The 1,153,433-nt window shown below is 28.3% G+C and overlaps 5 protein-coding genes and 2 long non-coding RNA genes across 24 annotated transcripts; 3 read left to right on the forward strand and 4 right to left on the reverse strand.

Moving 5' to 3' along the window:
* Positions 1-4,679: 4,679 nt before the first annotated feature.
* Positions 4,680-87,507, reverse strand: LOC107456716 (uncharacterized). Of its 4 annotated transcripts, none has more exons than XM_016074660.4 (21): positions 87,374-87,507; positions 44,775-44,913; positions 41,790-41,917; positions 39,786-40,598; positions 38,648-38,740; positions 38,219-38,431; positions 37,869-38,055; positions 30,589-32,609; positions 28,745-28,973; positions 25,331-25,451; positions 25,076-25,238; positions 24,849-24,949; positions 17,869-17,965; positions 16,077-16,221; positions 15,303-15,418; positions 15,009-15,214; positions 13,469-13,517; positions 12,579-12,707; positions 9,001-9,078; positions 8,282-8,347; positions 4,680-6,625 (listed from the first exon to the last, which is right to left on the reverse strand). In XM_016074660.4, exons 2-21 carry the CDS (start codon positions 44,839-44,841, stop codon positions 6,590-6,592), a joined length of 5,058 nt encoding a protein of 1,685 aa, XP_015930146.2. In that variant the 5' UTR covers positions 44,842-44,913; positions 87,374-87,507; the 3' UTR covers positions 4,680-6,589. The 4 variants fall into 4 exon arrangements, with proteins under 4 accessions (XP_015930146.2, XP_015930147.2, XP_015930145.2 ...); XM_016074661.4 differs by lacking the exon at positions 87,374-87,507 and adding an exon at positions 48,410-48,513; XM_016074659.4 differs by lacking the exon at positions 87,374-87,507 and adding an exon at positions 48,131-48,365.
* A 3,090-nt stretch (positions 87,508-90,597) lies between these two features.
* LOC139427037 (uncharacterized) lies at positions 90,598-172,703 on the forward strand. The gene is made up of 54 exons (XM_071187423.2): positions 90,598-92,780; positions 96,642-96,705; positions 97,704-97,887; positions 98,495-98,610; positions 100,451-100,584; positions 100,661-100,832; positions 103,100-103,224; positions 104,986-105,102; positions 105,483-105,537; positions 105,750-105,863; positions 107,155-107,265; positions 108,950-109,075; positions 109,720-109,923; positions 110,069-110,239; positions 111,358-111,559; positions 114,344-114,462; positions 114,545-114,688; positions 114,772-114,873; positions 116,218-116,379; positions 117,923-118,126; positions 118,892-118,992; positions 119,579-119,719; positions 121,007-121,163; positions 122,453-122,647; positions 125,055-125,258; positions 125,348-125,494; positions 126,891-127,082; positions 133,804-133,970; positions 135,612-135,675; positions 137,215-137,398; positions 138,023-138,147; positions 138,240-138,373; positions 139,565-139,736; positions 139,920-140,044; positions 142,830-142,946; positions 143,920-143,974; positions 144,741-144,854; positions 146,125-146,235; positions 148,763-148,888; positions 149,167-149,370; positions 150,654-150,824; positions 152,005-152,206; positions 154,569-154,684; positions 155,748-155,891; positions 155,970-156,071; positions 158,060-158,221; positions 158,318-158,521; positions 161,585-161,685; positions 164,458-164,598; positions 167,177-167,333; positions 167,824-168,018; positions 169,615-169,818; positions 170,883-171,029; positions 172,441-172,703. The coding sequence occupies exons 1-54, from the start codon at positions 92,662-92,664 to the stop codon at positions 172,633-172,635; spliced, it is 7,821 nt and encodes a 2,606-aa protein (XP_071043524.2). The 5' UTR covers positions 90,598-92,661; the 3' UTR covers positions 172,636-172,703.
* Positions 172,704-335,718: 163,015 nt separating this feature from the next.
* On the forward strand, positions 335,719-902,897 carry LOC107449700 (uncharacterized). 11 transcript variants are annotated; one of them, XM_071187674.2, is made up of 12 exons: positions 337,681-337,845; positions 390,522-390,592; positions 480,279-480,372; positions 536,680-536,804; positions 621,239-621,406; positions 698,219-698,267; positions 755,007-755,263; positions 847,388-847,610; positions 882,910-883,094; positions 883,322-883,454; positions 895,949-896,146; positions 901,410-902,897. In XM_071187674.2, exons 3-12 carry the CDS (start codon positions 480,351-480,353, stop codon positions 901,712-901,714), a joined length of 1,665 nt encoding a protein of 554 aa, XP_071043775.1. In that variant the 5' UTR covers positions 337,681-337,845; positions 390,522-390,592; positions 480,279-480,350; the 3' UTR covers positions 901,715-902,897. The 11 variants fall into 11 exon arrangements, with proteins under 11 accessions (XP_071043774.1, XP_071043775.1, XP_042899855.1 ...); XM_071187671.2 differs by lacking the exons at positions 337,681-337,845; positions 390,522-390,592; positions 480,279-480,372; positions 536,680-536,804 and adding an exon at positions 586,536-587,306 and having other exon boundaries at positions 901,410-902,391; XM_071187673.2 differs by lacking the exons at positions 337,681-337,845; positions 847,388-847,610; positions 882,910-883,094; ... (1 more) ...; positions 895,949-896,146; positions 901,410-902,897 and adding exons at positions 335,719-335,855; positions 766,907-768,683.
* LOC147801821 (zinc finger BED domain-containing protein 5-like) lies at positions 376,594-380,909 on the reverse strand. Its single transcript, XM_087154502.1, has 2 exons — positions 379,090-380,909; positions 376,594-376,891 (listed from the first exon to the last, which is right to left on the reverse strand). Exons 1-2 carry the CDS (start codon positions 380,907-380,909, stop codon positions 376,594-376,596), a joined length of 2,118 nt encoding a protein of 705 aa, XP_087010628.1.
* LOC147801822 (uncharacterized) lies at positions 708,225-724,359 on the reverse strand. Its single transcript, XR_015430558.1, has 2 exons — positions 724,232-724,359; positions 708,225-710,366 (listed from the first exon to the last, which is right to left on the reverse strand). It is a non-coding gene; the product is annotated as an uncharacterized LOC147801822 (long non-coding RNA).
* Positions 902,898-918,991: 16,094 nt separating the features above from the next.
* LOC107447897 (uncharacterized) lies at positions 918,992-967,707 on the reverse strand. Of its 5 annotated transcripts, none has more exons than XM_043043919.3 (8): positions 967,370-967,695; positions 964,399-964,446; positions 955,330-955,420; positions 952,564-952,621; positions 948,754-948,831; positions 945,351-945,458; positions 933,106-933,196; positions 918,992-926,310 (listed from the first exon to the last, which is right to left on the reverse strand). In XM_043043919.3, exons 3-8 carry the CDS (start codon positions 955,378-955,380, stop codon positions 926,244-926,246), a joined length of 453 nt encoding a protein of 150 aa, XP_042899853.1. In that variant the 5' UTR covers positions 955,381-955,420; positions 964,399-964,446; positions 967,370-967,695; the 3' UTR covers positions 918,992-926,243. The 5 variants fall into 5 exon arrangements, with proteins under 5 accessions (XP_042899853.1, XP_015918424.1, XP_015918423.1 ...); XM_016062938.4 differs by lacking the exon at positions 964,399-964,446 and adding an exon at positions 965,352-965,492; XM_016062937.4 differs by lacking the exon at positions 964,399-964,446 and having other exon boundaries at positions 967,370-967,691.
* Positions 967,708-1,011,932: 44,225 nt separating this feature from the next.
* On the forward strand, positions 1,011,933-1,136,354 carry LOC139427062 (uncharacterized). Its single transcript, XR_011638220.2, has 4 exons — positions 1,011,933-1,012,379; positions 1,099,436-1,099,659; positions 1,126,066-1,126,204; positions 1,136,047-1,136,354. It is a non-coding gene; the product is annotated as an uncharacterized LOC139427062 (long non-coding RNA).
* Positions 1,136,355-1,153,433: the final 17,079 nt, after the last annotated feature.

Below are 1,153,433 nucleotides of genomic sequence, written 5' to 3' on the forward strand. Positions count from 1 at the left end.
CATATTTTGATTCCTCTGTAGTACAGTTTTAAGATGTACAATTCAAGTATGGTATAAAAAAATAAATTAGATTCAATCATTAATATTTATTTTTAAACTGCAATTCAGAAAAAGATGTGAAACCTTACTGAAATATTGCTTAAAAAATATTTTACTTAGAACATCATTTTGCAGTAAAAATTATTTTATGATGCAGGTAAAGCTGCTTAAAAGAGAAATGATATCAATTATTAAAATATTTACTGGAGATTTTACATAGGTGTACCTTTTTAACGATTTTATGAATGCAGAGTCGTATACATAAAACAAAGCTAAAATCGAAGAAATAATTGCTAAAAAAAATGGCATATCTGGGAAGTCGAAAAAATTAATTTCTGTAACGTGTGCAATAAAGACGAATCGCTCTCTCGTAAAAAATAAGCTTGCTTTAAAGATAAGGTTTAGAGCTAAGCATATAAAAAACTGCTTAAATTTAAAAAAAGAAGAAGTTGAAGCATCAGCCTTCTCATTAATGAAATTGAAATATTATAGTTTTAATTTACAGGAGAAAAAAATTCAGACCAATATTTTTGCATCTTTTTAAAGCTTACCTAAAACATATAATCATATAAATGAAGCATGTGATTTTTATTTAAGCAAAAATTTAAACTTTATAATGGACTTTTAAAGCTATATTTGAAGAGTGAGACCAATTTGTGTTTTTCAGAAATTGCCGAAACGCACTTATGATACATATAAATTAATTATATACATCTAGGAATATCCGAAAATTGTAACGTAAGCGAAGCCAATGATATTTCTCGTAAATTTATTGAAGACAATTTGATATCCTAAAATTCAATGAAAGTTATTATAGGGTTAATTTTCTTTAAAAGAAAAGTATATTTCATGAGAAGTGATTATTTAATGCAAATAGCATAAAGAACAATCGAACTCAGAATTAATTGCTGCTAACTCAATTGTTCATTTCCTTTGAGAAGTGGCCTAAAAAAATTTTGATTGCAAATTAGAAGTTTTTTACATTCTTAATTAATATAATTCTTACTGGCTTAATTCAAAACCTACATGGCATAAGTTAAACAGTTAGCGAGAAATGAGAAATTGTTTTGATTTTGTATTTCCTAGTATAAGTCATAATGCTTCTCTCTCAATAAGTATTAAACTAATTTCACTTAATTTTGTAAATTTAAAAATCAAAACTTTTTAGACCATTTTTAAATACCATTTTCTGTTTTTTTTAGACCAGAATAAAATTTTGAGAAAAATTATTTTTGAATAAAATTATTTTTAATTGATAAAGTCTCATAAATGGATGCAAGATGATTCTTTTCCTCTTTTTTTTAAATTTGAGTGATAAGTTCTACCGATATGACTAATAACACAAAAAGTAAAATTAACATTAAAGGGGTTAAACTTTTGACCGCTCTCTCCAGTAAAATGTTAAAATCATAATTTCCAAATTGCAGCTACCCATCATATTAGTTAAAACCACACAGGTTAGTTGAGAGAAAATACTTTTTTGAGACTGATTTATAAACCTTGCTTATAGGGAGCACTTGTTAATTGTCATATTTAAAATGTCTCCTCCGAACGCTCATGATTGTATTTTAGTGAATGAAAGCTTTCAAATATAGAGAAAAAAACTTACATAAAAACACTTTCAGTTCAAATAAATCAGTTCGCATAAAAATGTTTTCGGTTGCAGTAACTAGAGTAGAAAAAAAAAGTTTTGCAAGATTTCAAAAAAATAGTTGGATAAGGAACATTTTTTAAACATATGACATCAACGATAAAATCATTTAAAATATAGTCAAAAACTGAGTAAAATACCAAAGTTTCCTTGAAAAAATTTCGAAATATCCTTACAACAAAAAAGACTTAGCAAAGCAAAACAATAAGAGATCTAACAAAAACACGTAATAGGCAACCAAAGCCTTATTGTCTAGCTAGCTTAACCTAAATAGACATAAAATGATGATAAGGAACACTAGGAGTATCTATTACGGCTTTTAAACAGAGGTTTTGATTATCTAGAGAAAAGCAGAAAAAGATTCAGCTATATAAGGAACGTGGTCAATGCCATAACTAGCACCCCCTCAATTAATTAATTTATAACAAACATTAATAAAATTGACTCAAAAAATAATCACATACTATATAAAGATAATTGTATCATTATTTCTAACATAAAATTAAATATGTTACCTTCTTAAATGCTATAATTAAAATCGAATTTTCTATTTGCTAGATAAAAACGATTTTACAAAAAAATTAGCTAACCTTAACAAACCTTATAATTAATTCCAGTAGAGATTTAATAAGTAACGAAAATTATCATTTAAAAATATGGCTCTCAGACTATTTGCATTGTGACTCATATTAAAAAATAAATCAGAATCCAAAATAAAGCCCTAAAACTTTTGACTTTTATGAAAAACATAACATCTCATGTAAATGAATATCCCAGTCCACAGAACATAACAATTGATGTACTAAGACATTTTGAAAGGAGAAAAATATGTAAACTATGGTTGAAACCCGAGATTTCCAGACAGAATATGTATTGTTGGATAAAACAGTCTCCTGGTAGTTTAGTCAAGACAGACTGTAGCTATTTTTTTTTTTTGTATGTATGCATATATATATATATATTTGTTCTGCAATAGTGAAGAGAAAATCGGGATCCAGAATGTCACTTAATCTGGAAAAATTTTGAATTATTAAACTGAAAGTAGAATTGTTCTTTTACGAAAATTATTATATTTCTATTTAGCTTTACGAAAATAATAAGCTCAATTTCTTATAATCAAGAAAATTCAATGCAAATACTAAGCTTCACTACAGATTTGTCTGTTCGGAAAGATATTGTATTTCTATTTAGCTATAAGGAAATAATGGATTGAATTTCTTCTAATCAAGAAAATTTAATGTAAATACGGCTATCTTTAAAAGTATATAAAATTTTGAAAAAATTTAAAAACGTTTTTAGTTTGATTCAGAAACATGTTTTAAATCATAGGGGCTAATTTTCCGGAAGTCATTTGAAAATTCTTGCTAATTACTTCATAGTAACTTTTTGAGAAAAACACGATGCTACAGGCTACCTCAACTATGGAAAAACGAAAAGACATAGATATATAGTTTGTTGCGTTTTATCTAGAAAACCATTTACTTACTCTCACCAAATTTCAAAATTAGTTACAAAGTAAGTCAGCAGATGGCATTTCTGGCTGAAAAATGTCAAAACAATGTTTTCTGCAGCATTTCAAGTCATTACAACGAATTTTATCCTTTAACTGCGCAAAGATGCTGCTGCAAATTATGATATTTTTACAAACATAATTATGTAATTTTCAGAATTAGCTCCGATTAACGAACACATCAAATTTTGAAATATTGTGAAGAAATAACTAGTTTCCAAAGCAGAGTACACGAACCATGCATTTTTCTATCCTTCTCTTTTGCATTTTTCTTCTGATTTTTACAAAATTGTCGGTCATTTTTGAGAGACTTAGTAGTAAACTACATGAAATATCATGTATCCAGTATAACAGAGATGACATATTTTGTATGAATATTGCAGCAAATTTATTTACCTATTTAAAGGTAAAATTGGTGACATTGATTATTTTTTGTTATAGTATGAATTGTTGAGTCTTACTACTAAAAATTAACCACAACTGGAGAGAATCAATGCCTCCTAGGTCTCTGCACGGGTAACCATAAACAAAAAAATTGATCCTTTAGTAGTCTAAACGTAATGACATCTTTCGCGTTTTCCTACACTGCGCTGCTAAGTAGCCCAAACGTAGTGACAGCTTGCTTTTTTCTTCCTCCACTGCGCAAATTATGCACGTTACATCAGACTTCTAAATTGATCCGTGCTTAGGCCTTCTCTTTTCTAGGAGGTGTTAATAGAATACTGTCAAATTAGACAAAAACTTAATTTATTGCACCAGTTCTATTTACGTGATTAGTTGAAGTTTAGTACCATATAATCGATTAGAACCAAGAATCAATAAACTTTACATTCAAATTTAATTAAAAAAACATCAAACCCTGCATATGATACTTAGAAAATATATAAAAATGATACTTAGAAATGATAGTTTTATTTCACTGTATCAATTTTCATGAAAAAGTCAACTTTTGAAAAAAAAATAGAAAAGAAAACTTTTATTGCAAAATGAGAATACTTTAACAGAATTTGATAAGAAGTTAAAAATTCTGATTAATTTAATATTATTTTTAAATGTCTATTAAAAAAAATATATGTCTCACTTTATTTAGTCTTTGTTATTTTCCTTTTTTTAACGAATTTGTTTTTGAACTAGTTCTAAAATCTTGCCAACAAAATATGAAAAAATGCAAAACAAGGTTCCTTCAAAAGAAATCAAAAATGGCTTTAAATATTAGTTTAAGATTCACTAACATTTTTTAATTAAAAGTAAAATTTTTTAAATCTATTTTATATATTCCTTGTTATTTAATTTTTTAATGAAATAAAATCTTGCTTCTCACGAGTTGAAAAAAAAAATTATGGAACTACCACATCATTATTTATTTCAAATGATGTTCATCAATATATTGTTTATTATAATAACTTTTATAATAAATTAATCAAAAAGTTAAAGACAATATTTTTTGTGCAATAAAGCGGTGAAATAAAACATCATAGCAAAAAATAGATTAACATTTTATTAACAAACATTTTGTACATAGACAAAAATGAGTTCTGTGATTTCTCAATTTTGCATCATGTAAATAAGAAAATAGAACAATATATTAAAAATTACGAATTTATTTGCACACATAAAATTTTTTTGATAGAGCATATATTTAAAGGATTATTAGAGACAAATTTACAAATATGCACAAATCTAGAGACAATTTAAATAACCTTTTTTCCATGAAGTGAATTTCATACAAATGGGTTTTATTAAAAGATAGAAAAACTAATATACAAGATTAAGATTTCAATTATTTATTTTAAAGAGAAGTCAGAAGATGAAAAAAGTCCAATACTTTAAAACAAATACCAATACTTCAGAAAAAGTATTTATAAAATTAGCTGTCTCCCTTTTCCTCTCAAGTATTTAGACTTGACATCAAGGAAAACTTGTACAGGATTTTCTTATTGTACACTACTTTTGCATTAAATAACATAATAAGTTAAGAAAAATCAGAATTAATACTTAGAAGGTTAATCAAAATCCACATTTTGTTCAATTATTTTTATATTTTTAATTATTAATACATATTGTATTCTCAAAAGTCAATACAGCAGTCTAGGAAACAAAAATTAAAATTAAGTAAAATAATATTTAAGTTTCTAGAAGAATTTTACTATTAATGATAAATTTTTTTATCATGATGAGATTAATTGACTAAGAAAATTGAGGTAACAAATAAATCTCTAACTAACCAAGAAGAATTTTATTTATTTCATTAAAAGTTATAACAATCAGAAAATAAAAACATATCTATTTATTGGCTAATAACCATCTCAAATAGTAGTAAAATGTACAGGGCATGATAGTTGAATAATGGGACAAGCCTAAAAAATATGCTATATAGAAAACTTATTGAATTTATTTGTAAACATACTTCATTTTCCCTTTAACATACTTCCTGCAAATGTACATTCCGTTGTTGAAAGCTTTGGTTCTGGTCATGAAAAGATCTTTCTGTGGACGGCTGTTTTTATCTTAACTTCTTACATAGAGTGAAAATGAATTCCTCTAAAGCCCTTTTTACTTCAAAGAACTGGGAAAATATCCTTTGTTCGTTTACTTTGTTCAAAACAGTGGAAATCAGATAACATAAATATGCTAGGAATTTCGTCGTAATATCACCATACGTTTTTTCTTCTTATAATTTTGCATCCTAGGGAGATGGATTTGGAGCATATTTCTCAAATATTTGAAACATTTTTAAATAAAAAAATAATATTAATAATAATAACAATAATAAATAAATAAAATTATTTCTTCTAATGTATGCCAGTGTAAGTCATGGCTTTTTCAGGCCAAAAATTATACAATCTGTATAATTTCTGATACAAAACCAATTTTCAGCGTATAGAAAATCTAAAGGATTCTGAGCAGCAACCATGCAAGGAAGTGCTTAATAAAGAAAAAGATATGATAACTAAAGTATCATTATTTAAATTAGAAGTAGCTATAATTTCTGCCATCATTGTACCAAGAAGCATATAAACTCCATACTGCTGTCAATTTCTGAAAACTTTATGCAACTCAAACTTATTCCAAAATTAAGTTTAAGATAATAAAAATCTATTTTCAAAATTCAAATGCATCCAAAATATTTATGGCCTTTAAATAAAACATATATTACACTTAAATTATTGATTCTTCAATTTGTAGGCACTTAACCTAAGTAAATATTTGTAATTCAAATCAAATAAGGTATTTTACAATACATTATGCAATTTAAAAATTACAGTATGATTGTAAGCTCTTTGAATATTTATTTTTCATAAAAAACACAAAACCTTTGAATTTTAAAATAAGTCAGTTTACAATAATTTTCTGTGTGGTTCATTAAAAATAAATGTTTCATATCATTTTCAAGATGTTGGCTTGTTTTTCCCAGAGGCAGATCCCTAAAAAACAAAATAACTATGCAATTTTTTTTCTTTAATTAATCTTACATAGCCAATATAGAATTATCAAAAAAAATATTAGATATTAAGATTATAAAAGAAACATTGAAACTGAAATCAAGCAATTTAATTTTAAAAACAAATTTATTGCAAGACTATCAATCATATATTCATTAAGTATCATGATAAATTTAATTTTAAAATTTTCCAGAATGTAAGACTATTGAAGTAGAATTAATTTTTATTCAAAAAGTGTTTTATTCCAGAAAAAGTTTAAATTTGATCAGATTGTTGGTACTGTAACAGAAGGGATACTCTAATAATTTTAGACCTTAGATAAATGTCAAGAATAATTATTTCAATTTTAAGAGAGTAAGAATGAAGGAAAGATACATGTATTAATTGATTAAAAGTGATTGGAAAATAGACATCCTAATCTAAGACACTTTTAAAATTGCAAATATATTTTTTGAATTATAAATCATTGAACAGCAATGGCCCAAAGTTGTGTAAATTTAGAAGATTATTTTGAAATATTTCTCATGGAAAATATGAATCTCAAGTTTTTCTATATTTTTACATTAAGTTACATAATTCTATATTTTAACCTTAAATAGTAACTTTTAAATTGGGACATTAAGTTTCAAAACCAACTCAGTCAAATTTTTTCTTCTAAAAAAATGGTTTTGAAAACCTATCAATTCTTTAACCTGCAAATACTATTCTGATCAAGACAACTCATTTATATTTTGATAAAATATATTTGTCAATGATTGAATGAGTAATGTTGTCTGGATAAGGGAAGATTTTCTAAAAATTGTTTGAACTAGTTTTAACATTAAATGAATTAGTTAATAATTATTGCATTAACTGTTTAAATGATTCAGTAACTAATTAAAAGAGAAAAATTCCTTAGAGCACTAAGAAAAAGAATCACTAGAAAAGATTTTCAAAAAATAACATATCAAATATTGAAGAATCACATTTAACCTTTTTGCTTCATTAATTTGCACTTTAGAAAGCTAAGAAAACTCAGTCTTACCGACAACACACAAATTTAATTTAAATGAAAACAAAAAGAAATAGCTAAAATATGAACAGATTGCAGTTTAAAATAATAAATGCAACATAAAAAAAACTTTTTTTTTGAGTAATTTCTTTTAGTATTGTAAATAGCATTCAAAATTATCTGAATATTTAAATAGAAAGAAATTTGAAAATAAATAAGAGAATTCATGATTCTATTCAATTTAAATTTTTAACTAGAGAATTTAAAAAATTCGAAACACTGATAAGTACTAGTACAAAAAACATCTAAAATATTTAATATCACGCTTTATAAAACTGCAAATATTTCTATGTGTTTCTCTTATTACAAAAGCAACCAAAAGCAAAATAAAAATCACAAACAGAAGAAAAGCAATTAACCACATTTGATTTACATAAAAAATAAAATAATTATATTTGGCTGCCAATGACTAAACTGAAATATTTTTATGTTTGTAGTGGAAAGGTATTAAATTTTATTAAAATTTTTGCATAAATAATTTCATAGCTTATTATTACAAATTCAGATTTAAAAAATTTTCATATTTATAAAGAATAATATTTAAAAATAAAATATTATGATATAAAGTAATTAAAAATTCTGCTTACTTGCTTAGAATCTGCTTTACCAAACTCCAATTTGTTAGGCAAGATTTCTTTTTGAATCAATTTATCCTACACAAGAAAAAATTGTTTATTAAAATACTTATCAATTACACAGAAAATAGATAAATAATGAAATAAATAAATATTACCATTTTACTGTATGTTATTTTACACCATCAATTATGTAAAGCCCACCACTCTTTGAAAATATAATTTTGTTTATTTATTTATTTTGCATATCAATTTCTAATCAAATTTTTTTCTGATATTTTTTCTTTATTTAGTTATGTTTTTTTAGTAAGAACCAAAACACTATGTTTGTTTAAATTATATTTCAGCATATATTTCTAAGATAATTTAAATAAATTGAAACTTACAATGGGTACAGTATTTTTTTAAAAGATTTGGCATTTAAATATTTTTCTGATTGATACAAATCTGCAAACCATTAATGATTGCAATAAGCTTTTAAAAGAGATGAAAGATTTTAATATTTTTAGTTTTTGATGTCAAATAAATAAAAATTGACAATATCTATTTACTTCATATTTTATAATTACTTTTAAAAAACTAACATTTATCTTCCAAAAAAAAGTTAAAAAATAAATAATGAACCTGGTAAAATTTATTACAATAAACTGCAAAAATTAGTAAAAGCATTAATTACTTTAAAATAATAAAAACCAATTAATTAAGCACTAGGCCTTGCTTCTAGAACTTACCTCAAGCAAAGCTAATATTCTGCCATTTTTTAATTCCAACGGGATTTTTCTTTCACGAGATCCCATTTGTCGACTAGTCTGAAAAAGTAATAAAGAAATGCTTAATTTCTTACTTTTTGGCACAGTTTGAAAATGGACAAAAGCTTCATATAGGCCATATACAATATCATTACGTAAGTCAATAATATCAGTATGCAAGCACATATCTTATATAAAATGTCTAAAATAATATTTTGCTCAATCTACAAAAAAGTGGCCATGATGATGAAAATTTAATTTCCTAAAATATTTTTGAAACTTTGAATATCAATTGCAAAAATGTATACAATTCTAAATTTTACAAAAAAAGAATGACATTTCTGTCATTTACTTGCTTATTTTAACTTATAAATTGGAACTAAGTCTGTGTGGAATGACTGCATAAAAAAACTTTATGTTTCATGGTCTTGTATATTTTCCAAAATTAAAAATTCAGCAAAAATATTTACGATTTGTTAAATATTATATTTTGGTCTTTTAGTGCTACAATTATTCGATTTATACATTAATTTACTTGAAAAAGATACATTAATTTATTTTTTCAGAAGAAGGAATAACACAGAATGATCACAAAATCATTAGAAAAAGATTAAAGAAAACCTCTTTAAGTAATAAGTAAAACAGCCAAGAAAGACAAACAATTACAGAAACAAAAGCAGAATAAGAAGAAAATAAAATTAATATCATTTCTCTTTGATATTATTCAACATTTATTGATTATTGTATCATTCATTAATATATTCATTAAAAAAATCAGTTTGTAAATATCTGCATGCCTCATTATTTCATTGGTCATATAAGTCACACTTGCAATGAAAACACTGAATATTTCCACCACATGCATGAATTACTTGTTAAACATTATTGCCTCACATAAAAAACACATTTCACATAGTTGTTATGGTTCACAGAACTTCAAATTTTTGTATTGAAAGATGAAGGTGCATGTTCTTTTCATGTCACAACCGCAACGTGTATAATTTTTTTTTTTCAAATTAAATGAAATACTTGCAGATTTGTATTAAAGTATATATAAGTGATCATTGTTGAAATCCATAAAAATTTAAATCAATACCTTAAAATATATTATCTAATGGGCAATTTAGTTTGTGTAAATGTCAAGCTGGCAACTTTGGATTGGACAAATTGCTGGTATAAAACTAAAAAGTGTTTATGCTTGTAAAACATTTTATAAAAGATTTTGTGAAAATTTTAGATAATAATCAAGAAAAAAAGAAAACTTATGGAATAAAATATTATGAAATTAATAATTTGTTTGCTTATTCCTTTATTTGAGTTGGTTGGTTGGTTATCCTCTATGTGCCTTTCGGCACTTAAGGTCTCTAGCATATCCCTCCAACGCCTCCTGTCTCTAGCAATAAATAGATCTTGCTTCTTCCCAGCCAGATATTCTACATTCTTTTAATTCAACCAAAAACATGCGCTGGATGGTAAGTCTGGGTCTTCCTCTTGTTCTTTTACCATCAGGGGCCCATGTAAGATGTAATTTTTTTCCTTGGGCATTCTAAGGATTAGTCCGAGCCAGCTCCATCTTCGTTTTTTAATTTCATCTTCTATTGTTTGTATTTTAGCTTTCTTTAATAGATTTTGACTTGATACTTTGTAAGGCCAGAAAATTTTAAAAATAAATCTTAAACATTTGTTTTGAAAGGTTTCCAATTTTTGTATTTCGATCGTAGTCTGTTTCCAGGTTTCTGAACCATATAAAAGTACTGCTCTAACAATAGGTTTATTAACAACTATTTTTGTCTTTATTTCAACATTTGACTCTCTCCAAAATTTATGTAATCCCTTAAAACATGTTCTTGCTTTGATTATTCTCTGTCTAATATCTTCACTACTTCCACCTTTTTTATCTACAATAGAACCTAAATAGATAAATGATTCTATGTCATCTATTTCGTGATTTTCGATTTTAATTTTGTCATTTTTCTTTTGATTTATTCTCATTACTCAAGTTTTCTTCTTGTTTATGAATAAACCTACAATATTTGAATATTTGTTGAATTTGTCTGTTTTAAGCAGAGGTCTGTACATTTGGATGAAATAAGTACGGTGTCATCAGCAAAATCAAGGTCTTCTAAAGTAGTTGGGAAATTCCACCTTATTCCTCTTTTTTCATCTTTCAAGCTGTTTCGCATAATCCAGTCTATCACCAGTATAAATAAAAATCCTGATAAAACACATACATCCCTGTCTCACGCCAGTTTTTACGAAAAAGAATTCAGTTAATGCTCCATTTACTTTTATACATGCTTTGCTGTTATCATACATATCTCTGATTATGTTAATATATTTCTCTGGTATATAATAAAGTGATAAAATTTCCCATAATTTCTCTCTCTTAACTGAATCAAAGGTTTTACTGAAATCAATAAAGTTTAAATATAAAGAGGTGTTAAATTCTAAGCTTTGCTCAATGATATTTCTAAGTGTGAAGATTTGCTGCATTGTTCCATTTCCACTGCGGAAACCTGCTTGTTCTTCTCTTAAAATTCTATAAATTTCATGCTTCAGTCTACTCAAAGTTATCCTTCCAAATATTTTTCTCGGTATGGAAAGTAGGCTAATGCCGCTCCAATTTTCGCATTTTGTTAGATCGCTTTTCTTGGGAATTTTCACTATTACTGCTTCTTTCCATTGTTCTGGTATTCTTTCATTTCTCCAGATTTCATTGAAGAGCCTTTGCAACTGTCTTGTAGCGGTTTCAAAATCTGCTTTTATTTGAGTGCTTTATTTTAATTATGAAGCACTTGGAAGTCATTTGAAAAGCACTCAACTATTACTTAAAGAGCTTATAAGAATCATGAAATATATGACCCTAGTATAATTTTACCTTTAACAACAAAAATCATCAGTAAAGAAACTCTCTCATTTTTTTAACTATCCTATAAACAAAGGCATTTAGTAGAAATAGACTTATCAACTAATCTCTTTTTAATCTCTATTTGTTAAACAATGCTCCTTTTTATAAAGTTCATTAGAAACAAAAGGCTAATCAACTAATCTTTAGCATTCTCTTTCAAATCTGTAACATTTAGTCCAGGTAAGAAAGTGTCTACATAATTGACCATTTAAATTAAGAGTAAATTAGTTTCTAAAGCAATGAAATCTATAAATGTTAAAACAAATTATTATTATCATTTATTTCAGAAAAAAGTAATTGAAGGAATGAAAACAATGCAATATCAAAAGCAAAAGTGCATAATTAACTGTTTTCTGTAGAGAATATATTTTCATTTCAAACAAAAATCTAATTCAACAAAAATCAAAGTGAGTGTAGGGGGAACAAAGTTAGAATTTAGTTTGCTTTTAGCAAAAATTTAAAAAAAAAGGCCTTAAATGGAAATATTTGGAAACAAAAATTACTATTTCTTAAATAAATAGACTTGTGAAAAACAAATATTTTCAGCATTTATTTTAACATTTATCACTCAAATTTTCTAAAATTTAACCAAAACAAATATACAAGAATTAGATAGAAATATGCTTTCGCTGAAATAAAAGAATGAACTTACTCTCCCTGATCCAGCAGTCACAGGAGTTCTTTGAGAACCTCGTTTTTGATAGTATTCTTTAACAATTACATCTTGAGCTTTCTGGAGAATGTGACACAAATGTTGAAAATGGAGTTCTTCTGAATGGCACTGAAACACATAGAAAGCAGTTGATTGCTTAATTGATTGTGGTTAATTGCTTAATTGACGATAAAGTTTTCAATTTGCTTCACTAAATCAATATTTGACTATTTATTCGGATAACTTAAGTAATTTCAGAAAACTGGAATTTATTTTAACATATTTATTAACTCAGCAATAAAAAATTAACCTTTAAGATAATCTATAATTTATATATTTCAAATTATTTTTTAATTAATTTTTTTGCAGCATGAGAATGTAGTAGTTATTGTATATTTTGCTTGCAAATTTTTAATTTTGATAATGTTATAGGAAATGCAAAAAATTATGATCCAAAAAATTTTGATTTTAAGTAAAAATACTTTCTTCCACACTTTGTTTTCCTTATGCACATCAAATAGATAATAAAATTGTTAATAGTTTAAAATAATTATTTTAAAATTAATGGTTAAAAGCTCAGTTTTTATTAACTATTTCTTAAATTCTTACAAGGAGAACAAATAAATTAACTTGTATGTTAATTAGTTATAAAAATATTCAATAATGCTGCATATTTGGTGGGATCTCACGAGTAATGAGTTTCTATTGTTATTATGATAGTACGATTGTGATAGTATATTGTCATTATGAGTATTGCCACCTTGATAGATCAATACTTTTTACATTATGTCACATAAATTAAAAAAAACTATAAAGACTCACAAAGGAAAGTAAAACAAATTGAGTTTGTTCAGTAAATCATGAAATAATTTACAAGAAAAATTTAGTACCATGGTGGTAGACTTCTTTTCTTCCACTAATACATTCTCAACATTCTGCCTAAAATGAAGAAAAGTTACTATGAATGGCATAATTTGTTATTGAAACCAATTAAGTCTAATACGTTTCCCACAAAATAAGAAATATAAAATGATTATAAAGTAACTTTGCCAACATATGACCCCCTAACGAATATATCGTTGAATAGAACAGAATAAAATTTTGCTTAAAGGCACTATTAATAAAAATAAAACTACTATTGATAAAATATACTATTGATAAAATATACTATTAATAAAAATATAAGCAGTCTCTTGTGGTAAAGGTTACAGTAGTAGAGAAGAAATGTACATAAAGCAACAGTTACTTTTTTTATTGAGAGATAATCCCTACAGTAAAAACTCAAAATGAAAAAGATTTTAATTTAAAAGAGGACATGGCAAGCAGAGATGAAAGAAAAGAGTATTTTATAAAATTTTTGATATCTTAGCAATTCAGCTTTACTGAATACTTAGCAATTCAGCTTTACTAATGACAACTAAAAAAAGAGATATGGTGGCTCTGGGGATAGAATGCGCACCTCCCTGGGAGGAGACAAATGTTTGAATTTCAATCATGGCTAGTTGATACAAATTATGATCCCGGCTTGCACTAACCGTGGTGCTGATGTATAATATCCTCAGTGGTTGAAGGTGGCTAGAATCTCCTTGTAGTCAGGATAAACTCAGGAGTAAGTCAGGAGAGATTTTCGTGTTTTTTCTTCTTTAATTCAAATGCAAGTTAATTGTATCAAAAAAGTCCTCCAAGAAAGCTGGTTTGCCCCGATGCTTGATCCAATAGTGCTCTTGTCTTCAGGATCAAGGCTACAAAGCTGAACATTGATAGTTGTAAATTCAAAAACAAGCGTTTGTAAAAGCTGTTAAACACTGGTTACAAAATAAAATAAAACTGAGAGAAAAAACAGAACACAATATTTTGTTACTTGCAACTTGCTCTGTTAATCTCTGTCCAGCTTGACTACTATTCATGCCGAAAATAATGTTCGAAATATATTTTAAGTTCTTCCAAGTGTAATGTAAAAATTACAATTTAATGAGAAAAGTGTGTGCAACCACTTGAAAAATTTTGTCCCTGATACCATAATTGTGAGTTTATATTTTAAATATTTTTTGAGAGCAAATCTTAAACCTTTGAAGAAAATTTCATTTTGTTCTCTTGAATGGTATGCATGCCAGGGGATCATTTGTTGGCAAATTTATTCTAAAATCCCTCTACTTATTTAAAGACTGATTCTAAGAATTTTAGACAATTATGTATAAATAAACTGGACTGTACTTAAGTACAGTCCAATTTATAGAATTTTAAAAATAATAATAGAATAGAGTTTTAAAAAAATAAGAAATTTTTTCAAAATAGTTAATTTCTAATCTTAAGTTTTATCTGTTAACAATAGCATTAACTTTTGATAAATCAATTAACAATATGAATGAATCACATAAAACATACTTTTAAAAATATGTTAACAACAAGCATAAAAAGCATTAATTTAACCTTTTTGTGTCCATGTTAATGCTCTCTTGTAAATATCTCAAATTTTTCTTTATTTTTTCCAGACTTTGAAGTATTCTTTTGTGATCAAGTCTTCTTGCATCAGATAGTTCTTCACAGTTAAGCCAAGATGAATGCATTAGTGCAATAGATCCTTTCAGATCTGATATTTGTAGAGAGTCTGACAACTTATTTACCAAGGTTAAATACTAAAAAATACCAAAATGAAAATAATTAAACTAGAAGTAAATTAAATACATTTTAAATTAGTAAATTATAAGAATAATTATTATTTACACTTTGTTCACTGATTGTTAAAAGTTTCCATACATGACCCTCTTTACTAGAGGTGTATCCTTTCATTTCAGAATTTCCAGGTTTGTCTGAAACATTATTTAAAGGTCTTTGAAACTCTAAATATAAAAAAAAATTGTGTCATGAAATGTAAGCTAAATATTTATAAATAGAATAATAAAATATTTTTAATCAAATTAATAGATTTATAATCAACAAACTAATTAGCATGCAAAATTCTGAATTAAATGTGTTTATTAATTTTTATTAAGTTTATTTTTGTGGATAAAAAAATAACAATTAGCATAAGGTTTCGCATTACTGATAATAATAAAAATGTTTTAAAATATTACATTTTAAATTTAAAATAAAATATTTTTTCAAAATATAATCTTTTACATTTACACAGAATACTTTGAAAAAATTACAAAACCAATAATAACTTGGGAAGAATAATTAGCACAAGAAAAAATAAAGCAGTAAGTTTATTTCAAAAATCCTAAATATTTGTTATCACTGTCTCAAAATTTGCTAAAATGCAATGTACTAAGCCATCTCTAATCAAAATTTGATTAGAGATGGCTTAGTACATTGCATTATGTTTTTTTAAATCAAGCAAATTAAATTTTAAAAAAATTACTTTAAAATATTAGTGTATGTTTTACATAATGCAAGGAAGTACAACAGTGTACAACAAGAAAGTACAACAAAATGATGACTTATGAAAATTTATACATACAGAAAATTTTTAAAAAGGACAAAATTTACACTGCAAACCTTTTTTGTTTGATAAAACAATTTCTAAATTCTGAAACTTTGCTCTTAATTCTTGTAATTCTTCCGAATGTTTCTTTAATGTCAGGTCATGTAAACTTGTGTGACAGTGCTTATCTTCTTCATAACAGTCATGTGGAAAAAAGCTCTACAAAAAATTAGACAAATTAAAAATTCTACAAAAAATATAGTTAAATAAATAGTGTATATGGTTAAATAATGCATATAGTTAAATAAATATTGAAAAATAATACTTTAACTGAACAATACTTGAACTAAACCAAAATTACTTGTCATAAACATGTTAATTATTCTTATGTGCACTACAACATTATGCATAACATACATTTGTACATATCATAACATTCATCAAAAAACAGTCTAATCTTGATACCATGAACTTTGAAAACACAAATTTTTCAATATCACAAAAGTTTCTGAATTTTCACACATTTATTAAGCTGATAATTTAAAAAAATCTCTTTTAGCAAAATAAATTTCTCAATGAACCTTGATTTCATGAAATATTTTTAATTCTTCCAAATATTTTTTTCTGATTTCAGAACTTGAAATGCTTTATTAAACTTAAAGTGTTAAAAACTTGTTTGGATAATTTCATGATCCATTTCTTGAAGCCTTTATAAGAAAGAGAATGGCACATTTTATAGTAACCGTTTTTTTTTTTATTTTTTTTTTTTTAAGTAAATACATGTTGCACAACTTTTAAAATGTCAAATTAAATGTAAAAATACTGTAAATGTCAGTTTAATTAAGTTTTAAAAAATACTTCATACTTGATTAAAATATTTGATTTCCAAAGTCCCAAATTTTTGTTTCTTTAGCCTCATCCTTCGAATTCATGATATCGAGGTTTGACTGCATGTCTTTAAAAATTAATCTGTAGTTTTCCCAAAATTAATAATATAATGCAAAATGAAGTAGGTGAAAACAGAACATCAGTATAATTTTAATCCATAGCTCAGATTTTCAAGTACAAGTATGTAATTGTATTGCAATCAATCAATTTCAAATAATGAATATCACATAGGGATGATAACAAAAGCAAAAAATTTGTAAAATGTAGGAAATACAAAACAATGAAAAATAAAAATTACATAAGAACTAGAACTACAACAATATTTATATTAGTATTACAATTAAAAGAAGGTAGTTTCAAAAATATTCTTAATATGATTGCTTAATATCAGAAAAATCAAAAAGGTTTAAGCAGTACATTCCCGATTACCGAGAAGAATTGGAGAAATGGCCGAGTCCCTGAGAGGCTGAGAGTAAATGCTCTCTGAACTCACCAATACATAATAATAACTCCCTTAAATGAGAAATAGTTGTATCCTTTTATGTCCAAAGTTTTATGAAATAAAAATAAAGTTCGAATGCTCAGTCCCTGAATAAATTTCATCTCACTTTAATAAACACTATGATGTCGAATAAAGATATAAGGAAACACGGTTAAAATCTCTGTTTTAAAAGCTAAAAAGTGGTGATTGAAAGGTTCTTTTATAGGCCATCCACAATCTGTCTCTATAATTAAAAAAAAGTGCCATACATGTCACAAAATTTTAAAAGTTATTACCTCATAATAGTGCTCTTATCATAATTATTATCATTTAAATTGAATAAAAGAAAATTCTTTAAAAAAATCTAAATCAACCAACTCACAAAAAAGTCAAAATTTCATAAGCTGCTTTCATGTGCAAAAGAAAAAACTTTAATATTGCTATAAAGTATACATTTTTTCGACACTAGCATAATTAACATCAGAAAAAAATCTTACATCAGTTTGACAGACACTGTCAACTTTTTCACAGTTCATTATCTTTGACTTCTGCTTCAATTCTTCTATTGCAGAATCAAAGCGAGCTTGAATTTCACTGAAATGTACAATTAACTGAATTACAAAAAAAAAAAATTGTTTATCATTCTCTAAAATTATTGTTGCAATTACATAATATTTATTGAGTAAGAATGAATCATTAAGAATAAATCATTAATCAAAAAATGATTTTAATACATAAAAGAACATGATATTTAATGTGAGTAGTCTTATGCATAGACTGCTCAAAAGTCTTATGCATAGGGAAAAATTTAAATAATGGAGAATCATCTAAACTACCATGCCTTAGAAACAGTCATTCCATTATTACAAAACAATTATTACATCCGAAATAAACATAGCCCTTTTTTTTTAAATTTCAATATTGATAAAATTACATGAACAGTCTTACAGACATAAATCTTTTTATTGACTTTATTTTTTATGCTTTATTTTGAATCAAAATTATTAAACATTTCAAAAAAACAGTGGAATCCCGATCTTACGTTTTTCGCTGGACTAGTGTCAAAAACCGCATGAAGCGGGATAACATATTGCAGGTCATCATTTCGCAGGTTACCAGAATCAAGAAAAAAAATGATTACATAACCAGTTTTTTAGTGTAATGTTCTTTAAATGATTGGATTATTCCAAGATTCAAAGGTTAAAGTTAGCTGGAAAAAAATCCGCTCACAAATTTTACAATTTAAATACCCATACTTTCCTTAACCACTCTTCCTTTGCTTTGCTCACCCCTCTTCTGATTTTGACTCAAGAGGGAACAAACTGGCAATAGTATAGAATAGATAAAATATCAGAAAAGCTACAAAACGCTAATAAACAAGTATTTATTTTAAAAAAAGGAAAAGAAAAAAAATGCAGAAAGTTTGCACAAGCTTTGTAAAATCTGGGACACATTATCAATAGAGGGAATTTTCATGGACCAACAGAAAATTACGTAGGAAGCGGGATAACATACAAAATGGACGATGCAAAACTGGGGTACCACTGTATTTCTAATATTCGGTTGAAGAGCTTTAATGTAGTTTAATTGTCTTAACTAATGTAATTACATTTTTAAAAAAATGAATTTGAAAGTAGGAAAAAAATAAAAAGAAAACTGTTTTTCTTAATTAGAATATTGGTTTCCCAAACCTCTCCTTGCATAGTTAAAATGGTAATGGGTCTACTTCAATGCGCAAAATTTTGCATGGATAAAACATTACACAGACAAAACTTTGCAAGTTTAGAACCGTAAATTAATAATTGATTTATCCATTAATTTTATTAAAAGCATTTTTTATATTATGTAATTTTAATAAGTTCAAATTCATAATTAATTTAGTTTTAATAAAAGTAAAAGCAGTAAATTGAATATTTTTTATATTTTATTATTTTAATTTAAAAAATAGAATAAAACTTAGTTAATTTAGAAAAATTGATGTTTTAAATTCATAATTTAATTTTAACAAAAGCAAAAATATTAAATCAAATATTTTTTTATAATTAATTATTTATGTTATTTTTTAGTAATGTGATGTAATTAATTATAGTAGTGTAATGCCATTAGGTACTTGCATTTGAAGAAGAAGATCACAAAAACTCATACATGTGACCTATTATGCCAGGGTCAGCTGATCATTTATAAACAAAATGGCATGTTAGCCACATAAATCCAAATAATATTTAATAATATAAAACCAAATAATACTTTAACTTACATGGATTAGCAAAATCCACATAAGTTAAAATATTATTTAACATGAAGTTAATTAAATGCAATGCTGTGTCACACATTGAATTTGTTGAAATATAATTCTTTCACATCTATGTTTGTTACTTAACTTAGGTTTATTATTTGTTTACATATTTCATTGTAACTAAAATATATGTTTGTTTTATGCACCTGGCAACTTCTATGCATAATTAGTTTGTTTAAGTTCTACATGGCTTTGTGCTTATCTTTGAGTTAAGTAAGAAATTAAAGTGAAAAAATTGAAATCTTTGTAGAAGAATATAGAGTGTGTCACATTATAGAATTGATACTTTAGGGGTTTAGCTTACGCAAAATAGAATGGAGAGAACAGTTGCTAATGTAAACAAATGCCACATTTCAACAACCAATCAGGATCAAGATACTCACAGTACGTCACTCGCAGGTATCACATTAATTTTGTAATGTAATTAATTTTGTAATGCAATTAAATTCATTTGTATTTTGAAATAATTTACCTATGAATTTTTTTAAATAAAAAAATACATTAAAAAACAATAATCATGCCATGGTTGGTTCCTGAGAAAGTGAGAGGGTTTTTTTTTTAGAAATATATGAATTTACATGAAGCTAAATAATTTAATATTGAAAATTAATAAGTTTATAAGAGGTTCTAATCTCCCTAAAAAAACTTTATAGCTACAGCCCTGTATGCTAGGTTCTAGGAAGGTGTAGTAGTGTTCCCTCAAAGTTACGGATTTGCGAAGTTTTGTACACCTAAAGTAATGGATCGGTGAAGGTGAAGTTCGGATTGCAAAATTCTGTCCACTGAAGATTTACCAACAAAGCTTTGACCCCAAACCCTTAAAACAAACGCCTTTTTTAGGCAAAACTTTATAATCACATAAAAAATCTGTGACTGATTTATAAAACAAAAATGAGGTACTGATTTGAGAAGTGCAATGCACTTTTGATTGCACAAGTGCAATGCAATTTGTGACCTGAAATGCAATCAAATTTTTGCAATGATTTGAGCAAAGTGATTAACTTTAAAAAAATCACTGATCTTTATAATTGAACCATTTTAGGAAAAAGTAAGCAAGTAAGAGTACTTTCTGGAAATTTAATTAATAAAAATACAGAAATTAGTTTTATTACTTACATAAAGGCTTTTTTTAAATTAAAATCTTTGTTTCTAAATTTCATAGAGTTCTATCCTAAAATTCATATTAGCATTTAATGGGCAGGTGTTTATTTTTCTGTCTTCCTTAGTTTTTGTGAATTTCTTAAGATAAACATAAAACTATCTTGAACAATTTAAAGCAAAAAGATTTTTTGTGATATTTTTCTAAATCTAAGAAAATCAGCTTTAAAACTACAACAAGGAATATAATTACATATCATTTTCCTATGAAATATTTACAAATCATTTTCCTACGAAAAGCTGTCCTTCTTAATAATCTCAAAGAGAAAAAATAATTCTATGCATACATAAACAGTACAATTTTCGGGCTCAAAGTTTCGCATTTTTTCTATTGCTTTCGTCTTTTATCAAGTTATTCAGTCAATATTTCTAAAATACCAAAATTATTAAAAATATATAACCTAAAAAGCAAACCTGCACACAGTTATTTGTATGCCAGATAATCATACAAATAGTAACAATGAAAAAATCTAAAACAGATAAAAATTAACTAGTAATATGTTAATAAAACAAAGCAAAAATGTAAATAAAGAATTTACCTATGAAAAGAATAGACCATTAAAAGTTAAAATCATTAAAACATAACTATATTACTTTACAACAGCTTAAATATTTATTAAAATTAATATTATGATACTGGTGCAATCTAAGTGCAATTTGAAATACGGTAACTGTCACATATTCGCTATATATTTAGTTGTTCATACTAGTTTATTGCATGTTTTGATTTCTCAGTTTGTTTCAAGTCACATACATAGTTTTATTTAGATACAGTTACAGTTAAATATTGTGTCAGGCAACTTGGGAAACTTTTGATCTTGACATCCTTCTCTTGTCAGCAAAAGTTTGCTAGTAGCAAGCATCCTAATCCTTTTTAAATGCATAATTTGCATATAGTTATTAAAAACATGTGTATATATATATATGGGTCATTCTCACGAAAACTGTCATTTTTCAGTTCATAAAATCCCAAAATAGTAAAGTAAATAAAAAGCTCTGAAACTTTTTATATTAATAGAAATATGTAATGGCATTATAAGAAAGTATATATCCTATAAATTATACTTAATATTTAAATTAATTAATTTTTAAATAATTAATTTATGATCAATTAATTTATAATAATTAATAATTAATTAATTTAATAAATAATTAATTAAATAAATAATTAATTAAATAAATAAATCAATTAATTTAATAAATTAATTTATTAATTTTTTAATTTATTTTTCAAATTAATTAATAAGTAAATTAATTATTTTCACTATTTAAAAAGTGAGGGAATGACACTAATAGTGAGGGAATGATATTTTATTTTAATACATGTTTTTATCTAAGTTACATCTACCTAAAGTTTGAAAATTATAACATGCTAAGTATATCTAATATTTATTATAATTTAGTCTTATATATTTAATAGTTTTTACTGGTTTGGGAAATAAAATTGGCTGGCACGATTGAACAAAAAAAAATTTGATAATATACTCATCTTGAATCATTCCCTCACTTCAGCGTCATTCCCTCACTTTATACACTAGTGAGGGAATGACGAATTCAATAAAATTTAAAAGTAACAGTTAGGCCTATTTAATTTCTGAAGTCAATCGCATACAATTATATTCATACAAGAAAGCAACATATAATTATCCACTTTCTCGATGAAGTTGTATTTTATATTACTCTAAAAAATGACATGAGGGAATGACGAATGTAAAAAATTTTACCTGGTTTGATTCATTCAAATTTATTCCACAGCAAAGCTTCTTTAAGTTGAAGATGGAAACATACTGCAATTTTGTTCTATGATGCCAGTTGTTAACTTCTGAAGTTTTTATTAAAATATTTTTATTCTAAGAAGATTGCAGGTGATAAGAACATTGTTGTGAGGGAATGACGCAAAACACTGGGGACAAAGTTTAAAACAGTGCTGTGTTAATATTTTTATCAGAAATTAAATTTAAAATTGATTTCCTGAATTCTATATTTCAGTATTCTGAAATAAAAAACACGAATTTGTAAAAAAAAAATTTTATTTCAGAAACAATTTTTTTCTTTTTTTAAATCAGCAGTGGGGACAAGTGAGGGAATGACATATTGGTATATTTTAATTACCTAAAATAAATAAAAAATAAAAATTGATAATTTTATTTTTATTCTTTTGTTAGCTTGCATTCTGAAGGACACTTTCCCTGAATTTTTTTTCTTTGTAAGCTGTAAAACAAACATAAAATATACTGGGGACATGAAAATGACTGTTTTTGTGAGAATGACCCATATATATATATATATATATATACAGTCAGACCTCGATGTAAGGTTATCCGCATATAAGGTCACCCTGCATATAAGGTCACTTTTCCAAAGTCCCGGCTCACGGAATAGGATTCTTTGTTACAGATTATCGGATATATGGTCAAGTTTTAAAAATCGTTATCGCTTATAAGGTCATTTTTATCTGAGACGAGGGGAGCTCTTTTCTAACAAAAGCCTATTTAACTTTCTTACATGGCAATTATCCGTCTCGAATTCTAGAAAATGTTGAAGCCAAGGAACACACCTGGACCTGGAGAGAGTTTCCACTCTCCAGTTCACAAAGAATTTTCTCCTGTCTTCGCTACCAGTAATTGCTCATCTCTGTCCACACTTCCAGGGAGCACATTTTGCCAAAGACCGTGGTATACCACGTACCACCGTAAACAATTTTCTGTCTTCTCATCGCAATAGAAATGGGATAAGAAAAAGGATGCGTTTTTCCCCTTATGAGAAAATTGAAGAAGCCATTCTCCAATGGATAAAAAAGGCTAGAGCACAAAGTGTGCCGATATCGTGTTCAGTACTGAGAGAAAAAGCTCTGCAAATAGCGGCGGAATTGAGAGAACCTAATTTTATACAGAGCAATGGATGGATTCTGAGATTTAAAGTAGACATGATTTAACTTTCAAGACAGTATGCGGTGAAGCTGGAGGTGTTGACGAAACTGTTTTGAATGACTGGAAGAAATCTGGGTTAGAAGATGACATTTTGTTTTTGTCATGCTGGTTTTGTAAGTCCTCTGAATATCGTGGATGACAAAATCAAAGAAGATGATATTCCTCTATCTTTCCTGATGAGAGATCTGAAAAATTGTGACCATGGCATTGAAGGGAAGGCTGAATTTGGTTTGATTGATGAGGAAATTGCCACCACTTCTGAAGCTAAAATTTCTGAAATTGTTTCACAAGTTGTGGACAGTGAGGACAATGACAGTGATCCTGAGACTGTAGCTGTAACCCAAGCGGAATCCCTCAATGCAATAAATGTCATTCGACCATGAGGGAGCTGAGGAACATTTGAGAAGTTACAAAATCTAGAAAACATTGTTCGAAAAATGAAACCAAAAACGAGACAGACCTGACAGATAAATGATTATTTTAAATAAGGTAAGGTGTAATGCATGTATGAACACTTTGAGAAAATTTGTAAACAGCTTTATTTTAAATTAATTTTTTTTAAAAATCTAACTTTCTTTACCTCTTTATTAATTCTGTAAAAAATTTTTGACTTAAATATTTAATTTATGGCTGATCATTTGTATTACCACTTTTAAAAAATCATAATGTGTACTATTTATGTGCTTAGTTACGAACTACTAATGAATCAGTTAACAGGTCACCCTGCTTATAAGGTCACTTTCGCGATGTCCCTTAAGGTGACCTTATATCGAGGTCTGACTGTGTATATATATATATACATATATACTAGTTTGTTTTATGTTCGATTTGCTTACTTGTTTCATGTAAGAAAGCAATATAGTTAAATAGTTCAAGGTCAAAAACTTAGAGAACCAAGATATTATTGGACTTCAAAGATACAAAATAGCAGAAAGAAAGACTTTATAAATATTATTAAAATGCAAAAAACTGAATATAGAAAGACAAAAATAATGCCATGCATTAAGTGTGTTTTTCAAAAAAGGTATATACTAAACTTGAACTTATTTTGAACTTTAGATTCTAAGTCATTGTTAAATAAATGTGTTAATACTTAATCTGAAATTCATGATCAGACAAGATTTCATTTTTCTTCTCAAGTTCTTGATATTTTTTGCCTAGCTCCAATTTCACATCATGCAGCTGTTGCTTTACCTATTTAATTAAATGAAAATGAAATATTTACTGAATAGAAAAAAAAATGATAAATAAATATGCATTTATTTTAAACACTTATTATTTTCAATTTATACTATGTTACAATAATAACAGAATGTTTACTTTTAGTGACTTTAAATGCTGGTGTTTTTGTCTCTTCAGTTGTTTTGCAGCAGCATCTTTTAAATACTTCAAGTGAGAAATTGTACTACATAGTTGTGATTTAATGCATTGGATTGTATGGTTTTGATGTGCGATCTTTTCATTGTGGTGGGCATTTTTTTGTCTGAAATTAAATACCACATTTAAAGTATTTTTACTGTAATATATATTGCAAAAAGGTCTTAGAAAAGAAAAATAATTCTATGAAAAAATTACTTTAGAAAGTTTATTTCTTCAACTAAATTATTGTATTTGCTCGATTTTATATCATCCTGAGTCTGAGTTTCTTTTTCTTCCACTTCTTTTAAACCATTTTCTTGCAAAATAGAAGCAGTTCCTACAGACCAAAATTTAATAATATATAAATATTTAAATATAATAGCATAAATTAATTAATCAAAGCGGCAAAATATTATTGCATAAAACAAACTGAAATTTTTTTAAAACTATAATATTTTATTATATAGATACTCTAATTATATGGTAGTTTCAGTTATAGCCCAGTCAAATTAAACTTTTGGTTCAAACTAATTCCTAGAAATCTAGAAGTGATATTAATATTGTGTCTTATCTCATTTTGGGCATCTCAAATGAGAATAACATGAAGCTGCGATGGTTTTTGATTTAAGCTTAATTATTGAGATCCAAAAATCTACGAAATTTTTATTACTTTTTTACGTTTTGCTTTTTAACATCTAAGGGTAGTAATGCGTAAAATTTCATATGAACCAAAATTAAAAAGCAGTACATTCCACTTCAAATGATATCTTCACACTCTAAATTTAGTTGAAGGGTTTCATCTGAATCAGTAGTCAAAGATGACAACATTTTTTTACATTGGTTAAAAATAATTACAAAATTTCTTACATCACTGCAGAATCCAAGGGCAGAAAATGGGCTTATGGAATATCTTAACCCTGACGTTATTCGAAAATATTATACAGTAATTTTGACCATGCTATAGTTTTTCAAAGTCCTTGCAGAGTTGGGAATATGAATGACTTGGGTCTAATGACTAATACTAATGCATGAGTAATGAACTCAACTCGATCCTGATTTCTTTCTTTCTTTTTATTTTTTGTTGTTAAGTTATTATAGTGCTAAAAATAACTTCAAAAACTTAAGAACATAATCAGCCATACCCTTTGTAAAAATATGAGAAAAAAGGATACCTGCCCAATAAATAAATTGTATGAACAACTTTGGAGAATATCCTCCGATAAAAACTTTGTTCATCATGATAGATCATTACTCTTTTTTATGTATATTCAGGTGAAATCTTTACAGTCTTAGACTTGTAGTTCGACACAACAAATACTACTGATTGAAGGTATAAAGTTAAAGATATTTTATAGACAGGAATGGTGGTACCTATCCTCAGCTGTTTTTAGATTTACTAAAGTACTGATTTTTCATGATCTATCATGATTTCTGTGCGAATTCATTGATTAAGAAATGATCTGAAAAATATTGGGGCAATGATAATAGATTAGAAAAATATCATTATAGAGAACACTGGACAATTATATACTAAGCAATGCCCCCTCCTGCATTCCTGATAGATTATTACTCCCTAATAAATTACTGTTTATCCAATTATTATTAAAATAACCAAACACACACCCACTCATATATACAGGGGTTGTACAAAGTAACGTAAACACTTCTATACTGACACATTTCGTGCTTTTTCTCAAAAACTATTTAGAGGATCATTTTATATAATTTGACAATTATTTATATTGTTTAAAACTGTACAAGATATGAGTAATTAGTTCCTTTAATTAGTTCCTAGTTGTGTGGGAAAAATTAAAATCTTTTTCCTCATTCTGTAGTGAATCATATTTGGGGCACCTAATAAAAAAGTCAGGTATGAAAATATTTTTAAAATTAAAAAAAGTATGAAGCAATCTAAGTAAGTTTCATACTTTTTAAAAGAAAGCTCAAAATGATAAGGGGTTTTCCACAAATTTCATTTTGTACCATTGAACAAGATTTATTAAAAATGACACTAGCATTGTTGGGAATCATTCCCTAAAAGTATGTTTTCTTTTGCATATTTCCTTCCTTTTACAAACATATTTTCGTGCATTTATTGTAACATTGCTAGAACATCTATTGTAAGGTATTATCATTTGTTACATAATATTGCCTTATGATAAAGTAACATTTGTAGAAAACACCTGATCATTTTGAGCTTTCTTTGAAAAGGTACAAAAACTACTTAGAAAATAGCTTGATACTTCTTAAATTTTTTAGATATTCAAACCGGACTATTTTTTATTAGTTGCCAAATACGATTCACAACAAAAATATGAAATTTTTTTTAAAATTTTTTCTGTGTACATGCAGTATAAAATAACTATTCTAATTATTTATATCTTGCAAAGATATCAGTGTTTTTTTTCTTTCAAATTTTAAAGCAAAAATTTTATCATTACTTTAAAATTGCTTGAAAATTTCTTTTAATTTTATTGAACATTTTAAAAGTTATAGAAAAAAGAACATAAGAAAAAAAAGAATTAGTTTTTTTATAAAAAAAAGTTCATATCTCCATAAATATTCAAGTTACACAAAATTTTGCACAACTGTTGCAACCAATAACCAAAATAATTCTTATAAGTTACAAATATATTGCTATATTTTTGTGGCATAAGGTGTTCAAAAACACTATTTTCCACTTGTAATTTATTTTCAGTCCCTCAAACTACTAAAAGCATTAAACTTTATTGATATGTATGAGAAATTGATAGATCTAAACAGTTCTGAAGTTATAAAATTACTCTTTAAGTATTTCTTGAAAAATATGGAAAAATATATTAGTATAGAAGTGTTTCCACTATTTTGCCCTCCCCTGTATATATATATATTTATTTATAAGTATATGTGTGTGTGAATAAATATACTTGCAAACCAATTATTTTTTTCTTATTTTTAAAAATAAAATTATTATTGCTGTAATTAGACTTATAGTCAACTGTTATTACATACATAATTATTAGTAGTCATTCTTTTGTTTCATGACACTACTTTTTAGAGTACTAATTTAGAATATATTTTTCTACTTTTTAGAACATATTTAACTCTGAATTTGTTATCTCGAAAACTCGCTTGTAATATGCAGCAACTTAGTAAAATATTAGTCAGAAAGAAAAGAACTATCTTTTTATTGTTTTTCTTTTTTTTACCAATTAGGGAATTTTACCAATTTAATTCTTTTTTAACCAATTTTTATTTTACTGTAAAGTAGTAATCAAACAATAAACAAACTGAAGGGTAATTCTAAATCATGTATGAGACAACTCTAAATTGTAATAAAACTAAGCATTTCATGTAAATATTTCTTTGAAATAGCTCTTTCATTAGATAAAGAATGTTGATTTTAAATATTTTGCATGCTTAATGCACATGTGGGACATAATAGTGAACTTTCTGTAATGCACGTTTAACTATATTAAAAATTTCAAAAAGTTCTTATTTTCTCTTTAATTCTTTTTAAAAATAAATCAGCCATGATTAGTTATAGGGTACTAAGTGGTTGATGATTAAAGCGAAAAGGACTACCAAAAGAAGTAAATTACAAAACTCAAAAATTTAGTCCTAAGAATATTGTCTTTTGAAATTACTTACTATTGTACTCAACTTGCATCATTATTAACATTTGTTCTTTTTCAGCTATTCTAAAATTTGCTTCATCTAAATCTTCTTTCAATCTTATAAGAACAGCATTTTGCTGATTTAAATTATCTTTTAACGCTTCAATTTCATCCACTAAATTACTGTCTTTCACAGAGTAAACATGAGAAACTCTAAAACCTTTTTCTAAACTGACTTTGTCTTTATTACTCACATTTGCAATCTAAAAAAAAAGTGCCAATGTTAAAAAAAAGCTTTAAAATAAGCAAGATATAATTCATGAAACTTAAATATTCCTCCAGTTAACTACAAAAGGTTTTCAATGAAAAACAATACATCTATAACAACACGTTATTATATTTACCACGAATAAAGAATACAATTACTTCATTTTATATTCAGTTAAACTTAGACTGGTATATTCAAAAATATAAAAAGGAGAAGTCCATCTATCTGTAAACTAAGGAAGGGGACTATTCAGTAAGGAATGCCATACCAGAAAAATCTAATAATCAAAGAATATACATAGGAGAAAAAAGCTAGCTTTCATAGACATAATGTAAATTGGTTCCCCAATTATAAGTATGATTCCTATATATAAAGGAAAAACAACATTTAGGGATACAGTAACAGAAGTTCTGGAAACTGGTTTACACCTCCTCTCTCCCCAACCACTATTGAGATTAAAGAGGAGAAGGAAAGTTTCTTCTTTTTATTTATGGTTGGTTTGCTGCTGACTCTTCGTTCAATTTATAAACAGTAGTAAACACAGAATTCCAAAGAAATTTTAATTTTTTTTAGAGCTATTTACCAAAAATTTATTTGAAAGATTTTATTAACATGGTACTGTACTGTTTGGGAAATATTTTTCAATCTAATACATTAAGTAAAAAAATAATTAGAGAAAAATTACAATTTAAAAGGAATTACCGTTTCTAATAAAGCATAATTTCAAAAAAATTATTAAGATTTGATTATCAACACTTTTTCTTCAGAAGCTCATTTATCATTCTTAATTATAATGATTTTCAAAGTCGTCAATGTGATATTGTACTCAACGTTTAAACACTTTCCTTGTATTCATCATTTAATTGTAAGAGGTGGTACAACATTAAGGCATTTTTCATCTGACTCATCAGTTCCATCATCCGTTTTTTTTCCTATAATATTCTTCAAAACTGAATCGGTTAAAGTGGAAGCTACATGGATATTTTTATCAATTCTCATTCATGACTTGAGCTCTTAAGATGTTATATCTGAAACAAGTTCGCTTCCTGCCATGCATATTGTCAAACTTTATGTAAGAAAGAGCAGAGCATAAGAGAACAGCATGTTTGTTCTCGGTTTAGATACAAGACACAATGAAAATTGCTTTTCCTTAACATCCAATTAGTGCATCCCTGTTCAACTACAGTTGAAGAAAGAGTGAAAGAATTTGAATTCCAGCATAAAAGAAAAAGTATTTTCAGAAATTCAAGCAATAGCGCAAATAAAGTAAAGAAAAAGTTACTTTTGAATACACAGAAAATATAGAAAATAAAATAAAAAGATTAACTGAAAAAATTTCACAAAAATAAATCTTAAAAAAATAGACATTAAAGAATGTAAGGATCACAGAAAGCAATAAGTTTAACATACAAATAAATAGAAAAAATCAGGACTGAGTGATTTTGATAACAATAAGTGATCAGTAGCATTAACTTTGATCACAATAAGTGGAGACTACTGTATTACTACCAGATTAAGCTAAGAAATTTCATAAAATTAAAAATAAAAATATCAAAATCTAACTTTGTATAAGATAGTATAAATAATAAATTAAACTAATATATACTTACTTCTTGCAGCTCATTGTCTTTAGAATACAATAATGAATCATCAGTTAAATTATCCGTTTGAATGCATTTTTCACAACCTTCAAAAAAATTCTTTTTGAATTCCGGTTTTCTTGATGTGCAACTACCGAAATTTTCATTATCATTGCCTATTTTAAGATCAACATTGGAATGAGAATCATAAGGAGCTGTAAAAATGGGAGACAAATTCTGTTTGAATAGAGTTTCATGCAGTACTTCATCTTGCAAAATATTATCATTAGTATCATTGATAGGCACAGATGTTTTAAACTTAAAATATTTTTTCGGTATCAAGTTTCTTAATTGAGAATCATTTTCTAATTTAGCAAGATCCTCTGTATTTGTCATGTATATTTCACAACTTTGTTCAAAAGAGAACTGTTCAAAACTCTCAAAGTTGGTATTTCCAATTGGTAAATATTGAGGAATTAGAGGATATGATCCAGCATTGTTTTCGCTAGATATATTATCTAAAAAAAGTTTTGAATCCATTTCAAGGTTTGGTTTTAAAAGTATAAAGTAACAGCTAATAGCTGGGGAATGAACATGAGAACTAACTGCTGAAGTTTCTTTTGATGCTTCACAAAGAAGAAAATGCTGACTTAACATTAATTCACTATTAAAATTTGTCTCAAAACATGGGTTTACTGCTTGAAGGTCTCCGCAAACTGATTCTTTCGGTGAATTGTAAACTTCATACAATACATAATTTTTTTCTGAATTTTGAGAGCTGCTAGCATATACTGCAGTCAAAACTGCAGTAAAAAGTACATTTTTATCAAAAACTTGCGTTTTATCAGTAGATAGTTTTTCAGATGGTTCAATAACAAAAGTGCCCTCACGACATGGTGATACAGGTTTATCACAAATAAATGTACCACTTCGTTTCAAGCTGAAATTTTCCTTTAAAGGGCTAGTTTCACATGACATATCATCTGATGATTTTTGCTCTAAGCTACTAGATGAAGAAACTATACTGCTTCCATCAACCAGCCCACTGTCTTCATCTTCTGTACAATTTGGCAAAAACACTGATTCATTTGGCAAAGTAGATGATACACCTAAATCATTAATATTTTCATAAGTAATAATTTCACTGACAATATTAGGATTATTTTCTATAGAAATATCTGAGGCGGCTAAAGAAGCAGCTTCTGGGAAAACATAATCATCTTGGATTTCTTCAATTTGAGAGAAATTATAGGGTAAATACTTTAAAGATTTATCAAAAGAAAATGGTATACCAGATTCGGACAATTTTGGAAAGCTAACTGGTGAATTGCTTTTTCTAGTGAGCTCATATCCTTTCACATTATTTTTAAACAAGCTTAAAAACATATTATTCAACAAAAATGGCATTGTTGAAGTATCGTTCAAAAACAATGATAAATATGCATTTATATTTTGAAGAGGAAAAGCTTCAGTCCAAGTCAGATGGTTAAGCAGTGAAGAAATGTCAAATGCTTTAGATGTTTCTGATGTTGGCTTTATGAAATTAACACCAGGCAATTTATAAATATTATTTGAAGAAGCAACAGGAAAAGCACCACTTAAAGGAATATAGCTTTTAGAAGTTACAGAGTGATCTTTTGATAGGACCAGCATTTGGCAATTAGATGAGCAATCTAAATTGTTAACTACTGTAATAATTGAATTAAAATTATCTGGAAGCAATTCATCTTGGGCAACATCATTAACCACAGCTTCTGAAGAAATAGTATTGTAACAAGAGTCAGATTCGTCTAAAGCTTCAGGAACAACATAAATTTCCCTACTAATTTCGGTAAAAGAAGGTTCATAGAGAGATAATGCAGTATTTCCAAATGAAAATGCATCAACTTGAATTGCAACATCACATGTTTCAACATTTTTTGCATCATTAGTACTTCCGTTTTGCTTATCATAAACAAAGTTAAATAATGTCTGAGAATATGAGTCACTTAAAGCAGGGCACTCTTGATTATTCTTAGTATTTTCAGAATCTTTTACCATATCTTTACAACCTAAAAAAATATATTTATTCATTAGTACTAATAATTCTCATTCATGGTCATGACAAAGAATGCTATACATTCATCAGTACTCATTCATAAATCAGTACTTAAACAATTATAAAAAATTTTGCATATTGAAGCAAAAATTTTGCATATTGATCAAATATTTTTTGTAATATCTGCAGTTATGCAAATGGTATAGGGATTCATTTCCTCAGTTTCATTTAACTTATTTAAAATAAAATACAATTTCAAATTAAAGTATAATGAGCAGCTAAAAAAACGTATTAACTATAATGATTATTAGATATATGACGACATTAATGATTATAAATTAAAGTATAATGAGCAGCTAGAAATTATTTACAGTGATTTCTAGCTCATTTTCATAGATTTATCTAAAAATTTACATTAAATCCAAATAGTAACAAAACTAAAACTAACTATTTAATTATTTTTCTGAATCATGTCAGTTGTTGAAGAAGAGTAAAATTTTATTTTTTCCAAATGCTAACTCAAAACTCAATTGTGAGTAAAATTTTGCATTGACTTGAACAACAAAATAAAAAGTATTCTGAATTATTTATAAGAGAAACAAGGTCGGAAACTTAATTTTTTCATTCAAAGATTTGCCAAAATAGTTCAAACTCAAAAAGTGGCCAGATTCCTGCACTTGACAGCATTGCAATGTTCAAATTCTACTATCCTTGAGTTAACATATTAAGAAATTTTTTTCACACCTTTCAACTTTCTTAGATTCACAAAGTAATCAGCATGTTAATGGTTTATTTTCATGATAAGTATTTTCGTTTTAGTAATTTTAGAACGAGCATAAATTTTTATTTTTGTTTAACTAAATGTATGATGCAAAAAAAATAGAACATTTGAATAATTTTTGGTTTAATTGCTGATCTTTTACATTTTAACCCCTTAACTGCCGCGGGCGTAGATATACGTCGCGGCTGGACGATGAGTTAACTGCCGCAGGCGTATATATACACTTTTCCGAAGTACGATGCTTTGCATTGCGCTGCTATAAATATAACAACCCCCCCTACTTCAGAATGCAGTAAAATGACCTTGAAACTGTTTGCTTTGCAAATGTATTACTAATTTCGGAGGAGGGGGAATGGGAAAAGGATGTTATGGAAAAGTGATATAATATTATTCGTTTGCTTGTCTCTTTTTGAGTAAGGTCGGGTTTATTCTTTTTTCTCTTTCGTTTCCCGTGTGTATTTGGTGCTTTTTATTCTTTCCATCAACGTCTTCAAATGCATCACGAAAATGTGCTGTTTGTTCAAGAAAAAAATTCGTCGTGAATCCCGCTATCAGTGCAATGAATGTGATGTTGGTTTATGTGTCCAACCATGTTTCAGTATTTATCATACAACAGCTATGTTTTAACAACTTTTATATTGTATTTTTATTATTTAATTTAAATTTTGTAATCTCTTTCTTTCCTTTTTCTTGTCTTGTAAAAGTAAACTGTTCTAAAATTGCAACGCGTGCATCTTTTTCCTTCCACTAAAACACTGCATAAGAAAGTACACTTGAGCGAAAAATGGTGGCACTGGGGAGTGAATCACGTAAATTTTACTCGGCAGTTAAGGGGTTAACTGGCTATATTAATGGTGGAAGGGACGAACTTATATACAAAAAACTAATTAATTAGTGTAAGTGTTTTAAACATACATTTTTTTCAATATATTTAAAAGTTTTACTCTAAATATATGAGAGTAGTTGTAATCTGGAAAATATGAACAGAAAAAGAAATGAAAATTTGAGTACAAAATTATAAAACTTATTAAGAGAAAATTACAAGCAAAAAAATTTTTTTAATAATTAGGTGTAATGTATTTTTAATTTAATAATGATAAAAAATTAAATTATAAGGTATACAAAGTTTAACATTACTTAAACTATAAGGCTAAATTAAGTAATTTTGCAACCTGCCAGTTGTAGCATTTTTAACAATGGATACTTTTTAAAATGTGTGGAAGCTTTGGACAAAATTTTAAATGATTTAAAAAACTTGATATTGATAATGTAATGCATTTATTTCGAAACATTTCTCGAAATATAGCATACATTACAAGGTTTATTTCTAAAATGAAAAAAAAAATTGAGAAACATGCTTGAAATAAAGCAATTTTCAGTAGGCTAAAAAACTTAATAAAATTGACAGAGAATTCCCTTTTAATGAAAAAGTGGCGATCAAGTGGTAACTGGTAGACCATTTTTTAATCACCACTTTTTATACTTAGTCACACTGTGGCAACTGTTAATTTCGGCCTGTTACTTAAACTATCTAATTTTAGATAAGAAAAATTAAAATTTGAATAAAATCAGTCAAATAGTTTCAGAAATTGTTTTTAAAGAAGTAACATTTTTAATTTTTCCTTTCTTGAGAACTGTTTGAATAATTAGAAATATCTTAACATTATAATTAAAAGCAAAACAAGTCATTTAAAATAAGTTTAAAAAAATTAAATAAATTAACCAATAAAAATAGTTTATATTTTCCTTAATCATACATAAAAATCATTTTATAATTATGACAGGTAAAAAAGTAATTAAATACTGATATATGTATAATTATTATAAATCTTGTTCATAGAATAGGTAGGTTGCATTAATTTTGGTTGCTTTTTTTTTTTTTTTTTTTTTTGAGTGGCTTGTAACAGTAAATGTGTTCAGACTGTGCTTTCATTTCTTCAAAAATAGATTAATGATCTTGCTTATGGAAAGCTGTCTGGTGTGTAATCCATTATTGATATTAAAAGGATTAAAATCTACAGTCAAATCGGAATTAAATTTGACTTAATACTGATGAATTTTCTTGAAATCATATGCATGCTTATTCCAAAATGTCTATTACATTAAATGATTATTAATTTTCTTATTATTTTCTTAAAATATCAATAGTAGATATTAAATGCTGACTAGAAAACAAAGATCCCAATAACATAAATATTGCATAATTTGATTATGAAAACATTTTTCTAGTTTGACAAAACAAAATGTTTTGTCATTCATATAGTTTAAATCCAATTTGTAAATTTTAGAAAGTTTTATAATAAATAAAAGTTTTCTGGCTAAATTCATTTCTTATAAGACAGGTGATTTGTCTTCTTTATGTAAATACTTGTTACATGATCCTGAGATTAATAGTGTGATATTTTCTCTTTTTTTAATGTTACACTTAGTTTAAAAAACCATACAATTCCACAATTTTAAATACATAACAGTAAGTCTACCATACTAAAACCAATTCATATTCTTGAACCATTAAAGTCTATATATTATACAGTGAATTTATTTCTTGTGAAGTGTCTTGTTTCTTGTGAATTTATTTCTTCTGAAATTAAAGTGTTCCTCCTCAAGAATAATAAAGTTTTGATGATACAGTACAATATTTGAGACACCAGTGATGATTTTCAGAATTCTGAAAGTAATAGTTTTTTGGTAAATATCAATTAGAGCAAAAAGTAATTGTATTTTTATTTCCACTTTTGTTTGCTTATGCTGAATTTGCGAGACCCTTTAAGATTCAGATCACGTTATCAATGGCTGATTATAATCCACCAAAGGTATTATTCAAATTTCTTTTAACAACTGTTATTACAGAATATTTTTATTCATTTTTCTTGGGCATTAAGTAATAATATAGTCATAATCATGGAGATTTCATCTCATAGCTATTTTTCAAGGCTTGATCTTCTAATCTTTAACATCACAAAAAAACATAGCTCCCGTCATCTTTTGGTTTTCAAGATTTCATTTTTATGGTGACAATTGTTTAACAGATGCTTCAATAGAGAGGAAAAATATTATCTTCAATATTGCTTGAATGTTTCACATAATTGTGAAAACACTTTAAAATTCAGCAATAAGTGAAAAATAATTAATAAAAAACTTATATACAGACTCACATTTCTGTTTTAACTGATATTGTAAACCCTCTCTTCCATGTTAGATAATTGCCAGAATAGATAAGTTGGAAGACCAAAAAAGATTTATAGATCCATAATCAATCTATTCATCATTGCACATGGATGTTAATTATAACCACCTGAAGTTTCATTTATATCTCCTGCAATAAAGAAAAGGTAGTTTCACTACTTGGTGCTTCAACAGAACAAACTACCCCGTATCTTAACATACATTCTTGATTTACCTCTCAGTACTTAAGTATTCATATTTAACTCAGTACTTAAGTATTTAAGTACTTATTTTCATATCAATATCCGGGTGTATCTATCTGAACTTTTTTTCACTCCAGTACAGCTTAACAAGATGTTTTTAGATGTTGCTTCCACAATCATAAAAATAGCACAACCTCATGAGAACAGTAGCATGGGCTACATTTGACATGATATCCAATAAAAAAGTAATGCTATTCCACTAGTATTATTTCAAACAATAATAAATTAACAGCAAAGTGAAATTAATTTGCTTCATAGTAAACACTTTACTTCATTTTACAAACAATATAACCCTTAGAAATAAAATGTAATGGTTCTATCTAATTTCTGAGCAAAATATCCACAATGGTCTGGAAAAAAAAATATTTTGATACTGGATAAATAGCATTGCATTGCTCTCTTAATATACTTCATATATCTATTCCAAGGTTACATTTATTATTGCATTAAATACTAGTTTTTTGTTTCTATATAAAGATAAAACTATACTAAATAATTTTCTGAATTTCTTACATAACTTGAAGGCTTGAAAAAGTAAGAATTATTAAGTGGAAACCATAAAGCTGTTGTGGTTGTAGTTCATTTACGTTGCACTGGAGCTGCACAATGGGCTGTTGGCGACGGTCTGGGAAACATCCCTGAGGATGATCCAAAGACATGCCATCACAATTTTGATCCTCTGCAGAGAGAATGGCACCCCCGCTTTGATAGCCCAACGGCCTGCATGCAAAGTCGAGCACTTTACAGTAGAACAGTTTAATGAGGATCAATACCGCACACACTTGGTCCCTACGTAGAATGATCCAAGTGGTCACCCACCTGCACACTGACTGCAGCCAGTTCGGTGACCTGCTGGGAACCGTGTCTTAATGATCAGTTCACTGTGGAATGATACCATAAAGCACTAACCATGACATTAACTAACATATTACAAAAAACCTAGAAAATATAATTTTAAAATATGTTGGAATATGCAACTAAAATTATAAATAATGAAAACATAATTAGCAATCATATAACAAGGAATAAATTAATGAGCATATAAAGTAAAAAATATATTTACCCAAATCTTTGCCAACTGATAAATTTTCACAACCCATAGAAAACTTTTCAAGCCACTCTAGCTGATTAGTGTACATGTATAAAATTGCTTCATCAATTGATGATGATTCACTTGACACAATTATTTGCCCCAAATCTCGAATGATCTCTCTTAAAGTAGAAATACTTCGACTTCCTTTAAGTTTTCGCTGCAAGAAGTAAATAATACATAAGTAAAAAAAAAATAATTTTAAATTTCTGACATTGACCTCAACTTTAACAACACAAATGAATTAAATAAGATGGAATGTTTTAAAATGTAAAGTAGAAAAATACAGTTAGGAATAAAATAAGAATGTGTAAAAAACTTACTTCTGCATCCATTATGAAACATTGCAGTTTATTCCAGGAACGTTTCTTTTCTTGACGTACATTTCGTAAATAACTAACTTCTTGCCGAAGAGCTCCACACTCTTCAGCTAAAGAAGCTACCATGTTGATAAGATTTCTATCATCATTATCCTCCACTTCCACATCACGAATACCACGCATAGCTTCAAATATTCCACTGCGGAGTGAGTCCAGCTGAAAGTAATACACAATCTCAAAAATCTAAATCCGAACAAAAATATAAAAGCAAAGATGGTTCATAATAAAATTCTTTTCATAACAAAAAAAAAAAATTATAACTATGATCAAACATGTCAAAAGAGTCAACATTTATATTTTGTTATAAAATAAAACTTAACTATAAATAATAAAAATTATTAAATACAAAAAGAACAGCTGTAACAAACATACTTCATTTTTAACCAAATTGTTGGCATTTAGATCATATGCTGGATTTGCTTCACATGACATATCATTATCTGAAGACTCATCACAACAATTAAGCTATAAATATATGCACACATTAAATCAAAAAACTAACAATTTTAAGAAAATCTATTATTTTAATGCCAATACAAAATGTAAAAAAAATTCATTTGAAAATTGTTCTGATTAAAGATTATAGTTGATGATCTCCTCAACACAAAAAAAAATAATGAAACTAATTTTAAACGGGATAAAAATATTAAGTTTTTGTTAAAAATTGTTATTATATTATCAATTTTAAAATAGAATGTGAGATTTAATAGCAGTATGCAAATAATAATATAACATAAAGCAAGATTCATACTCAAAGCTTTTCTAGAAAAAAATTATGCGCAAGTATGTATTACAGTTCTTTCTCTGATATGAAATTCTGACTATGACTTAGGTTAATATTAACAATAAATTAATGATATTAAAATTCAGAATAAATTTGGAATTAACTCATTATAGATATTATATGCATTCTCTAACATATCATATTTCACAATAATAATGCACATTTTCAGCTACCAATTCAAGCATTTAACTGTAAATATTTTGACATATTTCTGGATAGTCTATCAACTACAAGAGGTTTGGCAAATAGTCTTCGTCTCCCCTCCCCTGAAATTGTCCTATCAACTGATACTAGCTAAACCGATAGTTTTCCAGTTAGCTTTTATTTTTTTTAAGAAGTAAGCTAGCTATTGACCATTAGTTGGGTTTAAAGAAAATTTGTATTGGCTAATCTTGCAAACCATTCCCCTTTAAAAAAAATAATTTTTCCCACAATTCGGGCAACAACTTTTTTTAGAAGATTTATTTTAGTTATTAGGAAAAAAAATATCCTATGAAAAAAAATATCACAAGAAAATAATATATTGTTAACTTATTAGTATATAGTTATGAAATTGTGTTCAGAGTTAATAGTAAGAAAAAATCGCAAATTTGCTAAAAAGTAATTTTATCAATTCCAGACTTAAAGATATAAACTGAAATCTTTAAATTTGTTATAATCGTTCGATAAAATGCTTATCGTTAAATTGAATTGATACAGACTAAACTATATAAAATTAAACATTACCTTTTTTTCAAAACCGCAATAATTTCTCTGGTGATGACGAGAAAATTTTTCATTATCTTCAAATTCATTTTGAAAACCAACTTGCCTTTTCCTCATATCAATATAGCTTTTACAATCAAAAGAATGAGAAGCTTGAAAAAAATTATCTAAATGATTTTCTTCTGCTGCAAGCAAAATATGTTTTAGCTGCATAAGTTCTTCTTGGAGGCTTTGAAAATGATGACAAAACTGTTCAAAGCTTGAGTACACATTATCATAAAATGCATGGCCATCATTTTCAAAAGAAGAATGTTGACTTGGCTGATTTTTAGAATAAATTTGATTGTGTAAAAGACAATGTTTTGTTTTAAAATAAATTTTTTGTAAACAGGATTTAAATGCTTTATTTTCTTCCAATAAAGAACTGTGACTTTTTTCATTAAAATGAACTAATTCAATTATTGATGATAAAAGGGCTTCTCTAAAATCAGAATGGTCACTACAAAATTTACACTGGCTACATTTAAAAACATTGAGTCCATTAGTGACTTCAAGAATAAGGTCAATATTGGACCCAGAATGTTCCAACTTTTTTTTACACTTCCTTTTATAACTTTTCAATTTTGTCACATCAGTGCTTAAAATTTTCATCAATGTTTTTTTAACATTTATATTTTCTTCGGCTAATTTTATTTTGTCCCATAACAAACTATTACATGTTTTATGGCTTTCAAGAGCAGAATCCACAACTTCACTGTCATTATCATGCCCACTCAAAGAGGATGAATCACAAGTTGATGTGCAGTCCTCAATCAAGGATTTTACTTCATCAACCTTTAAAAAAAAATAGCATACTTTTTTGTATTTACAATAAATAAGTGCAGAGAAAAAGTGATAATATTTCTCCTCATTTATAATTTAAAATTCTTTCAAAATAAAATTCTTTATTATAATTTCTTTTAATAAAATTTAATGACAAGAAAGAGAGATTAATTTTTAAAAATCGATACTGTTAATAATTTGTAACATTCCTATCCAAGGCATGGATTTCTACACTTTTATAAACTAACATATACATACATTTTCTTTTATAATTGCATGCAGACAGAAACTGTCCTGCGGAGGTTAGGCCTAGTAGCCACATTCACAATGCCTATTTCAAATATTAAAGTAATTTAACGGTTTAAAGCAATCATTAACTTATTTAGTTATTTAATATAATATTTTGCTTAAACTTATGTTTATATATTGATAAAAGTTTTATGTAAAAAATTATTACAATTAAAACAGTGGTGAATAATACTTTTGTGAGAAATACTTTTGCACATAACAGTAAGTCAGACTTAATATCCAGCAATAAAACAATTATTTTATAAGTCATGCTTTTAAAATTTATGCTTAAATTTATGCTTAAACCAGCCTAAAAATCAAAATTTTAAAATTTTAATAATATTTCTATCAATTTTAAATAAACCATTATTTGTCCCTGGAGAAAAAATCCAGAGATTTCTATTAAGATTAATTAGAGAGAGCAATTTTTTAACCACAGATAAACTTCTTGCATTTTTTTTATAAAAAAATAAAAGATTAAACATAATTATTAAATTAAGTTTAAAAAAAATTTTCATACATATAAACTACATGTTATTAGAAAATTAAAAAATTATCGTTTCTGATGAGGACTAGGTTTATTATTCATGCTTGCACTACTTAATACTATAAATGTTCCTACTTTTATTTTGTAATTCTGTATCTTAAAGTAAAAAGGAACAATAACAGATAGCTCATGTATTTACCCTAAAAGTATATTATTTTGTTTTGATTCAAAATCTATGCTGTCACAACAAAACAATTAATTTAGAAAGTGGCCCTTACACATGCACTGCATCCACTCAGACGACCAACAGTATTTTTCACTGCTCTTTTAATGCTTTATTAACAAATGCAATTAATAGTAAATGGACTAGACACATATTTCTAATACATTACATAAGAATTTATTTTTAAAGTTAGTCAAATAAGCACCTCTTTTTGAATGTATTCCCAAACTTTATGTTGGCCAAATATTTCATTTTCTAACAGCTTTAACCTTGTATTAATCAGGTTACAAAGGGAATTAACACATTTTGACTCCTGTGGTTGAAATCCAAAATCTAAAAGATCAAATAAATTTTATTATGAAGAATAAGTATAAGAAAATTTTAAAAAAATACATTTAAAATAATTTGAGATGCAATAGTTTTGTTTTTATTCTCGTGCTATTTTTGCCAAATTTTCTTTTTGATGCAAGTTTGGCAATAGTTGATAATAATCTGGTATTTGTTTCAGATTTGTTATTGCAGAGATGTACTAAGAATGATAGGTAGGGTGAGATGCACAAAATAATAATGAAAGGAAGATTGTATAGGAGCAGAGGCTTAGGGAGCGGGAAGCAGTCTGCCTCTCTACTAAGTTATAGAGGAATATCCTAGTCGTCCTATTGACAGATAAACCTATTGATTTTGTTTTTTTAGTCAGATTTCGTTTCTAATATAGATATTTTTAAGAAAAAATTCAGCAAGGAAGAAAAAATATTTTCCTTATGAACGAATTTCTTTTTGCTTTTCTCTATCAAAGCTGCATCACATACAAAAGTCAGTCAATAAATAAGTAAATTGATAAAAAAAAAATTTCAATTGAACTTAGTTCCTGATCATTTTTTTCTTTTTTTCCAAATAGCTAGCTGGTCAACTGACTGAAATATTTAAAGATTCTTATTTTTTCTGATACCTAGGTTTATGTTCTAACCAACTTTTTCTTAATACGGAAAATTATGTATCATAACTTTCTTTGCTTCCATATTTGATTGGATTGATGCGCGTAAGCAGAAAGGCAGCATAAATTTAATTTTGTGTTTTTACAAATTTGATTTTTGTGAAGGGATCAGTTTTTTTGTCGCTATAACTTAAGTATGCCATAACTAAAATTAGCCTTTCTTTTTTTCCGATTTAAATTTAATTCTTTAAATCACATTAATTTCTTGAGAATAATTTCTAGGGTAAACCAACCAGTGAAGGAACACTACCCAGTGAAGGAACATTTCATATATATTGATATATTGAGTTTTTCTTTAGATTGATTGGTAACAATAGCTTACTGCCAAACAATAGGAAATCATCTAGCAATGTTTTAGATTACCTAGTCACATAGACTTCTCTGGAAAAATTTTTAAAATTGTTATTATCTCTGCAACACCTTGTTTCTTTGAAAAAATTATAAGGTGAGTATTTGTATTTATATGTTTGAAGTGGAATTAATCGCATGTAATAGTTTTATTTTTCTCACTGTGAAAATAAGAATTCAAAATATAGTTATTGAAGTTATGTTTTATTTTTTTTAAGCATCATAACATAATCAAGTACTGAGATAAGGGGGAGTTTATTCACTGGATCACCAAACGATGAAAAACCAGTGAAGGAACAAGTGTTCCTTTACTGGGTTTTTTCTAAGCTAATGAAAATGAAAGAAAAACTTTAATTTTCTTGTACCTTTAGTGATGTTTTGCGTCAAAAGTATGTTAAAAATACAAGAAACAACTTCTAACCAGTGAAGGAACAGGCATGTTCCTTAGATTTTCCAGTGAATGAACAATATGTGTTAATATGTTGACACTTTACTTTTCAATTCATGATTACAAAAAAAAGTTAACATTTCCAAGTATTTGTATGTTATAATTTCAAGAATAGGCTTGTTTTTAGATATTTGTATGGCATATAAATTCATAAAGAGCATTAAAAAATAACCAAAATTAAGTGTTCCTTTACTGGGAAATTTTGTGTTCATTCACTGGTAAGAACTGTTCCTTCATTTGGTCTTCTTACTACTTGCTATTTGAACCTCCAAAACTTTAAAACAATATTATGTAAGTTCTCTACAATTTTTTTACATAATTTGCAATTAGTAGCAAAGATGTTGACACTGTCATTTAACTAAAATTACGAATTTTGAAATTAATATGATTTTTTAAAAGGCAAGTGAAGCTTAAGTGTTCCTTCACTGGTTAGTTTACCCTATATTTTCAAAAAAATATATAATTTTTTGACAATATTTACTGTTTATTTATTGATGCATTATATTTACCAAGAAATGTTTGAAGTTTTAAATTTTTACTAGGGGAAAATTTAAGAGTTATGAAATATGAAAAATATTAGAGATTTTTAAAAATTTACCATTATTTGGGTAAAAAAAAAATTTTGAGTCATGGTAATTTTGCATACCCCACCCCCAAATTTATTGTTCACTATAGCCCTGCATAAGAAGTGGATATTTGATGTTGTGGTGATGAATTTGGTAAATTTGTAACTGCACAGATGAAAAACTGATGTAATGATGGATTTGTAATTGTTCAGAAAGAAAAATGATGAGCAAGATAATTGACCTAGTTTAAGTTTCATTGATGCTTCATATTTTTACATAGTGTTTTCTGCAGAGATTTAATTATAAAACGATGGTGATTTAATAATGGTTCTAAGATTAAATTTTGTGTGACACTTTTTGTCCATGAAGTAAATTATTACTGTAGGTACATATTTTGGAGTGTAAATTCAAGAGAAAGTTGAGTTTAGATATTCTATTATTGGTTAGTGTTTTTGTGCCTGAGTTAGTTAAGTTTTTATGAAGAGTTGTAATTTGGTTAAGTAATATTTGTTAAATATAAAAGAAATGAAGGAAATATTGAAAATTTAGGAATTATGTGAAAATGTATATTAGGGGAAAAATTTGCATGGTGATTTACAAGAAACGTGGTAGAGAACATGCTATGGAAGGATATCACATAGATACCATGTTTTTAGGAGAATTTTTACATATTTAAATTTTGGTATATTTTTATTTCTCCACCTTTATAAAATTTCAGGAATAACAAAACTTGGTGGAAAATTTTAGCAAAATTAGGAATAGTAAGATAAGGAATGACATAAAATTAAACATATTTTACAAATTAAGTATAAAATAATACAAAAAATATAATACTTTGAGTTTCAAACAGCATGGGTAAACTGCTCTTCTGCAAGGGTGGAGAAGATTCTGAATCAGACATAATGCCAACATTGCTTTTTATTGAAGCTGGGTTTAAATATCCACAGTACTTTAGATTTTTCTGTTACTTTATCTACAATTACAAAATGGATTGAGATATAAAAACCAAAACTTTACAAACTTTCAAAAATGGGCAAAAGTTTAAAAGTAATTATTAATCCTTGACAAACTGCTCACAGAGCTAGCCCTGCCTATTGACAGTCATGTGAATATTCTTATCCGAATTTATTCTACACCTTCACTCAGTGTAATTTTATTAACTAAAAATACCTCCAAGCTTAAACACTAGTATGATAAAACAATATTATAACCATAAAACAAAGAGATTTATTTCTAAAAATACCTTAAACTTCCGTCATGATGGTATGACATACACAAGTGCACCACTTAAAACTTCATGTGCAAAGAATAAAAAATTTAAATACCGTATGGTGACACACTACATATTTCTTTTTTTAAACATTTTAATTCAGAAACTGAAATTGTCAGTTTTTTTCTATCTAATTTTATTACATTCAAAAGTCTACAGAAGAAAGAAGCCCAATAGAAGAGAACGGTCTGATAGAACTACAAATGAATAAAACCATCTACACAGTTTTATTTTCAAATTTTAAAATGCCAGCTAAGAAATACTGTGACTCAAAATTAAAATGGAATTTAGTTTTAAATGTTTGCAAACTTTAATTATTAAATATTTAGTAAGTGGGATGCCTTTTAAGTGATTCAGCATTGCACCCTCTTTTAGAAAATAAACGGAAAGTGTTTCTGCTTCCAAAGAAGCTCTATCACTCTAGTTTATGGACAACAAGAATCTTTAGTCTTGACACTCTTGCTCTAGATTATGTAAGCAAACATACTCTGTTCGTAACATTGCATTAATTAAGATCCATATTCTCTTCACAGTCAGATAATATAGGAGTATGCAGATACATTCACTGAGATTCTTAAATTTTGTGAATAACTTATAAAAATTATTTGAATATATTATTTAAAATATAAGTCAGGGGTCTGTCCAGACATTTTGTGAAAGGTCCAGTTTTTGTAAAATTGTGAAAAAATTACTCGCAATTTGTGAATATAAAATAAGCGTTAAGTCACATTCCTTCAACCAGAGTCCTGTTTTGTGAATTTATGCAAATAGGGTCCTGTTATTGCAAAAAACTTTTTCAAGGAGCTTTTAAATTGTAAATAGATACAAGATTATGCTCAACACTGTAAAATTATAATTTAAAAATTAAATTTTCAAAAATAAACGGCTATTGCTGCTACTAAATTAGAGATGCAACATACAAATATTTGGTATTTAGCCAATACTGCACAACACGGAATATTCATTTCAGACGAACAATGGAAATAAAATCACTCACATTTTTAATAATTTCAATTGACAGATTTTAAATGACACAACTTAATTATGTATCACTTCTAATGTGTTACACATAAAGTAAACTTAAACAATTCTTAAATTTAGAATTTTTTTTTTTTAAAAATTGACATAAGTTAATTTTTATTTACATAATATTTTATCAATTAATTTTATGAATAATATATTGCTCAATTATTTATTTACAAAAAAAATATCATTTCATATTAATAAGAATGTTCACACGATGTTTGTAGAAGTAGAAATATTTTCTTAGAACCCTACATATAGAATTTATAAATATTTTCTGATTTCGAAGAGGATAAGGTACATAATATAAATGAAATGAGATCAAACTTTGCCTTAAAATTAAAGCAGAAAAACATTATTAACAAAATATTAGAGCAATTTACGTCCATTGCCAGTAGATTTGAAAATATCTATAATAGCTGAGCACTCAGCATCAGTCAGTTTTTCCCACCCATTTACAATAATACGCAAATATTTATCGAGTGTCTCTTGTGAAGGGTACGATTAAAAGATACATTATTTTGAGAAGGGTTTGTTTTTAAGTTAAAATATTTTGTGAAGGGTTCGTTTTTATGAAAAGATATTTTGTGAAGGGTCCGTTAATGGACCCAAATTTCTCCTAAACAGACCCCTGTACGTACAATTATACAAGGGAAAAAAACACATTTCTAGAAGCAGATATTTCCACATGAAATATTTCCTACACCAATTATTAAAGGAAAATAAAAAGCACATTTAAAAATGTTTAAAGTATTTTCCGTTGCTTAATCAAAATCAGTCTTTCATCAAGAAATATAAGTTTGCAGATACTTTTAGATTGTGTGTGCAAATTTTATTTTATCTTACTCTAATTCCATCGAACTATGGCTCCTATACTATCAGAGCTGACCTATCAAGCAATATTGGAGCAAAAAAGTTCGCAAGTCAACATTATGTTAGTATTGTGCTTATGTTAGCTTTTTGCTCCAAAAACAGATGATAAGTCGGCCTGTCTAATTCAGGGGCTCTATATCAAACTATCTAGCATTTGACTATAATGTTAAATTATCTTAACATAAAAAATATTTATTTAGAATCGAAGAGTGAATAGAATATTACTTAACCATTATAATATAACTATATAATATATGAAACTATAAAATCTATGAAAATAATTTGTCAATATCCTAGTAATAAAAATTAATCGATAAAAATTTTCAAAAACTAATGTTACATATATTTTTCCATTTAGGTTGTTAATACAGTACTCATGTATATGTTAGTATAGTACTACTATTTAATATTATATATCAATAAATTAATTTCGGCAAATAAAAAAAAACAAGAGTATTATATGCAACTTAAAATTAGTATTTAAAACTGTGCACTAAATTGATGTTACAACTGTTGTCCACATTGAAGTAATTTGCTAGCATGCAGTGTATCATCAAGTCGTATTTACATGTGTGTCAAACCTAATTTATATTGCCATCCTTAGAAGGACAGATAAATTAATTTACTAGAAATAAATTATAAATCGAGTTATAATAATAATTTATTTGAAATTTTGAAATATTTCAAATTTCCTGATTCACAGCTAACTTAAAAAATAATTTAGGGCCTGTCATTAAAAGAATCAATTTATGCACATAATCACTATATACAGTTTATAAATCACCCTTTTGATTATTCCTGAGGCTGGATAAATACTTCATGATTACTGGACTAATACTACATAGGTATATTTATCCAAACACATAAGAATTAGTTAAATTATACTTAGATTTTATTTAAAGTGCTAAGTAAACTAAATTTAGTTATTAATATACTAAAAAATAATAAAATCTAATGTAAACTTATTCTATTCATAGCATTTTTACTGATTTTCACTAAGAAAGTAGAATAAGTTAATATATACTCTTTCAATTGCTAATGTTCAAAATTTTCTAGCATCAAGTGTATCTTAATGCTTTTGTTAAAAAGGTAAATAATTCGAGTTAAAATATATATTCATGAAATAGAATATAGAAGTTTAATTTATATATTCATGAACAATAGTTAATCAAATTTAATAGATCTCGTAAAGCTTGTTTACAAAGCTTGTTAAAAAAAGCAGCTTGTTTACAAAACACAGAAAGAGTATCCTGAATGATATTTTAGAATTATCAATTTGCCACAAAGCTAACTTATAGCTTACTTAGATAAGATTGACAGATAAGACAATGTTTAGTTTTTGCTGCCTGAAACATAAACGAGCGAAATATCTCATGCGTCAGTATTGGCGATCGCAACACTCGAATACGCCATCTAGGGAGAGACCGGTTTCATGCCTTTAGCCCTTCTCCCTTTCCTCTTTTCAGTTGTATAGAAATGTACTACGATATTTTCCCTTTTCTTAATTGGCGATCGCAACACTCGAATACGCCATCTGGGGAGAGACCGGTTTCATGCCTTTAGCCCTTCTCCCTTCCCTCTCCTCCTTTTTTCAGTTGTATAGGAATGTACTACGATATTTTCCCTTTTCTTAATATTTTTCCTTTTTATTTAATGAAAATATTTTTTAAAATTTCCGTGATACTGTTCCTTAGAACTATGTTTAACGCAAATTTCAGTTCCATATAGCTTTCCAACTTAAAAGATTTTAATCTATATGAAAATCAAGAGAGAATCTAACGTACTTCCTTCCTCTATGACTTTCCACACGCTAGTGGGGAAAGAATGTAAAGTGTTATCAGGTAGAGAGTTCTGCTCTACGCCACCTGCAGCCCATTTCGATCGCCAATATTTTTTCTTTTTATTTAATAAAAATATTTTTTAAAATTTCCGTGATACTTTTCTTTTGAACTGTGTTTAATGTAGTTTTCAGTTCCATATAGTTTTCCATATAGTTAGTCCATATAGTTTTCCATATAGTTTTAGTCCAATATAGTTATAGTTTTCCTCTAAGCCACCTGCAGCCCATTTCGATCGCCAATTGAAGTACATGAGGAAATCAATTGCAAAATATTTTACTGGATCATTCCCAACGTGAGATTTTCCGGGAATTAGTTAATGAGTTTGCAGCGGCTGCTGCTTCTAAGCCAATTTCAAGCTAAACGCCGAAATGTGGCAAACTTACGTCGCCAGTTGGCGATACGGACAATCACGATTGCAGACCTAACTGCACCTGTTTTTCTCCTCAGTTCGGTCTGTGACGACGCCTGTGTATATTACTGGGACAACCTGTCCGCCACGATGTTTAATCTAGAATTTAACTAACTTGTAACCTTAATTGTTATCTTTTTATTAAATTTATTATTATTTAATTATGGCTGGCATTCTGTTAATTGTTTCTATTCTTAATCAACTTAATTATTAATTTTAGATCATCTCTCTATTTGAATATTATGTTTTTATTTTAGGAGTCGCGTTAACTTCCACGTGTCTCCTCACTGGTGACCCGGCTTTGAATCTATGCAATCTTTCTAAATTTATGCGAAGACCAGCTTAAATTTTTAATAACCTTTTCTCCTTTAGATCTAAATTTAAAATTTAGCGTTATTTTTTGAAAATTTTTTTTTTATTTACAAACTTGTGATCGCACGGAAATATGGATGGATGGACACATGGATATTTTAAGGGTATGTTATCGAATTTCTGCTGTCTTTTTGTGATTGGTCAATTCGAAATTACTGTTGCTTTAATATGTTTAAATTAATGTATTAATTTAACTTACTGCTAGTATCTCTGATTTAAACTTACTGTTAGTATTGATCTACGGCATGTACGGAGTCTGTTATCTTAGTGCATTATCTTCCGAAATGTTTGAAAATCACTTTCATTAGCAATAATTATTTGAATCTTTTACCATTTTTAGTAAATGTATTTGCATTATTTTCGAGTTTAATTTGATCTTTGCGCTTATCACTACATCATACAAATTGTTTAATTTTATTTGCTGCCCTAACACTTTAAAATAATGCCGAATGTGGTGGAGCAGGTTAATGATGCAGATAATGCTGCACGTTCTTCAAATGCATCTCAGGTCTCCCATCTTTCAGTAAAAATTCCCCCGTTATGGAAATCAAAAATTAAACTATGGTTTATTCAGGTAGAGAGTAATTTTGAGCTAGCTAAAATCACTAATGATTTAACGAAATATAATTACCTCGTTTCATCAATAGATCCTGAAACTTTATCCTCAGTGTCCGATATTTTATTTGCGCCACCTGCTGCGGATAGATACAACACTTTGAAAGACCGGTTAATAGCCGAATTCTCTGCTTCGGAAAACGAACAAATTCGCCAATTAATTTCTGAATTGCATCTTGGAGACGTTAAGCCGTCCCATTTATTGAGAAAAATGCGCGAATTAGGGGGTAAAAGCGTCAACGATGATTTTTTGAAAACTTTATGGTTTCAGAGACTGCCTCAAGAAATTCAAACAATCTTATCAATTAGCTCTGAATCTTTGGACAATTTAGCCAAAATGGCTGACAAAATTTCAGAAGTCCGTACGACTCCGACAGAAACTGGCGTGTTTGCTATTGGGCAACACACTACGGAAAGCTCACAGCGCAATCCTCCGTCTGAAATAAGCGTTTTGCGAAACGAGATAGCTTCGTTGAGTGCAGAAGTTAAGAGATTATCTCGCGAGCGTAATAGAGATCAGTCTCGATCACGATATAACAAATCTCCCTACCGACATCAAACTCCTTCAAGATCGCGAGGCGACCCAAAATTTTGCTTTTACCATAACAGATTTGGCGCTCGTGCAAAACATTGTAGAGAGCCTTGTGCTTATAATCAAACTAAAAACCCGGAAAACTAGATTCGGCTATCGAAAAACAAGTGTCTGCGACTGCAATCCCGATAGCCAAAAACTCATGTCGCCTTTATGTTTACGACAAACGTTCTCATTTAAAATTTTTAGTTGATTCAGGATCCGATGTATCTTGTATCCCCGCGCCTAAGGTATCTAAAAAGTTAAGACCTGAGCCTTTGGAATTATACGCTGCAAATAACACGAAAATTAAAACTTTTGGCTCAAAATTAATCAATGTTGATCTGGGTATTCGACGAAATTTTAAATGGCATTTTTTAATTGCAACTATTCCAACACCCATTATAGGTGCTGATTTTTTAGAGAATTTTGGCCTCTTAGTTGATTTAAAACGTCGAAAACTTGTTGACAGTGTAACTAAGTTAGAAATACAGGGTATGTTTGCCCAACCTAAACCTATTAGTTCAATTAAACTCATCTCCGGAGAATCAGAGTATCATAAAATGTTAAAAGAATTCCCAGATTTAACTAAATTGTCATTAAAACTAATAGATTCTAACCATAGTACTGTGCATTATATAGAAACCACCGGACCGCCCGTTCATTGTAAGCCTAGGCGATTAAACCCTAGATTATACGAATCCGTTAAAAAAGAATTCCAATTCATGATGGAGCAGGGAATTTGTCGACCATCCAAGTCACCGTGGTCTTCTCCGCTCCACGTGGTTCCGAAAAGTTCTGGTAGTATTCGTGTTGTAGGAGATTATCGCAGATTAAATACGTGTACAACTCCTGATCGTTACCCAATCCCGCACATACAGGACTTTTCAAACTCTCTCTATGGTGCGAAAATTTTCTCAAAACTCGATATTGTGAGAGCATATTTTCATATACCAGTGCACCCGGAACATGTACAGAAAACCGCGGTATGTACACCATTTGGCCTTTTTGAGTTTCCCTATCTGAACTTCGGTCTTTGTGGAGCAGCTCAAACGTTCCAAAGATTTATGAATGAAATTCTTGGTGATTTTTCCTTTTGCTACGTTTATCTCGACGATATTTTAATTTTTAGTGAAACTGAAGAAAAGCATAGAAAACACGTACGTTTGGTTTTTGATCGTTTGCACAAGTATGGATTAACTATACAAACTTCCAAATGTGTTTTCGGTGTACCTGAAATTTCATTTTTAGGACACCTTATTTCTCAAGATGGTACAAAACCATTACCCGACAAAATCAAACCAATTTTAAATTATCCCCAACCTCAAACCGTTAATGAACTTCAAAGATTTCTAGGAATTTTAAATTTTTTCCGTAGATTTTTACCGAATATAGCACAAAATCAAATACATTTGACGGCGTATTTAAAAGGAGCCAAAAAGAAAGACAAAACGAAACTTGAATGGACAGATCAAGCTAATAATGATTTTAAACAGTGTAAGGAATTAATTGCAAACGCTGTGCTGTTGTCGCACCCTAAACCGAATGCCAAATTAATTTTACACGTGGATGCGTCGGATTTCGCAATAGGAGGGGCTTTAGCGCAAATAGTTAACAATGATGCACAACCACTTGCTTTTTTCTCTCGAAAACTTTCCCCAGCTGAAAAGATTTATAGCGCATACGATAGAGAATTATTGGCAGCTTATGCGGCAATCAAACATTTCAGACATATGCTTGAAGCGCGAGAATTTTCTCTTTTCACAGATCATAAGCCTCTAACTTTTGCATTCCGAAAGCGCTCTGATAATTGCTCTCCGCGACAAGCGAGACAATTAGATTACATATCTCAGTTTACGACCGATATTCATCATATAAAAGGATCAGATAATGTTTTGGCAGACGCACTATCGAGAATCGAAGCAATATCTATGCCCAACACAATCGACTATAACGAAATTGCACAGGCACAAACAACCGACGAAGAACTAAATGATTTATTGACAAATTCCGACGTCTTAAAATTTAAAGCAATAACCCTGCCTGATTGTAGTAAATCAATTTATTGTGATTTATCAACTGGCACAGCTCGGCCATACATTCCTGAAATATTTCGTAAAAAAGTTTTTACTACTTTACATAATTTATCCCATCCTGGGATTCGCGCTTCCTCAAAATTGATGCGATCTAGATTTGTTTGGCCGTCCATACGTAAAGATTGTGCAGAATGGGCTAGACAATGTGTCCCATGCCAAAGATCAAAAGTAACTCGCCACACAAAATCTGCAGTAAGTAATTTTTTAGACCAGTCACAAAGATTCGAGCATGTACACCTGGATCTTGTGGGTCCTCTTCCACCATCCAACGGGAATTACTATTGTTTAACTATGATCGACAGATTTACTCGGTGGCCAGAGGCTGTCCCTATTCCTGACATAACTGCACACACAGTTGCAAAGACCTTTTTTACTCATTGGATTTCCAGGTTTGGCTGTCCTGTCCGTGTTACTACTGACCAAGGCAGGCAGTTCGAAAGTTCACTTTTCGTGGCCCTGTCACAACTCCTAGGCATCAAACGCATCAGGACTTCTCCGTATCATCCTCAGGGAAATGGCTTGATCGAGGAGTTTCATCGTCCACTAAAGGCAGCCCTGAAGGCCTATAATACCGAGCAGTGGTCTTCAGCTCTACCTACATTGCTACTAGGTTTCCGTGCAGTCTTTAAAGAGGATCTAGGAGCCACAACTGCCGAATTGGTCTATGGAAGACCTCTCAGACTACCAGGCGAACTCTTCGTTCCGTCACCGACCAGTGCTTCCCAAAATCAACTTATCCTGGACTTGCAATCCCACTTCGAAAATGTGAGACCAGCCCCGATGTCTCGTCATGGACACAGAACAATTTTTGTTCACCCACATTTGAAGGACTGCTCACATGTATTTGTCAGACACGACGCTGTTAGAAAGCCACTCCAAGCTCCGTACGATGGTCCGTATAGAGTTCTGCAAAGAAGTGACAGACTTTTCGACATCGAACTCAAGGGGAAAAAGTATACCATTTCCATAGACAGGCTTAAACCAGCTTTCCTGCCCAAAGACACTAATCAACATACTTATCCTTCTCCAGTCGAGTCGATTGAATCAACCGTTCCTGCAAAAAACTCAGAGACAGTGAAACCGATTGATCCAGCCAACACAACTCGTACCGGTAGAACAATTCGTAGACCTCAACGGTATGTCCATTTTTAACCGTTACACTGCGGAGGGAGTATGCAGCGGCTGCTGCTTCTAAGCCAATTTCAAGCTAAACGCCGAAATGTGGCAAACTTACGTCGCCAGTTGGCGATACGGACAATCACGATTGCAGACCTAACTGCACCTGTTTTTCTCCTCAGTTCGGTCTGTGACGACGCCTGTGTATATTACTGGGACAACCTGTCCGCCACGATGTTTAATCTAGAATTTAACTAACTTGTAACCTTAATTGTTATCTTTTTATTAAATTTATTATTATTTAATTATGGCTGGCATTCTGTTAATTGTTTCTATTCTTAATCAACTTAATTATTAATTTTAGATCATCTCTCTATTTGAATATTATGTTTTTATTTTAGGAGTCGCGTTAACTTCCACGTGTCTCCTCAAGTTATTTTAAAATTGGAGATCGAAATGGGCTGCAGGTGGCGTAGAACTCTCTACCTATGGCAGCACTTTGCATGCTTTCCCCATTAGCGTGTGGAGAGTCATAGAGGAAGGAAGTATGTTAGTTTCTCTCTTGATTTTCATATAGATCGAAATCTTTTAAGTTGGAAAACTGTATGGAACTGAAAGCTACATTAAACATAGTTCAAAAGAAAAGCATCACGGAAATTTTTAAAAAAACACATTTCTAGAAGCAGATATTTCCACACGAAATATTTCCTACACCAAGTATTAAACAAAAATAAAAAGCACATTTAAAATTGTTTTAAGTATTTGATGTTACTTAATTAAAAAAAATTATTGAATAAGTTTTTTTAATTATGAATTCTCCTATTTATTAAATAAAAAGGAGAATTATTAAGAAAAGGGAAAATATCTTAATGCATTCCTATGCAACTGAAAAGAGGAAGAAAGGGAAGGGAGAAGGGCCAAAGGCAAGAAACCGGTCTCTCCCCAGATGGCGTATTCGAGCGTTGCAATCGCCAGTACGAAAAAATAGAGAAATCTACATGAAAGAACCGAAACTTTTAAGAGCACTGCCGGACCATTCTCACCGAAAAATGCAAAATTTATGGATAGTATTTTCTATACTAGGAAGCGCTGCAAATTCTTGACTGCCTACTGCTTATGGTGTGTTTTGCTATGGTGTGTTTTGCATTGACTGCTTATGGTGTGTTTTGAAGATACTTGGCTCTCGTTGTTGTTGTTGTTGTAGATAATTTACGTCGCCCTAGAGCTGCACTATGGGCCATTGGTGACGGTCTGGAAAACACCCCTGAAGATGATCCGAAGACATGCCATCACAATTTTGATCCTCTTCAGAGGGGATGGCACCTGCTGCGCGCGAACCACTTGGCTCTCAACGTGGTCATTGTGTTTCGAGACTCTATCTTGAGTAGTATATCATGTATACGTGTATTTCTTATCTGATTTATTATTTGTGTTTAAAAGAAGAATCGTCCTTTAAAGACCTGTCATTTCAAGACTGAAGTATTGTCAACGAATCGTTTTTAAACACTTTTAATCTAATTAACAATACACAAGCTTTGAAGCTTAAGCCTAAATGATAATTTGTAAAATGAATATAATCCCGCTGCTCGAACAATATGCTAACACTTATCTATGATGGTGCATAACTTGCACCAAGAACAGGTAAGTACTTTATACCTATAGGTACTTTATTTACGTCGGACTAGAGATGCCCAATGGGCTATTGGCGACGGTCTGGGAAACATCCCAGAGGAAGATCCGAAGACATGCCATCGCAATTTCGATCCTCTACAGAGGGGATGCCTCCCCTACTCTGGTAGCCCAACGACCTGCGTGCGAAGTTGAGTACTTTACGGTAGTACATTTTAACGAGAACTGATACCGCGCACCCGCAGTCCCTACGCAATCTGATCAGAGAGGTCTCCCACCCGCTTACTGACCGCAGCCAGTGATTCTTTTCTGTGTTCTACTGGGTACTTTGTCTTTACGATCAGTCCATTACGGGACGTACCAAGAACAAAGAGTAATAAACAAGTAAAAAGAGGTCATATCAGAACTGCCAAAAAAGCGAGTTGTTTCTAAATCTAGCAACCATGTCACCTTTTTTAACAATACATCTAAAAACAACTAAAACAAATTTTCGCTTCACACTCACCAGAATTAAGAACCCTAATCAGTCGTAAAAAGTACGTTAATTCAGAGAAAATGTGTTCTTTTGTCTGGTCGCATCTTAAAATATCACCCGCACAAACTTTAGCAAGTGACGATGATATCATTAGATTAAAAGTTATTAAGGTAATACATTTTCACTGCACAGTACATGTTTTGGCAGCAACTTTTTTCAAATTCCTAATCTTCATGTTCCGCAGTGGACTAATCGTCAAGACGCGGCTCCCAGCAGATCACCGAAGTCAAGCATTACTGGCTGAGGTCAGTGTACGGGTGGGTGACCACTTGGATCAGTCTGCGTAGGGACCGAGGGTGTGTGGTATTGCTCCTCGTTAAACTTTTCTATAGTAAAGTGCTCGACTTCGCGTGCAGGTCACCGGGCTACCGAAGCGGGGGTACCATCCCTTCTGCAGAGGATCAAAATTTTAATGGCATGTCTTCGGATCATCCTCAGGGATGTTTCCCAGACAGTCGCCAATAGCCCATTGTGTAGCTCTAGTGTGACGTAAATGAACTACAACTACAACAACAATAATCTTCGCATTGTTTCTGAATAAATACGGCAAAAAATGGTCGAACTGAAATCTTGTTAATTTATACTTATTAAAAGTTATCAAAATTAAAAGATTCAACAAATTAATCATTATTTGGCTGATGTTACATGTTCATAGGATCGCTCATTATTGAGGGACCTTAACTGAAAAGCTCTATCTCACGACCGGCAAAAGTTTTTATCCACTTTTGAACTTTACAGACATTTAAACATATATTATTTATTTTTTGCTCAGCAGATTTTTTTTTCACGGATTTATCTTACATAGAAAGCATAACATTAATATCACATACTGCTAAATTTAATTTTCAATTACGTTTTTAAAAATAATAATCTCTGTTTCTGGGATAATTTTTTAATACTTATGAAACATTTTTATTCTACGTTTAATTCTGGTGCAAAGTTATAATCACAGATAATTTTAGGCGCCAATATACTACCAGGAAAATTATTTTTGTGGTGTTGCTGTTTTTTCCACAGGCTATTTATATTTAAAAAAAATGTCTTTTACGTTTAATCCTGGTGCAAAGTTATAATCACAGATAATTTCAGGCACCAATATACTACCGGGTAAATTATTTTTGTCGTGTTGCTGCTTTTTCCACAGGCTATTTATATTTAAAAAAAAAGTCTTTTACGTTTAATCCTGGTGCAAAGTTATAATCACAGATAATTTCAGGCGCCAATATACTACCAGGAAAATTATTTTTGTGGTGTTGCTGTTTTTTCAACAGGCTATTTATATTTTTAAAAAAATTTCGCATTACAAGCGGCAGGCCCACGTTGTGAATCAGTGTGAAATCACTTTAATAGTGCCGATTTTCTTTTTGACTTCCATGTGCAATTTTTTAATAAAATTTCTTTCTTATTTCTTATCTTGTTTTCCTTGAATAATCCAAAATATTAAGTAATTTAAAATTTTTTACTGATAAAAGACAATTTTCAACGTAAAAGTTTTTTTTTCCTCAGGAAGTTTAAACAGACACATATTTCTTCTGATCAGTTAATTATCCACATAATAAAAGGATAATTCTTTTATCCGAAGATAACTCTGTGCAGGAAAATAAAATAAAATAAAAAAATAAAAAAATTATTATTTGTTAATAATTGTCGGAAAAAAATTTAAATTGTATGGTACTTGATTTCGTACATCATTACGTAATTTTAAATGGCAAGATAAGAAATTTGAACATATTTGGTCTAATAGTTTTTGAGTTATCAAATTTTAAAAAAAAATATTATAAATTTAAAGTCTCGAGAACATTAGAACCGATTTCGTTCAAATTTTCTAATTTGTCATGCAAAATTACATTCCACTGAATGGTTTACAAGTTTCTTCGGCAATTATTAGATGAAATGTAATATAATAAATAATTATAAAAAATTATTTTTTGCCTGGCATAATCTTTGAATATACGAAATTTATACTTGTTTATAAAAATGTTTCGAATCGTTTATGGAGTTCTCGAAATGGAGTGAAATACGCAAAAAGTAAAATTAACGTTAAGGGTTCCAAACTTTGGATCGCTCTCCTGGCTAAACTATTGGGACCATATTTCCCAGATTGCGGCTACCCCTTATATTTTGGGGGTTAAAAATCTGGATTCGTCGAAAGAAAGATATGTTTATTCAGAGAACGTACTTTTGTGTCTTATTTCGTAACTTTAAATATCGTCTAAACTAACTAATTAGTATATTTGAGATCATCCTCTCGAATCACTATGATAGAGTCTTAGTACGTGAAAATTCGATCATTAGATCAAAAGTTAGTCGGGGTGATCTTTTTTCTTATTTTTTTGCATTGAAAAAAAAAGAAATAAGATTAATAATCTTGAAATTCTTAACCTAAATAACAAAATAAAATCACCCGTGAGGCATTTTAAGCAGCACATATTACTCAGAAAAATGTTTTCCTTAATAAAATTTGTTTAAAAACTTATATATTATTTTTTTCCCCATTTTTAAGACTCACGATATTACATGAATTATATCTGTATCGGGTTGAGTAAAAAGTCATTGCGATTTGTTTGTAACAGATTGCGGTAGTGCTGTTTCAGAAATACATGAAGCATTTGCAATAATAGTTTTAACGTTATTGATAGCTGACAGTTTGTTGTACAGCAATATATAAGGAATAAATTGAGCTATTTTGTTAAGTTTTGGAGTTGAACAGGGAAGATCAAAGAGCTCATTTGCGCTTTTTTTTTTTTACTACCTTACTTCCGCAGAAGAAGAAACGAACGTCAAGATAGTGCAAATTTTTGTAAAGTTTACGATGCTCTACAAGAATGCCAATGCCAAAACTGGTTCGAGAAACCTCGAGCTGATTTTGTTTCGAAAGATGCTCCTCTTTAAGGAAGGCCTACTTGGATTTATGATGACAAAATAAGGACATTAATCCATTCAATGCCACGTTGCATGACACGAAAGATTACAGAGACGTTGAAGATCAGTTGAAAAAGTCTTCACGTCTGTCTAAAGAAACTGGGATGCGTAAGCAAGCTCGAAATTTGGGTTCCTTATGAATTCTGAGAAGTTCATTTGACTGCACGATTCTGCGATATGCTCATGAAACGTGAAGAAAACAATCGTTTCTTTAAGCGAATGATAACTGGCAATGAATAGTGGATTTTTAACAACAATGTGGTATGCAAACATTGATGAGGCAAAGATTCGCCATCAGCGACTTCAAAACTAGAACTTCATCAGAGGAAGGTTATGCACACAGTATGGTAGGATTGGAAGGGAGTGATATTTTTTGAGCTCCAACAAAGGAATGGAACAGTTAATTCAGATGTTTACTTTAGGCAATTCAACAGTTGAACGAACCTATCATCCAAAAGCGCCCTGAGCTATTAATAAAGGAGAATCATAAAGGAGTAGTGTAACATCAGACAACGCCAGACCTCATGCATCTTTGCCGACCAGTCAAAAGTTGTTGGAGCTTATACTCACTTGAGATTGCTTCGTTATTCATTTGCTTCGCTCTTTTCAAAACTTCTTGCGTGAAATAACTTTAAAATCAGATGAGGCTTTAAATCAGCACCTTGTTCAGCTTTGCTCCAATAAAGTAATGTTTTTTTTAACGAGAAATTGTGAAGCTCGCCAAACAATGGAGAAAGGTCATTGAACAAAAGGGAAGATATATCATTGATTAACCTTTAATCTTTATCTAAATATATGACTTTGAAAAATATAGGGAAAAAAACGCAATGAATTTTTATTCAACCCAAAAGTAAATTTTAATAAACTTTTTATATGAAACTTTGATATCAACTGTTCTGAAACAAAAACTAAATTCAGCTACAGTTATCTCCGAGTTCTCTTTAAAACAAAACTTGTTGGATGAAATATACATAGTTTATTAAATAAATTTCGTATTTTAATAAAAACGTTTCATGATAATTCTGAAGATACCTCAATACCAGCGTTCAAATTCTTCATTTAATGACGCAATCATATTTTTATATTTGTGTCATGAAACAATAAATTCAAAAGTTTAAAATAAAAGTATTTATTAATGAAGTTCTCTTTCTCAATAACGCATCGACTGCCTCAATAACAATAAGAAATGAAAAAAGTGGCTTATTAAGGGGTAGGAATTCTCAAGACGAAACAGATTTTTTTGCATGCCGATTTTTACAATACTTAGTAGATGAAATTAACAAATTTGAGAACTTAGAAACATTGTTCTTTTAATTGTTATTTTATTTCGCTGTAATAAAAATGAGAACAGCTGTTAAAATGTTTTATTACTTCTAATCTCATTGACTGTAATAAATAATCAACATTTGAATCGGAGAAAATTTCATTCAGATTATATTTTTATGTATTTTTCATTGCACCATAAAGCTGGTACACTACAAAACATTCCACATCAAATTACGGTATTCAACGATAACGATACAAAAGAGGAGTAAATTACGATAACGAAACCATACTGACACTCATCGTCTCAGTACTTTTTATCATTAAATTATGCGGGGGAAAAAATCTGATACATCAATGGACTTCACACTGTCAGAATTTTCATTATAAAACTATGGTAAAATAACCGGCAGCAGTCTGTCCATCCAATTAACCGTAAAGTTTGTGGCAAAGAACATTTTTTATCTTTACGGTTTTGAAGCCATTTACAACTAGTAGGATTTCAAAACCAGAAAAAAGAAATTTAACTGAACATGGAGATAATTTAGCAGCCTTATAGTGCTGCCATCTATGCGTAAAGGAGAGTATCGTACTCTAATAAACCAGAGTCACGAATTGGGGAGTGTAGACACTAGAAACTCTTCATTAAAAGGAGTGGAGGAAATATAGTAGTATCGACACTGGGACTCGAACCCCTGTTCTGTCAGTCATGAGATTGACAGATTAGCCATCTTGGCTATATTATGTACCCAACTGCAAGGAACTAAGTATATTCATTGGGTGGGGCGATAAAATTCTGGTTGTTTTACCGTATTAGGTGAAATCAGTTAATAAACAATTTTTCTCACAGTTAACAGTTTGAATACCATCTTATTTATGTTTATTTGTCTGTTTTGTTTGAATATGGTAAAATAACAATTAAATAAATTGTTATTTAACCATTTTAACCGAGAAAGTTCTGCATTCTGGATTCAGGGTGCCAGAACTTTTTACCGAAATTTTTGTTTTCGGTACGCAGAGAAGTTCTTCGCTTTGTGACATGACACCTAAATTTTTGTTACAGTCTATCTATTTATAAATTTATTATCAACTAGCAAACAAGCTCCTTTGTTGCTTGTTTGACAAAGCAAATATTACCTGATAAGTGTAATAGTATTCTTTAAGATTGTTTTATGTCTTTATCTTTTCTCCGAAGGTTCAACATCACAAGTTTGCAGTGACTTATCGAAAACCTATTTAAGTATTGATAAATAAGAGAAAGTTCAACATTTATGAAAGTTTCAATTGCTTCTCGAGCTATTTGTAAATAAGTTATGTTATCATTAAATAATTTTAATGACAACAGACTTTTACTACGGTCATTTGAAAGAAAAAGTTCTCATAAATGAAGTGGAAGGCTGCGGTTATCCTTTTTATCTAATGTTACATTTTTCGAAAGCTTTCATTGTTTCAACTTTACCTTAAAATGTGAAATATCTTTTGTGCTTAAAATATAAAACTATTTTTGATTTCATATTTTGAATTTATAATACATAAGAAATTCTGCCAAGTAGCATAAAGAAATTTCAAGTAAAAATGTCCAGTGTTAAAGCATTAGCATTATATATATATATATATATATATATATATATATATATATATATATATATATATATATATATATATATATATATATATATATATATATATATATATATATATATATATATATATATATATATATATATATATATATATATATATATATATATATATATATACACAGTCGGACCTCTATTTAACGAACTTTTCTTTGAGATCCACTTTCCCTATTTCCCTAAAATTTCAGAACATTTTAAACTTATTAACACATTTTATAGGAGAAATGCCCTTGAATTGATTTTTAAAGCCACTTAACTTTTATAGAAAGCAGTAGCAACGAGACCCCCCCCCTTATATTTTTTTTTTTTTTTTTTTTTTTTTTTTTTGCATTTCAAACGAAAAACTCAAACAAAATTAACGGATTTCATCAGTAGCCAATAAACTTAGGAACGCATGTGGAAATGCATGTTTAACATTACTTTTATAATAAATGCAGATATAATTTTATACATAAATTCAGCTTTTTTTAGTGGAAAATATATGTAACGTGTATTGGATAATGTTCTTCTCTATTCTTGCTTTCCATGCAGATTTCTTTTACGGTTAAGATTTTTAAAATAAATAGTAGATACTACTTCGCAGGATAAAGGTGTATCGATTGCTATTTTAATTATGTCTAGTGTTTATGAATTTAAAACCTGTTTTGCGGTTTACTTTAATTTTTTCATGATGTTTGCTTTTATTGTCAGCGATTTAAAATAAGTAAAATGAATAAAAATCATTAATAAATGTTGAAATCTAATATCTTTAAGCTTAAATGATGGAACTATCTTCTATCGTTTATGCTATTCTGTTATTAAATTTACTTAATACATAGCTGCGAAATAAAATTTAATGCGATGTGAAGAAATTCCACTTTCAAAGACTCCGCGACTTGAAAATTTATAGAACCTCTCTTATAGAGATATGAAGTTAACTGGAAGCGTTAAAAAATAGTAACTCTTTGAAGAAAGGGTAAAAATATTAAATTTCAAAGCTAACAATATTATTTTAAAACTAAAATACACGTTTTGATGCTTTCTAGTTGTAAATAAAAATTAAAATAATGAAAATATCAGGACATAAACTTTTCACGTAGGAGTTGAATTCACACAAGATGATTGATAAATACAAAAAAAGTTTTGAATAATATGTATTTTTTAAAAATATATTATTACAAAACATTTTTTTAATAATATAAATTTTAATATATATGTAAAAAATATTCTTTTATTAATGTATATTTTTCATTAATTTTTCTAATAATCAATTTAAAATTGGCCTTCAATAAAAAATTATTGTTACGAATGTTAAAAGAAAGAAATTGTCAGTTGACAGGCAAAATGAAGTCGAATTTTCGTGGCTAGAGCGTGCGACAACATAGTGATAGGGAGGAAAAAAATCAATGAAAGGTAACTCGTGGTCATATCAGCTATAATTCTTCTCTGTAAAACTGTAATATATATATTTTTTCTTTTTGCTCTGATTTACCTGGAAAGAAAGCATTGACCGAAGTCATTATCATGGTCAAAGGGTCACATACTCTAAATGGATAGTTTGAGTTATATCTGAAATGATCGTTGTTAAAAATTGATGTAAAGTAATGACTTTAATTGGAAATATGTACAAAAATATCAAAAATTTATAGTTTTCAAAAACAAGTATTTTTATATTTATTCTAAAAACAATAATAATAAATTAAAATGGTGGAATTTTAATTCATTATTATATAGCCTCTCGATTCAAATATTTATTCGTAACTACCGCCATGTATTACATTATCACTGGTATAATAAAATAAAATTTTCCTCACTTTTACTCACTCATTCACTTTTAATTATAAGCAGAAAGAAAAAAAAATACGTTTGAAAGTGTTCCTGATTATAATATTTTTTTTACACAATTTTGCTATTTATTAGACACCACATTTTACATTTTTACACTGTAAAAATTTCTGAAACTAATTTTAACTTGACAAAATTGCTTCCGAATATTTCAGAGAACCATATTTCCAATCAATTGAGAAGCATTTCTTTTATTTTCAAAAGTAAGCATCGCATTGACGCCTATTCAGTTTTAAAGTGTAGCTTCAATACCACTATAACTATTAAATTCCAAATCACTCTAGTATATAAAACACATTAACTCAAATCTAGCAGGAGGTACCTTTTGATAGATGTCAGTTGACATTTTATTTTGTTTTATAACCGTTGTTGAGCAGACGACCCAATTTTTTGGGTTCACTACTTCTAATGTTCAACTCCGTCACCTTGTAATTGTGAACACAAACCAGGAGACAAACGAACTCTTGGATCAAGTATAAGAACTAACCCGTGTTTTGCATTACATGGAGAGTGAAACCACTACAGCCTCCCACGGTTAGCCTAACGGTAAGGGGACTCTAACCCATGATCCGCCTATCAGTGAGGATATTTTACATCAGCAATGTGGTCGATGTAAGCCGGATGCGGAATTCGTATCGACCTGCTATCTCCAGGATTCGAACCACCTGACCACATTGGAGGGCAACAGCTCTATACCCTGAGTCATCACTGCTCTGACTGTTTATATTTTGTTTTATAACCGTCGTTGAACAGCAGACCCAATTTCGAGTTTACGACTACTAATGTTAAACTCCGTAACCTTGTAATTTTGAGCATAATCCAGAAGACAAGCGAACTCCTGGATCAAGTATCGGGAGAAGTTTTGCCTTTGTGGAGGACTTTTTGATGGAACTAACCCACATTTGCGTTACATGGAGAGGAAAACGATGGCAATCTCCCACGGTTAGCCATACGGTTAGCTCTAACCCATGATCCGTCTACTACTGAGGATATTTTTGCGTCAGCACTGTGGTTGATGCGAGCCGGGTGCGACAGTTGACATGATCAGTAACCAAGCCTCACATGGTTGACTTGTTGACTTGGTCTGAACACGCCTGCCTCAACCAACACGCCTACATCGACTAAAACTCCCACTTCGATTTAAAGACACCTAGTTCGATAGATGGCTCACAGTGAACAGTTGACTTGCTATTTGTGACAGTGATATAGTCCTCCTCCTTACACTGTTGCTACTCAGACTCGATCACACACACCGGAGACCTGTACACACTCGACTGCTAATTGCAACGCAAGAGTGACCATGCCCACAACAGTGATTCTAATATAGCTCTCGCGACCAGCACTCAAAATACCGGTGATTTTACAACAACTCTTCCGTCCTCTCGCAAAACAGCAATGAATCCTTTCATCAAATTCTATCAGAGATTAAATTCTGGTGTAGGAGTAATGTAGCGTAGTTACCACTACAACTATTAAATTCCAATTCGCTATTATATAAGACATGTTAACTCGATTCTATTTTGAAGTATTTTTTGGTAGATGACGGTTGACATTGTTGATAGCTTAGCCCCACAAGATGTTTCCGAAATATTAAGTAACGTTTTTGAAAACTAGATGCACCGTAGCTTTTCCATATACAAAGACGTTTCGTGATTTTTTTTATAGTGTAGGAGCACATATTATTACTAAATATTTCACTTTAAATATTATTATTATTAATTTAAGAAAACAATTATGATTGCATACGAATAATTATTACAGACTCTTCTCTATGGTCTGGTCTTACTTAATCCATTAGTTTTCTTATGGCAAATGGATAAGTTTCTAAGCGGAAAAATAACATAATTTTTTATTGGTATCAAACATCTAATTATACGAATTAATTTGAAAATAAAAAGGAAACAGTTTATTTGAAAATAATACTTAAAAAAAATCTTCTAGTTAAACTCGATTTAATTATTCCTGAAACAGCGTTCTCAATTTCGGTTTCGATGATATTTTTCAATGTTGAAAACAACAAATCTTGAATTTAACGCCTTGTGAAGGGTGTTTCACATAACTTCTTGATATATAATTTTAGAATCTTAATTAAAAAAAGAAGATAAAAAATCAATTCGAAGTTTCTAATTAATATTTAATTGTACAGAAAACATAAACATTATTAAAATTTGCCAAATTTCTGTTCATGAAGGCGTGTGTATGAAATATCGATACATATTTGATTGTAGATTGGAAGTTAAAGATGTTCTGGTAATAATTGTCTTTTAATTCCTCTCCTTTCTCTCTCTGGAATAAAAAATAGTTTCGATATCCGCCTTTATTAATTGTGATTAGTGATATTTGGAGAGTGTTTTTTCAAGCTTGAATATTTTTTACTAATCCCTGTACCTTTTTACTTCTTTTTTTTGGATAAGAACTTTAAAAAATATACATTAAAGGTGATCATTACGAAACATCCAGTAAAACAACTACTCAACGAATACATCTATTATTACACTTTCACGGAAGATACATACTTATGAAACATAAAATAAAAAATGTCAATAAAAGTTATTACAGCAAAAAAATTATTCCAAGTGAAAGTGTGATATTATGTTAAAGAGATAACACCAAATATTATCTAGAAAGAGGTGATAATAGGTGATTTTCAAACTGCCCTAATCATTGATGTCATCATTTTTAACCGTCAGCATGTCTCTGTTCTTACATTAATAAACGATAATAATTACACAAATAGCGGAAATATTTGTCTAGAGAAGTTTAAGACAAAGCTTTGACTTAAGTAAATACAACTCTTTGAAAAGATAACACAAATTCCATAAGATTGCGCAAAACAGTGTGAAAATATGAAAAGCACGTTTTTCAATGAGATTTAATAAAATACCGTAAGAAAGTTATTTTCAGTAATATAAATACTTTCGCTTTTTTTAAATGTGCAACGTCTAATTATTTTCATCTATTATGTAATTATTTTAAATGAAAATGTTAGAAATTAGAAATAAATGATTAAAATTAAAATGAAATGTAAGACTAAAACTTTAAGAAAATGATATAAAAATAAATATAGTTAAAATGAAACACTAAAAGTAAACTAAAATAAATTGCCTTTTAAAAATAGACGAAAAATTTATTCAAGATTCAATTATTTGGTAATCTATCGAAAAAATTTTTACAGTTCAGTTTAGAGCAACGACATAAGGAATATTTAATCATAAGGGCAAATGGAATCATTTTCGTTCATATAACTAACCGTAACTTAACTAGCATGCATTTTCAGTTTCCACTTATATGATAATGGCTTACTGGAAATTATGGTTTTCAAAATTGTAGTTCTTGTTACCATCCTTTTAGTAAAAATATAAAGCTGAAAAGTAAATTTAACCAAATAAATTTTTTTTATGCCATGCCACTTGTATGATAACAACTTACTGGTAATTATGGTTTTCAAGATTGTAGTTCTTGTTACCATCCTTTTAGTAAAAATACGAAGCTGAAAAGTAAATTTAACCAAATAAATTATTTTTAGGCCATGCCACTTATATGATAACGGCTTAATGGAAATTATGGTTTTTAAAATTGCAGTTCTTGTTACTATCCTTTTAGTAAAAATGCAAAGCTGAAAAGCATATTTAACCAAATAAATTCTTTTTATGCCATGATCTCAAGTATTACGAAAAATTACCATATTTTTTTCAAGTTTACTAAATTTAACACACATTATAAAACCATACTTTATTGTTCATTTTATCGGAATGATTACCAAAGCGATTCGGTAGAAATTATCGTGGTTTTTGGTTCTCCCTAAGAGACAGAAACACTGTCAATTTTACCATACTCTGGTTGTTTCGATCACACCTTTCTTTTTTCTCAGTGCACAGTATACGTTTTTTCTCTGTCAAAATTGAATTAGAAATATATTTTGTAGGGGTGAACTGTCAAAATTAAACTCATTAGACTCGGCTAATGGCAGCATTAATGTTGATCCCATGTTGCAATTTCCGGCCTAATAAGGTAAATTCATCAAACTGAAGAGAATAAGTTTAAGGAAATGAACTAACATAAATCAAATATTTAAATTTACGAAATACTGATAATTTTTAATGTGTTGATCATATTTTTATGTGCAGTGTGCAAAGAGGAAAAAAGTGAATGCATGGATAAATTTCGATCTAATGATCGGATTTCCAGGTTCTAAGACTCAATTTTAATGGGTTTTAGAGCCTAATCTTAAATATGCTACCTAATTAGAGCAGGTAATACTTAAGTTTCGAAATCAGATACAAAAATGTATTTTCTTTGAACAAGCATAACCTTTTTAGATGAATTATGATTTTTGACACGCAAAGAATGGATAATCTCTATATTTTTTTAATGTCAAAGATCCAAATTCGTTGTTATAAAGGTATGCTTATTCTGAGAAATATGTTTTTGTGTCTGATTTCGTAACTTAAAATATCGTTTGTACTAACTAATTACGATTTGTAAAAGTAGGCTCTCAAACCATTGAGATTGATTCTTAACACGTAAAAATCAGGACATTAGATCTAAAGTTATTCTAGATTTTCACTTTTTTTTCTACTCAGTATACATTCTATATTGCAATTGTGAAGAAGAGCATTTTAAATGTGCTTACTAATTCAATCGAATTATCTCAAAAGTTTCAAGCTCCGAAAACAAAGGCAAACATTTCATTACTATTAAATAATAATAAAAACTGAATCTAAAGATGCTAATATTGGCAAACATTATTTTTGACACCGAAATTATCAACTTCATTTTTTTTTCAGCACCAGTCCAAACTTATGACTTCAATTGCAACTATTTAAGTGAGCATAGATTTGCTAGTTACGGTTCGTACAGTTGCACTTAAGTCAAATTATTTGTATCATAATAAACTTTTTTATGCTTTTCGTTCGTGTTTAGAATGATAAGTAGGATTATCAGACGCTGTATCTCCTTTTTAAAAGTTATCACAAAAATGTCAGCCGTGTTATAAAAACAAAAACCGAACAGACAACAATATCAGAAGACAAAAGTCAGGGATAATTGGGACATTCAGTGCAAAAGAGAATTAATATAAGTTTTAATTATTTTGTATTAAATATTCACTTTTTAAGGACATTTTCAGAAGTGTAACTGTCGATATTTCACAAAAATATATTCTTGAACTTCAGAAGTTAAGCTCCAGAAAATGTTCTTAGAAAGGAAGTATTCTATACTGAAAGATATTTTTGCATCCAAAATTGAATTATTTCAGTGAATATTTTTTCTTTTTAAATTTTTTCTTTACATATTTGTTCTGATTTATTAATTTGCTGTGGAGCTATATTTTGTATCTATTAATATGAAATTCCTTCAAAGGAGTAAATAATTCTAGTAAAATTACCGTAATGTTTGGTAATGACATTTCTGGTGAAAAAAACAACGTAAATTTGGATAATAAAGCCAAAATCTGCGATATTTAAACCATTTATTTGGTAACTTTTCTATGTATATAGTAGCAATTTACCGAAAATTCCATCATTTAAAATTGTAATTTTTATTACCACACATCTAGTAAGAAATAGAAAACTGAAAAGTAAAAATGTAACTGAATAAATAGTTTTTTTGCCATGTTCTAAGGCAGTGTTCAAGGATCAAGGCTTGGTAAGTTTACCAAAGTCCGCCGATGGAGGAGGGAGTAGTTGATTGCTTATATTTTAGATCGTAATTATTTAATAATTTAAATTTAATTCCAATTAAACATACCTTCAAAATAAAACGATTCCATATATGGTATTGTTATGGCTTTAGGTGACGTTTATCAGCTCCTGGTTAACCTACCGTCTATGGAAAGTCGTACAAACCCAAAAGAGAATAACACTACAGTCTGATACCCTTTGAACCCCTCGGCTCGGAGATTGGAGACCACTGCTCTAAGGTATCATGATAAAATTACCAAATTGTAACACTTATTATAAAACCATATTTTATAGTTAATTTTTTCAAAATCATTACCAAACTCCTGTGGTAAAAATTACCGAGAAATTTGGAGTTTTCACAGAGACATAAATACGGTAAATTTTGCCATATTCTTATAGTTTTGTTCATTTTTGTTTTTTCAGTGTAGCTGTAGTAAAACTCTCTCTGTCAGAAACTATATTTTTGATAGCTATCATTTTTTAAAATTCTATTTCCCACATAAAAAAAATTTAATTCAAAAATTCAACTGCTTATGCCAAGCAATTAGAAACTCACTAGAATCATCGAACCATAATATAGGTACCTTGAACGATAATATCGTACAAAATTTTAGTAAGTTTAATAATGTGTTAAATTTAACTGTATTTTCGTTCATGTTGCACCTTAGACTTGTATTATCAAGTTCAAAAAGGACTATTAGTGATACGCATGATAATGTGATCGATACGCATGATAATGTGATACGCATGATAATGCATGATCGATACCAACGCAATACCTTATTTTGATTGCCTCAAATTTGAAAAATATTATGGTCCGATGCGTTTCAAAAGTTTTAACATTGTAAGCAATGTAACAGAGAGCGATATGAAATAATAATAATGTACAGCTATACTCTTGTAGTTACTTTCTTTATACGCTCTCTTTAGAAAAACAAATTTTCTCGGATAAAAAAAAGGTATCTAAAAGAGTTTTTAAACCAATAGGTACACTTAAGAAACAATCAACTACACTGTTAAAAATTTAGACCGTACATTTAGACCCATAACATTTTTCACATGGGCTGTAATCAGCCAAGTTGAATCGTATTACCAACCAAATTAATAATTTTCAAACTTGATTGCACAATCCCACATTTCAACCTGTATGAAAAAAACGCTTTAGTACCTGACAACCTTGCTTGGTATCATTGTTCAAAGTGCTTCAAATTTATGGTTAAACGTTAAAGCAATATTTCTGAAAATGTTGTTCAGGTGTAACTGTGTGGTTAAAGTTTCTACATCTTAAATTGAAATAAAGTCCTAAAAATTGCTTTTTTTTTATTCTGAAACTGTAAAAAGTAAAAAAAAAATTAAAAGAATATACATTAATCGAAAAAGATCGATACCACAGAATAAATGTTGTAACGAAATGCCGCATAGCAAGATTTTACCGCTTAAAAACAATTTATACACAGTCAATTTCACAGTGGATTGAAATTCAATTCACAAAAACAAAGTTTGATGAGATGTTACATAATAAGTTTATATTTCGCACATCAAAATCAATCCGCAATTGAGCTAAAAAGGCATTGGATTTCGATCCCCCAACTCGTAAGCATCAGTGCAAATTGTTCCGAATGTCCATATCGGTATCGGTTATCTAGTGCATAACATTTTCAAAGCATATGTTGATCAAAGCCCCATCATATAGTTTTGTCTGGAACAGTGAATATTCATGTCAGAGTATTATTTTACTCGGAAATCATATTCATTCAAATATTTTGAATGTATTTCAAACAGTATCAGTTGTCTCGTGCATAGAGACTTAATTTGCAAAGCGTTCGTTGTTAAAGGTGATATGTTGTTTTGCTAGGAATAGTGATAATTGATGCCAGAGTGCTGTTTTGCTAGATAGACATATTACCGCGTCATTGAAGAGTTTTTCAAGAATAATTAGGAATTTACTATATTAATCGAATAAATTAGAATTTACCACATTAATTGAATAATTAGGAATTTACTTCAATAATTTGGAATCTAATATTTTAAAAATCTAAATTTTTTTTCCTTATTTTAATATACTAATTCGAACTACAAATGCATTTTACTCGTATTTAAAATACAATATATCTTTTGCTTTTTTTGTAAATTGTTTTAAGACACGAACAAATTCTGTCGGGACAAGTTTTTTTTCCTACCCAACTAGACACTTATCTAAATCATAGGTGTGTCTCAAAGTACCATACTAATGGTACAAATGTGCTAAATTTGGATCAAGAACTGTTGATCAAAAAATCAATTGTCGGAAATAGATTGCAAAAGGATAGCTAATCTACTAATAGTTCGAATGTGATGGGGTTTGATTCAATTTTCTATTGAGATAAAGAATAATTTTAACTGCCAAATAAAAACTTATTTAGCAGAAATAACTTGAATGTTTTTTTTAATTTTTTTTAAATCAGTTTGATTATTCAGGATAATTACGACATATTTGTTAATATACTTTTATTCTTAATTATTTGATTTTTATGTTATCAGTTTCGCTTGTAAAACTTTTATCAAAATTGTAGGGTTATACGAACGTATTTACAATTTGTAAATTTGCTAAAAACAAGTTTGTTATACATTATTGTTATACATTATTATATAATTTCCATAATCTGTTTAAGTAAAAACATAAGTAAATAATCAAAATTGTGAAAATGATATCCCTATATAGTTGTTTTGATGAGATTATTTTTTACGAACCATTGAATAATATCCTTCCGATAATTTTCAATAATTTACGTGTATTTACTAAATCTACTATGTGAAATCTACTGTAACAAAAATGTATTTAAGTATCTTGATAATAAAATGTTTAACACTTTAACAATCCTGAAGAATTTCTAGTTTATTTCCCATTAGATATAATTGTAATAATTAATTATAATATTAATTATAATATTAATTATAATTATAAGTATAATCAAGTTTTATTATTAAGTATAATGTTAAAATAAAAACAATCAGAGTGATATATAAGTAATAAAAAACTTTTTGCCCCCATATACGTCCATTGCATTCAGTAAGTAAAAGTGCCGTGTTACTTTTATGATGGCATTGGTTCATTAAGGATTAAAACATTGGCTTATTGCTCAAATTTTTACAGTTTTGTTATTGTATATTTTAACGAACAAAACATTAGAGAACCTGCATTTTATAACTTGATTTCAGTTTGAAAATATTTTTGTGCCTAATACTACTAATATACTCATAATTATACTATGAGAAACCCCTTTATGTAATAGTTTCCCTAGTAAGACCCCCTAGTAAGTTTATTGTACGTCTCAAATCTGAAAGAAAACAGAAAATAACATTTGTTTCATTCACATTTGCTACAATGATATCTCAAGCATAGATAAATTTTTATAAATGTTTTGCTTGAATTTAGTTTTACTAAAGATGATTTTAGATATCTCAGACATGACAAACACATGAATTAATGATTAAAACATTTTCTATGTCTAATGAATGAATACATTCTACATATATATGAATACATTAATATAGGGTTATAAATATAAGATAGCAAACCTTAAGCAGTATTACAAACTGTAGAAGTAATTATAGAACATGATTGTCCCACATGTTAAAAAAAGTAAAAAAAAATCTCTTTTGAATCATTTTTGCAGGTTTTTTTATCGTTGATTGGTCTAAAAATTTTTGTCTTTTGATGATAATGTTAGAAAACTTTTTACATGACATATTAAGGACTAAAAAAATTACTATTATTTTCAAAAGTGATATGCATCTAAATTGCTTGAATTTAACAGGAAAATATTTTTCAGAGTTTTTTATTTTTTACTCTTAGCGTAAGGCATGAAATATGATTTGGATGTAATCCAAATATTGTTCATGCATGATATACTATTTAAGAGCTTTAGATGTTACCTAATTATAATATTCATATATTTTCCATCATGTTTTGACAAGTTGAAAGTTTTATTTTCATGCATTTATTTTATTTAGCTTCCCTCTATAGCTATTACAGTAACAACCAGTACGAATAATTAATTTCCAGACGTTGTGATAGCTACCAGACTTAATTATTTTAAAATTACCCCACCCTTATTGATTTTTCTCAGGGGATGGAGAGATAAAATGTAGTATATTACTCTTTATGCACCTATTTTCTTTATCTGTCTTATAGTTAGAAGATTTACATCAAAAAAACCAAAGCGCTCTTATTGATTAAAACTTCTGGCTACCTATTACGGTATAAGTAATTATCCATATGTATCATTTTCTGTCAAGATAACAAAAATTAATGCTTTTAACCAGACTAGACATATTACTTAGAAGTCACAAGGGATTTGCACAAAAAATTGAAGGAAAAAAGGAAACATTTATAGATATTTTAGTTTATGTTCCTAATATAGTTTGACCATTTGGCATTTGTTTTTGAGAAACTACTTTGCCAAGATCTAAACACGGTTTTGAGTAACTGTTGAAAGGTTTAAAGAAGAAAGTCATTTTTGTTAGAATATTTCAGTGAAGAAAAAATATCGTCATAACAAAGTATATTTAAAGATATATTTTCAAAATATGAAAATTCCTTTATCCAGAAATTTCATAAAAATGCTTTAAAAACTTTATTCATATTTGCCTCATTATAATACCAGATACAAGCCTGTGTATGCGTGAGTAACAATAAATAAATAAATATAAATAAATAAATATAAATAAATAAATATAAATAAATAAATATAAATAAATAAATATAAATAAATAAATATAAATAAATAAATATAAATAAATAAATATAAATAAATAAATATAAATAAATAAATATAAATAAATAAATATAAATAAATAAATGTAAATAAATAAATATAAATAAATATAAATAAATAAATATAAATAAATAGATGTAACCAGAGTTGCGGTGGGATTCGAACCAGCTACATCTGCGTTTCCATTTTAGGCTGTTAGGGCAGCCCTGACTCATAATAGATAAGCTACTGATTTAATTAAACCTTATCCAGGAATTTGTCGATTTACAAAGGCACATTTTTTTGTAATTTTAAAGGTTGGTAGATGTTAACTTACAGTTTACATAGGAAAGAAAGAAATTAACCGACGAGAAACAAAGTTAACAAGTGAAATAGCGGTAATAAAACTGAAAAGTTTTGGGTCATCTCAAACTATACTACTACTGTTATAAATACCGATTTTTGCTTAAAATTACTGAATTATCCAACATTTAATTTCCATATTATTGCTAATTTTATCTAAAAGACATTATCAAAACACTTCGGTAAAAACTTACCTTGCTTCTTGGTGTTCCTAAAGAGCCAAAAGCACAGTGAATTTTAACATATTCTTGTAGTTTTGACAATACTTTTTTTCTCAGTATAGAAATAAGCTAAATTTTGATAATTTCCAATCCATTTTCACACAAATTGCTCATGTTACAGTGAAATTTGTTACGTTGACCACCTCTGTAAATCGATCCCCTACATAAGTTGATCTCATTGATCAATTATCAAACTGGCAAAGCAATTAAATCCCCCCTTTATTAGTTCACTACTTGTCAAAGTGGACCACTAAAATGTTGTTGTACAGTGCGCAAAAAAATAAACTCACCACCCTAAATAACTTTTGATCTAATGATTGGATCTTCACGCACTAGGACTCAATCTTAATGGTTCGAGAGAGAAGGTGACCTCAAACATACTAATTAGTGTAGACGATAATTTAAGTTAGGAAATCAGACACAAATACGCAATTTCTCGCAATCTCGGAAATATGGTCGAAATAGTTTGCTCAGGAGCGCAATCCAATCTTCTGATTTCTTAAAGTTAAGTTTATTAATGAATACGTTTTTCGTTATCGAAATATTAATTTTTACTTATGATACTTTGAGCATTAATTTACCTTTAATAAACAAAATTGTACTTATCAGAGATTGTTAAGATTTTTATACTTTTATTTTATCTCAATTTTATGTTATTCCTTAAAGATCAAATTTAAAATAAGAAATAAATCAAATTAAAATTATCACTTTGTAAATTGGTTATACTAAACTTACTTTTTGTTTATCAGCTTTCAGTTTTAACATTTCCTTTAAAAAATTCTTTAAGATGAAATACTATTGCTATATTATTTAGTTAGATAATAATTTCACTCGCTATAATGAAATAATTAACAGAAATATATATTAAGTAAAGTAAGCCGAAATACTATTGCTATATTATTTAGTTAGAAAATAATTTCACTCGCTATAATGAAATAATTAACAAAAATATATATTAAGTAAAGAGATTACATACGTGAAAGAAATGGTTAGAGAAATTCAAGAAAAGTTAATTTTGGAAATAATTTTGTTTTAAGTTTATGAAAAAAAAACTTATATTAGATTTCAAAGAATTTTTATTTGAAAACTATTTTTAAATAATGAATTACAAAATCATATTATTTCTCTCTAAAATACAGAATGTAATATTATATTTCCTAATGATATATTTTCCTAAAATTGAGTTGGATCAGGCAGTTTTATAGTACTTGTACTTAAAATAATAATTTCTGGATTACATCATTTTGAGAGGCGATGAATTCTTTGGAATTAAATGTTTAAATAAATAATTATATCAAAATTCACACTTTAACATTTTAATGTAAAGTATGCATTTAATATATATATATATATATATATATATATATATATATATATATATATATATATGGTGAGATACTCAGGAACTTATTTTTGGAAATTTTCGTTACAGACATAAATACTAAAAGACAAAACATCATTCATTTTAAAAGGGTGTATTTATTGACAGGTGTCATACGCATTACACGAAAAAAAAGAAATTTACTGTCACATTTAAAAATAATATGATAGAGAACTTTTTGAAGTTATGTTAAAATATTATTGAAGCTTATTGCTATAGAAGTATGCATATTTTTTTGTTTTATTCATTTTATACAAGACACAGACTTATTGATAAATTACATGCACTCGTTAAAATCTATTTTAGTCCTTCCAGCCAGCCAGTCTGCGTTGTTAAATCGATGATATAAGTAAAGTCATAAATCTTTGGCTTCGCTCCCTAACACTCTCTATTCGAATTATATAAATAATTGTGATGATTTAGTTTCTGTAGATAAGTGTTATACAATAACGATTATTCGTTTTAAATTTCCGAAAAACGGTTATACTATAATTCATGTTATACTATATCTTGTACAATCTTATTATTTTATCGTACACTATTTTATTAAAATTACTTATTACTTATTAAAATTACTTTACTTATTCCTTTAAAATTATTAGTAAAAGATTGAACGTTTCGACTAGTATACTTATTCAGTCAGACGAATTAGAGTAAATCTACAGAATTATCCTCATAAATCGAAATGTGCTTATGATTCCTAAGCAGTCAGACAGATATAAATATTGTAAAAATTCGGCTCAATACAACATATAAGTAGAAAAATTTACAAGTATAAGGTATTTAAAAAAAATTTTGTGTCAGTTAAAATTAGCTTGAATTTTATACAATTATAACTAAAATGGAAAAGGAAGCTGAATTGAATTATTGTACAGTAAAAGTTTGCACTCAAGTAAACAGAAAAAAAAATCGTTTCTATACTTTTTGTTCTTTGCGATGTTCTCTCAACTCAGCTTTATAACTTTATTTCGAAACAAGTTTTGAGAAGTTTTAAAAAAGATTCTCAGTATTTTCCCCCTCTATTTTTCAAAATCTGAGACGAATAACAATGTGCAGATAATTTGCAGTGCTAGTTTCCATGATGGAGGGTATCTGATACCAGGGTTATACTGTTAGAAACTTTGCAATGAATTGATATTATTTAAAATTTTTGCAACCTTATAAAGCACTTGAAATATTGTACAATTTCACGTCTTTTTAATCGTATTATGGGTGTCAAAAAAGTTTGGAATTGGTTAACTATCTTAAGAAATACGCACCAGATCAAAAATATAAAAACATGCATGCCAAATATTTTCAAACTATTTATTGAATAGCCCCAAACTCGATTTTGACCCACATATGGTTCTGTAATTAACAAAAATAAATTGGAGTACAAATTATTTTAGACGGAGATATGAATAGAAGCCCTATTACAATCAGAAAAAAAACGAGAGTGATATTTTTAAAAATGGCATTTTTTGATATTTTGGAGAAAAAAAATAACGTATCTGATAGCACCAAGTTAGACTCCTTACCAAACTCCATAGTTTCAGGGGCTACTGCAAAATATTCAACATGAATCTACATTTTTATTGCAAATTTGGATTCTCGTTCATAAATGCATTGATTTTATTTTTAAATTAAAAATTCAAAACAAATTTATTTAACAGTTTTACATTGGAATTAAAAATTGAATTGATAATTTGTTTTACTTTCAAAAAAATATATTTTTAGGGCTTTTCATTCTTTTTTTCAGTAGTTTTTCTGTTCCTTTGCCACTCTTCTGATTAGTTTTAAACTGATATCGCAATTTTTTCGTTGATTTATAAAAGGGACGAAAAATTTCAGGAACATTTTCAATACTGCGGTATAAATAATTTTGTCAATAACAGTGTAATTGTATAATGTATTCGTGGTTTTCTTTTTTTTCTTCACATAAACATCCTAATTACGAGTCACAAATTATACTTTTCTTTTCCATCGACGCAATTGCTAGTTGAAAAATCCATTAAGAAATGTAGCAAAACATCTTCCTCGAAATAATTAGTTTGACAAATATGCTACTATATAGAGTCGTGGCGACTCAGGGGATAGAGCTTTGCCTCCAAATGAGGTGAATCGGATTTGAATCCCAGGAATGGCTGGTCGATCTAAATTCCTCCCCAGGTTTGCACCTATTACAGTGCGGGCGTAAAATATCCACTGTAGTAGATGGATCATGGGTTAGAGTCCCCTTGCCGTCAGGCTAACTGTGTGTGGTTTTCGCGGTTTTCCTATCCATGCAAAGCAAATGCGGTTTAGTTCCATCAAAAAGTCTTTAACGAAGGCAGGTTTCTTCCAATACTTGATCTAAAAGTTTCCTTGTCTTCTGGATTGGGTTCAAAATTGCAAGGCTATGAAGTTGAACATTGGTAGTCGTGAACTGAAAATTGGGTCAGCTGTTCAACAACGGTTATAAAATGAATAAAAATAAAATACTGCTATGTATTCTGAAATATTAGTATTTGTTTAGTATTTTTTATAAGTTTAAACTGGGTTATAAGTATAAAACTGAATGCTTATAGAGTAAAATGAGGAGTTAACTTTAAAAAAAGAAAGAAATGAATTAAAGAAAGAAAACTGGGGCTTGAACGTTTCGTGATTTGAACCAGGGGTTGGTTCTCTGTTGAAATATCCCTTAAGGTTTCCTGTTGTAAAAGCTGGGTGCAGATCAACTTGCAGGTTTTTCTATCATGCCTTAGTGATTCAGAATTCATTCTAAATATTTGTGGTGATTTCAAAACCGGTAAAAGCTCTACGCTCGGTTAGATGATTCGAGAGCGTGATTCGAAGTCCTAGTCACTTACCTGCTCTATCTATTTCTCCTATCTAGACTGTAGCAGTGAATTACACTCATCATCTTTCTTGTCTCTTTTGGACATAACTAAGAGTAGCTCATTTGTGTAACACTAGTGTACCATTAACAATCACTTCAAATTTTCAGTCAGGATTAAAATAATTTCTGTGAACAAAATCATGCTGATCCAGACAAGTTTATAAATCGTTATTTTTCTATTACTATAAAAACAACACAGACAGAATATACATTAACAGAAATCTCCTTACCTATCAGTAAACAAGAATTTATTTAACTTTAATTGTACTAGGGGTGGATTAAATGATACAGTACTCTCGCCTGATCCAAATTATGGCTTTGACCGTTAAATTCATGAACTACCTTAGCTTGAAAAATCCACATTTCTGGCTGAACATATCTTTAATTAAATAAAAGTTACAGTGTCGTGCAAACGGAAATTTTTTTATCACCTCTCTCATCTTTTGGCTGTTTAAACACATAAGCTTAAAAAGACACATCTTTAGGATGCATGTATGTTTTTTTCCTTCAAGGTATAATAATGCCCAAAGTAAGCACATTTAAAGTGGATAAAAAATAAGAGCTCAAATAGTTAAACCCGAAAAAATAACTATTTTATCCTGAAAAAAAATCAAATTTAAAAAAAAGCATTGATATATTACTTAAAGGATTATTTTACCAAAATGGCACAGTTACACCTATTAATTTAGAATGATTTTTTCATTTCAGTGAAGAAAAAAAATGAGAAAAATGATCTATTTCGATAAATAAGTGTCTTTGTTTAATGCATCTGTAGATATACCTGGTAGAAAGCTCAGAGGAGGGGACTTACAATCATGCGTTTAAAAAGAAGTTCGACCATCATGATAATTGAAATTTTGAGTGGTTTAGCGTGAGTCACGTGGACGGAAGCTTCCGGGAAACGCCCGGTCTTTCACCCGAAATAAACATACAATGGTATAACCTGCTTCGAAGAACGAGTTGTCCTAAAAAACCTTATTTATTAATTTATAATGTACCCAAAGCGCAGACAAGAAAGATAAAAACTTTCATAAAAGGTATCAAAAAATGAAAAGTAACTAGTTAAAATACTAAGCACTCTCAAAATTTGTATATATGTATAATTATATATATTTGACAGACTAAAAAATATATGAGAAGTGTTTGGGAATTATATATATGAGGATTATATGTATGAGGACTATAAATAATGTTATAAGTTAATAAATTTTAATATTTTCTTATTACAAAATAATTGCAAGCTTTTTAAAAAAAATTTAAAGGAAAATTCAAACAGAACAAAACAGAAAAATAAAACTAAATTTAAAGCCGATTGTCGTTGCAATACTTTAAAAAAGTCTTATTACAAATAAGACAACTGAGATCAGACTGAAGATTCAACTGTGCAAGACTCACAGTCAAAATTTTCTCTGAAAAAATCAGGTGAATATATAAACAGTGAAGACAGAGCTTTTTTTGCAAATTTCGCCATTTGTTTTATTATTTGAATAATTCACATTCGAATATTATGCTGACGTGAGAAATCAGTGCAACTTAAATACAATTGAATGCAATTTCAAAATGACTTCGGGGTAATTTAAAAATAAATGCAATCAGGTTATTGAAAATTCTGCAAGCACAATGTAAAAAATCTGTTAAATTTACAGAAAGAAATGCCATCTGGTTAGCCAGAATAAAGCCATTTTTTTCACAGAAAAATACTGTAAATTAAAAATTCACTCCAGTTTTTTAAGCTGATAAGTAGTGTTATTTTAAGAAACAAACTCTGTTATTTTAACAAAAGATTATGCTATTTCAGGAGGAGAAAACACTATAAAACATTATGCCATCATTCTGGTCGACAGCAGAATTGGCATCGCTATCGCAGAAGTCGAATCACAATTTTTTTAAGAGTTGCTCACCATAAAATAATTTCTGAGAAGTAAGAGAAAATATAGAAAATAATAGTAAAATGATTTGAAAAAAGATAAAGTTATCTTATGGTAAGCAAAACTGCATATCAAAAGCCAGAATTTGAATTTACAGTTTTAATTAATGTATGATAAGGGTGGAAAATAGAGCAAAATTGTTTTTGTGAAAAATAGCTTTAAACCGTAAAATTTACGGAAAAAGTCAGCCAAACAAAATATGAATTTTTTACAATATGAGGGTAATGATTAAGGACAGAAAAATCTGTAGTTATCTTTAAATAGTTTTTTTCTGTAAAAAATATGTTTTTTTTCTGTAGAATTTACATTAAATTTTTGCAGAGCATTTCTAATTATAATTCATTACTAGCTATTTTAACAAAATTTGGCAAACACATTATAATTTGTTGTTTTTTATAAAAAAAAAAAGAATATCAATAAAGTAATTATAAATCTATTACAGAAGTATTAGCTATATTTCATAAGATAATCAATACAATAAATTTGATTGATTTTGCTTGATAAAGAGAGGCAAAGCTATTTCTTAAAAAAATACTTTGTTTTTTATTCTTTTCTTTATAAAATTCTACGCATTTTCGCTTAAAATAAATTCTCAATATTTATTAATTTTCTTAAATTAAAATTTTAAAATCACTATGTTTTTATAAATCGTTACGCATCTGTTAAGATTGGTAAACATTTCTCGTTTCATATAAGTTTCAGAAATAAATTTTGGTACGCATTATATAATCCTTTTAAAATTGTTATCATGCTCTTAGTTTAAATTGTTTCAGTAGCCTATTATTTCCTAATTAAATTCAAGGGCATGAAGTTTCTTTTGATTCCTTTTAGTTTGTAAGGAAAAGCAAAAATAAAAAGCTATAAATCTCGAAATTTCGTAGCTAAATGAGGTCATGAAATGGTAATCACGCTGGAAAAGCTCCAATAAACTACTTAACTAGTAATGATTTCAGGTAGTTAAGAAAACAGAAAAAAATAAAAGGGAAACTCTATTATTGTCTTTTGCATAAATTGATAGCCTTCATGAATTTTGCATTAGAGGAAATGAAAAGAAAATCCTGTTTTTTGGACATTTAAAGAAATATCAAAGGGTCAAAATGATATAAATTCGAGCGTTCAGAAAATTTTTAAAGGTTGTAATCTGTTTAGGAAACAATACAATTTCATACAAAATTTGTTATAACTGCTGTAAGCGGAAGCGTTTTAAAGCAGGAATTTCTTTGAAAAGAAGAAATTATATTAATATTTGTTGAAAAATGAACCACATAAATATTTTATTTTTAAATACATGAATATATATATTACATTTTGAAAGGTCTAAGAACGCGCGAATCACTTAGAAATAAGTTCATTTTCATCGAAAATAAATATTTTTAAAACCTTTTATATTCAATAACTTTTGAAGTTTATTTTCTTAGTATAAGTAATACAAACTATGTACTTATACAATTAGCACCTGTCGTTTTCTAGATGCTAATCTTTTAAAATATGCTAACGGTTTTGTTAACTGCAACAAAAAGAAATGCTGTTTTACAGAGATATAGTTTGCAGGATATTTTAGTGCCTTTTTTAAACGTAAAAAAATAAATAAATAAATATAAAAAACGTTTTTATAAACATTATATAACGGTTTTGACATTTTAAAAAGTTTTCAGAGCTGTTATAAAAGGATTTTAATCTTTTTGAAATTTATAATAGCTGTTACAAAATCAGATTTGATATTTAACGCTTTTCTAAGTATGCTATTTCAAAAAAGTATTGTTCCTTTCTATGAAGTTAACAGTTTTGCGATTGATCGCATTATTTTGCTAAACATTGTAAAAATTCATTCAAAGCAATATTGCGCTGCTAAGCTTTAATAGGAACAAAAATATATCTTATGTCGATTTTTAAATAGGTCTTATGCCCAATATGGCTTAGATATCTTATTTTTGATTTTTGTTTAACGATACATTACCTGATTAGCATAGGACAAAAAATTTTTTTAAAATTTAATTAAAATCTTATTAAGGATAGTTACAGGACTAGAAATATAATATTTAAAGGAAAAGTTATACCCATAATGTAAATTATTAAGTTTTTCATTTTTAGAACTTTACCTTCAATTAGTTTCAAGCGTATTCTCAACTAAGAATTTAATCAAAAATTCAACATCGAATAATAATTATTTAATAGAGCAGTATAGAATTTACATTTATTTAGAAATTAACAAGTAAAAATTAAATATACTTCAGAGGAAAGCTGTTCATATACACAATAATAAATATATTTTACTAAAATAGTTTTATGCCTTTTTAAATATTCCTTTCCTTCGAATTTTAGAAGAAAATAATTTGATTGTGTTTTTCGTTTTTTTTCTAATATATTTTAATTTTGGTTATTCAACATGTACTATCCAACTAAAATAAGACTTAGATCAGATGAAATTATACAGTTTTTTTTAATAGAAATTATTACTACTGCTTTCAGTACAATAATAAATAAATAGAATCTTCTTTCAATGTATGATTCTTATAATTATATATAATCTTTAATTCTCACATTAATAAGAAGTACAGTTGCGATAAAAATTATCATTTTCTTCTTTAAAATAAATTGATAAAGTGTGATAAAAAATAATACATGTGATAAATAATCATACACTGAGAAAACAAATATGGTCAAAACTACCAAAATGTGGTAAAATTTATGGTAAAATTGTGTTTCTAGCTTTATGGAAACACCAAAAATCTTGATAATTTTTAACAAAATGCTTTGACAATGATTTTGATAAAATTTACTATAAAATATGTTTTCAAAATATATGATAAAATTTGGTAAATATGGTACCATTTAGTAATTTTTTTATGATACCTTAGAGTGGGGCATAAACAACATTTATTCGGTTAAATTTTCTTATCAGTTTCGTATTTTCTGCTAAATGTGTGAAAATAATAACAATTATTTCGAAAATCACAATTTTCAATAAATCGTTAACATAAGAAAGGAAAAATTACCAAATGAATTGTTTAAATACCGTATATTTTGATTATATTAAATTTATTCGTGTTTTTTTTTAACCAGAAATGTCATTAATAGGTACGGTAATTTCACTATAATTTTTTTAAATGTAAATCGCTATGTTTCTATTTCTAAACATATAATAAACTCTTTATGCATTTTTGTGTAATACCATAAAAATAATAATTTTATTATTAATGCTTGAAATGAAATATGTCTTTGATCCCAAAACATTCTTTTAATGTATTTTCTCATCAGCAAATTTTATTGTTTAATTTTTTTTTCAAAATTTTGGTGTCATCTTGTATCAAATGTCTTAGATCAAAACATAAATGAGTTTTAACAGTAGTCATTAATTATCAGAATAAAATCCTTCAAATCAAAATTAAATTCATGAATTTTTTTCGAAATGTCCATCTGTGAAATGATAAATAAGGGTTGAGTTTGAAAAGAAAAGTTTTTTAACGAATGATCGAAAAGTTAATTAGTTGAAACAAGCTAGTCATTGTTTTTATGAATGACACTACGATGCTTTCCAGAAAGTAACTTTTATCAATTTTTTTTAAATCTTCTCTTATTTAAGCAACAAATATAGCTTACTAAATAATAAAAGAAATAAAGTTTTAAGGAGTTTTAATACAGTTCTTAAACAGTTAACGCTCTGTTTTCCTGCTTCAATTGCATATAATGCATGTCGTTTATCATTATAATGCATTAATTAAATTATTTAAAATACAAACAGAAAAGAAAGAATTTGTAAAATAAAACATATAGTTCGTTTAGAGATAATACCTTTATTTGGCCTTCTGAACTACTGAAAAACGAGGTTATATAAAGAAAAATATATTTCACGCAAGATTTTTTTTTATCGTAATCAGTTTTGTTAGAATTTTGGTTTTAGTTCCTTTTTTCATTTCCTAACGTAGTACGATCTTGATTCGGTGATCTCTTACAACGCGTGACTAGCTGAATGTTTTATCTCGTCGAGAGACCATGTTCGATCAGATTTAATTTTGCTCTTCTCGTATTTCTACATTTTTATTGGTATTTTTACTGAAAAAGATTATGACATTTCAGCATAAGGTAATCAAAAAGAATATTCATAAGAAAAAGAAAGACGATCAAACGAAGAGATGGTTATTTAATTTTTCGAAGTACTCTAATTTTATGCAGTTGCTTTGACTTTTGAATTTACCTTATTTTATAGAAACATACCCCTAATAACAATTAAATCATATTTTAAAAATAAATCCCTAATGACAAACCAATATTCCTCATAAAAAAGATATCCAATAACGAAGCAATCTTCTTTTTACAAATAAAACCCTCATAACAAATCAATTCCTGTCATAAAAATAAATCATTGATTATATCTATTTTCTCCAAACAATGGCCCTAAGAGTTCATTAAATCCAAGAAATCAAGTTATTCCAGCCTCAGTTAATGAAGTTTCTGAATTGAAAAAGTATTGTTTTTATGTGGTAACTAAATTCTGTCTTATTTTAAGCATTTCATTTTGTTCTTATTTATTTCTAATTTTCAAAATAACCAAATTTTTACTAAATAAACTCCCATGCAGTGGAACGCGCCACATTTAGTGAAAAATGCTAAACGGAAAAGTAAATTTAACAGAATAAATTGTTTTTAAGTCATACTCTAAGGTAAAATTACCAAATTTTACTACATTTACCAAAATTTATAAAATATTATAAAACCATATTTTATCGCTAATTTTAAATTCTGTGAAAATTAGCAAGATTTTTATTGTTTCCTTAAGGCCAGAAACACAGTAAATTTTGCACTATTCCAGTAGTTTTGACCATACGTTTTTGAAAATATGGGCAAACATTATTTCTTATCAAATAAATTAGTACTCATTACAATGTAATTAATTCAGAAATTAAACACAAGTGTCAAATTTCAGCACGTATGCGTCTTTCTATTATAGACATTTATTTATTTATTATGGCGCATTACGCTTTTCTCATAGCTGCAAAGTTTAAAATTATTTTTATTCGAGTGAACATTTCAAAATAATATCACAAAACTATTTATTCAAATATGGCCATAAAATAGGTAATCTTTATGAGATAAATTACATAAATGTAAATTGAAAATACAAATTTAAAATATCTTTAAGATATCATTTGAATCACGCAAACTTAAATTAGTTTTTAGAATTATTAGAATGGTGTAACATGTATTTAAATAATAGTATTATTTATACATGAAAAGGAACATTTTAGTTGCTTAAACCTTTTGAAATCATGCTTGAATTATTTTTAATTTTTCAAAATTTAAAACTCCTAGTTATTGAAGCTTTTCTCGGAGATGTCTAAGAAATTCGGTACACAACATATTTGAAAAATCCTACCAGTACGAAAATTCACTTAAAAAGTCAAAAATCATTCATTTACACCCAACGTGCATAATTAACAAAACGCAGAAGTAAAGTGAACTGATATTATTAGTACTGGGTAGTTACTTAATAGTTATAAATTTTGATAACTCTCATTTCAAAATAAACAAAATTTTATAGTGCGTAATAATTCAAATATTCAACTATTATCTTTTGTGTAAACATAAAATGTTTTACATATTATTTTGTAACAGTATGTTTGTTATTTTCTTAAAAAATAGTAATGTAGTTTGAAACATCATATTATTGTTCCAAATTAATCAAGACTGTTGATTTCTGTTTGCTTTTTAATTAATCAAAAATAAAGAAACTTGTTTTAAAGATCGTGTGGAATTATTTACATGTTCAGACAGAGTAAAATGATCGTTTTTATTTCCAACTAAGTTCTTAAGTAAAACTAAAATATTTCTTTATCCACAGTTGAAATGTATGTAATGTAATAATAAAAAACATCTCTTGTAGTTATATAATGTAGAAATTGCCACTTTTAGAAAATTTCATTAATTTTTATTGTTTATGTATGAAAATTTATGTTTTGAAACTTCACGTTCCAAAGTTAGATTTTCATACTTCAGAGAATGAAAATGTTGAACAAGTTTTTAACTTATATAAATAATTTTAATAAAACTTTCTTGACACAATAGGTTAAAATAATCAATAAATGTTTTTAGATAATATTCTTATAAAAATTTTGCGTTACGTTCCTTTTCAAGAATTGTAATTCTCATATTTTTTACACTTTCATTCAATAATTTGAATATTATACAAATAAACATGAAAAAAATGTAACTTCAATTTCCGAATAGTTGAGAAAGATAAAAAATAATATTTTTAATTCTTAAACTCACCAATTGTATAGTAACAGACAAACTATTATTTCTATAAATCAATTGCATTTTATCTCAATGCTTTAAGTAAGTCATTTTTCCGATATCGTTAGAGAAAACTTCCTTTAACCACTAAACGTTTCGGACAACTGAAGTTTCGGACGGTCCGACAGGCAGAGAAAACCATTCACATATGTGTGAAGAAGAGTTGCTATGGTTACTAACTGTTCTGCTGCTAAAGAGTTATTTTTGTTTCCGCCAAAGTAATTTAATCTCTAAAAGCATTTAATATATTTATATCTAACAACAGCTTGAATTGTAAAGTAAAAGCCATTAATTGCAAATATTTGCTGTAGGACCTTTTTTCTCATGCTCAGGCTTTCCAGATTTCCTTATTGATTTTTTCATTTCTTTGCAAATTAGTCGGAATTTGAAGAACAGAATAGAGAAAAGATTCCAAAGATTTTAAAAAGAAACTGACGTTAAATAGTTTAAAAGATTGATTAGATTGTTGACCAATTTTTAAAAAAAAAGTCCTTTACTCGGAGAAAGTCCAAAGATTAATAGTTTCTTTTGTAAAATAATAATAATAAATAATAATAAATAAATAATAATAAATAAATAATAATAAATAAATAATAATAAATAAATAATAATAAATAAATAATAATAAATAAATAATAATAAATAAATAATACTTAATAAATAATAAATAAATAATAAATAAATAATAATTAATAAATAATTAATAAATAATTAATAAATAATAATTAATAAATAATTAATAAATAATTAATAAATAATATTAATTAAATAATAAATAAATAAATAAATAATTAAATAATGAAAAAAATTGCATTTTTAAATGAAGTTAATTTATTGAGACATATTCAAAAATACCAATTTTTTCTGAAAGAAGTGAGTTGATTAATTCGATGAGACGATTAAGATCAGGAATTTTTTTCTTTTTTCAATTTAATTCTTGTTAACTTGAACCAAAGATCAATTTACAAAGGAAGTCATTTTATTAATTGTCAGTATATTAAAACCAAAAGAAACTTTAATTAGTTATCTTGATTTTAAATTCCCTATAGCTAAACTGACAGTAAAGCAATATTTTGAAGTTGAGTTTTAATCAAAAGCAATTTTTCCTTTTAAAAATAGAGATTTGGTAAAATAATCAAAATTCACCAGAATATTCAATTCCAAAACAAACTGATGTTTTAATGCACAAAATTTTTATCAACACAAATTATAAATAAAGATTCTCTTACACGATATTATAATAAAAATGCAGAAAGAATCAATCAGGTCAACGTTGAACTACAAATATCATATAAGTTTGTTGCAACTTTAATTTGAACTCTTAAAAATAAAAAATGGAGCAATTTTTGTGTACAATAGAGTGCACCTCTTAGCACCCTAATACCAGAAACCCTCCATCACGTCAGCGAGTGCTGCTGATTATGAAATCACTTGCCGAATTTTATTTTTAAAACAAAACCAAAAAGTGTAGAAAATTGCTAAAGTTTCTTTTTAGAACATTTTTAAACTCGTTTAAAATAAAAAATTAAAAAGGTGAATTGAGAGAAAATCGGAAAGAAAATTAAAGGATTTTTTTTTTCTGTAACTTGTTTATAGGCTTAACTGTATTGAGATTTATTTCCTTTTTTGTGTCATTATATAAAACTTAAGTTAAATTAATTAATTTTGGCCCTTTTTTGGAAATTTTACTATTTTTTTTGTCAGATTTATAGTTTATAGTGTAACGTGTTAAAATTTTTTAACCATATTCATCTCTCCTCTTCCTCTTTTTAATTTTGTTTGCAATAACAAAGCATAATTTTTCCTAACCATTGTAATTTATTGCACAGTATATTCCTAAGCATAATAATTTATACATAAATAATGAGTTATGTGAACATGTTTTTCAAAAAATGAAAACAATTAAAAATGTCATTTGTTCATAGAAAATGAGCATATACCATTGGAACAGTTTAAATCGGAGTGTTATAATATGGATTTTAAATACTTCGCTAATATTTGTATATGTCTCAATTTTAATGTATACATGCGAAAATAAAAGTTTTATCATTTATGTTTGTATGAGGTTTATCTCTAAAGTATTTCAATAAAAAGTAATTTAAATTTAGAAACAAAAATTACATGTGTATTTATTATTATTAATGCTCAAACATTTTACACTTTAATGATTTTTGTTTATTTCAAATATTTTTTTTAAATTTTATATTTTCTTATTTTATTAAAAGCTTATTAAAATAAACATTAAATTATTAATTTTGTAACACTACATCATTTTTTTCTCTCAATATCGGCAGTTTATTTTAAAAAGCCTCAATACAGGCCGAAATAATGCTAAATTGAATAGACCAAAATTTGCTGAATGAAATGCTTTTTTTCTAAAAAAATGTATATTGTAAAGGCAAATGCTGTTCGATAATGAAAGGAAAATGTAGATACTGTAAATTAGAAAAAATAATAGCAATATTACTAGACCTGACGTAATATTAAAATCTTATTAAAAATAACAAAAAAATTCAATTTTTACTGCAAACAAAAGAAATTTAAGAATTTTTGGTAATAATTTATTCTGATTAACAGCTAAATGCACAATACAAACAAATTATTATTTTTTTCTTCTAAAAGCGTAAGGTTATATTTTCAGAAGCTTCAGTAAAGGCCTTGGTAATTATTATAGCTTGATCTTTTTTATAATAAAGACAATAATATTTCGTCTAAATACAATAATTTTCGTCTCTCATATTTTCTTGCTGTGAAACGATAGACGAAAATGTGGATGCAATGAAGAAATTTAAAAAAACGTGAATAAAAATAATAGTCATATTACAACACAAGTCAAAGTAAAATGTTAATAAAAAAAAAATCTTATATACTTTGAAATTATATGAATAAATTATTAAAACTTATTTTTACCCAATTCTGCAACAACAATCTTAAAAATAATTTGATTTACTCAATGTTAAAATATATAAAGAGAAAAAAAAGAATTATAATCCTGATGTATTGCAATATAAAGCTTGTTACTAACAGGCTGTTTAGAATCATTGCAATATATGCATTGTTGTGTAATATAGTTTCAGTCCGTTTAATGAGGAAATTTTCAACTACTCTCTGATTTCAACACAAGTCGATGAAGGCAGAAGTTTTAGGTTTATTATTTTATAGTTAGGATTTGCTTATCGAAATTTTATAGCATTATACAAATGTAGAATTTGTTTGAGTTGCTTAGTAAACTATGTACCTCAAAACGTGAGTAATTTATTAATCTCTTCTCACCAAATAATTGTTTGTTTAAGACTTACACTGTATTGTAAGGTAAGATATAATTGGTTTTGAACATATTGTTCAGTAAATATTTTCTTTACGATATAAATGTTTTTGAAGAATAATTAAATTAATAACATTTAAGTGCTCGTAACAAAAATAAGAAAATTCAGCAAATTATAAAGAAACACTCTTTAAATTTTGGAGATCATTGAACCATTCAAATTTATTACAATCTTAATATAGTCCAATGAGGTGACCCGGGTTCGAATCCCAGTGATGGCTGGTTGATATGAATTGTGTACCAAGCTCGCACGGACCACAGTATTGACGCACTGATCCCTAATGGTAGACGGATCTAGGGCTTAAGTTCCCTTGTCATCAGGCCAACCATGGGAATTCGTGGATTTGCTCCCCACAAAACGCAAATGGGGGTTAGTTTCATCAAGAAAGTCCTCCACGAAGGATATGTCTTCTGGATTGGGTTCAAAATTACAAGGCTAAGATGTTGAACATTGGCAGTCGTAAACTCAAAATTGGGTCAGCTGCTTAACGACAGTTGCTAAATAAAATCTTAATATGGTGCTGAGTTGTATTGTATATTTTAAACTTATAATAGTCATAATATATATAATAACGGAATAATTATATTTAATAACGTAATAACTGAATCATAGTTTAATTTAGTACCTTATTAAGGTGGACAATAATAGAATTAATACATTGAAGCCAATAAATAAAATTTTGAAATTCAAAGCTCAAAAGGCAAATTTACTTATTTAATGAAATTAAGAGAGTCTAGTATTTGGGTAGAAAGTTTGTAACTTGGTATATTATAACAACTTACTTTTTTAAAGCTGTTTAGAAAACGATTTTCACAAGCACTGAGTATCAAGACTTTAATGACTACAATTTTCGCCGCAAACTACAAATTTTAAATTTTTGCTGTAAAATTATATTTACCCATTCAATATCTACAGAAAATAATAGAACAAAATATTCATTTCTTACACTCAAAGATGAAACTTTGATTTTTCATATTATAATTTATCTACATACAATCGTACTCATTTACCCATCTTACAAATGCAGAAGAAATTTCTGAATTTCGAAGTATCTATTTGATTTAAACTTAAAAATGCAAGCATAGAGGAAATAAATGTTTAATTTCACCAAAAAAGTTATTACGGTTAAGGACGTGGTCCGAGTCTAAGCTGCTATTCCATTCTTTTAAATAATTAACATAGTCAGTGATATGAGAAGAATATACAGTAATAATTTTAGTATTCTTTAGTAATTTATCTAAGTTAAATCTATTACCAGGCTTGAAATAAATTAAAATCAACGACACAATTCAATGTATGTACTGAGCCAATGTTTATAGCTCTACTATAGTGATATTTAAAAGCAGAAAGAGGCAATTTAATATATTGCTATAGATATCTTAAATACACAATATAAAACAATAATCAAATGGAGCACTATTCTTTCGAAAATACATTCGAAAAGTTAGAAGACAAATTTATTAAATTGATTTTAAAATGTATGCAAGATAATGTTAATAGAGAACAGTGATTAATCACAATTTAAATCAAAATGGTTGATTAATATTATATGTATGATAAAATAAATGATTGATAAGTATGTTAATAGTAGCACCTAACATCCGTACTAAAAAATGGAGAAAAAAAGGCAATTTTTTTTGCAGATTTATCTTTTATCTAAAATCGGAATAATTATTTAACGTTTTTTTAAATCTTGAAAACAATAGAGATACACAGCACCGTGATTATCTTATATCATAAAAAAGCGACTCAGCATAAAACAATAGTAGAAGATAAGAATGAAACGAAAATACAATTTTTGTAAATGCCTTTTGCATTTCATCGATGTTGACACAATCCATTAAGTAGAGGTGAAGTGTGATAAAAGTTTATCGTTTTTAAATATTAGCGTTTTGCTCAGAAAACAGTTAAGAGTATAGTTTTTAAGTTCGTGCTTCGATGGGTACTGGAGAAGAAACCGAAAGTCTCGTGTCGCAAGGACATGACTCTTCCAAAGGATATGGAACTCTTCCAAAGAATGAACCAAGTGATCAGACTGTACAGCAAAAAAAGAAAAGGTACCGTTATTTTCTTCAGTTGTAAATATATGACTGCAATTATGGGTCAATCAAATTTTACTTACAGATTCTGTTCTCAGAGGATAAAGAAAATTTAAGCGCGCTTAACATAATGTACCTGAGAACTATATAGTGTTCAAAATAAAAGACGGGACAGTTAAATAACTTTTTATACAAGGATAAAATTATCACGCATCGTTTTAATTTAATGAATAACCCTCAAATAAGCTAATTCATTAATTTTAGCCATTAATTAAATTACGGAATCAGACAATAAAACGCACTTTCTCTGAACCAATATACACTCTAAAAAATGGATTTAGCAGAAAAATTCCGTTAGCTATCTTATCAGTTTTCCGCTGTAAATTGTACAGAAAAAAATTGTTAAATTGATACAGAATTTATCTGTATACAACAAAATTCCTCCGTAGTATAAGCAGAGAAAAGATATTAACAAGTACAGCACTTATTTGTGCTATAGACAAAGGAATCCTGTTAACCAATACAGACTTTTTCTATTAAAAAAAATAGATTTTCTCTGCAGTATATAAAGAGGAATTCTGTTAGCCATTACAGACTTTTTCGAAGAAAACAGAATTTCTCTGTAGCATATACAAAGGAATGCTGTTAAACATTACAGACTTTTTCTGTAAAAAATACAGTTTAGTAACAGCACTGACGGAAAAGTACTAATAAACATTACAGACTTCTTCTGTAAAAGGCAGGATTTTTCTGTAATACATAAAAAGGAATCCTGTTAACCATTAGCCTTTTTCAGTAAAAGAAAAATAATTCTATGTAGTACCGACAGAGGAATCCTGTTAGCCAATAGACTTTTTCTCTGTGAAAAACAATATTGCTCCGAAATACAGACAGGGGAACACTGTTAACTAATAGAGATTTTCTTTGTATGCATCACAGATTTTCCATAATATACTAACGGAAATGTAATTAAGGAAATTCTGAAATACTTAATTCAATCAACTTCTTAACAAGTTATTAATCACTGGGTTAAGTTTTACTTATCCTTCATTTAATTAGATAAATTTCTAACGAAAAGAACTTTTATTTATTTTCTTTTTGTCAAAATAAAAATATAGTAAAAATTTACTCTAATTGAGTGTAATGTTGCTTGAATTAACCGGAAAATTCGAGCATCAAAACACAGACAAATAAATTAAGGACGATAATTATGTAGTCATTAAAAATAATGAAAGCAGTATTCATTTACCACTTTTATGCACAAATTATCATGCCACTCAATATCATGATATTTTGGCAAAAGGATGTTTTATTTTTACAAATAAATTAATGCATAGAAGATTCTTTTTTGTTAGAATCTTATCAAAATAAATGAAGGCTAAATAACATTCAATTCGTTGCTTTGAAACCTATTCCGAAGTTGACAGATTAAAGGATATCGGTATATTTAATTGCATTTCCATCTGGCATATAGACAGAGGAATTCGCATGAATTTTTAAAATTTCATTGTAGTATGGACAGGAAAATCCTGTTAAATTGATGGACTGTCTCTTACTGGGTTCATCCTGCTAAATTTATAGAATTTCTCTTATTCTGCTAAATTAATAAAGTTTATCTTACAAGGTACATCCTATTAAACTTCCGAAAAAATTTCTATGCATAAAACGCAAGTTTGATTTGCTGTTGCAAAAGGTAAGTTTTTTGAATAAGTATTCTGTTTAGCCTATATCAATAGTAAAATCCTACTTATAAGAAGAAAAAACTTGATCATTAGCGGAAATGAATAAAAATTGTTGCATTAAACTTTTCCTAACTATTTTTTGATGACCTTATTGATACGAAAAAGTACTACTAAGTTCATCATAACACAATTTTTAATATAATGCATGCTTTGAACAAATGTAGTTTAACATGTTTTTATTAGCTTAATACGTATTTTTTCCTTAAAATATTCGTTCATATACTTTTAGTCAAGGAAAAAATTAATTTCGAGAAATAGCATAAAATAATTGAGATCCACTTTCTAAATAATTCGCTCCCGCTTAGGAATTATTAACCATTTTGAAATCATATCTGGGAAAAATTAAAAGTAAAAAGTCATAAAAAAGTTATAAATAAAATCTATCAAAAAATTTTCACTTAATTATAAACTTTTCATACTGAATAGTAGAAATTGTTGATTCAAAATTATTCTGTTCTTGACATAAATCTGTTCCATCGTTATTTTTTTATTTCAAATAACTGTTAAGTATTTGCTTCTAATTTTATTAAATGCGCATAATGTTGAGCTGTTTTCTGCGAATGTTTTGTATATGATTCTATTTCTTTCTGGTAAATTTAAGCTAATTTTAAAAATCTGAAGGATTTTTAATCCTTTTTTTTACCAACAATTTCAAAGAATATTCACTTTACAAAAACAATACTTGTTTTGGATGTTTTAAATTGCAACTAATTATAAATTTTGGTATTTAATTAAGTTATAATATAGAGATTAAGATTAAAATATAGAGTGGGTTCAACAATCAGTGGTGCCCAAAATATATATACTTTAATGACAAAGATAAATCATAAAAACTTAAGCACTAAGGACAACAATAAATATTTAAGTACAAAAATTGTATCTAATTCTAAATAAATAAACAAATAAAATTAAACAGATCAAAAGCAGGTTTTAATTACATGAAACTAGTTTTTTTTTCTTAAAACAAAGATGTAAAGTCGTTTATCTAATAAACTACATCAAATAAACTGATTTTTGAAAATTTACTTCATCCATATCATTGATTGTTTTCGATTTACTTGTCACATTTTAATAATACTGATACTTCTCATTTAAAAAATAATTAGAAGTCCTTTATGTGTAGGTTTTTATAGCTTCATTTTTGTCAAGTTCATTTTCGGATAGTAATTACGGAAACTCTGTATTCGTAAATAAACTGAAATGTCCAAAGAAGTATCTTCATTCTACTATTTATTTGCAATATTTATGTTTCGAATGTTCTGCAATAAATGGTTTGTAAATAATGAAGCGTTTCATTTTTTTTTTAAATCTAAGTCATGTTTATCTTTCATGTGTTAGCTTTATTTCCTTTGTTTCAAAGTGTGGCTTGATATTTAAGACAAAAAACATATAACAATGGTAGGGAAATAAATTAGATTAGATAAAAATAAAATTACAAATTGTTTATGGAGTTAAACTTTTTCAATGGTTACTCTTATTTTTGTTACGATTTACAACTTTTTATTTTGTTTTCAACTTATAAGATTTCATGAAAGCGAAATAAAAGTTAAAATAAAAAATGGCTAAAAGTATTAATCAAATAATTTACTAATAATTATATTTTAAAAAATGCAAACTAAGTAATATAACAGCATTTATCTTGCTAGATGTAATTGAACTAAGAGAACAGAATTAAATTTAGAGATTAAGTTAAGATTAATAATTAAAAATAAAACTTTTCAAAATGTATCACGTAAAGCAAGACACTTCAAATAATTGTATTTATTAACCCATATATTTTTATGTCAAAAATTTATCTAAATCGATAAATAACTGCTTTTGATGTAATATTTTATTTTCACACTAAATATTTTGTTATTATAAAAGGCATCACTATAAAGTTTGAGAGTTTAAATATGCATATTCTTACAATACTGTTAGCTATTATTTATTATGTCCTTTCGCACCTAAACCAGATTCTTTAAAATCGCTATTATTTATAGAAAAAAATATATCATGTTTTTATCATTCTTATTTTCATGGATATAAAATTGAAACTAAAAGTTCTAACCATCACCTTCCAAAATATTATTATTATTAAAAATATTTTTAATTTTTATTTATTGTCTTGCAAGTTTAATCTTTATTATTCTTTTAGGAAGAAAGTTCAAATTGCCAAGGAAAAAAAATCTCAGAAAGAAAAAATATCACTATGGTCTTTGGTAAGAAATTAAATAGAATAATTCGCTTGAATAAAACTGAATAATTATTTTCATTTTGAAACAATCTCTAGAAAATAAAAATAATAAAAAACATTTATTATTTTTTTAGGAATTTTCATTCTAAAATTTGCAGCGAAAGTCAGTCATAAGTTTGTTTGGTCTGAATGTTAATAAAACGTTTTAATATGAAATTCTTTAATTTAGGTTTATTGAAACCAAATATTTTTTTTTTTTTTGTTCTTTGAAGATGAATTCGTCTTCAGACTCAAAGACTTAAAATATATTTCAAGCTAATGTAAGAACCGAATGGTAATGACAAATATGTTTCATTTTATAAAACTATTTTGCATAGATTTAGATGCATACTACTCCTCTGTGGAAGTTTGCTTTAATTCATATGTCAATTTATTTTTAATGAAAATGGGTTCCCAAAATGTATGATTTTTTTGTTTCAAGAATACAGCTACAAAAAATAAGCATTAAATTTTTTTCCTTTACATGTTTATTGTTTTATAACTATAATTAATTTCGAAAACTCACCATACTTTAAATAAATAAATTTAAAAAATCACGTTCTAGCAAATTAACCAGTAGATTTATATAATTTATTTTATATTATTGTTATTATTGAAAATTGAGTGCTTGTTTTTGCTTAGTTCGATTATTATGGGAAATTTAGTGCTATCTTTGCTCTTGATTTCCATTAAATATATAAACTTGCAGAACACTAAAAATTTTAAGTTTTTTCAATGTAATCTATATGTAAAAATAGAGGACCAAGGAATTATATCTATTTTATAGACTAACATTAGACAAAGTAATCTGCATAATTCATCTAAATGGGAACTTTCCCTCTAAATTTAGCAAAAGATTTTATTTTACAACATAGAATAACTCTTGAAAGAAAATAAAGTTTGTGATTAATTTATACCTTAAATGAATTGCAATGTCAAATTATGTGTATACATTTATTTTTTATCATATTTTTTCAATTTTAGTTCTACTACAGTAAGCCATTAGATGTCTTTTTCATGATTTTGGGAACTTGCGCTGCTATTATAAACGGCGCTGGATGGCCTTTACTAGCAATTGTATTTGGATCAATGACAAATACATTCTTAACTCAATCACCTTCACCTGTTACAGTTTCATACACGAATACCTCATTTTTCAATGATTCAGGTACTATTCAAATTTTTTTTAAAAAGAATGTTCTTTATGCTTTTTTTTCTTCATTTTTTTAAAAATTTTGATCCCATTTATGAAAATAGAATAAAAAAATTTTATAACATAAATATTGAACCAAAACTAATTTTCATTGCAAAGTGTGAGCAAAAAATTTAGTTAGCAATGTTGAATATTTGTGTTTGGTGCAGTTTCTTTTCAAACACATCATGCAATTATTATGTTGTTGTTTTTCACGCAATTATAGAATGCAATTACTGCGCAGTTACTTTTAATGCAAATGGAGATCATTGAAATGGTTTTTAAATCCTTAATTATTAACGACGGGGTCAGGTCACTGGCCTTACAACAAAAACTTTCTAGGTTCGAATCCCGTAGAAGGCATGGATGTTCTTTCCTTCTCTATACTATCACTAATTTTTATTAGTAGTAGTAGCAGTAACGAATATCATATTTTCCTTATCTCGTTTGACACAACATTAAAATAGCAGAAAATATAAATGATCTATTTTGTTTTAAAATATATCTAGACATTTTTTAAAATAATTTTAATGAGAACAATGTTTTTAGCTTTCTCGATTAAATTTTTGTTTCTCTCTACTAGCTTCAATGCAGATTTTCGGAAATCAAACTACTCCTGATTTTGAAGAAGTAATGACTACGTTCTCTTTATATTATGTTTACATCGGAATTGCTGTGTTTATAGCCTCTGTAACTCAGGTAAGTTACCGTAATTATTATCTTAAAACGTTTTCTTATATTAGTTTTTAAGTTTAGCTCTAGAATTTTCAGCTCATTATTTTTGGCAGATAAATTCATATCAGAATTAGAGAATATGAAAATATTTTCGATCGCATAATGAAATGCTTTTTAGAAAGTATCAAGTAATATTTAAGTATACTTAAAGACAAAAAAATTAATGACTAAATAACTTCGTATTCAATTTTTTGTATTTATTATACATGGTGTTTTGTAAAGACTACCCTTAATATGTATTTTAAACTCTTTTTCAAAACAAGGCTCTTTATCAAAACAAACTCTTTATTTAAAACAAAGATTATATCCTAACAAAACAAATTGTTTGTTAAAAATGTTAACATAACTGTTTTTTATAATTTGAATAAAGTTTGACAAGTAATTTTAATAGTTTGTGTAAAATTTCTTATTTCATAATATTACGAAGCAACGGTTTTCAAGAATCATCATTAACCATCTTATTCTAAATTCTAAGAATGTTTCATTTAATTTATGAGATTCACATATTGCACTAACTATACTAATCATTATCATTTTCAAACATACAACTAATTTAGCTTGACCCTTGGCAAAATAATTAAAATAAATTACATCACTTTCCATCAATTACATCACTTTTCACTTCACTCACAATGCCATACCACCGATTGCTTAGCAATAATTTTTATTTCTTAACAGTAAACAGATTGTAACATCAGAATTAAAAAAATAAGCAAATTTTCTAAACATTTTATAGTATTAACATAGATTTAGTTTCCTATTCTATTGAGATAGAATTTAAACGTATTAAATTCGCTTGGTTACAAGAGAAGCTTCACTCACAGAGTTGTTTTGTTTCTTTTAAATTTGTATTCAGTTTTCGGTTACTATAAAAACTCATTAAATATTTTCTGCCAAAGAGATTATTTCGCACAGGTGTAATAATTAAATTTTAATTGTGATCTAAAAATTAGTTAATTTTTGTTCATGATTTTATTTGCATATCTTATTTGAACACATTTTAACATAAAATTAGTTATAAAAGTAAATATAACGTGTTTTTCGTCTTATTATTGTAAAACGGTAGTTAAATACCCTCACTATAAAATGGTGCATAATATTCTATAGCCAGAATTTCCGTAAAAACTGAGCTTATTGATAAATGCATTTTTAGCATTCTTGTCAAAAATAGAAATAAAAATTTACACACAAAGAGGATTTCAAATCAATATTTAAGAGGAAAAAAACACTTTCGAGTCGGTTGGATGTAATAAACAACAAGACGGGTTTAATTGAGAGAGGAAATGGAATCTAATTGAAAGATGATTATTAGAAACAGTTTAAAGTTTTAACCTGCTTTGACTTTTATTACATACACATTTACGTGATGTGATTTGTCAGATTTCTGTGGCGTTTTTTATCTCTTTTTGCTTAACTATCAATTTGCGACCTTCAAAGTGTATACTTTTTATTGGTTTCATTTTTGGTAAACTTTTTAAAAAGACACATTGTGGAAAGTCCTTAATTTTGAAAAAAAAAACAAAATGAAAAGCGTAGAAATAATAATGTTTAACAATAAAAAATGATAAATAAATATTACAGTAAATACCATTATAACTTAGATATATTAATTTTATTCTGATGATAGCCAAAGGTATCTGGATAATTTTTGTTTATTATTAATAATCATATCATGGGATTTTTTTGTCCTATAAAATTCACAAAATAGTAAGATGACAATTACTTTTTAATGATATATAGATATAAGTGTGTTCTGAATGATGGTATAAAATTCGCATTACATATTATTCATATTTTCTTTAAGATCTTATTGTGGATGATGGCTTGTGAAAGGCAAGTTTACATCATGAGGCAAGAATTTTTCTACCAAGTTTTGCGACATGAAATAGCATGGTTTGATAAAAATCAAAGTGGAGAGCTAACAGCAAAACTTAATGAGTACGTATAGTTTATAAGCAATTTTAATTTAAAAGGAAATTAAAGTACTGTAATATGATTAATTTCTCATTGACAGCGATCTAGAACGTGTGAGAGAAGGGATTGGAGATAAATTCAGCATGTTAATACAGTTTGGTTCAACATTCGTTGCTGGATTTATAGTTGGATTCATTAAAGGATGGCAATTAACACTGGTTATTATGTCATTAACACCTTTATTAGCATTGTCATCTGCATTCTTAGGAAAGGTAAACAATACTGTTATTAATTCCTTTCAATATATAAATTTTGCAAACATATTTATGTAATGCTGAACAGCATAAATCAACATAATCAAATATACTACAGGAGGTTTGTTTATGAAAAAAAGTATGAGTTTGAATTTTATGTAGTGGAAATGAGCTATTAGTAGAATTTAAAAAAAATTTGCAAAAGGAAAAAAACAGCGAATTTTTAAAACTGAAATTGTGATAGTACAATACACAGGGGTGCAATGATTTATATTGTACTTTACACTATTTTTTCCTTTTTTAAATTCCGTCTCCCTCCCCTCACCCCTAAAAAAACAGTGAATGAAATCTCACCTTTATGTAACTGAATTTATAGAGTGGCATTCCTAAAATATGCTGATTTATTTGTGCAAATATTATCTTAAATTTGCCGACCGGTCTGTGTAGGGGACAGGGAACTGCCCTTGCATCTGAAAGGTTCTGGGTTCGAATCCCGGGTAAGGCATGGATGTTCTTTCCTTCCCTGTACTATCTGTCCTCACTGTGGGAGCGACATTGGCCCCCCCTAATATGGTGCCACTGAAGGAGAGGCCAACAAAATCACCCTGTAAATGCCTGAATTGACGAATGTTAACACAGGTGGGAATTGGAAAAAAAAATTCTAAATTCCGTATCTTTCGCAGACAAAGCACGATTTTGCGGTCAATTTTGTGCGGTTTGCACAGATTAACAGTATATTTATAAAGAAACAACTACAGTTACGTGCCTTACATTTACGGCACTGATATAACTTTAAGCAATGTTTACCATTTTGCAATAAAGAATTATTAAAACGGACAAATCACTTAAACATTTTTAAAGTTATTAAACGTTTTCAAAAACCATCACCTGGGTGAACACTTAGATGAAAAATATCAAAATCAATGAAAAATTTTCTATTTTTTGAAAATTTTTTATGAGCCCAGATAAGACAATGAAAGTGTAACTTCTTAAAAATAAATAAATCACGAACGCCCTTTATTTTATTTCATTTTCACAAAACTATGGATTTTTTATCGAGACATTTTGGACCATTTTTAGAATTAACAAAAAGGGCACTTTCTACAGATAAGTTAAAGTTCACTTTACAGTAACGAACAGCTGTTGAAAAAATAGCCTATTATTCGCATAAAAGCGTTATTTAATGTGAACAGCCTTAATTATCATACTACATTTGAGGTCATTTTTGCGATTGTATCCCTAAGATTGTTTGACAAAGGACCTTTTCCTATTTATTATTTATTGTTGCCTTTCACTATTTCTTTCAATATATGTTGCTTTTTCTCCATTTAACTACAGACAAGTTCTACAAAAATTACGAAAACCTAAGAACTCAAAATATTAGTTTGAATACTTAATGATATTCAATTTATAATAAGCTAGAATGATAAAAATTAGGAAATCAGAAAAGGATCTTGAGATTTATAACTATTGTTTTTTGAAGTTAAATTAATTCTCTGCAGTGTAGTGAAATTCAATTAAATATTTGCACAATAGTTCCGAATTTGGCATTAGAAAATTTAGAAGATAAAACCAACTTATTTTTTATAGCTGTTTCTCATAACTGTTTTGTTACCAATGTTTAGTTCGTGTCTTTAAACTTTTTTTGAAATTTATGAGACCTTAGTAAAAACATAGAGAAAACAATTCTGATAAAATTGTCATACCTGTATGGTAATGGCATTTCTGGTTCTGAAAAAATATAATTCTTGTAATAAAACCAAAATATACAGTACTTAAACTAATCATTTTTTGATTTTTTCCGTTTATATGGTTACGATTTACCGAAAACTTTGGTTTTCAAAATTATAGTTTTTATTACCATACATTTTGTAAAAATGCAAAACTGAAAAGTAAGTTTGACCGAATAAATAGCATTTATGCCATTTTCTAAGATATTGCTATAAAATTATCAAATTTTACCGCATTAACTGCAAAGCAGCATTTTAATAAAACCATATTTAATTGTTAATTTCACCAAAAGTCAATACGAAAGACGTTTGGTAAAAGTTACCCTGATATTCCCATAGAACCAGAAACACGGTAAATTTTTACCATATTCTGGTAATTTTGACCATGCTTTTTTTCTCAGTGTAATATTCAATCTCACTTATTTCATCACGCGTTTAATTCAAAAGGATCATGCTTGAAATATTTTGTTGCATCAAATATTTTTAAAACATGACAGTATTCATATATTAAGTAATATATGTAAATGTTAATTTGTTTTACCAATTTTATTTTAGCTGGTAGCAAGTTCATCTGCCCGTGAACAACAAAAGTATGCAGTGGCTGGTGGAATAGCTGAAGAGGTTTTGTCTAGTATAAGAACAGTCACGTCTTTCAATGGTCAAGAGAGAGAGGTAAAGAGGTATAGATATCTATGGACTTTTTAACTCATTAATGGCCATAAAAGGAGACTATTTTAGTTATTTCGGGTGTGTGTAGATCAGTCTTATAACAATAGCTATTATTAAGTTATTCAAAATTAAAAAGTCAATTTTTACATCTCTCTTACCAAAATTTTTTAATTGAAAAATATATTAAAAGCTATTTTTCGACCAGATATTACTTATCAATTGTAGTAATCGGCGTGCTAATCGTTTAAGAATTGTATCTTTAAACAATTTGTACCTCAATAACTACTTTAAAATAGAAAAAATGCTTCATATTGTAACAAAACCTTAAAATCTTTATTTCTATACCTTGAATGATGGTCGCGATTTGTACTTTCCCTTTAAGATTACAATATTTTTAAAATAAAAATATCCTTAATCATTTTAAGATTGTTTAATTATTTATGATTGTTGATTCTTTTATTAATATGATTAGACACTACTAATAGTTAAAATTAAAGCAAAGAAATTATAATAGTAAACTTAAAGCAAGAGATCCAGATTGAATCATTAAAAATGTAATATTTTGTAAAAGTTTGATTTTCATATGGTTATGTTCAACTAAACAATTGGTACAATGCATTTATTTTATTATCTTACAAGTCTGTTATCAGTCATAAAATACTATTTTTATAGAACCATAAATTTAAGAATAACGTTTTGGATTCTGTGCCACTCCCATGAGATGGCGACACTAACAAGATTCCCCTTGGAAATCTGTAACAGCTTATAATATAAATTTTTGGAGTCTATTGTATGAAACATAAATTTTTTGATGCAAAAAAAAATTTTACTGACGATTTTTTTTCCAATTTTTTTAAGACTAGTTCAAATTTTGTAAATTTTTATTTTAAACAGCTATTATATCATCTAGAATTTTTTGTAGAATTTTAAAATAAAAATATCAATTCAATAAGTTTTACTTAAAAAAAACATATATTTAATAGTTTTGAAAATATTTTTGCGATAATTTTATGTTAGGATTGGATCTTTCCTGTGACAAAAACGAAATAAAAGATGTAAGGAATTCCGAAAGACGGAAAGAAAATTTTACTATTAATTTAATCGTTTTATTAGATTAATTCATATTTTATTTTTGTTGCATTTTTCCAATTTGAAATATTAGTAATTTCTAAAAATTGAAACAATTTAGTTTTTTGACAAAATTTTAACTTATTTTATAACTTTAAAATTCATTACAATGAAAGGTTTGAATTCATTGCATTGGTTCAACATCACTTATCTTCAGTTACAATTAGCACTATATTTGTATGTTTAAAGTCAGTATATAACTTTTTCTGATAGTTCCAGCAAGTTGACGTCAATCCTAAAAATCGATGTCATCTTTTGTAATATGTTACGGTTGTTACGAATGTTTGTAGTGCCAATAGTTATGAAATAAATTGTACGCCTTGGACACATTCTGAGCACACATTTAAAGTCCCGTTAGTTATTAAGGCTTGAAATTGTATTAATTAAAAAATTATTATGAGTTAATTATCTATGGTTCCCGTGAATTGAGAAAAATATTGAGAACTACAAAGAAAAAGTAGAAAGTCTACGGTAAGGTTAAGATGAAAAAAAAATGCTTATTTTTGAGTCTTATTTTTAAAATTTATTTTTTATTAAGAAATCACGACAGATAATTGAGTTTTGATTGGTAAAAATTCATTTAACAAATTAATAATAAATATAAAATTTTTTATTTGATCATTTAATATTTTCCCCCCTTTTAGATATCATGCAGCTTTGCTTGATGGCATGAATGTAGCTATTCGAAAATATGTTTACATGGCATTTGGAATTGGGTTTACTTTTCTTGTTTTGTATGGCTCATATGCTGTGGCCTTTTGGTAAGTTTATTTTCAGTTCACAAAATGCATAGCGTGATTAATTTTCTGTCTAAAGTTTAATTCAATACATTATTTTTATACTTACTTTTTAACATAAATGAGAAAATTTTAGAAAGAACAGAATCACAAAAAGTGGAGAACTGCAAAGAAAATAAAAATTTCTTAGGAGTATGACACTAGAATGATGATAAATATTGAGTAGCTAAAATATGATTAATTTAGTATCAGAATTTACTTAATTTATTTATTTTTAATTTCAGCGCTTCCTTTTCAAAAATTATAAATATAGTCCTTGCAAGTTCATTTAAAATTAAAAGTAAAGATATTTAATAAAATTTTATTCTGACAAAACAACTAAAAAAATTTTTTTAAATTCATAGGTATGGTGCACAGTTGGTAATTGACGGAAAAATGACTGCAGGAGATGTTTTCTCAGTAAGTGAAGCTTTTATTTTAGTTTTCATGTAATGGCACTTAATTTAAGACTATTAAAATTACTTTTGAAATACCAGTATTGCAAAAATGAAAATATCTTTAAAAACCAAAGTTGAACTTTAAATTTTTTTAAATATATTCATAACTGTTTTGTTTAATACTTATTTTTATTATTCCATCTTTTGCTAACATATCAAGTTTTTGTCTTAAAGGTATTTTTTGCTGTAATGATTGGATCATTTTCACTGGGAAATGCAATGCCACATTTAACAACTGTTGCAACAGCTAAAGGATCTGCTGAGAAAATATTTGATATCATCAAAGCAGTAAGTTTCTTTTTGACAATATTATACATGCTATGCATATTTTTCACTTATCATTGAGAACTATCGAATTATATTTAATTTACTTGACAAAACAATTAAGTTGATTAATATGCTTTGAAGCAAATGTAATTGCGAGAGCCTAAAAATTTAAAATCATTCCTATGTAATATGGGATAAGAAAAATTTTATTAATTTTTAATGAATACCCTTTAATTCTATTACAAGGCGAATATGATTAAAAAATTTATAAATCTGAATCTACATAGATATTTTTTAAAAAAATATTCTGTATGGAAATATGCAAATAGTTTCAAAAAAAATATATAAACATTAAACTCGAATTGGATAATTAATATTTTTTAAGGAAATTCAACTCTACTATTATTTCCTTTTTTAAAAATATATAAACATTAAACTTTGTTTTAAATTATTATAATTTTTTATAAAGAATTCATCTCTACTATACTTTAGTCCTACATTTCACGCCATTTGTGAAGGCATTGGTTTCACTAAGTTAGTTTCGAGATAATACAAAGTTTGGTTCGATCTAAGCCACTATGAAATATTTATCTATTCACATTTACATTACAATTAAGGTATAAAATACCGACACTCAAGGCGCCAATACTTTTAATCGTAAAATCCATTATTATCGTGAACCGCAAATTGTACAGTAATATTTAGAGAAAAGTTACTTCATAAATGTAAATAAACAAGTATTACTGTAAAAATTACGGTATAAAATTTAAAGGGGAAAATGGATTTTAGAGGAAAATAAGTTCTACGGATGCTGCACCCAGATTGCCAATACTTTTATCGTAGTTTGATCCGGAATTTTGAATAGTGTAGTTTAACTGTGTTGTTGCTACTTAACTGTGTTGTAGTTGCTAATCTGTGCTGCAGTTTCTTAACTATGTTATACTTGATTAAATTTAGAAAAATATGAGAATGATAATGAAATTCGACAAATTTCAAGAGCTCAAAAATAAATGTCTATTCTTAAGACTTGTCAGATGAAGATGGGGAAAACAAAAAAGAAAAAATTGAAACATAAAATGTAACGTTAACAACAAAAAATGGAAAATAAAAGGCGAAAAACCATGGCGTGTTGTAGTTGCTTAAATATGTAGCATGATAAATTAAGTATTAGGAACCTTATAAGAGGAGTGACAATAGTACAAAGAGGAGTTGACCTGAAATCTTGAATCCTTGGTCAACCCAAAATCATTGAATGTGTTGTTCCAACTGTAGTGTAGTGACAATAACTTATAATGATTGTTCTTTTTTGCAGGTACCAAAAATTGATCCATATTCTAGAGAAGGCATACACCCAACCCAATTCACTGCAGACATCGAGTTTAATAATGTTTATTTCAATTATCCATCAAGAAAAACAGTCAGAGTAAGAAATATACATTATTTTATCAATGAGCTTGTCGTTTGTTTGTCTTTCTATTTGAATCTATCTTTAGAAAGGGTGTTTCGAATTCAGAGGAAAAGGCATCAAAACCATGAAAACTTACAATAGGATATGGGGTTTCAGAGAATGAAAGTCACAGGCAGTTTTCGTTCTCATGGGGTGAACAACTCCATAAGATACTAAAAATTTGTTAACTAAAAAAGATTTATTTGAACAACTATTACAAGAGCTCCTCGAAGTGGCACCCGCTAATATCCTTGTACAGTGACGCAAAAACGATTCCCTGGCGAGCATGTAGATACAACGTGTGCTTTTGACGTCTGCCGAAGCAATGAAAATCCACGAAATGAGATTCTCCTGTAAGTTTATAGGCGCCACATTAACAAGTATGGTCAAAACTGAAACAATGTGGTAGATTTTTCCGTTTCTAGCTCTATAGAAACACCAAAAAGTTCGGTAAATTTTACCGAAGAGCTTTGGTAATGATTTTGGAAACATTAAAAGTAAAATATGGTTTCCTAATGTGAAATAAAATTCGGTAATTTTATCATGATTTCGATTTTTTATCTTGGATCATGGCATAAAAACCATTTATTAGCCAAAACCATTTATTAGTCAGTTTTGTAGTTTTTATTAAATGTGGGATTATGAAAATTATAATTTTGAAAACCAGAATTCCCAGTAAACTATCACCATTTAAATGAAAAAATTGTCAAATGAATGGTTTAAATACTAAACATTTAGGTTTTATTAACCAAATATATATATATATATATATACATATATTTTATGTATAAATGTTTACTAAATTGTAAAAATTTTTCAATTTATTTGATACATATTAAAAGCATAAAAGTCTTTATACTTTTTTGAAAAAATAGTTCACAGCAATCATTTAAAAAATCTGTTTAAAGTTGAATAATAACATTCATTCTTCGATTCTTTCTATCATGCAAATTTGATTTAACTTCAGTGCGTCAAGTTGAATCATATTAGTTGAATCATACTAGTTGAAAAATGTAAGTTGAATTGCATGACAAGTTCAAGCTACGTAGTAAATATATGCAGCATATATGTGACTGCCTAATTTGCAACAAACAGAGCAATCCATTTAGTGAAATTTAAAGAAAGAAACTGGCCAAATGATTCGTCATTTCATTTAATATTTAGTTCCCTCTCTTTTACAAGGCAAAACATTTAAGCTCTCTTCGATGTGTTCTATTAGAGTTTCTTGTTTCTGAGTTTAAATTGTACTTTTTCGTAAATTGTATAGTTGTCATATATCTGCTTTCCATATTTTTCTTCACAATTCATTTCAATTTTCTATCTACACATTTTGTCATTTCCTTGGATTTAAGCCTTGAATTTAAGTGAATGTTTTCCATAATTACATCTTTGAGGAAAATAAAAAATAAAGAAAGGTTAGCAAAAAAGATGCTTTAATAAGGATACTTCACGCTTTGGTTTTATGATCGATTAACTTTTAAATTAGCTACATCCCAAAGTGACAAATAGACTAGTTGTCCATTGAGTTATAGGTAAAATCTTTTAAGTAGCAAACTCTTTTAAGATGCAATTTTGGGATTTAATTATATAAATGAACTATTGATTTTTTATCAATTTTTTTCAGAATTATTTTTAATTTGATGCTTATTTTAAAATTTAGATCCTGAAAAATTTTTCACTGAAAATCAAAGAGGGACAAACAATTGCTCTTTGTGGTCCGAGTGGAAGTGGAAAGTCTACTATTGTTAATTTGATTTTACGATTTTATGACCCTAATAAGGGAACTGTGAGTAATATTTTTATTAATTAATGCATAACATATACTTTATAATTTAATAAAAAAATTTGTATCTTGCAATTTGCGTATACCGTTTTTGTATGATTTTTTACTATTTGATTAAAAGAAATCATTTCATTTTCGTTGTGTGCATTAAAGTTGATTTGGAGTTGAATTCCTTGACATCTTATATAATGAATAGTGGTTCGTTTATTTTTCTTTTGAGTACTTAAATTTATTTCCTGATTTCAAGATTAACTCAATCTATAATTCGGTCACATTGTCTCTAAAGATGATAATAATGTTTCAAATTTTATTTATTTATTAACTCCTATACTTAGAAATGAAATTTTTAATTGGTTAATAGTAATTGAAAAAGCTATCATATAGTTGACTATTGTATAAGACATATCTTTGCTGGCCTTCCTACGAGCCAAAGAAAGATGCTCCAGAAATTACCTCAATAAAGATGAATTTATTCCCGGTAACGGAAAAAAATTGCTGCAGAAGAATTTTATTATGCTTTTGAATTATTTAGCCCTACTACTTAAATTATTTTTATTCTTTACAATATACAAGATTACTATTTTAAAATCATTACTATTATCCATTTTGATCAGCCGATATCTTATTTTTTAATAAACAATTTATAGGTAACACTCGGAAATTTTGGACTTCCATCTCTTAATGTTCATTGGCTTCGATCTAAAATTGGATTAGTGAGTCAAGAGCCGGTACTTTTTTCTGGAACAATAGCAAAAAATATTGAATATGGACATCAAGGCGTGGTTTTTACTGATATTGTTGCTGCAGCAAAAATGGCAAACGCTCATGACTTCATTGTGCAACTTCCAAAAGTAAGTGTTTCTAAGAAATCTCTACATGCAAAAATAATTTTATCATTCATTTTGTTCATAGAGATTCATCTTTAACATCAAAATGAATATAGTATCGTCTCTATTAGTTTGATTTTGACTATGCATCAAAAAATTATGTTTTCAGGGATATGATACATTAGTTGGAGAAAGAGGTGCTCAATTATCTGGTGGCCAAAAACAAAGAATTGCCATTGCAAGAGCTTTAGTTCGTGATCCAAGGATTTTACTTTTGGATGAAGCTACTTCAGCTCTTGATGCTGAAAGTGAAGCTATAGTACAACAAGCTCTCGATAAAGTAAGAGAGAATTTTTTTTCTTTCATTAAAATATTCATCTTGTTCAAAGAAAGATGATTTATAAGATTAATTTTAAATATATTTATCCACCAGTTTCAAACAATTATAAATAATTTTTATATTGGGTTGCGGAAAAATGTACCTAATTTGGTTTAAATAGTGAAATAATATTTTTGTTTTGATAATAAACTAAAGCACAATTCTTTATAGTTATAAATCTTTAAATAAACAGTGATAATGGGCATTATAAAATATAAATAATTTTTATGTTAATCATATTTTAATTAAAAAGCTTTATTTAAAATGCAAATTAAGCAAACAAGTTTTCTTGCTCAATTTAAAAAAAAAATTAATAATGGTTTCTTGAATGCTTATTTTTTTTCTTCAAATTATGATATACTTTGAACTTTTAGATTGCAAGCTAGAGTGTTTACTGTTAAAAAGTTATCTTCTAAGTTACTAATGTGTTCAAAGGTACAAAAATATTTTTCTACTAATCTATAACTAAATATTTTCGAAATATGTTTTGTATTTAAAAATTAAAAGAATAGGATTTCTAAAATTACAATCAAAAATATTCTTCGAGTTTATTTTATTAAATAATTAACAATAATTGTTTTTATGAAATAAAAGATTTTAAGATATTTAGAATTCGTTTTTGATTAAACTAGTACAAGGGAGTTAAAAAAATAAACAATGGACTTTCAAGAAAATGAAAGAGCTTCTATTGCAGAAGAAATGTTTTAAGTTAAACACAACAACAAGTTCAATTAACGCCTCTTTATTGCATATTCTTGTCAAAAAAAGGAGTAAAAAGTTGGGGTCACAAATTTATAGTCAATATTTTGGCTAGAATAAAACATAAGCGGTATAAAATACTTAAAATCTAATTAACAAAGAAGACAAGATTAAAAACACAAAAACCTTGTTTGATTGCTGGAGGTAACTAAACGCAAGAAAAACGCAATTATTATAAACGCTTTCAAATTTATCCAGCAGTACATCTAGAAATTAATCTATCTTTGAAGTTTTCAATCTTATATTTTGCATTTTTATTGCCCCTAAATTAAAATTTAATATTCCCTTCATTTTAAACTTTAAAACGATAATTTTTTTAGGCCCAAGAAGGGAGAACTACTGTGGTTATTGCTCATCGTCTTTCAACTATAAGAAATGCGGATGTTATATGTGCAATGGAAAATGGAGAAATTAAGGAAAAAGGGACTCATGATGAATTGATGGCAAAATGTGGTATCTACTACCAATTAGTTACAAATCAAATATTTGCCGAAGAAAATGATGCATGCTCATCGGAACAGGGTATGACAAACTTAAATATTAAGGCTTGTTTATTATATTTTAGAAATATTATGATTTATTTCATTTGAAATATCATTATTATTTGTACGAGTATTACTACATGAATTATTATATCTTATTAGTATTGTTAGATATTTATTATTATTTATTTGTGTTATTTACTATCATTATTATGTTATTATATTTATTACTATTTATTATCATTTATTTGTCTATTTATATTTATATTTTTATTCATTATTATTATTATTTTCTATATTTATTTTAAAATGTTTAATATTACTTATTTTATTTGAATTTTTATTATTTATTGCTTTCAAAAATTTAATGTTTTTGAATGCTTTTATTTTTAATTGATTTTTGAAGTTCATTAAAAATAATTACTTACGGGTTTCGTTATAATACTTTGTAATAAATAATACTGTTGTTTTTTTGAAGTTAAGAAAAATATAAAAGACTAAGTCTGTTTTTTTTTTTATTCTTCTCAACTTTTGATTTTTGCTTAATCTTTTATTTTCAGAATGCTTTAAACTCGAATTTAGCTCTTATTTATATTTTATACTAGGTGTTCCACAAAAAGTACCATTACATTTTTAAAAAATGAAAATTTTTAGTTCATGCATGCGTTACGGGAGGTAAAATAACTTTAGAGCTGCACTATTGCATTTCTAGCTTATACAGCGTATTCCATAAAGAACGATCTTAATATGAATTTTTTGAGTCCTTATCAAAAATGAAAATGAAAAAAATATACACGTGAGAGATCTCAAAGTAATATTTAAGTGAAAAAAAAACGATATTAAATTCCTGGCAAATTTAGGTATTAGAGGGACCGGAAAGTAATGTCGTTTCGGTGCAGTTGATATTTGTTATTAAGATTTTATTTTTAACCAATAATGTATTCACCCTCATTAGCAACTAGCAAGGCCGGATCAAATTTGAATCGAAAAAAAGATTTTTAAGACTAATGAATATTTAATGCATTGAAACCACATTACTTTCCGGTCCCCCTAATACACCAAAACAGATTTAATTGGTAAGTTAAAACTTGGAGGTGTTTCCAACAATCGTCTTTCAACTTTTCTATGTTTCCATCCTCAATAAAGTCAGCCTTGTTGTTTATAATATTCGTCTTCATGCACTGTGATTGGTCAAATTTTGAAATAGTATGTTTTCACGTCGGTTATAGATTAATTTGCGACTACCTCCCCTAATATTTATATATTTTTGTTTTCGATTTCAAAAAGAATTCTAAAAATATAAATTCAGGTATTCTTTACGGATCACTCAATATTCTGTGTTGCAAAAAAAAATCGTCTGGACTAAAAAACGGGCATATGTTTAAAATATTTACAAAATTATAGTTTTTATTACCCCACATTTAGTAAAAAATACAAAATTGAGAAGAAAATTTAACCGAATAAATGGTATTTATGCCATACTCTAAGGTATCATGATAAAATTACCAAATTTTTCCACAATTACCGAATTTTATCACATATTATAAACCCTATTTTTTTGTTAATTTTACTAAATTCATAACCAAAGTGCTTCGGTAAAAATTTCAGAGCATTTTGATATTTCTTTAGAGTCATAAACATGCCAAATTTTTACCATAAGTAGTAATTTTGGTCGCAATTTTTTTCTCAGTGTGATTATAATGAAAGTTATCTTGTTTAGGCAATTCTTGTTAGTTATGGTTGACGGTGAAACTTGGCATATACTTTCTATGTTACAGGGGAAGAAAAATTTGCATTACAAAATAGTTCCTTTATCGACCTATCGGTGGCGCTTTAAATGTACGAGAAAGATCATTACACGATAAAGTGTATTAAAAAGTTAGGGCAAAATCATTCTGCAATATGCCAGTATGAATGAACAAACGTTACCTTTAAAACTGTTCAATCAAAATGACAGTAATCTGTCAGTTTTGTCAGCAAGAATGTCCATGTTTGATAGATCTTATAAAAGAACTCATGCGAGACAGGCTCTAAATTTGAGAAGACTAAGAGAAGTTTTTGATGAAAGACTTAGAGAAGACTTTGGGGACTTAGAGAAGTGCTGCAATAAAAAATTTCTTGTAAAACTACTGTACTGCCTGGTAATGGCATTTCTGGGTTTAAGACAAATTTAAAAAAACACAAATCTGGTTAGTATAACCAAAATATACGGTATTTGAATAATTCATTAGGTAATTTTTGGTAATAAGAGCTTTTTGGTGAAAGACTTAGAGAAGACTTTGGGGACTTAGAGAAGTGCTGCAATAAAAAAAAACAAAGGCTATTTCCAAATAAAATTGAATGCAAGTACAAAGCGTCATGTTACTGCATTAAATGAAGATACAATTCCCACTTTATGTTTGAGCATATAAGCATGCATACTCAAGCATACTCAAAGGCGACAAAAACTCAAGCATACTCAAAGGCGACAAAAATGAAGCACAAACCGAAAATGTGCAATGATTATATAGTTTTCTGCATTCAATTTGTGTTTTGCGTATAAGCGCGGTCTTTTTATAACCTGATGATCAAAGTTTGAGTTGAATTTTTTTTACTGCAGTTATTTTTTCCCCATGGTCCAAGTTTCATGGATATCCGTCAACCAAAATGGACTATATGTTGGTTTGAACAAGGCAACATTAAATATTACGACCCTTCATTAAAAAATTATTAGATAAAGTAACATTACATTTTATTATTTGTACATTTTTAATTTTGAGAGTTTAAATAGTTATGACAATAACTATATAAACTCTCAAGGGAATATTACGTATCTCTTTTATAGATGTTAAAGTTGGTGCTGAATTCGATATTCCTGTAATGAGGAGAAAACGCTTAAGTGCTGCTAGAGCTATTCATGAAAGTCATAGACTGATTAGTCGGTTAGAAAGTGAAGTAAAGGAGGTAAAATAAATAGAATTGTACTTCTAAGACTGCAGGATTTCATGAACAATTAGTTAAATGATTATGCATATTCCATTTTCAGGAAAATGTGGTTATACCTTCAGGCTTTCAGATTCTGAAGCAAAGTAAGCAAGAGTGGAAAGAGATAGTTGTCGGTTCTCTAGCTTCAATTGTGACTGGTGTGGTTATGCCCACGTATGCAATTTTTTACAGTGAAATTTTTAGAGTGAGTCAATTATATATTTTAAGATAAATTCTTTATATTCTGTAACATATATTTGATTTTAAGTATTTCTTATTGTTTTCCAGACATTTACCTTGACGGGAAATGCTCTAAGGAAGTCTGCATTCTTTTGGTCTATGATGTTTTTAGTATTGGCAGTTGTAACAATGTTAGGTCATTTTTTTAGAGTAAGTTGAAAATATAAGTATTATTTAATGGTAAAATTTCTCTATCAATTACCACGCCAAATTTATCGCCAAAATAGGCTAAGAACTGGATAGAGGCAAGAGAGATAATTATTAAAAAAAAATATCAAGGAAGAGTGCACTAAAAGGAACCAACTTCGCGACAACTGCTAATTTTCTTAATTGTCAAAAATGCAGACAATGGTAAAAAGATAATTTTTACTTTTTTAATAGGCTGAAACATTATTTATTTTTGCTCAATTGCTTTAAAATAACTAAATTAAATATTTCTGTGTAGAGAAATTAAATATGTTCTTCTCTTTATTGAATTAATAAATACATAATTAGAAACAGATTATAGACTAAGAGTTTGTAACAGCAGTGAACACTTTATAAAGTCTCATTTCATTGTTTATATAATATATGAATTGGAATTAGAGAAAAATTTCTTCAAATTAAAATTATTCTGAAATAAGTTCCCAGAGACATAAATTACGATACATTGAAATTGTATTATCTGCTGAAAAATGTAATGGAAACGACTCACTGCCGAAGAAATATAACTGATTTAACCTTAACCTATTTTACCAATCTTACTTTTTTTCAATTTAAATAAATAAAAATAGAAAAAAATACCATTCTCTCCTTTCATTTAAATAAAATTTTTTATACTTCGTTTCTTTTATTTCAACATTCAAATACTTTTTCTGTGAGGTAACATTTTTACTCTTGTTTTCAGAACATTTTTCTCCTGGCTGTAAAAATAAAAATTAAATGTTTATTATATTTTAAAATAATATCCTCTATAACGTGCAGAATGTAACACACTACTAATTTGGTTTCGAGCGTTTTCTTAAAAAAAAAAGGAAGAGTCAAAAGTAGTACTGGAAAACGTATATTTTTTAATTTTTATATTACCACAACATAAACTTAAAAAATGTGCATCTTTTAAAGTTTAATTTAGCTTTTAGTTCTTTTAGTTAAAAATCCTTATAAAAGTGCATGCAATAAAAAACAAAAAGAAAATATTAACATCATTTTTTTACAAGATCATTAGCCGTTTTGTTGTAAAAAGGTTTGGCATAAAATATGACTATTTTATAGCTGAAATAAAAAGTAGTAAACTTTTATTTTGCTTTTTAACTGCCTATAATAAGTATAATTCAAATAATCCCAAAAGTATAATTCCTTTGTAACTTAAATGTTTACCTGAAATAGAAATTTATTATTATTATTTTTTTATGCGAATATGATTTTTTAGGTGATTATGATTTTTCAAGCGCATTTGGTGTTAAATTTTACATTTATGAGGTTAATTGTATTTGATCAATTCAGTTTTTTATTTAGGCTATAGGGTACTCTTTTGCTGGGGAACAATTAACTATGAAATTAAGATATAAGGCCTTTACGAATATAATTCGACAAAATATTGGTTGGTTTGATGATAGTCGGCATACATCAGGGAAAATTTCTACCAGACTTGCAACTGATGTGCCTATGATAAAAAGCGTAAGTATTCAGAACCATTGTTAAGAAAACATAATAGCATATATTTTCTCGAACGTATAAAAACCATTTGAGAGAAATATATTTTTGGACTTTGAAATTTTGAACCCTATAAAAAATTTGGAATAAAGTCAGTTTAACCTATTTTATAACTCTTTAATATCCTATGTATAATATATCCTATGTATAATATATCCTATGCATAATATATCCTATGTATAATATATCCTACGTATAATTTATCCCATGTACAATATATCCTAGGTATAATATATCCTATGTGTAAATTTTACATTCCTTAACTCTTTTGCGATTATTGGGATCCTTGCATTTATCTTTCAAGTTATAATAAAAATTTAATCTTTAATAAAGATATTTTAGTGAATTTTGTAATTTTGTTTTCTTTAAAAAACAGGTTTCAAAATATTTACTCTGATTTTTGACTTAAAGCGGTTATCATAATTTTAGTTCTCATTTAATTAATAAATGCTCAATGAAATGTTTCACAAGCTATTAAACTTCAATAAATAAAGGACAATTATTGCTGACAACATCACTTACCACTGTTTCATCAAAAAGTAAAATAATAAGAACGACTTGTGTATTAACCGGTGTACCACACTGTACCAGGGGAATGTTATTAGTTATTTATTTCTTTTGAAAACAGAGTAAATAGCATATCCTTGAAAGAGTGAAAAGATTCCGATTAAAATCATCTTTTCGTTTATCATTTATTTATTCATTTATTTTTAACTTTTAATGTTATGTATTGTTTTTTTGTGTATATACAGGGTTATTCATAATTCTCTCCGGGGTTTCGAAGCGTTATAGTAAAAAAAAGAAGACGAATATGAAAAAAAGAATCATGAAATTATTCCGAAACTATTCAAGTTTCACTTACATACATTACAGGTGTTCTATACGTGAACCATTGGTCACACGACATACATCAATGCGATAGTCTAGTTCCCCCCGGGGGGGAATTATGAATAACCCTGTATATATATATATATATATATATATATATATATATATATATATATATATATATATATATATATATATATATATATATATATATATATATATATATATATATATATATATATATATATATATATATATATATATATATATATATATATATATATATATATATATATATATAAAAATATCAAGCACAAAACAAGTTTGAATACTAAAGAAAGTTTCAAAAAACCCTCAATTCTTTGATATTTTTTCTGCAATTTAGTATTTTTTTTGCAAAAAATAAAGATCAATCTCAAATGAGACCCGCTCAATTAAATACAAAAAAACTTTCTTTTCAGTATCGAAAGTGACTAAACTTAAAGTTTGTCCAAAAATAAAAATTATTATAATTTCTCAAGAAAACAAATTCAAGTGTTCAATGTTTATCTCATGCTTTAATTATTCCATATCATTTCATTTCATGCCACACATCTTTTTCTTATTGATTGATTAATTGTATTTATCAGATGTGAAAGTTATGTAGGAAATTTTAACTTAATAAATTGATAAATTTTAGGCTGCTGGAATCCGGATTGGAACCGTAATTTCTGCGCTTGTAACTTTAGCAGCAAGTATAACTATAGCTTTTATTTTTGGATGGAAACTTGCTTTGGCCTTACTTGTAGCTATTCCAATTCTTCTAATCTGTGGTGCACTTCAAATGAAAACAATGAAAGGAAACCAAAAAAGAGATGCAGAACTAATGGCTGATGCTGGAGACGTAAGTTTATAATCTAACCACAATCTAAAGACAAGACAAATATTATCATATAAATATATAAATAAATTTTTGTACGTTTTTTATATACATATATATATACATATGTATACATATATACATATGAATATATGTACGTATGTTTCCAGAAAATATGCATGACTTTACCGAATTTTTTAACAGTTTATTTTTGAAACTTTACTTCATACAACTTAAATAAAAAATACATAATGTGCAAACAAATTTAAATGAATTTTAAAATTTTGCACTTTTATAAAAAATTTAACCATTCTTTTAAGCTGTTCAACTCTTTCTAATGGGACGCAATTTTTTTAGAAAAACTCGGACGCTAATTGATAGTTTTAACAAACTCTTACACTTTCTGATGACTACCAATCAAGCTAAGCATACAGTACATATTTTTAACTGTGTTACAGATAAGTAATTTGTGGTTCACCTAAATATGAATATGCAAAGTAAATATTTCAGGTAAAAAAAAGGAAGCAATAAAATAAAATTTATTCATGCTTGACTTATCCTAAAATCTTTCTACATAGAAATGATGGCTTGAATATGTTTTTCATAAATTCTTTTTATCCGAAAAATTGTATATTTTTAAGATTTTAATTTAAAAAGAAGTCTTTTTATGACTATCTAATACGTTGATATTGCTTTCTTACAAATACTTCTAGTAAGTAATACAGGTTTAAAAGTGAAGTTTTTAGAAACAAAGTAAACTAATTTCGTATAATCTTGCATTAATTTTAGGTTGCATGTGAAACAGTTGAAAATATAAAGACAGTTCAAAGTCTTACGCTCGAAGAAACGTTTTATGAAAGATATGTGGGCCATCTTTTAATCCCATTTATGTGAGTATCTTATTTTAATCCCTGTATTGTACATCAGGTAAAAAAGGCATGGTCTAAACTACTAGAATATGGTAAAATTTACCATGTTTCTTGCTCTATGGAAGCATATAAAAGTTCAGTAATTTTTACAGAAGTACTTTGGTAACTATTTTGGTAAAATTAGTAATAATACATGGTTTAACAATATCTAAAAAAATTAAATAAATGTCGTGATAATAAGAGCATGGCTTAAAAACTATTTATTCGGTTAAATTCCCATTTTTGGTTTGTATTTTTTATTAAGTGTATAGTAATAAGAATGATGTATTTAAAGACCAGAATTTCCAGTAAACCATTACCACAAAAATGGAAAAATTACCAAATGAACAAAAAATACTGTATATTTTGTTTTTATTTACCAAAGTTATGTAGTTTTTTACCAGAAATGTCATTACCATACAGTACGGTAACTTTATTAGAATTTTTTCCCTCGTGTATAATATAAGATTGGTATTGTATTAATTCTGTTTCACTCATCATTTTTAACCCTCAATTACATCGATACTTTGCAGAAAAATATATTCTTAAAATAAATCTTATTTTTCAGGGAAAATAAGAAAAATGCCAAAGTTTACGCCTTAGCTTTTGCAATGTCACAAGCAATAATGTTTTTCACCTATGCTGCAGCGTTTCGATTGGGAGCATTTTTAGTAGCTAGAAATGACATGGTAGCTGTGGATGTATACAGGTAATAATGGAATAAATTTTTTCTATAATTTTCTTTAATTAAATCTATGCTCAAATTAGTTTTATACATATGTATTTAATTCCATCGAATTTTGCTCTCTGTTTGTTTTCAGAGCAATAGCAAAATTGTTATTATTCAGTATTCTGTACGTCCCTGTGTATAAAGTCTTCTTTAATTATGAAATCTAATAAAATGCATCTAATTTTCTAACTTCAATTCTTAGTATTTTGTTAAATTATTTTGTATTTTGCGTAATTAATAAGCATTTTGTTCAATGCGTGGTGTATAAACACTTACTAATCGTATTTATGGTAGTGTAATTAACTAGCACCCCTATGAAAACCACCTTGTCATTTCACTATAAACCATTTTTGCATTCGTATTTTAATTTCTTTTTCATTTCTTGCAATGCGTGATGAAACTTTAAGACTTTCAAATAATTCCCTTTAAGCTTTTACATTTACCTCACTAACTTTTTTAAATGATGATTTATTACAGATAGCTTATTTACAACATTGAAACATCTTGTTAAAAGGAACATACTTGTAAAAATGTTTATTAAATCTTTACCTTCACTAAATCTTCGTAAAAAGGGCGGCCTTTTTTTATTTTTCCGCCATTTTAATTTTCGTGCTTATTACCTCACACCATTTTCTGCCATGCATTTTTCTTTGCATTTCTCTCTACATTTAAGCAGAAAGGCTGAAGAAAAACTAAAATAGAAACATTAAAGTGGACTCAATAATAGTTTATCTGGACACTAAACAGAACAAACACTAAATATTCGAAATATTTTTGATAAATGCAATTTCATCGAAAATTCCTTTTTACCTAACGTCTTGAAAAGTTATCGTTAAACGAATGTTCAATATTATTTTTTTACGAGCCCTGTATAATTTGAAGGACTGTTTTCATTTATTTTTTAATCTTTAAAAATAACGAGAGGGAATAAGGAATGGGAAATAATGAAAAATAATGAAATTACAAGCAATATTTTCCTTTCTTTTAGAGTATTTTTCGCCATGGCTTTTAGTGCCGTTTCGGTAGGACAATGATCTTCTTACCTACCTGATTATGCGAAGGCAAAATTATCTGCGGTACTCATATTCAATTTGATAAATATGGAGCTATCAATTGACAGTAGTAATATTATTTTTTTACGAGCTCTGTATAATTTTAAGGGCTGTATTCATTCATTTTTTAATCTTTAAAAATAACGAGAGGGAATAAGGAATGGGAAATAATGAAAAATAATGAAATTACAAGCAATATTTTCCTTTCTTTTAGGGTATTTTTCGCCATGGCTTTTAGTGCCGTTTCGGTAGGACAGTGGTCTTCTTACCTACCAGATTATGCGAAGGCAAAATTATCTGCGGGACTCATATTCAATTTGATAAATATGGAACCATCAATTGACAGTAGCAGCAAAGGAGGAATAAAACCTGTAAGTCTATTTTGTGTATTATTAGGTTGAAGTAAATTTTGTATAAATAATAAATGAATTGACTGCTTCTTTTTCTTTTGATTTAAAACATTTCTTAAATATTGTTATGAGAAATACAAAATATTTGCTAAATCAATTTTTAAAATCAGCATTTCATCTGAAAGAAATTAAAAAAATAAACATTAATAAAACTTCGAAATAGAAATAATCGGGAAAATATTTCAAAACAGAAACTAAAATATGCATTACGAAAATTATAGCACCTAATTCAATGAAATTGTAATGCAGTTATATAATAATTACGATGAATTTACTTAGTATAATATTCTCAATACTGAAAATAATTTAAGTATAATTTCTAGTAGTGCAACTAGATATAAACAAAGTCAGTTTCAATTTCCTTTAACATGTTTTATCCATATTTAAAGATTAAATACCGAGTTAGACTTTGAATTTTTAATGATTGGAAGTTTTATTAACTTAACTTATTATTTAAAAGATCAAACTTGAGTAAACTAAAATTTTGTTTAAAAGAATATGTTGTTTGACGTAATAAAAACTATAAAAACAAATAAAGTAAATGAATTTTGCATTTCAGAAAAATTGGCGCAAATGTGAACCACAATATCTCTACCTAGAATCATAACACCGTGCAAAATTAATGCAATAATATGTTGGTTGAACCATGATTCTGTTCAATTTGAACCCTAATGTGACATGCACAAGATGTTTAATTTGAAATGATGAGATAAAATGGTTTAATTTGTTCAATGACATGGTTTAAATTTGGCGGTGTGATATTATTGAGGATACCTTGTACAATATCATGCATAAAAATATCTAACATTGTAGAGCTGTGGTGGAAAACTAAACAAAAAATAGTATTATCTTAAGCAAATATTGAGAAAACAAAATTTTTTTCAGAAACTTCTGATAATTAAGACTTTGTTAATTGACAATTTTACACAAAAACTATGTCTTGTCATCGGCTCTTATTTCGTAATTAAATATGTAAGTAAAGTAAAACATTCTGAATAATGATTTCATGTCCAAACCGAGGACGAGTTAACTTGTTGACCGAGGACGAGTTAACTTGACATTGCAAGTGCAATGACGATCTGACTCGTCATTGGTCAACAATGTTTGGGCATAAAAAGGCGAGTTAACGAGCTACTGGTCAGAAATGTGTAGAATTAATATTTCTCTATTATACTATAAGACAAAAATTTTAATATGACAATGGTTAACGCCTATGAATATTGTAACTCATTTATATGATTTGTTTTTAGGAAATTAAAGGGAAGGTTACATTTAAAGATGTTTTCTTTCGTTATCCAAGTCGAAAAAATATTCTTATTCTTCGTGGTATAAATTTAACTGTTGAACCTGGACAAACTCTTGCTTTAGTTGGAACTAGCGGCTGTGGAAAAAGTACACTCATATCTCTTTTGGAGCGATTTTATGACCCGGAAACAGGGAAAGTGGTAAGGTTAATTTTTTTCTTTCGTAATTTATTCAGACTTTACAAACTGTTTCATGAAACCAAGCTTTCAATTTATTTAAATGGCGTTTATAGAGTGCTTTTTTTTACTCATGTTTAATATTGTACAGAAAACTGCAGTACTTTCATGTTTTATACTTTACTTATAATCGAGTAATAAAAAACGCATGTTTTTCCTCTTGAATAGGATATATATTTTAAATTATGTCTTAATAATATATAAAATATATACACCGAAGAGCCATTACATTATGACCACCCTCCATCTGTAACAGGGGTTTCCAACTGGCGGCCCGGGGCCGCATCCGGCCCGCGAAGCCTTTTTTTGTGGCCCGCGAACTAAAATTTATTAGTTGTCATTTTTTGCGCTAAATTTTCTTAAAAAACTATATGGGTTTAAAATGCTTTTCTCGTTAATAAAAACATAATTTCTTCGTTTCTGTTAAATTTAACATACCAACGGTGCAAAAAAATTTATTTCTCAGGTTTTGCAGCCAAGAAAATATTTATTCAAATACAAAAATAATCGTGTATTTATATATGTGTATCGTGTATTTATGTTATAATACTCTTCTTTATTTAATTGTTTTGTATTTTGTGAATATATTTTAGCATGACCGTATCAGAAATTTTCTCGAAGAAATTCTCCAATTTAACCTTTTGAAACCACTCATTTTGGACGAAAATATTTACCCACACATTTGTAAATTTAAAATGTCTTATTTTAATTCTACTTCTTATTTTAATTTGTAATTCAATACTTTTGTTTTGTACAGCTAGGTAAATATCTGACAGTAATATTTAATGTTCCTTCAAACATAAAAGACCTACATAAAATTTTTATAAAGTTGCGGCCCGCCAATTGATTTGTGTTTCTATTGTGGCCCCCGGCCTCATGAAAGTTGGAAACCCCTGATCTATAACAATGGGCTCACCCAGGTTTTCATGGTTTCTCGCCCAGAAACAATGTTTTCATGGGGCACACTAGGACCCATAATCCTCATAGAGCAATCCCTGGCGTCTGTAAGCTACTTGAACATAGTTGCAGACCAGGTTCACCCATTCATGGCAACAGTCTTTCCTGCGGGGGATGGTGTTTACCAACAGGATAATGCACCATGTCATAAGGGTCGAATTGTCATGGATTGGTTCGAGGAACATTCGAGTGACTTTCAAGTCATGTCTTGGCCCCCAAATTCACCTGACCTTAATCCAATAGAACATTTGTGGTTCTACTTAGAAAACCAAATTCGTGCTGCCACGCTACCCCTTGCAATGTGAGGGAATTGCAGGACCAGTTGGTGAACGCTTGGTACCAGATACCTCAGACTACCTATCAGCACCTTGTGGAATTAATGCCACGGCGGGTGTTAGCAGTTTTGAGGGCTAAAGGTGGTCCTACATGTTATTAGCAGGGTGGTCATAATGTAATGACTCTTCTGTGTATAATTTTTTAATAAACTAGCAATGATAATGAAAAAACTTTTACCTTTTTTTTCTTCTTTCTCTTGAAGTTGGCTGAATTTCGATATCTTTTATACATTTATATGGAATAAATTTTGTTATTTTCAAAAATTATAAAAGTTGACTACTCATGCAATCGAAAATATAGTATTTGTTTAAAAATAAACATTTTATTTTCCTTGTATTTATAGCACTTTAAACATCAATGTTGAATATAGTGGTAAATAATTATACAGAAAGCTTATTCGAAACACAGGATCTTAAACTTAGCTAAACATAACATAGCATACTATTTCTACCCAGAAATATATTACACAGGGTGTTCCTTATTGTCAACCTTTAATATTGGTTTTTAGAACCTTTATCAAAATTGAAGTAAAAGTATACACATTAAGGGTCGCGAATCAATATTTACGTGATGGGAAAAATTGCTTACAAAATCTAACGAATCACTACTGACGAAACTGGGACTGAAAACCTCAAACTTGTTTAATTACCAGAGGAAACAGAAATTGGTTGAAACGTGAACATTTCAAAGTTTTCGACAGATTATTGTAGCTCTTTCGGTTTTTTTTCTCACCTAGGTATCATTTTGCAATTTCAAAAGTGAATACTTTTTATAAGGATTCTAAAAATACATTTTTAGAGAGACGTGTACATTGCACCCTGTATACTTTGTATAGGAAAATGCGGTATTTCATCATAACTTTAAAACAATCAAACGCTTCATTATAAACGTTAGCTATATTCTTCAAAATCTTTCTTGCAATTTAGTTGTCTGCATAAATATTCCATATTCGTGAGTTAAAAAAATTAGATAGTTGCACTAAAAGAATTTTTAAAACGTGCAGATCTAAACATTAATTTTTATTCATACCTTATAAGTAATTACATTTATACTTATCTTAATTAATTTACTATTTCAGTTAGTAGACGATTTTGATATCAAGACTATAAATCTGAAATACCTCCGAAGTCAAATGTCATTAGTAAGTCAAGAGCCAACTTTGTTTAATTGTTCAATACGAGATAACATAGTTTATGGAATTGAAGATAAAGTCAGTCAAGTTGAAATTGAAAATGCTGCTCGAATTGCTAATGTTCATGAATTCATAATAGGTCTGCCTTTGGTTAGTAAATTTGCATTATCTAAAACTTTTTTTACTTATAAAATGTGTGTATGATACAAATATTGATATCGATAATTACTTCCAAACAGGGATATCAGACAATGGTGGGAGAAAGAGGAACACAACTGTCTGGTGGACAGAAGCAACGTGTAGCTATAGCACGTGCTATAGTTAGGAATCCAAAGATACTATTGCTTGATGAAGCGACATCAGCGTTAGATACTGAAAGTGAAAAAGTGAATAATTTTGAATCATATTTTCAATATACTGAAATAGTTCAAAGTCTAAATTAATTTAAAGTCATAGATTAAAGAAATTCATATATTTCAAACATTCAAATTCACCGAGAGTTGATGCGTAAAGAGATTGCATGATATTTAAATATGGTCACTTCAGTTTAAAAATGTTACTGCCATTTAAACTGAGTTGAAAAGATTCATTTTAAAGCAAAGTTACCCTCTTTTTTAGTACAAATTCGTCTAAAAACGTGACAAGGAGATGTAGGGTAAATACAAGGAACAAATACCAAAGTAACAAGAATTTTCTTTTCCTTATAAATTGGAAATGATGCATTTTGAATCATGTAGAATTTTACAATTTTGTCAGCTGGTTCAGTTGTTTTACCAATACTGCTATGCGCTTACTTTAAGAATTTATTGCTTCTCGTTAAATTCTAAATATACTGAGTGTTACACAATTATCACTATTACTAGTTATTTTTGTAATACGAAACTAAGAGGAACAATTACAAAAGCACGCTCAAAAACTATACATACTGGTGGTAGTGAATAATTACTTTAATAAGTAAAAACTTAAAAAGGTGATGAAAATCTGATGAATTGCTATTGAGAAAGGCTAGATTATTGATATAAAGGCAAATAAAATTGCTGTGAGGAAATATAAAATGTTTCTAATAATCGCTTTTAGTTTCCTTCAGCAATCACACATGTTTTAATGTTTTCAATCTTGCCATAACCATACACTAAATTATGACTAATCCAATGACTCGTCGGATTTAGACAATGTTTCTGCCTTTTCTTCTCACTAAAATATTAATTTATGAGGCTTTTTTTTAAAACTTTGATTAGGATTCTTAAAATATATAATAAGTGTGGTGGTTACGCAACACCGCGTGTTAAAAGTAAGTATTTGCAAATAATTGGCTCTTCGGATGAATGTACCATCCTTTTCCCATCTTTCTTCACTTGTAGTAATTATTGCAGCGCTGATTCCTCGATTTTGGTTTGCCAATTATTAAAATTTCTTCTTTTGTGTCTTATGAAATGGTTGTTTACTATGCTGTTAAATTTTAAATATGCTCTGCAATAAAATTAGTATTGAAATAACCATTCGTCTTATTTTTCTGTTAAAATCATATTTTACTTTTCTGTATGATTAGAAGGAATCTTTAAGCATTAATGCATTTATTAAATAAATTAAAAATTGTGCAAGATGCTTTGTAGTCACTTCTTTTCATGTACATTTTTAGGTTTTCTGAACCCCCGACTTTCGACTTTTTGCACTTAAATAAAATGAATAAAAATAACGGAAAAAATCGAATATTTTTCGTTGTAAATCTGTTATTGTTGATTCTATTTCTATGATACATTCTGTACAATTGTTTCTGTTTAGATTGTTCAACTAGCTCTTGATAAAGCACGTGAAGGAAGAACTTGCATTGTTATAGCCCATAGATTATCTACAGTTCAAGGAGCTGATTGTATAGCTGTGATTGACCACGGAAAAGTCGTAGAAATAGGAACTCACAAAGAACTTGTGAATAAAAAAGGATTCTACTACAAGCTTATTAAAAAACAATATAAATAACGTCGATATTTTGAGAAATGTATATTTATTCTTGTAAATATTATTTATATCATTTTTTACTTTGAATTTTAAATAAACTTGTCATCAAAAATGAATGCTTCTATTATTTATGAAATTTGAAACAAATAATGAAAAATATAAATGCATAAAATAAAATCAGCATAAAATAAAATCAGCACGAACATGACGCAAAATAAAAACATTATTAGCATAACATTAAATATGAAATTAAATCAGCATCAATAAAAACTAAACTACATGAACAAATAATGTAGATATTTTGAGAAATGCATATTTATTCTTGTAAATATTATTTATCTATTTTTTACTTTGAATTTTAAATAAGCTTGCTATTAAAAACTATGCGACAAAATCACTCTTTTGAAAAATTTGAAAATGTGACTTATACATATATACCCCAAGCCCTTCAAATTTAATATGAAAAATATCTTTTTGATTAAACATTACCAATTATATTCTGACTTATAATTTCATTATTATTCTTACATGTTTGGAGAATCACTTAAGTGACTTCTTAAGAAACGTTTTTTTGTCGTTTATTTGATTATTTATTTTTCAAACTAGGATTAGTTTTTAAATTTAGGGTTCAAAACAAACCACCCGTATATCACAATAACTAATTTTCCAAATTACAATTCCATGTTGAGAAAGTTTACAGTTTTGAGAAAACGTAGTTGAGCTAGTTTTTTTTAAACGTTATCGAACATATGCTCAAGAAATTTAGAACTTTGAAAAAAAATCATTGGAAACTTTTAACTGGGTTTTATAACAACCAGATTATATGCTTAATCTTTCAAGTAATCACTATCAAAATTATATCAAAGTTATGAATGACTGTTTTTTAAACAAACAAATAAATATAAATGAATATTGAAAAATCATTTAGAATGAACTCAATTTTAAAAAAAACAATTGAAACTAAACTAAAAGCTCTCTTAAAGAGATGTACATTTTCTTTTCTACAAAAAATAAAATGCTAAAAAGAAAATATATTGATTTAAATTGGCCGAGTACTGAAAATATATATGACACGAGAAGAATATATTCTTATATTTCAGAAAATAAACCTTCACATTTTACATTTTTAAGAGTTTGACAAACATATTCTTTTAAAATAATGAAAAAGCACAAACAAAAGTAGCCAACCTACAAAAGCGGCCAACCATTGAGGCTAGAATTAAAATCATAAATATCAACAGATCTTTTATCTTCTTTGTATTAAGTTATGATAAAAAAGGTTAGAAATTCTAAATTTTCTTCAACAAGTGATTGAATCGTAAAATTAATCCCAAATAAAGTTTGAGTTAAAAATCTACATCAGCTTACAAAATTAGTTTCATGATATTCTGTACATTCGGAAAAATCTAAGAGTATATTACCGCTCCTAAAATCATGTTTGCTAAAGCACAAAAATAAATAAATAAAATGCTGGCTTCCAGAATTACATCTACTAAATGTTCAATTAAAATTTGTTTAAAGTATAAAAACTTTATAAAACGACCTAATATATTTTTAAATTTTGCGCTTTCATGCTTTAAAAAATTCAATTATTAATAATTACAAGATGGTTGTTTCTTTAATGTTATGCTGCTGTCTTTACCAACCGGCCTGTGTAGGGGTCAGGGAACTAGCCTTGCATAAGAAAGGTTCTGATTTCAAATCCCGGGCAAAAGCGTGGATGTTCCTTCATTCTCTGTACTATCTGTTCTTACTGTAGGAGCAACGTTGGCCCACCTAGTATGGTGCCCCAGCAAGAGTGGCCTACAAATCTGCCCTTCAAATGCCTGCATGACGGAGGTCATTTCTGGGGCGGGCATCTGGGTAAAAAAATGTTGCTGTCTTTTTAGCTATTTTTAAGGTCTTAGCCATGACGATGTCTTAGCTTTAAGGTCTTAGCTATTTTAAATTGTCTTTTCAATATGTAATTTTTTCGTACTCATATATTTTTTTTGCCTTGTAACATGACGGTTGTTTGTTCAATGTTATGTTGCTGTCTATGCCGACCTACCTGCTTAGGGATCGGAAAAGTGGCCTTGGTTCTGAAAGGTTCTGAGTTCAAATCCCGGACAAGGCATGGATGTTCCCAGAACCTTTCTGGTGCAAGGCCAGTTCCTTTATCCCTACACAGTCCCGTCGGTGTGAAGTAAATTAGTTGAAAATTGCACTAGTCAGTGATGAGATACAGTGAACAAGAGAAACATAGTTCCGAGTAAATTACGCGTAAAAATGTTTTGATCAATAATTCATATAAATATATAACATTTCACAACTAACTATAATGTATCCGTTCCAGATCCATAAGATGTTTCTTCTCCATCATTTTCAGCAGTCATAAGTGCTAATCTAACTCTTTTTCTTGTCAATCAACCCTCATGTGACGCATAATATATTTTTAGAGTAGCTGCCGACATTCTACAGTAGTTTTCTTTTTTAGCACATTCTTTGACTGCTGGGCTTACAATTATTTCTAATTGTTCTTAAATTGCAATTGCCCTTTGAGAGCCGTGATGGCTCAGGGGATAGAGCTTTCGCTTTCCAATGAGGTAAATCAGCTTCGAATCCCAGCAATGGCTGGTATATACGAATTCCGCATCTGGCTTGCACCGACCACAGTACTGACGTAAGATATCCACAGTGGTAGACGGATCATGGGTTAGAGTCCCCTTGCCGTCAGGCTAATCATGGGAGTTTTTCGTGGTCTTCCTCACCATGTTACGTAAAAGCGGGCTACTTTCATCAAAAAGTTCTCCACGAAGGCAAAATTTCTCCCAATACTTGATCCAGGAGTTCCCTTGTCTACTGGATTGGGTTAAAAATTACAGTGCATTGAACATTAGTAGTCGTAAGCCCAAAAAATTGGGTTGGCTGTTTTTTAACGGCGGTCATAAAATAAAATAAAATTACCCTTTGAAACTTTCATAAAAATTATTATAACTAAATATGTAGTTGTTTTAACTTTTTGTATTAAAAGTACCATTAATTATTTTCCTTAGATAATTTAAACAAATTATTTCAATAAAATAATTAAAATGAATGCATTTGTTTAAATGTTTCGATTGGAGTGAGAAAACCCCATTAATCACTTGTTCATACATTTCACAGCACGTCCTGCGTCACGCGCAGCTCTCGACGTAATATTGAATGCTGTGATTTTACATTTTTACGAAAATAAATTCGATATTTTGGGAAATGATCTTAAAGGATAAACTATCAGAAAAAAATTTGTTTTTAGAAAATTTTACGGTGTCGTTCCCTTTTAGGATGCAACTTCATGTCATTACTGTATGACAATTAATGACTTTTCGAGAGTCAATTCATGATTGTCTGAAATTTCATGACTTTTCGAGGTGAAAACGTAAGTCGTAAAACTAGAGAGAAATTTAAGCAGAATCGGGTTCAAACATGCTTTTTTTTTAGATTTGTCACGTTAAACACTTTTAAATGAAGAAAAATTGAAAAGCGCTAAAAAATAGACTAGTGAGATAGACTAGAACGATAAAATACTGCTGTCAAAACGCGTTTTGTTTCATAAATGGTAATAATTTTACTCAGAAAAACTTATCATGCCTAGATATTTATTAATTATCCTACAGATTTAGTATTTATACGTAAATATGAAACACTGTTAAAAAAATATTAAAAGAACCAAACTAAAATTAATTATTTTAAGTTTTATGCTAATACATCGAAATAAAAATTTGTGATTTGTAAACTTTTATAAGACAGTGTTAAAAACAAACATTCAAAAGTTTATTAACCTACTTTGTTTTACAATAAATATATCAGAAAGAGAGAGCATGTGCACTGAAATTATGTATAAAATAACAAAACAATATAGATAAACTGAGACAACCTTGAATAAAATATTTATCACTAATGTTAAATATTTATCACTAATATTAAATTTTTCTTCTTCAGAATTTTAAAACTATTCATAATACGATAAGACTATCCTTCATCAAATATAGTTTATTCATCAACCGTATCAGATAGTAGTAGTATTCAAACTTGTAACTTTAACTTAATTGACAATTTCATTGCGATATGCTTTTTTAAAACATCATTTAGACCCTGCACTTTGAATGACGTTTCATGATATCCCAAGGATTTGTTTCGATAGTAGCATAAACAAACTTTCACGGAAATTAAAAGGTTTCTTAGAAGTTTTCAACAGTACGTAAGGGACGTACAATATGAAAACTTCCGTGCAAAATTACCATACTGAATGGAAATTAGATTTCTGGAGAAAAAAAATCTCAATTTTGGTAAAGAAAAATATATAAATAAACTGTATTTAAACCATTTATTTGTTAATTTTTCCTTTCATATGGTAACGGTTTACTGGAAATTCAAGTTTTCAAAATTATAGTTCTTATCACCTCACATTTAGTAAAAAATAGAGAACTGAAAAATAAATTTAACCGAATAAATGAATTTTTAGGCCATACTCTGAGATATCATGATAAAATTACAAAATATTTTAACAAAATTTTATCGCATATTAAAACATCATATTTTATTGTTAATTTTAACCAAATCACAGTAACTAAGCGCTTCGATAAGAATGACCGAGCTTTTTGAAGTCCTCATACGGTATGTTTTACCATACTCTGGTAGTTTTGATCACACTTTAAAGTCTCAGGGTAGATTTTAATAATTTACTATAGAAAGCGTTAAAGTGTTAAAACTTTTGCAAATGGGTGGAAAGCTATTAAAACAACTTATCTGTTCGGAATATTACTTGCTATAAAAAGAAAAGGGTTTAAAACAGTGACAAAATTCACATAAAATATTTCTATCCAACATGATATAACATGTCATGTCCGAAGAGGAACTTTTTGTTCTGGATTAAGGTGAGTTCTGAGGAGATGAATTCTATTGCTATTGGTAAAATGGTGAACCTTAGCATGCTTGCTGATTTTCCGTCAGTGAATGCTGATTTCTGTCTGTTGTACCCCCCCCCCCAAACTCTCTAGGTTTTAATCTATTGAATTATTATGCGCGACGGTACATGCTACCGAAACTAAAGAATGTAAAGGACATGAATTTGAACCAATTTTAGAGAAATTTAGAAATATTTTGGGGAGGAATTTCAATGAATCTTGAATAATTTTAATATTAAAAAATAGCCCAGTCAAATTAGACCAGAAAACTACTAATGGTTTTGTTTCAGCTCGGGCATCCCAATTAAGAATAGTTAGTTAAGATAAGTCTGAGTTTGCGGTAATAGAAGTGAGCTGAATCTTTGAGAGTTAACAAAATGAAATTTTGGACTTTCTTCTAGTTTGTGCCTTTTAACAACTAAACGCTTGAATAAAATGCGCATTTTTTATTATGAAAATTTAAAAAAAGGAATTTAATTCCGCAACGAATGATATCCTTAAAAACTAAATTTGGTTCAATGGTTTTGCCAGAATCCCTTATCAAAGAGGAGCAAAATTTTTCGGTTAGACTAAGAAAAGCTTCACGCTTACTTTCAAGGGCTTGGGACCTAAGTGTTAATGCAAATGAAAAATAGAAATTACAAAAGCTAAGAAACATCTAAATTTGCATTCAAGATATACCTAACTTAAATAATTTTTATTTATAAGCATAAATACGCACTTACTCAAAAAGAAGAAGAAAAAGGCTTAACGTTTTTTTTTTCGTGGGTGAAGATAAAGTTAAAAAAATATTGAGCAACAAAAAATACCTCATATTTGATTTCTAGAAACTATTTAGATACAAACATCATGATAACCGATTGTTCATTTGAACTTCTTCAACAGTTTATTTCGATCACATACTTCTATTTTACGCGTGTCATTCTCATTAAAAATAACTAATTTGCGTTAAGTTCATGAAATCCAAATAATTAAAGGGAATTACAGTTTTTACTAATATTAAGGCATGGAAAAATATATATATATTTTAGGAAAAACAGACTTTTCTTTTTAATAGTTAATGATTTAGAATCACTCACTCACGTCAAACCCTTTTTTTTCGATTCCCTTTTTTTATGCTCGATTTCAAAAAAAGTATATTTCATCTTAAAGGTTATTTTTTGCCCCTTTTAGGACCTTCGTATATGGCGGAAGAAGTTGAAATGTAAGTAAATAAAAATGGGTGAGTAATATAAAGGTATAAAGGCAACTTTTCTTAGCTATTATAAACTCAGTTTCGAAAAACAAATTCTTATTCCAAGAAAAAAAATTTTTTTTGAAATAATGGGTGAAGTAAAATGAGTGTTACTGTTATTATAATTGTATGTTATTATAATTGTGTTACATTAAAAACCCAGTTATTATAAATGTGGATGAGCAAAATTTTTAGCCCTATTACGAGTTCAGTTTAAAAAAAAACGCTTTTCATTTCTCGTCAACTAAAAGACTGAAAGCGATTAAAAACTGACAGTCATTATTTACCGATTTAGAATAATTTCTTTAACAATAAATCTTTTTATCACAGATAGTAAAGTAATCAGTTGACTATCTAACATTTTAATAATCACATCTTAAGACATAATTAAGTACTTTACAAATAAATTAACGCACAAACTATTACAATAATAAAAAAATTATCTTTTTTCTTAAACAATATAAAGAGATTAGATACGAAAGGGAATGCTTAATAAATTCCTTTACGTAAAGGAATACAAGCAAGAATCAGATAGACAATCTTTTGTATTGTTAAAAAATATGATAAGCATTGATTGTTCTTCAATATTAGTTTGATTTCTATTAAAGTTAAGAAAAGTTTACCGTCAAGAAATGTTTACATATTTTTTGTTTTAATGGGCGTTAAAGAAGAATCCCAAAATCTTGTGTTTCAAGATGATAATTACAAGAATTATGGAACTATATATACATCGGAAGAAAAGAAAAGGTAATGCTGTTTATTTATTGTAATAAAAAATGTAATTTTTTCCAAATATATGTTATCTAAAGCTAAAATCAATGTCTTAAATAAAAACAAGAATGAATTTCAAAACCAAATATGTAGGAAGTGATCATGTGAAAAAAGGGAACTGTAGGCATGCACTTGAATACGTGATCATAAGCAAAAGAAAAATTAATTGGTAATCAATGTCTTAAATAAAAATAAAAATGAATTTCAAAAACAAATATGTAGTAAGTGATCATGTGAAAAAAAGGGAACTGTAGGCATGCACTTGAATACGTGATCATATAAGCAGAAGAAAAATTAATTGGTATCATTTCAAAAATACTTAAGCACTCATTCACCTTCAAATTCATGAGTATTTTGCATAAACTGTAAAAAATTTCGAATCAATTTACTGTAAAAAGTACTGGCACTCAGAGTTCCGGTAATTTTTACAGTAAAATCCATTTTTGCTGGAACATGTTACTGAACGAAAAAACTGATATATCGTTATTTTTACTGTAATAATTACCGTAAAATAACTGAATCACTCTAATTAAATAAATATTACTGTAAAAGTTACAGTATACTATATTTTACGGTAAAAATGGATTTTGCGGTAAAATGAATACAGTTATTTGGAGTTATTTAAGCCATTTTTTAATTTAAGATATCTTACTTACAGTTACACTACATGCGTTCTTGGAGTAAAGTTTTCCAAAATATATATGTTAAAAAAATGATACTGCCAAAAATAAAGCCAACTCCGCCTTAATATCATTAAATTTTAAATAATCACAAATTAATCAACAAAAAGGCAGAATTTAATATAACCCTGTAACTGAGACATTTTTATGATTAAAGAAAAACAGCTTTAAAGTAAGATAAAAAATAGGTTTTGCTTTTATTTTGTCGTGACATTGAATCACGAATAGTTATACTCTTAATTTTGAAATATTAAGTTAGCCACTACATTTATTATTAAAAAAATAGAAGTATTTATATTCGCTTTTTATAAAATGGGATAAAAATTGAATGGTGAATTTAATTTAATAGGGCGGTATTAGGAATAACTAAAAATAATTATAAATTTTTGTAATAAAGGAAATTTAAAAGCTAGGAAATAGGTAATGGCACAATTCTACGGCTATAATTCCAGCCTGATCATTCGTTTTGGAAGCTAACCTTTTTTCTTTGAGTCGTTAGATAAAATAACCATTTAAATATAAACAATTATTCTGCATCAAAAAGAATTTGGTTTTGTTGTAAAAGGGTGTATCGTACAACTGGACTGAAATTAGATTTATCAAAACGGTCCAAAATTCCTTCAAAAAAAGATTCCCATCGGAAAAATGGCAAATATCTGATTTTCAGGTGTCAATCTTTTTTAAATATTTTATTAGAACGTACATTATTTTATCTCACTCTTATTACTTTTTAACAAAATCCAATTTATAAAACTTTTACAGTTGCTTGTTTTAGTGACATTGAAATTTAGAAAAAAAATAGACGTATGTACCAAAATGCATAACACATTATAAACCATCACATTTTGATCTGAATTAAAAATACATGTAATTTCATAGCGGTTTTTAGTATTCAAGTTTTCTCTTTTGTCATGCTTAATGAGGACTTTTTTTACAGAAAGAAATCTAAAACCAAAAAAGGAAAGAAATCTTCAGAAGCTAAGATTTCTATATGGCAATTGGTAAGAAATTGAGACTTTTTCTTTCAAAAATAATAATAATAATTGTTCAAGACAATAATTTGTTAAAAACGAAAAATATAACTTAGTTATGAAGAATTTTTGAAATACGTTTCTGAAACTGTTTATCATGAACGTAAATATTTTTATTTATTTTTATGCAATCTGGATAATTATAAATAGATATTTATCCGAAATTGCATTGAAAAGCCGACACATTTTTTTTGGCTCTATGGCTATCAATGTTCCACTCTGTAACCTTGTAATTTTGAACCTAATCCAGAAGACACGGGAAATCCTGGATCAAGCACTTGGTCTTCGTAGAGAATTTTTTGATGGGACTTATCCGCATTCACGTTACATGGATAGGAAAATTACGAAAACCATCCATGATTATCCTGAGGACGAAGGGAATCTAACCCATGATCCATCTACTACATGCGTTATTTCACGTCTTCACTGTGGTTGATGCAACCTAGAACGTGTATCAAACCTGGGTCATTAGGAAGCGAGGACTCTATTTCCCCTGAACCACCTCTGCTCTGTACGAATAGTTTAACGTTAATTCCTTTCTGTATCTAAATTTTTAAAGTAAGATTTATAATAAAATAGTATAAAATATTTTACACATTCTGAATCTGTCAACTAAATACTAATTCCTAAATTGTTTTTCAATCCAAAACGTATTAGGTTATTTCTTGTTCGGGTGCTAGTAAAGTTAACAAGTTTCGGGTGTTAGTAAAGTTTCAGTTTATTGACTGAGCCAGAAATATACATTTCATTCTTACCATGTATTTATCAAATTCATTTAACCTTTATTAAACGTTACAAAAATAAAATAAACTATTTTATTGTAATTTTATGGGCCTTCAAAAGTATTGAAAAGAAACATTTTAAGAAATTTTTTAAAGCCTTTTTAGAAAAATAATAAATTAGGGAGAACTAGTCACAATGGCTACTTTTTTCAAAACTATTTCTTGAATATTTAATCTAGCTGTCATCTTGCATTGATAAATTAAAATTATATAAAATTATTTATTAAACTTAAATTTTAATTTCGTCTTCTTTATTCTTAAAATTGATGTCACAAACTGGAGATACATTTTTAAATTTACTATTTTTCGACACTATTTGTGAAAATTATTTACATTTTATTGTTGATGCAAATACGAAATCATTAAATGTGTAGATTAAACTTAAAAATTGAACAACGCATACTTTTTTCAACCAGCAATTTCAGTTTCGAACTAAGGAATGTTGCAAACATGAACATTGCATGAAATGAATTCAAATATTGGAAAAGTTCAGGAAGCTCTGGTTTACTTTCATGTTTTATAATTAAACATAGAAACATCGCACAATAATATTATATTTTAAATCCAGCTATTAAATATTAACTAAAATATGTCACAACATAAATTATGAATGTACTTCGGTAACCAAGTCTTTTTCGAACAATTACTTCTAGATTTATTTTATTCTTGGATTCTTAACGTGCTGAGGTTCTTGAATTATTATGATAATTTTAATTTTTATTTTCAGTTTCGGTACAGTAAGCCACTTGACATCTTCTTCATGATACTTGGTTCACTTTCTGCTGTTATCAATGGAGCAGGATGGCCATTGCTGGCCATAGTGTTTGGATCGATGACAAATACGTTTTTAACACAATCACCTACATCATTTTCAACTTCATATGTGAACAAATCATTTTCAAATAACTCAGGTAATATATAAATCTCTCTATCTTACATATAAATCTCCCTATCTTCGTATATGTATATATATGAAAGTTTTTTGACACACTCTTAAAAAAATCTATTGATCTTTGAACCCATATAGACAGTGAACTATAATCAGTGTAAATTTATTGCGAAAATCATTAAGTGCAAAATTCCAAATATTCGTGCTCAATTTAAACAAATTGTACCATGGTATCGAATTGACAACAGATTAATTTACGTATTAATAGGGTTCAACTATGAATAATTGAATGGTTCAAAAAAATTTTTAAATGCTAACAGTGTAGTCGGAGAATATTTATTTTTAATTTAAAAAATAATAAACTGTGTAATTACACTCCATTATTTCATGGTATTATATGTTTTGTTCAGAACAACCTCGGGCCATGCATGATGGTTGTTTTAACTACTCAATTTTTCTAAATATTTATAAGTTAAGTGCCTTTTATGAAAGCCTCATTGTGTTTTCACTTAATGAATCATAATTATAGATTATGATTACCTTCGTAATAACTACAGAGTAACACTGAGTGCGTTAAATGCTGCTTAGTTGATAATTTTTTGCATAAGTATTTAAAAAAAATTATTTATTGATTAATTATTTATAGGCTCGTTCATGGAATCAAGTGCATATGAAAAGTCACAAGCTTTAGTCTTTGAAGAAATGATGACTATGTATTCATTATACTATGTATATATTGGAATAGCTGTGTTTATTGCCTCTGTAACTCAGGTAATTATTCATTATTTTTTTAATAATTCAATTTTTTAATATTTTTAATGATAAATTATCTAGAAAAAAAAATACAACTATGGTTCTTTTAGATTTTATTATGGATGATGGCATGTGAAAGACAAGTATATGAGATGAGGCAGAAATATTTCTACCAAGTTTTACGACACGAAATAGCATGGTTTGACAGCCACCAAAGTGGAGATTTAACAGCAAAATTAAATGAGTAAGTACGGCAATTGAGTAAATATCATTTGAAAATAACATTTAAATCAATATAATCCTAATTCTAATTTCTGAAAGGATATTTTGGTATTAGTCTGAGCAAAATTTAAAAACAGGAGAAACAGAGAAAGGAATTTTTGTTGCATTAACTGATCTGATTATGTTCCGTACAATTCTGGACAAGCAAAGACTGCTGCTAATCATAACGTGTCTTCCATTCTGATTGATGTTAATTAGACCTAGATTACGGATATCAAATTGTCCAACACACCCGGGACATGTAAAAATTCAAAATGAACATGCAAATACTTTATTTAAAATACCATAAACTTCCTACTGATCACAAGTCAAATTTAGCTAAAATTCGTACCGATAACGGCACAAAAGATGGAGGGAAAAAAAGAAATAGATTATATTTGATGAGAAAATGCTTTTGAAAAAAAATCAGTAAGCATTAAGTAATAATAATGAAACAATTTTTAAGAATTTATAAAGTAATCTTAACTCATACTTCCTTATTCTCTGCTCCGGTTCATTTTTGTTAAAGAAATTACTCCCATCACACTGCATAAGAAAATATTAAATATAAAAGTTTAAATTGATTCAACTTTTGTTTCAACAATCGCTTTTTTCTTGTTAATAATACCTAATGCTATTTTTTTATAATACTTAATACGCTGTTTCAAAAGTGATGATATAATGTTGTTAATGTCCTTTTTCGACAAATTAATAATGTGTACGTTCATAAATTTTCTTTATATGTATTAGTAAAAATAAAACTTTTAAGATTTTTCAAACCTTGATTGCATTGTTGATAAATATTGGAGAGCCCGTTGACTAATGACCTAATAGTCAATGGGCTGGCATTTATAAAAAATAATGTAATAATAAATAAACTCTTGAGATAATAAAGATGTTTAAAACTACCTACGGGTCACTCCGTATTAAGCTAATTAGCAGTGTCTTCATGATAATTTCTAATAATATTTATATAGGTTAATAATCCTTTCAAACGGATATCCAATAAGACTGAGCTGTACATTTTATCAACAATTCCTCATATTATACGTTTTTATAAAAATGTAACCTATTTCATTTCCCTTTGATTGTACTTTATATTTAGTTCAGTTACTTTGATAAAGAAAACATGTTTATAAGCATATATAAGACGATGTTTTTTGTCTTTTTTTAGTGATTTAGAACGTGTGCGAGAAGGTATTGGTGACAAATTCAGTATGTTAATTCAATACGCATCAACATTTGTAGCTGGTTTCATTGTCGGATTCATAAAAGGATGGCAATTAACATTAGTCATTATGTCCCTAACCCCATTACTGGCATTATCATCAGCCTTCATTGGAAAGGTAAACAACGACTACTATCACGCTTTAATTCCATCAAGCAGCTAACTCTCTAAAGATTTTTTTTTTTTACAATTTATTTTAAATTTTATTCATATTTTAGAAAAATTTCTTTTTAAAACATTAGTTTATATCATTTATTCTTAAGTTAATTAAATATTTTTGTTCCTTTATTTAAAAATATAGATGGTTTCCACCTCCTCATCTCGAGAACAGAAAAAATATGCTATAGCTGGCGGTATAGCTGAAGAAGTTTTGTCCAGCATCAGAACTGTAACTGCATTTAATGGTCAAGACAGGGAAATTAAAAGGTACTACATTCATTATTATCGAAATCAAAAATAATTCAAAACCTTTTAAGTAAAATCATATTAAAAAAAATACATTATAAACTCTTTGCACATTGTCCAAAAAATGAAAAAGTGATGACAATTATATCACTTTTATTATATTTGCTACGTTACAAGAGTGTAAATTATGTAAGTAGGCTCATTTACATTAACGTTTTAATGAGATTGAAGTAAGAAAAAGCTGCCATCTATGAATTAAACAGAAAACTAATTTATAAATTAAAATTCTGCTTAACGGAAATAAAGCTTCTACGTCATTTTGCGAATTTGCTTGGAGCAAAACATATTATCACTCATCAAGTTTCAAAATTACAGTTTAATAAAGAAGGTATAAAAATTTATGTTGAGAGCATAATTTAAACCAAAACTTTAAAAAATACCATAAGGGGTAAAACAAAAAAGAATAAAGAAGATTTTTTATTCTCTAATAAAAAGAAGAAAAAAAATAACTAGCCCTTTTATTCACATATACTACGACAGTGCACCCAGGGATTCAAACCTGCGTTCTCGGGATTAGGAGTTAGGCTGATTCATGAAATACCACGGGTTACGTGGTGATTTGGCTGTTTTACGGGAATCAAGCTTCTGAGTAATTTCCGAGGATTTGCATAGGGCGCATCCCGTAAAGCCCCATTATTTGGCCCGTAATTCGTTTATAAATTTGGGGCTTGGTGCGGTAGTTTAATACTTTGCAACAACATGTATGACTATGTTTCAAAATTATAGGCTAATATCAAGAGAATATTAGGTCCATTATCTACAATTAAACATGAGCTATATCCTGCTATTATAAAGGGAACATTGGCAGTACAATTGAGCCCCTTGTGCTCCAACTAATTCTTCTGTAAATCAGCGGCTTGGCCTCATGCTTAGGTATGTTGCAATAATAAATGTCGCCAAGTTTGATGATATTAGGGGGACCGGAAATTAATTCGTTTCGGAGAATTAAATATTCGTTAGTCTTAAAAACCAATTCATTTTTTTTTTCTCGATTCATTTTGAATCCGGCATTGAAAGGTTGTTGCTAGCAAGAATGAGTACATTATTGATTAAAAATGAACTCTTGATAGCAAATATCAAATTCACCGAAAAGACATTACTTTCCGGTCCCCTTGATAATTGGTTAATATTAAAGTAAAATGCAAATGCAAATGCTTTATGCAAATGCAAAGGACAAAAAAAAAAGATAGACATTACAATTCGGCCCTTTTTTTACCCAAACTAATTTGCTTAGAATTTTACACTTTACTCTCGTTCTCAAGTATTTTAAAAAAATAAATGTGGCAAAGTTTGAATAATATAGACGAATATAAAAGCGAAATATAAGCCTTTATGTATACTCAGAAATCACAAAGAAATCTTCCGAGACTTTCGAAGTCTGACAACGCATCGGTTTTATAACGTAAACTTAACTATTTTCCAACAAAAAAAAACGCGTGGCTCTTATAAAAAAGAAATACAGAACGTGACTTTAAAATCTTTTGTACTGAACTATTCCCTTTCAACATCACAGGTATTTACATCATATATCACAGCTGATTCTTAGGAAATAGATTATGAGTGTTCCAAAGGAAAAGATAGAACAGATACAACTCGAATAATCAATCATTCAATGTCAGAAAATTTCTCAAAAAAGTCACCCTTTTTTCATTGGTGATTCATGGAAAGAAAGTTAGCTGTTGAAGAATATAGTATACACTAAATTTATAAATTTTAAAAAAATTATCTCAAAAATCTTTTTTTCAGACATTTAAAAAAAAAAGAAAAAACTCCAGAAAAAAACTAATGTATTTTTTATTATAAATTTACGTTTTTCTGTTCGTTAAAAACACTTGTACTTTGTCCCTAAAAATGTAAAGCAAAAACAAGCAAAAGTATACTATTTTGTCGGGAGGTGTGGTTGATGGAAGGGCCATGTGGTGAAGATTATTCGCCATCTGCTTGTGCTAGATGTTGTATATCTCCATTCAAATGAAAAACACCGATTTTTGTAGACGAAGGCATTTATTCAACATTTTTATTTCATTTCGGTTTTGAGAAACATGTTCATTTCAGTAAGCGGTTCATCAATGCACAAGAGCCTAACTGCACCACGTGCATGCTGGATCCTCCCTGTGTGCTCCAGGGAGTAGATAGTAATTTAATTTAAGTCATTTGAATAATAATTGTTTTCTTGCTGAATTTACCTGATGCATCAAATAATTAGGAGATAAGGAAAAACTTATTATGGTAAAAAATCAACGATAAACTCTAGAGCACACAGGGGGATAAAAAACAAAAATTATCCCGCTGCTTAAGAAAGCAACCAACTATTCGAGATCCACGGGGAATACTGGTCTATCTCCAAAAGATAGCGTCCCCTCCCTAGCGGTTGCAAGAATCTCTAAAGACGAGCTATGAGTCGAGCCCTAGAGATCCTGCAAAGGCAATGAAGAGGGCGCTCCTGTTGGAGACAGCCCAGTAGGAAAAGTAAATATTGTGGTGATCCCATGATCACACCACATATACTAACTTTGAAAAGTAGCAAGGTACAAGTAAAAGCATTACTAGGTATGATAATGGGTATTTAATACTTATTGTTTTACTCAAACTATACTTATTTATGAAATCCATTTCTTTGAAGTAAACAGAAATGTAAAACCGTTATTAAAATAATCGCTGTTTAGGTTGGTTGTAGTGCATGGAAAATCATTTTCATCAGTGTATAAAGTGCTGATTTTTTTTTTTTTTTTTTTTTTTTTTGTAGATACCATGATGCTTTACTGGATGGTATGAATATTGCATTGAAAAAGTATAAATACGTAGGATCCGCATTTGGATTTACATTTTTAGTTTTATATGGATCCTACGCTCTCGCATTTTGGTGAGTTACATTTTATTATTTCTACTTCATTATTTGTATTTTTACTATCTTGTTATAAAAGTAATCATTAAAAGAAATAATTTATTTTTTTAAACGATCATAAAAAACTTTTATGGTAAAAATATAGTTAAGGGAAATATACGTTTTTAGGACTGATAAAAAAAGAAAATTTTGTAGATAATATAAGAGTACCATGTTTCAATTATCATAATATTTCACGTTGGCCTGTCTGGTATACTGGACGTGTAAACATGTTAAATATGTTAAAAATATTTGTGATTTCGTATTCCATACAAATCAACAACCGAAAATAATGTTAAAAAAATTTCTACTTTTTAACTTTTTATCCCTCTTATAAATTAAGCTTGATATGTATCTGATATTCTAAGTATTTGGTTCTCGTAATGGATGTCTCAGTTGTATCAGTATTAACCTATAACTGACACCAAAAGAAATTGGTAATATATATCTATATATATATATATATATATATATATATATATATATATATATATATATATATATATATATATATATATATATATTGTAAAGAATTATTGCATAGCTTAAAGTTATTATTTTTAAATATTCTTTTCGAATGCCCTGTATTTTTAATCACATTTATGAAGGTGTCAAAATCAGAGTGTAAAATATTGAACCAATACTTAAATTTATCTAATTGAAACTCATAAAAATAATTCCTAATTCGCTTGTTAAACGGTAATTCATTTGCTGCTCTCAAATTATCTTTCTTTGCCTCCTCATTTTCCACATTTTAATTACTTCTACTAATGTAAGGGAAATCCCTTTTAGTAATAAAACATTTTAATTTTTGCTTATTCAACTTATGAGATGAAACATTTTAAAATTTCATAATTATTGAAGTATTTGAAATTCCAGAAATATCTTGAAAACTTTTTAGATTCTAGAGAAAAATGTCTAACATTCTTTTTATTTGACTGTAAATTCATAGGTATGGTGCCAAGTTGGTTCTTGACAATAGCATGACAGCAGGAGATGTTTTCTCTGTGAGTATAATTTTTAAAAAAAGCATTCACAATTAAAGCTTCTTTAATTTTGAAAATGAGCAGTAATTTCATTAACTTCGTTAAACGTGAGATATCCAAAGGCTATAAGCCAAAAATATCGGAATTCTGTTTCCGTTTATTTCTATTTTGATTCTGTTTTTGTTAAATAAATTTTTATGTCTTGTTAAGAAAAAAAGGAAAAAAATTAGCCAGTTATTTTAAATGTTTCTTTTAAAATACATTGATATCTGAAACTACTCGGAGGGAAAAACGGCAAAACTACCGTAATTGTATGATTATGACATTTCTGGTAAAAAAAGACAAGTAAGTAAAAAAAAAAGAAGCATAATTCTGGTAGCAAAACCAAAATATACGGAATTTAAACCATTCATTTGGAAATTTTTCCATACTTATGATAACAACTTACCCAAAATTCTGGTTTTCAAAATTATAGTTTTTATTACCCTACAATTAGTAAAAATATAAAGCTGAAAAATAAATTTAATAAATAAATGGTTTTTTCCCGTGCTCTAGGGTATCATGATAAAATAGGGTATTTCCATTTACTTCTTTTTTCTTGCATTCAAAACTCTGTTCTGGTAAGCTATATGTGATGAAAATTTTAATTTTAAGCGTTTCATACATTAATTGTTTATTCATCATACGTTTTATTATTTTTTTGATAAAAATTAATATTCCTTATAAGAATAACATATTTCGCATGAAAATTTGATGTTGGTTGTTGTTAATAAAATTATATTTTTAGGTTTTCTTTGCTGTTATGATAGGATCCTTTTCTCTTGGAAATGCCATGCCACATTTAACTAGTGTTGCAACTGCAAAAGGCTCGGGTGAAAAAATATTTGATATCATTGAAACAGTGTGTTGCTTTATTTTATTAAAACTTTATAATTGAATTAAATTAACAGCTTGTACCATAAGATTAATATAATACTACGTCTATCTTAATTGAAGTCAGAAAATATTTGTTAACTATAAGATTAAATATAAGATAACTATGTTAACAAAAAATAAATACATTTATTAAAAGCTTTATTTGAATATTTACTATATTGCCTATTTCTTAACGTAGACGAACGTTTTAATTATAACAAATATACCTTGTATATAATTAATATATATATCGATAATATTGGGTCTACCGGAAAATTCTGACTGCGAAAGTACACGCTTCATTTTACAACAATGCAAACTAGTCTTTTTTAATAGAAAGTGGTAGAAGCCTTATAACTTAATTTTATTTCTTATATTTTATAACCGTCCTTAAATTACCGACCCAATTTAGGGTTTACGACTACAATTGTTCAACTCTGTAGCCTTGTATTTTTGAACCCAATCCATAAGACAAGGGAACTTCTGGATCAAGTATTGGGAGAAATTAGCTTTCGTTAAGGACTTTTTGATGGAACTAACTCACAATAGCGTTACATGGAGAAGAAAACCACGAAAATGTCTCTCGGTTAGCATGACGGCAAGGGCACTCTATCTCATTATCCGTCTACCACTGAGGATATTTGACATCAGCACTATGGTCGGTGCAAGCCTGATGCGGGATTCGCATCGACCAGCCATCACTGGGATTCGAACCCGGTTCACTTCATTGGAAGGCGAACGCTCCATCCCCTGAGCCATCCCAGCTCTTTCTAACTTAATTGTAATGTTCTAGATCAAAGAGACAACATATATAGCGCAAAAAGAGCAATACATGCATGTATTCAAACTAGTGACAGATCTATCGACACATCTGATATACACATCTATGGGTAAATCCTTACAACTTTGTTATGAAGGTACCTGTTGTATCATTGCATAATAGGGCGTATACTTTCTTGAAGACAATTTTCCGGTAAACCCAATAAAAGATTTTTATTTCATCATTTTTCTATTTTCGTCCGGATTATTTATTAGTATAATTCCATTTCCTTACAGCTTTATATGATGCATTTAATTTTTTTTCTAAATGTCATCAATTATAGTTCAAAAAGATTTCAAGCAATCAATTTCACTTAATTTTTACGTTATCAATATCATAACATCACCTACTATACATTTCACTTTTATTCATAAATGTAACAAATCAATTTTAAAATTTATTTTTTCTTTATTTGCTTAATCAAAATATTTTATAGATACCCAAAATTGACCCATATTCAAAAGAAGGAATAAAGCCAGATGCTTATACAGCAGACATAGAATTTCATGACGTGCATTTTAACTATCCGACAAGGAAAGGAGTTAAAGTAAGTATGTATAATTTAAAAGCACTCGCCATCTTGGATTTTAGGTTAAGTTTTTGATCTTCGTTTTCTGAGTGTTTATTGCTCTTAACAAACTTTTAAGGATAGAGTATCATATTGCATCATAATAATGTATAATAGGTTGCATTAATAGAAATATATTGTAAAAATATAAGAATAGAATAGAATTGATATATATTAATATAAATAAGTTGAATTATGTATATAAATAGAGAAAGGTGAGAATATGGGCTTAGTTTCATTGGATTATAAAAATTATAATAATGAATAAAATAAATTATGATCATAATTGATCACCTGATAAATTTTAAAATATGCTACATTTTTTTTCTGACAAAAAACTTAAACTGCAAAATTGTCCGTTATTATTGAGGGAGAGTCCATTTGTTTAAAAACTTGTTAATAAATATTTATTGAAAATTTTTAAGAAGTAATTATTTAGTCCAAAGTCTGGAGCATTCAAATCATACACAACACTAATATAAGGAAGGACAATTTGCGATTTTTTTTGTAATTTTTTGCAATACAAAACTCATTTGAAACTTAATTCATATGAAAGAATAAATGTCAATTTGTTTTAAAATACCCATATATGTTAAGAAATATTTATTGAACATTTTCTAAAAAATCTTGTTTAGTCCAATCCAAGGTTAAATCATGCCCAAGAAAGGACACTTTGCAATTTTTTTAAAATTCCTAATATGTAGAATTCTATTGAAACTTCTTTCATTATGAAAAGTAAGCGTCAAGTTGCTTTTAAAAGCCTTTACAAGTCAAACAATATCGATTAAAAAGTTCTGAGACGAACATGTTTTGTCCAAAATATGGTACTTTCAGAGCATGCATATCGAATGATATTAGAACACTTAATTTTTAGGAATCTCAAATTCATTTGAAATTTGTTTCGTATTAAAAATTGTATGTCAGTTTGTTTTGAAATACCTACTCGTGTCAAGAAACAATTAAAGAAAATTTTTAAGATGAAACTTTTTAATCCAAAATATGCTAAGTTTAGAGCATATATATCGCTAACATAAGGGAGAAACTTTTTATGCATTTTATATATATATATAATTTTTTACAATGTTGAAATCATTTGAATTTTAACTAATATTAAACATTTAGCTTCAATGCATTTGAAATACCCGGATGTATCCCGAACTTATAATTAAAAAGAAAAAAGAAATTTTTATACCAAAACAGGCTAGATTAAGAGTATACAAGTCGCAAATATGAGGGGGGGGGTCTCCGTATGAATTCTTTAATTATTTGTAATTATTATTTGTAATGTGAAATTTATTCCAAAATATGCCTCATTAAAATTATGTGTCAATTATTTGAACATATCCAAATTCTTTTTTGATTTTTAAGAACTTTAACATTATTAGGTAATTAAAATTATTAGTAGGTATTTTTTGCGCAAAACTTGTTAGGTTAAATCATTCATATCGGTAATATAAGGGAGGACACTTCGCACTCATTCTTACAATGTTTTGCATTTGTATATTACTTTATTATTTATTTTATTGTAATTTTATTATTATTATTTTTATTTTTTTATATTCCATTCTTGAATTAAGAGTATACAAGTCGCAAATATGAGGGGGGGGTCTCCGTATGAATTCTTTAATTATTTGTAATTATTATTTGTAATGTGAAATTTATTCCAAAATATGCCTCATTAAAATTATGTGTCAATTATTTGAACATATCCAAATTCTTTTTTGATTTTTAAGAACTTTAACATTATTAGGTAATTAAAATTATTAGTAGGTATTTTTTGCGCAAAACTTGTTAGGTTAAATCATTCATATCGGTAATATAAGGGAGGACACTTCGCACTCATTCTTACAATGTTTTGCATTTGTATATTACTTTATTATTTATTTTATTGTAATTTTATTATTATTATTTTTATTTTTTTATATTCCATTCTTGGATTTCAGTTTACATTTTTCACGAAATATAAATTTATTAATGAAAATATTGTTAAAAATGTTCTCTTAATTTAATTTAAGCAAACGAAAACCGATTTGAATAATGCTAATAGTGACAAATATAAATTTGGGGGGGGGAATTAAATATCAATAATTAAAAGCATATTTAGCTTTTCCTTTTCCTTCCACAATCTTCTAATTATTATATTGGAAAAAGCATTAAATATTTTCATATGACTACTGGGAAAAAGGAATGAAAATAAAAATGTGTGGTAAAACTTCCCATTTACTTGCAATTTAAAGTGTTTCAGATTAAAAAAAATATGCTTGTGCAATTATTGTGACATTTAAGCCCCTGGAAATTGATTTTAAACTCATTCTGCGGTTCTGAAAAGCTCGATGGAGGCAAAAAATAAGTAGTTTGTTATTTTTAAAAAATTATAAAAGAAATAAAAGAAAGTTCTCTATATTTCATATGTAAACATCAATTTATTTCGAAAAATATCTTAATCCTTAAAAATCTCTTAAAAATTAAATTTTGACTAAATAACAAGCATTCAAATGTTCTGCAGGTGTTAAAAAACTTTAGCCTTACAGTAAAGGAAGGTCAAACTATTGCTTTATGTGGAGCAAGTGGAAGTGGAAAGTCAACAATTGTGAATTTGATATTACGATTTTATGATCCGAATCACGGAATGGTATGTATTTTCTATTAACTTAAACGAAATACATTTTTAAAAGCTTCTAGTATTATAATTTCTATTTATAAATTTCTAAGAAATATTATTTTTATTGTTTGTAGTAGTTTATATTAATTAGTTGTGTTCTTAGGCTTAGAAAGCAATGCGTTTGAGTTAAATATTAACATGCATGTGTTCTGATTTATTAATTTATGCATGCACATTTCATTTTTATATCATTACTTTCTCTGAAATGATTTTTCGATGTTGTATTAGTTTACATTTATTTTATATAGATAACTTTGGGTAATTATGATCTCCAATCCCTAAATGTTCATTGGTTACGGTCAAAAATTGGATTAGTTAGTCAAGAACCTATACTTTTTGACGGATCCATTTTTGAAAATATTGAATATGGTCACCAGGGTGTTTCTTTTTCTGAAGTCGTTGCTGCTGCAAAGATGGCTAATGCTCACGATTTCATTATTCAACTACCGAAAGTAAGTATAATTTTTTTATTAAACTATTTTTTCTTTTCTGTTTTTGTATATTGCAGTTGAGATAATTTTTTTCCAATATTACTAAAAATGAATAATACTCGTAGTTTTTGCATGTTCTGCTTTTATATCTAAACTTTCAACATCGTGTTCTTTTCAAAAATTATTTTTTATAAAATGGTTAAAAATGCGCGAGTTTACAATTTGTTTCGGAATTATCTTTAGGCAGTTCAAATTTTTTATTAATTTATGAAACAGACATTGCAAGACTACAGAAAATAGCTTGTTTCATAATAAGCAATTTGCCATAATTAACTCTCTAGAGCTGCGAGGCTTCAGGGAATTGCCTCCTAATGAGATAACCCAGGTTCGAATCACAGCATTGACTGCTCAATACGAATTCTGCAGCATTAAATGGGATTTTTTCAGAAGTACTGGCTCACTTTTTACTAGAAAATTTAATTCTTTATTGGCATTTTCCAGGCAACGTAAAATACAAGTACAAACATTGAATTGCAATAAACGAAACCTTTCAAAATTTATTGTAAGTTTAAATACTATTGTTTCTTCATTCATAATTGTATGAGTGATCTTTTTCTGCAAATAAAAGACATAAATGAATGATTTGATTTTTTCCCATTTTATGTGGAGAATACTTAGAGAATTTTTTTCTTCTGCTGTTATTGTTCTACCTAATAATGCTAATATAATACTATAACATAATGAGAAATATGTTTTGGATGTTCTTTACTTTTCAAGTATTCAATAATTACTTCAGTGGAGTAATAAACAGCATTCACTGTTTTATATTCATATTTTAAGAAATATTTAAGACCGGGATAGCCTGGTTGGCAAGCGCTGAACTCCCATTTGTGAGAACGGGGATTCGAATCCAGCAAGTCGAAGACTCCCCGTGTAGGATGTGGTGACTGGTGCACGGTAAATCTATCGAGTCACAAAGTCCTCCATTCTCCCATGACAAATCAATACTATTGGGGGTACTGAATTGGAGATTGATTGTTCTCTGATCCAGGTTAAAATTACTATCTGTGGATGAATAAATGGATGTATGAATGGATTCATCCTATGAACTGGTGTGGCGTATAAGCGTGGCAGAAGTCGAATTCTTAGACATAGATGGCGCCACTAGATAAAAAGAACAATCGCACACCTCTGCCTTAGAGGATGACGACAACAACAACAAGAAATATTTAAGAATGATTTATAATTGTAGTGATCGATAAGTTTTTGACTTTCTAATTTTTTCATGTCAATTTATTTTTAAGGGCTATGACACTTATGTTGGTGAAAGAGGTGCTCAGCTATCAGGTGGACAAAAACAACGAATAGCAATTGCTCGTGCGTTAGTCCGCGATCCAAGAATACTTCTTTTAGATGAAGCTACTTCAGCGTTGGATGCAGAAAGTGAAGCAATCGTTCAACAAGCTCTAGATAAAGTAACAAAAGACTGCACATTCTTCTATTGCAAATATTTTTATAATATATACACAACTAGCTTTAGAATAAACACATTTTAAAGTTTTTAGTTAAAGTAATGAAAAGTAATGTAGTTTTAAATGTGTAGATAAAATTTGTAGATTTTCTCTGCATTTAAAATGGCTTAAAGAAAAACGGATTTTTTTTTTTTAATCAGAAAATTTTAGTGAAATACTGAAAGAAATATAAAATAATTGCTATAAAAGTTCAATCTCCAGTTTTTTTTAATTAAAACAATTACTGCTAGATTTTAAACTGAATGCATTCATTTTCGGCAGTTTAAAGAAAATAAATTCCGTGAATGCTTTCTTAATAAGTAAAATATTCTTATCAATTTTTCTACTAAAACATCAACATGCCAAAAAGTAATGTTTTTTTACATTGTTTGTTAGTAGAACACATTTTTATTTCTCCTTCCCCTTTTTTGATTTTATTTCCAATTAGATGAGCCTTATATTATTGCTCATACTTTCTATGCAGTTAAAGCTAAATATTTACTCTTAGAAACTAAATAAAATAATATTTTGATGCCAAAATAAAGGACCTGTATATTGTTAATACACTAAAAGTATTTTTCGTTAAAACTGTGTTTTGATATTAATGTTAAAATTATAAAAAATTTATAATTTTGGATTTTGTTGCTTTAACCAAATCTTTTTAATTCTTTGTTTCAATTACATTATTATAACATTATTATTATTATTATTATTATCATTATTCTTCTTCTTATTATTATTACTAAGATTACTCATTGTTGCACATTTTTGTTTTGGTTTTGGTTATTTTAATTGCCTACCAATAAAATACTAGCACGGACTTCTAAGTTAGTTAAATGCAAAATTCTCTAATAATAAAAATAGTTTTGTTGAATGTATTGAATGCAGATTAGTACTTCGACTTAAAAAAGTTATTTTTAATTGAATTTATTTTTAAATGTGCGTTTTCTATTAAAAATAATATTTACTACAATAATAGATAATCTCAAATAACTCCTCTTTGGGAAATTTATTTTTACTGATTTCTATAATTCATAGCACGCTATTTAATTTTTATTCAGAAATGAAATTCAAAACTAGTAATTTGCTTAAAAATTCATTTTTATTTTTAAAGTAAATATCATAAACTTTTGCTCACTGATAGGCCCAACAAGGAAGAACAACAGTTGTTATTGCTCACAGGTTGTCAACAATAAAAAATGCTGATGTTATTTGTGCTATGGAAAATGGTGAAATAAAAGAGCAAGGGACACACGAAGAATTAATGGAAAAACATGGTATATACTATCAGTTAGTCACTAATCAAGTATTTGCTGACGAAGGCGAGATTCATTCTTCGGAGCAAGGTACATTTCGCTTTTTTTTTTATTTTTTTTATTTTTTAGTTTCTTTTTGTCGAACTTTCAATTTCTAATTCTTCAATTGTAGGATTAGGAAAATATTTGAAAACATTTACACAATTTCTTTCACAATATTTGAAAATTTCGTGTTAAACAAATGGATGTCAGTAATTACACAGACATCCATTTTTTTAATTTTCTGTTTTGTACCAAAATATCATTTGTATTTTGTATCATTTTAAATCAAATTGGAATATAAGTGTTACGTTGATTTAAACAATCCAAAAAGGGTTTTCTTCCATCAAATACACTTTTGATGATTCTCTATAGCTAGATAACTAAATTTGCTAAAAATTTAATTCCATGATAGAAATAGTATTTGCTGCCTAATCTTAGCTCTGGTTGCGCAGTTTAAAACGTTGCTAACACGACGAGATTAAAGCTGAGGGTTTTCTCAAGCCCTATCATTTTACCTGGATCTAAATTACATGATTTTTATGGCATGGCAGTTTATAGATAGAGCCTTGAAAAACATCACTTGACCATGAGTCTATGTGCTCCTTTGAAATATCAAAATGATCAGTCTAAATTTAGATCTGTAGCTTCCTTTAAAACCTATTATAAAGCCAATTATAAAGTATAAAATATAAATCTGTAGACAATTATAAACCTATTACATATAAAGTATTATAAAGCCAATAGCAATCTTTCAAAAAAGAATTTATAAAGAAAAAAATTCTTTATTTGAAAATAACATACGAAAAATATGAATTCCAGGCAACAAACATTATTTGCTTCGGGACTTAGAAAATCGCACATCGCTAAAAATTCCACGACTTTGCCGCGCTGAATTTAGACAAAGGGACTGACCAAGCAAAATTTTTTCTGTACAGCCTGTAGTTAAAATCTTTACGACATTCCTTTGGGAAAAATCGCGCAAATTTTATGCAAAAAAGGTTTAAAAAATGAACTGGGCATTTATTAGACAATTATAAAAAATACGCTCTCTACACAAAGGGAAAAAAGTATGATCAAAACTACCAGAATATGATAAACTTTATAGTGTTTCTGACTCAATAAGAACACCAAAAAGCTCAGTAAATTTTACCGAAACGCTTTTGGAATAATTTTGGTAAAATTAAGAATAAAATGATATTTAATATTATGCGATAAAATATGGTGAAATTGGTAATATTATCCTTATATCTCAGAGCATGTTATAAAAACTATTTATTTAGTGAAATTTACTTTTCAGTTTAATATTTTTTATTAAATGTGCTGCTATAAGAACTGTAATTTTGAAAACCAAAATTTCTTGTAAACCGTTACCATATGAACTGAAAAATTATCAAATGAAGGATTTTAATTCTGGATATTTTGGTTTTATTAACCAGAATTATCTATATATTTTTTTGCCAGAAATGTCATTACCATACGGTACGGTAGTTTTAAAATAATATTTTTCTCCGTGTATGGATGAACCATATTATGTACGTTAAGAAAATGTTTGTTGATCGAAGAAGTTGATGATTTACCATTAATTGGAGAAGATGCTGATTGATGCATTTTCAGTTCTCCAGATGCCTGAGTGATGTAGATAATAAACAATAGGAACTGCTTTAATTTGATAAATAATAAAAATATTTTATTTCTGAAATATGGAATCATATAGAGCTCTAAAGTAAAAAAATGATTCACTTTTGTGTACACATAAATTAATAAATTTAGAAACTTGCCCGGAGTGTGTGGCTGCAGGGCTGTTCCCCGCAGGTCAACTCCGTCCACCAAGAAATCAAAAATGCAAGTGTAAGACATATGTTAGCACAGTTTTCGCCAAGGAAAGCTAAGGAATCCATGTATTGGCAATTAATCGATTTTAATCTATCGTCAAAGCTCTTTTTCTTAGCCTTAGGCATTCAATAGTGTTGGCGGGAAAAAAAAGCATGAGAAATAATATTAATGAAATTTTAGCCAATTTTAATGAAATCAAAACATTAACAACCATATAAGGGTTTTCGAATTCTAATGCTAATGTGTTAGACAGATATAGAGGGAATCTCTATAAATAGATTTAATTCCACACTCAATTTAAGGTTGTGGTATAAAAAGATTTCAGATTATATTAATGATTTTTATTTATTAAAAAAGGATTAAAGAAAATAATAATTTGGTTTTTAAATGCTAGGAAATATGTTAGGCCTATTTCCGCACGGTAATTTAAAATTTCAGTTGGGCAATATAAAAATGATAAAAATATTTAATTTTTTTTAAAATCTGGAACAAGCTTTCTGAGTCATCTGATACTTCATCTTAAGATTACATTTTAATTAGGGAATGCACGAAGTAAAAGTTTTCCATTGTCTTTTAGAAAGTAAAAGTGCAGCTGAATATTCGATGAGATTGGCTAAGAAACGTTCTAGTTCAGTACGGGCTATTCCAGAAAGTTTTAGATTACTTAGTCGACTTGAAAGCGAAGTTAAAGAAGTAAGAATTTCAGTTAATTTGTAACACTGTTATGATTTCGAATGATTCTTATGTCTGATAACTTTTTCATAAACTTAATTATTGGTAAAAATATTTAATAAAAAATGCTTTATAAAATTATTATTTCGTTTAGTTAGATGTAATTAAATTAAAAAAAAGAAATTTTTTATTTTTATTTTTCAATTCTTAATTTAGATTTATCTCAATATAATCAATGTAGTTGAATTTTTTAGATATTTTATAAGAAAATGGTTAGATGCCATTACACAAAATTGATAAGCTCCGTTTTTATTTGAAAATTAAAGAATTTAAACTTCGAACTGGATAATTATCATACTCCATCATAGAAAAACAATAAAACAAATAATTAAAAATATAAAGATAAAACTTTGAATGCGTGTACATAAAAACTTTTAGTCTGCAATTCGTAATTAAAGTCAAATTAAGTGATTGAACAAACATAAAATATTTTATAAATATATTTATTCCTAATAAAATTTTATAACTATTAGTTTCCTTTTTATTTATTTATTTTCATATCTGTTATGCTTACTTCAGAAAAATTTCATGCAGATATTATAAGTACCGAATAAGTAAATAGCGTCAAAAAGTATTTTAACGAGTCTTGCTTAAAACGCATTACAGAATTATAATATTACTATATTCTGTTTTACATATACCGTAATTGATGTTATAAAACTTTCCAAAATATAGAATAAAACGTATAATAAACACAATTTTTTAAAAACATTTTAACATAAATAAAATGTTTAGAATAAGATCAAATGTTTTTTTATGAGAAAAATTTTACACAACAGATTGCATATTGTATTGTAACACACTGTATTTTTTGAACGATACAATTGAGATTAAAAAATTTTCCAGTAAGATTAGTAACTAGAATAGATTAGAAAAAGTAAATCTTAATTGAAGTAAGACAAAATATAGGATAAATTGTAGCCCGAATGCTTCAATATGACGTGAAATAAATAATCTAATTTTAAATAGTTCCGTAATAATATTAAAAAAAATGTTGCGTTAAGTTAAACTACAAATTTTGCAGGAAAATATTGAAATTCCTACAGGATGGGAAATTCTCAGAAAAAGCAAACAAGAGTGGATGGAAATTGTGTTTGGTTTATTCGCAGCAGTGATAACTGGTATTGTAATGCCGGCCTATGCAATATTCTATAGTGAAATTTTCAATGTAAGTAAATTAAGCCTTAAAGTTTAAAAGCAACTTTTTGCAATTTATTTTTATTCAATAAAAATATTTATCTTATAGACTTTTACTATGACTGGAGAAGCTTTAAGACAATCAGCATTCTTTTGGTCCATGATGTTTTTAGTGCTTGCTATAGTAGCATGCTTAGGTTATACATTTAGGGTAAGCCACTGTCACTATTTTTTATTTTAATTCTATTCAACTATTTTATAAATGTTGAATTAATGGATTTTTTGCGTGACATTTTTATTTCTAGGAAAAGAGAATTTGAGTTCAAGAAGAAAGTTAATGAATAATATAATGAATGAATAATATATTAAACAAATAATATAATAAATAAATAGCATAATAAATAAATAATATGATAAACAAATAATATAATAAATAATGTAGTAAATAGCTATGATGGTGTTGATCGTCATTACTAATATTATACTGACAGTTGAAGAATCATCATTTACTTTTGGCCGTTACCTAAACATCTTTATTTGGATGTAATAAAATGATAATTGTTTAAAAAAATGAATAAAATCATTTAAGTAAAAGTTTGATTTATTAAGCAAATATTAGTGTATTAAAAAACGGCCATATTTAAAATATAAAAATAACAAAGAAAAGAAATCCCTTAAAGGGATCAAGATTCATTCTCCACTGCGAGAATTTTTGATTAAAAATGATATTCAACGGTTGGGACTGGTGGGCCCAAAAGGGCACCCCCAGTCGCCACAAATTTGAAATTGGAAGTCAAAGAATTTGTTCCCAACGGACACAGGAGCATGGAGAAGAGATCCAAGGTTGGCAAATTATTGAAATATAGCATAGCCAAAATAAAGCCAACCACCCATAATCAATATTAACTTTGAAACTATTTTGGCGATCGTGAATCGCCAACAAGACTGTGAAAATTAATATAACTATGTAACTGAAACATATTTGTGGTAAGAAATTTAAAAAGAAAGAGTTATAAATAGATTTTTGTTTTCGATTAGGCGTGACAGTGAATTAATGAGTCTGCGTTATAATTGAAATATAAAGTTAGCAGTTACGTTGATCGATAAGAAAAGAATAAAATATTTTATGTTCGCTTTTATAAAGATTAAATCGTTGATTTAATTTAAATATAATTCAACTAAGAATGATTAAAAAAATAAGTTTAAGTAATTAAAGATATTTTAAAAGCTAGGAAATATGTAATGCCAATTGTGGCATCACAATAGCTAAATTTAAAAGTCCCTTATTTTGTGCTTTTAAACACCTTGAAAAAAAATAATCAATATAATAAATATGTAATTTTGAGGGTTTCTTGTCTATTGTTTTTTAACACTTTCTTGCCTAATATTTATCTTAAGTACACAACTTCAATATGAAATTTTAAACTATCTTTTGAATTGCAGGACTTTTTAACTTGACAGCACAACTTTTTTGTTAGCTAACTTTTTCGTCGTATTTTTGCGCTCTATTGTTTATAATTGAACTTATTAAGGAAATTAGCGACTATATATTAGAGGCATAATTAGAGGTGAATTATTGTTTTATTTATTTATATATTTTTGTTTTGCGACTTGATGGGCATTTATGAAGAACTGAAAATATAAAGAAATTTTCTTGCGTTTTAAATTTAAATAATTAAAAAGTTTTTTTTCAATTTCTAAAAATTTACTTAAACAGTTGTTGTGTAAGAGTGACAAATTTGAATCAATTAGATTGAGTTAAAAAAACATTTCATGATAATTTTTTCTCCAGAAACAAATATAAGAAAATATTCCTCCCAAAGTAAACTCAAACACAAAAAAAAAATATAATAATAGTAATAATCTGGATCTTCAAAATACAATGTAAGAACTAAGATTCCTCAAAGCGGAAAAATGTTGAATTTTCCTCATACATAATTCTAGAACTTTTAGAAAAAAAGCTCTGCTTTTAAAATAAAAACTTCTCCAATTATTGATGGCATTACAGGGAATCTATTCAGAACTGCTTCAAGATTATCATTTTCTCTTTTTATTTTTATATATTGTCTAGTAACAAATTTAATTTAAAAGAAAACAAAAAGTAAAAAAAAAGCAAAAAAAATTTTTTTTTTAATTTTTTCAAAAATTTCATTTGTAACTTAAAAATGAATAATAACAACTCCACTTCTATTTATGAAGACAATAGGATTCTGTTATGCTGGGGAAAAATTAACTAAAAGATTGAGGACTAAGACGTTTATAAACATTCTCAGGCAAGATATTGGATGGTTTGATGATGCCAAACATTCTACTGGGAAAATTTCTACGAGACTTTCGACAGATGTTCCTATGGTTAAAAGTGTAAGCATTTAAAATAATTCCTTCTTAAAAACAGCACTAAAACTGAGCCTTATATCTATTTTATGTACAAAAACTCACAGAAGCAAACAATTTTAGGCTGGTGGTATTAGAATTGGATCAGTATTATCTGCAATAGTAACGTTACTATCAAGTATTGTCATAGCTTTTATATTCGGATGGAAACTAGCTCTTGCATTAATGCTTGCAGTTCCTCTTTTACTACTCTCTGGGGTGCTTCAAATGAAAACACTAAAAGGAAATCAAAAAAGAGATGCTGAACTGATGGCTGATGCTGGAAATGTAAGTGGCACATCACATATTTTTTTAAAGACTAATTTTCTCACAAAGTATAGTTTAGTTTCCTTTTGTTAAATCAATATATTTTTATATATTGATATAAAAATATATTGATATAAAAATATATTGATATAAAAATATATTGATATGAAAATATATAATAAATCAATATATTTTTATACATCAGTATATATTTGTTTTGTTAAATCAAAATATGTTTGTTTCTTAAATTAATATATTGATCAAAAAGATCTATATATGTTGTAAGCGTAATTTTAAATTTGGTTGAAATTTAATGTTTATCTCCGTTGTTACACTAGAGAATATATATATATATATATATATATATATATATATATATATATATATATATATATATATATATATATATATATATATATATATATTCTCTCTCTTTCTCTCTCTCTCTCTCTCTCTATATATATATATATATTGTTTTTTTTTTCATGCATGAGATTTTAGAGATCTTAGCTACTTAGCTACTATAGCTACTTTCGTATCTCTGATTTCAAATCTGCAATTAGTTTCTCTCCCCAAGCTACGGTGTTTTTTTTTTGTTTTTTTTCTTTAAATGGCATTTTTTCTGTATATTTTGTTGTAATGTACAAAGTTAAAAACGTTATATGTAACAAGGGGTCGCATAAATGTACCGATAAACTTTTAGGGGAGTTAGAGCACATCATTAGGATTTAAATTGCATATTAACCCAATCCCGGAAATATCGTCCGACTGCACTGGGGCCGCTTCCCTATTATGTACTGTTTCCTTGTGTGTGTCTAAATAGGTTATAATAGGCAAGCGTCCCTAACCACATGCGATGACATTTCAAGGCATATGATCTTATGTATTTTTAATCCTGATTATCTGCATTAACTAGCCTAGAGGTTTGTCTCAATATTTACGTGACTCCTGCTATTTATAACATTTTTAAACATGTATAATAGAAAAAAAACTCATTTAAAAAACTAAAAATCTAAAAACTACAAACTAAAAATTTCATTTAAAAAATGCAGCTTGAGGAGCAAATAAAATTTCAGATTTGGAATCCCCACACAAGAATCAAGAAAGATCAAGTATTTGAATAAATGCAACAAAAAATTTGTTCCTCAGAGTTATCCCAGATTTTTCGAAGCAAATAGCAATCAGATTAAATCATAGCTTCGTTCCAACTGTTTCCAACTCTATCACTACTTATTTTAAAGGGTGACAAAATAAATGAAGCATATTTGAATCAGTTACGTTTGACCCACAGTGAAAAAGATTTACTTATTATTCTGGAATACGACTGATTCTCACGAAATATGACAATTTACAGTCTCTTGCTCCAAGATCTAATACTATACTACGAAAAGAACTATTCTTTAAAATTTTAATAAGTAGCATTGCTGTTAGTATTTTAAAATGACATTTACTAGCATTGGCTGTTTTATCTATTTAAAAAATTTAATTGAATTTCAAAATGTTATTTTCCTGGTATGTCACAAACAATATTTCCAATAATAACTAGCTTCAAAACATTCCATAAATCTTTCAATATCTAATTTTTTTATCTCAACCGTTGTAAGCATTTCTAGAATATATGCGGAGGGTATTATTTATAAAAACTTTGTGGAAAATAATTTTTTTCTGTCAATAATTTGTTAGTCACAAGAAAAGTCTGTCATTTTCCTGGCTACTTTTATTTAGTGATTTATAACCAAAATAGATAGCGCCAGCAATCAATATCTTATGTTAAAAGAATGATTAGAATTCCATCCTATCTGAGCATATCTTATTGCAAGAATAAAGTACCAACTTTCTGGTTCAAAATCTATTTCAAAAAATGTTTCAAGGTGAGTAGGTTTTTATGTTGTCATTTTCCTGTCTACTTGAAATCATTAATAACATAAACTATTTTACTTGATTTACCTGAGTAATTTCAATAAATCCTGTTGCTTTCTGCGGAATGTAAACATCTTAGGTCGAAATGTTAAATTAAAGTAAAATTAAATGCTATATAATGGCAAATTATCATTATCCTGGCTGTAATTTTCCTGGCTTATGAATGCCGGGACATTGAAACAGTTATCAGAAAATTTTTTAAACATTCGAATGTAAAGGGAAAGCAAATATTAACCTAATACCAAGTTCATGTAAGTTTGTAATATGCTTGAATGTAATCAAAGTTATTTTTTTTATTTAATGATTGATTATTATACACAATTTTGTTCTGTACATATCAGCATCAAAAACATTTTTGATTTTTTCTACAGTGGATAAAAGAATTAATTTAAGCAATTCACGGTCCATCTAATGCAAAGGCTTAAGTTGAGTTACTTACTATTAGCTTAAAATCACTGTTTTTTTTAACTTCTAAGCTAATATGTAATTTTCCTGGCATTCAAAAAATTGGTGAATTTCCATTTTATTTTTTTCTTGAGCAAATGTTTATAAACAACACTGCAATCTGAAAGATATCAATAAATGTAACTAAATAAATTTAGATTGTTTTAAAGACTTTAAATTTGACGAAATTTTTTGTTCCGAATTGTCATGTTTCCAAAGAATCACCCATATACAGAAATTCATACACATGTTTCATTGTAAAACTTTTTGTAAAAATAGATAAAAAAGTAGAATTTTCTTTCTTAGTTTAAAAAAATTAGTAAGGATTGTAATTGCGAATTCTTACCTTCACTTCGAAATGCGTTACGTAAGTTACGTATCGCTACACTACAAGCACATAGAAACAAAATTATATAGATATGTTTGTCATTTTTAAAGCATCTTTTCATGATTCACAAAAGCAATTTTAAGTTCATTTTGCATCTATAAACTTGCTTTTATTAAGTGTCGATAAGTTATATTTCTTTAAAAAAAAATGCTGCCTTCATTTAAGCAACTTCCAGAACTAGCTTAAATCTAAGAATATTACTGAAATGACACATAATTAAATAAGTAAGCGCACATAAATTAACATTCAATTGACCATTACATTACATTGAATAACATTTAATTTACATGAATGAAATTTATTTTACATGAAATTATGTATATACTTTTCAGGTCGCATGTGAAGCCATCGAAAATATCAAAACTGTTCAAAGTTTAACTCTAGAGAAAACATTTTACGAAAGATATGTAGAGAAACTTTTGGTTCCATTCAAGTAAGTTCAGTTATTAGACGTCTTGGAATAATATTTCTCCGAACACTATAGTTAATTATCGACAGTCAATCATATAAAGTTATATTTCTTAAGAAAGAACCCCTTCTTCCCATTAGTAAATTCTAGATGGCCGTTTAAAACTGAGATGGGGGGGGGGAATATAGCAAGTCCTTTATGAGACCAAAATTATTTTCACGTTAAGTTATTACTTTTAACTGGGAACTGGCCTAAAAAAGAGTTGCTAAAAAATAAGTATTATATTCTAAAAATTAAGGAAATCTTCATATTTATTTTAATCTCTCATCTTTGCCTCTATATTTATTTTAGTTTGTCTGGTTTTATAAGTTCCTAAACTTCTAAAGTGTTCGGAAGATATTCGCCTGACAGTACACTGTCTTAAAAATTGGCTCAAACTTGAACATTATATTGCAAAAATTTATTAGAAACTTAAGGAGAAATTAGACTCAATTAAGTTTCTATTTATATTGAATCATAGAATTTCGGAAGAAAAGCTCGATAAAAGAAACCACTGCTCAACAATTATATGAATTTCTTATAACCGATTTGATTCCAGCCATTGAATTAAATATTTATTTGAATGTAAAAAAATAAAAAATACTTCAAAAAATAATTCATATGCAAAGTTTCTCTTGAAGTTTTGTAGAAACAACTCTCAATATGATGTGAAAATTTTTATTGTATGTGAGGTACAATTGCACAATTTAATAATATTATTATCTAAATTAGCGGGGCCACCCCTGCTCGTTGCCCTCACCAATCCCCAGATTAACTCCCCGCAATTAGAGCTTGCTTTACCCGCTAATTGGTTATTTTCATTTATGTCTTTAGTCCAGGTGTGTATGCATACTAATACGCCTTTTAAAATGAATTTCTTGAATAATGCAATATATACATCCTGTTAAGACTTTAATTGATAAATATACAATTAAATCAATGCGAATTCATGTATACAAAATTATAAATTTCGATGTTTGGAGACACAACATAGTTTTTATTCTTACGTAAACTCACAATACTTTCCTTTTTTACTGTTGCTCTTTTTTCCACTCTCTGAACTATAGTATCGTGAACTTAAGAGAGAAAAAGATTGGAGTACAAAGTACAGTATACTCTCGATACATCGAACTTCGATATCTTGAAAATCATGTCAAAAAAATATTTTTCCCCTTGGCATTACGTATCCACCTAATATAAATCTGAAATTCTATGTCGAAGGGATTCTTCTCGAAACCTTGCTATGTCGAATTTTTTTTTCAAAATAGAAAATAATTTTCTTTGCAGAAATCACAATGCAAGTTCATTGTAAACCAATTATTTTCTATTTAATGCATAATTATTTTTGTCTTACTTTTAAAAATATAATTAATATTGTTGCAATTACACTAGTCAACTATCATCATTACATACATATATTTAATAATAGTTATTCTTATGTTTCATGACTCTACTTTTTAGAGTACTATTTTATGATATATTTTTCAACTTTTTAGAACATATTTAGTTCTGAACTTGTTATCTCGGAAACTCGTTATCTCGAAAAGTTTTTAGCTTTCCACCACCCTTGAGATATCTGGAGTAAACTGTAATATGCTTCATTTTCTCACCTTATATTGCTGTCACAAATTTAAATTGTACTATGGTTCCTAAAACTAAAAAACTAAACTCAGTGACGCGACAGCCCATAGATGGCCAGGGCCTACTGCGCCCATCTCAGTTTTCTTGACCTAGGGCTCTGGGGTGCAGGAGCAGATGTTCCTGTCAGGAGGTCAGCCGAACGCGAAACCCCCCAGTGTTTATTTCCCAAGCATGCCTGGTACTCATTTATCGACCCACTGAAGGGATGAAAGCCTGAGTCAACCTGGCCCGGCCCGAGGATCGGACCCAGGACCTGTGACACAGGAGCGCGAAGCGCTACCACTCAGTCACCGGGCGTCATACTATGGTCCCACAAGATTTACAATTTTTAACAGTGTATTTTTATGGACAAAAGAGTAGGCTCTGTTATAGTTTGAAGCACTTGCCGAATCGAAAGGATTTATAATTCGGAAAAGCTGAGAGTGAGGCTAGGGTAAACATCTTGAATAACTTTTTATCTCTTATGTGAGATATTGTAACCTGACAACGCTGCTGTACACTTCCATGTGCCGTTGCTTACTCAAACTGTGAATACTTTAGAAGAAGTTCGTAAACGTAGTTTTTTAAGTTGCAAAAGCAACTTACAAATTTTCTTATTTCTCTTTTATTAACTTATTATATATTTCAACTGATGATAATATGTTATAAATGATACCGTTTTTTATCCATTTTTATGTTAACTTTTATTCAATTATATCAGAAGGATCGAAATAAATTTAAACTTCTTGGGCACACTGACTCAATAAGTGTTAAGAATTTTGTACTAGTCAAGTTTTTAAAAAAAATAGATTAAAAAAAAATAAACAGTGTTGTGCATTATACTGGTAGAGTAGAAGTTGTTTATAGATTTGGAGATTATGATGTTTAATTAAGAGAAAAAATAGATATAGTTCCAGGGATCGATCAAGGCAAATTCAGACCCAAGGCCCACCAAATTTCCTGGGCCCCTTACAAAATATTTTCAAATTAAATTACTGAAGAGTAGTCCCAATAATGAAAATACGATCTCTGATACAAGTGTAATAAATTTGTGTAATAAACGTATATAATATCTCAAAAATTATACTTCTCTAATTGTGACATTCCTCTTGAACTGTAATGTTAATTTATTTTCAGAGAAAACAAGAAGAATGCGAATGTATATGCTCTTTGCTATGCGTTCTCACAAGCAATAATGTTTTTCACCTATGCTGCAGCATTTCGATTCGGTGCATATTTGGTTGCCCGAAATGCCATGGTTCCAGTTAATGTTTACAGGTATTATGAATTTGTTATTGTTGTTGTTTCTAATGCTACTTGCCACACGAGCAAGCCCACTTGGTGAACCCGAGCAAATTTAAGGCAGAGTGTGCGTTTCTTGTTTTTCAGTGGCGCCATCTATGACCAAGAATTCGACTTTTGCCACTACGTCACACTCGTTTTATAGGACTGACCCATTCATACATGCATTCATTCATCCGCAGATCGAAATTTTGACCTGAAACAGAGAACGATCGATCTCCAATCCAGTACCCCCAGAGGTATTGATTTGTTATAGGAACATGGAGGACTTTTGCGACAGTTTTAACTTGCATCAGTCACTTTACTACACGGGGAGTCTTCCGCCGGCGGGGTTCCAACCCACGAACTCTCGGACATGGGTCCAGCGCCTTACCGACCAGGCTATCCTGGCCCATTATCAATTTAAATAAACTACACAGTAAAATCTCGTTAATCCGACTAACATGAAAATTTGATTTAACCAACATTTCTTTTGTAATTTATGTTTCGCTATTTTTTTATCAACTTAATTGAACGCTGAGCTGTGTCTTCTTATGATGTTATAACTCGATTCATTTAAATTTTTGATCTTGTTTTTTTTTCTTTTTAATTTTGCAAAGAAATATAGGCACCTGAACGTTTTCGTTTCTGACGCCATAGTTACAGTTTTAAAAATGGGTGCAAATTGTGTTACTAGCTGCTCCATTTCCGAGAATCACCACTTTTATTCACACAAAAAAAAATTATAAAATCACAAGTAATTTTTACGATACTTTATCACTATTCGCTTTCACATTACTTAAGAATCTCACATTCGAGTGGTAACTTTTTCAATATTATATAACAGAGACTAAGAATAATTCCCAGACGCGTTCAACGATGCGTTGTGTGCTTTTGATGTTCTGCTGAGGTGGCGAAGATCTTTGTTATGATGTTTTGTCTAGATTGGTTTCATGTGTTTTATCCAGCATTTTAAATAGATCAATCGTAAAAGATAAAAAAGGAGAAGTGCCAAATTTAAACTTAACTTTATTGAAATTTGAACAACAAAATCATAAGCATCCAGGATTGTAATAATACAAGATCAAAGACGTCTAACAAAAAATAAAGTTCAAAACAAAGCACAAAAGAAAATGAACTTTTGCAATGGTATATATACATTTCATCAATTCGAATTCAGTTTAGTTCGTTAGACTTCAGGCCTGGTACAGAAGTTTACAGGTTAGACAGGTGCACTGTAACTTTGGTACTTGAACCGAGTACGTTGATTACACCACAAGATCCTCTAGTACGTCCACTAGCGTCGCACTTTGTGAACATGACGGTGACTCCGGGTTTGTCCTTGAAGATACTCACACTGTAAAAAAATCTGTTAAATTTACGAAGAAAAAACTATCTGCTGCTATACCTGTATAGAACCGTTTATTTCACAGAAGACACTGTTATTTCAAAACAGGCGTCTGTTTTTAAGCAGACGTACTGTTATTTTAACAAGTGCTAATGTAGCTTTTATTTCTTCTTTTCAATCGATTCTCACATGATGCCTCAAATGTTTTCAGAGTAACAGACGAAATTATGCGGTCGAGCCTATTCTTTGGCTGCTGGTCCTACATTTAATTCTAATTACTACATAACTGTCAATAAACATTTGAAACATTCATTAAAAAGAATTTCAGCTGAATAAGTAACAATTTCAACAATTAATATTGAAAGTACCATTATATCTCTTTCTTAGACAGTTTAAACAAATTATTTAAATTAAATAGTTAAAATGACAGTATTTTACTAAAATTTTCTCATAAAAGTGAGAAAATCTATTTATAAACTGAACGCACAAATTCACTGAACATGTCACAACGCGTCCTGCCTCGCCTCAACGAGCTCGAAAAATTATACTGTAACTTTCACTTTATTACGAAAATCATTTCAGTATTTTGATACATTGTTCTTAAAAGGATAAAATATCGAAAAAAACAATATTACTCTCCTTTTTTTTGTTGAAAATTTTATTGTGTTGTTCACTCTCAGTAAAGAAAAAACTATTTGTTATAGGGAATTTAGAAGGTAGAGTATCAATTTGATAATAAAATAAAATCGAAATTTTACTTACACGATGTTCAAAACCATAAACTAATTGCTGAAAAATAAGAGCAAAAAAAGAAAATAATCCTAAAATGATTAAAAAAAAGGTAGAATTATCGTACAGTAAGCGAAACTCCATTACAAAAACTAGAATTCGAACTGACGGATTTAATCCCTTTTACGATTAGGATGAGAAACAGAAAAAAACCGCTTTGTCAACAAAACTGTTTTAAACCATCAAATATGCGGAGAAAATCTTAGAAAAGAACAGTAATTTTTTACAGTGCAATGGTTCAAAGTGAATGGCATATGTTTGCTTAATTTGGACAAAACTCAACTGACCACTATCTTAGAGAGCCTCTCTCAACATGGCTTGTAACCCCATATCTATGGACGGTTTACATCGACTTGATTCCTTTTATCACCTTTCTGCAACATTAAAACACATTTTACATACAAATTATAACATATAATCCATTTCTTTTATTTTTAGAGTATTCTTTGCCATGGCTTTCAGTGCTGTTTCAGTTGGACAGTGGTTCTCTTATCTTCCAGATTATGCTAAAGCAAAGCTATCTGCGGGTCTAATTTTTCATTTGATGAGTTTAGAGCCACCTATTGATAGTGATAGCAAAGGAGGAATTAAACCTGTAAGTTTTATTTACATTTAAGAAAAATGTGTTTTAACGAAAATGTGACTCTTACGAAAAATGAATAAGTTTCAGAAAACATTGCAAAATATTTAACAAAATTTATATTTCCTCAATATTTTAGATAGGTTAGGCTTATTTTAGGGATACAATAATTTAAAAACAATTTTTATGCAGATAATTTTATAGTTTATCTCTGTTAATTTTGGATTGCCATGAATTAAATATTTACACTCCTCAAACTCACTTCAAATAAACAATTTAAACAATATTTTTTTCTGTTTATTTTTTCACTTTTCTGCTTTAAATCCGTTTTTCTGTAATGAAATCTGCAGTAACTGAGTTCGCTACTAAATTTGTGGTTTATATTACTTTTTTCACATTTTTTTAACGTTAACGTTAACTGATACTAAAACTCTTAAATTCCACAGTATGTTGTTTCCTATTACATTAAAAACAAAACTAATTTTAAAAATTTCTATATTTGCAGGAAATTAAAGGTAAAGTAAAATTAGTAAATGTTTCCTTTCGTTATCCAAGTCGAAGGAATATTCTTATTCTCAGAGGAATCAATTTAACTGTTGATCCAGGAAAAACGTTAGCATTAGTTGGAACAAGTGGATGTGGCAAAAGTACAATTATTTCTCTTCTTGAAAGATTTTATGATCCAGAAACAGGAAAAGTTGTAAGTTTTTAATAATGTATTTTCTGCATTTTTTGAAATTTATTATTTTTTTTATATATATTTATCCATTATTTGTTTTCTAAAAATATAATCGAAGCGAAAGATGAAACAGATCTAATAGGAAAAATTCACTTCAACAACTTTATGCTTAACAATTTCGGCCCTTCTCATTTTTTATAGCTCTGTAATTTAAAAAAAAAAAATAATTCACAGAAAATATTGAGCATTTCTGATTTTTTATAATTTGAACCAATTTATGTGCCTATTTAATCATGTGTTAGCCTTATGGGAAAGTATATATTGAACTTTAATTCCTAGAATGATTGGAAAGGCCAGAGAGGCCCCTTTTGTAGTTTGGTAGGTACCCCATAACCCGAAGTAGGTTTGAGTGTAAGGTAACCTTTAGTAGATGAAAGGTACCCGAGTTTCTTTAAAAAGCAAGAGTATTTCAAACATCTCCAATAACTGTTTATAAGGAAAAGGAAACTCAATTAACTTAAAAACTAATGTATAAGTATAAATGAAAAGTTAGTGTTCTGTTTTATCAAATATTTTCGTTAATCAAATCGCATAATATGCCATGGAATTTTGATGGATGACCGAGTCTCTAAAATCTATTTTTTTATTATTTTTTATAAAATTAGCAATTGTATTTTAAATTTTTGGATGCTTAATTGATCTACGAACAAACAATTTGGGAAGGACCAGACTGGCCCCTTCAGTCTTTTTAAGTATATAGTTTCGTTCAGTTTTTCTAGCTTTTTAAAAGTTGCCGTATAAAAAGTTAGATGAAATAAAAAAAGGGGATTATTTCATGTATATATAAAACGGTACTAGATAGTAGGGATAAATATGATTAAATAAAAAAGCATTAGGCTGCTGTAGAAATTTTTTTTTGAGTGTTTATATTTTTACTGATAGTTTGTGTGCGTATACAGTGAAATTAATATTAATAGATTTTTTAGAAATTTATGAAAATTTGATTTTCGCACAAAATTATTTTGTATTTTTTGGCCTGGTTGGGTTATTTCTCACCTTTAATAAAAAATTATCCTCTTTGGTGTTTGACGATTATGATTAATGAATTCTTCCTTTTTCATATATTTTTTCTGAATTAAACTATCACGATATTCTAGCATTTTTAACACTTAAAAAGAAGAATAAAATAAAATTTAAATTTAAAAAAAAACTTGATACTTATTTAATTATCTTTATTTTGAAAAACCAAAGTCTAAGCAGTCAACGAAAAATTTAATTTAGAACATAATACATGTTATGGATTATCTAAACATTTGATTCATTATAGAGTTATACAGATTGGACAAAAAGAGGAGGGGAAAAAACCGTGATTAATCTATACACAAAAGAAAATTTAAGAGGTTTTGAACTTTTACATAATCTATCTAACAAACGAGTTCATTTAATTTATAATTATAATTTAGGATTTCAATATTTACAAAAAAATTTTAAAACGATTTGAGCTTTAAAGCTAAATAATAAAGTAGAATTTCAAAATATTTTTTAAAAAAGAATCTACCAAATGTTAAACATTTCTCATGTGAAATAATTTCAACAATGCGGTATTTAATATTTCAGATAATTGATGAATTTGACATAAAAATTGTGAATCTGAAATATCTCCGAAGCCAGATGTCCCTTGTAAGTCAAGAACCAACTTTATTTAATTGTTCAATAAAGGATAATATTATTTATGGAATCGAAGGCAAAGTCAATCAGGCTGATATTGAGAAGGCTGCTCGAATTGCTAACATCCACGATTTTATAAAACAACTTCCTAAAGTAAGTAATTATAAATATCTATTTAAACCATATTTACCCTAAACTGCTGAGTATCCTCCTCATAGTACGTGGAAAAAAGTTGACAATGTCAGTCAGAATTCGGGGGCAGTAGAAGGGGGAATAAACTAAACTACTGTTATTTACGAATAAGGTTAATAACAGTAGTTTAGTATTATTATCAGTATCATTTTATACAAATAAAGTTTGTTTTCAATGTATTTTTCATAAAAATAAAATTATACTAAATACGAGACGATAGGACTAAGAGATTAGAAGTGGTAAAGATTTTACTATAAATTCAATGTTTGACTCGTACCTATTTACACATTTTACATTACTATCTAGGCAAGTGAAGTATTATTTCCTATTTGTTTTTTACACTGAGTTGAATCAAACCAACTGCAAGCAATTAGCATTGAAAAGTTCAAAAGTCGAAAGGGTTTTTATGTTCTGTTTTTGAATTGAAGGATATTTGAATAAAATTAATAGCTTTTAAAGTATTAGGTTGTTAAAAAGTCCTGCAACACTTGAACTTTTAGTGTTGCAACACGAAAATTTCAACTTTTAGGAATTTTCATTTCGTGTTGTTGTTTCGGGTTTTCTGAACTTCGGGTTTTCTTTCATTATTGCTATAAACGATATCTTTCAGCAAGGGATGCTGCAAGGGTGTTGAAGGACTTTTTTAACAACCTAATATTTGTTCTGTCAACTCTTATTTGGCCTCATTCTCTTTAGACTAAATATTCATAAGAAAAATTTCCTCATTTATCTGGATAGTAATGTCATATACTTAAATAGGTACTAATCAATCATTATACTTTAGATTCACAAAACCCTTATAACTTCCAAACTATTAGTTTCATCGTCTTAATTTTGTCTCATACGATTCGACGTAGAAAAAAATATCGGAAACAATTTCCAAATAGCTGTTATTAAGTTTCTCACCTTTCACTCTCCCAGCTGAAATTCCGCTTTTTACCATTTACTAAAAGGAAGGTACGTAATAGCATAATTTTTGCTCCATATTTACTGTATTAATTCATAAAATACAATATATTTTTCAGGGATATCAAACAATGGTTGGAGAAAGAGGAACGCAGCTCTCAGGTGGACAAAAACAACGTGTTGCAATAGCTAGAGCAATAGTTAGAAATCCAAAGATACTTCTGCTGGATGAAGCAACATCAGCTCTCGATACGGAAAGTGAAAAGGTAAAAGTAAAGAATCAATTTCTTGAGGTTATTTGCCAACAACAAAACGGCGTTCTACTGTTCTGGGAATGTTAGAGAATTATTTTTAAAATTTTCCAGAACGTCTTTCCGTGACTTTAAAAATTATTTTGAAGCGTGCTGGTTCTTGAACTATTGAGATAGAAGACTCAATCTTAAATAAATCTAAGAAAAGGGACCTAAGAGTAAAAGCTTAATAATAAAAAGTACATAACAAATCCAAAAAGTTGCCCCTCATGCTCAAAAAAGTGTGTCAAAAGAAATCCTGCACCAGAAATTGATGTTTATTATAAATGACGAGGAGTCAGGACGCAGTATTTATGACTGAATTACTACTGACATTTATCAGAAATGAAACTAGTTGCTGACAATCGCCATGTAATTTAGTAATCAATGAAAGACAGTGTATACGCTCATTATTTTACAACCAATGTTTCAAAAAATTTAATAAGAAAAGTTTCGATTCTTACACTTCTAAATACAATCTGTGGTTTTTAAATGCATGAAAATTTGTTTTTGGTAAGTTCAAAATTTATCATTTTATTCGCGGTTTTGCATCACGTTTAAAACATTGTAAGTCTTTTTTCCTGTTATAAGGCCTTGTCGAATGAAAATGGAATCTTGTCAGTCAGACAGTATCTGTAAAGAAAGAGCAGACGATAATGTTTTATGTGATCAAAGTTTTATTCCTGTTTTTAAATCTGATTAATTGTTTTTTTTTTCTGAAGTTACAAATATAATAAATTTAAAATTGCTTCCCTTAATTTTAAATCCCCAGCATGTTTCTCAACTGTATTAATTTAATGATAAAATTTTTTTTTTTTCCATTTTGAAGGTAAACGATTTCTTCATTAATTAAATACATACTCGGTATCATCCCATTACGTTGATCAACGGCATATTTCCAACAATCAATCAATTTATATTCCAAGATATCTTTTTTTTTAAATTAAATAATATTTATTTTGGGGATTAAGAGGCTAATCACTTAGACACGGATTGGTCTATTTATATTTAAGTAAAGATAGTAGTTTGGTTTTGGTGGTCACGTTGATTGCTATATCCGCCATGCCAACAACATCGCAAAACGAGCGAGTTGTCAACCTGGTTGTCCGAAGTCATCTTTATTGCAAAATCAGTTTTTGTAGTAGGTTTTAAAAGTGAGTGTTATAAATTTTTGCTTTCAGACTCCGGCTCAGTGAAATGATAACTTTTTCAAAAGCCCAGCAGACGTACGAAATTCAGAAAGAAATTCCTTCGTTTTATTTAAAGTTTTGAAATTAAAAATAATAATAATAATAATAACAAGCCATCATTAATATAGGATTAAAAAAGAATTGCAAAAAACCTATTCTTGTTTTCTTCATTCCAAAATATTTTATTTCAATTCCAGATCGTTCAAGAAGCACTTGATCAAGCACGAGCTGGCAGAACATGTATTGTTATTGCTCACAGATTATCCACTATACAAGGAGCTGATTGCATTGCTGTAATAGATCATGGAAAAGTTGTAGAGAAAGGAACTCATAACGAATTGCTGAACAAAAAAGGATTCTACTACAAACTGGTCAAAAAGCAATTTAAATGAAAATTAATTATATTCGAATGTCCTTGTGTAGATTTAGTTAAATAAATTATAAAGTTGTTAAAAACTTATCATACAACTGAAGCACTTTTTCTGGTCATAAATAACCATTTGAACCCTGTAGAACCAGGTAAAAGCATTTTATGTGTCTAAAATCTGAATCATATTTCTATAACAATTTTCAAAAGTTTGCGTGAAATAACTGAAACTAAAGCATTCCCGCAACAGCCTGGTAGGCCAATATGGAGGTTAAAACTCCACAATCTGAAAACCAACAGGAAGATAGCGGTATTGAATCATGATTGAGCACCGGTCACTTTTGCTCGTCAGCCAAGATGGTGCCCATCGATGTAAAGATGGATCGACTTTAATCCATCACTAAAGATTAAACTCCAGTCCTTTATAGTGATTACTCAGTACTGCGACTCAATTCAAACTTAAACGCATTTTATTACATATTATGTTTTTCAAGTTGGTATGTAGCATAACATAAACAAATTCTATCAAAGTGTTTTGAAGTAAAGGGCAACATTTTTTAGAGAATTACATAGGATTAGTGGGATAGATTTGAATAAGAATAGCATATTGAATCAAGTATCTCTAATGAAATAAACTAAAAATAAACTGATGACAACTGATGACAAATAAACTGACTTTTTTTCATAAATGATGTAGTATTATGAATTTTTTTTTATATCGTTTCTTTCTAGCTCTGCTGTGGATTTTAATGCTCCATTTTTTTCATAATTTTTTTTTCAATAAATACAGTTTATAAATTTATTTTTAATGGGACCTTAAAGTATAGGAACGTTTCTGTAAATAATGTTGGATTGTTTGTAAACACGGAATACTATTTAAACCTCATTTTTTATTATCTTATTTGTCTACCCAATTTTGGCCAATTTTTCTTTCGAGGGTAATAAACTAAAATTTTACTTAACTCAAAAAATCTAGGCTATTAATTGAAATACATCTAATTACTCAAAATGTACAATATAAAATATATAATATAACGCAGAAATTATCTATTTTCTTAATCAGTTTAATCAAATCAGTATAAAAATCAGTTAGAATCAAACCAATAGTAATTTTAAAGAGCACTTTTTGAGCATTTAGTTCTCATTATTTGATAAGAAGAAATTGTCAGAAAAAAATATATGAATATGAATTTAAAAGAAAAATGAATGCACCATAATTAATTTTATTGAATTATGTCTTATAAAATTTATCAGAATTTTTAATACTTTAGTATCGTGTAAAAACATGAAGAAAAAAATTGCAAATTCTAATGCTATTGAGCCTATGTTTATCTCGTTTTCCAGTGGTGCATAAAGCATTAAATAGATGGCAGCACTACAGGGTTTTTGCTTCGAATTGTATCCTACTAAGAAATTAGAAGCTTTTTTTTTTTAACATCAAGAATCAAATTAGCGCTATCCAGCACATTGGTATATCAACAACTGTTCACGTGTTAATTAAACTTGAAGGCAGTTGCTATTCTAAGTCTTTATTATATTTAAAAAAAAAAACTAACTCCTTTTTGATTGCAAGCTTTTATAGACATCTTTAGTGCTGCCATCTATACAAATAGACAGAGACAAAAATATATACGATATCGTAGCGAATTTCTAAATTAAGACAGTAATAAAAGCTTAATCCAAATTTCAGAAAACGCTTAATTTTTACGAAAAGGATCTTCAGCATATGTGACAGTAAAAAAAATTAAAGGTTGGAAATGTTAATCAAAAAACTGTTTTTGAAAACAACATTTTCAATAATGCTAAAGATTGATTAAACTTTCAAAATTCAAAAGCAAAAAAAAAAAGATTATTGCTATAAATTTCAAAGTATCTTAAGTTACAAGAATGCTCTTTGGTTCGCTTTTATCCTCGCCCTAAACCACAAATTAAAACTGAAAAAAAATTCATTTGAATGTTTTTAACTCGAATTAAGACTTTAATTTATAATTATATGTACAGTATGCAAAAAGAAGTGATTATTCTGAATAAAATTAAATCTAATGATTGAAGCTTCAAGAAGTATCAATAAATATTCACAGAACATTTTTAGAAAAATTCAAACTTCTTCTAAAATACCTAAAATATAAAGTGTATGCAAGACACGCTAAATCAATTTGTGTCTTAAGCACACAAAAAATTTTAACCCATTTTTCACTCCCTAACATGTTTATCACTTTCAATCTTAATCTATTATATTTTGATATTATTAAATTTTATGTGACTTAATTTCAAAACAATAGGTTTATACTTAGGGAAAATACCAATTTTCCACATATTAGGTATATTAATTCACATTTCTGAGAGAAAAAAATTATTTTTACTTAAAGTCTAAATTCAATCTCTTTTATTTCTGGAAAATAAGCATGCAGATGAGAATAAAAATAATAAAATAAAATATTTTTCTTTTAGAATGAAAAATTGCAAAAAAAAAAAAAATTAAAACCTTGACTGCAGATGCTGAGTCGTTATGATACACAAACGCTTCCATAGATGGCGACACTACTGTCGATTAAAATTAAAAATGTTATTACGACATAGGTAGCCAAATTTTTTAAAATTATTAGAATAGTGATTGGAAAAAATAAAGGCCATTATATCGAACAGTAAATAAGGTAAGCGTAACTGCATCAGAAAAAAGTAACCAACTCCAAAATTCAGCAAATCCAAGCAATTGAGGGCAACCTTCAGTTTATTGACATTACAATTAGACCCCTTGTTCAATCCCCTGATTTGTTTATAATTCTACAACTTCGTGTGGTGAATATAGATGTTGCTGCAATATATGTGGTCAAATTCACAAATTATAGTTTGATATTGTTGAGGAAGTATAGCCTATTATGTAGGACAAATTATTATACACGGCCACACATTAAATAGGCCAAATATTATGTAGTTCAAATATTATATAGGGTCACACATTATACAGGCTATTATATACAGGCATATATTACAGGTCTGTCGCACAAATATATGCAGAACATATTTCCTATCGATTAAAAACTAAAATTTTATCAAACTAAAATTCTTAACATTCATTCAATGCTTTTCTCAATAAATAAAAATCATAAATATGATCGTTAATCTTTCTATTCAATAACCTTGACTTGTGTATAGAATAAAATCTATTTTTAGGTATTCTCTCTACATCTGCCTAACTCATTAGCGTAGAATTCGAAAACCGTTACATGGCTTCTAAATGTTTTGATTTTATTAAATTTCTTTACTATTTCTCACACTTTCTTTTCGGCCAGCACATTTGTATGCGTAAGGCTAAGAAAAGGAGCTTAGGCAATAAATAAATAGCCAATACATGAATCCCTTTCCTTGGCGAAACTTATTTCCTTGATTTCTTGACAGAAGGGGGTGTGCGGTGGGATTCGACCCTGCAGCCACCATCTTCGTGCCATTTTCAAACTTTATTTTTTTTTAGTAATTCATATGTTCATTAAAAATGAAGAATAATTTTGGTTTTTATGAAGCTCCATATTTTCAAAAATTAAAAATATTTATTATATTTGATTCTTCATTAAAGCAGTTTAGGATTTTTAGTATTTGTTTGCCTATATAACTCTAAAGTAGAATAATTAGTAATAAATCATCATTTTCAACAAAAATTTTCTTCACAGGGTCATATAGATAACTATATAATCTTTTGTTGATCCACATTATATAATGATCAATGTTGCCTGCATTGTGGAACACATATTAGAGGGTCTCATATTTTATAGGATCATTTGTTATATAATCCACTAATTATATAAAGCTACATAATCTATCTAGACCATAGGTTCCCGAAGTGGTCCAGGTGGACCCCCAGGGGTCCATAGGAGACCACACGGGGGTCCACGTAGACGTGAAGCGAAAACAGGGGTTCACAAGTTGCAAGTGGAGGTCCACGAAACATTTTCTGGTTTTCATAATAAAGAACAAAAATTTTGGCTTGGATTTATCTATCAACGTAGGCAGGTAGCATCATTCTCTAGGTAGGTATTCAAAAATATTCGAGACTCAGTTCAAACACAGAATTGAATAGAACAATAGAATTGAATAGATAATAGTACAACTGTACACCACATGTCGAGACTTGCAAAGTGCCGCCCGTGCGCCCGCTCGCATTTAAATACCCAGCATGATGACTTCAAAAATAGATTTGAAGATATTCTGACGATGGAAATACCACCATGGATCATAACCCCATTTGATGAAACGGAAGAGGCGAATGTAGTATTACAAAAGGAGCTACTTGAGCTCAGCACCAGCGCGGAACTGAATGTGAAATTAAAAAAAGGCTATCAAACATTTTGACTGCAGGCAGAAATCCCCGAAAAATATCCTGGGTTGTGGGAAAATGCGAGAAAATTTTTGATAGCGTTTCCCTCGTCATATCTTGTCGAAAGAAGTTTTAGTGCCGTTACCAACCTGTTAACAAAAAAAAAGCAGCAGATTGAACATCACAGAACGGGGAGATTTGAGATTACTTCTTACAAAACTGAAGCCAAATATTCATAATTTGCTGTCAATTCATCAAGTACATCCGTCTCATTAAAAGTATGACTATTTTTTATTGTTAATTTACAATTCAGAGTTCATTATTGATTTTTTGTCAATTGTTGATTGTTAGTAATAATAAATGTTTATAATTTTGTATAACCACAAGTATTATTTTAATATATAGGACACAAGAAAAATAGCTACTTTTTTTTTTTTAGCACCCCCAATTTAGGGTGATATTTTTTAGGAGTTTTGGGAATACAGTAGAAATGTAGCAGCAGGGGGTCTACCGAAAATAGTAAAACTTTGAAAGTGGTCCACGAGAAAAAAAAGTTTGGGAACCTCTGATCTAGACACATAATAAATAAGGCTACATTTCTAGCAATATAGGTCACATATTGTATAGGGTTATATATTACAGGGTTGTATGATATAATAGCTTGCAGTGCAGGAAGAGTGTTATTATATAGGGTCACATATCATATAAGGCCACACATTATGTAAGCCACTTGTGTCGCATAAACGATAGGGATGATGTCACATATCCTCAGTTTTTACTCAGAATATCCTTAGATAGAATGCTCTTGCAGTTGGGCTACGCGTTTAAGTTTTTCTTCTCCGTGTCAAAACGAGTTAGTTTCATCGACAAGTTCTCCACGAAAGTTGATTTTTTCCAATGCTTGATCTAAGGCCGTGGTCGCTTGACATCCAATTAGGTGATCCAGGTTCGAATACCAGCGATGACTGGTCTAATTCCACGCCCGACTAGCACCCACTACTGTGCTGACATAAAATATCCTCAGTGGTAAGCAGATCATGGGTTAGAGTCCCCTTATCGGTAGGGGTAACAGTGGGAGATTTTCGTGGATTCCCTGTCCATGTAGCGCAAATGCGGGTTAGTTCCATCAAAAAGTCTTCTACGAAGGCAAATTTCACCCGATACTTGATACAAGAGCTCCCTTGTGTTCTGGAATGGGTTCAAAAAACCAAGATAAAGGGGTTGAACATTGGTAGTCTTAAACTCAAAATATGGTTGGCTGTGTAAAGACGATTATAAAATAAAATTTTTGATCTGAGAGTTCCTTTGTCTTCTGGGGTGGATTCAAAATTCGAAGTTTATGGTTTTTAAACATTAATGCTCATAGTTCCGAAAATGAGTTAACTGTTCAATTCCGGTTTTAAAATAAAAAATGATATAACCAATATTGTGTGCCACGTATTATATATGCTGTAATACAGGTCCAATTATTATCTGTGTTGTATAGGATCATATATTTTATGACCGTCGTTGAACAGCTGAACCATTTTGGGGTTTACGACTTTTAATATTCAACTCCGTAGCCTTGTAATTTTGAACCCAATCCAGAAGACAAGGGAACTCCTGGATCAAGTATTGGTAGAAATTTGCCTTCGTGGAGGACTATTTGATGGAAGTAACCGCATTTGCGTTACAAGGAATGGAAGACCATGAGAACCTCCCACAGTTAGCCAGAGGACACGAAGACTCTAACCCATGATTCGTCTACCACTGCGGATATTTAACGTCAGCACTGTAGTCGGTGCAAGCCGGATGCGGAATTCGCATTGACCAGCAATCGCTGGGATTCGAACCCGGTTCACCTCAATGGAAGGCGAACGCTCTATCCCCCGAGCCATCGGGACTCAGGGCCATATATTACAATAGCCTGCATTGAGTGGATGATAGATTGACATTACAAGATATTGGGTTTCTTGGCATTACAATTAGGCCTCTTATCCACCGTCTATAATTTTGCAACTTTATAAAATGTATATAGACGTTGTTGCAATATGTGACCAATTTTCAAAACTATAGATTAATATTTGAATGAAATACGGGCTATTATTTGGAGTTTAGCTGGTATTGAGTGTGAGTGATATTCATTATATTTCTACAAATACAAGCATCAGTAGTAACGATCAGTTCTGGTTAGGATCACCAACATTACGATATATAGGGTTTTGTGACACAGCAACAATTTGCATTCTTTGCCCCCTCCCCCCAATTTTTCTATACTTTTGTAACATGGTGTGTCACACTGCAAAAAAACTTAAAATTTAGGGGGGGAAACTGTCAGTTGATGTCACAGAAAAATACTATTATTTAGAAACGGGAGATAAGTACTGTCATTTTAGCAAACAAACTCTGTAATTTTAACAGGCATCGATTTGCAGTCTACTTTATAAGATGTTCAAAGTCACGAAATAATTGCTGAAAATTAAGAGCAAGTGTTGAAAATAATAATATTATAATACGGTAAGCAAAATTGAACTACAAAAACAAGAGTTTGAACTGTCGGTTTTAATCGATTTATGATTAGGGTGTAAAGTCCCGCAGTGGACTAATTGTTAAGACACGGTTCCCAGCAGATCACCGATGTCAAGCATCACTAGCTGCTGTCAGTGTGCGGGTGGGGGACCACTTGGATCAATCTGCGTAGGGACCGAGGGTGTGCGGTATTGATTATCATTTAACTGTTCTACCGTAAAGTGCTCGACTTCGCGTGCAGGTAGTTGGGCTACCGAATCGGGGGTGCCACCCGCTTTGCAGAGGATCAAAATTGTGATGGCATGCCTTCGGATCATCCTCAGTGATGTTTCCCAGACCGTCGCCAATAGCCCATTGCGCAGCTCTAGTGCGACGTATATGAACTACAACTAGGATGTAAAACAGAGAAAAACCATTTTTATCAACAAAACAACTTTAAATCATCAATTAATTATACGGGCTAAGTCCGTACAAAAAACGGGAATTTTTTACATTTCACGGGTGACGGTTAAAAACGGATGAAATCTGTAATCTTCTTTTGAACAGTTTTTTTTTCTGAGAAAACTGCTTTTTCCCGTTTTTAAAATTTACAGTGTATACTTAGACATTGTAATATTATATGTGGCCGAATTTTATAAATCTCAAAAGTTTATATTAAAATTTGAGGAAAATGCTAACTATTTTTCTTTCTGTATATCAGGTTGGTTATTGACTTATTTGGAAAATTAATAGTAATGATAATAATAGTAAAAATTTTGCAACAAGAAAAAAAAATACTCAAGGTGGTTTTTCAATTATATAATAAAAAGAAAACAGTTTTCACGTACATGAAGGCAAAATATGCTTTTAGATGTATTTATTTATTTATTGTTGAATTCTCCAGATTCTGCTATTTTCCTCCTAATTAGTTTATAAATTTAAAACTTGATCAATCTCAGACAAAATAATAAAAAATTATCCGAATTTTTTTTTTGAAGAAAAACATAATTGGAAACTCATAAGCCCTAATCATCACCCATACTACATATTTTTAGAATGGACAATTGCAGTCAATTTTTTTTATGTTCTTAATGAATTCAGAATGATGGAAAAGTCCTGAAAAACATCTTTTTACCTCCCAAAAAATGCTACTTTTTTAATTAAGAGCAATTAAAAATCGTGTACTTTCGTTTTCAGTTTAAAAAGGAAGTCACGTGACTTTTAAGAAAGTGACGCCATTCGAGCCTGACTCGCGTTTGTTTACACTTTTTCTCCTTGGTGATTTAACGCTTGTTTACGTGCCTAGTTGAACGTCGTTTGTTTTTTTAAAAATATATTTTAAAATCGAAGTGTATTGCTTCTAAAATAGAAGGACACTTTGGGGGAAGATCTTTGATATCTTTTTTACCTGAACTAGAAGCATGAATAAATTTTTGGGATGAACCAACTGATGAAAGTTTAGATTTTTTCCAATAGCATTCTATTTCTGTTGGAGATGGTAGCGAACATTTTCGGTGAACCCAGAAAAGAAATGCTATCATGTGCTTGCATCCTCCTGCGCTGGCCGCACAGTTATCGCACACTAATGAGTTTATGACCCCAGAAGATTCATCACATGTCAAAGTTATTGCATATGCTTTGGTTTTTATTTTATGCTCAGGAGTCATTTTCCCTTTAACAATGCAGATATCACTTTCTCGCTTAACTTGCACATAGCCTATAGCATTATCCCCATATGTTTGTCTTGCTGATCTGAAGTTAAAATATATATATATATATATATATATATATATATATGTGTGTGTGTGTGTGGAAAAGATGATTTAAAAACTGAAAAACAGAATCTTATTAGACTAAACAACCAATTGAGACAGACCTGGCCTCCCCAAGGCCATAGTGTCGATAAAGAAGAAGAACGTTTTTTATAGCTTTCCTATGTCCATGTAATATTAGTTTGTGTTAATCGCTATTTCATATCTTTCTTTTCCGTAAAAATTCCAAAAGTTTCTGGAAACCTTAAATTATGAAATAGTTATTTAATATAAAATTTAGTATACATTAATTTTTTCTTTTTTTTACAGAATAGGGATAAAAACTATTATATTTTTTTAAATCCTTCAATATGCACACTGTCTGCATAACTAGACGCTTTAAAATATAATGTAATAAAAATCTTTTTGATTTTTAATACATCATTCATAAAATGTACCAGTATCTTTCAAAATGGTTCATGTTATTATTTACACCTTGGATTTAACACTTTAAAAAATATTATGAAGCAAAACTTATTTTTAAATTTAATAAAAAAATTCGATAAAAAAACATTAGCAGGTGTAGTTAAAGTAAAATATACTAAAATTGAAGATGTGTATTTATGTTTGACAGTAGAAAGGGTAAAAATATTCTATAACTAGCTTGCCTCTGACTATTTCTTTAATTTTTTTTATAAATTAGAATCTAATTTTCTTTAATTTTATTTTATTAAATATTAATTTTTGATAAAACAATAATTTTTAATAAAAATAATAGCTTATTTATTTTTATAAAATCGTTTATAAATTATTTTTAATAAAATTGACTTCAATTAATTTTTAACTAAATTAATTTTAATAAAATTGATTGTAATTATTACAAAGTTGTTTATAATTGGTCTTTAATAAAATAATAACTTTAATTCAAATTAATTTTTAATAAAATAATACATTTTATTAAAATTAATTTTTAATAAAATAATTTTAATAAAAGAGTAAGTATAACGTTTATAATAATAATTTTGTGAGTAAGTATAATTATTTGTTTTTGTGAGTAATAATAATTTAGTGTGTAAGAATAGCGTTTAGTTTTATACTTTTATGAAAGTTGAAAGATGTTTTTAGTATACTTAAATCCTTGCTATATTTTAACGTGTACCTATATGTGTTATAACAAATCGCAGTTCCATTTTCACACACAAAATTATTTACAGCCAGGGGCGCCGGTAGAATAAAATATAGGGGGGTGCAACCCTTTAACAAACTACCATCCCCACAAAAAAAAAGATTAAAACTATTCTGTATGATTGCAATTCTTGTTTGATTAATCAATTTTTTACATAAAATTTTATAACTAAATTGCTTTTCTATTTATTTTTAATTGCTTAAAGAAAATCCAGGGTAGTGCAAGTGCACCTCCTTGCCGACGCCCTTATTTACAGCTACAGTTTATAAATAAACAAATTTATACCTTTGAGCCTTTATGCCTTTGATTTCAGGCGAAATGAAATCTTGGTTCGTTCGAAAAAAATCCATAATCATCTCTTCAGTAACTTGCGGCAAATTGTCCGTTTGAGCTTTTTGAAACCCCTCTTCCATTTTGATTCTATATATGCAATAGATTTCAAAATATTTGCTGCTAAATGCGCATTTAAATACACGCGGGAAAATTTGGAAAAAATAAGTTAAAGAAGAGCTAGTTAAAACCGCAAGAAAGAAAATACATAATAACAACGGGAAGGTCGTGAGGAGTAAGGCTCTAATGACGTCACACCAATCAGCGGTCGTTTTCGAGTGAGGGCGTTTTCGCTCAAATTAAAATATTAATAATTAAATAAATATTTATTTGTCAGAGTTAAAAATTATATTTTCGTAATCAGGAAATCAATCTTAAGAAGTAATGACTATAATTTGGAAAATTTAAGAGATGCTGCAATTGTCCAAAAATCAAGTAAAAAAGAATACCCATTAAGAACCACAAATTAGTATCTAACCGATAATAGACGAAAAGAGTATCAAAATTCAACAAATCACTAATCAAACTGAAGAAAAAATGTTTGACAATCTGATGCAACTTTAAAGTATAATTTTTTCTCTATTTCTCCCGCCACTTAAGCACATTTTGAAGTGTTTAGTATCACTTAAACTATCTGTTTCGTTGGATTTCATTAATATAATATTTCATTTCTGTATTAAATAATAATTTTCAACCCCAGTATGTGTACTTTATTTGCTTCATTTTTGGCAAAGATTTCAAAAATACCTTTTGATGATGATGTTTGGGAAACGAATAAATGAAGTTAATTAAATGAGTCATCCTGATTGTTATGCAAGAAAGGGGAATTTAAATTAATGTTGATTAATAATAAAGTGTCCCTGCATTGAATTGAAAAAAATAATATCAAATATAACAATTTTAAATAGCCGATTAAAACGAAAACAAATTTCTTATTGTCTAATTGCTTTTGTAAAATATTAAAAATCAAAAATGATATGTATATATAGAAATTAAAAGTAATCTAAATTTTTTAAACACGCGTTTACCAAGCTAAAAATAAATCAAAAATTAAAAATATGAACTCAAAATTGACATGATCTGACATAAACAAAATTAACAAATAAATGCCAACTTCAATACATAATCTAAATTACTTAAATAATTTAATCCATCAAATATGTGATAAAACAAAAAGGAATTAAAAATTAGACTGATTGAAAAAAAATTACTCTATATTGAATTGAAAAAAAAAGGATAAATACAGTGTTTAATCGTCGACAAAAACTAAAACAGATTTTAAATCTCAGTAGTGTGATTGTGAAATATTCAGAAAAAAAGAAGACTATTTTTTTAAACACACGTTTTCTTTGTCGAAAAGTTGTCAGAAATTTTTAAAATATAACCTCATAAATTAAATGCTCTGACCTAAATTATTAACAATTAAAGGTCAACTTTTACGCATAAACGAAGTTATTTAAATAAATGAAACTTAAATTTAATACAAGAAAAATGAAATTCAAGTTATATTGATTACGAGGAAATGACTCTAAATTTTCAAATAAAATAAAATAAATTTCAAAAATAAAATAAAATAAAAACCATGTTCAGTCACAAACAGAAACTAAAACGAATTTTATATTGTTGTTCTCACGAAATATTAAAATATAAAAGTAAGAGCCTACCTATTAAAACATGTGTTTAAAGGGTTGCAAATTCGTTAGAAATTAAAAATACAACCGCAAAAATTACACATTCGGACTTAAGAAAAATGAACAATTATGCTTTAACTTTCATAAATTTAGAGTGATTGATAAAAAATTGATTATAGTGGAATGAAAAACAAAATGAAAACTAATTTATATCATCGACGAAAAACATTATATTGTTATGATAATTGTTATATTGTTATGATTATTGTTACGATTATTATTGATCTTATAAAAAGTATTAAAAAATATAAAATAAAAATAAAAGGAGCTTATAAAATCGTGTTTTTCTTTTTGAAAACTCGCCAGAAATTAAAAATGCAACTGCAAAAAAATTTACTTTGACATTACATATATTGTCAATCAAATGTCAACTTTTATATAAGTTAATTAAATAAGTTATTCCTGAATGTGAGGATAGAAAAGATGAATGTAAAGTTTTTTTTTTACAGTGACTGGATAAATTGTCTAAATACTTTCTAAACGATATTTTAACAGCCGAATAAATTTACCAACGCCAGTTAAGCAATTAAAATTAGGACTCAGAAATCTCTGGTATTTCTTAGATCCTTTTTTATATTTATTTTTTATCCTTTTTTTCCGGAATTTTTTCCCCTTCGCAAATTTTTACCTTTTTCTTGATGCTATTTTTTTCAACTTCTTACAGTCCGTTAAGTACTGTCGTTTTCAGCAGTTAAGTCTCCTGTCTTTTGGACCTTCTAACAGTGTGAATAAAGGGAAAAAGACGATAAAAAAGATTTGCAGTGAGGAATCTGGCAGGGTAGAATTTGATACTTCGCAGGAATCCTCAATTGGTGAGGGATGTGAGGTCAGCATCTTCGTCATCCATCACTGTCAGAATGAGGCTAGCTGCCAGAACGCATCGAAGCCCACAATTATTCTCTCCAAATCCCTTCAGCAGATGAACTACATGACACTCTTTACTACTTTACTTTTTAAAATTTCCACCAGATTACCAGAACTCTGAGATGATGACTCCATCAATAATACTCTCTTTTATCTTCTCAGTCCTTTCCAAAGAATATTTCGAAATGCATAAATGCATTTTAAACATTTTTCAAAAAAAAAAATCGAGAAAAAAAACTTACATATATACTTTAAAATTATAACAGCTGTTAATTTTTGTTGAACTTACATTATAAAATAATGCTAAAAATATAATGACTCCATCTACAATGCCCTCTATTTTCTGATTTCTATCCAAAGAATGTTTCAAAACACATAGAAAACATTTTAAACATGTTTCTAAAAATAAACTTACAAACTCTACAACTATTAACAGCTTAATTGTTGTTAATTTCGTTTAATGTTCATTACAGGATACTGCTTAATACATTAGGGCAGTGTTTCCCAAAGTGTGGTACGCGTTCCCCCAGGGGTACGGGAGCAGTTTAGGGGGGTACGCTTACTTATGCGAAATATCTTGCAAAAACGAAAATTTCAAAAATGTTATTTAAAAACAAAGCTAGTCATGAAAATTTACGATTACGTATTTTTCTATTGGCTATTCCTTGCAGAGTTAACAATTAATAAATAGTGGTGTCAACAGTCAGTTGTGTTTTTTAACTTTTGTGCAATTTTTTTATAGTGAAAAATACATTCATTTTTTATTAGTGGTACACAGCGTTACGAAAAATTTAGAAAAGGTACACAAAAGTCATAAGTTTGGGAAACACTGCATTAGGAGAACCGTATAGTATTGTCATTTCGGCGCATTATACATTCGTTAATTTTAAAAACCAATAAATTTTTTTCAATCCATTTTGATTCATTTTCGACCCGGCATTGAAAGGTTGTTGCCAATGAGGGTGAATACATTATTGATTAAATATAAAATCTTGATAACAAATATCAAATGCACCGAAACGACATTACTTTCCGGTCTCCCTAATATGATGACTCCATCAATATAGCCTTCGTTTATCTTCTATTTATTTTAGAAAGAGTATTTCAAAATACGTAGTTACATTTCAAACATATTTCTAAAATTAACCGAGAAATAAGCTTACAAACAAACTCTAAAACTGTAGCAGCTTAACTATTGTTAATTTTGTTGAACGATCATTACAGGATACAGCTTAATATATAATGACTAAATAATGTCCTCTTATATCTTCTGATTTTTTTTCCAAAGAATGTTTTAAAATACATAGATACATTTCAAACATGTTTCTAAAAATAACCGAGAAATAAGCCTACAGATAAATTCTAAAATTACAACAGCTTAACTGCTTTTAATTTTGTAGAAATTGCATAACGGGTAACTGCTGAATGTCTTTGTCAATCATGGTATATTTTATATTTTTACTTTTTTGCAAAGGATATTTCGAAATGTATTTTAAACGTATTTCTAAAAATAATCGAGAGTAATGAAAAACATGAAAAAATGTTTTGAAGATTTTTAAGGCATTTAAAAGATTAAAAGAAGCCATTTTAAGTTATTTTTTATTATGAGAAGTTTGTTCAAAGAAGAATAGAAATAATGAACCTCAAAAGAGTGTTTTATAATTGAAGATTTTTTTAAAAGAGACAGTGACATTTTTGGAAGCATAGGAGCATAATTTTTTGTTTTTAATAGCAACAGTCTAACTAGTAGGCAAATCTATTTGTCTACTAGTTAAAAAGACAAGAAGACGGTTTAGGTTAACAGGCTTCATGCCAGTTAGAGAAATTTTAATGCATTTTTTTATTAATTAATTGATCGTAGCACTTCCAATTCATTCTTAATTAACAAATTAATAGTTCATCTAATTAAAGAATTTCTTTTATTTCTTTATTTCAAAGAGTGCATTTTAATTTTTTAAATAAAACAGACTATTTTTTTAAATGCTCCGTAAAAGGAATATATTAAAGGAGGATATAGGGAAGGAATATATTAAATTCACCCAAAGTAGCTGTATATTATACAGTTCTCAGTTCTTTACAGAATTGATTTGTTTGTAATCAAACTTTTGAGTAGTGTGAGTTTTTTCCCCTTTAATACTGAAGTTTCCAGCATCTTGTATGAATAGGCATTTTTGCAAAATAATTTGATGAAGTAATGTAAACAAGAAGAAAAGTTTGATGTTATTCCCTTGTGTTGGAAATTAATTAACGCGTTTAGTTTCAATATATATCAATCCATTTTTTTTTCTTTCTTTCTTTTACAATTTTGTCTCTGTCCGTCAACAGCAGCCACAACATATCACCAGCGAGTTTTTTTTAATTTTAAACACAGTTGAAAATGCGTGTTAAAGAAAATGAACACAGCTCTGAATGCGTCTTAAAAAATATGAACACAGCTCTGAATCCATGTTTAAGAAATGGACACAGTTCTCAATCCGTGTTTCAGAATATGGACACATCTCTGAATCCATGTTTACGAAAATGGACATAGCTCTGAATCCATGTTTAAGAAAATGGACATAGCTCTGAATCCATGTTTAAGAATATGGACACAGCTCTAAATCCATGTTTAAGAATATGGACATAGCTCTGAATCCATGTTTAAGAAAATGAACACAGCTCTGAATCCATGTTTAAGAAAATGGGCACAATTCTAAATGCGTGTTTAAGAAAATGGACACAGCTCTGAATTTATGTTTAAGGAAGTGGGCGCATCTCTAAATGCGAATTTACGAAAATGAACATAGCGTTTGATTCCGTTTTTCGAACTTCTCTAACTTATTATTATTTTTTTTTTTTAAGTACAAACTGTTGTTAAATTTGGGTTGAACATTGAAAAAGCGCATTTTTTGCTTTTGCTACTTTCTTAAACACGCCACCGACGATATTTTTTTCTTTCTACTTCGCAAAACTTTTTTTTTTTTTTTTTTTTTGGTTAGAGTAATCCCAAAATACCGAATTTAAATTGTTATCATAAATATGCTTCGGTGTCTAGATGAAATTAAAAAAAAAACATGCGTATAATGTTTTTTAAGTTTTTTAAGATGAATTTAAGAAAATAACATTTACTTAATAATTGATTCGTGCAAGCAATATTAATCATAGCAACACGTATATATGAGCAATTCTACAAATAAACGCCAGTTAGGCGGCCAAAAAATAATAAAAATTTTTTTGGGAGGCACACTATTTCTACATGAATTTTCTTTTTCCTTACACCCTAAAAAGGCGAGAAAAAATCGTGAACATGAAATTTTTTCTTTGTGACATACTTTAAATGTGACATACTCTTTCTGACATACTCAGATAAATCTGAGCCGTTTATTCAGATAAAACGATTTTTACATAAATATAATATTATTATAATGTCTCTCTAATATGTATTTATAGAGATTTCATACTATAAGATTATATTTTAGTATAAAAAACAAAACTAAAAAAATTTAATCAAAGTTCGTAAATTGAAAAAATCGGGAAAAATTCAAAATTGGTATTTTGTCATTTAAAGTATGTCACAAAGAAAAAATTTCATGTTTAATATTTTTTCTTGCTTTTTCAGGGTGTAAAAAAGAAGAAAATTCATGTAGAAATAGCGTGCCCCCCCCCCAAAAAAAAATTATTTTTGTTGTTTGCCTAATTTGCGTTGATTTCTAGAATTGCTCATATCGTCGCTTTTATCGCCGTAAAACTCAAAAAAATCGAAAAATGAGATATTTGGGTCATTTTGTGTAAAAAAAATCACCCTTTTAGAAAAAAAAAGTATTATCTTCATAGTTCAATAAAATTAATTTAGAGAGCAGATAAATCGTTATCGCATTGGCGTGATTAGCATTAGATAGAAATTGCTCTCCTGAAAAATTTGCTTTTTTGAGTTACCACGGTTTAGTTTCAAAGCGACGATATGAGAAATTCTACAAATAAACGCCAATTTTTATACTAAAATATAATCTTATACTATGAAATCTCTATAAATACATTTTAGAAAAACATTATAATAATATTATATTTATGTAAAAATCGTTTTATCTGAATAAACGGCTCAGATTTATCTGAGTATGTCAGAAAGAGTATGTCACATTTAAAGTATGTCACAAAGAAAAAATTTCATGTTCACGATTTTTTCTCGCCTTTTTAGGGTGTAAGGAAGAAGAAAATTCATGTAGAAATAGTGTGCCCTCCAAATTTTTTTTAATTTTTTTTTTTGGCCGCCTAACTGGCGTTTATTTGTAGAATTGCTCATATATATATTTTAATAAAATGATTAAGAAACTGGGCATGTCGTAACATTCGTTGATCTGTCATCAGTATTCAATTTCGTTTTCATCGTAAATCTTAATTTTTCATTGTATTTTGTATGAGTTACGGAATATTGAAGATAACTCTAGCGTCACTCAATGTTTTAGCTTTTATTAAATAGATGGCGCTACCACGTCCACGAAATTCCGATTTTCTGAAATCAGTGAATATACGGAAGAAAAAAAATTTATAGTTTATTTAATGCTGTATAAATACCTAAAAATTGAAACTAAGAAGAAAAATGAATTTTCATGCATAATAACTTTCTACTTCAATTCTTATTAAATTTAAGACTATTATAATTTATTTGATAATAGAGTTTCAATAGTGCGCGATATTTTTTAAATATAAATATCTACACTAAGGAAGCTAAATTTTCTCATTCTGAAAGAGAATTGTTTTAATCCGCTTTTTCTTCCTTCTAAAAATTTTCAAAGCCACAATTAAAACTGCTGCATTGCATTCAAGAGATTTTTTTCATTAAACAAAATGACAAATTTTATAAATTAGAAAGGCATTTGAAAATTATAATTTTTAGCTCCAAAAATTGCTCTGCTAAGAATATCATAAATTATAAAATCATTAATGTTCATAAATAATTTGATATATTAATAGTGAATAGCATTTTACAGTGGTAAAAATTTTAATTGCAGTTACTAAAAAACAGAATTGTTTGTTTTTAAGTAGCAAGCAATTTTACTATTTCTTAATTAATAGATTTAAGACTAGAGACAGTCCATTAAGATGATGCCACACTTTTTTTCAAAACAATTGTCCCCCTTCTCATCTTTGTCATTAAGTTTTATGAAATCTCAAATGTTTGTTTACTGTTTAAAAATAAGTCTGATTTGATGCTATTAAAATATGCAATTATATACTACAATTTTATTGCACAAAGGTGTGCGAAAGTGTCCGTGCAGTATACTCGTATTTTAATAATTTCCTTCAGCTTCTAGGTAGAGATACATATAACATAGATATATGAATAGATTCTATTAGATAGATGCAAAAACTGTGTAAAAACATAGCGCTGCTTTAAATCACAAATATTTTTTTCTATTTTTTATATTGTAATCAAATTAAAATAATAATATGATGACCGGAAACTTCAGCAAGCAATTGTGTTAAGTATTGGATGGATTTAGTATTTAGATGTATTTAGTAATGGATTTAGTATTTACACATATTTAGTAATGGATTTAGTATTTACACATATTTAGTAATGGATTTAGTATTTAGATGTATTTAGTAATGGATTTAGTACTTAGATGTATTTAGTAATGGATTTAGTAATTAGGTATTTAGATGTATTTATTAATGGATTTGGTATTTAGATGTATTTAGTAATGGATTTAGTATTTAGATGTATTTAGTAATGGATTTAGTATTTAGATGTATTTAGTAATGGATTAGGTATTTAGATGTATTTAGTAATGGATTTAGTATTTAGATGTATTTAGTAATGGATTTAGTATTTAGATGTATTTAGTAATGGATTAGGTATTTAGATGTATTTATTAATGGATTTGGTATTTAGATGTATTTAGTAATGGACTTAGTATTTAGATGTATTTAGTAATGGATTTAGTATTTAGATGTATTTAGTAATGGATTTAGTACTTAGATGTATTTAGTAATGGATTTAGTATTTAGATGTATTTAGTAATGGATTTAGTATTTAGATGGATTTAGTAATGGATTTAGTATTTAGATGTATTTAGTAATGGATTAGGTATTTAGATGTATTTATTAATGGATTTGGTATTAAGATGTATTTAGATGTATTTAGTAATGGATTAGGTATTTAGATGTATTTATTAATGGATTTGGTATTAAGATGTATTTAGTATTTACAGATATTTAGTAATGGATTTAGTATTTACACATGTTTAGTAATGGATTTAGTATTTACACATATTTAGTAGATTTAGTATTTGGATATAATTTAGAAATGGATTTTTGTATAAGTAAACTGAACTCTATTCTATGGTTTTAGTTTTTTCCTTATGATTCTTTTTTTATTTTATTTTTTTTATTTTGCAATTTTTTTTTCTTTCATTTTTCATATTATGTCACTTCTTAAATTCCTTTTAGATTGCAATATCTGTAGAAATTACTTATTTTTTATGATACATCAAAATTTTATATAACTCTCAATTTGTAAATAAATGTAGTGTTTTTAAAATGGCTAGGTCGTCACACGAAATGACACTTTTTGCGAATAGTATGACATTTTTATTACGGGTCTGAGGTTGCAACAGTTATTTCTGAGTGTAGGTCAGCCTATCTTTATTCTACTCGTTCTATGCTAATTAGGAAAATGGAACAAAACATCAGTATGAAGAAGTTTTGTAAAAACGAAAAGCTTTTGAGATCTTAATAGTATTTAAAATTCACTTCAACTCTTCATTATCTTGCTTGAGATTTTTCAACATATCTTAAAAGGGGTGGACAAAAATAATTGAAACATTTCTGTACTTATACATTTTTCAAATTTCTGCAGAAATAATAAGAAAATCATTTTATAACTTTAGAAGATTTCAGATTATCAATGAAGTTTAAAACTTTTAAAGGTTTGAGAGACCGACAATAAGTTAAAAATCTATTTCTACATTTTTTGCCATAGGGTCTTCAAAAACATAATTTTCTTTTTGTAACTTGTGATAGTTATTTTGGTTGTTATATACAATAAATTCACGAAATTTCGTAAGCTCAGCTTAAATATCTATGGAAATATGGAGATTTTTAGAAAAAAAATTTATTTTTTTTCTGTCTTGCGTTTTGTTGCTATAAGTTTAAAAATATTCAATAAAATTAAACAAAATTTTTTGATCAATTTAAAATTAATTACAAAATTTTTGATTTAAAACTTGAAAGAAATTCGTTCAAAACTGCGCACATGAGAGGAAAATTTTTATATATATGTAATACAAAAATTATAAATACTTTTGTATTAATAAAAGAATTAAAACTCTTTCGGTTTCATAAAATGTCTTTGTTAAAGAGTAAGTGTAGAGATATTCTATTTTGGGAATTCAAGGCTGAAAACATACCATTGAATTTTAATTAGATTTATATTTCAAAGGAGGAGTTATTTTTAGAATCTCTCCCTCTTTCACTTCCATATTAGGAAGCATTAAATGATTTTCGGTGATGCGTATGGTTACAAGACTGTGCCTTTTTACCCCAATCTGTGTTTGTATATAACGTAGGAACACTAGTTTTTGCGTGTCCTTTTCATCATGTTGTGATCCTCATAAGTTGTTCCGGAATTGTCAGAAGTCTTGCCCACCCCCTCCCTTGTGGAGTGCGGATGTGAACTGTTATAACCACCAGCCTCCCTTTAAATAAACCTATTGATTAAGTATTATGCCTGACGTCTGCATTATTAAAGCTGAATGCAACAACGATAACAGGGATGTAGCCATGTTATTATATATGTATATATATATATATATATTATAATTTTGTAGTGAATCGTATTAGGCAACTAATGAAAAAAATCTGATTTAAATATCTTGAAAATGTAAACAGTTTCGAGCAACTTTCTAAGTACTTTTCGTACTTTTAATAAGAAATCTCGAAATGATAAGGGGTTTTCTACAAATAATATTTTATTCCAAAAGACAGAATTTAATAACAAATGATAATACCATGCAATAGCCGTTCCTACTCTAAAATGTGATGCAATAAGGAAAGAAAATATTCTTTTATGGGCGATTTTCCCCAATGCCGGAGTCCTTTTTAATAAATTCTGTTTAAAAGTATCAAAGAAAACATGAGGAGAACCCCTTATCATTTAGAGCTTTCTTCAAATATGTACGAAAATTACTTAGAAAATTGCTTGATATATCTTAATTTTTAAGATACTCAAATTTTATTAGTTGCCAAATACGATTCGGAGTAAAATTTAAAAAAAAAAAAAATTACGAACATGTGCAGTATAAAAGAACTACTTTAATTACTAGTATCTATTGCAGTTTTTCAAACTTCAAGACAATACTTTTGTAATTAGTTTTAAATGGCTCCATAAAATTTGTTGAATTTTAAAGTTAGAGCAAAAAAATTAGTCTTTTATAAAAATGTCCATATCTTCATAAATATTTAAGCTTGGCTTACGAAATTTTGTCTAATTATTGAATACAATAACCAAAATAATTGTCAGAAGTTATAGATCCATTGCTACAGTTTCTGGCATAGGGTGTTAAAAAACATTATTTTCCGTTTTTACTTTTTGTCCGCCCCTTAAACCTCTAAAAGCTTTAAAATTCATTGATAAGAACGAGAAATCGCATGATTTAAACATTTCTGAAGTTATAAAATGATTATCTTATTATTTTCGGAGAAATAGGAAAAAATATATTAGCATAGAAGTGTTTCCATTATTTTGTCCACTCCTGTAGATGCTTTCGTATCGTTAATTCCAAACCTGCAATCGATTTATTTCCAGGATACAGTTTTTTAAGGACATTTTGAGTCTATTTTTTGTCGAAATGCACAAGATTAAAGACGTTATATATATAAGGGGGGATCACATAAATGTTGCAACAAATTTCTGGGGGAGTTAGGAAGCATCATCAGAATTAAAATTGCGTCTGAACCCATGTCCGGAAATATCGTCATACGCCAATAGGAGCGCTTTCCTTTTCCGAACTGTTTCTTTGCATGCTTCTGAACAGGAGTTCTCTTTCTGTGCTTATTATAAGGTAGCCCCTTTAGTTGTGTAAGATGGTATTTCCTTGCATGGTTTCCTATGCAATTTCAATCCTAATGATATGCTCTAACTCCCCTAAAAGTTTGTCGCATCAACTACGTGATCTCCGGTTATATATAACGTTTTTAAATGTATATATTTCAACCAAAAGTAGACTAAAAATGTCCTTTTAAAAGGATCTATCGCTTTATGAGCAAACCTGATTTCAGATATAAAATCCTCACACCCGAATTAGGCGATATCAAGTATTTGTAATAACTCACCAAAAAAACTGTTCCCCAGTGTTATTCTATGTTATTTGTGCTAAAGTTTCCGGCCAGTATATATATTTTTAAAACGTCTTTCAACTTTTAGCTATAGATACATATTACTTTGAAAATATAAACTGCTGTTTGTAGAAAATGCAACACCATGAAAGAATCATCAGAATCAAATGAAATTTAATGCAGAAACGACTTGTACTGATACAAATAAATGATGAAATTTTCAAAACAAAAGAAACAAATTAAGCGTCCGAAATCAGTATTTGGTGCAGCCACCACGCGCTGCAATAAGTGCTGCTATACGACGTGGCATGGAGTCAAACAGATGTTGAATATCTGCTTGAGGAAGAGAATTCCATATCGCTTGTATGCGCAACCAAAGTTCGTCTTTGGAAACTGCAGGACGCGGATCACGAGTGAGACGCCGACCAACCATATCCCACACGTGCTCAATAGGCGACATATCCGGCGAATAAGCAGGCCAAGGAAGAAGTTGCATGCGTTGTGCTGAACAGAAGTCTCTAACAGTCCGCGCAACATGTGGGCGTGCATTATCCTGCTGAAAGATAGCTCCAGGGATGCCTTGAAGGAAAGGAACGACTTCGGGCTGTAGCACTTCACGGACGTATCTGTTGCTATTGAGATTACCCTCAATTCGTATCAAATTGGATCGTCCATGATACGAAATCGCACCCCAGACCATAACTCCGGGTGTTCGACCACTATGTCGTTCAATAATACACTCAGGAAGGCAGCGTTGACCGGCATAACGTCTAACACGAACACGGCCATCATGGGTCCACAAATTGAAGCGTGATTCATCTGAAAAGACAACTTGGTGCCAATCAGCACGCCAGTCTCTGTACTCAAGAGCCCACTGCCGACGCAGCCGTCGATGATCCGCCGTGAGGGGAATCCTGTATAATGGCACCCTTGCACGCAATCCACGGCGCAGCAGACGACGACGAATTGACGAAGCCGACAATTGTACACCTGTAGCAGTAGACCAATGTGCTGCCAGCTGCCTGGAGGAAGCTGTGCGATCATTCACCGCCATGCGGAGCAGGTGTCGATCATCGCGCTCTGACGTCACCTTCTGTCGTCCAGTGCCTGTTTTTCGAGTTGTTCGGTGCTCGTCGGTCCACTGCTTCCAAACTCGCATCACTGTGGAACTGTTCCGCTGCATACGAGCTGCTATTGCGCGATAGGAAAATCCTCCTTCTCGAAGGCCGATTATCCTCCCTCGTTCAAACTCCGTAAGTTGCTTGAATTTCTTATTCTTCCGTCGTGGAGGCATACTCAGGTCTCACTAAACGTTTGCCACTAACAAATAATCATAGACTATTTTCAACGTCCCGCTACAGCACTTTATTTATACGCTTTCAGCATCAATTCAGAGGGCGCTGCGCGCGCCACGCACGCGCGATGGCTCTGAAACTTTATTAATTTGCATAATATCCTATAATTGACATTTGCTGCGAATTTCATTTGATTCTGATGATTCCTTCATGGTGTTGCATTTTCTACAAACAGCAGTTTATATAAATGTTTTATTATATTCAAAAAATTGTGCTTTATTGAAAACATAAGGCTGGTCTAAATTACAAAAAATATTTACTCTATTTTCTCATATTGTGATCAGATTGTTGCTGTTGTCGTCGGCCATTAAGTCGGAGGGGCTCATGCTTTCCAGTGGCGCCATCTATGTACACTCAAATTAAAATAATAATATAGGGATCGGGATCTTCTGCACGCCACTGTTTTCAAATAGCCGGTAATGTTTACTTTAACTTTATATTTTAATGAGAAATTTTATTTTGTTTCATCTTTTATGTATTTGTTTATTAATTATTTAATTTATTTATTTCATTTTTATTTATATTTATAAAATTACCTTTAAGGAAAGTTGCGACAAATCGCATGAAATCAAGAATTTTCACAAACACTTCGATTAAAGAGAAACTCGATAGAAGGCGCAACATGAAAAAAAAAGAAAGAAAGAAATACGCATAAAATGCTAACCCCAAGAAACAAAGAAAAATTGATTAATCAAATAGTTCAATTTATTGATTTGAGCCGCGATCTCTCAGGGGCCTTTCAGGCTGTCTTAAATTTCTTTTAAAACATAAAAAATAATTTAAATGTCTAAAATATGTTCTATAATCATCACCATTAATATAGATATCTAGAATCCTTGTCAAAGAGGACTTTTAGGAAATATATTACCCAAATTCGTGATAGCAAATTGGTATTTAAATGAGAAAATAAAGGAAAACGATATCATAATCTGACGAATAGCTATAGAAGTTAGCCCGATCAAAAATATTATAACTTGTTTTTTGTCGACGAAATTTAAAAGTTTGCCACTACCTTTCTGCTTCCTCCAGCACTCAAACAGGTTTTGGCGTTTATAATCATATCTTTTCTCGTTCAAAATAATCAGATTTTAATTTTTTTCTCTCTCTTTAATATTTATTTGTGAGCCCTAATATGCATACTTTTTACTTGATATTTGAAAATTTGTAAATTATCACAACGAATGTCGTTATGGGAACTCCTCCTTATTAGAACCAAACACTGTTTACACGGTTTATATTTACTATGCGATCCATAATTTAGTCAACAATCATTTTTTAGAAATTCCCTGTACCCTTTAAAATATGAACGTGTAAAATAAATATAATAAAATAGTTGTTTAACTGAAATCAATTTTTTTAAAATATGCCGGCTACACACATTTTTAACAACGCGTCAATAATTTCTAATCAATTTCCAAGGAGAAAAATTTTGACTTATAATAAAGGAAACTATTAATTCCAATTGTTTCCTTTTAATCTAATGGATTAATTTCATTTATGTCGGAAAAAATAATCGAAAAAATAAGAAAAATTCAAACTTCGCTTTTCACGTTTTAAGTGATCATCGGAATTTAAACATTCCGATGATGAATTTCTAAAGAATTCATTAAAACTATTTGAGGTAGCCATTTTGTGAGATACTTTTAAAAATAAAAACTGAAATTTTTGTCTTTTTTATGGCAAGTAATTAAACAATTGTTCTGCTTTTCCCTCATTTCATTAAGAACTAAGAATACCATTACATACATTTTCTGCTCTTTTCGCCAACTGGTGATGAGAAATGGAAGAAAAAAATTGCACCAAAAAATAAAATAAATAGCAGCTGCGTTACTTTCGAGTTCTAAGTATTATTTAAAATTTTGTATCTTACTGGTATTCCTTATTCATTTCAGTAATTAAATTTATTTAAACTAATTAATTTAAATTAGTTATGCATCTTTTTACCGACAGTAAAAAAATTAAAACTCTGGTACAGTTTGTATATTGTTGCTAAGCATTTTGTTTTGGGCGTAACTCAAAATGCCCTTTTAAAAGAATGACATAGCTTCAAACACAAATTTAAGAAAATGACATAGCTTGAAACGCGTATTTAAGGAAATTAAATAGCCCAAAACGCGCATTTAAGAAAAGGACGTAACGTATCTAAGGAAATGACATAGCTAAACGCGAGTTTAAAAAATGGTTATTGCAAAAGTGCAGTTTAAATTTTAAGCAATGAACTCCAGCTACACTCTACTCTAGTAAAACTTTTTACATCTAATAATTAAAAATTTCTTCGACTACTATTATATAATAATAATAATGAATGATAAAAAATTATTTTTTGTGTGCATACATCTTTGAATAAACGAATTTAACAATTGCGTGCAAAAATTTTATTATTCTTCTTTAAAAAAATTCAAGAGATATGGCACAGTACGCAAAAAGTAAAATTAACTTTCGACCATTCTCCAGACCAATCAATTGGAACCATATTTCCCAGATTGTGGCTACTTCCCATATTTTACGAACCAGAAATCCATATCCGTCAGAAAAAAATTACGTATATACAGAAAAATTAGGTTTTTGTTCATGAGTTAACTTAAAATATCGTCTGCATTAATTAATTAGATTGTTTGAGGTCACGCTTTCGAACCATTAAAATTACGTCCTAGTGCATGAAAATTCGTTCATTAGATCAAAAGTTATTGAAGGCTATTAGTTAGCTTTTTTTTGTACAGTTTATATGCACACTATATGTATGTACAGTGCGCAAAAAAAAGAAGAAAAAAAAAGAAAAGGAAAAGAAAAAAAACGGAACACCCTGGACAACTTTTGATTGAATTATCAGATCTTCTCGTTCCATGACTCAATCTTAATGATTCGAGGGGTTGATTTCAAGTATGCTAATTAATCTTTCTATAATAAGTAATATTCAAATATCCTAATTAATACTTTTTTTCAAACAAGCTATGTGGTAATTTTACGCACTTGAGATACAATGCAGGTATGATCATACATGCATACAAAGTATGAACATTCCATGTACATATGCCCGTACATTATGTGTACATGATTACGTGCATTTTCTATCTGTGCATACACACGAACGTATATATATTGTATACAGATACATGCGTACGTACATATTATATAAATACATACGTAAAATGTATTACAAGAAATGCAGGTACGCTCAGTCATATATGCAATGTATGTATGTACTTTTATTTGTTACACATACAATGTATATTCGTGCTAAAAATCGCAAGTCTGTACAAACATGCACAAACACGATCATACATTACACACAAATAGGTGCATGGGAAATATACAGTCTTTGTATTTGTATTCACTCATACATGTCTATATTGTTTGCGCATACATATGTAAGTAAACTTTAGTTATATTCATGCATACATTTATTTTAGGTAAAAGAATAGGCACTTACATTTTTGTTACATACGTTGTGAGCAAATACGTACAAAACGTATCATTATACAATACCTTATGCAATCTGTATTGTATAATATAATGATACAAACAGTATATAATCGTATTTACTTAAAACCGTTTCTTTTAACTACCTGTAATCACGATTACAGTAGTAATCAAAATTACGTGAAGTTGTAATCACGATTACAAGTATTTGATTACTGTAATTGATTATTGTAATCACAATTTTAGTTTTAATCATAATTATTATATGCTGTAATCATGATTACGAGTGATTGATTACTGAAAAATATAATCTATTACATTTTTGCCCAACTATGCCTTCCAAGACGTCTATCAAAATTTCTTCCATATAATTTAAAGTGATCAACATTACAAGTTTCTTATGAATATCAACTTCGTTTGATAAAAGAATTTCTCTTTTATTCAAAATATCAGGGAGCCAATAAATACTGTTCAACTTCGATTCAGTACATTAAAATTTATAAAGTTATGAATTTGCCACAACTTTAAGAAGGTGATAAATTGAGATAAGGTTCCCTTTCAAGTTGAGTCATCTGTAGTACTGCGTAATCAAATTTAGGAACAATAATAATATCAAACAGCATCATATTAAGGAGGGGGTAAATTTTAGCAACATAATGGTTTTACACGCACTAAAATTTCAATTAGTGTAGTATTATACTACATGACTCTAGTCATAGTCAGTTTTTTAAAAATAGATAATTTAAAATTTTGCTTTATCTTATTTTAAGAATTATCTTGTTATAACACTTACCGCTTGATTGTACAAACATTGTTCGAAGTATTGGAATGCGTTAACCGATAGCATCATTCAATTCTGTTGCAATTTTTATAAAGTGCCAAGTCGAATCATGCTCATCAACTTGATTACATGATTAAAAGTTTCAGCTTGAATAGAAAAACAGTTCAATTTGACACCTTGTTAAAGTTGCATCAAATTTTCCCCGCATTATAGTTCAAAGTGTGTGAGTATAGTTCAAGGTATTATGAATCAACATTGAATTCATTTTTATGAAAGTGCACGGTCAGTCATGGATTTATCTATCTAGTTGTAGCATTGAAATGCTAACACTGGAAATTCTAATTAAAAAATGGATACTTAACTTGAAATCAAAAACATTATGTTATAACCTGACAATACGCCAATATACCTAACAATACGCCAATACTTAAAAATAAGTAGGGGAGTAAATATAACACAATTTATTAATTTAAAAAAATTGTTTTTCCTTTTGTTTTTGAATTTAATACAATATAACCTTGTAAAAAGCATTCCTTTAAAATTCACGAAATCACTTCTAAATCAGCAGAACTATAAATTTAAAACCAACCGAAGCAATCTTTGAAAAAAATGGATACTTAACTTGAAATCAAAAAGATTGTGCTATAACTATAGCTACAATACGCCTGTATTTAAAAATACGTAGTATAACACAATTTAGTAATTTAAAAAAAATTGTTTTTCTTTTTGTTTTTCAATTTAATACAATATAACCTTGTAAAAAGCATTCCTTTAACATTCACGAAATCACTTCTAAATCAGCAGAACTATAAATTTAAAACCAACCGAAGCAATCTTTGAAAAAAATGGATACTTAACTTGAAATCAAAAAGATTGTGATATAACTATAGCTACAATACGCCTGTATTTAAAAATACGTAGTATAACACAATTTAGTAATTTAAAAAAAAATTGTTTTTCTTTTTGTTTTTCAATTTAATACAATATAACCTTGTAAAAAGCATTCCTTTAACATTCACGAAATCACTTCTAAATCAGCAGAACTATAAATTTAAAACCAACCGAAGCAATCTTTGAAAAAAATGGATACTTAACTTGAAATGAAAAAGATTGTGATATAACTATAGCTACAATACGCCTGTATTTAAAAATACGTAGTATAACACAATTTAGTAATTTAAAAAAAATTGTTTTTCTTTTTGTTTTTCAATTTAATACAATATAACCTTGTAAAAAGCATTCCTTTAACATTCACGAAATCACTTCTAAATCAGCAGAACTATAAATTTAAAACCAACCGAAGCAATCTTTGAAAAAAATGGATACTTAACTTGAAATCAAAAAGATTGTGATATAACTATAGCTACAATACGCCTGTATTTAAAAATACGTAGTATAACACAATTTAGTAATTTAAAAAAAATTGTTTTTCTTTTTGTTTTTCAATTTAATACAATATAACCTTGTAAAAAGCATTCCTTTAAAATTCACGAAATCACTTCTAAATCAGCAGAACTATAAATTTAAAACCAACCGAAGCAATCTTTGAAAAAAATGGATACTTAACTTGAAATCAAAAAGATTGTGATATAACTATATCTACAATACGCCTATATTTAAAAACACGTAGGGGAGCAAATATAACACAATTTAATAAGTTTTAAAAAAATTGTTTTTCCTTTTGTTTTTCAATTTAATACAATATAACCTTGTAAAAAGCATTGCTTTAAAATTCATAAAATCACTTCTAAATCAGCAGAACTTTAAATTTAAAACCAACCAAAGCAATCTTTCGAGATATTTAATCTAAAACTCAAAGTTCCCCGAACAACCAAAATCAAAAAAAAAGAAAAAAGGCTGAAGAAAATTCATATTCACTTTCCCGGAACACCTCTTTTTGGAAAGTTCCCGGTGGAAAGACATTGTTTCGGGAGCAGCTCCTGAAAGCCGGGAGACTAAATCATCTTTCTGTAACGTAATCGGCACGGTTACGATTTTCTATCTAAAGATCGCTTTCTATAAGAAGAAAAGGAAGTTTTCTTTAGTGTTTATGATATGGAAATGTATTCGTCTGCAATAGACACAGAATGATGGACATGCTTTGGCTTCTGTGGAATGGGTGGAGCCACAAAGTATGCTTTGGCGCACTTTTTTTAGAATTAATGATACGGAACATCATTTCCAGTCGGTTTGTGTTAGGATGGAGAATGGGCGACATTGAATTACTGGTCATATTGTTTCATTGTGAAGCGCTTCTCCCTTTGCTTTCTTTACTTTTTGCCTTTTTATTCCGGAAAAAAGTTCTCACACCCCTTTTCGTTCTATCTTTTATAAGATGAGAGAACAGCGAGATGTCGGCAACTCCAGGTTTACCGGAAATAAATTCTGCCAAAGCTCTTCAACTCGCCAAGGTATTGGAATTGATATTGATGAAAGAAGCCAGAGTTTAATTTTAAACTTGAACGGATTAAAATGTATAGGTTTTGTTTCGTTGTTGAACCAAGCTTAAGATAATGTCAATCATATTTAAATTGCGCTTGTAAATTAAAAATTAATTTATGTTCTTTTTTGTAGTTTTATTACGAAAGAACTATTGATTGTGGTAATTTGAACATAAAAATGTTCAACTCATTTACAACAATGATACTCATTATTTTCATACACATACGCAATAAAATAAGGAAATACACTTACAAGAACGGGAAGTGCTATGCTACAGAAAGTAAATAAAACTTTCATAGTTCATATTATTACAGTCGATTTATGTTTTTTTAAAGCTATTTTATACTTAACTTTTTGTTTTACTTACTGGCAAAAATTCTTGTTGAATCAACATCCATTAGTATTGATGATTTGCTTATGAGGGAATAATTAACCCTCCTGTTTTTTAGGAATCATTAGGTATGGAACCATTTAGGAATCAATATTAAGTATCAATAAACAAATACCGTGAAATATGGTTAGCACCCTGAGGTGTTATTTAGACCCAAAACGATAAAACCGTTAATACGTTTGTTGTGTATTAAATAGACAAAATGGGTGCATATGACTTTTTGTATCAAACTATCCATTTTCGATGTTTCTAAATTAGCACCATTTGAATTGAGGCAGTGGTGGCACAGTGGTTAGAGCATCGAACCTCCGTTTGGAAAGTCCAGGGTTCGATCTTCAAAGCTTCTAGAAGCATGTGATATACGTGGCTAGTAAAAGCTGTGGAATCGAAAGTCCTGCTATCAGTCGCTCAGCAGTGACATAGGTACAAGGATCTGGGGAAAATTTTCTTCCCCTTCAGATCCAGGTCAAAGTTGTGCTGCTATCTATCCGAGGGGTTCCGAACTGAGTGCCCCTTTTATCCTAGGGGTGCTCTCCTGTCTAACGAAAGGTTCTCCCTCCTGATTTAATGCTCTGGCTGACGAACTTGTCTTATCTAAGTATCATAAGAAGTAAAAATTTGAATTCGTTTTTATTATACATTAGATGCAACTAAAATCGTACATAACAAGGAACATTGACACCATGAGTAAAAAGTACTTTTGACTATGACACCACGAGGAAAAGAACATTGACACCATGAGTAAGAACTACTTTTAATGTAATATTTCTCTTAGCTAAAATAGAAAATGCTTCCTTCTTGAGCACTACTTTTTACACTGAATATCTTATTGTTCAGTTTAGTTTATTAAAAGCAAGAGTAGCACTCAAAACTATTAAAAAATTGATTTTATTTTATAAAATTTTGGTGAGAAAATCTACAGAGAAAGTTTCGTATCTAATGTAAAATTATTAAAATTTTAATACATACTTGATTAAAATAAGATTGTTTATCTGCGTAAACTAGCCTTTTTGAGAGTTGAAAAAATACATGTAATTTCGAAAAAAAAATTTTGAATAATTTTTTAACTATTTAAAAAAAATTATATTGTTTAAAACAGATAATTTTCATATGAATTTTTGATTGTAACAAATTAATTCTTAAACTCATTAATCGTTTTAATGGTCAGTTACCCCTCTGAGAGCGACTGAAAGATGCTTGAGTTTCAACTGGCTAAACATGCTTCTTTAACGTATCTTAAATAATAGGATGTATACCATAATGTCCATACCATATATACTATATTGTTTTATATAGTATTGTTCAGGCTTTTATTTAATTAAAAATTAAAGCGGGCATCCTATAAAAGCTAAAATCTATTGATAATTTCATTTAAAAAAAATTGTAAAAAGATTCTGTATGAATAAAAAGAAGAGCATACAAAAATAGAAGGTTGTAATATTCATTAAAAATAGTATTAATAAATATTTCTTTTTTAAAAAAATTAGAGCGTACGCAGATAAAAATGATTTCTTTGGAGAGAGAAAATTTATTTACCATTTTTTAAATATTTTCCTAATTCATTTTTTTAAAAAATGCATATTTTTATAAAAATGTTTATTAATAAGAAACTATTTTTAAAATTAATGAAATTCTTTATATCGATGAAACTGACTTTAATGCTTATTTAACAGGAAAATCATTAAAATTGGAAATTATTGTATTTAAAATTTACAAAATTGTCTTCGAGAACGAATAAATTGAATTTTTATATTGCTTCAATTATTTTGAATAATTTTTTTTTATAAATATTTATTAACAATGTAGTCCTTTTTAAAGGCATAAAAGTGTTTGAAACGTTTTTATGGTACTGCCTTGATTTGTGAAATAATTCTATTTCGGTCGAATGACGCAAAATTATTAAACAGGTAATTTACTGGTGTGAAAAATTTGATTACGACGCTGAAAAATCAGCAGAACTAGCAGGAGGAAAGGACTTGGGAAGTCAACTAGGGTTAAATACAGTGGGACAAGCTTAGATTTACAGCATTGTTTAATTGGCAATTTTCGAAAAGGTACGGAAAAAGATCTGGTGCTTAATATTTCTGTGACATCTTTTGTAAGGTGTGTACAAAATAAAAGACGCTGTGTTACTGCCCCAGCGTAATCTGGAAAACACAAAGTCACGTTGATTTGAACGATGGCTCAGGGGATAGAGAGTTCGCCTCCCAATGCGGTGAACCGGGTTCGAATCCCAGTGATAGCTGGTCGATACGAATTCCGCATCCGGCTTGCACCGACCACAATGTGACGTAAAACATTCTCAATGGTAGACGATCATGGATTAGAGTCCCCTTGTCGTCAGGCTAACCGTGGGAGGTTCTCGTGGTCCTCATCTCCATGTAAAGCAAATGTGGGTTAGTTCCATCAGAAAGACCTCCACAAAGGCAAATTTAATGCTTGATCCAGAAGTTTCCTTGTCTTATGGATTGGGTTCAAAACTACAAGGCTACGTAGTTGAATATTAGCAGTCGTAAACCCAAAAATTGAATCAGCTATTCAACGACGGTTACGAAATTATAAAATAAAAAAAGTCACGTTTATGATATCTGGATGCCATCTTCCAAAATATATCGATTCATTGGGAAATAAGGTGAAGGCCGAAGCTTGACTGGTGTGGCTGCCCAATTCGGGATAGCTCAGCATCATTTCACGAATCTTAAGTGCATTTCAAATGACAAGGACAATTATCTAAGGGCTTTCTGGTATTTTAGTCCTGTAGACGATATCTGTATATTTTTAACACAGATATCATTGGGAAGTTACGAGAACTTCAAAGTGAATCTGCGGAATTCGGGATCGCTACTTGGCATCTTACAAATTTGTTTTACGAGTTACAAGAGCATTCTAAACGAAAAGAACAGCTATTCAAGGGCTTAGTAGTGATCGTTTATACGCCTGAAAGGCAGGGAATGGTCGGTAGGTCGTCCATCAGACGAGAAGAGATTAGCAACAGTCAGAGAAAAATAACAAGACCCATGCAGAAGACTATTAGACGAGTGATATCATGTTTCACCGTGGCCAGACACTGCGCAATTGGGATCTATTTACGCAACGATCAGTTTAGTGTGTGTGTCATTAATGCCTGCTTATTAGTGACGGTGTTTTCTGAAGTGCTGGAAACATCAGATCTAGCGAGATGGACAATAGGGTCGAGTATACTCCATACGGATGAAAACAGGTTTAGTTTGACTTCTAATTCTGGATCCATATTCATTTGCACAGAGCGAGGAACATGCAAAAACCTCTCCAACATCATCGACAGGGACATGTTGAGAGATGGCTGTGTTCTCGCTTGGAGTGGGATCATGCTCGTTTCCGGTACCATGCTCTTAAGGTAGATCAAGGACTGGTGCACGTAATTGTAGCACGCTATTGTAGTAACGTTTTCCTCCCTTGAGTGCATGTTTCTTAAAGTGACTTAGGTCTCTTAGTTCCTCTTCGTGGATGACAAAACTACACCTTATCTTACAGTGGCACTCTCAAAGCTGTTAAAAAGCGAGTATATTCGAAAAATAAATTGGCTTACAATCCGGACGTAATCCCAATTAAACACGGACAGCCAGCAATAATGTCAACAACTCAATGAAAATCCTGTACTCATCATATTCAGACGGTGCATGCTCTGCATAGTAGTCAGGGGTCATCCTTTCCTTAATTAAGCATATTTGACAATCACTGGTCACTTAGAGGTGTCTTTACTAAGTTGTGCTCGATTCTAGCTTTCAATAAAGTTCCTTTCTAACATTTGAATTTCTATATTGAATATATCATCAGCACATAGAAAAATATTAAACATAATTTTTTTCTATGTGCTAATGTCTTGAGGATGTTATGTTGGCTTGGAACCCTTTTATCCGGTGTTACATTGGAAAAACCATCCTGTTCTAAATTTTTGCACACCAGTATTTAAAATCCATCATACATAATCAATTTAAACAAAAATTAAAATTTAATCATCATTGAAAATTTAAAAATAAATATTTTATTAATAGCACAAGTTCAATTATTTCATGGTCAGTTTTATTAATAGTCCAATATTTTATCAATGGCTCCCCCACATAAAAAAAGATAACTGTAAGCTTATATTTGACTATTACTGTTGTTATGTTGGTCTGAGGAAAATGCATACATTTGAAATTTTATTTCTATCCAAAATCAAAAAAAAAAAAAATATTGTAATTAATTAAAAAATAATATGTCAATCCTCAAACAGCGAATTATCGGAAATAATTTGATTGAAAATATAAAATTTTAGTCCCTTTGAAATGCCCAGAATGTGGGTGAGCAGTTTATTTCTCACCAGTCGCACACATTCTTAAAATAAAATTTTAAAACGTTAATGTTCGAACTCTATATAGTATAGTCAAATTTAGTTAACAAGGATAAAACCAAATATTCAAAATAAGACTCATTGGGATTTGTTTATAAGGGTCTCTAGAGGCCAAAATCTCATTAACAGTTTTGGCAAAAAGGGTAGAAACTGAAATACAGATAAATAGTCAAATGAGGAACTGTTTCCGAAGTAATCTGTACGTTAAATCGAATGAAACCAACCATGACACGAATATTTTAGGAGATTCAAGAGTTTCATATGCAAAAAGTACCATTTTGGACTTGGCATTGCTACCTAGACAAGTGAGGCATTGTTCTGTACTTTATGCAATTCTTTACATTGAATCGAACGAAATCAAACATGAGTAAATATGACTATGAGTTCAGATGTTTCAATGGATTTTATGTGTAATAAGTTTAAAAAAAGTGCAAAAGTTGACACATACTTATTTATACTCCAGGCATAGCTATTTGTTTGCAATATAGTCGAATAAGGTATCTTTTTTAAAGGTAACGTCAGGATATAGTTTTTAAAGCTGAATCAATTATAAATAAATGTGGCAATAATTAAGAAATCAGAAGAGTTTTATTCATAAGAAGTACAATTTGAAAAAAGTTCAATTTAAAAATAGTACTTTTTAAACAAAAATAAAACCTTGCATCCTATGAGCTAATAGTCATGATGACTCGCGTCTGTTCATTGGATTCAGCTTAACAAATACTAAAGAAGCGCTCCTTCGTTTGTCTAGACAAAAGTGTCAGGTTAGTAAATGGGAAAAAAATACAAGATTACACTTTTTGTTGAAAAACCCTTATAACTTCTAAACTATTAGTCCTTTTATTTTGTTTTTGGGTTCATTCAATTCAACGTAAAGAAACTGCACAAACAATACATGTTCTATACTCATTTGCCTCAACATCAGAATTTCAGCTTCTAACTTCTTATATCTTTCTACCCCAAAATTGTACTTAAGATTTTTATGTGACCTCCATGAACGAATTTTAATAGGTCCTAGCTTGTAATTTTGAATTCAAACAGTCTGATTAGATTAACATTATTAGTTTAATTTTAAACTACAGATTATAGATGGTGCTTCATATTGGCCACCCTTAATGCATCTGTTAAGTATTCTTGACTAATTTGAAGCAAAATATCTATGCATATTGGGGCAACGAAAGCAAGGAATGAAGAAAAACGTTATTAAAACCAGACAACGTTAATGAACGTTAATAAAATCATTAACAGGAAAGGCGGTAACAAAAACATTGATACCTGTTTGGTTAACACAGGGAAGGTGAAAAGCCATTGTTAAAAACCAAACTGGTTTTGATTTTTTGATTTCACTTTTCTCAATAGAGATTTCACAGTTTTAAGACTGTTTTTTTCACACTTTTCTTGTACTTTGTACTTTTCTTTATCTATCGACTATGATAATTAAAGTGTTGGTTAAAGACGGGTACACCCCATGTATACAAAATTTAAACAATATTAAAATAAGTTAGATTTTTTAACACTCCCTCTCAAATTATGATGAGACATTTTAAATAAATTAATGTGATGAAAAAAAGTAACTATGATTTTATTCAGCGTCATTGATATTAAAATACATGGATATATACTTAAATATATTAAATTATTTAAACATACATCCATATATATTTTAAATTGTTGGATATGTAAAATTCAGATAAAAAAAATCAGATGGATATTTAAACATGAAAAATATTATTTTTTTGTGTGGAAAACATTACATAATATTAACGTTTTATTATTCTAAAAGAGAATATTTGAATAGATTTCGAATTGGTTTCTCTTTACGAAAATACTTTCAAAATTAAATCTAGTAGGATTTTCATACTCATTTCGGGAAGGCAAACAAAGTGTCTGAAACTCTTCTTTGAAACATAGAATGAACTGAAAACTGTTTCCCTTATTGTTTTAATTCTCTTTAAATTCCTTTGAATGAAAAAGGACAAAGAAAAAGTAATATTAATGAGTTGAAGGGGGACTGTCACGCCATCTATCAAACCTTTTATTTACAGAAGTGTTTTGTCTTCTTTAGCTTTAATGAATTTGCACTATCTTAGGCAAGGAGAAAGCTTGAACTATGGACTAATTGATGCTTTAAGTTTAAGATAACTATTACTCTATTTGGCGTAATCCACTCAACTGCCTGTCATCATTTGCAACGGTAAAATCGCCAAGGAATAAAGTTTCGTTTAAAGAAAAGGCGTCAATAAATAAAATTAAAAGAATTGAAACTTCATTTCTTTTAAACATGAATAAAATATGCTTTTGAGCAAATTTTGGGGAGAAAGAGATCAATAAAGATGTTGATGTACTGAAATTTTACTTCAGGGAAAAGTTTTGTGGTTAAATTATAAGTTTTAAGCTTTGATAAGAAAAAAGAATCTATCCTAAAGACGGGCAATCTTAAAAACCTGTTTTAAGGTTTAGGAAATGACTATTACGGTCAATACAGTTTCATATAAAAACAGAAAAACAAAAATATTGAATAATAAATTTTAATAATTTTTATATTTTATAATCGGCGTTGAACAGCCGGCCCAAATCTGAATTTGTGACTATCACTGTTCAACTCCTTGGAGTTGTAATTTTGAACCCAACCCAGAAGACAAGGAACTCCTGGATCAAGCAGTGGGATAAACTAGCCTTCTTGGAGGACTTTTCATTGATCTCATCCGAATTCACATTTCATGTAGATAAAAACCTCCCTCGGTTAGCCCGATGGCAAGAGGATTCTAATCATACCACTGAGGATATTTTACATTAGCGCTGTGGTCAGTGTGAGCCGAGAGAAGAATTCGTATCAACCAGCCATTGCAGGGATTCAAACCTGGGTCACCTCATTAAGAGACAACCGCTCTATCCTCTGAGCCACAGCGGCTCAACCACAATAAGATGGAGTAAGAAACGGCAGCAAATTGATTAACTTGCAGCAATAGCATTTTGAATAATGTGCTATAAGTTTGCTAAGAGATGTAGCCTTTATGCTAGTTGACATTTTTTGTAATTGTCGGTGACATTTTTTGTCATCCATACTGAAAGTAGTCAAATCGCAAATCCAAAGTAAAACAAAAATCTACTTACAGAAATTTCTATGCTAAACCAACCTATTCAAACTCTAAAATATTCATCATAAATTCATATTATACAGGATGTACCGTAAAGACTACTCTTACAAGAAACCTTATCAAAAATGAAAACAAAAAAAATTTGAGCAGTGCGGTCTTAAATTAATATTTAACCAAAAAATAAAAGCAAAACCGCTATCGAAATCTAACAAATCAGAGTATAATTGGGTGGATGCACTAAATAACAAGAGAGATTTGATTGTTGTAGGAAATAGAAAGACGGCAATTAAAATCACCACCAAGTTTCAACCTCCAATTAAACCTGTTTAATCTTTGTCTTTCGACTTCAATTATTTCTATCGGGTTTATAATTACACTGAAGATTGGTTTTAACTATTAGTGAATTTATTTCGTTTTCTTGAAATACAGGAAAACTACTCAAAGGAAAAATAACTAGTCAAAGGGTAAGTAACAAAAAAGAATATATTATATTAACATGATGAATGCTGGGCAATGGTTACTACTACTACACTATCACAAAAGATGTAGATGTCTTTTTTTTACAAGCACCTTTTAAGTAGGTTACCGTTACAATTGACAGTTAATGATGCCATCTAGTAGTGATTTCTGATTTTTCCACACCTTCTCCCACTATGATTTGTCAAATTTTGATAGCACTATTGCTTTTTCCTCTCTTTGGCATTAATTTACGACTCCCAATGTGCAAAGCTTTTATGTTTCTATTTTTTATAATGGCTCTAAAATTGCATATTATGAGTGGTGAGTACAAAGCATCTAGTACGCTGATATTAATGTATAATGTTAAACATTGAGCAAATCTAGTTTTAATTAAATAAATAAATTTGCAGATTTAAATTAACTGTATAGCTATTAGGATGCATTGAGTGCGTGTTCGACGTCAAAGGACGTCTTTTAAAATGTTTTTCCTTTCGAATAACTATATTTTCTTTTTTTTTTATTCAGCGAGAAATTCGTTTATAGACGAAATTCCAAATTTTCGTTACAAAATTGTACAAATGTAAAACATTCAGACGGTAAAAGTGTCTTCACTGGCTCTCTTCTAAAATGTAAGAAAAAAATTAAAAAAAATAAGCTTTAAAAACATAAAATAATTTTTTTTCAGTTAAGAATAAAATAAAATAAAAAAGAAAAACGTTTTAGCAACATATAATATAATTTATGTATTAAAGATCTCGTTTTAACTTACATAATCTACAAAACTATTTTATGCTTTATTTCAAATGTTTTGAATAAATTTTAACTTTTTTTAGCATTTTATTTGACTGTTAAAATAAATATAAATCAAAGTAAACTTTTAAAGAAAATTAAAAGAAATATTTATTTCTTATTACCATTAAAATCTTTAAAAAAAGGTTTAATAAGATAAAGCATATTTTTCTATATTGTTTTAATGGTAAAAAGGAAAGCAAACTCAACTCGGTAGACATGCATAAAGATAAAATATAATTTTTAAAAAAAATTTTGGAAAAATATTTATAATCTTTTTGACTGAACGAATTTGAACTATTTTGAACATTTTATCTGGTTATTTATATGGATGAATATAAATTAAAAAAACTTTCAAAAAAGTTTAAAAAATGAAAAGAAGTATTTGTTTTTTATTACCAATAAAATTTTTGAAGAAGGGAATAGTAAGATTTATAGCCTATTTTTCTATATAGTTTTAAGGGTATTATTGAAAACAAACTAAATTTGATTGATATGCTGAAAAATTTGGCATTGTTTTCTTCTTTAAAAAATATGATTAAAAAATGAAAAGAAATATTTGTTTTTTATTACCAATAAAAGTTTTGAAGAAGGGTATAATAAGATTTATAGCCTATTTTTCTATATAGTTTTAAAGGTATTATTGAAGAAAAAAACTAAATTTGATTGATATGATGAAAAATTTGGCATTTTTTTCTTTTTTAAAAAATATGTAAACAAAGTTTAGAAATCTTTTAAAATCATTTTGACAGTGGTAGAGGTTTCAGTTAGATCACTTTGTAAAAGCAACACTATGTGAAAATTACACACGATTTTATTGAATCCTCGACACGTTAAATACTCAAAAGCTCCTTACGGATTATGTTCAGATTTCGCTTTAAATTATGTAATTAAATAAGTTGATGAAGCATTATTATTATTCATTTCATTGTGAATTAATTTGATTTGCTTATAAATTTTTTTAGTTAATACATTCATTTGTAACTATTATCTTGTAAGACATGCGTAAAAAATAAGGACAAATTTCAATGCATAAACAAATTAAAAATAAAGAATATTTATTTTTTATCGCCTTTTCAAACATGCATCGGTGATAAAAGCTCATTACAAAGCAGATGCGTCTCTTTATTAAAAATGACACAATAACATTTTTTATTACATGTTTTTGTATCAGTAATTATAAACTATTAAACACTCTACCAAGTGAATGAATTGGTAGTCAATAACTAAGAAAACATCGAGCAATCAAAATCGGTCAATCGAATAATTTCACTTTTATCCAGAGTAAGTATTCGATCATTTAATTTAGTGTCATGGAACACTAGATTATAATTCCTGCAAATTCGTCGCTATCTTTTGTCATTTTACAAAAGAAAAGAATTGAAAAAAAAAGAAGAAAGGAGAGAAAAAAAAGAATAATTTGAAATGCAAATGTTAAGCTGAGAAATAAAGATGTAACACGAATAACATGTTAATGAGCTTCATAAGCGGCTCTTTTTCCTAAGATCGCTTCTTTTTTTACGCTTTTTTAGCATTTAAAAAAAACAATAGATACATTTGTTCTTCTAAAATAAAGAAAAAAAGGGGGGAAGTTCCAGAGGGGGTGTGTTCTTAATGACATATTTCTTAAATCGCTGTACGTTCCCGTGTTAAATGCTCAAAACAATATTAATTTTATGGCCAAGTCCTCTCCATAAAATGTGTTCTTTTTTTTTACCAAAAGAAGGACCCCCACTATTTAATGATTTTGTTGGCTAATGTAATTTAATGACTTATTTCCAATTAAATTAGGCACTGTAGTGGAAAACACTGTGAAAATTTAGATTTTTACCTTCTCTATTATCATTATGAATCGTAATTATCGAGGAGAGCTTCAATAAGAAATATTCAGATTTCTGTGCCCTTATCAGGGGAAATGTTATCTTTTTCTTCCTTTTCTGGCACCCACAATTGAAACCCCTTTTAGTTTGTTCTTGTGAAGGGTTTCTCTTTTCAACGGAAGCTATATTGTTATCGCTAGGAGTGAATTCCAAAATCGGATTTTTCTTAACTTTTTTTTTTACCTTTTCTGAAGCTTCTTTTCCATACAATCGGAAATGCAGCTTCCAGATGCGCATTTTCTTTCACAAAAGTTTTTTTTTCTGCTACTGCTATCATTCTTTAATGCATTTGGTACTCATCAAACTTTTTATCCGGGTTTTTTGGATGTTTTCTCAAAAAAGAGTATATCTTTTTTTTACATTTTGTTTCCTTGTTCAGATCCTGTTGTAGTTTTAATTGTTAATTTGGGAATTTTCTTGAATTTTTTTTTTCTATTCTTTCTTGTGGAAAAATAATGGAGCATCGTTACAATAATTTTTAAAAGAAACCTGTAATCCGTGGGTTTATTTTTTATACCGCTAACATCTAAAAATAAGGAATAATATGAAAAGAATGCTTTTAAAAATCCTTTCCTTTCTTGAGAAAATATTTTAAAAAGAGTGGAATTTTACAATCGCATTAAGATCTGTTTATTTGGTGTTCATTGATATTAAATCAAAAAGAGCCTATATTTAAAACGACTATGTCAAAAGGTTCATTTATCTAAAACAACGGGACAGTTACGTATGTTCAGTGGAACTTCATGAAGGTTCTTTTTTGACTATAAGGAAAGCCAAATTTAATTGTCAATTGAAATTTTCAGCAACTTTTTAATCGCTTTATAATAACACTTGAATATAGCAAGCCCACTACAGATATACTTTATGATCATTGCAGCTGTGTGATCATTTTTTTAGACAATGGACAAATAATTCTTCTGATGAAATATTCAATGAAAATAAGTAAACTCTAAAATTTGAAAAAGTTTAATGGATTCAATTATCAATTGAAATTTTCAGTAAATTTTGAAACGCTTTAAAACCAGTAACTTTTTACTGGATTTAGTATTCAATGTTTATGAAATGTGATTAAACAAGTTACAATAGATGCATAATATGACGATATAAAACAATGTACAGTTTGCAACAAAAAAAAGAAGAAAAAAAAACACGGACCACCCTGGATAACTTTTGATCTAATGTTTGGATCATCGTCTTTTAGGACTCGAGAAGGTGACAGTACTAATTTATAAGTGCAGACTATATTTTAAGTTACGAAATCAGGGCGAATTTAAGACGAATTCTTATTTCTGACCCCCAAAATATAGGGGGTAGCCGCAATCTGTTAATTATGGTACCAATTGTTTGTTTAGGAGAGTGCTCCAAAGTTTGAACCCCTTAATATTAATTTTACTTTTGCGAATATCACTATGTCTCGAAAACTTTTTAAGTGAAATGAAAAAATTTTGCACACAATTAAAAAATTCGGTAATCCAAATATAATTTCATGCAAAAGATAACTTTTAGTAAATATTTATTATTTTTTATTATTTTATTTAATAATGATCGAAAAAATGCTGAATTGTATATAAATTTACATGGGAAAATACGCAAAAACTGTTGAATGGTTCCTGAGAAATTGAATTTCAAAAAAGTATGATATTCGATTTCTCATGATCTATTTGACTGATTTTGCTCAAATTTTGTACTTTGTTATGTAAAATTATAACCTTTAAAATGATGCAAAAATGTTCGTACCATACAGTTCAACATTTTTCGACCATTATCAAATAAAATAATAAAAAAATAATAAATATTTACTACAAATTACTTTTTGCATGGAATTATCTTTAGATAAACGAATTTATGATTTTGTGCAAAAATTTTTCAACTCGCTTTTAAAGTTCTCGAGATATAATGAAAAACGTAAAAGGGAAAATTAACATTAAAGAATCTGAACTTTGGAGCGCTCACCTGACCAAACTATTCGGACCATATTTCCAAGATTGAGGCTATCCCCTATATTTTGGGGGTCTGAAATCCGAAATCATCTACAAAAAAAGATATGTTTATTCAAAAAAAGTAAGATTTCGTGTCAAATTTCGTAACTTACAATATTGTCTGCACTTATTAATTAGCATATTTGAGGTCACCCTCTCAAATTAAAAATGAGTCCAAGAACGTGAAGATCCGATCATTAGATCAACAGTCATTCAAGGTGGTTCGTTTCTTTCTTTTTTTTTTGCACTGTATATAGAGTGGAACCATATAATACAATGGTTGGTTGGTGTCGTATCCTCTATTGAATCATATCTCATGGTGTGCTTGAATAGTCTTTGCTATCTCTATGGCAGTAAGTGAATACAAATCTTCTTCTGTAGGGTAGTTTAAGAGGTGAAGGCCTGCAGCAACTGCGGGGCAGTTAAAAACATGATATGGTGTGAGTTCCACATTAAGACAGTTGCCACAGTTTTGATCTTTTCTATATAATACAATATATGTAAAATATAACAAAATATAAGTATAACAATATCTTCATAATGTAACATATTTTGGACATTTACCTTATTTTTTATAATATTAGTATGAGTTATATACATTTAAAAATATCCAAAATATGTATACATCACAGCAGTGAAGTGTTTGAACATTCTAAATCGAAATGCTTACATGACAGCTGAAATTCTCATAAAATACCTTAATGATAATATCATTTGCAATCTAAAAACACTCTATATTCTTAAAGCCACAACTGAAGAATCATACATTGTTAAAAAGTCTGTAGTTGCCACCATTTTTAGTGTTAAGTTACTCTAAATATGTACGGAACTAAAATTAAAAAATTATATTAAATTGACGAATTGTTTGAAAGAATAAGGGAGAATCTATGACTTAATGTGCTTGTTTCGTTGTGTTGTACGTTCGTTTGTTTTTAATTTAACGAAAATTTTTTGCTATGAAACCATTAAGCTAATGCGTATGGAAATATATATTGTAAATAAACAAGCAACAAAAATTAATAAATAAAACTTTAACAGTAAATAAAAAATGGGACTTTATATATTTTAAAAAAGTTTACCTTAACGCCAAAACAACTATACACCAAAATTTTTACAGTCTAACCATTAGTTATTTAGTTATTTTGTGTAACATGTAACAAAAATATTATTTAATATAAACGCAACAGTGGATGTCATAATGTATATATGGCGTAAAAAAATATGTATAATTAACATTTTTGCATACGTTTTTGTACTTTCTTTTTAGTCTACCTCAACACCGAAGTAACTAAATATACACCAAAATTTTTTTACAGTCTACCATTAGTTATTTTGTGTAACATGTAACATAAATATTATACAATATAAACGTAACAAAGTATGTCATTCATTATATATGCATGACGTAGCAAAATAGGTATAATTAAAAATTTATTATTCGTACTTATACTTTCCTTCATAAAAAAAATCGCATAAAAATTACACATTCGGAAAAAAATTACAAGTACGTATATAAAATATGTTATATTATACATATTTTGTATTCTTACATGTACTTCTTTTTTTATAAAAAAAATCAGCATTGGTATAAATGATAATTTTTTAAGTGTATCTAAATGTTTATTTATCATAACATTAAAAGCAACCTTAAGACATATTTTAAATAAAAAAATTCACAATTATTTCTGGAGATACTGGTATATTTATTAGATATTCTATTCTATTAGATATTCTGGCATATTTATTTGAAATTTTAGGCAAAATATGCATAATGAAACAGAATATCTCACACTATAAACCTAACAAAGTATGTCAGAATGTACGTATAACGTAACAAAATATGTATGATATAACATATTTTATATACCTGCTTGTACTTTTAAAAAAAATATGTATTGATCTAAATTTTAAACTTTTAAATATACCTGAAATATTTATGCATCATAACATTAAAAACAACCATAGGACAAATCTTTCTCGAGGATACATCAATTTTAAATAGAAACTGTTTTTTCTTTAGCAATGCATCGTAGCCAAATTTGCATTTGGCTTACATAAAAATTTCTTAGTCAGAAAAAAACACTTTTTTGAATAATAGTTTGAATTCTTACGAAATATCTTAATGAGAATTTGTCTCACTATGTAAGGACACTCTATTTTCTTGAAATATAAGTAGTTGATCTCACAGAAACATCATTACGAAAATTACAAAGAAAACATTAGACGAAATAAAAAAAAAAATGCCCACACAAATATTACCTATACAAATAAAAAGCCACAATTCTTTCTAAAAAAGCATATCCATTAGACATTTTATGCAATTTCGCGCTTCCCACTCTAAACAACACAAACAAACAGAATGAAAAAACCGTTATGTGTTTTCTCATTTTTTAGGGGTCCTTCATTGTCCAAGATAAACAATAGTTTGGAAAAGGGGTGGTGATATTCATCTTTTTAATAAATGATAACGGTGAAGAAAGCTACCATAATAAATGGAAAGACGCGATGCTTTTTTGTTTAGACAAGGTCGTGCATTAAAATGCAATATCTTTCATCCTCTCATCCATTAAGAGAAGATGTAGCTTTAAGTGGTATTAAAGACAAAGTATTTTGCATGATTTCAAGGGGAGCCATTAAACGTAGAGAGAGCAAGATAACTTCTTTCCTTTCTCTCTTTTATAAAGTGGCAGATTGTTCACTTTGAATGATAGACACAGAACTTAATGGTGACCATTCTGTTCTTGCTCCCTGTAATTTTCAGTTACCTTTGCGTTCTCCTGAAAACGGGAGCTTATCACAAGTGATGGGGGAGGTTACGGGAAGATCGAAACTCAAGTAGGCAGATTAGGGGTGCCGATCTTATTCTAGAGACATTAGACAGATTTCGGTTGCTTTGCAAAGAGATGATTCTCTACCTTTTCTAAGATACATCCCTCCTTCCTTAATGGCTTCAGGGTAATCAAAATGTCATTACAGGTGGCCTAATGACGAACAGGGGCTGCTTGTTCGGGGCTCTAGCCAGCCCCTCGCATTTTTCTGCTACCCCCTTCATTACCCACCCCCGCGACATGATGATTACCCCAAGAGCCTCTCTGCTTCTACGGTTTGATCTAAAGACACCTTATCTTGGGTCTCAAACTGCCTGCTTAACCTTATTTGATGACATGCGAATTGCACTTGGATGCATGTCCAACTTTTGCTGGTTGAGGAGGGAGGATGCAAAAAGTTATGGCACAAAAAAAGTGCCTCTCATTTTCTAGTTTTGAGATACGATGCAATGCGCACAATTGTTTACTGCCCCGTATGATAGCTCTAAATACGATGCGCCATTTTTTCCCCTTCTTTTTCTTCTTCTCCAAATCTCTCCTTTTCTGACCCAACCTGGCTCAATCACTGCGTTATTAATCACATATGATTGAAGTTGTCACTGCTCGATCGTGTATTTATATATATGACTGTAGGAGGAGCTTCAGTAGTAGGGAGCCTTTTGTTATTATTTTTTACAAGCTTCGATGGATTTCGTTTCTAAAAATAATTTTTTTTTAACAGATCATTAGGTTTTGTTTTTTATAATTTTTTTTTTTTTTTTAGAAAATGCGCGTGAGTAGGTCAGTTCTAGTGTAATGAAGTATATACATATTTATTTAGTTTTGATTTTGAAACCTCTGAAGAATATAGACAAATACACATTATAGAAATTAAGACTTGTATATTGAAATAAGTATATTTAATTACTGACAAAAATATGACTCGATGTAAAGTTTTTTGAAAATAAATAAGCTGATAATGTGGATTTAATCATTGTGAACTTTTTACATTTGAAAATCTAATTTAATTGGTCAATGATCATTTACATATTATAAAATTTTGAGGAAGTTATATTAAAAAAATGGGGTTTTGATTTAAAAAGGTAGCTAAGGGTTAAGATATGATTGTGTACGATTTTCTATAATTATTTTTAATAGTTTAATACTTTTAATACTTTAATAATTTAACTTAAATTATTTTTAATATTTTAATTTGAACTTGTTATTGAAATATCTGCAGTCATTTTGTTATATTTAAGTTCAATTTAAATTATTTATCTAAATAATTCTTATTTAAAACAAAAATTTGTACAAAGAGATAAATGCTTTCTTAAAATTTGGAAAAAAAGCAAAATAGATGGTTCAAGAAAGTAGAAGAAGAAATAGTTCAAGAAAGTGGATTGTTCAAAGTTAATCGTCCAAGAGAATTTCCTCCTCACTGGAACTTGATTTCAAGCTTGCCTAAAAATCAATTATAGAAGTATATACATTTCTTTATTTCGATTCTTTACTAAATCATTATCAGTAGCAGCTTGAAACTGAACCTTGAACTCAAATTTTTAAAAGCAAAGCAACAGCTGCTAAATACCAAAATAAAAAAAGTAATATAAATAACTGGAGCTTATTATCTAAATTGACTTTAAACTAAACTCACGTGACAGCCCACGGAGGGCCAAGGCCTACTGTTCCCATTCCAAGTTTAATGATATATGTCTTTTTGGTGCAGTAGGAGATGTTCAGGTTTTGTGGTCAGCCCAACGCTGAATCCCCAGTGTTTAGTCCCCAAACATGCTTGGTACTCATTTTATCAACCCACAAAAGGAGCGAAAGGCTTTTTCACTTATTAAAACGTCAACTTATAAATATGTTAATGGTCAGATTCCGGTTCATGAATTTATTTTTGAATAGGAAATCGTGAATATGATTCCATCTTTTAAACATTTATCTCAATGTTAAATTTGCACTGCGCAAAAGCTAGCATAAATGCTTACTAGCTACCAGCTCAAGTGTAAGTCTAGGCATCTGCGTTTTATATTGGGTATATTTAGCCGGTCTCGAATTGACTAGAAAACCACGAAGCATAGATAAGACATAGGTTTAAAACAATATATAAATAAATCAAAAAGACAAACGATAAAATTTATGAATTTGCAATGCGATTAAGAATATAAAATCTAATGAGTTTTTAAGCAGAAAATATTTCGCAAAAGATTCTATATCTTTGTTTCAATATCTTGAGTATTGTATTGATATGAAATTTATTTATATTTTATAATAGATTATCTTTTATTTAATGAAAGTGAATCAATGATTATTAAAGTTCAGTCTTAATTATAAGATGGAACAACAGACGAGAATTCGAAGTAAAAGAAGAGTGAAATTTTTCCAAGAAAGAAAAATGAAATTATCAAGAAGAACGATTATTATTAATTGAAATCGCGACGCCTCGTTCCGGGAAAGAAAATTCCTTTCGAATAATTGGTTATGATTTGAATAACGCAAGCGTGATCTGAATAGCCAATTCTCCGCTCCAACAATACAGGATAAAAAGTCCAACATTCCTTCCTCCTAAAGAATCTTTTCTCTTTCATCTTCTTGCTTCTCATCTGGGGATGCCGCTCTCTAGGGCAACACACTGCGAAAGGGCGAAAGAAAATCGGCTCTAAAAAGAAAACGATAAAAAAAAGTCAGAAAAGGGATGGGAAAAAAGTCAGAAGACATCTCTCGATTCCTGCCTATGGTCCCACATGGGATACGAATCCTCGGGTCGAAAAGCTTAAAAGGGTAAACAGCCGGCAGATATCAAGGTCTGTATTATAGTCATACGAAACTATTCTCATATTAATACAGAAAAACGTTGCCGCAAAATATCAAAAGACATTTATTATCTAAAAGGTTTTCGTTCCCTGATGAAACACACCTTGCACTTCTTTGGTCCCTATACCACCCCCTAAGGGTAGAGAGCCTCCACTTTTAAGAGATTGCTAAAATGAAATGAGGGTTTGGAGTTTGAAGGATTTATTTATTGCTTCTGGCTTCATATACGTACTTAATATTGCCGAAATTGCCACACGTTATTTTTCTTCGATCTTTATTTTATTTACAATTTATTTTTATAATTTTTTTTATTTTATTTATTTTTTTATTATATTTTATTTGCAAGAATTTTTTTTATATGTTTTCTTCCATTTCATAATTTTTCGTTTTCCTTAACTAAGAATTTTTTTTTTCGAATGGCAGGCAGTGAACTTTATTCGTTTCGCCTTAGAGGATGCCAGAAGTGTTACTCATTTCGCGTTACCCAGTGGGCACCTGTGAACTAAAGTCACGGAGGCGAGTAACATTGCCCACGCCACACAGCCACACAGCCACGGCCATTGGCTTCGCAGTAACCGCTCGGCCACCTGGCCGGCCCTTAACTCAGAATAATTGTAAGCGAAAATACTTACTACATCATGAGACAGGCGTTAATGTTGACATAGTCATTGGTTCACTTACTTAAGAAGTATTTATGTTCTCTGAGAAAATTCTGAAAAATTATTTTTTCTCATTGTTAAATCTCTCTTGAAATTGATTGATTTATTTATTTTTTGTTCTTTAGCGTTAAGAATGAGTTTAACCTGGAAAGAAATGATTTAGTTATCGAAAGTGCACTGTAAAAAATTCCGGATTAAATTACACTTCTTAAAAATTGCTAAGGAACAACTGATTAATGCAATGTAGCGTTTCTTACAACCCACAAATAGCCGTAAATAACTCCCACAAATGACTCCCACAGTAATGGAAGTGTCAAAAAGTGCCATTTCGCGATTAAAAAAGGTCACTAAAGTTGGAAATGCTATGAGTAAACAAGCCGGTGATAGTGGTATGAACAACACATCTCAAGAGGGTTGGCATGTGTCTCCAGTGGCAAAAGGGACCAGAAATGTCCCTCCTAGTAAGATAGGTGCTGACCTTACAACCATTACCAGTACACAGGCTTCTGACAGAACAAACTTTCAACGAATAAATCAAGTTTCGTTTGTAAGCACGAAAGCATGTTCGATGCATTTCGCTTCAATCACACCATCGTCGAGAAACATTACGGTGAACGTATTGGTTGGGATTACCAACAGAGGTTCAGAGTGATGTTTTACAACGAATCCCGTTTCACTGTTACAAGTTATTCTGGCCACCACTTGGCATGCAGAGGAACACGTTATGCACAACAGTATGTTCATGTACCCGATTGATGTGGCCCAGGCGTGCTGGTGTAGGCAGACATCATGCACAATGGCAGAACACCACTTCACATTTCGAGGTAGCGCTAAATCCCAGCGGTATTGCAGAGAGATTATTCCAGTTCATGTTTGTCTTTATATGGTTGCTTCAGGTACAGTATTTCTGTTTATAAATGACAATGCGTGGCCCCACAAGAGCGTTGAGGCATCGTACACACTAGAAAGAAGGTATTGTTCGTATGCAATGGCCGACGCACTCCCCAGACCTGAATCCAGCAAAGCCTGCATAGGATGCCGTTGGCAGGCGGGTTTCACAAGAAACACGCCCACCCTGAACAGTGTGAGAGCTTCGAACCACCTTGTAAAAGGAGTGGGACAATATTCTCCAAGGACACCCCAATAGTTTAGTGGACAACATAAATAACAGGTGCAAGACATGCATTAGTGTCCGAGTTAGTCATAAATCTTGTTGAGATACTCACACCTGTTTGATTCTAGCAAGAAGACCCATTATTTTTGGCTGTAGGAGCACATCTTTTAGATTTAATTTTGTTATTTTTCGATGTTTATTAATATTTCTACCATTTGCATTATAATAAATGCGCATTGTCTCCACTAAATATGTAATTAGTTTCATTTCTCCAATCAATCCCTATTATTAATTATTCCGAAAAATGTAACTGTTCCTTCGCAATTGTCAAGCAGTGCCTCTTTACCTTCCATTTCTATTGTACACCATTATATTTCCATTTACTTTAATTTTTACAGTTATTAAAGTCTATTATTATTATAACTTTCTATATATGAAACCATTCAAATTAATTAATCATATTTGTTCAAAAAACAGCTCTTCAAAATATTTAATCAAAGAGGATTTCCTTCTCTGATGTAACATATTTAGCACTTCTTGGCCCCTATTTCACCCCTAAGGGAACAATTTTTATGAAATTTCTAAAGTGAAATAATGCGGGTTTTGAGTTGAAAGAATTTATTTATTGCTTCATATCCCTACTTAATATTGCCGAAATTGACACAGTGTATTTTTCTTCGACCTTTATTTCATCAACAAGCATTTTTTTTAATTGGAAAATATTTTCTGTAGCTATTTCAGAAAATAATTCTTTTCTGAATCCTTTTTGTAATTTCTCCTTTTGCTTAACTCGTAATAATTGTAAGCGAAAATATTTAATTCTCCGTGAGAAATGCGTTGATGCTGACATAGTCTTTGATTCACTTACTCAAGAAGTATTTATGCTCTTCGAGAAAATTCCGGAGAATTATTTTTTCTCTCTGTTCATTCTCTCTCGAAATTTATTTATTATTATTTTTAGTTCTTTGACGGTAAGAATGAAGCGGGGTCGGCATTTTTCAGCGTTGTCAAGACTCTGGCTTACCTGTGAAAGCGTCAAGGGGGTGAATTTTTTTTTCTTTTTTGTTTGCAAATTTTTTTTTTTTTGTCATTACCGTTAGAACGAGGTCACTTCGCTTTGATCTTTCAGGTATGCGAAGAACCTAGTTGAGTGGGTACTCTTAAAAGTTTTAGTTTTTATTATAATTTTTGGTTGAATTAATTGCTGAATTCTGAGTTCCATCATCTTGAAATCTTCAAGTGGTGTTAAATTCTGCTTTTAGTTTGTGAGCGTAATTTCACTGTTTTCTGACCTTAAAGTTATTCTTCAGTGCCTTAAAGATTATTCGCTTCATTAAACTTTGGTTTTGAAGTTTCTTCACGAATAATGATTCTTACACAAGATAAAATCATAATTTGATTACTGTTTGGTGAAATAGTTCGCTAATTAGCATTTTTCAAACGGGCAAATTATGGAAATGTTTGCAATACAAAATCTTAGCCAGTGCAGCAGTTTTGAAAAAAATCTCCTTACAGAGTTTTCATACAAAAAAAGTTAGTTGATATAAAAATGTTGATGCTTGCAAAATAAACGCAAAAACTCATAAAAGTCTTCAAAAGAAGAAAAAAAAAGTTAAATTCTCAAGTATAGATTAGAAGATTAGGTATATACACAAAGTAATGTGCATGAAAGTACTATTGTTGTAAATTCTAGAACTCTGTTAAAACGTTTTTTAAATTAGTAGGCAAATTTAAAATTCTATTTTTTACTATTACTGTTGAATCGAAGGAAGCACATGTTAAAAAAAGGATGCATTTTTTTAAATTAAACATTCATTTCATCAGAAATCATTATTTTATAGGTTATAACAATTAAGAAAAAAATAAAACGAAACATGCATTGCTTTTCTGCTTACAAATATATCAACTTAATTAAAATCATATTTTTCTTAAACTGCTCACAAAGATAATGATGCCTGCAAAATAAAGGCAAAAACTTAGAATAATCTTCGAACAAAATAAATGAAATAAAAAATAAATGAAATTTTTAGTGTAAATTAGATATTTAAAGATTAGAATATTAGGCATGTAAACAAAGTAATACACATAAATGCACAACTTTAGTAAATTCTATAACTCTATAAATATCACATTTGTTCATTAGTTAATTATTAAGCAAAGTTAACATTTTTAATTTACATAAAATTGACACATTTTCTAGTACAATTTGTATGTCATTCCAATACATCGCTAATACATCGCAAATTATTACACAAAAAACTATAGTAGTTCAAAACATTTTTTTACACAATGATTTATAAATATAGCAAATACACAGAATCCCAGTTTTAATACAAAATAAATTCTCAAAATGTATAAAAAAATACATAAAAATGAATTGATAACAAAAATTTAGTAAAAATAATATAAAAATTAAAATTAAAATATTAAAATAAAAATATCATAAAAAGTTGAGTTGAAGAACTGTGAAAAGGTGTCATAGAATAAAGGTATGTGCTCACGAAAATATTTTATAATGAAAGTATTGTAAATTAAATTTGAAAATATTGTTCCAATATTGAAAATATTGTTCCAATATTGAAAATATTGTTCCAATGAAAATATTGCCCATACAGCTAGCTGCTTAGAACTCAGTAGCTTCTGCAAAGTGCGAAAATACTATTTTGCGAAATTTTGTATACATCTTAAACTTTTAATTCTTATTTTGTTTCATTGTAATTCTTATTTTCATTTGTACTTTGCCCACTTACTTCTGTAAGTCTCATGCTGTACATTGTGGAGCATGAGGTGTTGTATAATGAAACGTAAATAAAAGGGTTAACAAAGCATCGACTATTGAGAGAGGAATTATAGTCGCCTAATTGAGTTAACATAGCTGAAACAGTGAGAGGAAAAATGTCCCATGGCATTATTAATCCATAGACAAATGGATTCTCAAAATGTTAATTTCACATCATTTTCCCAATATATTGTAAAATTGGGGCTGATTATGTGTTGTTGGTGGTATGCTAATCAATATAATAATTCGGTATGCCAATCATCACTGTAATTCTCATTTATTATTACAACTACATGCATGCGGTTTAAGTTACTATTGTTCTTCAAAAATATACATGCACACCAAAAATATTTTTTAAGTTAAAGAAATAAAAAAAAACAACTTAAAAGCTCTTGTTAAAAAAAAAAGAAAAAAAAAAGAAAATCATTTTTCCGAAATTATTGTTACTCATTTTTTCAATGTTTCTAAAACAAAATTAAATTATAATATTCGTTGACGTCACGACACAGATTTTCATGAAAATGTGACGTTTAAAAGTTCTAGATAAAAAACGGGAAAAAATTTTTCGAACTACGTTTAGGAATTTGAAAATTTAGGATTTGGAAATTTGATTCAACCTAAAATAGCTACAGACAGTGGCTCATATGTTTAACATGTCTATAACTTTTTCATTTATGAGCCTTAATTTTGGTATCATTAGAAAGAAAAAAACTTAGTAATTCAGCTTTTAAAAGGCTGTATCTTTAATAAGTTTTATTGAAATAATTTATGGGGAATTGTTTTGGCAAATTTCTTTTCACTGGAAGCAACTACTTTCACAAACTCAAATTTTTTTAATCTTAAATATCATATTTTACAATTTATGAAATTTTTTTTTTACTTAAAGATAAAAAAATAGTTTTAATCCCAAATGATTCAAAAAATTTTAATTTTTATAGCCTGAAAACAAAGTTTTTTGATTCATTTTTTATTTCATAATATAAAAAGTGATATTGTTCAAAATAAAACATTCGACAGTCTGTTTTATTTTCTTTTATATTTGGTCAATAAAAAATTAAAAGTGATTTTTAATCAAAATTATTAATAGTTTTTTAAGCACAAAAGCAATTAAATTTTTTTTCATAATGTTAAATGTCATATTTTTCTATAATAAAAAATCAAAACAATGTTTTTCGCTTTTGGTCAGTAAAAAATTGAAAAAATGGTTTTAAGCAAGAATATCTCAAGTATTTTTAATTCAATTTTTTTCTCATAATGTTGAATGCCATATTTTTCAATATTAAAAATACCAAAAATATGTTTTCTTTCCTTATTTTTAAAACCTATAATTTTGAAACTCGGTCAGACATTATTTATTAATTATATATGCTACCATACCAAGCCACGAAATTATAGACAAATCGGGGCCACTCAATGGGGTAAAATATTGTCCAACTGAAAAACCGCAGAAATGACTTTTAAGCTTGATATACGTCCGACAGCCAAGAGGAAGGGCGTAGTGTGGTTCGAAGCACCAAATTGCTAGTTTCGTAATGCATGGTCCCGAGCCGGAAATCGAACCACACACCTACTACGAATCAAACCAGGCACCAAACTTAAACGTTCCTTTTTGTTTTGCTGCGCAGAAACTAAAAAATCTTAAAATTACTTAGTGTAGAAAAATGTACAGAGGGATTACGATGAGAAAAAAAACATTCAATAATTAGTTCGAATGTTAAACTTGCTGAAAAAAATACCATACGGGCTGCTGTACAAGCCTCAGAAATGCAACTCAACTTCAGGGTTGAAATTTGACCATATTTTTTTTTTTATGAACTTAATTAAAAAAATTTTTTCTTTTTCAAAATTCTAATATCTTTAAAAGTTATTGAAATTTTAAGTACTTTATTTAACAAATTTTTTCTCACTTTTTTTTAGGCTTTAAGTTACATTTAGCTTGGTTAGCTACGCAAAATCAAAAGGTTTTAAAAACTTGATATTAAGATGGTGTGAAGAAAAATATACAAGAAGTTAGATTGAAATTAAAAAATTATGATTCTATTATTTATTCAAAAATTATTGACTGTTAACTTTGTTGTAAAAAAAATACGTTGATTGCTGTACTGTGGACTGAAATGAAATTACAGAATTCAAATTTAACGTGCTGATAGATCTGTAGCGTAACTACCACTATGATTATTAAACTTCAAGTCACTAGTATATAAGACGCGTTAACTCGATTCTTTCTTGAGATACCATTAGATAGATGAAGGTTGGCATTGTCGATATCTACTCGCCCCACATTGATAACCTGATTAGTTGACTTGCTATTTATGTTTGCGTCACTGTCCTCTTCACGCTATTGCTTCTCAGTCTCATTTACGCACAACAGAATCCTGCACACGCTCGACTGATAACAGTAACACAGGAGCGATCACACACACAACAGTGAACTTACAATTCTCACGATTAACGCTCAAAACTCGGTGAACTTAATGAAGCTCTCACCGCAGGCACTCGAAACCCGGTGACCTTAAAACAGCTCTCTTGATCACAAAAATATACGGCAGTTAGTGGTATCCATTCATCAAATTTTCTCCCTGATGAAATTCTGGTGAGGGAGTATTGCGTCGTAACTACCACTACGATTATTAAATATCAACTCACTAGTATATAAGACATGCTAACTCGTTTCAACTTTGAGGTACCGCTTGATAGAAGAGGGTTAACATTGTCGGTTTCCCCTCCCACCATAGGCCCATTTTGAGTTATGAACATAATGAGAGTTTTTTACGAATATCCTATTTATTCAGAAGTAATCGCAATTTAAAGTTTTTTTTTTTGCAGTTTTTATTCTTTAAGTAATAATCATTTATCCATTGCTGTTGACAAATTCATTTCTTTTGCGATTTTCATTTTAAAATTCGCGCTTGATTTGATGTCAAAAATAGCAAAAAAAATTTATAAATGAAAAATAAGAGAGAGATTAGATATTCTTATATTTAAGTCTTAACATTCATATGGAAATTTTTAAAAAAATATAAAAACTGAAAAGAGAGAAAAACTGTTTAAATCATTAGATGAAATAAGGTTATTGTTATATTTTGTTAATTAATAAGTGAAATTACTTCTCAGTTATTAAAATCTTACTGCGCTTCACATTGTGTATTCCTAAATTTTTTTCTTTTTTTTTAGTACAGTTACAATTACAGTACGGCTGATTATTTTTTAAAACCAGCAATCCGTTCATTTCGTTATGATCAAGAAGTTAATAAAATGTGATTACAATTACACTAATTTTAATTTGTTTTAGTTATTGATTAGAATTATTATATATTTTATAAACAAAATGATCTTTTTTTAACCGTCTTTTAAGAAAAAAGTTGCCAGGAAGATCAAGAAGGAAGAACCGTTTTTATCCATGAAGATTGATTTTGCGAAAAAAAGAAATTGCGCATGGACCGGAACTGTTCCTCCACAGCAATCACCACCTTCACTGCGTAATAACTCTCGGGGGAAACCGATTTTCCATGCTACTGATTTTCAAAAAATTAATCATTCTCAAAATGAAACGGGTGGCAATCCAGTGGTAAATTTTGTAAAAAATTAAAAGGAATCGTTTTTCCTCTTTGATGTTTAATGATAAATAAGGAGTGAACTCGAGGGTCGATGAGCGAAGCGAACAGTTGGAGGAGTCCCCTAGTCATTCAAAACAATTAGGAGGGTGTTTTTTGCTTTTAGCTATAAAAAAAAATAAAAAAAGTGGTTTTTAGCCTAAATACTTTAAAATTTATGGCACAAAAACTGGGTTTCTTGACCTCAATTTAATCATTGTATCACACTTTCTGGATTTCAATATTTAAATATTTGTTTTCAAGTACAGTTGATAACTTTTCAAACTCAGGCATCCATTCATGAAGTTATGATTGACATATTAACAAAATGTGCTTGCTTAAAGCTATCATAACTATATATTTTCTAAACAAAATAATTTTTTAATCGACTTCTAAGGAAATAACAATGATGAATGAGGAGCAACCAAGGATTTTGGTCAGCGGAGTGAATAGAGGGTGGCTCCTCATAGGGCTATAAAATATCCTGATTTATTTCGGCCATAATCACTTTTTATTTTTTACTGACCAAAAAGAAAGAACATCCTTTAGATTTTTTTTTATAGGGAAAAATATCAGGGCTGGGATAGCCTGATTGGTAGGGTACTGGACCCATGTCCAAGAGGTCATGGGTTAGATCCTCGCCGGCCGAAGACTCCCCGTGTAGTAAATAGTGACTGGTGCACGTTAAATCTGTCGAGTCACAGAGTCCTACATGTTCCCATAACAAATCATACTTCTGGGGTACTGATCCAGGAGTTTTCTTGTGTTCAAAATTGGTTCAAAATTGAGTCGGCTGTTCACACACACACACACACAACAACAACAACGGGTATAAAATATTAAATTATAAAATATTGTGAAAAATATGACATTTAACATTACAAAAAAGTGAGGTCAAAAAACTTTGCTTTTGTGTTGTAAAGAAAATTGGTTTGGTTTTAACCTCTTTTTAATTTTTGAAAGATATGAAAAAACACTCTTTGATATTTTTATGCAGAAAAATATGTTACTTAAATAATGAGAAAAAAAAATTGAGGAGGTGAAAATCGTTACTTTCCAATAAAAAATTCTTGAAATTTGAAAAATAAAGATACTTTAAAAAAATATTGCAATAAAATTTTTTAAAAAAATATATAAATATTCTCAGCTTTTTAATAGCTTAATTAAATAGTGTAGACTTTTTCGTTCTGCAAGGATACCGAAATTATGACTTTCCATTTACAACTTTTGTCAGTTACTTTCCAATAAAAAATTCTTGTAATGTGCCAAAAAATTCTCCCAAAAATTATTTCAATAAAACTTTTTAAAAAATTGCATGAATATTTTTAGAACTTTATTAGATTGACTACAAAATGTTGCTTTTTTTCTTTTAATCCAACCAAAATTCTGAAAATTGGCTCCTAAATCAAAAAGTTATAGGCATTTATAACATATTAGCCACTATCCGTAGTTACGCCACTTTCGGAAATTGATTCATATTTCAAAACAGTACTCTAATCGCAGCAATCCAAAATTCTGAAAAAATCTTCGGCGGCTTCAGCCATTGGTCGATTTTACTTGGAATGCGCCATTCTTTTCTTAATTCAAAAAGTTTTTTTTAATTTCCTAAATAGTTGAAAATTATTAATTATGATAAAAGTTTGCCAAGTCCTGGAATTTTAAAATTTCTAAATCTAAGTCCTTATCTAAACTCAAGCTAACTTTCACATAATAGCTTCAACTTTCAAGTTTCAAATATCTTTTTTACTTTGTGCATTACCACAAAAAAATATTTTTAAAGAATAGGAAGTTCAAAACATACTTTTTTTTAATTGAAAAAAAAAATCAATATTTAGGTATTTCTCTACGCACAGAAGTTAAAAAAAGAAAGAAAAATACGATTTTTGTCCAAAATAACTTAAAAACTATTGCATTTTTTTATTTTTCCCTTTAAAAACGAATGCCGTATTTTGAAGAAGAAATGGCGTTAATTTTTTTGAATAAAAATATTCTTTGAGTAGAATGTGACAAAAAAGCCGACACACCCTGAATATCTTTCTGTCAAATGATGGGATTTTCACGTAAAGAGATGGTTTGTTTGCTAAAAGAATGGTTTTATTGGTTTGTTCATTAAAAAAATGGTAGACCTTAAATATGCTAATTAAATAGTGTGTGTGATATTTTAAAGTTTGATATCAACTTTGTCCTTTTACGTTTATTTATAACTTTAAAAAACTGCACTTTTTACTTAAAATTGTAATAGCTTTCCTCCGCTTAATAAGCTTTTTAAAGTAACTTTCGCATGCATTCTCCAGCGTTTCAAGCTGTTCTTGAGTTTTTAAGTTACGAAAATTTAAATAAAACTATGTTGAGAAAAATAACCATATATTTTCTATAGCACATTCTGGTTAAGAAATAATAAGTTCTGGTTTTGTTCATTTTATATAGGGTAAAAAAAAATTAAATCTTTTCAAATTTACCCACATTGCAAAACACACAAAAAGTAATATAAAATTCTGTTCTCTTTACCACTACTGAAGAAAAGAAAGTCTCTACCTTCTCTCATGTGATAGAGGGCGCTAGTTGTTATATTATAGTCAGGGACAAATATAGACTTTATATCTGTGATTATAGTAATAGAGAGAGCAAACCATCTTGCATACCATGCATTACAAAATGCAATTGTATCATATTTAATCCTTACTTTCATCATATAGTATTAAATACATAATAAAAAAGATCCAAAAGCAATATGAAAAAAAAAAAAAAAGAAAAATTATTAACGAAAAGATATCAAATTTAATGCATTTCTCACCAATTTTATTTAAACTATTTATTGAATATGTAATTATAAAAAAAAATATTAAGCATCGAAAAATTAAAAACAAATCATACAATACAAAATTTTATTTACAACCTAAAATAAATACCCAATTCATCATAATAAGGTAACTAAAACTAAATCACCCTATTACAAACTCACTTATATATAGTAAAGGCACATAAAAAAAAATAATAATAACATGATTTAAGGCATATTGGATTAATCAGTGTAGGGGTTATATATAAAAAAAAATTGTTTTTCATCCATGAAGAATTAAGTTTTTTTGCTTTGAGGAGTAAATCGGTTTTTGGCCGGAAGTCCAGTTATAGAGCTTGGAGAGTTGGCAAAGATTAGGCGCATCGTTGGCGACTGTCACTTGGATTAACGTTCTATGTGATATATGATGCCAAGAAGACATTAACTAAGAGGAGACGATCCCTAATGCTTATCCGGAAAAGGAAAAGCGTAACAGGTTTCATCAAGCCAACTAACTTCTGTTTGCTTTCATAAGGGAAATCTCATGTGGGAGGATCGAGAAGGAAACAGCCTGACCAAGTAGGTGGTGATATAAACATCCCATCAAAATTTAATGACCCTAGTTATCGAATAAATGAGATTAAGTGGAGCTGCATTGGTTTTTGGGGGTGTATTTTTTGTAGGTATGCAATAAAAAATTATGATTTTGAAAATTATTTAAATTATCTCTGCTTTGGTATTAACGGAATCACTAAAAAAAATTTTTTTAAAAATATTTTTAAAAAAAATTTTTTTTTTTTTTTTTTTTAACAATCGAAGGATATTATTTTTGATAAAGCAGCTTTTTGGTCAAAATTATCCATTATGGTCTATTATAAATTAGTTATTTAGAGTTTTACGTTTCTTTAAAAATGGGGTTTAAAGTTTTTAGTAGGTGGTTAGAGGTTTTAAGAAGAGTATTTAGAGATCTTATAAAGGGTTTGGAAGCCCGGTGACTGAGCGGTAGCGCTTCGCGCTTTCGTACCACAGGTCCCTGGTTCGATCCTCTGGCCGGGCAAGGTTAACTCGGCCTTTCATCCCTTCAGTGGGTCGATAAATGAGTACTAAGCATGCTTGGGAGCTAAACACTAGGGGATCCGCTTTCGGCTGACCACCTGACCGGAGCATCTGCTCCTGCACCCCAGAGCCCAAGGTCAAGAGAACTGAGATGGGCACAGAAGGTCTTGGTCCTCTACGGGCTGTCGCGCGGCTGAGTTTAGTTTATAAAGGGTTTGAAGTTTTTAAAAAATAAAGTTTGGATTTTTTCTTCAAAAGAGGGTTTATAAATTTTAGTTATTATTTAAAGATTTTGAATAGAGTATTTCGAGAATTTAAAAAGGATTTGAAGTTTTTAAATATAGGATTTGATGTTTTGGGTTAGTGCTTAGAGCAAGATTGGCATGGTATTTACCGTGTGAGATTTTTACTGGTATTTACCATGGTTTTTACCGTTTATAAAAAATTTAGTATTAACTGTTTTGTAACAAGACTCAAAAAATATCTTATTGTTTCTGCAATTTCTGTAAACATCTTAAAAGCGTACATAAAGGCAGTATCGAAATAAGAATTTGGAACATATAAAATAATCTTTTGTTGTAACATTGCAATATAATATATGATCATTTTGAGAACTAATGTTCGAAAAAATGTTTCTAAGGAGAAAATTTTCTTGATATTCCTAATAAAAAACATTTTGTCCTAATTTGCCCTTTTAAACCTTTTTTCTTTATTCTTTACTTTTTTGTTATATATCAATATTATGACTCTTTTATTATAATCAATATAACAAGTACAACATATCATGAGATCCCGTTTAAGCTGCTAATATTAAATTTACAAAAAATGTATGTTTGTAACTAGTTAAAAATTACTAGCTATTATTCCCTTATTGCGACAATTTTTTTCTTCATGTTCAAGTGAGCAATATTACTCGAAATAGGAAAAAATAAAAGACATTTATTTTTAAATTTCTGATATCGATATAGAAAAGTGAAAACAAAATTCATTTCGCTTTGTTTTCTTCTTACAATCTTAACCAGAATTGTTGCAAACAATCATCGGCGACCAATAGCTAAGTAGTCTTAATCCTTAAAGTAAAAATACTTCTTCTATTTTTGGAAATTCTGCTACATTCTTCTAAAGAATGCTTTTGTTGATCAAAATCTATCATGCCGCCTAATTTTCACCTAATACCTAACTATTCAGATCAACATTCAGTGTTATCAGTGAAGTCAAAAAACATTGCACTTCCTTTTAGTTTTTCCAAGCATTTTGCAAATACTTTTTATGTTTTGGCAATTTGTAGTTAGCTATAATTTTTGTTTGAGTTTTAATACTAGTTAAAGTGTTGTGGGTGGAAGAGAATAATTATTATTTAGGAAAAATAATTAGGAAATATAAATAGGTGCACTTGTTTATTACTACTTGTTTCATTTTATCATCCAAACTTGTACTATATTTAGAGCAATCAATTTAATTCTTAAAAATTTATAATAAATAGCTTTTACGCTGAATGAGTATTATGATCGAAAATAATAAAAATTAAATATATATATATATATATATATATATATTTTAAATACACAGATGTTGAATTTTTATTAAGTTAAAAGATTAATTCTTAAGGGGTTATTTCTTATCAAGATTAATAAAAATTAATTTCAGTTTGGTGACCATAAAATGACGTAAGTTTTTCAGTACTCTTAATATTGAAATATGAAAGGAACTATCATATATATGTTTTTAATTGAATAAGATCGTTCTGAAATAAAAAAAAGTTATCAGTCTTAAGAAGTTTTTTTAGTTTATCAGTTTTAATCAAGTTGAGAAAAAAATTTTTCACTAAACAAACTATAACATTTAGATATATGTTTAGTTTAGTAAATTATAACTTCTAAGTTGTTTTTTTCCTTGCTCGATTTTTTAATGGAATATTCTGCATTAAAATTGTTTTTAATTTGCCTAGTATTTTTTTTTCTTTTTGTATTTTTCCTTCTAATGTTCTGTTGAAACCATTATGAGCCAACATGGCTTGTTTTTTGCCATAGATATTTTTTTAATGTTTATCATATATTGATTTATAAATTGAACTAAATTTTTCTAAAATAAAACATTTGTGTATTGTTTATAGGCCTTAATAATTAAAAATTTTTTTCTAATTTCTAATATATACATTATTGATAATTATTTTCGATGTTCTGATTTTTGAAATCTTCATACATAAAAAATCATTTTTTAATTCATTTGAACAAATGTTTATTTTGGAAAATCTTGATCTTAAAAGTGCACAGACAAACTAATATAAGTAAATATTTTTCCTAATCTAATTTTAAAAAATAATAAATTACAAAAGATAGGTACGATGAATCCTCATTTTACAATACGCTCATTACTACTGTATTTTTTTCATTGTTCAAAAGCAAACGAAAGAAAAAATTATTATTAATATTGCGTAATTATTTTTTAATGAAATTCCAAAATCCTGCTTATTTCAGATTATGGGTTATTCGGTTATTTTCTGTATATAAATAGAGCTGTAATAAAGTTATGGTATACAATAATGTAATTTATAACTATGGTTTTAATATTTAATTAATTGTTTTCGTCTCATATTGAAAATCTAATGCATTTATCAGTTTTCTAAGTTTTTAAAAGTGAGAAGATTTGCCTTAACTGGTAATGTGAAAAATTAGTTTTACATTTACAATTTAGGAGATAGCTTGCATCGTATCACTTGTCCAATGTTTTGTTACTTGTTGATATGTATATACAGGGTCTTTATAATTAAAGTTCCACTTTGAAATGGCTATAAAAATAAAACTACCCGACCAAATGTCATCAAACTTGGTAAATGTCTATAAGAGGTCATGGGAGTTTAGTTCCCGCAACAAAACAAAAAAAAATAGTTCAAAAATTGTATCACCAGCGGAGAATGGCGCTGTATGCAACAGTGTTAAGCAAATGTGAAATATGTAAATTTGTTTTACACGGGTTTTACCGTAAATTTGCCGTAAACCTTGCGGTGTCATTGGACCTCGGCGTTTTCCTCTTACAGTACGGAACTTTTGTAAAGCTCTCCGTTCATTGCGGTCGCATTCATAGTAACATTTCACGAGCAAAGCACGGTCTTGCATGGTAACAGACATTGTCGACTCAGAACACTGACAGCTCAGACAAGGCGCCTCACTTTTATAACTGCAAAGTCACATGACGTGTAAAACAAATTTGCATATTTCACATTTGTTTAACACTATTGTATACAGCGCCATTCTCCGCTAGTGGTGAATTTTTGACTTTTTTTTATTTTTTTTGCAGGAACTAAAATCCCATGACCTTTTATAGACATTTACCAAGTTTGATGACATTTGGTCGGGTAGTTTTATTTTTATAGCCATTTCAAAATGGAAATTTAATTATAAAGACCCTGCATATAAACATATATTATTTAATAAATTAATATTACTAACTAATTTTAATAATTATTAATATTATCTATAATATATATTGCCATCAGTTATAAATGACAAACTACTATATCTGTAAATAAATAAACATGGATTAATGGTATTAACCAGGTAATTTGGAGTTTTTAAAAAGAGTATTTAGAATTTTTTTAGAAGAGTATTTAAAATGTTTAGGAATAAGTTTTACATTTCTTTAAGAATAACGTTTAAAATCACAAATGTTGAAATTTTATTAAAAAACTACACGTGTTTTGGTGTCACAATGGTACACCTGTAGGATAAGAGACAGGAATGGTAAAAACGGAGATAATTTAATCCGACAGAGAATACAAAAGAGATAATATACAGTTATAAGATAAAATGGTAGAAGATTAAAAATTAAAAAATTAAGGATTTACAGATATTTGGCAAATATGTTGTAGCGGCAAGGTCATTAACATTAGAGTTTTTGTTTTTGATGATGCTGAAATTATTCCAGAAATCCAGGTCAACACATGAAGTATATTTATGGATTAAGTATATTATGGAGTTAAAGAAAAATCGAATCTTTGGTCTCCTGTCTAGCAATGTTTTGCGAAAGATAAAGGATGGAATTCTTGTTTCTCGACTCAGCCTTGATGTTCGTTGAGCTAAAGTTTGATTGTTCATTTAATAATTGGAAATAATTATTTTTTTAAATTTTTAATCTACTGCCATTTTATCTTTTAATTGTATATTTATCTTTTTGGTATGATGTTCGTCCGTTGTATTAAATCATCTCTGTTTTTTTACCATTCCTGTATTTTAATCTACTGATGAAAGTGTACCATTGTAACACCGAACACGTTAAGATTTTAATAATTAGTGAGCTTCAAATTTGATGGTCAGCTGACTTGACTATTAAAAAAAATAATTATTAATGCAATTTTTTATTTGTAGAAGATTAGTAGCAATAAAGAAGTGGTGAGATCATGATTAAATCATTGAATTAAATAATGTTCGATTAAACCGTGGCACAAGTCTCTAACATAAACAGAATTTTAACAGCACTTTAAACAGAGTTTTAGCAGATTATGGTGAAGTCATAAAAGTAGCACGCGAAAATGTATTAAAAAAATTAATGGATTTGAAAAATAATCTGTCGTTTTCAAGAACTTTTTTTTTATTTTTTGTAACCGTCGTTGAACAGCCGACCCAATTTTTAGGTTTACAGCTACTAATGTTCAACTCCGTAGCCTTGTGATTTTGAACCCAATCCAGAAGACAAGGGAACTCCTGGATCAAGTATTAGGAGAAATTTGCCTTCGTGGAGGACTTTTTGATGGAGCTAAACCGCATTTGCGTTACATGGAGAGGAAGGCCTCGAAAAAATCCCACGGTTAACCTGACGGCAAGGGGACTCTAACCCATGATCCGTCTACCACTGAGGATATTTCACGTCAGCACTGTAGTCGGTGCAAGCCGGATGCAGAATTCGTATCGAGCAGCCATCGCCGGGACCGAACCCCGGTTCACCTCATTCGAAGGCGAACGCTCTATCCCCTGAGCCGTGTAAGAATCGAACTCATACTTTTTATTTTTTAACCGGAGTCAAAAAGCTGACTCATAATTGGGTTAGTGGCTATCAATATTTCATGCCGTACCCTTATAAATCCGAACCCCACCCAGAGGACAAGAGAACTCTTGGATTGACCATTGGAGACTTCGTGTAGGTCTATTTGATGGAACTAATCCACGTTTGCCTTACTAGGAGAGAAACTTATGCGTTATTGTATACAACAACCTTGCAAAACGACATTGTTTGATATCAGCGTGTGATAAGACAGCATAAGTGACGCCCAATGGTTTGTGTTGCTTAGCTTTGGAAAAGGTTGAATCTAGCTATGGTTTTCCACTTCCATCTATTCTTCTTTAATGAAACAATAAATTCAAAAATCAAATATTAAGTACTAACTACTTAATAATTATTTCGAATTGTACGTTCAAAAAATTTGTATTTGATGATTTGTAAGATAATTGTGCCACCAGTGCTCAAATCAAAGTATATGACTTTAAAAAAATCATTCCTAGTAAGAGAAAGTATCCGTAATTCTGAATCATGCATTAAAAATTAAGTATAAAAAGAGTTACTGAGAAAATAATACCATATCTATCGCAGTTTTGAAGCGCATTTTGAATTTTTAAGTATTAATTTATTTGGTTTCCAAGAACTTCAATTGTCCCAAGCTTCTGATTTTGACTGCATCATTAATCTCTACCTAAATTATTTATACTGAATTTGTTTCATTTTTGATTATTAGACATTTGCATGAAAACAGTTACTAAGCAGTAAAATTTTAAAAAAATTTCAAATTCTACTAAATTTAAAAATGTAATGCAAATTTTAAAAGTTCGATATATTCGGAAAAAAAATCGATATACTTGCTGGTATGGCACAATTGTACCAGTTCTTGAAAGGTCTTTGGAGTGAGGACTTTAGGGTTATTTGTGTAAACTTAGTTTTGTCTTTAATATTTCACTCAAACTTGAGTCACTAGGGTTGAGATCTAGAAAATATCGGAAGTCTTTGACTATATACAGTCAGAAATGCTGTATTTCATCATTTTCAACAAAAAATGAAAAACTAAAACAATAAGAGCACGAAGGCTAGAAAAGAAATCTCCCAACTTGCTCTGCAAGCAACTGTTACAGAACAAACTGTTCAAAAATGTTGATGTTTCTTGTTTTGTGTTGCTTAATAATTAATACCCTGAATTACATTATTAATGTCATTGAGAAGCTTGCGTTTTGTTTTATTTTATTTTGGGGGAAGGGATTTTTTTTATTTCGATTAAATTTTAATTTCTTCATCTTTTTATACTGCGTTGCTGCATTGAAATTCTACAATCCTTTATTGGTCAAAGCAGTCGAAAACTTTAGAAAAATATTTTTGAATGAAGAGAAAAATTCTGAAACTTAAAGAAAGCTGTTAAAGAAAAACTAAAACTAAAAATTACCGAGAAGTCATTACTTTTATTTTTTCAATACTTCAATACTTTAAACATAGCACAGAGAATCCAAAATGTTTAATAAAAAAAGTAACTTCAATTATCCATGTAGCAGAATAAAATGGTTGAAAAATTGAATAAAAATAAATAAAAGAATTATTTAGAACTCCTTAATTTTATCCTTTTAGATTGTTGTATTACACTTCATTCTGTTTAAAATGAAATAATCTCAGACATAGCACAAAACAACCAAAAACTTTAATTAAAAAAATAATAAATTAACTTCTAAGTTAGGTGAAGAATATTCTAGAACAAACTTGTTGAAAAAAATTATAGAAAATTAAATAAAAGAATTGCTACGAAATCCCTACTTAGATTGTAGTATAAAAGTTACATTCTACTTTGCTCCAAGTAAAATAAGTTTAAATATACTAAGTATCTAAAAACTTTTGTAAAAAAAATGAACAAATAAATGAATAATAAACTTCTAAGTTAGGTGAGGTATCCATATCTTTGTTAAAAAAGACAAAGTTGTTAAAAAATTATATTAGTAAGAAAGGGTAATAAAGTAATAATGAAGTAAAAATTAGTAGAAAAAAAAATATTAGTAAAAAATTGCTGAAAAATCACTTTTTTTTTTTTTTTTTCCCCTTCAGATTGCAGTACAGTTACATTCAGATCGATTGCTCTTACATTCTTCTTTGTTTCAAGCAAAACAAATTAAAGCTAAGTACAAAATATCCAAAAACTTTGATAAAAATGAAAACAGATATTTTTTTAAAGAAAGCTCTTTAAAAAAAAAAAAGTAGCAATAGTTGAGGTTAAAATCATAAAGAATTAAAATAAAAAAAACAAAAAACAATTACGGAGAAACCATTACTTTAATCTTTTCATGCATTTTTATTAATCTGTTCCGTTTTGCTTTGTTCCAGGAAATTTTCCATCCTGCCCCAAGCAATTCTAAAGTACCTAAAACTTAACTCAAAACATCAAAAAATAAAATAAATAAATAAACAAACCAACCGTACAAGAAGGTAATAGTAAAAAAAAAGAGTAAAATTTAAAAATATAATAAAATTTAATCACAGAGATCTTTAATACATATTTTAAGTTTTCAAATACGTATTATTCTCTAAGCATTTTAAATAAATTTCTCTTTTGATATTTAATTCTAAATTATCATTTTCCTATGGACTGAAATAATATACAAAAAGGTCTGTAAATAATATTATGTGGTCGGATTTAGTAAAACTTAAGATTTAGCCAGGCGTGATGTAAATTAATAGTAGTTTTACTATTAATTATACTCATAAGTGTTTGACATGTCAAAGAAGGAAAAAACATTTTCTAAACTGTGAAAATACTACCTTCGCGAACTCGTTTTAAGAAATAAATAAGTGAAATTTTTTTCGAAATTTCAAAAATATTTTAAACATAAGTTTTGTCTAGAAACTTTTAGGGAAGTTATTGTTTGTACAAATATTCGTTATTTAATTAGTTCACGAAATATAAGTGAAATACAAAGTGTTTTAAATAAAAATTCCGAGTACTAAATAAGTGTTCGGAAGTTGACAAGATTTTGCTTTTAAAAATGCCCGGAATATTCTTAAATGATATGAAATGAAATGAAAAAGTTTTTCCCCGAATAGTTTTGAATATTTTTGTGATGAACTATAAATTACGATGAAGTAGAACAACATTGAGGATGGGTTTAGGAAATAAATGATAAATACTCCCTTTCTGGAAGTTTGAATTCCAAATTACAAGTTTAACTTGAGAAATTCGTAAATGAGTTTAAAAAATATTCTTAGTAACACGTGCTGCCATCTATTGTAAAGAAATTATAATGAAACATAAGTCAACAATTTATTTGGTTCCATTGAGAAAATGCGAAATTATTATTTTATTTAGAACAATAATAAAAGTAATTTTTCAAGCAGCGATAGTTCTTTCTATTAGGCGATTTAATATCATGGTAATACTTGAAGATGGGGAGAGATCTATTGTAATAAATAAAGGGATAAAAAAATATTTAAAGGACAATAAAGATCGAATTTTATTTCATGATTTTTTTTTACTCATATTTATGACTCTCAAGTAAACCAAAGAAAAGTAATTTTAATAACAGGTGCAAAATAGCATATTTTATTTGATTTAGTTAATTATTCAAATATATTCAATTTCTTGCATTGTATATAGTAAAGTTTCGAATAGTAAGTTTTAAATATATGTGTGTGTTTTGATTAGAATTTACAAATTATTAAACTTAATCATCAGGTGATTAACATAATTTTAAATTAATAGCTCTTTTTAAGTTTAGTTCTATAAACTAAATGTTATAAATTAAAAATTCGTCATTATTTTATTTAATTACTTATTAATTAAATTAAAAATTTGCACAATTAGCACAATTGAATTATTCCTTCATATATTTATTTAATTCAATTATTCATCGAATACTTTTATCTCGAAGTAATCTTCTAATCAACTTGGTAGTATGTCAATGCTTGGAAAGGAGTAGTGATTATTTTATGATTTTGAGATACACAAAAAAGCTCGTAAAAGATTCAGCGATTCCATATTCCAGAAAGCTCGATTCAAAATTTTTGCCAAAAAACGAATTAAAAAATTATATCATTCCAACTTTTTGGGAACTTTCTTATTTTAATTTTAAAACATTGTTAGTTTTTCAATAAATGCATACACATTCCTTTAAAAAAAAGAAGAAAAAAAAATCGGAAAGTAAGAAGTCGATTTAGTGGAGAAGTATAGTTTATTTTTGTCACAAAATTGGTGAAAAAAAGTTTAATATATATATATATATATATATATATATATATATATATATATATATATATATATATATATATATATATATATATAATTATTCTTTTATTAAAAATTATTCTTTATATGTGTCGATATCGCAAAAAACCTTATGTTGTAAAAAATCATGAAATAAAAGAAAAATGTAAAAGGAAATCAAACTTACCGGCGTGAATTAAAACGCGGTTTAGGTTTAAAAGTACAATAATAAAACAGTTAACAAAAATCACGAAGATGTAAAATATTGCTTATAGCTTGAATCGAATATAATAAAATTAAAAAAAACATTTGATCGAAGAAGGAAAAAAAAAAAATATATATATATAAAAAAATAAATATATATATATATATATATATATATATATATATATATATATATATATATATATATATATATATATATATATATATATATATATATATATATATATATATATATATATATATATATATATATATATATATATATATATATACAAGTCTCACAAGATATACTGCTTATTTCTAATGTTTAAAAATTATTTTTAAAGTTAACAAAAAAAAAAACATTGAGTTTGCAATCGAAAGTCTAGAAGCCTAAAAAACCATGATTAGGTATGAAAAAAAAATTAAATACTTAAGTAATAACAATTTTAACACTACAAGTGTAATTTTTTTCTTTGGGGGGGGGGGTTGATGATCATAACGCTTTGCAACTGGTAATTGTTTGAATACAAATGAGGTTTGTTTACGCAAAATATATAAACATGCTAAATATACTGCATTGTGACATGAAATTACCAAATTTTAATTTAGTTCAGGTAAGCCTAGTGAATGAGTTCAGGAAAACCTAGAGTAAATTATGAAACTTCAAATGATGAATTTGTTTTCCAAAATATCAAAATGCAAACAAAATATGGCAGCATTACGCAGAAGATAAATAATATTTATTTATTTTTATTTATTTATTTTATTTTGATGTTTTGAATACATTTTTTCAGAACCTGAAACTTCTCTAAATTTTGAAATACCAATGGAGGTGAGTGTTTTAAGTTTCTTGTGCGGTATAAATTCTTCTGAAATGGAATAATCAAAATGCACTATGGTCTCCAAGAACTACAAATTAGCATTTCTTTTTAATAGTTACTTTAACTAATGACCTGTGACGTAATGAGGTATCTGATATAATATTATCAAAATTCGAAATAATAAATCAAATATTATGCTGAAATAAGTAAATAAGAAAAATATAGTATTATGATTGTCCTGCTGTTATTATTTCAAAATAGTTATTTCAATTTACCTGGTTTTAGGGAGAAAAAGCAGGTTCATTTTATAAAAAGCATGGGCTGATTCAGTTCCTTAATAATACATTCTCAGAAAAATTAGTTATTGCATGCTTAATAAGATGTGAAATTGAAACGTGTTTCGGTTCAAGTTGAACCTTTGTGTCATATAATCAAGTTTTAGAAGTTTCTACATACTTGGTGCAACATTAAGGTTGCAGCAAATTGGAACGATATTATGGTTCAACATGCTCCAAAATTTCTAACAAAATAGGCTCCAAAAGAACGCTAAGTTTTCTGTACAAGTAAATAACTGAAACTCTTGTAAATGATTGAGTAATTTAGTATTTTTAAGAGAAAATAATTTGACGGTCCACTTAGACAAGTGGTCAACTTATAAAGTGAGAATATTATTGCTTTCGCCAGTTCGGTACTTTATCATTAAAATCAACATAAACACGTGATTTGAATAAAAGAGGTGGTCACCTAAACGAGCTTCAATGTATATATGTGATAAATGATCACAATTTTTGAAACCATTAATAAAAAAAGAATATATGAATCCCTAATATGAAATATCAAATTATCAAGCAATATATCCGTTGAAACTATCAAATGAATAATATAATCAATTATTTTGCAATTAAATTTCAATTAACTTTTCAATTGCCACTATACTTTAATAATCATTTTTTACGCACAAATTGACACAAATAAACACTTATTAATTTAGGGGGGGGGGAGAAAACAAATAAGTCAACCGATAGATAAATAAAGATTTTTGGTTTCGTAAATACAGGAAATTGTGAATTATTCATTAAGTTTTCTCCAAACACACTCAGCGTATTATGATTCATGAGATAATTTATAATTTCGCGTATTAGCTCGCCTGTGGATTGACATATAATTGACAGATATGCTTACGGAATTTTAAATTCACATAGTCACTACCTCCACAATCTCGCCGCACAACATCATTAATCATATTTCAAAAAGCATCACAGGAGAGAAAAAAAAATACGCACAATTATTGTTAATGAGCAACCCGAGAAACCACTTCTTAATACTTATAACACATACACACTGACCCCAACCTGAGGCAGTGTGATCTTAGTTAATATTTTACACACGTGCCGAGCAATTTTTTTTTTATATTTTGATGCGGATCTGTGATTTACTACACCTCGACAACTGTTTTATTCGCTGACAGTAGTAGCCAGTTTTCGAGATCAGCATTTGGCCTAGAATGAAGACATGAAAAACGAACAAGGGACAACTGTTGAAAACTAAATGGTTGGTTAATTTGATTGAGCAATGGTGATTACCATTTCATTTCGTTTGGAATAAAGTTTGCTGAAGGACAGATTTGGCGGCATTTCTATAGTGGTTTTTGGAACTGGTTTTTAAATGTACTAAGATGATAGTGAAGGTCAACATTTACAACTTCAATGAACGAAACGTGTTTCAGATTTCAGAATTTGTATTTAATAATATTTTATTTTAGATGCAAATAAACTTTTCATTTGTAGCAACTAGTGTGGACTTTGTAATTGAGTTACTTTTCATAGTGAAATCAGTCTTCCTTTTCGGGAAAATGAGAAAATCTTCTTTTAGAGTAGGGGAGAGTGGGGCCAATTGTTACATTTTTTACTTAACTATTTTTAACTAACAAAAAATCCAATATATTATTAGTATTAATTGACAGACGAGTAAAGTAGACTATTCTCTACTAGAAAAAAAATCTTATTTTAAATGTTATTATATTAGTTATTAACAATTTTTGACAGTCGTGTACTTGTTACAATTGTCCCCACTTACGGGGTCAATTGTAACAGTTCTTAAATTCAACTAAAACATAGTTAATTATACATATTATCATAGTTGTGATATATTTTTTATTGATCAAAATAGTAGTGATATTTTAGGAGTAAAAATAATAATGAGCAGAGACCTAAAGGATTAAACTTTTAACTTTAAGGGGTTAAAAATTTTAATTTATGCCGTGAAAGGTGACAAATAAGATAATGCACATGCAACATAATATAAATGATATAGGAAACTATTGGGTGTTCTTAAAGAGTTAAGTAATGGTTTGTAAACATAAGATTATTTATTTTCAGCTGTTACAATCGTCCCTTTACTTATTGTTACTATCGTCCCCAAGACGCCATTTCAGCTTCATTTGTTAAAAACAATGCTAGTTAATTAACAAAACTAATATTTTTTCCTGAAATGTTAATTAAGGTGTCCACTTACATATTCGGTTAATAATTTTTATTTGTTTAAACAAGATTACTTGGCTACAATATAATATTCTAATACCAAGAAAAGTACTTATGTAGCGTGAAAATGTCTTTTGTGATGTAACTCTTTCAAAAGTACATAAAAATGGTTGCCAGCAGGGGTGTACATGGAGATTTATTAAATACACCTTGCGCGCCACCTAGGAACCAAATATAGAACCCGACACTCGAGATTTTTGCTCTGTTACACTCGTACCCTGTTACAATTGGCCCCACTCTCCCCTAATTTAAATTATGATTTTAAAATTATTTGAGGAGATTTAATACATTTGAAATCAACTATTATTAAAGAAAATTTTTAATTTTGTTTTAACGACAATTACACAGGTGAAAAAATTGTACAAATCTTGCTTAATTTAGATATGGGGATTTCAAATCTGTAATTAATTTTGCTCCTGAAGCTATAGATTTTATGACATTTTTTGTCGAATTGTGCAAATCTAAAAATGGTCTTTTATAATAGAGGTTTGCATAAATATTACGACAAACATCTGAGGGAGTTAGGGAACATCATTTGGATTAAAATTGCATAGGAACTCATACCCGGAAATGTGGTCGTACGCGAGTAGGGGAACTTCACTATTATGACCTCTACAGAAGCACACGAAGGAACAGTTCATGATAGGGAAGCTCCACCCCAGCGTAGTAGGACCTGTGTAAGTTTAATTCTGACGGTGTGTCCTAACTCCAATAGTAGTTTATTGCAACATTCATGCGACCTCCGGTTTTTAAACTTGTACATATCAACAAAAAATAATCTAAAAATGCCAAGCTAAGAAGATAAAAAAATGTAGCTTGGAGAGGGATACCGATTATAGTTTAAGATCAGTGAAGTGAAAATATTCAAGATTCGTTAAAAAAAAAAAAAAAGAAGAAAAAAAAAGAAAAAAAACTCCTGCAACAGAAAAAAAAATATGCTCCCTTGTGTTATCTATTGAAAAATAAACAGAACATTTAAAAGAAAAAATTGTTTCTTAAGTAGGCAGTTTTTTACGTTTCATGATAAAATAGTTCACCGGGAGCATTCATACAATCACAGAAAAATTAGAACAACGTAAAACCATAACACCGGAACTTCGAACACTGATGACGCATCAATTTACTGCAACCATAATGCGGAGGTCACACGCTCATCAGCGGATAACACGCTCACCCCCCCCCCCCCAGTGACGTGAACTAGGTTCGAACCCCAGCAGTGGCAGATAAAATTCTATCTTCAGCTCGTACTGGTCACAGCACTGACGTAAAATCTACGCATTGGTAGACGGATCATGGGTTGGAATCCTTTTGACATCGGACAAACCGTGAGAGACTCGGAGTCCTCTTATTTATGTAAAGCATGTGCGGGTTCCATCAAAAAGTCCTCCACTAAGGCTAGTTCGCTCCAATGCTTGTTTCAGAAGTTTTCTTGTCTTTGGGGTTGGGTTCAAAATTACTGGGCTCAGGGGCTATTTGATAGTAGTAAACCCAAAAATGGCCACTGTTCAACACCGGTTATAAAATAAAATAAGGTAATAATAAGGTGTTAAATTGAACTTTATTTTTGCTAAATTTAAATCCGAACTATTGTCTAATAAAAGGACTGATTTGCTCAAAAATAGGGTGAAGTTAAGCATCGTAATAGCATCACATCGAATTTGAATGACGTGATACACTCCACAATTTATAAGAATTTGTGTTAGTGCATGTCAAATTTTGATTCCTTATTCTCCGTGAAATATTTTAAAAGATTCTATTTTGAAGCAATCGAATTTAAACTTAGGAAACAAGTTATAGTATTATCCTGTGCGGTAAAAATCATTTAATAATCTTTTAAAACTAAAACGAAACTTTCTAAGAATCGAATCGCTCTTCTGAAATCCACTAAGCAAAATATAAAACCTAAATAACAACTCCATAAAACCATAAGCAATAAAATTAAAATTTAAAAATAATGAAAAAATAAAAAGACTGCAAAATACTAATCAGTGTTAAAAATGCGCAATTTTGCAAACCAAAACCAAAGAATATGCGGTATCTTTCACTAGCATTATCGTTTTCCTTTTATTTATAATATGAATTTTTGATAAGTGTTCTATAAAATTGTCAAATTTAATTATTGTATTGTAACAACATGAGACATATTTTTATGATAAACCATCATTGCTATGAATAAAAACATTTCATCGTCCTTAAAAATTTAATTTTTATTGTAGCTTTCTGTAAGTATCATCAATCTTCTTAAATCCACTAAACAGAAAACAAAATCAAACAAACAACTCCAAAAACCTTTAGCATTGAAAGGATAATTTTAAAAAAAATTATAGTAATCAAAAGTCTGCAAAATACTAATCAGTATTAGAAATACTGAATACTATTAACAAAAATTAAACCATATTCGGTATCCATCTCTAATATAATCGTTTTCCCTTGTTTTATAATATGGAATTTAAATTAGTGTTCAGCTAAACTTGAGTCGTTAAACTTAATTACTATTCCACTTATTAACAGAGTACAATGAATTTATTTTTATTACGTAAAGAATCTCTGATATAAAGAAAAACATTTAAACGTTTTTCAAAACTAGATCTTTAGTAGCTTTCTTAAGTACTATCGATCTTCTGAAATCCAGTAAACAAAAACAAAATATAAATAATAACTCCAAAAACCTTAAACAATAATTTGAAGATCCGCACAAAAAAAAATATTAAAATAAAATGACTGCAAAATACTAATCAGTGTATGACAAATTTATTAACCATACAATGAAAGGAGATCCATAACCAAACATAATCGTTTTCCGTTGATTTATTCCATGAAATTTTAATGAGTGTTCTGATTTACATATTTTACAAGAAGACAAATAATGGGAAAATAAAAACATTAAAATATAAACAATGAAGGGTATCAATCTTCCGCTGATTAGTAAGATTTCATTTGACTCCAAAAACCCTCCGGATATTTTCTGAGTTTAATACCAAACCTTCTTCTACAGAGTAATGCTGAAGTTGCAGTCATTTTTATGAGCAATTGAGATATATCATTTGTTCTAGACTTTATAAGATAAATGAAACGATTGCCATGAAAACAAATAAAGTAGAGCTTTGCTGACACACCCTTTGCTAAATGTATCTTTTTTATGCCCCACAAGCTCAAGATATCATTACATCAAAGAGAAGACCTGCTAATTAATTTAAGTGTTTTAATTATTTTCGGGTAATTACCATTTAATATTACTCGTCATTAAAAATTAATTTATTAGAGTCTTTAATTATTCGGTCTTATTATTAATTCATAATTATTATTTCGTTAAGTTTAATAATTTATTAAGTAATTTAAGAAAATCAAATACATTTTGCTGCTCTGTTGTAATTTTCTTAAACTGGTGTTTTGAACTCTGTTTATTTAAAATTTATGTTTGCGTGGAAATTGAATTCTTTTTCAATCTTAAAAATATTTTTATTTTTTAAATAATTGAAAAACTAGCATTTTATATGTTGTTCCTATTTTGCGATCTTTGAAATCTAGTTTTTATAGAATAATTTAAGTTTTGGTATGTTTTTTCGATAAAATAAATCAATATTAATGATGTAATGTAGATTAAGAAGGCCAAATTATGTGATTTTATTTTTGCTAAGAGGCATATTTGATTGCGTTTTCCTCTAGAGGAGTAATTTTTTGTTGTATTTTTTTTCTCATGTACCATCTATCATTGACGTGTATTTAAATAGTTAAACACTACAACTATACTGTATACCAAAATCCAGTATATTAATTTGTTTCTTTTTCCTACGTATTTTTATCTCTTTTTAATTATTTTTCTCCAAAATGGCTTCTTGGGAAAAATTTGTCCCTTCATTTCCAAGGGACCGTTTAAATAATACGAAGGCGTGTCTGCAATTTTAGACTCATCCTACCCTCTTGTCAGCAAAAATAAGCAAATTGTAAAAATCGTCCCACGCTTATGTAAGACGCAACATCCACCCACCCACCCCCTTGTTTTTTACTTAAACTTAAACTTTTACTTGAGGTAATCTAATTTTAAAGAATTTTTTGATTAAATTCTTCACATGAAACAAATTTTCTATTTTAGTACATTTTATAAAATATCGAAACTCCTTGAAAAAATTCATTTAATTATTATTATATATATATACATATTTTTTTTGCATTTTAAAAAGAATTTAAAAATAAGAAGACTAAAATGTCTTGCATAAGTATTGCTCATAACACTCCTCCTCACCTGTCATTAAAAATAAGCAAATCACTTTCCTTCTTTAGGTGATGTTTACGTGATGTTTGAATGTTCCCAATCAGGAATTTTAACAGATACCCCAATCAAAGAGGATGTCTAGAAGAGAAAAAGAAATTAAAAAAGAAGAAAGAGAAGAAAAGATAGAAGGAAAAAAGAAAATTACACAAAATATGAAAACCAAGAAACAAACAAAAAAACGAACAATAGAATAGTGTTCTGATAGTTCATTTTACTAATTCAAACTAAATTTATTTAGCATTTTATATTCATATTTGTTATTTTTATCAGTAAATAAATATTTCACATTTCTTTAGACACAATAATTTACTATAACATTTTTTAAATATTTAATTATTGCTGCATAATTAATTATTAAAAAAAAATTAACAGCCAATTTAATAGCTATTTTATAAAATGTAAGTGAAGAGTTTTAATGCAAACAAGTGAGAAATAAGCTATTATATCTTGTCAGCTTAAAATTTTTCTAGGTTAACCAAAATAAGTAATATGATTATAAAGATTGAGTTAAATATCCTATGTTCGCCCTGGATCAAAAAACTATTATTATAGTTCTTTTTCTTTTTTCCTTAAAATTTTAATATTAAAATAGAAATTAATAACAATTGAGGTCTAATTACTTTCGCAATCAACTTCTTTTTTAATTTTTTTTCTTATTTTAAAAATGAATAGTAGTAAGAAAATTAAACTCATCTTAAAGATATTTACATACAACACAAAAAAAGATTCAAATTCAGACTAATGTTATTTCAAATAACGCTTTCAACATTTAGGAAAAATAACTTGATGTTTAATTTAAAACATTTATTCTCAAAATTCAGTATTTAGAGCATCATTATCTTTATTATACATAAAAATAATAAATTATTGGATTATGAATATACCACGAAAAAAAATTTTTTTAAACTTCCAATGGCCAGTTAAATGATAAATATGAATAATTTTTTAACCGGGATTTGTTTATACCTTTGCAGGTTCCTGAAGTAAGAAAAGATTAAATAATGCATGAAGGTCAATTTATTCGAATCGAATAATAGATAATTACGATATCGGTGAGACCATTTAAAATAAATAAACTAAGAGATTTTGACAGATTAGTTAGTCTAATCTGTCAATCTGACATTAATAGAGCTCTGTTATGTTATTAGGCGTCTGGATCGGTTATCTTTTCTTTTTATTTCTTTAATTCAAGTACTATCTTGAATGAAATGCCGCATGAGGAGCGAAGAAAGTAATACAGCAAACTATTCAAAATAAATTCTTTTCAGAATCTCATTGTTACTAAACCGAAGATATCCTTAATAAAGGTAAAATTAGAAAATAATCAGAACTTGAGGATTATTTGATTTAAAAAAATGTAGATATACTAAATTTCAAATACAAATCAAGCTATTCAATAGATTTCCACTAAATTTTATATTACTTTAATGTTTTAATCAAGTTATAGAAATTTAAAATAAATTATTCCAATTTATTCTCAAAACCTGAATTTTAATGTACTTTTCATAAAAGAGTGAATACGATTATTTTGGGCTTCATTTTTATATACTAACATTGCATTTTTCTCTTCTAAGTTATCCTAAATGAACATCAAAATAAAAACATTTTCATTTAAGGTAATGAAATTCAAGAGTAATTGAGATTTTAAAAAAAAGTGTTTAATCGTTGATGAACAGTTAAGTTATATCACCTAGTCTTTCTGTTAATTTTCATACATCGATAAAGTCCGCAATGCTTGAATATCAAAGTATTCCTTTAACAATTGCTTTATTTTATCATCAGCCATATGACTTTCAAAGATTAAAAGGATACCATATTATCGTGCAAGCCACTTAACACCCTTTCGAAGATGCTGCATATTTCATCATATTTTACTTCTAAAAACTAGCATTATGTTAGATAGTGAACCGATTTTCAAATTTTTCAAAAAATAGTTTTTTTTAAAAAATTTATCCTTAAAAGTACTTCAGAGTTTTGCCGATTTCTTTTAAAATTATCAGATTCAGAAATAATTTATATTTCAAAAGGGTATTTAGCTCTTGACGAACATCATCTAGTATGCTTTTTATATAATAAAATAATACCATATTATCCTCCAAGCGTGGTTGAATTTACCCCCTTATTAAGGTTGCACCAAATTCGTACCGTAATCTAATTCTAAGTACCCGAATTGTGCAAATTTTTCTAAAATTTTCCAGTCAATCGTGTTTTTTTAAAAAATTATAACTAAAAGAACTTCAGAATAAAAACTTTTCCTTTTGAAGCAATCAGATTCAGAAATAAATGAGATTGCAAAAGGGTATTTGACTTTTGACGAACAGTTAAGCAATATTAATATCACCTGGTGCTTCTGCTAATTCCCAATCTCGATAAAATCCAACATGTTTGAACCTCAAAGTATACTTGTCATTAATGCTCTTTTTCTCATCAACCAAGAAGCAACACGTGATTTTCATATAATAAAAGGTTCATCTGTGATTATCGTTTGTAAGAAAGAATGAAAACAATCCACCATTACGAGGCCAAACCAGGAGTAATAATATGTTGTCGGAAAATTTCAATCTCAGAGAAAGAAAAGACTCCGAATTAGCGAGCTTAGGTATTCGAGCCCTTTATTCACTTTTGCCACTAGGCGGGAATTGTGGCATGCTTTAGCTACATAAATGTGTGTTTTGTTTCATTTCTAAATGGACTAATGCAAAAGATCGATGGACTCGCTAAAAAATTCACTACTCTTTAACACGTTGATGAAAACGAACATTAATTCGGAGAAGCTTTCAAATCCGTTAATGGTTTTCAAAACACGAACAATATCACAGGGATGGAGATAATGGTAACTCCGGTAGCATTTGAGTTGTATTATTTTGATCTCGCCATATCTTGCTTTTGTGCGTCCAGTTACGATTTTATTCTTTTACCATTTAAATAAATAATAATCTTTTGAGTATATATTTTTTCTTTTAATAATTTTTTTATTAATATTTTTTTTCTCTTAATTTAATATTATTTCTAAAGTTATACTAAAATTTATAGTGTTTTCAGAGCCATGCCATGTAGTGGTGGGAACAGGAAAATCCCCCACGGCCCTGAACTTTCTGACAGCAAAAATTTTTGCGCAGTTTAATTCTGTTGTTCAGGTTAATTTTAAATTGAAGCAAATTGTATCATTCTATGTTTTTAAAATTTCGTCTTGCTACCAAGCACGATGGCTTATACGCTCATCTTTTCCGTCTTAAAATAGTGGACGATGAATGCTGAACATCTCCTCAACTGTTCAGTTCTCACAAAAAACTTCATCTACTCCCGATACTGGGAGGCCAAAGACCTTTTGTTCAATTTAAATTCTTGATTTAATTTTTGTGTTTGATGTTTTGATTTTGTTTTTGTATTTTGTATATTTCATCTCTTTCTGTATATGTATTTTTCTTTTCTTTTGATCTCTGTACGGTGTTAAGATAATGTCTGCATCGCCTGCTGCATTGGAAATATTAAAAAAAATGTTTTTAAAAGTTTTATATAATTTCAGTATAAGTTGGTTATAGATATCGTGTGGTTTAATGTTACATGTTTATAGATTTTAAACATTTAATTTTGTGGTTGTAATTCTATAAAACTTCTTTCCGTCAAAGTAGCAGCATGTTTCGCAGCAAGAAATTTGAAATGATAATTATTATGTTTTTGGAGATTATTTACTTAGTGGCTCAGGGCCACTAAGACCTAAGATGTGCTTTTGAGCGTTTACTTATTTATTTTTTGTAGTTTCAAAAAGTTTGTAAAAAACTTGAACAACAACAGGTTTAACCGTTCAATTTTACTACATGCTTGAATCCGCATGAATTTTGAAGTAATTAATCTATAAATATGAAATATTTTTGGTATAAACATTTTTGTTAAATTTTGCTACTTCGCCTGCCAGGTGGCCGAGCGGTTAGCGTGCCTGACTGCGGAGCCAGTGGCTGCGGGTTCGAATCCCACTCTGGGCATGGATGTTTCTTTCTCTCTATCTGTGTTCTATGTCCTTTCTCCTTTGTGTGTGAATGAGACCCGCCCTATAAACGGGTTGTGGTAGTGTGACGTGGGCGACGCTGCTCCACCGCCGTGGCTTTGCCACAGGTGCCCACTGGGTAACGAAAAGAGAGTTAGCAGTTCTGGCACTTTTTGTGGCCAATGGACAATAGTTCCAAGTGCCCGCCATTAAAAAAAAATAATAATTTGCTACTTCAATAATAATACAAACTTTAAAATGCTAACTAAGATTTTTTTCTCCCAACTTTTCCAGAGCTCATGATTTATTAAAAAGTTAAATTACAATGAAAAATTCAATAATATTCAGTAATATGCATAGCGATGAAAAAGTCTTTAAAAAAATAGAAGAAATAACTATATTTACGAGATAATTGAGGAGATTAATAGTTAAAAATGACTATAAACTACAGTAAAATCGAAAACTAATTTAATATGAGAAAATATTGGTTTTACATCTGTTCTCAGTACGCCAGAATACAATTCACATTATATCGAATATAGCTGAATGAATTTGAGTTTACAACACTATATCCATACTAGCTTAACATTTGAACAGGTTAAGATGCATTGGTCGTATAGTAGAAGTTATAAAAAATACTGGTCTACGCTAATTTAGTATCAGCCAGATAGTCCGGTGATTAAAAGAAGCATAAAATTTACGCTACAAAAGGTGCTTGAAAATTTATGCTAAATTGAAATTTTTAATTTATTGCATGTGATCCTCTTAAATATTTTACAGCATTTTTGCAGGTAGATTACACTTATGATGTTCATAGTTGCATATCGCGTAATTCTCTTATCACATTGCAGTGCATTTTAATTATTAATTATTTATTAATTATTATTTTCTTTAGGCAATATCTGAAGATTTGAAATATTCTTTTCTGAATTTTGAAATATTTAATTCTGAACATGGTGCATGGTTGCTCAAAACTCCTTTTATCTTAAGTATGCATAATACTTTTCTTCAAGGCTTCTCACGTTTTCTACATCTAAATGATTAGTGTGACACAGCGTGATACAAGCATCAAAACTACTGTAGTCACTATTTTTTTTTTTTTTTTTTTTTGGAGCCAGTACTGCATTGCGCTACTTTTTGAAAAAGTAGAATAGTAAATGGTGCTATACAAAATAAATGGTTTGTTTGCTATTCTTGGTAACTACTTTTAATGTTACTTTAGTAGAGAAACAAGGTTGAAACTCAACTAACTTTTCGAATCTGATTGGTACGAATCTTTGCGGGATCTTCAATAGACTCAATGAGAATGACCCTGTGGCCAATCGTTAATAAGAATTACGTATTAAACTTACATTTATGCTAGTCCTTATGACTAGTAGCTAATTTATCACTCTGGCCTTCCTTTCAAATGCGAATACACACTCATGAGACATTGATATTACTTCAATCGATGGAAATGAACATATTTTCTCCGTAAGTTTCGATGGACTTTATTTCTTAGAGAAAATAAAGGAACTTGAAAAATTGCAAATATTCGATAATTTTCTATCATTTCCTAAATCAATTATTTTTTTGTCGAGAAAGGCAGAAAAATTTGAGGGTTAAAAGAACCAATTCGAAAAGAAAAGATTTAGAATAACTTAATGGTTCATGTATACATAACTTTTAATGATTCCTCCTGTCCATTCAATTCCTCAAGAATTTTTTTTTATTCAAAACCATTTTAGACATGGGTATAAATTAAGTTCTCCGTCTAAGTTCGTCTCCCAAATGTAGACTACGAAACTTCAAATGTAGTTTGTAGTCACTTCATTTTAAAAAAAATAGTTATAGTTAACTAGATTTTTAATAAAGTAGTTGCAGTTAACTGCAAAATTAATGTAGTGTTTCCGACCACTGATCTTAATACATGCGTCTCTCTTTTGCCTTATGCTGACTACATTTATAATTTCAAACTAAAAAAGGTACTAAGTTCATAAAGTGTGAGGTCAAAATGATTTGCTTGTTTTTATTTATTTACTCGGTGCTGTTAGTAAACGTATTTAATATACTTTGCTAATCGGTGTACACTTATACTGTTAATGCCAAAAGTGATTTTCTATTTATGAAAAAATAAAGTAACTTGAATCTTAGACCACGATTTAAAAGGTCAAGGCTCGTAGGAATCTCAAAGTTACGACTTTCCTGAGCATTTTAACTATTTTCTGAGTGCTTAATTGCTCTTAGACATGCACAATAAACCTTGCGGCATTCTTTTTACTGACCTTTCTTCAATATTACAGTGTTCTGATATCTTCCATCCCCTCTGTTTTTCAACCAAGGATTCTAATTCGTGATAAGCACAACCCTTTCACTTTTTAAGTAGAAAGAACATAATCATTTTATTTTACCTTATCTCAACACCTTGCTTTGTCTTTTTTAATTTGTTTTCTATTTCTCATTTTAGTATTGACTTCCTCAACTTTGTCCTTGCCGATACAATGTTTTCAGTCATTTTTCTTTTAGACGTAAGCATACATTCCCCATCTAATTACGTCCATCGTTAACTACATTTATGACCATAAAGTGAGCGGTAGCGTCTGAAGTGAACTGAAGAAGCTGAAGAGTCAGATTTGATTACTTAATTGTTGGTTGGATTTTCTACATGACTGTAAGGCAATGACGACTAAAATGAAAGCTATTGCCATGATTATGATTACTGGCGATAGGATTTTAACAAAAATTTATATTGATTTAAAATCCACGAATTTATTAAGGAAAATTGTTTATTACAGCTGAGATATGTGATACAGTGGCGTGCAAAGGTCTCCGGTCGGTATGATTACAGTAAAAATTAACATAAAAGTTATAGGTTTTTCAAATCAGCTTTATGTTTTCCATTCTGCACAGATTAACTTTAGAAAGATTTATGCATTTTTATAAAGTTGAATCTATAAACAGCCGAAAGTTGATAGAAGTAATAAAAGTTATACTGACCAGAGGCTTTTGCACGCCACTGTATATACAGGCAAAAGAAGAAGAATGCATTTGTTGAAATAAATAAATTGTGGTATACAACAGTTTTAGGGGCCCTATAGCTAATTAATGAGTAAAATGCATAACGACTGGCTTCCTTAGTTTACAATGACTACATACATAACTTCAGCAGGTCAAAATAAACGTTATTTATGATTTTACCAATAAACTTTGCTTTTAAAATTTATTAAAAGAAGAATATTTTAGAATACTGTTTCTATTAATGATTAGAACTTCGACTTATCATTTTTTGCGTTTATACGAGTATAATTTAAAATACACATACATACTTTTAAAATTATTTAAAAAGGCTAGTCATTTACAGAATTAAATCATAAATAGATATAAACATTGACGTACAGGGAGATAAGTCAATCACCTCCCCACGCCCTTTTGGTTGGAAGATTTTAAAATATAATAATTGCGGTGCATCGCTTTAGGAAAATGGTTTTAAGTTCTAATCTAGTGATAATGTGGAGTTCATCTTTAATTTCTACTTTCACAATGCGTTAAACATGTTTTTTTATTATTTTAAATCGAACACAGTAAAATATACAAATGGAATATAAGAAAAGAGGAGAGCGTATTATATCATGAATAACTTCAATTTCGAACCAGTACCTGCTGTAAAAGTTTAAATATTTGCTGCTCCTAGTGAATTAATTCTGCAATCAGTATACGACTGTAACAGTAGGTATTATCTGCTGCATTTTTGGTTTTCTAGTTACTTGTTAAAGACCTATTCTAGTTGCATTAGTTTTCTAGTATTAATTTTTTAGTTGTCTTATTTTTTTAAATTAGTTTAGCTAGAAAATAAAACCCCTTTCGTAATTAAAAATATGTATGAATCTTTTAAAATATGCTGTTCTGAATTGAAAACATAAAGCTGTTTTGAAATGCAAATAATTTTCCTATTATTTTTTATTACTCTAATCAAATTAAAGTAGCAATATACTGGCCAGAGATTTTTGCATGATGCATCATTCTAAAACAATAGTTTCGAGAAGGAAATATTTTTTAAAGTTACGGAGCATAATATTTAACAATAATACTTGAAATACTTTTGCTCTAAAATTGTGGGGAAATTTTGTGCACTTGAAAGAGAATTAATAAGCTACGCAATGTAGGAAACCTAAGTTCGAGTTTTGACACTAAACATTTGTACTAAATCGTAAGCTCATTAAAATGAGCTAACGTGGTAAAATTTGAGCTAAAATTTCTAGGAATGAAGTAAAATTATTTTTTCCAAAACTTTTTTAGCGGGATTGAGAAAAAAATTTTTGAGTTTACGCAGGTTAAGAATTTCCAGCACTAGGCTTACACTTCGACGCAAAATTCAAATTTTGGGTCTCTATCGGAAGTTCTAAAATCTTCTTTCTACCGTTACTACTTTTTTCTGGGTGATTAGGCCTGCAAACTTTTACGGTTATTTCATTCTCGTACGTAATTGAAATTCAAAGGATCCATTTCAGTTGCATTGCTGAATTGTGTAATAGAATATATGCATTATATTAATACGACAACTATTGAAAGTAAACATAAGTGTAAAGAGAATCAAAGAAGTTGAATACTTTTTTTTTATGCTTTAAAAGCCGGCACGAATCCTATTTACAAGTCAATGTTCATAGTCATTCATAATCAAATGGCGAGTAATTGCTAAGATAATTGACTTTTCGAGTATTCGCTTCAACATGTGGATTTCATTTTGATGATAAGAACTAATACCATGATTTAACTTTTAAACGTTTCTATCCAGTGAACGAACTATAACTTTCGTGGGAGAAACTTAAAATTCTCACCGAAAAACAGCTTTGTAGCTTATCAAAGACTTGGCAAACAAAGGTCTTATGTCAATTTAATTTTTATCGTCTTTTATCGCACAAATCTCATATATTTAAATAAGTTTGACCAAAATATTTAACATTTTATCTAGTTAATAAATGGTTAGAATCATAACAATATTTAAAAGAAGAATATTTATTAAAGTCGCAGTTGTTTTTAGAGTTTCTTAGCAGTATTTTTGGCTTTTTCTTAAAAACAATCCTCTGCATTTGTTATTTACGTGACATTTGTTATTTACGCGAAGTTCCAATTATGTGTAGTTTCTCTTATGATTGTACTCCTAAGAAATATTCTTTAAGACAAGTTTTATTCAATTTATCTTTTCCCGCGTTTCTTTATCTTCAGAAGCTTTGACCTGAACATTCATTACGACAGAAAACGAATATTTTTAAATAGTTCTAATTTTCGGATACTTTTAAAAACGAGAAGCAATTTTCCGTTGTACCCTAGGTGGCAGAAACAAATGAAGTTCTCACCGAAACAACAGTGTAGTAGCGCATCAAAGCCACAAAATTTAAAAGATTTGAGTCGTTACAAAAACTCTTCGGACTTTCTCAAAACATTTTCGAATATCAATGAGGGTAAATTCATATTAAGACTGAATGAGCATTTGAGTGGGGAACTCGAAGCGCTGTCGAAACTGTCGACTAGAGGTTTTGCTGACTGTCAAAGATTTATTGCCCTCCACTGGGAAGTGGTAATTAGTTGCAAGCTCTACCTGAGGAAGGAAAGCTTTTATTTTTTCTAATCCTCCTGATTTTGAGAAGAACAATTTTCTTTTAGGAAAATAAATTACCTTACGTGGAATTTAGTTATTTAACCGTTGACAATTCTGACAGTTTTTATACCCAGATGTGGAAAATAAATTTGAAAGGCTAGGCTAAGATTCTTTGGGTGATTATTTGACATTGACTTTGATTTTTAAGCAAATATTCTTAATCAAACTGAGCGTACTCTTGTAACAAAATAATAAGAGCGTGTGGAGGGTGTTTTACAAAACGTATGTATCTCCTCCTATTACATATTAGTAAAATTTATATCTATTGTAAACTTAAAATAATCTCTGTAAGAAAAATAAAACTAAAAAATAAACTAATGGTTTCACTTCTAAGTCCACTTAAAACACTTAATAATAAAGTTGTTAAAAGTTTTTAATTACATATTTAAATGTAAAATACCATTTTACTCAAATGTTGCTGATAAGTTAGAAAAGCTACGCTAAGATTCTTTGGGTGATTATTTGACAATGACTTTGATTTTTAAGCAAATATTCTTAATCAAACTGAGCGTACTCTTGTAACAATATAATAAGAGCGTGTGGAGGGTGTTTTTCGAAACGTATGTATCATCTCCTGTTCCATACATAGTAAAAGTGATATCTGTTGTAAACTTAAAATAATCTCTGTAAGAAAAATACATTTAAGAAATAAACTAATGGTTTTACGTCTTAAGTCCACCTAAAAAACTTTGTAATAAAGTTGTTAAAAGTTTTTAATTACATATTTAAATATAAAATACCATTTTACTCAAATGTTGTTAATAAGCTAGAAAAATTATGCTAAGAATCTTAGGGTGATTATTTGACATTGACTTTGATTTATAAGCAAATATTTTTATTCAAACTGAGCGTACTCTTGTAACACTATTATAAGAGTATGTTGAGAGTGATTTTTAAATCGTATGTATCTTCTTTTATTGCATGCGTAGAAACGTTACATGTATATTGAAATGAAAGTAATTTTCGGAAGAAAAAAAAATTTTAAAAAGTAGAAAAAAAAACCTGATGGTCTCATTTTGCAAGTCTATTTAAATTACTTTAATAACATTGTTAGAAGTTTCTAATAACAGATATAAAATATTGCTTTACCCTAATAAGGTAAATAAGCTGGAAAAGCTAGGCTATGACTCTTTGAATGAATATTTGACATCGACTTTGAGCTTAAAGCAAAGATTCTTAATCAAACTGAACGTACTGTTTTGACAATATTATAAAAGAATGTAGTGAATGATTTTCAAAACGTTGTGGAACTCTTTATTTTGCGTGTATAGTAAAAGTTGAATTTATTGTGAACTAAATGGGATTTCATTTCCCAACTGTTTTTCAAGGGACTTTAAAAAAAGTTCGTAGCGTTCGAGGCAAAGTTAATAACGTTCAAGGAACTTTAATAGAGTTTATAAGTAAATATTCCGTGCCATATTTAAATGCAAAACACTTCTCTCTCAAAGTAGCATAGAAAACACACTTTTGCGTAGAGGTGGAAAATAACTTTGAAAGACCAAGGTAAGATTCTAGTGATTATTTGACATTGACTTTGATTTTTGACCTAATATATATTCCAACTATACATTATAAATACAATATGAATAAATAACACTGCAATATATATATATATATATATATATATATATATATATATATATATATATAATTCAAATAATACTAAAAAATGAATGCTGCAGTAATTTTTTAATGTAGTAAGTAAAAGAGCAATAATTTTAGAGTTATAGTTTCAGCAAAACGGGGGGGGGGGGTCTGAAATATTTCACAGAAAAAAAACTAAATTTAAAGTAAGCATCTTTATTCTCAATTAAAACAAGATGTGTTTTCTGTCTTTATCGAAAAGAAATGATTTCTCCGAAGATAATAAATTTTTGCAACAACTTCTGAAACAAAATTATAGGGCTTTTAAAAGATTTTTTAGGCTTGAGAATCAAATTTACAAACAATATTTATTCTAATTAAAAATGTATGAAGAAAAATTTTAAAAATTAAAAGTTTTTGACATTTTTTATGTGGTAAAATTAATTATAAATATTTTGCACTTAAATCATGAAAATACAAATTACCTATGAAAAGTAAAGAAAAAACTAATCTGATAAATAAGTTAAAAAGAGAGTTTTTAATTTAACAAGAAGTTGTCAATTTTTTAAAATTTTATTTTGATTCTTTAAATCAGCATTTTAATTTCAATGAATAAAAATACATATTCTTTTCTCATCAATAGCTCGAAAACGTCTCAGATGAAAAACAATAATTCTTTTATTTCATATTTGAAGAAGTATACTTTCTCAAGGTGAATTAGAAAATCATAGTTGAATATCTTATTTTGTAATAAGCAATTCACAGAAAGAATTTCGAATCTTTTCCTTTACCCGTTTTTGTAATGAAACCAAATTTCGGCAAAATGAATTTCTTTCATTCTAGAGCTTGTGGAGTAGGATTCACAAAGGAATTAATTAGGAGACATCATACACAAATTCATAGTAAATCATTTATGTAGAAAAGATAGCAATGTCATTGGAATTTTCTTTAATACGGCAGAATTAATTAGTGCCAGGTATTGTTTTATACCTAAGAACGATACGTCTTTGAACCAAACTGAGGGCTGAATCCCAGATGATGAAAAATGGATACGAAAGAAAGAACCTCTTTGGTTGAAGAAGAGTATTTTAAGATTGAATTTTTAATGAGCATTCGCGTCTACTTTCAACTCTATGTTTACTTTTGCATAAGCTAGAAAATCTACCTTGCTCGTAAGAGATAATAAACACGTAAAAAATTAAGCTTAAAACACTTTCACAGTTTTTAGAAATATTTGGAAATGAGCTTTTGCATAGACATTATGCATGTCAGTAAATTTATACACTTTTACTTCAAACCTTTTTCTTAGAAATTTTTTAAATACTTTTCAAAATATTTATAAAATTATTCGTGGGATTGTGTCGGATATTTTTAGAATATATCTGTTAAAAGAACTCAACAAAAACGTTATAAAACGCCATAATATATTTTATATTTTTAAGTTTATTTTAAGCTTATTATGTTTTTAAAATGTTTTGTTTTAAAAATAAATATATCGTTGGTTTCTATATGCTTTATAGACTAATAATTTATATTGTTCCTAAAAACAATATTTTTTGTAAACGTTCTCTTTTTTAGAATTCTAGCTACGTACAAATCTATGGAGACCTAACTATTGGAAATTCAATGGAATGATTTTTTTATTAACTTATACTAACATACATTCTTGCTTTCACTGTAGTACGGCAATAATAGGTAAGCAGTCACAGTCATGAAGCTCCTGTTAAAAATCAAAAGTGATAACACCGTGTTTATTTAATGTTGTATACTTTATACTACGTGGCGCATAGTAAATTGTAACAAATCTAATTCTATAGTAAATTGTAGTAAATTGTAATAAATCTGTAGTAAATTGTAATAACAATTATTTAAAAAACTTAATTATTATTATTGAATTTCTGTAATTATTAGAAAAAATAATTATTATTTCGATTAGATTTTCGAACTAACTATTGCTTACAAAATATATTACTTCAATTTTCGTGTTATGTGAGATATTTTTAATTTATTTTATTTTAATTGTTTTTTTAATTTTTCCTCAGCTGCTAACCTGCACACTAAATGAGAAAAGGTAAGTAAATTTTCAATATTTATAACAATAAAATATTAAATTTGAAACCAAATTGAAATATAACAGACAAAGCATACCAAAATGTTTCAGAATCTACGAAGCTGTTCATTTTTAATAATAACTTTTAGTAGTTAAATTTTTTTTTTCTGAAACATAAAAGAGACTTCATTTTTGCTCGATTGATTTTTTTCCTACTCATCCAGTGAAGCTATCACATTACTTTAGGCAATGTAGCTAAATTTTCATTATTTATTATAAAGATTTCTTTTATAATAAGTCTGTGTCATCTAATATCAAATTTGAATAATAATACATGCAATACTTAATTGAAATATTTTAAAGAAAAGACAAAAAAAAAGGGTTTCATTTTCAACAAAAATGTAATATTTTTAATTATATGTCTTTAAGAGATAAAAAAAATATGCCGGAAACTTATTTAATGCCCTCTTAAAATTATAAAAATTAAGATTCTAAAAAGTCAGTTTCAGTTTGTTTATTTGCAATAATATATTTCAGAAAAATTAAAACGTGCATCTCAGATTCTAAAATTACGATTATATATATTATATTCCTGAATTTTATGCATATTTTCCTTTCCATAACATTGGAATAACACTATGGCATTCAAAACTTATAAATACATCAAAATTTACGATAAGGGTTCTAACTAAATAACATTTAATTACTTCTTGAAAGCAATAATATGACAGAAAAGGTTTTTTAGTACATATAATTTCAGACAATCGCTTACATTTTTATTACGAAATAAGGAATTCAAATTTCATAATTTGTTGATACAAACAACTAAATTTCCTGCAGTTTTTAAATTTTTATTTTAAAATTTCATCTTTATAGAGAACACAAGTTAAATGTTTGAAATCTACTGATGCATATCAAATTTTAAGGGTCTTAGAATATGATACACTACATTCAATGTTGAATAAACTTTAAATTTAAAATCTGTATTTAAACCAAAGCATTGTGTAAGGCTTAAATAAACGTTTTTTCCAATAACAGTTTCCTGAAAAACATTTTTTCGTTCAATACAGACATTTAATCAGTTGATTCAAAATTTCAAAATTAGATTAAACTTTTCTCAAAGAAAAAAGCACTATCATTGTACAATAATAACAACGGTATATATTTCTGTGAAATGGTCTAAAATTTAAAAAAGAAACTTTATATTCAGAAAAGTTGAAATGTAATGCAAGCATTTTTGAAATACCTAATTTGCATTCACGAAAATAGGAAGAAATTAGCGAATTATTTAGAAATACCCGTTTAATAAAACAGTTAAACAGTTGATATGATGTAAGAAACTCTTATCTTGGTATCGATACCAATGATTAAAATAAGCAACTATCTAAAGAAAAAAAATGCATTGGGATTTATATCTAATGAGAATCTAGTTCTAAATTCCGTATTTCAGGAAAAGTTCAATATTTTTAATGCTTTGACTGTCGAATGAAGACGCGTTTTCCCCACAGTGAATCGCGCCTTTGCGAAGTCCCAAAAGGCCTTAGTACTTAACTTGAAATTCCCATTTAAGGTTGGCGCGCTCAACTGAAACAAAATGGGTGTAAAAAAACAAAAAAGGAGACAAATAAGCTGATGTCTTGTGGAGGAAGGGAATGGGGGTTCCTGTCTCTGTGGAGCAAAACAGGATGGAACGAAGAAATTAGAGAAAAAAATGTTTGAGAGAAGGACAGAAAGAGAAAGGCTTTGGTTATGCCTTTGCATTTTGGCTTTATTTCAAGCTTTCTAATTTGTGTAGCCCGGTTGAACGTCTTAGCTGAAGGGAAACAACGGTCTATGCTAATTACTGTTGTTCACTGCTTTCCATTCCATTTGTAAGACTTTTCGTTTATCTCTTGGTCTTGCTTTCATTTCGTGTTTATTGTGGCAATTAGTGCTAAAAGGTATGGGAGAGCGCTTCCCACCCATTTTACCGATTAGTGGAAATTCCTCTGTGCACCAACAAAATCAAGCTCAATCCGCCATCTTGTTTTTTCCTACTTGCAAGACCTTGATAATGCTTTTATATCCAGTGTCTGTCTGATGGGCTCTAATTCCTGTTTGTTTCACAAATTAAAAGTTTTATCGCAAAGATTGTTCCAGAAACAAATGCTTTTTTTTCTCTCTCTCTTTCATCCTTTTACGCATTTCTTCCCTTCAAAGATTAAAAGCCGAGTGGCTTTGTAGACAATTAGCAAGTGCCGGGTTTAAATTCAAGAAAATTTGCAAAAGCGTTTTCTTCCTCATTTTCTTCTCCGTTTTGGGAATGAATGCATTTCTTCTCCCCTTCATTTTCATTATTTAAGTTGAATGATAACAACTAAAATTGTTGCCTCTTATGATGAGGGTTTTTTTTTTTCCAGGCCCCAAGGACACTGAAAGAGTAAACGTCTGAAACCGCATACTTTTGCAAAACCATAAATATTTTCAGTACATGCTGTCACAAAAGTATTCTTCACTTCCTCTTAATTTAAAATAATTTTAATTTAATAACATGCTAATAGTTTAATGAAGTGCTCTATGTATCCATCAATAATAAAAAAGAAAGAAACATACAACAAGCCTAATCCTTAAATTAAAAGTTAAATTGCGCCAAGTTTCTGTTCAAATTGAACCATAGTGCTATTTATTCAAATTTAGCTTAGATTATTCGAAAATCAGCTTCCTCTTAGCTATGTAAGTTTGCTGCAAATTTGCACGATATTTTGGTTCATTTGCACTCCAAAATTTTTAATTGTGTAGTAAGTGATTGCTTATAAATTAAAGGAGTCACTTCACTTAGAAGAATCCCTATACACAAGGATCTAAGAAAGTTCAAAATTTCTAGTAGTCAGGACTAGTGCTTAGAAAAAAATATGTTTTAGAATTGAAAGTAGTATCAACAACTTTTAGCTTTCATGAAATTACATAAAAAAATTATTATTTTTAATTTCACATTAAAAAGAAATAGAAGTGTTCATAAGTAAGGTTTACAATTTTAATGTTCAAACAATTACATTAGCTAAAATCTTATTACATAATAGCATAATTATCAAATATGATTTTTACTTCGGCTGTGTTTAGGAAAATATTTTTGGAATATTCAAAATTTTCGAGATTTTTAAGTAAAAAAAAATAATAAAATATATTACAGTTTGTTAAAATTTTGCCCTGGTGAGCGAACGTCAGGGATACCCATATCCGTGAGCCCATATACGTAAAGCACACTCAACATCCGCATATGAGTTAATGCTAGACAAACTTTTAACTAACTGCAAACATCCATGTACTTCTATAGATAATCGCATCTAATTTTATAATGTGAAAAAATCATATAGCTGTTCATTTACCGTTCAAAACATATTTTACCACAGCAAAGGGAAGAAAGGAAAATTAAATTTTTGAGAAGAAAACAGGAGTGAATTATTAAAACAACGAGAAACTTTTTACGAAAATGGTTTTATTATATTTTTAAAAAAAATCAAAACACAAGTAATTGAATGCAACATCGTGAAATTGACAAAATCAGTTTTATATTAAAATTCCACAATAGTTTATTAAAGTTAGCAGTAAAATTTCGAAACTCAAAATGTACTTAATTACAAAATTCACCGAAAATGTAAAATATTCATTTCATATTGTAATTATAATTATTTCTGTGGTGTTAAATAAGGTAATAAAATTAAAAGCGATGATATACCTGATAATAGAAAAAAACTTTCAGCGGCTTTAAAATTTATTAAAGTGAGAAAGGTCATCCTTTTCATCAACTCAAAACGAAAGGTCATCAACTCAACACTAAAATATGAAAATTAGAAAAGCTGTATAGACTTGAAAAAAAGAAAACACAAAGTTGATAACAAAAGTGTTTTAAATAATATAAAGGTGACAAACAAAACAAGAAAGCCATGATATCTGATTGTAAAAAAAAAAAAGAAATTAAGCAATACTTATTAACAGAATTGTAAGAATGTAAATTGTTGAATTCGGGGTAATCAAATGGTGCAAAAATTCTTTTGACGAATTAGAATATAAAAATAATTGTCTGAGAAATTTATCTATCCTCTTAGTTAGTTATAAAAAGGAATTAAATAACTATAAAACATCAAGAATGTAACGAAACTATAGTCAATATAGAGCATTAGTGCTCAATATCATATCCTTTACAAAAGTACAAATTCAAACATTATTATTGCCTTCATTTTTTTTTTTATATTTTGTAAATTATGAAGTTACTTATGTAATCATAAAGGTAGATAATAAGCTAAATTAAATTACAGCAGAAAAAAATCAATACTAAAAGTAATCGGCAAAATGATTCAGAAAAAAAATAGCTTAAGTAGTGAAGAAAACGATTAATTGACCGCTCAAATTGAAGTCTGAGGTTTGGCGTAAATGAGCGTGAGAAAGTCCTAATGAAGCGCTTAATTGGCTGTAGGTGTCGGCGCTAAATCGTGACTTGGACAAGGCAGGCCTCAGTCAAGGTCAGTCCGCGCCTCAAAAAACAGGCCACCTGCCTAATATTTTATAACTAGCGGCATATATTAGTTGTTTAAGAACGGAGCTCGAGTCCAAGTTTGACACATATGATCATCCTAATACCTGACCACATATGCATTTTTTTTTTGTTAACGATGACATTCTTGTCATTTTATAATAACCCTTATTGTATTTACAAGGCAATTGTCCTAAGTGTAACTTCATTTTCTAATCAATCTGAATTTATATATATGTATATCACAATGCTATAAACTTAATGTTTAAAAAAGTAATTGATTTAAATCTTTAAAGTAAAAGAAAATAAGTAACGATTAAGATCATTTGACATTCTTTGACAGGTTTTAAAAAATTAGAAACAGGGTGTAAATTCTTTCGAAAGTAATAAAATAATTTAAACAAAAACTTAGGAAAGTCTATTTAAAATATTCACATTATACCAATATAACAAAGAAACAGAAACAGATATATAATAATATGCAGATATCCTGCTTTTCCTGCATCTTGTATTTGTGTTTATCAGAATGCCTTTTTATAAAAAAGATTATTTTATACATTTATTTATTATTATTTGCATAGCAGTGTTCAAGAAGATGCCCCCATCTTGAAAATATTTTTCACTAATAATTAGTTATTATGCAATTAATTGCGATAATTTTTTTCCGATTTACTGTAGTTACACTAAATGGTGGAAAAAAATTATAAAAAGACAGGGCACCTGAAATACATAAGAAGTATTCTGAAAATGTACTACAAATAATCCTAAAATACATAGTTCTAGGCGTGTATACATGGAGTGCAGAAATAATAATTTGCAGATATGTGCGCTTTTCCTACTTCTTGTATTTGTGTTTATCAGAATGCCTTTTTATAAAAAAGATTACAGATCAACTGACCAAAAACAGGTATTATTAAAAATTTAAATAATAGTAATAATAACTTCATTAGGTCAAATCTAACAACCCCTCTAACCACACGAGAATGTAACGAGCTCAACTTGGTAATATATAATGGAAAATAGGTGCTGGAGTTTGGATAGCTGTCTTCCATTTCTTTTCTTCGAAGCTTGTAACTTATATTTTTCGTCTTAATGCTTTCACTAATCAATGTTGTATAACTTATGTCACACTTGTTAAGTGAATTATATTTTGAAGATACTTTCTAAACGTTTAGTGCAATGAACTTAACTTCATCCTAATTAAAGGTCCATGTAACAAAATGCATAAAAATCATAATTTTTTTAGACAGAGAGGAAAGCTGGATATTTAGGTTACTTTTTTTTCTCCTTAAAACTCCTTGTTAGAGGGAGAGTGCTTAAATATTTTACTTGGCTGGTAAAATAGTCCCTTCTACAAACATAAAAATTGGTATATTTTCTACAAACATAAAAATTACTATATAGAAACAAAACTATATTTTGTAGGGAACATTATTTAGAAATATGCTACATTCCGGTTATATCTAACCTATTCTATAAAGGAAATAAGGCTAGATTTATATAACTCAACCTACAGAATGTACAATAAATTTAATATGCGTAATAACTTTGAAATTTTTAACTAACTTTCACAAAATAATGGGGTAATAATACTATAATAAATAAGAAGCCATGCAAAGAAGCAAAATTTATGCGATTCTAACTGTGAAATCTATCACCACATTTTAATACCAAGAAAAAATGAATGAAAATGATTTTCAAGCAAAGTTCAAGCAAACTCAATTCATAATTAGAAGTGAAAAAGATTTGTCCCAAAACTAATTATATTAATTATAAAAAATAGCCATGATATAAAGCAAGTAAAATTAGATTTGAGTGATTCAAACTGTACAATGAATTATTAAATTTTAATGTAGTTAAGATTTACATTTAAAATTAATACCTAAACTTAGATAATTTAAAAGAAGTAAGATTGATTATTAAATTGTAATGCACACTCTAAGTATCGTTTTAATGTAAAATTAAATTATCAAGATTCAGACAATTCAGGTTTCAGAAGAATAATTCAACAAGTATCGACATTAATTATTAATATTGTAAATAATAAGCCATGGTGAAAATTTGTAAGACTAGATTTAAGTGACCCAACCTGTAGAATGTAGCGATGAGTTTTAAGAAAGTATCATTAAATATAGAAATTAAAGTATCTAGACTCAGATAACAATTAAAATTTAAGAAGAATAATTTTAAATATGTTGATATTGAATACAAATATTAGGGTACTTAATAAAAAGTTAATAATATAGTTTACTATTAAAATAAATTTTATAGAACGTGTAGGATAAATTAATAGTGAAATTTTAATAAAAAAATTATTTTTAACTCTAAAGCTACACACAATAATTTAAATATCATAAACAGTTTCCAATAATCATAGCTGAGTACAACTTACATTCTTTTTATCAACGCAATAAATAATAAAATATAGAGAAAAAAAATAGAACTTGAGCCGACTAAATCCAGATTAATTTCCGCCATTGCTACGGTTTTTTCCCCCTTCCTTACTCTCAGGTCGGAGATGTAAAAAAAAAAGTAAATAAATAAAAAGATTCTTTTTAAACGCGTCAATAAATATTCATTGCCTAAACTCTCTTCTTATTACCATTTTAGAGATTTAAGAAGAAAAAAACTGTGAGCCAAAAAAAAAAACATCGTACTCATAAACGAGCTAATGTTGTCTTCACCCTCAGCCGACTCCTAATATGTATAAAAAATGAAAGTGAGGAGTAAAAAATTGTTCAGGTGAATCATAGACGAAAAAGTTTATTAAGCGATGGAGAAAAAATAGTGGGCGCCTCGAGTATAGAAGATCCTGCCCAACTTGTCAGAATAGTTGCTCCATAGGGTTAGCCTTTATTTGTGGTACAATGTCTTTTCAGTAGCGTTAGGGTCAAGTCTTGATCGCGGGGCAGGAGAAACAACTTTTCTTGACTGACGCGATAAATCTTTTGCCTCTCCCTTCGTCAAAATGACAACTTGAGTACGATATCCTTTTCCGCTATACAGAGATGTAGGCGGGAGGAAAATAAAAAATGGAACATAACTTTCCGAAAAGAGATTTTGAATTTTGCTCGGATATGACATATTGATGGTTCGGAAATTTTTTTTTTATTGTTCAATTCTTGTTTTTGTTTTATTTACAAAATATTATGCTACTTTGCTATTTGTTTAGTAAGTAAATGTGCGATATTATTTTTAATTCATTCACTTTTAACCCTTTCAGTCCCAGTGATTCCAATTGGAATCATTACATTTAAGATTTTTTATCTGCTTACCTAAATCTCCATTTGATTTGAAATAGGCGGTATTTTAATCTACAAACATTCCTCTAGCGAAATATATTTTTATTTTTCACCTATAAATGGCGGCACTACATGTGTTTGTGATTGAAATGATACTTGCTTCGGTTTTGTTCAAATCCATAAAAGTTATTGAAATAAAATATCTTTTTGAGGCATTTTAAATTAAAGAATATTTTTAAATATTTCATTTTTATTTATTTAAATGTTCATAAATAGTATTTCGACAATTTTTAACAATTTTCATTTTGAAAATTTATTGCTTTTATTTATTGAAAAGTTATGATTCCAAATGGAATCAGTGGGAGTTGAGTACAACTCTATATCATTCTCTAAAGCGTTGTTTATTTTGAATTTATATCGTTTTTCTTTGCTCTTTCTTATTACTTTTTCAAGTTTTACTAAGATTTTGGGATAAAAAAGACTTATTTCTTTTTGTCATTATTTTTCCTGATGCCAAAGCAAAAAGCAGAGGCTTTATCTATTGATAAAGCGGTTCATTTGCTTATGAATGGAGACTTGTCTGACATCGAAATAGAAGACTTGGATTCAGATGAAGAAACTAGTGATAATGTTCTAGGTGATATATCAATGGAATCTAAAGTTAATTACAACTCAATTGATGCACCCAGGGCCGGATTAACCTATAGACACACTAGGCACGTGCCTAGGGCCGACGAAATTCAGGGGGGGGAAGGAGGGGAGGGCCCAAGAACGGCTATGCCCAGGGCCTACGAAAGGTATAATCCGGCTCTGGATGCACCCCAATGCATACCTGTCTTAACAATACTAAGAACTGTTTTAAAACATTTCATGTAAAATAAATAAGTAGTACTGAGAAATAATAAGGTTCTCATCTAACCATATCAATAATGATGAAAATTGGTTCAATTTTTTTCAATGTGTAATAAATATAATAGTGCCAAATATTTCTTGCAGAATAGTTATAATTTATTTAGTTATTAAAAAATACCCCATTTATATAGTTATAAATCTTTAAATAATGCATAATATATATTCAAAAACTTTTCTAGTGATTTTCGTCCTTCACTACTTTATTCCCAATGATGCCATTTGGAATCATTTAAAATTTTATTAAAGAAATTTAAAAAAAAAAAAAATTCTTTTTGTTTTGTTCTTTTGAATGCAAAATGAGTCTGTTTTACAAATTTCAGATTTTTTTATTGAAAAATAAATATTTGGGACTGAAAGGGTTAATTACAATAAGCATAATATGGAGTATACATTTCAAATCACGGAGAATTAAGCTATCAACTCTTATCTAGTTTTCTAACTACGTAATGCAGTCCTCAACATCTTCATTTCGTTTCAAATTTTGTCTCAATTTTAAGAATGCCCTCCCCTCTGAGCCTGACGTCATTTACAGACTGCCCGTCATATCATTACTTGGATTAATTTAACATAATCATTTGTGGATTCTGCGTATTATATAGGGAAAATAGTATCATTGGGAAATAACATACACAAAGTATTTTGTAATAACCGACCTTAGACATATTATTAGAATCTTTGTTAAAAATGATGTCAATATTAGGTGAAAGAGTTAGACAAAACCGGTTAAGTTTTATCGTTATTTTTCTAACGAGCTGCGGGAATAAATGTGCTTAAATTTTAATTCTAAAGCCCTTTAGTTATAAAATGATATATTATTTAGAATAAAAAAAATCAAATTTTGAAGTTTAAATTAATAATTTTTCGGAAAAAAATGATAAAAAATGCTGTTTACGCTTAGACTTCGAGGCTGGGCAGTTCCGAAGAGCAGGGCACATCGACCAGAGGTCTGCTGTATCCAAAGAGGTCTATTGCTTACCCTTATTAAAATAGTTAGTTAAATCATAAAATAAATAGAATAACCTTTTTATACTGAGAATCATACAGGATCTTAAAAACGAAGGAACGTAATCATTTTTTAATGTAATATATTTGGAACTTTTATTAAATTAACAGACTTAAAATCAAAAATAACAAATAAAATTTGATGGGCTTCTCTACAATACTTGAGCTTTTTTGCTCTGGGATGTGACTAATTTCCATTGGGATAATGAGAAAGAAAACGATGTATTTTAGAAAAGAATATACAATGCATTTTGAAGATTTCTTCATTTTGTTAAATTGAATTAAGCAAATTGAAGATCTATTACTGAGATATTTTGACAATCGGAGAAAAAATTATCTGAATAAGTTTTAATCAGGAATAGGTTTTTCATAAATAAATTTACACATTTTCTTTAAGAACATTCTGACATTTTCAAATGCATGATGGAAGCAGAAAATTATAAATGGTAGAAAGCACTTACTTATTCTAAATAGAACACTCGCAGATGCATCTTGCATCTGGCACATCATATGAATACACCACGTTTTATTAACCTAGCCTAATAAAAATGGAATATTTTTTCAAATATCTTCTGCCACTTTATTTTACAAAATAAGAGTTTTCCATTAAAATTTCATGAATATTTTCAGTTAAAAAATTCATACATGTAACTGTTTTCCCTATTTAAAATTGAAGATTACCCACTAATATAAAACCTTTAATAAGGTAATAATATTAAATTATGTTCTCTAATAATAAAGAGAAAATATTGATTTTAAATCTCGTCTGATACCTAAAGTTTTTATAGCAACAGAATATCATAGAATTTTGTAAGTTCATGCAAAAATAATTTCTGGTAATAAATTTTTCATAATAAAAACAGATGCTGCTCGTTATTATTTTATCAAGTTCTTTTTTCTAATGTGTTAGCACTATGGGCTTTAAACAATCATTCTTACTTAAAAAAAATAATATTCTAAATAAAAGGAAATTAAAAATCAACCATTTTTAAAATCGTCTGTTGGATAAGTTGTGTTATTTTTTACATTGAAATATGGAGAGATATGTAATGAGCTTCCACCGGAATGATAGAAAATATTAAAAAAAAAAAATCGCGTTTTTTATTTTTTATTTTTAAACGCGTGACTAAATGGCAACACTGCTATCATGTTTCCCGTGCTACATTTCGGCGGCAAAAGCTTAACTACAAATTAAGTTGGCAAGTTAATCGTTTTCTTTTATTTTCAATTGAATTCAAGAAGTTTTATGAAATCGTTTGGTAATTTGTTTTATTTTTAGCTCTATAAAATGTTTAGATATTAATTCTTTAAAAGTTATAGTGTGTTAAGGAAGACAGAAGTACATTTAGTTAAGTAAATTACGATTTATTTTAAATATTTTTATTTCTCACCATTTTATTTCTCTCAAATTTATTTCAATGTTGAATAAAATGCATATTTATCTGAAAGGCATGTACCATTGATCATTTTAACTAGTAGAAGAAAAAATAGGGAAAAGCATTTTTAATGTAGACTTTTTCTTTTCTATGTTAAAAGTAGAATATATTATTTGGCAGAAGGAATTAAAAAGAACACAAAATATGACAGAAACACTTTTTGTAAGTAATAGAATTAATTTTTAAGATGAAAGATTTGAAATTGATTCAATTGAATTTGGAATTCGACACGGATGTACGAATACAGTACTAAAAAAATTTTAAAAGGCTTTTTATGTCTATGAATTTCTAAGAGATCTCATTTTGTATTATTTGTAAATGTTTAAATACCCAATTTGATTTCTCTCGTGCTTCTATTATGATATATTTCAAACTATATCTCAACTTTTCAATCCGCAAAACGCATTTAAGAGTACAACAATTGTTGCAGTTCATTTTTATAAATAATTATCTTCTAATTGTTGTTTTTTATTTAAAAAAGAGCTTAAAATGTAACAACTTTACATTTTTTCCATCATGGTTTTTCATAATTAGTTTTTTCTTACCCAAATTCCCATTTTCCTTATTTGATGAACGTGTAGTATAAAGATAATAGCATTATTTCACTTAAGAAATGAAGTACCACATAGAAGAATCAAACTCATGATAGCGCATAATCAATTTTTGTTTTTAAAACATTTAAACATTAGTTTATAGTTCGACTGAATATTGTGATAAAAATTTTCATCGAATTATTAACCTGAAAATTGTTCAGAGATTGCACATTTCATCTGACATAGGAATTAGCACCGCAAGAATTAAGAAGAATGCATTTATGAATAAAGAAATTATAATGCAAAACTCTTTAAATTTATAATTTAATTACATAAAACACACTTGATTGGAATTAAAACAGTTGTATTAAATGGCGATAATTCCAGGAATTTAAAACAACTGACTTCTTCAGATATTTTAGAAACACTAGTAATCATCCTTCAATAGTTGTTCTTGCCTTGTAAAAAAAAACTTAAAATGCAAATTTTACAGATTTATTTTTCATTATTTACTCCAACTTGTTTTTCTTACGGGATTTCTAATTTTTTTCTTCTTCTCTAGCAAGACATAGCACTTAGAGGCGACTTCATTGCAACACTTACGGAAATTAGCGTCATAAAGAAGAATCAGTCAACTTCATCCATTATTCAAAGGTCATAAAGAAAACTTCTTTTTCTGAGTGTGCTCCAGCTGTGTAAAAAAAAAAAATCGTTAGAATGTGTATGTATTTAGAACATTTTTTTCATTAAAAAACAGTTATTCACTTGTTTTAAAATCGCGTGTTATACGCGCGTTTATTTATTTATCGAGTTTAGTTGACTGTGTGCTGTTACGGTTGTTTGTAGATCCTTTTTCTATTAAAGGAGAGATTTTTGTTTTTTCTTTTTAAAAAAAAGAAACTCTCATGTCAAAATATTCAAACCTAAATTGAGTGAATACAAGAAGGATGTGTTCTCTTGTTGTTTCTGTTGTCAAATGTTAGATTATTAATTTAATTGCTAACATGTATTTTTTAGGTGTTCTGTGCTTTAGCGCACTTAGAAAAGAAACTGTGTTATTTGTGTGTTAATTTAATTGTTGATTTATTTTAAACTAAAAATGGAGTGTCAAAAATTAGCTCTAGTGTTTTTACAATTACACGATTTCCTTTGTGGCAAAAAAGCTAATTGTCTTTTTTTCTAAAAAAAATTACACAGATTTAATTATTTTTTTAAAATTTTTATCAATTGTGAAATTTACAAATTATATTAATGCTTTGTGAGACAACTTAATTTAAAGATTTTAATAAATCGCTTTCGAAAAATTATTAAAAATAAAAGCTTATATAGATACAATTTGCTTGATTTTCATGATTATAATCATGGAGTCTGACTATAAAATAATTTCTTCCTTAAAAATATCCTAGTTTCTGTTTATTTTCAATAGAAATTACTGGGTGGTTAAAATAAATTGAACTCATGTAATATAAAATTTTAATACTTATAAAAATATCATAATCAAACTATCCAATGAAAATGAAACACCTACCTGTTATATATTTAGAAAACTTTACTTTCATTTTTGGCCTAATTTATAGAGCTGCAAACCTGTTAAAAATGCTGCTATAGGTCGCAATTTACCTATTGTTTTGTTCCATTATTTTACAAGGAATTGTTTTAGGGATGAGGTTAGGTCTTTTAAGGTTAGGTTTAGCACAAACCCCTGTATCCAAGGTAGACTCAAGTAAAGAAATCCATTGAACTCAAGTATGGTGGTTAAGGTGGCTAGTCTTGTGATCCAAGAAAGTTAAGAAAATATGTCTGGCACCATTCTTGAGCGCCTTCAGCTTTGTGTGCAGGAATAAAATCTGTTAAAAGGTTTTCTGTTTTTGTGATTTCAAAAAAAAACTTTGTGACCTATAAAATGCTTATGCATATGGATTTTACTCGAATTTAATTTTTTTTCTTCTGAAAAATCGCATTTAGAAAAAAAAACTCATTTATAGCCAGTTATCTTAATTAGAATTTGAGAACGAAACCACCATTAAGATTAAAAATATTTTTAAAAAAAAATGAATATTCAAAGCGACATTAATATACTAATATTATAGTATTTGGGGGTTAGTTATATAAAACTATTACTCCACGGATTTGAAATCTGTAAGAAGACGCTATAGGATAAAGAAACTCTTCATGACAAATTCTGTTTTACCTACATTACTAATTTAAAATTGGTAAACCAAGTGTAAATTATGAAGTTATAAATGCTGTAAAAACTTTTAAACATCCACCATTAAGATTAAAAATAATTTTTAAGAAAAATGAATATTCACAGTGACATTAATATACTAATATTATAGTATTTTGGGGTTAATCATATAGAACTATGACTCAACGGATTTGAAATCTGTAAGAAGACGCTATAAGATAGAGAAACTCTTCATGGCAAATTCTGTTTTACCTGCATTAGTAATTTAAAATTTTACAAAAATTTACAAAAATTTTAACTGAGTTCAGGTAAACCAAATACAAATTGTGAAGTTATAAATGCTGTAAAAAAATTCAAAATATCAAAATGCAAGCAAGTTTTAGCAGAATTATTCAGGATTGTGCAGTAAGGAAATAATCCTGCCATAATATATTTGCATTTGAATAGTTTGAAAAAAAGCAAAATCAGTATTCGTAATTTCATGGTTTACTCTGGGCTTACCTGAACTCATCTTTTTCTGTACTTTAAATTTTAAATTACCAATCGAGATGAAACAGAAATTATCATGGAAAGATTCTACTTCGGTGTGGCGTCCTTTTAATAAAGGGTGTTTGGAAAATATAATAATAAGAAAGGAAACAAATCCCAATTAAAGTCGGTCAATCATTGTTACTACATATATCGGCCTAAGTCTGAATTGTATTAGAAAGTACAACTTCAAAAACTTAGTACCATTCTCTTTGTTTAAGAACATTTACTGTAAGAAACGTTTTCACGAAATTCGCAAAATTTTCTTTGTCTTTGACAATACTGTCTCCTAGGAAATGTTCCGAGCAAACATTTCGTCAAATATTGCGTGAGGTTGCGAATTTTGCAAAAAACAGTAGGCTTAAAACAAGATAATAGAAATCTGGTCAGCATTGTGCGCTACCCGCCTTTGCTTGCCATACAAGCTGGTACCCAACGATCTGAAACTGGAAAGGCCTCAATTTTCAAAATAATAAAAATGCACCATTGCATTCTTAAACAAATATTCTATTTTAGAAATAAAGGGAAAATTATCACAGATAATATAAGTGAATGAAATTGTTACAACTGAGTTGATATGTATTTATATAATCTAACAAGTTTTTTAATTGTTTATCTTTTAATAAAGTAGAAATAATAGTTGTAATAACAAAACAAACTGTGTTGGAAATTTGGATGTAAAACTAAGTATTCAAAAAATGCTTGATAAGTTGTTAAAGTTTTACTCAATTCAAAGAAATTCTTCTTAAGAAATACTTCTTCAAAGAAATACTTCTTAAGTGCTCCTAAGAAATTTATGTCTTTTTTAGTTCTAACTTAAACAACCGAGACAAAATAACTGATTAAAATACTTTTGTTAACTATTTCAAAGAACTTTAGTTTGACATTTTTTTATGAGTGTAATCAAATCTTGGAATTTATATGTATATAATTCCAAGTAATACTTTTTTGAAGTTGAACAAAAATATGTAACAATGTTGTTAAAAAAATCTAAACTAATTTCGCCTTTATGGAAGGCGTAGAAGTTTAGTAAATGTAATTCTTTAAGAAAGGTGACTTACACAAAACTTTACTTTTAGATTACAAGATTTTCGTTTTTGTTTCGTCTGCCAAATACCGTTGCCAACCTTAGCGAGAAGAAAACATCAAAAATTGCCTAACAACACATACGCCAATGCCGACGTGTAACTAACTAATCAGAGTTCTTAGAAATATATTACTAAATTGCGAGAAAACAAGCTTGGATAAAAAGAGTTTGAAACTTTTGTCGAAAGTCAACTGAAGAAATAATATTGATTTAAAACTCATTTTATTGGTTGTTCGAACGCCAGTCTTTGCATAATTGAAACAAGGTTAAGGAACAAAAACTTGTCAACTCTTGTCACTCAACTGATTTAGTTGAGGAAAACTTGAAGGTTTTTATTTTCTCCCAAGAAAGCCTGAAAATGAGATTGGACTTCAAAGGGCAACATTTTTCTCATTTTCCCTTAATATTGCTTTGTAGGGAAAAGCAAGGTGTAGGGTAAGTTTTTCAATCCATTTTAGCGTAGCACAGTCCAATGAAGTACTTTGCCTGTTAAACATCTATTCGCCTCTGTTGTCGGCGTCAAATAATTACGCTACTAGTAGCTTATTTTTAATTTCTAAAAAGACTGTCGCGAAGTGCTAAAAAAAATAAAGAAGAAACTTCCATACAGTCTTTGTCTCGATTCAATCCCCCTTTTCTCCTTGTTTAAGAATTAGTAACTTTATTTTTCCTTTATTTATTTATCCAAGCGGGTATTTTTTTTTATCTATGAGTCTTTCTTGAAGTAACCTCTCTTACCTTCCCTTTTCGGTAGAATTAGTAATTTAAATTACGAACTAAAACTCGGAGTGTGAGGCGAGGAGCAACTCTTAACAGGATTTGGACAGCTTATCAAGGGTTGTTTACAAATATTGCCTCTGCCTCAGCTCCAGACTCTAGATTCCTCGGAGAAAAGGTATAACCTGATTGTACCTTCATTAGCAAAGCTGTCTTCCGCTTTCGCACTAGGATTACCTGACTTAAATGAGTCTCGCTGGCGAAGAAAAAGCTGCGAATAATCCAATTTTTAACTCTTCGAAAATGACTGCGATGGACTCAGCCATCAAAAAGGTCGCTACTTTGGGCACTCATTGAGGAAACATGCCGCATTACCGAGTTAAGGGTCAGATGACTTCAAATCGATGGGTATCTTAGTTGATTAATAAGACTATAATAGTTGTTTTCAGAATAGTTTATAAATAACGAATTTTTTGTCACTTAACATTAGATGCTATAAATCTTATCTGAGTAAATAGATCTCATTCTTTAGTATATTACAGTGATGGTTTGTAAAATATCGAAAAATAGTCTTTTTACACCACCATATTGAATTTGTATCCACTAATGCTTGGGTTGAATTACTCTAAAAATATTTTACATTCTATTCATAACTTGTAATTATACTTATATTTTATGAATTCCGTATTTCAGTCAGAGAGTTTTGATTTAATGCTTCACCAAAATAATTACAATATTTTTTTAATCCTCTGATAAACAGATTTCGTTTCTCACTTTAAGCTACACATAAGTGTAATGGGCCTGATATTTTTGGTACCTAATATCTAATCGAGTTAGGAATAAAACCATAATTTTTGATCAGCGTAATCGAGTTTTGATTGAAAACTAGTCTTAGGATTGATTCAAATCACCAAATGGTTGTCGTTTTAAATACTGGGAAGTAAAATATTTTTCTTAATAATAAATAATAAATTTTTAAATTACGGCAGTAAGAAATACTTTTATTTTTTTAAAGAAATCTTATCTGTAAGGTAAAAAGTAAACACAAATACTAATTAAAGAAAAAAGTTTATTCTTTAAGACATATTACTTAAATACATAAATGAATTCGAATTATTAGTCATTCCTTATAAATTACTAATAAATAATATAATAATTTATTTTAAAAGGATTAATAATGATTTGCTATTAAAAACTCGTATGAAATTATTAAGAAACTTTTAACTAGAAATGGCAAAATAATTTTAGTTAAATACTAATAGATACTAATACTAATAGATATTATTTCTTTTAAACAATATGAAATCTTTAAATATAAAAGAAATAAATTCACTAATGCACTTTTCACTGGCATCTCTTAAACAAAGTAAAAAAAAAATTACCATTGTTTTTTTTACAGTGTTTCTTCATTTGATATTTTTATGTACTTCATTGAAACATAGTAACATTAGTACGTATTCATTTTGATCTTTAATAGTTGAGCAAATCATAATTTTAACAAAAGACTGTATCTGCAGTCATAATACTTGGTATAAATATAAACATTATAAATAATTCCAAAATATTTCCAAAACATTTGTTGAAATTTCAAAATTTTATATTTCAAATTTTAAAAATTGAAAATTATTTGCCTCGCACTTATTATTATTAAAAAAGAATAGGTTTTGAAAATATCAAAAAGTTTGATTATGTGTCCTAATAAATTTAAGCAGATAAAATTCTACCACAAATCATTCACTAGTTTAATTTAAAATAATGAAGAATATTTTACTTTTTAAAGTTATTTATTTTAAAGTCAGATAAAAGCTTTATAGTGTTTTTCCCCATGAACAAAGCTGTTTAAAGTGAATATTGCAAAATAAATCATATTTAACCAAACAATTATTAGTAATTTTGTTTTAAAAAAATAAGATTTTAATTTATATTTAAAAAGCTGAAATCGATAAAATTTATTTTTAATGAAAATATATGTGAAATTAGAATGGAAAAATAAATTAAACGATCTTCCAAATGTTGATATTATTGACAGAAATGTTTTGAACAGGTACCGTCTTGTCAATCTATTTTATCAATTAATAGTCAAAATAATCATTTCTTACGTTTACTGTTCATAGACTTATGTTAGCATTGTGAAGGTATATAACTATTTATATAAATCACATTTCATCGATACATAATTTATCATTAACTTCGTATCATAATTTATCATTATCAGAATTTATAATTATAATAATTTATAATTATATCATTATCATCGTATCATAATTTATCATTAACTTTAAACGTGTTTTAACAAGATCATCAATTAAATTCACACATATTGATGGAAATCATAGATTTAGACGATGCCAAACAAGTGATAGAAATATTCTTCTTTGGCTTATCAAATATTATCAGAGCGGTTGCTTAGCACAAAGAACAAAAACAAAACAATCCTTCACGGAAGCTATTAGATGCAGAAGACATGACAAAAAATCAAGAAAAAATTCTCTCAACACCTGCTTCTTTGAAAACAAATGGTTATTGGGATGATATTAAATGATCCTATCAATGAAAAAAGAAGAATGATCATTGTAACATTAATCTTTAGTTAATAGAAAGCAATGATTGTTAAATGAGATTATCGAAAAAAAGCGCATTGTTCTTCACTCACGATTTTATTTATCTCCCGGCTAAAATGTTTTTAATTAACACTTTTTACCTGTATAAATATTATTATAAGCCAGGACTTTAACATGAGTAAAATAGATCGGGATTTTTTTTTTAATCAACAAACTTTAGCATCAGATAAAATTGATTTGAGGTGAAAAATATTTTTAACTGTAAACTTGGTTTAGATGAAATCAATATATTTAATTTATTAAAGGCATATCTTATAAATTTATTTATTTTTTAATATTTATTTTACTATTCGGATCTAAGATATGCTGTCCCAGAAGAAGAAAATAGTATTAAAAACTCTTAATTATTTATTTTTTTTAAATAATGAAAAATAGATTACAAAGAAACTATACTATATGATTTTGTATTAAAAATTTTAAAATTAATTAAATTATTTAAAGATATTTTATTTAAAAGGAAGATGAGAACAGACATTTTTTTTCCCTTCAAGTTTCGTTTATTTCTATTTCTAATGTTTCCATTAAACTGTAAAAATATTTATTAAACTGTTAAATATTTATTAAACTGTAAATTATATTAAACTGTAACTGTAAACTCGGTTTAGATAAAATCAATATATTTAATTTATTAAAAGCATATCTTATAATTTTTTTTAAATATTTATTTTACTATTCGGATCTAAGATATGCTGTCTCAGAAAAAAATAGAATTAAAAACTCTTAATTATATTTTTTTAAATGATGAAAAATATATTACAAAGAAACTACACTATGTGTTTTTGTATTAAAAATTTTAAAATTAATTAAATTATTTAAAGATATTTTATTTAAAAGGAAGATGAGAACAGACAATTTTTTTCCCTTCAAGTTTCGTTTATTTCTATTTCTAATGTTTCTATTAAATCCTTTTGAATATTTTACGTTAAGGAAGTTTTATTGAGTTAAATATAAACAGTTGGTGTGTTATGTATTTTGTCTATTACTTTTTTACACCCCTATGGAAGTAATTAATCCAGTTTTAGAGGAAGAATAATAGTTTCCAATAGTTTTGTGGAGACGGGATTATTGTAGTGGAATTTTAGTGCTGTAGTACATACATTGCGTTTGTGAAAGAGGGATTAGTTCACTGATCTATCAAACATTAATTGCTTTCTGTAAGAAGCATTTGTTGTAATGGCATTCGATAGTTGAAGAAGATATATGTACGCTATGAATTTAGTTTATAAATAATACGAAAAAAATTTTTTTTGATTTGATTGTCTAGTTAAATCCGTTAATCCCAGCTACAATGTTGCTAATATTAATTATTGCCACGAATCTTAACAAACTTAACATTATTTGGGAATTTTGGTAAAATTAATTTCTTCGACTTTTACACGGAGAAAAAAAATCTGGTAAAGTTACCGTATGAAAGGTAAATATATTTCTGGTAAAAAAAAATAATAATTTTGGTAATAAAATCAAAATATACGGTATTTAAACCATTCCATGTTGAATTTTTGCCCGTTTGGAGAAAACGGCTTACCGAAAATTATGTTTTCAAAATAATAGTTCTTATTATCACTCATTTCGTAAAAATAAATAACTAGAAAGTTAAATTTAGTGGAATAAATGATTGTTTTAAATGCCTTTCTCTAAGGTATCATGATAAAATTACCAATTTCTATCACATGCTGTGACACTTTATTTCGTTGTTAATTTTACCAAAATCATAACTAAAGCTTTTCGGTAAAAATTACGATACGATCTTTTTGGTGCTCCCATCGAAACAGAAACACGATAAACTTTACCAGATTCTGGTAAATTTGCACAACATACTTTTTTTCAGTGTAGCTATGTGCATTTAGGAAAGCGATGGCGTTAAAAAGGGACCTTCTTTTTATTATTCATAATCTCATTACATTAATATCAATTAAACTAATTTAAAGAAAAACTTAAATTTCAAAATTAAATTTTTATGATTTATTTCTGATAAATTTTAAATTTACAAGTACATTACAGAGGACTATTATACATTAATGTTCATCTAAAATTGATAAAAATGAGACAAAAGAACTGAAAAAAAATACAGAAAATCATTTCTGACACAATCCAGCGGAGTACCCAGGTGCCTGAACTAAAAAAAAAAGTAAAAACAAAAAATTGGAATCGTTTCATTAATGTCGCGTTTAATAAATTCGGTTTGTCCAACCCAATGCTTCACTGTGACATCCAAGAAAAAGAAATACAACAAGAGAATTCGCCAATGAATCGTTCTTTCTAGTTCGTGGTCACGCTCAAGAATTTCAAAGAAGATGTCATTCCTCAGTGGGAAAAAAATTCAGATTAATTCAAACACGACATTTAAGGTCTTATCTTAACTTTCTATAAAATCAGTATTATATTTAGATTTTATTTAATTTACTGTTTTACATAAGTTCCGATGTCAAATGAAATATTGCTTATTATAGCTGTGAAATTGTAACAGCTATTTATGACTGTTAGTGCCGTTTTGTCTATCTATAACCAGTGCTCTCTAGTTAATAAATGAGCCGCTCAGAAGCCAATGCGAAGCCAGTCCATTTTTTGATATTTTCTGATTTTTGGAAATTTTGATGAAATAAATAATAATCTTCTTAGTTATTAAAGGATTTACTCGTTGGTTACTTTTTTCTAGGTTAGACAGCCCTTTTTTTAATAGCTTCTTAATATATTGTATAATAATTTCAGAAGCCATTGTGAATAAGTCCACCTTTTATCAATATTTTTTTGCATAAACTTTGAAATAAAAATTAAATTCTTCTTCTTCTTTCGATATTTGTTGGTAACACTGAAAAACAAGAAATTCATAGTAACCAGGGTTGCCAGACGTAGTATTTTTAATACTACGGTAGTATTTTTCGTAGTATTTTTTTAAAATGTGGTATTTTTAATTTTTTTTAAATTTTTTTTTCATTTCCTAAAACAAAGAAAAGTGCCACTTTAGTTTTGAAGTAAAAAACAATTTTCGAAATAATCCAACAGTTTATTTTCTATTAGTCACTGTATCTAGTGATGATTGAGAAAAATCGAAGTTCGTTTATACTAGAAGACATAAATTTCCTATCTTTTTCAACTGCCAAAAGGTATAAGTCCTAAAATTTTTAAGATGCTGTCATTATTTCAATAAATAATTACGCTTTTATTTACACATCCTGCACATATCTTGTTTTTTTGCAGAGTTTGCACCTCGAGAAAAGAGTTTATACACTTTTCTAATTAAATTAATAAACCAGGAATTTTAAAAACTAATGTATCAAAAAACATTAATTTTCTCAATTGTTGTGTTTTGGACTTAACCGCATTGGCTTCTGAGCGACTCAAATAATCCGAAGAAACCGACGCGGTATGATACTACTTGGTTAAAAGTTTCATTCGATTCCAAAACATACAGATTTTACAATAATATACAAAATGTACGTATTTTTTGGCCTGTTAATAAAATTAAATTTAAGTGTCTTAAAGATCCAATTAGTTTCAATAATCGCTGGGGCATTTATCATATTCAATTGGCGATCTTGGCTAAATCGCACAAACTAGACGCGTTTTAAAATTTAGACTAGAACACGATTGATATTCCCGTTATCAATAATACGAGCAATCATTAATTGCTGCCCATTGTTAAAATCTTGATCATAAATTCAATTCCGATAATGTCAAAATTCTTTATGGCCAAGTCACATCAGCTCATCTTGATACTCAGGAATCTTGTTTTATTCATCTGAATGCTTATTCCCTTGTTAACGACATTAGTTCCTCACTACCTCTCCATAGTGCTTGGAAATGCATTTCAGCCTGATTAACTCCTTCTTAGCCACTGTTGTTTTTCTTATTCTGTTTTTTATATTTTTTTTTCTCTCTCAGCTGCTGTGATTTTTCAAGTTTTGTTTCTCACCTTTATTTTTCCATTTTTCCTTGGCAACGTTACGATTTATATTTCATATCCCTTTTGTTTCTTTTCATTCACGTCTGACAAATCTTGAAAAGGGGAAGTCTCACCCATTTTTGAACGCTTGAAACAGTGTTCTTTATTTTAAAGTACTTTTTCGAGGCTCTGCGTTGCATGAAATAACGTTTTATATGAATAATTTGCTATTTTAATTACTAATGTTTGTTTGAAACTTTTATACATCATATTGTCATGGAATGCTTTTGAATAAATGTTACAAATCAGTTAACATCATGAAAATTTATTTTTAACATAATAAAATATTTAATGTCATAAATTAAAATTAAATATTATTAAAATTATAAATGAATATTATTAAAATTACAAATAAATATTATTAAATTTATAAATAAATATTATTAAAATTATAAATAAATATTATTAAAATTATAAATAAATATTAAAATTTGTAGGTACGGAAGCTAGTGTAGGAATCTTACTTGCCTTGTACAAAATTGTGGGATAAATTTCGATATAAGGCACCAGATCTTTGTGTGCATCATCCGTAAAATCCATTTTATCGTAAAATATAATATATATTTGCAGTAATGTTTATTTAATAAGATGGATTCAGAGATTTTATGGTAATTATTGCCGTAAAAATTACGGTATATCAGTTTTTTTTTGTTCCGTAACATATTCCGGTAAAAATGGATTTTACTGCAAAAAGCATGGGCAACTGGAGTGCTGGTACTTTTTACCGTAATTTGATTCGGAATTGTTTTAAAGTGTATCCTTCTACGGTTTTTTATACAATTAATTCGTGGTATAAAAACGTGATTCCTGGATTTTATCTCGTATCCGACATTCATTTTGCAGTAAAAGATAACATGTCTATTGATTATCCTTTATTTATGAACTTCAGTATATTTGCATAAATGCAATGTAAAATTTGTTTCCCAGTGTTTTTCAATGTGTGAATGAAGAGCAGCAAAATCTCAATCAAGTTCGATTAACATATTTTACAGTTTTAAATTCCCAGTAGTTGTGACCAGCACCCAACATAATAATTTCTTGAAAAAGTTGTAAATGTGCTTTAAAATATTTTCATTACCTCTAAGCAAAATATTTGTATCCGTCGTAACATATTTGTAGCGAGATATATTTATAATTATGTATAGTAAATAGTTCTAAATACCACCCTTGTTGCAGAAAATGTTCTAAATTATGAAAATTTAAGTTTTTTGTCATATTAATTCTCTTAAACATATATTTTAGTAATCATTTTTATTTTCTTGATTATCCTTTTTATTAGTGTTATTGCATTGGTATTTTTTTAAATGTTCCTAAAGCTATATCAGAATTAAAAGAGAAGACCCTCACAACTGATACTATTGCATCAGATTTTTGAGCACATCTCAGATATTTTCGCATCACTGATTTCAAATTTGCAATTGGTTTCTCTCAGCAAACTTAAATTTTCATGCAATTAAATAATATATTTCTAACCTTTTTTTTATTTACTTGTGTGATTGCTAAGTGTCCCCACTTCTCGTGTACGCATGGAGTGGTAGGATAAAGACTATTATACATTTTAATTTATGACGCGATAAATTAAAATCATATGTTTTTCGTCTTAAGTATTATTTTCAATGGACCAGTCGAGTGTATTTATGTGTATATAAAACTAAGCTTTCGTTATGAACTTATACATTTAGACAAAAGATAAATTAAACTTAAAATACCATTTTGACAAAAATTTGCAGCTTTCGATACGAAACTAATTTCATATTTGAATTCTCAGCACCCCAGCTAGGTAAGATCAGTACATGTATAAATGCATGAAATGCTATTAACGTTATAATAATCGTACCAATAAATGTTTTGCTTTTATGAGAGCCTCAGACTGCTGTGGCCAAAGAAGAAAATAAACGTTATTTTCAATCATATTCTATATGCAACCGGAAAACTGTAGTTCCAAACGCTTTTGTGAATTTTATTATAATTTTTAACAGAATAACAAAAAACAAATTTCAACGTGCCCAACTCGTTAATTATAAACTCTGATTTCACGAAATCTCGGTTTTAACGAGGAAATTTTAGATAACTGTTTATGTTAGTGTTAAAAACCCTCGTAAAGGTCTGTTCTTACGAGGATTTGCCGAGCATATTCATAAACTTTCGAAAAATGATTTTGTTGTTGATTTTGGGGAAAAAATATGATAATTTGTGAAAATTACATTCCCTCCTAGGGGGTTTTAAATCACTTCTTTAGGTCAAATTGTTCAAAAATTATGTGTCGATAAGAAATGAAGAAAGAAATATGAGATTCCACATGAATCTTGCCTTGAATCACACAACCAGTTAAAATCGGATAAATATAAGGACAATTGTTGATAAGAAATTATGGAAGGTTATTAAAATGATTAACAAGACATAACTACTCAAACAATTTGGCAGATTTTATACTTCTATTCTTGGTTCTTACAAAATGTTTGTAAAATGTAGCATTTAGCTATGATGACCGAGAAACAAATAAATTGCTACTATCCACACTTGGAAACTTGGAGTTTGTATGGATAATTCAAACGTATTAATGATAATGTGTAAATTTCTGTACATTTTTTTTAATAAACTCGGGTTTAATGAGCGCTCTGATTTAATGAACAAATTACAGTATAACGGACAAAGTTTTCCTATGTGCCCGCTATAAAGGAGTTCAATATATTAATAAATTAGAGATGTCTCTGAATAAAAACACTTCTCATTTAAACTATTTTTTTGCCTTATTCCTAGAAAACTCCACTATATTACTTTAAAAGTTTGTTTTGGCGCAAAAACGCCAGTTGTGGAGAGCCTGAATGACAAAATAACTGGACACCTTTCAGGTAAGAATGCAAAGCGGTAATGAAAAAGGTAGAGAGGGCCGGTGGGAGGTGCCGTCCTTGGCGCCATGGCCTTTGTTGGACGAGTAAGTAATAGCGGCCATCATTAGGTTCTTATCTTTCAACCTTTTGGCTACAGATTGCGTGTTGGGGAATGATGGGGTTCAAATCGGGCCAAACTATCCTGTCATGCCTCTGACCTCTTATCTAGCCACAGGAGGAGAGAAAGGCCCAGGAGCAGAGAGCGACCATTTCTAAAATGCTGGGCTGTAACTTCGATGGCTATACTTTAGATGACTTTTGCAATGCGCGTACCTCAAGAAACACTTGCTATAAGTGTTTTCTTCGAGTTTTTCTCATTTCTTGATGATTGGGTTTGCTATATTTTCATCTGCTGGACTGTGATTTCTTTTCGCTTTTTTATCTGAGTAATAGAATAAATGTTAGCCTGCAGGCAATATGTTTATTGTTTGTGTTTTAATCCATTAATTTTCTTTTTGGAAATACTTTATCGAAAATTTAATTCAGTGGCACTTCAGTTCTAAGGAATTCATTCAAAGAAAAGAACATGCTAATAAAAACGTCAAATTTTTTTAAACGTGTAAATTTAGTTGAAGATTATTTTTTTTAAATTTAAGTTAAACTTTCGATGCTGTTTGATTACAATAATTTCAATTACACTATGGATGACTCTCATATGCAATGCAAATTGAGGAGATGCAAAGTAATTCTTAAAATAAGTTGTTTTTGAAGAAAAATTTCATAATTCATTAAAAAAATTAAAATAAAGTTATAAACACTGTCTTAAATGCTTTTAAAAATACGTAAGCGCCGATTTTTGTTCTGAAAATTCAACGTTTAAAATTTTGTCAGAGCTTATTGGTTGCTCTCATTATGTCACTTAAATACATAATAGTTTTACCAAAAACTGATGTCAGGTTTTCACCGAAAGTCGATTACAGAATTGCAGTTCTGAAGGATGGATAACTGTTAAACGACAACAATAACGAGAGTCAAACTAACTTTGGGATAACTTGTTTCAAATACAGATTTAAGTGACAGCAAATACATTCATCGTTTCCCAGTCAGATATAAAAGGTAAAAGACTCATAGTTGTCGGTCTAACAAAGAGAGGTTTTACTAGTTAACACTAGTGTGACAAGAATGTGTCTTTCATAGCATTTCAATCATTATCCAAGAAAATTCCTGATTTCAGATATTTGATTCAAAAATTGGTTATTTTATTTTATTTTATTTACCTTTTCTTGTTATATATATTTTTATCTTCTAAGTTGGATTTAAGATTCCAATAGATGTGAATGCATAAACGCAATGAATTTAATTCATTAAGTTGCGATTTCTGAACAAGAAAAACTAAACTTAAAAAAAATAATTACTGCCTTAGTTATAGAAAACAGTAGAAAGTAACAAGCGTATTAATTGATGCAAGAGAAAATTTTTGGATTTTCCAATTTTTGGAAAAGGAATTGCTTTGATTTTGTTTTTAGTACAATGAAGAAGGACTATTCGTTCGTATTGAATGAATGAGTGAGGACAGAATGAATTGGGCCTGAATAAAACAAGATATTTCAGTTTAAAGAGAACATTTTTAAACAAGATTCCGAAAAATAAAGGATTACTTAAAAGAAAACAACTAAGTGGCTGTTTTCGAGAGGTCAGAAAATTGACGATTGCTGTAATAATTGCTGAGTAAATTGTGAGCATCATTGCTGTGTAAATCTTAATCTTTATAGACATCTACAAGTAGAGGCTTACTAAAATATATTGCAGAACGAAAAACAGCTTCATTTTAACATTGATTCAAGTATGGTAAAAGCATAAACAAATTGTTGATAACTGTAAAAGCTTGTAAGAATCGATGTCAAAACGAGTGGAACAGGTTTTGAAATCAAAGGAAAGGCACATTAAATATTAACTAAGAACTAAAGTAAAAGTAATCGGAATAAACTGTTGTTTTCCAAAATATATATTTGATTTAATTATAAGCACGATCGTCAAGACACGGTTCCCAGCAGATCACCGAAGTCAAGCATCACTGGCTGCGGTCAGTGTGCGGGTAGGTGACCACTTTGATCAGTGTGTGTAGGGACCGAGGGTGTGCGGTATTGGTCCTCGTTAAACTGTTCTACCTTAAAGTGCTCGACTTCGCGTACAGGTCGTCGGACTACCGAAGCGGGGTTGCCATCCCCTCTGCAGAGGATCAAAATTGTGATGGCATGTCTTCGGATCATCCTCAGGGATGTTTCCCAGATCGTCGCCAATAGCCCATTTTGCAACTCTAGTGCGACGTAAATGAACTACTACTACTACTAATAAGCACGCTACTCGGCGTGACGGTATTTTTAAGCTGAATTCTAACGCTATTAATAAAAACAATATTAATACAATAAGCTAATTTTTATTACATACTTTTCGAAAATTTTTGAATGTCTTCATCCTTCGCCAATAATCTTCGTCTGAGATTATAATTAGAATAAAATAGTGAAACGAAATAAAATTAAAATTTTATTAATTGATCCTCATTCAAATTTCCTTATAATGGCCTAAAACTCATTCTTAATTGTATTCTGACATGGGCGGAAGATAGATGGCTCATTATATCTATAACATACCACATTTCAAAAAGGTGCTCATTAATTTCAAAACAGTTTTCTTATAAAATAACTTTTATTCTGTTACAGAGTTGGCGATTGTGACTGGAATATGAAAAAAACATGCATTACATGATTAGAATTAATAATGAATGAGATATGAAATTAACATTCTTCTGAAAATTATGAAGCAACAAGGAACAGTCTACTTTAAAAAAAGAAAAAAAAACTCTTAAGTCGCGATAATTCATGAATGAAATCACCGAAAGCAAATTGTAAATACGCCTCATAGTTAAAAGTCCATACAGAAATTTTTTATATCTATTTTGGAAATATCGAATTATTACTATGTTAGAATGTTTAAAGCGTGTTGAACTATGATATCGTTGAAATTTGTTGCATACTAGATTTGATGTGAAACTGAGCAAATTTGTTGTCTTAGTTTTATGGTTAAATTCCTTATATAAGACGTTAAAGATCAAGCGAAGTTTTCCATCTCAGTCCGGGGAAAGACATAACCCTGAAGGTTAAAGAGTTTGAATTACATGCACATAATGTATGTATACATACATTGTAAATACTTATATTTCTTGTACATGCACACATTTATACATTATATGTACTTACGTACATTGTATATACATGCATATAATGCATCTGTACATACAAATATTTTTGTGCAGGCATACATACTTGCATATGAACATACAATACAAGTACAAATCATATATGTCTGTACATAAATTATTATGCATAAATATGTACATATATCATATCTATAAACAAAGTTCTTACGTACAATGCGCGTACATAGCAACATTCTTTACTATGAATGTACTTGCGTGCATAAATACATGTATACGTACATACATATATTGTCTTTAGATACGTACATACAAAGTAACATACATGTATGTACACATGCATATTATGTGCAAAATTATGTGCATAAAATGTACCTACAAATTACGTTTGTGCATATATGCGTGCATTGTACATTCATGCGTACATCTTATAGGCATATGTACGTACATACATAGATACAAATATTGTAGGATTTTAAAATATAAGTATGTGTGAGAAATTATACGCATGCTACATATACATATGTAAGTCTACATGCATACGAACTTACATGCATTGCTCGTACATTAATTAATTTCATTTATTCATTCTATTTACATATAAATATGTTGACACATACATATACATACATACAAACTGAATAAGCATGTAGTATGCAGTCGTAATTACTTGTAATCGTATATTTTAATTACACGCACTCGCAATTACTTGCACTCACGATTGCATGTAATCATGATTACATGTAATCATATATTTTGATTACTCAAGCATGATCACTCGTAATCGCTACGTATTGTGATTACAAGTAATCACAATCGTTACTTATTGGGATTACAAGTAATCACAATTGCATATTAATAATCATTCAGAATAAATTTATTCTGACTAAATTTAGTCATGAATGAAATTTCCGTGACTAATGCCCATCACTGTTAGAAAGTGTAGCGAGAGGGCTAAGGCGTAGTTCATATTCTCTGTTTCAGATCAAAAATATGTGGTATTCCAAGTATGACTATTAGAAATAAAGACTTAAAAACGGGACAATCTTGGCTTCTTTAATACACAATAAGTTAAGAATGAAAAATAATACAAGTATATTTATATGACATTAATTTTAAGACATTTTCAAATCTTCAATCAGGCCTTTTCAATCCCTTCAAATTATTCGCTTTTAAATAAAAATGATATTTAATCCCATATATTTCCTCGAGTATAGTTGATAAGAAAATCACAACGCTTTTGAAATCATCGATGAAAAATAATCTAACTTTCGGAACATACTAATGAATCATTATTTTTGACTTTGTATGATTTGTTCATCTTTTTCTGTTATCAACTTTCGAATTTTTGGTTTTAAATTATACGATTCCTTTCGATGCAAAAGCTTTAACGAAACCAATTAAATACCTTTTCTTTGTGAACAACAAATTTAATGTCAAAAGATGAGTATTAATTGACTTGAGTATAAAATATTATCTCTGGTACTCATTAGAGCAGACTAATGAAACGGGCTTCTTTTGTTAAAATGAATCTAAGACAAACTTTGTAAGAGTGATTCATATTGGATTTTGATTAAATCTTATTCTCTCGTACTCTAGATTTGGTTTACCAGGAAAGACTGGTATATATTATTGTTTTGTTTTGAAGTTAATGGAATATAATCTGAAGATAGATAATGACGGCTTGCGGCATAAATCAAGAGTTGAAATTTCAAAGATTAATGATCATTTAATTTATGTAGTCTTGACTTGCTTTTCTTAGAATTAATACCACTTCTAGGTAAGTTTAAAAATATCTTTTAGAATAAAGAAAGTAAGTTTAATTTTGTATATTTTCAACACGAATTCACTATAGTGTAATTTTTGTGTTATATTGTAATCTAGGAAATTTTTTCTGTAAGTTTTTCAAAATATTGAAATTATTAAAAAATATGCAAAAAATTAGTTAATAATGATTAATTTAAAAATTTAGATATTTTTGGAAGTTTAAGAAATATAATGCAATTAATAATTTTTTTTGGATCAAATTATATTACCTTAATTGCATTATTAATAAAAAAGTGTTATATAAAGTGAATAGTTTAAACAGTAATTTATTTCGAATATTAGAAAATTACGCAGTATGAATTATCAAAAGTATTTCATATTAAATAAATCAAAAGAAACCTTTAAAAGTCAATTTAAACTATTATAAGTTTACTAACATAGGCTAAGAAGTAAGTTTATAAATAATTTTTTAAACTTTCAATCTTCTTAGATGGCATTAAATTTTTGATTATTGGCTTTAACCTTAATAATCCACCTTTTAGCATAAAATAAAATAAGCTAATTGTTTAAGAAAGTTTTATATTGTATTTTGTTCTTGTAAGCGATAGAAAAAGAAATAAAAGAAAAAAGAAAGATTATATATACATTTAAATTTAAATCTTTTATTACCTGGCAGTTTAAATATAGATATAAATTTTAATGAAAACTTAATTTCTGTCAGCTTTAGATATTTCTTTTTAAATTTGATACGCTTCATACATTTAACACACTTTTGCAGTTAATTCAAATTCCTCACAAATGTGGAAAAATAATGGCAAAAGCAAAAAAAAAAAAAAAATGCTTAACATTTGTAATGAACGAAAACGCTAAAAACTTTACGGAAACGTATTTATTTAAGACCTAAAACGTGAAAACAAAAAAAAATTCCCACTGAAAATTTTCATGTCAATTTTTGAAATACATTAAAGAACTGAAAAAAAAACACTGAAAGAATTTTTTAAATGTTAAAACATTAATATAATATATATGAAGCAATATAATTATTATAGTTCGTATTATATGGTTATATAATTAGTATAGTTATTATGTATAGTCATTATGCATGCATAATTATTATAGTTAACAATACACCATTATATCATTAACAAGTTATCGCTTTATATTACGGTCGGTTACTTTAACAATACTTATTTTTGAATATCGCAATATATTATTAATAAATATCTTAAAAGCGACCGGTTGTACTTCTACAAATTTTTAGTTTAAATATTATTGTCCCTCACTGAAGACGCTGAAGACATTAAAGACAATTATATTTGCAAAAATAATAGAAGATTTTAAATAAAATAATTCAGAAATACCTGATATACTTTTGAAATGTTGCGCTTTTATAATTACATCTGAGTACCATAAAGAACACATAATTTTTTTTTTAAATTTCGAGAACATTTTAATTAATTCTAAAAAATAAATGCGACCTTTTGTACTTAAGAGCTTCTAGTAGAATGTATTTTATAAACTTTTAAGATAAACTTTGATTCTCGATTTTTACATTAATGAACTAATAACATTTTGGCCTATACAAGTTGTCTTTTGTTTACCGTTTTGCGTAAAAAAAATTATTAGTATTAAGCACCAGAAAAATATATTGTATAAATATATGAAAAAAATCTTTTCCGTATAATCAATAAAAAGTTATTTGAATAAATGAATAAATTATAACAGTATTAAATGTTTAAAAAGCAATTAATAAATTAAAATGTTATGCATGCTAAATGAACTCTATACATTCTAAGTATCAAAAAAAAAAAATGGAAGTGAAACATTGGGCATATTTAAGACATCATTCTGATTAATAATAAAAGTATAATTCAGGTGGGGTAATCAAAACATCGCCGATTTCTATGATTAAATAATAATTATATTAAAAATCAAATAAAAAATCTAAAAGAGTTTCTTAAAAGACATTCTTATCAATGAAGATTTAGAAATAAATTCCACAACGAACTTTACAAATAAACTTTTCATGTTTTTCTTGTTGTCTCTTTTTATGTTTTTCGTTGGTATTGCTTTTATTCTCCAGGGGTAAATCTATTTGCATAGGATAAGTGGCTGAAAATAATTTTGAGCATTTGTCTGAAAAAAAGCACATTTGGAACCTTTCAATCTAGGTGAAGCTTTCTACCTGGGTAACAAGTGGGTTGATATAAAAATGCAGATACCTGCAATCTAGATTTTACAAAAATATTCAGTTTCTCTGAATTCTTTCTTTCTTAGAATTTGGCTGTTCCTAACGCCTGATTAAGACTCTTGAAAAGAGTCCGTTGACAGCCCTTAATCTTTGGCCAAAATTTTAAGTGCCAAATGACAAATTTTCAGCCAATATTCCCTATAAATATAAGATTTATTTATTCATTTCTTTACTTTTTACGTAAGATATCTTGTAGAAATCATACAATAAAGATACGCGAACCTTAAAGTGTAAAAAGTTATAGAATGTTAATCGATTTGCACAGATTTTCACTACTTAATCATTCATTCGTTACTACCACTATTATCAATGGTATATACATAAAATGAAAATCATCTTTTCACTTATAATAAGACACTAAAAATAGTTTATTCCATTCCACTAGATTTTCTCTTTTTATTGGACAATATTTTTTACATTTTTTGGTGCATGCACCATTCCTGTACATATTATTGCACATTATTATCCCCACCACAGTATATGAAATTTGAAAATCTTAAAACCTATCTTGCATTCAGAATATTAAATCAAACAATCAATAACTAAAATACATAATAACATGAAACTATTAGTAGAAAGCTTTGTTTTCTTAAATTAAAAGCGACAGAAAAAATGTCTCTAAGTTTTTTTTTTGCAATAAGTACGAGAGAGGAAAACTTAATTTTTATACAAAATCATTATTAATCATCAATTTATCTAAGTGAAAGTTTTGAATAGAATGCGATTTTCAATTTTAAAATGGAATTTACAGTCAGCAAGCAAAAGTAAAAGAATAAAACTTATTGCCTAACATAAATATAACTTAGTTTAGCTTACTTTAAAGCCATTACATAAAATCTTACTAATATTTTATAGGTAACAATACATGAATTAAACCGATTTTTGTAAATAACTAATTTACGATTTTCTATCATCGGAATTTATATAAGAAAAGGCAAAAATACTATGTCTCTATCTCATTCTTTTTAGAATAAATAATGCAGGGAAAAAGCTTGTGAAACAATAGTGAAAATTAAATATTCATGTAATAATCCGTGTTTATAATGTGTATTTTGAAAAAGAAAAAATATTGTTTGCAATTAACTTAAAAAAATAAAAATAAATAATTTTACAAAAATAATATTTTTATTAATTAACTTTAAATATTAAATTGAAACATAATCCAATGCGATTTTCAATTGTAAATACTAATTTTAAGAAAGGAACGAAAAATCAATGCATGGATAAAAAAAAATTCTGGTAAAATTACCTTACTGTGCGGTAATTACATTTCTGGAATAAGAGCTATAATTCTAATTAATGAAACCGAAATATACGGAATATAAATCATTCATTTTGCAATTTTTCAATTCATATGATAACGGTTTACCGAATATTATGGTTTCAAAATAATACTATTGATGAGACATATTTATTAAAAAATGCAAAACTTAAAAGTAAATTTAACCAAATTAATTTTTTTATCCCTTTCTCTAAGTTATCGTGATAAAATTACCAAATTTTTCCATATTTATCAAATTTTATCATTTATTTTAAAACGATATTTTATTGTTAATTTTACCAAAATCATTACCAAAGCGCTTCTGTAAAAGTAACTGAGCCATTTGGTGCTCCCCTAGAGCCAGAAACACTGTAAATTTTACCATATTCTTGTAGTTTTAACCATAGTTTTTTTTCTCAGTGTGCATAAAGTACATATTGCTTTATTTAGCATGATCTAAAACTTAAAACCATTATGTGAATATACTTATTACTATCAATATACTATAACTATCAATATAGTATAACTATCAATATGGTATAACTATCAATATAGTTATGATTTTCCTTGACAATCAGTGTTAAAACTTTAGGCTAGCAATACTCGGAGAGTAATATTCCGGCATCAGAATTTAAGTATAAAGAAGAAAAAAAATATCTTTCAATTCTTTTTCTATAATAAATATAAGGGAGGAAGAAATTGATTGTGGCTTTGTTTCCCGCTTCTGTGATAAATCATACTTTGAAAATGATTCTCTTCGGTACTTATATCCCCAAGACGACTAAATGCGTTTTGTGTGTTGATGAAAGGCGAGAATATCCCATAATCGTCATAATGGGAATCGCCTGGGAGTTTCTGAGGACCTTCAAAAAATACAGTTGAAAAAAGAGGCAAGAAAGTAAGAGTCAATATAGGAATTGGAAAGACTACAACAAAACGCACTTCCAAAACACGTAATTTAGGTTTACCGTCCAAATCTTTAATCGTATAGTTTCTTTTTCGCATTCTCTTTTAGACTATGAAGAGAAGTTTCCGTGATTTTATACCCCATCATCAAATCGCATGTCAAAACGGTGAGGGAATTTTTATTCCCCCTTTTTTTTTTATTCGAAAACGAGGATGCGTTTGATAGGTCTTAAATGGGATTTAAGTTGCTTCGGAAATTTCATTTTGACAAAATGCATCAAATGAAATTAGGAAAGAGGAAATTTGAACTATCCGAATCGGTTCTTTCCGTTATAACCGTGATTATAATGTTAAAGAACACGGAAGGAAACTTTCACTTTGATTGAAATAAAGTTGTTCACAAATTAGCTTAGAAATAAGAAAACAACCGTAAAAGAAGTATTAAATTGCTTTATTTTTTTACTTGATTTTGGAAAAATTTCGGTATTCTTATTCAGGCGTTTTTAAACGATTAAATATGAAAAAATGGATCTTGAATTTTTTTCAAAGAAATATTAAATGATAGTGAAAAGGGATAGAAAGCATATTTTATAAGACTGTTTTCATCAAAAATAATGTTTGTTTTGAATACTTTAAAAAATAATGGTTTTATTCAGTTAAAGATGCTAAAAATGTACTGTTATTTAAGATTTATTATAATGTTTGCATATTTTTAATCTAAGTATAATTATTGCTGTCAAAAAAATCTTTGTTTGATGACGAGACTGGATATTTGTTTAATTTGGTAAGATACTTGCTGTTACTACTTCATTTTAAACCATTAGTTTCTTAAGGTATCTAAGATGTTCTAATAAATCTTGTAGAATCAACTCGAATCGTTTCACTACACCAAGAGCTTGGTGTTTTATTACTTCATTATTTGGTGAAAGTAGTGGTCACAATTTTTAAATGCTGACACCTAATTTTTTTACGTTACATATTACTGCCTTTATACTACTTTATTATGGTTTTATCAAACTTTATAAAGTTTTGATAAAGTGTATTTAGAATCACTTATACCAGCATTTAAAATGCCCAAGTAAAGAAAAAAAAGTTCAATTTTTCGCTTTTAAATTTACAACTACACGTCTTGAAGAATGTTTTAAAAAATTAAATAGTTTTGCTCATTATTTACTTTATGTTTTACTTTATGTGTTATGTTATGTTTTGTTGTAAAAGGTAAATAACAATTTTAAGATTCAAGATTTTAGTATACAATTTCATTTTTGTTTTAAAAAACTTGATTTTAAATGGAACTTGACTACCATAAAATGGGAATACAATGAACATCCATATATAAGACATCCTAATCAAGTTAGCATCATCAGAAGCCAATCCAAACTAAGAAATAATATATTGCTTAACAATTACTACCCTGCCACTTTAAATATTGTGGAACATTATATAATATTTAAAAGTGTATATAATATTTAAAAGTGTGCATAATATTTAAAAGTGTATATAATATTTAAAAGTGTATAGAATATTTAAAAGTGTATAAAATATTTATATGTGCTTATTCGCAACTAATAGTAGTCAAAGATGCTTCATAAATATACAAATGCTAAAAAATATTTATTCGAAAATATTTATTTTATGCAAATATATTTACTAACAAACATTCATAATATACAATTATAGTTAGTCACAAGCATTCAAATATAAATGATAGCAATTAGTTTAGACCCTTTAAAAAGCAATTCAAATTTATATCAAAAATTATCAAAGTTCAAAATAATTGAAAAAGAGTTATTGTTTTTATACAAATCACTTTTACTGACATACACCACAACTTTATAAAAAATTCTTTGCTTAAACTTCAATTTGAATGTTAAAGATACACTTCAAAATGAAGTGCATTAAATGGGGATTATTTTTTCTGTACCTTGGAGGTAGTGAAAAAAAAATATTTGTAAGCCGCTTTGATAATGTACACAATTCAAAAATTTACAATATGTCTCATAAAATAAATATGTAGCTAACTCCTTTTTTATTTATGATGCAGCTAATAAAAGGTAAATTTTATTTTTCTTTCAAAATTTTTAAATTATTCTTTCTGTGTGACAAATAATCCACTTTTCCGCCAATTAAATTCCGATTCTTTTTTTCCAACCGAGTTGATTAGATTCTTAAAAATAAATATAAAAAGCTCGGAAAAAAAGGAATATTTTCTATTTGAAAAAAGGAAACTGTTTTTATTTTATGAAAGAATCGAAAAGAAAAAGTTTCAACTAGAAGCTGAAATTTTATCATCAAAATAATACAAATCTTCTGTTTCAGATATCTGAGTGTTTGTTTCTTTTTTAGAAAGTTCTTGAGTTTTTTTTTCTTTTTTCGGTTTTTAAGCGGTGGAATCTCTTAAAAGATTTTGTTTTATTTAAGAGTGAGGAGATTGTGTAATGGTAATGCAAACTTTTATTCATTTTTTAATAAATTATTTTTAAGAGTATTTTAAAGTAGTTTGCTTTTGCTTTCATTTTACTAATAAACCTTTCCTTTTTTTAGCGAAAAGAGCACCTTAGCATTAATTAATACATTTGTGACTTTTTACTAGGCAATTTAGGTGAATTATAGTTTCTAAAATAATAAATTATGTGTTATAGTTTACTTTTAAATAAAAATATTTACATTTATAAACATATTTTAAAATTCATTTACTTTTGAAATTTATAATAAAACGTCAAAAAACAAATGTTTTGTGTAAAAGCTGTTTTCGAACACTATGTTGTGTGTACATAATATATATATATATATATATATATATATATATATATATATATATATATATATATATATATATATATATATATGCTAGTTATTTACTTCTAAACCTATTGGTTCATCAGATTTGGACATTCGTGCAATTAAAACTTATTTTTCATGAAGTTTTCAAGTAGCACAAATTAAACACAGTAAGTAATATTTTAATGAAGTATTTCAAAAATTTATAATGTTACTTACAACATAAAGATTTTTACATGTCGAAATGCTCGCAAAATATATTTGATTCACTAAATGTATGTTTAAATTAATGCCTTTTCCTTTGTACTTTATAGGAAAGGATGCATTCATAATATATATATTTCACTTGATAACCTTATTCTATAAATACAAAAATGTGATTATGAAATCAAGTGGATAAATACGAAAATATATGTTTCAATTATTATTTTTTTGAGATTACACGATCTGAATAGTTGCATATTTGATTTTTATTTATCATTAGCTGCATATTTGTTTATTATTATTATTATTTATGTATGAATATTGTGTATAAAAGAAGGTTTCAGCGAAAGAAACTGATGGAGAAAAGATTTTATAGTTGTATAACGCAAATAAATCAGTCGAACTTCATTAACACGAAACCGTTTTACGTGAAATATCGCTTTACATGAAACGCATGTGTAGTCCCGTTTGTCAGCAGTCAATTACTGTTTTTTTTTTTTTTTTTTTTTTTTTGGCAGGCACTTGGGGTTTGTCCCATTGGTCACAGAAATGCCAGAACTGCTACTCTCTTCTCGTTACCCAGTGGGCACCTGTGGAGAAGCCACGGCGGTGGAGCAGCGTCGCCCACGTCACACAACCCCAAACCCGTTTATAGGGCGGGTCACATTCACACAAACACGCACAAAGGAGAAAGGACATAGAACACAGAGCGAAAGAAACATCCATTCCCTGAGCAGGATTCGAACCCGCGGCCAATGGCTCCGCAGTCAGGCATGCTAACCACTCGGCCACCTGGTCGGCCAATTACTGTTGTATTCAGGTTTAACATGGCATTTTTAAGCTGATTATTGCTTAACATGAAAGAAAACTGGACACAGCACAGATAATAAGCACGTGAATAAAAACCCAATAATTCAATTTGAGGAACGCTATTTCTATTTCCTTCCTTTGTTCGAAGTGGCAAATAGGGAAGTAAATAAAATAGTAAAAATAAAACAGTTTAATAAAGTAGTTAAACTTTAAAGTTTATTTTAATTTGCTTGGCCCATAATAGTAATGTTTGCATACATTAATGTAGTAAATAACATGTAGTACATAACATTTATCAATATGTAATAAATTGTTTTCATGTTGTATCGGTCAAAACAAAATTTGAGGTTCAACTATATATATATATATAGGAAGTAAAATTATGCAGCGACAATAATATCTTTCTATGAACTCGTGAATTTTCAAATAACATATTATGCATACAACAATAAAAAAATAAAAAACAAAGCAAACTCCTTGTTGTTGTTGTAGTTCATTTACATCGCACTAGAGCTGCACAATGGACTATTGGCGACGGTCTGGGAAACATCCCTGAGGATAATCCGAAGACATGCCATCACAATTTTGATCCTCTGCAGAGGAGATAGTACCCCCGCTTCGGTAGCCCAACGAACCTTGCACGCGAAGACGAGCACTTTACTGTAGAACAATTTAACGAGGACCAATACCGCACACCGTCAGTCCCTACGCAGACTGATCCAAGTGGTCACAAACACTGACTGCAGGCAGTGATGCTTGACTTCCTACTCATTAAATTAAATTTATTTTTCTATCGGAGGTGCGTGCCCAGTGCACAGGTACTCCGTTGTCTATAAAACAACACCACTCGTCCTTGACTTCGGTGATCTGCTAGGAACTGCGTCTTAACGATCAGTCCACTGCGGGACGCAAACTCCTTGAGATGCCGTAAACTAATTTCACGCCTTAATATCTTTTTCTGCGGATTTGGCGAATTTTCATGAATTATAGTATTCTTCACAGCAATATGCCTTTTTAAATTGATAATTATTTTTCTATTTCTTAAAAGCTACTTCCTCTCCCCTGTACTTATTTATAAGCTCAAAAATCCGAAAGAAAAAGGCATTGTGATTTTTTGCCATTTTTTTAATTTTTTATGCCAAGTACTTGAATTTTAAACTCTATATTTTATATTTTTCCGACAATGGGCATTGTCCAGCTTTCATACAACCTGTTTTCTCAACGGCTGAAGGCAACCCACGTTACATCATTTCGGAAGTGAATCCAACAGCTTAGTCCATTTGAAGGTTAAAGCAGGTGTTTATTAATAAAATATTTTATTGCCTAACTGAACTTTCAGGTTTAATAATCATTGATATTCTTATAATGCTTTGCTTTTTTTTAAAAAAAATATATAATTTATTTGATGCACACAAAAATAACTGAAAAAATAGCAATTGTAAAAAATGCATATCATGAATAATATCAGCCCTAGGCATCAAAATATTTACCCTTTACAAAATATATTTAGCTGGCTCCCTAAATATCGGTGATTATATGTTTTACCGAAATTAAATTACTGTGAAAATTACTATTTTTAATACCAAATAGTTAATAACAGTGTGAAACTCCTACATATTTTTGGAGTTTAATAATATTTTGACAAAAAAAGGACTACCTGGACCAGGTATTGCCAGAGTTAATAGAAAAAAACTATCTGAGCTACCAAACAGAAATTTTAAGAAAAGAAAGAAAAAAACCTCTACTTTTTGAATAATTCCTAAAATGGAAACTGATATCTTTAACTAATAACAAAATTATTAAATAACATGAACTTTTATAAAGAGGCCAAATAATACAAAAGGAAGCTATCAACTAATTTGATGGTTAAGTAACATTTGTACTTCATTTGTACAAAGTTAAAGACTCAGAAGTAATCAATAATTAAGAAACATTGTGCTTTACTCTCATTGTAATCTTACGCTAGCTCTAACGCCAGATATAAACCACACAAAATACTTAGAAATAAATTGTTGCTGTTGTTATAGCTCCCGCGTGCATTGTTAATCTCTTTACCGAATAGAACAGCGCTAACTCACTACTCTTTAACCCAACTCCTACCATTTTTTTTTTTTCTTCTGCTCTTCTTACGCTGTATTTTTCGTATTTGTTCCTTGGAATGAGTCGCCAAAAAAGAAACATTGGCGAGCGCCATTTTCCTCTTGACGACTTGAATGCGAGAATCTTAAGAAAAGAAACGAAGCGCGATTTCTTTGTGTGGTTGAAATAATTGCGCGCTCGCTTCGTATTCAGAAGCTTGAGCCTTGTTGGCGGATTGCGTTCATTAAAATTCTAACATGTCTGTGGTTCGGAGGAGCATTGTTCTCTGTTAAGGCCCGTAAAGATTCAGCCCAAATAACTCGAAAGGATTAAAAACCAGCCTCTTTATTTTTGATTAGTCAGTCTGTCCAGAGTAGCTAATTAAGAAGGTATTAAACAAGAGGGTTGGAGCCTGACCGCAGGAGAAGGATTTCTTATTGCTGTTTTGTCCTTGTTTACCCTTCGTCGAGTTAAGAACTACTAGTTCAACTTCAACGCTGGATCTAATGAAAGAACTATCCACTTAGTTTGTTTCCTTTAATTCGTTTTACAGCATGGGGGATCCAAAATAATAAAAAAAATCCTCTTCACTGAAGCATAATGTTGTAGACTAAACAAATAATTGCTAGAAATGCAGTCAAGTGAAAATCTCTTGTAACGGTGGTAATGAACAATGTTAATCTTTTATCTAAAAATCAATGTTTTCTTTCTTACTCTAAAATGTCCAACAAAAAGAACGTGTAAGAGAATGTGGTTCTAATTAAATAATTATACAAAGCATTTATGGCCAATTTGATACTAAATCATTTTGATAATATTGTACTTGAATTATGCATATAATGATGCGTTTGAAATTTAAATAAAGAGAATAAGAAGGCTTATATTTAATAAAAATGAATTTAGAAAACTTGCTTTTACCTTTGCAGATTCACTATCCCGCATACTCAAGATATAAGGGAGCACTTGAACACTATTTTATATTTTCTTGGTAAATGGTACTTAATTTTAAAACTGTTATTAAAAGTTTTTAAGTGATTTTATAGGTCTATAAGCAGAAACAACATGTAAATTATTTTGTTCCGAAACATTTAAGGTACATTTTTTTACACAAATTGAGCTAAAAAGGTTCTTTTAGCGAAGTATTTTACTCTTAAAATAAAAAAAAAAATCTTTTCCGAGATTTTATGACTGGGCGGCTCACATATTAATTTAATTTTTAACTAGTTTACTGATATTATATTTTTTTTACGGTTCAAATTTTCTGTTTCATAATTCCTCAATTATAAAAGTTCCATCACTTTAAGAAAGAAAAAAGAAATACTCAGACTTTAACTCACTTTATTGCGCTAAAGACGAATGGTGTAGGGTCAAAATTTCTCACAGTAAAAAACGCACTTATACAACTTGAGTAACTCCCATCAGACAAACTTTTACACACGTACTAGATAAACTATTCATTACACTATGTTGTTTGCTAAAGAATGACTGTGTACTACCATTGATTTGACAATGAAACACAACTTTAGAACATAACTTTAGCTTTTAGGACGTTCAAAAAATATATGTATGAAAAATATTTAAATATTCCCTTTTTCGAATTCCCCTTCGTACTGCCAACCGCTAGCTTTTTGTCCAGAAGAAATATATTCTCACAAAAGCCTGTTACCAAGACTTTAAAAAATATATTGCATAAAATTACATACACAGAGAAAAAATTCTGGTAAAATTAGAAACATAATTCTGGTTAATAAAATCAAAATATACGGTTTTTAAAACATTCATTTGGTAATTTTTCCTTTCATATGGTAACGGTTTACCAGAAATCCTAATTTTAAAAATTATAGTTCTTATTACTACGCATTTAGTAAAAAATCTAAAACTGAAAAGAAAATTACACCAAAATGGTTTTTATGCGATGCTGTAAGGTATCATGATAAAACTACCAAATTGTATCATGCATTATAAAAACACGTTTTATTGTTAATTTTACCAAAGCGCTTCGGTAAAAATTACATAACTTTTTAGCATACCTATTGAGCAAGAAAGGCAGTAAATTTTACTATATTCTGGTAGTATTGACCATACTTTTTTCTCAGTGTAAGTATTGAATTTTTATGACCAACTTGATTTAAGCATTTCTTACAGATGAATTCTTGAATATAACGCTAAACAATTGAAGTGATGCTTGCAAACTGTTTCATCAATCAATTAAAAAAATAATAATAAATAAATAAATAAAATAATAAAAAAATAAAATAATAAAAAAATAAAATAATAAAAAAATAAATCAATAAATAAACTGAATAAATAGATTATTTTCCTACAAACTACCAGCCAGAAACTAATTCCACTTTTTACGACCAAAGAGCGATTTTTGTTTAGAAGAAATATTTTATTCACTGTTTATAAGGCGACAAGATGTCGCTAAGATGACACTGGGGGCTGACATATGTCTATCTACAAAGAACAGTTACTCCCTTCCTCAATATGTCATACAACCTCTGAAGACATCACTTTCTTGAAAAGAAAGATAGGAATGCTAGATTGTACGAACCTTGTTACTCGGTAAATGTCTTTGTCAACCTTGCTTGGATTGTGTTTCTGAAATGAATATGAATTAAATATAGGAAAAGAAATTGCAACTGGTGTGAAATTCTTCAAATTAAGAAAGATGGGTAAACGAGATAAATCTGTTCTGCTGCGTTTGTTTATGACGGTTTCACTATTTTTTTCCTGAAGTATTCACAGTATTCTTTCACGTACAAAATATGTCTTAAATATCGGTGATTGTTTCATAAATATGCTGTAAAAAAACTGTTATTGCAAAAAAAAAATAATAATAATTATAATAATAATGATAATGATAAATAAATAGAAAATAACATTATTCATTCAAGATTTTTAGCTTTCAAATGATTATTTTGTTTTTTATTCTAAAATATAATACTTATAATCCAAAAAAAAATATTCTGCCAAAGCTATTACTAAAATTGTGTTTAGGAATAATCTATAAACTTTTATTAACATGTGATTTGAAATTTTATCTTTATTTTCCTTTTTAGTTCGCTTTATCTCAAATCATTCAGTTAAGTCAAAAGTATTTATTGGTACTTGCTGTAGTTAACCTTTGGGCTAGTAGAGAGCTCATAAAACCCAACTGTCCTAAAAAAACGAACGCTCGTAAGTGCTTGTAAACTATTTCTTCATAAGCTACACCGTTAAAAATTCTAGAGTGTGTTGAACAGTATAATATTATTCAAAGTCGCTGCAACTTTCATATGGATTTAAAATGAATAAAATGAATAATACTGCCGTATGGTTCAACTTGAACAGAAACACGGTTCAATTTAAAACTTTAATACACTTGTCATGAATTTGCATCATATTACTGTTCAAGATAATAATACCAGGGTTCAATATTGAGCCGATATTTCTGTAAATTTATATAACTTGAAATGCATATAACTAAGCGTCAGATAAAGTTATCTAGTGCGAAAAAAATGGTTTAATTTTACATTTTAATAGGGTTATTTACACTGGTTAAAAATATCAAAATTATGATGGTTCAGCAGTGAACTGATTTTTCGAACTTTGCATTAAGATACTATAATGCTAAACAATAACATAGTATGCCTTCTTGAACATTTGCAAACTATAACTTCATAAAATATTATAAGCTGCAATAAACTTTTCTAAATGTATATTGCATTCCCTATCTTAATATAATTATAAAATCTATTTTCCAATATACTGATTGTGCACAATAATTCAATATAAAATTATTTTTTCGCATTAATTATATTAATTTAATTTGTGCATGATTTAAAAATAATTTTCCTTCTCTTGCATTAAAAAAAAAATCCGAATTATTTATCAACAGTTATTTTCTAAAATGTTAATGTGAAACTAATTGTTAATTTTGTAATGAATTTTAAATTTGCAAATAATAATTGTAATTATAAGGAATAAGGAAAAATTTATAATGAATAACTGAAAGTAGAAAAATTTATAATATATATATATATATATATATATATACATATATATATATATATATATACATATATATATATATATATATATATATATATATATATATATATATATATATATATATATATATATATATATATATATATATATATATATATATATATATATATATATATATATATATATATATATATATATATATATATATATATATATATATATGTAATACAAGAAATAAATACTTTTGTATTAATAAAGGAATTAAAACTCTTTCGGTTTCATAAAATGTCTTTGTTAAAGAATAAGCGTAGAGAGATTCTATTTTGGGAATTCAAGGCTGAAAACATACCATTGAAATATAAATAGATTTATATTTCAAGGGAAGAGTTATTTTTAGAATCGTTCCCTTTTTCAATACCATATAAGGAAGCAGAAATGATTTTCCTTAATGCGTAAGGTTACAAGGAATGTACGAATGTGCCTTTTTACTTCAAATCTATGTTGGTATAAAACGTAAGAGCGCATAGTTTTGCGTGTCCTTTTCATCATAATGTGATCCTGATAAGCTGTTCCGGGATTGTCCGGAGTCTTGTCCACTCCCCCCTCCTTCGCAGGAGTGGGGACGTGACTGTTATCGATACCAGCCTACCTTTAATAAACCTGTTAAGAACGTATGATGGCTTAAGACTGCAATTATTTCAAGCTAAATACAACACTGATAACAGGGTTGGAGCCCTGTTATTACATATATATATATATATTTAAAAAAATATATACATCAGTTGTATTCAAATGGTAATGTAATGATCAAATAAAATTTAATTTTGCATGTTCAATTTATTGCTACTGAGGAATTGAATCTTTTTTATTTTTAATTATTGAAATAAAAATCATAAATATGCTCTCTAGAAAGAATTTGTTTCAAATACTATGGTTAGAAAATTCAAAAATTGTTGATAGTAAAAGGAATCTCGAAATAATCTCATGGTGAAAAGGAATAAATAGACAAATGTTTTTTCTTAACGCCAATAGTTGCTAACATTAACACTGATATTGTTTTGAAAAATTAATGAGTAATTAAAAAAATGCACAAGAATGCTTCCAATGCAATTCCCACAATTCAGTTATTGAAAAAAATATCTTTCCTGTTGATTTAAGTTTATTTTTCAAAAAAGGTTTTAAAATTTGTGTCTTTTAGTCGTTGGCGAAAAATATTGAATTATGAATTTAATTAAAATTAAAAAAACTGTTTTCATATTTCGTTTAAAAAAATACCTATGACGAAAAATTAAAAATAAATAATTCATTAATTTTCTTTAATGGATGCATTCATTTTTTCAATGAATCGAAACTCTTTTGCCTAAAAATGTAATCAAAATTATTTATTTTCTTGGGGAAAAAATAACAACGCTTATTAGTATATAAAATCAAAATTGAACTGGATTTGAACAAAACATTGTCTAATATTTGAGATAACTTCACAAAAAACACTCGATGTATTTTGTAAACTTGATATATTCGCTCAAAATTACACCATAAATAATTTTAAGCCGGATTAGCCTAAAAAAACATACTATATATAATATCATTTTCTTTACTTCAAATTAAATTTTCTCTACTTTTTCAACTTTTACAATCATTTTTCGAATTTGAAAGGAAAAAAAAAAGATTATTTCGTTTCTTTCAAATTTTAAATCATAAAAAACAGATACGCATTTTACTTTATTAATTCGGAACAAAATTGTTTCTTTTTATAAAATGAATATAAGAGAAGATGGCTGATAGAATTTTCGAAAAAAAAGCTACATTAAGTTGTGATTTTTGATAAAAGTTATGAAATAAATTTTTAAAAATACCTTAAATCTTTTTATTATTTAATATGTTTTTAAGCCTTCATAACTATTATTAAGTTTTTTAGGCCAAAAATAATTCATTATTGTCGGCAGAATACGCAGTTTTATTTTAAATTATTGAAAAATAAAGGATTTTATTTATTCTAATGTAAAATTTAAGAATTAAAGAAATGAACAAAGATAAATAAAAAATATAATATATTTTATAATAAAAAATGCAAAAATTTCTTAATGAATGAATACATATATTCCCAAGTTCAAAACAAATACTTCATGTATATTTTTTAAAACAAATTCTTGGTAACAAACTCAAATGACTCTTAAAAATTAAAAGCAAACTAAATGCAAAATGCACACGTTTTGACGGTATTTCTAGTACAGTCTATTCAGTTTAAAGCAATATTCTAACAACACACGCGTGTCTTTTATAATTTAATTCAATTGAGCTTTAAAATATGTTGTTGACATGTTACTTTAGTTTTTAAATTATTATATTGCAAATGAAGTGTATGCAATAAAAAAAATTATTACAAGTAGCATATAAGTGTTTGAAAAAATATTGTGTGTGTGTATGTCTGTAATGTTTGTTCTTTTAGTTCTTATTAAATGTGTAAAACAGGCAAATTTTTCATATTTTTAAGCAATTACACTGCTAAAATTTCCAGATCAAACTCCAGTAAAAGGTATTGTCCACCTGAATACATGATGCATAAAATCTATTTTTACCGTAAAACTTTATGCTGTAATTTATACACTAATATTTATTTAATTACAACAGTTCAGTTGTTTTACAGTAAATATTATTGTAAAAATTTCGGTTAATCAGATTTTTTGTTCCTTAAATTTTTACAGTAAAAATGGGTTACGCGGTATAAAGTACTGCCATCTTAAGTGCCGTAACTTGATTCGGAATTTTTCGCAATGTATGGGGGGAAAATAAACGATTTGGACACGAGTAATACTAAGTTGTAATGCTTCAAAAACCTCTCAAATAAACTTTTAAACAAATCACTACTGATATTTATTTTGCGCAAACTTACTAATTTTAAAAGTAAACAATTTTGTCACTATTGCGGAACTGTAAACGGGTCTCAAAATTTGCTGTCACAGACTGCAAATCCCATATTTGATGCCTTCTTTGCACAAAGTTTTTTTAGGAATGCCGTAGTCTCACAAACCTTTATCTCCAAGTTTGAACAAAAGAAAACTTAGCTTGGTGCCACGTTTGGTGCAAGTTACAGTGAAATTTATTTTTACCGGAACATGTTACGGAACAAAAAATCCAATATATCGTAATTTTTCAACGTAAAATCTTTGAGTCACTCTAATTAAATAAATATTACGGTAAAAATTACGGTGCAATATTTTAACTGTAAAAATGGATTTTACGGTCAAATGAATTTTATGGAGGATGTATCTGAATGCCGGTTTTTTTTAAATTTTTTTATAACATGAATTTAATTTGATCCAGAAATGTGCGTTAAGAAAATCAGAAAATGGGTATTGCACCATTCATGAATGCTTTTTTTAACTCTGTGTGCCAGTGCTGAATGATATTAGTAGATTCATATAAAAATATTTGATTTTGAAATTTTTAATACTTTTCTCTGCTACTTCTCTGAAAAAATGTTAGAATAAAATTTGTGTTTAATTGAATGAAAGAGGAAAAATATAAAATGTGTTTCTACTCATTTATGTGCAACAAAGAAACGCCATTTAGTTACATAAATTGCTATATTATTTTTGCATTGTTCAAGGGAAGTTTCAAACAAATTGTCACTTTTTTTTAGCAAAGTAACACTCTTATGCAAAAGCAATTCATAAAGAAAATGGAATAAACTCTTGATGATTTAAGTTTGAAGACGGCGTATTGTCATTTATTTATTTTGTTGCTAACATAAAATTGTTTACGAATTATTTTATTATACAGAATTAAAATAACGAAAAGATAAATATGTGTTTATAGTTTATCAATTAATTAAATATTTATTGGTTTTCATATGATCTATAAATTTAAATGAAAATAGTAATAAATAAAAATACATTTTTCATTCCTCTAAATAAAGCTAAAGTTCCTTTTGAAAAGCGAATATTAATGCATGAACAAAATTATTACTAACTTTGCACAATGTAAAAAATCTTTCTAAAATCGAATTAAATATTATTATTATTAAAAAAAATTCCTTCGCCCAAAAAAGGAAAGTGAAATAAAAGGGCCTTTTTTCTATATATTTATTTTTATTTCACTGATTTCAAGATAAATTTATTCTATTACAGTAAGTACAATTTTAATAAAAATCATAATCAATCAATAAATAAAATCTAAATTTATAGTTAGTTACTAGGTAAAATAAATATGAAAACTTAATAACTTGAATTGAGTTCCTTTAAAAATCTGGTGAAAATTCATAAAAATATACTCATAAGATTTGAAAATAAAGTGACTGTTTAAATTGTTAAATATATAATATTTAAAAAAAAAAACAGAAAAGGAAAAATAATAAAAAATCATAAAATTCGGAACAATGTGCCGTCATAATAAATTTTCTTGTTGAAAATAAGGTAAAAATTCATATACAATAGGGGTGGCTAATACGTGTATAAAGAATTTCAAAAATTATTTTTTTGACCTAAAAATGAATTAAACGTTATTGATTGTTTCATAAAAAACCGAATATGTATTTGAAATAAGAAAAAAAAATTTAATTCCGCTTTATTGAAGCATATACAGTTCCTAGCCTTAAAATAGCATTTAAATAAATTTTTTTTTAATAAAATTGCTTTAAAATGAAGGAATTTTCTCTAAATTAAAACTGCAACCGCAAAATAGCATTAATCCGTTGTTGAATGTGCAACATTTAAAACTTCAACTCATTAACTGTAAAACTATATTAACGGCACAAGTTCGTGTGATAAATTGTATTGAAATCAAATTTATTCTCGGTCAATTAATCCCAAAACACTTCTATATATTTTAGAACGAATCTTCACCCATCTCATCTCTTAGAGATACTTTCATAACCATTTACCTTCACCCCTTCATTGCCTAATTACCATCAAAGACAATCAACAATCGGGAAAATATCTCTGATTTCCCCCCTACCTTCTTACATGTGATAGTGATGACTACAAGGCTGTTATTTTTGGATAAATTGGAAACCTCAATGACCCCTTTGGGAACACATGGATGGATGTGGCCATCCTGCATTAACGACGTTCTTGTATGGTTTAAACAATGATGTTGATGTTAAGAAGGTGAACAAGGTGATGCAATTAGGAACATAATTGTGATTTGCATTTACAATAAAAATTTTGCAAATTGATACATGCATTTTGTTCCAGATCAATTTACATTATGAATATGTAAATTGAACTGGATAACAATAATACATTTATTGCTTTCAATGTATTAAAATATCTTTATGCTGAATTCTTTCATAATTCCAAATAAATTTATTGCATTGTAAAATGGAGATGAATAACACCACCGTTTGCTAATTTCAATAAACTTTTTTTTATAAATTTTTAATGAAAAATATTTAAAAGATGGTATTTTGATGCATTTTTAATCAAATTTTGTTCTAATGAATTGCTCCTGAGCTACTTTACTTCAAATTATATATTAGTTTTTATTTAGTATTATAATTTAATATTGATTTTAGATTAATTCATCTGATTTTTCACTATAAGAAAAATATCTTTAAGCTTAATTCATTCGTCATTCAAAATAAATTTTTTGCATGTAACACTTTTGAATTGAATTACACTTTTGCTTATTAATTTCGATGCACTCGTGTTTTTTCCCCCACCAAGAACATGGAAAATACGGTACTTTTAATAAAATATTCCTGCAGCTGCTATTTCTAAAATTGCTTCCATTTACTTTTGCGTCATACAATGTAATGCAAGATCTTCCAATTCAGAACTATAAACAATTAAATGAATTATAAAAACTCTAAATTCCTACCACGAAAGTTTACAATATATTACTATTATAAATTTATAATCACTATTATAAACTCATAGCACCCTTGGCAACCTTCGGAAAACAACTGCTAACTTTTCAAATCTTTAAGACATGTACAAAAAAGACTAATTTAATTAAATGTACTAAGTGTTTTAGGCGAATGGACAAGTTTTATCCATTTTCGTAAACACACATTTTTTGTGGTGTATTCAATTGCGACAGAAACCTTTGTATTGATTCACAATACCATGTATAAATTGTGAGATTCATTTGCTGAGTCTGTCATTATGTATTTGTATTTGCTAATTTTTGTCTGCAAAGCAAAAATAAATCTGAGGCGAGCGTGTCGTATTAATTTTGCTATCGGGTTTGTGCATAAGTAATTATAATAATAAAGACTAGCTCAATTTTCAGGTTGCTCTAAATTTTTTCTTTGTTTTAAAATAGTTCAATATAAAATTTTGAATCTTAAAGACAACTTAATAATGTATAATTAAATATTTGTGTAAATGCAGCTATTTTTATTTGTTGAATATAATAACACTCTCAAATTTTATCGTCATTTAATAACATATGTTATAACTTTCATGATTTAAACTCGCTATTTCCATATTTTAAAATTTCGCTGTAGGTTATGAATACAGAGTGCTCAGTAATAATCAGCTTTTATATATATTTTTAGAGTACTTGCCATAAATTAACTGTACAAGTCTCTAAACCTGTTGATAATCTGTTAATCTAAATCACTATATACATTAGAAATCACAAATCAATTTTCATATTTTAAGATTTCCCTTTAGGTTATGAATACAGGGTGATCTACAATAATAACCCTTTAGATGTATATGTTTTCATATTTTAAGATTTCGCTATAGGTTATGAATACAGAGTGCTCCGTAATAATCAGCCTTTATATATATTTTTAGAATCCTTGCCATAAATTAACAAAACAAGACTGTAAACCTGCAAATCACATGTCAGCAAGACATCAAAATCAGCTTGATTGCCATATGAAATTCGAGGGTTAATGCTACTTACAACTCTTTTCTATTTTTCACCATTCAAACAGCCATGTTTTTTTTCTTTTCTGTTCTCTTCGCTACATTTCTAAGTAATATCGCTATATTTCTAAGTGATGATTCACTACATATTGATAACGTTTTTGTTACTTCCTCGTAATGGGCATTCATAATGGGAGGCTAAAGTGAAAAATTTTTCAAAGTTGTCAAAAAACTAAATTTTATCTAATTTTTAACTCATGAAATATTTTTTAACAATAATTTAAACGATTGCTTGCATTCTGGTTTATATCTGGAATTACAAAATGGTATAGTTGTTTCACAATAATATTTTTTAAAAAGTCTGTTTTTGTCCTCACTAGCCCCACTACACGGAACTAATGCGAACAATCTATGGGGCAAATGTGGACAAACTCGATAGTTTATCAGGTAGTAATTTATTGCAATTCATAAAGGTATATCTAAAGCCAAAAGGAAAAATCAATTTAAATCAAAACCTTATTGGAAAATAAATTTTAACATATTTTAATTAAATATTAATTGCATTTGAACTCAAATTAACAAATTTGAAATTTATTATTCAATTTCTAATTTCAGTTTAAATTAATTTAATTAACTATAGTTAAAACTTCATGATGAAGTGATTCGACTGGACTACATGCGGAGAACATCGCTCAGCGATTTTTTCTTCATTGGAACAATCGATGCAAATCGCAAAACAGAAGACGGGATCCTTCGATGATATTCTGTTCTAGTTTTAGTGTTCCAAGTCAAACTTCTTGATGGTGCTATCAAAAAATTTTGATAGTTTATGTTAGTATCAGTGCGATTCATTATGGCCCAACATCATTTGGTAGTCACCATCATCCAACATATTCCATTATGCGTTCATGGTGCTTGATATGCCAACAAACTTTCATTCCATGATGGAAAATGCTACTTTATTACTATGATGGTGTACCACCAAGAGAAGTTTGATTTTCATGAACCAACAGCCCATGATGGGCCTAACTGAACATTTCCATGATGGTTAAATGGGAATTCTTGTTAGTTCTCAGGAACGTACCATAAAAATAATTTCTTTTTTAAAGTTGAACCATCATAAATCAGTCCGAATTCTTACATTGGGATAATGGTTGTTCATGATCGTTCCAATTTTGATTTCTAGTATACTATGGAAATTCACGATGGTCATTAATGGTACAACAATACATTTACATGATGGTTAAATGGGGATTCTTGTTAGTTCTCAGGAACGTACCATAAAAATAATTTCTTTTTTAAAGTTGAACCATCATAAATCAGTCCGAATTCTTACATTGGGATAATGGTTGTTCATGATCGATCCAACTTTGATTTCTAGTATACTATGGAAATTCACGATGGTCGTTAATGGTACAACAATACATTTACATGATGGTTAAATGGGAATTCCTGTTAGTTCTCAGAAACGTACCATAAAAATATTTTTTTTTTTTAAAGTTGAACCATCATAAATCAGTCCGAATTCTTACATTGGGATAATGGTTGTTCATGATCGTTCCAATTTTGATTTCTAGTATACTATGGAAATTCACGATGGTCATTAATGGTACAACAATACATTTACATGATGGTTAAATGGGGATTCTTGTTAGTTCTCAGGAACGTACCATAAAAATAATTTCTTTTTTAAAGTTGAACCATCATAAATCAGTCCGAATTCTTACATTGGGATAATGGTTGTTCATGATCGATCCAACTTTGATTTCTAGTATACTATGGAAATTCACGATGGTCGTTAATGGTACAACAATACATTTACATGATGGTTAAATGGGAATTCCTGTTAGTTCTCAGAAACGTACCATAAAAATATTTTTTTTTTTTAAAGTTGAACCATCATAAATCAGTCCGAATTCTTACATTGGGATAATGGTTGTTCATGATCGATCCAACTTTGATTTCTAGTATACTATGGAAATTCACGATGGTCGTTAATGGTACAACAATACATTTACATGATGGTTAAATGGGAATTCCTGTTAGTTCTCAGAAACGTACCATAAAAATATTTTTTTTTTTTAAAGTTGAACCATCATAAATCAGTCCGAATTCTTACATTGGGATAATGGTTGTTCATGATCGTTCCAATTTTGATTTCTAGTATACTATGGAAATTCACGATGGTCATTAATGGTACAACAATACATTTACATGATGGTTAAATGGGGATTCTTGTTAGTTCTCAGGAACGTACCATAAAAATAATTTCTTTTTTAAAGTTGAACCATCATAAATCAGTCCGAATTCTTACATTGGGATAATGGTTGTTCATGATCGATCCAACTTTGATTTCTAGTATACTATGGAAATTCACGATGGTCGTTAATGGTACAACAATACATTTACATGATGGTTAAATGGGAATTCCTGTTAGTTCTCAGAAACGTACCATAAAAATATTTTTTTTTTAAAGTTGAACCATCATAAATCAGTCCGAATTCTTACATTGGGATAATGGTTGTTCATGATCGTTCCAACTTTGATTTCTAGTATACTATGGAAATTCACGATGGTCATTAATGGTACAACAATACATTTACATGATGGTTAAATGGGAATTCTTGTTAGTTCTCAGGAACGTACCATAAAAGTAGTTTTTTTTTTAAAGTTGAACCATCATAAATCATTCCGAACTCTTACATTGGGATAATGGTTGTTCATGATCGTTCCAACTTTGATTTCTAGTATACTATGGAAATTCACGATGGTCATTAATGGTACAACAATACATTTACATGATGGTTTAATAGAAAGTCTTATTGGTTCAGCAAGAATATACCATCAAAACCATTTTTTTTTTCTGTTTCCTTTATAAACCATGATGGACATTTCAGATGGTTCAACATAAATAAATCATCAAAACTAATTGTTATTCTTATGTTGGACATAAATCAGTTTCAATTCTTACATTGGGGTGATGGTTACTTATGTTGGTTACTATCAAAAAAATATAATGATTCATGATGGAATTATTGACAGTTACCATCAGGATTCTTAAAAGGGAAACCATCAAAAATTTTGACTTGGGGTATGGTAAAAATTATTCTTTAACTAATCTTTATTGAAATAGATTCTTCTAACAAACTTTATAGACTATCTCGTTTAAATTTTCTCAAAACCTTTAAAGAGTGAACTAATATAAAGATTTCGTTCTAAATATTTTAGTTAATATTGAAACTATTTATTGTACAGATAGGTCATTCTACAAAATCATTCTGGTTTAGAAAATAAATAACAGCAAATGTGTATATTTTTGTAACATTTGTTGCAAATATAACACATTAATAAGACATTAATAATGGAAGAAGTATGAATTTTCATACTTCTTCAATTGAAAGTTGAATGGGGTCAGTGTGAATACGTCCACATTATCCCCAAGAAGACAATTGTTTGATTATGCCTATTGCTGGTTATTTAAAGTCCAAAGTCTCGGTGCTGCCATCTAGTGTGGCAGAAACTAGACGCCCAAATTAACATGGCCAACGGTATCTCACCCATTGTGGTGGTCCTGAAAGAGTAGATACCACTTCTGGAGAACGCACTAGGTCTGCTCATCGGGAAGACTGATTGTGCAGCCCATAGGAAATATTTAGAAGCATACAGGGCGAAAATAAACATTAAAATGGGTTAAAAAAACGCGTGACATATTATATATTGCTGTATTGAAGTCCTGATAATAAAATATGTTTATAAAAGAGTAAAGAAAAAATTTGAAAGTTACTTTTGCACCTTAAAAACTTTTTTCAACAAATTTTTACTTAAGTACTCACAGTCTGATTATGCAACTGCTCTTGGAAGTGTGCATTAATGTTACCAATCTACGTTAGTTTACAGATGAAGTGTGACTAATAAATAAAACGGTATTCAAGATGTCCGCTCTAGCCCCCTTCTTCCCAACTTTTTTTACTGCATTTTTGACATGGATTCTAACAACATATATTAAGCGAGGTCATTACGAAACTCCTAATCTATGCAACTTCATCAAAGTAAATCAGTAAATCTTTCGCGTAAATAGAAAGTGCAAAAATTAAATTTTCTCTTTTAGTTAAATAATTATTCGTTGCAAAATTATGTTATATATGGATTTGATTTAATTATTGAATTTCGATTGAATTTATTGAGCTTGGTTATTTAATATCAACATCCTGATTTTTTTTAATTTCCATCTGCCTTCATTAATGCTAAGGAGATTTAATAGCTTAAAATAAAGTTAAAAATTGATAAATTTTCTTGTGCCCAGTATTCGAAAATAAACCTATGGAAACTTTTTGGCATTTAGGGAAGAAAAATATGTGGGAATTTTACAGTTTTATGTTTTACAAAAAAATAAAAAAGTAAATAAAAGAAAGACTAGCATTTGATTGATTGTTTTAAGACGTCTAACTTCAGTATTGCAGTAGTGTCACCCAGATATGACAAGAAACTTTTATAAAAATGTTTGTTTCAAAGAATTTTTATAGATATGGTATGAAATAAAATATTTTTTATGCCACAGGCATTAAAAACCTTTAGCGATTCACTGATACGTTGTGAAATTAATTGTAAATATAAAACTATTGCGCGTTTCGTCTCTTTTTTTTCCATAACGAGTAAAATTTAAATACAGTTATTTGATTTGAAACTAAGCAAAAGCTCTAATTACCTTTTTTATTCGTTTTTTTAACATGCGTTTTTTAAGTTCAATATAGCAGCGATGGATTCATATTATATTTAATACTTGCGATATTATAGCTTTAAACATAAAAAGAAAAAAAATGAAAATTTTTTTAAACATATTTTTATCCAATTAATCGTACGCAAAATACAAAACGAGTGTGCCGCAACCTTCAACATCTAAGTAAAAATAACCTAAAAGAAATAGTTTATGAATTGCGTACAACTCAAAAGATTTATTACTTGAGAATCATAAGTTAGCACGTTATAATAATTCTGTTCTTTTCAATAATTTAACTATGCAAGAAAAAAATAAAAAATATATATTTAATGATTTTTCTTAACTTTTCTCCAACCATTTTTGTATTTCTTAGGACCAACTGGAACTGTTGAGAATACGATTTCATACGACGCGGCATTGATTTAGTGTATTTTTATTTATACAGACCTTGTTTTATATTTGCTCAAGAAATTAATGTAAGGAGAAATCCTCGAACGTTTTTTCTAGAACAGAATTACGCTGAATAAACCTTATTCAAATGCCAAAACAGCTGGAAATTTTATCTAAATATTAGAATATACAAAAATTGCTTTACAATTCTTGTCAAAACACTCTGTTTCAGATATTCTCTAATTATGACCATTCATGACATTATTCTAAATATGATGACCATAGTCTAAAAATTTATATTTTTGAAACTATTACACACATTGTTCTAAACAGTACGCGAAATTTTTATTCAATTACAAATATTAGATGCGTGTCCTTTTTGTGTTACATGACAAACATCTAATTTTATAATCCAACCTGTCCCACACAATTTCTAATGATGCACAAACGCAAGTTCTTGCTACGATTTTGGCATCGTTTGTCCAGGAAAGATACCTTTAAATTAACGACATAAAAATCATGACAGATTTAAAGTCCGGGGATCTTAGTGGCCATGTAGTTTCGAGTATATCACTTGTCACCATCACACCCAAGACACTGTTTTTGTATTACTGATGTCGAAAACACTAAAAGTGCTATAAGAACGCGTTTGTGTAGCTTTAGCAACCGTTGACGTGTTATTTGTTAAAATTCAAATGTGTGGGATGAACTTAGTTTGAAATTTCATGTTCGGATCATACAGGGAACATTTGTAACTCAAAAAGGAAAGAAAGAACTTGGTACATTTTTCTTTATTTTCTTGAATAACTTATTGTAGCATGTGTAATTGTTTCAAAAATATAAATATTTAAAATACAGTTAGTTATTCATTTGTGCAAACCCAGTATTATTTCCAAGTATTTGTTATTTAAAACTTGAAATTAGAGAAAAATTACAGTTACTATAATTTCATAAGTACCATAAAAGTATTGAAAAATATATGTGTGTGTTCCCGAGAAATCAAATTTTAAAAAAGTTGTATAGTTTGAATATGATTTCTCAGCTACTATTTGGCCGATTTTGCTCAAAATTTATATTTTTTCAGGTAAAATGATATACTTTAAAATGTTGTAAAAATATATGTAACTTACAATTCAAAATTTTTTCGACTACGACTATTATTAAATAAAATAATAAAAGAACAATAAATATTTACTTAAAATTTATTCTTTTTACGGAATTATCTTTGAGCAAACGAATTTTACAATTATATACAAAAAATTTTCAATTCGTTAAAAAAGTTCTCGAGATATGGCGAAATACGCAAAAAAGTAAAATTAATGTTAAGGGGTCCAAACGTTGGCTCCCTCTCTCAATCAAACTATGGGGACCATATTTCCCAGATTGCGGCTATCTGAAAAAGAAATGTATGTTTATTCAGAGTAAGTACGTTTTTGAGTCTCATTTCGCAACTTTAAATATCGTATGTCCTAATTAATTAGCATGTTTGAGGTTACCCCTCGAACCATCAAGATTGAGTCCTAAAACGTAAAGGTCCGACCATTAAATCAAAAGTTATTCAGGGTGGTCCATTTTTTTTGTTAGTGCACTGTACTTCTATAGTGTATAGTGTTGATATAGTGCTGTGTATAGTGATAATAATTAGATATATTTTAAAACTCATTTCAAAATATTACTCTGCTAAGCAAAGGCTTATGTTTCATTACTGTTGAGTAAAAAACAAAAATATTGAAAAAAATACATAAATTTACTTTAATTATTACACTGTAAAAGATTTATCTATCGGATTTATCTGTAATTACTATACAAATAATTCGATAATCACCAGTAAAAGTAAAATATTATTTTTTGACTTAGTCTTTCTTGCACGCGAAAGCAATTTTTAAGAAAAATTCTTTAATAAACGCATTATTAAACCTAATTCAGCAATTATAATTATTTAGTTCTTAAAAACAATGAAAATATTGCGTTTAAATGATACACAGAGGAAAAAAATCTGATGAAACTACGGTACTGTAAGATAATGGTATTTCTAGTTCTTCATTAAAAAAAAAAAAAAAAAGAAATCTGACTTATATAACTAAAATAAAAATTAATAAAAATAAAATAAAATAAAATATTTAAACCATATTCATTTGGTAATTTTTCAGTTCAAATTTACTATATGACCGAAAATTCTGGTTTTCAAAACTATAGGTTTTATTACCACACATTTGGTAAAAAATACAAGACTGAAAAACTAATTAAACCGAATAAAGGGTATTATTCCTTGCTCTAAGATATAATAAATTATCAAGTTTTATTACATTTATTAAATTTTACCCCATATTATAAGACCATATTTTATTATTAATTTTAACAAAATAATTACTAAAGAAATGCAAAAATCAGTGAGCTTTTTGGTATTCCCAGAGAGCCACTACCACAGCAAATTTTACCACATTCCGGTAGTTTTGACCATACTTTTTTCCACTGTAAAATGTTCAAGCTACAACTTTCAAATAAGAATCAGTTACTAATAATCTTTTCATTGCTCTCAAACTATCCAGCGTCATTTTAAACAAGCAAAAAATAAAATCCTGTGTTTTACTCCTAAAAAATATAATAAAAGATTGCTAAAAAAAAGATTGAAATTCTTTTTTATAATCGTAATGACTCACTATTCGTAAGTAACAAGCTTCATGAATAATGCTTGAAAATTGCTCTAGCTCATCTTCACTGTAGTAAAAATTCACTATTTCATCCGTTTTTTGATGACTAAAAAATATTTTCCAGAAACTTTTACTCAAAAAATCAAGGAAAAAGAGGGGATATTTTTTTCAATCGTAGTAACTCATTAATATAAAAAGGTTGCTTGTAAAAATTGTTTACTAAAGGAAATTTGGAGAAAAGGTTTCCTAAACAATATCTCAAGGTTTCCTAAGCAATGTGCTTTAGTTCATTTTCACTGTAGTAAAAATTAACTTTATCTTCCATTTTTAATACCACGTTTTTGATTAAGAAAAAATATATTTCCATTAATTTTTCGCAACAAAGCAATAAGAAAGTATTCATCGATATTAGTAATGGTTTTGTCTGGCGATAACTCTTTCTATTTTTGACACTCTTTCAATTTTTATCCATTGCATTCTTAAATTCAGTTCAACAAATATTGTTACTTAGTTTTTAAAAACAATTAAAAATTACCTTAAAATAATGAAAAGTACAGGCTTACTTTCATATAAGAATTAATTACAAATAATTATTCATTGTTTTTAATTTGTAAATTGTTATTTTAAGTTAACAAATAACATAATTCAATATTTCCCTATTGAAAAATGTAATAAAAGACATTAAATTATTGTCCTACCACCTGACAAGGTAAATTTTTTTTTAACCATAGTAACTCGCTATTCCCATAAAAACAGGCTCCGTAAGTAATATCTCACTATGTGTTTTAGTTCATCTTCACTGTAGTAAAAATTACTTATTTCTTCCATTTTTAACACCACGTTTTTGGTTGACTAAAAAATATTTTGCCATTAATTTTTACTCAACAAAGTCAAGAGGAAAGGGGGTGTATAAAGAAGGGAAAAAAATATATAAAAAAAACTTTCAAGCGCGTTTTGCGGTACTCATCGATATTAGTAATGGTTTTCTCTGGTGATGACATGCATAGCTCGCGCCTTTTTTGACTCTCTTGCAAGCGACTTATTGGGGGGATGACGTCGGGGAAAAAAGGGGGTGGAAAGCTTGAAGCAGCCCCCCTTCTCGTAGCTCTTTTCTCTGTCTTATCGACTAATTGACGTGTGTGTGTTTTTAATGACTGGAAAGAGGGGTAGCTCCGCCATTTGCTTTTGGAGCTACTTGCCTATGCATACCCTCCCCCCTCTACAGCCGGGAATTATAATTTTTAATTTATGACGCACTTCTACTGATTACTAATTAAAGGGAGAAGGAAAAACGAGAGGCGATGCTAAGGATGGAGCGCTGTTGAAACATTCTTCGCTCTTCCTCCCTCTTACAATCCCTTCGAATTTTTTCCCCCCATCTCTGCATCCTCCCCCTACGGATTCTCCTACTTCTTCGCCTTTTCTTCTTTCTCGGCGGAGCAAAAATAAGAATTGTAAATGTTCCGTAGTGGCTTCACGTTTTACGACCACGAGAAAAAGCATGTCAAAACATGTATGTTATTTTTTAATAATTTTTTCAAACTCTTTTTTTTTATAATTTTTTTCTTCTTACAAATGAATTTTTTATACATTTTCCAGAATTGAAATAAATATGAATATTTTTTGAAAATAAAAAATTTTATATATTCAACCGTTAAATTATATCACCAAAAGGGGTATTGCCCCGTCTTGGGAATCTGATTTCGTGTTTGTCTTAGTAATAATTGATTCAAAATTTTGAGCATTGCAATGAATAGATTATTCAATAAAAAATATCAAAGATGAAACTAATTATAATTTTTTCTTAAATATTTTCAGCTGGGAAAAAAAAGTGAAGATTTGAGGTAAATTTTTGATTCTTTCTTGTTTAAGATATTATTACGGAATATTTATCTTCAAGTTAATTTCCTTGGGTAACCATAAATAATAAACAAGAAGTTTTAACATTTTTGCAGTACGGAAATAAATAATAAATTAACACATTGTATGAAGAAATAAGCTATTTTAATGATGTCTGTATTTACAAAGAACAAATAAATAGTAACTTCATTGGGTGTCTTGTTTAAAACAATAATAAATATTCTCTTTGGGATAAAATTGCATTTATTTAGTATTTATGATATTTTCACTTTTCTAAACATTCAATAGTATTCAGATTTCAAATCCTATTCAATACATTTTAGAGCTACTTAAAACTCGTATCACTTAATTCCTAATGTGAAAGTTTAAACTTACGAATTTTTATTGACTGGAATTTAAAAATTTCAAAACAAATAAATAATCGATGCTAATGCTTTATTTGATGACAAGCATTTATTATTTTAATTTATATTAAAATAAAATTTGAATTATCGTATTTGCATATCCCACAAAAAATTTCAAAAAAAGGAAAATTTGGCGGATAAGCTAAAATGGAATAAAATGTACAAAGATGTGTACAAACGTCTTTTTTAACAGATGTCTCAAAATATTACACTGATGAAGAATAATTAAAGATTGAATGAATGATTAATTGTTTCAAAAATAATTTGAATTTAATTATTACGTGACAAAAAAATTTTTGCACTCTCATTAGCTTGTAAATTATTGGCGAATGTAAGTTACATTGTAGAAAATTACAGATCAAATAACGGTAATTTTTACCGTAAAATTTTTTGATCCGTAAAATTTTCCCGGATTTTAGTGCGGAATTTCTTAGAGTGTATGGAAAAATAAACGTTATGCATTTAAGAAAGTTATGTTTTAAAAAAACTATAACCAGAGGTTATCATGGTTAAAGCCTTATTGAATACAAATTTAACTTGAATATCAAATAAATCAAAATAAAGTAGGTAAACTGCATGAGAAACGAAAGTTATTAAAACAGACGAAAAATCGAAACAATAAATACCTGATAAAATGACCAAATAGAAAATATTTAATTTGAATACCTTATTTTTGAATTTTGAAAATTATGTTAGTGTTAGACGCTAATTTAAAATTATTTTATTTTATTTTACTCTAGCAATGTCGCATTCTTAAGAATTAAAGTGGGAATTTTTTTCCTCTTCTTTAACCCTAGCTGATTTCCATTTTGAACTCATAAATTTTTTTAACTGAAAATGCAATGCTCATTTTTATTATTATCCTATGGAATATAGTCAGCATTAATTGTACGAAGCTAATTGATTAAAAGTTTAAAAACGTAACATGCTTTTTCTTATTTTCGTTCTAAACCAATTAATAACAACAAATATTCGGTAATAAGTCAAATACTTGATTACTTATTGCAAAGAATGTTGTTACCAAAAAATCATGCTCACTTCCTCCGAAATGCATGAAGTGTTTTCACTGCCCTATTTCCCCCTTTTTTTTCCTGGATTGGTAGAGGAATTAGTTGTCATGACGACCAAATCCCCATTCTAGTCCTCTGGGTGGCAGCAAAAGCTACGCTTCAATGCCGAATGAGAGAAAAAAAAAATGCGAGCCCCTTGTGCCCCTCCTGTCCCTAAGACGTGACCTTTGACCCCAGAAATAGATGTTATGCTGGGAAGGAAGCAGATGAGGAATCGCTTGCAAAATGTTCACCGCTTTTCATGAAGACCAGATTTCAGAGGAAGAGGATTCGGTATATCTCCTTTTTACCCTCTTTACCCTGTTGCCCTTTCTGTTTTTACGCACCTTATAATTGTCAGAATACACTCTTTTTAGAGAATTTGGTTTATTTGAAATTTAAATATTAGCCAGGTTTTAGTGTGCTGGCTCTACCGTTAAAGCGTCTCAAACAAGATTCCATAAGGCTTGAAAGTTATACGGATCAGTTGCTGCTGTTGCTTGATAACAGTTGAATGCAAAAACAATTTCAAGATATTTTTTATTTTTATTTCAAACTGATTAAACCAATTTGGAAGTGGTGATAAAAATTTTGGAATAAGCATTCTAATGAACCTGCCAAGGTGTAAGATTTAAAATATTACACAAAAAAGGTGTAACTTTTGATCATGAAAAAGATTTCAACATTTTGAATAAGGAATGGTTCATGCACACTCTCAGATCAACCATAAAATGAAACCTTGTATCGTTCATAATATCGTGCTGGTTTGTTGTATATAATAAACAATTAAAAATGCATTACTAGTTGCATGGTTAAATTACGATAATTATAAGGTGTTAACCATGTTTCTCTTCAATTTGAATAATAGTTACGTAACCATGTTGAAAGGGGTTTCATTTACACGATAATAAGATTCAATGTAGTACTACATTAAGGTTGCCTCGTATTTGAACGATATTGTGATTCAACGTTGACCAAAGTTTTATCCATAAGGATTAATGGCTTTTCAATTCAAAATTCTTTAGATATGGGTTCAACTTATTAACGCAATGCACTGCAGTTACAAGTAGAAGCAGTGTTACCCAGTTGTATTGCTACTTTGATGCTTTCTACAGTTACAAGATTCCGAAATCCTAATTATTGAAATTAATGCTTCGTATCAAGTGGCGATTACACAGCTCCTTATTCTGTTCATTTCTTATTCTGTTCATTCTTTATCCTGTCTACTGTTATAACGAAAAACAGTAAAGTAAATTTTGTAATACAGCAAAAGTAAAACAATTTTGCTGCGTTTAGTAACAGAAAATAAAAAATATAAACTACATTCCGTTGCTTTGACCTCTCCAGAATTCTAAAGCATGAAATATATTTCTCTGGTTTGTTGGTTCATTTCTACAGCTTGAAATCTCGAAGCATTTTCGCCAAACAAAAAGAGATGCATAGATTGAAAATTATTTTTATAGATGATCATTACTTGTGGTTTGCCGCTAAAAAAAATCGAAAACGTGAAATTGATTTCTCTGGTTAATTGGTTCATTTTTACATCTTGAAATATTAAACCATTTTCGAAAAATGAAAAAAAGCGCAGCATCAATTTAAAATTATTTTGATAAATGCTCAATATTTATGGTTTACAGCAATAAAATTTTTAAATTTAAAACAGATTTTTTTGGTTAGTTGCTCATTTTTCTTTTAGCTTAAAATCTCGAAACTATTTTTCAGCAAAAAATTATGCATGGATTTATGGCGTTCAATATGTTTTGTTTGGCTAATTGTCTTTTTACTGTCTATATCTGTAGCATTTGTTACAAATATTTTGAGAGTAACATACTATTTCCTTCAGATTTTGAAATTTACTTTTCTTACAAATAAAAATAAAAAACTTCACTTTTGAATATTCGATTCGATCCGGAAATTTTCACCCTGTTGTCCGAAATTCCTTAACGCGCTTTATTTTTGAGACTTTCTAAAAAAGTCTAATTAAATTTATCTTCATCGTCGAATAAGTTGATGAAACAATGAAAGAAATTTATCATAATAGATTAAAAAAAAGAGTCTTTGGATCGCTTCGAGCTAAGACGTGTTAACCACAAACTGCTTTTATATTCGCGTTCAATCTTAACAATATCAACTATTGCCCAATTAACAATGTTCTTGGATAATTAAGCCTCAGGGGAAAAAGAAGTAATCATATTTATTATCGGACAATTTTTATTACGTAATTGAATAGCCCCTAATATTGCCTGATATTTATTGTTAAATAAAGTTATTACATTAATTTAGAAACTGTTACGTTATTAATAAAAACCAGAAAATTAAAGTTTTGGTCTAGAAGATGCAATTTTATATTGTCCCAGAAAGGAGAAATCGTAACATATACATTAAATAGTTTTATATCTACTCTGGATTTTCAATTCTTTTTCAGTAACGTTTATAAACAAGCAGATATTAGTGATCAGAGGAATATAAATAAACAAGCAACAATATTAAACATTTTTGACTTGAGCATTTCAAACTATGACAAGATTTAAATTGATTGCAATTCTAATATGGTTCTAAGTCGAACCATGATTTTTAATTCTTTCTGTAACGTTTTTCGCTAAACAGAGATTAGTAATCAGAGTAATATGAATAAACGAGCAATAATATTAAACATTTTGAGCATTTCGAACTATGATATGATTCAAATTTCTTGCAATTCTAATATGGTTCCAAGTTGAAACATAATTTTTAACTTTTTTTGTAACGTTTATCGACTAGCAGAGATTAGAGATTGGATAAATATAAAGAAACAAGCAACATTATTATACTTTTTGCGGACTTTTCGAACTAATAATATCATTCATATTTACTACAATTCTAATATGGCTCGAAGTTGAACCATAAATCGCATTTCTATAACTTGATTGTATGATATTATGGTTTTACCTGAAGTGAAACATGTTTCAACTAACCTTTTGACTCAAAACTTTCGTTAAACATTTTTTTCATACTCTTTTCACTATTTTGTATTAATCTAGATCAAATTATATTCATCATTTTAATAATTTACTGTTATGAAATGCTGCATGAGACAACGGTGTCGTTTTCTGCTTTAAACGTAAAATCTTCAAAACACGACTCACTTCTTAACAATATTTTTTTTTTTTTTTTTCAAATTTGCAGTTATTTAGATCTGAGAGAAAGTTATTCATCATTGAAATTTCCTTAATTTACAAGATAAATTTTTGAGTATGAATGAAAAAACAAATCAAACTATTTTTCTTAGAATTTATATTTTAGTTCAAATATAATTTCGATAATTTCGCATTTTTTCTTTAGTAACTATTAGACTGTTTTTATAATTAAAAAATACCGAAATATGCTTTACTTGTAATTAGAACATCAGAAAAAAATATATAAACGGGACACCAGCGTCCCCTCTTCATCAAAGGGTTAAAAAAAATTTATTGAGGTTACAGAAAAACTGAACAGCATGATGATTCCACGTAAAATGGATTTTTTCTAGAGTGTAGTAATACAAACACATTAATATAATACGAAACTTACTTCGTACAATTAAAATTTTTCAGTTACACTTCATTGCTCATTTCAATTATCCAATTAGTTTTAAAAAAGTTGCTTAATGGGCAAAAGCTGTTGCCTATTAGTTTAAACAATTAAAAATATAAATTTTTTTTGGTGTCTATGCATTAATTTTTCGTAGTTTAAATACTACAATTATAATTATTTACTTCAAACAGAATTTATTAAAAATATTTAAACTTTTGGTGTAGATGAGTTAAAGTTTCGTATTTTTAATACAGCAAGGGGCCTTTCAAATATTACGTTAGCACATAACGAGGAAGGTGGTATGTGATTTGCATCTTTTTGCTGAGACCGGGATGGCCTGGTTGGTAGGACGTTGGGCACATGTTCGTGAATGGCCAAAGAATCCCCTCGTATTAAATGGTGACTGGTGTACGTTAAATCAGTCGGAGTCACGAAGACTTCCATCCTTCAAATAATAAATCAATACCCCTGGGGGTACAGAATTGGCAATTGATCTTTCTCTGATTCAGGTCAAAATTACGATCTGTGGATGAATGAATGGAGTATGAATGCGTCCGCTCTGTAAAATGGGCTGTGACGTGTGTGTGGCTAAAGTCGTATTAAATAGTATGAAAACAAGAAGCGCACTGTCTGCCTTGAAAATTCGCTTGGGTTCCTATATCAGGCTTGCTGATACGAGTATTAGCAAGTGGCATTTGTAACAAAAACATACTTTTGCTGACAAAGCAGGGGGAGGAGTATGAGCAATGCTTACGAGTACATATTTACAAAATTTTGTAAAAAAACAAAATAAAAAATTAATAAAAAAATTAAATGTGGAAAAATTTCAAATGTGGAATTAAAGTAAATTCGAAGGAATTTGAAAGAAAAATCAGAAATTTTTTTAAGGCGGTTTTAAAGGTCAACAGTTTTGAACACGAAATGAAGCAGAAAAGATTCCTAAAGCGTATTTCACTCAAAATTTTATAAAATGAATTGAAACATAACTTTTATTTATTGCAAAATTAAATCTTTTTTTTTTAATTTAATTCTAAAACTAGATTATTACAGTAAAGCCTTATTAACCTTAATATTCCAAGAATAGGCATTTCAAATATTGCGTAAGAAAGTGGGTGAAGAGGAAGGGGGGCAACGTCTCTAGAGGATATGTAAATGAAAACTAAATACACTTAAGCTATTATATTACTGTAAAAACTACAACTGAACTATAATTAAATCAATTAAATTCATTTATTTTTTTATTTTATGAAATTGGATATTTTTCGAAAAAAATATTTGATCCAGGCATAATATTTCATGAATATTTTATTTTTCTAAAAAAATTTTAGTTCAATTTAGCTCTCAAACCTTTAAAAATAACACTTTTCTCCTGAATAGTACAGAAATCTGTCACTTGGTAACATATTCATTTTCTTTCTGAGCCTCTGTCATATTTTTCCTTAAAATTTAGAAATAACACTTTTCTCATCAATGCTAAAGAAATCACCAAGTAATCTACTTTCCATATTAGAAATTGGAAAGGAGTTGCCATGGATAAGAGGCGCTTGCGTTTGTCAGTTGTTGAGGCAGCCAAGGCCGGCAACGGGCTGTTGCGCTGACGAAGAAGAAGAAGACTCTACTTTCCTTTTTAATACTCTATCACATTTCCCCAAACGTATAAAAGTAACACTTTTCTCCTGAATAGTACAGAAATCTACTGTCACGTGGTAACATATTAATTTCCTTTCTGAGCCTCTGTCATATTTTTCCTTAAAATTTAGAAATAACACTTTTCTCATCAATGATAAAGAAATCAACAACAAGTAATCTACTTTCCTTTTTAATTCTCTATTACATTTCCCCCAAACGTTTAAAAATAATACTTTTCTCCTAAATAGTACAAAATCTACTGTCACTTGGTAACATATTCATTTCCTTTCTAAGACTCAATTGTATATTTTTTCCAAAACTTAAAACGAACTATGTTCTCTTAAATAGTAAAGAAAATCTACTGTACAATACAATGGCAACAAATTCACTTCTAAGACTTATTGCATTTTATTTCTCAAAAATCGCATTCATCTCAAAAACAGTAAAGAAATCTATAACTTCATGCTATATTCATTTTTTTAAATTTTTTATACCTAAGACTCTATTGTATCCCCCTCCCCAAATTTAAAAATACCACTTTTCTCATAAACAGTAAAGAAATCACCAGCATCAGATAAACATACTCTTTGCTATTTTTTAAACATCATTGGAGTGATTAAATGTGAATGATACTGTTTACCTCATCTTATTTATGCTTTTTTTGATATTATTATTTATTTTTTTTACCTAAACCGAAAGAGCAAAATGCCTAAGTACTTCCTATAAGATTTCATATCGAAATTTTCTAAGCATCAACAACGAGGTAGACCTCGATCTTAAATACTATAATTATCTTGTCATCTTGTCAAATCAATTAGTTGTCAACTTCTTAACTAGGGATATTAAACGAGGCAAAAACTAAAGTCTACGATTAAAGAAAGCTCTTTGCAGAATTCTTAAATAGGGCTCACGATCACTTGGCGCGAAAAATCATTGCCAAAAAGTTTTATAGAGAAAATAGCGATAGAAGAAAGGGAAGGTCTGCGCGGGAAACATAACATGGTAAAATAAAAAGATTCGCAATAAAAAACCGCAAAAATGGAAATTGAATTTCATTCATTAGAGTGAGGCATTACGTTGCAACGCACGTTTTGGTTTTTTGGCTAACTTTGTAGAAGCCTTCCCCTCCCCCACTTTGTTTTTGTTTTATTTTTTTCCTTAATGCAAGGCAGCCCAGCTGCTGTATGTTGATGACGTCATACGGGGTGTGTAGGGAATTTCTTTTTTTCTTCAAGGGCATGTGGTTCGTCTGTAAAAAAGTTCATCTTGTGCTTCCGAGATTTTGAGGCAAAAAAAAAAAAAAACTACGTTTGAAACTCGCGTATATTTTTTCTTTCTCAATGGATGCGAACTTAAAAAAAATGTCAACAAACATTTTTTTGGCTCTTTAGTAGCAGGAACTCTATTATGTAAGTGAATAAAACAGAGAAAAACACTAAGGAATACGGAACTAAAAGTATAAGATCCTTGACCGCCAAATTGCTGAATTAAGTGGTGTTTTATCACATTTTTTTTCTTCCTCATCTTGAGTACCTACTGCCCTTTTTAACACATTTTTTATAAGTTGCGAATAACATGGTTTTTTACCTTTAGGGGTATTTAGAATATCGTTAACATAAGTTTTATTTGAAATTTCACTTTCACATTTTCGATTAGATAGGGCGGGATCCGGATTTGGATTTCAATTGTTTTGATGATAAAGGATTCATTTCTATGACTAAATACTTTATTTTAAAACGCGGAAAATGTCTTTATTTAATTAGAGTTTTGTTTACTATCAGGAAAACATAAGTTACTTAAAGGAAGTCTAAAATACAAACAAACTAGTATTTATAAATAAGTATGCAAGGTAGTTTTTGATTTAATAAATTACTTTATGCCTGTTCCTAAAACATAAATATTAGGATTTTTATAAATAAATCCAGCATTTAAAAACCTATTTCGTAAAAAAAGAATTTTTTTTGTAATATTTTTGAAGCAATGGAATTATTGCTTCAATGCTCCAAAATATATAATATCATTTACTTACAAATTAACTTACAAATTTGAATATACCTATCAAACTCTATTTGTATTCCGGCAATACTAATTTACTAAAATATTATTATAAAAACCATACTAGAGTCTAATTTGTTAGAATACAAATTAGAACAAACTTATTTAAATGATATAGTGTGTTTACAGCAGTTAATATACTAAAAGATTGTAAATTATAATACCATACGAAAATCTCACGCATTCGAATGTACATATTAGAGAATTTTAAAATACTTACTGGCAGGTAATGTAATAAAAGACTGTAAAATATAAATGCTAATTTAACATTTCAAGTATCATTTTGACATAAATATATTTTAAAATAATTTTTCAAAAATAGTTTTGCAAAAATAAATGAATAAAAATGCTTATTTTGTTAAAACATTTCAGGCTCACTTTCGTTTTCTCTGTTGTTGAAGGCTATAGATATTTTGAAGACATAAAATATTTAAAAAAAAATAATAATAAAAACATTTTAATTATAAATCACGCAAAAGAAAAATTTAAGAAAAAGTTGCGAATATCTTTTTTTCTTATTATAATATCGAATGGGACTTCTTTTTCTTTTGAACTTCTGTCTTCTAAGACATCTCTCTTCATTTTTTTAAATATTTCTTTTGTTTTAATAGTTTTGACTAATTATTACTATAATTTTTCCTTAATTTGACTCTTTAAATTACAATTCCTTTTACTATATTAGCATGTTACAGACAATTTTCGAATTTTCAGATTCTTGTGAAAGCAATAAAGTTAAATAATAATAAATAATAATTCCTTTCAGACATTATTTTATAGTAAACTGGTAGAAAAAACAATTTATTTTAAAAACGGCTAATATACGAACAATTAAAATCTTGACGAATTATGTCATGATCCTTGAAAATCAATTCATTATTCATTATTCAATAATTGATCATTGTCGAAAAATAAACTGTGTCAAATTATAATTATTGGCAAATATTATGTGACTAAATTTATCGTATACTTTTGAAAATACGTACTTGCTCAGTGTGAGTAATGCATAATAATTGATATAATATTATAATTGTCAACAAATAACTTACGATAAATAAAAATTATTAGCAAATATTATGTCATCACATTTATAAAAAGCATTTGAAGATATGTATTTACTTATTCTTACTGGTGGAGAATGTTTTAAGAAATATATTTTGATTTTGAGTTTTAGGAAATCAAATTGATTTTTCAAATTTTCATATAGTATGAACATTTAAAATTATATATATAGAAAAAAATAATAGTAAAAGGAATCTTATAAATTTCTACGAATTTTTTTCATATTTGTTTTAACAAATTTCGTGTGAATAAATAGTTTATATTATAATATAATTATCTATATTTTAAAATAATTGTTGACAAACTGTATACAATGTATTTCAATATTTATAATTTTAATTTACAAAATGCGTTCACGCTAAGTCCATGAGAAGGGTAATGAATTTTCACTTCGACTTCTTAATTTTGAAATTAAAATATTTTTTGATGAATATTCAAAATGGAATTAATAACAAAATAAATACAATAATTTTATTCCAGAATTTTCCTATAATTGTTTTCATAAGTTTCTGCTCGGTAAATAATTAACGTTTCAGTAATATTGTTTAATACATCTGACAAATAGTCCATATTATATTGAAATTATATGCAAATAAAATGCATTTGACAAATAGTCTATATTATATTGAAATTATAAGCAAATAAAATGCATTTGACAAATAGTCTATATTATACTGAAATAATAAGCTAATAAAATGCATTTGACAAATAGTCTATATTATATTGAAACTATAAGCAAATAAAATGCATTTGACAAATAGTCTATATTCTATTGAAATAATAAGCAAATAAAATGCATTTGACAAATAGTCTATATTATATTGAAATTATAAGCAAATAAAATGCATTTGACAAATAGTCTATATATTGAAAATATAAGCAAATAAAATGCATTTGATAAATAATCTATATTATACTGAAATTATAAGCAAATAAAATGCTTTTGACGAATAGTGTATAGAATATTTAAATAATAATATACATTTGATAAATAATGTATATTATAGTAAAATATTTATAATATTTCTTTTAAAATATGTTCTTGCTAAGAGAGACTTGGCGAAGGGGAATGGGTTGTGTGGAATTCTTTCAAAGGAATTTATAGAAAGGGATAATACTCAAACACAGAGGGGGTCGTTCTGTTTATGATATAGCAAAGAAAACCTGCTGTTTAGACGTTGCTCGAAAAACCGTTAAAATTGACCTTAAACTTTGCGATCCACCTCGTGGCAGCTGGCGCATGGGGTTGAAAATCTCCTCATCTCCACTGTCGCAGGTGTCTAAAATTGGTACCTGTGCATGAACACATCTTTAGAACATGTGACATGGTGACAATTGCACTTTAATTAAAAAAAAAATTAGAATAAATTTAAAGTATGGATTGAAAATCGTGTGAAGTTTTGCGGAGATTTGACACCTGTTTCGTAAGTGGATCATATTATTTTCAGTTAAAAAAAAATACAGTAAAGTGTTTACATGCCAGGTCAATTCTAAAATAAATTAGTCATGATGTATAATATTGATCAATTTGTCAATCATATTGAATGACAATATAAATTTTTCATAATATTTCCTTTTTTATTATGTGTTTGCAACATAAATGAGGTGGGCATCATAATTTGTCCAGTTATATAAGTGTTTATAAGGTGCAACAACAATATAATACTGAAATGCATAAATTTAAATAACGCTTCAGAAAGGTATTATTCGGCATGTGAGTAAGTATGTATGATTATTTGATCTGTATATAAAGATAGATGACAATTTTTTATACATGCAATGACACTTATTAAATGAAAATAAATATCATTATTCTTTATATTTGAAAATAACTATCAGTGTTATGCATGTAAAAGCACATTTTTATGTAAGTGAAATCCAGCTTTAAAATTTTTAAGAATAACTTAAATATTTTTATTCGCAATTTGATATTTAGCATGGGGAGTTTCGGGTTAAAGCTGTATACAAGTCTTTAGAAGAGGCTTTATACATTTATTTAAAATATGCTATAACATCTTAACAAGATTTCCCTGCTTGATTGAACTATTAAATTCCAAAAATCAAATTTATTAAGATAATTTGAAAAGGTAATTAAAAAATATGCAAATAAATTCTACGCATCGTATGTAAAAATTTACGGAATATTCCATAAGGAAATTTTCGTAGTACGATGTTAATAAATTTCAGAATGTGCGTGTGAGATATTGTTATCTAGATCTTAAATTGGTTTTGTACAATATCATTATTTTGTACAAATATATTTTGTAAAGTTTATTTCTTCAACTGTTATGATATAATATGAAAATTAATTTTAAATAAAGCAACTTTAGCTGTAATTGTGAATGCACAAATTGAAATTAATATTTACTAAGTAATAATCAGAATATTTTTTCGAGGATTCAGAGAAAATTTTCGATAGAAAGTTGCAGTTGAAGCCAAAAAAAATAGATAAATAAAAAAAATAAATAAATAAAAATTAATAACAAATAAATAACTAAATAAAAGTCTAGAGTCAAACATTTCAGCTGCCAATTGCACAGCTCTTCCAAGAACAATAAGTTCACTCACTTTAAATTAATATTGTTGCAATTCAACATGGTCGCTTTAATAAGCATTGTAGCTTTGTATGATGTACTATTTTATATGATAAGCTGTTTGTTGCTATTTAATACGCTAACATTCTTCTAAATAAGATATGTTGGTTATTTTTTTTTTATTTTTAGTGCATAGACATATCGTCGCTATATTATTATAGAAACTTGCTTTAACAGCTAAAGAATTGATAAACTTAATGTTTTGAAATAAAATATAAATTGTATACATTAGAAAGCAAGAGTACGTCATTCAACTGTAATATGCACAAAATTCTTTTTTGAAGGGAAAAAAAAAAGCAGAGATGAGTAGAAGAACAATTTCGAAACTGAATCCTTTTTCCATTCCTAATTCCTTTCTATAATTGTTTCGCATTTTAAACAAATACATAATCAACCGCTACAACACATAAATGCATGACAAATGCTACAGCAATGTATTACAAAAAAAGATATTTAAAGGGAGAAAGAACAATTCGCCAAGTTCATGGCCAATTATAAAAATGAACTACTCATTCCGCAACACAAAAATAAATCGTAAATTAAAAAGAAAACGAAGGGGAAAAGCGTTAAGAAAAAGAATTAAAAAAAAAAAAAGCTTGATGATAGATGGCCAAATATGAAAACCCTAGTTACATGCCTCAAAAGAAATCAAGCTATTGAGAGTATCGCCATCTGCAGGGCACTTTTTAAACTAAGTGGTTCTTCCCGAGGGCCTAGCACACACATAAAAACAGTCAAGATGGCGGATGGTTGGCTTCGATACTTTTCTCGAACATAAACAAGAAAATTGAAGTTTTGTTACTTATTTTTCGTTATAAAGGTAAAATATTTTATATATTTATTCAGACTTATTATTCATTCTTTCAAATCTAAACATAGCATTTTAGGGTTTCATTTTTTTTATTTAACTTTCTTAATTTTTTTTTGTCGGTCACTAGTGCGTAAAAAAATTTTTTTTCGCCCGCGAATCCAGCCACAGAAATAGCTTTACTACTCGAAAGTCCCGCTGAAAGTGTGAACGGCATTTCTCACTTTTAAGGTATAGTTAAGTTGCTTTCATTTTCTTTTTGATTTACATTTCGTAGCGATAAAGGCGATTAATTTTTTTCTCTGTTTTTTTGTCTTAAATGATTCGGTTGTTTTGGTTTTGATCGTCCGCGGCATTATTATGAGGAGGAAGCCGCGTGGTTTTAAATTTGCACGTGCTTTCAGAAGACGGCGCTTTCTCTTTTTGATTTTAAGGAGCGCTTAAGAAAAGGATGCTTTGGCGCATGTCACTTGCCACGCTTTCAGCCCATCTTGGGTCTGCGACTGTCCAACAAATAAAAACAATTTCTTCCGCTTCACTTCCTCCTGTTTTAAAAGTTTATTTTTGATGAGCATTTAATTCCGCGCGCGTCTTTTGGATTAGTATTTAAAGTGCATACAAAAAAATAAAGGAATCATTTTAAAATCGCTTGCGCTTTTCTTCTTTTTTTTTTCTCTCTCTCTGTTTACAGTGTTGTTTTAACATTAAAGTTTAAAATAATAAATATGATAATGATAATTAGCTTCATTTTATAAATTTAATTAGTATTAATAAATAAAAAAATTATCTTGATCTAAAAAATGATATAATTTAATTGTGTTCAATGTTTTTGGAAAACTTAAAATAAAATTATTTTTTGATTGATTGCATTTTTCGTGATTATTTTTGTTTATCTTTATACAATTTACTTGACACTTTTATTAGTAAATAAGAACTTCCGATTCCGTTCTTTTGCAATTAGATTAAATACTTTAATTTTATTTTGTATATATTATTAAATTTTATGTCAACAATAGTTTTCTTGAAATTAAGTGTGAAGTAAGTAAAGGATTAATTTTAAGATCATTAGCGATTTTTAATTTTTAGGTTATTTTTGTATTAAATTTTAAAATACTAATATTATATGCTGATAATGAATTTAATCAGTTTTATTGGGAAAAAAAGGACATTGAACTAAAAATATTTTGTAATATTTTATTGCATTCATTGCCTAAAAAGACTTATCATAAAATTGTAATAAGATTTTACTAAGTGCAACTTAATTCTTCACGATTAAGTTATAAATAAATATAGCGAACTGCTGTTAATATGGATTTTTAAATTAATCTTTGGTAAAATTATATACAAGAATAAATGTATTCAAAAGCGTTTTATTTTTTATCTAAATTTACTAGCAATTATTCTGTTTATTAGATTGATTATATTTTTCATGGTTATTATTGCTTATTTTAGTGTAGAAACGGCAGTATTTGTAATAAATACTGTCGATTACCTTGTTTCGCTATTAGATTAAATACTTTAACTTTGTTTTATATAAGTGATCGAATTCTAGTAAATATTAATTTTCTTCGATTAAAGCGTCACACAACTTATTGTTAATATCAATTGAACTATTTTAAAGTTCCTTGCTGGTTCGATTTTATTTTTAAAAAATAATTTTTATATAATGTTGAACTTATTTTACTAATGTTTTATCTAAATTATATTTTAATTATAAAAGATATTATGTTTTATTAAATATTTTCATTAAAGTTATTTTGGAATGTTCTTAAATGCTGATCAGTTTAATTTTCTGCAATCAATAACTTTTTAGATAAACATTAAATTTTTTTACTGATTTTTCTATCGGCTTATTATAAACAATAGAGCCTTTTGTTGAAAATAAATAATCAAAATATAATACTTTATATTTAGTTAAAATGTTGATTAATTTTATTCCCTATTAATTAATTCTAATCAAAACTCATTGTATGCTTTAACGTCTTTGGTTGTGAAAAAAGTTTAACTTTTAGATAATGTGATATTATAGTTTTGTTTTTATTTTATCTTAAGAGGATGTGAAAAGTGTGTTTAAATAAGACAAGAAAAATAGTTTCATGCAACTTGTTTACTTTTTATCGTTTAAAGTGTCATGGGATTGGTGTGGATCATCTCTATATTTAGATCCCCCCCCCCTTAATATAAACTATCCTAGTTCTCTTTTTCATTATTTATCAGAAATGGTTGTAACCTATCCATCTAAAAATAGTGTAGTTTGTTTATCGTTACTATTTGTACAGGTTTCATTTATTATAAAAGTAATGCACAACTCGAAATTCAGAAATTAATTGTTATCAATTTTTTAGTGCTATAGACATGACACTTATTTTTAAGTGTTGTCTTTTTTATACTGATATATCGAATACATTAATTATGTTATAGACTATCGCTTGATAACTTTTGTTTATTGATCCGCCATTTCATTATAAGTGCATAATATTTATAAAATTGTTTCTGTTAAATTTTTGTAACTGTAAAATAAAATACTGAGCGTTTTTTTTTTTTTTTTTTTTTTTTTTTTTTATCCTGACATAAGCTTTTTTTTTTTTCTTCTTTTAAGTTTTTCCAGAAAGCGAAACATTAAGAAACATCTAAAAAAAAATGTAAAGCCTATTTTTACGTTAATATTGCAGAATGTAATATATTATAATATTTTTTATTATGAGAAGTAATAAGGCACTGCAATCGATTACACTATTTAGATATTTTATTTCATACTATTTACTTCAAAGATTCCCAAGACATGGATATATATTTCAAATATTTCCAAGGTAGCTTTTTAAAAATAAGAATAACGGAAAAAAAAAGCATCAGAAGAAAAAGATCTGAAAAAGTAGCATGAAAAAAGCACCGAAAAAAAAGCCCCCCCCCCAAAAAAAAAAAACCGAATAATTAATTTGAAGAGCAGAATTTTAAAACATTTCGACTGTTAAATGACATATGAATTTCATGACCAAGTAATAATCATGACATGACCTTACGATCGATATACGTGGATCGATATACGTTTTGGATTTTTGATCTGAAATAAGTTAAGGGATAAGTGTAAATACATAATAAAGGTGATTATTTAGATTGTTGTTGCTTTTAAAAAGAGCAAGCCTAATAGAAATGGAACTTATTTTAACCTAAAAATACTGTTCTTACAGTAAATAATCTTAATATTTTTTATTTTATTAATGTTTAGGTCTAATAAGTAATAATTTATAAGTAGCAAGTGAGCTTTTAAAAAAATGTTTTAATGACAAGTATATTTTAAACAGTTTTTTTCTTATTAAGTGGATTAGATTTTTATTTCATAAACTATGCTTTGCAAATTACTATTAAAAGTTAGCTGAGAAGCAATAATAGCATTTAGGATATACCTATTTTATAAATACATTAAAAGAATAAAATTTCGCAGGAAATACTTATTTTCAATTATTATCATTAAAATCTGTTAAAATATTAGTTTCTTAGAAATGTTCTATTGTGCAAGCATTAATTTAAAATATTTATCAACGTATGGAAAAAGATTAAAAAGAAATTCTTTACTTAAACAAAATTAATCTAAATTAATGATGATATATCCTAAGAAGTGATTTTTTGGTGCTTTTTTTCCGATTCTCTTATTTTACCAGGTGCTTTTTTACTCTTGCACCTTTTTCCACCTACCAAGAATCATCTAAAAATTATTTTTTAAATAAGCAATCGTTTATTTTTATAGTAAATTTTTTTTTTTCAAAATCGACTTATATTAGTGTTTACTTTCCTAACATTGGATTTTTCTTCTACTATTCAATTAGTTTCAGAAAAAAGCAATATTTCTCTGACTTATTGCAATAATACTCAATGATGAAAAATCAAATTATTTAAATTTCTACTCTGAGAAAAAAAGTGTGGTCAAAGCTACCAGAATATGGTGAAATGTAGCGTGTTTCTGTCTCCATAGGAATATCAAGAAGTTCGGAAATTTTTACCTAACTGGTTTGATAATTAACAATAAAATATGGTTTTATAATGGTAATGAAATTTGATAGATGTATTAAAATTTGCTAATTTTATCATGTTGCCTTCGAGAATGGTATAAAAACCATTTATTCAGTTAAATTTACATTTCTGTTTTGTATTTTCACTAAATGTGTGATACTGAGAACTATAACTGGTACGGAAAAATTACTAAATTAATGATTTAAATACCGTGTATTTTGGTTTTATTAACCAAAGTTATATAATTTTTATTTATTATTATTTATTTTATATATATTTGGTAATTTCGTATTTATTACATGGCATTAATTAGAAGAGAGTTATTTTAAATTTGATCTGTTAATTTTATTATTTTGACATTAAATTTGACAATTTTGAATTTCTCATTATTTTGAACTTTTTAATCTCTAGGAATTTAGAAATTTTTTTAAACGTACATAACCTTTTGTCAATCGTTTTATTTTTATATTAAATATATAATTAAGTGTTTAATTATTTGAATTGGTTAGAAGAAGGATTTTTTGTTGACTCTTTTAAATACTGACTTTTTTTTCCGCTTGTAGTTATAATTTCGCGCTTTATAACTCTACATAACTTTTTGTCTAACATTGACATTCTTGCATTGAGCCTCAGATTTACTCCAAAATGAAAAGCACATTTGGAATAATTCTTGGAATTTGAGGCCCATTTTTATTGGGTCAATGTTCCAAAGTAGTTATACAACCATTACTATAATCAGTTGAGGTTTTAGGTTGGATCATTTCCCTTCGAAGCACCGGACACAATGTTTTCAAACGTCAGCTTTTGCTCATTAGTTGCCCTGCTTCACTGGGGACGATCGTTACTATAATGATTACTCTTGTTTCACATCTACTGGCTTCGTGCCCACCTACACTAAAACTTATAATTTCTGAGGTGGGGTCTTCAATGGCATTTTTCTTCCCTTTTTTCCAACAGAAATTAAAGTCCCGCTCTAATAATAAGAGAGAACTGAAACGGCTCTGTGATTTCAACTTTCGCCTCAGCTCCATGTTTGCTGTCTCTATCTATCCACAAAATGCGTTTATATCCATAAGTTTGATTAATTGAATATCTATATTCTTATGAGAGTAAATCATTTTAGAAAATTTTAGAATAAACTTTCAAGTTTTGCTCACTTTGTAAGTTATTGATGTGGACTCATTTATAATTGTGTGTGTATGTATTAAATTTATTATTTAAAATAGGAAAAACTTAAATTTTTCAGGCAGACAATTGGGTAATCAAAAAATTTTTTAAATTCTTCCCTAATGATTAATTTTAAAATTTTTTAATAAAATCTGATTTACAATGACACCTTTATTATAAATATATTTAGAGCAGCATCTAAACAAATTTTAGAACTAATTTTGAAATTCATCCTACTATTCTGGAAAACATTTAATAGCATGCATACTTTAACATATAAAATAGATCTACATCTTTAAAAGTTTACTGTAGGTTTTTAAGCATAATTTAACTATGAAAGATTACCTTTTATTCACTTTGCATTAGTTTCGCATTTGTTTGCATTAGTTTCGCATCATTTTGCATAGCGCAGCTATTTAGTTTTTATTTGTTGGGAATTTTTCAGTTTTTAAATTAACTGTAATAATAAGCTTCAAAAACGTCGTAGCAATAATGTCAGTAGTAATATTTATAAAGTTTAAGGATCAATTGGATAACTTACCCCATTAATATTTCTTAATATTTTTTTCTAATACTTCTTAGTATCTTTCTAATCACTTGGAGTTTAATTTGCTGAACTCGTTGTCATTTTTATTTCATTACGTTTTTAATTATTATTTGTGTGAACTCTACACTGAAAAAAAAAGAGACTATGGTCAAAACTGCCAGAATATGGTAAAATTTACTGTGTTTCTGGTTATAAGAGCACACCTAAAAGCGCGGTAATTTTTACTGAATCGCTTTGGTAAAATTAACACAAAAATATAGTCTTATAATATATGATAAAATTTGTTAAATATGATAAAATTTTGTAATTTCATCGTGTTACCTTAGGCTTGGCATAAAAACCATTTATTCAGTTAAATTTACTTAACAGTTTTGCAATTTTTACTATATGTATGGTAATTATATGTATGGTAATAAAAACAATAATTTTGAAAATCAGAATTTCCGGTCAATCGTTACCTTACTAATGATGAAATTATAAGGCGAATAGTTTAAATGCTGTATATTTTGGTTTTTATTGTATATGTATTTTTAAAATTATATATCTTATATATTTTAATTATATATAATTATATATTTTTTAATTATACATTTAATTGTAATTTAATTATATATATAATTATATATATATTTATGTGTATATATATATTTTTTCTACGTGTGGATTTTCAAAATGACCTATATATTTTGATTTGTTGTTGTTTAATTTGTTTTGATTATGAATTATTAAAAAAAAAATGTGACAATTATTTAGAGGGCAAACTTGAAATAATCATGATTTACTGTTTAATGATTAAATCTATAAATAGATCTGAATATAATTAAGTAAACTTCTTCGTATCCAAAGCTATTTCCCAAATATTTCTTGGTAATTTTTAATTGAAAATTGCTCCTAACACGTCATCAATACGAATTACAAAATTCAATGAGCAATTAGATATCTAGCCCCAAAAATATCTCTAATCCTTTTTTTTCCCCGTAGTACTTGAGCGGTATCTTTCTAATCGATTGAAGTCTAGGATGCTGAACTCTTTGCCACTTTTTATCAATCAAAATAAATAAAAAATAAAGAAAAGTCAAATAATTATATAGATAAGCTTTTATTGGTGTTTCGATTCCATGCATATTTGACTAATTCGAACGCGCTATCTTTATTTAAAATTATAGGAAACATAAAATGGAATCAGGGTTTCCATTTGAACTATGATCGCAGTTGAAGATCAAAGATGACCCCCAATTTATTGCTATTCTTCGCTTTTGCTCTCAATTGAGTGAAAATATCGTCACGCCACGGAAAGGAGAATTTATGGCTTGTGGTCGACTAGCGATAATAAAAGGTGAAATGGTCAGTTTATCATTAAAGCCAAATCATGTCCTGGGTTGAGTTAATATCCCTCCACCTCAATTTCAGAACACACGACTCCAAGAGAGCTTTAAAGAGAGTTAAATAGGTTTGTGATTTGCTCGCATGCCTGTTTTGCATGAATTTAGCATTCCGTTTAATGATATTTAAATAGAGATCTTGTTCAATTTAGTGTACCGCAAACGCGGAAATTGATAAGAGATACTGTTGAAAATTTATCACCGTCTCATTGAACACCTGTTATTGAAATGCATGAGAAATTTTGAAGTTGTCCACATTTTTTTTTCTTTTTTTTTGAATGGATAATAAAAGATTTTATATTTTAAAACTTAATTAGAAATAAAATTATTGATTTTGAACTTTTACTGTGCTTTTTTGTTTCATTTAAATATAAAGTATATTAGTTTTAAAAGAATCTATATTCTTATTGATAGCTTGTAATAAAACTTAATGTTTTTTGGGCTTTAGAAATATTGAGTTTAAATCTTTTTCCATATTTTTTCCATGTTTTTTCAAAAAACAACAACAAAATGAAACTTTAATATTGTGTTTGTGCTTAATGTCTCATTTAATTATATTTAAGTGTAAAAACTGCATGGAGAGAAAATTCTAGCAAAATTACTGACCCGTATGGTAATGGCATTTCTGGTTTAAAGAAATAAATAAAATAAAAAAAACTTTTAATTCTGGTTAATAAAACCACAATATGCGTCATTTAAACCATTCATTTGGTAATTTTTCGGTGTTCATATGGTGAAAGTTTAACGGAAATGAGTTTTCAAAATTGTAGTTAGGTTAAACCGAATTGTAGTTGTAATTAAGTTAAACCGAATTGTAGTTGTAGTTAAGTTAAACCGAAAATGATATTTATGCAATGGTCAGAGGCACCTTGATAAAATTACCAAATTTTACCACATTTAATAAATTTAATCTCTTGTTACAACACCATATTTTATTGATAATTTTACCAAAATCACTACCAAAACACTTCGGGGAAAAGTACCGAGATATTTGGTGTTTCCATAGAGCCAGAAACACGGCAAATTTTACCCTATTCTAATAGTTTTGACTATACTTTTTTCTCAATGTACGAAAAATATCATTCTTCAAATAATTACGTAATATTTTCGGATATGTAATCAAATGTCTTCTAAAGGAGAATTTATTTTTGTAATTTTTGCTAATTTTTCGAAATTTTCGTCTGTGAACTTCAATTGACTTTCCAGTGGCCACTGACCCATGAAGAAGCGATAGATTTTTCCCACTTATTCAAGTAGAATATAACGAATAAAATTTTTGAAAATCTGTAAGATCTTTTTCGTGTATAATTATTTCGTTCGTGTTGGCGCCAGTACCACTTTTCTTGTCTCTTTTTCTTGGAAATTTGATCAAAACAAAGCAAATAGAATTTCTGACCCTTCCTACTTTTCTCACGCTTGCAATGTCAGCTTTCTTTACTTTTTGATTAATTTTAAATTACAGCTTTCGTTGAATTGCTTACTGTCGCTCTGTCTTTAATGTTCCTCTGTTTTTAATGCTAGTTCGATGAGAAAATGATTCATACAGTGGATGCAGATTCTATGCTGTTCCGTTTCTAAAAGTTTGATGCATAAGTTTTTTGGTACTCATAATCGCTTGATAAAATGAAATAAAACCTTTAAAAAAAAAAAGCGAAATAAACCTGTTTTTTATGTTAGTTTACTAGGCTATCGGAATTTCCAATTGAAGTATGTAAAATTGATTTTGGTTTTTGTCCTTGAATTTCTTTCATCAAAAACTTTTTTAAAACGTGAACATTATATTTGATGACATTGAAGATTTAGTGTCGTTTTTTTATCTATAATTTCTTGGAAATTTTTTTTTATTGAAAATGTTTTGACAAACATTTTTATTTTTAAAAATAAACCTGCTTTTGTGAGTTAGCCACGTTTAGTCATCTATTGTTAATTTATTTAGTTTTAGAAATTTTTTTTTCATTAATTTTATTTTGTATTCCCTTAGAGCTTTATTTAAAACGTGATTTTTCCATCGATAACGCTACGAAATTAAAATTTTCTTGTGTTTAAAAGCAAGGGAAGTTTAGTTGTCTTTCTGGATTAGGATTTAGACATAAACTATTATAAGTTGATTTAAATTTAGAAGGTTTTTGTCGTTGAAAAATATTTTGATTTAAAAAAAAAATATTTAAAATTTGTTTTGTTCTAAGTTCCATTTTGTTTTAAAATATAACCTAGCTTATGATTTTTACTTGCTTTTAATTCAGTTCTATTCAAAAAAATTTATCTTTTTTATGTATAATATTAGATATAATTTAATTTTATTCAAAACGATTCTCGTTTTCGATTCGCATCAATTAAATTATATTGAAAAAATTAACCTTTAATTTACATCCATATTACTTTTATCCTTATTTTAGGTATACACCTATCTTATTAATTTCATCCCATTCAAATTGATCTTACTTTTCATTCAATTTATCTTACCTATTACTCATTCAAATTTATTTTGTTCTATTTTAAGCCAATTTTACCTAAGATTTCTTTTATATTTATGAAAAAACCTATTGATGGTCCTTGTTCATTTATGTTCAAGTGCAATAACTTTATTTCATCAAAAACATTACCATACCCTAATATTCTAGTTATTTTAATTTTATTTAATTTAAAAATATTTTGTTAATACAATCTATTTTAGTTATATACTATTAAAAAATCTAACTTTCTTTGACTTATATAAAATTATATATATATATATATATATATATATATATATATATATATATTTGATTTTATGTATTTTTGTCTTACTCTTGTTTTTACTATATAATTTTTATTTTTTTTTAATTTATCTAAATTTATTTTGCGGTGAAATAATCACAACACAGAAGACACTACCCATATCTACCTTAAAAGTTTTGAGCTTGTCAGGTGGATTCGGTAGTTGTTTTTTTTCTTTTATCTAAAATGACCTTTTTGATAAGATTACCCTGAAAGATCTGTGTGTTTGTTGCTAAAATAACAATAATAAAACACACCGAAAAAAAAATTACAAAGGAAGAATTCCTTGCAAATTGCTCAAAGATTTTTAGGTTTTTATCAATCAGTTGATTGCGTCATTTAGTCTTGGAAATCGGAAATTTCAGACACATGTTGACTGAAAAAGAAGTGACTGATAATGAATTTTGCTTTCCTTGCTCTGGTTCATTAACCTAAAGATAACGCGTTTATCTTCTATCTTGTCAAAAATATCGAACACCGGCTGTGTTTATTTTAAGCGAAATATTTTCTCACCACTCTTAAAAAATCTTTAAGTTCAAAAATCGTTTTTTTACTGAGAGATTTATGAATCGCTTCTTTCGTTTTGTATTTTGAGATTTTTTTTTTTAATCTGTCAATCACCTTGAATTGGGAATATACACATATTTTTTGATTTTTTGTAAATGTAAGAAAAATTATATGATTTTTGGTTTTGCGTCGGGGAAAAAAGAGGGAAGATTTGACACTTTTTTTATTAAAAAAGTTATATATAAGTAAATGAGTTGTGATTTTTTAAGAAATATGAATTTAATACGAAAAAAAAAATGAACTAAAAACTGTAAAAATAAAGACACAAAATAGCAATGTGATAAATTTATCTGATGAAAATAAATAAGTTTAAACTAACATTAAAAGTAAAGTAATAATTTTACTAAGTAATAATTTACTTTAAGTAAAGTAAAGTAATAATTTTACTTAAGTAAAGTAATAATTAAAGTAAGTAAAGTAATAATTAAAGTAAGTAAGAAATTAAAGTAATAATTTTACTTTCCAAAACAATCCATTATTTTAATATAATTGGTTTATATAAATTAAATACTGCAATAGAATTGAAATAAATCGAAGTAAATAAATATGATAATGGAATCAATGTCAATATTTTTTTAGATGTAGGTAAAAATAATAAGGATTTTGATTTTGCATCGGAAAAAAAGGGGGAGAGGACACTTGTTTTTATTAAAGTATTTATGCAAATGAAGTAAATGAAGATAGATTTTGTGAAAGGTTAACTTGATCAAAACATTTGGAAAATTAGCAACACAAAATAGAAATGCATTAAAGATATCTTTAGAAGCTAACAGGTTTAAACTAACATGACATTTTACTTTTCAAAACAATCATATTTTTTATTTATTTATTTGGTAAACTTAATTACATTGCTGCAATAGAAATGAGATTATATCTGATCAAGCAAATAAATCTTCACTTGCTTTTATTAAAAAAAAAGATTATTTATGTAAAGTTGGTATGAATTTGTGAAAATTAATTTAATATGCAATGTTAATTAAATTAATACTAAATGTTAATTTAATATGAAAAAGATGAATTTAAATGCATATCAAATAATTTTTTGAAAATTATATTTCTAAATATTATTTGCAGAAATAAAACACACAATAGTAATGCGTTTAAGACATCTTTAAAACTTAAACAATTATAACCTTGCATTAAATTAATAATTTTACTTTCCACACTAATCACATTTTTTTTAAAAAATGCAATTAGTATATATATTAATACAATGCTGCAATAGAATTGAGTTTATATCTAAACAATTAAATTTATAAATTAAAGTACTTTGTAAAGAATGTATACACATAATATAATTGTTGAAGTTGTTGAAAACATAATACAATTGATTTTTTTTAAAGGAAATTTAGTATTCACTGACACATTTTTACTTGAGATTGTAATCTAACATTTTATCTATAAAAGACCAATTCTCTTTAATTTATTATCTAGAGTTATTAAGAGTACTTAAATTTTTAGTTTTCACTTAATGAATAAAATATAAAAGTTTTGCTCGTAAAAGTTAAATAAAAACTTCAGAACATGAAGTGCTTATCTTTTTATGTAACTCGAATTAAAAAAATCCGATTGATATGAAAGACATAAAAATTATCTTATCCTATTGCTTTAGTTCTTAACATTTTTTTTAATAATCAAGATGGCAGATCAGTTAAGAATTCTTAGAGAAATGAATAGTTTTATCGCTGAATTAGTCTTAATATTCATTTAAATATCCGTATGCTTGAATCAAACACTTTAATTAACACACCTGGTTTACAAAGAATCACCATGTGTGAAAAAATCTAGCTAATTAAGCGCTATGTCCGAAACGTTCGATTTTTTTTTTCTCTATTTGAAAGTGTGGGGCATGAAAAAACTTCGGCGGCCTGTAATTGGAGGCCAAAAAGGGAGGACAAAGACATCTCTAACTTATTATATCAGAGGTTCGTAAATGAAATAGAGATAACGTCTTATTCTTAGTAAAATAATTTCCATTGGAACTTTGCACGAATTGAAATCAATTGAAAAACTTGAACAATTGTTTGATGATAAAGAAAGAAAATGTTCTAAAAAATTTTAGGAGAGTTCAATAGAAAATGATTTTTTGAATAAATTCACTCAAATGTTTTCAGAATTATGCTTTGAAAAGCCGTGACCAGAAATACGGAAAAAAAGATGACAATTTGATCTCATTAACCAAATTTGAAACTTTTTAAAAGTTGCGCTATACGTTTATCGGAATCCATTTCTGAACGGTAAAGTGAAAACTTGTAGTTATATTAAACTTTTAATGAATGTAACATGGTGAAAAGGGTAGTATTATAAAAAAGCTGACTAAATTTTTTCTTAAAATACTCATAAATTTTCGGTTTTTTACTAAGAAAGACTATTAAGGGAACTCATTATTTAAAAGAGAAAATTTTATTGTGTTCTTATAATATACTTAAAGAGATAAATTAACAAACTATTTTACAATAAAGATCCTTTTACCATTCACAAATTTTAGTTTCGTGTTTTATTAACATAAACAATTTTTGTTAATATCAAAAATGCATTAAATATTTATTTCTTTTTACATTATGCTTTTCAGAGTTAATATAAAATGCCATTTCATACATTAAGTTTTAATGCAAAAATGCTATTTTTTAAAATATTTTTCCACGTCAAACCTTTAAACTATTTTTTGCTCTCACTTTAGGATGGGGTAATATTTTGCAATATATTTTTTTCTTCCAAAGAGGTATTCAAATTAATTTTATATTTGTTTAGAATAGTTGTATGTACTATATATTTACGTACGTGCCCATGTTAAGCATGTCCATGTTAAGCATCTACTTTAGTTGCTCACCATGTTAAGAAGGATCTTAGATATTTTTCCTTTTGTAGACTATTGTTTTTATTAAGTAAATGTATTTATGTTTAAGCATACTGATATTTTAAATGACGTCAACAATATAACTTCACATTATAAATGCCAAAAATTGATAAAAAGTTTATTACATTTAAGGTAAGGACATCCACTGTAATTCCATTACATTTAAACAACTTGCCGAAATTAAATTAAATGAAACTTTCTCTGAACATTTTTACCAAATTTAAATTATTTAAAGCAACATGTAATGTGATTTTCCCATATGTTTAACATGACGTGTAATTTTTTTTCTTAGTGTGCCAGTAGTAACAAAATTATTTTATTCAATAATCATCCAAGTTAAATGAATTGAGGTTTTTTAAAATTAATTTTAACAAAAATCTTAAAGTGAAAGGAATTTATGCTAGGAGTAGACAAAGCGGAAACTAGCCTAAAACAATATGAAGTTATTATATTGTTAAGAAAATAAATTATAATTGTTGAGAAATAAGGAAAATGAAATAAAAATAATACCTTTGTAATAGATTTGATTCCTTTGAAACCGCAGAGCACCTTCAATAACTACGTATTTCTGTTTGTTTTTATTTTAAAACCGCACAGACATCCTATATAAATTAATTTAATTTTTATCGAAAATATCAATCATAGTGCAAAACATTTGTGATTGCGAATAAAACTATGCATCATATAACATATTTCAGCTGCCATTATTTGGCTTAAAAATAATATTAAAAAGTCACTATTTATTATTATTTTATTTAAATCTTTAAATTACATGATGCGAGCTTTAATCCTGAAATGTTTTATGTGCAGTTGTTTTAATTTTTTAAAATTTCATTTTAATTTAAAGCCCTTTTAATTTTGTGTTTTAAATAAAACCATGTATCATATAGCATATGTCAATATGTTATATGATACATAGTTTTATGCTATATGATGCGAATAAAACTATGTGTCGTATAACATATTTCAACTGCCATTATTTGACGTAGAAATAATATAAAAGTCATTATTTATTATTATTAAATCTTACATGATACGAGCTTTAATACTAAAATGTTTCACTTACAGTTGTTTTTTTTTTTTTTTTTTTTTTTTTTTTTTTTTTTTTTTTTTAAATCTGAAGTCTTTGGAAATTTGTATTTTAAGCTAAATAGTTTTATCAAAGCTACCTCAACAATATAATGCAACAAGGCAGAAATATCAACAATTTTAATATTTTTCCTTTTTATAAAAAATGTTATTTACCGTATTTATGAAACAAAACGATGTGAAAATTAGCCTCCAGTGGTACATTTTTACTCTTAGCTAGGTCATGGGTAAATTGAAAGATGTTTCCAGAATTATCCATCAAACTGTTTATAGCTTTTGTTTTCTTGTACACACAAGGAAACAAATGATACGGATTTCTTTGTTTATTTACAAGAAACAGGCAAACTAAAGCTCAATGCTATCTTTTATGTCTTTGTGACAGACGCAAATGACATTTACGCCACGGGGTAACAATAACGAAGCCGGTCTGTATCTAACAATTGAGAAATAGCTCCTATTTGTAAATTAAAATTTATCAGAAAACTATTCCAACGTTTATTTCAAAAATAAAAGAGCAATAACCTGAAGATATAAAAAAAGATTATTTTATAAAACAAAATGTACACAGAAAAATAGTTTTAAAGAAACAAAAAGAAAAAAAACCACTATGTTGAAATTATTCAGGCACTTGCTTCGATTTCAGCTCATTTTTTTCTTTCTTAATAAGTGAACATATTTATTTATTTATTTTTCATGAGAAAGTGTTACGGAACAAAAACGCGTCGAATGCAATGTTTAAATTTTTTTTTCATTAAGTTTAATTTATAAGTTATGATAAAACTATTGTACATTTATATAACTATTTACATTTTTTTTACATTTATATAACTATTTACATTTTTTTTTACTTTTTTACATTTATATAACTATTTACATTTTTTTTTTACTTTTTTACATTTATATAACGATTTACATTTTGGATAACTATGTCTAAATTATATGAATAAATAAACATTAAATTCAGAAAATATTAAAATGAAATTACTAAATATACTAAGTAAAAAATTGCAAGCAGTAACAGTTTAAATCAAATTTTTTTTAAAAAAAAGTAAGAAAGAAAGAAAGAGAGAAAAATAGCTAAGTTAAAATGATTTCGGGCATTTCGTTTGTTTTCATTATTATTATTTTCTTTTAAATCCTTAAAAATAATGAATACTACATTTTCGTGTGAATGCGTTGATGAAATTCTTGATAGCAGTTTTGAAACAGATTTCTTATACAAATACAAAATACATTTTTCCTCCGGTATTTTTAAATTTCAAAAACACATCTGAATATGTGTAAATTAAATAATACCCAAATGTTTTGTTTCACCTCAATATATCTTAAACGTGCCATGAAGACAATTATAATAATTTACTGTTTATTTGACTAACTTAATATGAAATGAAATTGAGATTTTCTAGCGCGTTTACTATAACACAAAGTGTGAATTTTTCCCCCTTAAGACAACAGTAGTGAACGCAAGAGTTTCTCCAGTTAACTAGTCAATATACTAATTTAATTCATTGGAGTTATTTTAACTTAATATGCATAAAAATCTTGTAGACATTCATAAAGTTTTGTAATTGAACTCATGGATGCAGCTATGTTATTTATTTAAGTTTAAATACATTTTTTAGAAAAGCAAATAATTTTGTTATATTTACTTAATGGATAAATTATGTAGTTAATGTTATAAATTCGATATTAGCTAGTTAACTTACTTTTTAAAAATAATATTTAAAAACCGTTAAGAAAAACAAAAAAAATTATGAACAATAGTTTCTATTATCTTTTTCTGTAAAAAAAAAGTGATTTGAAAAGTTTTTTTTAAGTTTTTGAACCGAATTTCTGTCTTTTCTTTAAACTAACAAACCATTTATTATTTTAAAAAAAAGAATTATAATTTTAGATAAAATGGAACTATTCTCTTTCATTAATGTATTTTTTTAATTACTGTGCTTTTATCAATAGAATTTTGTTTTGAATTTTTTCATTGGTTAGGAGGATTAAAAAAGATTTTCTTTTTTTTTGGTCTCAAAGGTATTTTAAAATACATTAGGATTATCTAGTTTTTCGTTTTTTCATTTACAGAATATTTCTTACGTTTTCGTCGAATTTTAATGTCAATGACGATAACATGAGAGCATTTTTATTAATTTTGAATCTAACTGTACTTTCAATTTTATTACTTTAAAAAAAATGAATATATGACCATAAGTATCTAAAAACTTATTAATTTTTTTTTTCAGTTTTCGATGATGAAATTCTAAGCTATATGTATGATGAAATATTAATTATATAAGATTTGTTTGCTTTTGTTATTTTATCATACGCCTTAAGTTCAAATGTTTTTGCAACTGGTTGACAGAATTTCGATTTATAAAAGTCGCAAAAGGTTGAAGAAATTTTTCTTTATATAAATATTTTAAGGTTTCTTTCTGTCTTATTTAATTTTCTAGATTTTTTTTTTAAATAAAATACCTTTGACAATATAGCATGATTTTTACAAGGTTTGTTTTGTTATTAACAGGGATCAGTCAAAAATATATAATTGCTATTTGTAAGAGAAATATTTTAATAATCAATCAGAATTAAATTAAGTAAATTCCAATTTTTACTTACTATTACAAATAAAGCAATGAAACTAAAAGAATTATTATTTTCTTTAATGTTAAATTTACAAATTCAGAAGAAATTTGAAATTCATTAAGCTTAATTTTTAAATATTTCCATCTCTTTTTTTTTTGAAAAAGTAAATTAATAATTAAAAAGTAAATGAATAAATCATAGGTTAAAAAATATACAGAATTTAAATTTATCCAATTTTTGTGCTTAGAAAAAAAAAATTCTTATTGCAGGCAAAATGTCCTCAGATTGATTGTTCAACAGTTAATAAAATTCTCATTTTATATTTGATTTAACTTTTAAACTATAAATTAGGAGAAAAAAATTTTCGAAACTATCTAAATTACAAAAACTTATTAAATTAACATTTTCGAGAATATACTTTCCAAAAATTTTAGTACTTTACATATTTATATCATTTTTACAAGAAACATATAAATTTCATAACAGTGCATAATATGTTAAAAATGCATTGATATTATTTAATGAACTATTGCTTATGCATAGTAACTTTTAAAGCTTATTTTAAGTAAAGTTCATTTAATTTCGTTAAAATAGTTATAACTATGCATTGAAATATTATCTTAATTACATAATAGTTTTAAAATATGCTAATTTGAAAACTAATTTTACTTACAGCTAGAGTTACTACTTATACAAGAAGTTATTATTTATGAAATAGTGATACAAAGATTTTCCTAAGGTTGACAGAAAGTTTTTTTTAAAATACATTTCCTTATCTCGTACGTTTCTTAAAATTTTGTTTTTGTTGACAAGTGTCGTTTTAGTAATAATATAGGTCATTAATGATCCATTCACAGAAATTTTCATTATTGAAATTGTCCCTTCACAAAATATTTTATCCTAATAACTGACCCTTCATATTTTAAAAATGAACTATTCACAAAATTTTTCTTTGGTGTCAGTGGCGTCTTTGATTCATATTTTTAAAAGCACAACTTGAAACATTTGAGTTTTACGTTTATTTTTTCTTGCAAAATCAAGACCCCATTTTCTTATGCTCTCAAAAATAGGACCTTGTTGTAAAAACCCGATTCGATAGTAATTTTAGATTCGCAAAATTATGAGTAAATTTTACTCATAAAAACAGGACCTTTCATAAAATGTCTGTAAGACCCTTGGTTTATTCTGTATTGAATTTAGCTTATTAGCTGTATTGAAGTATTGCTTTAAAAATTTAGAGTAAAATTTTTGTTTCGTATATCTACTTTGTGCTTAATATTTCAAGATATTTTTGCTTGATACACTAGTGATAAAATGAAATATCAGAACCACTACAAATAAAAATGCTTTATTTTATTATTTTAAAAGAATTTAATTATATTAGTTTTCTTTAAATAAAAACATATAGGTGTAAAGATGTTTAGTTTTTATGCTATTATTTCATATTGTAAATAAGTCTGACTGCCGCTTTTCCTTTTTCCGAATGATTCTTTTCTTTGTTTTACTTTGTTTAGAAGCAGAAATCCTGATAACATTTAATGATGAAAACACCAAAGTCACCTTTTGCTTGTCTTTTGCCCATCAGTCAATTTACTGAGCTTTTACGAAAAGCTCTATAATTTAGTGGGCAGTTGCTTCTTCAACGAAATGCCATCACCGCCATATAACTTCAAGAGCTTCATCCATGAGATCTAATTGCATCTAATCAGCTGGAATCTGATCTCTATGTTGCGTGATTTCACTTCGCTTCATTTTCATGGTCGCCTCGGAAAAATTTCTCCATAACTTTTTTCCTCTTCTAATTTTATTGCTAGGCAAACAGAAAAGGATTATGTGATTGTTCTTGGGTTGTTTTGGTTCACTCAAAAATAGCTTAAGGTGTCTCCGTTTGCATGCTTTCTTTAACCCTTGAGGAATTTATTTCATTGAACAGAAGGCGATGTTTTGCGCCAATTTAGGTTTGGCGCTGCTTTTCTTTTAACTATGTAATTAGGTGCTTCGAATGCGAGAGTTAATCACGAGTTCTTAGGATTTCATTTACTAAAACCAGTGCTTTTGTTTCACTCTAGATTAGTATTCCAAACGAATTACTGATTGTTGTTACGCACGAACGTATTTAGAGAAAATAGGATTTAGACACTTAGCATGTGAGAGTTTATAGCATTTATGAAATGCGATGTACCAAAGTTTTTCTAAATTTTCCTACTGGTCTAAGAAATAATCCTATCGAAAATTAGAGTTGTTTTTACAATGATTCCATGCAATATTAAAACTTAAACATGCGCTAATATGTATACATTATTAGAAATTTTGAACCATAATATCTGTTACCTAAATCTAGTGCTTAGTTGAATTGACTTGGTTACAAGATAGTAGGGTTTAACTAGAACCAAAAAATGGTACAATTTAACTTATTATTAGGATTGCATCAAATTTGCACCATATTATTGTTCAAGGTATCAATTCAACATCGAATCGAATTTTCTAACAGTGTATGAAAGTGACGATTACTTCAAAAGATTGAACCATTTCCTGTTTTTATGTAAAGCATTTGTTTATGCATGGCATGTGAATTAAAAATTTATTTATTAATAACAACTTGAGCTAACGGTTTTTGGTGATTTCCGAGTTTTAATTTAGGTATTTAGTTATATTATTAAAACCATTATTGTTTTCGAAACCAGGCGTAGCTGATTGAATCGAAAAAAGGAATCCCATAGTTTAAATTCATATATTTTCTGAAAAGCAAAATGTGTATTTCGCAAAAGAGGTCTTATCTTCTGCAAAATTTGTTTTATAGTGTTGATTAATGAATTTGAATTGTAAGAGTAATTTGCAAACCGTAGAAATAATCAACAAACCTAAAATAATCTTCATTGAAAGCAAGTTAATATCGCATAAATAACAAACAATGCTTAAATGATTATTATTCCAAAAAAAAACAAAAAAAAATGGTATAGTATTCTATCAAAAAATCTCAATAAATGATTAGGAATGTAAATAATTATAAATAGTGGTAAATGATGCAAAAAATTATAAATTTTATTGTTTATACATTAGTCAGTGCTATAATTAAAAGCAAAATTTCAAATAATTATACCACTAAATATTATTCCACGACAGTTAACAGTTTGCTGCTCTGCATAAAAACACGCATGCCTAAGCAATATTATGAGTTTATTAAAAAAAAAATTATAACTATCCACAGATAACATCCATGGCTATTGTTTTTCGCAAATACAACGTGTGTATTGTGATTCAAGCGATGTCTTTTTCTAAACTAGTTATTTTATTCTCCTGAGAAGCGAATAATTTTATATCCAGCAATATTTATACCTTATTGCAAAACTTTTTAGTTAATGGATCACATTCAGTAAGTTCAATTTTCAAATCAATATAAAAATTATTCAAATCCATTAAAGTAATAACCATGTTCTGGCTTGTAGCGTAATCTCAAATGTGAATAAATATCAAATCAATCCATAGCTACCGAATTTTAAAGCAGCGTGTGTAACGGAGCGCGTGCCTGTTAACAAAAACAAAAGCACGAAATTGGTTGAGGCAATTTTCTCCGTGTGATTTATTTTCCTTTAATATATGTATCAACAAGGTCTACTTAAACGCGAGACAGCTTTACTCTTATATCCAAGAGTGCATGAAATGGAGGTACAACTTCCATAATGGCTCATAACGGAAGATAATAAAAGACCAGCAAATGTTTTTGTCCAGTTTTTGCTACTCGAGATGCTATCACCGCTTGTTTACAAGTATTAATCATTTTTTTTTTCTTCTCTTCTTCCGTGGTTTCTTCTAGCGGAACAAATGACATTTTACTTTTTCCATTCCTTGTTCTAAGATTCAACCTTGCTCCTGTTTTATTTCTTTTTATTTTTGGCAGTGGAAAGTAGTCCACCCACACTAAATCTCAAAGGGATCTTCTCTACATAATCCCATTTTATCTTTAGATACTTTCTTTCTTTCTTTAATAAATTAAATTTTTACATTAATTATAGACCTCGGGGGGTAAAAAGTGATGACCCACAAGTTCAGATTAAGGATTAACAAATTTATGTCTACTTAAAATTCGTTTAGAATTAGGATTTTAAATTGGAAAACCTATTCCAAAAGTTTTGTAGTACTAAACGTAACTTAACCGTAATAATAATTCTTATAGGGTGAAGCTATTTACAGTAGGGAATGATTCTTTTTTATAAGATTTAAGATATCACATTTTACCCTCTTCCACTACTACGTTTTTTGTGTGGTTTCTGAAAATATGAAAGTTTTACATCTATTTACGCATGTTTAATAATTCATAATTTGTTATAATCAGTGGTAGATGTGTAAAAATATAGATTTCTGAAACACAACCATATTATTTAGGATGGAGGTATGGTATATCATGCAAAAGAGGATGCAGCAATTTTCCCTTTAAAACTCTAAACAAACTGTATATCTAGAAATTGTATTTTGATATTTAAATAAATCTATGATCGGTAGAAGCTTGTTTATAGCAATTATTTATTTTTCAATAAACAATTTATTATTAAGATTTTGGTTCGAAAAATTCTAACAGTCCTGTTTATTTCTCTGTAAATCATACGCAGGTTATTGTATTAAGTACATTTTATTAAGAACAAGTTATTTAAATAGCTAATATATATAGTTTAGTTTCTATAGTTTTTATTTTTATTGATTATAGCATATAGTTTTTTTTAAACTTATTATTCTTTATTCAGTGATAAAGATTTCACAATAAATTGCCATTCGCAGTTACTTTAAACTATTAAATTATTTTAATGTTTTGTGTTGTAAAATTTTACATTACCTTAGATTATAAAATTTTATTTCGTAAACTTTTGTTCATTACTTATAATTTTAACTACTGTTTTCAACTAAAACTCATAACTATTCAATGTTAATTAATAAATTTTTACAATAAATAGATGTGCTATAAGCAAACTAAAAGGTTTTTATCTTTATAAAGTTTTTCAAAACGTTTAATTTTAATTTTCTTAAAAAATAATACAAACGAATTCGAAGAATTGCATTTTAGTTTCAAATTTAACTTGATTTAGTTTTGTTTCGATGATTATGATAAAAATTAATCCAACTTTCGATAATTATTATTTAAAATTTTATTAATTTTTAGTCGAAATCTTATGCAACATTTTCTAATGTCATTAATTAACTAACCGTTTGATTAAATTACTACTTTTTGTTACACTTCTAACAAATTTAATTTTATACATTTTCGTTGTTTTTTTATGATGTTTCAGTATTTTTTATTTTATTTTTTATTTGCAGTTTTTCTAGAGGTACATAAATTTCAATAGTCTTGATGAAATATCACATAAAAAGATTAAAATGTAGTTATTGTATATTTTATAAAGCAATAATCAAACTGATTTGTTAAATGAAATGAATAAATTCGTAAAGAAATTCTTGTGAAATATTGTAACTACATTCTAATTTTTTAAGTTTAACAATGTCAAAAAATATATTTTCCTCAGAATCAAATATCATGTAAGACCTGTAGGTGCAGTCATAACACGTGTAAGAAAAAAAAAGTGGGTTGAGCTAAACCTTCACCTTTTAGACTCTGATTAGGTAACCTTGTCAGTTGGAGGTTCGATCATTTCTTTCTTATCCAACTTGATTTGTTTCATTGTTTATTAATTTCTAGTCAGGTTCGATATCACTAAATAACTTTAATAACATTTGGCTTTTAGAAAGATCTTTATTTTTCGTGAATTGCATTTAATACATATTAATGCATTGTGTACATTTTATTTGCTTCATTTGTTACTTTTGCTTGCAATTTACAAAATGTTGCTATTTTAACACGGGTATTTTTAATGAATAAATGTTGTTTAAAACAGTTTTTAATATTTTTCACATTTTTTTTTTATAAAATTGATTACAGAAAATTTATACATTTTTTGTTTAAAAATTTGTCTTATGAAAAATTGTCTCAAAAGTATTTAATATCAATTGCACTAGTTAATAGCAATTATATTCAATTTAAATTAATAATAGTTACAATATTCAATTAAAGTTAAAAACGGTTATAATATTTAATTAGTATTAATAATAGTTTTCATTAAATATTATTTTATAAATAATTATTTAAAAATAGTAGCAAATTGATTACAGATAATAGTTTTTTTTTTTCATTTTGTTACAATTGTGCATCCATGTTTTTTCCAATCAAATTATGATAAAGATTCGTTCCATGTATTCGTTCATGACGCAAGGATTAAATCGGTGAGCTGACATAGTGTTTTATTCCTGGTGACTGTTTGAGTTCTTCATCGGGTACCAACTGGCCTAAGATATAAAGGTGGATGGTGCGCAATGCTGACAACATTGCCAGTATCAATCATGTCAATGGCAGAGGTGAAAATATCTTACTTTTTGCAGTCCTTCTAATAATTATAGTGCTGTTTTCAGTTCGTCAAAAAAAAAAAAAAAAAAAAAAAAATGAACGCTCGAAGCGAAAGATTAATACGGATATTAAAATGCAGATAAATTTTAATTTAAGTTTTGAAATCATTAAAAAAAAATATAGATGGAAAAGAATGAAAAAAAAATTTTTTCATTTATTTTTTTTTTACAGTCTGTAGGAGCAATTTTTCATGTTAGTTAAAAATTATTCTTGGCTGAATATATGCAAAAGAAGCACCAGAACTTGAATAAGATTAAATTAAAGTTATAATTTAAAAAAAAAAAAGAAACGTAATCCTGTTTAATAAAACCAAAATATATACTGTATTTAAACCATTCATTTGTTAATTTTTTTCTTTAATATGGTGACAGTTTACCGGAAATTCTGGTTTTCAAAAGTATATTTCTTATATTACCCCACATTTCGCAAAAAATACTAAACTGAAAATTAAATTTAACTGAATAAATGGTTTTTATGCCATGCTCTAAGATGTCATAATAAAATTACCAAATTTTGAATCCATATTTTATTGTTATTTTTATATTAATATTTTTAAATTTTAAACCATGTTTTATCAACGTTATTACCAAAGCTCTACAGTAATAATTGCTGAGAATTTCTGTGTTCCGTAGAGCCAGAAATACGATTAGCTTTACCATGTTCTGGTAGTTTTGACCATACTTTTTTCGTCAGTGTGGAATAATTTAGATGATTTTTGATGGGTTATTGACTTTAGCAAGAAACTTAAAAAAATTAATAAAAAATCAATAAACTTTTGATTAAAACTTTATTTCTAACCAACTGAGTTTTTAAAAAAAATTTGCTATTAAATGTTTATTACTTTTTATTTATTTGCGATAAAGTGATTATTTGTTATGAAAATTATCTTATTAAAATTTTTACAAGGTAATCCTGGCTTCGAATAGCAGTGGTTAAAAATAGCGTTGGTATTATTTTTTTCATCTAAATGCTTATGACTCATAAGAAACTAAGGAAAGAGAATGTCCAACTGAAAGAAGTATGTGATCAGCTGCCTTATAATCTCAAAGTTATTTACCAACCACGATAGGATACCAAGATGTTCCCTCGGTGACCGAGCATCTTCCAACAGTGGAATTTTGTTCAAACCATTGTAGTTAGTGTTCCTAAAAAGCAAGAGGAATCTCCTCGACAGCGACACAAAAGTGCTAGTCGTTGGGAAGACTGGAATGTTGTGTAATCTGTGACGTAGGACAGATAGACAACACTAGTAAGCTAGAACGTTTTTGGTACATGCCACCCTCCCTCAAGATCCCCTCACCCACTGGTGGTTGTTGGTTCCCTTCTTTGAAAAAAAGGTCATCGACCCTATAGGATTGGAAGGGCCCCCTGTTAGTTTCAGATTATGCTGAATGAGCGAACTTTTTCATCAATTTAGCGTGACTCACGCTTTAAGTATACCATGTTTCATGCCACAATTTATTTATTCCTTGAGGCTTTCTTAAAGTTTCTTTCAAAATTATGGCCATAAGAGGAAACTCCGGGAATTTAGTCTCTTTAAACTTTCTTAAAATATTGATCTTAAGAATGCGTTGAGGAATTTAGACTGTAATTTTGATAATTATGTGCCAGAAAAAAAAGGGCTAATTTGAATAACTTTTGATCTTATGATCGTATTTTTACGTTCTATAGCTCAATCTTAATGGCCCTATGGGATGGTCTGAAGTATACAATTTATTAATAGTATTTTACGATATTTTAAGCTACGAACACAAAACGTACTTTCTCTGAAGAAACATACTTTTCTTTCGACGAATTCGGATTTCTGATTCCCAAACTATAAGGGGTAGCCGCAATATGGAAAATATTGTTTCAATAGTTAGGTCAGGAGAGCGCTAGCAACGTTCGAACCCCTTTATGTTGATTTTACTTTTTGCTTGTTTCGCCATGTCTCGAGAATTTTTTGAGAGAATCTAAAATTTTTTGCACACAATTATAAAATTCGTTTGTACAAAGATAATCCCATAAAAAATTAACTTTTCACATATATTTATTATTTTTTAATAAACATTTATTATTTTTTAATATTTAATTTAATAACAATTGGAAAAATTTTGAATTGTAACGTATACAATATTTACATCATTTTAAAGAATATAATTTTACATGGCATAATACAAAATTTGAGAGAAATCTGTTGAATAGTTTCTGAAAAGTTGAATTTCAAAAAAGTCAGATACTTAAAATTCGATTTCTCAGGAACTATTCGATCGATTTTGCTCAAATTTACTATTTTGTCATGTAAAATTACTTTCCTTAATATGTTGCAAAAAACTGTATACCTTATAATTCAAAATTTTGCCGAATGTTATCATTTTTTTTTCGATCATTCTTAAATCAAATAATGAGAAATAATAAATGTTTACTAACAATTATCTTTTGCATGAAATTATCTTTGAATAAGCGAATTTTATTGCTGTGTGTAAAAAATTTTCAATTCGCTTAAAAAGTTCTCGGGATATATAAAAATACGCGAAGAGTAGAATTAACATGTTGTCCAAACTTTTTATCACTCTCTTGACCAAACTATTGGAACCTTATTTTCAAAATTACTGCTACCCTCTATATTTTGGGGTCAGAAATCCGAATCCATTAAATTTAAAGTATGTTTATTCAGAGAAAGTACGTTTTTGTGACTGATTTCGTAACTTGAAACATTGTCTGCAGAAATTAATTAGCATATTTGAGGTCCCCCCCTCGAACCATTAATATGAGTCGTAGAACGTGAAGATACGATTATTAGATCAAAAGTTATTCAGTGTGGTCCTTTCTTTTTTTGGTGCACTCCACATAAAAATTTTACTTAGTGAAACAAAACAAATATATTTTTATATAATTACTGTTAATATATATTTTTCTCCTGAAAATTGTAAACACAGTTTCTTGAAGCTTTCTTCAAGTTATGTTCAAAATTAACGCCATAAGCTGAAACTCCGGAAATTCAGGTTCTTAAATTAGTTTAAAACATTAAATAATTTAAATTGCAATTTATAAAAATAATTTAAAGAAAAAAACATCTCTAATACGAAAAAACGTGCTTTTTTAAATTTATTAAAACGGTTATAAGTTTTTAATTTTTCCTAGAAATTAAAAATATTTTTAATTAATTAATAATAATGAAAATTTGTTAAAAATTTGCTTATTCCCAAATTCTTCAATCGCAAATTCTTTGCTTAGGTTTTTATAATTATGAATGCTTATTTCTGTAATTTCAAATGCTATTTTGAATACCTCTAATCCTTCTTCTCCATATATCATTTCAAGCAACACTTAAGTTATATTTTGCATGTTACGTTATGCAACATTTGTACATCGTGCATATATAACGTTTCGTACTTTATGATATTGCACGATTTGTGTTACTATTTAAGTATTAATTCGATATTTCAAACCTTTTCTTTCCTGTTTTACATTTTACTTTAGCAAATGTAATTAAAGAAGCCAATTTTAAATTCAAAATTTCAATGCGGTTTTGTTTCTTAAAACATTCTTCAAGTACTATTCAAAGTGTGCGTGCTCGGAGCGTAATAAACTGATACAGTTCGCCGAGTATTTAATATCAAGCGTTCGTTTACATTCAGGTTAACATCTCCACGAGTCTTTCTTTTTTTTTCTTTTCTTTTTCAATTAGAAGAAATCGGCCTTAGACCTCGATAAATATGAAGTTCCTTTTAAATCATAGTCTCATTTAGTCACTTAGATATGTCAGTCACGTATCTGGCATTTGGTGAATCAGATTGCATCTCTATTTTGCGTCCTTGGAAGTTTGTTAGTTAGGGAGTGGAAACCTTTTATGTCACTAATGAAGTGACATGCCCAAAGCATACTCAACCAAAACATAACAAACACGCATTTTAAATACATACAATCACTTTAGACATATTTAAGGATGGTAGGATAAATCTCGGCCGTCCTCACATAATTTTTGTATTTGTTGCGTAGGAATTTACAAGATTTCTTATTCTGTTGGCATTAAAATTTCCATTTTGCCCCAAGAATGGCATGGTGCAAAAAATAAGGAAGTGGGAAAGAGAACACGATTTGCTGCCCAGAAGCAACGTAACATTGCAGGCAAGTTATGGTTAGGTAAGCTCTGCAATACAACTGCTTTGTTTCTTTCTTTATAAGAGAAAAAAATAATTTATAGAATTCTTAGGGTATTGAAAATGGTATTAAAAAATAAACTCTTTGCGCAAATCGTATGAAAATTAGTTATCAAATATCGAAAACTATTTCAAATTAGGATAAAATTTCTCTTTTGGTGCAATTACATGGCATGGTGCAAAAAATAACACGAAGTGGCAGATGGATAGCAACAATGAATTAAACCTGGCAGACTAGCTAGATTAAATCACGGAAAATAAAAGCACCTTAAGAAAAAAAATGGAAAAATAAAAAGCACTTGAAAAAAGTTCTAGAAAAAAAGCACATCATTCTATTCGATTCTGGCCTCTGATTCCGAATCTAATGTACTTAAATACTAATTGAAATTTTATTAAATATTTTTTTTAAAAATTAATTAAAATCCGAAGTTGAAATTTGATTGTAACTGAAAGGAACTTTTATTACATAATATAATTTTAATGGTAAATAACAATTATATAATATATAATATTATTTTAGCTAATAATGTATTAATTAACAGCCTCACAGGAGATTAATATATTGATGAGTTAAAAATATTAACGTAAATGATTAATTAAATTTAATAAAAATTTTTAAAAATAATTAGTTGAAAAATTATTATTTGTTTATCATTATATAAGTATAATTATTGAAATTTAAAACTGTTTTAAAGTGCTAATCATTTTGTTAAATGGTATGTTAATAGTATTTATTTTAATTTCATTCGAATGAATATTTAACACTAACGTGAACATTAAATTCTAGCTCAATGGCCCGAATTGAATAGGTTGTTAAATTCATATAATTACTAACGAAGTGATTTTTTTCTGGTGCTTTTTTTCATTGCTCTTTTTTTCGTCCAGCGTTAGATTGGTGAGGAAAGCTGTGCAAAATAGCTATTATGTTTTTTCTCTTCCTTCCTTATTATCAAAATAATTATTTTAGAGAATACTTAGTTAGTGATATCTAAGAAGAATATAATTTATATCATGCAATTTATAGATTATGCGCGTTTAAGTGATAAGAAATGTAATAACAAAATGGAAATTTAAATCGAATTCTTTTTTTAAAATGCGACAGAGCCTTCGAAAAGAACCTACGTGCTACAAAAACTTCCAGTTAGTTATTGGAAAATGACTAAATTCAGACTTTCTCGAAAAAGTCCTTTACTTTGCATAAATTTTTGAAATTATTTTTAATATGAACAATATCATAGTTAAAGAATGTCTATTTTGTATTAAACTTTTTCACAAACTACATGCTATTTAGTGTCTTATGTATACATAAAAAGAAAAGTCAGCCTCTGTTATTGGAACTTGAAGTAAATAAAATAGTCAGTATAGTATCAATAATTGGTATAGTATGGCTTCTTGAAATGTTGATATCTTTTTGTTATACATGTTCTTATAAATGTTTTGAGTTTACAGACTCAGAAAGTAAGCTTTAATGTTAAACTATAATGACATGTAAATTTTCTGCAACCTTAATAAGATGTTATAATTAAGCTATGTTCCTGTTCAAATAGTATAGTGAAATCGAATATTTATATACAGTATAATAAGGTCCAATTTGACACCATATTGAATTTGTATCAAATTTGTGCAATATTATGGTTCAATATGTTTAGAAATTTCTAACGAAGCATATATTTTTATTTCTCGCTCTTAAATGAAATTTCAACTCATGCTTAATTAATCAAGTATTACTGAGCTAATATTCAAGTCACTAATATTTTATTAATATTTGTTATACACTTTATTAGACTTGAGAAAAATTTGCTTCAACGTTAAACCATAATGTAGGGTAAGTTTGCTGCAATCTTAGTAAGATGTTATTTTAAATCATGTTCCCGTTCAAGTAGCATAGTGAAATCAAATATTTGCTTTATAATATGGTTCAATTTGACATATTGAAATTACAGCAAATTTGTTCAACATTATAGTGCAATATGCTTTGAAATTTCTAACATAAAAATACATTTTTATTTTCCGCTTCTAACTAAAAATTCATCACATGCTTAATTAATCAAATATTACTGAGCTTGAATTCAAGTAAATAATATTTTATTGCTCTTTGCTTTACCATGAAATACTATCTAATTAATATTTTTTGACGTTTGCACTTATTTTTTTGTGCTAATTTTTAATATATAACGTTCTATTTAAATTATTTACTTAAAGTAAATTTTAATTATATCTATGTTTTTAAACAATTTTTTTAATTTACGACTTGTTACAAAATATTTCTTGCTTTTTCTTAAATGTTTTTGCTTTTGAATGCGCAAGCTTAATAATTGTTATTATAACATATGTACGGCTAACATGCGAAGGAAATGATGATAGGTAATTATTTTAACTTAGAAAATATTGAATAATTTGTTTTATTTAAATACAAATTTCAAGAAGATACCAACTATTTTAATTATTGCAAGTTCCAATTAACAGGGGCTGATTGCACTTTTTGTTTATAGTCTAGCTAAAGTTTTAGAAAATTAAATTGTTATGGACTAGGAATCTTTTTGTGGAAATTTTTTTTTGAGAATACTCGTGCTAATTAGTCTGCACAGAATCGATGTGATTAACGGTTTTTTTTTTTCTGGAATAAATGCCTGACAAGTTGCCCGAATTCTTTTCATCTATTTCGTGTTTAGCTTCGAACGAGTTTTGAGTGACGTTTTTAATTACGCAAAACGCAACATGTAACTCTGCCTGTATTAGTTTTTTAATTAGTATTTTTCGGTGTGAAGAGATTAATTTTTCAGTTGCACATTTCCTTTTGCTAACAAGACATCGTTTCAAAAATCGAACTCTTACACTATTTTAATTTTAAAAGGTTTACTTCTTTCTTCATCATCGATGTTAATTTCCGTAAAATTAATAGGAATAAGTTTTTCTATTTGAGTTGGAAGCTGATGAGTTGAACATCACTGTACTGAGTTTTCATTAATAGCATGTAACTTTTAAACTTAACGAGTTCATTAAAAGAAAAATTATCATATTACCCTTTTAAATCAAAAGTTATTTTTTGAGTCTTATTTATGTTTATAGAAATGATAATTTCTGCAGTAGTATACTTTGACTACATTTTGTTATAATATTTTATTTGCACTTTTTTTAGAAGAGTGACTTTGCTTGTTGGAAGGAGGGTGTTTATAATTAAATAAAGTGGAGTCCAAGTATCGTTATCATAAACTAGTGCACTAAATTCCAAATAATTTATGTACTACACATTTTAGACAAAGCAAAAGAAAACGGCAAGCAAAAAAATAAAAATAAATAAATAAATAAAAATAAAAAAAAAAATTTGCAATTTTAAGACTGATTCCCGAGAATTTTTTATCCTCCAGCAAACAGATAAAATATATTGCACCAAATGAGATGTAGATGTGAAGGCGAATGCAATGATATCAATGACTTAGAAACGAAACAAGGTGATCTAGATCTCGAGTACAGAACTTGAGCCATATTGAATTTGTGTATGGTAATAATATTCCACCATTTCTTCTTTATTTTCCTTTCTCCATTTCTTTATTTTTGTATTAAATTTTTCTGGATGTTTTTGTTGAAATTAAGTTATCTTATATATTTCAAATGATTTTTAGTTTATGATGACTAAAAATTTCAGCTGATAAATTTTTTTTCTGTAGTGTAAAATTTAAAAAAATTTCTTTGATATAGCGTTTATAATTTTTTTTTTAAACGGAAATAAAATTATAAGGATTTTTTTTTTTTTTTTTTTTTTTGAGATGGAAAATTAAGCCTTTTTAGTGACCTCAAAATGATGCACAATCAGCATCATAAAGTCTATTAGAAAAGTTTTGTTTGATATGAAAATTTTGTGTTTTTCTTGGAAACAAATAAAATGTGATAAATTATAAAATGTGAAGAACATTAAAGGATTGACGACTAATAAAGACTGAGAAACAAAATCTGCTGAATACAATCTTTGTATTTTACTGTGATTTCTGAAGCAAAAAAGAAAACATCAAATGCGAACGGATAAAAAGCTGTAAGAATTAACGAAAACAATATAGAGGTATATTGTATATAGACCTGTTTTGTAAAAAAAAATTTCTTCCCTTTAATAATTTTTAATGTGTTAAAATTTTTGATTAAATTTACCCAATAAGTTTTAGATTTCTTTTCATGCATGTTATTCGATGACAAATGAAATAAAAAATAAGTCAGTGCGTAAAAAGTATTGAATAATCTTAATATTTATACCTAATAAAGGGTGTTACGAATATAAAAACGCCTTTTGCTAAATGTTATTGTTTCAATTTCAAACAATTCTAAACTATCATTGTGTTTTTCTCCCCCTTCTGAAGCAGGGACTTTATTATTTCTCTTCTTTTAAAAAAGTTTGAGATATTATCAATTTATTATCTTCATCATTATTTTGTGCAAAGCAAAAAATGTCGAGAAAAGTAAAAACAATTTGCGGGTAATGAGAACTCATAAATCTGTTTTTTTTTTCCCCAATGATTGTAATTTAATTTGCTTTATAATATGGATACGAATTTTTCAACCAAAAAAAAATTTTGAGTTAAAAAATTAACGAAATGTAGCTGTAAAAAAATATAGCTGTATAATCTATTTTTAATTATAAAATAGGTCATTTAAAACTAAGTCACGTAGATATTCATTTATAATTTTATGGTTGTACTCAAATAGCAGGTAATAATGCCCGAGTTCATTTTAACTTTTTGATATCCATACTGATTCTTCTTTTGTCTTCTTATTAGCATTATCACTTAATATATTTCTTTACCCGAGGCGAAAAAGCTTATAAATGCATTCTCAGAAATCTAGTTCAGCAAGCTTTTCTTTGATAAAAACTTTTAGTAACATTTTTTTTTGGTCCACCCATCTTAATGTGGACTATAGGGGTAGGAGGAGAGGGATTCGTTCTCATTTTAGCTACTTTTTAGCAAATGCGGCCGAAAACGAGGCCGTTCAAAACTGCTACTCCATTTCTAAGTGGGAGGAAAATATGCTTCCATCCAATTCCACAGAATGTCCAGATTGTCCGGAGGGCTTCGAATCTTCGCTAACAGTTCAGATAATTCTAGGTGGTGTGCGGGGGCGTTACTGAATGTGGGGGATGGAATTCACCTCTCTATGTTGGAAATCCATTTTGCCCGAGCTCTTTTCCCTTCAAATTTCTTCTGCTGGGGGGAACTTTTGAGGCAGGGGGATGGAAAGCGGAAAAATCCCCAATCTTCGCTGACCGTGCCAAGCGAAATCTTTTTTTTTTTTCTTCTTTCTTTACCTTCCTTTATCTGTTTTCCCTTCAATGCTCCATTTTATCATAGAAGTAATCCCAGCGCTCGACTTCCACAATAGTTGAGGCACCCAGAACCCGAATGGTTGACGTAACAAAGATCTCGTCTCCTTACCTTAGCAGGAACCGTGGGATAGATGCACAGTCCACTTCACTTACGGCGCATGCTCAATCTGACTTTCTCCTTCTTTACATTGACAGACCCCCTTCTTCTTCCCACCTATTTTATATTATAAGAGTCTTGGGCACTCTGCTTGAATTTCTTTTAAGCCCTCCCTTCTTTTTTTTTTTTTTTTTTTTTTTTTTTTTTTTTTTTTTTTTTTGATGCTGGTCTTACATAACCAACACCTTTTATTCTGCAAGATCGAATTCAGTGGCCGTCACTTAGACTATCTTTAAATGTAAGGAAATGCTTTAATTTCATTCAAAAAAGGGGCTGTGTAGAGATTTCTTTGCAAACTCACTATTTTGTAAAGCACTACATTAATAAATGTCTCTGTGAAATACGCAATAATGACCGCTTTTTTCATGTTCCGAGGAAGCTTTTCGCTTTCTTATTGGATATAGCAAAGCGGCAAAAATTTTTCAAATGAATTAAATTGATGTTTACTTAACTAATTTCCGTGAAGGTTTTGAAATAGTTAAATTAATTAATGGTTCTCCTATTATGTAGCATATCATTACACCTTAATTCATTTCAATACTTTTAAAAACTAAATAGGGTATGGCTATTATATTTTTATTAGTTAAGTTAAAAAAACGGTTAAAACACTCCTATTATGTTGTATACCGTTACGCTTTTAATATAAATATAATAAAAGTGAAACGGTGAAGTGTAATTTAATTTCAATAGTTTTAAAAATTAATTGGGTTATAATTATTATATTCGGAATTGTTAACCTAAAAAAGTTTCAATTAGTTAATGGTGCTATTTTAAAGCAAGTCGTTACATCTTTGTTCAATTCAATAGTTTTAAAAACAATATGGGATGTAATTATTTTAATAATAGGGATGTTAAAAATAATAAAATTAGTTAACGGTATTCCTATTATGTAACATATCATTAAATTTTTATTCATTCTAATAGCTTTAAGAACTAATTGGGTTATAATTCAAGAAATGGGGTTTTAAATTAAGAAATAGTTTAATTAATTAATGGTTTTCACTATTGTAACTTTCTTTCATTCCAATAGTTTTAAAAAATTAACTGGTATAGTTTTTATGTTAGTAAAGTTACGTAATGGTTTAATTAATGAATAATAACATATCGATGTTCCAATAGTTACAAAAACTAAATGGGGCGTAAATAATTTGCGTTAATATAAGTTATATCAAAACTTAAAATATTAAATGAATTTAGCTTGCTATATAAAAATATAAATAGAGAATTTAACAATATAATGTATTTCTTTACCATTTTTTGCTTTATGACAAAATTAATTCGTACTAATTCTGACATTTACACTGCTTAATATTTTTCGAAACCTTTGCTTCTTACATAAAGTATGGTTTTTAATTATTTATTAATAACAAAAATAGTTGTGGGAAAATTATCATTAAATTGAGTGGAACAATTGTGTGATCTTTTTCTGTTTGTTCTTTATTTAAAAAAAAAGAAAAAATCTAACTAGACGAGGACTTTATGGCTATATTAAAATATTTAAAACTCTTTCGCGACTTTGTGTCTAGATCAAAATATCTAAAGCAAACTCTTGTTTTTGTATTTATTTAAAAATTTTAAGTCTATAAAATTCCAATTAAGTCTTATAAACTCTATTGCGATTTTACATCTAAATTTTTCTTCTGTATAAGAAAATTCATTCTTCGTGGAATTTATTATAAAAATATGCGTTTATCCTAACAATATTTTAAAAGGCAAATATTTCTTTCCTTTTTAAAAAAGAAAAAAGAGGTTAATATATTTCATAACCATTCGACAGTAAAAAATAAAAATTCTTTTTCATTTTATTCCATTTGCACTCCTCCATCATTTATTAACAAGACGGACGGACTTATGAAGCGTAAATACATTCTGATCACGTTCCATCAAGTAAAGTAGATCTAGGTAGCAGATGTGCGTTCCATTCAATGAAACGAACTTCTCTAGGATGATCTTAGCGCCTGGAAGATGTTGAGGGATCTCCCAAGAGCATACTCAAAATCCTAGGAACAAAAGATCCTGCTTCCACTAGAGATATACAAGATGAAGCTTCTGCAAATGTTCTATCCATGCCAACTACCGTTACATCCTAACATCTGCCCGAACTTGGCGGGAAATGGGCACATTAGTAGAAGCTCGCTCCAGAAGCTTTGTAACCTGTTGGCCCTGCCATTGTATACCCTCCTGTCGCCCAAACTTTCCCACACTCGAACAAGCTTCAAGGTTGTGCCTTTATCTCGCTCTGTCACCCCCCTTTCTCCGCCCTATCCATTCCCCGTGTGTCATGCGGGCAAGATTCCAAGGTCAAATGTAGAAAATTATATGCCCTACCTCTCTCTGCACCTTCCTTTAGTATAGCTCTGAATGGCACTTCGCATATTTAGTTTCAGTGTCGGGATTTATACTATACCTTTGCTTAGGGTTAAGGAATTTACCTGTCGTCAGTATTCTTATTTTTTTTTTAGGAAGGAAACGCAGAATTTGGAATGTTCTCTTTTTAATAGCGGATTACTTGAGCTGTTTTTGCAATTTGACAAAGGGATATTTTACTGGAATAATCGAAAAGATTGGTTTTTTACTGTGAAGAGGTTTTTAAAAATATTTAGTTATGCAATTTTGAGTAAATATATTTTAAGTATAACTGGAACAATATTTGAGATTTTGGAACTCGCTGAACTATAATTGTGTTTGCGGCAACTTTAATGCAGTTACAAGTTGAAACATTTTACATTAATAATCTGGACAAAATATTAGGATTCAAATCTCTTTCTAAAAAAGTCAAATTATGGAGAAAAATTAAGAAAATAACCCCCTTTTAAGATTAAGTTTTTGTCAATAATACTTCATAACCAGTATCACTAATTCCATTTAAAAATTAATTCCCCTGTATTTGTCTTACACACACATTTATACATATATAGTTAAAAATATGGTGAAAACATGGAAAATAATAAAGACTAATAAAAATAGAAGAAGAAAAACTATTAAAATAAAATCGTTTTTCTCCTTCATTTTATCATTTTTGTCTTTATTTTGCTGAATATATATATATATATATATATATATATATATATATATATATATATATATATATATATATATATATATATATATATACATATATAGATATATATAAATATTTAGCTTGAATATATAATTTAAGTGCTTTTTTTATGCGTATTTATTCTATTAATTAATTTCAATTTTCCTTTCCTTTATTTCCTTTATTGTATTATTTTCCTTTATTTGTAATTCGAATTCATATTTATTTTTTGTCGTACAATAGCATGTTCTGCACAGATATATAATTTAAAATGCGTTTTTTCCATCATACATTTTCTGTTAATTTATTTTAAAATATTGTTTTACATTTTAAAATGTGTATTCATTATATTCAGTAAATGAGAATTTAGTATTTATAATATGGCGATTCAAACTACTCAAGCTACCAAAATTAATTGCATTTACCAATAAACATTTCCAATTTTTTATCAATGTTTCTCATTTGTTTACATTTCTACTGTTAAACCTTTTCAATTTTATATTTTATGGTGCATTGTTAAAAGAATCGCACGTTTTATTTCATGTATAATTAATGGTATTACCAAGGTTACATAAATAGAATTAAGTTTCCAAACAAATGTCTTCCACTAGCGGGATTAAAGAGTTGCGCTTTATAATTCCAAGGGCGGTCAATTTATCCTAGATTCTAAATGAAAATAAAATAACAACACGAGCTTAGAATTTAAACTTTAACTTTTTCATCTTTTCTACTCATTAAATTACATAATAAAGGAAGTTTTAACTACTGTATTAAAATTTTACAAAAAAAAAAAAAAAAATTATTATCGCTTTTGTTATTTTCATACTTAAAAGATTAAAGCTCTCGTAATCAATGTTGGTGTTTTTAAATAATTTGAAAAAGAGTCTTTTAACGATCTGTCTAAAATTATGCTTTATTGAAAATAATTCTGAACTCTTTTTGTGTCATATTTTTAATGTTATTCATTTAATACCTAGAGATTTCGAACTTAGTTATGCATTTTTTTTATTTTTTTTTTATTTCAATGATCTTCAGAATTCAATGATTTCAATGATCAGAATTCTTCATTATTGATAGAAACTGCTTAGTTTTCCTTTTTTATAGCAGACTATATTATTTATATTTTTTCTCAGAATATATTTTTATAATTTCATAAAATATGTATAGTGTTTAAAAGGAAAAAAAGTAATTTTCCCATTGCAATATCTCTAGACACATATTTAAATCAATGTAATTGCAATTATAAATTCGCGAATTTGCAAAGGATACATTTATGCTGAGTGCAAGTTAAAAGTATTGTATTTTATCACATCTCGGCTGATTTTCTTAGCTTTTATACAGAAACGGCCGTTTTCCGTTGTTATTATTTTATTAATGCATTTATTATATTTTTTAGAGCTGCATTTAAATTGTTCAGTTTTATCCTAATCTAATTTACACTAAATACTTAATAAAAAGTATTATTTTTGAACAAACCATTCATTTTTCATGTATTCTTCCAAAACATTATTTCGGAGAATGAACTGGGAACCGAGAATTATAGAATTATTATCATAGCTTGCTAATTTTACAATAAATTTTAAATTTCGGCTTTCCTTTTTTTCGTATCGTATTGCTTAATTTTTACACTGCAATATAATCATCACTATGTTATAATGCATCACTATGTTATAATGCATCACTAAATAATGCATCACTATGTTACAAATATCAATTATGTTCAATGTAATAATTCCTTTTTTTATAGTTTAATATGCTAATCTTCTAACACAGCTGTTCCCAAATGGTAATGCCAATGAAATAGAAATGGCATTTTTTTAAAAGAAACTATCATATTTCTAACAATATATTGAACGGGTTAGGAAAAGAACAAGGCATTTATAAAATATTGCATTAGTATACCTATCGCGCTCTTCAAATCAAAATAAGATAGCTAAATTCTTTTATAAATAAATACGTTACCTTAATAACCGATTTCAGCAGTTATAGCAGTTTATTTAAGATTTCAATTCGAAGTGAACCGTAATTCAGCTTATTTTAGTCATTTTCAGCTTATGTATATACACAAAAAACAAACTCATAACTAGACAATCTACAGCACAAGTTCTGCAAGTCGGACAAAAACCTAATTTAAGATTATTGATGATTAAATTTTGAAAATCTTCCTCTCTTTAATTAAATGTTTTAAAAATAGTCTTTTACAGGTTATAACCAGCGTTTATGATCTAAATTAAAACATTTTTAACTTGATTACATGATTGTATCGCTCAACTTTGAACGAAAACAAAGCTCATTTTAACACTTTTATAAGGTTGCAAAAAATTTCCACGATGGATAGGTTTAAGGTGCCGATATTATTGTTCAACGTTGCAATTTTCTGAGAGCGTTGGTTTAGTATTTTTCCGTACTTTTTTTTTTTTCAGATATAGATATAGGAAATAATGATGATGCTAATTACTTCGAAAAAGTGTGTCATTTTTCTTAGTAAATAAAAAAAGTTATTTTAACCGACCCATCTTTAATATTCTATGATTTTGATCTGCGAATGAATTTGTTTCAATCTGCCTCTTGCAATTCTAGATTGCCTCTTTATTTGAAATCTCATATAAAATCCTTTATCTAGTATCAGTGCGAAAACCCATGCTGCGATTGAAAATATTCATTGTAATTAACCTTCCACCAATTTTATCTGAGAACAATACGTGGGACATTCATCAATTGATGAAGGGAAAATCTTTTATTGAGATTTTCTGAGTTGCTGGTCTATTGTTTAAAAAGCGATGAGGGGCTTTAGACACAAATGGGTTCACGAATTGTGGTGGGTTACCAAGTAGTACAGGGGAAGAACAACTGTCACGATTTCCTAGTTTTATTCTTCTGCACCTGGCGTATTTATCCTTTGGGGCAAAAACTATTGGCCCGATTGTGGGCCATGAAAAAGAGTTATAGTCAATCTTGCGTAATCCTTTCAGAAGTATAATTTGTTCTTTGTTAATTGGAGATCCGTATCCACTGTAATTAAAAATTTGAAGAGATACAAGATATCCAGTTATGAAGTCTTCTGTAATCACCGATCGTAAAATTTAGGTTTTAGGTTGGCTGGTGCTGTAAAATGCACCTGCTGCTGAGATATGTAATGGAAGGAGCTCATGTAAGGAGTGCACTCAGTCAATTCACAGTTTTATGGTCGTTGAAAATTTGAATACAGGTGGATTATTTATATAAGTCAGGTGATTTTCTTCCTAAATTGAAGTTATGCTAAAAATATGCATCTGGATATGTAAATTGTGTCGAACTTGTTTCTGTCTTAAAATGCTGGGGTCGATTTTGAAGAAATTTGGATCCGGACGCTTCACAAATTATTTTATTCATTCCATTGCAAGTTATTCTATGTAATGTATTAATTAGTGTATGAGCTGTGTAATTAATTTGTACTTTCATGCATTAGATTTTGTCATTCATTTGTTCTTCCATTACAAATTTTTTATGTAATGGAAGAAGATTATGCAACGAGTGCATTTAATCAATTCACAGTTTTACGATTTAGTTCAATTGAAATTTGAAAAGATATATTATATTATTCAGGAGACTTTTTAGATTGGAATTGTGCTAAAATGCGCCTTTAAATATGTAAATTATGTTGATCGAAATTCAATTTTGAAATTCAGGAGTCCATTGACGAGAAATTATTTTAGAAGTTCCTAGATCTTCTTCATAATTTTTCTTTTAAAAGACGCATTTAATGTCGCCTTTAATGCATAATTTTTAACACAATAATACGTTTTAACCTGAGCGGGAACATTGCTCAATTTAATGTCCTATTCAGGTGGTGACAAATTTGCACGTTACTATTGTTCAATATATTGATGTTATTGTTCAACTTTGAACCTCTTTTTGGGAGTGTATTATTTTTTGTTTAAGTAAACAAATATAATTTTAATCCGTAAATTGTTCATTGAGTAATAACAGAGACATGAAATGGATGAAAAATACTGGTTTCAATAAAAGCAAGCATTTTGCATTACATTACACATTATAATAACAGGGACAGAAACTAACGATGGACCGTGTGTCCTAGGCCACTAAAGTTGGACTCGAACCACCATAAAATAATTAGTAGTGATTCTCCGAACCAAAAATCGATGTTGAGGAATGGTATGCTGTTTTATCCTTTTAATTTTCAACTTTGCGTTTTGATCACAGTCCGATTTATAAGTCTCGGAGCCCTGGGCACAAAACCACTTAGAGGTTCTAAAAGAATAGACAAGTGTCAGCTAACATACATAGTTTTTAATCACAATATCAAAATACAGAACAGCAAACTTAATTGATTATTTAGAAATACATACATCATATAGAAATTCAAAATTTAATTTAACCAAACTATGAAAAAATGCTAAAATTTAATTGATGGAGTTAGTATTGTTAGTGAGAATGATGAAAATTGTGTAGGAAACACGATTTTCGTACTAAGTACCTAGCGAAGCATCTATAGCAATAAAAAAAAATTGTTTGCAAGATTTATTAGTCGCATCAAAGAGGAAAGAAAAACACTATTTATCACGTTTATGTGAGGTACAAATACATTTATAAAATGAAAGCAGCTCGCATTAAAAATTTCACACTTTTAAATATTTTCTGGAAAGTTGACGCTATAATATGAAAAAGTAAAAGAAAAATTTGGGGCCCTCACAAGTTAAAGACAAAACTAGCTAAAAAAAAAATGAATCTAAATAAATAAAAATATTTATTTTTCCTACGTAATTTGGTTTGGTGTCCCATCACCAATTGGGGTCCGGGGTACGTGCCCCGAATGCCCTCCCGTAAATCAGTCTCTGATGTCACAAGATATCATGTTTCATCATAATTGTGAAGATTTCACATTCTTTTTAGTGTAATTTTTCATTTTAATTCACCTTATGAACTTTTTTTTCAAGAAAATAAAAGTCTATATAGATACACGTAAACGAACCAGTGAGCATTTGTGCGGATTATAGTTATATCTAAGTAACTATTCCTGTAGACCAGTGTTTCCCAAACTTTTGACTTTGGTGTACCCTTTCTAAATTTTTCGTAACGCTGTGTACCCCTTATAAAAAAAATGAATGTATTACTTTAAAAATATGTTTATTTTTCTTTTTGTTATGAAGTTTTATTATTAAGTTTATTTGCATCAGTGAGAAGGATGATATTGTTTTTGTTGTGATAACAGTTCGTCATAATTCGGTTCTCTTGTGGTTAATTTTAGTCTGAGATGCGATTCCACGTCCAATAATCTATTTCTTTTCTCAGACTTAATGTCCACAAATGCTGAAAAAGCGACTTCACATAAATATGAAGTTGGAAAAGGCAAAATATATCCCAGCACTTTTTCTGTTAAGGCTGGATACATATTTTGCATTTGCAGCCAGAATGATGTTAAAGTACACTCCTCATGTTTATGTTTCAAGAATCCGTCTGAAGCCAACTCCAATAATTGCTCTTCTTCCGCATGCGACAATCCTTCTGGCATGGATGTTGTATTAATATTAAACGGATATCTTATCCATTCAATATTTTTTTTCAAATCGGGAAAATAGTTTTTCAAGTTCACTTGCAAACTCTCCAAATGCTGTGTTATGCATTTCAGAGTATCAGCATCAATTGTAGTAGCGGAACTTGTTATAAACTCATGAAGAGAGGGAAACGAATCTATTTCTCCATTACTAACTCTTCTTTGCCATAAATTTAATTTTGCAATGGTAGCGTTTACTTTATCATGCACGTGAAACAATGTAATTTCTTTACCTTGTAAAGATAAATTCAAACAATTTAAAACTGAAAATATGTCAGCTAAATATGACAGTTTACTGAGCCACTGAAAGTCATGTAAACAACTCTTTAGTTTGAAATTATCTTTAAGGAAACATTGAAGTTCATGTCTCAATTCAAATAGTCTGTTTAAAATTTTTCCTCGTGATAGCCAACGAACATCCGTATGAAAAAGAAGCTGGGTATGGCTACTTCCCATTTCTTCGCACATTAGCGAAAAAAGTCGTGAATTCAAAGGACGAGTTTTGATAAAGTTAACTAGTTTCACGCTTTCATCCTGAACTTTCTGTAGATCAGCGGGCATTTTAATTGTGGCCAAAGCCTCTCTGTGTATGCAACAATGTGTGGATATGACATTTGGCGCAACACTTTTAATTCTCGCAATAAGTCCTTTATTACTTCCGACCATATTTTTTGCTCCATCTGTGCATATTCCTACACATCTATTCCAAGCAATTTTGTTTTCTTGTATAAATTTAATGACAACATTAAAGATATCTTCTCCTGTTGTGTGACCTAATAAAGGCTGACAAAATAAAAAGTCATCGTGAATTTCTTGATTTTTTTCGTATCTAACAAACGCCATAAGATTTGAAAAATTCACAATATCAGTTGACTCATCAACTTGTAATGCATAATAACGACTTTGAAAAATATCAGATAATAACATTTGTTTCACATTATTAGACATATCAATGATTCGTCGGTGAACTGTATTATTTGAGAGAGAAACGCTATCAAAAGCTTGTTTCGCTTTTTCTCCTATGATTATTTCGGCCATTATCTTGGCTGCAGGCTTGATTAAAATTTCACCAATGGTTTCCGCTGCACTACATTTCGCAATTAATAGCGACACACGATAAGAAGCTTCTAATATTTTTTTATTGTCACCTCCAGTCAAAGCTCGCATAACTTTTTGAGATTGGTTCAAATCCTTAAGTTTATTTTCAAAAAAATCTATCGATTTATCTTTGTACTTATTATGGTTTGTTTCAAAATGGCGCTTTAAGTTGGACGGTTTCATGCTTTCGTTTGTGAGTTTTTCAAGACAAATGACGCAAAGTGGAATAGGTTCATTTTCATCTCCAGTCCATGAGAATCCAAACTGAAGATATTCTTTGTCATACTTGCGGGTTTTCTTCCCTTTTTTCTTCACAGGTTCTTTCAGTTGATTGCTACTATCATCATTACGTGTTGTAGATACTAACCAGCGATCCATATTCTATGTTAGGTATAAAAATTATATTTTATAAAAATAATCAAAATAAGTCGAATTTATTACATACTTACTGTAAAAAAATAGCTCAAAAGTTGAAAATAACAATTGACTGTTGACACCACTAATTATTAACTGTCAACTCCTCAAAAAATAGCCAGTACTAAGGATTTTACATAAATAAGGATTTCGATGTACATAATAATTGCACGGGTTAAGCAACATTTAGCAACAAATTTAATTAAACAAAATAAGTAAAAAAGTAACGTCTCGGACACGATCAAAAGCATTTGGAACACTAATAGATTAAAATGCTTATAAACAGCGTTGGATGCGATGAAAACTACTAATGTAGTTTATATAGTTCCACAAATGATAAAAAAAATCAATTTTACTTAACGTACATAAATTTGTTACTGGATACACCTTAAACATAATACACTGATGTGCATTAATTATTTTATTCTAAAAACACCTCTTAACTTTACATACATTGACATGTATGAAAAAGTACTGGCGTACTTTAATACTATGTTAAAGTTAACTAAATGCACTGACGTACACAACACTATGATGTAGTAATGTATATAATTTAACTACACTGATGTGCTAAAGTTTTTTTAAAACTAGCTAGATGCACTGGCGTGCACTTAACCCTTCAAAGTGCTAATGTACCTTAATTTATATGCACTGGCGTGCTATTGTTTTTTTTTTATATTTAACTGTACCTGGCGTGTACATAACTCTTCAATGTACTGGTGGACTTTAATTTATATGTAACTGGAGTGTTAATCCTTTTTTTTTATATTTAATTGCACTGACGTGCATACTGCATCTTCGATGTACAGATTTGTGTACATTAATTTGACTGCACTGACGTGCTAACACAACCGCTCACTCTTTTCGATTTCGCATTGATATGCTTCTTACTTCAAAACACAGAAACGTGCTAACCATTACAAATCACTTCCACATAAAACACATTATTTAAAAATTTTCCTGATGAAACAAAAAAATAAAATAAAAAATATCGTTGCTACATTATTATGCATGTTGAGCATATAACATATATTCTAGCAAATACTAAATAGAATAACAATAACATATTCTACGATTTATTACGGTCGGAACAAAATAATTCTGACAACACACAAAACAATTTTAAATTATCAGTAATTAAGTATGTATTTTCGAAAAAGAACTTTCTCACTCATCGAAACTTAAACAAATTAGGAGTCATATATCACAAAATGATGCTCTTACCGTATTTTCAAAACGAAACAAGATTGCATCAGATTCGTTTTCTTGTTTACAAATTCGAAACAACAATGATGCCTCTCCACGCCACTAAGGATTTTAAAGTAAACAAGGATTTTGATGTAAAGCAATATTTAACAACAAATTTAATTAAACAAAATAAATACTAAAGTACCGTCTCGGACACAACAACCTTGGGCACACTTCAAAACAAAAGTAAAAACAGTTTTTATACCTTTTCCCTCTCAAGGGGAAAAGTTTACTCATTCTCCCTTTCAATTGGGATTTTCCCTTTCTGCTCTGTTCTGAATCTCACTTACGCAATCGTAAATTTTCATGACTAGTTCTGTTTTTAAATAAATTCTTTTGAAATTTTCATTTGTTTCAAGATATTTCGCATAAGAACGCGTACCCCCACTACACTGCTCCCGTACCCCTGGGGGTACGCGTACCACAGTTTGGGAAACACTGCTGTAGACCAAAGACTAAATTTTCTTAATTTTTGCCCATTTAATATATTTTAAATTACAGAGTATTTTTACCGTTGATATCTATATAATTGATAATTTTCTTAATTTCTTTCCCTGTATTTAACTGTACGATACTTTATAAAACTACTACTGTATAATAGAGAAACTGTATTTAAGACAAATACATAAGTAATACAATGATATTCATTCCGCATAATTTTTTTTTTTCAATGGTTTCATATAATTTTTTTTTTTCAAAATGCCTTAACTGCTATCTGTTTCTACATATTCTATCTAGGGAACATTTAGTTTTAATATAAATTGAGTTCAATCATAATCTGTAAAAAATATTATTTTTCAGTTTTAAAAAATCCCTTGCATATCCAAGTGGAATTTTTTTTTTTTAAATGTAATATATCCTCTAACGTGTTCCCTAACGATTTTATTTTTGTGCTCTTGACTTGATATACAATCGGCTCTTAATACATTGTCTTAGCTCCCTACTTTGTACACCAATAATCAGCGGATATTGTCTGATAGAGTGCACACGAGAAAAAAACGGGCTGTTATCGTGTAACTCTTGGCACAGAAGAAATTTTCTTCCTATTAATAATATTTTTACTTTGGGAAAAGATTGGCGCAATCAGGAAGCCTTTTAAACGAGCACCTTGGGAGGCGATTAACGGTATTTAATGGTGACCGCGTGAAACCTGTGACATGCTGATGAATCTCTTGAGGCGCCTTTGCTAGATTGGCCTTTGTTTACAGGGGCACCTCTTCAAATGCTCGAATATTTATTTAGGTTCTCTTTCTCTCATCTTTAGAGACCTTTAGAGGAATTAAATTCAGTTAACAGTAATAATGCATTTGTGTTTATTGATAGACAATATGTATAGAGTTTAAAACATGATTAGTTTTTGAGATAATGTCTGATAAACCACTTAGAAACTGGAAAAATATAATTCGCATATATATATATATATGTGTGTGTGTGTGTGTGTGTAATACAAAAATTATAAATACTTTTGTATTAATAAAACCATTAAAACTTTTTCGTTTTCATAAAATGTCTTTGGTAAAGAATAGGTGTAAAAATTCTATTTTGGGACTTCAAGGCTGAAAACATACCATTGAATTATAATAAGATTTATATTTCAAAGGAGGAGTTATTTTTAGAATCTTGTCCCCCTTTCACTTCCATATTAGGAAGCATTAAATGATTTTCCATAATGCTTAGAGTTACAAGGTATGTACGACTGGAACCTAATTACATCAAAATCTCTAAGTATTTAATGTGAGACCGATGGTTTTCGCATGTCCCTTGCTGAATAACGTGTTCCATAACATATCTGCCGGAACCATCCGGAGTTTCGTCCACACCCCCTCCCTTGTGGAGTGGGGATGTGAACTGTTATAACCACCAGCCTACCTTTAAATAAACCTTTTTATAACTTATTCTGGATTATGACTGCATTATTAAAGCTGAATACAACAATGATAACAGGGATGTAGCCCTGTTACTATATATATATATATGGGTCATTCTCACAAAAACAGTCATTTTCATGTCCCCAGTATATTTTAGGTTTGTTTTACAGCTTACGAAAAAAAAAATTCAGGGAAAGTGTCCTTCAGAATGCAAGCTAACAAAAGAATAAAAATAAAATTATCAATTTTTATTTTTTATTTATTTTAGGTAATTAAAATATACCAATATGTCATTCCCTCACTTGTCCCCACTGCTGATTTAAAAAAAGAAAAAAATTGTTTCTGAAATAAGAATTTTTTTTTTACAAATTTGTGTTTTTTATTTCAGAATACTGAAATATAGAATTCAGAAAATCAATTTTAAATTTAATTTCTGATAAAAATATTAACACAGCACTATTTTAAACTTTGTCCCCAGTGTTTCGCGTCATTCCCTCACAACAATGTTCTTATCACCTGCAATCTTCTTAGAATAAAAATATTTTAATAAAAACTTCAGAAGTTAACAACTGGCATCATAGAACAAAATCGCAGTATGTTTCCATCTTCAACTTAAAGAAGCTTTGATGTGGAATAAATTTGAATGAATCAAACCAGATAAAAATTTTTACATTTGTCATTCCCTCATGTCATTTTTTAGAGTAAAATAAAATACAACTTCATCGAGAAAGTGGATAATTATATGTTGCTTTCTTGTATGAATATAATTGTATGTGATTGACTTCAGAAATTAATTAGGCCTAACTGTTATTTTTAAATTTTATTGAATTCGTCATTCCCTCACTAGTGTATAAAGTGAGGGAATGACGCTGAAGTGAGGGAATGATTCAAGATGAGTATATTATTAATTTTTTTTTGGTTCAATCGTGCCAGCCAGTTTTATTTCCCAAACCTGTAAATACTATTAAATATATAAGACTAAATTATAATAAATACTAGATATACATAGTATGTTATCATTTTCAAACTTTAAGTAGATGTAACTTAGATAAAAATATGTATTAAAATAAAATATCATTCCCTCACTATTACAGTCATTCCCTCACTTTTTAAATAGTGAAAATAATTAATTTACTTATTAATTAATTTGAAAAATAAATTAAAAAATTAATAAATTAATTTATTAAATTAATTAATTTATTTATTAAATTAATTAATTAATTATTAATTATTATACATTAATGAATTATAAATTAATTATTTAAAATGTTAATTAATTTAAATATTAAGTATAATTTATAGGATACATACTTTCTTTATAATGCCATTACATATTTCTATTAATATAAAAAGTTTCAGAGCTTTTTATTCACTTTACTTTTTTGGGATTTTATGAACTGAAAAATGACAGTTTTCGTGAGAATGACCCATATATATATATATGCATGCTTGCGTCTCAGACCCTTTCTTTCCGAGATATAATTCAAGATTTAATGCATGTATCATTTCAATAGTTTAAAAATCACCGACAAATCCTTTTTTTTTTTTTTTTAAATCTTTCTTCGTTTTCTTTTTTCAATTTTTTTTTCTTCTTTTTTCAATTTGGGATAGGCGCGGAAATTTAAAAATGCAAGTTTAAGCATCATAAAGGAATAAATTGAATGATTGAGGCTAATTTGTTCTTTCAAAACACAGTATTTAAAAAAATTATATTTAACATTTAATTAATTGAAAGGTGCTGGGTTCGATTCCCGGGAAAGGCATGGATGCTCTTTCATTCTCTCTACTATCTGTCTTTACCTTGGGAGCAACGTTTGCCCGCTTAATATGGTGCCCCTGAATGAGTGGCCCACAAATTTGCCCTTCAGATGTCTGTATTGACGAAAGATCATTCCCCAGGTGAATATTGAAAAGAAAAATTTAAACTGTTACTGACTCTCAACCCCTGTAGCAGAATTTATGAAGTGCAACACTATTGAATCTGCAGCACATCTTCAAAAATCCTAGTTTATCTGCAACCTTAAAGCAGTCAGTCATTAGTTTATTACTGTAAAAATTCAGCCTACTTTAACATGTTTGTAGTAAAGTTCACAAATGTAAGATCCTTAAAAATTATACATAGAAACTTAATGTTGTTTAAATTTAAGTTGAATTTTATGCCGAGATACTAAAAAATATATAATGAATCCTTATGTAGTTAAGTCTGTAATCAAGTAACGAATAAATTCTTTACTTTTTATTTTCTTCTGTCAATTCAGCTTTTTAATTTTTATTAGGACAAGTTTAGAGATGTTTTAAGAAGGAATCTCAGCAATTTTCTCATATTTCCTTATTTTTTTAAAATAAAAAGAACATTTAGATGTGCAATAATCTGCAGCACCCGTTGCCGTGCTAGAGGCTTACGACGTTTCTAAAGATAGTCTCTTAAAGTAGCTCAAAGCACTTAAAAATTTTTTCCTGTCGTTCTTATAACTCAAGAATGGCTACTTTGCACACCAGAGTTAAATTTTTAAAATGAATTTTTATGTTTTGTTCTTTTTGAAAAACAAGGGTTTGTGCTTCTCGTAAGACTGTTCCTAAAAAAATCTTTGTTCCAGGAATGGTGGAAAATATTTGTAGTAGTTCATATCGAAAAAAAAATTGACATGTTTACGACACTGTATTAAAGCTAAAGATTGAAAAATTGTGAATGTGTCACAGTAATGTTTTTATCTTTATTTTTAAATGTTTATATTAAAGTTTAGTTGTGATATTTTAAGAAACATTTAAATTTTGCATTCTTTTTAAGCATTTCTTGTAAAATTCTGCTAAATTTAACTGCCACTAAAGATTTACAATTTAAACTTAATAATTATTTCAAAGTCCGTTTGATTTCAATTGTAGCATATGGATTTAAAATAAATATGTATTTCATCCATCTTGCATTTTAAATTTTACCGGGCGATAACCTTCACCTATCTCTTGAACATTTTAAAATTATTGTTCTTGTTAAAAATTTTCTTGTTTCTGTTCATGGCATGGTTTCTGTTCATTCCATTGAAAATAATAATAATAACAAATATTTTAAATTTTTATTTGTTTTCAATAATGTTAATGTTAATCACGATGGTTTTATTATTTTGTGCTAACTGTATGCGATTAAATATGTAAATTTTTTTTAAGAAGAACTCATTTCTAAAATGTATTTTAATTTCCTTAAATCCCTTCAATGAAAGACAATTACGCTTAGTTTTTAATTAAAAACATTATTATTTCTTGCAGCATTTAGAAAACGTATTATCCTTTCTCCCAATTCCTGCGAATTCAAACGAACACGAGCTTACAAGCATTTGTTGCGTGTGGTTTGTTTAATTCGCGTGACTTATTAAAAGCAACTTCTTTTTTAAATGCAAAAACTTTGATGCATTTTATCGATAACTCAATTTCTTCCAAGAAGAGTGTATTTCGTGGAACTTTAGACATGCTTTTTAATGTTTCTCTGAGACAATTTAAATTTGTGTAAAATTGTAATGCTCATAAAAAAAATCAAGTACTTAAGATTTCTTAATTCGCTTATTTACTTCCAAATGATTATGTACTCAACTTACTTTTTTTTTCTAAGTCAGAGAAATATTGAATCTGTGTTCTTTTTCTATTTTCAAGCGTCTTGAGCGTTGCAGGCGAATTGTTTTAATGGTTAGCAAAGGCACACAGTTTGAAATAATAAAAATCCTTAATGAAATAAGTTTCTCGTTTTAAAGTTTTCTGGAATAAACGTCTAATTAAGTCAATGATTGTTCTGGATTGAGTGGTGAAAGACTTTTTAATCGTGCTCGTTGTGCATCGAACGAAACGCGTTCATCTTAGTACTTTAAAAATAAAACATTTGAATGTGCTCTTTACTTTCTTAATCGGGCTTTTATTATTTTTTTTTTAAATTTAATTCCTTCTGTTGCTTTTAACGTTCCAAGTAAAAATTTATTGTTCCCTTAAATACTTTTAAGAAAATGCATTATTTAGAGAAATTTAATGTGAAATGTTGGAGAAAATGTATTTTAAATTTCTCGGAATGATGTTTAAAAGGATTATTCTTTGACTTTAGGAATATGCAATCATTTAAATGTAACAATTTCATTAATAAGAGACATTTTCAGCTAAATCATTAACAAATCCGTTAATGGAATTTTAAAGGCATCAATTATTTATGGATATGAGAAATGAATCTATTTCGTGTTTGCATTTTTATAAGTTATTCATTTTTAGCTATATAAACTACTTTTATAGAAGATTTCGATTATTCGTAGTTATTCAATTAAACATGTCGAGTAAGCTTATTTTGTATCTTAAGTAGTTGTTATTAAAGCAAAATTCTATTATTTACAGAATTTTGACTCTGTAGCTAACTGTTATTTTCATTATTCCACAATTATCACTACTAATTACAAATATTAGCTTAATATCGCTATTCCCTCCGCACTAAATTAAAGTTTTCTACTATTTTTATTATTAAACTATTATTCCTATTCTGTTAATCCTTTTTCATTAACATTTTTACTGTCATGATTTAATCTTTTTTAGTGATTTTGTTTATCAAATTTCAACAGAAAGATCTTAAATTGTATAGTCAATTCAAATCAGTTTAAGTAATTAAATTAAACTTGTTGAATAAGTTGTTAAATAGTTATGACTAACACAAAATTCTAATATTTGTGGAATCTTGTAATTCTCTCCGTAGTTAACTATTTTAAATCTTATTATTTTGGTTTCTATCTTTAAATAAAATTTTTATCCTCATGTTTCATGTATATTTTGTTTGTTAAATTGTTCTGTCAACTAGTTAAACTTAAACAACTGAAAGTGCTAACTATGGTATTAAGTTTGAAATCAGTTAAGTTTTATGTAGTAAAAAATTTATAAATTTAAATTTGAACTGTTCAGTAATTAATTGAAATAGTAATTTATTATATATTTGAAATAGAAAATTGTTTTCATTGACTGTTTGAACATTGAACTTATCTTCGTGAAATCGAAATAAACTATTTATTAATTAATTGAAATTAAAATTAACTCTTCATATAATTACCGATATGTACTTTTAATCTCGGAATTTGAATATCCGTAATTTTGAAGAGTTACTTTAGAAAAAGCGGAAATTCTGAGAATTCTTCACCTGATTAAAATAACTCTCCTTTTTTTCCTATCATTATGAGTATAAGGAATTTCTTCCGAATTACATACTGTTCAAACTGTTATGAAACCATTTTTTATTTACTTGAAATAGTGTTTATTGTGAGTGAAATAATAAATTAGGCATTTCGTTTTCTTTGTCTGAACTAGTTTCACGTATTTTATAAATTTACTTTTATTTCTCTCATGTGTTTCAAAATGTATATTTTCCTCTTTTTAAGTTGATATTTATTTTTGTTTAGTTTAGTAATGACGAAATTAGAATTAAATGTTTAATGCACAGTGTTGTACCATATGAGCATTAGTTTTTTTTCCGTTTAAATTTTATCAAAAAAAGGCTTTTAACATCGTTTCAATTGTCCATTTATTTCTTTTTTTTAATTTCAGAAAACTAGTTTATTACATTAGATTGCATTGCATATAAATTTTATTACGTTTAACAATAACTATAAATATTCTAAATATTTCTTTCAAAATCATTTAAAAGATAATACCGTGTGTAATACATTGAGTAATCGAAGTAATCATATTTTGTACACCTTTAAGATTGGTTCAACGAAGATTTACATTTGAATATTAGACAAAAAGAGAGAAATGGAAAAATAACATCCTTTCACCAATTATAGGAATTTCAGGAGTGATACTATTTGTATTTGTTCGAAGAGCCAGAATTTATTATAATTAAATGTTTATTAGAATGAGATTGCAAATTTTAAAAAAAAATAATTATAATACAGGGATTAATTTTCAGTGACTTTTTACACTTCATATATGTTAAATAAATGATTAGGACTCTTAAGGAACTCTAAAAGGAAAATATCTAAATTTCGATAATCATAATTATTGTATTGTGTTGAATAATCTTATAAAATAATAATCTAATTTATTAATAATTGTATTAATATGAAACACTCCTTTACTTTTATTAATATTTTAAACTTATTGCAAGTTTAACCCCCTTAGTGATCATTATTAATTGATTCATTGTGTGTAATAATACTGTTATAAAATACTTAAAAAATAAAAAAAAAGTGAAATATCAAAAGTTTTTTTCCCGTTAACTTCAAGTTTATCCCTGTATATTAATTAATTTTTAGGAATATTTTAATTGAATTCAAATAAATATATAATTAGATTAAATTCGTATCCAACGGCTGGACTCAAATTGATAGACTCAGTTGGTTGCATGTAATAATATGTTTACATTTCGATAATTTGAAAATATTTTTCCCCATTTGAAACTTCATGGTTTACTATTGGTTTGAACTCACTTTTTTTAAACTTTATATTTCAGAATATCATTGGAGGTGAAGCAGAATTTGCCATGAAAAGTTTCTCCCACAGTATAGCGTCCTTTTAAACAAGGTTTGAAATTTTTACTATATGGTATTCCCTTTTAAAAAACCATCAGTGATTAATAGTCTTCTTATAAACATTTGCATATAAGTATGATCGTATCAAAATGTTTAACATATCATTGAATGTTTAACATATCATAAAAATCATTGACTGTTTATTTACTGGAAGTCAAACATGGTTTGAAAAAAAAAAAAAAAAAAGAGAGAAAAAGATAAATAATGATTTGAAAGCATGTTAAACGAGCCTCGACCAAATAATGATTCTTCTATTACTCCAAATTTTCTAAGACGTGTAGTTCAGTCCATTATTTTGTGAAATGAATCTATGTAAGCTAAAGCATCCGCAGCAAAGGTATGGCTTTTGAAACGAATCATTTAACATCATTTTTTTTTCCTCGCTCCCTTACACAGAACTTTGGAAAAACACCTAGTGGAGGGGATCTATTTCATTTCCTCTACTTAATATGTTTTGATATTTTATTTTATGTCAAGTAAATATTTTACCCATCCCCTTTTTTCGGGTGTTCTTAAATATTGAAGGGTATGAAAAACATATTAAATGTCAAGGAATTTGAATGGCAAGCTTATTAATTTATTTATCTTACTGTTTGGATTTATGGGGTTTATTTTGGCATTTTTATTTACTTAATGCAATCTTTATAAGAATTCATTTCTTTCCTGTTGTTTTGATTTTTCAATTCATTGTAAGTTATTAGTTTTGATATGATTATTTTATTATATTACCGGCGCAGAATAGCCGACCTATTTCATGAGTTAATGTCTATTAATGCTCAACTCTGTAGCCTTATAATTTTGAACCCAACGAAAAAGACAAGGTAAATCTTACGTGATACATTAGGGAAAAAACTAGACTCTATAGAGGGCAAACCTGGAAAATATCCTATGGTTTGCCCGATGGCAAAAGTATTTTAACCCATGATAGGATCCATCTACCACTGAGGATATTTTGCGTTGGCTCAGGCGAACCGGGAGTAGAATTCGTATCCTATATTCATCTATGGTATTCAAAACTTGGGTCACTTCAAATAATATTTCTCAATGTAAATAATAATAATTTCTAAAACTAAACAGATGGCGCTCTGCGCAGTAATGTGAAATCATATCATTAATTGTAATCAGTTTTCCTCCATGCCACTGTATCATGATATCATCCGTGTTTTGTTATTAAATATATTTTGTTAAAGGCGTTTTGTAATGATTTAATCCTGAGATCATCTCATTGTATTTAACACATGTAATCATACTATCTTTCAAATTTACAGTTCCTTCATATGGTGCTAAATTGAGCTCCATTATCATATTTTATAAACTTCATTACGCGATACTATGCTTCTGCTTAAACAGAGACAAAGTTTTAATTTAACACTTTAGTAATGATGCAGAAAAATTGCACCGTATCATGGTTCAACTTTGAACTGATTATTTCGAGTGTGTATTTAAACTTAAATATAATTAGATAATTAGATTAAACTTAAATATAATTAGATATAAATAAGACTCTTATTCAACTATCCTTGAAAAATTTACATAATTTAACTGCATTTGCAAATTTCCCCACTGGATACATTTTAGAACCTCTGGTAATAAGAATATTTAAATTTTTAGAAAAAGAATGTGCTGGAATTCAAATCACACTAGATTACAGTAGAATCACTTAGGAAGAAATATTCCAAAAACAAAGGGTTTCAAAAGATTATAAAAGAGATTAAAAAAAAAAGTAAAAAAAGACAAGCCTTTCGGTATAAGGGAGACCTTATGAGACTTTTGAAAGTGGGACGATTTTTAAAATATGTGACTTAAAAATGTATTAGTAAAAATTTTTTTAATTTAATTAACTTTTTTTTTACTATATCGATATCGATGCATCGTATTAATCTGTATCAAATACTGTAGAAATGCTGATTCAACGAACACCGAAATATATATATATATATATATATATATATATATATATATATATATATATATATATATATATATATATATATATATATATATATATATATATATATATATATATATATATATATGTATATATATATATATATATATATATATATATATATATATATATATATATATATATAACGTTAATGAAAGCGAAACGAAAATCTTGACGAAAACGAAACGAATGAATATTCGGAAATTTTATTCCTTCTCTTTTTTGTACTTCACATCTCTTAACTCGTTCGGTATTATCAGAGATCTATCCAAATACTTTCACTTGCAATTTTGTGAATCTAAAAATAATGTTAAATCAGGTTTCTTTCGTCAGGATCCTGTTTTATTGTGTGAAAATATAGTCCAGTTTTTATCATTTTTTAAAATATTGCGATCGTAATAAACGAAAATAAAAGTGAGGCTTTAAAATAAAAGTAAATAAACTAAAAACAAAAAAGCTTTTTGTTAAAAAAATTTTAAATAGTAAGTAAGTTAAATTACTATTATCTGCACTTTATTTTCCTCTCCTGTTGCATACAGAGGGCCGTTTAAAAACCCATTTTAAAAGTAAGAATTGCTAGAACGGAGCATTTCTAATATGTGAAATATTGTGAACCCGTTTTTAAAATTTCGTGAAGGGTCCGTTTCAACGATAAAATAAGTCATTTTGATACAAAGTAAGTGAAAATTACTATATGATAAAAAAAATTTTATTTCCAACAAAATGTATTTAAATTTTTCATAAATGTAAAGAATATTTAAATTTTAAATGCCTGAAAATTTTTTGAAAATCATATTTTATTATTCATGTGGAACTTTTTTTTTCAGCGAAATATTTATCTCTTAAAAAATTAATTTCCTAATAAAAATAATCGCAATAGACTTCAATATTTAGCATTCTTAGTCATGGAGTGGCTGCCCCCTTTGGATGATTGTCTGGGGTCGTCGCATCCTTCACTCCCTCTTTTCACGTTTTTTATCATAAGAAACACTGGTTTTTTTATGATAAAAAAAATTAATAAAATCAGTTAACAGATCAAAATTTCTGCTGAAAAAACCCATCTTCTTTTTTTATTTATTTCTAGTAAAAAGTAAATAAAAATAAATGATTGTAGCTCTGTAAAAGCATATAGTTAAAGAAGAGTAAAAGTTAATTGAAAAATACGTATAACTTAATTCTGAAACTTTCGAACTTTTGTTGGATATTTTTTATCTTAGTGACAGTGGGCGTGAATATACTGATAAGACTTCATGCGAAGTCTTATCAGGTCAAAGGCACGTTCCTTTTTGAAGACAGGGAAGTTTCCGGTACTTTACACTTCAGTTCGCCTTCGATAGCTCAAATCAGAATTGGCTGTAGAGCAGGGGCACGTGGAGCCAAAGGGATGTTTCGATAGTTCTTTTGTTCCAAAAGAAGATCTGCTTACAAATTCTTAAATAAATAAATAAATAAATGAAGAATGTTTATTCGTGATCTTCTTAGATGAACATCAAGTGATGCAACGTTTGAATTAGTACGTGTTGCACGTTGTCGTTGCATTATTCGTTAATTTTACTTGCGTAATGAAACGTGCTTTTTCGCGGGCATAATCTTATATAACTGTAATTTGAATTTATAAACAGATTAACGTCTAAATAAATATGTTGTGATGCTTCCAATAAATTATTTATTTTTCAAAATATAATGATAAAACGAATTTTTTTTTGTATATTATTTTTTTATATCTAAGTCGATAATAAAATCCGTAAAAAGTTTTTTTTTCTCAATTGGAGTTAATTTATTATTAGTTACAGTTTATTAGTTAACAAGAGAGACAGGGGAGAGAGAATTTATTAGTTAACAAGAGAAACCGAAGAAGGAGAGTTAATTAGTTAACAAGAGGAATCGAAAAGACTGGTTTATTAGTTATCAAGAGAAACCTAAGATGGAAAATGAGTTAATGAGTAAAAAATCGAAACCAAAAAGGAAGCAAAATTGTTTTTATAAGGTCAAGTGTCACATCCTAGTATACATTTGCCCGGTATACCCTACGCTGATGTTTTTTTAAGGTCAAGTGCCACTGCCCGGTATATATTTAACCATAAAGCCAACTTAAATATTTTTTTCATTTTTGTACGGTTTAAGTGCCTTTAAGAACAAAAACGTAAAAAGAATCAAAACCTTCTGTCATAAAGTATTCGCGCTACAAATGTACCTGTCATAAAGTATTCGCGCATCCAAAGTAAACAGACAACTGATATCTAGCTTTTAGAGTGGGAAATTACCATTACGTATGCCTATTGGAAATCTATGGCCAAATGAGATGAAAATTATTATTGACCAAACTTTATTGGAAATTATTAATAATAACCGGTAAATGTGTTAAATTCTGATAGATTATTAACTTTAACCGGGGATTACTAATATTTACAGATTAATTACATTAAACGTAAAATCTACACAATATTATTTCATCTTTTTACTAAAACTGTTAAAGGATTTAATCAAATCACTCACTTTTTAAGGGAAATTACCCATAGAATTTTTATCTTAATATCTTCCGTGAATTGATCATCCACTTAAGGGATTTGATCACTTCTCTGTTTTTATCATCAGTGCGACAGATAGATCGCGTTGAAGCAAATCTCAATGCATTCAAAATAAATCGTTAGTGGAATGTGACGCCTGATAGGATTCGCTGGAGGAAACTCATTGAAGCGGTCTTGGTCAGTAGTCGGCTGTAGTGCAATTAAAGAAGAACCTAGCATAAATATTTCCTACAGAACTAAATTTCATATAAAAGCGAAAGCCTCTTTAACAAATTTTATTCAAAAATAAAATAAAATGTTAAATTTATTTATAAGAACAATTGAAGAGTTCTCATTATACAAAATTATGTTCAACTGATTTTAAGAAAATATTCCAAAGAAATATTTCTTTGTACATCGATCTAAAGTATTTTCAGTGTTGACGTATTTAAAAAGTGGGCCTTCTATTGAATAGGATAAACTTATTATCTCAACTTTAGATACTCGGTTTATTGCTATTTTAGAGCAAGAGAGAAAATTTATTTTCCTTTCCTACAAGTTATTGGATGGAGAAATAATAAGTTTGCGTTAAGAAGTGTCTAGCTCGTCAACACTCGTTGCTGTGTGCCGTCAACCCCCAAAAAGAAAATTCAGCAATTTAGCTGAAGCAAGAAATTGACAGGGACTTAAGACGTTGGCCGTCTTAATTCAAGTGCTTACCGTTAGACGCTCCCGTTTTGATCCGCCTGGCTATTCAACTAGCCTTTGTGAGTGCTTTTACTTTTTGAATATAAAGTGAGGGGCAATATTCCCCAAAGTTGAAGAGCCTGTCCGGGTAAAGGAGAAAAAAATCTTAGCCAGGTCCCGGAAATTGTCAGAAAGAATTAATTCAAAAGGCTAGGCATAAGCGGAATTCTGTCATTAAGCTATGTCAAGAAAAGGCGTAATTAGTATGCAAATATCGCTCCTTAACGTCATCCGTTAATGACGTCATGCATCATTCATAAGTCTTGACTCCCTTGAAGAAATTTTGCTAGCCTGGCCAGGAACAATCAGTTTTAGGCTTTGGTTAACTTGTCACCGCTGGTTTCAATAACATTGTCTCAAATCTGTTTAGAAATCGATGTTTTCACAATATAAAAATTTTGTGTTATCTTTTTAGTACAAAGACCATTTAACGAAGTTATTGTCCTTAATACAGCTTCTTTCGTGCCATAATATACTATACTATTCTTTATTATTTCGTTTATCTTACTTTCCGTGAAAAAAAATTGTTGGCTTGGCCTGGGACAGTTGGTTTCAGGCTTTGGTTAACTTGTCACAGAGGGCTTAAAATAACCTTTCTAAAATTTATTTAGAAAATCGGCGTTTTCCCGAAATTTTGTAACAGCTTTTTAGTATTTTTAAAGACTACTTAAAAGACTTGTTCTTACTACTGCTTGGAATTTCTTCCTCTTGCAATAATAGGATAACATTCTTTATAGTTATTGGGTTTTAAATTCTATTATCTACTTTAAATTTTATGAAATATTTAAATCGTTATTTAAACGTGTTCAATTAAAATAAATTCTTCTCTTAATTAAAAAAAGTTGAATTTTTTTAGAAATTGGTGTTTGAAATTGAAAATCTAGTAGTATATTTTCATGAAGTATTCGTAAAAAAGATATACTAAGTATTTTGTTGATTTGATAATGAAAGTAAATAAATAAATAATTGATAATGAAAATAATAAGTAAATGAATAATTTCTCGCATCAATAATTTTTATATTCCTTCGTGTCAATTTGGTAATTATTCAACTCATTATCATGTCTATTCAATACTTGGGGTAAAAAATTTGACTTTTTTGTTACTTTTATTACTTTTTTGCTTTTTCTTACTTTAATTTTATTTTTGTTTGTCTTTTTTAAAATCTAAATGGAGAATTTTTACTTTTTTTCGAAATTGAATTATCGAATAGATATAAAGTATTGAATGGTTTTAAAGTTTAAAAATCTTTAATTATATTATACAAGAAAGCTTTACTTATAAATATTTAAGCTCAAGTTCATATAATTATGTAACTGATAACTAAAACTGGAGCCGAAAAGCAAAATTGATTCTTTGTTATGCCACGTTTACATTAATTTAGTTAAAAATGCATAAATCGCTCAGTAAAATATATTATATTAATTAGTAATATGAAGCATTCCCAATAATGCCCAATGTAAGCCATAAGGTTCATCAAAGTTAAGACTTCAGAATTTCATGACCGACAGCATTAAACGTGGTCGACATTGCGCACAATATTGCTTATACTACCCTAACAAGCTGGTGCTTTACGATCTGAATCTGACTAGCCTTCATAGCCGTAACTGAAGTTCGAATCCCTGTCTTTCACAAACACAGTTCAGTGCCTTTAACCACTGAACCGCCTCGCAGTACTTCGTAATATTATACAGAAAAATATATCATAAAATTAATAGCATTTCTAATTTTTAAAATGTAGCATTTTAATATTTCATATTTCGTAGGAAAAAAAAATAAAAAAACATCTTTACACAAATGCATTCTGACGGCAAATACCAGATATATATCATTCTCAGAAATATAGATTATTGCTTAATTTAGCACTTAGCACTTATGATATTATGGCTCTGCATGCTTCGAGCAGTGTAGGAATTGCTACTAATACCAATCACCTGTATTTCTTATCACTTATCTAGTCATTAAAAAGACTTTTCATCATTATTCATATTTTAATCAACATTCATATACTTTATCACTTTACACATCACTTTATAGCTATTTAAGTTGTTTTGATACCAAATTAAATTTTAATTTTGTCACAATTTTTATTTTTATTTGACGCAATTAAATATTTTCACTTAACTTTTTATTTTTATTTTCACTCAACTTTTTCTATTTATTTTTTCGTTACATTTGTCTTGTATGATATAATAACTATACACAACTAATAGAGAAATCCTTTGGCAAAAAATTAAATCCCTTTTATCGAAATCTTAAATTCCATATAACCGTAAGCGCAATTGTTATATTATTCACAAAAGCCCGATGTCAAGTAACATTAATGAAAATGTAACCATAATAAGCAACAAGTGAAACATTTACTACCGAACAACTTAATAGGAAAAGAAATGAAGCTGGATAAAAAAAAAATCCCCAAAATATATAAAAAGTGTAATAATGTTTTTATTAGCTCTTGATTTATTAGAAACTTTTACTGCACCGTTTCCGGGAAAAATTGTTGCAAGGCGAAAAAAAAGTCCGGTGTAAAAAAAAAAAAAAAAAAATGATAACCGATAATTTTTTATACAAATTTTTTTTTCTTCCAGGCATTAAGTATATGTATGTATTTGTACATTGTCGGGAGAGAGAGAGAGCGAAAGAAAGCATTTGGGTACCTGTCTTTAAAAATGCCCTCTATAAATATTTTTTTTAGCTTTGTCTCTGACTTCCCCCTCCCTAATATTTTTTTTCCTACCCATGACCGTTTTAAAAGTGATAATAGCGCAAGAAGTGTGACGTATATGGATGGTGGCGACTTCTGCCGTCTTGCCGGCTGTGGCGCTGCAATCGATAGCGAGCGGAGTTGAGCAGCACAGGTGCTACTCGATGCTTGACAGTGATAGTTCGTTTTTTGCCTCTTATATAGGGGTAATGTTCGCGATGATAGCCTCTTAAGTGGTGCGCTTCTTTCAAATGCATTTTTCTTCCTTTTTAACTCCATTCTTTTCTCTTTTTTTTATTGCAGCCTCATCTCACCCACCTTCGAATTTTTTTATTCAACTTTTTTTCAACCTCTCACACAGCCAATTTTTTATGAAGTAACTGTTGATTTGCTTGTCTTACTAAAGGGGCTTGATCTTTTAAATGGAGATTAGGATAAGGAAGATGCTGTTGACCTAATAAAGTGCTACCGAAATATTCATTTTTTAACGTGTGAACAATTATTTTTTTTTAAATATTTTCTCAAAAATTATTTTTATTTTAAAGACTCATTTTCTCCTTTCTATTTTAATAGACTTAATTTTTTCTTATTAAAAACAATGATGAATTTGACGGATTTTTAAAATTTTTATTCTTAAAATTTAATTCTAAAATTTAATTTTATCTTTTTTTTTTTTTTTGTCCCATTTCTCCTAACCATTTTAATGAAAAAAAATTTCTTTTGAAAAATTCTTTAATTTGACGGATTTTTAAAATTAATTATTTAAATATATTTTTATATAAAATTAATTTTGTAATAAAATTGACTATATAATAAAACCAACTATAAAAATATATTTTGAAATTTGTTATTCTTTCCTATTTTGTTGACCTAACAAAGCGCTACCGACATAGATGTTTTTTGACTTGTTAACACATTCTACTGAATTTTTTAAACATTTTTAAAAAATTAGTTTATTTGTAATCTCTTTTCTACTTTCCATTTCAATGGATTTTTTGAGCTTAAATTTGATGGATTTTTAAAATTTATAATTCTTTCCCACTCTGCTGACCTAATAAAGTTCTACTGACATATTCGTTTTTCAACATGTAAATATAATTTTTTTTTTTTTTAAATTTGTTAAAATTTTTTGTTTTTATAGACTTTCTCTTTTCTACTTTTATCAACTTTTTTGTTTGAAAAAGTAATATATTTGACGAATTTTTATAAATATTTTTCTTAAAATTTGATTCTAAAACTTACTTTTATTTTTTTAGTCACATTTCTTCTCACTATTCAATGAAAACATTTTGAAGGACTTAAATTTCACGGATTTTTAAATTTAATTATCCTTTTCGTATTCAAGCAAACAGAAGAGGAAAAAATGTGTTTTGAATTTTTTTTTTCTTTTACCAGTTAACGTAACAAAGCGCTACCGACTAAATGTTTTTCAACATGTTATCACGGTTTTATGATTTTATGTATTTTTCAAAATTGTTTTATTTTTATATTCTGAATTCTTCTTTACATTTTGATTGATTTTTTTAATACTTAAATTTAATGAACTTTTTTTAAAAATGAATTGTTATTCTCTTATTGTAACGAACAGAATAGAAAAGAATATATGTTAAAATTCATTAATCTTCATTCATTAATCTACCAAAATAGAGGTAAAAAAATTAACAAGCATATCTTGTGAAAATGATTTTTTGTACTACTTTTTTCTCTCCATATTTTTATTTTTGTTTTTCACCGTACAGATGCCCAAGTTGTATTTTTAAATATTTTTGTCAATAGCAGTTTGTATATTTTTGACAGGATTTTAGGTATAAAAAAATAATAATTTTAGGAATAAAAAATACAATAAAAAAAATAAATAAGTAATAATTAAACGGAATTCATTAGAATTTTAAAGATTTTGAAAAATACCTCGAAAAAAGATAATGTGTTTAAATGCTTGTTGGAAAGAAACTCCAATTAAGATGTTTGTTTTAAGTATTCAAATCTTTCTTACTTTTAAGACCAATATAGCACATCATTTGTGTAACGATCCGACGTACGCTCTGCGTTCATCCATTGAAAATATAATTTTTTTTTTTGTTTCTAGGTGAGAAAAGATAATAAGGAAAAGCAAATTAATCATATGTTTTGTTAATCGATAAGTGTGTTTTGAAAGTAATTTTCGCGATATAAAACAAAATAAAAAATTCTAAAGATTACTCATTAGTTGATAAATCGTTGGCAGAAAAATTATTTTCGTCTGAAGCTAACTAAAGTTCCTGGTCAAATTATTAGACGCACTATAAGATTCTATGTGAAATCTTAATTATCAGGTGATACTATACAGCTTTCTTAATTTTACTCGGCTGTAACCGGTTTTAATAATTTGGTCTAATTATTATAATATACAAATATAATATCTGATGTAACAAATATTCTAATTTATATAATATATAGTTTAATTTATCCAATCGTTGAATTTATATTATATATTGTCGAATTTTACCAATTGATACACGAACGTAAGCAAGTAGAAACCGGTTTCAGTTGCGTAAAAACAATAAACCTGTATAATATTACCTGATAATTAAGATTTTACATAGAATCTTATAGTGCGTTTAATAAATTAGGAAGGCACTTGTAAAAATTTAAAAATGCTTATAAAAATGCAAAGAAAAGGTATTTGTAAAAATTTAAAAATTCTTATTTCTGAAAATGTTTATAGTTTTGCTATCGTTCAAATTCATTTAACTTTCATTGTATAAAATTAAACACATTTTTCGTTTATTTCGTGCCATATGAATGTATAATTCAAAATTTAAGGTTGTTACAAAATTTAAATTTATTGTGGTGTAATGTGCAACAATATTTGTAACAGGGTGTTAAGTCCTAAGATTGTCAAAGTTCGCTATTTCAAAATTTGATAAACATTGTTTAAACAAATGGTAAATTAACTGAATAAAATATTCTACTGAAAAATTTATAGTCTCTGAAAAATTAAGGATTTAATACTTATAATAAAAATAAAGCTTAATTCACGGAATTTTGGGTCAAAAAGAAATCGTGGTATTTATAATCTGACCAAAATACCATTTCCAGAACGAGATATTGTAATCAAGAATTCGTTGTCACTTAATAAATTCAAAGTATTTATTTTCTCTAAAGGACAAAGCTATTGACTTAAACTTTAACAAACTTGATACATTAAAACAAATTGAAAAAGAAAGAAACAAAAAAACAAACATATTTAGTGATTTTGAGAATTGCTCGCTTTCTTCTTAATGGGATTGAAATTTATGTTGGAATTCTTTTGGCTTTTATTTCTACCCTTTAAATGCGTGCCTTCTAACCAAATCATTTTATTTTAAACGGCAAATTAAAATTTTTCGCCATTTTTTATGTAAGCAATTCGTCGCAAACAGCAATATGAATTTTTTCCTCTTAATGCATTGTAAGACAACAACAAATAAAATCGGAAAAGTTTAAATTAAGTCTGAAAATTAGTTCGAAAAAAAAAGGCATTAAAAAGTTTGTGTCGTCTTAAGATTTTGTATACATCTCGCCTTTTGTTTCAAGACCCCCTTCAATTCTGACACCCCCACCCCCATGTAAAGACTTCTTCAGTTGATGTCGAAGCTCGGGGCTTTTTGAAGTTGTGTTTTGAAACAAGAATTGTTGATGGAATTAGTTCCCTATTGAAGCCTTATCATCTTTAGTATAGTTTGAACACGTCACAAAACAAAGTAAAAGTTAGAAGGCGCTAATTTTTCTCTAAGTATTCTTCGTTCATTAAGAGTATCATATCCCCTCCGGCAGAACGCCACATTATTCGATTGGTTTCGTCGAAAATGCTACCTCCCATAGGTAAGCACCAATTCTCCTTTTCCTTATAAGTCAAGTTGAAGGGAAAAGAGAAAATAATAAAAGAAGAAATTAAAGTAAAAAAAAAGTACCCACGAAATAGGGAATAATAATAAGAAAGTATTGAAACAAACTGTTCAAAAGCGAAGAAAATAATATGACGCTCCCAAATGTGCTTCTACTAATTTGCGTTCTTTCATTTTGAATGTTGCGAGTCATTACGACACTATTGCATGTCTCTGTCTTGGGACTAGTATCAGAAAACTGGTGAAGTCTTAATGATGCTAGCATTTCTCGACGTGACCCCAAGATTAACGCTATTAAGCCAGCTTGAACGTAGCCAAGCTAGTTCTTGCAGAGTAATTTTTATGTTAGAGCTCAGCGGTACCTTTTAAAGTTTGCTGTTTATTTTCCTTTTAAATGGGCTGGCGTCTTTATCCACGCGTTTTCTTCAGGAGAAGAAATTGCCTAATGGTTTTTGCTCCCGGTTTTTGAGTTGGTGCTGTTGTAAAATAACGCTGATAATTAAAACGAATTTCTTGCCGAAGAAAACGCTTTTATTCCCTTTTGGACTCTACTTTAAGGTAGTCTTTAAGGACTTGGGAAAGTGAACGCCTTCTCTTTTACTGGATGGGGGGGGAAAGATTTTTATTTTGCTGGGGTAGACTTGTTTTAATTAGATAGGATTTGAAGACGAACTTCAAAAAACATTATAATTTGGATTAGGCGCTTTGTGCATCTTCCAAAAGCTAAGAGAAATGATATTTGCCTTTTTCTCTGATTTACACGACATCCTGAAGTTCCATTTGGGAATTGAAAAGGTGTGTAAAAAACATGATATGAAAAGTCTTATTACCTGTATAAAAATAATGCTTTTTAAACGTTAAGAAACACTTCTTAGTAAAACAACATTTAAAACTGAGAGAGAAATTATTTTGAGAGAGGATAAAAATTCTTTAGACGATGTTTTCTGTTATGTGTTTTAATTTTGCAGCATTTTTGAATCTCTAAGCTATAAGAACTCTCGGGATATGTGTTGTATTTGTTCATTTTCAGTTCTTTATCCTAAATCATCTTAAGGACGATTTTTAAGATGAATCATTGAAATAAGTTATTTCTGATTAATAAACATTTAATTAAAAGTTGGAAAAACCGTTTTTGATGCATTTTGTTTTAATTTAATCCTTTCTGAATTAAATTGTATTTTTGATCAAGTATTAAGAAAAAAAAATTTTTTTACTTGTACTTTTGTATTAGTTATAGAATGTCTCTTTTAGATTTTAAAGTTATTTCATGAATGAATTTGTTGCGTTTAGAAATACACGACTAATTGCCCAACAGTACTCCAACTACTTAATTTAAACTGCTACTAATTTAACGCGGAGTTACGTTGCATTAAAAATTGATCAGAAAATTAGCATCTATTGTAAACACGTAAATGCCAAGTTAATGAAAATACGCAGAACATCTATAATCAAATTAAATCAAAGATATTAATGACATCAAAACTTCAAGTTTTTCCAACCCTCTGAACAATCGAGTTAAGCTACATTTGGAAAGCGCAAATCTGTCATCTTGCTATAGATAAATTAATAAGGATTGCCTTAATATGATTTCTTAATTAGGCTAAAGCAACGTCTTTGATAAAAAGAAACAACAAAAGGAAGCAAAAAAGCCTCCTCTATCGTAACAATGGAACTTTAATTGCCAAAGCTTTCCTTTTCGTTTGTTGTTGGCTCTTACTACCGAATTTTATCATGCGCTACTTTTCCCATTTTAAAGATGGAAAAAGAAAGAAAAAAAATGTTTTCTCTACTCCCCCGAATTCAGATTCTATCCCACCCCCTAAAAAGCCCCTTCAACTTGGTGTATTTGTCCGCCATTGCAGGGGTATCATTCATCACAAGCTGCAGAAGCGGTTTGGGTCTTGTAGTGATGGACGAGCTTATAACGTAAAAGGACTTTTTGGTCTGTAATTTGGCTAACAGTCTGAAGGAGTGAAACCAATGCTCTTCGAATAAGAAGATATGCGAATGTTCGAAATCTATGCGAAGATTTTCTTAGTAGGGGGAGAGAGTTGTCATTCGTCTTTTTCTTAATTTTTTCTTGCCAAGACTGAAATATTTGCTAATTTATTCGCTCTCTTTTCTCTGGGCTTATCTTGAAATGCCAGTTGGGCGTTGCACTTCTTAGATATTGTTTACTTTGTTTTTAAAATTTAGTGCACAATATTATAGTAATGTTGTGCCTTTATTTTATTAGTATGTTAAGAAATTCAATACTATCTAGGTAAACTTGCGCATTTCTCTCTCTTTTATTTTATTTATTTATTTACCTTGGAAACTTGCTTTTAATTGTTAAAGTTGATGAGAAAACATTATTAGGAAGCGACATAAAAGCATTTGCCTGTTAATATCTGGTTTCTCATTTACGGGATCCCTTCTAGAAAAGAGACACTCGGTCTCCTTTACTGAAATAATGAAAAACTTTTTAACTACGTTTAAACAAACGTTTGGTTCAGTTATTAAGATAAAGAATGTAAAATTCGTTTTAAAATTCATGTAAAATTCAAATATTGCAGCGATCTGCCACTTCTGTTGGGTGCCTTTGCTTTGTGACACTAATTGTCAAAGAATTTTTATTTAGTTTTAAGATTTTGATTTTAAATTTTTGTTTTAACTATCTTAGAGTTTCAGTCGGTTCAGTTTTTCTCTTCGTTTTTTGTTTCACTAGTTAGTAAAAAAAAAGAGATTTTAATGAATAATTTCTTTGTTTAGACATTAAAGACTGAGTGGCAAGGCCATCAAATTTGCTCTTTATTCAACGTATATCTCGTGCTCTAAGTAATGTATCTTGGGCTCCGGTGAGAGCGGATTAAAATTCTTCGGGCTCGTAACTCACCTCTGATCCCTTCAAGGTGTTTTAAGGTTTTTTTTCCACCAGATATAGTTTATGGCTCTGTTTATTCAACTTAGCTAGAGTTACATTTACGACCTTTATCTTATAATATGCCACCCAACCATAACCAAGCACCAACTCCCTTTTTTAAGGCACTATATTTTATTAGCTATAATAGGAGCGCCTCGTAATTGTGACCTTGGTCAAAAGACGTGAACTGCACTTGAGCCTCTACACTGCACCTGCGAGAGGATTTTCAGCTACCACAGATTTAACGTGCCCATCACTACGTATACTTTCTGGTATCGAACTCATGATCACCGGCTCTCCACTTGCATTTCACGCGATACTCAAACCATCTGCACTACTTTTATTTGATCTTATTTATTTTTACCTCTTTAGTTCGTAACTGTTTTATGCAATTACAAATGTAATTTTGCAGAAATGTACAAAATATTTGATTTAAAATCGTGTACACACATCTGATAAGGAATTTTTAGATTCTCATTTTATTTTTCTTCAATTAAAAAGCATGGAAAAATGCGTTTTATGTCATTCTAAGATAAAGTGTCACAATTTAATTATGATGACCATTTGAGTATTCATATTTAAAATTTTTTTGACTATATCATTATAGTGATCAAATATGTCTTAAAGTTTTACAAAACCTAAAGGCTAAAAAATACATTTTTTCTCATTGAATGCATGCTTTAAAAAAATTGAAGAAGTCATAGTCTTCTGAAATTATCGAGATTCTGTCTTTAATTAAAAGTATCAGGTTGGTAGATAAAAAACACAATATTTTTTAACTGGTTCCACTATTCGTTCAGGTTCTTTCTCACGAAACGATCAAAAAGTTAAGAAATGCATTTCCTTCTAAAATTGTTGGAGAAAATATTTATTTCTATTTCGATTATATTTGCTCTTTTTAAAAGTAACTATAGTTTAAATAATAAATTTTATTGTTAACTTTTATCTCTTTACATTCTTTAAATCAAAAAATATAAATAATGCACGTATATCGATCGTAAGGTCATGATCATTAATCGGCCATTAAATTCATAAGTCATTAAACAGTCGTAATTTTTTTTCAAATTCTTCTTAATAATTCTGTTTTCTTATTATTATTTTCTTTTTGTGGTATTACATGGATTTCTTCCTAGTGCTTTTTTTGGGTGCTTTTTTTCCTTTATTCCAAGCCTCCGTCGAATATATGAAATATGAATCTGGCTACTCCTCAAAATTTGACGCGAAAAAATTTAGAGTGAGAATACTAACAGAGCAAAAGTTTCAATGCAAATAATTTTTAAGAATATATAATTTTTGAAAAAAAAAAAAATAAGAAATATCTATTTATTATTTTGCGCAATAACCCGTTTTAAAATATCAAGCTCTTTAATTCGCAATCAGTTCAACACAATACTAATTCTCATATCCATTAAAATTTGATACAAAAGCTCTTACACTAGGTGCACTGAATGACAAGTCTAAATCGGACCAATTATATGAGAAAGTGCAAAATGAAATAATTTTTAAAAAGACTTATTTATTATCATGCGGGATATCAGAATGCAAAAGGATATTTTCACAACCAGATCAACAAAATACGAATATTTATATCCATCAAAAAGTAATGCGAAAGTACTTATAATAAATAATCCGTCTTAAATAGGACCAATCACATGAAAGAGCGAAAACTGATATCCATCAAAATTTGATACAAAAGCATTTGCACTCGGTGCACTAAATAACAAATTTAAATAGGACCTTTAAGATAAAAAATAAAAAGCGAGAAAGCTTCCAATGAAAATACATATTTATTATCATATACAAGATCACACTGCTAAAGGACATCTTAGCAAACAAATCCACACAATACGAATATAGATATCCATCAAAATGTAATACTCTAAATAACAATTCTTAAATAGGAGCAATTACACGAAAGAGCGCGAAAGGCCAAATTGATCTGATATCGCATCATTATGAAAATGTTTGAATCCAGGTGTAGAATAACAGTTGCAGAGCGCAAAGAGGAAAAGATGAGGAGTTGTGCTCCTTCTCTTCTTTGTAAGTTCCCACGCCGATTCTTGGAGGGAAGGGGGGGAAGAGGTGAAAGATTAATCATTTGAGGGAACCGCAATGCACCCATAAAATGCCCGTAACTGGCGGAAATCACTCCCGCTTGATTTATATGACCATCTGGTACGTAGGTCAAAGGGAGTAGAAAGTTTTTAAGGGGTTTACAAAATCTCATCACTGGCTTTATCTTTTCAAGATTGATGCTTCCCTGGTCGCCATCTCATATAATTATCCTCTTCCATGAAGTAAAAGTGTATTTAAATTTTGACTATGTAGCTAACTTTTAGAAAGCCGTCAACTTTATTAAATTGTTTAAAAGAGCTTAGTTATTTGTGGGGTCGCAGTTTTCGAATAAATTTAAACTAAAGTGTAACTAGACGTGCACTTTTTTCTTATTCAAGTTAAATAAGTATTCGCCTTTTATATAGCTGTTTGTTTTAAAATTCGTTTATAATAAGTAAATCTAAATGCAATTAACTAGTGGTAGGTTGTTGTTATGTGTCTCCTACATTGTCAACAAAATTGGTTCAAATTTTATCCACTGTGTAGATGCTTTGATCCATAATACGCAATAACGTTGCTGCAACCTTAATAAAAAAAATCAGATTGAACAATGTTTCTATTCAAGTTAAACCATATTATCGTGCATTCAAGCTTAGGAGGCTGAATAGTATATAATATGGGGTAAGAAGAGCACCCAAAAAAATAAATAAATAAAATAAAAAAATAAATAAATAAAATCATTGGAGGAATTTCGAGCAGTGTTCGTTACCAACGTTAGTAATAGAAACGTTACCAACTTGTAATAAACAGTGCGCTAAAAAAATGAACCACCCTAAAGAACTTTTGATTTAATGATCGGATCTGGGGGTTCTGGGATCGAATCTTCTAGGGGGTTACCTCAAACAAATATGTTAATTAATTAGTGCAGGTGATATTTTAAGTTACGAAGTTGGCTCAAAAAAGTAATTTCTCTGATTAAGCATGTCTTTTTTTTCAACGAATTTGGATTTCTGACCTCCAAAATATAGGGAGTAGCCGCAATCTGGAGGATATGGTCCCTATAGTTAGGGCAGGAGAGCGATCCAAAATTTGGCCTCTCAATGTTAATTTTACTTTCTGCGTGTTTTGCCATATCTCGAGAACTTATTGAGCGAATTGTAAAATTCGATTTTTCGATACAATTATAAAATTCGTTTATCCAAAAATAATTCCATGCAAAAAATAAATTTTTGTAAATATTTGTTATTTTCCATTATCTTATTTAATTATAATCAAAAAAATTTGGTGTTGTAAGGTATACAATTTTTTACGTCATTTTAAAGCACTATAGAAACTGGTACTATAAAAACTAAAAAACTACTACATTAATAACTTTTCATTGACATTTTAGCAATATACACTATTATTTATTGTCAAAATGTTTTATTTAAAATGTTTTTCCCCGTCATTTCTCCATTCGATTATCATTTATGACCACTATCTTTACACATTATTCGATAAAATATTCATGAATCTCTTACAAGCGCACTTTTAATGTAAAAATATTCGTTTTAAGCTTTATTTTGTAAATAAATAAAAAAAAATATTTTCGAAGTGTGGTTCTACTCCTTGCAAAGTACTTTTAACAGTATAATTGAATTTTTTTATTTTTAAAAAACTTCTTTGATATAATTTGAAAATATTGTTGTTAAATTTAGTAGTCTTATGTAAGATTTACGTTTCAGTTTGTACAATCCTCCAAATCTAATATTGTATTGGCAATACAGTTTTGAAATTGCAAAATTTGGTACTCACTGATGGCGACAAAATGTACTTGCTGTCATCAAATTTCAGTGAAGCATTCTTTTGTAAAAGAGTGCCCTTTCATCCACTCTTTTTACTTCCACTACATTTGTGGTGAACCTTAAAAGTGGGTAAGGCACTTCACACTAAGAGCAGTTTTTTTTTAACCAGTAGGGGGAAAAAGCAATACAAAATTTTCTTCAATTTCTACGTTTAACTCTCTACCCACTTTAAGAAACCCATTTTTGAGATTTATTGTACTTTTTTAGAGAAAAATTGGTCCAGCAAGTTGCTCTTTGTTGGATATTGCTGTGTTAACAGGGTGTGTTGGACACCCTAATGTCTTTTACGAATTAAATTCTGAAGTTACGTTTCAAGCGGGAAGTTGACATGGTTTTGTCGTTGAATCCCCTTTTAAACACTCCAGAAAAAAGACGCTTTATCGTTAAAAAAAAAAATGAAATATTGTTTTTGAGTAAAAACTTTAGTACACCCCTCCCAGCAGTTATTTGTTTTTTACTGGCATTGTTTGATCTTGATTCCCCTTAGCGTGAAATCAGAAAGTGGACAACAGGAAGTATGCTGGTTTAGTTGAGGGGAAAACAAAAACAGAAATCGCATCTAGAAAACAGAAAGCTGCATTAAAAAAGTGCAGCACAAAAGCTTTCTTACAAAAACACGAAAAACTTAGTCGTATTTGAAGAAGAAGAACAAAGTTTCGCCCGTAAACTTATTTGATCAAGAAGAAACTACAATCGACCATGTCCTTATAGCAAAGCACGGCAGGACGGGGGCTTCTTACTTCTTCCCCCACACACACACATTTTCTACTACCACCCCCGCATCCTGCTTTTCTTCTTCTCTATTCTTTCTTCTAGCACCCCCCTTTTTCCTTCTCCCCAAACACTAGGAAAGTTTGAAAGCCCAGTTTTGTAATGGCACATCGTCTTGGCCACGTCTTCCCTGCACAGTTACGCCTCCACCAAGCACAAAAGGGAACAAGAACTTTCGATAAAAATTTGGGCGCCCACTTCATCAATCATGTTGTCACAGCAAGGCTCCCAGCACCCTGATTGGTCGATCCCTTTGCCTCGACTCCCTATGCGTGGGCTCATACACACACACTGAACAAAAACCTTCATCAAGGATTCTTCCTTTTCAGCTTTGCACTAAGATGCCAATGGGGTCGCCCTGCCGGCCAGGGTGCCGAAAGGGTGCCCCCACCCCGGCACACACATTGCATATGACAAATCATCAACACTTCTAAGATTGATATCCACCGCTGACCAGCAAAAAGATTATTGATAAATGTAAAAAGGATTTTGATTTGGCATTTTTGTACCCTCCTTTCTATTCCCCTTTTGGGAAATGGACATTTAATAACTGGTTTCAATTTTAGAATTTCTTTTTTTCCTTCCATTGTGGTTTTTTAGTGAAAAAAGAAATTCGAATTTAAAAATAAACTTTTCTTTTGGTCAGATTAAAAATATAAATGAATTGAATCGGAAAAGTAATGATAGTGCACGAAAATATGTCCAATTATGTTTTTTTTTTCTTTTGTAAATAAAAAATGGCTTTCGTACCCTCATTTCTATTTCCGTTTTGTGATAATGGACATATAATATTGGCTTGAATTTTAAAATTTTCGGCTGGGAAACTTTACTGAGTAATTAACATGACATGGCATTAAAATAGAATAAACATAAAATAGAATAAACATAAAATAGAATAACATAAAATAAAGTAATTGCTGTCGGACCAACCTGGAGGATTTCTTTTCAGTTTTTCCTTGTGTTACACAAATTTAGTCAGTCTCGAATAGTGGGGAAATAAAGATATCTTAAAATTGTGTTTGGAGATTTAACTAATATTTATGCTTGAAGTTACATTTTTAAAACGTATTCTTTAAACTGTGACCTTATTCTTTATCTATCATTTTAAAATCATTTAAGCTTTTTTTTTCTGGTGATAATTTGATTGAGGTAATGTTGCCTAATTTAATATTGTTTATTTGCAAATAGATTTGGTAATCGCAAAATATAATCATTTGATTTAGTCGAAAAAATTTTAGTTTTTACCCCAACAATGTCAGCTAACATAATGCATTTTGTTACTCTTGAATTAGAAATTTGAAACAATGTACAATCACTTATTACCTGCATCCTATGGCTATGAGAAGGAGGGGGAAAATCCAAAATTCGACGCTGTATTCTTCAATTTACGTGGGATGCCCGTAAACTGCTGTAGTTGGTTCGTACAACATTGTTTGGTAATCATTAAGGTTAAAATAATATACACTAAAATTTCTACTCCCTCGATTTAAAGGTAAAACTTTTTCTGGCGACTAAAACTCAGCTTCAATGTTGAAAAACTTAAAAAAAAAAGAGAAGAAAATTTTTTTTAAACCCAAATCAGAGTTTAAGAGTTAGCAGATGGTTTTAGCACTAACGCTTGACTAACCTTAGAATGAGTAATTATCCGTTTTTGGATCTGTCAAGATATGACTAATGAAGATAAAGAAAGACGAAAGAATGTACAAGGAATATATGGAAAGTGTGAAAGATTACTGTTTCCTAACTGCTACAAAAATCTTTACCTTTCGCTACTTAGAAAGATTTTAAGTAACATTGATTATTTTTCATTTTCCACTATGATTCTGCCTTTTACTCCAAACAATTTCCTTAAATTCAGCTACCTAAGAAGAGTTTACCCTTGCAATTTAAAATCATTTTGGCTAGATGTTGAAATTTTAAATATTTTAAATAGTTAGATAATTTTGCTTCGTTCTTAGATAATTTATCAGTTTAGATATTTTTATTGTGCGATAATTATAACCAGATATTTTATTCCCATGTTAAAGTATGGTTAATACTGCTTGTGTCCCTTTTTAAAATTGCAAGCTATGTTCCACTTGAGTATTGTGATTTGCTTCTTTAAATTTGTAATTTACAATAAGAAGTTTGTCAAATTTACTCTATATGCTATTGATAGTTAATTAATTACGATGTCCTTTTATGAATACTAAGATTACGAAGAATTCGACATGAATGTTCTTAATATTAATTCTTTGTGTGACATTTTTTTGTGATAATTTATGAAAAATATTAATTTAAGAGATGGGGACATTATAATAATAAGCCACGTTTTCAGATTGCCCCTTGGAGATTTTTTTGGTTAATAAAACGTTGGAATTTTTATGTAGGTAATAAAAATGTGCTGATATTTAATGGAAATCTTGAGAAGTATCTATCTGGAAACAATACTATGAATCATTTGAAGTAAAATTTTAAACTTTCGAGAATGCTTGGCTCAATACTGTATTTCTCCAAGCATTTAAATTAATCATTTAAATTAATCTTATAGTACCTAAATAATATTTATTTATAATATTTAGCAACATGCCATTTTTTTTTTTCAAACGGCATAGCATCGTAATGTTAATAACTGTCTACCAATGAACAATAAACAGTCTGTCGTTTATTTGTTTAAAAATTAAAAAAAAAAAAAAAAGAGTTTTGACTTTAACTCATAATTCATAAAATATTATTTTAACCCCTTTATGTATTTAGCTATGTATAATAATATTACTATGTAGTTTATGAAACTCAAATTTTCACATATTTCTCTTTGTTCCTATTCTGGATATCTTAAGTTTCGTGAACAGCCTATGAAAATGAAAAGAAGACTTCATTTTTTGTTTTATTGTTTACTTTTTCCATGCCCTTTCACAGCTTCTCCAAAAGTTAACATTTAAACTGCAATATTCCTTTGTTTGACTTATTATTTGAAGACACCGAAGAGCGTATTATAATTCATAATTATCTTTGTTTTTGCTCAGAAATTCTTTCATCTTTTGTGAATAAGTAAATCTATGCTGTGTTTTACGTAGTGTGGAAAAAGAAAATAGCCTAACTTGCTTTTAACCCGCAGCACTGTAGTGGTCCAAGAAGAAGAAGACAGTTGCATTGTTTGTTGTCCTTCTCTTTCTTCATCACCCCCCCCCCCACCCTGTTCTAAATGGTAGTAATCTTTTCATGCACTCTGTGAAACGTAATTCTTTTAAAGAATCTTTTAAAACTTCTCATCTTTTCAGAGGAATGTTTTTCCAAGTCTGACGCGTTTTAAAAACATCTCTTTTCTCCAGATTCCCAAAACCCTCCCTAAACCCTTTTCTTTTCACCATTCAAACCCTCTTTTCCTCCTGGTTAATTAATTTCCACTTTTACAAACAATATTCCCTTTTAAACAAAACGACAACCCTAGCTGCTTTAGATTTGCCTTCTCTCTGTGTACTCATTGCCATTTTTTTTTATTTGTGTTTGTACTTTTTGCCCAATCTTTGCTTTTTTTTAAAAATATATTTTTCATTTTTAAAATTTTCGTGATTTTTAATATTTTTGGTCTAGTGTTTGCTTGGTTACTGTCTGTGAAGAACGTTTCCCATAGATTAGTGAATGAAAATTTAATTGTCTGGTTAGTTTTTTTTTTTTTCTGAGTCGAGGCATTTTGCTTTGTTTGGATTTGATTTGGATAATGAGGAAAACGGCCCGCAGCTCAAAATGTTTGTAAAGATTGGAAATTTTTGTCTGTCACTTGATTATATTGGATCGTTCAATTATTCAGTATGCAATTGTCTTTAGCTTTCAAAACTTGGAATAAAATTATTTTTGTTTGAATTTTAAAATTCCAAGAGTTGTTTATTCGAAAATGCATGGTAATAGAACTTATTAGAATTGTTTGTTAGAAGAAAATATTCTTCGTATGTTCAAAATTCACTTTAAACACTTAAAAAATATTTGTTGATTTTTATATATTTTAAAGGGTAACCACTAAGGAAATATTCTGTTAAACAGCATAAAAATCAAAGTATTTACGAAGTCTTGTAATTACAGAATTATTTAATTTGCTCGACCTATTCGTACAAAATTCAAAGTATTTAAGAATTCTTGTAAATATCGAAGTATTTAAATTTGCACCCCCCATTCATAAAAAATTCAATGTGTTTACGTACGTAATATTATAAATATGGAAATATTTAAATTTAAATCTGCACTAGCCATACATAAAAAAGTCAAAAGCATTTACGAATTTTTGTAAATATGGAATTATTTAAATTTAAATTTGAGATGTAAAGTTTACGCTTTTATCCCTCAAGCTAGGTCAGTTTAAAATCTCATATAAAAATATTTTGCTTTCAATTTGTTATCTTTCAATAAAATTTTCATTATCAATAGTTCGTTTTGCCTAGTTCTAATATAATTTAATACGCGTTTTGTTACACTGTTAACCATATAAACTTCCTAGCATGCCTTACCTATCTCTGCTTCTGTATTCCAAATTGGATTGAAAAGTACAAAATTACTTTTTGAAATTAAAATATACAAAAATTAACAACTTGCATTTATTAAGCTTTAATAATTTAATTTGTTAAAATTTGCTTAGACTCACCTATAGAAATTTTATACGCAAATAAATGCAACCCTGGGGAGAGAAAAAAAAAAAAAAACACTGATGAAAACCAGTAAAAAAGCACCTCGCTAGTAATTATATAGATTTAACAGCTGAATCAATTCGGTCGTTGAGCCGTAACTCAATGTAATTAAAAATTGATTCGAATGAAATTAGACATTTTTTAAAATCTAATTAATTTAAGAGGGATAATTTTAAATTTACGAAAAGTAACTCTCCCTACTTTATACTGTTTAATAAAATGATTAGGACTAAGGAGTTCTAAAATTATTCTGAATTTCAATAATTGTGCTTTTTTTTATAATATAATAATGCACAAGTAATACTTTTTAAACTAGTTTTTTTATTTTTTATTTTTTATTTTTTTTTTTATTTATTAATTTTGAAATCATTTGTAATCTTTTTTTTAACATATCAAAATATTCTCCCCCTGAGAGACTACTGTAAATTCATACATTATTTCACAATATTATTACACATTTTATAATTGTATTTTTAAAGTATTAGAAAATTTTCACTCTGTCAAATTTAAGCTAAACTGTGTATCTTGATAAATTTTTTTTTAAAAAAAATCTAATTATGTTCAAATAGGTATTTAATTACATTCAACGGCCCGAATCAAATCAGATGTAATTTTTAAACAGCTAATGAGGTACTTTTTTCTAGTGCTTTTTTCCTGAGTTTTTTCAGTGCTTTTTTTCTATGTTTTTTTCTGGTGCATTTTTTTCCTTGATTTTTTTTCTTAACTTTTTTCCCGGTGCTTTTCTTTTCGTGATTCAAATACGATGTACTTCACATTCAATTTACTTAAATGTTTCATACATCGTATAAAATGACTAAATGAATAAAAATTATGTAAAAGGAAACAATATAAAACGTACAAGATATTTATTGAAACTTGAAAAAAGATGCCGTGACCATCTTCTTGATTTTATTTAGCAATGACCTATCAAAATCTGAAGTTTATGAAACATGCGGAAATATTTCTTAAACAAAAAGTTTGCCCGAATTACCGCATTTTGCAACAAAGAATATTCCTCAAAACGAACCAAGTTTTGTATAATCTTCTTGTCACCTTATGCAAGTATGTCGTAGGGAATATTCAGCGGGGTGATTGACGAATGATCACTATTGAATACCCCTTAATAAACTAAAGACAACTCTTAACGAACATGACGAATTGGGAATAAATCGTTATGCTTTACCGTTTAAAAAACTTAATGCCGATCCTCTTAGAGAGAAAAAGGCTGTAATGGGAGAATATGATGTGAATTTTTATGAGAGATAGATATAGCCTGATGCATTTAAAATTGGTGTTGTATTAATGCGTTCTTATACGATTCATCACACCCAATATCCCGAAGCGACAATTAGTGGTGGGCATATTTAGTCGCGGAGAAGATTCGTCGAGGCGACAATTCATCGCAGGCACAATTCGTCGTATGCAGGATTTTGTCGCAGGCACAACTCGTCAAAACGATGATTCGGCACGAGCACCATTTCTTTTTCATTGTTACGATGCAATACATGTATTTACAAAGACAAAACTCTTGCATTATCAACAAAAAAGCTAACTAAATTTTTAATTTGTGTGAGTTCAAAAGTTACGTGAGCACTTGAAGTGGGAGGGTTTTGTGATTTGTTTATTGTTTCTTATAAGGGGAAGAGGGGTTGCTTAAGACACTAAATTAAAATTGATTGTTGGGGCTAGTCCTTAGCGCTGAGTATAATAATTTCGTGAAAAAGATATATATTGGTTGCAAAATATTTTTAATTAGCATTTATCTTACTCAACTAAGCAGAATATTTACAATAGTCGTAGCATCTTTGTCCCAAGAAATATTATACTCTCGTATCGTATAGCACTTGTTGTTGAAAATATTTTAGATTGTCTAAATTTAATTTTTTAAGCTTCTATTCCTTAACACATACCTTATTAATTATTATTGTTTTTTTTTCTACTTCTTATTTTTTCTTTTCGCAGCATAATTTTTTTTAAATTCAAAAAAAAAAAAAGAGGAAAAAAAAAAGAGAAAAAAAATGAAAAAGTTTCTGAGTTTTCACTTTCAAAAATTTTAATTATGAATTTGAAATTTTCACCGCATTCAAATTGAACTTTTTCTCATAAGTTATGGGGAAAATATTATTTTACTACTCGGTGCTATTACTATTTTAAACACTAACAGCTTGTTAAGTTTTTAACACTATTTATATTCAAAATTTCCCGCAATGTTTTACTATCGTTTATAAGCTATTTCGTAATATTCATTAAATTACCTAAACCCAATGGTCGTATGAAAAGAAAAAGTGTTAGTAAAATACCCTCACCTAGTTTTTTTCGTTTTTTTTCCCCTGTATGCTTAGACTTTGAATGTAGTAATCTAATTTTATAAATAAATTACAAAGAAAATAATGTAACTTGACATGAAACTGGAATTTTGTCTAAATTTATAATATTTATTCTTTGCATTCCTTGAGTTTTCTTTCAGTATATTTCCTTCATTATAAAAAAGGTTTGACCTCTTAAGACCTGTAAAAAAAATTCTCTTTCCAACTTTATCCCTATCGAAATTTAACATTAATTACAAATATGAAACTTTTTAAGTTTAATACTTATATAATTAAAAAAAACAGTGTGTATTAAATAAATTAAGTCGAAATAAAAATCAGCATGTTTGATGCGTACAAATAGAGTTTATAATTGATAGCGATTTTATGTTTAATATGCTATCACCCATCATTTCACTCAAATTAATGGTTTTAAAAAAGAATCCTACTCGTATCGACAATTACGACACTAAAGAAGATTTTAAAATTTTTAATCAATCGGGTGAAATTTGAATTAGTTAACATGTAAAAACTTCAAAAAATGTTTTTAAACCGCAGTTTACTATAATCGAAGTTACACATAATCGCTCACATCGTTCAATTTTACATAATTGCATGCATTAATTATTTGAATATAGTAATTTTGAATTATTCACTTATACGAATAAGATAAATATTAATACGTACAGGGTATTCCGTTCCGAAATGACCACCCTTAATATAAATTTTTAAAATTTCTTATAAAAGTAATAAAGTTTAAAAAAAATTACATTGAGGCTAATTAATTAGTATTCAAGCGAGAAAGGAACCAATAAATACTTCTAATTCAAACAAATCACCATTGAAAAATATGGATGAAAAAAGTATTAATACCTGCTCATTGGAACTTCAATGTGTTTTTAATTATCGCTTTTTAGCTTCTTTCTTATTCCATGCATAGGCAAATAGTTCTTAATGTTTTTAATCCGGTCTTCCTCCATGAAATTTCGATATTCGATTTTTTTTCAAGTATTAATATTATTTGCTATCGCTAATTTGTATATTTTCTTGACTTAGTTACAATAATTCTAAAAATATAGGGGAGAGTGGGGTCAATTGTAACAGGGTACGATTGTAACAGAGCAAAAATTTCGAGTGTCGGGTTCTAGATTTGGTTCCTAGGTGGTGCACAAGGTGTATTTAACAAATCTACATGTACACCCCTGATGGCAACCATTTTTATGTACTTTTGCAAGAGTTACATCACAAAAGATATTTTCACGTCACGCAAGTACTTTTTTTGGTATTAGAATATTTTATTGTAACAAAGTAATTTTGTTTAAACAAATAAAAATTAGTAACCGAATATGTAAGTGGACACCTTAATTAACATTTCAATAAAAAAAAGATTAGTTTTGCTAATTAACTAGCATTGTTTTTAACAAATGAAGCTGAAATGGCGTCCTGGGGACAATTGTAACAATAAGTAAAGGGACGATTGTAACAGCTGAAAATAAATAATCTTATGTTTACAAACCATTACTTAACTCTTTAAGAACCACCAATAGTTTCCTATAGCATTTATATTATGTTGCATGTGCATTATTTTATTTGTCACCTTTCACAGCATAAATTAAAATTTTTAACCCCTTAAAGTTAAAAGTTTAACCCTTTAGGTCTCTGCTCATTATTATTTTTACTCCTAAAATATCACTACTATTTTGATCAATAATAAAATATATCACAACTATGATAATATGCATAATTAACTATGTTTTAGTTGAATTTATGAATTGTTACAATTGACCCCGTAAGTGGGGACAATTGTAACAAGTGCACGGCTGTCAAAAATTGTTAATAACTAATATAATAATATTTAAAATCAGGTATTTAATTTTTTTTCTAGTAGAGGATAGTTTACTTTACTCGTCTGTCAATTAATACTAATAATATATTGGATTTTATGTTAGTTAAAAATAGTTAAGTAAAAAATGTTACAATTGACACCACTCTCCCCTACAGTATGGGTGGTGAATTAGGAACACTGTTCTTATCATGTAATTTCATTTAAAATGTTTTCAATAAATTTACTTAGAAAAAACATAATTCTTTTGAGACTGCGAAAAGTCACTTTTCTCCTTAATATTTGTTTTTTGTCCCTGTGCAGTTTGTCCCATTGTATATCAAAAATAAAATATTAGTTGTTCTTATTTCTGTTCTGAATCAATTTAGCTTTGATTCTAAATAAATTAATATTGGTGTTATACCAGATTAATTTTGCAGTTTTGTTTTTCTTTTAAATTACATTTAAATTCCCAATTTGCAAAATTAAATAATGAAATGTTTTGCGCGGAAAAATCTAATATTATACTAATTGTTACTTTCATCCAAGTTAATCAACACTATAATTAATTTTATTTTAAGATTGTCCAAAAAAATACAACAGAAAGATTCATTATCTTAAGAAAACTCGCATTATTTACAGAAACACTCAAGATTAACAAATTAAAATACCAAGAATAAAATTAAAACATTTAATTATGACACTTAAAAGAACTTGAGTTGGTTTTAACTGTTACTTTGCATTTTTTTGGTAGCTAGTCATGTAGCCTCGTTTATTTACTAAAAACTTTATTTACATTTTACTTGATATCATTATACTTTAGCTACTCGTTTTCTTGCAGCTGAACTAAATGAAAACAAATTAAACACATAATTCTTTCAACTTCTCCTGTGCTAACAAATAAATTACACCATAAAAAAACTCTAAAAGATTAAGCTTCATTAATATTGTATGCATTTTCGCTCAGCGTTTAACTTGTAACAAAACATAATCAAAAAGAGCGTTTATTTTTACCTTCACTACGGAGAGGGTGCGTAATTTTTTTTTTGAGAACAAGAATATTTTTATTGTATTTTAGTGGAATTGCTACCAACTCTCGTCAAACTTTAAACTATTGGCCATTCTTCTGACAGCTTTGAAATTGATGAGTGTTAAATTTTTGGCTTTGTTCCTGAATTCTTTTGCTTGAAAATCACAGGACTAAATCCAACTTTACATTTCTATCTCAAGAATTTTCGTTGCTTTAGAATTGCAATATCTTTATTTGCTGAGGGTTTGTTTTGTTTTAGACTTTTTTTTTTTAAACTATCAGTACCTGTTAACATGCTAGTTTAGTTGTAAATAAACTATACTTCTTATTTTGCTAATCTGAATTTTTTGTTGCTAAGAATTCTTGCTGAGTTTTTTTTTTCTTCTTTTTTTTTCGTATAGATTTTTTTTTCTGATCTTAGATCTGTTTTTAAATAATTTTACTTGTTAACCTCTAATTCATTTGTAAATAAATTAAACTCGTTCTTATCTTGCTAATATGAATCTTAAGTTCTTGCAAGTTTTTATTTTCTTTTATTTTAGATATATTTTTCTAAATAATTTTACTTGTCTTTAAATTAAATTTAAGAGTAAGTCTAATTATTTTTTAAAGTGAAATTATAAAATAGACGAAAATACCCTTTCCACATTTTCCTAAGGAATTAAAAAATAAATGAAATTATTTCGAAAGACATATTTTTAAGAAGAAGTAAATTTATTTAAAAAGTAAATTTCTTAGAAAGACCCTAAGATTTTACTCATATTTAATGATTCGGAAGGCATATCCTTAAAAATAAGCAAAAGTATTTAAAAAGTGAAATAGTAAGAAAGATTAAAATAATTATACTTATTCCAATGATTGAAAAATAACTATTCCTTAAAGTATTAGAAAGACCTATCCTTAAGGAAAAGTAAGATTAAAATATCTTAATAAGTAATAATTGATAATAATTAAAGACTTTCCTTAAGTACAAGTAATATTATTTAGAAAGTAGAACTATTAAAAAGAAATAAACAATTTTATTCATTATTAAACTAAATATGTCCTGTAAGTATAAATAACATGAAATATTTTGATACACTTTAAGAATAAGTAAAATTATCTAGAAAATAAAATTATAAGAAACTCCTATATAACTTAATGTAATCTTAAGATGAATATTTTATTGTTTTATAAGTAAAATAATAAATATAATTTCAAAAATAAATAAATGAAATAAAAATACAAATCAACATATATGTATAATTCTGTAATTCGTTCATTAATTGGTGAATGCAATTCTGCCGAGTGTAAATTTTATTTATTTACTTCTACCACATCGTTAAATCCTAATAATTCCTCACCATCTATTAATGGAATAATCCCCACTTTACCTGTACTTCACCGGAAAGCGTCTTTCAATGAATAGGTGAAAAGGCAAATGAAGAAAGCGTAAAATTATTAAGGGAAAAAAAAAAAACATAAATATTTTTGCTTAATCTCATTGATTAGATGAATCCGCAAAGTAATATTAATTCGAAATCAAGATTATTAGAATGCTCTAAGTAATTTTATTCATATTTAAATGTTATTAACATTTATATATGAATTAACTAATTTTATTCTTATTTAAATATTATTTTATGATATATTTTTAGAATAATGAATACAATTTTAATAAATAAAATGAGGAGACAAATAAATAATTGGTATGTAAATTTTATCATTTATTTATGCCTACTACACCATTAAATCCAAATAAATTCGCTCCCTCTAAATACGCGGACAATCTACTCTCTACTTTTCACAGTTCACCGGAAAGCACCTTTCAATGAATAGGTGAAAAGGCAACATGTGAGGGGTGAGGGAAACCCCTTCAAGCACAGAACTAACATGGCGATAAATGACCTCTCCTTAAAGCACAGCAAATGAAGGAGCAGACGAACGTGTGGTCATTACTTGAATAACAGCGGTCGCTTAAGTGAATATTTAATCTCCCACCATGCGTCAATAATCACCCCCACTTTGGCTTGTTCTACTGATCTAATCTCGTCTGTTTCATCTTTCATCCCCCCTTTAATCGTTGTTGGCCAGAGATGATGGACAATAGCTGAGGCTGTTTCACCAGCTTATTGTTTGATGTGTATCATGTTAAACGTGACTTAGATCGCTGTTGAATGAGATGGCCTGTGTTAAAGGTCGTTTTGGATTCGCTTTTGTTTTCACCTGGAATTTATGGCAAATGGCTTTATTTAAGACAGCCAATCGCGTTGCCACTTCTGCAATTGGGTGTTTAAGTCGAATTGATGCTTAAATGGTTTCACACTTCTGCAGTCCTAACTATTAAATAATTGTCATATTTTTAAAGAAAGAAAATAAAAAGTAGTGAAATAAAAAATAATAAAATAAAAAGAGAATAAAGCAAAAATCAATTTGCCCCCGTGAAAGGTCATTTTGGATTCTCCTTTGTTTTCAAGTGGAATTTGTGACAAATGGGTTTATTTATGAGACAGACATTTACGCTGCCACTGGGTGTTTAAGTTAAATTAAGTTTTCACTCTTTCGGAATCTTAACTATTAAATAATTGTTAAAATCTTAAAAAAAAAAGGTACTAAAGTAAAATTAGTAGTAGTTGCCGGTGTTAAAATTTGTTTTGGATTCTTCTTTGCTTTCGCGAGTAGAATTTATGGCAAATGATTTTATTTAAGACAATGAATCCCGTTTTCTCTTCCTCAGTTGGATGTTTAAGTTAAATTGATGTTTAAATGGTTTCACACTTCTGCAATCCTGTCTATTGAGTAATTGTCTTAAAAAATGAAGGGGGAAAAAGAGGAAACATGACAAAATCAGTTTTTTTCTGTGCGTTATGGATTCTCATGCGGAATTCTCATTTTCATGAGGAATTTATTGTGAATGAGTTTACTTAAGACTACCAATCCCGAGTCCACCTCTGCTATTGGATATTTAAGTTAAGTGACGTTTATATGTGTTCACACTTCTGCAATCTTGACTATTAAATACTTATCAAATTCTAAATAAATAAATAAGGAAGGAACGGGACAAAATCAGTTGTTTATACATTAAATTGATCAAAAATAACTAGTAAAGGAATGAGTTTTAGTGAGTTCTAAATTTTAATTAAAATATTTTTGATAATAATGTATTGCACACTATTCTACGTGATATGATTATGCTGTTTATACGTTTTTAATTTAATTTTGCGAAGACTTATTGTAAGGAATTATTTCCATCATAAGATAGACTTTTTTCAGAATTCTGAAATCGTGTGATTACCAAATGTTTGAAATAATGTGATTTAGAAAAATTTCCTTTTAGTTTAACCTCTAAGTCTAACAGTTTCGTATTGAATCATCTCTCTGTTCAAGTTGAACTATATTACCTGACATTCAAGCTTTGAAAACAGCCGATAATTTTGAAAGACTTGACAGAATGAAACAATCCTTTAAGTGTTCTCGGAAAATCAAAACCTCACCAAAATTCACTGCTGTAATATTTAAAAACTTTCAAATCGAATGAATTCATAATTAATAAAATTTTAATGTTATAAAAATTTAGCCAATAACTTTACTTATTTTTACTTCTTCAAATGATTCCTTTTTTCAAGTACTATGACTTATATACTCTAAAAATACAAGACACAGAATTATATTTGAAACTAATAAACTCTTTTATAAATTATTTTTTATCATTACTTTCCTTTTTTAATCCCGTGACTTATAGACAATTAAATGGACAGATTTAAAGAAAAAAAAATCTGCAACAAAATCAGCATTAAAACTTTTTTTGGGGGGCTATAATAAATGGTGAAAATACAAAACATATTCAAGGTAGAAGAAAATTTTTAGGGAAAAATTCTTTTACATTTCCCTTCGATAGAAAAATGAGAGGAGTTATTCAACCCCAGTTTGTGTTCCTGCTTTCATTTTTCTTCGTTTATGTTTGTCTACAGAGCCTAACCTTGCTTTTTTATTTATTTTAGAAAAAAAAAACTACAGATAAAAGAAGTATTCTATTTTTTTTTCTAGATTCGGTATAGGCTGATGCCCATGTCACTAATCCAAACAGGAAAGCGTTTAAATAAAATCAAAAGCGTCGTATCAGAATACATTAAAAATGCTATCTTTTATTATCGTAGTCAATTTTAATTTTAAATAAATTGAAATAATGCTAATATATTTCATACGAAAATAGTTTTCAGTTAATAGTTTTGCAGTTTTACTGATTATATCATTGCCTTACTTAGCTGTTGTACGTACTATGACATCATTAGAATTTTCAGAGAACTATTGTTCGAATTTGCTGCAAACCTTAATACAGTGCTTAATTGAACCATACTATAGAGCGATAATCAAGTTTTATTAATTGCGCATAAACTACAAGTGTATAGAACTCTTAATATAAAATGTTAAAAAAAAAAAAAAAAAAAAAAAAAAAAAAAAAAAAAAAGAACACATTGAAAAAAAGGCAAATTTTTTTTTAAAAGTATTTAACTTTTTTTTTAAAAAAAAAACTATCAAAAAAGATAAGTTAATTAAAAATTCGATAAATTAATTTTTTTAAAAATATTTTTTTCTTTTTTTTCTTCTTAAATTTTTAACAATTATTTTAATAATTTTTGTTCTTTTATTAAGAATCTTTTCATAAGAGCAATTAAGCTAAACAAATTTTTCCTTACTTTTTTGTTTCATTTGTTCATTTCTCATTTTCTTTGGGCTTTTAACTTATATGTTTATATGTATTTTCCTGCAAACTTAGATGACCATATTATCTAAATTCTTAAAAATTACACGATAATAACATCTTAATATTAACACCATATTAACGCTTCAGCAATAAGGTGTTAATAGATAATTAGATAATTCATATCGATTTAATATTAACACCTTATTAACGCTTCAGCAAATTATAGTACAAGGTTACTGATATTATGGTTATAATTTAAATAAATTTTTCTTACTAATATTAAGGGTCTTTTTTTTAATAGAGTCTAATATTTTGATTTTAAAAGTCATTGACCATTTTAAATGTTATCAAGGAAAGTCCATCCCATAAAATAAACTATTTTAAAATCTCAAATTGATGTTTCCTTGGTTATCCTCTTCACACAAACGTGTTTTTTCTTCGCACCATTAACTTTTTTTACCTCTTCGTAATGTTTTTATAGATGTCAATAAATAGTAAAGTTTATTTTTTCAGTAATATCAGTATTCTGTTTAATGGAACTCTATTATTGATTTATTATTGTTAAACCCCAGAAAAAATAATCCAGGAAACTGTTTTGATTAAACAAAACTTTCTCTGACTAATTCGGTGAAGCAATTCTTCACAGTAGAATCAATATGTGGGACACTTGTCCACTAACAAGAATGAGTCTATCAGCTAAACGAAATTTTTTCTAAACTTTTCTTAGGTGTTTCAATTAAACATACTTTTTTTTTTTATCCTTTACGTTTTTTTCCCCTTTAGTGTGACGATGTGCTTTTCAATTAATGGGCATTGTTAATTCCGTTAAAGATTTGTTTATTTAAAATTTATAGTTTATGTTTGATTGCTCTTGCGAAAAAACAACATTTTTTATTTGAATAAATAAAAATTGTATTGGGTATGTTTTTCAACCTTATCTACAACTTTCCTCTGAACTTCAGTTTCAGAAATATGTTAAATGCTTATTTTTATGATGATAAGTATTTTATTCTTTCCTTTTTGATATTTTTTCTACTGCATATTTCAATTTGAAGGACTTAATTCTATATAACTAATTATGTTGTTTTGTACTGTTTAAGATAAATATTTTGTTCTAAAAAAAAACTTTCTTGTGTTAGGTGACGTTAACGTTTCTACAACTGTATCCTTACTGTATCCACATAAACGTTCTTAGCAATAAAATCATAAAGGTAACAACTTTAAGAAAACGATGTTTGGTTCAATGTTTAAACGGTTTTTATCAGTTATTTCCTGCTAAACGCAATTTAAAACTATTTTTTAACTCTATGCATTACATTTTGAATAAGTCATTTTTGTGTATTTATTTTATCTTTTATTTGTAATGATTTTAACAAACCACTTCATTAAACCGAATATTACATTATTGAAAGATATATATTACTTTCTTTTTAGTTAGTTATTTTTAATGAATTTTTTTTAACAAAAGTGCTACAAATCTTATTATCTGTTTTTTTTTTCATTCAAAATATCAGGTAAACTAAATGAAGCATGCTACATGTAGTACTTCAGTAGCAGTAATTGATATAATTGCTTTTTCTTAATGAACTTAATGCTTATTAAAGATTTTATTGATGTCCAAAATGAATTACATTTAAGGTATTTAAATATTTATTTTATTTTCTCCTTTATTTTTGTTTTGCGTTATTCTTCTTATTTTGTTTTGTACACAGAAAAATCATAACGCTGCAAAAATCTTTATTTAAAAGAACAAATATTTCAAAACAGATTAGCTTTTTTCGTTACAAAAAATACAACTTCCAACAAGAAAATCACTTTTATTTCTGAAACGCGTAGTGCTTACTGAAAAAATTTGATTATATCTAACTAAATACTCTCGTACCAGACTTTTCCTGAATATCAAGATACTTAAGTTTAGTGTTTATCATTTCCTATGCATTCTTTTTCAAGCTGATAGGAAATCACGAAATTCTATTTCCTATTTCTTTATATTTTATCTCTCGGTATCGCTTAACAATTCAGCGTTTGCAATTTTTTCCCCTTAGTTATTATTCCATTTGATCCTTTTTAATTAAATTTGTTAAGTCATTTCACTGGCGGCGAAAATAATTTTTGTTTCGGCTCGCCAAAGTTTTTCAAGCTAAGATAATCAAATCGCGCAAATTCCGAAGCTTATTAATCTTTTATTGTCCAGCTGAGCGCAAGACACACGAACTTGTTTCGCTCAATGGTTACAAATTGACTAAATGCTAATTCGCCTTCTGTGATTGTCTTGCCTGGCTTCATTGAGCATAAGATTTACTTTTGAAAAAACGCTTCTTTCTATATTTCTTTACTTTCTAATTTTTTTTCTTCTAAGTATTATTTCGTGGAGAGGGGTTTTCTTTTAAGGAAAAACACGAAAATCTTTTTCACTTATAAGTTTACAAATAAAGCTAAACGTGCTATTTTATTTTTAAAGCTAATGTGAGGAGATGTTTGCTTAAATTATTTGTTTTTTTTCTTTCTTTCTTTTATCACCTATAAGATTTTTTTGAATATTGTTGTCTTTTTGTACTATTCTTATTATTTCTGGAATAAAGAAAATTAAAATTAGCTTTGTTCACAAATTTTTAAATACATACTGTGGAATGTTTGAAAGAGGCTAATTAGGGATCATTTATAAATTAAATTGGTGCATGTGGAAAATGGAGGTTTGTAATTTCTGTGGTTGAACAAATGGACGAAACGATAATTCACGATTGAAGCATTGAACTTAAGGTTAACTGTTTAGGAAAGAAGAATAAAAAATTGTGCTTTCTTATATATTTCTTGATTCTCTATTTTTGATTTTTAAGTTACATAATAAGCTAAATAATACATAATAAGCTAATAATGACATAATAAGCTAATAGAGCTTTCGCTTTCCAATGAGGTGAACCGGGTTTGACCGATACGAATTCCGCATCCGGTTTGCACCGACCACTGTGCTAACGCAAAATATCCTCAGTGGTAGACGGATCATGGGTTAAAGTCCCGTTGCCGTCAGTCAAACCGTGGGAGGTTCTCGTGGTTTTCCTCTAAATGTAACTCAAATGTGGGTTAGTTTCATCAAAAAGTCCTCCACGAAGGCAAATTTCTCCCTATATCTGATCCAGGAGTTCCCTTGTCTTCTGATTGTGTTCAAAACGGCAAATAATTATAAGGCTACGTAGTGGAACATTAGTAGTCGTAAACCCAAAAATTGAGTCGGCTGTTCAACGACAGTTATAAAATAAAATAATAAACTAATAATTTTCATAGGCAGGAAAATTGTAAAATCACTCTTCTAAGTTTATAGTCCAATGCATGATGATAAAATATAAGAAAAACTTTCTAAGATTGTCGTAGACGTTTATGCCAAATGTACTGGGATCCTACTTCCACTCCGAAAACATTCACAGGCAAACTTAAATACATAAAATCTACCTAAGTTAACTACTTGTGGGACAATTATTTTAGAATTCTCTAAGACAAGCAATCAACTACTAAAGGGGAATTTAATTGCGTATGCAAGTTTCTTACGCGATCATCAGAGTCAACTTAGGTGATCAATATACAGAGGTGGTCAACTTAACAGATTCCACCGTACTTTCCTCAATTGAGATTACTGAATTATGATCTGAGGAAAAAATCAATGCTGAATAATTAAATAAGACAAAAATAAAATGTTTAAAAAAATCTTAAATAAGACAAAAATAAAATGTTTAAAAAAAATCTTTAAAATACTTCTTCCACTAAGCTCATCAGATTATGATTCAATAATGGAAATCCTTAATTGACCTTTCTAGAGTACAACCTACTGAATACTTTGTTTCCTAAAGACAGGTTTTTCTTCTAAAAGAAGTTTTCTCATTTTAAATATGTCCTGTATTTTGAGAATTCTATACGCATTTTCCTATTTTTTAAGTATGCATGAAAAATATAAAATCACTTATCTAAGCTTACAGCTAAGCTATGCATGAAAATGATGATAGCAAATTTTTGTAAAATGACTATCCTCCATGTTATATACCAACATTTTATTTCGCTAACACGTGATAATTTTTCGGCATTAGCAAGAGAAAGATAAGGCTTTGTAAGCATTAATTTTTAACTACAGGCAAAAGCAAAAATAATTGCGGAAAAAAAACTGGTTACTTTCATTCTTAAAGAACAAGCAGCTTTTAAAGCAACCCAATAAATTTACCTTGAGAGTTTGGTAACTTATTAAAGTGTCAAATCGGCACACGCAAACGCTGTAATTTATTAAATCATCTTTGTAATTTTCGCAGTGTGCATTTACAACTCCCCTTTTTTCTAGCCTTTTCTTCTTATCTATATTATACTAAGAACTTCGTGTATTACGTCCTTTTTGTCTTCATTCTTAATCCTTTGCAATACAGGTTGGACACGTGAAGTTGAAAAACGATGAGAGACGGTGTTTTCGTTTAAGTTTGGGAAATTATGTTCTTTGGTTACTTTATAAAAGAAATGTCAAGACCAAGAAACATAAATGTCTTAGAATTGTTATTATTATTTTTTGTGGTAACTTTTTCAATGCTGATTTTTTTTTTTTTAAATTTTCCTCTGAAATTTAAGTTGTTTGTTCTATACGATTTATGTTCTCATACTGGCTGAAGATTTGTTTTCATAGCTACAATAATAATAAATATAAAAAGATACTTTACATAATTGGTATCGTGTAGGAGGATATATTTAAATTTGTCTTCAAGGTATGTTAGAGTTGCATTGTTTATGAACTTTTAGAAAGTTTTAGGCGTGCTGAACTTAAAATTTCTTTCAAAATTGTTGCAATCTTAATACGGTGCTGAGTTGGACCCTATTGTCGTATTTTCTAAACTTGTTTAGACGATACTATAGTTCATTTCGCAATGTGCATTTGCGACTTCGACTTTTTTTCTAACTTCTTTTCTTATCTATGTATATTTAGAATGTAGTGTACTTTTATATAAATTTTTAATCCGAACTTGAAAGATTATGAAAGACGGTATTTTTGTTTTAATTTGGGAAATTATGTTTTTTAATTACTTTATGAAAGGAGTTTCAAGATCAAAAAACATAAATATTTCGTATTTGTTTATCGTAAAAAAAAAATGCGAAATCTTTCTAAATTTCACGATTAATTCTATCTTTATATAAGAGAATAAAAATGATCTATTTTTTGCTTAAAAATGCGGAAATTTAGTCACCTAAAATATCTAATATCTATGAATAATTTTTTGGGTTTACAAATTTGTCATGCGATTTTTTTTTTGTCATCATAAGGTTGTCAGCAATAATCAAATGTTAGTGTATATTCACGAAATAAATAAATAAAAATTTTAATTTTTTAGATATTCTTATGTTTAATTCAATCTTTGTATTGTACATAAGAGAATAAAAGTGGTTTATTATTTCTCCAAGAATGCGGACTTTAAATACCCAAATATCATTTTATGCATAATTTGTTTGGTTTGAAAATTTTATCAAACGTTAGTTTTCGTTAATATCATGTTTTCTAGAGTAGTGAGTTCGTCAGTTCAAATGTAATGTTTTAACTAAAAAGAAATAAGAAAGAAACGGCAAAATTTTATCGGAGAGTTATGCATTCTTCAAGATGTGGATATTTAATGACCTTAAACGTCCTAAACATCATTTGGTTGGTTAGAAAATTTTATCAAACTTTAGTTTTCGTTAATATCATGTTTTCTAGAATAGTGAGTTTACCAGTTCAAATGTGAAAAAAAAGAAAGAAAGAAAGAAAAGAAAACGGCAAAACTTGATTGGAGAATTATGTATTCCTTACTTAAAGATGTGGATTTTAATGACTTTAAAAGTCCTATACATCATTGTTTTGGCTTTTAAAAATTTCGTTAAGAGTAAGTATTCGTCAATACGGGTTTTCAACATTAAATACAGTTTGGCACTTTAAATTTAGTGTGTATTCTCTAAAAACGCACAAAAATTTTGAAAATTTTTGAATTCATTAATTTAATTCTATTTTCATATTATATATAAAATAATAAAAATAAAGATAATGTCAGTGTCTAGCGCTGAAGTAAACCTTCTATAAGAGTTATGTAATCTTTACTTAAGAATGCGAATATACTTAGTGAAGTCTTAGAAACTTTGATCATAAATGGGACTTTTAATGACTTTGAAATATGGTACTTCAAAGATAAGAAACTCAAGACATTTTTGCATTTCTGAATCATTAAAGCACAGCTTCTCTTAAACATGAAACGAAAAAAATGTTTCGTTTAATGATTGAGTATCGCATATACAAGAACTACAAAAGTTTCTTTCTTTCTGTTTTCAGAATTAAAATATGCAGGTACTACCCACATAAAGTAGAAAAGTATAACTGTCAAGATTTTAAATTAAAACCAAACAAAATCGTAGAAAAAAAATAAATAATTTTCCTTCTTTTTTTTTTTTTTTTTGTCTTTTGAATTTGAACTTCTGCATACCACTCCGTGAAATTAAGATGGTTGTTTCTAGTTGAGTCTCAAGTCTTGATGCCCCCCTTTCTTTCAAAAGAAATGCGGGATTCTTTCTTTTACACCATGAATATTAATGCTATTCGGCTTCTAACAATGTCAACGTGCCTCGAAAGGAAACCATTACGCCATGTGAAAACAAAGCATTCTGCGTAAAGAGGGAAATTTAAATATTTAGAAAATCCGACGCTTTCCAGTTTTGTGTTGTACTGTTAAGTTCAGAAAACTTGGGATTTACTAAAGGAAGAGAGAAAATAAACTATGTTATAGCTGGATCTTAATTTCATTCTGTAAATATCCGCTTTTATACAACTATCTCTTCAAATATTTCTAAGTTTTTTACTTATGCATATGGGTGTGTAAACATGTAAGGTATGGAAATATGTGTAAACATGTGAAGCAAATGGGAGCTTTCCAGTTTTGTATTACAATTTTTATTTTAAGAACTATGATTTAAATTTATTTATTTTTAAACTATTTCAAATTACTAAGTTTTTCTCATATAGTTTAAATTCAATAATCTGTGTAAAATTATTAATAAAATGCTGATTTTATTTCGGAATGATAAATTGCTCAATAAAGTTACAATTGCTTGAAGAAATTATTCAATTAGAAGACGTATTTACAACTTGTACTTTTATAAATAAATGTGTTTACTATTTATTTGTTACACAGTTTTGCGATATTGCAAGTGATATTTTGAACGATCAATTTAACTACCTGATAACCTGAGGGTAAACTCAGGGGCAAAAAAGATGCAAAATGGCGACCGCAGTCCTTTAAAGAATATTCAAGCGAGCATCATAATTTTTATAATCAGACAATAATTATTTTTTCGAGGTAAATTTATAGTTGAAATTAACACTTTTCTCTACCATTTTATTGAAAACTGAAATATGTTATTTTGGTTACTTAGTGGCGGGCATCATAGTGCCTGAGACTGTGCCAACTGACAGACATAGTCATCATGGTGCCAACTGACAGAATAAATTCTTATAATTACATACTAGTTGCATAGAGCCGTGGTGGCCCAAGGAATAGAGCGTTCGCCTTCCAATGAGGTGAACCGGGTACGAATCCCAACGATGGCTGGTCAATACGAATTCTACATACGGCTTGCACCAACCACAGTGCTGACGTAGAAATACATTCTCAGTGGTAGCCGAATCATGGGTTAAAGTCCCCTTACCGTCAGGCTAACCGTGGGAAATTTTCCTCTAAATGTAACGTAAATACTGGTTAGTTCCTTCAAAAAATCCTCCACGGAGGCATATTTCTCTCAATACTTGATCCAAGCGTTCCCTTGTCTTCTGCTTTAGGTTCAAAATTACAAGGCTATGGAGTTAAACATTAGTAGTCGTAAACCCGAAAGTGGGGCCGGCTGTTCAACGACTGTTATAAACTAAAATAAAAAAAAATACTAGTTGCTTTCTTGAAATTAAGTAATAGAGTTGTGAATCATTAACGATATTAAGATAAATAACAATCCCATGTGGTTATTTAAAATCAAATTCGAGTCTAAGTTAGAATAATAGTGAAATTAGGCGTCTATTAGAAGAGAATAATTTAGTGATCCTATGTAAAGAAACATAAAAACCAATTATGTCTGTAAATATTATTTAAATACTCATTTCTTTGTGCAGTTACATTGTGTAAGTTGATGTATGACGAAAAAAATTAAATAAATAAGTAAAAATTTTTATGAAAATATATTCATTTTCCTGTTATTTTACACTTATATTTTAAATTAAGACATTAAAGAATAAGTCTCTCCGTTAAAAAGCAACATGCTATCAGTTCTTTTCAAACCACCACTTTCTCTGCCTTAATTCCTCTCCAGAACACATAAAAGAAAAATTCTTTTATGAACATTTAGTTTTTTCAGTTCTCATTCATATTCCGCAAATTATACTGTCTCATAATTTGCGAAATGGGAAGAAGTCAAAAGGGTTTTTATGAACCCTCCTCCTCAAGGCATTTTCTCTCTCTTACCTTTCCTTTTCTTTTACGTATTTTTTTTTCTTTCCTTCTCAAAATATCTTCTTTATTGTCATTATTATTCCTCGCAATTGAGTGCCGATGTCAGTAAATTGTTAAGCAATAAAGCTCTCTTCATAATCACTCCAGGTCACTTTCGGTACGAAAAGCACTTGAGCTTTTCGCTCAACTTGCTTGTTTGTTTTCGCTCAACTAAAATTTGTGTTCTCTTAGCTTAGCTTAGAAACAGGGACAGCTCACCCCCGGAACCACTCTCTTTTGACGCACCTATTTCATTTCCTTTGATCCTAGGTACCTCTCAATGTTTTCGTTTTCGATTCCAGATGGAGCTGGAGTCAAGCTTTTGAAGTTTTCTACCCCCACTTCTCCACTAAAAATTTTATTTTTTGTCTTAGACTATTTTCTAATTATGTCGGCAGAGGGCATTCTTCATCCCCTACATCCACCCACTCTATCTCCCTCTTAGTCAAGAATTTTCTCTCTTCCTCTCTTACCCCCCCCCCCCCTTCCACTTGTATTTAGAAGATTTTTGCGTGAAAAGAAAGTTAGGCGCTCTTGCAATTGAATACATACCGCAGACTAATTGAAGCACTAAGATTAAAAACCTTTCGCTGGGAGTTTCAACTATTTATGCCATTTCCCCTTTCTCTCTGTTTTTCCCAGTTTTCCGGAAAATGTATTAAGGGTTGAAATACAACTCTCCTCAAACTATAACTTGACGGAACGGTCGAAAGATGGTAATGAATTCCGAAACAAAATTTCAAAAACTATTCTTAATCTCGCATAAGAAAAGACTAAAGAAATGTTGGAAATAAAATCGTGATTTACTATTTTTAAATCTTCGATGATCTTTGATTTTGCCAAAGATTCTTTCGAATGTAAGTTTAATCGAAGTTATGAATTCAATATTAATATTTTTCTCCGTTGTTAGATATTCTTTGTTTTTTTTATTAAGAAAGTTAGATTTCTTTTTACCTATTCCAATCATGTAATCAATAAAACAGGTTTTATGTATATTTGCTTGTAATTTCTTTATCTATGAACTCAAAAATACGAATGGAATAAACAAGCTTAAAAATATTTTAGCAAAATGTAATAGATATGATTTTTTTTTGCTTACACAGAAACATATATTTACTTTGATCAATTATTATTATTTACCACCTTGATGGAACCGGGATTACATGGTTGGCAGGGTGCTGGATTCCCGTCTGTGGGAACGGGAGTTCGTATCCAGACTGTTGAAGAGTGCACGTGTGGTAAATGGTGACTGGTACACGGTAAATCTGTTGGGTCTCAAGAAATGATTTTAATTTTAATATAAATAAACTTATTGCTTGTAATTCTAATGTTTCTAAAAACATCTATTTAAATACCATTTTTAATCAAATGAATAGAATTAAAGGAATATATAGTAATGTCTATTTATCTAAAAAAACAAATCGACCAACTCTTTCAAAATTTGATAAAAAAAATCAATGGATACTCAACTAAAATAATTAAATTCTATAAAAAATCATTGAGTTAATTGTATGTTATTATTAATAAATATACTAAAAACTTCTTTCTTAATTTATATTTTTACCATGTGCAAATCCAATTCGGGCAAATCCGTGGCTAAAAATGTGTGCAAAACGGGCAAATCATGTTTCTCTCACTCTCATTCTCTCTTTTTTTTAAAAAAAAATAAATGTTAATTTTCTAAAATCATTAAAATTGAGTAATTAATTATAAACCTTATTATAACTTTAAATTATCCAGGATAATATTATTACCTTTCGCACATCCATTTTCGGGCCAATTCTTGATAACTAACAAATCAAACGTGCTTCAGTGCTGCAGTAAGAACTCGGCATATAACAAAATCTCTTTATTTACGCTTTTAGCACCATTTGCGCTTTTATTTTCATAGTTTGTAATCTGACAATCTTATTACAAAAATATTTTAAATCATTCTCGAAAGATTCCGGTACATATAAGTTCATTTAAATTCGCTTCTCGCTGTATAGATTTTGTTTTGTGTTCTATTCTGTTTTTTCTTTACATTTTATTTTCTGTTTTTTGCGTGATATATTTTTTACTTAGTGTGTTCGATTTTGTTTAAACTTTTTTAGTGCTCCTCACACTATTGTATTGATATATTTTTTGTTTTTTTTGTTTTGGCTATATTGATACAATATTAGAAAGTACTCCGTTTTGCGGATAGAATCATGTGAGCTGATGAAAAGATTATATCTTTTCATTTTTTTTGTTTTTTTTTTTTGTTTTTGTTTTTTCAGTTTTATAAACATATATATATTTTATTTTTTTAAAATATTTTATTTTAATACTTTTTTTTCTTCTCTTTTCATTAATTTTTAATATTTTATACGTTCCTCTATATTTTTAATATATATACGTGCGTGTGTGGGTTAAAATCTGTTGATTTTAAATGTTAGTAGATTTTGAAAAAAGAGATCAATGAAATTCTGTGGACTAATGAACTTAGAAAAAGTTTTTGCTATCTAAGGATGAACGGTTTTCAAAATTCTATGAAACATTTTTTTAAATTAAATCTGCTGAAATTTATTCATCATATGATAAATTACCATAAAAAAAAATCTCAACGAATTCCGTAAGTTATAGCAGAAAATGTTCAATATTTACACTCTTAATGTGTTGAAAAATTTGCGTTATCATCAATGTATATTTAATTATCTTATGATTGAAACATTTTACTTTGCTCTAAAGAATGAGAAAAATAAAAGTAAAGTAACTAAAAAAAAATTACCTACTTGTTTCTTCACTAGAATAAAAAAATAATTTTCGCCCTAGTTTTTCATAAGCCCGATCGATAGGATGGGAAATTATTTAGAACAAAGTTTCAGAAAATAATTAAAGTGTCACCTGGTTGATTGACCAGTCGCAAAATTATTGCAAATGAATTTTTTTCCAAGATAATTTTCCCCCTAAATCAATAGCAATCGGGCATTTTTTTTGTAATTTTATTTGTAGGTAGGGGGATTAGTGCGTTTTTTAATGGGAAATCGTTTTCCCTTACTGTGTGTAGTCGCTCAATTAGTCCTTTGGTTCTAAGGATTTAATTCTTGTAATAATTCGTTTCTAATACATTTAACACTCTGGGTCTGTTTCATAATGGTAAATCGAAAGTCCCTTATCACATGAACCGATTGCTCTCGCTGGCGGAAATATTTAGCTGTCTTCCCGCAATGACACTAATGATTTTGTCATCGGGGCCGTCATCAAAAGTTATTTATTAATCGCTTCTAAGCGATTGGTAATTCATACCAATCGAAATATCTAATTTTTCAACTCTTAGCGTTCCTTGGGTATGTTTAAAGATGAGTGGGCTTTTAGTGGAATTGCTTTTCGCTTTTAATGTTAAAGAATTTGAGTTGATATTTATTTGGACAGTATTACAAATAAAGAATGAGTGATTTAATTAAATGTATAGTAGTTTAGATTTGAAATTTTATTCTTTAAACTTTCTAACATCTTTAAATTTTTTATTGTTTTTTTAAAATGGTATGTTTTTATGACTAATATTTTTTTTTCTTCTATTTCTAACAAAATTGATTAATTTGTGCAAAGCTTAGAAATATGTCAGTTTAACCATGACACTCTACTAAACTGTAATGTTTGAGGAATTGCAATAATAAGCCACATGTTCGAATTTTATTGGAGAAAAGAGCGTTTGTGCTGTTACCTAGGGAAAATTGCAGAAACTTCTGAAATATATATCTTACAACAATACCCAGGAACAGTTTCAACAAAAGTGGCTAGTTGCACTATACCCTTCGTACATAATTATTTGTATGGTATGGCCAATTAGAGATTGTCTTCTTCTGCGAAATTATTGAATCATAACTTTTATTTACTAAATCATGGCTTTTTACCTGATTTCTTCATTTTTTCTTTTTTAGTATGCTTCATCTATTCAGTTTAAGTTAAAACTGTTAAATTTGAACTTGCTTTTCTAAGTGACTACAGAATCAATTTTCAACTCCTTTTTTTAAAAAAAAAAATTAAAGATGCGTCTTAAGATAAGTCGGCCAAATTATATCAAAATGAGTAATCGGTGGACGTTTTTCTAAGAAACTAATGCACCGATTTTCAAAAGTGTTTTTTTTTTTTTTTTTTTTTTTTTTTTTTTTAAAACTTTTACTTTTCTAAAATACTTAGACACGGAACTTTCTTGATTCAAACAAATTTAATTTTGAAAATTGATATTTAAAACTCAAGAATGTTTTTTAAAAATATTCATTAAACATAAATTTAGAAAGTTACGTTGTCCATTAATAACTATTATTATAAAAAAGAAAGAAAAAGTGCCGAAAAAAAATTTAAAATTTAGACTAAACTGAACATATATATATATATATATATATATATATATATATATATATATATATATATATATATATATATATATATATATATATATATATATATATATATATATATATATATATATATATATATATATACTCGAAACTTTTCTGTTTATTTCAAGTTTATTAAATTTTACATAATAATATACAAACATATGCATGGTAAATAGTTTAAGCATGAATTTTTAATTTTTCATGCAGTTTGGAGATTTAAATAGCCTTTCTTACTCTTTTAAATTAATTCAATGTAATATAAAAACTCTGCTTTCAATAAATATAAAACGTAATGTAAATATTTTCTTCCAAACTTGTCTTCCATTTATAAATTTTATTTTAATTTAAATTAAAACGAATGTATTAAATAACTTTTCTGTTTATAAATTGATATTAAAAGAGAAATAAAAACGTTTCTTTTTTTTTTTTTTGGAGAAATTAAATGAGTATCTATTTTCACCGAGTCATCACCCAATCTGTATGTTTCAGCAAACTTATTACTTCTTTGCCAAAAGTTTTAAATTCGCCTTTCCGCTGACATTATTGATGCGAAGAAAAGTAATTACTAGTAATTGCCCTGGGTTTGAAACTTTAAATCCAAAAATAAAGAATTAAAGAAAAAAGTAGAATGAATCTAAACATTATCGATGGTAAAAAGTTATTAAAAGGTTCCAAAGTTCTGAAGTATCGAAAAAGTGGAAGTTTTCAACTGGAATAAAAATCTTGTCGTCCTCGAGTATTTACTCGTATAGGGTCGTCACCTTCGAAAGCAATTTCTTTCCCCAAAGTCATCATTACTTTTCAACATTTGATTAAATACGATTCCGCCACTAAATAGGTCGGAGGGGGGGGGAAAGCTTGGGGTATTAATTTTGAAAAGGTTTTCCATTCAAGGAAAAAGGACGAATTAGATGGTAAATCGATCGCTACTGCGTATTTAAAGTGGACTAACTGAGTTATGCAATTTGGAATATGTTCCTAAATCCTTGCTGCGAAGCATTCAGAATTAATTTCCGAAAGGGCTTAAAAGCTAAATCTCTCTTCTATAGCGTTCTTTTCGAATGCCTCCTTAGAGAAAGAAGATTCCAAAAAGAAGCCCCATCCTCATAATCTTAGCTTCATCAAGCCTTTTCAAAAGGCCGGAACTATCATAATACTAATGTAAGTGACAAATCGATGAAGCACCCAGTGTTTTTTTTTTTCTTCTCTTTATTTCTTCCGTATTTTATCTTCGCTTTTTTATCGTCTCTCTTTCAATGTTGAAACTTTATTTCCTCTTCTAAGAAAATGAGAAGTATCGCTGCGACCATGAAGTTTAAGAACTTAATTAGAAACATCTGGTTGTGCTCTTTTCTTCATTTAATGAAATTTTTGGGACCAACTTAGGGTTCAGCACGATAAGCTGCTTCGATTTGTAGACTAATTCTAAATTATGATCGCCACTAATGCATCTGGTGAGATTTGCCGAAATTCTTCTAATCGCTTCAATACCTCAGAGATAAAAATTTAGTTCCCTAATTATGTCTCATTTGTAAAGAAAAGACAGAAAGAAGATGGTATCTCTATCGTCATACCATTGCTAAATACAATTTACTGAATTGAGAGATATGCTAATAGAAAAAAAAAAACATTATGTTTGGTAATTGATTAGTAATTTTTTATTTCGTTACAGAAGATGCTTAGAGTTGGATGATAAGCTATTTTCTGTTTAGCGAAAATGAACAAAACGTTACTTCCAGATATTATTAAAAAACAGGTGTTGATTATGAACTGAAAAATACAATTGATTATCATTATTTCAGTTTGACTAAGCGTTACCTAAATCTTGCAATTTGCCATTGAATATTATACTGTTTACTGTTACATTGTTTAGTGACTTCAGACTTAGGCAAGTTAAGCTGTTTAATTTCGTACTTTGCCAAATAAAACTTGCGACAGACCTTAATTTTTTCTCTCCCACATTTTCGGGATTTAGATTTAAAACAAATTCCGACATTGTGCTGTTCTGATACATTGGGTTGTTTTCAAGTACCAAAAGAGTTTATGATAGCGAGCGTTCGAGTATTTCATTGTCAAGGATCGTTCTCTCTGAATGCGATTTTTTCTTGTGCGTTTGAGAGTCTGATTGGTAAAATATTTTTACCCACGAAAAACTCAGCAACCAAGTTTTCACCTGCATGTGAAGAAACCACAGGCAGTAAGAACTGTCCTTTATTTATTTATTTTGCTTGATTACTTGGCTAACGCAATGTTGTTTGGCTTAAGGTGGACAATTCAAAAAATTTCTAATGAGATTTTCATTGATTTAAAGATTTCGATAATTGCAAATTTGTGATCATCTAGTCTTTTTGATTTAGACGTTTTCGATCTGCTGCACCATCTGTAGATACATTTTTTAAAACAAAAACCAGAAATTTTAAGAGGAAAATTTATAGCTTGTCACATGATTTTGCTGCAAGAATTATTTTTAACTCTAAAAGTTATGCTTTTATAATTTTTAAAAAATCGTCAGTCAGGGCAACCTGTATATTTAAAATTATTCGTTTAGAATTAATGAATTATATAAACCCAAATTTAAATGTGTTTGCGTGTTTGAAAAGCCTTATAGACCCTTCAAACTCATATACACTTTTTTTTTCCCTACAAAGCCTTAGAAACTTTTCCTACAAACTAAGTCTAAGCTTAAAGGTGAGCTTTGCTGCTGTTGAGAGATCTCGGTGGGAAGATTTTCCCTTTGAAGAAGGATTGTTTTTGCTCGAAAACTCTGATCCATATTGATCTTAAGGTCAGTTTCCTTGATTGCTTTCTCGAGAGAAGCGAAAATTCTAGGGGAAATGGTAGAAAGAAGGGGAGATACGAAAAGAAGGGGAAAAAAATCTCCACCTCATAGAAAAACCCCCAACGTCCAAAGTCTGGTGTTCAAGCTAGAGCTTGATGGAAAGGAGGAGATGTGAACTGAAGTGAAGCCATGCTTGAGTGCGTAGCAGACTAGGTAGCAATTTGAAACAATCAGTTGGACCATGGTGAAATGGAGACCCTTATATCAGGTATGCATGACTGATCAAGGTAAGGATACCATGACAGTAAACACCATTATTGGGCACACAAAAATTCTATCAGTGGACCGTGGCAACACTTGCCAAGCTTGACACCCTCTTCATTTCGTTCGTCTTCTGAATTTAAAGATCACAACTAAACTAGCTGCTTCCATGCATTTAGTAGTTATGATAGTGGAATGCTTTTGTAAACAAGTTTGACCTTGCAACTGCATCGCTTATCGCTAAATTTCGAATCATACTGCACCCAAATAATCCAATAAAAAGAATTTTTTATTTTATTTTGTATTTAATGTATCATAAATTTATTTATGAATTCACTGTATGTCTTATATTGTTATTGTTTTCTTTCTTTTTTCCGCAAAATATTAAGAATATGATAAATTGCTTTATTCATTTCATGCGCTTTGCATTTCCAGCTATATCTCTTAACTTTTTTGTTTTTAACTTTTTCTCGATATCTGTCTTAACCAGGTATCATCAACTTAAGTCAATATTTCTATTCTGAAATTATTGAATATTTATTCGATTATTCTAGGTACTTTCTTGAGGAATTCAGTAAAAACATTTCGAGAAACTTCCTTAAAACATATGTGAAATATAAATTGTTTTTTATCATTGATGTAACTTTTTCTAGTATTTTTAAAGGAATTTCATTTATTTTTTTTCCTTGACTACATCTAATTATTTTAGACAGTACTAGATTGTTCAAATCGAATCAGAAATGGTAATGTTTAACTAGATGCCAATAACCGATTTTTTTTTGCCTATAGCAGACAAACAAATGAAGGAAACTGAAAATCTTTGAATTAGTAATGTATGTATTCCTAAAAAGTACAATGGTGTACATTACCGTACAATGTATGTAATTAAATTAATTTTTTTAGTAAAATTGAAAATCACTCAAGTGGTCTATATCGCTATAAGTATAGTCGGATTCCTCTATCCCGAAATACTCAAATGACGTTTCCTTTTTTCCATTTGCTATGCCAGATATAGTTTGCAACACTATTTAATTAAGTTACTTTGAGAACGTACTATTAATTAAGTTAATCGCAATATAGCCACTTTTATCAAACTTTTCATCAAATCCAATGCAATTTGTAAATGTCTTTCTTTTCTTTTTTAATCCCTTTGTGTTCGTTCTCTCTAAAATATAGTGTCATTGTTTGAGCGTGTTGAACCATGAAATCGTTCAGATTTACTGCCACCTTAGTCTGGTACTTAGTTAAACCATATTATAGCACTTCTCAAAATTGATTACACAATATCTTAGTTCTAATGTACGATAACATGATTAAGTTTAACATTTTATTGGCAAAGTTGCACCGAATTGAGGTTTAAAGGCTAAACTGATTTTTTTTCAGCGCGTTTTCAAATTAAAAAATATGCGACAATACAATTAAATTAACTATACTACTGATATCCGGATTCAGCTTTTCTTACGAAACTATGAATTCTAAGACTTGATCGTAAATTTATGACACATTGAAGAGACGGTATTATTTGCTTTCTGAAATTTCATCTTTAAAAAATGTGAATAAGGGATGTCAACTGGGAAGATAAAAAGCTGTAACGAAGTCAAAGGTCATCAGCCATGTATCAGTTCAACCGTCTTAAATTGTTGATAAACTCTATTATAGACAGAACTCATCTCATAGGATGCTTTTAAAGCATCTTTTGATCAAGCCGTCATTTTGAAGACTTGATGACTTCAATTGGGTTTGAAGAGATTATTTGTAACTCTATCATGTAATGAACATATTCTTATTAAAACAACTAAAGATTAAAAATGTTTTTATGGCCTTTCGTTTTGTTATTTTAAACTTTTTAATAATTTTTTATTGTTCTGTAAAAATTTGCACATTAAATAGAACTTCGATGCTTAGAGGCGTGCAAAAATCTCTAACTAGTATATTTCTTATAACTTCTTTTTATGCATATGACTTCAAAAATATATTATAATTTTTTAAAAGATGCTTATAAAAACAGCGCTATATTGAAAGCATAATGTTATTTTGAAATAAGAATAATTTTCATTCTATTTTTTTCTTTTTGTAAACAAGTTAAAATAATAATATACTCTTTGAAGACTTTTGAACGCTACTGTATCTAATTTTGTTTCTTTTAAATTAAAAAAATTCGTCATGGTGCTCGAATTTTAAAAAGTTGGGTGTGGGAGCTGAATGGTGAAAAATTTGTAAACAAAATGGTAATAAATCTGTAAAAAGTAAAAAAAAAGGAGCCACTTCAGAAAAAAAAAAAGAAAAAATAACCAGGGCATTTAATCTATTGTTACTCACTTTTTTCTGAACCTCTGAAAGACTTCTGGTTAAAATTGTAATTAATGCTAAAAGATATTGTTGATGAATCAGAAACAAAACAAAAAATGTTAGCTGTGAAGGGGGGGGGGGATAGCTCGTTTACGAAACTAATAACTTCCAATTCATAGTACTTGTCAATGTCTTTTAAGAAAGAGAGTTAAGAAAAGTACCTTAACCGCTTAATATAATATAACATTTAAACTTTTGAATTTACTTTTAATTCACGTTTGCAATTGATCTCTAAAAGACTTATAGCTAAAATTGAAAGTGAAATGGTGATGAATTAGTAAAGTGAAATTAAATTAGCTGAAAACAACTAATGACTTCTAATACATATTACTTGTCAATATCTTTTAGGTGAGTTTTGTTGATGCGAAAGTTTATAAAAAGTGTTATAACCGGTCTGTAAAAAATAATATTTAGGTTTTTGAATTCATTTTAATTGATCTTCAAAAGAAGTTTGGCAAATGAAATGTTGATTAATCAGTAATATGAAATTGAATTAACAGTTACTGTGAGAAAACTAGTTAACGAAATTAAGAGCATTCAAGTTATACAACTGGTTAATATTTCTCAGAAAAGTTTTGTTTTACAGAAAAAAAAACAGTATTACTTTTAATTGATGATACTATTGTATTTTACCAGAATCCCTAGTAATCAAGCTCAACTTAGAGAAATTAAAAATGACAAACGTCAAAAGAAATGTTTGTTTAATAACTTTTCAGCAAATATATTTTACAAACACGCCATCTCTTCGCGTCGACAAGTGTGCGCTTTCACCGCACTTATTCTTAATGAATAAACTCCCACTTCAATGAAATCAGGGGTTTTGAAGGCGAGAATGAAAATCGGGAAAATTTGATTCCCCTCTTTTCTTGATTAACAGCCCCCTGCTGGAATTTTTTTTTTTCTTCTTTTCCTTTTTACTCTTCAATCTGCAGAAAGCAACAAATATTATGGATCATATATGCTCATCAATGATTTGAAGCTTCTAAAGTCATTGAAGCCGGAAAACTCGATCACTTGATGATGGAAGAAAACGTTGGCTTGAGTGGCAGAGGCTTTTCTTGCACATTCCCCGCCTAATCCTGTATTTTTCCTTTCCCCCAATTTTTCTTCTTATTCCAAGACTCTCTTATTTTAGGTTCCAACTTTAATGCATGCAATCACCAGCCATGTACTCCCCCATTCCCTTTTTACTCCTTTTTCCCCATCACCCCCTTAGGCTGCCTATATTAGCGCTTTGCCGTAACGACGCTAGTAATTAAAAATTCTGCATTTAGCTGAAGAGAATTCCGAGAATTCGTTCTATCGCATTTGGAATTAAGAAGTTTGGGACAAGAACAGAACTTGGTTATTAAACTTTTAAGTTTTGAAATATTTCATTATTTGAAATATTACAATATAAGTGTATGTGTTTCTTTTGGAGTTGATTCTTCAAGTTAGAAAGAAATAGATGGATTCAACTGGCAAATTAGACGGGAAAACCTCATTATAAAAAAAAGGGATGATGTTTTAAGGAAGTCAAGTTATGTTTGCTTTCTGAATTGTTGCTAAGGGATCGAAGAAAATGATGTGAAAAATGAAATTTTATCTCAAACTTTATGCAGAGTGTTTTTTGTTAATGATTTTTTTAATTATACAGTAATAATAGGAAGAATTCACAGTAAACTAATATCCATGCTACTGACTCTTTGGGCAGAATTATCGTTTTCAAAAGAAGTAGGCTTAACTTATTGGTGTAAATAAAAATCTTGGCAAATTATGATTTAAACTTTAATTAAATTTATAGTTTCTTAGGTTTTTAATTGCTATTAAAAATACTTAAAAACATTACAATTAGATAACTGCAATTCCTAGATTTCATTTTTTCGAATTTTGAGCTATGAAGGTTGATATCGAAAATAAAATCGCTTTCAAATGAACTGTTATTTTGCTTGTATATCTTCGAGTTTGGTATTTCAGCTAGAAATAGATGGAATTAATTAATTAGGCAAATTGACGCAGAAATCTTATTAAATGAAACTTATATTTTTTTGATAATTATTAAGATATTTTCGCATCATTGAGTATTGCTAAGAACACTAGAGAGTTCTTGGGTAGATTTATTTTTCTTGTAAATTATGTGAGGAATTTCCAAGTTACTGGTCTGATATTATTTATTTATTTAATTTTTTTTTGTTGTTATTCTTAATTGTTTACATTCTAATAATTTTATAGATTCATTCCAGAATATTTTCGATTTTTGCCCCTAAATTTCAAAGACTAAGCAATTGTTTCCAGTAATTATAAACCAAGAAATGTATACATATATATTTTTTACCTCTAGAAAAGTGAACTAATTTTTATTTTTGGTAAAGTTTTTACGCGTTTTTCACCATAAAAAAAAAGATTTGTCTAATGATGTGAACTGTTTCTTACATCTTTACTACGAGTGAGTTTTGGTATCGATAATAACCAATATATATATATATATATATATATATATATATATATATATATATATATATATATATATATATATATATATATATATATATATATATATATAATTTGGTATCGATATCGATAAAAAACTTCGATAATAGCTATTGTTCAATAGATTTTTCACTCTAAAATCGTGTTTATTGTTTAATAAATTACTTAATTTTTCTTTTTAAGTAGATTATGGACCAGAATTTCCTGAATTTTATTTGCCAAGGGCAACATTAGTATTGTGCAGGAAATGCGAAACAAGGCCATCAACCGAGAATCTCAAGGTTAATAGTCGCTATACACAAACACCAATAATATTAATAAACAGTTTCAAAAGAGTGTCGCTTTTGTGTGATATAATTCTCGCATTGGCGTACAGCTGTCATTTTATTTTATTGAATTCTCTTTTGTTAAGAAATTTAAATCTAACAATTGGAAGAAAATCTTTGCGAAAAAAGAGAATTTATTATAGTCATTTGAATTTCCATCATTATATTTTAGCATTTCAGTGTTTTTTAATATTTTGTCGAGAAACTTACCATTAAAAATTTTTTTACCAGTAAAAGACTTTTACAATGAAGTTTTCCCGCTCTGAGTAAAAAAATATGGTCAAAACTAACTGAATATGCTAAAATTTAACGTGTTTTTGGCTCTAGGAGAACACCAAAGAGCTTGGTAATTTTTTTTACTGAAGCTCTTTGGTAATGATTTGATTAAGTTAAAAATAAAATATGTTTTTTTTTTAATATGTTATAAAATTTGGTAAATGTATTAAATTTTATCATGATACCTTAGAACATAGACTAAAGTTTATTCAGTGTGGTTTACTTTTCAGTTTTGTATTTTATACTTAAATGTGTAGAAATTAAGAACTTTAATTTTGAAAACCAGAATTGCCATATGAACGGAACTGCCACACGAACTGAAAAATTACCAAATGAATGGCTTAAATACCGTATAATCTTAGACTGAAATGTGAAGTTTTAAATCTGTGGACTATTAAATACTATAATAAAAAAATATAATAATTATTTAAATTTCAATACTTTAATTAAAACAAAGAAAAATAGGTCCGTAAATACATGTGAATCTTTAGTTTTTTTGTGACAGTATTTGCATTTACCTTAGAAGTACCATAATATTGTGCGAGCTTGCAGACACTTTAATAAGGCGTCAATTTAGAACATGTTTTTATTCAAGTTGATCATAGTATCGTTTCATCAAGTATAATGTGGTTTAATTTAGCCCCGTATTTAAGTAGTAGCGAATTTGAAATATATTATGGTTTAATGAGCTTCAAAACAGTTTATAAAATAGTGCAGCCTAAATATTTATTTGACTATGATCAGAAGATATCAGTAACAATTATTTTTCTTATTTAACACCTATTTAAAGTTTTAGATTGATTTCTTTCATCAATTAATACTTTAATACGGTGTTAAATTTAACCATGTTTTCGTATATGTTGAGCGCAATACCGTGTCATCAAGTAACAATAAAATTTTTTAATTAAGCACCATATTAAAGGTGCAGCTAATTTGAACAATTCAACAATGTATAAAATTCACTTTTCCACTTCCAACACATTTCAAATATTGTATAAAATAGTTATAATGTTAATACTAATTAAACTACGATCACAAGATATCAGTAATAATTATTTTGTTGAAAACAAAAAAATTTAATTCGTAATTTTTTGGTTGTAAATTTATAATAAAAAGAATAATCGTGGAGTAAATGTTTTGATAAAAAAACTTACTTTTCATCAGTTTTATTCCCTTTCTATTCGTTGTTCTTGTCGAAGTCCTACGAGTGCTCTTATGGAATTACCAAAGGAATGCATTATATACTTATGTATTTCTTTCAAAAACTTTTCTTCTAAAAAATGAATCAGTTGAATTATTGCTACAAGGTTACATCTTCGCACGTACTTGACTTTTTCTTTTAGTTGAACAAAACATCAACACCAAAAGAACAACAAAGAGAAAAAAATCTCCCAAACTTCACTCAAACTCTTCAATTTTTATTTAAAAGAAACTGCCTAAAGAATAGTGAAATATAGATATAGTGCTATATAATAAATAAGAAAAATCAATTTTACGTGATCAGAAAGTACTGAAGAGAGTTTGGAAACTTCAGGGACGAGGATATTTTCAGGGACCTGCTGTGGGAGGAAGTATAGGGGGAGAGGAGTAAAGGGTATTTTCTTTTGTAAAAGTGCTAAAGCAAATGAGAATAAGGGTACCACAACAGACGTCATCACTGAAATCGGGTCATCATCTTCTGAAAAGCGATGATAATCTTAAAGTTTGTGAGCACGTGATTTTCGTCGTTTCTGTGAGGGAAGATATCTCCGATTTTGTATCGTTTTTTTCCACTGCAAATTTTCTTTCTGTTTTAAAGCATATTTATTGGTTTAACAATTTAATTTAATCATTGAAATTGATGGTGAAAATTTTATAAACACGTGATTTTCGTCATTTTTATAAGAGGATATATCTCTGATTTTGTATTGTCCTTGCCCCGGTTGTGTTGTTTTAAAGCATATTTATTGGTGTAATAAATTAGTTTTAAGCATTGAAATTGATGATCTAAAAGTGAATGTTGAAAATATCCTTGAATTTGTATCGTTTTTCTTCCTGTAAAATTATTTCCTATTTTAAGGCATTTTTATTTGTGTAATCAGTTAATTTAAGATTAACATATTGAATAAGTACACCAATTCTTAATTTAAATTGTAGTTTCACGTCTAATTGGTTCTTTAAATAATTACAGATCTTTGAAATCGTCGACGATCTGAAAGTTTATGAGCATGTGATTTTTGTCATTTTTTATGAGAGGAGATAAATCTGATTTGGTAACGTTTTTCATCAAGAAAAATTTTCTGTCTTAAAGCATATTTGTGCAATCAGCTAATTTGAAAAATAATAAATTGAATGAATATATTAATTTCTGATGTAAATTGTAATTTAGTGTCTTATTGGTTCATTAAAAAATTACCAGCACATTGAAATTGATGATTATCTGAATTGTTATAAGCACGTGATTTTCGTCATTTTTATAAGGAAAGATATCCCTTAGTTTGTGTCGTTTTTTTTTTCCTCCGTAGAAAATTTTTTCCTGTTTAAGAGCACGTCTATGTTATTTTTTAATTTCAAAATAACAAATAAAATGAGTGCATTAATTTTTAATTTAAGTTGTTGTTCATTGTTTATAATTTTTGTTACAAAAATTACCCAAAGCATTGGAATCGAGAAAAAGTAAATCTTAAAAAGTTTTCAATCATCATTCTAATTGCAAGTTTAACTATGTTATGAAGTTACGTATTTAAACAATCAGAGTATGAAAAAAAAAAGACTAAATGTTTCTCTTTTTTTGGGGGGGGAGGCTCAATTATTGTTCGGAATAGTACTATTTATGTACAAATATTGTATGCAAACAGGGTTATTTCTAAAAATTTGATAACGAAACTTCGAAATGTGTTATTTTCTTTTTACTTATAAAATAATCTAGGGCAGCTTCACTCCCTGTAATTTTAACAAAATAATGAGTCAAAACAATTTACCTAGAGTAAATTTTTTTTTCAAATTTAATTTTCTAAAAAAAGAAAAGAAAAACTATAAGGGAAGTAAAAAAATTTTGTTTTATCGTTTTTTTCTTCATCAAATCAAGTTTAGAATTCAATAAAACCAAGTATCTAAATTCTCTTAAAAAGTAGTATTGTCAAAATTTATCTTTGGATTTTAGCAGAAATTGCAAATAACTGCAACTCTTCAATTTAATTCAAATTTTTATCCAAATTATTAACAAAATTTTTAATTAATCATCTAAATATTTGAAATAGATTGAACTATCTTATCTGCTTTCTAAGTACTATCATTTTTTTTTGTTATTTAAATTAAAAATTGTTGATTACGTAAAGTAAGTAATCTTCCGAATTCGTTTATCAATATAATAATATCGATGTATTTACTATGACATTATTACATAAAACAATGGCATTTCCTAATTATTTTTCAAAGTTAGCAACAAAATACCAGATAAATATTTTTACTCTTTTAAGCATTGTCTTCTTTTGAATGTATTATTAATTTATTTAAAAATATTTTAAAATTGTTGCGTCACTGTAAAAACATTTTTTGTTATTGTATAGTCACATCCTGATTTTTTTTATCCTGACCCGCCACCCTTTTTAACTTCCTCTCGATTTTTTTTCATCCCCTACCCTTTTTAATCCACTTTTTTCACACACCTTTTATCCTCTATTAAAAGCAGTGGAATGTTCATAGCAAAGATAAATGTATCTAAGAGTGCAACTCTTTAGCTTGATATGTGCATAATAGAATTTAGTTGCTTCTTTGTCGTAACTATGAGAAGATAAGCTGCTTACGGTGGTAAAGAAAAAAATAAAGTAAAGAAATCAATAAAAACTCATCTCCGTCCCCTAAGCGCCTACTGATGTGTAGAATCGTTTTTTAAGCGCTTTTTTTAGTATTATTTTGTTTGTTATTGAAAAGGGGAAAAAAAATATAATGTGATGCGATGATGTCTAAAAAACACTGAGATATATACCCGTAGGTGTGGTAAATAATTATGTACTCCAGTTAATTTTTTGAAGCTTTAACTTTATCGGAAAGTAACTGCTTTATTTGAAGTATAGATTTTTCTTTTAGGATAAGCATTGTATCGGTATGATGCTGTCCTCACTTCAGAATTTTACATAATGAAAAAATGTTTGTAGGTATTTCTTAATACATTCATGATTTTTAAAAGAGATTTTTTTTTACTTGGTATAGATTTTAATAGCTTTTATTTTGAGTAGTTAGATACTGTTCTTTTTTTAAAAAAAAGAATAGGATCTGTCTTGAACCATAATATGATGCCAATTTGCTATAACCTCAATAAGGTCTTAAATTGCCCCATGTCTCTGTTTAAGTTGAACCATAATATCACGCAGTTAAGTTTAAGAAGTGCAATAATGGGGTTCAACATAGCGCCATATTCAGATTGAAACAAATTTTAACGGGTTTTACAAATTTCAAAATTTTTAACTATTTATAATCGGGGAAAGGTATGAAACAGCCTTTTGATTTATTTTCATCGAACCACTCTCTTCACATAAATAGCATTCTAAAACTTAGCATTTTGAAGTGCTGACATTTTGAGCTAAGTTAACATAAATATTTTTTGTTGTACAATAATGGCATCATTTACTCAAATTAGTACAAAAGAATAAAATAATGTCTAATGTAGAATAATTGTTTGATTGAGATAGATAGCTATTGTAGGATGGCATAATCAAATTTGTGTACAAGTCATGCACAAAATAAATGCGAGCGTAGAATAAGTGTGAAATGCAAGGAGAGGTTTTACGGAAAGGGCTTTAATAATTTAATTTAAACGAAAATCTAATCGGGATATTGAATTATTATCACTGATAAGCCATTTTTGAGAAAAATAAATAGGAAAGTATTTCTTCTGGTGTCAAACATATAATTTTTTAGACCTAAAATATTTATACGGCATAATCCGTCTTCATTGCTAAGTCAATGATGTACGGCTGCAATTGTTCAAAATACGGAATTGAAAGGAAATACGTTCTAGAATATTTTAATGCCTGCACCTCGATGTGTCAACAGATAAAAAATATTCCGAAGACACTGACTGGTATCTTTCTTATGTTAAGAAATAAAACTTGTTTAGAATTCGAAATGATTTCTCAAAAAATAACATTGACGTCCAGTTGTAAGCCTTCAGTTCAACTTAAGAATGAACCGATGAAGAATGATGTGACTTCAAAAACATGACACATGAATTATTATCGGAAGAAGAACTTATATATGTTTTAAGAATTCAATTTTGACATATGACAACAGGTTCTGAAAATGATTATCCTGTTTTAAGCGGTTATCATTTTTTTTTAAATAAATGTGTAAGAATTATTTTGTATGTGTGTTAACCCTTTATTGCGTAAAATAACCTTTTTGTCATAAGTTTGAATTTGATAAAAAAAAAATGCTTAAAAATCATAATACTAAATTTTTATTAGATTTTTACTATTCTATACGCGTTTTGGTGTCACCTTGGTACACCTTCATCAATAGGACAAATGGCAGGGACAATAACGCAGAGATGATATAATTCAACTGAGGTTACGTCACAATAAAGGGATAAAAATACAGTTAATAGGTAACAACATTAAATTGACCGTAAGAGTTAAAAAATTGAGTGATTAAAGATTTCCAAATATTTGAAAATATATGATATTGCAGTAAGATCATTAACACTAGAAAGACTGAAACTTAGTATATACCTATATTGTCCAAAATCAGTCAAAATAACTGGATTGTAAAAGAATAAATAAGGTGTAAAGAAGTTTGTTTAAAATTATTTTTTAATATTTTTTATATTATTTACTGTTATATAACAAGTTATTAGTAAATATTAACAATAAAAAAATTATATGTTGTACTAAATTCTAAGAAATTGTGTCATTATATACATTATTGTTTTTCTAACTGAAATCAAAGGCAGTCAAAATTACTTCCTTAGGCAATCTGGTGTTAATGATAGAATTTCTGAATTTTTATGATGTGAAATCTTCCCCCGAAATCAAGGTTAATAAATGAAAAACTTTTATGAATGGTATTGGGTAAGGAAAATTGTATTTCTGGTGTCTATTTATTTATTTATTTTTTTCTTATTTTTTTTTAGCAATTCAGGCGTCAAGATCCAATTCATAAGGGGTTAGGTTTCTCTAATAACCAATTTTTTTAAAATTCAATTTAAACGGTATATCGGGGGTATGTATGCTCTGATCGCCCTTTTAATGCCTGTGTGACTATGCCCTTGAAATTAGTTTCATCATCCGGTGATCAGATCGTTCATCGTTGAAATGTTAGAGCCTTCATGTTAGAGTTCACATTTTAGAGCCTTAATAAACTTGATTAGATGGGAAACTGAACTATGTTGTGTTGAACCATTCTAACGTGTAATCAAGTTCAACAGGTACAATGGTTTGATTCACTTTTGCACCATATTAATCTAGCAGAAAATTTGATCGACATTATGGTTCACAATTCAAAATTTCTAATACAAAAATGCCTAAAAAACTGCATTATAGCCACTTAATCTACTTTAAATTATACTTTGAAGCCGTTCTTCTGACTCTGGTTCAGAATCATTTCATAACCATGGTATAATCCGAATCCATCAAAAAAAGGATGCTTATTCAGAGATTAAGTATGTTTTTATGTCGAATTTCAGAACTTAAATATCACCTACACAAATTAATTACTATATTTAAGATTAGACCATTGATTAATTAAGATGGAGATTGATTAAGATTGAGGCCTAGCCATTGAAAATCCGATCATTAGATTAAAAGTTATTCAAGATGTTTGCCTTTTTTAAATTTATAAGGAGGTGCCGTATTAGGGGTTCATCTGTACAAATATATTTATATCGGCAAATCTTCCCGAGGAATATATATATATATATATTGTTGCCAATATAGCCTACCAAATTTAATTATGTTGAATCTGAATTGCTGAGATTTGTTATTGTAAAACTCATAAAAATATTATCATAATTATGAAATGAGTTAAACGAAATCTAAATTTCACGTCCTTCATCGTTAATGGTCTCGCATGCGAAATAACCAATATTTCGATTAATCGAAATATTTTGCCGTTGGTTAAGTAATATAAAATTAGTATGAGTGGGTTCTGCGTGTCCTACTTCGTATGCTCGTGGTTGAACTTTCCTAACGTTATATAAGTGTTTCATTTTTGAATCAGGTAAACAAGTTCTTCTTTGGAAGGACGCGCTTATGAGATACTTAAAAGATTTTCATTTGATTGCTATGAGTGATAAATTAAAATGATTTACAATATGTTTAGCTCAAACTTTGACCTGGGGAGCTGTATTAACTGTCATAGTGAAGGTTTTCTTCATTAATGAGTTTTGATTATCATTTTTCCAGAAATTAATTTCTAAGTGCATGCTTTCCTTTGATTATTTACTAACGATTTTTCTAAGATGAGTATTTGCAAATAACAGGATGTGTTGTGTTTGTAATTTTTTTTTCACTCAATTTTTGATTTCTTGTTCTGAATCTGATCACGTAATTTAATTTAGTTCTGTTTAATTGCTTACCTGTTTTGCTTTTGTAGTTGACCTATGTTAATTAAAAAGAATTAGATCCCGTTGAGTATCGTCATTTTACAAATTCACTGATATCTTAGTATGTCAAGTTGAACCATATTATCATGTTAATTAGCTCTTCTTAGATATTATTACGCGATATTGTGGTTCTACCTGTGCGGAAACATGCAAAAAATTCCGGATCGAATTACGATAAAAAGTACTGGTACTCAGGGTGCCAGTACTTTTTACCGGAACTTATTACAGAACGAAAAATTTGATGTTAAATTTTACAGTAATAGTTACCATAAAATCACTGAATCACACTTATTAAATAAACATCGCTCAAAAAATTACAGTTTAATACTTAACGGTAAAAATGGATTATACGGTAAAATAGATTTTACGGATGATACACAAAAACAGGGAGTATATACAAAAGTAAATTTAGATTATATTCTTAGATATTCATAAATGCCGACCGACCTGTGTAGGGGTTAGGGAACTGCCCTTGCATCAGAAAGGTTCTGGGTTCAAATCCCGGGGCAAGGCATGGATGTTCTTTTCTTCTCTGTACTATTCTTACTGTGGGAGCAACGTTGGCCCACCTAATATGGTGCTCCTGAAAGAGAGGCCAACAAATCTGCCCTGTAAATGCCTGAACTGACGGAATGTTAACACAGGTGGGCATTGGAAGAAAAAAAAATATTCATAAATTATTCCACATTTAATGAAAAAAAAAAAGTTATAGGGGCTCGGTGCTTCTGCGACGAAAAAAGTGGCAGTCGGATATTCTCAGGCAGACAATTTTCTAATCGCCATTTGTTAGTTTTAGTAGCCTTGTGGCCAGTGGCGACCCTTAATTTGATTTGTACCCATTGGTATAGCATTTTCTCTCCTTTTTGCAAAAATATTTCAAATAAATTGAACACTTTTTAGTGTCACTGATACTTTCTGTGCACATATGTTTTTTCTTTAATATATGCCTTATTGCATAGCGTTTACCGCAAATATTTTATGGCTTAAATGACACCAATGGCGCGTATGGTGTTAGTAGGTGGGCCATAAATCCTATTAGAAAGTGTGCGTAAGACCAAAGGTGAGTGAGAAAATGATTAAAGAGGTTAAGGAAAAAAAATAATGAAATAAAATCTGGTTCAAAATCGGCAAGTAAGCAACTCCTACCTCTTGATTCTTGGCACGCCGTTGACGTTATCTCCAATGCTGGGAATTATTATTCTTGGCACATTAGACCTAAGCGGCCAGTTAGATAAAGCTATGTTTCCCTAAACTTTGCGAGCATGATCATTAATTAACAACCACCCCTCAACTAACCTAGGGCACGCCCGAGAGAGGGGGTAGTATCAGGGCCAGACAATGTGATTGAGGGCCCTGCTTGATTTGTGGCCCCTCTGGACAGGTCGCGCGCCGTAATTGATGAACCTCTTCTACTATCCTCCTACTTTTTACCTTCTGTTTTTACACCACAATTGAGCAATGGCGTAGAAACGAAAGAAAAAAAATGAAAGTATTGACTTTCGTTTTTCCAACCCATAAGTAGCATGACCCTTAGAAAGGAGAAAAAAATCTTGCAATAGAAGACATAATGTTCCAAAAGAGCGAATTATTTTGCGCAAACTTAACTACCAACAGGTGCGTATTTGTGTCTATAATTTAATTTATAAAACAATGTGCAGCGTTTTTTTTTCATTATTAACTCTTCTGGGGGTAAGTAAGATAAATGATTTATAAGGCAGTTAAATTAGGGCTATGAAAAATATATTAGTTTAAACTTATTTAATAATCTTTTTTTTTCTTTTTTAGTTTTAAGTATGATGATCTGGAATACAAAATTATCGCATTTCGTTGTATTCACAATTGCAGTAAAAATGACAAAATTTGTTGTCATTATTTCAAATACGGAAACCTAAAGTATTTTAATTTCTTTACGCAGCTAAAAGCTTTCTTTTAGTTAGTTCTCTTAAATCAGAAAATTATTTTTAATTGAAAGTGTAATTAATTTAAACGGTACTTAATATTTAATAGGAAGAAAAATTTGTATTAACTACGTCCGTACTCTTAAAAAAATTTCTGTTACTTATTCATTGAAATTAGAATCTAATTTTTTTTAATAGAGATAATTCATTTTATCTAAATACGATATTTTTCTTTTAATGTATAATAAATTCAAAAGCAACATATCTGGGTATGACAATGCATGAAAAAAAGGCTTTGTTGCTTTGTCGTTATGTTTTAATAATTGCAACCTAAAAAGGATTAAAAATCAAAACGTCAGAAAATGCAATGAAGTAAAGATTTGTATCAGTAATATTCTTTAAGCAACTATGACTACTTATATAATTATCGTAGATGAATAATTTTTTCACCAATCGAAACCTACGATTTCAAATATTTACCTTAATATTAAATGAGTCATACATTTTTAAAAAATGGAAACGTAGACGTTACCTACTAAAGATTCCTATTTCTATTGGCTTAATTGTAGGAAGCTATGTTGATTAAAACTTTCTCGTCTTCTGAGTTAGGCTCAGAAATACAGATTCGGAAATACAATGCTTCATATGGGCTTGCCTATTTTGTCGTTTTCCAACAAGTAAAGATGAGCTGAAGTATTGGATGAGTAAATTTATAAGCGTAAATTATGTTACAATACTATAGCTATAAATAGAATATTTTAGTTCTTTTATTTCGCTATTCAATTCTTTACATGCTCATGGATTTACTACAATCTCATAAAAATGATGATAATTCTATTATTGCCTAAAGTACTTGTAAATGCATTTCTTCTAAAGAAATTTAGTTTAAAAGCATTATGCAACTCTTAGAACAAGCATTCTCCTTGTTGTTCGTGCTGTTTGATGCTAAAGAATCAAATAAAAAGTCATTTCTGTGATTTTTTTCTCGTTGCCTCACTTATTCTAGTCTCTGAACCACTTCTTATAATCAGCTGGGCCTAAGCACCGGACCGGATTCCACAACCAGCATATGACAGCAGAAAAGAGTGCGAAAAAAATCCTATTAACTTTTGGTTATACTTAGGCTAATTTTATTACTTTTGGGAGGCTTTCGGGGCAGATTAACGAAAGCTTATTTCTCATCATAACGTAATTAATAAGTGAGTTAATTGCTGTTAACGAATTTTTTTCATCGTCATTAGGACTTTCAACGTGTAATTAATGTTCAGTTTCTGGCGTGTTAAAAGGAATGGCGTTCATTAAGGGAAGATAGATTTCGAATTTGATTTTGGGATTTTCTATCAAGTTTTCCTCTCAAATAGGAAAAATTTTCGCTTTTAAGGACCATTTCCTTCCCCCTTTCCTCAGATATTTATCAGCCAATAAATAAACAGTATTTGTTAAAGGAAGAAACGTCACATTTTCGTTTACCCATCAAATCCGGTTTAAAAACTTGAGAAAAAAAATATCAATATATATAATGATATTTGCCGGAGAAAACTTTAAAAAAAAGGTTGCATAACCTTAGAAACGATGTTTGTGTGATTAAATGTTGACTTATGAAATGCTCTTCGTTAAAAGTAATGGAAAGCTTGGGATCTGGTAACTGCTATGTTAGAAAAATCTCATTCAAGTCTTTTTATCGTTGCGTTCTTATTATAACTTAAAAATCGGCTATTTGCTTTCTTCTTATTAATGAAATTATTTAATTTCACCCTTGTTTTGATTGTGGGGACTTGGATTCATTAAATATTTAAATAAGAATATCATACGTAATTGAAACAATAGTGCTTGATGTTAGGAATATATCATTACTATAAGATTTACGAAATATCTATTAGTATTTGAAATAAGATAATTTCTATTAAACGTTAACTTAAAATTATAAAAATCTAAAAATGTTCATGAAACTTCCTATTATCTTAACAATTATTATTTTTTTCAGTTATAGAAACTAACTTTTTGTCAAATTAATATAAAATAAAAAAAGTAAAAATTAATTAAGCAAAATTAATGTAAAATGAAAAAAAGGATTAATATTAATTCCAATGCTCTTAAATGCTAACAATTATGACAAATACAGTAAAAATGAACTTTGCATTAAACAACTGCAAGCAGTTGAGTAAAAAAGACTAATTCAAAATAAAAAATTATACTATAATAAAACAATGAAACAATAATAAAAAATATACTAATACAATAATGAAAATATACTAATGCAATAATAAAAAAAAATATATTGATTCATTTCGGAATGAACTATTGCAAAATCTTTGAATTTCAACAGAGGTTACAAACATAGTATATATGTAAAGATCATTACTGTATTGTTTGACTTCAATTTCGTCATAAACAATGAAAAATGGTCAACGGTTAGAAAATTATTTTTCATCCGTTTTATTCCATTTAAGATAGGATTAATTTTTTTCTCCATTTTATTTTTTGTTTATTGTTTTCTATTGTCACTGACACAAATATGTTTTACGCAGCAAAAAGACTTTATGGTTTATTTTAGAAAAAATAAAATGTATGAAAAATTTGATCTGTTAAAATTTGTTAAAATCCTGGTTTACATGAGAGTATCAGCCATATGTATATCATGAGATCCATACAAAGGCCGAGAACAGTAAAAAAAGGGGCTGATAGCTCAAAAAAGAACAGTTACCTGACGTGCAACATCTTGGGCCAGTTTCCTCGTGACATCATATGACTATGAAAAAACCACAAACAAGGTGGTCTAATAAAATTAGAAAAGCAAATTTTAATTAAGCAAATTAAAATTAAAATTAGAAGGCTAGCAGATAAAAATTTTGGAAAATTTTTTGAGAATTGGGAGGAAAAAACTATAATTTAATGTAAACTATCTTTTAATATATAGGGCTTCTTGTGTTTCTGCAAATTTGAGCAACTTATAATCAGAATCAAATTCTTTGCAAAATTATAACTCTATCTTGAACTTTTTCCTATTCGGGACAAAAAGATTTATTGGAAAGCTTCTAATTGTAAAAACACTAAAATACTTCACCACAAAGTTCAAGATACAGTTTTTTATTTGTATCTTGAGTTTCCTACTATTGAAAAGAAAAGGATTCATTGAAGTGTTTCTAAATGCAAATACGTTATCGCAACGTTTCATTTTTACCTGATGTTTGATTTTAAAAATGAATGCTGTTATTTACATGTAGGTGTTCTAACTTGAGCATCATTTTCCTTGATGTAATTATACGCGGTACTTTTTTTCTTGCAAGCCTACTGTTGTTAATGTAACATATAAGTTATTATTGCTCATGTAAAATGGTTATAATTTATTTAATTCTCATTAACTTAATTTTTTTTTCCTTGGGAGTTTTAAGGGTTCCCGCCTACACCATACCACGAATTTGTTGGTGGAACTGGCTAATAACTTAACCGCTCCTTGAAACAAGTTCTGAAAGCACGGGCGGCTTTTAGACTTTCCTCTCTAGATTTTAATACGTATTAATTGCGATCTCTTTTTGATGGGCTGGGACGCAACGTTCTTTGCCGGCTGTGAAAAATTACCAAACCTCAAAGTGTCAGATTTCTGGTGGTCGGGCCCAGGCTCATTATTAATGATCCCTCACTGTAAACCATCTAATGAGTCTTGGGGGATAGCAGACTCCAACCAAGAACCCTGTGAATTTCCCAGTTGAATATCAATTTCTGGGATTCATAGTTTTCCTCAACTTTTTCTACTTCATCGCCCATTTGAAGAAGAGAGCGTTCAATAACGCAATTATCTACTTCTTGGAGAAGCTACTACCCTTTGTGAAGTGGAATGTTATAGTTGCGCACTCTTTTTTTGCTTTCTTCTTTCTGTTTATTACTTTTTAAATGATTCTCCATGGCTTCTAAAGATGAACTAAATTAAAACCGCTATCCCATGTGATTCGAACAGTTTTCAAGTGCTTCGTTTTCCAAGTGCATGCCTTACGCGCGCATCATTAGATATTAGATGATGAGACTATTTTTTCTGCCCTCTTAGTGTCTCTCTTATGCCTTCATTAGCTTTCTGAAATGCAAATGGATTTTCAATTTCGCTTCGCTGAAAAAGTTTCGAAGATTATTCTTAGCATGAGGGATTCAGCTAGAAGAGAAGGAATGTTTTGGGTGTTGCGTTTATTAGGATTTAACATAACTTTCATTTTATTGTTTGCCTTAACATTTATTGTTGAATCTGTTTGAATTTTTTGAACATATTTTAAGTTTTGAAACTAAATATCTTAAGCATGAAATTTTCTAATGTACAAATCGATTTTATTTGTTATTAAATTGTTGGATTTGATGAAAATGTATTTGATAGGTTTTTCAGAAAAATAAATAAAAATTAGTTTCAATTTTACTTTACTAAAAACTGGCGAGTTGATTGTTTAAAGATTATTTCTAGTATGACTGATTCGTTCGTAAAAGTCTTTAGGATTAGGAATTTACTATGCTTTAACATATCTTTATATTGTTTTTTTTATTTTTAACATTTGCTCTGTAGAATGTATTAAGTTTTTTTTTCTTTGGAAAAAAAGCAAAATGTTTTTAGGTTTTTAATGTACTTTCTTAATGTAAGCTGCGAGGAAAAGTATGGCCAAAGCTACCAGAATAAGGTAAAATTTACCGTGTTTCTGGCTCTATGGGAACACCAAAAAGTACGGAAATTTCTTACTGAAGCGTTTTGGTAATTATTTTGGAAAATTAACAGTAAAATATGGTTTTATTATATGTGATAAAATTTGATAAGTGTGGTAAAACTTGATAATTTTTTTATCATGATAACTCAGAGCATGACATAAAAACCATTTAATCGGATAAATTTGCTTTTCAAATTTGTATTTTTTACTAAATTTTTGGCAATAAGAACTCTTGTTTTGAAAAGCAGAATTTCTAGCAAATCGTTACCAAATGAAAGGTTTAAATACTGTATATTTTAGTCTTATTAACCACAATTGTTTTTCAACCAAAACGTCATTATTATACAGTTAGGTAATTTTACCAAAACTTTTTTCTTCGAGTACAAATCTATTTCCCTTTTTTTTAAGATTTTAAATTATTGAATTTGCAAGAAAAGTATTTGAAAGATGTGACTGAAAAAGTATTCGCTTCTCTGAAAACTAGGAAGTTCCAAGATTATTATTAGCATATAGGATTCATTTGTTAGGATAAGAATTTTTTAGGCGTTATGATTTAAGATATCTTTGATTTTATTGTTTGCGTAACATGTAAATTATGGTGCAATTTTTTCTAAAAATCATTTTGTGTTTCCAAAATCAATGCTGAATTTGAAATATTCTTATGTACAAATCGGTTTTATTTGGCGCCATGATTTTAAATTGTAGGATTTTATGGAAAAATTATTTATTTGATTCAGTTACTGACATTTAGCTAAACAATTTTTTTTGATATTTATTACTAGATTATTTCAATCAAGCTATGTGTACATTACTTTTTTAAACAGAATTTTTCAACACATCTCTTTGATCTCTTTCTTTTTTTAATCTCCAGGTTTAAGAAATCTTCTCTTATCAACTGGAACTTTTTCAACTTATCAATATGAGTCAATCATTATCAATAATATTTATGATTAAGTTAAACTATAAATAAACTTGTAAAAAATAAAATTGATTAACTTCTATTTTTGGAAAATCGAAACAACTGTTCTTGTAAAGCTGTGGTTTTTCATTGATATCTTTAAGTTATTTTTAAAAAAAATTTTTTAATAATTACGCCGAATTTTTTTCTTCTAAATAAAAAGCATGCATAGACAGTTGTATGAAAAGTGCATAGAATGTTGCACTAAGAATCTATTGTGTCTAGAACTCCTTTGCTCGGTGCTGTTTTGTTGAAGATTATAGAGACTGATTAGACGTTATCCCCGTCATTTAATCGCTGTTGCATTTTGCAATATTCTATATCAGAGCCGTGATGGGTTAAAAGATAGAGCGTTGGACTACCAATGAGATAAACCGGGTTCGAATCTCAGCCATGGACGTAAAATATCATCAGTGGTTGATGGATCATGGGTTAAAGCCCCCCTTGCTGTCTGGCTAACCGTGGGAGGTTTTCGTAGTTTTTCTTTTATGTAACGCAAATGAGGGTTAGCTCCATCAAAAAGTCCTCCATTAAGGCAAATTCCTCCCACTACTTGTTCTAGGACTTCCCTTGTCTTTTGGATTGAGTTCAAAATTACAAGGCTACGGAGTTGAACATCAGTAGTCGTAAACCCAAAATTGGTTTGGCTGTTCAAAGACTGTCATAAATAAATACATAAATATTCAATATCATGGCCATTAAGAGATAGTCCTAAAAATAAACCGGTTGAAATGTAATTGTCGCCCTCTATGCTGTTTGGACTGTTATCTGTCTAATAATACATGAGCTTATGATGCTAAAGTAATATCTTTTATGATTATAGTTCGCATGCGTCTTCTAAAGTCTTGTGTAATTGTGAATTCATTTATAATTAGAGCAGTTTTATATTAAAATAATTAGAAAAGAAAGTAGTAAGACAAAATAAAAATCGCTGTCTTAATAAATATACCATTTTGCGTCTGCATTGTTAGTAGTTCTTTTAGAATCGCATCGATGAAGATCTATTTGAGACTGGTAAGTGACGGTGATTGAGGCTCAGAATGCCTTCCCCTAATTCCTCTTTTTCCCAGAAATGCAAGGAGATTCTTCAGCATCTGAGATTGAGATGCTATCTGGTTCGATTTCTGTCTACTAGAAACGTTTCCTTAATCCCGATACTTGGAGGTATCTTGACACTTGAGATATCGCTCCCAAATACCAGCGATCTTTCCTCCCAAGACTCCCTTTTACACAGGAACTTCCCAATCTTCTGAGAATGACCCACCGCCATTGCTATGCCCCACTTTTCAGAAAAATGCTTAGTCTGAAATGGTTATTTTCAATTGTAAAGGATTTTCAATTTGCGAACAATCAATATATTCTGCTTTTTCTTACAAAAGTGGCTTTGTTAGTTAAAATTAAGCATGTATAACGTGCCAATGAACATAAAGTTAAAATAATATTATATCAACATTTCATGTATATTTTAGTGATGTACTCTATTTGTTTTAAGTATAAATATTGATATTTATTGCTAAAAGGAAAAATCAAAATTTTAGACGATATCATAAACCATCTAACGAAATTTCGTTGGTTTTATTGCATGGACGTCGCTGATGTCCAATTTTTGAAAGAGACGAAATTACAGCTACACTTGTTCTTTACATTTTACCGTGAACAAAATAAATTTCTCAAATATGCTAAACATTTGCAAAGATATTAATCTCTTGTTTTTATCTTTAACGAATTTAAATCGATAATAACTGATAAAAAAACTTCTCGCTGTGTCAGAAATATCAAGAAAGACAAATACCCACCGTCCCCTTTCCCAACTACGCTCATTTTTTATATTGTATACTTACTTCCCTCTTCTACTTTTCTCATAATACCTTTATTATTCAAGTAATGTATTACGCTGTTAAAAATGTACAAATACTGTAAAATGCCGAATGATCTATTGTTTTTCGTTGTTAAATGGTCGATTTAGGACGGATTAATTATAGTTTTAATAATTGTGTCACTAAATTTCTTCTCTAGTATCTAAATGTTTGTTTTTTCTCATACATTAAGCACTAGCACTCAAAAGATTATTTATCTATTTATTTTAAAAAGTGAAGTAAACAAGCAATGTGCCCTTGGTACACATAACGAGCATAAGTTTGTTACGGGATTTTGCCTTTTGGTGGGCAGTAGTCATTTATTTCGGCTTAGACTGAGATTTTCTTTTGCATTAAATAATTTGTTCTAATTCACGAGAACTTAGCACGACTACAGGCTACCCCCCTATTAATCATCCAATATATACACCAATATCCATTGTTTCTACTTGATGCTGTTTATATTTAAACTTTAAATATTTAATACATTTCTTTTAGACTTATGCTAATTTTTCATTAGAAAATAAAAGGTTGAATGAACGCATATATTAATAGTTATGCTAAAAAAAAATTATTTTTTAATAGTCTAAGAAAAAATTTATTTGTCTTCTGTAAGTAAACAACAGACAATTTTTGTTCCCTTTTTTAGCTTTCATATTGCTTACTTTAAATTACTTGTTTCACTATACTTGTTTAAGTGCTACTTCAACGTGAATCGATTTTCTCAAAAGCGCAACTAATTGAAGGCTTATGCTGGATTTATATTATGTTTAAATATTTTTTATGTGAAAAGGATTAGGTAACTGTTTAGGTTTTTCGTTATCAATATCAATAAAAATAATTTGCATTACAACTATTAATTAACTATTAAACCTAAGACAGTCTCTAAAAAACAATTATATTTAAATGTTAAAAAGTAAGCAGTTAATGTTGTGTGTTTCCTTTATTTAATTTTATTCCAATATAGATTAATCATCGCCTCTTAAATTTATTGTATACTTCAATATCAAAAAGCTTCCAATATTGGAAACTATTTAGGTTGTGCGTTTTGTTTAGTAAAAAACTTATATCATTTACTATTAAACGTTAAATTAAGACGTAAATGAATACAAAAAAGTTATATAAAAAGGTTAAAAAGTACGTAGCTAATGCAACCTAAATTGTGCATGTTCTTTATTTAATTTTCTTTCAATGTAGATTAATTATCGCATGTTAGAATTATCGCACGCTTCAATATTTGAAAGCTTTACCGCAAAAATAATACTAAAATACCAATAAAAAAGCTTCTTTACATCCATCTTAATAAGTATTTCTATGCTTTTAAATCTAACTTGAATATTCATCTGAAAATTGTCACATATTTCTTCTTTTGGGAATATGCATTATTTCCCTATTACTAATGGCAGTTTTTTATTGGTCTGCATATCTTTTAATGCATTGAATAAAATTAGCACTTGGATGCTTTTATTACTATCGTTGTATCTAAGAGCGCATCAATTTTAATTAGCAATCTTGATTGTGCTTAAAAGATGACGCAAGAGAATTACTTAATCAATTTCGTGTCAACACTTAGTGTTTTCCTAAACAATGTTGAGTTTCGGAATTTCGAGCCTTATTTTGTGAATAATTTGGATATTCTTCAGCATTTGATTAATTTTGATTATATTGATAAATATACTAACTGAACTCTTATTACTATGTTGTATCGGTTTATTCTACTGTATATTGTTTAGAAGGTGTACAAATATAAGCAATGTTTGCAATAATATTTTGTGTATGAGATGGTTGTGGTTTTAGTATGTTGTTGTATTGGTTCGAAATTTTATTCTCATTTAAGTAAAATAGGTATTATTTTGCATTAGGAAAATTAAATGTTTTGTATTAAAATTATTATTGCCGTTGAAATTCACAATTGATTTCGATTTATCATAAATATTATCAGTGATGATTTTATTTATGTATTTTTCAAAATCGAGAAATAATTAAAATATATATATATGTTAAAGATTCATGCCTGTTGAATATGCGGGCTTTACTATGCTAGCTCCTTGAATGGTGCAAATTATGATTAATTCAATGTTGAAAGTAATAAAAAAGTAACTTTTTTTGGGTTTCTTATAAATATTTCATTATTTTTCGAAAAAAAATTTCATTCCTTAGTATATGTCACAATAGAATGCTATAAAAATGTTTAAAAAATATTAATAAAAAAAAAGTTATTTCTTTTACCCTGAAGTGTTCAATATTATCTAGTCTACTTTAATAATTTAACTATGGATGATTTTCTGCAATGAGGAAAAGCTATGATAACGCACTTCATGTTATGTGGCATAACATTTTTATTTTACAAATACTGATATAATATCATGTAATTGTGTAGATTATTTTTACGCAAAATAAATAAGTACATAACTTGCTTTGCAAGAAATTTTCAGAAAAGAATCGTATAATAAATATTAAGATCGAAGACGAAAGACCGTAGATGTTTGTTTGATACAAAAGTATGCTGAATTTAATACTAAATCCAACCATGCACAGATAATTAATTTTGGTTGTCTAAAAAAGATCACGAATCCTCCTTCAAATCAGATCACTAGGACATTTCGTCAAAATTAAACATTTTTGAAATTTTCGGAAAGCCGAATTTCTGTTGCTAAATACTATTTTGTTTATGTAATTATATGCTAGAGAGGAGTCCTTTTTTTTCTACCTAAACCCATCATCTTTTAAGGAAGCCCGCTTTCATTTATGAAAACTAAGGCAAGTGCAGGAATAGTTAAGGCAAATTCTTTTCCAAATAAGTGTACTTGCGGCAAATCTCTGTTACCGAGACACAAAAAATGATTAACGCAGCCAAGATTAAAATTTCAGTTATGCAGACAGACGAAGGAATCTACCATACTCTCTGATGATGAGTAAATCCATCTTCGAGCGAGGCTGCCGGACAAAAAGTTTCCCCTCTTTTCCTCCGGTAAATGCCTAATCCGGGACACGGACCTGACATTTTGAGAAATCGTGCCCGAATACCAGAAACCCCCCTCCTCCGCCTGCACGTTGTTTTCCTTTAATTTAGAAGAATCCCAGAACTAAATATGCAAATCTTGAATATTGCGCGACACATCCATTTCTTCGGCGCTCTCCGCATTTCTGAGGTGACACAATTTTCAGCACTTTTTACCTGAAAATCTCTTCTATATTCCCAGCTTCCCCCCCTCCCTCCCAGCTTCCCCACGCTTTTCTTTTCCCATACTAGGGAGGATCTAGGCCCCGCTTTGGAAAAACGCGCACCTCAACTTTTGATTAATATGGAAAACAAAAGAGCGGAGTTCTGATAGAGCGTAAGAATCCACCGATATCTTCTAAGGTGAGCAGCTATCCTTTTCTCAAGAAAAATTAATTTTTTTCTAAATAAATCGGAGAAGACTGGAATTTTTGTGACAGATTTCTGATGCTGACACCTTCTTCGCCTGAAAATATTTCAGTTTTTCCTGCTATTTATTAAGTTATAGGTGACAGGATAGATTAAGAGAATTGGGATTTTTAAATTTGCATCCCTTCATATGTGATCTATGAATTTGGTTAAAGAAATTATCCAGGTAGCTTGCTAAGAATGTTTGTTATTTCATTTTGCTTTTGTCATAAACGATAGAAAACCGCAGTCTTTGTTATCGGTGTGTCTAAGCAAAATGAATTGCTTCAATTTAAAATGCTCTGTAAGCTCATTTACGTATTTTAGAAAGTATCTAGAGCAGTTGAAAATTAGAGTTTATAGAGCGCTTTGGTGTGCAAATTTAAAGTTAATCCTCTCTTCTTTTTTTTTAAAATATTCAATTAGTAATTTTTTAATTCGATTTTATTGATATACTTATTTATTACTATGATATGCGTGTGATTTTTTTATGAAATTAATTTAATTTGTTACTTATTTCAGAAATGCTTTATTTAGATAACTTAGCTGTGGAATCCTTTTATCTTGATAATTATTTTCATGGGGTATGCAAATTCGCGTCGGACATGTATATTGAGTTGTAAAAGATTATTCATAATAAAAAACATTAGCATAAATATTAGCATTAATTCTAAAATGTTTATTACCTTGATGGATGGTGAGTTTTAACCCTTTCGATGTTGAATTTTCATTAAATATATTTTTCATACTTTTTCCTTTATATTGTATTCATTTTGGTTAAAATAAGTGAAACATATTATATTTAGCATTTTAATAATTTATGGTTATAAAATACAGCAGGAAGCACCCTTGTTTTTTTTTTCTGTGTTAAAGGTAAAATCTTCCGAGAAATAATTTCTCAAATTTGCACTTATTTGCAGAAATTTCGATTAAGAGAAACAGTTATTCATCATTGAAATTTCTTTTACTTCCAAAATCCATTAGCTGATAAATTTTTAAATATGAATGGAGAAAAAAAAATTATTCATACTGATTTCTTTTGGATTTTATATGTTTGTACAAATATTATTCCAATAAAGGAGCATTTTTTTTACTTACTTTTAGACTGTTTTTTATTATTAAAAAATATCAAAAAATATTTTCACCTGTAATTAGAACGTCAGAAAAAAATATATATAAAAGTGACGACGGTATCCCATCCGCTTCATAGGTTAAAGAAAAATTTACGAGCTATAAAGCAAGCAACTTGTAAAAATTTTAATTATTTTCTCAAAACTATTTTTGAATCAAAAGTAAATGTTATGGTTGAACTATCCAGTGAATGAAGTAGAGTGAAAACAATTTTGAAAAAGTTTTATTGTTTTCTTGATACTAATCTTGAATCTAAACTACAAGAAACTAGTATCTTGAAACTAATTTAATTTATTATTTTCATGAAGTGTATACATAAGTTCGCTCAAACCGCTGATTGGAGAGTAGAGGGTAGTGGGTTCGATCCAGTCAGCCGACAAAACAACGGGCGTGTATACGCAGCAAGGTGCGTGTTGAATCTGTCTTGATTGAAAGTCCTTTCATTGGTTGCGTCATGGAAGTTTGGAGAGACGGGTACCAGCTCAGGCGCAGTCCACGTCGTCTGATCATTGTCAAAATTAAAAATTTCTTGGCATTCCGTACCATGACCGTTAAAAGATTGAGCCCAAAGAAATTTTGCCAAGTACTTGGCCGTGGTTGGGCGATGTGTGTATACACGCGTACTAGCTATTAAAAAATTGCTATAATTTCACAGTTTATTAAATATCTATTTTTTAATTTTATGAGCCAAGTTATTTAACATCGCTTTTTTACCTTTCTTTTTTTAATTCGTGTATGTAAATACAATTAAATTTAAATCATCTATACGCTTTAGAAGCCCTATTTATTTTGATGTTGTGCTTTATTTCAAGGAGTCTAATATCGAAAGTTCCCTGAAAAATATAATAAAAGAAAATTAATTGATTTGAAAGAATTCACGAAAATATAAACTGTTTCTAAATAAAGCAATGGCTAAAAAAATCAATTTCCTACTTTTAAAAAGTGCAAAGCAGTCGGAAATTTTTTAAATAATGCGTCTAAATATTTATTATTTTTTTAAGAATAGTAAAAAATAACTGATATACTTTCAAAAAAAATTATAGCAAAAAAAAAATATTTAAAAGCTTTAAGAAACTAAATTTCAGTCCTTATCAATTGCTTTAAAATAGATTAATACTGTATTGCATATTAATTAGTATCGGATTTATGCTTATTTTTAAATAAGAAACAGATTATAAAACTTGTTTTTGAAGCGTGTTTACTATTAGTGTAGCCTGTATGAGTAATTAGATGATGAAAACATTAATCGTTGTCCTATAAATTGTAAATATATCACATCATATATTTCAAACATGTTTTGTTTTCATTTTCTTGCAGCTAACTTTTGGAACATCTCCTGATTAAAATTATTATTCTAGTTTTCTTCGTCAGTAAATCCCTTAGGATGAAGTTAACTAAATTATGAGATTAATCTTACGTACTATGAAATTACTTTTCAGACTTAGCAGAGTCGAATTTTTTCATCTCGATCTTAGAGATTAAATAAGTCGTTTGCTAACTGATTATTTATTAAATTATAGCCCCCGTTACTGTGAATATTTTAATTCATAATCATGATTTTTTTTATTTATTTTTTCTCGTGTGTGTGTAACAGTGTTTGGTGCATGTTTTGAAACGTAACATTAGTTGAGAATTAGATTTATTTCTAACTTGGAAAGTGCAGTTAAATCACTACCCTCTCAAAAAAGTTTGTTCAATTTTGAACTATATTATAAAGTTAAAAAGGGATTTCGGTTTAAATTGAACCCTATTATCCAGTGATCAAGTTGAAAAAAAGTGCGATAATATGGTTCAACTTATGCACTTTATTAAGGAAGCAACAAATTTGTGCGGTATCATAGTTCAATACGCTTCAAAATTGCTAGCATTGTGCGCAATATAATGGTATTATTTTTCCTTAAAAATTTACTAAAGAAGAAATGCACTGAAATTTTAAGTAATGTTTCATTTACCCTCATGATAATGCCTGCAGATTTATTCTTGTTATTTTCACCGCTCTGTATGTTTCGAGTTTTTGATCGGTTTATATCCGATTGAACATAAAATAATTTTTAACATTTATTATTATTATTCTATATAGTTTATTCTCTTGATTCTTAACATTAACGTGGAATAATTTAACGAACGCTTTTATTACGTATTTTTAAAAAGTATCTCGCTTTGTCATATTCGCTGAAATAAATTTAGTTTATTTGTTGGTGCAATTTTCTTTTGTCATACATGTAATAAAAATAAAAACAATATTTTTAACTTAGTATAGTGCTAACAGTGATAGACAAGAACAACTACCATATTTAGGAGACCATTATTTTTAAACAAACGTTGGATTCCTTTTTTCACAAATCCATTTCTCTAACACGGATTTTTTTTTAAAATTAAACAGAAACCTATGCAACGTAACTGACCGCTATGATAATCACTTTTTTGGATTGGTAATGCGTCACTTGTTTCTAAATTTTCGTTTCGACATTCCCTGGAAAAGCAATTTGATTTTACTTATAAAATAAATAAGGAAGTAACAAAGTCAAGATAGTGCTCCCTTGTTGTGGGATGGGTACTTCTGTTTACTGTTTTCTTTTTTTACATATTATTATTATTAAAATAAAAACAGAACAAATCTTACAGTACCCCCACTTTAGTCTCATTTCATAGTGTACCACAGTCAACATTGTGACCTCCAACATGAATATGTCAAACACCGTATCCCAAATCACCACTTGCGAGACTTACGCTTGTCTATTTAACACATTGCACATTTCTAGAATGTAATTCACCAATAGATAGGATGTATATTACCAGCACCCGTAGCTTTCCCATTTTTAAGCACCAGAAATAAATTTCATGTTCAGAAGAATAGATTCATGGTTTAAATTTGTTATAACATTTCCCTTTAAATCACCAGAATGTTAAATTCCATAGAATTCCCATTAAACTTACCATAGGGTCATAAGTAGTCATGAGTTAGAGTCCCCTTGCCGTCAGGCTTACCGTGGAATGTTTTCGTGGTTTTCTTCTCCATGTAACGCAAATGCGGGTTAGTTCCACCAAAAAGTCAAATTTCTCCCAATACTTGATCCAGGAGTTCCTTTGTCTTCTGGATTGGGTTTAAAATCACAAGGCTATGGAGTTGAGCAATAAGAGTCGTAAACCCAAAAAGTGTGTCGTCTGCTTAACGACAGTTATAAAATAAATTAAAATTAATAAAAGTAACTACTTGTCTTCAAAAATTCAAGATGTTTTTTATATGGTAGAAATTCAATACAACTCTTGTTCTGTGTTCTAGCGCTTCCTAGCTACAAATTGAAGCAGTTACTAACTTATAAAAACAGAAATAATGAAGTATGATTTTTTCAGGATTTATCATTTACATTTAGGATATTGGTGAGAGGTTACATAACTTTCGGAGAATTCTATGAAACAAAATTTTTCTCTAAATACAGAAAGATTCAATTTTTAAATAATAAGAATAACGTAAACTATTATGGTGATTTCAGTCAGCTTTGTAAATAGTGAATGAACTAAAGTTTGTGAGTTTACGAACTATTACAAATATCGGGAGTTTAATTTAGGAACAACAAAAGTACTTGTCTTCCACCGGCACGTTAGACTTCGAAAAATCAGTGGAAATCCTTTATATTCTTTCCTTTTCAAACAGTTTAAAGATCGTAATTCCTTTGCTATTATTATTCTCCAATTTTTGGAAAGAGGCATTGAGGCTTTTCCTGCATTTCCCGTTATTTTACGGATCAGAAAGTTCGATGAAAAGCATGGGTGAATCTCGCGAGGAGACTTTCATCCCCCTGTTTGTCTCTCACCCCCTACTGGCGATGCCAGGTGTCGGAAGTTCAAAACATGATCGAGCTTAAGATCTTTTCCTTTTCTCAAAGGTAGAAAAGGAGCTATTTTCCATGGAGATAAAAAAAAAAAATACAAATACAAAAAATATCTTCTCCCTTCCAAAAACCCCCTTAAGTAAAGAAACCTTGGAAATAAAAACGAAATTGAAAGATTCCTCTTTTTTAGCCCCCCCCCTCGCTCCATAAGCGAAAGAAGAAAATTTCGAATAAAAAAAAATATTTTTGCCAACCCTTCCTGTGTTGGTGGAAGGTATGTGTCAACCTGTATGTTGCTCTTGAATTAATGTACTCTTTTTAACCCAATCCTTGAATCTTAACAATCATCTAAGTCGTTTTTGCACCCTTCCAATTTTGGGGCAGGGGGAATTTGGGTAATATAGACGAAACCCCAGTGTCATTTCCTACCATTGATTTCTGCTCACTTTTCAACTGGGGCAGTACCCTGGGTCTCCCAAATACTCCTCTTGATTACTTAATCGATACTCGTATTGAGGTACCTAAGATCCCTCCTCTCCAACACATCTATCCACGTTACACTACCACCCGTGCCCATTGCCCTCTCCGTGTTCTTTTTCTTCTCTTCCATTTTCTTTTCTCTTTTGCACAACCCCCGACACAAATATCCAGAATCCCTAACCTCTTCTCTACCACAGTGTTTTTCCCTTGGACTTTCATCATCCTGCGTCCCTTCTGGGGAAAAACCTGCACCCCCACTTCGACGATCTCCCCCAACTGCAATCAAACCTCCCATCTTGTTGCACCTTTGAACATGCATTGGGATGCTGTTGGAGGATGTGATTTATTTCTATACTATTCAATGAAAGTGTTGAATCAAGCATTTTTGCCAATAAATCTTTTTCTTTTGATTTTATTCATTTTTAAAAAATAAAGTTTGCCATTTGGAAATGTTATGAATTTCCAAATGTAATGTAGATTTTGAATTAAAAAAAAAACTATAATCAACAATACCTAACTAACCAGCAAATAAACCAGGAAGCATATTTAATGCTGTAAAATTTTATTTCCAATGTATAGCAGCAGCGTAATTGCTTCACTAGCTACCATAATGAACCATATATACCTTTTATATTCCTTGTTGGACCACGGTGAACCATAATGCTGTTAAAATTTGCTGCAACGTTTTTAGGAGACCAACTTGAACCTTATTTGCCAATTAATCATTATTGAACTTAATTACACAATAATATATCTTAAATTGAACCATGTTTCCTTTAAGGTTGAACTAGAGTAGCATGCTACTAAATCCTAGAACTTGGTCACCCGGTAATATTCCTCAAGCCCTACGGAAATATGGTTCAATTTAGCACCTTATTAAGGTTGTAGCAATTTTTCACTTTAGTGCAGTTCAAATAAACTGCATCGTAGTTCAACAATGGAGCAAATTTTTCTAAGAGTGTAGCAACTGCTAAAATTCAACATTCTTGAGTTAAAAAAAAAAAAATTTAGAACATTTTGTAAATTGATTACTCTTACTGAACCTCCTACAAACCAGGAATTCGAAATGGAAAATTAAAGTTCGAACTAACTGTTGGAATCGGTCAGCGTTTGCAACTAAATAGAAAATAATTTACTTTTAAATTTTCAATGATTATCATAACAACAGTCTATGCACATTGAAACATGAACAGTCTATGCATATAAAGCTAAAGTTCAAAGCTTAAGTGAAATTTTGAAAAATAAAGATTAATTTTGTTGCTACTCATTTTTTACCTGGAATATTCTTCTGGGAAAAATAATACCATTATATTTCCCAGAGTTTTTTTTTTTTTTCATTTTAAATAATTTAATCTTCATTCAAAATAGAATTTTCCCAAAATTCTTCTTTTGAAAAAAGGACTCCTTTAATTCATAATTTTAAAATAACGACTTCTTAAAAAATAAAAACTTAAAAAAATTAATAAATGAAAAAAAAAAAAAAAAAGAAACAGTATTTTTATATTTATGGAATATAATGTTAGCAAGTAACCGTATAAATAACAGCAATGGATCTAAACCGGGCAGTGACAACTCGATTCATGTCCTATGTGCCACTCTTAATTTCATTATTTTAGATTCAGAAAATTGTGAATAGATCGTTGAAAATTTCATGAAAATAGAACCTTTATTAAAAGTAGTGATTTTTTTACAAAATGAAATAATTAATGCCTTATTTTCTAAATTCACAAAATAGTGAGAAGATATTTCTTAATATCATAAAAACTTGTTTTTATATAAAAAAAAATCTGAAACCACAGCGAATTTTTTTTTAAACCTTTTATTTGTGAGACATAAAGATAAAACAAAACTACCAAGTTGTTAGCACAGAAACATGTTTGAAATTCTGATGTACTACGATAATTATTATATTTGATTTACTTTATTTAATTTTTTATTTACTACTAACTGTTTTATTTCAATGAAACTACTTTGTGTTATTTGATGTTGAAGTCAAAAACTAACTGAATTGTATTCAGCCATGCAAGAATATATTATTCAGCACTGATCACCTTTTAATTTAACTATAGGACACGAATAATTTTATCGTAGAATTACCCAAAACAATCTCATGAATACCTGTGATTTTATTGACTCTTCTTGGGGTGTTGAATTCATTTTTTTTTTTTTGTGTTACATAACTAGTCTAGCAACAAATCAGTATTTAATTTTATATCCTGTATTTGTCGAACAAATGCGGTGAAATCCTCATTTTACTTTTAAGATCCAGACTGCCTCTTTATTTTATTACAAATATTTTTAAATGAATTAATTAAAATGTACATGCCCTTAATGATGATATTAAAAACTGAACGAAAAATTTTCTCAAACTATTGAATGTGAAGCTGTAATGATTTTTGGTTCCTTATTCTCCCTTTCTCGAACTTTCCATTTTTTTCTTGTTTATGTGTTCGATTTTTTTTTTCTTGAACAACACGACACGAAACTTGTTCGAATCTTATTTTCATCTTTTAATCAAAGAAGTTGCCCAAAGCGAGGACTTGAATGACCTATCGTGTGTGATCTTAATGACCGTCCCCGGGAGACTGTAACGAAAAGTTTCTAATTAAAACTAGTTTAATGAAAATCACTTTCTCTTCTTCTTAGAGTCTTCTAATACAAATCCAAGGTGGGAAAAAAATCTTTCCTATGTCTATTGCAGTGTTTTAATTTTAAGATTCTTAATCACTTTTTTTTTTGTCCCACCCCTTGCATTTTTAAGTATTTCAATTCCTTTGGAAGAAAACGTTCCAAACTCGAAAAGAGAAATAAAGAATCAAAGGAGAAAGAATTTCTATTGACCGTCTTCAAGTTAAAGTATAAGCATTCATTTTTAAATGAGATCACCCAAAAAACAAATCGTCCAAAATAAATAAAATTCGATTAAAAAATTCACCTAATTTTGGGGAAAACCCTTGTCAGAAATCTCTTTTTTTTATCCTTTTTTTTTCCTGTATTGGAAAGTTCTGTTTGTTCCCCCACCAAGAAGTTTGCCAAATCAATTGATAGATTCTAGACGCTTCGTGTTTATTGTATTCCGTCTTAGTAGTCAATTAATTGCATCCAAGAGGTTTCTCGCTGCTTTTGGAAGGCGAATTTTACAAAGTTCATCTGCGTTAGAAACTCTCAACTATGTTTACTATTCATGAGTACTTGCTGGAGAAAAACTAAACCTCCCCTCGCTGTCACTTTACTTCAATGGCAATTCAATGGCTAAATAGGTTGGATTTTAATGAGAAACTTTTCGTAAACTGTGAGTGCTTTAAATGTTGAGAAGGAATTAAGCTGATAAAGTATTTGTAGAATTTGTGACAATCTCTTTAATACCTATAATTTCCATAATAATATAATATACATAATTACTTTAATAACTACTTGTTTTTGTTTATTTTAAATAAATTAAATTAGCCATAAGTAAAACTAACTATTTTAAATAAATAAAGGAAAGAATGTGTGTTGGTTGTTTTTGTGAAAATCTATTTTAATTTATTAACTGTTGCAGATTTTGTTAGTTATATTTTGAATAAATAAATAAAATTTTTGAAATTAGTGAAGGAATTTATCGGAAAGTATTAGGGTTTTTTATGTCAATCCCTTTTACTTTAATGACTGTTACATATTGTGCGTGCTTATTTTAAATAAATAAAAAAATTAATTAACTATTCTTATTTTTAAAAAATGAAGAAATTAGGCATCTAAAGTATTAGGTGATTTTGTGTTCTTCTTTTTTACTTTAACCGTTTAAATTTTTATTTACCTATTTATTTTTCGGTTTATATAAAGAAATATTTTTTTTAAAAAAAATACATCTCTTTCCACATAATTAACATTCAACATTGTTTATCTGTGATAACGTAAATTTCTTTTAAGTTCAAAACTTTTAAATCAATAGCTAAAATTTGTGTACTTCTAAAAAATTTCTACCAATTAATTTTTCTAATTATTTTTTTTCAAAATGATTTTAACATGATCAATTTCGAAGGGTGGACTAATATGTTAAATTAGAAAAAATGAGATAATTGCTTTAATTTATTATTTTTATTTCTTTTTTACTAGCCATTTCCAATTTGCCCCCCCCCCTTAAAAATAAACAAATAAATAAATTTTGTATTGAATATTATTTCGACCTATTGATTGGCGTCTGGTTAAAAAAAAAAAAGAGTTATAACAGTAACGTAAGCAGGATTGGTACGGTATTTACTGTGTAAGATTTTTACAGGTATTTACCATGGTTTTTACCTTCTTAGGAAAAACTTGTTTTTCCCATGGATTTTACCATCTATAAATACATTGATAATAACATTTTCATCTTAATTTCTAATGTATGAATCATTGATATTCATTTCTGTTATTCTTCTGATTTTTGAACCTTTATTACTTAAAAAATTAATTTTTATACTTTTAGTTCATTTGAACAGATAATTATTTTTGAAACTTTCTATCTTAAAAAAGTGCATACAAAGTGAAATAAGTAAAAGAATTTTTCCTAATCAAATTTCATAAAAAATAAATGACTTAAGATTGGTAAGATAATCCTATTTCACTGTACCCTTGTCACTACTGTTTGTTTTTCAAAATTCCAATTATTCTTTTGTGATAAGGAAAACAAAATTATTATTAAAGTTATTTAATTATTTTTTCATAAAACTCCATACTTCTGCTTATTTGAGCTTTCCGGTTATTCAGTTATTTTTGGTATATAAATACAGCTGTGATAAAGTTATGGTATACAATGATAGAATACAACAAGGTAATTTGTAAATATTTTAATTAATGATTATTTGCTCATATTGAAAATCTATGAGATATAGCAGTTTTATAAGTTTTTAATAGTGAGAAGAAGATTTGCCTCATTTGGTTTTGAGAATAATTAGTTTTACAATTTAGGTGATGGCTTACATCATATCATCTGTCCAATGGCTTGTTACTTGCTGTTATTCATGCATATCTACATGTATATTATAATTATTAATATTTTCCATGATATGGAAATAATATATATTCCACACAATCAGTTATAAATAATAAAACATTATATCTGTAAATAAATAAACAAAGGTTAATAGTATTTACCAGATATGTCCCATTTTCTCGCTTTTACCGGTAAAAACGCAAACCTGATATATGAAAAATAGAAATAGTAGATTTATGTCATCTAGTTAAATGACTATATTAATATGAAAAATTGTATGTATGAAAAATTGAACATAATATATAAATAATACAATGAATATACTTTTTGAAAAATGAATATTTTTCTTCTTAAAAAAATTCACCTCATTTTTTATCTAATCAAAGATCCTAGAATTTTTTTTATATATATATATAAATGAAATGAAATGCATTTAAAAAAATTTAGTATCCAAAAATGTTGCTAAAATATCATTTTTTATAGAAGGGAAAAAAGTGAAAAAATAGTTTTTGAAGGGCCTTGTCTCAAAAGTGTTCAAGTTTAAAATGAATATAAAGAACATTGAAATTCAGAGATAGTATGGGAAACGAACTCAGTTCTTATTACAAACTTATTATTATTGTTATTTTAAGCTATCATTATTAAAATATTGAGCAGCAATTTTGAATTTTATTTAAAAAAATAAATAAAAAATACTTAAAAAAAAAAAAAAAAAAATTCATCGTTTTATTCATATGCTGATCTCACTTCTTTTTCTGTTAACAATTTTTGATTTGATTTTTTATATCTAAACAATTAGTCAAGAAAAATTTTTATTACATCAAATGATATACATCGAAAAAATTTCTTACTAAAAGAAGTTATCAAAATTAAATTTTTTTAATCACACCTCATTTTTCCACAACACGTGAGAAATACTTTTTAGTACCCTGTATGAATAAATTAATTTTTTCTTACTTTGGATGAATTTTTTAAAAAATAGGATGAGCATTGTAAAAATAAACCACTAATTATTTATTTTTTGCTATTTTTAATATTGATAGACCTGAAAAAAGAGTGAATGTGTGAATCGCACTGTAACAGGTGACGTTGATGCATCGCTTTCTGGAATTAGCTGTTACCGAAGTGTTACTATTTTTTTTTTCTTTTTCTCTTTTAAATCTTTCTTCTATCTTGTGTTGTCATGTAAAAAGTAGGGGAAAAAACATATCAAATTTTATCCTTCTGTTTTGTAAGCATAAAAAGTAATGTTCTTGTCTCTGATACTAATATTCTGTTGTTGTTAAACTTTAGAAATGTATACCTGTTTTTATACACATATAATTTTTTTAATACTATTAAAATTATATGCTGCTTTAAAACTAAACATTTTTATTTATTTTAATGTCGGGGTGAGTTTTACATGCATTTAAAAGCCCATCTTTTAAATAATGTTTACTAAAATATTTGCATTTATGTTTTGTATATACCTTTGCAGTAAGTTCGATTAAAAAATAGAGGAATGGGGTAATTTATTATTTTTATTTAAACTCACTAGGTTTTTCTGAACCTAGTAGTAAGTTTAAGTGCATTTTATGAAGTTTAAAGTTTTAGCTATAACTAGAAAGCATTTCATGTTTCTGGAAATATTTCTATTTATTTTTTTTTTAACAAAAAATCATTTTTATAATAGGAATGATTTTTTTGGTAAAAAAAAAAAATGTGAAAAATAGCGAATAAGTTGTTTCTTTTATTGCAAATTGCCAAAAAATTATTTTGATATCTAATGTGTTTCTAAACTAGTAGCTTTTTTAACAAATGCATACATATGTTTAGTTTATCGCATAGAAGTAGTACAATGTGTTTCATTCATAATTAATTTTAATAATTGATCGTTATTAAAAATTGCTTAATTACAATGTGATAAAAAACGCAAATAATGATATAGACATAGAAAAATAAATTCTTAAAATTAAGTTTAATATTTTTTTATACATGAAAAAAAAACATAGAAAAGGGTTAAATTTTTATCTTAAGTTTAATAGACATATCATTTTTAGTATTGCGGAGTTCCTTTAACCATTTGTAGCCAAATGTGATTATTAGTTTCATTGAATGAAACTTACGCTGAAACTTTTGCTATAAATTAATCATAGCCCACGCTTATTATTTTCATAAATATTTTTTTTAATTAAAAAATATTATGAAAACCTTTACAATAAGAAAAATTAAATTTAATTGAAATCAATTTTTAAACAGCATTCTATTAAGAAATTATAAAAATAAAATTTTGACAATATGAAAATACAGCACGTCCATGTGGTTTATCAGATCGTTTTTTTACTAATAATGCTCCTGTAAAAAAAATGGGGAAAAAAGTAGTTTATTATGATAGCAAACTTTTTTTTTACTCTATTGGTCTGATAACATTTGAAATATATGAAAATCAGATAATTTATTCATAGATCGATACAAATTTTATTATATCATCGAAACCACATTAATCAGCGACATTATAGTCAGTGAATCTGAATATTGACACCTCGGCGCGTCTTTCTTCTATAAAATCGAATAAGAAAGTGAAGAGAAGGTTGTTTCTCTTATCTATATAAATATGCTCTTTCTAATCTTTCCGCATAACTAAATTGTGCCTCTGCGTTAATCGATGCTTCATAATTTGATCTGCTATTCAATGAATCGATTACCTATAAAATGGTCATGTACATTGTTCTTGTAAAATCTCCGATAAAAAATCGATTGATTTTTCCGCTCTCTGGTCCTTTGCAATTGTTGCAGCACTTTTTCTTGCAAGAAAAATCTCCAATTGTATTGATGTTTTTATGCACTGAAATAAACTGTTTAATGCTATGGCAAATTTACAAGTAGCCAATATATGAAGCATCAAATTGGCTATTTGTCAGTATTAAAATAATAACATCAATGATTAAGTTTAACTAAATTTAACCCTGCATTTGTATCGTAAGAGGATTTTATCTTCTAAATATTTATTTTATTGATCTTGAGTGTTGAGCAAAGTAGTTTATTTATTTTTAAAAGTAAACTTCTGTTGCTAACCGTAGTTAAATGAAATTTCAAATCAGCTCTTAAGACAAAAATAGTTATTCAATTTCATCTACTTATTGTTAATTTTTTTTAAACTGTTTTTCTATAATTTAAAAATAAAATAAATATAAGCGTTGAAAAAAATTAAAATTATTTTTTAAATTTTATCACATTAATTATTTACAATTACTATTTGCTTACTGTTAATTTCAAGCAATGTAGTTTAACTTCGAAAAAAGCAATCTACCGTTGATCCAAAAGTTATTAAAAGTGTCTTGATTTGTATGAATACCATCTCAGTAGAAATAATACTATTTAACTGACGTAAAAATATATTTTTTAATAAAGTTAGGCCAAATATGCCTTTAAGTAATTTCAAAATTTGGCAAAACATTTTCCGAAATTCAAAAATTTCGATCCAAAATCTTCTCCCTCTCTTCAGCTGTAAAAATTTAAAAATAGGTTGAGTTGGTTTTCAAACAAAAGGTCTAAAAATTATTTTTGACTTTTTAATATTGCAAAATTTTTGCTAGTGCTTTTTATTGCTTTTACTACATTTTTCCTATACAAATATAAATGCTCATATATACATATATATTATAATAATTATTTTATTTTATTGTTTTCTGATTAACTATACTTGATTATGTTTTCATTTGCTTAATTTGTTTTTCAGGAATTTTTTCTGCCTTAGTTCAAAAGAAGATTTACTATATTTCTTTTAGAGTAGACGTGGAAAATTACTCTTATGGTTCGAACAGGAAATCCTGGTAAGTTTTGCTGTTTTTGATTAATATTTTTTAATTCTGGTTAATAAAACCAAAATATGTAGTATTTGAATGATTCATTTAGTATTTTTCCCCTTCATATGGTAACAGTTTACCGGAAATTGTAGTTCTTATTACCACTTTTTAGTAAAACATGCAAAATTAAAAAGTAAATTTAAATGAATAAACGTTTTTTTGTGTGCCCTGTCTTAAAGGATTCCCAGTGTTTAGACTCCAAACCTAATTGGTACTCATTTTATTGACCCTCAGCCACGGGGCGTCAGATTTTTCTACTTAAAAATATGTTATTAAATAAAAAATTAGTCGCACGCTTAATTTATTCAAAGGCAATGAAATATATGGAAACAAGACTTATTTTTAGCTCAAAGTATATTTGTTTTACTTACTACTAAGCTTTTCTAAATTAAATATTTTAAGAGATTCGTCATTAGCATTCATCTTTGCTGTCAAATTGATCAAAAGAAATTATATTTGAAAAAGATCTTGTACACGTTTTCATAAAAAAAAAATTTTTTTTTCAAAAGAAAAATAGATTAAATATTTTTTTTTATTTTTTTATTTACCGAATACATATTTTGTAACGGTTGATTATTTGCAATTTTGAAGAAGGATTCTTAAGTACTGATATTTCATTAAAAAACAATAACAAAAATAAATAAATAAATAAAAGTAATTTTTTTAATTTTGTTTGCCTTGTAAGCATTTTAATTAAATTTTTTTTCTTAATAAATATTTTTAATTTATTATTTTGTTTCTATAATTTATCTACTTGAAGATGATGCAACTATGCAAATCTTTGTGTTTTGGGTCGTAATCAAATTTGCATTAAATCAAATCAAATAGGTTTCTGATATGTAAAAGTTAATTTTTTCTTTTAACTCAAAGTATATTTGTTCTACTTACTACTAAGCTTTTCTACATTAAATATATTAAGAGATTTGTCGTTAAGTTTTGTTATTAATTATCTACTATTATTATTTTTGTATTAATAAATATTATTAATTTATTATTTTGATTCTATAAGTTTATTTTGTTCTTTAATTTGAAGATAAGGCAACTATGCACACTTTTGTGTTTTGGATCATAATCAAATAAAATTTTCATTAAATCAAATCAAATAAGTATCAAATATTTTTTTTTTGTTTTAACTCAGCGTATATTTGTTCTACTTACTGCTAAGATTTTCTAAATTTAATATATTAAGAGATTCGTTATTACCATTTATCTTTGCGGTCAAATTCATTAAAAGCAAGTTAATTTGAAAAAGATCTTGTACACATTTTCATAAAATAATTCATTAATATTTTTTTTTCAAAAGAAAATATATTAAATTATTTTTTTTTATCTACCGAATACATATTTTGTAATAGTTGATTATTAGCAAAGCCGTAGGAGGATTTCTCAAGTAGTGTTCTCTAATTTAGCTCAGAATTTGTAATTTCAGCCATGAAGTGTTGTCTCTGTCCTTAAGACTACGGAATAATAAAAGCTTTTGAAGTCCTTTGGCAACAAACCAGCCTCCCGAAAACAAATCTCTTTTCACCACCGTTCATTTTTATCTCTTAAATGACACAATAAATGCTTAAGATCCACACATTCACTCATACGCACAATTTTCTCCAACTCTAGAAAAGGAATTGTCTAGTGGTTGCACAAAATGGGTGAACTCCCCGTCGGTAGAGATTTAAGCGTGTAAATTTCATTTTCTAGCGGTAGTAAATGCTTTAATTCCGTGACTTAACTTTTAGTGACTAGTGTTCCGAAGTGATTATTCGATGTCTCACGAATGCTTTTGTCTGCTTGATCCGTTAAGCGATGATTATTAGGGAGCTAAAGAAAATTAATGAGATTAAGGCATTTGATTTCCAACTTAAAATGACCTTTATAAACAAATACATTTTTAACATTTCTGGCCTTAAATGTTTTTGCATGTATCAGAAAAATATAATTTAAAACCAAGTCTGTTTCTTTATATTTTGCCATTTAAAAACATTTGTTGGTTCGGCATTCAGAAAATAATTTTTAAACATTATTGCAATTTATTTTATTTATATTTATAACGCATTTAAAAATATTTTTAATTTAACTTTTTTAAAATAATTTTTCAACTTATCTGTAATTACTGTAAGACAACTGTAATTTTTGTCATTTTAAAGCTTTGATATAGTTTCAGAGTAAATTTTGTTGGAAACAACCATAAGATAACTTATAGCTGGTTCCCCATATAAATGTATATTGAAAGATTATACTAATTTCAACTATTAAAAATATTGTTGCACAAAAATTACTGTATCTTTAGTTTTTATTCTGGAAAGAGTTTTAATACCATTTTAGTAATTCATTTATTTGCTACCATCGGAAATTGCTCCATCTATAAGTTTTTGTTTCAGCATTGAAATATAAATCCGCTGAAAAAAAATTGTTCTTGTTATTTCAAAATGTTGATAAATTACGGAAATAAGCATTATAAAATAAACTACTTAGTACTTTGTTACTTTCTAACACTTTTACTGTAAACAAAATATAACTTTTCCATTAATATGTGTACACCTTTTGGCTCCGCTGTATGAATCTGCAAACGAACAAATTTGTTAGGCAAACTGTCTACAGTTTTTAACATTTTAGAAATTTGATAAACTGGGAAAAAAAGTACTGAGTATATGATTTTTTTTTCTCCCTTCAATTTTGATTTAGTTAGACAAGTTAGTATATTAACGTATACTAACTTGTGAAACATTTTTTGGCAGTGTAGTATGAATTTGCTAAAAACAAAAAAACACTTATTAGTTAAATATAGTTGTTGTTCATGACTTTGCGGAGCGTTAAAAATCTAAATAAATAAAGTTCATTATTTCCCTTAAATTAAAACTAGATTTATTATTTTTTTCCTGACACTTTTACTGTTTACTCAGTTTTATATACTTCGTATATGAAATTTCTCAATTTAAATAATGAATAAAAATCGTGAAACTGCGAAAAACAAAATTGTTCAGTAAAAACAATTGTAGTTCCTATTATCCCAGAACGTCACATGTAAAATAATGTGATCATATCCTTAGAATTAAAACCAAACGTTCTTAATTTTTTTTTTCTGACACTTTTTTGTAAACACATTCTAGTGTCTACATCCTGGAATACGCACTATTTCAAAACACTATTTCGGCAATGGAATACGAATAAAGCAAAAAGCAAAACAGTCACGCTATGGTTGTTGTCATTCCAAAACCTTGATAAATTGGCAAAGAAATTGTATCACCATTTCAATTTTGGGTTCTTACTTATAATAAAAAGAATCTTTAAAAAAATGTCCTTTAGATTCCAAGAATGTATGCTTGTAAACAAGCGTAAAAGATGGAATAGAAGCTAGAGAAAGCACATCGACCCATTGATGATAGGTCATTGCCTTTGTGGGATCTGCTGTTAGGTAAAGAGGGGTTCTATTTAAAGCCTACAGTTTGTTTCTTTTCTGAGAACGGTCTGGGCCTGCACAACTGCTGCTCTCGGTTATTTTTTGTAAGGACGAAATGCTCGTCTCACTTTCGTCCTCTGGAACCTAAAAAATATTTTTTTTTTTTTAAAAATGGGGCCTCTATCATAAAAAGGGGTCTAAAAAAAGTGAGTGAAGATATAAATAAGCGGAACAAAAGTTGTGGTTAAAAAAAGTGCCTTCTGTTTTTCGCTAAAAGGATAGAGAGAAAAAAAAAATTTAGTTCATTGAGTACAATTCTATTTTACCCTTCAAGTGAGGTTAATGCTTGGGAAATAAAATTATATTTTTATTCGGTTGATATTTTTTTTAAAAATTATAATTTTTTTTTTGCTATTTTCTATTTTTGTTAAATTTTTAAAAAAATTTTTAATTAATTTTTCATTTTGTATTAATTTTCTTTCTTTCATTCTTTTTTAATTTTAAAAATTTATGATCAGTTATTAAAATTAGTATTATACTCACAATTATAATGAAATTTATGATTAAAAATTATAATTAAAAATTTATAATTAAAATTTTATAATTTAGAATGTAAAATTAATTATTAATTGAAGTAATGATTAAAAATGTATTACGTGTTTTTTTCATTTTTAAATTTTTTATTTTCAAAATTTCGTATTTTTTTATTTTAAGAATTTATAAATAGAAGACATTAAAAATCGATATTTTAATAGTTCATCATTATTTATTTTCATTACTTTTCATTTTTGTATTATTTTTTTAAATATTGCATTGCTTCGATTTTTTTTTTCAATTTTAAAATTAATTTTAATTATAATAACAATCATTTAACAGAAAGTACTTATGGTTGTTACAGTTGCATTTCTAAGTAAATTAAGGAAAATCTAATTATATTTAAAAAATTTAATATTATTAGAACTTCCTTGTTAATTCTTTTTTAAAATCTATTCGATTTCATTATAAGGACATCACTGTCAAACAAATAGAAACTAACAACAAATTGAAAGAAAAAATTTGAATTTAAACTGCTGCTACAACAATCCAAGCTAAAAAGTGCTTTACAACCCACAAGAAGATAAAATAATTACAGTTTATTACCATAACCTCAAAACGAATAATGCGGCAAAAAAATTACCGTTTGTTCTCCCCCCCCCTCTCTCTTTATATATATATATATATATATATATATATATATATATATATATATATATATATATATATATATATATATATATATATATATATATATATATATATATATATGGATATATATATACATACATAAATAGTTTTTTTTTTTTTTCTTTTTGTTCACTTATCTTTCAATAGAATAAAACACTGCTTTTTTGCTACAACCCCCCCCCCCCCTGCACCGCTTGATTTGCATATATAAGTATGTTTCGTCCTAATCCTAGCATTTCCACCTATACTTTTTGGCCTTTTTAAAATGAGTGATAAGTAAATTAATTTCTTTTTGATATTCTATTAAACAGAAGAGAATAAACCTCAAATAATAAGGATAAAATTAGAGGCTGGAAAATGAGTGGGGGTGAAAAATACTTTTTTAAGTGTGAGGTTACTCTATATAGCGCGTTTTTCCCCTTTTCTTTTTTCATACTTACTTTCATGGCGCCTTTTTTATTTTTTGAGTGAGATAATTCCCTCTTTTTTATCATTTTGTATGGAGAGAAACATTTATGTTTTTGAGCTTCCTGTTCCACATTAACAGCTGTAAAATTAATGAATGATTGTGTTTATTTTGTTTTTGCAAATGAGCCTTAACGCTTTGTTCATTTAATCAATTATTGTGCAATTTTTTTTTTTGTTGATAAATTTGTATGTTAGATTATTGTAACTTATACCGACCTTCGTCTATTTAAAGTTCAATTTACACATATATAGATATATATTTCAGGTTTTATTAACTGCACATAAGCTGCACATAAGTATATAGAGCCCATAATATTAGATAAAAACACAAAGAAACCAAGGAGAAAATTAAAATAGGGGAAAAAAATTTGAGAGCAAAGAGAAGAAAAAAAAAATTATTAAAATTAGAAAAAAAAACATTAAAAATAAAATAATAAAAAAAATAATAAAAAAAAATTTTTGTAAAAGAAATAATTTTTTTTTAAATAGTTGAACTTGTTTAAGTTTTTCATAATTTTTATTTTGTCTTCTTTTCTTTGAATCTTTTCTTCTTTTTTTTATTATATAAGTATACATAAATTTTATTATTTAATATAAATTCATTATTCTATCTAGCAACTAGATATTTTAACACAAATAGATTTATCTCTTTGCAAAGTGTATGTTACATTATTGTTTCTTATCGCGATCTTTCTTTATTTGAAATAACAAAAAATATAAGTAGTATAAATATTTATTAATAAATTTAACCAAATCTCGCTATTTTAAGGATTAAATTAAATCAATTAATGCATACATATTTTATTATTCAAATTTGATCAAGAAAAATTTTAACTCAATATTTGTCCTAAAAATAAATATTTTTATTTCTATTTTTCCTCAAAGTAGTTTTTTCTGTAGCTGTTATTTTTATTTGCATAAAAAATAAACTTTAATTAAGCAAAATAATATTTTATTTGAAAATAGGTATAGCTTTAATTTTTTTTTTTTTTAAATTTATTTATAAAAATTCAACATTTTTTCTAACAAACAGATATTTTTACCTTTGTTTCAATCTCTTTATTAAGTGTGCCATAAGTTTTTTGAATTTCATGCTGAAAGTTAGAAATTCTAATTGTTTTTCGGGACTTTAGCATTTGCACTATCTTTCAATCCGCGTACTCCATACCCATTATAAAGCTCACTTTATAATAATAATAAAACTTGCATCTTAATGATAATTTCTCTTTGTCAGACATTTTTAAAGTTTAAAATATCAGTATTTTTCTGTAATTTTAATTTTGTTTGTATGTAAGTTACTTTTCTTAACTTAACAAAAAGTTTTAAGTTAAATTTTTAGTTCCGATATTTATTCACACCTTAAAAAACGATTTCTCAAAATTGACGAAAATTGTATCAAATTAGCTCCGAAACAGAGTTTGAAAACCCCCTGTACTCAATATTGAGTATAGGGCCATACTCAAAATTTAAACAGCATATATATGTGAAACAGCTTATTTTAGCATGTCACTATGCTCAATAATGAGTATATGGGGTTTTCAAATTCGACTATATTTGCTTCGGAGCTATTTTAACACATTTTTGCTCATATTAGAGAAATTCTTTTTTTACAGTGTGTATCCGTAAATTTATGTATAATTTTAATGAAAGTCTTCGAAATTATGATTACATTACAATTCTGTTAAATTATTTTAATGATTTTAAAATTTTTTCAAATTATTAGTATAATATTAGCAAATCAAAGTATTGAGTAAAATTTGAAAATGTATAAATGTCTCAGAAAAACTGTCTTAACTCAAAACATAAAACCTTTTTTTAAATGAAAAAGTGCAAAACCTTTTTAATTATTATTAAATTGTGTAATAATCGTCTTGTTTTTGGTAGTCTTTTTGTGTTTTTATTAGTTTCAAGCAAAAAAAAATAAAAAATTATTTTTATTTTATGAAAATTTTAAAATAAGTATACTACGAAATTTTGGATTTTATATTGTAGATAAATAAAAATAATCGGTAATAAAATTTTAGTTTTGCTTCCTATTGGGTTTATATAAACAGTTTTTAAGGAATTTCAAAAACCATTTTTAATTTCTCATTTGCTTTATTTCTTAAGCTTTTTTATCTTCTCATTTATATACTTATACAGCTTTACAGTTTTAAGTTATTTTAAACACACACAGAAAAAAAAAAAAAAAAAAAGATCGTCAACTTACAGAAATAAGAGAATGAAAAATAAATTTTATACATAAATTTTAATCGTCTGCAATCTTCTTTGTGTGAATCAATTGAACACACTAAGTAAACACATTATTTCATCTTTAGCATTATTTTTTTAAGCGCAATCAAATGAAAAAAGAAGAAGAAAAAAACAACTAAGTTTTTTCTTCTTTTCAAATTACTCTTTGTGTTAAGAAGTGAATTTATCAATGAATAAATATATGCTTGCCTAATCGAGTACTAAAAAATGAATGCAATGTGACAAATTCTCGAAAGAAAAGATTTATTAAACCCTTTTACGATTTTCCTTAGCCACTTTTAAATACTTCCTATTTTTCCTCTTCGGCGATTCTTTTTCGCACTACTTGCGTGTACTATTGTAGCCTATATTTTTCAAATAGCCGACAAATTAATTTCACTTTAACGAAACAGAAAAAAGGCACCAAAAAAAAAAATTTTTTTTTAATCACAGTATATAAATGCTCTCGAAGTTATTCGCCGTTATGTACACGAGTATAAAATGTTTCAACTTTTTTTATAAAAAATTTTTTTTTTCGATTAGAAAAAAATTTTTTTTTTATACCTTCACTAACGACAAGTTAGGGGGTAGGGGGAAAAGAAAATGAGAAGGGGTGGAAAAAAAGCCCCCTCCCTACCCCGATCAGCGTGCATGGAGAGGGTTGCTAATTTCAGCTAGGTTTACACCTTCTTCTTCAAGCACGCTGCGACGTCGAATTAACTGACAATGCTCTTAGTCTTTCCTTCACCATTACGCATTAATTATGAACAGCTTCATTACGTATTCCCAGTATCGAGCGGCCAGCTAGCCCTGACTGGCGGGGAGCTCTTAAAAAGGGGCGGATTCTTCATAGGACACATACACACATACACGCACGCACATACATACATACACACACATCACTGATGGCACGCGCCGCACCCCTTCTCTCCCACTCCACCTCTGCCCACTTTTTCCCCTTTAGCATCCTTCATGTTGAAGCTCTTCTAGTTGCTGATCCGGCTGCACGTTTTAATTGGCTGACTAAAATCTCTTTTCTCGCCAAGATGCTTTCGCCAAACCCCCATTTTTTTTTTTTTACTCTCCATTAGCAACTCCAATAATTTTCAACTGTTATGAACACAATTTTTTTTTATTCGTTTACGTTTTTTTTTGCGTGTTTTTTAATTCGTGGAAACGTACCTTCTAGAGAGCGTTTGTTTTCCTTTTTTTTTTCCCTTTTTTTTTTTTTAAACATAACGGAATATTCCGTAAAACGGGAAATCTTAGAAGAGGCTGAACCAGCTACCACCTGGCTAAATAAATTTCAAATCGATATATTAGTTGTTTTTTATTTATTAAAAAACAATGGATGCAAGTGAAACATAACAGAGCTAGTTCGCTGAATGAAAAAAGAAAAGTTTGTATTATTTCGAACATTTGGGATTCTTTTTAAATTTTTTTTTTATAGATATTTTTATACACCATATTGAGAGAAGCTATTTCTGTTTGAGTCTATCGAAAATTTCTTAATTTTATTCTAAACGATTTATAATTTCGTAACATTTCGGATAGCATTTCTGAATTCCAATGTAATTATTTTTTAATAAGTTACTTTTATAATTTACAAAGCATTCGTAGCTTGAATGATTTGAATTTCCTGACTATACAGAATTTTTTTTTAAAAAAAAAGAAAAAAAACTTTATTGCTTAGTTGGGGCTGTTAATGTTACGTCATGCACGCTTATTTGTTTTACAACTTAGTCATCACTTCGGTATTTTTTGCTCGAATTGCGTTTTTTTTCTCTATCTTTTTTGTTTTTTTGTTAACCGTTTTAAATATCGTATCAACAAAAGGTAGGTGGAAGCATATACACTAACATCCGAATGCAACCACAACATATCGTTATTAAATTTGAATATTTATCCTAATACTAAATTTTAAAATCCCATCTTAGAATCAATCTGAGAATTAGAAAGACACTTTAAATCGATTAATAAATCTCATTCCGTTCTTTTAAAAAGTTATCGAAAAACAGGGAAAATATTGAGATTGAGGGAAAGCGAGCAAGAGAAGGAATTTCTGGCAGCCAACTCAATATTTAGATGAGAAAGGAGAAAAGGAATTTATTTTGAAAAGAGGCAAAAAGGAGAAAAAGGCTGGCCGCGTGTCTCCTTTGTGTTAATGAGTGGTCCGCTCCTGTTCGGAGAAGGGGGTGGGGAGTAAGAAATGGCTGCTGCCCTAGAATCAACTCTTTTCACTAGTGGTGCTTCGCTTCTCTTCTTTTATCACTCACCTCTTTCTCAAGGGTTGATGGACATTTTCGAATTAAATACAAATCTCTTCACATCTCACGAAATACCTTTAGTTCTTTCCGGAATTTAAGTAAATTTAGAGGTCGTAATTAATGATTTTTTTTATTTTATTTATTTATTTATTTATTTTCGATAAAAAGAAATTCTCATCAGTCAGCTATTGAAAAAAAAATCATGTTTTTAAATATGTGTTAATGTTTTAAACCCCTGGGGGTACAATGAACTATTTAAGGGATTTCAGAAGAGGGTTTTTATATCAATTCTATGTAATTATACTTCAGTGCAGTAATGAACATTATCAGTTTTTAAAATTTAAAGCGATAGAATTATGTGGTTAGTAAATTTAAATGAAAGATAGCTCGCGCGTTTTTTTTAAAATTATTATTCTATTTTGTATATTTATTCTATTTCTTTTATTAGGTTTATAAAAATTTCAATTAACGATTATTAAAATGCTAGTTTAGTGTAATTCTAATTTAGTGCAATTCTATACTTTTTTTGTAACCTAAAATTGCTGTTCCAAAATTATATTCCTAAAATTTGGTCGATAATTTAAGATTACATTGCATTGAAGTAAAATTTTTAGTAGGTGTCCTTTTTAATAATATTTCTTTTTAATTATTACAAAATATAGTATATCATTCAAACTTTTCAAATTATTAAGACATTAAGTAAAAAACATTAGGCGAATTAAGAGTTTTTAGGAAATTTCTTACCTTAAAATGTTTAGCGAAAGTTATTATGCTTTTCAGTCATTTCAAAAATAATCGTGTTGTTCTAAAATCGTTTTAAATAATGAAAATTATTTTTTTTATTTTTTTAATGGTTTCAGTAAAGTAAAAAAGCGATATATTTAAAATCGCTTTTTTACACTGTTAGAATTTTCATTCCAAAATTACGGTAAAATAACCGGTAGCAGTCTGTCCATCTAATTAACCGTAAAACTTACGGTAAAGAACATTTTTTATCTTTACGGTTTCAAAACCGTTTACGACTAGCATGGTTAAAAAAAACTATGAATGCAAAACTATACTGTAAAAAAGAAATTTAACTGATTATGGTGCTGTTATCTATGGGTAAATAAGAGTATCGTAGTCTGACAGTCCAGGGTCACAAATTGGGAAGGACAGAACACTGGAATCTCTTCATAAGATAAAGGTAAAGAAGAAAATATTGTGGTGTACACGCTGGGATTCGAACCTTCTTTCTGTCGGTCTTCAGATTGACAGATTAGCCCTCTCAGCTATATTATGTACCCAGCTGTAAGCTACAAAGGGGCTTCTTTAGGTAAGTTTAGTTGGTGCAATTAAATTCTGGTTGTTTAACCTTATTTGTTGAAAGCAATCAATAAACGGTTTTTTTCCCCCACAGTTAACAGTTTAAATACCATCTTATTTATAGTCATTTGACTGTTTTGATTGAATATGATAAAATAACGATTAAATATATTGTTATTTAACAATTTTTTCCGAGAAATTTCTAACAGTGTATTTCTCTTTTTTATTGAAACCTATCGAAAAATATTTTGAAAGAATTTCTCAAAGCTTAAGCAGGTTTGAGTAAATTAAATACATCAAAATCAAAAGTGTTCACTGACGTAACTAAGTAAAATGTCATAAACCTTTATGTAATATGTATACCTTACGTTATGTGTTACTTGTTCCAATAAAATTGTTTTAGGATTTAAAATAATTAAAAAACTAATTTTGATTAAAGATACAAAGGAACTTGAATTTAATTAATTAAAATTTTAAAAAGTAAAACTGTATATAATATTAGTAAAATTGCTTAAGAATAAATACTCTTTTTTTCTCTTCTTCTTAGAATAAATTCGATTGTTAAATGTTGGACATTTTTAATATTTTTTTTATTAATATTTAATTAAACTAGAGTTATTTCACCATTTGAGAACTTTTAATTCACCTTATGTATTATTTATCTGTTTCTAAATTTAAACTGTAGATTTTGTTACCCTTTTTATTCCAATAAAATATCTTTAATACGTTAACGCATTAACTCATTAAAGATAAAGTATTAATTAGTTAACGCATTTTGTATGTTCAATCTATTATTTGTTCTTCAATATTCTCATTATTTAAAATTATGAATTATTTGAATTATTTTAATAATTTTAAAATAGTTCTTTGATTGTCAAATAAGTTAAGATTTTGCTTTCTAAGATTCAATCAACACTAGCATTATGTATACCTGAATAGTCTAGCCAATGAGGGATTTTTGTCACATCACTGGTACGCAAGTAGATAAATAAAATGAATAAATTTAATAAACATTTTCATTTTACAAAGTAAGTTAAACTTTTATTTTATTCGTTTAAAGTTTTAAGGTTAGCTAAATTATTTATTCAGCGCTTACATGATAACTTTATTTAACACAGAAACTTCATTCTTCTAAGATATAAACCAGTAAATAATTTCTCAAAAAATAAAGTAACCAAATCCACAGTCACGCTAAACCCAGTTTCATTAAATTTGTATCATCTTAATAGTAAGTGATATCAAATAGCCTACCGACAGGTAATGAATAAATTTCGTCGGCAATTGAGCAACCTGCTCGGTGAAGAAGAAACTCACTTGATCGACTTGAATGAAATTGAATTTTATACACTAGCTGCTATGCCGGAGGGCTATATCTTTCTTATACTCTGAGACTTAATCAACGACCACCTGTATAACTTTTTCTTGTCAACACTCCCCTGTATTTACACCCTCCGTGGCTGTCAATCAAACTACGGGTCAGGTTGTAGATCCTCTTCCATTAAGCGCTTGTAACCTCTTATTAACAAGACGATATCCTTGGACCCTACGCAATGTTAATAAGTGTGAAAAGGTCTTCCTTTTCTTGACTTCGCCTAACCTTCAGTACTAGGTGGTCGGTTCGGTTATTAAGTCACAAGTTTCTAAAGCCAAACTGTTACAATGTTACATAGCCTTTTTTTTTATTAATATTTCAGGGGTCAATCAAATTTTTTAATTTTTTTTTATGCTGGCAATGAAGTTTGAGAAACAGTTTGTTTTATTTATTCTTTTTAAGTATTTATTTTTTCCTGCTTGAAATGGTCTAAAAATCCTTGGAGAACGTAATTTTCGTTATTTCAATTAGCAGTAATTAAATCATAATAGGATCTCTCTAAAATATGAGGCCCGTGAAATTTTTAATTTATATATATATATATATATATATATATATATATATATATATATATATATATATATATATATATATATATATATATATATATATATATATATATATATATATATATATATATATATATATATATATATATATTGCTGTTATGTATATACTGAGAAAAGAAATGTGGTTAAAAATACCAGAATATGATAAAATTTACTACGTTTCTGGCTCTGTGGGAACTCCAAAAAACTCAGAAATTTTTACCGAAGCTCTTTGATAAGGATTTTAGAAAAATTAACAATAAATGTGGTGCTATTACATGCGATGAAATTCGGTTATTTAATCATGATATTTTATAGCATGGTATAAAAACGATTTAACCAGTTAAATTTGCTTTTCAATTTTGTATTTTTTAATAAATGTGTGGTAATGAGAACTATAATTTTGAAAACCAGAATTTCCGGTAAGCCGTTACCTTGACGCGGAAAAATTACCAAAATAAATGGTTTAAATACAATATATTTTGGTTTTATTAATCAAAGTTAAGTTGTGTTTTCTCAAATCAGAATTTTTTTTCCCGTATAAATAAGTAACTATTTAATTTTCGATTAGGTATTCGAAGTTGTCAAACAAAACTACTTTTTAACAAATTACCTGCTAACTATTTATCTAGAAAATGCGTGACTAAAAAAAAGGATATTTTTAATGTTATTCCTAAATTTTTGCAAAACGTTACTGACCATTGACATACATCATATATGTATTAATCATTTATTTTTAAAGTATTCCCTGAGCAAAAATAATTTTTTTTTTCTTGCTGTTCCCAAAATAGACACTTAGTGCCACTTATTTATTCAAGACAAAGAAGAAGTATCCTTAAATTTCCGTTCATTAATGACTTCCCATAAGAAAAATAGAAATTTGAAAGCGTCATCTGCCAAAAGGATTCGGTTTGAAAAGAATGTATATTTTTTCCCCCCACAAAGTATGGTAGAGTTGTATAATAAATAAATAGCTTTATTTTCGTAATGACGGTGGAAAATGTCGCATCAGGGACGATTTGCAACGCAAACGAATGTGATAAGAAGTTATGTCCCACTCTCTGAAACAGACAGCAGATAATCGCGCATATTAATAAAGCTGAGGGTACCACCCTCCAATGTAACAAATTGGGGACTTCTTTTACCGCCAAATGGCCCTAATCTTTCGACGGCACCTGAAATTTTGGCGGATCCTTTTAATGAGGTCAGAGCTGTTGTCATCAGTGTCTCAAGAGGAAGGTACAAGGCAGGCGCGGTTGACAGTGACAAACCAAGTTTTTCCGCCCTCCCCGTAGCCATTCTCAAAATCAAGAATAAAAATCGTCTTTTGGATGAGGGAAAAAATCTAGGGCTGACCTAAGAAAGGTGGAGCTTTTCAAGGGGGGCTTCTAAATTACCTCATCTTTAGCTTGTTCGCTAAACGGTCCTGCTAATTACTTAATGGCACTAACTTGCTTAAAGAACATACATGTTTTTTTTTCTGGACTATCCAGCTCTTTCGGCCTTCTTTCTAAGAACGTTCATTACCAAGTCGTTAATTTGTCTTCTTAATGAAAAATTAAAAGGTTTACCACTAATTAGTGTCTTGTCTCGAAACGTGGCCCTTGCAATAAGTCAGTCAAGATAGATGTATGTCTTCGCCTGCAATCCTCCCAGTCTAGCACTGCCCCATGGTCTTTCTTATCGTTTCCTCATTTTCTTATTTCAACTTCACATTCAGTTAATTCTTAGCGAAATCGAAGTACTACTTCTTTTTTTCCCTTTTCTTTAGAAAAGTTAACATTTGGCGACATTTAGCGACTTATTGATTGAATATCGAGTTTATTTACTCAATGTTCCCGGTTTAAGAATCGCAACTTGCAACCTTAGCAACTTGTCTGAATACATGTTTGACATTTTTTTCACAATATTCTTCTGCATAATATAATCATTAATGAATAACTAAATATGTAGTTCTATCCTTACGTAGAAAATATCGATCTTTTAAAGTATTTTTTAATGATACCTTTATTTATGGGTTTGGGTTATAAGGATATAGACTATAGACAGCATTGTTTTTAAATGTAAAATTAAAAATTCGATTTTTTTTAATGGATTTGTTGAGTTAATATATCATTAATTTTTAGTCCTGATGAAGTAAAAAATGATTCATTGATAAATGATTATTTGATTAATCAATATAATGATAAATGATCATAAAATGATTTTTTTGATTTAAAATGAATCGTTTCTGGAGCAATAAGTTTATTATTTTTATTAAATCCATCATTACTTTTATTTAAATACTACGCAAATCTAGAAAAATTTCTTAAAATTTGCAACTCTTTAACAAAAATATTCGTTTTAACGCCTAAAAATGTATACATTAAATTTACTGTTATAAGTAAAAAATAATTTCTTCTCTTTTAAATGAAATTCCGCATGCAAATAATATAAAATAAGTTCGTAAAGTTTTAAACGTAAATAAAGATTTATAAAATATTTTACCATTTAAAAGTTAAATAAAAACGACTAAGTACAGGATAATAAAATAAATTGGCAATAATTATTCCGCAAATGAGAATTTAATTCTTCTTATTTTCATTAACTTTAAAGAATTATGCAGCTACAGATGTTTGAACGATGTTTTTGTAAAAGGTGAAAATACAAGAAAATAACATATATAACTCACCGTAATATATATTTCAGTCTGATACAATTACTTTAATGTACCCCGATTTTTTTCCGATTCTAAGAAAACTATCAGATTTGGCAAATTTTCTGTCCGATATAAAAGGACAAAGTTTTTTGAATAACTTAGTTTTGAAGTCTGCGAGTAAGTAAAAGAGGGTTGTTAGTAAATTTCATTGATTAAAAAAAGTCTACAAAGTATTATTTTAATTTACCTATAAAAGAAAGTATTTTTGTTTTGATCAATTTCGATACTTTAACATACAAGCGTTAGTAATTAGGTAAAAAATTAATTCCTTCACTTTAATAAATTATGGAGAATGATAAACCATAATACTGATGAAATTTGCCGCAAGTTTAATACTGTGTCAAATTTAATCATATTAACGAGAACTTTAGTCCTTCTTAATATTGATGACGGTTCAACTCAATGGAAATACTAACCTCTTATTAATGTTTTAGAAAATGTACCAGATAAAATGGTTCAGGGTTCTGATATTATGATTCGTTGTTGAACAGTTTTTCTGAGAATTTTGCCGTGCAGAATTTCCATGGTGGTTCAATCTCAACAGAACTTATGCATTAGCAATTGTTGTAATGGTAAAACATAAAATTGAAGTTCTATGTTATATAGAAAGTTAATTCGTAACGCAGAACTTAAATTTTAGGTTTGTTTTGTGTTACAGAATGCTCCGTGTTAATTAAGTCAAAATATCACTGAACAAGTCAGTTTAAAAAAAAAAAATCTCTGGTGATCAGATTAGAGCTTTTTAAACACGGATTGTAATGTGCGCATCCATGGTCTATCTATCTCAATAGCACTTTTGCATTATCAATTGTTATAATATTAAAACATAAAATTTAAGTTCTGCGTTGCAGAATAAGGTAGTCATAATTCAGTTAAAATATCACTAAATTAGTCAATTAAAAAAACATTGGCGATCAAATTGGCGCTTTTTAAACTCAAATTGTAACCCCCAACACGCGATCTCTGCCTTATACTAAATCGTCACGAAGTTTGTCTTCAATTGAAGCTCTCATTAGGTTGCTTCTTACCCACCCATTGCCCCTTAACGACTTAGTCCCTCGAATAATTTTTAAAATAGCTCAAACTCATTTGTATAGTTGTCGTTCCCGTATTTTACAGGCATCGAACGTTTCTTTACGAGCTTGTACCATTTTTTTGCACAACCAACATTCGATAGCTCTTCACTTTTGTTAATGGTTTTTCTCTTCACTAAAGTATTCTGAAACTACAAAAGGGTGAAATTGAGTTAGGAAAATTTCCTAGACTTATGATCGAAGTTGAAGACGTGTTATAAATGGACAGATAAGTACCTATGAATAAAATTTTATGTTTGGAAATCTGGAATAGAAATATTTATTACTCGATTTTTTTTATTTTTGAGGTTTTGACTAATACTGGCATATGTGATTTACATATGATATTAGTTGCAAAACTTTTTAACTAAATTGATTAAAAATTACTTCTGTGTTTTCGAGGTTTAATAATAGAACTTAAAAAAAGATAATGGAATGGACCAACAAACATGGTGTTCTCACTGTTCCTGGCAGAAAAAATAAAAGAGCAGTCTAACTTCAATTAAAGCAAAGTACCTTTGACAAAAAGCCCACTATCAATCTTAGCAATAAAATGATGATGATTTTTACTAAAAAAAATATCGTTTAATTGCTTTATGTATCAGATATCAGATTTTTTATGTATCAGATATTCTAGAATACAAAACTATTTTTTTTTTCAATTGTTTCATCAAACTTTGGTAACTCAATGCTATATTATTTTTTAACTAGAAGAGAAGAGTTAATAAATTGCAATGTTGTAAATAAAAACAGATGTTATGAATAAAAAGTAAATTCATAAACAAACATCAACGCCACAAACAAAATCGACGAAACTAATATAAATCGACACCATTAATAAAAATCGACGTCATATATGAAAATAGACGTCATAAATAAAAATAAGAAGATATTCTCAATATTCTAGGAGGTTCCAACTATAAGCTTGTTCCGTTATCAAGATGAGGTACAAGTGTTCCACATTTCCAAAATGCCAGTAGTTTTATCTTCCATCAAATTTACATTAATTATTTTGTCACTGTCTGTGGTAGAAATAATTAAAAAACAGTCTAACTTCAATTAAAACAAAGCACCTTCGACAGAAAGTCCACTATTAATCTTAGTAATAAAATTATGAATTATTATTAAAAAAAAATTCTTAAAAAAATATCGTTTTATTGCTTTATGTATCAGATATCAGATTTTTTATGTATCAGATATTCTAGAATACAAAACTAATTTTTTTCAATGGTCTCATTTACTTCGCTTAATCGATGCTATATTATTTTGTAACTAAAAGAGTAGAGTTAATAAATAACAATGTTATAAATACTGACGTTATGTATAAAAATTAGAGTCATAAAAAAAACATCAACGTCATAAACAACATCGACACCATTAATAAAAATCGACGTCATAAATGAAAATAGACGTCATAAATAGAAATAAGATGATTATTCTCAATATTCTAGATGGTTCCAAGTATGAGTTTGTTTAGTTAGCTAAATGAAGTACTCCATATATCCAAAATGCTGGTAGTTTTACCTTCCATCAAATTTACATTAATTATTTTGTCACTGTCCCTGGTAGAAATAATAAAAGCGAGCAATCTAACTTCAATTAAAGGCAAGTACTTTGGACACTATCTTAGCATATGAAACAGACGTCACGCTCTTCTTAATGAAGTCTCATTTAATAAGGAATCTCATCATGTCTTAATAGCTTCTTCGTAAAGCTCGAGGGTCGTATGAAAACGGAGATTATGTGGCTAACATTTCATCTTCTTTTGAAACACACTAAACTTTCGAGTCGGTTTTTTTATAGAAAGATTTTTGCCGATATCTGTCACACGATGCATGTAATCAAAGTTTAAAGCAGTCATTAAAAAGAAAAAGAGGCATAAAATAGTTTTATTATTTAAAAGCTGAGCTCATTTTATGGAGTTTCAAAACGATTAAATGGAAAATTGAACAGTGAAATCCTTTAGAAGGTGGTTGTTATCGAACCACATCAAAAAATACTGTACTGATTAAAAATTCTATGATTCTACATGACTCTGCCAACGTTTTTCTTAAGTCTGTCGTCTTTTCAACCTCTTCATAGTTTGTTGTTGTAACGTATTGTAATTGTTGCCTCATTCATTTGAAATTATAATATTATTTTAGATTTTTATTGTGGAATAAATAAATAATGTTTTGGAAATGGGATATAATTTGGAGTCGTGAGATAGCAGTAGTTTTTAGTATTTTGTTGTTTATAATAATTTATAACGCTAAAAGTAATAATTAAAGAAAAGTGTTTTTAAGGTAAATAAGAAAAATACGTGATATTCTTTAATGAATATTTTCTCTTTAGGGTTTGCAAAAGCTGTAGCAGAACTTATCTTGAAAAAAAAAATGCTTACAAATATTTCCGCTAAGAAGTACTCCTTCTAAATACACCGAGAGATTTTTGAAATATTGCGGTTTTGATGCGGCGATTCATGAAAAACATGCTGATATTATAGGGACAGTTTAAAAAAGTGTTCTCATTACGCCGCATTATTAATTAAATAAATCATAATTAATTAAATAAATCATAATTAATTAAATAAATCATAATTAATTAAATAAAATTATAATTAATTCTTTATAATGCAATGAACAAATAAATAGTATTTCATAATAATAGTATAAAAGTCCTCCACAAAGGCAAAATTCGCCCAATACTCGATCCTGGAGTTCTCTTGTCTTCTGGATCGGGCTCAAAATTACAAGGCTATGGAGTTGAACATTAGTAGTCGTAAACCCGTAAAAATTGGGTCGGCTGTTCAATGACGGGTGCAAAATAAAATAAAAATAATAGCATGTGTGCTAATTTAAGATAATAATAGTAGGGTATAAGTTATCTCTGCAAAAAAGAAGAAAAAAAGAGAGAAGAAAATTTTTGCTAAAGTTTGCAGTTACAATAATTTACAATATTTAAATTGAATGAAAATTCATTAGGAATTTTAATGTTTAAAAAAAACTCTATGAATTTATGAACCGAATTAGTTTATAAATTTAAGAACTAAATAAAAAAATCAATTTTTACTTGTAAGAATAACTAAATAATAATTTTTAAAGCGATCAATTTTAAATATGGTTTGTAAAGAGATATAGTATTAGCAATTATTATATTATTAATTTTAAAACACTTTTTCATACATTCCATTCTAATTTTTTTCAAAATTACCTTTAAATATTTAATATTTTTCTTAGTGTGATTTTAAGTCATTGTTCAAGTATGGAGTCGTTAAAGTTGCGTTTTCTAATAAAAACAATGAATTTTTTTAATGAAGTTTATTTAAAGAAAAAGAAACTCTATAACAATCTATTTTACGAGCAGATGATTACATATTGCAGTGATATTAACATAGAGTATAGTGTGAGTTTTTACCCAAAATTATTTGATATTAAAACACTTGACGATTATAATTTTATAATTATAATGGGAAATACTCCCTTTCTTTTGCGTCTTTACTGTGTGCAGGAACACAAAACCCTCTGCGCAAAAATTTATTACGCATACTAAATTTTTACATGCACAAAATTTTTGCGCAACTCTGTCTTAGTAAAGAGCATTATAACTCGCTTTTCAAACTTCAGCTCATGCGATGTTTATTGTTATCAATCTAAATATGTATCGCGTTTCATAGGAAATATTTTTAAATTATTCTATCAATACTTGCTTATTTTATTTATCTATTTTTTAAATTAAGCAGATCAAATGATATTCATCTTTGAAAAGCGCTTTATCGGCGAAGTGAAAAACAGCTTTTCTCTCGCTACTGGTGGTGCCACCTATCGGTTCGGCAGATGGAATTTTCGTTTACTACCCACACGTGTTTTGATGACCAACACGTGACCTCGAAAGGAGCCAAACATCAACAAAAGTGGTCGCGATTTTCTGGAGGATCATAGAACTTTTCCACATCGTATCGAAAAAGAAATCAGAGGAAATTTTTATTTTTTATTTGTATATTTTATTTCTCGTTTCTCATCTAACTTAAATCAGACCATTTAACTTTTAGTTCAATTAATAGTTCGTTGCAGTAATGCTTCGATTTAATTGATATTAATTGCAATAAAACTTATTTATGAAAGCGCGTTGAAATCAGAAAGATTCTGTATTTGAAATAATTACAGTACAATACAATAATAATTTTAATAATAATAATTATGACAATAATAATTTTAATTTTGAAATTATTATTATTGCAGTTCTTATTTTTACTTATTTTACGGCCCTGCAGTAGACTGATCGTTAAGACACGGTTCCCAGCAGATCACCGAAGTCAAGCATTTCTGACTGCGAGCAGGTGGCCACATGGATCAGTCTGCGAAGGGTCCGAAGGTGGGCGATATTGATCCTCGTTAAATTGTTCTACTGTAAAGTGCTCGGTTTCGCGCACAGGTCGTCGGGCTAACTAAGCAGGGTTGCTATCTTTTCGGCAGAGGATCGAAATTGTCATGGTATGTCATCGGATCATTTTCAGGGATGTTTCCCCGGTCATCGTCAATAGCACATTGTGCGAGCAGTGGTGGCTCAGGGAATAGTGCGTTCGCATTTTTATGAGGTGAACAGGTTCGAATCCCAGCGATGGCTGCTCGATACGAATTATGCACCCGGCTCGCACCGACCACAGTGCTGACGTGAGATATCCTTAGTGGTAGTCAGATCCAGATCCTGGGTTAGAGTCCCCTTGCCGTCAGGCTAACCGTGAGATGTTTTCGTGGTTTTTCTCTCCGTGTAACGCAAATGCGGGTTAGTTTCATCAAAAAGTACTCCACGACGGCAAATTTCTCCCCATGCTTGATCCAGGTTGTTCCCTTGTCTTCTGACTTGGGTTCAAATTTACAAGGCTACGGAGTTGAATATTAGTCGTCGTAAACCGAAAGTTCGAGTAGATAATTGAATTCAATTTCGAGTAGATTATTTCATATTTTTTTAATTCTTTAATAATAGCAGTAGATTTTTTTTATTTTAGAGTAGATATCAGTAGGAATTTTCTAAATAAAGTAGTTATTTTTTAAAAACAAAAACAATAGAAAAATCTTTTTGTGTTAGTGCAGGTGAAATTACGGTTATTTCTGTCGGTTATCGAAAAAATAGTTATTTCAATTTCCTAAGAGTAGATGTGGTTTATTTTTTAACGTGGTCTAAGAAATTCGTAACTAAGTAGATGTGGTTTATTTAATGTGGTCTAAGAAATTCGTAACGCTGATGTATTTTTCTAAGTTGCGAAGTCTAGACTAAATAAAAAATTTTTCTCCTAAAATGAAAAGATTAAATGGGTTAAAGTTGGTGAAAAGGGATAATCATCTTAATAAAATTTTCGTTATCTAATCATTTTCTCACCTATTTAAGAAATAAAAAATAAAAAAAAAATCATGTACCACCGGTAACTTACAATCTTAATTGTTTGACTAAAAAAGCCATCTAAAGTAAATTGTGCATGCTGTATTTGAAAAAAAAAAAAAAAAGAAAAGAACATTAAGGCGGTAAGAAGTAAATCGTGCATGTTGTTTTTGAAATTGTAGTTTAACTGATGCTTTAAACTACAAAGCTGTGCTTCTACGCTTTACTTGTTTTGTTGCTGGCGCCGTCCAAGCTTCGATAGCTTTTTTGGCAGACTAAACTAAGACGGTTACTAGTGAAATCCTCTTGCGGGAGTAGCTATTTGTATTCGAACGTTTAAACAGATGTAGGGCAAAAAACAAAACAAAAAAGAACCTAGGATTATGAGCTTTTGAAATGAAACATTTAAGGCAGATGATTTTTGTGATAAGTGCCCGAAATTGTTGCCGCATCTTTCCTTTCATTATCTTTAAGTTTTATTATTTTCTTGTACAATTGAATCTTATTTTAGCATTTTCTTACAAATTTTATGTGGTAATTTTGCTTTCGCTTTTCGGGAACCAGAAAAAAAGTTCCTGTGTGATAAGGTTAAATATCTCGTTATTATAGTAACAAGTGTTCTCCAAAAATTTTTGCCACCTTTTTTTTGTATAAATATAAAAAATAAAAATATAAATATTAAAAAACAGTTGGCCTCTGCTTTTAAGATTCTAATTAGGGGGTGAATCAGAACATAATAGAAGTTCACTCTTACAAAAATGGGCTTAATGTTGAACTATAATGTAGTATCCTTCAACCGCAATATCAGTACAGTGAATAATAATATTAGTCCCTTGAAATTTAATATCGTATAACTTAGTTGCAACTTAAAGTGTTTAAATATAACATATTTCCGCCTATATTGAACCATAGCGTGTAATAAAATTTAAGGGGGGTTTAAATTGCACCACAATATAATTAACCGTTGCACCATATTAAGATTGCAGCAGCAAATTTTGTACGTCATACTGGTTTACCTCAAACCAAAATTTTCAACAATGTAGGTAACTTAAATATTTTTTGCTTATTAATTTCAGTTTTTATTCTTTCAAAATGAACTTATTCCTTATTTGTTCTAGAATAAAACTTACTCTTATAAGCATTAGTTTGTCAAAATTGAATCAGATATTCACTGTTAGTAAGTTTAAAGTATATTTGTTATTAAATTATTTTATATCAACGTAGTCATTGGTCAAATTATATTGTTTCGAAACTCGAGGAAAAGAAAGTAAATTACATTTTAACCAACTGTTTGTCGATTCGAATTAGATATTTGCTGTTAGTAAGTCAAAGATAATTGAGTTGAGTTGTCTTTAATCGTTAATAAACGTAGTCTACATAAATCTTTTCAGAAATTAAGAAAAGAAAGGTAGACTAACACTTTTAACCGTCTGTTTGTTCCATTCGAATGAGATATTCGCTGTTAATAAGCTAACGATATCTTTGCTCTTCAATTGTCTTAATCTTAGTTAGTTAATATCCGTTATCAACGTAGTCTTTAGTCAATGTAGTCGTTTATCAACGAACTCGTAAATTAATGTAGTCGTTAATCAACTTAGTCGTTACTCAATCATTTTGGAACTCTAGGAAAGGAGAGTAAACTATCAAGTCCTAAACTTTTAACAAATTTTTTTGACCGATTCGAATTAGGCATTGTTAGTAAGCTAAAGATATATTTACCTTTGAATTGCCTTTTCTCAACGTTGTCGTTAATCATTAATTTACTTATTCTTAAGTCATTTTAAACAATTTCGCTATTCGAGAGAAAGAAAGAGGGGGATAGCAAGACCTACAAATGCAACCAATTTTTTTAAATCAGATTTGAATTAGATATTCATTGTTTGTAAATATACATGTCATTGAATAGCCTTAGAAACATTCAAGAAGTTTCGATAAATCGTATTATTCCGATGAAATGCTGGCTATTTTGCAGAAATGTTTTTAACATTAGAGGTGGAGACTTTTATTGTTAGTCTGTATACAGACTCAAGCCTTGGTGTTAAAAAAAATCGTGATGATTAAAGCAGAGACCCTAATTAGCAGAACTACTTCTAATAGTGATAGAGACGATTTAAAATAACTGTTGACAAGAAAACGAAAGACTTTTTGAAAATGACACCATTGCAGCTATTAAATTCAGATTTTAGAAATAAGAAAGTGTGAGTGTAAAGCTTGTAATAGTACCTTCCCACTTACTACCTGAACTCTCTTCCTCTCACAATCGAATTGAATTGAAGCTTAAGAAATGGAAAGATGAGTGATGCATGAAATGATGTCTGTGACGCGCGAATTTCTTTTCGCTGTTCCGGACTTTGAGCAGATGGCGGCCTGTCTCAAACCTTATCTCATTACACTTGCCTATGGCCACTCTAACCTCTACGTAATTATAGAGATCGGGATAATAATCCTATTTCTAGAGATTTACTTTTGCTTTAGACGTGCTATCAAATCAAATGTCTTCCCAAAACATATGCTTCGTCCAACTTTGTTGAGGCCGTACAACTACTCATTCTGTATTCCACCAACGAGAGGTAGTGTTCAAACATCCTTTGATGATGATGAATATCCAAATAATCGGATAATGAATGTCTACTTTTTTAAACTTCCGCTTAGAAGTTTATTTTGATGAGACTTTCATTTATTTCATACCAAATGTAAAAAAAATGGCTCTAGTGACACTTTTTATGATGGTTAAAATTTTTTTTATGCTTACACTTTAAAAGCTGCGGTGCAATTTAAATGTAGTTCTTCACTTCGAACTATAAAATTTTTCATTTTTAAATTTTAAAATTATATTTAAGGATGTTTTTAAAGCTCTTTCATCATGGAATGTAAAAAAGCTGAAGAAATGTCTTTAAACTCAAAGCAATAAAGCTTTAATTTTAAGCTGTCTAAACTATCTTGTTGAAAATAATTTCCCGGACTTTAAAACGGATAAATAACTTGAAAGATTAAAAGAAAATAATAATAATAAATTAAGAAAAACCACCAATTTAGAGAGGTTTTTGCCTAAATGAAAATGAATGAATAATTCGCATTTTTTGCATATTTTTATGAGCTCAAACAATGCAACTTTTGAATAACATTTCAAATGCTTAGTTATGATATCATAAACGCTTTAATTTCTGCAAATCTGTGGCATCTCTTGCATTGAAATTTTGCGCTATTTTCATAATTAGTATAGGGAGTGAGGACTAAAAATTGGCAAAACTTAAACCTGATAGACAAGAATAACTGCTACTAACTCACAACAGACATAAAAATTTTATATTATTTGCTAAAAAACGTTATTTCTTGTGCAAACAGAGCGGTAAGATATTACTTAATTAAAAACTTTATTCACTTCAAAAATATACAAATACAAATTTAATATACAAGTTACCATATTTTATTTTGCCTTAAACATACCTGTTTTAGAAAACTTTCATAGACGTAAACATCGATTATAACTGTAGACTCAAATTTTACTACAATCTATTGATTTTTTAAGTGACAGATGTCTGAATATGAAAAGCGACATTCATCTTCCTGAAAACAATTTAACAAATTCGTTATTATTATTTTTTAAAGAGATCCTGATTTTTTTTTTCATTGAAAAATTTGTATTATTTTCTCTAAATTACAACTTTCTCTGAACTTTCTTTAGTGAATTCTTGGATTCAACTTTCAGTAAAAATTTTTTATTATTTTCTCTAAATTACAACTTTCTCTGAACTTTGTTTAGTGAATTCTTGGATTCAACTTTCATTAATTTTTTTTTATTATTTTCTCTAAATTACAACTTTCTCTGAACTTTGTTTAGTGAATTCTTGGATTCTACTTTCCATTTGGAATAGAAAATATGCTTGGCCATTGAAGTGAAAAAAGAGACTTTTTAAAAAATAAATTTTGCTTTCAAAAGTCACTGTATATCCTTATCGAGCACTATAAGCGAAGAATCTCTCTGTATCAATAAATGAATACCGTCGTATAAAATCCATGTACTGAAAGATAGGACCTTTTAGCTGTTTGGGAAAAGATGTATGTGAACAGATTCTTTTCAAAAAGTTCCTCGGAGCCGAAATTTACCTGCGCTCTTCAATAGCAACTTGTATGCATCTGTCTTGTATGTATGTTTAGTTTGGAAAATCCAGTCTTACACCTGGCTTCACTGTCTTGGAATTGATATATGCTGGTGAATGCGTGTAAGGGTTCGTATTGCAGAGAGGTACCAAGACACTAAATAAATAAAAGTGTAGACACCAACTTAAGATCAAACTTATATTCAGCCACATTTTGTTGCTTTTGTAGCAGTTAAAAGATTTAGAGCTAAGATAACATTTCTTCTAGGAATATTAGATTCACATTTCTTCCAGGAATATTTGATTAGGCCAGTTCCATATGATTCAAATCCTAAGCCTTGATTTTACCAATTTTTAATGATCATTTAATTTTCTTTGCTTAAGGAATTGTTTTTCTTTATTTTGCAAGGAATTTTATGCTTAAAACAAGAGATAAATGTCAATTTAATTATTTGAATAAATTATATTGAAATTTGTTAGATCCGAAAATGTAAACCTTTTGGTTTAATTAATTTATGAAGTAATACTTAAGGCTATGAAGAAAATTTTGCTTTTAAAAAAAAAATTTTAAATTAATTTTTTTTTGCTTAGTTAGTTTTTTAGAGTCATAAAATGTTTTGCCTTTGTTCGATTCGTTTAACTCTTTTTCTTTTCTTTTTTTTGTATGTTTGCAATTTATCAGTTTTAAATTTACATGCATCAGCTTTAAACTTGACTTCGATAGATGCGTGTCATTTTTGGTGCTTAATTTCAGTTTAATTACTATTTTTTCCCCTTTGGTTGATAAATTTTCTTCGCAATGCAGATATTTGCTTAAATAATATTTTTTGTTTCTGTTTGAAAGTTTACTTTATTTAGTTATTTATTTTTTAGCTTTAGTTTTATGTGCCTTCTTCGTATATTCACTTGATTTGATATATGTTGATATTTTAACTTATTAAATAAACTTCTCTGAAATGACGAAATTTAAATGTTTGATATGTTGATTCCTTTTAAACTTTATTAATTTTTTTAACGTTAAATGAGTGATAGAATCCTATAACCTAAACAATAATTTCATTTGTTGAATTTTACTATTTATTTTTATTCTAACAAAGTGATTCATATTAATGAGAAATATTGACACTAACATTTAAAAAAATTCAATTTTTAAAAAAAAATCCTTGACATTTCAACAATAAATAACAATGGAAATGAATAAAAATAACTAACACATATATATTTCTTAATATTACCTTCCGATTGGCATATTACAAACTTTCAAGAGTTTAATTTCATTTAAATTATTGAAAAGTTCCGTCATTTAATAGCAACATTCCGTTTATATTCGTTTTATGGTAATAGTATCATGTAATTTAAGCATTTTAATAAGCATTTACATTAAGCATTTTCATTAAGCATTTGCTGAATTTTTTTAATTCATTTATATTTAATTTAATAAAGTGATTCATTTTAGTGAGTAATTTTAATATTAGAATCTAAAACAATTTTTTGAAGGAAAAAAAAACCCTTGAAATTTTAAAAATAAATAACAAAGGAAATGATTGCTAATATATATATTTCCTAATTTTACCTTGCGATTGATATGTTACTATTTTTCAAAAATTGAATTTCATTTAAATTAATGAAAAGTTCAGTCATTTAATCACAACGTTTTGTTTATATTCGTTTTGTTCCACTGCCCATAACCTTGATGAAGAATAATAATGAATGAAAAAGCATTTAAATTTAAGCGACACTCTCTGCGATATGTTTTTGTTCTCGCTTTTGAAATTCTCGTTCTTTATTTTGACAATCGAAAAAAAGAACTTTTTTTAAAAAAAAGAGAGTTTGGTACGCACCTGGTTAGTTTTCGCTGAAATAGAACCTTATAATTAAGAGCTATTCCGAATTCCTTGCGTATGTTTTGGAGGATTTTAATCAACTTATTTAACCTCCTCAGGCCTAATGAAGGCTGGGCACTATGCTTGATTTAATTAATTTTTGATTGGTTTTTTCTCGGGTCTTGGACAGCGTTGTATTTGCTTTAGGCCTAGTTTTGTTTGCACCCTCTATGACTCGCTCAAATCTAATGATAACCTCAGTTTTTAATTTTCTTAAATTCTGTAACTTAAAAAGGAGAACTTAAGCAAACTTTCTCTGTTTTTTTTTTATCTCTTTCTCTACCTTGAAGTTTTTCTGCATGTATTATTGCGCTGTTTTTCTTATATCGCGATATTATTTTTTTCCTCCTGTAGAAAAATTAAATAGAGTCTATTTTATGTCGCGAACAATGTATGACGAGCTAGTATTTGTTTGCTATTTTCTGCTTTTGCTTAAATGTTATGTTATATTTAATTAATTAACGAATATTGCGTTACAGACTGTGGTACCGTAAGCTTTTGTTTGAATTACATTTGGTAGACACTAGAGTATTTATTAACCCTAAAATAAAATATTTTAGTTGTCTTATTCATCAAATATTTAAGTTGCTCTGAATCGAGATAATTATTTTTCATCCATTTTGCTTTCTTTTTTTTATCGCATGTTCATTTCTAAAATGTAATTACTGGGTGTACTTTTACTACTGTTTCATTTTTATAAGAAGTCTTCAGAAACTTATTTTATTTGCCAGGATTTAACACAATAACTATTTATATCTCCGATTTTTTTCGACTTAACATTGGCGCGTCTTGAGTTGTGAATAAAGAAAAAATAAACTCTTTTGTTGAGATTTTATGCAAATTAAACAAAAGAATATAATGTTTTAATATTCATTAGTGTTAAATATATAACTACATAAATATCATTGATAGTAAAAATTGAACTTAATTATTTCGGAGTATTCTTTATTAGAGTCTATAATTCGATAAATACTGAACAACATGTAAATATTTTTAAAAAATATTTTACCCCCTAATTTTGACCCTAACTCACAAGACAAAGTGAAGTTTTTTTGTGACAAATATCCTGACAAATTCACCTTCGTGTATACTTTCTGAGAGTAATTAACCTGCTATAGTTACACAGAGAAGAAATTTGAACCTGATTTTAATTGGACTTCTGGATTCATTTATTTAAATTCATTTTGGTTTGCGGTTGGTGCAGATATAAAGCCTTATCAAACTATACCGATATTTGAACTTGGGGAGACTTGTCTTTGTCCTCATATTGCTTTTCTTACTACTAGTAAAAAGTAAAATGTTTTATTAAATTTTGTTAATAATATTTAATACTTTTAGTTGACAAAAAATTTTATGTTGTCATTCGCATGAAATGTTTAGAATTTTCATTATATTTTGTTAAGTGTTTTCTAAAAGGAAAAAGAAAAAGCTAGAAACGCTTTTGAAATTTTATTAAAAAAATGGCTACCTATTCACCATGTTTCAATAATAGTTTTGAAATGTTTATATTGTAATAATGTAAAACAATCACAAAACAAAGGTAATAGTAAGATATGTATTTAGTCTTAGCTTAATGAATAATTAGTAGAAATTTGTTTGATGTCAAAATGAGAAATTTCCCATTATTTTATTTTTAGTGCATTGAAGTATATCAGTATAGTGTCCAATTGAAGAAGTGTTTGCATGAGTGCATTTTCAAAACATAGCTGACCACGGGAAAAGCAATGCACTGCCAAACTTAATAAGCATTCTCAGTTCGATATGCACCAGCGCTCCAAGAAGTCCTACTTTTACCCAATACCGAAGCGACCCTAAATTACTCACTCATTAAAACTCGCGACAATTTGTTTTGTGTTGCTCATGCACGGCCCTTCGTCTTCACTCTTTTCCCTATTTTTCTTTCTTTCTCCCTACATTTTTCCCTTTAATATTTTTTCCCCATTCTTTTTCCAAGAGCGACGGCATTTTGTTTTTAATAGCAATGCTCCGAGGCTCTTGCTTGCTTTGCTCCGAAAAACTTTGCGTATCTAAATCAGTAATTCTCCTTTCCAAATTATGGGTCGTAATATTTTTGAAGGGTTGGTAGCGTGTTCCTTCCTCACTACTAAATTATGATCACGCTAAATAAAGGATAAACATTGTGTTTCGTGTTAGACTTTAAAAACTTTTTTTGTTAACTTTGCTCGCTGGATGTTCATTTTTTTCTTCTTCTTCTTTTTTAAATAGCAGCTGTAATCATCTTTATATTCCTCTTCTTGCTGTAAAAAGTTATTAAAAAAGAATATGAAAGCATCGACATCTTTGTCAGTGAGCCATAGCTAATGCATCGTGTGAAGGGGTTTTAACCGTTGATAATCTCATTTATAACCATAATTGGCTTTGAAGATATTTACGGATTTTAAACAGAGTTAGTAGCTGCATTTATGAAGTAGTTGATAGCCGATAAAAAAGAGTTGTCGTTTCAAATGAATGTATTTCTTAGAATAATGTTTTGAATTTATTTATTAAGCAGAGTTAGTAGCTGGATTAGCAGTTGCTTACATAATTTTACACAGAGTTAATGTATTTAGGAAGAAAAAAAACTAAGAGCTATTGGTTTGAATGAATGTATTTCTTAGAATAATGTTTTCAATTTATTTCTTAAAAATAGTTGCTGGATTAGCAACTGCTAGCATAACTTCGAAGTTATGTCGCTGCATGTCTGGAATAGTCAAGAGTTGTTGATTTGTATGAACATATTTCTTAGAATAATGTTTTGAATAGATTTATTATGCAGAGTGAGTTCCTGGATTAACAGTTGCTTATGTATTTCTTAAGGAGTTGCTGAATTTGTTAAAAAAATCAAGAGTTAATGGTTCAAATAAATAGATTTTTTTGAAATGTTTTGAATTTATTTGGTAAATATAGTTACTGGATTAGCCACTGCTTACATAATTCTTATGTTGCTGCATTTATGAAATTGTCTAGACTTACCGATTCTAAGGAATGTATTTCTTTGAATAATGTTTTAAATTTTTTGTTTAACATAGTGTTGCTGGGTTTATAGGGCATTTGTTACTCTAAATACAAATCATTTGATGCAAATTTTCAAATGTATTCAAAATTTCTAGTACAATTCATTCCATAACTGTTTTCAAAAAATTACATTTCAGATACGTTAAAAAAGAGAATGTTATAATTACTTTAATGGCCTAAATGAGTTCTGCTTTGCTTATTTTTTCGTATGATTTAGGATTTTTCAGAAATTCTTGCACGAAGTGTTAGGAGCAGTTGTTAAATAATTACTTTTACTCACTGCAAATAATTTATATTATCATTAAAAGCTTGCTTTCGTGATGTAAGTAAAACTAGCTTAAGAGTTATGCTTGCAATTTTTTACAGCTTTTTATCTAATTGAGATTGAGCTAAAAAATTAATAAAAGCGTTGGGATTTTTTAGTTTCGTTTTTTTTAATCTTTGAAATTTCATAATTTTTTTCTTCTTTTTTAATATGATAATTGGTATAAATTTTTTTTTCCGAAATTTTTTTGCTATTTTCCAAAAAAAAAATACAGTATTTTGCAAAAATAATAAAAGTTTTTGCCTAACGCAAAAAGTACTCAAATGTGAATGAATAAATTAAAGAATATTTATGATAAACTGATATTTTAATAACTATAATTTTAAAACAAAAGAACATGTTATTTATTTATTTATTAGTATATCAAATGTACTTTTTTTGATTTCGAAATTTGCGATATTTCGTAAAATAGTAATAATAATAATTAGTAAAAAAATAATATTAAGAAAAGTACATGATAAATTAAAAATAAACATAATTTAAATTTTTAGCTAAATAGAAATTATTTTTATCAGCACAATTCTTGATGTATGAATTATCACAGGATATTAATATTTTTGATTATTGTAAATTTGAACTATGAATTTTGACATCGTGAAGATATAATTTTTATGAGAAACTGATATACTTACTAATTTAAAATCAAATTTCAATAAGTAATTCAATGATTTAAAGATAATAAAAAGATTTAAGTTGTTAGCCTATATTTTGAAAATTTAAAAAAAAGAAAATTGAAAAAAGTACTGTTCTTAATAATTATGTAAAGGTAATTTTCTTTAGTTTTATAAACTATATAACAGCACTTCACGCTAAAAGTTTGTTTGCTTACTTAAAATATAGTTTTTTTTCTAATACAAGACTTAAAGTATTACTTTGTTATTTATAATATTTACAAATATCAGATATTTAGTCAATATTTTTGTGTCAAATTCTAACAAAGCATTTGTTTTGTAGTTATAATTCTGAAAACTATTATTTTTGTTCAAGAAAAAGAATGTTTTTGTCAAATAATTTACAAATGTTTTTGTTTAATATTTATAAGAAAACCTCATACATTAAAAAAAAATTTTTTACCAAAAATTAAAAAAATCAGATATATTATTTATTTGTGCAGAAATATTATGAATAATATAATTACTGAACAATTTTTAATGGTCTTTATAATATCACTAAACAAAGAAAATTATTTATTTAGAAAAAAAAATTATTGCTAGTAGATAACACAAGATTTCATTTGTACTATCAGACCATTAACATAATTTTGGAATTGAAATTTTAAGTTGAAATATATTTTTATCCTTAAAATGGTTTTCTTTTAATTAAATTTATAAATTTTTCTTATAGTGAGTGTGAAAATAAAAGGAGGATTTATTTTGTAAATTAAACTATTAACATAATATTCAGGATTTAAATACTCAAAAGCGAAAGGAATCATTACGATTCTATTAAATACACAATTTATTGTACAAAAGAGTCATAAAAAAATTTATTCGATAAAATATATCAACTTTTTCATTTTTCGTTTACGAATTTCCTCCTGATGTTTTGCACCCAACTTTTGATATGATTTTTTTTAAGAAAAAATATTTAATTTTTAAACGCAGAGAATGTTTTAAAAAAGCAGATACTGAGGCAAATATGTCTTTCAAAGAGTACACATTGTAACGGTTGACAGTTAAAGACTTTTATCAAATAATTTATCCCACTGTATCAAAATGAGTATTTGAGCTCATGTTTACCAGCGTAACAGTTTGACAGAAAGAAGACTACTACCTTTTGAAAAGGATACATATCTAAATATATATATTTTTGATTAAACTTAGTCTGCAAAAACGTTCAATTTCTCTTAAACTGAACAAACACTTTACAATGTACTTCTTACTTTAAACAGAAGGAGTGACAGGGCTGTACGTTTTCTGTACAACGAACGAAAATTCAAACAAATCAAGCCCTGGAGCACATCTCCTCCAAAGTTTATTTTTTTATTCGACATTTGAAGAGCATATGCATTTTGAAGGATAGCTTTTCTTTTTGAATAATCATTAACTACGAGCGATTCGCAAAGATCTTTTTGTGTTCCCGTTTGAGGTCTCATAGTTAGAAATAACTTATTCCACTATGTTTACTGCTGAAAGTTTTATTGGAATTTGATGCAAGTGAAAGGTATTACATTTAATTGCGAATATCTAACATTATTGAAGCTATCATTTATCTATCTGAAACATTATTTTTAGAAGATAACTTTTTTTATTTGATTTTACGTGTTTACAATAAGAAGTCATACTTAATTTGTACGTTACTTCTTCAGATTTTTTATTAGCAATACTATTTTTATGTCAAAGGATCTCATAGCTTGCGATTTTTTAAATTTAATTTTTTCGGAGACTGTAAAAAGATAGTAATAGCCAGAAATTTTTAAGTGTTTTTTCGTCATTTTTGTTTACATTTTATTAAATGACCATAAAAGTTTTGAAACAGAAAAATGCTTTAAATATAGGTTTTCTTTTTGAACAATAATTAATTTCGGGGAGATCTCAAAGATCTTTTTGTTCTCAGCTTATTCGCGGTTTAAGTCTAATATCTAGAAATGACTTATTTCATTATGTTTACTGGTGAAAGTTTTATTAGTATTCGACGCAAGGGAAGGCATTGCATTTAAATGAGATTAACATAAGTTACTGAAGCTTTAAGTTTCCTTTCTGAAACTTTATTTTTTAAGAAACCTTTTTTTTTTCCTTCTTCTTTTTGATTTCAGTGACCACTAAAGCAATAAGAAGTCTTTCCTAATTTTATATGACTTCTTAAGTTATGTGTTAACAAAAAATTCTCGAAGTTATAAATAATTTTTATGATAAATACAATTTTTATTTTTAAGAATCTTGTGTGACCACTGAAGCATACAAATAATACTGTTTATGTTTGACACACATTTACTTCGAATAATAAGTTAATCATATAATTAAAAAACTGCCAAATTTTTTATTATATTCAATAAAATATCATTGTAATTATTTTTTTAAAATTGTTCAGATCGCAAAAGGTATGAATTATCGCAATTTTGTTTATTTTAATAATATTCTCACTGTCTCCTTATGAGAGTATTTATCTATCTAAATAAATTATATTGCTTAATCACATATTATAGACTCTATTATTATATCTAATATTGTACTTGTTATTACATACATTATGCTGAATTTATTTATATTTGGTTGAACTTTCAACAGAATAACATCATTTAATGAACAGAGCCTTTTAATCTTTGCTTAAATATTTTCAAAAGATTTCACTTTACACCTCTTGCTCAATTTATTCTTTTGTGTACAGGGATTATTTTATAACAAATATTATTTTAATTTCTGTTTCCAGCCGAAATATTTGCATTCTGATATTTATATTATTAGTGGCTGGTAAACTGTAATTGTGTTCGCAATTAAATTTGCTGAAACAGAGTTAAGATAAGATTTCTTGACGTTAGTGAAATGTTAATTTGCGAAATATAAGGCTCTGCTCTTTTTAAAATTAGCTTTTGTATCTGGATTTAGTGATTTATCGCTTTTTAAATGTTATCTAAATAACGGGATAACTTATTCAATTTCGATAATTCATCAGTAAATTTTTTTTTTCCCGTCCGAAATAATCTAGTATCTATAATAAGACAAAATATCTTCTGGAAGGATTGCTAATTTTTTTTTTTTTTGTATGCAGATATTCAAGGTGTTTCGTAATCACCGTCTTTAATGTATATTTTTAGAATCCCTGTAAAGAAGAATATAAATGAGCATGCTCAGTAAGAATCTCAAATTTATATGCTAGCGAGGGAAAAGCAAAAATGCTTCATAAAAACCTGGTTAACTTCTTTTTCTTTTATTTCACAGGGTGCGTAGCGTTTTTAAAAAGTGCTTAAAGGTGCTTATTTTCGATTTTCGTTTTTAAAAGCCCTTAAAGGTGCTTTTTTCATTGGGCGTTTTTAAAATGTGCTTAATTTTCCCTTTTTCAAAATGAGATTTTTCTTTTACTATGTTGATTTTCGCTATGAATTATGCAAAAAGACGCAGTTCACATTGTTCTATTCAACGTTTTCACAATTAATTCAACCACAATCTATTTCGGCGTATTGTCTGTCCGTAGCTTATGAAAACTCCATTCGTTTCACACGATTCAAAATTTCCTGATTTTTGACAATTGTCAGAAACAATGCCAATTTTTTTTTGTGGGTGCTATTAAATAAAAAGAAAATATGGCTAAATAAATTAGAAAAATTATTTTTTAAAAATTTTATTGTTAAAATTAATTAATGTTTTTTTATTATGTCATCTAACTTTTTTTGGGTATAATATAATAAAACGTTGGTACTATTTAAATTAATTTCTTTAATCTCAATTAGAAACTATCTGTTAATGTTCTATTGTTAGAAAATTGCCTACGATTTCTACATTTGTCTTTTTTTCAATATAATTTTCTTTTCTTCGTCTTTCTATTTTTCAACGTTTCCGGCTTAAATTAAACTTAAAATGCAAATTGAATTAAAATATTAAAAATTTAATTTTATTAATTAAAATATCTTTTTTAAATATTTAAAAATAGCTATAGTCAGTTTATAAAATATTTGTGTAATAGCAAAATTCGAAAGATAAAATTTCATAGATTATTTTTAAAACTTTATGTAACAAAGTTTTAACTATTACTTAAAAAAAGGTTGAAACAAAACAGTCCACTTTGAAAGAGGATTGATCTTAAGTTTAAAACTTTGCGGACAATATTTTATGAAGTTTAATAATTTTTTATGTTAGTAAAAAATTTAAAAAATTTTTTTATTCGCAAACCATTATTATTAACTAAAATTTTTGCAGGAAAAAATAAGTTTAAATTGTTTATAAAAACGATTTTCGAATTTGAGAAAAATCTGTTCTTAGAAAGGAAGCAAAACAACTTTTTCTATCCTTATAAGAAATTCGTACTTTTTCTCTCTTTCTTTTCTTTTTATCAACGAAATATTATTTTATTAAATAATGTTTAAGAATGGATTTCGAAAATCTTAAAATTCTTTATAATTAGTTAAAATTAAATAACCAATATAAATCCTTTTGTTAAACAAAAGTGTTAGTGATTTCCTATTGCAAATACATTAAATAATTAATGAACTATATTTTTTTTCTACTGAATTAAAAGTATTTGAAAAAAAAGTTTTTTTAATATTTGTTTTGGTTGCCATGTAATTAGATATTTCCCTTCGTCATCTTCCAATAAAAATATGAAATAACTCTTATTACACCCATGAGATTCCATAAGTGTTCATCTTTTTATAAGAAATCATCTTTTTCAAACCCCTCTGAATAACAATATTTATTATTTTAACTTGTTTGTTTTGATTCAAAGTTTTTTTCACTTAATCATTTTATTTGTCACCTTTTTTTTCTGCATTATTTATTTTTTAATAGCTAATTTATTCATTTGTTTCCATCTTCCTATTCATAATTTTATCATACTATTCATATTATTATCATCCTATTCATAATTTTATCATCCTGTTCATATTATTATCATCCTATTCATAATTTTATCATCCTATTCATATTATTATCATCCTATTCATAATTTTATCATCCTATTCATATTATTATCATCCTATTCATAATTTTATCAGTCTATTCATATTATTATCATCCTATTCATAATTTTATCATCCTATTCATATTATTATCATCCTATTCATAATTTTCTACAGTTAACCAAAAATTCATATATTTTTTAAATAAAAAAGACAGCAATATAATCCATGTTTCAAAAACTTCCCTTTATTTATTCTGTTTAAATTTGCATTAGAAAAAACTCGTACATTCTGTTCGGTATTATATAAATCTGCAGGCATTTAACGAAGGGGACCTCAAAAACAATTTAAAATTTTATTTAACCAGTTGACCTAAAACGTAATTTTTTGGTAAAAATATTTTTTAAATAAAAAAGACAGCAATGTAATCCATAATTATATTTCAAAAACTTCCCTTTATTTATTCTGTTCAAATTTGCATTAGAAGAAACTCGTATATTCTGTTCGGTATAATATAAATCTGCAGGCATTTAACGACTTCATTCTTATTTTTCTTGCACATTATTCAAAAGAAGAATCGTGAAACCATATAAATTTGTGCAATGGTAAATTATTCATAACACGTATCGACAGTGTTAATCATTTAGTCCAACTCCTCAAATCATTGCATGTTTCTCACGTAGCTCTGTGGACGATCATAACGAATGAATAAAAAGAATTACTGATGGACTTGGACAACTTAATATGAAGTTATCATGAGTAAAACACATGCATTTTTAATGTAAGATTCGTGAGCTTTTTACCTTTGAAAATTTAGAAGCAATTCCTATTTTATAATACTCATTTTATTTTAAAACTTTTCTTAATCCTACATGTTTCTTTAAATTATCAGGAAATGACTTGTTTCGTATTATTCATGTCATGTGTTCTTATTCTTTATCTGATCCTTTCTTTTTATTGTTCGTCCTCGATATTGTTGTCCAAAAATTAAATTTATGATGTACTGAGTCTACTTTCAAACCCTATTTGGATAATTAAAACTCATATCTAAGACAAATGCTAGACATTCATACAAAAGAAGGTAAGAGGCAATGTGTTTCCTGAATAATGAATTATCTCATATAAATTTACGTGATTAATAAAATTATTTTTTTCTTACATTGATGTACTCATTAAAGATAAGAATTTGTGTTTTGAACTTTCCGTCGTGCGTTTAGCATATGGTGGTAAAAAAAACATAGTGGTATTAAAAGGCATACATAAACTGGATTTAAAAGTAATGTTTATTATATTTTGAACACCTCATCAGTACATAAAGTAGCACCAATGGAAAATACATGAGCATTTATTAATTTTAAAGGGTTGTTCTCTATATAATATATAGGAAGTTAAATATAGGGAGTTACTGAGAGTACAATAATATTTTTTTTAATAAAAAAAGAGCTCCTAAGTGCTATTAATATTTAAAAAATATTGAAAAATGTAACTAAAATACATTTTTTTAATATATGATAAAAATTATTGATATTTAATGGGAAGAGTTAAATAAGCTTTAAGTTTATTTATTTACTATTATTATTACTTTTGTTTAAATTAAATACATCTAAATGAATTGCCAACATTTTAAAGAACAGAGCATGCAACAATTAAAATGCATTATTACCTCAGTTAAGTCAGTACCAAGTAATAAACAATTAGCGAATTTTAATATTTAATAAATTACCATTATTTTTAACCATTAACCTACACGTAAGAAAGGGACTCATCAGCAAGCTATAATTATTTGATAATTATACTATTAAAGTCATTTTTAATAATTGTTAAAAAGAACATGTTTTTTCAAGTTCTATGCTTGTTTTTGTACATTTTGGTTACTGTCTTTATTCAAGCGTTTCGTATGATACCATTTCTAAATTAATCTGCGTTATTTTTTTAAGTCCAGGATTGAAATAGCTCAATACTAAATTTAAGAGATTATTCTCAAATTTAACACTTTATTCTGACATTTTAAGATAAATTTTATTACCATTACCATTAACATGCCATTATCATTACCATTTTGTTACCTTTAACATACAGATGAAGTCTATTTAGTTCTATAATTTAATTGTGAGCCTTATAGCGTGTTGTTGTAAATTTTTTTTCAAAGTAATATTAAATACGGATGAATTTTCTTGCCATGTTGGATTATCTAAATCTGTTTTCTTCATTTGTAGAAGATCATACTGAACAAAAAAGGAATTTGAGATGTTATCTTAGTGATAGCCGTGAACCCGAGTTGGGACTCCAGATGTTTTTTTTACCCCTCCTTGAAAGTTCCAAAGCGTAGGAGTCTGTTGTATGAAACCATGTGAGAGGGGGCCCATAAAAGGGGTAAAAGGAGATTCCCTAGAGGAATGAAATTGACAAATGGTATTACCAGTGGTACATTCAACTCTTAAGATCTAACGGAAGGAACTACGGGTCGTGGAATCAAAGAGTTAACGTAAGAAAAACTCGTACAGAAAGGGGAGACCTACTCTCTAGTTTGGGATTTCCGTTCCTTGAAATTTAAGCCTCATTATATTCCTGTACCACAGATTCAGCTCAGACAGGCTTCTTCTCTTGGATATATTTTCTATGGTGATGCCATTTTAATTAGGATAAAACAATCTTTGACATGCATTTGCAGTCACTTTACACCCCAATTTTGGATTAGATATAGACTTTCTTTTTTTACAAAAAAATCTTTGCTAGGCTTTTCATTCTTTCAATATATATAAATAAAGAATTAGGCGTCTAATTAAGTTTTCAATATTAAATTCGAGCTCGCTTATGTCTCGATAGAAGCACATTTTTAGTCTATAAAAGTAATTAGATATTATATTTTGATAAAAGAAAACTATTTTACAGAAATGAAAAAAAAGTTATACATACAAATACATAGATTGCTCTAATTATAGGCTTTCCGTTTCTAAAAATTCAAATATCATTATATCCTACACGAAAGATTGCTCTTGCATCTTGCTGCCGTCTGTATAAATCTTAGTACCCTCTGTTTTTTCTTGGGGGACATATGACCACGAGATTAAATTTTTTTTTCCTGGTGGGTGTGTCCATAATCTATTATTTATATTATATTATCATATTATTTATTTATATTGTTTACTTTATATAGTATAATATATTACTTTGTTTGCGAGTTTTTATGTAATAAGAATGTTTGAGCCGTGATGGCTCAGGTGATCCAATGTGGTAAATCTGGTTCGAATTTCAGTGATGGCTGCTCGATATGAATTCTGCATCCGGTTTGCACCGATCACAGGGCGGACTTAAAATACCTTCAGTGGTTGACGGATCATGGGTTAGAGTCCCCTTGCCATCAGGCTAATCGTGGGAGGTTCTCGTGGTCTTCCTCTCCATGTAATGCAAATTCGGGTTAGTTTCAACAAAAGAAATTTCTCCCAATACCTGATCCAGGAATCTCCTTGTCTTCTGGATTGGGTTAAAAATTACAATGCTACCGAATTAAACATTAGTAGTCGTAAACCCAAGAATTTAATCGGCTGTTCAACGACGGTTATAAAATAAAATTAAATTGCCCTATTAATTAGATTGCTCTGCTTTGGCCTTAATGTCGATTAAGTGGACTTCACATAATACTTGTAAGCCTAATGTGGGGACTGACTTTTAACACTTTGAAATGATTATCAACGACTGCTTTTTTGACCATTTTCATTCTATTCAAGAAACAAACCTCGTCATCATAAAGTATAATTCGTTTTGAGTCCAGGTAGCTGTCTTAGCATATTTCAATCTTGACTGAAGTTTAATGACTTTCTTTCGGACATACTCCAAATGCGGAATCCAATTCAGGTTTGGGTCGAGAATAAAACACAGATCGGTTAGTTGATTCATATTTTTACTAACCGATTCATATTTTACGAACCGAGTTTATCTGGTTGAAATGGAATGGAAGGTAGACGATTCATTTTGATTTCAGCTTTGCCTCATTTTCTTTCTTTATTTATTTTCATGAGAAGAATATCTGTCTTGTTTTTGGTAAGATTCATTTCAAGCACTTCTTTGGGGATCAATAATTAGCTTTGCAATTATTAGCTGAATAAAATCAAAGTACTTGCCCTGTGAAGTACTTACCTGGAAGCAATATTAAGGAGAAGTTTTAAGAAATAATGTAACATTTGAAAATAGTGTGACTTTATAATGTGACTGCAAAGTACGCCCTTACATTGCTCAAAGCTCTGCAATTAAATAAATTATATCATTTATGTACTTTATTAATATTAAATAAGCACTTCTTATAAAACACACATATAATATTTTTGATGCTTATTACAAATGAATAATAATACGTAATTAAGTGTATGAAATGAATATGAAAAAAAAAATATGCTTAATTTTATTTGTTCTATATAAAATGTAATTCTATTCAGCTCACACATTCTCTATTATTAAATATTTAGAATACAATACTAGAAACTGCTCTTTTTTTAACACGAATCTGGCTCTGCGTATTCTAAACATACTTTCACTGTCATATTTGTGTTGATTTTGAAGAATATACAATATTACACTTTTATCTAAACATATTTTTTTTTTTCAAATGGTGGGAAAAATTTTCTACAAGTGTGGAAAAAAAAAACGTGAAATAACTCCAATCCTCTGTAGATAATTCGGAAAGGATTTGTAGCTTGTTACCCGTCACCCAAATGCTTCTGTGGTAACATAACACTCTCACAAAGTCGCCAAAGCACAAAAATTTCGAATTGAAAAACACGTTCTTTTCTAAAACAAAAGGGGAAAAAAAATTCACACACACACATACAAAATAAACCCACTTATTCGAAGCGAGTTTAAAATAATTCGATTGTTAAATTCCGATTCTCTTCCTTTCGGGTTGTTAAAGCTATAAAAAACCATGTGACATTGTCGTCCCCTCTTCACCCCTAGAGACAATAAATTCCCCAAATAATTCCGCCAAAACATCGCATTAAAAAAGAAAGGGAAGCAAAGAAAGAAAAAAAAAAGATTCTTTGCAATCTTGACACCTCCTTAAAGGCGAGAGTAAAAACAGAAGGTTTGGGAGACCAAATAAGAAAAAAAAAAAAAAGTGACAACTAGCTCAAAAAGGTTCTTTAGCAACGAGAGCTCGTTTTTCCGAGATTTCAATTTAACAAGCAGTGGCAGCATCACGTCTATTTACTAGGGAGGTTTTTGTTACCATAGCTACTGCCTTCTTACTGATTGCCTCTCCCCATCATCTATCACAGTTTGATACTAGGGAGACTTGTTATTTTGGCCGATGCAGGATTAAACATGCCCAACGGTTGGCCGCTTAAAAGCCTGACGCTTTTCACATCTTCTGATGTAGGCACGTCTCGCAGGGACCCGGCCATGAAAAGGCCCGCTTTTTTACAGATCCATTGCAATTCTTTTAAGCGCAAATCTCCTTACCTTTAAGTGAGAAAGTTGCGCAATTCCTTTGCATCTCCTCTGATTTCGTGCGTATTGTTGAGACAAAAACTTTTGTTTATATTTTACCACTCCTTTAAGTTTCGTATTTACCTGTTTTATCATAATTCCTAATAGGATAATATTTTTACTTGGATAAGATTCGTATACTAATCTTATTTCTATATGAAGCAATAAATAAAAGGGTTGAAGGCTTCAGAAAATATAATATCAGGTCCTTGCCGCCACGGCACCTGAAAATTCATAACCACGGCCTAATAATTTTAAAATATTTATTAAAAAATATAAGAAAAATATTCGGGAAAAATCTGTTCTTTTTTCTTTCCTAAATAATTTTCTGTGTATTTTAATATTATACTGGCATGTATTAAGATTTTAGCTTGCAAAATTGTTAGTGCATAAAAAACGTACTTTAACGTAAACGTACTGGCTTTTGGCCAGTTATTTTTAGATAATATAAAATTTTAAATAACTGTCTTTATTTAATTTTATGAAATCAAAAAGCTGTTATGGTTACTCTCCATAACATGTTGGCTCTTAAAAATTGGTTTTGTTTGAGCGTAAGTAGGATTTAACAGTATGTAAAATTTTTAATAAAAATTATTAAAAATTTAATAAAATACAATTGTGTAGAAATTGAGTTCATAATTTTAAAAATTTTATTAATAAGAAGTTGTTTTATGTTTTTTAAATGATAAACCTCTTTGGTTGTAATCATAATAATGTTTATATATTGTATGAGTTTTGCAGTTGACAAAAATTCACCCATGAAAATAATTCACCCATTCATTTAGAAAATTGAATACAAATACGTTATTTCTCTGAATAAATATTTATTTTACATATTCAGACTTTTGTTTAAAAAAATTAATTTTTGACGTCACCTTGAAAATGTGGACTTTTGTAGTTTTAGTGCACTGAGAAACAAATCTTGTGAAAACTACCAGAATGTGGCAAAATTAACTATGTTTCTGGCTCTTTGGGAACACCGAAAAGTTCTGTACTTTTTACCGAAGTGCTTTGGTAATGATTTTGGAAAAATAAACTATAAAATATGGTTTTTTTTAATCTGTATTAAAATTTGATAAATGTGGGAAAATTTGATAATTTTATCATGATACCTTGGAGCATAGCATAAAAACCATTCATTCGATTAAAATATCATTGCCGTTTTGTATTTTTACTAAATGTGTTGTAATAAGGTCTGTGATTTTTAAAACCAAAACTTCTGGTAAACCGTTACCAATTGAACGAAATCGTTACAATATGAATCGTTTTTGAGTTTACATTTACGTTTTTTCACAAATTTTTTTTTAACCAATACCGCTAGTGAAAGAATTTTTACAAAATTATAAAACTCCTTTACCGAAGATATATTTATGCAAAATTTTTTTTTAATATTCTTTATTTTTATTATTATTTAGTTTAATGATGCACAAACAATTTTGAATCGTTGATAAATATTTTTTTTATTTTTTACGTTCAACTAAATTTGAAAATCGAAAATCCAAAATCTTAAATAAAATTATTTAACAGCTTCTAAAATATGACAATAGAAAAATAGCTTTATTTTAATTGTGAATTCTCGAGATGTATTCAACCGATTCGATTAGCAGATCTAAGTGTTAAAAATAGTTTTTTCCTTTACTGTAATAAGTGATTAATTAGTTTCTTATAATGATCTAGTTTATTAACTTGAAACTGCTTTCAGTGTTTCAGAAAGAATCCTGTTTAATTCATAGAATTTTTTAATTAGTAAAACCTCCATAGTTGGCTTTTGTTAGTAAGTTTATCGTTTTATTTGTTACTAACGAATAAATATTTGAAAGTAACATTCTTAGTTTGACTATGTCGATGATTAAGAAAATAGGTAAACAAATAATTAAATAAAAAAAATGGCTACAGAATCAAAAATTTTAAAATTTAATAAAAATCGGCACAGCTTTGATGGAACTTTGAACTGATTTTGCTCTAATCTGACTTTGAGAATGTTCTGAACTTTCCCTAGATAATAACCCACTGCTTACGAAATATATGATAGTTTGGGGCTGAGTTATTTATTTTGTGGAATGAAATACGGAGTATATCTGTTTTATCTTGAATCAAAACTTCTTAATCTAGTATTTATCCCATCATTTAACTATACTTTTGAATATCTGATGATTAAATAATCTAGCAAGGACCATTTTTTACCGGCGCAAAGGTATAGCTTGAAACGTGACAAATTTGAGTTACATTTCATGATTAATTAGATTTTTTTTTTAGCTTGTGCAAGTCGAAACATGTATCGAAAGGGCAATTTTCCATTTGTAGACTCTCCCTGCTATAGAGATATAGCATAACCTACAAGTGGGAAAAACAGCTCGTCACGAACAAAACTGGTGGATCCATTGGAGAATACTTTCTAGATAGCACGTGCTGGTTTTAAAGAAAAAAAATCTCAGAAAGAGATAGCCAATCCCAAAAAAGGGGGAAAAATGCTTCTTTGAACACAATTCAGTTGGTGTATGCGTCGATCCCCTCATGAGGCGCATTACAATAATCTCAACACATTCTTTTACTCAAATTTGCAGCCTTTGAATTTTAAAACCAAAGTTCTGCCCTCCCCAAGCACTCTAAGATTCTTTCTGTTTTCCAGGATTACCCTTTTTACTCCTTTAACAAGGGAATTTTTCTGCATGGTGTTAGGCCTCTTTTGTGCCTCCTAAATCTTAGCCTGTTGTTCAGCTTTACTTACTCGAAAGCGAATATATAATGACATTTTTATCTCTGAAGTTCGCCCGAAATGTTGCCCAGATGCCTTAAGTGTTTCACGGTATTCTTGAAAGGTTGACACTGACCAACCAACCTTCTAAAGACACAGACTAAGTCTAGACCCTTCAATGCTAGTTTTAAGAACTTAAGAGTGATGTAATACTTTTTTTAAAAACTCGTTGTACTTTTTTTTAGCTGATTTTATGTTCCGATTTATTAGTTCGGTTATATATTTTCACCTAATAGAAAAATCAACTTCTTAGTAAAATTGTATGTTATTTAACAATATGTGTTCTGCTTTTGAATATATATATATATACTGTTATTTAATTTAAATTTACAAACTGATTTTCAAATAGATACTAACTCACTTAAAAAGCGCACTACTTACAAAAGATCCCATAAACCAATATATTAGTTTACTATTATATTTTTTATGTAATAAGAGAAGCAACTATTAAGTCAACTTTGACAATACGTATAATTTTGCATAATGATCTATTTTTTTAAAAAAATACTGATTATTTCTTAATTTCTTTATAAAGACTAATTTTCCGAAAAGACATTTAATAATCACATTATTTTAAGTGGTCAGATAAACCGATTTATTAGTTTGCTAATATATTGTTATCTAATAAGAGAACTATCTTTTTAGCAAAGCTTAAAAATCTGACATGTTGCACTATGAAATATATTATTTTTAAATACAAAATTTCGTTCAGTTTTGGTTGAAAGTTATTGTCCCAGATACTGAATGCCCTTGTGATTTATGATGTATTACAACCAATGAATTATTTTTTTTTTCATGATTCAGAAATTATTGTTGCAATTTGAGGTAACTGGATTTCTGGAATAAGAAAGAGCGTTTATTCTGCCAAGACTGTATTTAAATTATATTCAAATACTGTTAAGATTTATTCTTTTATAGTTTTTTGTTATACCTATTAAGTTAATGTGTTTTTAAATGATAATTTTGCGTAATATTTTCATTAAATGATTTCGTTAAAATTAATAAGAAAATGCTCCTTTTGGTTGAAAAAAAAAGTTGGTGCTTAAAAATGATATCTACATTGTTAAAATATCTTTTTAATGAATGTAATTCAGTTCTTGAATCGAAATGTAAAGATATTCTTATGCATAAATTTGCAGCAATCCTTACATATTTTTAAATTGTTACATATTTTCGTTCACACAATGCAGCAAAATATTGTAAACTATTTTTTTTTTTTATATTCTTTCTTTTATATTCTTATTTAAATTTTTACTTGCCTAAGTTCATTAGTGTATTTATAGTATCAAAAAAAGCCCTGATTTGAATTGCAGAAACAAAAATAAATAAATAAATAAATGCGTAAATGAGTTATATTTTTATTTAAGTTTCTTAATTTATTATGCATAGCTTTAAAAAAAAGATACTTAAAACTACGCTTTGAAGTGAAAAAAAAAAAAAAAAAAAAAAAAAAAAAAAAAAAAAAACATCAGTTGACAAGGCGACAAATTACAATAACAGGTCAGATAATAGAATCAAGAATAGAACCAAGTGAAGTTGCACTAGTTCCATTGAGGAGTGGTTCCCCACCCCCAAATTTCCTGCTTTGAAACCCTAAATGATCAACCATCTTCCGGCGAAACCTCGATCTGACAAAGAAAGTTTATAAAAACAATTGTGAACGCATTAAAGAATAAAAGACATGTGTATTATCACATAGTCAGCCGACGGTTATAAAATAAAAATGAAAAATAAGGGGATAGGAGCCGTGGGGGGATAGTTCTGCACCCGGCTCGCACCGATTTCAGTGCTGACGTAAAATATCCTCAGTGGTAGACGGGTCATGGGTTAGAGTCCCCTTACCCTCGGGCTAAAATCATGAGTGGTTTTCGTGGTTTTCCTCTCCAGGTGACGTAAATGCGGGTTAGCTCCATCAAAAAATCCTCCACGAAGGCAAAATTTCTCCCAATACTTAATCCAGGAGTTCCCTTGTCTTCTGGATTAGGTTCAAAATTTCAAGGATATGGTGTTGAACATTGGTAGTCGTAAATTTAAATTGGGTCAGCTGTTCAACTACGGTTATAAAGATAAATAAATAAAAAATAAGGGTAAATAAATTTTTTCATTAATATTCTGAAATTAGGCATGTGTTGAATTCGCACTCCTAGATCTGTATCTAGTTTAGTTTTGAAATTTGTTTTAGTGTATATACAATATGCATAAACTGGGGATGAAGAAAATAAGCCTAATTATGGTTTTCCTTGAAATGAAAGACATATGTTACAAATGTTGAAGGAACATGTAGCACATTTAGCTTATTTAAAAAGCGTTGGGAAAAAATCTGCAATTTTCCAGAAATGCAAGTCTTTGGGATATTACTATTTCTTTTCCATATACATTTTACTTTGTAATTTCATAAAGACTAGCGAAATATTAAATAAAAGATGGATTATTTTTTAATCAGATTTAGATATAAAAACAGGTTTAAAAAATCGTTATTGGGAGGTGAGAAAATTTCATTTCTTGGAACTCCTTTCCCTTTCACTACACCCTAGAGTTCCGCGGAACACCATTTGGGTACTTCTGCTATAGAGAATACCGCGCTTGTGGTTCCATCCACCTAAATTCTTTAGTGTATTCCTAAGTCACAAAATGAAAAAAATTGTTTAAAAAAAATTTTTTTTTTGATCTTAAAAGGAATTAGTAAACGGAAATAACTAACTAATGACATTTATTAGAAGGGTAATTTTCTATCTTTCAATTGCATTAATCGTGTGCTCTAAGGAAACAATAAAAAATATTAAGGAAGCTATTTGACGTAGTAGTACTAAATTAAATTTAGAACATCATCATACGAAACTAAACAATTCTATAACTAGATTTTCACAAAAATCTATTATAGCTATTCTTATGGAAAGGATTGTATTAATTAGTTAAATAGTTAACAGTAATTTAATTATGTACTTATTTTAGTTTTAGCTTGTTTTTTATTGATAAATCCTTATTTTTATCTTAATATTTTTTTGATAAATACATACAATGTATACTTCTTTCGGAAGTAAATATATTAAAAATAATTTATGTTTAAAAAACCTCACGTGAATTTAGTATGTCATAGCCTTTACAGTAATAATAAGAAAGTATTAAAATTCTGAAGATTTATCGCAGCTGAAGTAATCAGTTCTTTACTTTTTTTATTTTTCATCTTGCACGAAACACTTCTCGTATCGTGACTGAACGAATATATCCCTTATTCAACAGAATAAAGAATCTTAAAGATTCGCGAAAATACTACAATGTGTAACTCAAATAAATACTTGATTAAAAAAATACTTAAGTGTTGTGAAAAGAGACTACTATCCAACTTCAAGCATACTTCTCCAATTTGTACTTCAGACATAGCTCTTAGAGTCTTTCGTGTCTGGAAAAAAAAAACACGGATTAATTAGGAATATCTTTTTTACGTTATTAATTAGTTTACATCAGTTAGAGAAGCACCCGCTACCTTTGCGTTCAACTACTTTTTTTATTTTGCTCTTGTACACTTTTCCTAGCTTCATCCATGACATTTAGTTAGATTCCGAGTTTTGAACCTTTCCAAACTGATAATTCGTTTGAGCTACACTTAGAAAAAGAATTTAGTGGATCATGGCTAGCAGAAACTTATTTTAGGGTGCTAATGAGATGTCTTGCATTTGGTCCTTTGTTTACAAGTGTATTTAATTGAGATTAAAAATTTGATTGGAAAGAGGGAGTTTACGGTTGAAAGACTTTTCACTAATAAAAATAATTTCGAGGCTTATTTATTCCTGTTAATCATATTATTTATGGACGCAAAACTATACTTTTAAATTTTTTGTGTACATAATGTAGCTTTTATGGATTTTTATTTTTAAATGTATCATAAAATTAAGGCTTTTTCTAACTGGAAATTATAAATAGCAAGTTTTGTTATCAGTAAGCAGTTTTAACTGATCAGAGATGGCTAAGGGGATAGATCGTTCGCCTTCCAATGAGGTGAACCGGGTTCGAATCCCAGCAATGACTGGTAGATGCGTATCCGCATCCGAATTGCGCGACCACTTTGCTGACGTGAAATATCCTCAGAGGGAGGTGGATCATGGGTTAGAGTCCTTTTGCCGTCAGGCTAACCATGGGAGGTTCTCGTGATCTTCATCTCCATGTTACGCAAATGTAGGTTAGTTCCATCAAAAAGTCCTCCTCGAAGGCAAATTTCTCTCAATACTTGATCCTGGAGTTCCCTTGTCTTCTGGATTTTGTTCAAAATTACAAGGCTACGGTGTTGAACATTAGTAGTCGTAAACCCTTAAAATTGGATCGGCTGTTCAACGACGGTTACAAAATTTTGTATTTTGCCATTTGAAATTTTCTTTAAAATTATGTAAAAATTAAATACTTTTTCTTCAAATTTTTTCCAACTATTATTAAATGAAGAAATATATGACTATGAAGTATATGAAGAAATAAATGATAATGAAAGACATTTTTTTATTGGTGGGCACTTGGATCTATTTCCCATTGGCCTCAGAAATGCCAGAACTGCTACTCTCTTCTCGTTACCCAGTGAGCACTTATGACAAAGCTACGGCTGTGGAACTGCGTCGCCCACGTCACACAATCACAAACCCGATTATAGGGTGGGCCACATTCGCACAATCAAGCAGAAGAAAGGACATAAAACACAGAGAGAGAGAGAAAGAAATATCCATGCCTTGAGCTGGATTCGAACCCGCAACCATCGGCTCCGCAGTCAGGCACGCTGACCTCTCGGTGACCTGGTCGGCGTAATTATAACATAGGAAAATGTATTTTAAGGTAAAAAGTACCGGCATCCAGAGTACCAGTAGATTATTAACAAACCAGAGGCGTTTAAAAACTCGCTCTCTTTTTTTGGAAATTTTTTCCTTAATTGTTGTTGGTTGCAATTATAATGCAAAATTTTATTTTTTTAAAAATTTGTTACATGAACTAAAAAAAGAATATGAATAAAAATTTTTCAAAATGCTAAACAGAAGAGCAATATTTTAAAAGCTGCTGGCATAGAAAATTGCGTGCCGGTACTTTTTAACGTAATATGATTTGGAATTTTTTACAGTGAATTCAGGGTTAATTGAGAAAAGAGTTTTCAAACCTAGTATTCTTATTTAACTTGATTGTCAAAGCTATATTCTCTTGTACGTTTTTGATATTCGTCATAAATACTGTTTGTTTCATGTCTGCACCTTAATTTGAGAACGATATATTAAATTTGGTTTGCGAAATTTTGGAATAGAAAACAAATCAACTTCATGCATTTTATCAAGCATAGTAAATGTGGGAGAGTGGATTAACATCATAATGTTAATGCAACATGTTATCATGCTGTTAAGAAATCACAGAAATTGATACAAAATGGTAATTAATATTTTAATCTAAAAATATCGTTGGCACCGAGCCAAAAATACGAATCTGCAATTTTGGTAAATGTCCCAAATTTTGGTAGATTTACCAAAATTGCAGATTTGTGTTTTTACCTTGGTGCCAAAGATATAGGAGGATAATTAGTAATTTTGTCCCTATTTCGGAACCACATGGTAAGAAAGAATTATAATTTTTTTTTTATATAATATATAAAGTTATTTATTAATTTTCTACGAAATAAAAAAAAAATAATATATATATATATATACACTTTTTTATTTACATCACGTAAAAGCTAAGACTTTGAAAGTGCTAGATATATTTTCTTTTCTTTAATTTATCGTGCATTTCAATGATTAGCTAGAGTTAGTGACATTTTTACTTTAAACTGTTCCTCCGTATTGTTTCCAGATAAGTACAGAAATTTCAGCTAGACAAAACAACGATACACAGAGACATCTTATTACCTATATAGAAATCATGATATTATTTACCAAAAACTCTCTCAAAAATGTTTTTTAAGTAATGTTGCTAAAAACGTCCCGTATTAATATATTGATCAATGTCCTTCCAATTTTGAATTTTGTGGAGTAATTTTTATTAGTTCTAAAGTCTTAGATTTTATTCGAATGTTAATGATTAGTGTATTTCTAAAATTATTATTGCAAAAATTTTTTTCTCCGAAAAGCTGAATAATAAAACACTAAAAAATATATATTATCAGATGAAAATTTTGTATACGAGTGCTGATTTGTTTTCCATGAGAAGTTTTGCAATCGTGCAATTTTTTTGAAAAGGTAATTTAGAATAAGGGAATTAAAGCTTCTTGTTTAAACAAAAGTAAAACATTTTTATGGATAGTCCCTTAATTGAAGAAGCGTCGGGGGGTTGGAAAACTCCCCCTCCTTGAAGAAGAATAGGATAGGCCAGAACACGAATATCGCGAGAGTTTCTTCATTATGCACAAGACAGACTAATTAGAAGAGAGGGAAGAGTATTGAAAAAATGTTCACCCTTAGCAACTAGCGATAGAGTACCGCAAAGAGTACTTTTCCAGTTAGTCACGAGTCTGACTGCAAAAATATTCATGAGAAATCGGTACTCACACATTCACTGTCGAATTAGTTTTTTAGTAAACAGCCTACTTCTTGTTTTGTATTTCACAGGCTTGTTTTGACATGTCACTAGATTCAAAACCAGTTTTGGGTTTGAAATAAATTAAATAAAATATGGGAAAAGTTCTTTTATTTGTCGATTTTATGGTAAGTAGTAGAATTGACTTCAGATTTTTAGTGAATGTTAATTAGCTGATTTTTTTAATGACATTTGAATTTTCTTTAATTGATGGCATTTTTAGTTTTTTTTCTTTAATTTTTATCAATTGCGGTAATTAAACAAAATGAGTTTTTAAGATCTGTGTTATTTTCCGTCCTCCCTAATCAATGCAATTAATTTACATATTTAGAAATCTTTTCAATAATGAAGACATAAAAACCAACACTTTAGGATTAGCTAATTAATAACTAAAAGGGAATAAAGCAAACTGTATTCAAACTCTGACGAATCACTATCGAAATCAGTATTAGCTAAGATCCTAATCATCCTAAACTAGTTTTTTTTTGTATTTAACATTGGCTTTTTTTTGTACTTAATATTGACTGCACCTAATATTGAACTCAAAAGAAAAAAAAAATTATTATATTTAATTCGATTTTTTTTTATGATGATAGCGTTTGATGAGTGAATCTTTTAAATAGAATTTCTAAAGTATAAGTTTTTGTAATTTCGTTTTTGAAAAGGATTTGAGAGATTGTGTGAGAAAGAAATTAAGTGGCAATCTGAGGCGCAAAAAAAACTAACATAGCCTATTATTTAAGCAGAGCACATTCTTTTTGGTTTGAAATTTTCCCCAAAAACTATTATGCTTTTTATTTCAAGTTACTACTACTTTCTATAAACATTTCAAGAAAGTAAAGTTTGTATAGAATTAAAACTTTTTGAGTATAATTTTTTAAACAAATGCATTTGATTTTATGCAATTTTTGAATTAGTTAATATACGTTAAAAATGATAAAAATCAGAACTGACTGAAATAATAAAGATTTAAATTTAGAGAGCGTCAATGGCTCAATATTTACGGCACTGAACAGTGAGATTAAAGGACTGGGGTTCGGGCCCAGTGACAACTTGAAACCCACCCAGCTGTGGATCGATGAGTACCAGATAGTCTGTGAAGTAAAAGCGGTCTGCACTCAATACTAACCACATTGCCACAATTATTGCCTTTGATTACGCAATTGTGGAGCCATAATAGCCATGACCCCCCTTAATGGGCCCTAGCGGGGATGCTTGACTTTTAATAATTATAAATTAAAAAGCGAAACATTGTATTTGCTAATGAATTTCCCCTGGACCTTGCTCACATATTTCGATCGGACATTTTCTGCTCCTCTAACTGCTGATTCGTTACCATTGAAAACTATGAGAAAAAGCTCCTCGACTATTGCAGCATTTCAAGCTACAATTTGCTATATCTTTACTGATATAAATATTTCTCTATATTTGCTTACAGTATCTATAATTATTGAAAAAAGCGTAATTATACTACCGTATCTCGTAATACTGATATTTGGGTCGATACGGAATTTGTCGAAGTCATAAAATTATATATTTATTAGGATACTTAATTTCTAAGTAAGGGGAAGAATTTTTTTTTTTCGTCTCGCCGACGTTTTTTTTTTTTTTTCCCCTTCTTTTTTTAAATTGAAAACAAAATATTTCACAAGAACTAAAGTCGATTACCGGTTGTAAATTCAACTTTCGATTTATTTGACTATTATAATTATTTTTAATAAACTAATGGTTAGAAAGAAAAAAAAAACATGCTTAAATCTAACTCGTCTCACCAATAATATTTCCTTTTTCAAATATTCACTTAAGATTTTTTTTTTAAAACTTAGTAATGATATAAAATTGATTTAATCGGTAGGTTGAATTTGAATATGTAAATATCTGCATAATATTATGCTACCTTACAACGATTAGTAAAATATAGTAAACATATGTTTTATCATAATCATAAAATTAGATGAAAGAATTATTGTAATTCTATAACAAAGTATTACTGATCTCGTTGCTTTGAAAAAAAAAGTTTTTTTTTTATGTATTTCAATTGCATCCACTAATATTTCCCGAACACAAATATATATTTCAGGGTTCTGTCTAGTCAAATATGTCGTGACAAGTTTAATGAATAAAATGCTAACTTGAGATGGAATAATTGATAGTGTTTAGTAATAAGTCATTTCTATGCATTTTTTATTAGAAACAAAATAACGATATCGATTCATTTTTTATGATAATTCCCTTTTTTCATTTGAGCTTTTTATGAATTAAAAAATGTAATTGTTGATCAAGAGTACACAATCATTCATGTTGATGAAATGCAATAAACTGCATTCCGTAAACCAGCTTTCTTACCAATTAATTGTCTTAACGTTGTACCACAACAGTTGCACCGATAAGTTACGTTGCACCGATAAGTTACATTTTTAGATGATACTCTACTATATATTATACTTATTTTTCTTGGCATTTACTTTGCTTGTGAGTATAGTTAAAACATTAATTATTAGCTATTTAAAATATTTTAATTTTTATTTATCTATTTAAATTTAAAGTCATTGTGACTATAAACGGAGAAACAATTGTAAAATTAGCATATTGTTGGGAAATGAAATTTTTGGTTAATAAAATCAAAATATACGGTATTTAAACCATTTATTTAATAATTTTTTTCTGTTCATGTGGTAGCGATTTACTGAAAATAGTTCCTATTACCACACATTTAGTAAAAAATACAAAAATGAAAAGTAAATTTAACCAAATAAATGGTTTTAATACCTTGCTCTAAAGTATCATAATAAAATTACTAAATTTTACCATGTTTTATCACTTATTATAAAACCATATGCTATTGTTAATTTTACTAAATTCATTTAAAGTGCTTCGAGAAAAATCACCAAGTTTTTTGTTTTTCCCATAGTGCCAAAAACATGATAAATGTTACCATATTCTGGTAACTTTGGCCATACTTTATTCTTGGTGTACTCACAATTATTTGACTAAACAAATTAAAGCGTCTTTGTGATTTATTTTTGAAATATTTTGGTATTTTCTTTTACTGGGTAACCTTGAAATAATTTAGCAGTACAATATGCCGTTAAAAACAATCGAATTGTTTCTGGACTACTCTTTATTATCAAATTAATATTGTTACAAGTTTCAGAAAATATTGTATAGCGAATAAACTTTATGGGACTGTTGATAATTTTAATGGTAGATTCTTCAGTAAGGGTAATAAAACTAGATAGTTTTTTTTAAAGGACTTTTTATCTAATGAATCACATTAGCTTGCAAGGTTGAGATAAGCACCGACGTGTGTAAACCTTACATTTATGCGTTATATAAATTGAAAATAATATTCCTCGTTAAAATCGTTGATGAGTTAATTTCCAGTTTAATATTAATTCTGCATGCGCTTTTCATTCAAAAGTTAGCGATTAATTTCATTTATCTTTGATAAGACAATAATTATTGAAGTTAATGATATAATTCGCATTTCGTTTTCATCTCTTTCTTCCTTTTTCTTTTGTTTACTTTTTTCTTATATATTTGATCATTATTGAAAAAAAGGCATAAACTGTTAAACGAAAAGCAAAATGCAGCTTTATCTTCGATTACAGCAGGACTTGAAAATTATGGCCGAATTATGCCAAAGTCATGCGCAGTAAAAAATTACTGTAAGAAATACGGACATTCAGATTGCCGGTACTTTTTACCGTAAAATTCATTTTTACTGGATCATGCTACTTAACAAGAAAGTGTGATATACAATAATTTTTACAGTAATAATTATCGTAACATCACTGAATCACTCTAGTTAAATACATACTACTGTAAAAATTACGGTATAATATTTTACGGTAAAAATAGATTTTGCGTGTGATGCCGGTACTTTGTACCGTAATTTGACCCGTAATTTTTGACCGTGTTTAAAAATTCCTATCGAGCATGTATTTTTTAACTTTACATACCCGTTCAAGTATCTAAATATTTTATCAGAAAAATTCACTCGCAATATTTAATCGATTAAATCTTTATTTAAGTATTTAATTAGTGAATCACTAATAAAAAACTCATCCATTAGTCACCTTGAACATACATTCGAAAATTTTTTTGCATTATTCAAGCCCTAAATTACAGTAAAAACTGAGAAAGAAAAAAACTATAACTACAGCACAATTTTCGTATTGATATCAATGAGATTGTTACGAAAATTGAAAGCAAGGAAACGGTACTTGCAATCTAAGCAAATATAATTATTGTTTTTTAAGCACTATTGTAAAAGTCGTCTTTAAATCCTAATTGCTCTCAGTAATCAAATTTAATATATGTAAATGCATTTTATAAATATATTTTATAATTTTGTCGTAAAGACACGACTCTCCGTAGAACACCGAAGTCAAGCATCACTGACTGCAGTCAGTAAGCGGGTGGGTGACCACTTTGATCAGTCTGCGCAAGGTGCATGGTATCGGTCCTCGGAAAACTGTTCTGCCTCAAAGTGCTCGACTTCGCGCTCTGTTTGTCTGACTGCCAAGGCAGGGGAGTCATCCCCTCTGCGGAGAATCAAAATTGCGATGTTTTTCCAAACCATCGCCAATAGCCCATAGTACAGCTCTAGAGCGACGTAAATAAAGTACTTACCTTTTATAATTTTAAAACATGAGTAATGATTAAATATCATGTTCTTTTTTTTCTAGGTCTGTTTAGACCAGGGGAGGATGATAGAAGAAGTCCACCTGGAGACTGCGACGACTCAGATCGAGAATATGTTGCTAAACCAGAACTTAGTGTCCAAGACAGCTTGTTGAAGAAGATGTATCCGGTAAGTAATAAAAATTATATTTTTATTCCTTTTTCAACTTTATCTTCCATTTTTAGCTCTACGCATGGTATCCTGCATTTACTGTTCTTAATATATACTTTGAGAATCCTTGACGTACCATCTACACTGGGAGTGGCAAAATATTCGCATGGCAAACAGGAAACGATTATGGCTTCGCATTTTCTATTATTCAGAAAGACAGAAAAAATATTGTCGATATTTAAAGCTTTGTTTTCCCATTAAAAAAAGAAATTAATGTATCTCAGCGTCAAAATGGTGCCAACTGCTTTACATCAAGAAGGTAACTCTAGGAGCTATGAGCCAAAAATGTTCTTTTTCTCTACTTGATCTAACGCAACCTTTTGTTATTAAGAAGGACTAAAATATAGTAACTTAAGATACGCAGTAAAGTTATTTTTCGGTATAATATAAAGCAAAAATTATTAATTTAGGATGCATGCATAATATATTTCTTAAAATAAAATTAGTTTGTTAAACACGCTAACGCGCAAATCAGCGAAAAATTAATATGAATTTGAACAAGGCTTCCTTAAACCCAGCGGATGGAAATTAAATATTTTAAAGTTATTAAATGCAATTGACTGATAAATCTTCTTATGAGAACATAAATGCCTTTATTTTACAACTAAAAACATACTTTATATAACATTTTGCATTCTTGTGTCTGCGAAATGCTCACCATCCTGCAAAGCGCCTTCTTTCCTCATCTTCTGTGCTAGATTGTAAACGAAAAATATCGATCGTCTAGTGGTTTCCTAGGATTCACCGAAATTGTTGAAATTGAATGGGGTGATTGCATCTGCGCTTGGTGTACGCTTTATCAATTGTTGGTTTTGAGATTTAACTACATTCTCTAAAGTGCGTGTGAACACTCGATTCGGTGTTTACTTGAAATAACACACAATCTCTTGAGTTTTTCAATACTAAGTTCAGATAGGTATTACACCACAGTTTTTACTATGGACCATTCGTAATGGACTCCACTTCTCAATTCATATTGAAAAATGCTTTTTTTATTTTGTTAACTGCCCATTCTACTTTATTTTTAATTATACGCAGTAATATTTCCTTTCAAGTTAAACTGCGAAATAAAATGAAAAAGTATGATAATACGGTTGAACTTAGCACCAATTCATAAGGTATTTTGGCTCAATACTCACCAAAATTTCTAAAAGTGTGCCGTAATCATTCAAGAGTTTACTTTATGTAGAATATTAACTTACTTGCATTTTACTAAATTAAGATTCACTAAGAAATATTCTATAATAGACAGGGTTAGTCCTACGTCATCAACGACGTCACTAGCTCTCCTCGTTCCAAACAAAGTTCTGAACGGAGCAAACAATATGGCGTTTCTCATGTAGTTAAAAGTGGGTGAACTAAATCTTTGAATATATTAATATAGAGTCGAATTTAACCACTGACATGGCAAGAAAAAGAGTTGCATATATTAATATTACGTTAATCTCTTTTTATGATATTAATTGGAATAGCTTATTAATTGCAAATGATTATGAAAACTTTTTGTATATATGATTGAGAGAATTTGTATTTAATATTTACCATATAAATTGTATTTATAATCTGGAAATCGGAAATTTGTGAATTTTATTATTTAATTTATGTTTAATTTTTCTTAAAATATGTATATTATATTAAATCAATTATTTTTATAATATTGAGACAACTTATTAATTGTAAATAATCATGAGAATTTTAAAACAAATTAAAAAGTTATGTAAGAAGCATGAATAAAGTCAGATAAATTAGTGAAAATTATAAAGCATTTTAGATACACGTTTTTAAAATAGCTCAAATTAATTGGTAAATTTACTAAAATGATAGGAAGTAAAAAAAAAAATAAATAAATTATATAAACAAACGAGTTGACAGGTCTTAAAACATATTTACAACCAAATTATGAAATAAATATGGATGACTTGAATGTTACGTTCACTGCAACAAATAGAATATTACTATGAAGGTAATTTAAAAAATTTTGATTTATACTGTCAAATGCGATATAAAAAGTGATAACAGTAACATTTGCCAAAATAAAAGCTGTATAACTAAATATGCATACATACATTAAAGAATTAAGTTTCTAAATTAAAAAAATTTATTAAAAATTTGAATTATATTTATTTGAAATGCATGCGAAATTAATATTATTAAATAAGTAAAATTTAAACACCTATGTGAATACATAGATTAATAAATATGAATGTTAAATAAAAGTTTATGTATGGGATAAGTATGTTTTAAAGAATTCTAAAAAAATTCATGTTGCACTTTCTTATCGAATAAAATAGGAATCTGAGATTTTAAGATAAATTCATATGTAACACCTAAAAAAAATTGTTCCTCTCACATTTTAAAATGAAAATTAGAAATTTAAAATTCTAAAATAATTTAGCTATTCTATATATTAAAATTCTGGAAACTATACATAGTATTGACCCTTTTAACATAACACTACACTTTAACATAGCACTACACTAGTTACGTTAAGAAATAATCTAATATTAATTATTTAATAATAAGGTATCTTAATTTTTTCAAAAAATTAATGCATAAAACTACTGTTAAAAACTGATAAATACAAACAAGAAAAAATCTCGAGTCAAAATAAATCTGAGTTTAAACTAAAACTCTGTGCAGATTTAACTATATGTATACATATTAAATAAGTTAGTTACATAATTTATTCCTATTTAATAGTTAAAAACTAAAGCTTATGAGAATTAGCAGCAATAATCAGAAAATCTTAAGCAAACAAAGTTTACAAGAACTACAAATTTAATCATCAGGTATAATTTAATAAACAGACATTAGTATTGATAATTACAATCTAATTATAGATTAAAAATTCATTTCTGAACGTTTTAAAACAATGCATGCCTTTCCATAACTAAAGAAAAAAATTAGATGTAGGTTAAGAATATGTAACAAATTCTAAATAAAATAAGGCATTATTATAAACATGAAACAAGAGTTAAAAATAGTACTGACGCTTAAATTTTTATACATCAAAATTAAAGATAACCATTTTGAAACTTTTTTAAAGCTTTAATGCACTTAACTCGTAAAATCTACTGAATACCCCGTATAATGAAAACTACATAAATTAGGAATATGTCCCTTAGAAGCGCTATATAAATTTATTTATTTCAATAATTAACTAAAAATCTTGCCGTCTTAAATTCACATAGGAAATGCCATTGAAATGGTTCCTTCGAAAAAATGTTTGGAACGCGTTTGGAAGGAGGCGGGGTGAAATACGTCATCACTGTCCCTGTCTATTAAACCCTTTTGAAAGATGCTGGTTTGAATATACAATTGACGGTTTGTCAATGCTTCGAACTAATAAGCCCATTTCTTTATATGGCAGATTTATCATAGTTTTATTTCTGCAGTTTGCACAACTAAAAATTGTTCAGAAAAAATTCAATTTTAAAAGACAGTTTCAATAAACAGCATAAACCCAGTTTAATTAGGATTAGACTGCAAGCATTTTAAGTCTTGATTCCGATATCTGATCATTAACGCATTTGATGCTTGCGTATGTCTCTAATAAATAAATCTACAGGTTATGCAACGAGGTTTAATTTGCTTTACTCACAATGATTAGAAAAATGATTGTTACAAATGGCAGTCCAAATAAAAAATTAATTTCATTAGAGTAGATCGCAAAGTTTTGAAGTATTTATTCTGGCACGCAGATCATTAAAAAACGCTATTTTTTACGATATGTAGTCGATAGTTTTCTATTGATTCTAATATATAAATTTACTCGATATACAGCGCAATATACAGCAAATGCTTTAATAATAAACGGTAGAACCTTAGTTGTATTAGAGTAGATCGTAAACTTTTTAAATCTTGAACGCAGTTCGCTGACAATTAATAAAATCCACCCGTTATATCCCAAAATTTTTATAATTCCATTAGTGCAGTTTGTTTAACTCACAGCGATTATAAAAATGACCGTTATAAAAGACAGTCGTAATAAACGGTATAACCTTTGTTTCATTAGAGCAGACCGCAAGCTTTTAAAGTCTTGAACCCGGTACTGGCCAATAACACTTTCATCACTACGGTAACTGAGAACTGTGAGAGTGGGTCATAAACACATGAGATGGCAGATATGGCCATGTTTTTCTTTGCTTTCCCCCTTTTATTTCTCCCCCTCATCATTTCTTTCCCCCTCATCATTTCCTCCCCCTCATCATCGTCTTTCTCCCTTTTCGTCATTTATTCCTCTGTGTGCTATAAATTGAATCTCCTCGACCTCTTGAGACATGTTTGTTCCGTCATTTTTCTAACAGAAGTTCCTTTGAAAGATACTGTTGACGATCTGGAAGATGGTCGTTTCACATTAAAACGCTTTCTTTGACTCTAGAATATAATTAACACGAAGAACGGTTGGAGTCTTTGGACTACTTCTTAGAAAAAAAAATGTTCCATCGCCTATTTTCTCGAGCTTTTTCCAGGATACATCCAAAGGGGGTCTCACATTTATGATAAAGTGGTTTTTCTCTGATGATTATTTCATTTTCCTAACGTCGCAGCCCATGTGATGGCTGCTGAAAGAAAAGTAATGATTTAAACGCGGCAATTTATAAAATTTATGCCTCTTCTGTCACTCCTCTGGCTTAAAATATTTTGCGCTTTTTAACGCACAAGAGTAGGATTGTTTTCGTTTCACGAAAATTTGCGTATTAATGAAGCACGGCAGTGGTATATAATTCATGGTTCCTTGGTTTTGTTAGTTTTAACCATTAGTGAATTATGATTAGAAAAACAAGTGACAGTTTTAAATAACGAACTACTTAAAATTCAAGAAACACGCACGATGTTAACCTATATTTCTTAGTTATTTTTATGTCTAGACCTTTTGCCTAGAATATAATCCTTAAAACATTGAGGAAACTTCTTCTGAAAAATAATTATTCGCGATAAATATAATCATAAAGTAGCAGAGTTAGGTAATATTAGTTATTGTTTTCGTAGTAAATATAGAACTATACTTTAGTGCTCAACTTGGACTCATAACATATCGTTACTACGTAGTTTTGTCGTAAGTTTAAGTGCTTCTTCGTAGTTTTGATGTTCTAGTTTTCTACCTTTGAATCGATAGGTTGCCTTTCATTTAAATTTGATTTTATTGTAGTTAAATAGCTATTTCAGTTAAGTCGAAAAGCTCTTGTACTTCATCTTTGTACTTAATTCTTATCTTTTAACTAACTTTTTTTTATAGTTTCGTTATAATTACGATCAGAGTCGTTTTTATGTTTTTAGGGGCCATCCACCTATCTTTATTTGGGGGCCCTTTATGAGTAGTTTTGATTAAAAAAATTTTACTTATGAATAATTTTGAGTTTTTTTTTATTTTAAACAATAATATAAAAACAATAATACATTATTATAAAAACTTTAATACATTATTTGCATCGAAAGTTTAAGGTAGCAATACTTTTTACGCTTTTTGAGAGGCGAAGCCTTTTATAACATTATTAAAATCAATTTCCTGCACGGCATCATATTCATTGCTCATGATTGAAAATGACTCATTCTTTCTTAAGTCATACTATTTTTAAGTTCATTTTTTATTAATTTTAATCTGGAGAATGAATGTTTGCCCCTACGTTTAGTCATCATGATTGACAACGAAAATTCAAACTGAAATGTTAATGTTTGGAAATGTGTCTTCGAGATTGTTGTTTTGTTACTTTTTTATGCATCACATCTATGTATTAATTGGTCTAACTTATTCTAATGAATCAAATAATGCTTGAAATGTTCTAATTAGAGCTTGCTCTTTTTTATTCTTATCATTGGCGTAAAATCTCCAAAATTATAACAGTGAAGCATTAATTCCTTAGACTTTAAGAATTCAAATTTGAAAAAAAAAATCCGAACAAATCAGTCATTGGCTTATGCGCTATTAAGAGATATTTTAATTGACTAATCAATGTGTCTATTACTGCGAGATAAACTTTAAATATTTCGCTACTTTGTAATACAAACTTTAAATATTTCGCTACTTTGTAATACGAAATTTAAATATTTCGCTACATTGTAATTAATCTAACATCATCTGCATATCCATAATAAAATGTCAAACGAGAAATTCTTGGTAAAATACGCGTCGTCTCATCTTCGTATTTAAAATTAGGTAAATTTTCTGTGGAAATGATTTCATTAGTAGAGAGCTTCTCTCTCTACTTGTGAAACCATCGTCTCATCTTCATATTTAAAATTACGTATTTTTTCCTTGTAAATGGTTACATAACAAGAGAGCTTCTCTCTCTGTTCACTCACAAAAGCAATCAAGGATTCAATCAATTTCCAACCATCATTGAGAGGAAGACCTTTCTTCTGTATGCTTATATTGAAGGCTGATTTATTCTTGGAAAAATATCACCCCAAAATTTTGTCAGCACAATAGTTTCCAACTTCTTCAATTTCTTTAGAAGGCTACCAGCATTGAGTCAAGCTTCTAGAAGCTCTTCTTTGTTCTTTCCAAAATTTGAAGAACTCGGGGCCCAAACCCAGGGCTCCGAGTTTCGATGGGGCCAACGAAAAGTTAAAATTTTCATTACATTATTTTTTTTATCCTTATTAATTCGTTATCCTAATTAGTTTGTCAAAATAAAGTTATCAAGTGAGAGAGATTGATAGAAAATATTAGAAGAAAAATTTGATTCAGCTATACGTATCATCGATCATGGCATGTTACAAATGATGGAATAATACTTTCTTGAAGAACAAGAACAGAAAAGGTAATACGAGCAGAAAGAAATGCACGTGCTATATAGTTTTGGGAAAGGGGAGTTTTGAATGCCAGTCAGTAACAGTGGAACAAAGTTTTATGCTTGTTATTCCTTGAATTTAGTTACCATGCTTTTACCTATTTCATGTTACTTAGTTCGTGGCCTATATTACGAATCAGAACAGCATTAACACTTAATTTGGTCGTGTGCTCAGGTGAGTATGAGAATCGAAACACGTCACCTATTCAGATTTCACCTAACAAGTTCTGATTGTGAGCATAAATTTATTACGCATATTTATTGATTATCATTGAAATGATGAACGAACTCAAATTAAAAAAAAATTTGATCGATTGATTTAAAAGTTAAGCTACTAAAATACGTTTTTCTTTAGAGAGTAGTAATTTTAATTAGAAGGTTTTTTTTTTTTTTTAAATTGGTGTCTACTTTTTAATGTTTTATTTTATTTTATTTATTCACTTATCTTTTAGTTTGGTAAAAACTATTATGTCAGGCTAAATCTTAGAAGAGTTTTTAGTATAAATTTTAATACTTTTGTGATAAATTATATTAAAAATAAAATTTTTTAATCAAGGTATTAGTGATATTTCTGAAAATTGTTAAACATTAATAGTACCCTTGTTCTGAAAATTGCTTAAATGGTAGGTAGCATTCTAATGTGTGCATTTTAGAACATGAAAATATGTTTGGGCGTAAACAGGCTACAGTGATTTAATTGTCAAGGAAAAAGAATGCTTAATGGTTAGAAATTTAACTAATCAGAGGAACAACCAAATCTGTTATTAAAAAGAATTGTAGAAGTAAAAGTCCATGAAGTTTTTAGCATCACAAAATCTTGCATTCCGTTGAAACGATCAAACAATTGGATCGCAGCGTAATGGAAATTATTTGGGAACTTGGGAATTATTGAGTAAACTTGCCCCTTTTTTGCTGGGAATAAGGGCAAAATTATGGGAGTAAGGGCAAATAACATACATTCTATTTATCAGCTCCGATTTGTAATTAATCGAAACTGAATCGATTATGGGATATAACGTATAAAGTCATTAATTGCAAAACTAAAGAAGGCAAAATATTTTTCAGTAAGTGTTGATTCAACTACAGACATTTCTCATGTAGATTAGTTGACATTTGCTGTCCGATATGTGAACGACAGAATTCCTGTGAAACTTTTTTTGTGTTTTATCCCGATTAAAAGTCATAAGTCTGAGTACTTGTCTAATACTATGGTATTTTTCCCTAATGACCAAGGCATAAATATAAGTGTTTTGTCAAGAACAAACATAAAATAACGCACCAAATATGCCAAGCAAGTACTTAGGATTACAAGCAAGGTTAAGAGAGAAACATCTGGCTAAATTTTTTTTTTTTACCATGCTTAGCTCATAGCGTAAACTTAATTTGTGCACAAGCCGTGGGATGCGTTTTAGAGGATTATTTCCAATTTTTGCAGAAACTTAAATCTTTTGTTTCTTCAGTTCTACCCAACAGTGTTCCCCAACCTTTTTATCACCGCGGACCTGTCAACGTTTGATAATTTTACCGTGACCCGCTAGGGGGAGGGACGTTGATTGTTTTTATTTTAGATTATTTTGATTTATTGATATTAATTTAAATGTATTTAAGCATGCCTACAAAATAAAATACAGTTTCACCAAAAAATAAATATAAAGTGATTTAACATTTTAACTTACTAGAACGTTAAATCAATGAGTCACGATCGGGAGAGAAGACAAAGTTCTTCATTAGTTCCAATGTAAATTTCGCGCAGCGTTTTCGTGTTTTATTTATGATATTTACAGTTATGATGATTGATTTTTTTAATTAAAACTAATAAAAAAAGAAAATAGTTGAGGTGGTTTTCTTTTTTTACTTTTTGAAACATTAAAAAATTTACGTCACTACCTTCGAGGCCCCCTTTTTTAATGGAACACAAATATTCTTAATTTGGGTATAAACCTAGGAATTTAAATTTAGTTTCAATTAAATAGGCGGCCCGGTACCATTTGATCCACAGACCGGTACTTACAATTGGGAACACTGCCTTAACAGAATGCTTAAAATCTGGACTAGTCGCAAAGAGTCCATCGGATACTAGGTGGTCCACCCATTTAGACGCAGTAACGGCACTATAAAAAATTTACCGAAACTTTAAGATCACGCGCTTCTTTGTAGATTGATATGTTCTTGTTTCCTTACTTTGACTCAATCGAATGTTTTTAATTTAAAATTGAATTCATTGCAGATGTGTAGATGGTCGATGAACTAAATTTTGTTCTTTTTATTTCGTTACAGTAAAGATTATGCGCTTCTTTGTAGATTGATTATATGTTCTTGCTTTCTTCCTCTGACTCAATAGAGTGTTTTTAATTTAAATCTGATTTAATTGTAGCTGAGTAGATGGTCATTGTGCTCAATTTTGTTCTGTAAACTTTTCGTTCCTTAGAGTTTTGTCATAATCGAGGCGAAGTGCTTCTGTGTAGTTATGATGTTCTTATTTTCTAACTTTAAGTTTATTAAGTATTTCAGATAAATTTGATTTCATTGGAGTTTAATAAAGTTCGATTTCGTTCTTTATACTTACCTGAAGACTTTTCGTTTCTTATAGTTTCGTCATAATCAAGATCAGACGCTTATTTGTTGTTTTGGCGTTTTGTATTGTATTTTTGACTTGATAAGATCTTTTTTTATTTAAATCTACTTTCGCTGGAATTGAAAAACTTTTCAATGCTCTCAATTATGCCTTTTATCCTTAACTAGATAATATTATCTTGTCATCTACTTAATTAAATTGTGCGGTTGTTAATTTGTTAACGAAAGATTAAGTTCGACTTAATCTAACTTAAGTTATGATTAAATATCTGGTTAGTGTTTAATGAATGATTATACTGTCTGAATCATAGGAGAAAATTTTTTAAAAGGAACGCTATCAAAAGAAATGTAAAAAAAAGCAAAGGAAATCATGAGAATCATGAAACTATGCATCTTTAAATTAAAACCTTAAAACCCATTTTTTAAGGATGCAACTATTTTTTTTGAGGAAGTTAAATGTGTAATTTGCTTTAGCTGCCGGGCTGAGGTAAATAAAATTACTTAGATTTATAAAATATATAAATTTCATTTGCTACTATATAAAGGGAAATTTTTTCCGAACCAACACATTTGATCAATCTTTCAATAAAATTCACCCAATAAAATTAAAAAAGAAAAAAAAATAGGCAGGACTCTATCATGTTTCCACCTTTTTTACCCAAGCTTATTCTCACAACAATTATTAGCCTCGAATCATTTTTTATTCTCACAATAATTAATAGCCTATATTAAATTAAAACACTACTTTTGAAGAATCATTCAATATTTCCATAACCTAGTAAAATTAAAATACAGCTAGGTTTCTATCTCTAACATGTTTTTACCTATTTTTTATTCCACACTTATTCTCGCAATATTTATATATTAGCCTATATTAATTTAAAACAGTACTATTAAATTACGTATGAAAAATCATTCAATACTTTCTAGTAAAATTAAAAAAGTGTCAGGTTTCTACATCTATCACGTTCCTAAGAATTTTATTCCAAGCTTATTCTCATTATAATTATTAGCCTATTTTGAATTAAAACAGAATTTAAAATTAGAGTGTAAAGTTTAAAATTTATAAGCAATTTTTTTTACAATCATTTTGCTATTTTTTCCTTTTATAAAGTAATCATAAATATCTTGACCTTAATTGCGATCGACACAGAGCGAACTGCTCTTCAACTTTTTCAAATGTTTCGAATATATTAAACACTTTCAGTACTTTTATACTTCGTTCAAAGTTAAAGTACGCTTCTGCTGATTCCTTTTGTCGTTCAGTCATAAAAAGTACTTTCTGCTTAACTAGTCACATTACTTTATCTTTCCGCCTTTCCATTTGTCCATTTTAGGCAAACTGTTGGAGCAATTTTGATCTTTTTGATATAAAGACTACAATGGTTTCAAAGGATTGCAGTCTTTCATTCATTAGACTACACCGATTTCGGAAGACTACAAAATGAAAAGAACGACAAAAAAAAAAAAGATCAAAATAACTGCTGATGGAAACTGGGAAAAAAAAGTCGACATTTATCTTAGAAACTCCGTGCGACGAATTTTAAATGTTATTAGCTCTTCCGCGTGGCGACGAAAGCTCTCATAAGCAAAGCATAACTTAATTTTCAACTTTTTTTCTTACTTTAGGATAATTATTAACTTGCTCTTCGTCTTTGTGCAAATGTTAAAAAAAAGAAGAAGAAAAAAAAAAAAGATTATAGTACCTTTGATTTCGTTTCACTATCCTTAACTGAAAGAAATAAGTAGGTGCGATTCGATAAAATGTTTGGATTAGATTCGCAAGGTGAATCGAACGGTATTAATTGCGAGATTGTGAGCAGTAATTGTTGACATCACATATTCATTCCGTTTGAAATATTCTTAATGTATACAGTAATTTGTAATTTATCTATAGCTTGTTGCTTTCAATAGATTTCATTGTAATTAGTTGATCCAATTTAATTACATAGAATTTCATTTTTAGAGTTATAATTTTTATTAAATTGTTCCTTAAGGGAAATAATTTAGATAATACATTTATTCGCAAGTTTACTTTTAAAAAAGTAAACATGTAATAAATGAATATAAATCTACTTAAAGCGCGTATTTGAGGAACAAAAAATACAAACTGACTTCTTTATGAATAAAAATCTATCCAAATTTTTATATTTGCTAAAATACAGATTTTTTTTTTTATTGAAAATGTATCAAAAAGTTAGTGGTTTCTATTTCTAGGAAGAACTTTTTCTCATTAATTGATAGAAATGCTATTAAAATATAATTTTTCTTTCAAATAAAAGAGTTTTAAATGGAAAAACATTGCGTTCTGGAAATTAATTAGTTTTTTTTATAATTAGAATGCAATTATATATTTTGCTTCATTTTGTATGTCGACACTTTTTTATGAAACTATTTACAGATGAATAGATTTTCTATTAAATTAAAATACACCTATTTTCAATATATGTTTTTTGTATTATTGTATGAAATGATGAGTCAATTATAATAAAAACCTAAAAAAAAATTGTTTTTCAAAATCTAAAAATAATTTTATGTTTATTTTATACGAAATGAAGCATGTTTTATTCACAAAATATAACTTTAAAATGCTTGATTTTTGAATCAAGTCTATTTATTTTTCTATTGTTTGAATGTGCATCAGTTTGTCAAATCACATTCTCTTTAGTTTATATTTATGCAATTACATTCCATATTAATTGCATTTGATTATATTGTGGAAATTTTCTTAAAGGTACTGTTGTCCAAAACACATTATTAAAATATAGAGAAAACATGAAAAATAATAAAGATTAATGAAAAGAGAGGAAGAGAAATTATTAAAATAAAATATTTCTGGAAAAAATTATTTAAAAAAAATTAAAAATCCGAACTACAAAATAATAAAACGATAAAATCTCTTTTTCAGCTCACACTATTATATCCGCAAAAAGAATTGCTTTCTAATATTGTAGTATCAATATAACCAAAGCAAAATATACCAATACAATAGTGTGATAAGCACTCAAAAAATATTTAAACGAAAATAAAGCACATTAAGTTAAAAATATATAGGAAATAAAACATATCAAGCAAAAAACAGAAAATAAAATGTAAAGAAAATACAAAACAAAACACTAGTCGAAATCTATAAAGCGAGTAACGAATTCAAATGTCGTACCGGAATCTTTCAAGAATGATTTAAAATGTTTTCGTAATAAGATTGCCAGATTACAAAATATGAGAACAGAAGAGCAAATGGAGGTTAGAAGCGTTACATATATATATATATATATATATATATATATATATATATATATATATATATATATATATATATATATATATGTATATGTATATATATATATATATATATATATATATATATATATATATATATATATATATATATATATATATATATATATATATATATATATATATATATATATATATATATATATATATATATATATATATATATATATATATATATATATATATAAGTTAAGACAACCAAATCCATCATACTTTTTTTTTTTTGCAGTGTAATATCGATAGCTTTTATCATTTGAACCCTTCAAAATTTCAATTCTAGTCTATCAAACATTTTAAATAATAATTACTGCATAACAACAATTTATATACAAATTATCGGCAGTAATTTAAGTTCAATTTAAAGTCACAATCTTTCATTACAAACAAAATACAATCATCCTATTTATGACTGCAAAGTTCTCTTCAAGAAAAACATCCTGCCCTAAGTCCATCAGACATTTTCTTTTTTCCTGTGAAATACCGATACTTCGTGGCATCTTAACCATCAACGTGAGTTTTTATAAGTTTAAGTGTCAGTGCCAATTCAAATAAACACTTTAATTCATATAGTTGTTATCGATAAACAGCGCAGTTTATGAAAACCTTAGCAACAGCAACTAATATGTAATTAAATTTAAGGTCATAATGCTGCAATTTATGTATTTTTAACCCAAAATACAAATACATATATTTGCAAAAAATCTAAGACTGCAAGTTAAAACATCCAACGCTAAGTCATAAAGTAGTTTCTTTTTCGCAGTGAAATATTGTTGCTCTGTAACATTTTAACCATGGTTTCTATACGTTAAAGCATTAACGGCTAGTCCATCAAGCACTTTCGCCCCGCAGTGGATCGTAAAGACACGGTTCCCTCTAGAACACCGAAGTCAAGCATCACTGGCTGCAGTCAGTGAGCGGATAGGTGACCACATTGATCAGCCTGCGTAGGGACCGAGAGTGTGCAGTATTGGTCCCAGTTAAACCGTTCTACCGTAAAGTGCTCAACTTAGCGCTCATGTCATCTGGCTACCAAAGCAGAGGAGTCACCCCCTCTGTAGAGGATCAAAATTGTGATGCCATGTCTTCGGATCGTCCTCGGTGTTGTTTCCCAGACCGTCGCCAATAGCCCATTGTGCAGCTTTAATGCGACATAAATAAAGTGCCTACCTACCTACCATCAAATACGTTCAATTACAGAGTAATTAAAAACAAAGTCAAAAACACCTTAGTAAAAGCACATTATACACAATTAAGTTAGAAATCACAGTTATTTTACTGTTTTTTTTACATATAATCACCTTATATATGACCGCAAGCTCAAAATATCCAATTCTAAGTCCATCTAAGACTTCCCCTTTTGCAGTGAAAGTTGAAGAAGTAAAGTGAAATATCGGAAGTTCGCGATCGGTACTGAGCTAAGTTTGCGTGACATTCGAATATTATGATCACCGCAGATAAGCATTACACTTTTTCTTTCGTCAAAGACATTAAGTTCTCATTCAGAGACGTTTATACGCCTTCTCTGTTCGCCAATGTGATCTGTTTGTTTTTATGCCCTTAAAATTTTTGAGAGTCACGCTGATCTGCCCTCGGTTGTTTTTTTTCTTTTTGCAATACTATGGGGAGTATACAATCCATGTATTTGTATACAACCCATGCTGTGATATTGTTCGGATCCTCCTTCTTTTTTTTTTGGAGGTTGTTTTCCCCGTACTTTTACGATTTTGAATTTACTTTTCCCAACTTTTGTTTGATGGAACGCAGGCACGATAGACTATGCAAGAATTTTTTTTTTTTAACTTCAGTTCGTATTCAACGCTAAGTAGGAATGAGGAAGGTAAAAAAGTAAAAAGAGTTCGGCTCTGCAGCCTCCCCCTTTCTTAAAATTGTGTCTCGCATTTACGAGGAGAGTAAGGTAAAGCGATTTCAATTCAAAGATTTAATGTTTCCAAAATGTTTTCATACATATAAACGCTCGCTTAACTTATAGATTCAGTTTCGAGTGAAACGAATATGTAAGTTATTTCCCTAAATGGATAAATTATGGTTATTTTTATGCATGAAACGTTGTCTGCTTATTGAAAATAGTATTGCCTTTATTATCTGCAGGCTTTATATCTTTTTATCAGTTTCTGAACTTTTTTTAACTTTGTTTTTGAATTGATGTTGAAGAAGCACAAATTGCGTGATTTTTTTGTAGATTTTCTTTGCTAAAGATAATTTGCAGTAAATTGTTTGGGCGTTTTTTCTGAAAGGGGAATGTTATTATGAGAATTATTCTTATTATTACTTTTATTGTCTGTGCTGTGATCAACACTATTTTGTGCGTAATTCTATGAAAAAAAGAAGAAAACTGAATTGTTTAAATATCATGTATCTCAATTTAATTTTTGTATTAACCAAAAATATATCTATAGTCATAATTTTAAAATGTGTAAATTTAAATTGAAATTTGATAAAATTTTAGGGTTTGAAAAAATATTTAATATTCTATTATTTTTCTTTAACGATATTATGAGCATTGCGTTTCGTCTTTGATGATATATTTTGGTTTTGTCTAATTCTTTACAATGCCTATTTGAGCGTATTCCTTCACTTTCTTTCTAAAATAAACAACTTCTTAATTTTTTTATGCTGTTTTCACAACAATCAAAAATCACTCAATAGCTACCTGAAGACTGAAACCGGTTTTACAAGCTGATCTCATTTCACATTTTCATGGATGCATATTTTATCTTCTAACCCTTTGACTCAGATGGGACACTGGTATCCCTTTCATATATATTTTTTTGAAGCTCTAATTACAAGCAAAAATGTGTTTTCTTATTTTTGAAATATAGAAACCAATCTAATTATTACTGAAAAAATTGTTACAATATCGGAATTTTATTTCTACTAAAATATAAAATCCAAAAAAAGTACTTTGAAAAGTTCTTTTTTTCATTCATATTCAAAAATTTATGTATAGTTGATTTTGTAAATTAAAGAAATTTAAATAATGAATAACTTGTTATCTTAGATTTAAATAATTTCAAATAACTGCAATTGAAGAAAATATATATTGTTTGGAAGATTTTACCTACAGAGGAGGCCTCTGAAAAATACAGCGAGGTTTCACGCTGTATTTCATAAAGATAAATTATTAAAGTGCTAAATATAATATTTTGCCCTTATTTTGAGCAGCATGAATACAAAATAATGAAAAAAAGTATTAAAAACATGTTAAATAAAAATTTTGCGTCAAAGGGTTAAAATAATTTAATTAACAGTGCTAATCAATTTGCAATTGTCAAATGTTGAGACTATTACAATAATAGAAATTTTGGAGCGATTTGAGCCATAGTTCAAATTTCCGCCACCTATAATATGTGCTATCTTCAATGCCAACTTTAATATGGAACATATTATGGCACTTCTAAAACTTGAATGCATGATGCTATGGTTCAATTTGAACGGACACGTGGTGAAATTTAACCAAGTTTTTAAGATTGCCACAAAATTATGATTCAACGATGAACCGGTGTTTCTTAGAGTGTACTGTAGAGTCCGAATTATCCGAAATAATGTGGACCACGACTAACTCGGATAATCGAAAATCTCGTTAAAACGAAGAGTATAAGAAAGGAAAGAAATAGAGTAAATATAAATGTAATATATTTAACAAACACAAAATTTATACGAATACACCACATACAATTCCTATTACAAACATTATATATTTAAAAGCACTTTAAGAGCATACTTTACAAGAGATTTTACTTATTAAAGTTCTTAATTGTTTTTTGTTTTACATTACTTAGGTGCTTTTCTGCAGCAATATATCTCCATTTTTTTAGGGATAACAGGAAAGCTGGTGTCGCCTCTTCCCGTAGTTCTATACATTCAATAGCACTTTCGATAGCTTTTAGTCCAGTGCATTCTGTATACGTTGATTTTGATCGTCACTGTCTTCATCATCTTTGCTTGATTCATTTTCATTATTGACGATATTAACTATCATTTCATCGAATCAAATTGTTGGATTTCGTTTTCCTGAGTGTTTGGAAGACCTATTTTTTTTCAGCGATAGTTTTAAAAATAAAAAATAAACCAGGACAAAAAAAGAAAAGAAGCTCTGTTAAAGCGGATACTCGGTTAATCGGGGCTCGGATAATCGGGACTCTACTGTATTAAATTTATTACATGAACAATTTTAAATTTATTGCAGTGAATTACGATCTAATAAAAGACTGCATATGTATTATAATATTCAAACTTGTTCATCTTTTTTTATTAAAAAAAATTAAATAAATAAATAAAGGTATTTAATTGGGCTTAATATTCGAAAAAAGTTATCTTTACACTCATGTGTTTAAAAAATATATTTATAAATAAATAAGTAAGTAAAAAAGAAAAAAACTTGTTACCACTTGACAGCCTTTTTTTCTTCACCCTTCCAGATGATATTTATAGAAGAATTAAATCATATCCCCTACTAGAGAATTTCTCTTATGATCATTTGTTACGTTCTTTTCCCCATGAGATACTCTTTGCTACAAGAACTAACCATTTCATCTCTATGACATATGACATATTTTGTCATTGCTTCGCTGGGACCAGAAATCAAACCATTTTATGATTGAGATAGGAGGGTGGCCGTGTGAAAAGCACTCTTTATCTCTTTTAATAGAGATCACAACCCTAGTAGCTATTTATTGCTACTACCTTGTCAAATGAAAATAAAATTGTAGTTTCATAAGCTACTCTTTTTTTTTTACTTTTCAACTAATTAAGTAAGGTTTATATATATTTTATATGCTTCTTAATAATTTAGCAACGATGAAGGTAATGGACACTTTTTAAGAAAATTCAAATTGCTGCTGTTGAATCTGATTGAAATATTTTTCATTAGTTATAGGAATTTTAAGTTTTTTATTTTTAGACAATAATTTCTAGTAATTGTTTTGGATTTTATGACATAGTAATAATTGTTTTGTAATTTGCACTGTATTATAATTGACATTGTAATTTGCACTGTATTATAATATTAATATAATGATCGTTCAGCTTTGATTTTTTAATCACCTACATATGTCAATATTGTACCGCGTATGCAAAATTCTGACAACTCTTTCTAAGTGCGCTCGTTCTTATGACGGTTAGCAGAAGAGTAAAAATAAAATTTAAAAAATACTTACTTTTGCACCTTAAAAACTTTTTTTTACTAATTTATACTACAGTATTCCTTGTCGGATATTGCCACTGCACATGGCAGTGTACATTAATCAATGTTACCAATCTACAATATCTTACATACTTATATACATGTATAAATATATCGACAGTTATACACAAATTTTTTACACCCCCATACACACACGCATATATATATATATATATATATATATATATATATATATATATATATATATATATATATATATATATATATATATATATATATATATATATATATATATATATATATATATATATATATATATATATATATAAGTTTCAATGTGTTAATGAAATTGAGATGTTTTAGTACATAATACCTACATAAATAAAATTGGAAAAATTCTAATCTGAAAGTTTTAAAATTTGTTCTTCGAAGGTATTCGGGTTTCTTAAATAACTAATAGTGTTCAAAAACAATTTCATTGAACTGATTTTAACAATAGCATTTGAAACTCATTAAACGTTAAAAACTTATAAAACGCATTAAATGTTAAAATACTCATAAAATGCATTAAACGTTAAAAACACGTTTTAACGCTTTTTAGTATCGAAATATATTGCGTTCAAAACTCGTAATGAACGTTCATATTCGTCAAAACATTTATCTTCAAGATTAGGTCAGATATCCATTACACTAAACAAGCGTAGGTAACACGCAGACATGATCAGTGTGCGTGATTCAGATAAAAGGACATGGCATTTCTTTGACATGTCTAAACTCCGGCGATGTGTTGCTGAATTGCATTTTGCCATACGCTTCTGTGCTGGCATCGACTATGTCACGGGGGATACTGCTGGTCAGCCAAGCGTTACTGGCAGACAAACGTCAATGTGTGTCCATCTTACCGTGACGTCACGCTGTTGAATACTATGCAACACCAGGCTTACATTACAGAAAATTGGGGTGCGCCTCGGGCTCCTAGAACAACAGGGGGGAGGTTGTGTTGAAAGATGAAGAAGTAAAAAGCAAAAAATTGCATCAACAAAATAAAAAGACGCAGATAGTGCGCTAACCACCCGTAGAATGCGCAGATATATCTTTGCTTTCTTAGAGCATCGACGGTTTGGTTTGCTTTAGATGATACCCCATTATTTAGTAGTTATGCAACGATGGATCGACGGGCTTGAGGAAGAGATCAACTAAATTGAGGAAATGCTTAATGAGAATAACATGCTTTATATAGGCATTTACCCTGCCTAGAAAATTTTTATTTATTTTACCCCCTGCTTCTTCCCATCGTTTGTGTTTAATATAAGTGTCTAGCCTTAAAACGGTATAAGTACCTGTAAGATTCTCCCCTCTTTTTAGTGCTATGTTCTTCTAAGAACTTGCTCATACTTGACAAATTTTTGACTTGATTCTGTGTTTAAGGCTGTTATCCGAATGTTCTTTCGTCATATGATATTTGTATGACTGTTGGTAAATTGTGACAGTTATTCGTGTTTTTTGGGTGCAGTTTTGTACATCTCTAAGCAGGATTTATGCTGAACATAAAAATAGCGTAAAATGTCGATATGAAAAAAAAATACGTTTTTAATCTATTTTTTTAATAATTGAAAAGTAATTCCATCACTGTAATGTTTGGAGCCATAAAATTAGAAATTTTTTTTTTAATTATTTATGAGTTTAAAGATTTTCTTTGAGGAAGAAATCTGGACATATTGGTACTTTTTGTATTAGATAATTGTTTTTGAATATTACTCAAATTCTTTTTTTTCATTTTATCATTGAAGTTACTCATAATGAGTTTGTTTAAAACACATTTCTTAAAGATTGGTACATTTCTTTTCCTAATTTACGTATTTGATCAAAAAATTACAACTATCAAAGTATTTATGATTTTTTTTTTTTCTTGCGCACTGTACAACGAAAAGCTTTATTTTTCAAAATTCGAAATTTCAACTCCAAAAATAGTTGTCACATATTTAACAAGAACAATTTTAGTCTAATACATATTTAGATCTTTAGAATAAGCCTAAAGATTTTTTATTATTCGGTCGAAAGCATATATTTTAATTTTTTTTAAAGTAAAAATATTGAAATTTTCGAAATTCAAATTTTATATTTCAAGTTCAAAATAGTAATGTAAAGTAACAGTAATGAAATGTAACATTTAGGTCTTAATTAATCTACAAGAAATCTTCAAAATAGCCCAGAAACTACACATAAAATCCAACCTTAAGATTGAGATAAAAATTGAATTTAGGCCAGTTTTTTTTTTTTTTTTTTTTTTTTTTTTTTTTTTTTTTTTTTGCAAAATTCAGATTTTATTTAAATTCCGAGTGGCCTGAAACATTGTCAATTTTACTATGCAAATATGTGACTACAGTAAAATTTTGAAATTTTTTTTTCGTGATTCACCCAGTTTTTAACTGAACCTTCTGAATTTCATTAAAATAACACTCTATATGTGTTTCTGATCTGATTGAATATCCAGAGAGAGACTGTTAGTCTAGGTTACAAATAATTAGTATGGCTGGATTTCAATAACAACACTAGACCCTTTGTGGCTGCACTTATCAAGAATATCTCTTGCAAATCCAGCAAATAACGTTCTTATATTATGTGATTTGCATACTTGCTTTACAACCGCAATCCCTTCTACACTTGTGGTTTGAAAGGAATTCAAAGAAATGCTTACATATTTTAGAATATTAGAGGTGAGTTTCGTAATACATAACATGACCTTTTAGAATTGTTAGACAACATGGTCAATATTTTTCTGAAAAAGAATTTATCCCATTTTTCACCTTTTAGTCACCGTACAAGAGTAAGATTCGGTTTATGCTTTAATCATTCAAAAAATTATGAAATTCTGTTCAAGGTGAATGTTATTTGAGCAAAATATTTTTCTAGGCTTATTAATTAAAGTTTTAGAATATTTTATCTCTTGAAATTTTTAAACTTGCATTATAATGAAACATTTTCTACTGGTATTGGGAAATACTGCTTTTCAAACTAACAGTTGTTGTTGTTCCATCATAGGAAAATCATATTTAGATTTAAAATTAATTTACGTGAGATATTTTTCTAATCTCATGAATTGGTTTATATGAAAAGGAAAGGACGTGTTATATATATATATATATATATATATATATATATATATATTGAGAGTATTTTTGAACCTTACAAAATGTAAAGAAATTTAATAATTAAATTCGGAAGGAAACAATTTAATTTTAAATTCTTAAATTGAAATTATTTTCTTGCCATACAAAAATGGAGAATTATAATTAAGCTAAGGAATAAAACCTGTATTTTGAAACCATTTTCGTGTCTTCCATAAATTAAATAAAAAAAGCTATTATAAACTAAAAATAAACGAATTCATTAAAATAAATGAGCCAAAAACTTACATATTTTGGTGTAGGGATTTTGGAGAATGAAGAGTTCGTTATAATGATGTTTGGAAAATAGAAAGTTCATAATCATTAATTCTGAAAAGTGAAAAGTTCGTTGTAAAGAATTATTATTATGAGCTTTGGAGAAATAAAAGTTTATTAAAAAAACTCGTTACATTGGAGTTAGTAAAATAAAAAGTTTGTTAGGAACAAAAGATTTCTTAAAGATTTTGAGAAATGAGGTATTCGTAATAATTTCTGGAAAAGGACGATTCGTTATAATAGATTTTGGAAAATGTAAACTTCGCTGTAATGGAATTGAGAAAAGTAAGATTCAGTTATAAGGAAACGACGGCAATTTTTTAAGCGAAAATCTGCAATATTTTTTTTTTCAATACGAACTCTTTCAGACTTGCAATTGTTTTCTTGATATTAGAAAAAAAAAATAGTTCAATGATTTTTTTTTTATTCCATGATAAAAATTAATTATCATTGTGTTGTAGATATTTCACTAACCCAAATCGAAAAAAAAGAGCCATTTTTTATATTCTATAAAGTAAAGACTATTTAGAAAAGGTCGAGAAGTTGAACAGGAAGAAAAATTCGAACCGTTTCGAACAATTACGTTTCCTAGCCTACCTCATTCGTTGCCGAGAAGCATCTTTTTCGGGAAACGAAAGAAAGTCCTGTAAACATAGTCGGGAGAAAACGACACAAAGAAAAGATTCGTTTTCCACCCACCTGCGCTCACGCTTCTCCATCCCTTCTCTCGACACCGGGTCATTTATTATTCATGCTAATCTCTGTTTATCGCTCTCTACGGGTCAGTTCCTGCCAACAGGCCTGACCTCCAAAAGTCGGACCTTAAAAGGGTTGAGGGTAATTAGTGGCCATTTTTATCACCCCTTAAATGAAAGCGGTTTGCCTTTTGATTAAAATATGATGCTGTCCCTGTTGTGGGATAACAGTGCTGTGAAAAGGAGCAGACGATAAAAGGGTGGAGGAATTTTCCTTTCTTAGAACGAATAATGCCATCGGAGCTGGAAAATTCACTTAGTTGTTAACTCCATTAGATAATCTTGCTCTATCAACACCTTTTCGAGGCGCTTATTATTTTTGAAAGGAGAAAAGTGCATCTAAGTAATTTTGTATGTGTCAGAATTCGTCTTTTGAGGCTAGGGAATAAATGTTGTTTTTGATTATCATAGAGAGGTATGTTGTGGGTCCGTTTAATATTGATTTTATTACGTGACGAAATTGAATTTTATCAGATAAACTTATTTAATGTTGCACGTATATTTTACTGAATTATTTATAAATTAAATTTTTTTGTTTGGGTAAAATGAAAACAAATATGTAAATACTGCATTATTAGTAATGAAAGGAAGTGCATCGAGATATATAATGGTAACTCATATTTTCAAGTTGTTAGGGTTTTTTTTTATGTAACAAATACGACAATATCAGATAGGAGTTTTTTTTTTTTTTGGTGTATTTGCGCTGTTATTTTGGGGAAATGTTTGAACCTTCTGTAGTACCAATCTGAAGACAATTCTAAAGAACAATGCAGTGCAAAAATTTTAGGTTTAGAAAAATTACAGCTTGTCAATGTATTAGCCCCAATACTTCAAATATTTATTAATTTATTGTTTTTTATTTAATAAAAATAAAAATGATAGCATGTAAATTTTTAAAGGTGATGTCTTGTAAGTTTATTTTTCTATTTTCTTCGATTTTAACGATCAGAGCTTTATTATCTTATTGAAAATTCATGTAGCGTTGTTCATGATACATTTATTGAAATATCCTATAAAATAAGAAAATGTATTTACTGGAATTAAAAAGAAATCAGAACTGAATAAAAGTAAGTATTGTTAGTTAAATTAAAAATTACTGTTACGTTATGTTTATTGGGAAAAAAATTATTACGAATAGAAACAAAAAAGTACTATAGGACTTTTCCTTTTGTATTTTTTGATCTAAGAACCCAAATTAAAAAAAAAGAAAAAACTGTTTTTATTTAAAATTTTAATCTTTTTTTGAATGAATTTTCAGCATTTACAGTTATGAAAGGAAATAAAAAAAGTTTTTTTTTTTCATTAAATGTAGATTATTTTTCAAAAGTACTTCTAAATAAAAGAGATTAAAAGATTATTAAACATTACTGTAAGAGTTTAAAACTTGAGATTAAAGTCTTATTTCATTATTTATTATTTTTTGAATTTTAGTAATACTTTTTTTGTAGTATAAGAAAATTAAATAAAAATTTGAAGCTAAATTTACAGTAAGATTTTAAAACAAAAAATCTAGGCAGTATCGCAGATAAGAAATGTCTTTACGGGAGTCTTTTTTCCTGTAATCATAGGCATACTTATAACAGGAATTTAACTTAAAATTTTTATTGCAATGTTAAAAAATCTAGATAAAAATTGAAAAAGTTTAATCAAAAACTTTAAAAGAAATCTAATTAGAAGATAATATTGTCTTTAATTGAGTGCTTTTTCCAGGAAATCAACGTTCGTTATACCAAGACATGAAAGTAATAAGTATTCATGTTCAATCTGTTATTACTTCTATCTGTTTTTCCAGGGGGAAAGATTTATTATTGGAAGAAAAAAAACTATTAAACCACGTAAATTACAACTGTTGTACCAAACTGAGCTATATTATTGCGCGAATTAATTCATTTTAAATTTGATTAATCTTGAACGAAAACATGGTTCGAAGCATTTTTATGGTTCATCCTGTCTAAGTTGATCTTTAAAACAATATTTCACAAGTGGTCAACTAATTTGGTTTCACTGTACACTGTTGGAAATTTCTCGGGAAAAATGGTTAAATAACAATTTATTTCATTGTTATTTTACCATATTCGAACAAAACAGTCAAATAACCATAAATAAGATGGTATTCAAACTGTAATCTGTGAGAAAAACCGTTTATTAACTGCTTTCATCTAATACGGTTAAACAACCAGAATTTTATGGCACCTATTAGGCCGATGCAATTAAGCTCCCTTCTAACTAGTACATATTACAGCTGAGAGGGTTATTCTTTCAATCTCATGACAAACAGAACTGGGGTTCGAAGTCCAGCGTTGACTCTACAATATTTCCTCTATTCTCTTCAAAGCATGCATAGTTTCCAGGATCCTGCACTCCCCAATTTGTGACCCTGGGTTATTAGAATACGATACTTACATTCACGTTTAGATGGCAGCACCATAAAGGTGCTTAACTATTTCCAATGTCCAGTTAAATTTTTTTTTCGGTTTTGAAACTATGCTAGCTGTAAATGGCTAAAAAACTGTATAGTTTTGCATTCATGGTTTTTTTAACAGTACTAGTTGTAAATGGTTACAAAATCGTTAAGGTAAAAATTGTACTTTACAGTAAACTTTGCTGTTAATTGGATGGACAGACTGCTGCCTGTTTTTTTTTACCATAATTTAGAACTAATTATGTACTCCTAATCTAATAAATTTCCTTTGAATTAAATCAGGAAAGTAAAGTTGCCAAATTAAATCGGAATAATTAAATTCCTATCTAAGTAAAGAAATGAAGTGAATTGATATTTCCATTTAATAATCTCATTCCAGACAGTTATACTAATTATTTCCTTATTTTTATTGCAATTCTAAAGGAGAAAAAAAAATTATTTTCGCCAAACACTTATTTCTCAATACGCAATTACTCGATTTTGAAAAAAAAGATATTAAAGTTTAGAACTCGATTAATTATCTTGATTATAAAGTAACTAAATAACAAACAAATACCAAGAGTTCGTAAAAAAAATTAATTCCTTCGATGTTTTCAAAGAAACTTTTATCGCAACATACGGCTTCAGTCTCAAAATCAAACAAATCAATTCATTTTTTACTTCAATAAGTTATGATTCAAAACTCTGGAGAGCATACACGCTATAACAACTTTCTCTAATCATAAATTCATTACACTCTGTGTATGATTAAGCATTTAAAACGCGAATAAGCGAATAACTGGAATTCGAATAGTTGCATTCTCTGTTCAGTCTTGCATATCTTCGATACCAATCGAGGCGGAATGCGAACAGCCGTCTTACTTTACAAAATAAAGCTCAAAAGGTTTTCGTAAAATTGCTTTCATCTAGACGTAACTAATTAATATACCGCTAAAAAATTAAGTCTGTCTCATCTTTGTTAATTTGAACTCATGCAAGTTATGACTAAAGCAAGTATCGCAATTTTCTTAGCTGCAGATGCTGAATATGTTATTTTTTCATTCATTCATGTTTATGAACATTCTTGATTTACGCGTTTCACTGATTTTTTTTTTATCTCTTTTACTTATTGATACGTTCCATTTATGAAATTTGTCTAATGTGTTTTAATTTATTATAAAATTTTGTTTCACTGTAGATTAACTGGAATCAAAAGTTTCGTTAAAATGCGAAACTTTTTCAATGAGTTGCTGTTTTTTTGGCAGATTTTATCTCTTTTTTTTATCAAAACCATTTGAATTGATTTAATAATACCGAAGGAAAAACATTTTAAACCTTATGATTTGAGTGCTATAAATGGAAGTTCATGGTTTTTTTAATTGATACCAATTCACTGAGAATTTTAAAAATAATTTAAATTCAATTAAATATTTTTTTTTTCAATTATAAATCGGCACATAAGTCTCCCACGCCAATTTTTTTTTTATACATAAACACCTTTTACGTTATAAAAGTGTTTGAAATCCTTTTTAGCACAGATTAACCAACAAAAATGTTTACAAATTGTAAAAACGATAATGAGTTTCAGAAACTATTTTGTTAATTACTTTTGTATTGAATAATGAAATTACAAAAAAAGGTACATTTATTGCACTAAAGTTTGAGTACTTAAAGGAATTATCAAGATAATGGTTCGTTTTAGACTAGTGTAAAGTTAAACACTGCTGAACTATCATTAAAGTAAGCAAGAATGCTATATGTAGCCCAAAATATGTTTTTAAAAAATAAATATTATATTTCTTAATTAAGTGGTTGTGTTAAGTATCTAAAATCCCACCGAAGATGCAATTATATTAAGGAAATATTCTACACACAGACGAGGAATATCTTAGAAATAATACGAAGTGCTTTAAATGGTATTAAAAAAATCGTCAAAATATTATGTTGCTTTTAAATACCATCAAAATTTAAATAAACGTAAAATATCCAGATTTTTAAAATTTCTTAGTGAATTTGCTATTAAAACGTAATTTCATCTTTCATTATTTATTATCTCGCAGGATCAATGAGAAAAAAATAAAATAATGCATTTCAACGTCCTTAAAATATCAACTGAAAATCCATTTTGTTCATGAATACGACGCGCTTCGCTGTGTGCATAGAATACCCAATTAATTTGTTTAAACAAACCACTGGATAAGCGTCAACATGCATCTAGCAATTCACGGCGGCGACAATGAATTCTTGTAATTCACAGAAAGTATATTCATAATGCAAAAGGGAGATGTAAAACGGGGAAATAAGCGCTTAAGCGTCGAGTTTTTACGTCTTGCATTTCAACAGAGAACCGAGGATGCAGAGGATTTAAGGGATGGAGATCGGAATGCTGTGATGCGAGAGCAATATCTTTTTGATGTCGTTCGGATATTCTTAGGACTCAAAATAGGATTCCCTTACTTGCGCTTCCCTCCCTGATTTTGAATAGTAGCACATAAACGTTAGACTCTGCGAAAATTCTCACAATGCTTGATCATGAGCGATGTTTAACAAGAGGGAGGCTCACAATGAAAGCTATATTTGTAGAGTGTAAATATTGACACAAACAATCGAAAAGAAAACGATTTGGTTCGATGAATCCTGAACCCAGATTCCGTGGTTAAATATCGACTTCGAATGCCTGTTTGCGACTTTTAAGAGGAAAAAACTTCGAATCCTATATCAGCCAACCCTTCTAGAACTCGTCTGGAAGTATTTTCCAACATGATTATTTCTATTATTGCAACGGCAGTTAAATGTTTGAATCATAAACATCAGGTTGTATGTCTAAATAGATTTTGTTCTTTTGTTCTTAATATCTATTTACCTTTAAAATGTCAACTTTGCAAGCGAGAACTTTAATTACTACATCTTGGTAAATATATATCTGCGGGTTATTCTCAGTGGAATTTTAGTATTATCGTTATTATGAATGTTGAATTTAAAATGTTAAACTCTAAGCTTTAACTGGGAGATAATTTCGTCTAACTAAAACCACTTTAATTAGTTTTGTTTACTTTAATATATACCTAATATTGCATTTGTCAATTGTTAATTGTTTCGTCAGACTATGTCTGGATATTTTTTGAATTTACATTAGAGATATTTATTTAATCATTTTATACACTTAGTTGACAATTTGTTGTTGTTTTTCCTATTAATTTTTAATATACTTTGGAGAAAATGATATTGACACTTTGAAAAGTGTAAATCCGGAATTATTTTTGGTGCTTTTCTTAAATAAATATGTTTGAATAATAGCTTACCAAAAAAGTAAATATAAATTCCAGTTTCAGTCTTTTGAAACATTGCTATAAACGTTAAAAATATTTAATTGTTTTAACTCATATTTTTGGTCTAGAAAACCTTTTCTTACATTTTTATTTCGTAAAATGACTGTCTTTAACAATGATTGTGATTATATATCTGAAATAAAATTTAGCTTTAATGTTTATAATAGTAATAAGAAATTAGTTTTAAAAATAAAAAAAGTAATTTTTTGTAAAATCTCATGGGTAATTAATAATTCTCAAAAGAAAACAATCCACGCGGTTTTCGAAAAATAATGAATTTCTTCATTTGTGTTAGTCTGATTAATTTTTTGAATGATATTGTGAAATTGAACATTTCTTTAGATTTGGTACTATATTTTCACTTAATAAATGGTTACTAATTGTTAGTGTTTGTAAATGACTTCTGATTTATTGAAATTAACGAATCTTTGATTATCTAAATGTATAAATTTGAACACTCTTTGAATGTTTAAAATTAATTTTAATGAACGTAACTTTTATAAAATATGTAAATAAAAAAATTTAAGACATAATGTGTATCGCATATTTTCCATTTCTATAGGTAAAACTGATATGTATATAAGTAAAATCGAAATAAATATGTCCTTAAGTTTTATTTCAATACAAATAATCTCAGTATATGAGAAATAATCATTATAACAAGGAGAAAAATGAATACGAATCTTTTTCATATAATTTAAAAATTATTTAATTTTTCTTTCAATACCAATGATAATTAAGAAGCATTACTTAATTTGCTTGTAGTTTATAGTATGTACTATCATTCAGATTCTTTTTTTAGTAAACTTTTAAACTCAACAAATTTGAAAATTAAAAAAAAAGTCCGTTGCTTTAAGTCAAAAATCAAGTTTCTGTTCCTTAAAGTTTATCTGATTTAATGGAGAAAGCAAAAAGCTTTTATGTTTCCAACTTTTCTTTTTAATTGAGTCTAAATAATTTTTCCGAAATCTTTCAAGTTTTATTTGCAAATCTTTGCTTTTACAACCAAATAAAAACCCAGTTTCCTTCCATCATTATGATCCTTTTCCGAACTAAGCATTAAAATATCCACCCACTTTTTGATAAGCCTTTACAATCTCCCTCAGAATATCCAAGCTTCTTCAACCCTGAAATATGAATAATTTAAATTTCGGTGCAAAAAAAATATTATATCCCTTTTTCTCTTTCATCTCCATTAATAAGTATTTGAAAATTTAAAAGAAAAAAATAAAATGCCAAATTCCATAATTTGCAAGAGCGTTACATCAAACGATGGAGTGACTGATCAGCTAAGAAATAAACAGCTTTAATTAACACTTATGAAAATGGCTTTGGAGGTTCCAGAAATTAAAGTATCTTCTCCTAAACCATTCGGGCTTCTCCCAGAGATGAGAGATATTTAAGCTTCCTCTTTTTCCGGAAATGCTCCTGGAAGGAATACGGAGTCCCATGGTAGTCGGAAGTACTGAAGAGACATGGGAATAAGTCAATATTAGCTCAACATATTTGACATGGGCTATAGAGATTCGGAGTAAGACATAAGCAGGGAGTATTTTTACTCCCTATGGAGCAATCTTTTCTGTTTCTCTTTAAAGAGACATATTCTTTGAGTTTGTCCTCATGTTTCATCAATTGAGATTATCATTGAAGATAAACTAGAATCATTATTTAGATATTTTAATTATTGGAATGTCGAAATCTATTGTTTTCTCTCGCCTTTCAGTTATCTTTATTCTATTAAAAGAAAATACTATTTTTCAAGTTGTGTTTGTGTTTTGGAATGATCTTAAATTGAAGCGTATTTTTTCTTAAAAGGTTTTGACAATTTTGCTTGAAATTACTAAATTATTCATTTACTATTTAATAAATAAAATAACCATATAAAATATTAGTATTTTTTATGAAAAAAAAAAGTTGATAAGATTGTTTTTTTTTTTTAAATTCTGTTATACAATACATATTTTTGGGTTTTATCTATTCAGCATAAATAAATAAAAAAAATTAGCTGGAAATTATTGCGAAATTAATAAATTAGTAAGGAGATTCAACTAAATTAAGTGATATAAGCGTACGATAATAACTGTTGGATTGTCGTTCACTGCTAATTAATTAACTAATCAGTATATAGTTTTTGGTTTATTTTTTACTGGGGGAATATGCTAAATAGAATATCTTTTGATCGGATTTTTCTCCTGATATTAGCGAAATCATTTCATTCAATCACGAGTTATATTTTTTTAATATACGATTAAATCGGATTGGAGAATGGATCAGTCAAAGAGCAGCAGCTGCATTAAATGCATGACAAATGGTGGTCACTGGTAAAACAGTGATGCGTGGGTTATTAAACTGGATCTGAGGAAGTGATAGCCCTGCCCTGTCATTTGTTCCCGGGGCCCACCCAGACTCTATTTTAGTAGATTGAGTTGTTCGAAGCTCGTCACGTTTTTCAAATCCCTCCCCATCTACATTAAGAATTTGGGTGGGGTGAAGAAGTTATCGAAGTGATACAACTAATTCAATGAAAACATGACTCTTGTTTCTCATCTTTCAGAAAAAATTTGGTGGGGAAAAGTATTTATCGAAGAAAACTGGCGGGAAAAGATATATATATATATATTTTTTTTAGGGGGGATCTCATTTTGTTTATGTTTGGATTGCGGAAATAAATTTAGTCTTAAGCGTATTATTCAATCGAAATCGTTTTGCTTATTTGAAATAAAATAGGTGTATAGGATGCAAGAAAATCATTTAAGGTTTAAGGTAATAGAAAAAGAGTAAGGAAATTATTTCTTTTGCGTAACAAATAAATAAAGTGTTATATTTGGGTTGCTGAAATAAATTGAATCTTAAGCGTATTCTTCAATCGAAATCGTTTTGCTTATTTCAAATAAAATAGGTGTATAGGAAGCAAGAAAATCATTTAAGGTAATAGGAAAAAGTAAGGAAATTATTTCCTTTGTGTAACAATAAATAAAATGTTATGTTTGGGTTGCTGAAATAAATTGAATCTTAAGCGTATTATTCAATCGAAATCGTTTCGCTTATTTTCAATAAAATAGGTGTATAGGATGCAAGAAAATCATTTAAGGTAATAGAAAAAAAGTAAGGAAATTATTTCCTTTGTGTAACAAATAAATAAAATGTTTAAAAAAAATTTCCATTTCGAAAGAAAATTTTCTATACAGAGGTTGCCCAAACTATGTGTCGTGGCACCCTGGTGTTCCGTAGAAGAAGAGCATGGGTTTGGTTAGTTAAATATAGTTTACTATATGAACTAGAATGCGCAACTATCTTTAAACTCTTAATAATGTTTGTGGGATTATTTTAAACTGTAATACTGAAATTTGGTCTCTATTACAGTATGTTTCTGCATTTATGGGTTAAAATATATTACACGTCTTCAAAAAAACATTATACGGTAGGATTTTTTTTCTACTTTAGTCAGAGGGAACGTTATTTGATTTAGAATAGCATTCCTATGAATTACAACCTGAATTATATCAAAATCTTTTTTTTTTTTTTTTTCATTTTATAACTGGCGCTGAACAGCCGACCTAATTCTGAGTTTATGATTATCATAATTCAGCTAAGTGGCCTTGTAATTTTGACCGTAACTCGGCAGACAAAGGAATTCCTGAATCAAGCATTGAGACAAATTATCCTCCGTAGAGAACTGTTTGATGTAACTGACCCGAGTTTGCGTTACATAGAGAGGAAAACGCCAAAACCTCCCATGGTTAGCCGTACGACAAAGGTATGATAACCTATGATCCGTTTACCACTGAGGATATTTTATGTCAGCACAGTGGTCGGTTCAAACCGGGAGCAGAATTTGTATCAACCAACCACCGCTTGGATTCGAATCCAGGTTCACCTGACTGGGAGGCGAATTCTCTCTCCCTTGAGAAACCGCAGTTCTTTTCTTTTCTTTTTTTTTTCGCTGCTGATACTTTTTCGCATTCGGTACAACGTTCTTTATTTTCTGCCAAACAAAACATAAATGATTTGCATTGGAGCTAAAATATGTGACTATTTTTCTACGGTTATATATATTTATAAATAAATTCGAAATTATGTCTATGTTTTTCGTAACTAAAAGTGTTAACTGAATTTCTAACTATCTGTACAGAGTAATTTTTTTTTTCTTGAAAGTGAATCATAATAATTTTATGAAATGTCATGCAAGGCCGCTTTATCTTGAATACAAAGCAAATGTCATCTTGTTTTTAGTTCTGAAATCCTGTTAATTTTTTAAACAAATTTAAAATTATAAAATCATCTGTCATTAGAGCAAGATCGCGTACCCATTATTTTCAAGAACCCTTTTATAAATTCAATTAGCTCATAAATAGATTATAAATTATGTTATTTATTAAAAGGATTTAGAATTCATGTTTATACTATATCTTGTTGTATTTTTTAAAGTGACACAAAAGTATTTGGAAAGCAGTATAGATATTAAATATCTTTCTATGAAAAATAATGAAAATCATCCCTTTTACTTATTTATATTATCCTCTTATGAAAAGAAATATGAAAGAGTGTTGTATGAAAAGCTATATATATATATAAATATATATATATATATGTGATGTCTGGAAAATTTCAATGCGTCTGGTCCAACAAAACTATTGTAACATACTGCATTGAAGACTTATAGATAAAACCTCCATTCAAAAAGCTTTAGTTTGAAGGATTAGAACCTTCTTTGAAAACAGAACAGTGGAAAAGATTTTATAAGCTTTCCCGACTTGACTAAACAGAAAAGGGACATGTGAAAATAAAGAGAGAAAAAATATCCAGAAATCTCAGGTGCTTCTTGGTAAAGGCACAAAGGGTTTACTATTTCGTTTAAAGGATTAATCCTGGCTAACTTAAAGATAATTGCAAACCCTTTTTGAATTAATTGCAGACTCCAATTTCTGCCGGAATTGCATAGCCAATAATGCCGCCAGATTTTTCTGCTTTTACTTTACGCAACAAAACAAGAGCGCAAAAAATTAATTACTAACACATGCAGACGACAATATTGTTTATAAATATTCTATACTCCGGAAAAAATAAAAGCCCGGAAATAATGAAAAAGGAAAAAGGAGGAAAATAAAAAAGGGAATAAAACCTTCTACGCCGAAATCAGGAATCAGAGCTATTCTGTTTGGTTGTTGATTCTTATTAAAATTATAGCTTGATGTATTGTTTATAAGGATCTTTATTATGTTCCGTTCACGCGTTGTTGCGAGATATGTAATGAATGGATTTTTGAAACGTCGAATTAATAGTAGTTTTCTTCAGTGTCTGCTAAATAAATTTGTTTTTCCTTTGCTGTGTTATTTCTAAGTATTTTACTTCAATTTTTAATATTTGATAGCGTGTATTTATTTGTGTTTTGCAATAGGAAAAAAAACGTCTTTATTAAAACTGTGGAACAGAATTAAAAATTTACAGTAACAAAGAAGAGATAAAAATGTAACATGAACTGATAATTAGGCTTTTTGAGCTATTTTGATGCCGGTTTTTTTTTTTTCTTGAGATACTTAAAAATTTATTGCATAATTTTTATTATTTTTTTCAGTTGACAATTCTGCGATAAATTGCTTATATATTTTGTCAAGTGTTAATAGAGATGTTTAAATTATTGTTTTGGCGCTTTTAATCGTAAGTTTGTATCATGAGTTCCGCATGGGATTTGATTATATTTAATAAAATACTACAATGTATGAAATTTTTTTTAAAATTTTTTTATGTTCAATATGTATTTTACGCACATTAATAAAAAGCAATGTAGGCTTATTATGAAATTGTTTATCTTCGAACACGAACGCATAAAACAGCAAATTTATTTTATAAATGTTAATTTGTTAGAAAAAAAATGAAGCGAGAATCGAAGCAAAAAATTAAATTATAATATTTAGCTTGATTTGAGCTAATCGCATTTCATATTTCTTTCATTTATGTGAATTTTTCAAGGATTTGAAGTTTTTTTTTTTAAATTTTTAGATTTCTATTATTTATGTCGCTAAAGTTTTTAACTATTTCTGTTTCACTTTATAGCATTATTCCGTAAGGTATATTTTTTTCACTGACTTTTAAATTGTTTGTTATAAAGTCAGAATCGGTACATTAAATGAAAACAAATTTGTTTTACCTAGTAGTTTTATGATACAATCAAATTGAGAATCAATTTGAATTAACTGAATGAAAATTGAAGCTCTAAGCTTTAATTGTTCTTAAAGCTGTTCTCTAAATATTTGATTTTTTTTCATTAAATTACGAATTATGCTTAAAAGCATTTAATATTGGCATAGATCTATTATTATTGTCAGCACGGAGAATAAGTTTTGTTTTCAGATAAATGTAACAATGTCATGATTCCAAAAAAAGAGGTGTGATTCCTTCGTATGAAAACAGCCTTTTTTATGTCCACATATAGCAAAGAATTCGCACCTTTTTCTTCTTCTTTTATATAGACTTTCTCTTTATATTTTACGGCTTAAAACTGTTTTATTGAATAAATAGTTTTTCTCTGTTCTTCAACCTAATCAAAAATGGATTAAAACTGAATTCAAATTCTAGGTTTTGTCTTTCAGTTTCAGTTACTGTACGTTAGCTCTACTTTGTTTCAAATCATTTTAAGATTATTTTTAATATTTACTCTTATTTTTCAGCAACTATTTTATGGTTTTGCATATCGTATTAATAAAATTTCGATTTTATTGTCAAATTGATATTCTACTTTATTAATATATTTCTTTAGATGTGATTTTTTTCTGTATTAAGTTCCTGGACATTTATATACGGATGGACCACTATAGTTTTAAAAATTTTTACACTTAAATATTTTTCATTAAGAAGTTAAAGATAGAAACAGTTTAAGATTTTTCTTATAACTGAGACACTAAAGCTAAGGTTGTTCTGAGGACAGATCGTTTGCGTGAACAAGGTTCGAATCCTAGGTCATACGAATGCAGTTCTAGGTTCGCTTTGACACTATAATGCTGTTATAGTTATTTTATAGAAATATTTTGTTGAAATAACAGAGTTTATTTGTTAAAATACCGGAGTTTCTTTGTAAAAATAACAGTACTTATCTGCTTAAAAAACAGGAGTTTGTTTTTGAATAACAGTATTTTTCTGTGAAATTAACAGTTTTACACTGGCGCACCAGCTGACAGCTTTTCCCCCCCTAAATTTCCCTTTTTTTTATAACTTATATTTATTTATATAGTGTTTTTAACAATGTAGTTTAACAAAAAAACATAATATTGAAATTATTTATTTCTTATCTTTTAATTATTAATTTCTTATCTTATTTTATTAAACTAACATTTATTATTACGCTAATATAGTTAAAAACAATGTACGAATAAGTCAAATCTCTTGTCCTCACCGATTAAAAAGGGAAAAAAATTGTTCTAAAGAATAGAATAGAATAAAAAATAAAAATTTTTCTTTCATTCTAGAATAATAAAATATAGAATTCAAAAACTAAATTTTAAATTTAATTCCTATTAAAAGTTTTGCCGCTGTACCATTTTAAAGTTTACCCCTAATGGATTGCATAAATCTTCGCAACACCGTACACTCTAAAAAATTTTATATCAAATTCCGGTATAAAGTATTGGCACTTTGGGTGCATCAACCATGAAATCCATTTTTACCGTAAAATATTATACAGTAATATTCCTTGAAATAGATTGATTTTAGTGTTCTTACTATAACTATTGTTGTAAAAATTACGTTGTATCATATTTTTTTTCCGTAACGTGTTCTGTTCAAAAGTATCGGCACCCTGAGTGCCGGTACTTTTTACCAGAATTTAATCCGGATTTTTTTTTTTCAGTGAAGTAAACCTTCTAAATCACTGAAAAAGAAACTTATAATTTAATTTATAACTAGCAACGTAATTTATAGTTAGCAACATGGAACAGCATTACAGCATGTTTTTATCTTTTAACTTATTAATGATTGGCCTGTGAAATAAATTTGAATACATCAAATCAGATAATATATTTTACATTTATAATTTCGACATGTATTAAAAAATAGAATGTTACTTAAAAAATGCAGAATTAAGTTTGTTCTCTGATATTAATATGTTTGTCTGTGATTGTTACAGAAATCAATAAAATGCAACTTTTTTTTTAATTTTAATAAATTTATTATTTTTTCACAAATATGTAAAATAAAGAAATATCGCTGAAGTGAAATAATGATTGTAGAGCATTATTATTCAAAAGATGAATTTCCATAGTTTAAAATATATATTTTTGTTATAATAAATCCAAAACATAATTAGAAATAACACAAACGTCGCATTTTATTCGAAAATTGCCGTGACGTCAAATTTTATTTCCCAAGTCTATAAAAATTATCATTAAGTGTATTTGTACCATCGATTATAAATATACTGAGTATTTTACCACTTTAAAATGTGAAACAACTTTAATTTTAATTATTAAATAAAAGCAAAGAATTCAAATGAAAGATGTTTCCCTCACATTTAAAATTTTTAAATTGATTAATTTGCTTAAATATTGTGAATAATTGACAGGATATATGTTTTTTTTTACAATACATACGGCTATAAATATATAAGATTTCAAGGCGTTTTTTTTTTTAAAAAGATTTTTTTAACCTATAATTACTTTTTTCCTGAAAATGACTCTTCTAATGTATAATTATCATTATTAATACAATTTTAAATGAACATGAAAAAATCCACAATTTTTGAGATAAATATATTTGTGGAAGAAACGTTTTTAATTTTGAGTAGATAAGCGTTTTATCATCGATTCTTTCTGATTTAACTTCTTCAGTTACAAAGTTTGGCGATTGGTTTCAGTTTATTGTGAATGAGGTAGCTCTAGTTGTTTGTTTAGTGCGTTGCTTTCTTTTTATCTTGGTTCTTCGAATTCTGTTTTCTTAATAGAAATCTCGAACTCTATTGTGGTAAGTAATGGGACCAATCTCGGAGAAGTAGGTTCCTCCCAGGAGTCTGGAAAAAGTTGATTGGCGGAAGTTCACTTGCTACTAGTTGAAAAAACTTTTTACTTCTTGATGACTTGACGGTCATCAGTAAGAAAAAAATTTTTTTTTTCTTGTTGAACGTCTAAAAAGATAATTTGAAAGGTTATCAGTTACAAATCAGTCCATTTAAAAATTTTAATAGTTTAATTTTTTACATTAATTTTGTAAAGTATAAAATTTTTTTTGTTAAATTCTGATTTAATACAATGGAGTATGGATATTTTATTTTCCCATAGTTGTTGGCAGTGAACTCATTTACTGATATTATTTTATCTAAATATTTCTTTCCGTGATAATTTTAAATAATTACGCCATTAGATAATTTGGAATTTTCTTAACATTTAAAAAAAAAGAAGAAAAATTGTCTTTTAGATATTATTTTTTGAATAAAACAGACTGAGTGTATTATGTTTAGTTGGACAGGAGTATTAAAATCAAGTTTTCTGGAAGACAATGTTATGGGCAATAATTATTATAACAATCATATTAAAACTATTGAAAATGCGTTATGCTATTTCACATTATTTTAAATTTTACATTTATTTAAACACACTTATTGACAACTTTTTTTATCTGTCAATTGTATGAAAATTACTTTAAAATTTAATAGTTTAATTTTTCAATAATAAAAAATAGTACAATAAATTACAATAAATCTAATATATATATATATATATATATTAGAATTAGAATTTAGAATTTTCATTTAGTGAACTAACTGGCAGCATTCTCACCATCTCATTAAATATAAAGTTTATGCTCAGTAATATTCTGTACTTTTACGGTTTTAAAACTGTTTACAACTGTTACGGTTAAAATACCGTGAATACAAAACTGTGTAGTTTTGCTACCATTTACAATTTGTATAGTTTCTAAACCATAAAAATAAAATTTAAACAGTTATTGGAGCTCTGTGAGAGCTGAGCCACGCACAGAGTTTTGTACTATAGCCCTGGGTCTCGGAATGAGGAGCGTAGGACGCTAGAAACTGTACAAGTATATTAAAGGAAGAGAAGAAATATTGTGGTGTCGACCCTTGGATTCGAACCCCTGTTCAGCAGGTCATGAGAGTGACCGATTAGCCCTTTCAGCTACAGTATGTACCCAGCCGCAATGAACTAAATAAGGAAAGTTTAGTTGGCGCGGATAGAATTCTGGTTGTTAAACAGTACTAGGTAAAAACAATCAATAAACATTTTTTCTCTTACTTAACAGTTTGAATATAATTTTTTTATGGTCATTTTACTGTATTGGCTGAAAATGCTGAAATAACAATTATATATATATATATATATATATATATATATATATAATATATATATATATATATATATATATATATATATATATATATATATATATATATATATATATATAAATATATATATATATATATATATATATATATATATATATATATATATATATATATATATATATATATATATATATATATATATTCCATTTCTACCATCTATCACTATATACCATTGTTTATTTTTAAACATAACTTCAATAAAGTGTTTAGCATAAAGAATTTCTTCCAGACAAAGTTAATCATACAACAATCAACCAAATAACTTAAATTTGAACAATAGATTTGTATATTTAACCATGCATAAGCATGTGCACTTCAATACCATTTAATCAAGTGACGATATTGATCGCTTGATTTAATTTCGAAAAATGAATTGAATTATCTATTGTTATGTCTGTCAGTTGAAACGCTTCGAAAAGTTGGAGTAATTTAACTTGTATATTTTCAATTTCCTAAATATTTATTCATATTTGAAATTTTAGTTGCTTATTTTACTAAACGTAACAAAATTTCAATGAGTTATAGAAAATTTCAATTAAGCAGTGAGAAAATTGTCGAATGTTTTGAAAACTTACCAATTCTTGTGTAAATATTTAATCTAGAAAATATACATATGAAAAGGAATTAATTTTCTGTTATATACTGGTTTTCTTTTCCTTTAAGAAAATAGTCTTCATTTTGCTTGTCTTCTAAATCTTAACTCATCTCTTACGATATAAAAGTCTTTTTATGAAAGAAAAAATTTTGTATTTATAATACGTATTAAATAATTTTCGTAAAATTATGAAAGAAATATAATTTTTTTAACGACTAACTTGAACAGTATATTATTGTCTCTCCAAGAAAGCATTGTTTAACATTTGCTTCATTGTTTTTTTTATAAACTTAACTTGTTGATTTGATAAATAATTTCTTATTCTTTAATACATTTTGAAAATTTCATGGGTTTACCATCCGAATTTTTGTTTCGAATGACACTTGGACAAACCAAGCTTGCCAGCCATTGGCTTTGCGAAATAAGTCAGGAAGAAGTACCTTTCGTTTGACAAAAGAGCACCATTGAGGTGAAAAACTTAGCTCATAGCCTCACGGATAGAGGACAACACCACTTACTTATTCGTGAGGCCAATTCCACACTTTAGGCAGATTTAAGGAGGAAGGAAATTTTCTTCAGATTTTTTGCATAGAGGCTCGATGTTCTAACTGATAAATATATATCATTCGACCACCATGTGTTTTGCTTTGGTCATTCTTGGTCATTTGCTGCCATGACAATTCCAGTCCAAAATGTTGTAATCCAGTGAGTATCAGTGTTTCCAGCAATATAGCCAGCTCTTATGGCTGTTGTGTTTGTTTCATTCTGTCAAAGACAATGACATAGAAAATTTCAGTTAATTGTCTTATCCATGTTATCAACGTTAATCTTCAATTCTTATTCGTAGTACTGTCTAAAATCTCTCCATGCTTCTTTGGTATCAAGATATATAACAGCATCCATCAAGTACCTGGTCTAGAAAGTATACTATCTACCTAACCAAAGAATGTTTCTCCCCTCGCCAGTAGTCTGGAACTCTACTCTTGACTACGGTTAAAAGATTAAACTATTTTAAGTAGGAGTGTGGGGTAAAACTTAAATTAAACTATTTTAAGTAGGAGTGTGAGGTAAAACTTAGATTAAACTATCATTTTAAGTAGGAATGTGGGGTAAAACTTAGATTAAACTATCATTTTAAGTAGGAGTGTGGGGTGAAACTTCGATTAACCTATTTTAAGTAGGAGTGTGGGGTAAAACTTAGGATAGTGTTTGACTTGGTTCGACTAGGGAAGTAAAAAAAGCTTTCCTCTTTTAAATGCAAGATTTCTTTCTAGTACTACACATTTTCAGAAAGTGAATGGAGTTCTTTTATTAGACAGACAGTACCTTGAAGATATAAATATGGGTATTATTGTTTAGTGAAATACTCATTATTAATGAATATTTCAATAAACATTAATGAGCCATTAATGTATTTAACAAATACCCTTTCTATCAAATATCTGCAAATATTGCTTAGAAATCATAACAGTTTGGTGAAATACTCGCCAACACTGAGCAAGTGTTTTCTTCTAAAAATAAATTCCAATTTTACTGAATTAGGAGCGCAATTTTTTTTTCTCACTTTAAAGTTCTTAATATATAGAAAACTTCGTTTTAGCTTTAAAAATTACCCCGGTAATTTCTTCTATTCACGGGAAAATTGTGTTAAAAAGAGGAGAAAAAAACTTGCATCCATAATTTTATGAAAAGAAAGGAAATACTTTCTGAAAATTTTTTGTCCACAATGCTTAGAACTTCACAACTTAAAACGCCGTGGGATTTTTTTTTTTTTGTCGACTTAATCATTTTTCAAGTGCCGCTTCACACTAACATTTCTTACGAAATCATCAATCAGTTGACAGAACCCCCATGTATTAAAGATATACTTCCCCCTGTTATCTTATGGGGGGGAAATGTTTTACTGTAATCGGTATTTTCAAATATTCTCACTTTAAATTCACGGCCTACTCGTACAATTACCTACTTGTAAATGTCGGCCTAACGACATTGAGTACAGTATTTTTTTTCTTTCTTGCTTTCATACATGCTTGTTATGCTAGTTATCTGACTTTACTCTTCTACCGAAAACGTCGACATTATCTTATCCAACACTTTTTCTTCCTTTTTTTTTCTTCTTCTTCTTCTAAAGTAGCTGAAGTTTTTATACTGGAAGTAGCTTAAATAAGCCAAGCAAAACATCCGATCCTGCAATATATTTATAAAGTTCTTGTTTTTTCCCCTTTTCCTACCTGTTCTAAGTTGTTTTGCTTGTGGTAAAATTTATTCAACTAGATTATAGGTGTCTGCTACACACTTTTTTGCTTCATGTTTTGCTTCAATACTACAAGCAAGCTTTCTAGGAATAAAAATGAATCTAATTTTTTTACTTTTAACATACTCGGAAGTAAGTTTAGGGCTTTATAGAAAAAGTTCTTGAATCTAGAATTTGAATCAACCACGAAAGTTAAACACGCATCAAAAAGCTTTAAAATAATTTGCTTTTGTGGGAGAAACAATTGATTCGGAATTTTGTGTAAAATGTTGCCATTTAAAATGATAGTCTACAAAATGTTTGATTTACTCGGAAGAATTGTTGAAGTTGTTGTAGTTGAAGCAGTTGAAAAAATGCTGTTGTGGTTAAATTATTGTTGAAATGTTTTTCACTTGGTATTATACTTAAAGTAAATTATTTGTTTTATAGAAAAAGTCCTTAAATCGAGAATTTAAATCGCCAAAGTTAACCCCATCTTTAAAAATTTAGAAATACTTTGCTTTTATGGAAAAAAACAATTGACTTTGAATTATGAGTTACGTGTTGCCATTTAAAGTTGATGTCTACGAAATGTTTAATTTACTTGGAAGTATTGTTGAAGTTATTGTGGTTAAAAGATTATTTCTTTGTAGTAAAAATCTTAAACCTCTCATTTGAATCATCAAGCAAGGTTAACACACAAAAACCTTAAAATAATTTGCTTTTCTGTGAGAAACAACTGATTAGGAATTCCGTGCAAAGTATTGCCATTTTGTAGAGAAAAGTTTTAATTTACTTGGAAGTATTGTTGATGCTGTTGAGTATCGTTATTGTGATTGAAATGTACTTGAAATGATTTTACTAGGTACATTATATTTGAAGTAAGTTACTTGGCATTAAACTGAAAACATAGAAAAAGTCCTGAAACCTAGAATTTGTTAACAACCACCAAAGTTAACCTCACCTCCAAAAATTTTGAAATAATTCGCTTTCGTGGGGAAAGCAAATTGATTTGGAATTTTGTGTAAAGTGTTGCTATTTATTGTGGTTGTCTATAACATTTTATATTATTTACCAAATTTATAGCATTTTATGAAACCATATTTTATTGTTAATTTTTTTCAAAATCATTACATAAGTGGTTCGGTAAAAAATAACGTGCTTTTTGGTGTTTCCATAGAGTCAAAAACACGGTAAATTTTTCCGTATTATGGTAGTTTTGACTAAACTTTTTTTTTCTTTGCGTATATGCTATGAAAAAATTGATTAGCATTTGAAAAAAGTCTTCTACAAACTGAAGCTTTGGAATTGATAAAAAGTGATTCATATAATTCATTACTCTATTTTACCTAACATTTAAAAACAAAATTTATTATAATTTCTTAATTTTTCTTATTTAAATTCATTAAATGACTTACCGTGCGCAATTTGTTTTCGGGCTGAAAACTACGTTTTCTGGAGTTGAAAAAAAAAATCAATAAATAATTCGGTGTTAGTGGAAGGGAAGTAAAAAATATCTTTTTCTAAAGAAAATAAGTTGTTTCGATTTTAAAACACCTCCAATCAGAAACGGTTCATCAGTCGGAGATAGTTGAAAATAATCACGCTGGATGTTACGAGAAAGAGAAATCAAATGTCGTTGTAGGATGGATAAAGCACCCGTAAAGAAAACAGATTCGTACCCCTCGTTTTTTTTTTTCTTTTTTTTTTTCGAGTTGAAGGGGGCGAAAGAGAAGGCTCAGGTGTGAACCAAGAAAGCATCCTGTGGCCGCAGTCCATCAGGCCTTTCGAAATCAATACGCCAAGCACACTCCGCAATGAGGGAAAGGCATATATAGTGATTTTTATTACATTAAGGGCAATTTGCTAAAAATAAATATTCATATTTTATTTAACAGATTGAATAAATAAATTTATATCGACTACTTATTGATAAGAAAGGTTACTGTTAGAACTTTTGAAGTGATATAAACCATACACGAAGAAAAAATTTCTAGTATAGGTGCAGGACTATATGCTGAGGACATTTCTAGTAATTAAAACAAACTATACGGTATTTAAACTATTAATTTCGTAATTTTTTTTTGTTCATATAGTAAAAATTTTCCAGAGATTCTGGTTTTCCAAATTTTAGTTCCTATTACCACACAAAAAAATATATAACTGAAAAGTAAATGTAACCGAATAAGTGGATTTTAAGCCATGCGCTAAGGTATCATGATAAAATTACCAAATTTTATCACATTTTCCAAATTTGAACACATATTATGCAATACTTTATCACTAATTGTATCAAAATCTTTACCAAAAAGCTTTGGTGAAACTTACCGTGCTTTTTGGCTTTCCCACTAAGCTAGAAACAAGGCACATTTTACCATATTCTGGTAGTTTTGACCATATATTTTTCATAGTGTCACCTTTCATATTTGTTGCAACTTTATTATCGTAACCCAATTATAGTACTGCTTAAACCTGAATTCACAGTACTGTTTCGCATTGTAAGGGATTATGGTGCAATTTAAAATCTCATTAACGTTGTATCGAATTTGCTCCATATTATAATTCAACGTTAAACAGATTTTTATAAAAATGTTTGTGCAATGAATAACTTTTAGTTTAATGATTTGGTTTTTACAAGGTGCAATCTTGAAGATTCAAGTCGTTCAATTAGGCTGGCTAATCAGTGATGTTCTTTAAATTAAGATATCAAGAGTCGAAAATTTAATTTTTCTTAATCAGGATGCCTTTATATCTACAAATTCATACTTTGACGCACTAAATATATTTACTCGATTGTGACGAGCCCTGTATTTTGAGGGACAAAATAACAATACATCGATAATAGGTATACATTAATTCAAGAAGAAAACTTATTTCGTGTATGCTTTTGCATCTTAAAGTAGCGTCTGCACAAATTAGTTTATTCAAGGTCTATCTAATCTAACCGATAAAATTGAATCTTAGAATTATATTAAATGTTATTTAGAATGTTTTATTTATTCTGTGCATTGTGCATTTCCTGGAAAACGTTTTAGCCGCTTCTATATATAATTTTATATGGTTATATAGATCTATTTATGAAAAGAAAATTTTCTAGACGAAAACAAGTTAATGAATCGGAATAGCTTTTTGCTGTTATGTTACATTTTACTAATACTGGGCACTAGTTACAATTTTAGGCGTTATTGTGACCGATCCCTAGCTATATAATTGGAAATTTTTAAAAAAAGCATCTTTAATTCTTACTTTTTATAAATTATTGATTTATTGAAAGTTACTAACAGCATTTGTTGCAAAAATACATATTCAGAAAGTTTTTTTTTTCTAAAAAAAATGTGAAATTAAGTTTTACAAAATTTTTGCAGCGAAATTAAAACTATGTAAAATCCTTTCTAAAACAATAAATTTTTTCCCAAGAATGTTTCAACTTCTTAAAATATAAAAAAACTAACAAAAATTTTAATAAATCGATAGGAAAACATCAAGGATTAGAAATAAAAAAAAAATTTGAGACAATACAATTCTCAGTGTATAAAATATTGGAATAAATGTAAAGAAGTGATAATATGTGGAATACCCCTTAGAAAAATAGGGTGAATTCCTGAGCCTTTTGCACACACAAACTGACTCCCAATCTTATGTCACACTTCTTTCTTTGCGTCAAAAAAAGTTCTTTCTTGCAATGAGGCAAAAGACAATATAATTTATTAGAATTGTTGTTTGTCTTTAATCTCTGCTCCATGCAGCAAACATACAACTTACTGCAACATATTTGTTCTTCCGTCTGCTCAATTAAATTTGTGGAGGTGGCATCGGTAAAATAGATTCCTCATTCAATATTGTAACAAATTGAACATGACTTATACGTAATATGTATAACACTATTATGAAATTTTTTCTACAAAAATAATGTTCATATTTGCATTGTTCAACATTGTAACAAATTGAACATGACTCATACGTATTATGTATAACACTATTATGAAATTTTTTCTACAAAAATAATGTTCATATTTGCATTGTTCAATATTGTAACAAATTGAACATGACTCATACGTAATACGTATAACACTATTATGAAATTTTTTCTACAAAAATAATGTTCAAATTTTCATTGTTTGATTTTTTGGATCAGGAATACGGAGTTAGATGTTTTGGATCAATTATAATATTATTCATATTTGGGGCAATCTTAATCTGTTCCTAAACTGAACTTCTTGTCGCACTTTATTATTTGATAATTCGGTTCAACTTGATCGAAAAATAAGTTCAATTTTACAATTTGGGTGTGCTGTGCATTTGCATTGTAATATGGACCAAGGTATTTGATTTAATTTGAAAGAAAAAAAGCTTCATCTTTTTGAGGTTGCGGCAATTTTGCATTATGGCTCAAGGTACTGATATTATGCTTCAATATTGATTCGATTTTCTAAACGTGAAATTACTGATTTGGGACTAATTAATTATGATTCGTATATCTTCTTCATTTTGCCTGTTGTTTTATCTTGCGCGTGGTCTGGGCAATAAAATGATAAGCCATATTTACTGAACTATTCAGGAAAACGTTCTTTTTCAGAGCACGAATTCCCTAAACACTGTTAAAAATTCTGGATTAAATTACGGTAAAAAGTGTCGTCACTCAGGGTGCCGGTATATTTTACCATAAAATCTATTTTTACCGGAACGTGTTACGAAACCGAATATATAATCTGCCGTAACTTTTACGATAACAATTTCTGTAAAATCACTTAATCACTCCATTTAATAAATATTTCTGTAAAAATTATGGTATAATATTTTACAGTAAAAATAGATTTTGCGATAAAATGAATTTTACGGATGATGCACTCAAAGTGCCGATATTTTATACCGTAATTAAACGAGAATTTTTTACAGGAGAGACAATAGGATTATTCTGTGTATTGTGTTGTAATTTAGTGGAAGTTCTTGAACTTGAAAGGTATTTATATCTGGAAACAGGATCAAAGAACTGTTTGATGTAAAAATGTCATCGTTGAAAAAAATCTGATCTTCCTAGGATTATCACATATGTTTTTTTTTAATTTTGTGAAATATTTTCAAGCCGTGACACTCGTGTTGTTTTAAAGAAGTTTTTGAGTCTTTCGAATTTGAAGTATAGTTTTAAATACTTATATAGAAAATGTCTATCATATAAGAGTTTGGTGAAGCAGCATATTTTCATTTTCACCTAGCATTCATAGTAGTATAAAAAGTAACTTAGCAATTTTCTAGCCATCATAATTCAGAAAACTCGTAAAACATTTACATCTATTTTTTCCCCTATACTCACGATATCACGACAAGCGACGCATATAGTTTTTAAATTTTATTTGAGTAGTCTTATCAACTGTTAAATTTCAGTTCACTAATTCTTAAAACATGTTTATAACCTTCTCACTTATTGACTTTGAAAATTAATCTTTCAGATTTTTAATTAAAATACGTCTTAATAAATAGGTAAATTTCGAAAATATTGTTTTTCTTTCTATCCCCATTTATTTCTAATCCCAGTAAAACAATAAAATTAGTCTTATTTTATAACCATCGTTGAACAGCCGATCCAATTTTTTGAGTTTACGACTAGTAATGTTCAATTCCGTAGCCATGTAATTTTGAACCCAATCCAAAAGACAAGGGAACTCCTGAATTAAGTTTTGAGAGAAATTTGCCTTCGTTTAGGAATTTTTGATGGAACTAACCTGCATTTACATTACATGGTGGAGAAAACCACTAAAGCCTCCCTGCTGGCAAGGGGACTCTAACCCATGATCCGTCTACCACTGATGATATTTTACATCAGCACTGTGGTTGGTGCAGGCCGGATACGGAATTTCTATCGATCAGCCATCGCTGGGAGTCGAACCCGGTTCACCTCATTGGAAGGCGAACGCTCTATCCCCTGAACCATCACGACTCAATAACATTAGTTGATAATTTTTTTTTAAAAATAATATGAATTAACTTTAATTTGAATCCCAATACGTGGAAAGTTAGAAGGCTTTGTATAGTGGCTGCCGCATTGTCATATCGTCAGTGGTACATAGGTTTGCAATTTGGAAAATAGGGTGGTCCCATAGCTTAGTTAAGATATAGGTAATTTTAACTCCACTTTTTGTTTATTTCGCATATCTTAACTCGTAATCCAATGGAATGTGTGTCATGATGTATCATTGCGGTGGCCACTATCTAAAGCTTCCTAACTCTTCTTTGATAGGTATGTACAACTATGGTGGTCAGAGCATCCTGCTATGATCCCGGTGGTTCTTGGGTCGAATCCTGTGGTTGACCAACGAACATCTCTCTCAAATTTCTCCCTCCTTTGAGACTGCTTTTTGCTCAAAAATGGGTCCATGCATTTTCAATTTGGAATACATGGGTTTTCAAATTCGACTATCATTTTTTTAAAGCTATTTTAACAAATTTTTTTTTTCAATTTTGCGAAATTTTTCACAGTATAGTTGGTATCTTGCTTGAAAGCAAATATGTAGCTATTATATTGTTTTGAAACGCTATACAATAAGTGTATGTAGATATTTATTTGCATTCGTGATATAACTTCTCGTGATGCTTTGTCGAGTAAACCTTAAACACTTGTCTTTACTTCAGTCAGAAAAACTGCAGTAATGCATTTTTTTGCAAATATAACACAAATACGAATAATTTCGACTTAAAAATTTTTTACCTTCCTTTAGGGGGTCTATTTTATCAAAGTGTAGGCAATAATAGTATCTATAAAAATTTTAATCATTTAATTATTTCGCCATATATATATATATTTAACAAAATCATTCAAAATACGTTATTTCAGTGACAGAGCAAAATTTACGTAGCTTCTGCTTGTAAAACTGTTTCGATTCATTTTTATAACTCCATGTTTCACAATTCATTCCATACTCTCCATGTAATTCTATAACATTAGTAACCAATTGTAAAAATGGATTAAAATATATATTTTTTTAGCACGTTGTTAAAAAACAAATATTTTAGATCTGAATTTCGACTACTGAATCATATTTTGCAAAATACACATAGCGTGAGGTGAATCATATAGACAAATGAAGCAGAGATAGTTTAAATATCATAAGTCAAAATCATTTGCGGGAAATGATTCAATGCAATTGGAATAACATTGGATCCAAAATTTTGGACAAATCTACTTATAAAATTCCATTAGTGTGTTGGGAGGTGAACACTTCTAAAAGGGATTAATTATATTGAAAGGGAAAGGTTTATGAAGAAGTTCGATTGCGTATACTAAGATATGTAATAAAATATGTATCTTTGACTAGGTAAAAAAATATGTTCAGGTGAGAGTTTATTTCTTTTTGTATTTTTGGAAAACAGAAAAAAAATGGGAAAGCTGAATAATTTAATAGTCTGAGTAATTAAACAATTGATTCTGAATAAGTTTCTCTTAAAAATGCAACTGAAGCAGAATTAATTAATCAAATGATCTATAGATAAATAAAACTTTCTTTGAAAAATAATTGTTTAATAGTTTTTTACGCCAGTTGCATTATCTCTTGTAAAATTTTTTTCTTCGAAATTTGTCAGAGTAGTTACTCATTTTAAATATTAAAAAAGAAAAAGATCATTAAATTTGTAATTATTGCCATCGATATACGTCTAAATTTAATGAAAAACTCTAGAATCTCCATTTTGAAAGTGCTTGTTTTCATAGCTTATGAAAAGAAATGTTCAATAGATACAAAAGAGTCAGTCAAAATCGATGTGAATTAGAAAGTTCAATCATATAAATAAATTTAAAAAATTTTAAATTGTGATATTTAAATATTTTAAAGTGATGAGAAAAATTGTATTTTACGCACTTTTAACGATTTCGGTTTGATAGTTTCAATTTTTATTTTTTTGCCGGAAAATATAACAAACTGATGTTTCCACTATTAAATTAATATTAAAAATTTCAACAGTTTAAAGTTCTTCAGTGCGCAGAAAGTTCTTGAAACAAATTTATCCTCTGAGAGCGTTTAATTTTTAAACTTTATTTCCGTTTTCAATTTTTTTACAGCATATTTAGCTTTGAAAAATCTATTTAGTAAATTTATAAATAATTAATCAGGTGGCTCGAATCGTTATTATTTCCCTAGAAACTTTATTTAGACGATAAAAATGAGCTTTTTTTTATAGTTCATATCGTATTTTACATAAATTAATTTCAAAATGCAATAAAGATTGATCAATCATACCGAAAATTTTAAAACTAATGTTTTTTACACTTTGAATTGTTATTATTTTATCTATTTGTTCGAAATTTATTTGAACTGTAATTTTCATCCATGTTTAAAATTATTATATATTCAATTCAAAAAGAAAATTACTAGATTTATATTTTAAATGTGTTTTCTTTTTTTCTTTCTCTGTGCTGTTGTCCCGATTTTTTTATCCATTACTACGACTATTGCTTTTCTTTAATACAAAGAAAAAAATTTTTTTTACTATATTTTATTCTTTATACATAATTATATTTATTTCTTGAATATTTAATAAAACCATTCATCATTTTTAACTCAATGATTAATCGATACTTAGTAAAAACATCCCCTCAACTTTTTCAACTGTGTAAAAGATATTTTTATTAAATCGGTTACAGAAACAAATTCGATTATTGCTTTATATTGCTTTCTAAACATTGGCGTTTCCCCCCTTCCGAAAGTTTCAAAAAGTAATGATTCCCCCTCCCGAGTAAGAAAGAAAAAAAACTCTCCGATTTTCTTGTGAGTGTCCGGCAGTGGGGAGGACGAATGTGTGTATCTTGAGCGTCCAATTGGAGTCTGGTGGTACAGAAGTGCGAAGCGCTGTTCAAATATGCTCGGAAGCAAGCGGGCGGAGACTTTGGAGAGAGAGCGCAGACGCTGTCTTTCTAATCACTCGCTCGGTACGAAATGCTTGCGGGAGGGCCGTTCTTTTGGAGAGCGCTGTGCCGATCGCTTTCACTTCACATCACGTTACTCATAACAGCAACAACAGCGATCCGGCCGCCTCCTCTAATACATTCGCTGCGGCCCACGTTGCCGACTCGCTCTTGCTGATATCATTCTTTCTTGACCACTTACTAGACACGTGCTTTTATTTTTTCTTTTTATTTCTATTTACTTATATTGTTTGTTGTTTGTTAACGGACTGCCAACCGAACTGTTAACGACTTTCCGGACGGCCGTGTCATCGGCCGTCGGATGCAGTCCTGCCTCGAATATCATCATCAGCAACATCATCATCACCACCCACAGGGGGGATCACCCCATGTGACATTCCGACAGTTCTCACCTCACTCTTCATCGCCCCCTCACTCTATCAAAGAGGAGGAACCGTCCGGCGCCCTGACGACGGCGTCCCCGGCCTCCGGCAGCGGCGGCGGCCCCGCCGTCTCGTCCGGCGGCGGTGGCGGTTTCTGTGGATCCCAACACTGCTATTTGCCAGCCAGCAAAAAAGTGGATTCCTTGCCCCGTCTCGGGATGCTTGGAGGATCCACTCCCGGCATGTATTCGGTAAATATAACTTTTTATACACCCTACTTTTACCTTTCATTTCACCAGACTTCTTACCTCAAGTCCTAAACCTCACTTTTCCCATCCGACATCAAAAGATACCGTCCTAGGTTCCCAGAAACAATTTAAATTATACCCTTGATAAATTTTAAGTTATGTTCAACTCTAAATAAAGAAGTTCAAAATGCCTCCACAACAAAGCTTAAAACTTGTGTTTTGCATGCTTTTCCTCTTTATGAATAATTAATGCATCTTCAAAATTAAATTTCTTTTGCATTTTATGCCGCAAATAATATCCATATTTTGCATTGTTCTGAAAAAACAATTTTTTACTATGCAAATCCCTTCCTCTCATTCAAGATTTTTTTAAACTTTTAAATAGAGTGATAGAGTAGATACTTTTAAATAGAGTGATATTCATCTGGATGTAGTTTACATTTAATAATTTTAATTTGCTATAAAAAATTTATTTTGCTTTTTGCATTTCCATGCAATTCAACTTAATTACAAGCTAGGAGACAAAACCCTAAATCAAATTATAACTCTCAATTTAATTAATCTCTAGATTTAATCCAAAGTTAAATATTATGGAATAAAACAAAAATTCTGTATGTAACTTTTAAGATATTAAGATTAATTCAGCTTAAAAGTTTTTTAAAGCATTTTACAGCGTGTTAGGAGGTCGAATAATTTAAAAATCACAGTTTTTCTTTATCTTTATATTTGATTTAATAACTTAAACTAATTAAAAAAAACTTATGCAATTTACAAACGTAAATTTACTTCTTAAAAAAATAAATAAAATAAACACATAATTTATAATCAACAATAAAGAAATTTTTTTAAAATTTTAACCTTAAAATATTTCTCAACAGTAATTTTATTATTTTTACGCCCAAATATTTCTCTTTCTGAAAATACCAACTCACAAAATTACATCGAATTGAATTGAAAGTAAGTTGCTAAAAAACGTCATGCAAATGATTTCTTATTCACACAACCTAAAGGCTAAAGCGCTCATAATATTTTGCAATTTAAATATAAACCCCCAATTGCAGAGCTAACAATTTTTTCTTCTAAAATTCTTTACGAAGGTAATATATCAGCATCACTATTGTCAGAAAAAGCAAGCTAAGTAACGCGTAGTTGTTTAAAAATCCGATTCTTCTCTGCTTTTCCCGATTCACCTGATTAGCATTTGGCGAGATCATTCACTCCCCCCCCCTCTTACCACCTGATTGATCCCCCGCACCCTTTACCATCAATCCTGGTAACTGATCGTATTACGGGGGTCTACGCTCGACCTGTCCCCCAATACCCCTTTCACGCTAACGATCGTCAGGGTTTATGTTCAGAGATCGAAGTCACGGGTTCTTACTACACATCGCAGATACTTTTAACTCCTTTTTACTAAATCAACTTATTGGGAGAACATAGGATCTCTGGTTTTCAAATTGAGAACTTTCTAAGACATGTGCTTAAATGTTTCAATGTAAAATAAAATAAATCTTTCCTGTTGATTTGTTTAAACTTCTTTGTGAAACTAGATTTTTACCAGTTTTCATGTTTTTACGCAGTTTGGCTTTGGTTCGTTGCTGAGACGATTTTACAATTTTTTTGAGGTTAGATAAAATAAATCTAGCTTTCTGACCGTTGTACGAAATAAAATGTTTCTCGCAATTACTTTTCGTAACGATCGTTCCTCGTAACTTTCTTATATTCTAATCGAATGTTTCTCTTGATTTCTGCAGGAAAAAAAGAAATACGTATTAGTAAAAATTTACGCGTATTTTTGCAGTTTTAATGTCATTAAAGTTTAAAGTTTTTCTCGGTTGTTTGTTGGAATGATTTTAAAAAGTTTGAATGAATTGAAAATTTTGATGAAAGATAAAGAAAAAAACTTGCTATCTTATTATTCTCTTATGGGAAATCGAATATTTCTTTTAGTTACGCTGCGTTAAAATTCAATGTTTCCCAAGATTTTTTTACACAAATTAGGACAATTTTTACAGCTTAAATATTATGAAATTTAAATTTTTTTTATGATTAGTTGTAGAAAAGCCTTATGAGTTTTATTCAAAATATGAGAGGAATTATATTTATTTCCGTGTGATGATTCTCTTAATTACTCTGCATGTTGTGAGCCAATGATTCTGCAGATTTTTCTTACAATCATTTTACAAATCATTGAAAATTATTGTTTCTTGGAAGAAGTTCTAAGATGAATCAAAAAATTATAGGGAATTAAAAATAAAATAAAATAAAGCGTTTGTGCAAAATACAAAGCCTGGAGTTTCGTTTAATTTTTTTTTTCGCATGAAGGTGTGCTAATTTCAATGAAGTTCAAATGCTAATAAATATTTGAAATTCTGACTTTTTTTCACTTGTATGTGAAAGTTTTCTATTTTTAAGAATGAAGGAGTTCTATTTTTTGGGGGAGGGGGAAAATAATAATATTTTTACAGCATTATTTTTTAATTTTTTCGTAAATCATATTATTGCTTGTTGAAAATATATACTCTTTACTTGAGTACATATTTCGTGAAAATTGTTATAGGTTCGAATAATTTTTATCAAAGTTGAACTGAAAGTATAAATGGCAAATAATTATCTCATATTTCAGTGACAATTAGCGAAATTAAAGTGCAAATTATTATAATAATCATATTTGGAATAACGAAGAGAAATACGTTTTCAACTTCACGAGAAAATAAAGTTTAAAACTTTAAAATAGTATTGCTTCATATTGTGACAGTTTTAACAAAATATATCTTCTAGACTAATAGGTTTTCTTGTTTGCCGATTTGCTTAATGAAAATACATGTTACTAATAATAAAAAATAAAAATAAAAAAAACAAGGTAGCTTAATTTTTATTTTTTATCTATTTAAGTTTTTTTTTTAACTACAAATCCGTATTTGATAAAAATTATTATAAATGCTAGTTTTAAATATTTAGAAAGTACTTTGATAAATCCTTAAAAAAAATTTTCCTGAAAAGTATCTTACTAAGTTGTAATTTAATAATTCAAATTTAGTTTCAGTTAATTATGTTAATCATTTAATATTTTTCTTTTGAGGTGTTACTTCGATTCATTTTTGTGAAAAATTTAAGTAACATTAACTACCTAGATTTCTAGATTTCTGATGAATTTCAACTCTCATTTATTAGTATCAGTTTAAATGTGGTTTTTGTAAATTAAAAATAATTTTTGAAATATTATTATTAATAAAATTCTCCTTATTGTATTTTTCCTAAAAAAAAACTTTAGTTTTCAAATTTTGCGATGCGTACAAAAATGCGATAAATGCTTTTGAAATCGCAAAAACTATTTGTTACTTTGAATAGGTAATATGTTCTTCTTGTTTCTTTATCTTTAAGATTCTATCTAAGACATTGCTTTATCCATAGAATCATTAAAACCCTTAACTTTCATTTATTAATAAGCAAAAAGCATTACTTTTTTTTAAAAAAAAATCTTCTGCTTACATTATTGCAGGGAGAACAAATACGGCGAAATGAAAAAGTCGTGAATATTTTAGCCTAAAAAGAAAGTCACAATTTTTTCTTCATAATTGTTCTTTTTGGTCATATTTAAACAGTTATTTTACATGACCACAGCTTTAATTATTTAACTAAAACAATAATATCACTGAAACAAGTCCTTCATATTATTTTAATTAAAGAAATATTTCGACGAAAAATAAACAAATAATGTTTCTGGAAGCTGTGTTTTTCTTCTTTTAGGAAATTAAATTTTTACTCAAGTTGATAATTACATTTTTATCTGCCAACTTATTAAAATTTCTCCCAAAATCAGAATTTTTTCAAAACATCAATTTCATGTTACATAACTACCTTCAATCCCTCGAAAATATAACGCATTCCGTTTATATGCGCTGTTAGAAGTGTTTTTATTGTGAGTTTTTAAATATTACATTTTGGTAGCAAAAATTTTAACGATATCTTAACTACCATTTTGACGTTTTAGAAATTATTTCATGAAATTTATAAAAAGCAGACATTGCTATATTTAAATTAGTAGATAGAAACGCATTCTGCTCTTTCTTAAATATATTAAATATTTTATTAAAAAGTAATTTTTTTTACATCTATGCAATAGTATTGTATAGGAATAGACATTAATGATAAATTATACTAAAAAATGAAAGAAATTATTGTGATAAGGGCACTTAAATACGCCGCACTTTTTCCAATGGCGATATTTTTATATGATATTGTTCCTTATTATGTTTTCTATAAATGTACTTTGTTACTTTCACTAGATTATAGTGCACTAAGCTGACATCAAGTGTTTCACCAAAAAAACGCCCCCAAAAAACAATATCTTGGAACAATTTAAAATCATGACATCTTTTTATTTTGACTCAAACTTTTTAATTATTTTTAATAAAAAACACACTTCTCAAAAAATTTATTTTTACAGCTAAATATTATCATTGGTAATTACAAGTATTTTACTTTATAAGTTTCTGATAACTCAAAATTAATTTGAGTTTCTTAATTGCGCTCTTGTGCAAAAAAATTCGTCAATAGATTCCGCTCTTATATCTTTGTATCTTACAAATTTTTATCTTAACAACTGTAATATTTTGATTGATTTCTTTTTCAAACATTTGGGAAAGAAGGTTATTCTAGCTTGAGGTTACTAAAATTAATGAACACCCATCGTTGGATGTTTGAATTTCCAATTATTCCTTTAACGCAGAACAAGCTTAACACCTGATAAATTGAGCACGTAAATTTAGGATTTTTTTTGCTAACTCATTTCGATAGAAAACGTGAATTCACATTTCCTTTCTGGTGGTAAAGTCATGTTCTTCTCCTGAAATATACTGGTTGGAATTTTTTTTTTTGGCATTAATGTTTTTTTTTTTTTTATTCCGTAGAAAATAACTGAAAACAGAAAAATATAAAGAAACCACGTAGTTCAGAAACTGTTATGCATTAAATCTCAGAAATTTCATTACAGCATTTCAATCTTATTATTTCACTAGTTCAAATTTTACTTAATCCAAGTTTATTTTTCTCCGGAAGGACATTGATTTATCCTTTGCTTTATTACCTTTTGCTTCAAAACAGATAATAGAACTATGTATATCAGAAAGAATTACGTGTTAGTATTTTTATATCAATATTCCAATTTTATCTTTCGTTAGTTCTAAGTATAATAAATTTATTTAATAAATATTCTTGAATTACCTACCTAACTTTATCCAAATTTCCCCCCCCCCCCCAGAATAACGTTAATTCATCCTTTGCTTTCGCAAATTATGCTTCAAAACAGATAAGAAACCATGTACATCGGAAAGTGTTAGGTGTTATATCCTCATACTTTTATATCAATATTTACATTTTATCTTTCGTTAGGTCAAAGTATAATGAGTTTATCTATTAAAATATTCGTGAATTACCTACCTAACTTTATCCAAATTCATTGTTCCCCAGAATAACGTTAATTCATCCCTTGCTTTCTCAAATTATGCCTCAAAACAGATAAAGAAGCTATGTACATCGGAAAGTGTTAGGTGTTATATCCTAATACTTTTATATCAATATTTCCATTTTATCTTTTGTTAGGTCAAAGTATAATAAGTTTATCTATTAAAATATTCGTGAATTACCTACCTAACTTTATTCAAATTTATTTTCTCCCAGAATAACGCTAATTTATCCTTTACTTTCTCAAATTATGCTTCAAAACAGATAAAGAAACCATGTACATCGAAAAGTGTTAGGTGTTATATCCTAATACTTTTATATCATTATTTCAATTTTATCTTTCGTTAGGTCAAAGTATAATGAGTTTATCTATTAAAATATTCGTGAATTACCTACCTAACTTTATCCAAATTCATTGTTCCCCAGAATAACGTTAATTCATCCTTTGCTTTCTCAAATTATGCTTCAAAACAAATAAAGAAGCTATGTACATCGGAAAGTGTTAGGTGTTATATCCTAATACTTTTATATCAATATTTCCATTTTATCTTTTGTTAGGTCAAAGTATAATGAGTTTATCTATTAAAATATTCGTGAATTACCTACCTAACTTTATCCAAATTTATTTTTTCCCAGAATAATGTGATTCATCCTTTTCTTTATCACCTCATGATTCAAAACAGATTAAGAAATCGTGTAGATCGGAAAGAGTTAGACGTTAGATTTCAATACTTTTATATCAATATTCAAATTTTATCTTTCGTTAGGTTCGTAATAAGTTTATCTATTAAAATATTCGTGAATTACCTACCTAACTTTATCCAAATTTTATTTTTTCCCAGAATAATGTGATTCATCCTTTTCTTTATCACCTCATGATTCAAAACACATAAAGAAACTGTGTAGATCGGAAAGAGTTAGACGTTAGATATCAATACTTTTATTTCAATATTCAAATTTTATCTTTTGTTATTTTAAAGTACAATGAGTTTATCTATTTAAATATTTGTGAATTATCAACCTAATTTTATTCAAATTTATTTTTACATTATTTTATAATTTTTACATAAATTTATATTAACATTAATTCATTCTTTGGTTTTTTACCTTTTGCTTCAAAACAGTTAAATATAAAGAAACCATGTAGATCAGAAATGTCCTAATACTTTAATATCAATATTCCAATTTTATCTTTCTGAGTTCAAAGTGTAATGAATTTATCTAAAAAAATATTCAGGAATTATCTACCTAACTTTATCTGAATTTAATTTTCTCTAGAATGATAATAAAGTTACTTTCCTTTTCATTCCAAAGAGAATTGGATATACTGTCATGTTAAACAAAATAAAAATAATAAAAACTAAATAAATAAACAGCGAAAAGTTAAATTATAATTGATACGTTTATGTTTTACATTTGTAAATTTAACTACGAAAGTTTGAAAGTATTGCTATTTAATGCTATATCTTTCCAAAATACTTTCTTCTATGTCTTTGTTAGTATTTTATTTACTAAAGAAATAATAATCCTACGTAATCGCTTAAAATCATCAGAAATGAAATTATTTTTAGAATATAAACTAACTTTACTTCATAGCAAATAATTCAACCATACTATTTCTTGTTAAGGTAGATTTAAATAGACATTAGGGTATTATATGATTAATAGTTAACAGTTATACTTAAATAATTGCTAACATATAATTGTAATATTTTGTGTATAATTTGACTGTTGAAAAATCTTTATTAAAAATTTTTTAATAATTTATATTTACGTGATTTACTTAATAATTTAATACTGTTTGTTTTCTTCATCTGAAAAAAAAAAAACAGTTTGCAGTAATAAAATATATAGAAAATAATTATCTTACATGCGAAAATAATTATTAATTAGTGCTTGTTAAAAAACTAAACTACAATAGTAATTTTTGAAACGCATCCAAAATAGGAGTTTATGAAAATTAATTATTGTTTTTTAAATCTCAAAGTTGACTAAATAGTAGTTTTTAGTTAGTTTTACAATAAATTTAAAACATTGTATAAATTTTATCTTAGTGCGCAAAAACTACAAAGTTTCAAGCATTATCATCAGCCGAAAAAAATCTAATCTCACAAATATAATTATACTCTTTACCATTACATTACAATATTAAAAATAATTATTAATTGAAAATAATTAGATATATTGTTTAAATTAATGCGTTACTTGTCTATGATATATTTTAGTGTTTTTGATTTTATGCCTCAAGATATTTCATGACTGGACTTCTGTGAATTAAAAAGAAAATGTATTTTTAAAAATCTGTGATTCAGAATTTATGTTACTTCGATTTGAGGGCTATAAATTAAATCACCCTTTTATTTTCTTTCAGCTTGCCCAATTGAACTCAAGTTTAATTTAAAACTTTGAAGCGCTTTGAAGCAATTTCAAACTTTTTTTTATAAAGTTTATTTGTTTTTCTTTTAAGTACTGCTGATTATAAATTTAAAAAAAATACCTAAGGCTATAGAATACTTATGCTGATCTTATTTATATGTTTTAAAGTTAAACTAACGTTACATATTGCACTCAGAAGCCTGGAATCAACTTTAACATCAATAGAGCTTATGTTAATTTCCTTTTCATTATAAGCACAGACATTTGCTTCTTCCAGAGATTTTGTCTTCGAAAACATCAAAATTTAAAAATTAATTTTGTGCATATTTAATCATTAATATCTCTTAGCATGAAAAGAATAAAAAAATGATAAATTAAAGATACGTATATTTTTTTAAACTTATTTCAGATATTTTATTATATTTTATAGTTAAGTTAACCGAAATCCTTTCACTTGTGCATTGTTCACCGTTGTGTAATTTTGTTTTCTTAAATCGTTTTTTTAATTCTTATTTTTTATATCTTAAAAAGTCTTCTGAACGAAAGTGTTTCGTTTCAGGTAATAAATTGAGACATTTTGATTTAAAAATTTTTAAGTTTTATTAGAATTTTTCGTAATCATAAGCTCGTTGGCGAAATTTTAAAGCATATTTAAAGTGATAATCATAAAATATTTGTTTTATTATTAATCGAATAGCTAGGTAACTTTTTGTCCTCTGATTGGACAGCTTTCTAATGATTTCACAGGGAGAAGTAATTTTAAAGTACTTTAACTACAATTTTTCCATAAAATAGCAAACGATTTTTTTTATTTTTTATCGAAGTTGATAAAGAGAATCATCTTTTTCAAAACCCATTAATTCAGTCGTTAAAATTTGTAACTTAAAACAACATATAACTTAATTTTGTTTTCATTTGCTTAGTTTTAATCTTTTTGCCTTTAATAAATAATTTATTTGTTTCGCGGTTCTTATTCAAAAAGGAATTTAAATAAATATTTATCATTCTTGTGTCAATTGTAAGTAATATTAGAATTATCTAACTTTATTGATGTCTGTACGATGATATTCCAACTTTGACATAGCAAAAGTAAAGCAATTCTTAAAAACCTAATATCTGTGTCTTATCGCAATAATTACCTAAATGAATTATCACTTTTTTATATTATTTAAAAATACGCATTTTTTTCACAATGAAGTACTTGTTTCTCAACTAACAAAGTAAAAACAACTCTTTTAAATGCTCTTTAAAATTTTTTCTTTTTCTCTGATATTCGATATTATTTAAAAGGTATATAGTTTTCATGAAAGTACATACAATTATTTATAACTTTATTAATTTTAATTCAACTTATTTGTTTGTGTAAATTTATTTTTTATGGAATTAAAGGACAATTCTTTAATGCTGCTGGGTGATATCTTTAGAGTAGTCTTTATTAAAAAATAATTACATTGCAAAAGCGTCATATTATTTCAAATCTAAGTATGCATATAGTTTTAAAACAAAAGTTTCTTTCTGAACTAATTTTCAAATTTAACAAAATAAAGTATAACACTTTTTAGATAGTTTTTTGCTATCACCCAATTTTGTGTAAAATGTCAACGTTTCATCCTTTTTGGGTAACATCATAGCATACCTGTAAAGTTGTCGAAATTCGATTTCAGCTAAAATTAAAGGATTAAACTAATGTCAAAATAAAAGAACGCCTTATATTGTAAACACTACAAGTATATTAAAAATGGATATTGCATTTCTTAAGCTAAGCAATAAAAAATAAGCCTGAAAAATAATCTTCATAAGAAAAAACTTTCTTTTCCAACCAGCTATTTTATAATTAATTAAAACTCCATCGGCTATTTTAACAAAATAGTTTCTTCATTAAGTATCCTCTTTTTAGTAATTTTAATATGACGCAGTGTAAAATTAACTTTTATAATTATGATGTTAAAACTGATTTAAATTTAAGAAGCTTTTATGTGGATTTTAAATACCATATGGTAAATATCATTTACTATATAATATTTTCAATCAACATAGTACCGCAATAAAATATGTTGTCCAAGAAATTTATTTGAGGAGGAACTTGAATATTACCATGAAAGGAACCATTAAAGGAACTTGAATATTACCATGATATTTTTAAAGCCATATATGTTTTATGTTAGCAATTTTCTCTGTTTGTTTGCAGTTGTTTTTGTTAACAACTTTGTGTTATCCTTTGATAATGCTTTGAAGTAAAATATTTTTTCAACAAGCCATCGTTTTCCAACTAATTTCTTTCACTTTTACTACGCTTCACTTATTAGAATTATCTTTATTATACGAAATTGTTATGATTGAAGGAAATTTTAGTTTTGGTATCTTTTCAATAAGAAAAAAAAACCGTTCTCTATTAAGTTTATTAAACTAAGTAGAAACAGCTTTTTCAAACATAGCTTTACAGCAGTCTTCATTAAACAAACTTAAATGCTAGCATGCGATTGAACATGATAGCAATATATTTTCGCGACGAAACATCGTCACTTAAATTATTTTATTCCTAAATAAATTAAAAACACAACTCATTCTTTTGCTTTGTGTTACACTTTTTTTGTGTAATCTGCATTAAACAAAATTCTTAAATAAGTGTATTTTTCAGAAGTCTTATATCTTTCGATAAAAAAAATTTTTTAAAAAATAATAAAAACCAAGTCATAACAATATGTCGAAGCATAGGGTGACAGATGTCTTCATTAAATAATCTAAAATGTTACCATGTCATAATGTTTGTATAGAAATATGTTTTCTGAACTAAATATCTTTTCTCAAGTTATTTATCAGCAAATAAAGTGCGAACACAACTCTATTATTTGCTCAGTTATAAGAAAACTTTTTAGAGTTATCTTCATTAAACAAAGTAATTTCAAAGCAATAAATTTTTTTGTATGTTTTTCTCATTCAAATAACTTTATTATTCAAGAATTAAAATTGTTTTCATTAAATGAATGAACTTAATGATTGCCATTCGATATTATTTAAAAGCAATATAGATTCTCAATAAAGTAAACTCTCTTTTTCACTCTCAAGTAACTTTGTGAAACAAAGTAAAAACAACTCTTTCAAGAGTAGTGTGCCACACTTGTTAGAGTTGTCTTCATTATCTTAGAAGGGGAAAGGGGTCTTTGAATTTCAAGTGGCGTTATTTAGAATATTTTGTTCTTTCCCCTCTTTCCTTATCTGAATTGTTCACGAGACCACAAGAAAAAGTTGTTTGGTACAACAGCTTTGCAAAAAATGGACTCGTAGCTTTCATTAATGATACTTCTAAAAAAAACTCGGCTTTAGTAACACTTACTCACACAACATGTAGAAGTAAACGTTTATTTTTAAATCTTGGCGTCGGCAGCGCTTCTGTGTTTGAAGAATGTGTGTTCCGTAAAAATGTATATATAACATTTGAAAAAATGGCTTTGTTTCCATCTTTATATTCTACACTTGTTTTTTGCAAAAATATTTGCGAAATTTTTTTTTTTAAATTTTTCTCTCTTATCACTTGATTAGAAATAAACACACCAATTTATGTATTGGAATTTTGCTCTAGCTATATTCCATTAAAAAGCTGTTTTTTATTAAAGCATGGTTTTTTTCCTGTTTCACGATGAGAATTGTATTTTTGTTCCATTTATAAAAGAAAATTTCTTTATTTTAGCAAATTGAAATGCCGCAAGTTAAGCAAATTATTTTTCTTTGTTACAGTTGCTATTTATGGATATTTAATAGGTTTTCATTATTAATATATTTCGTTTATATCATCAATATGAATTGGTAGATTAACATATGTCTTTTACTTAATTTATGCTTTATGCACTTTGGGAGCATGCCGTGAGTTTAGTTTTTTAAAACTTCATAACAATTCTTTTTCAATCGTGTTTAAATGATACTGCACTGTTTAAGAGATGGCTAAACAATGCATGCATAAATAGTCCCATTTTTTAACAAATTCACTGAAAAAATTTTATTTTCCTAGTGGATCACTAGCACTTAAGTATTACTTAAATCTCGTTTCATGATTTTACTCTAACTAAATCATTGAAAATAATTTTGTGTATTAATTTCATATTTCTAAAGTTGTTCTTTGAAGTATGTTAAACATCATTTATAATTTACATCGTCCATGTAACTTTAAAATGCGTTATTATTTAGAAATGATTATTTTCTGAATTAAATTTTAATAATTGAAAAACGAAATTTATTTTTAGAATAGACAAAATTATAAGTGAATTTTTGTGAAACTGCCTTTAAATTTAAGTTTATGGTCATAAAAACATTGCGGTGTGCGTTAACGGTTACAAGTTGTATTATTTTACTCTGCGAGATTTATTCGGTATGTAATTGTAATGGTAAGATGCGATACTTACCGTTACAGGTAACCGACACTTGTTTGAATTAGGGATGATATGTTATTAGAGACTAATAAATGGGAAAAATTTCCTAAATTATGTTATGCAATTTTTTCTCTCGCATTTTCCCAGTTCCTTTATTAAATTTTCATGTGAAAAAAAGTTTTTAAATTTGATGGTAAATGTGGTTTAATACAAATGGGATTAAAAAAATCGCAGTGATTTTTACTTCTTGCAAAGAATATCTATTTTAGTGAATTTAAAACCACGAAAGTTAAATTAAATTTCCTTTTTTTATGACATATGCTATTTTTAATTGTGAAAATATTAGAAAACTTTTTTTTCGTTATTAAGAAAATAAAAATTCAAAAATAAATAAAGAAATATGAATAAAAATTATGCAAATAAAAAAAAATTTCTATTCCGTTCATATGGTAATGGTTTACCGAAAACTCTGGTTTTCAAATTATAGTTCCTATAACCACAAATAAAAATTACAAAACTGATTAGTAAATTCGACCGAATAAATGGTTTTCATGTTCATACCATGCTCTAAAGTAATTACCAAATGTTATGACGTTTGCTAATTTTTATCCCATATTATAAAATCATATTTTATTGTTAATTTTTCAATAGCCATTACCAAAGAGCTTCGGTGAAAATTACGGAGCTATTTGGTGTTCTCATAGAGCTAGAAACGTGATATCCGTTATCATGTTCTGGTAGTTTTGATCATAATTTTTTTCTTGGTGTGGAAATCTATAAGTAACTAAATACATTTTCGAAATTACTTTGAATCCCTTAGAATACTATTAGTATTTTTATTGCTTGAGCAGGTACCCAATGGTATATTTGGTAATAAATTAATCACTTTTTCCTTATGATTTAATTTGTGTAATTTCTTCAGAGTCTTATTTTAGTGTCAAATGTTTTAAATCTGATACATTTTTCTCAATATAGTTTGCGTTTAATTCGCAGACAGAACACCAGTAAGCAATTAGGAATCCCAAAGTCATGTGGGAATGACATTCTAAATACACTAAACTGTCTCTGTATAACTTTTCAATTCTCAGAAAGGCGAAATATTCTCTCACATTAAGAAGGGGTGGGTCAGAACGTTTTTTTTTATTCGATTTAGTGTCGTGCCAGTGGACGCTCTACTTAAATGTCTCAGAGCCTACTGTTCATAGATGAAGTTTGCGTGACAGCAAAAGAAAGAGTATTTCATAGAAGGCAAGAAATAGAAACCTGTTATTTTCACAGAATTGGTCGATGAATCGCATGTTTTGGAGAAGAAAAAAAAATTGGGTGTTATGACGTTTTTAGCCTTTTTAGACGTTATCTCAATTAATAAATAGTTAAGATAAATTATTAGCTCCTGTGATAGTCAACTTCTCCATTGAAATTATAAGATGTCACTTTCCGAACAAAAGTATTAATTTGTATATTATTCTGTCCTCTCCTTATTAATAAGCTTCTTTTTTTCTTGAATAGTTGAACGATGTTTTTACTAATTACAGCACTTAGTGTCACTAACATTTTTGCCAGTTGAAAAAAAAAACTAGTAAAAGCTACACAGTGTAAGTGCTAGAACTATTTGAAAATCTTTAGTTTGTAAAGAATAGTAGTTTTTTAATTTGTTAAAAAAAGTGACGAACAATTTTAAAAGATAAACTGCAAGTCAAGATTAAACTTTTAATTGTGGCTGGTTTTGTTTATTGTACTTTTTCTTTTGAAAGAAAATGTTGTTAAATACTTGTAGAACATAAGCTTAAAAAATGTAACAAAAAAGGGGTAACACAGAAAAGAATTACACCTTTAAAACAGGATAGTAAGGAATATATATCCAAAGATGCTTTCAGGGAAAAAACTATATGAAATGAAATCATTGAAGATTGTTTAATACTTCTGTTGCCAAATGCATAAAAATAGTTCATTACTATACGTTTTTTTCATACTAATAACAACATAATATGTTTGCAAGAATCTAAAATAAATTATAAAATCCAAACGTTATCGATTTTATCTCGTTATCGATTTTTATTTATATTTTTTACATTAATAAGCATTTTCAGTTAATTGTATTTCAACTCTATTTGTCAAATAACTCAGTTCGCAATCAGACCTTTTTGTGTATCATAAAATCCAAAACGTATTATTGACAAGTTTTATTCAATGTCAAAATCATTTCTTAAATTAACAAGTGTTTAACTTACATCTTTTAAGAGAAAGTTTATCTTAACCTTTTTTAAATCGATTGTAAATAAAATGACAAACATTTTGAAATAAGCACTTAATAGTTTTATTTTTATCGGCAACTTTCTAATATCTCTAATTTAAACTGTATAATACCCGCTCAGAAGAGTCACTCGAAATAATTTCGAAACTGTCGTTTTCTTGAAATTCAGAGCAATCTTCTGGTTTGGAGAATTACTCAAAACCTCTTAATTGGGATCCATGGCAATTTACTCGCTTTATACCTTTCTCGCGATTTGTTGTAATTCTCCTAAGAGCTTGTATTTAACAATCATCGGTCGTGTAATATCATACTCGAAAATATGTTTCACTCCTTTAAAGCCAGCCAATAAGTGATGCGGTAAAATGATCTAATTAATTCTCCGCGATTTGAATATGGAGCGAAAAATGTGAGTTTCCATTATCGGTTTGATGTTAAGCTATCAATGTTGCTTTCTCGTAAACCGCTTGGGCCATTATTGCTGATAATTGAGACTAGGTCGCTTTGGGCCTGGCCACATGGTCTTTTCCTCAGGGGAGTATCGTAGCCCGCCCAATTAACTGATTAATGGGCTTCTTGGACTATTACTTTATTCCTTCCGTTTTACGTTTCGATACGCATTGAGTATTTGGGAGGGATTTGCAACTCACGGGGACACTTGGAAGGTTTTACGCAACATTACCTGTTTTTAGACCGACATGTGAAACCTTATAAGAAGAAGTCGTACTATAAGAAAATGAATAAATTAGGGAACTTTCAATTTTTTGCTGGAATAAATCTTTTTGCCTTCAAATAGTAATTTGTATACAAGAGCTAATTCTTTTTTTTTCTTCACTTTCAAAATTTGAAAATATTCTCACGTTTTGAAAAAATCACTTTGTTTTAATGTTTTTAATATTATTAAATATTAACCAAGACACCTTCGTGTTTTCAAATATTCATTTCAATAACATTTTTGTAGCGAATTAGTCTTTAAATTATGAAACTGTTTAAAGTTTTTTATACGTTTGTGTTAATTTATTTATACATTTATGGATACTTATTATTGATGCGCTTATAGGTACTTCCTACTTGAAAGCTTTTTAAAATATTTAAACGCATTTATTAGCTACTACTACAAAATCTTTGGGCACAGCCAATGAAAGAAAAATTTGAGAAAAATCTATAACTTTCCCTAATTTCTTAAAGCCTTTTGGTACCTTTTGCTTAATTTCTGAATGTCCTTTAATTTTTAGTAATTTTTAGCAATTTGAAGGTAAAGCCTAATTTCTTACGAGTATAAAAACTTATTTATTTGCTTTATAATGAACTTGCTAGCAATACTTTTGATACTTTTATAAATTTTTCCTTTCATTCACTTAAACATAACGAAGCTTATTTTATTGTTTAAGAAAGCATGTAATTTATAGAATATTAATGAAATGTTTTATTTTACTATTACGGTAATTTATTCTCCATTACTAAAACGGAAAAATGCTACTTGATTACTTATTACAGGTTGGGATTTTGGTAACCAGAGATTTTTGCAGTGGTACGAGCTCATTGTTTTCTTAAGCTTTATTATAGTTTAGATATTCCTATTTAAATGTACGTTTTATCCGTTATTTTTTAAAGATTGACTCGTGATATAGATTTCCCTTGCCTCAAAGATCGTTTATGAACAAAAATTATTTAGAATTTTCTAATTTCATTGTACATCTACAAATTATTGTAATATTCTAACATAAATGTATAATCTGCATCTGAATTAGCTTGTATAAGTTGTTTGCTAACTTGTGCAAAATCGTTAATTTGCAAAATCGTTTAATATGCAATAAATAATAATTGTTTTTTTTTTCTATGATTTTTACAAGATACCAAGTTAGTTTAATTATTGACTGATGTTACTTTGTTTAGCTACGTTTTTTATTGTGTATTAAACAGTATTTTGTATGAAACAGTGTTCTATTTTTTTAAGGAGTTCGATAGGGTTTTTTTTGTTTTGTTATGAATTTAAAACATAAATCATCCTTACATTAATGATAATTTCAGTACACCTTAGCGAATTTAATAAAAAAAATTTAATGAGAAGTAGTATTAAAGAAAGATGTGGCCCATAAATTCTGTTACAAAGTAGATTTTTTGAATTCGGATTCAGTTACTCTGAAAGAGGTTGGTTTGATTAAAACTGCTAACTAGTTTAATCTGCCAATTTTTTCCCATGTATCACGTTTTATTGGCTCTCACATGATCATTCTCACATGATCTCACATGATCATATGATCATTCTCGCTGCCTATAAGTAAAAAAAAAAAAAAAAATTAACTTTCGTAAATTTTTCGTCAAAACTCTTGAAACTATAGTTTAAAAACTATTTGTGTCAGCTAAATATTTACCTAAGTTATGATATGCCAAAAAATGTCTTGGTAAATACTAAAAACGAAGCATTGCATTAAAAACTAAGAAAAAAACTGTTAATAATTTACAATAAAGGTTGTATTAAAAAATACTTGCCGTAAATTTTTACTACGACTATATTTGAAACTGCTCATGACAAACTGAAATAAAGCTCTTATTGAATATTAAAGGTATTAATGTAAAATAATGGTTATGGATAGTCACCTAAAACGCTGATTTAAAATCACTAAAATATTAATAAATTTTAGTGAATAGATCCGTATTAAATTCAAATACATGTAGCTTCATGAAGTCTGAACCTATTCTATGTAACAAATCGAATTCACTTAAATTATAGAAATTTATTTAAATTAAAAATAGGGATGAAATTATTAAAGTAAAATCAGTAAAGAGTAACTTATCTATAAGAATATGAAATTATAAATACACCTAAGTATCCTAAGAAAAATATCAATAAAGCCAAATTATAGAAATCGATTAACATAATGAGATTAATTAAAATTATCTATGTAGTAGTGGGATAAATTTAAAAGAATAATTTAAGTGCAACTTCAACTAGTACTTAATGCTAAGTGCTAAAACCAAATAAACCTTTATTAAATACATATATATATATATTTATACATATCAATTAATTGAAATAAAAAGTGTGATAAATTATTGAATGCATAGGTATAAAAATATGAATTAGTAATGAATATTTTCAAGAAAATAGCCCTTAGTCTAAATGATAAATTCAAGTAAACATCCAATCAAAAAAAAAAATTCTTTTGAATAAGGAGTCCAAATGAAAAATTATTTATGTAAAATCAAAAACACAACAATTTAGATATGAAATATTAAAGTGCATCCTCAAGAAAATAGCACTTTGTTCTCTGCAATAATACCAAATGAACATCCAATCAAATGATAGCAATAAAAATCTATTAGAAATAAAAGTAACATGCCTTCATATATCATGCATATCGCGAGCAGTTAGGTTAAACTGTAATCTGAAATGGCCTTGCGCTCCGGATGAGACGAGCCAACGTGAGGTGAATATTGGCTCATATTTGAATTGCGTTATCAAAAAATGAGTGTCCAATGCTATTATATGTTTTTTTTTTATCTAGATATCGCTTATTGGTCTAATCACGTTTTTTTCTTCTTCCCTTTTTTTATGACACTGGATTGTAAGCATATGGTTTGTAGTCTTTCACTTACCATCCTTATTTCCTATAAACAATTAACTTCCTTATTGATTTTTAAATACACCTTCAGGCTTCAATATTTAAATACTTTATTTTTTCTTTCACCTTGTGGTTTGGCTAAAAAATTATATTTCCTCTTTATCTAGTCAAAAATATTTTCTTCGTGAATTGTAATTGAATGATGTTTTATTTTATTTTATTGTCATCGTAGTTTCTTAATTTGTTAGAGGAACAATTAAAAACTATTGTTTGTAACCAACTGCTATTTAAAAAACTTTTGAAACTCTTTAGTAAAAGTTTAAATATTTCCCATATTTTAGTAATAGTGCTGAAAGGAGACAGTGGATTAAGTTCTAACTTTTGCTGAAAGTTTAAATCTCGATGGCTTTTTAATTCTCCGTTACAAAATATTCAGGGTAGTAAACGAATCATGGGTTGTCGTATTAAATGTCATGAGAGGTTTTCGGAGTTTCTTCTTCATGCAAAGCAGATGTGATTTCATAGCAATTAAAATACTCAAAAAGTCTTTGACGAAAGCGATGCATCGGAGTACTCTTGCTATCGATGGTGATAAAATAAAATAAAATGTCTTTATAATACGTTATTTAATAAAAAAGATAAAAATTTAAAAATTAGTGATATATTTGAATTTTTAAACATAGCAATATTTTTGAACATTCTCAAAAAACTAACGTCATGCGCAATAATTCTATGCAGCTTTTTTGATGCACTGTTATCATATTTAAATTTTTAGATTGATATTCAAGTGACATGTTTTTTCTATAATACTCCTAATTATCAATGTCATTTTTTATCCGTTTGAGAGAGATATTTGTCTATTACTAAACTAACGTATTACGTATAAGAGTTTCGATGTATAGTTTAGACAGCACGAATAAATATTTTCTATCAATATGGTATTTCATTACTACTTTAAAAAATCTCTGTCTTTAAATTAAACACAAATGACAGATTTTTTTATACTGAAACTAATAATATATTATTTTCCATCTGAAAGTAAAAATGTATTTCACTTTTTTTTAAGTATAATATTTTTAGGGGGGGGGATATTTATCAGTCTTTTCCTGTGTAAATAAATCACTTTTCGTGCACTTTCTATTTTCTTAGTAATACGTTTTCTTCATTTCCTTCTATAAACAAAATACAGCAAAATTACGTTATTTTCTCATAAAATTTGATATTGTCATAGAGGAGAAATAGCTAAAACTAACCCTTTTTTTTCTTCAAATTCTGAAGTTTGTTGTACTATCTTCTGTTCCCTGTTCGAGTGTGGAGAATATTTCCTTGTTGTATAAGGTGGGAAAGTATGATAGTATTTTTTATCTTTTTCTTATAGTCGAACCATTCAATCTGATTCGACTTCGACACTTTTTTTCCCTTGCTTTAAGCGTGTGATAAACGACGTTTGACAGATCATTAATTCAAGCATTATACTAATAAATTAAAGGCGAAGAAATGCGTCTTTTTAACGGCAGAGACATACTTAATACCCATCTTTCATTTCCTCAAACCTTTCTTGAAAACATTTAACACCAAAGAAAATGAATAATTTACTGTAGTTGAGTTCTTAGCTTTTGTCAACCATTGAAAGCTTCTTAACGATGCGATCAGGTCAAATTGGGCTCGTGTTACTTAAGCCATGCCCACTTCATCCCAAAAACCTGATGGTAATTCTGCGTGATCAGCCTACAAGATCTTTATCTATCTCTTAAAGTTGTATTAGGTTATAATTTGATTAATTGATGATTGGACAAGTGTGGTATTTTTCACAGCTTTTACAAATTTATCAGATGAAATCGTAGGCTTGATGAACATCAATTTTAACTTTACTCTAAAAAAGTGGATATGCTTACAAATGTATTAAAATAAATTATTCTTCAAGGTATGCGGAGGATTAAGAGTTAAAAACGTTTCAACGAAAATGCACCATTTATTCACCATTTATGCACCATTATTTCATTTGAGTTCGGAGCTTTTTGTTTTAACTGCTTTTTATATTTGGTTTAAAACTACGGATTTTCGTGTAGGTTTCGAGATTCATTTTTGAGTCTATCTCATCGTTCATGCTCATTTGTGTTTCTAACTCATTGCTTATATTTATTTGTGAATCTTGCTTATTATTCGTATTTATTTTCGAGTCTAAATCATTATTTGTATTCACTTTTGAGTATAAATCATTTTTTAGTGTTTATTCTACAAACTAATCTATATACATATTAACCGAAGCCTAATAATAAATTCTAATTATTTAACTGAAGAATTTGATTTTCCGTTTTATAGTATTTTTTATGATTTAAACTGTTATTTTTGTTTGTGCTTATTTTTTGTCATGTGTTCATTTGAGTTGTTTAATTTATCATTCTTATATCATTACAATCTTGTCCTATTATCATTAGAACCTATTGCTATTGGGTATTGGATCATAATTTTTTTCACTGGTTACGCAAAACGTTATAATCAAAAGTAAAAGGCCCTTAAAATGCTGTATGTTGCTCGGCAGAACAATGTCTATGTTACGAACAATGAAAATAAATAATTTTTTCAGCATCCTTGTTTCTCATCGAATTCAAAATTTTAATGACTTTTTACTTACATTTTTTTTAATATCATAAAATTTTTCATTAAACTCCTCAAAAGACCTCTTTATAATATTTCTTTTTAACTTCTTGTATATGTTAAGCCATTTTAAGGAATTACTAGAAGAAATTTGTAAAAATATTTATGGTATTGCTCTTTAAGTTATTAAATTTATTTCTATATATAACGAACTGATAACTAAAGTGAATTTAAATAAACAGTACAAAGTCACTCCTTTCAGGTGTTTTTAAACTGATATTGATATATTATGCCAGCATAAACTGCTTAAAATTTCTATATGTATATAAAAAAATTTTTGCCTATCTTTAAGTCATATGTCTTGAAAACGATAGTCAATCATTGTTCTGTAGCCTATGTTGCTATAGTAACTCAATGGAAAATCATCACGATATCAATTTTCACATCAGTTTTATAAAACACGGAACATGGTTTATATTTCCTTCCTTATTATTATCTGCTTTAATGACTCTTTTTGCGTGTGAAAAGCAAAAGCAATAAATTGGTTAATAAGGAAATTTAATTATTATTTTAATAGTTGTTTCGAAGCTTAAATTATTTCATTTATCAATATTTTTTCTGTTATACCTAAACCTTTTCTTTTTAAATATGCCACACTATGTTAGTGTAAACTAGTTTTTTGTAGATATCTTATTCATCTGTTTAATTATTTCAAAACTTTATCTTCCTTTAAAATCGGTACATTCACCGCTTTAAATTTTAGCTTTCATCTAAGACAGACACACTGGAACTTTGAATTAAAATTTATTCTATAGGAACATATGTATGGTAAAATTGAAACTTACTTAATAGTACCCGATGTATACTATGACAAATTAGTTATTCCGCTATATCTCCTTATTTTAATGAAATTCGTTTAAAAAAATATAATAATACATCAATAAATAAGGCGCGACTATTAAATATTAAATTAAAAATTAAAAGAGCGTTTATCAAAATTAAATTTTAAAATTTTGGCTTATTTGAACCTTTTGGGTGATTTTATATTTCAGATATTATTTTTCTTAAATTTTGAATTATCTTTGTGTAACTTTAAATTGCTACTTAAAGTTTTTTTTTCCTGTATCAATTTAGCTTAGTTTTATTTTAAACTAAAACAAGTAAACTATTAAAAATGCTGAAACAGAAATATTTTTGGATGAATTAAGAAATATTTCTTTAAATATTTCTTAAGCGATTTTGACTTTTCTATAATCACAATTCATAAAAAACAAAGAAAATCTATGTAATAAATATTTTTTTTATATGTTAATAAAATAACAAACCTTCATGTTCTCTGAGTACAAACTAATTAGTTCATGAATAAGCTTTTTTTAAAAATACTATGTATTTATAAATAAATATGACGCTCTGGTTGTGTTATCTAGCAGTTGTTAACTTTAATTCCAAAACTCAAACTCAAAAACTGATTTACTCGAAATTCATTCATTAAATTAGTAATCTTCCTTTTTCTCAACTAGGGAGGGAACTTTAAGTTGTAAAAACATTTTTTTTGTTGTCTAAAAACACTTTATAAAAAGTGATGCAAATTTGTTAATTTTTACCTTACATATTCCAACTATGTGACTTTTCGACGGCTAATAAAAGGTTACATCTATTATCATACCACAGTTCAATTTTTACCTTTAATGACTACAGGCTAGATCGTAATCAAATTAATGTAAAATAAATTTTTTAAACATCCGGTATTGAACTTAGTTGAATGAGAACTTAGACCAACTACTATATGGATGTAATTTAAAATTATAAAATAGTAAACCTATTACTCTCATAAAAAAATCTTCATTTATATAGCTTTTTATGATGTAAGTGGTAAAAGCAATTTTTAATTTTATGACAAAACGTTCGATCCTCAATTGAAAGGTTATACAACACTAATCTGACATATTTTAGGTCACTAACCGACAATATTATCTATCTTGAGACGAATTATCCGACCCATTTTGATCAAATTATAAAATGTTATATAAATTAGCAAAACTGTTTTTACCCCAATCCTCAATTAAAGAGTTAAATAAAATCAGTGTAATTGCAATCCATCCATAAAAACAATATGGAATGAAATGAAATATTATATTATACAAATCTTATTACAGTCCCATTATAAAAGAGTTATATAATCTATTTCCCCTCTCGTTGACTTCAGGTGAGTGGTGAAAATAGACTTTTTTCTTTTCACCAAAAGGATTTGCAAGTCCCTGTTCTTAGAATTCTTGATGCTTTGTCTCTTGATCTCAAGAGGAGAACCACATTCAAAGGAACCGAAAAATCTGATCTGCATATTATGGCTGCATAAAAGCTCTTCTTCCTCTGAAGTCTCTTTCAGCTATTGAATGCCTTGTCCCATCTACTTTATTTGTTTCCCATTAAAATTGCTATCTCCCAAAGCTTCTGTTAAAGGATTTAGCGCTTAAATCACAAAAGCCTCGCGATTTTCTGTTAAAGCGTTTTAGTTTTATGAATGGTGTTATTTTAGCGATTTATACTAGTTGCTCATCCTAATATGTTCGATTCCGAAACTCGGAGGAAATTTCTGATCCTCCTGTTTGCTTTTACCTTAGAAAGAAGCAATTATTGCCCTTGGGGAAACTTTTGTTTACACCATATAAATTCAAATTTCTTTCTTTTCTCTTGTTCGCTCATTTAATTATTAGGAAACAGTAAGGTTTTTGTCTTGCTTAGAAGAAAATTTTCTGGAGAAACGGCTACGAGTTATTATAAAAATTAACGCCTTGATAAGGTTTCGTCTTTATCCGGAGTTGATTAATTGTAAATGTGTTTCGTGTATCTCGTTTTAACGCTTGTAATAGAACAAGGTAGGTTTCGACGATTTATTTTCTTTATCTTCTCCACGAACTAATGATTTGGGCAAGCTTAGAATTAGATAAAGTTATTTTCTATCTTTTTTATTTCTATTCAAAACATTTTTCCGACACTTACAACGGGAAAAAAAATTCCAAGCGCTACTTTGTTTTGTAAAATTTACAAATAAATCAAAGAAAAAAAAGTAATTAGCTTAAAGTCTGAGTGGAACTTAGAAAGCATTTTCTTTGTTTGTAAATATAGCAGAATAAAATAATGTTATAAATTAAGCTTTTTTTCGATTCTAGTTTGTAAAATTTTATTTGTAACTTTTTAAGCTATCATTTAGGCAAAAATAGTTTTTGATATTTAATTGCATATTCAAAATATGATTACATTGCATAAAATAATACAGAATTGTCTTTTCATTTGTCATTAATATGAATCTAGATTGAATCATAATAGGGTCTCAGTAAGTGCATGGCGTTCAAATTATTATTATTTTTTGACGTTAATTATTAATTAATACTTATTACGGTAAAATCTTTGTTTTAATACATAAACCAATTTATGATTAAATATCTTTAAATTTACTTGTAAAGTGATCTAATAAACTGTAAAAAAATAGTAATGAATATTTTATATGTGTAGTTTTTACTCTTTAGAAAAAAATTATGATTTCAACTAAATAATTGTTTAAATCCATGTTTAGTTTCGTAATGAAAAATAAATGTTGGTATTATTATTTAATTATTATTGACATATATAATTAGAATTATTTATATTTTATTTTTCTGCTGAATGTGAATTTATTTTTATAAAATCTCCTAATTGAAAATTTAACTTCAAATACAACTTATACTATTACAATTAAGCTTTTACTTTTATTGAATTCAAATTTAGTTTATAGAATCAACTAATTAGTTTTATAATTGATAGTTTACCTTCAAAATCAACTAATGCATCTTAATTACAATTTATATTTTAGTTTTAAATATTTTTCTTTTAAATCATTTTAAGTTGCAGCAATCAATATTATTTAATACTTTATTTATCTTGTAAATTACAATTGAGTTTTATAATATCAACTAATTTAATAGCTTAACTTCAATTGCAATTTATATACCTTTATCGCAATTTACCTTCTAATTTTCAATACTTGAGACATTTACCGCTACAAAAATCAATAATCCCTAATCTTAGTTATAAAAAGGAAGATGGGAACAACTGTACCGTTTGATTTTTTGGATCCATTAAGAAAGAACTTAAGGCACATATCTATGTATGCCAAATTTCCTTTCTCAGATAATGTCCTTGTTGAAGCTCGATTTCAAGAAATCGTGACTAATGGGAATTAAAGAGAGTCATTCTGAATCTAAACAGGTCTATCACAGGGTCAGAATGACACCGATATCATTTTAATCGAAGCCACGCCTGTAAATAATATAGTGCTTCTTAATTGTTGCACGTCTGTTTACCATCAATTCAGTTCATCTACCTTTGAAGCTTAAAAGGAGCAGTAAATCAACTGATTTACGACAGGTATTTATATATTTTTCACTCACTCCTCCGGATTCCTGTCTTTTAAAAGTTCAAATTAGGCATTTAAAAAAGAGCAGCAAGCATGTTTGATTTGTTTTAATCGAATTTAACACTTTTGATGTGAAAAAAAACTGGTTTTGCCAAATCTTCTTTTGCTATCCATTTGGTTTATTTTATCGATATAAAAAGCAAATATTTAATTTATGAACGTTAAAATTCGGTAAATTGTCATATCTATTATTTAGTTAGCTTTCCGTATGTATGTAACATATCTGTTTAGTAAAAGAAAATTTTATGTAAGCATGATTAACTTACCACGTAATTTTTTTTAATAAATACATTTTGGATTTTTCATTATATTACAAACACGTATAAAATCTTTATTTCAACTTAATTTGCAACAAATAAACCTGATATATTTTAATTGATTTAAATGCTAATTAAATATGAAAATTTCTATTATACATTTTTAAAAATATCGAAAAAAAATTTTTTTAATGTGCTTTATCATATAATAAAAGTTATTTATTAGTAGAGAAAGTTAGAATAATTTTATATATTATAGTATAGTTTTATGAATTTAGGTTAAATTTATTTTTACAATTACGGAAAAAAAACTTTTCTTAAAATTAATTTCATCAAAATAATTTCATCATAAAAATGTTATTAATTTCTATTATCATTAAATGCAAATATTTCCGTTAATTGCTTTCTAATAGAAGTTTTGATGAAATGCTTAATTTTTGTACCAATGCATACTTTATCTTTATTGCTTTGAATTGTCAGTTCGTTTCAAATGTTTAAGCGTAAGATGAAGCTTCTATGTTTAAAATTAAAATTCCAAATCAAATGATTTTATTCGTGCATTAAACAATTATCATCTTAAATATTTCCTGCTTTGTTTAAAAAAAATAATAATGCTTACTAAACCGCTTTGAACTTATTAGAATCCAATAACTCTCCTATGAAAATGTTATTCCCTACTTGAAACAACTCGTTCTAAACTATGTGCGAAATAAATACTTCAGCTCATCTATATTTTCAAAAGAAATACTCCTAATTAACCTCAACAAATCTTCCCTTGTACCGAAATCAAAAGTTGCAAATCCAGCTTAAGTTTATATCTTAAACTCGTTTTATTTTTGTAGTATACTTTGTTAAAACTCTGGCTAATTTATGCAATTGAAACATATTTTGAAAAGAAAAAAAGTCCTGAATCATGCTTTCAGTCCACCTTATGCTCATTAAAAATCGAATTTTAAAGTACGTTCTCGATTTGATGTCTAATTGTCGAGGATTAAAAAGAAGTATTGCTAGCTTGCAACAATACATTTACCGATGGAAAGTAAAATTGTCTTAGATGACGAGTCTTTATCATTTTTATCTATGCAATTAGTAAGTAATGGAAAGAGTTGCTTAAGATACTGAAAATTCCCTTATCAGTTACGAGTTTGAATAGTCGGCACTTTTAAGAAAGATTCTCTCCATTGAGCCTAAGTTGGTGAAGAGAAATCATTTTATTCTTGTATTAAAGCGTAGATTTCAGTTATTTAGTGGCGAAGCTCAGGATGAAACTGATAAGTTGCTTGATAATTAACTTTTGTTGTAAGTTGTTGTGTCTTGATACCTTTATAATGCCTTAAATTTACCCATTTAAGTGCGTTAACATTTCGTAAAATTAAAATTGTAGGGAAATATAAATATTTCCGGCTCGTTTAAGCATTCGTAATTGTTGATTTCATTTGCTCCTCATTAAGAATAATTAAATATCTATTTTAAAAAGCTATTGACAATAAATGTTTGTGTTATATTTTTAAAATGCATCGAGATTCACTTAAATGAAGAGATGTTAACTTTCCTTTTTTTATTTTGCTGCATTTAATGATATTTATGCTTGAAACTTCGCTTGTTTTGTTGTAACAATAGTTGTCTTTATTCGAATTATTAGTCCATGTAAGCTTGCGTATTATTGTTTATAAATGGTTTTTCCTTAATTATATTTTGAAATCAAACTTTACTTTACGCTCAATTTCTTCCGAATTTGTATAAGTTTAATACTGAGTCATTCTTTCACTGTTTTTCCCGATAGCATCAATAATCTGTTATTAAATGGTCAGACGCCGCGCTATAGAAGTAAGATTTGTCTCTATGTATATTGTAATCAGTTCAGTTTAGTACCAAGTTTTTTGGTTCGAGAATCGTTCAATTATTATTATTTCTCTCTAATAGTATCTATTATAACTGATCTATTATACTTTCATTGAGAAATTTTTCTCTAAACTCATTATGCTTATTTATCAGTCTCTTCTAATAGTTTAATACTGTCTTTTTCAGTTATGAAATTGCTTAGTTACTATTTTTTCAATTTATTCTTCAATTAAGTTCTTAGGCATTACGCATGGTTCTATTAATTTTCTTCTACGTTATCACATGTAAACAACTGTAAGTATTTCCGAATATTTCTATGGATTTTAGTTCCGACTACGGCATAATAGTCGAACTCTTTTTAATACTACGGAAAAGAGCAGTTTTTCTATTATTCGTAAAGGACCCCTTGTTTAAAGTATATTTTTGCAATTGGAAAACTCCCTCTTATTTTTTTTTTCTAGTAACGTCTTACGTGCAAATAGCATCCTTATTTGTTCGATTATTGACACAAAAGCATTTCTTTTGATATTTTTATGATATTAAGGAGTTACGTCTACACAAATTTGCTCAATTATTTGGTGACTTATGGTATATCAATCACATGTTTTATTTGGCTTGTCTATACGGAAAAGTATCACTTTTACTGAGGCGAAACTATTGAAAAATAGCTCCGATAACGGCCAAGCATCACTACATGTAGACATTCCTGCATGGTAAAAATGTACATCTTAGCTGTATTAAATTAATATTTTTTCGTTATTTCAAACACTCGTATTAGATTCAAACTGAAAGTTTCATTGATAAGCTAAATTTGAATAAGATTTAAATGAATGAAAGTAAGTTTGAGTAATTAGAATTTTTGTAACTTTTTCTACTGTTCTACAAAATTTTGTAGAAAAAAAGAACAAGTTAAGAATGTTTACGTCTAATTGCTGCTAGCGACATCTTCAATGTTATCATTTTCTTATTGACCATGTGACTTAAAGTCAAATTACTTGCTCATCGATTGTAGCGTCCTTGTGGTCCTCAATTGAGGTCTTACCTGACCCCTTTCTATCCAAGGTCGTCGGTTCAGTTCCCTTTGTAGCCCAGAGGCTACTCTGAAAAATAATTTGCGATTCAAAAGAAGAGGAAACAAGCTCGGGAAACGCAACCGCCTTGAGACAAATGACTACTCAATTCGACCGCGTTGTTTCCCTCAGATCAAAAGTAATGAAATGCTCAATAAACCAGTTAAGATGTCGTCGTTAATACCACTCTAGTCCTTTTTACAAGAGTTCAATGGCTCGCCATTTTCATTTACAACCACTTCTTGGAACGGATCGTGCTTCCCAGCTCCCTATCTTTTTTTTCCATGTCCTTTTCCTCACTGAACTGCGCGAGTTAATTTTTAAGAGCGAAAGCTAATCGTCTTGTAGATGGCCATAGCCTTTGGCTAAAATACACTAACCCCTTTGAAATCTCTGCTCGTAAATAAGAAAGAAAAGAAAGAACCGTGTCGTTACTGGTAAGAAAAATGTCTTGCCAAAGATGATCCTCTTCTTGCTCCAGCATCTCACCAATCTTTTGGTTTTTAGTTGCCCCTTGTTGCCAATGGCATCCAATTGAAGCAATACGCCAGATTTTCTACTAATCGTTTCAATTTAGATGTGTTTAGAGATTAGATTTAAGATTTTAATTAATAAAAGAGACGTTATGACTTGATCTATTTTTAACTATGGAATCTGAGCTGTATTTTTTTTTATTCAGTCAGGATAATTAAAAATATAGCATTTTTTAAGTTTTAAACATATCATTTTACATTGACATGATTCCTGAATGCATTGCTATTTTCTGATTTTAATATATTCTGAAGAAAACCGTTCTTCCAAAGATAGATGGCATCTTCTTCTAACAATAATTAAGCTTCTACTTAGAAATATTAAATTTCAGAATGAAACATAACGTATATAAATCCGCGATTAGTAGCATAAACATAGGATTTTATTTATTTTTTATTATGTTTTTTGCTTTAGTTGCTATTTTGCAAGATATAGGAAATGTGAAGAAAAAAAATGTACAATTAATTGCAATTTCTAAATTTATTTTTCCTATCTTCTGGAATAGATAAATTTGGAAATTGTATTTAAATTTAATTAAAAAAAACAAATATTCAAAATTAATCTCTGTGAATATATTTAATAAATGAAGATTTTAATGATTCGTTTTAAAAAACTAAACGTAAAAGTCATTAAGGACAATTTTAGAACTATAGTAATTGAGAAAATCCTAAAGGAAGAATTTAATGATTCGTTTTAAAAAAAACTAAATATAAAAATCATCAAAGACAATTTTAGAACCATATTAAAATAATTGAGAAAATTACAAATAAGAAACAAACTGCACTTTTTATAATAAAAATTCCTGTCACATTATAAATATCTGTTTCACTAATATGCTAACTTTTTAAAAGAGAAATAAAGTATACATTTAACTACGGAATAAATTTTCACTAAAGTGGTTCTATTTGTTATACGCTTGAATTAATTTTTTTGAAGATATTATCATGTTTAAGTTTCTTATCACTCGTGTAAAAAATTATGGTTCTCTATCTGGTAGCTCGCGTGCTAACATCACTTTTTATCACTTATATGCACATTTTTTTCAATTGTTTTGACGTTGCGATAAAATCTATGATATAAAACTGAAGAATCATTTGCATGGCGTGATGGGAATAAAATATTAAGATGTCACGGTTGATGTCTTCATCTTATTTGCTACTGTTTTGGGTGAAGTTTTGTGTACAACACACTCATTTAATCAACGTTTTTATTTGACTTATTAATAAAGATGTAGCGACAAAGTTTAAGCTTTAATTGTAATTTACGTGCGTGTTTTAATTTCAGATTACGTATAAAGTTTTTTCTATGCGTATAGTTAAAAACGTACATCACTAACTTATAACTCAAAGCATTTATTTATGCTTTTTAAAAGTACATAACTTTTTTTTTTAAATCCTTTTTTTTTTTTTTTTGTCTGGGGATTTAATTAATGTTCTGAAAATCGTATAAAAAAAATACTAATGAATCTAAAATATCAAACGACTGCTACAAAGGATAGTTTGTTTACACTCAACTTTTGATCACTAGATAATATAACTATGAACTACAAATCTATAAACTGCAAATTTAATCTATAAGTCTATAAATTACAATTATCTATAAAATACAAATTTAGTTATTTTGCTAATAATTTGCAACAATTCCGCCCTGACTGTTAATGCAATTACAAAGTAAAAAAAGAAGCTGATTTTTTTTTAAAGTTGCATTTTCTTTTTTATGTTTTTGTACAACTTGTCTTGCTCGCTTTAAAAAAAAATTGATTATACTCTTTCTTTGAAAGAACATTTCGAAAAAAAATTTTCTTTCACTAACACAAACTGATTATTTATTGTCAAAACTATTAATTACTCGTGTAACCTATGTAATTTCATCACATAACAATTCATTATCACACAAATTCTGTTTAAAATCGCAAAGCTCGAAAAAAGAAAGAAAAAAAAAGTGTTTTATTTTGAAGGAAAAAGTCTTTCAATTAGATAAACTAAGCATGAAATATTCTGTGTCTATCAAACATGTATAAATATTTATAAACCACAGACAAAGGCAATCAACGAAAAGTTTCCAAAAAACTGGCTACGCCAATTTTCCATTTTTTGATACAGTTGCATTCGTTACAAGACAAATAAGTTATGAATTCATTGAAACGCATCCTTCAGAACTGTTTCTAATACTCATTTAAGTAAATGAAGAAGAAAAAAAAAAGGAAGGGAAAAAAAAAAAAAGATTCTCAAAAACTGTTGCTGATGATTTGAAGACGCTAATAATTTTTTACTCCCCCTCTTTTTTTTCTACCCCTACCCTACCCTCGGTGCTACTTGCTACGGAGTTGTTAAAGAGAGTGAGAAAATGAAAGAAAACGATGATTTCAGTTTAAAAATGAAGGAAATTAAAACATACTTTAAATCAGTCTTTTTTTTTTCAACTTCATGCGCGTTTTTTCTTAAACGTTGATTGTTATATGACAGTCTTAATTGGTTGCGATGAAGGAGGTGAAGGTGGGTGAAGGGCTGAAGAAAAAGGAAAAGGAAACTGTCAGCTGTAATGTCAACTAGGCTAGAGGAGATTTTTTTTCTATCATCCAGGAGTTAGGAGAAATGATAAAAAAAATGAAACAATCTGCAGAATAAAAGACGTTGAATAGAACGCACAATGGCCATTTAATCGTTTAAGAGTAGGTAATAGATAAAGGAGTGTGAATCTACATTTATTCGCTTGTTCAAACATCTTTTAGATTGGCAAAAAGTGGCTCACGTTTTCATTTTGATTTGTTGCTGCTATCAATGAAGGCATATACTATCGTGTTTAAAACTTATAAATCGGATTTTTTTCACACTTATATTTATGTTTACTTTCTGGGGGGAAAAAATAGAATGTTTTTGTTTAAAAAAAATGCGCTAGCTCTTTCTTTTTTTTAAGGTTTTCTCTATTTTCTTTTCATTACTTTTTTCTCATTTTTCTATATATTGTTTGCTTTTTTTTTTTTAATTTGTAAAAATAAAAATGCTGCAAAATATAAAGTACAATAATTTACCTATGTTAGATTTAAAATAAATATTTGGTTTCAAAATTCATGTAGCGAAATATTTTGTTTTAAATAAATATTTGAAACATAGGTTAACCTGATTAACTCACTTTTCTGCATTTCCTATTATTTCGGTTAAAAAAAAGTTTAGATGTTATAATTAATTTAAATATTTTTGAAATTTTGTGCAGCCGTGTACTTAAGCTATTCTAATGCTTTTATAGAGTTTGATAATTTTTATTACATTTCCATTCTTGCATTTTATCAAATAAGTATTTTTATTTTATTTCACACAAGACATGAAGATAGTATGAATACGATTTGAATCCAAATTAGTTATTTAATAAAAATTAGATTTTACTTATACTTTTTGATTTATTGCTTATCTTTTCTTCCTACTCCAAAACCAATTTTATTGGACAGTGATCATATCTTATTCTATAATTTCGACATTATATTTACTCTAATGGCGTAGATAAGCCGAAATTTTGGGAGAAATTAGTTTCATTTTGGCAGGTTACTATTAGAGATGAGTTTCACCATTTTTTGAAATCCCACTTGACTCCGAACACTTTAAATCAGTTAAACTCGTTAATTAATATGACAGAAAAGGACCAAAATTCGCAAAGATATAATGCTAAAACTTGCGATGAAGAAGATCAAATAAAATATTACTTATTTAATAAAATAAAAAACCTATGAACGTGTTTAATGTTTCTTAATTTTTACACTTAATTTTTCACATTTTTTCACACTTAATAACTGAACAAAATGGATTTGTTAACTGAACAAAATGGATTTTGGTATATTCGTTTAGTTTGAAAACACAATGTAAACTTTCTCATGAACCCCTCTCATTTCAATTTTCTACGGTACACATTTATATGAGAGTTAGATGACATAATAGTATTTTCACGCTAGTTTATTTGTTTTCTTTATTGTTCTCTTTTTGATAAATAAGATGTTCTATTCTAAAGATGTTTCACCCCCCCATATTCTGAACGAAATTGTTTAACTTCCCTAATATCATTTAAATTGACTATTTAAGTTTACATGACTCTTATACTTCTTCTTATTGAACTTGAACGGAAAAAAAGGTTTAATTCAACTCCTTATTAAGGTTGCAGATAACTAGTCGGTATTATGGTTCAATATTGTTCAATGTCGAGCCAATTTTTCTGAGAATGTTAACTAAGCTATTGCATTGCTGCGTTTCCCATTTCTTAAGTATCATGTGGTCAAGTATGAAATTTATGGAAAGTTGGTTGATAGCTTACAAAACTATTTCATTCATCTAAATTTTTGCCATGTAAGTGACAGATAGTTCAGACAAGTGGAATAAAACCCTAATGAACGAGATACAATGAATTCCGGGAAGGCAAGTTTTTCAGCATTTTCGGAATTAAATTGTTTTACTATAAATATTATCCAAATTTTGAAAGAAATAGTTGTCTTTGGGAGCTAGGTCTAGTAAAGATGGTTAAAAAATTCCGATTCCAGTAGTTTTATTATAGTAATTTTTGCAGTGTATGGTTTGATTGCCCTGCAATAAGACAAGTGAACAATGTATGATATTCTTAGGTTCTTGCATCATTTTGTCTAGTCTAGTTAGTTACAGCATGGTTGTTTTGTGACCAATAAGCCGGATTACATAAAATCATAATGCATCTTGCCTGAGTTAAGGCACAGACACTCAGTGCCAACTTTTATGGCTAATATTACGCTTCGAATTTTTTTTTTAATGAATTTATTCTTATTCAACTAATATTAAAGCCAACTAATACTAGAGCTGAATACACCATTACTATTTCGCTTGATCTGCTGGGCCATAGTACTATGAGAGAATTAATATTTCATAATAGTACCATATTCAATACAAGTAGCTTTTAAAAAAATAATGTCTTTAATATTTTTTTTAAGAATATCCGAGGATATCTTTCAGCTGATGAAATATTTAAATTTCAATTAAAGGTAAAATAATAAACGGCTCTCAAATAATAAACTGTTCAAGTTGGCATAGCTAACCAGCAAATTTCATCTTAGGCGAACTAATATAAATTTTTCAACTGACAATATCTTGAAATGTGTATATTTGTAACTTGTTTTATAAACACTAATTTTTTTTATTCTTTTATTTAGAAGGCTCTGATATTTCCGGATTCTCATAGCAAGGCATATGGGCTACCCTCTTCAACAAATGCCGGACCACTATCTCCTTCAAACCTGGCGGCACATTGGGTGTCCATGATGTCCGCCGAGCAAGCACAACCCAACCCACACGACGTTCATTACTGGAACGGGAGTGAGGTTAGTTAATTAGAATTTAATTGAAAAATCAGGGTGGAAAAGGATAATTGAATTGTGCTTCTTTAGGAGGAACACCACCCTGAACCCTTCCAGAAATCGAAAATTAATTTTTTGCATTTTATAAAAGTTTACATTCTCTTTTATAAGTTTTACAATGATTTTTCGAAATTCAAATCAATTCGAAGTTTTGTCATGAGCAGAAAACTTCATTCTCTTAGTTTCACTAGTCACTTCAGTCACAAAAACTATTAGCGTAATTCAATTTCTTAATTATTGCCATATCAATAAGAGAATTGATTGAAAAATGAAAATTTCATTCAAATATATTGCTATAGTATATTAAAAATATTGTGCAATATTAATTTAAAAAGTTACTAACGTTGTGAATTTTCAATGTGCTCAGGATGGTGTACCCCTAAACATTATACCCCTAAAATGCGATTATTTGTTTTAATAAAAGTGCATACTTTGCTAATATTAATTTTAAAATGTTTTTATAATAGAATTATTTGGTAATTTTTAATGCATTAACATTTCCATTTAATTACTTTAGACCTCAGGAATTATAACTTGATTGCTATCTCATATTTTTATTGTTATGTTTCTATTTAAGTTATAAAAAAGTATTCCTTGATTTCAAACTAAATTTTAATTTCCTTTAAAATAAATAGCTAAAAAAATATAGCTTTTTTTTTGTTGGCTTATGATATTTTGTGTCTTAGCGTGCGTATTATCAAAGAAAAATAGTTACAAAATTCGCTGTGGGGACAATTCCAAGATAAAAAAATAAGTGAAAAAAAACAATGCTAATAAGTAAGTTTCTGAGAAAGTTTATAAAACCACGGAACACTTTTGGATCCTAAAATAGGGAAAGGCACGTAAATGAATCGTAATCTTTGACTGGTAGGATTATTAGAGGTATGACACCCGAGGACTTTTACAAATGGCTTCTAGCTACTGGCTTTGCGTGTGTCCGCTGATAGTCCTCTTTTTTAACAAAAATTTTTTTTTTCGTTCGTTGTTTGCGAACAATGAGAAATTCGGCGCCAGGGCGTGGGGAAATTTCGGCCATTGCCCATCATGGCCTCTCTTTGCACAAAATGCCTGGGGCGGAAATACTTTCCCTATAGAACAAAGCGATAAAAGTACCAAGACAACTATAATTATAAAGGTAGTGATATAACGCGATTTGTTCTTTTTTGTTTCATTCTTTGAGCTTTTGCTCACTTGAATCGATCTCTTTTTATTATTTTTTTTATATTACATGTGAATCTTGGATTTCTTTCTTTACTTTTTTTATTTACAAACAATTTTAGATGTATTTTTATTATGAACATATCGTTTTTGATAAAGTTAAGTAAATTTGTTTATAGCGAAGAAAATACAATAAATTATTTCAACTTTTATTTATTTTTAAATTCATGATAAAAGGAATGTCATATCTGTACATAAATTTACTTAATATTTTTTAATGCTCTCTTGTTTTCATTACTATTTCTAACTAAAATTTCTAACACATTTAGATAAAATAATTTTAAAACAATCACATCTTCTAAATTCACATTAAATTAACTATTAAATTGGAGCAATAATTTTTATTATTTTAAGTGTCCTGGAAAAATTTAATAACTTTAGATTGATGAGAAAATTATAATTTCTTTTAAGTGTACCCCAAAATTAAATTGTTTCTAGTGTGATAATTAATATTTCTTATTATAATCTAATATCGATAAATCTATGTACTAAAATTATCTTTGTTTATTCTATTCTATTGTTTTTATAGTTGTTCTTCTCTAACTAACTAGCTAACTTTTTTTAATTCCCAATAAATTAAAACTTATTATCGTTATATTAAATTTTCTATCGGAACCATAAGTTATTAGATAATCGTCCCTAGTTCTTACTAAATCTAATCTATTAGTCACGTGAAAATTGTAAAATTTCTAACTTTACAACATTCGTTTCGATAAAAAGATAATTTTCCTGTGCAACTTTCTCAAACTCTTCAGTCGGGTGGCAAATTCTTTCTCCTGAAAGCACTTTAAATATCACAAAATATTTAAAAAAAATGTTTGGCAATAATATCTTTAAATTATAATGTGAAATTCAAAAGCTCGCAAATATTTAGAAAAAAAAAGTACTTGTTTGGTCCTCTTTAACGTAACACTCATATCTATCTCATATATCAAAGCGTACGTACCACGTGTTTCTTAACGTACGTAACACGTGTGTCAGAATGTACGTAACACGTATTTTTAGCACAATTTAATGACTCGTTTATTAAATTATTCTAACTAGTTAACTTATTAATTTTCCAATAAATTAAAACTAATCGTCACATTACAGTTTAGCTCGCATCCATAACTAATTAGATAATCACCTCTGATTCTCACTAATTCTATTCAATTATTCGCACGCAAACTGAAAAGATTTCCCACTTCACTAGATACATTTCGCCAGAGAGATAATTCCCCGACGCAACTTTCGCAAACTCTTCAATCGGGCGACAAAATCTTTCTCCAGAAAACACTTTACACATCACAATCCATTTAAGGTTTTAGGGCAATAATACTTTCCAATTATAATGCGAAGTTTAAAAGTTCGCAGATATTTACAAAAATAAGGGTCTGCTAGTTCTGTCTTCAAAAATACTCTCGCGTTAGAAGCCATTGTTAAAGTTACAATCTAGTCTAGTGCAAATATTTGATTCTCTTCCGCCCTAAGCCAGATATTAGACGAAAGGGGTTTTATGTGTTTGGCTTACAAGCTCCAGCTGTTCAACCCCTTCCTCTCTACTCTTTCACATTGAATAAGCGACAATATAAGATGAGCTTGCAAACTGCCTCCTTTGGACTACGTGCGCTTCCTAGTCCCCGATTTTTTTTTTTTCTTTTCTCTTTAGTCGTAACGCTACAGAACAGATTTATCGTGGTAGAATTTTTGAGGGACCCTCTTCTTTTCACGTCGATATTCCTGAAGTGGATTTTATTTTCGATTGAATTGTACATTTTTTCCTTTAGTTTTATTTTTGTTAAATCATTTTCTTTCTACGTTGGAATGATAATTAAATTCGTGAATTTTAGAAGATCAATAATTTAGAGTGCTTTGTGAGGTTTTAATTGGAGAAATCTGTCTTTATTTATTGTTTCACGTTTATTTAAAGTGTAACAATGTAAATAATTTCCAACCGATATATTTTTTATTTTATTTTTTTTTTGTATGAAAAAGAACAAATAAATCTGATAATGTGGTTTTTGCGCCAAACTAAACGGGAAGAATTTTACTTGCGAGTAAATAGGTTAATTAAATTAGAAACTTATTTTAAATAAAATTTCCATTCGTTAAAATTATAAAAATACTAATTTTGTCATTGTATCATTTAAAGGTAAATGATTAGGCTTTTCGCATTCGCTGAGATTTTCTTCTTTTTTTTTTTAACAGAGTTTAATTGAATCATGTGCAATTGTTTTATTAGTTAGTACATTTTCCACTCACATTAACATAAAATGTTACTGATTTATCGCAGCAATTTGAGTAAAAATAAAACTTTTTTTTTCTGCTTATCACATCAACAAAAATTTTATTATCAAAATTTAACTTTGCACATTTTGTAAATTTGTTTAATTCGTTTTCAAATTTTATAAGTGTGCACTTATCAGACCAGTTATCCTATCAATTATTACTTTTTCTCGTTTTAAATTTTACTTCATATTATATTATGTATTAAATTCTTTATATCATACATAGTCTAGTTTCCTTTAGTTGTAACATTTATAATTTTAGAGGAAATGATGTAAGCAAATAAAACAGATTAAATATTAATACACTTGCAATTTTAAGATAAATATTGTTTAAACATGAGCTATGGAGTTGGAGGTGAAAGATTTAATTGACTATAACTGCAGTTTGTTAGATGTTAGGTCCTATGGGTTAAAAGAAGAAAAATCGTCGGTCGTATGAAAATTATTCAGACAAATACTTAATTCAGGTGAATAAAAATCTCACTCGAATTAATATTATGAGGATTCTTGGACTTATTATTTCACTTTTGTACGCGTCTGCTCTGTAAAAAATTCCGGATCAATTAACGGTATAAAACACTGGCATTCTGAGTAACGCATCCGTAAAATCCTTTCTTAACGTCAAATTTTATGCCGTAATATTTAGAGTAATATTTATTTAATTACAATGTTTCAGTGAAATTATAATATCACTGTAAATATTACGGCATATTAAATATTACATCCTATGGGTTAAAAGAAGAAAAATCGTCGGTCGTATGAAAATTATTGAGACAAATACTTAATTCAGGTGAATAAAAATCTCCCTCGAATTAATATTACGACGATTCTTGGACTTATTATTTTACATTTGTACGTGTACGCACTGTAAAAAATTTCGAATCAATTAACGGTATAAAACACTGGCATTCTGAGTAAAGCATCCGTAAAATCCATTTTACCAGAAAATCCTTTCTTAACGTTACATTTTATGCCGTAATATTTAGAGTAATATTTATTTAATTACAATGATTCAGTGAAATTATAGTATAACTGTAAATATTACGGCATATGAAATTTTTTTGTACCATTAAATTTTACAGAAAAAGGGATTTTACGTACAAAAGTACAGCCACCTCGAGTGCCAATACTTTAGACCGTAATTTGAACCGGGGTTATTTACAGTCTTGAACCTATGTTTGATTGCGCTACTGGAAAAGAACGCAGAAGCTATAGAAACTGTTGAAAATACCCAAAAGTTTTCCATTATAAAACAAAGATAATGGTGAAAAAAAAAAGAAGAAATGGTGGTGATATAAAAAAAGAAAATTTTTATCATTCCCTACCACCTTGATCTTGCACAATTTCAATATTTTTAAAAATATATTCGTTACAATTTTTTTCTTCAAATGTTATGCTCTAAAATAAAATTTTATTTTTAAATTTAATACCTTTTAATTCTATCGCCTAAATTTTTTTAGAATTCGATGAAATTTTTACTTGAGTAGAGCTTGGAGTTATTATCTCAGTTAGGTTCTACGCCGGTGTCGATCATTTCGTTTACCGAGTCCATTATTTCGGTTTAAACTTAAGCTAGTGTTTATTTAGTGTCAGACTGAAATTTTTTTATGATTTAAAAATTTGAACATTAGTTTATAAAGAACACTGCAACCCTTTTTTTTTAAAAAAAAAAAAAGAAAATCTTTCAAAATTTGATTATACTCTTTTAAAGTTAAAATAAAATTTATATTGTTAAAATGACTCATTGCTATTCATATTTTTTGAGAAACATTTTTTGTTCATTTTTCTTCAACGTATAAGGGAAAAGCTTTTGTAATAACAGCTAACAACAGGTTTCATTTCCTTCACAACAAATTATTTTAATTTCAGTTTTGAAGGAAAAAAATCAAGTCTTAAACTTTCTAATAAAAAATATCCAGACACAGTGGGAAAATTTACACTCAAGTTTACACTCATGTGAATATTGATTTAATTTTTTGACCTTGAATTCTTGTGTGTTACTTGAATTCAAATTTTTCTCAGACCAGTTCCAACATTTATTTGTGAGGTTTAGCATATTATGCTTGAGTAGTTGTCTTTCTTTCTTTTGTATTTGTTCTTTCCTGATATTTTTTTTTTAAAAATGTGAAACAAACGTGTTAGGTTCTAAGAATAATTTTTCTTTGTTTTTTTTTTTTTCTCTATGTACTTTTCGGCGGATGTGGCATGTTATTAATAAAATATATTCCAGTTGCAATATTTAAATAATATTTTCTTTTCCCACCTTGCCTCTTAATATTCTCTATTTCTGTGTCGTTAGGAAATTTTGGAATAAGACAATATTCATTCAATATTTTAAAATCACCTAATTATTAAACTATCTTTATTCAAAGCTAAATTGTGATTGCGTTATTAATTAAGATATAGTTACATTGCCTGACGTAACCAGTTTCCAATGTTATTTTTCTATGTATTTATTTATGATATTTTTTTTTTAATTTTGAAATTAAAATTAATATATGCATGTGAGTCATACTAATTGTAAAGACTACTAAACTTGCTCTTCTTTTTATAATGGAAATTAAAATTTGATTAGTTAATTTATCTTGAACATTTATTTACATTACTTTTTTTTTACTCCCAGTTTCTAAACTTTTTTCTTCTCTCCATTAGTCATGATATAAATATCACATTTTTCCAAAATAGGCAATGGAATTTTAAAAAATTTTTATTTAGGAATTATTTATATTAGTTTTTTTATGCATTCGGTTCTCAACCTAATTTTTCTCATATTGTCATAGTTTTAATATTATTACATATTTTTCGAAGTAATAAATTAAATTTAATGTATGAATCCATTATATTAAAGATTAAATTAATTAAATTACATTACTTTAAGTTTAATTTCTAAATTCAAATCTGAAAATAATCATTTGATAGCAAATTAATTTATTTCTCACCTCATTTTTCTCATATAGTTATTGTTTAAACATATTTTTTTTTCGAAATAAGAAATTTAATAAATGTATCTATTATATTAAAATTAAAGAGTGAAGTTCTAAGCATTTTGTAGTCTTATTAATGATATTACAGAAATAAAAGTTGAAATATTTGCTATTGTCCTTAAATCAAAATTTTTAGCCGTAATTAATATATCATGCTCATAGTTTATTTATTTATAAATGAAATATTTATATTTTAATTGTTATCTGGATCTTGATGTTAACTAATAACCGCAAACTTTTGGGTCCTTATTAAGCGTATTATTATAAACAGCAATTATTTTCTTAAATATTTAGATATTTTTTTTATATCTATTTATCAAACAATTTTTTTAAATAATTCACATATATTTCTCGTTTATAATTTAAAAAATAATATGTTCCATATTATTTCCTTAATTTTCTTAAACTAATTATAATATTTGCTTCATGATAATAAAACAACGATAAATGAGATTAACAAATAATATAAAATAAATCTTCAAATTTACATTGAGCGTTGAGCTTAAAAAAGCATCAAGAACAATGTAATATTCACTGCACTGAGAAATTTTTCCTTTGAATATCATTAACTCTAATCAAGGCATTTTTTAAAATTCCTCTTTACTTATTATGAGTTGTAACAAATAATAGAAGAGAGACCTAATTACTTTCAATAATTTCATTTCAAGATCAAATAAACATAAGCTAATAAAATGTTTACTTCAACATTTTTACACATTTCCCATTTAGAAAATTATGAAGATAGTCCTTTGACAATATTTCTAATATTGTATCAACAGATGTTATTAGTTCCATATATCTTTAATTTATTTTAGGAAAAATTTATTAAAAGGTACACTTTTAAGAATGTAAAAATTTAACTAATGTAATTTATATGTTTCATGGTCTAATGAATTGATAGACATCACAAGATGTTATTAATCCACAATATTTTTGCTTTTCTTTGCTTGGACAAGAGTTGTTAATCAGTTAACGTCAACATAAATTTTTGAACTTTTTTAATTATTTTTCTAAGCAAACTATATATATATTTCATTTATGCTATTCAATTATCAATCTAATATTTCAGATTAATTCTTATAAATTAAGGTGATTAATTTAAACGATAGCAATTGGTCAGTTTTAATTCCTGCAAATTTTCGAAAATTCGTGTAATTTTTCAAAGCAATTTTTATTTTTTATTTTTAATGCCTTTCATCAAAAGTGGAACTACTTATTGCAAAGAATACCAAAATGTCAGTTATCTAACTATCAATGCTAGTTTGAGAAGCAAAAATCTGAATTCTCCTTCGAAATTACTCTGATGGTAATGGATAAAGTATTTTGTTACTTCTAATCCTAAGGGAATACCATTATTTCTTTACAAAAGTTTCAATTTTACACGTTTTCCTACAATTAAATTGAGTTATAAATTTTGTTCAATAAAGTTATTTCGGAAATATTTCTTTGAAACAATTGATTCTTTATATAATAATTATGTTTATTTCGTAACTCGTCGAGACATCGGCTTTACCGCAATCTTTTTTTTAAACTTAAAAATGTGATTCTTAAACACATATTTGCAATGAGTGAGACAAATCATTCCTCAAACATTTAACACTTTCAACAAAGACACTTTTAATGAATTATCTTTGAGTTAATTTAAATTTTTACTTTTGATAAATTATCTTTGGTGAGTTCAATGTCAAATTTTAATCCAAGTATAAGTTAATTATAAAATTTCAAGCTGCAAATAATTATTTCGGATCTGTTTTATTGTTTATATACTTGCAAAGAAAGGTTTCAGAATGTAAATTGAATACTTCAATAATGATTAAAAAATTCGACGTTATGGAGAAGTAAATATAGACACTTTTTATGCTTTTTACACGTTTTAAGATCCTTCTTAATTATAAATGAAATTTTTTCCGCTATGTGGAGTGCAGATCTGTTAAAAATATGGAAACACCAAAGTCTCGGTATTTTTTACCGAAGCGCTTCGGTAATTATTTTGGTAAAATTATGAAATATGATTGCATAATATGCGATAACATTTGGTAAATGTGTTAAAATCTGGTAATTTTATCAAGGAATTTTAGGACAAACATAGAAAAAACATTTATTCGATCAAATATACTTTTCAGGTATGTATTTCTTTACTAAATTTGTGGTAATAAAAAATTATAATTTTGAAAACCAGCATTTCCGGTAAACCGTTACCATATGAGCTGAAAAATTACTAAATGTGTGGTTTAAATACCGTATATTTGGTTTTTATTACCAGAATTTTTAACCAAAAATGTAATTATCATACAGTACGATCATTTTAGCGTAATTTTTTTTCCAAGTAATAAAAATCATACTATGATATAAATTTAAATGTGAATAATTTACATCATATATGTATCACTAAAAACTGTGAATCAACTTAAAATGCTTACTTAGATTGTTTCAGATCTCTTTACTGCTTGTAAAAGCTTTTTTCTACAAGTTTCTGACACATTGCTGTGTGGAAACTCTTTTTCCCACCATCCTTATTTTTCTCACTTCTACTCCTCAAACCTTCATCCCCATCTCCTATATCTCTGAATTTACGGCACTCTATGAAATTTTCTCACGCCTACACTAACACTATCACCGGAAAATGGCAGAACACCCCTTCACAGACTAATCTGAGATTATCCTATCTCTAACTAGGAATTTCGGCTCTTAAAATGTCTTTTTAATATAACTTGGTTATTTAAAAGCAAAAACTTATCCTTTCTGCATATCGGTACTTTAAAATGAATTCCTTTAGATTTTGTAAATTGGAAAGTGTTGGAAGATTTGTATATTTATTACGGGACGTTATCCTTCTCGCCTATTTCTTAACGTGAAAATTGAAATTGAATGCATTACTCACAGGCGCTTTATATGAATATTTCTAATTAGTCTTGTCCTACACAAACATGTCCCATTTGTTTTTTAAATTCGAAACTTGAATGACTCATAAAGTACTAAAATTTCAGATTAACTGGGTTAGGAGGCTAGTGCCGTCAAAATTGAATGTTTTATCGGTTGATTAGCGGTAGTTGACTCGGAATCAATATCTATTCGAATTGAATTTCTTATTGGTTGCATTAAAAAAAATATTAATATTTTTAAAATGTTTTGAATCATATGATTGAAGTTTATAATCACTTTTTAACTCTTATATATTTTTTCATTTACTTTCCTGAATATTGAAGTTTTTGATGAAATGCATTTAAAATGTAAAATTTCAATGGTGAGGGATTTAAATCGCTCATTCAAATGTGATTTAAAACTTGAAATCAAGCATTTTCCTTAACTCTTTTAATTTTTTTTTTCACTTAAACAAAACGGTAGAAATCTGTTTAAAAAAAGTCATTAATTATTTTACCTTATTATTAAATAACAACAGCGTAGTATTAATAGCAAAAAATCGAGAATAATGTATTTTAAGTATTGGAATTTAAAATTAAGAGCAAATTTGAATGAAAATGCGAATACAAAAAATGGAAAACAGTATTAATATAATTGCTAATCATATTATATTTTTTTTAGTTTTTGTTTTCTAAAGTACTTTGTAAAAAGTGAGAGCAAATTATGAGGTTTTTAAACATCCTACTTTTAATTTAAAAATTTACATATTATAAATTTATTTTTTATGTAGAAATAGTTTGAAATAATTCCCAGAATTTCAATCGATTTAACTCGTTTCATACTTTTTTCTTTTCAATAAGCAATTTTTATATTATTTTTTTAAGATTTAAGAATAGTTATTAAAAATTAGCACAAACAACTAAAAACAAAATAAAAATAAATTATAAGACTTTAGTCTTAAGCTTATAAATAAAAAATCTCCTCGAAATTGTTCCGCTTTTGATTCCGAGATTTGCAAACTTAAAATTCTGCATATCACCATTGTTTTTGTTAACAGGCATGAGTCAGATTTTGTATTTAATGAAATAACTCTCTCTTTGTGAGTATTATAGCTCTTGTTTGTCAAATTTGCATGTTTAAAAATTATTCGTAAAAAATTAATTTTTTTTTTTTACAGATCTTACATTTTCAGCATTCCTTGTCTATTTTATGTATCCTACTTTTTTCTAAAAAAGTCGACCCAGTACATTTTCCCTTATTTTATAAAGAAAAAGAATTAAAAAAAAAAAGCATTCCAACATTATCATCTCAGCGTTCCTGGAAGGAAACGAAGTGCGAACGAATTCTGCGGCTGTGGATTAAAAGGGATGAGTAGGGGAAAAAAAATCCCTCAGCATCTTGGAAAATTAGAAAATTTCCAACTGTAAAAAGTTGTTGCATTTCGTGCAGTAGTTGTGTAACTAGTGTGCTACAACGAAGCCGCCGCCATTAATGTAATTATTAAAACATGCTTTGCCCTGAAGAATAAAAACTCTAACTTAGCAGAAAAGAATAAAGCTGTTGTTTAATTAGAGCTACATTAAAAGCGATGACGGAATTTTAATTCCATGCGTCCATCTGCCTAAGCTGAGATGTTTTCAATTGACCCCGGGTGCTCCACTGAGACTAGGGGGGTTCTTCTTTGTGTATAGGGTTTGAGATAGGGGGTGGAAAGGATGGAAGAAAAAGAAAGTAAGCAAGGGTGGGAGTGGGATTCCCCTTTCCTTTCACATAGATCCTTCAATCCTGCCTATGTTAATTATGCAAGGGGATGTGCAAGTAATTTTGTATCTCCTTTAGTCAGCTCTTCCCCTTTTTTGGGTAGCCCTCCTTTCGCGTTGCCAGATCCTTATTTGCTAGAGGGGATGAGCTTTTCAAGTCGTATAAGTACGAAATTAAGTGGAAGCGCTTTTCCTGGCCAACTCGATCGGGATTGCGTAATTACTTCAAGATTTGTTTTAAGATGGGCACTGTTTACAGCTGTGCCAATTTATTCTGAGCCCCTTATGGTAGAAAACGGGAGAAATTTTATTTTTCCTGGGAAAAAGGTCGGCAAACCTTCATCTAATACCATTTCAATCACTTACCTTAAACTACGACCCTTCAGGCTGTTAAAGACTTTTCCGTCAACCACCCTGCTTAAATAATCTTCACTCTTTTTAGATGAAGATTTTTTATCTCATATTCCGACCCAGAATTTTTCTTTAATTCTTGCTCGTCGTCTAGTTTTTATTCTGTAGAACTCTTATTTGTTTTCCTTTTCTTTCTTTTCTTCTGTGAGCAGAAAGGAAGATACATTTTATGGACTTAAAAAGCATTTAAACTGTTTGAAGCTTAAAAACTCTATATAGTTTTTGATAAATAGGAAAAGACATTCACAATTCAATAATGTCCATTAAACCTCAACCTTCATCCATAAAAATATTTCGCTCAATTTTATATTATGTATGAATTTACGTGTATTTTACAATTCAATCGAAGAGCTACATTTTTAAGTTATTGCACAGGTTTTCAAATTGCATGTTTTCATTGAACATTCGTGTAAGCAATAAGATGTTTCTACGTATAATGCTGTAATCTGGAATAAATTACAGAAACTTTTAATGTACTGGTATGGAGACAATAACACTTTGATGTAAAAATGTTACCTTTTGTGAAAGTGTGGTTTATCAAGGCCATCTTGCTCCAAGGCCTTCAAATATCTCATTGGTTCCTGAGTTCAAAGCTTGGAAATAATAAATGGGTTATATTTAATTAAAAAGCAATACCAAAACATTAAGTTTTCTGTAATCTGAAAAGATAATGATAAAAGATAAGATCAATTAAATTTGTCTCTTCAGATATTTTTATTTAATTTTAAACAAATATGCTGAATATGTAATTTATGCAAAATATTATAATGTTACAACGAGTGTATATTTAGTAAAAAGTAAATAATAAATTCTTACAAATGATCGTTTTTATTCACATTCAAAGAAACCTTTGATAATAATTCAAATGCGATTATTTTTTTACAATTTTTAATGTGTTGCATAAATTATGTTTTTGATTAAAAAAAAACTCCAATAGCAAGATGTTTACATAGCAAATGCTTTTGATAAAGCTTCTTCCACCTTTTTTAATATGTTTATTTTTAATATGTATTACAAAATAAGAATAAAAAAATAAAGTTTTTTTTTCTACCTTTCGTACTTGTTAAAGCTTATTTTAGTAATGCTATCCATACTGTTATCGAGAATTAAATAAAATTACATTTAAATATTAAGTGTACAATTTTTAAATGAACTCAATTAGCTTTTTATGATTGTTATGACAAGAATTTCTTATTTTTTTATTTTCGAAAACTATATTTGAAACATTTTTTTACTTAGGTAATTTACAATTTAAAAAAAATAATATTTTCAGTGAAACGGATTATAGAATATTTTAAAACACGTTTTCTAATTTATCCATTAAAGCATTTCCTAAATAAATGAAAACGTTTCTCATGACTTAATGTTCACATTATGAATAACAATCGACTTTCCTAATTTTTTTTTAACTTAATTTTTAGAATCTTATGCAGTAACACTTCTTCCGCTGTTTGCGAACGACCAAGCTTATTAAATTAATATTACAAAAAGGCATTCCTTTTGAATAATATTAGCGTCTTTATTTAAATTGTAAACTCCTTTTTCACAGCCAAAACCATCGAAGCGGGCTTATTAAATAAGACGCATAACGAATTTGCCTATTTTATTCGTCGCGTACTTTTCATCGTTCATTATTATTGTTATTAAGGATAACTGATATTGTTTTCCTTTAAACTTGTGTGGAAAATAATTACCAAAACCTGAGGAGAAGAGGCGAAAAAAAAATCGCGCCAAAATAAAATTCGAGAGAGCGGTAATGATTATAATGACAAAAAAAGTGACGTCTTCCATGAATATATTTTGTTCTTAAATTTTCCAGAACCGTTAACTGATGTAGGATGGAAGAGTAAGATTTGGAATTAGTTGAAGATTTTAAAATATATATTTTCTTAGCGTTTTCTAACTTGTTTGCTTACTTTGAAACAAAATGGCTTTTTTGTATCGATTAATTTTTATAGTGTTTTGGAATGGTGAAGTTATTAAAATTTAATTTTAGTACGGGAATTTAATTGAATTTGCTTACTACCTTAAATTTCAACACTTTTTCTTACCGAAAATAGAGGCCAATTTTTGATTGCGCTCACTAATCAAAATAAAATTTACATTTAAAATGTATTATGTTTTATTTTAAAAACAGCGCGCTTGCGTATTTTCCCGCTTGCAATTTGAATAATTTCTGCAGTAAACCAGGTATTTATTAGATTTACAAATATTTTTGGGGTGGCACAGATGTGTATGTTTAAGTATAATGTAGCGTATGCAGACTAGAAAGTTCGCGAAATCTTTATATTCTTATTCAGATATTAATATATTAATTTTTGAACCTTGATATGGAATAATTTTGAAAGTAATTTCAAAATATTTTTTGATAATATTTTTATTATTTTACATTTTATGTTTTGTAAATGCCAATTGAATTGATTTGGATAAAAGATTTCCAAAATTTCTAGGGCCATTGGTCGCTTAGATAAGAAAAAAATTAGCATCTCAAGAAGAAAAATTTTTCTAACTTTTTTTATTGATGAGTTATCGATATTAAAGTACTCAACGATTAGAATTTTGTTGTTATCTTATTACCAAGTATCGTTATAATCATTAACGCTCTCTTGTTATTTTAATGAGGTAAAATGTTTTTCATACGTTAAAATTATTTTATTTTTGATAAATTAAACTCAACTCAGGACGTTACGTTCTAGGTAAATTAAATGTTTTACACAGATCTGTCAAATAAGTAATGTCATTTTTGATCTGCAATTCGTCATTTCTGTTTTTCAGTAACACTAATACTTAATGAAACATATTTTTAAAATATTTCCGGCAAATACCTTTTGTAAAATAACAAATATTTGTCAGTAACAATAAGAAATACATATATTTGTTTTTATTCTGTTTAAATAAATTGTGAACTCGTTGGATTGCTTTCTTAATATTCTATTGGATTTTAATTACATCAATTATAGTTGAAAAATAAATGATTTTTTTGAAGCATAACCTGCTACTTATTAGTTTTGCACTGTTTTCTGTTTTTTTTCTTCCCTGCAAGTGATTACTAAAACCTAGGAAGCTTAACTCTACAGATACTTATAAACATGCCCCTTTGACTTTTCGACTTGACCCCTTAAGCCAATTTAATCGCTTTATTTCAACTCGCGCTATCATCCGCATTATGTACCTATGATATGAGTGGTTCTCGGTTTCACTGTTATTTTTTAACTGACACAAATAAGATTAAAATTTCTAGATCAATTTCTTTCAAAAATTTATATTTTAATTTTTTGCATGTTGTATATCTTGTATAATTCTTTAAACGTAATGCACTTTTAAAAAATTATCTTCTTTTTTCTTTTACAATTTAATTTTTCTAAGTTTAATGTGCTTTTACATCAATAAAAAAATAATGACGAAAAAAAAAACCTTTTTCCCGTTGTGTATCTTTATTGATTTTTTTTTCAGTCCGTCTCATTAATTTAAATTAGTACTGCATATTTATTATTACGTAAGAGTTAATAAATAAAAATATATCTATCATGAGACAAAATTCCTCTTTTTTAAATATTTATTTTACATACAAATTCTGAATGATTTTGTGTAATTACTTCTCAGTGTTAGTAACTCGGGTTTGGGAGATTTTATCTTGGTATGATTTATCTTATATTACTACCACTATCTCCTAAAAAGGGTTAGTATTTTGCAGTTTTAATCGTTGAATATCATTAAAAAGTGTATTTTTAAGTGGCATACTGAAATCTTTTCCTATTAGTACAAGAAATAAATTGTAAAAAGCTTAAATCATGAGTATATATTTTTTGAAACATCGGTTAATACGATGATTTAACCATGTTACGAAGATTTCCATCATTGCGGTGATGCAATGATTCTTTTCTAAGATTAAATACGATCTATTCTCTATTTTGAAAATTATAATTTTTAAGAAAATAACAAAACTTTATCAAGTTAAAGATATGTAAAGTTAAAATAAACCAAAGCAGAAATAAGCTAGCAATATTGTAATTTCATTTTTATTTGTATTTTGACATCCCTGTTTTATTGTTTTGGGTGTAACTGTAAATATGCATCATAACATTATTACAGTACAAAAAATTACGTCACATTTAACAAATAACATTTTTCTGTTTTATTTTATTACACTGCAAGGAATTGTTGATGGGAAATATTTGCATTATGCCCTTAAATGACACTGGGAAATAAATTTTTTGTTGCATGTATACAAATTCTTGATCTGACCTTATTTGTATGTAGGGATTCCAAATCTAAAATTAGTTTATCTCCTAATGCTACAGTTTTCTTTTTCAAAATGACGTTTTAAGTCTATTTTTTGTCGAAATGTTCAAATTTAAACCTTATATATTACTGGGGATCCTGCAAATGCTGTGACAAATTTCTGAGGCAGTTAAAAGGGACAACATTAGGATAAAAATTGCGTGTGAATCCATAGCTAGAAATGTCATTATACGCGGCTAGGGGCTTTTCTCTATTATGACTTCTTCAGAAACACCCCGAAGAAATAGTTCATAATAGGGAAGCTCTTTCGGCTGCGTATAAAGACATTTACGGACATGAATTTCTGTGCAATTTTAACGCTGATAATGTCCCCTAATTCCAATAGAAATTCGTCGCAACATTTAAGGGACCCCCTGTTATGTATAATGTTTTTAAAATTTTAAGTTTTTACAAAAATTGACTAAAAATGTCATTTAGCTTGGAGAGAGAAAACGATTGGAGATTTGAAATCAGCGATTTTAAAGTGTCTTAAGATGTGTTAAAAAAATCTCATGCAACAGAAGAAAAAAAATGTTCCCCAGTGTTATTCAACATAAATAAGTAAATAAAATAAAATCAGAAATAATTTGAAACTGTGAATTGTCTGTTAATTAACAGAAAATCCCTTTCCTATAGTTTAAAAACAAATTAATATAAACTGCGCGATAATGTTAAGCTCTAGCAGGTAAAAAAAAATGGTAGCTAAAGCTACATCGTTAGCTGTGTTTATGCTTCTATTTTTGTCCTTTAGGCAAATACTGATTTTAACAACAAAAAAAAAAAAAAAAAAAAAAAAAAGAAAGAAAGACAGAAAGAAAGAAAGAAGAAGAAAATTTTGCATCCTTATGGGTTCGATTAATTAAGCTAATAGACGATTTCGTTTTTTTTTTCTTTTTCGAATAAATAAATGTTATACTTTCAGCTAGCTCTCCAATAAGGTGAAGATCTATTTGAATATTGACAGCATTTAAAACAAAAACAAAACGAGGCACGGTAGCTTTCTTTTTAAGACGGAGAAAAAACTGCGAAAGATACTCAGAGAAATATTTTCCAATAATTTATAAATGATGCATTAGATGTCAGGGTATATTTTCTCATTTTCTAGTAAGCTTGATGAAATCCCCTCTTCTTCTCTCCTATTCCATCTTCATTTTATTCATCATCCCACTCCCAAGCACCCCTTTTTTGTTAATCTTTTCATTGGTTCCGCTAAAAATGTTTTTACTTGCCTTTGACTTAAAATGACACCAAATGGGGAAAAAAGGGGAGAAATATTAGCCGGTGACCCCAAAACAAATTGAAAATCCTTTTTTCTTTCTTTCTTTTTTTTTCTTTTCTTTTTATCCAATCCTCTCCCTTTACTTTTATAGAATCAACGCCAACCAGATAGTGTTCTTGGCGATGATGGCGTATAGTAGCATATAAGAGAGTAGGGGAAATAGGGGGGACTTGCCATGCCGTATTTGCGTTCAAATCACGCCCGAGCTCAAGTCAATATACCCCTTAAATAGTTGTACCTGTCTGATTCAATTTAAACGCTTTGCTTTACCGGCGGTTATCTAATGGTATGGGGGAGCCGAAATGCCGCTTCTCTATTGACTCTGATTTTAAAAGGAAAAGGATCAGAAAAAAAACATCTAAAGAAAAAGGAAATAATTTTTTAAGATAAAAAATGAAAGCTTGTTGTCGATTTTCGCCGAATTATTTTGGTTCAAAACACTTTTCTCACCTGTAGATCGCTATTATTGAATTTATATAAAAAACATAACTTTTTATTCAAAATACAATATATTGTTTTGGTGATCTGAAATAAATAATCAGTTTCAATATTTTGGAGAAAATATTATTTAAATTAGATTTGTTATGTGACTCGTTTGTTTTTATTTCGTTGAAATATTTATATATGATTACGATCTCAGACGAGAATTATGATTCAAGAAATCAATATTATAACTTTGAACCGGGTTTTTTTTTCTAAGTTTCTTACAACCTTAATAAGGTGTCAAATTGAACCATATTTTAGTTCAAGTTTAAACTTATCATGTATAATGAAGTTCAAACTACACGGTGATAGGGTTTAATTTTGCACCGTATCATGCTGGGTTTCGGAAATAACCATTTAATGTTTAAGTCATTTTTTGGTTAAAAAATTTTTATAATTACATTCATGTAAAAGGTTTTTTTTTTTAAGCTTATTAATAAATTTTTTTATTAAGTTTATTATTCCAATATTAAGTTTGAACTTAAATTGCTACAAATTTGATTTTTTTTCCTTAAATATTATTAATGTTGAATATTTTCTATTCAGATTTATACTTTAAATAACTAAAAAACAAATAAGCAAAAGTTAAACTTCTGAAAAAATTTAGTAATTTAATTTTTTTCAGTTTTTATACAGTATTCTGACATACGAGTGTCAAATGGAATATTGCTAAAATAAAACACAAAGAACAATTTAACATTAAAAAAAATTTCCTAAAATCTTAATTTTCTATGTTTTTCTTACTTAAAATACTCATTATAATTGAAATTAAATTTAAATTTGCTTCTTTTTCTATTGAATTGAATTAGATTAATAATTTCACTAAGAAAAAAAGGTATTTTACTAAAAAATTTTCATAAATATTAAAGTATATTTTGCATTCCATTTTAAGAACCAAACGCAAAATGTATTTATTTTTAATTCCTATATGTTATCAAAATTATACCAACATTTGCAACATTTCTTATGCCTAACGTACTGAAAAAAAGATTATTTTAGTTGTGTTAACATACGAATCTTGATAGCATTTTCAAGTTTCTATGCATTGTTGCGAAAAAGATATTAGTATAATATACATTTTCAGTTTTATTTAGAATTCCTTAAGCCATTTATGCTTCTTTTCTAGGAAGATATTTTTAGCAAGCTAAAATAAAAGAAAGCTGCCTTCAAAACGAACTGTTAAAGTTTATTTAAGTTTATTAAAGTTTAGTTGTAGCTAGGCTTTGAAATCCTACCTAGATAACAAATAATTTTCAACTTCAAAATATTTAACATGTTTAAAATATAAGCAAATGTATAGTTTTTATAAATGATGGCAGATGAAAAAACTAAAAATGAATTAAATTATCTTGCTTTTGGCGATAAAATTTACTATATTAGGATTCGATCCCCGAATATCAAAAACAAAATTGTGTTGATTAACCGATAGGGCTTCGTTTTTATTAAAATTCTCTCTGATGAAGAGAATACTTTTGGAATAAATTGTTACCGTTTCATTTGCTTTGAAATTAATTAGCAAAGAGCTGAATACCGCGGATTGTTTTTAAGGAATTGAGATTTTAAGATGATTGAAAAGAGAAAACCGAGACGCTCCAAATCCGGAAGAATTTCTTCTTTAAAGAACAAAATAAATCCGCGCTAATTATCATTTAAGTTATGTCAATTTGAGAAAGCATTAACAAACCAATCAAAAGTATAAAAAATAATAATAATTTGAACCTTTGGAGCATTTTGTTGCGAGAAAATGGTATGTTTTATTTATTCATTTTTTTTTTGTTGTGTAATTAAATATCTGTTATTTTTCTTTTTATAAGAGAAATTCAAATGCAACATAGTATTGATTTTTTCCCCTCTGAACTATTTAATTCTGCATAGAGAAATAGAAAAAAAAAGAGTGCAAAAAACTGCTTTTATGAAAAAGAATCCTAGATAGACCGATAAATTTACTTGCAATGTATCATTAAAAAATATTGTCATTACTTATACGCTAAAAATAGGCATTCATATTATATTGTAAGTAATATTAAGTCACAAAATCGAATAAATAAGTAACCTGACTACGTTTTGACAATTCTAGACAAATTGTTTCTGTTTTAAATGTACTATCACAATAATTTCTTAACTACACATATATTTAATAAAAATTAAGTGAAATAAAGATTTTAATATAATATAACTACTTTTTCAGTTATTTTTACCGATTTTATTATTCTTTTAAATGCATTTAAGATTTTATCGACAAAGAATGTTTATTAGTAACTGACTCTTAATTAATTTTTGATTAAAAAAGTACACATCTTAAATATATTGTAATATTTCATACAGTAAGCAAAACTAAGACATAGAGACATTTAAAAACTTCACAGTTACATCGAAACAAAAATAAATGCATAATAGTTACATGGATTGAGGTTTTGAAAAAGCCCAGTGCTCTATATGAAATTATTACGCATTAAATAATAATGCATTCACAATTTTTTAAACTACGTCCTGGGACAAATTAATATCCAGTCCAGATATTTTTAATTTTTCCAAAATATAAAAACAGGTATATGCTCAACAAAGAAATAGTCTCGTTCCTTTGACAAGTGTCAGAATGAATTAGAATATTTTTCACTTCATTGCTGGAAACATTATTATTTTAATTATTTTTTAAAAAAAAAATTCAGTCATTGGACCAATTTTAGTTTTAAATTAATAATATGTTTTAGTATTTTAATATTAATAAATTCTTTAAAGATATTCTAAATAACAAGCAATAATTCATAATTATATTATACGTATTCGATTTATGATAAAAACTTTTGCAAAAAAAATTTTATCACACAAAGTATTTACAATAATCATTTTTCTTTAATTGTCGGCATTGGAGTGCTACATATCATGAAATTAGATGTAACTTTAATAAGATACCGAATTGGACAATACTATTTTTCAATTGTTTATAATAGTCGTTCTCAATCAACCCTTTACAAAAATTTCAGCAAATTTGCACAATTTGATGGGTCTTAATACGTATATTATGTTTTAACCTTGAACTGATTTTTCTTAGAATGTAGTTTAAACATAATTGAAAGCACAATTACATTATTTATGGATCTGCTTTTGCAAAACATCTTAAAACATGACATGTTGGTCATTCTTTTATTCATAACTGTAATGAGGTATATCCTGTTGCTTTCTTACAATACAAGACGAGATCTGGAGTTGATTTAATTTGATAAAAAGTCACACGTGTTAAATATCACACATCTTCATTGAGTTTGAAACTTAAAGAGAGTTCTGAAAATGGTGGTGGGGATATAAATATGTCTTAAAACCCAGCTGCACAAAGAGGACGGCTGTGAAGGCAATAAATCCTGTCATATTTTCTTCCTCCAACGCCGTCAAATGCATCTGATGACACTTAGTTGAACAGCCTTACTGACTAAAATTCAAGCCTAGAAATACCTCCTACGCCACCTACGCTTATATAGGCCGGACAAATACATATTTCCTCTTTCAATTCAAGATTTCTTTGGAAATTTAATCACTCTGTTTAGTTTTTGTGTGTTGTCTTAACTTAGTTTAATGTAGGAAAATTGTGGAATTCACATCTGGGTAATTCCTGGTTTGTCAAATGTTTTGAGAACTGTAGTTTAAAAAATGAAAGAAAAATGGATTAATATTTTTTGTTTACTAAATATTATTCGTTTTAGTTTCTTTATTTATTTTTAGAAAAATACTTGTTAAAAAAATCAATCTAGATATTGAGGAAGTATATAATAAGAAAGCTGATACAAAAGCAGTAGCTTTCTTCAAGCTTTCTCTTTTTACTATGTTTCTGTTTATGTATTCGAAATTAATTTTACTGTAATAAATTCCACAGAACATTTTCACTTAAACTTTGAACTATTAGTAGAGTTTATATTTTATTCATTTACTTTTAAGTCTTACTAAAAATGGCTTTTTTTAAGCTTTGAATTAAAATTTTTTGTCTGAATTTAAAGCCCAAAAATTTGAGTTTCCTTGTTTGGTCGATGAAATATGAATCTTTTCTTTCGCTTTTATTTATTTATGACGTTTCATACTCTGCTTTTGTATTTTTAAGGGATAAAACAAAAGTTTTGTCTAGAATTTAACATAAATTTTGAACCATGCTGTTATTTTATATTATTTAGTTGGTACCATTGAATTAGTTTGCACCTGAATCACATATTCGTCTGCATCAGTTATGCAACTGAAACAATTTCATTTCTACGTAAATCCATCTCATTTCTGATGTAATTCTACCTACTCTCAAACTTTACTTCCTATTTAAAATCTTTATCTGGTGACAAAAAAAACTCCCATTCCATTAACAAAAGAGCCTCTTGGTCGGGGAGAAAATTTTCTCTGATAATCAAGCGAGATAAAAATCCGAACGAAAAGAAAACAATTTTTATTAATTAGGTGGAGAACCAAAAAATCATCTAGTGTTATTTTAGCAGCTAAGATAGCATCTATATCAGCACGGAAAATTTGGCTGACTTGTCTTATATTCCTTGGTGGGGAGGGTTTGAACATGGTTTTAATGACCTCCTAAGATAATATCATGTTCCATATGACAAGGTGTAGATTTACTAATTGCAGTATGAGAACTGGGGTTTCCTTTTCCCCCTTTCTTGCCTCTACATCATGTGAGATTTTAAAACATGCAAAACGCACCAAAGGATTAAATTCCACTGCATATGCTCTTAATAGTTGCAATGGATCAGAGATTCACCAAGCGTATATGATAACATCCCACTTTCGCCATGCTTTTAAGGAAAAAAAATATTACTCAATGATGATTTCTTTCATCTAGAAAGAAATTTTAAATTATTATCAGGGAGAATTTAATGTGGATTCGAATTTCTTGCTGGCTTTATATAAAGCTTAGTTGTTAAGAGTTGCATAGCTACATAGCATGTATCACGATTTCCTCATTATTATTATAAAGCGATTATTAAAGTTGAAACAGCGTTTCTTTTTATTAAATCACTGGAAACAGATAATTAAGATCGTTATCTTTCTTAAGTCTTTTAACTTGTGCTCGAATTTCGATTTTCTTTCATGTGAAATGTTGAACTTTTTCATTTAATGGACAATTCATGAAGAATCACTTTAGATTATCAACTGAACAAATGTTCATTTAATGAATTGAGCTTTAATAACTTTCTTAATTAATAAATCTTTCTTTTTTATATTTTTGTATGTTTTTTTTTATTTCAAAATGTTTGAATGCGTACTTACCATGAAGCTTTGATGTTATTATTTTTGGCTGGTAATTATGCTATAAGACCTAATATTCGGTTATCCTCGTTATTATGAATGTGTTTACTTCCTTAAAAATCTCATAGCTATATTTTTATATTCTGGTATAGCTATATTATCTTTAGCTATATTCTTTATCAGAAAATTCTCTCAAAAGTTGCTTTTATTTCAATGAAAAAAACTTCGTATGAGAAATAACGTGAAATTTAAATTATTAAAAGGCAAATGTATAAAATGGAAGCTATTAAAAATAATGATGGGGAAAACTTTTGCTTAAATGATAACAGGATAAATTTCTGCAATAAAAGGTAATGAAACTAATGATTTTGACAAGTACAAAAAATTAAATATATTTATTATTCAGTTCTTTTAATAAACTTATTCAATTGGCGTTATCTTTAATATATACAAAAATGGAAGTCAATAAATGACTTTTCATTTGCACGTTCCAATAGTCTATGAATTGTTCGTAATTATTAACTCATAATTTACCAGAATACTAGCTGCAGAATGTTTGTTATAACTGAAGATTTATTTTAAAAAAATCTTAAATAAAAGTGTGAAGAGAATTATTAAGTAATTATCATTGCATTTTTGTTATTAAAATAATGAAGCTCTGTACATTTTAGTGAACTTATGGTAAAATGTATAAGGCCCGCTTAGGGTTATTGAATGGCATAGTTTTATTAGAAAATTAAACTTTACTAAGCTTATGTTAAGTACGTTTAATTAAGAAATGTGTGTTGTTTCATTTTTTGGAATTTACTGGTTTTAAAATTTGGAATTTACTACTATTTTGTAATGTTTTAATATTTATTTTTAATCTTCAAAACGATCGCAAATTCAAATTAGATTATATTAAACACCGATCAAATTTCGATTTATATAGTTTTATAAAAAAAAAAAAAAAAACATTTTAAATGGAATATAAGCTACTTATATAAATTTCATGATGAAAAACAACGAGCAAATAAGATATTTATTTTGAAAAGTGAATATTTTTACTAGAATATTAGCTTCTCAAATAAATCTGAAGATGCAAAGGAACTATCAAAGAAAAAGGTTGTTTTGGAAAGGGGACATTTCTAATAGTATATAAACTTCTCAAATGAGTCTGATGGGGCAAAAGAACTATCAAATAAGAAACTTGTTTTGTAAAGAGAACTTTTCCAATGGAATAGATATAAACTACTCAAATAAATCTGATGATGCAACATAACTATCAAATAAGAAACTTGTTTTTGGAAAGGAAACATTTCTAATGGAATATAAACTTCTCAAATAAATCTGATGATGCAAAACAACTGTCAAATAAGAAATCTGTTTTGGAAAGAGTACATTTCTAATGCAATATAGACTATTCAAATAAACTTGATGATACAACAACGATTACATAAGAAAAGGAAAATTTCTATAGGAATATAATCTACTCAAATAAATTTGTTGGTGCGAAATACCAATCAAGTACTTATTTTGAAATGTGAATATTAACCTATTCAAATACAGTAAGTAGTCCAACAGATTAAAAGAAAGATAAGAAAAAATACTTTACTAGCATTAAAAAATTTGCCCTCTTATACTTCAAACAGAAATAAACAAACTTTTATCTTGACTCGAGCATCAGTTTAGTTTTATTTATCATTTTTAATTATGCAGATTTTTCAAGCTGTCTCAAATTTTCTATTAAATTATTCCTCACAAACAGCATACTATTTACGCGTACTATTTCATCAGGTTCCGGTGAGCCCGCGCATCGTTAATGCTGCGTATTTATTACATCCCATAAAGCACTATTCATTTTGATGGCCCTCTTGTATATGCATCTTAAGTGTAAGTAAATCTTTAATCCTCCCAAACTAAAGAACGCCACCTGTCCATAGGGCTCGACTATCTCTTCTAGCGCGTAATTACCTAATCAATACTTTTTTTTTCTGCCTTCTTGTCGCGATTGATATCTTTGTAGCCAGTAATTTCTTCTTAAATTCCTTCATCCATAGCGGGGTTTATCTTCGCTACTCTTTATCATTTTGATAGCATTCAAAAGAGAAGATAAGCAACAAGAAGGAATGGCTCCCTTCCGTTAAGAAACTTCTTATTTCTCATTAGGTCCAGCAATCAGTGAAGCTCCTGCAAGACATCTGTATGCATTAAAACTGGGTTTTCATTTGTCTTTATCCACTCCTCTTCATTTCAGCCCGTTTTCTATCTTAATTATTTGCCCCATATCTGTAGCTTTTTCTTACTTAAAAATCTTCTTTAGAAGATGCTGACTCTCTGATCGTTAGATCCAAGTCAAAGACATCTGTTTGTGAGAATTGCCCATTAGTGAATGTGGGAGAAAGATTTGAGCCGGCTTTAAATCAATAGAATAACGCCTTACCGATAAGACTTAGTTCCGGGGCTTGCTCTTTAATATTTTTCAATGCTATCTTCAACTTCTGACAAGCAAAACTACTGCTTCTTGCAGAAAAAAAGTTTCGACTTTGATTTTGAATTTTTTTTTTTTTTACCTTTCAACTCAATAAAATGTTAAGAAATAAATATGGATACTTGAAATAATATATGGAAATACCTTTGTTTCTTTCTATCAAAGAGCAAAAACCTGTACTATTTTGTAATTGGAAATAGTTTCGGCTTATTGAGCGATGTTAATTGCAATAGTTGGTGAGAAAGATTAAAATTTAACGTGTTTTGTTAAAAAGAAACCTTTTTTTTCTATAGTAACATTCTGGAATTTAATTTTTTCTACTTTAAACGTTCGCAATTTATTTATTTATTTTAATTCTTTGCCATATGATTTTTTTATAGTAATAAAAACTATTTGATTCTTTATCTTTTGTTTAGTACTCTAACGGATAATACACCGAGAAAAAAAAGTAAGGTTAAATTTATCATAATATGGTAAAATTCACCGTGTTTCTGTCTCAGTAGGAACAACAAAAAGCTCGGTAATTTTTACTGAAGTGCTTTGGTAATGATTTTGGTAAAATTAAAAATAAAATATAGTAATAAAAGTTGGTAAATGTCACAAAATTCGGTAATTTTATCATACCTTAGAGCTTGGCATTAAGAACTATTTATTCAGTTAAATTTACTTTTCAGAATTGTATATTTTACTAATTGTGTGATAATAAGAACTATAACTTTGAAAACAGAATTTTCGGTAGCTGTATAAAAAAAAATTAAATAGTCTAATAATAGGTTGCAAAATCTTTAGAGTTCAAAATTTCTCGACAATTTACAGGTTAATATAGTCTGGATAACTGATGTTAGCCACAAATTTTGATTGGTTTTCAAAGCTCTTTCCGGCTAAGTTCCTTAAAACCTACAACGTCATCTTTCATTATTAAGATTTTTTTTAATTCATCCAGCATTAACTTATTCATTGTATTTGTACTTGAATCAAAAATCCTACATAAATGTCTGGAAATGTATTTAGAAATGAGCATAAAATAGTAATATTTTTTAAAACCATGGTGACATGCAGCCTAATATCTAAAGTCAGAGTTCGTCAAGGCAACTTTTAGCATTCTTGTAGGTTTGTATTGTTTTAATTTTCACCTCAGTTACGCTAATTTTATTAATTACTGGCAGGAAAAAAAACGTAGAGCCTCCACCAGTGTAATGCTGTATAAATTCCACTATCCTTGTAGCGTGTAGCAATATCTTCAGTTGTAGTTGAAGGAGTGAAGACGAAGGATTTATTAATTATTTCATACCCTTTTCCCATCTATCCATAACTCATAAACTTCACGAAGATAAACACGAATCTTTTAATAATGTCCCAGAATCTGGAATTAATAACACGATTCATGGTGTGTGTGAGAGCAATGCTGAAGAAAAAGCCTTTCTTTTTCTTCTCTTTTCTTTATCATTTCTATGAAAAGCTTGAAAAAGCACAGCTGCCCTATCCCATCACTGCCGTATGTGATTAAATGAGTTCTGTGCTAATGAATTAAAAAAAATACCTTCCACCGTAATTAGCGCTTCGATCTAAGCAAGTTCTTGATGAACAATGTTTCACGAATAATCTTCAACTGTTTGTTATATTACAATGCTGTAATAGAAATGGGTTTCTCTACCAAACGTTTATTTTGAAAACCCCTTATACATAAAGCGTGATTATTGCAAACAAATGTACTCCATTGAATTGTGATAATTTCAAAGAAAACGTATCGTGATTATATTTTGAAGCAAGCCCCAAACAGCGTCTTATTTTTTTTTTTTTTTTTTTTTTTAAATATTCTTCAAAATCAAGTTTTTTTTTCCCCTTTATTAATTGTATTTACTATTTTTTTTTTAAACTTTTTAGAATAAATACTTTTTAAAATGGTTGTTAAACTACATTTCTTTAAATCTGTGTACTCTATAGTATACATTAGATATATTACTGGATGCTTCTGAGATACGGGATACCGAGGCAATGTAGATGAATAGATGCCAAGATTATATATATTTACTTGATGCACAACACAAAAATCTCTCTTATGTATTTGTGTCATTATTTTAAACATTTAAACATACTACGCTAAAAGAGAGATTCATATGTTTAAACCACCATAATTTATTGTATTAAGTGTGTCTTGTAGTTGGATTCTATTAATCCCATCTCCATGTTAACAAATAGAGAAAGACTTAATAACTAATTTCTCATTTAATAATTCACTAATGAATATTTTTGTGTCGTTTTTTATTAAATTAAAAAAGAAAATTAAAGTTTTAATTTTCTATGTTTTAAGTATTTTTAAACTTCATCAAACTAGAATTAAATTACAATAGAAGCTTCGAATAGTTTTTTAAAAAAATACTTAAAACCTTAAGAATGGTTTGCAAAAATTTGGTACCTTAACTCCTTAAAAGACATTTTAATGAATTAAATGAAGCAAAACTTTTTCAAAATATTAAGACTTAGTAAATAGAGAATAAGTATTCTTATAATTTTTTGTAAGTTAACATAGGAAGCAGGGCTTTAAATCTGATTCTAGGAATCCGCTTTCTTTTGCTCCATTTTTTTAAATTTTACTTCTTAAACTAAAGTTCAAAACGATGGATAAGTGTTCGTAATTTAATTAATTCCTTAATTTTTTATATTAAAGTGCTAAAGGGATACTAAATGTTTTCTTTAAACAGAAACAATAACAATATAACAATACAATAAAATGTAATATCGTATTATAATTATTTAATATCAAATGAAAATCCGAAGGTACCCTATTTTATTGTAAAACTTATCTAAATACTTTTCTTATCAAATAGTAATGTGGTAGAAAAATATTAAAAGTATAATATTTTTACTTTTGCATCATATTATTAGTTTAGAAAAGCTGTAGCTTGTATTCTAGAGTTTTTAGAAGCCTTTGTACAAAAATTTCTTTCTTCTATTATTTCCTGCTAAATTTTTTTTGTATGTTTTTCTAAACATGATTGGATTGAAATAGTGTTGTAGGTTTCATTTCAGGTTTTATCCTACTATTTTTTTTACACTAAGAATGGCTATATTTCTTTTATTAAATTTTTACTATCTTTATCCGGGATTTAAGGTTATAGATTTCAGGTTTCACTTGATTAGATTCCATATCTTTCACCCCACTCATAATCAATCAGTCGTTGTTTTTTAATACTTTTTATTTTACACACAATTTTTCATTTAATATCATATGGGGTAAATAATTCTTTTCACTTTTTTTGAGAGGTAGTTTTGAACTCTCGAAATGCTACCGATTTATGCTTATGATTGAAGTGTAAAAGAAAACCGTATTTAAAAATACACTTCGCTCTTTCTTACTTTTCTTAACTTATCCCACCCCACTTTTTCTATTTTTATCGAGGTAAAATTGAATCGTCCTTTCAAGCTTTAAGTTGAAAAAGAAAAAAAAAAGCATTTCCTCTCGAAATAATTGAAAAATATTTTTTCCACATTCACATTTGTCTCCAGAAAATAATACTTGGAATTTATTTTTCTATCAAAACCTTATGTGAGCTTTCTTATTAATTAGATTTTTAAAAATATTCCCAAATCACTATTTGTATTTTGTCAAAACTAACAGAAAATATTTCTTCTTAACTTATAATTTACTTTTTTTTTGTATTTTAGTTCAAGTAAAAAATAATAATAATAAAATAAAATAGCCGTTTCTGAAGTATTTTTCAATAAAGCTCGATTTTTAAATGGTGTTTAATTTATTTCAGTATTGATCTCATTACGATTAAATTCTTAAAAATCTTTGTAATATTTATTATTTTTAGAAATACAATAAGTTTAGTGTATACTTGCTTTTTTCATTTACTATTCTGACTAATTCAATATAATTCATGTTGTAATCAGTTTGTCGTTGAAATTTTTTAAAAATTTTTATTCACATTATTTATTTATTTTCTTTACTAAAATTACTGAAAATTGTAGCCGAATCTACTCTAAAACGGTTGTTTTTCTGTTACAATATTGCTGTAGACTTTTTAAACAAAAATGGTTCCAACTATCGCTTCAAATTGCTCCAACACTGATGAAAATTGCTTAAAAACTGCTCTAAAAACTACTAAATATGTTTTTATCAGCTCTAAAACACGTAATTCTTATAAAGTTTCACTTGATTTTTTTTTCCTTCATAATTCAAAATAGAGTGAAATGTATGTTCTAAATGGTTCCAAACGGCAAAAATGATGTCGTAAGACTAACGAAAATCAAATTTTTAAACTACACCTAAAATTACCAAATTCGTTCCAACCTCCTCCTAAACAGGAGATTTTTATCAAGTTGCAGTTGGCTCCAAATAGTTCGAAAGTGCAAAATTGCTGTTCCAAATTACTCTAGAAGTGCAAAGATTGCTGCTTCAAGACTAATGAAAATTATCCAGACTACCGCGAAAATTGCTGCGAAACATCAAATATATTTTACAAGTACAATATTTTCTTTAAGTTCCTATTCAATATGGTTGTATTTTTTAAATTAAGATTTTATTCCATTTATTTGTTTTATAATAAAATCTGAACTAGAAATCAGGTGAATAACAGTTCGATTTGATTTCCTACTACACAGCCATCATTGACTTAGTTGGTATTTTACCGAAACTGGGAAGTGAACTAATTATTGGTCCCATATTTCAACTTATCTTCCACCTACACATGACAGATCATATCCCCCTCTGTACAAATTAGTGAATCTCTCATCGTCGTATCTCATATTCGGGTTCAAGCATTAATGAACCATTAGCGTGGACTATTTTTTCCCCTTAGTCCCAGCGCGGTTTTTGTTACTATGACTACATGTAGTAGTTTGTCATTTTTCTAAGTGTGTATAGTGCTTACTATATAAACAAATGGGAAGTAAAAAATAGAACATTTACCAATAGAAGAGCCCTACCTACCAAATCACCTTCCAATCTAACTTGAAGCCAATCAGTCATCGGAAATCATCAAGTCCCTACTGGATCTTCGCTTAATGCTTTTGGAAAAAGTCATTTTCAATATTACGAGTTCAGCCTTCAACAGAGTCATTAAATTCATCTTTTTGGTGATATCTAGATATTACCCGACCAATTATGTTGAAGTAAAGTTAGCAGATGTCTTCTTTTCGATTTTTTTTTCCTTTTTTTGCCATGGATATAAACGAAATCATTTTTTTTTTCCTCTTTCCTTTTTCAATTTTATGAAAACCTTCATACCTGTTGCTGAACTTTTATGAAAGCATCATATTATCGCAATTAAGGGAAGGGGATCAAATTTCTGATGGATTTTTAAATCGTGGTCGATTTTACAGTAATATACTCAATTTTTGTTAAAAACCCTTTTGATAAAAATTCTTATCATTAATACGGTAAGTAACCAAAGCATTGGTGAAATTATTATATATTGCAATTCGTAATTTAATTTGATATTTAACAAATTATTGTACTTCACATTTATTTTTAATGAATTATAAATTCTAAATTTTAAACGCAATGCGCTCAATGCACATAATTAACTCTATGTTGCAATAAAGTAAAAACAGTTTCTGGAAATTTTTACCATACGCTTTAAACTTTTTTTTTCTTGTTGTTTATTGAAGTTCGTGAAATTGTATAAGTGCCATTTGCATAAAATTTGCATGAATATGGGTAAAAAAATAAAATGTATAAATTTCGTAGTAAAAAGAAGAAAAAGTTATTTAATACTTACCCTCAATTAAAGAAAAAATTATAAATAAAAATATATAATGTAAAAATGTATAATTAAAAGTTGATATCTAGATTTATATTTATTTTATACGCAATATCACTAGCACCATCTTAAGATTCTTGATAGAACAGATTGTATTTTCATTTTAGAGAAACTTTTTTCTGTTATTTCTAATGCTTTTTTTTATACACCTACATTTTATTTCACTTTTTTTTTTCTTAAATTTTTTTCGCGGTCACTTTCTGAAAGCTTAAACCAGATTTTTTATTAATCATGAATGTGCAAAATAGTAATTAAAGTCACACTGTTAACTGGATTATAATATGAGGTTTTTTTATGCTGTTAGAAAAAACATAATCCAATAACAGAAAAAATAGCCACTAAATACATTAGCATAGTAACTGAGAGTTTTTAATTCTGTCTAGTTCGATCATTAAATATCTGACGGTCCAGACTTTAAGCATATTTTAACATAGTCTTTCAAGACTTTAACGCTTAAAAGAAGCTGAAAAAAAAATAATCAATTGTGTATTGCTTAATTATTTTTTACATGTTTCGTATTTAAACTAATGAGACGTGGTATTTTTTTCGACTTTAATTATTGTTGAAGATCACTGTAAATTTCTTTATTATGACACATCACTGGTTTTTTCGTTCTAATATTTCATTTCTTTGAAATTTATTTTTCCTTCTAATCATTAGGCATTTAATGTTCTACAGTTGAAAAAGGCTGGTAGAAAGTAAAACTTTAAAACTTAAATTAAAAATTACCTTCCGATTTCATTCATTTCGTTAAAAATTTGAAAAGAAAATGTTGATAATATATTTACTTAAATCTATCTCTTCAACATTCTAGTAAATATATTAGCGTAGTATCTGAGATTCTTTTTTAAAATTTTGTCGAGTTGAAACAGGAAACATTAAATATCTAACAGTTCAGACTTAAAGCATATTTTTAATATATTCTTTCAAGACTTATAACGCTTAAAAGCAGTTGAGAAAAGTAATTATCAATTGTGTATTGCGTAATTATTTTTCACATGTTTTCCGTTTAAATTAATGAGACGTGGTATTTTTTTCAACTCTAATTATTATTAAAAATCATTTAAATTTCTTCATCATGACACATAACTGGTTTTTTTCATTCTAATATTTCATTTCTCTGAAATTTATTTTTCGTTCTAATCATTAGGCATTTAATGTTAATGAGTTAAAATAGGGCGGAAGAAAGTAAAACCTTAAAACTTAAATTTAAAATTTCCTTTCGATTTCATCAATTTAGTTTAAAATTTCAGTTCATATCTTAATATAATCTTCCAAGAATTTAATGCTTAAAACCAGTTGAGGGAAAAAATTTTTAAATTGTTTAATCTTAATTCTTTTTTGCATGTTTTGTATTTAAGCTAGTCGTGGTATTTTTTTCTCTAATAATTATTGAAGATCACTGTAAATTTATTTATCATGATGCACCACTAGTTTTTTCTTTCAATATTTAAATTTTCTGAAATTTATTTTTCCTTCTGATCATTTAGCGTAATGTTTTAGAGATACGAGATAGCGGAATAAAGTTAAACTTCAGAACTTAGAAATTAAAATTTTCCTTTCGATTTCATTAATTTAGTTTAACATTTGAGAAGAAAATAATGATAATATTTTTTACTGAATAAACTGAATAACGAAGTATCTGAGAATTTTTTTTTTTTTTTAGTTCTGTCGAGTTTGAACATTAAATATCTGACGGTCAAGACATAAAGTAAATTTTTACATAGTCTTTCAAGACTATCTCTTAAGAGATGCTGATATATTTTTTTCGGAATTTTGGCTCTGTGGCAACACCAAAAGCCCGGTAATTTGTACCTCATCATTTACTTAAAAAATCAAATTATTTAGACTATAAAACAGCTCCTTTTCAGATACAAAATTATTTTTTGGATACAAAATCATTATCTCTAATCACCTTTAAGATACAAAATTTAAAACTTTGCATTAAAACAACCTGTAAAGTTTCGAATAATCGAACATATTGGATATCATATGGAATGTCTTTTATACTTAATGTCATATATATGCGTGTGTGTATATAAACACATCTTTGATAGATAAAAGTTTTTAAATTTAAACCAATAAGTACTCATTTATAAATGGAAATAAAACTAATTAAAATATTAATACCACTGAAATGTTCTATCATCGCTCTATCTTTTTTTAAAAATAAATCTTTAATATATCGTTTTTTTTTAAATTTTAAAACTGTTTATTCACAGCATGTTATTATAGCTTACGATATAAATTAACCTGGTTCTCTAATTTGTACTCTTTTTCAAATAATAATTTTCCCTTGTGACCTCTTATTCTAAGTGTCGTAATATTCAAAGGATTATAAGCTATTTAATAATGGCATTTAAGTATTTATGCGACTAAAACGATGTGTTACTTGAAAGTACTTATTGTCCGCTTCAGTAAAAAGGTAGCAAAAATTATTGAAAAATCTCACTCTTTTGTTTAAAACACCGCATTCAATAATTTCGATCCCTTGGCGCTCCCTACTTATTTAATAATTTCTTTTGATCTTTTGTTTTTAAATTTTTGTACACATGGCTCATAAACTTTCCTGTAAAATCCCAACGGGTTTGACAATTCATTTATACCTATTTTTATTTTTTTCATCCACTTTCAATGAGTCATATCGATCGCTTTTAATGTTTTTGAAGCGGAAGACTGCTCAGAAAACGTATTACCTCTTTTATTTTGCCCTCAATTGCCATCTTTGCAGTGGGAAAATTAAATTAGCAAATTTTTATTTTTAACCTATCTTCTAAAAATGTTGTTCCCATTATGTAACCATATTTTTCTCGGCTGTGTTTTGTTTTGCACTTCTAGATCTATATTTTAAATGCTGTGGATAGTTTATATTTTTAACACCTAAATTTTAGTACTTTGATATATATTTTTATGGACATAATATGGCAGAAACTAGAAATCATTTAAATCATTAAATCAATTTTCATTTAACAATTTTTGAAATTTGTTTTAAAATAGGAATGTAACTCAAGTCTGGTACTTTCATAAAGTGATATTTACCTTAATTTTTAAATTATCTAATAGAGTGTAAGACGCATGAAAACGCTATATATTTTATTAAAAAAAAGCGAGATTAAGGATTATTAGAAAATGCTATGTATTTTATAAAAAAGTGAGAATAAGAAATGGATTTCAAAAACATATGTAAATCAGTTGCACTTAATTATTTAAAAAAAAGTATTTTAAACATTTGAATGCTCTAAAAGTCATGTTCATACTTATGTTGCTGTTAAACTCCTAAGTTAAGGAATATCTAATTTTGTTTTTTCACAGCAGCATATAGTGTATGAATGTCTATCTCTGATGAAAATCAGCATTCACGAAGTCATTTTGGTGTGTCTCTGAAATATTTATTATATCATTATTTCCTACTTGCATCGTCTAATGTCGACATTAACGTTGAATAATGAAAAAAAAAATTCTTCTAGCATAATTCTTCACTTACATCACTGCCATCATTGAATGCTGAATATTGACATTTGCCGTTAGAAGTAAGAAATAATGATGATCAAACATTTGAAACGTACTTCTATGTTAGCGTGTGAATGTTGACATTTACCAGAGAAAGGCAGCAACAGCCAGATTTCTCTATCTAACAATAACATTTACATGGCATTTTGGAATAGACATTACATTTTGTGAATGTTTTGCATCATTTTTAGATTACATTCTATTGAAATGAATGACCCACTTAAAGACTAGTTTGTTTTTTATTCAGCTCCTATACAGTTCGAAAACTCAGAAAAAGTGTTTCCTCAGTATCTTGTCTAAAAACGTAGTTAACGCTTTTCAAACAGTAATAATCTGCTACTAAAAGCTCAATCTATGCAAATGGATCCGAAATTCTTTGGAATTTGAGTTAATATGGTGATTTCCCTAGGCGGCAGCGAAAGTGCATTCACGCCAGAAAGAGCAGCTGATGAAAAGTGAAAAAAACATTTCAACGAACACAAAGAACCTGACTAATCAAAGCGGATTGTTCTTCAATTTACTTATTTATTTGCCTTCATCCTTCTTCTTTCTGCCTAATGTCTAATGTGTTACTGTAGCCTTTTCTTAACTTGTATTATTACCTTCCTTTCTTCAGAATTTTGCAAACTGTTTGTGCAAATCTACCAATCAAGTGTTTTTGCCTTAGACACTTGGGGAAGATACTACGATACAGTTTGCTTAGCAATGACAATAGGAAGCCTCTCCCCCTCCATCTTTTCAGCACCTGTATATATTTTTTGTGCACCCCTTATACAGTCCTTCTCTTTTCAACTTCTAAACATTTTTTTACGTCTTTTTCTCTTTTCTCTATTTGTCTTCGCCCTGATCTGCTCTAATCTAAGAAGTGAAGATGCTATAGAAAGAATGGTGCAATTTAAGCTTATTTATCGATAGTATCCTGAAAAGGGGGGTGATAAAAAGGAAAAAGAGAGCAAAACCCCCCTTTTCTGGAGATGTGGTTACTATATAATGAAGAGATACTTCTCATTATTAACAGAGAATCGAGCGCAATAAAACGAAAAGCAGAGAAGAGTGCTTTAAAAGGAAAAAGAGAAAAAGCTTTGGTGGAAAAAAAAATAGATGGAAACGGGGGGATTGTTGAGTTTGAAAGGAGGGCCCACAGCCACAGAGCCCTTTCCATTGACGAAAGCATTGAAGTGATTAGGTAGGGAATGGAGCTATTAAGATCTGGCGCTACTTCTCTGTCTCACTCGAATTAGGCGCATTCTCAGTTCTGGCTAAAATAGAAGATCCACCCTACTGGTCTGTCAATCAGACTAATTATAGTTTAATGTCACTAGTGTCGTCTACCCCTCCTCACCATCCCCTTTCTCATTAGGGAAGAGTCCACTAGAGAACTTTCGAAATGTGGTCGCTGGCTTTTTCTATGCCTTCCCCCTCTTTTCTTAGCCTTTCTTCCGGTGCATTAATGATTTCATTAACAGTTCGCCCTTTTTTTTTAACCTTTCTACCGGCAGAGGCCGGGATTTTTATTCATTCGCCCCCGCATCTAGAACCTTCCCTTGAAAAGGACTCGTTAGCAAGCTTCTGCCTTTTGAAAATCAGTATAAATAACCGAAAAGGGGGGAAATTTAAAACTAATTCTCACCAGCATACGCCCTAAATAGTGTTGGAATTCAATTAACCGAGAATAAACTCTTTAGCATTTTTGGTATAAGGGATCTGCTAGATAGAGTTGAAGAAAAGGCAAAATAGTCCCCTTCTGAAAGAATGCCGCATCTTTTTAAATTAGTAATAGCACTACTGATAGTGTGCTTGATTTTCAAATAATTAGGAACTGTAGTTAGGAAGTTTGTTAGAATGCATTTCTTTGCTATTGGCCAACTTAAATTACTTTTTCTTCATCAGTTTCGTGTGAAAAATCTTCACTTAATTATGTATATTGTTGGCAGTGTGAAAGAACTTTGATTTGTGTTCTTTTTCAAGTGTCCTGGAAAAAAAAGATCTTTGTTGACATTTCAAACGTTAAAAATTAAAATCCAAAAAAAATTTAGTTTGGAAATTCTATTTGAGTATGATTAAGGTGTAATTAATACCATTGTTTATTTTTAAAAGTTTATTGTTGGGTGCTTAAGGGTATATCCTTATTTTGATGGAGCATTTTAAGCTAGTTATAGTTTCAAATTAAATTAAATGCATATGTGACTAAGTTACTTTTGTTTAGTTTTTTACCAGCAGTTTTAACTACAAAAAAATTTTAAATAGTTTAGGCATAAGTTTAAAAAAAATTTTAAGTTCAGGTAAAATAATTTAGGTGAAACAAAAATTAATAATCTGGAACCCAGATTCGAAAATAGATCCTAGTTTTGGTAGGGTGGCCAGGTTGATATTCTGTAGTGCCAAATAATATACCTTCAGAAAAACCAATTCAAAAATAACCATGATATCACTACCTTAAATCATAACTCGGTGTAAATTTGTTGAGAAAAAAACTCTAATAACGTGTTAAAAATCGAACCATGTTTCAGATCAAGTTGAACCATGCTGTCGTGTAATCAAAGTTTCGAAGTACAAAACTTGTTCACCTTAGTTCCATTTTAAGATTGCTACTAATTTGAGCACGCTCTAATTGCATATTACAAATAATTTGAAAATTGTTAAACTTAGCTCCATTTTAAGGTGGCAACCACTTTGAAATATGGTTTATGGTTTAACACAGTCCAAAGTTTTTACACTATATTATCAGTACCAGTGGTATCTCCATAATTGGTTTTTCATTGAGTCTTGAGTAACTCTTCGGCTTTGCGATAAAAATAACACTTATTTACTGAATCACTTAAGCACTTACTTACGTAAAAAACCCTAACATAAAAATCCTTGGTGTTAAGTTATCGTAAAGAAAACCTTCGGAAGTTAGAAGCTTGTGTTTTAAGTTTTACCTCAATTAAAAATGAGTCTTCCTCTTAGAAAAAGGCTTAATCTTCATTATTTTTTAGCATTTTCTCCCTTTTCTCATACTCTTGTTTTTGTTATTTCATTTTTATTAATGTACTGTTTAACTTTTGTCCAAACGTTTTCAAAGAACATATCGAAGCAGTCATATCTCCTGCCTTTTATGTGGCCTCCAAAAGTCAGAAAGACATAGACCAAAAACCACCAAAATCGTCTTAGGGCGTAAAATCCCAGCTTTATGGCAGTCGGTATTAATTACAAGCAGATGCCTCCAGCTCGTGTGACCCGAAATGGCGACCTCTGTCACAGGGATGGAGACCTTGATAATCCCCAGAACTGTGTGCAATCCATGTGAATATCTTTTTCTTTCTCCCGTGAATCACTCTGCCTCTTCATATCACGATAACACCAATCCTATCTATGGAAAGCGGATGGGCACAGAAAGGGTTGTGCGAATTTTCATGGAAGAAAACGCTTTTCCTGTTACCAAATGATTCGAAAGTTTTGACACCAGTTGTGTTTTGAATGCTCTCTGATGAGTCTTTAAAAAAAAATAGTGATGAAAAAGCAAAGTAAAATTCATAATGTATTAACTCTGTTGTTGATGCTCAGGGTGAATGTTTGATTTTATTTTCTGCATTGGAAGAAATACTATAAAACCTGCATTATTCATTTGTCGTCTCGAAAAAAAAAACGGATAAACAACCGATGAAAAAACACCAGAAAAAACAGCCCTTAAAAAAAGTCCCTGAAAAAAATGCACCCGAAAAAACAAATCCCTTTAACAACGAAATGAGAAGTAGTGAAACTGAAACGCTAAGTGGTGATGTGGAGGTACGCTTTAAAAAATAATTTATTTTTAAAATATATAGATTAAAAAATTGAACTTTCTTATGATAAGCAAAATGATTAATAGTACTGATGAAGTATATTATTTCATTCCCATTTAAATCGAATATTCACTGTATGAATATATATTATTTGTGTTAGAAAAGCGTAATTATTGAAATCAATAAATTTTTAGTACCTAAGAATCTCAAGTAATAATTTAAAAGTATTAAGTGTATAAAGGATTTTTCTATAAGCTTCAAATTAATCATTATATATTTAATATTTTTTTAAAAATAGCTAATTACATCAGAATAAATTTTCAGTCGATCGTTTTATTCCTTAATTTTCAAAATTCGACCTTGAGTGAATTTTTTTTCTAGTGTTTTTTTCTTTTTTCTCTCTTTTAGCGTCGGGTATTGCAGTTTTTATTTAACTGTTACAGCTTCTATGTCATGTTTTTGGAGTTTTACCGTATTCACGGTTTTTAATGAAGCTTAGAACTGCTTACAAAATTTAAATTCTAATAGTCCCTTTAAGAATTTTAATTACACTTAAAAAAAGTGTTGATGAAACTTTAAAAAAATAATTGTTCTGCTTTGTTATGAATAAAAAATTTCAGCTGAAACTTTTTATAATATTTTGATTAACAATTCAATAAGTATGTGTAAATAATGAATGTTAACTTTAACTTCGGAAAAAGTTTTTTTATTTAATTTGTGGGAAATCGATTTAAAAAAATTCGTACATAAACCTATCAAAAGTCTAATTAACTTAAATTCTTATCTTTCAGTAAAGTAGATCATAGTCTGTTGGAGAATTAAAAAAGATTATAGTTCATATCTTAATGAAACTAATATGTATCATATCTTAATGGCACACGATATTTTAAGCATTAAATGAGCTTGACTTTAAAAGATGCTTATGTTTTATTTTTTTAGAGATGTTAAAGAATTTTGACTACATTAAGCACTTTTAAATAAGAAACATAAGCTAGTTAGCTGCACAAATATGCTAATTAGTTGATAAATTTTAAGTTAGAAATAAAATAAAAATAAGATTTGACGTCTTTACTGCTGGGGTCTTTGAGGGAAATAGATCCAAGTCTGAAGAACAGTTGTTCGCCTGCCATATTTTGTCCTCCCTTAATAAAAACCCAGGGTAGAATGAGTTTGAGTAACAGAACTATTTTAATACATTACTAGATGATGATCAGCATTACATTACTGAATGATGATCAGCAACTATCAAAATAAGGAATTCCTTAGCATCAAAAAGTTTCAGGAAAGTAAAAATGAATGTCTTAGGATGTAATATATTTCATAAAATACTAATTTAATCACAAATTAATAAAGAACTTGCCGTTATGGATGATAATACTTAATAAGAAATTCTTTATAAAGCTTTGAAATTTATAAATTGATCTGTTTTAATGCATTTTATGTATAGTCCAATAAATTGCTTTTATTTTCAGGCGTAAAATTAAAATTCATAAAAAGGGCGAATGTCTTTTTAGACAAATAGTCTCGAAAGGCTGAGGAATGGGTTAAAATCCATGTTTCCTCTTCTTGCACATATCAGTACCCATGCCTAGCCCCTTGAATTTCCCCTCTTAAAAGTTCAAGAACCATCCTTGATTCTTCTGGGTGTTTCTTTCTTTTTTTTATTATACTTTAGATAGTTGCTTTTTTTTGTCATGCTCTTGCACGCCTTCTTTGACCCAACTTTGGGCCTCCAAAATGACGTTTTTCCGGGCTCAAAGCTGTAAATTACATTAGCGAGGGTGGTTTCTGAAAACTCTTTTTGTCAAGATAAGAAACCCAAACGTGCTTTAAAAAAATAAATATAAGAAAAAAACGTCCCTGCAGTTTTGTGATCTTTCACTGCTACTTGTAGCCTATTTCATTTTCGTTGAACAGCTTTTTTCATCAGCCACAGGGTATTTTTAAGTTGTTTTTGCTCAGCTTCTTTTAAAGAGTATATCCTGACCAAAGGTGGGAAAGAAACCTTAACGTCCATTTCCATTGGTCAAGTCCTAATATTTAAGTTCGCTGAATGGGAAAAAAAAAATTTTTTTTTCGCTGTTTGATATGATTGTGACAAACTTTTTCCACTTTTCCAGTAATGCCTTCCGGTTTTAATCCCCCTCTAATCTTGAAAGTTTTAAATTATAGTTCTGTTTTTTTTCTTCTTTCAATTCGAACTACATTTAAAACTTTTTCTTTTGTAAAAACTTGAAATGAACAGAGGAACAGCACAACTGTTTTATATGTAATCCTGCTATCTTAACTAAGAGCAGATTTCAATAAATATTTTTTATTAACACTGTGACGAATATTTTTCACTAATTTTATTTTTCTGCTGTTATCAAGGGTTCTGAAGATATCTATGAAATATTAGTAATTGAATTAGAGTAAAACTTTATATTGAGAAAATTTTAAACTACGCTGGTTTCTTAATTTGAAGCGGTTATTGACAAATTCAACTTAGTGAAAATGTATAATCATTCCATTTGATATTAAACTTTTGTTTTTATTATGGATTAAAGTAGCAAGTTCTATAAATAAAATAAAGAAGTAAACAAATTTCGTAAAAAAAACTAGTGTTCCACTAAATGGTTTATCCATTGATTTGGAAAATGGTGCATGTACGCACTTTTTTTTTAATAAAATATTATTTTTCATGCACGAAACTTTTTTTTGTGTTTTGATTAATGTAATTTAAGCATACTTCAATGAAAATAATACCACATTTTATAAAATTTCTATGTTTAGCCTAATATGATTTAATATATAATAACTAAAAGTAACTAAATTTTGAATATTCTGGAAGTTGTAATGGAAAAAAAAATATTTGTTTTTAATGGGATGTTAAAACATGATTTGAATAAAATTTAATCTCAATTATTTTAAATTAATTAGCAAAATTACTAAATACGTGTTCAAATTGAGTACAACATTTTAAAATTAAATCTCGCTTTAATTTCGAATACAATACAAACTGAAAATATCAAACCGCACTGTTCGACTTGACTAACACAACCTAAAAAAGTCGAACCGGCTCAGATTTCCGGTTTTGTTTTGTTGAAAGTATTTAGATCTATTTTAAGTTAATGTTTGTAAAACTTAAAACGTGTGACTGTGATATGGTCAGTAAAAATACATTTTTGACGCAGTAAATATGTTTATTTAGTTGGCATTATTTTTTAAATGTTAAATTTTAACTAATCTAAATGAGCAAGATCATTAGTAGTGCTTTTATTTCTTTTACGTTTATCATGTTTAATTTTAATTTAATTTTAAATCTTGTTTCTTGAAACTATGAAGTCACCACTTTCTTCATTTTATTCTCACAGTCTTCCTTTCTGTTTCTAAATTAAACATTTATCTCACTCTAAAATGCAGGAATTGTTTTGTTTTTTAATTTCTAATCTTGCTAAAAATACATTTTTAAGTTATTTAATTAGTTTCAGAATAATTTTGAAACCTTTCAAAGAACTAACAATATATCTAGCGTTGAACCGTGTTTCAAAATTAATTTAATCGGCTATACAAGTTATTGACCCTTTTTTTCGTTTGATTTTATAGACTGGTCTAAATTCACTAAAACAATGGGAAGATTATAGCTTGAAGGAAAAACCAGGTGTTTCCAAAATTGCTTTAGACTCATTATATTTCCATTCACCGGAAAATAGAAATGATTATAATACAAACGCAGACGTATGTTAACTTTAACTGTCGATTTAAAAAAAATGATCTTTGGCTTTGCACTTTAGGTAATATACATGTTTACTCTATCCTTGTAAAACATGAAAATGTAATTTTAACAGGTTACACTTATTAATTTATTATATTTGAGACAATAACTTTCGTAATTTCTGTTTAGAAATTGGAAATTTAAAATTCTGCAGTTTAAGCATCACTATAAATATATATATAATTTTAATGTTTTCCTTATAAATCCTAAATCCTGTATAACTAGATGTTGATTAGTTTTTAAAATTGGCTATTCCACCAATTTGTTTATTTTATATATTCTAAAATAATGATCTAACAATTATAATGAATTATGTATTAATTGATAAATATTTTAATTTAATAGCAATCAACCGATCACTTTATTAATGTCTAGCCCCATTATTATGACAATTAAATCTCATATTTTAACATTTGATATTGTTTCGAAAAAATCATACAATTTAGTTCCGTATGTTCACTTAAATTTTCACAAAATTGAACAGCTATTTCTATGACGATTGTCAAATCAAATTTAAATCCTCGATTTAAAAATAATAATCACTATTACGTAGAATGTTAAACATCATGAAATACGTTGAACCCTTTCAAAAATTTCCATTTCTTGTAAATATATTTTCTGGAAAATATCTTTCCAAACTTTAAGAATTTTTATTAAATTTCTTCTGAAAACAAACATTCATTGTTTTTGGCGGCATCAAATAAAAGCTTTTGTATAAAATATCAATTTGTGAATTGCATGTTTTGAATTTTGATTTAAAATGAGTAAATTCACGTTTATTGTAAAACTTAAAGCCTTGCTCAATCAATCTATTGTTCGAAGACCATTCACGAAAAGTTATTTTGCAATGTGCTTTTCTCTGTATTTGCTTTCCGACATTAGAATAATGAAAACACTATTCATCTTGATTATTTTAACAAATATAAAGTAATTTTTGTTCAAATATTGCTTTTCACATAATTTGCATAAAAGCATTTTCTTCAGAAATAAAAAATTTTATTTGTTATAGATCTAGAATTAATATTATTTTCAAACGAAATTTTGAAACGCGTCGCTTGTAAAAGTTTGCAACTGTCTTTCCATATTAATTGACAAACTATTATTTGTTTCTAATTTTCCTTTTGTTAATATTAAATTAAATTAATTTTCATTCAATTTCAATTTTTTTTTTTCAAAACGTTCATTTTCTTCATTGGATTTCTTTTTTTTTTTTTTCCTGAAGATTTTCAGTTTGACGCTTAAGTAGCTTTATAAAATTAAAATAAGAAATACTTAATTTAAAATATCGGATTAATTATTTTAATAATTTGATATTTTTGTACGTCTAATTTAATGTTCTCAATGTCATTTGCTTCAAAATTATACTTTAAGAGCTCATGAATTAGATTTAAATGTTTAGTGTACTATTTAGTTAAATATTGTCTGGAATTTTAAGAATCGGAATTTTTGTACTAAAATTCTATAACAGTACCAGAATTCTATTACAGATTTTAACAATATTCCAGCAATGTACTCAATGTAGTTTTTTAAACATAATTTTGATCCAGGAAATAATAGTAAATAGTGATAAATAGAAATATTAACAAAACATTTTTAAAAAACTAATACATTCTTAGTTTTGCCTTACATCCTTATACTTTTTTATAAAAATATTGTAATAATACATAATATACTAACATAGAATTCAATTTTAAGCATTTGTCGTATAGTTTTTATTCCAAAATAGTGTTGATTCAAGTTTTAAATGACTAATAACGGTTCGATCACCAGCAATTTATTTTATTTAAAAAAAAAAAACTTACATCGGAATATTGGAAGGCAAAGAAAATTATTCATAAATGAGTAATCGTCTTTCTTCACTATGTCTTGTTTTCGTTACTCTTGAATAATTTTCTAATAGCAATATTTATTTGGAACAAATTACTTTAAAAACAAACTTTTTTTTTCCTTTCATTTCTTTTCTTCCTTGTTTCTCTCTTAAACAATGCTTTAGTTCAAAACTGAGAATTAATGTATTGATAACCTTGAAATATATATTTTTTATACCTTAAATACCTCTCTTTAATCTCTGAGTATAACGCACTTAGATTCACTAGATGGCACCACAAGTTCACGAGTAACTCTGTCAACTACTCATTCATCATCATTGGCTCGGAAATAATATTTTATTGATTCCTACAACGTTAAATAAACGCCATAAAAGACTCAAAGGAAAACAATAATAAGAGTAATGATTTATTTCAATGTGATAGGCGATACTCATAAATCTCTTTGCTGAAATGAAATGCCAAGGCAGAGTTCGAAGTGTTTTTAAAGTTTTGGGATTCTGTTCATTTGTTTGACCCCAAAAAATAAAATCCCCTTCTCTTAGTAAATGAGTAAATATTGCGAAAAGATACTTGCGGCTCTCGAAAGGATTTTATTTATTAAAGTTAGTTTTGGAAAGCGCAGTAGAGTAAAGTATTTGAGAGGATAGTAACTTTCGGCGCGCGCTCTTTTTAATTAGGATTCCGTATTGTTTCGAGTTCTATGTTTTTCCGCAAAAATTAACTTTCAAGTTTTTCTATTACATTAATGTATATTGTCGTATTTGGGGATTTTTTTCCCTATAAAAATGTACCAATTGAAACATGATTTTGATGTTTTAAGCAAAATTAATTTCAAATACTAAAATTATTTTTTATTACGGTTGTACAAAGAGATACAAACAAACATTTCATAAAAATCAAAAGATTTTTTGTTTGTTTGCTTTGTACACGATTATGATATTTACTTTATTGAAATTTTATATAATGATTGTTATTTGCTCCCAAAACCAGAGAATACAATTTAAGTTTACATCGCCAGTAAAATTTCTAATTTTAAGAAGATAATTTGTTTCCAAATAAAAAACGAAGAATGCATTTAAAAAAAAAAAATTAATCTCAAGAATTGAAACGCTCTTTTTTAACGACAGTCAATTTTGATTGAGAAAAGCGTTTTTAAAAAAATAACTAAAAGCTAAAAATCTAAAGACTTGGACCAAAAAAAAGAGAAGAAAAAAGTGGATGAGAATTTTGTGATGAAACATCAGTTTATAAGTGACTTTTATAAAATTTTCTCCTTTCCTTTTATAGTTATTTTAATTAATGAACACAAATATGGTATTTAAAAAAATGAAATTTACATAAATTTTATTTCATTATTATTATTTTAATGCACTGAATATAACTTTGAATATGCTGGTAAAAATATTCCTCGTTATATATTACTCGATAACGATCTTTCTTTTAAAAAAAATGATCAAAAAATATATGATTTTGTTTAAAACTTATTATTAAAAAATTCATGTTTCGTATATTTTTTTCCTTAGGTAAATCAAATCAGCGGATCAGTATAATCGAAAAAAACATACACTGTAAGAAAGGGTTATGTTTTTTTAAAATTGCTCCGAAACAAGTAATAGTCGAATTTGAAAAGCCCGTGTATATTTAAAATTGAAATAGCATCTACTTATTTTTGAGAAAAACGCATTGACTTAAAAATAACATAGAAAGAGAAATGTGAAAGTGAGGGAGGGGGATGTTCTTAGTAAGATGCTCTAACCATCATAGTTATCCAACCCTGTCCAGGGCGCGTTGGGAAGTTTTATATAGTGGACGTCACAAAGATAATCCTGACATACTAATTTCTCATTTCAATGATTTTAAGGGTTGCAATTTGGAAAATATTGTTCCAATACCTTAGACGGGGGATCGGTAATTTTTAATTTCTTTTTTCGCTGATTTAACAATATCTTTAAAAAATTTAAGCGAGTGAAATATATAAAGATTTCCAATCTTTCTGGATTGGGTTATACAACTATGGTTAGAGGGTCCTACTACGAAGTTGGAGGTCATTAATTCGTATCCTAGCGGCTGCCAACGATCATCTCTCCTACATATTTCTTCCATCCTCCTCATTTTTAAGACTACGCATTTTGATCAAAAAATGAGTATATGGTGTTTTAATTTCAAATACATAGGGTTTTCAAATTCGAATATAATTTTGGTTTTGACACATTCTAGCTCAATTTTGAGAAACCCTTTTTTACAGTATATATTCATTTTTTTTTAATATGAATTATTTTCATTATTTGAAAGAAATAGATTATATGCAAAACATAAACATATTGATGCAACAATAAGTATTATACATTGAGATAACACCCATTTATAAAGGTAACGTTTTTTACTTAAACAATATTCTATCGTAGGTTTGCAACAACGAGAAACAAATACATTCGATTTCTCTTTTCGGTCGAGAAACTTTGCGATGTATCTGAGAAAAATAAAGTTCACTTGCGTAAAATGTGAGTAAAAGTAAGAGCGAAATCCATTGAAGAAAAATGGGATTCATATTTTGAATCCGTAGAGATGTCAAATCACTTGCCAACCATTCACTGGGGAACTGACCACCTTCTCTTCATCGTTTTATTATTTTATATTTCGAAAGCCTTCAGAAACATCTATTTTATCCTCTTTCTCAATGTCATGTCTCTATTTAAGAGAATGTATATATATATATATATATATATATATATATATATATATTAGAAAGTAAAGGAAAGGAAAGGATACAGGAATAGAGTAGAAATAAAATGAAAAGTATATTTATGTTATTGAAGCAAGCTGTGTTCTGAACTTGATTTGATTCACAAACATAGATGATTTCCTTTTAAATTTTTTTCTTAATCTAAACATTTAATAATGTAGTAAAATATAATTTTTTCCAATGATCAAAATTAACGTTTGTTCGCGACTACAAAAATTTGACTCGGACCATCAAGTCCCCCGGACTAGTAGTCGATGTAAAGGAATGGTATGCTGTTTTAGTTTTTTTTATATTCAGTTTTCTGTTATGGTCTTTGTTATTATCACATATTCATGGTCTTTACACAATCTCTGTATTGTATTTTTTTTCATTTAAATTCGCGTTATTAACTTTATTTTAACAAAAAAACCTATTTTAACATGCAAACGGATCAATGAAAATATTCACGAACTATTATAATGTCTTTTAGTCCGTTGTCCTCGGACCAGTTCATCAGAACGTCCATTTCTTACTTTATGTTTGGAATATTAGTCCAAACCATGATCATTTGTTGCTTTATATTTGGAATATTATGTTGTTAGTTTGAAAAATGAACTAAAAATAGTCAATTGACGTTTTACATAATTATTATTTAAATCCATCTAAAATGAAAAAAAAAAATATACGACGAATATTATTTTTTTCTCTACCCATTAGGTAGGCGATAATGCTCAAATTTTGCGAAGGTAATTTCATTATTAAGAATCCAAAGAATGATAAATGAACGATTTCAATCATAGTATTTATAATTCAGAAACAAAACATTCGTTACCGCCAGAGTACATTAATATCAGTATTTTGACAGTATAAGTGATAGCTACTAATAGAAATTTTTAACTTTGTTTAATTTTATCCTACCACTTTTTTCATTTAGGCATCTTTTTTCATTCCTTCAATATTTATGACCATTCAGCTGGGAATGAATTTACTGTTATTTTACAAATTTAAAAAAAAGGAGTTATTGTTATATTTTTAAGGGGTCTAGATGATTTGGATAGCTTTGGATTGCACCTATGTGTAACTTTTTTCGGCATTCCATAACTTATCAAAACTTTTCCTTAGGACTCTGAATTTTTTATCAATTTTTCCATAAGAACAGAGAATATTTAATCATTAGTACTTTTGTGAAAGCATAGGAAATATGTTTATATTTTAGATCTAAAATTTAATGGGGGAAAATATGCTAAAACATCTAGTCAGCTCGATAAAAGTCATAAAAATTATGTTAATGACTCGAAGTAGGTTATCAAATCTACACTTCTTAAAGTCATACTAGCTCAAAGAAATCGAATTATAAAAAGTATTTTTTAAATTTAAAAAAAAAATCTTAATTTTTTGGATTTTTAATGAAAAAAAAAAGTATTTACCAATTTTCAAATGCTGAGATGTATTTATGAGTTTCAAATTGAATTTTAAGGAATTTTTTCTTACTATGTTTAGCTTACTTACTGGAAATTTTTCCGATTTCGTGTCTGCCTCTGTTTTAACTTAAACTTTGAAATTTACGAAGCGAGAGTGATTTTCAAGAAAAAGATAATTGTATAATCCACCGTAAAGACTTGTTCTGAAAAGGAATTTTGAACGAGATATTAGATCTCATAGAGATTTTAACTGGGCGTATCAGGACATAACTTTAGACCAGTCCTTTGTCGGTCCTCAACCTTTGACACTTACTGGAGTCAAGTAATCTGTTGAAATGTGAACGTATATCAGGTCTTTTTGACTTTTATAGTGTGCGTCGTTAATGCCTCTTTAAGATTCAATAGCAGCTTTTATTTCCCATTATAAAAGTTTTAGAGTTATAATATGACGGAGATTTTTCAAATAAAGTTCCCTTAAAATCTATTACCAGAATTTAAGTGCAAGCTTTTTTTTTTTTTTAAATTGTCTCATTGTGAACTATAAAAGTCTAATTGGTCAGTTCGGAGGAAGACAATTATTTTTGATGGTATGTAATTATTAGACTCATGTTTAAAATAAGGTAACTTTTCTGCTTTAAATATGCTTTATGTGTATAAAAATGTTTTTAGCGGGTAGGTTTATTATTTTTTTTTAAAAAAAATCATAAATGCATATTAGCTGGTTTAAATATCATATACATATTGAGTTGCACATTTCCTTACTAAACATAACTTAAACTGAATGATTTAATTTAACTTAAATATTAACAAATCAAACGTTAATAATCAAATTTGTCGAAATTATTTTTACAAATTTTTCATATTAAAAACAAGAAGTCTCAATACTTATAACATCGTCTGTAGTTCAAGTTCGCCTAGTGTATTTTCCAATATAAAAGAGATTTTTGTCACAATGTGTTTCACCTTTAAAGACTTTCGTATAGTTTTTCCTATAATTATTAATGTTTTAAAACGAAAATCACGAAGACTTCTTAACCCTTTGAGGCAGAATTTGTAGTAAAAATATTTTTGATACTTTTTTCATTATTTTGTACTAATTTTGCTCAAAATAAGTGAAAAATAGTATATTTAGCATTTTTATATATTTATGATTATGAAATGCAGCATGCAGCACCGGTGTCTTTTTCTGCGTTAAGAGTACAATCTTCCAAGCACACTTCCAACTCATTTCCCTGAGTGCCGGTTCCTTATACCGTAATTTGATCCGCAATTTTCTACAGTGTAGACTTTGCATTATAGAAATAGGAAACAAAATGGCAACAAGAATATAAATTACTCTAACAGGAAAACTTTATTTATATGAAACTCTTAAACTAGTTTCAGTGTAAATACCGTGCTTTCAGCTCGCAAGCTTAAACTCTTTTTTTTTCTCTTTTTTTAACAACCTTTCGTTATCTATCGAAACAATCCAATTTCTTGGATCTTTTCAGCAAAAACGTTCGAACGCTGCGAGAGTACTAATCCTTCTACTTCATTGTCGTTAAATGTAGATCCCCTTTGCATTTTCACCAAAATATATAGGAGACAGGTAGAGTGGGAAAAAAAAAACTTGAAGGTAAAATGGTGGTTGTGCTAAAATGGCAGGTAGAAGACAATTTTTAGCCCTGAGATATGCTCGTCATACCCCGACCACCCCCAACTCTTCTCGTACGAGCCCTCTTTTTGAGCCCCTTCTACGACAGCTGCAACTGTCACGTCGTGTGACAAGCGGAAGCACCTATACTGTCTAATGATGGAATAATGATTTAATCTGCTCAGGTTTTGCTACACTTTCCATTTTTTTTTATCCTTTCTAACCCCCATTTACCCCTTTCCCCTCGCTTAACTATTTCTTCTTTTACTTAAAGTTATCCTTTAATTCGCGTACTTAAAACAAAACGCCTCTTTTCTACAAGATGCTTAAACGAGCTTTAAGCGAAAATTTGGATAACATATTTCTCTTAGTAACATTTTCTTCGAATGATAAGCTCCCCAAACTCCGCTCCTGGCTTTCTTGTAACCGGATTAAACAGGCGATGTTAAAGAACGTTTACTGGAGAATTTTAGTGTTCTTAAAATCGTTTGTCATCATATCGTTGCGAGTGTTGTTGTTTTTTTTAATCGTCTTTGTTTTAGTTGCCTTTTATTGACCAGCTACTTCTATGTGAAAATTCAACGGTATTTGCAATTAGAAAGTCTTTACAATACGTTCAGTTTGTAGTTCTTAGAATTTTTGAAAGTATTAATTTAATACAATATTTTAATATATCTTAAATGAAGTTTTAAAGTCGTTTGCTGCCACATAATTTTAGTATATCTTAGAAAAAAATTTAAAATCGTTTGCTGCTACTTCGTTACAAGCAGGCAAAGCAATGTGCAGATGGTGTAATTATTTTTTTATTATTTAAACTACGGATGCTTACCTATAAAGAAGCTCTAATTTGCTTTTCATGATAATCGGTATACTATGCTCTTTATATATAGCGAAACAGCATGTTTTTAAATATTTTTATTTCCATGTCACACAGATGATTCTCACCAATTTTCAAATAAAATAATCCTATTTTTTTCATCCTCATTTACACTTTATATTATTATATTTCCCCCTTTACCAATGGGATTGCAAAGGTATAAACTGTGTTACATAAAAATCTTATACGTATTATTATTTTATTTTTTTTTACAAAATATCTGTGGAATTTGACAGGTTCAGTAAGAAGTTTTTTTTTCTTCCTCCCCCCCCCCGTTTAACTCTAAAAATATTTTTAAAGTTTAAGTAAGACTTCTTAAATATTTTTTTCTTCGAAACCCATTTTCTTCACAAAAATATTTATGCTGTCCTACGTACGTAGTGCAATTCAGATTGATACTATTACACTAGAAGAAACATCTGTGAACTTCGTAAATTCAAAACGAAATTTTTCCTCATATTCCGAGGAAACATTGTTCAATTTAATAAATTTAGTGAATTACCTCTCCTCTGAAATTTAGAATGTGCTCCACATGGGGAGATCACTGAAAAACTTCGATGCGGAAAAAATAATGCAAAGCTAAATGTCACTAAAAAATAAAGCAAAATTCTACATAAATCAGAAGTTATAAAGCTAATTTTCGAAAAACATTAGAAAACCTAAAGCTAAATTTCACTAAGAAATAAAAAATCAACTGCCAAATTTAACGATATCAGAAATTTTGAAACTAAATTTCCCAAAAGAAATCAGAAATTTTAAAATTAAATTTCATAAATACACGCACTGAGAAAAAAAGTATGATCAAAACTACCAGAATATGGTGTAATTTACCATGTTTCCGACTCTATAGAAACACCAAAAAGGTGATTCTGTAATTTTTACCAAAGTGCTTTGGTAAAGATTTTGGCAAAATTAGCTACAAAATATGGTTAGATAATACGTGACAAAATTTGGAAAATGTGGTAATTTTATCATGATACTTTAGAGCATGGAATAAAAACCATTTATTCGGCTCATTATTAAATTTACTTTTCAGTTATGTACGTATTACTAAACGTGCCATAATTTTGAAAACCGGAATTTCCCGTTAACCGTTACCATATCAACAGAAAAATTACCTAATGTACGGTTTAAATACCGTTTATTTTGGTTTTGTAATCCAGAATTGTGTTTTTCTCCTTTCTTACCAGAAATGTTGTTACCATGCAGTAGGGTAATTTTACCAGAATGATTTTCACTGTGAGGAGAAAATATCGTATTAACTGAACTGATGACCAGAAATTTTCGTTTTTCCACAGATTTCTTCTTTTTACGTCGTAATAGATAATGTTAAAAAAAAAAAGAGCCTTAGTTTAAAAAAGTTCTGCTCTGAAGAATAAGTGAAATCCCTATACGGGAATGAGCTCATGTTGTTCTCTTAAATGTCCTCTGATAACTAAATAACATTATCTATCATAATGACAGGCGTCTTCGATGCTATTGAAGCGTACACTAACTTATTGCATGAATGATAATAGATGTGACATCGCGACCAAGCGTTATCGATTACAAGCGATTAAATCAACAATAGCTTAAATATAAATTTACTTTATTTATTCTTCTCAATAAACAGAGCATCAGACGACCATTAATTGGTTTTGAAATACCATAAACCCCTGTCAGTGTAAATAAGACAATTGAAAACCTCGCGTGTGTTGCCACTTAATAAAACGCATATTTGCTCCGTCATTAGTTATACTCTTTCGAGGAAAGTGCTTTTTTTTTTTAACTATATGTTTATTATTTTTGTCACAGTTGATGACAGTATGGAAACCCAAATAAAATAATTGGTTGAGTTACTATGAAAATTTCCTGTATTATCGTTATTTCTGCTGATATTAATATAAAAAAAATGTCTCCATATTTACTTAAGATAATGTTGTCCTTTTCCTCAACCATGCAAAATAAAAATATTACGCTGATTGAATTTCTAACTAAAAAATATATTTTCCTAAATGCTTCTTTCTGCATGAACTAATATGTTTGAAATTTCATTTCCTTTGATAACAAAATCGCTTTTTTTTGTCGCTTTTTTGTATAAGTTCTGAAAATTATTAATAAACAAGAAATAAAATCATTATTGACGTTGTTTTCAGTTGTTTGGAAATAAGTTATACAACGAACACGCTACTATTCTATAGGTATTTTTGCATTCTTAAATGTGCATCGTAGCAGTAAATTAAATGTAATAATGTATGTTAAGTGTCTTACTACATATTTTTAAATGCGCACATAATTTTGTAGCTTGTCAAACAAAGTTTTTTAGAAGGTTGTGTGCAACCAAAAAAAAAAAATCATTTTGATTTCATCCAAATACAATTTAACTTTTTAAGCTCTGAAACCTTTTTTTTTAAGAATATTGTAATTTTATTTTTGATTATTTTTTTAAGCATTTAGTTGATTTTTAAAATTTTTATATCATATTTCACTCTTTTTCTAGATTAAATTTTGATTTTTGGATATAGGAGGACTTCTAATGAAAACAATATTCTATACAAATCACAAAAATATTGTTCGTGAAAATCGAAATTTCACTTAGTTTTGGATTTTTTGTAAGATTCTTTTTACCCTTGATTCTTTACAGTTATCACCTTATTAGGAAACAATAAACAGTAAATTTCATATAATTATTTTGAATTTATTTTCGTTTTTACTAAGCGAAATCCACAAAATTTGACTTTTGAGTTTCGATGATCTCACGCTACAAATAGCGTAATTTTCGGTAACATCTATAACATTTTCATCTCAAAAATATCACATTATTTTTAAAATGGTGCCATTCTTTTAAAATCAACACTTTTATTTATTATTTTTTTCTTCATATTTCGATTGACGTAAATTCAAATCTCAAATCGAATTTCGAAGAAGAGAAACTCCTTTCTCTCATTAACATGTTTCAATGAAGAAGGTCTACCGTTATTGAAGTCAAGTGTTTTTCTATGTATGCACTTTTGCTTTTTTAGATAAGAAATTTTTAATGAAATTCATAATATACAAGAAAGCTTTTCCGTTATAGCTCATGTTTTGCCAGGGTAGTTGAGGCTCCACAGTTTCGTGACTAACGTCATGATTGTGGCTATGTGATCAGCATTGCGCATAAACTGCCTTTACTTTGCAGACGACATATTGTTGTTACACATCTATCTATAGCTCTAAGAATTGAATTCAGTCCTTCACATTTACATCTTTTAACCACTGAGCCCTCAAGAGTGCCTTTCTTTACTGGGCCTTGAGTCACTGAACTAAATAAAAAATATTTTTCTTTTATTTTATTCTAATAAAGCAATATTTTTTAAATAAATATTTCAAAATTGTCATTCTTAAAGTTTTTAAAACGAACATAAATCGCCATACTCTTCGATATTTTTCTTAAGTACTATTCAAATATTTTATCGGCTTACTTATACATAATTTTCATCAAAGAAAAAAAAAAGTAAAGAATGCTACGCTTAAATGTTTAAAGCTACGTTTTATTTATTTTTTATGTTAGCAACAAAAAAAGCAAATCTTTCACAGATGTTTAATCTGCTAGTTTTTGTAAGACAAACAAATGCATAAATAAAATAGAAAAAAAAATTTGTCGATAGCTTTTTTGTATATTTTTTTCTAGTCTCGTGCGAATTGATCTTCACCCCAAATGTTCGGGAAAAAAAGTCCTAAAAAATGTTAAGTAAAAATAAAAGAAAATGTTGAGATTAGGTCATGTACTTTGACTCCCCCAGAATTTCTACCCCCTTCTAAATTCCCCAGCTGATACCCTTAACATGCCTATTTTAGTCTTAAGTGAAGCCGATCCCTGATTTGCCGTGTACCGAGCGGCCTTCTCTATTTCTCCGGAGAGTTAACCGGGAAGCTGCTCTCGATCTTCCGTCGATAGTCCATTGCTTAGCTATAGAACCTGTTCGGACTTGTCCGCTCCCTTTATCGACGATTTAGATTTTTCCTCTAGTTCTAAGATTGTTTTTCTTTTTGTTTAGAATTCTTTTTGGTGTTTCCTTTTTTGTCCCTATCCACTTTATTTATTTGTTGAGGAATCGCCTTTGTGTTTAAACCTTAGGGATTTTTTTTTTTTTTCTTCAGCATATGTCTTGTGTCCTCGTTTTATTTCTATTTTCTTATTCTCAGCTTCTTTCAAAAACTGTGCCTACTTAAAGCCCACAAATCACTGTGTTTCTTCTATTTATTTGCGAAACTTTCTTAAACATAACGATTTATATTTCTGGAGTTTTGAACAAAAAGTATTTGAATTATGGTGTTGTTTTCGAGAGTGGCTACTTATTTACAAAACTATATTTTTTTTGTTTCTTTTCTTTCTCATAAATATATAGTTTGCTATTTCTATATCTCTTTTAATTATAAAAACTCGTTTTTAAACTAGTATTAGCATTTTTTAAGGATGTTATATGGCAAAGTGAAAAACAACTTTTCGTGAATAGAAACAACTGTGCAATTTAAAATATGCAAATGGTGAAGTTTTGACTTATATGCCTTTTCAAATTAATAATTTTCAGGAAGTATTCGTGAACTCTTTAAAAGCTTCATAAAATGCTTTTAGTTTTTTTAACCACGACATATCAATGATTTCTTTTCAATAAATTTCCTTTACCATTCTTCAGAATGTATTAAGTAACAATTTATTTGTTCGCGCAAGAGTTATAAGAACAATAAATATCAAAGATCCATAGTTCAGAAAAAATCAGAAGGTTAAAGAACTTTACATTAGTTATTATAACGAATCCTATTCAAGTCTCGATTTTTTTCCCTTGCAAACCAATGCATTATTACTTGTTTTTAGCACATTTTCAAAAATTTACTGCAAAAGAATAAATAATAAAAAAGGGCACAGTCAAAAAATCTCAACCAAATTACTGCGATGTTTTCTGTTCTATTATCTTAAACAATTTAGTTTGAATTACAAGAACTGTAATTTCAATTAATATTTTTTTAAATAGTTTGTCTTATAGTTACTTTTATAGTTAATTTTTTTTGCGTTGCCATTATAAAACATCCTTAAATAATTTTACTTGTGTGTAACAATTTATTATTAACTAAGACGTTTAATCCTTTAGTTGTTATATCTTTAACTTAAAACACTTTGATTTTTTTCCCTCAAATATCAAAATGTCTCTGAAATTTTTAATCTAAATTCAGCGTTGCAATTTTTTAAGCGTTCGACATGGAGAACTATAAAAATAAGTAAGACATTTCATTATTTTGTTTTTTCAATATTTGATTAAAAAAAATATAAAAATATATCTTTAAGGGAAAAAAATTTAAATATTATTGAGTAATTTTTAAAAGAATTTTAGCTCTCATGGAAATTAAGCATTTTTTTAAAGAAAGAATCTTTTATTTATTAGATAAAAGAAAAATTAAGCAAAATTAATAACATCAATTGAAACAAAAACAGCAATTTAAACACATTATTCTATTACACTATATTCCATGACAGAATTTTGTACCGAAATATTGTACTAAACTATTAATAAGAAAATTGATTGTTACCAAGTTTAACTGATATTGAAACTTTATCGATTAAATTTCTACTGAAATATCATTTCTGGAAGTTTTAACAGTCTGATTGAATCCAGCAATTTTTTTTTCTTCCGAGAAACAAAAAATTAAATTTTGCAAAGTTTTAAATAGCTTCACCTAATGGAATTTTATTTAAAAATCATGTTTCAATATTAAAAGAGTTTTTTTTTAATAAAAATAATTGCTTTTTCTTGTTGTTAATTTTGTTAATTATCTCTGAAATGTAATTTGGCTTAATTATATGGCTTATACGAAAGGCGACATTATTTAATTGTTATATTCCATTTAATATAAATCACTTGCGCTATCAAGCAATTCTCAATTATTCTAGCGGTCGACTGTAATTCGCTGCAAAGTTTTTGTTGCTTTCTTTTCTATATGAAGATTTTTTTATGTATATCATTTACAGCTGATATGTACAGCACTGCCTGCGACTTTCTGACAAAAGCATCTTGATATACGTCGTACGTCTTTCTAACACTAGTTTTTAAATCATAATATGATCGAATCACTTATCCGTGACTAGTAAACACGCTTATTATTTATTTTAAACATCATACCAAAACATTTACACATACAATTGTTTTTATTTCTGCTTGAAAAAAATAAATAATAAAAACCGTTTCTTAACGTGTTTGCAAATATTTTCTCAATTCGAATTTATTTTTGATATCGAAACACCGAGAAATTGATATAATACTATTTTGTATCTCACAACTAAAGTTACTCACCGTTCGTTGTTGATGCGTGGAAAAAAAAAAAACTATAACAAACCATCCAAGTGAGCAAAAAAAGTATTTGTCCGTTCCAAGGCTTTGCTACGATGAGTACCAATTATTATGAAAAATATAGTTTGCCTGGAGATTTTTATATTTTCGGTGGATTCTTAACAAGAAGAAAGAAATGTCGTGGTGAAAAGGTCTTTTTCTTGATGAGAAAAAAAGGGACAATTTTGTTGCCTTCAAGTTACAGTCCATGGCGCGTATCGCTTGCATTTTTTCGTTACCATTTCTTTGGTCTCGATACAAAGTTACGATTTGCAGGCCTCCTAACTTTCGATTCATTTCATTCTTGTCAGTTTTTTTTCCTTCAACAGTTCTTTAACCCACCATAAATGTAATTTGCGGTTACGTCCTGACGCTTGACATTTAGATATGGTTTTATTTTTACCTTTTTGCCTTAAATCTTGAATTCCTTCAATTTTGGATACGCTTAGAGGTTGTGTTTTTTTTCGTTTGATTTTATAAACCTATTCTTTCATTTAATGATTCTTAATTCGGATAATTTCATTGATATTTTATCAAATTTTAAATTGAACACCTGAAATAATTTAAACATCTAGTCGTAGTACCACAATATATCTTAATTAAATAATTAAATTTTTATTTTCAATGCAGATGATTTTATTTCTTTAGATTACTAAGCATACCTCTGAATTAAACTAAGAATCTTGTTGTAACAAATAAATCACAATGTCATTTTTCATTCTAAACAAAATTTAATTTTCTCGCTTTTTTTTAATATTTTCCTCTTACAGTCATTTTATAATTGTGTTAGACATTGCTACATATCGATAACATATTGCTGCAAAACATAATCAATTACATAATTGATAACTTATCTTTATCTTAAAATTTATTTATTTACTTATTTATTTGTTTTGATAACAGTCAAAATCGTTGATAACTTGTTACATATAAAAGTTTCAGGGAACAAATAATATAATCATATAAAATTGCGTAAAAAGAATAATAACTTTTCGAGTAATAAAAGATAATCAAGACCAATAACAAAATTCAATAACGATTTCAATTTACAATAAATGATTTTCCTTAATTTGGGGGATTTTTCAAAAAATTTATTTGGTTATTTTTGTTTTATAACTATCCTTGAACAGTCGACTCAATTTTGAGTTTACAACTACCAAAATTAAACTCTGTAGCCACGTAATTTTAAACCCAATTTAGAAGACAAGGGAATTCCTGGATCAAGTATTGGGACAAACTAGCCTTCGTGGAGGACTTTTTGTTGGAACTGACCCACATTTGCTTTACATGGAGAGGAAAACAACGAAAGCCTTCCACGTTTTGCCTGACTATAAGGGGACTATAACCTATGATGATCCTTTTACCATTTACGTCAGCACTGTGGTTCTGTGAGAGCCGGGTGCTTAATTCGTATCGACCAGCCATAGCTGGGATTCGAACCCGGGTCAAACAATGGGAAAGAAGTGCTCTATCCTCTGAAACACCATGGATCAATTTGATTGATGGTCAAAAACAGCTTTTGCATTCCAATTTGATCTGGGGCTCCTTTCCCCCACTGTCTTTGCTCGTCAACCACCGGAATTCTTTTCGCGTTTCTTTCACTCTGCAGTAGGCTGGAAAATATTTGGCACATTTAAATTATCAATGTAAAAAAATATATATATTGCACAAATCTAAGTAAAATATCAGTTCAACAGATTGTTTGACCTGCTTTATATTTGAAAGAAATGTTTTTTTAAAGTTTTTTGCACATCTTCAATTATGCGCATTATTTGCAATTATCCATAATTTAAGAGAAATTAAAATGAAATCCAATTTATTTATTAATTTTATTCTTCAATCTTAACCCAAAAATGTATTATTTCAATAAATATTTAAGAAAAACTATCAAAGGAATTAAAATTCCTTCATTGCTACAAAATATAAAATTTGCTTTGTGAATAAAGTTATTGGAACTATCTAAGCTAACTAATGTTGCGGAGAAATTAACTAACAATTGCATTCATAAAATGTTCAACGACTCGTTTATTTTCGGGGTTAAATCTATCTCTTAACAACTTAAAAGTTTCATATTTAAAATAAAAGATTTAACTTCGAACTAAACTTTTCTTAACTTTTCATTGACGTTTTATGTACAAAATTTTCAAAAACTCTCTTTCGAAAATTAAATAGACTCTACCATTTAAGAAAAAGACGGGTATATAATATTTTTGTTAAATGCAAAAGGAATACCTTGGGAAGGGACAAAAATTCGCCCAAAGGAAAAGAAGACCCTTAAACGTGATGCCGAATAATAAAAGGAAAAACCTAGAACACGATCTCTCTCCTCATAATAAAGAATCTCATAACTCTGTTATAATGATCAATAAAACGATTAACAAAGTGCCATCTATTCAAGTTGCTTCTCTCCCTCATCTTTTTCCCACCCCCTTTCAAAATCCCTGCTTTTCCCTAGCATTCTCCCCTCTTCGTCATTTTTACTTTTGCCCAACTGAAACAAGAACAATGAATAAAAAGTAATACGAAATCAATATTCACTTCCTCAATCCTATTCTTTGCTCGATTTAAGAAAAGTAAAGCAGCGAAGGAAAAATCTGGAACTATTCCGATGGAATAATAAGAAATATTCAATAAAACAACAGCCTTTTTATAGAGCAATAAATCCGCCTTTCGTCATTCGCATTTATTGGCGAAAAATTGGCTGGGGGAAGATAGTTGGCGGCAATTCCTGATTATCCTTTTCAGCAGATATGTGTAAGCGTGGCTTAAGTTCAATAATAATTGTAGTTTATAATCTTGGTTGTTGAAATTTTTAAAAGAGGCGCTGACTTTAATCGCATTTTCAGTCTTTGTTAATGTTTTTTTTTTCTCACTTTGAAGTGCGATTGATTTCATGTTTAGTCAAATGTAGTAATTTAAACTCGTTTTTTTTTTATCAGTCAAAAGTTTATTTTTCGTAAATATTAGAAATTAAAATCTTGAAATGTTTTTTTTTTAAAGTGTAAAATAGAATCTCCAATAAAATTTTGATTTAAAGCGAAGGAATTAAGAGCGTTCAAAAAGGTTTTATAAGACAAACTTTGCAAGCTAAGAAGCACGTTAAAAGAGCACGTTGTACTAAGAATGGTCATAGTATGTCTAAACGATTCATTCGAACTAGGTAATTTAGATTGGATTGAAGATGTAACTTGCTTTATACGCTTCGCTTACAGCTCAATTGGTGTTTTATCAGTAAAAAATTCTTAAGTCTGATCAGGGTTGAGTTGAGGAACAGCAATATCCTTCGTACTCAAAGGCAATTAAAGTCGTGAAACTAACATCGTTCGTTAGTAACATTCCATAATGAATCTGCTGTGTACAAAATAATCAAGACTGTGTACACAAGAATATGAGTTCTTGCCACCTACGTACACTAATATTCTGAGTATTCTAAGCAAAAAATTTTAACTATTGTTTCCGGATTGCAACAGATTTACGTTACTATTAACATTAAGCATCACTGCTAACTACTCTTGGTGACGTTTAATTCATATTGAGTTATAAACAATTCGTGATATTGCATAAAGACTACCCTTAATGTTTATTTTTCGAATCCTTTTTAAAAATAAACATAAATAATTGTACTTATTTAGGGTTGCAAAGTAATATAGATTCGAAGAAAAAACAAAAACGCAATTGAAATCTTAAAAATCACAATAAAGGAAGACAAGGTGCATAAAACTCTAAAACCAGTTTGATTTTGAGAGGAAGCAGTAAATGGTTGAAAGATGATGCGATTATTGGAAATTCATTAAAGTTTCGACTTCATTAAGGCAGGTTTTGATGTACTGTATTATGTTTCGTTTAATGTTCTGATTACATTTCATGGAAGTTGCTGAAATTAAGAAGACTATTGGGTCTATATATATATATATAGTTGAACCAATAGAAATTTTGTTGAATCTTGCGTTTTCAAGCGTTCATGACGTTTGATTGTGATTTTAAGAAAATGTGTGCTTTAAAAAATAGGTTAGAACTTATTGTAGCACGGCGTATATGTGAAGTTACATCCTTGAGTTAGTCATTTCAATTATCTTAAACGGTAATATATAAAGGAGAGCAAATATGGCATTTTTCATTGCATTTTAGACCCTACAATGATTTTATCTTACCAGTGATAAGCAATCGGGTTTTTTTTTAGATTGTAGATTAATTTCAATTTATCTAAGATAACCGACCTATTAATTGTTTCGCTAACATTTTCTGTACAAAGTGGCATTTTAAAATGGTAAAATGAATTTCTAGAATTTAAATGAAATAATTAAAATGAAATTTTTGTTTAATTTAAATCTACAAAAAAATTAAAATCCTCATTAGGCTTCTGTTTGTTTAAAAAATAATTTCAGTTTCATGTTAATTTTGGTCACAAGTAAATACGATTGGGAACATAATTTTTTAAAAAAAAAAAAAAAACAGCACAGTGCAGGAAAATATACCATTTTGACAAAATGAATTAAAGTTACAGGTGTAAAGCTTTTTATTTATTTATTTTTCATTGGGTCGAATCAAAAATGAGTGATTCTAAAAATGCATTAAATAGTTCTCGTAATGAGTCTTTTTTTTTTCTTCCTTTTTATTCAATGTAATAATCTAAAATTAACCTTATTCATTTTTAAAATGTTGTGCATAGAAAGAAAATATATATTGAAAATTTTGTACCCTGTAAAATTAACTTAGTCTTTAATTAAACACAAAATTAAAAGAAAGAAAATGAAAAATACAGATTAATGCAACAATCATAGTCTTTTCACTACCATAACAAGATATTAAAACGAAGTGTTTAATCTTATTGCGCGCATCTCTAATTCAGCGTATGTTACAATAATTTGTACTTTCTATGATTATTTATTTTCATTCTACACTTATAATAAAAGTATGTATTATTTTTGGCTTGCATAAAATTGCTTGAAAAAGTTCCGTAAAATCAGATAAAAAACTTAAAACTAATATATTATTCGCTACTATAGCTAGTTAATATCTGTTTTAATTGATTTCAATTTTTATTTAATAATAAAATTTAAAATATATTTTATTATATTTTTATGGCTATCACTCATGTATCACTTCATATTTAATATTCACCCAACACCGAAATTTCCTTTTCTTTTTATTTAGAATTTTATCAAATGATTTTTATGTTCTTCCTAAACTTTTTACACGAGGAGCAGAATTACGTCGGGTCATTTTTTTCACTCCCCTTTTTATGAAGAATCTTTATTCATGAGTCATTTTTTTTCCTCCATCTTCACGCCATTCATTAAAAAAAAGGGGGAAAAAAGGAAAGAAAACAAGCAAAAATAATCAGGGGATGGTAAACTCAGAAGTAGATCATTACTGCCATCTATACGTGAGAGTGTGAACTAGAAACGAACGTGATGGGGATAATAATTTTTGTTATAATTTCGTGAAGTATTTAAATATATATCCTTAACACGCGGTGCACTGAATACAAAATTTTATCGAATTTAATTTTAATTATGCTTTTTAAATTTTCTATAGTTTCAATAATTTTATGGCATTTGAGTTAGTGGAAAAAAAGAAAATCCGCCCTCTTTATCAGAAACAGTATTTGTTTCTTGCATTTAAAAACCAACATATAATTCTGATTTCTTACTTATCTTATTTTTTTTAAATACCGGATTATTTAATAATAAAATATTGTTCTTCTATTACTTTTTTAGTTTTCCTTGAAAGCAGTTTTTGAAACTTGAAAGTTTTAAATACTTGTTTTCTTAATACGTTATTATTATTTTTATTTCTTTTTTCTTCAGAAAACACACTTACAAAGCACTTTTTCAAGTGCTTTTTTTTAAATTTTTTATGAATATGGTTGAAAAATATTATGTATTTAAAACATTCCATCAGAGATAAGATTCTATTCTATTTTTTAGTGCAAATAAATACAAATTAAATTTTTTATTTTTTTAAAAAGAAGAGAAAAAGCATGTTAATATTAAAATATTATTATAGTTTTTATATTTTTGTCCAGACTTTTAAAAATCGTATCTTAAAAATAAAATTAAATCATGCGATTAAACCGTGATTTGAATCACTGGTTATTTACGTGATTTAATCATGCAGTTTTAAATCGTCTACAGCTTACTGCAAATTATTGCAATATTTAATTAATTATTAAATGGAGAATTTTTTTTTTACTACCAAGATTGATCGATTTTTATTGTTATATTCATAGTAGACAAATTTAAATGTTAGATTTCCATCATTAACTGTCAGTTTCAATTTAGTTTCAATGATTTCTTATTTTCTAGTACAATTTTATTTTCAGTATCGAGTTGCAATTAGTTTTCATACTTTTTTTACATACTAGTACCTGTTTGCATAGATTATAGTACCTTTTTACAGTTCTTGTTTTACTTCATATTTTACAGTCTCGTTTTATTGCAGTCTTTAGTTTAGTATCTTTTTTTCTCAATTTGAAGACAATTTTTCATGTTTGGACAAATTTTTTTATTTATCAATTAACTGAATTCAAATCAATTTACTATATTAGAACTTATTTTATTATCAATTAAACGTTTCGTCATGCATGCAATTATTTTGCATGGAGAAGCATTGCTACTAAGTTTTTTTTTTTTTTTTTGCCCAAGTTAATAAGTTACAGTTATATTATATTTCTATGGGAGGTGATTTTTAATAATATATTTTTAAAAATATGAGATTGGTAATGACAAGCAGCACCAAAAAAAATCAGTAAATGGCGATTATTTTAAAGTCATTGGTCACAGTAAAATACCCTTCCAAAAAAAAAAAAAAAAAAAAAAAAAAAAAGCTCTTCTTTTTTTTTTTTTGGTCTAGACAAAATCTAACGGCAGCAAGTTTTTAAATGAAAGTCTAGTCTTTCCAATTTTGTGAGCTTGAAATGTTAAGCAGCAGTCTTCCTTTCTTTCATTTTTTAATGAATTTCGTAGATTCTTTTTCTAGCGATTCAAATGCCCCTTTCGTATTTGTTTCACTTTCATTAAGCACAACGTTTAAACACTGTAGGTCCTTAGGTAGTTATTGAAAAATTGAGATTCTTTTATGTACTGTGACTTCTTTCATCTTATAAACAGGTTGTTTCTCGATTTGGCGCTTTGAACTACGGTATAATTAAGCAGACTGAATATGTTCCTTCTTTTATTAGACTACGAGGAAGAAAGTCCTAACCTTATGAAAATTTAGCCGGCAGTGATGCTACAATTCTTTACTATCTCCTCTTTGTGCTTTCAAAGTCTTAATGAGCGGTTTTGGATGTCAGTCCTTTTTACTCATTTAATACGTTTTTATTTTCTCTATTCAACAAATTTAAATTTTTTTTTTCTCAAAAGGGGATTTCTCTTTTCATTTTCTAATTTAGATTGTGGGGTCTTAACAGTGTAATTAAAAGAGGGGCTTTCCCTTTGAAAAACATGTACCGCTTTTCGAAAATATTTTCCAGCGCTGAAAAATAATCAAAAGAAGGAATAAAAACGACTTCTACATGTGATTTTATTAGCTCGGTGAAAATATTCTGAAGAGATTTCTCACATATATTTGAAACTCACCTATAAATTTCTTTTTCAAAGAACATCGAAAAACTTTTGTGGAACTTAATAGGATTGAAACCTGTCCAATTGGGTCCTTAAAGCGTAAACAATCAGCGAAGGGGACCCGCTAATGAAATGAGGAAATATTTTTCATTTAGTTATAAATGACATTCTATTGACATTGGCTCTTTCCCGACGTTTGTTTTGCCTTAAATTGATGGGTTTTCCCAAAGAAATCTCGATTGAGGTAATGTCGAAAATCAATAAAAATATTACAAACCGCCGACTCTTAGGTTTGTCTGGGGTTCGTCACTAATTTTTATCTCATAAAAATGGTCTGTTCTTATTTTATAAACTGTTTTCGCTGCCTTTGATCACGTATTTCAATTTCAAGTATTTTTCATTTCTTTGGCATTAAAATTGAACGTTTTCTTTGATGAATATCATGAATTGATTTCTCGCTGTACACATAAAGGAATGTATTAAAAATCTCTTCTTTTCTCGGTTATTTTTTACTGTTTTTCTCATCTTTGAATTTTCACCGACAAACTGGTCTTTTAAAATGAAGTTGTCTTCTTAAATGCTTTTAAATTTATGGTCACTTTTATTTCTTTTCATCATTCTTTAATCTTTACACATTTTGTTGAAATTGTAGAACAAAAAACATTCATCATAAAACTGCCTACTTATATTTGTACCTTTCACGCATTCGAAAGAGGCAATAATATTTCTTTTAGGTATTAAATTTTTCAAAAGGAACAGCTTAATATTCATCAAAAGGCTTCGCAATTTAATTTTAACTTTTGAATAATAAATTTCTTTAAATAGATTCAAGTGGATTCTGTTATTTGAAAACACTGATGATTTTAAATTTATAAAATTATTTACTTCTTCATTAAATCTCTTTAATAAATACATATTATTTTTCTAAAGGAGTACTTTGCTACATTGTATGCAATAAAAATTGCTTTGTATTTATTTTCAAAGAGATTAAACAAACTTAATTTTTTTTTCTATTTAAATATTTTAAAATACACTTATTGTTTTGTATAACGGTTTCTGATTGGTACGAAATGGCAATTTCAATAAGATTTTTAACTGCCACTGCTTTGAAATTTTTGCTAATTGCATAACTATTTTAAAAATAAGGCTGTTTGTATTCAGTTTTATAATACATCAAATGTTTTTTAAAGCAATTGTAGTTTTAAATTTCTCGACTACTTTTAAGCACTTATTTAATAATTTGTTTTACAAATAGTATATTAATCAATGTATACTGCTCTTCATAAGTTTCTCTTCGAAAACAAAATACATAGATATTTGCTCTCTTAAAGGGTTTATCCTACTTGTCAGGTAAAAACGAAATTTTAGAAATAGAAGATTTTTTTTATACAAACAAAATTAATAAAATTGTAGTGTTTCTAAGAAGTTTGCAAATAAATTTGTGCCATTTGATATATGAATTAAATGGTATTTTCAGTTTTATTTATATATTTTTTAACTAAAAAAATTGTAAATATGCTTTAGTTTAATCAGTATTTTAAAAACATTTAAGCTTAATTTTAAAATAAATTTGCTTATGTATAGTTTAATATTTCTTTTTTATTCACTAATTTCTTCTCATTATTATTTGATAAATTTAAACACAAAGATATCTTTAGAAAAGTACATATTTTCATTATAAATGTAAATAGAATCGAATCTATCTTGCGCAAAGCGTATTGTCGAAAAAAAGATAAATTAAATTTTTTATTCATAAATATTTAGTTTAAATAATAATTAGTGCTATTTGTATTTATTTTATTTACCAAAATACATTATGAGTAGTTAAATTTTTATCACGCAATTAGTAATAAGAATTAATTTGAACTAACTACTAAAAACTAACGCTGGGTGATATCCAAATTTTAATGTCGTGTGTAAATACGGATTTCAAGAAATACGGATATTTGTAAATTTAGATTGCAATATTTTCATTAACGATTTAATAGTATTTTTACATTTATAAGTATTTTCATTTCCAAAAGGAAATTTATCAACTATCACAATAATATCGTATTCCATCATGTTCGCGATATTATTTAGTCAATATCTATCATTTTTAATAATTATCTTGATAATATTGTTTTTGACGATTAATGATGCCGGTAATACTCAAGATGTTATCTACTTGACAATTACGTACATAGACTTAGTTGCTCCCCCTACAAGATTTATAAATACGTTCTATCTTAGACTCACCATAAAAATTTAAAATTATAATAAGAACCAAACGCACTGTGGTGAAGAGATATTCGGATATAATCATTAATTTTATTTTAATTTAAAAAGGCAGAATTTAGATACTGAATTGAAAAATTGCATACACTTACAATGTTAAAGTGAAATTATTTTTTTTAATAACTCACTATCTTATATTAATTATATTCAAAGTTTTAAGTATTATTTATAAAGTGAATTAAAAATATTTCGTAAATAAAAAATATTTCGACTCCTAATGTTATTTTCTGGCGAGAATGCATTGAAATCTTGAAGATGCCCCACCCCCGGGTTGCATGAGTGTTATTTTTGCCCCTAGTACTTGATGTTAATCTCAAAGTTGAGGGAAAACAGGTGGTTCGCCTCCCTGTGAGGTGAACCAGCTTCGAATTCCGGCGGTGGCTGATTGACTGTTCCCGACTCGCACCGACCACAGTTCTGATGTAAAATTATCCTTAGTATTAGACGAATCATGGGTTAGAGTCCCCTTGCCGTCGGGCTAACCGTTGGATCTTTTCGATGTTTTCCTCTCAATGTAACGCAAATGTGGATTAGTTCAATCAGAAAAGTTCTTCTCAAAGGTTAGTTTGTCCCAATGCTTGATCCAGGTGTTCCCTTGTCTCCTGGGTCTGGTTCAAAATTACAAGGCTACGGAGTTTAACATTGCTAGCAACTCAAAACTGGATCAGCTATTATAGAATGAAATTTGAAAAAAAGTTTTATTATCAATAATACTTACAATATTGTAGCTGTTGATAATGATCACGATATTATCTTTGCATATGATTCGCGCCGTTATTTATTGTAAGACACGATATATCGTGAGAATACTTTTTAAAATATCCGTATCGCGATACTATCGATATTTAGCGATATATCTGTATGTTTCTGAGCTTTACAAAATACCATTAAAAGGTATTATATACTGACTTACTTAATATTTTCGACATAGGAGAACGTGCTTGCAGAAATAAATGAATCTTTTCTTACGATGAGAAGAGCAGATTAGGTTCCTCCATTTCACCATGGCGTTTGCTTCGGATGCAAATGATATTCGATGCTTAATTACTCACCCTTTTCTTAGTTTTGACTGAATAGAAAATAGAAGCGGAATTGGAAAGAGAAAAGGAAGAAGAAAAAAAAATAGATGTATTAAAAGCGAAGGGAAGAAAGAAGTCCATTTCAAAGGCTTAGATAGCATTGCAAAATATCGACAATCGCTCTGGGGCTAGTGCTACTGGAGCCAAATATTGGAGAAAATGCCAAGCTAGGGAACAAAATGAGGCGGTAATTTCTTTTCTTCTTTCTGAAGGAAACTTGAAAACAAAGCAGAGGGGAAGTACAATTAGCAGTGAAAGTAACGCTTTGCTAAGATTGCTCTTGAGTTCAAGTCATCTATCATCATTAAGTTTTCTTTAACTACACTTCTGTCGTTCAGATGGGTCCCCTTCATTTTGGGGAGTTTAGATGGATTTCTCCTTGTTTTTCTTATCAATTTCGGAATGATCTGGATTTACCAAAACTGTTTACATCACAATTGAATTTCTTGTTGTATCAATATACCGCAGAATATATCAATGCTAGTTCGTACTAGTTTATTTCGGAATACATTTAACGAGACAGACGAAAATAATTAGCTATTAATGCTTCAATACAGTAATCACTAGTAGATGGAATCAACCGCTTATTGTCAACAAATGCCCAAGAACGGAATCATTTATGTATGATAACATTAATGTTTCTTCGGCCATTAGCTTCACGATCGCTAGTTATCAGAATCAAATTTACTCGGTAACTCATCGAAATTTAAGATAAAATAAAGCTTTTGAGTTGAAGAGTATAAATTATATTGTAGAGTATATAATCATCGTTGAACAGTCAACCCTATTTAGGGTTTACGGCTACTAATGTTCAACTCCTTAACCTTGTAATTTTAAACCCAATCCAGATGACAAGGGAATTCCTGGATCAAGTATGGGAAGTAATTTGCCTTCGTGGCGGATTTTTTGATGAAAGTAACCCGCATTTGCGTTACATGGCGTGGAAAACCATGAAAACCTTCCCCTGTTAGTCTGACGGCAAGGGGGCCGATTGGTGTACAGTGCTCAAAAAAATAAACAGACCACCTTGAATAACCTTTAAACTAATGATCGGATCTTCACGTTCTAGGACTCAATCTTAATGGTTCAAAGGGGTAACCTGAAATACGCTAATTAATTACTGCAGAGGATATCTTAAGTTATGAAATCAGGCACAAAAACGTACTTTTCCTAACTAAACATACCTTTATTTCGACAGATTCAGATTTTTGATCCCAAAAATATAGGGGATAGTCGCAATAATAGTCTAAAAAATTTTAAATCCTAAGTTATACATTCTTTTCATTATTTTAAAGAATGTAGTTTTCTTTGGCAGATTACAGAATTTGAGATAAAGCGGTCAAATATTTCCTGAAAAATTAAATTTAAAAAATATGACTTTAATAAAAAAATAAAAAAAAGAAATACTTAATAAAAATAATTTTTGCATGGAATTATCTTTGGAAAAATTAATTTTATAATAGTGTGCAAAAAAATTTCATTCCGCTTAAGAAGTTCTCTAGATATGACGAAATGCGTAAAAAGTAAAATTCACATTAAGGGGTCCAAATTTGGACCGCTCTCCTGTCCAAACTATTGGGACCATATTTCCCAGATTGTGGCTCTCCCCTATAATTTGGGATTCAGAAATCCGAATCAGTCAACAAAAAAAAAGCTATGTTTATTCAGAGAAAGTACGTTTTAGTGTCTGATTTCTTAATTTAAAATATCGTCTGCTGTAATTAATTAGAATATTTGAGGTCACCCCCTTGGAGCATTCAGGTGGAGTCCCACAACGTGAAGATCCGATCTTTAGATGAAGAACTATTTAGGGTGATTCGTTTATTTTTTTTTTTGTGTACTCGACATTTGTTTTTTAAGAAAACGTACGTTCTCAGGTGACGAAAATATTTTTTCTTTTTTTAAAATCTGTTTTTGTTTTCTTTACGCGAACAAAAAGCCTCAAAACACAGTTACTCAACCAAGAAAACGTAAACCATTAAAGTGTATTTTTGAAATTACTTCAACCGTTCACAGTTTTGTTATGATTCGGTTATGAGTTTAGTATACAATATACATTTGGAAGAATATGACTCGTTATGTATATTTTAACTCTTTTATTGAAATGATATACCGTATGACTAAGCATAGTAAGTGTTATTATTATAAAATAATAATAAACTATACAACGTAACTGCAGCCTTGAATGTTTTGATTTTTATAAGGATGGTTGCACAAGTGATTTCCAATTCTAAATATTTATCTTACTATAGTGTTTTTCCGGTTTTAAAATTTTTGAAGTACTCAGCGTTTGCTTGTGTGCAACAATTGCATGCGTCAGAAGTTATAATGAGTTTCCGCATTTTTTTCCCCTCTACTTTTTTAAGCTTAAATTTATTGTAAGAAAATTATACATTATATTTGCTGAAGACAACTTACTGATCTTAAGTTAAGAACAAAAATCTTTTTTTATTTCTTTCAAGCATATTTCCACTGTTTTTAAAGGCCAATTACTTTATGCTTTAAAATCATATTGAATATCCATGTTACAAACAACTGAGTTTTGCACATTACTTAAATAAATGAGAATAATTACTAATTCATAATCAATATTACTCTTAATAAAATAGAACCAGCGATTGGCTTAATTCTGCTGTACCTTGATTCATGATATTTTGCAAGCTTGCTACATCTATAATAAAGAAATATATTGCACCATGATCTCACTAATAATATTGCTCTAGTTGGCTGAAACTTTAATAATGAGTTATTGAACCATTATTTCTCTCAGTTTGAACCACAATATTGTGCAACCTACCTGGAACTTTGTATAAGGTGTTTCATTGAACTATGATTTCTCTTTTTTTTAACCATAATATTGTAATCAAATTTAAAAATGATTAATTTTCACAACACTAATAGTAAAAATTCGTACTGTATTAAGTTTGCATTATTACCATATTACGCTGCTCCCATAATATCGCATATTGTGGTTTAATATAGCTATCTCAAATCCTTTCCACAATATCAGCATTCGCCTGTTTATCCCCTTTGATAACTCTAAATACTTTTTCTCTATTTTTAAGGCAATTTCTCGTTTCTTACATTTTTCTGATTCAAATTATTTTTACTTTTCGCATTGCACAGTATCTATTTGAAATTGTAGTGTAATAATAAAAGTAAAGCGGTATAATAAATCATACTTTTGAAAAGTTGAATGGTATTGATATTTCTTATAGAATCAATGAATAAAGAATCGCATTTTCCAATGAAAAGCAGCTGCAATTTTATTTCCTCTACTGAAGAAACTCAGAGCATGGAAATTTTTCTCTCGTAATTTTCTTTGAAAATCAAAGCTAAGAATAAAGGAAAGGGGGGAACCTTCTAAAATTGATGCTCTTTTGATTGCCCCAAACTCAGACATCTGCTTTTTGATTAATTCTGCACTCTTGGAGAAAAGCCAAAAATACTAACTTTGTGATTTGTATCCCATTGTTAGCGCTATCGAAGGTAATGTTTAACGGAATAAAAAGGAAATTAATCTCATTCATCAACTCTTGTTAGAGGGGCTATATCTTTAAACTTCCATAGCCACTTTTGAAGTAGACCTTTAATTCACGACGGATTGTTTCAATTATCCACATGAAGATGATTTTCGGAAATAAGTAAAAAGTTAGTCATAATATATAGAGGAATTGATTAAAACTTTTCAGCATGTGAAAAATATTTTGATGGATTTAGGAGATGATGGATTTAGGATTGACTAGAAGTAATTTGCAAAAACTACTTATTTTTTAAGAACGTCTTTACTTGTAAAAAAATACTCTCAATTTTTTTTAACTCTAGAAATATTTTTTTTCTTTGCAGATTAATTTGTATAAATCAGTCTTACATCAACTTATTTAGAATTTTTTTTTCCTTTGAAGATTAATTTGTATAAAACAGTCCAACTTCAACTTATTTAGAATTTTTTTTTTCCTTTGAAGATCAATTTGTATAAAACAGTCCAACATCAACTTATTTAGAATTTTTTTTCCTTTGAAGATTAATTTGTATAAAACAGTCCAACATCAACTTATTCAGAATTTTTTTTCTTTGCAGATTAATTTGTATAAAACAGTCAGTCTAATATCAACTTATTTAGAAATCTTTTTTTTTCCCTTGAAGATTAATTTTTATAAAACTGTCAAAGATCAACTTGTTTAGAAATATTTTTTTCCTTTGTAGATAAATTTGTATAAAACAGTTCAACGCCAGCTTATACTTTTAAAATTAATCTTAACTACATTTTATACAAATCTTTGGTACTATTTAAGTGAGTGTTTTTATGAATGTCTTCACAAACGTTTGCTCTTTAAAATAAATGTTCGTGAAAAACTGGAAAACTATTAATATTTTTTAGATAAATCTTAAGCACAGTTTTATTTATGGAATCATTATTTTAATCATGTATTTACAGCAACAGAAAAGTTTGTTTATTTACACATGCACAAAAGTTTCTTTAAAGTTTCATTTGTGAGTTAAAGCTATAAAACTACACACTACACATATTCTTAAGACGAATCTTTTTCCGATTTTCGTTAATTCAAAGCACGTTAAAAATAGATTTATTTGTTAAAAATTATAAGATATGTTCTTTAAAATTTTGTTCGTCGGAACCAATTTATGAAAAACTTGAAAACTAGTAAAAATAATTTTCACCTCTAAAAATTCTCCTGAATTATTAATTCAGTAGTTGGAATCCAATTAATCTAAAGTTATCAATATATACTATCTTTATATTTTTATTTATACTTTTATTTATACTTTCCTTATAGAACTTATACTTTTCCAGTATATTGCGAATGTTTTTAAAGGCCAATTACTTTATGCTTTAAAATATTATAAAATAGAACACAAAATATATTTCGTAACTAGAAATAATCATATTAAAAAACTTAACAGTTTATGGTGTTAAGTATTTTTATGTAATCTAATAATTAGTGTAATCGTTAATGTCATTTTCTTTATAATAATTACAATTTATAAAAGAATAATTATTTTTAGGTAAAATGAGCATCTGTCTTTCGAATGGGCCCATATGTCAAAGTTCATATAAATTTTTTCTTTAATTCCTTACGTTTAATCTGTCCTTTTTTGTATTATTTATATTTTTACGGCACGTGTATATACATTTTGTTTTTAGTTACTATTTACAGGGTGCGTAGCGTTTTTAAAAAGTGCTTACGGGTGCTTATTTTCGATTTTCTTTTTTAAAAGCCCTTAAAGGTGCTTTTTTCATTGGGCGTTTTTAAAAAGTGCTTAATTTTCCCTTTTTCAAAATGAGATTTTTCCTTTACTATGTTGATTTTCGCTTCGAATTATGCAAAAAGACACAGTTCAAATTGTTCTATTCAATGTTTTCACAATTAATTCAACCACAATCTATTTCGGCGTATTGTAAGTCCGTAGCGTATGAAAACGCCATTCGTTTTACACGATTCAAAATTTCATGATTTTTGACAATTGTCAAAAACAATGCCAAAAGGCTTTTTTTTTGACGTGACGGTTAAAACAAGATAAAACAGTCAATTATCAAAAACTTTCCAACCCTGCCTAATCATGATATTTTTTTAAAGTGCTTAAAAATATTTTTTGAGTGCTTAAAAGGTGCTTATTTTTTGTTGAATAATTTGGCTACGCACCCTGATTTAGTGTTGTACAGAAACTTAAAACTGAAAAAAAAGGGAAACTTAATACATTAATTGACTATCCAGTAAAGAAACATAATTTCTAAGCAAACATCTATGTTCAAATCTTCATTTGCCACTAGCAACATCAACAAAATTCGTAATTAAGTACATAATGCAAAAAATAATTACTGTCTTCTCATTTACTATATTAAACAAGACTATCTGAAAATTTTGTGAGCATGTTTTCTTATTATTGTTAATTGTTTTTCTTTTCATAAACTTCTTTGTGGTATTCAATAAGTTACAGAAACATTTCTATATTTCGATTTGGCTGAGTGCCTGCGCACACATCCATGTAGTACATAAAAAAAATACTTTTGAATATGCCTTAAGTAAGGAATACGCTTGACGAAGTATGGTGTATGTATGTGCTTAGAACTAGTTTCTACAGAAAAAATCTAAAACTGCTATTGGCGATATCTCTTGAGGCTATTATTAAGACTTACATTTGCCGACGTTATTTTCCGGTTTTAACTTCAAAGGGTTGGCTTGAGTCTCTAAAGAAGTCCGCCAGTGGGCGTTATCTTGTTGTGTCAGTTATCGCCACTAAGCTATCGGAGTGGAAATTTCATGCTTACCGGATGCCTTGATATCCGCCCATTATTTTATATCATGGATGAAAAAAAAAATCTTTTCTTTTCTCTGAATAATTGTCTAAAAGTTATTAGATCTTATTTGAAAACATGCACCGTATTAATATTATCCTTTTGTTTTATGTCATTTTTTGAATGCAATAAAATTAGTTTTTCATTGGTTTTCACCATCAAAATAATGTAACGCAATTGATTTATTTCTATTAATATCTGTTATCATTCACGATGGTATGGTTTTGTTTTCTTACGTATTTATTTAATCTTACAAAATCAAAAATTTAGTTAAAAACGAGAACTTTTCAAAGCGTCTATACACAAAGAATAATGGTCATTTTTGTTATACAGACACTAAAGAAGGTTACTTTTATCGAACCGTAACACTATAGTATGTCTATTTCTGTACTTTATGTATGTTTTTTTTTCACGTTGTATTTTATTTTATTCAATCAAATATATTCACCAACTTGCTAAAAAAAATTATCGCAAGAAGTTTATTTTTTAATTATAATTGTTATATTTTCCGATGGGATGGTTGTTTTTTACCTATTGATTTACGGCTAATTATGTAAATGTTTAATTATTATTTACCATAGCAATAGTATTATTAAAATGTCAATGTTATTAAAATGTCTATCACGATCCTTAGTAGTTCTTAATAATCCTCCAAATTTTGACAGTTGACATTTCCATCTTCCGTAGTTCATATTTCCATGATGAATTTCATTAAAAATTAATGTCTGTTTGGATTTTATTTAATATAACTATGAACGGTTGTCCGTGAAACTTTAATTTTTTTCGACTCCAAATATCCTTATATTTTCTCCTCAAAACATTTTCTTTCATTCGCTCTAAGAATTCTTAACGAAATTATTTATCTAATTCCTAAATGAATTCTAATTTTACCTAAAACTTATTAAATATAACTGATAAGGTGATATCTCTATTTCAACTACAGCTCTGTAATCGAAATTATCAATCGAAACAGTTTCTTCATTTCTTTTTTTTTTCGGAAAATGTCTTTTTTTTTTTCATTTCCTTTACGATATTAAAAATAAGCTGACACTAACTTTTATTGTCTAATTGCTTTTACACTCTCAGAATGAAACTCTCACTTCTGACGATTCAACAATCACTGAGCAGTATTTCGTTAATTTTGATAATAATTTTGCCACGAAATTGAGTGAATTGTGACGAAACGTGAATTCTCAAATATATGGCGAAAATGTTTTCTCAACTCGAAACCTAATCATAGTGTATTATGGGAATATAGTTAACTGGAATGACGAAACTGGAATAAAGACTATACTATCGAAAATAAAGTGAGGACATACAGTTAACGGCTTGTATGATGGTCAAGGAGTTGGTCTCATACCAGAAAGATCTAGGGCCCGAATCCCACTTTGGGCATGGGTGTGAATTATCTCTCTGTTCTATTCATCCATGTGTTATGTCACATGCATGACGCCCGCGTAAAAGTGATAATTAAAAACGTTAGGATTTTTTTTCTTGGAAAAACATAGAATTACGAAATATTTCCTTCATTTTGGCGGATTTCATTTCCTCGAAGAAGTGATGACAATTATTTCGTCACTGGCGAAACTTTTTCTCGGAGTTATATATCAGGAAACGGTTTCGTCAAAAACGAAGAAAGTTTCATGGTATTTGAGCATCCATTTTTTACAGCGTACTTTTATTATTTGAGATTATTTTATTCGTTTAAATATTTTTAATAAAAATAATTTTTTGGATGCAGTATTTCTTACATATCAATTTCAGAGCTCTGTTGGCGAGTTTAAGTTGTAAAGAAAATTGTTAAAATCTCTTTTAGGTGGTAAATTATTTCTAATTGAAATAAATTCTGTATCTTATCAAGATTTTATTATTAAATTTTTTTAAACTATATTTAAATTATATTCATACATTTCTTTAGAACACTTTGCTTATCCTGACTAGTAGCTTTGCAAAATTTCAGTTTTTACTTTCATCTGAGTGTAAACAGAATAATTAAAAATTATATTGAATTATAAAATGTTTTAATTTCAAGAAAGTTGTTTTGTAGTTTAAATTTTCTAGTAAATGTATTTTGCATCTCTTCATATGCTTAATTTTTCTACACATCTGTAAAAACCTGTTGAACCGAACTTTAATAGGGGATAAATTTTCCATAAACTTCACTGAAGTTTGAAAGTGAACTATATTTCCATTCAAATTGAACCACAGTATTGTAAAAACAAGTTAATTTTGCTTAATAATGATGTTTCAACTTGGTATTGCTATTAAACTTCCTACAAATTTGTGCGTAATAATTATGGTTCAACTTTGCATTGTTATTAAACTTCCTAAATATTTGTGCGTAATAATAATGATTCAACTTGGTATTGTTATAAAATTTCTTACAAATTTTAACAATATCTAAACACTCTAAAATTTCTTACTATGTATGAGAACCTTAATGCAGTAAAATGAACTACTGTATTTGGTGATAATGAAATTAAGAAAATACTCCATGATTTTATGACTTTAAGTATTTTTTTCTCAAGCTAATGATTTTTGCATGATATTTATTAATATTTTATAACGTATGCTGTAATGAATATATATGTATATAATTTTATTTGTTTTCGATCTTCATTTATTGTATAAAAATATATGATTTTTAACTTTTGAACTATTTTTTTCCAGAGTAAAATGAACACTTTCGATCCTCTAAATGCATCTTCGATGCACAAAGGTAAGTATTTTTATTTATTCTCAGTGTTTGTGATTTATTGGTTGTTGAGTGGCGGGAGCAAAGATCCTGTGGCATATTTTTTAAACGAGACCCTACTAATTTTAATGCTTATTATCACTTTATATATTGTTGATGATTCAAAGAACTGCAGAATAATGAATCAAAAAACAAACTAGTAAATTTATTTTTACTCATATTTGCCTTGTGGCTTATTGAAGAATGTAATGATATTACTTTAAACTATGTGTTATTATTATTATTATTATTTTTTTTTTTTGCATATTTTTATAAGATACGACTATGTGTTGTATAATGTTGTGAACTGTGCGAATTTTATTGAACTTCTTTACCCGTCGACTTTCACAACCAATAAATGATACACTACTGGGTGGAACCTGTTGGCAAGTAGCGTTTTACGAATATGCCCATACATTTATGGGAACCTGTTGGCAAGTAGCGTTTTATAAATATGCCCATACAATTATGATTTTTTTTTTTTTAATCTTCTCAAAGTTGTTGCTGCGTTTTAAAAAAAAAAAAGCCTTGGGGTCTATTGCTACGCCACTTTTCAACATCTTTTGTCATTTTTTCTTCTCTTTTATTGTTTAGGCTTGCAACAAATGCTTTTTTCTTATTAAATTCTTTGAAAGACATAATTTAAATATATATTCTTTTCACCCAAGGCATTTATTGCAGCAACACTAATCTTAATTTGATACATGAAGCCTTTTTTCAAGCCTTTACATTAAATTGTTTATCAAATATTATAAATAAATAGCTTTCATAACATTGTAACTGCAAATGATAAATATAAATACGTATTTCATTGCATCTTTAAATATATCCGGTATAACAGCTCAAATATTTGTACCGAAGACATATTTTAGTCCACTTTTCTCGAAATTGGTTAAAGGTAAGTATTAAGTTAAGTCTTATTTGATGTGACACGATAAAGTAAGTAAAAGGTGAGTATTTACATTTAAGACGCTGTTGCCGGATATTCGAATTGAATTTAGTTTATCTTATAAATATTTTGATTATTTTAAAGATTTACAGGAAGATCTTATGAAGAAACTATCCGTTCTTTTGAAACTACTCTAGGCTCTATTTTTATTTAAAAAGAAAACACAAACTGTAAGCACTCCTTGAAGAAAGTTAGATATAACTATGCTATTAGAAAATCCACCCAAAATATGAGCTATTGTTGTGTATATAACTAAATATTTGGAGGGAAAAAAATAATGACTGTTTGTCCTATTAGTAACTGTTTTTATTATTTTAGGTGAAAAATTTGTCAAATTTTGATTTATTTCGAAAAAAGATGCTAAGAAGAAATTATCTGTTTTTCTAAAACGAATTTAAGTTTTGTTCAGTGAAATTAATTAAGTGAAATAAAAAGAAATCGTAAACACTGCGATTAAATATTAGACAGTGTTCAGCTATTACAGATGTATCTAAACTAAATTACACTAAACCTTTAAAAATATAATAATTGTTTTAAATATTTTTGACGGTTCATCTGATGTTGGATCTGTTTTTATTTTTTTTATTTTTTTTCTGTTTTATTATTTTCTAAGCATAGGAATTGGGAAAAAAAAAAAAAAAAAAAAAAAAAAACAGTATTAAAATTGTCGAGAGATTTAGCCCTATCGTGTATCTCAACCACAATTATAAGGTGTAAGCTAAATCTTTAAAAAAAATCTTACGACTGACTGTTTTAAATATTTTTGACAATTAACTGTAGAAGCCCTCAAAGAAGCTATTTATTCTCTAGAAATTAATCTAGATTCTGTTTCGATTTAAAAAGAATGCAAAATTAGGTTATTTGTCTAAGACTATATCTTAAATTTAAGCTAATATTTTATGTAACTAAGTTTTTAAATCTTAAACGTTTCAGATTTTTGAAAAACAAAAAGGTATTAAGAAGTAATACTTTGAACCTAAAACAAGTTATAAAACTTATTTAGATTAAATGGTATTCGTCGGTACTTAAGTTATACTATCAAAATAGTACATACAGCAAACAGCAAAATAGTATTTGTATACGCAGTAATTTTTTTAAATTATTTTTAATGGTAATGGGGCAATACTAACACGATTGTCTTGTCACGGAATGAAGGATGATATTTTATATCATGAAGCTATTAGACATAATTAGAGTTGTTAGAAATCATAATTTTGTTTTGCTTATTAATCTTATAAATGTATAAAAAAAAAAGAATAGTTCTCTCTGTATGAGATTTTATTTTTTGTATATGCAGTTACCAAATCTAAGATGAAATGAAAAAAAAAATTGATTAATAAGGCTTCAAAAGAAAGCAAGAACGAAAAACATTGTTAAATTTCCATGATTCCAAATAAACAACTTTAATCATTTATTTCTCTATAAGTGTTTACCAAAGCTCGTCACAAACGAATTCTTCAAAATATTTTTAGAATGGAACACTTATTACACTTATTATTTCAATTCTTAAAATTTAAATTAGTTTTTGTAAAACGTAATAGGTTTTAAATAAAAAATATTTATTTATCGACTATTTTTTTAACTACGCTATTTTCTTTATTTTATTATACTTTTTTTTAAAATAATCGTTTAATGTTTCTTAAACGTTAAAATGAAAAATTTCAAAATATTATAATGCTACAAAAACCAAAATGATGTAAAATTGCTCAATAGATTAAAAAAACTTTCAACTTTTATACATAGTATTCATATACATAAAGTAGCAAAGTTTCATGAATTCTATCAAAAGGCATTAAGACTTTAATAAACATACAAAACAGTTTTTTAGTCAACAAAAGCATTCCACTGTAGGCAAGTTCAAATAAACTCTTGAAAAAATAGTTCAAACATATTTTCCTAGTCTTAAAATTTAAATAGTTTTTCTTTTCTATAATGAGTTTGAAATCCAAGAAAACATAAAAAAAAAAAAAGTTTTAAAAAATAAACACAGCGTCACTAAAAACATTTTACTTCGTTTCGCAAAACCCCTTTAGACGTTTTAAAAAACTACTTTTATTGGAGGTGGTTTCGGTAAAGTGTTTATTCTAGCTACGGCAGCAGTGTTCAATCTCTTTTTAAGTCATATATTTTCTTCTTTTTATTGGATGCTAACTGCCGTTTTATTGGATACCAAAAGATCTTTTACCCCATCCCTTCTGATTCACTTAATCAAGCAACAAAATGAGACTCTAAAATGGTAGACACTTTGAGAAATGGACACCCAAAAAGGAACGAACGAAAAGAAGAAAAAATAAACTTACACATAAGGATGAAGAAGCCAAAAAAAAAAGGGGGAAAAGATTAAAAAAATATATCAGAAGCTTTAGCCATTGAATTGAAACGGAGCATGGGGTGGGGAGAAAAAAAAATGATAAAAAACGGGACGAGATAAATAATGAAATAATAAAAGGAAGAAAAAAAAAACTAAATTTTCTCCGCAATCGTAAAACGATTTGTTCCCCACCCCCTTCTATCCAATCGATGGGACACCACATTCCTTTAAGAGAAACGTCACCGTCTCTCCTCTTCTTTTTCTCTCTCCCCGCGAAAGAGCAGGAATCGTCTGTTGTTTGCAAACACTGTGTTTCGTCATCGCTTTGCAACCACGTGACCCGAGCCGATTTATTGGAGGGCTTGTGACGTCACACTAGGAAGTGATGCTCCTAACTTTTAGAGATTCTTTTTCTTTCTTGTGGCTACCCCTGGCGCTTTTGTTTTCCATTTTCACTTTTGTTTCCGTGAGGGGTGCGCCCGCTTTTATTTGTTTTAACTTATTATTTTATTTTTTTACTGCTTTTTTCCCCCTGGGACTTCATTTGACTGTCTATTACGCTATAATAATCCTACCGTTTGTTATTAAATGTCTCTAAGAGGCTTTCTTTTTATTTTTTGTAATTTAACTTTTTCGCGTCTTTTATGTTTTGGAGCGTGATTAATATTAATTTTTGTTTTTAAATTGATTTTAAAAAGAGCTTTTCAAGAAGTGTCGATTTTCCGAAAATTATTTACAAAATTATTATTAAGATTACGCGTGTAATTAACGATTGTTATTAATAAAATTTGTTGGCGTTGTGTTTAATTCGATGAATGCGATATTTTTTTGAAATACAAACATTTTTTCTAAAAAAATCATTACATTAATTTTTTTAGCTGACTTTTTTCGACACTTCTTTAATTTTTCCCTCTAATTTTAGGAAAGAATAGAGTTTTAAAATAATAATAATATATCTAAAGCAAATAATTTTGTTTATTTAGCACACTAATTTTAGAATAATTTTTATCACGTGTTTGTTGCTAATGGTTAGTTAATTCTTAATAACTGTGTATTTAATTTAATCTTTGAATTCGATTAAAATTATCTGCATATTTAATATGCCTTATAGAAAAATCAACTCAAAACATTTTTTTTAGGCTCATTTAAAGCTAAAAAGAAACTCAAATGAAATAGTAAAATTCGTTACACCTTTTTTCTTAAAACAATTTTTTTTGTCAATGAAAAAAGTTACCGTGAAGAAAAAGAAAAAAAATCTTATCAAATTTATAAGGCGTGTGTTTTTTGTGTAAATTAAATTTTTATGGATAGATATGAAATTTTTATTTATATATGTTTCAAATAAATATTTAGATTCCTTTTTGTTTTATTACATTTCCAAAATAGTTGAGATGATATTAGTTTTTTTTTTTTTTTATGAAAATCTAATTAAGTTTAATGATATCATTTTCAGAAGTAAATACTTATGAATTTTTAAGGATGCTTCTTATGAATTCCATATGAATAGTATTTATATAGATTTAATTATTTATCTTCTAAAGTTTTGAATGTTAATTCGTTGATTTATTTCGAAAATGTTACAAAATTAACAATTGCAAGGAGACAAATGAGTGACCTCCATAGGTGGCGCCATCTTGCGAACAGATATATGCTTTAATAAGTAACCAAAGGGTTAAGTGCGGAAAACTTAAGTTTTGGCTTACGTTTTTTAATATTTTTCTTTTGATGTTTTTAAACTTTCTTTCACTAAACAATTTAAATTATAAAATATTACAGATTTCTTGTTGATTTTCTTGAAATTTATTTATTCATTTATTTTTTTAATAAAACAAATGGAAATATTTTTTTTTTTAATTCAGTATATAGCGAAAACAAATTAATCGTTTCGGTAATTAATAAAATTTTATTTAAAGAAAAACTTTTTTATTAAAATGTATGCAACAGTGTATGCATTTTTATAGCAATTCTTTTATAGGTTACTTACATATTTTATTGTAAAAACGCTTTTTAACTGCCTTATTTTGAATAGAAAAATAAATATAATGAATTCTCAAAATTAAAAATTCTGTTCTTTACAGAGCTTGTTTAAATTTACTAGAATTATGGAAGAAGTTCCAGCTGCCGTCTTGGAAAATAATTATTAAATTTTTAATACGCTTATTTAAATATTTTTACACGTTATTCGCTCAATTTATGGTTAACTTTTTAACAAGCTGTAGTTTTGATTGTAAAACTAGTTAACAAAGAGCAAACCATTGTTGTCTATACAAACAGAGAGCATATTTACAGCTGGTTTTAAACTGTTACTTGGAAACACCTTTTTTACGATTACCATTTCTGCTTTTTACTGCAAAATTTTAATGCTAGCAAAATACTTATTGCTGATACTTATTTTCACGCATTGTATAGAAGACAAATTATAACTAAGCCTAACTTTGAGAAGTCTTTAATAATAGAAATCAGCTGAAAACTTCCAACCAGCTATGAAATCGATAGTAAAATCATATTTTTAATGTTTTATATTCAGATTATATGAGTTTTAAAGTAATTACTTGATTAAAGTTGTAGATTACAATCAACGAAACTTTTTCATACAATATTTTTTATTAAATTCAATTCCTTTTATAAAATTATGTACAGTAAACTATTATTAATAATAATATGACAAATAATTCCACTTACGTCATTGACATAAAATTAGATTACAATTTTTTAAAGTATTTAGATAGTTCAAAATGTTAAATTTTTGATGAAATTGAATTGAGGTAAAAATTTCAAATAAAAAGTTTAATAAATGAATAATGATAATAAATGATCTTGCTTAAACGTTTTTATATTTTTATCATTATTTTGGTTATCATAAACTTTTTTCTGTAATTAATCAACTGTCATGTATTTAATATTAAGAAAAAATAATGATAATAAACTAGGAAATAAAACAAATAAAAATACCAGTTTAAAATTTTTAAACGTATTCATTTAAGTATCAGTCCAACTCAAGAGAAATATTTTATAAAATATGTATTTGTTTCATGATAAGTTGTGTTTTTATAAAATAACTAATGAAAATTATTGTAGTATTTTATCCAATTATGTTGTTTCCTAAACTTTTACTTTATAGGCTTGATCGTACTAAGAAATAATAAATAGATACTAGCGCTTCTAAAATTTTAAAACATTTCGAAAACATATTAATTAGTCATAAATTATGAAAGTTTTTAACATGCGCTTTATCTCACGAAGCTCTTCAGCAGTCAAATATTTCTTTGAATTTGTTTAAAAATTTAAAACTGAATAATTTCATCAAACATATCTTGTTATCATCGATCCATAAAAGTAAAAACAAAAAACGATACATAATAATAATTTACATCTTGTTTTCTTTAATGAATATTTGAAATTATCAAACATCAAATACTCAAAACACCATTCTGCACGAAATTTAATAATACTAAATCATTATTTTTTAAAACATCACACTTCAATTTAATTTTTTTTAATTCTCATACTACGATGAAACGCAAAATTGATTGAATAATTTAAATAATTAAAAACGTGTTTACACAGAAACATTAATTTACGTTTTCGAAAGGAATCTGTTTCTAATTTTTCGAATTAATTATTTATTTTCGCATACGATTCTCCATCATCAAACGGTTTTCAAGATCAGCCTATCTACTATTTAGACACATTTTTTAGAATAATCACTGAATCTCATTGAAGCATGAAAATGATTTGGTTCGTATCTTCGCTCGCAATTTCGGCGTATCACATACCCCTTAAAATTAAAAAGTAATTATTTAGAGGGGGGCGGAATAATAAAACTGCTACCTTTTTTCCCTCCTGCCTTTATACTTCATTCAAAGTAGGAAATCTTCAGCCGCAATTATATCTATTTGCTTTGATTTCTTCGTTTTAATTACAAACATAAAAGAATTCCCTTTAGGTTATAACTATAAGCTTCTATAGGAACACAAACAGAGCCGATAAATAGGGAAGAGCGCAATTAAAAGAAATAAGCGCCTAGCTTCTATATTCAAATAAGCATTCATAAGTGAACATTATTAAAAAAATAAAAAACAGAAGCTTTGCTTGTTTTCCATTTGCCTATTGAATAATACAACCATACACACACACGTGTATACTGGGGAAAATTAAAATCTTCCTAAAGAAGAGGTCCCGCTGTATTTGCTCTTAATTCGCAAGAAAAATTTCTTCGCTCTTTCTACAGAAGTTGGGATAGCAGTAATTGGGGAGTTAATTAAAATTGTCGAATATTTCTTCCCTCCTTCCCCCCTTCTTTGCAAGAAGCTACGGGCACACTATCTCGATTATCAAAAAGGGGCTGCTTCCTAATTACGTTACACGTGGAACGTAAATACTGTCTGCCTTCTCTTTTTTTTATTCCTTCGAGGAAAAAAAAAAAAGAATTATAATAATAAAAAAGACCGTCCGTTAATAACGGGAGTTGGGAATTATATCATTACGGGGACAAGTTTGCGAAGAAGGGGGAAGAAAAAAAAAGAATTGGGTTGAAAAAATAGAAATTGTTGAAAAAATTGAATACGCGAATGACAGTGCTTAAAAGTTGTTAAATTTACCTAAATAATGATTTTGTTACTGTGGAAGAGAGTAAAGAGGGTAGTGTAATAAAAATATAAAAGGTATAATTAAATTAATAAGAATAACTAAACCTAACCGAGTGAATAAATTGGGAAGTATTTAAAAAAATATCATTATGGGTATCTTTAAAGATCTGTTTCAGGCTTAATTTATTTAAATGAGAAATTAAAACTATGCAACATTGCATATTCACTTTTCTTAACGTTTCTATGAAAAAAATTGTGTATTAAACTCATAAGTGATTTAATATAGTTGCTTTTTTTATTTATAAGTGTTTTGTTTAAAGAAGTTTTCCGGTCCATTGCATGGAACCAAGTAATAGTTTTCAGTGATAAAGGATTTTTTTAAAACTAAAATTGCGATAAAGCTTTAACCATATAATAGGCAAAGAATACCTTTTTTTTTCGAAAGCATAAAAACTGAACTCAGTTAATTTTTTCTTCGTTTTTATTTTTGAAGAACAGTGAAATATTAGTAATATAAGGCTTCTACTTTCAATTAGCGGTAGACAATGTAAGAAAATACTCGCCTATTTATAACATTTATGAACCGCTACCCCTATTATGATAGAACTTTTCACATCATTATAATATAGAAAGTCCGTTGTAAATTTGCTAAATACAAGTTCGCAACCTTTATAATCAATTAATTCCGTTTTGATCTTCGTTTGAATAAATTTACGTATTTAAATAAAAAAGATAAGTGATTTATTTATTTTATTATTTGCAAAAATAAATTTGAGTCCTAATACAATTGTTTTAGCCTAAGTTTAAAAAAGTTATAAAGTATAATTGAGACTATGACTTACATTTTTAAAATTGTGTAATTGAAAAAGATGCTCATAGTTATTGACCAGATATTTTTTGTTTTAATTTTTGTTTGTTGAGAAACTGACAACCTATAAATTAAAATATTTATCACAGTTTGCTTAATATTTAAAATTAACTTAAGATTCCGACCATGAAAATGAAATAACAGTTTATCCTCCCATCCTTACATCACTTTTCAACTACTAAAGAATGAATGGTTAATCTTTTAATAATACACCCACCTAATTTATCCCATGTGATTACTATATCTATCTAATGATCATAAAGCTAATGTAAACAAAAGGCTCATTTCATTGCATTGTATTCAAATAATAAGAGAACAGCAATGGATTTGTGAATAATTAAAATCAATGTCGGAATGGACCCCTGATGATGGACATGAGTGCTGCCTCCCTTATTTTACCCCCAACCTCCTCCGATGCGGAAGAAGAAGGGGAGTTTTGGAGGGGTAAGCCGGTGGTTACCTTGGCAACTGCATGACCCTTGTTAGAGTTGGTTGGGAGGGTTCCTAAAGTCCAGCAGGAAAGATGCGTCCCTTACTTCTGGCTCCCTCTGTATTAGATTTTTCGTTAGATATCGGCTCTTCATGGACAGTTTTAAAATGACCACTGCTACACTTTTAAATATTCAACATAAATAATATTCAGCATAATTATTCAACATTTTAAAAGCGTTTTTATTTTTTCTTACTTTTTTACGAGAGATTATATGTTGTTGTTTTTGCACTTTTAATTATATAAAAAAAAAAAAAAAAAAAAAAAAAAAGCATATTGAGTTTTTTTTTTTTTTTAAAAAAAATTTCTTACGTTTTTTCAGTTTAAATTTTTTATAAACTATTTTTTATGTTTTTTTCGTTTTTTTTTTAAAAACTTCTCTATGAATATTTATGTACGTTATTCTGATTACGTCCTATGGAAAAGTAATAATTTGTCTAAATTATTATGATTCTTTTTTAATAGTAACTTAAATGAAACAGCTATTTTTACACAGATTACCTAACGTATGATAAAACTTTACTTTCTTTTTTTCAACTTTGTGTTGAACGAAAATTGAAAATTTTATCTTAAGAACAAATTTTTTTTCTTTAATTATAGTTTTCACGCTAAATTATGAATAACAATGTATCTTTTACAAAATATTCAGCTCTAGATAAAAAGAAAAGAATAATGCTTTTACAAAAGTATATTTTAAATTCTCGTTTGCTACTAAAAAGGATTTAACCTATTATAGGAACTAATGAAATTTGAATTTTGAATTGAAATTTTTAATTCATATACAACTAGATCTTAAACTCAGAATTGGCTATAACATAGTCATCAATTCCCTGCGTGTTTGCTTTTTATGGCAGACACATTTAGGGCAATTCTTTTTCTTTTCTTGTGATTTCATTATTACTTAAAACACCTGCTAACACCAATTTTATTACTAGTGTTATAATTTTTTATACACAAATCTCTAAGCTTCGAATCAGACGAAGCTAAAGAACGCGTGATCAATAAAATATCACTGTTTTACATAAAAATATCATTTTCCACGCGCTTCTATGCTTCTAGTTTCTTCATAAAATTTGATAATAAATTTTTTGTATCTTTTTTTTTTCTTTTTTAAAAGTTCGAATCCAATTCGGTTTTTAGTAGTTTTAAATGCAGTATTTGCAAAACTCAATGGAGTTTTTGTTAATACAACATTTTGTTTATTTACAAATCTCGAAAAGAAACAAGTTTGTTATATATGAAATCCACTAAGAATTAAGCTTTGATAAGAACGTTAACTCGAAAGAACTTATAATTTTAAATACTTCAGTAGCATTTCTTGTTGTTCCTCTGCGCCGATCAATATAAATAATGCATCGTTTTATACGGAAAAAAAATAAGTATGAAGCATTGTATTTTACAATTTATTAAATAACCAATAGTTGTAATGATAAAGTTTCTTTCCAACTTAAATAAGCCATATTGATTGCAAACATTTATTCCATTAACAAAAGAAGAAAGAAACGACTTAAATACAATTTTCAGATGAATTTTTTTAATTGCAAGCAATCATTATTACTTTAAATTCCTAATAATTTTTTTTTATGAAAACATTGTCTACAAATTTAGTAATCGCACAAAATGTGTACTTAAAATAACCTAGTACATTCACTAATTTTAGTTTCAATTTAGCTCGTTTATCGTCAACGAAATAAAAATTATTGTTAAACTATAGTTTCATGTCCCATACTGAGATTTCTTTCACAATTGGAGGAAAAATCTGTGTTTAATTGCCTCAAAAACTTTTTTTTTGTTCAATAAAATAATAAACATAAAACTAATTGCTTTTTTTTCAGAAGCATTCCCTTATGTGTATTAAAATTATGTTTTTTTATGCGTCTATTTATTTATTTTCTTTACTAATTTTTTACAGCTCCCAAATGATCTTTAACATTTATTTATTTTACGTTTACTAATCTTGATTAGTTTAAGGTCGTTCAAAATTTAATCCAACCTTAATACCTTACGATGTTGAACCATATTATTGTGTTTCTTAAACTCGAATCTACCTCATTGGTTCGTATTCAGTGGAAAAATGGTTCAATTTAGCAACTTTATTAAGTGATAGAAATTTTACCCCCTATCATGTCATAAGATACCAATATTGATTAATGTTCAACCAATTTTTCTGAGAAAGTAAAGTTTTTGGTGAAAATTTATTTAATGAATTTTAATACTGGTCGAAAGATTGTATTACGTATTGAATGTGAATAAAAAACTAAAATTTACATTAATGATTCACTGAGAAAAAAAAGTATGGTCAAAACTACCAGAATACGGTAAAATTTACCGTGTTTCTGACTCTATGGGAACACCAAAAATATCGGTAATTTTTAATGAGGTGCTTTGGAAATGATTTTGGTAAAATCAGCAATAAAATATGGTTTTATAATCAATGATAAAATTTGGTACATATGGTAAAATTTGGTAATTTTACAATAAAACCGTAGAGCATGGCATAAAAACTAATTATTCGGTTAAATTTACTTTTCAGTTTTGTATTTTTTACTGAAAAAAAGTCATTAAACAGTACGGTAATTTCGCTAAAAAAAATTTTATTCGTGTTTAGTTTATAGATTTCAGGCATATTAAAAACCTTTCGATAAAGAATTTTATTACAAAAGTTGCTGAATGTTACTTTTCTCTAGTTAATACTCAAATTAGAGAAAAGATATATTAAAAGTTGCATCTCTTGTAAGGTAGAAGTAACGGATTCGAATCCCATCGTGTACAGGATGTATCTTGCTGATACCTTTCTCTATCTTGTGTTATCTGTATTCCGACTTGACCTGGGAATGAAAATCGAGCCTTGTAATGAGCCCACAAGCCTGCGCGAGTCTGCAAAACAATAAAAAATACATATAAATTAATACCAAACATAAATATAAATAAATAAAAGCGTCCAGGGTTACGGTGTCATTCGAACCCGCTACCTCTAAGCTTACATTATAAAATGTTGGAACAGCTCTGATGTGTATGAGTTAAGTTACTAATTTATTTTAGCCTTTTCCAGGTATTTGTATCTTTACAAATGCAAATTTTTTTATAGTTTTGGAAATGTTGGTTGATGTTAACTTATAACTTACATTGAAAAAAACTCGGCGAGAAACAAAGTTAAGAAATACTTTGATTTAAAAAAAAAAAAAAAAAAAAAAAAAAAACGTGTTTTTTGGTGTTTCCATAAAGCAAGAAACACTGCAAGTTTTAAAATATTCTGTTAGTTTTGACCATACTTTTTTGATCAGATCTTCATTTTTTCATAAAGCAAGAAACATTGCAAGTTTTAACACATTCTGTTGGTTTTGACCATACTTTTTTGCTCAGATCTTCATTTTTTCATAAAGCAAAGAAACATTGTAAGTTTTAACATATTCTGTTTGTTTTGACCATGCTTTTTTGCTCAGATCTTCATTTTTTCATAAAGCAAGAAACATTGCAAGTTTTAAAATATTCTGTTTGTTTTGACCATGCTTTTTTGCTCAGATCTTCATTTTTTCATAAAGCAAGAAAATTGCAAGTTTTAACACATTCTGTTGGTTTTGACCATACTTTTTTGCTCAGATCTTCATTTTTTCATAAAGCAAGAAACATAGCAAGTTTTAACATATTTTGTTAGTTTTGACCACACTTTTTTGCTCAGATCTTCATTTTTCTGATGGTAAGGTATTAAACGCTCTTTGCTCATAAATTATTCTTGAAATATGTTTTGAGATTAACTTCTTTCTTGCAATTTAACTTACAGAAAAATTGTATAGAGTGCTGGAGTAGAAAAAACTTACAAATTATATTAAGCCTCTTAATCATTTAGCAATTTCTTTAAAATAATCTATTCTAATTAATAGCTTTTAATTTTAATCTCAACTTATAATGGCAGTTTTGGAAGATTCAATTTTAATTATGAACAGTATCAGTTTTCCCTTGTGATACCTTAAATGTTCAAATTCAATACATCGTTTGTTTCTCTTCAACTCCCATTTGTTTTCTAAGCGAAAATGTTTTATTGAAAAGGCATAGCAACATACTTTTTATTTTTGTTTCATACCTTGCGAGTTAAATAAATGAATTTATTTCAAATCAATTTGAAATATTTTTTGGATTAATATAAGTTTGAAAGATTATTTTAAAAAAATTCGTTCAAATTGTTATTATTTGTTATTAAAATTACCCCAAATGGAAACAAATTTCTCATATTTTTCAATAAATGATTTTATTTTTCCCAAAGGAAATTTCACATGACACATTATAATTACGTAAACGTATTTATTTCTCTTATATTTTTAATGAAAAGCTTACCATCCACAAGTATTTTTAATCTAGTTATGCTTCATTTAATTATTTGAATTGAAACGAGTTATATTTATTAAATATTATCGAATTAAAATATTTACTCTGTGTATCAATAAAAATATATTACTTAAAATATTTAAATGATAGGTAAATTGAATGGAAAAAAATTATGATAAATTCATTTAAAAGTGAGCATTCCAATTTAATTGTATTAACCTCTTATAAAATTTTAAATAGGTAATAATTTAATTAAAGCAGTATTTCCTATCTTCGCTTTATTGATAATAATAACTTGATGTATTTATTTAATAAAAAATCCATTGGAGACTACTGTTATGTTACCGTAATTCCAACATTATTTTACCCGATATTCCTTTGTAAATGCGCAAATTATTTTATTTACAAAGCCACTGATGCCAAAATAAGAAATCTGAATATCAATTGGCGTAGTTAAGAGACCATTATGCGAATATTAAACACACCGTAAAAAAAAAAAAAAATCATTTATAGAGTTGAACTTTTTTTTATTCCCTTTTTAAATTCGCTCGAAATTTACGCCGAGCTTAGAAACAGCAATAAAAAAGTGAACAAAAAAAGAATTGATCAAAAAAAAAAAAAAAAAAAACTAGTAGAAAAAAGTTATTCTGTAAAAAATAAACGTTACTCGCGCGGAAAATAATAAAATAAAAAAGTAAGAGGTATTAAATTTTTTTTCTACGTGGTTTTTATTTATTAATTTTTTATGCACTTTTTTTTTCTTTCTACCGTTTTGTTGATATTTCTTCCGCCCCGTGCTGTGCGTGCAGACGACAATCATAGCTATCTCTATCGTTTGAGCGTGTGGAGTTATCGCTATGTGACTTGATCCATTCTCAGAAGGAAGGTGCTTCATTTAGCGCGCTTATTTTACCAGTGGAAATAAAAAGAAAATAAAAAAATAAAACAATGAAAGTTTCGTATACTGGCGTCTGGCATTTTCATACATTGTTAAAGATTAGTTGGTAAAATGTCGCTGAAGCAAGTGACTTTCTTTCACAAAAGAGTGTTTGTTTTAGCGACATAGCAGAATATTGCATATTATTTAAAAAGAACCTTTTACTTAAATGAATTAGCATTTTTGTATAGCATAAAAAGAATTAGATAAAATTTTATTTCTTCAAGATTGGAAATAATATTCGTTATTTTTAGTTTATTTTGTTATGGTATTCCTTTTGACGATAGTTTTTTTTTTACCGAATAAAATATATATAGATAAAATTCATGATTATTCAAATAATTTATAGGTGTAAATTGATCGTTAATCGATATGTATTAATTGTTTGTAAATCCTTTTTTTAAATAATAATGATAAAGAATCTTTTACTTAGATGAATTAACATTTTTGTATAAAAATAGAAGAATTAAATAAAATTTCATCTTATTAATATTCGACGCTATTTTTGTAATTTTCATGTTATTTAATTGTATATTATTGATATTTTTCCTCACCTAAAATAAATGCGGAAAAATTCATGACCATTTAAATATATTTTTTTTAATACTCAAATGTTATTTGAAGAGGGGGAGATAAAACAAGTTTTCTAGAACAAATGATTGAACTTTTCAGTCATTTGGAATTTATCGCTAAGAAATATCGTTTTTGAGTTTTTTCGTCATGAATAGTTCAATGGAATTTACTTCTTTAACGGTAAAGTTTAGTAAACTATTCACCTTACAATTTAAAATAAACGTACTTGTCCAAACTATTTATTTTATATTTAAGTTGTACGCATGAATTTATTTATACTAAATTAAATAACTTATATCTCGTAACTGTTGCATTAATTTAATTAACAATATGCAAAACAAAGATCATGAATTCTGTTTTTTTTTCCTTCAAATAATTGTTTGTTTGATTTTTCTCGAAGCAAATCAATTAAATAAATATGACTGAAATAAGTTTTTTTAATATCTATTCACGCGTACGTTAAATAGGTTTAGTGATACAACAGTAGTTCAAATTTTTTTTTTTTTTACTTAAATATTAATCAAACAGTTAAATCAATTCGGATTAATGTCGGACTTTTTTGATTTTCATTTTTTAAAAAAAAAAATCCCTTGACTGTCTTGTTCATAAATGCTGACATCTTTGTCAGCTAAGAAATTGCTCTTTGCATTATGTTACAATTATGTCATAATATATGTTAATTTTTTCCATATCAGTATTGTGAACATTTTTAAAGTAATTTAGTTTTTAAAGTAATAATATACTTATTATTCACTCCATTTTATATATTGAACTTTTGTAAAAAATTTAGAACTGCAAAATATGATGTACGTGACATACATTTTTTAAAAACAATGATTCCAATTATATACTTATAAAGCAATAGTATTTCTTATTTTTATTTTTTTTAAAAAACTATATTCCAAATTTTATTTTTGTCTTTTTAGTTTTACCAGAGTTTAAGTATTATTAGAGAGGGGAAGAGATCAAATTTTTCGTTCATAGATTGATAAGAGATCGAATTTATCTAGTGATTCAACTCATTACTTTTGCAAATTTTTCGTTCATTGATTGATATGAGATTGAATTTGCCTAGTGATTCAACTCATTACTTTTGCAAATATTTCGTTCATTGATTGATATGACATTGAATTTGTCTAGTGATTCAACTCATTACCTTTGTAAATTTTTCGTTCATTGATTCATATGAGATTGAATTTGTCTAGTGATTCAACTCATTACTTTTGCAAATTTTTCATTCATTGATTAGTATGAGATTGAATTTGTTTAGCAATTCAACTCATTACCTTGCTACTCTTTGAATTCTTAATGCAATCAAAGTACGTTCTTAAAAATTCTTGCATAGCTGTTTCTTGGTGAAACTTCCAAATAATCCACGCTGACTAAACTCTTGGCTTCATCTCATTTTCGTTCAATATCTAGCACACCGTTCTTTTGAGAGGATGACGTAGGTATCGGTCATTTCAACCATTTTTCGACCATGCTTTCCCTCATCCCCTTCTTCGTTCGATACCACCCCATTTCTTCCCCCCGTTGTCCGAAAGCGAAACGAAGTGGTCAAGATTTTACTCCCGGTTCTCATTTGCGCAGGTCTATCCCATCCTTTGCTTAAAACTGCATCTTTCCTACTTAAAGCTTCATAATTTATTCTGGTCCAACTGTCATGGCGGACAGGGGGGGAAGGAACCCTTTGATCACTCGGTATGGTCCATTTCCCATAGGAGGGTGCAGTACTGCTCAGTTGGGCTTAGCAGCGAGCCACTATCTACTCTCTCCCCACCCCCTTCATTTTTCCCCTTAGGCGTAGGTTTTAGGGTTCCCCTCCTTTTAGATCGATATTTGAAAATTGGCAGCGGAGTTTAGAATGGCCGTGCGTTCACCCCCCTCCCCTCTTTACTTTCATGCGTGCTTGAAAACAGTGTGGCCCCCACTGAGTTGCACGCGCAGCTGCCCAGTGGCGTAGCGCGGGCTATCTCCTCTTCAACCCTGCTCGCCCCCACCACCCACTCACCTTCGACCTTCCTACGCGTGCTGTGAATAGGTTGGTTGATGGTCAATGCCTCTTCTGCATGTTTTCTGAGGGACTTACGACCAATGGCGGCTTTTAAGAACTATCCCCTCAACAGCCATTTTCACTGTTCAAGATTTGCTGATTCTCATCAGATCTTTCCTTCTAAAATTTAGAGAATCGTCTTGACTTCCCGGGTTTTACGAGGACTTAAAAGAGGAATAGAAACTTGTATTGGCCCATGTTAATTTTTCGTTACTTTTGAAAAATAGTGTTTGCTAGAATTCATTGCATTTAATGTCAGTTGCTCAGATGATAAGGATGAAGTTATTTGAAATCCAAAACAAAATCATTCTTGTATACTATTAATTGCATTACTATTTTTTTTTTTTAATTTCATTTAGAAAGATAACCCATATAAACTAGTTATAACTAGGTTGAAGATTACCTGATAATCGGGTTGTTGTTTATTGCAGTTAAGAAAAATATCCTGATCTTGACATCAATAACATTGTTTGAAATAAAATAGAAGAAAAAAAAACTTTCTTTTTTTTAACGAATTAAATTTCAGGATCATAAATATATTATCGTGTTTTAGTGCTTGAAACTTATGAATATTAATCCAACTCGTAATCAGTCGTAGTTATATATTCTCAAAATTAAATAAATACATTATCGATTGTGGAAGAAATTTGTAACGCAAATTGAATAGTATAAAAGTTATTTTTTTACAAATTTTTACGGATTTTCACAAAAGCATGCAGTTGAGTGGGATGCAACATAAATTATTTTTAAAACCATTTATAATTTATGTTGCATCCCACTCAATAAAATTTTAATATAGAAAAAAAAATAGTTATTATTTTTTTTTTAAAGAAAAGTGTTAGACAAGAAATTTAAAATTTCTTATTTCATTTATTTAACTTAGCATTTTATTAAAAAAAGTCTGAAAGACAGTAAGTTTTTGTATATATTTTTATAAAATTTAAAACTATGTTGTAATGATTCTAATTAAATTTTTCATTTATAAGTTGTAATTTTAAACTATGTAATGTATGAATTCATATAAAAAATATTAAAGCGCCTTTAAACATTGATTTCACACTGGTCACCATTAATGCAAATACATTTTTTATTGGCATTTTTTAAAAAAAAAGGTTTCTTTAATTTGATTGAATGTTAAAACATTAATTTTAATTCTCGTGAAAAACTTATTTGTCTTTGCATCAAAACTAACGAAAAAAAAAGTATTCGGTTGATATTTGTTTTTTTTTACTCCACTCTTCTAATGCATAAAAAATGTTTAGCATTGGTGGGAATAAAGTTTTTTTCCTTCTCATTAAATCCATCCTCTACTTAGCTGCGTATTCTGTTAATGACTTATTTTACAAAATTTAGAAAGTTTGTGTTGGCCTTTTCTTGAGATTAATTCTCGCATTGAGCTTACATTCGCTTTCAGTTTTGATCTAAAATGTATGCATTAGGACTTATTTTGCTTAATGTAGAAAACATTAATATTAACGTTAATGAATAATTATAAATTTTAGCATTCATTTTAATTCTTCGATTTGTGAAGCTTTAAGAAATCTGTTTGTATAAAATGCAGGAGATAAAGAAAAATAGTGTTAAAAATGTTTTTGGTGCTTTTAGTTTTTTTAATTTAAATTTTGAAAAAAGATTTTTTTGTTTTTCATTTTTGCTTGAATTAAATTTTTTATAATGGAATTCATGCGCTTTTTCAAATTAAAAATTTTTTTTCACTGACAGCAAGAAATAATAATAATAAATAAATAAATTAAAAATAAAAAAAAAATAATGAAAAATTAACACTAATTAATTTTCATTCTCAATATATTGCATTTAATGAACTTTTCATATTTTCATATAAAAGGGAAAAAAATTTCGATCATTATTCAATAATATTTATTTCAAAGTCTGCATTTACAAGCAAATTTATTGTTACAAAAACTTTTAATAACATTTAAAGATTTTATTAAATTATAAATATCGTTATTAGAATGTAGAACACTTTTTTTAATATTAATTGAAATTATATAATGAATTTTTTTTTATTTAGTGATATCTTTTAATAGTTTAATTGTGTAAATGCTCCAGTCTTCTTCAATAATTACTTAATTTATTAATTAATATTATAAAATTTTCACCTCCATAAGCGCAACTAACTTAGCAATTTAAATATGCATTTGTAATTGCTTGTTTTTTATTTTAAATTTTTGTTTTAATACGAACTTCTGTTTCAATTAATTTGAAATATCCAGATCGTATAATGTATGAAATTAATAAATATATTTATTTCAAGTTGTTATTGAGTAGGCATTACATAAGTTAATTGTGCTGTACTGTTATCACTCTATATGCCTTTTTAACGATGCAAATTTTGACGTATTGTTTTATTATGTTAAAAATAAAACAAATATGCTCGCAAAATAATTAAAATATTCATTTTAATGTAGTAGAAAGCGTAGTTATGATTTTTTATTTTATTTTATAGCTGCGTATAGGCACACCAGTCGTTTTCATCATCTTTCTTACCACCAATCATGAGTTTCTCACAATGATAAAAATTTGCGTTCATTTTATTTAAACAGTTAATAAACAACAACATTTTTTTAAAGTTATTTTACATTGTCGAGTTACATTTTTAATTATTTGCAAGGACGAGTTATAACAAAATTGATGAAACTTATAATTGACCGTTGATTTATACAATATTAACTTTTCAAAATTTAAACTCATTAAATTTTCACTTTCTCAAAGACTAATAATCGTTGACAACATCTGAAAAACATTTAAAATGATTTTTAAAAGTGTAATTCAAAATTTTAATTAGCTAATTAATTTTAACAATTAACCCTACTATCGCAGAGAACCGCTATTCCCGTATGGTCATTTCAATTCTTTTATGATTCAGAGGATGATAAAGGAGGGAAGGAAAAAAAATTTTAAAACTCGAAAATAAGTGAAACGAAAAATATGCACGAATTTGTATTTAAATGGAAAGGGCAAGGGCTTACGAAAATGAAACTGATCGATAGGGGGGTGTGAGCGAGGGTGTTGTGAATGTAGAGTGGGAAGGAAGCAAAAATACCGTTACTATGGCAGTGGTTGTAACAGTGAGTGCGTTTGCCACGTGGGTTTATAGTCGAGGCAGTTGTAGTAAGTGGCGGAGAAGCAGTAAAGGAGCGGACGGTGAGAGAAAAAAAATCCATCATTGGCTCAACCCTTTAACACCAGCAGGCAGTAGCGTCGGACAAAAGGGCCTTCTCCATCCCCTTGTCCCTCCCTCCCTGTGCGGAGAGCGGTGGCTACCAGAGAATTCATCTCTACATCCACACACACACTCTCAGCAGCCTCTTTTGAATGCACGACGCCGGCTGAAAGCGGACGAATGCTGAGTTCTCCCTCTCGCCATGACAGCACTACTCCCGAATTTCCTACTCATCTTGCGTTTCTTAGTACGTCCACGGCTATGGAAAGAACTAGTATTGCATGTGCCACGCCTGTTATATCATTACAAAAATTGAAGAACTTCCTGAGACAACCCACCAACTTCCTAACTCAACCCCGATTCAGGTTTCCTCATCATGGTAAGTACCCCTTTTTACATCCACACAACAACAACACAAACACGCGGACTTCTTTTTCTTCTAGTCCACGTTTTCTCTGGATGCGCGAGCATTGCAATGGGCCCAAAGGGTTAAGCAACAACAATGGCGGGAGTATGAACGGGATTCTCCCTAGCTTTCTTCTTTTCCGAGCTTCCTCCCCCGCAATCACGGACACTGACCACTTTTATGCACCTGACCACTACTAGTCTCCATCTTCTTTTCCCTCCTCTCTTATTGCCACCCACTAAAAAAATAATTTTCTTTTCATCATTGTTTACGTCGATTAAAATGCTTAACGCAATTTTTCGGAATTAAGAGCACACTTTATTGTATGTAAATTTCTCTGAAGAAAAAAAGTTAACATTTCTATTATCACACAACCCCCAAATTGTCATGAAAATGCATTTTGTCATATGTTTTAAATCACGATACTTTATACAATATATAATATACATTATTTACATTCTTAATATTTATAAAATATTAATATACATTATAAAATCACACATTATAAATAATATATAATTTATAAAAACAATGTATCACAAAGCATCATTATAATTTAATCTAATTGAAGTAGTGAAATGGGCAATTTTGTGTTATTTTTCTTTTAAATAAAATTACATTTTAATCATTTAAAAGTCCAATTTATAATTATTTTTAATCTGTAAACGTATTATCAAAAATAGTTATTTCTTTTAATTTTTAGTTTACATTTGTCTGATTTGATGATATTGAATAAAATTAGCTATTGTAATTTTTATTTTTTAAGTCGCAAAATAGTCTACTATGAAATAATCTCGAGCTATGTTTTTTAGGTTTCCTGAAACTTTATGGGTTTAATTCTTGTTTATTTCCAAGCAGCTGTAATATTTAGCTAACTTCTACTCCGTGTTTTCTAAAAACCCGTAGTCACGTTTCTTTTTGCATAAAATTCGAAAAAGTATTAAATTCGGATTCATGATTGAAATCGTGTCTTATCTAGGATCAGTTATTTCAGCATTAAGATGATTTCAATTTCCTTATATTTCACCTACTGAAAACGTCTTATTTCTTTACATCATTCTTTCTATCATATGTATGAGTAAAAATTTATAAGAATTTAATCAAATTACATTTCTCCTGCCCCTTTTTGTGTTATCAATTAGTACTATTATTTGATCTATTGATCTTCAATTTTAAATTATTTGATTTCTTTCCCTTTTATTGTAACATTTTAAAATTTATGCAAGAATAAACTTGAAAGTATACCATAAAAATGCTTTGTTCTAAGTTTTTGTATACCATGAGTTTCGTTTTAAAAGTTTTTTTTTTCATTGTCACTTCAAGATTATTCTTTACTAAAAGTTCATTAACTATTTTATTTTTATCAAATTCTATTTCTTTAATCATATTGATCTTAATTCCAATTTTTTTATTCCAAATCAAATTCAAAACTATTCTGTTTTTTGTGATAGTTTCAAGAAATTGTTGTTTTCTTTCACTTAGTTTTACTACTTCAAGGAAATGTCAAATTGATTTCTTACTCTTAAGCCACTTTGAATGGTTCAGGAATCTGTTTTTATTTTTTTTTATTGTATTTGTTTCTACTACTTCTATAGTCAAACTAAGCTTCCCTTCAATAATTTTATGTTCCCAAATCATTTTGAAAATATTTATTTTTTCTGATTATTCTATGAATTATTTTTAAATTATAATTGCTTCTACTACTTCAAAGAATAGTCAAATTGAGTTTTATTTCAAGAAGTTTTTATTTAAGCACTCTAAAACTATTCACTTATCTTCTGATAGTTTTTCTGAAAATTTGTTGTGTTCATCATATTCGTTTTTACTACTTCAAAGAATAGTGAAATTGAGCTTTATATCAAGAAGTTTTTTCTTTAAGCACTTTAAAACTATTCACTTATTTTCTGATGGTTTTTCTGAAAATTTGTTGTTTTCATCATATTCGTTTTTACTACTTCAAAGAATAGTCAAATTGAACTTTATTTCAAGAAGTTTTTCATTTCAGCACTTTAAAACTATTCACTTATTTTCTGATAGTTTTTCTGAAAATTCGTTGCTTTCATCATATTCGTTTTTACTACTTCAAAGAATAGTCAAATTGAGCTTTATATCAAGAAGTTTTTTCTTTAAGCACTTTAAAACTATTCACTTATTTTCCGATAGTTTTTCTGAAAATTTGTTGTTTTCATCATATTCGTTTTTACTACTTCAAAGAATAGTCAAATTGAACTTTATTTCAAGAAGTTTTTCATTTAAGCACTTTAAAACTATTCACTTATTTTCTGATAGTTTTTCTGAAAATTTGTTGTTTTCATCATATTCGTTTTTACTACTTCAAAGAATAGTCAAATTGAGCTTTATTTCAAGAAGTTTTTCATTTAAGCACTTTAAAACTATTCACTTATTTTCTGATAGTTTTTCTGAAAATTTGTTGTTTTCATCATATTCGTTTTTACTACTTCAAAGAATAGTCAAATTGAGCTTTATTTCAAGAAGTTTTTCATTTAAGCACTTTAAAACTATTCACTTATTTTCTGATAGTTTTTCTGAAAATTTGTTGTTTTCATCATATTCGTTTTTACTACTTCAAAGAATAGTCATATTGAGCTTTAATTCAAGAAGTTTTTCATTTAAGCACTTTAAAACTATTCACTTATTTTCTGATAGTTTTTCTGAAATTTTGTTGTTTTCATCATATTCCTTTTTACTACTTCAAAGAATAGTCAAATTGAGCTTTATTTCAATAATTTCTTATTCTCAAACAACTTTAAAATCATTCATTTTTTCTGATAGTACTAAGAATTTGTTATTTTTCTTAGATTTCGTTTTACTATTTCAAAGAATAGTCAAATTGAGCTTCCTTTGAATAATTTCTTATCTCCAAACCGTTTTGAAATTATTCGTTTTTTCTGATGATTCTAAGATCTTGCAGTTTAAATTATATATGTTTCTAGTATAGTTCTTCTTCAAAGAACAATTAAATTAAGCTTCGTTTCAAAAATTTATTATTCTCAAACCACTTTGAAATCCTCCGCTTTTACTAATAGTTCTAAGAATTTATTTTCGTTATATTTCTTTCTACTTCGTCATATTTGTTTAAAAATATAGTCAAATTGAACATCCTTTCAATAATTTCTTATTCTTTAAACAATTTCAACTTGTTAATTTTTTCTGATAGTTCTAGGAATTTATTGTTTCACTTATTTATTTATTTTATTTTATTTATTTATTTTTTACGTTTGTTTCTACTACTTCAGAGAATTGTCAAATTTAGCTTCATTTCAAAAATTTCATATTATTAAACCACTTTGAAATCATCCGTTTTTTCTGATAGTTCTAAGAACTTATTTTCATTATACTTGTTTCGACTACTTTAAAAATATAGTCAAATTGAACTTCCTTTCAATAATTTCTCTTTCTTAAAACAATTTCAAATTGTAATTTTCTCTGATAGTTCTAGGAATTTATTCTTTTAATTATTTATTTCTTACATTTGTTTCTTCTACTCCAAAGAATAGTCAAATTTTGATTCTTTGCAAAAATTTCTTATTATTAAGCCATTTTGAAATCATTCGTTTTTTTCTGATGGTTCTAAGATCTTGTAGTTTTAGTTATATATGTTTCTAGTATGGATCTTCTTCAAAGAACAGTAAAATTAAGCTTCCTTTCAGCAATTTCTTCTTCTCAAACCATTTTGAAACCATCCGCTTTTTCTGATAGTTCTAAGAACTTATTTACATTATACTTGTTTCTACTACTTTTAAAATATAGTCAAATTAAACCTCCCTTCAATAATTTCTCTTTCTTAGAACAATTTAAAATTGTTAATTTTCTCTGATAGTTCTAGGAACTTGATGTTTCATTTATTTATTTTTTACATTTGTATCTACTACTCCAAAGAATGGTCAAATTTAGCTTCTTTTCAAAACCATTTCGAAATTATTCGATTTTTTCTGTCAGTTCTAAAATTTTATGCTTTTATTTTACTCTTTTCAACTACTTCAAAAAAATAATCAAATTCTTAGTCATTCTCAGACAAATATGTCATTCTTTCAATAATCTCTTATTTTTTAACCAGTTTTGTCTAACGTCTTTTGTCCTGTTTTGGAAATTATTGCGTTTATTATATTTGTTTAATTATATTTACTGTTTTATAATATTTGTTGTCTTATTAGTTTCTTCGTCTTAAATTAAGTGATAACTTAATTAAGGCTATATTTTTCCAATTAAAACGTTTCTATTTGTTCAAATTTTTAGATTTAATCATCATTAATGTTTGATATTGAATATCTATTACTATTTGGCTAAGTTCCAATAATTTTTTCCAGCTTTCTATATTGCTTATTTAAAACTTTTTAGCGTAAAAATTTATCATTATTTCGCAAATATATTTTTTGTTAATTTTCTTCCATTTCAAATAAGTAACTGGACAATTTTTGTATCAAAATTTCTTGTTGCGCTATTTTTTTTTCAACTAAATTATTTTTAGTAATTTTCTTTCTTTTTTTTCAATTTAATCATCTATTTAATTTGTATGTCATTAGAGTGTGTATTTTGCTTAGCTTAAAAAAAATCATTTTCAGCTATCAAGCATTTTTAATGATTCCGGTTTAAAACCTCTTAAATCGAAATTTAAATCGAAAATTTTCATTTTTTATTCGAAAATTATTGATTTATTATGTTCAACTTCCGTAAATAATTGAAAATTAAAAGGTTTTTGTTTTTAAGTTCTTGTTGCATCATTGCATAAAATTTTTTCAAAACATGATTGAATTGAAATGTCAACTCTATGATGTATAATACTTTTATACAAACAACTCGTTACTTTTTATGTATAATTTATTATCGAAAATAAGTTTGAATGGTGCACTGTTGTATACTCAGTTGTTTGGTATGTATTTTTTAATGGCAGTAAAATATGACTATCATAAGAAACTGTTTACTGTTTCACATTAAGTCTGATACAAACTATTTTTCCATTATACTCTTTTTATGCTCGTTCAATAAAGGTTAAATTTACTTAGGGATATTTCAAATATGGCTGCACCAATTGCTAAGACTACAAAGTTGTAAAAAAATTGGAAATGGTTACACGTATCCTACTGCAAATATTTTTTGATAAATACCAGCAAAAATATTGTCTTACTATATTTTGATATTTAGCAGTAAGATAAGTTTTGGATTGAATGTCGCGACAAATTGAGAAATTAATAAATAATATAAATATTTTGCATGCTGCTTATAAAAATGTAGACAAAGAACATACCATTATCATCTATTTTATGTCATTTTTTTTCATTTGAATCGACATTTCTGACAAACGCAACTAAATGTACTATGAATAAAAATCAAAGAAACAATGTCAAAAACATATGCACTTTATGAATAGAATTTTAGAGCTGATAGATTTCTTCTAAATTTGTAAGATAAAACACTTGCATAAGTGTCACCAAAAAAGGCATCTATTTAACAGCATTTGATAAAATATGAATACAACATTTTGAGAGTAAAAATTCTTGATTGCATTCATATTAAAACAATTGTGTTTTCTTTTTGTTAAAGAGTTACTTTCAGATGAAGTTTCTCTCAAAACGTATATACAGTTTGTTTTTAATATTTATCATAGATCGCATCATATACCCTTAAAATAAATATGAACTTCATTCTTTTTTAAATTCTCTTTTTTGTAGGATAAAACACTACTTTGAGTATCATAAAGAATGCATAAATTTGAGCATCATTTTATGAATAATGAGTACACGATTTTGAGTATTAAAATATTTGATTGCATTAACATTCAATCAAGTCCATTCAATCTATTTTTATTTGTTCAAAAGAATGAAGTTTCTCCAGAAACAAATATTAACCTAGTTATTCTTGATATTTATCATACATATATCGCTTAATATATAGTAGATATATTTCATTTAAATTTGTGTTTTAGTAAGAGAAAATACTTGTAGGGGTGTCATCCAAAATGCATCTATTTAAACAACATTTGACAAAATATGAAAATAGAAATTTGAGTGTAGAACTTCTTGATTGCATTCAGATTCAAATAATTTTATTATCTTCTAGAGCAGAAAGTATTTGAAAATGAAGTTTCTCTTTAAATAAAATTTTATATCACTTTAAATAAAATTATATATCTATTTTAATAAAATTATATACCACTAATTTTGATTTATTTAACATTTCGTTTGTATGGTTGGATTTGGAGGGATTGTTTTGCATTCTGTGAGTTTTTCAATTTTCCGGAAGGATTGGAATTTCAGTTTATTCTGTTGAATTCTTGAGCATGCAAAAATGATCCATAAAAATTTTTTTGATTGAGTTTGAATCCATTTTTTAAATTCCTGCAAAGCTAAGTACATCTTATATGCATCAGAATTCATAATTTGTAATTGTTATTTGTTTCTCTTTTTGAGTTAAATAATATTAGTCAATCTATACTTTATTTCAAAATCACAATAAGCATTTATTACTTACGTAATGCTTATTTAGTATTTATTAAATAAATTGTTCTCATTGGTGATACTTTTAACCTAGCAAACTATTTTATGTAATGATTTATTTACAATAATTTCCACACAGTTTTTAAGCATTCCATACACATCTGTATCTGTATATATATTTTCTAATAGTCATTTTTCTATATTCAAATTCTTCTCTTTCATCAGTGAATTTTGGCTAAATTTCAAACACACATTTTGCATTTATTATACACGAATGTGTATTTCTTATTTAATAGAAAATTTAGTTTTAAGTTATCGTATTTTCTCCTAACAAACTCTCTAATGTCATTTATTTTTTTTCACAGTTTTTAATGCATTTCACATGCATCTGGATATGTATTTTTTGTTGTTCATTTTTCAGTATTTAAATTCTTCTCTGAGTGTTATGAGATTAGTACATTTTGGCTAAGTTTCAAACACACAATTTGCATTTATTATGCTCAAACATTTATCTATGATTTCTGTTTAAATTTCATTTTAAGTGTCACCGTATTTTCACCTAACAAACTCTCTTAAGACAGTTATTTTTTCACAGTTATTAATGCATTTTACATGCTTTTGGATATGTATTTTCCGCTGGTCGTTTTTCTGACCGTTGAATGTGTGACATCAGTAAACTAGAGCTTAGTTTCAAACACACAATTTGCATTCTTTATACGTAAAATATGTATTTAGTATTTGCTGGAAAATTTAGTCTTGAGTCGTCGTCTTATACTCTAACAAACTTTGTTATGTCAGTTATTTTTTCACCGTTCTTAATGCAATTCATATGCATATGGATATGTATTTTCAATCCATTATTTTTCTGTATTTAAAATCTTCTCTCACTGTCATGGCATCAGTAAATTTTGACTTATTTTTAAATGCGAAATTTACATTTATTGTACACGAATCTTTATTTAGTGTTTACTAAAAAATTAAGCTTCGATTTGTCATATTTTAACTTAGTAAAATTATCGTATTCTATTTTACATGAGTTATTTTTACTGAGGTTTTAATACATTTCATATGGAATCTGGATAGATATCGCACCCCGGCAAGAAAAGTGTCATAACTCTAAAATGCAGCATTTGAGAAGAGTCAACCTAAAGAATACGATAACCCTTATTCTATCTTACATCCGTTATTTTTGCTGAGGTTTTAATACATTTCTTATGGAATTTGGATAGATATCGCACCCCGGCAAGAAAAGTGTCATAACTCTAAAATGCAGCATTTGAGAAGAGTCAACCTAAAGAATACGATAACCCTTATTCTATCTTACATCCGTTATTTTTGCTGAGGTTTTAATACATTTCATATGGAATCTGGATATATATCGCACCCCGGCAAGAAAAGTGTCATAACTCTAAAATGCAACATTTAAGAAAAATCAACTTAAAGAATACGAATAATATTCTGAATTAGACACAAAACTGACGCAATTGCCCTCAGCTGGATAAATTGCGAGTAAGAGATGTGACATTTTTTGAGCTTCATGGGGCACTTCATACATATTTTTTATTGACACAACCTCAAAATTGCTATTTTTTGTCTTGTCTCACTTTTCTTGCCGGGGTGCGATGTGTCTATTGGTTAATTTTCCGTATTTTAATTCCTTGGCCCTAGTGCTGTGGCACAAGTAGATGCAGAATATGTATTGATTACACATGAATATGTGTTTTGTATATTTTAGAAAAAGGATTTTAATTGGCTATAGGTTTTATCTCTCAAGTTTTCTTATGTACTCTTAATCCGTAATTTATGATTATTTTCTTCTGCATTAAAATTAATTTCTGAATAATTTTAAAACGTGCTAGATGCATTTAAATTGCACTGAGAAATATTGTTTTCTTTTGATTACACTTTCTTTCTTTTAATTTTTCTTAACCATTAATACATCAAAAGTTCCACACTCGATAAAAAACATTTTGCATGCACTATTGGATTCCACATTTGGTTCTGTGTTAAAATTATTTCTCTGGATGATATAATATCAATAGTATTAAGGGGTAAATTTTTAAGGGATTTAATATGCTATGGATTCATCATATCTTTTCTAAATAAAAGTTTCGATTATTAAACCTTATCAAGGGATCTCAACAAACTCTAATTCCGTATTTTCGATAAAAAATATCATTATTCCTCTGCTTTGCTTTAAATGATTCCATCTGCTAGTATTTCAAAACAGTATTTGAGAATTTTATGGAACCTAAGTATTATTATAAATTTTGATAATAATTGTCTAGAACCTTTTTAGACCTAAAATTAAATTAACTTTTTATTAAATTTCTTATTTAATATATATTTGAACTAAATGTATTTTTTACTTAATTATTTGATCTGAATATTAACAGTGCCCGATTTTTTCTGTGCTAAATTGCCGACATATTGATGATAATCTGTTTTTTGGAAATACGGTAGGCATTTATTGGGTTTATTTAGGATTGGCATTTATTGGGTTTATTTATTATTTATTTAGGTTTTGAAGAATAAAAATAGAAATTAATCTTGAAATAGAGGCTTTTTCTTCACTTACTAAAAGTATTTATTCAAAAAAGTGTTTTTTAAACAAATTTAATCATTTTTACAAAAAATTAGTCATTCAATTTTTTTAAAATTTTAAATTAAAGATCGTATTTGATGTGTCCATCATATATTTTGATTCATTTATTTCCGATTTCTCCTCTATGCCTGGTAAATCTCAAATTTCAAGCTCCCTTGAATCATATCGTACATCAATGTCTCTAACATTCCCTATAAACAACATGTTGTATGAGTCAGGTGTACTAATGAGGCGGAAGTGTGAGGTGATTTTGCCCGAATCTACCCCTTTTCTTTACCCCTTTTCGTGGTTTATATCATACCGATGACGTGACAAAAGAAAAGGCAGGGAAAATTGGGGGCCGTATTACAAGTGAAATCTGTTCCATATTGAACAACAGAATTATTTATGAATTAGATTATTTTTCGTTAAGTGCATTGTGTTTTACTTGAAACAAATATGTCTAAAGTAACAGTTCTCTTATAACCATTCAAATATGAACAGATTCATACACGTATTCTCATTTATACATTATTAAACGACAATATCATTTGAGGATATTTTTATAAAACTTTTACATTATGGCAACTACGCTTCTCTCTATAGCGTTTTAATCTATAATTTCTTTCTGGCACTTTCAAACAGAGCATTTTTATATAAAAATAAATTGATAAGTAGCTCGCTTGAAGTGATAATTTTGAGTTGGGAAAAGAGAAAATTGTCGAACATTATGCGAAATCTATCTCTATAATTTTATGCTCTTTTAGTTTTATTTGCTGTTATTAACAATAATTTGACTAAGGTTATTTTTTGTAATTATCTTGCTTAGATAACGAACATAAAATGCAAGTTTCTCGGTGTTTATTAAACTATTTGCGAAGTAGTTAAAATATATATGATTGCTATAACTAATAAATTGCGTCCCAAAAGTTTCTGATTGTTTACAATAGTTTCTTTTAAAGAATTATTTTTAGTTCTTTTTCTACAATGGTCTTTTTTCTTCGTAATACTCTCACTTTCTGTCTCTCTCTCGCTTTTGCAGTAATCTTTTTTTTCTTCTCAATTTGCATTGATCTTTGCCTTTTTTGTGCAATAAATTTTTTTTTCTCTTTTTGTATGCGATTTTTTGTACATTGATATTTTTTTTTATGTAGAATTTTTACTCATATGAAGAATCATATTAGATGAATCGTTTAATTAAATGACTTCAAGTTTAAATAGGAAATAACTCAAAAACTGAAATCCACACTACTCCTCTTAGTAGAATTTGTGAACGCACCATCATCTAGGACATGAAGTAGATAAGTGTTACTATTTATTCTTGGGTGGGATATCGAATGAATCACAACCCTCTGTTAAGTTTTTTTTTTCTTCTTTTTTTTATCAGAAAAGAGTTGAATAGGAAAAGGGAGCAAAATAGGGGAGGGATGAGATTTCAACTGCATGCCTGGTCAAACCTCCACTATTATCAATCCTTCGTAGACAGAAAAGATGATACACAGTGTTATACAATAGGACCAGCCATGTACAGCACCCTTCTCATTGTTTGTTGGAAATAACACTCCGTTATATCATAAGGGATGCTCATGTGTAATGAGCAATGAGTAGTCGTGCCTTTTGGCAATGGTTACCCAGCATCGGTTCCGGTTGTGAAGAGATAAATTGCCTTAAACTTTGACGTTTAGAATATGGAAAAGAAGCTATTCTCTTTTACTTTGGCTTTTCAATCAGTTTTACCCTCTTCCACTTATTCTTAACTTCATATAGAATGTTTTCTTTTTATTTAGCACTTTTCAACTGATTAATTATTAACAATTGGGAAGAGTTGCCATTAGTTTAGGTTGTTGAATCAGTAAAGAAAGGGTTAGGTGAAAAATTGTTCTCTGGCTTTGTTTGGAGACTGCAAATAATTGTCTCGAATTGTGCATTGTATTTTTTCCCCAGAGAAATTTATTAATTTAACTTAAGTGAAAATAGAATTAAGGTTTTTTATATACAATAAGCTACATAATAAAATTATTACATTAATATTAATTTGTGTAAATTCTGTTATAAAATAAACAAATGTGGATTATTGTTTGGTGGTAACTATATAGAATTTTAACAATGTCTCAGCTATTAATATAAGACGATCGTCGTGAAATTTATCCCAAAATGATTCTACTAGTTTCGTGTCAAATTATTTGTGCTTTAAAATGTTAATACTTTAAGTATTAAAGTTGTTTGGAAAATTCATTGACAGATTGAAAAATTCATTTTCATTAATAAGTTTAAATTTTGATTCGATCTAACATTTTGCACAAAGCTTTAGGTTAAGGAAATTTCAATTATTTCACCTTTCAAACTATTAAATTGTAATTACATATTAGAGTAAAAAGTATGTAAACAAAAGAAACGGTAAAAAAATAATTTAGGTTTATATTGCGTTTGAAGTGGAATTCTCTAAAATATTGAATTTCTTAATTTTAATTTAAATGAAAGAAATTAACACTTTTTGATGTTTGATGCATATTAATTTTACTAATTCAACACGTCGAATTGTATAGATTTTGTTTTATTTTTTGTATGGTTTTGTGCAATATAAATATTGTGTTTTTTTTTATTTAGTTTACCTTTTACGGTTTAGTGTATTTTGTCAATGAAAATGTAATATTGTTATACTACCTGCCTTGCAGAATATGAGCATACATCAATTAAAATCGAATAATAGATTTGAGGATAATTCATTTGATAAATAAATAAAAATAGAAAGTTAATCGTAATTCATGTATCTCAATAAATTCTTATTCTTTTTTGGAAAAAAATTCAAATGAAGTAAATTTCTTTAATTTTAATTTGTATCCCATTATCACTAATAGCTTCTAATTAAATGGGTTTTAAGAAAACTGCCGATCATATTATCAAATAAAAATATTTATTTTATTTCCCGAGATTTTCGTTCACTTTTCTACCTAGCCATTAAATCCACGTAAGTAAAAATCACTACCATAAATGAGGCACTTAAATTCTTTTTTCTTGGAAGCCATGCAACCGAAACTATTCATTCATTCATTTTGTAAGCACAGGATTACAATTTAAATAATATGTAGCTAATTTATTAGTTGAGTAACCTCAGATGAAAAACACCTTAGTGTAAAATGAATAAGTATAGTATAAAAGATCGTGTGTTTAAAGCTTCAGTATCTACCAAGCTTTGTTGAGTACTGTCGTTTCTTTTCAAAAACTGTTTGGCATTGTTATACACCCCTGGTGTCCATTGTAAGAAGATGCCTATACAAATGCTTTTGCATAATAGATATCGTTTGAAAGAACAGGCTTGAGTTACTAATGCACCCGGTAGGGAGGCCTGTTTTCTTACAAATCAAAGATGTCTGATTTTGATTCTCGTATATTTATTATATACTTTGATATTTTTATTTATACTCCGATATTTATGAGTACGTTCACTTTTCTCAAAATACATTGATATTTTCCATTCCGTATTTAAGACTTGAAAGGTTAATGCTTCGAATTTTTTTATTATTTTATCAGGGAATGCTCAACGAGCGCTTATTTATATAAAAACTGATTCAAAAAACATATTACAAATAAATGAAATAGGACTTCCGTTGTTAGACAACATTGTAAATAAATGAAGAAGAAAAATTAGCTCTTTAATATATATTTTTAAGCGTCATAATAAAACTCAACTCTAAATATACTGTGATGTTTTTTGTGAAATTAAGTTAATTGTTAACGCATTTTACTTTGAATAAAAAGAAAAATCTTTTATATAATTTCAAAGCTTTCAAAGTAGGTATTAAAGTTATTATACATTTATGTGTACAATATATTAAATATACTCTTATGCAAAATCTATCCAGTTTTTACGTGCTTTTGTATCACTAATTATGAAACTTTAACTATGAGTAAATAATTTTAAAATAATTTCTCAAAGCTACAACTTTAAAGTTTAACTAACTTATTAACTTTAAAATAATAGCTTGTTTTACTAATAATATGCTTCATTTTTTTATATTTGACACCGACTACATGAATTCGCTTCTGTTTCAAGTGAAATTACAAATGTGAAATAGTGTATTAACTAATATATTCTAATAGTTAGCGTTAAATAAATATTAATTATTATTTGACACATTAAATTTTATTAAGCGCTTCATTGAGTGGCTGAAACATTAAAAAGTTTTTTTTTTTCTTTTGCTACTGTTTCTTAAAACAATTTTAAACTTTGTAGTAAAAAAAAGTCAATAAAAAGTTGCTTTTTTAATAACGCATCAAAGTAGAATGAATTCAACCTTATTAATGCCTGCAAGTTTTATCATTTCTTTTCTTTTTATATCATATTTTGCGAGTCGTTTATTTTTAGGAGCATAATCCTGTCTGGAAATATATTTACCTTGGGTAACGTTTACTCACCAATAACGAAAAAATAAAAAAAAATCGAATCTAAAAGATGGCACTCGTGATATTCTACAATTGGAAGAGATACATGATAACTAGAAGTCTACTTGATGTAAGAACACCTGGCATTTTTTATGACGTCATACAACTGAACTAATATTCAACTCTATCCCTCATGTGGTAAACGACACTTAAAAGCAGACATAATAACTTTTTATGTATAAGTATTTCGGAGTTTTTAAGTCTACATAAAACTAAAACCTTCAGAATATCCTTAGTCTGGCTTTTTTTTCCCTTTTTTTTTTCCTTCTTACATATTCGACTGTCTTTTAAATTACTTAGAAAAGCATAATTATTATTAGAAAAAATATACAATATTAATGATTTTTATTATATTTAAAGTTAATTCCTTTTAAAATAATTCATTATAAAATCTTAAATGCATTTTATTAATGATTCCTTTAACGTTGCTTTATTTAATTCTATACTGTAAGTAAATCTGGAAAATTTATGATAGGAAAGAAAAAGTTTTTAAAAAAACCACTTTAGCCCTCAAGATTCGAAACCAGGAAATATTTATTTGCAAGCTAACACCTGCCTAAGTACCGTGCTGCAGACAAATTAAAAACCAAAAAAAATTTTTTCTAGAAACTCGGCCGTGCTGTCGTAGTGGATGAAATAAAAGACATCGTAGGTCCTGATAAACATTTATCTAGACAACTTCCACCATACAATATACTGTAAAGTTTGAGAATTTACATTTTACAGTAATATTTATCTCAAGATTTTTCTAATTTCTTTTTTTTTTTTACTGCGTAGGATTACGTGAAAATGTCAGCATTGCTAGGATAGACTAATGTTTAAAATCTGTTGACTATACGATCAATTTTTCACTTAAAGTATGTCCATATAAGCTTTTGTAAATCTAAACTTTTGTTAAATATAAACGGACTTAATGTAAAAAAGTTGTTTTACACTTTTTATACAATCAGAATAAGATTTATTACAAAACTGGCTTGCAAATCTAATACTTTATTAGTTTCACTTCATGCAGATGTTGCAAAGATAATCTTTTTTCTGTTTTGAATAATTTATTTACGTTAGAATATGTTTTAATAATTTAAGTAAATATAAGGTTAATATATAAAGGAAAAAAAATTCATCTCCAATATTAATCTTTCTTTTTGAGTTACAAATAGCAATAATGAAATTGTTGGTACCTGATGGAAAAGTTATTTATATTTGCTTTTTACGAAAAAAAGGAAAGAGAAAAAAATTATCTGTCGATTTTTTTCGTGAACAAAAAAAACTACTTTGACTATTTTATTAGCACTTTTCTGTATAAGTTTTATTGTTAACCGCTGAAGATTTGTAACTTTAAAAATGCAAAAAAAGGAGGAGGGAAAAAAAATTTTACGAAAAGAAAACAAAATTGCTATAAAGTGATGAAGCAAATTAGATTGTTTTTTTTTTCGCTCTTAATCTTTTGAGTCATTACTATCAGAACAAAAACACGTTAATGAATAAAAAAAAACTATTGTTCTTAGAGAAGAATTGCAGCGGTTGTTAGGCATATTTAAAGTTAATACGTTTTGTGCATAGTTCTTATAGCCCGAGGCCTTCGTCGTTTGCTTTTGTATCTTCCATCTTTTTGGGCTTCCCGAAAATTGTCGTCGCTTCTTCTAATGAAATAAATACTAATTTAGCTAATTTTTGTCGCTGGCTAAGCAATCAGGCAAAGCGACTAAATATTTGTTTTCCTTGATTAAAATATAACGCAAACAAGCTGAATGTATTTATATGCTTTAGGGTATACGTACAAATAAAAAGAACCGCTTGGATGGTAAATTTTTTATGCAGTCCATTGCGAAACATGGTTTTTAGATTTTTTTTTATAATTATCTTCCAGCTCCCTTTTCTTTTCTTCTTCCTTCTCATCTTCACTTTTCAACTCTTCCTATTGGTTCATATGCAAGGTAGATTCAAGGAATGTGCTGACTATTTTCCTAAGCCTGATATAGGAAAGAAAATTGATGCCGACTACCATGCATAATTAACGGCTAATTAATTCTCTTTATTTCTTGAGTTGTTAGAGAGAGGTACTGCTTAAAAAACCTGGAAATAAGCGCCACAGCTAGAAAAAATAATGCACTTACTGCCGTAATTTTACTTTCGCAGATAAAATCTAACCAGACATCTTTTAATATCGCTAATGTGCATAATTTGAGAATTCAATGCGCTTTGACAGGGCGTGAAATTCAGTTATGTCTGATTGCTCTGACACTTTTATTTTTGTTCCTTTTCTCCTGAAAAAACTATCGACATTTTTTCTTTATTTTTTATCCCCATCTTTTCTCGACTTATAACATTCGTAATCAAAAACCGGAATGGTTTTGAATTTACTTTCCGAATTAATTCTTCAAATAAATGAGATTTAGATTAGAGACATTTCGGAAGAAAAATAGCAAACATTGTATTGTTTTTCTTTTTCATATATACCAGTGTTTGTTCTTTCGAGGGCTGTTTGCAAGTCAATTTTTGAACACACCCAATTAGCTTAATAAAAAATATATTGAATACAACCTTCCAATTTTTCTACTTATTAAATATCTGTTTCACATTAAAAAATATATTAAATTAGATATTTGCTTTATAGATATTAATACAAATATTCCGTACAAGTATGGTAAAAAATTGTTTGAACTGAGCAATAATTTGTGAGCTAAGAAAGTTTTTTGAAATAATCTGAACATATTCGCGTAAGAGTTTTGGTAAATAATACATGTATAGTTTACATTTGATATTTAGTTCCTTATTAAGAAAAATTAAGGGTTTTAGACCAAAATCATACAATGCATAAACTTATTTTCAAACTAATTTTTAAACATTTTTGATTAAATGTTCAGAGTTGATTTCTTGTTTAAAATAATTTATGTGTGTTTCTTCTATTTGATTAGCTTCTAAAATAACTTGATCTTAGACCCTTGTTAACATGTGTAGCCCACAGTTAGTTCTAAGCAATATTATTTAATACTGAAACTTATATATAAATAAGTAAATAAAACATTTATAAATAAAGCATTGATGCTATTATTATTTTTGACTTAAAGTGAAGTGGTTCTAGTCAACAAAATATTTATTCAAAGTAACAACGAGCCATATTCCAACAGTAATGTTTAAAATTATTAGAAACTATATTCAAATTTATTAGAAACTATATTTAAGTAATAAATTAAGTAATAAATTATATTTATAAACCGAAGACGGTAGTGTTAAAATGTACGTATATTTTGAGCAACTGTTAAGTTATTTCGATGGAAAAAAATTAATTTTTAAAAATTGCCTAAACTTGTAATTTTTTTTAATGTAATATGATAAAAATTTCATTATTCTGACGAAATTACTTTTCATATTTTGGGTGTACCTTTTTTTGCATTTAAAAACATTGAATGCCAGATAATAAAGTTTGTTCTGAAGAGAATTATGGAAAAAATTTTTAAATGTTCATTGAATTTTGAAAGGTTTACTAATTCTCATAGGCTCGTTTCAAAAACTACATTCTTTTATTAAGAACTTGAAACTAATTTTCAATTGATTTATTAAATATTTAAAGTTTTTGACAAGTTCATAGTTTTCGACAAGTATATATTTTCCCTCTTAAGCCACTTTTCAAATTTAATTTAGATTAAATAAATCTTTGATACTAAAAATATTACCTTTTGAACGGTTTTTTTTCCAACTAAGGTCTTTTAAAAACCATTACTTTTCAAGACTGGTTGAAAAAAAAGGGATCGTTAATTACCGTTTTATCATTACATCGGTGTTTTTATCCCAATAATTATATAACGATATTAGTTCAGTGGGTGAGAAAAGATATCGTTAAAATACAGATTTAGAATATTGATTCCAACCTTCTTCATTGATTAAACATTAACTTTTCTTAAGCAATAGGAAAAGGAAAATAAGCTTTTGATATCGAAAGTTTTCTATTATAGACACGCTTTTCAAGTTATTAGAAGTAAATGAATTATTGACTTCTCTGAAAATATGTGAAGAGTTGATGTTATCTTCTTCAATACTACTTTTTCTTAATGGATATCTTATATAGGTTAGGGATGTAAAATTATGGAACGTAGCTTTTTTCTATAAGTCTTCAATATCTATGAGATTTATAACATTTACTTTATTGATCGTCTTAAGTTAAACTTTATTGTGTTGCATGTTGCAAAAGTGATTTATCGCACCTTTTTCTTCCCTATCAATTATGACTTTTAACCTTGCGTCCTTTCTGATTCCATTTGATTTTTACCTGCCCAAAAAAGAATTTATAAATTATTGTTCTTTCAAAAAAAAATTTTTTTTTAAAAAGTTGAAGATATTTTGATAAAAAATTTAATTATTATTCTAATTTACTTTATTATTAAATGCTCCGTTAAAGTATATTTGACATTTCTGCACAGAATATATGTATTTAATTTTTCTGTTAAACTTTAAATGTAAATTATCGAAATTTAGTGCCAAAATAATAGGCACATTTTTTAAAATTAAAATAATACATAATATAATTGACGTTGTTTGTATACTTTAATGTTTTTGTTATAAAATATTTTTATGTCCAAATTATTGATTGTTTATTTAAGAATTTTAAATTAAATTAGTGAAATAAATTAAACGTATTACTGAAGTCTGTTTCAAATATATTTATAATAAGATAAAAATTATATTACACTGAGATTTCAGTTTGCTGAATTTCAATGATAGAAATATTGTTTTGCATTATACTTGAACTAAAAATATCATTACGTGTTTCTAAGATATCTTAAAAGTTGAACTAAAAATATCGTTACGTGTTTCTAAGATATCTTAAAAGTATCAAGAGCCAATGGATGCAAAAGTAAAGGAAAGGGAATAAAAATAAAAGTAATATGAATGTACATATTTCGTTTTCCAGTGAATCAGTTCTCGTATTACTAAATTGCATTTTTAAGGTATTTTAAAAACTTCTAGTATACATTATTGTTAACCTTAAAAAAGCGAGATGGGGTATAATTTACAAGCGTTGTAAAATGAGCTAAAGCAAATGCGCAATAAGTTTAATCATTTTAGGTTTTAATTAACATCTTAAGTAATTTTTATGTATGAATTGCATAAGTTATGCTATCTACTAATTTTCATTTTTATACTGCGTCATTATGAAAGTAAATCTCTCTTAAGATGTAATCCTTAATTAAAGATGAAGCCGGGTTGAAATGAGTAAGAGAATTTTCTGATCCCCATTTATACTATAAATTATTCAAATCTCGGCGAATAGTTGAAGCAATATTCCATAAACACATTAACATAGTCCTTCTCTGCTTGCAAGAGGCCTCTGTAGATTGGCTTATCGTTATATTCTCTATACGAGAAATAGCATTTACGCCATATACTAAACAGATCTAAATTTGGCGCGCTTCTATGTTAACCTACTCCCCGCTATTCTTGCTTTAGCAGCCTAAGTGTGGTATTGACAGATGCACAGCCTCTTATGTTCGGGTTGATTAACACAGAGAAATTATGTCACTAAAGGAAATTGAGAGATACAATAGCAGTTGCCTCGTTGTTGATATAAGCGCATTTGTTTGTGCTTTTTCAACAGAATTGAACTGGAAACGAATTAGTTTGGAAATGTGAAAGAAAAAGTTTATATTTAAATTCGTTTAACTTTCTCTTAAATTTTTATGATGAACTCATTGTAATTAAGTTTATCTATTTAAAAAAATATAAAGTACGAATATATTTGATGAAATTATGCTCCTGAAGAAAGAACTACAATAGCAGTTGTTTCGTTTGTTTTTTTTCATCAGCACTGGATTGGACAGTTCTTAGAACAGTTAGAAAGTGCGAAATAACAATGTTTTGTCTAAATTTTTTACGGTGTAACTTTTAGGAAATCGGTGTAAGTCAGTTTAAAAAATACCTTCTAAGAGTAGATTGGAGGAAATAAAGACTAGATTTCATCTAATTTTGGTACTGATGTTTAACATCGATTCTGCTTATTCTAATATTGATAGACACTCTAGTATTCAAAACTTTCAAACCATACTTTTTATTTAAGTATTGAGATATACTCACACTTTATAACTTTCTCAACATTCATTTATACTCCTTTTTAATATTTTTAAATACTAATTTCTATGCTTCTTCAAGTTTTAAAGTCTTTTGATTGGAAAAAATAAATACTGCATCTCTTATTTATGTATTAAAATGTGCACATTTTTATTCTTATTCATAAATCATCTTATCCTTTCTTAAGGTGGTCGATTTTAACTCTTATTTAATTTTCATCACTTAAAATTGCTTGAACTAGTAATAAGTTAAAGTTAGAGATAAAGTGCTTACTTGTAGTATTTCTTTTGTAAAAAGTTATGGCAGCTAACAAAATTGCAACTACCTCAGTAAAATTACTGACAAAAACATACGAAAAACTCTTTACAATGATGATCATTTAAATATTGTTACCCCAAATACTGTCAATTTGATTTACTTTGAATTCTAACCAAAACGCTTAATATCGTGAGTATCTTAAGTTTAAATGTTTTCCACGATTAATGAAATAAATGTAGACACATCACTTCGGTGAATAAATCATGCACAAGAAATGCTTTTCATAAGAAAAAAAGAAAAGTTTTAAAGTAAGAGAAATATATTTTTTTTTTCAAACTTGATGTAACTGTCTCTATATATTCTTGCAGTTGCGATTAAACAAGGGAAAATAACACGCCTTTCTCTTTTTAGCCCCCATGACCAAATCATTTAATTTTCTTTTGGCTCGCTTACGTTTCCAGTAAACTTTGTATTAATGAACAAATGCCTTGTCCTAAGTTTTCTGACTCTTTTTTTATATATATAATGTCTCTATTCCATTTTAATGCTCCTTTTCCCCCCATTTTACTTTTTTTTTTTATTCTTTTCTCAAATTCTATCTTGATTTTTAAAAGAAAAAGCGAAAGGAATACAGGTAGGAGGTTACTTTTAACAACGCTTTCATTTTTCAGTTCTGCCTTTTACCAGGTTACAAGAAAAGCGAAAAAAAAAACGAAAAAAAAAAAAAAAGATGACTAGGAGGGGTTGATGAAAGCGGAGACGGATAAAAAAAGGAAGAATCCCCCCTTTTTTGTGGCAGAAATGCAAATAAGGTGGATTTGACCTTAATAACAATTTGTTATATAGTATCACGAGAACGGGAAGAAATATTCTGGAACAATGTTCTGTTAAGTGTGTTGAATGAAAAAAAAATAACACAAATAAATATCTCATAAAGGAAAAAAGGGTAAATATCTTGCGAAAAGGGAAGGTTAAAGGGTTGTGATGTATAACAGACAATCTGATGTCTTTAAAATTGAAAGCCATGTTAAATTTAGAAACAAAATTTATTAGGCTTCATTTTCCAAATTCTATAATTCCCAGGATTGTTAATTATGTTATAGAAGACAAATATCTTATTTAGGGTGTGGTTTTAAAAAAATAGGGGATGGATGTGTAGAAATTTTTTTACAAATTTATGAAAAATCTTTAGTAAATGTAATTTTTAATATATGAAATATTTTTTAACAATAATTTGGACGTGTTATTAAATTCTGGTTTATATCTGGACTTATAAAATTGTTTATTTTTTTCCATAAGGCTTTTATTTTTTAAAAGTTTGTTTTCGTTGACATTACGAAACTTAAAAGTTTCTTAAGTAATCATTTACTACAATTCAGAAAGGAATATATAAAGATAGAATTAAATTATTTTAATTTTATGCATTTTTTGGAGAAAATTTTTTTTGTATTAAAATACTAATTTCGGACAAAATTGGAGTGTTTCACTATACTATATTCAGAAAGATATTTCGTACTCTAATAATGCATTTGAAAACCATTATTTATTTGATAAATGTCTTGAAATTAATTTTACTATTTTATCAAAACATGTGACATTTCAATTTTAAATGTGTATTGAGATGCAGTCCTGATAATTCTAGAAGTTGCTGGTAATGGAGGTTTGGTGATTATTTCTTCTCTCGATATTTGAGAAAAACTTTTTTTTTACTCGAAAAAAAAGAATGATTAAGTTTCTGATCATAGATTTTATTGTAAGGATACTTTGACTAGAATAAAACTTAATTAAACTCGATCAAATTTAAAAAACTGAAAATAGGATCAAATTTCAGTCTAAGTTTCATTTTTACAAATTCTGTCATTCAATTTGTTTAGCTGTTTTGAAGCATTTTAAACATTTTTATTTTTCGAGAAATTAATTATAATCTGTTATAAACTATGAGTTAAATAAGGTATTTCAACTTACCATTTATATATATTTAGAACATCTGAGTACTTGCAATTAAAAAAAGAAAGAAATGTACCATTAGTTATAATTTTTTTTCAAATGAAATCATAATCGGTAATGATTTGTGTAAAATTCAAAAATATTTATTAACATTTTGAAGTTCTTAAATCATCTTCATATTTTAATCACCCTTACTCTACAAATAACTTATAAATAGTTTTAATTTATTGAATACTTTTAACAAATAATTCCATAGCTGAGTAATTATGTGCTATTATAATGATTTATCTTAAAAGCAAACTGCGATTTATATCTATTGTCTGTTGAAATGTAAAACTCTCGAGTACTTTTTAATTTAAAAATGCAGCAAATAGTGCTAATGTTTTTCAAATGAAATCATAATCGGTAATGATTTGTGTAAAATTCAAAAATATTTAATAGCATTTTGAAGTTCTTAAATCAGCTTCATATTTTAATCACCCTTAGTCTACAAATAACTTATAAATAGTTTTAATTTATTGAATACTTTTAACAAATAATTCCATAGCTGAGTTAATTATGTGCTATTATAATGATTTATCTTAAAAGCAAAGTGCGATTTATATCTATTGTCTGTTGAAATGTAAAACTCTCGAGTATTTTTTAATTTAAAAATGCAGCAAATAGTGCAAATGTTTTTCAAATGAAATTATAATCGGTAATGATTTCTGTGAAATTCAAAAATATTGAATAACATTTTGAAGTTCTTAAATCAGCTTCATATTTTAATCACCCTTACTCTACAAATAACTTATAAATAGTTTTAATTTATTGAATACTTTTAACAAATAATTCCATAGCTGAGTTAATTTTGTGCTATTATAATGATTTATCTTAAAAGCATATTATATGCGATTTATATAATCTATTATCTGTTGAAATGTAAAACTCTCGAGTACTTTTTAATTTAAAAATGCAGCAAATAGTACAAATGTTTTTCAAATGAAATCATAATCGGTAATGATTTCTGTAAAATTCAAAAATATTTAATAACATTTTAAAGTTCCTTCATCATTTTCTTGCTTTAACAGCCTCCCCTCTACAAATGACTTATTAGTTTTAATTTATTGAATACTCTTGACAAATAATTCCATAGCTGAGTTAATTACGTTCCGCTATAAATATTTGTCTCAGAAGTACTACGCGATTCCAAATATGCGGCGAACTGTCGTTCTTTAATTGTGTACGCCGGCATTCACACGTTTCTAAATTCCCCCATCTTTTTTTTTTTTGTCTTTTTTCCCTTTTCATTCCCTACAAAAATCATGAAAAGCTTTTAATTTATTTCTCGAATATTTGTTTTATTTATTAAAACTCGTCATACTACATCCTTGGGGCCAATTACCTACTCGACAAGGAATCTTTATGTTATGGCATTTACGCCCATACAGAAGGAGAAAATTAAAGAATAGGAAGAAGCCCCAACTTTTCAAGAAAAGTACACTTCTTACTCATTCAGATTGCAAAAGAGGGCAGGAGGTAAAGAGGAGTGTTCAAAAAGGGGTCTTGTTGGAACTTCTTCCATTATTACATCTTCAGGGCAAGCTTTAATTAGACGACGAATTCACAGCCCGTTTGCCTTAATTTTTTTTCTTTCACTTTTTAAGAATTTTTTTTTTTTATCTATCCATCTATAGCTTGTGGTTTCTTTCCCATTCAAGCCTCCTTCTGCTATTTTTTTTTCTTTGTTCATATACATTTCTTTATATTCCATTGTTTTCATTTAGTGCTTGTTAAAAAGAGAAAAACTTTCAAACTTTAATATTTTCTCAACTTACGTCCGATGAAGTTTTGGAGAAGAGGCAAAAAAAAGGCAGAAAAAAAGAATAAAACAAGTTTGCTTTGAATTACATCTACAAACGCACACTTGCCGAATGTTTTATCCTTGATGTAAAAATTCGAATTGTTGTCCAATTCGAATTTTTTTTTATTCGATTCAGTTCTCAATGCTCTATTTTTTCTGTTCTCCTTAAAGACTCCTGCTTTTTTTTTTCCTCTTTTTTTTTCCAAATAAGAATGATCGGAATTATTTAACAAACAGTTTTTTATGATTTTGATATTTTGCCAAAAACGTGCGAAACTGTAAATAAATTCTGTTCGTTCTTTTTTATCTCGTTGCGAAAAAAAGTACGAAATTAAATTACTTTCGCAGTGTTTTCGATCAACTTGAGTTGAAGAAAGAAAAAAAAAACTATGTTCATTTCTGAGGTTTAAGTGATAGCAATGTTATTTCTATTTTTCCCCTTTTGCATGCAATATGCTTCATTTACATTTATTTTAATAAAATATTTTTATATTTATTCTACCTTTTCCTCGCTATTCTATATTTTAAGATGCTGTCTTAAGGTGTTTCTTTGTTTAAGATTTTTTTGTTTAAATTTAATATCATTGACTAATTATTGAACCAGCAAGAAAAAAATACTAATGAAAGTTTTGCTTAAAATTTGTTTTCTGGCATATCTCAAATGTTTTTTAGTAGTAAATGAAATATACATGATAAATAATTTCTGATCTTATATTTTTGGAGATATATCCTATTTTAAAAATAAAATCTAGCATTAGTGGTAAAAATGATGTAAAACAAAATTAAATAAGTAGTAAAGTAAAACTAATAGTTTCAAAGCTGCTTCTTCATCTCTATATCAATAAAATTAGATATTATTTAATATTTATTGGTTTTTCAAGCATAATACACTTGCAAATATAAAATTTAAATTTAAGTAACAATTCGCTCGACAAATTATTACTTCATAATTATAAATGATGCATGTATAACTAATAATTCATATTTAAACTAAAGATTCTTTAGATTCTTTTCATAGATTTATATTTGTTAGATTCTTAGATACTTTAGATTCTTTTCATAGATTTATATTTGTTAGATTCTTAGATACTTTAGATTCTTTCCATGGTCTTGCTTATATGAAAAAAATGAGGCAAGAAAAGGCATCAAGAAAGTAAATAAAAGTTAAGCCAAAAGCAATAAAAACAATAAAGTAGGCCTCTTAAACTAAAAAGTTTTCAAATATTTATAAGCAATGTTTTGTTTAAAAAAGAAACAGTTTTTATGAAATAAAACAGGAAATATTATTCGTATACCATCAGTCAATGTCAATTCTTAAAGCCTGAAATATATTTAAATTCAAACGGTGTGAAATATAAATAATATTTTGGAAAACATTTTTAAGCTTTATGAATTCTATGTTTTAGTTTAGAAACAAATATGTACATTAATCATCATTAAGTCTTTTTGTGAAATCAATGAAAAAAAATTTAAAAAAATAACTATACATTAACTAAACTATAGCAAGTTTGCAAACATATGTAAACACAAATATTTTGCTTGAAAACAGCAAATATTCAACAATATTAACAAATATCCCTCAAAGAAATATTGTTTCTTTTTCATATTCATTTTTATTAAGCAAAATAAGTGTATCGTTGAAATCGTCATAATTTTGATTATTTATTGTTCTAAAACAGAATAAATAATTTATTTTTAGAGCAGTACAGAAACTCATAGAAGGTAATTTTAAAAGAATGTGATAATAGTATTTTATAATAACCTATTAATTTAAATAATTATGACCATCTGTATCGTAAAGTTATATGTTTAAATATAGATTTTTCAATTCATTTTCATCTGTTTCTTGGTGAATTTTCATAGCATAGTTATCATTTTTATTTCATCATTTTTTTATGATTTTCATGTGTTGTTTCTTCATAAAACTTCACGTGGTATTTTTACAGATAAGTGCTGCTTAGTTTAGCTATTTTTTTAAGCCTATCAATGTTGGCCAGATTCATTTCGCATAATACTGTCGCATCAATATTTCTTTTATATTCTTTACAATTCCATGCTTTTTACGTTTATAAACTTATTAAACTCATTCTCTCTTTTGTTTCACGAATATTATTTTTCAAAGCAGAACTCGGGATTAAATTTGTTTGCTAGTTTTCATGTTATATTAATTACAAAAGACAAATAAAATCTAGGTAGCTGAAAAAGATTAGCTTCATGTTAGCTATTTTTTCCCTCACTTTTTCGAACAAACCAAATTTTAAACTTTTTTTTCTTCCCCTTTTTACATCTTCCTCACCCTACCCCAACCTCAAATCTCTTCTTTTTATCATTCCACACCGCATTCGAATTCTTGGCCGAGGTTCCTCGCATGTCCGATTTCCTAAGCTCGAGCGTTGAGCTTAATTCCTCAGATTTTGTCTAATTAGTGAATATTTGAAGGGATTTCTGTGGGGATTAAAGGCAGAGAAGATCTCCGTACTGTTCCGTAATTAAGAACTATGGCGCGCATTCAAATTGGAGATAATGATAAATAAAATAACGACGAACCAAAGTACAGCTTCGTTGTTTTATCCCATGTGTATATGGAGAATTTGGGGGTTCCCTAGTGGTTGCGTCTCTTTTTATTCCTGGGATGCTGGAAGAGGAGAAGAAAATGAAGAAAAATGTCTTTACCCACAACACTCACAGCTTAATTTAGCTCCAGGATAATCTAATGAGATATTCAAAAAACCTTCTGCTTTTGTTTATTCAAAGCCTAATTTTATATGAAAAGGATCCAGCACGATGAGTTTTGAATGCGCAATTTTGTTTTTGTTTTAGTAGCATTTTTTTTTTCTTTCTTACTTAACTTGTTTTGTTACTGCTCCCTAGCATAAAAATTGCCTGGAAAGTATTTTTGAAAGAAATTTCGATCAGTATGTATAAATCTGTTTTTCCATGTTGCTTAAACGCCATGTGGTAACATTTACTCTTTTTTTTCTTCTTCTTTTTTTTAAAGATGCTTGTTTTTTTTTCTTTTCTCATAGAAGAGAAGGCATTGTTTTCTTACTTCGTAAATTTTAGCTCCAAATTCCAGATTTTTCTCCTTCTGAAATTTTTTTGTAAATTCTTTTTATTCTTTTTGATCCATATTCATTTGAAAACTCGCAAAAATCAAATCAATTTTTAATAAAATCTTTTTCTAAAGTAAATCAAATTATCTTTTTTAGGGTCTTTGAAATGTGTTTATGATGAAGAATTTAGTTCAAAATAAATAATTGTTTTACGTTAATTTGATTTCCAACAAAAAGAACTAGAATTTTGATTTGTACTGGTAATTAAAAAATAAAAAAAGTATGGTGTATTATGTTTTTCTATCTCTTTCAAAAAAACTTTACACTGAGTCATATTGAAGTCCTACATTGAAATGTATAATTTTTATTCAAAAATTCAATACAGAATTTGAATTTAAAGTGTGGGCATGATTGAAAGAATTCTTATTATATTTAATTTGATGCAAAACAAAAACATTGCTTTTTTTTATATTTTTGAGTCTGTTAAATTTAAATTTGGAGAGTTAATGATTATTTTGTATATTGCTAACTATTTGTAACTAATAATTACTTAAAAAAATTCTTGATAATAAACTATAAAACGTAGAAGATTTATTAATATGAAATAATATATAATCATTGTAGTTTAAGACTTTATAATAAAAAGTCAATTAGGTTTAAAACAAAATCAAATATTCAAATATTATCAAAATGGCATCAAATCTTCTTGTTAATAAATTTATTCAATCATAATTTTGATTGTAAATATGCATTTATTTTAGGATATTAGTATAAAATATGTCACATGTTACTGCCTCTGGCTTCTTTGAAAAATGAAGAAAAAAAAAGCTTTATATGTTTAAGTATAAAAAAAAAACGATGAAAACTTTTAAAAATTTAAAAACCGATCATCATTTCTAACATTTTTTTCCCATAACTGTAAATTAGTTTTCCCCGCAACTAAATGTCAAAACGTGACGCGACATGTTTTCTGTGTCAATATAAAGTAATAAACGATATTTCAATCTAGCCCGTCTTGTCAACACTGGGAAAAGGAAAAAGAAATCGAGGGAAGATGAAGAGCAGGATGAAAAAAAAAATCCTCTTCATCCACTTGAAGGAGTGAGAGAATGTTTTATTTCGAGAGGATGCTGCAAGAAACAAACGTATTTGTTGGCGTCAAGGAGGGGGGAGTGCAACGATATTTTGTGCTCATGTCATCATCCCAGGTTGAAGGAGATGGCCCCGAGACATTATTTGTGTTGTCATGAAGTGGCCTTGTCGCCTTTCTTCTTCTCAAAGAAATGCTCTTTGTCTTCAAGCTTTGAGAAGGGATGTTGACGTCTTGTACCTTAAGGGGAAAATGTCACTCTGTATAGGTGGGGACGAGGCCGTAAATGCTTCTTAATGATGATAGTTGAAACGACGCCGCAATATACCACTATATCGCACCATTTTTTTATCTCATCAAATCACACCCACCTAATATAAATTTTGTTTTAAACATTTGGTTCCTTGGGGGAAATTAAAAAGGTTTTTATTGCTTTTTTTTATCTTTGTAATATGTATATTTGTTTTTATTTTTAATTCTCAATCATTAGATATTTTTATCTTTCATCATTAAAAACATTTATCCAAAACTTGAAAAAAAATATAGTATGGCTTTCGATATGCTTGAAAGAACAAAAAACATTTAACAGATTAACATCAGAACATTTATTTAATATTGCGCACGCTGTTAGAATGCTCATATTAATGTGAGTTTTTTGGATCTTAAGTTTAATATTGCTTTAATGATTGTCTTTGCTCCGTTATAAAACAATACACATTTTGTCCTTTTTTACTTATCTCTGCCTCATTTATAAAGCAGTAAATATTTTATAAAACTTGAAGGATGATTTCAAAACCTAACTTGTTGATATCCAAGTAGAAGTTTTTATGAATGTCTTATTTGAACTTAACAATAATGTTATAAATAAAAATTCCTTATAAACGTTTTGCATATTTTAGTTTCGTTATAAGACTAAATGATATAATTTTTTAATCAAAAATAGTCTGCTTTTAATTTAAAAGATTAAAAATTGCTTCATTTTTATTGAGGCGCCAAACTTTTTCCTTTGCGTGAAATATAATACAAGAAATAATAACATAAAATATGTATTAAGTTTTTTTACATACATCTTTAAACTATATAATCGCTATTAAATTCCTGAAAGGAGCAGTAAAAGAAAATAATGATAATGTATGCTCTTTAATATTGAAGAAAAAGATATTGAAATAAAAAGTTCACTTTTGCTTTATAACTTGTCCTTTTTATTTCCCTTCTCGGCACCTCTTTCTAACAATGGTAACTAGGATTATGGATAAAAAAAATTACTGATTTGTTTTTGAAATTTTTTAAGTCATAATTTTTCGTCAGAAACTAAATCTTACAATAATATAAATACGAACCCTTATAATCAAATAAATTTTCTTAAAAATCAAAATTTATAATGATCTTAAATTTAATCTAACTTAACTTACAGTAGAAAATGAGGAGAGCAATTAATGCCAATACAAGTACCGAAAATATATATCTCAATGTATTCCTTCTAATATTTGCACGAGGTTAAAAAATTTTAGTTTGAAGAATGATAGAATCTTCCCCGTTATCTTTTTTTTTTCAACCAAGTAGCCGCGAAAGTAAAACAACAATGAAGAGCTTTTCTGTTCCTTCAATTGACCAAACAGCGATGGAAGAGTAATGAAATAGGCAGAAGAAGGGGGAAAAAAATGAGGGACTTCGGTATCTCCTGTCGTTCTATCTTCTCCTGAAGAAGAGGAGAAAGATTGGAGCTCTAAGGTTGGAATTCTGTCGCTGACAATTATCAAGAAACTTAAAATAACAGAAGTGGGAGATAAAGGAAAGCGAAAAAAGAGGGCAACCTGATTAGCAAAAGCGGGAGAGTCTGTGATAGTGTTTTCTCAAGCAGCTAGCCAAGACAAGGCAAACTAAAACGAAGGCCACCCGCTCGTCTGTATGTATGTACAAGCAGGCAAATGAAATTAGATTCTGGTCATAACATGAGTCTGTAAAAACACTGCAGGCGTTCCCTTCTGTCACTGAGATGCAAAACCTTAATTTGTCAGTTTTGTCCCTCCTTCATCTCTAGACAAGAAAATTTTTCTTTTTTTCTCCCCTCTTCAAAAACTACCATACTTCTCCCTTTGCTGCAGATTTGGTCTTAATTATTCCCTTCGAAGGGGGAATGAAGGCGTGAAATGTGTCTTTGAGGGAAAAATCTTTGTTGTATCTTACGAGAGAATACAGGCAATCTGACTTGAATGATATCACTTTAATTGGTTGAAAATTCCTTCTGTAACCCATAAAGGGTACATTCTTCAGCTGTTTCATTTTCTTTTTGATTTAGACACAGATACATATTCAATCACAGGATTGTGTCATTTATCTTACTTACCCATGCTATATAGCATTTCTTCGATCCATTAAAATAAGTCGAGTCTCAAAATCTTCGGAGTATGCAAAACTTATGTTGCACATCATTTTCCCCAATTAAGCATTTTTCAGCTGCATAAGCCGTACCCCACTAAATGTTAGTTCGAAATTCATTTGGAATCCGTTGAATTAAATTACTTTCAAAGGACTTTGGTTGTTGTATGGTCAATTAATCCATTATACTTTTGTATCACGAGTCTTATAGATAGCTTTTTATATCATCTTAGTTCAATTTATTTGCCCTGAATACAATTTATTCAAGTTCTATACTGTTTTTACACAATCTCTCTATTCAATGCATTGGAACTACTTTGTTTCAATTTGATAATTTTTTAATGTGTTTTCTAGTGATGTGTTATCCGTAAGTTTTGAGGAAAAAAATTTAAAATTCCATTACTTACAGTTCTTTATCAAGATGCATATCAATGTATTTGTCAATATTTATCGAAATGCATTGTTAAAAAAATGTTTTTTTTTTCAGTATGAGATTTTATTTGTTTAATTTTCAAGTATTTAAAATGTATCTAAAATTAATCACATTCTAAACTTTTATTACCGACGTTGAACAGCTGACCTAATTATGAGCTTACTACTGATAATGCTTATCTCCATAACCTTATATATTTGAACCAAAGCCGTAAGACAAGGAAACTCCTGAATCAAGCATAGGGACAAACTAATCTTCCTGGAGGATTTTTAATTAAACTAACTCGTATTTGCGTTGCATGGGATGGAAAATCTCCCATGGTTAATTCAACGACTAGAGAATTCTAACCGACGGGAACAGAAATTTTATCAACCAGCCTCCACTGGGATTCGAACCTGGGTTACCTCATTCGTATGTGAACGCTGTAGTCCCTGATCCACCTCGGCTCTTCATTCTAAACATGTGATCGGTCAAAATCTTTTTTTTTCCTTTCTATTAAATTAGTGAAATTTCTTATTTAATGTGCATTATATTTTTAAAACATCCACTCAACACATGCAGACGCTTACGAAGTAATGTTTTCAGCTTATTTATGTACTAATAATACTTATTTATTTACTTGTAAGTTATACCATTTTCCTTGTATTTCGTTCTTTAAATAGCTGGTGTGAAATTGAACATTAAACAATAACAAGCAATTGGAATGACCTCAAACGAAAATGCTCCAAAAATCCTTACAACAAATCCTCCTCCATGTCATCGTAGCCATTTGGGGATACTATGTATTTATGTATGAAAATGGAAAAGCAGTTTATCCTATGCATAGAGAAAGTGTTGGATTGACGTGGATTAAGTGCGGGGCTTCCACTTTTCCTAATGATTTATATGTTTATAATTAGTGGTCGCCGCGCGTTTTAAATGAATTATGATCTATTGATTTTGCTGCGCTCTTTCTGTAGTGGCGCATCTCGGCTTGTTCGAAGCCCGTTCAATTACAGTAATCTACAAGATAAATTATCGCCTAGTACACCTAGACCTAAACTGTAATTACACTGACATTCTCTCAGCCTCTAGTATTTTCCTTCTTTACGAACATCAAGCTGAATTAACTTTATTTATTTCCTGGATTTGAGACGGATTTTTTTAACCATCTCCCCTCCCTAGATTTTTTTTTCAACCCTTCATCGTCTTCCGTTACTTTAATTACTTTTAATTTTGCAAATCCATGTTTTAAATCTGGTCTCTTACCTTAGGGTGCTTTTTGAGCCACATGCTTAACGGAAAGGGATTTGAATAAGTGTCTTCCTCTTTTTAATCACCCGAAGAAAGTTTTGAAGGTATCGGGGAAAGGGATTCTTAAAAGGAAAAAAGAAAAAAAACATTTGTTAAATAAAAATGAAATGAACTAAAAAATGCTGCAGATTGCAGAAATTTTCGGTTGCATTAGCTTTCAGACATAAGATATCACCCGACTAAAAAAAAAATTAAGTGTTTTTTTTCGATATTTAAATGTTGTGTAAAATAACTTTATTTTGCTAATCGATTGTGATTAAAAAGCAAAATTCTTCGCGATTTCAAACTCGATGTCATATTAATCATTAATTTTTCATCAAATATTTTAAGTTTCAAATATTTTTGTTAAAGTTTCTAATTTCTATTGACCAATTATGTTTATTGTTTTCTGTTATAAAAGCATTAATTCAGCCAAATTAACTTTAACTTTTACAAGATAATTCCATTAAGTACGAAAAATTTTAATGATATATGTTAGAGTTTATTTAACTAATTTACTAGTGGATTAACTGAGTTTCTAATACATAATTTTGAGCTCTAACTATCGTGATATCATTGTTTATTTATTTCTTACAAAAGGAGTTTTATTTGTTTTTATTGAAAGCAAAGAAATAATAAAGCTAATTTACAATTATGAATTGTTATAGGGAATACTTTTATAAGAAACAAATTCCTAAGGTCATAGATTTGTGAATTTATTTATTCCTCCTCACTTTTTAAAATTTTATTTTGACATTCTATGTATATTATTTTACTTAAAATCCATGAACTTAAAATGTGTTAAATTTTTTATTGGATATTTATTTATACAAGTTGTATTCAGAAAAAAATATGCTAGTGAAGGTTGTCAGGGGAAAATAAAGTTGTATCGATTCGTTACGATGGTAATTTTTTTTTAAATTTATAATGTGTATCTATAATTAAAAGTAGACGTCCGGTAGTAAAGGTCCTGGGTTCATTCCTCGGGACGCACAAGGTTGTCTCAGTGGGTCTATAAAATGAGTACCAAGCATGCTTGGGGGCTAAACACTGGGGGTTCCGGCTGACCACCTAACCGGAACATTTGCTTCTGCATCCCAGAGCCGTAAGTCAAGAAAACATAGATGGACACAGTAGGCCTTGGCCCTCTATGAACTGTTGCGCAACTGAGTTTAGTTTATAATTAAAAGTAATGCTTGAATATTTACGTTAAATTACATTAAGTTGGAAATTTTGCTTTTAATATGTACTATGAAAAATTAATTCTACAGTAAAAATTCATAAAAACACGTCCTATTTGGTTTTAAGTCCATATTTTATTTGTAATGTATCAAAATTAGAAACTTATTTTGTTCGATTTTCTAAAGGAACTAGTTTTAAGCTTTAAAATAAAAACAATAATAATAATTTTTAAGCATGTAATAATTTTCAGTGAAACACTTGATTAAAAATGGTTCGGTTAAAAGCTTGATTGATATCCTATTGGAAAAATATATAAAATAAGTTTTAAATTTCAACTTGTTTGAAAGATTATTTTAAGTTATTAATTATATTAAAAATCTTTTTTTAGCTTGCTTTTTCTATTGTCTTATGCATATACAAAGTTTCCCAAAAGCCTTGTATAAAGTTTTTTTTTCAAACAATGAAAGGAATGAATAATACCCCCAAGCAATAGCAAGCATATAAATGTATGCGCAACTAAGCTCTATCATAATACAATTATCTATATGTGAATGAGTATTACAATAATATGAAAATTATTTATTAAAACCTTGTATTTGGGGTAATATGAAATATTCACGTAACTGGAAAAGAAAATTTATACTTGATAAATTTAAAATGATTCTTTCCCTTTAATATTCCTTGGTAAAACATCTTCTTCAATTACAGTAAGTAAGCCTAGTAGAAGTCTTAATATCACCCAATCCATTTCTGGTATTAAAACACATTTAAAAAGAAATTGCCTTCAGTAAAGAGTTGTTTAACCCTTACAATATCGACTTTCCAGTAAACACGAATTCTTTTAGCGTAAGAACTTATCCTACGGCAGAAAGAATCGACTTAAAGTGAAATAAATATTGACAAGTTTAAAATGCGATGTAAGAAAGCTGACGGGGAAAGATTCTTCATCTGGTACTCAATGATGCATGAAACAAGAAAAGCATCGCTTCTTCAAATTTAAACGACCCCGCGAGTTGAATTGTTATCCTATTGAGCAAATTTAATAGAAGGGATCTTAACATTTCTTCTTTTATTTTTATCCCTTTCTCTTTTTATTTATTTTGTTTGGTTTTTTGGTAGAGTAGGGGAGATTCAATTGCCACTATGACGGAATCTCAGCGGTTGGTCTTTTTTGCATCGTCGGATCTAAAGGATAGGGGATGTTCGTCAGAGAAAACGGAATAAAGAGGCTCCGTGGTTCTTAATGGGGTGTAAATATGGTGCAAATGAAATTGGTTATTGTTTCTCCTGAGGACGATTTTTCTTTTTTTCCTATTTAAAGAACATCATTTTTTTCTGTTTTACAATTTTTTTAGAAGATCAATAATCGTTTAGTTTTGATTTTTGTCGCTTTGAAATTATGCATTTGTATCTTTTTATATTCAGTTCTGATTAGTTTTAACAAATTAAGATTAAATAAATATTGACAGGTCTAGGTCTAATTATTTTGACCTAGGTTTAATAAATAGTTTGTAAACATGTAGTAACAACCGCTTTATTTTAAAATACATTATGTTATGATTTTATACTACACTAAAACATATTCTAAGAATTGACTTGCAAATGTTATTTAAATTATTATTCGGAATAAGAGCAAAATAATTAAGTGATATAATTATCATTTAATTATAATACTCTTATTCTGGTTTAATATTTAGTTTTACTTATGCCTGGAGCATTTTCACATTAACTTTAATTACTCTTATTTTATTAATTTAAATCAACCATCACTTTTGTTTGAAGTATAATACATAATATACATTTAATTTTATGGATAAAAATATATCGTAAAAAAGCTGTGTACTTAAGTTTATTTTTAAAACGTTATAAATATTAATTATTTATATTATTTTTACTAATAATGAAAATTTGAAAAATAATCTAATTTTAATAACGTGCATTTCATAAATTAACCTCAATGGTTTCTTTTGTTTCAAGTGCAGTGTATATTTTTCCTTTTAGGAACTTATAAATAGTAAAAATGTCGATATAATAGATACTAAAAATATTTTTCGTTAAATTGATTTTCACGATATTGTTAATTTGATTAGAAGCTTAATAATGATTTTTACGTTATTTTAACATAGCATTTCATAAACTTGATGGTGTAATTTCGTTAAAATTTTGATAACAAAAATTCGTTTTGTGAATTCCTTTTAAACATAAGAATTGTTGTTCTAGACTAAGGTCACTTTCCCTGCAGGTTCATTTATAAACCCTGAAATACCGCTTGCCTGCTTCACCCATGAGTGATCTTTTTCCCCGCGCACCGTTTTTTCTTTGACTTGTAAAGGTGGAAACCAGTTTACGCTGGGAAACCACGTCTCAGTAAAAGATTTAAACGTTGTTTATCTTTCAATAAAACTGCAATATTCATTTCTTTATTTTAGATTTTCCACTTTTTTTTTTAAATTTAAAAGCAGATGTCTGTTTAATTTTAATTGGTTTGCGTTATCTTTATTTTATTACTGCTTATTTACTAGAGCGAGCAAACTGCTCAAGTTTATGCATATAATTTAAAAAATATACACAAATCTTTCTAAAGATTCCTATAAAAATAGTTTTATACAGAAAATGTACGACTGTTTTCAAAGACAAATAATTTTGTCTCTTTCTTTTTTTATTATTATTAATTTTCTGTAATTGAAATAGCAATGTGCTGGTTGGAAAGTTATGCACTCTCCACTTTAAATTCCTTGAATAATGTAATTTTTTTTAAAAATATCTTTACTATTAATCGTTTTGACGAATATTTAATCTCAGTCATTATAGTTTAGTTACTTTAATAACAAAATTTGAGATAAATACATTCTTACAAACTGCACAACTAAATACTTAAAGGCTATAACCCTTGTCTCACTTTACCTAACGCGGTAAATTTCATTGCCAATTATGTTTCACCTAGGCAGCCACCGCAATTAAATTGATCCTTTCAACAAGACTAATTGATAATTTTGACTTGTTGACAAATGTAATAATTGTCTGTTTATGTGCTTTTAGGCCCTGGCGGCAGCCTGGAGGAAGGTCGAGGAGGTGGAGGAATGGACTCCTCGCAAATGCACAGTCTCTATGGTACCCACGGAAATAGGGCGAACAGTACCAGTAGTGGGAGCCCACCAGTGTCCACCCCAAGCTCCAGCGGATCTATGCTAGTGGTGCCTCAACCCATTAGCGCCGCTACCAAGGGTCCTGGAGCACCATCAGGGGTGGCCACCAATGGCACTGGCAGGAAGTACCAGTGCAAAATGTGCCCTCAGGTAAGTTTCCTTTTATATGGTCTTACCAAGTGACAAATCAACGCATAAAATTTAACTATTCAAGTAAAATGTGTTGATTGAACTTATTTGCTTGTATGTCTAATACATTTATTATATCGACTGTTTATCCTTTCCAAATGAACTGATGTCAAACTTTGCGAAGCTTTAAATTGTTATTCTGTCGGTATATTTATTTGATACTGATTTAAATTCACGCTAAAAATAGCTCGAATATTGTCGGTAACTGTTGATTTTCGTTACCGTTAAATTCATTAGTTAAAGGTTATATACACTAATTTATATAAGTCGAACGTTAAATGAAACGTATTGATTAATTTTTATTCAATACGATACTTTCGTTTCAAAACCTTTTGTATTTTACGTAATTGTTGTTTAAAAAGAAACTTCTTCAAAAGGATATTTTTACCTAAATGCTAATAAAACGCGATTTGCCCTCTGAACTTAGGCAAAAACTTCTTTTGTATGCATTGTCTTTCGATTTGTGAATTAAAAAAAATGGGCACTAAAAGAAGAAAAAAAAAGATATACTTTGTGGCAATTGAGACAAGAAGGGACAGCCACCTTTTCTATCTGAGTTGTTATCTTATTCTATCCCCCGGTGGTAGCGGACCTTTATTAAATTTAGCGGTCATAATATTGAGCTGTTCAATGCAGTCCGCGCTCTCTTGTTAATGTTCTCTTATTGCTGCTACAAGGGGATCGTATACCTTTTGAAAAATGTCTGAACTATTTTTTTTCTCAATACGTTGATTGGATGTGTCTAATATAGGCTTATTACTGATTGTTTAAACTTAGACGACTCTTGAAAATAGTATTATAACCCTTTCTTTTCCGTTTCAAATATAGCAAAAATATGTCATTGATTTTAAATAATAAAATGGTTAATATTATTGTTTAATAAGGCAAAAAAGGGTACCTAGGGTATAAATTAAAAGTTGCTCTATGTGTTTGCAGTCAGTCATATGATTAGTCCGACGTTTGATGGAATTTCTGATCTTCTGAAACTTAGAAAAAATTAATTTTCTAAACTTTATTATTATTTTATTCATCATTAATCATGATTTAGAGATAAAATTTAACAGTTTGTTGGACTGACAATGCACACATGTAGTAAAATAAATAAATAAATAAGTATGTAAGTAATGTAGTGTTTTCTTTTTGTGCTGAAAAGTTTCTCTTGCTGTTTTTATTTATTTTTTCATGATTTGAGTTTTTCCTGCTCTCATGCCTGAATAGTAGTTGTTCATAAAAATAAAAGCACAAAATCGCCCTAATCATAGCAGATGTCTTATTTAAAAATTTTAAGGAACCACCATTTCTCTGGTATCTTTTGATAAATACACGCAATGACAAATTCGCTTTTCTGTGCGCTATCATTAAACATTGTTATGAAAATCCACATGGTTAGAACTGGCCACTTGGGGGTTACGATGGAATCTCATGAGTTCATTCTCAGTGATGAGACAAGTGTCTTCGGATTTCTACAATAAATTTGATGTCGTTCCCTGATTCCATGCATAGTGATGCTCCAAAATCGTTGTTCAACGAAGTCATGTTTCCTGTATGACGTCACTCGAAAATCACCATGGCAACACCCCACTCCCTTGACTATGCAATACATGGTCTTCCCTGAACACTATGGACAGTAGTCATCCCCTTAACAAAAAACAAAAAAAAAAAAAAAAAATGCTATGCTCCCCCATTTACCATCAGGAAAAGTTCTTTTCTTCAGCTGTGCCCATGGCTCTTCTGTCCTGATTGCATATATTGGACACATTTCTGTAGTTCCATTTGTGTTACAATTCCTCTGGATGATATTTTGTTGAGATTTACAATAAACCGGGTGGAAACTTTATCATTCTGTTAAATCCATTCTTTTTGGTACATTTATTTCAACGGTCTTTTTTGTAATACTGTAAATTTTTCTTTTGCCAAATGAGTTCATGAAATATTCAACACTCAATTTATTGATTCCGTTTTTTCAGGTTTTGTATCCAATGTATTCACCTGAATAATTTGTTGGTAAATTATTTGCTAAATTTTTTGAAGGAAACTCTACAGTCCTATTTTAGTGATTTTACTATCTAACCGAAATTTCATTTAAAAAAAAAAATCACCCTTTAAGAAGCAGAGGGGAAACTGTCATATTTATTTTAGAACAGTAATTCTTTAAAAAAATCACTCATTAAAGTCTAAAATTTCGATGAAGTTCGTATTAAGAAACATATTATTTTATGCCAATTTCAGTCAATTAAGAACTTTCCTTAAATTTTCTAATTACAAAATAAAATCGCAGCAAATCTTCGTAACAATTTTCCAAATTTCAATTTTCAAAATTCTAAATTTTCCAAAATTGACATTCTATCTTACGCTTCATGATGAATCTCTTTACCTTTAATAGTGCAACGCATTTATTTTATAAATTTAATACCCAATCCCAGTTTCCCCAGCCTCATGTTATATTTCATATAAACGAAATTCGACTTTAACGTTATTATAAAAACAGGATTGGCAACGAGTTAATGTAAAATACTCCAAGATTATTTACTGCTTCTTTTAAAATTATTTTAAAAATCTCATTGAATATTTTCTCTTTGATCTTTTATGTAGATTTCAAATAGAAAACTTAGGGTTACATTTTCCTAACAAAATCAACAGTGAGGCTTTCGAAATTTTTCTGAAATTCATCTTTTAAAGTTTCGTTTTAACAACATTCCCACGAAACGGTAACTCACAAGTTTTTTTTTCCCAAAGAGGGTTTTTCTGTTTTCTGAATCACTGCGACCATAAAAAATATATCCACTTGTTCAATTTTGTTTAATTTCGCTACTGATTTCCTTTTAAACTATTCAATTGCTTTTCGTTTACTTATGAAGTGAGAGGGCAAAATAGCCTCAAGCTAAATTCTTCTACAAACTTAAAAAATATCCTTTTTCTAAGAATAGATAATACCAGTTTTTTTCCCCCAAAGTCGTTTATTGAAAAAAATTTTTTTCTTTCCATTTTGCTTCCCACATCTTTTAATCTTTAAGGATAACTCTTGAAAGACGATGTTGTAAGACAATTACAGAAGAAGAAATTTTTCATAGCATTTCCTTTAAGTCTTCGTAGACAGTTTAAAAATACCGACTTCATGCATCATTATTGTATATGTTTATGAAATAAATGATACAAATAACATAAAGAAAAAAAATCAAGAAAATCCTAAAATGCATTTAGCAACGTCTTTTGCATAGGTTAAAAAAATAAAACTTTTTTTTTTTTTGCATTTTTCAAATGGGTATTACCTTTTTTTTCCCAACGCTTTTGACGTTTATTTTTTATTTATTTTTTTTTCAAATAGGCACAAATATATTTGTTTTATAAATTTTACTTCATATTTTTGAGTGATAAATTTTTTTTTTTTTTTGAAAATACAAGAAAAACTCGGCACCATTTTGTTTTAGTCATTTTTACATATATTTATTACTTTTCTACACAATAATAATTTCCTATGTTTTTATTATTTGCATTTATATATTCCGACAACAAGCTAATAATTGCGAAAACACAAACAAACTTAGTTATGATATCACATTTTACTACATTTGCATTAATGCTATTGACTACAGTTTCTAATTTTTTCATGATTGTTGATTCCGCTTTAAAATCATACATTTCCTATTCCGGATTTTATTGTTACTTAACGTTATTATTTTTTAATTTGTAATAGATTTACTTTTAAATGATACATTTGAAAAAGCAATTTTTATCCGGAATAAAATATTTTAAACAGATGACTGCAAAATTCATTTAAATTACTTAACTTCGTATGTCATAAATATTTCATTTCTTATTTAAATAAGAATTATTAAGAGCGGCGCAAAAGTAATTAACATATCAATAAACAATGTATTCTAATTATGCTTATGTGTGATTCCCACTACACTAACTTTTAAGTCTAAAGGAATTTGTGTTTTATTCAATGTTTAACTTCAATTTTATTCTTAAATTATGAGTAATTATGTTAATGAATGGAATATACGATTTAGTGGGAAAATTTTACTTTTTCGTGGTGCTTTACTTTTTTAAGAACGGCAGAGGAACAAACTTTGTTAAAATTGAATACTCTTCGCAATAAATGTATTTATGTTCGAAAATTATAGTGAAAAGAACTGAATGAAGACAAAAAACAAATTGAAATAATGAAGGAGTTAAATCAACACTTTTTAATAGAAATCCTTATTTACACGATTATGTTGCGTGTTTCATTAGAATAGCATCAAAAGCAAATATTTGATTAAAAATACAAAAATTATTATTTTCCTTTTAAAATTATTAAAAATCAATAAATATTTCAATTTATGCATTAACTTAGTGCATATGTTTCCTATCATAAATTAAACAAAATTCTTTGAAGTTTTAAGATTGAAAAAAAATTTACTTTGCAGGTATCTTAATACTATTATCAAAATTAAATAAAATCATCCATGACATTACATTTTTTTTATTATTATAAAATTTAAAAATAAATTAAATTTATACATGGAATTTCTAATTACAAAACTTTTTAAATAATTGAAGTTATACATTAAAATGAATGTAATTAAATTTTTCTTTTTTAAGATAAAGAAAAATATTTCATAAAAATTGAAACCCACTCATATTGAATATACTTCCAGTCAAATGTCAATAGTAATTAATAATTAACTTTTCTTTTTTATAAGAAAAGACAAATAGTCCAACTCTTTATATACCAATGCAAACCTAACGCTGTATAACGTTTAAAAGGCTACCAACCATATATCAATACTAATTTATAAATTTATGCGCTTTAATAAAAGCATCAATCACATTACACTTTCTCCATCGTTATAAAATCAAAAAGAGAATTAAAAACTTAATGACGTTGGTAAAGCAAAAAAAAACTGTTTCTAAATTAAGAATAAAAAAAAGAGCTGCGAAAAGATGGAAAAAAAATGACTTGAAGTTGATGTAAGAAAATAGCTTGAAGCACAAAGTGTCACTGGTTCTAGTTACCCTCCTTTGCATAAACGCCAGAATATCATTAGACTCGTTCTCTAATAACATCGCCTGTTCTTTTAAGAAAGAGGCGATTTTTTAAAGTAGCGGTGGTCGCCAGCAAACAAAAGGTTCGGTCATAGCTTAGCTCAAACTAATCATACATAATCACGGGTCCTTGTCAGGACTTTGAATGTTAAGAGTTCACACCATTTATTTAATGATGATGTCTATATCGAAAATGCACTTAACTCAGTGAGCGTTACTTATTCGTTTGCAAAGCAACCTTCTCAACATAACTGCTTCATCAAACATTATTCTTTCTTTTATTGATCACTTTTTGTCTCCTTTTTTTCCAAAGGGATTATCTGAAAATTATCGACTTTTAATTGGCAGTATGAAAAATGCGGTTTAGTCATATCTGTCTTTTTTTTAAAGTGTATCTTAATCCACTACATTTTTATAAAGATTTAAAAGGGTTTTTTTTTAATTAAATTCTCCAAAATTTAAAGTTTTATCAGTAGTTTTGATAAGAAAATGGTTTTTATACCATTTATTTCTATTCTTACGAAAAAAAATCATTCTTATTTAGGAACTGTTTCACTTTTGCGATCACTTTAATTCTGGCAAAATTTTTATAAAAAATTTTTCCCTCATTTCAAGTTTGCCATTAAATTTTTAGGAAGTAATATTTTGGCTATAAAGGATTCAGGTGCATTGTTTAGAGAATATCTGATTTTGTAACAGAACCTGAAGAATTTTCTGTCTGTAATACTATGTGAGACTTAGATTAAATTTCGATGATGTCTGAATAAGATTTGTTAAGCATTTCTCTGTTCTTGAAAATAAAAGTATATAACGATAGAGAATTTTTAAGTATTCAATATTGAATATTGAATGAAATAAAAATGCAGTTCTCGTGGATAAGTTGCACATAAAGGTAATCAAAGCAGCGTATTTAACCTCGAAAGTTGTGATAAGTTCGCATTACTTATTAGTATTCAATATTTTTTCAAAAATTGCCCTAATGAAAATTACTCTTTATGTAACTTTTAATAGTAGGTACTTTAGTGATTCAATTGAATAAATTATAAGCTTATTTAAAATTTATATTTACATTCAATCAATCCAATCTTTCTTGTTCCACTTGGTATCTAAGCTTAATGATCCATACTGCACCGAAACAAAAAGAGTACTTGATACTTGTAAGACGTAATTTCTCTTTTGAGTTTTTTAAAGTCATTTTTCAAGCATCACAAAATAGAAGTCATTTGCAGAAAGCTACTCAAAAAAAAGAAAAGAAAATTTGGAGCTTTCAATAGTTTTATTTGGTGTCAGAATGTGCTGTTAATCTTCGATGACGGGTAAATTTGATGACTTGCTTGTAATGTCGATGCATCATTTCCCGTTGCATAATAGATGCCTTCCCCTATTCTTAACATGCAAGTTCTTCAGCCCAACGGAATACGTAAACGTGGCGACATTTGAAAAGCAACAAAATAAAATATCATTCTTAAACAATAATTTATTTTCTAAACCAATAAACGTCTACTTGAGATGCTTGAAGAGTGATTCTTAAATTACCATTTCTGGAGTGAATGGTTTGGAAAAGGATATTGTGCGCCCTGATTAAGCCTATCGTTCGTCATGTCTCATTACTCTTTTGTCATCGTACTCGGTCTCTAGGTAGAGCGCTATCTTTTCAAGGGTCTGCTCTACCAAACTCGTTGTGGGCGCTAAGATAGCAAGTCCCTTAGCTGTATTGCTCCTAGAGCTTGCATTGTTGAGGGATTAATCCATCAATGGTTAACTTAAGTTGCTCTCTTACGATGTCTAACTTTTTTATCCTCACCTATTCTTATTTTTTTTCTTACTCTTTTCCTCGCTTTCCGTGTGCTAAAGCGAGTACCAGGCTTTTCTCTATTCTTCATCTTCCATCCTCTATTTTTTTTTTTTTTGTTCCAAGAGAACTGCTTGAAAGCTGTTTTGATAAGAACTACTTAATGTTGTTCCATCAACATTATGGTAAGCTTGAATTTCGTCGTCCCTATGGCATAAAACGCGTTTAACGCCTCCCTCTGCATTTCAAATTTAAGGAAAACTCTGCAATCTAGTTTCTACATTTAAAAAAATTTTAAGCCATTGTCTTGTGATTTACGGCAATGACCAACCACTTACTTAAGTGTAATTAAGTTTGTTAATCGTTTTAACTGGAAATGTTTTACAAAGCAGATTATAAAGTTTTAAATTCAGACAATTGTCAATTGCCAAGTTGTACGTATTTTTAAGATTTTTAATAACAAATGAGATGTTATTTTAAAAAAAAAAATAGTAGTATTGTTTTTATAACATTTAACTTCAAATTACTTTTACGTTGTTTAACACTAAAGCTTAGCTGTTTTAAATTTTATGAATGTTACTTCAAATGCTGCCATAGCTACCGATGTGACAAATATAACCTAGATATAGGCTCAAATGAGTTATTGAGAATGAAAATTAAGTTCAAAATTGCAGACAACTTTAGATACCCATAAATGTAGTAAATACAAAACATAGGTGTGTAAAAATAAACTTAAAGGTAAAATTTTGATTGTGTTGTACAATACAACAAAGCTTTTTGATAGTAGCTACAATGCAACAAAACAAAAAATAAAAATTGTTTGAACTTACTTCTTCAATAAGCGTTTTCCTTAATGCAAAAAAAAAAAAAAAAATAAATAAATAAAAAAAAAAATAAAAAACTCACTGTTTTAAAATATTTATTGGGAAGTATATAAGAAAGAAATTTGGAAAAATAATTATTATGAATTCTCTTATAATATTGGAACTGATACTGATATAAACAGCATTAAAACAGCAACAAGATCTAAAGATTTTAATTTTATGTTCACCTGAACTAACATCCTAATTTTGTGTTGTAATATGTATGTAACAAATGTGCCCTATTTGTTAATAAATAAAGTATGTTTGTGAATTTGATGCAGTAAAGCAAATCAAACAAAATAAATAAATCGTATTAGCAATCAATTCGTGATTTCTTAATTTCCTTAAAAAATTTCGATTTTGATTGTATCGTTATAAATTTTGTAGTTTATACTTAATATAAATGTAAGAACATATTTTTAAAATTTATTATTATACAAGAGAAGCAAATTTGCATTGATTCGTTCTGCAGCGTTTTAAAACAACGAACAAAACCAAACGGCAGCTATTTGTTACTTAAATAGCCAAGGATTAAAATTGACTAGTTCAAATAAAAATAACATGACAATTTTACTTTGAAGAAAAGTGTCAGGAAAATATCTGTTATTACAAACCTTAACCTAACTTAAAGTGGTTGTTAATTTCATCATTCATCTTTTCTCTTTCTCTTGACTTGAAAATGTGTAAACACTTTTTAATTTTTCTTTGAAATGAAGTTATAAAGAGCAGACGAAATAATCGCTGGGACTTGAAATATTTTTAAATCCCTCTGGAGGAGAATTTTCTGTCCCTTTAGGGAGGAAGTGGCGTAAAGAATAAACGGTAAATCCCCCTCCCCCGTGTACATATCATATTACGAGGGGCGCGATTTATAACTTGTTTTTTAATGGATAATTTTTTCATAAAATCTATTAGCTAGAGAAGTAAGAAAAAAATTGCCAAAAGAAAACTGTAAGAGAGGGAATAACCAAAAGGAAAAACAATAACATATTATGTATAAAAGGAAATAAAAAAACTATATTTTCTCCTAGTTTTTTGGGGAGAGGGGTGTGAGAAAAGAGAATAACAATTGAAAGCAAATTTTAAAAAAAATATTCGTAATCTTTTGCCTAAATAAATTTCGCTTTGTGTGCTGACATAATTAATCACTGTTCTTGTAATTACGAACATTTAAACTTTTTTTTTCAAAGGCTAATCATATTTTAATAACAAATAGACCCAGCGTAATAAAGAAAGTATGGAGGGTAGTAAGAAAATAAGATTTGTATCCCCATATACAGTTAGGGGAGCTTGAAAAAATGCCCAGGCTAATAATAAAACAAAAGCTTCCGTTCAAAAGCAAAAGCTCGTGTTGGAAATATTAATCTGCCTCTGACTAATTGATATTAGCGCCGACTGAAGTTATTGCCTTCAGGGCGTAGGCAAATTATAATTTACACCAGCGTCTTTACTCTCTCTTCACACTATACCAATAATAGGATGAACTTGCTTAGTATAAAAAAAAAAGTGGGAGGGGATAAAAAAAAATAAAATTCGCAAATAACACTAAAGTAATTAGTTGGGGTCTAGCGAAAGAACAGTGGCGCAGCATTCTCTAAAAAGTTAAACTTGATGCAATAAAGGTGAAAGAAAATAAGTCTGTAATGGGTATCAGTTGAACAAATAACGCGTCCGGAATTTTAAATTTATTTTATTTTAGGTGAAATAATGCAATAATGCTTCTTTTATTTTTATAAACTTTTTTTTTCTGAATAATTCATCTTAAATTTTTTTTTTTTTTTTGCTTTTTTTACATAGATCATAAAAAAAACTAGTATTAATTCTGAACCAAAAATTTTTCTACACCTTCGGTGTTAACTTAAGGGAATTCCTCTGAAAAAAAGCCGGATATAATAAAGCTTAACTTCGACGCCTATTTTATTAATGGATAATTAAAACTGATCAAGCTTCATGTTAAATAAAGTATTAAAAAAATTATCTATACATAAATATAGATTATTTTTTTTTTTTATTAATTTTTCTTATTTTTAATTTTAAACTATTGTTTTTAGATTTAGTACATTTTGAGTTACACGTTTTTGGGCTACAATAATATGGAAGCAATCTCTACAGCTTTTATAATAACAATTTTTTTAATAAAAGTGTATAATGTATAATTAAATTAAATCCTTTGGGACGGAAGCGACATTTTTAAATAGCTTGAGCGAGTAATTTTGATGAATAATATAACTTTCAATGTCGGCAATAAAATGTTTCTATGTATTGCATTGTTATCTACTTTTAATTTCAAAAACTTACATAGGTGGAAAAAATACTGGGGTGCAATTTTCTGTAAAACTTACATAGGAAAAAGAGTGGTTTATTACTATTTTTCCCCTAACCCTTCAATTATTCTTCAACATTAGAAAACAGATGCTTTGCGATTTCAAATTATTCGATTTCCAAATTAATCTATATTGCATTTTCTCATTCAAAAATTTTCAGTAATTTCTACCGGGTGTAAATATTTGGTTAAAAATACATTACTGATATTTTCCCCAATTTTAAGACGAAAATATTTATTTTTCCCATAATTCATCAATACTATTGATTCTAGAGAATTGTTTAAGTAATAAGAAAGCATTGAGTTCGCTAGATGCATGAAATAAAAATGAGTTTGTTATGTATCCTAAATAAAATGAATTAAATTAATTTATCTTATGTGTAAGTATACTTTATCTGTATTAAAGTGTCATTTTTTTTATTATATTCAGATTTGTAAAAATGGATAAATTAAATGACCAGTTTTCTAAAATCTGCTGTATTTGTCTGAGTTACTTTTCTTATTTTTCATTTAAAATTTTACTAGGAATTCTAAAAGATTTGCAGTGGTTTATTTTTATGCACGTATTCTTCGTAAATTCGAATAATTGGTGTTGTTAGGAGAAAATCTGGAGCACGTGGGAATTCTGATGAAAAAGCTTCTCCTTTTCTCGAAATTATTTTCTTTTCTTTTCGAATCTCTCTTTATTTGAAAAAGAGATAAGTACTTGTGGCGGCCTCTATTGGTATTAAGAAACATAATTTTTTAATCCTTAGAATCGGAAAAATATCTTTAGTAATTTCATTTTATCCTTATTCTAATTCTACTGAATAAAATACATATTTACTAAAATATTTTTTAAATTCTGTATGTAACTTTTAAATACGTGTATCACTCATTTGCTATATCAATTTAAATTGTAACTAAATTAAAATTTGATTATAATATAAATTTTATCATAAACATGATTCGATCTATATATATTATATTATAAATAGATCGGAACACGTTATTATGTGTATAATACTGTGTGTATATATTTTTTTAATATATGACTATAAAAAACAGATTTTGCTACCATATATTATGAATAAACCGATTTATATGTTTTTAACATGATATTTTGCGTATGATGTGTTTTGCTGTCTATTTTAGTGTCCCTGTGTCTTTTAATTCTGTTTCTCCCTTTCCTTTCTTCTTTCTTCCTGCCGTGCACCGGATTGAAGGAATTTCGTGGCCCAGTGCTTCAGGAGTGTGTACCCCTCCAGGCATTACTGTGGCCACGCGAGGCCAATCCGGTTCACGCTCATTGCCACAGCCACACCATGCCCTGTGAGGCCACCTCCAAAGTGTTTAGCTGCTGCCTGCCTTGGCCAACAAAATTCGTGACTTAAAATTGAGCCCATAATATTAAAAATTAAAATATATTTTGCTTAAATTATTAATCTTGGCGGCCTGTCATGCCGTTTCAAATTTATTCAAATTTTTAAAGAAAAAAAAATATTTCGATTTTGCCTTTACATGGTGTGGTAGGCCAGTTTTCCAAAATAAATGATAATTTCTTCAGAAAAGAAAAAAATCACGAAACGTGACTGATCCCTCTCTACTCTTTCCAGATCTTTGGGTCCAAGGCAGATTTGCAGCTACACACTCAAATCCACATGCGTGAGGCCAAACCGTACAAGTGCTCTCAATGCTCCAAGGCGTTCGCCAACTCCTCATACCTGTCTCAGCATACGCGTATCCACCTGGGTATCAAGCCATATCGATGCGAGATCTGCCAGAGGAAGTTCACTCAGCTGTCCCATCTTCAACAACATATCCGGACACATACGGGGGATAAGCCTTACAAGTGTCGGGCTCCTGGCTGCAACAAGGCCTTCTCGCAACTGTCCAATTTACAATCTCACTCTCGTTGTCACCAGACAGATAAACCTTACAAGTGCAACAGCTGCTACAAATGTTTCGCTGATGAAGCGGGTCTATTGGAGCACATCCCAAAGCACAAAGAGTCTAAACATCTCAAAACACATATTTGTCAATTTTGTGGGAAGTCATATACGCAGGAAACTTATCTTGCCAAGCACATGCAGAAGCATGCTGACCGTCTTGAAAAACGTCCGTTGCCACCTTTAACCAACAATAACAACCTCAATATACCTTCCAATCAATCACTTCGTGGGCCAGCGCCCACGGACAATTATTGGACAAAAACTGCCTCCTCGGTATCTTCCGAAACTCATCATGGAATGGGAGATCCTTCTTCAATGGGATCACCCATGTCTCCACCTTCTCATCATCTGCATCCGCATGTCTCAGAAACATGTCTTCAGAATAGCATGAATGACCATCATGCGAGACTCCATATGGATCCTCGCCATCAACAACAGCAACAACAACAACAGCAGCAGATGGTGGCAAATAGTGCCAATCATACAAACGGCAGGGACCACGATTTAGGCTCGCATTTAGGTCAAAACCAATATGATACTTCATCTATGACTCAAGGTCATCATCCACCCACAAGTAAGAACACTTCAGCATTCACTCCCATTCAGTCGGGAATGTTGCCTATTTCTTCAGGACCTCAGCTGTCCATGCCGTCAGCAACACGTACCTCATATTTCCCTTATGAACCCATTAATTTTCCAAAGAGCACAAACCCAATGGGATCAATGGAAGTTAAACAGAGCCATAGTTCTTTCCCCAATCAACTTATTTCTCTTCATCAAATTCGGAACTATGCATCAATGCCAACAATGAGTGGAGGAGAGCATCCAATAACGATGAAAGATAAAAGTCAACAACAATGAAAAACATCAATAGTTCGAGAGGACTGAAATCTTCTTTCACGGGAAGAGCGTTCAAAGTTTGTCTTTTCTTATTCGTAAAATGTTGAATCTGTGAATTTGTTGTATACCATCCAAATACTAATTTACACCAATATCAGTGAACCTTTGAAAGCTCAATTCCTCATTTAAGTCTCGGACTGATGGACTCTTACCTCAGATTTCTTAATTCCCGGTGAATTTTTAGCGTTGTGTTTTACGACAATTTTACATTTTTATGCGATGTTTGCTGAAAGACGTCTCTATGTATATCACTCACATCAACGAGTCACAAGCTCTTGGAGATATATATATATATTACAAACATAATTCAGGTTTAATGAGTTTGAACGTGATGTTAACTTTGCATGCCAAGAAGCTTGAATATGAGGCAAAAGTTAGCCTTTCCACACTTCTTTTTACATAATTAACTTGATCAGATATAAAATGCTGACATTTTAAAATTTAAGTATTGGCAACTGTTTCTTTCCCTCACTCTCTCCATCTCGTGATGAGAAATCATTTGAAAAATTCAAAATATATATCATTGCCATCAAAACAAAAATATTTGTGATTTCGCACCTGTGATTCGGAGGGAAAGTCCATCAGACTCATAATGGTGCCTTGAATCTTAGAGAGTGCGTTCCAGTTTAGCCAATACTTAAACAGTTTATTCATTTCAGTCATTTTTAAATTTGTATCCGTTTATACTGTTAGCAAGTTTCTTATTAAGAGTATTGTCTTTAAGTTTCACTAAATTTGTTATCCAAACTCTCTTAAAAGAATAAGTGGGAATGCTAATTTTAATGTCTCTTGCAATAGTGAGATCTGTGTAGGACATTCTCTTTGTATCCTGTCTTATACCTCATCATATAGACATAGTATTATCATTCAAAACTTAACATTTTACTGTAAGTGCATCAATTCCAACATGCAAAAATATTTTTCATGGCTCAAATGTTTTAAGTAAAGTGTGGTATACAGTTTTCATCATGATTCAGTGCTAAATAAATTATTAATAACAAGAGAAATGCAACAGTTTGCACACGAGACAGTCTTTAACGAAAGAAATCATCAAAGTAATATCATAAAATATATGAAAAAATAAGGTTGTTTATTTCAATGTTTCAGAATAAATCGCTGGAAAACAATAATTTTCTTACTCTGACTGTTTTAAATACATTCATCAGTGATTTCTTTCGTTCAGGCTGCTTAACATCAGCTTCTTACGATTTTTTCTCAGTGGTGCTTATTCCATCAAATGTCATCAGGGATTTTTTTCAAAATATAAGCAAATTGTGAGAATGATAAAGAAAATCAAACTCAGTTCACGTGTTAAATCACGTCTGTATTCTTCGATGTCCAAATAACTATAATTTCTGGTAATCCAATCTACTATTTGCTCACACAAAAAAAATACAATTTTAAAGACTTCAGATGTTGTAGACTCGTTGATTTTCATTGCAACTAGTAGGTAATAGAGCTAGTTTGGGAAATTTTCTGAATACCTCAAATTTGTATGTTTTTCATCAGAAACAAAATGTTGCTTCATTTTGTTTCGTTCATCATCTGTATATTATTCTAGTGTATTATCTAAATCAATTAATCGTAATCGTTTATCTTTGATGTTAATTTTGTGAGTGTGGTGAAATATTGTTACTTGTTTATTACAGAACTGTTACTCTTAATCGTGTTTCTATTGAGATTTTTCATATTTCTACACGAGAGAATGTTTCTTTTCACTTGTTTTTTTTAAGGCATTTTTTTATCTGTGTCTGACTGAGCATTAAATATGTGGCATTGGATTCTTCTATTTATCTAAATTATGGCCAGTATTAAGGAAGATAAAATCTGGTTCTCGTAGCATAAATATAATTTTGATGGGCTAAACTTTACTTTAAAATGTCACAAATAAAGACGAACAAAGTTTTAACTTCCAGAAAAAAAAGATATATATGTATATATATAAATATCTATACATATATAAATAATATAAATATATAGCATTCTCTGATTGTGTACAAGCTAATATAAAAATATGGCACATTGAAGAATTAAGCCCCCAATGCCTGTGTGTATATGTATTTTGTGTGTGTATGTAATTATCAGAGCTGTAATAATAATTGTAATGTGTTTCGTGTTTCCAGGTAAAACCATTTTAGACAACATATGATTTTTTTTTACCATGTCAATTCACAACAGTTCAAATACCCAGTGTTTACAGTTTTAAATGAGTTATATTTTTGAAAGAAAATTGTTGACCATAGACAAGATTGATACTGTGATTTACGATATTTGAAATACAATTAAAATGGCTCGTGTCATTTTAAATATCATATTGTGCCCCCGAATATATTTGAACTGTTCTCTTTTAATTGAAACAACTTGTGAATTGATACATTCACTTTTAATGGATCTGTTCATCATATATTTGATATCATCAGAAATGTTTGTGTTTGAAATCTGTGTGACTTTTTTTTTCGTAGATATAAAAACACTTTCTGATACCAGAAACACTTTTATTAAAGTGTCGTATGCCCAAGGTGATATTTTAAATATAAACCCCTTAATACATTCCTGTAAAAATAGATTTTTTTGGAATATTTTCCTGTCCCTTATTGCAGTGGGAATTATTAAGTTTTGATTTTAGCCTTTAAAAGTCTGACGTGTTGTCTTTTTCACCCCCTTATTTCCATTTTTATTTTAAAAGAAGTAAATTCTCAGGAATATTATTTCAGTATAGAGGTTTTGTTTAATATCATTATAAATAAGTAGTAAATATTATCTCAAACATACTACAGTGCCTTGCTTTTAAAAGTTATCACTTTAAAGCCTATTTTCTCAATGCTTTTTATTTCTTTATAGCTATTAGTGAATTTCAAATAATTTCTTTTGAAGTCGTTTTGTTTAATTGTTTATAAAAGGCGTAGTCTTTTAATTGATCTCATAAACAAAGGGAGTTATATGAAACATCTCTTTTCATAAACCTTTTGAATAATACTTGACTCATTTAGGTTTTATTGTGTCATATCAATGGATTTAGTGACTTTATTATTATTTTTTTATTTATTAAAGAAGTTAGCTTTATGAGGCTTTTAGATTTAAGTTAATTGTTTATTAAATGCTTGTTAACGAGAAAACTCAGTAATTCTTGCAAAGAGGAATAAAGCTTTATTGCTATTCATTTATGAGAAATTATGTTCATAAATTGTACGTGTATTATTTCTGAAATTCAAAATCTATTATTCTAAATTGTACTGATCTGTTTTAGTTGAAACAAAAATTTCTTACTTTTCATATATTTTAATGCAATTAAAATCTCTCCCGTTATAGTTTTAATATAAATTAAATAATATTTAATATAAATAATAAAAAAAAATAAATATGTTCTGTTAAATGAATATGAATGTGATAGCTTGTTTAATTATTCTTCAATTGTTAGATTTTATTTCAATAAACTATCAGCTAAAAGGAATTTCTAAATTGGGATATTGGAAGTCATTCTTTTATATTAGATGCTAACGAGCAGATATCTATTCAGCTAAGATGTTAAGTCTTGTTAAACAAGTTTGACCTCTAAGCTAGGACTGTACTTAAGATTCAAGTACTCCATGCATATATACCCTCAAAAACCCCAATCCCTGTACTTGTATCTACAGTGTCAAACACTGTCTAAACAGAAGATGGATTAGGTATGGGCATTTAATGCCAATTTCCCCCTTCCTTGTATGATTGAATGACCATTGAATGACGTGAGTGATTTGTACATAGAATTTTCGTTGAAGCGGGCTTTCATCTGGATTGGATGTATTAGAAGGAATGCAAAATTGTTTGTTTCCTTTTTATAATAATTCCTTAAAAATTTTAGTTATGCCAATTAGCTTCTAACAAAATATTCAAGCTGCCATGTACCTCTCAAGGGAAACTCATAATCTGTTTACTCTTAATAAATTGCTTTTGAATAAAAAAAAATTACTATGTTATTTAAGGTATAAAATATTCAATTAGCTTAACAAATCTTTAATACCTATTTCGTAGCATGAAATATTGCGAATTGAATAAAAGAGCTTGTTTTTTTTTCTTCGAATGGCGCTATTTAACTCTTTTAATCTGCAATTCCCCTTCCGATTATCGAATAAAAAGTTAAAGGTTCATTAAAAAGTTTTAATCCTCGATTTCTTTGTTCGCGCTTTTAAACCTAAGAGCTTTTGAGAATTTTGCATCGGTATTAAGTACTCTTAATGCAAAGCTTCTCTAGTTCATTCGACTTGTTCTGAGAGCATTAAAAGTGAAGTTAAAATTGCTTTTTGAGAGTAAGTTATTTGCAGTTTATTCATTTTGGCCAATTAGTTGTAGCTTATCGTACCATAGTTAGATAAAAGTACCATTAGAATAATTAGTACCTTCAAAGTTGAAGAAGGCTGGATTTCAGATATTTTACAAAATAATAAGATTTTGAGGAAAAAATTTCCGCCTAAGAAGGAAAACTTTAAAAACATTTTAAGGAATATTTAATTCGATCATTTTTGTTACTGTTTAAACTTTGCATATCATCTATCAAAACGTTTTACCATGCGTAATAACAGGTTATTGAGGGAAGGCGACTTGCAACTACAAACTTCAAAATTACTGGGTACTGCCACCTTGTGACCAGATAAATTTTGAGAATAACCCATGCATTTTGCAACTATTTGGCCGCTTTAAAAGCATTCCAGAAGCTTTCTTACATCCCCAAATGCGACTATTAATTTCTTCTACATCACGATCCATCTCTCATAATTTTTTTTTTTTCTCAAATTCATTCCGTTGCGTTCAATCCAGCTCTTTTAATGCCTTTCGATAAAAATGAGTGTTACTTGACACCGTTTTAAGCTATATCGCTATTTTATTTTATCTATGCAAATTTTGGGGAGAGGTAATATAGTCAGCAGCACAATTTTTTACTTGGAAGAAAAAAAACTTTTTGTTTCCCCACCTCTTCTGTTAGATATGTAATTGATGCGAAGATGGGTTTGGTGTGAACATAACCCCTGTTTATAAAACAAGCGTTCAAAGATTGTCTTAGAAGAAGTTTAGTACAGTGGTGGGTGTGCGAAACGATTAATGCTTAAGGAAAATGTATTTGCTAAACGTGTTAGCAACCATCACGTTCATAATTACTATGCGTGACGAATAGTAAACTTAGCTAGCTATTATGATATAGGATATTAAACGATCTTAAGAAACGTGAGGTTTAAGGTAGAGTGAAACATTAACATTACGTTTCTAAAATATATCTCCCAAGAGATAATAAAGAGTATCCCTTAAAATTAAACTAGGATAGAAGGGGCCACCCCCAAAGTGAGTCCTCATAAATTTTAATTAAAAAATAAAATGATTTTTGAAAATGAATTGTAGGCAATGAAAAAAGATGGCGTCGTTAAAGTGATTTTAATCATCCTTTCCGTCTAGAAATGATTTTTCGTTAAGTAATATGAAAAGAAAAGGTGTTATTAGAAAGCCTTCTTCATTTTCTTTACTTTGATACTTGATCACAACTGGTTAGATGATAAGTGGTGTTCTCATTTTAAAAGGCGCTGTTTCAAAAAGTAAACAAGTTTACCCTGGGAAAAATCCATTGTAATGCAAATTCCACGTTTTCAGACTTTGAGAGTCATTATCTGAAACAAAAGTAGATTTTCTCTTCTCTTGTTACTGTGGCTTGCTTCTAATTTCGTGTTAGTTAGGGACCGAACCAGAGAAGATGTTCTTCATAAAAGGACTTTTCTATTTGGAGCAAATCGAGATGTACTAAGGGATGCGCACAGTCTTTTGTCTTCGTCTTTTCGAATGCAAATCTTTTGATTAATCTTGTCTGTGCAACAGATCACTTCGCTCAGACAACAATTAAATAATTAACTGCTTGTAAGACAGAGGGACATTGTTTCCGCCTTTAGGGAAATAATTTCTTTAGAATGAGTTTTTATAGTTTTCCCTCCAGAGATTCTGCTAAAAATCTGGCTTTTTCCACATTTATTTTGTAGTTAGATTTTCTCATTACTTTTCTTCTTTGTCTCAACTAAAACGAACGTTAAACTAACAAATAGTTTTGAACTTTTCAATTATCTAACGTCAACTTAGGGTTTCAGTTTAATTTTAAGGCAAAATAATTGTTTTACGCTGTTTAGGATTTATTTGAAAATTTTTACTTTCATGGAGTTAGATTGGGATTTATTTTTTTTTCATTCAGTGTTTTGAAATTTAAATTTAGTATATTTTACTTCTTAGTTCAACGATATTTTAATGAAATAATAAATGCATAAAACTGGTTGAAAAGTACAAACGTCACCGATATCAGGTTTTGAAATTTAATCTTAATCAAATATGCATGGCATTTATACACTTACGAAGTAACTCCACTACCCAGTTCTCAATAACAACTATAGTAACATTAAGATTCATTTTGAAGTTCTGTTTCCCTGTTAACTTAGAGAGGTACATGACAGTGAACTCTTTGTTAAAGCGGTACTATGTCAAAGCTTTTATTGACAATAAATAGCCACTTTATATGTGAGAAGCCAAAAGGGAACCTTCAATCTTGCTAACTTGTTAGCGAAACTGAAGAGATCAGTCAGAAATGGTTTTTCATTTTTGGAGCCATAAAAACCTGCTTATGTATGTTTAAACGTTTAAATACAATATTCGAAACAAGCATATTTTAGTAAATCCTCTTTAAAAAAACACCAGACGTAATATATGTAAAAAAATAAATAAATAAATATTAAAAATTATAAGATTAATCACCAGATTTTACCTCAAAACTTTTGAATCTAGAAAAAATCATCTTCTCCCAAATTTTATCCATGGCTTTTAATTATATTTTTTAAATATTTTAAACAAAATTTATGTAATTATCACAAGTTTAATAAAATAAAATAACAGAATTTAAATAATATTAACCAGAAATAAATTTTTTAAGCACCTTATTTTGTTATGTTTGACCATTTAATAACCATTGTAGAAATTGACAAAATTTCGATTTACTGTTACTTTTATTTTAAATTGCAGTTATTCAGATATTTCCTACAATATTAAAATTTTTAAAGACGATAACAAAATAAATAGTTTGCTAATATTTTATCCTCGAACAATGGAGAAATTCTAAGATTCAATATGAAAAAGAAGTATTATGAATTTTAAAAGAAATATTTCATTGTAGAACTGTAAAACATAATATATATGAAGAAAAAAAAAGAAATAACCTGCATAAAACAGTTAAGACATTTAAAAATATCAAAATAAATGTTGTTAGAAAAAAGTATAATTTAATGTTTTCCTCTATTTATTTCTCCCTGTAGTCTTAAAGAATAATATTGTTAGACGTTTTCACACATATTTAATAATTAACTCGTGTTTTGTTTCCTCTTCGTTGGTAACCTTAATTATTATTGCAGTATATGTTTGGTCTTTGTTGCACTTTTTAGACTTAATTAATGTTCTAAGGCAAATATGTTTGTGATATTCTAAAGCTTTGCCATACTTCAAGTGTAAAATGAGTTTAATATATTTGTTAATATATACATATATATATTAATTTAATCAACATGTATGACAAATCTTTGTTGATATATTTAAATATATTGAATTAAACCAAATAGAATTCCCCAAATCTGATTTTGTATTTTACATTAATATTCTCTATTTTACTTATTGCATCTTTTCAATAATCAAGTTGTTAAATTTATAAGTTTGAAATAACAATTTTTTTTTTGTTTTAACTGTATTTATGTACATGTACATATTTTTATCCCCAGCTTTAAACCAAACTACCTATTTTTTATTTGCTCAATGATATTTCTGTTTTTGTCTCCTGCATTTTTGTACATGTGAATATTCTACAACTAGTTTTTCTTTCGATGTGATTATTAATACACATATTATTTGTACGCTGTCATATAATATATTCGTACATATGTGCGCATATATTAAATTGACATTTTTACGCAACTGCATGTTTGTCTGCGTAAATAATGTAATATTTACTGTGTTTTATTAATTCTAGAATTTTTACACTAAATTATTCGACCGTAAATGTCCAAATAGAAAACAAAAACAATATTTTAAAAGCAATTCCTTTAAGTTCGTGTGCTATTTTCGGTAAGTAATTTATGAATTAAACTCGTACAAACAACATGGCAGGAATTTGTGACATGTAAAAAGTCCAGTTTGTTAAAACATGTTAATCATCAGCTTTAAGTAGTTTTTGTCATAGATATTTGCACTAGCAATAATGTTGATATTTTATATTAGTGTTTGTGAGTTTCATTATTGGAAGTTTTTGAAAGGAAAGCAATTAATAGGCAGAACAGGAAGAAACATGTTTTGGGGACACTGTGATAATCAGCTTGTTAGTTTAGCTTATCATTTCGTCGTCTATATGAAATGTTTCGATTCATACACGTGTGAACGGCGAACCAAATCATGTGAAATGTGTTTTATAAATGTATAATATTTTTTTTTTTGGTGATGTGTACATGTTAGTACGTTGTTGCTGCATTTGCGCTGTTTTGCGTCATATTTCAAACATTTTATCTCCATAAATACTCAGCTTATATTCCCTTATTACCCATTAACGACTTAATGTTTTTAAAAACATAATAACAGTAGAGGTATTTCGCAAAACTTCCACGGAGTCTTTTAGATTATTTTTTTCTGAAAATCATAAAAAATACAACTCAGGCAGATCAACCTCAATTGTATATGCAATAAATAAAGAAAAGTTTTTACAACATCAGAACCTCAATTATCCTGTTGTAAGCAATCAATTTATTTCCTGCATCTGGCGACAAATAGTTGTCGAATCAACCTCAGTTTTATTTGCCATAAATAAAATATTCAGAGATGTATTTTAAGATGTATCATAACCTCAAGCATCCGGGTGTTAACAGTCATTTAAATTCCATACATTTGGTGAAAAGGGCAGATAAGGCAACCTCAAATTTATATACAATAAATAAAATATTCAAGCAAAGTTCTTACAACAATAGAACCTCAAGCATCCTGTTGTTAGCAATCATTTTATTTCCTACATCTGGTGACAAAATGTAGGAATCACGGTAAATTTCTCTCTTGTCAGGGAAGATTGTGATACATAATTAGTTTCATTAATAATCCATGTGATAGACTTAAAAATGATGGATACACCCTGCAATATAGTTCATTTTTATAAGATTTTAGTAGTTTATTACTTATCCAAATTTATGTTGGCTGTGCTTCAGTCTATTGATTTGTTATTACAGTCAATACGAAGTCAAATTATATTTAAATGTTACTGTTAGAATAAATTATAATGTTAGAAACATTTTGTTAGAAACCTTGTGATTCATAATTTAAAATGATTCCATATTGATTACTTCTAAAACTTTCTCAATCGTGGCCAGTGCAATCTGTTAGTCAATCAGTTGAAGTATATTATTCGTTAAAATTAGCAACTTTTAACTAAGTAATTTTCTGATTTTTCTTTGAAAATTTTAATATGCAGTGATTGTTCTTGTAAACATTTTACCGACGGAGAGAAATTTTTAAACTTGTACATAGCTAAAGAGTTTTAACCTGACTTCATGTATAGTTGAAATTGTCCGTGAAAAGTTGGAATGATGTGAAAGTGTATGGACAGAAAATATTTTAAAGTTGACAACCTGTTTATTTGCTTTTTCCATAATTTTTAAGGGTCGAGAGAAATTATAACTTCTTACCTCATTTCTGCCTTCTTGAAGTTAGAGAGAAAAATGCATTGTATGCAAAAAGAAGTAGGAACATTCTTCATTTGTATAGTTCTATTTTTAATTTAAGTTTGTATGACAAAACGAATGATGTTCAGGGAATACTTCATTGCTCAATTTATTCAAATATAATTTTTTTAGCTGCAAAGAATTTTTAGAAAATTTGTTTATTTTTTAAGATAAAACTATTTTGACTAGGTGGCTTTAAGATCTTTGATGTCAAAGTAGTTTTCACGATTATGCATTCCATATGGTACATTTAATCGTGGCAACGCTAATGTCCACCTCCTTGATCACCTCAATTAGTACTTACGAGAATTACCTCATTTGAGCGGTGCCATCGTGAAAATGTCAGTACCTCTTTGAATCTTGAACGTATGTAACAACTGTGATTGTCGAATTGCGTAGGACCCTTTCTGCTGAGTATTTATGGAGGATCATCCGCAACAATTTTTTTTTCTTTTCAATTGCGCGATCCAAACTGTGTTTAAAAGTATTTATCCAAAGCGCTGCGCTGGATCAATTAATTTGATCCATAGAAACAAACAAAATAATGAGCTATAGAGTGAATTTAAAAAAAAAAAATCCATTTTGCTCAGCGATGATCGTGATCTTATTGTTCTTAAATATTTAAAATTGATGAATGTATCACAGAAAGAAAAAAAATATATCTAAATGAATTTTGACACGAGTAGTTAAGCGATTTAATTTTATAAACTTGTACATAGATCATACCCATTGTAGTTTTGAACGTAGTACCCTTCTTTTGCCATGTGTAACCGCAGAACCTCGAAGCTTGAATTTTATGACATGAGAAGTTGTGATGTAAAGGTCTAAAAGCATTGAAGGTCTACTGCCAAAAAACCATTAATACGTAGAGTCCACATCTTATCAATTAAGCACTTGTATGTATATGTAAATACTATTATTATCAAACAAGTTGCAACTCACCAATATCTTTTCACTTATAACCGGGACCTCAGGCTGGGTTGCGTTCTAAATAAATAGTCCAGGAACATTAATTTACTTGATGTCTCTTTCCTATTGTTATATCACGTATTTTCATAGCATCAATTGATAAAGTTGCTGACATTTAATGCCAAACAAACCCCCAAACTCACGAGCTTCAATTAAAGATAAAGATTTGTAGATATCTTTCAATCTCTAATAGTCTGTAAAAAAAATCAACGGGAAAGAGACGTTAAGAGTTAATTGATATTTAAGTATTGATTTGATGGCTACAAATTGATGATATCAATATCATCTCTTTTCATATAACTTTAAAGTTAACAGGGCTTAGTGATGAGATATTGGAACAGCGATCAAATCAATATTTGCTTTTAATTTGATGCGTATCAACGAAATCATCTACCATGGTGATATTCAGGGAAATGTTATTCTTAAAAATTGTACCTGGCATTCACTTTAAAGTAAAATAAAGAAATTTAATTAACCTCAGTTTATCATTGCCTCTTATACAGCGCACATAACAAAATAAAACCTCATATGCCATTTTTTTAAAAGAAATAAAGCGTTTTATGAATCACATAGCGAGTTGCATAGAGTTTCCATACATCTTGCGCGATCTTTATCATTTCCAATTATCGATATATGGTGTTATTTGGTGTCTTCAATGTAATGCGAAATACTTTAAGTATTTTCAATAATATTAATTTTAAGGCATCGCTAATATATTGACCCTTTATCTCATTCTTTGTTTTAAAACATTATTTCTTGTATATTTTGTCTTAAATTTATGTTACTGACATTCTACAGATTATCACTTTATTGTCCATATCTTTACAATATGTATGTAGACGACTTGAAATAATTTGCATAATCAACTGTATTAATTCATTACCTTTTTATGAATTCTTGTACGAAAGGATAAATTTCAGTTTTCTCTCATTTCTGTATATCCATATACTTCTTTGTGAATAACCTTTGTTTATAATAAATAATTGGTTTGTTGCAACTCATTTTATTTAATTGAACATTTGTGATCTCATTCAACTGCTTTTCCAGAAACAAAAATTTTAATAATTTAATTATTCTTGTATAAACAAAGACACAAAAAGAATAAATAAATAAACTCGTTGTTGATCGCGCACCATGTGTTTGTAGTTCATGGTTTAGGTTCAACTTGTAGTCACTCAAGTGCCCCTTCCTTGTACAACATTGTCTTGTGCTATTTCAATAAAAATCACTTTAAGTCTTTATTTCAAGTGTCTTACGTGTATATGTTTCCGTAACATATTTAACCCACTTATGTGCGTAGTTAATTTTTTATAACGTGCCTAACATTTAAATATGCGAATATAGTACACAGAATAAATAAAAAAATAATTGCTATTCAACTGCATTTTAAAAACATTTGCTGTCACTCTAGTTGTGAGAGATTACAAACGATGGATTTGCTTATATATGTTTGGCACAAAATTTTGAACTAAGGTATTTTCTTAACTTTTTTAGCACGTATCAAACTTACATTTTCATATTCAAATCATATTTTCTCCATTTTGAAAATTATTCTAATTTTAAGTAACTAAAGAAACGAATTGATACAATTTAAAAAAACAAATATTAAAAAAACAAATATTAAAAACGATCACAGTTTTTAAATCAATTATTTTTCTTTCGCTATGAGAAAACTTTTTCAAACACTAAATTTTTCTTCAAGTTTATTTTTTTTATCCAAATCCTATTACATTTAAACATGTGTAGATATAAAATAGATTTATGTAACATCAATCTTTAATAATATTTGTGAAAATAAACTGTAGTAGTTTCAGTGCTTATTCAACAAAAAACCTTTAAAAGAAAGGAAAATTTTTAAAGCAAACCGCCAATTCAAAAAACTATAACTCATTGTATTTTACAAATTTTATTTTTAAACGAATCTTATTTTATGATCTGTTGGCATTTAAAATCACAAAATTTGTTTTTCGTAAAAAGATGAGGCAATAATTAAAATCTATATTTACTTATAAAATTCTAATTATTTATTTGTTATTAATAAATATTAGAATAATATCCTGTTGACAAGTGATGACTATTATTCGAATTCTTTCCTTAATATTCCATTCATTTAAAATTACAAAAGAAAAAAATATTTTTATTTTCCCATACAAGCTTATCATGTCTACCAAATTGTATCTTTCTGTAAATGAAGAAATCAAGATTTTTCTGCTGCCTTTGCAAAGGATGGCTGTCCCCTCTTGTTTATATTCATCGATCGCTAATCTGCAAGAGTGACCAATGGCGACCCATCCTCAAATAGCTAATCATATGCACCCGCACGGTTGCATGTACGTTAGATTTAGAGTGATTCTGTCACTGGAGAAAACAAAATTCTTGAAGCTCTTCTTTATTGTCTTTAATTTCCGTGAATCAAGTTTGTTCAAAATCCTTTATAGTACAATCAAATAAAATTCAATTCATAAAGGTAACTTATGTAAAATAAAAACATTTTGCAGCTTTTTATTGATATTAAAAGCATATTAAGATGTTAATATAAATTTGTGTGATCATTTTTCATTTAAATAAGAAATACAATGATTTTCAGAAGTAAAGATGCATGTTTTTAAGCATACTGTCTCATAATTTTAACAAAAATAATGTTACAATCATGCATTGATAATATAAAATAGTGTTCATTTGTAAATATTTATCCAAATCAGGTACTTGTAATTGTTTAAGCGTTTGATTCGGCTTCTTTTGGTTGCAGTACCTGTTTTATTTGTCTTTTAAAAGAAATTTTTTTTTCTTGCACGTGAGAATTTGAAAATTAGACGGATATGGCTATTATTAAGTCTATTATGATAATTTTGTTTCTCATTTACGTCATAAATTAAGTAATTACCCAAAGTTTGAAACACATTTAATTATTTTGTTAGTTACTATAAATACCAATAATTAGTTATATACCGTGTCAACAAATTAAACTAAATATAAAGCTTTCTGAATATTTAAGACTTAATTATAGTAGTACTTTATAAATGTGTAGTAGTTTTGAAAGAATGTTATAAAATATAGTGATTTGCCTAATTAAAAATCCACACATATGAGATAAAAATTTCTTTATCATTTAAAAGTCTTCTCAGGTGTGATTATTTTGTCTCTCAATAAAATCGTGATTTAATTAGAGATTAATAGAGTATTACAATTGCAGTTTGTGAGAATTTTGTTTTTAAAAAATCTTTTGTTTAGTCAAATTGTTGAAAAATATGCTAACAAATAGTTATCGGTATTCATATTATTATTTGTGCAAGCTTGTGAGTACCTAGCTTTTTTTTATATCCGTCGTTGAACAGAAGACTCAATTTTTGGGTTTTCGACTACTAATGTTCAAATCCGTAGCCTTGTAATTTTGAACCTTTCCAGAAGACAAGGAAACGCCTGGATCAGTACCTCCAGAGGTATTGATTTGTTATGGGAGCATGGAAGACTTTGCGATTCGACAGATTTTACGTGCATCAGTCACCATTTACTACAAGGGGAGTCTTTGGACTGCGGGGATCGAACCCACAAACTCTTGGACATTGGCCCAGCGCCCTACAGACCAGGCTATCCCGGCCTTAGTATCTAGCTTTTAAAATAATCTTTGGTATCAACTAGTAAAAAATATTAGTTACTAATACTATTTTTTAGTAATTGAAAAAGATACAATTGTTATTTGCCCTAAATACAAATTATTGTTATGCATGTGTCAAATACAACTTATTGTTTCTGCCATTTGAAAGGCTTTGACTGCCATATTAGTTTTCCATTTAAATAGATTTAAGTATTTTAAAAATTCTCACGAATATGACATTTTAATTGCTACTATTGACTGCTTATTGACAATATATAAATAATATATGTTTTAGTATTTGGCTATAGTAATACATTGAATCAGTACATATTTATTGCTATAGTTTAGTATTAGTTGAATTAATATATCACATGAACCTCTCAAATTAATCAGTGTCTTATTTGCCGATTAATATTTTTCTTTAAAAAAATAAAACAATAACAGTATAATAAAACAGTGTCTTGTTATCCATGCAATATTAAAAATTACATAATATAGTATAGTAAAGCATTCCTGTCAGTATTATTTCTATAAGTGGTAGCACCTATTTCCATATCATTTAGGAATTTATTTATTGAAAGAATTCTTGACTAAAGATTGGAATGGATAACATAGTAGTCTTTTAAAAATTCTTACGAATATGACATTTTAATTGCTACTATTGACTGCTTATTGACAATACATAAATAATATAAGCTTTAGTATTTGGCTATAGTAATACATTGAATCAGTACATATTTATTGCTACAGTTAAGTGTTAGTTAAATTAATATGATAACACATGAACCTCTCAAATTAATCAATGTCTTAATTGCCGATTAATATTTTTCTTAAAAAAAATAAAACAATAACAGTATAATAAAACAGTGTCTTGCAATATTAAAAATTGCATAATATAGTATAGTATAATAAATAAAGCATTCCTGTCAGTATTATTTCTATAAGTGGTAGCACCTATTTCCATATCATTTAGGAATTTATTTATTGAAAGAAATCTTGACTAAAGATTAGAATAGAAGTTTGCAAAAAGTGAAGGAAAAAAGAGGCGGTTATAAAAAGAATGGGTTCAAATGACCAGTTCGTTTTCTTCTGGAGTGATTCTCTCCCCCTCATCAGGGCGCGCTAATCTCTCCTAATCACACTCGCGAAAAGGCTTTTTCCCGTTTTCTCCAAGAGAATTTCTCCAGTGGATCGGGAGGCAAAACCCTCTCGCTCTATTATGACGTGCTGAAGCGGTAAATATGGACATTAGCTATAAGTACCTGTGCTTCGTTTTTATTATAGTCCGTTTAAGATTAAAGTTGAAACTACTATTCAGGGAAAGGACGGAGATTTGTAAAGAAGAAAAATTAAAAAAAAGAAGAAAAATAAGAACACAAAAATGTGATAACAAAAAAAGAACCTTTTACTTCTTTTCCAATGTAACAGTTATCGGTGCAAAATTACCCCTCACACAAAAACTGAATCATTTGAATTTCTTAAATATTTTATGGAACCATTAACGAAAAAGAGATGTTAGCAAAAAATTCCGACAAATACTTCCATGATATTTGCTCGCAGAGTTTTCCTTGAGATCTAAATGACTACGCGCTTTATTTTGTTTTCTTGTTATAGACGCTTGTCTTCTAAGTTGAGGCTGTTTAACTTATGCTTTATAAACAATACATTATTTTATTCAATTTCCTCCGTTTATTTTTTCTCGGAGGCAAATTTCAGAGTTATAAAATCGAATTACCTCTTGTTATTCTGAATCTAACCATTCTGTGCCAATAAGTCAGTTGACAACTCCGAGTTGTTTGAAATTGCTTCTCCCTTCAAATTGTTATGGAACTTTTATTGAATTCGTGCCGGTGTGAAATGAATCTTTTATGTTATTTCGATTTATAACAATAAGATCAGCATTAATGTTGTTGTCTTTTTTAAATCTCTAACAAATATCAGAAAATATATTGCTATTACTGCTGTAAAATTTGATGTTAAAATCATATCTTTGTATCAGAGTAATATTCTTTTAAGTTTCTATTTTAAAAAGGAAAGGAAATAGATCTCTAAACAATTTGCAGAATTTGATAATGTTTACGAAATTACAATAATTGTTACAATAAGGAAGTAATTTTATTTTTACAAATGATTTATTGTGAAATAAGTGTGGTTTTCTCAATAATCTCTCAGTAAAATTTACTTTACTTAGATCTCCATTGATATTCACTACTTCATTATATTTCATAAATAAGAGAGTTCTTGAGTTTCTTAGAGTGCACATAATGCACAAAACTAGTCTTAAGACATTAATTAAAAGTAATACATTCATTCAAATTAATAGTACCTTTTTATTTAATATTTTATGAGATAATGATACCTGGATTATAAGTTTATTTTTGTTTTATGCGTAAAACCAGAATATTTTTCAATGGTATTACTTATAAATAAGAATAAAAAATAACAATAAAACTGCAAAAATACTGGTATCTTAAACGACTGTACATTTGTCTCCATGCCTCTTAAGAATTAAGATTAAAAATGTGATGATTACTCTGTGAATGTTCTTTTATCAACATTTCCTGTAAAAGTGTAGTTAAAATTTTGGCAATAAGTACTCACTTTTAAATTTCCTTAACTTTTGCCTTTCTATTTTCCTTTTAAATTTGTAGGTTTTTTTCTTTCCAACTCACTTTTGGCGAAGTACATTGTTTGAACCATACGAAAGAGGATGTCCTTAATATCCCACTAAAGAGGAGTCTAAACTATTTAATAAACTGTTTTAAAACATAATGGTAAAATTTAGTGTTTCATCGTATAGAATAGAAAGAGAGTTATTGTACGCTGGACTACATTTACCTCAGACTAGTGTAAGTATTCGCTACCCCTATAAATAAAATTCAGCATACAGTATAAGTAGATCGTACCGGTAATAACAGGTACTATGTGTTGTGAACCATAGCAGATTTTACAGTTGCTGAGTAATTTTTTTCATTCAATAATCAGAAGGGGAAAAAATGCGAAGTACTCACATTTAAAAACAAAATTAAACTGAATATATATCAAAATGTCAATCACTATTTGCAAAATGGCAATTTTTTGGTAAAATAACTTTTTACTAAGCCTATTAAAATCAAAAAAAAATTTGAGTTTCTTGTGTCGTTGACCAGTGTCAGAGTTGTCCCTTAAACCAGTTCAAGGTATGGGAAATAGATGCTTTTGGGCGCCGCATGGCACAAATTTAATTCTTTGTAGAACTTATCGCCCACAACATGGAATTTTTTTTATATTCATACTAAATGTATCAACTTATGAAAGATTTCAATAAAAAATTACTTGGTACTGTGTTTATGATTTACTTCATTAATTTTAGCAATTATAAGCTGCTTTAAAACTACTTTAAAACTTAATTAAAAATAAGTTTTCATTGCTTAACTATTCAACTTCAATAGACTAACAAATTTAAAAGACAAAATAAGCATTTTGCTAGGTGTAGAATCCTATACTCCAAGGTATGGAGGCTCTTAATACGGAACCATGATCCATATCTTAGACCAATTTTTCTTACTGTTCAAAATCTCCAGTGTATGATAGAATCAGTTCGCAAAAACTGCATTAACAGACTTAAGTATTGTATATATATCATAAATTTTTCAGTTTTTGAACCATTACATTTTGCACAGTAAATTTAAAAGTTGAAATATGTCCGAGGTACAACAAACACCCTCTGTTTATAAAGCTATGCATAAAATCGTTTAAAAACTCCATTTTATATTGATTTCTCCTGAAGGCAGTGTCAATATCTGCAGAATTCTCCATCTAAAATTATGTCTTCTCTAAGCAATACGCACACACATATCCCTTAACTTTATCGGAATGGAAAATAGATTTGAAAAGTAATTAGCAATCGGCCCCGAAGTCTCCCAACTGAAAATGTTAAGAATGTAGGAAAGGGACTGAACTTTATTGATCGTATACCAGCTGACCAGTGCATGTTCAACTTAACTTGTGAGAAACGGTTGTGTCTTTCACATTTACCTGCTTCGAAGATATCGTAGGGACGCCCACATTTTCCATTTTCTTGACATTTGGAAGGTCCATTTCATGTCTTCTTTTACAGACTTCATTAAATGTAAATTCATGCGCTTATCTAAGTTTAAACGAGTTCCTTGTTTCACTATGCAAATACAAAATATAAAAAGTTTAAAATTCAACATAACGATATGATTTCTCTTCCCTGTAGGTATTATCCCAGTTGTATTATTAGCCATTATAATTAAATATGATTGGACTGATTATTGATAATCTGTTGCTTACGGGATTCTGTTGAATTAATGATCAATAATAACACATGATTTGGAATCTGATCTTTTATTTATTTATTTTTAAACTTATTTACAAAATGAAAACTTTTGTTCCATCACCTTAATGCTTCTTAAAAATCAGCTGAGCTCTTTTAAGAGCCATTAGCTGATTGAGTCGATAACGCTGTATCTTCATAAGTTGAACAGGCATAGAAAAATGCTTTGATTTCTTAAAACAAGAATACCAAACATAGCCAAAATTACTAATTTAAAATTCCATGTAGGAAACAAAACTTTTTAATTTTACTTTCTGAAGCAAAAAAATAAAATTAAAACCAAAACTTCCTATTTGTAAAGAGAAATACTATTTTGAAGAGACAGTTTGGAAAGACCCGCTTCATCTTGTCGAGTTGAAAAGTTGCCGTATAATTGGTCCCAGCATTATGATGCAGCAGTTTGCAAGTTCGCACCATTTTTATTAGCTGTTATTGTTAATTAAGAAACGCATTTAATTCGCGCCTTCTCCCCGTCGAGCATACACATACGTGCATGCATCCAGATCAATCGAAAGTTCTGGTAATTTACTTTGCTGTAGCCGCAACCGGAAAAAATTTAAAAAAAAAAAAAATCCATTGAATTTCTATAAGCGAGCTTTTTCTAGCGGCCCTGCTTTTTTTTTAACTACAAATTACGGTGTTTACCCTGCCTTTTATTGACGCAGGGCGAATTCACACAAAAAGAACAATATTTCGTATGACAAGATAATTAGTCGTATTTGAAGATGATCGAAAAAAATGATTTTGTTTGAATGGAAAAGTTTCTGCTTTGAACGCTGTCTAGATGAACCAAAAGAATATAATTAATTGCACTGTTCACAGCTAACTGTATTAGGTCGTTTTTTTTTTCTTCTTAAATGGAAGCATTTATTTATTTGTTTTCTTTTAATATAAATTAAGATTTAGTTATACATTTATAGACCAAGAAATTTAAAAGCTTCGCAAATGAGAAATGGATTGGTATTCATTTTGCGGGCGTGATTTTTTTTTCCTTCGGTTTTTCTTACAATCCTTTCGTTTAATTTAAAAATTTAATTAATTGGCTCGGTAAGAAAAAAAAAAGATTTATTTCTTATTGAAGCGTATCGAATAAAGCCTTGTCGAAGATCGAGTATCTTTTAAAATACGTATATTTGAATCACAAGTGTCGAAAAGAATTAAAATGCAGCTCCATTAGCAAATTAATTACATGAAGAGTAACATTTATTCCGGAGTGAATTAATCAGAAAAAATGCATTTTGATCGTCTCTATCTCGCCAACCTCTCTTAACAATAAAAACTATTTCTTGTTTGATTTCAATGTTCTGTAAAAAAAAATGCATGAACTGTTGATAATCTTTTAAATTATAATCCAAACCGGCAGTTAAAAGTACTTCTTTAATTAGGAATGAAATTTAATGCATGTATATTTCAACAAAAAAAAAGTTTTTCTTTAATATTCCCGTTCTTTATTTTCAGCTTTTATCACGATATTTGATACGACTTGTAGAAGTCCTTTATGAATCCAAAAAATATTTGGGGTTCATATTTTTGTTATTGTTAGTGTGGCTTTTTAGACTCGAACATGATACCTCTATACTTACCTTTCGTCGAAGCTAGAAAAAGAATTATTAATCCCGAGTTGAGTTTTTTGAGGATATTGTACTCCATAAATATTTAAAATCAACAAAATGCCTCTCTGAAAATGAGTTTTTTTTACCATGTAGCTATGAATAATTTTTTAAATCACCCTACAGCACTTTCTCGATAAAATAATTATTTATATTACTCTCTCTTTTAAACAATACACTTTAAAAAACATAAGGTTTAGAAGTGTCTGCCTTAATGTAATTGGACAGGCAAATTAAAATTAATTTTAATATTTTCTTGTTGTTTCTTAAAACTCATATGTGCTACCTCATATCTTGAGGTGTGCCATCTCATATTATTTCGATTAGTAGTTTTTATAAGCTAAAGACTTTTAGATAAAATGATATTAATTTTCATTCAGATTCTAATGGATCATGTTAAATATTTCAATAAAAAATATTTTGAAATGAAATCCTTTACATTATTTAAAGAATACATAAGATGGCAATAAATTGTCATTTTTAGAATGATTGGAATAGTCATACTTTTTTTAAATTGATTTTACTTTTAAGAAATGGTGGCATCATCTTACACAACTAATTGAAGCTTTAGTTGAGTTTTTTTCTTCTTTACTTTGAGTATTAAACAATTGTTTAATTTAATTTGGATAATGTACAAATAAAAGACAATGTAAATTTTATTAATGAAATTGTTTAAAAAAACAGTCTGTTTATGAGTATATATAAGAAGATTCGCCTTCTATGTATTTGAAAATGAATTTTGTTTTGATCGTAAATTTGATATAATCTTAAGTTTTTGTTATTTTTAAAAGTTTATTAACTTAAAAAATTAGAAACTGATATTTTTATATTTATTATTCGTTTTCTAACATATGATGACATTAAAGGTATCAATTTTATGTTTCATGGAAAAGATGTATTCGATTTTTCAAAAAAAAATACCTACTTTAAAAAGTGATTATTTTTCCTCCGAAAGTATTAAAAGTATATGAGTAATAAGAAAATACAAGAGTTTTATGGTAGAAAAATTTATGATAGAAACCTACTAAAACCAACTCGAACATTTTATGATAGAAACCTACTACATCCGTAGTTCCATTTAAATGTTTCGAAACTAAAGCCCCTATCTTTAAAACGAAATTATGTATAATACCCGAATAAATAAAATAAATAAAAAATAAGAAGAAATAAGTCAAAAGAGGTATAAATGTGAATTTAAAACCATTTGATAACTATTATCTAGCCCTTGGATCACAAAAAAAGCTACATAATATTATAACCATGCATACTTCATGAAAGAAAGGCCGGGATAGCCTGGTCGGTAGGGCGCTGGGCCCATGTCCAAGAGTTCGTGGGTTCGAACCCCGCCGGCCGAAGACAATAGTAAATGGTGACTGATGCACGTTAAATCTGTCGAGTCGCAAAAGTCCTCCATGTTCCCATAACAAATCAATACCTCTGGGGGTATTACTGTTTTGGAGATCGATTATTCTCTGATTCAGGTCAAAATGATCTGTGGATGAATGAATGGATGTATGAATGGGTCCGCCCTATAAACGGGGCGACGTATGGTGTGGCAGAAGTCGAATTCTTGGCCATAGATGGCGCCACTGAAAAACAAGAAACGCACCCTCTGTCTTAAATTTGCTCGGTTTCACCAAGAAGGCTTGCCCGTGTGGCAAGTGGCATTAGAAACAACAACTTCATGAAAGGTTTTAAAACTTACGATTCTTCTTCGGAACATTGTTTTGTTTTCAGAATTTGTTCTCTGGTTTTGGTTTTGTTCTGTTTTCAGGACAATAATCCCGTCGTGCGGTTTCTCATTTTTAGCTCAATCGATGTGATGATTACTATAGAAAAAAAATTATTTTTTAAGTCATTTAGAAAACAAGTATGCAATACAGTATACAATAGATTTGTGGAGGAACGTTTTTTTTCTTAGAAATACAGAGGAAATAAAGTTTTGTTAATTTTATCTTTTAAATTATATAATACAGTTTTATCTATACATACAATGCTTTTTGTAACAGTGTTTCAATATTATTTATTTAACGTATAACTTTGCTTTGACTAACATTTACATCAATATAATTTTTGTACTAAAGGAGAAATGCAGCCTCTTCTTAAAAAAAAATAATGAAATAAAACATACATAAAAGTAATCGAAGAGGGGTCAAATCATTAATCATTGAGTTCGTGTGAATAAAAAATAATTGTATGTTGTATTGCTTTAATATTCGAGAAAGAATTTTTCTAATAAAATATAAACTTAACCTTCTAACTAGTTAGCTAAAAAAAGTAAGCTTAAGTCTACCAAAATATTTTAAAATTTACCTTGTTTCTGGCTCTGTGAGAACACCAAAAAGCTCGGTAATTTTTACCGAAGCACTTTGGTAAAGTTAACAAAAATATGATTTTATAATGAGGGATAAAATTTAGTTAAGGTTTTAAAATTTAGTAACTTTATTATGATACCCAAGAGCTAGGCATAAAAACCATTTATTCCTTTAATTTTACCCTTCAATTTTGTATTTTCTACTAAATTTAAAAATAAAATAAAATAAAATTTAAAAATAAAATTTAAAAAAAAAATATTAAAAAAAATTAATAAAAACGATTTTTCGGTAAACTGTTACTATATGAACAGAAAAATTGCAAGTTGAATAGATGTAATACCAGAATCATGTTTTTTTATTTTTAACCACAAATGTCATTTCAGAATTATGTTTTTTTCTCTTATTTTAACCAAAAATGTCATTACCATGCAGTACGGTAATTTCATCAGAATTTTTTTTCCATGTATGAATGAATTATCAATACTTTTTCTTTAAAATTAAACGTGATATTCGCTTTTTCGATTTATATTTATGAATTGCGAAAAAAAAAATGCCGGACACCGTTTATTTTAATTTTAGTTTAAGTTTTTTTTTTTTTTTTTTTTTTTTTTCAGTATTTAAAGAGAAGGACTAAAAATGTCGTTTTCAGCCAGTTATGCCACCTGGAAACTCCGCTCTCAGAGCATACGTCTTGTCTTACTCTCAAAGAATAAAAAACAAAACAGTTTCATAAATAAAGCATTATTTAAATAATGCTAAAATATTGTTTAATAAGTGTAAAATTAGGCTTTGAATTTTGTTTTTATACTGAAGGAAAGAAAGTAGTGTACTTACCAGAAAAAAAAAAACTCATTTATATTAGGCCATTAATAAATTTATAAAATTCTTTCGACTGAAAAAAAATCATGTTATGGTTTCATTCAATAACCAGTCTGTCTAATTGATGCAATAATCATTGATACAATAATCATCCTGTTACTTTAAAATCTAACGTAATATTCACTTTTTCAATTTGTGTTTATATATCGTTAAAAAAAATACACCGGACAACGTTTATTTTAATTTTCAACTAAAGTAAATACTGGAAGAACTTTTTTTTTCTTAGTAGTCAAACAGAAGGAAGTGGACTAAAAGATGTCACTAGTGTGTGGGAGGGTGTCCGAAGTTTGGTGAACTGGTATTAATATGGAAATTCTTGGGGCTATAGTTCTTGTTATCTTCAGCCATTTGCATAGGGTGGCGTGCAGCCCCAGGGCGCTCCGTCCTTAGGGCATGCTCCCAGTTCTTCGATCCTTGATAATGAAACTGGTAATTAAGGCCGCGATCAATTATTGTTCAGAAAAGGGTTGCCTGCTTGTCTCTCATGAGAGAAAAGACACACATGCGAAGGGGTGGATGCCGTGCATAGTTACGCAGGGGAGGGTTAAAAAAGGGGAGGGATAAAAAGAAGCGGGGATAAAAGGGGTTGGGTGGAAAAGAAAAGAGAGAGCGTTTCTTAATGCCTCAGTAATCAGACTATTCTCTTCCCCCCTCCCCTCAAGTCTCTAGCCTACAGGGGCTCCGCATAAATAACGCACTTTACGTCCTAAATAATTAAGTGACAGCCATTTTTTTCCAACGTTTTCTAATGAAAAAAACAAAGCGATCTCCTGCTCCTTGCGCCCCCACCTTTTTTTTAATTAGTCGCTGTTTATAAAAGTTTTCTCACTCTTCCCATTGAGGCTTCTGCTACTGGCTTAGTCTTTGTAAAACTCTTTTTACTTTTCTGTTCGTAAAGAAGATTTCGTCTTTTTAGTTCCTTCGATAATTATTGACAATTAAGCAGAGGAGGGAAGAAACCCAAGACTTGGAGTTCTGCATCGCTGCTACCAGCCTTTCAAAAGATTCCTTTTGTTTAGCTAGTTTGCAAAAGCCAGTCCTCCGGCAACTAGATAAACCAGTACAAAACATTTACCTCACACCCTCCTTCTTAATATTAGAACCAATAGCGGTCTAGCCTGGAACAAATCCACCTCTATTCATTTGATTCTACCTCTGAAAAAAAAGAATGTTTTTATCACTGCCAAGAAAAAATAACTCTTGTAAAAGATGTATCATTTCTTTTTTTTAAACCTTATATTTGTTAAGAGTTATCAAATAAGTTGAAGTGAAAAAAACTTTGTTAGAAAAAACTCTATAAGTACATATTGTTACTTGATGATCTTATATACAATAAGCTCCTTGAATAGTATTGTTTTAGTATTGTAACTTACTCATTGACCTTGCCATTATATTTGCCATAACGACAAAAACTACAATTTGATTACTTTAGAACCCTTTCACTTTGCTACTTGTTTACAATATAATTCTATTATTATTTAGGTTATTCCTCTTAAAAACTTATCATTAACGATTATCTAATACTTGGGAACTTCTTACACCGCTTTCATAAACGGCTCACAAAATTAGTTTCTTAAGAAATTGTTCATAAGATGTTTTTAAGCGTTCTTATTTATTAAGGTAAAGAAAAAGAATAAAATAAAAAATGGTTCGCAAAAAACTTAAATTTATGTTTAAAAAAATATTTTAAAATATCAAGTAATGACATTATATTTTATTTTCGGCGTTGAATAGCCAATAATTGAATAAAATAGCATTATAGAAACCGTCTTTAAAAAAAATGGGTAAATAAATTCAATTCTCATGCACTTCGAAATTAAAAAAATAAATAAATAAAACGCAGAAAACTTCTATGTACTGATATTTTACTGATTGCTGGGCAATATTAAGTAAAGTGTCTTTTCTCATACAAATAATATCAGTACTCCCTTATATTAATAGAAATAAACAACCAAACTCCTCTAAAAACATTAAAAATTTAACTATATTCTGTGTTTGGAGCAATTTCTATGCTCATTTAAGCTTAGGAACAGCTTTTATCATATTAATAACACATACATTCCTTTAATCAAAGGAAATAATCAGAAATTTTACTCATTTCATCATTGAACAACGCAAGCCTAAATAAAAGCAACAACTAAATAGGATTCTCTTTATGAAAATAATATTGGATTAATAAACTTAAAGTATATTTTCAATTTTGATACATGCTGAATTTTGCACAATTCAATTACACAAAACTCAGCAATTCATCGTCCCTTTTTAAAATGATACTATAAATTAACTACAAGAGTAACTTTATAACTTTTATTTTCTAATTAATTACTCATCATTAAAACTTAAAAAAAGAAAACGATTCCTACGGCACCAATGGTATCACCTAGTCAGTTTCAAAGGTTAAATCATAAACTTTCATGTATTTTATGTTTATTTCAAGAAAGTTATGGTACGAAAGATTTGCAAACTTTGTTCGCGCCTTGAAGCACTTACTGTTTCATTTATGAACTTTCTAAAACAGAGAAAGCTGTCAAAACCTCTATGTATAAAATGTTCGAACACTGAGTTTTGAAAAAAGGTATCTTTTACATCTATATATCAAACTCATCCTCTTCTACACAGGAATGTTGCAATTAAACTATGAAAGTATTTTTGAAAAGAATAAAATATTTCTCTAATTGGCTTCGTTTTGCAGTGGCCTGAAGCCTCTTCTTGTAATCCAGGCTTTTAAATTCGAATGAGAAAAGGAATTTAAAATGAGATTTAAAACCTTGCTAATAACATTTATTTGACGTATTATTCAAAGGATTTGATTTGGTATTTCTTTTGGCCATTTAAAGTTAAAAATTCTTATGCTCTTTTTGGTTAATATACATTTAATTTTTAGCGCGCATTTTTTTAGTAAATTATTATTACCAATATAAAATATCCTGTTAAGAATTGTTTTTTTTTTTTTTTTTATAATAATCTAATGTTAGATTCATTTCTTATGAAATGAAAACTGAATAGTTATAAAAGAAAGAAGTGATACTACGATAGCCATTTTGTTTTAGAATCATCGAGTGAACAAATCCTAAGTATGCAAATCATTTACTGTTATTTGCTTAGTTTTTTTAATAAAAGCTAAGTCGGGTAATTACAAAATTATTCACTTTCATTTTTTTTTGTATTACCCCGTGTATTTTTTTTAATAAAATGGTTAAAAAGAATTTATGTTTAAATTGCCCAACTTATTTTTTCTAATTTAAAAAATTTATACGACTTTTAAACTGTAATACGAATTTCAAACTGTAAAGTTTCGACAAATACATTCTTTTTATCCTTAATATTTGACACATTATTCAAAGGATGTATTCAAAAGTTAAAATTTCTTCTGCACTTTTTGTTTAGCGTACATTTGATTATTAGCTAACAAACCTTTTTTCTAAGTATTAATTGCCCTTATGCAAATGAGTATATATATAACCGGTGTTTGTCGAACAGCCGATCCAATTCTGAGTTGGCAACTATCGATATTCAACTCGATAGCCTTGTAATTTTGTACGCAACCCAGAAGACAAGGGAGCTCCTTGATCCTGCATTAGGGCAAACTAGCCTTCATGGAGGACTTTTTGATAACCTAACTTGTCTTTCGTTACATGAATAGGAAAAAAAACGAAAACCTCCCACGGATAGCCTAAAGGCAAGGGGATTCTAACCCATCATCCGCCTACCATTTAGAGTATTTTACGTCATCACTGTGGTCGGTGCGAGTCGTGAGAAGAATTCGTATCTACCAGCCACTGCGGGGGATTCAAACCTGGGTCACCTGATTGAGAGGGGGGCAAGCACTCGATTCCCTGAGCCACATCGGCTCAATTTATTTGAAAAGCTTGTTAAGTTAGTAAATATCAGCTACCTAGGGTTGTGATAAAGTTATTCACAGAATAACTGAACGAGATTTGTCATTTTTTAAAACAGCCCATGTATTTTTTTTTTCAGCGATGAAATTTACAAAACCGTTTAAAAACAAAAAAAAAAAAAACGAAAACAAAAAAATATCCAACTTATATTTTCTAAATTATACATTAATACGAAATGTAAACTGCAAGAAATATAGCAATTTCGACAAATACATATATTGAATACTTTTTTAACTGAAACTTTTCACGTATTATTCAAATAATTTGATTTTGTCTAAAGATTTCTTCTGGTCATTTTAAGTTATTGTACAGTGCTCGAAATAAAAAACGGACAATCCCTTAATAACTGTTGATCTAATGCTCGGATCTTCACGCTCTAGGGTTCACAATCTTAAAAGTTGGAGTAGGTGTCCTCAAATATGCTAATTAATTAGTGCAAACGATATTTTGAGTTATGAAATCAGACACAAAAACGTACCTTTTCTGAGTAACTATGCCATTTTCCTTTGTCATTTTCAGATTTCTGCCCCCAAATAATAGGGGGGGGGGGCAGTTGCAATCTGGGAAATATGGTTTGTTCGAGAGAGCGGTCTAAGGTTTTGACCAGGGCTCGAAAAAACTCAAAAATTTTACCCGTCCCCGAGGACGGCTTGTCCAACAATGTACCCGTCCTCCTTTGAAACTAACCCGTCGCTTCTAAATAAATAAAAATATAATTTTCTCTTATTTATTACAAACATTTATATAAATTGCACAATAAATTGCACAATAAATTAGTAGCTACTAGGATTACAAATACTAGGATTGCATTATACAGTAATAAAAGGAATACTAGGAATCCAGTTCCACAATCAAGCTAATGATTTACAGAGATTTCTGCACAAAACTCTGAAAGGGGTTTTCCATTTAGGTAGATGTTCATAATTGCTTTTAACGCTTCTTGTTTAAGACCAGTACGCAATGTTTTCTTTTTTTTTTTTTTTTTTTGTAAGTTCATTGCTGAAAAGTCCCTTTCAACCGCTGCAGTACTCCCAGACAGAGAAAACATCGATTCCACCAAGCGCAGTATGTTGCTATATTTCTAGATTAGAGGGTCATTTTAGAAGTGAGGCGCTAGACTCTTGTAAGTTAACAAAAATTTAAAATGTATCACGAACATTAACGGGAAAATGGCCGTCCGCGCGGACGTCAGGTTCGAGAAATTCGTTGTCCTCGGGGAATTTTTGACCGCCAAGGACGGGTGGTTTTTCGAGCCCTGGTTTTGACCCCTTAATATTAACTTCATTTTTTGCGTATTTCGTATAAGCTCAAGAACTTTCGATGCGAAATGAAGAAGTTTTGCAAACAATTATAAAATTCGTTTATCAAAATAAGAATTCCATGCAAAATATAACTTTTAGTAAATATTTATTTTTATCTATTTTATTTAGTAACGGTTGTAAAATATTTGTTTGTGAGGTATACAATTTCTTACATCATTTTAAAAGATGCAATTTTACTTGGCAAAAAACAAAATTTGAGAGTAATCGGTTGAATAGTCCCTGATAAATTGAATTTTGGAAAAACCGTATTAGGTACTATTCGAACAATTCGACAGATTTCGATCAAATTTTGCATTTTGTCATGTAAAATTACATGATGTAAAAATAATGTATCTTTCAATTCAGGATTTTCCGTTAATTATTAAATAAAATAATAAAAAATAATAAATATTAACTAAAAGTTACATTTTTATGGAATTACCTTCGGCTAAATGGATTTTTTAATTGTGTGCAAAAATTTTTCAATTCGCTTAAAAAGTTCTCGAGATATGCCGCAAAATTTAATATTAATTTAAAGGGTCCAAACTTAAGACCGCTCTCCTGAATTAACTATGGTGACAATATTACCCAGATTGCGGCTTCCTCCTATATTTTGGGAGTCAGATATCCGAGTCTGTTGGAAAAAATATATGTTTATTCAGAGAAAGTAAGCTTTCTGTCCGATTTTGTGACTTAAAAAAGAGTCTGCACTAATTAATTAGCATATTTGAGAATACCTTAAGGAATTATTACGATTGAGTCGTAGAACGTGAAGATCCGATCATTAGATCAAAAGTTATTCAAGGTGGTCCGTGTTTGAGTTATGAAATGAGCAGTTCAATATTTAGTTAAAAAATTGTCGGAATACATTTTTTTATGTTTTACCTCCAATAACTATTTTGTTTTTCAATATCAATACAACAGAAAAGCCAAATGAGTCTGCAAATAATCGACCATTTATTTATTTATACAAAATAACCTCGGGTTCTTGCCCAAGTGATCATTTTCATTCATTCTATGAATTGAAGTGTTTCATTTCCATTTTTAAATGCATATTTTTCATTATCAAGTCTCATAGAGATTTTTTTTAATTACTCAGTTAAGATTTCGCAAATAGATTTATAAATAGAACATTTTTATTAAGTACAAATTGTGGAAAACATCACAAATTTCTACAAATGCATGTATTGAAAAGACTCAGTTTTATTTTAATATCTTTCTAAAAGTTTTTTTATGTGATTTTAATGAAAACATTTATGATGAAAGGTTAAAAAACTTATTAATACAAAAAAGAATTTTATTTAAATATTTATCAATTTCCGGAGAAAAAATAAATGGGCGGTAAAATTTTATAAATCTGTATTATATATATTAATTTTAGTTTCATAAATTTTAGTTTTAAGCAATTGAAATTGGGTAAAACAGTTTTGTATGCTTTATGTTTTAAGGATTTATCCGGTACTTATGAATATTATATAATAATTCTTTTAAATAAAAACTTTACATAACATCCAAAATAATTATGAACGTTTCTTATAATAGAATTCATATTGTTATTTGAAACATAAGTTTCCTATGACACTGTAATTAAATCTCATTGCCATAAGCAAATCCTCTTTTCTTTTATAATAACTTTGATATTTACATAAATAATCTAAAATTTGAAATTTAATTAAATGTCTTTTTGAAGTTTACCATTTTTCTCAAAAGAGACTTGCTTTAAATTATCTGACTTATATCTTAATGTCTGACGTATGTTTCAAATCATATTCCAGACTGTGTACTGTCATTCTATTAATTTGTTCACTGCGTTCTGATTGTTTATCTAAAGTATTTTTATTTTGTTAGTTTTTATTTGATGAATTTTTTATTCATTAAAATTTAATTTAGTTTTGTGCTACATTTGTTTACAAAAGTAAACTTTTATGGTTTTGCTCTCTGTGTAGTTAATGTTACTAGGAAGCGTGCTTTACAATATTGAATTGCATTACTTATAATTTTGTTCTTCTGTTGATACAGAACTAGTAAAGAAGATTAAAAATAGATAGTAGAAGAAGGTTGTAGAAAAGAAACATATTTTATAAAATTATTCATTTCTCAAAAAAAAAAAAATTTTCTATTTTGATTAAAAAATTTATGTAAAAAAAGTGTACTTTATGATATTATTCTTTTTTTTCCCCTTATGAGTTTGTGTTTTCCATTTTTATTTATTTATTTATTTTCGTGCTGACTAGTGAACTGTAAGAAATTCCTGATCAAATTACGGTGAAAATTAACGGCACTCTGAGTATCACCCGTAAAACCCCTTTTACCATAAAATCCATTTTTACCGTAAAATATGAAACCTTAATTTTTACAGTAATATTTATTTACATAAAGTGCTTTTTAGCGTTATTTGATCCGGAATTTTTTGTGGTGTACCGTGAATGTAGAAAAAAGCACCATGAAAAACAGGTAGAACAAATAAAGAGAATGTAGAAATGTTTGAAGTTTGATGAATTTGATTCCACGAAATTTTGACTAACAACATCAAAAAAAGTTCCGATATTTTATAACCTTTTTTTTTGCTTCAATTGTTTAAGAGAGATATATATCAATACACACACAAAAAAAATTCTATTTTTGATGTATTTATTTATTATTTGACGCGCAAATTAAAATTTTATTAATGATTAAAATTTTAAATTTTTACTAATTTTCAACATGTCCTCAAGAATAAACGAATCTATTTTAGGCTGCATTTATAGAAAGGGGGGTAAAAAGAAAAAAAAATTGATTTCTGATCCAAGTACAAAAGGTAGGGCAAATTAATTCTCATTGTTTTTCATCAAAGTAATTTTGTTTTCAGTCACTTTCTAGTTTAGTTGTCCTATTCGCCTTCAAAACTAGGTTCTTGCCTCATTTGCATACACATATGCCCCCTTCTCTTTAATGAATGGTACTAAAGGGGGGCAATGCATTAGTATACCCTAATGAAAGTTTGGATGGGCGTTTAACGGTAGTTAGCACTGCCCTCCCTTGTCTTGTACTAGTGACACACGGGCCCTGGCCCTGAAGTAGTTATTTAGACTCATGAATATACCAGGAGAAGAACTCTGCTTTATTTTTTCCTCTTCCAGTTTCCAGGAGATAGGTGATTAATTGATTTTAAAGGTTGCGAAAGGTACAGAAAAGACTTTTTTCAAGTAAAAAGAGCTAAATTTGCATCATAGTCAGTTAATTGTATTTCAGTTAATGAAGTTGGGAAAAAGAGAACTGTGCAACGCCAAGAAGAAAAAAAAGGCCAAAATGTAGCTTCTAATGGTAAATCCTCTTAACACTGCATGATGTGAGCACCTGAATTAACTTATCCCTTGTTTCCTTCGTCTTTTTCTAGCCAAAATGCCAAATGAGTTACTTTCGACACGTTTGATGGTAAATGATTTTAGATATTTAAAGATTGATAAAAGGATTCCAGTGTTTCGCAATCAGATTCGAATTCGTTTTGAGTATCAAATTAAATTGGTTATTAATGGATTTTTAAAAGTAAATATTTTAATTAAAATTAATACTATTGCAATAAATGAACTGGGTATATTCATTACGTGAAATTTAAAAGTCATTCAATAATTTTCAATCATATTTCGCTGAATATTGCACTGTAAAAAATTCTAGATATAATTACGATAAAAAGTAACATAACCTTAAAACATGTTTACAGGAATATGCTACGGTATAAAAAATCTGATGCACAGTAATTTTTACAGTAATTATTACTGTAAAATCACTGAATAGCTCTAATTATGTAAATATTGCTATAAAAATTACGGTATATTTTTACAGTAATAATTACTGTAAAATCACTGAATCACTCTAATTATTTAAATATTACTGTAAAAATTACGGTATAATATTTTAAGGTAAAAATGGATTTTAAAGATGGATATTTCACACAAATTGCCATTTCTTTTACCAGAATTTGATCCAGAATTTTTTACAGTCGACATTCAATTTCGTTTTACAATCAAGCTGAATTCAAATTTTAAAAAAAAGGAAGAAAAAAAAAACTGTTATAGTTTTATTTAACTGAATGCAATGTAATTATAAAACAAACTGATACATTTTTAGTACTTAAAATTTTCTTGATAATTTAATAAATAACAATAAGCACAACTATTGCTTTAACTTACTTCATTTACTATCAAAACCCATTATTTTAATTAATTCAGCGAATTGTCTTTACATAAAAGTAATTATAATATAATTGGATATAGGGTGTTATAAACCAATAGTAGTAAACGTATAGTAGTAAACCAATAGTAGTAAACGTATTATAACTTGGACTAAAATAACTTGGACTATAATAACCTAGACCTGGTTTCACCCCACTCTCCTCTGCGTATAAAAAATTAGTGATACATTTATTTTAGATAATATTTCGTTTCACATTATCATTTAATTTGTGTTACCATTAAAAATACTTTTCTCTACATATAATTTGTTTCAAATAATATAAAATATAACTATATTTAATGTATTTTTTGGTGCAAATCTAAAAATGAAATTTTGTTTTTATTAATGTGTTGAGCTTTTTTTCTGCAATATGAATACGGAGAAATAAGTTAAATTTATTCTCGTAATAAAAAGTGCCGATTTGATTGAAATTTATTCAATCAAGTACTATGCAAAAAAAATCATTAAAATTTCTTACAATGTTTTATTAATCCTAAATTAAAAATATTCGGGCAAAATTTAAAGGGCGTATTATTTCTTTTAAAAAAACGTCTTTGTTTTTTGTTTTTTTACGTGTTAAAAATTATGTTTCTAAAATTTTCCCTTTCGGTTTATTTGTGCATTTTTATGCATGTTTTATTTTAAAATAAAGGCCTCTGTAAACACAAAGTAGATTCCATGCTTACATGTGTCTAAAAAAGGTGATATAAAAAGTGGCTTCTTATAAGAAGTTTTTTATCTTTAAATTTTTTTTCATGCTACATAAACAATTTCTATGAAGTATAACAAAAAGTTTTTTTTCAATTATTAATACGCTTTAAAAGACGCAGAAATTTTTTTTAATGTAGTTTAAGAAATTTTCAAAATTTTAAAACCCGACATCTATTTTTAAATTTTTTCTCTCCTCAATCTTTATATACTTTTCAATTTTTATACACAATTTTGAGTTCTCATATTTTGTGCATTTTGTTAACACTTTTTTTTTTTAAGTATTAGTTTGCCAGAGCAAAAATTAGTATCCAAATTTTCATTTTCTAATTTTCTTGTAAATTTTAACCAAAATCCGGTGTCGAAAGTATGTTGAAATAACGATATTTAAAACGAAAATAATAACAATAAAAAATAACAGTATAAAACTACAAAGAAAAACTTTTTGAATTGGACTATATTTAAGACATTTTCTATAAAGTATATACCCAGTATGAGCAGCAACTTTCAAATCACGAAATAATTTAATCAAAATATTGATAGCGAAAGCATTATTTTTCAACTTTTCCTATTTTATAATTTTTTAAAGCTATGATAGTGTGGTTAAAAAGAAAAAAAAATTCATGAAACTTTTTGTTAACTTATAACCGTATAAATAGTCTCAGCTTTTTCTATTGATGTTCACAATTGATTTTTTATTCGTACTCGAAAATTCGTTTGCCTCGCTAAGCTGCAAAACTAAAATACTGTGAAATAACTGGTGTTTTATTGACAAGTCCCCGATCCAAAAACAAGGAAAAGAGCATTACAACAGCTGCTTCCCTATAAAATGCGAATCTCTTATTCATAATTTGTGTGCTTTATTCCCGTTTTTTATAGCCTTTCCCTATCCTGATTTTTTTATTCCTTTTTTTTTCACTATCTCTTTATCTTTCTCTTCTGCAGAAATAACGGCGTAAAAATAATCTGTTTAGTTCCGGTTGATGCTGTTAACTGTGTTTTCCGAGCCCCTGGTCAACTGTTTAAAGTTTTATCAATTAATTTCATTCGCATGATATCCTAAATACCCCTTTCTACCCCCTTTCCTTTAACTTATGTCCCTCAGAACTCAGTACGGTTGGATTATTTGTTAGTTGGTAGTTTTAATTTTTGGTGCGTTTTTGCTGCTTATTCCGCCGTAAACAATTTTTGTGCACATTAAATACTATGCCAACTTTATTTGCTTGCCAATAGTGCCATCTGGTGAGCGCCATGCGTCGCGACAAATAGTTGTCGACCGATCATATTCCATTGGCTGAATCCTTCTTTGCTCCATGTTACATTTTTTTTTTTTGTTTCGTGATTTTTACCTTTATTGTTAGAACTAGATTTTAGCTAAGAAGAAAGTGCCCGTTAAAAAAATATCTTAAGTTTCTAAAAAAGCAATAAGATGCACGATTTAATCCGAGTTTTGTTAAGCAAAAATTTTTATAGTTCAAAAAATTTTATTTTTTTTATTCTTTTTGTCAAAGCATGTATGTAAGAATGCATGGCTAGAACTTTAAAAAAAATGGCTCAATTAAGCACATGAGAATACTATTTCAAGAGATTACTGTTGCTTTCTATTTGATTTGATTTTTACAATTTTTTTCTTTGTTCTTAGCAACGTGCTCCGTGAATCCGCGTTAATTTTCGCTAATGAATTTGTCTGCGGTATCATTAAAATTGTTCTTCTAATGTAAGGAACATTAACAGATAATGTTTATTGAAATATTTTCTTTGAAGATGACCTTAATTCCACTCAAATTCAAATAAACTCAGATTTGCGGATTTTTTCTTTCTTTTTTGTGTTCTTAACTTCTTTTCCTTTTTAAGATTTTTTCTCGTTTTCTAAAATAGAAAGAGTTTTAAGTTCGCCCGACTCACAAACCGATTTTAATTACTACTTATCCGCCAACTTGTATCTTTTTTGATTTTTCAAAGAACATCGATTAAGAATAAAATATATTTTCGACTAAAAAAAAATAATTTTTCGGTTTTTCTTATGACTAGAAATTCATTAAAAGGGAAGAATATTAAGACTGCTATAAAGTATAACTTTCATGGGGAGTATTTTTGAATTTGTTTTTATTTTAAGTTGGCAATAGTTTTATAAAAGAGCACAATTAGTCAGATTAAATTTCTAGTCTTTGCTTTTTATTGACTGAATATTTTTTTTTCTTCATATTTTATAAGTCGGAGAGAAAAATGCATATGTTTCTTTTTTCCTTAAACCACAATGTAATACTACTATATATGTTATGAATGTTCGAATTTTGGGTCATTGAATTTTTCTATCTGATAACCCTTTATAGATTTGTTATTTGCAGATGATCACTTTTATAAGTAACAGGCGATTGTTGACAGTAATTTTTGACGAAAAATGATTCATACTTTCATGTTATGTGTGCTCTATATTTGTGTCAACATGATTAGCTTTTATAGATTTTTTATTTGCAGAAAATTATTATTATGAATAAAAAACGATGCTATACGGAATTAATGATTATCATTTATGGATTTGTTATTTGCAGTTGATAATTTTTATAAATATCTAGCGATTGTACACATTACTTTTTGACAAAAAAAAAAAAAAAGAAAAATCATGCTCTATATTTATGTATTTACATAACTCTATCTATTACCATTAATAGGTTTGTTATTTGCAGACAATTATTTTTTTGAATTAAAGACGATTGTATCCTAGATACAACCGATAACCATTTATAGATTTGTTATTTACAGACGATGATTGTTATAAGCAACAAACGATTGTATGCATTATTTTCAGACAAAAAAAAAATTTTAATTTTATGTTGCGCTTGCTCTATATTTGAGTTTTGGCGCGACTATATAACTATCAAATTACCATTAATTGATATATTAATTATAGACAATCATTTTTACGAGTATAAGACTAATGTATCCGAGATTCAACCAATAACTATTAACAGATTTGTAATTTACTGACAGCCATTGTTATGAGTAATATAAAGATTGTAAACATTACTTTTTGACAAAAAAAAATTCGTATTAACACAAGAAGATATTAAAAATCCCGTTTTTCATATTTGAACTTTTTTTGAGGGAATATGTGTATGGGAGTTGTTATACAAAATAAGGATTTAGTTTCGTGAGAACTGTTGCTTTTTGATTTGCTTGATACACTTCTTATTCGAGGAGGCAAAGTTGAAATGTTTAAGGAGTGTTTTTATTAAAATCTTTGAAATTTTTATCTGTAGCTAAATGAGGTTAGATAGTTTGGACCTATGAGAAAGAGCTGCAACATTTTAATTTGCAGCTGTTTTATGAATTTCGTGCTGGATAGTGCGGGAACCGCAACACCTGGAAAACGGGAGCAGTTTAGCTGGAATAATTAAACTCCTGTTTTGTTCGTCTTTAGGCGAAATAAGAAGAAGGTCTATGCCTGCACACAAAATGCTTTTATTACGCGAAATTTTTCTACCTTCTCATCTTAGACGAAGCTTAGCAGATATTTTTGGCTTCTGATTAAGATAATCAACATCAGCGTAATGGGCGGCGTAATTAAGCCTCCCGTTTTGCCCCCACTCTGTACCCTTTTTGAAATAATCAGCCCCCGGTGCAGTGAGGTCTCGTGTTTGCGTTTTTAATTGGCCTGTTTCTTGGCTACGTAATTAGGAAGCACTAATGTCGCGGCACGTGTTCGAACACAGTTTCTAGGTTTTTGAAACTTTGCCCGCCAAGTAATTATTTTCATTTTTATAAAATAAAAGATCGCCAAAGTAGTGAATTTTTCTCCCTTTTCCTTTATTATTATTATGAAACGTTATGCAAGCCTTTAAACTGTTTTAACGTATTTAGAAATTAACTCTCTCCTGTTTTCCCATTAGATGAAAAAGAGTGCTTCATTTTTGTGAATGCCTACAACCTATGCTAAGTCAAAGAATTTTCTCAGGCCTTTGATTGATTGAACAAGGATCAAAGGCCAGTATATTGTTACCCCTCTCTCTATTTCATAGTCTTTACTATGATGAGCAGGACTTGTTAAAAATATTTTTCTTGACGGATTCGTTAAACATTTTTCTCTTGCAAACAGCGTCAACAATGCAATATGTATCAGCATTTGCATCATTAATCCTTTAGATTTGTTTTGAAAATATGAGATGGAACGTTTTTGCAATGCAATCTTTTCGCTGGATTGAAGAAGGGTTGTATAATCACTTTGAATTTATTATGGGATGTGAAACTACTATATTTTTTTCTTTTTTGAATCATCTCCAAGGCATCACAATTTTGCTAAGGAAGATAGTTTAAATGTTAGAATTTTTTTTGTAACTTATCATGAAGTGATGTTTACTGCTTTATTCAACAACTTTTTTAACTATTAATCATTGAATTAATAGAGAATACCACACAAAAATTACTTTATGTCAATAGTTTCTCTTCATTTTGAAATTTGTTTTGCGTACTAATCTGAAAATGTCTTATTTTATAAACTTTTATCTCATTTAATTTTTACGAAATTTAAGTTATGTAGTTTATCTGTCATTTTAAAATGTGTAACGAAAAATTATATTTAATGGGTATATTATTTCTGATTGAGTGTATACTTTGAATGAAAAAGGAATTCTACAAACATTACTTTTAAAATTTGTTCGCAACTATTAATGAAGATTTCATGTTCCTTTGTTAGACATTTATGTTATTAATTTGGCTTTCAACTGAAATTTCTTTAAATTTAAAAAAAAAAAAATTTTGAGAAAAAAAGATCAACTTTTTACTTTTTTAGTTTTTTTAGTTTTTTTATCATGGTTTCAAAAACAACTGAACGTTTTTAAAAGAAAAGTTTTAAGTTTCCAAAATTTGAAAAGTAAATTAAATTTGTTTTTTTCAATTTTCCGAATTCCCATATTATTATTTCTCTATTCCATTTACTTCTAATTTAACGAATTTCGTTTTCTATTGGTAATAATGTCTCTCTTTTTTGTTTTTTAAAATAAAATAAAAACCACTCAGCCACAACATTAAAATGCAAAAATAACAACAAAAAAATGAATGTATCTTCTGCTTATGTCACTAACCAAACATCTATTTAGTATAAAAGTTTGTGCCAATAAATGCAAAACCATTATGGAAAGTATAGATGTCAGAAAAGTAGTCAAAAAGGAATCAAAAAGAATTATTCATTAAAATTATATTTCTTAACAGCAGCACTAGGTGTTTTAAATAATCAAAATATTTACTGGGAATTTCAAAGACTTTCTGTTCAGTTATTAGCATAATAACATTTTTAAGCAGATTTTGGAACTCTAGCAATTATGTTTTTAGATGTCTAGATAATATTTTTAAAAAAATAGTAGTTTAAACAGAGTTAGAAACTTTTTTTTCATTTTTTTTAAAAAATTAAATTTAACTAGAATATCTTGAAAAACATTTGAAACTGGTAGTGAAGTTAACGAAGCATTTCTTTACTTTTAGAAAGATGTCAAATGCCATAATCTGGCAACTTTTTACCTAGTTTCTAAAATAACCTAATCTAGTTTTTCTTTTGGCACTCTTACTAGTTTCTCAACAAAATAATATAGAAGATAATTGCATTATTCATTATATGGTATAAGAACTTGTCAGGAAGACAAAAGTCATATTTTTAAAATCTGTCTCAGTTTCCTCGGTTGACAAAATTGCGTTGTCTCCATTTATGATAATCGAAAGATACAAAAATGCATGTAATAATTATCAAGTATCTAAATTAACAGCAATGTTTTAGTATTGCTGTAGGTAAATTCTTATAGATTTTCTTCTTATGTTTATTTCCAGTTCTTTGTTTCAGTTAATATCCATGAAGTGAAAGTTAAAAATAACATCGGTTATTTTGTTGCTCACTATCGTGTTTGAAGAGTTCTTCTTTAATTATGCAGATCTAAATTTAAATCCTTAATAAGTTTGAAGGATATAAAATTTTTATAAAAAGTTTAAATTTTTAAAAAATATTAAAATAAAGAAATATTAAATGAAAAGAGTTAATATTTTTTTTAAAAAAAATAAAATTCTGAAACAGTTAATTTTTTTTTAAATTAAAATTTAAAAAAATAAAAATTTGAAGAAATTAAGTTAAATAAATTAAAATTAAGAAATTATTTTAAGAAAACTTTATTTATTCCTTTTTTTTTAATTTTTGTTTTAAAAGCTTAGATGTTTAAAATAGTACAAATTATATAAAGTTTTTTAATCAAAAAATGCGTCGTCGAATTATAATTTTGGTTTTGCAGTTTATTTATTTGAATAATATACAATTATGTATTTTTTTATGTTATATTCTCTTACTCACTAAACTTAAAGAGCTAAATCTGACATCGTTTGATGTTTAAACTAGGGATTCCAGTACCACCTTTATAGAAATACCTAGTTGCATTAGAGACACAAATTTTTCAATTTTATTGAATGTATTTTTTGTAAAGCATCTTAAATAACTCGCTATTCAAAAGGAACTTCATTACTCAACAATTAAAACAAACAACAATTAAAAAAAAAATTCTCTATTTTAAAAAAGTCCACTTTAAAATTTATTAGCCAAAAGTTTTCAATTAAATATGGTTAAGTTGTTAGGCAAATGACTGTGCTTTTAATGACTTCGAAATTAATTTTGGACTTGCTTCAGTTGTGCATTTTGTACTAAGAAAAATACATTAGATCAGTTTTGAATGCTCTAATATAAGGACTAGCCCTTATACACAGGCATAACCATACGCAGAATAATCCTTACACTGAATGATGTTTGCACAGAATAAGCCTCAATTCACTTTATCTAAATTCATATTTCATAAATCTATCACAAGAACAGTATTCGAATCAAAATATTCTTTTCCACTGCAAAAAATAATTATCAATACTAATCTGAACAATGGCACTTGTTCAACAAATGTAATTAGATATTTCAATTTACAACTGAATCATCTTTGCAAAGATACATTAATTAGAAGACATAGATTTCTTATAAATATATTTGATGCCTTAGTATTCATTTTTATCTTAGTCACGCATTCAAGCAGCTGCAATTGAAGCAGGTGCTTTTATAGAGGAAAAATCGTTTTCTGGAACCTTAAGAACTTCCCAAACGATCGTTGTTGCTCTTGTTTTCTAACTTTCTGCACCTTCTTTTTAACCGATAAAATTTCACCCAAAAGATTTATAATAAACTTGGAAGCAATCGGTTTCCCACGGTTTAATCTTCGGACATTTGTAGGGCCTCTGGGGTTTAATAATTGACTCTAAGAATAATAAAATAAAATGCTGGCCCCCTAATAGATACAACTTTTCTTTAATCCCTCGTTTTCAGTTCGTGTTAAAAAACATTCATTTCCTTTTCTAAATTAATAAATTTTGAGGAAGTTTTGTAGAAGTATGCCTTCTCTTTCAAGATGGCACAGTGTCGTCAGCTGTTTTTTTTTGAGGTAGAACAATGATTAAAATCTCTTTCAAGAAAACGGTAATCATCTGATATTCTTGTCCTAAAATTATCGCTTATTTTGATTGATGAGATTTTCATCGATTTTCTAGAACAGGTGCATAAAATTATGATGTAATGTAAGATTTGAATGATCTAAATTGAGTGTTGTATAATCCTTACATGTTTGAATGAATTTTATTTTGTAATGATTAAAACCGAGGATTGCTAAAAAAGCTCGCTTTAAAAAAATTAAAGACTCCTTAATCTATTTAACAGTTTAGCAGTGTTAATTGTTGAAAGATAAAAGTAAATGTTATTTACAATCATCTATAAAATACTATTTTTAGTAATCGATGAAATTATTTGCTTAGTTAACATTGAATAATAGGAAATGTTTCGAAACGTTAAAAAAGTTACACTAAGAAAAAGAATCTAGGAAGAGAACATATTTGTATGATAAAGACATTTCTGAGAGATTTTTTAAAAAAATGGATTGTTGATAGATTCGTCATAGAAATTTTCTGGTTTCCAAAATTATAAATTATGTTACACATTTATTAAAAATATATCACTAAAAAGTGAATTTAACCACACAAAAAATGGTTTTTCATGCCAAGCTCTGATGAATCTTTATAAAATTGCCCTGCTTCAAAGTTATCATTCATTAAACCATTTATTTAGTAATTTGGTAATTTTGATGTTTATTCCTTTCACCAAACAGAACTATAATAGATCTAGTAATCTTTTTACCTTGATATGGTTTATTTAAAATGGAGGTTCATTTAAATTATTGATAAGAATTAGATGATAGTTAATTATTTCTTTTTCTGATATACTTCTCAATTATAACAGAGAGAAAAAGGACCGTGAAGCAAATTTTGAAAATAATTTTTTACACATGGGAACTGTTTTTCACAACTTCGAACTAGAAACATTATTACTTTAAAATTAATGTAAAATATACTTATGTTATTGCTTATTTTCCTTATAAATATAATGTATATGTATAATCAATTATGTATAACATCAACAAAAATATTTCCGAAATTTTGGAAAGAATTTTCGACATTTCGGAAGTGTTTTTAATAGCATGATGCTGGAAACATTGTTACTTTTAAATTAATATAAAAATAATCTTAATTATGCTCATTAATAGTCCTTATAAATATAATGTATACCTATGTATAATCAATTACGAATAATAATTTTACTCGTAACACTCCCTCGAGAATGAATTTTAAAAGATGTTTTATTTAATGCAAATAATTTTCCACTTGATTACAAACTCGTGAGTAACGGTAAGTGTTGTTCTCATGATGTGCTTGAAAACTTATAAATTCAAAAGTCTCGGTACTATAAAGTCCCTTTACTGGGTCAAACACCTTGCTTTCAGAGCTTTTCTCACGCTAGGAATAATACGAAGAATTGCTAACAGATGCCGCTGTCTGAAAGTCCCTTTCAACAGTTAGAAAAGCTTTCACTTCATTTACTTGGCCAAGAGATAAATAGTATATTTTCTAGGTTACAAAATATTTCATTTCACGCGATCATAAAATCTGTTAAAGCAGCTGTTTTGAAAAGAAATTTTATTAGAACATTTGAAATGTTTAACATTTCAAGCTCAAACAAAAGCACATGCATCTGACCTTCTTCTCAAAAATGAACATGTATTGTTCACCAGATGGGGATTGAATCACGAGGATCTTTTAATATTTAAGTAGTGATTTTAAATAAAACATCATTTGTGTGAACTTTAATAAAACATGAGTTTTGAAATTTCATTCATATTATTAGTAATTTAAATACGAAACTATTATTTTAAACTGTTTTATGTTTAATTGTAATTTTATGTTGCTTGTTGTCAATATTTATATTAATATCTAATCTTTTATTTTATTTTATTTTATTTATTTATTATTTGGTATCGATGAATTTTTTTTTATGAAGAATGATATTTTTGGGACATGGTGCAGTTTTGTAGCTACAATATTTCAATTTTACCTGGGAATTTGATATAATACGTGAAAATTTTTCCATATTATTTGTAATTTGGATGCAAAATAGTTTTTTTTTTCATTTTTTTTTATCACAATTGATATTATTTGATATCAATATTTGAAGTGATATCTAATCTTTTTTTTACTTATTTATTTATTTCAAATGAAAAAAAATATATACATAGTTATACTTTTCAAAACTTCTAAAACTTCTTTCAGATTCTAAAATTTCTTTAAAACTTCTTCGATCCATTTTTACTTTTTTTCAGCACTATCGTGTTTTTAACAATTTTTTTTTCTAATATAAGTGGATGTTTCTTAACTTTCAATAACTATTTTTGTTTAAAGCCATACCTGTATTTAAAATCTCTACAGATTTAATTTTAAATAAAAATTAATTCGCGAAAAAGTGTTGAAATGGGTTAATTTTTATAACTTGTAATTTTCAGAAACTTCTTTCATTCAACAATTATTAAAATCTCCTTTCTTTCATACACAAAGTTTTCAAAATAAGTTTTTTTATATTGATAAAAATCAGTATTAATATTTTATTTCTTTTAAATTTCGAATTTATTTTCTTTAAATCTCGATTGTATATGAAGTCGGTTGCAATTTTTTCCTATTATGACTGGGAAAAAAGATTTATAAACTTTGTCAGTATTTTTTAAACTTTCCCGTACAATTTCTCCTTGACAAACTAACCCAATTTTAAGCATATTGAAAAAAAATGGCAGCATCTTAACTTTACTTTCACCGTCTGCTATTCTTTATATCTTTTCTTCAGAGGAACTTCACCTGAAAAAAATCTGGGGCAAATATATTTCGAAAGGGTTGAAAAATATGAACCCTTTCACTGCATTTAAAAAATGGTCCCCTTTAACTTTACAAATTTTGAAAGTGGGTCGTGGGGTTTTTTATCTATGAAAAACTTTCATTCTAACTTCCATTTCACAAACATCCTTTTTTTTATGTAATCAATTATGTAAAATGCACCTGTTTTGACCTAATTTTACAAGATAGGCCATTTCCCCGCTGAATGGGAAAAAACTTACAATATCCAGTGTAAAAATGCCTTGTTTTTTTCAAGACTAAAAAATCTTTCTTTTTTATCATGTGTGTTTATTTTATCACTTGAGCAAAGTTACTTAATGTTTTATCGTGTTAAAATACTTATCTTTTATTTTAACTAGTGTTTTTTACAGGGTTTAAAAAAAACCGAAAAAGAGAGAGAGATAAAAAGAAAACTTGAGTTTTTTTTTAAAATCGTTAATTTACTTTATTTGAAAAAAATATTTATAAATTAAAATATGATTTTTTTTTTAATTTGAATTTTGTTAAAAATAATTTACTTACTTAGTCTTAATAATTATACTTCCAAAACAATATAATTGTTATCGATTTATTTTTGTTGATTAGGAACAAACAGAAATGTCATGTTATCTGCAAATTAAGTTTAACGCAGTAGATATACTTGCATTAGAGTTATTGAAAAGGTAACTATAATAAATTAAACTAAATCAATAAATAATGAATTTAATAAATCAAAGAAGTATTAGAAACGTACTAAAATACTACATTTAATTCTAACAATAAAATTCATCATCCATTATATATTTATCATTTCAAACTATAATTAACTAATTTAAATCAGTTTTCAATTATAATTGTATTGAAAAATATTTCATTTATCTATCTAATATTCTGATTTATTATAATAAAAACATCAGATGTATTTTTTTACTATATACATGTCCTCATTCTTGGTCTCTGACAATTATATTTTTGTATTATTCATTTAATGGAAATCCATTGTTTCTTTTTATCAACAAAGAATTATAGATACATTTTTTTGGTTCTTAATTCATTCAAGAAATTTGGAGTTACACACTTTTAAAATTATATGTTTTTTTGGGGAGCCTAACTAGATGGGTCTATCAGTTTTTTTCCTTGTTTGCTTTTTTGGATACTTGGATAACTTCAAAGAGAGAGAGAGAGAGGGAGAGAAAGAGACTGTGGACTATCCATTTAAAATATCGCTGTAAAATCTAGAGTATACAAAATATTGTGAGACCAAAATATCGTGCTGTATCCTGTATCGTTTGTGTTTCAATATCAATTCTACTAAAATCAGGAAAATTATCATTATTTCTGCACTTTTGGTGTAATTGACAATGCGTAGTATTATATAATGCATTGACTTGTAATAATGAATCATGAACCGCAAATTATATATAATTATACTAACTTATAATAACTTAATGAATATAATTACCGTAAAAACGAAATTGTTTTCTTCTAAATCTGTGTAAAACTGGTGAAAATAAATTTAAATAAAATTTTAATTATTTGTCATTCTTTCATTTATAACGATATCATAAAGAGAAGTATTATTTTTGAAAAGAATCACTTTTGATCGTATAGGGGTTTGATGGGTTTATCATGAAACTAAATAACATTTGTTGTGCATCATAGATTTTCATATAATTTTAATTTTGTGAAAAGATGGTTTCTTACCCTCTTTTTTATGACTTAAAATTATTTTTCTTTGTTAGAAAAATCTTTTTTTTTATTCCGACTTTCTTATGTAAAAAAATGTTGCTCAGAGGCAATTATTTTCCTTTATTTTAAATCATTTCGTTAAATTTTATTATTTTAAAACATATTTTATAATGAAAAAGTAATAGCCTTATGGTTTTACTCTCATATAATGATTTTTATTTAATAGATAAAAGTTGCATTTATAAAATAGTCTCAAAACCTAATATCTTTATCCGATAAACTAAGACTAATTATTTTCAGCTTGAACTGACACGTTGACGTTAATCTTTTGTCTTATTTTTAGCGAACAATAGCTTGGTTACTTTTTATTCTAAACAATTCATACAATTTTGAAACAATTCATAATAAATGGGAGAATTTTTAATTATTCATGTCATATAGATATATAACGTCTATCGACCGCTCATTTAACGCTAATTAAGAGCACTTTATCATTAAGTGCCTGTTAAACGGATTTATCTAGTTTTTTTTTATTGAAATTTACTGAAAATGTCAATATAAGAGCTGTAATAAACTCAGTTATATTAACGTTTTCATTCATTATTAATATTTAATAGTGTATATGCCGTAACTCTCTGAGAATCTTTATCTATTCCTTCATATTTTATACCTTCCTCGCAATATAAACATAATTTTTAAATATTTATCTGATTCACAAAATAAAGTTTCTTAATGTTTATGTATTTCATATTTTAAACATATTTTAAATGTTCATCTCTCTTACTATAGAACATGTTTTTAATTTTTATCTTCTTATAATATGAACAAGTTTTAAATCATTATCTTTCTTATAATATTACCAGATTTAAATGTTTATCTTCCTTACAATATAAAGAAATTTTTAATGTTTATCTGTCTCAAAATAAAAAAAAGTTTTTTTTTCTGTAAACAAATAAGTTTTAAATATTTTAAGGTAATAGATAGAACCTTTTTTTTTAATCGAGGCTAAGGAATAGATACTTCTAAAATAAAAATTACTAATAATTCAAAAAAGAATCGATATATAGGGAAATATGAATGATTCAATATCTAAGCTTTATTGGAATTATTGAACTAATTGAATTATCGTAAATTGAATTTTTTATATTTCTTTTGAATTTTCCTATTTTATAGAGGAAAAATAATAAATTCTTATTAATAATTTAGAGAAAATTATATGCATGTCATTTATGAATTTTTAAAATTATTACTGTTCTTAATATACATTTTATTTACTTTTTATTTAATACTTTCTTCTCTTTTATTTATTTATTTAATTAACTTATTTATTTTTGTGATTCCTAATCCATATTCTTGCGCTTCCTCATCGTTCCGTTAATTAAGTTTATTTATTGCAAGTTGTAAAATTTCACTACAACTTGAATTTATTAAAAATTTTCCTCATGTATAAGAGTTTCATTTTATACTACTTCTTTATAATATTTTTTGTTTGTTGTTTATAGTAAAAATACGTTTAATTGTATAAAAACTGATAAATTTAAAAGTAACGTTTTATCCTTCTTAAAACTTCAATTTATTTGTATGTTTCTCTTTTTCGAAATCAAAACTAATTCTGTATATAAACTATTCCCGGCGTAAAGTTTTTAAAAATCACTAACGGACTTAACAAATTGCATCAATTTTATAAAAATTACGACCTTCATTTTGAAGTAAATGTCGGTTTTTTTGTCTGTTGACTGTTTGTGCAACGCTGAATATTACGACAGCTGGCCAAATTTAGAGCTCTAAGTGTATATTTTATTTAAATAAACATGAATTTTTCGATCTTAGCAATTGTTAGGAATTCATGAAATCAAAACGAATCGCGTTGTCGACTATTAATTATCAGTTAGAATTGAAGCTCTTGGGCCCACATAATGATAAACCACATTTTCAAACCGTTGAAGAAAGCGTTTTAGGAGATAAAAAAGGCAATTTCTATGCAAGCAATGAGATGTTTCTGAGTTTTTGTTCTGAGTGAGTCTTGTAAGGAAAAAAAAATAATAGTAAGAGTTTGATGTAAAAATTGCGGTTCATCCATAAGTCTTTCAACTGCCAGTTTTCAAACATTTCAAAAATAGAATAGAAATTTATACACACATAAGAAAAAAATTAATCGACTAATTAAATTTTCTAAGGAATTACCACTAAAATTGCCATACTGTATTGTATGTACTATATGGTGACATTACTATTGATAAAAAAATCTACGTTATTTAAAACATTCCGTATGGTATTTTTCCCGTTTGTATGATAACGGTTTACCAAAAATTCTCCTGGTTTTCAAAATTATAGTTCTCGTTACAGCACATTTTGTAAAAAAAAAAGAAAAAAATTTAACAGTAAAGTAAATTTAACCAAATTAAAGGGTTTTTTTATACCAAGTTCTTAGGTATATTTATAAAATTACCACATTTTTAGGCATGTACTACATTTTATCACGTATTATGAGAACTATATTTTATTGTTAATTTTACCAAAATCTTTACTAAAGCTCGTCAGTAAACATTACCGAACTTTTTGGAGTCAGAAACACGGTATCATATTTTGTGACCATGCATTTTTTTCTCAGTGTATGAACAATTTGACAATAATTCGAACAGTTGAAACAGCAATGTAAACTTGAAGACAGTAAGATGTTTCTGTGTCTTCTGCTATCTATTAGAAATCCCGAAAGAAGCATTACTGACAACAGTTTGATGTAAATTTTTTACCAAGCTTATCTTTATATTGCCTATACAATTACCTCTTTTCAAATAATTCAAAAACTGCACAGAAATAAGTATAGAAATAAAATCCATGGACAAATTCATTCCTGTAAAAAAACAAAAATAGCGGTGTAAAAATTTATTCAAGAAACATGTAAAACTAGGATTGAAGTATAAAAAATAAAGAAAAATATAATCTCGGATCAAAATTAATATGCAAAGGGCTTAAGTAAACTGAGAAAAATATTGCTGTCAGACTTGTTTGAGTGAAGTTTGACGCAAGCTTGAAAGAACCTCACGCAATTCTTGTAAGTCAATTACTGTCTTCCTTCATCGAGGCGCAGTAATTGTGTTAAGAGATTTCTATCTACGTCCTATACAAGTGGCAGTTTAAATTTCAAGCACTCGCCGCGGGTACTTCATAATATCAGAGAAATAACCCCAGGTTGTCCACATCCATGCATTGTTTGGTTAAACGAATTTTTTTTTTATTCATAAACTCTTTATTACAAGGAATGAAATCTGAAAGGGGTGCAGCGATGTAGAAAAATTTGCGTATAATAACAACAATAATGAAGAAAAAAAAAGGTTTATCTAAGCTTATAAAAGAAAATAAAAGCAAATTTTCAAGGAGACAATGTTGAGAGGTTAGGGAGAGAAATTTTGCACACGGGCTGTTTTCTTAAAAGTGTGAGTCCAAGAAAAGGGACGATGATACTCCAAAAAACAATACCTCCTTTCGTTTTGTAACAATACATTCTAAAGTAGCTTTGTTTGATGACGGGGCAATCCGTTCGTTTGACAAAAGATTATGTTGGCAGTATTTTCCCTGCCTTTATAAAAAGGAAAAAAAAGTATTACCAATTTAGTTGTACAGTCTTGTCGTTCTGTGTACCTATTGAGACAAGAGCTCAAACTTTTGTAACACACTTCGAGAACCTTTGAGGGAATGTTATAACTTGATTACGAAAAGTTTCGTATTATTTTCTTGCATTTTTCCACTTATGAGGTTCTTTGAGGTTAAAATAAGACGCATCGATACAAAGTAACAGTCTGCTGCCAATGTTTGTAATCGTTCGAAAGATTGGTGGGTTGTGTTTTTTTCTTTCCAAAGTTTACTTTTTTTTTTCTTTAAGTTCTTTTGTTTATTAGCAATTGAGTGTTTTAGGTTGTAAATTTTTTTTTTATATGTTTAACGAAAAAATATTTTTTTAGTGCAATATAAAGACTCAAATGATAAATAAAAATTAAACTTTAAAACATGTATGTATTTTTTTTTCAAACCGAAAAAAACTTTTTTTTTCTCTACCTAGCTTCAAACAATTTTGATATTCAATGGAGGTTCATTTTGTCTAACTGTTCTAACAACAATGACGAGTTTTTTTCCCTTTTTTTGTAGTTTCCTGAAAATATGCAAAAATATGTATGTATAAAAGTTTTACTCCTACTTCTACGAAACAGTATAGTTTATTAAATTACTACCACGAACTTGCAACAAAGAAAAAAAATAGTATTTTCAGTTGTATTTGTTTGTCTATCTGTTTAAGACACTTCCTCAATATATTTTTTATATATAAATATTGAGCATTTTTATTGAATAATACTTTCAAATAATTTCAATATGCGTTTTACGTTCCTTTAATAATAATAATATGAAGAAGAAGAAAAACATATTTTTAGTTCTTTAATAAAACTAATTATACTAACTTTATTAAAACTAATAATAAAACTTGTAGAATTCTGATAATACCACTCCATGCATTTGAATGAAACATACTTTTACAAGTTTATATCAGTTATGTTTTAAAATCATGATTTTAAATTTAAATCTTCCTCAACTAAATGTTTACTTGCTCATTATCTTGGTTAGTATTATCAAATATTATTTATATTGATTGGATATCATTGCATGCTGTCAGCTGTTGAGATATTTGTTACTATGCTTATTCAGCCAAATTCTCTAATAGTTATTTTTTATCACTCACAATTTACATGAAAGTTTCACTTCATGCAGAAATAACTAGTGCTATATAAGTGGTTTAAATATCAATCCAGCAGAGAAATTCCTTTTGCACTTGTATTGTTCTTCAGTTCTTTGCTAAACTATTATTACAGTATTTAATATTTAATACCGTAAACACATTGATAAACACTTCATAAACTGAAAATGTAGTAAAGTAGCCCAAAAATAGGCGCCCTTTCTTAAGAAATATCATACGTTAATGAATAAAACTAAACTGATTTGAAAAAAGAAAACGGTAAGTTGCTATTGTTAAAAAAAAATGGAATATTAAATATAGGTGAAAAACAAAACTATAAAAACCGCTAGAGGAAAATGGGAAAAGGATGGATTTATGAGTGTTATTGAGGACAAGAAAGTGAGGAATTTTAGTCGTTAACCAGGGAATTGTCATTCATATGAATGAAACAAGATTCCAAATCATCAAGATAAGCTGATGGTCATCTTAATGCTAGGGAATTAAGGTTCTTTGGATGTTCTGGCATCCTCTCCTAGTGATTTTTCTAGTTTTGTTTTACAACTTTATTTTATTTTCTATTTTTTTCATTTGCAACGCAGTGTTTTTTTTTTTTTTAAAATGTTTCGTTTATTTACGTCTGACGAGTCTTGAAAACGGGAGTCCATTTTGAACGCTTAGAATATGTCGATTTTTCCTCTTTTGTAATTGATGAAACAATTATGTTTTTACATTATCAAGTATATCTTACCACTTTAGCTTCAAGGAATTTTTCATTTAGCATTTACTATTAACTTTCACTTTTCTAATTTAATTTAATTGGAAATGATATTTAAAAAAAACAATGTGTATTAAGCCAGCGTGTATTTTAGACAAAAATCCATACTTGATAAGTAATTAGTTATCAATTTATACTAAGGTAAAAGTAACATTCCGAATGTAATAAAAACAGAGTAAAATAAATTTATATAGTTTTTCTAAAAAAGTATCAATTTTACAAAAGCGTTACATTATAATCATAACGAGTTATTTAATAGGAAAAACATCTAACAAAAATGTATCCAATTTTACGATATGTCTAGCTTATAAATATTCAATTTTACTAAAAAGTGTTACTTAATAGGAAAAACATTTGTATACCGTACTATTATATAACTATTTTAATTTATGCAAATAAAATTTTCACATTATCCTTGACTTAAAACATTCTTCTTATTAAATAAACTAAGTTCTTAAAAGGGAAATATTTGACGGGTTTTCCATAATTTCAATACATCTAACACCGCTCGTGTTCAACGATTTGCCACCAACAGCTTTAATATCAATTATTATCACACTTTCATCTTTCAAAAAAGATATCTGCAATTTTCCATGTTCTTTTTCTATTTCATCATCCCAATATACTTTAACATCCATCTACAAATCCTCGTTTTCCTCTTTTATTGGCAACAAATAGCTTTCATGTTACTACTTTACCTTCAGTTAATCTGAGTAAACAAAGAATTTTCCACACGAACGCCTTGTTTCAGAAACAAAGAGGAACTCATGATTTGGGAAAGGTATTTTGACGTATCTGAACCACTTTACTTCTGAAACCCTTGGATATTGTTATCTTTTATTTAGTTTTGGATCGCTTAATTTTCATATCATATCCCTTTTGCATCGTTGTCTTCAGTACAGATGTTCCTCACCTTTTAAAAGCCTTTCTGTTGCGCTCCCAACGGATTGCCATTTTGCCATTCTCTGAGACACTATATCAATTTTCTATTTATTTTCCCAGTTGTCACTATGTTACTGAAAGACGGAATGTAATTTTATAGCTTTTTTAAAAACATACTCTGGAAAAGGATGTAATAATTGTTTAATCGGAACATTTTTTCCCCCTCCAAACCAGAAACAGGGTGGTAATTTGCTAGATGGCAGAGAGCTTCTGCATTAGAGTACATAGACGACAGATCTCTTGTTATCCAATGAAATGGTTCTAAGGACCCAAGTGTAAAGGAACACCACAATTATCTCATTTACCATTTAAAATGTTCAGTTTTCTTTAAAGAATTAAAAATTGTATTTCGTAAAGAATAATTTAGCATTATCATGTGACTTATTATTTGTCAAATTGATTTAACATTTTGAGGTAAAGACAACTTATAATGCATATCAGAATTCAATTGTAAATTAGAATGTTTGATCTTGAAATTTTATTGAAGGGATTTTGGTATAAGTATCAAGAAAGGCATAATATTATTTTTACACACTTTTGACTAAATTAATTTAACCTTGCGGGGTGTTAGATGAATTGCATTGTATATTTGGATTCTCTGGTAAATTAGGATTTTTTATTAAGGTGATTTTTAAATGAATGCCATGAAAGTTAAATATATTTTAAGGAAAAACGGTTTAATGTTGAACTATAATTTTGGTACTATGTACCGTAATACCGTGCAAACTTCCTATACCTTAATAAGGTTAAACTAAACAATGTTTCATTCAATTTGAGATATAGCATTGAGCAATCAAGTGTAAAAGGATTTAGTTTACTTGATAATTTGGTTCATATTGGAGTCATAATTTGCACAAAACTAGCCCAATATTGTGGTTCAACACACTACAATATTTTGAGCAGGGTATAAATATGATGTATAAAAATTTGAAAGGCTGTATAAAATAGATATAAATATAATTATTTAAGATATTTATCTTTAAACAAGATATTAATATTTAAACAAAACATTGGAAATTTTTCATTAATATTCTAAATTCAAAATTAGAAATAAACTTTTTTATGCGACTAATAGATTTCGTTTCAAAATAAAATTTAGATAAATAATAGTAGCTGTATATTAATGTACAATTAAATATTTATTGCATAATATTTTCCTTACAAGTAATTTAAAAAGAATATCTAAATATTCAGGTTATGAACTCAAATTTTATACGACAGCATTTATGTTGAAAGTTCACAAATCCAATTTTCCATTATTATAACTCATATGCTTTATAAGTCTCAAACGGACATTTTTTTTAATACGTTTGACTGTTAAATGATTTTATTTAAAGAGGAACGGAAACATGAAAAGGATTACATTTTATGATTTTTCAGTTATGACGTCGCTTTTGTGAATTTGTCATATCGTCCATAGAATTTTTCCTTATTTCTCTTTTTAAATATTTGACGGATTTTAATAATTACAACCCCGCCATTTTACATATTGTTTATAAATTAGACTTTTCAGACTATGTTCTCCGTGTTTTGCTCTTTTTGACAATCGAAGCATAATATTACTTTCATAATGTCGATTTTGCAAAGCAAAACAAGAGAAAAAAGGAGAAAAAAAGAATCTTTCAATTGTTTATTATATTGTCTATTTAGCACTAATAATCCGTTAACTGGAAGAAAAAAATAAATTCGTTTTTACTATTGATAACTTTTCAGTCATTTTCTTTGCTTAGAAATGAAGTTTTGAAAGAAAAAAAAAGCTGAGCTTATATGTTTTGTGTAATGAATCTTTTCTCATGTGTTTCAGAAATAATATTTTCTTTTTCCTAAATATGTTTTCTAAAATCTTTTCTTCTTTCTTTTTTTCCTAATTTATTTATTGTGTTATTATAGATATTTCTACAATCTGTATAAAATTATTCAACTAAAAATTAACCAATAGTAAATATATATCTAATAGTACCTAAATACAAAAGGCTAAATTAAAATGGTTTATAGTATAATTTCATAAAGAGTTTATTTTTAAAAGCAGCTAAATCCATATTTTTAAGCTAACCATTTCCTTCTAAAAATCTTAGTGTTTATTATTATTATTATTGGTGAAAGTCGTCTTTTTCTTAACTAAACCAGTTAATCCCCAAAATATTTTTTAACTTAAAAAAAAAACAATTGTGTTTTTTTATTTAAAAAAAACAATTAAAACCGTCTTAAATAGTTAAAAACCCATTAAAAACCGTAAAAACATTTACCACTACAGTGAAATTTTTGCTAATAAATTGAGCGACCTATAAACCAAATATAAAATTACAACAACGAAATCTATCGAAACTACAACAGTTGATCTAAATAACTTACGGAATTTTGAAGATCACAAATTGTATTACAGTTCTATTATAGCCAATTACGTAAGAAATATAATCTAACTAAGCAATTGCTACGATGCAATTAAATGTAGTATATAACATTATACTATATAAACATTTGAAACATAAATAATAATAAAGATAAACAATATCTACACAACGCTTTATTTCATAAATTTTTCCAAGTATTACAGACAACCCACCTTGTCTTAGAAATAGGTAAATATTGAAATGAAAGCTCTCGATACATAACGATTCGTTCTAGTCCAAACTAATGCATTCTAAACTGATAGACTGATAAATAGCTACAAAATTCCGTTCCGTGTAAACTAAAGGTAATCAAGGAATATGCTTCTGCTTCAAAATTGCATTCATAACACATTGGCAGTTGCCCGTGCATTTCTCATTGTTAACTATTCTAATTGGAACAACTCTATTGGCCACTCTTCCCTTTAAAATGGCCCCTCTTTTCATAACCATATAAAATAGGTTTAGATTTAAATGTTACTTTAACCTTAATTACGCGGATAAACATATTATCATATCTATTTGTTTGAGCCATTTCTCTGGTTTCAATTGTTACGTAAATGCTGAATGATATTGTTTAGAAACTTATGTAAATATGATCAATGTCAGTTTTTTGTACTAACCAAGTCACTTTTTTATACTGACTGAATTTATGTAGATGAAAAAGATGCTAAGTTTCTTCAAATAAATAAAATAAAATATAAATAGTAATTGTTTAATTTTCTTTGTTTCAAATAATTTTAAACTATTTTGAATACTTTTGATTATGAATTTGTGAAAAGAAAAATATTTACGAAATATTAAATGAAAAATATTAAAATTGTTATATATATTACTTAAAATGCTAGTAAATATAATTTTTTTCTAATGTTAATAAATTTTAATTTACGGTATTATGATAAATTTAACAAAATATAAATGATCCAAAAAGCACATAATGAGATTTCCAAACAAATATTGTTGCAATATACATTGAATTTTGTTTTTACATGTATTTCTCATTTGGGTTCAAAAATAAACCTTAGACACTTATTCTTTCCAATAGCTGTAATAATAGTGAATTTGTTCTTCAGTGGTTAATTTGTAGTTTGTAATTCCTTTTTATTTTATTTTCCGTAACATGCATAATGCAACTTTGTTTAAACTAATAGTACGAAAAAAAAGTCAATAAATTATTTAAAACTCAAATAGAAAATAGAGTTAGACTTTTTTTTAATTAACTTTAACAGCGCATGTAATTTGTTTTTAATACCTTCTTCAAAACTGCTAGGAAAACTTGATATTTACAAATTATAACAAATCAAGCTAATTAACATATTTATATGCCATCTTTATGATCTCATCTGAGTACATTTCTCTATAATGTATGCTCTTATTTTGAAAAATAATTTTTTTTGTTAAAATAAAAACACTTAATACAAAAAGTAGGAATAAATACACGATTAAAATCTATTGAAAAGAGCTTAAATATATACCACTCAAAATAATTTTTTTATTTATTTGTCGCTATATAAAAGCGTGAATCACTCAAATAGAAAATAGCGTTTGTATTTTTTTATTAATTTTTAATAACGCTTTTAATGTGCATTTAATACATTCTTCAAAAATGTAACGATATCTTAAAACTTGATACTCATAAATTATAACAAATCAAGTTAATTAAAAATTAACCTATTTTTAAGCCATCTTTATAATCTCATCTGAGTACATTTCTATATATTTCCCAACTCTATTTTTTGTTAATAAAAACACTTAACACAAAAAGTATAATCAAAAACACGATTAATTCTATTGAAAGTGACTTAAATATATGCCACTCAAAATAATTTGTTTTTTTTTTATTTATTTGTCGCTATATAAAAGCGTAAATTAATCATCGCGAAAATTCAGCGAAGCGACGCTTCTAACATTGACAGTTAAAGCCTATTTTAAAACTCTTGCCTCTTTCTTGTTTCGTTTAAAGCTCACAGCTATGATTACCGGCATGTAAAATAATAAAGAAAAATATTTGTTCAAAATCCAAATTTAAGTGGAGGCTGCCGGTAAAGAAGACTTATTTGAGCGTGTTTGCTTGTAGCTCAGTAATCTCTTCCGAGTGAGTTCTGAGCCTTCTAAAAGAAGAGTGTTTTTTTAAAGAAAAAATACCTAAAGGGTTATTGTACACGTGGCATCTCTAGCAGTAATAATTGTTCGTGGTTCCTAAAAGCAGCTGCGATTGATGGAAAAAATCGCCCTAATCAAATTAAGTAAAAAAATTAATTTGCCAGATTTAGTTTCAAGAGCGAAGAAAATATTATTTCTTAACAGCTGCTTTGGTAGTAAAATTTTCGAACTAACGGTACTTTTTGATTAAAAAGTAGAAACTGATTAAATTATTTTTATTCATATATGATTGGCATTAATCAAGTTCGCGTCGAATAAAATGTTTAGTGTCGTATTATTTTGTTTCATTGAATTCTTTGTAATTACAATGTGTGGAGCATAGATAGTTTTATTGTTTTTAATTGACTTATTTGTAAAAGGTTAGACTGAATTTGTTTACATGCCTTATAAATCGCTGAGTATTATTTTTAATGTGTTTATTGGTATGTGGCATTTGTTTTCGATGTTCATAAACGTATAGAACCTGCTTAAAATTTTTTGGAATCTCCTTCAAAGTATTCGAAAAAAAAATTTTCTTTGAAATTATTAAAGACTTCAGTTTTGAAACTAGAAAAATACTACTCAATTTCGAAATTTAAAAGAAAAAGAAAAAACAGGTTTGATGGTTTTTGAAAACCCGCTTTCCCTGATTGTGCTTTGTAAGATTTTAATATAATTTCTTTCCCTCACTTAAATAATAATTTGCGGCATACAGTGTGTATATTGTTTTGTCTTAACTTTAAATATGATGCATAAGAATATCTTAAGTGAGATTTTTAAGGAGCGAATTTTATATTCAAATAAATATTTGCTGATTTCAATTAAAAAAAATATTTTAAAAATCTATTTCTTTATGTTAACTATCAAAATTTCTCCAAATCATGTAAATAAGCAATAATTTTTTTTTTTATTATGAGTATAGACGATCAACCATTATTTATTCACTACTGAATGAAGAACTTCTCCAAGTCTAAAATTTTTTTATTTTGCTGCTCTCACTTTCTAAATCATATAAACTGCTTTTCTAATTCAATAAACAAGCATGTTTTAAGTTTCTTTCTTAGATGTTTGATAATAAAACACAATGCTGTAACTCCGATGAGTTTGGAGTTACCCAAGATTAAATAACTCCAACAAGTTTAAACTTACAACAAATTTAAAATAATAATGTTTTAATTTTACAATAGTTGAACTTTGACTTTTGATTCTAATATGAAAAAAGTTGACATAATAATGATGAAACTCTCATTTAACAAAACATTTAAGAAATATATAGTTTATTAAAGAAATATATACTTTATTCTTATTATACAACAAAACTGCTCTATTTTCAGTAAGTGAAAATGTTTTGCCAAAAATATGAAATCCAGCTTAATCTTTATATATTATTTCTGCTTTAAAATGTTCTGTAAATGTCATGAAGTCAAAAAGACATTTTTCGTAAGCTTTTAGCCCAATGCTAAGTAAATTTAGTGACTGGGATTTAAGTCGTTATTACTTTCTATTCGACAGCCTTATTTTTCAACAGATTTTAACAGGGTATTAGTTTTTTAATCCATTAAACACTGAGAAAAATATGGTCAAAATAACCATAATAAGGTGTAATTTATAGTGTCTCTGACTCTTTGGGAACGCCAAAAAGCTTGATAATTTTTACCGAAGCGCTTCGGAAATGATTTTGGTAAAATTCACAATAAAATACGGTTTTATAATGTGTGGTGAAATTTGGTAAATGTGGTTTTAATTTCGTAATTTTATTATGAAATCTTAGAACATAGTACAAAAACCATTTATTCGTTTCAATTTACTTCTCAGTTTTATATTTTTTACTAAATGTAGGGAAAAAAGAACTATAATTTTGAAAACCAGAATTTCCAGTAAACCGGTACCATATGAACGAAAAAAATACCAAATGAATGGTTTAAATACCATATATTTTGATTTTATTAACCAGAATGATGTTTGTTTTTCTTTATTTTACCACAGATGTCATTACCATACAGTTTTACCAGAATTTTTTATCTGTGAAGGAAGTATTAAAGGAAAATTATTCTTTAGAAAGTAAATTACGAATTTTCCTTTTATCAAAAATATAAGCATTAAATCAACTACTTTCATAAACAAATGAATCTCTCTCATTTTCTTATTTAACCTAGCATTAGAAATAAATGTATCTCACTATCCTAAATGACTTTTCCCGCATCAATAACGGGACATTCTTCAAATCATTGTTTTAAAAAAAGGCAAAATTAGACCCATTTGTAACGGTACTGTTAGTTTTTTGTTAACTTAATGAAGTCTGTTTCTTTTAACCATGTCCCACGTGAGTTAAGATAAAATTTTCCAGCGAGACCTCAAAGAGTCTAAAATTCTCAGGAGAAAAGCAAGAAATCTAACAAATCTGATCTTTTCGGCGGAACAAGTACCAACTCTTCGGTGAAATTTATTTAGGTGAAAAGCTTAGATTTATTTTTTTATATGATAGTCTATCCTTTTAAGTCATCATGGATGCAAACGGAGGTACAATTATTTATTTTCCGAACGAACTTTTAGATCCCTTTTCGTAAAGATACATTTGCCAATTGCACACTCTAATAAATCCAGAGTAAACTCATTCGTAAAAATAGTCTTTGTTGATGTGTACCAATTGGGTTTAAAGGAAGATATTTTTTTATTCAACTTCCTCCACTAATCAAAGTTACCGTTCATTACAGTAAAGAAAGAAAAGAATCTCAATATTTAAAGTCTTTCATACGCCACGGTGGCCGCGGGAGTATTTACATATTGATCTGTAACGATGCATTAACGGTATCCTCATTCATTATCAAGTAAAGAGTGCGCGACTGTTTTACCAACATTCCTAAGAGTCTTAAGCAAATATCCACAGACAGAATCGTCGAAAAAGTCTGCCAAAGAACTGCTGTTTCGGCGCGATTTTCACAAGGAATAAAGATTTAGCTTCTTGTTCAAATCTTTGTTATTTGAATTCATTTCAATTCCTCTCTAAGAACATGTCTTGAAATTTTATTTTTGAAGGAAAATATGAGTTTTTCTGTCATTGCTATCAATATATCTATCGCGTTATACATAAATTGCAAGATTTATATGTAAAGACTGGGGATTGTTTTTCAATACCCCATTATTTTTATCTCAAAACGTAGAAATCTTATACATTTGAGGGAGTGTTAAGGATACGTTTAGAAATATAACTAAGAAAATTTAACTGCGAAGCAAAATATGAACTTTAGGGCAATTGATATCAATTCATCTACTTCGTTATGCAAATATTATGGATTTTAAATGCAAAGACTAGGTGTTTTTTCCACTTTAAGTGTCCTAATAATTGCCTAATAATTAATACTAAATAATTACCCTTTTGAATGAGCTGCTACTCAGTTATAATAAATCTCGAGAATTTCAGAGAAATTTTCTTTTCGATGCAAAAAACTAGTTTTTCTGTCATTGCTACAATTTATCTATCGCGTTATGCAGAAATTGTGAATTTTGCATGTGAAGACTAGGGATTTATGTATTGCATTTCGCAGCATTTACGGATGTTGCATGAAAAGACAAGGGTCTTTTTTCAACACTAAACTATCTGATTTAACTATATTTTTTTCCCGAAATGCGTTAATGCAGAAAAGCTAAATGTGTTTTTATAATAAACACTTATACATTTGAGAGAACTGCTTTTTTGTAAGGATACGTTACGAAAATTTCAAAGAAAATTTAATTTTGAAATGAAATAGTTATTAGCTTTTTGTTTGTTTTTGTAATTTATATTAATATACATATTTGTCATATAGCACTGAAATTAAGAGATAAGAGCTATATAAAGATAAGAGATATATAAAGATAAGAGCTGTTGTTTCCCCCCCATTACTGTACCATTTAATTATTTTCACCGAAAGCATTTTTATAGAAAAAGTAAAGATAATTTAATAATTCATTAATACAACTGATTATCATCAGTTATATTAATGAATTCAATAATAGAACTGATAGTAATAATTATTTTTTTTCGGAAGTTCAAAAAAACTAAAAATTATAAGCCTTTCTGCAACTGGTATCAATTTAGTTATGACCAAAAATCGAAATTTAGAACTTTATATAGCTTTTACTATTTCTTACGCACCATGACCAGTAGTATTTATATTTTAATATTTGATTCATAGTTGTATGAGCTAATGTTAATAATGTTAAATAAATGTATTGGGATATAGTTTGAACACCCAAGATGCATAAATAATTCATAAATTAGACATAATAGATACATAAATAAGGCAGGAAAATCATGCTCTAATGTGCTAGTAAATCTGAACTGCAGGAATGGAATTTAATAGCTATTTTACTAACACTATAAAAATCTTTCGCCAAAAGCGTAAAGTTGGTATCTATCACTTAACAAAAAGTTTTATTTATCCATATTATTTGTTTCTATAAGTATCGCCATTCAGGTAATTTATTGTTATAAAATAATATTTTATACTCTGAAAAAAAAGTCCCTTTTTCAGTAAAATTCATTTTTATAAAAATTTTACACAGTAAAGAATCTGATGAACCGTAATAGATGTAGTAATATTTACTTAAAAATCACTTAATCGCTGTAATTAAATAAAAAAAAATTGTAGAAATTACGGTATAATTTTACGGTAAAAATGGATTTAACGGATGATGCACTCAGGGCGCCAGTACACTTAACTGTAATTTGATCCGGAATTGTTTACAGTGGATGTAACATTCCACCCTAAACAATGCTTTCTCATAGAATGCGTCATTTATTTATGAGCTTATTTCAACTTTTCTATGATTAAAATAACTATAGTTTAAAAATGCTATATTTAGGCTTTTTTTTTTTTTTTTTTTTTGCTTATTTAGAGGAAGCCATATAGGTTATTACTTATATTTATTTACAATTTTAACTTCCTAATGTACAATAAATACAGTTTAAATATTAAATCTACTGTGTTTTTATTCAAAAATGTTTAAAAACTGTGTAAATATACCCACCTCTAAAAATGTATTTTTATGTAAAAGAAAAGTCAATTGCTTAAGGCTTTTTTTCCAATTGATGTCCAATTTATTAACCGTTCATTTAAGCCTGAAGAGAGCAACATAAATTTTCTACAACATTTTTGGTTTGTTTTAAATAAAACTAATGTTTCTAATTAAAATATTAATATAATTTATTAATTTTGATTATATTGTGCATTGAATTCTTTTAATTTCTAGCTGTCTTCTTCCACTCTTATTTCATTTTTCTAGTTCTTTTTATTCTATTTATTCCGTTTAACAATTTTTAACTTAAAAAAGAAGCGCGGAAGATATTCTGTGACATAAATCACTTCTACTTCCATAAAATAATACTTGGTCTTGTTGGCGCCATCTGTTAACGGCTACCTCAACTAAATTGTGCCTTGAGATCTTTCATTCAACCCGCCTCTCGATGCAAATAATGTAATTCTCTACTTCAATTTTATGAATATCTTTGCATATAATATAAATAAATGAACTAATTTAGTTAGTGTTATCACTTAAAAGTTATCATAGGGTATGAGATGATTATTCTAAAAGTGATTCGTAAGGATTTTTATTACAGTAATCATATAAAGAGCTAACATCGGTTTGATGTCAGTATGTAAAATTTATTGCAAATTTAAATAATAATTTATGGGAAACGATTCAATTTAATGGTAGACTGATTATTTTTGATCTTAGTCAAACTTTATTTGCAAAATTATATTAAATCATGCCGAAAAACTCTTCTTAACATTAAATGTTTGTTATTAATTTTATCTTTCAAAATCAGCTGACCAATCGAAAATTGAAGACTTCAATTATTAATTAAGCATGATATTTTATAAGTAATTGACGTCTTGTTGCATTATAGTTATTAATACTATTTGTTTGAGACCCGTAAAAACATATGATTAAAGAACGATTTATGAATATTTTGACCTTAAGTAGTATGAGAGAATAATCTCCAAAAAGAATTTTTTTTAAATTATATTTCGAGCTTTTTTTTCAATTCTGATTAAAATAAAAAATAATAATAAATAAATAACTAAATAAAAAAATATGTTTTCAAAGAAAAACTTACTTTGTTAGAAAGTTGCTTGTTCATTCTATTTTTCTTTAGAATATTGCCTACGATTTAATTTTCTTCTTTTTTCAGAAATCTTAACTTCCTTATTTTTTATTTAACTAATTTTAATTTTCATCTTACATAAAAGATTTTATGAGATCATGAATTCACCTTCTAAAAATATAATAATTTTACAGCATAATCAATGTCATCATTTTCATCCATCTTCATTATAACTTTTGACTTTCTTTAAGTTTACTGTAATTTTTACTACCTTAAACATACAAAAAATCATTTTTGACACATGAATACGTGTATTAAATGAATTAACAGTTTTTAGCGTTACAAAGTAATATATTTTAAATCTTTCTGAAATTATTTTTGAAAACTATATTCAATTAGTTTTTAACCAACCAGTTAAATACATATGTCATGTTAATGTATATCCCATAGAGCCAGAAATCTGATCATGCTTTTTTTCACAGTGTAAAATCATTTAAATAGCTTTAGAAATATCTTTACTTTTTTGAACTATGATTATTAATTCAACATACATCTGTACATAGTTTATAATGTGTACTACAAAGTATTTATTTATAAAATGCGTATGTCGCAAAATTTTATATTAATATTTGATAAATCAAATTTTTAGAAAACATATTCATAGATATTTATATTCATCATGCGTTTAAAATGATTGATTTATTATTTTTAATCAATCTATTATTTTTGTACGAATACTTTTTAATGTCTTTAAATTTATAATTCCTATTTTTAAAAAAATTCTAGCTTTACGCGAATTAAAAATGAATTTTTCCAAATGTAATTGCAAATGTATGTATTCTCTAAATGAATTTATATTAAAAACTCAGTGTAGTTCACATGCATTCCAAGAAATTTAATTTCAAATACGAGAACAAGATAATGACCACAAAATTGCTTGTAAGCACTATTTTCGACCATCTATGTAAGAATTAGTGAGACATGTAAAATGGATTTAATGGAATAGCGCGCCAAACCTAATAATTTGACGTTCTTGGAAAATAGCTTTTACAGACACCAATTTAACAAGTCTATAAACATATTGTTTGATTTATAAGCACTTATATATAACATATTACTGTCTGAAATATCAATTAGTTCCCTTTTCAGTATTAATGTAGTTCCATCTGTTTGTAATTTATTTAAGTGACCGTTATACTTCGTGATCGGTGATTCCAGAATAGCTGAAATTCAACAATCAACTTCTCTGTTACGAGTTTTTATTGGTTCATTTTTTTCCTGCTATTATTTTATCATAGGTTATAAGTTTAGAAATAAAATTTAAGAGAAATAAAATAATCTAAAGATAAATATAATGATATAAAAAATAATGATTTTAAAAAGCGTTTAGAATAAATTCTACCTGAAATCCTCACTTCATTTAATGACTTTTAATGTCTTTATTTTTATAGAATTGGAAAAAAAATCAACATTGAACAGTAACAGTAGCAGTAAATTGAAGAGTAACAGTAAATTGAACAGTGCATTTCATCGGTAGGTTATATTTCGGACATACCTTGAGACTCGTGTTTACAAAATGGATTAAAGACAAAATACACGTGAATAAAATTGGACACAGCATAAAATGAACCTTTTATATTTTAAGCAAATCAGCTTTTCAAATTTTTAACACCTTCCTTACTGGATTCTCTTAAAAAGCACGCGTAAAGAAAAATATGAGAAATTTGCTTGGGTCATTTGTTTATTTTTTTCAGTTACTACGAATAACACTGAGAAACAATTTTTTTGTTGTACTTATACAAATACTTGATTTTGCCTAATTCGGGTATGAAGATTTCAAATCAGAAATTATTTTTGTTCCTTAAGCTACAAATATTTTTTAAAATGACAATTTTACTTTATTCTTCGTCGAATTGTACAAGTCCAAAAATGTTATATATAACAGGGTGTCGCGTAAATGTTACGGCAAGCTTCTAGGGCAGTTAGGGCACATCATAAGAAATAAAACTGCTTAGAAACCCGTGCCCGGAAATGTCGTAGTACGCGGCGTGGGGTGCTTTCCTATTAGGACCTGTTCAGAAGCACACGAAGAAACAGTTCATAATAGGGGCGCTACAAGCGATCTATACAATTTTAATACTGATGATGCGTCCTAACTTCTCTAGAAGTTTATCGCGACATTTATGTGATCCCCTGTTAGATATAACGTTTTTAAATCTGTAGATTTCGACGAAAAATAGACCGAAAATGTCTTTTGAAAAAGCTGTAACTTGGCGAGAAGAACCGATTGGAGATTTGAAACCAGCAAAGTAAAAATATCCGGGATCCGTTAAAAAAATCCCATGCAACTGAAAACAGACAAGAAAGAAATTGTACCCCAGTGTTATCATCATCCAATTGTTAATTTTTTATCAATGTAAAATTCATTATAGTAGCTTAAAAAATGAAACCAAAGACTGTATTCATTTTTCTTAAACGCTCACTTTTTTCAAACACGCTTATCAAGCTATGTCTTTTTCCTTAATCCGAATTATGAGCTACGTTTACTTTTCAAAAGCACTTATCAAGCTATGTCTATTTTCTTAAACGCGGATTTTTAGCTCCATCAATTTTTTTTCAACCACGCATTTCAAGTTACGTCCATTTTCTTAGAAGCACAATTTGAGCCACGTCCAAAATAAAAAGCTTACAGACGATTTGTTTTCAAAAACATTGCGTAAAATATTTTCTAAAATTTTACATCAGAGGCAAAAAATATCTTTCTGCCAAAGATTCGAAGCTAGGCAAATGTTTTTGAAAAAAATCGTGGTCTCTGTATTTATTTTAAATAGATTTCATTGTATAAAAATTAGGCCGTATTATGCTTAAAAGAAAAATTTTTGATCTAGATAGTTCTAACACAAGATGCAATTTGCTGTTGTTTTAGTGAATTTACCGAAGAAATCTGCCATACTTTCAGGTTGAGCTGTAAATAAGTTTTTCCTTTTTGCTCTACGGTTTTGCAAACCTGCCGATTTTGTTGCAGGAGAAAGTATGAGAGAGGAAAACTTTATAGCAGCTTATAATAAGGTCATGTATTGCAGGAAGGTAGAAGTGTAGTAAAAGAAAATGCCCTTTCAAGATTTTGGATTGATGTAAAGAAAAGTCATCTAGAAAAATAAACAAAGTAAACAAATAAAATAAATTCATTGTAAATATCTAATTATAAATATTTTTTTGCTTATAAAAGTATTTTGAAATATATAATTTTTGGAGAAATGATCTCCAGAAATGAATTTTTGGAAAATGAATTTTAGAGAAATGAATTTTGGAAATAAAGAATAAAAAAATGTTTTTTTTTCTTCTAAAATCACCTAAAAAGATTAAAGATCAAACGAAGGTATTCCAATTCACTTAAATTTATTATTTAAAATTAAAATTTAAGGAATTATTTTTGATTTAAATAGATGCATTTTTTGAAAAAAATAACACTGTTTTTGCTTATATATATTTTTTAGGAAGAATGGCGGGTGCTTGTACATCTCTCAAAAACTGATTTGTACTTTATTACTTAAATACTTAATGTTGTAAAAGTGAAGAGAAAAAACAACTAAAATTTTAGAATCAAAGTAAAACTTCATCAACTGATAGGCTATATTTAATTCTCGTTCACATTGTTATTATAGCTTCTTTTCTAAGCCGAAATAAAAAAATTTCTCTAAATTTCAAACCCTAATTTCTCCTTAATCAAATAAATACGGCTGTTTTAATAATTAATCTTAAATTTCTTTTTCATTATATCGGAAATAGTTGAATTTAAATTGCGGCTTATAAAGTTTAAACGATACATTCATTTCAATGAAATTCACAAGAATAAGTTAAGTCTGAATTCTCTATTATTGACTCTATACCAACACGCATTCCATTCATTTTAAAAAGATTGAATATTCGTCTCTTACAACAAAGCTGTAGAAAAGTACATTTATGAACTCTTCATATCAATGGAACATATGGAATTCTTAAGCTTAGTGTCTTACGAATCTACCGATCATTCTTTTTTACGCAATGTCTTGCCCTTACTTCTTATTTGTTTTTACTTTCCTATCTGACTTTCATATTATTCCTCAAGTCGTTTCGTCGGTACTACTTTTCTGCTTTTACTTCCATCTTTTTTTATTCTAATATTTTTTTCGAAGCCAGCTGCGCCAATATCGGAATGATATTTCTTTTTTGCCATCCTTGTCTTTTGGCAACTCCTTTGATGTTTTTTACCCGCGGGACTACACCCGCGGAAGATGAAGACAAAAAAGCAACTCTATGTTTACCTGGACCCGGGTCGAACGCCTCCTGAGATTTTTTCCAGTCGTCATACTCTTTTTCCTACCCACCCCCTTCAGGAATCTTTCTTGGAATACTATAAGAAGGTACTACGACCCACCAAAATTGATCTGTATGTTTGTGTCACCGCCAAAACTCGTGTAATTTCGTCAAAAAAAACATTATTTTATGCATATTTTATTCGATTTCAATGTAAAAGGCTGGTTGAATTTTAACTGCTAACTTGAGTTAATTAAAAAAGACAGTTTAAAAATGTTTTCTGTTTAAATAGAAACGTGCATTCGTAAAAATCGTTTACGGTTTTGTTCTTAAAATAATGTTCCCATCCTGTTTAGTATATTCTTCACTTTTTATTACCCTGTTTTTAACTACAACAGAGTTTAACCACGATATGGTGAATGCTATTAGCTATGCCTTCTATTGAATTAGTTTGCATTGTGTAGTGAATGTATATTAATTCTTATCAATCTCTTTTTTAATTGATAAACACCATAGTATGTTAGTTTTTAGAAATCTCTTTTATTTAATTAGCACTTTGTAGCAAATGAGCATTAGTTTTTCTTCGTCTCTTTTTCAATTAATTAGCATTCTATAGTAAATGCAAAATAATGATTATCAATCCTTTTTTTAATAAATTAACATTATTTGGTGAATGTAAAGTAATAAATATCACTCTCTTCTATTGAGTTATTGTTCTATAGTGAATACAATCTCTTTTTATTAGTTAATAAACCAAAATTTAAAATAAATATTTTATAATTTAAGGTAAATTTAAATTAAATCATCACATTATTATTATCATTAATTTAGAGGGAGAAATTTAATCACATAATTTATTCCTGACAATAGGCTTATGTTACGAATTTTGACAATAATTTCATCACTAATTTTTTTTCAAATATTTATACAATTTAAAAAAGAATAATAAGATTAATTATGACTATAAGTAAAATCACACTTAATAGTCCATATAAAGTGTTTAATATTAACATAAGGCTTTCTGGTAATACGTTTTTCCCTTACCTTTTTGTTAAAAAACTGGTACAGGTCTGAAACTTCGCCTTGTGTCGTAAAAAATCACACGAAAAACAGTGATGTAATGCTTGTATACAACAGATGTGAAGTCTTTCTGTTATGAGAGCGATTGAACCATTCGGTAGCATCACTATTATTTAAAATTTTAATATTTAGTTTTTAAAGGTTTAGTATTTTTTAGGTATATTTTTCTTTAACAAAACAGTTATTTAATATCATGATTAAACAGTCACTTTTGTGTCCTTGTAATTAACCCGGATGGCAAGAAAAGGTAATTTGGCTTCACGTAAACTAAATTTACTTCGTGTGATACCAAATCCTCTCATTATTAATCCAATGTTTTGATTTCTCTATATTATATTCATATATATTATAGAACTATGGCCGTTGTCATGAGACAATTGTCACAGCCAGAAACTGTACTCAGATCAACAATCAAGTGTGTATCACGTCCTATGTGCCTCAATGACAACTTATAAGAATTGGAAAAATATTTCAGAAAAATTGCGATCTTACTATTAAATTTATACAAAGCGTGAAAGCTTTAGTTTAACCCCGCGTAAGTATTATATTAGGAAATAAACAATTTGTATTTTACTTTTCGAAATTATTTTGTTGTCTAGTAATACAGGGGTTGGACAAAACAATGGAAACGCTTCTAAACTAACACATTTTTTCATCTTTTTAAAAAAATACTAGAGAATCATTTTATAAATTCAGAAATGTTTAGGTTATGCTATTTATCACATATATCAATGATGGTTAAAACTTTTAAAGGCTTAAGGGACTGGCAATAAATTACAAACGGAAAAAAGTGTTTTTGAACATCCTATGACAGAAAATTTACCAATAAATTTGTAACTTGTCACAGTTATTTTGGTTATTGTATGCAACAATTGCACAAATCTACAATTGCATTTCGTAAACCTAGCTTAAATATTTATAGAGATATGGACATTTTTATTTTAAAAAAAACTAATATTTTTGTCTTACGGATTTTTTCTATAACTTTTAAACTATTCAAGAAAATTAAACAAAATTTTTGGAGCAACTTAAAATTAAATTATTGCTTGAAAAATTGAGAAGCATTCGTTCAAAATTGCGCAAGATATGAGTAATTGGAGTAGTTCTTTTATGCTGCACAGATGTAGGAAAAATTAAAAAAACATTTTTTTCTTAATTTTGCAAAAAATCGTATTTGGCAACTAATGAAAAATATCCGACTTGAATCACTTAAAAATTTGAAAAAGGCTCGAATTGATTAGAGGTTTTCTACATATTTTATTTTCTACTATTAAATAAGATTTATTAAAAAAGACAACGGCATTGTTGGGGATCATCCTCCATAAAAGTATTTTTTCTTTCGCCTGTTTTCTTTCATTTTTAAATTACATTTTGGTGCATGAATGTTTATTGTAAAGTATTATCATTTGTTATAACGTTTTGTCTTAGGATACGAAATAATATTTGTAGAAATCTCTTTTGTCATTTTGAGCTTTGCTTCTATTAGCTGGTACAAAAACTACATGGAAAATTGCTTATGAATTTTTAAATTTTTAAGATATTCATATCGGACTTTTTTTATGAGATGCCAAATACAATTCACTACAAAATTATGAAATTAAAAAAACTTTCTGAGCATGTGCATTATAAAAGAACTACTTTAAATGTTTATAACTTGCACAATTTTCAGTTTTTTTTTCTTCAAATTTTAAAGCAAAATATTTGTAATTAATTTAAATTGCTCTGAAAATTTTGCTTAATTTTATTGAATGTTTTTAAAATGATAGCAAAAAAGAACAATTTTTTTTAAATAAATGTCCGTATCTCTATAAATATTTAAGCAAGGATTACGAAATTTTGTGCAATTATTGCATATAATATCCTAAGCAACTGTCACAAGTTACAAATCTATTGCTATATTTTTTGGCACAGGATGTTCGAAAACATTATTTTCCGTTTGTAATTTATTGTCGGTCCCTCAAACCTTTAAAAGCTTTAAGGAACCATTAACTTCATTGATATGTATGTGAAACAGCATGATCTGAACACGTCTGAAGCTATAAAATGATTCTTTTAGTATTTTTCGAGAACGATGAAAAAATGTATTAGTATGGAAGTGTTTCCATTATTTTGTTCACCCCCTGTATATGTATATAATGTAACTTGAAATAGTCTAAAAGTTAATGGTTGAATTTGTAATATCATTGAATTTATAGAAGTAATAGCATTATTTAATTTTCAAATTTATTTTGTTATCTTGTTGTTTTGTAATTTATTTATTTATTTATTGAATTTTTTAATGTAAGTTTAACGAAGTTAATGGTTCCTTATTGTTTATGAGATAAAAATAAAGGGATTTGATTGTTAAACAATCGAAAATTTTAATTTTCTTCCCATATTCCTAACTCAAGAAATTTAGTGAAATCTATGTATTGGGACGTGAAAAAGATTGATTTCTGCTAAAAATTTTATTAATGTTTATTAACGTCTTTATCTATAAATACACAAGATCAAGGATTCCGTCTCCGATGAAGACGTAAACCAAAAATTTTTAAGTCTAAATAATTCCTTTTTAGGAGAAAAAAAATAAAACTGTAAAACTAAATGCTACATGCTTTTTTTGCCATGCGTTTAGGAGCTAATTTAAAAAATTAAAATTGCGCAAAAAACCCAAAAAGAGACAATACTCCTTTTTTCCACTTAGTACACGAAACGTATTGTTAAATTTATAATATATTTGCACCTCTCTAGAAAAAAAAATTGGAAACAAAACGTAAACATACCTTTTTAAGTAATTATACACTCTAAACATTTTTTTTTCTTCATTTACTTAAAATAAAACGCGCAAATTAAATTAGATTAGACATCATTTTATGATAATTTTCCGTTTTAATTAAAACGCGTCGGGGGAAGGAAAAAAAAACTTTTTTACCGCATTTCAATCATCTCTCCTGGCGACGAGAAAAATCGCAATAATGTCGCCAAGCCGGAATCATTTCCGTCTTCCAACTAAACATTAGTAAAACGAGAAATTTCGGCAGTCGGAAAATTTTTAAGTGGGGGAAAAGATAAAGAAGAGTTGGAATTTTCTTATAAAGGTTTTAAGAGATCCGGGATTAAAATAGGTGGCGCTGGCGAATACCGCGTTCTCGTTCCCATAGTAACGGTTCTGCTCTCATCCGCCATGCTTTTCGAGCAGCCTATTTCTTTCCCACTCACCTTCTGCAGAACCCTTCTTACCCACGAATACACAGGAAAAGTTTTCCTCTCTGGCGAATTTTACTTCCCCCCGCCCCCTATCCGTTCTTCCTCTTGGCGAACATGAATGTAGAGAGAGGAGCATCATCATACTTCATTCATCTCTTAAACTTTTCTCCGCCTTTCAGGTTCTGTGATTCTTGATAAGGGATAGATACAAAAAAAAGGGCTGAATTTGAAGAGCAAGAAGATAGGGGTAAAGCGTGGGAGTGAGGAGGTCTCTAGTAATGGGCTGAGATTGCCGCGAACACTAATTAAACACATTTAAAGCTCGGTTGCGTTTTTCACTAACTTGTTTCGTTTTTACTGAAGGGGAAAACATTTCCTGCAAGAATGCACATTTACGGACGACCAGACTTATCCTATAAACGGCACTAATTAAATTAGCGATAGTTTTCCCTCTCTTAGACCCTTCTTTTTTTTTTATTCTTCTTTCATTTTTTCCCTCATTCTTTTCCTCTCTTTCATCAACTCATTCGACCCATTAATATTAATTTATTGATATCCCCGAACAACACCTAAATCCAAATTCATATCTCGAAATTCACAATCTATTAGAAATTCGACAGCTCGAATCAAAAACCAGTGAGGAAAGTCGAAAAACTTATTGCAAAAATGGATTGTCTTTGCTGATTATTCCTCAACAATGCCTAAATGCTCTTCGGCATGAAAAAAAGTTGGAGAAAAATAGTTCATCTATTTCCATGCGACAGAAAATGGTTCGAAATTAAAAAAAAAATTGTTGCTTTAGCAGCCTTCGACTGACACCATCTTGAAGTTTAGATTCTAGATTTTTTTTTAGTTTATTTTGTTTTGAACCATTATTTTTTAATGAAAAAGATTTTATTAACCTATTACAATATTTTTTTATTAAGGACGAAAACTAAAAATCTGGATTGAGTAAGAAATAATCAAAATTTTAAGTAGTGTAAGCCTTTTATTAAAGTATAGTTGAAAATCGTGCAACTAAATAGCGTTCCAATAAATGGAAGTGAAACGGTTTTGGAAAAGAAAAACTACAATATGCTTAAAAGAAAAAACAAGTTTGTTGATAGAGCTTACAAATTAGTACTTTTTTAAAAAAAACACACCAACAAAGTCATTTTTTAACGACTAAAATACTTATGGACTAAAAAATTAGATTCAGTAAAAAATAATTACATTTTTAAAATTTTCTATCTAGAAACTAGATAATTTGTAGACATAAAAATTGTCCGCCATCATTTTTTCGTTTTGGAATAGTCAGGGCCTTATTAAAATTACATCATAGGGTTCTTTGTTTGTAAATTAAGCCTAAAAGAGAATATTTAAGTACTAATTACTCTGCTAATTGCAATATTAATTTTATACATTATATATATTAGCGTTCAAAATGCTATGACCAGTATATATTTTTATTTTTATTTGATTACAATAAAAAAAAAAGAAAAATATTTGTTCTTCAAAACAGCTTTCAATAAAGCACCTTTTAATAATTTTTTTTGATAATATATGTGTAAACAGCCAAAATCTCAAATAAAGTATAAAAAATATACCATCTAGAGACTTCTGCATGCCTCAGTATACACTGTTGAATTTGTAAATAATTATATTATATGCAAATTATATTCCGCCGACAGCAAGCATTTACGAAACGGGTTCATCATTAACCATACAAGCCTTTAGTTTTAAGGGATTTCTTTTGTAAAATATTTTAAATATAATGTGAAAAATCTTGGATTTATTGAAAAATAGTACATATCGCTGGTTCAAAGTTAAAACGACACTTCTGCACTCACTTCTCATTCAAATAACACGAGAAGTGAGTGCAGAAGTGTCGGTTTAACTTTAAACCAGCGATATGTGTTCATTTATTATGTCAGTAAGAAATTTTCCTTTTGAAATTACCTTTCGTGAGGATTAAAAGGGTAGCCTTTAAGAAGTTACAAAACTCAACTGGTTCAAAATATCTTGGCACAATTTGAATAGTTATTGTTATTCAAAAAGTCATTTTTTGTTTATGCCTAATAATTTTATGTTTATGAAATTTGTGGGAAATGGATTAAATGTATTTATTTTTAGGGTACTAAATGCATAATTTGTTATGATATATAATAAAATATATTCTTCCTCTAGTGAAAGTTCCCAATGTGAAAGTGATATATGGAGGATATTAATTGTAAAAATGTCTCAAACATGAAAGAATATATATTCAACAATTAAAAAAGATAAAAATTTTGTTTATTAATTTCATATTAAATGTATTGCTTTACTAAAAAAAACTTTCTATTTACAAGAAAATTGATATCCATAATTGAGTATAATAGAAAAATTGTTTCTAAAATATTTTCCAATTCTTTGGTATCTTACTATGAATTTTTGAGTTTAAATATAAATGAGTACGAAACATTTTTAATTCTTTAGTTTTAACTATTTTATACTCTTATAAATAAATATAACTTTTTTATTTTTACTTTCGTAAAAATAAAATTAAAATTGAGAAAATATGCGAGTAGCGGAAATTCGTTTTACAAATGAATAAAAAAGGAATGATAAATGTAAATTTAAAAATTGGAAAAGATAAAATATTGTTTAGTTATCTATCATGAAATATATTGTAATACTAAAACAGCTTTCTATTTACTATTTATTCTATTTACTATTTATACTATTTATTCTAAGATTTGTTATCCATATTATACATTAATGAAAAAAAAATTTCAAAAAGTAATCAAATCTTTAATATCGTACCATGAGTTTTGAGTTAAATAAAAATTAATAACAAATATTTTTAACTCCTTAACTTGCCCTTGGAAATAAATATAACTTTTTTTCACTTCATTAAAAATAAAATTAAAATTTGAAAAAAACAAACAAAGCAAAGTAAAAATCAGTTTGTTTTCTCTTACGTTTTTTTCTTTCTAAAGAAACAACAATCAATAGTGGTTACTGTGTAAGTTCTTATTCTAACAAAACCTACAAGAAATCTTGCGGAACTTTTTTTAACGAAAAAAAAATATATATATACAAAAGGCTCGTAAATGTCTACAGATATTATTTTTTTTACCAATGAAGTTTCTAGGGAAAAAAAGGATAAGTAAATGTTTAAGAGAAAATATATATATAAAAAAAAAAGAAACTATGAAAACAAAAGAAGAAACAATCTTAACTTAAAAACAATAAAGTAAACAAAAAAATATTCTCAAGAGAGATTTGAAAATATCCGTACCAATTACAAAAACCTCTCAATGATTTTTAAAAATGCTCATTTTATCGTTGTATAATCGTCATGAAGTAGAGAAAAAAAATTAAATCCCTTTTTAAGGGAGGTTCTTTTTTCCTTACCCTTTTTTTTTCCCTGCATCGTACCTTGTTTTAAGTTGAGTATTTTTACTATTCAACTGCCTTTACGAACTTGGTGGTAGGTTATCTCAAACGTCACATTAGATAACTGTGACAGACAAGGTTTTATCAAAAAGATAACCCCAGTTGAACTGGCTAAAAAACTCTAGTTGAATTCTTCACTTTTTTAGTTTTTTCATCCGCCCTTTTTCGGAGTATTAGGAAATCCGTTCTTTTCAATGTAATTTGAGTAAAACGAAGCAAATTCCCAAAAATCTTTTTCGAGTTATTTTATTTTTTTAATGGTGTTTTTGAAACAATTTGCTTTTTTTGCCGTGACTGTTCTGAAGAAATTTTAAATTGTAACCACTTTTTTTTCTACTTATTTATATTTATTTCACATTAGTTTACACAGATGATAACTTCTGAAGTAAATATACTTTTTTTGAACAAAAAGCAACACTTTCTTAAAATTTAATAGCTTTTTCCTTGAAATTAAAAATGAAAGCCACTTCAATTTTAAGGGTGAAAAAATTTTTGTATTTAACACAGTTGGAATATATCTGCTGCAAATGATTAAATTATATTGAAAACAGTTTATGGTATAAAATACAAGTAATAAAATGCTAATCAGAAACTAATGCTACAACATTTACGTAAAAATACAATCATTTCAGTACTTTTGTTTTTGATTTGTGGTATGAAATAATAATGGCTGTATAACCTAATTTATGAATATGATTTGACTACAAACTCTACCTGTTTCTGCACTGAGAAAAAAAATATGGTCAAAACTTCCAGAATATGGTAAAATTTACCGTATTTCTGGCTCTTATGGAAACGCTAAGAAACTCGGTAGTATTTACCAAAGTGCTTTGGTATTGATTTTGGTAAAATTAACAGTGAAATATGATTTTATAATTTGCTATAAAATTTGGTAATTTTATCGTGCTCCCTTTGAGCATGACATAAAAACCATTTATTCGGTTAAATTTACTTTTCAGTTTTGTATTTGTCACTAAATGTGTGATATATAATTGAAATCACACATTAGTTAAACTATAATTTTAAAAACCAAAATTTTCGGTAAAATTTTATCATACGATTTTACTCAAAGTGTTTTTACATACATTACGATAATTTTACCGGAATTATTTTCTCTGTATACATTCTCAGGACGAGGTATCGCTGTTTCGAAATACAATGTATCGATATTATCTTTATATGGCCAATTTAAGGATTCTTTAAACCATCTGTTTTTCATAAAAAGAATGATCAGTTAGTTAATAATAGTTGCTTTGGATGGCTAAATTCGATATACTTCTGTCTTTTATGCAGAAAAAATACATTGGATTGAGCATGAACGCATTGGAGTACGATTTTATTTTCCAGAAATATCTTGTTATTATTTTTTATGAACTGCTGTTATAATTGATAATTATCTTATAGTATATCTGTATTCTGATAAAAGTTTTAAAAAAATTAAAGTAGTATTGTAGATTGCTGAAAAAAGTGTATTTTTGTGCGTTATGCACTATCTTTTCTCTAGAATCTTGTGTTAAAGAATGGAGCTTTTTTTTTCCCTGAGCTTGAGATAAAAATCTTGTTATCTTAACATCGTGTGAATGTGTCAGCTTCATCAATCTCCAAACCACGTTTTGTGTATTTTTAGATTCTACTCCCGTCGTCAAACAGTCAACGTGTCTTTTATTTTCGCAATTACTGGCTATAAATTTAAAAGAGTTGGTATTGCTGAATGACAGAAACGGGTTAAAAAAGATGTTCAAAATGATCTGAAGATATTTTTCTAATTGGAGATAAACAATTTCGGTTCACTTGACTTCTAAAAAAGTATATGCTACTCGAATATCCTTGCTTACAGAAAGTTTGCATTTTTCTTCTTCTCTTGCTTCTGTCTATTATTACCGCAGTGATTAGTGTTAAACATAACTCACTCTCCTTGAGAACTGTTTCATTTTTGTTCTAGGTATTCTTGCTAAATAAGAACTAAAACATCATAATCCATTCATGTTTTCTGCAGATCCTTTTACATCATCATATATGGGTCGCTAAAATCTCCCTGTCAAAATAATACATTGATTTATATATGTATAAGTTTTCTTTACGATTCGGTTGTCCCTGGGTTTCGAAACAAACGAAGCACAAATGATTATTAAGCGATTCCCGAATAATTTGTCATTTTCTTCCGCTTGTACGATTCTCCCAGATGAAGATTAGTTAATCCCGTATGAAAGAAAGAAGATAAATCTTAAAGGAAAAGGTGGTAAAACTCGCGGAAAGCTGTCAACATTCTAGCCGATTCCGAGTTGAGCCACAATCTCTTTAGATATACCACCACCCTTTCCAAATCCTCACCTATCTCCTATATGCCAGAAAGACGCTCGCCTTAAGCTTCTTCAAATTAGTTTAGAGCAAAAATGAAGCCAAATCCAGCTTTACCTTTTACAAGAAACTACGAAAAATTCTTTCCCAGAAAGCTTAACCTCGCCAAAGATCCCAGTGTCTGACTGTCCATCTTCAACCATGTATGTATGTATAGTCCATACAAACGCTCTGGACCTTAACAAGATTTGTCAGGCACGATTCAAACTGTGTGAGATACCAAGGAAAGAAAAAATACTCAATGAAAAGATGAAAAGTGCAACTGAAGGACTAGTTTGTAACTAGTCCAATCTCCGGGGGATAAGGCATCAGATTCCATAGATCAGTGGGACTTCATTCGTTTATTTTCTTTTTGGGATAAACTCAATAGGGGAACCTGATCAGAAACAAAGGATAAAAAAAAGATATATATTATCAGGAAAAGGCGATGAACCTCATTATTGCGCAGCAAAACTGACGAGTTGTAATTTTCATTGTTGTCAATTGTCAATGCCTAGAACAAAATGGAGTTAGCTTTAGCTGACTGAAAAGAGGAAGAAAAAAAAAACCTGAACAAGACGTAAACACTTTATGATATTATTATTTTTTTTTATCCACTACATCATTTCTTTTGTCTTATCTTTGAGCTCCTCTGGGCTATAAAATTGCCTCGAGACCTTGTTATCGGTCATATCTAATTCAACAAACCAACGAAAAAAATGCTGAATGAAGATGATTTTTTTTCTCCCAGAAATGCCAAATAAGTTGGTCATCATAAATTGGAGGATTTGATCTGTTTATAGAAAATAGGGTGTAAATTGAATGGTTTCTTTTCTTAAAATTCTGTTACTTTTTCCACACTTAATAAACATTTTCTTTATTTGTTTCAATCTTTCTCTATCATTATTTTCAAATATTAATAACATATTAATTTTATACCTGATTCCAACTCAATTTTCTTTATTGAAACTAACATTAGGGATTAACGTGTTACTTTTTTTAAGGATTTTGTTTAAAGAATGAGAAAACCACTTTTTTGCCTCATAAAATTAACAAATTTAATTACAAATGTAGCTTAATTATTATGTTGAAATAAGCAATTCCATCTTTTATTTATACTAACTCCGTAGCAAACTTTTTAAGTAAGAAATTTTTATGAAACCCCTAAAAAATTATTAAATATGATATTATTTAGGTTTTTTTCTCCACTTTTTGATATAAAATTCCGTTTTAAATCTTTTTTCTATTTCATATTTTTTATATAAGGAGTAACAAAAGTGGATTTAAATATTATGTAACGATTGGAGCAAAGAGTTATCTGGAAAACTAATAAAAAAAATTTATTTTTTATAAAAACGTAAAAATTTTAAATAATGTATTCGTTTTAAAAACATCTTATTTGTTTATTTTTATGTAATTAACAGGGAAAGCAATATCTCAATCGATCGAAAGCTTAATAATACTTAGATAAAGATTCTAACATTTTGAAATTTTTTGAAAAATATCCTTGTTCATTTAATCCTTTCACTTTTCTTACTGTTAAATTTTAACGTGCTTGTTTCTTCACTTCAAAATTACTTACTAGTTATTTCACGTAATTTAAATTATAATACTTTCTTTTAAATTACCATTTATGTTTTATTTCAGTACACGAGCATACTTAAATAAATTAGTTTCTGAGATTTGAACTCTTGTTAATATTGCAAATCAATCAATTTTGCATCTATTATAATTGTAAGTTTCTCCCTAATAAAACAAGTTAATGTTCCAAGTCTTGTAAGTTAACGACTCAAAAAGGTTTCAATGACATTAATATTGTGATTTTATTAATTCAAAATTAAGTTTTATATTCGAAATTTAATTATATCTCCCCTTAATTAAAGCGACCTCCCTTTAGAATCCATGACCACCTACACAGTCAAGGTCTTTTATTGGTCAGTTTGTACAAATCAAAGCCAATGTTATTCTAATTACCTTGAATTAACCTCCTTGGTTTCGATTTGTAATATTTAAGCACTCATAAACATTACAAAAAAATAACATATTACTCAAACGAATCGCCTAATATTAGATCTGTTTTATTTAATATGATGTAACGATTAAAACTTCACTGTAAATTTTCCGTTTTTGTCAACGTGATAAAAATATATTAATGAATTCCAAATAAATCTATCTAATTGCGAAATATCAGTCTTTGAAGGTTTAATTCAAAAGTGAAAATTACTAAAAAGTAATTTGCAACTTTTTTTATTACAATGCTTATACTTGTATTGTATTATTGTTTTTTTATGATAAAAAAGATTTTTTTTTAAATTTTATGTACCTATAATAAGGATAAATTCTATGTTTGTAGATCTTCCTGCACAAGTCGGCTATGCAGCACCATGCAAGGGAAATCCACCGAGGAGAAGTTAAACCCCATCAATGTCAACAATGTCTCAAGTCTTTCTCCTCTAATCATCAATTAACGCAACACATAAGGATCCACACGGGCGAAAAACCCTACAAATGCTCCTATTGTGACAGGCGCTTTAAACAACTATCACATGTTCAGCAACACACACGGCTACACACAGGTAAGACATTTTTTTCTTATGTAAAATAATTTATACTGTTTTAATAATTATTTAGAGCCAGTCGAAGGGATGTAGCTGTCTTTTTTGTGACAATTGTTAAAGTACAAAAATTCACTTCCCGAAATAAAACTCTCACGTTTGACGATTCAGCCATCCTTGAACTGTATTTCGTTAATTTGAGAATAATTTTCTCACGAAATCACCTGATTTGTGACGAAGCGGGAACTCTCAGATATATGACGAAATGACGGAACAACATCGTAGTGCATTGTAGTAGATTTTTAACTAGAATGACGGTACTAGAATGAAGACTAGACGATCGAAAATGAAGTGACGATAAAAGAGTATGGTGGGCAAGCGTAACGGATATTCCGTAAAGTAACCGTACTTTACGGAATATTGACAGTTGTTAAAGTACAAAAAAGTATATATGGCAGTTGTTAAAGTACAAAAATTCACTTCCAGAAATAAGACTCTCACATTTGACGATTCAGTCATCCTTGAACTGTATTTCGTTAATTTGAGAATAATTTTCTCACGAAATCACCTGATTTGTGACGAAGTGGGAACTCTCAGATATATGACGAAATGACGGAACCACATCGTAGTGCATTGTAGTAGATTTTTAACTAGAATGACGGTACTAGAATGAAGACTAGACGATCGAAAATGAAGTGACGATAAAGGAGTATGGTGGGCAAGCGTAATGGGTATTTCGTAAAGTAACCGTACTTTAAGGAATATTTAGTATTTAACAGTTAAAAAAAATTTTTTTTTTTGAAGTTTCGTACTTTATAAGGTTTTTTTTAAAAGTTAGATACTAACTATCTTTAAAATAATATTCTCTTTATTTTACGACGATTAAAGAATATCTAAATATAGCATCCTATTCATTCTACAAAGAAAAAGAATAACCAGAGATGAAATGTATTCTCTTTATTACACAAAGATAAAAGAATAACTAGTGATGATATTCTCTTTATTCCACTAAGTTAAAAGAATAACTAGGCATAAAAATATTTCCACTAAGATAAAAGAATAATTGATTTTATTGTTATATTAAGAAAAAGTAATTACTTAAGATAAAGTAGTAGTAATTGATCAAATATATTTTCCCTGTTTCATTCAGATAAAAGAATTATTCGAGATAATATGATTATTTTTTATTCCACTAATATAAAAAAAAATTGATTTTGAAAAAAAATCAAGTCTTATAAATGTTTACCTTAAATATAATGAGTTTTAATTTTAATACTATATTCCTTGCTAATAATTTGTAGTTACCTTTAAAAAATATCTGCAATATATTGCACTTTAAATAAATAAAATGCAAAAACTTCTTAAATTCAGGATACTAGTCAAAAATTGTGTTTTTTGTTCATTAAAATTAAGTGCCCTACGATCTGTCACTGAAATGAGTAGTTTTTCTTACTTAAAAATAAAGTCATTAAATTTAAATTCATAATCGAATTAATTTGATTTCAATATTACCTAATACAATCCATAAAACTGCATAAATAGTTGCTGCATGTTAAGGTTAATAAGAAATAAAAATTCATTACAAGCAAGTACAGTTAGTTATTAACCGCAATGGAAGTATAAAATATCATTACTTGCTTAAATATATACGAAAAATCTAAAGTTAATTAACTAAACATTAATACCCTTAATTGTGCTTCTTAAAAACTAATAATTCTCATAAACCGTTTTTTGAAGAAAAAAATCACTTAATGACCAGCAAAGATTTATTTCACAGAACAAAAATTTAGCATCGAAAATGTTATTCAATTCAATAAAAGAAGCTTAATGAATATTTAATTAATACGACTTACCTTCTTAAACATATTGAATGAACAGATGGTCTTAGAATTAAATTAATAACTAACTATTAACAAATTATTATAGCCTGTTTAAGCATTTAATTTAACCTTAATTAATTTTTTTTCTAACTCTTTTATGCTTAGCCAATTTATAAATATTTTTTTCTTACTCTTTGACACATTTTATACGAGAAAAAACAAATGAACATATTTTACTTTTGTTTATTGTTATGTTCTCATTAGCAATATAAAAGTCATAAATGTTTGATCTAATTGCCTTATATAAATTTTGAAATTTATGTTATTATTTTATAAACATATTTATAGCCTGGTGGCAGTTTACTTTAATTATAATTTAAATTTTACAATAAATATTAATTGATATGCTTCATTTAAAGCATCCAAAACAGCGGTTACATATTTTGCTCATGGTTAAGTTTATAATATTTTGTGATCTCGTCTTCTAAACATTTCCATTATTTTCTTAAATTCTATTTTTTTTTTATTTTCACGTTTTATTTTTTATTCCACTTTTTTAAATCCAACATTTTTAAATAATTATTCAGCTTCTAATATTTAAGTGCATATTGTTAAAGAATATATCAACATTGCGTAATAAAATTTGAGAAATAAGCACTGCAAATTTTTCAAAATTTTTATTTAAACTGTTCGCTGTGTTATAAAGATATTACTATTATAAAGAGTAGAACTCTAGTCCGTTTAATTATATGAGATTTTTTTAAACTATTTTTTTTTTCTTAATAAATATTATCTAAAAAAATCTTTATGTAATGTATTAAACAGAGTTTTCCCTAAGTGTTTTTTGAAGTGCTATTTCGCAACTGTAAATAGTTGTTAACTCATAAACTCATTTGACACATACATTTGACTATAATTACTGTACAGTTTACAGTAATTACAGTTAATGTTTACAGTTAATGTTTACATAAGAGGTAATAAAGTTCTATTCTAAAGAAAGGATTCACAAATTTAGGATAGATATTACTAATTTGCTTTTAAGTTCGGCTCAGTATACTTAATTAAATTTACCGGAACATTTATGTCATGTTACTAATTAAATCCAATCACAATTTCGTTTTTAAATGAAAAACATCTCAAACGTTAAAATATTCAATCAAGTTAGGATATTACATACAATAAGATCGTTGCTCATTTTAAAACGACATTCATGAACGATTAGTGAAATTTATTTTTAAAAATGATAATCAGTTTAAAAATACATTTCTACAATACAATTTAAAACAATGTCCGTGGTATTTAAAGTAAAACAGCATGCGCTTTAATCTATTATAAAAAATATAGGGGAGGGAGGGAGAATTAGAAATTTTTAAAAATTTTGAAATTCCTAATAATGATGAAAGATCTTTACATTTCTTTTGAGCAAATTTAATAAGAAATGTTTGAAAAAAAATTATATGATTCACTTACCATTATATCATACACGTTTACCAATGTTCTTCTGGCATATTTTTTTTTTCATTTTAATTATTAATTAATTATTTCTTTCTTTTGCAAATCGTAAAAAAAGATAGTATTTATAATTAGAAAATTTAAATGCATAGAATTCATTAAGATTAAGAGTTTGGTTCAATGTACCCTAGTTTCATATGAAGATCAAAGGAAAAGTACGGATTATGTCCATTTTTTTCAAAAAAATGACCGCCTTCTTCTGCATTTTGAGAGGATTGTTCTGTATTTTCAAGTTTTCAAAATACAATAGCGTGGAAAATTAGCTCTCCTCGTGAGTTATTACACAGTGAAGGTGGATCGTATAGGGGAAAAACGGTTCCTCTCCACGCGTAGACAAGAACAAAGAAAAGACAACTGAGGATTGGGAGGGAATTTTGAGGAAAAAACGGTTCTTGTTCAACCCGATTTTCAAATTAAATTTTTTCTAAACACAAAAAAATTTCAATTTTCTTATGAAATTTATGAGGGATATAAGTAAATGCTTGTGATATTCGTGTATGTTATTATTTTTACTATTTCTATCGAATGCTTTATCCTGAAAATTCTCAAACCTTAAAACTTGTTTTTCTAAGAATCAGCTTTCATGGGTATAAACCGTCCCTCTCCATTGTTCTTCTTATGTAAATGCACACATTAATCCATTTTCAATTAAAATTCTATTTAATCAAAATTTAACTGTTTTTTGTTCTCTTAATGTAATTAATATAATAATTTAATATAATTTTTTTAAATTTTTAATAGTCATGCATATTGACACATATTAACGAAACAGTTGTTGAGTAGTTTTCTCTTCATAAATAATTTAAATATTTTGCTGTCAAAAATTTTTCTGATAGAAAATCTTCTTGAAACTTAAATTAAATTTATATTTTTAGTTAATGTTTTCGAAAATTTATCATAATAAATCAGCATACAGGGATCGAGGATAGTTCATGGCGTCTCCTATCTCTCACCGTTGATTCACTTCACGTAAATTAAAAAAAAAGAAAGTATAAGTAAGAAATTTTGCTATAATATATTATATGGTGGGGCTAAAAAGTCAGACAAGCACATTATAAAATAACATTAAATTACATTAAAACATTTTAATTTATTGAAAATTAATAAATTAACAAAACTTAACAAATAATAAGAATAATAGTAAACTTTGACTAATAAATAAATTTAATTGGTATCAAAGTGACCAACTTTTGCTAGGGCGCAAACGCTTATTGAAATTTTCAGTCGAGACCTTAAATCTATCTAATTCCCACCGAAGAAACTGAACTCCAAACTTTTGTGTACAGAGCAAAGCAACACTTAAACTGTCGCTTAAACGACTCGAAAGTAGCTGATGATTCGATGATAAAGCCAAAAGCATATCACGTAAACTAGGAGATATATCATAAAATATTTTATAATAAAATGGTTAAAAAAATTAATATACACCTTAAAAAGAAATCAGTTAACTTTTATTCTATGATGCAATAAATTTGTCCGAGTTTTTTTGGCGCAACCTGTAGTTTTTATAAACACTTTTTTAATTTCTCATATTTTCGCCCGTAAATAAATGACTCATGTTTTGACCTAACCTAAGGCAACATTTTATTTTTGAGGTTACTTTCACAAAATGCTGTAATTTTCGCCCGTAAATGAATGACTCATGTTTTGACCTAACTTAAGGCAACATTTTACTTTTGATGTTAACTTTCACAAAATGGTGTAATTTTCGCCCGTAAATGACTGACTCATGTTTTGACCTAACCTGAGGCAACATTTTATTTTTGAGGTTAACTTTCACAAAATGGTGTAATTTTGCATAATCATGTGATTTTATGTCCAATGCTGTATACAAATATTTAAATTTTAAAAAATTTCAAAAATAAACACAGTTTTAAAGGGTTATCATCCATGCACGTCTGCCCAATATACCCCACATTTTCATATAGTTTTTTTTAATTTCATTTTTTTTTAAATTTTACAAATTTAACACATTTCATTAACTAACTCATTCAGCATAATACACATGTAATCACAGTTTTAAAATTTTCCGTAAAAAAACAAAAATTTTCGTTCATTAAATTAATAACATAAATATTTTCAATGAAAAATCGTATTTTCATGTATAAAACAAAAAAGCTCCCTTACGTTCTGGTGAAAGTAAAATAACTAAAGTGTATAAAATATTAACAAAATATTAAAAATCACTAAATATAACACAGTTCCGTTAACAAATCTAAAATAATATTATCGAATTTAAAATTTTCAACCAGAATAGCAGTCAACATCATTAATATTTCGATTAACCTTCATTTCTTATGGAAGTATCTGGATTTATTATCAAGTCCTTTAAATCGTTATTGGACAAAGTATCGAATTGTTATGGAAATAATTGTTTACTGATATGTTGTTCATAGTTTTCTTCTTGCATAGAATCTGACTTCGATAATGCTAAATTATTTTGTATTGACAAATATAATGAACTTTTAATTATACCAATTGTTTAAAGTAAACTCAATTTCAACATAAGTTCTAAGTCTGTAAAAGAATTTTTGAACAGAAAAGTCTCTCATATTATATTAGACTAAATTAAATTAATTGCTTGAGTTTTTTTTTTTTCCCTGCGATCCGGTTGTTTTTCTCTTGTATATCGATAAAGCAAATATTTTTATTCAAGATTAGAAAGTGAAAGTTTAACTATTACTTTTCTTTTTAATTTTTTTGTTTATATTTAGCAATTGGCCTTAGCATTGGCATATAATATAAAGGTCAAGGAAAATAACTCAATACAATAAAATCGTACCAGTTTTTCTTAATGTAAACTCAATTTCAACATAAGTTCAAAGTCTGAAAAAATAAGAGAATTTTGCACAGAGAAGTCTTTCAAATTGTATTACGCTAAATAAAACTAATTGCCAAAGGTTTTCTTTTTATCTTCTGCTGTGTTTTTTCTCTTCAATATCGATTATACGAGCAAATTTATTCAAAATTAGGAAGAAAAAATTTTAACTATAACTTTTCTTTATTATTATTTTTTTTACTTAGCACTTTGGCTTAGCTTTCAAATGGTATATAATATAAAGATCAAAGAAAACAAGCCGAAATCTTGAGCTTAATTCTAAGCTTATATCTGAAGCTAATTTTCAATTTAAAAACCTCATTGTAATTTAGATATATTCTCAAGATAAGCATAGGATTAGTTCGGGAAGCTAAAGGACTTAAATTTTAATCCTTAAGATATCCTTTCTCAACATGAGTGATTTATTTTTAATATTTTAGAAAAAAAAATAATTTTAATGTTTTTCTTATTATGTTCTTTACTTCCTAAAATTATTAAAATCAGAGTTTTTATTCTAAGTTTGACAGATATAAATTAGTACTTACCCATTCATACAATTTTTTTTTTTAAAAAGACTCTTTTCCTATTTTTGGAAAGTTTTTTAAAAAGGATTTGTTTTAATTAAGTTTTCACTGAAAAAGAATTTGTTAGTACAATTATTAATTTAAAAATACTGATGGTTTGTAATTTTTAAATCTTCAGAATTTCAAATAAAATTAGAATTAAATGATAGTTGATAATTCGTATTTTTTAATGCTTGATTTAAATGTATTTCTTTGAAATTTTTTATAATAATTTTGCTAAAATGTAATATTTAACTGTGAAAAATGTTTAAAACTGAGTGTATAATTTTAATGAATTTAAAACTTTAATTTTTTACTTATTTTCTACTTCAATATAATAGTTATGGCTCAAAAATTGAAAGATTTTGCTATTTAACCAAAATAAGATTCTTATTATTGCAAACTTAATGCTGTTACATAATAGAGTACTGGCTACATTATCATTATAATTTATTTTTCCAATAATTATACAATGTAAGACAAAAACAATAATTCATTATTTTTTTAAGCCTTAAACACGTTTACCATTTTGACATTTTCTAAGATCTCTGCTGCCATGAATTTAGACTTCTTTATTTATACAATTCTTATTTTATAAATATACAAAAAAAATCATAATTGTATTCCACATCTTATTCTTAATTATTATTCTTAAAAAACTTAATTCAATAGTTTATTTACACAATTTAAACTTTATTTTAGTTTTAGTGTGCTATTAAATTCCAGTACAAACATTGTGATTCTCTCATAAAATTACAAATAATGTCCAAGCTTGAACCCTTTATATACAGGGTGTTCAGTAAAAACCACCCTTAATAATCAATTTTACAATTCTTATCAAAAATTTAAAAAAAAGTATACGCATTTGAGGTTGTAAATTAATATTCAAGTGATCAAAAAACAATAACGCTTTCGGAATATGACAAATTACGGCACAGAAAGACTGGGGTAATAAACAAGACATGTTTGATAGCGAAAAGAATCAGAGAAAAGTTGAAAAACGGTTATTAAAAATATCTTTAAGTTTCAACCTCGAATTAAACCTATTTTTATGTTTATTACATCTGCCATCTTCTATTGTAATTGATTAGATTTCGATATAAATTTTTGTTTTTTCCTCTGTTGAATATTCATTTGTTACACGTAATGTGTATTTTTTTAGTTTTAATTTTTAATAAAGTTTCTAAGCATACATATTAAAGGTGGTCTTTACGGAATATCCTGTATTTATGAATAATTTCCTTCAATTCAAATGGGAGAAAATCAAATAACTATTATGATTTGGCTAGTTTTTGTACTTTAAACATGTTGCTAATTTGATTGAAATATTAAAAATCAAATGTTCGTTTCTAAAAATTTCCATTTTTTAGTTTCCTAATATCAAACAGTTATAAGTTATTTTTCAATTATATAAACCAGAAAAAACTTAATCTTATTTAAATTATGTATCGAAATTAACAAAGGCTGAATGCTTTTTTTTTATTATTATTTTTAGGAAGGGGCCGTTTAAATGTTGCGTTAGTATTTAAAGGGGGGAAGGGATTTGTATCTTGCTTAATTTTGTTGACAGAGGGAATGAATGGATCAATGCTTATGACACAATGCTTAAAACACAAAATTTTTCTTAAGTACAAAAAAAACATTGTATCTTGCTTAATTTTGTTGACAGAGGGAATGAATGGATCAATGCTTATGTGAAACACAAAATGTTTCCTAAGTACAAAAAAACATTGTATCTTGCTTAATTTTGTTGACAGGGGGAATGAATGGATTAATGCTTATATAAAACACAAAATTTTTCTTAAGTACAAAAAAACATGACAAAAATGGGTAAATGCAAAAAAAATTACACTTGGAAAATTCCAAATGTGAAATAAAATATTAAATTTGGGGAAGGACAGAAATTGGAGGGGGGGGGAAATTTTCAAGGAGTTTTATTTTTTATAAAATAAATTAATAAGTAAATTTTGTTTACGCAAATTTCATCTCTAATTAAAATTTAATCCTAAAGTTCTTAAAATAAAATTCCTGCAGGAAAAAGTCAAAGCTAAGCAAAAAACAAAAGGGGGATAGAGGTTGTAGTTACTTTCTTACTTTAGTATAGAAGAGGTTTTGTAATTTGCTTATTTTTGCTGACATGGGAGGAGGGGGATCCAAAAGTATCAAAAGCATATTATTTGAATGACCCCCAACATTATTATCGTCCAAACAGTTATAGCAGATTTTCGTACACAAGGAAAGAAAACATGCTCATTTATTATTTAACCTCATTTAAAGAAATGCAACAGATTGTATTGCCAATATAATACGAAAATAAATTCCTGTTTCAAAAATCCTTAAATTTAAGTTTTTAGTAATCTCAGTAAACTCTTGCAACAGCTTAGCGTGATTTAGATAAATCACATGCTCTACTTTTCAAATCACGTGATCTGTACTGAACCATGGTTTTATAAGGTTAAACAAAAATGAGAAAAAGTAATATGTGAGATTTTTTAAACGAATTTTAGCAGTATCTCGTACATAAGAAGCGAAAACCATTTATTATTTTATTTATGGTTTAACTTTTTTGTATCATTATTTAAAAGGAGAAAAACTATCAAAATTTATTTATATTTCTCTTATAAAAATTAAATGCATCTTACTGTGAAGAATATTATTCTTTATTCCAATATTTAAAATTAAGCTATTTTTTCGCTTTTAATAACTCCCAATAATTGTTGCAAAGAAATTTTCTGCAACATTAAATCCCAAACAAGAGTCTTTTAGCTACCTGCAAAACTCCGGCAACCCTTCAAAGAATGTTGATTTTTTTTTTCCTGAAAAGAAAAATTGGAATGGGAAAAATTGGTATAAAAGGAGAACAAAAGCTGTAACCAGACTTTTTAAAATTGGGAGAGGTCCATCTTTTTCGCATACGTCTAACAACTAGATCTTAAAAGAAGGGTAAAAATTGATAATCAATACCCTAGCATTCGATATAGTAAGTAAGTGCATTAAGATAGCTATTGTATTCCATGCTCGACCTCTGCGACATGTTTTATTTTCTTTTTATTATTTTTAAATATTTTTTTTTTCGCTTCCCACCCAATTTTTCTTTGATAGTATCTTTCTCTTCCCTCCCCTCCCCCAACTACACCCACTAACTCGTCACCAAACTGCTTTCAATTGCCAGGACCAAAAGTTTTTTTTTTGCTTTATATAGCCTCTTAGAGTAAACTTAAACTTTAGAACAGTAAATGAAACTTTTAGCGAAGATCAATCGTCCGAGTATATTCTTTGAGATATGGGGACATTTGCTGATATCGAAATTGCTCATTTTTCGAAAAATTTTTGACATTTTGAAAGGACACTTAATATTGCGGATATTTCTATATCTGGAACGTCAAATTTAAACTTGAATTATGTTTCCTTCAATTTTTGATTGATAAAACAAATCTAATTTTGGTTTTAGTTTCAATTTTTTTTTTTCATGTGTCTTAAGATTTTGGGTTTATCTCAAATGGGATTATAACATAAACTGTGCAGAGATGTTACTGCTGCTCTGATATACTCCAAAATTTATCCATAAAAATTATAAAATTTCTTCAAATTTATTTTAATTCTGTTTCGCTGCATTCTAGCTGCGCCCTCTATTTACTCCGAAATAGCAAATTAAAATATTTTATTACATTTGCTTTCAAACAGGAAATTCCGCGAAACTTCATTAGTATTTTTTCCCAAAAATGTACTTAAAGTAAGGGGAATGCTGTTGTATTTAAAAAATGAGAAAAAAAATTTATTTTTGATGATTTTTGTAATTGATAAGTTATTTATGCTGCTTTTGATATAAACAAAAGTTCTGATTTCAATTCCAAGCATAATAAAAAATATTGATCCAACTGTCTCAAAAATTGTAGCAAGTAAATAAATACTTCAATGAATTGAAAAAAGAATTTTAAAGTCTTACTTATACTTAAGAAAACTTTACCTTGCTGCTAAGATCATCATTAATTTTAATTTAATGATTTCTCGGGAAATAATTTACTTTCTTAATGATTTCAGGAATCAAGAGCTTTTTAATTTTAAGAATTCTGGAAAATAATTAAATAATTACGTTTCAAAATTTAAAAATTTCAATATATATATTTTTTTTTTCATATTTGTATTCAATTCTTTCTCCCCCTTTCTTTGTAAGATATTAATAAAAAATATATTTACATTTTCCTTATTTAAATATCACATTGAGTCTTATTTCCATTTAAAAATATATTTAATTTATCTGACACACTCTTAGAAATTTCTCGGAAAAAATGGTTTAATAACAATTTATTTAATGGTTATTTTACCATATTCAATCCAAAGAGTCAAATAATCAGAAATAAAATAGTAATCAAACTGTCAAATGTAAGGAAAATTGTTTATTAACTGCTTTTACCTAATGCGGTTAAACAACCAGAATTTTATCACACCAACTATGACCACCTAATGAAGCCACTTAGTTCTTCACAAATGAGTACATTTCCTAACTGAGCGGGCTAATCTGTTAATCCCATGACCGGAAGAACTGGGGTTCGAAACCCTACACTGGCACCAATTTTCTGTGTTCCCTCCAAAGCACGAAGAATTTCCAGTGTCCGGCACACTCCAATGCTCGTTACATTAGGAAAAACCGAGCTTCTATGTCTGGTTAAAAAAAAATTTTCTCAGGGTTTTAAAAAATGCTAGTTGTAAATGGTTAAAAAACAATAAAGGTAAAAAATGTTCTTTACCGTAAACTTTACGGTAAGTCGGATGGACAGACAGCTGCCAGTTGTTTTACCGTAATTTTAGAATGAAAATTTTATCAGTGCTACCAATCCCTATTATTGTAATAATTCATGGTGGTCTCCCTTAACCATAAAAAAATTTTACTTCTTACAATTTTAGTTTAACTTTGCTAATAAGAAAATAAAAAGACAGGGTGGGAAAATATTACCGCAAACATATTTTTATCATGTTTCCTCAGGGCTAAGTCTCATGATAAATAAAATTCTATTTAATAACTCCAGAATACTGTAAACATTTATTTTAAAGTAGAACTTTTGTATATTATTTTGTCCATAAACACAATTCGATCCTAACTAGAGTTAGGCGATATATCATGAAATATCGATATTTATAAATAGTGTGATTTCTTTATTTTAAAGTATATTTTAATTATGTATCATGATTATTTTTCTTGCGATAAATACCGAGTATGGCATAATTATTGATAACAATGATATCACTATCAGTAAGCGTATTCGTCGAATACGTTAATATCGTGATCCTTGTAGGCAATAATGAATATCGCAATATGATAATGCAATAACAAATATAATAATATAAATGTATAATTATATTATTGTATTTGTCATTGTATTATCATAATTTCGATAAAGAAAATTTAAAAGAAAATAAGGTAAATTATTTTGGACTAAACATCACGATATAACCAGAGATATCTATATTTTTTTACAGCGTATCGTATTGCCGATATTGCTTGGATATCGTATCCTAACAGTTTTTTACGTAAACTTTCTTCGAAAAAATATTGGAAAATTTTAGATTTTTTTCAGTTTAATATTTCTGTTTTCTAATCGTACATAGTGCGTATCCTGCTTTACGATAAATATTGAATAATTTTGCTATTACCGCCAACTATAATATCGCTATAATTATCAATAATGATATATTATGGAATACGAAATATAGTGTTTATTATATTGGCAAACATAAGTATCAAAAATGATAATTCTTCGAGTATTATTGATGACGATAATTATTATTATCGAATGCGATATTAGCTCGAGTGTTGATAAATTTCCATTGTGTGATAGATGACAATATTAAACATTGTGCAAATAATATAATTCTTTTATATTGCAAACATATCACGTTCAATATTTCCTGGCAATATATCGTTATTCCCATATCGTTGAGCATCAATGCTGCCTATTTTTTATGTAAAAAATTTTTGAAAAAAAAAAAAATGGGACATTTTGGGAACTTTTCATTGAGCAGTTAAATAATTCTATCTACATGCCAATACTTCATGCAGCATAAAATGTCAATTTACTAAAAAATATTTCTCCAAAAAGCAGTGAAGCAAACATTTCACCCCCGCCCTAAAGTGTTATTGGGCCATCTCATTTTAAACAATGTCAAATAACCTATCCTAGTTGAATAATCTTCTGAAGCAAACTGCGAAAGGGTGGCTAGGGTGAATTGTTGATTCATAACTATCTAAAACCTGATTCTTAATAAGGCTCCAATTATGTATTTTTTTAAAAATTCTAAAACACACTTCAAAACAATAATGAGAGCATATTGCCGATACTTTAAAACGCAACCCCCCTTCCCCTTCAAAGTTTAAACAGTGGAAAAAAGGGGTGGTGAAAAAAGTAAAAAATTGTCCCCAAAACTTTTCGTTTCTTGTACGCGTGTAGGAAATAAAAATCGAGTGATAGGTCACTCCAGACAATTCCTAGTCGAGTCAGAACCCTCCCGCACGAAAATCCCTTTGCCCCACCCCTATATACGACAAGGATATTAGCGAAGGCAGGCCGGCCTTCTTATATTCTCGTTAAGAAGACTGTCGCAGGCAGGGCTGTAAGAAGTACATTGCTGGTGACCCCCAGGGTTTGGAAAGCCATCCATTATACTCGATCTTGACGGCTGAATAAAGGCTGCACCCCTCCTGCTTGTTGGGGTGAGGGGTGGGTAGGTGCAGAAATCAATGCGCCATTTACTATGCACGGACATCCATCATCGGCTGTCAAATATCTGTCACTGCTGTGATTTATGGCAGCAGTGCTGGTCGCTGCTTCCCATTGGACAGCGCTACCCACTGTCCACGCCCAAGGTTGCCATTCTGGGCGCGATTTTTAAAAGCCAAATTCCGCCACTTGGCAAAAAAATGATGCCGCTAAAGCGATATGATCGTGTAATTTGGAGAAAGGGTGATGAAATTGGGAGATGAGATTTGGAATACCTGGCGCACTTTACGGTTAAATCCCCCCTCCGCCCTTCAGAGCTCCAATTTATAAATTATATAACTTATTTTGGGCATAGCTTTAAGACGTTTTTTATGACGTGTTTTAAAAAAATAGGATATGTTTTAAATTTTTTTTCTGATTATTTCAGTTTCTAAGTGTTTCGGTGGAATAAATATGCCAATGAAATCAAATTATATTTTGATTTTTTCTTTAATTTTATTTACATTGTTAGTTTTTAATTTTATGCTGAAAAAAAAAATTAATTCTTACCACAATGTTGATTTTTATTCATGTAATTTTTGTAGAAAAAAACACGCATTTGCATAACGGAATCGGCGAAAATGGACTATGTAAACATTTAAAAAAAATTACTTTTTTTATTTACATTCAAAATAGTTTTTTTTAATTAACTTAGCTTATGAAGATTTCTTTTTTTTTTTTTTTCTTTTTGAAATTATAGTTTTGCAGTCACTTTACCTAGATTTTTTAATAGCTTTTACGGAATTGTTTTGATTCATTTCTAAGAGCTGAAAAAAAGTTACTATTTTAAAACGATATTTCTCTCCAAAACCGGCGATATCGTTTTTAATAGTGGCAACCCCATTGCTTTTCAGAAAACTTCTGTGACGTCAGAATTTCACAGACTGCATGGCGGATGAACATTCTGTCTTTCATTTGATCTTTTCTTTTTCAAAGCCTTCATCACTTCGTTTTTACTCTAGAAAAATGACAATTTCTCGCTTTCTTTTCTAAACTCTTTCGTATTCACTTTCAAGATCTTCAAAACAGTTTGACTAAACACAATCCCTTCAGTCCTTCCAGAAAAGTTGGAAATATGAGGAATACATAGACCTTTTTTTTTTTCCCAAACCGGAAGAATGGAAAAATTTTCTCTTAAGAAACGTTTTAAAAATGAGAAATTTTCAAAAGTTTTTTCATCTTTAATAGATTGAAGAATTGCATCAAAGTTTTCTATCGTAGGCTAGAAAAAGTTTCTATAGAACTGCGTCTTTCAAAGGTATAGAAAAGGTTCTGAAACTTTTATCAAACATATAAATTTATTATACATTTCATACATAATTAAAATTTTTTATTCATTTATGTTTTTTAATACAAAATATTAAATTATTTTGAAGCAAAAATCATTGCCAACTGTGAGTTGAATTTGAAAGGTGATTTTTTTTTTCTGAATTTGTTTTCATAGGAATCAGAATCTTAAGATTTATTTTTGCGATAAAAATTTTTTGAAATTCGGAAGATATATTCATCGCCTATATTTATCACAAAAATAAAAGTTACAATACTGAAATGTTTATCGTTGATTTAGTTGTGATAATCTTTAATCGAGATTGTTTCTAATTTTTTTTATTTTCTATTGATATTTGAGGATATCAAGTTTCTGATGAATCATTTTTTAGCACCCTACAATCAAATAGAACATGAATGAAGCTGAATCATCACTTCACGCACTGGAATAAATTTGTTTCTGGGAAATCAAATGTGAAACAAAACAGACAAAAAACATTGAAAAAAATATAAACCAGAAAAAAAAACTTTTATGTAACAAAATATCAGGAAGAAGAACAAAATATCAAACAAAAGTTTTTATGTATTTTGAAATATTTTTATTAAAAAAAAGAAATAAGTACTATAATTTAAAGTTTATCATTTATTAAGGAATTTAAAATTAATTTATATTTCAGTAAGCAAAATGCAAAAAATAAAAAAAATTTATGTTATCAAAACTAATTTTTATGAACGAGTCATATGGTTAAATTGGCGTTTTTTAGTATTATTATAATTATTTTCTTTTATTATTGTCATTTTCAGTCAATAGCTATTTCTAACAACCATTTCTCAACAGTTTCAAGGTAAAAAAATTATTTTATCCCTATACACTTTTAGCATATTTTGAAAAACGGGGCTTCAAAATTTGAAAAATTTGACTTTTAAAAATTTTAGTTTTAAGTCTAAGATGTTATTTGGGCCATAATTGATTTCAAATACTGATAATTTAAAAATAAATTTTAAAAAATACCTGTGTTAAAGGTGAAAAAAATGCAAAAATAATAATAAAAGTCGATGATGCAAGACTAGCGCTGACATCCATCTTCTCATAAACTCATACTCCGTTTTATGCATATGCATAACATTTTACTATAAGCATTTTATTTTTTTGAAATTTAATTTATTGTTACTAAATAAAGACTAATAAGGCAGGTGTCGTAAGCTTTAAACCTCAAAATTAATGCTTAACAAAATAAATCAGGTCTATTGTTTAAATGAGGGCTTAAGAGTTTTTAATGATTGTTCTTAAATATCTTTAATAAAAACACTCATAAAAAAACTTTTTTTCTTGTATTAATTACAATTGGATAGTCTTAAATTTAAATTAAATTTCGATTGAATTTAAATAAATTTATTGTGATTGGTAATTGACGTATATTTATTTTCTTTTTAAAAAAAACTCCTTCTTTTAAAATGTTATTAAATTCACTATAGACAACAACACTTTTTTTGATGACCATATATCATTTAAGTAATCTTCCTGCTTTTAGTTTTGTCCAAGTTCTCGAAACAATTTTTTTATGTATATATATATATATATACATATATAAAGTGCTTTTTATATTAATTTATATTTTTCTTTTTTGTGCTAAATGTTATTCTTAAGGGACTTGAAAATAAGGGTATAATCTTCAGTAGGTATATTTGGTTGATTATAGGGTGAACCCGATTTAGATAATCGGGTGAAATTACTGTACTTTATGGTAATGACATTTCTGGTTTAAAAAAAAAAAAAAAAACGTAATTATGGTTAATAGAAACAAAATATATGGTATTTAATATATGGTATTTGGTAATTTTTTTCATTCATTTGATAATGATTTACTGGAAATTCTGGTTTTCTAGATTCTGTTCTTATTACCGCACATTTAGTAAAAAATACAAAACTGAACAGTAAATTTAACAGAATAAATGGTTTTTATGCCATGCTCTAAGTTATCATGTTAAAATATAAAATTTTATCACATTTACGAATTTTTATTACGCATTATAATATACCATATTTTATCGTTAATTTTACCAAAACCATTACCAAGGCGCTTCGTTAAAAAATTACTGAGCTTTTTGGCTTTTCCAATAGAGCCAGAAACGCGGTAAATTTTACCATTTTCTGATAATTTTGACCATACTTTTCTTGTCAGTCTATATAACATTATCAACATAAATCAAAAAGGATTTTCACCATGATAATTGTTTATTGAACTAAGAAATAACTTATTATTGGTTGATTTTTTCCCCTTCTAACCTAATCATTACAATTTTACTTTTTCTCCAATATCCCATTAACTTTTCAGGAATGATTCCAAATAAAACATCTCCACTCAAAAAAAATGATTGATTAGAAATATCTATATATATTCTGTATGACTTTAAAATAAATTCCCATTGAGAACTTCGGCGCACGGAGGGAGCTCTTGTTGATAAATATACCCATCATCAAAGCCTGCCATTAACTTCTGAGGCCTGCCTTATTTTTCAAGTCGGCCTACTACTCCACCACACTCCCACGCACTCCAAAGTACACTTCATCAAACCCGCTTTTCCCAGCCCTGCTTTTCCGCTTTTTCCATTTGATAGTTGGGCGCGATATCCTGATCTATCCTCGATCAAAATGCTCCTTCTCTATTTGAGACGCGAGCACCTTTAACGGGCTTTGATCTCCTTTTTCTCTTTCTTTTCTCAGTCAACTGGTCGTTACACAGTCAAAGCCCCATTTGTCAAGAGTGCGACGAACTTTTTTTTCTTAGCCCTCCTTTTCCTTAGCCTCCCTTCTATTGAACGTATATTAAGGGCGAAATTTTCAACCATGCAAAAGCCCCATCTATTTGCTTTCTCTTCTTTCTATAATGCATAAAAAGCCCAACCTGAACACTCATTTACTTCCCATTTAGCTTTCGGTCATAACACGATGATGCAATTTTCCCCTTAGATTCCTTGTTTCTAAAGGAAAAGAGTTATAAATATGCCACCTTAGTGAAAAACTTTCCTTTTTTTTTCTTTCATCGTTGTCTCAGAATAAAGGGCTATTTTCTTTGTAACTAGATTACGTTGTCATTTAACCATGGGAAGTCTAACGCCTTTATATCCCCTTAAGTATTGGCAATTTTTCATAAATTATTTTTCATTTTACTTAATCAGTTATACTTAGTTAGGTTAAGCAATATTTGGAGATTACTGTTGTAGGAAGATGCTTTTTGATTTAAACCCAGCAACTGCCGATTTCTTTGTATATAAGGATCTTGTCTAGATGGCTTGTTTAAGTTCGAATTTCATACTACGTAATTGGGGATTAATAGAATTGTACTCAACTTGTTTAGGTGAGATTACTATTGCTAAGAGGACACTGCACCACGATAGAAAAAGTTAGTTCAGACACACCTAGAGTAAGCCATAGAGTAAGTTTCAAATCCTGAAAAAAAATATCAAAATAAATTATGAGAAGATTACGCAATGGGGAAGTTTTCCTTCAATAATTTGTTTGCATTTTGTTATTTTAATGTTTTTTTTTCCGTAATTGAAACTTGTCTTAACCTAGGTTTGACTGAACTCCCTTTTTCTATACTTTAAATTTTAAATTAGTTATAGAGGTGAAATAGAATTTGTTATGAAAAGTTTCTCCCACGATATGGCGTCCTCTTATCATTATATTGGAAGGTATCTGATATAAAAGAAAGTGATATTTAAGCCTAGGTGCATATGGTTCGTGCTTCTTGGCTGCATTCTTTCTGGTGGATTCACGGACAGATTTAGTTTTGTAGATTTCTATTAATATTTTTAAAAGTTTTTTGAAATTTTTTTTTTGATGTTTTGGTACAAAAAAAAATCACATTTCTAGTTTTGTAATATTTTTGTTAAATAAATGAAATCTAATATTTTTTAGGAAAAGGAAACAAATTGTAAAAATGAAAAATTAAATAAATTGTCCAAAAATAATATTTTGCTATGGGATTGACGACTCTATTTCCTTTTTCTTAATTTTACGTTTTTTTTAAAATTTTATTTTATTTATTTCTTTATTAGAAACATTGAATCAAAACATAACGCTACTTGAAACATTGCTACCAAATTTGTAGATTTTCCAAATTTATTTAAAAACTTCTAATAAATCCTAATAAATTTTCTGGAACTTCTTAAATTATTTTAATAAACTGTAAAAATAACTGAAAGAATTAAAATCTAACTTCAAACTTTAAAATTCTTGCACATAATTAATTTAAGCATCCGACACTAATAATGTAATCTTCAAGTAACACTTATCTTCTTATAATAGAAAACATACTGCTCAACAAATACAAGAGGCGTAATAATTAGCTAGATAATCATTACATTGTTCAATAGTATAATTTTTATTCTGCAAAGACTCTTTTTATAATTAAGCTAATATTAATTATAAATTTCTGTAACCAAATATAAATTCAATGTGTCATTTATTCTGTTTTCTTCTCAAAAAAAATTGCAACTCGTAGATTGATAGAAAAGTTTTTTTTTTCTTTAAAAAAAAAAATATTTGAAGGGGCATTTACGAGCCATTTCATTCCTTTAACAAAAAAAAAGAAATGTGAATACCCTTTCATAGCTTCAAATCGAGTATTCAGTAATCTGAATTGGCACACGTATCTCTTCTACCTTCCTTTCGGGTCAGAGATTCCTCTAAGAAAGACGTCCTCCCCCAAAATAAATACATTGTTTTTACTGTTCTTTTTTAATCTACAACAACGCCGTGCATAAAACTAGCGCATTTATCTTTTTATCACATTTTATATCACAGCGGTTTTTCCCTTAGATATATGCGAATCATTTTTTTCCGATTTCTCCCCCCACCCACTCCGCGTTTCCTCCTTCTTTTTTTTTTTTTTTTATCCTCCGGGAGTGAGAAGGGGAAGAGGATCGAGATTTCATCTCCTTTCATCCTCAGGAGTTTGATTCGCCTATCTCCCTAACTAATCCTTGGTTGAGTCTCTCTCTCCTTGGTTTGGAAATCCTGGGTAGGGCCGGGCCTGGGTCGGGTGAGCTGCTGGAGCCGACTGATGAGGTCGCCAGCGAGGCGCGTCAAGTGCTATTCGCCTTCTACATCAGTCTGGGCATCAATCACGCGCTCATGACAGTGACACCGAATCTCTGCGGATACGTATCACACTTCCGCAGGTGGGCTCTTCCGGTTTTTCCCGATCTTTTTCCTCCTGGCTCCGGGAACTATTTTTTCTCGCATTAATCATGGTCATGCATATGTCGTACGGGGGCCTCATCACCCACTCACCGCTCCAGATTACCCCAAAATGCCACTACTAAAGCACTGATTCTCAATCGCGAATATGTTAAGCTACGAATATTTCTTTTTTACCCTCCCCCTTCTTATTTACTTGCACTTTTTTTTTTTTATTTGAGCTTCGACACTTATATGCAAAATGTATGGAAATCCATCCCTGCTTTGGTGGGAATGCATACCTAGAATGTGTTGTTTATTAACCTTTTTGCCGTTAAAATAAAAGATACATTTTCTTTCATTTAGGATTGTTTTTTGAAATTCTTTCGTCGAGGAAAATAGAAACAGCCCAAATTTAAGTGCCTTGAATTCGAAGCCAAGCTTTAATCATAAATTATATATACTATTTTGTTTTAATGAATTGTATGAACTTTAGAACGAAAAAATAAATTAAATAAGTAAAAATTATTGCACTGTATCAAAAATTGCCAATTTAACTAGATTTTTCAACCTAAGTGAAAATTATTTAAATCAAGGAGTAGTCCTCCATTTTTGCATTTTTACAAATCCTGTCAATACAACATTGAAGTTACTTTTCAAATGTTAAAAAATGAGATCAAAACGCTTTTCATTTTCACAAAACTGTGAAGTTTGGCGAAATTTTCTGAATTAGCATGGTGGCTACTGCAGACAAAATTCAACCTAGCAGTCATAAATAAATGTTACAAACTCCTAAAAGTTAAGAGAACTGAACCATATCCATCAAATAGCACTATTTTATATTACAACAAAGTCTTCGATACTACCATAACTAGTTTATGTATAGCCATTTGAAAGTTTTGGTACTTACTAAAAAGTAATAAAAATTATTCATAGATATTAGTTTTGTTAGCATATAAATTATAGTCATACATGTAGTAACATAATTTTATAATGTAATCACTATCTTTTTGATTGATTACAATTCATTTTATTTTTAAGTGTTAATACACGGATAGAAATTTTGAGCATTGTTGAACCATAATATCCTTAAAATTTGCTGCAAATAATATAATTCAACTTACTTATCTTGATTACACGATATTGTTCAACTTACTTAATTTAACATCTTATTAAGGTTACAGTGAATTTGCACCACATTATGGTATCGAAATTATTGTTCAATGTTTTTCTAATAGTGTTTCAACTGTGGAATCTATAAAAGAAAAAAAAAGTATTGCAAGTTATGTTCTTCTTTTTTTAGTAACGTTTTAAAAATACCTTTGTAAAAATACCTTTATTAATTGATAACAAAAAGTAAATTAGCCAATATCTTTAAAATTAAATTCATGTGATATCAGAAGATTTTTATCAAGAACTTTTTCATTTTATATTGCTTAAATATTGTCGTTACCTTAGCAACTTGACAGCTACAAAACCCAAAAATCCTGCAAGGGTAATGTTAAAATCTTCTCATATAAGAAAGCCTTAATAAACTTACTTCTTTTTAGTGTCTTGATACTTTTTTTTTTAATTTTTGTAAAAACCAGGTAAAAACCAGTGTAACCCTGTAAGATCAAACCGATGACAAAAGAATTTTAACCTATGATACAGCGATCACTGTATTCTCAAATAAATAATGATCCGACGTTGAAACAATATAATAGCGACACCTTGAATCATAAAAATAAGGCGAAACAACCTTAATAAGCTGTTAAATAATGTTGTTAATAATGTTGAATATTGTAATGTGTTATAAATGTTTCCCCACCAGGGGTACTGTAATATCGAGTATAAAAAATATTGATAATAAGTTAAAGAGATTCAATATTGATAACCCAGCACTATATTACGTTTTCAATAAATTTGAACAATATTGTAGTGTAAAAAGCCCTAAAATTTCTCACAGCGTACCGATCACATGCTTATTAATGCGAATGATACGAATGACCAATCACATGCTTATTAATATTATTAATATTAATACGAATGATAAGTTAACAAATTAACCAGCCATAGTTCATATTGTTTTGATAGAAAAAATTCATTCAGTTTTTTTATATAAATTTAAATTTTTCTTTTTTTAAATTTTTTTATTTTAATGCATGCCACTTTACTGTTCATTGAATGCCACCTTATTTACTATATTTTACTTTATTTTTCCCTTTATGTCTCGTTATTATTCATTTATGTCACTTTAATCCCTTTATGTCACTTTATTATTTACTTTATATTGCTTTATATCACTTTATTATTCAATTTATGTCACTTTATTATCTATAAACTTCATTATTTACTTTTATGATTTATCTAAATTTCATGAAATAATTGTTGATTTTTTTTTTTTTTTTTTTCGTTTTTGTTTATTGCAACACTAAGGATCAGTGCAAAGTTAGGTTTGGTTTCGAAAAAAAAAAAAAATTACCTTTTCGGGTTTTAACATTAAACTCCTATCATATCTATTGATGTATTTCATTGCGGAAAAATTTTTTCTCTTTAAAATTTGTTTCATTTTAGTTGAAATTAGTTCAACGTTATTTTTTTCGTCAAATAATATATTATTTCTTACTTCGATTTCGAATTAACGAAGTATTGAAAAGTTACTTTAGTAATGAAAAGTTACTACGCCTATTCGTTTCAAATTAAAAACCTTTAAACTGATAATTTTACTATACGATTTAATGAATATTTTCGCTTCATATATATATTTATTTATGAATAATTAGTGTAATAACTAATTCCATAAAATGTATGGAATTTCCTTTCTTAATTACAGTGTTTAAATAAAAGATTCCTAAACGTTGTGAATTATTTAGTTAAATTTTAACTTTTTTTACCTCAATATCATTACACCTGTCATTTTATTTTAATTTAAACTTTTTAGTGTTATTTACATGTGTTAAATAATAAATTCATTATAATTAAATTCAAAATTATGTAGAGTAGTTTTTATTTATAAAATCATTCCTAGAAACATTCAATATCTCTGTTTACTTTGTACTTTTATAAATAACGAATTAAAATTCAACTTTATTTGACCCATATCAAAAGAACAAATATAAATTTCTTAAATATTCTCTTTTGTTGTGTATTAATATTGAATGTCACTAAATTATATGTTTTTTAATGGCAGCGATTTAAATATTTAGAATTATTTATTAATTTTATTTATTCAGAATTGTAAAAGAGAGAGTTTTCAAATTGAAATTTTATACCCTAAAAATGATTTTAATTTTTATTTTAATCTGAAAAAGTCTATGTTTAGTTAATATAATTAACAAATCGAAAGCATTTTTTTCTTCTTATTCTTAGAAATAATGAATTTAAACTCAACCTCACTTGACAAAAATCAGATGAGAGCAAATATAAATGTCTAAAACACTTACTTTAGTCACATATTAATATTGAATATTACAGAAATATGTTTTTTTTAATGTAATGGTTTAAATATTAAATTATTTGTTAGTATTATTTATTCATGATTTTAAAATAGTTTCCAAATTGTGATTTGATCTGTAAAAAACATTTATGAACAAATACATAATTTTTTAATCTAAAAAGTCGAGTTAACAGATTTTTTTTTTTTTTTTTTTTTTTTTACAAATAATGAATTTTAACTCAAATTTAGTTGACAGATATTAAATGTGCAGATATAGATTATATAATTAAATACTTAAGTCTCACATTAATATTGAATGTCACAAAAATATATTTTTCTGAGTTACTGGCATCAACTTTTATAGAATTGTATAATTGGTTTAATTGTTTATTATTTTTATTTATTCAGGATTTTAAATTGGAATCCGACATCCTGGAAAAACTATTTAGCAAAATTATATTAAAAAAAAATTTATTTGAAAAAAAAAATCTATGTCGAGTTAATATAATGAACTGAAAAAAAAAGGATCTCTTTAAATAAAATCAGAATGTGAAACTAATGAAAATCTGATAATTTTGGTACAGCAAAAAATGATGGTTAACATTGGATTCATTCACCTTTTACATCTTAAACTACTTATTGAAACAATTTTTTCTACTTATTCCTCCTAATCATGCGCGACGACTTTTTCTTTCTTATCTTTTTTTTTCTTCTTTTTTTTAATTTTGACTAATTTCATCTGTCAGTTAGCAAACTATACTTTCAGGGTTCAAACTAAACAAGTGAAGAATCTTTAAGGATTTTTTCCTTCCTTTACTTTCGAGGAGATTAAATCTAATTAATGGTAGTCTTAAATTGTATTTTTTTACCCCCCCCCCCTAATTCTATCGCCTTCGATATCCTCTTTGGAAATAGTTCTAACATGCCTCTAAATGAAATAAGCGCGTATGCTCCGTTTCGATCATTTAAATCGATTTCGGGTAGTAATTAAAGCTTTGCAGGCGGGTAACACTTTTTGCCCGAATCCCCTGGTCTAGTGAGGATTTTGGCAATGGGGCGTTATTTCGATAATTACTTACTTTGGCGACCTTGTCATGCGTATAGCGAAGATCAATAATACCTCGATGATGGAACCTCAAGCTAGATTGCCTATTGAGCTGGCCTGGCTTAAGCCACCCCTTTTAATGGTTCTTTCTTGATCACTTTTTTATTCATCATAGCCTATACAGGACTTTAGCAAATTTTGTTTCTTACCTCTGGGTCACACTGCTAGGAGCTTATTTTATTTATTTTATCTCTTACTCCATTTATTGACCACCTGTGCATCAAACTAAACACACGCATACATCCACACACACATATGCGTATATACTACATATATATATATATATATATATATATATATATATATATATATATATATATATATATATATATATATATATATATATATATATATATATATATGTGTATTTATGTATTTATTTATTTATTTATAACACAATAAAGAGACAAAAAGAATAAAAGGAAAGAAGGATTAACCGAAGAAAATTAAGAGAAATAATAGTAAGTTTTATTTACTGCTCATAAGCATAGAACCCATAAAATAAGTTAAAGATACTAAGAAAACAGAGGGAAAATATAATTTTAAAGAGAAAAAGGAAGATATTAATGAATAAAATGTTTTCGAAAATATTTAAGAGCATCATCTTTTAAAAATTTTTAAAAACAATTAAAATCGTCGGAAAACAAAATAAGGAAGAGAAAGATATAATCTCTTTGTCACACAATTATATCCGCAGACCGCAGAAAAGGAAAAGAGTGTATATATATATATATATATATATATATATATATATATATATATATATATATATATATATATATATATATATATATGTAAGTAAGAGATGCTTCTAAAAACTAGGGCGTATTGAATATATTAGATGGTTTTGAATGTCAGGTAATTCTGAATTAATCTTTTTTATCGTTATCTATTTAAAACAACAATGACAATGTACTGACCGAAAACTCTTGTAAGTCATTTTATATATAACATTTAATAATTTTTTTCAAATTCTGTATCTATGATTTTATAAACAAGAAAGCATCGTCCGAGGTGCACGCCAGCAAATCGACAAGTACTCAATAAAAAAATATATTTAAAGACTCAAATGGAATGATAGCTAAATTGATTAAAACACAGTAGTTCTCCAAAGCCATGCACTGAGAAAACAGCTGGCCTCGCTGTATAAACTTAGTAATGGAAACTTGTGAAATTAAATTTTTACTTTTTAGTGTTCTATTTTTCATGAGTTTATTGTAAAGCACCGTAAACTTGTAAAGTATCTGTCCAAAACTAAAGGAAAAGTTTAATGTTTCCCTTGAAGAAAAAATGGGTCATACGAGTATAAAAGTCGCAATATATTGTTAAGTATAAATACCTCTTTTCTGGTTACATCATATTAAGTTGCAAATTATCCCCCTCCCCCACTTCTTTTATTTACATTTTAATATAAAAGTATCTAAATAATTATTTGCTTTATTCATGTGCATTGGCATAAAAAATTTTATTTCAAAGTTCACATATTTCTATTCAATTATCTGTAAATAAAACTAAACAATCGCTTAATTAAATTGAAAAGATCGCAATGTAAAGTTAAATGTAAATGTTATCTGAAGGTTTATTATTATTTATAAATAGCGGTTTCATATTACTACTTCAAACCATTGAAGGGGAGAATATTGGTTGTTGCATATCAGATTTGCCAGTTCCACATTACAAAAATGAAAATCGAATTATTACTCATGACAATTTACTCTAAGACATATTCCCTAAGTATTTCAAAGCTATTTACCATTTTTTTTTAATAAAAAAATTTGAAAATCACTGAATATACCCCATTTCAGAAATGTTAAAATAAAACGTTTTTTTAATCTTCGATTTTTTTATTATTTTTATTTATTATTTACTTTAATTATTTATTGCCATGAAACTCAATGAAATAATCCATAAACTCTATTTTTTACAAATAAGGTGTTTAAAAAATTTTTTTAGCTTTGAAACTCTTTTAAATAACCTGTAAATCCTGTTTTTGACGCGTTTAATTAAAATGTTTCAATTATTAAAGCTCTGAAATGACCCTTAAATCTATTTTTCACAATAGGACGTTTTAAACTTCTTTTTTAGTTTTGAAACTCACTCCACGTTAGCCCTATTTTTGACTTGTTAAAGTAAGGCTTGTCTGTTAAAATAAACTAGACCTTTCAATTTTTTCAAAGCTTTGAAACTTATTAAAAATAACCTATTAACCTTATTTTTGACAATTTTAAATAAGACGTTTTAGTGATTATTTAAGAATTCCTTCATGTAGATTTAGCACCTTATGATACACAGCTTCCTATTAACCGGATTTAACTAGTAAAACACTAAACTATTGGAGAAATTCTGACTCAGTTGCAAGCAAATATGGTGAATGAAATATTGATAATAAAATTCTAAGCAACTCCTAAATGAGAAATCTTAAGTTGTTTAATTTTTATTTTTATTTGGTTCATTTCTTCAATTACTAATCATCAAAAGAACCATCTAACTTTAACTGTGGGAGATTCCCTGTATTAAAACTGAAATCAATTTACAATTCGCAAAAAACTACTTTTGAATAAAAGGTTTAAAATTTGAGCTTTAAAAGCAAGTAAAGATTAACGCAATAAGCATATAGTTTAAGAAAAACTAAAAATACGTTTGTTTTGAAGAAAGCTTGTTGTTTAATAGTCTCGCTATGTGAAATTGTGGGGGGGAAAAACACGAAAAAACTCTTTATTTAGCTAAACTTTGTTCTACCAATCGATTTATTTTTATTGAAAGCGTTTTAATAAATAAAGATGGATAATAAAAGCAAAAGATTTCATAAATTCCTACCGTTCTTTTTCCTGTCTTAGTCAAGTACGGAATGTTTATCGTAACTTTGACACGGGACAAAACTCTATTAATCACCCAGTTACGGATATAGGCTTAAGCTCTGCGCTTTCTAAAATAGCTTCATTAAAATGCTTTATGGCCCTAAGTAATAATAATTAATCAAAAAGTATTATGAATATGATTTATAGACGTCATTCTATCAGTTCCAATGACATATGTGGCATTATGTCGCGGTGATAGATCAGTTTTAAATACTCGTGCAAAAATATTGAGTTACAAGATAGGTTATTAATTTTATTTCTACTATCATGTGAAGCCTTATGTTTAATATCACGATATAATTTTATAACTAAACATACATCGCTCTATAAAATTTTTAAGAAATTTATCCGTCACTCTTTTAATTATTTTTTTGGAATCGAAAAAATCTTGAATCTAAAACATGAAGGGAAAAAAATCTGAAGTAATACTAATTAATTAAAATGTATTATGAATATTATCAGTTCCAATGAGAATGTGCACAGTCATAGATCAGTTTTAAATACTGGTGCAAAAATGTTGAGTTACACGTTTTATAACTAAACATTAATTTCTCAATATAATTAAACGAAAAAAAAATACTTTATCCATTTTTGTTATCCTTTATTTGGAATAGAATAAAACTCTGTATTTAAAACACGGAGAAAAAAAATCTGTAGTAATAATAATTAATCAGAAACTATTATGAATATAATCAGTTCCAATGATGTATGTGACAAAGTGTCAAGGTGATAGATCAGTTTTAAATATTCCTGCAAAAATATTGAGTAACAAGATAGATTATCAATTTTATTTTTATTATCATGTGAAGTCTAATGATTTAATATTTAAGGAAAAACTTGGTACATAAGTACATTTTGTATGTTAATTAGCAATGGCCAAGGCCCTCTTTGGGATGCTGTACCAATGATGATAATGATAACCGGCCAGCAAAGAATCAGGTTTCAAGTTTCAAAAATGAAAAAGCTCATTTTAAAAATCTTTTCCCCTAAAAATTTAGATTTATATATATTGCTTTAGATTTTTTTTCCGAGGAATTTATTTTTTTAAGTTTTGGTTTGCAAAAACTAGAAGAGAAAAAAGATAAAACATCTAATTTTTATCCATAAAAGCATGTAATATTTTTTGAGATGAAGATAAAACACTAAACATTAGTGTTAATCAGTTCTTGCGCTTTGTTAAGTAGTGAGAAGAGTAGTGATTTTATTTTTATCTGAGTCTTTAGGGTTAAATTCTATCATGGCCTCAGAAGTCTACTAAATTCTCAATTTATATGTTAAAAAAAAATTACCATCTGTAAAACACTAATTCGATCTTTTCTGGTTTATGGAAGGGAATGCTGGGCAATAACTAAATTACATGAAAATAAATTATTGACCTTTGAGCTGGAAATCTTAAGAAAAATATTCGGTGTAGTTCATGATAATAATAGCAAGTGATCCTTGTTTAACTTACCAAAAGTACAAGCAACAAATTTACCAACAAAATTGCTAGCAAATTTACCAAAAGTACAAGCAAACTGATATCGGGTTAGAGTTCCTTTGCTGTCAGGCTAATCATGGGAAGTTTTCATGGTTTTCCTCTCTATGTAAGACAAATGCCGGTTAGGGCCATCAAAAAGTCCTCCATGAAGGCAAATTTCTCCCAATAATTGATCCAAGAGTTCCCTTGTCTTCTGAATTGGGTTCAAAATTATAAAGCTACGGAATTGGACATTGGTAGTCGTAAACTCAAAATTGGGTCGGCTGCTCAAATAAAATAAAATAAAGCAACCTGACATTGTTAAAGTCATAAAATGCGATAGACTACGATGGCCCGGCCATCCATTCTGATCTAATAATACACAGTGAAAAAGCTCTCGTTTACTAATCTCATACTACAGAAAGCAAAGAGGCCACCAATTTGGTGACTAGTCCGATCTAATAATACAAATGCAGCAAAAAAGCTCATATTTACTAATCCCATGGGAAGCAGAAAGCAAAGAAAGCCACCAATTTGGTGACCTTCTTCGCTTTCTAGTCCGATCTAATAATACAAACCCAGCAAAAAAGCTCATATTTACTAATCCCATGGGAAACAGAAAGCGAAAAAGCTACCAATTTGGTGACTATAGTCCGATCTAATAATACAAACCCAGTTAAAAAGCTCACATTTGCTAATCCCGAGGGAAACAGAAAGCAAAGAAAGCCACCAATTTGGTGACTAGTCCGATCTAATAATACAAACCCAGTAAAAAAGCTCACATTTACTAATCCCATGGGAAACAATAAGCGAAGAAGGCCCCAATTAGATGACTTGACTCGGTGCAGAACAACTTAAATATTATAAATAAGGGAAACGGGAATCGTCCTGCTGCTGCCAGATTCGATGGGGCCAGATTCGATGCCAAAAATTTGATGGGGGAGGGAGTCAAAGCACATTTATAACCATGGTTTAAATAACCAAGTTTAATTTAAAACAATTTTATAAGTAAAGCTGATTTGGTAAAATTATTTACTGAGTTTCTAAAGAGGCTTCTAAAATATTAATGTGATCCCCATTAATTATTTTATTTTCCATTTTCATAAAAAAATTCTTTCATTACCTCCTCCCCTGTGAGTTTGACTTTTAAAAATTTTTTATAATACATGTATTACTGAAGAGAAAATTCGTGAAAGATTTTCATTACATTGAGAAATAATTAATGAAGAATTGAAATTTTAATAAAAAAAATTTTTTTTTTGCATATTTTTTTAATTTTCTGAGGTCATTTCTTATAGCGGCGAGACAGGTACTCGTCAGTCCTTGAGGGGGGGGGGGTGAACAACCCTTATACAAATAAATCTTAATCTAAAATACATCCGAGTCTTAAATAAGATACCATTTTTCTGTTCCTAACTTGCTTCTTCAACATTCCCACTCTTATCTTGTCATATTATCTCTGTTTAAGGAGATTTGATTGCATGAGTTGATGAAAGAGAATTTTATTCTTATTATAGCAAAAAATATTCTTTTCAATTTTTTACGATAGTTCGATATTATTTAGATTTTTTCTTTTAATTTACTTAAACATTACTTTGGAATTTTGACTTTAATGATTAATGTCTAAAAATGAACTCTTTAAAATTTATCTCGATTAATTTACGTCTCCCTCTCAATGCGAAACATGATTTGGTTTGTTTCTTACAAGATCTTCTTGAAAAGTTTTCTCTAGACCTGCTGCTGCCATCTGTTATCGTCATGGAGAATTTGAATTTTATTTATATCCTTTTTTTCTTTTTCTTTTTTTTCCCTATCTCAAGAATTTAAATCAATACTGAAATCCCCCAGGTTCCCCATAAACCTCTTGCAAAGTAGGATTAATTAAGGAAAAGTAACTTTTATAAAAATAAATTTATTAATTTTCATTATTGATTATTTACAATTATTCTTTATTTTCTGAAACAATTAAATTTAATAGAACAAAAAGTTGTATGTTTTAAATCAAATAATGTACATAACACTTTAAAAAGTATTTTTGAAACTTTGAGGAAATTGCACTTTATTTTATTCAATTCATTCATTTTTTAGAAGAGAGCTATATTAACATTCTCATTAACTTTTGTTTAATTAAATATATTGCTATTGTTTAATTGCACAAAATTTACCAACATTTATGCTTAGTTTATATTTTTCAATTCATTTTTCATAAGTGTCTGTATTAGGAAAAATTAACTATTTCATAGATATTATTGACCTTTTGAACGGAATTCAATTTTGTTTACTTTCATTTGAACTAAAATTGCTTTTACCTATTTAAGTACTTTTAAATTACTTTATGTTAAAACAACCATATTAAGTGCAATTAATTCTTTTGACTTTAAAAATATTGCTTGTTCAGAGTTAAATGATTAGTATCGAAATATGAGTCTATTCATTCTGTAAACAATCTAGATGTCATCCATGAAATATAAAAAGAATTGATTTGCCAATTTTCAAAAGTCTTCGCTAACTGCAAATGTTAACAATTTTTTATGACAATTTTTTTCCCATAGAAAACTATTTTTCGGTAGTTTGTTTCAGGCTTATATTATTTGGACCCAATTCTAATTGGTAATGCTAATTGGTCTCTATTGGTTATTGGTTAGAAAAATTCATTTTAGCGTAATTTTGAGGATCGAGTTAAATATATATAAATTTTTTCTTTCCAGTGAAAAAAATCATTCGCCAATACTTTCACCAAAACAAATTTTTATTCGCTAAATTTACGATTTTATCGCATTTGGCGAGGTGGCGAATGCTTAGCGCATGTCATGCATTATCAAATTTCTCATCTCGAGATTGAGGCTTAGACTGCATAAATTAAAATATTGTTCAAAGGGGTTTAACTATTCTGATGCGTCATTATTTAATTATTGACTGCAGAAAACCCCAATCTATATTCGATCAATCGGAAAGAAACGATACCACTTAGAAGTCTCAGTTGAACTTTGTAGCTCGTAACATTATTTTCCCTTAACATTTTATTAACTTATATGGTAAAGCTACAAGTGTAACAGTTCAGAAATTTAATATCACATTTCTTATTATGTTATTAAACAATTGTTTTGGGTTATATCTTATTCACTTAATCATAAATACTCAATATTACGATTTAGGGAGCAGGTCGCATGAATTAGACAGCCAACGTCCTAAATCGTACCACTTGCAGATCTTGCGAAAACAATTATTTTTCCGTACTCAATACGCAAATATTATTACCAAACAAGCATTATAAATAACTAAATGACTGTATTTTATTTTAAAAGTACTTCAAATGTAACTGTCAGTGATTTGTGACTGATAAAAATTTAAATGTGAAAAGTGGTACGATTTAGTACTTATAATGCAAATTTTTTTAATTTCAAATTTTATGAAGGAAAATGTCGGATTGTTCAACCTCATATATATTTTCTTCTTCTTTTACAATATAAAGTATTATCGTTCATAAATAGAAAATTTCACCTTTCTTTTCGTTTAAACTATTCGAGCGTTTTGTTCAAAACTTGAGTTTTCTCATGTTAAATCACATTATTAAAATATAAATTTTACGCCTTAAACTTTAATTTTTTTTACCCATCGTTACTAAAATAAAAATGAAAAAATAGTTTATGAATTAAAAAAAATTTTTTTGCACGTAATTATTTCTTGATGAACGAGTCTTATAGTTTTTTTTTTCGTAAATAATTCCGAACCTATGATTACTTTAAGGCAAAAAGTAAAATAAGCATTATTGAGTTCATAATTTAAATAGCTCTCTTGACTAAAATATTCGAACCATATTTTCTAGATTTCCAGCAATATATTTTGAGGATTACAAATCCAAATCCTTCGAGGAAAAAAAAAAGAAAGGTAGGAAGAATGACGAAGTACTTTTTTGAGTTTTTGTAGAGTTTTTTTTTAACTGAAAATGACCCTCTATGCGGGATTAAAAACTATGAAAACCTTCCACTGTTAGCTTGATTGTAACGGGACTTTAACCCGCTACCAATGGAGCAATTTTAAGCCCCCTGTTTAGTCAATGTACGCAATTCGAACCTGAGTGGCCTGTGTCACAAGCGAAAGTCTTTAAATTACCCCAGCCTTTTCAATTTCATTAAATAATCATTTAGGATTAAATTCCCTAAAATATAATAATTTTACAAATCTTATTAAATTAACAAACTCTTATTTTTGAAAGTAGTTGATGGCTATTTTTCTTAACATTATTTTACCTAGCTCTTAACATTATTGAAAAGATAGCCTAAAGTTCAAAGAATTAAAAAAAAAAAGATCTTTTATTTTAACAATAATCGCTTCTATATCCATTCTATATCCATTAAATATTTTTTCCCCTTCCTCCATTAAATCTTAAATCATGTGATTTCTTAGCTGCTTCTAAATAGTTCTTATGACTGGAGATTTAGGTTTTTGCAGCGACGACGGACCAAAATCTAAGCAAAGCACCATCATTTAAAATGCCGTCAGGAACAAAAATAGGAGAGCCTTATCGGCAAAAGTGGTGTTTATCCTTCGGAAAAGGTAGGCCTTCGGAAAAAACTTTTTTTTGTTTGAATAGAGAAAGGGACAGGTATAGGCAAGGGGGGGGTGATGGTATCTGTGCGTCAGCAGCTCTTTCCCTTAGGACAACATCTATTATTCTTTCATAGATTAGCTCGGCACTTTTTGAATTTTTGTGTTTTAATTAAAGCGAGGAGATGAGAAGGAGTGAACGAGATAAAGCGACTTATTCCGCACAAAACCCACCCCCACACATGAAGAAAAGGGAATGAATAGCGGTAGTTCAAAGACAACGATGACGAAAGGATCTGGCGCTATTTGTCCCTTCTCTTTAATTCCCCTGTTAATTACTCCTGATCCTCGCAGGTTTGTAATTACAGAGTAACAGGGGGATGGGAAGGGACTATCCAAAAGGAGACGTGGTGCTAAAATGCAAATCTCCATTATCCTCTAATTAGTTCTATCGGTAGCTTCCCAGAAATCCCCGGCCGGGGATCCTCTTTTCTCTTACTTCTGTCTTCCCCGTACCGTGGGGGTGCAGCTGTTGCTTGCTGACATTTTCTCTGTAGGCAAAATCATATCTCCTAGGCAACCGTGAAAACAATGAAACCGTGTTTGCTTATCCCTTATAAGTTAATACTCTCCAATTAACCTAGTCCGTTGATATTCAACTCTTTCTATCTTCGACGAGGTTTTACCTGGGCTTAAACACCCCCTACAGAACACCCCCTCACTTTAACGTGCCAAGCAATAAAATCCTAACTATCTAAGAAAGGAGCGATGGGAAAGTGTGGTATGTTCTTCGAAGTGGGGGTTATTTGCAAAAGGATGAACTCTACACAAACAACGTTAAGTAGAAAAACCTTTTGGAGTGAATTTTAAAATTGGGATAGACTCAACGAAGCAATACCATGAGCTTAAATCTGCTATACTTTGTCTTTCAATACAAAAACCTTTTGGGGGGAGGCGCTAAATCAATAGATCAGAGTGGTGTTATTTATCAAAGTACCGTTTCCTGCTGCTTTATTGCACACAAACACGCTTTGTGAATAAGACAAATATCTCATTAAATGATTGCTTCCATAGAAGAAAAATCTTTTCATTTTTACAACATCTCCCCTCAATCAACAAACATAATTTAGAAATTTCCCACGATTTTATAACACTATCAAAGAGCATGGTGCTTAATGGAAATCGTCAATGAAAACATTTTTCTAGCAAATCATTTAAAATTCTCTTTCTCGGCCCCTATGAGTTACCGTTTTCTTACGTTTAATTTGTGCACTTACAAATGTTTGAAGATTTGTTTGCGTCTTTTTTCTTCCAGCAGAATAAAATTATAGTCTTACATGCAAGAATTGCTTTATAATTTAATGGAATCCATTTAAAATTCGAACTTTCGATCGACTATGGATGAAAGGACTCCATTGGCTTTATAAAGCTGAATTTTTTTTAGAATATTTTAGTTTCAGGTAGGAGGATGTGAGATACTGACTTATTTGTAATAAGAAATTATAAGTCAGTTATTAGTCTTGCGTTGATTTCTATTAAGTCTGAACCTTTTTTCTTCATCATAAGTCGCTGTAGCAAAAGATGAAGAGAATGGCTTAAAAACCAACTTCATTCATTTTTTTCTTCTTGAAGAAACTCATACAGGTTTTTTTTTCATCACTTCTGAAACCACCGTGGGCAACTTCTGTTAAAATTCAGTTCCTATTCTTCGGAATAAGAGCCGAATTGCCTGAGAAATGTTTTCCTGATTTATCTAGTTCAAAATACCATCCAGCTTTTGTAAAAGTTCTAAAAATAAATTGGGCTGGTTTTACAGATCTATAATTTGGTGATTGGTATGATCTAGTTTAGCAGGATTAAAAAAGTTAAGATCAATAAATGAATTTTATGTCGCATTGATTTTTGTTTGTAGAATGCATAATGTATTTTTGATATTTTTAAATTGCATTGAAAACTAATTGTAATACAAAAACAAAGCAAATAATACTTAACAAAATATTTATTTAATTGCAGGTGAAAGACCATATAAATGCCATTTACCAGAATGTGGTCGAGCGTTCATACAGTTATCTAATTTACAACAACATTTAAGGAATCATGACAGTCAAATGGAACGTGCCAAAAATAGGCCTTTTCATTGTAACATCTGTGGGAAGGGCTTTGCTTCAGAAAGTAGTCTTCGAACGCATAGGTCGAAGGTAAGAAATATTAAAGCTAGTCTCTGTTTTTTATATTATTTTTTTAGTCTTAAATTTAGCCCATTTCACAAACTAAACTACTTTTCTACGATTTAACTCAATAAATATTTGATAAATAAAGGAATAACTTATAAACTAATTTTCTGGAGCCAGTTAGCCATTAACTATTCTTTGAAATTCATATATTTTTTTTAATTAAGAGTCTAAAATATAAATTTTCTTTTCAGCAACATGCTGCTCTCATCGGCGGAGCTAATTCCCAATCTTGTCCAGTATGTCACAAAATCTGCCTGAACGCAGAAGCCTTGATGGATCACATGCGTACCGCCCACAAGGATCCGAATGCTTCCGGCACTCCAAGTAAGAGAAAACGGGGCCGTACCCGCTTCCGTACTGAAACCATCATCACCTCGACATCCAATTCAATTATAGGGCACACTTCTACCCCTGGCAGTGCTAATTATCCTAGTAGCCCTAGCACCAGTCCTGGTCCTCATCCCAACACCAGTATAGCTATGTCCGCTGCCTCTTTTGGTAGTTCTTTGACGAGTACCACGGCCACTCTGATGTCCCAAATGGGAATAAGCATGGGCCCTTTTGTGGTACCCCAAGTAGTAGGCAGCCACCATCCTGGTCATTCTTTAAGCTCCCATCACCTAAACCATCCCCAAAATCACTTTGCTCATCATCCTTTAGCTGGCAGGACACAACCCTCTTTCCTCAACCTTTAAATGTTTTAATAGCACTATGAATAGTGGATAAAGGCAGCTATAAATATGCGATTATAACTGTTGCTCAGAGCGCTTTACAACTGTTTACAGTCATACCAAAAGTTCCTAAACAACCCAAAGTAGTACGAATAAAAATGTCTTTTCATCCTTTCTTCATTTATATCATTTCTGAACATCACTTTATAATCGTTTTTGATTAATAAATTCCTTAAAAGACATTATTAAACTTTATGGGAGACCCTGGTCTGCATGCATCTTAGACCAGTGTAGTTATTTTTGCACCCAGTAGATGAATTTTGCATTCAGTAATTAGTTGATGCCTGTAACAACAGGTAATATCTGCTGTGTTTGTGACAATTTCATACTTTCTAGAGCCGGAGAACTTTTTATGATTATTTAGTAGACGAATATATTATTTTTTCAATTAACTTAATTGAAAGCTCACATTTGAAAATGTATCTAAGCACCAAAATGTCATTCTCTTTAAAATAAAATATCAGTTTTATAAGAGAAGTAATTTTTTTGTTAGCCATAGCAAAAAAGTGCATGCGTGTCGTACCTTGGACCAGACTCTTTTATACCTTAGCCGAGTATCAGCATTGTAAGTTGAACCGGTCCAAGGTATCTGCAACAGGTTCACTTATCACAAATATATTTTCCTGTGGACTATGCCAAGCACAATATGTAAATTTTTTTATGTTCTGAGTTTTGCTTTAAACTTTTGATATCTTCTTTACCATTAAGTTTATGACTTTATTTATTTTAGCTGCATGAAAAATAAGTTTTAATTGCAAGAATATTCAATCACCTAACAAATATAAGAGAAAAAACTCAAAATGAATATATCCAAGGAATATAAGATCCAATGATCCAAGGTACAACATATGGTGGTCTAAGGTGCAACATCTTGTACCTTGGACCAATTTTTCTTACTTTAAAAACAATTTTTTTAAACTATAAGGCAAAATTCGTTGGCAAAAAATTATATTAATTGACAAACTTAGAATGCATTTCTCACAAAACTTCCAGTTTATTTAAATTACAACTTTCTGCATAAAATAGTGATCTAAAGTACATTTCTCTACGCGACCAATCAACATTGCATGGTGCTTATTTAATCTCAAACTTTAAAGATACAAAACGGAGATTCATCTAAGATCAACATTTTCCTCGACCGTCAACGGTTTTTTAATTATAATATTTTTTTTATTTTTTTAATAGTTAATTTTAAAAAAATCATTCTGTCCATATGTGACTACTTTGTACACATTCATAGTGCTCTCAAAATTTTAAAGGTGTTTTATTTTTCATTCGAGTTTTTCGCTCCCATTACTTTTCATTCATTCATTTTTTTTTCAGTTATTTCATGAATAACTATGAAAGGAATTGCTTTTTTACCGCACTGTTAGAAATTTAAAATTGTTGTGTGTCTAAATTGTAATCGACACATTTTTAATTAACTGCTTATTTATTTACCAATGTAAGGGTACACTAATCAAGAGTTCAAATGTTCTGACTGTTTCTTCGAAATTTGAATACAGGACATTAACTGCCGTACCAAAGTTTTTTTAAAAATTACTTTTCCTTAGTTAGCCCTTGCATTTTCATATTTTATAGAATGTTATGTCTGTTTTGGTTTAAATTTTGACTTGTTTTACTTATAAGTCTCTTGCATTAATGTTGTTAAGAAATTTATTCAAATTATTGTGAATCAAACTTTTTAGAAATCAAATTTTTAATATTAATGCTGAAATTGTTTTTACATGTCTATATAGTGTGTGTAAGTTTACTTCGTTTTACTGTGCAATAGATTCGATGTTGTTAGTTTTCATGCACAACTTCTTTTGAATTTTGGGACTCATTTGGTCAGTATATCCTCAAATACATAATGTTTTTAATACGATAGCATTTGTTATTTCGTGCACATTTATACAAAATTTATTTGTTTAGTTTGCAATATAGAATTTTGTATATTACGATATTTATTTCAAAGACTAATTCTTTCAATTTAGCTATCTAAAAGAATGGACGGATGTTTTAAAATCGTGTTTTTTGAGTAAATTTGAACAAAAAACTCGCTGTCGAACAACATAGAGAGAAATTGATTTGCTATCTAGGAAAGCAAACAATTTTAACCCCCGACTTTGGTTTAGGACTGTTCGGGGCGATAGTTACATAATTATTTCAAGTTCGTGTTTTACGAATTATTTTCCTAATGACAGCAAAAACTTGTTTGTGGTCTGCTTAATTATTTTCCCTTTATATGTTAATCCACTATTGAATTCATATAATGAAAACCATAGACCTTAGCAAATGTGATACAATAATTTATTACAAAATTTGAGATATTTTACACTTTCGTTATTCAGCTACTTAACTCATCATCATATAGCATATTCTTTCATTTCATGGCTTTAACCGAACAAATATTTTTTGAATAATGCTATTCATTATATTACTTTATTTTTTAATTTTATACATGTTATGCGGAATATTCTTAAACATCAGATTGCGCAAAATTATTTAATGATCATATAAGATTTTAGGTTGCGCAAAACTATTTAATGATCATATAAGACTTTAGGTTGCGCAAAATTATTTAATGATCATATAAGATTTTAGATTGCGCAAAATTATTTAATGATCATATAAGATTTTAGGTTGATCTAATTGAATTTGTTTGGTCCTAACAACCCTCTTTCAATATACTGAAAAGAGAGATATTGGCACATAGTTAAGTTAACTGATCTTGAAGTTCATTCCAGTATGCTAGTATTATTCGGTACTCTGTACCAATCTATACTTAGCTTAATTAGAATTGATACTTTAAAGAAAGCAGCGTTTGGTTAAAAGAAAAAGAAGACGCTTAACTCATTTTTATTTCTAAGTTATTTTTTTCTCGAAATAAAGTATGTCACTTGTGCTTTGTTTTTTTAATTTTATCCAAAAAGGTCGAAATTAATTTCGAATTGAACATCGATGCACAATATTAACAGTTTACAATTCTCAAATTCTCTCTGCATTGTGCTAACCTAAGTCACTGTTGTCAAAAAGTTTATTTTTTTTAAGTTTTTTTATTGTAGATTTGTTTGTAAGACTAAGGTTGTTACAAGTTTAAAATTTTGAATTTGGCACCTTCTGCAATTTTTTCATTATTCAAGTGCCATTGTCCATCTCTTTAGTTTATATATATATATAAATCTAAATCGTTCTTCTCTTCTATGTATCTTAGAATGAACTTCAAGTTTAATTTGATTTGCACAAGTATCAAATACTTATTATCTAAATTCAATAAATTTTTAAATGCTTGCTTTATTAAAAACTAATAAATTTAGGTTTATGAGAAAACAGTCGTTTCTTATAATTTTATCTGGAATTATTCGATTGCGGTATAAAAATCTAAAGTATCAAATTTTAGTAAGTTTAAAAACAACACTTAGTTTTTAATATATATTTAGAAATATTCCATTTAGTTTAATGTTTTACACCGCAACCATGCTTTTTATACTCGTTTAGTGGCAAGTGAAGATTATAACAAATTTACACGAAGCTTTTGTATATATGTTGTTCTTCCTCGGTTCAATATTTTGTACAGTTTATTTGCTTAATGTGGTTATATTTTTGTGCTTTATGACCAATTTGTAAAGGATGTGACATAAGTAGTATATTTTCAGTTATATAGTGCTTCTTAAGCTTTTGTTTATGTTTTCTTTTTGTATGTCTTTTGTTATAATTTTTGTCCGTATTATTATATTGTTTTATTCATTATTTCTGTTGTGATTTATTTTGCTTGCATGTAAAAGGCTGCTTGATTGATTCCTTGTTAACAGAAATATCTCATAACGTAACAAAGTAATGCTTTATAAATTTCAGCCATTTAAATTTTCTTCAATATTTAATCAATTAAGTCGTTTAATTTTTTTACTAAATTTTATGGAATTGATGAAAATTGTACTGTTTCTGAATTTAATAAAATTATAATTTTTATATAAATTTAAAAACTATTCTCTGGAAGGAATTAATTTTTTTATGCATAAATTGCGCATAATCAGATAATATTTTAGAGATAAATTGCAGAATGGAAATACACATATAAGTAGAAAAATATTTACACAGAAAAGCTTTGCTTAAATTTAAAATAATATTTTTTTAATAATTTTGTAAAAACATTATCTTTTTAATGCAAAATAGATCGCCTAAGAATTTTTTAAAAAAATTTGGTAACGCTTGTTTTTATCGATAGTATTGTAACTCAGAAAATAACTATTGAATTATCTACTTAAATTATGCTGACAAGTTTGGCTAATTTATATCTGGTTCGTATGAAGAAACATCAGTATTTTTTTTTAAGAATAAGTTTTTAAACTCTTCTTAAATATTTCAACTCAATAAAAGTAATAAGATATTTGCGTTCATTAATTTTAATATCTAGGAAATAAAACATAACAAAGATTGAACCGAGATTAGATCTTATTCTAACTGTCTTCTCTGATATCAAAACAGAACAGGCAGTAAAAAATATTTTTTCTATTATATCATCGAAAAATACAATTATCGGTCGCAGATACTTGTATTGCAAACAATATTTGCTTTTTCGGAAGACTTTTAAATCCGAAGCGAATATTTGTTTACTTTTTAATATTAAATCTATTTCAATTTTTGATTTGAAGTCATTATTGGGAAATTTTGTAAGCTTTATTCATCATAGTCGTCCACTAAAAATTAGAATTCTAATTTTTCATACACTGTTAGAATTTTCTTCTAAAATTATGATAAATGTAAGCGGCAGCAGTTTGTTGATATAATTGTCTGTTAAGTTTACGGCAAGGAACATTTTTTACCTTTACGGTTTCAGAACCATTTACAACTACTAGTATGGTCAAAAAACCATGAATACAAAGCTATACTGTTTTATAACCATTTACAACTATCGTGGTTTCAAAACCAAAAAAAAACTAAATTTAACTGGACATTGAAGCCGTTAAGCAGCTTTATGGTGCTGCCATCTATGCGTAAATAAGAGTATCGTAAGTAATATTTCGCATTAATTTTGCTTAAATTACTCTTTTCTTTACTAAATATTGTGGTTTAACACGTATGCCTGAAACTAATAAATAAAGAGAAACTCCAATAGAAATAACAGTGGCATAAAAATTGTTTAGTATACTCAAAAGTTACTTATAAAAAAATTTTTATAGTAAAATGTATCCAGAGGAATTACCTTTCGAGTTTACAAAAATAAAATAAAAATTTTATTATGTTAATGATGTTTTTCTACAGAGTTAATTTATTTTATAAATTATTTAGGGATTTGAGTTAAATAATTCATGCTTTTAATTATTTTTTTAATAATTAATCAAATACAAAAATTATTAAATAATAACATAGTTACGAGATACAAGAAATATTTAAAAAAAAGTGTACATTGATAAAAAATTAACTTTTGAAAGGAAAAATATTTTTCTCCTTAGCATTACTGGAAACAATTAATTTTAAAATTATATTTTTAAAGAATAGGGATTTAGCTGTTTTTAAACAAATATTGGTGAGTTAAATAGACTCTGTATAAAAATAAATAAAATAAATAATAATGACCGTTTCTAAATTGTGCAAGTCTTTTTTATGTTACCCTATATTAATTTACATGAATATTTTATATTTGTTTCTCTAATAAAAAAAAGTATTTTTTAAAAACTTGCATTTTATGTGGGAATTTTGCTTTCAAAATGCTACTTAGAGTTGTTTTTTTTTAATTTGCGCACAAGTATTTTTGTTATTTGCTTTTGCTTCAAAAATATTAACGAAATTTATAAAGCATTACTTTTTTTATTACATAATCTGCATTTTTTTATTTCTATGATTGCTTATGTTATTTTTTTATATATTATATATTTGTGTGTCCCGATCGGAGTAATATTATTCTCTTTAATGCATGGATTTTATGAATGAAAACTTTTAACTGTTGTTATTTATTTAAATTATCATTTTATTTTGGCAATAAGCAATGACTGTACTGATATGATTGAGAAAAAATTACTGGAATTATAAATAATAATCATTCCACGTAAATGATTTAATTACGACAATGAATCAAAAAGACTATGAAAACTATAAAAACTATGAAGACTCTTCAATTTAATAATTTTGCATTTATATATTTATCTTGTTTAAAATACCTCAATTCGAGTTGGATTCACCAATAAACTCTAAATCAGAGCTACAATTGTTGTTAAAAAAAAAACAATTTTTCAAATTACTACATTTTGAAATGCAAAAATAGTACAGAGGTAATCTTTTTTCTTTAATTATTATTTTTCTGGTGTAAAAATGGCCAATGTGCACACGAACACCTAATTTACTCAGCGCAAGGTTTCAAAAAAGAAATTATGTAAGCAACTGAAGATTGGCCAAAGCATCTATTTTAGTACCAAGATACGTTATTTTTTTTTTTTTTTTTGAATGTAATTTGATTTGATTGTAATTGAAATTTTTGGAATAATTCGTTGCAATAAAGTAATTTAAAAAATTTCATTTTATTCTTCTAAATTTATTTTTAATTTTTGTAGTAATTTTTACTGAAGGGCGGATACTTTTTTTAAGATTTCGTCATTAAATTATGTTTTGAATTCGAAGGCAACTTTACATGCCAGGCACCACGAATAATAATAACCCCTTCGGGACACTTTTTTATATTAGTAGTTTATTTACTGCAATAAAAGTTCCTTTTATCATATTTTATGCTCATTAAGATAGTTAACTATATACAAAATCGCAATACTTGAAACACAGGGTACTGATGAATATGACTATTCTTCAGCATTTTAAGAGCATGGGCGAGAAAAATAAATAATTATACTCAAAATAATGAAGAATAATCAAGAAACGATTAAATATTGATATATACACATAACATTCTTCATTAAATATTTTAGTCTCACTAAAAAGCATTATATATATAAATTTGTTTTTAAAAAAAAGAGTGAAAAATTTATTTCTATTGTTACAAACTATCTTTACGGCTGTAAATTCTAGATTAATCTACGTGTGATAGTTATAGTGTTATAGTTTAAAAATGTAATTTTAAATACTGAATAATTCTTAGTACAATTTAATAAATAATAAAAAAGTTATCGATGAATATGGTTTAACTCTCTTAGATTTTCTGTTTTAAATGCAATATTAAAGTTATTTGCAATATTAATCAAGTAAAATTTTAAGTAGCGTTTTTAACTATAACTGAAAATTATTTGTATTCATAAAGATTTTTTAACTATAAATAAGTATGCTTCCACTGCATAAAGTTAAACTCATTCTTAAAGACATCTTAGTTTTTTTTATTCATTTTAAATTGATTTTTATCATTTAAGTTCAACGAATAATATACAACTTATCAATCAACAAAATCATTAAACTATTAGGCCATAAATTATCCCTTTTTTCACAAATAGCTTAAAAAGCTTGAATCTAATATCAATTAATTTTAAAATCTACTTAAAAGTAAGTTTATATTAACTTAAAATATAGCTGAAATCAAAATTCACTTTAAGTTAAAATTAACTTAAAGTTTAGTAAAAAAAATATAGCTATCATTTCTATAGTTATCATTTCTATATACACTGTGTCCTAAATAAGATTGAATGTTTTAATAATTTATAAAAGGAAAACGGTTAAAGTTAAAATAGCAAATCCTGCAGGGTGTTACATTTTTCTTGCAAAATTTCAGTTTTAGTTTAAAAAAATTTCAACAGATGGCGCAATAATTCAAATCATTAAACAAGCGATCATTAAACTTACAATTAAAAGAAAAACCAATTCAAAATATCATCGCAATTCTTTTTGAATCACTTAAATGAGTGAAAATCACATTACAATAGTTTCGAGATGTCCACCAACAAGCACAATTACATGTCGTTACATCAAAACGCAAAGTAACATTACCGTTCATAAAGATGCCATTGTAAGTCCCTTCTGTTGTTTTCAAGGAAACCATAGAAAGAATTTGCAACGCCATCTTTCGGAAAACTTTCGAACTTTAACTAGCCACGTTGGGAGGTAAAATTTATGTCCCGTCAGTTAAATTTTATTCAAGATTTTTTTTTTAAATTTAAATCTTAACTGTTATACATTTTTTAAAACCATCAGTCTAATGTAGTACACCCATATATTTATATTATAAAAATAGCTTTACTCGCTTATTCTCCTTTTGAAGATGAGTCATTTTTGTTTACGCATGTATTTTGATATTCTGACGCCAAACATGTTTTGATTGAACAGAATTTTTTCGATTGTATAAAGCAATCTATCTTTGTTATTGCTTTGTGGAGAGCTTTTATTCTTTAGCTTTGAATTGTATCATCTATGGTGGCATTTTTATAAGTTTAAAGTGACTAGAATACTGTTTATTACTTAATAAAGTTGATAGTAAATTGAAGCAAAGTTTCTTTTGTTTTTATTTTAACACAAAATTTTATTTCTCACTCAAACCCTTTGAGGAGCTTTGCCTATTGAGTCCCTTTACCAAAAGAAGTTTTTTTTTTTCCCCCTATACTTACTAACTTGCTTGCATCTCTTTTAGATTCTCAAAATATCTATTGCATATCTTTTCTTCAAATTCGAATAGAATCATTTAAATAAAACGTTTCAACTTAAAAATAATGAATAATTCAATTTAAATTTTAAGTAAATGACAACAACAATGCCTACATTTTTACTTTAGTTTATTGCTACAAAATTGTTCATAATTTATTTTCTGTGCTCTTAACTCAAATTGCAACCTATCTAAAACTCCTTGCAGTTTAAATACATTTCTTCTTCATATATTTCAACTTGAAAATACTGAATTCTTCAATTTTGTCCCAACATTTTTAATGACAATTCCTGATTTTTTATTGTATTTTATTATTACAAAACTGTTCATAGTTTGTTTTCTGTGTGTTTTAACCCACATTGCAATTGTTCTTAAACTTTCAATTCAAAATACATTTTTTAGCAATTTTATCATTAGTTAAAAAATTTACAACTAATCCGGAATTGATTTTAAGCTGCAAAGAGTTGGAATTATTTTTAATGTTTTTATTTCATATTTTTCTGATAATAATTAATGTATTGCAATAAATATATATAAATCAAACTTATTTTATAAAATAAGATTTTAAAGCTTTGTAAATTTAAAAAAAGAAACAAAAAAATGAGCACAACTTTTCTATTTACATCACAATTTTCCTACTTTTTATTACTGTAACATTTTCTTTAAAATCTATTTTAATAAGGTTGTATTCTTCATTTGCAAATGTACTGACTTAGCTAACATTTGCAATAAGCTTATTTCATTAAAGCTTATTATTTTCATTTAAGTTAATCGTGGCATTCCTATATTTTTTCCTATCTTACCGACTTTGGATCTGCTTTTACTGCTACTTACAAAACTCAAAGGGTTTGGATTAAGTATTTGAAACACTGAATAAAGCCAAATGAATAACAATTGCTCTATCTTTTTAAGACATAAGATTATGTATATAATGAAAAGGTTATACTGTATTTATTTAAAATCTGCTTATGGAGTGAGTAATACTATATACTGACAAGAGTATTTATCTCCTGTATCAATGTCAACGCTGCCTCAGCAGGAAAATACTTTCTTAATACATAAATATTCAAGTGAAAATTTGAGCGAAAAACTTAATTTTTTTAATGATAACAATTTTTTTCAGTAAGCAAGGTTAAATAAAAAAGTACAAAATAATTCAGTGTCTAAAATAATTAAGAAATAGTAATCGATTATTTCAGAAATTGGTGAAAAGCACTTTAGACATCATTATAAAATTAGTCTAAGAAATATACACTAGTGCATATTTCTTAGTTTTATAAGCAATTTTCGAGCAATTTAAATCAAGAATAAGTTTTTCTAAGTTTATTAAAAGTAAGCATAATTAAGAAAAATCATCACCTTTAAATAAGCGACAAGTATTAAATTGTCTCTAAAATTTTAAGTTCCTTTCCTAAAGGGTATTTAATTTACATCAGATTCGAATGCATTAAATTATATCTTTAAAACTTACTAACTAAAGGGAACTTTGAGTGAACAGAACCAATGTGAAGTGTAAAAAGAATTTTTTTTTTCTTTTTTTAAAACATATTTTGATAGTAAATGAGTGTGAGAACATTGAAAAGTCGTAACTCATAAAAATAAACATATTATAGCGTTTTTTTCTCTATTATTGCGTATAAGCTTTAGCATATTTTAGAAAACTTTCTAAAAAATTAAATATAAATGAACGCGTTTTTAATACCCGATTCCCTACAAAACTTTTTAAGCTCAGATCCAACAAATGTAGTTTTCGAGGAACTTCAGGGTTTTTGTTCAATATGCAGTTATTTTGTTAATAAATTTAAAGCTTTCTTACTTTTAAGCAGTGAGCTAAATCATTACTATTCAGGATGTTAAATCTTGAAGCAAATCGGGTAAAAAATGATTAAGCTATCGTGCCAGTCAATTTCGGATATCACGTAAGAAAGTCCTAGATTATCGGCAGTACGGATATTTATATTTCACATAATTAGTTTCATGAACTAGTTTAAAGTTAGTTTAAACGTGTAAAGTACTTTAGAAACAAATCTAAATGTTTATATATGGCATGTGATACTAATTTTTTTAAGCACGCTTTTTTTAAGACAATCCTTAAGATGCTTCCCCTCAATAAAAATGATATTATGCTACGAACTTGACCATTTTTTCTGTCTTTTAGATGAAACTATGTGGTTTTGTATGAGCAAAATGTGCTTTATTCATGTATTAAAATGGTCCATCGCGTACAGTTTTTGTAAGAGAAAAGTAGAAAAGCTACGATTGAATTTTCGAATATTTCGTTTCCTAATGCTCCTAGAGCCTCAAAACTTCGGAAAGATCAAGATTTTGTTGCCAAAATCGTCAAGTTAATGTCGGATCCACTTTCAACAAGAGTGGCTTTCCTTTGCCTATAGCTTGTAATTGAGTGCTGTTTAAATACAAAAAATCGTTAAGGAAATTATAAATTTTTAAGAAACTGGTCCGTGGTAAAGATAAAAAAGATGTTTACATATTCGTAATTTTACTCTAAAAATAAACGAAATTTGCACACTTTCTTCTAAAGGACATTTTTCATGCTGAGAATTGCATAAAAAGCGTATTTTCCGAATTTAATGTCAGAATTTCGGTGGTGTAAGTTGAAAGGTAGATAAAATATAACTTTCAATTTTAAAAATGTGATCATTATTATTATTATTTGGTGCTATATTTTAATTAACGAACACGTGAACTAACACACTATAAAGGTTTATTTTTATTTCAAATAATCTGGAGGAAATGCTTTAACTGATGTAAATGATGTTTCTCAATGGAAAAGCTTATATCCAAGCGAGGTAGGAAAAAAACATCATCACATATTTTACAAATTAATGTGGTTTGCATTTATACGTTGTTAAAATAAATCCTATTTGACTCATAATATAACAATTTTTACAACGTACCAATCACAGTAAATACAATAGTACGTGCTCATTTTTTTATTCCCCTTGAAACATATGCTACAGATTGCATCATTGTCAACAAGCTCAAGAGTATTCCATATCACATTCGTAGCTCAAAAAGGTTCTTACTACATTCGCATTAGGTTAACTACGTATGTCGAAAATTGTATTTACAACAGTTTGCTTTAAACACCAGCATTTTAATATTTCAAAAGTTCCATTATTACCTTTGATTTGTGTTTGCAACTTAAAAAATGGAAATTCTAGCGCTTGTTTTGAGTGATGTATTTTGTACTAGAACGTGTAATATTTAAAAAGTTGTTTCACTTTGTACCAATATAGCGAAAGCAGCTGCAGCTTTAATAAATAAATATAATTAATTATAAGTTTTATCCCTTTTATTTCTAAATTAAATCTTATTTACAAATCATGGTATACGATTACAGAATTTCGGTGGTTGTAAGGAAAAACTTACTAAGGTTGCAGCAAAATTGGTCCAACTTGAATCAATATTTTTAACAGCCAGGTTTAAAAGGGGAATACTATTAGTGTGCTATTCAAAATAGCACAATAAAAAGAAAGGTAAAAATTTGAGCCAGGCCACTATCTTTGTTATAGCTTCTTTTCTGCACGTTGTAACCCCCACAGGCCGAAGACGTACCACAAGTCATCCGTGTCCTGTATGCGGCAAGACTTACGTGAATGAAGGATCCCTGAGGAAGCATATTGCGGGGCATCCCGAGGCTTCTGGTATGACCACGCCACTTCGAATGTGGCCCTGCACAGTGTGCCAGAGTGTCTTTACACAAGAGTCAGGTACATTACATTTTTTCATTCATTTCAGAATTAAAAATAAATATGATGTGCTCAACGTAAATGAAAAAAAAAATATCGGAAAATTTGATTAATATGGAGATTTTATGTAGATTTTGTTTTACCGTTTTTATGTATGCTTTCTATATCCTTTTGATATTTTCGAAAAATGAATTATGTATCCTGTTAAGTTGATAAACTGTCTAAGTTTAGCTCTATAATCAAGTCCCAAATTGGTAAACAAAGTTGCACAGGTAATCAACTTAACAGGATACACAAATTAAATATGTATCCTGTTAAGTTGATAACCTGTCTAAGTTTAGCTCTATAATCAAGTCCCAAAATGGTAAAAACAGTTGCACTACCTCATGCACCATAGGTTAACTGTAATTTTTTGGGATTATTGAATTCGCGTATCGTAACTCGTAAGAAGGTGTCTTACACAGGTTTACGTATCTTTTAAAGAAGTTTGAGATAGTTGAGCATTTGGTTAATTTAACTTAATTCTTGAATGTGATTTCATATCATCCTATGTATTTTAATATGGCCAGACTGAATACCACTTTTACTATCGGAAAATTTGATAATTATGAGTATTTTATGTAGATTTTGTTTAATCGTTTTTATGTAAATTGCTTTCTATATCATTTTGATACTTTTTTAAAAATTAATTATGTATCCTGTTAAGTTGATAACCTAAGTTTAGCTCTATAATGATGTCCCAAATTGGTAAAAACAGTTGCACTACCTCATGCAGCATAAGTTAATTGTAATTTTGTGGGATTATTGAATTCGCGTATCGTAAGAAGGCGTCTTACACAGGTTTGCGTATCTTTTAAAGAAGTTTGAGATAGTTGAGGATTTGGTTAATTTAACTTCATTCTTGAAAGTGGTGTTATGTCATCTTATGTATTTTAATAAGGCAAGACTGAATACCACTTTGAATGCGGCCTTGTACAGTGCACAATATGCTTGAATGTCTTAATACAAGAGTAGTCAATTTATAAAGTTAATTTCATAATTAAAAAAAGGAAGGAAAATAAGCATGAAGTACTATAAAAATTGTAATAAAATAAAAATTATGGCATATTTTGTGTGTGTTAGCAGTTTCTGTGTCTTGAAACTTCCACATTACCTTATTATTTTTTTATAAGAATTAACTTGTCTTAAAGTACATAGAACGTCTAATAATTGAAGAGTCGGTATAGTAGATCTATAGTAATAATAAATATCTTTAAAAAATGTATAGAACGTCTAAAAAGAAGAGGTTAGGAAACTTTAACCTTGTTGCTGAAAGTAAAAAAAAAAAAGTAAATTTTTTCCATCTATACTTTTTTTTTGTTTAATAAAGGAGAAGATACTGATAAAGGGTGATTTCAGCCATATTTGTTACAGAGAAATCGTTTCACTGAACTTCCCCTTGCTTTGAGTCCGCTATTGAACTTTTACAGATGGAAACGAATATTAAATATACGAATATAACATAAGAATATAATAAATAAAACAGATAGGCGAATTCTATGGAAGCAAATATTAAATATACAAGATATAATAGTCGTCAACAAAACAGACAGATATTCAAACAGACAAATTTTAAATATTTGAGGCTTGAAGGAACTTTTAGGTAACTTAAAAATCCTCTTTATACAGAAAAGTGATTTTATTTCCTCTTACCTTTTATTTCCTACCTACGGAGAATTATATGAGCACAATTTTCTTAATTATTATATAACCAACTAAATTTTTGAACCCATTTTATTCATTTAAATATACTCTATTGAATTCTTATTACCAAATTTTAAATTTTACGGTAGTAAGTATTTTTTAAGAACCTTTTTTAATGCTATATTATAACTTCACGTGAGCAGTGTTGATTGAATTCAACATTTAAAGAGAAATGGAAAAAAAAAAAAAAAAAAAAAACTATTTAGCATTAAAAATTCTGCTGTTAAGTAAAAATTTTTAAAAGTTCCATATTCTGAAGCGTAGATCTATTAGAAACCTTTTAGTTTCTTTAAAGATGAACTCAAGAGAAGGACAAGTCAAGAGCTTTGATGTGTGTCATAGACAAGTATGCACATTGATCAAAAGAACTTTGTAGTGACGAATCTCTATTTTTTATATTTGACAGCGAAAAATTGCATTATTTAAGGTAAACAGCATAAGTTCAAATAAGCAGCATTTAAAGTGATGGATTATGTGATCAGCCAATCTGTAAAGATTGCAGTTAAATTGCACGAAATCAAATAATAGAGATTCTTCAAAATATCATTTTTCCATTTTAGATGAATAAAATGCCTCAAAGAGTGTTAGTTCAGCAACATAATGATCCAGAGCACGTTTAAAGATTTTTTAAAATATTAATTAGGGTGAAAATGATGATTGCTCTATATAATTAGGTGAGGAGATAATCTTGTGATCAGCTAATCTGTAAATATTGAAAGTAAATTGTACTAAATCTAATAATGGAGCATCTTCAAAATATCATTTTTCTATTTTGGATGAATAAAATGTCTCAAAGAGTGTAAATCCTGCAACATAACGATCCATAGTACGCTTCAAGATATTTTAAATTATTAATTAGAGTGAAAAGGATGATTGTTCTGTAATGACCACTCTTGTGCCTGAACATCAATTCTATAGATAACCTTTAGAACTATCTAGAAATCCAACTTAGAAACAAAACGAAAAGTGCCTGAAATTAATGAAGAGTCTCCCCTTTACAAACTGAGAATAGAAAAAGCTGAAGGATGTAAAATAAATAAATAAAATAAAATAAAAAATGCTTGACGAATTTTTAAAAGTAAGATATGGGTAAGACAGTTGGAGAATTTCTTGACCTAAGTTTTAAGCCTTCGGGACAATGATGACTTCGAAGTTTCTTACCTGGAAACCTAAGACGAAAAGAAGCCGTTTACATTTTATGAAAATGTGAATGAAACCAACATATCTCTGGTCGACGTTGTTTTCGAAACTCCAACTCCGAGGAAACGACAAAAGAGTTGTTTTGGACATCTTTTATGATTTTTTTAGACATTATGTGTTATGTTATGTACAGAACAAAAAAGAAAAACACCTGGAACAACTTTTGATATAATGATCGGATTTTCACGTACTAGAACTTAATTTTAATATTTCGAAGGTATTACCTTAAATATGAAAATTAATAGTGTAGACGATGCTTGAAGTTATGAAATCATATGCAAAAACGTACTTTCTCTTAATAAACATGCATTTTTCCCCCCAACAGATTTGGAATCGTGACTATCAAAATGTCTAGGGTAGCCGCAATCTAGTGAGCTGTTGAAAGTTTCAGCCTCTTAATGTTTATTTCCTTTATTGCGTATTTCAGCATCTCAGATAATTTATATTTTTTAATTTTTATCACTTAATTATTTGACTGATTTCAGACAAATTTTGGATTTTGAGATTAAAAATTATATAGATTAAATTGGTGAGAAAATATATGTACTTTCAGATTCATACTATTTTCGATTGTTAGTAAATTAAATAATAAATAATTGTAAGAAAATATATTTTTGCATATGATTATTTTCGTATAAACAAGTTCGCTGGAAAAAATTTTTTTTTATTCGCTTCATTAGTTCCAGAAATATGGCGAAATACGCAAAGAGGGAATTAACATTAAGAAGCCCAAATATTCAACCTGTTCACCTGTTTAAACTATTGGGACTAATTACGGTCCATATCTTGATGGTCAAAAATCAAAATTTGTCGAAAAAAGTGCATTTTTATTCTGAGAAAGTACGTTATCGTGTCTGATTTTGTAACTTAAAATATTGTGTATATTAACTAATTTGAACCGTAATTAATGTACACTTATTAATTGAATCGAACCATTAAGATTAATTCCTAATGTGTGTAATTCCGATCATTCGATCAAAAGTTTTTCAGAGCGTTAGTTTTTTTTCCATGCTATACATACAGCCCTTTTTTCTCATTATTTCTGATCCCGAACGCTAAAGACACAATTCCCAGTAGATCACCGAAGTCAAACCTCACTGGTAGCAACTGGTGATCACTTTGATTAGCCTGCCTTTGGACAGAGGTTGTGCAGTATCGGTTCTCGTTAGACTGTTCTACCCCAAAAAGCTTGACTTCGCATGCAAGTCGTCGGGTTACCCAAGTGGAAAAGGCATTCCTTCTGCAGAGGCTCAAAATTGTGATGGCATGTCTTCGGATTATTCTCAGGGAGGTTTCCCAGACTGCCGCCATTGTGCTGCTCTAGTGCGACTACTGCTACTCGGTATTTCTGCTAATAGCAAAGAAAGATAAATAATTTTTCAACTGTTCTCGAATGTATTTTTGAACGTTCTACCCATGATAAAAGTAAGAACCAGAAATGATTTAGAGGCAGATTTTCATTGAAAAAATCTGATGGACAAAGTTACCCTTGTTATGGCAACTTTTCCCTGCAGATTTTAAAATTCTTGTTGAAAAAAGGAATAAAAATATATTTTACTATCATAAATGAACTCTATAAGCCTTCCCTTTAGCCCAAAATATATTTCCTTACCTCCAATTCATAAAAAAAAAAGAAACCAACGGTTTTTTTCAATAAACCCAATTTTAAATTACTGGAGAAAAAAAACCTTACGGTGTTTTCACTAGCATTTTAAAATTGAGCGAAATAACCTCAGTGGTCAGTATTCATACGTAGGTAAGACAGCGATTAATGCCAACTGAGCATGAGAAAACCTTAGTCTCAAACACTTTGATTATTATATAATATATTTAAGGATAACGAGGGTTTCAAAATTTCTCCGAACTGAGATAAATCTTAGAAGCCAGCTTGCAATGGAATGGAAGGGAATTACATAAATGCAATTATTATTTTTAATTTAATATTGCTTAAAAATAGATAAATAAAATAATCAGAAATATGGCATACAGTTTAAATGCACAAACAATTATACAAGCTAAAATCGCCGAACACACTTGAATAATAATCAAACATGCCTTTCATTTCTTTTAAGACAAATAATAATAATAAACAGTTTGTTTTTCTTTGAAGTTTTTAACTTCATATCCAGTTAAAGATATCATCAGATCGATTTTAAGAATGTTCTGGCTATTCCCCAAAAATATTCAGATTTAATAAGTACTGATTAAATTTTATTAAAATATTGGGCACCAGCCCATCATGGTGATCAAAACCTCGGGATTTGCTGGCCCCTGTACGATGATATTCACAATGCAGATTAACTTACATTTACGCAAAACGTAATCCTTCAAATTTTTTCAGGTCTCTTGCACCACATGGAAAACATGAGGATGGATCCCAAGCATCAATTTGCTGCCCAATACGTCTTGAGTAGGGCGGCCGCCGAGAGACGCCAAAAAGACGTTCCTGGCATGCCTCCACCACTACATGGGGGACCTGGGCCCTCTGGACTTGGATCTTTAGGGCCCATATCTCACATGGGGCAGAATCATCCTGGACTTTCCTCCCCAAGTCACTCCATGGTGGGGCACGGGGGAACTCTCGGTGGAACAGACATGCACGGTGTCCAGCCACTTCCTTTGCTTGGTCCTCACCACGGCCAGTAGCCTGTTCGAAGGGATTTTTAAATCATCCTGCTTGACTCTTCAGTTATATCCTTCACTCATTCGATAACCGTTATGGCGCAGAATCTGCGAACTATCCTAGTCAACGGAACTCCGGCAAATATTTGAAAAGTGCATTTCCTCTTGAGTGCCATCCAGTAAGGATCACTTCAAGTGTAACCAAAAAAATAGGAGCTCTACAGTTACTTATTCACAGAGACCAGGCACTTTGTAAGATGCTCTTAGGCTACAATTTTGAGACAATTTTTGGGATTTTTTTTTCTTTTGGGATATATACAACTAAGGCACGATATTCATGTTATTTCTCTGATATTTTTTGTTTCATCTTTCTACACAGAAGTTACTATTTTAGAGTGTTCTTCTTTCATGTATCTACACAGCCATTTCTTCTGCGCTATTACATGAACAATTTTAAATTGTATTATCGTTCGATCGTTGAAGTATTATCATGAATTTCGTAACCATATTTTATTTAATAAGGTGCTCTCAATTCAAATGTACATGTTTTTGTGTTTTGTACAATAATGCAAATATATTATTGCAGTATGTGCAATGTTTATTCGCTATTCGATTTCCAAATATAAAATTTATATTACTTGTGATTTCAAAATCCAAAATATTTCAATTAGTTATTAGAGATTGAAATACTTAAAAAAAAATCAAATGTTTTTGAACAGAAAATTACTGTTTCTTTTAAGTGTTGTTTTCTTGTAATACTTTATTATAGTTATACTTTATTATAAATTTATTTATGTGATTATAACTAGATTCGTATCATCTAGAATGGGAGGCTTTAAGCAAAGGCAGATACCAAATATATTATTTTATACATGTGTATATATATATATTTTTTACAAATCAAATAATTTTTATCTTAAAGTACGTATATGCTTTTAGTTTTTATTTGCTTCGTGATTTTAATTGTTTTTATTTTTATTTGCTTTTTTACATGCTTATACCTTGCATTTACGATTTTAATATCCCATTTTAAGTTAAAAATTGTTTTCTTTATAGTGTTTATTGCATTTATTTTATTAACTAAATCATTTAATTTGAATTATATATACGTTTATTTATATCTAACTATTATTTTCAATAAATGCACTTACCATCATTTGCCGTTGAACCAATAAATTTTTCTGATTAATTAGAAAAATATTGAAAATATGTCTGATTTTATGCAGATACTATTAATTAAATAAGTCAACTATGGCGGTTTGCATCAGCCTCTTCCAGCTTAGAAAATTACAGGGTGAAAAATGTGGTGACATCTTTGGCCACAGTTTTATTGCCAAACTACAGTTCAAAAATTTAGTCGTTTTTTTGTTTCGATTATGCTTTAGCTGTGATATATAATAAATTCTAAATGTTTTGTTTTTAATATTTTTCCCAGTTTTACTTTCATTAAATGCATGGTTTTTGAGAATTTTCATTAAAAATAAGCATTTTTTTATGTTAAAAATAATTTCTTTTACATATTTAAGTGATACAAGGTGCTTATAATCAAAGTTAGCTTATTAAGACTACGTAGAATCCCTACTGGTTGACGGGACGTCCATGAAACTTGGTGTATTCCGTTATATGGACCATGGGAAAGAAGAATCAGCAATACAAAAATCGATTCAAAATTTGACCTCCAGGTGAGAAAAGGGCACACATAAAGATCATGAAGCACATTCCCTTGTACATGAAAAGTGCCATCTGTTGATCAAAATGTGAACTAATTTTATTGTGATTTCTTTTTCCATTGGTTCATCTAATGTATATACCGACTTCCGCCCACCAGAATGGCCATGAAGTAGATCTTAACATGTTAACTTTAATTATAACCACTGTGTTCAAAAACAAATTTTTAAGAATCATAATGATTAAGTTACATCGTGCCTGAAAGTTTGTGACATATCTGAAACCGTGTTTATCTATAAAATTCAAACATTGCTGTTTAAATTAATCACAAGTTAATTCTCAAAAACTATGCATTCTAGCATATGTTTTATTTTATTTTATTCATCTGTATAACACCGGTTATTCTGAACACTAGCATCATATGTCCAATGTGTTCTGAGAAGATGTATATAAGTGCATGGCACTCTAAATCTGTCACTACGGAATTTATTTTGGAATTTCATTAGTTAATATTTATAAATTTTAACAGTGTATTTATACACAATAATTTTTTGTCTTCTTATAGTTATACTGTCTTTATCTCATGTTTATCATTTACATCAAGTACCAATTTTTTTCATTGATTGATGTTCGGTTATTTCAATTTTTAGTCACTCATATGGCATCATCCTATATGTTGTACCGGGTTCCTAATACAGTAGTATCGAAAACAGATTACTAGTTTCTTGCCTCGCCACGTGAATTGTGAGGATCAATAAGATTTTTGAATTCAACTCTGTCTGGTTCCTTACGACGTTTAAACGAGTTGTATAATTTTATTGCCATGTTGCTATCTTTAAAAATATTTACAGTGCACTTGTAGGGAATATAAGATAAAGAACTATTCTCAATTCGCACAAAATTTAAAATGTTCTAAATATTCAAATACATAGCTATGCAAACTTTTGAGACGATAAATACCGGTGACTGCAAAACTATTTCTTTATTGTTTCATAAGCGTTATATATCTTAATTTACTATCATACGAAAATTTTATGCATTATATTGTCATGATTTTCCGTTAAACTAAAGGCAGTTGTGACATGAGTTTCTGATATAGAGAAAAACTTGATTCCTATGTAATCTGCAATAAAAAAAATCCCGAATTTTTATATAGACTGTAAACATCTGTGCGTTATTTCTTGATGGTATTTATATAATTATGTGTTTGAGTGTTGATAGTGCCATAATTTTTAAGCGATTTTTAACAAATTCACATGTTTTTAAGGAAATGGTTGTTACTTCTGATAACTTAAGTTCCATAAAGTGAATGCATGGTAAAGATTCACTGAAATGGGAATTTATTACTTCGCAAAATTTATTGCCCTTCGATGTCCTGTGCAAAATTTAAAAAAACTAACAAAACGAACTGAATTTTCACTGACCAAAACGAATGTGTTTGCGTAAGCCATTGGTGTCGAGGATCTATTGCGACATTTTAATAACGCCTCTTTAGCGAACATTCCTAGTGTGATGGTGTTACTGTTTAAGTGAGAATAATAAGAATAAGAAAACAATAACCCATCATAGAAAATAATAAGAAAATTCTGTATATATATATTGACATTGTTAAACAAAATTAAAATTTGTTATTAATGTTTTTTTTTTTTTTTTTTTTTTTTGCTCTATATATAATTCGTGGAATTTATAAAAACTATTTTTTTCTTTCTTTCACCCATTTAAATAATACATATTTCAAATTAAAAATTATATGTTTTAAATTTAAACGGTTTAATTCAATTGTTTTAGGGAAAATAATTTATGCGTCGTTATTTGAATAATTTATTTTCAATTAAAAATAAGCTATTGTGTAAATGATTGCAAACTCACTTTTTAAAAGCAAACTTAAGAGAAAATACACTTCTAGCTCATAATTTTAACTCTATAGTATCTTTATAACTCAATGGTAAGTAAAGCTTTAAGCAAAATGTTTTCCCAGAAAAATACTTCAAAGCTACAGATGTATCGTTATTAAATTATTTTACAAAATATTTTTTTCTATACTTATTTAATTATGGTGAGTAAATTCAACGTGAAATTGATTAGGCAACTACAAATAAGTTTTCATTCTCATGAAAATAAAAAGGAATAATTCAAACATTATCTTTTTCAATAACTTCATATAAAGTAGAGTACAAAAGCGATTTTGAAGTTTGCAATCATATATATCACCTGATAACTTTTACTAATACATTTTGTTTACTTATAATTATTTTACTGATAAGTTTCAATTGCGGATAGCATAAATGAGGTAAGATTCATTTTATTTATAAAGTTATAAAGACTCAGCTATATTTCTGAGGTAAGTAAACAGCAAGGTAAGTTCTGTTGCAGATTTTTTTTTACATTATTCTATATCATTAATAGATATTACGAAAAAATACGCTCATTGATAGTATTATATCACTATTTAATATTATACATTATAGAAACTAAAAATTAACTTTAGATATATTTCACGAAATTAATATATTGTTTATCAATACATTCATAATAACTTTTGCAACGTTATTTAACTGATGAAAGGCTTAGTGTAAAGCGATGATAAATTTTCATTATTTTTAAATTTTTTAAAAATAAATAACTAATGACTAAATTTTTTCGTTTTCATGAAAGTTTTAAGAAAAAATACGAACAGGAAGCATAATAGAGATTACAAAAAAAAAAAAAAATTTTGAGGAAAAGCGAATACTGATAACGTTTGAAATTCGATTAAAAATACTTTTATGAGAAAAATTAATAAAAATTTTTATCTTTTAATGTCCCGATAATGCTTTTATATACTTCGTAATTATAAAATATTATAATTGTAAACCATGATTGATCATAAACCATAAAAGCCATTTGAAAATCTTTAGGTACCAAACGTTAAGAAATTTGAAACTAAATATCGCCTTGATTTTCCCCCCACCCTAGTCTACTACTACAGCCCGTATTGTTTGTGTTTTCATAAATATATACAAATCGAATGTTTTGTTCCTGAACTCTAATTTATTTAAATGTTTTGCTAAAGAAAAGCCAAACAAATATTTAAAATAAAAAAAATTAAAAATTTCAGTTTTTTTATTATTTTTATGTACCATATGTCCTATGTGCCAATTCTTTTTTTAACGATTATTTTTTCTTTTTTTAATTCTTGATAGCAAGATTAACTATTTTTAATATCCAAAAAGGTTTTTCCGATTATTTTTAATCCCCCAAAAAAATTTTTTTATCATTAGAACTATTTTTTTTTCTTCTGATAATTCCAACTCACTTCAAAAATTATTCTTACTAGGAAGGATAATCCTATTATCTATGCAAAAATGTTCTTAATAACAAAGAATCTAGCTATCCTGATCTTATTGGTTAAAAATGAAGTAATAAATTTTCAATCTTGGTTTCTATCAGAGTTGCAGTTTGTAGTGACACCATCACACTATGCATCTTCATCAAAGAGGCCAAATCAAATCGCGGCTTTTGAGTAAACCAAGGCAATCGCAGACATAATCGTTGAAGACTATACAGACAATTTGGCTTAATTAATTAGGACTTATGCCATATAAGAGGCAACGCAGGACATCGAAATACATTTAACTGCAGCTCTGAATTTAAAGAAACCAAGATTTACCTATGGCAATCAAAAACGTGAATTTTATTTTAAATATTAATATTGTACTTTGTAATATCAACCATTTCCTCATCTTTTGATATTTACTTTAAATTGTAGTAAGTAGAGATATGTTATTAAAATGTATTGTTTGTAAGTATTACTTTTTGAATGGATTAGTAATGAAATTCTTAACACTTTTGCTGTCCTGTTTTCATTTTCTAATGTACATATATATAATATGATGAATGTTTAACTACGATGCACTGTTTTTTTGGATTTAAAATGATACCTAAAAGAGGATATTCCTAGCATAGTTTTCACTATCATCCTTAAAAATATTGAAACTTTTCCAGTGATTTTTGAAAGGAAAAGTACATTTCTTAAAGCATCATAAAGAGCGCGTAAAACTGTTAGGCAAAAAAGATGCGCTCTATTTTATGGCGTATCTTCTACTTGCTTTCACAGGGTGATTGAAGAGTTATTATTCATGGCAATTCATTAAATAATTCGGTATTGGATTAGTTAAAAGCGATGAGCGAAAAATTGAATTTTTACATTTAGTGAAAAATATATTTCCTATAAAATGTTTAGGATCAATCAATTATTTGATTGATCAATCAGTGTAAATAAGCGCGCAAATATCAATTTCATAAGTACTTCTGAAGAAACTGTTTTGAATTGCTGTGCAATATGTTCTCTTCACGCATGAGCACCTAAAAGCGAAAGCTGATATTTTCCTTATTTGTACGTATTCTAATGCAAATTTGGTAACTTTTATTACATTAAACTAGTCTGAAATAAAATTTAAGTTTATATTAAAAATTATTATAAAAACTGTTAATTTCAGTTGTTAAAAGCTGATTTATTCAGTTATATTAAAAATTGTTATTTTAGATTTAACTTTCTCGTATAGTTTATAAAATTCGATCATGAATTGTATTAACTACTAACAATATCTTAAAATTAAAACAATGTCATTACGTTAGTTGAATACTATTTTTCTGTAGCTTTATATATGCTTTCCAATTAGCATTTTCACTTAAAAAATGTCTGACTAGAACAACATTGAATTACAGCCAAATTTTGAAATGCACTGTAACCTAAGTTATATCAAAAGTGTATAATAAACTGACTCTGTTTCTTCACGCATTGTGAACTGTTTAATTTTAGACCAATGAATTTCTTAGACATATAATTAAGAATCACGAACTAGAGCTTTATGGTATGTAAATGGATACACCTAAACATATCCATCCTTTACTTTACCAGCAAATTTTATTTCGTTTTTATACGAAAATACAGAAGCATATAGAATATGCACACAGTTTTCGCTTTGAAGTGCAAAATGCTCTTTGCATTAAACTTGCCAAATAAAACAATTATTCCTATTCATTACGACATACATTGTAAAGAGCCGTTTCAGAGAGTTATCAGTAGACTATGTATCTAGATACAATATAGTCTTTAAAGAAAGAAAACAAGTTATCCAAGATCGAAGAATGAACTAGAAAGTCTATGAAGATTTTGTCATTGACTAACCAGAAAGTAATCCTAGTTGAATGTGACAGCAATAGTTGTCAATCGTATGAGAGATTATTTTTATAAGCTCAGCTACTTTTGCGTTTTCTTAGAGTCGTTTTCTATGTGCTATACCGCAGTGTTTGTGTGTTGAAATTTCAGTAATTATATACTGGAATTACCACGGAATCAAAAATCAAAATTCAAAGTTTCTGCCCTTTCTACTCTAGTGTTAAGTTTAAATAATCGTAGTGTCATAGACTTAATCTAGGGTTATAATCTAGAATTACTAAACAAAATTGTGGCGTTTTCTTAAACTGATCGAGTTCTACCGAATGTATTTGAAAATATATTAAGTGAATTGGAAATAAATTGTGAGAAAATTGGAATTGTTCATTTCTGCTCAAAGCAGTTAAAAATTTTGGAAATAGGTTCCTGAACGTGTATATTATAATATTTGTGCTCGTAATGCCCAGTTCATCTTGCAATTGAATACTAAATTGCAAGAGCAATAAAATTTCATTACAATTTTAGCTCTCCCTCTTATTTTTATTTAACGTGCTATTTGTGTTGCTTGCTTAAAAATCCAGTTTAAAACCTGAAATAAGTCCAAGTCAAATCAATGCTTAAAATTTTTAATAAAAAAAGTATTCTTTAAACATTAATTTTAAAAAAATATTTAATAACCACCCCCGAAAATGGTGCCCTAAAATTTTTTGATTAAAACATGAAATTTTTCGTTTACTTTTTCTCCTAGTTGTTTCAGTTTCTGAAAGAGGTTTTCAAAATTTTAAAATTTTTATCCATAAGGTTACATATAGTGAATTTTCAAAAAATATTATGTTTGCCATTTTCATATAGTTCACTACAATCTATTTTGCATTAGCTCCCAAATTAGTAATTATGATCAGATAATTTAGCCTTTTCTATAAACACTTATCCAACCTCTAGATATATGAAATTATTCACTTCTAAATGTTCACCATTTTTTATTAACCACCTTTTTTTAAACTACACTTAGGATGCACAATCTACAGTTGTTAATGTGCTGCCTGAATAAAGTCTATTTCCTGATAATAAAATGATTGAAAACCACAAATCGAACACCAAAAGATTTTTGATTCCTATAAACTATTTGAGAGAATAGTGTTGGAAAATAAATTAAAAAATGTGTTCATAACTGCGTATCAACTTAGGAGAACGTAAAGAACGAGAGTTCTTTCTTCTATTGTGTGATATTAAAGTTGCTCATTATTCCCTATATGGAAATATTTAAATACAATTGTAGGTTAAGAAAGCGATCGAATTATAATAAATATGAAAATAAATCGCTTGAATTGCGCTGCTAGTTTTATAAAACAATATTCGACATATTTTGTACCGTAGAATACTAGGCTAAAAGTGTATTATGAAGATTAAAATTGTCGCTACTGGTGTACTTTTTTTAGCATCCGGTTTAAAATACGGTTTGTCTGCCGTGCCAAAAAGGGGATTTTGGTTTTACTAGGAATTGATTGTGACGAGGACTGATATTTTAGTTGCTGGTATTGGTTGCTTTTAATCCTGCTCATGTTGCTGAAGTTGTTTACCGTAGGTGTTTTAGCGCTCTGCTTCTGTGATTGTTTGATGGGCTATGCAATGTGTAGCAAGTATCTGCTTGCTTAGTCGCCATGCAAATATTGTCTTTCAAAAATTATTTCTTCTTGTGTAACCTTAGTGTATAGTGTCATATTTATTACTAGTGATTAAAATATATTGTATACAAACACACTGCTGTGTAAGCAGAATAAACGTCAATCACATTTTTAAAAAAAGTACTTTGTCTTGTCATTTAATTCACATGGACAGTACATGCATAGAGACAATAACTGCATAGTGACAATAATTTGGAATAAAACTTAGTGATTTATTTAACCTTTATTATTTTTTAAAAATATTGCGAATTTAAAATTTTCTAAATAATTTTTAATAACAAGATAAATCTACAAGTATTATATAAGCTTCAGTTTTTGACAATTTTTCTGTAAGATTATTTTCTAATAATACTCCTTTTTTTTCAATATTAATTTTTTATAATATTATTTTTATTTAAATATTTGAACACCAAAAGCATTTTTATTATTATATATTTTTTTAAAAGTAATTTCATGTTTTCTTTACTGATTGCTTCGATTAGAAATATGCGATAAATGAGAAGGCTTGGGAAGTAGTGTGTAATTAGGCTCTTATATATATGTATATTCTTGTACTGCTTAGATGCAAAGCAATATATATTACATTTTTAGAACTTTTATCTTATGTTCAAGCAGCTTTTTAGATTATAAATGAATAAATAAAAATTTTAACATTTAATTAACCTCTATTGCCAATTCCCTCAGTTACCCTATTTCTTAACTTAGTCATTTTTAATAAAAGAAAAATAATAATGTTTTGAAATTAACATTTCAAGAAACTTTCCCGAGAATAATTTAAGCAGAAATATTCATTTATATTTTCGTAATAAAGGTTTGATATTTTCATTAAATACAATTTTCTACATTGTATTTAAACCATTAATTCACAATAAATATTTGAGAAATGTTAATTAAATCTCACAAAATGTGAGTATATTTTTTATTATATTTTAGTAATTGTAACTTAATAATGTATGGTAAGTTATTGTTATTAATACTAACTGGAATTATGCTTACAGTAGAAAAGAGGAAACAAAATTTTTTATTTTTTTACATTCATTAAATTGAAGAAAAACATTTCAAAAATTTTTAATGTTTACTTTATGAACTATTTCCATTAAATTCAGTTCAATATAAGAAATAATTATTTTAAATAAAAAATAATAAAAAAAATTAATTCAAAGCATTATTTTTAAAAAATCAATATATTCAAAGTAAGAGAAGTAATTTTAGGTTCACCTATTTTTATACGTTTTATGTTGCACAAAAACTGTAAAAGAGATCCTAGGAAAAGCTTAGGACTAGCAAAAACTGTGAAAAAGTGTTATGCACTTTTACTAAACTTTTTGATAAATTTAATGAAAATGAGTAATAAGAATGAAAAAATTCCTTTAAAAGATTATAAAAAAAACTTTTATCATTTATTTTAATGATTTTATTAACATAAAGGTAAGGCAGTAAGAATTTAGGGTTTCATTACATAATAATAATAAAAAAATTAAGCATGTTGTCCCAATAAATTCACAACTTAGGAGACAAAACAAATATCAAAGAATGAATTATTTTTATTTAGCAAGCTCATGAACTCTCTTAGTTATTTAAAAAATGAAACTGAAAATACATAATGAAGATAAATTTATATATTTTAAAATATGAAACACCATAAAGAGCTTTAAAATTTATACGTTAACTTTTTTGTAACGAATATTTTTAAGATTACGCGATATATTTAACATTATCATGTATGTAACTTAATTTTACAGTAGTCATAAATTTTTAATTTTAATTAACTTGTTATTCATGAATACCTTTAGTATAAAGATTGCAAAGTTATATTTACCAAATGAATAATTAACTGAAGTATTAAATAATATTTCCCTATTATGGAATAATTTTGACATAGGTAAGTGAAATTTTAATACGTTATACAAGAGGAGTCACACATACTTATTAAAGCAAGGTGGCGATTAATTTCAGAGTAAGATATAATTTATTGAAAATAATCAAATTAAAAAAATTATATAAAAGTTGCTTCATGCTTTTATATTTAATTATTATTTTCAATTTTCGCTTAGAGGTTCGATTAAATATAAAAAAATTATAAGAAGCTAATCTATATATTTTTTTAAATTATCAGGTTGGTAAAAAAGTAAGTTATTTTTTCTTACTCTATTAAAATGGCTATCAGAAAAGTTTTAAGAAACTGATTTTTTTTAACTAAGGCATTATATGAATTTTTAATGACAAAAGTAAAGTTAATGATTTTTTTTAACAGATTAATGTAATTTTTAAATCCATATAATTAATTTATTAAATTATGTAAACGTAAACTTAAAAAAGTTTAATTTATTTTTTCAAATTAAAAAATGGATTTATTTTTACTGCAAATATTCCTATTGTTGGGAAAAAAAACTGTCTAAGAAATAAATTATTTTAGAAATATAACTAATTAAATCAAGAATATAATTTTAGCTTTGAGAATATTACGAAAATAATTTTAGTTAGAAGTCAAAGTTTACTAAATCTTCAACTGAAATTATGTTGGACAAATGTATTGAATAGTTTGTTCCTAGGGCTGGTCAATTAAATTCTTAAAAATATTTTATATGAATTTTGGAATTTCAGATTAGAAATTTCGTTAAAAACTAAAACTATTTATGATAAAAACTGTGAATTAACAGTACTATTCCAAATTTGAATCTGAATTACACCAAATACAAATAAGATACATACATTTTGTTATTTGCACCTCTTAACAATAACTTTTCTTGTCATGTACATAAAATTATTTGCTTGTTAGATTTACATTGATTTTGCGGCACAATTTTTTGCATTTATGTTTTGCAGTTTGACAACTGAACTTGCAAGCAAACATTCATATTTGTTATAGCATATTAGCTAGAAATAGACACTAGCTTTGCTATTTTACATGTGAGTAACATAAAACAACGTAAATAAAAAAAAGTATCTGCGGCTGAGACATGTACAAATAAACAAAACTTAGCTACCTTATTTATTTTATAAGTTATATACATACAAGTTTGAGACTCACGTTCAAACATCTGAAGAGCAAAAATATGCTTTTACTAAGATGCGTTCTTTTTTCTTATTTAAATGAAATTTAGGAATAGATTTTAACATTGAGATCTAAAAAAGCTAGTTATTTTTTATTTAACACTTATGCATTAGTTCTTGCAAAACATTTCATTATAAAAAATTTCTACAATTACCTTTCAACTTAACTTTAACTAACTAAATGTATCACAAAGAAGCCCTTAACTAGACTGTAAATGATCGACATTCTAATACATAATTTGCTTTTATATAGAAAATTATTCCCTTAATATAAACAATATATTCCCCTATTTAATACATTATACAGGCATCTATTTGAAACACTAAGTTCTATAGCAAACACAAAGTTAAAGGTGGTAAATCACAAGCTAGAATGTTTACTATTTCGTGATTGCAAAAGTTCATGCCAGATCAGAATTACATCAAATGAAAGTGTTAGGTGTTTGGTTGAATTGCAGAGAAATATTTTTTTTTACTATCTGCTTCTATGAAGCATTGTGAAAATACTCAACTGAATGTTAATCTCAGAGCTATTGTCTGAATTTGGTCCATCAGACAAGTATCTTTTACAATGAAGCCATGTTGCTCAAGGAACACTGAAAAAATAGGGAAAATAAGAAATAAAACTGAAAAAATAAGAAATAATCTAGCACTGACCACATTGTTTTTGCCCCTTCCAATTTTTATTTGTTCTGTTCTCTGTAAAACATTTAAAAGGGTAAAAATATTAATTCTGAGGAAGAAATAAAAAAAACTTCTTTACAACTTTTTTTAAGAAAAACTTTGGAACTTCTAGAAAGATAAAATTCAAGAACTTGTTAAATGTAGAGGGAGATTTTTGGAAAAAGATGCTAAATGCATTACTGATTAATAAGTAGAACCATTTCTTTTCATGAAAAAAAAAAGATAGCGTTTAATTTAAATTTGGAATATGCATGTCATTTTGCTATCATTCAATATGTACAAACCACATGATTTAAGGCATTGCAAGAACTGACGAGTATATTATAATATGCTCCTTCTGAACCTGTAGATTGAGCTGTTTTTTTTTTAACCTATTAACGCTATACAGCTGGTATATTTAATTTATTTCAACAAGTGGTATCCTTTACTTTTTTTTAAACATATTCTTAAGAGAAAGTCCTTTTTTTTAACCATTTAAAAATAATTGGTTTATGATTTGAAAATGTTTTTCATCTTTTTTTATAATTAAAAGAAAACTAAATTAAGCTTTATTTTCATTTAATTACACATCTAAATGTCAGATTTACAAAAAATTGTTTACAATGTCTGTTTGAATGCAAGAAAAGAAAAGGATTATTACAATCATAAAACAACAATGCCAGTAATATTTAACCCTAAATTGTTTATAATAAAAATTCTTGTGACTGTATTTCTTAAAATTTAAACTCTCAAACATGATTTGAGTTGAATGAAATCTCCTAGAAATAAGGAATTTTTTTTCAAACGAAATATCTTTGATGTTTTGATTCAAATTAAAATATGGTAAAATAATTTTTTTGCAAATAATTAATAATTTAAAAGATGTTGAAACAAATGCTCACAACTTTCCATCCGTTAGAAAATTTTATAACAGTCACACACTTTCACATTAATACACTTTTATAACATTCACACACCATTCTTGTTTAATCTTTGGCCATCTCTGTGCGTATACATTTTAAAAATAATACCTAATGGCCATAAACAAAGTTTTATAATTTTAGAAAATGAAATTATGGATTAAAAATAAAAAGTCATAGTAAAAATTTGCTTGAAAATATCAGCATACAAAGCTTATAGTGAAATCATGATAAAAAAAAAATATTAAAAAAGAAGGACACAATATAGATAAATTTTTAATTTATATTCATCAAACTAGAAATTGGATATCAAGAATCTACATTCTAATGAAAAGAGTAAGTTTCTAAGTTTTTTAACATAAATTATAAATGCGCCCCCTTCATTGCACAGCAAACATCAAAGCGATAGCTTAATGTAGAAAAGAATATCTTACATTACTAAGTGCATCAATGCAGCTGTTTATGCAACTATCATCATCCAAATAATAGCAGAGAAAACTTTGGAAATTTCTTGTTCCTTCAGTATATAACTATTCATATCCATTTTATATTTCTTGAAATATAACATGAAAAAAATTATTCGAACGAATTAATTTAAATTGGGAAGTCAGAAAATTAAATTAATACAAATTAATTAAATAGGGTTCATCCTTTTTGAGTAACCAGCATAATGGGTGTCAACAAGTCCTACTTAAAATTCTTGTTTGAATACGCTTCATGAAATGCTATTACACTTTAACTTATTGACTTACTGATATTTTTTGTCAAAGATCATACTTTTGAATAGATATTGTTTAGTTCCTTAAAGGTATATAATATGCCATATCATCTATTGAGAGAAAGGAAGAAGCATTCAGTAAAAGCTATAGCAGTTCAGCCTCTCTCACAATCAGCAATTTAATAACTAACTTGAAACTGCGGCCATCTGTATAAACCAATGAATTACAGAATATATGATAGATTAGGAAGAGAAATGAAATGACTTAAAATATTTTAAAATTCTTATTTCACAAGAATATGGGTTTTGATTGTTAGTAACGTGTGATCTAGAAAAATGTTAAGGATATTCTTATGTTATTACAAGACTTTAATTAAAAGTAATTTGTGCATCAAGCAAAATAAGATCAATTAACAGGTATAAATAGCTACTTAAAAAGTAAGAAAAGCATGCAAAATAAAAAAAATCCAAAGAATGTGTTTGAAAAAAAAATTCAAAAAGCCTGTTTTGTGAGAAGTAAATTGACTGATTTTTTAAGTGTTACTTCATGGGGTAAAACATATCAAATTAAAAATTAATTAATGAGTTATCCTCTGATAAACTAAAATGAAAAATTTAAATTGCTAGTATCTGGCATCAATATTTATCAGTCTATGAAGTTAAATTTTCATTTGATCAGTTAATGATACAAAATATTTTAGCAATGAGGTTATTTTTCAGCCTCCTCTAATATTACATTAAAAAAATTTAAAAGAAAAAAAGTAAGTGATTAAAAAAAACAGAAAATTTTAGATAAAAATAAGACTTTCATGTTTTAATTAAAGAAAAAATTGTCAACATCCTTAAAAAACAAAGCTTCAAGAAAATTGGGAGAGAAAATTTAAAAAACATTCTAAAATTATAAATCTCATCAATCTAGATTTTGGTAATGACGGTAAGTATAAATTCATACATTTCTATATTTTAAGCATAAAACAATAAATTACGATTTAAAATATATAAGATCTAGAGTAAAATGTATAATTAAGTAATTTCTTGCATTAAATTACTAAAACAAAACACTGTCAAGTTTTATGAATAATGAGAAGAAAAAAAAGTCATTACTAGCAATCTCGTACTACATGACTGAACCAAAATCATGACTATTTATGCAGTATAATAAAGTCATGTATTGCAGTTAAACTTGTTGAATTGGTTACATTTAAATTAATTTTTTCAAATAATGCATGTCATTAATGTGATTTTATGTAAATGGCACCAAATGCACACCTGTATTCCATTGGACTCAGTTACTTGAGTTCTTTGCCCCATTTTCTTGCTAAAAAATATAAATTTTATTCTATAAAAATAAATTATATTGAATATGATTCTCTGTTCTGAAGACTTCCAATCTATAATTAATTGAATCTATAATTATCTGTCCAATCTATAATTAATTGAATTCAAAATTGCGGTATCACACTTTAATGTACTATCATACAAAGTAAACACTGATAGCTAAACGGTAGCTATAAATTTACATTTAATTTTTCTACTTACTTAGTCCTTTGATAAGAAATGTTTGCACTTAATGTATGTTCACATTAATAATCATTCGATATTTATGGAAGTTTAATGAAAATTTGACAGCATAGTATGCCATAAAAAGTTACACCCAAAATAAAAACTAGATTTTCATGTACTTCCACTTAAAATGAAATCTATAATAATATGGATAGTAATATAAATGTCTGAATTGTGATCCCTGAAGAATGTATATCATGTGAAATAATACTGTTCACTCAAATGAACAATGCATGGTGTAGTTTATAACTATAGGATTATGTTAATAACCCAGGTTGTTGGAAATCTGCCAAACTAGTAAAAAAATTTAACAGCGGAAAAGTATAAAACATATTAATGTTAAATATTTTAACATTATTTTACTACTTAGACAGTTAGCAATTTCTAAATGAATATAAGAGGAAAAAAAGCTATAGTCTAAATATAATTTAGGAGAAGTTTTAAGTTAGAGCATTCTATATTTCTCAGATTTCAAAGCCTAGAATTTAAAAAACCAAACTGTTTTTGCCAAAATTTTTGAATTGCTTTCATATATCTTGGCAGGTTACTAGTTACTGGAATATTAACTTGCTGGAATGTAATACCTTAATAATCCAAAATATTGATCACTCATTTGCTGCAATAGGTAAAAATTAAAAGACATAAATATGAAAATATTGAACATTTTCAAAAAGCATTTCGATAAGTTTTTAAGCTATATAGAGGATTTGGACACTACAACAATTCTTTTCAAAATTTTGTTGATGTATAAAAATAATTATCAGTATGTTTTACAGTTCTAGAACAGTAGAGTTGTAATTGTAAATAACTGAACAATATTTTATTATAATAAATAATAAATATTTTATTGATTATAAATAACTGAATAATATTTTATAAATAATTTTATTATAAAAGTGTTATGATTTCTAGTGCAATAATAATAAATTACTTTTAATAAGCTTTATTGTTGCAGCAAATGAGAGATGCATCCTCATGATAAGTTTTGTTCTCTTTATGATATAAAATTTAAGAACTATATCTTGTTAGTTTGAGTTTGTAAATATAAAATTTTTTATACTACTTTTTGAAATAAAATCTTTGTTTAAAAAGAATTTATGGTCCTTGTTAAATTATAGTTACATTTAAATAAGAATTTATAATTTTATGAAAAAAATTTTGCTTCACAAATATTTTTTTATTTGAAAGTGAGATTTAGAAAAAGCCAATTACAATTATGTAAACATATTACAAAAAAGTAACTCACAGATTATTATACATATTAATTTTATATTAGTGCACAGTAAATAATGTCTAAGAAAAAAAATTATAAGCCAAATATAACTAAAAAAAAGTAGCAGTTACTACTTTCCTATATAAGAATTTTTTTAAAGTGATTTATCTGTAATAATATAACTTTGTAATTTAAATTTGAACAGTCACGATAAAGTAAGAAATAAATTTGTTTAAATGGAAGACTTGGAGAAACAAGATGATAAGCCACATTTTAAAATTCTTCAAGAGAACATTTTTTGGTGAAAAACAACAATTCTATGCAGGCTAACAATTTCTATATTGACTAACAATTTCAATGTGGGCAAAAAGATGTTTTCGTTTATTGTGCTGTTGTCTAGAATGAATTCTTGAAACTTGTTAAGTATCCTTTTAAAAATAATACTATGAAACAGTTTAATGTAATTAAGTCAATATTGAAAAGAAATTTGGCTTATCAGTATATTACTCCAAGCCTTTGAAGTATTTTCTTCTCTCATCTATGAATTCAGTTATTTCACATAGAATGTAAAATGAATATAAAAATTAGTAGCTCACGATGTTTATAAGGTATTGAAAAAGTAAATATAGACATTAACGCTTTTAATAATATTACACTGATAATATTATGAACTTTAATGAAAAACAAACAGATATACATATATAATGTGATAAAAAAGTGTTAAAACCACTTTTACACATATACAACTTTTCATACATAAAATAGTCTTATATCTGTTTAAGATAACTTTAAATATGTTTTGTGAGTGAAAAATGTATAAGAATGAATGAGATACATGCTGCTATTGAAAGGTTTCTCTCTACTTTGCATCATTCAGATGCCTTTTTTCGTCAACAAGTCACAGCCAGGAATGAGAATTATTTCAATAGCCAAATAAAGGTATTGCAACTAAAATTGCCACAAATCTTATTCCACACAGCATATAAAATCTTTTAAATAAAAACATTTAGACACTATACACTAGTAAAAATAAAAACAAAAAATAAATAATAAAAATTGAAACAAAAACAACAAATACATCAATGTCCAAAAAAATGAAATGTTTAACTCAAGACTGGGCACTTTTATATTAATTTCATAATATAAAATAATCCTTCACAAAAAGCATTATAATATTGATCACTGAAAATTAAATATAAAAAATATTTTGTAAACTTCTTTTAAATAACTTCAAAGTTGTTGCTACCAAAAGTTGAGTCTGATAAAATATTAAAAGAAAAAAAAAGATGAATTTCTGGATTACTTACATAAAATATTGTACATTTATAATGAATTTTTTAAGCAATATAGAATAAGAATTTCTTTTGAACAACAATTTTGATTTTGAACATCAACTTTTAAAATATTTTTCTTAAAATTGTCAAGATAACACATATAACTTTTAAAATATAGCAGAACATTTTTAGCTAAAAACTTTGCTCAGAACAAAAATAAGGATTTACATGTATAGCCAAGAAATTTTTTATTACATGTTCCATTGATCCTTGTGTTCACCATTGTTAAAAATAACAAAAACAACAATCCAACATGATACTTCACACATATATTTAAAATTAGCTGGATCTTAACATTGTATCTCTAGAAAAAATATGGAATTTAATGAATTGACATAAAGAAAAAATACAATCATTGACAATGAGTACAAATGAATATAATCCTTTAAGCTAGGGCTAGTCAGGTGAAAAATTAAGACCCCTCTCACTATGGCACTTTCTAGTAGAAATTCATCCCCCACTTAGACAGAGGAAGGTAACCACTTTTAACAGTTATGAAAAGGAAGTGCTTTGTTGTAATTTTGTTAGTCATATTCCTTGGAGAGAACAGTAGCAAAGTTGTAGGGTGCATTTTTGATGAAAGGATGATTTGGTGAGAAGATATTTTGGCATACTTTATGTATCACATATAAAATATAACTTTTTAAAATTAATTTCAATAAAAGCAGTAATATTTCCTTTAATTGTAAAAAGAGCATGCATTTTATAAGTTATTTGAAATTTTACTAATTAAAGAAAAACCAGCATTTTATTGTTTCTGATAGGTCAGAAAAAAACTTACAACTACTACTGCATAGTTATAAAATATCAATTTTACTTCATATTAAACAAGTATTTAACACTACTTGTTTATCAAGAGAAATTTTATCCAATGCTTTTATATGATTTTTTTTCTATTACCAGGCAAAAAACAGGTAAGTTATGGCATGTGAAACTAAAAAAAAAATTTAATCCTTAACTAAGATATTTAAACTGCTTTTCAACTATTACTATACAGAGTTTAAATATGAAAAGAGTATTTACCTAACCTTTAAAATTTAGTTTAGCTAAATACACAATTCTTACGCTAATTTAAGCAATTAAAAAAACAAAAAATTAACAAAAACATTAAAAAAATTTGGAAAAAAACTAAAGCAAATTCTGAACATAGCTAACAATAATATAAGCAGAAAAGCAACAAAATAGAGTCAAATTTGCATCAAAAGATCACATAAATGTAGTCCCATAAGGGATCTCTAAGGAAATATAAATGCCAAAAGAATATAAAAGAAATTCACACCCCTCAAAAATCAGCAACTAATAATATAAAACTTAAAACTTTCAGTCAATTTGAATAGAATATAAGCAGGTGCTAAGTCTTTTCTTCCATAATAGGACCTAATTACAGGGGGTTCTTAAGGAAATAACAGGTTTGATGGCAGTCAATGAGCATAAGGGAGAAGAGAATCAATAGTACAATTGCTGATCCAGTGCCACAATGGAAGGAGTTTTTGTGACTGGTATATATGCTGTACTGGCAGTAAGCAAAGGGTAATGTTCCAAAACAAAAAATCCTTGTTTCAGATGTAATTAGGTAAATAAATGTTTCTTTTCATAGAAATTGAATTGGGCATTAACCTGTTAACTTTAAAATTCCAGACTTAAAATATGCATCTATGATATGTATAGATATATAAAAAGAAAGCATTTATTTTTTTAAATCTACTTTTTAATTTTGATTTTGAAACTGAATGTTCACTATTTCGAATTTTTTTTTTTTACTTTCATACTATAGTTACACTCAATGAAGATAAAACAGTATAATAAAATTCAACTAAGTATGAGGTGTTTCAATTGTCATAAAAAAGCTTAAGTAACGAAATTCCTTACAAGATAAGAAACAAAATCGAATTGCACAACCCTTTTAAAGAAATTTCTCTCTATATATATATATCTTTGGAAAAAAAAACAGTTAAATCTTTTTAAAGTTCATAAAGGCACTTAAACAGCTCAAACTTCAATAACAGTTTACTAATGCATCTAAACTTGAGCTTATATACATTTAAAACAATATCACAGACAGCAGAGCAAGATTTTTTGTATATTGTAGTTGTAACTTTTAATTTACTTTCCAAATACATAAATTTAATTTAAATTATAAATAAAATTCTGCAAAATGAATCATGCAATTTTAGGTTTTCAAATAAAAGTTTCAATTTTATTATTTTTTCACTGTCTCTCTCTCTCAGGATAAACACATTAAATGCATATAAATCTAGGTTCAAAAGGTAATCATAATAATTTCCAAGTTTTTACCATACTTAGATTTAAATCTGTTATGAATAAAAAGTACAGTAACACTTCTGGCCACTTGATTGTTAATCTCAGCTTTGCTAAAGCTTCAAGTTTGTAGCTTTTCCTTATTATCAAGCAATTTTTTTTTCATATAGTTAATGGAAAAGTAGTACATGGCAGAGAAATCATGGTATAATTTTTCTCAAGAGCTCATCACTTGGAGGATTAAAATAGAAATGTTATATTAAACAAAAACTAACCAAAAATAGTAAGGAAAAAATAAATTTTCAAACACATTATTCAAGCTGTGGACCAAATCTAAATATGATTATGTTCCAAAGAAATGTTCCAATTCTCCCATTTAAATTCATATTTTTAAGGATTAAATAAAATTGAAACTATATCATCTGAATTTAAGAAAACAAATGTTAACAAACATAAAATAACTTCATCCACAAGGAATTCTCCAGAAAGGAATCTGTAATATATTTATTTAACACTCTGGCTATTTTGCAAAAGGTTCCTTTAATTCTATTTCCTGATCAAATAACAAGCAATTTTTTTTTATGCAGAGAAAACTGCAGGTTGAGATGCAATTTCTTATGTTCTTCAGAAAATAAAAACAATGTTGGAAAAATTTGCTAGCTTTGAAAATCTAGATAACTAAACATTTGCCTAATAAACCGTTAATCTTTGACCTGTGTCAAAGCCTCAGAAAACTTGAATACTTTTAACACTTGCTTTGATTTATTATCACTTTTTTACTTATAAATAAATAAAAATACAACATAAAAATATACAAAAAAAAAATATAGGAAATATTAGAGAATACATATTATTCATACACAGTCAACGGGCTAAATAATTTGATACACAGTAACATTTATTTAAGTTTTTTTTTTAATAACTAAAGTTAATAAGCAATACCATTCTAGTACTTAGAAATAATAATCAAGCTCACAGAAAATTTTCTGAATGACATTTCTTACAGTTAAAGTTATATTGAAAATATTTTGTATGCTTAGGAAATTAAAATTGTATTTTGTTAATTTCTTATTTTCAGCAAAAATAAGTTTTTTTTTTTTAAAAAAAAAAGAAGATAATGCGTAAAACCGAATTCTAGTGCAATTGCTTAAGCAGAAAATTTGTGTTGTACATGCTGTTCAAAAATCATACAACATTTTAATGTCAACTAATGCAATACAGACTTCGTAACTGGCAAATATATAAGTAACACTACATATTCAATACACTCTGCAAACTTGCACAAAAAAATTTCTCATTTGATAAAAACAATTTTAATTTTATAGAAAAAAAAATAATTGGCCTGTACAACAAATATATAATAAAGTTATAGGTTCAATAATGTTTGTAAAACATGAGTAAAATCTGAATCAAGTGAGAATATAATTTTTACATTGCGTAAAATATCAGGTAGTGGCACACTGAATACAAGACAAGGGAGTCTCCAAAAAAGAATTTGTCATTGAAATATCTAACACTCAGGTGGTTTTGGAAAAGGTAAAATAAGACACCTTATATACTGTTTCTCTATCAAACAATATGAAAAACTTTTTTTTTTTTTTTTTTTTAAATTCAAATAGGATTGCAGATTGAAGTGCAATTTTTGATGCTTTGAGAGAAAAAAATAGTGGATTTGTTGCAGAGTTGAATTGAAGGTAGTGATCTGAAATCAGTTCTGTATGGTTAACCCTAAAGAGTTAGATGCAGGCGACCTTTGTGGTAAAAAACGAGGGCTATTGGGTTATTCTTTCTGATTAATTTTTGCACTAAAATGTAGTTTACACCATTGTTAAAATTTCCCAGAGTTGTTTATATCTATTGCAGAGTTATTCCTTTCTGGATTATTGTATTGATAAAATGGTGCTATAAATTGAATCTCATTCAAAAAGGGCAAATGAAATTATCACCGGGACTCCTCAAGGTTGTTATATAACTCATAATTATCTGAAAACTCTGACAGATTGCTTGTAAAGAGAAGAATATAGAATTTATAAACATAAAATTGCTTAAATTAGAGTTTCATCTATTGCCACAATCAACTTACACAGAGAATATTGAACCCACTAAAATGAGAGGGGCAAAATTAGGATAAGGATGCATTTCTTATTTCCATAAGAAAGGAAAAAAACAAGGGATCCTACTTTTCAATAAACAATAAGTTACAAAATTGTAAATCTAGCAATATTTTCTATGTGACCATAAACAAACTTTAAAGTAATAATATTTTTTTTAAGATTAAGCAAAAAGAAGTCAAGCAGCAGTAGTTTCAGATGGAGAAATAAATGACCCATGAGCAATAAGATGTAAACAGTTATTTATAACATAAAAAAGTCACTGCTACTTAAAACAATAATACTGTACAATAAATGTCGTAGAAAATGTTGGCATTGGAAGATACACAAAAAAGAATAATAATAAATAAAAACTATGCTTAATTCAAAACAACTAAATGTAAGAGAAATAAAAATTCACATGCCTAAAGACAGGGTGAATCAGAGTAGTTTTGAACTTCTAATATAAAACATGCAAGGAAAAAGGTTTATTTTCTGTGAAAGCATTTGTTAGAAATTTGGGGATTATCTCCCTCTGTTTCATTCACCATATAAGTAGGAGTAACTTGGAACATTAAGTACAATGCATGGAAGCTTCAATTTAAACATATATATACAGTGTGTCCCAAATAAAATGTAACTTATAAAAAGCAAGGAAATAGCGCTACAGCTAGCAGAAATTGGTTGAGAAGGGTTAGTCAGTTAGAACCTGCAGAAAGATGGTGTTGGTTACAACAGAATAGAGCCACTGCTCATTCACCAGCAGCAGCAATGTCTTCCCTTGAATAGTTTTTTGTGGACTGCCTGATTTTTTAAGGACAGTGACGTCCTCCAAGTTCAGACTTGTCACCCCTGACTATTTTCTATGAAGATACTTAAAAAAATTTGTGAACACATATTGCTTGACAACTATCATGGAACTAAAGACAAAAATTGAGCAAGAGATAAAAAACGTTTCTACTTAAATGTTGGTTGAAGTTTTCGATATTTTGTTCATTGTGCAAATGCTTGTAAAAATACTAACAGAAGTCTTTTTCAACATATCTTGTAATTTATGCTTAAAAAACATCCCCTTTCTCAGTTGTTCATGTTTCTGGGTTGCAATTTATTTGGGTCATACTATATATATATACAAACAGTTGAATTGAAATGAATAATACTGTAAAGGTGTGAATGGAAAATAAAATTATAAAGCAAGTACAATCAATAGAAATATAAATTAATTCATAAAATTTTTTGTTCCTAGTGAAAAGAGGTGTGCTTGAATTTTATCTCTTATTTTTCGGAGAAGGACGATGTTTGTGTATAATTTTTCTGTAAGTTTAAACCTAGACTTAATTGTGTTCTGATTCACTCTGTTAACATCAAACTCATCACTTCACAATAAAAATAAACTTTATGAATAATGTTATCAACAAATAAAAAGTTATGATTCAGTGTTATTTATTTAGAATTTACTTATTCCTAATAAATAAACATTCAATAATAAATTTTGCTATTTTAATTCTAAAATAGAAATAGTATTATCAGTCCCATGAAACCAATTTTCTTACTGTCTTTCTTAATTCTTTTGCGTACACAAGCAAGAAGATCTCTTTTGAACATTTAGACACTTTAACAGCATTAAACTATGTAGCCATTTCAGGCAAAGCTTTTGTTTTAAATAACTATTTCATTATTTAACACAACTTTATAAAATAACAATTTTAAAGAAAAATTCAAAATTAAGTGCATATTGAGTACACAAAGTTAAGTATAAATTAGTATTGCATTTTAATTACCCTGTAGGGGGTAAAGTTACAATTACACTAAATAATATTTTAAAAAGTAAGAAATACAAATTAATTTATATTTGCACATATCATAACCAACAACAAATATAAATTTATTAATATATATATATATATATATGTATATATGTATATATATATATATATACACACACACAAAACAAAAACACACCAAAATAATTTAAAAACAAAAAACAAATAATAAAAAGTACTATATCAATTTCATATATAAATCCAAAAAGTGAAAAATGACACTGACTACAAAATGAATGTAGAAATAAACAGGTGGCAAAAAACTGTGTATGTTTTCTCTAAAATAATATAACTGAAAATTGTGCCATAAAATTTTAGAACGAACAATATCACAAGGGAAAAAGCTCTCTTGCATCAAACATTTGTCTGACACGGGAAACTCTAAGTTTCTGATTCAATGTAGAATCATTTTTTAAAAATAGTTTTCACTTTCTCACTAACTTTCTTTGTTTCAGGTGGTTCAATCGATTTCCTAAAGAGAAAAAAGACGTTAAAAAAATTAAATACAATTAGTAAGTTAGTACAATTAGCAAGTTAGTACAATTAGTAAGTTAGTACAATTAGTAATAGAGGAATATTTCAAAAAATTATCAACTTCAATTCCCCAAGGAAAAATATGGGGCTTATTATCAATAAGTGGGTCCATAAATCCCTTACTATTAAGGAATAATACTAAATCAAAGTTTTTCTAAAGCCATTTAAGATATACCTTACAAAATTAAGCAGCAAAAGAAATTCTTAAACTTTTGAACTGAAACAATCAAGGTGAAGTAACATGGTTTGTGGCATGGTACAAAGGCTAGAAGAAAGTAGCATGGCCAAAATAGAAGAGACAGTGAAGTTAGACTGGCTTTACTTTCTTGGTATGATCTATCAAAATCACAATTTGAGACAATTTTGCAAGAAAATTGCTATCTAGAACAGTAAAACGGTCCTACATGTGGTTAGTTTATTCAGTAAGGGTTGATGAGGATCTCTAGTTTCAGCCATCTAAACATGATAGTTCTTAATTGTTTGCCAAATGAGTAAACAGTTGCATTTGTACCAAATTTGCATTCCGATTCAATTTCTAGATCAGGTATCACTGTTCCCGTAAAGATATTTGTCTTGAATTTTGAGGATTAAACATAAGTTTAAACGCAACTGGCATTTTATAACCCAAAAATATAAAAAATTTTAATTTAACAAAAATTAGGGGCAACTCTGATGCATTTATTCAAAATTTTAAGGCAATTTCTTCTACAGGAAGATATTTAATTTGAAAAAATATATATATATATATCTGTAAAGGCTGCGTGGATTGGCCACTTTTGTCGGGTATTACATTTTGAGCTGAAAAAAGTTGAAAAACAAAGCATCATAAATAACAATCACTAACCAACATGAATGATTGCAAACACCAACTATGATTGCCATGATCTACCTCATACCATAAAAATGAAGATTGCAATATTATAGCAAGAGTGGAAAACATAACAAAAAGGATTCAATTCTATTCAACATTCTTAATAAGTATGTTTTTTCCACACCTAGCAGGTTAAGTAAATGATAATGCTCGATAATTAAACACCCATCACAAAAACTACCAACTTTAACTAGTTTTTTAAGAACTTAAACGATAACCATAGTTAAATTATATCACTGATCTGCATTTTAATAAAAATAATAGTAGTTTTCTTGTAATTCAAATTAGTTTAAACTAACTTTACACTAAAGAAACTCGTAATGAAGAAAACGTAAAAGTAAGCCTGTTTTTAATTCATTATCAAGGAATCAAATTATTCATTACAGAGCATTATTGATTTGAGTTTCATTATCCAGGGATGAAAAAGAAAGAATGCTACCCATATGACAAAAATTTCTGTTCCTTTCATCACATCATTTGTATGGTATCTATATTGAATTTTACAATTATAATTGTTATTTCAAATATTCACATATATCACACTATTTGCTTGAGTTCGAAATGTTATTTAATCATCTTCATTGATGACATTTTTATAAGTATATTTTTCCATTTTTAAAGTCAATGAAACTTTCCTTTCAAAATAAAAATAAAACCCAGTTTTTGGATTGGGGAAACTTAATTATATTTTATTACTACAGTCGAATCCCGTTTTTGCGAAATTCGAAATAGCGAAAATTTCAAAGTAACGAATATTTTCCGAATCCCCAAATGTATTTCCATGTGAACAATTTATAAAAAATACCGATATTACGAAATCAATTATCCGATTTAGCGAAGGCGAAAATGAACACCAGGTCTTATTTTCTTTGATGAACAAGACACATTTCTTCAAAAATGTTCTCAGAAATGAAATGTTTTATCACCCTTAAAATACTAATAAGTTTCAAATGTGAAAAACCTGTCAAAAAAAGAATCACTGGAAAGAGACCACCCTGAGTTGACCCTTGCAATGATTCATTCATGTTTTAAGAAGTCAAAATACACATGCTTTTAAAAGAGGGAATTCTATTCAATAGAAAGGGCTTGTCAAGAATGATAGATTAGAAGTGACCACCCTTAGCAGAACAATTCCTTCCTTGAACTACAACAGCCTAAATGGGGGGGGGGGGGGGAGAGCTGTTCGAAGAACTCAAGGTGTAAAAGGGGTGTAGACAAGTTTCAGAAAATTACCAGAGTGGTGTGCAACTTCAATAGGAGAAGGTTAGTTAAATCAGTTTGTCTGCTTTCAACGTTTGCAAGCATTTTGTTTTCCTTCTTAAGCATAATGAGTGGTCAAAAGCGTAAACAATTTTCCATTAAGGAAAAACTGGAAATTATTTCAGAAGTTGATCATGGGATAAAAAAAGCTGATGTTGCGACAAAGTATGGACTATCCCCATCTACTCTATCTACTTTTTTAAAAAATCGAACGAAGTTGGAACAGCAAGTGCAATTAGCATTGATCGGATCACATAGAAAAAAGATACAACTTTCAAATTTTCAAGATGTAGATGCAGCTGTTTTTACATGGTTCCAGGATATTCGCTCCCGAAACATTCCAATTTCCGGGCCCCTCATTCTTGAAAAGGCTTTAGAATTTTCAAGAACTTTTGGAAACGAAAATTTCAAGCAAGTGTTGGTTGATTGAATCGATTCAAGGAACGTATGCACAAATTTGTGGTGAAGCTAACTCTGTTGATTTAAAAGCTGTGAATGACTGGAAATCAGAAAAAATATCGGATGCAATTAGGTCTTATGATCCTTCTGATGTTTTCAACGCAGACGAAGCGGGAATTTTTTTCCAGTTGTTACCAAACAAAACTTTGGCGTTTACAAAGGATAAATGCATTGGAGGCAAAAATTCAAAACTGCGTTTAACTGCTTTGTTTTGATGCAATATGTCAGGCACTGAAAAGAGAAAAGTTATGGTTATCGGCAAATCTGCCAAACCTAGGTGCCTAAAAAATGTAAATTCACTGCCTTGTGATTATAGATCTAGCCGCAAAGCGTGGATGACGACTGGAATATTTAATGAGTGGTTGGTTAAGTTTGATGAAGATATGAAACGTAAGAAAAGAAAAATTCTGCTTCTTATTGATAATTGTTCACCCCACAATGAGCCACCAAAATTGGAATGTATTCACATCGAATACTTTCCTCCTAATTGTACGTCAATTTCACAACCTCTTGACCAGTGTATAATTAAAGTGGTAAAGGGAAAGTATCGAACACAACTTCTGAGGCGTATGCTTGTGCAAATCGGAAACAAAGAAGCAATTACGAAACCAGATGTAAAGCAAGCAATGGATATGATTGCTGGAGCATGGAAAGACATTAGCCAAAAAGTCATCTGTAGTGGATGGAAGAAAGCAAATTTAATCTCGGCAATTGACAATGAAACAGTCGATGAAATTAATGATGTTAATGTTATCATTGATTTGCAGACTTTATGGGAACATGTGACAAAAGAAACATCAGTGCCAAACGAAGTCAGTCCTGACGATTTTCTGACTGCAGATGATGATGCTAGAACATGCGAAGCATTGACAGACAATGATATTGTATGTATGATTAAAAAAAAAAAAAAATCACTTTCGGACAGCAGCGATGATGAAGAATGTCCTGAAGAAAACAATGTACCTACAGCTTCACAAGCCTTGGCCAATTTGGAAGCTGTAAAGAGATATTTATCGGCATAAAAAAACTTTTCAGATACTTTGTTTGAACATGTGCATAATTTGGAAAATTTTTTAATTTCTACTGGTTCTAAATCATTTGTTCAGAAAAAAATTACTGATTATGTATCTGCCTAATTAGTAAGTGTTAATAAATTCATTGTTTACATTAGTTTTGTGCGCTCTTTTAATATTACATTGATATTTTCCCAAATCTAGATTAAAAATATAATATCAAAACTGTAAATTGATTTTTCATACGAATAGTATAATCCCAATGTAACGAAATAATATTTGTATATGTTGAAAATTCGTAATATCGGTATAACGAATTTTCATTATTGCGTAGAAATAGCTTCGGTCCCATGGAATTCGCTAAAACGGGATCCGACTGTATCATTATGGAAGATTTTTTAACATGAGGTCTCTGTAAACATGATCTTTATATTCATTTCCAAGTATGAAATCATAAAAATGAATTTTAAATTTTTTTTTCTTCTAACAGAATATCAAGAAAACTAAAGAAAGAGCCCAAGCTCTTTCTTGGCCTCACCTTTATAACATAAATCAAGAGTGAGTGAAATATAATCACCACTCACAAAAGAGAGCCATAATTTGGAAATTTATCAAAAATCCATTCAATTGCTAGAAAAACAATTAGTTACAATTTAAAATGCCTTGGCAGAAGATAAAACTTAATTAACTTATTAAACTTAACTAACTTAATTCACTAATTTAACTAATTAACTTAATAAAACTTATTTTAAATGCACTTTATAATATTAATAAGATATGAATAATATATAATATACTCTGTCTATTATATATAATTTATATCTCATTAATATTTTGAAGTTTGAACCTATTTTTAGAATAACACTATCAGTTACAAGTGTTTTTCTAAGGAAAAGATTTAATGATCATATTTATTGAACAAAATATTAGAGGACTAAAGAAATATTTTGAAGTTAAATGATATTGGAAGGATAAGAAATGTGTAATACTCATTAATGGCACGACAAGTGGCTTTGTATTTAATTATTTTACTACACTCATTTTCTTAAATAAAAAAATTTTCTATGTTGCTGAAAAAATAGTTTTCTTAGAAAAAATTCATTCTGTTTTTGTTAACTCAATTTTGTCTACCTGTTGGTTATTTAAATTTTCTCTCTATTGCAGGCACATAAACTTTGTGACTTTGAAATAAATGCTATGACTTATATTCTTTTCTCACCACTTTGGGTAAAAGACTGTTAATAAGCTGTTTAACCACTGGATTTAGCTTTGATACTAATTCACAAAAGTACACCCTTGATGCCGATTGGTGATTATTTTTTTGAGTTTTCTCACCTACACTGTTCAATTTTCCAATCTCCTAAAATTGCTATTTTAACTATTCCAGTATGTTTCAATTTCATCTGTGATTGATATAAAAAAATTGCTTTATTGTTGCTATTAACAAATTGCTAACAAATTAAATATCCTTTTTAGCTTATTTAGTTGCTTTTAGTAGTAATTTTTTATTGAAGATAATGTAACACTTTGACTACGAATTTTAAAAAAAGATTTTTTTGTCCCGTTTATTATTCAAAAGGACAAAATAAGTCACAAATAATGCAAATTTAGTATTTGGGATTTTTCTGACAAGCAGTTATCAATTTAGAGGCTGTCCCAGCTGTACTTAATGGTGGGATACATATGTCTGACCTGTAGTGATCAACTTACTATGAGCACATCAATCATTCCGGAAAAATTTGTTATACACACTTTTTTTTTACATGGTATGATACAGGGTATTTGCATAGTCCGAAATTACTCATTGGACAACTCATATTTGTTCTTTTTTCTATGTTCATTTGAGAAAATATGAATGGACATAACAATCCTAATGAAGAATACGAGTGGGATATATCTGTCCCAATGAAGAATACTAGTGGGATATATATGTCCCAGCGCAAAATCACAATGCTATTTCATGCAAGAAACTCTTTAGCGCCATCAAAGTAGCGACATCTAGAGGATATTTGACACATGAAACATGTATACTTGGTTCGACTCTATGACTGGGACATATTACAATGAGTTTCTAATTGCCTTTCAACCAATTAGTAATTTTGAAGCATTTGTTAGGACAACTGATTCCCATTAGTAGCCAAAGGGTTAAACTGTAAATGCTAACCTTTACAATGAATGAGATTAGCTCTGACGGTAGCACTAAAACTAAACTGCAATGGTTCTACACCATGTTACTCCAATTTTGATGCTTAGATCCCCCCCCCCCCTAGATGGTTCATAAACTGTGTTGCTTAGTGTTTCATGATCAGGCATGGCATTGCAGTTTAAAGTTTCATAAGATAATAACTAAGATGGGAAAAAAGGAACCTTATTATTTTTTTAACAATAGTCATAAGTTATAGCAGATATTACAGTAATTCCAGTAGTTAATCACAATTACAGTAGAGTCAGGTTTATCTAAACCTCTAGTGCTGAAAAACATGAGATAACCAAAGTTGATTTTACTATTTTTATAAGCCCTTTGACTGTTGACTGCTTTAAGTTGAAGCCATAGTTGAGGATTGGATACTTTTACAAGCAATATTGATTTTGTTGGCTGTCAAATATTTTATATTTTCAATATGAAGTGTTCATTCACCAAAGCTTAAGTTATAAAATGGTTATGCATTTGCACTCATAATCTACACCAATAGCATGCGTAGGATGCATATTTGCACCCATAGCAGTCAAAGGTTTAACACTTTTAATCACCAGATTTGTAAGCAATTTCAGAGCTAATTGATTTAAGAATAAATAGAAAATATATTTATGTCAAGGAGCGATGTCACACCACCAACTAAATAGTAATACAAGGGTGAAAGCCTCTTTGTCATACAGGAAAATTGCACAGCTGAGTTACTGGTTCACTTCATTATAATAGTTATTCAATCATCATACACTTTAGCTTTACTTTCTTAGTTGATTTAAAATGTAGATAACAACAAGTGGATAAGTATAATTATTTAAATCTTTAAATTACTTCTGTCTGTTTGATCCCAATAACATAATACTTTTTAAGTGCAAAAAAAAAACATTAAAATGTGGACAAAAGTTTACATACATGATATTAGAATATTAATTGAAAATTTACCAGTTAACTGCATAATTATGGTCATGATGAAGATTCTTCAAAATCACACGTATGTCTTGTGATTCTTCTGCAGTAGATGAATTACCTAAAACTAAAAATCAATTGTTTTGCATTAATTTAAAATGAAAACTCAAAACTGAAGATGCAAATTTTACATACTTTAAAAAATAAACATGCCAACCAAAGAACACAATTTCTAACTAAGGTTATGATAATAAATAAAGTTGTATAACAGCATCATTTGATAGAATTAAAAGGAAGTTAATATTATATTCTGCTACTAGTAAACATATTTTAAGAAAAGTTCAACAGTTGATGTATATATGGATATATATATTGAGTTTGCAAGCAATTCTTAATTAATATTTACAAATGTTTATGAGTTGGAAATATGAATCATATGACAAATGAAGATTTCAATGAGGTAAAATTGCCAAAAGATTGAATAGACTATAATAGAATTTCAATAAAATAACATTAACATGAAACACTGTAAACAAAGAGAAATAATATCTGAATTATTAATAATGGAGAATAAATTTTGTGTACATTTAGAGGATGTACCACTGTCATATCAAGATTTGAATAGAGCAAGGAGAGGATTTTTTATTTATTGTAAATTTAAGTTTTGCACCGGCAGTTTTGTATTACGTTCACAGAAAAGTGTCTTTTATTTTTATTACAGTTCATAGTTGCAACGAAAAACCCCTAGTTTGTCACTCATTTATGAACCAATTTTTATGTTCAGTGCAATAAGCCTTTGCTAGTGTCATTGCCATAAGCCTGTTCATGGGTGCAAGTTGGAAAAAAGGCCAAGACTGAAAAATTTTTGACTGAAATACCTAACATACACAATACCCCCTCGAAATATGCAAACTATCTAAGAAAGCTTTACCATAATACATCAAGTTTAAATACTGTACAAAAAATATTTATTCTTCTGTCTTTTGATAAAATAACAACAGGACATAAGAAAGTAGACCAATAACGTAGACCTAAAAAATATTTTTAAAGACAGAAAAAAAAATCCGATTTCCATCTTCGAGTCAGTCTTGTTTCTGTCTTACTTTCGTCCACGAACATTTTCGAAAGACGGAAATCCGTCCTGGGGGCGGAAGACTTGCACCCATGAGCCTGTTTGAAACCATACTATTTAGAACAAGATATGTAGATTTTCTAATTAGAAGTGTGATGGCTCATAGTAATAAACCTAAAAATACCAGGCTTCTTGAAAAATACTAAAGCTACAGTAGAGAACCATTTATCCGATATCCAGGAAAAAGTTTGCTCGGTTTTCGCACCATTTTAAACTAAAACAATTATGAAAAAAAAAGCAGAAATTGGACTCATCCTTGAGGTTGAGTAGAGGAAAATGTGAGAAAGGGGAGAATTTTTTCCCCCGTTTACCCAGAGAAACGTCATTTCTTCTGAGACCCTGAAGATCCTTAGATTGAGAGGAGGCAGGGAAGGGACGAATTTTTTATTTTCTCCTTTAGGCAGTCAATCAAACTCAAAGGAGTGGCATGCTGATTTCATTTTCTGTTTGATTTACGAGGGGATATGGGAAATGCATTTCACATGCATATCAGTGAGCAGAAGATGAAAGAGAAAAATATATTTATCTATTTGACATTGATTAATAAAAATAAAATCTTTTTCTTTAGAATAAATTCTGATCCTTCGGAAGTGCGGTATCATTTGCAAGTTTTTCTTGATGTGGAATCACATCTGCTTTAATTAAAAATCGTGTTTTTAATAAAAAAATAAATAAATGGAGAATTGTTTATTAATTTAAACATACGATTATTTTATGAAGCAGATTGCAGATTTTTCTAATTCCACTACGTTTGATTTTTTTTCTTTTCACGATAAAATTTCACACTCAATAAATTAATTATTTTTATTTATAAATTTTATCAATAGGTTTTTTTTTTTAATTTCGTTGATCTTGCCCTATTCCGGGTTTTAATATTTATGCTAGTGCCTCTTTTAACTATCGTTTCGATAATTTTCAAGTGTTGTTTTTATTTAGATTATTAAGTTTTCCTTTTATTTTATCAATTCCCCCCCTATAATTAGGTATGAAATATATTGCGTTACTTAATCCTTGGTTTTGTTCATATTAGTTAATTTAGGAATTATAACTATTTTTAAAAAAATAAATATGAGAATTTTGTATTTTTTAAACTTGCTTTTTTCTTGTCTAAACATGCAAATTTCATTTATTCTTTTTAAATTTAGGAGTGTCTTTCTTTTTTCTCTTACTTTAAAATGTGTTACACTTTTTCTTTGCAATTCAGGTTCGATAAAACATTCATTTACGACACATTTTGGTAAATCTTTGTTTAATTGTTCTTTTATTACAATTTTCATTACTGTGGAAAAGGATATACCATCAGCGTTAGCACTATGAATAAAGAACTTATTAGCTTTTGAAATGTGATGATTAATTTTTATTCCTAAAATACATTTTACAAAATGATTAAACAAAATGTAAACAATCTAAAAAAAAAAAAAACCCTTCGACTGTGTGTAATAAATATATAAGTTAAGAAATATGAAAGTAACAATTGTTGAGTACAAAGCTTTATTAAACATTCATTGAATCGCAACATAAATTACTAATTTTATTATCAAAATATGTTTTTAAACATTTCATCTGATTTCATATTCCTGGAATATCATATATTTCTGAAGAATATTGAAAAACTGTTTTAACAGATATGAGTTTATAAATTTTATTATATTTTCAGATATATTGAAATTAATTATCTAACAGAATTTTTGAATTATCTAACAATGTTTGGAATGGAAAATAAAGAATGCTTGCAACATTAAAAATTCTCTATTTCAGGTATGAATTCATAACAACTTATTATAATGTACAATGAAAAAGATGTAATAGTTTAATATTAAATTAGAAAAAGATTTGATTAATAACTAAATCAGTATTTTTCTCAAGAGTAGAATTGTTTTTAAATAAATCAGAAACAAATCAGTTTTAGTTAAAATTTTTATATTTTTCTTAGTAAACAATTCCAGTAATTAATGTAGGTGCATTATGTGCACCAGATTCTTGCCTTTGAGGTATTGTATACTGATTTCTACAATTAAATTGTATCTCTTTCCACCATTGCAAGAGTTTGTTTGCTCATAAACTTTTTCTCCCAGGGAAAGCCTCTTTAATTGGAAATTTAATACAGAACATAGAATTTTATATAGCAGCTATATACTGTATTTATCAAATAAAATGCCAGCCCACAAAGTGGTTTTGTTTTTTAAGCTTGCATGATGTTAGATTCCACTGTTTATATTTTTAACACATCTTTGAAGAAAAATATATTAGAAAATTCAAAGCATATATTGCAGATACACATTTTGGCCTCATAACTTTTTACTGATGTCTATCTTGCCTACGAAACGTAAATTTATTGCATGGCAAACAAGAAGCTGGGACATTGTTGAAATTTTCCTTTTTAAAACTTTAAAGTGGGCTTAAGAAAAATATTTTTTATTTAGACATGTCTGATCTATCTGCAGAGCACTCAGAATCATTTCCCTGAACACAGTCTGAGAGCCTCAACATCAAGGTGTACTTTTCAAAAGAGATGAAAGCTCTAAAAGTACTTGAACAATTTTTCCCTCTTTTGTTAAGAATTTTTGCTAATACACTAGAAGGGTATAAAGAGAGAAAAATTGTTTCTTTTCAAAATGTCCATATCTTGATAAATTTTAGATGCTTTTTCAATATTAAATGTGATAAAAATAAGAATCTAACAAGATTGGAAGAATTTTCACAAGATAAAAAATCAAGAGTAGATATTACAGAGTTATTCATACAAATACACAATTTAGAAATCTTAAGAAATTCTAGATCTAGTTCTAGTTCATTTACGTCGCACTAGAGCTGCACAATGGGCTATTGGCGACGGTCTCGGACACATCCCCGAGGATGATCCGAAGACATGCCATCACAATTTTGATCCTCTGCAGAGGGGATAGCACCCCCGCTTCGGTAGCCTGACGACCTGCGCGCGAAGTCGAGCACTTTACGATAGCACAGTTTAACGAGGACCGATACCGCGCACCCTTGGTCCATACACAGACTGATCCAAGTGGTCACCCACCCGCACACTGACCACAGCCAGTGATGCTTGACTTCGGTGATCTGATGGGTGTCTTAACGATCAGTCCACTGCGGGACAAAAAAAAATTCTAGAAGTAAGTAGACAAAATACAATATAAAATAAAATTCTATTTAACAAAAGTCTGATGAATTTAATCATATGGTTCTAATACATGATGCCTTAGAAAGTCCAAAAACATGAGGATTTTCTAAATCTTTTACTAGCCAGTTAAAATAAGAAATGAAACAATATTAGAAAAAGCAAACATGACTGCTACAGATGAAATTTATAAGCGAAGGTGGAAATGGATGGGACAGATATCAAGAATGCAAAGAAAAAAATTAATACATGTTTCTTTTTCTTAGGTCTCTGATGGCAGGAGAAAAACCGGAAAACCAAGGAAGACTTGGCCGAGACAAGAGAAGGCAGATATTAAAAAGAAAATTTTAAGGGATTAAAGGAAGTCAAAGACGTGGGGGCATGGAAAAGCAAGCAGGACACTCTGTGCACCAAACAATGTGAAGAGCCTAAGTAAGTAAAAGAGTAAGAAGTCTTGCTCTATAGGTAATTGGTTCTTACTTATTTTTTCCACTTTCTTATTTTTCATCCAAGTATCAATGGCATTGTGGTTCCATTTTATAAACACAAGCTTTGGGTAGTTTCAGAGATAATCCCAGTAAAGAAATTATTATATTTAAAATTATTTTTTACAGTAAATCTTTTTTTTAAAAGAAAATGTCTGCAAATGTAACTTATAGAGGCCAAAGCCTCTTACAGCTTCAGCAGAACTCATAGCGACAGTTCTTGAAATATTCTTTCTTTTCTAAATACTCTTAGGAATAAAATTATTGTTCATGTTTCCAAAAAACTTTTAAATATAATTTCTACTGTCATTCATGTCTATTCAATACCAGAAATGTAAAAGTAAAAGAAAGAAAAACACTGCAGAGGCAGTTAGTCTTTTGCTTCTCTCCAAGCAACAAGGACATTTTCATTTTCCCATCATTCCAGTTCCAAATATTTTACGAAACCTAGCCAATTCTCATCAGATTTGTTATCGCACCTTATTGAATTACCAGAATTCATTAATCTGTTAAATTATGCTATCTATCAACTTTTTGCATGGTAAAAACTTGAACTTTTGTTCTCACTAAAATCAATACATTCAAATTTTTTAAAGCTAAAAGTTTCCTAAAATGTTTTCCCAAGATCCATCATTAGTCTTGAGTATTTAAAAAGCTTTAATTGTTCATTGAATCAAATTTTCCACTCTAATTAAATCTAAATTTCATTCTTGTAATGCTTCCATGAAGAACAAATACAGAGATTGATAAACAAGCCAAACTGCAGTGGTTGATCTTAAACTGCAAGCTGCTTATTGTGGCCTAAAAACACACCCTACTTTAATGATTCAATTTCCAAGCTGCCCCCAGATCCTGAAAAATTCAACCTGATTTTTGTTTGATAGATGAAAAATTTTATACATTTAATCAATAAAAAACTTTAAATTATTAACTTCGATTTCCTGGATTTAATTATCCAAAACAAACTGAAGACAATAACTTAAACAATGCCAGTCTATAATATTCTAAAAACATTACATCAGGACAGAATGTAATTAGATATTGTTTTAAATAATTGCTGCCAAATATGCTGTTTCAAGTCTGCATAGGATTTTAAAAATTGATTCAGAATCTTGCTTTTGCAATTCAACTAATCTGACAAGGATGATAGGTGCTATTTCTAGATCTTCCACTATAATAAAAATCCTTAAAACTAGCTGCAGACAGTCAAAGCTTTATCAATAATAATGCAAATTTTTAAATCCTTCACTGTTATTTTACATTTCATTTTTTATTTTATTGGTGAAAAATTTTTGATGCTGTTTTCCTTGAATGGAGACCTTCATATTTAGTCTATTTTTAAACTGTATGCAGGAATAAATATTTTTTATATGTTGGCTCTATGCATTTTTTATTATTCTAGTCAACGACTTTGCAAATCAGACAAATTTTTGACTATTTAAAGTTATTCTGACATAAGTGTGATATTTTGAATTGAATTGTTCATTTATTTTTTTTATTTTTATGGATGCTTGCTGGTTGGCATTTTTTCCGCTCTTAATGAAGTAAGAATGCCTCTGGCTTTTCTTACATAAAATTTACAACAATACTTAATTTTTAATTTAACTTTAACGACTATTAATCTCTCATATTTTTCGGAAAAGTATTGAAATTATTCCTGTGTCCAGCATTCAAGAAGACTAATTTAGTTTTCTTGGTTAAAGCTAATACATTAATGTTTCTTCAGGGTGGCCACTCAAAACAGATTTCAAATTTCCCTGATTTTTCCAGGTTTTCCAGGTAAAAATCTTAAAATTTCCAGGTTTGTGTTTTTTTCCTTTATTCTTATAAAGTGTAGGATGTGTACAAGAAAAGTGTCTATTATAAAATATCTTATTCAAAAAAAATTTTCTTAAACATATCTTGAAAAATTTTTTATTTTTTTTATTATTTTTAATGTTCTGGTACAACATTAATTTTTAAAAAATTACGACGAGGAGAAAATAATATGTTTAGCTTGCAGAATATGTTGCTTTTATTGAATAATTTTAATTGTTTTTATTGAATTTAATGTGTTACTTAAAGTAGTATTTGCTCAAAGTGTACCTACAAAATGACAAAATCAGAATCACCAATATATCACCTTGGATAAGTATTGTTTAATATATTTTCATTAAGGAAAAGAAAACCGTTTCAGGTGATTATATATCAATAATTTTTAATAATTACAGTGGCTCCCAGAAGTGCTCACTCACTTATAACTTATATTGAAATAGGAAATAATAATTCAATAATTAAAATGAATATTTCACAATGGGTATTTGATAATAAGATGTATAATCTATTCTTAGCAAAACTGCATGGAATATTTTAAAAACAAAGCAAAAGTAAATTTTTTAATCAAATAGTAACAAAAATGTTACCCCACGAAAGTCATCTTACATTTAAATGTTTTGGATCTCAGAATTAAAATTATTGTCAATTGCTTTTTTTATTTAATTATTTTTCATTTAATTTTTTATTTCTTTATTAGCAATTTAGTATCAAACCTATAATAGCAAAATTATATTTTAATTTTTGCTTGCTAACTCCATAATATTTTATTTTATCTTTTAAAAATGACTTGTGGTCGTAATAAAATAGACCAAATTTGATTATTTGTCTTCATAAGAGGTAAATCAGTAATGAATATGTTAAATTAGTTTATTGTATTCAATTGAACTGTGCAATATGTGATAAAATGCTTAAAAGAAGGACTTCATATCAGAGATAAAAATTATAAATTTTGTGGAAAAATTCATAAATTTGCAATTGAGTGTTGTAAAAGTTTCTGTAAAAATTTTAAAAAATATTCTGCACGAATTTCACCTGACAAAAAAAAACTAGTTACACGTATTTTCAACCTTTAAAAGCTATTGTAGATGCTAAAGGAAACTCCACTAAATGTTAATTTAACGAAAAATTAGATTTACTAATAGACTGAGTTTTTTCTTTAAAAGTATATGATGACTTTTGTGGGATAAAGTTTTTGTCACTTTTTGATGGTTGATTCCTTAAAAATAAACTTTTCCTTCGTTTTTAAAATATTTCATATTGTTATTTAAAATATTTCAGTTTTGTTAAGATTAGAACACATTTTTTATCATTAAATATACATTCTGAAACATTCATTTTAATTAATGGATAGTCTTATTTCATTGAAAGTCATAACACTTTTGTGAATCACTGTAATTACATTTCAATATAAAGCTGTACTGTATACTGCATTATACTGTATTTCATCTTACCAGTGCTTTTTATAAAATTCACTGATCATATTTTCCTTAAACCAATATCTCAAGTCAAATTTTTAAATAATGGTACTTTGAAATAGCATTTTTATTTTAAGAGATTCAGTATAAAAAAATAAATGTCAGAAATATAAAATTGTCTAATTTTTAGTTCTATACTCTGTAGAAGAAAAAAAATAGATAAAATTCCTTAAAATTTATACTTTTTGATTTTTTTTTGTTATTTGAAATTAAAACATTTAAAGAATTCCAGTCTAAACACACAGTTTTTTAGTTTAGCATAGTTAATTGTTTTTGTTTGAACAACTGGAATCTTTTACAGTGCAGAACTGAAACACTAAGTTTCGTTTTCCTTCTCCTGACTAAACACATATGAATAAAAGAAATGATATTTTATGTATATACATCATTTAATATGATATGTTTCCTATATATTCCTTAGTCATTGTCAGCCTTTTTAGGCTGACCTTTTAGGTAAAAAGAGGAATAGTTTTGAAATATCATCTCTAGAATGGAAGCAACATTTACGAACTTTCGATATTTTAATAACTATACAATTCGAATTTTGAATCAAAAAACTAATATTTACCTACAAAACCGTAAAATTTGATATTAATATATAGTTAGCTCTAAAAAAAAACTTTTTTCAAAATAAAAATATACTATAAAAGGTTAAAATGAAATAGAAAAAATTAGCATTAATGCAAGAATTGTAACAATTTGTCGACAAACATTGCTGCTAGTGATGGGGGAAAATGCGTGATTGGTTGGTTTGCTGAGAATAAATAATTTACAGATTTCTTTGAGTTCAAAAGCCTTCAGAAAAAGAGTGAAATATAAAATCTATCATTATTAAATTATAACCAAAATTGCACAGTCCCATAGTCTGCATAGAGATCAAAGGTTTCTACATTTGCTTAGCAACCATAGGAGAATTTTATGTTGTATTCTAGTTTAACAGGGTTAAAATGGAGCAAATTTTGATGAAAGCAAAGTAAGTTGATGATATTTCAACTGTTTGGAGATACATTTCCGTCTAAAAAATGTGGGTATAATGGATGAAACAATTTAAATTAAGAAAATTAGCAAATAATTTAATTTAGTGAAATTAAAAAAAATATGTAGGAAAAAATTTCCAGCCTTTCTTTAAAATTTCCAGGTTTTTATCCATATTTCCCTGATTTTTCCAGGTTTTTTCCATTATAAAAAAATTCCCTGATAATTCCAGGTTTTCAAGGTTTTCCAAGTGGGTGGCCACCCTGTTCTTTTACATTGTCGCGGATTTCTGTTTCTTGTTCTGTCGTTCCTTTAACCTATTCAGAATCTGTTTTAGATTTTTTAGAAAATAGATCTTTAAATTTAGGTGTCTTTTCGCTTTTAATGAAGTCAAAAATAATTACTAGAATAATTTTTTAAATATATAAAATGCTCCAAATTAGTATATAGAGCATATTGTCCTTTTAAATAAATAGAACTTAAGAAGTAAACTTAGGAATTTGAGCATACAGCCCTACAATCAGCAAAAGAAAAATGCTCTTGACTAAAAGAGTGAAGTTAACTACACCACACCAACCTTCATCAAAGTGAAATGGCTAATTCCTTGCCCCCCTAACCCCTTACAAAGTGATCAATTTATTCTCCTAACTACAGTAACTGTCAAGACAGACGGAAAACAAGAATTTCCAATGTCATTTCTTCCCACTCCTTCTCAGTGTTTTCACTACAGCGCGAGAATCTCGCATATTTTATTATTTTCTCGCATTAAAAAATTATTACCGCGAGAAATTCGCGAATTCTATAAATCAATTTTAAAATTCGCATTTCTCGCATTTTGGAAAAAGCTTCCAATTACGCCATTTAGAATAAAATCCGTTCCACTTTTCTTCCTTGATCTTTCATTATTTTCAACATCTGGTATTTTGAATAAAAGAAACCTATTTCTCCCATGATACTGGAAGAAAGTGGAAAAAACTGGAAGAAAATGAATGAAAAACATAATACAGAATTTTAAATTCCATGTAACTTATGATAATAATTTATCTTGAACTTTAATTTATTATCCTTATTATCCAAAATAAATACTAACATGTATATCTAGATGAATTATATTTTACTGAAAATTCTGTTTAAAGATAGAATTATCTAAAAAATAAATATTACTTGGTAAAATATTAGTTCAGAAATTACTTTTTTAAAACTTTTTCAATTGTAAAAACCAGTTTTTTACCTTCAATTTATAACATTTATAAATTCTAAGCTAAATACTGTAAAGGTATCAAATTATATAAGAAAAAAAGAAGCTTAGCTTCTAATATAGGAAACAATTTAAGAACTGTTTTCAGAACTGCCTTTGGTTGAAAATTAATATAATGTTTCTAAATATAAGTACAATGAGTAATTTGCAGTATACTATGATGATATATAGTTTGATTACTATATTTTTAAATTTCTTTGTATAGTTATAAATAAAGTTCTTCGACAGTTCTTTTTGTAAGACATTGAAAGAAATCGGGCGCTTTAATTTCTGAAGAAATTCATTAAATTAGTCTTTAAAATTTTTGCTTTCTTTATTTTCATTTATTTTAAAAATGATTTGGTAGTGATTATTTCAACTATTATTTAAACTATATTAAAATTATAAAATGCTTAAAATTTTAATTTAATACTTAATATTTTTTTATTAAAAAGAGTTTCTTGCATTTGAAGAAACCTATTTTAAAGAGGGTGGTTCTTATACTGGTGTCTTCCGTGGTTCTTTTTTTCCACTTAAGTATAAACTTGCCATCCCTGAATGAAAGTAGTGTTTTTCCTTACAAACTGTTCAAGCAGAGCCATAGTAGCTCAGGGAATAGAGCATTCGACTTTCAACGTTCTGAATCAGGTTTGAATCCAGGCACTGGCTGGTCGAAGCGAATTCCATACCCGGCTTGCATTGACTACAGTGTGAATAAAGTATCCACAGTGGTAGACAGATCATGGGTTAGAGTTCCCTTGCCGTCAAGCTAGCCGTGGTAACTGTGTAAAGCAAATGCAGGTTAGTTCCATCAAAAAGTCCTCAATGAGGGCACATCTCTCTCAACAGTTGATCCAGAAGTTCCCTAGTCTTTCTGATTGGGTTCAAAATTACATGACTATGGAGTTGAACATTGGTAGCTGTAAACCCGAAATTGGGTTAGCTGCTCAATGATGATTATAAAACTGTGAAAGCAAGCTGCTCAATGATGATTATAATACTGTGAAAGCAAGCTGTTCAATGATGATTATAAAACTGCGAAAGCAAGCTGCAACCTTAAAATTAAAGTATCATTCCCTACATCAAAGCTCATTGTAAAAAGGTTTAAAGTTGCTGCAGTAGAAAGTGACCAATTAGTATAAGACTTCACGAACCAAGTTCCTGTTCTTGATAGGATGCACGTAGTATGTTCTTCAGGATAAAATGTCAAACAAAGGAGCATAAGAAATTCACTATTCAAGATAGGATATTCATTTAGGTAAGTAATGAAGACTGGCAAACAGTATCAACCAAATTATTACTTTCAAAGAAATTGTTTAAGTTCATGACAATTTTTATATACTCAAAAGAAGGCAAATTGAAGATATTACAATGAAATGGATGATAATTGGGTAGAACATGGTAACAACAAGGAAAATATAGTAAAATTGCTATGAAACATTAGAACAGTGCTCTGAAATTCATTATTTACAATTTAATTCAGGAAGGAAATCTTTACTTTCCCATTTGTAAAACTTGAAAAAAGTGCTTTTGAAGATTGCAGTCAATAATACATACATCATTACTACTATTTACCTTTCAAATTAATGTAATTACTTAAACAACCATAAATGTGATTATATTACATTTGAAACTAAATTAATTCATATCTTATTATTTTCATTCTTCAAAACTTTATAGAGGGATCTCATTTATGTGATTCTCTTGGGCTAATGCATGAGTGATAGATGACTGTAATTTAAAAAACATAAAAAATTTGAGTGGCTAACATACAGTGGGCTACAAATCCAGTAACTAAATATTTGATCCTTGATTGAAGCACTGACATTTCTGTTATTTTTTTTCTTGATGGCTATAATGGGTCATACAAATTTGAACAATTATATTTTTCATTGAACATTTAAACATGAATTTTAATTATTATGAGGGATAAGCTTATTTGCTTCTACAACTGCAATAAATTATGTAAAAAAATTATTATTCTTTTGCCAAACACATATCATATATACATGAAATATATTTAAATATTCACCATTATTTCCAGAAGCAGATAGCATCAGTAAGCCATAAGCAGCATTACGATCTGATTGCGTACTTGAATCATATTTCCTTCCTAAATCAGAGATATCAGATTTCCTTCCTAAGTATGAGAATAAACATTAAAAAAAAACTTAAAATAACATTCATAAATTGCTACCAGATTTTGCTCAACTAGTAAACAACATAATTTAAATAGAACAATTATGATTTACAATATTTGAAAGGATGCTAATTATTAAAACAAATTGTATATGTATTTTACATTTCACAGTCTGTCTTCATTTAAAAAAGTTTACCTTCAACTACAAATGATAGCCGAGAAGCATACAGGGTGTCTCAGTTAAGCGTTTCAGAACTTCTAAGAGGAGTAGGGAGCATCCTGACGACTCGAAATCATATAGCAATGTGGGGTCGGAAATGCTTCCCTGAAGCGGTGACGTGCACAGAAGCACCATAAAGAAAAGACCGTAAAGTGAAAAATTGCTACAATAATACATTGAAAAAATTATATGGTACATGGGCCAAAGTAAGTGTTCGAAGTTTCTGCCATCGGCTACAATGTACACCTCACATCTCCGGCGCATGGACATTCGAACATTCTGCAATACTCCAGGCATATCTCGCAGGCAGCTACTGTGATTCTTGCAACCAGCATTATCAACAGGGGTGTCATAAACCAATGTTTTCATATTACTCCAGAAATCAAGACATGATAGGTCGTTTGACCGAGGAGGCCATATAATTTTTTCAATGTATTATTATAGCCATTTTTCACATACGGTCTCTTTTTTTTATGGTGCTTCTGTGTACGTCACCGCCTCAGGAAAGCATTTCCGACCCCACATAGCTATAAGATTTCGAGTCGTCAGGATGCCCCCCACCCCTCTTAAAAGTTCTGAAACGCTTAACTGAGACACCCTGTATATTTAATGGCAAAAAAAAAATTTAACTTGGAAAAGTGAAACAAAAGTAGTTATTAAAGCTGATATTTTAGCATCAAATTTATAATTTGAAATGAAGACCTTTTGGATGTAATTGATAACTCAGAAATAATGTATAGATATGATGCAAAACTTAAGTGCAATTTAAAATAGACATTTTTGAATAACTGGATCAACGTTTGCAGGCAGATTTAAAAAATATATATAAGTATTCTAAAGCACATTACTTCTGTTTGAAACAACTCAAAGATGTTTTAGAAACTACTTTATTTGCAAGATTAGATTTCTTTCAGAGGAAATTTTTAGATTTAAATATGAAGGTAAAATTAGAGTTACGAGTTACATTTTTTAGTCACATTAATAATAATGTCTAAAAAGTAACAGCCACAAGAAAAATAGAAAATAGTGATTTAGGAGATAAACTGCAAAAATTGTCATGATCTTGTTTCTCAGGTGCCAAAAGAACCATTAATAACGTTTTTAGAAAGAAGATAATTATTGGTTGAATGCTATGAATATGATATAAACTAAAATTGAAAATCCAGATAGATCTAACACTTTTAATCCCTAAAAAAAGAATACTTCACTCACTATGCTTGCTATTCAAGTGGGCATAATAAATAGTAACTTATGGAAACTGTGAAAGAGATTTTTAAAAAAATAAAGAATTAACTTAAGTAACTGAGTTGGATATTTTTTAGGGGGTAGCAATGAAAGAACTTCTTCAAGACAAAATTCCCCATATTTACTCCTGAAAGTTAGGATATTCTTTGAGCTATGAGAAGATTAAACCTAATCAACAACTATTATAGCAAACATAAAGGAAACTCAAACAGAAAGTAAAATATAGAAATAGTGTTAAAGTATAATAAAAAATGTAAGTACAGTAGAACCTCGATCAACCGAGCTTTGATTAACAGAGGTTTCTGTTAACTGAGGCAATAACAAAGCCTGATTTTTTTTTTTACCTTTTTTTTCTTCTCATTTCCAAAATCAACTTGGAAAAAATTCTACACATTTAAATTCGTTGTCCGTGTTACAGGCACTACTTCCCCACAAAATCCCTCAACTTCCAAGAAATATTACATTGTGAGAAGACAACATCCACGAATGCTTTGTCAACAGTGGTCATGTAACCCTATTGAATACCAGTTGATTTCCTTTTTAAATCTTTTTAGCTGTGAAATATAAGTTCATATATGTTTATTTTTATCATTTAAAATATGTTCTATTGTTGTTTAGTTTGAAAGTATGTGAATTCGCAAGCACGGAAGGTTTTTATACATGGTTTCTATTAACCGAGATTTCCAATATCCGAGGTACTAGCGGTCCCAATTAGCTTGGATAATCGAGGTCTTACTGTATGTAAAAAATGTATGTAGTATGTAATGTTAAAGTAAAATAAAAAATGTATTATTATGCACTTAACTTAACTAAGAACTTTGTATTGTTTTAAAATTGTTATTTCTAGTCATTCAATTTATGGTAAAAAACAAAGTTTCATATCTGAATTATATAACTCTGGAACAAAACATAATATATGCATACAACTCAAGTTTGGAACTTACTTATTAGGACCAAAATAAATTATTATGTTTAACAACGAAGAGTGAAAAACTAAATTTTTAAATTAATATTTTTGAAAACAAATCACTATATGGATTATAAGTCAAAATATTGAAATTGTACAAAAGAATCATATACCACAAAGTTAAATTATAAATAAAATTAAAGATGCTAAAATAAAAAATAACAGATCCTGAAAGTGATACAAAAATTACATTGATTTTGAGATATGGTGAAATATTTAAAAAGTAAAATTAACATCAAGGGATCCAAACTTTGGACCTCTCTCCAGACCAAACTATGAGGACTATGCTTTCTGGATTATAGTCACCCTTATATTTTGGGGGTCAGAAATCCATACAAAAAATAAAAACTTTTCACAGAAAGTACATTTTGTGCCAGATTTTGTAACTAGAAATATCATCTGCACTAATTAATTAGCATATTTGAGATCCCCTCCTTGAGCTATTATAGTAAAATGATAAGATAAGAAATTAAAATTTTTGATGTCATTGATAGATTTAAAAGTTTAAAATGAAAATGAGTATGTCATATTTCTTGAAAAAATTATCAACACTGGACATACATCTTTGTGACATCAAAGAAGGTGGTCTCATAAAATTAGAAAAGTAGTGCAAATTGGAAAGCGAGACAAGCAGAACCAAATTTTTTGAAAAATTTTGAGTACACATCAGTGGATAGTGTGGATAGATAATGGTTAAAGATAATAAATTTCTTAAATTGATAAAATGTATTTTTACCTCTTTTTAACTAAAAATTTATTGCAAGCTTTGAATAGTACATAAAAAGTTTACATTTTCATAGATTCTACATAATGCATTCATTAAAACTTATGTAAGTTTGTGTTCAAACAAAAGAAAAGCTCACCAGAATTTCTTGGAGATGAAAGTTTCAGAAGACTACTTACAACATCTAACTCTGCACTGCTCCTCTTATCTTTATGACCTGTTTCGAGAAAAATTATTTAGTAAAAGAAATTTTAGGAAGCAATTATTTTAATAATTTTTCCAAATATGATAAATCAAACAATTCATTTTTCTAATCAGTGATTTTCACTTAAAATTATTTTTTTATAAACCATTTATTAGACATTTTAGTTTTAAGAAGCAATAAACGAGCAATAGTTAAGAACAGTTCAAAAGGCAATAATTAATAATAAGTTTTATTACATTTGGTTTGGCCACAATAGCATTTTATACTTATTTAAAGCACAACTTTAAACATACTTTTTTCCTAATCAATTTACTGAATTGTATATGGATAAGAGTCAGTATTAGCTATGTGAGAACAATTTCTTCACTATTATGCTTAATGGTATAAACATTTATCCTTTAAATCAGTCTGATAAAACTACATTGCATATTCATATCAAAAAATAGCAATTTAGTAAATTATTATTTAAATTTTTATCATGAATTTAAAATTTTACTCCTCTTCAAATAATGACATGGTAGATTTTGTATTAAGTTATAGATATAGAATTACCAAAATGAGGTTTCTAAAATAAATATCTCACTAAAAATTTTACTTATTTTCCAGAAGTAGTGTTGATCTAATCCTTGGTGGTTTAGTTAGGCTATACCATCTCCAACTCCATGAAGGAAAAGATTTCCAGCATTTCTTAAAAGCTCATGTATAATGCATATCAAGTAAATTGTGCATTTAAGTACATGAGTAGGAAAGGCCTGACCTGCTTTGCACCAATGATACTGGGATTATCTAAATGAATTCAGCAGAATTCAGAATATTTGCTTATTTTTTTATATAAGCAAATATAACAATTCAAGCATTGAAAATCAGAAGTTTTAAGAAAGATGAGGAAAAAAAAACTTTTCTCCCCATATTTTGGATTTTTTAATTTATAATTTTAAATTTATTTGTAATTTGAAATTTTAAAATTATTTTATAAATAAATAGCTTTTTTTTTAAAAAAAAAATACACCTTCAAACATTCATTGTTTCATAGTTTTCAGTTTAAATTATACAAAAAACTTCCAAATTGTTTATCAATTAATCATTTTTTTAGTTTACTTTTTTTGAAAAAATTTGTACACAGTGATTGTCTTAGGATGTCTTTAATTATTTTTTATAAACTACACATTTTTCTCTTATTTTGATAATGAGTATTACTCTTGAAAATGTACAGATTAAATAATAAAAAAGGGTAATTTAAAAATTGTTGAGGATCAAATTCAGTTTTTACATAATATTACACATTTGACAAATTTTCACGATGTCACCTTTCAAAACTCAAAGTGCCCTTTTCTCTGAGGAAGAACTCAGACTTTTTTTTATTTCTAGGGAAAACTTTGATTATTATAATCAGAAATATGAAGTATCATCAGCAAGTGCATGCCTTTAAAATGCTGTTACTTTGAAAGGATGTCCCTCTCATGTTTACTTTTGCATTGCAATTTCAACTTTTATATTGATTGTATTCTTATGCACAGAAAATAGAATAAATTATTTTTAATACAGTCAAACCCTGCTATAGTGAACACGGTTTATAGTGAACTCCCGGATATAGTGAACAAAATATTCGATCCCGTGCCTTAGTATACCCGTATAATGTTATATTTTGTGGATATAGTGAACCAAAAAAGTGATGAAATTAGATATAATGAACTTTTTCTGTCATTGACTGATTTCTTTCTTCTTTTTTTTGTAATAATTTTAAAATTTCTACTTCAAAATAAATACATATACTGATTTTTAAAACCATCTATAGAGGGGAAGGTAGCGATAAGCATTTTTTTCTTGTTTGCTTCGTTTATCTTACTTTCTCATCCCTAAACAAATCAAGTAGATGTTTCCAACCCAGGCAGATGATGTCAGTGGGATCAATATGCATTTTCTGTCAGAGGGAAAGAGTAATTATTCATTATTGGTCAAAGGGTTAGACACTAATATGTGTTGATAAGGCCCTCATTTCAACTCCTTTTTGCTCTCAGTTCAGTTAAAAAAAAACCTGCAAGCAAGTGTCTCAAATTTAACTATGGATGGCAGTAAATGTAAAATGTTCTTCATTGATGATAAATGGGCATAATTAGAAAAATTGAAAATGGATGTAATCAAGCTGATATTTGCGGGGAATGTAAACTATCCAAATCTACAGTTTGTAACATATGGAAAAATAGGCAATTAACAATTTCTGCTCATGAAAAAAATTTAAATGGCAGAAAAAAGTTGAGAAAAGCAGATCACAAGGATGTTGAAGAAGCATTCAAAGCCGCCGCCATCTTCCAGTATCTGGACAAGTGTAGATGAATTTGCTGAGCGATTTTATGAGACTACTTTTATGTGTTCGTTAGACAGGTTTAAAAAGCGGAATAACAGAAATTCAGGAAAAATTATCTGAGAGTTGGGAAGTATTTCCATATCTGATGTTGAAGATTGCTCATCAGCTAAAGATTACAAATTTTTTTTTGTACGCAGGACGAAGAGTAATAAAAAATAACACATTTTTTGCTACTACATAATATTTTTCAGTCATTCATTTGAATAATGTGTAATAAAAGGGAGGAGTTTGGGAGTCATTAGTTAAATTGCCCGCGTAACGGATATAGTGAACTCCCGCTTATAGTGAACCGAAATTTCGGTCCCTTGAAGGTTCACTATAGCGGGGTTTGACTGTTATAATAAATATTACAAAGGGAATTAAAAAATAAGATAACTTTGCTTCATAAACTCTCATTTACCAAATCAATAATATATAGGTCTATCAAATATTCTAGAATTGGTTTCGAATGGCCAACCAAATTTTTATGTTTGGCGGTATAAATGTTCATTTTCATACCCTCGTAAGTTAGAACCCAACCTGAAAAAAAAAGGGAACTGCTAGATCAAACCATGGGTTTAATTAGCCATCATAGAGGGTTTTTTCATGGAGTTCATCCACATATACAGTACATGGAGAGGAAAAACATTAAAAACTCTCATAAGCTCAGCAGCCTGCCACTCAACATATTTGACATCAGTGTCATGCTTGATGTGAGTTAGGAGCAGAATTTGAATTGACCAGTCTTTACTAGGATTTGAACCTGAGTTGCCTCTGCGAGTTCTCCATCCTTTAGGCCATTGTGGCTTCCAATTAAATATAATCAATTTTGTTCCCATTTAATGCTATTTATACACCCTATATAGCCTCTCATCAATTTTTCTCAAAAATTAAGAACTTAATCATTGTTCAATGAAATTTATGATTAAATATTTATATGTCATGTAAGGAGAAACATTACATACTGAACTGAATTTTTCCATCCTCTTATAATTCAGAGCAATATAATCTTCAATCTATGGTTAACATGACCAAATTAGCACAATATGGTTAACAATACACTTCTGATAATGCTAGTCACAAAGGACACACAAATAATTTCGAATTATTGCTGAACGTAAAAATTAAGACTATTTAAAACTGTTTAACTAAAAAATTCAGAAGCTTTGAAAGTTCTCACAGGAAAAATTTAAATATACAATGTTCATCAAAATCTTGCATATAAAAAGGGATATAGTTACAAGATAATAAAAGTAGGTTACAAGAATCAATAAATTCTTTAATAATAAATCAAATGTTACATTAACTGAACAAAATCAAATTCAGATTCAAATTTTAAATATATATATATACATAAATTTTGCTTATATTTATTAAAAAGGATAACTTAAAATGCTTACTAAGTTCTTTGCCAGTTGCTCGCTTGTGCAAGGGTCCTGGGATATTATCTTTCCTTGACTGAAAGAGAATCACGCATTAGAGATATATTAATAAAAAAATTATTAATATTTATTACTTACAATCATATTTCAGAAGGACAAAGAAAGTAAAAATATCCCCATGTAATTAGGATTATATGCAGAGTTGCTATTTTGTACTGTCATTGAACGAGATTTTACAAATGGTAATAAAATAATAACTCAAGAGCCCATTTAAGTGAAAGACAAGGTTAGACATTGAATTGACATTGTTGATCATGTAAAGCAGTGTTTCCCAAAGTGCGGTACAAGTACCCCCAGGGGTACAGGAACAGTTTAGCAGGGGTACGCATTCTTACGTGAAATATCTTGCAAGAAACGAAACTTCAAAAAGTTTTATTTAAAAACAAAGCTAACAATGAAAATTTACGATTGCGTATTTTCCTATTGGCTATATTTTGCAGAGTTAAAAGTTAATAATTAGTGGTGCCAACAGCCAGTTCTGATTTTAAACTTTTGTGCAATTTTTTAATAGTAAAAAATACATTTATTTTTTTATTGGTGGTACACAGCGTTATGAAAAATTTAGAAAGGGCACACAAAAGTCATAAGTTTGGGAAACACTGATGTAAAGCTACAAGAGACATGCTTTTTTTCATGGAAAATTTTTTCCTAAAGTTTTGCAACATCAAAACTAAAGATCCTCTGGAGTTATAAGAAAATACATAAATTTACATTTAATTATTTTGTGAAATATGAGAGCCATAGCACTGACAACTGTTTTGTGTTTTTCTACATTCACACTATTAAGGCAAAAACACTTACAGTTGACTTTTGCAATGGAGGTCATTAAAAAATCTTTCAAATGAGGCTCTTTTCCCAAACATTGATCAACAAAATTTACATAAGCCAACAGTTAACCTATATCTCATCGATTTCAATGAATATATATTAAAGAGTAGTGTACTTATGTGTAAAATACTTTCGATGCCATCTTAAAATAGTAAAAAAAAAAAAAAAAACGATTAAATGTTGTGTGGGTTTTAAAGTTATTAACTGACTTTGTGAAAAGGGATCCTGTACGAAATTAGCTTTAAGAATAGCATAAATAAAATTAATTCACACATTTATGGTTACTTGTGCATGTCTATATATTCATGCTTAACCCACGGATGGTTCTGAACGTATAAAGTTGTATTGTAACCTGCAGTCTTCTCCGCTAGTAAAACAGATTTTCCATGTCATTAGATAGATAAATAGTGTATTAGGAAGAAACATTCGCCCAATTTTGGCTGTTTCCTAAATGGCCAATGGGCTAAGTTGCCATCTTGAATTTGCTGAGGGGGAGGGGAAGACTGTACATATTGCTGTCCAGCCAAGTGAGATATAGTTTTTTATGCCTTTTTTTACATTTATCTGAAACATGACAGTCTGAAAATAATTTTGTCAGTAGATTCAGGGGTCATTTCAGCGAGCAAAAATATAAACAGACCACCCTCAACAAGATCTGATCATTAGATCTTCACGTTCTAGGACTCACTCTTAGTGGCTCAAGGCAGTGACCTCAAATATGCTAATTATTAAGAGCAGACAATATTTAAAGTTACGAAATTAGACACAAAAATGTACTTTCTCTGAATAAACATGTCTTTCTTTCGACAGATTCCCCCCAAAATTATAGAAGGCAATCTGGGAAATATGGTTCCCATAGTTTGGTCAGGTCAAAGTTTGGACCCCTTAATGTTAATTTTACTTTTTGAGTATTTCACTATATTCTGAGAAAATTGTAAGCAAATCAAAAACTTTTTACACAAAATTATAAAACTAGTTTATCCAAAGATAATTCCATGCAAAAAATAAATTTTATCAAATATTTATTATTTTATTTAAGAATGGTTGAATAAATTTAGAATTGTAAGGCATAAAATTTTTTGCATCATTGTAAAGAACATAATTTTGCATGGCAAAATTCAGAATCGGTTGAAAAGATCAAAATCGGTTGAAAAGTTCCTGAGAAATCGAATTTTAAATATCTATTCAATTTCTCAGGAACTATTCAACCAATTTTGCCATGTAAAAGTACATTCTTTAAAATGATGAAAAAAACTGTTTCAACTTACAACTAAACTTTTTTTTCTACCATTATTAAGTAAAACAATAAATATTTACTAAAAAATGTTTTTTGCATGGAATTATCTTTGTATAAACGAATTTTATAATTGGTTGCAAAAAGTTTTCAATTAGATTTAAAAGTTCATTACATCTGGCAAAATATGGAAGTAAAATTAACATTAAGGAGGTCTAAACATAGGAGCGATCGTTTGATCAAACTATTGGGGCTATATTTCCCAGATTGCGACTATCCAATATTTCGGTGGTCAGAAATCCTTCAAAAAAATAATATTCAGAGGAAGTAAATCGGGGTTTTTTTGGTGTACGGTATAACAAATTTTATATGAAAACGTAAAAGGTTAAATGGGATACATCTTATAAAGATTTCAGACCCTTACTTTAAACATTTTTATCAAGAGCTATCATTCAGCCTAAATTTTTGCATCTATCTAGAGAAAGAAACAGAATACTAGTTCACTTTTGTATTTGCACAGTATCCGTGACAGGAAAATCTGCTCATTTTTAAACAACAAAAATGTGGGTTACCTTTTACCCCAAGGTCTTCACATTTTAAACATATCTTTTGAAACAAGAAGCAAATGTTTCAAATTTAAAAAGAAGTAAATATGAAAATACCCTAGGTTCTGGAGAGCGGTTACGGACTTTAAGGTTTCTTTCCATATTCATTCTCAGGTTCTTCACCAACAAATTAAAAGTTCAAATGTATCTATAAGAACAAAAGATACATTAAAAGAAAAATAGTAAAAAATATTTGTTAAGAAATTATTTAACTTTTTATAACCAGTTTGGGATCACGGTATTATAAAAAATCAGTCTCAAAAATTAATCTTTTGAAACTGACATGAAACTTTTTTGTCTAGATTCAGTATGTAATTGAATAGTCAACTGGAAGTTAAAGAAATAAAATTGCTATATAAATTTTCAAACAATATCAACGAAAAAAAAAATCTTCTTAGTTTACTATAACCAAGAGAAATTAAATGGATACATTTTATACTACAAATGTCAAAGAGTTAGGTAAAAGAGTAAAAACATTTGAATTTTTTGAAAAATAGTTAAATAAGTACAATCCGAATTTTGTATGAAAAATTTAGTTTTAAATGAAAGTAATAAAACTTAAAATATGCTGGAAAAAAAACATGATTTAAAGTAAAACATGATATAAACTGAGAACAATAACATTTCACTAGGGCATGAAGCATAACTCTTAAATAAAAAATTTTATTAATTAAAGTTTGTTCTCTTTCCCATAGTTTTAAAATTGTATCATTACAAAAGCTTAGTTTTGGAACGAAAAATTTTAAAGCAAAACCAGATTTAAAAAATTAGAGGTAAAGAAATTTAAAAAAAGGGAATATATACACTTTTCTTACTTTGTTTTGGTTTATTTAACAGCTTTTGATTTTTAATGTAACACTCAAATGTTTTCTGTATGTTTGTTCCGTCGTTTTTTTAAAAATTTTATGTTTTTTTAAATAAAATAGGAAAATTTATGAAAAATATTTTTTAAGTTTTTAATTAAAATTCAATACATAAAAATAAGTAAAAGATGAAGAAACCATTTATACTTTGATAGTTTATAAACTAGATAGTCATTAAGTTTCTTAGTTTCACAAGAATTAGGAAACAATTTTAGGAGCTTTAAAAAAAAATATGTAAAAAAACCATTAATTGCTAAACTTGGTAACTGGGGGACATATTTCTTATAACCTGCAAGATATTTAAAACATATTATTTTGCATTCTAATACTAACCTTTATTAACAAAAACAAATAGTTAAAAAGCAACAAGAAACAATAGTTAATAAAAACAAACAGTTAAAAAGCAAACACTAACATCCGTATTCACCATTGACCCTAACCCTCGGTCAGAATTTAAAACAGGTTTTATGAGAGCAACTCTAGGTTAGAGTCTAAAATTTCATTTCACCGTGTACGTAACTACGAGTTACTCTAACCCAGAGTTAAATAACCTTAACCTGAAGATATTCTCGGTTAGAGTAACCACGGACGCACAGTAGTGTGTGCTTATTTACTTTGCTTTCTTCGTCAGTATTTTTTTTTATTTCTGTTTCTGAATTTTAATTGTTTTGAATTTCGATTCTTTTTTTGTATTTTTAACCTGAAGATTTCTCTGGTTTGAGCAACCACGGATGCGAAGGAGATTTTTTATTTATTTATGTTTTCAAAAATAACACTTTTGATGTTCAATGAGGTCATTTTTTTTACTTGATGTAACTATAACTAATTTATATTTTATAAGTGCTTATTAATAAAGTGAAAATTAAATAACACCTTTGATGTTCGGTTGCTTTTTTTTTATGTTCATTGAGATCAATTGTTTTACTACATTTAACTATAATTAATTTATATCGAATAAATGCTTATTAATAAAATGAAAATTAAATTTTCCTGAGTTAATATCTTCTATAGAAGATACTAAAGATATTTCTCAAATTATTATTAACAGTCATTGCAGCACTTAAATAATTTTTTGCTCGAAAAAAAAAATCGTGGATAATACAGATTGCGGCTACAATGATTCAAATGAATAGTGTAAGTAAGAAGATTCTAAATAATTTAACTAACTTTTATTTAGTTTTTTAAAAGAAAGAAAAACGATCAATACTTGAAAGAAATATAAAATTTAAAGAAGAATATAATTCATTAAATTATTATAGATATTAATATTAATTATCGAGATAAGATTTTGCCCAAAAATAAAAATAGTTTAGAGATGAACTGGCAAAATAATATGCAATATCTAGATATGAAGATAACGAAAAGAATTTTAAATCCATGAAATAAAACTAGTAATAAAATTAAAAACATATGAATTATTTTAAATATATATTAAAAGTTATGCTGAAAAAAATATTACGTAATCAATACAAATTTTGATCTGAGGTAACATTTAAACTACACAATAACATGCATCAAATAACTTTGCAAATCAGGAAATTTATAACCATAAAATAATCTGCTGAATATTTGAAAAAAATATAATCATTTGGAAGAGATTAATTACTTAAAACTATATGAAGTTAAAATGCTCGTCTTCAGTTGTCATTTTTAATATATAGCCTGACTACTTTATGACATATGGGGCATATATACAACTGATACATTTCCATTTACAATTATCTAAATAATAAAATTTTTAAAGGCATGATCTTTTCTAAATTTTAAAAGTTTTGGAATATTTGTTCCGATTATGACACCCTCTTTGTGGACACTGTTTTGGAGCGTTGCTCTGGAACTTTTCTCACGGGTCTATATGAGTGTTTGTGTTTCCTTTTTATTTCAAGACAATATCAGTTATTGCATAGATCCAGTCATATGTCCCAGCTTCTGATGGCATCTGGATGATATCACCTGATCCCCCTAGCTCAGATTGGTCTCTACTGTTTGAATGCGATCTAGTAAATTAAATAGTAATTAATAGTTCTTGATTTTTAACTGTGTCTAGTCTGACTTTTTGTTGGTAACATTTACTATATTGACCTATCACTTTCATTATTGGCAAAAATGGAAAAGCATTATCTGATGGAACGTGGATCTTTTGAGGGTGAATAACTCATATTGATTTTTCATTTACTTTTGCTTAGTGGTCTGAGATTGCATCCAAAAAAAAAAATGCTCATTTTTTTCTCTTTATTATTATTTTACGTGGTTAATATGCACAGGTGTATCAGCCACATTTCTTGATTTTTTTTATCTGGAAACAAATTAGTAATCCTGGGTTAATATTGCAGGCATAACTGGCATCTAACCATTATATTTCTTTGGTCAGGCTATAAAAATATACCATCTTTTTCCCTTCATCACCTTTTGTATCAAAATTATACATATTTGTCGTTTTAACTTATCAAAAATAATTTTGCTATAAAATTCAGGGCCTGAGTTCTTAATGATTTTCTCTTTTCTACATTTAATAGACTCTTTTGCAATATTTCATTAATGCAAATATAATTATTATCATTAGCCAATAAATAACTCTGGTACACAAGGTAGAAGACGTAAAGGTTTTGAGAGAAAAATAAATTTTCTAGGGACCCCTAAAACTTTTATAAAATTAAATTTAATCTAAATTAAATACAGCACCTTCAACTCAGAATGGTCCTTAAACAATTCTATAAGTATGTATGATATTTTTTGACTCAATAGTTTTTCTGTTATGAAAGTAAGAAGTGTATGCATCATAAACTATTTGAAGCAATGATGACCTAATCCCTGCGGCAGAATTTCTTTGGGCTTTCTGCGACAAACCTCTCTAGCACTAATATCCTTCTGCAAGATATTTTTAATAACAAATACACATGTTACTAATTAAATTTAAAGTAATAAAAAAGTTGTGCTAACAGAAACACTATTAGGATAATAAAAAAAATTTACATATAATTTTTTTAAAATGAATATGTAATATTTTTTTTTATTCTAATATCATGAGCAATATTCTCACATTTTGTAAGAGGAAAACACACCAATTATATCTTTTTTCGCATTTCGTAAATCAACATCACATAAAAAATACTAATTGAAAATCATGAAATCCTTAGCAGTAATTACCAGGAAAAAAATAAACGGCAAAATCTGGCGAATCGGACTCTTCAAAAAGGGGGACAGTAAATAAGTGTTTTGTTTCGAGATTTCGTTGTGGTAGTAAATAATATCATATTAAAATATGGAATTTTAAAAACTGTGTGGAAATAAATGCCTCCTCCCCCAAGAAAAAACATTAGAATCATTGCTTTGAAAATTAAATATTCATAAGCACGATTTAAATTTCCCACATTGTCAAAAAAATATCGGGACATTAATAAACCATGCGAAAAATCAATATCAATAACTACAGAAAATAAAGTGAAAACACTACAAGGATTTGCAATAGTATTGGCGCAAAATGATTATTTAAGTGCCCAATATAAATGGGAAAAAAACTATGAAATCATCACATTAAAAGTAAATAATTGATTTGAGTTTGTTTTTCAAAAATGTGAAAATTCTCAGCAATAACTGTCGAAAGAATGATTGAAATACTGCATGGATTAAACGAGAGTATTGGTGCAAAAGAATGATTTCTTGAATCCGTAATTAGAATTTTGCGTGCCATAATAATATTGGTATACCAAAAAATTCACGAGAATATAAATAATAACAGAGCAATGAAAGACATCAGAATTTCAAAGAAAAAAAAAACTAAAATTCAAAGCATTATCAACAAAAAAATTATCAACGATGAAATTATGTGAGGGAATGACAAATCCAATAAAATTTAAAAATAACAGTTAGGCCTTATTGATTTCTGAAATCAATCACATACAATTATATTAATACAAGAAAGCAACATGTAATTATCCGCCTTCTCAATGTACTTGTACTTCACTTTAATGAAAATATATCGGAATATTAATAAACCATGAGAAAAATCAATATCAATAACTGTGGAAAATAAAGTCAAAACACGAAAAAACTATAAATCATCACATTAAAAGTAAATAATTGATGAGTTTGTTTTCGTTTTTCAAAAATGTGAAAATTCTTAGGAATAACTGTCGAAAGAACAATTGAAATACTGCATGGATTAAACGAGAGTATTGGTGCAAAACGAGCTTGTCAAAGAAGGATTTCTTGAAACCGCAATTAGAATTTTGCGTGCCATAATAATATTGATATACCAAAAAAATTCATGAGAATATAAATAATAACTGAGCAATGAAAGACATCAGAATTTCGAAAAAACAAAGCAAAAATTCATAGCAATATCAACAAAAAAATTATCAATGATGAAATTATGTGGGGGACTGACAAATCTAATAAAATTTAAAAATAACAGTTAGGCCTTATTAATTTCTGAAATCAATCACATACAATTATATTAATACAAGAAAGCAACATGTAATTATCCACTTTCTCAATGAACTTGTACTTTATTTTACTTTATTGAAAATATATTGGGATATTAATAAACCATGAGAAAATTCAATATCAATAACTGCGGAAAATAAAGTCAAAACACTACATGGAGTTGCGATAGTATTGGCGTAAAGTGATTATTTAAGTGCCCAATATAAATGGGAAAAAACTATAAAATCATCACATTAAAAGTAAATAATTGATTGGAGTTTGTTTTCGTTTTTCAAAAATATGAAAATTCTCAGCAATAACTGTCGAAAGAATGATTGAAATACTGCATGGATTAAACGAGAGTATTGGTGCAAAACGAGCTTGTCAAAGAAGGATTTCTTGAATCCGCAATAAGAATTTTGCGTGCCATAATAATATTGGTATACCAAAAAAATTCATGAGAATATAAATAATAACTGAGCAATGAAAGACATCAGAATTTTGAAAAAAAAAACAAAGCAAAAACGCATAGCAATATCAACAAAAAAATGATCAATGATGAAATTATGTGGGGGAGTGACAAATCTAATAAAATTTAAAAAGAACAGTTAGGCCTTATTGATTTCTGAAATCAATCACATACAACTATATTAATACAAGAAAGCAACATGTAATTATCCACTTTCTCAATGAACTTGTACTTTATTTTACTTTATTGAAAATATATTGGGATATTAATAAACCATGAGAAAAATCAATATCAATAACTGCGGAAAATAAAGTCAAAACACTACATGGATTTGCGATAGTATTGGCGTAAAGTGATTATTTAAGTGCCCAATATAAATGGGAAAAAACTATAAAATCATCACATTAAAAGTAAATAATTGATTGGAGTTTGTTTTCGTTTTTCAAAAATATGAAAATTCTCAGCAATAACTGTCGAAAGAATGATTGAAATACTGCATGGATTAAACGAGAGTATTGGTGCAAAACGAGCTTGTCAAAGAAGGATTTCTTGAATCCGCAATAAGAATTTTGCGTGCCATAATAATATTGGTATGCCAAAAAAATTCATGAGAATATAAATAATAACTGAGCAATGAAGGACATCAGAATTTCGAAAAAACAAAGCAAAAATTCATAGCAATATCAACAAAAAAATTATCAATGATAAATTATGTGGGGGACTGACAAATCTAATAAAATTTAAAAATAACAGTTAGGCCTTATTGATTTCTGAAATCAATCACATACAATTATATTAATACAAGAAAGCAACATGTAATTATCCACTTTCTCAATGAACTTGTACTTTATTTTACTTTATTGAAAATATATTGGGATATTAATAAACCATGAGAAAAATCAATATCAATAACTGCGGAAAATAAAGTCAAAACACTACATGGAGTTGCGATAGTATTGGCGTAAAGTGATTATTTAAGTGCCCAATATAAATGGGAAAAAACTATAAAATCATCACATTAAAAGTAAATAATTGATTGGAGTTTGTTTTCGTTTTTCAAAAATATGAAAATTCTCAGCAATAACTGTCGAAAGAATGATTGAAATACTGCATGGATTAAACGAGAGTATTGGTGCAAAACGAGCTTGTCAAAGAAGGATTTCTTGAATCCGCAATAAGAATTTTGCGTGCCATAATAATATTGGTATACCAAAAAAATTCATGAGAATATAAATAATAACTGAGCAATGAAAGACATCAGAATTTTGAAAAAAAAACAAAGCAAAAACGCAAAGCAATATCAACAAAAAAATGATCAATGATGAAATTATGTGGGGGAGTGACAAATCTAATAAAATTTAAAAAGAACAGTTAGGCCTTATTGATTTCTGAAATCAATCACATACAACTATATTAATACAAGAAAGCAACATGTAATTATCCACTTTCTCAATGAACTTGTACTTTATTTTACTTTATTGAAAATATATTGGGATATTAATAAACCATGAGAAAAATCAATATCAATAACTGCGGAAAATAAAGTCAAAACACTACATGGATTTGCGATAGTATTGGCGTAAAGTGATTATTTAAGTGCCCAATATAAATGGGAAAAAACTATGAAATCATCAGATTAAAAGTAAATAATTGATTGGAGTTTGTTTTCGTTTTTCAAAAATATGAAAATTCTCAGCAATAACTGTCGAAAGAATGATTGAAATACTGCATGAATTAAACGAGAGTATTGGTGCAAAACGAGCTTGTCAAAGAAGGATTTCTTGAATCCGCAATAAGAATTTTGCGTGCCATAATAATATTGGTATACCAAAAAAATTCATGAGAATATAAATAATAACTGAGCAATGAAAGACATCAGAATTTTGAAAAAAAAAAAAACAAAGCAAAAATGCATAGCAATATCAACAAAAAAATGATCAATGATGAAATTATGTGGGGGAGTGACAAATCTAATAAAATTTAAAAAGAACAGTTAGGCCTTATTGATTTCTGAAATCAATCACATTCAATTATATTAATGCAAGAAAGTAACATGTAATTATCCACTTTCTCAATGAACTTGTACTTTATTTTACTTTAATGAAAATATATTGGGATATTAATAAACCATGAAAAAAATCAGTATCAATAAATGCAGAAAATAAAGTCTAAACACTACATGGATTTGCGATAGTATTGGCGTAAAGTGATTATTTAAGTGCCCAATATAAATGGGAAAAAACTATGAAATCATCAGATTAAAAGTAAATAATTGATTGGAGTTTGTTTTCGTTTTTCAAAAATATGAAAATTCTCAGCAATAACTGTCGAAAGAATGATTGAAATACTGCATGGATTAAACGAGAGTATTGGTGCAAAACGAGCTTGTCAAAGAAGGATTTCTTTAATCCGCAATTAGAATTTTGCGTGCCATAATAATATTGGTATGCCAAAAAAATTCATGAGAATATAAATAATAACTGAGCAATGAAGGACATCAGAATTTCGAAAAAACAAAGCAAAAATTCATAGCAATATCAACAAAAAAATGATCAATGATGAAATTATGTGGGGGACTGACAAATCTAATAAAATTTAAAAATAACAGTTAGGCCTTATTGATTTCTGAAATCAATCACATACAACTATATTAATACAAGAAAGCAACATGTAATTATCCACTTTCTCAATGAACTTGTACTTTATTTTACTTTATTGAAAATATATTGGGATATTAATAAACCATGAGAAAAATCAATATCAATAACTGCGGAAAATAAAGTCAAAACACTACATGGATTTGCGATAGTATTGGCGCAAAGTGATTATTTAAGTGCCCAATATAAATGGGAAAAAACTATGAAATCATCAGATTAAAAGTAAATAATTGATTGGAGTTTGTTTTCGTTTTTCAAAAATATGAAAATTCTCAGCAATAACTGTCGAAAGAATGATTGAAATACTGCATGGATTAAACGAGAGTATTGGTGCAAAACGAGCTTGTCAAAGAAGGATTTCTTGAATCCGCAATAAGAATTTTGCGTGCCATAATAATATTGGTATACCAAAAAAATTCATGAGAATATAAATAATAACTGAGCAATGAAAGACATCAGAATTTCGAAAAAACAAAGCAAAAATGCATAGCAATATCAACAAGAAAATGATCAATGATGAAATTATGTGGGGGACTGACAAATCTAATAAAATTTAAAAATAACAGTTAGGCTTATTGATTTCTGAAATCAATCACATACAATTATATTAATACAAGAAAGCAACATGTAATTATCCACTTTCTCAATGAACTTGCACTTTATTTTACTTTAAAAAGAGACATGAGAGAATAACAAATGTAAAAAATTTTACCTGGTTTGATTCCACAGCAGAGCTTCTTAAGTTGAAGATGAAAACATACTGTAATTTTGTTTTATGATGCCATTTGTTAATTGATAAAGTTTTTATTAAAATATTTTTATTTTAAGAAGATTGCAGGTGGTAATAACATTGTTGTGAGTGAATGATGCAAAAGTTTAAAATAGTGCTGTGGTAATATTTTTATCAGAAAAGAAATTTAAAATTGATTTTCTGAATTCTACATTTCAATATATTCTGAAATAAAAAAAGTGAATTTCTAAATTTATTTTCTTTTATTTCAGAAACAATTTTTTCTTTTTTTAAATCAACATTGGGGACAAGTGAGGGAAGTTAGATATTGGTATATTTTAATTACCTAAAATAAAAAAAAAATAGAAGTTTGTAATTTTTTTTTTTATTCTTTTGTTAGGCTGCATTCTGAAAGACATTTTCCCCCAATTTAATTTTTTTACAGCTAAATGAATTATATTTTTATTACATCATTATTAGGTTCGAATAGAAAATGTCCTCTTTTGTACTTTCAAAGCAAAATATTTACAATACTTCACGAGCAAAAGTAATATATGCAGATTCTGTGTGTAAATATTAGATTGCACCATATCGAAAATTATCCAGTTTCAAGGGGAAACAATTTAGTTGTACAGTGCTATTTTTTTAAATGTTTTTCAGTAAAGGTTGTGATTAAAAATAACAAAAATAATTTTAATTTTTTATAAAATTAAACTGAAAAGAAACACAGATATTATGTTATCCCTTTTGGCGTTAAAATTTGCTTGTTATGACTGATAAATATTTCATTGATAGATACTTCATTGATATATTATCTGATATTGAAAAGGTTGCAATGATTGATAATCACATAATGTAGTTGTATTCATAATTTAGAGCACAATATAATTATACTTCTGATCACTTTAACAACCAAAATACTAAGAAAAACTTACTTATTAAAAATACATTCAAACCAATATAAGAGACCTAAGATAAATTTATATGAGATAGTAGAAGAACAATAGTCTGTCATGCAAAAGGAAATCAGAAGTGTAGAAAGAGCCAGGAAGTATTTAGGTAAAGTCGCTACATACCTACAATGTAAAATAAGAAAACATAAACAACTTATTCTGGGCAAATATTTTCCCTTAAAAGAGTAATGGCTTTTGAAGTAAAAAACCAAATTTGAAGTAAAAGTTGATAGAATTTTAAAAGTAATTGCCAAGATATATATTGCTTTATATTAACTTTTATAGCCATTAATGAAATTAAAAGAACTATATCAAGCATGAATTATAAATTTAATCTATTTTAATGAAACAAATTTATTTGCTCAAATTTAAATTTCTGATTTCAATCTTATTTGCTAAGAAAAATTATCCCTTTCAAACTATATGATTTGAAGCTGTGGAATTTTGCATCCATAAGTTGATAAAAGCTGTGAAACAGTTTTCATTTCTTCTGCCAAATATCCTTTGATATGCTGAGTGCAACCTGCATGTGTAGGGTAATCACATAATCTTGATTATTTTGAATAGTCTATAACTTAAAACTCTTGAAAATCAAATCAGTATGATCGGAATCATCATGAATTTTTTTAAAATCATAACTTAAAATTAGCTTAAAACGAAACTTAATGTTAATTAAAGAGTGGCAGTAATTGCTTATAATGTCAGAAACCACATTCTGGGTAAACGGAATTAGCGGAGCCAAAACTTGTTCTAGGGTGCAGTGATGTTGTTTACAATGAAGTTTTATTTTAATCTTATTTTTGAGAAGAATTAAACTTTAATTTTATTTAATAGAAGTGGGCAAGTGAAAAAATAAAGAATAAAAATTTTCGAAAAAAGATAGCCTCTTTCTCGCTAATATATATGTGGGTTCTCTTTTTAAAAAATGTAGACCAGGACACAGAATTCTAAATTTGAAGAATCTACATAGATATTACACAGTATTATATGATGCTTATTAAGACTAAATTTTAAACCATTTCAGAAATCAGAAGAGAACACTGGTTTGAATTTAAAATTAGTAATTTAAAAGAAGCTTTGTTTCTTGATGACTATAAAAAGAAGAAGAATAAAGCTAATCTTACTTATATGCTCAATTCATTTACAATCTAGATGAATCATAGAAGAAAATAGTATTCAGAAAAACGCGCGAAGTGAAAAAATAAAGAATAAAAATTTTTGAAAAAAGATAGCCTCTTTCTCGCTAATATATATGTGGGTTCTCTTTTTAAAAAATGTAGACCAGGACACAGAATTCTAAATTTGAAGAATCTACATAGATATTACGCAGTATTATATGATGCTTATTAAGACTAAATTTTAAACCATTTCAGAAATCAGAAGAGAACACTGGTTTGAATTTAAAATTAGTAATTTAAAAGAAGCTTTGTTTCTTGATGACTATAAAAAGAAGAAGAATAAAGCTAATCTTACTTATATGCTCAATGCATTTACTATCTAGATGAATCATAGAAGAAAATAGTATTCAGAATACGCGCGAAGTGAAAAAATAAAGAATAAAAATTTTTGAAAAAAGATAGCCTCTTTCTCGCTAATATATACGTGGGTTCTCTTTTTAAAAAATGTAGACCAGGTCACAGAATTCTAAATTTGAAGAATCTACATAGATATTAGGCAGTATTATATGATGCTTATTAAGACTAAATTTTAACCATTTCGAATCAGAACAGAACTCTGGATTGAATTTAAAATTAGTAATTTAAAAGAAGTTTTGTTTCTTGATGGCTATAAAAAGAAGAAGAAAAAAGCTAATCTTACTTATATGCTCAATGCATTTACTATCTAGAGGAATCATAAAAGAAAATAGTATTCAGAATACGCGCGAAGCGTCCTAAACTCAATCCACTCTCAAGAAATTAATATATATTTATATATGTTTAAAAAGAAAACAAGTAGACAATCAAGAAAACATTGTCTTAGAAAATATAAGATATACGTACTCAGTGTTTCATTTCTTCAATGAAGAACAGAATTGGACGCTTTGCTTCGAATATCTGTGTTCTAAAGAAATTCAAAATGTGTAGAATTCTATTGATTGTTGACGTTTCGAAAGATTCAGTGTTATCACAGAAATTGTGCGAAATAGACGCACTAAATCTTTTCAACGTTTAAGTTTGGGTATACTTCAATACAATATCAAATTGTGTTGAATTTATGAACTTAAAACTGTTTCAACTTTTTAATTCGTAATAGAGTTGAAAAACCATATACATCAAATTCTTCAACTTTCTATTTTCGTTCAACTTTTGACAGTTCTCTACTCAACAAGTTTTTTTAAAGTATTTTAGCAGCCGCCGCAGCTGTATCACACTAACCCTACAAAATTGCGGGGCATCTGAAATTTTGGAGCGCCAAGTCTATTATTTCGCCAAGTACTGAGTAAATGTGTTTAGTAAATCAGCTAATGATTTTGGTTAGGAAAAACATAGTAGACTCAGTTTTTCTCTACCACATCATAATTTCTATTAAATAAATTTATTTGACATAATATAATTTCTAAGTTGTAATTATTTAATACTTATAATATTTGTTCTATTATCTTTTCAGTTGACGCCATTATTTTTTAATTAAACAATAAACTTCTTGAAATTAAAAACTGCGTTTTATAAAAGATTTTTCAAAAGTGTAAACTGGGCAAACCTTCATACTTTAGAGTAGTTGTACTCACTCTGTTCTGAAGGAATAGTATTTAAACCTACACAGCAATAATTTAATGTCAAAAAATATTACAAGTGATTATTGAGTTTAAAGAAGTATCAAATAGCTATTTACTGATGAAAAATTACAAATCTGAAATAAAATTGATTAAATTAATTTAGTTTGATTCAGTAATTTAAACTATTTGGAGACAATTCAATCATTTTTTCCCCTTCATCTTAATAATTTATGATTTATTTATTTTTAAATGGATGTTTTTTTTTTCTTCAATTTCCTATTTAACAAGGATATCTGCCAAAATTCTTGATTTTGTCTTTTCTGAATGAAAATTATAACAGATGTGAGTCTTTCTTGATTTTACTTCTAAATCACAGAGAGAAACAACAAGTCTGCTAGATACTGCGTTACAATCTGGTGAACATCAGATCAATAAATGCCCTAAGATGAAGAAAATAAAAAACTTGCATGGTCAAACCGTTTTTCGCTAATTTTTTCCTTTACATGTGTGATATGTTTAAATTACAATATTGTATTTCCCACACCAAGTTCATTTATTTAGTTAACTTAGGATTTTATTGTTTATTGACCATACATTTTTTTTATTTTTAACTTTTTGATATTTTAATTATTATTTATTTAAAAATAATAAGGCTTTTAAATTTTTAAAATTGTAAATCGAATCTTCAGACTGCTATGAAACTTGAAGATGGTTTTCAGTAAAAGAAAGGAAACATTTGCATTTAATTTATTTAAAAAAAAGTTATTGTCTATAGATGGGAGTATGCCAGCTTTGATTTACGGCATAGCAGTTTATCAGTTGGGGCTCGAGATATACTTGGAATGGAGAAATAAATTTTAAATTCAAATAACTCCTTACAATTTAAAAATCCATAAACTGACATTTATTTGAAACACTACATTTTGTGTTTCAAATAGGTATTTTTTTTAAAATAAAAAATTAGATGTTTTTCAATTAAAAGCGAAACTGCTTTCATAAATTTTACATAAAATAAATGTTAAGGACTAATTCTTCAGTATTAGTCCTTATCTTTGATTGAGAAAATTTCAAAATAAAAATTCGCACAGGTAGCATTCCCCAAAAGCAGCTCTGAAGTTGTTAATTAAATTTATTTTTAATCTTTGATGACTTCTGTTGATGCTTCAGCAAGACTGTGATTTCGACAAAAAGAAACATAATTCTTGCGGGGCACAAGAAGAAGGAAGAAAAAACTAGATGAAATGAAAGAGTTTAACATTGACCAATATTATTAACTAATGACTAACAAATGAATAGTTTAATTTAAAACAAATAAAACTTAATATAGTGCAAAAAAGTAAAATATTTTACATTTACTTTTTGTTAAAAAAAATAACTATTTTCGCATTATTTACTGTAATTTTATACGGAATTTTAAATCCGAATACCCTATTTTATTTCATTTTATGACCGTCTTTGAACTGCAAACCAAATTTTTGAGTTTACGTCTACTAATGTTCAACGCCGTAGGTTTGTAATTTTGAACGCAATCCAGAGAACTAGGGATCTCCTGGATCAAGCATTGAGAGAAATTTTGCCTTTGTGGAGGACTTTCTGATGGAACTAACTCGCGTTTGCTTTGCAGGGCGAGAAAAACCAAGAAAACCTTCCAATGTTAGACTGACGGCAAAGGCACTTTAACCCATGTTCCGTCTACCACTAAGGAGATTTCATCTCAGATGGGAGATGGGATCTCAGTGGCGTGGTTATGGGGAGGATTTGGGGGACAAAACTCCTCTGAAATTAAACATTACTTGAATAATGAATTTACGGTAAGTAGGATGTAGATATAAAGAAGTTTTCATTGTTCATTTTTTGTAATTTGAATACTTTATATATACACCGAAGAGCCATTACATTATGACCACTCTGCTAATAACATGTAGAACCACCTTTAGCCCTCAAAACTGCTAGCACCCGTCGTGGCATTGATTCCACAAGATGCTGATAGGTAGTCTGAGATATCTGGTACCAAGCGCTCACCAACTGGTCCTGCAATTCTCTATCATTGCGAGGGGGTAGCGTGGCAGCGAATTTGGTTTTCCAAGTAGGACCACAAATGCTCTATTGGATTAAGGTCAAGTGAATTTGGGGGCCAAGACCTGACTTGAAAGTCAATGGAATGCTCCTCGAACCAATCCATGACGATTTTACCCTTATGGCATGTTGCATTATCCTGTTGGTAAACACCATCCCCCGCAGGAAAAACTGTTGCCATGAATGGGTGAACTATGTTCAAGTAGCTTACAGACGTCAGGGATTGTTCTATGAGGATTATGGGTCCTAATGTGCCCCATGATAACATTGTTCCTGGGTGAGAAACCATGAAAACCTCATGACTCAACAAGCAATTGAAACTAAAATTTTCATATTAGATATCTTTAGAAGCTTTGAATTAGATGATCTTTTCAGAAGAAAATATTTTTACATAAAACTGATTAGATGATTTAAAATAACTAAAGTATCATTGAAATCTGATGAGTATGTTACTTTTTACATAAATGTATTTAAAAAATGAGTAAATAATATTAATCGACTTTAGCGCAACTTTACATTAACAATAAATATTACAGAAGGGTACTGATTCGGGGATTCGAATCACCAACTTGCGACTGATTTCTGATTCGAGTCGCAATTATTTCATTCGAATCAGTTGATTTTATCGGAATAGATTTAAATTATTGTGAACCATAATTTCTTAAATTTTAGTTACTTTTGCTTCATAGTGATGCTATATCATAAATAGTTAAAAATTACTTGTAAAACTCAAGAGATTCTTACACATTTATTATTAAGATTTTTCCTTCCAAAATTTCGTTAAATTCACAAATAAAAAAAAAAAAGAATGAATGAAAGTAAAAAAAGGAATTTCTTCGTAGTTTCTTAAAAACCAACACATTTAAAAATATTTAGAGAAATTAACAACATGTATAAGTAATTATATATTAGCTACAAAATATACTCGATTCGAATTACTGATTTTAATCACTAAATTCGAATCACTGATCTGATTCGCATAATACGAATCACAGAACTGAATCAATTGATTTGAATCACTAATTCGAATAGTGATTTGATTCACATGATCACTTTTGATTCGATTCACATGATTCAAATCATTTAACTCACTCACTAATAAAAATAGCTTGAATCATATCAGTGATAGGAATCACTTAATTTTCATAGTTATATGAATCACTTGACTCGAATCACAGAACCAAATCACTTAAATTGAATCACTGATCCAAATTACTTGAATCAAATCGCTGATCCGAAACTTATTCGAATCATTTTTCTGAATCACCTAATTCGAATCACGAATCAGAATAATATGATTTAAATCACTGATCAGAGTCACTTGATTTGATTTGAATCCCTAATCAGAATCACATGATTTGAACCACTGATCTGAGTTACTTGATTCGAATCACTTGATTTGAATCACTGATCCGATTTACCTGATTTGAATCACTTGATTTGAATCAGCAGTTTCAATTTCTTGATAATAATCACTGGTTCGAATCACTTAATTCAGTGATCCGACTCTAATTATTTGAATTGGTGATCTGAATCGCTTAATTTGAATAGGGATTTTAATCACTTTGTTAGAATCTCTGATCTGAATTATATGATTTTAATCACTAAACTTGAACCACTTGATTCGAATTACTCATCTGAATCACTTCTTTTGAATCACTGATCCGAATAATTTGTTTCGAGTATTATTTAAACTATTTGATATGAATCACTGATTGAAAACAATGATAAAAATTGTGATTCTAATCAGTCAAGCGAATCAAATTATTTGAATTACTATTCGAATCAAGTTATATGGATGACTGATTTGAACTAGGTTATTTAGGTACCTGATTTAAATCAAGTGATTCATATCAGTGCTTCGGATCATGTGATTCGGATAATTGGACTGAAATGATTTGAATGATCAAATCAAAATGTAAGACACGGATCAGTGATTTGAATTACGTGATTCGAACTAAGTTATTTGAATCATGTTATTCAAATCACGTGATTCAAATCAGAATATCGAATCATATTATTCAACTATTTGAATCAAGTGACTGAAACTAGTGATTTGATTCAAGTGATTCAAATGATATTCGAATAAATTAATTGAGATATGGGATTCGATTAAAGTTATTTGGATCAGTTATTCGAATGTGATTCGGCTCTTTGATTTAAGTCAAGTAAATTAAGATCACTGATTCGAATCAAGGTATTCAAATTGCGATAAGATTGATTCGGACCAGTGATTTAGAGCAGCGCTTCGAGTCAAGTGATTCAGACCAGTGATTCCAGTGATGGCTGGTCGATACGAATACCGCATCTGGCCAGCCCCGACCACGGTGCTGACTTGAAATATCCTCAGTGGTAGACGGATCATGGGTTAGAGTCCCTTTGCCGTCAAGCTTATTGTGGGAGGTTTTCGTGGTCTTCCTCTCCATGTAACGCAAGTGCAGTTTAGTTCCGTCGGAAAAGTACTCCACGAAGGCAAATTTCTCTCAATACTTGATCCAGGAGTTCCCTTGTCTTCTAGATTGGGTTCAAAATTACAAGGCTACGGAGTTGAACATTAGTAGTCGTAAACCCACAAAGTGGGTCGGCTGTTCAACGACGGTTCTAAAACATAAAATAAAAATAGGTTCAAAGGTAGTAGGTATTTCTTTTACAATATAGGTTTTTTTCTACAATATATGTTTTTCTTTTTTTACGGCCCAACGAAGCAAAATAGTACCGAAATATACACTAATTAAATGTTTCACATGATCAATATGGTTGGCTGGAATGTTCTCATTTTTCTATGTTGCGCACTGTACGAAAATACATTATAAAATGTGTAAAATGGTGAAGAAAAAAACACTATTGAGTAATAAATACCAAATAAAACACACTAATTATCATGCAAAAAAAAAAAAAAAAAATACGATAGAGGAGTGAAAGTGGATGGCTAGAATATATATTTTTAAAAATTTATCATTCAATATTTTTCTGTGATTTATGGCAGATTGACAATACTGTGATGCTGTTTTATTTTTTTTCTCTCATTTTTTTTGCCGACCCACCTAAAAAAAATAGTACCGAAGTATATACTAATTAAATGTTTCACATGATATGTATGTTTCATATTTTTAGAAATTCACTTTAAAAAAATATATCACCATTCTTCTCAACTTAGATATTTACTTAGATACCACCATTCCTCAAAACTTAAATATGTCAGCAATAAATAAGAGAACGGATTGCGAAGCTATTCGAACGAAAATGCGAATCCGATTCCGGGGGTCGGCGATCTTACTGACTAGGGATTGATATTATTTTTTATAATTCTCCAGCTTATCCTAATTTTTAGACGCCTCATTCGTATCAACCTTTCAGTATGAAGGCAAATGCCAAGAATAATTTTAATAATTATGCCTTTTTATGAGAGTAAATTAAGTGATATTAATGCTTACATATATTATAGGAAAAATGTTAAAAAAGTATTTTTATTATAGATACATCACTTTTATATCCTTTTATCAATTTCATTATCAATTATTGATTCGAATGAACAAGTGATTAAATCAGTGATTTGAATCAACAAGTTATTATATTATTAAATGATTTAATTATCAAATGATTCTAAACCCAAGTGAACTAATTTTATGGATTCGAATCACTTTGATTATTTGTTTCGTCCAACTCTATAAAACACATGTAGATGGCAGCACTTAATCTTCTAATCAAAAGACTAGTAATAAATATTTTAATAACTGTAATAGATGGCAGCACTAAGCTTTCTAATTAAAAGACTTGGAATAAATGTTCTAATAACCGTAAATAGATGGCAGCACTAAACTTCTAAAAAAATGATGTGTGCGGCTTAATGAGTTAAATTATTAGATCATTCTTCAATTCATAGAAACACTTTCGTAGAAATTTATCTACCCAAAAATTAAATGTACCATAAAAGTAAAATACAAGTGAATAATTTGTTATGTTTTATATATTCCTTTTTGTCATTTCACTGTCTATTCATAATCAAGATCCAAGGGCTGGGTCCCAGTTAGAGCTAACGTATTAAATATGTTTTAGTACTATACCATGCAAATGCATATAAAATTGTACTAGTTTTAAAACAGTTTTACTAGATTTGGAAGATTTGCTAAAAATTTTTTTAAAGATAACAAGGTGGCATTTTTGAGTTTTGCAAATTCAGTCGATCCTTAATGTTTTAGACCGGTCGCATGTACATAATAGACATAATAATAATGAACATCATAATGATTTTTATTTTCAAATCTTAGTCTTAAAAAGAGTGTATAATTTTAAGAATTTTCCCCTATTTAAATCTGGTGCATTCCCTAAGAGCTTTTTCTCAGCGACATTAAAAACGTAAAATTTTTAATAAGCTGTCAAAAATGGTATGTGGACATCCGGTCTTTGTCTATGCAAATCCGCTAATTCAATCAAAAGTTCTTAACATGTTTTCATTTTTTTATGTTGCATACTTTACAAAATAACATTGAAAAATGAGTAAAATGATGGAAAAAAACATTATTGAGTAAAAATACCAAATAAAACACACCACATTTTCATGCAAAAAGAAAAAAAAAAAAAAAAAAGGCAGAGGAGGCTAATATGTGGACATGGGGTCCAAGCACGAATGTTCTAATTTTTTTATGTTGCTCACTGTACATAAATATATGAAAAATATGTAAAATGATAAAGAAAAGAAACATTATTGAGTTATAAATACCAAATAAAACACGCCACATTTTCATGGGGAAAAAAAGGGGGCAGAGGAGGCTAGTGTGGACATGGAGTGAATGTGGATGGCTAGAATATATATATATTTTTAATTTATCATTCAATATTTCTCTGTAATTTATGGCAGATTGGCAATACTGTGTTGCAATTTTAGATGACCAGAAACTTAATTGTTAAGAAATCAAAAAAAAAAAAAAAAAAAAAAAAAAAAAAATAGTGTTTTTTATGGTAGGAAAGAAAATTCTGAATTTGATTTTCAATTTCCACTTAAAACTATTTTTACTGTCTGTTTTAAGCCATGGGAGATAATACGTTATAAATGAATATGCTTATTACAAGCATATATAATATCTACTATGGATTTGTCCTTTTTTTATTAGGCGCTAATGAGCTTAATCGAAAAAATAGTGTACTATGAGCATAGTGGAAATTCTTCGGATATTTCAATTTTAAGCTTTCTGTGATAGAAACGTGAGTAAATAACTACCACACCTCCGATTAGTGCATTTTACTGATTTATTAGTACATGAATTACTGAATTTGATGATGCGTGAGCCGCGATTACTTCTTCGTAAGGCACTGAATTGTCATAGAGCAGAACTGAGGTTCGATCACCAGTGGTGGCATGAAGCCAACCCAGCGTCAGATCTTTGAGTTCCACTTTGTCTGGGAAGTAAAGGCGGCTTGTGCACAATGCTGACTACATTTCACGAATTTGTGGAGCTTTAGCTTCCATGCCAAATCTGCCCACAGCGAGCTGCTGCAAGGATGCTTTTTACATTAATTTTGTAAAATATTTAATCAGTTTACAAATTTTTCCACATTTCAAACTATTTTTTATCAAATTCGATTAATTTTATCCAGTGGAAAAATCAGACAAAACTATTTGATTTAACACACTTTATGATATTCAGTATTTTTAAAATATTTAATTTATGAACTTTTTTTTTCACATTTTGTTAAATTCGTTAAATTCGATTACTTTTTATGCAGTAAAAAACTAATAATTTAACAAATTTTATTACTTTGGATATTCAAAATGTTGATAATATATGGAAATTTATTATTTTTTTTACAACAGTTGTGAATCATGCTCTTTTGAAATTATATGAATCGCCTTGCTCCTAAGCTAGCATTCAATGTTGATTTGTCAAAAACTTTATAAAGTAGAAACAAAATTCGATTAAATTAGTAAAATTATTCCTCTCCACCCCTGCCAAATAAATCCTAAAAGTAGACTTCTAATGTAATAAGTAGACTTCTAATGTCTAATGTAATAAGTAGACTTCTAATGTCTAATGTAATGAGTAAGTCTTTAAAACATTTTTTTTTACTTACTTGGAATGTAGTTCAGTTATAAACATAAATTAAGACTTATTAAGCATTAAAATTAACTGAAATTAACATTTTTGAGATTATTTATTCCAAGCAGTATTTTTAGCTAAAAATTAGCTTTATTTTGATTTACACTTCTTTCATAAGTAAGAATAGACTATAAAATAAAATTTATGACTTAAAATGTGCTAATAACAAGATTTTTTTTCATGATTATTTAAAGGTACGCAAACAAATTATCTTGCGTGTAATAATTTAAAAAGAGAGAGGATAAGAGGCTGTTGAAATGTTATATAATTTGGTATCCACACCTCCTTGTCCCCGAAAAAAAAAGCAAATCGCCTCCTAGGTTTACGTAAAAAATCTCAACACCTCGTATTTTGTTTCGGATTAAAAATAAAAGAAAAAGATTTTTTTTTCCTTCTCATATTCTGTTACAAGGTTTTCTGTAATCCTTCACCAAAAATAAAGTAAAAAAGTATACATATTGAAGGGGGTGGGGTCACGAAGGTAAGGGAGAAAAATAATCACAATCAAATCTGATGAATCAATATTGCTGAAGACGGAATTAGAGATATCAAAACCAGATCGGATCACTCGAGGAAGCAGAAAAAAGTTAAAAGGCAATTATTTCAAACACCTTTAAACCCAATCCGGCAATTAAACAGGTTCTGATGTTTTTGATCCCGCCTTTTTTAAAAAGAATTCCCAAATTTTCGATGCACTTAACTTTCGAGTAAGTAAATTATTTAAAAATCTATTTGTAATTATAGCAATACAATGCACTTTAAAAGTCAAATAATTTCAAAAAAATTTCTTAAACTAGTACTGATAATAAAGAAAGTTTGTCTGAAAATATCTATCAAAGTTGATTTGATCGGTGAAATGATCATGTTGGTGGTGAAATGAGCTGTCGGCGAAGTGATCATGTCAGCGAAATGATCATGTCGGTGAAATGATAGTCTCGACGAAATGTTTTTGGTGGAGCCGTGGTGGCTAAAGGGATAGAGAGCTCACTTCCCTATAAAGTGCCCTGGGTTCGAATCAGAGCGATGCTAATCACATCTAACTGTGAGAGGTTTTCGTGGTTTTCTCTTCATGTAACGCAAACACGGATTAGTTCTATCAAAAAATAAACTCCTTTACGAATTTAAGTGTCTCCCAATACTTGATTCGGGAGTTCTCTTGTCTTTTGGAGTGGGTTTAAAATTACAAGGCTACGGATTTGAATATTAATAGTCGTAAACTGAAAAATTGGGTAGACTATTCAACCATGGTTATAAAATAGAAACAAAATAAAATTGGCTTCGCCGATTTTATCTGTCGGTGAAATGATTGTCATAGATGTCGAAGGAAGTCAAAAATGCACCACTTTTTTAATAAAGGATTTTTTTTTTTTAGATAAAGTCAAATCACTCGGTGTTACCCCACCAGTGGTGTAACAGAAGGTACACGTGTAACTCTACGGGAGATTTTGAAATACTGTAATTTCGTTGAAAAAGTAGCAGGCGCTTTAAGTTCGTAAGAAAATTTATAAATATTATGTTTGTACAGTGTGCAAAAAAAGAAAAGAAAAAAGGACCATACTGAATTACTTTTGATCTAATGATCGGATCTTTACGTCTCATTCTTAATGGTTTAAGGGGGTGGTTTAATGGTGACTTCAAATATGCTAATCAATTTGTGCGAGCGATATTTTAAATTATGACGTACGACACAAAAACGAACTTTCTCTGAATAAACATACTTTTTTTTCAACGGATTCAGATTTTAGATACCCCAAAATTAGGGGGTAGCCGCAATCTGGGAAATATGGTCCTCATAGTTTAGTCAGGAGAGTGAGCCAAAGTTTCGACCTCTTAATTTTACTTTTTAAGTATTTCGCTATATCTCGAGAAATTTTAAGCGAATTGAAGCATTTTTGCATACATTAAAAAAAATCGTTTATACAAAGATAATTCCATTGAAAAAATCAACTTTAGCAAATATTTATTACTTAATTAAATGACAGTAGAGAAAATTTTGAATTGTAAGGTACACAATTTTTTACACTATTTTAAAGTATATGTAAAATTTCATGGGAAAATGCAAAAGCCTGTCATCAATCTATTTTTTACCTAACTAATATTTGAAGCACAAAGAAAATATTTAGAATTGAAGACTGATTAGAGAATTAAATCTCGCTTATTAAATATTTTCTTGCAATAAGCAAAAAAATATACATAACAATAGTCAGAATAATTATTTTTATTTAATCCTTGATTTCGTAGAAATAATTTCTAATAGAATAATTTCTAATAGAAAAATTTCAGTTTAATTTAAAAGTGAACGGAACAAATATAAAGTAAATCATTTAGCTTCAGTCATTACTTTAGATTAATTTTTAAAAAAATGCGTTAAGGTGTTTTCTTTTCTTAAATTATTTTTATATTTTTAATGAGATTTGTTTGTACTATAAATGCCATTTTTGGAAAAGTTAATCGTTTGTTATATAGATGGCGATAGCGTCACTCAAAACCCCTTATTTCTTTCTCGCGAGGAACTGGAGAAATAAGTTGGAGTAGTGAGTAAATAAATATTCTATTTCAAACTATATTTTTCCGGTTTTCTAAACCCATTAACATTGAACTGTTATTTATTTATTATTTTACATTTTTATTATATGATTTGGATGCAACTCTACCATTTGAAAACAGTGAAAAGAAAAAGTGGAGCATTTCAAAATATGTAAACAGGTTAAAATTCTTTTTGCTACAAAATATAGGTCTATTATCATAATGTAAATTCCCTGTCAATTTTATTAGACTCATTATACTATTCTATGTAAAATCTTAATTAGCAGGTGATAGGGTACAGCTTTATTGTTTTTACGCAATTGAAACTGGTTTTCACTAGTTTGCATTCATGTATCAGTTGGTTAAATTAGACGATATGTAATATAAATTCTACAATTTTATAAATTAGACGATCTGTAATATAAATTCTACAATTTTATAAATTAGACGATCTGTAATATAAATTCTACAATTTTATAAATTAGACGATATGTAATATAAATTCTACAATTTTATAAATTAGACGATATGTAATATAAATTCTACAATTTTATAAATCAGACGATCTGTAATATAAATTCTACAATTTTATAAATTAGACGATATGTAATATAAATTCTACAATTTTATAAATTAGACGATATGTAATATAAATTCTACAATTTTATAAATTAGACGATATGTAATATAAATTCTACAATTTTATAAATTAGACGATCTGTAATATAAATTCTACAATTTTATAAATTAGACGATATGTAATATAAATATAGAATAATTATTATATTCGGTATTATATTAGTATATTATAATAATTAGACCAAATTATTAGACGCATTGTAGTGTTTTAATAATTACATGTTTTGCACAAGTTTACATGCAATACATTTTTTTTTAAACATACATGTAAAGGGTTTTTATTGAGGAGATTTTTTATATACTTCCTATTTGTATTTATTTTTAACGTATTGCAATACAACGTTAACCAATTGATGAACGAACGTAAACAAGTGCAAACTGGTTTCAGCATCGTAAAAACAATATGCCGTTTAGTATCACATGATAATTAAGATTTTACATAGAATCTTATAGTGGGTCTGTATATCTGTTAAGTTATTTTTGTAATTGATTTGATTTTTTATATTATTTGTGATGAAACAATACTCGTCATATATGCTGATTTTAAATGAAATTGATGCGAAAACACCGTAAGTGTCAATTTTAGGAGAATTGCTCAAAATAAATTGATAAATACTTAAATTGACAAACAAATAAACTTATAAATAAATAAATTGATAGACAAATAAATTAATTAATGAATTGAAATATATGTGCGAAAATAAGTGTATAAAATGTGTTGTAATGCAATTCCAATTTTAAATCATGCGTGAAATGTGACGATCTAAGAAAATATGCATGAAATACAATTAATAATATAATTCATAAACACTGAAAATCTAAAATTTAAAAATTTAGCTGAAATTTAATGTACCAGTGTTAAACCATTCCAAACTTTTTTTAAATAACAAAGTTTATACTATATTTATATTGTAAAATTCTATAAGTCTTTAGTAACTTAATGCACAAAAAACAATTTTGAATAATCAATCTAATTTTTAACACTATTTTTGAATAAAGTAAACACTGAATTCACTCTTTTATTTCCTAAAACTTTAAATTTTAGCTCATATTTGATATTTATTTTTGAGTTTTGTACCATATTCTTTTCGAAATCATTAAAAATACTGTTTGGATTTACAAGAAATTTTTGACTCGAAAAACAATGTCTCGCTCAAATAAGTGTTCCTAGATTGAGAATGGCCTATAGCGAAGATTGAGAATGGCCTATAGCGATAATTTAAATAGCGAAGTAGTTTTTAAATAAAATTTTATAAAAACAATTTTTTGAAGAATTTTTAAATTAAAAAAAATGATAAATGTACAAATTTTATTTTATTTTATTACGAGCAGAGAACAGTTGGACCCATTTTCGAGTGTACGACAAACAATGCCTTGTGACCCATAGCCTTGCAATTTTAAATCCAACCCAGAAGACAAAGGAACTCCTGATACGAATGCTGCTATCAGCTCGTACTGACCATAGAGCCGATGTAAAATATTCTCAGTGACAGACGGAGCATGGGGTCTTGTCGTCGGATTAACTGTGGGAGGTTTTCGTGGCTTTTCTCTCCATGTAACACCACTGCGGGGCAGTTCATCAACGACGGTTAGTTTGTCCTAATGCTTGATTGCCAGGAGTTCCATTGTCTTCTGGTTTGGATTCAAAATTACAAGGCTATGCAATTGAACATTGATAGTCGTACACTCAGACTTGGGCCGACTGTTCAATGCCAGTTATGAAAAATAAATAAATAACACAAAAAATTAAAAAGGAACTCCTAGGTCAAGCAATGGAACAAACTAACTTTCGTGGAGGACTTTTTCATGGAACTAACTTGCATATGCATTACACGGAGAGGGAAACAACGGAAATCTCCCATGGTTAGCCCGATACGGGGATTCTAACACATGATCTGTATAATACAGATGATATTTTACACCAGCATTGTGGTCAGTGCGAGACGGGAGCATAATTCTTACCAACCAGCCATCGCACCTGATTCGAGTCTGAGTCACAAATACATAAAATGTTAAAGGATACATGTGCAGCATGTAGATACTGTCTGGAAATTACGAGATGACTCGTAATTTCCAGACGATGAGATGACTCGTTTGACAGACTATACCATAGACAAAGCAAGATTTTTTACTAAAATTCATGAATTCTAAAGTTTTAAACAACTTAGCTGTAAACGTAAAGGAAAATTTCTAGAAAAAATCTTTCCGAGTTTTTCTTTTTCAAGTAATTTGTCTTAAAACAACGCACTTTAGTTTTATGCTAGACTATACAATCAACAAACAAATTTTTTTTGCCAAAATTCCTGAACTGCAAAATTTTAAAAAATTATTAATTTAGCTGTAAACGCAACTAAAAATTTCGAGAAAAAAAATTGGTTCCGAGTTTTACCATTTCAAGAATTCTTTAAAAGAATAACGAACTTAAGTTACAAATACTTTATATGAAGTAATAATTAAACAAAGAATTAAAAAAAAAAAACTGAAATGGCATTTTATTTTAATTTCGGTTAGAATCGAATATTTTAATTTTCAATTTCAAGTACTTTGAGAATGCTCATTCACTCTTTTTAATTATTTAAAAACCAAACAAATCTAAAATTAACCTACAGAACATACACAATGTATTGATGAATTATATCAAAGTCAGTTAACATATATAACAAAGCAAATACATTATTGACTTAGTGTTTTTGATATTTACGTAGTTTTTTAAAATCTCCGCGAAATTTTTTTCCCCTCAATTATTTTCGCTGATTACATTTAAAGACCAGATTATTTGTCAGAGATTCCATATGAGTAAAAAATATGTTTAAACGGTAAAAATAAGAAAATTCTGTAGATATATTACTTAGTCAACTTTTACAAATAATTTCCAATCATTTTAATGACGAATTTAATCTCTTAATAAAAGATTTTCATTGTGTTGGAAAAACTTCTATTTGAAGAGCTTGCTTTTTATAATTTTATTTATCTATAATGAGAATGTTCGATTTTTATAGAAAGAATTGAAGTATAAAACATCTATGCTTTTTTGGGATTTGAATTTGTTTAATTTCTTTATTTAAGCTTTTCGAAATCTTCTTTCTTCTAAGGAAAGAAAAAATATTCAATAGACTATGCATGGATATTTATAGAGTTTTCTGTTGTTTACAACTCAAAAGAAATAAGTAATCGACTAATTAATGTTGGTATTCACGTTTTGTTTGGACTATATTATGAAAGTTTCTTATTTCATAAAAGAACTAATTGCTTATTTAAAAACTCGTATGATGTATTTATCTAGTTCTTATTAAAATAAAAAGAAGATGTAAGGTTGTTTATTTTCAGTTTGATCGTAGCGAATAAAAGACGATAATTCTCCCTTTAAGCTTATCTAGTTCATTAGTCAGCGCATTTGTAGTTTTTTCAAAAACTTTAAAGTGCAAAATTCGGAATTATGAAAAACATCGAACATAATTTAAAATTTTCAAATATATTCTTGAGAGATCCCTAACTTAATCTTGTTTGATTTCAAATAAGTTTATAAAAACCGACAAAAAACATTATATTTATGTTTATGTTTTTTAAAAATTAAAATTAATTTTTAAAATAAAAAGAATATGTAAGGTTGTTTACTTTCAGTTTGATCGTAACGAATAAAAGAAGATAATATTTATTTTTAGCTTAATTACTTCATTAGTTTGCTCATTTGCAGTTTTTTCAAGAGCCTTAATTTGAAAATATCGGAATTATGATAAACATGGAATATAATTTAAAACTTTCAAATATATTCTTGAAAGATCTCTAATTTAATCTCGTTTGGTTTCAAATAAGTTTATAAAAACAAACAAAAAGCATTACATTTACGTTTATAATTTTTCAAGTTTAAGTATTGGTTTCATGTATTATTTTTTGAAGCTTAGGAGTTTTTTTAGTTTTTTTTCAGTTAAAAATTTGATGAGTCTCTTATGGGTAAATCTGAAAGTATGATATTTGTACGAAGAACATAACTCTAAATTTTCTTTTTAATTTTAAAAATTATGGAGAAAAAAAGGCAAAATTCAATAAATTGACGTCCATAGTTTCTCCAGGGGTATGTGTAATGTTTCAAGATATCATGTTTTTTTATCTCGTTTTTTTAGGCATCATTTAGTTTTTTCTTAGTTAAAATCCATTTTTCGTAAAATTCGTAAATCTGAAAGTATGATTTAATTCTATATTTTCTTCATGATTTCAAGAGTTTTTCAAATATATTCCTTTAAAATTACTTTATTTTCCTGAACTTCAAATGCATATCGAAGAAAAAAAAAAGAAAAACAACTTTATATTGTCGTTCGTAATTTTTAAGGAGTATTATTGATTTCATGTATTATTTTTGAAGTTTAAGTATTTTGTAGTTTTCTTAGGTAAAATTTTAATGCGTAAATTTTAACTTTTATAAATTAAATAAATAGGGTGTAAGAAGAATATAATTCTGCTTTTACGAATTAATCACAAGTATTCTTTAAAGGATAGTTTTTCTTTCTGAACTTCAAATGTGTTTTTAAAACGATCGATCATTATACACGTTCATGCATAATCAGATTCATGATATTTCAGGATGTACTAATGATTTTGTGAATTATATTAGAAATTTAAATCTTTTTTAAAGTTTTTTTAATTATAAAACATTTAATCAAAGTTAATGATTATTGCTTATGTTGTGAAAATATGACTTATAAAGAATATAGTTCAAATTTTAGTCATGCATATAAGAATTGGTGAAATATATTCTTTAAAATCCTATACATTTGCCGTTCTAAACTTCAAAAGCTTAATAAAACAAAATTGAACTGATGTTTATTTTTCTTAGTTTTTCAAGATGTATTGGAATGATCACCTTTTTTAAAAGGAAATTTATTTAAATAATTCTAGTTTGGACCACGATGTAATTTTTGGAGACTAAGAGAATTCTTTTTTTTTTTTTTTTGCTTTGTTTCTAGATCCCGCAATAGTTGTTCCTGACGATTAAATGATGCTGCCGGTTGTCAAAAAATGGTACCTACTATTTTTAATTTTATTTTTAATGTCTACATATCAAGAATCTAGATTCTAATAGCAAGATTTATTTTTTCAAATTACGTAGACCCTTTCATTTTTTTTCCCTTTAATATCAGTAATTTTTTATGTCTGTCATTTATTTAGTTCCACAATACATTTATACTTTTTAAATTAATATTTTAAATTATTTTCAAAATTGCATTATCTATATTATACTTTAGAATAAAGAAATATTTCTCTTTTTCTGTTACTTCTAGGATAAAACTGTAAAGCGAAACCTAAAATAACTTTTCCCCAGACATTTGATTCCTAACAGACTCTAATATAGAATAGATGTTTAGCAGTACAATTTTCTCTTAAAGCGAGGTTAAATGAAATGGCGTTTTATTTTCGACGTCAAAAAGCTTTGAACTGAGAAATGTTTTCAGTTTCAAAGAATGATGAGAAAAGAAAATAAACCATCGAATGAAAGCAGTCGAATTCTTTCTGTTAAAGGATGAAATCTTAACTCCCGGGCTTGCCTTCAGCGACCGCTAAGTAATATATCGGACGAAAAATGGATCTTTTGGATCTATAGATGAGTTGAGGGGGTAGGAGCGCAGATGCGTTACTAAAGGAAAGAAATAACAGTAAAATGTAAGAGAGTAAAAAAAGTTACTTTATCAGGAATTGTTGACAATACTAAAACGATAGAAAAGAATGAGAAAAAAATGGCAACAGCACAGAAAGGAAAAAAAGGAAGAAAAATCATGTTAAAAGCAAGGGAACATGGAGAAACTGTTGGGAGAGACAGCGGTAAGAACCAGTGGATATTCTATCAATAATTGGGCCATCCATCTTAAGGCCAATGCATACTTAGTGGGATTAAAAGACTTCCTCCAACAATAGATTTTCTGTCTTTTGTTTGTTTTTCATGAAGCTCTTGAGTCCATTGTCCATTATTTCTTTTCCTACCATGCCAAAAAGAACACCAGAGATTGAAAGCCCAAAAAGCACTTCACCCCTTGGCAGTTTTTTTTTCTTTTCAAATTTGAAGACGTTAAAAATTTTAGTGTGACGTTTTACTTAAAAACAAAGGGTAGGAGAAAAAAACAACAACTGACATAGTAAAAAATTGTTGCAGATTGAGGAAAAAAGAAATTTTGTTGGCGAGGGAATCTTGCGTGGAAATTTTAGTGCAATTATAAATATTATTTAAAAAGAGCCGGTGAAAATGTAAAATTTTTAACTCTTTCTGAATGTTGAAAATTTTCGGTAATGATTTCTTTAAAAACAAAGGGTAAAAAAAGCTGACTTAAACCAAATAAAATATTGGTTTAATAAAAAATAGTTGCTAAAGAGGAAAAAATTAAAATTTCTTGGAGGAAGAATTTTTCGGTTTATGCGAAATAATTTTCTGTCAATGTAAATATTAAAATTTGTCAGTGCCAATGTAAGGTACATTATTTTTGGCTGCATGAATTATACTATGTTTTAAAAGAGAAAATATTCTTATGAAAACTTATGTATTGTAAAAAAAGGTACAAAATAAACAGTTTTGAGTGATGCATAAAAGTTTCTTATGCTGTCCTAGGCATCTCGTTTCACAGTTGTTGTAATAACACTGATAAATCAAATAAACTGGGAGGCTATCCAGCTTCTTATCCCAAGTGGTCTCAGATATGCTCGTTCTGTGACAAATCTGGAATCAAGCTGGCCAGAGAAGAGTGGCAATGTGGTGGAGATTGATGTATATGGTCAAGCATTGTATTATTGTTAAAACATGGCTACTGAGAGACCTGCCATGAGTGGAAGTACACATGGCTGAAGGATGTCGCAAACACACCACTGGGCTGCCATGGCACCCTGAATCGATATTAAGGTTGATCGCGTGTCATATGCTATGGAGACTCATAGCCATAACTTCTACGGCATCACACCAGCTGTAGAAGTCATGTACTGCTGTTTAGTGTAGTCAGGATAAATGGACGACTGTCGTTGCCTTAGTTTGGAGTGGTGTTGCTTTCAACGAGATTGAACTTCAACCGAATGAAGCCAGGTCGTCTTAAGGGATGAATCCAGATTTATTTTGGACAGTGTGTATGACTATTGTGTATGAGTGTGGACTGTGGAGGCCGATCTCATGGAGAACTCTTCAATCCTGCCTGTACGTTCGTGACACCTTTCAGTCAAATGTGTTGCCACTTGGGAGGGCTTTAGTCATGACAGAGGTTACATCAGCCATGTTTCAACAAGCATTGCTCGGCCACACCCAGCAAGGGTGTCACAAGAATGCTTGTGCCACATTAACACTTTTCTCTGGGCTGCTCGATACCTGGTTTTGTCACCGAACGAGCATATTTGGGACCTTTTGGATGAGTAAATTGGAAAGCTTCAGAGTATAGTCAGTTTAGTTTTTTTATATTTTCTTTTTACAGATATTGTGGAAGAAAATGCCGCAATGTAAAGGGCTTGTATGTCTCAATGTCTGACTGTATTACAGGTAGCATCGACGTATCCTGCATTCGCGCTAGAGGTGGCCCAAGAGGGTACTAAACCCTTCATCCATTCGCATTTTTTCCAGCAATAAAAGAGCTTTTTGCTTTTTTTCAAACACTTACTTATATGAACGTTATACACTTATGCGTGTAAAATTTCGTTTCAATCTAACAGCTCTTTCTTGGAGTGCTAATTTTTGTGGCATATATATATATATATATATATATATATATATATATATATATATATATATATATATATATAATTCAATTCATTTCATCTCAAATCTTTCATAAATTTGATTAATAATAATCTCCACAAGGCAATCAATAATTTTTTTTCCATACAAAAAGCTTTTTAATTTCTCACGTAAGTTCCTTTCATGAGTCTATATTTGATGACGATATTTAGAACAATAAGTTACTGATTAATCTTCTATAATTTGATTTATAATAATCTCCACATTACATTCAATATTGACATAAAAGAAACTATTATAAAAAGCTTTTTAATTTCCCGGGTAGTTCCTTTTATCTCTTTTTCATTGCATCATACAATCCAAACACTTATTATAAAAGCATATCGAACTCTTAAAGAGGGGTGTCGGGCTGATGAAAGAACTCCCGCTTGACTTCAGAGCAAATATGTTTTTCCATAACGCGGGGGTGTCAATGTTTTACGGAAGAGGGGGTGGAACAAGAATTGATAAGCGGAAATAAAACATGACGAGCATGAAAGCGATAGATGGAGCAAAATATAACGAGCGTTAAGCCTAACTTGACCCAAATTAACCCGCAGTTAAAGTGACTTAGTTTCTTGGGGGGAGTTTTGAAGGGGGGAGTAGTGTAAAGAGAGGGGACGGTCGGATTTTGGGAAATCCAATTGCCTAAATTGGTAGGTCGGTCGGTAGCAATGGAAATCTCCCATTTCTGAATTAAAGGGTCTTGGCCCTCTATGTTATAAAATTAAAGCGTCTATTCGTCAGGACCTCCAATGCGGAAATCTAATTTATCTCGCAATAGAGGAGCGCTATTCGCATGCAAATGAGCTTGCACATACAGTAAGTTGAGGGGAGTTGTATATGCCTATTGTTCGTGTTCTCCGTCAATCAGTTCTCCCACTACTCTCCATCTGTGTATTGCCTTGTAGCTTTCTATCTTGCTTTCTCTTCCCTACTATAATCTCTCCATCATCTATCATTTCAAATGACCTTCATCACTCTCTTGTTTAATCCTTTTCTCTTTCGATTCCAAGAAAATTTATTCTCTTTACAGATGCCAACAATTACAACTTGATGATAGGGTACCTTCATCTTTCTCTTGCTATAACAGCACGCTGTCATTGTTTCCTCGACGCGTTTGCGTTGACGCGTCTCTTTCATATGCGCTTTGGTTTAAGGACAGAAAATGATTTAATTTGAGTGTCTTGAAATAGTTGCATGTATACTTGAGATTATTGAAGTCATATATTGCAATATAAAATTTATGATAGTTTGAAAGAAATTTTTGGGATGTATGACATATATATATATATATATATATATATATATATATATATATATATATATATATATATATATATATATGTCATACATCCCAAAAATTTCTTTCAAACTATCATAAATTTTATATTGCAATATAAAATTTATGATAGTTTCAATAATTATTTTTCTTCAATAATCTCAAGTATACATGCAACTATTTCAAGACACTCAAATTAAATCATTTTCTGTCCTTAAACCAAAGCGCATATGAAAGAGACGCGTCAACGCAAACGCGTATGACATATATATGTATGACGTAAACGATGTATGACATATATATATATATATATATATATATATATATATATATATATATATATATATATATATATATATATATATGTCATACATCCCAAAAATTTCTTTCAAACAATCAAAAATTTTATATTGCAATATATGACTTCAATAATCTCAAGTATACATGCAACTATTTCAAGACACTCAAATTAAATCATTTTCAGTCCTTAAACCAAAGCGCATATGAAAGAGACGCGTCAACGCAAACGCGTATGACATATATATGTATGACGTAAACGATGTATAACATATATATATATATATATATATATATATATATATATATATATATATATATATATATATATATATATATATATATATATATATGTCATACATCCCAAAAATTTCTTTCAAACAATCAAAAATTTTATATTGCAATATATGACTTCAATAATCTGAAGTATACATGCAACTATTTCAAGACACTCAAATTAAATCATTTTCTGTCCTTAAACCATAGCGCATATGAAAGAGACGCGTCAACGCAAACGCGTCGAGAAAACAATGACAGCGTACTGTTATAGCAAGAGAAAGATGAAGGTACCCTATCATCAAGTTGTAATTGTTGGCACCTGTAAAGAGAATAAATTTTATATATATATATATATATATATATATATATATATATATATATATATATATATATATATATATATATATATATATATATATATATATATATATATATATATATATATATATATATCGCTTTTTTGCCGTGGAAGATGCCGAAATTGTTGCTCTTTGCTCTTTAACGCTACCCACAGAACCGTTCATAGGTCACTTTCACACATCACATAGCAGAGATAATAAAGCGCTTTTTAAGCGCTTTATTACTCTTGAGTCAGCGCTTTTTAAGAGTTTAGTGCTTCAGAAAGAATTGTCATATTTAATCAAGTAACATGGATATCAATAAATACCAGCATAACATTAAGTCTGTCAGGAGAATGTGTCAGTGAAATTTATAGCTCACTAGATAAAATTTCAACTACCCGGTCAGTTAATTCATACATAACCAGGAGTTCGAATCAGGTTTCTGTCAACAAGTTAGGCTATTTTTTTGAAACGAATTGAAAAAATTTTGCACACTATTATGAAATTCAGGTATTCAAAGATAATTCCATGATAAAAAAAGTGATTTTTAATAATTATTAATTATTTTATGTAATAATAGTCAAAAACATTTTAAATTGTAAAGTATAAATTTTTTCAAAAATCTTTTAAAAGACTGTAATTTTATAAGGCGAAATACAAAATCAATCAAATAGTTCCTCAGAAATCAAATTTTAGAAAAGTTTTTATTTAAAATTTGATTTATATGCGGCGATTAATATGAGGGTTATTTTTAAAAAAACTGGCACTTTTAATGTCTCATTCCCCCCCCCCTCTGTTACTCTTCCATTCTGTTACCTTGTTAGTGATAACTTAATTGACCTCTATTTATTGACTTTTATTTCAGTATTTATTTGCATTAAATTTATTAAATACAGATAGGTATCAACATTTGTATTCTGTAATTTGCAATGCGAGAACATTTAAAATTTCGCTTTTCTATCAGACTTCTCCTATGTAACCTTTTCCCACTCTGTTACGAATAATTTATCTAGCTTTTTTTTCCCTATATAATTTAACAAAAACCAATTTTAAGGATTTACATAGTAAATTTGATTCGAATGTCAGTTGTTTATAGTTTCATATAGCGTATTTTTTTACTTAAACACTTTTGGTAACAGAGTAACATTGGTAACAGAGAAACATTGGTAACAGAGGGGAACATATATTAAAGTTTTACTTTTTTATTTATGTCTCAAAGTCAAAAGTGCACTGCTGTTTGAAATTTTAAGGACGAAAAACATTACAATTGCTGCTGAAAATTTTTTAAGTATTAATTCGAAAACTTTATTTTTTCAGAAATTTTTTTCTAAAGGCATCTCTTTCGACTTTATTTGCTCTAAAGTTAGCAGAGTATTCCATTAATTTAAAGATTGATCTGTACTTTAAAATAAAAGTAATAAAAATAATAACTTCGACACTGTTTTTCCCATTTAACTTACTTGTATATGAAGAATACGATACTTTTAACCAATAATATAAGTAACGTTAAGAAATATAGTGACTTCGACAATAACCTACTTTGGACTTAGACAGCTGTTATTTTTATTTAACTTACTTACAATTTCAAGAAGACGATACTTTTAACCAATAGTATAAGTAGCGTATACATTGTAACTTCGAAAACGACCTACTTTTGACTTCCACAGCTGTCATTCCCATTTAACTTACTTATGATTTCAAGAATGCGATACTTTTAACCAATAGTATAAGGAGCGTATACATTGTAACTTAGACAACGACCTACTTTTGACTTCCACAGCTGTCATTCCCATTTAACTTACTTATGATTTCAAGAATGCGATACTTTTAACCAATAGTATAAGTAGCGTATACATTGTAACTTCGACAACGACCTACTTTTGACTTCCACAGCTGTCATTCCCATTTAACTTATTTATGATTTCAAGAATGCGATGCTTTTAACCAATAGTGCAAGTAACGTAAATAGTTAATACATACCAGCTATTCTTTAAAATTAATTATGAAAAAACTAATTAACACACATTTATCCATTATAAATTTAAATTATTTGAAACAGCGTGAAATTTTTCACACTGCATATAAATTACAAAGTAGTATTTTTAAAAAAACAAAAAAAAAAAAACAATATATATATATAAAAGAGAGTTATAAAATAAAAGAGCGAGCTTAAAGAAGTGACTATTCGTGAAGAAAAGAAACCCTTACATTCGTTGGAGCAATTCTAATTTCGCTTAACGCCGCCTGCTTATCATCGATCTTCATAATAATGGAAAATTGAAATAGAAATCGTAAAAAAAAAAGAATAAACTAAAAATAAAAGAAGAGTATTCTGTTAAAAAGGGCAAAAAGTATCCAAAACGCCTGCAGTAAACAGTAAGGCGGGTAGTAGGAGGGCACGATTCACATATTAACTACCTCCATTATTGTGTTATATCGGTTGCATTTTATTCTTTCTTCTATCATTAAGTCAGAAGCTAGAGCTGGAAGAAAACGTCAGGCCATGATCCCACGTGGCTTCCGGGGGCCCATGCCTAGAGAATTGCATTAATCTTAAGATTGACTTGTCTTCTTGAATAAAAATATTCTTCAATAAGGGCAAGACGGCGTTACAGTGTAATTGAGTTTCCTCACTTGTAACTTTAGTCACGTCAAACCGAATCATGGAACTCTTGCATTTCATCCCTTCTTGCACTTTTATTTTAGACTTTTGAACGTTCATTTTTTTATTGGGGGGTGGAAGCTAAGAATGGAAGGCTTTTTATTTTCGTAGTGACTTTTAGAGTTAGTAACAAGGAAAGAATAAAAGGAGCTATTTAATCTCTCGCTTCAAAGCACCCACACAGGAATATGGGGAACACTACTGTTGTGCGATTTCGGAGGAAGAAAAAAAAGTGTTCTTTTTTATTATTATTTTTTCTTCTTTGGAGGTTTTTCTGATTGTTGTAATACGTTCATCCGGTCACATAAAGCGTTCCTCAGTTTGCCAAAACGAAGCGTTTAAAAATATTAAACAGTCACGAATAAAAATGAAAAGAAATGCATTGCTTTGTATGAATCGCATTTGATGGAATTTTTGAGATGGACTTTTCTTTTTAAACATAAAAAAGTCGATGAATTTAGGGGAGAAGATTTTTTTTCATATACTTGAATAAGTTAGTACTTGATAAGTAAATAAAGTTTTTTTTTTCGACGTTTAATTGACATGGCAAAAAAAGGAGAAATACTTAAAAAAAAACGTGCATTTTGGTTGTTCAATATTCTCAATTGTCATTTTAATAGTATGAAACAAAGATTCGCCTGTTATCGATTTTAATGAAAAAAAGAAAAGTTGAGAATTCAGCTGTTTATTAATAGAATTTATGTGATTTTAAATGTGAAGAAAAATATCATGTTTTTAAATTCTATGGGTCTGAATTTCGAGTCAATCCAATCTCAATTCTAAAAAATGAACAAAGTTAAATATTTGGAATGTATTCAACCGTTATAACGTTCAAATTTGCTGAAACATTAATATTGTTCTAAGTCTCACCGTATTATAGTTTTTCTTAAACTTGATAACACAATAAAGTCCAAGCAAATTGATATTAATACAAAGTTTCAAAAGTTGAAACAAATTTGCACCATGATATAATATATGGAAACCAATTTTATGGTTTAACCGATCTTTCTGAGATTGAAGAAGAATGCGTATTTGCATTATGTATTTGAACGGACTAAAAGGTATGAAAGTTTGACAAAGAGTGCTCAAAATTTGCTCAAAGGCTTGCAGATTTTTATTATTTATAAGTAATATTGCGCAAATTTTCTCATTGGTGATAATATAGTTCTAAGTCTTTCTATATCATCCCTTTAAAGAGTCATTTTTTAATATTGTTACGTTAAAATATTTCTAAGATTCAGATTGATTTGCGAAAAGAAATTCATTTAGCTTAAAACCTAAACTTAATTTGATTTTTAAAATTATTTTTTGGATAGATAGATAGATGGGTGGGATTTTCAAAATTTTACCTACTGTAAAAAATTAGCCATAAGCTTCTCCTACGACGTAAACTTAAACTTATGTGTTTATAAATAAACAAAATTAAAAATTCTGTGTTTTTTTTTACTTCAAATAAAATCGATAAGAAATGATGGAATCAACGAGAGCATATCGAACAGGAGTAAATGCATCCCAGTGCTCATCTCTCTTCTTGACCCTACGCTAACCTCTATTGTTACCCCGTTTATGTAAATAAAGCCCTTCGTTGATATTTTCTGAAGTAGAAGCAGATGGACACATAAATCAAAATAGCTCTCCATAAACATTTAAAAATTGATGAAGTTAATGGAGTATATACTTCTCATGGCCTTATAAAGGTTTGAAGTACTTTTTAAACTTGATCACATGATACAATGATTTATCTTGAATGGAAGCATGATTCAAGTTAATGCCTTATTAAGGTTGAAGCGAATTTGCACCATATTTTGATTTAAGGTATCGATTTTATTGTTTAACGGTGAATAGGTTTTTTCGAGATTGAAGAGGAATGCATATTTTTACTATTGGCGGGGTCGAAAAAGACGAAGTTCCTTTTAACAGTACAACGAAAAAGGGTTAAACTACATTAAATAAAGGCTTAATTAAACTTCATTAAGATGTAAACAAAATTTCATATTTCTGAATTATCATCTTTTGCCGTCTTAATGGACCAAAAGTTAAGAAAGTTTGGCAAAGAATGCTCAAAATTATGATTTCTCCAAAACATTATAGATTTTGTTCAAAAACTTGTAGTAACGCTTATAAATAGTCATTTTTTAATAACAATATCTGTACACAACTTTAGAATTAAATATCAATATCTTCTACCGTCTCGATGGCATTTTAGTTTGGATTTTAGGTGGCAGAACCGAATCTTCAAAATTGATAGTTTCTGTTCTCATAATGGACAAATGGACTTCAATGACATTGAGGTGGCAGTAGATATTGATTTTGATTCTGAAATTTTATAGATATTCTTGTTAAATTATGGCAACATTTTAGATAATTGTTAATTGATCGACTTAATTTATGATTATTTAGAATTTTTTGAGTATTAATTTTCCAAGAAATGAAAATGAGTTTAGTTTTAGATTACATAAGTAGTTTTAGGGACAGTTTAAGCAACTTTGTACGGTGAACCTTACACAGTAAAAACTGTGGTGTCTATCTGAATTTATTGATGAAAAGCACTAAAAACTGCGTGAATGCTTTCTTTATTTCATGTTAATACGGAATCGAGTGTTCATACACTCTTTAAAGGGTGTTGTTGAATCTTAAACACCAATAAATGATAAATCTTACACCAAACTCAAAATTTTTTTTTATTCCATTCATGGTTGACAACAAATAACAGGATTTATTGTTGTAGTTGATGAGTGCTCCGTATATTTTTGAAAAATAAATGTAAATTGAAATGTAAATTTGCTCTAGAAGTGGTATAATCAATGGCGTAATGAGGAAGTTACCATATTATCAATATTATTTCTAAAGATATGAAATCTTTTAATTTTCGATCTATGATGGTGGGTATTAGCCTAACTAGGCTTAACAATAGACTCCAGTACCAATGGGAAAGCAAGTTCTAAGATCATAGTCGATAATTTGTCAAATAATTTCAATATTCTTGTCGGATTGAGTTGGAATAATAATCACAGCCTATTTAATACAAAATAATTTCAATCCTCTTTACTGACATATCAAGAATAATGATTATTATCGATTATTTATTTATTTATTTTTGGTCTATTTGTCTTGTAATTTCAATCTTCTTGCCAGATTGATTTGACAAACTACTTATGTAAACTGTTACAAAATGGATGTATGTTTTTAGTTGTGTAATAAAGGTATTCATGTTCTCTTAAGATTTGTATCTGTTAATTGCATTAAATAATTTTATTTTACTTTGCTTTGATTCATTTCGGTTTTGTTAAGCTTAGTTCACACTAGTACTTGACCTGTGCTGCGGATATGTTTGCATATCTAACTTATTTTTGTGTTCTGGCTGCATCACACTTGCGCCGAATCGTTTTTTATTACAACTGTTTTAATTCAGTTTTGTTATTTATCGTTCGCAAAGGAAAATTTGGTTCAGTTATTTTAGTTTTGGTTTTTTCTTAACAGCAGTGGCATCATAACAATTTTATTTTAAGAAATATTGTATCTATGCATTCTTAGTTAATGGCTCTTAATTTATATTGTATCATAAAAATAACTCTCGCGACTTTTATGTGTATCATATCTTACAGTAATAATAAATTATATTGTTACTAAATATGGTTAAATGATGGCAGCTACTTTATATTAAGAAGGGGACTCACATATTTGCACCGCAAAACCTGTATCTTTGGACGCAAATATTGTTTTTTGATTAATCGTTTTGATTTGATTATCGATTTTTGATCGAGTTACACATTTAGATTTATTCTTCAATGTTTCTAACAAATTATAGTCAAGTCATAGATAAAAATGTCAGCCATTAGAAAAAAAAATACCGAACATTTACTCGAAATTTTTAAAAAAAAAATTTACCAGCTTTTAAATTAAACAAATTTAGAATTTTTCAAATTTGTACCACGAATCGTCTATTTTTCCAAAATTTATTTTGCGTATTCTTGCCACACAGTTCAGATTTTAATTTTAATTTCCTTAGCTCTGTTAGGGAAGACATGACTAAAAATTGAACATAGGAGTAAATTTTTTAAGAATCTAGTTTCACAAATCTTCACCACTAAAATTTCGAGAAACAGCAATCTAATAGAAGACAACAACTCGGATGAGACATTTGGCGAGCATAACCATCAGTGGGTTAAAAAGGAATTCTGATTCATTAAAATTTTTGAGTTGATGTAATGGGAATTCATAAATTGTTTTGATAAAAATTCTCATTTTGTGAATAATTCATATGCGGTATCAAATATACAAATTTATGTTTTCATCTTATTTTGATTTCATAAATGGATTTCATTTTCATTTTGATTTTATTAGTTCACAATGACCACATCTTAATAGTTTGATTCAACAAGCTATGAGTTAGATGCTGTTTCATACAATTTACAATATGAAACTAAGAAGAATTGTTTGGTGATCTCTAAGCTTAAATTAGAGATTAACAGTTTCAAATAATTGCCAGTCTTCTCCACATGGTTTCTGAACCACAAGGTCATACAAATTTACCGCAACCATAATGCGGTTCCAAAACTTTGCAAAATAATAACATGCAGATTTACTGCAACTTTAAAAAAACTGAATTAATTGCTGTTTCACTTTAAACTAACTCATAGTATCAAGTTTAGATGGTTCTATAATATGGTTCATATTGGCACCGTATTATGGCAGCAAAAATCTTCCCTATAATATTGTGAAATGATCTCCAAAATTTCCAACAATGCAGTGTGTATTGTTTTGATCAAAACTCTTTTATTGCTTTTTCATGCGACTTATTATTTCAGTAAACTAATTAATTTCAGAAGCCAACTGATTAAATAAAATAAAAAAAAAACTTCATTAAAAATTCATTTTTATGTATTTTTAATTATATTGAATGCTGTCTCTTTTTTCCCCCTACACCACTTTTAAAGGAATGAAAAGAAGTATTTTCCATCCATTCGATACATTTGATTATTTGCTTTTAAAGAAAGAATAAACTTGCTCTTTGTATAAAAACATTTTTGTACATCTCTTAATTTTTTGTATCATCCAAGGAGTTGATTAAAGTAAAAACAATAACAAGCCTAAATGCAATGAGCTGATTCATTGATAAAATAAAAGCAGCAGGAAATCAAAAGATGGAAGGTTCCTTCATTAGCAATTCGAAGCACTCGGATATAAAATACTGGAATAAAAATAACGATCTCAACTTCTCAGGAACTAGGAATGAGGGGGGAGGGTAAGGAATCAGAAAGTAGGGGCGGGGGGCTGTGTTGCCCTATAAAACTCGGAGTTGACGCACGACTAGCTTTTTTCTCTGGTTGGAAAAGGAAATAAATAAAATGTTGAAGGTTTAGTTGATCGAGAAAAACGTTGAAAAGAGAAATAAATGTCCACATTTTTCGGAAGTCCAAAATGGTTTTAAATTTTTTGTTCATTCATGTTATTTACTTTAACCCGTTTAGTGGTCACAAAATTTTTTTTCGGCGTTGTAAATGTTTAGTTTAATTTAATTTGTTTGCATTTTAATAGATTATTCGAGTGTTTTGCTGGTTAAAGAATAATTAAATGCATTACGCTTTCATTAATACTTCGAATAGTTTACATCAAAAAGTGCAAGGCTGAAATCGTGTAAACAAATTTTTTAAGAGCAGTTATTTACAAAAAACTATCAGCTACAGATTTTCACGATTTTTATGAAAGTATCAATAGAATCTTATCAGAATATATTTAACTGTAAATTCTGTTATTTTTAATAGGATACTAATAGAATTAATACTAATAGAATTTGACGATATTAATAGAATATACTAATAAGAAATACTGACTAGTAAATAGAAACAATCATTTTCATTGTACTCAGTTTTACTGAGAAATACTTAAAACAACTTTTGGTAATTGGTTAATATAATTTTAATTGATCATCAGGCAAAATGCGAATTTTTAAATATTATTTGTTTCCGAATCTCTTAAACCTATCAGCTATTTTTTCCATTGAAAAATGTGTAAATTAATCATTATAACTATGTTTTTAGGCAGAATCATATTGATTGAATTGAAATGATTTTTCTGGAAACAAATGAAAAACTCATGCACATTTTTGAAATTTGAATAATATGTATTTTAATTATTGTGACTATATTTTGAAGTAGAATCATTATGATTGTATTAAAATATTTTTTTTGGTTAAAAATGAGAAATAAAAATATGCATATTTTTTAACTCTATTGATAAAGTGAATAAACAGAAGGAATATGTAATGCAAGTGAATATTTTTTTAAAATCTTATTCAAATTTTGCCCAGAGAAATTTAAATTATACTTGCGTACACTGCATACCTAATCTTATAAATTGCATCAAACTATCCCGAAATGCTCGTGCTCAAAATAAGAAACGAAGCATTTGATTTTTTTTTAATTACTGAGCAGATATTCAAGTACTAACGTGAATTCTTTATTGACGTAACCTTAAGCATGGGAATTGATAGCTAAAGTTCGAAAACGTTCGAACTGACGAAAACGTTCTGATTAAACGTATTTTCCCCGACAGATTCAGATTCCTTAATTTGGAAAGTTTGGTACTAATAGTTTAATCAGGAGAGTGATAGAAATTGTCCCTCATGTTAACTTTAAATTTTAGTGTACTTCAAAACATCTTTCAAGTTTGGTACTAGTAGTTTAATCAAGAGAGTGATCGAAATTGTCCCCTTATTGCTAATTCTAAATTTTTGTGTATTTCAAAACATCATTCGAGTTGTTCGAGTGAATCAAACAGTTTTTGAACACAATTATGAAAAACTAAGAAAATATCATGCAAAACAAGCCATTTTAAAAATATTTATTACTTTTTTTATCAATTATTGTCACAATTAAAAACTTTTAATGTAGGAATTTTTTTTAAAAAATCACTTAAAATTATGCGATTTTATATGACAGAATCCAAAGATCGAGCAGAATCGGTCAAACAGTTCATGAGAAGGAAATATTTACAAGCATGACTTTTGAAAGTTCTTTACTCGGAAGCTATTTATCCAATTTTGATAAAATTCTGTATTTTGTCATTGAAAAATATAAAATTTGAAAAGGTGTAAGCCTTTGTAAGCCTTACAACGTTTGTAAGCCTAAAATTTTTTAAAACTCATTACGAAAATAAATAATAAAAACAATTGAATTCAAATACACTTATTTTGAATAATTTACCCACATTTAATTATAGAATATTATATATTTTACGAATTGTACTCATCAATTGTATCATCACATGGTACACGCTTTTGGAATTTAAGGATATTCTTTTAAGAGTATCCTTAAATTTGACAAAGTTCCAATCAAAGTATAAGTTTATCCCAAAAACTTTGGGATTAGAGAGTTCATCGTGTCTAATTAATATTAAGTAACCAAATTTAACAAATTTGATTAAACATTAGGCTCATTTTGAATTGATTATTTTAGACGTGAATAAATGAATATGAATAGTTTTCTATCCAGTGTAGTAAATGAGGACTGGTGATCGTAAAATCTGTTGGGTCACAAAGTCCTCCATGTTACAATAGCAAAACAATACCTCTGGGGGTACTGAATTGATCGTTCCTTGGTTCAGGTCAAAATTACTATCTGTGGATGAATGAATGGATGGGTCCGTCCTATAAACGGGTGCGACGTATGAGTGTGGCAGAAGTCGAAATCCTGACTATAGATGGCGCCACTGGAAAACAATCGCACTAATGGCCTATGATAACAATTACAACAATTTGGTTACTTAATATTAATTATACGCTATAAACGCGCTATCCCCAAAGTTTTTGGGATAAACTAGTACTTTAATCGTAATTTTTTCAAATTTAAGGATACTCTTAAAATATTATTTTCAAATTCCAAAAGTGTGTACCTTGTGATGATACAATTGACGAGTATAATTCGTGAAATATATAATATTCTACAATCAAATCTGGGTAAATCATTCAAAATAAACGTATTTGAATTAATTTTTTAATTATTTATTTCTGTAAAGAGTTTAAGATTTTTTAGAATTGTTAGGTTTACAAACGTTTACACCTTTTCAATCTAATGTAATTATGCCTTTCTAAAATTTCTAAAGTATGTACAATTTATTAGTATTGTTTTGTGTACAATTACAATTGATGTTGTCTTTAGTTACATGCATGTGCGGAAAAAGAATGACACTTTTTTGAATTGATATTTAAATAATTTAAAATCAAAAATGCTACCAAAATCCGATGAACTATAAACAAGTAACATATGATTAAAAATATATTATTAACCAGTATCTTATCTCATAAAATATCTTATTAGCTTATTAGCTAATATAATTATAGCTTAAAACATGTTATCTAAGATAAAGAAACAAATGCAGGGTGTTCCACAACCACCGTCTTCAATCTAACTTTTACAAACTGAGTCAAAAATAAATTCAAAAACTTTTAAATGAAGGGTTTCGAAGGGTTTCAAATGAAGGGTTATGTGATAAATAAAAAACAAAATTATAATTGAAACTATAAATGATTATGATGTGATGACAAGAATTTCATTGTGCTTGAAGAAAACGGAAGCTATTGATTGATTTTGGTGCGTTTGATTTGTTTGATAAGATTTCCTCAAATGAGTTTTCAATTTTGTCGTTGAGGTGCAATATATTTAGATAAAAGTGAGAGAATACATTGTTGTGTTTTACACATTCATTTTTGTCATTAAATTGTTGATAAATAAGAGTGACTCTAGACTGTAATAATTAGAGCTTACGTATTTTGTATGTTTTGATTCAATCTGGACACTATCCCATACTTGGACACCTTTTCTAGAATTAGCGAATTTTTGAAATTTTTTTTTATCGTTGAAATAACACTTCGGTGGAGTGTGCAAATTTTCTAGATCTGATTTACAATGGTGGCAATGCGCATTGAATAAAATATAAGGAACATGATAATAGTTGCTATGTTCAAATTTTAATTTTAATAAGAGTATTTCGAATAAGAAACCGTTCCCTTATAATCTAAAAGCGATACTAAAAAAAATCTTGCCATAAAAATATCACATTTGAAAAAAGTGTGTTTCATTATTATTTAGCCCTAAGTCCGTAATTTCTTTTAATTTTCATGTAATCAATATACAGCGTGACAAGAAATAACTTGGATACAGTTAATACTCTATAATTTTAATGCTTATTAAAATATAACAACTATACTTTCAAATAATCACGAAAACATTTTTTTCTATAACACGCAAAAATGTTTACCTTTAAGTTATTAGTTTTGGCTTTAACGTAGAGCTTAAAACTTGTAATGAAGTTTTTTGCTATGTTCCATACCTTATCTACTTATATTTTATCTTATTCTTTACACAGAGTTCTTTAGAAGGGGCATAGTCTTATGAGATGTTGTCCAAACCCTAGTCTTTAAAATTTTCTTCCCTATGCCCACTTGGGGAATGACCTATCATCAATATAGGCACCTGAAAGGCAGATTTGTTGACCACTCTTTCGGGAGCACCATATTAGGTGGGCCAACGTTGCTCACACAGTATGGACATATAATACAGAGAATGAAAGAACCATGCCTAGCCCGGGATTCGAACCCAGAACCTTTCTGATGCAAGGTCTGTTCCCTGACCCTACACAGTCCGGCTGCTTAATCTTTAAGATAAATCCAATGAAAAATTCATTGCATTGAAATCTAGTGCATAAGGGGATCATTTTTGTGTTGCAAGTCAGGCAAGGGAAATTATGTGTTTTTAGCTCTTTGCGTTAAAGTAGAATTCCCTTGTTGTTTAATTTCGGATTTTAAACAATTTTTGAGCCTGAAAAAATGAAACACCATCCAAACTTAGTTTACGGTATGATTGTTGGTTAATACAAAATAAAAACAAGTAGCGATTTTCCACTGGGGAATATCTCACCCCCAACCCTCTACGGATTGCGTCCATTGATGCCATTCAATTACGTAAGAAACTCCATTGCTATCTTCCGTACTCTATCAATATGACTTTTTGTAATTTTATTCAATTGAGAGCAGTTTCTCATCTATGAAAACCAATTTCGGTTATCGATCAAGCATGATTTTGTTAGAGTGAGCTACTTTCTAAGAGTGAAATGCTATTTTTTAAAAATTATTTCTGTACTTTTCTTGAATGATTTTCACTTACTTGTAAACTTTTTACGCAAAACCCAAAGTTTTCGTTCAATTCACTTTTTTATATCTATTCTTTTTCTTGGGGTGTCACCTTTTTCTTCGTTTCCTGTTGTCGGCCTCGAGATTACAAAGCGGGCCATTGTCCGATGTTTCCTACACGGACATATTTTTTTAATCTAAATTGTGTAAAATTTACAGCCACCTCCGGGCAGAAAATTTATCTTAACTACTGAAGAAAAATAAGTGAATACAAAAATGGAAAATAAAAAAGTAATGCAAAGAGTGGGAAACTGGAAGCGTCGATTGGCTTTTAAATGTATCTTGTTATTGCAAAGGTAATATTGAATTTTCAATTTCAAAATTCCTTTATCCAAAGTGAATTTTGTCTGCTGCGGGAGAGAAGGGGTCAGTGAGGACTTTTTTTACAAATTTGTTAAACAACCATATTTAATATAACTCATTAAGCATTTTTGAACAATATTTTGGACGTTTACGCCCACTTTGATTTATATCTGGAATTACAAATTTGTTTTCTATTATAATTTTTTTTAAAAAATATGGTTGTTTTTTTCACTATTAACCTCACTACACGGAGATAGTATGAACAAATTATAGTGATAGCGTGGATTTCCAACAATGCAACGTATTCAATAAATGTATTTGATAATAAGATTGTGCTAATTTAAGGAAGTCCCATATAACAACTGTAATACATATCCAAAATTACTTTAAAAAATAAAATGAAAGACGTCAAAAACTTTTCCCATTCCCTGAAAGCAATACACGGGGCTTACGCTGCGTATATTTTTGGTTGAGAAACGTTTTAGATAGTTTATTGCTACTGCATCGATCTACAAAAAACAATTTTCAGTGGAATAAATTTAATAACCACTAACTTGATGGGGAAATGGTCCGAATGGACAATATATGGACTTTAAAATTTCCTTCATTGAAGCAATATAAACAAATCACATAACAGAAGATGGCACCATTCGATTCCTTAGTTCTGTATGACAAAAAATAAAAATATATTAAAATCTTTGTTTCCTTTTTTAATTCACATATATACTGAATAATATTTTAAAATTTTGCTAAAACATCTTTAAATCTTCTTAAAATGGATTAATAAAAAGGTCAAAATATTTTACGTAAAATTTGAAATCACTATATGTAAAGATTTATCCTACGTGCATAATCATTCTAATTTGAAAATAAGTAACATCAAATGTATTACTTTTGTAACCAACTCGTGTTTCTTCTATTTTAAGTTGAATGGGAGCAGTTTTTGACGTGCCAATACTAGCCCTAACACCATGTGTCTACACTAGAGCCGCAAAGACACGTCTTTGTTTCTGACTAATGCTGATTTATTGAAACTATACAGAGCAAAATTTAATATAAAAATAGCTGAAAAAACAGTATCAATTACAACAAATTATCACCTTTTGTTAAAATTCTAAATATAAATTATGCTACTAAAAGTGTAAAGAGAAAATCTGAAAGTTACTTTTGCACTTAAAAAGCCGTCTGTTACAAATTTCTACTAAAGTATTCACTATGTAATTATGCAACTACACATGGAAGCGTACATCAGTGTTGACAATATATAATATCTTTCAAAGGAAATTTGATCAATTAATGAAAATGTTATTCAAGATATCCACTCTAACTCCATGTCCACAAAAGATTCTGCAAAAGATTTGGAACAGCCCACTCCTATAGGGAGCCAGTTTGGAATTGAAGAACTAGGGCCACACGCTTGTTTTGTCCAGGGTTCTCACTATCATTACCAATGTTTTGAGACCATTTAAGACAGCTGGAAACTGTCTGTTTAGGCAATTTAAGTAGATGATTAATTTCGCATTGCATCTTACCTTGCACATATAAAGCAAGAGCATCAGAACTTTTCTTAACCCTAGTAGATAACACTACCAACTTTTATACAGATGTTTGAATGCGTACTGGGATCAATATTTAACATAATTTTAAATACTTTTGTAGTAAATAAAAATATTTGATTTGAAACTCTATCCAAGTCACACTACATTTATTTAAAGAAGTAATTCACAATCAGAGAAGTGTGACTCTCTTAAGAAATCACCGAATTGAGTTTTGTTTTGAGTTAACCCTCTCTGTAGTTGCAAGTGCAGTCACCTATGTTATAAAGCTTCGTGATTTTTGTGTAATTGACACAGTTTCCGGGAATGCTAATTTTCTCGTTTATATGGTAATGAAAACTGCATTCACCATTCAACTTGTGATTGGAATAAGTGTTACCGAAGAAGTGTCCCCCTTTAAAAATTGAGCAATGAATGAAGGATCCCTTAAAAGTGTCGAATTTAAAAATCGAGTGGGAAATAGCAGACACCTCCTATTGTTCCGTGATAAGCAACTCTGTTCGTACCTTTTTCAAAGTTTCTCTTTTTCTTTATATTTAAAATTCTTCTGTTCTCCCCCTATTTTAAATACTCGGTGAGCTCAAATCTAAATTTCAATTGAGTGCATCGTAAGAGTAAAATTGATTTCCACCTTCCCTTTAATAAATCCTTTTTTTTCTTCCTATGCTTGATGAATAGGAAATTGTTCTTGTTTAGAGTAAAAAGGGTTTGCATTTGATTTCCAGAGGCAGTAAAATTTTAACCGAAAATTATTTTGGTTTAAAGAGGCTTAAGGGGTTTCGCACTTTTTTTCGTATGAATTTATTAAGCTTAAAATTAAATTCCCTTTTTTATGAAAAATTTTAAGAAATGTAAGTTTTTAAAAAAAATATTTTTTCGGTAATTCTAACGTTTTTTAATATAGATTTCAGAAGTAGTCGGATAATCTCTTTTTGTTTAGAAGTTTCGTCACTTAGTTTAATAATTAGTCGTTATTAAAATATGAAAATTTTTTAATAATGAAATAGTGATTTTTATTCAATATCAAATAACAGATGAGTGATAAAGAGTATAGCCTTTTCTCAATAATTTTTAAAGTTTAATTTAAAACGAGCAGTTTTAAATACCTACTACACAGTCATACCTCCTATAAGGGACAACCCTAAATAAGGGGCACACTCCCTCTTTTTAAGGGTATTTCCCTTTCAATAGGAGCCTTTATGTGCAAACATATTAATAAGGCACACTTTAATTTAGAGACTTAGAAAAAGTTTAAAAAAGTAAAACAGAGGTCGAGAAGTACAAATTAAAAATTTAAATGCTTTCTGTCAGTGTATTAATTAATCTCTCTCTTATGAAGACCGCTGAAAAAAAAACAAAGCCATGGCGCAATTAAAGGCAATTTCACATTCAAAGAATTTTCAGTATAGAAAGGAAGAAGATGTCTTCCCATTGAGTAACTGCCTTGATGGTACTGTAAGGAACAAAGCTTTATAGAAAAAAAATAGCTGCAAAATGATTTGACCATTCAACAACATTGCTAATTCAAAACAATGCCTATGGAGCGAAAATTTCTATCATTTTCAGTAATTGCGCGAGCTGTAATGTTGTATGGAGAGGGGTAGTCTTATGATTGTATTGTTTTCGCATGTTATCGAACATGGCTGCAAAACATCTAAAAGCATAAAGCTGGAAGAAATATATGCTTTCCTCAAGAAATATTTCATATCCGAAATTTCCTTAGGCACTTTTGAAGCTGTGTTAGCTTTGGATACTTAGGGTCAGAAATTAATTGTCAAAATAGTATTTTGTATAAATTAAAAAAAATGTCTGCAAATTAAACTTTTTAAGGGTTGAGAAATATTTTAAATTACAGTGACTTTGTAGAAAAACTAATTTTAGTTACATAAAAATCTTATTAGATCTATTTTGGTCTATGGCTCTGAGACATGGGCATAGACAAGTTTTGATGAAATTCGATTTTTAGAAAAGACTTCGGAATCTATTTTAATAGTAGTAAAAGACGAAACAATGCAAAATTTTTTAAATGCTTTCAGAACCGAGATATCATTAAATATCATAAAATTTCATAAAATTTATCAATATTAATAGACAAAACTGGACTGCAATTGTTTTCAGAATATTATGAAACCTGTAATAAATCACGTTTTGGGAAAACTGCAGGGACAAAGAAGAGAATGACTTAAACTGAGATGGATAAATGCATTTGAGAGAAAATTTAGAATTCTGAAGCCAGGAACTGCAGGACCATTGTCACCCAGAGGGTAGTTCTGAAATCTCTTCAAGGAAGAACTTTGCTGTCGTGCAACTGATGATGTTAGATTAACATGGTTCAGATGTGAAAAAGATTAATATCGAAAGATAACTTCAGAAATTAAAAAGCTTTGTTTGATAGATTTGAAACAGAAATTTATAATAAGAGAAAATGAAGTAATATGCTAAATATAGAAAATAAATAAAAATATGGATTTCTTATTAAACTGAACATTACAAAACTTTTTCCTTTAAAAGAAGTGCAGCTTATAAAATTGATGTGGTTGTGTTCGGCTGTTTTATTCTGTGAAAAAAATTCAAGTAAAGGCAAAAATAATTTTCTTAAACCAGAGGCTGCAGGTCAAAGCATCACTTTGTTGATTGAAACAAATTTAAACAAAGACGTATCATTATTTTTATGAGTTTATCTCATAGAAAAATCAATAGACATGCAACAAGTGTCAGATTGCATTAAAAAGTTAAATAAAATTTGCGAATCTTAATTTTCTACTAAATTATATTTCTGATTTGCATTTTATATGTACTCTCTGAATAAGGGGCAGCTCAATTCATAGATATTTTAAGGACAAATAATTGGATATTGAAATATTAATTTGATTATTAAATGGACAAAAAATCCAGTTTCGAGAATGTCTCTTATTAGGAGGTACTACTATATAAATTATGTTTAGGCTTCGAAATACCTCGAAATTTTGTAATTTCCTTATAAAATAATTTTTAAACACATAGCAACAATTCCATTTTGGAAATGAAGTGAACAGAAGTAATGAGAAGGCCGATCCCGTGATTTCCACAAGGAGCTAGTTTTACGCTTCCGGACTTTTCTCTCATGAAATTATTGATACCTGTAACCTAAAACAGCTAACAGGATTCCAGTGATGCTTTACAAGGTACAAAAAGAGATTTATTAGTGTGTAGTTGTCGGTTGATTAACTAATGGTGCCTGCATTAAAACGAACTGAAATGAGTTTAAACCTTTATTAATATTTTAGCCCCATTAAATTTAGGTAAATTAGTTGCGTAGGACAATTTTTAAATTTTTTTTCCATGAATCTTCGCTTACTTTTTATAATAGAAACAAAAGATCAAGCGCACAAAATATTATAATATACTCGAAAAGTAATTGTTTATTATTATACTATAGTTTAGTTTATTCTTTATTATTATTGATTATTGTTATTAGATATTCGAGAAGTAATCGTAAGACTTAAGGTTAAAAAATAATAAATTAAGTATCGGATATAAGCTTTTTACTGCAACCAATAAAAAGGCTTCTTCAGGAACTTAAATTTACCGTACATTCGCCTATCTGTGCCAAAAAAGCATTTAATTGATTTGATTTCAGATCCGTTTCACGGTCGAAAAGCAAAATCGATATTTTTATTTTATTTTTTCCCGGAGAGGAATTTTTTCAATAAAAGTGAAAATTGTTGAAGGAGAAAATAACGTGCCGATAGCACACAATAAGATAAGGAACGGCGAAATAGACACGAAAAAGAAAATGTCCGAAGAAGGTGACCAGTTGGCCATGTCTCCTTCCTGCTGTCACCTGAACAAAAAAGTTCACTTGGTTGCCATGGTGATCAGTCCCGGGAGAGTGCAGTTTCAATGATCTATGGCTCATATAGTCCTCTTTTATTCCTCTTCCAAGAGAAGACCAGTGTTCCTTAATGGCCGCCTGGCCTAGTAATCGCTACTTTCCGTGGCTATTTCTAAGAGGACGCTGGACACTGTCATTGGATGCGAGAGATTTGTCTTCGCTGCTGACCCCTTTCCACCCCCACTCCAATCAGACATACACTCTATTTCATTCACCACCCACCCTTCTCGATCCTTGAATTCCTCCCTTGACACATCCCTATGACACTGCATTGTCACAAGGGAGATCGAAGCTCAGAGTGAAACACAGCTTCGCAATCTACCTATTTTCCTCCTCTTCATATTTCACGCATACTTTTTCTTCTCTTGGACACTGGCCTTAATCTTCCACTGACCACTGGAATATCTTCTTTTAAGAAATATTTCCCGATGGGAAGTTGGAAAGGGTTGTGCCTTAGCTTCTTCGGCCAACAAATGATAACTCTTGGGCATTTTATGTGGGACGTTTAGTATCAAAACTAGTTCCATTTATTTCAGGAAATTTTGCTGAGAGTTAAAAAACATCTTTCATCTAGACATCCGAAACTGGGTAAATGTTTTTGGTAAAAAGCCTTTCAATCCTGATTTTTCGAAGATATTTCTTATGTAAATATAATTTTTATTTTCATAGAGATGGCTTAAAAAGGGAAAGGTAAAAAGCTTTATTTAGTTTTTTAAAAAACTTAAAAAAAAAAAAGCTATAAAAACTGAAAGGAAGCAATTTTTAATCACATTCTTTCCAGAAGGTCAGAGAATAAGCATAATACTTGTGAAAAAAAAGCAGAAATTAGGTGAGATAAACAGAAATTAGGTTTAGCAAAATCAAACCTAGTTGTTTTTTAATGGTTTAACATTTTAAATGATTCTTCATTGTTATTGATTTCTCAGTTCAGCTTCTGATCATTAGCTAAACTGAGGGTTACAATTGAATAAAGTAAAGGTCTTGAAATTATCCAATTTAATTTTGCATGCTAATATTTCATAAGTATAGAACAAGTATAGTTAACGAAACCCAGATAAAAAAGAACTTTCCACAAAATAAGAAAAATGGAGAGGAAACTGGAAAGGAGAAAGAAAAATACCTTGTACCTGATGGCTAAACAGTTATATGAAAATAATGAAAAATGAAATAAGAAGAGAACTTTAAAAATCCATGCTGTTTATGGATCCCAATGGGGAGCTCACTGAGACCAATCTTGATCTGTAACCGAATGTACTTTAATAATTTAATAGAGTATATAGTTGTGATTCTTAAGAAAAATAATTAAGTTTCACTAAAATAAAATTGATGATATTTGTTCATTCGGTTTTCAGTTTCGGAATCGGAAAGTTAAATAGTACTTTTAGTGAAGAATATCTTGTAGACTAGAAGTGGAAGAAAGGATTGAGGATAGTCAGATTCAACCACATTCCATCAGCAGCATTAAAATTACCCATTGTTACCCATACTTAGCTAACTTTTAACTTCTAGGAATCAAAAATAGCAATGACTTAGGAGGGCAATTACTGTTTATATGCTATATGCCAGAGTACAATTAGGCATGTAATTCGCAATTTCAGGAAAAAGGACCATGTTCTTGCTTGATTTTAGTGAATCTGCAGAATGTAAAAATCAGAAATCGCAGTGACTTTGGAGTTCAACGACTATTTACACACAATAGCAAAACAATAGTTGAATCGACAGGAAAATGTGTTATTATTAAGTCAAAGAAAACCTACTTCAAAGAGAAGATGGTTCTCTCGTGCTACAGTTTCACTATCAAGCTTTTAGGTATACTTCTAACAAAGATTTGATACAAAGCTATGGGTATTTTTGTTCACTTCAGCTTCAAAAATGTGATCAGCTAATCTGTGGATTTCGCTTACCATTTCTGTATCACAAGTATCACTCTTACTCGTTTCACAAATTTTTTTAGGGACACTGAGGCACTATTAGAAGACGCTTCACATTCATATCTTAATGTCACTGCTTGACAGAGGCTGAGAGTAACATCCGAACCATTATTTTAGGGAAGCATATATGTTATAATCAAGAATAAAATTAGTTTTTTTAAAATAAATTTTCGCTTTTAAATTTTTATAAATCCTGTTTTAGGCTTCTAAAGGTTTGTAGTACTATTTTATGATGATATTTTTACTTTTTTCTGGGATGACTCACACAATGAGCACTTCCTTAAGTAACTTTGGTATGCTTCCAAGTTCAATCAAGAGATTGTTAATATAAGCAAAATGTTTACTTTTTCTATTGAAGGAGAATTTCTGTAGAGCAGGAGATCCAAAGTTTAAGTTTCAATTGTATACAGACACTTTTGAAGTCAGCGTTGAAGTAAAATGAATGTAATAATAGACAGTAGATTGTTTAAAATTCCATTATGATCTGCAATTATTTTCCGGTTTTGTGTTTTATTACATACATTCAAAATCAGTCATGTGACCATTTCCTCTTTAGATTTGCAACTTTTACTAGGGTGTACAAATTAGAAGTACTAGTAATAAAAGTAAGGTCATAACTTTATAACAGCCGATATAAATTTCCAGTTCAACTTTGGTTTCTACGCATGCAAATTTTGCCAAAAATAATGCAAATTTTCTTATAAAACTTATTTTTTTCTTCAGATTAGCATTTTCATCAGTTAAAGTTAAAAAAAATATATTTCACTACTGAATAAATTAAATATTCTAAATACTGTATGCGTTTTATGCTATTCCTTAAATGTCTTTTACACCAGCGAAAAAAGAGTAAGAAGTGAAAAGAAAAAGATTATACTTTAGTCACGTATGCCTGGTTATTTTAATTCTTTTCGCTATTAATTTAAAAAAAAACATAACAAACATAATATTGTTATGTAGAAGCAGAAAATAAGCGAGCAGAATATTTTGAAATCACGACCTGAATAATGGTTTAAAATTTTTGCTTGTCGGTATTGCAAGTTCAAAATTCGGTCTTCGCATGCAGGTAAAAATTTAATTTTTCTGAAAATGTGTTAGTCATTTCAATTCCATGTATAATTTCAAATTAACAATATCTGCGATCACTCAAAACTTTAAAATAAATTTAAAACCATAATATGAGAAAATTGCATTGGAAAATATTTTTTCTTTCTGCAAGTAAGCGGTAAGGAAGTGATGACAGTCAAATTAAGCGATGATTCATTTTATAAATATGATATAAATTAATAAAAAATGAATAGATGGACCACTTTAAAAATCGATGTTTAACGAAAAGAATTATAAGAACACTTTTAATAACAATTTATAAAGTTAATCAAAATTAATAAAGTCTTCTCCAACAGTCAGTTGTCGGTCAAAGGCATCGTGGAGGTTAAGGTTCCTCAATTTCGAGACCAACAGGATGAATGAGGTAATATGGTCCACGCTGCAGACAGGCCGTATTTTCTTCCCCTGGTATCCATCGACCTTAATCTTGGAGGATTTCAATCTAACACCGGGTATTGAACCCTAGTCTTTCCGAATCATAGATGAACATTTAACCACAGTGCCATCACGGCTCATTAAGTTAATTAGTATGATCAACAGCAAGTTCTAATAACATTTGAAACTCCTGGCCCACGGTAAAGAATATATTCCAACACAAAAATCATAACTCCCAGTAACCCGCAGTCAAAAAGTATTTTTTTTAAAAAATGAAACCAGCTTTATTTAAGGTTAATAAATATTAAACTAAAATAGCAAATTTTAAATATAATGTGCATCGCTGGAAAGCATATTTTAAAAATTATAGCATTTGTAACCCTTTTTTAATAGGGCAAATAAAATGTATTTGCAATATAGACAGCGCAATATGCTGCAACCTATCTTCCTAACCAATGTGTTCTGAGACTAAGCTCCAGTCTTACGAGATTCTATTGGCGTTGTTAATACTTTGTCGAAAGTAAGTTTTCTTAGAAATAAACTCTAGTTTTCCTCAGAGTAGCGAAGTTTTATTCGAAAGAGAGCTCTTCCAGGAAGAAGGGAAAAAAAACCTCTTCTAGTTATTCTTGTCTTAAATGGGGCGACTCCGGAAACTTTTTTTCTCCATACTATTCTTTTTCCCTATCCCCAGTGGAGCAGTAGTTAAAGGAGGGTACCACCAGATAGACTGAGAATAAAAGAGAAAGAGTGAAGGTGGATTGAAAACCTCGTCTTTCGATCAGATCGTGTGGGTGAGTTGGCCCTCTTCACCTAGTTAGCATGTGCATCGATTCCCCACAATTCTCAAACTGGGGCTGACTCTGGGACCTTTTCAAGTTTAGAGCCCCTGCGCAGTTCACTAAGAGAGAAGAGAAGCGGTGGGTAAACGGAGAAAGAGTTTACTGTAAAGGACATCTCGAAATTCAATCGTGCCATGATCCTCGTCACTTCGACTTGGCTTTTGCAACTCGTGGATCAGCTATTTAATAAGGTGAGTCTTCTTCAACAATTTATGTTTTTTTTTCTCGACCTTCATCATTTTCTGCATGTTTTTGATACCATGTCTGGTATGGAAAGAGTTCTGCCAACTTTTTATTGGTCAATGAGGATATGAAAAGTTTCGTGACGCAAGAAAGACGCAGGCTTACCCTATATTAATACGCAATATCATGGGCGGCTCGCTATTGGAGGCGCCCCGGTGACAAATCAGAAGGATGCCAGCGGTGGCTGAAGTGAACGCCCCCTTTCAATATGGAATATGGAAGGGGAATATTTCATCGCTCCCCCTCTGCCCCAAGAAATGTACGCGAAAGGGGTGGAAACTTTCTGAATTATTCAAAAATATCTCAGAATCGTTTTGTTCGTCGAGAAAGCCACAACATTAGAGTTAACTTATGATGAAACTGATATAAATCTTATCTCAGTGCCTAGTAATACACATTATTACGTAGTTTTGATTTGTTATAATTTAATATAGATTTTTCGTTATCTTAAAGAGTTATTTAAGCTAATGAAGAAGGTTTCTATTTCTTGTGTTTATACTTTTTATGAAGATATAAAAGGCATTACTTTTTTGTTCTAATTTTTCTAATGAACATATTTTTTAAAAATCAAAATTAATTGTAATTGAGTTAAGTATAACGAATAAATAATTTAACATTGATGAAAAAAAATTTTTTTTAAGAAAAACTTCTGCTGAAAGATTATTTAGAGCTATCTAAAATTAAGAAGGCTTCTAATTCCTATATTTAATTTTTGAGATAAAACTTAAGAAAAAAAATACGTATTTTATTATTTTTGCTTTCTCATTTTAGAATCAGAAATTAAGTGTGTGTTTTAATAGTTAAATATTAAAACAATATAAAATAATTAATACTCAAAATATTTTATCTACAAGAAAGGTTCGTACCAACACATCCAAAACTGATGGTTGAAGCACAATAATCTCGAACAACGAACTTTTATACACTTGATTTTTGTTCAATTATATTTATGCGAAATTGAAAGTATAATAGAAAGTTGCTTATAATAAATTTTAGTATAGCAAGAGTGGAAAATAAAATAAAGAGTCCAAAAATTATAAATAATACTAACATGAAGTATAAATTTTTTATGAATATTTTCTTGAATTCTTTCAAAATCATCAAAAAATTAAATTATGAACTGGTTTTGGTAACAAACCTTGACTGTAATTGAAATTTTGCTTTTCATTTTATCAGGTTTGCTTATTGGTTTACTCCAATACAGATCATACTATTTATTATATCCTAAAATATTTTCTCTTCAATAGCGATGGCCAATATGATCTAAAAATTTCTAGTTAGACAACTGATTTGCATAACTTGTATTTCGAACAGGAGCATTTCTTATTAGTGTGTAGTTTCGCCCTTCAAGATAGTTGAAACAGCCACTTATCTAATAAGTATTTGTAGTCAGTGTTAGATTTAGACGTATAAGTATTCGTAGTCTGTATAATTGTATAAGTATTCGTAGTCTGTATGATTGTATAAGTATTCGTAGTCTGTGTTAGATTTAGAAATAAAGAAGTTTTCCGATGTCCAATTTAGTCAAAGAAAGAATAAAGAATTACAAAACTACCTCCTTGCTTCTGTGGAAATTGCTGTAGCTAATTATTCAAAAAATAAATCATTTCGATGGCTTAATCCAAATTTAGCCATTTAACATCAGACAATAACAACTACAACATATTATAAATCTCTTCGTTGAACATACCTACCAGTTTGGCAAATTAGAGCAGGCTTCTCTATGAATTTTGTTTTATTTTATCATCAGCGTTAAACAGCTGATCAACATCAAATTTGCTAGAATCGATGTTTTTACTCCTTAACCGTTAACTCCTTAACCTTTAACTCCTTAACCTTGAGCCAAACACTGAAGACAACAAAACACTTACTCTAAGTTGCCTACGTAAAGGGCTTAACTAACCTGCATTTGCTTTACTTTTGGAAGAAAGTCTCGAGGATCTCCTACGGTTAGCCCGACACAAGAGGATTCTAACACACGATTCGCCTACAACTGTTCGCCTATTTTACGTTAGAACTGTGGCCATTTTAAACTTGGATTAACATATAAATCAACCAACGTTTATCAGGATTTAAACCCAGGTTATCCCATTGGGAAGCAAGCGCTTTAACCTCTGTGCCATACAATTTTAAGTAGTTATATAGTTCTGCTTCGTTTCGCTTGTTTATTTATCTTCTGCACCCTGTGGATTTTAAGGGATTTATTTTTTAATCATCGCAATTTTAGTTGCCGAAGTATTACTACTCGATCTTCCAGACATGCAGAGCACAAAAAAGGTACAACCCTGATAACTAATGATCGCCTTTTCACATATTAAGAAGAGAAATTCATCGTTCAAGCAAGAAACTTAAACTATTCAAATTAATTAGTGCTAACAAATGATTAAAGTGAGAAAAAAATTAAAACAATTACTTTGCACCTTTTGAGTCATGGACCAGAAGTTTTGACCATAAATGAGAGAAAATTAAAACTAATTTCAAAGTATTTTTTTATTTTTTATTTTTAATTAAGAGAATAGTTCATTCAAGAGAGTAATCAAACGTTTTCTCGCAATACATGCATGGAGTTGCAGTTGTTAAAGGGATAGAATACTCATATCCCAATGAGGTAACTTGATTTATTATAGTCAATGCGATTATAGTCTACGAATTTTGGTTCCACATCACGCCGACTACAGTACTGAAGTGAAATAGCTTTACAGGTGTATCGATCATGGGTTCGAATCCCCTAGCCAGTAGGCTAACCACGGTAAGATTTCATTGCTTTCCCCTCTATGTAACGCAAATGCGGGTGAGTTCTATCAAAAAAGTCCTCCAAGTAGAATATTTTGTCCCAGTGTTTGATCTAGGAGTTCCCTTGTCTTCTGATTTGGATCCAAAATTACAAGACGGTAAAGTTGATCCCTGAGCCGAAACATGGGTCTGCTGTTCAGCGAAAGTCATAAAAAATTTTTATACTGTATTATAAGATTTTTATATAAAATTAGAAAAGTCATTTGACAGATTTTTTTTTCCACACAAAACATAATTTTTGATCATTATTTCTTACTTTTATCAGCAATTCAGCTTAATGAAATTAAAAAATAATAAAATTAATAGAGTTTTTAATAGTACTATAGGAATATTTAATTGTTCTTCAAATTTTGGATACTGGAGCATTTTACAACCGAATTTTTCCTTGTTTGCCTTTTTTTTTTCACTGTGTAAATAATAAAAAAGAAACTTGTTATTTTTAATCTATTTTACATCCTATCAGCTGTATTATTCTGAATAGTCCAAAATGAACTGTACCTATTTCAGTAGCATAATTTTAAACATAGCTGCCGTTCTTCCTTTAATATGGCCTAAGTTGAGTGTATCAGCACGAGTCACTCCCTATTTCTATTCCATGAAAATCTAAAATCAGCGAATTTTATTTTTATTTTATAGTCAGTGTTAAACAGCTGACCCAATTTTGAGCTTACGACTACCAATGTTCAACTCCGTAGCCTTGTGATTTTGAACTCAAAGCTACTTTTTACTTGAATCAAGTATAGGGAGAATTAGCAACCAATTTTCAAGTTAAATTAAACGCTAGTGATTCTTTTTTACTCATATTCTACAGTATACATTCACAGAGTATGATATTTCAAATACTGCAAGAATATGATTTTTCAAATTGATATATGTTCCTTTGAGCTACTTGTCATGTACCACCACTATGCTGGCACTTTTTTACCAATTTGTATCGATATCGTTTTGGATTTTCCTTCTCAAAGTCTTAAAAAATCGGCGCCAGACTGATAAATTTTCCGGTAATTATAATAATTGTTTTTTTAACTGAATATTTTTAAAATAAGTAAGTAAATTTTTTACCAGAATCTTTTTCACAATTATGCGTCCATATTTCCCCCACTTTCTATATTATTTATGCACTGCAAAAAAATTTCATATGAAATTACTGTGAAAAGTACTGGCTACCCGAGTGAATGATTCGCAAAATGTAATTTGGCTTAAAATTTTAAACCGCAATTTTTTACAGTAATATATATTTAATTGCAGTGATTCAGTAATTTTATAGTAAATATTGCTTTATGTGTAAAAGTGTCGGTTTATCAATTTCTTGTTTAGGAAACCTTTATAGTAAAAATGAATTTTAAGGTAAAAAGTACTCGCTCCCTGAGTGCTGGTACTTTTTACCGTCATTTGATCTGGAATTTTTTACAATGTGCTGGAAAGACGGATAATAGTAAAAAATTTAATTTCTTTCAAAAATAACATTGTAAATATATAATAAAGATTTATTATTTAATTTATCCATGCCATTGCAAAAAAATTCTTATGAAGATCAATTCAACTTAAAATTTTAATTTTAAAGTTTCTTTTTTACAGCCATAAAAGATATTGAGAATATCAATACAATACAAGCATAAATGTAAAGCTTTTCTTTCTATCTTTTTTTTTCTTTTACAGCTCAAAAAGTTTTTCGAATATCAAAACAGTTACAGTTATAGAGTGTAATGATAATTTGTTTATTTATTTTTGAATATAGAAAAAATTTCAGATGCTCAATACAACTACAAAAATAAATTGTTAAAACTTTTTTTATTTATCTTAATTTTTTTTATTTATTTAAGACTTTTTTTATTGTTAAGAATTTTTTTATTATTTTTGCTGGTACGAAAAATTACAAAAAATTAATGCAAATACATGTGCAAAATGTAAAGAAATATTTGCTATCGCGAAAATTTTAGAATTCAATACAACTACAAATGTAGATTGTTAATATTTCTTTTTTGTCTTCGTGAAAAATTTTAAGTGATTAATACAAATACAAACATAAAATGCAACTTTTTTTGCTGAGATCTATCGTTTAAGATTTTGGTGTTGCATAACACTCAAAAATAATGTGACAAATTAAATCAGAACAAATTAATTAACGAAAATAAATGTAAAATTTCTACATTTTTGAAAATTTTTTCAATTTAAAAGATATTGTCAAATGAAGGGAAGAGTTCCAAATAAAATTCACATTTAAATAGGTGCATTGATGTTCCATTTCTATAAAAGGTTTTCTATTAAATCGGGAAGAAAAAGAAAAGCATATTGATTAATGTCTCGTTAAAAATAAATCTTTCCAGACAAACAATTTATTTTCATAATTAATGACTCAACTCAGCTGGTATGCAAGAATATTATTCTAATAAAATTGAAACCAACTTTCAAAGTGCTGTTTTTGGTTTAAATTGGCAGATTTCATTAAGCATAAATACTGTCAAAAACTCCATTTTAATTGATTCTAATAATGGAGATGTTGTAGAAATTTTGAAAAATGGTCATTTTCTTTAAAATTGATTACTTTAGAAAGTAATTAAATACGTCAAACTTAGGAAAAAAAATGAAATAGAATTTGCTGTTACGCTTTAAAAAGTAGAATTTAAAAGAAATAAGGCTCTAGTCAAGAAAATCATAAATTATTTACGAGCAATGGAAATGATTCTTTAATGACGCTTTAAAACAAATGAAACATGATTTATGTCTAGAAATATACTAATTAAAATCTCAGTATTAATAAAAATTGTTTTTTTTATAATATGAATATCGGAAATTTCGAGATAATCTCCAGATGAATTTCGAGATAATCTCCAGATGAATTTCGAGATAATTTAGAACGTAAAAAAATAATTAACAAATTTAGTCGAAAATTTTTTAGTTTTTTCATAAATTATTGAAAGAAAATATGAAAGTATCCACATAGTTTGATAAATAATTCTAGATTTATTCATTACTGATAAATTGAACTTATAAGACATTATGTAGTACAAAATAATAGACTGAAACTTAAATATTGATTGAGTGATGTCGATAAAAATGTTTTATTAAATTATGATAAAAAACACAATTACATTAAAGACTTTATTCTTTGTATTTTGCATTTTGAATTCTTGAAAAGTTATATTAATTAAAAAAGCGTAAATTATATCTGCATGCTCAGTAAATAACGAGGAAATATTTAAGTATTATCGATGAAACTTAAAAGTTTTTTTAAAGATAGATACTTAATGCAAAAAACTTAGCTAGATCAATACTTAACAATAAAAAATTCAAAATTTCAGTGATGGGTAAAATTATTTGATTTCAAACTTGGTCCAAATTATTTCCCTTGTATCTAACTAAATCAGGTATATGTTATAATATATCTGGTTTCTAAGATAAACTGGACTTGGAAAAATCGAGAATTTTATTTAAGTATTATCGATGAAACTTAAAAGTTTTTTTAAAGATAGATACTTAATGCAAAAAACTTCGAAAGTAAATAAATTGATTAAATCAGTAAAAATGAAAAATTAAAAAAAAAAATGAACAAAGATTTAAAAAAATAACGAAAAAGCTAAATGATTAAAAAATTGAGTGATTAAAAAATTTAATTAATATTAAATTGCAGAAAAACTATAAATTAGCTTAGTTTTACAAAATATAATTGCTTCGACATCTGAAAAATATAAAAGAAATTTTTACAGACATAAAAATAACAGTTTGTGACTAGTTTAATTTTTTTTGAGAAACTAATAAAAAAACAATTTTATTACATAAAGATAGAGTTAGAAAGAATAAAAAAAAATGAATGACTGAAAAAAATTTTAAATTTATTAAATAGAAATATCAATTAAATGAATTATACCAGAAGAATAAATAATAGAAAAAATAATAAAAATGAATATTTTTATAAAAAGAATAAAAATTATACTGAAAAAAAAATTATTGTTATAGTAAAATTGAAGTAAACAAAACGTAAAATACTAGACGTTAGAACATAAAAAACTATAGTGCACTTTAGAATGGATACAGTGGCATCAAGTTAGAAAATAAAAAAAAAAATTAATAAAACTTTATAAAAATAAAAGAATTTATACAATGATGGCAAATATAAAAAGATAAAAAATAAAATAATTCAAAATTAACTGATAAAAGAATTCTATGATAAAAAATTAAATGACAAAAAATTAAATAATAAGAAATTAAACTATAAAAAATAAATAATACCTACAAATATAAATCTTCACTTAGTAGCAGAAAAACTTAAAATTTGCTTAATTTTGAAAGAGTAGTATCTAAAATAGATGTCTATTACATTCACATTGAATTCAGAAGAAAGAAAAGGAAAAAAATAATACATCACGGAAAATATATATTTGTGATTAGTTATTCGCTTACTCTACTCATTTTTCATTTCACTAATATTTACAACCATTTATTTAAATACAATAAACAGATTGTGACGGCGTCAAACTACAAAATATACAAATTAAAATCTTAAATATTGTTAAATCATATAAACAATGAAATAAATAATAAAATAAAATAGAAAATGAATATTGCTTTCTAAAAAAATAAATGTAATAAATAATACTAATGTGAAAAAAGAAAATGAGTATAAAATACTACGATAAAATAAATAAATTAAAAATTTATAATTAAGTAAAATAAAAATATTCTCATCAAAACTATACGAAAAAAAGGAAAAGATTTTCGTTTAGACCTGAAAGAGAAAGGCTATTATATTTGTGACTTATTAAATTATAATAAATGTAACCAAATTTTATTCAATTATATTTGTAAAATGTATTCAATTCTATTTGTAAAATGTATTCAATTTTATTTGTAAATGCTTGTACAAATTTATTTATTATTATTATAGAATTATTTATTATTATTATAATTATTGCTTACTTTTGAATAAAAAACTCACAGCCTAAACTGCAAATGCATTGCAAAAATAATAAATTAACTGACAAAAAGATTTTAGTTTACTTGATTTGCTAAAATATTGCTCATAATCTATTATAGTCTATTTACGTCAATGCAGGGAAGGAATATTTACAGAAATTTAATTAGTTTTAACTAATTACAATGTATTAAAATAAAAAATAAAATAAAACAGTTACTTATAGCTAAAACCTAAAATTTATATAAATATATACAAAGGCTAATAATTGGAAAAATAAAACAAAATTAACAAAAATTCAAACTTAAAAAATAAAAATAAAAAATAAAATAAAATCAGCAAAATGAAATATAAATAAATAATGAAATAAAAATAATAAAATGAAAAAAAAAAGAAAAATAAATATTGAAATTCGATCAAAATAAATATTTAAATATGAAATCAAAATTAATATTTAAATAAAATTAAAAGAAGTTTTTAAATTTAGAATATATTGGTTAAAATAAAATGAAAACATTATAATCAAAGTAAAGAAAAAAAACCTCCCGTCTATCGCAATTTAAGCAAACATAACTGAACATGAATCTTTTGAAACCATGGATGAGAGAAAAAACCTTCCTGTCAATCTAAACCAACCAGTTTTTTACTCAACTCTAACTTAGCAAGATGAACTTTTTCACCCCCCCCCCCAAAAAAAAAAACTTTTTTTTCAATAAACATGTATTAAAATAGTTTAAAAAACTTTTTACACTAGTGATTTCTGATCTGGAGCACTTTTACGAATTCTCTTAATTTATTGAAAATTTCTTTTCCCCTTGAGCTTCTTTTGGCAATCTTTCGTAAAACTAAATATTTGTAAACTAAGTTGAGCGCAAAATAGTTTTTAAACAAATTATTTTAGGAATCTCATATTATTGTAATATTATGTTCGTTATAAATAAAAAAATAATCATAAAAAGTTGTTAAAAATTAAAAAAAAAAATTAATTTGATTCAATTCAATTCAATGTTCAAAAACTTCAATTTTGAAAGAAAAAAAAATTCCCCTTAAACAAACGACTGTAATAAATGTTAGTGTTGAGTACCATTCCAAGCAAAGTACCATTTTCATTGTAAAACTGGTCAGTAATTTTTTCTGTCAATAAATTGTTGAATTATTAACTGAATTAATTATATGTAATTTATTTAGAATTAAATATGTATTGTTTTTTCACTGCAAAACAAAATATTAATTCTCAAGCGTGTTCCATAAAGAAAAATATATTAATATTAGAAACATAAAAAAGGAAAATAATGTATAAATTATTTAATTATTTGGTTTGGAACATGTAAATTATTTTGTTTGGTCGAAAATAAATATCGGCGGGTGACGAAATTCGAAAGGGAAGTTCAGGAAATCAGTGGGTCAATGCAAAAACAGTGATTGAATTTGGAAAAGAGTTTTGTTTTAAGAAACCTCCTACACGAAAATAGAAACCAAATTCGCAGAAAAGTGAAAAATATAAAGGAAATGTTGTGTTGAATTATCTAAATTAAAAAAAAATATGTTAACATATTTCTCGTATACTTTTTACGCATAAAATCCTTGCAACTTCAAAACTTAGTTTCATCGACTTATTTTTGATTTTATTGAATTAAACATGAATGCATTAGAAACAATACCTCACTAATCTTTATAAGATTAGTCAGAAGTGTAGATAGGTTAAAATGCAATATTGTACTTTTCATGTACGAAACCTTTATAACTCTTTTAATTTCTAAACTTTTAGTTCTATGGATTTGATTTTCGTCTCATTCAATTATAGCGATGTCATATGTGTGGATTGGTAAAAAAAAGTACTTTGGATTCATAAAAAACTTTGAGAATTTTTAAATTATAAATCCTAACGGTTTTGTTTTGATGTTATTTGTTTCAGCATAAAAAATACATAGAAAAAAAAAAAAAAAAACCTCGATATAATAACCTGTAAGTTTACCCTCTTTTGACCCCCTTTACCCTTCATAAATTTAAGATGGCGGCTTAAGCTAAATTCAAGAACCACAACTTTTAAACACCTTTCCCCATATTATTTCCGTCTTGAGCCCTTTTTTTGTGACACAAGAATTGGTTTTCGAGTAACCAGTGCACAAACTAGTACAACATAACTTAAATAAACACATTCTATCACTGGGCTTTTTTCTTCGTCTACGCATTTGTATTGGACTTTCTTATCTTTCACAAATGCAACCCATTTTTAAAATAAATTCTAATCAATTTTTCAATAATATCCATCGAATTTGGGTGAACAATTTCATAACATTGAATTTCGTTAAACTCGACTCATTTTGAATAAAGATACTAATTTATGATAGGTTTTTTTTTCATAATTTCAATATTTGTGCGTATTTTATTTAAACAAGATTAGTTAGCCAATTTACTGGCAAAAATTCTTCAGGAATCAAATATCAATAAGTTTAGGTAGTGAACTACTTTTAAATCTACATCCAATTTTTATGAAATCTTTCTCATAAGATCTAAACATTTGTACAGAATTTCTCTCTCTAAAAATGCTATTATGCTAGAAAGCTCAATATAGAATAGCAAATAATAAAGAGAGTGAAAAATAGATGAAAAAAAGATTTGTTGTTTTATATCGAATGAACAGTGTGCAAGATAAAAAAAAATAATACTTTAATATCTTTTAATGTAATGATCGTATTGTTCATGTACTCTTATTTAATCTTAATTATTCAAGGAGTGGGGCTTAAACATAGTAATTAATTTGAATAAATAATATTTTAAATTACGAAATCAGAAAAAAATTACTTTTTTTGAATAAAGATACCGTTCTTTCAACAGATGCGCATGTTTAACACTCATATTATAAGGGCTAGCAGCAATTTATTTTATTTCGATGAACAGCCGACCCAAATTTTGGGTTTACGACTACAAATGTTCAACTCCGTAGCCTTGTAATTTTCAGCCCAATCCAGAAGACGAGGGAACTCCTGGATCAAGTATTGGGAGATATTTGCCTTCATGGAGGACTTTTTTGATGGAACTAACCCGCATTTGCTTTACATGTTACTGAGGATATTTTACGTCAACACTGTGGTCGGTGCAAGCCGGATGCCGAATTCGTATCGACCAGCCATCGCTGGGATTCGAACCCTGTTCACCTCATTGGAAAGTGAATGCTTTATCCCCTGAGCCATCACGACTCAATAGCAACAATTTTGAAAATAAGGTTCCAATGATTTAGACAGGTTCGCTGTCGTATGTTTGAACCATTTAATGTTAAATTAACTTTTTACAAATTTCGCTAAAACACATAACACGCATTAAGCATCATTACTTATGAAGCATAGAAGAAAAAGAAGAGAAGTAATATAACATGTTAAACATGTAAAATTTTTTTAAGAATGAAATCATGACAGTTTTCCCGCATACAATTTAATTTTGACTTTGACGTTCTTTAAAATAGCATAACCAAACTTTCAAACAAACATGCACAAATTGCTAATTATAAGATATTTTCAAAAAATTCCCATCCTCAATTCAAAGCTGTAAATGTTTTCCAATTTTTTCATGTAACTTAAGTATTAATAAATTCCCCCATTCTTTGCGTGAGAAATTTTTCAGAATATTTATGTTTCAGGAGATTTAGAACAAACCCTTGTTTCACTCCTGTTTAGAAAAAAGGTAAGAAAAATATAAATTGCACCATTCGTACAGGTTCATTTAGCTCTGTGAGCTGGAACAACATAATGAATTACATGACTAATTTTCATATGTGTATTTAAATGAAAGCTTAGATCAATACTTAACAATAAAAAATTCAAAATTTTAGTGATGGGTAAAATTATTTGATTTCAAACTTGGTCCAAATTATTTCCCTTGTATCTAACTAAATCAGGTATATGTTATAATATATCTGGTTTCTAAGATAAACTGGACTTGGAAAAATCGAGAATTCTTTTTAGAAATGAACAAGAAATCATAATACATTTTATCAATATCGAATGCCTGTTGTTAAACTCCTGGGTTTATATTTAATGTATGCTTTTTGCTTTAACAACAGCTTTGATATTTTGTTTCACCAGAATTAAAAAAAATGAACAACTTACTTAAGCGTGGTATCCAATAAAGTTTCGATTAGAGAAATTATTAGTAGTTCATGAAGAGGAGTCTCTTAATTTTAGCACATTAATGTTCCTTCTTCAATTTAGGAAATACTAGCGTCCGTCACCAGGACAACCCCACCCAGGGAAATATTTTTCTTTGCAATTAAAGCTTTTGTACGGAATTCAACAGTCCTTGATGAAACTCTTATAAAAACTGAAGAATTTTTTTCCAGTCTTTTGTTGAAAAAATATCAAAATCGTTGATAAAAAAAAAGCAGTAGGAAAGAAGGGATACGTTCAGAGGACTTCTTTTTCATTAAAGAATTTGATTGATGCTTTCAAAGTTTCAATTTAAGTTAATTGTCATCAAAGGACCTGCTGTTTAAAATCTTCAGAGGGGGGAAGTTTAGATTTTCTTTACTTTGTAAAAATTTAATTCCTTTTCCCCAATATTTACCCTTAGATACATCGTGGAATGCAAGCAGCAGCATTCCATAAGTGTTACTAAGAGTCGGCTATTATTTTCCACATTTTATTTTTATTTGAGGTTATTTTATTTCTTTGCATTTCAGAATAATGTCTTACGCTTTATTTAGTGACAAAAATCATGTTGCGGATTTTTGTTTTATGTAGAATGTTTAAAAATATACATAAAAATAATTTGGATCGAAAGGAAAGGTTTTCAATTAAAAATTGTAAATTGTTTTAATTGATTCTTAAAAGCAGGATCTGAACACTGAAACGGGAAAATGAAAATTCAGGCATTAACTCAACATTGCTCATCCATGAAAGCGTGCTGTTCTTTCCTTTAGCTCTCCATATTGAATTACCCTAAACAGACTATTGTACCGCAGACTTTTGTGTTTTTGTTGGCAAAATTTTATGGAACAAATGGAGTAAAATTCAAATCTTACGTAATTTTTGAGCAACCTTTAAACGTATCCATATCTGCGAAGCATTTTTAATCATGATTGAGTTCCGTGATAATTTCATACGATTTTTCTTTTTGAACTTGATCAGAAACATTGAAACAAAGCATAAGTATAAACAGAAACAAAGAAACAAAACATTAACATTCGAAAGTATAAGGAGTAAAAAAGAAAATTTATCGTTTCAAGGAAGTCAAATAATTTAAATTTAAATATTTTTATATTATTATCCTAATTAAATATGTAGTATTTTATATTATATATAAAAATTAAATTTTATTAAGATATTTATTTGTATGTTTCTCATTTGTATAATTTAAATTTTGATCGTATAGAGATATAACATTAACGCCAGGAAAGAAATTGTAGTTCATATAATTAATTAATTTTTGATTGGAGTGATCGAGTATTTATTTATAAAATGCAATATTTTCTTTTTGATTTTTTCCTTAGGGCACGATATTAGGCATAAAAACCCAATGCCTAATATCTGAGTGCAATATACACAGTACATATAGGAAAGAAAATATCTTGTGTGAGCCAGGTTGTGAATTGAACTCATATGTCTCATTCAAATATCAATAGGTCTTAAGTATTTTTTCCAATTTATTTATTCTAATTTATTTATTTAATTGATTTCTAAGTATTTATTTATTATCCATTTAATTTTCATAATTTATCTATTCTAATTATAATATTTCTAATTTTAACTTAATTCAAATTTTGAAAGTTTTATCGTTTCTTTGGTTTTCTATATCACTTATGAAACTGTTTGAGCATCAATATTAGTGTTTGAGGCATCAATGTAATTTTTACCACTTCATAATGGGATTAAAATTTTTTAAGAAAATTCCTAATTATTGAATATAAAATTGAAAACAAAATGAATTCAATTATTTTAATTGTTATTACTGCTTTAACCCTACGTATCATATTTGAACAAAGAAATTTAATTTAAATTATTTTAATCTTTATAAATTTTTACCCTAAATATATTATTTAACAATGTTACAATATATTGAAAATCAATAATACAATACAGGCGCATTAAAATTTCTCAATTTTAATAATATGTAATAGTCTCATATTACTGAATCAAATATCGTTAAAAAATATTTACCAAAAATATATATTGTTATAATAATTTAATTTTATTAATAATTAAAGAAGAAAGCAATCTTAAGTTTATTCAAAGCACAATTGCTTTTAATAAATTATAATACCTTTACGTGATATTTGGCCATTTATCGATTCAAAATAAATAAATAGAAATGCGATTTAAAATCCCTTATTAAGGATTTTTCTTAACAAGATCTTATTTGCTAGAAAAGTTCAATTTTTTCCTAAAATAATTCTGGAATAACAGTTGAACACTACAAATCGTATTGACTTAAAACAGTGATACTAAATAATGAAGATACCAAATAAAAGTTACTTTAATAACGTTTTTACAAACATCTTTACAACATTCTACATTTTCATGCAAATTTAAAAAAAAGAAAGAAAACAAAGCTTATAGCAAAATTGTTTAGTATTAAACTATCTAGGTTTCTTCACAATAAATAACTATTTGTTTTAAAACACAAAATAAATTCAGCTTGAAAAAAATCAAAATTATAAGTCTTTAATTTTATAATCAACGCCTTTTTATCCAAAACCAAATATTTAGAAAAATACGATCTTAAACATAGCTTGTAATAGCTTAATTAAGCTCAGTTCACGGAATTCTAGGATTATGCGCACAATTTAGCAAAGAAAAAGTATTTTGAAAGAGTGAAGAAGGGGATTTTTGAGAGAAATCCCAAAGTATCTTAATTGAGGATTATTGGAAAATGTCAGACGAGCATTTCAGTTAAGATAAATGGCTTTACTTTCACAAATGCGTTAAGAGGTTTATTATTTCTGCGTAGAAGTTACTAAGTTTTTAAAAGAACGAAAAAATATTCTTTGCTCTGTCATTAAATCCACAAAATGAGGTAGTTAGTTCTTATAATATACGAAACAGATTTCTTGAAATTTCTTTCTTTCGCTGGGATGGGGGTGCCGTTTATTTTCATTGAAGATCTTAAGTATCTTGGATAATCCCCCATTTAAAACTTATTGTCTTCTCCTTTCATTAAATATTTGCACCCACCCGGTTGGTTGTATTTTTATATTGTTCACATTATTTTTAGGATTACAGCAAAAGCTATTATTGAGCAAAATTATTGAAAGTAGAAGAGGATGTATTAAAAAAGGAGGAAAAATGGGAATTCAATGTTAACACGATGCGGCGTGTTATATCTTAATTGCTCTTTTTTGTGACAATATTAGCATGGTGAACTTAAGGGTTTGGAAAACTTACGCATCAGTAAAACTAATGAGTATGCCTCATTCATAAAAATAAGATTTTGCAGGAAAAAAATATTTTTAAACTGTAACTGTCTTGGACATTTTTAATTATTCTTTTTGGTTCGGAGGGGGAGGGGTCAAGGTTCGGAAAATGTACTCATCTGTAAAACTAATGAGTATGCCTCATTCATAAAAATTAGATTTTGCAGGAAAAAAGTATTTTTAAACCGTAACTGAATCGGACATCTTTGATTATTCTCTTTGAAATAATAATTAAACATATACCATTATTAAATGTGTAGTTTTTAAATTTTTTTAATGTTTATTTTAAAACAAAACGTAAGCTCAGTTTTCCATTGATTTAAATCAGAATCTAATTTATATCATTTTTAAAAAACATCACTGCAAATGTAATGTTTTAGCACTGGATGAAAAACTTACACTTTAAATGTCCAGTATAATGCTTAAACAAGGGAAATTAAGTATTTTTATTTTTAAATACGATGACTTGTTTCCACCATAAAAATGAAGTTGAATTCATCAAAGTCATTTTACTTGTTAGGTGAACTCGAAATGTAATCCCTTTAATTTCTCTTAAGAAATATAAAGCAACGTCTATAAATAATAAGTATAAAATTTTAAGGTCGGAATTAGTCAGCCCTTAACTTTACAATAAGTTTTTTTTTAAATGGAAATAATTTTTTTATTGAGAAATTTTTTTATTCACTTGAAAACAGGAATTTTCAGGCTTTTTGGTAATCCTTTTAGATAACTCTGCCTTAAAAACAAACAATAAATGTGAAGTCTCAAAAACGCTCTAAATATTGTTAAAAATATTTATTTCAGAACAATTTGTCTACATTATGAATAATTAGTGCTTTTCTAAAAAAATTAGCAGAAATATTTAATTGATCTTTTTAATAATTTATTTATACCAAAACTAAGCTTTCTAAAATCTGAAAATTGATCCAAGTTCCATTCAGAAAGGGAAATCAAAATACATTTTCATAAATTATTTTTAGATTAATAGTTTTATAAATATTTGCGGTTCATTAAGCTATCAACCTTGTTTTAATGAATAATTTTTGACTCTTAATATCGCTTGTTTTTAGTTAAAAAAGTTATTTGAAAAAATAAGAGTTGTGGTCAAACTTTTTCCTTATTTAATGTAAGTAAATACTACCAATTTATAACTTTTAAACGAAAATACTTCGGACCAAGGATTTATTTAAAAAATAAAATCAGAAATGGTTTCTAAATAGGTCTATGAAAATATTAAAAAAAATAAAAAGAACAATATAATAATAAAACGAGATCAGCATAATAATGATAATAATAATACAAGATCAGCATAATAGTAAAACTTCATTCACAATTTTTAAATTAAATGAATAAATTTCAGAGTAAATAACACAGTTTGGGACATCTATAGTATTATTTATTTATTTATTTTACGCTTCATTTATTCATATCATATTTATTTATTCATAACATTTTATTACCTTCTCATGACAGAACAAAACCACCTTTACACTACGCCATGCAGAAGGCATACACGTGAATTCTTGAGCTAATTGAGTATTATATTGGATAAGAATACTATGCTGGCACCATAAGAAATAAAACCTATATCTACGTTTTATTAGGTATTGCAATTTGGAAGTATATTTATTCTCATAAGTGTTAGAAATTTGTAAATGCATATTATTCAGAAGTACGTGTACATGTAGCTTGTATTTTGTGGAAAAAATTGATTATTATTTTAGAACTTTGAAGCTGTACGTTTTAAAAATTAATTAAAAATATTAATTGATAATTATTAAAACAAGTATTTCTTTCGTACATTTCTTTTTAATTTCATCAAAAATAGCTAGTAAAATTCAATTCACAGTCATATTTTTTTTCTTATATCTTCAAAATTATGTCATTATTATGTCATTGAGAATATGATTACTCAAATTTTATAGTTATAGATTGAGGAATATCTTCAGAGTCAGAAACGGCTGTACTGCGCCAGTCACTATTTTAAATGAAATGATAATCCACGTTGTAATTAAAATCCATAATTTCTCCACTTCTTTTTAGGAAAATCGAGGATATTCAGATAGATATCAACAAGGTTATAATTTGTATCGAAAAGAAATTACTTCTTTGAAAATGTCGTATATCTGTTGTAGAGAAAATAATTTATGCCGATCCCCCTTTGAAGATACTATTTAATTTTTTGGCCCATATTAATGATTTTTATAACTTTGAATAATGATATTAATAGAAACAGGCCATAAGAGTTATTAAACCACACGACCTGCCTTATTAAATCCCAATCAAGAAGATATTATTAATCAACGCTTCGAAATACAAAGAGAGATCCATAATTAGCTCTTAATCAAAAATGAGTTCTGCCAAATGTCTAGCCAACTGGGTCAACTTCATGATGTCTAAGGTTAATATTTAAATGATCAGGCGTTAAACACAAAACCCAAAATGTTATTTAATGTTGCTTCAAAATTAATGTAAACCTTATAACATTTATGCTTATGTTTTACAGCAGTTTAAGAAAGAAAAATTAGAAAAATAAATTTTTGATGTCTGGTTGTCATGACACTGAATAATAATTAGATGTACATTTGCATGGAAATGAAAAGATATCTATATAGTTTAAAGATTAAGATAACAAAATTTATTATGAGCTCATTTTTTAAGAATCAAGAGTATGTGTTTGGTTTTATGGCACTCATACCCACTATTATATCTCGTTTGGCCTGATAAACCACCTGACTTGAACCCCCAGGGAAAATCTGTGGGGCATAACTGGAAGTCCGTACTCAGAATCAACATCCTCACAAGTAGGTTCATTTTTGTGAACAAATCCTCAACGAGTTACAAACTGAGATGGGAGATGATAGTAAAGCCTTGTAGATTCACATCCTAAACAAATCCTTAAATAAAGATTTTCTTGATTTCTATATGGGTTACCTTTTTCCGATAAACTTATTTTTCTTAACCCATTGAGCTTTTGATTTGGAATTTCTTGTAATTTAAAATGTTGCTTTTCTGCATAGTAAGCAAGTTTCTCTTGTGCTCAACGATCAATTCTCCCATGTTGCTCAATGGGATATAGCATTGCTTCTGTTTTAAACACTATTTCTTTTAATATTAAGCACACGGAATTTATTTTAGGGAAATTGAAATTTTCTAAAAAAATTATTTTTGATAAAAAAAAATCTACGCACTTTTACTATTTTAATTTTATTAATTCTAAACAAATTTGTGTTTTATGATGTAACAAAAAGGTACTTTCCAGAAGAGAACAATATGAATTTTTTATTAGCGAAATGTTACACTTTTACGTATTTCTAATAACAATTTTTAGAAACTCGTAATAACTCATTCACAATCCATGGTTCTAACTATCAAAATAATTGAAATTGCGATTAGTATTTGTTATTGAAACTAACAATGACGTAATAAATGCTAAATATGTTTAGAAACTTATCAAAATGCAGCCATGTTTTCCATTTTCGAAACTCATGTGCAGTGAATTGATTTCTAATCTACTTTGGTAGTTATTTTCTTTTTTGATTATTTCGAAGCAATTCTTTAAAGCGGAATCTAAGATGAGAAAATCTCCCTCTGCTTCGTTCGGTAATATCGCATTTCTTCATAGTTTATCTTTTTTAAATGAAAATTTTAACTTTTCCCATCCATCGAATACGTTGATGTGCAACGCATTTCTGCTCTTTTTCCCTTTAGATCGGAAGTTCCAAAACACCATTACACATTTCGTTTGGGCCTCTTTACTTTTTCCCTTAACTCTTGCCTTCTTTTTCGACCAAATTCCCTCTTTTTTCCCCTTTTCCAACTCGCTTCCGAGCTGAAATTATTCAGATATGCACTGCGTCCTGTAATTTACTCAATGCTTGTCTTCCTTCAGCAAGTTATTTTTTCCCTTTTTTTCTTTGCTTTTCTATCCCCAAACCATCGACCCCCTTTCCCCCTTGAGCCATCTCCTCTTTTCCAGCTATTTCTTTCTTTTTTTTTCCAACTAACCTTTCTTTGCTTTTGGCATTTCACGGTTAGATCTGGGATATTCAAAAGATCCCCCAGAGAAATAGCTTCCCATTCGTATTCTAATATCCTCCGTGTTCTAAAATTTACTGAACGCTCCCGAGATTTTTTTTTTCTTTCGCTCACCGCGTCAGTAATAAGTACGAAGCTTTAAGTATCGTTTACCCATTTAAAGAAAAAGCTCGGTACAAATCGTAATGAATTGTTACTCATTTTTAAGAGCTCTGATTTAGGATGGAACCCTCTATTAACTATGCATGAAAAATTCAGGCATTGCAGTTCGGAATGCAAAGACGCTATTCTTTATTGTGATTTTATAAGAAAACAAAGTTTTATAAATTGATACCGTGTTTCATTTTAAACTGAAAGAGAAAAAAGTTGTCAGAGAAGTAAATCCTGTACAATTTTGAAAAATATTCAAATCATGCCTATTATTGAAATCACTTTGTTTACAGAGGCAGCCAAATCATTATTTCTTGTAAACTTTAATAGTTTAATTTTAAAATTATTCGAAATATTCCGATAAAGTAGGTCAGAGAAAGTAAATTTAATTTTTTATCTACCTTAAATCAGAGAACAAAAAATTGTTGAAAGTTTTTTTTTGTTTGAATATATAATACATGAAAAAAATGTAGGGAACTTTATAATAATGTGCAAAGGCTTTTTTTTTCTTCCGCACAATTAATTGCTGAGACATATCGAAAAACTCAAAATATCAAAGCAACATTAGAAGCCCGAAACTTTTGACTGCTTCCCTGACAAAATTTTAACGAAAGAGGTTGAATAGTTTCTGAGCTATTCAATTTCAAAAAAGTCGCATTTTTAAACTTTTCTTTACAAGAGGTATTCTAGCAATTTCGTTAAAATTTTGTACTTTGTCATTCAAAATGTTATGGTTCAAAATGATGCAAAACTTTGGGTTTCTTATAATACAAAATTATTTCGATCAGTACTAAATAAAATTACAAAAATAATAAATAAGTATAAAAACTAACTTAGCATAAAATTATCTTTGAATAAATTAGGTTTGTAACTATGTGCAAAAAGTTTCGATTTGTTTCAAACATTTTTGAGATATGGTGAAACACCCAAGAAGTGAAATTAATATTTGGGAGTCCTCTTCTCTGTTCTTCTGAATAAAATATTGAGATCATATTTTCCAGACTGTTTGATTTTTACTATATTTGATAGCTCCAGTTAGTGTATAAATTTAAGACCAACTCTTCGAATAATTAAGATTGTCCCATAGGGGGGGATATGATTATTACAGCAAAGTTTATTGAGGGTGATGTCTTTTTTTTTCTTTTTTTGTTTCACGGAACCACTGTAGATATTTTAAGCCTACACTGTGTTCAACTGAGTCTGAACGAAGTATACATCCATACATAATTGGGATTTCTACCTGGTTCATTTTTTTCAGAAATGAGGGTATTATTTTATGAGTCATCCCTGTTCTGACGTTTGATTTCAATAGTGGATATAAAAAACAAATGGTTGTTAAGGAAAAGGAAAAAGGAGTAAACATGAAATGAGTACGAGGTTTAGCTGTTAGGAAATGGACTGATCCTATAAATCCATATAAACTTCAAACGCTTACCTCTACTGAAAGGTGACTCTAACTTGCGATCCAACACGTTGCTCCCAGAGTTAGAAAGACAGATTGTCCAGAGAAAAGAACATCCATGCCTTATCTGTTATTCAAACCCGGAACCTTTTTGACAAGAGGTCAGCTCCCCGGCCACCATATAAGCCGGCCGGCAAGTCAGCACTGTATTCAACTGGATATGAGACTTCATATCAGACTGGGAACAGTTATCGAGATAGAAACGCAAGCGCTTGTGTCAGAAACGAGTATTAAATACCATGAGCCATCCCAATCCTGATGTCAGATTAACATAGTGAATACCAAAACCACAGTGTGGTTAAGAAAAAAAGAAAGATAATAACATAAAATGTGCACATTATTTGGATATCAAATTGCGAGGCTAATCCTAAAAGAAAAAAGAAAAAAAAAAACTATTTATTCAATAAAATTACCCAATTCCAAAATTTCCTCCTTCTAGGTACTTTTTTTCCTAACCCTTATTCAGTGCCACATGCGAATTATCTATTGGCAAAAGCAAAGTTTGAATCTTTAAATTATATCCTTCCTTCAGTTCCTGTTAACAAACTTTTCTTTAAAGTAATAGAAAAACCGCTTTTGAGGCAAGAATTGACACATGTTGTTGCCACGCTGAGCCAGAAATTAAGAAACTTAAAAACAATTGACATGCTTTTTTTTTTAAAAATTTTTTTTAAATTTTTTTTTTAAGGAAGTGTCTTGATTTTCTGTAGTCCCAGAATGTAATTATTGAACTGTGTAGATAAATGATCGGAAAAAAGTCCTGGTTAGTGAATACTTCATCTGGTTACTGCATGGTTTTCAAAATTTGGAACACTTGTTGTCAACCTGAAAACTAAGTTTTCTTAAGAGTGTTTGAGACTTAATCTGCTACTTCGTTATAAATTGATGACATTTCTGTTACCATGCACTAATTCACATTTTTTAAACAACGCAATTTTAATTTATGTGTGGCAATACTTTATAATCATTGAAGATTATTTAGAAAAAAAATATACATGGCTTCTTTGAATGTTCTATGTCTGGTTAATGAAACAGAAGCTTTTCAGTAGAGAGTGCTTTCACTCTTTGCAATGTATGTTACAATAAGTTGTATAATAAAATACAACTAGGTTATTTAGCTTGATAGTTTAACTTATTATATTTTTAGTCTAAGTCAATAATACTTTTAAGTCTTTTTTTTTCTCTGAATTTTTGGTTTTGAAATGTTTTGTCTGTTACCCAATCAGGTAACAGACATGACAAACTTATAAGCAGCAATGGTATTACATACAAAATTGTGCCTTAAAAATTGTAATTTATAGACTATAATGATATTGAAGTTATATTGGTGACATATCTGTTTAGAATATGTAAAAAAGTAAAAGGAGTTAGGACAAAAGACAACAGGATTGTTTTCATCTTATTTGGTCTAAAACAAACCAAATAAAAAAAATTATAAAATAAAAATAGAATTGTTTGAAAAACATTTATACAGCATGGAAATAATATAAGTGCTTAATTATTTTTAAAAATTATATATTTTCAAATTAAATTTCTTTCCTTTCTTGTTTTTTCATTTCTAAATGACCCTAATTGGGAAAATTACTCTGCTTTCAATTGAGTCCCTGAATTTCGATCCTGATTTCATGGTCCTCAAAATTCCAACTTGGACTTATAAATTAATTCTACATTCATTATGATTCCATGAATTGTTTTGATAAAGGATCCATGAAAGTGATTTGTCACATGACCACGTTACTTTTATACAAAGTTTCCCCCAGAATTCGAATTAATTCGTTTCCTAGAAATATTAAGAGTTAATCAAAATGATCAATTATATATTTCATAAAACTTCGGCACCCGATTGCTACCCTCTTAGGCTTAAAAGTTTTAAAAAATTTACAGAGTGGAATGAATTTCTAGTACTTCCTTGCAAGAAATACAAACTGAAGTAATGTTTGGTAGGGCACTGGGCTCATGCCCAAGAGTTAAATTAATCTATGTTTATCATCGGTGGTAAAATTTTCTCGAGCAATATTTCGTTCCATCTACTGTTGAAAAAAAATATACACTTAAAACCAAAGTCTAAGAGTTCGTGAGTTCGATCCCATCCGGCCGAAGATCCCATCCGGTCTAGTAAATAGTGACTGATGCACGTTAAATCTGTCGAGTCGCAAAGTCCGCCATATTCCCAAACAAATCATACCTCTGAGGGTACTGATCAAGGAGTTTCCTTGTCTTCTGTATTGGTTCAGAATTGCAGAGCTGCGGAGTTGAACATTAGTAGTCGTAAACCCAAAAATTGGGTCGGCTGCTCAACGACAGATATAATATAATATAATAATAACTAAAGTAATGTAATATTATTCTTATTTAATAGCCTTAAATTCTATTCTACACTATTAAAAGTGTTGCAGCATATTGAATCACAATATTGTCCGTATTTGCAGCACCATGAATACGGGCCTAAGTTGAACAACATCTCAGAGCAAATTATTTCCGTTTAAGCTAGTTTACCCGTTCAACTCGAATGGAAACATGGTTTCACTTTTTACATCATTAAGTTTGCAGTAAAATTGCGCAATAATGTAGTTTTCTCAAACCGAGCATTTCTAAAAGTGTTAAAAGTAACTTTTTGGGAATGCTTACAAGTGAACCATATTATATTTGTAGAACCATGATGTTTTATTAACCCTTTTGTTTGCTATTATTAAGCGTGAGAAAGTTAGCTACGTTTAAAGAGAAATCATTAATTTTCTTTTCCTGAAGTAGCTATTAAGGTGTTTGGATTTTCTGGTTTTCAAAGGGTTAATTTTCTTTCTCTTTTGTTTCTTTTTAGCATTTAAGACACAAAAGAAAAAAAAAAACAGTAGCCTCAAGGAAAGAAAACAATTTTCCTCTCAGAGTGAAAGAAAATCGATTGTATTCCTTCCCCTTTTTTTCGAGCCGCCCATGGGTCCTTTGCCGGACACTGGTCAATTTCCCCGCCTTTCTTATCAATTTATTTACTAGTCTCCAGGGTCTACCCTCCAGGACCTTAACGCAATGACCCCTGGGTAATCAGCTATTTCTGTCCCGGCCAACTTCCGCTGGACAGACTTAAGATGCCCATTGTTGCCAATAAAGACCTAAACCCATCAAGATCGGGCCAATAGCAAAGCTTAGACCTTAAGTTGCAGCCCTCATGCCTTTACTGCTGAGCTTTAAGCAACGCTGATGCAGATAGAGATGGAATTTTCTTTTCGGATCAAATGAGAAGTTTGTATGACGTCATCGATGAAAAAGACAGTCATAGATTCCTTTTGAAAGCCCGCATCTATTACTATGAAAGTCAAAATATTTTCCACGAAAAAGTTTTTTTCTTCTTCTCTGTATAGCATTTCTTTTCGAGCGTGTATAGTGGGGAGCTTTTTTTTTCGTTTTGGACTGAGAAAGAAAATACTCTTTATTCCTATAAAACTAGTTTGGTGTAGAAATGATTTCCAATGAAACGTAGGACGGATAAAATTTAAGAAAGAATAACTGATTTATTCGATTATAAATGTATAGTTTTGCATACTTTCTATGAATTAATCTCATAGAAATTGGTAAATTATTTAGCTGCATTCAAGGAAAAAAAATTAGCAAATTTTTAATTTCTAATAATTTATTTTTGAGAAATTAAGACATTTAGTGGCTAACATTCAAGAAAAATACTATATAATGCATATTTATATTACTTTTATTTCCTTTAATTAAATTAAATTTGACTTATTTTTATTTTATTTCTTTATTTAGATTTTACTTCATTTAGTTGGATTTCATTCCATTAATTTAATTTAATTTAATTTTATTAATTTATCAACAAATTAATTTAATAGGGATTTAAATTATTTTATTGCCTTAGTCAGCAGCATTAACTTTTTTCATTCACAATGCTTTATGCTTAGTAGACTTTAGCACCTTTTCAAACTAAACGAGGACGGTCGGAGTAAAAATCAAAAGTTTTTATTTTGATATATCTTTAGGATATATCTCAATATGATTTACTCAGTATAAATTGAAAAAAGAAAATCAGTTATAATTTTTACTAGCTGCATCTCACATTATCGAAGGCATTGTGTCTTAATTTTCGTCTGCTAAAAGAAGTTTCACGCTGATACCACATACTCAACAAAAAACTACACAGTTAAGACCAATCATTGTTCTTACAAGTCGTCAAGAAATTTTGTAAGCAATTTCTTGCAGTTTTATCAAATTTTTTACATTATACAATTGAAAAAATTATCATTATTAAGTAATTAAAGATAGAAGCTTATACCAAAAAGAGCAAATTTTTTACATTATACAATTGAAAAAATTATCATTATTAAGTAATTAAAGAAAGAAGCTTACACCAAAAAGAGCAAATTTTTTTTTTGAATGGTCACCATGAAAGTGAGTATTTAAAAACTCTATTGCCAACGAAAATAAGTAACAGTTTGTTTAATTTTTAGGACCATAAAAACGAATATTAATTTTTAGGACCATAAAAACGAATATTAATGAACACGTTAAATGATACTTTAAAAGCACTAATTTTTTCCATGACTCAAAAAGAGTTTTAATCGTCTATAAATGTAAAATATTAATTATTCAGTGAAATATTTAAATTAAATAACATCTGTATTTAGTGCTCTAAATTAACATATTACGAATGGTGGTCACTGGCTACAAAATAAAAAAAGATATTCATTTTTAAATAAGTGTAGGAACAGCATCAGGGTCGTTGAGTCGTTGATTCATTAAGTGATTTTGGAAAAAAAAATTATTAAAATTTTTTTTATTTCAATGATTTCTTTAAAAATGCAATAAATTTTTATTTTATATAATACTGGTTAATAATGAGATTTCTTTTTTTAATGCATCATTAAAGGTCATTTATATAATTTAAATAGCAATCATTTAAAAATATTTAAAAACAAAAGGTTAAGAATCATTTGTGTAATTGTAAAATATATTAGAAATTTTATTGATAAAAGGGGAGAAAACGAATGATTTTTCTAATATGCTTTCATTTATATATAAATAATATAATTTCAATTATATATATATACACCGAAGAGCCATTACATTATGACCACCCTGCTAATAACATGTAGGACCACCTTTAGCCCTCAAAACTGCTAGCACCCGCCGTGGCATTGATTCCATAAGGTGTCTGAGGTATCTGGTACCAAGCGCTCACCAACTGGTCCTGCAATTCCCTCACATTGCGAGGGGGTAGCGTGGCAGCACGAATTTGGTTTTTCAAGTAGAACCACAAATGCTCTATTGGATTAAAGTCAGGTGAATTTGGGGGCTAAGACATGACTTGAAAGTCACTGGAATGTTCCTCGAACCAATCTATAACCATTCGACCCTTATGACATGGTGCATTATCCTGTTGGTAAACACCATCCCCCGCAGGAAAAACTGTTGCCATGAATGGGTGAACAATGTTCAAGTAGCTTACAGACGTTAGGGATTGTTCTATGAGGATTATGGGTCCTAATGTGCCCCATGAAAACATTGTTCCTGGGCGAGCCCATTGTTATAGATGGAGGGTGGTCATAATGTAATGACTCTTCGATGAATATGTATATATATATATATATATATATACATTTATCATTCATTTAATTTGAAATTTCAGATATGATAGTTAGTCTGCTCATAATCTGTTTTGCAATTATTTAGATTGCATAATTTTTTAAGGAACTTCGTCACCACTTCCTTCCAGAATATTTAATTTATTTACCCAAAATAATGTTTTTAATCCTTGAGAGGAAGTATAAGGAACTAAACTAAACTCAGTGGCGCTACAGCCCATAGAGGGTCAAGGTCTACTGTGCCCATCTCAGTTTTCTTGACCTTGGGCTCTGAAGTACAAGAGCAGATGTTCCGGTTAAGTGGTTAGCCGAACGCGGAACCCCCAGCGTTTAGTTTCCAAGCATGCTTGGTACTCATTTATCGACCCACTGAAGGGATGAAAGGCGGAGTTAACCTTGCCCAGCCCGAGGACCGAACTCAGGACCAGTGGAACGGGAGAGCAAAGCACTACCACTCAGCCACCGAGCGTCGAAGTATAAGGAATGAAGTATTAAAAAAATAAATACATATTTTAGTAGAAATCTAATGAAGTTTTAAAAAAATTAAAACAAGATGCAGTAATAGTATACAGAAATACGATCTGTATAGTATCGTAAATTTTAAACTTTTTTTAAAATACTATTAAATCCAAAAATCATGTTTCCTTGAATTTTTCTATACTATTTATTTGTCTACTTTTTGAATTAAAATTGTAGAAATCTATGTGTTGGCGCATTAACTTGTGTCTTAACTTGGCGCCTTAACTTGCACCTTAACTTGCCTGAACTTGCTTTAACTTGTCGCCTTAACAATCATGTATTGGCGTCTTAACTTGTGTTTATGAGGTGGAAGAAGTTTGTGGCATTCCTGTTGCAGCCGAAGGAGATGGTGAACTCTATCAAAAACAATCTAAAACACATATCAAGGTTGTGAAAAAATCCATTAGCTGTAGTGTCAACATGGATGATGTTTGAAAAAACTACCTTTCTATGCTTTTTGAGTTTTGCAAATTTGGCCAATCCTTGAAGATTTACACCTGTCTAATTTTCATTAAATATAATATTAATAATCTCCATTTAAAAAAAGGTGTCACATATTAGGGGCATTTCCCCTACATAATATAAATATTAGAATTAAAGAAAAGGAAAAAAATAAAATGATGTTGAATAGAAAGTTTTTCCAACTTTTAATATGATGTAGAAAAAAAAGTAGAATAATGTCATTTGCTGAAATACGAATTGTATTTTTCCATTTCTTGACACTTCGTGTGCAAACTTTTCAAGTTGGATAGGTAATAAACATTTTTAGTCTTACGGGACCATCTGAAGAGAAGAAGAAAATGTGCTTTACTTTTATTCCTTAGATCAATATATTTGATAAAGAAAGCATCGACCACCGATTTTTAACCTAGTTGGCTCCTTTTTCTTTCTCAACCTAACCTACTCTTTGCTGTACTTGTTTTTATTTTTCCTCTTCTTTCTTCGAACGAATTGTCCCTGGGAGGACTGAAAAAGCTCAGAAACGTAGTGTTTTCCCATTTCAATCAAGATCTCGGTGTCCCACAAGATCTCTCTTTCCGAATGGACCTCGTTTGATACCGATCGTTCTATGAGCCCCAGGCGGCACGACTCGAGGTCAAGCACTCGTTGTTTTTCTAATTTTAATAGAAGTAAGAGGTGTTGATTACGTGTCTCGAGTCTGAAGTTATAACCGAGCCATGGCTCTTCATGAGTCCCAAGAGCCAGTGTGGCGCAGGAGTTGTTCCCAAGTAATACATGCCGCAAGAGTGACTCTTTGTATAGCTAACCGGGTTGGTGGGCGCTGCTTGGAACTGGAACATAATCCAATCGGTTATGCTTGTGGCACTCTTTGTGTAGGATCAAGTTATTAGTTCCCTCTAAGGAGTTGTTTGCTTCCTCTAAACGGGATACTGTGGAAGCTGCTTGCTTGTGCAGCCATTAAAGATCCCTTGGGTCCACTGAGTGGACTGCTTTTACAAGGGAAATATACCCTGTAGGGAGACTTTACTCAACTTTTAAAGAGACAGAATCAAAGTAGTACATAAGTTTCAAAATAAATTTCACAACAGAAATAGAAGAGTGTTTATCGTTTTCAGTTTGGAAGAGACAACATCAATGAAGGAATATTGTTCACGACACCTTTGCTTTAATTATCCACATCTAAGCTTTATTCACATTTTTAAAATGCTGGGGGATTTAGGGATTACGATTTATAGAGGATCTTTAAATTCTATCCGGTATTAACGTCTCGGAGGATATGAAACGACTCTTCTTATTTAGGAATCTTTGTAACAGTGATTTTCAAAGTTACTAGGAATATTTATTATCAGTATTCAACTATCATAGAACAATGTGACTAACACCACATATCTAACAGTTTTTTTTCACAATTAATAGGTATATATATATATATATATATATATATATATATATATATATATATGTTTAAGTTCTTTGTATATAAGGGTGGGTAATATAACTTTAAATTAAATTTATTAAATCAATAATGAAATGTTAAATTATTTAATTTGTTACTACTCTAAATTTTCAAATACAAATGTTCCGCAAAGTATTATATACCTAGTCCTGTCTTAAATCTCATTAGTATTGGATAAATGTATTAAATTGTATGAATAAGTTCAAAATGAAGATAAAACAAAGGAAAATAATAGACATATAAAAAAAAGGGGGGGGGAAATAATAATGAAAAAAAATAACAAACAACTGATTTGAAAAAAAAAGGAAAAAGGATGAATTTTTAAAAAAAAACCCGGAAAATAAAAGATATAATCTTTTCATCAGCCCACACGATTATATCCGCAAAACGCTTAATCCGCACAAGATTATATATTCATTTTGAACTTATCTAATGCGTTCTGTTTACTTGCAGCTTATGAGCAATAAGTGAAACTTATTGCTTTTCTTAACTTTCTTCGTGTGTTCTTGTATTTATTTATTTTGTTGTATATATATATATATATATATATATATATATATATATATATATATATATATATATATATATATATATATATATATATATATATATATATATATATATATATATATATATATATATATAAATATATATATTAAAATACTGGAATGCAGGCTCTTTGCAATAAGAGTGTCAGGCTGAGTGTGGGGGACACATTTTCAATTAATCTGGCTATCTGGCTTATTGAAATTTATGAAGGTGCAGAATTGTTATTTTAGTAACTAGGCTCTTTAGTTTTTAAACACAAAAATATTCAATACACGTTGATTATTTCTTGTGCATGAAAAAAATAAAATGAATTAGTTTTGGTTTCGAATCATATTTTATGGATATCAAATAAATTATTCAAGGAATACCCAGCTAGCATTTACAAAACTAAGTAGATTTTAAAGCAAACTCATACTTAACTTTAAATTAATTGATAGGTGTACTAAAGCATGGTCTTAATTTAAAAAATGGGGAAAAATTTGAACTTTTACAAGAACTATTGAAATATATGCTTCATAAGGAAAAAAATTATTTTAAAATATATTTACCTGCGTTCTTTCACCTTTGGGTTATTTTTTTTAGTCTTATGTTCTTTTTGCAACTGAATTTCAATGAAGTTAGAAATAATATTTTGGGGATTATCTGTGTGTGCTATAAAACTAGGAAAGTTAATTTATTGACGTGGAATGAACACAAATTAAAAACCTAAAACCTCTTAACATCTATTGTAATCTTCAAATTTATTTTATTATTATTTGAATTCATGTAAAATAATACTATTTTATTTCCAAAAATTCTGTTTCTCTTTTAAAAAAAAAAATATTTGGGAGATGTCACAAATTTAAAAAAAAAAGACATTTTAACTTTTCTACCGTTAAACTATAAAATAGACTGATATGTTTTACGTGGAAAAGCGGAGTGGAGACATGCTCAATACTGAAACTAACAAAACTAACTTAAATTATTCTTCAAGCTTCAATGCACTCCCGGTGAAAAAAGCATTTTGCTAGACGGAAATAGGTTTTTCTGCAGATATGCGCGTAGTTATAATATCTAAAATATTTTTAAAAGATAGTACATGCTAAAAGATTTTAAGGAACAGATTAACTGTTTGCTTTGAATATACAAAATACATTGATAATTGGAGTTATTTCATGTCCAGCTCTTAAATTTACTTAAAAATACTTGCAGCATAAAATGTATATTGATAGTCGGTAAGAAAAGAAATGATTTTCATCGAATTTAAAATTAATGCATTGTTAAAATATCTAGAACATATCTAACATATTTAAAAAAATCTTACACAGTAATAAACAATCTGTAAAATTTACGGAAAAAACTGTCAGCTGGTGTGCCAGTATAAAACCGTTTACTTCACATAAAAATAGTGTTATTTAGAAACGGACGCCTGGTTTTAAGTAGATAAGTACTGTAATTTTAACGAAAAATCTATAAAATAATCACGTCAGCATTGTGGTATTGTGTGGGGAAATTGTGCGACCTATCCAAGCTGTAATTCGAACCTAGACACCTCATTGGGAGAGTGCTCTGTGTCCTGAGCTACCAAAACTCTATTTTTCATATTGAAGAAAAATCTTAACCTGTTTTTATCTTAAAAGTCTTATTAAAATCACGTTAGAGGGTAAAAACAATTAAAACTATAGTTACCCACCCTAATAAAATTGTCTGGCAAATTAACTTACCCAAAAATCATGAAGAAACACAATAATCCGGTTGACTATAATTTTGACAGTTATGTCGATTTGCATTTATTTATACAATGTTCAAAACCAGAAAACAATTGCTGTATTAAACGAGCAAGTATCTAAAATAATTGCAAAAATGCTTTTTAAAAAAATGTAAAATTGTCTTACAGTGTGAAAAACTAAATGGCAAAAATTAGAATTCGAACTGACGGTTTTAATCAGTTTTTCATTCGAGTGAAAGACAGATTAAAACTATTTTGTCAACAAAAAAACTTTAAACCGTGAAATATGCAGAAAAAAACCATAAAAAAAAAAAGGAATTTCTTACAGTTTTTGGATAACACAGAAAAATCTGCATTTTTCTTTAGAATTTATATTTATATTTTACAGTGTAAATGATAAGCTATATATATATATATATATATATATATATATATATATATATATATATATATATATATATATACACGAAATTATCTCAGATGTTACAACTTTTTAAGAAATACCAATGTTTAATCTTATCTGTTAAACTATAAAGTAGACTAGCTTCATGATGAAAATTAGAGTTATATTTCATGTTTTGTTGTGAAACTGAAAACTAGCTTTAAAAATCTATTCTTTACCCATCAAAACATTTCCTAGTAGAATAAAATGCATTTCGCTGATCTGATAGTTTCTGAAAGAAGTCGTCATTCATAAACATTTTCTTACCTATAGAAATGCATCAACAATGTAAGGAAAATATCGCTAGAGAAAGAAAAACTCTCTTCAATCAAGAAGGAAGTCGTAGATGAAACAACCCTTTTTCCCTGGGCTTTCATAACGCTTTACCGTCTGGAAACACAAAAAGTTGAAATCTTCCACATATGTACTTCCATCTATAAATATATATGTATCTCTGAGTTTTGCTTCCGCTTCAATACAATACACGATTCTTGACTTTATGTTTAGGCAAAGTATAGTCTATCCAACGTCAGATCACTTTTTTGTCACATGTTCTGAGTAGACACATCAGAAAATTGTTGTTATAGACGGATGAAGCGCGAGACATTGTAACGGGAGTTGTGAATGAAGCACTCAGGGCTGTACAACCCTTTCTTACTTGAAAAAAAAAGATTCCTAAAGGAATAAAAGTGAAGGAAAAGATAGAAAGGAATCAGGAATGCTGAAAACCTGAGATAAAAATAGGAGAGCGAAGAAAAGTTAAAGGCGAAACCAAGTTTTATATCATCCACCATAGGAAGTTTTCCTTTCTGTCTCGGGTGAAAACAGTTTTAGTGTCAAACTGTAGAGTGCTTTTTCGTTCAAGAGGAAAAATCTTTATCAACTACAGAACAAAAGAAAGATTTTTATCAGAATATTTGTCAGTGCATTAAATTCAACTCGATATTCGAATGAACACAGTTGAAAATATGGTTTTCCTTTAGATAAATAGTTCCTAACATCTTAAAAAAAATCCATGATATCAAAAGAAAAACGAATTAAATTTTCTTTTTGGTTGTCGTCTTGATAATACGGAAGAAGGGAATGCAATAGTTTTTACCGGCAATTTAAAGATACAAAATATTTTTCATAATTAACTTCGAGATATACTATTTCAAAATGTACAACATTTTATTACAAGAATATTTTTAAAATTGCTGTTTCTCGAGAATTCACAAGTTTTATACAAATTTAAGATTTCAACAAATAAATTTTAGTAATTTAATTAGATGTTTGAATTTTACGCGTTATGAATGAAAAAAATTTGTCAGTATTAAATTTAATAATGTGTAGTAATTAATAGCTAGCTAAACTTTTCTTCACATAAAATCTCTTATAAATATATGAGTTTTATAATTTTTTGCAATGAAATTTGAATTCATTTAAATAATATATATCTACGTTATTAGTATTGTTAACAAATCAAGGTTTTTAATTTTGGGATTTGAAAATTGTGTTGCCATAGAGTAATTTCTTCCATCTCTACTTGAAAAACAATCAGGCTCAATATTTTTATTGAAAATTTGTCATGGTTTTTCATTTAAAAAATTGTGAGCACATCTATTGTTTTCAATTCACATTTGGTTTAAATATATTTATGGTGAGCCACAATTGCTCAGGGGATAGAGCGTTCGCCTTCCAATTCGGAGAACCGGATTCAAATCCCAGTCTATACGAATTCAGCATCCAGTAACCGTGGGAGGTACTCGTGGTCTTCCTCTCCATGCAACGCAAATGAGGGTTAGCTCCATCAAAATGTCCTCTACGATGGCAAATTTCTCCCAATACTCGATCCAGTAGTTCCCTTGTCTTCTGGATTGGGTTCAAAATTACAAGGCTATGGACTTCAACATTAGTAGTCATAAGCCCATAAAATTGGGTCGGCTGTTTGACGACGGTTATAGAATAAAAAAAATATTTTTTAGTACAAAAACATTATCATAAAATGTTTCCTACTTAAAGTATTGAGTATTTGCGTGACACGTGCGTCGCATCTAAAGCCAACCAATACTAAATTTTTATGAAACATTCTGTAAAAATTATGATTTAAAAGTCATGGATATAATCTAAATGAATTTATTTGGAAATTCTCAAAAATGAAATAAAATATGAAATGCCACTTGTGGGACTTCTGTTAATTTTATTGAAGCACATTTCTTCTAAATGGCATAAATGAAAAGTAAATGAAGCAATTTATGCCACGTATTTTAAAATAAATGACTACCTATTTTAGATTTTATGCACAACTAGAATGTGATGCCATTTTAGAAAGGACTTTGATTTTGGAATATAGAATTTGACCATGTTTAATTGAATTAGTATCAAACATTAGAAAGAAGACAAGTTTTAAAATTTGGCAATCAAGTTTCCTGTCTTCGTTTTCACGGAATCGCTCTATATCTTTAAACTGTTCATAACAATACAGTTTTAAAGGAAGATTTAGAATATGGAACTGTTCAAGCAATATCTAGATGTTTTTACCAAGTAAAAAAAATTGTAGATAAATAAAAGTAACGCCTTTCTTGCCATCCGCACCCAAAAACTTAAGCTATACTAGCTAAAACTAGAAACTGCAACTCATATAATTCCATTGAGAATGAAAAAATTATAGAAAAAAAGTTGAGTTTAATTTTCGGCTAGAATAACTTAGTTCCAAGAATTGAGAACTTGATCTCAAATTTTGTGCAGATACTCAAGTAAACATTGTTGAACTGTTATATGATATTGTTGAATTGAAATAGTTACTTGCACTATGAAGAAAAATTTGTGCACGCACTATACTCAATCAAAATTTCGTTGGTTGGTTGGTTGATTCTAATGCCTCTTGCCACACGGGCAAGCCTGCTTGGTGAAACCGAGCAAATTTAAGGCAGATTGCTCGTTTCTTGTTTTTCAGTGGCTCCATCTATGGCCAAGAATTCGACTTCTGCCACAGCATACGTCGCACCCGTTTATAGGGCGGACCCATTCATACGCCCATTCAATCATCCACAGATCGTAATTTTGACCTGAATCAGATAACGATCGATCTCCAATCCAGTACCACCAGAGGTATTGATTTGTTATGGGTACATGGAGGACTTAGTTACAGTAAATATAATAGTTACAGTAAATATAATTTTTATTATTTCTTCTTATTTTTTTTATAATAGTAAATATAATTTTTAATATTTATTTTTATTTTGTTCATTATAGTAAATTTAATTTTCAGTATATAATGAACTACTTTTATTTTCAGGAAAATTAATAGCATCATAAAATAGTTACATAACATAGTAGATAGTAGCACATGATTTGAAATAAAAGTTACTTACGAAACTTTTTAAGCATAATAGCATAATAAAGTACTGAGATAAGGGGGTGTTTATTCACTGGATCACCAAACGATGAAAAACCAGTGAAGGAACAAATGTTCCTTTTCTGTTTTTTTTTTTCTAAGTTAATGAAAATAAAAGATAAACTTTAATTTTCTTGTACCTTTAGTGATGTTCCGCATCAAAAGTATGTTACAAATACGAGAAACAATTTCTAACCAGAGAGGGAACAGGCATGCTCCTTTACTGGGCATAGATTTCCCAGTGAATGAACAGTATGCGTTAATATGTTGACACTTTAATTTTCAATTCATGATTACAAAAAAAAAAAAATAATTAACATTTTCCAAGTACTTATTTGTTATAATTTCAATAATAGGCTTGTTTTTAAATATTTGTATGGCTTATAAATTCATAAAGAGTATTAAAAAATAACCAAAATTAAGTGTTCCTTTACTGGGTGTTCATTCACTGGTACGAGCTGTTCCTTCACTTGGTCTTTTTACTACTTGTTATTTGAACCTCCAAAACTTTAAAACAGTATTATGAAAGCTCTCTACAATTTTTTTTACATAATTTGCAATTAGTAACAAATATATTGACACTGTCATTTAACTAAAATTACGAATTTTGAAATTAATATGATTCTTCAAAAGGCAAGCAAAGCTTAAGTGTTCCTTCACTGGTTAGTTTACCCTACTAGGTTTAAACTTAAGGTTAACAGTTACATATTGTACTAGAAAGGTAAAAAAAAATATTTAGATCACATTGATATGCAATAAAATGTTTTGTTGAACTAGGATATTTAAAAAAAAAAAGAGCAAGGTAATTGTAGCTTTGCTAATTGCTGAGATTTCTCTATAATTTAGCAGTATTGAAATTCCTTTTGCTCACAAAAAAAGTAATCAAGTTCTAAGGATGTATAAAGATGCCTGATGGGACATTTCTTTCCCTCAAAGGAATGTAACGGCATGTTCCCAGAGCTATTTGTATCGTTGTCTTTTTTTTAAAAATATATATCAAACAGTTCAAAATAGTTTGGTCTAAAGTTCCATAGCCGGACGGAAATTTACTCCAGATTTCATCGTATTTTTTTCCCTACGTGTTGAATAAATGTTTAGAAAAATTCAGCGTAATTTTCAAGGGAAAGTTTTGAATTTTGTTAGTTTTTCCTGCTACAAAAAATGCAAATTAGAATTTTTTAGCAAAAATTTACCCTTTCTCGGATGGTTGAGCAAGTTTGTCATTTCTAAGCTGATTGCCAGCTCATATCTGTTGTGATCTGAATAGAAACAATTGACCTGAATTGAATCAGGAAATTAGGATGGGTTGTGGAGCAGAAGCGAGCAGGAGGTGGATTTCCTTTCTAAAATATCTTAAACAGTGTCGTTATTGTCAGACGAGTGCCCAAATGAAATAATGAAAAGCAATGGAGGAGAAGCAGTGTGCTAAATCTAAGTAATACTCTTGCTCAGTCATTTTGACTGCAATGTTCTTTCTGTGTAAATAGGAATTTTATGAGCCCATTATATATTCCTATAAAATCTTGCTCAAAGCTTTTAGAGATCTCAAAAAGGTTTGAAAAAATCACGTAAGTCATGTAAGTTGGTATAATTATTTTAGAACTTATCACCTCGTTGATTTGAGGTCAAAATGACCACACTGGTCATTCTAGTGTTAACTATTTGGATTTATATTACTACATATTTATTGAACACTGATCTTCATCATGATATACGATCAACTATTTTAAAATTTTTAATTTTTGTTGCAAATAGTTTTGAAATAAAAATAAATCAATCGAAGATGTTCATTTTTGAAATGGGCTTAAAATTGCAGCTGAGTCCTAAAACCCATATTCTTGCAAAATATAAATTTTATTTTCGTAAAAATTTTTCTTCTTATTTTGAAAAATGGATATTTATTTTCATTTTTACTTTTGATATTTAAAGTATTAGTATTAATAAACTAGCATTTCTAATCGGGAATAAAATATATGATTTAGTTTCTTTTGCAATTCCATTGTTTTAAGCTAATCTACACTTTAATGACACTAAAAACCATTTTCCCTTTTTCTATTTTTTCTTAAAAACAGCAGCATTAAAATACAGATCTACAATGTATGGAAATGTATTTACATCGAAGAGCTTAAAAAGTTGGCATTGTCACAGCTGCATCCATCAGATAAAAGTTTGTAAATTTCTTAAAGAATTCATTTTGTGTTATTTTATAAAGTAGCTCAAAAATGAAAGAAAAGAAATCCCCATAAGTAATATTCCTAGTAAGGGAGATGCGGCGCGAAAAAAGAAGGTGATATTGACAACGCAAGCGCCCTGGTCTGACTGCTGGGGCAGAGAGAGGGGGCGCTCCAATGAGAGATAGGCGAAGACCAGCATTCCGAAGCAAACGACTTCTTTAACGGCCGATGAATAATCGGAACACGCTTCTTTTTGGGGCAAACAATTTAATAAAATCGCCTTTTGCCCTATCCTGCCACCTCAATATTGTTGGCTCATGTAAATTAGGCGTATTACATTCCCTCTGTTCTCTCTTCCCCGCTAGGCATTACGGAAGATAATATGGTAATGCACCCTTCACAATACGACGCCCTAATACATGCGGCAAATCCCCCAATCATAATTTATATGCATAATCTCCGTAGCTCTTGTCAGATGGCTCATTACAAGAAGAACCCTTGGGAGATAGCCCTAATCCCTATGTATAACAAACACCCTGGCGTCCCGCTTTGACAGATGTTTGCACTTTTCCCCGGGTCCTCACTAATACCCTGACTACACGTGATCGACGTCGTCTTTTACATACTTTTGGGCACAGTTCCTTTCTCTCTTCATCTTCATCTTCTTGCTTTCCCCACGGGCTGATTCTTTGACAAGAAAAAAAAGAGCTTTTGCTGTTGACTCCTCCTTTCCTATTACAAAGTTTTTCTTTTATTTCAATGGATTTTGGCAGTGCAATGTCAAAGAAAGAGGTTTTCCCACCCGTCCCGTCCCCCAACATTTTGTTTCTAACATGACATAAGAGAATCTGAGCCAGAAAGAATGGGAACCAAATATTCTTAAAATCGAATGGGATAGAAGAACGTTTCTTAACTTGTATCATTGTGTTTCATTAGCAATAACATACTACAAATGATGATTAATGCTTTCTCGAGTTATTTATTCTTTTTTTTCTTCTATAAAATCGCATTAGTTTTAAAAGGAAAATGTATTTAATTATTCTAGTCTATTCTATAGAGCTTCAAATAAAAATTGCTCTAATGCTCAAAATGACTTTCTCTAATTTGGATGATTAATAGCAAGCATTATTAAGCCTGAAATAGAAATACCTTATTCTGGCAAGTATGGCGGGACAGGACGTAAAAGTTAACCTCTTATCTATCTTTTTAGATACTCTTCTCTTCAATTAAGTTGGTAGAGCTGCAGCGTCTCAGGGGATAAAGCCTCCTAAGGAGGTAACCTAGGTCTGAATTCCTGTGGTGGCTGATCGATTTGAATTTTTCTCCCGGCTCACACCCACCACGTTAAATATCCTCAGTGCTAAGCGGATCATGAGTTAAAATTCTCGCTATTGGGCTAACCATGGAAGGTTTTAGTGATTTTCTTCTCCAACAATGTAAATGCGGATTAGTTTCATTAAAAAGGCTAGTTTGTGCCAATACTTGATCAATAAATTCCTTCAAAGTTACAGGGTTGAACATTGATTAGCCGTAAAAGAACAATGGGTTTGTTGTTCAAAGCCAGCTATAAAATAAAATGAAACAAATAATAGTATGGTTGATTCGGAGTGCAGATGGGATAGAATACTTACTGTCAGTGAACATATTTTGAATCGTAACAGCAGCTGGCTATTTCGTAAATATCTCCTGGCTCACACCAACCACTCTGTTGACAAACATCATCACCAGTGGTAGACGTATCGTGGACTTGTGTTGCATTCCCGGTGCGAACCGTTTCATGGTTTCCATGTGACACAAACGCAAATGCTTCACTATAAAAATATAGAATGGGGATTTTTTACCATGATCCAGGAGTTCTCTAGCCTTCAAGGTTGGGTTAAAAATGACAAAGATGTAAAATTAAACATTCATATAGCCGTAAATCATATATAAATAGGCATATTAACACCAGCGATTAAGAAAAATAGTAGTTGAGATGACTAACATGATAGAGCTCCTGTTTGCTAAAGAGGTGACTCAGGTTCGGGTACTAACGAGTTCTGTTCTAGGCTTGCTCTGACCAGACGGTGCTGAATTAAAATAGTAACGCATTATTGCATAACTTTATAGTCTTGTATGATAGAAAGAAACACCTGTAACTAGGGTAGATGAGCAGTGGCGTAGCGAGGGGTGGGCAAGGGGGGGCATCATGCCCCGGGCGCTACTCACAAAGGGGCGCCAAATGGTTCGCAAAACAAAAAATTGCTGGATAATTTTTCTTTATTATAATTGATTTCTGGAAAATATATTTTAAATTAGTGCCAGGGAAATATAATAAATGTTAATTCATAAATATTATTCATAATATTTAATATCTAATTCATATTAAATATTATATTAAATTCATATTAAATTCATATTCATATTAAATATATTTCAATATTTAACTCACGTCCTTGTCATCGCGCTCTATGAAATGTTATTAAATATTATATATAAGTTTAATGTCAGCATAAATTATATTGTACATTTCATTATGTTACTACCTTTCAAGTTCAAGGCATTCTTGGTAAGTAATAAATCAAATAAGATTACTTACTACATCTACTCGACGCTTCTATTATTAAGTGAATAGAGTATGAAAAAATTTGTTAACAGAAAAATTTGTTGTTCTCATATTTGTCACCACAGATTCAAAATCAATTCATTCATCTTCTGGCACTTACAGTTCGAAATCAACTGATAAACGATATCAAAAGAAATAAATATTATGGACTTTTGTTTGATTCAACTCCTGATATCTCTCATCGAGAACAAATGTCCCAAGTCGCTAGGTATGTAGATGCTGATTTTATCAATAAAAAAGTTTCCATCAAAGAATCTTTTTTGAATTTCATTGAAATGCATGCTAAAGATGCAGCCTCGATCGAAAATACAATTTTAGAGAAATTAAATTACGATGAAATTTCATTAACAAACTGCAGATCAAAATGTTACGATAATGCTGCCGTGATGGCAGGTCGCACATCTAAAACGCGATGGAGCGCTAGAATTCAAGCATTTATCGTTATCATCTATGAGCTAGAGAATATAAAAGAACTAATAGAAAAGTTAGCAGAGCACACTACCACTACAAGTGACAACAGAAGTGAAGCTATAATTCTGTTGCAAAATATACTAACCTTTAGTTTTATAACTTTACTTCATTTCTGGTATGAAATCTTAAGAAGGATTGATCGCTCAGATTACAAGAGCTCAGCTCAGATTACAAGATCCTAGAATGAATTTTAGAGAAGTGTTCCATGATCTTGAATCATTAGCGACTGAACTAGCCGAAATTTGAGACAAGCTCTGTAAAGAGGTAATAGAAAAAGCAGAGTCTCTTTGTGAAAAATGGGATATGGATACAACAATACGTGCCTGGAGAATTGGCTATGATGGTCTTTCCGCAGAAAGTGAAATTTCTCGCGTTATGAAAAGCACTCTTGATCGTTTCCAAGAAATGTGTACACGATTTACACGATTAAGTGACCTTAATTTCAAATTTGGATTTCTACTAGACGTTGAAAATTTATTAAACAAGGATAATGTTGATAACGACCTTGAAAAAAAAATTGTAAAAATCTGGGTGAATTTTATAATACAGATTTCAATGTAATAGAACTTTTTATCAAAATATGTGACAGCAAAATGTTACTCCGCAGTAGAAAAGAAATTAAACCTAAAACTCCATTAGAATTTCTTACTTTTATAATCAATCTCGAATAAAGAAGATGTTTTTCCAAATCTGAGAGCGGCATTTCAAATACTCCTGACTATCTCAGTATCAATTGCTAGCTGCGAACGTTCATTCAGCAAATTAAAACTAATTTTGACAGATCGCCTAAGTGATCTAGCATTTTTAAGAGTGGAAAGAGAAAAGTTTTAAATGATCAATTTTGATGATATTATTGATACATTTGCTTCATCAAAAGCACGGATAATTTAGACATAGTAATAGTTTTATTAATGTATTACAATCATATGATTATTAAATATATGTATCTCCTTAGAGATAACAAATATTTACTTTTTTATTGTTTAAAAACTGCGTGTTTTTAAAATATTTCTTTATAAATATGCAAAATAAATAATAGGTATCTTTTGAACTAATTCTAGATGATCATATACATTTCAAAATCTAGTCTTGCTCTCTCAACTACATTTTTTGTCCCAAATTTAAAGCCTAGCTTGAGTCTATGACTTTATTTATTTTACTTTATTTATTTATTAATTTGCTATAATCCAAGTCGCCTATATATAAACCATATATATTTTACATATAATATTATATGGTTTTCGAATGGGGGGGGGCGCTAAAAGGGTATTGTGCCCCGGGCGCGAGTTAAGCTCGCTACGCCACTGTAGATGAGGCTTCTGAAAAATGTTGACTTAACAAAATAATGTAATACAAATGTTGGAAATACAAAAATGTTAAGAAATTGGCAGTAAACTATAATAGAAAATGAACGATTATCAAAGATTTATCAAATGTAGATTCATGTCTTTAAGATGAATTGTTGAATTAAAAATAGTAGGTTTTATTCTTCTCGACCTTCACTCCATCGCCTGACGCGAGGCTCGAACCGAGTTTGGAGTTTTTTTCATTTGATGGATATTTCAAAGTATTGGATAAGTTTATTTTAATTTGTTTTTAAATTATACATTTAATAGATTACATACAATGCACATTTTTTAAATGTACACAGACATACATTTCTCGATTTATCTCCATTTTGAACAACTTGTAAAACATTTTCATTTTCTGATTACGATACCATCTCAGAGCCAATATGCAACACCAGTAATTAAAAATCGGGGTGTTTTTCTTGAAAATCTAAAACGGTCATATGGTTCCGATTTAAATGGTTCCGATTTAAAATCATAAAGTTGATCTCCACCGACTCCACCAAAGGTCGAGGTTGAGGTATTAAGCTTGGTATCATTAAATGCACCTTCTAAAGATATATATTACACGTATTTTTAGATTTTTGATGCCATGCTTATTTTTTTACATGTTTAACTGCTTCAACATCCTGTCGATAAGATTTACTAAAAATGTATAACAGAGTAAATAAAGGGTTAAATTTTAGTTATCACATGTATCAGTTATATTTTATGATCAATTATTGCATATTGCAATATAGAGTGGCATGGAATGGTCACCGGTAAGTCTATTTTTTATAGCTTCCTTTTGGCTGTTAATACATGTTATTTTAAAAATATACATAAATCTTTTTTAAGAGTTGCATATAAAAATTGCACTGCATTAAAAATATTAGTCTGTCTTCTAAGACAAATAATTTTATTTTTATTGATATCAGATTAAAATAACAATTTCTCATTTCTTCTTATTACAATAAACTTTTTTTTTTAGTTTTCCTTATTGAACATTTTTCTTATGTATTTAAAGATATTTTATAAGTAGAAAAAAAAAACTTAATCTAACTCATCTCGCGTCAAACTGTTATTTTTGAATTTATTCTTATATATCATGTTAATTATTATGTCATAGTAATTGCTGTGTTTACATTAGTGAGGATAATAGTGAAGGGTTACTTTTAAAATATCAAATTAAAAATTCATGGCTTAGTCTTCAATCACGCATTAAGCCTAAATTATTTTAAAAATAATAAATTAATTTTTTTTAAATAACATAAAAAATGAATTCCGCACCGACCTCAGCACTGACATTAATAATTTTCAGTGAAGGACGGATAATGGGTTAGAATCCCCTTGCCGTCGGGCTTACCGTGGGATATTTTCGTGGTTTTCCTCTCCATGCAACGCAAATGCGGGTTAGATCCATCAAAAAATCCTCCTCAAAGGCAAATTTCTCCAAACAAAATCTGTATTTAAGCATACTGTTTTTTACTCATTAGAAGAAGAATTGTGTGATGAGTAAACAGTAAATTGATGCAAATTTATTCTACACTTAAAAACAAAAAGTTAAAAATGTCAAACCTTTTACCTTTCTACCACCCACTAACTATCATTTGTAACTTAACTAGTGTGAACAAACTTTAACAGAGCTCATATCATATCATAAGCATTACCTCATATATTGCTTTACACTCAATAGGCATGTTTATATTAATATTAGAATAAAATTTTTAAAATTTTATCAATACCACTTTTAATATAAAACTAAGTAAAATAAAAAAATATATAATTCAAAATTGAAATGACATAATAATATAAATTTTACTTTATTTTTTTATTTTTGTGAGAAAAGATAATGTAACAAAATTAATTATTAACTAGGCTTAAATTTCTCGTAGCTACTGTTTACTATTCATAATTATTTAAATTAATACCAAAGAAGAAAGAAAAAGTGTATTTACTGTCCAAAATTCAACAGATGGAAACTAGACTAAAATTAAACTAATTTCAATCACAAATTAACAAAATAAATTTAATTATTAGTTGGTTAATATGCCACAAACTAACAGCACCTAAAAGTGAAAAAAAAAACTTCTTTTAAAAAAACATCGAAACAAGTACAATATCTCATGTGAAATATTCAAATATTTTAAATATACATTTCGATGTAATAAGAAATATACTTTCGATAACTATTGACTTAAAAGTTCCCTTTAATTTCGATAACAACACCGAAATCCAATATCAGAAACGTTGACTTAGTATCTTTGATAGAAAATCGGGAGAGTTTCCAACTAAGGTGTTAAAGTCAGTGAGAAACGGAAAATCCATTCTCTCTTGAATCCCTCAACAAAAGGAAAAGCATCGACCCCCATAACAAAGCGCGAATAAGGTTTGCCGAGGAAAATGAGAGTTTCAGATAGAACACGGGACTCGAGCCCTGTCAACAGAAAGTTCTCGACAGTGAACAAAAGGGTTAGCTTGTATGCAGTTGGGAATAGTGAGAGCACATCAACAAGGATGTTAGAGGCAAGCGTATTATGCTAAATCCGGGATGATGCAAGGACCCGTTCTCTTTCACTGTATGGGCGACCGTTTTATTTTCTGACTTCTTCTCTGCTTTATGTCTTGACTTCTAATCATAGGCCCGCCATTGTTCCCCGCTTCTTATTTTCCTCTGGGTTTTCGAAAAAACCGAAGCAGATCACGCAGAAGAATTGAAATTGAAGGAGAGTTCTTCTTCAAAATCGACCTGTACGTGTTTTGAAAGAAGAAAAAGGAAAACAAGACAAAACGTGACAATGGTTCGGGCTATATGACGGCCATCAGAAAATGGCTGAATAAGGTTGAAAGTCATTTGGTTTTAAAAAGAGTGGACGGTTCGTGTACCAGGGGATGCTATGGAAATTCAAATCAGCTTGACATTTACCGTAGCGTTTCTCTTCTATTAAAGAGAACTATTTAAATGAGATGCCAAAGGATGTGAACCAGCAGAAAATAACAGAACTTCATTAGCATTTGAATTACCCAGGAAATACTTGCCACACGTTCATTTGTCAACAAGAGACTTTAGCCATTCTTTCTTAGCGAAACGGACACTTTAATTTTTTTTTTTATTTACTTAGATTTCGTCTCCAAGTTACTTAAAGTTAATTAGTAAGCATATTATACATTTACTGTAGTTATGCTCATAGTTTTTTTTCCATTTAATAGAGACTTTTAATACATAATATTTTTGTTGTATTTTGAATTTGAATTTAATTTTCTAGGATATTTCATATTTTTTCGGATGCCTTGGAAACTTCATTTTTTTTATTCGGTCTCGAATGAATGCCTTTAAGTTATTTCAATAGTAAACATATTCTATATTTAGTATCAAATTTTACGTTATTAAACATATTTTACATCGTTTCAAAGTTATTTAAAGTTAACTACTAACTACATTATGCATTTACTGTAGTTATATTTATTGATTATTTTTTCCCTCAATAAAGACTTTAAATGTGTAATTTTCTAGAATATTTTAATATCTCATTGAATATACTTTTTATCGATTCACACTTCGTCTAAAAGTTACTTTAAGTTATAATTAGTAGACATATTATTAACTTACAGTATTCATAGCTTTTTTTTATTGAATCAAGACTTATAATAGAGGTGACATTCTTATTGGATTTAAATAATGCGAATTCGTGAGTTTATGTTTCTGGAATATTTTAAGATTTGCTTAAATTCCTTGAGAAATGGTTTTTTTTAATCAAATTTGTCTCAAAATTACTTACAATTACTAGCAAATTTTACCGTAGATACACTCAATATTTCTTTAATTTCTTAAAGATTTTTAATATGTAATATTTTTTGTAGATTGGATATATAATACCTTGGTGTGATCAATTTTCTGCAAAATTTTAAAATTTTCTTTAATATTTCATGAAACGAAAATTTTCTTTTTTTTTCAAAAATTCTGGCTTAATCTCTAAGTTAGTTAGTAAAGATGAAAGTTACTTATTAAGATGAAGAAATATATGACTAGACGAAGTAATTTAGTAAGTATATTATACAGGTACTGCAGTTATATTCATTTTTTTTTTTTAGATTGAAGAAGTTAAATTCAATTATTTTTCCTATTTAATAGAAACTTTTAATCCATAATAACTTTGTTGTATTTTGAAAATAAGCCTTAGTGTGCTCAAGATTCTGGAAAAACTTATTTTTTTCTAGAATACTACGGGGAACGGATAATTCAAATTTTTTATTCAGATTTTGACTCAAGTTAATAAGTAAGCATATCACAAAAATTTATATCGTAATGATCGTTTTTCTTACAAATTCACAAATTACTAAAGGTTTGCTTCTTACTCGACAGTTTCAATTAAAATGAATAATTTTGCAAACATTTATGATAATGGAGTTTTGAAAATTCAAAAATTAATAGAGATTTTGGTTTTACTCGACAATTTTACGTTACATTCTATGCCTGCATTCGATACATTACTTTTGATGTATTTAGTATCAGAATCCATTTTAATTAGATTTCAGATTATGATAGCTGTATTAATTGATTATTTTTCATTTAAGTAAAGCTTTTGATTTATAATAATCTTGTTAAATTTCATATACAATCCTGGATATTTCCTATTTTCTGAAATATTTGAATATTTTCTAGAATATTTCACGAAACTGACGCATTCATTTTTCTATTCAAAAATTTTTTCTAATCCCAGCTACTCTTAGATCAGTTACTATAATACTTAGTATTTTTTCATTGAATTAATTCTTTGAAATAAATTTAAATAATGTAAAAATATTAAACAGTTGACTATTCAAAACACTAGCACAATAGTATTATTTTCAAATGACTGTTTAAAACTGCATTACAAAATTTCACAACACAAGCTGAAAAAATTTATTTAAAATGTTTGATTTTTTTCTTAAAAAATAATTTTATTAATTTAATTTATATATAATTTAATTTATATATAATTCATTCTCTTATTCAAAATATTAAAGGTAGGTATTTTTCACAAATTCTAAATTAATGTGTTCCGTGGATTATAAATATATTTTTAAAATTTTACTTTTCTATAATTGGGGGACTGCAGTGACAGTTGGAGGTCAAAAAGGACCTAGATGTCAAAATAAACGCAAAGAGCATTTAAATTTAACTCATTTTGCTGTTTAAAGATGCATGTTTATCAACTCATCGAATATTATTATTGTTTTTGATCAAGTTGCACTAATTGTTTCGAAAAAATTATTTTTAAATTCCTGGCTGAGACTGGGAATGGTGCGACAATTTTTGATTAAAAAAAAACGTTTAGGCACCTCTAAATAAGATACCTTACCAAATCTAGCAATAAAATTTATTAGTTTATCCTCGTTAATTTTTCAAACAAGTCCTTGATGTCAGGGATCATCCCGAATCATAGCAATTGATGTCGCAACCTTCATTCTATCAGCACTATAATTATTCGATCTTTGATGAGGAATTTGTGGTGCCAATTAAAATGGTTGCACACTTCTGTTGCAACGCACTTTAAAAAACTCTAATACCTCAGCACCACATGCATACAATAACAATACACTTCTTCCTGAAACAGCTATAGTTTGTCTACGGTAAGAACTCCCCTCTGCCGCAAAGTCTGAGCCAGTCTGCTGCTATGGAGACAAAAATAGCGCAATTCAGGGAGGGTAGCTTCTCCTCATTCTAGGGCTAACTCAATAGATCAAAGAAAAAAATTCTCTTTCTCTCGCCGACCAGACCAAGCTAAAACCTGTCCTGAACAATGACCCTACACCCCTACTTGAAATAGTTATACCTAGTTACCATAGTCACCGCCAAGGGTCCAGACGAATGGCTAAGGGAGTTCTTACATAAGACAAACTATAAGTGGATTAGTAAAAATATAAATAAATAAACTACTGGACAGTTCCAATTTTCTTGGTTTCTACATTTATTTTTATTTTTAAAATATTTTGTGTACAGAAATAGCAAGAATTTTCAAAGTAAGTAGGTAGGTACTTTATTAACGTCGCTGCACAATGAGCTATTGGTGACGGTCTGGGAAACATCCCTGAGGATGATCCGAAGACATGCTATCGTAATTTTGATCCTCAGCCGAAGACACATCTCCCCAGTTTTGGTAGCCCGACTACCTGCGTGCGAAGTCGAGCACTTTACAGTAGAACAGTTTAACGAGGACCGATACCGTGCACCCTCGGTCCTTACGCAGGCTGATCAAAGTGGTCACCCACCCGCTTACTGACCGCAGCCAGTGATGCTTGTCTTCTGTGTTCTACTAGGAACCGTGTCTTTACGATCATACCACTGCGGGACTAAAGAATTTTGGAAATGTCTTTCAAATGCTTTCATGTCACTCGAATATTCATTTTGTCCCCATCATTAAATGCCTTTAACGGAACAGTAATAACAGGGGAGAACTGACAAAATATTGAAAAATAATATTTCAACTAAACCTAGTTAGAATTAATAATTTCATCATGTTTCTTTTTTAATTTAGTCTTTAGAAGTATTATGAATTATAAAATAAAAACTTAGTTTTAAAATAAAATAAATGGGAACAATAGTAATGTGTAATAAAAATATTCTTACCTTAAAGTTAATAAAAACATATGTTAATGGTGCAAAACCATTAACGCATAGTCTAAAAATTTACTATAATTCACCTGCGTATGTAAAATTAGGGGTCATACTATTAATTTATCCCCATTTGGTTCAAATATGTGGACGTTTAGTGACCAATTTTATGATGTTCATACCATAGACGGGTAAAAATATAATCGATTACATTTCCCTATTACAATAATCAATTCGTAATCATAATTACAACATATCAAAATTTTAATTGCGACTGTAATTGTGATTAATTACAATAATCAATAACTTGTAATTGTGATTGTAATTTTGCATAATTTAGATTAGTACTATAATCGTGATTGAAAGTATTCGGAATGATTACATGTAATCATGAATATATGTAATCATGATTACAAGTAATCAAGCATATGATTACTAGTAAACACGATTGTATACTGTATGTATCCTTATATGTTTTATACAATACAGATTGTACGAATATACAATCTGTATTGTTTACAAAATGCATAAGGATACATTTTGTACGCATTGATATACAACGTATGCAAGTACGTATTTATCGCAAATGAACGTAAATATGTATATACCTAAAATTTATGTACGTATGCATGTGAAAACAATATAAACTTCGACGTGTGTATGTGAATACAATGAATGTATATATTTTATGCTCATATTTGTGTACAATGTATGCTCGTGTTTGTATACGAATGAACACACAATGTACTTGCTATTTTTTGCACGAATATACATGCAACGTACATACAATATATGAACGTACATACATAAATTGTATCACATACGTTGTATGCATGCATGAGCATAACACATGTATTGTATGTAATATATTTTACATACGAATGCATATGAAAGGTATATACGGTGTGTATCTGCATGCAGTGTATGTACCTTCGAATGTATATACATTCAAAATATGCACGTGCATATAAACACACATTGTACGTGCGTGTGCTTATGAAATGTATGTATGCTCATACATATGTAGATGCTTACGTTGGACATGTATATGTAGTACATATGTCTAGATTATATACATGTATATACATGTAATAGGCATACGTATGTATATACGTATGTAGATACATATATAGTACGTAAATTTGTTGTACATACATGTATTGTAAAAATGTTCATACATGCATTAGACATACATATATTGCACATAAGTACTTATAAATTTGCACACAATATATGTATGGATATCATGCAGTGTATCTATTTAGTACAATTATAGAATTATATGTTTATATTCAACTTTCGCATAGATATTTTATGTACCTGCATGTTTTTGTACATCCATATATTGTACGTATATACGTATATTCCATATTCATACGCTCTTATGTACAAATTTTTATTGTATGCTCAATCATATATAAATCTGATAATTGGAATTCATATTGTAATCGTATTCTTCGATTATTTGTAATCATATATTTTGATTACTTGTACTCATGATTACATACTATCATTTATTTTGATAACTTACATTCATGATTGCTTGTAATCATAATTATGTATCATTGTGATCACAAGTACCTGATTACTTAGAGGTAATTATCTGAAATCAATTACAATTGTAATAGAATACTGTAAAGGACACCCTACTCTGGTTTATACTAAGAGACAGTGTAGATAAATAAACTAAAAGGAACTATTTCTCTGCTTATTTATAACATCATCAGAAAATAAAGAGACTAATAAATGAATATAATAATAATATAAAAAGGCTAAGGGAAAATATATATTAATAGTGAATTTAATACATAACTGTGAAAATAGTTACATAAATTTATCATACATTGAAAATTTACTTTAAATACATGAATGAAATTTATAGGAAGAGGGAACAGAAGTGACATTTTACACAATTAAATTGAGCTCTTAGTTATAATAATAATAACAATATAATAAATTAATTGATTGTGTAATTGGTAGGGTTTTTATAGTTTTAGTTCTTAAAAGGAAAATATTATATAAAAAATAAATTGAATGAAGTCATGGAACTGAATGAAGTCATGAACAAATGAATACAAATACCTTCTGGAGAATGACCCTTATATGGTTAAATATATTAAAGTATTGAAAAGTATCAAACAAATATTTATTTTTTATATAAAAAAATAAATTACTCCTGATCTTGAACTTACTTTTGGGTTTTAAAGTTTAGTTAGAAATTTAAGACGGAATATCGAAATATTTTGCAAAATTGTTTTTATATTTTCAAAAAGATATATTTTTAAATGCACAAGACAAATTTAATTTTTGAATTCTAAAATCAATTCAAGTTATTATATAAATCAAATTGTCTGCATACCCTATTAAGCACAGAAAAGTTGCTGATGTGCGAAAAATTTTAAACTTTTGATAGTACTTTTAGTAACCATTTTAATGTCACAAAAAATAATCTTGTTATTTAAATTGCTCTAGGATATTTGCAACAAAACATCATAAAGAGTCTGAGAACTAGTATTATTTTAAACTTACAGTAAAAAAATTATTCTCTTTTATTTATTTGTTTTTAACTTCGTTTTCTTAAGTATACAACATTAAGATTATGTTTTAAAACTTCAGTACAAAAGAATTTCAGGAAACATGGATTTAGATATGTATACGACAACTTTGAAAGGACAAAGTTATCAAAGAGATTAAATCAATGTGTAAATAAATAACATTAATAAATGTATTTTTTATTAATAGCACTTAAAAAACGTATTTTTTCAATTAACTTTATTCAATTCCTTTATGAAATGATCAAAACTTTATCGACGTTTCACTCGGTTTAAAGTTTACTTAGAAGTTTAGTCCTTCTATCATATGTATGGGTTAAAATTTTAATTGGGAACAAAATGGCAATTAGCCTTTTCTGTAAAAAAGTGGAAACTTGTTAAATAAATAATCCCGAGAAACTTAATCTGTAATGCATCATTTAGTTAAAAACTTCATTCACTTCAAAAATATACATATTGGAAATAACAGTCGACATGTTCCAAACGCTTAAGAACTGGCTCCCATTTTCAAGAATTGAAGTGTTGAATCAAAAGTGTTTTGAAATATAAAATGTGAAGTTACTAACGAAAAATGAAAGCTAAATTTGAAAAACAAAACTAGATAACCACAGTAGCCAGGAGAGGAAAAAGGTAAAAAACAGAACAAGAAAAAACCGCAGTGGCCGAGAGAGGCATATTAGTAAAATCAATTTCCACGCGCTATATCGTGAGCAATAAACGTAGTTAACAAGGGAATCAGTCTTCATATGAAAAAAAAAGTTACCAGGGCATCAAGATGAGCTGATATGACTGTGGTTGAAATAATTTTGGCATTGTCAAAATTGAATTTATATCCAAGATTCCAAGGTCCGTTATCAAAAATACCAAAAATTATCAGTTGCTGTACATTGTTGGACTCTTGGGCATGAATTCAATTTCTAAAATGTCAAAATTATGTCTGCTTCCATCACGTCAGCTCATCTTGATTCCCTGGAATCTTGTTTTATTCTTATGAATGCTGATTTTATTGTTAACGACGTTAATTCCACGCTATCTCTCTATGCCGTGATGAAATGCAGTTTATTTTGATTTGTCCCTCTCGGTCACTGTGTTTTTTTTCTCACTCAGCCGCTGTGGTTTTTCTATTTTTGTTTCTCACCGTTATCTTTCAATTTTTCATTAGAAACTTCACGTTTTATATTTCAAATCACTTTTGATTCTTTCATTCACGTCTGTCAAGTCTTGAAAATGGGGGCTTGTTTTTGAGTGCTTGAAACATGTCGTCTATTCCTTCCAATATGCATATTTTTGAAGCTAAAGAAGTTTTCAATCAAGTAATGGAATCTTGCATTGTAATCTGGCTCTCAAGGCTCCAGTTAAAATATGAGTACTCTAGTTTGTTGGAATGAAAATATAAAAGAGAGTTAAATTTACTAAACACGTTTTTTGTTGGTATTGGTATAATTTGGATTTGAATTAAAAGCATTTAATCAGAAATAAAAATTTAAATTATTTGAATTAAAATTAAGTTAAATTCAAATAACTAAATTAAATTAAAATTAAAAATTAATTAAATTTAATTAAAAATTAATTAAATTTAATTAAAAATTAAATTTAAATAAACGGGAAAATTTATTTAAAAAAAGAGGATCTAACATAATCTTACACAAAAAAGTCATTTAGATACTTAAAGTTTTCATGAATGACCCACAAAGCTCAAATAAAAGTTATAGAAAAAGCTTTTACAATCATTTTATCACAAATTTTCAATGAAATATTTGAAAATTTATCATTTCATTTATTTCATGGAAATAACAACAAAATATGACCAATAAATAAAAATGAGCCCTGTACGCAACTTTCTGCACATAAAAACGCAGACAAGCATCTATAACTGAGCAGAGAAAAGAAAATGAGGGAAAAGGAACCAATAATATAGCAGAAATCATATCGGTTTTTCTCCTTTTGTCCACTCATATATCGGCTTATGAAACATGCTCCAAAACTCATAACTCTGTTGGAGGAGGAAGAGCCCTCCTTCTACGCGCTCCTCCTTCCTCCAAGGATTCCTTTCTCTTCAGCATCATTTTCATCCTTGCTCTTAAGCATCATTCTCTCCCTCTCTCTTTCTAAACCAAATTGCTTGAAATTTCTAACATTCAATGTTGAATATATTTCTTTGGAACAGTTTAACAGCAGCATTTTTTCTTATTTAAAACTGTAAATGCTTTAAGTGTTTTTAAGGAAGACGCTTACAATGAATATCGTTACTAATAAAATACGGGATGAAAATTTACTGAGTTGTATGACACTGAAACTAAAATTCTAAAAGTAATTGTAAAAAAAAATTAACCTCTCACGGAAAAAAGTAACTATTAAAAACTCATAAAAATATAAAAATGGCAAAGCATTTTCAAAAAAACATTATCCCATGTGACGACAAAGCCTTCAAAAAATGCCTGAAATATTTAATATATTTGACCATTTAAAAGATCAGATAATTCGTTACAGTAAGATGGTACCCAAATAGCCTTGTAGGGCTGATTTTGATGCAGCAGCAACCTTTATCAGAAGACTCCAACAAGGTTTATAAAAGATTAGAAAATAAACCATGCAAGCTTGAAATAATATTAAATTTAACTATGCTAGTTAATGCTTACTAAATAGTTTTTTTATCAGGATTGAATCGGAAAACGCTACTCATCATCATTAAAACATTTTGCGTTAGAGAACCTTTGAATGCAAAGGAAAGAAAAGTTCAAATACAAGGTTTGCAATCAAAGCTGAAAATTATATTTTTTATAATGTTCAGACGCGTCTTTATTCAATCTTTAAATAAAATAGAATTGGAATTGCTACATTTCTGCTTTGTAGGAATAATGATTAACTAGTCTATCTTATTGTGTCAATCAAAAAAATCACAAATACAACATTTGTCGTAAAGCTGCTTGCTATTTGGATACAAATAATTTAAAACTATAGCATTAATTTAAGAGCGAAGCAATTAAACTGGTTCATTTTCATTTGTTTATTTTTTTACAAACGGCGGAATATATCCTTAACTAAATCTCGCCAACGATTCTATATAAATCAAGTTTTTTCCCCATGTTGCTCAATAATTGCCTCCCTGAATCATCTTTATCCAATTTATCCAACTCTTTCAGAGAAAAGTGAAATTATGCCCGATGTGCCTGTTTTTTTTTCATTTAGCTTAATTGAAGTTTAATTACATCAGTTAGATTGTCGATGATTGCAAAAGTTTATCAAGAAGGGAAAATTTTGCCAACTCATTAAATAAGTTCATTAGCACCCTTATTTATGCGGATTTAAAAATAAAGAACTTCATTAGAAAATTTCATTAAAAACCTTTATAATTAATTTCAATTTTGTCAGTTTGTATAGTCAGTTTGACTCGCGTATTACTAGAAAATGAAAGATGTGGAAAAATTAAACACGTATTTTGTTACAGGGTGCTCCGTGTCAGCCAATTTTACAAAAATCCTTTTCCAAAATAAATTTTAAGGGGAGTCGGTAGGGCATATATCAATAATGCTATAACTGACATTTTTCGATGTACCTTTTGTCAGCATCTAAATAGATATTGATTCAGTTTTTTTCCACAGAATATTTACATATATGTATATTTACAGAATATTTACATATACATGTCACATATACATATACTCTGTGATAACTATTAGTTAATACATACCTTTTTCAGAATTTTTTAAAAAAAATTATGAGTTAAAATTTTGTAATTTTTTAAAAAGGATCATCATTTTTTTAAAGGATCATGGTTTTTCCATAACCCAATTCCTGTATTTCTGTTTACGATAAAATTTTATCATAGCATATAACTGATATAATCTCAAGTATCCCCAAAAAATTTCAAAGCGATATCATAAGTAGTTTCTTAGAAAAAGTACATCGAAAAAGTATTTAGTATTGTTGATATATGCTCTATCGAATCCCTTTGAGACTTCGTCACATTCAGGGTTGCAATTATCTTCTAAATGAGTAAAAAACCAAACGTTATTAGATTCTGACAAATTGCAACTAAAGATTGTAATTTGATATACCGAAATCTGCTTAGTTACCTGTTAAAACTTGATGGTGTTTCTAATAATTACCTTTTGATTCTTCTCTGAATCCTCTCACAATCAAACAGGTTTGGATACCTTTAATCCCAACTTCGTAAATAGTTATTTTATATTCTTAAATTATTCCTCATTGTTCTAATAATTTGCAAACTCAATTTGTATTCATTCTTTCGTTCTTGACAATGGTTCTAAAAATATATGTCATGAGCAATCATAAGAGAACACCCTGTATATCTTTATTTGAAATTATGCAAATACAAAAAAAAGATTTTTTTTTTTGGATTTCTAATGAAAATAAATTTCTAAAAAAGCAGTTTCAAGATTATTGTAAATAAATATTATTCAAGTAATTAGAAATCAAAAACAAGTGCAGCTAAAATTAAAACTTGTTTTTTATTAAGAAAATGAAAAATCAATTACTTTGCCTGAAGAAAATAACAAAAGCAAACAATACATATAACGCACACAATATTCAAACAAATGATAGCTAGGTTTAAAAGAGATGAAGCAAGTAAATACCAATGAAGTGAAAATTTGGTTCAATCCGAAGTAAAAGTCCTTTGTCTTTATTACCAATATACCTAAGTAGAAAGTAAAAAATGGAAAATATTAATTCTTCGTAGAATAATTTAGTAATCGATATCTTTTATGATTCTTCTCAAAAAATTTATTCATTGCTTCTTAAATCTATATCTATACAGCAATATTATTGTACTAATTTTGCAGAATAATTTTTGTACGTGTATTTTTAGTAAGAATATCTATAACAAACAATATTATAACAGATAACATTAAAATCAAAAATACAAACATATTCTAAATAGGTTTAGTGGGTTGAATATACATTTAAATGAGGGTACCAGTGAAATGAAAATTTGATTTAATCAAAAGAATAAAATTCTTTAGTATGAAAGTTTAGAAGATAAAATAGTTGGAGGAAAGTTAAATTCTTGAAACATTTATTTTATTTTTCAAGAATATGGGACATAATATGCAAGACTTATTTCTGCAACATTTATTTTGGGGTTAAGCAAAGAATTTCTCCTAATTTTCAGGAGAAGAAACAAAAAGATGATGAATGGAACATACGCGTCTTTCTTACTAAGAAGTCGTTTTTACACGCTAATTTCTCATTAAAACTTTGGTCCAAAACTCCAAGATCTTCTCAAAGAATATTTCATTTTGGACTTGACTTCAGGGTCACCTTAATGGAGGAAGGGGTAAATGCGAGGCAGGCCATATCGGATACGAAAGATAAAATATCATCTTTTCTAAGGCTCTGCAGGGGAAATGCGATTCCCGACTTACATTAAGTAGTGTTCTTATGTTGAGGAAGAACTAATTACTCATGTGCTTTTTCTTTCATTTCATTTCGACAACAGAGTATTGCCCTTTTTCTTTTTGTTCCTTTCTCGATGTGATTCTTCTTCAGGGCAGACATCATTAATCTTATGCTATGAGGAAATAAACTTCCGAGTTCCGGGGAAGAAAGTTTCGTAATATACCGAACGCTGGGCTCAAATTGTTTCTAGCAATTCGGATGGGAGCCTAGTTCACTTCAGTGTCTTATTGCTAAGTTTTTAGAGCGACCAGGAATAGCAAATCTTTGCTGCGTCAATTTATTCTGAACTCTTTTCCTTGTCGCTGGAATGATGCTTTGCTTTTGGTTGGAAAAACAAATAATTTTCCTCTTCTGCAAGCTTGTCATCTGTTTGACTTTTCATTTGTTCGACAATCGTTATTTTCCACGTTTATATACCCTAAGGCAAATGATTCTTATTTCTGTTTAAGATTGAAAATGTTCAATATCTTCTACAAGTGGAATTTTTAGTCCTTGAAATTGTGGTTTGTTTCAGAATATAAATATTAAAATCTTCTTACGATTAAAATTAAAAAACTTAAATAATAAGCAATTAAAAATTTGTTTTTAAATTTGCTAATACATACCATTTAACTTTACATATTCATCAAGTAATTTAAAAAAAACTTATCTAAGAAGAAAAGTATAATCAAAACCACCAGAATATGGTAGAACTTAATGTAGATTCTGGCTCATACAGAGCACTAAAAGTAAAATATTTTTTACAATAGCAATTTGGTAATGACTTTATGGTAAAACTACCAGAAAAATATCGTTTTGTTATCATGTTGCTTGTTAGTAAATTTAATAACTACACTACTTGAGAGTGAATTCGGTAGAATTACAATCTACTGCTATGTCTGCCCACTAAATGCACTGACAACTTGAGCAAGAGATTCGAGCATTTTTTTTGTTACGCCACTAAAGTATCAGTGGCGTCAATTTTATTTTTTCTGTTTTACGCAGCCTAAAAGGAATTCTTTACATTTTAAATCTTAGATTGGAATCAGATAGATAATTAGAAAGACATAATTTTTTACATTATAATTCGTAAACATTTTGATATTGAAATATTTAATTGTTTAAAAACACTCTACACCAAATTGCTTTTAGGAAAATGAGCTTAAAAATTTTGACAAAAATGTTGATTTATATTTTGATTAATCAATTTCAAAGATTTAATACAATCGATAGAAAAAAATTCGTAGATTAAAAATTTTGATTCTTTTTATTGACAGTTCCCTTTTTAAAGCATTGGCTACAACCCTATATTTTAAGAGGAGGACGGTGAAATGATATGATAAAGGATGATATGGTAAGGTAAATAAAACAGTAAATGATCAAAGACTTTAATGATATTTAAAATTTGTGGATTAAAATATGATCAATCGTTAAAAAACTATTCAAAGGACTTTTTTACAGATTATACACCCATATTTTAATCCTTGGTCTGGTTTAATCTCTTGTTAACCGAATGTATTATTGTCTAATGGCATTACGCTTTTTTTTCAATTATATTTAATTTGTTTGACTGTTGTGATTTTGTAACCGTTATTCATGACTGTTAGGCTTGGTTTAATTATTACTTTGTCTTATGTTTAAGGCACTTGAACAGTATATTTATTTTATTTTATTTAGAGAAAGATATTCGAAAAGCATTGCTAATATTTGTCATCTAGGTGGAAAATTCTCCCCAAATGGACTATTTATTTACTTATTTTATTTTATATTTAAGCTATTTGTCCGTTTTAAAGTACTAGAAATTTCCTTACAAAACATTATATTTTCTATATGGGCTTAATCAAATCATAATTTTAAGTAAAAACGTTAAATTATTCTTTTTGTTACTCATTAATCATTATTAAAATACATGAAAATAATTATTAGTTTAAAGTTAAATCCATAAATTTTTAAAATAATAGATTAATACAGTAACTTAATTTCATTTATAAATGAGCAGATGTCTTATAAAACTCTTCTCTCGGCTTATACTTTGCTTTTACTTTTTTTTCCGCTTTCAATTCTTTCCTTTGTAAGCATTTAAGTTTGGCGTAAGGCATTAATATCACATCGTACCTTACATTTTAAATTTAATTTATTTAAATGCAATTTTTAACATCTTTTTGAATAAGTTTCAGACCAGTTACTTCTCGCTTTTAATCAACGAATAAGAATATTAAATCACACGTTTCAAATGCAAAGCTACAGTTTTTACTATTGACGTTTATATTGAAATGCCTTATTTAGATCAATACTTTCTATGAAGTTAAAATCCTTACAGAATTTTTAATCTGGTTCTTTTTCTATTCAAATGTGTTGTTTCTATTCATATTTTTAACAGGAAAAATATTTCACCTTTGTTACTCAGTGATTTCAATTTCTATGAAAGTTCAAAGTGAGTAAACATTTATCCAGCAAACAGGAGTAATGTGTGGATAGGGAGGGACACGAAGGGTTTGGGAAAAAGGAAAAGGGCTGCGTTAATAAGAAGCATCGTTCGTAAAGCTTATAAGCGGAAAGAAAAGATTCCCGTTTCTTCTTCTGCATTAGTATTTCCAATAAAACGTAATTTGTGAATGTTGTCATTTGGCGTCTTGCATGCTCCAGCGATCAAATACGTTGTTGTTTCTTGAAGCATTAACAAAGCGCAAGAAAGTAGGGATGGGTAATATCTTTGATTGGGGGTAGAAAGTTTAGAACTGTTGCTATTTGGACTATGCTTACTTAAGCAGAAGGCTACAAAAAGGTTTAAAATGATTTCCGCCCTATGTGAATTGGAGAAAGCCATGGTTTTTATATAGGTGTGAAAAGATATTTATTAATGGCATCATAAAAGGGAAAAAAAATTATTATTTTGTAGAACTAAGCACCCTTTTATTTCTCGCCTGGAAACATTTTATTAGCTTTAAAAGCTTGAGTATTCGCTTCATTTTTTAATTTTAAAAGGATTATTTGTAGCGAAGTTTAATTTCATTTATTCTTATGTATTTACTTCTATGTTTGAATGGGTTCGTTACTATTTGAAGTATTTTGAAAAATGGAAACAGATGTCTGTAGTAAAAACTATCATTATAGCTTTATCGTTTTTTGAAGTTGAAAGCTCTGTTTCGTAATGCTCTGTAGATATTGATTTCAAGCGCAATGAATAAATTTTTTGAAAAGAATTATAAAGAATAAGCAAGTTTAATTGACCTTATAGAATTTGGTTATTTAAAATTTCTTTTTTAAAATTAAAATAAAAGAAAAAAGAATCAGGGCGTAAATAAACTCTATTATTTAATTTGTTTGAAATATATATAAAGATATTTATATTCTAATTAAACTGCTTTTGCTATTGCCTAAATTCGCGAAAGTATAATTTTATGTCCTATAAAAGGGAAGTGTTTTTCTGAAATATAAGGGGAGAAGAAGTGGAGACACGTGAGAGAAACACGTGAGAAGATGGAAACATAAGAAGTGGAAACACGTGATAGCTTTAGATATACAATAGCGATAGCAATGACATCCTTCATGGTTTTAAATTTACTTGGCTGGAAGTCCAAAATATTAAAATTTTTCTTAAGGATGCTGATTCTCTAGTGTGAGCAATTTGTATCTACATGGGTTAGCAATACAATTGGTAATAGTTTTAGTAGTTCTTGCACTTAAGTAAAAAAAGAAACATTAAAAAAATCAGATTTTTTTTTTAAGTTACGCAAAAATTTATATATTTATTTTTACAAAAAATTGGGAGAAAATAATCTAAATACTGAAAATTATTAAGTAGAAGCAAAATACAAGGATTCTCTAGTGAAAAATAGCAAAGTATGATATAGTGATGAGGGGGAGTAGAGAGATAAAAGATTTTTGTATATATTTCTCCCACATCAAATGCTTTTACGCCATCAAATCAAGGGTAATTGCCTGTAATATTGTAAGCTGATTAATATCGTACTTGACGCGTTATGAAGACTTTGTCGATCATTTTGTTATTTACTTTATTTCCTGGTATATAACATAATTTTTGAATTTGAAATTTATTTAATTCTTCCTTAGATAAATAATATTTATTCTTCCTGTTAACTTCATAAAAATTTGGAAAAATCATAAATTTCAAACATTTATTGAAATGTTTAATTATAGACATTTAAGGACACTTTCTTTTTTTAAAGAGAAAATTAAGGAATATAAAGACAACTTTGAGCCCTGATTTATGAAGAAGCGTGCACTTGAGAGTGAATGTAAAGTCTGGTTTAGGTGGATGCTTTTAGAACAGAACAACGCGTATGGTGATCGTAGTTTTAGTAATAGGAAGTTAGCGTCGAAAGTTAGTTCACTATTACAAACACTGACTGGAACAAGGTTATTCAACCTTTAACACTTTAGGTAGTTTTCTAGAAGGGGCCATTTGATTAAAGAGTAGACAAAATATTATATAAAAGCCTTATCCTACTCAAATTTACATAATTATTATTGTGTGTTTATTTTATCACAATACAAGCGTAATAAAATAATGATTGGTATGGCAGCTAATGATTGGTTTTATGAAATATATTCTATGAATAATAAAGAAAAGTAACACTATTTTAAATTATGAAGGAATCGGCTTTGATTTTTTCGGCTTTGAAAAAAAAATTAATTGCTCTGTCAAGGAAATCTTAGGGAATTTATTGGGTATTTTTTCATTAATAGGCTTTAAACAGATCATCCACTTTGCATTTCCATATTTTATATATCTTCGTTTTCCTGTAGTATTTTTAAGAAATCTTTTGAATAAAAAGCGCTTAAGTTTTTAAATTTTCAAGTAACTAAAATTTCGGTCGCAAATAAAAAATATAGATTTCATTATATTTTTTATTAAATAGGCTTCATATTTTTTCCCTTCTTATGCTACATTAAAAATATCAATGTAAATTAGAAAAAAAAAATGGTATACTATTTAAGGCATACTATAAAGGTCGTAAAAAAGGTACACTATTCAAGGTACACTATAAAGGTCGTAAAAAAGGAAATTTTCTGTATTAAAAAAGATTAATAAACATTGATTTTTATTTTTATCAGCTAAGCAATTAAATGATCTTTTTCAAACACTTATTGAACTGCCTATTTGTGTTGATATGATTGCTTATTAATTCTATCAATGTAAGAACTAAGAAAATAACTAGCCTGAATTGTAACATACTTATAGAATAACGTTTAAAATCTGTTTTGTGAAAGACGGTCTGGATTTAAAATAATCCAACTCAGATTTAAAGAATTTATTTCAAAAACCTTTGCAACTAAGAGAAAATTTACACTTTTATGCAATTCCGGAAAGAAGAAAAAAAGAAGCTTTTTTATCAATGCCAAAAAGACTAATTTAGGAATTTAAATAAAAAAATCATTTTTTCCTGGCAAAGCATAAAGTTTATGTATGCATATGAGAAGCGGTGTTTGCGAATTTAGTTCCCAGTGATTTTGTTTCCTTCTCTTAAATCGCTTGGGTTCCATTCATCTGCAAATTACATATTCTTGACTTAGAACAGCTTGGAATATTTTGCTTTTCCCAAAAATTTGCATATGCTTCGTTTTGTTGATCATGTATTAAAGAAACTGGGAAAATAGGGGAGGGAAAGAACTCGGTGTAGCCCGTTTATGATGACGCTTCCCCATACATATTACAACAGCAGATCCATAACCCGCCGTATTAACGGCCTTCTTCAAACTAGCGAAACTACCGAGTATGGCTTCCGTCTTATCTTCCTCAGGGAGCTATTTATAACTACAGCACTATCCTCGACTTACAGCTTACCGCTTACTAGGCGATTTAAATGCCAACACTGGTCGTATATTTTGACCTCTATCTAACATATGGCTGAGAATAAAGCTCCTGTCTTTATTATACCGGGATATGGCTGTAAATGCTAAGACGAAGGCGCTCGAGGTCATCAAAACGTTGCAGTTAAATATCGGCCTACCGTGTAAATAACATTCAAGTGGATTACTTGAGTTTAAACAGTGGATTACGCTTATAAAGTTTTTCTTTAATGAAAATAAGACTCCTCTGAGAAGGATGACAAAATCTTATTGCAAGGACATTGTCTTGACCTTTTAAAATGAGTTATAAGGGAGCACAAACGATCTCGCTATCATAAAAACACATATTAAATTTTGATTCTTGTAACACTCAAGTGTGTTGGTAAAAAAGTTAAGACCATAAGTATTTTAGAGAGCCATTAAGCAATAACAAGTTGTGAATAAAGGCGAATGCATTCACCATGCTTATTTATTTTTAAGGCTCTAATAAATCTTGGTAAAACATTAACCTTTTCAATCGGAATTAAGAAATAGACAGGATAAGAATGTTTGACTTTGTCATAGGGTTTTTAATAAGTGTTATACATATCTGTTAAATAGCTGCTTGTAGAAAATCAAAATTCCAGAATTCACAATCGGTTTAATTTTCCATTCTTTTTTGTGAACAGTTTATTTCTTAGGTAGGTGTAAATTTTAGTTTTTTAATTTAGAGAAATATGATATTTAAAAACTTCATATCTAATTACATTTTACATAGAAAGCATTTCAAGTTATAAACATTTATGGTATATATTATTAGAAGGTAATTTATACGTCAGATATAAACAATCCTGGAAGAAATTCGAATTTTTTAGTTCTTATTTCTCTATAACTAATAAGATTTGATTTAAAATTTAGATTTCGTTATTGAATATTATCTTGTTTAATTGGATGTGAAAATTTATATACCCAACTCTCCATAAGCTTTTTGATCATCAAAATATTAAATAGTAAAAAAATATAAATTATAATATTGAAAAATAATTTTCTTAAAATCATGTTTAAAATAAAATGTAGATTTTAGAATAGAGTGTAAAAAAAACTTTTGATTCACCCAATTAGTTCCAGAGATATGTTGTTTCTAAACGTCGTTGAGCAGCTGACCAATTTCGAGTTTGCCTCAACCAATGTTCAACTCCGTAACCTTGTGATTTTGAGCCCAATCCAGAAGACAAGGGAACTCCTAAATCAAGTATCATGGGACCTAGATCATGGGAGACGTTTGTCTATGTGGAGGATTTTTGGATGGAACTACGTCGCATTTGCGTTGCATGGAGAGGAAAACCACAAGACCTCCCTGAAAATAACAAATCAACAGTAAGATAAAGAATATATATAATGACGTTGATAGTGAATAGTCAATATCAGGAGTTTTGTTCTTTTTCCTTGTTTAAAATCATTTTAACAAATGGTAGTTCAAAAATAATTAAATTCTTAATTTACCACTCCTCAAATGGTATATTTTACAGTTGTAGAGAAAAATTCTCTTGAAATTACATAATTTCATTTATCTTAAACTGAGGTAGATTAGGAGCAGAAAAACAATTTTTCAAATGAAGATTAATTTCTTTATTTTCATTTTATTCAGTGCATTTTAAATCTGTAAAAAATGTAGTTAGACTGGTAAACAAAAATCTTTGTATTTCCCCTTACAAACATTATAAGTTTTATTTATAAAAGACAAAACAAAGTTGTTAAATTCCCCACATTTTGTGATGTTTCTCTTCATCTATAATAATAAACTTTTTAAAAGGGACTAAATTACCCAATAAACATGTTTAGAATTATAATCTTTATGTACCTAAACTTTCTTTTGCCCATGCATAATTTATTAAAAAAAACGAAAATAAATAAAAGTTTATTTGTAAATAACTTTTATTGTTTGCTAAATTAAAACTATATGTAGGAAGCACAATTAAACAATTATATTACTTTACTTTCCACTTTTATTGTTCAAGAATATTTGGAATACAAATATTTGCTTTACTAGTAAACACACTCTAAATGCTTGAATAACGAAAAGAGAATTCTTAGCTTAATTATTAATTCATCCTTAAAATGCGTTTTGCAAATTTCATTGTTTATCAAAACATTTGCTTAAAAAGTTTCATTTTTAATTTTAGTCTTATTATGCTTGTGTTATTGTTTAACCTGACTTCAGTATATTTTTCTGATTATGATTGCTTAACTATTTAGAATTATTTGAACTAGAAAGAGGTTGAAATTGGTGTATCTCTTCTTTAATTCCTTATTTTCACTGCAGAAAATTATTTGTGGATTATAATAAAATTTGTGCAAATCAACATTTATGCCTTACTCAACAATAATTTTGAATCGAGGTGGCTCGGGGGAGAGCGTTCACCTTCTAATGAGGTAACAAAGGTTCGAATCCCAACGGTTTCTGGTTGGTACGAATTTTGCCAACGGTCCCACCGACCACAATACACACGTAAAATATCCTCTGTGGTAGACGAATTATAGGTGAGAATGCACTTGCCCTCGGGCTAACCGTAGGAGGTTTTTGTGGTTTTTCTCCCCATGCATCGCAAATGCGGGTTAGTTCCATGAAGAAGTATTCCCTGTAAACTAGCTTGCCCCAATGCTTGATTCCAATGCCTCCCTTGTCTTCTAGGTTGGGTTCAAAATTACAGGGGATGAAAAAAGGTGTTTAAATAATTCATTTAATTATGGTGTTTACCCTTGTGAGATTTCAGATTAATAAATGTAAAGGATTTTTATTTTTCCAGTAAATGAAGTTTTTTTTCTCCAAAATCTAGGATAATAATTTTTGCTAGTTAACTACAGTGTAAAATATTCCGGATGGTTTAAAGTTTGGTTGTATCTGTAAATTCCATTTTTTAGTAAAATTCATTTTTTCCATAGTTTTTACAGTAATATTTAATTAGTGATTCAGTGCTTTTACGATAATTATTACTGTAAAAATTACTGTATATTGACAAAAATGGATTTTACGATTATACCGGTAAAAAATACTGGCATACCAAGTGCACTTTTATGCCGTAACTTGATCCGAAATTGTTTACATTGTATTTTCGTTTATGTAGTAATTTTTAAACAAATGTGAAAACTTTAATGATAATTTATAGCGTTATGCATTTTTTAAGAATATTAGAAGTGTTGATGTAGAACGTGCGTAACAAATAAACTGGATTCTACTAATATTATTGTTTTTATTTTAATTTTTGAATGTATGTTATCACTGATAATTATGTTAAAGTACATCTGATATTTTAAGTGGCTTCCAACTAGAACGAATAAAGCAACCGTTAAGTTTAAATAAAGCACTCGTTATAAAGATGTAGCTTATTGAAATACAATCAATAATTAATAAGCATAATATTAAAATTGAAAAGTTTTCTGTCGTGAAATAGTGAATATTTTTATATTTGAGTAATTTAAAAGTTTTTGAAATTTTAATGAATTATACATTTATAAAATTTGTTATTAATTTGGATTTTGAATTAGGAAAATTGTATAAAATTAAATAGAATTAAAACTATTTATCCGCTTGTATTCTATTCTACAGTTATTCTACAATGGATACGCTATTTTTAGTTGTGCATTGAAATAAAACAGTAACTGTACAAGAAACGGCCGTTTCGAAAAGTACTTCAATTTGAAGTTACGAGATGGCGCTGCGAATGTTACCGATGCTGATGATTCAATTGAGAGTTTTACAGATAACTGTGAAAAACACCTTTTAGAAGATAGTGTTTTCTAAAGGGAAAAAAAGCGATTCAGTTTTTTGATTTTGTATTTTGTAGTGTTTGAAAGAAGATGGTAGATAAATGAAATTTCAGAAGTGGTTTCGGACAATGATTCAGTTTTTTAAAACAGGACAGGAAAACCTTTTTATGATGAAATTGTACATCTTTCATTTCAATTATGCTCCTTTCATTTATGATCCCAATTTTCATTTTTTATTTTTCCAATTTTCATTTATCTCCCTAATTTTCATTCAGACTCTTAAATATATGGTATTTATAGGACCTTATGAGGTGATTTTATCTTTAAGTGTCAAAAAATGTTGAAAATAATTAGTGCTTAATTTTTGAAATAAATTCACTTCTTTAGAAAAACTGTGTTCATAAACTGCTGATTAAAAATAAATAGTTTTATTTAATAACATGTTATTTATTGAAGAACTTTAAGATAGATGCTGTCCCTTTATTGCAACTTCCTACTATAGTATTTTACTGTAATATTTAAAATGTTTTATTATATTATCTCTAATATAGGTATATTGAACATAATAATTAATATAAAATATACAGTATAATTGCATTGATACAAATACTATTACTATTTTAACAGTTTAGCTTGTTGAAATGCCTTGAAAAATGGGCACTTCTGAAGTGATCTTAAGTAAAATTGAGCACTTCTAAGACTATTACACTTCTAATGTATAAGGAATTTGTACAGAGGTGTAGAATTCCGTAATTTTTAATAAGATGTTTTGAAAAATATTTCCACTATATATTGTGAATACTAGATCATAAAAATATTAAGTTAACGGAAAATATCGCTAATGATACAATGATTATCAATCATTATTGACAGCGATAAGTATGGAATATTATAATCCAGTGACCAACATCAATAACTATAATTACGATAATTTCGTGATAATTATCATTACCTCTATTATCATAGGTTTGATACTTTAAGAATTACTTTTAATTATAATTAAAATTATTTCAAAAATTTTTGTAAAAGTTCTTTTAACTAATTTTTAAATGTATCTCAGCACATCGTTAATCTCCGCAAGACGATATATCATGATCAGGGACTGATCAAAACGTGCATGTTTACTTGGTCCGCCATGTTTACAGGTTACAGGTTACCATGTTTCCATCCTTACAGGATGTTTTTAATTAATCTATTGATGAATCCAATCTTAGCATAAATAGATAGAAAGAAAGAGAAACAATGATCAACCAGCCTGCCTCTTTCCAAGCATTTTCCGTCAAATAATTTTTAGCAGTATTTTTGATTTAGCAGGAGAATTCTTAGACATTTTAAAAGCAGGAAGTGAAAAAGGTTTAAGGAATTGTTTTTTTTCTTTCTATTTTCTTTTCCTTTTTTTTTTTTTTTTTTTGTCTTTTCAATATAAAATTTAAATCACAAAAGAACAGTAATAAAGATAATCTTTAAATCATTTTATATCCCCTTATTTTAAGATTTTAAAAACGACTTATTTTAGGACTTAAAGAACTGATTATTACCAGGCGTTTTGGACTTAGGGGAAAATGAGGCAGTGATCTTGACATTTGAGTTCACAGAAATTTAGAATTAAAAGTTTCTGTCTTTTCCAAGTTGAAGCTTTATTCAGAGACTCAAAAATTATGTTAATTAACTCGTATCATGTGTAATCAGTTAAAATGTTTCTCTCATTAAATATTCTTTTTTTATATAGCTGTTGTTAATAATTACTGGCAACAGTTTTAATCGAGCAGTTTTTATTTGAAATTTCAAAACAGCAATTATAAATTCAAACAGATATAAAAAAGCTTTTAGTATCAAAGAATATAAACAATTCTGTTCAGTTCTGAAACGGAAGAGGTTATTTTCAGAGCTGTTAAAATTTATATTTTGCATTAGAGTAAAAAAATAATATTTTCATGATTAAACAAGTATTTAAAGGAAAATGAATTTTATACAGAAATGCAATGATTACACTGTTGAATTTTTTTCTGTTGCATGAGATTTTTTAACAGATCATAAATAATTTTGATTTCAAATCTGCAATCGGTTTCTTTCTCCGAGCTCCTGTTTTTTTAATGACATTTTTGTCTATTTTTTTGTCAAAATACACAAGTTTAAAAGCGTTGTACAGTGAGGAAAATAAAAACGGACCACTCTGAATGCCTTTTGATCAAATGATCGGATCACCGCTTTCTAGGTCTCAATCTTAATAGTTTCAGAGGTGAGCTCAAATATGCTTATTAATTAGTGCAGGCGGTATTTTAAACAATGAAATCAGACGCACAATGTACTTTCTTTGAATAAACTTACTTTTTTTTCAATGGATTTGGATTTCTGATCTCCAAAATATCGGGGGTAGTCGCAATTTGGAAAATATGGTCTCCCTAGTTTGGTTAGGAGAGCTGCTCAAAGTTTGGGTCCCTTGATGTTACTTTTAATTTATGCGTATGTCATTATTATCTCGAGAACTTTTTACTCGAATTGAAAATTTTTTAGTAAATATTTACTATTTTTTATTATGTAATATAATTTTACAAGGCAAAATTTAGAAAATTGAGCAAACTCGGTCGAGTAGTTATGAGAAATCGAATTTAAGTGTCTGACTCTTTTAAAAATCAACTTCTCAAGAACTATTCGACCGATTTCGCTCAAATTTTGTATTTTCCCATTTAAAACTGTAATCATTAAAAAGATTCAAAAAATTTTATATCTTGCAATTAAAAATTTCTTCGACCACTATGAAATAAAATAATAAATACTTTCCAAAATTTATTTTTTTGCATGAGATTATTTTTGGATAAACGAATTTTGTAATTGTGTGCAAAACTTTTTCAATTCGCTTTAGTTAAACTTTGGAGCGCTGCAAACTTTGGAGCGCTCTCCTGACCAAACTATAGTAGCCATATTTTGCAAATTGCGGCTACCCCGTATATTTTGGGGGTCAGATCCGAATCCGTCGAAAAAAAGGATATGTATCTTCAGATAAAGTACGTTTTTGTGTCTGATTTCGTGACTTAAATTATCGTCTGGGCTTATTAATTTGCATATTTGAGGTCACCCCCTGGAACCATTAAGATTGAGTTCTAGAACGTAAAGATCCGATCATTAAATTAAAAGTTATTCATGGTGGTCCATTTTTTTATTTAGCGCTTTGTACATATCAGGAAATGGTATAAATGTTGACACAAACTCCTAAAAGAGTTAGGGCACGTCATCAGGGTTAAAACTGTATGAAATTCCATGCCCAGAAATGCCATAATATGCCGCTAGGGACACTCCCCCTAAGATAAACTGTTTCTGAAAAGGTATAATAGGGAGTCACCCTTTGCTGAGAATGACGACATTAACGGTCAGATTAACGGTAATTTTAAACCAGACGATGTGCCTTAACGCAACATTTGTGATGCCTCCTGTTATATACAACGTTTTTAAACAAGCACATTCAACAATTAATAGATTAAAAATGCCATTTTAAAAACAATTTGTAGCTTTAGGAGCAAATCTAATTACTTATTTGAAATCCGCATACCTAAATTATTCAATATCAAGTATTTGCAAAATATTTGTTTCACAGTGTTATCCAAAGTTCAAATATTAAAAATAAAGCAATCTGGTAACAGTCCGCTAAGAACCAAAAGTGTTATTGAGGTTAAGACTCTACAATATCATGACCAACAGTGATAGCGATGCATATTGAATATTATAATCCACACACAGTGATCAATCTCAATTATTACAAATACCATAATTTTGCGATGATTGTCGTCAACGATATTATGGTGAGAGCTCTGGTTTTACCATTATTTTTCAATTATGATTAAAATTGTTCAATATAATTAAAAAAATTTTTTTTATCAATTTTAAAACAAATCGCAAGATATTAATTTTTTTGACGAAATAACACAATATTTAAATTCCGATAGCACACAAAAAAAGAATTCCTCTCTTTTTCTGTTTCAAATCTAAAGCTTTATCCAGAGTTGCGAAGATTATAATTCATGTTAAATAGTTGATAAAGTAAACAATGTAAAGGTTTCCTTAATCAAACCTTCTCCTTTTATACAGCTTCCAAATAACTTTTTTTATCTATCAGATAATAATAATTTAGAAATGGCAGGTGCAAATTTAAAACATCATTTTAGAATAAAACAAATCAGTCGAATTCTGTAATGGAGCACAGTTACACTAATCTTTAAATGCGTTAAAAATTTTATTTTTTTAATTCAAAATAATATTTTCAACGAGGATTCTAAAAATATTTATTAACATAACAGGTCATACTGCAATTATGTAGTATACTTTGTAGTCGATAATTATTAACACTAATATATGTATATTTTATGTATAAAATCAAAACGTTCAGACATTTACATACACTTTATGAAGATATCATTTTACCCTAAAATTAGGTTTTTTTATCCACTAGTTACCCACATTTATTTGTCTGTTTAGTTCTATAGTAGTTACCCACATTTTGATAAAAAATTCAAAACTTTAATTGCATTGAATTATTATGAACTTGAAAATATAATTATCTGTAAGATTTTATGAAAATACTTCTATTTTTATCATGATAAAAAAGTAATATTTTATTATGATTTGATAAAAGTAAGATTTGATTTTCCTCTGATAGAGAGATATAGAGAGATTTTGTAATTATCAGTTTTGAGGAACAAAATTTATATCTTTTTTTGATAGTTTCTTTCATTACTTTCATCCAAAATGCAGAAAAAGGTATTTAACTGATATTAGATAAGTCTTTTCAAGCGCCATTAAACTAGCATATCATAAATTTGGATCTGTTAATTTCACTTCTGACACACGCATAATATTAATTGCATTTATTTCTTTAAATACCTGGAAAAGCCGATCCCCCGCTTTACTCAAGAAAGAAGACATAGACGAACCGACATCAATCAGTTTGAGCCATTTACGAAAGTTTAAACCAAAAATTTCTTTTTTAACCATGAAACCTTATCATGGCATATATGTTTCCCATAAACATTCATAACTTTAATTTAATTGAACATTTACACTTTAATATTTAATCATCCGTATGATTTTATAAAAATTATTTCCATTTTTATTTTGATAAAAATGTAACAACATAGCTTAACTCCAATATAATAAAAAAGAGGTTTAGTAATTATCAGTTTTGTGAAACAAAATTGTAAATGTATCTTTGATAGTTTCTTTCATTAATTTTCTCTAAAAATGTAAAGAAAAGTCCTTAACTGATCTTAGACATAAGTCTTTTTCAAGCTTCATTAAACTGGCATATCTTCTGGTCATCATAAATTGGGATCTGTTAATTTCAGAGCCCACACAGACATAAAATTCATAGCATTTATTTCTTCTAATCCCTGGCAAAGTCAATCTGCCTTCCACCGCGTTAACTCAAGAAAGAAGATCTAGGCGAACCAAAACCCATCAGTTTGAGCCATTTATTTTGGCTCAGATAAGACCAGGGGTCCAGTTAGAAAAACTAACATCCATAGGAAAGAAATCCCACCACTCTTTGTCCCCGATAAGAAATAATCCTCTTCGTTAATCCATGGAGCACAAGTTGACGGACGAGGAAGATTGGATATCGGAAGCAAGTACTGCTTGAAATGTATATTGTCCCAGGAAAATAAACTTTGGTGGAGAAAGTAGGCAAGTTATTCACTCAGTTCCCAGACCGCTGCAAAACTAATGAAGGACTTGGCTAATTGTTGTCTTTTTAGTAAGAGCCAAAGAGAAAAAAAGAAGGAAATAAAGAGAGGAAAAGATCTTTCTTTAGCGGATAGCCAAAGTCCATTTTAGGGAATGTCTTCGCATTGGAAAGAAAATGATGAAGAAATAAACTAAAAGAAGATTAAACAAAAAGAAAAGAAAGACTGTGAGCAAGGGAGAAAGGTGATTAAATTCGATTTAGTAGCATCGCTCTCAAGTCTGTGGCAGAATAATTACAAAGCTTCACGATCCAAAGAGCGAAGGAGAAAAGATTCAATAAACACTGCTTCTTTACGCATTAAATCCTTTTCTGAACTTGGCGTTAAATCTGTCGCTTAAAAAAAAATCTATGTTGTTTCTTGTTTTTCGGGTTAAAATAAAATCGAATTTCATGGGTGTTTGAGAGAATCGTAGAGTCATCTTTTTTTTCTTTTTTGTGTGGATGTTCTTGTCTTTTAAAGAATTTTGAATTATAAGCTATTTTTTTTATAATCTATTGTAGTTTTAAAAAAATTTAACGGAATATTGAGCATTTAAAATATTTAGTATTCAAATATTGAGTACTTAAAAAAATTCAACGAAAATAATTATGAAAGAAATATAAATAATGTGATATACTTGTGTTTATTTTTTTACTGTAATTTAAGTTAGAATAGAAATTACTTAACTAATATAATTTAAGATAAAAAAAAGTCTTTTGAAAAAACTGGCTCAGCTAATATTACGTTTACATACTTCGTTTAAATTCTAAATACATTATTTTCCAGTACTTTACACCAATACAAAGAAGACTTTTTTTTTGTTTCTTACCAAAAATACTAAGAAAATTTTTCCAAATTTAAATGCCGAGATCAGAAATTTTCGCACATCGGATGATAACTTATTATCATTTAAATCGACTGTCTTTTAAATTATCAAACATTATTACATAATTCCATTCATCATACTAATCTCTTATAAACTGTGATTAATTTTACTCCATTATAACATCGGTTATAATAGATAAAGAAAAGGAATATTTTCCTTCATCTCATAATTTCCGAAAATTGACCAACTTGACTTTGGAACAAAGTGTCTTGTAAATTACCATACCATACGCTTTAAGGAAATTTTAGGTATTACCCAAAACTTTTATAAAATATGACTAATTTGACACCGTTATTCATTTGATATGTTTATTGTGAGTGAATTAGAATGAAAATGGACTAAGATGAAACCGAAAATGGTCTAATGGAATGTTTTTCCTTTTTCAGAGATTACATGCAAACCAATATCAATTCTGTCGCCTTTCTACCCCTTCTGCAGCATTGTTCTATAACCATAGAAGGAGACTTCGACCCTAAAATTACAGGGCTTTGGGCACCCATGTGGGGGGTAGAGAGCGAGAGAGCGAGGAGAAAAAGATAGAGATCGAAAAGAAACAGTGTAATCGTTGGAAAAGCATGTTTTTGCTCTTTCTTCTTCGGTCTCTTCGGTATCATTTCGGAAAGTTGGGGATTCAACTCTTCCATCTTTTCTGCTGGAGAGTGGACGAGGTGGTAGGGTCAGACTTCTATTTTTTTTTCTTTCTATTAGATACAATTGCGGCTGTTCAATATCTCATCTGCACAAAAATAAAATCAATTTCTGTTTCTTCTTCGTTTCGCTTTTTCCCCCTCTTTCCTCAGCTGATTTTTATACCATTTCCTAAAATTGAAACGAGATATTCGGTTGAAATGTATTCAGAAAATATTTTTGGACTTTTTTAAACTTTTGAAGAACTTTTAATTTTGACAAGCGGTTTGATTTTTTTAAAATAACTCCAACTACCCAACTTTAATCATTAGAGTGTAGAATCTTTTTTTAAAAAAAGGTTAATTAGTAGCATAATTAACAGTAAAGTATTTCGTCAACAGTCAAGGGGATATGGACGTAATTTCTAGACTAACTTCAAAATAGTAGCATTGCGCACTATCCGCCTTTACTTCTTAGATATTTTGTACTCATAGATCCGATACCCAAGATTGTGTTTTTACTGTTCAGTGACACAATTATTTCATCGTTATTTGCAAATGTTATTAATAATAGCAATAATTATCATTATTATCAAAATTTTCATGAAACCAGAATTTATTGATCATATTAAAATTAAAACTCAGTTCTGCAATTATACCATTCTTTCTCTCGTTGAACAAAGACCCAGTAATTTAAACGGAAATGTAGAATACTTGAGTGAATTCGGCAGTTCAAATTATCATGCTAAAACTGATACACATCAGTGATTCAAATCTGATAATAACTTACTGTTTTTCTTTGTTAAAACAGATTTGAATCACGATCAATTCTGTTTGCTTCAGTTTAGAATTTATTTTTCTATTTAAAAATCTATACTATGCAAAATTAAAAAGCTCCTTAAAACTGTTCAACGTTTATTCAGTCGTTGTCATTTTCTTATAAGCGATTGACGCAAATACTTGAAGTTATTCAAATTCACAATAAAATATTGCTTTTTTCTAAATCTGTTTATTTCCTTTTTTAAATGAATTCAGGATAGTTGTTTGTAAATGAATTCAATTTACATACAAAGAATATGATTTAATGATTAATATGACTAAAGATGAAACTAAAAAAATTATACGAAGCTGGATTTAAATTAACAGATTCGATTCCCCTTCGATGACTTACGTACTTGAGTGAACTAATTGTTTTGACTATGATTCGTTACGTCAAGCTTTATGTAAAGGAAAAGCTGGGTTGCTATAACAATACGCCATATTTTCCAGTTATTCAAGGGGGCATTTTTGGTGAAAAACTTCTCGATTTCCATGGAGACAATAAAATATTTTAGTGCAGTAAGCGGCTATCTAGAGGAAATTTCGGAAACTAATTAATTATCTATAGGAAAATAATATTGAGAATATAACTGAAAAAAATATAATTGAAACAAAAAATTATCTATAGGAAAATTCTTTTTGAAATGTTTCAGTTACAAGTCCCTCCCAATAGTTTAAAAATTTGCTTAATTACTTAAAAAAAAAACATTTACACTTATATGGAAGTAAACAATAAGACTTTTTAATTAATTTATAGATCATTTTCATTCAAAACTGTGTACAGTAAAGAATAAATTAAAAAATCAAATTACAAGAATTTTTTTTTAAGAAGCTGAACAATCATGGTCGTTAACAAATAGAATTTTAAATCGAAAAGTGTAAAGAAAAAAAACCGAAGTGCCTTATTTACAAACACGTTAAGTGATGCGTTTGATAATGAAACCAGTTTTAAACCGTTTAAAATTACTCGTAAACATTCCGAGTTCCGAAATTCTTTTTCTGTTCTTCTTATTCGAGCATTCTTCGTAAGAGTATTTCGGAGAATTCAATGCATAAATGCACACAATTACGAGACTAAATTGAAAAAAAAAATCATTTGAACATTGCAAACGTCCCCGTGAATGCATAAGAAAATCATTAGTGTTCAATGAAATGCATAAATTTAAAATTCCAAAAATTTAAAATTCGAGAACATTAATTAAAGGTGTGAAAGCGTGAAACTTTAAATATAGTAATGAGAATTAACGTATTGAAATGATCTATTTGAATTATTTTGTAGTTATTTTGAATAAAAACTTATTATAAACTGAAGAAAAACTTATTTTCAATAAAAACTTATTTTAAACTGAATAAAAACTTATTATAAACTGAATAAAAACTTATTATGAACTAAATAAAAACTCATTATAAACTGAATAAAAACTTATTATAAACTGAATAAAAGCTTATTATAAACTGAATAAAAACTGATTCAAATGTTGCCTAAAAATTGCAAATTCATACACCATTTCTACTCGTATATCTTCATTAACACTAGATTGCCTAAGGAAGTCATTTTGACTGCTTTTTAATTTCAATTAGAAAAACAATGATGCATATAATGATACAATTTCTTAGAAATTTGTGACTTTTTGTACAACATATAAGTTCTTTTGTTGTTAATATTTACTAATAACTTGTTATATAACTGCAAATAATATTTAAAAAAAATATTAAAAACTAATTTAAAATTTTTTTTTTACACATTAGTTATTCTTTCATAATCCAGTCAATATTTTGACTGCTTTTGGGCAATATAGGTATATACTATGTTTCAGTCTTTCTAGTTTTAAGGTAAGAAAATAGACCAAGAAGAACAATAGACCAAGAAGACATTCATAAAAATGGACCCTAAAATATAATAAAAATTCAAAACAGCTCGTGCCAAAATAGTTTCAAAGAAATAGCATAGCCTCGTGGTCTTCAAACCAGGGTTACGTGTCCGTAAGGGGCTACGAGATCTTTCCTTCGAGTTTATCACCTCCACTGATATCCTTTTTAGTCTCATTTTTTAACTGCCCTCTATTAAAGAGACATTTCGAAAAGAAAGTAATTATCCTAAACTTAAAAATTGCTCTTTATGTCTCAAAAAAAAAATATATATATATATAATGCTATTGTAGATGAGTTTAGAGGAAAAGATAAAAATCAGGCCGATAAAAAGTAAAATAAAATATATATTAAAAATGGATTGATTAATTTAACAATTAACAAAATTGCTAGGAAGATAAAATAAAATAGAATGAACTCTTATCTTTCACTGTATAATATAATTGGTAAAAGAAAATATAATTAAAAATTCAATGTTGTCATCTAAGAAAAAAACACTTCAAGAATAATTATAGATTTTGGAAAAATGTTAGGGAAAAAAACTGGAATTAAAAAAAGTACTTAAATTTATTTAAAGCATTCAAAAAATTAATTTATTTTAACTGTTCAAAAAATTTAGTTATTATTTGAAACCATAACGAATATATATAAACACCATTCATATTAAGAATATTTGTGGTACTTAACATAAAAATGGCTTTCCTTCTTTCATGGGGTGATTGTTTATATGCCAGAGCCTACATGCATGGATAGAAAGCTGTTCATAGACTTAACCTTTCATTCACCTACTCTTTATAACAGTAAAGTCTACGAGTATTATATGATTACATGATGCACTTATTATATTGCCTCAAATATTTTTTTTATTAAATTTCTCAAGAATTAAAGGTTAAGTTGTATACTTGTAAACTAGATAAAGTTATTTTTTTAAGGAAAAATTGAATAATATTTTTAAAAACAATGTCTCCACAGTTTCTTCCACAGTTAAAAAAACTGCGGAAAAAACTGCTATGGAAAAAATAGGTTTCTTCCAACAAAAGGGGAAGAAATAAAAGAAACTCTTAACATATGTCACATATGAAATAACAGTTTATACTTTCATTATGTAATAGTTTCAACTTTTAAGTTACTAATAAGTCATTTTGGGAAGAAATTCAATTTCAATTGGGAAGAAAAACAAATTTAATGAATTTCAATATTTTAATTAAATAATAGCATAAATTTTAATAATAATAATTATATATATATATATATATATAGAGAGAGAGAGAGATTTCTTGTTAGTATTATATTTATATTTATATTATTTATAATACTAGATCGATAATATTAGATTGAAAACTACGAGAATTGAATAAAATTCTCTTCATTATGTCACAAAAATTCTTCTTCCGAAGTCTCCAAAACTTAAATAATAAAAATATCTTTAGATTAGGATAGGATATTCTTTCAGTAAATCGGACATTTTTCTTTCTTTTGCAGTTCATGGACTAAAGGTGCTAATGGATAACACATTCATCCCCCGCTGCGTGTGTTGTCAGTTAGTTGTCTTGATTCCCATGATGCTTTCTTATCCCATCCACGATGTTGGGAAGCGTGGCAATCTATCATTAACAGAATCCATTAATTCATTAAAGTCCTTCTTTCCCAACACTTTTCTTCAGTCCATGTTGTCCTCCCTTTAGGCTATACAATTCCACATTCTTCTAATTAACGGAGAACCAATATTCAGAAAAGATCCTTTTTTTTTCATTCTTTTTTTTTTCACCAACTCTCCTCTTTCAGTCAATCCACCAAGAGCGGGTTTTGTTTCTTGGGTTATGTGCTGAGTTAATTTGGATACGTCATCATTTGGAAAAGTGCCGCGTGAATGAAATAAGTGAACGAGTTGTTGTTTTTAATGAACTCGATCAATATAGATATATTTGCATTGATACAATTTAGTTTCAATTTGAATTTTTAATTGCAAAATTTATTTCTTAAAGATTATAGCTGTCATGAATAGAGCCTTATAAATTATGGCGGAAATATTTTTGAAAATCATATGACAAGAGTGAGGCAATTTTTTTAAAATTATGCGGACTTATCGAAAACTTTTGACCGAAAAAAAAAGCTCAATTTGAGAAAAAATTATTAATTATAAAAATATATTTTTATTTTCGTCCTGCCTTAATGTTTCAATTACTACTGTAATGAATTTAGATAACTAATCATTTAGCGTCACAGAGATTGTTGAAGTTTGTTCAGGTTATGTGTGGTTTATCCTATAGGGGAACCCTCCTCCAAACTTTGTTTAGTAAAAATTTAGCCTTATGTTAAATACTAAACTAAACTAAACTCAGTGGCGCGACAGCCCGTAGAGGGCCAAGGCCTACTGTGCCCATCTCAGTTTTCTTGACCTTGGACTCTGGGGTGCAGGAGCAGATGTTCCGGTCAGGTGGTCAGCCGAGCACGGAACCCCCAGTGTTTAGTTCCCAAGCATGCTTGGTACTCATTTATCGATTCACTGAAGGGATGAAAGACTGAGTCAACCTTGCCCGGCCCGAAGATCGAACCAGGGACCTGTGGCATAACAGCTCGCAGCACTACCGCTTAGCTACCGGGCGTCCTTATGTTAAATAGTCAGGGAAAATTAGCTAAGAGGATTCTTAGATTTGGAAAAGAAGCTGAAAACACAAAGTAAAACACCGTAAATGAAAACACTTTGTTTAATTCAAAATATTATTGGTATTCGTTGATGATGTGGACAATTTTAAATTATACGGTTTTCCGAATCTAATGCAATATATAGAGCACTAAATAGTTTTTAAATAAATTAATAGTTTTAAATCAGGTTAATAGTTTTTAAATTGGTTTAAATCAGGTTAATCCATTTATTCCTTTTATTCCATTTATCCATTTATTCCATTTATTCCTAAATAGTTTTTAAATCAGGTTAATCCATTTATTCCTTTTAAAAGATCATTAATAGTTTTTAAATAAATTTCATCATCTTTCAGTCTTGTTTTTCTATTACTTTTTCTAACAATAAAATAATTTTCCTTCCAAATTCAAAAGAAACATTACTTCGTTTTACATTACAAGAATAATTGAGGCACTGAAAAATTTTGAATTTTATCATAATAAAACTTAAAATACCGTGTTTTTACTATAAATAACGAGTTTTCGATATCTGATATCTATTCAACAAGTAGTTAATTCCTAAATAGTTAACTATTTATCAAATGTCAATATAATGATCAAGTAGTTCAGAAGATCGTTTTTTTGGGAAATATATATATATATATATATATATATATATATATATATATATATATATATGTGACATAATACAATCACGAATATTTAAAAACTGGAAAAATATTTTTAACACAAATAGAAGAGCTCTGAACCTAGTTCAAAGTCCTCAAGAATATGCATTAATAATCATAATGAATGCCCTCCTTCTACTTGAAATATATGTATATTTCAACATCTATTTCTAAGTCGAGTAATTGCCCCTCTAGCTACTTTCCCGAAAGATACGCTTTGAAAAAAAAAAAAATAACGTCTCATTCTTTGCTCCAATCATCCCCATTGGACATGAATCTTCAGTAATAAATAAAACAAATGACCCAATAGACTAGTGATCGGATTTTGGGGGAGGGGGTGTTGCGCATGAACTGCACTCCAGTCTTTCAAAGTCGGCTTTTACGGTTCTCTTGCGGATAATGTGCCAAGAAAGAATGATCGATGTTACAGTACATGAAAGGCAGAAGCAATCCTAGCCGTCATCTTAAAATGTGACACCTCCTATAATTTAATGTTATCAGTTTGATGTCTCCTAATTTTTCTATAAGATTTAGAGCTGGTGATAAGCTATTTATTTGGTCGTTATTCATTAAAAGACGAAAGGAGGGTGCAAGATAACAAACGAGGTTCTGAGAAGGATGAATTATTTCATTCCTTTCCCGACAGATAACGATATGAAACTACCTTATAAAAGAAACATCTCGCACCTACCTTCATTAAATAGTGTTGCTTGCTTGCGTTTCTGACGTCATATGAAGCTAGAAGCCAAAGGAATCATTAAACATTTTGATGATTTTGAGCAATATAAATAAGAAACTGAGTTGAAAATAATAGGATACAATTTAATTTTCATAATTAGGTCTCTATACGTTGCAAAAAATAAATTTGACATTGATCTATATAGCAGTACTTTGAATCATAGTAACATAAGCATTTTTGATTACATAATAAGTGCTAAATTAAACCAATATTTCGTTTAATTTTAACCATAATACCGGGTTAAAGACTGATTGATTTTTAAAACAATATTGCTCAGCTATTGGTATTAGGTTTGCGGCAAATTTGAATTCTTTCTTTTGGCCTTATGTAAGCTAATGCCTTCGTCTAATGCAACACTTCAAAACTCATCAGGTTTTCCATCATTAAATATTATTTGTTCTTCTGATGTCTTCGTAAAGGAGAAACCAAATGAATAGTTAAAAAATTTTGATGAATTTGAGCAATATAAATAAGAAACCGAGTTTAAATTATTAGTGAACTATTTGATTTCATAATTAAGTCTCTAAATGCTACGAAAAATAAATTAAACGTTAGATCATAATATCGGTACTTAATATCTAACATTAATTTATTTCTAAAAGTTAAATTTTAAAATTTATTAGAAAAGCATATTTAGGTTTCCCCACTGTCTCTCCCGTTTTGACAGTTGAATTCGGATAGAAGAAAAAAAAAGAGGGAAGAAAACTTTTTTTTTAAATGAAATTGCTTGATTGCTTCTTTATTATGTAATTATTTTCAGGGTATTAATTGCTAAGAAAATCAAATTTTTTCAATACATATACCCTCATAATAAAACCGCAATGGTCAAATTTGTTAATTGCAATTTTTTATAATGATTAAATATTCCAAAAAGAAGTTATTACACAGCAGAAACATTCCAAACCTACTTATCTGTAATTTATTTCAATGTAGATAGCTAGTGTCAATACAAGTACATAGGTCGTATTTTTCTTAATATATATATATATATATATATATATATATATATATATATATAAACTTTTATCTCAAATATTATTTATTAAGTTTGATTATATGTTTGTAAATTTTTAAATGTTAGAACATTTGGTGCTTAGATGCATTTGAATTATAAGACTACAATTCTATAATTTTGTTAAAAGCATGACTACAAAACACATGATACATTAGACAGTGTATTTCGAAATTTATGTTGCGTTTGTAAACTTGATAATCCTTAAACGTTTAGAACTAAGGCTCGCATAAATTATGACTAAATTTCTTATTGCTTAAACATTTAGAAATAACACAATTGAAATTCATGTCTGTGGTACTAAAATTTAGTTTTAGGACAAATTATTTACAAAATTTATATTTCGAGATTTATAAAAGGTTTGTAAATTTTATAATGTTAAAAGGTTTGGCACACAATTTTGTCTAATTTGCAAGTTTTTAACTGTTAAATTTATTTTACGGGTCAGTGTATTCAACTTATAAATATTTTAGGATTTATTAACTGAAGTAGTATTACATAAAACTAGGTAAAACATGGAGTTGAGCTGTTATTTTTTTATCGAACAAAACAATTCACTGCATGAGTTTTAGTTTCTGAAATCAAGCAAATATTTTTACTTATTTTTATGTAATTTTTTATGACTCAATCATTTACAAGAAATGAAAAAAAGCTCTTTAATTTTCTCATAAAGTAATGGAACATTTATATCTTAGAAACCTTTTTCGCCAATTCCATTTGAACTGAAAAGAGACATGCGCATTCAATTTTAACTGCCTCGGTTTTCTTGCGGCGATTTTTTTTCTCTCTTCTTCTATAATCTTAGTTTGTTCTTTATTTATTTTGTTCCGCTTTAAAACTTTCTCTTCGTCTTTGTGTAGATGACATTATTTGGAGAGGAAATATATTGACGAAAAGAAAAAAGAGAAAATGCATCAAAAGTAAAGATAGCGGCGACAGCAAGATGCTTTTTAGCCTTGGGCATTCTGTCTGAAGAAATCAAGCGGATCATCATTTTTCCACGCCACGGATTCCATTTTCTGCACTCCAAGAAAAATATCATCACTCTTTATAATTCATTCTACGAATATCCCCCTTTTTTGTCCACCACAACACCCCCTTTTGACCATTTTATAAAATGGTCATAAAGTTTTTTTCCCCTTAAAGGAAAAAAACAATATTACCCTTTCTACTGTATTAAATTTTCTTTTATTTCATATTTGTTGCTTTAACTTTATACGGAATACCAAAGTTGAAAAATTGAGTTATCTATTTTATAAAATGATCATAAAACTTCGTCTTATTTTGTGGAAGGAAGAAATCATATTCAATCTATACATATTCAGTACTTTTACTCCATATTTGTTGATTAAATGCTATGGTATGTAGAATAACAAATTTAAAAAATTCAGTTACCTAATTTATAAAATAGTCATAAAATTTTCTTTTTTTCCGAAAAAATAAATAAATAAATAAAAATCACCGATTCCATCACATTTAATATTTTTACTCTCTATTTTGATTTAATGTTAGCGCATGTGGAATGGGGAATACCAAATTTAAAAAATTGAGTTATCTATTTTATAAAATGATCATAAAACGTTCTTTTTTTCTGAAAAACTATTACGGTTTCCACGGTATTCAATTCCTTTGCTTCATGTTTGTTGATTGAATTTTTTGTATATGGAATACCAAATTTAAAAAATGGAGTTATCTATTTTATAAAATGATCATAAAGCGTTTTTTTTTCTAGAAAACTATTACGGTTTCCACGGTCTTCAATTCTTTTACTTCAGGTTTGTTGATTGAACTTTTTTGTATATGAAGTAACAAATTTAAAAAATTGAGTCATCCATTTATAAAATTATAAAATGGATAACTCAATTCATTTAGTGTTTTTTTGTCCAGAAAAGAAAAAAAATATTACCCCTTCCATTGTATTAAATCTTATTGCTTCATATTTGTTGATTAAATCGTATTGCATATGAAATATCAAAGTAAAAAGAAAGTAGTATATATGTCTAATAAAATGGTCATTGAAAATTTTTCCCCTTAAAAGAAAAAAAATATTACCTTTTCCTCTGCATGACTTCTTTTATTTCATATTTGTCGCTTTAATTTTAAATGGAATACCAAATTTAAAAAATTGAGTTATCTATTTTTATAATATAGTAATAATGTTTTGTTTTTAATGGAAAGGAAAATAATTTACTGTTTTTATCTTATTCAATATTTTTACTCCATGTTTCTTCATTAAACGTTATTGCATGTGGAATACCAAATTTAAAAATTATTTATTTTGTAAAATGGTTATAAGGCGTTTTTTTCTGAAAAATATTATGCCCTCTACGGTATTGAATAGTTATTACTTCATATTTGCTAAGTAAACTTTATTGCATACGAAATATTAAATTTGAAAAATTATTATATCTGTTTAATAAAATGGTAATTAAAAAATTTTTCTCTGAAAGAAAAATAAATATTACTGTTTATCCTGCGCTCAACTCTTCTACTTTGTTGATTAAATTTCATTTTACGTGGAGTTCTAAGTTTAAAAAATTGGTGTGAAATATATAACGATAAAAAAATTGTTTACACAGTTTAAAACTTTTTTTTTATTAATTTCAGCCATTATTCTGTAGCTAAAGTCAACTTAGACAATTTCAATATTACTATTTACGATTTTCTCAATTTTTTCTCTTATTTTTATGATCATTTTCATTTCAGTTTATAGGAAGTCACCAGTCTTATTTTAGTTTACAACAGTTCTTTACTTTGGCCTAGTGACAAAAAATGGCACCAAGTATAACATAAAACCTGACTTTTATGATTAATTTTTAGGCGCTGCATAGGAATTCGCTATGCATTTTAAGGTCACTTCAATGTTAGGTGATTCCTTAACCTCTTCCGGATTAAACATTTTCTGCTGTATTATTACTTCATATTAAGTAAACTTTATTGCATATGAAATATTAAATTTAAAAAATTATTCTACCTGTTTAATAAAATGGTAATTAAAATTTTTTTTTCTGTGAAAGAAAAATAAATATTACTGTTTATCCTGTGTTCAACTCTTCTACTTTGTTAATTACATTTTATTTTACGTGGAGTTCTAAGTTTTAAAAAATTGATGTGAAATATTGTTATGAAATATATTAACGATATGAAAATTGCTTGCACAGTTTACATTTTCCCTAAATATTCTTTCATTTTTGCTATGTCTTTTGATTAGCTTTCTCTTGCATCCATAAAAGATTTTCCAATTTATATATTTTTAATATGAATATTTCTGAACAGTAAATATTTTTAATAAAGATATTGAAAGTTACTTATCTTTTGTATCACATAATCAAACTGATTCGAGGAGTCTGTAAATTCTTTACTAGAAAATTTCGTAAAATTATCAGTTGGAAATTTGTAAATATTTTTAATAAAATATTTAAACTTGTCCTGGTGATCTCTATCATATTCAGATTTCTTGAAAGCATTCCTTATGTTTTTGAATATTTCTGATGAAAACTGGTTAAACACAAGCAAAAAACAACTTTAAAAGCAAGATACTTTTTCATACTTATACGAACTATTTATTATGATACTTATTAAATAAAATAGTTTGACTTTTTTTTATACATTTGACGTTTTCTTAACCTTTTTTGCAACAATAAGTACAAAAGTACACCTTTTAATCGATGTTCATCAATCAGTGCATGACATTTTATAATGGGAATTATTTACATTCTATGATGACAAATTGCTTACACAAATTATTTACATTGTAATGGTAAATTATTAGCTGATTAAAACTTTCTTAAACAAATATTTCTAAGATTTTGTGTTGTATATGGAATTCAAACTAACATAAATATTCCAAAGTTGATAAACTGCACAAAAAAGGATAATTATAAATTAGATTCAGTTAAAAATGAATCTTTACTATTCTAAAATAAGTTGAAAAAATGCTTCACATTTTCTCTGTTTTAAAATTGCTTATACAGATACATTAAGTAAATTTTTTTCAAAAGTGGGAAAGGCATCAAAAACAAAATTACGATGAGTCAATAATTGGATTAGCAAACCCCTAAATAATCAGTAGCCCCATTAAAACAATTCATTTTATTTGTCCAGTAGTTAAACTTTCTTAAACTAAAGTGAACTTTCATATGACGTTTTTTTTAAAAAGATCATTGTCTTAATGATATATTTATAATTGATATCCATTAAAGCAAATTTATATTTTATTGTCCAAACTCTTTTTACGGTTTCAAATGTATTATGTAATCATGGGATGTTAATAAAAATAAATTTAAGTACTCTAAGAGAGTTAGAAGTAAAACTACTTTTAAACTTTTACCGATTTAAAAATATTTATACAATTTATTGTAAGTGATCTTTTTAAGCTAATGTGAAAAATAAATACTCTTTATTCTTTAAATTGTCGAATACCTTGGCAATAAAGCGAATTTTTCTTTCTTTTTATTATTTTTGCATGTATTATAAAAAAAAACTCCCTTAAAATCTATATCAGCTGAAAGAAAGTATGAAATGACAAGAGCTTTCATTTTTAGAAATTGAATTACTCCTTCACAATAACGGTAGCTCTTTAACTTTTTGAACAATGCATTAACTTTCAAGATTAATATTTCGAGTTTTTAAAATGACATTTTCTATTTCTATCATATTTATTCTAAGGAATTCATTTTAATAAAGGCATTTATGCAGATTTTTTTTTTTTAAATTCCTCCAATTCAAACTAGATAAATCTTCTACGATTAAAGCTTCAAATTGCTAGATCATGTTTTATGAGAAAAAGGTATTTGATTGATTTTAGATTCTCTTTAATGTCTTATTTGCATTTAAAAGGAATTAGAATGCTTCGTTATTAATTTGAAAAGATAAAATATGCAGTCTAATTCACTTTCATTGAAAAAAGTTATGGTTGGCTTCATTCTCCTTTTCATGTTCAAAGTAATGATAATATTTTTATTTCTAATTTCAATGGAAAATATTAACTTTATTTCTCACGACTTTCATTTTGAGGGAGATATTAGGAAAATGTTTTAGTTGCTTTCCTTCGAAGTTGAAAACTTTATTAAAGTTTTAATAGCATTTTAATATTAAGTGACATCTAATTAATGTATCTGAAATGATAAAAACTTTCATTAATTTGTATTTAGCAATGAGTAGGAATGATATTCTTAATTACACATTTATGAATGACAACATGCTAACTATATGTTGATCTCAATTTTCACTGAGTAAAAAATTTTGTTTTCAATATTTTGGTTTCTCGCTGAAAAATTCTAATTATTATTAAAGACTTATTTTTACAAACAATTGCACATTGTCTGCATTTTTCTGAGCATTTTATTTCTACCCTTAAACTGTTACAATAACTGAAAATTTAATGTCGACCATTGAGATGCACAATTATGGGACAGATATTTGCACAATCTAAATTGAATTAATGTGATTTGATTGTGATTAACTTGATAATGATTGTGTTTAATTTAATTATCATTATTTTTTTACGGAGTATTAAGCATTAAAAAACTAAGAATTTTATTCCAAATGTGTCTTTAGTATAACTAAAAATATGTATACATTTTACTTTACTTAATTTTTTTGTTCTCCTGTGTAAAATTTCTAAAATTAAGAAAACTTTTCAAAATTCTTTATCCACAGTATTCATGAAAACTCAACATAAGTTTCCATGACTTTTTCCTCTCTGATTCCTGTAGCCTGGATTATAATACACATATTTAAGTTTTAATTAGACATTAAATTACGGCAAATTTACGGCAATGTGCTGAACCACATTATCGTGCTTCTTAAACTTGATTACAGGATTCAACTTCAATTTAGCAGCATATTAAGGTTGCAAAATATTTGCACCGTTCAACGTTAAAACAATTTTTTTGGGAGTGTACAAACCAGTCCTTTATAAACCTCATTAATCTCACACTGAATTCCATAAGACTAGAATTTTAGCAGAAAGGTTTTCTTGAAATTTTGCAGCGTGTTAAGTAGCAACATCATTTCAATTTGCTGAAATTCTGGAATGCTATTATGCTGAGCCTCGTATTCGTAATTCTTAAACTGGATTTTTTTATACTATGGTTCACCTTGAATGCAAATAGTTTCAAAATAATAATTTTTTAGGTTGCAGCAAATTTGCATAGAATCATGGTTTAAAGTACCCAGATTATGGTTCAACATTGAGCTAGTTTGTCTGAAAGTGTGAAGAAAAGCCTTATGCAACATTTAGTTTCCAAATTTAACTTTTTTATATTTTGAATATGCTTTTAGTGGGAATAAATAGTGATTTAATATTCATTCTGACAAAATTGTCATCATTATGCCGTTGATACGAAATTGTTGAGACTAACCCTTTATCTGCTGAGGAAATTCTTTACTTTATTTACAATTAGATAAGCACAAACCTATTTTTTTATTTTATTATCTTTTTTCTTTCTTCAACTGATGTTTCATTCTTTTTTTTCCAGATTTCTAATGGCAAAATATTTTGTTTCCGGAACAGTGCAATTAAGGGGAAGTTTGAAGAAATCAAGACCAGATGTTACTATATGTTAAAAAATCAGCCAAACTGGAAAAGTGTTAAGATAATATTTGATTAAATAAATTTTAAATACCTATTATTTTTTTATAGAAATGTTATTTTGTCATTAAAATTTGAAAAACTGATGGAATAAGGTGGTATTTGTATAAGGTATGTTCGAATCAGAATTCTATCAGAAAGTGTAGAATTAAAATGATTTAGCTGTTATTTATTTTGATGAATCATTATTGTTACTATAGCATTTTTAAGATACAGATTTAAATTTTGTCATGTAATAAATCTTTTTACAAATAAAGGGGAAAAGTTTTATTATCTGTTGGGAGCAGAAGGAAAAAAATGATACACTTAAATAACTTTTGATCTAATCATCACATTTTCACGCTCTAACAAGCAAATTTAATGATTCGTAGGGCAAATCTTAAATAACCTTATTCATCAATGCAAATAATATTGAAAGTTACGTAATCAGACCCTAAAAAATACTTTCAGGGGATAAACATACACTTTTATCAACAGACGTGTGCGTTTTGTTAAACAAAACATGAAGGGGTTGCAGCAATTCGCAAAATATAGACTCGATTGTCAAAATGGGTGAGCAGCTGAATAATTGAACTCTTAAACTTATTTATTCTTCTTGCGCGACTTACTTTATTTCGGGCACTAATTTAGTTATCGAAATCAAATTAGCACTCGTTCATAAAATTTGTTCATCCAATGATGATTCATATATAAAAATAATCATTAAATTTTAAAATAATTAAAAATTTTTTTATTTGTATGAAATTTTATTTTTTTTACTATACTAAGCTAGTTTTAAATGATAAAAAAATTGTAAAACTAAACGCTGAATTAATAACGCTGTAAAAAATTAGTATTTTTAAAATTATTCTGTTCTGAAGATTTTTATCATGTTTTTTTAAATTAAGTTCAAAATGAAGATAAAACAAAGGAAAATAATAGACATATGAAAAAAGGGGGGAAGTAATAATGAAAAAAATAGCAAACAACTGATTTAAAAAAAAAAAAGGATGAAATTTGTTTTAAAAAAAACCGGAAAATAAAAATATAATATTTTCATTACCCCTCACTATTATATCCGCAAAAAAGAGTGCTTTCTGATATTGTATCAGTATAGCCAAGGCAAAATATATTAATTCAATAGCGTGAGGAGCACTCAAAAGATTTTTTTTTGCAAAAATTACAGCAAATAAAATGGAACACAATAAGTAAAAATAACACGTAAAAACCGAAAATAAAATAAAATAAAAAGAGAAAAACAGTATAAAACAAAACAAAAACTATAAAGCGAGTAACGAAATCAGATGTACTTACATGGACGGGAAATGTTTCAAGAATGATTTAAAAATATTTTCGCAGCAAGATTGCCAGATTACAAAATATGAAAACAAAAGCGCAAATTGAGTGCAACTAGAGGAATCCAAAGTGCCGTTCTTACTGCATTGCTGAAGTGATTTGTTATGCTGTGCATTGATTTGTTAGCTACCAAGGATGGGCGCGAAATGGAAGTGTGCAAGGTAATATTGTACTGGATAATTTGAAAAGTTGATCAGAAAAAATATTAGAAAATAAATATTTATTTAAGAAAAAATAAAAAATAGAAAAGAGAAACATAAATTGCCTGTTTTGCAAATAATTTTAGTCACGGATTTGCCCAAAATGGATTTGCACATGTAAAAATTATATAAATTATCAAAGAAAAAAAATTTAGTTGATAATTTTAACACGGATTTGCCCGAAATGGATTTGCACATGAAAAAATTAATACAGAAATCTTTAGTAAATAATTTTACCCACGGATTTGCTCGAAATGGATTTGCATATGGAAAGACTATAAAAATTAACAAAGAAAAATTATTTTAGTAGAAAGTTTTAGCCACGGATTTGCCCGAAATGATTTGCACATGGAAAAATTGTAAAAACTGATAAATAAATTATTAGTAGATAATTTTAGCCACGGATTGGCCCGAAATGGATTTGCACATGGGAAAATTATATAAATTAGCAAAGAAAATATTTAGTAAATATATCCACAAAAATATACGATTAATTCAATGATTTTATGTAAAATTATATATATATATACCAAAATGCAATCAATGTATGTAATGAGGTTGAATGAAGAATTTTCCATCAATCTCATAAAGCTTAAACTCAATATTTACTTTTTGATAAGAAGTACCAAATTTTTCAGCACACATCAAAGCTAATATAAAACTGAAAAGCAATATTTATATATAACGCATATTTATTGATTTACTTCATTTTAAAATCAACACAAATTTTCTGCTTACAAAGTTTCATTTCACATAACGAGTAACAAACAGTATTTTAATTTGCAACTACTTAATTTATCCGGAGGCAAACTCTTCTTTCTTTCTAATAAATATGTCTAAGATGTACATTAAATGCATTTTTAACGAGAATATTTGGAAAAGTTGCGCATGACTTGATTTCATCCAAAACATGAAATACGAGTCGAATCCTCAAAAGCGCCTTCAGGCACATAGCCCACGCTCATCAAGTAAGTCAGTTATTAAAAGATTATTTATTTAGACTAGACGGCAGCGGAAATACAAACGCAGACAGTGGAAAATTTAATTTAGATTAACACAACTCGCTAGAGAATAGCTTACATTTAGAAGTTTTCCCTTGTAGCTTTAATTGAAAGTCCTTTCTTTGTATACATATATGATTTAATTGAAATGCTAAGCTCCCTCTCAATATTTTTATCGCCTTCTTAGAGTTAAAATTTCAAAATTAATCTGTTGATGTGGAATTCTTTATATGTTCCAACATAATTATTTCGTCATTACTTCATACAATTATTTCTCCAACAAATTCTATAAAATATTTCAACGGAGAAAAGTTTAATTGATTTAATGGAAGTATTGATATTTTTCGCAGAAAGAAATTCGTAAATAATGCTAAGACTTCATCGAAAGTCACTTGGATGATTAATTATTGCAATTTTTAAATAACTGTCATTTTCACTAAATTCAAAATTTATATTTGAGCTGAAATCTAGTAAGTTAAAATATTTACTTCTATATATTATATTTCTTTATAAAACTTCTCAATGACTCAAATGACTAAAATTTACAATGCGTGATACAATAATCTGGTTTTACATTGTATTTTCTTGCATGCTGTAATCCAGTCACGCAAATGAATCACTTCAAAATCTTTAAATTTCATTTAAATCTAGATCTTTTTGAAAAATTTAATTAAGATTAATACAACGTATGCAATTCTTCAATAAATTGTATCACTTTTCCTTGTATATATATAGAAATATGTATACAATGATTAAAAGGAAGGAACTTCTGATGCTTCTGATAACTTAATTAGCTAAAAATCTTTTTTTATCTATTGTAGAATTTACTGGCCTTGTTAGTGCTAAATTTTAAAATTCATGCGTTGAAGTTGGAATTTTTTTATTTTCAATAAAATTCTTCCGTTACGGAAGTAGAAAATTAAAAAAAAATAATAATAACAATGTGTTGAATACATCATGAAAAGGATATGCACTTATAAAAGAATCTATAAGTGTTTTCCTGACAGCTTTTTAAATCAAAATAAAACAACTAGATTCAACAGTAAGGAATAATGTTTCTCTAATAAATTTTTTTAACAGTTTTTTTTTCGAAAACCATAATTCAGCTTATATTTATTAATTTTCAGCATATCCATTCAATAAAAATAAATTCATAATGCAAAATACGTCATTCTTCGCACCAAATATTTTGAAATTAATTCCTATTTTTTTTTCGCTCAGTATATTTTTTTTCCTAAATAAATTTTTTTTTAAAATGCTGGGGGTTCCGCTAAAAGCATTTTGAGCATTAAAGCTCTTAAAGCTTTTAAGCCAAAAACAAGTGGGAACTGCTATTTCGGTATATTTTTACAATGGGGAAAATAGGTACTTAATTAACGTCACACTAGAGCTGTGCAATGGGCTATTGGCGATGGTCTGGGAAACATCCCTGAGCATGATCCGCACACATGCCATTTCAATTTTGATCCTCTGCAGAGTGGATGGCTTCCTGCTATGGTAGCCCGACGACCTGAGCGTGAAATCGAGCACTTTACGGTAGAACAGTTTAGCGAGGACCGATACCGCGCACTCTCGGTACCTACACAGGTTAGTCAAAGTGGTCACCCACAAGCTTACTGACTGCAACCAGTGATGCTGCTGTCAGTAAGCTTGTGGTATATATATATATATATATATATAAAGAAATGTGTTCAAAACTATCAGAATATGGAAAAATTTACCTTGTTTCTTACTCTATGAGTACACTGAAAATTACGCTAATTTTAACCAAAAATCGGTAATTTCGACAGTTGCAGTATAGTTTGAGTTGACAGAAAGATGTTCAGTTTGATAACCTCTATTTTATTTAGTAAGCATTTGTTAACTTCGTTTCTCGTCGGTTAATTGTTTCCTATCTTATAACTATAAGCCCATATCTACCAACATTTAAAACTACAAAAATTGCGCATTTCTAAATGCACAAATGCCTGGACAGTGCTAGACTAAATCAGTAGCTTAACTATTACTTATCAGGGCTGCCCCCAACATTTTGAAATGGAAACGTAGAGGTAGCGGATTCGAATTCTTCCATTACTCTGTATAAATTTATTTATTTATATTAAAATTCTCATGGTTATGCACGCATGCGCAAACATTGTGGGCTCATTACAAAGCTTGGCTTACATGCTGTTGAAATACAAATAGCACAATGTAGAGAATGACAATACATCCCAGGACACTGTGAGATTCGAATGCGTCACTTTCAGGTTGCAATAAATGTATTTTTGTAATGCCTTTCTCTAATTTGAACAATTTGTTCTTGTCAAGAGCATATAATAAAATGTAGTACTTTGTAATGAGCACACAATCTTGGAAATGTATGCGTAACAATGAATAAATTCTTGGAATAATTATGATTATTTTAAAATATTTTTTACATTTTTTACAGCAGTCTCATTTTTCAGTCAAACACTATTTAAAATGGAGGAAGCGGGTTCGAGCTAAAGAGTAATCTTCTATGCGTAACAGCAAATAAATAAACTTGGTTGAGATACATTTACAGACTTAATGCGAAGACTGAATGACTTGTCTTTTGTCAAATTAGAGAACAGATAGTACAAATATGAAAGAAACATCGCTAAGATATTGAATCCGCTACCTCTATGCTTTAGAGCATTTTGAGGAAGGAGAACACTCCGCAACAATGGTAGGGGGGTCGGTACTTTATTTACGTCGCACTAGAGCTGCGCAATGGCTATGGGCTTGAAAAATTGTGGCATACCATCACAATTTTGCTCCTCTGCAAGGGGGATCTCATTTATGAGGCTACTTCCACAGTTAAGACATAGATCTGAAGAGGAAGGAAATTTTCTCCTGATCCCTGTACCCGCGATACTGTACCCATGTACTACAATGACAACATGACTTTCGAGTTCGTAGATTTTAACAGCACGTATATCGCATGTATTCAGTGGGTCTTAGCTGAGTCGAGGATCGAAAAGGGCCGGAGTTCGATTCTGCGACCACTGGGCTACCACGCTCCCCAATCCTCCATGGCAATGGAATCCCAATTAATATATGGTTGTTTAACTTGTACTTCAACGTGAAGAATTGCTGTTCGTCTAAACTCTCTGAAGTTTAGATATAACGGGTTCGAATCCCGCTACAACACTGCATGTATATTCTTGCTGTCTGTCGTAAAATTGTGCTACCTGCTTTTCAAACTGAAAAGAGTTTTTAAGCCGTTCTTTATATTTACGAAGAAACCCTCACCTGTTTGCAAATAAATAAATGAATCCCACTAGCCCCATAAAAAATGGATACAATAGTTACCATAGTTTGATATATCTGATTTTAGTATTTTTAATACACTTTCATTAAAAATTTGAAGCAATCATTCATGTCTCTTTACCCCTTGTTATAATTGAGAAATTATAATAGGATTAGAAATAATTAACAGTCATCTAACTCCTAACCGTTTAAAAATACCACCCTTTCAAATAAACCAATAAATAAACCAGTGTAAACAGATTATTACTATTCTATAAGGTATGAGACGTAGACATCAAAAGGTCAAAATAACCAAATAAATGGTAAAATAAGTGACAGCTCTGAAGAATATTTTGGTAATTTTATCGTGATATTTTATCATGATGTTTTAGAGCAGGGCATAAAACCATTTATTTGGTTAAATTTACTTTCAAGTTTGTATCTGTTATTAAATAATGTATGTGAATAAGAACTATAATTTTGAAATCCATTACCACAGCGAACTGTCATATATATATATATATATATATATATATATATATATATATCAGGGTTTCCGCTACGGTAGCTTTTTTCGCAAAATGCGAAAAGACCCCTCAAAAATGCTAAAATTCAACAAAGCATTTTCGCATTTTTGCTAAAGGATTTTACTAAATTCCATTAAAAAAAAAGCTTCTGCGAAAAACCATGACGCTAACATCCATGAAAAAAACTTGATCAAGCAAGAAGGAGAAAAAATCTAAATATCTTTCGCAAGAAGAACCATGACGCTAGCGTTCACGAAAAAAACGTGATCAAACGAGATGAAGCATAGCGATCAACAAAAATGGCAAGTGCTAATTTAATTTATTCTTCTTTGATTTTATTTATTCTTCTTTGAAAATAGATGTTACAAAATGCTCATCCTTAGGTACAGATGGACCTTCAGTTATGACTGGTGTTAGAGCGGGGGTTGCTGCTCTGTTCAAAAACCAAAATCCGCATTTAATTTCAGTACATTGTGTGGCTAGCATTAGCCGTGAGCCAAGCAGCGTCTGAGAATGCTTACCTGGTAAAGTTTCAGGATATAATAAAAAGAATTCACTCTTATTTTGAATGCAAATACCAGGCGATTGAAGAATGTTCAAGATATCCTTGAACAAAAATCAAGGAAATTCATAAAGTTATTAACAACTCGGTGGTTGTCTTTGGGGAATTCAGTTACAGCTCTGGATTGCAACTGGCAAGCTCTTGTTAGTGTTTTAATGGAAGACAAACGTCCTGTTGCTCAAGGGTTGTTAAAAAATATAACTACTTTTTTGTTTTTAGCAACCACTGCCATCATGAATGATATCATGTTCAACATTAATAAATTAAGCCTCATATTTCAAAAATCTAATTTAAATTTTGAATATGTTCAATCAAGTGTGAAGGCTTGTATTTCAAGTTTAGAAGAAATAAAAAATGGCACCGGCACTCTTTATATGAGTTTTTTAGATGATGTGCCTAAGAAGGAAAGTGAAAAACTTGAGTTTCAGGGCCATATAATTTTAGATGGACTGAAACAGAGGGAAATATTCCGTAATTTGATGCACAATTTTTTAAACTGTATCATTGAAAATATTACTGATAGATTGGGAGATTTGGATAAAATCGAAATGTTCAATATATTTATACCTAGCAGGATGCCCCATAGTTCGGAAGAATTACAGCATTATGGTGTAAAGGAAATCCGTTGCATTTTCAATTTGTTTTCGGAATCTCCCAGAAAAGATTTTCAGTTTACAGAAACTGAATTACTTTGTGAATGGGGATTATTTAAACACATCTTAATGCAACGATGTAAAAACATGTCATTTAATGAATTACTTTTATTTTTATATACCAATGATGTGTCTGAACAGTACCCATTAATAACTTCTGTTATAGAGTATTGTGCAACAATGCCAATGCACACTGTTGACTGTGAAAGGGGCTTTAGCTGCCTTAATTTGATTAAAACTAATATTCGAAACAGGTTGTTAATCAACCATGTAAACAATTTGTTAATGATTAATATTGAGGGCCCTGAAAGTGCATTTAACTTTCAAGAAGCATTTGTAAAATGGGCAAACATGAAAGAAAGGAAGATTGTTAATTATAAACCAAAATGTTTTGATAAATAATAAATGTGTTTTTTTTTTTTTTTTTTTTTTTGTTATAGGTATTCTTTTTGATATTCTTGTACATTAAGCTATTCTTTGTCAGATAACTTACAGTACTTGTTTGATATAAAGTAATTTTATAAGCCTAATGGCATTTTAGCATTTTGCTAAAACTTTTTTTCAGATTTTAGCTTTTTTGCTAATGAATTTTTAGACTCAGCTTAAACCCTGATATATATATATATATATATATATATATATATATATATATATATATATATATATATATATATATATATACATATATATATATATATATATATATATATATATACATATATATACATATATATATATATATATATATATATATATCGTGTCATTTACTGCTTGTTAGTAATTACTGTAAACAGAGTGTTTAAGTTTGACATCAATATGTTTTTCTCCTATGATTAAAAAAAATAAATAAATTTTGCTAGGCATGATAAATATAAATACCTAATTATACAATTTCATAACATTAAGCTACCTATTTGACAGCGAAGAAATTAAAAATATTGAAAAGGTAGAAAGATAAAAGCGAAAGCATTTTCTTTAAAAATGTCCCAAGAGCGAATGTGCCAAATTTCAGAGTTTTAATTTAATGCCATCGGAATTAATCGCTTTAATTCTGGAGATTTTTTTTTTCTCTTCTCCACCCACGAAGGAAGCCTTTACGAAAATCAATCTCTTCCCAAATATCCAGCTAGCCTGAAGACTTCGGTAAATGATTAGGAGTCACATTGACAATCCTCACTAATGAGTTTCATTTAAAAGTTGGGAGGCGGCGTACTTTGTCAAGTGTTGCAGGTGCTGAAACGGAACTTTAATAAAAATGCCTCGATCGAGAACTTTTGAAGGTCCTTGACTAAATTTCATTAAGCCCGTAGCGCTGGCACCGCGGTTATAATTTTAAATGCGTCGAAGGCCGCGATCTAGATCTTTTTGATTAACACTCCAAAAGTAAAAATAAAACGAATGCGTTTGTAAGGTGTCGTTCCATAAACTTGCTTCGACACACCCTCCTGTACTCACTCTCCGCCTCCACCGTAAACAGAGGACACTTTGATGAAGTTGAAAAGAGGAGGATACCAAATGAAAAATTTTCAAGAACTTCTCCCTTACTTTAGTAATAAATGTCAAAGAGGAGAGGTAATTAAATCCATTCAGTTTGATGCAAATGATGCAGAATTCATTTTTCACTCAGCTTTTCTACGAGATAAGATAAAACTAGGAGTGTCACTTTTCGCGCGATTATATAAAAATTAATGTCGCACGATCAATAAAGAGTGTCAAGAGAAGTTTTTATTTTTGCCTTTCACTACAACTTTGTTTCATCTAAGCTTTAAGTTTTTACTTGGTAGATAATTTTACTTTTACTTGTCCTTTCTGATCTTCGTCGTAAATTACTTTTTCTTAGTTGAATACACCTTTCTTCAAATTTCATTTAGCCAACAATTTTTTTTTATTTTTCAGAAATAGGTTAATTAAATTAATAACTTCGCCGTTCAAAAATTACATTTCGGAGCTTGTAAAATTCATAAAAGATTTATAAAAAATCTTTTAAGTTGTGCAAACAATATAATGTAATAAAGAGATCTCTCACATGGCCATACAGCACGATCGCGTACGTAAGTTCTGCGCTGCGCAGGAACCACAAAGCAACCTCGTATTTCGACAGAGCATGCCTAGAATCTACGTACGAGAGCGTGCGGGAAGTTACGTGACGATGAGAAATCTCTCTAATGATAAAAATATACCATAAGACAAAATATTATTTTCTGAATAGCTCATTTCGAATCTTACCTGTTACTGTGCAATAAAATTTTCAGCGAATTTATAACGTTTATGATCTGTAAATATCATTTTTATTTCATTTACAGTTGCTCAATAGTTACATTACAGGTATATTAATTATTTTATGAATGAAAACAAAAAACAGTCTTTACTTTTGATTCTTGAATTTTTTTATAATTCTAAAGAAGTGCTGAATATTATATTTATGTTAATGCATGTTTACTAAACTACAATTACTCTTATTCTTCAATAAAGAATTAATCGCAAGAACTTCTGGAAGTCAAGGGTAAATTTAAGGAAAAAAATACTGTAAACATCGAATTGCCATACACAAAAAATACTGTTATAAAATTACCAACGTTTCCTTTAATATGAGTAATATGTAGTTGAGTGAACAAAAAAATTATATGATATTTATATTATATGATAATTTTATAATATCACGATGTTTAATTTAAATATCACGGTAATTCAAGGAGAAGGTACTAACTAAAAGCGTGTTTTTTATATTGTACTTCAAATGAAAATTTTCGGATTGTTATTGAGCTTTTTGAGAATTGCCATTTAGAATAATACTAGATAAGCTAAAATGATATAAATGTTGCAAATGCATTAACATCCGTGTACAGAGATTTAATTTGAGGAGAAACTGCAATCAAATAAAATGTTTTAATTAATGCAATAAATGTTACTCAGAAACATGTTTATGTTATATATATATATATATATATATATATATATATATATATATATATATATATATATATATATATATATATATATATATATATATATATATATATATATATATATATATATATATATATATATATATATATGTATATATATATATATATATATATATATATATATATAATCTATACATTATATATATATATATATAATATGAATTTTATTAGCAGTAATTTGGCCAGGTCACACTTTTTTATTCTTTTAGAACACAGGGCCGACCGTCATGTGCATGGATCAGGGAACTGGCCTTGCATAAGAAAGGTTATGGGTTCGAATCCTGGGCTAGGCATGGGTGTTCTTTCATTCTCTGCACTATCTGTCAGTACTGTAGGAGCAACGTTTGTCCACCTAATATAGTGCCTCTGGAAAAGTGGCCGACAAATCTGCCCTTCAGATGCCTGTAGGACGTACGTCATTCCCCAGGCGGGCATTACAAAAAAAAAAAAAAAAAAAGAACACAGTTTTGATTTTTTAGTGCAAACTTTATCGACGAAAATATAATGCAGCACAATTGTACAAGCACAAAAAAAAAAGATATAGTTTTCAATATTTTTTTTTCCTAATGATTATATTCTCATAAGCTAAATCACAAACTTAACTGTTCAAAAAGGCTACCTAAATATGCTAATTAATTAGTGCATTCGATACTTTATGTTACCAAATGAGGCACAAAAATGTACTTTCTCTGAATACACATAAATTCTTTTCGGTAGATTTTGATTTGTGAGTTTCACTATGAAAAAAAATGTTCCCAAATAATTAGCTTGGAGAGTGACCGAAAGTTTGAGTCCTTAGTGTTTTTCTCCTTTTTTTTCATATTTCGTCAGATCTCGGGAACTTTTCAAATAAATCTGAAAACTTTTGAGGATAATTTATAAAATTCTTTTATCCGAAGATATTTACAAGTAAAATTTAATTTGTATAATTATCCATTATTCATTTATCATTTTATTTAACAATAGTCCAAAAATTATTCGAATATTTAGGTATATCATTTTAAACTAAGAAATTTCAAATCACAAAATACAAGGTTTGATCGGCCAAGTTTGAGATAGGGCTAGGCCCAAGATTTATCAAGTTCTACGTCAAAAGGACAGATCATGAGTTTTAAGATCTATGAAGTCATGCGTTGAGAGCATACGGGGTGATTTGTTGCAACCTCTCTTAATATATATTTTTAGAATTCTTCTAAAAAATGTAAGAAAATATAGTACACGTCACTAATTAATATTTAACGAAAGGAAAAAACACTCTGAAAATCCAATGAAACAGGCAATCAAACTAGTTTTGATGGGTTTTATTCTTTTCGTATTGCCTTTTTCAGTAGGGGAGAGGGGTGTCAATTGTAACATCTTTTACTTAACTATTTTTAACTAACAAAAAATCCAATATATTATTAGTATTAATTGACAGACGAGTAAAGTAGACTATCCTCTACTAGAAAAAAAATACCTTATTTCAAATGTTATTATATTAGTTATTAACAATTTTTGACAGTCGAGCACTTGTTACAATTATCCCCACTTACGGGGTCAATTGTAACAGTTCATAAATTCAACTAAAACATAGTAAATTATACACATTATCATAGTTGTGATAAATTTTTTATTGATCAAAATAGTAGTGATATTTTAGGAGTAAAAATAATAGTGAGCAGAGACCTAAAGGGTTAAACTTTTAACTTTAAGGGGTTAAAAATTTTAAATTATGCTATGAAAGGTGACAAATGAAATAATGCACATGCAACATAATATAAATGATATAGGAAACTATTGGTGGTTCTTAAAGAGTTAAGTAATGGTTTGTAAACATAAGATTATTTATTTTCAGCTGTTACAATCGTCCCTTTACTTATTGTTACAATCGTCCCCAAGACGCCATTTCAGCTTCATTTGTTAAAAACAATGCTAGTTAATTAACGAAAAAAAATTTTTTTTGAAATGTTAATTAAGGTGTCCACTTGCATATTCGGTTAATAATTTTTATTTGCCTAAACAAAATTACTTTGCTACAATATAGTATTCTAATACCAAAAAAAGTACTTACGTAGCATGGAAATATCTTTTGTGATGTAACTCTTTCAAAAGTACATAAAAATGGTTGCCAGCAGGGGTGTAAATGTAGATTTATTAAATACACCTTGTGCGCCACCTAGGAACCAAATCTAGAACCCGACACTTGAAATTTTTGCTCTGTTACAATCGTACCGTGTTACAATTGACCCCACTCTCCCCTAGTAATTCTACAGAATTCTGTATCGTTTCTGTTTCTTCTTTGCTTAAAGATTAATACGTGACCCCAATAGAATTTTATTTTTGATAAGAATTTTAAAAATAGATATTTTGGACTTTGATTATAGAACTCACTGTATAATACTGAGATGCGCATATTGCTCACAAAGAAGTTACCTGAAGTGTCACTATCCAATCAGGCTTAGTATTTTTTCTTTTTACAAATATTTTTTTTTTAAGATCTGAAATCATATATAAACTTTATTTTGTCTAATTCGTAATAATGACTAAGTTATAAATTATCAAAAACTACAATTTTTACCATAAATACGTCACCAAGTTTAATTCAAGATCACTGTTAATTATAAAATGTTACTTCAATTTAAGACTTTAATATTTGAATTTTAAAAAGCGAAATTTAAAAGATTAAACTAGATTAAAAATTTCGAATTATGAAACCAGCATTTCATGTATAATTCTGCATTTAATAAATAATTTTTTAATAACAAATTAGTTATTAGTGACAATTAATTTATTTTTAAGTGGAACTCTAACGAGAAATTGTTTGAAATTAAACAGTATTATTAATCGTGTATTTAACAAAATTTCTGCGATTTGTGAAAAAGTGTTTTACGCAAACTTAAATTTTCAATAATTTGTGTCTCCGCCATCATAGTAGACAAAATGTCTTACATGTATTATTTCATAACCAAAAAAGCTAGCTATATTGAAAATTCGACTTGATTTGCTTGGTAATCTTCCTTAACTTTCAACATCACCCATCATTAATCTGTTAGACGCGAGCTCGAAAATCAAACAATATTGATCCCAATCATGTTGCAACAATTTTAAATTTTGACTGAAGAATAAAAAAACGACTAATATGAATTCCAAAGGCCTTATATTTAATCAACCTGGCACTAATTTCAAACGCAAAAATGCAGTAAGGATATATTGAGTTTTTCCCATTAATATATATTTGTTTTCTTAGGAATATTCACTTTCTTTCAATGATCACTAAACTTTCTAGAAAAAATTATAATTGTTTCAAGTATATGCCATTTTGTTTTGACTTTAAAGTATTTTTGACTTACTACTCAAATGTATTTTTCAAGTATATTAAAATTTACAACAAATAGTAGTACGTAAATAAAGAAATGTAAACTGATAAGTTCTCACTTAAACGGTAACCGTGACCAATTCAAGATAAGCGCAGGCAATTTTCTCTTCTTTCATTATAGTAGATATGTATAATTTCAGAATTATTTTGTAGTTCTTGATTAAAATCTGGATATCCGGAAAGGAATAAAACAAAGCTCTATCATTTTCTTAATAATGTCGAGGAAATTGAAATTTGGCGGAGAGACTTTTCAAATATTACATCTTTTTCTTTAAAATTTTTCTCCCGAACAAAGCGCCAAACTTTATGAGAATGACTTCGCTGTAAATGAATAAAGAAATCCTTTTTCCAATTTCTCTTGCTTAGAAAAGTAAAATTTGATAAACTTACTTACTGCATGATGAATATTCTATTCTATAAAATGAGAAAACGGAACTTTCACGTCAATATTAGAATTTGGTTGACTGGTTCGGTCGGTGAAAATTTGAAAATGAAGCAAATTCCGGTAAATGGAATTTTCTTCTTTAAAGACTAAAACTTTGACTGACGACAAACAAAATGCACGCGCATATGAGGAATCGTAGTTAGCGAAAATTTTATCTTTTATTTCACTTTTAGCGGGGGAGTTCTCGCAGCTTTCAAATTTGCAAATTCCAATTAAAAAGAGAAAGCGAAACGTGATAAAACAGAATGGGTAATGACGTCCGAAAAATTTCTTAGCAGAGAATGTTATTTGTTGAGAGGAGTAGTACTCTGGGCTTTTCTATAAAGATTCAAATTCTATGTAAACGTCGATTTCTCTCATTTGTGGATAGAATCGATAGATTTCTTCGATGTAAAGTCCGTGTCAATTTGTTTCAGTTCAACGGCTTCTGTTTACTTAAGAAAGAGACAAAGTGCTCTGATTATTTGCTATAATACACACAGAAAATGAAAAGGAGTCAGAAATGGCGCAAAGTCAATACAACGGTATACCAGGAAGGATAAAAAAAGAATTAAGAGACGAGAAAGCGAGTTTTTTTTTTTCCTAACAGAAGTTTTAGAAACTCATAAATTCTGTTTTAGATCTGAGTCAGTAATAATAAAATGATTCAAACATTCCGTTGTATTTTGGTTATAATTGTTTTATCGGCTTTCTTTTTTTTCGTTTCGGAGCAAAAGTTTCTTTTTTGGCAACGTTACAATTTTTGTCATTTTTTTTTTAATATTTTCTTCTTTAGAGATTTCTTTTATAATTTTGTTCACTATTTATGTAAGTAATCATAAAATTTCCCCACTCATATGAACCGAATGGTATAGATTTTGTAATTTATTATGAATAGGCCTTTGCACGCAGCAAATTTTGATTTTTTAATAAAGAACACTCCAAAAATGAGAATTAATCAGAAATGGTGAAAAGTCAATAACACGATATACCAGTAAGAAAAAAAAATTAGAAGCGAGAAGAAGAGGTATTTTTTAACTGATGTTTCTAGAAACTAATAAATTTTGCTATCGACCATAACCTGTCTTATAAGTTTCTTCAATGGAAATGTCTAACAAAGAATTTTTTGAACTTTCAGTTGTATTCAAATTTGTTTTCAATTTATTTTTTTCTGAGTAAAGTCTTCGAATCACTTCGATTTCTTTCTTCATCTTTTTTTTTAAAATTCGTAATTCTTTTTTTACTTCTTTTATTTAGCAATCGTTTTAAACTTTTGTTTTACTATTTATGTATGCTATCGTATAAGTTTTCCAGTCAGATGAAACGAGCATTTCTCACAGTGAAATTTACCTGGAATGGGTGTTTGAACTTGATCGTATAGTTTCTGGAAATCAATAATATTAAAAAAAAAGAAAGTCGTATCTTTTCATATTCCTTTCTCCAGAATTATTCGGCTCATTTCCTTTAAATTTTTTTCATTTAAAATTAAATAGTTTAAAGAGGCGAAAAAAATTGTGTATCTTACAATTCAAAATCTCCCGAACCTTATTAAATAAAATTATAAATAATAATGGCTTTTAAAAATTATTTTTCTATGTTAAATTTTTTCAATAAACATATTTCATAGCAGTGCACATTTCTTTTTTAAAGGGACCTCGAGAAATTGCATAATATGTAAAAAATGTATCAAGCATTTGACAGTTGTCCTACCTAAACTGGGAACCATATTTTCCTTGTACCGGCTAGCTAGCTTTCCTATTTTCATGGTCAAAAGTTCGAATTCACTGAAAAAAAAAATATGTTTGTTACGTTCATAAATTGTAACATTTATAAATTGTTAGTACATTTTTGCATCCAATTCCGTAAATGAATTAATAGTAAATTTATTATGAATTAATAGTATGAATAATAGTATGAATTAATAGTATTATTAATGGTAGTAATTAATTTATTGTGGTATATGATTTGCTTAATTAGCACATCAGCCGGGATATCCTGGTTGGAAGGAAGCTGGACTCACGTGTGTGAGAAAAGGAGCCGGACGAAGCGTGACTGGAGCGCGTTAAATCTGTTGGGTCACAAAGCCCTCCACGTTCCCATTACAAATCAATACCTCTGAGGTTACTGAATTGGAGTTTAGGTCAAAATTACGATCTGTGAATGAATGAATGGATGTATGAATTTGTCCGCCATATAAACGGGTTTGACGTATGGAAGGGGAAGAAGTCTATTCTTGGCCATAGATGGCGCTACTGGAAAAACAAGATCCACCGCTCCCCCTCTGCTTTAATGGCTGATGACAACAACAACAATTAGCACATCTGAATCCTGCACGTTAAACTATTTTATACGAGTACATAAATAGCATGAATAAATTCTAAGCATTTAAAGGCATTCCATCTTATTTTTGACCAACTAATTTTGATCAGAACTTATGAAAGAAGCTTATTGAAAAGTAACTACTGTATGAATATTGACAGTATTGAACTACCGTATAGTGTTATTGAATGCTATTCAAAACCCTTCGAAAGTTCTCCGAAAAAGAATTCTTCCTGGGCTAATATGTTATACAGCATAATTTAACTGAGTTGGAGAAATATTATTAGAAGTTAACCCAAACCTCATTGTGAGTAATCCATGCACGAAAAGTTATTTGTAATTTATTTTTAAATGGAATTTTTTTGTAAAAAACTTTTTCATTGTCAAATAAAAAGTATGTAACAAAAAAATTGTTACATTATTAGAATGAATAAAATGTTAAGTTTTCGAATCGAAGATTTCGTGTATTCATACTTTGAAATATTAATAATAGTTAATATTTGGCATGCATCTCTTAAAAAATACACAAATTTGCAAATACACAAATACAAAAATACACAAATGCAAAAATACACAAATACAAAAGTACACAAATATTAGTTTAAAAAAATTATTAAGTTTAATATTAGATTTTTATAGAAAATTGCCTTTCATCTTTATAATTAATCTAATTTCTTACATAAAATGCATAAAATGATGGAGGAAAAATTTTTAAAATAAGGTTAACAAATGTAAATAGATTTATCTAAATTCTGTAGAAAACGGAAAAAATGAACGACTCTGCATAACCTTTGATCCAATAATTGGATTTTCACGTACACTGTAAAGCATTCTCGAATTTTTAAGGACTTTTCTTGCATTTTTGATAGTTAAAAGCTGTTTTGTTCACAAAACGGTTTTCTCTGTTTTTCACTTTAATCATAAACGGAGGAAAACAGCCAATTCCAAATTCCATACAATTTTGCTTTCAGTAAAATAACTTTACATTTTTTTAAAATTATTTTCTATACTTGCTTTTACTTTTCAGCAATTATTTTATGGTTTTGAGCATCATATAAAAACATTTGCGATTCGACTTTGTTGCCAAATTGATACTCTACCTGATTATTAAAAGCCTTTAGATGTAATGTTTTCTTAAGTTAAGTAACCAGACATTTTTGTGAAGGGGAGTACTACAGTTTCTAACGTTATTACACTTAAATATAGTTTTAAATAGCAAAACGTTTAAGATTTTAAAGACGTTGGTAGGGAAAAAATGAGCGCTTCTCCCCACTTTTAGAGTTGATGACCTCTCGTCTAGAAGTTGAGCGCTACTCCCCACTTCTTCAGTATGGATGAGAGTTCAACCTCACTGATAAGCTCTTAGTAAGGATGATGTAGCATGGCTCTTTACATGCATGGTTTGGAATAAATATATGCTTCTAAACCTTTTGGGGATTTATTTCTTCCCAACTACGTATATATTTGAAAATTTTAACGCTAACTTTTAAATCTGAAACAAGTGTCAAATGAATTCCTTATTGCAAAAAAATTGCAAAAAATTCACAAAGCGTTCTCCATTATGTTAACCATATATATGCTCTTTACGTAGCACGGTTTAGACTAAACAATTGCTTCTTCAATTTTTTTTAGTGTTTATTTCTTCAGATATATGGGTATTTTTGAGAAATTTGACTTTTACCTTGTAATCTGAAACAAGTTTCAAATGAATTTCTCATTGGTAAAAGTTACAAAAAAATAGCATAATGTCCTCCATTATATTAATTATACACATACACTTAGCGTAGAATTGCTCTAACAGAAAGTTGCTTCTTAAAACTTTTGGGTATGTATATTTTTTACATAAATGGGTATTTATAAAAAAGCTGACGCTCACCTTTTAATCTGAAAAAAGTTTTAAAAGAATTCCTCAACGCAAAAAATGATAAAAAAATTTTTACGAAATCTTCTGCACCTTTTTAATTATATATATGCACTTCACGTGGCATAGTTTGGACTAAAGAAATGCTTCTTAAAAATTTATGCATACTTATGAATGAAATTATGAGCATACTTATATAAATAAAGGACATTTTGAAAATTTTTTAAAATTTTTTGCTATGAGGATTTTATCTGAAACTTGTTTCAGATTTCAAAGTAAGCGTCAAATTTCTCCAAAATACTATTATATTTGAAAAAATAAATACCAAAAATTTTTATGAATCATATGTTTAGTCCAAATCATTCTAGGTTAAGAGCATTAATATAATAACATAATGAAGGTAAAATTGCAAATATTTATAATTTTTTTGCAATGAGGAAATCATTTGAAACGTGTTCCTGATTTCAAAGTGAGTGTCAATTCTTTTCAAAAATACCCATATGTGCCAAGAGATAAGTAATCAAATGTTTTAAGAAAGATTTGTTAACTCCAAACAATGTGTATAATTGACGAAAAGGAGGACAATTTGCGAAGTTTTTATAAAATTTTTGCCTTGAGGAACTCATAAAATGCTAAATTAAGATTGAAAAATGAAAGTCAATTCTTTCAAAAATGCCCGTATTTGTCAAAAAATATGAACTCAAAATTTTTATGACGCAATTTTTAGTTCAAGCAATGCTACGTAATGAGCATATATATACAAATAAAGGAGGATACTTAGTAAATTTTTTGTTGTGTTTTTTAATGAGAAATTTATTTGAAAACTAATTGAGTTTACAAAGTAAGCATCAAATTTTTAAAACATATCCATAGATGTGAAGAAATAAATGCTAAAATTTTTAAAGACATTTAAACTAAAGATTTTTCTTCACAATGAAACGCTAAAGCTACAGTGACTCAGATTATATAGCGTAGGAACCCAGGTTCGAATCTCAACCTTTGACAGATCATACAAATTTCTTCGCGGCTCGCGCCGACAATAATGCTGACAAAGTTATTTTATAATGTTGTTAAGACAGAGTTTGCTTGTTAAAAAATGAAATTTGTTTGTTAAAATAACAGTAATTTTCTGCTTAAAAAACAGGTGACGTTTTTTAAATAACAATAATTTCTATTGAATAAATGTTTTTAAACTGGCACACCAGCTGACAGTTTCTTTTCGTTAATGTTAAAGAATTTTTATCTTATTTACAGTGTATTAAGACTCAATCATGGCGTTTTGAAGAGGTGACTGAAAATATGCTAATTAGTTAGTGCAGACGATACTTTAAGTTACGAAATAAGACATTAAAACGTACTTTGAATAAGCTTATTTTTTGAAGGATTTGAATTTTTGACTAAAAGTATAAGGGGTACACTGTAGAAAAACAATATGCTAAATTTAAGAAGAAAAAAAACTGGCAGCTGGTGTGCCACTATAAAACCGTTCATTTCAAATACAATTTATTAATGAAAATTATTACATTATTTAATAATGGATACCTGTTTCTAAAGCTGTTATTTTAACAAACAAAAAAAAAACTTCGTTATTTCGACAAAAAAATTTCAATATCATCCCGAAATGTTTTCGGAAACGGGAAAATTTTTAGCACACAATTAAAAAATGCTCTTATCCAGAGATAATTCCATGCAAGAAATAGTTTTTGATTATTATTCATTATTTTTTTATTAGTCGAAAAATTTCAAATTGTAGGATATAAAAATTCTAACATTATTTTAAGGGATGTAATTTTCTAAGGCAAAATACAGAAATTTAACAAAATCGGTTCAATAGTTCCTGAGAAATCGATTTTTGAAGCAGCTGTGTATTTAAAATTCAATTTCTCAGAAACTATTCGACCGATTACCTTTAAATTTTGTATTTTGCTTTATATAATATTTTGCAAGATGATGCAAACATTTTTATACTTGCCAATTCAGAAATTTTTCAGCTATTATGAAGTAAAATAGTAAAAAATACTAAATATTTTCATATTTATTAAAAATTAATTTTCTGCCTAGATTTCTTTTTTTTTAAATAAATTTTCTAAAGTTTTGCAATACTTTTTTCATTCACTTAAAAATTTTCCCATACATGGTAAAATAAGCAAACGGTAAGATTCTCATTAAGGGGTTCAAATTTTGGATCACTCTTCTGACCAGCCGAACTATTGGGACAATATTTCTCGAATTGAGACTACCCCCTAAACTTTGAGGGTCAAAAATATGCATTTATTCAGAAAAAGTACGCTTTTATGACTGATTTGGCTACTGAAAATATCGAATCCGCTAACTAATAATAATATCTGAGGTTACCCCCTCAAACCATGATGATTGAGTTCTAGTACGTGAAGATCCGATCGTTAGATCAAAAGTTATTCAGGGTGATTCGTTTATTTTTTCTTTTTTTTTAAGTGTACTGTTCATAAATGATATATAAAAATAACATAATATAAGAAATTATTGAAAAAATGTCTCAGACTCAGCCCCCCTCCCTATAAGTTGTCCTCTAAACCACAGTGGTCAACTTAGACAGATTTTACTGTATTATAAAATTTGCAAAATGACTCTATGTCGTTTAACTTTTTTCCTTTTGACCACAGCCTTCAAACTATCCAATCACTATCGAGCTCAGCAGAAGACACTGCACTAAATTGGAAGAAATTGATAAGTAATTTATTTATTTCCCTTCAGACTTTATATAATTCTAAAATTTCATTCGCATTTTCCCAGCCTGGTGACGAATTTGGAAATTACTGTTTTTCAAATTAAAGAAGCCATTTTTTAAACAGTCTGTCGCAACAACCTGAGAAATCTTTAAAATTAAAGTTTTTAGCATTTCAGTTTACAGTATGTGCTAATTATTAATACTGTAAAATATTTTAATGCAATTAATATGCTGTCACTAATATAAAATAATTTCCAAATGCTTCAAATCTGTAACGTTTGGAGGAGACATTAAAAAAAGTTACCACTGTTGGAATGGAAAAAAAATTAGTACTGTTGAAATGGGGGAAAATACTACTGTTGGAATGAGAAAAAATTACTATTGTTGGATTAGGAAAAAATTTACTACTGTTCGAGTGAGAATAAACGACTATTGTTGGAATGGGAAAAAATTACTATTTTCTAAAGGGGAAAAAATTACTACTGTTGGAATGGGAAAAAATTACCATTGTTGGAATGGGGAAAAGATTACTACTGTTGGAGTGGGAATAAACGACCATTTTTGGAATGGGAAAAATTACTATTGCTCTAATGGGGAAAAAATTACTACTGTTGAAATAGGGGGGGGGGGAATTGCATTATGTGCTAATTATTAATATTATAAAATAATTTAATCCAATTAATATGCTGTGTGTTAATTCCAATTTCCAAATGTTTCAAATCTGTTACGGTTGGAGGACATTAAAAGAAATACTACTGTTGGGATGAGAAAAAACTACTTTTGTTGGATTGGTAAAAAATTACTACTGTTAGAGTGGGAAAAACAACTATTGTTGGAATGGGAAAAAATGACTATTGTTAGAATGGGGGAAAATTACTACTGTTGGAATGGGGGAAAATACTACTGTTGGAATGAGAAAAAACTACTTTTGTTGGATTGGTAAAAAATTACTACTGTTAGAGTGGGAAAAACAACTATTGTTGGAATGGGGAAAAATTACTATTGTTAGAATGGGGAAAAATTCTACTTTTGGAATGGGAAAAAATTACTATCGTTGGAATGGGGGAAAATTACTACTGTTAGAGTGGGAATAAACAACTATTGCTGGAATGGGAAAAAATTACTATTGTTCTAATGGGGAAAAAATTACTACTGTTGGAATGGGAAAAAATTACTGCTAATGGAATGGGGAAAAAACTACTACTGTTGAAATGGCGGGGGGGGGGATTACTACAGTTGTTTGCTGTAGGCAAAGATTATAACCTGGAACTATCATTGCTAGCGAACCAAGTCATTCCTCTCCACGCTTTTTATCTGCATGGACGCGATTGGTGAAAAAAATTAAAATTTCTCGACAATTTGTTTCACAATAAGAAACCCCATTCTGATGTGTAAATTTTCCTGTCACTTTACCAGAGCTACTTTTTTACTAAAGACATATTTCAGTAAGACACAGTAAGCTTACGCGTCAATTTTTTTTCCTGCTTGCTTCTACAGCAGTGCATATTTTCAAAACTTGAAATCAGTTGATCTCAGGAGAGGACAGCTCTAAGTAAGACGGATTGCCTTCCAAAATGGGCCTGAATCAGTTTGAAAAAATTTCAAACTCTATGGAAATGAGGCTTCTCTTTCCATATTTCATTGGCGTCGTTGCCATGCAGTAGTGAAGAGAGACAAATATTCTATATGCAGATTGACGTTCAGAAACTGTCCGTCAGAAGCCACAAATCGCAAGCCTTCTAAGACAGAGATCCAATTTCGGAATACCCTCATCCTTCAAGCCCATCGCAGATTGATACCATCCCTTTCCAAAATGTCCCAAACCTTATTGGATTTCTCTTACACACATCCACCCACGCGCTGTCTTTCTTTTCTTTACCTTACCGCTAGTCGTCAAGAAATATGAATGATGTATAAAGGGGGTGTAAGCAACCAATTTCGAATTCGGAGCTCACTTCCGTTTAACTGAGAGTTGGTCTTCTTAGAACGAAAGATTTTCTCTTTTTTCATCTTTTTCCACCCTTCTTTTGATATGGTTCTCTTTTTTCTTCTTCTTCTTCTCTTTTCTCGATCTTCCTTTAAATATGTTATGTTCTGGGGACTTAAAGCTTGACATGTGGAGAATTTGGGAGAAAGAAAAATGGCTTGATGCGTGATACTGAAGGGGAAAAATGAAATGAAATAAAACGCAAACAAGTTCGCTGAAGTTGAAATTTAAGTTTATGCAAGAAAAATACAAAGGAAACAAGTGGGAAGGAGAAGGGAAGCATTTTATTATTGAGGTTCTCCTTTTTACTTGATTTTTTAAAAGACATCGGAAAACGAAAAGCTTTTTCGCGTTTAAAATTTCATTCTTCGTCTGGATACTCACTTTTCTGTTCACGTCAAATAAAATTTCCTTTAACAGAAAGCATTTCGAAAAATTATAATAATAAAATATTTAAATAAAATCTTCATCCACATCTACATTTGACAATCTTTTCGAAAGTTAACTTTTTTTTTTACTTTTATTGTCATTCTTTTTATGTTGTTGCGGTATTTGTCGTAAATTTTATTAAATTTGAAAAGCGAAAGACTTTTTGTTGCGAGTTTTTCATTTTAATTTAAAACACATGTTTCAAATATATGTATTCAAATAGTCCTAATTCATAAATTTTAACTTCTGATTTTTTTTTAAATACAGATTTTATTAGTTAAAAAATGTTTCGAATGAAAAAGATTCATACATCTCAAATATGTATCGGTAAATACAATTTTTTCATTGATGATTCTTCTATTCATTCAAACTTTAAGGTAACACATAATAGTGATGTTAAATACAATGTGAACTAGCGAATAATTAAATTTACTATAAAAGGTGCAAACTATAAATGTCTATAAGTAATGATTAACTTCCGGGCATTATTTAATTTATTACAGTAACATAATCAAAAAGTTTTGCAAATTTAATGTAACGTATTCGAAAGAAAAATTTCTTTTTCATGATTATGGTGCATTCCGTTATTTATTGTATCATTGTATAAGAAAATACTCAAAATATTTAAGTAAAACATATATATATATATATATATATATAATATATATATATATATATATATATATATATATATATATATATATATATATATATATATATATATATATATATATATATATATATATATATATATATATATATATATATATATATATATATATATATATATATATATATATATATATATATATATATATATATATATATATTTATATCTCATATATAGTATTATCTTATATATAGTATTTGCTAATAAACGTATTATTTTAAGTGAACCGTGCTACATGGCTCAGTTTAAAAGGCTGTCAGTTATTATTCAAAAAACATCCCATAATATTCAGTATAACTATTCTCATTAAACTATTATTCATCAGAATTATTACGATAAAAAGAATAATTGTTTGAGCGATGCTTTTTCATAAAAACTTCGTTTTACAATCGCAAAAAAGCTTTCTAAAAATAGTGGAAAATTATATTAAAAATAAATAAAACTTCTTGACTCATCAATTATAAAGTAAAAAATTCCAAGTAAGTAACAGGCTTTGTGTTACAAAATAAAATATTATAGCATATCTGAACACCAAAAATGGTGGCAACTAATTTACATCAAAGTGATGTTCCACTGAGATTTTACTTCCTTAAAACCAAGTGTAGTTCCTGCTGTTGTTAAGAACTAAGAGTTCTTTTACACTTCTGGGTGTAAAGTAGTCGCCACCATTCACATATTCCTCAACACTAAAATTTATAATTACTGTAACATTTAATACACATAAGAGTCAATAAAATTATTTTTATACCATGAAGTAAGAATCATTAACCTAAGATGCGTATACAAAATATTTCTTAAAATAAAATTAGTTAATCGTCGAGCATACACACAGCAGAGAAGTAATATTAATATGTATTCGTGCTAGGCCTAACAGAACCAGCGTGATTAAAAGTTAAATAGCGTTAAATAATTTTATACAATAGTCAGATTTCTGTAAATCTTCTTGGAAACACATTAATATATTTGTTATACTAAAAACGTGAATTAATTTTATAATAGCTTACATGATCAGTTTGCCAAATCAATCCAGCAAGAATATTGAAATTGTTTGGCAAATAACCGACCACAATCAATATTTTTTCTCAATCAGTAAAGATGATTGAAATTTCCTTGCTATTAAATATGTTATGATCAGTTTGCCAATTCAATCCGACAAGAAATTTAAAAGTACTTACCAAATAATCGACTATGATCTTGATATTTGCTCTCTTGTAAGTATTGGGGTCGAAAACTAAGCCTATTTAGGCTTCGATCTCCTCTTAATAGTTCGAAATTTAAAAAAAGTTCATATCTTTAGAAATAATGTTGATGATTAAGTAAGCACATTAAATATGTGGAGCTGGAGTCTTCTGTCATCGATTATAATAATTTTAACGCAAATAAAATCTCACTTTGCCTTTATTTTACAAAATTTACGAAACATTCAAATACGACATTCCTCCTACCTGTTGGTGTAAACTTATCAATTATTGGTGTTTAGACTTAATTAAACCCTTTAAAGTGTGCATAAATGCTCGATACGACTTTAATTTGAAATAATAAAAAAAAAATTTTGCGTTTTATGACACCAAATTCGGATCGATGTTACATCACAATTTTTAAAGGATTCATTTTCCCAAAAATATTCACTTTTAAGTGAACGGTGTACTTTATGGTCGTTGTATGAAGTATACATATTTCATTTCTACATATTTAATGTGGAAAGTAAATTTTATAATGTGTTTTAGAAAAATAATAAAATAAAGATCTTTATTTAATGTCTCTGTTTATATTAAGTGACTAAAATATACCTATATATTACCAATCCACTGCGGAATTAAAATTGGAAAAAAGGTTCTTAGATAACCTTTTTCTTAATTTTAGGAGGAAATAAGGAACAAATTTAAAGATTTATACTTTTCTTTTTAGAACAATAAATATTGTATTCAGAAAATAATTTAATATCTGATAAAAAAATATTGCCACAGTATTATTTTTTTAGTTTGCCATTAGTGTGTGGTATCATTCCATCACAACACTATATTAATCTTCCAGAATTACCTCAGAATAATATTATTAAATAACATTTTCAATTATTCCCTAAAAATAACATTACTCTCTAAGTTTTTTAAATAAAGTAAAGTAAAATATTGCCTAAAAAGTGAATTGTTATAAGTTGTCCTCGTGCATGAATATATATCTGTATATGAATGATTTTAAAACTGAATCCTGCCTAACTACTATTTTCAAATTTAAATAAATATGTCATTCCTTCTATCATTCCTCCATGAAGAAAGTTGCCATGGATAGGAGGCGCTTGTGTTTGTCAGCTGTTGAGGCATTCAAGGCCAGCAAGGGGCTGCTGCGCTGACAAAGAAGAAGAAGATTCCTTCACTACTGTAGTAAATAAGGGAATGAAACTAAATTGAGAGGTGAGGGAATATTTCTTAAGTTTTAACTATTAAAAATATAAGTCTTTAAAGTATTAAATCATTACTTAAATTTTTTTTGTCTTAATAGAATTAGAAGCCACAATAATATTAGAAATTGCGAAGAAAATAATATAAAATACAATTAGAGTAATTTATTCATGATTTCATGAATATAAAATGACTGTTTTTAAGAGAATAACTCATTTGTAATAAAAGTGAAAAGAGTGCAAACAATTCCGTATCAGAAGACATACTATAGTTAGTTTGTCGAAACTCAAAATTTATTTTAAATCAAAAGCTGCTGAAAAAATTATAAAAACGGAAACGAAGTGTACTACATAAACTTACTATTAGCCAAGATTTAAGAACTTTTGACTGTTAATTCTTTATAAGACTGTTAAATTAAAAAAAAATAATAAAAAAAGTTTAATTTTTTCACAATGCCGGAGTGCTTGAGATTGAATGATTGTTTTTTTTCTTCTTAAATATTCAGAGTATTTGCAAAGTTCTCGAAATGAAATCAGTAACTTAGACATGTTTAAAAGCTATCTTATTGCAAAAGCTGACTACCACACAAATACTGAAATCAAAATATTTTCTACGATTTATTTGAGCGATCATGTAAATTGCATTATATAAGATTTGCATTTTTTTATTTACTCCTTGAAATTCATGAACTGTTATTCAAATTATTTTTCATCATTCTCCAAAAAAGATATTTACTTAAAAAAAGTAAATAAAGCATGATGAAACGAAGAAGAAAAGGAAACATGATGGCGTTTGGAGTCAAGGTACAAAGAAATCAAAATATGAAAGATCGTCTTTCAGAAAAAGATTTTAAAATATATTTTCATTCGGGGGTCTCAAAAGAGAAAGAAACCATAAAAACTTATTTTACATAAATTTATAATGTACAAAAAACTTTATCTTTCCGCATTCTATAGCATTGCTTTCTTTATTCAAAGACTTGTACAATTGAAAAGTAATCTCTAGTTTCAAAAGTTGTTTTTATATTAATACTTAAGGGAAGATCTTTTTGAGAGTATTGAGTAAGTATATTTCAAAAGATAACTTGATCCAGACCTATATATATATATATATATATATATATATATATATATATATATATATATATATATATATATATATATATATATATATATATATATATATATATATATATATATATATATATATATATATATATATAAGTATATATATAATATATATATATATATATATATATATATATATATATATATATATATATATATATATATATATATATATATATATATATATATATATATATATATATATATATATATATATATATATATATATATATATATATATATATATATATATATATATATATATATATATATATATATATATATGGGTCATTCTCACGAAAACTGTCATTTTTCAGTTCATAAAATCCCGAAAAAGTAAAGTGAATAAAAAGCTCTGAAACATTTTATATTATTAGAAATATGTAATGGCATTATAAAGAAAGTATATATCCTATAAAATATACTTAATATTTAAATAAGTTAATTTTTTAAATAATTAATTTATAATTAATTAATTTATAATAATTAATAATTAATTAATTAATTTAATAAATAAATTAATTAATTTAATAAATTAATTTATTAATTTTTTAATTTATTTTTCAAATTAATTAATAAGTAAATTAATTATTTTCACTATTTAAAAAGTGAGGGAATGACGCTAATAATGAGGGAATGATATTTTATTTTAGTACATGTTTTTATCTAAGTTACATCTACCTAAAGTTTGAAAATGATAACATACTAAGTATATCTAATATTTATTATAATTTACTCTTATATATTAATAGTTTTTACAGGTTTGGGAAATAAAATTGGCCGGCATGATTGAACAAAAAAAAAATTTAATAATATACTCATCTTGAATCATTCCCTCACTTCAGCGTCATTCCCTCACTTTATACACTAGTGAGGGAATGACGAATTCAGTAAAATTTAAAAATAACAGTTAGGCCTAATTAATTTCTGAAGTCAATCACATACAATTATATTCATACAAGAAAGCAACATATAATTATCCACTTTCTCGATGAAGTTGTATTTTATTTTACTCTAAAAAATAACATGAGGGAATGACAAATGTAAAAAATTTTACCTGGTTTGATTCATTCAAATTTATTCCACAGCAAGGCTTCTTTAAGTTGAAGATGGAAACATACTGCAATTTTGTTCTATGATGCCAGTTGTTAACTTCTGAAGTTTTTATTAAAATATTTTTATTCTAAGAAGATTGCAGGTGAAAAGAACATTGTTGTGAGGGAATGACGCGAAACACTAGGGACAAAGTTTAAAATAGGGCTGTGTTAATATTTTTTATCAGAAATCAAATTTAAAATTGATTTTCTGAATTCTATATTTTAGTATTCTGAAATAAAATACACGAATTTGTAAAATTTTTTTTTTTTATTTCAGTAACAATTTTTTTCTTTTTTTAAATCAGCAGTGGGGACAAGTGAGGGAATGATATATTGGTATATTTTAATTACCTAAAATAAATAAAAAATAAAAATTGATTTTTTTTTATTCTTTTGTTAGCTTGCATTCTGAAGGACACTTTCCCTGAATTTTTTTTTTCGTAAGCTGTAAAACAAACATAAAATATACTGGGGACATGAAAATGACTGTTTTTGTGAGAATGACCCATATATATATATATATATATATATATATATATATATATATATATATATATATATATATATATATATATATATATATATATATATATATATATATATATATATATATATATATATATATATATATATATATATATATATATATATATATATATATATAGTAGCACAATTCATTATTTGAATTAGTTACTCGCTTTACAGATTGGTTTTTAAGAAGAATATGCGTAAATTACTATAGAAAAATTGTTACAATGAATTTAAAAAAAATGCCATTATCATCATAATAGAAGGTAAGGAAGGTTACCCAGGTAGGTTAAAAGACTAAACCTAATCTTAGCAATAGTGTGTCCCTGAGTGCATTTGTGCATTTTTTATTTTCATATCTTTGTTTTTTCACTTTTCAATTTGAATTTTTTGTTTCCGTGTTTTCAATGTGTTTCGTCAAGATTTTGCTGATTTTATTTTTCAAATTCAAATATGTGTATATGTCGCGGGGATATGATAAAAATAGAGATTTGATTAAATCCTTTGAGAGTTGTTGTTAATTTACGTCGCACTAGAGCTGCGCAATGGGCTATTGGCGACGGTCTGGGAAATATCCCGGAGGATGATCCGAAGACATGCCATCACAATTTTCATCCTCTGCGTAGGGGATGGCACCCCCGCTTCGGTAGCCCGACGACCTGCGTGCGAAGTCGAGCACTTCACGGTAGCACAGTTTATCGAGGACCAATACCGCACACCCTCGGTCCCTACGCAGACTGATCCAAGTGGTCACCCACCCGCACACTGACCGTAGCCAGTGATGCTTGACTTCGGATCCACTGCGGGACAAAGACAGATGTTACACACACACACAGATGTTAAAATAATATTCACAGATGTTAAAATAACTGTTTTGCGATTTCCTCTAGGAAAGTAAGTGACTTAATCAAATCCTTTAACTGTTTTAGTAAAAAGAAGAAATAATACTACTTAGATTTTATAGCTAATGTAATTTATCGCTTTATATAAATATCCGCAAGTTATTAGTAATAATAACCAAGCAAGCCAGTTAAAGTGACTTATCTATCAGAATTAATCAGATTTACCGGTTATTACTAATAATTACCAATGAAGTTTGGTCACTGTAATCATTTTCAACTAGAGATTTCCATTAAGCATATGGAACGGTAATTTCCCTCTCAAACAATTAGACAATATCAGTTGTTTGTTTAATTCAGTTGCAGATAGCCGCATTTTTTATGTACTGTTCATTTGTTGTGCGAATACTTTGTGCTAGAAGGTACTGATTTTCTTTTATTTTTAAGTTCTTGTGTTATTTAAGGCACTTAGCCTTAAAAGAATACATCAGTGTTGAGTTTTCCGGTCAAAAGTGTACCGGGAAAAGGCACTTAGCATTAAAAAAACCATCAGTATATGGCTCTCATTTCTGTTGATTAATCCTATTATTAAAAAAGCAATAAAGAGCGATTATTATTAGCAGCCGTATTCTATACCCTAATATTTCATTATAATGTTATTAAGATTTCAAAAATTGTAATTCATCAATAAATATAATGACATAAATCTTTTTACGCTATTATTTTAAATTAAAACATAAGTAAAAGTTCGTATGCTTATTTCATCTTTTGTTTTATTTCATATTTGTTATTTTCATCCAACTTTTTATTTCATCCTTTTTCTAAAACAGTTAAGGAATGTGATCAAATCGCTTTCTTTAGAGAAATTGTTATTTTAACAGCTTCCGTTAATTTATTATCTCCCTTAGGAATTTGATAAAATCTACGCTTTCATTATTTCTCAGCATTTTCTATTTATTACCTATAAAAATACTTAAAATAACTTATAGCACTTATTATTACTTATAATAAAATTACTTGCTATAGTCTATGAAAAATGATTTTGTTCTCGATATTTTCATTTAATTAATGCCTACTACTAATTATTGAAACCATTGAGATTCAAAATTAGTTCATAAAAATCATTTCAATAGAATGAATTTATTTAAGGCATTCGGAGTTTTTTAATTTTATTTAAGGATAAATTGATTGTAGGTTTCTGTAGATTGATTACAGGTTAGCAAGTTAACCGTAGGTTTTTATAAAATAATAAGGTGTAATTTTTAATTAACACATAATTTGTAATTAACTCAAATTCAGGAGTGATAATCATTGAGCCTCATTTATTATTACTAGTTATTATTACTCCAATATTAATGAATAATTATACATTATATTTTGATAATGCGTATTTATTGATTTTATTTAATCATTAGTTATTAACTACTTATTAGAAGCTAAATTTTATTCATTTTTATTAATTTATAGTGGCTATTTACTTTAATAAATCTTCGCTAGTTATTAAATTTACCCAAGTATTAGTGTTCTGAAGTTATTCAAACTTTTCTCAGTTATAATTTTTTTTAAATTCCAGCTACTCCTAACGTACAAAGATCTTTTCGACCTAGTAAACCTAGACACGATTTCCTAAATTAGACTGTTGCTTTTAAAATATTTATAATAGGAAAAAAATTTAAAGTTTTGAGGAGGAAAAACCAGTTGTTGCAACTAATTTTATTTGACAGGAAAACATTCGACAATTTCTGGTATTAGTTCAAAACATTTGTAAGTAATAATGTTATTTTAAATTATATTTCTTTCATATTTATTGGTTTACTGTCTGAAATGCCATCTGACGTAAAATGTTTGACCTAAAAACAGTAACTGTAGGCCCTGTTATGTGAATGTGCTGTAATCTATTTTAAACCTTTTTACCTTCATAAATTTTTGAAAAACGTAAGAACCTTCTTTGAATATGCATATGTTCAGAATGATATTAAACAGAAATCATTTTAAAAATTTTTTTGCTTTTAATTGTATTTTTAATTGGCTGGAAATTTATGTATGGTATCCAAAATCTTTTATCTTCTATTTCTACAAAATTAAATCAGCTATGATATTTAAACCACACCAAGTTATACAATGCCCAAAGTTAATTTGCAATTTTTCTTTTCTAAAAGAAAAGGAGAGACAATGTTTAACAACAAAACGTAAACTAAAGAAAACTGCTACAAACTCACACTATAGAGCAATATATTTCGTCGGAATTTCAATAAACAAACCGAAGAAAAATTAAGGGGTGGAGTTATATATTAGATTAGCATAATTACTTTGAACACCAGGTACGGTCAAAGGTTTATTTTATTACTTTCAGTATTTATGTGAAGAGAAGGCGGAGTCAAAGAGATAGGCCATCACGCATTGTGTTTTTGGCATGAAATCTCATATATCAGGTTTAATAACAATCTAAACAGGATCTAAAAACATGGAAACGAGTCAAAATTGATGTCGGCAACTTTTACCTTTTTATGTTCACGTGTTTAAATCTTTAATAATTCGTTAAAAGCCTTTTTTTTAAGTAATAACTTTGTTATAATATTTGAAACATAATTGCTTAACGATTTGGAACTAAATGTAACAATCACTGTTTAATAGTATATGAAAATAGTGTGTTAGGTAGAAAGCGTATTAAAGTGGTACATACTGTGAAACATACTGGCATTTCCAGCTACGTGTACATACCGTGTACATACCTGTACTACTTTTAAATGAATGTGATTGTAATAAAATACGAATTGTATGTAAATTCAATTACCTAAACCAGTGATTTCCATTTTTTTCGGATGCGGAAACCTAAAAAATCAACCTTTTTTCGGCGAAACCTCGATTTTATAAATAAAGTTTATTAAGGTCATTGTGAACGTTATAACCTATAAAATAATACTTTTAAAATATATAATTAGAGAAACGATGATTTTTCATTGTTTTATATAATCTTAAATTCGTTTTTATGTCAGACAATTAAATTTGCAGTCCTTCTGCTATATTTAGTATAGTTAATGATTTGTTTGTGGTGTATATATATAAGCTGAAAACGAACAAAATAAGCCTAATTATAGTTTAGTTCGACATGAAAACTTAAAAGAACTGATAAAAAAAATTGAAAATGGTTATTAGGGAAATAAATTTCTTTATAGAAAATTTTATAAATTTATTTCGATTTGAAAAGCGTGATAAGAAATTCTAGAGCAATATTTTATAAATGCTTATTCTTTTCATAATTTGTTCAATGTATTGTTATTAGAAATATATTTTGTTTAACAAATGTCATTTCTACTTCAATTGCGTTTTACTTGAAATAATTTCATAAAAGCAACCGAATGATTAAATAAGCAATGGATTATAGGTTGGATTTGAATATAATTGGGGGCTTCAAAACTCATCACTAGTTTTAAAAATTACGAATTCCCCATTCAAAAAATTTATTTTATTCATTTATCTAACTTTTTGTCTTTTTCATAATTTTCATTATATCCCTCATTTTTAACGAAACAATTTAACGAAGCACACATGGAGTAAAAAAGTTTTTTTTTAAATTGTATTTAAATTAATAAAAAGCCTTTAATTAATAAATAAAATAAAGAAAGTTAGAAAACATATTAAAATTTAAATTTAATCTGATAAAGAGGCTTATTAATAAACAAAATGAAACAATCTGAATAAATAAGAAAACAGAATAAAATTAAACATCATAGGCAATGTGCATATTCCATGGCCTGAAAACTTTTTCACTATGTTAAAGGTTATATACGATCAGTACAACGGAAAAAGAAGGGAATAGTCATTGAATATTTTTGATTTATAATTAAAAAAAAACATATATTAAGTTGTTACCTTCATAGCTCAAGAAGATCTTAAAATTTATGTCTGCGATTTTCTATATTTTCTCATAATATTTTTGAGAAATTTGGTAAAATAGAATTATTTCGTTGTAAAGTATGTAATTTATAAGTTATCTTAAGGTTGAACTGATTCTTGAGTTTGTATACTTTCTACAATTTGATTTTGGTTAGTCAAACATCTCTTAGATATTAAATATTTTAAACTAAAATTGTACTGATACTTGTGTTTGAAAACCCCTTTACAATTTGATACTGGTTTGTCAAATACGATTTAATGTTAAATTTTTTTATTGATGCTTGTGTTTTTACCTTTATACAAACTGATTATTGCATACCTATTCATGTTAAAAATTTTATATTAAGGTTATACAAACACCTGTATGTTCAATCATTTCACAATCTGAATCTGGCCAACCCATCAATATTCAATGCTAATTTACTACATTCATGATTCTTTCCTAATTTTTACAGCTCCTCTCTATAAATCTGAAGAAAAACATTTTTTGAACAAAAACATCATCAATTGATATAGAAAAGTGTTTTTTCTTTTTACGTACGAATCTTCTTATTGAAGTGATTTTGTAACAAGCTTTTAAAAAAAGTTATTTAACTTATGTTCTCTACTACGTAAAATATTTAGCTCAGACAAAAAATGAATGAAACATGATTTCTCCAGTTTATTGGAATACTATTTCAACCGGTAACTATGACAGCAGTTCATAATAAATATTTAAACTACAAGCATAAAACAAACCAAACAACAAACATATATTCCAAATTTCTCAATGCGAAGGCGTTAAAGTATAAGACATAAACTTTTCAGGGAATGTAAATTGATAAAAATCAATTGCGTGTTCTATAATAAATGAAAAAAAAATATTACACTCAGCTATTGAATGAATTGTACTTGTTTCTGATTTATTTCGAGTTGTGTTTTTTTACAATTTAAGTTCTGCATTTCACAAATAGCTTGAATGAATTTTGTGTTACAATTAAGAGAGTAGAATTTAAAGACTGGGAATACTTTTTCTTTCATCTTTCTAACTCACTTCTTGAGTCACAGAGAAAAAACACGCATTAGAAATGAAGTTATTTTGAATAAAATACAATAAAAGCCAGAGAGTGTAGAGTCTTTGTTGTTTCTGTCAGTAAATTTCTCAATAAAATACAGTTTTCATAATGTTAAACGGCGCTATCATAGAAATCACGTTATTAAACAGCCAAACACTGCTTTATTAGTTTATAACCAGGAACTTCTAGAACAAGCTTGAGGCAAACTATCTTTCATGGAGAAGTTTTTGATGAAACTAACCCACATTTGTATTACATGGAGAGGAACAATTAAAAATTATGAATGTACTTATGAATATACTTATACAATAGGATTCATTTAGGCACTCTGAGAAAAAAGGTATTTTATTTCAGATTTTATAACCATTGTTGAACAGCCGACTGCTCTTGTGAGTTTCCTGTGGGAGGACTTTTTTGATGGAACTAACACGCATTTGCGTTACATGGAGAGGGAGACCACGAGAACCTCCCACGGTTAGCCTGACGGCAAGTGGACACTATCCCGTGATCCGTCTACCACTGAGGATATTTCACGTCTGCACTGGGGTCGGTGCAAGCCGGATGCGGAATTCGTATCGATCAGCCATTGCCGGGATCGAACCCCGGTTCACCTCATTGTAAGGCTAACGCTCTATCACCTGAGCCATCGCAGCTCTAGAGATGATATTTGAATAATTTCTTTTAAAATAGCGGAATTTACTTTAATTTAAAAAAATAATATGTTCTAACGTTGAATGTAGGCTGTATCGTAACCACCAGCTTTCACCCATATTTTCAGAATCTTTGTCGAAAATGAAGACGAAACAGTTACCTATTAATTGTCAAAAATGTAAGCTTATAGGAAAACAGAAAATCTAATAAAATTTGTTAGAATCACCAACAAAGAATAGAAAATTCAAAACCCTTTGTTTATCAAAATAGACAAAAAAGTTTTAAAAGGTGATTATGAGAAATACCTCAAATTTTATGAATCAAGTAAACTGGTCATATTTCTTCGCTAGTGGTCCAACTGATATTGATGACGCTTTTTTATATTACTCAGTTAAATTTTATTTTACGACCCATAATGTTAACTTAACCTTTTAAATTTATTCTAAAAATATATAAGTCCCTGCAAAATGGACATGATATTCATTTGAGTCAGAAACAATATCGACATAATAGAAATAAAAATTAGATTTAACTATTTTCTAAAAATAAAGCAATTGTTATTTTGTTTATAGCAGTATTTGCACTTTATCAAACTTGATGTTTCAAACAAGCAATGTATCAAACAATGAAAAATTTTATCTCTTTTTTTTTTTTTTTTAGTTTGATAAGTGTGGAATGTGACCTACAGATACTTTTTGAAGTATTTATGCGAGAGAAACGATCGAGATGATGACGGCAGTAATTGATGAGCCCAAGATATTAACTCTCATACCAGTGATGTTGGGGGAGGAGGTACTGTCATCTGTAGCATCATTCTATGCGACGTCCCATCACTTACCTATTTTGAGTAACATTTTCTAAAGGCGGAATAATGAGACATATTGGAGAGTTTCCGATTATTTGCGATAGATAAAATATACCAGGATAAATGAAATGGCTTTTAAAATAAAGGATGATGGATAAAGAAATAAAATGATGATGAAAAATTATGCTTTTATCTATGAAATAAAGAAGCTTTTATATTCGATCTATTACTTTAAAATAAAGAGCTGTTATTTTCATTAAAATTTCTGTACTAAAAATGATGAAGAAAATACATGTTTAGGTGAACATTGAATATTTGTTTAAAAATTTTGTCAACATAACTGTAATTAAATTTTTTTTTTAACTAGATTGCATTTGTTCCAAATAAAACTTTTTCTCTTTGAAAATTATAAAATAAGTATATAAAATAAATCAAAAAAGTAATTTGGAAGTCAAAATGTTCTATATATAGAACAAAGTTTTTTTTTAGCCAGTTTCTATGGATAGTTGGATATAGTACCATGCGTGTTAATATAATCTAGAGTAAGTTTTTGGATTTTTCAACTTCGGAAAAAAAATTCTCGTTGGGGTGTTTTTAACCTGTATCTGTTGAATTAATGATAAGAAGTAACCAGTCCAGGATCAAAATGATCAAAAACTGCAAAAACCTGAAATAATCTACGCAAAAAAGGGAGATTGGCTTTGAAATTAAAAGATGGAGAAATATAAAAATATTTCCTATAAACTGTATTTTTTTTTATCCAAACATAGGTTTGTACAAACATTGTTCCAAATATATGCTCACGTATTACGCACGCTTCTGTATTTAATGCAAAATTAAGGAAATGTATAATAAAAGTACATTTTTAGCTTTATTTATCATATCAGGATAAAAAAAAGTCTTCGTGAGCTAGCTTTAGTTGACTTAGTTGTTGGTACTTTGATAAATAATCAATTAAACTTTAAATATAACAAATTTAAGTTGCAATTTTTAATAGTATTTTGTGCATTGATTCTATATATCGTAAAATCAAATGAAAAATTATCAAACTATTTTTGCTTTTAAAGTTTTGTTTGAAAGGCCAAAATGCATGCAAAATATTAGGGTTTAAAGTAAAATGTCAAAAGCGGAAATCTCAAGAATTAAAAGATAACATGAGTTTATAAAAGAGGAGCACTGTCAAATTTGTATATGCAAATATTTTTATGAATGAAAATTAATTAATTACTTATTAGTTTGAGAAACTTAACATTTTCTTCTGGACACGGCAGCAAATGATTTACTACTTTAAATTAAAAAAAAAGGAAATAATATCATCCGAATGTGTAATACGTAATGTCGATGATAAAATTTAAGAGAAAATAATGCTAAAATTTATAATACGATTCCTTAAAACCTTTCATACAGAGGGGATATATTGATTTTTAAATTTTACTTTTTCTTAAAATGTGTTAAACTAAGTTCAACTACAAGTTTAAATATTTTTATAAAAAATTAGACTGCTATTGAGTTTTGATCTATTTTTATTTTGAGTGCTGCAGATATCATTATCAATATGTTGACATTTTTATTTTTTAATAATTATTAAATTATTTTTAATTCCTTCCAGTCTGGAAAGTCTTGAAAATGTTTGCCTATTTCTGAGAGCTTGAAGCATATCGACTGTTATTTCCCAGTTGAATATACTGAAGCGAATGTAATGAAGCGACTGTTGAATATATTGAAGCGAATTTCTAATAATTAATATTTAATTGCAAACTTATATTTAAAGTTATGGAAATGATCCAAAAAAAAAGAACTTTGTACAGGATATTTCTTTGTTTTATTATAAAAGTGTAATAGTTCAAAAATCAGCACAAAAAAGTATTAATCATTAATATCTTTGATTTAGCTACAGATTTTATGATAAAGATGATGATTTAGATAAAAATTGATGAGAAAGAAATAATGACTATTTGTGAGAACCACTCAAAATTATTCAGATGACATGTATAATACAGACTACTGCAATATGTACTTTCTTCATAAATTCAACATTTTGAAAATTAATATTGTGTCCTTATAGTTTTTAAACTGTTTTAGAGCTCCAGATTTTTAAAAAAAATTCCATAATGCAAGAGGCTTATCTTTACAATATGTTTCGACTATTGAAATTGAATGTTTTGTTCTCTCTAAATATGTGTGTACTGTATTATAACTTACTATGACGAAAAAGCACTTTCACTCAATTAAATTTCCTTATTCAGCTTATAGATCTTCGCTCGTTATTTTATATGCTTATGCTTGACACTGGTCATAATTTTACGGTTGCAACTGTAACCTTTGATGTCAATATCAACTCAGTCCTCTTTTTATTTTAAATCCAATGTTCTAATCTCCCACAGCAATTTCGATGAAAACAAAATCAGCTCATTCAAATTTAAATAAAATTTAGTAATTCTAATGGAAACTGTAAAGAAAATGTTTTTTTTTTCAGTCCAAAAAAAATATTTCTTTTTTGGTAAAGAGGTATTTTTTTCATTTAATTTTTCAAAATAGATTTTTTGAAATTTATTATGCCACGTGGTGTTTTTTTTTCTCAATGTACATTATACGCGTAAAAAAAAATATCCTGATAAAATTGCAGTACTGTAAGGTAATAACATTTCTGGTAAAAATAACCATAATTCTGAGAATATAAAACAAAATATACAATATTTAAACTACTCATTAGGTAATTTTTTTCCGTTCATACGATAACGGTTTACCGGAACTTCTGGTTTTGAAAATTATAATTCTTAGCATTTAGTGAAAAATACAAAACTGAAAAGTAAATTTAACCGAATAAGTAGTTTTGGTTTTCCTGCCATGCTCTAATTTTACCACATTTTCTAAACTTTATCACTTATTCTAAAACCATATTTTATTGTTAATTTTACGAAAATTATTATCGAAGTGCTTAGGTAAAAATTATCACGCTTTTTAGTGTTCCTTTAGAACCAGAAACATGGTAAATTTAACCATATTCTGGTATTTTTGATCACATTTATTTGCTCAGAGCATAATTACTTGGTTTTGTTGGTCCAAATTTTATAAACTAATGTAAGTTCAAACTAATGCTCCACAATACACGATGCAATAAACTCTAAAAAAGAATTCGGCCTTCACAATTTAATCTTATCCTTGGTGGCTCTTTGTAAATATGTTTTTACTGCATTATAACTCACTCAGAAGAAAAAACATTTTTACGCATCACATAAAAATTGGCGTATTCGGCTTGCTTCGTTCTTACTCTTTGTGATTATGCACCACGCATGCTACAATTTTACAATTACACGTGGAAACTTAAGTATCAATACCAAATAACTCAATTTTTTTATGTTGATGTTTTTCAATTTTTTTAAGTCGTATGCTTTAAACTTACTGAAGTATTTAAAAAAAAAGGGAAAAAAACTTTAATTTTTTGACCTATAGAAGATTTTTTAAATACTCATTCATTTTAGCAGAAACATAGCGTAAGTTTAAGATGCTTGGCTGTCGTTTTTTTCAAATTGAAGTTAAAATACTAAGAATAGAGATACAAGATATGTTTTTTTATGCATATTTTAAATTCTCATTCATGTAATCAACATATTTTGAAAAATATTGCTTGTAATTAAACTATCAATTGACCATCACTCATCAATGTGATTGCCATCTACTTCAGTGTAAAGAAAAATGAAATTAAAATATGCAAAATAACATAGAATTGTTAATTTTTTAAACTCGATTTTTTTTAAAATCTTTTTTTAATTATTAAGGACTTTAAAATAGTAATATCATAACAGATAAATATTTTCAGCATGATGTGGAAGTTGCATTGGAAAAAATTTAAATAATATAAGAAAAATTATCTTTGGTCAATAAATATTTTTTATTTAGTATTTAATTATTATTTATTTATTATTTATTTTGACATTTACTATCGTTTATCAACTTTCACACTAAAGAAGAAAAAAATTGGAATTATCTGGTTTTGTAAGTTGAGACAAGTTTTCCGAAATGCAAGAGGCAATAATCTTTATAAAAAATTTCAGCCATTAATTTTAGTCAATAAATATTTTTTATTTAGTTTTTAATTATTATTTATTTATTTATTTAATTTGACGTTTACTATCGTTTATCAACTTTCAGGTCAAAAGCAAAAATAGAATTATGTGGTCCTGTAAGTAATATCAGTCATTAAAACTGAAGGTCATCTTGTTTGTGCTCTGTAAATATGTTTTTACTGCATTATAACTCTCCCTGACGAAAAAACACTTTTACACACTGAAATTGAAGTGCGGTGCGAGGAAAAAAAAAAGATATCACTCTTGCGCTAATGATCAGATTTTCACGAACTAAGTGCTAATCTTAATGGTTCATAAGAGTGAGCTCAAATATGTTAATTAATTAGAGCTAACTTCTAATTAAGTTACGGAATCAGACAAAAAAACGCACTTTCTCTAAGTAAACATGCATTTTTATCGATGGATTTAAACACTGGACACACAGCTCTTTATTTCCTGTTAATACATTTTATGGTCATACATTGCATCAGTCGAAATTTTACAATTAAGCGTGACATTTTTCGAATCATTACCAGCTGTAACAACTTTTGGATATTAGCATCTTACAATTTTTTTAAGTCCTATATTCTAGCACAACTAAAGGATTTTAAGCAAACACAACCCCTTCCTTTTTCTTTTTACGAAGAAATTATTTAATAATTTAAATAATTTTTTGCAAAAACAGAATTTTAAAATACTTTAAAGTATTTTTTAAATACAGTTGCAATATAGAAAAAAAATATAAATATGGAAAGCGTACGAAGTTCTTTAATTTTTTTTGTTGACATTTCTGATCTTTTAGCAACTTATTAAAGTTTTTTTTCGCACTAAAATCTACACATCTGAAATTTAAATGTACCAAAGCAAGTTTGATCCAATGTACGTTTTAAATTCGCATAAGGACTAAAATATTTCTTAATGATAAAAATTCTAAAAAAAATAAAAATAAATCCAGTTTTTTTATAACACATATTTCTGTTTTTTCATAGAAACATAAATCTAGTTCATAAATCTAGTTAAGCACAAAAGCATTTATCTGAATTCTTATGTCCGTATGTTATTATTGTTAAAATCATTATTTGTCCTTCTGAAAACAGACTAAACTGATTTTAATGACACAGGCAATGCACGCAGAGAGTCAGAAAGTAAAATGATATTTAAAATTAAAAAAAACTTTATTAAAATTTTTTTCATGATGTAATAGTGCTTCATCAATAAAAAAGACAACTTAAAAATATTTTAAGAAATTGCTTCCAGGATAAGAGCAGCAATAGATAAAAATATTTATTCTATTAAGAAATGTTATTAAAGAAATTAATAAAAACTAACAAAAATCCACTTTAAGACAATCCATTTACGCACACTGTTCAAGAATATATCGATATAAAAAATATTAGCAAAAAAAATTATTTATACTTGTATCATTTCTAAAGGATAAGGATTCCATCAATATTGATAGAAATGGTTAGAGGGATTTTTTCTTCGTCCAAGTATTGATATATTAAAATAAACTGATTTTTCTGAGGATGTAAAAGTGAGAGAAGAAGAATTATTTTATTAATAAATGATGATAATAAAAATTACATAAATTTCCTTTAATCTCATCCATTTTTCCATACTTAACAAAATTAAAAACAACAAAATGATTATTCAATCATAAAAGAATGATAAGTTCTGGTGCTGTAGCATTATCTAAGCTTGAATCATTTCCAAATGATTAACAATCTATCAAGGCTGTTTAATTGTCCTATAAAAAATAAGAATTATTCTATAATTAAGTATTATTAATTAATTATTATCAAGGGAAATATTAATTAATAAATATGCACTTTCAGCGGGTCAATTTATGCGCACTTAACTAAATTGAACAACAAGGTGATTATCGAAACAAATATTTGGTGCAATAGCATCATTTATGCTTGAACCATTTTCAAATGATAATCAATCCATCAAGATTAGCATATAATAATTACTACGATCATTATAGTGTAGAGAATGCAAGAATAAGGCATAATAATTATTCTTATGATAAATGGAATTAAGGAAAGTAATAAAAATTAACAAAAATTATCTTTAAGCTGATCCCTTTATCGATGTTTATTAGAACTGAATAGCAAAATGATTATTTAAGCAAGCAAAAACAAGAACAGTAAGTTTTGATATAATAGCATTATTTATATTTGGACCATTTCCAAATGATAAACAATCCGTCAAGAAAGTACCGTAGAGTAATTTAAAGTATTACGATCATTACAGTGTATCATTGAAACTGATTGAATGTAAAAATCAGACATAAGAATTATTCTGACAATAAATGGAATTATAGAAAACAACAAAAATTATGAACATTAATTTTAAACTGATCCATTTATTTATGCTTATCATAATTGAACAACAAAATGATTATCTAAACAAACAAAAAAAGGACAATAAGTTTTGGTGTAATAGCATTATTTATACTTGAATCATTTCCAAATGATAAGCAATCCATCAAAGTTGACGTAATTGGTAAGATGGGGTTTTCTCCCATCACGCAATTTCATACTCGTAGTAAAAGGGTAGAGCATCTCTCTGGAATGTAATTTCCATTATCCTCTTCTAGAAATTACATTGCTAGAATTCGATCATAGATTCTATTTATCAGACGAAGCAGATTACTATAGAAATTTTGATTAATACCGTAGCATTATTGTGTATTTTATTACTTTCATTTAATTAAAAACTACTATTTATTAACTTTTTTTATAGTTAAATCCTTTTAATGAAAATACACATATTTCATGTATAAATATAACAAACATGATATGAAATATATGCCGAAAAGTAGGAAGAACCTGAATTACTTCAAATATAAAGATCGGGTTTTCATGAACTATAGTTCCTATTTTAATGAATCAAAGAGGCAACTTCCAATTAGAGCTAACAATTAATAAAGAAGCGAAATTGAAAACAAAAATGTACTCTAAATAAACATATATTTTACCCTCACATGGATTTTTGACTTTCGAAATATGGGGGAGGCTAAAATATTTATCCAATAATTTGGGCACAAGAGCAATTGAAATTTTGGGTCTCTTAATGTAAATTTCACTTTTTGTGTAGTTCGCTATCACAAACAAGTATTTTTGTCACATAATTTTTATTTCTCAAGAACTAATTATTCAATTCCCCTCCAATTTTTTTATTTAAAACTACGAAGATTAAATTGGTTCAAAACTAAAAGTACCCTACAATTCAAACTTTTTTCAACTGTTAGTAAATTGAATAATAAAAAGTAATAAACAATTACAAAAATAGTTATTTCTACATACAGTTATCATTGCATAAATAGTCTTTGCGCGAAAAGTAAAATTATTATTATTGGATCTAAATTTTCGACTGATCTCTTGCTTCAACTATAAGAACCATATTTCCAGATTGCTATTACCCATCTCTGTATTTTTAAGTGCTTATAATCCTAATACGTCATGAAAAAGAGGTGTTTATTCAGAGAAAATATATTTTTGTGATTTCGAAATTTTAAATATCTTTTGCACTAATTAACTAACATGTTTAGGGTTGCTTCCTCGAACTATAAGCATTGAGTTAAAATAAGGTCAGTTGATCAAATGTTGATCAGAGAGTTTTTTATTTTACGCACTGAACCTAAATAGCACAAATAGTAAAAACCACTATTGTTTACACTTAAAAATACGATGTTCAAAACCTTGAAACACGTTGAACCATAATACTGTTCAAATTAATTTTACGGCAACTTTATTACGATGACAAGTTGAATAACATTGAGGCTTCAAAATAATGATTATTTAACTTAATTGTATGGTACTATGGTTCATGTTTATTGGAAAGATGATTAATTTTAACACATATTATGTTTGAAGCAAATTTGCGCCATATTATGATTCACGGAACCTTTAATGCAGTTCAATGTTGAGGAGTTTTTTTTTAAAAAGTTACGACACACTTTTTTTAATAATTTCATGCACTTTTACTTAAGAAGTTTAAATAAAGGTATTATGTAATGGAATATTATGTAAAGTTTAACCCTTAGGAATATATTTAGACATTTATTTAGCTGATGAGCAACAGATTACAGCACAGTATTAGTCAGAATCATGTGCTGCTCCTCTCCATCAAAAATTTGAAAATAATTGATTTGTTTTCCATTTCCATTTTCAAGCAAAAAAATATTTTTTTTAAAACTTTTTTTTAATAGTTTTTTTTAATTACTTCAAGTTATTTTTATTTCCATAGATATTTTTTTTGTTTTTGTTCAAAGCTCTTACCACCTGTGCTATTTTTCGCGTATACATAGAAAAAAGTTGAATTCTTTGTGTACATCTTACAAAGTTAGTGTACTCATTGCGTAACTTTGCCTTCTACTTTAGAATGCTTTTTTTAAATATTTTTTACAAAATAGTCTTTAAAGGTTTATGTTTTTCCCAATCATAATAAATAAAGAATTTGTCAGATACCCCTTATAAATTATTTAAGATTGCAAGAAAGAAAAAAAAATTTATTCATTAAAATATTTGCAAAATGCTAATTAATTATTAAATAATAAAATAAATTTTCAATATTTCTCCTACTCAATACGAAAGCAAATGTTTGAGCCATAACATGAAAATAAAAATTGCTAAATTTTGAATTAAATGTGCTGAAAGTAATAAATTGTAGAAAAAAAAGGTTTCTTAAAATTGAGCAAAAATGTGTCAAAATAGACTGAAACAAACAATAATCGAATTTAAAAAACGCATATATAACATACTGAAACAGCTTGTAGGTTAAGTCTAGGTTAGAGGGCCATATATAAAGGAGAGATGGCCAGTTTAAATATCTCCGATATTTGTTAATGTATTAAAGCAGATGCAAATTCACAAGAATCTGTACAACTTGCTTGTCCATTTGTTCACAGTGTTGCTTTTAATGAAAACAAAAAAGCATGTAAAATTTTAGTGTTTCTTTTATTTAGGGTTCATTTAATTTTGAGCAAAATGCACAGTCTCTAGAGTGACGCGGAAGAAGTGTGGGAGAGAGAGGTTCGTTGGATGCCTTCAGGATTCGAACCAAGGACCTCCGGGTTCACTATGCTCTAACCACCATATTTGTACAACCCAGTCCAGAGAGAGTTGGGAAGTTTTATACATTCTATTCAATTACAAATTTAAAGCGAATAAGCAAAAATCTCCTGACTAAGTTATTGGACCATAGTTCTCCAAAATCGCAACTCTTTGTACCATTGAAAATAAAGAATGGTATGATTAAAAATATGGCCAAAACTATCAGAATATGAAAAAATTAACCGTGTTTCTAGTTACAAGTTTTTCTTCTATAAAATGAACTATTTTTTAATTTTTCTTTGTTCTTCGAATGAATAAAACTCTTAAAATATTCATCTCATAGGCTTAGGCTATGTCTAGTTTAAATTAGCATAAAAAAATACATAATACCTTGGATGATACCAATGAGGACACATGATACCTTGCTTGTCTAGACAGTGATACCAGAAGCGTGAATAAATACCTGTCAAAAATAGCATTTTTTTTCATACATAAAATTGCTTGCAACTTCTGAATAATTGCTTCTACTGGTCTCACTCAATTTAGCGTGAGACAATACATAAGAAACAGTACCTCACTTGCTTAGATAGCTCATTCAGATGCGTAAATAGATAAAAGTATCTAAGTTATTTTTCTGTAGATAAAACCTTATATCGTCGAAACTCTCAGTTTGATCGTCTAGTTGTTGGAATCATTTCATTCAGCATGAAAAACTACACAGAAAATAATATCTCAATTGTGTAAATAGAAAACTTTAATTTTCTCTCCAATTAACTTTTATTACTTACTTAGAGGGGAATACTAAGCAACTTCAAAATGAGGAAAAGGCCCGATATGTATGAAAATAAAATTAACCAGCATGTATGAAGTAGAAATAAAGTTATAAGAAATGACACTTCTATAAATATGAACGCTAATTAGTGAAGAAACACTTTGAAGAAAAAATACATTAGCATAAGAAAAAAAGAAAAAATACATACTACGTTAAAAAAAAAACATAAAGTACGTACATAATTGTCTAGTAAAATACATAAAAAAATACATAAAAATACATAAATACATAAAGTACAAAAAGTACGAAAAAATACATAATACATTAGAAGAAAAAATACATACTACGAAAGTTCACAAGAACTTTCGACACTGAAGATAGTTTTTCTTTGTAAGTAATCGTGTCGAAATATTAGTTGATCTCTCTGTGCCTTTATTTGCACTTTTTACACGTTGTCTAATTTTCACTTTACAGTTTGCAGTAGGGTAGTTTTTTTTAATACAGTAGTTTTGTGAATTTTGAGTTATATTTACTAGTGCTGCTTATGAATGCATAGAATTATCTCTCAATAAATGTTATATAGAAAGAAATGTAATTCTAACTAATTCTAATACTGTTAGAATTCTCATTCTAAAATTACGGTAAAAGAACCGGCAGAAGTCTGTATATCCAGTTAACCTTAAAGTTTGCAATAAAAAATATTCTTTACCTTGACTGTTCTATAATCATTTACAACTTGTATGGTTAAAAAACCATGAATAAAAAACTATACGATTTTTTAACCATTTACACTAGCATAAAAATACCAGACTTTTTTTTTGTTGATAAACAGCTGTATGGTGATGCCATCTATCCGTGAATGAGAGTATCGTATTCTAATAGTCCAGGGTTACAAATTGAGGAGTGCAGGGCGGTGGAAACTCTTCATGTATTGTAGGGGAAAGAAGAAATATTGTTTCGTCAACACTGGGACTCAAACCCACTTTCAATCGGTTATGAGATTGAGAGATTGACTCTCACGTCTATAATGTGTAACCGACTGAAAGGAACTAAGTGGCTTCATTAAGTGGGCCTAGTTGGTGCGATTGTAGGGTATCTACCACTACAAAGTTACAACTACAATTCACTAGTATGTAAGACATGTTAACTCGACTCTATGTCGGTATACTTTCTCATAGATGAAGGTTGACATAGTCGATAGCTACTATCCCCACATTGGTGACCTTCGGGCGTGATGTGAGCACGCCTTCCTTGGCAGAAACGCCCACTTCGATATGAACACGCCTATCTTGACAGTAACGCCCTCTTCGATCTGAACACGCCTACTTCGATGGATGGTCCACATTGAACAGTTGACTTGCTACTTGTGACTGAAACATCCTAGCGCTGTTGCTGCTCAGTTTCAATCACACACAACGTATAACGTATACGCTCGACTGCTAAAGGCAACACAGGAGCGACTACGACCATGAAGTTAATACACCTCTCACATTCAGCACTCAAAAGAGTACGGTGATCTTAATACAGCTCTCCCGGCTTCTCACAAAGCAGCAATAAATCAACTAGTGGTATCCGTTCATCAAATTCTATCACAGATATAATTCTGGTAGAGGAGTACTGTAGGGTATCTACCACTACAAAATTACAACTACAATTCACTAGTATATAGGACATGTTAACTCGACTTAATGTAGGGGTACCTTTTCATAGATTAAAGTTGACATTGTCGATAGCTACCATCCCCACACGATAAAATTCCGATTGTTTAACCGTACTAGGTGAAAGCAGTTCATAAACGGCATTTCTCACAATTAATGGTTTGAATACCATCATATTTACGGTTACTTGACTGTTTTGTAGGAATACAGTCAAATAACAATTAAATAAATTATTATTAAACTATTTAGAATGTTTCACGTTTTTTTACGAAGAAGAATATAACTCCTCATTGGCAACTACAAGGTAATGTCACACAATTTCTCATTCCAACGAAATAGCTTCTGAAAGAGAAAAATTACGAAATCGGAGCTAGAGGGTCGCGACAGGTCTCCACAGAGAATTGTCATCTAAAAAGGGGACGCATAAGCATGTAGGGTAAGGGTGACACGTGCTGCCGGCTGTCGTCACAGGTAATTAGGCAATTACAGAAGGGCGCGACCCCAATAAACCCAAATCAAGATATTATTCATATTTAGTTGGGTTTGGGATTCTCCTGGGGAGAATGAGTCAGAGTAAGGGACTTAGCGTCACTTTCGAATCATGATTAAACAGCTCGTTTTATATTCAGAACTCTGAAAAGTGTCAAAATTTAATTAGGCTTCATGTAAATCACGCTGCAAGAGCCCGCGTTTTAACGCCCGCGATTCTCGTAAGAATCTGGATTATGATTAGTTCCGGCTCCCGATAAAATCCCAGTCCCTTTACAGAACATATGCTGCGAGATTCTCAAGATCAAATTGATGTTACGTTGTAAGTAATTTTTGATTAAGAATAAATGGAACTGTTTTAACTATAAGAGTATTAAGGTTGTTTTTCGAAGGCTTCGTCGATATATGAAGAGAGGCTTACTTGCGAATAGTATGCTATTTTCATAACTGCTGTGAATTTGCAGCAATTACTCATGTCTGTTAGGACAAGTTTAGGCTATCTAAAGCTAGGGATGTTGATGCTTATTCTGAAAATGGCGCAAAACGTCAATATGAAGAAAAGGCACAGTTTCATGGATATGAAAAGAGTGTGTGGTCTAAATCTTTAATGTTTGAAAACTTCAACAATGCTGCATTGTCTGGGGTCATAAAAATTTGCAAAACCAGAGAATAAGGCAGTGATTTTGATATTCATCTTGGTGGATAAATGTCACCAAATTGGAGATTTTAAAAAAAGTTTAATAGTTTTTAAAAAATTGAAGTTATTTATCCGTTCTGAAGCCCAGATAATTTTACATGACAAGAAAATCTAAGTAGTTTAAAATTATTGCATTGCTTCAAGTGTAAGGCACTTAAACTTTTTTTTTTTTTTTTTTTTTTTTTAAATTTTTCTTGGCGACAAAGCTTCGAAAAACAGTGTTGACTTGCTCTTTAAGCTTACTTTTTGAAGCTCAGCAAAACAAATAAAATAATACTTTTTAGAGAATAATATGATATTTTTGCAACTATTAAGAGTTTGTAGCAGTTATTCTTGACTGTTAGGCATATTTTAGGTAGCTCCTTCTATGGCTAATTTTAAAAATGGCCCACAACTACAACATTTTTTTTCTTCCTATGCCCACCTGGAAAATGACCCAGGTCATACAGGCATCTTAAGGGCAGATTTGTTAACCACTCTTTCAGGGGCACCATATTAGGTGGGCCAACGCTGCTCCCACAGTAAGAGAGTGAAAGAACATCCATGCCTTGCCCGGGATTCGAGCCCAGAACCTTCCTGATGCAAAGCCAATTCCCTGACCCCTACACAGGCCGGTCGGCACAACTTCAACATAAATTGTGAAAATTAAAAGAGTCCGTAATCGAATTTTTTATTACTGAAACCAGAACAATGTCTAAAATTATAAATTAAGTCAATTATGAGAGTTATTTATTTATTTTAATAATTTTTATTTGGGTGAAAGAAATCTCGCCAAATAAAATTTTTTTTCGCTAAATTTAAAAATTTTCTTAAAAATATTTTTAAGCTATTTAGCCATTCTTAAATTCAGAAAATTCTTTTTAGCAATATATTTAGTTTAGATATAAAGCTTTGAGTTGAGTTTGATGCCCTCACTATTTGGACAATTAGGGGGCTGGAACGCATATATCTCATCGGGTTTTTTAGATGGGACGCATATGTTCCAGTGGCGTTTAGTTTGAGGGACATAATGTGCCGTTGGGGCCAAAAGCGTTAAAAGGAACTGAAATATAGCAGTCCAAAACATAAAATTTGAAATGTTTTTCTCTGAATTACTTTCGAACGAAAAACTATTCTATATCGCACTTTATAATTGCATTAAATTATCCTCTAAAAAAATATAAGAGCAATTACACAATAATCATTTAGTTTACCGATTTTTTTTCTTTGAAATATCATATCTGTTTTCCTGAAGGTTATTTTTTGCTAAATTTTAATTTTACATATTATTAAGAATATTAATGTTACATAAAGAGTATATTTATCTAAAATTTAAAAAAAAATTAATAAGGATTAACGGACACGTTGATTTTCATTATACTTGGGTGGAAATTAACTATAGAAAAAAAAAATAAATGTTGGAAAAATATTCAAATAATATAGAAGATTTATGTGTGTTTAATTATTTTAATTCATTACGTATTTAGAAATAAAAAAAATTCTAATTCAGTTTACAAATGACACCAAATTATGAAATAAAAGCCACATAACACTAGATTTTAGAATAAATAAAATACTTGACTGAAAAAAAATTGCACCAACTGGTTTTTAAGATGACAATTAAATGAGAAATATTGTTGAATATATTTCATTCGTTTAAATAGTAAAGAAACTATTGAAAGATCAGAACTAAAATATTGAAAGCATAATTTGCAAATTAAAGTTCGAAATATGGTTTTGCTGCCCATATTCTTAGCGCAAGCCTTATTTATTTGAAATAGTTATTAATGCAAATTTTTGATCAGGCAAAACTAAAATATTTGAAGTATACTTTACAAATGAAAGTTCAAAATATTGCTATGTTATCAATATTCTTAATGCATCAAGCCTTATTTTCTTGAAATAGTTATTCGTCAAAGAAGAAATTGTTATTTAGCAGATGAAATCATTAGTATTTTAGTCGGGAACTTAATTTGCGAAAGATACAATTCTATTTCGAGCAAGAAAAACATCCTTCTTTAGAGTTGAGAAATGCATGTACCTTATCAGCTGTGGTATAAGAAAATTATTTTGTAAATTGCTGGTTATCCCGCTTTCTCTGTTTTACGATGTGTGTAAAGCCCAACTTTCACAAATTAACGACTACTAAATAAGAGCATTACAGTAACTCACAAGTCACCGATGAACAACAAAATCTCTGCTGTCTTACTTGAGTTGAATTTTAAGCTGTTTCTGGAACCCGAGAGGCTACCATTAGTGAATTTACTACCTTCTCAATATTTCAAAGCTTCCTGTTTTGCCGCATCTCACCAGAAACTGTTGAATTCTTTCGCTTATTCTCATCACTGATTAAGAAACGTTGCTCACAATCCTGTTACTTCCCTTCGTCTTTTTAAATATTTATTGCTGCATGCAACAACTGCTAAAATTCTTTAGCGTACAATTTTCACATTGGAGAATATTTCGATAATTTTAAAAGAATAAATTATTTTAAGGGGTAATAGAAGAAATTAAGACAAATTAAAGTATAGGCTTATTTCAAATTAAACCTAATTAAGAATCTTCGGTCACAATCCTATGACTTTTTATCATTTTGTTTAAATATTTATTGTAACAATAAAAGCTTATACCACTAAAAATCTTGAGGAAAAAAATTTGGCAATGGACTATCGTTTGATAATTTTTAAATTATAAATCACTTCAAACGATAATAGTAATAGATGCTAATGACAAATTAATGCATAGGTATGTTTTTTTTTCAAATTAAATTTGATTAAGAATCGTCAGTCAAGATTACGTTTTTTTTATTGTCATTTTCAAAAAATTATTCTAGCAACACAAGGATTTGGGGAGAGTGGGGTCAATTGTAACATTTCTTACTTAACTATTTTTAACTAACAAAAAATCCAATATATTATTAGTATTAATTGACAGACGAGTAAAGTAGACTATCCTCTACTAGAAAAAAAAATAAATATCTTATTTTAAATGTTATTATATAAGTTATAAACATTTTTTGACAGCCGTGCACTAGTTACACTTGTCCCCACTTACAGGGTCAATTGTAACAGTTCATAAATTCAACTAAAACATAGTTAATTATACATATTATCATAGCTGTGATGTATTTTTTTATTGATCAAAATAGTAGTGATATTTTAGGAGTAAAAATAATAATGAGGTTAAACCTTTAACTTTAAGGGGTTAAAAATTTTAATTTATGCTGTGAAAGGTGACAAATAAAATAATGCACAAGCAACATAATATAAATTATATAGGAAACTAAAGGTGGTTCTTAAAGAGTTAAGTAATGGTTTGTAAACATAAGATTATTTATTTTCAGCTGTTACAATCGTCCCTTTATTTATTGTTGTTACAATCGTCCCCAAGACGCCATCTCAGCTTCATTTGTTAAAAACAATGCTAGTTAATTAACAAAACTAATTTTTTTTGAAATGTTAATTAAGGTGTCCACTTACATGTTCGGTTAATAATTTTCATTTGTTTAAACAAAATTACTTTCTTACAATATAATATTCTAATACCAAAAAAAGTACTTACGTAGCGTGAAAATATCTTTTGTGATGTAACTCTTTCAAAAGTACATAAATATGGTTGCCAGCAGGGGTATACATGTAGATTTATTAAATACACCTTGCGCGCCACCTAGGAACCAAATCTAGAACTCGACACTCGAAATTTTTGCTTGGTTACAATCGTACCCTGTTACAATTGACCCCACTCCTCCCTACTCTGCTGAAATTCTATGGCAGTAATTATATACATCAGATAAATTTCCAACATAAATTATTTTAACGGGTAATAACAAGAAATGCTGAAGTCATATTAAAGTATTTTTCATATTAAACCCGATTAAAAATTGTCTGTCACAATCCTGTTACTTTTCATTGTCTTCCTTAAATATTTATTGCTGCAACAATGTAGTTTACTGCAAAAATTCTTTAGTTATACTTTTTGACATAAGAGAATCATCCCATAATTTTCAAAACATAAATTATTTTAAGCAATGACAGCGATAATTGCTGAAGATAAATAAAAGTATCCACATATTTTCTTTAAAAAAAATTAAACTTTATCAAGAATTGTCGGATACAATACTTTTTCATTCCATCGTCTTCTTTAAATATTTATTGTTACAACGAGGGAATGTTAAATTCCTTGGTAGTAACTTTTGGCAATAGAGAATCTTTCAATAATTTTCATTACATAAATTTTTTTAAATAACAATTACTAAAAAACTGCATACAAATTTAACGGTTAGCCTTTTTGTAAGTGTGAACATTTTTGTATCGTAGATGCGTAATGGAGACCGTCCACAAATGATGTCATGCTTGGAAGCGAGGGGGTTTCGTGTAATTTTAACAGTTAGTGACAAGAGGGTAGCAAGAAATGTGACATTACGCATTTTGGTTGAAATAAAAATGTTTAAAATCAGCAGATTGAATATTTTTACATAATTTACTTTTACTATTTTTTTCACCAAAATAAGTACGTTATTA

Source organism: Parasteatoda tepidariorum, chromosome 11 (genome assembly GCF_982258835.1).
Source record: "Parasteatoda tepidariorum strain Cologne lab strain chromosome 11, Ptep-v5.0, whole genome shotgun sequence".
Taxonomy (NCBI): Eukaryota; Metazoa; Arthropoda; class Arachnida; order Araneae; family Theridiidae; genus Parasteatoda; species Parasteatoda tepidariorum.

Bases quoted from the DNA above. Each gene is read 5' to 3' on its own strand.
- LOC139427037 (XM_071187423.2), top strand. From the start codon at position 92,662: ATGGGTACTGGAGAAGAAACCGAAAGTCTCGTGTCGCAAGGACATGAC. The intron at 100,585-100,660 runs GTACGTATAGTT...TCTCATTGACAG, and splicing joins CTAACAGCAAAACTTAATGA to CGATCTAGAACGTGTGAGAG. The intron at 168,019-169,614 runs GTAAGTTTTTAA...TTAATATTTCAG, and splicing joins ATCCAGAAACAGGAAAAGTT to ATAATTGATGAATTTGACAT.
- LOC107449700 (XM_021147833.4), top strand. From the start codon at position 586,995: ATGCAGTCCTGCCTCGAATATCATCATCAGCAACATCATCATCACCAC. The intron at 698,268-755,006 runs GTAAGTATTTTT...ATGTGCTTTTAG, and splicing joins TGCATCTTCGATGCACAAAG to GCCCTGGCGGCAGCCTGGAG. The intron at 755,264-766,906 runs GTAAGTTTCCTT...TACTCTTTCCAG, and splicing joins AGTGCAAAATGTGCCCTCAG to ATCTTTGGGTCCAAGGCAGA.
- LOC107456716 (XM_016074660.4), bottom strand. From the start codon at position 44,841: ATGTCTGATTCAGAATCTTCTCCACCCTTGCAGAAGAGCAGTTTACCC. The intron at 16,222-17,868 runs GTAAGATTTTTT...AATTTTTTGTAG, and splicing joins ACAGTGTCTGTCAAACTGAT to AGCTTTTTTCCACATGACTG. The intron at 15,215-15,302 runs GTAAATAATAAT...GGTATTTTTTAG, and splicing joins TAACAATCAGTGAACAAAGT to TATTTAACCTTGGTAAATAA.
- LOC107447897 (XM_043043919.3), bottom strand. From the start codon at position 955,380: ATGAATATGGAAAGAAACCTTAAAGTCCGTAACCGCTCTCCAGAACCT. The intron at 933,197-945,350 runs GTGAATATTTAA...ATTGATTTTTAG, and splicing joins ATCTGCTTCTGGAAATAATG to TTTTAGGTAATTCATCTACT. The intron at 926,311-933,105 runs GTAAATTTTCAA...TTTTCTCTTTAG, and splicing joins CATAATTATGCAGTTAACTG to GAAATCGATTGAACCACCTG.
- LOC147801821 (XM_087154502.1), bottom strand. From the start codon at position 380,909: ATGGATCGCTGGTTAGTATCTACAACACGTAATGATGATAGTAGCAAT. The intron at 376,892-379,089 runs GTTATCACAACA...TTTTAATTACAG, and splicing joins GAACCGAATTATGACGAACT to TGGATACGGATCTCCAATTA.